This window comes from Antedon mediterranea, chromosome 8 (genome assembly GCF_964355755.1).
Source record: "Antedon mediterranea chromosome 8, ecAntMedi1.1, whole genome shotgun sequence".
Lineage (NCBI taxonomy): Eukaryota > Metazoa > Echinodermata > Crinoidea > Comatulida > Antedonidae > Antedon > Antedon mediterranea.
Window position 1 is genome coordinate 26,693,763 of NC_092677.1, and position 1,096,846 is coordinate 27,790,608.

The 1,096,846-nt window shown below is 33.4% G+C and overlaps 78 protein-coding genes, 3 non-coding genes and 2 pseudogenes across 127 annotated transcripts; 41 read left to right on the top strand and 42 right to left on the bottom strand.

Annotated features, from left to right (window-relative positions):
* Positions 1-12,710: 12,710 nt before the first annotated feature.
* Positions 12,711-46,196, top strand: LOC140056324 (NACHT and WD repeat domain-containing protein 2-like). Of its 2 annotated transcripts, XM_072101661.1 has the most exons (13): positions 12,711-12,995; positions 14,774-14,937; positions 33,504-33,799; positions 35,430-35,632; positions 37,094-37,370; positions 37,716-37,942; positions 38,149-38,311; positions 38,539-38,873; positions 39,193-39,384; positions 39,663-41,291; positions 42,241-42,425; positions 42,822-42,946; positions 43,341-46,196. In XM_072101661.1, exons 2-13 carry the CDS (start codon positions 14,879-14,881, stop codon positions 43,547-43,549), a joined length of 3,900 nt encoding a protein of 1,299 aa, XP_071957762.1. In that variant the 5' UTR covers positions 12,711-12,995; positions 14,774-14,878; the 3' UTR covers positions 43,550-46,196. The 2 variants fall into 2 exon arrangements, with proteins under 2 accessions (XP_071957762.1, XP_071957763.1); XM_072101662.1 differs by lacking the exons at positions 12,711-12,995; positions 14,774-14,937 and adding an exon at positions 25,106-25,574.
* A 343-nt stretch (positions 46,197-46,539) lies between these two features.
* On the top strand, positions 46,540-53,883 carry LOC140056191 (ribosome quality control complex subunit TCF25-like). 3 transcript variants are annotated; one of them, XM_072101486.1, is made up of 15 exons: positions 46,540-46,589; positions 46,998-47,147; positions 47,422-47,604; positions 47,844-48,046; positions 48,337-48,419; positions 48,839-48,872; positions 49,201-49,297; positions 49,640-49,739; positions 50,236-50,422; positions 50,823-50,928; positions 51,290-51,418; positions 51,685-51,773; positions 51,886-52,044; positions 52,331-52,580; positions 53,145-53,883. In XM_072101486.1, exons 2-15 carry the CDS (start codon positions 47,004-47,006, stop codon positions 53,325-53,327), a joined length of 1,947 nt encoding a protein of 648 aa, XP_071957587.1. In that variant the 5' UTR covers positions 46,540-46,589; positions 46,998-47,003; the 3' UTR covers positions 53,328-53,883. The 3 variants fall into 3 exon arrangements, with proteins under 3 accessions (XP_071957587.1, XP_071957588.1, XP_071957589.1); XM_072101487.1 differs by having other exon boundaries at positions 46,567-46,633; XM_072101488.1 differs by lacking the exon at positions 46,540-46,589 and adding an exon at positions 46,600-46,730.
* A 6,900-nt stretch (positions 53,884-60,783) lies between these two features.
* Positions 60,784-66,670, bottom strand: LOC140056351 (histone H4 transcription factor-like). The gene is made up of 10 exons (XM_072101698.1): positions 66,636-66,670; positions 65,874-66,051; positions 65,469-65,695; positions 64,211-64,322; positions 63,606-63,758; positions 63,180-63,257; positions 62,897-63,017; positions 62,406-62,544; positions 61,816-61,940; positions 60,784-61,318 (listed from the first exon to the last, which is right to left on the bottom strand). Exons 2-10 carry the CDS (start codon positions 66,046-66,048, stop codon positions 61,075-61,077), a joined length of 1,374 nt encoding a protein of 457 aa, XP_071957799.1. The 5' UTR covers positions 66,049-66,051; positions 66,636-66,670; the 3' UTR covers positions 60,784-61,074.
* Positions 66,671-66,966: 296 nt separating this feature from the next.
* On the top strand, positions 66,967-68,135 carry LOC140056026 (small ribosomal subunit protein eS25-like). Its single transcript, XM_072101244.1, has 4 exons — positions 66,967-67,012; positions 67,449-67,529; positions 67,622-67,805; positions 67,915-68,135. The coding sequence occupies exons 1-4, from the start codon at positions 66,971-66,973 to the stop codon at positions 67,989-67,991; spliced, it is 384 nt and encodes a 127-aa protein (XP_071957345.1). The 5' UTR covers positions 66,967-66,970; the 3' UTR covers positions 67,992-68,135.
* Positions 68,136-69,025: 890 nt separating this feature from the next.
* On the bottom strand, positions 69,026-129,436 carry LOC140056021 (ubiquitin conjugation factor E4 A-like). 5 transcript variants are annotated; one of them, XR_011846712.1, is made up of 19 exons: positions 129,328-129,436; positions 128,675-128,860; positions 128,235-128,356; positions 127,535-127,699; positions 127,064-127,196; positions 123,354-123,553; positions 122,768-122,959; positions 122,138-122,255; positions 121,602-121,799; positions 120,673-120,936; positions 119,835-120,252; positions 119,342-119,534; positions 117,169-117,282; positions 116,473-116,647; positions 115,728-116,056; positions 114,319-114,476; positions 113,428-113,552; positions 71,158-71,276; positions 69,221-69,269 (listed from the first exon to the last, which is right to left on the bottom strand). XR_011846712.1 is itself a non-coding variant. In XM_072101228.1 (18 exons), the coding sequence occupies exons 1-17, from the start codon at positions 129,347-129,349 to the stop codon at positions 113,429-113,431; spliced, it is 3,111 nt and encodes a 1,036-aa protein (XP_071957329.1). In that variant the 5' UTR covers positions 129,350-129,436; the 3' UTR covers positions 69,026-69,269; position 113,428. The 5 variants fall into 5 exon arrangements, 4 of the variants coding, with proteins under 4 accessions (XP_071957329.1, XP_071957330.1, XP_071957331.1 ...); XM_072101228.1 differs by lacking the exon at positions 71,158-71,276 and having other exon boundaries at positions 69,026-69,269; XM_072101229.1 differs by lacking the exon at positions 69,221-69,269 and having other exon boundaries at positions 70,993-71,276.
* LOC140057745 (uncharacterized) lies at positions 76,910-83,987 on the top strand. The gene is made up of 8 exons (XM_072103467.1): positions 76,910-77,294; positions 79,497-79,762; positions 80,170-80,834; positions 81,019-81,230; positions 81,471-81,754; positions 82,080-82,224; positions 82,462-82,604; positions 83,098-83,987. The coding sequence occupies exons 1-8, from the start codon at positions 76,910-76,912 to the stop codon at positions 83,188-83,190; spliced, it is 2,193 nt and encodes a 730-aa protein (XP_071959568.1). The 3' UTR covers positions 83,191-83,987.
* Positions 84,134-87,928, bottom strand: LOC140056576 (monocarboxylate transporter 3-like). Its single transcript, XM_072101998.1, has 5 exons — positions 87,628-87,928; positions 87,277-87,420; positions 86,089-86,225; positions 84,884-85,598; positions 84,134-84,584 (listed from the first exon to the last, which is right to left on the bottom strand). Exons 1-5 carry the CDS (start codon positions 87,848-87,850, stop codon positions 84,469-84,471), a joined length of 1,335 nt encoding a protein of 444 aa, XP_071958099.1. The 5' UTR covers positions 87,851-87,928; the 3' UTR covers positions 84,134-84,468.
* On the top strand, positions 98,443-102,895 carry LOC140056721 (uncharacterized). Of its 2 annotated transcripts, none has more exons than XM_072102191.1 (3): positions 98,443-99,162; positions 101,336-101,628; positions 102,047-102,895. In XM_072102191.1, exons 1-3 carry the CDS (start codon positions 98,835-98,837, stop codon positions 102,233-102,235), a joined length of 810 nt encoding a protein of 269 aa, XP_071958292.1. In that variant the 5' UTR covers positions 98,443-98,834; the 3' UTR covers positions 102,236-102,895. The 2 variants fall into 2 exon arrangements, with proteins under 2 accessions (XP_071958292.1, XP_071958291.1); XM_072102190.1 differs by having other exon boundaries at positions 101,333-101,628; positions 102,047-102,894.
* An 80-nt stretch (positions 129,437-129,516) lies between the features above and the next one.
* LOC140056025 (ribosomal RNA processing protein 1 homolog A-like) lies at positions 129,517-134,173 on the top strand. The gene is made up of 10 exons (XM_072101243.1): positions 129,517-129,689; positions 130,263-130,403; positions 130,630-130,715; positions 130,971-131,165; positions 131,515-131,579; positions 131,925-132,090; positions 132,250-132,347; positions 132,469-133,096; positions 133,388-133,466; positions 133,641-134,173. The coding sequence occupies exons 1-10, from the start codon at positions 129,560-129,562 to the stop codon at positions 133,856-133,858; spliced, it is 1,806 nt and encodes a 601-aa protein (XP_071957344.1). The 5' UTR covers positions 129,517-129,559; the 3' UTR covers positions 133,859-134,173.
* Positions 134,174-134,479: 306 nt separating this feature from the next.
* LOC140056023 (neural cell adhesion molecule 1-like) lies at positions 134,480-189,996 on the bottom strand. 12 transcript variants are annotated; one of them, XR_011846713.1, is made up of 21 exons: positions 189,805-189,996; positions 163,705-163,848; positions 163,039-163,182; positions 161,766-161,900; positions 161,175-161,318; positions 160,325-160,746; positions 159,450-159,606; positions 158,673-158,887; positions 157,012-157,120; positions 156,223-156,393; positions 155,669-155,812; positions 153,440-153,576; positions 153,048-153,249; positions 151,750-151,851; positions 149,410-149,605; positions 147,185-147,289; positions 142,732-142,833; positions 141,620-141,931; positions 139,661-139,698; positions 136,978-137,821; positions 134,480-136,924 (listed from the first exon to the last, which is right to left on the bottom strand). XR_011846713.1 is itself a non-coding variant. In XM_072101232.1 (20 exons), the coding sequence occupies exons 1-19, from the start codon at positions 189,860-189,862 to the stop codon at positions 139,674-139,676; spliced, it is 3,024 nt and encodes a 1,007-aa protein (XP_071957333.1). In that variant the 5' UTR covers positions 189,863-189,996; the 3' UTR covers positions 134,480-137,821; positions 139,661-139,673. The 12 variants fall into 12 exon arrangements, 11 of the variants coding, with proteins under 11 accessions (XP_071957333.1, XP_071957334.1, XP_071957338.1 ...); XM_072101232.1 differs by having other exon boundaries at positions 134,480-137,821; XM_072101233.1 differs by lacking the exon at positions 151,750-151,851 and adding an exon at positions 152,148-152,177 and having other exon boundaries at positions 134,480-137,821.
* Positions 189,997-191,583: 1,587 nt separating this feature from the next.
* On the top strand, positions 191,584-222,725 carry LOC140056724 (unhealthy ribosome biogenesis protein 2 homolog). The gene is made up of 26 exons (XM_072102193.1): positions 191,584-191,602; positions 207,137-207,287; positions 208,237-208,492; positions 209,239-209,382; positions 209,769-209,893; positions 211,141-211,273; positions 211,835-211,902; positions 212,487-212,721; positions 212,840-212,922; positions 213,114-213,368; positions 213,585-213,906; positions 214,031-214,258; positions 214,380-214,523; positions 214,709-214,977; positions 215,550-215,642; positions 216,189-216,324; positions 216,609-216,863; positions 217,417-217,539; positions 217,751-218,333; positions 218,574-218,671; positions 219,109-219,222; positions 219,459-219,572; positions 220,102-220,288; positions 220,374-220,476; positions 221,137-221,248; positions 222,053-222,725. Exons 1-26 carry the CDS (start codon positions 191,584-191,586, stop codon positions 222,206-222,208), a joined length of 4,506 nt encoding a protein of 1,501 aa, XP_071958294.1. The 3' UTR covers positions 222,209-222,725.
* Positions 222,434-228,395, bottom strand: LOC140056725 (neuroglian-like). 2 transcript variants are annotated; one of them, XM_072102195.1, is made up of 7 exons: positions 228,071-228,393; positions 227,473-227,610; positions 226,769-226,888; positions 226,112-226,417; positions 225,756-225,854; positions 222,860-222,934; positions 222,434-222,540 (listed from the first exon to the last, which is right to left on the bottom strand). In XM_072102195.1, exons 1-7 carry the CDS (start codon positions 228,138-228,140, stop codon positions 222,479-222,481), a joined length of 870 nt encoding a protein of 289 aa, XP_071958296.1. In that variant the 5' UTR covers positions 228,141-228,393; the 3' UTR covers positions 222,434-222,478. The 2 variants fall into 2 exon arrangements, with proteins under 2 accessions (XP_071958296.1, XP_071958297.1); XM_072102196.1 differs by lacking the exon at positions 225,756-225,854 and having other exon boundaries at positions 228,071-228,395.
* Positions 228,396-228,596: 201 nt separating this feature from the next.
* On the top strand, positions 228,597-262,590 carry LOC140057343 (sortilin-related receptor-like). The gene is made up of 43 exons (XM_072102964.1): positions 228,597-228,873; positions 231,897-232,130; positions 232,540-232,701; positions 233,058-233,125; positions 233,306-233,480; positions 236,533-236,631; positions 237,187-237,356; positions 237,523-237,727; positions 239,235-239,417; positions 239,673-239,761; positions 240,177-240,352; positions 240,685-240,874; positions 241,711-241,842; positions 242,625-242,707; positions 243,208-243,377; positions 243,635-243,852; positions 244,501-244,753; positions 245,145-245,283; positions 245,616-245,816; positions 246,302-246,418; positions 246,528-246,644; positions 247,128-247,256; positions 247,533-247,664; positions 248,265-248,381; positions 248,629-248,784; positions 249,054-249,197; positions 249,838-250,149; positions 250,465-250,599; positions 250,850-250,970; positions 251,691-251,863; positions 252,216-252,334; positions 252,653-252,763; positions 253,996-254,071; positions 254,543-254,640; positions 255,250-255,343; positions 255,628-255,824; positions 256,180-256,378; positions 256,732-256,832; positions 257,221-257,416; positions 257,867-257,979; positions 258,693-258,888; positions 259,107-259,322; positions 259,436-262,590. Exons 1-43 carry the CDS (start codon positions 228,610-228,612, stop codon positions 259,498-259,500), a joined length of 6,645 nt encoding a protein of 2,214 aa, XP_071959065.1. The 5' UTR covers positions 228,597-228,609; the 3' UTR covers positions 259,501-262,590.
* A 9,414-nt stretch (positions 262,591-272,004) lies between these two features.
* Positions 272,005-277,238, bottom strand: LOC140057746 (b(0,+)-type amino acid transporter 1-like). The gene is made up of 11 exons (XM_072103468.1): positions 277,004-277,238; positions 276,413-276,655; positions 275,452-275,577; positions 274,811-274,916; positions 274,534-274,578; positions 274,035-274,158; positions 273,795-273,898; positions 273,195-273,291; positions 272,765-272,914; positions 272,345-272,513; positions 272,005-272,075 (listed from the first exon to the last, which is right to left on the bottom strand). Exons 1-11 carry the CDS (start codon positions 277,236-277,238, stop codon positions 272,005-272,007), a joined length of 1,470 nt encoding a protein of 489 aa, XP_071959569.1.
* A 4,077-nt stretch (positions 277,239-281,315) lies between these two features.
* Positions 281,316-304,841, bottom strand: LOC140056045 (b(0,+)-type amino acid transporter 1-like). Of its 5 annotated transcripts, none has more exons than XM_072101267.1 (13): positions 304,725-304,841; positions 302,439-302,510; positions 294,662-294,946; positions 292,360-292,605; positions 291,602-291,727; positions 290,340-290,445; positions 289,860-289,904; positions 289,376-289,499; positions 284,927-285,030; positions 283,979-284,075; positions 283,372-283,521; positions 282,720-282,888; positions 281,316-282,401 (listed from the first exon to the last, which is right to left on the bottom strand). In XM_072101267.1, the coding sequence occupies exons 3-13, from the start codon at positions 294,918-294,920 to the stop codon at positions 282,313-282,315; spliced, it is 1,515 nt and encodes a 504-aa protein (XP_071957368.1). In that variant the 5' UTR covers positions 294,921-294,946; positions 302,439-302,510; positions 304,725-304,841; the 3' UTR covers positions 281,316-282,312. The 5 variants fall into 5 exon arrangements, with proteins under 5 accessions (XP_071957368.1, XP_071957373.1, XP_071957372.1 ...); XM_072101272.1 differs by lacking the exon at positions 284,927-285,030 and adding an exon at positions 286,718-286,821; XM_072101271.1 differs by lacking the exons at positions 302,439-302,510; positions 304,725-304,841 and adding exons at positions 296,898-296,966; positions 298,066-298,147.
* A 59-nt stretch (positions 304,842-304,900) lies between these two features.
* Positions 304,901-308,888, top strand: LOC140056046 (cytoplasmic tRNA 2-thiolation protein 2-A-like). 2 transcript variants are annotated; one of them, XM_072101274.1, is made up of 13 exons: positions 304,901-305,077; positions 305,383-305,457; positions 305,614-305,752; positions 305,895-305,955; positions 306,268-306,377; positions 306,539-306,620; positions 306,672-306,852; positions 307,132-307,317; positions 307,452-307,625; positions 307,804-307,864; positions 307,958-308,124; positions 308,402-308,524; positions 308,748-308,888. In XM_072101274.1, the coding sequence occupies exons 1-13, from the start codon at positions 305,025-305,027 to the stop codon at positions 308,794-308,796; spliced, it is 1,461 nt and encodes a 486-aa protein (XP_071957375.1). In that variant the 5' UTR covers positions 304,901-305,024; the 3' UTR covers positions 308,797-308,888. The 2 variants fall into 2 exon arrangements, with proteins under 2 accessions (XP_071957375.1, XP_071957374.1); XM_072101273.1 differs by having other exon boundaries at positions 304,902-305,077; positions 306,539-306,852.
* A 12-nt stretch (positions 308,889-308,900) lies between these two features.
* LOC140056047 (HAUS augmin-like complex subunit 4) lies at positions 308,901-313,289 on the bottom strand. Of its 2 annotated transcripts, none has more exons than XM_072101275.1 (9): positions 313,182-313,289; positions 311,504-311,640; positions 311,050-311,181; positions 310,747-310,875; positions 310,527-310,629; positions 310,111-310,253; positions 309,725-309,855; positions 309,471-309,539; positions 308,901-309,248 (listed from the first exon to the last, which is right to left on the bottom strand). In XM_072101275.1, the coding sequence occupies exons 1-9, from the start codon at positions 313,225-313,227 to the stop codon at positions 309,047-309,049; spliced, it is 1,092 nt and encodes a 363-aa protein (XP_071957376.1). In that variant the 5' UTR covers positions 313,228-313,289; the 3' UTR covers positions 308,901-309,046. The 2 variants fall into 2 exon arrangements, with proteins under 2 accessions (XP_071957376.1, XP_071957377.1); XM_072101276.1 differs by lacking the exon at positions 313,182-313,289 and adding an exon at positions 313,023-313,103.
* A 253-nt stretch (positions 313,290-313,542) lies between these two features.
* Positions 313,543-321,732, top strand: LOC140056044 (SUMO-activating enzyme subunit 2-like). Its single transcript, XM_072101266.1, has 17 exons — positions 313,543-313,686; positions 314,017-314,100; positions 314,806-314,876; positions 315,120-315,184; positions 315,288-315,388; positions 315,627-315,748; positions 315,973-316,165; positions 316,497-316,596; positions 317,277-317,419; positions 317,835-317,928; positions 318,213-318,325; positions 318,635-318,736; positions 319,109-319,162; positions 319,514-319,610; positions 320,172-320,277; positions 320,587-320,729; positions 320,881-321,732. The coding sequence occupies exons 1-17, from the start codon at positions 313,543-313,545 to the stop codon at positions 321,042-321,044; spliced, it is 1,896 nt and encodes a 631-aa protein (XP_071957367.1). The 3' UTR covers positions 321,045-321,732.
* Positions 321,733-323,598: 1,866 nt separating this feature from the next.
* Positions 323,599-332,439, top strand: LOC140056043 (short transient receptor potential channel 4-associated protein-like). Its single transcript, XM_072101265.1, has 18 exons — positions 323,599-323,987; positions 324,236-324,409; positions 324,831-324,938; positions 325,266-325,323; positions 325,577-325,641; positions 326,611-326,767; positions 327,101-327,274; positions 327,372-327,434; positions 327,609-327,862; positions 328,279-328,469; positions 328,744-328,929; positions 329,272-329,362; positions 329,554-329,691; positions 329,906-330,017; positions 330,175-330,284; positions 330,468-330,607; positions 330,931-330,997; positions 331,090-332,439. The coding sequence occupies exons 1-18, from the start codon at positions 323,808-323,810 to the stop codon at positions 331,222-331,224; spliced, it is 2,403 nt and encodes an 800-aa protein (XP_071957366.1). The 5' UTR covers positions 323,599-323,807; the 3' UTR covers positions 331,225-332,439.
* A 1,177-nt stretch (positions 332,440-333,616) lies between these two features.
* Positions 333,617-353,632, bottom strand: LOC140056041 (uncharacterized). Its single transcript, XM_072101264.1, has 3 exons — positions 353,423-353,632; positions 340,211-340,614; positions 333,617-339,994 (listed from the first exon to the last, which is right to left on the bottom strand). The coding sequence occupies exons 1-3, from the start codon at positions 353,508-353,510 to the stop codon at positions 335,381-335,383; spliced, it is 5,106 nt and encodes a 1,701-aa protein (XP_071957365.1). The 5' UTR covers positions 353,511-353,632; the 3' UTR covers positions 333,617-335,380.
* Positions 353,633-354,650: 1,018 nt separating this feature from the next.
* LOC140056973 (uncharacterized) lies at positions 354,651-356,284 on the top strand. Its single transcript, XM_072102503.1, has 3 exons — positions 354,651-354,829; positions 355,112-355,178; positions 355,579-356,284. Exons 1-3 carry the CDS (start codon positions 354,743-354,745, stop codon positions 355,665-355,667), a joined length of 243 nt encoding a protein of 80 aa, XP_071958604.1. The 5' UTR covers positions 354,651-354,742; the 3' UTR covers positions 355,668-356,284.
* Positions 356,285-356,400: 116 nt separating this feature from the next.
* Positions 356,401-364,878, bottom strand: LOC140056972 (ubiquitin carboxyl-terminal hydrolase 2-like). The gene is made up of 12 exons (XM_072102502.1): positions 364,846-364,878; positions 363,478-364,260; positions 363,128-363,190; positions 362,068-362,194; positions 361,440-361,560; positions 360,932-361,045; positions 359,669-359,837; positions 359,230-359,307; positions 358,796-358,874; positions 358,268-358,363; positions 357,898-358,021; positions 356,401-357,521 (listed from the first exon to the last, which is right to left on the bottom strand). Exons 2-12 carry the CDS (start codon positions 364,108-364,110, stop codon positions 357,434-357,436), a joined length of 1,692 nt encoding a protein of 563 aa, XP_071958603.1. The 5' UTR covers positions 364,111-364,260; positions 364,846-364,878; the 3' UTR covers positions 356,401-357,433.
* Positions 364,879-365,657: 779 nt separating this feature from the next.
* On the top strand, positions 365,658-369,070 carry LOC140056485 (uncharacterized). 2 transcript variants are annotated; one of them, XM_072101866.1, is made up of 7 exons: positions 365,658-365,769; positions 366,276-366,521; positions 367,435-367,548; positions 367,956-368,070; positions 368,154-368,257; positions 368,372-368,545; positions 368,795-369,070. In XM_072101866.1, exons 2-7 carry the CDS (start codon positions 366,279-366,281, stop codon positions 368,819-368,821), a joined length of 777 nt encoding a protein of 258 aa, XP_071957967.1. In that variant the 5' UTR covers positions 365,658-365,769; positions 366,276-366,278; the 3' UTR covers positions 368,822-369,070. The 2 variants fall into 2 exon arrangements, with proteins under 2 accessions (XP_071957967.1, XP_071957968.1); XM_072101867.1 differs by lacking the exon at positions 365,658-365,769 and adding an exon at positions 366,003-366,021.
* A 10-nt stretch (positions 369,071-369,080) lies between these two features.
* On the bottom strand, positions 369,081-379,270 carry LOC140056484 (nonsense-mediated mRNA decay factor SMG9-like). 2 transcript variants are annotated; one of them, XM_072101864.1, is made up of 12 exons: positions 379,188-379,270; positions 374,255-374,335; positions 374,012-374,122; positions 373,503-373,779; positions 373,289-373,383; positions 372,737-372,846; positions 372,298-372,505; positions 371,571-371,745; positions 371,215-371,322; positions 370,779-370,892; positions 370,528-370,669; positions 369,081-370,004 (listed from the first exon to the last, which is right to left on the bottom strand). In XM_072101864.1, exons 2-12 carry the CDS (start codon positions 374,333-374,335, stop codon positions 369,926-369,928), a joined length of 1,500 nt encoding a protein of 499 aa, XP_071957965.1. In that variant the 5' UTR covers positions 379,188-379,270; the 3' UTR covers positions 369,081-369,925. The 2 variants fall into 2 exon arrangements, with proteins under 2 accessions (XP_071957965.1, XP_071957966.1); XM_072101865.1 differs by lacking the exon at positions 379,188-379,270 and adding an exon at positions 377,119-377,289.
* Positions 379,271-379,800: 530 nt separating this feature from the next.
* LOC140056892 (dimethylaniline monooxygenase [N-oxide-forming] 2-like) lies at positions 379,801-385,656 on the bottom strand. The gene is made up of 7 exons (XM_072102410.1): positions 385,475-385,656; positions 383,073-383,522; positions 382,332-382,387; positions 381,812-382,069; positions 381,367-381,505; positions 380,898-381,139; positions 379,801-380,682 (listed from the first exon to the last, which is right to left on the bottom strand). The coding sequence occupies exons 1-7, from the start codon at positions 385,587-385,589 to the stop codon at positions 380,359-380,361; spliced, it is 1,584 nt and encodes a 527-aa protein (XP_071958511.1). The 5' UTR covers positions 385,590-385,656; the 3' UTR covers positions 379,801-380,358.
* Positions 385,657-387,059: 1,403 nt separating this feature from the next.
* Positions 387,060-391,071, bottom strand: LOC140056638 (dimethylaniline monooxygenase [N-oxide-forming] 2-like). The gene is made up of 7 exons (XM_072102076.1): positions 390,936-391,071; positions 389,821-390,270; positions 389,627-389,682; positions 389,120-389,377; positions 388,278-388,416; positions 387,797-388,035; positions 387,060-387,638 (listed from the first exon to the last, which is right to left on the bottom strand). The coding sequence occupies exons 1-7, from the start codon at positions 391,048-391,050 to the stop codon at positions 387,312-387,314; spliced, it is 1,584 nt and encodes a 527-aa protein (XP_071958177.1). The 5' UTR covers positions 391,051-391,071; the 3' UTR covers positions 387,060-387,311.
* A 1,136-nt stretch (positions 391,072-392,207) lies between these two features.
* On the bottom strand, positions 392,208-394,142 carry LOC140057497 (ubiquitin-fold modifier-conjugating enzyme 1). Its single transcript, XM_072103182.1, has 4 exons — positions 393,993-394,142; positions 393,498-393,629; positions 393,223-393,390; positions 392,208-393,025 (listed from the first exon to the last, which is right to left on the bottom strand). Exons 1-4 carry the CDS (start codon positions 394,113-394,115, stop codon positions 392,945-392,947), a joined length of 504 nt encoding a protein of 167 aa, XP_071959283.1. The 5' UTR covers positions 394,116-394,142; the 3' UTR covers positions 392,208-392,944.
* Positions 394,143-394,357: 215 nt separating this feature from the next.
* On the top strand, positions 394,358-406,515 carry LOC140057496 (ATP-dependent RNA helicase cgh-1-like). Its single transcript, XM_072103181.1, has 9 exons — positions 394,358-394,421; positions 395,027-395,531; positions 395,631-395,691; positions 395,937-396,315; positions 396,542-396,636; positions 396,986-397,108; positions 397,501-397,629; positions 400,526-400,706; positions 401,201-406,515. Exons 2-9 carry the CDS (start codon positions 395,398-395,400, stop codon positions 401,509-401,511), a joined length of 1,413 nt encoding a protein of 470 aa, XP_071959282.1. The 5' UTR covers positions 394,358-394,421; positions 395,027-395,397; the 3' UTR covers positions 401,512-406,515.
* Positions 406,516-407,047: 532 nt separating this feature from the next.
* On the top strand, positions 407,048-413,591 carry LOC140057499 (uncharacterized). The gene is made up of 12 exons (XM_072103187.1): positions 407,048-407,289; positions 407,736-408,040; positions 408,237-408,378; positions 408,639-408,752; positions 409,309-409,616; positions 409,949-410,096; positions 410,356-410,535; positions 410,777-410,890; positions 411,102-411,256; positions 411,542-411,688; positions 412,011-412,286; positions 412,716-413,591. The coding sequence occupies exons 1-12, from the start codon at positions 407,223-407,225 to the stop codon at positions 413,058-413,060; spliced, it is 2,301 nt and encodes a 766-aa protein (XP_071959288.1). The 5' UTR covers positions 407,048-407,222; the 3' UTR covers positions 413,061-413,591.
* A 205-nt stretch (positions 413,592-413,796) lies between these two features.
* On the bottom strand, positions 413,797-426,985 carry LOC140057500 (b(0,+)-type amino acid transporter 1-like). Of its 3 annotated transcripts, none has more exons than XM_072103190.1 (12): positions 426,933-426,985; positions 422,694-422,934; positions 419,442-419,687; positions 418,493-418,618; positions 418,132-418,237; positions 417,758-417,802; positions 417,401-417,524; positions 417,072-417,175; positions 416,611-416,707; positions 416,129-416,278; positions 415,609-415,777; positions 413,797-415,124 (listed from the first exon to the last, which is right to left on the bottom strand). In XM_072103190.1, exons 2-12 carry the CDS (start codon positions 422,908-422,910, stop codon positions 415,057-415,059), a joined length of 1,452 nt encoding a protein of 483 aa, XP_071959291.1. In that variant the 5' UTR covers positions 422,911-422,934; positions 426,933-426,985; the 3' UTR covers positions 413,797-415,056. The 3 variants fall into 3 exon arrangements, with proteins under 3 accessions (XP_071959291.1, XP_071959289.1, XP_071959290.1); XM_072103188.1 differs by lacking the exon at positions 426,933-426,985 and adding an exon at positions 425,286-425,472; XM_072103189.1 differs by lacking the exon at positions 426,933-426,985 and adding an exon at positions 423,062-423,121.
* Positions 426,986-428,166: 1,181 nt separating this feature from the next.
* LOC140056986 (uncharacterized) lies at positions 428,167-432,870 on the bottom strand. The gene is made up of 6 exons (XM_072102516.1): positions 432,613-432,870; positions 430,668-430,935; positions 429,551-429,741; positions 429,165-429,239; positions 428,739-428,858; positions 428,167-428,611 (listed from the first exon to the last, which is right to left on the bottom strand). Exons 1-6 carry the CDS (start codon positions 432,819-432,821, stop codon positions 428,461-428,463), a joined length of 1,014 nt encoding a protein of 337 aa, XP_071958617.1. The 5' UTR covers positions 432,822-432,870; the 3' UTR covers positions 428,167-428,460.
* A 977-nt stretch (positions 432,871-433,847) lies between these two features.
* On the bottom strand, positions 433,848-441,241 carry LOC140056413 (targeting protein for Xklp2-A-like). Its single transcript, XM_072101780.1, has 13 exons — positions 440,992-441,241; positions 440,420-440,665; positions 439,386-440,012; positions 438,843-438,963; positions 438,117-438,612; positions 437,663-437,852; positions 437,278-437,416; positions 436,241-436,457; positions 435,953-436,051; positions 435,519-435,701; positions 435,240-435,389; positions 435,018-435,126; positions 433,848-434,757 (listed from the first exon to the last, which is right to left on the bottom strand). The coding sequence occupies exons 1-13, from the start codon at positions 441,101-441,103 to the stop codon at positions 434,468-434,470; spliced, it is 2,979 nt and encodes a 992-aa protein (XP_071957881.1). The 5' UTR covers positions 441,104-441,241; the 3' UTR covers positions 433,848-434,467.
* Positions 441,242-441,536: 295 nt separating this feature from the next.
* Positions 441,537-444,993, top strand: LOC140056415 (anamorsin homolog). Its single transcript, XM_072101781.1, has 10 exons — positions 441,537-441,620; positions 442,149-442,325; positions 442,603-442,749; positions 442,874-442,944; positions 443,093-443,207; positions 443,362-443,435; positions 443,821-443,890; positions 444,026-444,074; positions 444,226-444,307; positions 444,453-444,993. Exons 2-10 carry the CDS (start codon positions 442,172-442,174, stop codon positions 444,564-444,566), a joined length of 876 nt encoding a protein of 291 aa, XP_071957882.1. The 5' UTR covers positions 441,537-441,620; positions 442,149-442,171; the 3' UTR covers positions 444,567-444,993.
* A 72-nt stretch (positions 444,994-445,065) lies between these two features.
* Positions 445,066-446,730, bottom strand: LOC140056416 (peptide deformylase, mitochondrial-like). 2 transcript variants are annotated; one of them, XM_072101783.1, is made up of 3 exons: positions 446,654-446,730; positions 445,645-446,182; positions 445,066-445,322 (listed from the first exon to the last, which is right to left on the bottom strand). In XM_072101783.1, the coding sequence occupies exons 2-3, from the start codon at positions 446,180-446,182 to the stop codon at positions 445,162-445,164; spliced, it is 699 nt and encodes a 232-aa protein (XP_071957884.1). In that variant the 5' UTR covers positions 446,654-446,730; the 3' UTR covers positions 445,066-445,161. The 2 variants fall into 2 exon arrangements, with proteins under 2 accessions (XP_071957884.1, XP_071957883.1); XM_072101782.1 differs by lacking the exon at positions 446,654-446,730 and having other exon boundaries at positions 445,645-446,412.
* Positions 446,731-449,035: 2,305 nt separating this feature from the next.
* On the top strand, positions 449,036-499,583 carry LOC140057747 (uncharacterized). Its single transcript, XM_072103469.1, has 92 exons — positions 449,036-449,144; positions 449,476-449,716; positions 450,387-450,509; positions 450,757-450,882; positions 451,810-452,031; positions 452,307-452,455; positions 453,117-453,228; positions 453,731-453,852; positions 454,133-454,339; positions 454,762-454,993; positions 455,216-455,503; positions 455,668-455,850; positions 456,038-456,328; positions 456,776-457,011; positions 457,132-457,210; positions 457,452-457,595; positions 457,965-458,141; positions 458,347-458,442; positions 458,547-458,722; positions 459,054-459,198; positions 459,499-459,639; positions 460,251-460,373; positions 460,711-460,923; positions 461,393-461,542; positions 462,267-462,328; positions 462,561-462,780; positions 462,999-463,152; positions 464,206-464,363; positions 464,493-464,675; positions 464,962-465,171; positions 465,514-465,649; positions 465,861-466,004; positions 466,114-466,265; positions 466,618-466,810; positions 467,062-467,264; positions 467,598-467,718; positions 468,054-468,239; positions 468,449-468,623; positions 468,947-469,055; positions 469,421-469,564; positions 469,720-469,849; positions 470,247-470,576; positions 470,876-471,103; positions 471,425-471,679; positions 472,143-472,345; positions 472,834-472,988; positions 473,282-473,393; positions 473,800-473,913; positions 474,251-474,553; positions 474,708-474,878; positions 475,226-475,354; positions 475,500-475,660; positions 475,809-475,935; positions 476,129-476,337; positions 476,666-476,753; positions 476,961-477,127; positions 477,314-477,485; positions 477,827-477,868; positions 478,096-478,335; positions 478,517-478,759; positions 479,434-479,639; positions 479,982-480,148; positions 480,590-480,740; positions 480,976-481,132; positions 481,411-481,515; positions 481,769-481,943; positions 482,093-482,327; positions 482,585-482,699; positions 482,878-483,003; positions 483,316-483,535; positions 483,863-484,057; positions 484,394-484,648; positions 485,217-485,367; positions 487,772-487,920; positions 488,033-488,289; positions 488,423-488,527; positions 489,018-489,245; positions 489,698-489,833; positions 490,099-490,246; positions 490,538-490,647; positions 490,851-491,093; positions 491,293-491,597; positions 491,727-491,907; positions 492,191-492,409; positions 493,186-493,445; positions 493,605-493,858; positions 494,527-494,815; positions 494,974-495,175; positions 495,447-495,637; positions 495,831-495,970; positions 496,087-496,295; positions 496,634-499,583. Exons 1-92 carry the CDS (start codon positions 449,041-449,043, stop codon positions 498,463-498,465), a joined length of 17,925 nt encoding a protein of 5,974 aa, XP_071959570.1. The 5' UTR covers positions 449,036-449,040; the 3' UTR covers positions 498,466-499,583.
* Positions 499,584-499,714: 131 nt separating this feature from the next.
* LOC140057399 (26S proteasome regulatory subunit 6B) lies at positions 499,715-505,623 on the bottom strand. Its single transcript, XM_072103047.1, has 10 exons — positions 505,582-505,623; positions 503,440-503,541; positions 503,134-503,320; positions 502,903-503,049; positions 501,559-501,762; positions 501,106-501,273; positions 500,915-500,991; positions 500,591-500,759; positions 500,226-500,281; positions 499,715-500,140 (listed from the first exon to the last, which is right to left on the bottom strand). The coding sequence occupies exons 1-10, from the start codon at positions 505,615-505,617 to the stop codon at positions 500,027-500,029; spliced, it is 1,260 nt and encodes a 419-aa protein (XP_071959148.1). The 5' UTR covers positions 505,618-505,623; the 3' UTR covers positions 499,715-500,026.
* Positions 505,624-506,176: 553 nt separating this feature from the next.
* LOC140057396 (POU domain, class 2, transcription factor 1-like) lies at positions 506,177-532,939 on the top strand. 4 transcript variants are annotated; one of them, XM_072103041.1, is made up of 9 exons: positions 506,177-506,285; positions 512,984-513,043; positions 513,450-513,490; positions 513,946-514,107; positions 514,367-514,606; positions 523,372-523,509; positions 524,324-524,416; positions 528,487-528,771; positions 529,209-532,939. In XM_072103041.1, the coding sequence occupies exons 2-9, from the start codon at positions 512,986-512,988 to the stop codon at positions 530,121-530,123; spliced, it is 1,932 nt and encodes a 643-aa protein (XP_071959142.1). In that variant the 5' UTR covers positions 506,177-506,285; positions 512,984-512,985; the 3' UTR covers positions 530,124-532,939. The 4 variants fall into 4 exon arrangements, with proteins under 4 accessions (XP_071959142.1, XP_071959140.1, XP_071959143.1 ...); XM_072103039.1 differs by lacking the exon at positions 506,177-506,285 and adding an exon at positions 506,357-506,481; XM_072103040.1 differs by lacking the exon at positions 506,177-506,285 and adding an exon at positions 512,485-512,516.
* Positions 532,940-533,053: 114 nt separating this feature from the next.
* On the bottom strand, positions 533,054-543,272 carry LOC140057394 (mitochondrial inner membrane m-AAA protease component AFG3L2-like). Its single transcript, XM_072103037.1, has 14 exons — positions 542,994-543,272; positions 542,554-542,704; positions 542,102-542,385; positions 538,173-538,241; positions 537,772-537,896; positions 537,448-537,618; positions 537,213-537,315; positions 536,711-537,002; positions 536,445-536,574; positions 536,144-536,241; positions 535,825-536,051; positions 535,408-535,608; positions 534,888-535,082; positions 533,054-533,958 (listed from the first exon to the last, which is right to left on the bottom strand). Exons 1-14 carry the CDS (start codon positions 543,144-543,146, stop codon positions 533,737-533,739), a joined length of 2,421 nt encoding a protein of 806 aa, XP_071959138.1. The 5' UTR covers positions 543,147-543,272; the 3' UTR covers positions 533,054-533,736.
* Positions 543,273-543,655: 383 nt separating this feature from the next.
* On the top strand, positions 543,656-549,052 carry LOC140057395 (uncharacterized). The gene is made up of 9 exons (XM_072103038.1): positions 543,656-543,787; positions 545,045-545,438; positions 545,578-545,666; positions 546,007-546,256; positions 546,349-546,437; positions 546,613-546,737; positions 547,133-547,329; positions 547,799-548,476; positions 548,692-549,052. The coding sequence occupies exons 1-9, from the start codon at positions 543,753-543,755 to the stop codon at positions 548,944-548,946; spliced, it is 2,112 nt and encodes a 703-aa protein (XP_071959139.1). The 5' UTR covers positions 543,656-543,752; the 3' UTR covers positions 548,947-549,052.
* Positions 549,053-549,469: 417 nt separating this feature from the next.
* On the bottom strand, positions 549,470-552,817 carry LOC140057400 (RNA-binding protein 42-like). The gene is made up of 7 exons (XM_072103048.1): positions 552,659-552,817; positions 551,936-552,255; positions 551,420-551,623; positions 550,899-551,117; positions 550,128-550,225; positions 549,915-550,011; positions 549,470-549,607 (listed from the first exon to the last, which is right to left on the bottom strand). Exons 1-7 carry the CDS (start codon positions 552,739-552,741, stop codon positions 549,495-549,497), a joined length of 1,134 nt encoding a protein of 377 aa, XP_071959149.1. The 5' UTR covers positions 552,742-552,817; the 3' UTR covers positions 549,470-549,494.
* A 172-nt stretch (positions 552,818-552,989) lies between these two features.
* LOC140057398 (neurotrypsin-like) lies at positions 552,990-557,541 on the bottom strand. 3 transcript variants are annotated; one of them, XM_072103043.1, is made up of 6 exons: positions 557,518-557,541; positions 556,835-556,974; positions 556,256-556,585; positions 555,695-556,006; positions 554,884-555,213; positions 552,990-554,435 (listed from the first exon to the last, which is right to left on the bottom strand). In XM_072103043.1, the coding sequence occupies exons 2-6, from the start codon at positions 556,890-556,892 to the stop codon at positions 554,116-554,118; spliced, it is 1,350 nt and encodes a 449-aa protein (XP_071959144.1). In that variant the 5' UTR covers positions 556,893-556,974; positions 557,518-557,541; the 3' UTR covers positions 552,990-554,115. The 3 variants fall into 3 exon arrangements, with proteins under 3 accessions (XP_071959144.1, XP_071959146.1, XP_071959145.1); XM_072103045.1 differs by having other exon boundaries at positions 556,256-556,573; positions 557,518-557,540; XM_072103044.1 differs by lacking the exon at positions 557,518-557,541 and adding an exon at positions 557,460-557,513.
* A 22-nt stretch (positions 557,542-557,563) lies between these two features.
* On the top strand, positions 557,564-563,355 carry LOC140057748 (uncharacterized). Its single transcript, XM_072103470.1, has 11 exons — positions 557,564-558,102; positions 558,495-558,713; positions 558,889-559,076; positions 559,228-559,279; positions 559,363-559,545; positions 559,749-559,889; positions 560,129-560,426; positions 560,629-560,712; positions 560,913-561,115; positions 561,461-561,558; positions 561,851-563,355. The coding sequence occupies exons 1-11, from the start codon at positions 557,659-557,661 to the stop codon at positions 562,176-562,178; spliced, it is 2,238 nt and encodes a 745-aa protein (XP_071959571.1). The 5' UTR covers positions 557,564-557,658; the 3' UTR covers positions 562,179-563,355.
* A 770-nt stretch (positions 563,356-564,125) lies between these two features.
* LOC140056387 (SID1 transmembrane family member 1-like) lies at positions 564,126-641,129 on the top strand. Of its 2 annotated transcripts, XM_072101748.1 has the most exons (24): positions 564,126-564,428; positions 566,227-566,342; positions 566,902-567,048; positions 567,314-567,359; positions 569,673-569,771; positions 572,543-572,626; positions 572,746-572,848; positions 573,892-573,948; positions 575,020-575,113; positions 577,149-577,174; positions 578,958-578,975; positions 583,534-583,596; positions 584,045-584,319; positions 593,875-593,948; positions 594,305-594,428; positions 594,727-594,844; positions 598,641-598,777; positions 630,071-630,173; positions 635,192-635,265; positions 635,481-635,527; positions 638,449-638,554; positions 639,309-639,419; positions 639,578-639,691; positions 640,056-641,129. In XM_072101748.1, the coding sequence occupies exons 1-24, from the start codon at positions 564,168-564,170 to the stop codon at positions 640,116-640,118; spliced, it is 2,460 nt and encodes an 819-aa protein (XP_071957849.1). In that variant the 5' UTR covers positions 564,126-564,167; the 3' UTR covers positions 640,119-641,129. The 2 variants fall into 2 exon arrangements, with proteins under 2 accessions (XP_071957849.1, XP_071957850.1); XM_072101749.1 differs by lacking the exon at positions 578,958-578,975.
* On the bottom strand, positions 605,936-615,132 carry LOC140056635 (uncharacterized). Its single transcript, XM_072102073.1, has 3 exons — positions 614,628-615,132; positions 611,378-611,794; positions 605,936-607,275 (listed from the first exon to the last, which is right to left on the bottom strand). Exons 1-3 carry the CDS (start codon positions 614,691-614,693, stop codon positions 606,439-606,441), a joined length of 1,320 nt encoding a protein of 439 aa, XP_071958174.1. The 5' UTR covers positions 614,694-615,132; the 3' UTR covers positions 605,936-606,438.
* A 1,795-nt stretch (positions 641,130-642,924) lies between the features above and the next one.
* On the top strand, positions 642,925-665,887 carry LOC140056798 (astrocytic phosphoprotein PEA-15-like). 2 transcript variants are annotated; one of them, XM_072102284.1, is made up of 5 exons: positions 642,925-643,089; positions 646,906-646,974; positions 656,647-656,856; positions 662,589-662,729; positions 662,949-665,887. In XM_072102284.1, the coding sequence occupies exons 3-5, from the start codon at positions 656,682-656,684 to the stop codon at positions 663,050-663,052; spliced, it is 420 nt and encodes a 139-aa protein (XP_071958385.1). In that variant the 5' UTR covers positions 642,925-643,089; positions 646,906-646,974; positions 656,647-656,681; the 3' UTR covers positions 663,053-665,887. The 2 variants fall into 2 exon arrangements, with proteins under 2 accessions (XP_071958385.1, XP_071958384.1); XM_072102283.1 differs by lacking the exon at positions 642,925-643,089 and having other exon boundaries at positions 646,796-646,974.
* Positions 645,560-645,634, top strand: Trnat-agu (transfer RNA threonine (anticodon AGU)). The gene has a single exon. It is a non-coding gene; the product is annotated as a tRNA-Thr (tRNA).
* A 26,102-nt stretch (positions 665,888-691,989) lies between the features above and the next one.
* Positions 691,990-696,347, bottom strand: LOC140056970 (neurotrypsin-like). Its single transcript, XM_072102500.1, has 7 exons — positions 696,301-696,347; positions 695,821-695,907; positions 695,271-695,597; positions 694,845-695,168; positions 693,913-694,254; positions 693,036-693,359; positions 691,990-692,744 (listed from the first exon to the last, which is right to left on the bottom strand). The coding sequence occupies exons 2-7, from the start codon at positions 695,885-695,887 to the stop codon at positions 692,089-692,091; spliced, it is 2,040 nt and encodes a 679-aa protein (XP_071958601.1). The 5' UTR covers positions 695,888-695,907; positions 696,301-696,347; the 3' UTR covers positions 691,990-692,088.
* Positions 696,348-696,683: 336 nt separating this feature from the next.
* On the bottom strand, positions 696,684-725,277 carry LOC140056581 (protein Jumonji-like). The gene is made up of 20 exons (XM_072102005.1): positions 725,160-725,277; positions 724,383-724,477; positions 714,510-715,126; positions 709,567-709,715; positions 708,827-708,966; positions 706,984-708,027; positions 705,726-705,796; positions 705,102-705,183; positions 704,764-704,886; positions 704,417-704,488; positions 704,261-704,321; positions 704,022-704,152; positions 703,656-703,738; positions 701,871-702,056; positions 701,532-701,646; positions 701,154-701,336; positions 700,919-701,049; positions 700,325-700,505; positions 700,054-700,161; positions 696,684-699,680 (listed from the first exon to the last, which is right to left on the bottom strand). Exons 2-20 carry the CDS (start codon positions 724,425-724,427, stop codon positions 699,579-699,581), a joined length of 3,624 nt encoding a protein of 1,207 aa, XP_071958106.1. The 5' UTR covers positions 724,428-724,477; positions 725,160-725,277; the 3' UTR covers positions 696,684-699,578.
* Positions 725,278-725,330: 53 nt separating this feature from the next.
* On the top strand, positions 725,331-729,984 carry LOC140057749 (GPI transamidase component PIG-T-like). Its single transcript, XM_072103471.1, has 10 exons — positions 725,331-725,517; positions 725,817-725,994; positions 726,383-726,510; positions 726,681-726,790; positions 727,071-727,343; positions 727,494-727,644; positions 727,748-727,948; positions 728,086-728,251; positions 728,571-728,651; positions 728,817-729,984. The coding sequence occupies exons 1-10, from the start codon at positions 725,331-725,333 to the stop codon at positions 729,148-729,150; spliced, it is 1,809 nt and encodes a 602-aa protein (XP_071959572.1). The 3' UTR covers positions 729,151-729,984.
* A 674-nt stretch (positions 729,985-730,658) lies between these two features.
* Positions 730,659-744,645, bottom strand: LOC140057390 (FACT complex subunit SPT16-like). The gene is made up of 24 exons (XM_072103030.1): positions 744,480-744,645; positions 743,747-743,845; positions 743,416-743,640; positions 742,956-743,048; positions 742,720-742,866; positions 742,170-742,321; positions 740,586-740,758; positions 738,432-738,522; positions 737,892-738,078; positions 736,911-736,976; positions 736,570-736,659; positions 736,290-736,405; positions 735,984-736,137; positions 735,446-735,573; positions 735,099-735,234; positions 734,834-734,960; positions 734,602-734,720; positions 734,167-734,292; positions 733,853-734,041; positions 733,286-733,455; positions 732,483-732,612; positions 732,161-732,299; positions 731,447-731,518; positions 730,659-731,086 (listed from the first exon to the last, which is right to left on the bottom strand). The coding sequence occupies exons 1-24, from the start codon at positions 744,546-744,548 to the stop codon at positions 730,986-730,988; spliced, it is 3,099 nt and encodes a 1,032-aa protein (XP_071959131.1). The 5' UTR covers positions 744,549-744,645; the 3' UTR covers positions 730,659-730,985.
* A 78-nt stretch (positions 744,646-744,723) lies between these two features.
* LOC140057392 (p53 and DNA damage-regulated protein 1-like) lies at positions 744,724-747,138 on the top strand. The gene is made up of 5 exons (XM_072103035.1): positions 744,724-744,880; positions 745,428-745,518; positions 746,239-746,316; positions 746,640-746,720; positions 746,970-747,138. The coding sequence occupies exons 1-5, from the start codon at positions 744,797-744,799 to the stop codon at positions 747,038-747,040; spliced, it is 405 nt and encodes a 134-aa protein (XP_071959136.1). The 5' UTR covers positions 744,724-744,796; the 3' UTR covers positions 747,041-747,138.
* Positions 747,139-747,288: 150 nt separating this feature from the next.
* LOC140057391 (probable tubulin polyglutamylase TTLL9) lies at positions 747,289-754,459 on the bottom strand. Of its 2 annotated transcripts, XM_072103031.1 has the most exons (13): positions 754,355-754,459; positions 754,051-754,085; positions 753,667-753,750; positions 753,222-753,336; positions 752,485-752,604; positions 749,967-750,101; positions 749,591-749,731; positions 749,178-749,265; positions 748,798-748,919; positions 748,586-748,719; positions 748,061-748,174; positions 747,613-747,737; positions 747,289-747,425 (listed from the first exon to the last, which is right to left on the bottom strand). In XM_072103031.1, the coding sequence occupies exons 1-13, from the start codon at positions 754,370-754,372 to the stop codon at positions 747,355-747,357; spliced, it is 1,302 nt and encodes a 433-aa protein (XP_071959132.1). In that variant the 5' UTR covers positions 754,373-754,459; the 3' UTR covers positions 747,289-747,354. The 2 variants fall into 2 exon arrangements, with proteins under 2 accessions (XP_071959132.1, XP_071959133.1); XM_072103032.1 differs by lacking the exon at positions 747,289-747,425 and having other exon boundaries at positions 747,659-747,737; positions 748,057-748,174.
* LOC140057013 (uncharacterized) lies at positions 750,563-752,337 on the top strand. The gene is made up of 5 exons (XM_072102545.1): positions 750,563-750,640; positions 750,935-750,994; positions 751,555-751,629; positions 751,830-751,994; positions 752,304-752,337. The coding sequence occupies exons 2-5, from the start codon at positions 750,936-750,938 to the stop codon at positions 752,335-752,337; spliced, it is 333 nt and encodes a 110-aa protein (XP_071958646.1). The 5' UTR covers positions 750,563-750,640; position 750,935.
* A 617-nt stretch (positions 754,460-755,076) lies between the features above and the next one.
* Positions 755,077-760,044, bottom strand: LOC140056363 (dual specificity protein phosphatase 22-B-like). The gene is made up of 7 exons (XM_072101710.1): positions 759,943-760,044; positions 759,428-759,461; positions 758,347-758,429; positions 757,880-757,929; positions 757,599-757,673; positions 757,167-757,338; positions 755,077-756,662 (listed from the first exon to the last, which is right to left on the bottom strand). Exons 1-7 carry the CDS (start codon positions 759,961-759,963, stop codon positions 756,507-756,509), a joined length of 591 nt encoding a protein of 196 aa, XP_071957811.1. The 5' UTR covers positions 759,964-760,044; the 3' UTR covers positions 755,077-756,506.
* Positions 760,045-760,106: 62 nt separating this feature from the next.
* Positions 760,107-763,937, top strand: LOC140056337 (uncharacterized). Its single transcript, XM_072101682.1, has 10 exons — positions 760,107-760,143; positions 760,404-760,507; positions 760,780-760,817; positions 761,059-761,186; positions 761,823-761,974; positions 762,369-762,444; positions 762,612-762,737; positions 762,843-762,927; positions 763,017-763,130; positions 763,269-763,937. The coding sequence occupies exons 2-10, from the start codon at positions 760,429-760,431 to the stop codon at positions 763,353-763,355; spliced, it is 885 nt and encodes a 294-aa protein (XP_071957783.1). The 5' UTR covers positions 760,107-760,143; positions 760,404-760,428; the 3' UTR covers positions 763,356-763,937.
* Position 763,938: 1 nt separating this feature from the next.
* LOC140057750 (uncharacterized) lies at positions 763,939-770,065 on the bottom strand. Its single transcript, XM_072103472.1, has 14 exons — positions 769,921-770,065; positions 769,388-769,578; positions 769,028-769,169; positions 768,393-768,603; positions 768,090-768,188; positions 767,644-767,789; positions 767,164-767,315; positions 766,827-766,976; positions 766,314-766,605; positions 766,065-766,224; positions 765,491-765,686; positions 765,012-765,125; positions 764,456-764,803; positions 763,939-764,180 (listed from the first exon to the last, which is right to left on the bottom strand). The coding sequence occupies exons 1-14, from the start codon at positions 770,063-770,065 to the stop codon at positions 764,052-764,054; spliced, it is 2,475 nt and encodes an 824-aa protein (XP_071959573.1). The 3' UTR covers positions 763,939-764,051.
* Positions 770,066-770,765: 700 nt separating this feature from the next.
* On the bottom strand, positions 770,766-770,838 carry Trnar-ccu (transfer RNA arginine (anticodon CCU)). The gene has a single exon. It is a non-coding gene; the product is annotated as a tRNA-Arg (tRNA).
* Positions 770,839-771,093: 255 nt separating this feature from the next.
* Positions 771,094-771,166, bottom strand: Trnar-ccu (transfer RNA arginine (anticodon CCU)). The gene has a single exon. It is a non-coding gene; the product is annotated as a tRNA-Arg (tRNA).
* A 1,003-nt stretch (positions 771,167-772,169) lies between these two features.
* On the top strand, positions 772,170-780,603 carry LOC140056695 (type II phosphatidylinositol 4,5-bisphosphate 4-phosphatase-like). Its single transcript, XM_072102154.1, has 8 exons — positions 772,170-772,299; positions 773,189-773,376; positions 774,577-774,683; positions 776,174-776,276; positions 776,792-776,838; positions 777,197-777,287; positions 777,548-777,602; positions 777,732-780,603. The coding sequence occupies exons 1-8, from the start codon at positions 772,170-772,172 to the stop codon at positions 777,806-777,808; spliced, it is 798 nt and encodes a 265-aa protein (XP_071958255.1). The 3' UTR covers positions 777,809-780,603.
* Positions 780,604-781,094: 491 nt separating this feature from the next.
* LOC140056617 (glucose-6-phosphate isomerase-like) lies at positions 781,095-785,876 on the bottom strand. The gene is made up of 13 exons (XM_072102045.1): positions 785,667-785,876; positions 784,958-785,048; positions 784,563-784,751; positions 784,286-784,369; positions 784,036-784,179; positions 783,757-783,873; positions 783,612-783,665; positions 783,233-783,457; positions 782,973-783,135; positions 782,752-782,828; positions 782,364-782,492; positions 782,059-782,201; positions 781,095-781,891 (listed from the first exon to the last, which is right to left on the bottom strand). Exons 1-13 carry the CDS (start codon positions 785,792-785,794, stop codon positions 781,768-781,770), a joined length of 1,668 nt encoding a protein of 555 aa, XP_071958146.1. The 5' UTR covers positions 785,795-785,876; the 3' UTR covers positions 781,095-781,767.
* Positions 785,877-785,990: 114 nt separating this feature from the next.
* LOC140056957 (granule associated Rac and RHOG effector protein 1-like) lies at positions 785,991-804,676 on the top strand. The gene is made up of 13 exons (XM_072102489.1): positions 785,991-786,147; positions 786,612-786,999; positions 796,697-796,870; positions 798,520-798,648; positions 799,130-799,441; positions 799,732-799,890; positions 800,320-800,546; positions 801,056-801,317; positions 801,676-801,781; positions 802,004-802,484; positions 802,838-802,978; positions 803,207-803,312; positions 803,444-804,676. The coding sequence occupies exons 2-13, from the start codon at positions 786,628-786,630 to the stop codon at positions 803,777-803,779; spliced, it is 2,805 nt and encodes a 934-aa protein (XP_071958590.1). The 5' UTR covers positions 785,991-786,147; positions 786,612-786,627; the 3' UTR covers positions 803,780-804,676.
* Positions 804,677-809,404: 4,728 nt separating this feature from the next.
* LOC140057813 (twisted gastrulation protein homolog 1-A-like) lies at positions 809,405-826,185 on the bottom strand. The gene is made up of 4 exons (XM_072103559.1): positions 826,036-826,185; positions 819,700-819,907; positions 815,263-815,436; positions 809,405-814,531 (listed from the first exon to the last, which is right to left on the bottom strand). The coding sequence occupies exons 2-4, from the start codon at positions 819,899-819,901 to the stop codon at positions 814,326-814,328; spliced, it is 582 nt and encodes a 193-aa protein (XP_071959660.1). The 5' UTR covers positions 819,902-819,907; positions 826,036-826,185; the 3' UTR covers positions 809,405-814,325.
* Positions 826,186-832,292: 6,107 nt separating this feature from the next.
* Positions 832,293-855,738, bottom strand: LOC140056202 (mitochondrial inner membrane m-AAA protease component paraplegin-like). Its single transcript, XM_072101498.1, has 15 exons — positions 855,378-855,738; positions 854,936-855,038; positions 854,291-854,380; positions 850,211-850,362; positions 849,769-849,882; positions 840,543-840,656; positions 839,738-839,876; positions 839,204-839,349; positions 837,031-837,269; positions 836,692-836,821; positions 836,324-836,486; positions 835,475-835,858; positions 835,071-835,231; positions 834,428-834,505; positions 832,293-833,979 (listed from the first exon to the last, which is right to left on the bottom strand). Exons 1-15 carry the CDS (start codon positions 855,630-855,632, stop codon positions 833,821-833,823), a joined length of 2,427 nt encoding a protein of 808 aa, XP_071957599.1. The 5' UTR covers positions 855,633-855,738; the 3' UTR covers positions 832,293-833,820.
* Positions 843,015-844,160, top strand: LOC140056203 (uncharacterized; annotated as a pseudogene).
* Positions 855,739-856,047: 309 nt separating the features above from the next.
* On the top strand, positions 856,048-927,974 carry LOC140056007 (uncharacterized). The gene is made up of 13 exons (XM_072101203.1): positions 856,048-856,124; positions 864,917-864,971; positions 879,999-880,197; positions 883,005-883,098; positions 891,149-891,310; positions 899,850-900,059; positions 909,027-909,169; positions 918,050-918,284; positions 918,872-920,790; positions 921,287-921,385; positions 923,220-923,360; positions 924,060-924,158; positions 924,636-927,974. Exons 3-13 carry the CDS (start codon positions 880,168-880,170, stop codon positions 924,813-924,815), a joined length of 3,312 nt encoding a protein of 1,103 aa, XP_071957304.1. The 5' UTR covers positions 856,048-856,124; positions 864,917-864,971; positions 879,999-880,167; the 3' UTR covers positions 924,816-927,974.
* On the bottom strand, positions 856,514-857,662 carry LOC140057241 (uncharacterized; annotated as a pseudogene).
* Positions 927,975-929,626: 1,652 nt separating the features above from the next.
* Positions 929,627-939,411, bottom strand: LOC140056221 (regulation of nuclear pre-mRNA domain-containing protein 1B-like). Its single transcript, XM_072101516.1, has 7 exons — positions 939,249-939,411; positions 938,567-938,696; positions 938,332-938,438; positions 937,727-937,890; positions 933,035-933,161; positions 932,550-932,725; positions 929,627-931,566 (listed from the first exon to the last, which is right to left on the bottom strand). The coding sequence occupies exons 1-7, from the start codon at positions 939,397-939,399 to the stop codon at positions 931,414-931,416; spliced, it is 1,008 nt and encodes a 335-aa protein (XP_071957617.1). The 5' UTR covers positions 939,400-939,411; the 3' UTR covers positions 929,627-931,413.
* Positions 939,412-939,720: 309 nt separating this feature from the next.
* On the top strand, positions 939,721-943,618 carry LOC140056343 (DNA-directed RNA polymerase II subunit RPB3-like). The gene is made up of 7 exons (XM_072101688.1): positions 939,721-939,834; positions 940,587-940,705; positions 941,025-941,077; positions 941,238-941,366; positions 941,809-941,860; positions 942,164-942,370; positions 942,841-943,618. The coding sequence occupies exons 1-7, from the start codon at positions 939,749-939,751 to the stop codon at positions 943,002-943,004; spliced, it is 810 nt and encodes a 269-aa protein (XP_071957789.1). The 5' UTR covers positions 939,721-939,748; the 3' UTR covers positions 943,005-943,618.
* An 11,314-nt stretch (positions 943,619-954,932) lies between these two features.
* On the bottom strand, positions 954,933-958,017 carry LOC140056564 (E3 ubiquitin-protein ligase TRIM71-like). The gene has a single exon (XM_072101977.1). The coding sequence runs from the start codon at positions 957,831-957,833 to the stop codon at positions 955,383-955,385; it is 2,451 nt and encodes an 816-aa protein (XP_071958078.1). The 5' UTR covers positions 957,834-958,017; the 3' UTR covers positions 954,933-955,382.
* A 1,303-nt stretch (positions 958,018-959,320) lies between these two features.
* LOC140056452 (ganglioside-induced differentiation-associated protein 1-like) lies at positions 959,321-963,622 on the bottom strand. The gene is made up of 5 exons (XM_072101820.1): positions 963,508-963,622; positions 962,982-963,174; positions 962,129-962,293; positions 961,367-961,570; positions 959,321-960,833 (listed from the first exon to the last, which is right to left on the bottom strand). The coding sequence occupies exons 1-5, from the start codon at positions 963,559-963,561 to the stop codon at positions 960,490-960,492; spliced, it is 960 nt and encodes a 319-aa protein (XP_071957921.1). The 5' UTR covers positions 963,562-963,622; the 3' UTR covers positions 959,321-960,489.
* A 2,844-nt stretch (positions 963,623-966,466) lies between these two features.
* On the bottom strand, positions 966,467-970,167 carry LOC140056672 (ganglioside-induced differentiation-associated protein 1-like). Its single transcript, XM_072102120.1, has 5 exons — positions 969,739-970,167; positions 969,251-969,443; positions 968,760-968,936; positions 968,103-968,306; positions 966,467-967,539 (listed from the first exon to the last, which is right to left on the bottom strand). The coding sequence occupies exons 1-5, from the start codon at positions 969,811-969,813 to the stop codon at positions 967,208-967,210; spliced, it is 981 nt and encodes a 326-aa protein (XP_071958221.1). The 5' UTR covers positions 969,814-970,167; the 3' UTR covers positions 966,467-967,207.
* A 662-nt stretch (positions 970,168-970,829) lies between these two features.
* LOC140056491 (acyl-coenzyme A diphosphatase FITM2-like) lies at positions 970,830-972,914 on the bottom strand. Its single transcript, XM_072101875.1, has one exon. The coding sequence runs from the start codon at positions 972,802-972,804 to the stop codon at positions 971,968-971,970; it is 837 nt and encodes a 278-aa protein (XP_071957976.1). The 5' UTR covers positions 972,805-972,914; the 3' UTR covers positions 970,830-971,967.
* A 1,246-nt stretch (positions 972,915-974,160) lies between these two features.
* On the top strand, positions 974,161-983,686 carry LOC140057321 (vacuolar protein sorting-associated protein 4-like). 5 transcript variants are annotated; one of them, XM_072102927.1, is made up of 11 exons: positions 974,161-974,264; positions 974,809-974,920; positions 975,206-975,344; positions 977,011-977,102; positions 977,784-977,941; positions 978,049-978,167; positions 978,736-978,966; positions 979,310-979,529; positions 979,881-980,021; positions 980,140-980,256; positions 980,959-983,686. In XM_072102927.1, exons 1-10 carry the CDS (start codon positions 974,238-974,240, stop codon positions 980,239-980,241), a joined length of 1,341 nt encoding a protein of 446 aa, XP_071959028.1. In that variant the 5' UTR covers positions 974,161-974,237; the 3' UTR covers positions 980,242-980,256; positions 980,959-983,686. The 5 variants fall into 5 exon arrangements, with proteins under 5 accessions (XP_071959028.1, XP_071959030.1, XP_071959027.1 ...); XM_072102929.1 differs by having other exon boundaries at positions 980,962-983,686; XM_072102926.1 differs by having other exon boundaries at positions 980,140-980,251.
* On the bottom strand, positions 983,623-985,618 carry LOC140057322 (actin, acrosomal process isoform-like). Its single transcript, XM_072102931.1, has 5 exons — positions 985,311-985,618; positions 984,891-985,049; positions 984,485-984,731; positions 984,190-984,375; positions 983,623-984,068 (listed from the first exon to the last, which is right to left on the bottom strand). The coding sequence occupies exons 1-5, from the start codon at positions 985,515-985,517 to the stop codon at positions 983,743-983,745; spliced, it is 1,125 nt and encodes a 374-aa protein (XP_071959032.1). The 5' UTR covers positions 985,518-985,618; the 3' UTR covers positions 983,623-983,742.
* A 926-nt stretch (positions 985,619-986,544) lies between these two features.
* On the top strand, positions 986,545-990,922 carry LOC140056289 (coactosin-like protein). The gene is made up of 4 exons (XM_072101613.1): positions 986,545-986,719; positions 987,168-987,250; positions 989,502-989,659; positions 989,787-990,922. Exons 1-4 carry the CDS (start codon positions 986,646-986,648, stop codon positions 989,895-989,897), a joined length of 426 nt encoding a protein of 141 aa, XP_071957714.1. The 5' UTR covers positions 986,545-986,645; the 3' UTR covers positions 989,898-990,922.
* Positions 990,923-991,336: 414 nt separating this feature from the next.
* LOC140057256 (uncharacterized) lies at positions 991,337-992,718 on the bottom strand. The gene is made up of 2 exons (XM_072102827.1): positions 992,497-992,718; positions 991,337-992,391 (listed from the first exon to the last, which is right to left on the bottom strand). The coding sequence occupies exons 1-2, from the start codon at positions 992,705-992,707 to the stop codon at positions 991,544-991,546; spliced, it is 1,059 nt and encodes a 352-aa protein (XP_071958928.1). The 5' UTR covers positions 992,708-992,718; the 3' UTR covers positions 991,337-991,543.
* A 1,827-nt stretch (positions 992,719-994,545) lies between these two features.
* LOC140056778 (uncharacterized) lies at positions 994,546-998,197 on the top strand. Its single transcript, XM_072102255.1, has 5 exons — positions 994,546-994,744; positions 995,906-996,037; positions 996,331-996,475; positions 996,640-996,817; positions 997,139-998,197. Exons 1-5 carry the CDS (start codon positions 994,740-994,742, stop codon positions 997,687-997,689), a joined length of 1,011 nt encoding a protein of 336 aa, XP_071958356.1. The 5' UTR covers positions 994,546-994,739; the 3' UTR covers positions 997,690-998,197.
* An 802-nt stretch (positions 998,198-998,999) lies between these two features.
* On the top strand, positions 999,000-1,008,999 carry LOC140056311 (uncharacterized). Of its 4 annotated transcripts, none has more exons than XM_072101641.1 (18): positions 999,000-999,076; positions 999,637-1,000,174; positions 1,000,304-1,000,504; positions 1,000,615-1,001,334; positions 1,001,453-1,001,740; positions 1,001,980-1,002,210; positions 1,002,320-1,002,853; positions 1,002,969-1,003,241; positions 1,003,388-1,003,576; positions 1,003,708-1,004,355; positions 1,004,441-1,004,725; positions 1,004,939-1,005,166; positions 1,005,312-1,005,449; positions 1,005,661-1,006,089; positions 1,006,254-1,006,303; positions 1,006,424-1,006,687; positions 1,006,905-1,007,132; positions 1,007,408-1,008,998. In XM_072101641.1, exons 2-18 carry the CDS (start codon positions 999,823-999,825, stop codon positions 1,007,582-1,007,584), a joined length of 5,235 nt encoding a protein of 1,744 aa, XP_071957742.1. In that variant the 5' UTR covers positions 999,000-999,076; positions 999,637-999,822; the 3' UTR covers positions 1,007,585-1,008,998. The 4 variants fall into 4 exon arrangements, with proteins under 4 accessions (XP_071957742.1, XP_071957743.1, XP_071957744.1 ...); XM_072101642.1 differs by having other exon boundaries at positions 999,029-999,292; positions 1,006,257-1,006,303; positions 1,007,408-1,008,999; XM_072101643.1 differs by having other exon boundaries at positions 999,029-999,292; positions 1,003,394-1,003,576; positions 1,007,408-1,008,999.
* A 282-nt stretch (positions 1,009,000-1,009,281) lies between these two features.
* On the top strand, positions 1,009,282-1,013,074 carry LOC140057752 (cystine/glutamate transporter-like). The gene is made up of 9 exons (XM_072103473.1): positions 1,009,282-1,009,762; positions 1,010,039-1,010,164; positions 1,010,302-1,010,404; positions 1,010,554-1,010,598; positions 1,011,116-1,011,239; positions 1,011,440-1,011,543; positions 1,011,627-1,011,723; positions 1,011,838-1,011,987; positions 1,012,496-1,013,074. Exons 1-9 carry the CDS (start codon positions 1,009,282-1,009,284, stop codon positions 1,012,742-1,012,744), a joined length of 1,479 nt encoding a protein of 492 aa, XP_071959574.1. The 3' UTR covers positions 1,012,745-1,013,074.
* Positions 1,013,075-1,014,098: 1,024 nt separating this feature from the next.
* On the top strand, positions 1,014,099-1,017,820 carry LOC140057753 (cystine/glutamate transporter-like). The gene is made up of 10 exons (XM_072103474.1): positions 1,014,099-1,014,555; positions 1,015,039-1,015,164; positions 1,015,409-1,015,511; positions 1,015,714-1,015,758; positions 1,016,089-1,016,212; positions 1,016,379-1,016,482; positions 1,016,665-1,016,761; positions 1,016,996-1,017,145; positions 1,017,459-1,017,636; positions 1,017,756-1,017,820. Exons 1-10 carry the CDS (start codon positions 1,014,099-1,014,101, stop codon positions 1,017,818-1,017,820), a joined length of 1,449 nt encoding a protein of 482 aa, XP_071959575.1.
* Positions 1,017,821-1,018,708: 888 nt separating this feature from the next.
* On the top strand, positions 1,018,709-1,030,679 carry LOC140056835 (uncharacterized). The gene is made up of 20 exons (XM_072102333.1): positions 1,018,709-1,018,942; positions 1,019,318-1,019,576; positions 1,020,367-1,020,522; positions 1,020,819-1,021,353; positions 1,021,736-1,022,078; positions 1,022,210-1,023,185; positions 1,023,456-1,023,585; positions 1,023,700-1,023,791; positions 1,023,927-1,024,190; positions 1,024,557-1,024,769; positions 1,024,939-1,025,160; positions 1,025,503-1,025,694; positions 1,025,824-1,025,922; positions 1,026,116-1,026,205; positions 1,026,515-1,026,629; positions 1,026,796-1,026,908; positions 1,027,122-1,027,235; positions 1,027,470-1,027,615; positions 1,028,751-1,028,916; positions 1,029,064-1,030,679. The coding sequence occupies exons 2-20, from the start codon at positions 1,019,331-1,019,333 to the stop codon at positions 1,029,094-1,029,096; spliced, it is 4,245 nt and encodes a 1,414-aa protein (XP_071958434.1). The 5' UTR covers positions 1,018,709-1,018,942; positions 1,019,318-1,019,330; the 3' UTR covers positions 1,029,097-1,030,679.
* A 772-nt stretch (positions 1,030,680-1,031,451) lies between these two features.
* On the top strand, positions 1,031,452-1,043,634 carry LOC140057754 (uncharacterized). The gene is made up of 25 exons (XM_072103475.1): positions 1,031,452-1,031,641; positions 1,032,144-1,032,394; positions 1,032,762-1,032,997; positions 1,033,317-1,033,355; positions 1,033,832-1,034,075; positions 1,034,300-1,034,495; positions 1,034,592-1,034,689; positions 1,034,887-1,035,066; positions 1,035,318-1,035,435; positions 1,035,535-1,035,624; positions 1,035,849-1,036,024; positions 1,036,221-1,036,381; positions 1,036,655-1,036,839; positions 1,037,211-1,037,267; positions 1,037,362-1,038,768; positions 1,039,216-1,039,374; positions 1,039,684-1,039,750; positions 1,040,010-1,040,074; positions 1,040,256-1,040,431; positions 1,040,781-1,040,941; positions 1,041,178-1,041,353; positions 1,041,526-1,041,579; positions 1,041,755-1,041,907; positions 1,042,269-1,042,411; positions 1,043,204-1,043,634. The coding sequence occupies exons 1-25, from the start codon at positions 1,031,452-1,031,454 to the stop codon at positions 1,043,471-1,043,473; spliced, it is 5,052 nt and encodes a 1,683-aa protein (XP_071959576.1). The 3' UTR covers positions 1,043,474-1,043,634.
* Positions 1,043,635-1,045,205: 1,571 nt separating this feature from the next.
* On the top strand, positions 1,045,206-1,052,597 carry LOC140056863 (bifunctional polynucleotide phosphatase/kinase-like). Its single transcript, XM_072102371.1, has 16 exons — positions 1,045,206-1,045,267; positions 1,045,854-1,045,990; positions 1,046,388-1,046,434; positions 1,046,615-1,047,109; positions 1,047,255-1,047,334; positions 1,047,480-1,047,537; positions 1,047,739-1,047,759; positions 1,048,012-1,048,098; positions 1,048,448-1,048,568; positions 1,048,752-1,048,912; positions 1,049,383-1,049,451; positions 1,049,597-1,049,624; positions 1,049,921-1,049,982; positions 1,050,304-1,050,413; positions 1,050,778-1,050,865; positions 1,051,561-1,052,597. The coding sequence occupies exons 2-16, from the start codon at positions 1,045,858-1,045,860 to the stop codon at positions 1,051,750-1,051,752; spliced, it is 1,752 nt and encodes a 583-aa protein (XP_071958472.1). The 5' UTR covers positions 1,045,206-1,045,267; positions 1,045,854-1,045,857; the 3' UTR covers positions 1,051,753-1,052,597.
* The last annotated feature ends 44,249 nt before the right edge of the window (positions 1,052,598-1,096,846 follow it).

Below are 1,096,846 nucleotides of genomic sequence, written 5' to 3' on the forward strand. Positions count from 1 at the left end.
AAAATAAGAAATACATTTTTATATTATATTTTTTAACCCATTTGTTACAAATTCTTTCTCTTTTATTGCTACTATCCTTTTCTAAATTCATCAGTGTTAATTTTAATCTGAAGAGCTGATGCTATTAAATGTTGTTACTTAAAGGTTTTATTTTTTGTATATAGATGATATCGACAGCCTCATAACAAAAGTGTCTAAGACATAATTTTTTTTTTCTGCCTAACTCACTGCTTATATCAATATACTATATTTTTTGTGTTTCTGCATAAGTCAGCTGTGTGACTTAGGCAATTAAGGAGAGCTGACTTATGATCTGCCTAATTCACTGCTTATATCATTATACTGCCCTCTGTACATTATCTGAGTGCTTTTATATACATTTGCACATGCTCAGATCGTTTTTTTTTTTTGTGTGTTTCTGCCTAAGTCAGCTGTGTGACTTAGGCAATTAAGAAGAGGAGACTCATGATTTTTTAAATAAAATAAGAAATACATTTTTATAGCATATTTTTTAACCCATTTGTTACAAATTCTTTCTCTTTTATTGCTACTTTCCTTTTCTAAAATCATCAGTGTTAATTTTAATCTGAAGAGCTGATGCTATTAAATTTTGTTACTTAAAGGTAGCATTTTTTGTATATAGATGATATCGACAGGCTCATAACAAAAGTGTCTAAGTCATAATTTTTGTTTTGTTTTTCTGCCTAACTCACTGCTTATATCAATATACTATTTTTTGTGTTTCTGCCTAAGTCAGCTGTATGACTTAGGCAATTAAGGAGAGCTGACTTATGATCTGCCTAACTTACTGCTTATATCATTATACTGCCCTCTGTACATTATCTGAGTGTTTTTAGTCGCGTGGAAGCGACTCTATAGTTCACTATGTCGGTCGGTCGGTCTGTTTGTCGGTCTGTCTGTCGGTCTGTCTGTCTGTTGGTCCGGTATCACTATGCGTTTTATCGCTTTCTGACCTTATCTTGATATCAGTTTAATCTAGCTAGGTCAAATTTTCACAGTATATTCCTTATGGCCAGGAATCAATGTGGTTATGTTTTCACGGTGCGCAATAAAAAATTACGCGGTCTACGCACGATTTAACGAAATCACGTTTGTAATCATATCTTCATAACCATGAATCACAATTAAATAAAATTTGGTACTCATAAATTTCAGGGCATAAATCATCATATGGCAATACAATTACGTGCGTAGCGCATGTAACACATGCGTACACGCGCTTAAAATTTTCAAAATTTATTTTCGATGAAATAAGAGTACATTTCAGGCAATTTTAAGCGTTTACAAAATTGCCATGAGTGCGCATATTTTTGCGCGCGCACTGCGTGTTAAATGTTATTACGCACTCTTTTTGCTCGATTTCTGTTTTCTTGACTTACTTTTCAACTCGAAATTACGTTATACGAGCACGTCGAAAGTGACAGGCTACGCACGTGTAAATTAAAAAAATATAAATGTTTTTAAAGACCCCTTCCCTGCAATTTTGGACGTTTTTTGGAAAATAATACATATATATCACTTTAAAAACATTAAACCATGTCATTCCTTGTCTTAAATGTACGTTTTATGGTAAATTATGATAACAAGTGAGAAACAATGCACTACCTAAGTAGCTCGCGGCGATCGACCTCTCGTGGACGGTCTCAGGCCTAGCCTAGCTAGGCTTAGTTTTGTAGGCCTAGCTGGTAAACATCGGTAACGTACGAACATCGTACGCTAGCTATATACCTAGCCTGACGTTGTATAGTTGCTGCATTAATTGTCTTTCTATTTTTGCCAGACTCCGTTGATACAAATTGGGGAAAACCCGGTATTTTCGCTGAAAAGTTAGGAGTCTTCCATTTGTTTTGGCTTCACGATCGATCGAAAAGTGGGCGAATTACAGGTGAAAAACAACAATATCAATCCGCGCGCAATGCATTTTGGGATTTATAGCGGGCCGCTATAATTATTAAAATCGATTTATTTTTCACATTTTTAACCGTTTAAAGACGAAAAAAGTTATCGCAATAGGACCATATAGTATTATTTTTACATTAAATGTAGTTTGTGATCTTAAATTAGATCTAAAAAACGTAGGGAATGGGGCTTTAAACATTTCAACATTTTTAAACATGTTCAGTAATTTCGGTCAGTATAGTTCACTATGTCGGTCGGTCTGTCTGTCTGTCGGTCTGTCGGTCTGTCTGTCGGTCTGTCTGTCGGTCTATCGGTCTGTATGTCGGTCCGGTATCACTATGCATTGTAGCACGCGACTTAATGGCTGTTGGCCTTGTTATATACATTTTCACATGCTCAGATCGTTTTTTGTGTTTCTGCCTAAGTCAGCTGTGTGACTTAGGCAATTAAGGAGAGGAGACTCATGATTTTTTAAATAAAATAAGAAATACATTTTTATATTATATTTTTTAACCCATTTGTTACAAATTCTTTCTCTTTTATTGCTACTATCCTTTTCTAAATTCATCAGTGTTAATTTTAATCTGAAGAGCTTATGCTATTAAATGTTGTTACTTAAAGGTTTTATTTTTTGTATATAGATGATATCGACAGCCTCATAACAAAAGTGTCTAAGACATAATTTTTTTTCTGCCTAACTCACTGCTTATATCAATATACTATCTTTTTTGTGTTTCTGCATAAGTCAGCTGTGTGACTTAGGCAATTAAGGAGAGCTGACTTATGATCTGCCTAACTCACTGCTTATATCATTATACTGCCCTCTGTACATTATCTGAGTGCTTTTATATACATTTGCACATGCTCAGATCGTTTTTTTTTTTGTGTTTCTGCCTAAGTCAGCTGTGTGACTTAGGCAATCAAGAAGAGGAGACTCATGATTTTTTAAATAAAATAAGAAATACATTTTTATAGTATATTTTTTAACCCATTTGTTACAAATTCTTTCTCTTTTATTGCTACTTTCCTTTTCTAAAATCATCAGTGTTAATTTTAATCTAAAGAGCTAATGCTATCAAATTTTGTTACTTAAAGGTAGCATTTTTTGTATATAGATGATATCGACAGCCTCATAACAAAAGTGTCTAAGTCATAATTTTTGTTTTGTTTTTCTGCCTAACTCACTGCTTATATCAATATACTATTTTTTGTGTTTCTGCCTAAGTCAGCTGTGTGACTTAGGCAATTAAGGAGAGCTGACTTATGATCTGCCTAACTCACTGCTTATATCATTATACTGCCCTCTGTACATTATCTGAGTGTTTTTATATACATTTTCACATGCTCAGATCGTTTTTTGTGTTTCTGCCTAAGTCAGCTGTGTGACTTAGGCAATTAAGGAGAGGAGACTCATGATTTTTTAAATAAAATAAGAAATACATTTTTATAGTATATTTTTTAACCCATTTGTTACAAATTCTTTCTCTTTTATTGCTACTATCCTTTTCTAAATTCATCAGTGTTAATTTTAATCTGAAGAGCTGATGCTATTAAATTTTGCTACTTAAAGGTAGCATGTTTTGTATATAGATGATATCGACAGCCTCATAACAAAAGTGTCTAAGACATAATTTTTTTTTCTCCCTAACTCACTGCTTATATCAATATACTATATTTTTTGTGTTTCTGCCTAAGTCAGATGTGTGACTTAGGCAATTAAGGAGAGCTGACTTATGATCTGCCTAACTCACTGCTTATATCATTATACTGCCCTCTGTACATTATCTGAGTGCTTTTATATACATTTTCACATGCTCAGATCGTTTTTTGTGTTTCTGCCTAAGTCAGCTGTGTGACTTAGGCAATTAAGGAGAGGAGACTCATGATTTTTTAAATAAAATAAGAAATACATTTTTATAGTATATTTTTTAACCCATTTGTTACAAATTCTTTTTCTTTTATTGCTACTATCCTTTTCTAAATTCATCAGTGTTAATTTTAATCTGAAGAGCTGATGCTATTAAATTTTGCTACTTAAAGGTAGCATGTTTTGTATATAGATGATATCGACAGCCTCATAACAAAAGTGTCTAAGACATAATTTTTTTTTCTCCCTAACTCACTGCTTATATCAATATACTATATTTTTTGTGTTTCTGCCTAAGTCAGATGTGTGACTTAGGCAATTAAGGAGAGCTGACTTATGATCTGCCTAACTCACTGCTTATATCATTATACTGCCCTCTGTACATTATCTGAGTGCTTTTATATACATTTTCACATGCTCAGATCGTTTTTTGTGTTTCTGCCTAAGTCAGCTGTGTGACTTAGGCAATTAAGGAGAGGAGACTCATGATTTTTTAAATAAAATAAGAAATACATTTTTATATTATATTTTTTAACCCATTTGTTACAAATTCTTTCCCTTTTATTGCTACTATCCTTTTCTAAATTCATCAGTGTTAATTTTAATCTGAAGAGCTGATGCTATTAAATGTTGTTACTTAAAGGTTTTATTTTTTGTATATAGATGATATCGACAGCCTCATAACAAAAGTGTCTAAGACATAATTTTTTTTTCTGCCTAACTCACTGCTTATATCAATATACTATATTTTTTGTGTTTCTGCATAAGTCAGCTGTGTGACTTAGGCAATTAAGGAGAGCTGACTTATGATCTGCCTAATTCACTGCTTATATCATTATACTGCCCTCTGTACATTATCTGAGTGCTTTTATATACATTTTCACATGCTCAGATCGTTTTTTTTTTGTGTGTTTCTGCCTAAGTCAGCTGTGTGACTTAGGCAATTAAGAAGAGGAGACTCATGATTTTTTAAATAAAATAAGAAATACATTTTTATAGCATATTTTTTAACCCATTTGTTACAAATTCTTTCTCTTTTATTGCTACTTTCCTTTTCTAAAATCATCAGTGTTAATTTTAATCTGAAGAGCGAATGCTATCAAATTTTGTTACTTAAAAGTAGCATTTTTTGTATATTTATGATATCGACAGGCTCATAACAAAAGTGTCTAAGTCATAATTTTTGTTTTGTTTTTCTGCCTAACTCACTGCTTTTATCAATATACTATTTTTTGTGTTTCTGCCTAAGTCAGCTGTGTGACTTAGGCAATTAAGGAGAGCTGACTTATGATCTGCCTAACTCACTGCTTATATCATTATACTGCCCTCTGTACATTATCTGAGTGTTTTTATATACATTTTCACATGCTCAGATCGTTTTTTGTTTTTCTGCCTAAGTCAGCTGTGTGACTTAGGCAATTAAGGAGAGGAGACTCATGATTTTTTAAATAAAATAAGAAATACATTTTTATAGTATATTTTTTAACCCATTTGTTACAAATTCTTTCTCTTTTATTGCTACTATCCTTTTCTAAATTCATCAGTGTTAATTTTAATCTGAAGAGCTGATGCTATTAAATTTTGCTACTTAAAGGTAGCATGTTTTGTATATAGATGATATCGACAGCCTCATAACAAAAGTGTCTAAGACATCATTTTTTTTTTCTCCCTAACTCACTGCTTATATCAATATACTATATTTTTTGTGTTTCTGCCTAAGTCAGATGTGTGACTTATGATCTGCCTAACTCACTGCTTCTATCATTATACTGCCCTCTGTACATTATCTGAGTGCTTTTATATACATTTTCACATGCTCAGATCGTTTTTTGTGTTTCTGCCTAAGTCAGCTGTGTGACTTAGGCAATTAAGGAGAGGAGACTCATGATTTTTTAAATAAAATAAGAAATACATTTTTATATTATATTTTTTAACCCATTTGTTACAAATTCTTTCTCTTTTATTGCTACTATCCTTTTCTAAATTCATCAGTGTTAATTTTAATCTGAAGAGCTGATGCTATTAAATGTTGTTACTTAAAGGTTTTATTTTTTGTATATAGATGATATCGACAGCCTCATAACAAAAGTGTCTAAGACATAATTTTTTTTTTCTGCCTAACTCACTGCTTATATCAATATACTATATTTTTTGTGTTTCTGCATAAGTCAGCTGTGTGACTTAGGCAATTAAGGAGAGCTGACTTATGATCTGCCTAATTCACTGCTTATATCATTATACTGCCCTCTGTACATTATCTGAGTGCTTTTATATACATTTTCACATGCTCAGATCGTTTTTTGTGTTTCTGCCTAAGTCAGCTGTGTGACTTAGGCAATTAAGGAGAGGAGACTCATGATTTTTTAAATAAAATAAGAAATACATTTTTATAGTATATTTTTTAACCCATTTGTTACAAATTCTTTCTCTTTTATTGCTACTTTCCTTTTCTAAAATCATCAGTGTTAATTTTAATCTGAAGAGCTAATGCTATTAAATTTTGTTACTTAAAGGTAGCATGTTTTGTATATAGATGATATCGACAGCCTCATAACAAAAGTGTCTAAGACATAAGTTTTTTTTCTGCCTAACTCACTGCTTATATATCAATATACTATATTTTTTGTGTTTCTGCCTAAGTCAGATGTGTGACTTAGGCAATTAAGGAGAGCTGACTTATGATCTGCCTAACTCACTGCTTATATCAACATACTATATTTGTTGTGTTTCTTCCCAAGTCAGCTGTGTTACTTAGGCAATTAAGCAGAGCTGACTTATGATCTGCCTAACTCACTGCTTATATCATTATACTGCCCTCTGTACATTATCTGAGTGCTTTTATATACATTTTCACATGCTCAGATCGTTTTTTGTGTTTCTGCCTAAGTCAGCTGTGTGACTTAGGCAATTAAGGAGAGGAGACTCATGATTTTTTAAATAAAATAAGAAATACATTTTTATATTATATTTTTTAACCCATTTGTTACAAATTCTTTCTCTTTTATTGCTACTATCCTTTTCTAAATTCATCAGTGTTAATTTTAATCTGAAGAGCTGATGCTATTAAATGTTGTTACTTAAAGGTTTTATTTTTTGTATATAGATGATATCGACAGCCTCATATCAAAAGTGTCTAAGACATAATTTTTTTTTTCTGCCTAACTCACTGCTTATATCAATATACTATATTTTTTGTGTTTCTGCATAAGTCAGCTGTGTGACTTAGGCAATTAAGGAGAGCTGACTTATGATCTGCCTAATTCACTGCTTATATCATTATACTGCCCTCTGTACATTATCTGAGTGCTTTTATATACATTTTCACATGCTCAGATCGTTTTTTTTTTGTGTGTTTCTGCCTAAGTCAGCTGTGTGACTTAGGCAATTAAGAAGAGGAGACTCATGATTTTTTAAATAAAATAAGAAATACATTTTTATAGCATATTTTTTAACCCATTTGTTACAAATTCTTTCTCTTTTATTGCTACTTTCCTTTTCTAAAATCATCAGTGTTAATTTTAATCTGAAGAGCGAATGCTATCAAATTTTGTTACTTAAAAGTAGCATTTTTTGTATATAGATGATATCGACAGCCTCATAACAAAAGTGTCTAAGACATAAGTTTTTTTTCTGCCTAACTCACTGCTTATATATCAATATACTATATTTTTTGTGTTTCTGCCCAAGTCAGCTGTGTGACTTAGGCAATTAAGGAGAGCTGACTTATGATCTGCCTAACTCACTGCTTATATCAACATACTATATTTGTTGTGTTTCTTCCCAAGTCAGCTGTGTTACTTAGGCAATTAAGGAGAGCTGACTTATGATCTGCCTAACTCACTGATTATATCATTATACTGCCCTCTGTACATTATCTGAGTGCTTTTATATACATTTTCACATGCTCAGATCTTTTTTTGTGTTTCTGCCTAAGTCAGCTGTGTGACTTAGGCAATTAAGGAGAGGAGACTCATGATTTTTTAAATAAAATAAGAAATACATTTTTATAGTATATTTTTTAACCCATTTGTTACAAATTCTTTCTCTTTTATTGCTACTTTCCTTTTCTAAAATCATGAGTGTTAATTTTAATCTGAAGAGCTAATGCTATTAAATTTTGTTACTTAAAGTTGTATTGTCCCCCAAAACATGAAAAATAAAGATGAAAAAAATCAAATTTTGAATAGACCATTTTGTAGTTATAATAAAGTTATTCACTTTCGCCGAAAAAAAATCCGGAAAAAATATTGATTTCGCTTATAAAAAATCAAAATAAGTTTACCCTTTTTTCGAACTCATAAGTTCAGAAATTCCAAAATAACGATGGTTAGCTAACAGCTCATAAATATGCATGATATGTTAATGAGTATCCAAACAGGGGAGATCCGATTCCGATCTGTTCACCACGTAAACAAACATGTGCGAAGAACAGAAGAAAGTGCTGGGGTTTCCCTGATCGTATGATGTAAAAAGCTCTGCCGTTAATTTGCTGGTAAGTAGAATTCTATTTTAGATGAATGACACATCCTCCTATAATAGTTTTTGGCGTATAGTTATAGGCTTAGCTATCTAGGCTAGGGCTATAATATAAGCCTACTTCTACTATCTAGTAGGGCCTAGGCCTAGTTAGTACTGTAGTTTACTACTGTGTAGTGTAGTGTAGCAGCAGCTGTAGGCAGGCAGATAATCGGGTCAGAAAAGTAGACGGGAACCCACTTTGAGGCCTAGCTAGGTCCTATATATTGTACTCACCTAGCTAAGCCATCACTCCACAACTAGCTACAGGAAATAGGCCTACTATGTTGATGTACCACTGATATACATTTGGAGCTCGAATTAATTTTAAAGTCTAAAAAAAGACTAACTGATGACAAAAAACGAACATTTGGAAAATGATCAGCATACAGTACCAAAGAAGTTGACGGTAGAATAGATTGTTGTTGATAGCAACCAAAACGAAAACACTAGTAATTAGACTAGGCCTTTTTTAGGGAGGAGATGCACTTTTCAGGGATTCCTTACTGTACATTAGTACCCCAAATTGAAAACTTCAGATTCATGTACAGAAATAATAATTATATGTATGCAATAAATTGTGAAATATTTAACTTTTCTATTTGACTTTTGTATTTATACATCATTGTTTTTCAATTTATAGACTTAAGCTAATGAAGACTGTAACAGAAGTTACACCCATACAGCATTTTAAAGGCAACTGGCAGTAGACTCGGTAGTGGAACACAAGATAAATATTGGATGACTATCATAAAGCATTAGGCAAATGTGTTGGTTGTTTTCCAGCTTTTAAAATGTTGTATAGTTTTCATAATTCGAGCAATAACATTTGTATACAGCATTAAATAAATAAAAAATACTACTACAGTACATGAGATAAAATCACCATAATTTTAATGTGTGAATATTTACAGTACAGTACAGTAAAAAATGAGTTAATTACTAGTATATTTCATTGAATTTCTGCATTATTGTTGACAATTTATTTTCAACTATTAATTGATGTGTTGATTGTGGCATTACAGCAATAGCTTGTCTTCTGTGATTGTTCATCCATTTTAAAGTGTCATAGTAAGAAACGTTCAAATAAATATTGTGAATGTTGATACCACATTTTGTGTTGATTTCTTCACCATTTTCCACTACTTGCTCATATTGTTCATTCAAGTGTGTTAATACCTATTAAAAGAAAGACATTATTTATTAAAATATGTACATAAAAAGTTTAATTGTGTGAATGTTGGTTTGAACATTATTGCTTTGGAAGAATTTTCAACATAACGGTACTAAGTACTGTAAAGTACACATTCCAAAAAATATTTAACTTAGATTATTTGGTCATTTTCTCTAAAATAATTACATTATTGGATGTACAGTATAGGCCTAGTTACAATTTTCACAAATTTATATTAGCATTAAAATCTAATTAATCACGAAGGGAAAACCAAGCACCATAATCTCTCCTGGCCTTATTTTCTATTTTTGGCAGCCATTCACAAGTTTTCGCTTTTTGAGTTTTGCTGCTCTTATGTATAATTTTTTTTAATCACAAACTCTACATAGAAAAGAAAATTAAATGTTTTAAAATGAATGAAAAGTGATATGAATAATGATAAATTAAAGACTATTATTAATATTATAGTATTATACTAAAAATAAGACGAGTTGGTGGTGTCGAAATTCACACAAGTCACAATAAAACCATGGAGGTATAAAATATTTTATTTTTATACCTCCATGCTAAAACCTTATTCCTTACTCCATGCTCACAGATGAATGTTATAGGCCTAATCCTATTTAAAGCTAGGTTGGCAATAACTATTAATAAGGCTTACAAGTTGTATCTATTATCTAGGCCTGCTACTCACTCAGGGTGAACCCTCACTCAGGCCTACAACTAGGCCTAGTACTACTACTACTACTAGACTAGCTACTACTCTAGGCCTAGCCAATAGATAGGGGATAGTACACTAGATAGCCAGTACAGCTGTAATGGGCTAGCTAGGCTTCCTATACTAACTAACAAAGCTGCACCATAGAAACTACTACAGTTCTTACTTACCAATCTGCTAGGGCCTAGCCATAGTCTTTTCTTCAAGTAGGAGTTGTTTTTTTTGTTGTTAAACTACAGAACTTTCCCACATCGTCGTCTCGCCATATCACGTCGTATTTTTTTTCTGATGACCTAGGGGTCACATACACGCACAAGAATCATACAATATGCATAATTCATAAGCTAATTCAGGTCAAGGGTTAAATTAAACCGGAAGCCAGCTGGCTGCCAGCCAACCGACTTCCGGTTGACTATTTTTTACTTTAAATTACGATTTTCTAAGGTAAATAATTTTTTTTTTGATCCAATTTTTTTTCAAAGTGAATAACTTTTATGTATCATTAAAATGGCCTTTAAAAAAAAAAAAAATTTTGTTCAGGGGGACAATACATCTTTAAAGGTAGCATTTTTTGTATATAGATGATATCGACAGCCTCATAACAAAAGTTATGAGGAATTCGGCCCGGGACGATTCGTCCCACTTTTGGTGAGACGATTCGGCCCACTTTTGAGCCGAAACCTCCCACTTTAGAGCCAAAAAAAAAAGCAAAAAAATGGAAATTCCATTTAATGTACACGCACTATACCCCTCTTGTAAAAATCACCACGTGTATTTATCGTGCGAGCCGAACTATTGTTGTGGAAATTCCATTTAATGTACACGCATATACCCCTCTTATAACGGTATTTTATCTTATAAAAGAACTGTTAGCATTGGAACGCCACAAGGGTCTGTTATCTCCCCAATGTTGTTTTCACTGTTCACCAGCAGTTTCAGAGCCAATTCAAATGAATGTTGTATAGTAAAATAATGCAGATGACACAGTCATCACTGGATACATTACTGGCAATGATGAAACAAGCTATAGACAACTAGGATGTGATTTTTATCACTGGTGCTGCAATAACAACCTGAAACTAAACATAAAGAAAACAAAAGAAATGCAAATTGATTTTAGGAAAATTAAAGAACCCTTAGAACCTCTGATTATAAATGAAAATGAGATTGAAGTAGTAAATGAGTACAAATATCTGGGTTGTATAATTGACAATAAGCTAAATTGGATAAATAATGTATATAAAGCCACATGCAAAGCCAACCAAAGGATGTTTATTTTAAGAAAAATGAAGTACCTACAAATTGACAAAACTATACTTAAATTGTTTTATAACTCTGTAATTGTCAGTGTAATACTTTTTTGTAATGTTTGTTTTTATGGTAATACAATGCAAAAAGATAAAATTAAACTTAATCGAATAGGAAATAGAGCAATTAGACTAGTAGGAGAGCACTTACCTGATGTTGAATCCTTGTATAAAGAAAATGTGTTAAAAAAAGTAAAAAGTATCATTGATGATGAAACACATCCTCTTCACAAACAATTTGCTCTCATGAATTCTGGCATAAGACTACGTGCACTTAATACCAAAACAAAACGGTTTAGGTGCTCGTTTGTACCTATACACTTATATAACTCCAGAGTACAAAGGTAAAATGTAACCGATAATTTTTATCTAATTTTAACAATTTTTAGCCTCTTAACTTTTTGTGTGTGTTTTTGTAAATTGTATTTTATATTTTTGTATTTTGCCAGTTTTCAAATCACATTTCTGTTTTTTAAATGGACAATAAAGTATATATGACTATGACTATGACTATGACTATGACTATAAAAATCACCACGTGTATTTATCGTGCGAGCCGAACTATTGTTGTTGAAATTCCATTTAATGTACACGCACTATACCCCTCTTGTAAAAATCGCCACGTGTATTTATCGTGCGAGCCGAACTATTGTTGTGGAAATTCCATTTAATGTCACGCACTATACCCCTCTTGTAAAAATCACCAAGTGTATTTATCGTGCGAGCCGAACTATTGTTGTGGAAATTCCATTTAATGTACACGCATTCTACCCCTCTTGTAAAAATCACCACGTGTATTTATCGTGCGAGCCGAACTATTGTTGTGGAAATTCCATTTAATGTCACGCACTATACCCCTTTTGTAAAAATCGCCACGTGTATTTATCGTGCGAGCCGCCGAACGGTTGTTGTGTAAATTCCATTTAATGTACACGCACTATACCCCTCTTGTAAAAATGACCACGTGTATTTATCGTGCGAGCCGAACGGTTGTTGTGGAAATTCCATTTAATGTAGGCCTATTTGTCATTTCGAATTATTAATACGTTATTTCGAATTTTTTTAATTCGAGATTTCGAATTACTGGAAGTAGGCTAAAATATATATATATTTTGGCCCTAATGGGCTTTCGTAGCAATGTATTTTTCACCACAACTTAGTATAGTACGAATCATCGCGGCCCAAAACCACAACGCGACGAAACGACGACGAGAGGAGGATCGGAGTCGACACTTTTTTACACGACGACCTCTCACAACGGCGGCGCGGCGGTGGGGTGTAAGCACCACCAGCATGCAGCATGATGGATGCTGCAGCGCATCAGTAGCGCAGCGATCCTACATCTCAACTTATGACTTGGCCTACACTCTCCTCTCTCTCCTGTGTGTGAATATCAAAGCGTTTTCTTTATTACAAAATAATAATTCAAAAAAGTATTAGGCTAGTCTGGTAATAATCTAAATTTATTAGAGCATATACTGACACCAATTTCAGGTAAATATGTCACTTTTTTAAATTTATTTCTAAGCTTTCCCATCTGTCAGTAGGCCTAGGCCAGCTAGTAGTAGCTAGGCTAGCTAGCTAGTCTAGGTAGGTCGGTGATTCGCTAGGAGCCTAGGTCTACTGGCTAGACCTAGTAAGTCGGTGCGGTATACTGCTGCTGGCTAGCCCACTAAGCTCACCCTAAGCTAGGCATACACATGTGTGATTTGGGTACGGGATGATTCGGCCCAAATAATATTGATTGTACTTTAATTATTTTTTAATGTAATTTTATTAATTTAGACTTTTTGATAACATTATTAATGTTATTAATTAGGCCTAGTTTGGTTTTATGTTTAATTTTCAGAGAGACTTCTGCCAGCTGGTGGGAGAAGGGTGGTGGGCGGATGCGAGGAAGATTGGTGGTTGGAGTGGGGGTTATTGGTTGTGGGGGGGGGGGGAGATAGGTGGTTGGGGTGGGGGATTAGTGGTAGGGGATTAGTGGTAGAGTTAGGCCTAGTTAGTACTACCTAGCTAGGGATAACGATGCAATATATTAAATATATATAGCAAAAATTATGAAAATCTGAATTGTTTTAAAATAAGGCATAATTGCCGAAAATAATCATTTTTTTAAATGGGAATGATGTTAACATATTACGACCTCTGTTGACCTCTGTTGGCAAATGCATGTTCGTAATAATAATTCCATAGGCATATTTTACGTGTTAAGCCTTTGAGAATACGTATAATTAAATATAGCAAAGTTTCTATAAAGGAATGTGACAGCCCTGGTTTAAAATGCAGCGAATAATATGGCCTGCTATAATTGTTGATTTATTTATTTAGAAATAAAATTATTCTATTATTTATTTTTCAAATCTACTGTAAGCAAGCAATTATTTATGTGATGGTAAATTTATTTAAGACTTCAAACACATTTTGAGGCGTCATATTATTCCGTATTATGTAACAAAGTATTGAATTTTCTTGCAAACCTTTTACACTGTAGTATTATAATAATAACAAATTATTTGTTAAAAATCAATACTGTTGATAGCAAGTCGTGTGACAGTTGACAACCTTAACGGATGCCTTTAATTCTGTTTCCATGCCGAGATTCATATCTCAAGGCTCTTACAGCCTGTATTCATGGAAACAATCAATAAAGAAGGGTTGATACAACTACATTCTTATTTAAAATGAAAACCTGTAAATTAGAGATATGCAGCATATTAATGTACAGGGATATGTTCATTAGTACATGATGTGTAACTGTAGCAAATGACTGCTTACTGTAGCGAGTATTACGCTAAGATTTAAACTGGGTGGAAGGAGGTGGAGGTTGAATAAGCCTTTTGAGGCTACAGTAGGTGGAAGTGCTTAAGGGCTATGGATGAAATTTTGACTTGTTGTAGAATGTTTGGAAGATGTTGAAGGATGTACAGTAAGCCTTGATTTAGAGGCCTAGACTGTAGAATTTAATAGATGGTACGTGTAGGGAACATGCCTTTGGTTCAGGATTTGTTAATTTACCTAGATTAATGGACCAATCATCGCAACTTGGGTAGGTGGTTACTGTACAGTAGGTCACCAACTTAACTGGGTAAATTACTAACTGAACACTCCCTAAGTTGAAAATTACTTCAGGATATCAACCACACAACAAACAGTATTATATTGTGTTTTTTAACTAATTTATTTAATTCTTGTCAATAAGGCAAATTAATCATATTTATTTTGCCCCGAGAATATTATGGAAATTTTGATTTAAAATATTTATATTTCAGATTATTAAAATTCAAAAAGTATTTCATTTGCACGTCATCTGATGTATTAATTGTACTGCTGGGGAGTGGCCAATATGGAACACGCAAAAGGTGCTTAGGACAAGTATGGGAGGTACATGTTCATCCAAAAATAATACAGCTGTTACGATAGAACCACAAAAAAAGTAAGTTTTCTTTTAAATATTATTGTCGCTACACAAGTCTTAATTTCTAAGTCTAAAAATTTGCAATTTTAATAGTTTATTGGCTTGATAGTTAGTACTAATGTACAACATTAAATAGTGATTTATTATTATTGATGATAATAAAACCATTAAACAGAATAATAAAAACTGATTTTCATTTCAAAACGTTTTTTATTTTGATTGATTCCAATCGTTTTTTGAATGTTTCCAATCTTATTTGATCGATTACAATTTTTTTATTGTTTCAGATTCCAATCTTTTTTATTGTTTACAATCTTTGTTTATTGATTTCAATCTTTTTTTGTTTACAATTTTTTTTTATTGTTTACAAGCTTTTTGTGATTCTTTCCAATCTTTTTGTGATTCTTTCCAATCTTTTTGTGATTCTTTCCAATCTCTTTGTGATTCTTTCCAATCTTTTTGTGATTCTTTCCAATCTTTTGTGATTGTTTCTAATCTTTTTTTATTTTTTCCAATCTTTTTTGATTGATTGTTCACTCATTTATTAATCGAGAACCGATTTCTATTTTTTACAATTTTAAGTAACTGATTTAAATGAAACCGTTGCAAGTATTTGATTATTGTATTTTAATCTAATTAAACTGGACGACCATAAATTAGAAACTGAATATAAAATCAGGCATTCTAGTAAACAATTGTAATCTTCACATTGATATTGTTAAGGTGATACTACAATGTAGAATTGACTATTATAGCAATGATAAGCCTTGGAGTTCTTGAATCTTAAGATGTTACAGTTACAATAGCTTTTTGCTAAAGTGAACATTTGCATAAAGTACTCCATTACAGAATACTGTGTACTGTACAGTACTATGTACCTAATAGGTTATTTAATGCACTAGAAAGTAAACAATGTGAAACTGAGCAAACTTGTCATTGGCTTTCTGTTTACAGTAGTTACTATGGTAACAAGAGAGGCATTTTAATTGTTTATCAGTAAATGGAAGAGGTTTTTAAAAAGCGTTCAATGGCATGATTTCTTGTGGTGTTCGATAGCCAACAATGAGCTAGTACAATTTTCCTAGAGGGTGTTACATTTGGTTTCTGGTGGTCTTTGATGACAACCAATGAGCTATTACAATTTTCCTAGAGGGTGTAACATTTGATTTCTGGTGGTCTTTGATGACAACCAATGAGCTATCATAATTTTCCTAGAGGGTGTAACATTAGATTTCTGGCAGTGCTCGATGACAATCAATGAGCTAGTATAATTTACAATTTTGCTAGAGGGTGTTACATTTGATTTCTGGTGGTCTTTGATGACAACCAATGAGCTATTATAATTTTCATATAGAGTGTGTAACATTAGATTTCTTATGGTCTTTGATGACAACTAATGAGCTATTATAATTTTCATATAGAGTGTGTAACATTAGATTTCTTATGGTCTTTGATGACAACCAATGAGCTATTATAATTTTCCTAGAGGGTGTTACATTTGATTTCTTATGGTCTTTGAATGATGACAACCAATGAGCTACTGTATAATTACAATTTTCCTAGAGGATGTTACATTTGATTTCTGGTGGTCTTTGATGACAACAAATGAGCTATTACAATTTTCCTAGAGGGTGTTACATTTGATTTCTAGTGGTCTTTGATGACAACCAATGAGCTATCATAATTTTCCTAGAGGGTATAACATTAGATTTCTGGCAGTGCTCGATGACAACCAATGAGCTATTATAATTTACAATTTTCCTAGAGGGTGTTACATTTGATTTCTAGTGGTCTTTGATGACAACCAATAAGCTATCATAATTTTCCTAGAGGGTGTAACATTAGATTTCTGGCAGTGCTCAATGACAACCAATGAGCTATTATAATTTACAATTTTCCTAGAGGGTGTTACATTTCATTTCTAGTGGTCTTTGATGACAACCAATGAGCTATCATAATTTTCCTAGAGGGTGTAACATTAGATTTCTGGCAGTGCTCAATGACAACCAATGAGCTATTATAATTTACAATTTTCCTAGAGGGTGTTACATTTGATTTCTGGTGGTCTTTGATGACAACCAATGAGCTATTACAATTTTCATATAGAGTGTGTAACATTAGATTTCTTATGGTCTTTGATGACAACCAATGAGCTATTATAATTTTCCTAGAGGGTGTAACATTAGATTTCTGGCAGTGCTCAATGACAACCAATGAGCTATTATAATTCACAATTTTCCTAGAGGGTGTTACATTTGATTTCTGGTGGTCTTTGATGACAACCAATGAGCTATTACAATTTTCATATAGAGTGTGTAACATTAGATTTCTTATGGTCTTTGATGACAACCAATGAGCTATTATAATTTTCATAGAGGGTGTAACATTTGATTTCTAGTGGTCTTTGATGACAACCAATGAGCTACTGTATAATTACAATTTTCCTACAGGGTGTTACATTTGGTTTCTGGTGGTCTTTGATGACAACCAATGAGCTACCCTGTATTATAATTTACAATTTTTAAAGAGTGTGTTATATTTGATTTCTTATGGTCTTTGACATTCTCAACCAATGAACTACTGTTACCTGTAAATGACAATTGGCATATTTGGCCCCTTTTGATCCCTGGCTATGTTCTTATGACAACCTTCATCAGATGACAATGTCACAGAGCGTGTACTCTTTTGATCTCTGTTGGTCTTTCATGCTTCATCATTTCATGTTTTTAATGTTCCTTTTTTCCATTTAGTATTTCCTCATAACTCTTTTTATGCATTAACAATTTAGAAATGTATTATTGCAATATTAATAACAACCTTTATTATATTGAACCTGGTATATTATGAGCACTATTGCTTATTAGATTGCAGAATTGTTATAATGCAATAAAGCTAAGTAATATTTCTATTGATAGATTGTTGCATCTCTTTGAACTACTTATTTACTGTAGATGCAATGTTTATAATTAATTGAAAATATACAATCAAGTTTAACAATTTATACACAATTAAATTGAAGTAAATTAAATTGATTGATTATTATAAATAAATTAGGAATATTTACGGTAACTAGTTAGCAATATTATTTTAAGTTTTGTGTAAAATTTGAATTTAACTAAAAGAAATTGTGAATTAAAAAATTGATTTTAATTAGTTTTAATAAATAAAATTAGGAATGTAACTAATTGTTTTACTACTAAATTGGTTTTAATTAATTATACTAGTTTTAGAAGAAGGCCGCTTAATTAGGCACTAGCCTTAACGGTCTTGTGACTATCTAGCTTTTCCGGGAGATGTATCTCCAAATTGTCATAAATAGAATAACTAAAAAAATAAATTAGGAATACTACTGTATATGGTTTAATATATTATATAAATATTTTATTACAATTTATTAAGTGCAGAATCTAAAATAAATTTGATGATACAGAATAAATAAAAAAATGAATTAATATACAAATTAAAAATACATACAGGTTTACTATATTATATTACTTTTTTTATTATAATTTCTCAAGTGCAGAATCTAAATTTAAAATTGTATGTCACAAGTAAATTTTATGATGGAGGATGTCGACAAGATAAAATAAATTAGAAAACTAGACATGAAACTCGTCACTTTGACGAGTTAGTTATCCGCACCACGACAAACGCCACGTGCACGTCTTACGTTGGAATATTGCACACAGGTAAAGATTATGGCATTATGACAAGAACTGAAGAATATGATATGCTGTTAGTGCTGAATTCTGTCAATTTTGTGTCATATAGTATACATGCAAACAGTATAATCTGTATACATATTACATGCAGTGTAGAATAGGTGAAATTACGGGACCCGCCATTTATTCCAATTTTTAACATGGCGACGGTATCAAAATGAAACACTTAGATAGCAATTTCAGAAGGAAATTATCTCAGGAACAACATATTAACGTGTAGAAGAAATTTGAATACGTAAAATATAGATGCGCACCCTTTTAAATGTGATGAACTATTACGCAAAATATGAAAATACGACTTTTTTTATTCAACTGGCCATATGATGACGTCACAACATCCGATTGGCAAAATGTTTACATGAATTCGTATCTACAATCCAATAGCTTCCATAAAACGTTTTAATCGTGATTATCACATTTTATTCTTACGAGCTATTACAGATTAAAATTTACTGTAAAGATGAAATTAATGACCCACGTAATTAAAATTGTTTGGCATGATGACGTCATAAAAATTAAAATATTTTTATCTCATGCTAAAGAAAGTTGATTGACCTACACAATATATAAATGTAGGAGAAAAAGGAATACAGATAAGCGTGATGCGCTCCATTGAATGTGATGAGCAATAACGAAAGAGACAAAAATCCTATATTTTACATTCGTGTGGCCATACGATGACGTCACAATGTTTTTTTAGCCTTATCGATGCATGATCCGATATCTACAACTCATCAACTTCTAGATTTTGTAATAAAAATAAACGGTTCACGGTTTACTTTAGAAACTATGACTGTTTAAAAAAAGACATAATTTTGACGATTTTTTAAGCTTTTTCATAAAAAACGCGCATGAAATGTTTAATTCAACGTGTTCGTATGGCGTTATTTAAATTGGAAAAGGTCTAAATTGTTTTCAAAATTACTAGGAAAGGCTTGAAAAATATGATTCAAGGGAAAAAAATATGTTTTTAACGCTACGTGCGCACCGCGTGCGTAAAAAATTGCGCGCCCGTGGGAATTTTTGACATGCTCAAAATGACAAGAAACGCATAAAAAGTTGATTAGAAATTAATTTTGCGCATTTTGAAATTTTAAATGCGCGTGCGCGCGTAACTTCTTGTGAAACATGCCATTTTTAATCCGTAGAAAGTTTGCCCCTGATATGACTTAAATTTTGTCAAAGTGTCAATACTAAATGACTTTTAGTTTTTAATCTATGATCAATCATTGAAATTCATAAAATTGCGCGTAAGTTACGTTGCGCAACTATGACGTCATTCAAAAATAGGAGGTGCACAACTTCACGTAAATACCCATATGTTGTCAAAGTTATGAAATGTTATGTTTACACATTTTAGAGAAACGCGATCCACAAAAAGGAAGGAGGGAAAGAAGAATAATACAGAAAAAAACTGTTGATCTCATACAATAACAAGGAGTTATCCGCTTGGTATACCAAGCGGATAACTAATAAGTAATTGATGCATTTTTTAGAATCTTTTTATGGGATTAAGTTATACTACATCGGTAGTAGTTAGTAGTAGTCGTACAACATAATCAATAGTATCTTGTCTAAGAATAGGAATGCCATCTTGAGTAGGTATGTTATAAATAGTACTTGTACTGTGTACACTAAAGGCAGGCATCATCTCATGTATAAAATAAAAAAATATTATGTTAGTAACGGTAACCCGAGCCGCCAGTTAACGTAACATTTTGCGTCGTTTCTGTCAAGCCATTTTTATAATAACCAGCATAATTGCTGTTTGATTTAATGAAATAGGATACTACAATGGAAGAAGGCGGTGTTTGAATGGAAATTGTATCTGCAAAATAAGCAGTTGTTTTCAAATGTCCATCTATTCTATTAGTGTAATACAGTAGATCTAAAAATTATCTTTTTCAGAGCACAATACTAGTGAGAGTGAGAGAAATTCTATTTTTGGACACAATTTTCCGACAAAAAATATATATCGTCCAATCATCCTTTATTTCAAATCAAAAACATAAGAATGTAACAAACATCCCAGGTCACAGCTTGCGAGAACCAACCATGCAGGAAAAAACAAGACAACAATTATGAAACACTTAAAAAAAAAAAAATGAAGATAATAATAGTAGAAAACACACCCAAAACATTATTTTTTTGTTATAAACATTTACAGTTAAAATTTGCATTATTATAGAAAACAAAAATAAAATGCAGTTAGTTTAGTAACAACTGCACTGGAATCATTTTCACATCTTTTTTGTTGTTAATTTCTCAAATCAGAGTTTAAAAATAATTTTCTTTCTGAAAATTAATTAATTTGTGTTTACATAATTGATGTTAGTGATACAGTATGATATATTGATGTACTGTAATTTGACAAGAACATTATCTTTTATTAAAACTCTAGTCTAAGGGCCTGTTTCTGCTGAGCAGAAATAATCGATTATTAACCATTTATTTTTTTTAATCGATTATTTTTGGGCAGCAGACACGGCGCAAAATAAAATAACCGATTAAAAACAACCAATTAAAAACACTCAATCCATTGCATGTTTTAATCGATTATTTCTTGTTTTAACCGATTATTGTGGAGCAGTTTTGAGCTGCAACACAAATAGCGATTATTGACCACACTTTGACCTCTAGAGTATGGCAACCCTCATTCACAAAGCATGCTGTTTATTTGCGCGATAGACGACGATCAGCGATGTGAACCGAATTACAATCAAATGTTAAACATTTGATTTTTTATTTTATGGGGAGAATTATACCGAGAAACAAGTACACCGTTAATCCGACCAGTCCAGTCTAACAATGTTTTGCATGTCCTTTTTTGGGCCTGTTGTTTCGGTAGAAATATATAACCTAGCTATGCCCTAGAGTAGAACCAACGCCGAATGGCGAAACAAACTTTTCTATAGGCAGCGATAGGATGTAAACAAACCAACTCTCATCGGCCTTCCATAACTTGAACTGCACTGTGGGTATGGATGACATGATTTTTAAAAAGCAATTACCAGATAACCGATTAACGTCGGAGAACATTTTCATTTCTGTGGTTTGAGGTACTTTGAAAAAATCGATCATTTTTATTTTTTCGGCAGAAACAGACCCTATAATACAGTGTAATGTATACAAAATCTTATATATTGTCCCCTGGGGAAAATAATTTAAAGTTTTTTGTTGAATATGCCATTTTTCATGAAACATAATAGTTATTCACTTTGACCAAAAATAAACAATACTATGTCATTTTTTCATTATTTAGTTTGTGTTTTTTCCTACGGCAAAATGACGTATGGTTTTCAAAGTCTAATTTTATTAATCTTCATTTTTTTAGGACAATACTGTACATCTTTAATACTGTACTATAAATAATATGTATTTCTTGTGTATCATATTGATGACAAGTCAGAGAAGAGTGCCAATACTACAACCTTGTAATAACATTTTCAGGTAGTTACATATAAAATCATTTATCACCGACAAACCCATTCAATGGTACTTATTGCCTGTTCCCAATGCCATCGTGATGATGTCATAGTTGCTAGGCAACCATGGATGATTGTACTTTAATTATTGGGGTATTGTAATGGTTGAAAATGAAAGAACAATCTATATTTTGTGTTTATTTTTTAAATGTATTATACACTTAAGTTTGTACAGTGACTTAGATATTCTGGTTAGGCCAGAGGAAACATTAAGGTTTGGGAAAGAGGGTTGAGGTAAGATGCTTATAAATTTCATACCAAAACTTGCAATGTGACCATGCTGCTTGTTAAATTTTACAGTTCTTATGACAGTAGTACTAATTGAACAGTAGTGCTTGTCAGAACTTTTGACATGCACTACAGTTAGCACTGACCCAGCACTGACCTAGCACTGACCTAGTATTGACCCAACACTGACCCAGTATTGACCCAACACTGACCCAGTATTGACTAAGCACTGGCAAGACTTTTATTCCTTCATACTGCCCTCAATCTGTTAATGTTGCTCTACAGTCAGTATTACACATACAATCGATCAATAATATCTATTATTCGTAAATCATTTGTCATTTTCAAGTTGTAGAATAATTGTATGTAGTAAACTTTAATGTTATTATGGGACACTATTTTCTGACGACACACTAAATCTATAATCATCTATCAATGCCATTAAGATATTATAGATTGGCTAGAGGGCGGACTCCATGTTATCACAGTTGAAAATGTTATTCCTCACCAAGAATGAATTAATTTCATTGCGATTACAATTACTGTAAAAACAGTGTATTAAATTTGAACAAGAATGATTTATTTATTATATTAAATTATTATTTTATACTTAGTAAATTTTGAACAGATTTACGGCAGCCATATTTAATTTATTGTTCTCATTGGAATCGCGCTCCTCAGTCAGGAGTCTGCCCTCTATTAAACTAATCTACTAATACCTCAATGGTTTTTGGAATTTATATTTGTATTTGATATATTTTCAACTTGTTTGACAGAATGTACAGCATTCTATTTTAAAATTATATCTCACATTTAAATTTAATAGCTTAATTTTTAATGATGTGAAAATTAATAATTAATATTTATAAAATGTGTTTTATCCACTGTCCAATAATATATTGCATGCAGGTTTAAACAAATCTTATCAGTTTTTTTAAATGCAATGAAAGAAATTACAAAAACGTTATGATCGTCAAACCATTTCTATTGTGAGCCCTCTAGAGGTCAAATTGAATCAATTTATTTCTGTATACCATAAAATAAAAGCAGGGATAAGGGAAGAGTGAGATTATCTTAATAAAAGGGACAACATACATCTGGGTTACAACATAGAATGGGTGATTTAATGGCATTGGATGTACTGTATAGGCTTAAACATTTCTATTGGGGTTGGGGGTAGGTGACCCTGCTTAATTGTGTTAGATTTGTTGTAGGGGGAAAAAATTTGTTTGAAGTTGTGAACTGATGTTTACTTAAAATGGACCTGAAATGGATTTTCGATTTTTTTCATTTTAGAATGATGTTTTGGGGGCTATTAGGTGTTGCTAGAATGTATATTGTTACAAAATATAAATTGGCCCTTTTGGGGAAAGCCCCATTTGAAAATCAAAAAAATTCGCGAGTGACGTCACTTTGCGAATATATTCCTATCCCTCCAATGGACAATTTGCAGTTTTTTGGCTATAACTCTTGAAATCTATGGAGTATTTTCTAAAAAATGCTTGTGCATTTGCAGAAACGTATTTAGAATTTTTTTAGATAAAATTATTACCGTATAAACGGTTATTCATCGAGTAAATGACGATTTAAAATCTTAAAATCAACGTTTTTTTTTCTGGCAATACCGAAGTTGGCCTGGCAACGTTGTCCGGGATACAGCTCCGTGCGCAATGATGCGTATCCATATTTTCCGTTCGTGTATTTTGTATCGTTCGTAATTTATACTGCTAAAATGTGTTAGTTTCTTTAGTTTTTAGTTTAGCAGAATTAAATTAGTAATATGAGATGATAATTTATTTGTCACGAATCAGGCAGTTCGAAAACGAATTTTATTCATATTTTACTTGACAATGAGCGCAGCAAGTTGTTGATATCGCTTTGGTCCTTGGATGCACATGAAACGGAGCCTCGCCGCATGATGTGGGTGGTGGATCGACTCCGCGCACTGGATTGGGGGCCTAGGCCTAGTAAAGGTTTGGGAGGTAGGCCTTCTAAATTCGGGTTTTAGAACAAACGAAGTACATTTTAGGGACCTATATTTCAACAACATTAGATATTGAATAAATTAGTATTAGTGTCAACGCTTCGCGTATCTTTCCAGGCCGTCGATCATTCACACTGACTATCGGGCGGCATACACGCTCTCGATATCATCGTGTGACGTCGTGAATATAGAGGCTTCCGACGGCCGTTGAAATAGAATATTGCAATGGCGTGAGTAATTTTTGCTAATTTACCATGGTATTTTAAAATTTCGTTTTTACTCAAAATACTATACATTTTGTTTTTATTTGTATGGGTTTGTGTTAATTTGATACATTTAAATAACATATGTGAATTTCTTGAAAATCGAAATTCCATTTCAGGTCCATTTTAACCATATAATAATAATAATAACTTTATTGACAAATACTTTTTGATCAGTGGCAACACAATCATTAGTGGTGCAGTCAACTTAAACTACGTACAAATAAACATTCTAAACCAAACAAATTAAAACTAAGTGTTTGTACACTCAGTGACAATACATAGACAATAGTAATACAAAAACAATGCTAGCCGAACATAATTTAAAGATATAATTTTTTCTTCAATGATTAAAATATGAATAATTTATATTAAAACAAATTTTACAGATGTTTACTAACAGCAATCATAATGCAAGTAAAAGAAGTATAGAGGGTGGATAGAGAATGTTATTAACTGTTACATACTATTTGCTCTTTATGCAATATAGCAATTAAATAACTTACAAGTAGTTCTAATACACTCTTAGTAAAGTGCCCATATACTGGTGGTTAGCCCTAACAAGGGATTGGATAGTACTGGACATGGATTAATAAATGACCTCCCTCTTTCATAATGGAACAATCCAATGTCCTACATTAGTATGAATATGCAGTGGATTGACCTCTGTGCAAAAAGCACAATATGGCTGGCTAGCTCATTTGAATATTGGTGCTTGTGCAGTGAGCTGCTACGATAGGAGGAGACAGCCTAACCCTTTTGAGTGTGCTGAAAAGCCTGTCACGGCCTAGCCCAACACACCAGCTTGGCTGGCTTTACTGACTTGTTTCTGTCTTTGTGGAGGACTTATATTGCACTGAGATCTAGGCCTAAGGTGTGAGCTATAATCAGTTGATGGAAGCAGGCTGTGGAGGTGGACATGTATCAGGTTTTTTATTGACTTGTTGGCCTAAGTAACGACTATGGGGAACTGGTAAGTGATTCATTTGAGTTGCTACACCATCTTTCATTGATTGCTGATCTATTGTAGTACTTTGTAATTTCTTACAATGACGCTACTACATTATCATGTCTTATATATAGATTAGTGGATATACAGTAATAAATAACCCAAATAGGCTTACTTAGTTACACTGTAGTCTGTACAATACATAATGAGTAGGTGTTGTACACAATCACAAACTTACCTACTTACTTAGATTCATGCAGACATGTACATATTATTTTTTAAATACATTGTATCAAAATATTAAAATGCAAATTTCCCACTCAATATTATTTAAAAAATAATATTTAATATAAAATATATGTATAAATAGGGATAACGATGTGAAATTAAAAGTTAATATTTTGCAAACAAATTATACATTGCCTGTTAGTATTTTGTATCAATATTATAATAAAGAAAGAATTATGAAAATATGACTTGTAGTTTTCGAAATATAGGGTTTAAAACATCGCCGAAAATGATCGTTTTTAGCCACGAACGATGTAAACAAATTGCGCCCCCAGTCGACAATTGTATGAACTAGTCATTTTTCGTAAAAATAATTATATAAAATCACGGTTTTAAGTAATATATTTTGTATATATATCAACATTTTAAAATTCAATCAAATATGATAGTACTTATTTATTATATAAAAAAGAGTGTTTATTTAACCTCATTCGAAGAATTTCAATGCATTATTTTCCCGTGTAATTGGACAGGCCTGACACCATGTGACTTCACGGCACTTGCGAGAAAATTATTCCGCTGTGTGTTGATTGCGTCAACCAATCAAAGGGCGAGAATCCAAAATCGTTCAACCGTGAGACATGCGGAGCGGTCGAATGCGAAGGTTTGATTGGCTTGCGATGACATCATACCATAAAATGGCGTTTTTGTAGTTGAGCCTCTCGGAATTTTCCAAAAATTATTTTTAAAATGGACAAAACAGCTATTTTTCATGGTATATGGGCTGTTACTATGAAATATTCGAATTATATAGACCTCATATCGGGATAAAACTGTTTTTTAGCACTTAAAATTAATATTTTTCTTAGTAACAAGCACATGGTATGTGGAACTATATTATCTTGGTGTAGGAATAAAATACATTTTGAGGTCATAAGAGGCTCAACTACAAAAATAAGGTTGAAAATGGTAGGTCATTGAGCCTTCCGAGGGTTTCGTAGTAAACAAAAGCTATACGCGCTAGGCGATAACGATCTTTTAACCACTATATTAACATTTTTGGTTGAATGAAATGGAAATAAAAAATACTTGATCTTATAGAATAATAGGTAAATGAATATTTACTCAAAAGGATATTTTCATAATTAATTTATTTTCAGAATAATTACCTAATAAAAAGTGTTTACCAAAGTAAAAAAATACCGCGTCAATGACATTGCGCGCATAGTAACGTGCGCGCTGTTTAATCGTGGTAATGAAAATGGAGTCAGCTCTCGGTATCCCTAGTATAAATTAATTTTTTACTGTTTATTTTATGCATTTAAGGATGTAATATGTACTAATGTTTATTTTATGGGGTTAGAAATAATATTTAAAACAAATTCAATAATGTTGTTTAGAAATAAAATATTATTGCTAATTTGAATGAATGAATTCGCCTAGTCGAAAACCGGCTTTATAAACGCAACCAATAGTACACTGTTATTAGTAAAAGTTAAAACATTTACAAATGACTTTAAATTGATGAGTTTAAATGCAGTTTGAACTTAGTCAATGAGGATTAAAGAAAAGAAATTAATGAATGAATGTATTGTGGCAGACTTAATTAGTGTTAATTAACACTTTCCTTATACAATTGACACTTCTCATTTCCAAATCGGTTTTCATACCTATTGTTTGTTTAAATTCCACATTTGTTTGTTTCTGTCCATCCATCTGTGTATTGCTATACCTTTGGCATTTGCCCATAAATAAATAAAGATACACATCATAAAAAGTGACTCTGCTAGATGTCAGGGGTAAAACTAATTGGGTGAAAATATGCAAGTCTAAAGCCTTGATCGCACTGGACTTAATTTGGTCAAATTAACCGGGACGCCGACTAAAGTGAGCAAGAAAAGTCCAATCTGAACACTGACTATAATTCCCACAGGGTTAAAAAACCAAATAGAACATTTACTGACCACTGCCTGCCGAGTAAAACTTACTGTACCGTGGTCTCCGTAAAACTAACCGCATGGCTAAAATGATTTAACATCACTTTTTCATGTTGGTAAAATTACAGTATTTAAACTAACTGTGTGAAAATATCCAAGTGCGAATGATGGTCCAATCTTCCAATGACATTGGGTAAAGCTACCTCAGTTAAATTTGTCATTTTATAAGTCCAGTGCGAACGAAGCTTTACAGTTAGTTTTTAGTATAAACTATAAGTTCGCTGGTTAAATTTACAATTTTTTCAAGTCCAGTGCGAACAAGCCTTTAAATTTCTCATTCTTTAATGTAAACAGCAAATATTAGCTCCGTCTCTTTAGCTATCGCTTTTGAGAACTTAAGTTCCACTGGCTTAAATACCACCATCCATGAATTCAAATAAAGGTTAAGTGTCATAACCCATGCAAACCTTCTGAATAAATAGTAAAACAATGCAAAAAAGTAAGATAAATATTAAAGTCCCAGAGGTGAGCCAACCAAAAAGATTTATTGCGTACTCGTATTGTCATGGCAACAACAGGTCACTTGGGTAAATATTTGACCTGGTCTATTGTCACTCGGATTATACTGACGTCAAAACGGGCATCATCAATATAAGGAAAATTATTAATAACTATTAAAGTCTTTTAATTAAAGTTGATTAGTATTAAACCATCTTTCAGCTAGTTTGTAACTGTAATCACATGGTTGACTGATCACGTGACCCCCTAATTTTTGTTAATATTTACGATAACGATAAACGATAATAATCTGAGATATTCCCACCACTTAATTGTAGCCAATTTGTGTCCATGTTTGATCAATTACGGTATATTGATTAAACTATAATAATTATCAATAATACTAATAGTAAAACTTTCAGATTACAGACATCCGTCTTATATAGAGTAAAGTAATTTGGCATACTGTAAATTATAATGAATGCAATGCAATAATTTTAATTAACAGTCTATAAGTCTCAATTGTTAGGTAAATAAGTCACACATTTATGTAATAAAAACAGATTCATCACGCATGTATTTAACGAAAACAGATCTTGTATTTTATGTAACGAAAACAGATCATGTATTTTATGTAACGAAAACAGATCATGTTTATGTAACGAAAACAGGGCACATTTATGTAACAAGAACAGGTACATCGCACATGTACGTAACAAAAGCAGGTATGTCACACATGTATGTAACAAAAACAGGTACATCGCATATGTACGTAACAAAAACAGGTACGTCACACATGTACGTAACAAAAACAGGTACGTCGCACATGTATGTAACAAAAACAGGTACGTCACACATGTATGTAAAAAAAACAGGTACGTCACATATGTATGTAACAAAAACCAGGTACGTCGCACATGTATGTAACAAACGTCACACATGTATGTAACAAAAACAGGTACGTCACACATGTATGTAATATAAACAGGTACGTCACACATGTATGTAATATAAACAGGTACGTCACACATGTATGTAACAAAAACAGGTACGTCACACATGTATGTAACAAAAACAGGTACGTCGCACATGTATGTAACAAAAACAGGTACGTCACACATGTATGTAAAAAAAACCAGGTACGTCGCACATGTATGTAACAAACGTCACACATGTATGTAACAAAAACAGGTACGTCACACATGTATGTAATATAAACAGGTACGTCACACATGTATGTAATATAAACAGGTACGTCACACATGTATGTAACAAAAACAGGTACATCGCACATGTACAGTATGTAATAAAAACAGGTACGTCACACATGTACGTAACAAAAACAGGTACGTCACACATGTATGTAAAAAAAACAGGTACGTCACACATGTAACAAAAACAGGTACGTCACACATGTATGTAACAAAAACAGGTACGTCACACATGTATGTAACAAAAACAGGTACATCGCACATGTACGTAACAAAAACAGGTACATCGCACATGTACGTAACAAAAGCAGGTACATCGCACATGTACGTAACAAAAACAGGTACGTCACATATGTACGTAACAAAAGCAGGTACATCGCACATGTACGTAACAAAAACAGGTACATCGCACATGTACGTAACAAAAGCAGGTACATCGCACATGTACGTAACAAAAACAGGTACATCGCACATGTACGTAACAAAAGCAGGTACATCACACATGTACGTAACAAAAACAGGTACGTCACATATGTATGTAACAAAAACAGGTACGTCACACATGTATGTAATATAAACAGGTACGTCACACATGTACGTAACAAAAACAGGTACATCGCATATGTACGTAACAAAAACTGACCGTACATCGCACATGTACGTAATAAAAACAGGTACGTCACACATGTAATTTTAAGTAACGAAACGGATGCTTTACAAATGTAAGTAGTCAAATTATATTCTTTTTTTGTGAATATCAGCAACCATATTTATATTACACAACAAATATTGTTTATATATTTTAGAAACAATGCATGATTATTTATAATTTAAAACATAGATAATTTATTAAGTAATTTATTTATTTTACGAAAATTTGGAAAGGAGTTTACAGTTTTCACTTATTCTATTCTATGTTTTGCGCGACGCCCTCAATGTTTTATTGCCTGCGAAACATCCTAATATGAAGAATTGACGTTTTGTACAGTTTGCTAGGCCTAGTGTGATAAAGAATTTTAAACTGCTATTTATATTAATTTTTGTCGTGAAATTGACCTTGGATTTTTAGTAAATGACTTTTGGTAAATTATCATGCAGGTCCATGTTGTTATCTTTTGCCTTTTGATCCATTTGTATGTAATCTGTTGTGTTTAATTGATTGCAAGTGTGCAAGATCTATTATTCATTGTTGATCATGTGACGTTGTCCATACTACTGCTGCTTAAAGACAACTTGGATTGAACCATTTATGTAATAGGGGTAAACATTTATTTTAAAATTGAGTACATTGTAAAATTCAATTGTACTGATTTTGATGTTTACATTAATGATGATAAATTTAATATTTTTTTATTTTAATACAGTATGGAAAGTATGATTTTTTTAATGTATTTATCTTTTTTATTGTTGTTCTATTCATGGCCTCATGAAATAAAGTTTAATAGATAAATACAATAGCAATAATTTAATTAAGATATATTGTTCTATTACAACAATATTTCTAAACCAATCTGACATCGTAATTTGAATGGTCTCCCATAATATCAAATAAAAAATCTTGGGATATCACATTAAAATAAACTTAATTTAAAACATTTGGACCTCTATAATTTAAACTTACAGGTGTGCTACAAATTGCAGTCCTTAAGCTTAGTTCGCTAATGGACCAATCATAAGCAATGGATAATCTGAAAAATTACTTGTAATTGGTCAACTCACTTGCATTGTGACCATAATGTACATTAAGTCATTGAGTTGTGTTCAAGTTCAAACCAAGCTTATGCACGCTGTACAGTAGACGCGGTGTACATAGTCTTCTTGTTGTACTGTTGGTATCTTCATGGAGTAAAGAATAACATGGTATCTTGGTATAGAAGTTTACCAAATTTGGTTTGCTTTAAATGCACACATTTCATGTGTGTGATCTTAATATCACATGCCCAAAAAGACAAGATATGAATGCTATATTATCCTAGGATAACCATCACCTTGTATTGTATTTTGAAACTCATTAAATATTCATCAGATGTTTTTCAAGGACAGTTACTAATACCTCATAATTATATTTTTATCTGAAGGTGTGTTTCTGTTGGACAATTCTCCAACAAGCTTAATTTCATCAGTCAGGGAGAATAATATTTTACATCTCCCAGGTTTCAAGTTTTCATTCTGCTACACTATGTGTGTAGTGTAGTACAGTATTAGTTGTGGTCAAATCATAAAAAGGTGGATCTCAAATAGTTGCTGTTTCTTTAAGCTATGTCTACCTGTACACCATCAAACTAGTTTGACTAAAACGTGAGATGTGCCCATACACTATATGGTAGTGATATACTGTACTGTACTTAAATAATGGTATTGATGACATCATCACGTCCATATGTCACATAAGGTTTGACAAAGATTATAAGAGAAAGATTATACAGTAAGAAAAAGTGCTGTATTTACTTAAAAATTTTATCTAAAAAAATTAGCAAAAATGGTACTTAATAGATTTAAGATAAGATCATTTTTAAACTTCTATAATCACTGTGTATGACTTGTGTTGTTGCTGTCAAAACACATTTCCTCAATAATAATAGATACAAATTGCTACAAAAGTCACAATTTTTAATACCCATACTTTTCTACAGATGTCAAAATTAATTTAATTTACAGAATATTTTACCACTTTTTCCAAACTATCTTTGCTTGTTTCCATTTGTTGAAATGTCTCAAAAGTTGACAGCGGTGCTCCCATTTGTAACTTATGTCTGTCTGATATTAATTGGTGGTAGTCATTACTAAGTGAAACTTAATGGTGACTAATCTCGTGGAAGCGGCATAGTTCCTGGTTTGTGTGGTATAAGAAGAGTCGTTTCGATATTTTCGGTCTGTTAGAACATTCAATATGTTTCCTTCCTAAAGCTTTGTCTACACTATCAAACTAGTTTGACAAAAAAGAGTCATCACATATTTTTGTCACATAAAGTTTGATAGTTTTAGACAGAGTTTAAGAGTTTTACAAAAAACATTTAGTAAGATATTTATTTGCTGTACATACTGTACACACTCTTTGTTTTTCAGATGGAGGAGTCATTTTCTCAAATAAAAAAAAAAATTAATTTAATAAAAGCCCGAGTAGGTGTGGTTAACACGTCTGCACATCAAGCAGAAGGTTACCGATTCAATTCCTTGTTGGAGTGTTTTTCTCATTCTGACAAATTTCCTCTTCTTTTTCGTTTAAAAAATTAGTTTTCAGTATTTCACTGTGCAGTTTATAATTTCCAGTATTTCACTGTGCAGTTTATAATTTCCTTTTGTCACATTTTAAATGATGCATTGTGGGTCTGGTTTCAAACATTTTTTCTAGAAAAATGATTATAAATGAAATTTTTTTATAATAATTGTAATATATTTATTTTTTTAAATATGATGTAGACTTTTTTTTGTAATGTTCTTGTTTTTTGAGTTCGTGTTGTGTCCGTTGGATATTGTGCTCCGCCAACAGAGCAAACAGAATTTCTATGTTTTTCCTAAAACAAATGATAATAAATGATACTTGACTTGACTTGACTTGATATTTTGTCACTTATTATGAATCATTGTGTTCTGATTCAGGATAACTAAAGCATGATTAATAATCTTGACGGATAAACCATGTCCGAGTATTCATCAATTCAGATTAGCACAAGATTTTACATTGACCTTCTTCATGTCTGGGTTAGAAATTACTCTCTGTGTGTTTCCGAGTTCTCGAACCTGTCACCGGAATCAGTGAAGCGTGGGCACCATAAAATTACCATTTCCTATCGTAGTGCGCCCTGTATCCTTGGTGGCTAATTTCCTATACCCAGAAATAGATTTTCCTGTCCGCCACTTAAGTTCAGAGACCAACTGTCTTTAATAGTCTGGTGTTCGATATTGTAGGGTCGTTTTTGGACTTGAACAGACATGAAGAGTACTGTACATCTTCCACATAGCTCACAACATTAATTGAAAATTTAGTTTAAGAGGTTAATTTTTATTTAATACACTTTATTTTTCCATGTAACATTATTTTCCTGGTATCATATATTACTCTAAATGTTCTTTTTTAGCATGGGTAACCGGCAGGGCAAGGCTGCGTCAAGCAGCAACGACATGCAGAAGAGGAAAGAACCAACGCCGAAACCAGATCCTCCACCACCCACCGTCATTCCGCAACAGAAAGAGCACCGAACTGCCGTAGAACCGCCATTGAAGATAGAACCAGCACCTGCACCGAAACCATCGCCAGCGAGTTTAGATTTCTACAGAGATGATGTACAAAAGTTACTCTTTGGTCAGTTGGGCTTTGTAAAGAACACTCAAAAACCTCGGATGGTTCGGATGTTTGTTAGTGCTGTGGCAGTTGGTAAGAAATCTGTACTATTCTGACTAAAATCCTTTTAAAGAATACTAGAAATGTACTTAAATGGCCTTTAGATAAACAACTGTGTATAGATTTCACATAAATCTGTTGTACCCTGAATCCAACAATACAGTCAACTCTCCCAAACTATTTAAAACTGGAAACTCTCCCAATTACTCTAGTAGCTAGATCAACTTTTGTATGCACTTTGAGGTCCAGAGAATTAAGGTGTTTGGTCTTATGACCTTTCACCCTGACCTTTTGACCTCCTGCCACATTTTCAAAATGTGTAACCAAGCCAAAAATGATTGTTTGAACACCCTAAACCTATTTCTGAAGTGAAATTCTCTGGACCTCAAAGTGCATACGAAAGTTGATCTAGCTACTAGAGTAGATACCAAACTTTCTGAAAACCGGAAACTCTCCCAATATCAAACTTTCTGAAAACCGGAAACTCTCCCAATATCAAACTTTCTAAAAAGCAGAAACTCTCCCAATACCAAACTTTCTGAAAAGTGGAAACTCGCCCAATACCAAACTTTTTGAAATACGGAAACTCTCCCAATACTAAACTTTTCCTGAGGTCACTCCAAAAGGTCCTAAATTTGTATTTAAAATTAGAAACGCTTTCTGAATACCAGACATATTAGCCCAGCCCAAGATTTTCATATTTTGGAAGTGTTGACTGTACTGTATATACCGTAGAATACCTTGTGGAGTAGTTTTCAAGCAAAACACTATATGTGCGTACCTGGTTGTAAGACCTTGCATATGAACATATTTTATTTTTGCTGGATTTATGGTTTATTGTTTTCGATATTTTTACGTCCATTGTTAAAACTGTTACTTAGCAACTAGCATTGATCAATCGTTTACCTCTGCTTCACATGTAATATTCACTGTGTTGGTTGATTGTCTGCAGTTGAATAGTGTGGTTTTAAGGCATTGTGCCGTTAAATTCTGGGTCACGGTCTAAAATTGGTTAAGTAACACTGTATTGTTACAGGACATGATAACAATAGCCTGGAAAGTGTCAAAGTACAATCCTTTTTATCCTTGGGGTCGATAAACATTCATCTGGTATAACGTCCACATTCCTTAAGGGGTTAGGTGACTACTGCAATATGCGCAAACCCCCAAAAACCCAAGAAAGACACGCCCTTTGGTGATAGTTGTCTTTGACAGCTCTTGTCTTTCATCAGTGCAGCTCCCTTTTTGTGTTTCACTGAAAGGAATAAATAAATAAAAATAGAAAACCTCCAAATCACTTGATTGATTATATCAATTGATAATAATTATGACAGAAATTTATGGAGAGAAAAAATTATGAAAATGCTACAACTTTTGGTTGTTTATTTTGTTTTTGTCCAAGTCATGAATATAATCAATATTATTACGTGATTTGAATTTTGCTCAAGTGTTTTAGAAAGAAGTTTGAAAAATTAAAATTAGAAAAAAAAAAGTAACATTTTTTTAAAATAAATTATAGATTGTCTTTGGTTATACTGTAGCCCAAGTTTTGATATAATCAATAAGTGATTTGGATGATTCTTGCACAGTATTGCAATGTCCCTTTCTTAGAGCTAAATGCATGAAAAGGTGAACACACTAAAACAAATTTTTTTTTGTGTAGATTCGGATTTAGAACGAAACATTTTCTGGAAGCATATCTACCCAAAGTTACGATCCCATTGCTCAGAGTTAGGCTATGAGTTTCTGGCCGTTGACCCCCAGGAGGGTTCTTGGACCAACCTTGTTCAAGATAAAAACACTCGAGACATCTGCTCAAACGTGATCCTAGAATGCCAAGCAAAGTCAACTGGTCCAAACTTTCTGGTGAGTTACTATTACAACTTTATATTTAATCGGTCAGATGTTTGTTTACCCTTACCTGATTTAATTGTACATTATGCTAGTATATTAAGCCTTTAAGTCTACACTATCAAACTTTATGTGACAAAAAATGTGTGATACGCCCAAATATGGTAGTGATATACCCAAACATGGTAGTGATATGACATCATGTCCATATGGGTACATCACATTTTGTCACAAAGTTTCATAGTGTAGACAGAGCTTTAAGTAGATGGTGGTTGTCTCTCATGTGGTTTATATTGGTGAGATTTAAAGCTGTTTAGAATTTCATCTGGGTACGATGAATTTAGTCATTTTATGCCAATACTGATTTTAATTCTAAAACAAGACATCATTCGCTACGTCTTGCATTAGCAAATCCTATTACAGTCGTATTAACTTGTATTTCAACCACTTTAAAATCAACAATCTTGTGCATATCAAATCATTTGGCATGCTCCATTATTTCATAGGTAGATAATTTGAATTTTTATCCAGGGACTTTAATGATTAATTGTGTAGATATAATAATAGTCATCCTTGCTTGTTATTAAATCCTTTTACTACTCTTGTTCTTTTGTGTCTTTTTTTTACTAAACAATGCACATTTTCTTTGACACTTGGATGATTTTTTAGGTTGTAAAATTCCTAATTAGTTTTAGCGTGCTTTTTATGGTGAGATGATTTCATGCATTTAAAATTATCTAGCCAATTCAGAATCAAATTATTGGTTTTGCGTTGATAAACTCTACATTTATGACTCGTAACATTTCTGAATGAATAAATGCCATTATTACTATTATACTTTTCAAATTAATAAGGAAGAAAAACATCTTTTATATGATACTAGAATAAATTTGCCGCATATTAAAGTTGCTCAGATGAAATTATAAAAGACTTATATTGATTATGTTCTGAAATTTCTATACCAAAAATCAATAGAAAGATGTAGTGAATTTGTGGGAAATGTTAAGGGTATGCGATGGAATATATATAATATTTACTTAAGCTTGGTTCCCACTAGGACACAACGCAATTGTGCAAGCAAGTAGACAATGGCAAGAAGCAGTTTGAATAATCCATCGCTTGTGATTGGTCAAATCACTTAAGTTGCACTTGCATTGCATCAGAGTGGGAACCACACTTAAGTCAAGATAGTTAAGAAGTGCTTCAGTGAAAAACTTGTTCTTTTTATCATATTAAATTTAATGAATAATTGCTATTTGTTATTTAGAAAACTGACTTAAGCAAAATCATTGACTTAAAGATGATTTTGTTAATTAATTTAACCCATGATATTATATCAGTGGTTTACTATATTGCTCAACAACTTCCAACTTAACTTACTTAAGCAATTTGAGATAAATAAAGAATAAGTACTTAGTAAATTCACTTAAAATTAAATAACTAAATTATTAACTTATCAACTTCTTTTTTTGACAGCTCTTCTTGAACCAGAAACATGACCGCTGCATTTGTCCAAAACAAATTCGGTCAACAGCGTTTGACCGTTTGCAGAAGAAGGTTGATGAAGAACAAAAAGAACTGATTAATCGTTACTACTACCATGACACCAATGCCATTCCGCAGGTTCATATTTTACAACCGCCTCATAAGTCTCATGATGATTTCGCAGATTGGCCACAGACGAAAGAACAAATTTGCTCAATTATGAGAAATTGTTGGGGGAAAGAAGAAAAAGAATTTTATATGGCCTCAGGTACGATTTATTATTAATTACTTTATGCGGCCAGCCCCACTCATTTAAATAGCTCTGTCTACACTATCAAACTAGTTTGACAAAAAATGTGATGTGCCCACATATGCTAGTGATACGACATCATCACATCCATATATGGGCACATCACATTTTGTCAGTGTAAATCGAAACCCTGTGGCCTATATTCACCAATGACACTTGGGCTAAGGAAAATACTTACTCTTAAAATAAAAAAACAAATCTCCTATCCTAAGTGCATACAATTTAAGGGAAATACTTAAATATTTATTGAGTTAAGTGAAATACTTACTTAAGTGTGAGTTTTTGAATTTGATTCAAATGTAGATATTGAAATGGATGTTAGCGATGGAATATTTAGCCCCACCAGTAGCAAAGAAGGAACTGTTTGGGTTCACCGTGTTCTCAACGACTTTGATTCAACCGACGAGGTTGCGTGGAAATATGTTGACCTTGCCGGTGACCCTAAGGAACCTGACGGACATTCTCAAGAACAACTGATTCAATTGACCCGTCGGTTAGCTGATCAGGTCATAGAATCGCATTTCATAAAGGTAAACATTGCATCCGAGTTTTGAACTTGAACTTCCCCATCTTCTAATTTTAACATTGAAGTCTAAAATTTATTTAAGCAAAACCTAGAAAATAATTTTCGCCTTTCTTTTATACACAACAAATGCCTGAACTAAAATCTACAATTGTACTAAGCCTTTAGGGAGCATCATTTTCTGAACAGTTAGTATGTTATTGTTTTTAAAAGTTCAATGTTCCTTGGAAGGAAGGTGGTCTGGATCCACAGGTTCACTCCTCTCACCAGCAGTATGTGGAGACACTGAAAAGTTCACTGTTGAAGCAATTGATGGAGGTCATAGAGAAATCTATCTCTGAAAAAGAACGTATTGATGAAGAGATACAAACTGCAAGTAAGTCATTTTATTACGCAATAATCTTCCAAAAAACAGCTGAACTGTGACAACATTTTAGTCAAGGCATATAATATATATTGTTTGTTGTTTTCCAGGTACAAAATATACAGGTTTCCTAATGATCTTTAAATATTGTTGAAATAACATATATACAAATAACTACTTACAGTCACAACCTTGGTTCAAACAAATATTCTCAGATTATTTTCAAATTTTATTGATAGAAATCAGCAACAGGTTATTTGACGAGGTGCTTCATCATACCCTTATTGCTCAGAACCACTGTAAGAGTTTTGTTGGGCAGACCCACCTCCTCGAAGACCTAAAGAACCACTTGACAAGTGACTCCAAGCAGGTCCTACTAATTCACGGTGCTACCGGTAGCGGCAAGTCAGGCGTGGCTGCAAAAATTACAAAGATGTGCCAACGAGACTCGATGGCCAACGTGATACGGTTCGTTGGGTCGTCTGGTGCGTCACGTTCCGTGAATTCCTTGGTGCAAAGCATATGCGAACAGCTTGCGCATATTTACCAAGAACATGTCTCTGTTTCATATAAAGTAAGTAGATATTTCTATAACTGATAATAGGTTTTATTCAATCTTTATTTCAGAATCTTTGGCCCATAGAAAGTAAAATTACATATAAATTAAATTAAAAAAATTATTATAAATTATTATGGATTTCATATGATCCTTGTATTAGTCAACTGTCTACAGTACCAAAATGTGACGTGCCCAAATATGGTATTGATGGACATAATCATGTCCATATATGGGTACATCACATGTTTTTGTCGCATAAAGACAGCTTTATACTACTATTGAACATAGCCATACCATTGATTGATACAACACTGATGAATATCTTGTTTACTAGGGTGCTGACAAACTAGGGTGTACGTTGTCTCAACTCCTGCTAAAGGCCTCATCTGAAAGACAAGTGTTGATAGTGTTAGACGGACTGGATACGTTGGACATGAACGTGTCATGGCTTCCCACCACACTACCAAGCCATGTCAAGTTACTTCTAACTTGCACAAGTTCTACAAAAACTCATGAAAATATTAAGGTTAGGTTTGTATGAATTGTTTAGATCTTCAAAATAAATAAATAAGTCAATATAAATTTTCACCATACAAAATTTGCATAAAAAGTTTAAATATGTAGTATGAAATCAATGATGCATTACAAATGCGGATCTCTGGCTGCTTTTAAGCTCTGTCTACACTATCCCCAATATCATGTCCATATATGGGCACATCACATTTTTTTGTCACATAAAGTTTGATAATGTAGACAGGGCTTTAGAGTCTGTAAGATACTGTAAAATTCATTTTTTTTTTCCAGTCTCATTTGGGCAGTCATCTTGTTGAGATTGAAATTCCAGCATTAGATGAAAAAACGATTACAAACTTAATTGAGCGTTGTTTGCAGTCAAAAGGAAGAACATTAAATGAGGAACAATTGACATTTTTAAACAACAAAGTTGAAAAACAACCGTTTCCCTTATTTGTGCACATGGCGTGCTATGAAGCGTGTCAATGGCACAGTTTTACGCCAAGTAACGAGCTGAGTTTGCAATCGAGTCTCATTGCTCAATCAGACGCAATATTTGAAAGTCTGGAAAAACGGTTTGGAAGAACTTTGGTTTCGTGCATTGTGGGAAATCTTTGCACCGCTCGGTACGGACTGTCAAATGTTGAAATGAACGATTTATTATCAACGAATTCTGAGCTTATGAAAAAATTAAAAACTGAGTGTGTGCCCACAATGCTTTTGGAGTCGATCCTCCTTGAACTTGAACCCTTCATTCAATCTAATATTAAGAACAGAATTTGTTTACGTCAGTTTCGCTACCGCGTTATTTTAGAGACGGCAACGAAGCGTTACTTGGACACGAATGAGAAAAAGGCTGGTTTGTATTCAAAGTTACGTAACTATTTTTTTTGTCAAAGTGCTAAGAACGGCGACATGCCTAATGTAAGAAGGTTACAGGAACTGCCGTACCATTCCTTCCAATGTGGGGATAAAAGTTATTGTAAAACTTACATATGGGATCAGGACTGGATGATGTTAAAGCTCAAAGAATGTGGAGTTTATGAACTATTAGACGATGTAGCTCTTGCTCTTCAATTGAAACCCAACGATTTAGATTTAAAACTATTACAAAATATGCTACAGGTGTCTGCCTACTCACTAATTTGTGATGGCTATCAGTTGTTGCTTCAAATTCAACAACGAATGGGTGATACGTTAAAGGGACAAGAGACAAAATACCCATGTATGGTTACTCTGTGCAATATGGCATACAAGCCACCTTATTCAAACTTTCAGCCATCTCACGCATGTTTGAAACCGTTAGATGCCTCGGAAAACCTAGAAAAAACGCAAGAATCTGACCTCACCGCTATATTTCGTATTAAAGGCGATGACAAGCATGTTATCTCTGTTTCAAGCGCTAAGGGAGTGGTATCGGTTTGGAATATCGTATCGCAAAAAGCGGTACGAACACTGACAAATATTGATCAACCGCGTAATGTATGTTGCATCGATAGTTATAAGGTCATAGTTCTTTGTAACCGTGTTCTTAGAATTTACAATCTAGACACGGGCGAGCTAGAAAGCGAACTTAAAGGGACGATGAACTTAAAAATGCCGTACTTTGCAATGCATGACGAAGAGCACGTTGTTGCATTGTCGCGGAACCGTATGACGGTCAACATTATTAAGCGTTCCACAGGCGATGTCGTCTCAACGTTTAAAGTTGGAGAAGATCGTTTTCTCAACAGTTTGTTGGTTAGTGCGAACGGTGAGAAATGCGTTTGTGGTGACGAAACGCAGAAACCAAGTCCTCTGTTAGTTTGGGATCTTAATAACCGTAAACTTGTTCATGATCTGCGAATCCCGCAACATGAGTTTATAACCAGGATGTCATCAATATCGAATGACGGTCATTATGTCGTATGCGTCATCAAGGTTAGTCAAAACATTTACACAATTTGTTTATTGTTTGTCAATTTGTTTCTCCACACTTAATTAAAACGTTGAATACAGAGTAATTATAATGATATAATAAAAATCAGTGTGGAGAGAAAAAAGCACGCTATAAGACTTGAACCCTATAAAACAACATGAGCTATGATACGAGGGAACAGCAATTGCATAAGATCACAATATAACGATTAGGGGGGAAAAAGAGAATAGATATGGTATATATATAATATAAAGAATAATAATAATAGTACCCCTTTGGTCTCCCGATATAAATGGGTTGGTTGTAGTGTAAATATATTCTCCTCATTTATTTCACAGGAAAGTGTCTCCGTGTCCCCTGAATAAAGGGCATCTACTGTATTTAAGATGTATTGTCCCCCTGAAAAAATAATTTCTTAAACAAATTTTTGTTGAATATTCCATTTTAATGTAACGTAATAGTTATCCACTTTGACCAAAAATTGGATCTAAAAAAAATGTATTTACCTGAAAAAAATGTAATTAAAAGCACAAAATGGTCAAATTGGCTGCCAGCCAATGGATTTTTGGTTGAATTTAACCATTTTATTTTTTTTCCCGTTTTTTTTTCTATGGAAGTGATTAGCTTTATATTAACTACAAAATGAGGTATTCAAAGTTTGATTTAATTAATCTTCATTTTTCATGTTTTTGGGGGACAATACATCTTTAAAAATTTATTTTAAAAATATTTTGACTGACTGCCATTTTAGTGGCACTGCCTTCTGGTCGTTTAATTGTCTTCCAAATCATTTCTGTTTCAATGCTACCTCTCACTACTACCTAAGCCTTGCAAAAATTATGTTATAAGAATGGTCATACAGGAGACTTATTAAGCGCCCTCTCTCACAATCGAGCGTACTGGTACACGATACCCTACAACAGATTGTAAATGTTTCTTTTTCTCTTTTAGGAGCTTGGTGACACAAGTGCCAACTTTGTGATTGTGTATGATCTTCTTAGTGGGCAGTTGTTTAAGAAGTGGAAACCATCCTTTAACACGACAGCTGTGTCTATATCAGTAGAAGGGGGCTGTGTTGTGAATGCATTGGAAGATGGTAGCTTGATTGTGTGGGATCTCTCATCTGGCGGCTCAAGGTACTCTTTCTTCCTTTTTTTTATAAAGATGCCTTCGCTCAAATCTTGACACCCAGAAAGACTGACTCTAATTTTGGTCTTTTCTTTGATAAACAGGCACCTTACTATTTAATTTCAATTAATTAAGTTTAATTTTCATCTGACAAATTTCTTACACATTCTTCATTCTTCTTATACATATGTATATGGCTTTTGTGTGTTGACATCATCTGATTTTTATTATGTAATATTGTGATACATGTTAACAAATTTATATTGAGGCAGTTTTATTTTGATTTGTTTATCTACCCTGCCTATGCAGCTATTTGTTTTATACATATATACACGTTCCTTTATCTTTACAATACTGTTCAAACATTACTATGTTATGTTTTTTAAATTGTTTCTTTAATTTAGGCATACTTTAAATGGTCACACTGATCCTGTAGACAGTATATACCTCTCTCATGATGGCAATCGATGTTTGTCATTTGACAGCACTCAAAAGGATCGCACATTACGTGCATGGGATCTTCAAACGGGTAAGTTAATTGTTGCCCCCACTTCCAAAATAACATGTGAAACCTCTACATATTATTATCCCGGACATTTTTTGATCAAACCATAATGCAGCTAGTAATCAGCGAAAAGTTGTGTCTTGACCTTACCAGGTACCTATTTATACACCTGTGTGGAGAGAGGCAAATGTAAAGCTCTGTCTACACTATCAAACTTTTTATGACAAATAAATGTGCCCATATATGGACATGATGATGTCATATCACTACCATATTTCAGCATATCACTACCATATTTGGGCACATCACAATTTTGTTGTCAAACTAGTTTGATAGTGTAGACAGAGCTGTAGTAAAGTGTCTTGCCCAAAGATAACAAGCAATACTATAATAATTAACAATCTTTTTATTGTATTAGGTGAAAGACTTGCAAGTTTCACACCTGACGAACCAATCACTTGCTGTCAAATATCAGCCGACGGATCCTGCGCCCTGATTGGTCTACGCAGTCAAAGCACGATTGTCACACTCTGGATAAGAAACAAAGACTCTGTCGATATTCCAAAAGAATCAACATCATACGGTGATTCTACTCACAACGGCAAAGTTTATAAGTTGGGGGAGTAGTATTAATGTGCGAACGTACTGAATGGTGCCTGAAAATCACAAATGATGACAGAATTTGAACTTATGGTTCATCGTTCTTTGCTACTTTCCACGATGCATATTAAAAACTTTCAGGAAAGGCATTTTGGACCGGCAGCCGAAAAAATGTTTTGTTAGAAATTTAGCGAATTGATTGGAAGCAGATATTTATAGGAGGTAGCTAATGTGACGTGGTTGGATGATCGTTTGTTAGATGCAGCAGACATGTGTTAGGTTACTGTGCATTTTGTGTCTTCTTCGTCTCGGCATGCTCTACTTGTGATCGTGCCATTTCTTATTTAGGTATTCACAGTTGTCTTTACATCTGGTTAGTTGTGTGTACATGTCAAGTTTAGATTAGTTGATACACAAAACAAATCATGGGGAATGCTGTTATGTAGGCCAGAGCTGTTTTAAGTCACCAGGTCTAATTTAAGCATCTGACGACTTAAAATGTTTCATAAAAACAACTTTATGTCACTAAAACAATTTCTAGTGTTAAATAATCAATTGTCTGTTACATTGTAAAAGAATTGAAACTCATTATAGTTGAACCCCTGATTTGGGACACTCCTATTTAGAGGACACACCCATATTCAGAGGTCACCCTCCTATTCAGAGGCCACCTTCCTATTCAGAGGTCACACCCTATTCAGAGGTCACACCCTATTCAGAGGACACACCCCCATTCAGAGGACAAACCCATATTCATAGGACACGTCCTATTCAATGGTCACACCTTTATTCAGAGAACACACCCATATTAAGAGGACACGCCTATATTCAGAGGTCACACCGCTATTTGGAGGACACGCCCATATTCAGTGGTCATGCCCCATATTCAGAATTCATCCTGTTCTACTGTACTTGAAGCTCTAGTATTGAAAATCAAGTTGTATTCACATTCTACCATTTGAATGTTGTAGTCTAATATTGATACCTATATGTCTTAATCTAGTAAAGAAAAAATCATATTCATTTCAATTCAATACAATTTTCTTATTTCCAGTATTTCAAATTCTATTGCTTCAAAATAATTGTATTCAGTATGTGATTAATATATTTTGTAATTAGTTACTACCTTGCTCTGACCTCCATTCTGTTGCATTTTCATCCTTTTTCAATTTCACAACTGTTTCCCATCTGACAATAAATTAGAAGGTGCTGTCATCAAAGTGCTCCTACTCTACTTATCCCAAGCTAAGATATAAGGGTGCTTAAATGTTTATTTGCTAGTTTCTGCAATTGTACTAGCGTTACACCGTTATGTAACTTTCAAATTGCGCATAACATGTACATTATGTCAAGGACGAATATTACCCTGTGGTGCTGGCAGCAAGGCACACATCAAGCCCCAGTAGTCTGACCGTATCCAACTCAGTGGCGTAACGCATTTTTAGCCTTTTTTGGCATATTTTAATGCCTGTGTTTTCTTCTGGGCACTGCTCAAGGTCCCCATAAGCCCTGGGGCCCCTGGGTTTAGACAGACAGACATGATCATAGTGTATCTGCAGGTAAACTTGACATTTAAACACATGTGCCAGCGTGTAGAGAGTTTACTATTGGCAGTATTCCAGTGTATGTATTCAGGCTATGAGCTATTACACTTAAAGTGTATATAAGCTCATATAGATGTGTATATTAGAGTAAGTATTTAAGATGTAAAGAATATTAATATCTTTATTAGTGGCGTAGAAGAAGGAGGTTATTATCTTTATTAGTGGTGTAGAAGAAGTAATAATCAGGAATCAACAGTAGGCTGAAATATACATACAATTATTAAGTCATAATTGTTAATGTAATAATAATAATAATACAGTAACATGTAGTGTTTGACTGTATACCTTCTTTATGGTTCGATATCAACCATGTTTTAGACGATTCCAAAGATGATATATAATATTGTAGTAAAGGTCAAAGGTTACAATTCGTAATAATCTAATGTAATGATTTGTTGCTTAAACTTAATAATACATTGTATGTATATATTCTGTGGTTTCATTCATTAGAGAGATTGCTTTATTCTAGGTGGATATTGGTGGTGTTTATAAACATGTTTAAAGTTATCAACGGAGCCGGCCACTAACAAATTAGGGCCAATCCATTCTGTTACCGTGATAAACTTGCTTTTGTAGAAACAATACAATTGCAAAAACTAATACCTACTGATTGTACAACCCTTTATATAATCATGGTAAATAAAAAATTGGACGAGAATAAACACATATTTTATTTTAACATTTTTTCTCGATTTAATACATCATATATACTCTTCATTGATGCTTGTCAAATTATATGTAGAGTTACATTATAAGGGTTAGAGTGTGTCCTTGTACTGTAAAGAGGATGGAGTATACGATTCACTGTAAAGTTTGTGTTGGCTCTACTTTTTGTATAACTCTATGGTGTTATATGCCTCTATGGTTACTTAGGCTTAGGAGTATTTTCAACTGTGATTTGCCATTATATTATATATTATATAACTTTATGTGTATTACACATTTTCAAAGCTTTCTACATTATGTGTATAGTGTATGGGTGTGTGTGAGTGAGTTTATTTATTTATTTTTTGTTGTAAGAAATAAATATTTGATGTGACTACTGATAGAATATTATTGATTGTCATTGTCATTTTTCAGAATAGAAGAAGAATACAATGTATATTATTTGTTGTCTTTATTTACTGATTCAGATCCATATTGTCCAGTTCACATTCTGAAAAAAGTACCTGTTTAATCTAAATTCAATCAAATCATGAACTCTTTGGTCTTTTCATGTTAAATAAAAAGAAATCATATAAGTACGAGTACAAAATTTAATCCACATTAATGTATATTAATTCTATTAAATCGTATGCAACAGGACAGACCATATTTATAAAAATAAATAGCATTGAATTGAAAATTTGTAATGAAATACAAACATTAAATTTAAAGGGCTAATCTGGACGTTGGTGGCGCACTACAAATTGCATGACGATGTGAAAGTCGACGACGTACGTCCGCGGGAAGCAACTATTTTGGTAAGGCTAGGCCTAGGCCTACGATGAAACTTTAATTACTTTATGTAAGTTGTTTATAATGAGAATAACTAAGCGCCATACTCTTTTTATCTAGCTATGGCTAGAACCGGTGTAGCTAGGCTAAAGGCCTAGATAAGCTTGGTTAGTATCCTACTCCTTCCTAGCTAGCCAGCTAGCTAGCTAGGCCCTCTAGCCCTAGGCCGAGCACAATTATTATTTACTATTATTAGCCAATTAACTGCACAGGCCTAGCCTACTCTTCTCTAGGCTAGTACTAGTCTGATAGTATTAGTAGGGCCTTCTCTGCTGCTAGGCCTAACTGGTTGAGAATAAACAAGATGATGATTGAGCTGTGTGTATTCCGGCATAAAAATTAATAAATAACCATATGTTTCTTTCATAATTTAGATCAATATGTCTTCAAGAGCTGTTAGAAAACTGCATGGTGATTCAGACTTGGCATTGCTGGCCCCTGTCGATGATGATAAAGAATCGGACATTTCAGAAGACGATGGTCCGGCACAACCCATTAAAACAAAGGCTAATTTATTTGAACTTGTAGGTATATGTACAGTAATCATCCCATCTGTCCATGTAACAATTTTAGACCAATCAAAATGTTATAAATGTTATATTTATATGTTGTATTTTGTTAGTATATTATGGTTTTACTTTGTACTGTCCGTAGTTGAATAGTGAAAATTTAATTTATTTTTTTTTACCTGACCTTCATCCTAAAAAGCAAGTATCTTAACATTGTATAGATGTTCCAACACATCTTGTACTTTTCTACATCCTTATCCAATGCACATTATTTATATCATTTTTCTAGTTAGGAGATGATGAAGGCATCGTAGACGATGATATAGAAGAAGAAGAGGAGAAAGAAGATAAAAAAGAGGACACAGAACCAAAATCAACCGGTGCTGTGAAGAAAAAAAGGAAAAAGAAAAAAAAGAAAAAAGCTAACGAGAAGAAAGAACAGAGGAATGAAGAAAATAATGTAGATGAGAATGTAAAAAACATTTTCTAAAAATATTTATGTAACTGCTACAATTTAAAATGTTATGTATTATGGGTAGTATATCTATTTATAAAACACCTAGATAAATTCCTTTATTTGTGTGTCACATGGCATGCAATAGTAAGCACTATTGAACAGTTGTTTTCATGTCTATAGTCTCACCCTCTTTTTACTTATCCCAATATTTCTCTTTAATTCAATAACTCTTCGATTATTAATTTGTTCTTTAGCCTGAAGATGAAATAGATGCCAGCATACGAGAAGTAAACAAAATACTTGGTCCCCTTCCAGTAACCAATGGGATAATGAATACAGAAGAAGTACCGGTTTCTATAGGAACTCGCTCGTTACTAAGCATCGAGCACAAACACCTTAATCCCGATAACGAAATGCGGAGGATATTTGGCTCGCAGGTTGTGAGATCAGAACACAGGTTGGTTGCTGAAAAGAATTTTAAAATATACTTTACAAGAATTTGCAACTGATCACTTGTGTACAGGGAAATTATTATTATTTTTTGTTTATTTATTTAGGCCAATTGTCAAGGATAACCAGCGAATTCATTCACTATCCTTAAAGGTCGCAAACATATATAGTAAAGTCTTATTACAAATCTTTGAGAGTGGAGTTGTAATTCCTAGATCTTAGGCCGTAGAGTCCCGACTGTTCCACAAATTTCCTTCTTGTTTAGAAAGCAGAGAATTTAAAATAATTTATTTTTAGACGGAAAGAACGAAGAAAAAATATTCAGAAGTCAGGTTGGTTAGTGTCGCCCAGACCCAACTGGCCTCCCATCTCAAAAACAGGTAAAAATCACATTTTATTGATCAATTTGTATAAATTGTGTATAGATTTATTGTTTAAACATTTGTCATTTGGTTTAATATACAGTAGGACCCCTTCTGTGGTACACTACTATAAAGCCGATTTTCAACTAGGCGAATTGAAAGCGCCAGCTTGTACGCATGTGTATTCATGTTTACATCTTCCAAATCCTTCTCTACGCATGTGTATTAGCCGACGCCTTCGATTCGCGCGAACAAATTCGCCTAGTGGAAAATCGGCTTTAGTGGATACTTTCCTCAAAGCAAGTGATAAGAAATATAATGTTTTAATACTACAGCCAACCCCTAATAAGGAGGGTACATTTTGTTTGGTCCTGGAGATGTCCCCTTTATAGAGTTCTACTGTATCAATTGACATTCAAATATTTGTTGTTTTATAGGTTTATCTATGACGCTAGGTAGCAGTAAAAATGGGTAAGTTTTCTAATCATTAAGTTTTATCAAAACTAAAAGTAAGTTCTCAACTTCTTCATCCGTGCACATTCAGTATAGTATTGAATACTGTAATCTATTATTATAAGAGAGTATGTTTGTGTTTAACACCAATTCTTTTCTTTTGTGGGTATTAAAATGACTGGAATTGTTACAATGTACTGGAATGTTTTAAACTACATTAAAAAAAACTCACAGTTTTAGATTCAATATGGCTGCCAAATCTGAAACTCGCCTCATGTAACATGTCAGTGTTAACTTTTCTATTTCACCAAATTTTAATTATTTACTTTTTCCATTTTCTTTCCAGATACCAATATTTTAATTTTGAACATTCTAAGGAATATCAGAAAGTAGAATTTCAATTCCTTGATGCAGTAGAGTCTTATAATCCTTCTAATTTAATAGTGAGTATTATTGTTTTAAATATTTATCCATTTCATCTGAAAATTGAGATCAAAGAAGTTGAAAAATGGTGCTTTTATAGTGTGTTTAATTAAAGTTACCACCCCATTGGACTTAAGTGAGGTTTTGAAAAAGGCTACGTTGGGTCAATTGGTGTGTTGTCGGTCGTCGACTGGACCCAGAAACTACCAAAACTATGTTGAGTGCTAATTTCCTCGCATGTACAAAATAAATAGTTATAGTTAATCGAAAACTCCCTATTTGAAATATAAAAACTATAAAATCCTTTGTTCTATATATTTGTGTGTGTTTTTGTATCACCTTATTCTCATCTTTTTTGTCAGTCTTTGGTGAACATGCACCCGTATCATATTAACAGTTTACTACAACTTAGTGAAGTCTGCAAAATGTCTGAAGACTTACAAATGGCAACTGAACTCATTGGTAAGCCATAATAACTATTAATTGCAGTATAATATGAAATTAACAAGTAATAATTGGCTTGATGAAGAAAAAGCTTGCCACTCTATTTCTGTTTTACTTCTCTTTTTGATTTAGCTTTTTGCTGATTTATTTGTATCTTTAATGTGAACCAGCCACTGATACCCACAGTCATTTTCAGTAATTTGCCTTTTTGATTAATAATGATAATAGTTGTTTTAAACTAGATAGTGTTATTCCATCTGTAGCAAACTATCACATTTGTTCTATAGTGAAATAAAACCAGTGAAATCCTGACTATTATATATACATCCATTCATTTAAAGTAGTTCTAAAACTCTGTCTGTCTACACTATCGAACTTTATGTGACAAAAAAATATGCCCATATGGACACAATGACATCATATCACTACCATATTTGGGCACATCACACTTTTTTTGTCAAACTAGTTTGATAGTGTAGACAGAGCTTTATCTTATTTAATATTATGTTTGCAGAGAAAGCATTGTACTGTATGGAGGGTAGCTTACACACATTATTCAACTTGGCACAAGGCACATGTCGACTTGATTACAGGCACCCTGAGAACAGGGCGCTGTTCTTAGCTTTGTTCCGTCATCTAGTATACATAGGAAATAAAGGATCTTATAGAACCGCCTTGGAGTTATGTAAACTTCTTCTTGGGTAGGTTACCATGGTCTTTCTTTAAGAGCGCCTCATAATGAGCCCCCCCCCCCCCCCCCCCCATAAAGTTATTGCTAATCTAGCTTTTAATACCATATATCCTCTGGTATAATCCCGCATCGATCAGTCTAATCCCACCCCATACTTTATGTCTGATTTTAGAAACAGGCATATCCCAGGGTATAGTCCCATTATTGACTTTTGATCTTGATGTAGGCCTCTCTCTAGTCAGTTCGAATGAGTTTTTACAAGAAATGCTTACAAATCATTTTTTTCATGAACCAGAGTTTCCCGGAGTATAGTCCCACCCTCCAAAGTTGGCCCAATTTCGTGTTTTAAGGGGTGGGATTATATTTGAGGATTCATTGGAAAATTAAATTAAAGCTTTTTTATTTAATAGGCTTGACCCGAATGGAGATCCAATTTGTATTTTATTAATGATGGACTTTTATGCAATTCGTTCAGAGCAGTATGACTATTTGATTCGGCTTTATAATGAATGGGAAGTAAGTGTTTTCAAATATGCTTTTTGTAGTTTAATGATATATAAATCATTGTAAAATTCTTTATCTTGAAAGAATTAGATTCTAAAAGCTCTGTCTACACTATCAAAGTAGTTTGACAAAAAGTGTGATATGCCCAAATATGGTAGTGATATGACATCATTATGTTCATATATCACATTTTGTTGTCACATAAATTTTGATAATGTACACAGAGGCCAATGGTCAAATTTTAATCTCAGTAATTTTGTATCAGTTATGTTTTGGTATAGCTAGTGAGTAACATTCCTCACACTTTTAAATGTTGACGTCTGTATACTGAAATTAATAATTGTAATAACACATATGATTTGTTTTTTTCCAGTCTCACAAGAATCTTTCACAGTTACCAAATTTTGCTTTTTCAACTGCCTTAGCACATTTCCATAGCAACGAGGATGGAGGAAAGAAAGCCGATTCAATGTTACAAGAAGCTTTGATAATGTTCCCATCTGTAAGGATATTTTATTTTTTCAATTTTTATTTCATACACATTCAACATCAAGAAACCCAATATCAGAATGGATAAACTTAAACTTAACATACCTATAAACTCAGTTGAGGCTTAGGGGGTGGAGTAGACTAGGTCAGGATTGAATCCTGCACCTTGGTATTAGAAGGCAAACATGTTAACCACCAAGCCAACATCATATTACTACTACCACTTGTTATTGCTACCATAATTGAATACTCTACTAATATGTTTTGGTTTTATTTTAGGTTTTAATAGGTTTGTTGGATAAGTGTTCAATACAACCTGACCCATTAGTGGCTAGCCATCCATTTTTCTCCGCTTCAAGCCATACCAGGTACAGTATGTTTTCGTTTTTATGTAGCATATACTGTAGGCACATTTAAAGTATGAAAATATGTAACTACAGTACAACTACAATACAATTTATTTTACGCATTTTACCGCAGCCAGCCTGTCGCATTGACGCAGTTGGTGTCGCTCTTCATCGCTCGTAACTTCTCGTCGTGGAAGCAGCCAGAGGTGATGGGATGGCTTGAGCGAAACGTACAAGAAGTACTCAAGCGTGTCGATAATAAAGACCCATTGGTACAAAGTTTCAGGAAAAAGTAATTTTTTTTTAGATTTTACTTTAATTTATGTACTTATATGATTTATACTGCAATTGAAATCTACCGCTTGACGTCTTATTGTTATTTTATATATTTATGTTTTGTTTGCTTTTGTCTGTTTTGTTTTGCCGTTCCTGACACAAGAATTTGCTTTGTTAATTATGATTATTATTATTATTATAATAGTTAGAAGTTCTCTGAGCTAGAAATTCATTTTTAGTTTTGTAATTTAAAGGGCAACGAAAACTAGTTCAGTGATTCTGTTATTTTAAATTTTTTGCAGGCGATTGTCTCGTTACCAAAAAGCACCAAGAAACGTCTATCGACATTTGATAATGTCCGAGATAAAGGAGGCTCTTATTGGGTTACCTGTGGAACTGTCAAACACACCAATACTGTCATATGATCCCCTTCCACCTCTAGACTCTATTGTTAGTTACACCAGGCCAGCAAGGCAGTCTCGGGTACAACATGACCAGTCCGGTGCTTTGGCTTCTTTTTTCCAATCTCTTCTGCCAAGCTACAATCCAGATGTAAGCCTTTTGAAATTTACTATTTGTATTGTAGTACTGAAATAGTTTGCAATCTTTTTTATTTCATTTATTTTGTCAGCAGAAAAGAACAAATACATAAGAAAACAAAATGATAAAAGAAAGGTACTCAAAATTTAAAAAGGGACATTCCAGCAGCTTTTTTTTCTTTAAAAAGAGATATTCTCTGCTATGTCATATTTTAAGTAATTTTAAGATATATTAAGTTCATCTTGTTTATTTTATGATATAGCAATGAATATTACAAACAAACTTGTATCTTAAATTGAAAGATTGTTAAATGCTACAATGTTTGAACCATTTGTTAGTTTCACTAGATGCTTTACTCAATTAGTCTCGTCCTTTGGACAGGATGTAAACCCGTTCCCGTGTACATATAGTGCACATCAAACACTATTCGTAGGGGATTTTCTCCCAATGTACTGCGCTGATAGGCGCTGCACTGCTGGCTGTCGTGGGTCCGTAGAGGGCCTAATCCAAATTTCCTCAGTTTCCAGTTAAGCTTGAGGATCAGAATAAATACCTTTTAACCTTTTGTCCACTCAGGCTGTTGCTGATAACAACAACGCAAGAGGTCAAGGGAGAGGTGCCGAGGGAGGATATATGCCAGAACATGCAAACATTCGGGAAGGCATTGATGCCCTCATGAACTCAATGAGAGATTTGCTAGCAAATGTTCAGAGCTTACAACCAGAAGAAGACAATGAAGAACTAGAAGAAGTAGATTAACGATTTAAATTTGATGGAACAGTCAGCAAATGAGAATTTGTGTTAACATGGTGATAATTACTTTGTAACCTGTATGAAAACCATACTATCCAGTAAGCACCACTGGAGCAGCAGTATAGTAAGGGATCCCCTACAATGCTGTATAGTAGGGGATCCCCTTAAATGCTGTATAGTAGATGATCCCCTACAATGCTGTATAGTAGATGATCCTCTACAATGCAGTACAGATTTAGACAGATTTTTGGACAGAAATAGTGAAGCAGCAATATTTTACCCCTTATAATATGTTAATAAAATAGTTTTTACTAACTTATACAAAAGAACATTATTTGAAGATGTTACATATTATAATTTCAATCAATAAATTGTGATTGTCTATCTATTCTTCAGAGGTGTATCTAATAGATTAGAAAAAATGGCCTAAATCGGGGCACTTTTTAAAATACTATTATTATGCAATAATATTGCTATATATGCGCGCATATATTGCTTTATTATCATCTTATTGCCCTATAGTGACCATTTAAGTAAAAAATTAAAGGGTTGAAATTTGGCCAATTTTCGAAATAATCCCTGTACGTACAGGGATTTTTTCGAAAAATGGCAAAGATTGGCACTTTTTAAAATTCTATTATTATGCAATAATATTGCTATTTATGCGGATGTATTGCTTTATTTTCATATTATAGACCTATAGTGACGATTTAAGTCCAAAAATAAAAGGGTCGAAATTTGGCAATTTTTCGAAAAAAATCCCTGTACTATACTGCCCTGCTCATGAAAGAACGACTCAATTGACACATTTTTCAAAAATCACTTTTTTAGCTTTTTGGGCTATTTAGGGAATGATACACCTTGTGGTATATTCAGATATTCAAAATTTTAACTAGAAATATAAAATTTAAAAATCAAAATACCACTCAATTACAAGTGTGTGTTACTATTGTCACCAACGTCTAACTCAACTACAAATGCCATGAAAGACTCACTCAATTGACATATTAAGACCTATTATGTCATAGGAAACCCATTCAAGTGCACAACAATGTTTATTATGCTATAATATAATAATTATAATTGACATGCGCAGAACCCATTATTTGCCTATGCGCATGTTTATTAGGCTATAGTAACCATTTATGTCAAAAAATAAAAGGGTCGAAAATCTGCAATTTTTCGAAAATTTCCCTGTACTATAGTACAGGGATTTTTCAAAAAATGGAAAATTTTCGACCTTTTTATTTTTAGATAAAACTGGTTACTATAGCACAATTGACATGCGCAGAACCCATTATTCGCCTCTGCGCATGTTTATTATGCTATAGTAACCATTTATGTCAAAACTGGTTACTATAGCACAATTGACATGCGCAGAACCCATTATTCGTCTCTGCGCACGTTTATTATGCTATAGTAACCATTTATGTCAAAAAATAAAAGGGTCGAAAATCGACCATTTTTCGAAAATTTCCCTGTACTATAGTACAGGGATTTTTCAAAAAATGGCAAATTTTCGACCTTTGTATTTTTCGATAAAACTGGTTACTATAGCACAATTGAAATGCGCAGAACCCATTATTTGCCTATGCGCATGTTTATTAGGCTATAGTAACCATTTATGTCAAAAAATAAAAGGGTCGAAAATCGGCAATTTTTCGAAAATTTCCCTGTACTATAGTACAGGGATTTTTCAAAAAATGGCTAATTTTCGACCTTTTTATTTTTAGATAAAACTGGTTACTATAGCACAATTGACATGCGCAGAACCAATTATTCGCCTCTGCGCATGTTTATTATGCTATAGTAACCATTTATGTCAAAACTGGTTACTATAGCACAATTGACATGCGCAGAACCCATTATTCGTCTCTGCGCACGTTTATTATGCTATAGTAACCATTTATGTCAAAAAATAAAAGGGTCGAAAATTTACCATTTTTCGAAAATTTCCCTGTACTATAGTACAGGGATTTTTCAAAAAATGGCAAATTTTCGACCTTTGTATTTTTAGATAAAACTGGTTACTATAGCACAATTGACATGCGCAGAACCCATTATTTGCCTATGCGCATGTTTATTAGGCTATAGTAACCATTTATGTCAAAAAATAAAAGGGTCGAAAATCTGCAATTTTTCGAAAATTTCCCTGTACTATAGTACAGAGATTTTTCAAAAAATGGCAAATTTTCGACCTTTTTATTTTTAGATAAAACTGGTTACTATAGCACAATTGACATGCGCAGAACCCATTATTTGCCTCTGCGCATGTTTATTAGGCTATAGTAACCATTTATGTCAAAAAATAAAAGGGTCGAAAATCTGCAATTTTTCGAAAATTTCCCTGTACTATAGTACAGAGATTTTTCAAAAAATGGCAAATTTTCGACCTTTTTATTTTTAGATAAAACTGGTTACTATAGCACAATTGACATGCGCAGAACCCATTATTCGGCGCTGCGCATGTTTATTAGGCTATAGTAACCATTTATGTCAAAACTGGTTACTATAACACAATTGACATGCGCAGAACCCATTATTTGTCTCTGTGCATGTTTATTATGCGATGGTAACCATTTATGTCAAAAAATAAAAGGGTCGAAAATCGGTCATTTTTCAAAAAATGGCAAATTTTCGACCTTTTTATTTTTAGATAAAACTGGTTACTATAGCACAATTGACATGCGCAGAACTCATTATTTGCCTCTGCGCATGTTTATTATGCTATAGTAACCATTTATGTCAAAACTGGTTACTATAGCACAATTGACATGCGCAGAACCCATTATTCGTCTCTGCGCACATTTATTATGCTATAGTAACCATTTATGTCAAAAAATAAAAGGGTCGAAAATTGTCCATTTTTCGAAAATTTCCCTGTACTATAGTACAGGGATTTTTCAAAAAATGGCAAATTTTCGACCTTTGTATTTTTCGATAAAACTGGTTACTATAGCACAATTGACATGCGCAGAACCCATTATTTGCCTATGCGTATGTTTATTAGGCTATAGTAACCATTTATGTCAAAAAATAAAAGGGTCGAAAATCGGCAATTTTTCGAAAATTTCCCTTTACTATAGTACAGGGATTTTTCAAAAAATGGCAAATTTTCGACCTTTTTATTTTTAGATAAAACTGGTTACTATAGCACAATTGACATGCGCAGAACCCATTATTCGCCTCTGCGCATGTTTATTATGCTATAGTAACCATTTATGTCAAAACTGGTTACTATAGCACAATTGACATGCGCAGAACCCATTATTCGTCTCTGCGCACGTTTATTATGCTATAGTAACCATTTATGTCAAAAAATAAAAGGGTCGAAAATTGTCCATTTTTCGAAAATTTCCCTGTACTATAGTACAGGGATTTTTCAAAAAATGGCAAATTTTCGACCTTTGTATTTTTCGATAAAACTGGTTACTATAGCACAATTGACATGCGCAGAACCCATTATTTGCCTATGCGTATGTTTATTAGGCTATAGTAACCATTTATGTCAAAAAATAAAAGGGTCGAAAATCGGCAATTTTTCGAAAATTTCCCTTTACTATAGTACAGGGATTTTTCAAAAAATGGCAAATTTTCGACCTTTTTATTTTTAGATAAAACTGGTTACTATAGCACAATTGACATGCGCAGAACCCATTATTCGCCTCTGCGCATGTTTATTATGCTATAGTAACCATTTATGTCAAAACTGGTTACTATAGCACAATTGACATGCGCAGAACCCATTATTCGTCTCTGCGCACGTTTATTATGCTATAGTAACCATTTATGTCAAAAAATAAAAGGGTCGAAAATCGACCATTTTTCGAAAATTTCCCTGTACTATAGTACAGGGATTTTTCAAAAAATGGCAAATTTTCGACCTTTGTATTTTTCGATAAAACTGGTTACTATAGCACAATTGAAATGCGCAGAACCCATTATTTGCCTATGCGCATGTTTATTAGGCTATAGTAACCATTTATGTCAAAAAATAAAAGGGTCGAAAATCGGCAATTTTTCGAAAATTTCCCTGTACTATAGTACAGGGATTTTTCAAAAAATGGCTAATTTTCGACCTTTTTATTTTTAGATAAAACTGGTTACTATAGCACAATTGACATGCGCAGAACCAATTATTCGCCTCTGCGCATGTTTATTATGCTATAGTAACCATTTATGTCAAAACTGGTTACTATAGCACAATTGACATGCGCAGAACCCATTATTCGTCTCTGCGCACGTTTTTTATGCTATAGTAACCATTTATGTCAAAAAATAAAAGGGTCGAAAATTTACCATTTTTCGAAAATTTCCCTGTACTATAGTACAGGGATTTTTCAAAAAATGGCAAATTTTCGACCTTTTTATTTTTAGATAAAACTGGTTACTATAGCACAATTGACATGCGCAGAACCCATTATTCGCCTCTGCGCATGTTTATTATGCTATAGTAACCATTTATGTCAAAACTGGTTACTATAGCACAATTGACATGCGCAGAACCCATTATTCGTCTCTGCGCACATTTATTATGCTATAGTAACCATTTATGTCAAAAAATAAAAGGGTCGAAAATTGACAATTTTTCGAAAATTTCCCTGTACTTATAGTACAGGGATTTTTCAAAAAAATGGCAAATTTTCGACTTTTTTATTTTTCGACAAAACTGGTTACTATAGCACAATTGACATGCGCAGAACCCATTATTTGCCTATGCGCATGTTTATTAGGCTATAGTAACCATTTATGTCAAAAAATAAAAGGGTCGAAAATCGGCAATTTTTCGAAAATTTCCCTGTACTATAGTACAGGGATTTTTCGAAAAATGGAAAATTTTCGACCTTTTTATTTTTAGATAAAACTGGTTACTATAGCACAATTGACATGCGCAGAACCCATTATTCGCCTCTGCGCATGTTTATTATGATATGGTAACCATTTATGTCAAAACTGGTTACTATAGCACAATTGACATGCGCAGAACCCATTATTCGTCTCGGCGCACATTTATTATGCTATAGTAACCATTTATGTCAAAAAATAAAAGGGTCGAAAATTGACCATTTTTTGAAAATTTCCCTGTACTATAGTACAGAGATTTTTCAAAAAATGGCAAATTTTTGACCTTTGTATTTTTCGATAAAACTGGTTACTATAGCACAATTGAAATGCGCAGAACCCATTATTTGCCTATGCGCATGTTTATTAGGCTATAGTAACCATTTATGTCAAAAAATAAAAGGGTCGAAAATCGGCAATTTTTCGAAGATTTCCCTGTACTATAGTACAGGGATTTTTCAAAAAATGGCAAATTTTCGACCTTTTTATTTTTAGATAAAACTGGTTACTATAGCACAATTGACATGCGCAGAACCAATTATTCGCCTCTGCCCATGTTTATTATGCTATAGTAACCATTTATGTCAAAACTGGTTACTATAGCACAATTGACATGCGCAGAACCCATTATTCGTCTCTGCGCACGTTTATTATGCTATAGTAACCATTTATGTCAAAAGTGGTTATTATATAACACCTATATAAATTCCTGTCATTTGATTGGACGAATGTGGGTCACATGGCGTGCAATAGTACGCACTATTCAACGATCGTTAAATAGTACTTTTTGAAACATTTTTGTGTACGAAAAAAAAAAACGTCTCGCGGATGAAAAAAAATCTAGTACACAAATTATCCTATGATATGGCTATGTACTGTGAAATACAACAGCGCCACCTGTCGTCTGGTTTCATTTGTAAACACCACCGCGAGATATGCAACAGCAGCAGATATTTGTGTACGATTTGGACATTATGTACTAATTTCATTCAAAAAGGCATTTAAATTAGCTTTAGATCGTTTTTAGGATTTTGATTAATTAATGGGGACATCCCTACAAGACGTGGAATTGTTGGAAAAACCATAATTAGCTTAGATAAGTTCCAATTGTCTGTCGAAGTTTTGCCTTTCAGCCAAGCTAGTACTAGGCTACTAGGTCTAGCCTAGGCCATGCTAGTATTAGGCTAGGCCTAGCCTAGGCGTTTTAGCCTTGCTAGGCCTAGGATTGTTTGGTCGTTTGTTGACATAATTAACACAAAAGTAGGTGTGTTTACGAAATCCATATAAATATAACATTAAATATAACATTATTAAAAACCAAATGTTACTGTTTTTAATCAAATGTGTGTGAATGAAATGTAGTATTAGCTTTGGCTAGGGCTACCTTTTATTTGATTCAAATAACTAGAATTTATTTAGATGTTATATAAAACAAATAATGAATGTTTTGTATTCGTGTAATGGTACAAATAATGGCACTTGGTGAATGATGAAAGGTTATATCAACTCGGCTTTGCCTCGTTGATATAACCTTTCATCATTCACCTCGTGCCATTATTTGTACCATTGCACTCATAAACATTCATTATTTGTATACTATAGCACAATTGACATGCGCAGAACCCATTATTCGCCTCTGCGCATGTTTATGGTAACCATTTATGTCAAAACTGGTTACTATAGCACAATTGACATGCGCAGAACCCATTATTCGTCTCTGTGCACGTTTATTATGCTATAGTAACCATTTATGTCAAAAAATAAAAGGGTCGAAAATCGGCCATTTTTCGAAAATTTTTATGTACTATACTACAGGGATTTTTCAAAGAATGGCAAATTTTCGACCATTGTATTTTTCGATAAAACTGGTTACTATAGCACAATTGACATGCGCAGAACCCATTATTCGTCTCTGCGCATGTTTATTATGCTATAGTAACCATTTATGTCAAAAAATAAAAGGGTCGAAAATCGGCAATTTTTCGAAAATTTCCCTGTACTATAGTACAGGGATTTTTAAAAAAATGGCAAATTTTCGACCTTTTTATTTTTAGATAAAACTGGTTACTATAGCACAATTGACATGCGCAGAACCCATTATTCGCCTCTGCGCATGTTTATTATGCTATAGTAACCATTTATGTCAAAACTGGTTACTATAGCACAATTGACATGCGCAGAACCCATTATTCGTCTCTGCGCACATTTATTATGCTATAGTAACCATTTATGTCAAAAAATAAAAGGGTCGAAAATTGACAATTTTTCGAAAATTTCCTTTACTATAGTACAGGGATTTTTCAAAAAATGGCAAATTTTCGACTTTTTTATTTTTCGATAAAACTGGTTACTATAGCACAATTGACATGCGTAGAATCCATTATTCTCCTCTGCGCATGTTTATTATGCTATAGTAACCATTTATGTCAAAAAATAAAAGGGTCGAAAATCGGCCATTTTTCGAAAATTTCCCTGTACTATAGTACAGGGATTTTTTTTTTAAATGGCCAATTTTCGACCTTTTTTTTCCATCCTCAATACATTCTATAGGATGCTAGATAGGCAATAAATATTGATACATTATTTCACAGTAATTGAATTTTCAACAGTTCGGGCTGTCTATATTTGACTGTAATACAATACAATTTAATATTCAAAATTACTATTAAAAATATTGGTCCTGCATAAACTTAAACAAAACAGAATCTACTTTTTGCATGGGCTAGCTAGCATTGGAAGTGTAAATAAACACCATCTTATTCACCTGATTTTGTGTGATGATGTGTGACCAGCATTCTAACACTATTCTGCGGCGGCCATGATGGTATTATGTGTCAAATACTATTGCGTTTTATCCACCAGCATTCTAACACTATCCTGCGACGGCCATGATGGTATTATGTGTCAAATACTATTGCGTTTCATCCACCAGCATTCTAACACTATCCTGCGCCGGCCATGATGGAACTTCATTTACAGTTTGGTCAGTGTTCTGAGATGATGAAGTGTTTGATTGGACCGTCACTATTGTTTGGCTTGCTGATTGGTGGACAGACTGTCGAATGTTCCTTTCCATTATAAGCTGTTCTGTTAGCTCTACGCTCTCATAGCGAACTGTTTGTAAGCGATATAATCCATCGTCATATAATTTGTATCTATAGAAACATAATCAGATATTACAAGACCGTTTTATTCGACAACTTTACATTCTACAAATCACTATTTGAGTAGACAAGCTTCATAACTTTGTAAAAACAAATATTTATTATTTCACAACTGATTAAAATTATGGTAAAAAAATATATATTATTATAATACAATCATATTAGTAAAATATACTTTAGTAATTATTTTCTGTTTATTTTTTTGTCTTCCAAAATGGCGTCCAAGTTATTTTTGGGCTGAGGAAGTGTTTGCACAGTGCCACCGAGCCATATCTACACTCTTTGAGGTTTATAGACACAACTTTGCACTGATTACTAGCTGCATTATTATGGGAGTATGTTTCCATACGTGTTTGATCCAAAAAATGACCATGGTAATAATGTGCAGCTAGTTGAGCGCTTGCTTATATGCGATATATAAGAATCAACTATTATTATATTATATATAATTATTATATCTGCAGCTGTTAAAATCATGACTGACCTACCTAAATCTACTATGTCCTGCTGGCCATTTCAGCTTGTGCACTCCTTTTAGATGCTTTGTTAGTCCAAACCCTCTTGTGTAAATCTTATCACATAGATGACAACTATAACATGCTTTGCCGTTTAACTGAAAATAACAAAGAAAGATTTCAGATGACATAACAACAAATTAAAAGAAAACAAATCGGATTGGAGAAATGTCATAGAAAGCTGGAAAGCAATTTACAATATATATAACTTTATTCACAATCTCAGATAATACAAAGTACATGCAAAATTAATTGAGGTTGTGGACGGGGTTAAGCTGTAAGCTAATGCTTTAGACGCAAAGCCCCTTAAAACGAGAGAGAAAAAAAAAAAAAAAAATTTAGATTTATTATAGAATTGAGTAAGGGTTTTTAGAATATTGTTAAAGAATTGTCCAGTGAATAAGTCATCTAAGGTTTGCAGTACAAGTTAGGAATGTCTAAACGTTTCGGTTTTTTATGCTACAGCGCCATCTTCTTCTAGGCAGGTAAAGAAGATAGTTGTTACAGACAATCTAAGCTTGACTTTATTTTGGAAACGCCCGGTGTAGAGCGCCGATGCGTACCTTATGGACGCTTGTAATATGACTTTGTAGCGTCGATAGCGTGGTGCTTCGGAATTTGCAAACTTCAAAGCAACACTCATAGATTGGTTGTTGGTTGTGACAGTCCAGATGATACCGTAGGGCTGACATAGTCTTAAAACTAAAACATTAAAATAAACAATTTGTAAATGGTTTCAAATTTATATCGCAATTGTAATCCAGCCCCAACAGCATTGTTATTTTTTTCAGTGCTTATTTTATTTGTATCTCCATTGAGATCCAGCCACTGATACCCACAGCATTGTCATTTTTCAGTGCTTATTTCATTTGTATCTCCATTGAGATCCAGCCACTGATACCCACAGCATTGTCATTTTTCAGTGCTTATTTTATTTGTATCTCCATTGAGATCCAGCCACCGATACCCACAGCATTGTCATTTTTCAGTCCTACAATTTGACCAATCATATTTTCATGTTATGTTCAAGTACAACCACAATTGTCAAACTTACGATAGATCGCAGTATTGGCAAGGAAAAGGTTTTTCATTCGAATGTCTCCATCGTATATGTTTGAGAACTCCAGATGGGGCAGGACACGTCATTTCACAATGAGGACATTTGTAATTGTTAACTGTAAGAAAAAAAAATTAATTAGAGAAAATGTTATTATTTTCATTTATATCACCTTGATCCTTGTCATTTGTTTGGAGGATTGAGGGTCACATATAGTCAATAATTCATTAATACTAGCTTGAACTTATGCGACATGAAGAGTGCATTTTGTTTTACTTACTATGTGATCTGATATGGTCTCTAAGAAGCCTCTCGGTGGCATACACCTTGGAACAATGTGAACATTGGTACTGTTGAACTGTAAATGAAAAATATGCAGAAACCGTTACCAAGAATCTATGTTACAATAAGTACCTACATTACATTAATTTCCTACGACATTATATTAAAAACATGCACTACATTAATTTAAATTTATAAATAAACATACATTAAATTACCAGTCTTCTCAGATAAGGACATAAAGCTGGAGGTCCAGTGTACACATCTGGCTTGTGTGCACTTTAAAGAACATAGTACCCCGGTGTATTGGTCCATTCAGTCGTTGTGGACAGACGAACGGGCACTGATTGGTGGCAGCTCTCGACAGTAGGCTGCAAGTCGCAGGTTATTGCCCCCCCCCCCCATTTACGTTTAATTGACCTACGTTCGATGGCTACTTGACGATGTAAATGATCAAAGAACTTGCTGCGATTTGAGAACAGTGATCCGCACACAACACATGCATACTGCTTGGCTTGTGTATGGCTTCGTATGTGATCTTGTAATTTAAACTTGGTCTTAGTAACAGATAGACAATCTAAAGACAGTTAAAAAAGTTATAGATTAATTCTTTGAAAATCCAAATTGTAAAAGTAAATCTTTTTAAAGATTTATTAACAACAAGTTGTATCATGTAAATCTCATAATATGGTTACCCGACAATCTAAGGGAAAGGATTGGGCAGGAGCCAGCGGATATAGGGATTGTTAAAAGGAAATGGACACACACTGAGAAAACTACCATTATCAGGAAGCACGCCCAATAAGCACATTGATGAGACAACTTGGAACAGTGTGAAACAAAACAAAAAAGTGGAATTGCAACAGCTATAGCCAGTGGAGCAGTAGCCTTCAACTATGTTTGCTCATAAATAGAAGAAGAACTTGATAAGGAAGTCAAGAATGTTAGGAAGAGGTGGAACTTCCCCAATATGGGACACCTTTGGGCTGTAACTGTAAACATAAAGGAATAGATATTTTGTTTACATACCTTGCCATTTGCAGTAATGTGTTTCTTTCTTTTTGTCATCAATCACTGGTGAACTATCAAGACAATGGTACTCAACATGCACATGAAACGATTCTGGGTTGTCGGTTACAAACTAAACAAAACACAATTTATCAATAAATTTATTAATAACGTTGTGATCACACGATCAAAACGGTACTGGGTATGATCAAAGAATATATATCACAAGAATGAGTATTCCGCGATTTTTGCATGAGAAATTTGTAACAGAGAGTTCCAGTGAGTGATGCCCGCCCTCATAAGGGCGGATGTATACATACTAAATAAGACTTGATTTAATAGACATGATACGTGCCACATTAAATAGAATTATGATGATAGTTTTTGCAATTGTAAACTATTTTATAATACATATTTATTAACAAACTAGTGTTTATTCACTTTTACAAACAATTATTTACTAACATGCTAAGTTAGTTCACAAAAAAGGCCTAACACAGCAACACCAAAAATCAACGAATATTACTCAGCACGGCCTATTCTTTACCATTGCCGTGTACTACTCTACGCCCGGTAAATTAAGTATTGTTTTTATGATATAAATTAGTATAAAACACATGAGAAAATGTTAAATGTCATTAACATTTATTTGTTTTACCAGAAACAAGTTAAATATAGGAATATTATTAAACTATCCTTCGTGAAAACGCGTAAACACCAACACGCCCGGTCACGCTATCGTAGCGCCCGGTTGATAAAGCAAACTGTTTATACGGCAGTTTTTACTAAATAAATTGCATAAAACGAACAATTAAATATCCAAATAGTATTTAACATGATGTTGGCATGTAGTTGATAACATTTTTATCATCGGAAAATACTCCGGTGGTCCAGCCTTTGATTAGTGAAACCTTCACCAAAAGTTGTATACATCCCAGATACATCCACACTTATGGCGGCGCCCTACCACATGGACAATATTACTGTTACAGGGAAAATCGCGGATTACTCATTCTTGTGATATATATTCTTTGGTATGATCAACTAGCGTTCATGTTCCCACCTCGTCATGTATTCATAGAAGTACAATCTGTAGCGACTATAGAATGAACCTGGGACTTGACTTTCTTCGACTTTTAAATAATCAATATGATATTGAAAAGAGAAACAATTAATCTTGTTTTATTGCAGTATTTTGTTTCCCAAATTGGAATACTTTGCAAAGAAGCATCAAAATAAAAAAGTATAAATTCCTATTGCAATGTTTTAAAATACTAACGTCACAATTCTGCCAACCACATTTAAAACTTTGCGGTAGATCTGGAATTAAGTTAGCGCCGTGTGAATCCAACTTGCACAATGCCTTGCCCATCTTCTCTCGCTCCTGATGGCCCCACCATTTTAATTTGGTATGGTACGCATGAAAATAAAGATGTCGAAGAAGAGGTATTGGTCCATTTGTGACAAACCCACAGCTTCTCCACAAACAGTGGTACTCAACAGTCCCTAAATAACAAGAATAAATCAGTTATTTATAATTTCCAACGTTTTCAGACTTTAAAAGTTGTTGGGACTTATAAATATATTGATTCAACCAATATATTAACAATAAATAACATTTTACAATGATACTACTGAGGAAGGGTTAGAGTTACACAATTTTTTTTAGTTTGTTTTAATATACCTTCAATAACAATGTCAAAGTTCATATAGTTGTCAGGCGTTATTCCTTTTGGAAGGAATTCTAACATATGTATCTGAATGTGTTTGATGTAAGATGCAACATTGTCAAATACTTGTTCGATGTTGCACCATTCACAGTGCAATTGCATTGGCCCTTTCTTTAGCGTCCGTGGCATGATCTGTATAAATAAAAATTATGAAAAAATGTAACAAATATTTACTGTCCCACTTTTAGAAGGCCTATAATAGATATGAATATTGGGTATAATAAATAAGTTAGTTAGTGCATATTATTAGTTTACTACCTAGGCCTACCTACCTAGGCTAACTAGAGAGTAGTAAAGCCTTAGTAAAGGACTAGGCATAGGATCAGATGCCTACTACTAGACAGCCTAGCTAGTAGCTAGGGAGGCCTACATTAGCTAGGCACAGGTCGAGTAACCACAAACAAGGCTACACTTTATTATCCTCAGTGGCACACTGGTTGAAAAGCCCTATCTCGGCTACTCTACTTTTTCTTTTGACCGTTGCTAGCTAGGCCTAGCTACTATACTAGTAGGGCCCTACTAGCTAGGCCTAGGCTAGGCTAGGCCTACTCTAGACTAGCCTAGGCTAGTTAGGCCTAACTAAAACTTAAAAGGCCTACACAGTACAGAACATAAAATAGCTAATTAAACTAATTGACTTGTTAAATTATAATGTAATTTTATTAACAAATGAAGTTCTACTAAGTACAATTCACGGAATGATTTTTCAAAATCACCTTTTTTAAATCGAAGGCCTAAACTTTACTAAACTCTCGCACTCCGCAGCTAATGTGTCGCGGGAAATGTTCTTTCCCGATTATATTTTTGTTTTTGAAAAGACGAGCGCCTCCTAATTTTGCCAGAGTGCACAATTTAAGATACAATAACTAAAACAATTACACTTTATGTTTTTGCATTATATTATTAATCATATAATAATTTAATAAACAATATATATATTTATTTGTATTTAACATGTAAAAATTAAAAAAAATAACACCGATTGTTTTATTCCTGAATTGGACAACAGACAAACCGTGGCAATTTTTTATTCACGTGTGACCTACTACGCATGTGCATAACCCTCTTAATCGTCGCGATCAAAAGCACGATGGTTAGTTTTAATTTTGCTCTAATAATTTACACAATTATCGACATTTTACAAGCTATTTAAGAATAAAAATATCAGTATATGATTTATATAAATATTAATCTTATTGTAATTCTAAGTTAAATTAGTAAAGAAGGCGTTTTATCTGGAAATATGTAGTGTTTCGCTGTGTGGCTGTGTCGGCCGTTTGTGCCTTTTTGGTCTATTCCTCACTAGCCTTTTAGGCCTACACTACACAGTGTGTCGCGGAGAGAGCGTTGGTTGTGTGGTAGCATAGCCGGCCATGATGTAGGCCTAGAGAAGACACACATAAAGTGTGATCATTCTTAATATTCCATAATGATAGTGATACCATAACATATAATACATTAACAAAAAGTAGTACTAATTTATTAAAAGTAATTGAAGTTATATATAATTACCCTGCATTTTTTTTTAGCCACCAAAACAGCAACAGAAGGGAGGAACTTCCAAGAAGTCTGACAAGCCAAAGAGCTCTGGCGGAAAGGCCAAAAAGAAGGCGAGTGATTTCCCAACGCAATATGATATTTAATTTTCCCTTTTTATCATATTCATAAATAATAATTATATTTTAATGGTTTCATTCAACAGAAGTGGTCAAAAGGAAAGGTCAGGGATAAGCTCAACAATCTTGTGCTGTTTGACAAAGCAACTTATGATAAATTCTACAAAGAGGTACCAAGCTATAAGCTCATCACCCCATCTGTCGTGTCAGAAAGATTGAAGATCAGGGGATCCCTAGCAAGGAAAGCTCTTGAGGAAATGCTCAGAAAAGGTATGCAATAATTCACCCATGTTTCACAACCTATTAAATTTTAAATGTCATATTTAATTCTCGTAAAATATGCGTTTACTATATGTCGGTTTGTTTTGTTTTTATTTAGGGCTGATCAAGGAAGTAGTGAGACATCACTCGCAAGTTATTTACACAAGAAACACAAAAGCTGCCGATGAAGCATAATGAAATCATCCTGCTATGGCGCCCTCTCCAGATTTAACACAATGCTCAACGATTATAACTGGCATGCAATGCGATCTAAACTCAATGTCATGTGAAATATGTTTGGAATTGTTGTAAATAAACAAGCACAGTGATACGTAAAAACATTGAATGTCTTTATTTTGTTGTGTACTTATTGCTAATACAATTAGTCAACTGTCTGAAATAGTCGAAATAAAACAACATGCTCTACCTTCTTTTAAACATATTGTATATAATATTGTACATCTTAAATGCATTCAAGGTGGGACAAAATATAACTTACTCTGGTAAGAGAACCTTTATTTTAACGACCCAAATACAACAGTGTTGGAAAAATGGAATAAAATGAGGTCTAGTAATAAACGTAACATGGTGACCAGGGTGTACATGTTGATGACGTCAAGTAGTACACGTATCTGGTGACCAGAGTGTACATGTCGATGACGTCAAGTAGTACACGTATCTGGTGACCAGGGTGTACATGTCGATGACGTCAAGTAGTACACGTATCTGGTGACCAGGGTGTACATTTCGATGACGTCAAGTAGTACACGTATCTGGTGACAAGGGTGTACATGTCGATGACGTCAAGTAGTACACGCATCTGGTGACCAGGGTGTACATGTCGATGACGTCAAGTAGTACACGCATCTGGTGACCAGGGTGTACATGTCGATGACGTCAAGTAGTACACGCATCTGGTGACCAGGGTGTACATGTCGATGACGTCAAGTAGTACACGCATCTGGTGACCAGAGTGTACATGTCGATGACGTCAACTAGTAAAGGTATCTGGTGACCAGAGTGTACATGTCGATGACGTCAACCAGTAAACGTATCTGGTGACCAAGGTGCACGTCGATTACGTCAAGTAGTAAACATATCGGTTCACCAGAGTCTATGTCGATGAAGTCAACCAGTACACGTATCTGGTGATCAGAGTGCATGTCGATGACGTCAAGTAGGCCTAGTGCACGTATCTGTTGACCAGAGTGTACGTCGATGACGTCAAATAATAAACGTATCTGAGGACCAGGTTGTACATGTCGATGACGTAAAGTAGTAAACGTATCTGGTGACCAGGTGTACATGTCGATGACGTCAAGTAGTACACATATCTGGTGACCAGGGTGAACGTCAATGACGTCAAATAGTAAACGTATCTGGTGACCAGGGTGCACGTGTTGGGAAGAGTGATGGTGGTGGCGGTTTGATTTCACTCTCCTCTCCAACTTGCACTACCATTGCCATTCCTCTCTGGATAAAAGAAGAAAATGGTACAACGTATATTTAATCTTCAATTGATATATTTAAATTATTATTATTTTTTTAATTATTATTTTATTTTCTGTATTTCATAAAACCGTATACATTACTCATCTTGGTTACAATACAAAGTAATACAAAATAATAATAAAGTAACCTTTTCAAGTTACAAAACAGATTTCATTAAAAAAAAAAAAAGAATGATGCGAAATAAAAGTCTAACTATTTTAAATTTTCAATTTCTTTATATTAAGTTATTAATTGCATGATTATTTTTATAATTTTCAATACCAATAAATATCCTTTCTTTATCTAAAATCATTTTTCTTTTAAACTGTTATTTTCCTCCACATGATATCAATTACTTTGCATTCCACGAACATGTGTATTAAAGTTTGTTCTTTTTCTAAACAAAATTCACAACTTGGTGATTCAACAATTGATATCTTATGTGGAAAAGAGTTAGTATAAATGATACGGTGAATAAATTTATTTCTTTTTTTCTTTCTTTCTTTTTTGTTTATACACGTCTTAACACATTGTTTAGTATATATTTTTAAGTAGTTTTTATCAGCTACTGCTTTTACGCATTTTTTCGAGAGCTTTTCCAACTTTAGTAAGTCCTTGATTGACACCGAAGTGTTTAGGTGGTGTCGTGAATAATGTTGCCGGACTTGTATATGTTTGCAAACATGTTTCTTTGTTACGCCGAACAGCTGAATATAAACTACTTTAAAAATTGCAAAACGTTCGGCGTTTTTCAAAAATGTATAACATTTATTTTAGTTAAGATCATGGGACTGCTGGCTCCTGTAATCTTTTTAACTTTAGCTGTTCCTGACCAATTCTTCTCTGTATATTTTATGGGTCTTTTTTTGTCAAATACATGCAATGAAAAGAAAGTGACTACTAATCTGATCATGAAACATCCAGTAGCCTAAATTCAAGGTTCGTATAACAGCCATATGCTGGTACATTCACAGTATCTTTTACGACAGCGAACTCAGCCGAAATGTGGCTCAGATAATCTATGATAAAAATTAAGGCTTAATTTTTAAACAAGGCGTACATCATCAACCCTTCGTTCGGAACGCCCCTATTAATTTGTTACAGACAAATACCCATAGAGAGAGAATAGTGTAAAATAGGCCTATATAATATTAAAATGTATTAAGGCAACATTTTTCAGAGGAAAAATATATGTTTTAACATTGCAGCTCAGTCAACCCCTATTCAGGGACACCCATAATAGTTAAAAATATTTAGAACTTTGGTACACTATTCGCATAGAGTAAGTGATTGTCTCCCGGTGTCCTGATCTGGTAGGCGCGGCGCCGCACTGCTGGCTGCCGTGGGTCTGTATAGGGGCTAATCCTAATTTCCTCCTAAGCTAGAGGACAAATATAAATTATACCTTTACCTTTATCAGAATTAAGGTAAAGAATACCACCGGTATAAAAACATTAGAGAGTTTTGGAAAACTCACGCATGCGCATACGTATCTGCGTACGGATGTTCTCGCAAAAATGCATATTATTATAGTCATTTACATGCCAGTCACATATTGTTTTAAAGTATGTAGAAATTGACTTTTCAACATTAAAATTATTCAGATACTGGTAGGAAATAAAACAAAAACAATCGCAGCTAAAGAAAATTCAAACATCAGTAACAGTATTTTGCTGACGGAAACATACCATTGAGTCAGATATTGTTTTACAGTAATTTGTAAATTGAATATTCAACATTATTATTATTCAGATACTGGTATAGGAAACAAGAAACAAAGACCATTAAGTTGATAGCCTGTATATTAATTTCATTCCCGCCAATACCATTAAGGTGATAGTCTGCATATTAATCTCATACCCGCCATTACCTAGCTCATCGCCGTTTTCTAGTTTGACATCCTTCACTGCAAGAACTCTTAAATGAATGACCATGTAGGTGCATCGAGTGACTCACATTATCATTATTTAGAATAATAAAATCAACCACCTGTCGCAAAGAATTTTAAAAAAACTCTTAAAGTTCGTTAGTGCACAAATTGTATGAACGTCACTGCTCTGGTAGTGATTATGCCCAAATATGGTAGTGATGTGACATCATCGTGTCCATATATGGGCACAGCAAGTTTGATTTTTTTTTGTCTTGTGTGAGTTCATCTCACGTTTATTTAAATTCTCATTGGTGAATAATATTATATACATAAGTACATTTGTGACAATTAAAAGTAAGTGTTTAAAGTAGTTAAAATACAGGTATATTTACATAATAAGATGCTTGAATTCAGTATTAACCATATTTGTTTTCATTAAAATTTTAGATACAACAAGTTTGATAGTGTAGTTTTAGTCACGCTTAAAAAAACCCGCAATCAATAACTTAATTTTATCAAAATTCGTTAGCGACGCTAAAAACTAGAGTTGACGCAATTACCTGGTCGATTTTTACTTTCATAAAACTATTACTGTTGCATGTTTGCACACGGCGGCCGGGACCATAAAACGGTGCAGTTGGACTAGTGAAACGATGTTATTTATCTGATAACTGTTGATTTTAGCATCGGGGTATATTCTTCCGTCTTTGGATACGATATCGGTTAAACGAGATGTTAATACGACGATGCATTTGTCGTCGGCTATGTGCATACGGCTATCCAGAGGATCTGTACATAAAAAGTATAAATACCAAATCATCAAACCCATCAACAACTGCTCTCTTTATTTATTGTTTTAGCATTCTACTGTGTATTTATTGTCAGTCCGAGTCCGTATCACGTATTTCTAACTCAGCTGAACGCCATAAGACGACATACGCGCCGAGTATATAGCCGAATAGGGGGAAACTGCGGACCTTAGGGCTCAGCTGTCTGAGCTTATGTACAGGATAAAGTTGCTGTCAATGGTGTTTTTGTCATCCCCAATATGTACTGCTGCCATTAAAAAAAGATTCAACCTTGTATCGCTTCACATGAATAAACCCATTTGGGCGTGGCCCTAAAATTTTGCTGTTTGGCGCCCCGTACAGGATAAAGTTGCTGTCATTGGTGATGTAATCATTAGTAGCCCACTGCGAATGATATCCAAAAAAGTTTATCCTTGTATCGCTTCACATGAAAATAAATGCATTTTTCCACCCCTATGTTATGATCCCCACAGGCCCCATGTACAGGCTGTGACCCGGCAGCAATGTCGAATATTGCATCTCGCCCTAATACGCACCTAACTACATCATCAAACCTTTTGTATCTTTTCACATGAATAAATCTTCCGGCCGCCCGGTCTATAGCTTACCCGTGTAAAACACGATACATGTACGATTAGCACTATTCTATATTTATACATTTTCAACGCTACTGGTAGAATAAATGTACAGTGTGTGTACTATCTATTTGGAAATGGCTGACTGATCGATTGCCGCCTATTTGTAAACTTTTACCTACTTTAATTTCCATAACTTTATTTACTTTAATTAGCCTATGGTTATCAAACAACACAAATTGAATATATAAGACAAATACTGGTAGGCTGCCCATGACGACTGCTGGCAGATGTAATCAACTTTGCAAATCTTCTGTAATCTTTTCCATACTTCCTCTTCTTATACAAATGATTTATTCATTTTTCTTTATTTAAGCTCGCCCACCTCAAGATGTTTGCATCCGCCTTCATTCTCTGACTTATTATCATATTATTTTCATTGTATTTGCCCTTACATTTTTGTCAGAGTTTGTACATATTGTTATGAAAAAAAAATTATACAATGTCTATCATAAACATACATATAACAGCAGTAATGTTGAAGTAGAATTTAACTTTCGGCAAATCAAAATGACAGGATACGGCACAATGCAAACGTCAATTCACGCATGCTCCCATCGTCCAAATCCCTGTATTTTTCAGGAGCAATCTTGATGTTTTGAGACGACGACGAATGTGTATATAGTTTAGCGCTCAAATAAGATATACGCATGTGCAGTCTACAAGTATGTGGGCCTTAGTTCAACTTCAAAGTTTGTATTAATAAATATCATTAAATATAAAAAACTATAGCAGCAGTAGAGTGCGAATTAGTAAGGAGAGTAATTGCCAAACTAATTCCGTTGCGGTTTTGTTATAGACATGCCAATCCACAGTAATTAATAAGAAAATTATAAATACCAGGAGGTAGCATCAAATCACATGAATGTAAGAAAACCATTGGCTTAATAGTGTCACGTGATTATAGAATAGAATGTCAAATATTTTTTCTATGATGTTAATTTTACGAATGTGTTCCATTAACACATGTTGATCTTATTCCATTAGCAAATGTATTCGTGCCAATTGAGTAAGATAATGCATGTAGTACTCTGTTTTTACAACATTTGCTAACAACCGCCATTTCAAACCGATTTTATTTACATTTCATTCGAATGTAAAAATAATTACAATGTATAAATTAAAACATTTATATAGACTGTAAGCATTTTATTTCGACAGCCTGCAAGAAGAATGTTCCAAATGGATCTGACGTCAGTAATACTCAAAGGACAGTCTGCAAGAAGAATGTTCCAAATGGATCTGACGTCAGTAATACTCAAAGGACAGTCTGCAAGAAGAATGTTCCAAATGGATCTGACGTCAGTAATACTCAAAGGACAGCCTGCAAGAAGAATGTTCCAAATGGATCTGACGTCAGTAATATTCAAAGGACAGCCTGCAAGAAGAATGTTCCAAATGGATCTGACGTCAGTAATACTCAAAGGACAGCCTGCAAGAAGAATGTTCCAAATGAATCTGACGTCAGTAATACTCAAAGGACAGCCTGCAAGAAGAATGTTCCAAATGGATCTGACGTCAGTAATACTCAAAGGACAGTCTGCAAGAAGAATGTTCCAAATGGATCTGACGTCAGTAATACTCAAAGGACAGCCTGCAAGAAGAATGTTCCAAATGGATCTGACGTCAGTAATACTCAAAGGACAGCCTGCAAGAAAAATGTTCCAAATGGATCTGACGTCAGTAATACTCAAAGGACAGCCTGCAAGAAGAATGTTCTAAATGGATCTGACGTCAGTAATACTCAAAGGACAGTCTGCAAGAAGAATGTTCCAAATGGATCTGACGTCAGTAATACTCAAAGGACAGTCTGCAAGAAGAATGTTCCAAATGGATCTGACGTCAGTAATACTCAAAGGACAGCCTGCAAGAAGAATGTTCCAAATGGATCTGACGTCAGTAATACTCAAAGGACAGCCTGCAAGAAGAATGTTCTAAATGGATATGACGTCAGTAATACTCAAAGGACAGCCTGCAAGAAGAATGTTCAAAATGGACCTGACGTCAGTAATACTCAAAGGACAGTCTGCAAGAAGAATGTTCCAAATGGATCTGACGTCAGTAATACTCAAAGGACAGTCTGCAAGAAGAATGTTCCAAATGGATCTGACGTCAGTAATACTCAAAGGACAGCCTGCAAGAAGAATGTTTCAAATGGATCTGACGTCAGTAATACTCAAAGGACAGCCTGCAAGAAGAATGTTCCAAATGGATCTGACGTCAGTAATACTCAAAGGACAGTCTGCAAGAAAAATGTTCCAAATGGATCTGACGTCAGTAATATTCAAAGGACAGCCTGCAAGAAGAATGTTCCAAATGGATCTGACGTCAGTAATACTCAAAGGACAGTCTGCAAGAAGAATGTTCCAAATGGATCTGACGTCAGTAATACTCAAAGGAGAGCCTGCAAGAAGAATGTTCCAAATGGATCTGACGTCAGTAATACTCAAAGGACAGCCTGCAAGAAGAATGTTCCAAATGGATCTGACGTCAGTAATACTCAAAGGACAGTCTGCAAGAAGAATGTTCCAAATGGATCTGACGTCAGTAATACTCAAAGGACAGTCTGCAAGAAGAATGTTCCAAATGGATCTGACGTCAGTAATACTCAAAGGACAGCCTGCAAGAAGAATGTTCCAAATGGATCTGACGTCAGTAATACTCAAAGGACAGTCTGCAAGAAGAATGTTCCAAATGGATCTGACGTCAGTAATACTCAAAGGACAGTCTGCAAGAAGAATGTTCCAAATGGATCTGACGTCAGTAATACTCAAAGGACAGCCTGCAAGAAGAATGTTCCAAATGGATCTGACGTCAGTAATACTCAAAGGACAGTCTGCAAGAAGAATGTTCCAAATGGATCTGACGTCAGTAATACTCAAAAGACAGCCTGAAAGAAGAATGTTCCAAATGGATCTGACGTCAGTAATATTCAAAGGACAGTCTGCAAGAAGAATGTTCCAAATGGATCTGACGTCAGTAATACTCAAAGGACAGTCTGCAAGAAGAATGTTCCAAATGGATCTGACGTCAGTAATACTCAAAGGACAGCCTGCAAGAAGAATGTTCCAAATGGATCTGACGTCAGTAATACTCAAAGGACAGTCTGCAAGAAGAATGTTCCAAATGGATCTGACGTCAGTAATACTCAAAAGACAGCCTGAAAGAAGAATGTTCCAAATGGATCTGACGTCAGTAATATTCAAAGGACAGTCTGCAAGAAGAATGTTCCAAATGGATCTGACGTCAGTAATACTCAAAGGACAGCCTGCAAGAAGAATGTTCCAAATGGATCTGACGTCAGTAATACTCAAAGGACAGCCTGCAAGAAGAATGTTCCAAATGGATCTGACGTCAGTAATATTCAAAGGACAGCCTGCAAGAAGAATGTTCCAAATGGATCTGAAAAAGTGGTACGATAATAATTTATAAATACTGTATAACAAGACATATTAAAGTTTAAACATTTTGAAAATATCCATTTTTTTAAATTTATTTTCATTATAGTATAACTAATATTATACGATAAAAATGTGCTTATTTAAAGATGTATTGACCCCCAAAAACATGAAAAATTCAAATTAATTTTTAAAAAAAGACTTAAATTGGCGATTTCGTAGTTTCAATAAAGGTATTAAAAAAACCATAAAAAATAATGTTTATACTTATAAAAAGACAAAATAGGCGGTTAAATTCAACCAAAAAAAACCACTGACTATTTTTTGCTTTAGTTTTTAGGTCAATAATTTGTTTTTACCCAATTTTTGGTCAAAACACTAGACAACGTTACTTCAATTTTATCGATAAACTTGGACAAAACCGCAATATAAATATTTCACTAATTGTTAAAACTCATCGATCGACGACTTTATAGGTTTAATCCAAAGCTTGGGATGCAAAGAAAAGAAAGGATTTGTCCTGGGACCATCCTGTTTCTCATTTTCATAAATGATATTTCGCAGTCTATAGTAAATGGAACTTGCAGCGTTTTTGCTGATGATGTTGTGGTTTACACCTCAGGTGATACTGCTAAGATAGTAAATGATTCATTAAAAATAATTATTGATAACATTGGTAAATGGTATGATGACAACCACCTCTCTATAAATACTGAAACAACAAAGGTTATGTTACTAAGAAACAATCATACAGCTGACAGTAATGATTTAAATATACAAATTGGAACCAGTAAATTAGAACAAGTTGATAGTATAAGGTATCTGGGAGTCGTAATCGATGTTAACTTGGAAACAAAATACTCAATGTATTAGTAAAAATATTGGATATAAAATAACAATGCTAGGTAAAATGGCTAGTAGTTTAAGTAAACCGTTACTAGAAACTCTATATATAAGTACAATTCAGCCTTGTAGTGATTATGCTATAACAGTCTGGGGAAATACGACAGAGTTAAACAAAAATATTTTAAAGCGACATCAAAAAAGAGCTGCTCGAATTGTAACTAACAACTTCGATTATATTAATGTAAGGGGTGACAACATCATCCAGAACCTATCGTGGCAAACTCTTGAAGAGAAACGAGATTTCTCCCTAGCATGTCTAATGTATAAATGTGTTTACGGCCTTGCACCAATTAGATTAGTAAATGAAATTGAATTGATTCGCGATATTCACACCCACTTAACACGTGGAGTAGAAAATTTGAATGTAACAATACCTAAATACACCCTTAGTAAAATGAATTCGTCCTTTAAAGTTGCAGCCGCAAAAATATGGAACAGTTTACCGATTAATATTAAATCGGCACCAACAATTACGTCCTTTAAGGCTAGATACAAATCTCATTTCTTTTCATAAAAACTGTATTACATTTAATTAAGTTACTCTTTTGTATATTTTGATTAAGACAGGACCACAATGTAAAACAGATACACTGTTATCTGATTGTTTTATCCTGTATAAATATATTATTTATTATTATTATTATTATTATTATCACTCTCTTATACTTTGTTCTTGTTTCTTTATAATATATCGTGTTGAATATTATAACGTATTATTGAATAAACAACTGTGATATTCAATCAACCAAACGAGTAGAGTCTTTAATACAGTAAAACCTCCACACATTATTATATTACACTGTAGTGGGCTACGTAATCTTCCATGGAAGGAAGGCGAATAATCCTGGATATTGGTTTTTTAATGATTTAACAAACAGCCATTTAGAAGTAAGTATCATTTTGCCTATTGTGTGATTCATTTCGTATTCTATAGCAGTAATCTTTATGTTTTATAAAAGACCTCGCCTGGCCTTATGGATGTGTTTTAAATGCACTGTATTCAAAGTGTAAGCAGGGTAAAGCTTGGTTCCTATTCGGACGCAACGCAAGGACGTCGAAGTCCACCGTATAATTTGACTAATCAAGTCAGAACCAAGATTTAATGAAAAGTGTTTCTGTTATTAATTTCATATTATATTGTCTTGTATTGTATGGTCTTTTAATAAGTTTCCACTTTATTTTAGCTTTATTATTCGTCGTGTTTCGTAAAGTCCCTAATAATTATGCTGTTAACAATTTACTACAATTCTTTAAAAGGAACCGATAATACAGTAGTTTGTCATTAGAAATAATTTGTTGTACCCCACCCGCAACTAGCTAGACAATATAATGAATTGCCGTAGACCTAATTATAAATGCTATTGCTCTGCTGGTATTGCAATCGCTATCAGTAGTTTGTCAATTTATGTTAATTTATTATTATTTGTTATTATTTTAGCATAAATAAATGGTAGTGATCTGCTTGTATTATAACTAAATTATATATATATAGGCCTATAATTATAAATTATTGGTTATTAACTGGTTATGTTCTCGGCAAGTGTAGGTCTACTTCAATTAGAGAACGGTTTAAAATGGATGTTATAATACTCCTCCTGAAAGTACTATACTTTTCATTAAATTACAGTAAGAAAGTTTAATTTTTTAAAATTAAAATTAAGTTAAAGAATTTAGTTTTACTAAAGATGACTTTCTCTCTATATATATAATAGAGTTTCCACAAGTTATTGTCTTGTTTATGTTATTCAAAGAGTCGGCGTTTCGATTTTTGTCTTTTTAAGTATTACATTATGAAATGTCATGGGCAAAAATATTTCAATTAATAATTATCTTTTTTATTTATTTATTTATAAACATATTTGTCCTGGATAACATTGTCATAATATTTAGACATGAAAAGTTGTACGATAATACTTTATAAATACTGTATAACAAAACATTTCAAAAATATACATTTTTTAAAATTTATTTTTATTATAGAATGACTAATATTATACGATAAAAATGTGCTTATTTAAAGATGTAATGTCCTCAAAAAACATGAAAAAATCAAAATTAATTTTAAAAAAAAGACTTGAATTGGTCATTCCGCAGTTTCAATAAGTTAATTAAAAAAAACCATAACATATAATGTTTTTACTTATAAAAAGACAAAATGGACGGTTAAATTCAACCAAAAACCCATTGACTATTTTTGGCTTTAGTTACAGTTTTGTTAGGTCAATAATTTTTTTATCCAATTTTTGGTCAACATAAACTATTATGTGACATAAAAATGGCATATTCAACAAAAACATTTAAATTAATATTATTATCATTATTTTTTTCACGGGGACAATATATCTTTAAATAATTTCAAAATAAAGAAATAGACATCACAATTACCATAAGTATTGTTATCTTGCCTTTTTTTTAAAGATATGTATTCTAGCATAAATTTATTAGGTCAAAACACAGCCTAAGCTTGCACCGATTATTATAATAAGTTCTAAATGACAACGTTACTTCGATTTTATCGATAAACTTGGACAAAACCTCAATATAAATATTTCACTAATTGTTAAAACTCATCGATCGACTACTTTATATAGGTTTAATCCAAAGTTTGGGATGTCAAGAAAAGAAAGGATTTGTGGCTACTGAAACTCACGAATGTGCTCGTACGTGTGAATATCCAACAAGGCCAAAAGTGTGTGAATATGTATTAGATGTCCGCTGGTTTTACTCTATGTCTGTTTACTGCTTTGATTGTCCTATTCTCAGTGATGACTGTTCCTTAGATAGATGTCTGACACTTGACGGTGTCTCTAGACCTTCCGTCACTACTAATTACACTATACCCGGACCAACCATTGAGGTAAAAACAGTTTTCTTTATATTTTATACGAGGTCAGTGTGTTCACATCAAACGCCGCATTGATCACAGGAGCTTTGCTTTTGGTATGAAAGGGGTATTATAGTCTTAAGCTTGGTTCCCACTAGGACGCAACGCAAGGACGTAAACGCAACGCAAGCGTGTTGACCAATGACAAGCGACAGTTCAAATAATTCATCGCTTGTGATTGGTCAACTCACTTACGCTGCGTCTACGTCCTGGCGTTGCGTCCTAGTGGGAACCAAGCTAGCGGCGCTGAAGTACGTGATAGTAGACGTTTCAGAACGCACGTGCGTCAAAGTTGTGACAATGTATGGCTTTTTGTAGAGTATCGGTCACTAACAGTATGCATTATACCTTAACATAGCGACCTATATTGATTTTTTCAGGTGTGTGAAGGTGATACTGTTCAAGTAAAGTTACTTAACAATCTACAAGATAGAGGAGCAATGACGATACATTGGTATGGAATGCACCAAGAAGGAACCAACTGGATGGATGGTGTATCCATGATTACGCAATGTCCAGTCGCATCTTCATCTTCGTTTGTTTATGAATTCACAGCAAGTCCAGCAGGAACTCACTGGTATCACGGACACTCTGGTTACATGAGAAATGATGGTATGTATGGAGCGCTGATTGTAAAACAGGCGATGCAATACGAATACAATAGTCATTTATATGACTTTGATCTTCCGGAACATGTGATGATGATAGCTGACTGGAAGGAAAGACCAACTCTGAGTACATACTTGATGGCAGATAGTCCGACGAAATACGTAGATTCTGAATCCCAGAAGTTTTCAATACTCATAAATGGGAGAGCACAAGAAGACGCCTTCTACGATGATCATGGTGACGTTTATTATACACCTCTGTCAACATTTGAAGTCAAAGAAGGAATGACGTATCGTTTCCGAATGATCAATGCTGCCTTTGCTCTGTGTAACCTTGTAGTATCAATTCAATCACATCCGTTGACGGTAGTCGCAGTAGACGGATCTGAAGTAGTACCTACAGAAGTCGATTCAATTCTTATAGCTCCAGGCGAAAGGTATAAGTTGTAATCTATAAACTCTAGTTAACGTTTATTTCAATAAATAATGAGGAAGGCAGCAAGAAATTTATCATTATTCATATCTCATTTCTTGAGTCCACAATATATAGGCTTAAACTGTTTTAACTGTGATGCATATGTATAGGTTGTTTTTTAAATTGTTTTTTTCGATTTACTTTAGATACGATTTCTTGTTGAAGGCTACTGCTAAGCCAGCATCGTACTGTATATACTACGCTGGAAGCGAAGATACTATATGTGTTGATGATGGAGTTGCCATTTTGAAGTACACTGCTGGTTCCAATGTAGAGCCTTCTTGCTATCCTGTTATCAAAACCCCAGATACTCTTACAGATACACCACGTTTCTCAGTACTTGATGCACTGCCTTTGGGTAAGCACGAATTGATTTAATCTGATACCCTGTAACTATCTAAGATCACCTCTTAACAAACATCAACCAACTTTGTTGTGATGATGTAATTCTATGATTTTTCCACTATCTGATGACGTAGGTTTACAATCTTGTTCTGAGGATGTAAATATTCATTCCATGTCCACACTTTCTGATACGTAATAATTATACTTTTCACATGGAGATGCTGATGACGACCACTCTTTCAATCAATTTCAGAACGTAATTTCGATGAAGCCTTGTACAATGTAGATGCCACACACTATATTGCATTGAATTATTATATTGAGAAAATCTACGCTCCTGATGGACGAGATAATGGTATTGGCAATGATCTCAGTAATTTTAGAATTGACAATATTGCCTTTTCGTATCCAAGTTCTCCAATTGTGTTCAGTCGAGAATCCGCTGAAACCTGCGAACCATTTCACGCCGCTATGTTTAAAGCTTGTAACGAAACGTTGTGCAGATGTACAAGTATTATAAAAATACCACTTGGAAAGGTAAGAACATTTCATCAACATTCATCAGAAGTAAAAAGTAGTTAGTGTGCCTATTAATACGATCACTGTCGAAGTATGTATAGACATATAGTAAGATTGTATTTCTGTTATACATCGAGTATCTCGCCTACATGAATCTTACATTATATACATATCTGGTTTAAGCTTGATTTCCCTTAGGACACAAGGATGTAAGCGCAACGCAAGTGACCAATCATAACCTACAGATCGGATGCCCCATCGAGTTGTGATTGGTCACTTGAGTTGCGTCAAAGTTGGAACCAATCTAGTAAGGGTTGTAGACTATTGTATTTTCAATTTTTAGGTCATTGAATTTGTTCTTATCAATCAAAATGACGCCTCATACTCGTTCCATATGCACGGTACCTCATTCAGAGTTCTAGGCTCCGAGACACTAGGAGATATTCAACACGTTGCAAAACCTAGCATCGAAAAACAAGACTCAGAAGGTAATTGTAAAGCTGGGTTCACACTAGAAGGCATAAAGACACACGCGCAGCGCAAGTCACAATCGAGAGTTTGAATGATGTGACTGATCAAGTTATTTGCGTTGCGCATACGTCATTGTCTTGTGTTCTAATAATAGGAATCAAATAATTATAACAAAGAGTGAAATAATGCAAATTAAATTGATTACAACAATCTTCTTACAAAACTAATGAGAAACATATTTTGTTTCGTTTCAGGATTATTGCCAAGACTATCGCCAGATAGGGCTCTAATTAAAGACACCATTAATGTTCCTGAACTGGGTTATGTCATTATAAGATGGAAGGCGGACAATCCAGGCTACTGGTTTTTCCACTCTTTGCCAAATAGTCATTTAGAAGTAAGTATTCTATGGCCTTTTTTTAAACAAAGAAAAACAAGGCTATATAGATGGTTGCAGTCGCGTGCTTAAGTTAGTGTTTACCGACCGACCGACCAACCGACCGACATACTGAGCTGTAAAGTTGCATTGCACGCGACTAAAAACTAAAACGAAAACTAATGCGGTTGACTTTGAACTATAATTTTTGTTTGGTACGTAGAAAGGATCAACATTTACAACTGGGGTCTTAAAAAAGACGAGATCCTGATCCATAATAAGCTGGCATTTATTTCTGTATCTCATTCCACAATCCAATCTGCATCAACGTTGGTGCAAAATCGATATTTTAGGATAGTTTAGGTTGTTTTTGTGGAAGATGCTATTGTAAATTTCCTGGTGATATTGTTTCTCTTTTTGCTTTGTATTTTTTTTATATGGATGTACTAACTGAAATAAAGGAAATGAATGAATGAATTTCAGGTTTTTACCTAATATTATAATTTGGTTTCAGACAGGCCAAGCTACGATTCTACAAGTTGGTGAAACTTACGAAATTGCTCAACCGCCTAGCAACATGCCTTCATGTGGTGCATATCAACCATAAGAAATAAATGGTTTGCAATAAAATACTCTAAAGTTTACTTTATGAGACTTGACTACACGACTATATGGGGTTAGGGTTAGGGGTTAGGGTGCATGTCAACCATAAGAAATAAATGGTTTGCAATAAAATATTAGACTCTAAAGTTTACTTTATGAGACTTGACTACACGACTATATGGGGTTCAGAGGGAGCACTGAGGAAAGACAAGAGCTGTCAAAGACAACTATCGCCAAAGGGAGCATTTATTTTAGTATGCAGTGAAAAGGGACATTTAAATTGACTACATATCCAGACTTCTATAACTCTGCCAATTGAATAAGTATGGAGTTAAGTTCAGTTAAGCTCTGTCTACTTGCCAATAAAAGTGTGATGTGTCCAAATAGGGTAGTGATACACCAAAATATAGGAATGATATGACATCATCATGTCCATATATGGGAAAATCACATAAAGTTTGATGATGTACACAGAGCTAATTAGGCTTACCTAGGCCAGCTGAAATGAGCTGGTTGTTCTCAGGATTTGACATTGGCCGCCCAAGTACGCTATTATCAAACTGATGTATTTGTAAAAAAAATTTATTATAATGACATAAATGCCTTTGTGATCATAAACATTTTGTTCATTGTCATGTCATTTCATGGTCAGGTCATCGCCAAAGGGCGTGTCTTTCCATAACTAACAATAACAAATATGTATTCGTCATGATCGACCTCATTAAAAAGTTGAGTTGTAGCATTAGATTAAACAATGAATCCCATACTATGTAAGAATTTCATTCATTGACAATATTGTAATCTTCATTCTGTTTTAATTATTTTGAATTTAAATAAAGTTGAAATGAATTACAAAATATTGAGATACTGTATGATACAAAACACAATGTGTACAGAGTATAGGTTTTTTTTTTCTCTTTTGTGGCGCAAACACCACTTTTATTCACATTCATATTATCTCATATTACATAAAATCGTATTATTTAACTTGTAAATGTCGTTACAGTTCATAAGTAACATTTTTACATTAATTTTCTTATATTTTGCTATACACTTGACAGGATCATCATTATCATTTTATAATAGTTCACACATTTTCATTTGTTTGTTTTCATTTTACAACCCGGATTATACAATATATTTATATACATGATAAAAAGAAAATTAAAAAAAAACAATAATAGCTCAGTACCACCAGTAACCCGTGTACAGAGTATAGGTATTGAAAATCGTGCATCCATTATGTTCGGTGCACATACGTCATTGCGTATGCACTATTACGTCATTGTCTTCCAAAATCACGAGGTTTAAAGATCAACAAGACTGCCGCCATTGACTGTACAACAGCTACAACAATAAACGGCTGGCGATAACTGTCGTAGTACGAATGTAGCATGCCTACAAAATAACAAAACATTTGAATAATAAAGACGCTCTCAAGAAAAATTGATTTTAAAATAGAGAAAAAAATATTTCTACTTAAAGTTACAACGCTTTCACAGACGACGCTTGTCTGTATATAATAAACTCTGTTAAAAGAAATCACTGTGCTTACATCGATGTTACATCGACCGCGACACAAAAACGCTTTTCACGTTTGTACCAAGGTAACAATTTCTTACAACATGCTACATTTTTTAGGAATCGAGTATTATTTATATATACGTTTTTATATAAATCAAAAAGAATCTTCTTACCCATTGAAGTTCCTCCTAAAAGAGCGCCCACACCTCTTGCTAGGTTCAACCATCCAAACGCAACGTGAATTTTCTCAATTCCAACAAAATCCCGAACTAAAACGGGCGCCAGTGGCATCTTGATACCAGTGGCAACACCGTATATTACAGAAAATGTAACAATGCTATACATATTCTGAAACAATGGGTCCATTATTAGAGCCAATGCGGCGAGTACGTTGGCAAACAGCCAAGTATTATATGTTGAGAGTAATTTCCAATGGAGGATACCAATTTGTGACAGTCTGCCAACAACCGAGCCAATACCAGCAAAGGTAAGAATCAAGGCCGATATCTCATCTGGAATGTCTAATTCTTCAGCTTGTGGAATTACAAAAATCAGCCATGAGTCATAAGAAAATCCATTCAAAAATATAATTACCATTATAAGATCAAACATTAAGTTATCTCGAAATAACTCCAGGCCGCAATACGAGGCAGTATCTTTTAACTTTTTCCAAATGCGGTTTTCTTGGTGGTTTCCATTTGGTTCAATATCTGTATTTGCGCAATGGTCTGTTTCCAGTAGTTCATACTCATTACTGTTATACTGGTTTACTTCAAGATCTCTTAGAAGGAAAACGGGTTTCATCAAGGTTCCCCCGACGACTAGATTGAGAACCATTCCACACCACAGCAGTATGGTTCGTCTCCATCCATACGCCTCCATCAAACTCTGAAAAAAAAACAGCGGGAGTTTATTAGTCTGTTTTACGGTTCATTGATATAACAATTCTATGTTTGATATTTGTATTTTTAACAAAAAAACAATTTTTGTAAAAGAGAATTTTTTTTAACAACTTCCTGCAAATTCTACATTTTAGTGACAGAAAGTTGCCGATTACAATTAGTGAGCTTTCGATTTCAGACGACCTTTGAACTCTAACCACGCCAATGTGCATGCGCATGCATGCGCAGACATCAGGACGCTTTTTTCCAGTAAATCTTTTAGAAGGTTTTGGCGGATTCTAGATCCAGACGCTAATAAAAATCGAAAGCTCATATATTTTGATGTTTTGTCAACCCAAAATAATTTATACAATTCTCAACCAAGGTAAAGTATTGAAAGGGAAATTTTTTAAATATATTTTTAAAACTTATTAATAAAATTATTAAGTTCTATCAAAGTAATTTAATTTTCAAATTAAACTGTATTATGTTCTTACCTCACCCATGATTGGACAGATTAGAAAACTGATGGGTCCACCAAGAAAAATCAATCCATTTGCAATGATAAACTTTTTTTCAAAATACCGACTGACAATAACGACACTTGCGGTGTAGGCAAGTCCCAGTCCTACGCCTGAAAAAAAAATAACAATAAAATAGTGGATTTACAGGATTTCCTACACACAAAGCATTGCTTACATAAGCCATGGATGAATTATTTTTTCTAAATTAAACTACTAAACGTATTAAGCTCTATACATTCGAGAGGTTTCGCAATCTTACGAATACGATAACGAAAACGGATACGTCACGCACACGTATTCGTTTTCGTAAGCCATAAAAAAATCTGTTTCGCATGGCAACGAAATATTGAGGCGCGTCCAAAATATGACTGCGGTAAATTTGAGCGAAGCGCAGGTACGTGTTGCTTGGTGCTTGGCTGCCTAGGCCTAGCGTAACATCAAAGCGAGTGAGGACTTTAAAAACTGCTATTTATCAAAATTTACTTGGCATTTTAGTAATTACTTTAGTAAATTACTTTCAATAAATCTATAATTATATTATAATCATGAATCATTCCTGATTCAAATGCAAAATGTGCAAAATAGATCAAAAACTATACTCGTTTTGTAGTTACGAATATGACTGGTGATATTCGTCAACACGAATACCCTTTACGAATATGAAATGGGGATCAGCTCAAAAGTTTCACAAATGTATGACGTATCCGTTTTCGTTATCGTATTCGTAAGGTTGCGAAACCTCCCTAATCAAACTAGTTTAACAAAAAAAAGTGTAATGTGGCCAAATATGGTAGGGATATTCCCAAATATGGTAGTTATATGACATCATCATGTCCATATATGGGCACATCATCAAGTTTGATGTAGAGAGTAGAGAGGTCACTTTAAAACCATGCTAGTAAAACGGTGGAGTTAAATAGTTTACATCTAAAAAGGCTTAACAACGTAAGAACAACCGGTACATACAGATTATAGTATTAAAAAGAAAATATTTTATTTCTAAAAAAAACTCGAATGTTTGTGTGAGTTAAAATAAATGAAAGTTTTTGCTCGACGGGTCTGTTTTTTGGTCGATTCTATAAAGAAAACACATTCAGATTCAGCATAAGAGTTTACGGTGGTCATCTGGTGTAGATGGGTGTGTCATGAATGCATACGTACCTGGCAGAAGGCCTAGACCTATACCAAGCCATAGTTCATTCGTCGTGGAAAAAGCAATTCCCAGTCCCAGGCAAGCGAGTATTCCTCCAAGCATACAGGTCAACCGACTACCAACCTTTTTACATAATATACCCGAAATTGGACCTAAAATGGAAGAAAAGATCAGAATAATTATAAATAAAAGATGATAATAATCACAATCATTAATAATCATTAATGTTACTAATGTAGGCCTACAAAATGTACGTTACTCTAAAACATAAGATTCACTGTTCGAACACAATATTACAATCTTGTACTATCCCTTCCTTGTTTAGCCTAATGAAGTTAGCAAATAAGAACAGAACTTACCTGTTGTCAGAAGTAGTGTAATAGGTAGTGATACAATGAGTCCAATTGGTCCAGTAGTGCTTTCAAAGTCGTCGACGATCGGCTCGATGAATAAGCCTAAATTCCTAGGGAACCCAAATGCTATAAACATGCAAACAAATGATCCTATAACCACGACCCATCCCCAGTCACCGTCCGGTGGGGCCGTGTACGTAGGACGTCGACGACTTGTACCTCCTGCCATTTCATCAACGAGTTACTAACTTTCCATTAGTCACAAATCCTAACTTTTCACTTATAACCAAAGTTAAATCTCCGATTATGGCGCTACGGATGATTGCGCACAAAGTATAGTATAAATCTACTCGTGCTAAAATACAGTGTTGCTTTGCCAAACAAAAGAATAACAACAAAAAAGGTATTAGCTTAGAGAGAAGAAAGTCAAATATTACAAAGTCAATTTAGCAGAGAAACTATGTAGGGTTCAATTCTAGAATCCTAATTCACTTTGGATGATAATCCTGTGTCTCGACTCAAACGTCATTCATTATTGTGTATGTATGTGATAAATCCAACTAGCATTAATCCAATAATTCAATTCAAAAACTACTCGACATGTGAAGGTTAACAGTAAAGTAGATACAAAATAAAGTTTATTACTATTATTATTATTGTTATTATTATTATTATTATTACTGGAATTTAAAGCGGAGATAACGAGGTTAATAAATAAAGTAAATTAAAATTCATCCACCGAAACGTCGTAATTTTTCAGGCAAAATCGACAGACCACCTATCGTTTGTATAATAAAACAATGCATTACCGTATATTGTTTCTCTTTTTTTTATTGACTCCCAATTTATTCATTCATTTATTCAATACTATGAGGTCACTGGCCCAAGTACAGAGATCAGATACAGATATATATCCAATATTTAGTTGTGGACCATACATAAAAGAATCAATCAATCAATCAATCAATCAATCAATAATATCCTAATCATCGATTAGAGTATAGATATATACTAGTACTACATAAGAATTATTATCGATGGTCATACATTTCACTGGACCAATAGATTATACTGCATATTCCACATCATGTTTTCTCATCTGTTATTTCAATGTTTATTATGTTATTTGTTTTATGATTTCCATATCTTGATGAATTAAAATAAAGATATAAAATAAATTAAATAGGGAAATAGGCTTTAAAAATAATTGGGTTTAAAGTCTGTCAAACAGGACCTATTAACAAACCGGATATTCTCTCCATTGCGATATCTTTATAACTCGATTCGCTAAGGTGTTTGTATAAAAGCAGTACAAAAAGAGACAATTAATCTTCTATTTTAGATTTTGCCATTGTTTTGTCTTGGTTGCATTCAGTTTTTTTTATAATGATGGTTAGCTATCGTTATTGAGGTACACGGTGGTCAATACAAAGGAATAGCTTCTATAATAGCTTCTTTTGACTATGTCCTTTAAAGCTAGATACAGATCTCATTTCTTTTCATAACATTTAACTTCCAGTTTATATTTTTTATTGTTATTATTATTTTTAATTGTATAAGTAATTTTAAATTTAAAAATTCAAAAATTTAAAAATTTGTATCCGTTTTTGTCGACAGGACCACAATGTAAAACAAGTATATTTCTACTTGATTGTGTATAATCCTGTATAAATATGTTGTTAAAATAAATAAATAAATAATCATAGTATTGAAACTTGAAATCAGCAATCTTTTTTTTATATTGAGAATTCCTAACGCCTTTAACAGATAGTTGCCATCATCCATCATTATAAAGACTAAACAAAGACTTTGTTGAAAAAAAACTTTATAAAAACAGTTAAGATAATGTATATTTAAATTCACTGAAAAATATTAAATGGAGCCGCCTATCAAGTTATGTTTAACTATTGGTGGCGCAGTCATTGGCTCTGACGTTAGAGTTGTGTTGGAGTCAAATATCTTACAGCCAATGTAAACATTTTGTTTTTAAAATTCTAAATTATATTATAGAAAAGTAAAATAACTAATGGAATTAATATTACTACTGACGGCAGCAGTCTTTATAAGAACAATTCAGAATGCCAATTGTCGTATTCGATTAGGACGTTTACCGTTGAGTAGGCCTATAGTTTTTCCCGTTAAGTAGGCCTACTAATTTAACGGAGTATTTTTAGCGTGCGTAAGTAAGTAGTAAGTTTTCTATTCGAATGATTTTCTTTTGAGCACAATCCGTTTACAATTTACAATTCGAATACAAAAGTACTCAACGAATCTTTATGTTGGCAACGAACCCAAACGAAAAGTAAGATGTGTCAAAATTAGCGCCCTCTATTTTGCGACACAGCTCGTAAGTGTACGAATGAAAATTAGTATTGGCATTTGAAAAGCGATTAGGCCCAGTAAGATGAACCCGTCACCACAGCATACATACAGAGGGCATGCTAAAGCCTGTGTGGTCGCAGCGGTTTGTGTAGGCTTACAGGACGATTGTCCTAATGTTCTAAGTAAATCTAATCAGGTCGTCCAGACTTAGCTGCATGCTCGGCCTTGCTCACTAGGCTTGTCGTGCGGCGCAATTAATTAAATATCTCAGCTAGAATAGTTGTGATTTAGGCTCCTGTTGATAGGTAGATGTTATAATTGTAAAAAGAATAAGGAGAAAAATTATCGTTTGTCTGTGAATTGTTATTACCACAGTTTAATGAAAGAATAGAGATGTTGCTTCTAAACAAATTATCATGGCGGGAAGTGAAGAGACTCAATGCGTTTGGTTCTTACTTTGAAACGCAACGCAAGGGCGTACGTGTAACGCAAATGAGTTGACCAATCACAATCGACGGTTCGGGTGATCCATTGTGTCGTGATTGGTCCGAATTACCTGCGTTGAGCTTGCGTTGGGTCCTAGAACTACCTAAAATTAAATTACAATTTTCATAAAATGTTGTTAAAATACGATAAATTTGGTTATTGATAAAATTGATAGAGAATTATATTTTGATTGTTGGTTTTACACAATAAACTAAACTATAATATGTATAAGAGTAGATTCTAAATCACTTGCTATGCATTTAGGCCTAGGTAAGGAACGTTCCTCGACTGAGATGAAATGTAAAAACCCCCTTCCCGATTTCTCGTTAACACATTATTATTTTACATTATTTTGCCGAGGAAAGCTAAAATAACTGATATCGGCCCGGTAATTAAACACATTTAAAGTACGTGTAACTGCACTTAACATGTTTTTCTACCCGTCTTATACCACCGTGATCTTAAAGACTGTATCTTTGCATACCGCCATGAAGCACTTCAGATACCTCGGCGATCTTTACAGTATTTGTGTTCAATTTCATGTAGCAATTGACGATTGTTATGACAAGGTAGTGAATGGTTTATCAGCTGTTATGTAGCAGTGGACTCGGTATCAATATTCATAGTTCTGTTGACATGAATTCTTCGCGTATGTTATATCATGAATATATGTATAATTTAAAAATGAATTTGGTCATTCTATTCTATGAAAATAGCACGTGACTGGCGGCAATATTTATTTCGTGACGTACACCGTCAATACGCGTGCGTCCGTTTATTTCGTGACGTACAGACACTTCGATACGCGCACATCCATTTAATTCGTGACGACGTCGCGTACAGACACTTCGATACGCGCGCGCCCGTTTATTTCGTGACGTACAGACACTTCAATACGCGCGCGTCCGTTTATTTTGTGACGTTTATTTTCCATTGCAAGTTTACAACATGCACTGAAAACTCGAAATAATGACAGAATATTTCTGTAACTACTTATTTATTATTGTAATATTGAAATATAGATGTTTGGAATGATGTTACAAGATCTAATTAAGTTTTAAAATATTTGAAAATGTCGAAAACATATTCTTACCATCCGCATGACGTATACACGGACTTCTAACGCATAATTAAGTAGATCTCTTTTCTATTAAAAAAATGTCCAATTAGCGACTATTTCCAATTAAAATCTACATTTTTACTGAGTTTCAAATGAATACCAGTTGTAAGTACGTACTGGCTCTAATTAAACGAATTATGATTACTGATCAAAAGTGATAAACCAATCAAAACGTTTCGTTCCAAATACAAATCACAGCCAATCACTGGAATGTACTGACTATAAGGAGAATATGAATAAAAATAAATGAAATGGATAAAACATGGGCTCTAATTGCTTCCGAGTGCGCAATTTGACTAAAAGATACAGAATATTTCCCTCGGGCTGGCCAACACAACTCAATGAATCTGGTACATTTATACTCGTGCCGAAATAAACATATTAGTGAATGCTCCCGTGGATACAGTACGTGATTTCTGCAAGTTAAACTTGACAATGACCGTTTCAAAGTAGGCCGCTTTGTTATTTTCGCTACTATTTCCTTCAGGCCAGCCTACGAAATACAGGTGCAGAATAACGTTTCCGATCAAGGAAAACAATACAGGATCTATTATGGTTTAAAGTATAAGATATTTTTATCTTATTTTCCTTATGGCAGTTCTGATTTCTGCTTAAAGAGTGTTTACAAAAGTAGTGTTAAATGCACTGTAATAATACATTACCGTACTATAATCGTCTGAATGCTCGGGTTAAATTCGTGTTAACAGTGTTAGAAATCGGAAACATATTACAGAGTAGTATCAGATATTTGATTATAATCAGAGTTAACATTCCAGTTATCTGCTATTGAAAGTAAACACGACGGTAGTCCTACAATCCAATGAAGGATTGGATAAAGAAATTGCAAATAATGGGTGTAATTGTTTTAAGCCGCTTAATTCTGCCATAATTTAAAAAAAAAACAAGTGCGGACATAAAAGAACAAAAACGTATACTGAATTCTTCGATGTGAACAAAACTACTCATTTTAATTACAATTGATGACCATACTATGCAATATTTAACCCTATTAAGTATCTCTTTAAGATCTCCGTGATAGATTACTTGGGAAACCACCTCCCCTCGGCATGGGTGAAGTTTAACAAAAGTCGCCGACCTAACAATAAAATCATTCATCTAGATTATTCTAATACACTTTGCAGTGCAAATCAATATTGTAGCTCATCGTCAAAACTCAAAATCTTCGTCGTTAACGCAACGCGTCAGCTTTATCACTTAAGCTTGGTTCCCACTAGAACATAACGCAAGGACGTAAACGCAACGCAAGCGTTTTAACCAATGACAAGCGAAGTTATAGACAGCAATCACAAGCGAATAAGCCATCGCTTGTGATTGGTCAATTCACTTGCGTTGCGTTACGTCCTTGTGTTGCGTCGCTAGTGGGAACCACGCTTTAGACGCAACGTAAGAACGTACATGCAGAAAATGTGACCAATCACAAGCGATGGATTATCAAGTAATTTGTGATTGGTCAATTCGCTTGCGTTTCGTGTACGTTCTTGAGTTAAGTTCTAGTAAGAACCAAACTTTAAGCAACAAGAGAAACAGTTTATAAACCCGAGATTTTGTGCGCGTGCGTAAAAAGTGTCGTCAACTAAAAGCATTTTAAAGGGTAAAGGAATAGTTAAAGATGTATTATCTCACAAAAAAAAACATGAAAATGAAGATTAATAAAATAAGCCTTTAAAATAAGACAAAAGAAACGTTTAATTTTAACCAAAAACCAATATTTTTGGCTTTAAATTACATTTTTTTTCCAGGTAAATACTTGTTTTTCCGATCCACTTTTTGGTCAAAGTGAATAACTATTATGTGACATTAAAATAGGATTTCAAAAAATATATATTTTTAGGGGGACAATACATCTTTAAGGAAAAAAATATGTAACACTATTTTAAAGAAATGTGTATAAAAACTGTATGTACCGATTGATTTTTATATTAAACACACAATGCGAAAGACGTTGGGTAAAAGGCTACAAAATTAACATATAAAATCTATTTTGGTACTACGTTAAGAAACTAATGTAAGTCAGAAAATTTAACAATGATAAATGTTAAATTAGAAACTATGATTATGTAGGATGAGCGAATGTTGAGAGTATAATTGAGAGATGAACAAGGAGGTCAGCAGCAAGTCAGTTCCAATTACCTTCTGATCAAGATCTCAACTGCACCAACAAACCAAACTCTACCAGAATCTAACTAATTGTTATTTTAAAATTATCTTGAAATTGGACTGAACTTCATTAGAAATTGTAATGATAGCTTGTTTCATATCACACAAAATTGTTTCATAGTTTAAGACAAAGACTTGACCCGCATGGCATCTATAATAATTTAAGTTAATGTGAATTTTATTAATGATTGGCTTTAAAAATGGTAGGATAGTGGATGCCAAAATGTTAGATGTGTAAGGTAGTTATATTAAAATTTGAATTAAGCAATAAATCATTATGAAATTTTAAATATCACTATTTTTAATAAACTTATGAAACACGCCGAATGTCAATTATGTAAAAAACGCAAAGAAGTTTTCTCTCCAAACAGGACAGTAAATCTATTGAAGCTAAAATGACGTTAATTCACAAAGAAAATAACATATTAAAAACAAAAGATTTAATAATCAAATCCTCATCAGAATAAGTTTATTTACAGAACGGAGAAAAAAGGTTAATATACTAAATACGCAAATAATTTATTTGGACTTTGTACAATTAATAGACGTGACGTTATCTATTTTGAAATTGTATAAGCCTATCATGATGAATAAGAAGAATAAAAGAGTCTTTTTCAAACTAAAACTAAACGCCTCACAATATTAACAAATAATGCGCGACGCATGGTGGGAAGGCTTTGGGAGCAAACGTCACGACGCGTACATACGTGATTTGTTGTTTGTCGTGACGTTTGCTAATAAACCCTTCCCATCATGCATTGTGCAATGACGTTCCTCGCGAAATCAAGCTATTTGCGATAAACCTTATTGAAACAAAGATTTTTTTTTTTTGCTGCTGAACCATTCTGGAAAGTTTCAAAATTCACCAGACGTGACCTCTGAACTATAATGTTATGACATGTTATGAGCAATTATTGGACGTATCTGGTTACCAATCAACGACCAAATTCCAGCAGGCGTTATCTCTCTTATTATATCTTAAATAATCTTACTAGATTGGTTATCAAGAGGTCGATTTCAGTGAATTATTTTAGATCAACTAAGTTAATAATAAGTACTGCTTTCATAACATCAAAAGCTATTATTTTCACCTTCGTTACTTCAGTTCGAAAGTAATGTTTAATCATTAGATTTATCTGTAGATAACACATGTGATTTCGTGAACGAGGTTAAAATAATTTGAAATGAAATTAGGAATATGATTATGCCTTTATTAGATACTATTTGCGCGGCCACGTAAGTTAATCGTGTTTAAGAATGTAAACCCAAGTACATTTGGCCAAGCGATCGATAGTTATTTTTTTTCTCACGCACGAAATAATGATTTAATCGATACATTCGAGAAAAATAAATGATATTTTGAAGATATAAAATTGTAAATAAATCGTTAATATTACTTTATTTTTATGTGAGCAGACCTTTCGTGGTTTTCACGACGCGCGACATACGGATAGGCGTCTATCAAGAAAAGATCACTCTACACATGCTCATAAGATTCTGAGCGTCGAGAAAAAGAAGTTCGCTAAATATGAGAAGCTTGTTGTTGGATTTTGTTTGTTTTGATCCTGTGCTCTTCCATTTGGAAAATTGGCAAAGATGTTATTATGCACATTAATATACACATTTTTTTTGTCAAGAAACCTATCTAAATTTTAGAATAATATAATGTTTCTTAAAATGTACAAGGCCAGATCAGAACATGTTTTTCTTACAAATGGTACACAAATAACTGCGTGTACTATGCCACAGATATTTGAATGTACTTTTGTTATAAGTATCATAAAGTTGTCATTCATGTAACTGAACACATGTCATGCAATTACTGGGTTATCAGGCTTACAATGTTAGGGCCATCGTTATGATTACCAATGAAAACCGATATTCTAAAATTGTTGTTTCAAATCGTCTACAGAATATTCGATACGTCGCGTATAAAATGATGGAAGACATGGATGACATCACTCAATTCCTTTGTGACGTCTGGACAAAAGGTTAAAATCATATTAGCACATCGTTTCCGTTCGCTTATAAGGTTAGGCCTTCGGGGTTCGGAACCGAAGCGATTACAACAACCCCCTCGGATTATCGTAGCGATAAGGTCCCAAAGTCCACCTGGGTAGCTCACCAATTACAACGTCTCCTACAGGGCTTGTTGTTTGCATTCTATCAGAGAGTAAGAGGACATTGTTGCACACTGTCTTTAAGTCAACACAGACCCACTCCGGGGGACAACTGATCGTTAGGAAGTACAGCTACTGATGTCAAGGCCTACCTTTACCTGTCTTTATGCATTGTCACATGATGAGAAAATTGAGTAGAAACAAAATAGTTACTAAATTAGAAGAAGAATTTATCCGAGTGGCCTAATTTTACAGATTCAAATTTCCAAGTTGAAATGCGGGTTAATTTAGATGTTTTGCTGTTTGGTGTTAAGTTCGACTTGAGAAAAAAACTTTCGTTCAGCAAGATTAATCGTATGCTCTTGAACTTCAAAAGATCCAATTCTATAATTATATTCAAGTACTATTTACGAAAATAGATATTATTTTATTTAATATAAACAAAAAGTACTTTTGAAAGAAAACTAACCAATGGTAATAAAAACAATGACTGATTTTTCCCATAATCTTACTATCTTTCTTGTTCAACACAAAATCAGTACATATGTGAAGCTATTAAAAAAGCCTTAAACTAAGAAGTTCAGAAAGGTAACGAACACAAAAACTTCGTCTTTGTTTACAAAGACAACGTTTAATTGCTGCAAACTTTAAATGTTCAAGTTTAATTTCAATATTTCTTCAATATAAAATAATTACGTTTGGACGGTGAAACTTAACATAGGGTTAAAAAAGGATGTCCAGAAAGGTAACGGACACAAAAACTTCCGTCTGTGTTTACAAAAACAATGTTTAATTGATGCAAACTGGTGTTCTTCTCACGACAAAAATGTCTGTGATGGGGCGTGCCTTGGGCGAGGTAGAAACAAACAGATTTTTAATGAGAAATAAATGGTTGATACATAGGATTCACTGATAAGATGATATTTCCAAAGGCGTTGGTGATAATCTATCATATTTTAGCTATTTAGCAACGATATTAATGACTATTGGTGTACCCATGCCACCGGCGTAGAAAGATAACTCATAAGTAACATCCACTCTAATGAGCAAAGACAGGCGACATGTTGAAAAACACCACCTCATAATTGAAAGTGTTTGGAAGAAACAAAAATAATATATGTTTTGAAATGTGCAACTAACGTTATTATGAAGGCCAGAATTCCAATTACAGAATATGTTTGTCACTTTCTGACGAAGATTGACAATGAGAGAAAACATTTTAGAAAAAATGTTTACAATAGTGTTAGAAATAACAGAATTGTCATGATCATAACCATCATACTTGTAAAGTTTTAACGATTAAAGACAACGGGGGACTTTTACATTCCAACCACAAAACCCCACGATTTCTATACAAAAGTAAATTCATGAACAATTGTTTTCTTCGATTTCTGTTCATTAATACTAGAAAACCTGTACTCTTTGATGTATAGTGACCGAGCCTTTGCAATTCCTAAACTTTGGAACATTCTTCCTAATTCTATTCGAGAGTTACCTTCAATTGAAGTTTACACATTTTGTTGACATTTCTTATTTATTTCAATCTTTTTATTTCTAAACGTTTGGCACAATCTGCTAATTGTTAAAAGCGCTATATAATATAACATCAACAATGTAAAGTCAAGTCAAGTCAAGTATCATTTATTGTCATTTGTTTTAAGAAAAAAAAAACATAGAAATTCTGTTTGCTCTGTTGGCGGACGGAGTCTGTACAATATCCAACGGACACAACATGTACTCAAAACAAAAACATTACAAAAAGTGTCTACATGATGTTTAAGGCTCTAATAGCTCATGGAAAGGAACTATTGAGCATATTGCGTGCCGGTAAACTTAAAGATTAAAATATCTCAACTTTGACATAAATAATAGTTATGAGTAAACAAATATCTACTTTGGTGTTCTTTTAGTCGTACCTAACGAACGTGATTCCTAAAATACACCTGTATTTTGCAGGAATTCTCAAGACCATATGTTCACAGTACACTTCCTAGTCTGTGAACACGTTCAGGCTTCCAGCTAAGAAAAGTGACACCCCACAACACATTGAAATTCTTAATCTATGATATAATTGCTGGTCGTATTGGAATTTTTTCAGCCTGAGGGCTTTTAGATTTCGTAACAATTATTAGATTTTACTATTTTTAATAATTATTGTATTTCATACAATTTGTAACAATGTAAATAACACTCTGCAAGTTAAAATATATCACAAAGAATAAAACAGAAAGATTTTGAAATGGAATTTAAAAATCTAAAAAACCTGAGAAACGTAGATAAGATAAGAAACGTAGCAGAGAATGAAACGCTTGTTTGAAATGAGTGAATGAAAGAAAGAAGAGAGGGAACATGTGTGATGAATAAGATAGCGGGTAATGGAACATCATCAACGTCTTATGGAAAAGACCAGAATTCAAAATAGACTTTCTTATACGCTTTAGAAAACTTCAAAATTCAGCAAGGTACCGAGATTTATACTCTAAAAAGCCCCTTTAACATCATTATAAGATCATTTTTTCACCACCAAATAGTTTTATTTTTAGCACTACTTAAATTAGTGTCTGTCCGCTTACTAAACGTACCTGGTTGGTGGCGCTGTGGATGGTAACTAACTTTTTGGTCCTGCTGTGAACACCTGCATAAACAAGTCATGGCAACCGAACGCGCTATCACGTGGTTACTGTGGTGTATTGAAAAGACTGCTACACTCTTAATCAGTCAAAACATTACTGCACTACGACAGAGTCTAACACGTGTCTATAAATATATATATTTGATAAGTATTGCTAGCCCACCAAGTTAGGGCATGGGATGTTAATTGTCATTTTTAAGTATCATTTCATCAAAGAAGGTACTGTTCTCAAGTTAAGTAAGAAGGATTCAAGTCTACTTTGAACTTTCAGAAATTTCTTCGGCTGATCTCATCTTTATCTTGGATTCGAATATACCAGAAATATACAGTAAATATTTGCAAGTTGCCAATACTTATGATAGACAGGATGTCTCTTGGTGCATTTCAGCTTTCAGGTAATCCCTTAAGACTGGGACCATCAGGACACCACCCACTATTCTTTGGAGGATGCTCGACAAACTCTAACTCGTTCATGGCAGCAGCAGCGGCTGCAGCTGCAGCTAATGCGCAGCCTAGAAAAACTAGTTTTCTTATTGATGATATCCTCCACCCAGCAAGTTCAAAAACACAGTTATCTCAAATACAAGCAGCACAAAACTTGAGTAAAGTTTGCATCGATCCATTTAAAATGGGAATGAACAATTTCTTTGGATCAAGTTTAGGACATTTCTACAGATTTAATGGTAAGTATACATTATGAACCGGTTATAATATTTACCATTTAAGCTATGATCTGAAAGTTAAGATAATGCTAAACATAAATGGAAAAAGTTTTATTCAATTATTCTGGAAGTAGAAATAACATGCTTATGTCAAATTTAGAAAAAATACATTTCTGTCAAACAAAATATACACATATTAGGACTTCGACAAAGTCAAAACTAGAGTGAGTGCTGAGTCAAAGATTCAATGACAGTAGTGACAACATCAAGAGATAACATTGTATATTTTGATTTGATTTTGATTTGATCACTTTATTTCAGAATAAATATTCCATATACACTGTACAACAAAAAATAATACAAAACCGGAAATCAAACTAAAATAGGAATTTTTTCTGGCACCAAAACCAGACTCTGCAGCAATGTTTTCGTCAGTCAGAAGTTCTGACTGTATGATTTACTTTACTTTTAATCGCTGCATACAGATACACAATGTGCTATAGTATTTATTTAATGATACAATAAATCTGACTGGAAGAAAATTTATATATACAAAATATCAACTATAACAAGAATATTCTATATTGCAACCAACCGTCAGTACATAATTAGTCTAGTGTACCAATACATACAACTCTCTAAACATTGGTGCTAACAAATATAACAAAACACAAACGTTGGATAAATTAACTTACTTGGGATTTTAAGAACACAATAAAACACCGACAAAAGCTAACAATATGACAAAAAATATATAAGAGAAAATAAACAAATAAGAATTTGAAACTGAGTCTGTCAACAAACTTTTTAGAAAATTGTATTTTACACAAACTGTAGTTCCATTGCAAACAACACATAGATATACATAATTATTATCGACTTAAGGTCTGTCTACACTATCAAACTTCATTTGACAAAATAAAATGTGATGTGCCCATAATGAACATGATGATATCATATCACTACCAAATTTTGGCACATAACCTTTGTTTTGTCAAACAAGTTTGATAATGTATACATAGGATGAAAAAACAAAATTCTACGCATACTCAGATGGTACGCAGACTTAATAAAAACTCCCGTGAAGAGAATAAAAATTGTTGAAGGAAATGTCATTGAATTTGGGTGGCACTTTCAACTAAAGTCAAATAGTTTGGCACATTGAGTGACCCCCGCGTATCACGACAATTGGTTTTGACACCAAATCGGTTGGTAGATTTAGCCTCCAAATACCTTTTAAATACATACCATCAGGATTTGTATGTGACAATTATCTTTGACCCATAGTAGGGCTAATATGCCACGCGATTTCATTGAGTTAACTAATCATTTATTTATAATAATGCCGTTCGATCGCAGGGGCACGTCGATTGGGGATACTGCGAGCAGCTTGAGGTGACGCTTTTTAGATGCTTACTTGACGGCAATCACTACAATTGCCCGTAGAAACCTCAAACGATACCTAATTAATTACTAGAATGATAATTCAAAACGTATTTTAAACACCGGTTCTGATGAACTAACTACCGCGACAAACCCACATCAAATTGGTTCTGTCTTCTCCCATAAAATAGCTATTCAAACGTTGACATCAGCGTAATATTAGAAGTTCAAAATTATTAAACAATTTTTTAATATGGATTGGGTTTCTTAATTGAAAACGGAAGCGTGTCTGCTTAGTATAATAATTTGATTCTAATAGCAAAAAGTCTTTCAGGAATGTTAAAGTTTAAGTACAATTACCGAATTATAAAAACTACTATTAAAACAATTAGGAAGAAATAAGGATCGACAAACTGTCAAACAGAAAGTCTAGATACAACTTATGTGTGGTGGAATACTGTGAATATAGAAACATAGCTGATGAAACAAAGTTGGTTATAATCTGTAAATTACACACAAATTCGAATAAAAAACCTCAGGATGGAATCAGCAAATAACAAACACAAACACAAACAACGTGATACCAAGTAAAATAAAGACTTAGTTTAACAACGTGTATAACATTCTTTTTATCAAACTTATGGTACAAATTACGAAAATAGATAAAGATTTTAAACACATTGTCAATTACAGTATAGACCAGACATTTACAATCATTAATTTAACAACTATGTGCTTGTTTAATAAGCACTAAATAAGTACTGACCACCTATAAGTTTTAATTATCAATATTTTATTTTCCTTCTAGAAGCACTTGCACACCATCACCCCAATCCATCAGCGTCACACTTATCAGTACCCATTCCAGTACCAGTGTACCTCAGAGGTAAATCACCTAGTACCCCAGACCCATCGAAAACGAAGAAATGTCGCAGAAGTAGGACGGTCTTCACTGAACTTCAACTACTAGGACTTGAGAAACGATTTGAGAAACAGAAATACCTGTCTACACCGGATAGGTTAGAATTGGCTGAAACGTTGGGCTTGAGTCAACTACAGGTGAAAACGTGGTATCAAAATAGAAGGATGAAATGGAAGAAACAGGTGAGACTATGAACAAATAACACAAGAAATATCTAAACTCGAAATATTATATTGACGACGTCCACTTGACAGACATGACATACTAAAAGTACTGTATGCTCAAGTTCATTTGACAAACAGTGAATACAACAACACATACAAAACTATTTAACTTATATATTGGCAACAACTCTAAATTGACACCGAGAACTTTTATACGACTAACTAAAAACTAGACTAGATAAAAAAGCTAGACTAGACTAGACAAGAAGCTAGACTAGACAAGACAAGAAGCTAGACTAGACAAGACAAGAGCGCGTTAAAATATGCACATCTTTTGTACGTACATAATTCTGTCAAAACCACACATTCTGTCAATAACTAAACGCACAATTTTACAGAACGAATCCTGCTAACCTCAGTGTAATATGTTTTTTAGGTGATGCAATGCGGAAACCACGAAGCACCAACAAAACCAAAAGGTCGACCACGAAAATCCGAAATGGACGATACCATGTCATCAATAGGGTCTCCATCAAACGAATCGGTGTCATCCCAACTTCCTCCAGATTCACCCTCTTCAGAGATGTCCGATAATTTGCTTTCAGTAACGACAATTGATACATGAGGAAGATGTTAACGTGGGCGAAAATATTACCAGTACTAAGCAAGAGGTCGTACGTTCAAATCCCACAAGAGGAAATTTTATCATTTTGATAAAACTTTCCGTGGAAGATGATCTATGATCAAAAGAGAATTATAGGAGTGAATTCCTAATGTTAATATATAATGAATACAAAGAAATATAATCCAATAAATATGTCAATGTTTTTAAGAATTATAAAATTCATCCAGGTACAGTTGGTCCCTAAATGGGTGTCCATCATTTAAAAAGCTTTAAAATCTTGTTATATAATGTTTTGAACCAAAGATGCATAACTAAAATGAAGTAAAAAAGAAATCTGTTTGTGGCAATTTTTCATTTGTTTTTATTCATCACAATAAATCCGCCAAAAATTATTTTAAAACTTTTTACATAAATCAAAATGCAACCCCGGGAAAATACTGTACTGTGGATATCAGAGACTGATATAACTAGAAGGTGCTAAGCTTTCTGAAAAGTATTTATTCTGAGACAATTTCGCTAATTCTTAGAGTCACCAAATTGTATTATTCTTTTATTTTTTAATAATTGTATATGAATATTTCGTTACTTAAATAATAAATGTACATATTTAGATAAGTTATGATGATATTAATATTATGCGTGTTTTGAAGTTCTTAAAAGAACATGAATGTGTTTGTGCTTTTAGATGTAAGATATTAAACAATGTTAAATATATGTAAATTTTGCTGAATAAATGACAAAACCAATAAGAAAAGTTGAAGTTTAAAAAGGGTATCATTATTTATATTCAATTTCATTAAGCGAGGCCTCTTGTTGACGATAGAAACTTGTTTCTAATTATTATAATGTAATAATAGGCCTAAAGCTCTGTCTACACTATCAAATTGATGTGCCTATATATGCTGATGATGATGTCATATCACTACCATATTTGGGCATCTACTATATTTGGGCACACATTTTTTTGTCAAACTAGTTTGATAGTGTAGACAGAGCTTAAGAAAGAGTGGAAGCAAGAGAGACTATGGATAGAAGAATTAATTTATGGTTATTCTATTAATAGACAAGTCATACAAAAATTAACAAGACAGAAGTACAAACAGAACGTGCGTTTTACGCAGACTATACTATCCGACGATCATGTTTTTACCAAAATAGAAAAGAGACACCAAGATGTTGAGAAGCAAAGAATGGCAATATAGTTTGCCAAAACAGAAGTATCTTGATTTTATCATTATATGTTGTTATCATCGAATTCCATATGGAATTACTGTTTTGTTCTTGTCTAACAGAGGTGATACAATAACAAGTAAAAACTACATGTTTTTTAACTAATGAAATAATTTACACCAGTCTATAACAACACCGAGTAATTAGACTAACTTACCCGGGAGAAAAATGCGTTTCTCCCTGGAGATGGTCGAGGCCAGATCCTACCTCCTACCAAGCCTAGCCTAACAGAGTAGCCTCTCATTAGTAAGATGTTAAATAGAGATACGAAATACTACCTCATTAATACTAATATATGATACAGAACTTTAAGATACAATCTTCCGATCAAGTCCACGTTCATTTGTGATCCAATCGAATATATTTCAATATGTACGTATAAGTCGGATATGGTTTCTATAAATATGTGAGTTGTGGTTAAAACTCCACTAGATATCGTAATAATTGGCCAAAAACTTGCAAAATGCTCAGTAGTCGTCCTTCAAGAATTATAAAATGTATAAGAAAGTAGCAGATGTTATTACCGCAGAAACCTCTCAGTTGGTTTATAAATCGTTATCTTAAAAACCTAAATATGTGTGTGAAATCACATCAATAATATTCATAGTGTTTAATATTGATTATTGTAAAATATTTCGAGGGAGTCTGCTAAATCAAACAACAAATAAGTACGGTACATGAAGAGAGCAATTGAGCGATGGACAAAATTCAGCTACAGATGATGACGACGACAGTACAATCGATGGAAGACGATGTTTTTCGTCGACGACGACGGCGGAATTGACGACAACGGAGAAAGCAACAAATAACGAAGACGAGGTTGAATATGATTGTAACAAAATAAATGGCATTTTGATAACCAAACGTTCTGTTGAAGATGATGATATGAAAATGGCACGAGTGATGTAACAAACTGAATAAATGTGTTTACAAAAACACGAAAATGATAACGATGTTAAAAACTAATCTAATTCCCTGACTAACAAAGAAACCCGATAAAGTAGCAAAATAACGATGCTGAGGTTGAATATGATTGTAACAATGGCATTGATAAATGATAATCAAACGTTCTGTTGAAGATGATATGAAAAGGGTATAAGTGATGTAACTAACTGAATAAATGTGTTTGAAAAAACACGAAAACGATGATAATTTAACCTATTGTTAAAACAAATTTAATTCACTAAGACGGAATTCGAAAACAAATGAAACCGATAAAGCAGCAAAATAAAAATAATCTAACTAAAATAATGTTTAAATAATAATAATAACCGTTGACTTTGAATCAATTAAAAAGTAATTTAAATTGGAATGTCTAACATTTGATTCATTTAATGTAAAAACACGACCAACACGTTGCACTTTGGTAAAGTTCAATTGTGTCTAATCTGGAACCAATATCATGTATGATTGACATTACTTATTAAAAAATAAATTTCACAAATTAAAACTAAATTAAATGGGTATGGGTTCAAGTTATTGACGGTAATTAAATAACAATATAAGAAATTAGGAAAAATTACAGATATGAACAGGTTTTAATATTCAATTGAATAGGCCCTACTTTATGTCTGCTGGTGAAGTACACAAGCGAACGATAATTTAACAGAATACTGTAACATTTAAAAACATCTTTATACGAAAACTAATCCTACATAATTCCTTATTTTACAAATACGACCGATAGTTGAAACTCTGATGAATACTGAATACATTTAAAAAGAATCTTTATACGAAAACTAGTCCTGCATACCTTCTTATTTTGGAGAACAAATTACGATCGAAGTACCGATAGGCCTAGTTGAAACTCTGTTTCTTAGCCTAGAATACATACATCAGTTTTTATCAAATTATTTGAGAATACGCTATGTATAGTATTTATGACCGACACGGCCACTGACCGAAACGGCCGCAAACAAATTTTGTTTAAAAAAATGTATTTCTGAATAAAGTACTGTCGTTAACGTATTTCTGTCAAAACACGTAAGTACTGGTAGGCCTATCTTCTGCTTAGGTTGTAATATTACTACAGCGTAAAGTGGATTATTATTAAAAATACCAAAGAGTATTTATAATGCGATTTAATAATATACATAAAATTTCGATTTGAGATAAGTAAAACTACTGAATTGGATTAAGTAGCCTATACTTAGCCTATACCATAGAGATATTATATATATATATATATGACTGTACACAGTAGAGTTTGAGTAAATCTAGTAAAATTGTAACACACTAGGCCTATAGGAAGTATCAACTACTATTGCAGTAATTTTAGAGTCAAATGTCGTAGTTAGAGCCAATTTAGTCACAAATTACTAACTTTACTACTTGACACTAACACATAGGTTGTCATTCGAGGTGCCTAGGCCTTAGGTTAGGCCCCTATGGTGCTTTAGATCTGTAATCAGCAAGCCGGACAGAAGCCCACCACGACGGCTAACCCTACTATCGTCACGTAGTCTCCATATGAAATGATTTACACCATCATTATGAGTTAAATTTGAGACGTTTTTGTATTATTAGCAGTGACAAAGTAAATCCAAGTCGACATCCCTTATTTGAAGGATACGCGTTAACAGTGTTCTTCACGGTGAGACAAATTAATCGCCACTAATTGCTTTCAGATTTATTAAAATAGATTTCATAAATAATTATTTCTTTGGATTTATTCATGTTTGTGTTTCGTTCTAAGACAACATGATGGAATGTTCGCACATAAATCTATAATTGGCTACCTACAGATATTATTTCCTACAAAATGTGTAACTTTGCAGGGGATAATGTTATTTAACATTTCTATAATTGTAATTGAAAACTTGGTTTCCATTAAGACGCAACGCAATGACGGAAACGTCACGCAATGACGTAAACGTAACGCAATGACGGAAACGTCACGCAATGACGGAAACGTCACGCAAAGACGGAAGCGTAAGGCACTGACTGAAGCGTAGCGCAATTGATTTGACCAACCACGACGCGATGGATCATACCAACAACGAATTCTTTGCGCACACATAGTACACACTCAATCTTCGGCGCATTCTTAATTTCCGTTGGGGTTACGTCAACACGTATTCTACAAGCTTCTTAAATCTGTATATTAACTTATATATCAACTCATTTTTACGGATTTACCATTGACGAACCAATATAAGAAACAAAAAGAGAACTTCTTCGTTCAATAAAACGGCTCAAAGATATAAACTAAAAGTCAACAAAAACATTATCAGAACGGTAGTTAAATATATACAGTAAAAATTACATAATGTCTAGGAACTTTTTACGACTTTCTTTCAACGAGATTATTATGTTTCTTCAGTGGTTTAAATGTTCAGATTAAACAAACAAATGTGTAATCTGGTCAAACGACCTATAATAGTTCAAACGTCTAATGTGTTTAGTTCTTTTGTTACATAATTGTTAAAACTTCCAAGTGGAAAGTAGATTAAAAAGTGCATAAGGCCTTAAGCCCTGTCTACACTATCAAACTAGATTGACAAAAAAAGTGTGATCCTCAACTTCTCCATAGAGATGAACTTAAAACTCCATTTAAATCAATTTACATTAATTGCATTTCTAATTTGTGTCAATTCAGCCCAGGAATTCAATACACCCTTCCAAAATGGGTTGCTTAATCTCTTTGAAATTTCAAAAACTGGACAGGATCAAAAATTGAACAGGATGTATTTACAAAGGTATTGAACATTTATGTTGTCATCCATCTCAACAGAGATATTGATATATTCCTGCTACCAAAGTACACGTAAACTCTAGGCTCTGAGTCAACATATTGCACTTGGGGAACACCTAGTTCTTACACCGCAACTCGTCCACTTTATGTGTTGTATTTATTCGTGAAAATGATACTAGAATACGAGTAGGCCTACAACTCCCTTGCTATTGCTTATGGCAATGCAATTTCTTACTAATCGGTAAAGTTCGCTTGTACTCTTTTTTTTTTTACGCATTTGAAATTAGTTATCATGTTCTTTTATGTCATATATAGTATCATTGTACTTTTTTTTATTCCAATTCAATGTAAAATGTAATTTCATTGTTTAACAAATCCCTCAAAATATAATTTTCAACATTTTGTTGTTGAATATACCATTTTAATGTCACATAATAGTTATTCACTTTGACAAAAAAATTGGATCGAAAAAATTATTTACCTAAAGCAAATTTACTTTAGTTTTTTAGGCTAAATCTAATGTTTTCTATTCTGAAACATAATAATTATATTTTTAATAAAATGGACTACTACTACTACTACTACTTTATGCGTTGAAGCCACGGAAGGTAAAGTGGTTTGTGTCATGCATTCAACAAGATTACAAAGTACGTCAAATTCATGTTTTTTAAAAACGATGAATAATTTACATGGTGGCCAGCAGAAATGGAAAGACACAGCAACAATTCCATGGCGGCGATAATTGAAGCAATCATTGTAATTAAATCAATCGATTCATTTAGCAGATAATAAGACACTATCAACAAGAATAACAAGTATCTACACAACTACCAACTACTAAATGCTTACTTCCGATTGATTCTTATTGATCACGTGGTCTATAACTATTCTGATTGGCTGTTAGGCTGTCAAGCTTATCGTCTGCTATCATTGAGTTACAAGCAATTGGAAACTTTAGCCTTTATCGCTGGGTGGTGGTTAATTAGACGAATGAATTGCTGTAGCATTTGTATTAACAACTACGTTTGGTTACTTAAGAATCTTTTCTTAAGTTAGCATCTAAGAAGGATTTTGACCGAGAGAATTCGGCGGACACCTGGCATCGCATGAACCATATAAGAGAAAACAAAACACAAACTCAGCATCTTCGCTCCTGTCCGTATGAGACTCGACACTACAACCAAATTATGTGCTTATCGAATTATCGGCTGTACTGTAATTATCTCGAAATATGTATTTGGAATAATATTTATCTTGAATGGTTGTAATTGCCGTAGGCCCACCCGCTACGATCACACAGAGGTCTCTCAAAGATCTACCGCCGTCGTACCGGCTGATATTTCAGGTAACGCCTGGGCCTACCACCTAGCTATTGTTTGGTGAGAAAACTCTACAAAATAGTGCAAATTTAAGAATAGAACCACGCGGAGGTATACGCACTATTTTCTCGTATCTTGGGTCTTAAGAAAACACCTGAGGCTGTACATGTGTTTTGATTGGTGAAAAGTGCAAAGGCATCGCCGTGAACTAGGAGGCATAACTATTTTTATAAGTTACAATCTTTAATATTTTAATATTTCAATCGACAAGACTAATTTAAGCGAGTAATTAGCGGGCATGCTACACGTTTTCAACCCGTCCCATATGGATGCCAATTGGACAGCAACACGCACGAATAAAAATAATAATTTTAATCAAGTTCATCTCGGTAGAAACTATAACTGTATTTTAAAATAAACAAAAGAAAACATTTCTGCAAAGAAATCATGTTTTTTGGAAACGAACGAAATTGTACTAATTTTGTGTTTGTTTGTTTATTTATCTACTTATGAATGTAATAGGCTTAAATCCGAAAAACATACGAAATGTGTATTGTACTTAACTTCAGTAACTTTTCAACATGTTACATTAAGATGATATATCAGATGTAATTGTAGTTATTAGATGATAACATCAGGGGCACAGAATTTACAAAAAAATTTAATGAAACGATAAATAAGAGAAATCTGTGAGAATATACAAAATAATAATTGTCCACATTTTATATTTAAAATACATAAAACATTTTATTATATGATATATTTTATTGAAAGTCTGCGTATATATATATATAATTTAAGTTTCAATATAAACGACCATTGAAGCTGTTTTTTAGTTTCATTCCAAATTTTTTTATATCTCTACCAAGCTACCATCTTTGTTTTCTACTTTTATTCAGACTCCATCCCGTGTCCTTTTGTTGTACAGTATTTCTTTTATTCCTGTCCGCCTAGGCAGCACTTGCCAGCTCTTATACTATGACGTTATCCAAATTCCTTCACTTGCACTGATGAAGGGCTAGTGTTGCCCGAAAGCTCTGCTAACTTTTCTGGATGTTTTACTTATCGTTTTGATTTAGCTTTTCGCTTTTTTTGTATCTCCATTGAGATCCAGCCACTGATACCCACACCTTTGTCATTTCAGTAATTTGCCTTTGGATTTATATATATATATATTTATAACAATTATATTATAGTAGCTTTTTTATTTCTAATTTTTTCCAAGTACTCTTTAATGTTTTCTTTGAGCTTTTGCTTATTTTATTTCTATCTCCATTTGATACCAACACCGTTGTTTTTTTTTTCAGTAACTTCTCGTTAAATAATTATCAACTATATTTATATAACATTGTTTATATAGTAGTCCATGATAATGTTAGACATCGAATTCAACTTATTTTCCAAAATTAAAACCATCTTTATCTAAAAAACCGATAGCTTTATTATAATTATTTTATTGTACGTTTTTTATATACAATTTTAAATTACGTAATAGCTGTCTCACTTGAAAACGATTTTATGATGAAATCGAAACTTTACTGATAGCGTTATTCTCTACGATGCTATAGACCTATTTTTAAACTATTATTGTACTATATTTATACTATATTTTTGTAAAAAAAAAAACATAAACAACACAATCAGTTAATAAAGTAATCATTTGATATGGCTATGCTTGCATTTTTCATATTGCATGATTAAGGTACAGTTGCTTATGTTTAAATAAATAAATATATCTTACAAAAAAAGTCAAATTGTTGTTAATATACTACTACTATATATTTTCAAAATTCATCACAATTAGTCCTTGTGTTTATAACCTCTGTCTACACTATCAAACTTTATGTGAAAAAATGTGATGTGCCCAAATATGTTAGTGATATGACATAATCATGTCCATATATGGGCACATCACATTTTCTAGTCACATAAAGTTTGATAGTGTAGACAGAGTTTTGTTGTAACAAGAGTTGCACAACTGTCGCAGTCTGTTAAATTATTCATTTGTCTAAAAACCAGAAACAAAAGCTAGCTATTATCTCTTTATTGCAACTATTTAGGTTGTCCCATTGACATTGGTGTTTAGCATAAGACAACTTTACTAACTTATTTTTTAAGTATTAGTATGTTCATTATTATATCAACACCTCATCACAACCCTCACTTGCAATTATTTCTTGGTTTCAATGGGTTGCCCATTGATAGCTATTGGCATTGGTATTTAGCATAGGACAACTTTACCAACTCTGCTTATTAATTTTTAAGTATTATTTTTTTCATTATTTATACACCTTCATATTATCATGATATTCATTATTTAAAGATGTATTGTCCCTTGAAACACAAAAAATGAAGCTCAAAATATTCTAAATTTAAATTGGCCATATCAAAGTAATATTAAAGTTATTCACTTTAAGCCAAAAATTGGAGCCAAAAACAACAAGTTTACGTAATTAACAGGTAAATTAATTTGATTACATTTCGTCTGGAAAATTGTCGCGAGCGAAAGTAAATAATGATTTCAAACCATGAGTATGCATTGTGTATGATGCTAATTAGGATTGTTTACAACTTGTCACGGTTGAGAAGGTGTTTTCACACAGATTGCGAGTAAGTTTCATGATTATGCATACAGAGTGGCCAAACAAGCGCGTTGCATTATGAGATATGTTTTGATCGAAAACTTGGACTGGAAGTCAAAGTTATTTTTTTAACAAACACCCGTCTGTATTTCAGTTAAATGATTTTTTTTCGACTAATTTTTGGTGAAAGTTAATAACTATTATGATACTTCAAAATGACCCAAATTTTTGGGAATTAGTCAAAGGGACAATACATCTTTAATATGTCAAATCATCAGATCTAGAGAGTTAGTTCTATATTGAGGTAATGCTTCCTAATATACAAATATATTATTTTCAAATTTTGGAACCGATTATAATATTTTCTATCTAAATATACTCCCCCACTTATCTTCTTCTAAACATGTATTAGACTAATATCAATGAGAAATGTAAAGACAAATTTGTTTTAATAAGAAAATATTTGTTTTGTACAAAATACCTGTATTATACAGGTATTTTTTATTCCGTGATCAGAAACTCATTAAGCTGAGGAGGCTAATAACATTGTTGTCACAATCACTTCTACGTGATCAGAAACTCATTAAGCTGAGGAGGCTAATAACATTGTTGTCACAATCACTTCTACGTGATTATAAACTCATTAAGCTGAGGAGGCTAATAACATTGTTGTCACAATCACTTCTACATGATCAGAAACTCATTAAGCTGAGGAGGCTAATAACATTGTTGTCACAATCACTTCTACATAGTATCGGGAAAACAAAATTTTCTATTTTGGTGTAAGTAACCATGATCAAGTTTTAGCTAGCATTTTCAAAAGATTTTGAAAATCTTAAAAGTACACTAAAGATTAATCAATCAATCGTTCGATTTATATAGCGCTATTCCAACAGTCATTGCTCATGGCGCTGCATACAAATATCAGAAAAGGTGAGTTTTGAGTAGTGACTTAAAGGTGCTCAATAATGATGTTTGTTTATGGTTCCACAGCCTAGGTCCTGCAATACTAAAAGTCCGATCTCCCCAACTATGTTTGCTCCTCAGAATGTACAGTATCACCTGATGACTAGATCTTATCAGTAATTTGTTGATAAAATATTGCTTACTTTTCATAAAATGTTTTCTTTAGTTTTCAAATGCGAGGGAGTGAAATTGAGATTGTCATTTTGCCCGCGTCCATAGGCAATATGATTACTGTTACTGCCTCGTCCTTCGGATGGGATGTGTAGTATCTACACATGGAATGAAGATACTCCCTGATGTATGATTTCCGACTTAAAAACACATATACCTAGACCAATCAACAATTACCACCAAGCAGCCAACACACAGTAGTGTGGTCAGGTCTGGTAAAAAGTCAGCCAACACACAGAGGTGTTGTTAGGTCTGGTAACAAGTCATTCAACACACAGTAGTGTGGTCAGGTCTGGTAACAAGTCATTAAACTTTGGGCTCGAAACAATTGCATTTATTGTTTTTTCCAAGTAAGTAATCGCAAAATAAACACCATCCTATATAAACAATTAGAATTAAAATTGGTTAAAAAAACTACTGCAAGTTGGACAGTTTGTCTGTGCATGCTTTCAGACCGATTAAAAATGGCGGACTTGATAATAGTTAATAAAAATATATAAAAAAAACGTTTTCTTGCTTTTTATTAACTGCATTTGAAACCTGCACTACACAGATTGTTTTATTTTTTTATGCGTTTTATTCAGGAGAAGAATAATTTTCTTCTTGCGTACTGTAGACCCCGATAAAATATTTAAGTGGATTTATATATTTCACTTGTTAAAAACTTTTTTTTTCAAGTTCACAATATGTATAATTATGTTTCTATGATGTAGTATGTTTAAGCGGATATTAGCCCTTGATGGCATTTGCAGCAATAAAGAAATTGAATTGAATTGAATTTGAATTGAATTGAATTTGAATTGAATCTTGTTGTAATCAATTGTTGTAATCAATCGTGTTGGAAGCAATTAATTCTTCCAAGTTTACAGTGTTTTGATAATTTCCGCTTTATGGTTAATTCTCCGGTTTACCTTAAACCTAATAAGATTTCTGTTGTCGTGAAAGTTATAACGGACACTGACTACAACCACACAAATTTGTAACGCTCTTCGGAGCTGTGTTATTCAAGCGTAAAATCTCCCGTATGAAGAAATTTATTGGCGAAAGAAAAACACCGTTATACCTGAATCATGAGAAGACAATGGTCAGCAAAGTTGACCGTTAAAACTGAATTATGAGAAGACAATGGTCAGCAAAGTTGACCGTTAAAACTGAATCATAAGAAGACAATGGTCAGCAAAGTTGACAAAGGCAGTATCAACAAATAATTAGAAAACATTTTTTTTTTACCTTAACTGTCCTTAGCATGGTTGCGTTTTTGTTCTTTCCATTCTTCAATTTGTTGTCTTAGATCGTCCTTGGGTATTACCATATCCATTGTTAGAGGTTTGCGATTAAATGGGTCGTGAGGGTCACTGTGCGGAAGTAATTAAAAAACAATATTAAAATAAATGAATAACAATTAATTATTCTAAAAATCTTTACAATTTTATTGTCTGATTGCAAAATGCACATGTTTGTTAATTTGAACTTTTAACCCTTTTAAATGATTATTATTCTGAACATTGTCAGTTAAGTTTAGTAATAATCAAACATTTATATTGCAGTAAATCCTGAAATTTACTAATTAATTTGAATCAAAAGTTGATGAATGTTTGAAAAAAAAGTGTTAGTTTAGTTTTAAAGGCATTTATTCAAGCAAAAAGGGTAACACATACAATGATATGCGGTATCAATAGTAGGTTAAAGATTTTTTTATTTATTTAAAAACTTATTAATACAGGATAAAAAACATATCAGGTATAGATATTGCACCTGTTTTACATTTATAGTCTTGTTTTTTAAAGGAATCTTTTAAAAAACATGCATAAAAAAACATTAAAAAAACATTAAAAAACTTACATTAATAAAACTTTAAAATCACAATACAAAGACAGACAATAATTACAATGCTTTTAAAAAGGAGTGACAAAAGGAGTGACAAAAGGAGTGAAAAAAGGAGTGAAAAAAAGGAGTGAAAAAAGGAGTGAAAAAGGAGTGAAAAAAGGAGTGAAAAATTTAAGGGAACATAAAATGTAATTGTTTAAAATATGTTTATAAATATAGTAGACTTAATAAAATATTCTGAAAAGGAAAAAATCCTAAAAGATAAATGAACATAAATGATTTTGATGAACCAACCTCATAACATGTCTCTGAATGGTACTTCTTTCAACTATTTGATTTGAAGTTGGAAGCAGGACTGGGTCAGTCATCAGAATGGTCAACAAGGGGTCAAGGAACTCATCTGGTGCATCTGCAAACAGTTCTTCCTCTGTCTCTTTCAACAATGACATTTTCTGTATTTAAACAATTTAATAATTTGTATTAAGATCAAATGTTAAGGCCAAAAAACACAGACGAGCAGTAAAGGTAATGAAAATATATAAAATGTTATTCCTTATGACTATTCACAAACAACCCGGAGCACACAGGTGGTTACCGCTAAGGATAGATACAGCTTCTAGCAGGGACAAGATATGGTTTCCGCTTACTGTTAACGCTTGTCTGTGTAAATTAGCCTTAAGAGTCTATTAATTATGGTAAGGCACACTGTGCTATTCATGTTTTATTGATACAGTATTTGCCGGTAAATTGCTTAGATTGCAGTTTGATACTGTTAAATGCATTATATAGCACTGCATAATTCATCAAAGGCATTTTTGCCATTTCATACTTTTCCATTATGGATACTGTCATTTATATACAGAGCAGTACACAAAAATAGAAAGGCAATTACTAAGGAAATGACAATGCTGTGGGTATCAGTGGCTGGATCGAAATGGAGATACAAATAAAAAAACATTGAAAAATGACAATGCTCCTGTGGGTATCAGTGGCTGGATCACAATGGGGATACAAATAAAAAAACATTGAAAAATGACAATGCTCCTGTTGGTATCAGTTGCTGGATCACAATGGAGATACAAATAAAAAAACATTGAAAAATGACAATGCTATGGGCATTACTAGTGGTTGGATCACAATGGGGAAAGACACCATTTTTTGTTTTAAATAATTGATAAACCCCACAAACCTTCAAGAACGTCAAAGCCGTAGCAAAAGGTTAAAAACAGACGAGGCAAAGATGCTTTAAATATAATTATTATTATAAAATATGACAATCTCTGCTGGGGAATTGGGGTGGGTAGTGAAATTTGAAAATGTTTAGGGCTACAGCCTGAACATGTAGCTAACCCAAGAAAACCCAATAAAAGTAATTGAATCATAAACTCACTTGGTAATGTGTCTTATGTTAAAAAAATTTGTGTTGTGTTAATATATTATTATAATAATATTATTAATATACCTACTAAAACACCAATTTCTGGTTTAAAATAATTAATTTATAAATGCTGCAAACCTCCAAAACCACAGAGGAAACAGTATCAAAGTAGTTTGGCAAAAATACGGTAGTGATATTCTCAAATATGGTAGTGATATATACTAAAATATGGTAGTGATATACCCAAATATAGTAGTGATATGACATCATCATGTCCATATATGGGCATAGTGTAGACAAGGCTTAAGACATCATGTGAACACACCTTAAATTTAGTTGCCACAACTTTAATTCCCTGGATTGTTGAAGACTCAGCACAAACTTTGATCAAGACTTTTTCTAACTTGATAAACAGACCCGGCGTGTATGACCTTTCGTCGCCAGCCACTGCCTCACAAAACGCATCCTGATCTCCAAGGTTTACATATATTTTAGAAATGTCTTTCACAAGCTGCTTAGGTTTGAAGTCGTATGCATCAAAATCCCTCACTTTCAAAAGACCCATTTTGTTTCCAATCAGTTTGACTAGAAAATCGTTGAACATTGCTGCAACTCTGTCAACCATGGAAGAGTGTGTGAACACATCTTTAATTTCTGTAAATAAACAATTCAGTTGTTTACTAATCAATGAAGAATGTGTAAACACACCTTTCTTTACCTTCTATAAATAAACATGTAGTTGTTTGATAAGCTCTGTCTACACAATAATGTGATGTGACATCATCCATATATGGGCACAACACATAAAGTTTGATAGTGTAGACAGAGCTTTAGGCTGGTGCATAGTGTACTTATCCACAGAGACCTGTAATTTATTGATAAAAACTGTATGGACATTATGGACATTATGGCAGGAGGAAGTAATTTGATTATACATTTCAACTCTTATTTTTACATCAATTATCTCTTTTTTTTCTGTGTAGACAGAGCTTATTAAGGCACAGAAAGATTAATTTAATGTTAAAATGAGAAAATAAAAGAAATGACAAAAGATAATGACAAAGACAAACCTGATGATACATAGCTGAGAACTTTAATGGATTCGTTAGCCATTATGTTGAAGAACTTAGCAATCTTTCCTTGCGTTCTAAGGTTAGCATCATGTTGTAGCCGGTCCACTGTAGACATGGCTTCCCATTCTGGACTTTCTTTAGTCAACTCTAACTCTCTGATCTTCTTCAAGTACTGCATGATAACAGGGTAAAAATTAAGTTAACAATTAACAATAAATTAACAATTTAACATTTTTCAAAAAAATCAGTGAAATTTTCATCATCATCTTCCTTTATTGTGCATAAATTCATTGTATAGTCACACATGGAAATGAAAGTGCTTAAAATTACAAGTGATCAAAAAAAGTCCTAGATCTAGCAGAATTATTTTAATTATTTATCTCAGTATAGATAAAAAAACATTCAAACAGCAGCACTTTTTAAAAGTCTGAAAACATTTGTTAACCAATTTATACAAGTTTAAAAGAAAGTTAATATTCATACAAAAATAAATCAAGCCCATAAGGATAAATTTATCCCTAGAATTTTCATAAAGGATTGGTGCCTGGATACAATTGGTGACACTAACAAAAGGGATTCCTCTATATAATATAATATTTGGGATAATAAAAAGTATTATATTATATTGTGGGGGGAGAGGGGGGGGGGAGCCCACTCTTCTGGTGGAATTATAGAAGATAAGCGAGTACTTACATCCATAGCTTCATCAAGAGTAAAGATTGCATCATTAATTAGCAGGTTAATGAACTGCACAAACAATGGTGGCACTGCATCTTCTATAATCAGCATTGACTCAGCAGACAGGTCCTGTAAGGCAACAATGTTGAATTAATTCAATTTAACATTCAGCATTGACTCAGCAGACAGGTCCTGTAAGGTAACAATGTTGAATTAATTCAATTTAACATTCAGCATTGACTCAGCAGACAGGTCCTGTAAGTTAACAATGTTGAATTAATTCAATTTAACATTCAGCATTGACTCAGCAGACAGGTCCTGTAAGTTAACAATGTTGAATTAATTCAATTTAACATTCAGCATTGACTCAGCAGACAGGTCCTGTAAGTTAACAATGGTGAATTAATTCAATTTAACATTCAGCATTGACTCAGCAGACAGGTCCTGTAAGGTAACAATGTTGAATTAATTCAATTTAACATTCAGCATTGACTCAGCAGACAGGTCCTGTAAGTTAACAATGTTGAATTAATTCAATTTAACATTCAGCATTGACTCAGCAGACAGGTCCTGTAAGGTAAAAATGTTGAATTAATTCAATTTAAAATTCAGCATTGACTCAGCAGACAGGTCCTGTAAGTTAACAATGTTGAATTAATTCAATTTAACATTCAGCATTGACTCAGCAGACAGGTCCTGTAAGTTAACAATGTTGAATTAATTCAATTTAACATTCAGCATCGACTCAGCAGACAGGTCCTGTAAGGTAACAATGTTGAATTAATTCAATTTAACATTCAGCATTGACTCAGCAGACAGGTCCTGTAAGGTAACAATGTTGAATTAATTCAATTTAACATTCAGCATTGACCCAGCAGACAGGTCCTGTAAGTTAACAATGTTGAATTAATTCAATTTAACATTCAGCATTGACTCAGCAGACAGGTCCTGTAAGTTAACAATGTTGAATTAATTCAATTTAACATTCAGCATTGACTCAGCAGACAGGTCCTGTAAGTTAACAATGTTGAATTAATTCAATTTAACATTCAGCATTGACTCAGCAGACAGGTCCTGTAAGTTAACAATGTTGAATTAATTCAATTTAACATTCAGCATTGACTCAGCAGACAGGTCCTGTAAGTTAACAATGTTGAATTAATTCAATTTAACATTCAGCATTGACTCAGCAGACAGGTCCTGTAAGTTAACAATGTTGAATTAATTCAATTTAACATTCAGCATTGACTCAGCAGACAGGTCCTGTAAGTTAACAATGTTGAATTAATTCAATTTAACATTCAGCATTGACTCAGCAGACAGGTCCTGTAAGTTAACAATGTTGAATTAATTCAATTTAACATTCAGCATTGACTCAGCAGACAGGTCCTGTAAGTTAACAATGTTGAATTAATTCAATTTAACATTCATGAATGACTCAGCAGACAGGTCCTGTAAGTTAACAATCTTGAATTAATTCAATTTAACATTCATGAATGACTCAGCAGACAGGTCCTGTAAGTTAACAATTAATTCAATTTAACATTCATCATTGACTCAGCAGACAGGTCCTGTAAGTTAACAATTAATTCAATTTAACATTCACGATTGACCCAGCAGACAGGTCCTGTAAGTTAACAATTAATTCAATTTAACATTCATGATTGACCCAGCAGACAGGTCCTGTAAGTTAACAATGTTGAATTAATTCAATTTAACATTCATGAATGTTTCATTGAACATTATTGAAGTTAAGTACAGTTATGAGGAAAATGGCAAATTCAACACTGCGGTCACGTTACAAGAGTTTTTAGAACAATATAGATTATCTGAAAGTAGGAAGCCTTTTTCCCTTTTCCCCTGACTGAGTATCAAAAGGAATTGTTTTAAGGTCCAGATAACAAGATTTCCACTGATAATCGATAAAAGTTTACCTGTTTCTGAACACCCTAGTTTTACCTCTGTAGTTTAAAATTTGACCTGGCCATCACAGAGTCAGGGATAATAATATGCCATAACTACATGGGTATGAGCATAGTCTAAGTATAATATGGTAGTGATGTGCCCAAATATGGTAGTGATGTGCCAAAATATGGTAGTGATATGACATCATCATGTCCATATATGGCCACATAACATAAAGCTTGATAGTGTAGACAGAGCTTAAGAATAATTAAACAGCTCTCACCTTAATCCAGTTGCGGTGTTCTTCCAGAGACCAGAGATAATGTAAGATGCCGTACATCGGCATTCTGTAGTTAAACTTCTGTTCAAATGCATGTTCATCGCCCGAGAATTCAATATCATTAAAGATCGTCAGGAGAGATCGTGATAGTAACATTCGTAAAGGATGTTCTATGAAAATACGCTGCCTGTGAAATCTAGAGTAAATATAACAATAACAATTATTATAAGTTAAATTCAGACTTAAATTTGTATTTGTGAGTCAATCAATACTTTGTTCTTCTTTAATAAACAGAAGAAAATATAGTGAAATAAATGAAACCATGAAATGATATATATATATATTTTTGTTTGCTTTTGTCTGTTTTGTTTTGGCGTCCCTAATACAAGCATTTGCTTTCTTGGTGACGCCACCATTATTTGGAAATAAATGTTATTTTGATTGATTGATGAGAGCTTAATAGTCTAGCAAATTATCCAATAAATTTAATACTCACGTAGATACCATAGTTGATCGCCCTCTACTGTTAAAGTTTGGCATAAATCCATCTAATATATCCGCAAGCTTTGCTCGTAAATGATAATTGTTTATCCTCTTTTTATTTCCCATAAACACGATTATAAAACTTAGCAGGTGATCAAGGTGTTCTCCAAACTCTTCAAATTCTTCTTCTTTAAATCTTCGTACAAACAGCAGAAAATCAACGATATTTTCAACGACAAATGCTGGGATACATGCCAACGTTGACGGTATTTCTTCCGATATAGGCAAAGATGGTTTAAATACACTTGTAAGATCATCAGTGAGAGCACACTGTACAAGTAACTGTGCGGTGGCCGTGTAAAAGTTCATACATAGGTTGGTCAGTCTGGTTTCAGACAGAGCTGCTTTCATTGATAAGAATAAACTTGTTGCTAAAAAAGAGAATTTATTTATTTATTATTTGTTCTTTATACTGGGTAGCCTCTTAAGTCTAAGACTGTTCTCCCAGAGAGCCCAGTGTATAGTACTATGATGAGTTTGTGACAGTGGCTGTGTGTGAACTAGTAAACTGAGGTAACCCCCTATTTGTTTCGAAAGATGCACTGGGTTCTTTGAAGTGCACATGAACTAGATGTGTACACTGGACCTACGGTTTATAGTGCTTGTCTGAGAAGACTCGTTCTACCACCAGAACCATGGAGCAAGTGATCCTCAAACCCTTGCCGATGTTATGGCTACGTATTGCGGTTCCACTCTCTTAACCGCTCGGCCACTCACTTGCTTTGTATTTCTTTGACACATAATCTGGCAATCAGTTTGAAGTCATGTTTACTACATGTCATCATAACTACCTTTCTCCATATTGTCCTTTAAGTCTTCTAACAGACCCTGTCTCGTCGCAGGCCGTAGCCGTTGGTGCTCTTGGTAGGCTTGTTGGTATTGATGCAACTCTCTGTACACCTTCATGAAGCGATTGTGTAAGACATTAAACCCTAGCTGCAAGCAGCGATGGGTTAAGAAGAAGCAATCTGTTGAAAAGTTAAAGGGTTCTTGTCGAGTTGCTATTGGTTCCTCGTCATCATCAAGTTTTCTAAGGAAATCTGACTTTGGCAAGTCTAAGAAAAAAATTGAAATACAATCAATTAATCAAAAAACTTTCTTTTCAACTACAAAAGCATTTTTTTAACAATAATTAAAAATTGTATACAGTAATTGATTGTACCAATTGAATACAAAATCACAATTTTTATTACAAATTTTGAGAAAGAATTTGCAATAAATGGAAAACATGCTGAGAATTTTATTTTTTCAACATGCTGTATTTGAATAAGCTTAGATTGTGTAAATGGCTGAAAATTCATGTGTATTTTTAGAGAATAGCCTATTTCAACTATTTTCAATAAGGTTTATCGCAAATATAGTGCGCAAAGCAGGATGGGAAGGGTTTGGGAGCATTTGATTTGTTGCTTGTACGTATGCGTTGTGACGTTTGCTCCCAGCATGTATTGTGCAATCATGTTCCTCCTGATATCAAGCTATTTGCGATAAACCTTATTAAATGTATCAGAGTCAACATACAAGTCTATATCCCTATACATATATCTAATAGAAAGCAAAAGATAGAACATTAAATTAAGTTAAGCAATTACTTTACTATTATTTTAAAATCCTGGTTCTGCCTGCAGCCACTGCTGAACAACAATTCACATAACAAGGTGGCAGCCATTATAATGCTTGGCATCAAATCAGAATATTTGTACAAAAATATTATAAAATTTACCTTTTAAATGAACGCCTTTATTCCTCATGTCGTCACTGGTTTGTACATCTTCTAAACAATACCTGAAATCAACAGCCAACATCCGAGCAGAGTTTGGTTTGGCAAACTTGTTACACATGTGAAGCAACACAGCACAAAGATTGACAAAGAATCCATCAGATGCATTCTGGTTACCCAGTGAAAACATTTTGCCTCGACCTACCATCCACAAATAATAATTAAAAATGAATAATGAAGCATGAGTTTGCCTCAATATACCATCCACAAATAATAATAATTACATATGAATAATGAATTTTGCTTTGTAAAGGGCAATTTACACAGACGAGCGGAAAAACGTGTAGCGTGTCCCACGCAAAATCTGTATCTAACTGCTTGTCTATTCCACGTTGTGTGTAAATGGTCATAAGGAATAACATAGATCCTATATTTTTCGCTCTGTTCTCCGCTCTTTGAACTTCTAAATGACAGCTTTTCAGACCCATACAACCTTGCCGTAAAAACCTACAATAACAATGACATTTCAATTATCTTACCAGCATTAGCTTTCATACAGTTTCCAAGCCATTCCAGTAATCTATGTTTGTTTTCTGGTGAGGATTTACAAATGTTGATAAATATCTCATATACTTTGGTGTTCAGTAAGGATGTAAGCTGTCAAAAGAAAAAACAAGCTATTGTATTATAAAAAACAATTTGAAAAGAAAAATATATTTTATTATACAATTATTATTTCTCAATTCCTTCTGAAACACACAAGACTGTTGTTATTATTGTCCTTTTTGGCTAACATACAACAATATTTAATTGGAGTGGAGATCTAGCTTGGTGGATAACAGGTTTGCCTTCCAATCTGTCGTTCAATCCTGACTGAGTGCCAGGGTTGTAACTCGCAACTCTTTCAACTCCACTTCCTAAGCCTCAAATGAGACTTAGTTTATAAGCATGATAAATTATTAAATAGTTTATCCTATAATTGGCGAGTTACTTGCTGTTGGATGAGTATGAAATAAAAAAAAGATTATGCATTTTAAGATTACATCATATAAACAGACACCAATGATACCAGATTCTCACGTCTGACTTAAGTCTGGTGTTTGGAATATATTTCTTATGGTAGAAAGGAATTTTAGTTTTTAACAAAATAAAACCAAGGAGATCCTCACCTGCCATATTTGGCTCTGGGTAGCAGAATGCTCAATTTGCGTGTTCCTTGATGGCTGATCAAAGAACTGAAAAGTACCGCCGTCGTTGTTTTTATTGTAGAGACATGTTAAACAAAGAATTTTACCGACAACAGAGTCTTCGTACGCCTTCCCAATTTTTTGATCCGCAGGAGTCATGTGATGTAACAAAACCTGTAACAGTTAAATGAAAGCGCTCAGAAAATATATATTCAGAGAGAGAGAGAGCACTCACTATTTTATAACTCAACCCATCTTAACAGAATACAGAATTTTCTTTTTTTTATTTTTGAAGTTATTAATGAACTAATTTTCTTGAAATTCGATATGCATGTTCTGTAAGTATATACTCTTTTTATTCTTGTTTCTTGTGGATTTTGTTTACATCTTATGAATGTCTAATTAATATGGCAATCTGACGCTTTTCCCTATGTGGAATTTTATTGAATTAAATTCATTATAGGAAAACCAGACATTCTTGTGCAGAGTGGAAGAGTTGACTGTATTATTCCAAATATGAAGGTAGGACTTATTTATGCAAGTTGAAAAGAAAACTATGATACAATACCTCTGCCAGACAAGAAGAATTGCTAAATAACCAAATAATGGCACAATATCCATAATTGACAGACTTTTCTAGGCCAGGTTGCTTGCTCATCTCCTGATAAAGGGTTGTGAGAACAGGGCCAAATGCGTCTGTGCAAGACATCTCATCTGCATTCACTTGTTCAGCTATGAGTTTGAAAAACTGAGCACTTGTATCAAAATCTAAAAAATATTTGTTTACTGTTAAATTATATCTTGATTGAATAGTAGACAGTAGCCATATTTACCACCAGTCAAGCTAAAACAATATTTAAAATTATGTTATCAAAGTGATTACAACTGAGTGAAATACTAAAATATTTATTAAATCAAGATTAATGCTACCCAATCTCAACTTGTTTTGTGGGCTGTTTATTATTACAATCTTTAGTTTTGTGGAGTGGAGCTATAGCTTGGTGATTAACGTGCTTGCCTTCTAATCCCAAGGTCCCGGGTTCAATCCTGACCTAGTGCAGGCCTGTAACTCATGACTCTTTCAACTCCACTCCCCAAGCCTCAAATGAGACTTAGTTTATAAGCACGATAAATTATTAAAGTTTCAATCAAGTCTATTCATTCAAAATCTAGGTTTAGTATAAAGTACATCTATTTGCCTAGGGAGTATGAGAATAATTGTAAAATTCCAAAAAATTCACAACTGAATACATCACAATTAGTCCAGTCCCTAAGGGGAAATGATGTTACCATAGTGGATACAAGTGTGCCCTTTGGCATGTTGATAGAACATGATATGGAGATACCAAAACAAAGTTACTGGAAATCTGATTTGACCTCTGTGACCTCTGACCTCAATTTTTATATTTCTATCTTAAACAGCCATATCTCCGCAACGGGTTTGACAATTGAAATGATATTGGTGTCAAATAGATCAGAGGGTACATATTTATATTCGCTCTAATAGAACTTTTTTCCAAAAAACGACCGGAAATGTAATTTCTCAATGTTTTGACCTTTGACCTCGGCTTACTATATCTCAATAACTACTGGTCAAATTTTCTTGAAATTTGTTTCAAATTGTTAAGAGCATACATATTTATATATACTCTAATTAAACATGTTCTTCCAAATCCACAGGAAATGTCATTTACTGACCTTTGACCTTTAATGTTTAAATATGTCTGTATCTCTGTAACCAAATGTCATAAAAAGTTCAACTTGGTGTCAAAATGTTCAAAATGTAAACATTTATATTAGCTCTAATAGAAGATGTTATCATATTTTTACTGGAAATGCCAGTTTGAGGTATGACCAGGATATACTGTTAAGCGTGCGTGTGTCATAGCCTACTTATAATAATATACCTAAAATATAGATTTAATGGACCAGAACTACATTCAATATCCTATCTAGCCTTTTACAATTTTTTTAAAACTTAATGTTTAATTTAATTTCAATATATAATTCCATCGCATGGTAGGCCTACACCGTAAGAGCAACATTTAATATCAACAAAAAATTAAATAAACTTAAAAGTTAAATAACATTAAAAAAAAAGAAAGAAAATCAGGATCTTAAAGAAAGAAAAGAAGAATTAACCAATGCGATTTGATACTCATAAAACATATGACCTAATTATCAATTAATTGCTTGAAGTATGCTGACAAAATAAAATGCTTGAAACAGTGAGGAAAAAGCGAAGAAAAGAAAAACATATGTTTAAAATATTATAAATCTGAAAAGGATCAAAGACAAATTAATTACAAAGCTGATTTCTTTTCAAGAACATACTGTAGTGGAATATAAAAGGAAAACAAACCAGTGAGCAGTCAAAATTACCATCTTGGCTTGATGAGGCAATAACACATCCAGCTCATAACACTCTACAACAAAATCTTTGAAACCAGAAGAAATTAAGAGAAGCAATGATAATTATACTTTAATCCACAAAAACATGACAAAACTGACATCAACCATTACCGACCAAACGAACATTATCACATGTACACAAATAATTTACAAAAGTAATCAAAAAACAAAATCAGAGACCGACTAGAAGTAAATAAACCAATATATAAGGCTTTATACAGTAGGACCATCTTATACAGTTGGTCAATCAACTAAAATAAAAAGGAAATGAATATCACCAAATCTTTGATTTAGAGATTATCAGAAAGCATTTGACTCAATAAAACAGGCATTACCATATTAGAGGGAAATATTATACCTCAACAAATATTGATTACGATTGTTCAAAGAGAAGTTAAGGAAGATTAGTAAGACAAGGTGACACTTAAGATCTTCACTGCATTGGAAGAGGTGTTTAATCAAAGAGCTAATCTAAAAAATAGAGTAAATATCACTTTAAAGACAAAATAAACAGTTAATTTAACCAAAATCACAATTGACTTCCAGCCTATTTTTTGCTTTAAATTACAGTTTTTTTGGGTATGCACTATATCATTTTTTTTTCAATCCAATTTTTGGTGAAACTATTATGTGTGACATTAAAATTGCATATTCAACAAAAATATTTGTCAAAATTACTTTTGTCAGGGGGAAAATAAGTATATCTTTAATAGCATGTGATATTATTAGCAAATATTTCAAATGTAGTTTTAAAACTTTCCCATTACAAACAATTGCCATAATTCTGATAACATTACAATACACCCATCCTCTGGGACTTATTTTCAAATGTAGCTAAAAACTTTCCAGTACAATTCCGGTCATTTTGATGTGTATAGATGCATGCAGTAGCATTGGAAAGGCGAGAGAGGGGGAGGTGGTTGGGGTGATGGAGAGACATATTTTTTACATGTTTGTCTACACTATAAACTAGTTTAACAAAAAAGGTGTGATGTGCCCAAATATGGTAGTGATATGTCATTCATCGTGTCCATATATGGGCACATCACATTTTTTTGTCGCATAAAAATGTTATAGTGTAGACAGAGTTTAATATTTGTGTAACATGTAACAAAAATATGTGTCTCTCCATCCACCCCAACCCCCTCTCCTCTCTCGATCTCTTTTTTTAGATTATTAATTGCTAAATATGTGCAAAACGATGGGTCATAGCTCAAAATGACATTTCCAATTGAATTCTGACAAAATGTTTTGTTAGAGCAAATATAAATGTGTATATTCTAAACAATTTGACACCAAACTGAACTTTTTAGGACAAATAGTTACCGAGATATTGACATATTCAAACATTAGAGGTCAAGGGTCAAAAAAGCTTAATTTATGGTAATTTTTTGAAAAAAGTTTCTATTAGACTAAATATTAGATTTATGTTCTTAACATTTTGAGCCCATTCTCAAATCTCTGAGATTGCGTGTTATTGAGATATTAGGCAATCAAGGTCAAAGGTCAAACTGAAAAATAAAGCCTTTGCGGCCATTTTTGTACAATTATTTTCATTATAGCGAATATAAATATATATCTTCCAAGCATTTTAAAAAAAAAATAAATGTAAAATGTCCCTGCGTTTCCAAGATATGGCGATTTTTAGTTATATAATAGAAAAATATAAAAATTGAGGTCAGAGGTCACAGAGGTCAAATCAGATTTCCAGTAACTTTGTTTTGGCATCTCCACACTATACTCTACCAAACTGCTATACTGAAAAATTTGTATCCAGTTTGGTAACATCCCACCCCTTTTTCTCCCCTTAGGGACTGGACTAAATATATCATCTGAACCTTGTTACAATAAGCCTTTTTTTCTTACTATTATTTGGAAATTCTCTAAGGACAATGTCAAATACTTGTTGATGAACATTCTGGTTGTTGACGACGTCAGGGGTGAGAAGACAAGTAGCAGCGATAGACACAATCACATCCTGGCATCTTTTGAATAGATCCTAACAGGAAAATAATAAACATCATAACTTTGATTTAAATCAAACAATTATTTGTAATAAAAAAAAGTTTAAGGAAACTGTTGGTGCAGATGTAAAGCTCTGTCTACACTATCAAATTTTATGTGACAAAAAATGTGATGTGGTCATATATGGACATGATGATGTCATACCAATATCACATTTGGGCACATCACACTGTTTTTGTCAAACTAGCTAGAGCTTTTAAGTTTTTTTCATAGAGTCAGGCTTATGTATGTCAAAATTTGATTTGCATAGTCAGTAATTCACTCAATTTAAGTGAGCTTTCTGCAATTGCTGACAAAGCTGTTTCTACCTACCTCTGTAGTGTTGGGTTGCTGTAATAGACGTTTGTAACATTCAAATAGATACTTCAAAGCCAGCTTCTCTCCTGCCTCAGCCTTTACGGACTCGTTATCCTGATCAGTAGAAGTGTTTATCACCATATCAGATGGGATAGGACACATTAGCCTTTCAAATACAGCCTGAATAAAAAAAAAACATTAGCCTTTCAAATACAGCAGAAATTACAAAAAAAAACATTAGCCTTCCAAATAGAGGATAATATAAAAAAAAACATTAGCCTTCCAAATAGAGGATAATATAAAAAAAAACATTAGCCTTTCAAATACAGAGCATAAATTAAATTATATAAAAAAAAAAACATATTTCAACAAAGTGATACCAGTGTAGTGTGTTCACAGCTAAAAAGTCATTTGTAATGTGTGTATTAACCATTGATAAATTACCAACCAGCAGTTATTTGTTCGCAGCCATACTGGGTGTGAGTTCTCTACTTTTTATGATGTTCTGTGAGTTTTCTAGAACAAAAATGTATGCGATTGATTTTTATAAAGCTCTGTCTACACTATCAAACTTTATGTGACAAAAAATGTGATGTACCCATATATGATATCATATCACTACCATATTTAAGTATATCACTACTAAATTTGGGCACATCACACATTCTTTGTCAAACTAGTTTGATAGTGTAGACAGAGCTTTACAAGTGATTACCTGTTGAGCTGATGCAAATTCAATTAATGTCCAATCGTCACCATAAACTTTTTTAATTTGCTCGGCAATATCAAAAAGAAACACACAATGGGTTGGAACACCATCACTTGATGAAACAGGTGCTGTTAAAAGGATTAAAAAATAGATAAATATTCAACAACAAAAATTCATAAAAGGTATTTATAATGCTGATAATTATTACATCGTTGTAGGTGTTTTGTTTTCTTATATTGTTCTTCTTCCCTCTGTTAACAAGATATCACAAAAAGATACTGTGGTATGGATATTTTAGGTCTATCTAAAATACTGATATCAATTTCCATTAACTTTCCAGAACCGTACAGCCTCAGGGAAAAATATTTTTCTTGGGTACTAATAATATTATTTGTGAGTTAATGTATGCAAAACAAACTTAAGTCAGCATATTATTTACTACTTACTGTCATTGATCGTAATTAAAAAGACTTTGTGAATAAACTTAGATTCCTTTATAATGTTAAGAATCTCTTCATCATCATCCGAATCATCACCAGCAATGAACTCCTCACCAACATCTTGCGATTCTAAATTAGTTTTCAGTGCTGCAAATGGGTTCATCATGTTCGACATTCCCTCATCTTCTAGCTCTGAAAATTAAATCAATATAGGCCTAACGTTTAAAATAATAACAATAACATTTATTTCCACAAATAATAATAGCAAAATACAGAGTAAAATAATAAATATAGGCCTAGGTAGGCCTAGCTAGGCTACAACTACAACCGATAATAATAGGCCTAAATAATGAACATAATAATAAATACAGAAGCCTAATTATATTACGACCATAGCTAGCTTAGGCCTGGCTACTAAGCACGCTAGGCAGACCCTCTCTGGCCTAGCCCTCTATCTATTCTAGCTTGTCCTAGATCTCTTCTGCTGGCTGTTCGGCATAGCGAGGCGTAGGCCTCTAGGACCTGGTCCTAGCTAGGCCTAGCCTACCACCTATTAGGCTAGGCTAGGCTAGGCCTAGTTTTAGGACCTCATATAATATGGCTAAAAAAGTCCACCAGAACTAGGCTAATCTATGCTTAACTAAGCTCCATTAATATACCTGATAAACTACTCCTATCCATAACACATCAATTTTATTAAAGCCTTGATTTATCTTCTTTATTTGGTAGAAAATAAAATGTATTTTATTGAGTATTGCAAAATATAAATATCGTCTGCATCATGTCATTCAGTGCTCTGAACTTGAGGGCGGTGTCACTTCAGAGTTTTTTTTAAAAAACAACACGTGGGGAGAGACAGGGTTGGTTGTAGCCTAACTAAGTTGTGAAAGTATGTCTTTACCCAAAGTAACTGTAGAAGTGCATTTTGCCCAGAGATTGGCTAGTAATGAAAAACCAACAAGAGACAAAACTATCAAGAAACTTCGGTTATGGATGACAGTTCGATCTAAGAGTGGAAAGCGTATGTAAACCGTATTTATCTGGAGAGTAGGCTAGGCCTTAGCTAGCTAGGCCTAGGGCCTAGGCTGCTTGACTAACTTTCCGTTGTATGGCTGGACTCTGGGAAAGCCCTGAATACGCGGAAGATTGGGTAATGATGTAGAACAGTGTAGTAGGCTAGGCCTAGTGGATAAGCTGGCACACTGCAATTCATTATTCCATTATTTATATCATTATCGAATATAAACCAATCTTTGTAAATTTGTTTAAATTGATTTTTTTTAATGCAGACTTACTAGCGACAGACACTAACAGTAGATTAATTTACGCCTGATTTTTCTATTTTTTTACGCAGGCCGTGCATGGAGGTATCTATTTTTATACCTCCATGGATGGGCCGTGTGCGTCCCATGCCCATCCATCCATACCAAAAATTACAAGTTGGTGTAAAGAAGGCTAACGGCACTACTGTTGACATGTGTCAACAAATTAATTGTTTTCTATTGGACGGCTGACCATATCGATGGCCAACTGCAAATTGATTAAATAGCCAAAGCTTAATTTGTATTATAAATAAATGGTTTTTTTTCTGCAGATGCATTCAATGAAGAAGACTTTCTAAAATTATGGAAGGGACTATTTTACTGCATGTGGATGTGTGATAAGGCTGTAGTACAAGAAGAGTTAGCAGATAACATTGCGAAGCTTGTACATAAACTACATACAACAGATTCAGGTATTTTGAATAAATGCACACCCTCCACAAAAATTAAGCTCTTTATGATGAGAGACCTAACCACGAAGAATCCAATTTTTTGTATCTATATATGGTTTAATCTGTGAAAACATTTTTAATTGATTTGTGTTGTACCAATTTTTGTTTAAAATTAGCTTACATTGGCCATTGTATACACCTGTTTTTAAGTAAACACTATAAATAAATGAAAATATTATCATTACAGCACTGATGTTTTTTAAGACATTTCTAAAAACCATGGAGAGAGAGTGGCATGGAATTGATCGACTTAGAATGGATAAATATTACATGGTAGGTTAAATATTTACTTTGGTAAACAATTATTATTTTACTTGATTTTGTTTTACTGTGATCTCAACACAAATTATAAGATGCCTGCCTCAATACAGCTGGTTAAATCGTTGAAGAATATGCTTTTACAATAAGTCTAGTTCGGTTTAATCCAAAACTGTGTTGAGGTAGATTGCGAGGAAACACGCCCCTGTAAGCGCACAATTGGCATACCTGGTTAGATCATCGTAAATTGATACCTCCCTATTTTTTCAGTTTATCAGACGTTTGTTCCGTGAGCAACTAGAGTTTGTGAAACAGAACCACTGGGACAAAGAACACATAGAAGCCTTTTTGGACGTCTTGAAACAGGGTCTTTTGAATCCAACTAGCCCTACAAAGGCACTGGGCCTACTCCATCACATATCAGACATCTATTTGGAGGAACTTACAGGTGTCGGTGCCTCTCAGGTATGTAAAGCATTGTTAATGTTGAAATATCGTGTAATGTACAAATACAAAAATATGAAATGAAAATACACCAAAAATATAAATAAGGAATCACCATCTTAAAAAGTATGGCTTGTATTGTTTAAAAAAATAATGTACTGTCAGTGTTTATGGCTATTAGTTTGTATATTTATCAAATATTAAACATTAATCTCTGTCTGCACTATCAAATTTTATGTGACAATAAAATGATGTGCCCATATATGGAAATGATGATGTCATATCACTACCATATTTGGTCAAACTAGTTTGATTGTGTAGACAGAGATTTAGATTATATTATTTTGTATCCATTTATTTACTCTAATAGTTGTCTCCACAAGAAACTCTGATGTTCATTGATCCATTCTGTATTCTGGTTGCCAAGACAAGAAAGTAATTTAAGTATTGAACTTATTTGACAAGTTTCCTAGTTAGTACTTTGTCTTTGCATCGATGTCTTATTCATCTGGTCGAATACTGTAGCATTAACTTTTAGTATAGATTTATAAGAACTGTAACGTGAAACCCCTCTTTTGGGACATCCCTATTAAGGTCACCCTATTTAAGAACAATAAAAAGTTGCAATATAGACACTATGGTCAACCCCTATACAGAGGGCACCCCAGTTAATAAGACATTTTGTTGCGTTCCTGAAGTCAACCATTTTTTGTATGTCTAGTCTAGTAGAACATAAATTAAAGATGCTTTGTGAATGTCAATGCTTTTATCTGAATTTAGTAAATCCTTGATGAAAACACTACTTCGTGAAATCTTTGAGGATATCGTAGTTCACTCAACAGTTGGAATGGAAGAGGTGCTGGAAGAAGAAAAAAGGTTGGCAAAGGAACAAAAGGAAGAAGATGGGGAGGAAGAGAGTGAAGAAGAAGAAGACCCAAGGCTGCCGGTAAGGAACAATTTATATCGAATATATATTGTCAAGTCTCATTGGAGAGTGGAGTTGAAAGAAAGAGTTACAACCCTGCACTAGGTCAGGATTGAACCCTGGACCTTGGGAGGCAAGCACGCTACAGCTCCACTATTGTCCTTAATTGTTGTTTTTTAGTTTGATTATAGTGCTATTGGAGATCGTTTATTTATGTTGGGAAGCCAGAAAGAAACACCGGGTTTGAACAGAAAGAAGATGTATCATATGGCACAACAGTAAGATTTTAATTTAATTATCAAACTTTATGTGATGTGGCCAAATATGGTATTGATATGACATCATCGTGGCCATATATGGCTATACATTTATAATTAAAAATATTTGATTTAAATGTAGGTTTCAAGATCTTGCCAAAGGTATTTACCCTATACCAGATCTAGAGGAATTGGCGCAGATATCTTCAGAGGATGAAATTGAAGACGATGTCAAATTAAAGCACAAAAGGAAACAAAAGAAACGGATGCTAGAAGCAAAGATGATAAAAGAAAAGAAAGCAGAGAATGGAGGGATGAATGGCATTAAAGAAAATAAAGAAGAAAATGCAAATGATGATTTAAATGTGAAAAAGAGAAAGAAAAAACGAGAAAAGGTGTTGGAGATTGAAGAAAACAACTCAACAGAAACAGATGTCGCAATAATGGGCAAACTATCCCAAAAAATCAAGTTAAAAAAGAAAGCAAAGGTGAAAAAAGTTGAAGATGACAGTAAAGTTGAAATTGTAGACATGCAGGAAGAAAGTACAAAAGTAAAGAAAAAGAAGAAAAAAATGAAGCAAGACGACCAGATAGTTCCAGAATCTCAAGAAAGTTTGGAAGATAAAAAGGTCATTAAAAGGTCAAAAGGAGCTAAACGGAAATGTCAACAAGTGGAAGAGCCATTTGCAGCATTCCAGGCCGTGTCTACACCCCCTGCAATTGTTTTAAAGAAGTTGGTTGCACCAGGAACAGAAATAAAAAAACAAAAGGTTTACATTTTTAGAGTATTTATTTTATTTAGCTGATAATGCCCATTGTTTTTATTTCAGAACATCCATAAACATAAACTTTTTGGCTACAGATTCTACTATTACATCAACCATAGGTATTGATGCCATTTTGCCCGAGAGAACAACTCGTGTGGTACCGAGTCCAATTTGAATTCGGTGTGTGATTAGAAGGAACCCATTAAGGAACCATCAAGTTTTTAAGATTATGGTGATCAGCAATGACAAAATGTTTAATTTTGTGTACCAATAAATATTTGTTGTTTTTGTCAGGTTTGTAGGTTGACAGGGTCGGCGCCTCCCACGTTCAAGAAGCACGTCAAAATCACACTCTCAAAGAACACAAATCATAGTAAGTAGTTAAAGCACTACAGGATATAAAACATTGATATACAGTACAATTATATAAGGTGAAAGAAGATGGATAGGTTGATATGAACACTGGGTATGGTGCGCTACCAAGGACAAATATTAGGTGGACAGCACAAACATGTATGATCTAATTTGTTAAATACTTCTTTTGCAGAACAATCCGACTATAAGAAACAAGTGAAATGCAGCCCGGGTATACCATTTGATAGTACTAAAAAACCATCACATTCTGCTCTAAAGAGCACGCCAACACCAGTCAAACGGACCAAGAGCACGCCAACACCAGTCAAACGGACCAAGACCACAATACCGGCAACCAAACTGTCAATCAAGAAGAAGAATCGTCGAAGCAGTGCTGCAGATTTCTTCTGAAAGACACAATGTTATTGATTTTTAATTGCACGTTTTATAAAGGCTTATTTCAAACAAATTGGCAACATATAAAGCCTTGTCTACACTTGTTCGATTAAAAACAATTGGGACGTGCCCAAATATGGTAGTGATATGACATGTCCATATATGGACACATCACATAATGTGTGATAGTGTAGACAAGAGTTTAATGTTGATTGTTTTTTACACAAATAACGTCATCATGATCATGATTTCATTAAATGATTCTATATCATGTCTAATTTGTTTTCTTAGAAATTTTATGTAAATTTTAATAAAAGATTTAAAACATTGTATACTTGTAAATTGTTCTGCTTCAACCATATAATACTACTTTCAACATCTGGTCACCTAGCACCTCAAATTATTTCTGGAAGATGCACCAAGTTCTTTGCACACGACGAACAACTTTCCTTATTGGACCAATAAAGAGTCTGTATTTTACAGTTTACACGGGACCAATAGAGATTCTGCATTTGTACACTGGACCAATAGAGATTCTGCATTTGTACACTGGACCTCCAGTCATGTTTCAATACTACACATTTGCAATGATTTTATTCACTTAATTTTACAAAACAAAAAAGACAAACGGCAATATTTTCACTAAAATCACAAACTACTTTATTACACACTAGTATAGACAATTTGTCAAGGAATAAAAACTGCCTCTTTACGAAGATTGCATTAGTACAAGCAAAACTTAAACCCCTTATCTAAATGGTATTCAAATATATGTGATATATATAAACATTGGGCTAATGAAGTTGATGTTTTTAACTTGTTTTTAAAAGAAGTTGTCCTACTACCAGAGGTATAACTGGGGCTAAAGGTATTTTACATAAGGGAACAACACAAATGATGAAATGAGTAGCCCTGCAATACAGGACTTGCATTATAGGTACGGCCGGCCTTGACAGCATATATGAAAATACATAACACTCTTCATCTCGTTTAACCACCATCATTCAGCTATGAAGCTTTATGTACAAGTTAGGGGCGATTGCACTACGCAACAGAGATCAATATATGCGCATGCCCACAACCTAAATTGCTTTACTGCACATGTGCGCATGCCCACAACCTAAATTGCTTTACTGCACATGTGCGCGGTGTTCCAGTCCACTTGGCTGCCTTCCGATTGAAACAAGACAATGTTGTACTTAATCACTGCATGTTATTACAGTAGAACTTCTCATTTGGAAGGGACACTCCTATTAAGGGCACACTTTTCCATGAAATAAAGAATGCCCAATATGTTTTAACACCAAGGCCTGCCCAATTAATAACTGGACACCCAAAGGTTTCCCTTGAATAGTGGTTATACTGTAAGCACATGTGCAGTAACATTTTTCATAATGTTCATTTCGTAGTCAATGCGCTGCGTAGTGCAACGTCCCTATCCAAGGATAACGTTTCCCATAATCTGGCCAAGCTGTATTTTTTTTATATCATTGCATGTTTTTTTTTCTCATCAATGTCAAATATATAAAATCCACTTCAAAAATCTCCAGTAAAAACGGTGGCACATGAATGGTGCTGAGGTCTGTACACACTATAGATAATTGTCCAATTTATTCCTAAGTTGATCAAACTAAATTTTCCCAATTTACACAGAACTGCAAAAATGAACGCGCAACACGATAAGAAAAATTGCCTCGATGACTTAATAGATATTTTGGTCAGCATTTTGAGATGAAACGACTACTGATATAACAAATGAAAATATACAAAAGAAACAATCATAAATTGTTATATCAATGCTTGGCTGTGAACAAAGTAAAGCCAACAAAATAAAATAAAGACTTATCAAACAATTATAACAATGTTATGGATTTACACAACCATTACATCATACCTATCAAGGGAATTCCCCATCACTGAGTATGATTAATGACATCATTATAGAAAATCTACTCACATGCAAAATGACCATGTAACATAATGGCCATAATACAATCAATGACCACATAAGAATAACTACAATGACCAAATAAGGTTATTGACCAAATAAGGTAATTACCCTATATGGTCAATGACCATATAAGGCAATGACCATATAAGAGTAATAACCATATAAGGCAATGACCATATAAGAGTAATAACCATATAAGGATATTATTACACCATTATATAAAAGTTGCAATGAACAAGCTATTAAGATCCAACACTGTAAAAGGGTAAAAATACTCAAAAAATTAGCTTCTAAATTTATCTAAACCTTGTCTTAAATTCAGTATGAAGCATAAGAGGGAAAAATAATCACATAAATGCATCGACAGCTTTGGTATTTAGTAATTTAAATATCTAATTAATAACTAAGCTTTAATTTCCTTTTTTTTCAATATTACTATATTTTTTTCTGGTTTGAAATAAGAATATATTTACCTTAAAACCAAACTATCCTACATACTTTTACATGGATAATAGGAGTTATATAATGTAGTGATTAAGATATCTTGATATCTGTATTCAAAGTGAAATCCCTCGTCTGCCGAGTTCCTCGAAGGCTCCCTCGTCTGCCGAGTTCCTCGAAGGCTCCCGATATCTAATAGTTTATTGGTACAATACAGAATGTAGATTTTAACTAATCACACAAATTTCAACCAATTTTGAATTGATATATTCGACACAAATTACTTTATTGTGAAAATATCTAAAAAGCCTGCTGGCTCAGAATATGTACATGTTAATACATTTGATGTAATAAACTAAATTTCAATATCTCAAATGCTTGGGTACACCACCTGGATACGGACACCTGGGTACTACCTTGGATTAGAGGTAAAATATCCAATTCAACAACTTCGCAGCACGCTTCCGTAACATTTTTCTATTATCCTGCCGAATTATCTCAACATAGAGGTACGTACCTCAAATTATCTAAACATATCACGGTATACCCCAATGAATCTCAACATATCACGGTATACCCCAATGAATCTCAACATATGGGTATACCCCAATGAATCTCAACATATGGGTATACCCCAATGAATCTCAACATAGAGGTATGCCTCAATGAATCTCAACATAGAGGTATACCTCAATTTGTCAACATAGAGGTATACCTCAATGAATCTCAACATAGAGTATACCTCGATGAGTCTCAACATAGAGGTATACCTCAATGAATCTCAACATAGAGTATACCTCGATGAATCTCAACATAGAGGTATACCTCAATTTATGTCAGCATAGAGGGATACCTTGATCTATCTTTAATCCACGGCCATGTATCTTATAGTATTATATAACATCTATGAATCAACACATCTTTTTATTTCTTGCACATCACATTAATTATGTTTATACAAAAAGAACAAAAAAAACATTATACACCTCAAATTAATCTAGATGTCATACATAATCCGCAGCAAAACATTGTACACTAATATTCAACGTTAAATTAAAAAAAGCTTTTGAAATAATTAACAACAAACTCGTGAACTTTGAACTCCTAAAAACTTGGCACTCTTATCTTAATATACAATTTCACTAATCACTTTTTATAGAGATATTTTTTTCCTCTAATTTTACAATACTTTTCTGTCGCGTAATAATTAATTTACACTCCCTAAAAAAACAAACTATACAGTTTATGACATATAGATCGTTTCATAAACATGATACGGTTGGCGAGAATAATATACGGGGAGAAATCACAGGATGACGCGTGATTGGTTGAATTATAAGTGTTACTATGGAAATTGTCCAACCAAGATGATACTGTATATAGAAAAAGACTACTAATTTATATCTTCATTGGATGTGACGAAAATATGCAATTATCTCAGTTTAAAATTGAAAATTGATTGACACAGATTAATAATCTTGAAAATGATTCTCTAATCAGAAATACTGGTTGTAGACGACACATCGCCCTTTTCGTTATGCTATCAATGAAAGTCGTGAAATTCCTTTTCTTCCTGAGCAAGCTCACTGTAAAGATACAAAATATAAACATTTATATTACTCAAAACAATTGAAGTCTAACTTTAATAATCTTGTGATAACTTTTATAATCTCGTGCTAACTTTAATAATCTCGTGCTAACTTTAATAAGCTTGTGCTAACTTTAATAAGCTCATGGATCATGTCAAAGTTATGCTACTCCAGTTACTTCAGTAGCTACGATTTCTTACTGCAATAATGCATGATAATTTGACTCAATAAACAGTGTGTATGATTAACAAAAAAAAGGCTTGATAATAATGCATGAACAGGTTAAAGGTCATGGTCCCTTTCTTGTTCTAACAAAATCAATAATTTAAAAATTAAAAAAAAATAAATTAATAAAGGGAAACTAGAAAAGGAGGTAGAATTAAAACCTCGACCTTTGGAAGTTGTAAGCTCTCAACATTTGCGAATATGGAACAAGTATTGTAACAGAAGAAAGATGAGTGACATGCTATGTTTAAATTGTTAAATTGTAGACAGGTGTAGATTTTAAAAAGTTGATTGAAACATGAAACAAACTACTTTGAGGAAAAAGTGTGATTTGCCCAAATATGGTAGTAATATGACATCATGTCCAAGGTCTGTCTACACTTTATGTGACAAAAAAATGTTACGTGCCCATATATGGACATGATGATGTCATCTCTACCATATTTGGACACATCACACTTTTTTGTCAAACTAGTGTTAAAAGAGCTTAAGAGAAATAATTACAAAGTTCTCTAATTTAATTTAATTGGTGTGCATTTTGCAAAACAAAATACCCCAAACAATCTGGGGGAGGAGGTGGAGAATGGAAAGAGCTATGTTACAAAAAGAAATATGAATATCACATGTAAACAAATTAATAGTAAACAATAAAATCAAAAACCCTGACAATCAAAGTACCCCAACCTCTTTACTTTTATTTGTTTAAAATCTACATTGAGTATAAATGAGCTAGGTTTGCTCAAACAAAAACCTGAGCGTCTAACTACAAATTTGTGAATCTTAAAACAAAAACTAAACTTTGAACGAATAAGACCAAGGTGCGTGAGACAAAAACAAAAAGTATTAACCATTGTGATAAACAAAATCATTGATAATATTAACCGTATAATCGGGATAAACAATGGGAGACGAAAACCAAAACTATATAAAATCATGATCACAATCAATTTCTATATGTACAGAAGACAAAACATCACAAACAAATATCCATCGTAACAAAACATTAAATCAACTTTCTACTAACAGTTTGTATTCAAACCAAACAAAAGGTGTTCCTCTCTATACATACATGATTATTTATAATAGAACTCAGAATTTAATAGGTACAACAAATATATGTGCAAAAACAATACAAAAACTGCTTCGACTATTTTCCTATCAGTACTTTACCCATGCCCCTAAAAAAATGAAAAACCTAAAGTATGTTAACACCACCAAGCATAGCACATGCTCTCCGAATATAAAATATTCTGATATAGCCTTTACTAAATAAAATAGAAAAGTGAAAATATAGTGAATAGAGAAAAGGATAAACAGATAGGATGGAGTAGACAGCACAACACATACAACAAGTGGAAGCAATACATGATTTCAGATTTTTTGTACAATAATGAAAATAACCCCTTTTCAACATTTTTCAAATATAATTATATTTTGAACGGGTATATGGAAATATTACTCAACTATTTATGTAGGAAAAAAATTATTTTGTCGAAAATAATTTTTTACCCAAACAAACAGCGTACAATTAAACAGTTATACAGGATTGTAACAATACCAATGACTCGCAGCGGGTCATGTTAAGAACGAAATTTTAAAAAATCAACTCACAGTGAGAAATTATTTACTCCGCTGGTTCTTGATTACTTCTGTTTACAAAAAAAAAGATAAGTATAAAAAGATAAATTAGTATCTTCTTCTGAACGTACAGCTACTATTCGGTAAAGCTCTGAGAAACAGCCAAGCAACATGCAATCTCAACATATTCATAAACGGCTAGAAATTCACCCTAACAAATTTTCTAGTAGGCATTTCATAGTTGCTAGTTTAACATTTTAAAACTAACTAATGTTTGTTAGTTGTAATTTGTTTTAGTTACTTTTACTGTAGTAAAGGTACTATATACTTGATGTGCCGGATTAATTAATTTACCAAAAATTCACTTGCTTTACTAATTTTTAACAACTAGGTAATGTTTGTTAAAAAAAGTAAATTTCTAGCCCTGAATAATGTTGAGAATATATCAAATACATTAATTTAGAAAGTAATACTTTATATTGCAATACCATAATACATAAATGTATTATCATAATATAGAATTTAAATGTGTACGTGTATAACTTTTGTTTTATTATGGTAGTACATGCACGGTGCATTTTAGAATTCAAAGGTTAGGTTCACATCATATTAGTATTAGTGTACAGATTTGAAAATATGTTTTTATTATGGTAATACATGCACGGTGCATCTTAAAATTAAAAGATTAGGTTCAAATCATATTGTTAGTAAGTGTATGCAGGTTAGTGTGCAAATGGTTACAAAACTACAGAATGTTTTTATAAATATATCAAATAATAATGTATAGGTATTTTGAGCTATGCTACTGTACTAATAAAAGTATATACAATTTAAACAGATAGGAAAGTGTAGTTTGTAAAATTTGACAACATATTTGTATTCAAATAAAATTTTGCATGCAAAAAAACATTGTTTTTAATTTATTCAAAAATTTCTCGTTTAGATTTGCTAGAGTTTGAATAAATTAAAATGTTAGTTGCAATTTATACCCAGAATGCAACATGATCTGTTTAAGCCCCTCCCATTCTCAATCTACCTCATAAATTTGACAAATTAGCTTGTGTACCAGAATAGGTATGCAAGTTTGAAATTTGTACTTTGTACAACAAAATCAAATTGCATTCTGGGTAGTTTAAAAATAAAACAATGAAGACATATAAACAATAAATTCTGTCCAAGATGAAATAAAATGTGAATGCCAATGATTGGAGATGATAATGAAATGGCTGAGATAACTTCCCACGGTAAAATGTTTTGTGAAATGTGGTTTCTTGATGGTAAATAATAAGGCTTAAAAAACAAGTTTGTTTGCTTTCAAATTGATCAGCGAAAAAAAAAACACAAACATGCCCGCCATTCAAAATTAAAATGTGCCCGAGCCGTCCGCTAAGGTCACAGTTCATTTACAGCAAACAAACCTTCTTTTTGTAGCCCTAATTTTTCCTCCGAGTGCTTTCCAAATTCTAGATATTTGCAGTTTTTCATATCAGCAAACTCTGTCATTTAAATTTTGTTTATTTTTAATAAATAATTAATTATTGATATTCTGTACTCTGAATACTGCCTCTCTTCCCTGTGATAGAAATATTCCAAAAGGCCGAATGATGCACATTGAAAAGAGAGAATTTTAGAATGGCCAGAAAGTTTTGGGAGCATGATTCACTATAAGATTAGATAAGATCAAAAACATTGCATTTAAATAGAATTCAGTTAGTATATAGCACCACAGGTGACATCATGGTATAGCGTGCCATACCTTTCTTGCTATGTAACTCAGATTGCGCATGGTATAGCGTGCCATACCTTTCTTGCTATGTAACTCAGATTGCGGATGATGCCTTCACAAGCCGTAACAAGCAAAGGAATGCGATACGCTACCATGAGGTCAAAGTGTAGTACTCAATACCAGAAGGAATGTTGTGAATTAGGATTGGTTTTGTGAAATTGGTTGGACAGTATTGATTGATCATATGCCGTTAGTTCATCACACACCCTTTAGCTTCATCCGTCGTGTTCTGCTCTGGGGTAGAATCGGGTTGGGGTTCAGCAGGGGTCTCAGCGGGTTCAGGGTCGGTTGCAGCCGGTGGCTCAACCGGTGCAGGAGGTTCGACCGGTGCAGAAGGTTCAACTGGTGCAAGAGGCTCAACTGGTGCAGGAGTTTCAACTGGTGCTTCCTCTGCAGGTTGCTCTGCCTTCAGGTCTTCACCAGCTCCTGGTGGTGAGGGTTCGGTGCCGTTGATTTCAAGGGTATCCTGATCACTTAGCATGGGTGTTTTTTCATCACAAGGGGGCGCCATATCTGATCTGTGAGGGTTTGGTGTAGAGAGGCAAAGTGAGTGGACTGCATTGAAAAGTGTGCCAAAACAACAACTCAGATTGGGGTGAATATGTCATGAAAATTAAACTGACTACACAATGCATGAATAAACATGTTAAGAGACTGAAATGATATGTATGGCATAGAGATTATATTGTGATAATATCACAGTTTTATATTGATATCACTAACATATCTATTGTTATTATACTTGTACAGACCTTCCAACTAAAGCTTGCACATTTGTTTGACAATTTTTATTCCTATTTTTTATTTTACTATAAATTGTTCATCAATAATTAGAAAAATATCAAATTTGTTTTCAAATTTGAAATTTAAAAAAAAATAATTGAGAAAAAAATATTTTGTCTTTTAGGTTAGGAGGTCTGTCTATAACCAGGTTTAATGCATTGACCAGTTCACTAGGTTTATTGACTAGGTATATAACTGGTTATCAATGGTAATTAACTGTGTAGTTAACTAAAATGCAATGTTATTACAGCAACCAGTTGTAGAACCTGATTATAAATTGGTTAAACCAGATATAAATTGGTGTTATTTAACTGGAAATTTAAAAAATTCTGAGATAACCAATAATAATATTGTTGAATATTGTAAATTAAGTTTTAACTGAGTGTGTCTCAAATTAGAGAATTTTCAGATGATCAAAAAGTAGTTTACAGGCAAAAATAAAAGATGCAGTTTCAAGAAAAGGGGTAGCCATTAATTTTCAACCAATTATGCATTAGTCAACCAACTTATGTTAATGAGTAGTAGTCTTACACACCCAATTAGTTTGTCCTTTTCTACCGGTGGATCACTGGGGGCGCTACCATCGCCGTCTTCTCGAATCTCTGAGTAGGCGACCTTGCCTTTACCGGCTTCACCCCTGTTTGTGAGGAAAAGTGTGTCAACATTCTTGTGCAACCTTATACCATGTATCAGATTGTATTAGTTGTTATTTTATACCAGGCAAAATCATCAAAGTTACTGTTTTAAGCTCTGTCTACACAAATTTTATGTGACAAAAAATGTGATGTGCCCATATATGGACATGATGATGTCATGATGCATATCATTACCATAACTAAGCACATCACACTTTTTTGTCAAACTAGTTCGATAGTGTAGACAGAGCTTAACACTACTACTTTTAGTGCTGGATGAAAGGCTGGAAACCCCCACAGGGCTGGGAAAACCCCACAGCCTCCATCCATCCATTATGACGATTACATCTGGAACAAAATAAAACCTTTACAATGTTAGTGCATTGTGGGAATATATCGTCATGCACCAATAGTCACTTCAGACATGCTGCGCTTGTTATCAGTGAAATATATGTAATTTGCATAATCAACCTTTGACCTTGGTGATAAAAATATTGCAATGATTCACCTTTATCTGTCTTCTACAAATGTATATTTAACTGCGTTTAAATTACTGTGAAGGATGAATACAAAGTATACAATAACATAAAACAGTACTGGGACACACAGATTATAAACAGGCATTTAGTATTAATGTTATTGTTAAGGAGTTAGTAGTTGATTCTAGTAACAGTTCCTATGTTGAAATATTCTATTTAGTGTTGTTAACTTGCAGTATAAAATATTTGCAATACCCTGGATAAAAACATTTGCAATACCCTGGATAAAAACATTTGCAATACCCTGGATAAAAACATTTGCAATACCCTGGATAAAAACATTTGCAATACCCTGGATAAAAACATTTGCAATACCCTGGATAAAGTTTTGTTGCTTTAAATTAGCTGATGATGGCTAAAACACATAAACTAAGCAATTGTCATTTAGGGACCATGTCAAAATTATTCTACTGCAGTTACTTTCTACTGCAGTTACTGCAGTAACTACATGTATTTACTGCAATAATTTAGTTTGTTTCAAAGTAGAAGTTTATGAATTAAAGTCAGTCACTGCAATAAAAAATGTGTTTTAATATTATTACCCCCAAAAAAACTGGTTAACACGTTCACTGCCACGGCGTATTTATACGTCAAAAATTGCGTGTCGCTACTTGCCAAGACGTAATACTACGTCAAAATCGTAGCACTTTTGTATTGTATGTAGAATCGCTGGCAGTGGTGATTGGAACAGGAATTATCGCATGGCAGTTTATGAATGATGTACGTAAACGATAATCTAAAAATAAATGTCATATGTTTGTTTGTGTTTATTCCCTCATGCATTGAATATGGTTGATACGATGGCGCCCTCACACTCAATATAATCATCTCAAACATGTCATAAATTGCGCTAATAGTAAATAAAAATAATAAAGGATGAAATGATTCAGTGTGGTTTACTGTTTTTATCTCTCGATGATAGGTTTGACCGATTTTAGCGCGGAAAATCCCCGACGTATATTTACGTTCCTGGCAAAGTCAATAAAATTGTTGGACCATTGCCAGTGACGTATTTATACGTCTCAACGGTTTTTCCCGCCATCGTATTTTGAATGACATCATGATAGTCTGTGACCAGATGTTACACTTTCAAACTGTAATTTAATATGTAAACGGGACTTGGCACTGGGACAGAAATTACGGAAAATGCCTTGGCAGTCAATGTGTTAAAGAGTAAAGAAAATGCAGTTACTGCAGTAACTGCATTATAATCATTTTGACGCGGTCCTTTTAGAATTTAAGGATGATTAAAATCTTAACCTACAAGAGATAAGTAAAGTATGAAGACATATTGATTCTCAGTACTAAAGGTAACTGAAATAAATGATTCCTAAACCCTAATGCCCTGTTTACACTATCAAATTGTATGCGACAACAAAATGTTGATGTGCCCAAATATGGACATGATGATGTCATTATCAGTACTATATTTGGGCACATCAAACTATTTTGTCAAACTAGTTTGATAGCGTAGACAGAGCTTAAGTCATTGCTTCTAAGAGGCAGAAACCAAACTCATTCTTAAAATTGAATCGACTGCAGTAACTGCTGTAACAAGAAGTAAACAGTTAGTTAACACCCAATGTATGGATTCCAATTAGTAAATGTATGTACCCTAAAATGTTGTAAGTAATCCAAAGGTTTAAGTATGTATATTGATGTATTGTCTCCCAAAACAATGAATGAAATCAATAAAATCAAACTTTAAAATAGACATTTTGTAGTTTTAATTTATCATGTTATTTACTTTTCAAAAAAAAAAAAAAAAAACCGATTTTGTTCATAAAAAGACTGACAAAATATTTCCCCCTTTAATTTATGGTTTTATCAGGTAAATAATTCTTTTTTTCAATCCAATTTTGTATCTAAGTAATTTTTTTTTACATAATTTTTTTGGAAGACAATATATCTTTAATGTTTTATATACATCATTATGGTCATACAGAAAAAGCATTATATTAACCTTATCATATTGTATTTTCATAGAACAAACAAAAACGATATTAAATGTAGCAGTACATTTAGGCATCTGAACAAAAAGCTAGATGAAAATTCCCTATCTATGCATTTCATTTAGTATTACTGCAGTAACTATGCAATACTTTACATTACTGCAGTAATTATGCAATACATTGCATCACTGTACGAACATGATAGTTAATAACAGATAGGTACATGACTCAACATACCAACAGAGAGTAAATAAAGAAAAGAAAACAGAAGAAAGGAGAGAAAAATAGTAAATGATAAAAAATCTACTGAAAGAAGAACATGTCCGTATGCAAACTTTTTTTCAAATACAACACTAAAAATTCCTGAATAATCTAGCTACATACATTCAACATATAATTAATAAACTAGATCAAATATATGTTATTAGACTAAAACCAAAGAATATATATCACAAGAATGAGTAATCCGCGATTTTCCCTGTAACAGTAATATTGTCCATGTGGTAGGGCGCCGCCATAAGTGTGGATGTATCTGGGATGTATACAACTTTTTGTGACGGTTTCACTAATCAAAGGCTGGACCACCGGTAGTATTTTCATGATAAAAAATGTTATCAACTACATGCCAACATCATGTTAAATACTATTTGGATATTTAATTGTTCGTTTTATGCTATTTATTTAGTAAAAACTGCCGTATAAACAGTTTGCTTTATCAACCGGGCGCTACAATAGCGTGACCGGGCGTGTTGGTGTTTACGCGTTTTCATGTAGGATAGTTTAATAATATTCCTATATTTAACTTGTTTCTGGTAAAACAAATAAATGTTAATGACATTTAACATTTTATCCTATTAATAACATGTATTTTATACTAATTTATATCATAAAAACAATACTTAATTTACCGGGCGTAGAGTAGTACGCGGCAATGGTAAAGAATAGGCCAGTGCTGAGTAACGATTTGTTGATTTTGGTGTTGCTGTGTTAGGCCTTTTTTGTGAACTAATTTAGCATGTTAGTAAATAATTGTCTGTAAAAGTGAATGTACACTAGTTTGTTAATAAATATGTATTATAAAATAGTTTACAATTGCAAAATATATTATCATAATTCTATTTAATGTGACATGTATAATATCTATTAAATCAAGTCTTATTTAGTATGTATACATCCGCCCTTATGAGGGCGGGCATCACTCTCTGGAGCTCTCTGTTACAAATTTCTCATGCAAAAATCGCGGAATACTCATTCTTGTGATATATATTCTTTGCTAAAACTAACAATCAAAATACTAGACAGATGTCTTATCTATAATATCAGTAGACTTCATAAGGTGTGGCTATACCATGCGTAGTATAACATAAAAGAGCTATTTAAAAATATCAAGCATTGGGCTTTCTAAAGCACGGTATCCTCTAGTGTGTGCATTGTGGGAAATGCGTCACTAACACATTTTTCATCCCTCTTTATTTAACCAAAAGGGACTATAGTTAGTATCTAGATTGTAACTTTATGCTCTATTATGATATTTAGCAAATTGCACCTTTAACTGGACACTAAAGATCACGGAAAATAGCAGGAAAGCATTGCAGGTTTTATCGGGAGATAGCATTTTCTATCAAAAATGCCATGCAAACCAAACCATGAAAAAGTCAGCGAACTACCATACGGTTAGTATAAATCATCCATGCTAGTATATTTTTGATTGGATTTTACATGCTATATTTTGCCAAAATTGATTCTTTCATAAACATGCAGGTAACCTAGAATTAGTATTACTAATTAATATAGCTTTCTCTTAACTGCAAGCATCAAACTAATTGTATAACTAGCAGGGTTTGGTTGCTCAAAAGACACACCCATTGACTGTGACATCACAACTATTAGCCTGTTGATTGGTGGATTTTCCAGGACTATTAGTCTCATCTACGAGAGTCTTTTTACCAGTACCATTTTCTTTTTCCCTGCAGAAGTATCATTATATAAATGCAAACTTTCGAAAAAAAAAACTAAATTAACCAAAAAGCATGAGCATTCAGTGGAACTACAGTAAACTTAAAAAAATCTATGTAAGCCACAATTTAATGTCTTGCACAAGAACATTCAAAATAACTACCATAGTTATTAGAGTAAACAATTAATTGCCAATAACAAGTGTACATTAAAAAGCAGGTAGTGTAAAATAAATATACAGTAATAATAATGTTCAATTTAAATAGCGCAAAATACAGGGCGTCTCCAAGCTCTGAACAAAAAATGTAAAAAGCACTAATTAAATAATACTTAATACACATAATATCTCTAAAAAAACAACATGAATGACACGATACTCTACTACTAACATCAGTATGAAACTGGAAATCTACTTGGATTTAATTTATTAAGAGAGTCAGTTATATAAATAATAATAATTAAAATTCCTTAATTAAAACCAGGCAACCACATAGAGGTTAATATAATAGTCAGTCATCTCGTCACCTATCATTACATTATAATAATACATTATAAACTAAATACACTAATAAGAAGAATGAATATATGGTTAAAAATGGTTTAAGACATTCATTAAAACGCTAGATCTCTCTTAAGTAAGTACTAAGCAACAACATAGGTGAATCATAACATTGGATAATCTTACAATCTAATGAAAGGGATGCAAACAACTTTGTGATTAGTTCTAGTAGGTCATTACAAGGAAACAAATGGATTGCAAAATGTGTTGCATAATGTACTACTAACTATAGACAATTTCAATGAACATATGAATGAGCCCTACATAGGGGCATGCTGAAAGGGCTACTAATGGCCTACATATTGTAGGGGCAACCTAAATGACCCATGAATGCCCTACATAGGGGCACGCTAAAAGGGCTACTAATGGCCTACACACTGTAGGGGCAACCTAAAAGACCCATGAATGCCCTACATAGGGGCATGCTAAAAGGGCTACTAATGGCCTACATACTGTAGGCGCAACCTAAAAGACCCATGAATGCCCTACATAGGGGAACGCTAAAAGGGCTACTAATGGCCTACATACTGTAGGGGCAACCTAAATGACCCATGAATGCCCTACATAGGGGCACGCTAAAAGGGCTACTAATGGCCTACATACTGTAGGGGCAACCTAAAAGACCCATGAATGCCCTACTTAGGGGCACCCTGAAAGACCCATGCCCTTTAGATGTATCTGTTAAAGGCAGAAAAAAAATGTCAAATTTAGACTGTAGACTATAATGCAAGTCTTTTGATTAGTTAATTCTGATGTGAAACACTTTGTCACCTAAGTTATAATATATATAAATCATTATTATTATATAAAAACAATGCTGTTTACACGCCACTGCTGGACGTCAAGAAAACTCAAATAGCACAGTGAATCCTGTAAAAGCAATGTAGACGTGGCAGACAGAATTGGTTACCAACTACCAAGATATGTCAACAGTCATACTATGCAAAAGGAACCATGCTGCTGATCACTGCTAAAGTTAAATACTACAACCACCATAGTGGCCAAGGATCCTATGTAATGGTCCTATGTAATGTGGGACCAGACATAGTGACAGAGGATCCTATGTAATGTGGGACCAGACATAGTGACAGAGGATCCTATGTAATGTGGGACCAGACATAGTGACAGAGGATCCTATGTAATGTGGGACCAGACATAGTGGCAGAGGATCCTATGTAATGTGGGACCAGACATAGTGGCAGAGGATCCTATGTAATGTGGGACCAGACATAGTGACAGAGGATCCTATGTAATGTGGGACCAGACATAGTGACAGAGGATCCTATGTAATGTGGGACCAGACATAGTGGCTGAGGATCCTATGTAATGTAGGACCAGACATAGTGGCCGAGGATCTTATGTAATGTGGGACCAGACATAGTGGCTGAGGATCCTATGTAATGTAGGACCATAGTGGCCAAGAATCCTATGTAATGTAGGACCAGACATAGTGGCTGAGGATCCTATGTAATGTAGGACCATAGTGGCCAAGGATCCTATGTAATGTGGGACCAGACATAGTGGCTGAGGATCCTATGTAATGTGCATTCAATACAAGTTCTGTCTACTTACTCGCCAAGTTCCACTTCAGTTGCTTTCGTTCCTGGTGCCTGTCGTCCACAGCAATGCACGCATAGACACATGGTCATTCCGCAGTCGTTTACAATACAACACGAGATGTCGACAACAATTAATACGATTAAGAACGCCGCAATTACGATGCCAATGATGGTTCCCTTTTCTAAACCTACAGATTCTGCCGGTTTAACTGCAAATTGAAAAACAGTTCTCAATAAATTACTAATGCTCAAAGTTCAAAATTAAAACACTACTTAAGAACCAGTAAACTTTGTATGCTGTCTCCCAACATCTTTTTATACATTATATCGTATGTATTGAAGAAAAAATAATTCTGTTTACTTGTTCTTACATACAAACAAAATTATACAGCTGTTCGCAATTTTGGACAGAGTGTGATATAATTATTTATAACAATTTAATTAATATTGATAGGGAGCTAAAAAGGAGATTAGGAAAGGAAGATGTAAATCAACATTTTCAAAAAGCACTTCTACACATGCTTGTATATATTGTGCACATAAATCAAAAGATTATATGATAAGCCAACAGTTTAATTTGTGAATTTATTAGTGGGGGGAAAAAACTCAAAAAGCATTCTAGAGCAAAACTCCCGAGGTTACACACGCCAAACAAAAACATGAGTGTTGACGCTTCGGGTATGTGTAAACTCTGGAATACAGCTAGGTGATGTGAAAAGGGTATTTTGACACGCTTGGGTTAGGTCCGGTTTTTATGAAGTCTGGAATTATAATAATATTAATAATAATAATAATAATAATAATAATAATAATTTAGGTATTTGTATAGCGCAAGAATCAACTAAACCGAAGTAAAAATCAAAGGCGCTAATATATTGGATGTTAAAAAGATGCGTTTTAAGTTCTTTTTTAAAAATAGCAATAGAAGTTGATTTAGTATTAATTATTAGTATTATTCGCCATTGTGGGACCATAAGAACTTCCAATTAAAGTTACCTCTGTGCTAAATACAAGTACGATAATCTAATATTGTACAACAATACTATGTAATAATGTATACACTACACATATAGATAACAACATACAGTAATACCGTAAAACCTCGAAAAGAAGCCCATGGGCTTCTTCTTTTTTTAGTGCTCTTGGATGGGCTTCTTTTCGAGATGGGCTTCTTTTCAAGATGGGCTTCTTTTTCGAGAGTACTTTTGGAAACTGTAGAGGGGGCTTTTTTTCGAAATGAATGCTATAAATTATGTGAATTTCTACTACAATAATGTGAGATATTTTTTCAACCATGAAATTATGTTTAATATACCAATTAAAAAACAAAAAAACAGTCCTATGATTCACCATCAAATACAATAATTTCCATACTATTACTATCTTGGGGGGCTTCATTTCGAGATGGGCTTCTTTTGTAGAGGGGGGGGGGGGGGCTTCTTTTTGAGGTTTTACAGTATAATGCTATGTACTAAGACCAGAATTAGAAAGAAACCAATCACAAAGAAAACATCTAATTATTAATACATCGTGAGGTGGTGTGTTGTGCAACACATTACTTACATAAAATGTGATTATTGGTATATTATCAGCAGGAAAAAATGAAAAAAAAAATAATAACTAAATAAGCATTGGTACAATTGCCAGATTTTGTTTATGGTTCCTCGACGATTGTATAGATTACAAATTCACCTTCATTTGATAACATTTTAAAAGAACAAAATCAGACTCCCCAACCGCTCCAACAATTCTATTCTATTTTTAGATCTAGATTTGGTTGTTGTGTTAGGTGGTACAATCACAGTTTCAAAATTATCTGCCTCCACCAGAATGGATTTTCAGCACATTTTCACTCACTTCTAAAATCTAACCTATTTTAATAATTTAGACTTTTAGCACTGCGAGACATCAATAAACAGCGCTTTAAAAATGTTATTATTATCACTTATGCTATAATTGTTATTATTATAAATTATTAATGGCAAGTGGGACGAGAGTTACATTAGAAGGAAAAAACCAACCAGAAACCAGAATAATATCTATAGTATTAATACATAGGCTGATTGATTATGTGTAACACGTTACTTACATGAAATTGGTATAACCCAGCAGCATAGGCCACGGAAAAAAAAAATGAAATTGAATGAAAAAAACAAAAAAAAGTATGGGTGCAAATTGTACAAAACACATATTTAAAAATCAACTGAAAATGAATGAATGATAATGATATGATTTAATTTATGCAGAATCTTAAAAAAAAAAAAAAATTAGTATGGTTATCAATATCATAACATTAGAATGGAGAATAATTTCATTCTGCATGTTAGGCCCAAATAATCTGAGAAAGAAAAACCTGTGGTATCACCATCATCAGATGCTGGCGTTGTCTGTCTCTGCAACGGTGATGGGGTAGAATTTTGTTTTGTTGTTGATGTTGAGGTGCTGAATTCCCCAGCTGGTTTCAAAACGGTAGGAGAAAAATTTAGTTATTGTAATAATTGTTAAAACATTACAATGGTGTATCCCTTAGGGTGTTTTGTTCACAGGTCACACACACACACACAAGTCACAAATCAGTTTATTTGATCCATAAAGAAAAAAAATACCAAGCTAAAAATACACAAAAGGACCAGGGAGACTTCCATTAAGGCCAAAAGCCACATGCATTGAAGCCACCCAAACATTTGAAATAATATAGGTCACTCATCTTAGAACCTATATTGCAAGGAGGTGAATACATGGTAATATTACCTGATGCACTCGAACCAGTCACGTATGCAACTATACATTATGCCCAGCAGGCATGTAAAAATGAATGAATGTTAATGTGGCTTTCTAAATGAAACATGGCGGGTCTCTGAAATAGTATGGATGGGCTTTTAAAATTAAGGAAAACGTAAGTTTTTAACATTAATGTTTTTGCTTTACATTCTTATATATATTTTCTGACTTGTACCATACATTCAGCATTGAAGTAATTAACCATGTTGTTTTTGTTGTTTATTTACGATGAATTGCGGTTATTCTGATATTAACGTATAGTATATATTATCTACATTACATCGTACACCAGGCAGCATGAATTGTGGTTATTCTGATATTAACGTATAGTATATATTATCTACATTACATCGTACAACAGGCAGCATAAATTGCGGTTATTCTGATATTAACGTATAGTATATATTATCTACATTACATCGTACACCAGGCAGCATGAATTGCGGTTATTCTGATATTAACGTATAGTATATATTATCTACATTACATCGTACCACCAGGCAGCATCCTCATTGAAAAATTTTGATTAGCAATTTTTAGTTGAATTTAAATACATAGATTTGCATTGTGTTTTTTGGTGTAAAAAAATAAAATTTAAAATTTGATGGCACTTGTCATTTAATACGTCAATTAAATTTCATATTTTATATTAATAATTAAAATTGTTATTTTATTAAATTCAAGCACTAAAATGGTGAAAAAATTCTAATATTTAAAATTTTAGTAATGTTATTTAATATTTAATTGGAATCAAATGGCATACATTTTCCTTATTTTCCATCATCATCATGTTTTTAATAATTCTGAAATTTTTCAAGCAATCAGTACTCAATGATAAAACAGATATCGGACACTAAAATAAAAACTTACCCGTTGGTAAATTCTTCTTTCCTGCTGTTTTAAACGCAATAATGTCCCTGTTCCCGTCTCCAAGAGTGCTACTGGCCCATATTTCCACTTTATAATCCGTAGCTTTCTCAAGTTCTGCAATTATGTGTTTCCTGTATTCTTTATCTACCTTCTGAACCGAACTTTTGTCACCGTTTTCGATAACCTCATTTGGTCGATTAGGCTGTAAAGGAATCCCAACACAATCGTTAAATATCATAATTGAACTTAGATAGAACGATAAATCGTCACTTTAAGACATGTTGCCGTGCTGAACAAATAATTTGTTGAATATGCAATTTTAAAAACACTTTAAATTGGAATTTTAAAAATCCAAAATTATTTCATCTTGCGAGGAACAAAGTTATACTTACATCATATTCCCAATATTGGATATAGTAAGCTTCAATCTCAGCACCACCATTGTCAGCTGGTTCTTCCCATTCAAGTGTATACTCGGTTTCCGATTCAGATGTTTGTGGACTGGTAATTTTAGGGGCGTATGGTGGCCCTATTTTTACACAAAAAAAAGGAGGAGAAAATGAGTTGCCATAAACTAGTATTCATGCCATGTCGAGTGGCCGAGCGGTTAAGACGGGGGCGCCGCAAACCATAACTTTACAATCGGCACAAGTTCTAGACAATCTGGTCTTCTCGGACAAAGATTTAAAACTGGAGGTTCAGTGCACACATCTGGCTTGGGTTCACTTTAAAGAACCCAGTAAATCTTTCGGGGTTAACCCGGTGTACGGGTCAATTCAGCCCCTGTCCCTGTAGACAATGGGTGCCGTTTGGTGGCAGCACTCGACACAAAGAGGAGTAGAAAGTTGTGGTATGTGTCATCCACACCCGGTGCGCAATTCAGGCCAGTAGGCTGCAAGTCAGGTTATTGTTGATATATATATATGGTGCTGTTTTAGCCTCTGTCCGCACTATCAAACTTTGTGACAAAAATTTGATGTGCCCATATACGGGTATGATGATGTCATATCACTACCATGTTTGGGCATATCACTACCATGTTTGGGCATATCACTACCATGTTTGGGCATATCACTACCATGTTTGGGCATATCACTCCCATGTTTGGGCATATCAGTACCATGTTTGGACATACAGTACAGAAAGAAAATACTGCAACTTTACCTACGAAGTAGCTTCGTAGATAGAACGTAGGCTACGTTGTTGGCTTCGTAGGTTCCATTGTTTGGCTTCGTAACCTCAATAAACAACTTTCAATGAGCTACGTTCTGAACTTCGTAGGGAGTTCGTAACCTAAATAAACAACCCTACGATGTTCTTAGTGAAGTAAGGTGTGAAATTAATGTGTTAAATTTAATTGGCGGAGGACAAAGTTGTAAATTAATAAAAAATAAATAATATTTTTTAATCGTAATATTTTCCTTCGTGCGTGTTTACCTACTCAACGGCGAATATAAATATAAATTTCCCACGATGTATAACGAGAGAGACACGATCCAACACAGGTGAACCGCAACGAACAGGCCAACTAATTATAATAAACATAATATAGCGAACGTCCCATCCAGAAACGATGCCGAGAAAAAAAGATCGTAAACAATTCATTCTAAATATAGCATCAGGACGTTCAATCGGTCGCTCAAAAAGACTGCCGACAGAAGACCGTAATTAATACAGACCTAGTTTTTTTTTGGTCACATGGCATGAAACGCGATACTCTCTGCTTACCGCAATCTCTCACATGTTTTTTTTTACTCAGTACGAGCTCGACGAGAGGGTGACTACCGTCTGACGACGATAAAACAGTAATTAAGATTGTGTACCTGGATTTTGTGTCACATGACATGAAACATAATACTCTCTCTACTGTGCTCAGCTCACATGTTTTTTCACCTCCAAATTCTGGTCGGGCCTTTTTCTTTATACATGTCGTAATCATTTTAAAAAAGGCCTATTTATGTATGTTAAATCTTAATATGGAATATATATTTATTTTGCATATATTTTGTTGGTTTCCTAGCGTAGGTGTCGTTGTTTTTATAATTCGCTAACCCAACAAGGTAGGAATAAATAATTTATAGTGTAGGCCGCCGAAACAGGCTAGGCCTAGCCTCGACTCTCTCTACGTGAGCTGAGGTCCACCGGCCCGATGTCGTTTCGTCGGCGGATTTCCGTCCAAATTAGGATAACCGATGCGTAGGGCGGCTACAAAAATTGACCTACTATCTTTAGGTAGGATTTAATTAGCAAACAATACATTGTTTGTTTGCATTGTCCATGCTTCTACGAACCACCCTACGATCGAGGCGTAGCCTAGATTTCATAAAAATACATCGTAGGCTACGAACAATACATTGTAGGTAGGAGAGAACAATACATCGTAGGCTACGAACAATACATCGTAGGAGAGAACAATACATCGTAGGCTACAAACAATACATCGTAGGCTACAAACAATACATCGTAGGAGAGAACAATGACCTACGTTCTACCTACGTTCTACCTACGAAAGCCTACGCGTAGATACGAAGCAGTAATTTCTTTCTGTACTGTATCACTACCATATTTAGGCACATTGATAGTGTAGACATGGCATGGATTGAAATATTTATGGTACTTACTACTAGATAGTGTTCTGCCAATTACTTCTTCACTTTGTTCTCCTAAGATGTATTCATTCTTAGCAGCTACTTGGATTTTGTATGGTTTTTCAGAGTCGAGTCCTTCGATTACATACCTTTCAAAATCTTCATCATCTTCATTTTCTGATAAAGTAACGATAAAAGAAAAATAAAACACACAAACGTTGGAGACCATACTATATCAATGTTATTGAATAATAAGGTTTATTGCAAATAGCTTAATTTTGTGAGGAACGTCATTGCACAATGCATGATGGGAGAGTTTGGGAGCAAACGTCACGACGCGTACGTACAAACAACAAATAACGTATGTACGCGTCATGACGTTTTCTCCCAAGCCCTTCCCACCATGTGTCGCACACGCTATTTGTGATAAACTTAATGGGAAATGAAATAACCCTTTAAGCTCGGTACGCACTTATATGAATCAACCGAACTGTCGCTTGTTGCAACTAACTGGAATTAACATGTGTTGTGCCTACGTCATTGCCCAAGTGGGAACCAAACAGCATTTATTTAAGCAATAGACTTACTGTAATCAAACACTTCATATTTAACCACCTCCTCACCCCTGCTTTCAAACTTCCAGGTGATATTGTATGAGATTATGTCAAGTCCACCCGTATATTCAGGCTCTTCTATTCGTAGTGTGATCGAAGTAGGTCTGTTCGTGTCAACTTCAACGTTAGGCGCATCTGGAGCACCTACAATTCAAACAACATTTAAAATATCAATACAATTTTTGTAGTTTGCATCAAGTCATTCACTTCTGACAAAGAAATTAAAAAATATGATTTTGCTTATTAAAACGACAAAATAAACAGTTAAATTTAACCAAAAACGTATTACGACTTCCGGAAAATATTTTTCTGGAGGTTTGTGTTTCGCCATTTCCCTCGTACCTTTCCCCCTAAATTTCAGTACTGTACAATATGTATAATCTGTATTACATGCGATGCCTTTATCATATGCCATAAGACAAAACATAGATTTACACTGTATTAGTATTAGCTTATGTGGATATCACTACCATATTTAAACATATCACTACCATATTTAAACATATCACTACCATATTTAAACATATCACTACCATATTTAAACATATCACTACCATATTTAAACATATCACTACCATATTTAAACATATCACTACCATATTTAAACATATCACTACCATATTTAAACATATCACTACCATATTTAAACATATCACTACCATATTTAAGCATATTACTACCATATTGGGGCACATCACACTTTTTTTGTCAAACTAGTTTGATAGTGTAGACAGAGCTTAACATAAAAACAAATCTTCTTACCTGCAGATCTGAAGTCTATATTGTGCTGTGCAACTTGTTCAACTACATCTATTACATTATATGCATAACATGTGTACACTGAAAAATCTTCTGATTTCCCTGGAGTGAACTGAAAGACAAAAGAGTAAGATTATATTGTTTGAAGGCTTTCGTGGAAAAATTAATATGTTGGTCATCGTCAGAAGTGAGAATGGAGATGTTAATTAATTACGTTAATAGAGAGTTTACGAAACACGACGGAGAGGGACGACGACGGATTACCAGTGCGCGCTGATGCGTGAAAAGCTGGTTGTCGTCCACTTTAAAAAGTTCGTTTACGATACGCGATGGGACGACGACGTCGCGTCACGCTCGGCTTGATATGTTTGTAAACAATCATCATGGCGTTCGTACAAAATGCATTAAATATCGCACTTTACGATGATATAATTGACCCTGAGGAGTATTTACTTTTGTATGATTTTAATAAATGCATAAATGTACAGTACAAAGATTACAATAATTTTAATCTTGCATCGTACAATGACGACGAATGCAACATGTTTTTCAGGTAAGTCACCACCAACCAATCATTAGTAGGGCCTAAGTAAAGCCTAATCTAGTAAAGCCTATATTTTATGAAAGCAAATAGCTGATAGTAGGTCTAAATTCAATTGAATTTACGTCAATAAGTTCATTACTAATAAAAGTAGTGTAATTTGATAATTAAAAACAAAAATTTAATTAAATTAATTATTTATTTGTAGGCCTAACCAAATATACATACTTTGGGCAGCTAATTGAGAAGTCATTGTTTGTGTTTTTTATTCGTGCACTGTGAACTGCAAAACAGCAATTTTGCAGTTGTCTTCTACCAGACGACAACTGGTGAAATTACTTACGCAGGCGCAGTGTTGCCAGTGGGCGTGGCTATCACTGTCAATCACTCGTTGTCTGAGCTCCCGTCGTGTTTTGTAAACTCTCTAATTAATATACGTTGTGTACCACAAACTTTATAATCAACATAATTACTCCTCATTGATAAGTAACAATAGACAGGGGACTGATGGTCTTAACTCCCCGATTAAAGCCGGCGTTATCAGATAGACAGTCTTACTAAAGCCACCCCTGTTAGACCATTGCTATAAAACAGTCTTAGATAAGACCGCATAATGTAACAAATTGAGCGCGTACAGTAACAAATCAAGGGCTTACTTTAAGCGTAGAACACTAAATAAGGTAATGTTGGTCACGCTTGTCCAATTCACAATCATAACAGTACGTACATTTATACGCGAGAAAATCTATTCTAGGCCTATGTAAGAATAAAATCACCGTTATCATTTGATTTAATACTTAAAACTCGTTAAATTGGTTGTCTTTCAATAATACGTATAAGCAAAGAAGACTCCTTCGTGTAGGCTTTAATTTTAAAGACCGTTTGCAGGTTAGACCGCAATTTAGCAATGGTCTATAATAAAGACTACTTGCTACACCTTTCGACTGGAAATTAGCCATTCGTGAAGATATTAACTCCGCGGCCGGTTTCATTACACAAATATTTGAACAGTTCGGGGTTACTGAAATACCTACTATTAGAAGATTTACGGTATACAAGATTTAGTAATACGAATGAGATAAATCAACTTTAAATTGCCGGATGAAAGTTAGAAGTAACTTACAGAGACGCTGCTGGCACCATCCGCTGTACTGAAAACGGTAAAAACGGGATCAGAGATATCCGTTAAATTGGTCACCTGGGTATTACGTTTAATTACCCAATAATATTGGGCTGGTGGGTTTGCTAGCCAATAGCATGTCAACGTCATCTCGTTTCCAATCCACCCCGTATACGCTCCCTGCTGATCTTGTCTCTTCTTGTCAATCACTGGAGGAACTGAAATGTACAAATCATTATATTTACTACAAAAATCAATATGTGGCAGAAATAAAAATAATGTTAAATTATTGTTAAATAATTCAAGATTTATATTGGTGAAATAAATACTTCTATTTTTAAAAATTGACGATAAATAAGTATACCAAATTATGGAACAAACACCAGATTTCCAGTGTTGTATCTCCACACACTATCTACTTCCTAAGTATTATAGAAATATTTAAAATGTGATGTGCCCATATATGGACACAATGAAGTCATATAACTACCATATTTAATATACAACTACCATATTTGGACACATGACATTTTTTTGTCAAACTAGTTTGATAGTGTAGACAGAGTTTAAGTTAAAGGTTACTGCTAGATACATGTGAAACACATGTGATGTTGTATTAGCAAATATTCCTAGATACTTCAGCAATAGATACAGTACCAAGAATCGGCTGCTTTCAAATGATGCATGTTCACTCAAATCGAAAAGTTTGTTGTTTGTTTATCAATTTCCACAAATAATACATATAATTTTCTTAATAAATCTAAAGTTCCTAATACTTACAGTTAACCGTGAGGTTGGAAATGGCACTTGCTTCGCCTCCAGCGTTTTTGGCAAAGCATTCATACGATCCGTTGTAACTGCGCTTTACACTAGAGAAAATAAGATCCAAGCGCGATCCGTCTTGCAGTGACTGCACTTCTATATCTGCAGCAGTTGGCTAAATACAAACAAATTTGTTTAGTAAATTAACAATTTATCATTAACAATAAGAATGAGTCTAACATTATTATACTTTTTTTATATATCCTCTGAGCGAGTTGAGTGGCCGCGCGGTTAAGACAGTGCAACTGTAATACGTAGCCATAACATCGGCAAGGGTTCGAGGCTCACTCGCTCAATGGTTCTGCTAGTGTAACAAGTCTTCTCGGATAAAGACTATAAACCGTAGGTCCAGTGTACACATCTAGCTCATGTGCACTTTAAAGAACCTAGTATATCTTTCGAGACGAGTAGGGGGTTACCCCGGTGTACTAGTTCACACACAGCCACTGTCAAACTCATACATACACTGGGTCCTCTGGGAGAACAGTCTTAGACTGAAGAGGCTACCCAGTATAAAGAATAAATAATAATAATGAATGATTATGTTCAATTAACATGTCCCAGAGGTTTTAAATACTGATAAGCTTATAATCGAAGGTTATGAATCTTTGGCTAACCATGCCTAAGGTCCATTTCTTTTCAAATGCAAGGATTTTTTCCCCTCAAACAATCAATTTCCAAACATTGTCAATATAAGGCTTTTTAAGTATAGTTTTAAGAAAGCAATCCTGGCTACTAAATACAAGACATTTTCTAATAACAATAATTTAATCTTAATGTTTTTTCTTAATTTTCTGGCATTTTTTAAAAATAAGTGAAACGGGCAAGTGTACCTGAACCCCGACTGGCATATCCTCTCCAAACCTTCTCCATGTCAGCTCTGATTTATCTCCACTAACTGTATTACAAGACAATGTTTCTCGACTATTCTCCAGAGCACTCTTTTCTATGCCCTCCTGAACGACAGGTGGAATAAACACACGTAGGGTGGCAACGCGTTGTGCAGTTATCGTCAGTTTCTCAACTGTTGCAGTGCAAATGTACGATCCTTCGTCAGCCTTTCTTAAATCATTAATAATTAGCTTCTCTCCACTGTCTTCGATAGTAAAACGATCTGTACTTTCGATTACTTGGTTGCCACTAGTGGTCCAGCGTAAGACTGGAGGAGGATTGCCAGTTGCAATGCATTTGAATTCTGCGTTTTTGCCTTCTGTACCATTGAAATCTTCTGGGCCTAGCGTAATTTTCGGAGGAACTGTTGAAGAAAATATAATAATTCAGAATTATCATAGGCTATGTAAATACGTGAACGTAATTGGTTATAATTCACCTCTAAGCAGGCAATATCTGTATAATATTACATAGCCTATAATGCGATTGGCTGAAATGGCATCATGTGACTAGCCCTCCAAGAATCCAAAACGCTACTTTTCTGTATAGGATTACATGCACATTGCACCATCAAGGGGTAGGCCTAAATTGAGCAGAAACGACAATTGTGAAGGCTAGTTGTAAGCACTTTAAAAGATGTCAAATCCTTGCTATTCAATTGGTTAATTATGTATCACATGCCATTTAGAATTAGTACTACTGAATGGGACCGTGATGCAAAAAGGCCTGGAGAGATCACTGAAACTATATAATATATAATATAAGTTTGTGGGCTTATACAGTTATACTAACCAAGAACTTCTACTCTTATATCTATACTATCACTAGCAACAAGGCCTGTTGTCTCTGTAGCTGAACATTCGTACGTTCCATCATCTTGACTACTTATATTCACTATCTCCAGGTACTCCTTATGCTCGATGTTATATTTTGCATCTAAAAGTATAAATATGTGGCACATTAGATGGTTCTATATCATCTAGGTCTTTCAAAGTATGTTAAGAGGTTTTATGCTGGATAAGCATTCACAGAATATGTGGGGTTTTAGGTGAGTTTTGGGCTAGGTTAAAGGCCTCAAAAGTTTTTAATCCGGGTAGAATATGTAAAAAGAAACATTTTGGATTGGGATTCAAATGTTTTATGCTGGATAACAAGCCTTAAAAGATATTTTAATCAGGATAGAATTGTCAAAATGGACTTGTTTTAGGCTTGTTGAAAGCCTTAAGCTCTGTCTACACTATCAAAGTAGTTTGACAAAAAAAGTGTGATGTGCACAAAATATGGAAGTGATATGACATCATCATGTCCATATACGATTTATTTGTCACAAAAAGTTTGATAGTGTAGACAGAGCTTTAAAATATTACAGACTGAAACACTTACTAGTTCCAGCAATTGCTAGTTCACCAAATTTCCATTCATAAAGAACATTAGCCTTGGAATTAACTTTACACAGTACCCTTGCATTTCTGTAGATCTCAAATGATTGTGGAGAATCAGCTTCTAACTCCAGTGGTGCTATTAATTTTAGAAAATAAAATAATATTAAAATATTGTAAATCTTTGAAAAATGTTTTCATCTGGTCTTATATTTAAAGATGTATTGAATCTGTAAAAAAAAAAATTCTTAACACAAATTTGTTGCTAGATATTTTAACGTTGCATAATAGTTATCTACTTTGACAAAAAATGTTATCGAAAAATAATGTGATTTTACTAAAACTACAAAATAACCTATTCAAAAGTCTGATTTTTAATAAATCTTTCATGGTTTTAGGTGACAATACATCTTTAAATATCTGTATACAATTTTTTATATTAAACGGTGCTTTCTGCTCTACAACTAGAAAAGCTACAGTACTACTAGCAACCACTAACATCGATTCATCGCCATGGGAAGATTTGTTTTCAATCGTCGCACACGTATGTATTGGACACTCCCTCTTTCCACCAAATTTCAAGGATTCAAGGGATGCACCCTCCCCCTTAAAGATGTATTGACCCCCTAAAAAATAATTTTTTTTTGTTGAATATGCCATTTTAATGTCACATATTAGTTTCTTTCTGTCTTTCATTTATTTGGCATCTCAATATATAACATTAAAAATACATCAATAATATATATAATCACCTTAAATATTAAAATACATCAAAAAAGCAAATAAAAATGGCAGGATTAATGAAGTCTGACAATGCACGGGAAAACACATAAAGTCGTTTAAAGTAAAACAACTTAATTCCAATGTGGTCCCTAGTGATTGAATTCGACCAAAAATTGGATTTTAAAGCAAAACATTGTCAAATTGGATGCCAGCCAATGGATTTTTGGTTGAATTTAACCATTTATCATGTTATTTTATAAGTGAAAACATTATTTTTTTCCGTTTTTTTTTTTTTCTACGTAAGTGATTCACTTTATTAAACTACAAAATAACCTATTCAAAGTCTGATTTAATTAATCTTAATTTTTCATGTTTTTGGGGGACAATACATCTTTAAATTTTGCAAATTGTACTTTTAAAAGATAGGACATCAAATTAAGCTCGGCCCTTATTTCCTCATTTTTAGGCCCTGCACCCTTCCCAGTGGATCCGCCACTGATTCAAAACAGTGCAGCTTAATTGCAATATTTGTAAACAAATGGGTGATGTCTTACGGTATAAAACCAAGTTGATAGATTTCTGTTCTCCATCAGTTGTGAAACAAGTATACTGTCCTTCGTGGCTCTCCTGTGGGTTTGTAATTTCCAACTTTGTTATAGTTGTTGTGGGGTGTGTTACGGCGACACCACCAGATACTCCTGTAATAAATGTATTCACAATTGAATTTAGAATTATAAATGTTTTCCAACAACTTAAAATTGAGATGTAACGCTAAAATCAACTTTAATTACTAGATTATTACTACACATCTTTTGTGGGTTTCCTATTTCTAGTCTTCAAAATAAAAGAAAATTGTGGCTGTATACATTTAATTTGAGAAATATTGACGAACACTGTTCCAAGTGTCTTAGAGGGTTTAGAGAGAATTGTTCTAAACTATCAAACTAGTTTGACAAAAACAGTGTGATGTGCCCAAATAAGGCAGTAATAAGCTCAAATATGGTAGTGATAACTTACATGCCCAAATATGGTAGTGTTATGTCATCATGTCCATGGACACATCACATTTTTTGTCAAATTTGACAGTGGAGACTGACCTTAAAACATTTTTTTTCAACTGTAGGCCTATAGTACAGTATAGTACTACAAATGTGTCTATTTGGATCCTAAGGATTAGAGTGTAGTTATCAAGTTTAGTTTATGATGTCAATATGCTGTACCTGTGCCAGCTAATGGAACCACGTTATTTTGTGGATCTCTCCATTGAGGCCGCAGGTCGTCACCTCCTGAGTAAGTACAAAGTATTACTATATCTTCAGTCATGCCTTTCTCAAGTGTTGGGCCTTGTGGTGCTAATGAAACAGCTGCAAATAAAACAAATAATTACATTTAATAAACAGAATACTACCACATGAAATTTTGCAGGCTATTAGCAGAGGCCTGCGAAAAACAACACATTCTTGTAGACAATACAATAGCGCTCCCATTTTTAATAAGAGTAAAGATAAGCACAGAGATCATGTACTGTAGCGGCTGTTCCAGAATATACAATACCAAGTATTGTAAAGTTTAAACACTAAATATTTAGGCGATCTTGTTAAAGGTCAAAAACCTTCACGTTTCGATATTCAATATTGAACAAATTAGTAGCAATAATTTGCCTACACAACAAAAAATTGGAGGCCTGAACACTATTTGCAAGAAACAACAGATTCATTTACAGTTGACAATACATCCCATCTAGTCTACTACTAAAAAAAATCTCTAAAAAATATGTTGATAGTCTAAAAATAAATCTTCAATAAATGTTCATACAAAATTATAATGCATTATGTTTTTCCTCAATAATTTAATGGAAAAAAAAAACAAAAACAAAATGTAGCAAGTGCAATCACACGAGGACAGTGGAGCAAATCATTAATTCAAGCTAATACAGTAAGTATAGCTTGAAATATCACTTATTTTTGGAACATGATGAAATGATGTCATAATTATGGAACTTGATCATGCGAGTGCGAGTGCCGTACTAGACCAGAGAGAAACTGAAAAACTAACAAACATCTTGCAGTTTGATATGGATCAGGACAACGAGCTAGATAATGATATGTATAGGCTCTTTATTGATCTACTAATAATTATATAGTAAGATGAGTTACTGTACAATACACACACACACACATGGTGGTGTTGTTATAAGCAGTCTCTATATTTCTCTAATCAGCCAAAGATTCTTGAAATGTAATATTAAATGAGGTGTTCGTAACAAACTGTATTCAAATTTAGAAAATACAACAATCTTTATTACTAATGGTTTCACTGGTGGCTTTAGCTTAAGTGGCATTTTGTCCTATAGAGGCATCCTTCCATGTAATTTTTTTTTTTTACCATTATTTAATGAGGGTGAGCAATTGCTGACCGTTAGGGACCCTCAGAGAGAGGTGGTTCACAAGACAAACATATACACAAGATGCTCTACATAAACAAAGTCTTATTACAAGTCTTTGGGAGTGGAATTATAATTTTGTCCTTAGAAAAAATCCTGACATGTGACGGGACTTCAACCCAGGACCCTTGGAGTGGCAGCCAAGCATCATAACCACAACTCCACTTCAGTATTAAACTATTTCACGTTTTGATCAACTTGTTTTATTTTGTATAATTTTGAAAATAAATGATGAATGTTACATGAAATGAAAAACAACTGTTTTCTTTTAAAGAAAACAAATCTGCCTGGCTCTTTAAATGTGCCTGGAACTATTAATGAACAATGCAACACATTATGATAAAATTTTTTCCAAATAAGGAACTAACTTTCTTTGTTTCGACTGTTTGTTACCATTTCACAATAAGCTTCTTTATTGATTATCAGTGTTGAATTCAATGTGCTTGTTTTGACCAAAAAACCCAAAAACAATTCCCATAATATTCTATATCAGTGAAAGATTTTCAAAATAGAAATCAAATGCAAAATCTAAATGATTCAACTTGTATTTCTATTGTGTTTTTTGCTATTTTTAAATTTTATTATAGATTTATTACTTAAATATACAATGCTTACGTAGTACAGTCAGAAAGTATGGGGTGTAATCATTTTAATTACAACAATCTTATTTTCATAAAAGTGGAATTCTATGAACACATTAGCTTTAGCTTTTCCACACTATCATGTGACAAAAAAATGTGATGTGCCCATATATGGACATGATGTCATCACTACAATATTTGGGTATATCACTACCATATTTGGGCACATAATTGTGACATAAAGTTTGATGTGTAGACAGAGCTTTAGTGTAGTGAGAATATCCCATCAGTTAGTACTCCTTCAGTTACTATTGATGATATTTGGTGTGATAAATCAACCACACACATGAAATGGTTACAGGTCTGCATTTATGGGGTCAAAATTCACCTTGGATCAGGTATATACCCAGCATATTAAAAACAACCATGTTATTCCTATCTTATTAGAGCAGTACAGTAATGACATGCAATGCATAGACAACATATAACAAAATCAGTGTTAAAAAAAACTCCATCAACATCTCATACTTCCGTCTCATGTGGAAAGGAATTGGACAGGATTAATAACAGGATCCACTAATAACCTTAATGTGGTTTCACATTAAACATCTCATCGAATCCACATACAGTAAAATTGATTTTGTATTATAGTTATACTGTATATTGTATAATACTTTTTATAGTACATCCCCAATTCCACAGCAACAATAAGAATGCCTATGTTTCTCCATATTGATTTTCATAAATTACGACACACAGAAATTGGATCCAACATAGCTTAATTCAAATGTTTAATTTATTCAAGAAAGTATCATTTAGTACTATAATTAGTATTCATATAAAATATTATAATTGATTGATTGAATTGATTGAAATATATATATATATTCAACAAATTTTACTAATAACAAAAAATTATCCTAAGCCTTTCTAATTAATTAATTAAACAGCTAAAAAAAAAATCAATATAATATAAATCTATTCAATTCAAGACTACAGGCATGGATCACCAATGGTGTATAACATACCACTTCCGAAAGACTTAAATAAAATACCTACTCTAGTCATGCATTATCAACTAGTATAAACAGATCTTATAATGAACAAGACCGTTCATGTAAAATTAGCCACATTGTCCATGATGATACAAAAAGGTTACAAACAAACTTATCAATGTCTGTCTATCAACCAGGTGGGAAAAACCTGGGGAAAACCAAGGATGAATGCTACAGTAGTACAACGATGATACTATGGTGTTAGGGTTACTAAATATCACTTCTTATTCTTCTAATTCTTAAACTAGGTGTAGCATCCAACAGCGAGCAACTTGCCAATTACAGGGTGGATAAACTATTTTACAATTTATCATGCTTATAAACTAAGTCTCATGTGAGGAGTGTGGAGTTGAAAGTTACAACCCTGGCACTACTGTTACTAGGTCAGGATTGAACCCTGGACCTTGGGATGGGATTGAAAGGCAAGCATGTTAACCACTAAGCTACAGCTCCACTGCTTGACCATGTAATATTGTAACACTCCGTCCAAGATTTACAAAAACAATACCGAGGCTATTTTGCATCATTATACTAGCAACAAGAGATTTGTCCCATAAATTGCACATTATGTAAATTATAATGAGGAAAGAAGCCATATGTATGCTCAGTCTTAACTAATTGGATAGAAAGGACTGAAATACCTAAACTTCCTTCTATTCTAAGCTAGGAATGTTATTACAATGCTATGCTCTTAAACTCTTTCTCTTGGTATGCCTAGAATATTTTAATTTACAAATCAAACATTCACATTAAAATGTATGGTATTTCACAGAGAATAGAATTACTGAATCTATACATACAGTAGTATTAGGATTATTTACTACAGGGAATAGCTTGCCTAATATTTATGAATTCAGCTGAAACTGTAAATGTAAACAGATGCTTCCCTTTTTATAGGATCTAATCACATATTATGCTGCTGCAAGAAATCGCAGAACTGAGTTGAACCATTGTAATAATAGTCAGTTTCAAGTCTCATTCTCCATTATATTTTGGAGATACACACCATGTTTTTAATACTATTAAAAATTTTTATTTATTGATTGAAGTAAAAAATATTGCAAGAATCTTTTCCTGTTGTCAAATTGCATTGTCTCGATTGTAAAGCAAATGAGGTGTTTTAATGGCGATTGGATTATTCTTATGTTGGTACACACAATAACTAACATTGAACTTTGAAGCCCTTTAAAAAAACATTGTGGACTGTCCCAATTTATAGTGGGGGTGATCTACAGTACAGAAAGAAAATACTGCAACTTTACCTACGAAGTAGCTTCGTAGATAGAACGTAGGCTACGTTGTTGGCTTCGTAGGTTCCATTGTTTGACTTCGTAACCTCAATAAACAACTTTCAATGAGCTACGTTCTGAACTTCGTAGGGAGTTCGTAACCTAAATAAACAACCCTACGATGTTCTTAGTGAAGTAAGGTGTGAAATTAATGTGTTAAATTTAATTGGCGGAGGACAAAGTTGTAAATTAATAAAAAATAAATAATATTTTTAAATCGTAATATTTTCCTTCGTGCGTGTTTACCTACTCAACGGCGAATATAAATATAAATTTCCCACGATGTATAACGTAGAGAGAGACACGATCCAACACAGGTGAACCGCAACGAACAGGCCAACTAATATAATAAACATAATATAGCGAACGTCCCATCCAGAAACGATGCCGAGAAAAAAAGATCGTAAACAATTCATTCTAAATATAGCATCAGGACGTTCAATCGGTCGCTCAAAAAGACTGCCGACAGAAGACCGTAATTAATACAGACCTAGGTTTTTTTTGGTCACATGGCATGAAACGCGATACTCTCTGCTTACCGCAATCTCTCACATGTTTTTTTTACTCAGTACGAGCTCGACGAGAGGGTGGCTACCGTCTGACGACGATAAAACAGTAATTAAGATCGTGTACCTGGATTTTGTGTCACATGACATGAAACATAATACTCTCTCTACTGTGCTCAGCTCACATGTTTTTTCCCCTCCAAATTCTGGTCGGCCTTTTTCTTTATACATGTCGTAATCATTTTAAAAAAGGCCTAGGCCTATTTATGTATGTTAAATCTTAATATGGAATATATATTTATTTTGCATATATTTTGTTGGTGTCCTAGCGTAGGTGTCGTTTTTATAATTCGCTAACCCAACAAGGTAGGATTCTAGGAATAAATAATTTATAGTGTAGGCCGCCGAAACAGGCTAGGCCTAGCCTCGACTCTCTCTACGTGAGCTGAGGTCCACCGGCCCGATGTCGTTTCGTCGGCGGATTTCCGTCCAAATTAGGATAACCGATGCGTAGGGCGGCTACAAAAATTGACCTACTATCTTTAGGTAGGATTTTAATTAGCAAACAATACATTGTTTGTTTGCATTGTCCATGCTTCTACGAACCACCCTACGATCGAGGCGTAGCCTAGATTTCATAACAATACATCGTAGGCTACGAACAATACATCGTAGGTAGGAGAGAACAATACATCGTAGGCTACGAACAATACATCGTAGGAGAGAACAATACATCGTAGGCTACAAACAATACATCGTAGGCTACAAACAATACATCGTAGGAGAGAACAATGACCTACGTTCTACCTACGATCTACCTACGAAAGCCTACGCGTAGATACGAAGCAGTAATTTCTTTCTGTACTGTACTACAAAATTCTTCTTTTCCTAATTGTCTTCCACTTCCTGAGGAAAGGGCTAATGTCTGTTTATCCAGGTAAGCAGGCACGAAATAATTTCATACAAACATATTATCTTTTCTCTAAAAGCATTGGATACAAATGCTATAGTGAGTGATACTACAGAATATTTAAAATAAAGCTTTTTATTTAGTTGTTAATGTTAATATGTAATTGCTGAATGGGATTTGCAGATGTTTGTAGTAAATGGTCTAAAACAAAGGATTACTTTGTAACAAATAAAACCAATTTATTTTAAGATTATTCCACAACCCATTTGTAATTAAGCTTTTAAGATTAAGGTCAGTTTGTAAAAAAACAACTCCTCGTCATTTGCAGAATTTTTAACTTACATAGACAATTCTCAGCTAGAAATTATTTAAGTAGCATAAAAATTGTGCAAATACAAAGTGGTAATCATTTACTTGAAACAATAAAACATATCTTAAAGCTCTGTTTACACTATCAAACTAGTCATGTCCATATATTGGCAAATAACATTTTTTTGTCACATAAAGTTTGATCTAGTGTAGACAAAGCTTTAGGCTAGTTTCTCCGCAAACAATCCTAATTGAAACTAACTGTTTATACCAATATGATTATTTATGATTGCAACATATAAAATGGATTGCGAAATATGTATGGCTTATCTCGTTATCTTTATTCAAGTACCGTATGCATTTAGGTTAGGATGGTTTCCTTCGTCTATTTCTCAAAAGTCAATTACATCCAGCCTTCATTAGTCTTATCTATTCTTCAAAATGATGAAAGCTTATACTCGAGAATGTTGTTACCATTAAGCACTGTCTACACTATGTGCGAAAACATGGTGGTGATATGACATCATCATGTCCATATAGAAAAGTCACCATGAATGATGTGAGGTAACAAAGTAATTTTTTGTAGCCAATACTTAGTACTACTATATACAGTACTGTAGGTTAGGTAGTCAGTATCAAGGCAAATTCTGTAAAACAATGTCACATATGACACCTGTATCATCATAAACCTAACTTTACCTTGCATAAATTCAAGCACCACATGTGATACATTGTGACGCTGTTTTCAGGAATTCGCCTATGATATTGATATGATACTGGACAAACAGTAATGTCAATTATGTAGAGATACAGTACAGAAGAAGATTCGGTTGTACAGTATTAGGAGGCAAGATTTTCATTTATAAATATCAAATTAACAAAATTGTTTCAGTGCAATAAAAACAGTTTTAGCAATAAACTATAGAACTACCTTATATATTATTCAGTATGTTTACTGACTAGGTCTACTTTTTACAGAAGAGTAAACATTGACTTGTTGATATCAGTATGAGAGACAGGTGCTGAGGTCAGGTCATTTGTGTTGAAATTCAATTTGGAAGCATTGCATACAGTACTGAGAAGTGTTTTTGTGAATTTACTCAAGGGCTGTGAACAGCAAGATAAATATACCTTAGGTCATAGGTCATTTTACTGTACTGTATGTAGATAAAAGCGCCATCTAGTCCGCATTGTGAAGAGGGCCCCTGAATATCAGTTAACCCTCTAGATAGTTGACATTTTAAAAAATAAATAAAAATGCAGTATACAGAATGTACTAATGAATTTATGAATTTGTAGACTAAAAAATGTTGTTTATTTAAACTTAGTTTTCAATCCAAATTATAGAAAATAAATTTAATTTAAATATAATTTACTACACTGTATTTTCTGATAAATAATAAATAACAATATTTAATTTTAAAATATAATACGGTACTGTAAATTTTACATTACATGTATTTCTAACTATTTATATATTTCATTTTATTTCAGCCTTATTGCACTTTTTCTCATTTCGTAAGGATTTTAATCAAAATTGTATTGATATTTATAACGATTTCAGCATGATGCTTTGAGAACACAACGAACGTCAAAGTATGCGATGGCATAGGAAATACATTACATATGAAATGAGCTTGGCATACAGCCAAAGATGTTCTTTGTATTTCAGTATTTTTCATCAATATGAAACTACAGCGCAGTACTACTGTGTGCTTTGCATTTAAAGAAACTAAACCGCATAGTAAACTATAAAATCGGAAATGCTCATAAACGCAGAGAATGTTACGGTGTGTGGAATTCTTTTGGGTACTGTAGTCCTTGTTAGTTTTAATACTATTAGCAGATCTGTACAAATGTCTCTCTGCCAGAAGATGTTATCTCATGTAAATAAGGTATTAACATAATCTAATTTAAAGTTACCTACTGTAAAAACGGTGTCAAATACCCATTACAAAATGTTGTCTAAACCCCACTAAGAATGCCTAATGTGGAGAGTATTCAGAACACATTTTCATATAAAAATTATTAAAGTACATTGTTTTTTTTATTTTTTTTATTTAACCTTATTTATAGAGGGTGACCCTAAACAGCACATGCTGACCATCAAGGGGTGTGTTTCTATATAAATGTACCCAGCTTTAAGGTGATTTTGGATAATTTCTCTGTATTTTCTAGATATAGACACAATAGAATTTTTATTGTAGTTAATCAGAATATATAACACAATTTAAAGAGTTGGTTCCTTAATATTTACTATACACACGCAGCATTAAATCCCAAATATCTCTGTTACATATTATTACACTACTATTGAAAGATAAAATGTTTATAATATAACACACAACAGGGCGTCAGCATTTTGTTTGGTGTGTCCTGGTTGTGTAAATGGACCAAAACATACATAACAAAATTGTGTACCGTTGGATGGTACTTTTTCCTACTGTACAATCAAATTTTAGACCCTCTTAAAGTATTGTTTTGAATTGCTAATGCTATAATGCTAGCTATAGTGTCAGTATTTAGTACCAGCAAAATAAAGAATGCTATCACATATTTTGACCATCAATAGTGAACAGTGTATAAAATATTTATAATATTATTGTACCAAATACAGTTACTAGTGTAAAGACAATGGTAATCCCAAACACATAGGTCAATTAAATGCTCTATATCCTTTATTTGTGTTAAAAATATTGCTAGAAATGTGTTCTGCCAAAAACAGCATCTGTTATATACTTGAATGTATACCAAAATTAACAATACAAGTACTTAGGATGTTAGATTTAATTGTGGAAATCCCTCTCTGGTACGGGCCCTGTGGTACTATGTAGAGCAAATCATGATATGAATTTAACTTTTTCCCTGTTCAATTCAATTCAACTTTATTCAACTACAGAGGCCCAGATCAACACATGGTTGTTCTTACCCCTGGAGCCGTGCACTAACAAACAATACCAATACAATAGGGTGCAAGTAAATGAGATATTAATTTATTGTTAGCTTCCCCAGTTAGCTTTAAAAAGTTTTCAATGTGCTAAATAAGGTAGTAATTGAATGGTATAATAGTAAAATTAGAGGTCAAATGGGTCATCTATTATTGTGACACCAATACTAAGTACTTTGGACTCTACCACCTCTTAAATAACAATACTTTGTACTAGATTGGTCACATGTACTCAAAGAAAACCATTATTTTAACAAACTTATTTAAATATCAACAGGAAGTGAAATCACACAGGTAAAACAATAAGTACAGAGGGTAAAATAATGCTTACCACAGCAATTGTACAATTTATTGTGGTTAAATACCACAACAATATGAAACAAAAGTTCAATTCTATTTTCATAGTGATTTGGACTGTACAGAGATATTAAACTCAACACAGTGGAAAGAAAATAAATAACAATATTCTTAACAATGGTTAACCTCATATAGAACAAGGACAAATAAAGAAATCCTAACCCTGCTACAGTAGTTTGCTATCAAATGGTTTAGTTTTGTTTAATAAAAAAATCCTCATAGAGGAAATTTGGACTAGGGTCCTCTACAGACACACGGCAGCAACAGTGCAGCATTTACCATGAAAGACAGGGGCTGAGAATGAGATGGACCAGTATGGGGGTAACTCCCTACTCAGTTGAAAGATTCACTGGGTTCACAATATGTATTGTCCTTATCCAAGAAGTTCATACTATATAAAGCTTTGATTTGTTAAAATTAGAATGGGTATCTTTAAGACCAAGTCCAGTAACATGGGTTACATTGGGAGTTCAATGGAAGACGAGGTTGTATGGGAGGTTAAAATTTAGTTAAAATTATAGAGTATTTGGAAAACAAAGCTAAACACAACAATAGCGAGAAATCATAAAACTTTTATCAGACAAATCTTTAAGACATGTGTTCAAATAAAGCATAATAAAATGTAAATAAAAACAACCCATAGACGGTTTTCCAATTGTAAAAATTCTTTATAAAGAACAAACAATGAGTTCAATAACCAAAGAAAATCAAACAGTAAATTTACAATAATGCGTAGTAGTAGAACAGGCTGCTGTATGGTAAATAACCCCTGGGAAGGGAGCATGGGGTCATATCTGACTCACTGTACAAATAATAGATTGATGACTTGGTTGTTGAACCGAGAAGACCAGTCTAATATTACTATTTGCTGTATTCATTTTCTGTAGGTAGGATATGTAATGACCCTTCCCTTCCTGAACTAAAAACAACTTGAACAAAATAACAAAATCTTTACGATATATTTTTATTGTATATTTGTAGCTTCTACCAGGCATTTACTAGTAATCATGACTCTCTTGTCTCGAATTTACATTTTTGGGGGAATATAATTTTAACCTTAATATAACATAGTAGTTTCAAATGGGATTGATGTATGTTTCAATGAATCTTTTTTATAAATTTTAATTTTATCTAATGTATTATGTAATTGTGAATGGTTGTTAGAGTTACCACATTTCTGTCAAGGAAAATAATTTTTCCATGTACACCTTATATATGGAACAAATAAAGATTTGATTTTGAACACCTAATAAGTTCCACATCATGTCAACTTACAAGACTATTTACAGGGAAATGAACTTACTAAACTTTCACATTTATGTCATTATAATTTCCAAGCCTTATTATTATTTTCTGATGTGGAATTAAGACAATAGCGTGAAGCAAGCACGAAAGTGAAAGTGGTTTCCTAAAAACATTAAAGTAAACAAGAAACGAAATTAAAGTTTATAAAATAAACAATACATAAGTAAATAAAGTTCAAATGTGCACGACATTCAACGTTTAATAATGATCCAACATTTAAATTATGCATTTACACTCAGGATAGATACATTTGTATCATTCTGTAAAACAAACAAAAGCATGCTACAGTAATATTATAAAAACAAAGCCCAACGTATTAGTAAAGCTATGGTTTGTTAACATTATTCATTGTTAAATGATGTGAATATGACACAAATATACTCATCATTAATTTATTGGTCATCTAAAAAATGTAATCAGATTTCTTTTGCAAACGTCTAAGAAGCTTATTATTAAAGATTGCAGAAACTATCATGCAAATTTAAATGGAAGATGGATTAAAAATATGCCCATATGGTTAAAAGACCAAATTAATAATTCTTATAAATAACGTATTTGTAACAGCTCTAGGAAAATTCAATTAATATTAAAACAATTTGAGTAATAAACTGAAGCTTATTACTGTGCATTTTGACAATTAATACAGGATTCAAACAATGCTAATTCAATCAGATAGAACAAAGTACAGTATTTAATAATTGAAACTAAGGTTTCCACAAAACATTCCATCTATATTTTTTGGATAAACATGGATATCCTTGCCATCAATTCTAAATGAAACCAAAACACCTTTATGACTTACAATCACCGGACAATTTCACAATTATCAAAGTCATGATCATGAAAATCTTGCCATTATATCATTCCCCCTAACCACAGTAAATGTGTTGTATTTTTTTCAGGAATTTGAAAATATTTCAAATCAAGGATTTTCAAAGATAAACCAATTTTTTGTGTAAAACCTTTTAGCATTTAACAATTTTTTTGCTGTTTTAATGCACTCGTTCGTATAAGTACAGTCGACTCCGCCTAAGTCGAATTCGCGCAAGTCGAAAAATCGCGAAAGTCGAATTTTTTGGAAAGTCCCAATTCTTTCCTATACATTACTGTGTAATTTTTATTTGTAAGTCGAATTTTTCTAAGTCGAAATTCGTCTAAGTCGACGTCTTTTTGCGGTCCGAATACACACATTCTTTAGTGATTTATATCGTATAAGTCGAAGTCACAAATTACGCGGCAACAACGCGCTAAAAAAGCCGATGAAACGTACGTAATTCGATAAACAAACAACAGAGGGGATAATGTGGGACCATATCGGTTCTCTCAAGCAGGTTGTATAGTATAGGCGGCGTCCTACAACTCGCGCTAGTGTATAGTGTATGAGTTGTTTAAGCGTTGAGAACTTGAGCGGCGTTTTGTGGGTACCTATTTTGAGCTAGACAGATGGCAATAAACAATGGATACCGATTTCGAATAAGAACCGAAATGTATTTATTATACGTTTTTGTATTGTTTTGGGCTTAAACCATAAAAGAAAATACAGTTTATCATTGCCGATAGCATTTATTAGGCCTAGCTAGCTAGCTAAGCAAACTCAATTCAAGAAGGCTCATCGCGTGGGCCGCGATCGCGACAGGGTCCACTAGGCCTAGCCATAGCGTGGCTAGTGAGTGAGCCTAGGCCTAGCATTTTTTTGGCAAATCTGTAAGTCAAAGTTCGCGTAACTCAAATTTTTATACCGGTCCCATTAGATTCGACTTAGGCGGAGTCGACTGTATAACATGTTACCATTATCCTATAGGGATGTTCTATTTTTCTAATTTTCATAAGTATATTCCTCTCTTAATACTAGAGGCTATTATAGGTTTATCCAGGTAAGCTTGGCACAAAATAGACTGTATAATTGTGATGCATGCATTGATGGGCTACAAAAATGCTAAATTTACTCAATATCATTATTACTTTATACATGATTTTCCAGATACAAAATTTGACCAACCATTTATTCACAACAAACAAGGCATGTTAGTATTATGAAATCATGTGAAAATTCACAAGTATTGTTATAGCTTAAGTAAACAATACCCAATATGAGTCATCTACAATACACCACTAAATCTATTGTGTTTTCAGCACAAATTACTTTTCATTATTAATTAATTATTCATTAATTTTATCGTCTCTTAAATTTCACTATCATTTTTTTTTTTTTATCATTTATTATTGATTATAAATATGGTTTAATAATACAATGGGTGTGTACCAACTGTAAAATGACATGATATGTATGTTGATTGTTTCCTCAATAAAGCTTGTTGATCTAGGAATGAATGGTGCTTGGAATTTATCAGCCGTGTCATAAAGCGTGAGGGGCTTAACCCAAAAGACAACCGGCCGAAATTTTCTGAAAAGGTATTACTTTTCAAAGTCATACTTGTGCGGATTTTCTTAAATAGACATTAGTTCAGTACCTAATTTCACAATTTTTTCAATTCACCCATTTCTTCAAAATCCTGGATCTGCTGTCACTGAACATTGTGTGTATACGAAAGGATCATAATAATAAAGGATGTTTTAAAACATACACCAGAGAATGAGGCCTTGAACTAAATACAAAAACAATATGTTGAAAAAAAAAAGTATATCTTTTTCAAAAACCATATGTGTTGAATGATGAAAAGACAAATAAAAAAAAAATAAAAAAGGTCTTTAGAACAAAAAGGTTTGAAAGGTCTTTAGAACAAAACGACATTATATTATTAGCTAGAGGGCAGGCAATTATTTATGAAGTGACGCTGCCGAGAACTAAAAATCTCATTTTGATTCTCTTTGATCAGAAACAAACTAATAGTATTTATTTGTCAGCCATAATTTATGTTGGACACTGCTGAAAAGTAAAACATTTATTTGTTTAAATCCTAGAAAATAAATGTTCATTTTTTGGTATTGAAAACATGTTATTATTTAATATTACCGACACAATTTAAATTTATTCAATATAATAAATAATTATAATGTACATTATAATGTACAAATTTTATTTTTATTGCTTTTACAAGTGGATCTGTATGTAATGTATTCATTACTTTAAAAATTAATATCTTGGCCTATTCCATTGTAATATAAGGGGTATTCTTCTTTATACAGTTATTATTAAATATTGATATTGATAACATTCATAAATCCATGTTTGTATGTGCTGTGCTATTTCTTTTTTATTATAATTTTTTTAAATAAAAATGTCTCTCTCAATACCATTGGGTTATGCCCGATTTCTGAAATTTAAAAAAGGAGGTGGGACCTTTTGGAAACCAAGAAAAGTCTGGTTTTGTGATAGTTTTTTTGTTTTAGGATAGTTTCTGGTTTTGTGACTGTTTCCGGTTTTCATGAAGTTCAATATTTAGAGAATTGACTGTATAAAGAAATTACTAGAATATGTTCAGTTAAAATACCAGTTTAGGCGGGCACAATTGACCCACGCCTGAATACAACATCAAAGCTATATTTAATTATCGTCAAGGTTAGAAAACTCCATGACTCCTACATGAACATGTTGATACTATCATTATGGGGTAGCCTACAGACAGTTAGGTATTGCCTTACGGTCTTAGACAACGAGTCACTATGGAAACTAACGTGCCTTTCAGCGAGGCCTGCTGACCAACAAGAAACAGACAAAGGATTGGTGTTTTGGCTGGCATTGACATGTATTTTTACACCGACAAAATCCATCGAAAACAAAAATTATTCAAACCTTTCCACATCTAGATAATTTTTTTCTAGAGAAAACCCCCTAAACTAGTATTCTTGAGCTAGGCTTCCAAGGCAAGCAATACAGCTTTTTTATTAGTACATTGTACAGTACAAATGATGTAGTATTGTTATTGTATAGACACTTCAAATGTGTAGTTTGGAGTGCCAATATGTCACAACACATTCGAGATTTCCACATAAATCACAGCCTACTTATTCCCTTGGGTATTACAACTGTACAAGATAGCTTGCCAATGGAGTCTAGTGTCACATTCCACGTTAGGAAATGGACTTCTTCAAGAATTGAGTTTCCTTTTATTTAGAATTTGAACAAAGTGAACATTATTATAATAAGCCCATCCATCCTTCCTAGAATGAATTAAAAAACAAGCTTTAGACTGATGGATCAAAATGTTGAGTTTGTCTTATAACATAATCATAATATTGTTAGGTGGTACACATACGTGGTGTACCACCAACATTATCTCAAGAAACTCAACGATTCTTTTTCGGAACTACATACTGTACGAAGTGTACCGCAAACTATTAAGCTCAAAGTTCTTTTGCAGAACTACATACACAAAATGTGTACGACAAATGATAGTATCAACATATTTTCATTTGTCTATAAATTATCAATAATGCAACGGTAGTCAGTAGAAGTGAACATTTCAGCAGGACAACCTTTGGCTGGTAAAGACTGTACATCCCTGGTCATTGTCACTAGACACCAATGACCTGGTCAATACTGGACACCAATGACCTGGTCAATACTGGACACCAATGACCTGGTCAATACTGGACACCAATGGGCAAGACAATACTGGACACCAATGGGTAAGACAATACTGGACATCAATGGGCAAGACAATACTGGACACCAATGGGCAAGACAATACTGGACACCAATGGGCAAGACAATACTGGACACCAATGGGCAAGACAATACTGGACATCAATGGGCAAGACAATACTGGACTTTAATGGGCAAGACAATACTGGACTTTAATGGGCAAGACAATACTGGACATCAATGGGCAAGAAAATACTGGACACCAATGGGTAAGACAATACTGGACATCAATGGGCAAGACAATACTGGACACCAATGGTCTGGTCAATACTGGACATCAATGGGCAAGACAAACCTGTGCACATTTTATTTCCAGAAATTCAACAGTTCAGTGCAAATACTGTAACTGTAGTTATCAAAATGCATTCCAAGAAAACATGTACAGTATGTTCAGTGTATTTAAGCAGCTATTGGTAAATGGCACGTTTACACATCAGCCATGACATTCCACTAATCTCGTTGGGAAATCCCTGTAAATTAGTCTAATCAACTGTTAGTATCTTGGACAGGATTAATAATAATAAATTATGAGAATCCATAGCGCTTTGTGAGTCTTTGTGGCAAGTATTCCAATCAGTACTTATATATTAATTTGTTCTCTACTTCACGGAGACTATGAACTAGGAGTTTTGTCTTCCATGGTCCCCTGTCTCAGAGTTCTGCCTCTGTACAACCTACTGCAACAAATTTGTAATGAAAACCTTCTTTGAATTTAATAATTCAGAACTAAAAAACAATTGTGTTGGTAGTCTACGAGTGCCGCATATATACCATACCATTGGTAGAGAAAACTGTTCGAGTTAGTTATATCTTGCTTTTCAAGAAGAATGGCTATTTTCGGTTTATCCAGGTGAGCTAGGCATGGAACAGACTAGTTTTGACTATAAAATACACAAACCAGAAATGGTGTTGGTAGTCTGGCCGCTAACCTGGATAAACTGACATTAGTTCTTTTCCCACCAAGTGGGGAACAATTACAAAAAAAAGAATTTTGCAGATGAGATTTTAATAAAAAAGTATTCTTAAAAAAATTGTACACACAACATAATACACACTATTATAATAATAATAATAATGTTGGAGTGATTCCAACATGTAAACTCATTCATCTGCAACATTATGGATTGCAAACACTTGCTATACTCAGACCATTAAGTTTGCTCGTCATTAGCACTCGCTAAGTATTAAGTAATGTTTCAAAATAACTTGAAAAAAACTTAATGAAAAAACTATATTTCTGAATTTAACCTTCCTCATACTGTACTATAAATAATGTTCTGTAACCTTTAAAATTATTTTTTTCTTTTCTTGCATTCAAACTTATTTTTTCCATTGCACAATCATAATATTGCAAAAATATTAATTTAATACTTGGAAGGAAGGCTTAATTCATTTACAATCAAAGATAAAAATGTACAGTTAGTAATAATCTTTAAATTAAATTTGTTCTTTTCAAACAAAATTATTTTTCTTGCACTGCACAATCAAAATACTGAAAAAATATTAATTTAATATTTTGAAGCTATCAATTGCAATCATGGATATTAATGTACAGTAGTAATTTGCATGGCCATATTTCTCATGTAACGACAATTCGTATTGTAATCATTAATATCATTCGAAGCCTCAGTGAAATGCTAAGTGTATACTACAAGACAGTAGCTAAGCTGCACATCATCAACGGTGAAGCACATTAATATGTATTTTAGTATTACATAATCAAGATTTCAAACATAGTTGCAATACACTTAGAAAGTAGGTTTAATTTCCTTCCTACAGTATTTCATATCATATAATTTGGATGCAATGTTATATGATTTATAAATAAAATATACTTTTTATTGTCCTTGTAGAAGTACAGACAGAAGCAACACATACAGTAGCCAATGGTTTCCACTATCAAGGTTATTAATATAAATAGCCTAATGCGCCATAAACAAACTGCGTGCTGTACTTTGTACGTAAGTTAGATAACATTTGTTATCATAACTGACATTGGCGCCAAAACAAGGGGACTATAATGACGATACGCGATGACTTTAACCAATATAAATAATACTACTTAGCTATTACTATAAAGTGTTTGCACAATAGCTATTGCATAATAATAACGGAAGTGGTCAAGTGAGTATGACTGCTCAGCACATAAAGACAATGAACAATGCGGACATACTGATGGGAGTGGTCAAGTGAGTATGACTGCTCAGCACATAAAGACAATGAACAATGCGGACATACTGATGGGAGTGGTCAAGTGAGTATGACTGCTCAGCACATAAAGACAATGAACAATGCGTACATACTGATGGGAGTGGTCAAGTGAGTATGACTGCTCAGCACATAAAGACAATGAACAATGCGGACATACTGATAGTATCAGTCTGTCACAGTTCAGAATTGGGCATACAATATTATGTTCCAACCATATTGCAATATCTGTACACATAGCAGGGAAATTTCATTTTCAAATGTTGTTTAGCAATATTGCTAATCAAACTGACTTTTGAGTCAAGAAACATAGTGAAATTGTATTGTATTTTTTGCAGCACAATTTTAGGAATGTGTAGCATTAAGGTTGTTTTGTATATATATCAACCTTTCAAATTGTATAAAAAAACAAAAAAAGCTATGCTCACTCTAGCGTTTTCGCCCATTTTGCAAAATCAAATTTGAACTTAGCGTGACATAAAAAAGCGCTCAGTAATGAACATAAATAATAGTTAACACCCGCATTTTTATTTCCAATAATTGTAACGTTTGAAACCGATAATATCCTGTGTTTAAATTAAAATAATTCACACCCTGATAGTTTGTGTTATGATTGACACAGGTTGTGCTAATTCAGGCGTAACACAATTGATTATTTGTACAATTAACACTACTACCACCAACCAGGTCTCAGATGACCTATGCCTGACCCATGACCTGATCATGTCGTGTCATCTGTATAGAAATATTTAGTTTATCATACAAATTAAATCAAAATAGTTAGCGTTTTAAGAAACTATCTTTTACACAATACAAACTGATATGTTAATAAATAATTTTAACCAATAAATAATGTATTAAAATGTCAGTTATTGGTATCCATTACTTGTTGTATATTCAAGTTTATTGACGAAACATTATTATGGTATTGACTACCTAGGCTCGCACTGGCCGATCGCCAAGTCGCCATGGGCGAAAACGTTTCTAGATTGGCGAAAAATAAAACGGCTACTTTAGCCATTTTGGCGATGACATATGATAAAATAGATAATTAAATAATCATTTTGGCGAAAGCATAAAGTCCAACTAAAAGGTCCATTTGTCGATCTCCAAGCATTTATTTTGTTCGTTATCACGTTGTTTACTTCAAGCTCCATTTTTCGTAAACTTGTTTCGTTGTACCAGGCGTCTCTTTGTTATTTCAAAAAGATGGATAGCAGAGGTAGACTGCACAGAGAGACAGACGTTACACGACACATGGATGATGAAGTCTACCCAAACTATCACGTGTTGTGCGCTGCACAAACGATCGACTACGTAGCTAGCCGACGGTCGGTTAATTACCGGGATTGTCTATTTTTTCGATAGGGGTGTACTTTTCAGATTAAAAAGAAACATTATAGTATCTTCGATGAATGACGTCTTAATCTTATCGAAATCAAAAATGTATGCGTTATGCATTTTAGAGTCTTCCAATTTAATGTAGTTCCATATTTTAGCCTTAATAAACTTCCCTCGTGCGTCAGTAGTGTAAACAAAACAACATGCGGGAAATGGTAGAGTCTAACAGGGATTTAGCTAATTAAACACACACGTGCATCTGAGCGGGGCCGGCCGCCGGCTTCTGTGTTATTGTGTAAATAAATAATAATCGGATAAATTTCTCGCCCTGACAGAAACGCTTCGGCGCAGCCTTGAGGGATGGAAAGACGTGTACTCTGTGCTTTGGCCTATATTATCTTACTTTTAACGATACGAGTGTTCGTTTGCTAGGAATTTTCCTCAATATTTTTAGCATACGATATACCGTTGCGTTGTTGTACATAATTTTGTAGGCCTAGGCCGGCGGTTCTGCACTTTCGCACCTCTTGAGCATACCCAATTTAAAAACATTAACCCGCTGCGCGGCGGTGATTCTAGGACACAATTTTCGCCTGGTAGAGTACGCCATGGAAGCCGTCACACGCAAACATGACCAGCCAAGCGTAAAAAACAAAAGTAACATAGGGTTCAGGGGATTTCAGAAAACTGTAAAATGTTTATTATTAAATTGATAACTGTATAAATGCTGTATGATTAAAAACAATTTGAACAATTGTTTTGATCATGTAAAAAAAATACCAAAAAAAATATTTTTTTAAATCATACAGTGATTTAGGCATGGTTCTTTATCTCAATGCCTTACAAAAATGTTCAGGGAACAGTGTATAGACCTGTTGACATAGATAAATTGACTAAAATGTTTTTACCACTATATTTCAAAAATTTTAAATTTTGGCTATAAACCGATTCATTTGGCTAAATAAAAAAATTTGACTTTATCCATTTTGGCTATAGATAAACTGATTTGACTAAAAAAAATATTTTGACTTTCGCCAAATGGCTAAACAAAATGAAATGTTAGTGCTACCCCAGACTACACAGTGGTATATAAATACTGTTTGTAGTATGTATAAAAAACTTATTACCTCTCTTATTGGGGGGGGGGGGGAGCAGTTCCCCTTGGGTGTCCCCTGAATGTTAATTCCTTCACTAAATTATGGCCTTTCTACGTCACTGTATTTCAACACTACTGAATAGATTCGCTTGTTGCACATGGTATCCTCTCATAATATTTTCAACATGTTTTTGTGAACTTGACTGTTACTCAACAAATTATTTTTCTGATCATGATGAAATCAAAGAACAATTTACCGCCCCAACATAAATTATCGTTGATAAAAGGAACAAGAATAACAGAAAATGTAAAGAATATGAACTATGGAACCAGATAGCAAACAACAAGTGTACATTGTTTGCCTATTACTCACGCTCAAATAAACCCATAGCTTATTAATAACAGTTGGTAATTTTTTTTTATTATTCAATGTATTGTTTTCTTACAATGTTAAAGGTGACAAGGCAAGCTTGGGAAACTACAGTAGTCCAAGTATAACTTTTATAACATTTATAATAAGAGAAAAAAGGAACACCCAGCTAAAATTAGCTCTGACAACAGAATTTGTCTTTCGATTTACAAACAAATTATTTATAAATTATTAAATTGGAGATTGTCCCTTATAAATCCTGGGAAAATATTTAAATTTAACGATCAAATTTAAATTCAGATAATAATCTATCATTCTATGTTAACCTACCCTACTCAGTTTCACGTACAAATTGAAAAAAGCAAGAATATTTTCAGTTTACTTGTTGAACTTTAAAAAATGATATTAATTACAATATCATATTAATAATTTATGTATTTTTTCTAAAGGTACATTAATATTATAAAATATAGCCATTATATTTTGCAATAATTAATAGAACACTGTAATTCTATACAATTCAAACCTGCAACAAAATGGCGAAATATAATTCACATCAAATGTAATGCATGGAATTTGTGACATGCATCAGTGGTTATGTAATAACAAATGCAAAACAATCAGTTTACGTACACAACAATGTTGTTATGATGTGTCTCGAATAACAAAAAATAATTCAGACAGCTAAAAAATAAAATTCAAATTCATATCATTATTTTTCTTTTCGACCGTAAAATAATGGTATAACCTGCAATGTCTAGCTCTGAACTATAGTAGGAGACTATGTGTGGATGATGTAACAACGCTTAGTTTAACCAAATTATATTATATTTGAACACATGGATACAATTAAATAATTCAAACATGAAATAATAAAATTAAATCACAAACAATATGGATGGATTGCAATCAATAGAGTAATAATTACTATCAGCTGCAAGCAACATAATTTATTGTGCAAAAAAATAAATTTACAGTTAATTAAACTTTCAAATTAATCTAAAGCTCTGTCTACACTATCAAACAAAAAGTGTGATGTGCCTAAATATGGTAGTGATATACCCAAATATAGTAGATTGATATGATGTCATCATGTACATATATGGGCACATTCACATTTTTTTGTTACATAAAGTTTGATAGTGTAGACAGAGCCACTTATATTTTATAATCACATACAGTAGGCCTACGGTAAAAATTATTTATGGAATGGAACAATAATAAGAAAGAACACTGAACAAGTTGAAATATGGAGTTGGTCCATGTTGTTAATTAATTGTTTAAAACCAATTTTCATGACACAAATTTGTCACCAACTCATAAATTGTTATTTAAGTGACATTTTGTTTATTTTTATCCCTAACATGATCCCTAAAGTATGTTAATGAACACTGTGTTTCTTGTGAATATAAAGTTTATCAAACCATGGTATAGTAACCAGGTATAGTACTAAAAGTATAATTTATTGAAGTAGTTAATGACCTCAGTAGGTAGGTAGGTAGGGAGGTAGGTACAGTACTGTAGGGTGAATCAGTTCCATAGTTTATTCTAGGGACCCTGATCCGATCTAAATTCATCAGTACTGTACTCTCCACAAGTCTATACCTTTCTTTAGAGTTGCATAAGAAAACATTTTATGAACTCAATTTAAACAGTTAATACAATTACTGTATGTGAACCGGCAGAATGTTGCTGATTGAATGTAAAAACTAAATGGATATAAAATAATCACAGGAATTCCCACTATATAAACATCTGACCTGAAATAAACTTCTATAATATAAAGTCGACATTTATCCCTTAACAAGGAGGTCTCTTTACACTATATATGTGATATGTTTATGACACATTAGGGACCATAGCCAAGACCCAGGGTACATACAGTAATTAGACCCATTCTTCCTTGTTGTTCCAATTATAACTGTTGCTAAATAGTGAGTCAGCTTAGAAAATTGTATAGAATGTCCCATTTTAACATCACACAATGCAACTATTTATAATACATTACTATTTTGCCTACAAAATTAATTTATATACAGTAAAATAGAAAAGACTTCTTTGTTAATGGATTCATATTTTAAATGCAAGTTTAAATGCCAATAGACAAGCTATCTATGTATTTTTCTTACTGTAATCACCTTGAACAGGGACAATTTTCTGAGTAGGAACATTAGTTTTAAACTGCATACTGACACAATTGAAGCTCATTGTCGCCAGGATTTTTACAGGGCGAATACAGTGCCAATATTTCTTCCCGACTAATGTACTTTATAATCTTCTACAGTAGAAAAATACCAAATTCTTTAAATCGTATGTTTTATCCAGCAGCAGTACATCAAAGTAATGATCTAGACAACAGCTGAAAATGATTCAGTAATCAATTACAGGGTCATTAAATTATAACGCATCATAAATTAAACCCACACCTAAATTTTCGTACAAGAAGACACTTGAAATTCATAACTGTAACTTTTATTATGCAATGAATTTGTATTGCGTTTTAAATATGACATTGACAACATTCCGAAAGCACAGTGGAATAGATGTTACACTTTCATCTCTCCTAATGATGTCTTGTGGAGCTGCCAACAAAACGGTGCTCATTCTTTGAGCGAGTGAGTGGCCGAGCGGTTAAGACAGTGGAACCGTAATTACGTAGCCATAACATCGGCAAGGGTTCGAGGCTCACTCGCTCCATGGTTCTGGTGGTAGATCGAGTCTTCTCGGATAAGGACTATAAACCGTAGGTCCAGTGTACACATAGCTCATGTGCACTTTAAAGAACCTAGTACATCTTTCGAGACGAGTAGTGGGTTACCCCGGTGTACTAGTCCACACAAACACAGCCACTGTTACACACAGCCACTGTGCAAATTGGTCTTTACGAAAAACTAACTCACTCGCCTCACATCCCACCAAAGTGCTACAGTCTTCAAGTCTGAAGTTTGCACTAAATTGGAAGAAGAAGGTCTTCTGTCTACCATAACACTGACAAAAGGCTCACATGGTTACAGTACTGTACATCCGGGAAACAACTACAGACCTACTAACTACTGGACTCCAGTCCTTACCTTAGCGCGTCATAATAAATAATCACCTGAATCGGTACTTTCAATGATTTGTTTTGGTTACTATTACTATTAGAAGTACTGATAACCTTTTACTCTCGAAATCTTTCATTTTTGGTTTTAAATAAAACAATGCTTTTAGGATTCCATTAGGTAATTCTATAGTTATTTACACAAATGAAAGTTTATTTAAACTGAAGTGAATTGAAATTATCATGGTACAGTTCTGTATTTCACAATATTTTATCTATTGAAAATAACTTTTCAAGCTATATACTTGCTCTTCGAGAGGCTAATTATTAGTTTATTTCGATAAGCTAGGCATGCAATAGACACAATATGCCGCCATTCAATTTACAGTATCACAGTAACAACATTACCATTTAAACAATTATTTTTCAGCATTTTTTCCCCTTCAGGGCCACTGTATGTCATAAACCAGGTTGGTGTCCTAACAAGGTAATTGGTACTACAATTTTTTTGTATTTCAAGCAATACAGGAAACAATGGAGTAGATTAAAAACAAATTACTCATAGAAAACCTGAATAGACTAATACTTTGCTCTACCATTTAAACTTTTCTATTTGAAGACTCCAGTTAATACTGTAGATTCATATGTTTCTAGATCATATTGGTTAGGGGCTGGTATTACATTTTAGGACTTCAAACTTATACTGATAAATGAAGTAGTCTATTGATACAGTATTTATGTTAAGCTTAAAAGCAAAGTATGTGTACATACACCCTTTAAAATAAATTATTGTTTACAGAAAGCAAAACTGCTAAAAACAGTCATTATAACAGACATGTACCCAACAAAGAACTTGTGAGTGAATCTGCAAGCCTTTGTCTATGGACTTGTCTGCTGCTATGGTCAATGAATGCATAGCCTGTGTGTCAATTGATTACCCTATCATGAAGGAAAAAGCCCTGAATTCATTGAACAATGCAACAATATTGACCAAGCACATAGATCAAACAAAGGCCAAAGTGAAATTCAACCATAACAACAGAACACAAAAAAATAATTTTGTAATCAATGATTTTCTAAATTGTACATGTTCTACTACCATTATTTATAATAAATCACCTTATTCTCCCAAAGTGATTGATTTCAACAGATAACTAATTATAAATATTTCATTCATATTTTTAATTTCAATATTAATCACTAATGAAATAGCTTTTAATTTCAAAACCAATCGATAAATAAGATTAAGAAATAGTTTTTCTTCTTTAGTTTAAATTCAAAGCCTCTATAAATAGAATGTAAATTGTAAGTTGAACCAGAAAAAAGGCTTTCTCCTGCTGGGGCCTACGGAATTCCAAGCTTATTGATCATAATGACTCCAGCTGTGTGACTACAGTAAAGATATAATAAATCCTGGACAGACATAAGCCAAGAAAAATACCCCAGTATAAAGTTAGCAATGATGACTCAGCATGGTATTATTAATATGAAACAGAAGATTACAATTAGAAAACTACAGAACCTAATCATTTGGTAGTGGTAAATGTGGATTGGTGATAAACATGCTTGCGCACAAATTCTAAGGTCATGTGTTCAAATCTTACATTGTCTCAGTAGCTAGATTTTGTCATGGCAGTGTTACCTACCAACAATTATAAGTTTATTACCTAGAAATCGTGTTCTTCCCACGCTCATCCTATACATTGTATCTTAAATATTTGTATTGTATTTCTGTTTTAACATGAATATTTTATTGGATTGTATGCTACCATGTGTTTAAAAACAAACAAACTCTGAGTAAAGTTCACAATTTGGTTTAGAAAACACACAAGAGTAGACATAATCAATTGGCGCAAACAGTTTGTACTTTGATCAAGCGTTTTATGTTTGCACATGTCCAACCAGTAGCAGCCTTGTATATTAGTCATATTTAATCTTCCTTAATTGCATCAACTAAATTTTATGATTTATAAATTCTCCCTGTCCAAAAAAATGTGTGTACTGCATTCTCCTATAAAACATGTACACTAATGTTGAAGCAGGGTCTCAAGGGAATGACTTTGTTGTGATTGGTCACGCCTACAATTCCATACAGACCTATTACACAATGACAACATTTTTAAATATAATAAAAGTAGACTCTCCACATCAAAAGGACGCAAACTTAGTGCAAGGTGATTGCATCAAAATTGAGGTGAAATTATTGATGCCATTGCACTAATTAATTTGTGCAATAGAGCAGTTAATTTGGAGTTAAAATACAATATTATTCTTGCCAATGGCATTTGAACTATTTGCTTCCCCATTCATAAATTACTTGTAGGCTTCCACAATCCCACAGAATGCACAATAAAGTTTATTTTCCCAATGATGATTGATGTTTCCCTGAAGTGGGGACCATATTTTTAATTTTAACTTTATTTCAAACACCAGTAGGCCTACTGCAAACCTTATCTTCTGCAAAACTAGGCCTATAATATTATATAAACAATATTGTTTTATTATCTCCATTAAATAATATAGTCAAGTGAATGCCTAGGCATCCACCCAATTATCAACAATATTCTAGAAACTAGAAACATACCTTCCAATGAATTTGTTGTTTTTACAATAAAATACCTTTTTGCTAATTGACTTCACTGCATATTTATGAATCAAATTAATAAATTAATTAGGATCATATATTTCACGTTATAAAAAATATAATTCCAGCATTAAACCTCTTCCAGGTGTAAAGATCCTTCGTATTGCCATGCCTAACATCTATTTATTAGATGACATTTATGCCATCCTCTACCACACATCACCTACTCCTCCCCACACTCCTCCCCCACACACCACCCGTGACACGCTCTCTGCCTGCTGCTACTACATGCTCCTAGATCCTCTCGATCGACGTGCGTCGACAAAACAACGAATAAAAAACACCGGGCATCCATGGTTATTCATAAACTTACCTCCATAACTTAGCCTAACATAAGCTAAAGCAAACAATAATATCCTCAACGAATCCATTCTCTTGCCAAGCGATACCTATTCCCTGCAATATACGTCTATTGCTAAAAAGTTTTCTACCAGAATATTTACTCCAAAATGTCCCGAGAAGCACCCTCAATACGAAACACCAGTGTCAGAGAGCAATATCTGAAGTTGTTGCATGAATTGTACAAAATTCCCTCGCGCTTGAGTTGGTCCAGCAGGCACACTGCTGATAGGCGTTCCCCAGGATATCAATGCGCCGGTTACAATAAATTGTGTTAACTCGAAAAATACACAATCTTAAACAATTTAAATACCAGATATTTTACTATTTTATACATATCCATTTATTAACTAAATATAAATGCTGTATTTAAAACATTAGTTTAATACAATAACAATAATACGTAACTACTTTTTATTACTTCATTAATGGAATTTTGTTTGCTTACGCCAGCCGTTGAATATGTAATTAGCTGCATCTAGGCGCGTCCAACGCGCTTTTAAACGCATCCATACTGTCGAATGTCCACAATACCAATTTTTTTGCGTGCAATATTTTGAAAAACAAAAAATGTTTAATCATACGTCGATGCAAAACAACATTAATATTTATGTATATTATGATAAATTAATCAGCAAAAAATGTATCAGTAGGCCTAATAAGTAAATTCAAATAGAGGGCGTAAACCATAATTTAATTTTGATAACCAGATAATGACTGATGATTGATAATAATATTATTTTAATTTGTTTTAAAAAGTATAATAAAGTCGTAATATTACTGACTAAGTACTTTTATAAGTTTCAAAAAATGTTTTTATTTGTATAGGCTAAGTTGTACAATTATGAATAAATCTAAATGTTCGGAAAAGATTCCTAACATTTAAAATTTAAAAAAAAAATACCCAAAAAATGACAAATCCTGTAAAAAAAAAATCTAGTTCTTTCGTTTTGTTTAATGAATTAATGATTTATGTTGAATGAAGTTATCATTGAAAAAATAAATTGAAGATGGACTCCAGTCATTCCACTTTAATTACGATTGATTTTACCGCATAACCTATAGCCCATATAGCCTACCAGGAGGTGTTTTATTATTAAATATTATTAACTTAACTTTCAATTATTTATAATAATTACCTAAGTGCAGTGCTACACTCAATATTTAATGTACTTGGATTTAACTTTCGGCCTATAGTTTTTGTTTAAATTTCAAACATATTTTTTCTTTCAATCAAAAAACAAATGACAACAAAGTACGAATGATGAGTTGTTTTTAATAAACACAAGTAAAAGATAAGTTCGATTCTTTGGTGAAACAATACACTATTAAATTTACTACTATCTACTACAGCTACTCTAATATATCCATAGGTTTTTTTTTTTTACATTTTATTTGGGTCAAGACAAAAATATTTATGATTTCGGGGTAGGGCCTACGTATTGTAGATCGAAAGCGAAAATGTAATATCTTTATCAATATCACTATCAGTAGGAGTATTTTTATTGTTTATTTTGTTCTCTTATTATTTCTATATAATTACAGTATTAAAATTATTATTATGTAGACCGTCAAATCAGGGAGGTATAAACATAATAATATTGTTAGTACATCCCTGGTCGGTCAGATCATGGACCTGTAGGAGGCCAGATCAGATTGTTGTTGTTCACCACTGTTACGTAACCCAAATAATATGGTACGTTGATCCTGATTGGTAGAATATTTCATAACACGTGCTGTTTTGACATCCAAAATGGCAGCCCACATAACAGGTAAGAGAGCCTCCACGTGTTATTGTGTTTCAATTAATATTTACTAATGCAAATCTTTATAAAGTATATGCAAATTGATTATGGTTAGTAAATCAAATATAATAGGCCTATAATAATTTTCAAAATTGACGTTTTCTAGGCCTAAATATCTATTAGGCCTAGGCTAGCAGGCCAGGGCTAGGCCTAGCCTGTAAGTATACTATCTACTCCATGCGGAGTAGAGTAGGGCCTCAAGCTAACTACTGTAGCTAGTAGGCACGGGAAAGGTAGGCCTAGCTAGGCAAAGTGTATGTGGTGGAGAGTTAAGGTTATATTAGGGGCCAAATAAGGGTCAATTATTAATAATAAAAATAATTGATAATTAATAACAATTAACATGCTTGTTTTGTTTTTAATTAATCCAAATTTCAATCAATCAGAAATATATACTTATAGTTTGTTTTTATTTCAATAAATTAAATAACCATATGCAAAAAGTATGTTTGGGGGTGGTTTGAATAAGAACAGAACAATCTAACAACAGGACGCTGAACTTGACTTGCCAAGATATGCTATCGTTCGCTATAATAGTATCGGTCCCACATTATCACCTCTGTCGTTTGTTTATCGAATTGCGTACGTTTCGTTGGCGTTTGTAGCATGTTGTTGCTGCATGATTTGTGATATCAACTTATGCGATATAAATCACTACAGAATGTGTATATTCGGACCCCAAAAAGACAAATTTCTACTTATAAATAAAAAATATTATTGTATTAGGGATACCGAGAGCTGACTCCATTTTCATTACCACGATTAAACAGCGCGCACGTTACTATGCGCGCAATGTCATTGACGCGGTATTTTTTTACTTTGGTAAACACTTTTTATTAGGTAATTATTCTGAAAATAAATTAATTATGAAAATATCCTTTTGAGTAAATATTCATTTACCTATTATTCTATAAGATCAAGTATTTTTTATTTCCATTTCATTCAACCAAAAATGTTAATATAGTGGTTAAAAGATCGTTATCGCCTAGCGCGTATAGCTTTTGTTTACTACGAAACCCTCGGAAGGCTTAATGACCTACCATTTTCAACCTTATTTTTGTAGTTGAGCCTCTTATGACCTCAAAATGTATTTTATTCCTACACCAAGATAATATAGTTCCACATACCATGTGGTTGTTACTAAGAAAAATATTAATTTTAAGTGCTTAAAAAACAGTTTTATCCCGATATGAGGTCTATATAATTCGAATATTTCATAGTAACAGCCCATATACCATGAAAAATAGCTGTTTTGTCCATTTTAAAAATAATTTTTGGAAAATTCCGAGAGGCTCAACTACAAAAACGCCATTTTATGGTATGATGTCATCGCAAGCCAATCAAACCTTCGCATTCGACCGCTCCGCATGTCTCACGGTTGAACGATTTTGGATTCTCGCCCTTTGATTGGTTGACGCGAATCAACACACAGCGGAATAATTTTCTCGCAAGTGCCGTGAAGTCACATGGTGTCAGGCCTGTCCAATTACACGGGAAAATAATGCATTGAAATTCTTCGAATGAGGTTAAATAAACACTCTTTTTTATATAATAAATAAGTACTATCATATTTGATTGAATTTTACAATGTTGATATACAAAATATATTACTTAAAACCGTGATTTTATATAATTATTTTTACGAAAAATGACTAGTTCATACAATTGTCGACTGGGGGCGCAATTTGTTTACATCGTTCGTGGCTAAAAACGATCATTTTCGGCGATGTTTTAAACCCTATATTTCGAAAACTACAAGTCATATTTTCATAATTCTTTCTTTATTATAATATTGATACAAAATACTAACAGGCAATGTATAATTTGTTTGCAAAATATTAACTTTTAATTTTACATCGTTATCCCTAATTGTATAAGAAAGAATTTCGCGATTTTTCGACTTATGCGAAGCGGAGTTGACTGTATAGCTATGAAACAGAACGCTTACAATATTTTGAAATTGTTATGTGTTGTCCCACAAATTTGGCATGATGAAGACCAATCAGAACGAATGACCAGATGACATCACTACTTTTACTCAAATAAGTCTGTTTTAAAAATATTTGTTTGTTGTAATTTTACTACCAATTATTTTCAAATTGATTAACTCGTAATTTCTAAATATGCTAAGAATTGTTGGTGTGCACATAACGTGTGCTGGAGTGAATGGAGTCGCCATTTTTTCTGGTCCATAAGTCTATTTGTCTGATTTTATTTAGCGAGGCAACAATCTCTAAACCCTCGGGCTAAATAAAGAAGAATGAGAGCATAAAGCATGAAATTGTTGACTTATTAAGACTGGTAGATATAACAAGCATTGTATAAGACTTTGCTTAGTAGGAGACCATAGACTTATTTCTTATGTGGAAGTAATTAAAGTAAAAAGAAATGAATAATTACTCAACAAGTTGTAATGCTTAATCCGGTCAATCTTTATAATAATAATAATAATTAATAATAATTTGTAATCTTTATGAAGAGAATAATAGTTTTTGTTTGATTCTTCATGATATTTGGCCATGTATAATGCCAACCTTTAATTTATTCAATATTAATCCTACTTCATAATTTAAGCTATACTTTCAAAAACAAGGGATGGTCAATGTCAAAGTTCAGCAATAAGTCTTCATCCTGAAGAAGGAATGTGAAATTTAGTATTGGGAAAAGTATCAACAAAAGTAAGGTTTAAATACCAAACATCTGGTATAGAATAGATTGTTATATTTTGACTCAATATCATCAATTTAATCTCTTATTCACAAGTTAAAACCTTAATTGAAAGGATATGAATGTCTAAACATAAATAAAGATTAAAGATGGTAAAAATACTTTGAATTTCCATGCAGAAGGACAATGTTTTAACATTCTATCTGTAGTTTATTTTTCATCAGACTTGTTAAAAAACCCATTATTTTATGCCATTTCAAGGATTTACTGAATTTTTAACTTCCTTCTTGATAATTTAGAGCACTTTTCATGCAAATTGTGTATGCAAAAAGGACAATGTTTTAACATTATATCTGTATTTTTAAATTAAAAAACCCACCATTTAAGCCATTGTAAGGATTTACACGATAATTTAGTCAACTTTTCATGCAACTTGTGTGTGAATTATGTCATCATAGGCCCACCTACCGCTTGGCACACACACAGTGTTTGAGTACAGTATAATGTATCTGAACTTTACCAATATCAGAAACATAAAAGTGGAATATTGTAAATAAATACTTAACATTCTAATTTTGTTACATGACGGAATTTATATTTAAAGAAATTGAGAAATAGAAACTGTTTTTTAAATAAATACTATAAATTTCAATCAGGTCATTTTAGTCAAGGAAATTGTAATGAACTTGTTATAAAATTCAAGAAAAACAAAAACAAAGATGTCTACACTATCAAACTTTATGTGTTATTGTGTCATTAAAAAAAATGGTATGTGCCCATATATGGACATGATGATGTCATATCTCTACCATATTTGACCATATCACTACCTACCATATTTGGACATCACATATCACATTTTTTGTCACATAAAGTTTGATAGTATAGACAAGGCTTTTAGAGGTGCAAAAGTAGTCGGAAAATTTTTAGTGTGCAATACATGATTTGTATGTTGATTTTTTTAACATTCACTGTAAACGTTGTCTTTGTTGAATTTTATATTTGAGTGAAATCACATGAATACATATACTCCTCTGTTAACTATTAACTGATGCAGCAATTTCCTTGATGCTCAATATTGATGTCTTTTTTAGCCCCTGGATGAAGTAGTCAATAGATTATTACAGCCATATGTTATCTGTACAAAGCTGTATTCTCCCAATGATTGCATTTAAAAAACAGATCAAGAATTGAAAGTAAATTGTTATGTGAAATCCATTTTGAATTTTAAATTTAAAATAATTCGCAGTATTACCATTATGACCTGAGTATAATCACATGCTCAAATATAATTCTGCTACCTAATTTAGTGTAAATTTAAGCATGAGAAAAGACCATTGGTAATGTAATCCAAGTATGTATGGTATTTGATGAAATAAATGTTTGTTGAATTTAAAATATCCACACCACTAATTTTCACAAATTTTCATATTTTGGCCTTTAGGATTATCATATTCATAATTTCAAATCAAATAATTTGTGTTTGTTAATATCTATAGCATACAATTATTAATAAAGTAATTTATGTGCATATTAATAATAATTTGTATTCATAAATATAATTTTCAAATTCATATTATTCATATATCAATATTAATGTAAACAAATTAATTATTAAATTGCTTATTATGAACACAATTTATGGGAATAATTAAATTAGGTTTATTAATAACACTTATTGCATTGTTATTCTGTTGTAGAAATATTGATTATTATCACGGACTAAATGAATCAAATTATGAAGCAAGGCCCAGGCAATTAAATATATTACTGCACTGAATATATTGTTTGTTGTGTTCTGTTATTTAATAACATTTATTTATTTATTTATTACCATATTTACTGAGGGTAGCCTATCCAGTTCCTAATAGAACTGATCATTCAGGGCCCTCAACATTGTTGGCCACAAAAAAACAACTGTGATCTACAGTATGTTAATGTGATATTTAATGAACGTTAGATGATTTCATGGCGAGCAATGTTGATGTGACCTAATAAGGCACCCAATCATGTGTAACATTAATGCTAATTTACTCTTTAAATCACAAAGCCAAGGTTGTAACATCAATAATACTTATCAACACAACACCATTAATATACTGTAGTAGTAGTATCCTCAATCCCATTACTCTAAATACTTAGTCAGTCAGCAGTAGATAACAACATGTATAAGGTCTTAAATATGGTAGTGATATGCCCAAATATGGTAGTGATATGCCCAAATATGGTAGTGATATGCCCAAATATGGTGATGATCTGCCAAAATATGGTAGTGATCTGCCCAAATGTGGTCGTGATATGCTCAAATATGATAGTGATATGCTTGGTAGTGATATGCTCAAATATGGTAGTGATATGCCCACATATAGTAGTGATATGACATCATCATGTCCATATATGGGCACATCTCATTCTTTTGTCACATAAAGTTTGATAGTGTAAACAGAGCTTTAGGCCTTTAAAGAACTGCCTAGATGTACTTTTGAAGATGTTAACCTAAATTAGTACCATGCATATGCAATGGTTGCTGATGAAACAAATTAATTTAGAATCAATATAAGTATTGCGGCTTATACTGTATACATGTATACATATTGTAGTTTTTATATATATATCTAGGGCTGTTCCGCCGTACCACGCCGAGAATGTTAAAGAGTCGCTATCCAACGAGGTTGAACAATACCATGACAGCCCCAGTGGTCTAATGGTTAGGACATCTGCATATCAAGCAGGCGGTTCGAGTTCGAGTCTCGGTTGGGGCAACTTTTTCTCATTCTCACAGATTTCCTCATCTTTATCGTTTCAAATTAATTAATTAAATTTCAGTATATCACCAGGCGGTTTCGAATTAATTTTCATTGCCTAATGTAATTAATTTGAAACGATAAAGATGAGGAAATCTTTGAGAAAGAGAAAAAGTCGCCCCAACCGAGACTCGAACTCGGACCGCCTGCTTGATATGCAGATGTCCTAACCATTAGACCACTGGGGCTTTCATGGTATTGTTCAAACTCGATTGGATATACTGTATATATAAATATTACTGTCACTGTTATTCAAATATGTTAATGTACTTCACTGTGCTTGATTTTCTACATGCATTGAAAGACATTTAAAACTATTATGTGTTAGATGAGGTATAAATATAAACACATAATTATCAATAGAATATCTCGGAATTATTAATATGACTTTTTAAAATACGTTTCAAACATTGATACATTCGTTTCTATCAACTTGAGAGACAGATGCGATTTGCTAATTAATTAATTCAGTTTGCAATCGATAAAGGAATTAGTTTCTGTTGAAAACATGAATGAAAGAAATGTGCTGCTTATAAATCAGCTTTAGACATGTAGGTATCTGTTTAAGCCGCGTGGATTTGGACGTGAAGTGTTACTGATGATAACGACTGTAACATGATGTAGGCAGAATGCACAATTATGATTCTAATCCTAGCGCTGTGAATCTTATATTATAATATTATAATGTTATTCAACTTTTAAAAATATACTAGTTTAAAATGCAATGCAGATGGGAAAATAACAATGAATTAAAAAAAGTAAGAAATAATTTAAAAATTATTATGTGGTTACTGAAATTTAACTACATTTTTTTACTTTAATAACATATAATTTTAGCTTATTTCAAGTCTGTAGGCGATCACTATTACCTGGTATGATGAACCTAAATTGCATAATGTTTTAAAGAGTATACAAGATATAGGTTGCAGTAGTATAATTTTAGGTCCTTTCATAAGAAATTATTTTCAGAAATACTGTAAGGAGTGGCGGACAAACAATTTTTTTAACCTTTTCTCGAAAAATCTAAAAATTCTGGTTATTAAACATTTAAACATCAATGTATGGCTCGTAGTTCTCATGAAATGTTTCATTTTCAATGTTATACTTTGAAAGAACATGTTATAATGTTTATATTCATTGCAACTATATTACATACATAATTTTGATATCATATTTGAGTTATTATACACAGTAATAATATTATGGGACTATAATCTTGGCCAACAGTTATATTTATGACATCAATTGCTGTGTATGTAATATTATTATGTACAAATTTTATTATTGATATGCCTCGGTGGTTTTATACCCTCCAAGACTAAGTACAACCTTTACCATACTATAATATTAAATACATTTCATATAAATTTATATTTTTATTAAATATTTATTATACTTGCCAATAAAAGGAATGTGAAGGTATTTGACAGTTGTTGATTTATTTGTTTTTCTTGTCTAATTCTGTTGAATTTTATTAAATAAAACCAAGTTTATTTTTCATTTAATTCATTCATTTTTCGTTTTACGCAAGACATACTCTGTATAATAGACAACATAAAAGGTGGGCGTACATGCTGTATATTCATTCAGCTTATAAATATTAAAAAGTAGAGGACATTCTATTAATAGAATTCAATGGGGCATTTGTCGTCAGCAATGGATAAATTACCAATTAAAGATTAATGTAACATTACAATTAATGTTATTTGAGAGCTTGTATCATTATTATTTTATTGGTTAGGGACCATGTCAACATTAGTCTATCGCATTAATGTAGCTACATTTTTTTTACAAAAAAAATATGATTTTAGTAGTAAAATGTGATCTTTCTGTATGCTTAGGTTTTACATTTTTTTTATTGTCCCCCATAAACATGAAAAATGAAAATTAGTAAAATCAGATTTTAAATAGGCCATTTTGTAGTTGTAATCAAATTAATTCCGGAGAAAAAAAATATTTCACTTATAAAAGACAAAACAAAGGAAAACGAGGGATAATACATCTTTAATTATTTATACAGCATAAGAAAAAAAAACTATTTGAAACACAATCTCTCAAAATACGTTAAAATGTTTTACATTGAACATTAATGTTCCACATCCTCTATTAAAGCAAACAGCATTATGGCAATATATTTTTGCTGCCGCTGACTGCCATAAGCGCTGCACTCTAGGCGTGTGCAGCCTGTCAGACCGTAAATCACGAGCACACATGTGCCTTTAATGACATCATTATCAGGGAATGTGCTACACACTCAGCATACATTTAAGTTTGCGCTTATTATGTAACGCAAGAACGCCATAATGATGTGATGAATTTTTGGTCTGTTCTGTGGAAGAGAAAATAAAGTATTATTGCAAAAATAAATCATTTTAACCAGAAGAAGTATTTATAACAATGTCAACAAACACTAAATTAACTAATGTTGATAACATAAACAGAAAAATAATGACGGTATAGTATGATGTGTTATACAATACAAATGTTATTTTAATATGGAATATACTCTATAAATTATGAACTTTCAAAAGGTTCTAAAAATAGTTAAGACAAAAATTCAAAAAAAGTGTTTTGGAAACCAGCAGATATTTCGTAATTGTTATTTTCCTTCTTTATTTGTTTTAAACACTATGTGTTAAAATCATTAAAGATATTTTCTGAATTCAGTATCTACTTTTTTTGTTTTGATTCAACACTCATCCAATGGCAGGCGAGCGAGTGCGATCACGCACCTAACAGTTAACGCCTAAATTTCCCCCGAAGAGTGCGATTTACAACACTTAAATTTGGTATACTTTTACACACCAAAATACAAATGGCACACCTATAGCACCCCTGAATGTGCAGTCTATTTTGTGCCTAGCTTACCTGGATAAACCGACAATAGCCCATGCTCTCCACAGAGAGGGCTTAGATACGAAAATTGAAAGTTTCTAGGATACTCCTGGGCCATAATGGACTAGTCCATAACCACGCCCTATAGCACCCCTGAATGTGCAATTTGTAGCACACCTACAATTTTCAAAGACAAGCCTTACAGATGTCTACACAGAAACAGAAATAAAAATGGTTAATAGTCTGAAGGCTCATGTGAGGTACAGGATTTGAACCCATCCATTTGGAATTTAAAGCTAGCATGTGCTCGGTGCTACTTGATATTTTTATATAGATTTTTTTTTCTACACTACATACTACACGCCAATTTATTTTTCATGCATAGTCCTGTCCATAAAGACGATTACGGGCTTGGAATCAATAATAAAACCTGACATACATATTTACGTTGGCTATGTATTTGTTTTTACTTTCTCAATTCTATTTAAACGTCGTAAAAAAAAGTATGCAAAAACCAATCAATTAGTTGTCTAAACTAAATACTAAAACTTGCCATGATGATTATTCAATATTTTATTGACTTTTATATGACAATAAACAAACATTAAAAACTCGCACCTTATTAAAAAAAAGATATGATAAAAATAAAACATAACCGTAATTGGAAATATAATGAAAACCGGACAGAGTTCAATTAATTATGAAATAATTTGTTGAAAACATAACCCTTAGAAATATAATGATAACAAGCTAGAGTTCAATTAACTATGAAATAATCTGTTGTTGATGATGAAATTTCTGTAATAAACATAATAAAATATATTTGTTGTTCTTTCCAAACAAGATAATTATACTTTATTACTATAAACAGAAAGATAACATGGCACTGGTCTCCCAATGTTCTATTTAAAAATAACAAAAACAGACCAAAGATCAATATTAATATGTCATTGTCTGTTGTTATTTTAAAAATTTAACTGTGATGTGATAAAAATAGCATGTTTTGTTCTTCTGAAGGCTTGATAGACAAAGCTATTTTTTCAAAGCTACATTACACCACATTATGCATCCTTCTTGATATTACCATAATGTTATAGATCATTATGTAATAAGTAAACATTCATATTAGGAAAGGATCATTGAGAATAATTAAAATAATTTCATAGAACATGATGTATTATTCGTTTACAGGAATTTCCTCAAGCATACTATGTGAACTTTATTCAATAACTTATATAAAGGTCATGGTACACATATTTTTGTATAAAAAAATACAGAAAATGACTTTTAACTTAATCCTGAATGTCAGTTTGAACAAAGGCTTAATTTCACAGCACTGTATGTTCATTTTCACATCTGTCAATGGGTTTTAAAAATGGCAGTATAATATTAATGTTTAAAAAAATTAGGATATTTTATAATAATTATATAATTGACTCCACTAAACTGTAGTTTTCATTATCATTATCAATCGGTAAAATAATAATTATTTCCTTCATTCATAAACAAACATAAATACAATTTCTTACAGTGTATACAAACAGTAAGGAGCCACAGATTTAAGAAATAAAGCTAGTGCTGAAAATGCCAACAGAAAATATAATGCACCAGAAAATGCAATTTAAAAACAATAAACTGATATTTCAGTAAACATTAATATTTACAATTCTAGGATGAGAGGAACGTTATTTCTCTCCTTACAGTCCAACCCCGAGCAGTGCAAAGGTAGGAGAGCCGTTATGACCCCTCTCCATCATCATATATTTGTGCATACTCATTTTAGAGCCTGTATCCCTGCCATCCAGCATAATCCCCACCAGCCCGGAGAGAAGATAGGTACCACTGTGAGATAGGCCTTATGCCTGTGCATTGTATCATGATGAGTACAACTACTGTATCTCATCTGCCACGCCCCTACGATTATCTAGGTCATGGGACAACTAGAAATAGATACCTCCCTCCACACCTTATTTTAGCACATACAGCAGGGGATATCTCCCACACCACCTTCTTTTTTCACATATGCATATGCAGATGAGAATGATTTGTTTATTTAACCTAGTGTCGATGCAAACCTTTGTGTGAGGACAAAAGCCATTTAATTAATTCTTTGTTCCTCATTCAGTGTGCTCAGATTATATGTCAGATTCTGCAATAAAAGTTACATAAATATTATTATTTAACGGTCTTATTATTGCGTGTTTCTATTCCTAGCTTCTAAGTCAGAAGAGCATTGTTCTCATGTGTATACAATTACAGTCAAGATGGTGAAACCATGCCTAGGCTGTCAACAAGTAGAATACTGTGCATTAATAGACCATAGTAGTAACACTGTTTTAGAGGAGCCATGGATGTCGTAGTGTATCATCACATGACATCAACGACGATATTAGATTAATTACATAGCTTTTACTAAATTAGCTACGTGTGCTTTAATGATAACCAGAACGTGCTTACTAAACATTGTCGGTCAGACTTCTCAACACACCTCCTTTAATGCCATGGTTTTTTTATTTGAGTGTTTGTCTTTTTAATCTACCCAGACAAAATCAATAATGGTTAAATTGTTTGTTTTCATAGTAATTATGCATTCACATGAATTCAGTATATAAACTTTATTCTGACCATTACGGAATAATATTTGATTATAACCAAGTTTTTCTAACAGCTTTTGTATCTGATATTATAGTTCAGCAAATATGATATATACATTTAGATTTAAGTAAACATCTCCAGGCCCTAAACAGTCAACAATGCCGCTCTCAGCTGAATGTGGTTTAAGTATATTTACTCAGAGGTTTAGTAATTCTATGACTTGCAATAGCTATCAAATAATAGATAACATCTATATAATAATGTAGAATTTTTTTTACCTACAGTACTGTTTTATCTGACGTGCATTTGGCCTAAAGGTCATTGATATTATTTCTTTAATAGCAAGCAGGTACCGGTAGTATAAACTATAAGCAAGCAATTTTTATAATGTGTTCAATCGATTCTCTGTATTGTAGATCTATCATTTGACCAGTATCATAGGTGAATTCTATAATACAGTACCACATATGTATCACATGTTATAGTGTATCATAGGTCATAAGCCTACCTAAACCTTTTAAGCTTAATATAATGAAGGCACCACATGTGATACATATGTGACACTGTATTTCAGAATTTGCCTATGATACTGTGTGGAGATACAGTACACTTGGGTGATACAGTATGTTTACAATGTCTTTTTAAATTTATGTTTTAAATGTCCTGGACTTCATAATTATGTGTTATAATGATCTATTTTCTAGTTAACAATAATTAGTTTGTGCCGGATATTGACTATAATATATTCAAACACATAAACGTCACATATGCTGATAGTATACAAACTATATAAAGAGAGAATAAAATGAGTTTTTTTATGAGATGGTTATGATGAAAGTGCTTTTGTAGAATACAGTTGGCTTTAGGCAGAAGATAGTTAAATTATTACACATCAATTTTGTACATGTGATTTAAATGCAAGATATATTGTTATTTCGTATAATCGGACATGAACAAGATTTAACTTAGCAAACATAGGTTTATTTCTTGGTGTTATTTAATGGAGTAAAGGCCCATTCACACGATTGACGATAAATATATAAGCGTTATCGTCCTAGTGTGAATGGGCCTTAAGACTAGGAATTACTGAACTTAGATTGAATTGAAACTTTGAAAGCAATTTAGTTAGAATTGGAACAAAAACAAAACCTTTTTTTTTTAATTGCTGCCTGTTAAGGAAACTATAATTTTTTTATTATTATAAAAAATGTAAAGTTATATAACAAAAATAAATGGTGTATTGCGTCACAAATTGATTGCATACGTGCCGCGGCATGGAATATCGCAAAGGTCATTAGTTATCCACTTATCGTTTCTTTAACACTACCTTAATGTTTCAACTGAAATGTTGTTCTATTTCCATACAGGTTTCTTGCATTGACGTTGTAATTGTCGATAATGATGAATATTTATGAATAAATAGTATAGGATTACTTATATAAATGATGCCATTTTACAGTGTTGTTTATTATAATAATAATAATAGTTCATTCTTATAAAGCGCATAAAAGCAAGCTCTCAATAAGCTGCACATTATTACCCCAGTCATTTTTTGGATCAAACACGTATGGAAACATACTCCCATAATGCAGCTAGTAATCAGCGCAAAGTTGTGTCTTGATCTAACCAGGTTCACATTTATACACGCGAGTGGAGAGTGGTTGTTTATAGTGTTACTTGCTTTTTGTTTGATTTTAAAGAGGGTGTCTAGATAGGAGAACTAGGGGTAGTAGGAAAATTATGAAAAGGATTAATCATGATTACTGTGATAATTTTATTATTTGTTTTAAATTTCACATAAAACTCATATAGCATGGGTATACTATCGTATATTGGGCTATATTATCTAGGGCTTGGAGTAGAACCATGGACCTTGGAATGTTAAGGCACGCACATTAACCACCAAGCTACAGCGCCACTACTCCCATGTGCATTTATACTCTTCAATAAACAGATATTGTTTTTAATGTGTTGTTGTAATCAATATCAGTGTATGGTTTGGAATAATGATGAGTTTATAGTAAGTTACTGTTTTTGTAAATTGATTGTAGTAAAAAGTGATGTTGATGGCTGCTCCTCTTTCAGCAAGTCAAATTTGTTTATTGTTATCTTGCTATCACAAAAAAATTGTTTTAATTGTGTTACATGATTGATCACATTTTTTAGTTAATTCTTTTTTTTTTATTAAGTTGACTTTTTTTATTTACTTAAAGATATATTGTCCCCCTAAACATTTTAATGTCACATAACAGATTTTTACTTTGACCAAAAACTGGATTAAAAAAAAAAAATATTTACCTTAATAAATGTAATTTATCTCAAAAAAAGTCTTAAAATTGTCTGTCAGACAATGGTTTTTGGTTAAAAAAAGTTTCTTTTGTCTTTTTATAAGCGAAATATATTTTTTACAGAAGTGATTAACTTTATTAAAACTGCAAAATGGCCTATTTAAAGTCTGATTTTATTAATCTTTGAACATGTTTTGGGGACAAAACATCTTTAATTTACAACAAATCTAAATTTATCATTAATTAATTAAGTACTTCGAATTACCTCATTATGTTGTTCATTAATTCTCACTCATTTATGTTACTATCTTACAAAGTATCGAATAAAATATTTTTATTATCATTAATGAAATTACTAGCCTAATGTTTAACATCGTCGCTAATTTCCAGATAAGCTAATTACTAAGTATGAACTGACATAAGCAAAGCAGGTCAGCTGTCTCTTTTCTTGTAAACAAACTTGACATAAAGAATCAGGAAAACCTAGTAATAATCACAAAGATTATTAGTCTGTCAACTATTCATTAACTTTACTAATAATACGAAACACTGTTTAATTATAATGTTGATGTAAACCTTTGAAATCCCATGGGCTTATTCTTGAGAAGTCTCAAAGACAGTTTTTTGCTCTATATCAAAATAAAGACATCTTAATCTTTACCAAATTCTCTAAATAAGCCCTTTTGCTTTGTCATAAGACAATCTCCTGCCAGTTTCTTAAGCTCTGTCTACACTATCAAACTTTATGTGACAAAAAATGTGATATCCCTATATGGACATGATGATGTCATATCACTACCTTTTTTGGACATATCACCACCATATTTAGGCACAGCACATTTTTTGTCAAACTAGTGTAGACAGAGCTTTAGCACTAACATTTTAAGCAGAGGAGCTGTAGCTTGGTGGTTAACATGCTTGCCTTCCAATCCCAAGGTCCCGGGTTCAATCCTGACCTAGATTGTAAATCACAACTATTTCAACTCCACTCCGTAAGCCTCAAATGAGACTTAGTTTATAAGCATGATTTTGTAAATAAAGTAATTTATACCTGTATATATTTATTTTTCTAATAATAATTATGACATTTTGTCACGAAACTATCATTGAATCAATTATGTCAATTCTTACAGTGCAAGGTACCAGGACAACCATCTTGTGGTCATTATTAAAATTTATGTATTCTTGTAAATAAATATCTTTACAAATATCTGGGTTTTTTTGTTGTGAAAATTGTTTTTAGATTTTCTTTCTTTCTATGTCATCATAATACCTTATTTGAAATAATCTGAGACATCTCAAAATATTATATTCTTGTGCGTGATGTGTCTCACCCATGGCATCTCATATGAAAATTCTTGTATGGACCATTGCTACTATACCATAACATGTGTAACATATTGTACCATAAACATGCCAAATTATCAAGACATAAATATATAAGCACATTTACAGATGCTGTTTGTGAACCATATCATAATTTGTCACGATTTCTGGCCTGTCTACATGTTTCGGATTCTTCACCCCAACTCTGGATGACTGAATTTCTTGTAGTAAGTTGATAGATGGAGTGTTCTGCAATTAAAATCGCTTTGCAGACTTGCGTCATCAGTTAACGCCTTGCTAAGTGGAAAAGGGGTTCGTTATAAAGGGTCGTCAGACACAATATAATTAACGCTAATTGGTGAGAATTGTTTGGGTAGATAACATACGGTAATTAAAAGTTTTGTCTGTTGAGGTTTCATCTTTTTTTTCTTGAAGAATATTTTAAAAACATTGTTATTATCAGAAATTAGATTATCATTTCTACTTTATGACTTTAGTTTACAGCCTCCTTTCCCAGTTTACCGGTTCCCATCCACTAAATCCTCAAGTTTACAGCCTCCCTCCCCAGTTAACCGGTTCCCATCCACTAAATCCTTAAGTTTACAGCCTCCTTCCCCAGTTTACAGGTCCCCAGTCTACCAGGTCGTTGTTTACAGGATCTCCCAATCTACAGTGTTACCTAGTCTCCACCCACTCTCGAATTCCACAGCCTTATGATAGCTGATCAGTATGATACATTCCTCTAATCCCCTAATACATTTTTATATTTTAATAAGTAATTCTTCTTCTTCTCAATGTTATATAAATCAATAATTAAAATAAAAGTGTATAGCATGGTATAAACGTAGATCTTGAGTACACCAGCAGCGAAGTAAAGTGATACTAAGTATCCGTCAATGACGGCCATGTGTCTTGAGAAGAAGATGACTACAAGAAGAGTAAAAACAGTAAAATGTCTTATACTTATCATTAATTATTTATTTCAGGTGTCCACAGGTTCATCAAGGACCCTGCAACACCGTGGGACCAAAAACTGAAAATGGCCCAGTTTGCTTGGCAATCTGAAAAATGTTTTATACCAAACAAACATCAAGTTTTATTAAACTGGGCTTGTACATCAATAATGCAAGCATCAAAGTAAGTCACTTGAGAAAATATTTAATTCAAAATAATTTATGTACAAAAAAAATAATTGAATTCTACACTACAGAATGTGGGAATGAATTGCGCATAAAATTATGCTCTAGCCGTATTATTTGATCTAAAATTGGATGAGCTGCACATGATGAATATTATAGTGCATTTCGTTTATGGACTCAATCAATTGACAAATAAATTGTGCGTAATTCAGATAAGCCAAGATCAAATTTGACGATACGTATCTTAGTATTGAGATTATTTACAGTAGATTCAATTGTAATGTAGAAATAGAAGCTATTTGTAGAAGTAATAAATTAAATAAACTCAAATAGTTGAAGATTAAGAAGTCTTACTAGTAAATTAAAAATAGAAAGAATTATCAATGTCTTTTTATAATAATTATTGAAAACAAAAATAAAGTTTTAATCCAGTTTTGATAGATAATGATTATGTAAAATATTGTGTAACTGGTTATGTTTGATTTTGCATATAAATACTGTATATGCTCACATAAACCACGTTTGAAATCTTTTATAATCTATAGTATTTACTTAAGCAAACTAGTTTGAATGTGCCCAAATATGCTAGTGATATGCCCAAATATGGTAGTGATAAGACATCATCGTGTCCATAAAGTTTGATAGTGTAGACAGAGCCTTAGTTGATTTTGCATATATACATACTGTACATGACCCAGTGTTATGGGAATGACAATTTCTGAAAATAAGAGAGTGGTATTGGATTTACTAGAGTCTTGTATCTGAGTTTAGCCTAATTTAAGCCCGGGTGGGATTATACTCGGTCATATACAGTATATATTGCTTTTGACTGTTATTCTAGAAATGATAGGTTGTTGGTTCGTTATATATAACTGATTATAATAATTTATACAATTATAGATTTTATTGGTTTACCCAATTACATTACAAATTTAATTTGTCCTCAGATTCGATATAAGTCAGAACAACGTTAATAAAGTATGGCAGTACTTGTCTGATATTCTTGGAAGTGTTCAGCTTCAGCAGCAAATACTGAATGGTGCCCTCTTCAGTTTGCGAGGCAATTTTAATGTAACCGTTATCGAGATGTTGGAGGGTAGTATAGATGATGGCACGCAGTTAGCCGTGGTTCTTAAATGTTGTTGGTGCATTTTAAATTATCCGACACTTGCTGTTAATCTGATTTCAAATTTTGAGAAACTGGTATGTAGCTAATGTTGTACATGAAGCTAGGTTTTTATAAGTAGGAGATGACCTACATCTATCATATTATTATTCCTTATATCTGCAATCACATTTTACATAAGACATAACAGTCTATGACCAAGTATAATCCCATGCTCGAATATAATCCCACCCCTAATTCAGATAAAATTCTGACACAAAAAATGTTAGTAAATCCCGCCTTCTCATTTCTTTAGAAATTTCATACACATGGCCCCTGGGACTATACTCGGGCAAGTGTAGTAAATTTTATGTGGGCCTATACCGCACGTCTCAGTAATTAAATTTTTAGATGTTCAAACATGATTTTGGTTTTTTTGCAGATGTCCATTGATAATTTATTTGGAATATTAAAATCCCACCTCCTAATTCCTCCCAAATTTGGTACACATGGCCCCTGGGACTATGCTCAGGACATATACAGTAATTTTGATTTCTTGATCGCCTTATACACATGTCAGTATTTTAATTTTTAGATATTCAAACATGGTTTTGATTTTGTTACAAATGTAATTATGTTGGGTTGACATCTTGTGATCATTAAGATAAAAATACTGAACATAATGAAATTCAATCTTTTATTGAATGTCACCTCTATACACAATCTTCAACTGAACTACAATTTACAGCTTTCGTTACCAATCTAGTCACATTGAACCACGTTACCTGATATTTTCTGATTCACGTGTTTCGTAATTAAAAACATTCATTGCGGTTTATTTCAGTTGCAATTAACCGTCAAAGTGATGAAAATAAGCGCTGTTTACGTTGAAAAAAACGACGGATTACGAGAAGATTTGGAGAAAGTCTTACAGTCAATCCTGAAACATTACCAATCGACATTGCCAAAACAAACTTCTGCTAGAAAGGTGATTACAATTTATATATATCATGTATGATACCACCAAATGAGGCATTTAATGAACAGACAAACTGCCTTAAAATACTGTGACATGTTTCGAGAAACTATTCTCATCACCAGAACTTTAAACATTTTACCAGCAGATGCACCGTTGTAAACTTTGGTTAACAATAGAATATTGTTGTTCACACAAATAGCATCATTTAAAAAGCTCACATAAACAACTTTTGCAATCTGTTATTATCTACAGTATTTACTTAAGCTCTGTCTACACTATCAAACTAGCTTGAATGTGCCCAAATATGGTAGTGATATGCCCAAATATGGTAGAGTTTTGCAAAAAACCTTTCTACCATTCAAACACTCAAAACAACAAATTGTTCTTCTTTTCAGTTGCTTATTTTAACTCAAGAACAATTTCTGATACCAAGTATACAGTTGCTAGCGGCAACATCACCTGACCTCATTAATATACAGCAACATATTGAGGTCATCCTATCTTTATCAGTATTTAACAGGTACCAGTTTTATGTTTTTACAAATTACGTTTTAAGATATTTACACATATACGTGCACTAAATGTTTAGGTTCGATAGTAAATAATAATTTGTGACTGCCATAAACATTGTTAAAATAAACTATTATTGTGAGTTTTCAATCTGTGTTTATAGATGTGCGGCCAAACCCTTAATTCACTTAAATTTATTGTTCTGTTTATCATGTCATAAACCTTTAATCTCATCTGCACTGCCTACATCTGCCTACCTGATAAATTCATTTATTTTATCAGGTACAAATGCTGCATTTTAGGGAGAAAAATGGTTAGTAATCTCCTACCAAAGTTTTCTAATCAACAGTAATAATTACTGTACACAGAATACATTATCAGATAATATCCATTGGCTGCCAGCATTGTATACTTGTTTAGTATCTGCAGTATTAAAATCAAAGTAAACAATGAATAAAAACATTAGATTATTTTCTAAAATTTTTATAATAAATATCTTAATTTTTAGTGACAAAATACATCTTTAACAGTTTCAATAAAAAAAAAAATTACAATGTTGCAAAAAAATCTGTTTGAGCTATTACTGTATATGAAATTTAAGTAGAGTATTTGTTCCAACGACGTGTTCACCTTTTACTTGGATTCAACGTCAGTTATCCCTTGTTTATGATATTTTGAAGAGTGCTTCATGCTGTAGGCAACACAGAAAATATGACAGGTATACAGGTGCAATGTCTCCTAAAAATGACTGAATGATCTTGAATTGGGAGTGGGGGTCAAAGAAGCAGTGGGGATACCATTGTATTCAAATAAAATAATATAATAAACATGAATTATGATAAACTATAATATTTACTTTACTTTAAACACCAACATTTACATATTTTGTGAAATATAATTTATGTTAGAAAGGAAGAAAGTAAATCACAATAGATAACAGTCACAATAGTATATTTATTTATTAAAAAAACATTGGCCAATGGCCCAACACAGACATAGGATATATTCATAATGGTACTCATTTTAATATATAATGCTATGACATCTGGTAAACAATTCTAGCTCATTAATACATTCATGCTAAATATGTCTAAACATCTTATAAGGCTCAAGTTAATAAGTAAGACTATAAAGATTGCACTTAGAAAACATCTAACTTTAAATATTCTAAACCTCTTGGGAATGGTGATAAGGTATAATGTTCAAAATCATTACGTTATTTTTGTAATTTTTCATTTTTATATTCTTCTTTGGCAGGGAATTGCAAGCAGGCTATGTGGAGTATCTCAAATCTTTAGCTGATAAGCACATGAAGCCAACAGAGTTAAAACTCATCATCTTTCAAATTCATCAATTCTTTGAGTTTTTGAAAAATACTGTTAACAAACAGGTATTGTTATTTCTCTTAAGCATGTCTACACTATCAAACTTTATGTGATGTGCCCATATATGGACATGATGATGTCATATCACTACCATATTTGAGCATATCACTACCATATTTAGGCATATCACACATTTTTGTCGAACTAATTTGATAGTGTAGACAGAGCTTTAGGGTTTCTTCATCTTAAAAAGTAACCATGAAGTTAACATTCTTGTTTTATATAAAATGATATAATACAGTATCTTACAATACAGTGGAATTCATTTGGGACACATCTATTCAGTAAAACCACCACAAAACGAACAAACAGAAATATATGAACAAGACACCTATTACCCCTATTCAGGGTACACTGTTATATATGTTAAGAGGATACTTTCTTGGGTCCTGAAGACCCTTATTAGGGCGTTCACTGTACTGATTACCCAAACAAGTTGTTTTTCATGATTTTGTTCTATCTGCTCCTTACCTGTCTAGGTCAAGATTATTCTACGTATTTTGACATGATTATTGAATGATTATAGAGGGCAGTATACTGTATAATTGTAAATCCATTTTTCTCAGGGTGCTATATCAGAGTGTGTATGCAGTGCTTTTCCCAAGCTATTACAATGGTTCATTGTTTCATTCAAGTAAGTATTTATCATTGTTACACATATAGTATTAGCAATATATTTTTTTAGTAATTGAATGAATTACTTATACCAGCTATGATTTTTGTGCAGATTGTGCTTAACTTTCCTAATGATTAAATATATTGATATAAAATTTGTGGTATATTTAGTTTTGAAAAGAACTGTTTGAGTTTTGATCAATATACTTTGATCATCCTCACGAGTGAGAATGTGTGACGACGATCAAAGTATATTGATTGAAACATCAAGAAACTCAACAGTTCCTTTCAGAACTAATATGGCCGAGCGGTCATATGGCCGAGCGGTTAAGGCAGGGGCGCCGTTTACCGTATCTAAAGAGCCAACAACAACATCGGCAAGGGTTCGAGGCCGACTCGCTCCTAGTTCTGGTGGTGGAACAAGTCTTCTCGGATAAGGACTATAAACCGTAGGTCCAGTGTACACAGTTATAACCTGTGTGTACTTTAAAGAACCCAGTTCATTATTCGAAAAAGAGTAGGGGGTTACCCCGGTGAACTGGTTCACACAATAGCCCCTGTTCTACTTCTGTCTATTTACCTTTTAGTATGTTTTATATGCAGGCCGTCCAATGATGTAGCATTTACTTTCTTCTGTAAGTTGTGCAATATTTTGAACTTGTGTGAAGATCCGATCAAATCACTGCCTACAAATGAGAATTCCATGGCAACGGAGGATACAAATAGCACCAATAAGGAAGATAAGCTGTCTGAGAAAGATAAAATGACAAATTGGAGTTTGATATTGCCGTGCATTGAACAGATGTTGGGAACGGTGTATAAACGTAATATATATCATGTAAGTGAGGCTGTACAGGTATTTATAAAATAGACTTAACCCAATGTAAAGAATTTGCAAGGAATTTAGACGCATACTATACATTCATTATAATGATGTTTTTATTACTTGTGTGTAGGTGGCCAGCGATGAGGCTAGTGGTAAACCTGTATATGATTGGCTTAATCAGCTTCTTCAAAAACTTTTGAATCAAAATTTAGAGTAAGTGTTTAGAAATTATAATTAATTTTATTATAAACTAAATATATTTTCTATCACAAAATAATATTTTTTGTATTTTAAAATTGTTCTTATACATTTTGTGAGTTCATCAATATGAGATAATTTCGATCCCTGAAACAGACTTTCAGAATAAATGTTACTTAATATTAATCTATGCTTTTTCTGCACAGATTGTCACCATTCTGGTATAGATGTCTCCACCACATGGTAGAACTCAACCACCTCCTGGTGGAACCACATCTCAAAGACATCTTAACATTAAGCTTACTAAATGCATCAGATGACCCAGCAAAGGCTAAATTCTTTGACCATGTTCTGCAAGTGTACTTCAAGCTCCGCCAGTTTGATAGATTCATCGCCGTTCTTTTGGAGAGTATCCGTGAATCTGAAGATTCCAACTGTGATTGGCAGAGCTTTCTTCAAAAGTATGTATCTTTTATAAAATATTTGTTTACATTTTTTTTTCTCTTTTTTTTTATTCAATATTTCACTCATAGGATCGTCACAAGTCACAGCCTTAGTCTCTAGCAGCCTCTGAAACATATAACAAATGTGAGCTTAGCAATTGAAGGTGAAATATATAACAACAACAAAATATAAATCTTTTAGTATCAGTTAAATATTTCTGTATTTGTTTTCAGTTTTCCGACATATGTACATAAACTCACTCCAGGGTTAAGTCTTGACGTCTGGAAACTATTACTCAATGAGATCTCGAACCAGTACGTTTCGAAATTGGTTGGGAAAGAGAAACCACAAGTAAAGAAAAGGAAATCTTGGGCACACTCAATTCCTGTGAAGAATTTCCGAGCAGTTGCATCACTCTTGAAAACGTTGCTGCTAGAGTTACCTCTTGTTAGTCTGTGTGGAACAGCTCCTAACCTTAAGAGACTAAAAGAGGTGATGAATAGCATGAAGGATGATGTACTGGTTCCACTGCTAAGAAGTGAAATTGTCGGACAGGTAAGTCTGTGAATAAGTGTTATAAAACCACTCCATCTTGGACTATATACTCGCGTCATACAGTACTGTAGATGTTTTTAATGAATAAATATAGAATGAATCATGTTTTGTGTGTTTTTTATAGAAGAAAGAAATTACACATGGTACATACATGATGTGTTATGCATGGGGTGAGGCTGTATTATTGCTCACACAGTACACGTCTTTTGTTTGTGATCAAACTCTAAGCCTACCAGCCACCTTCAATCAAGGGGATTTTAGTTACATTCATAGCTACATAACATCAAAAGAATGGACAACCAGCACCTCAAAGTGGATTGCAGAGAAAGATCAAGAGATAGAGTCTGTAATGGTGAGAAAAAATGTATTAAGACCACTCCAACTAAACACTGCTCCAAGACCACTCCAATTAAACATGGCTCTGTTTATGATCAAACATCATGGTAACAGTATTTTTTTATTTTCAATTTCAGATTCTTTTGGACTTTCAACTAATGTGTGGTTTGTTGTTGCATGAAGATATAGAAGACCATAACATTAGATCTGCTGTCGAGCAAAAAGTTACATCAATTTCGTCTTACAGTTCGACATTGATTGCAACACCTACCACCACCAATGTACGATATTGTATTCTTTCTTATTTGTTCTTCTAAAATGAATAATTCATAATCTTGATTCTTACTTTGTCTCAACAAATCCAGATTACAAATAAATTTATAAAATATGTAAATTATTTATTTTTTACCAAAAATTTGTATGATTTTCATTCACAAAAAGAGTTTTTTATGTTTTAATCCAATAGGTAGCTAAAAGGAACTCTGAATCATTTTCTGAAAATTATTTGAAAATGTTGACGTGTCAGTTTCCAATCATGCTGCGATTCCTTAGCAAGAGCCAGCTTACACTGATAGCTAGGCTTCTTATCCAGACTCTGAATACTGATAATACCACCACGAAGGCTGTTGACATTGTTAAGCTGTTTCTGAAAAGTACAGTCTTCCTGGAGTCTAGAGAATTTCAGGCTGCATTTGTTTTAGTATTATTAGAAGACATTTTGAGTGCTATCAAAAAGTGAGTGTGCATTGCAGTTGTTTTGTTCACCCACGTACAGGGTTCCCTTCTTAATTATTTGTGTTTTGCTATGTTTGACTTCTATCAATATTTTCCTCATTTGTTTTATTTTTTATTCTGGTTACATCATTAATGCCACTGTTAAAAAAAATGTGATAAATAAAACTAATTTTTAATGATGTTTAAAAGTTGTTTTTTTTTTCAAATTCTCTAAAAACAAATTATCGGATTAAGTTATATTCCTGTCTTAGCTTGACATGGGCAGATTCAAGGGTGGGCAGGGGGGGGGGCAGCTGGACAGATCTGTAGGACACTAATTTCAGTTGGGCACCTAAAATTTGCCATTTTTAGGCAACGGTCCTCCTATTTCAAAATCCTGGATCCTGCTTGACTAATGTTTTAGTGGTACTATAGCATGTAAATCCCCTATATGTTTCTTATCTTATAATGTTTGCAAATGATATACACTCTCTTACATCTAAAGACATACTTGACTACAGACAAATATATATTACTATCTCACATATTATCATACTGTTCATGGGAATGATGGATGCTTTATCTTATCTAAGGTGCCTGACGTTATCTCCAAAGGATGTAGCTAAAATGACGCAAGTTCTTCACATTCTTGAAGATGACTTTTGTGATAAAGTTCATGGGCTTAGGTATTTTTTATAATTATACTAATACATTCAAATAATTTAATCTGGTTTCTGTCTATTGGGGTCGTAGCCAGCATGAGGCAGAATTTCAAATGTTCACCATCCACCACAATTCCCCAGCATAGATTGTCATATTTTATATTAATTATTATATTTAAAACATCTTTGCCTCGTCTGTTTTTTACCTTTTGCTACAGCCTTATATATAAGTAGAAGTTTATTGTATTTAAGCCAAAACACAAGAACATTACAACATTTAATAACTATTATTACAAATCAACATTCATCGATTACAATAGCTTGCTTAATCTGTGTATCAAACTCTGTCTACACTATCAAACCAACAAAGTTTGATGTGCCACATATGGTAATGATATGTTCAAATATGGTAGTGATATGACATCATCATGTCCATATATGGGCACATCACATTGTTTTGTCACATAAAGTTTGATAGTATAGACAGAGATTTATACTCTCTGTAATGACACTAACATTTTGATTATGATTCTTAATTTCTGTTATATATTTCACAATTTTATTTTGTAGAGAACAAGATGTTGATGAAAAAATATGGCAACAATTGCAAAAAGTAACCATGGCGATTGGGTCATACGAGCATGGTTTTGGCAAATCTGTCACCTGGAAAAGAAAAACCATCAATGAGGTTAAAAGCAAACTAAATGTCAGTATAAATGGGAATTGTTTAAAGAGACTATACCTGCAATTGTTGACGTTTTATAAAAACATTAAACCAGGTCATTTCTTGTCTTAGTTGTGCGTTCTAAGGTTAATTAATTATGATAAAAAGAGAAAAGCAGTGCACTACTACGGCAGTAGTAGCTTGTGTCAGATGTTCTCGCATAGACATGTCTAGGCCTAGCTTAGTTAAGCTTAGTTTTTTAGGTGGTAAAAAAGGTAACTTATACTAATTGTGGCTATAATACTGAAAACCTCTTTGTATTTTAGGCCTTGCAATTTCTGCCTTTTGAGCATCTCATACCGGTGAACCATGTAAGATGTCTGTTGGTTCTCTGCCTGCTGAACTACACTATGTCGTCACAAACATCAACAGCAGTGGCTCAAGGAGTCCCAGACTGTCTGCTGTTGACACGATCCTTTTTAAAGACACTTTGTCAGACTGACATCCGTGGATCATTTCTTGAAATGTCAATCGAGTGCAGATTATTAACATCGCTTACCTCATCCTTAATGAGGCAAACAGTGAGTATAAAATAATAGCTATATCTTAAGCTCTGTCTACACTATCAAACTAGTTTGTAAAGTGCCCAAATATGGTAGTGATATACCCAAATATGGTAGTGATATGACCTGATCATCATCATTATCATGTATATGAGCATATCACATTTTTTTGTCACATAAAGTTTGATAGTGTAGACAGAACTTAAGAATTAATCAGTGGATCTAATAAATAGAAACCCATGACAGTTGTGGCATATCATTTTAGAATATACCACCACAATTTGACAACTAAAGCTTGGTTCCCACTAGAACGTAACGCAAGGACGTAAACGCAACGCAAGCGTTTTAATCAATGACAAGCAAAGTTATAGACAGTTAGCAATCACAAGCGAATAAGCCATCGCTTGTGATTGGTCAATTCACTTGCGTTGCGTTACGTCCTTGCGTTGCGTCGCTAGTGGGAACCACGCTTAATTACATCAAATAAATAAAGTTGTGTGATCATAGCTTCACCACAAATACGTACTCGTATTTACATATAAACCAGATGAAATTTATTATATTAATGTAGATATCAATGCCTTATGAAGAAGAACACAAAATAAGATCTGTCACTCATGATGTCATCTCAGCTCTACTTACGGCAGCTTTCAAGACTGACAATCAATCTGTCTTAACAGAAATGTCACAACTAGTATGTACATCTTTTATTTTCTTTATTTCAACCTCAACAAGATAGTAAATCACAGGGAGTATTTTCAGACACACCTGCTTTTCATAATGAATTTGAGGCTCCTTTTACCATGAAACAAATGCAGGTCCTAAAGGAGATAGACAATGTAACTAAACTACTGCATTATCTTCAACATTTTATAAATCATTTTTTTAATTAATTTCACCTGTAGTTGTTGACAGAACTGAAGAGAGTTAACACTACAGAAAGTGCGAGCATGTTGACAAGCAGCCGACATTCAATAACATCGCTTCTTGCGCTTGTCTCGGTATTCATCAAACAAGCGACATCGTTTGCTAGACGAAAGAAGGAAGATCAGCAGATGTTGTTGAACAAGCTAGGTGATTTGGCAGAAGCTTCCTTAAGGTTGATTAAATGTCTTCAAAAAGAGGATTGCCATCTGATTTGGCATCAAGAGATGATGTCAGATGGAGTTGCAGAGTCTGAAAACTCTTCAGAAAACTTACTTCTTTGCAACCTGCTTCTATTTTCTTCCGTTCTCCTCCGATATCACTCAGAGGTGTTTAATATATTGAAAGATAAAGATTTTGCAGAGTTTAAGACAAAATGGACTTGTGATTTCCTACCATTGCTGCAGAAGGTATTGCACATCAAAATGCAGAACAGCTCTAACGTTGTCAAGAGAATCTTTGAGTTATTTCGGAGTATCTGCCTTGTTGCAGATGTCAGTGATGTTGTTTCTGGAGAGGATCTTGATAAGATGTGGTCTAGAATTGTGCTGTACTTCAAATATGGTAGTAGAGAAAGAATAATTTTGTTGTTACCTTTTTCCAATTTTAATAGTTTGACAAAAAAAATGTGATGTTCCCAAATATGGTAGTGATATAATCATGTCCATATATGGGCATGTCACATTTTGTTGTCACGTAAAGTTTGATAGTGTAGACAGAGCTTTACTGCTTGCTGTAAATCATTTTATATTCCTTTTGTTCATTTCTTATAGAAAATATTTTTTGGGGGATTTTTTTTATTAGGTTATGATGAAGATGCCAAGCTGTGTGGTCAGATAATACTAAGCCATATGGATTCCTCTAGGTTTACTGACTGTTTCTGTCGCCTTAACACAACTTTAGTAAGTTCTTATCTAAAGCTCTGTGAATGTGCCTATATATGGACATGACGATGTCATATCTCTACCATATTTAAGCATTTCACTACCATATTTTGGCACATCACACTTTCTTTGTCAAACTAGTTTGATAGTGTAGACAGAGCTTAATAATCTGTATATATAAATATATAGGTAAAAGTGAGTCCCGTGTTCATTCTTAATGTAGGGGAATAAGCTGAATAAGCTTATTGCCCTAAGTAGTAGAGTGCTCAGTTCCTTTCCACACTGGTTTTTTCCTCCTAATATCTCAACCAGTTGAGAGACCTTGGAGTTGAACATCATCGTCATCTATTGCAACTCCCTCTACCGTATATAGTACGATATCAGTTACTTTGACTTTGAGTCACTTTTTATCATGTTTGTGTCATCAATCATTGTTTAATTGAATATTTGTTTAGGAATCTCAGAATGAAGAGGAAATGACAAGTATATTGACAACTTTGAAAATCATTCCATCAGCTAATCTTCTACAGCATGACAGTTGGCAGGCACTGAAGGAACATACTCCTCGGGTATGGATCAGAAACTGTCTAAAGCTCTGTCTACACTATCAAACTAGTTTGAAAAAGTGTGATGTGCTCAAATATGGTATTGACATCATCATGTTTGATAGTGTAGACAGAGCTTTAATCAACATTATTGTGCATGGAAAAGCTATGTACTATGTAAAAGTTCCTAAACTTCATGTGTAAAGTGGTAAAAGAAAACATACAGATACCATGCTGTTAAATCAATGTGTTCTTCTCAGGTTGTTGCTGCTCTGTTGCGTTACCTGTATTCTCTACAACCAGTTTCTTTATCTAATGTGAACCATGTCATTGAAGCTGGCAATGTTTTAATTTGTATACTGAAACAAGGAAAAGTAAGTCTTTACTTCATACCTGTCAAACCCTGCAAAAGAAAGGATGCTGTACCTAGTCCCCAGTAGAGGGCCTAATTGTACTCTAAAGGCCCATTTACACTAGGACGATAAGGATCTATGATAAATAGATAAGCATGCATTTTTCTTTCATAAAACAAAAGAAATTAGAAAGATTTCGTTCTGGAACTATATAATCATTTATCATAATCTTTGATAAAATTCATTTTTTTTAAAACCCAATTAAATGACATCATGATTAATAAAAACTATAAAATCGTTGTATTTGTCATGATATTATTGCTCTTATCAATTAAATCATGAAGTCATTTGATCGGATGTGTGAAAATATCATTTCCATCAAAATGAGCATAGATGGTTATCTTTAGTTATAGGATGAAAACTTGTTTAGATTTCTTTTGTTTTATGAAAAATGCATATTTATCTATCATCAATCGTCATCGTTCTAGTGTAAATGGACCTTTAATTCTAATGTTTTCTTTTGATATTTTTCAATTTTTTTTCTTTTTAGGATTTAGTTGCAGCCAAGGTAGCCATGACAACCTTACACGTGGTTCATCTTATTCCATTGGTGGATCTCCCTAATGAATGTTTTTCAGAATGTTTTACAATGCTGTTCCGTCTTTTGAACACACTCCTTTTGCAGTTTTCAAAACAACTTGTCCCATCTCTTCCAAGTTTTCTCCAGTGTGTTAAATATATCCTTTATTAGTGTTTACTTATTTAAAAATATCAGAGATTTGTATATTTCTTGATGTTGATTGAACCTTGACCTTACATCACATCTGTTGACCTCTGTTATGTTCCATGGAAGAGAAGCACTTGGAAAGAGTGATAATAAAGTGCCGGAAAAAATACTGCTTCAGTGTGCTGAAGATTTGGATAGGTTTGTCATTTTAAAGTAATACAGTACCCCCCACTTCCCAACCCCCTTCCCTCTTTTTGATATCCCTATTAAGGATACACTTTGATGTGAAACGAATGAGGACAACATATATTGCAATACTAAAAGCAACCTCTTATCATGGAACAACCATATTAAGGATACACTTTGATGTGAAACGAATGAGGACAACATATATTGCAATACTAAAAGCAACCTCTTATCATAGAACAACCATATTAAGGGTACACTTTGATGTGCTTGGTCCTCAATGTGTTCACCTATTAGAGGTTCTAATGTAATCAATATAAAATAAATACAATATTTTATGTAAAATAACATTTATTAGAATAATGACACTTTGGCCTCAACTACTATTAAAACTATATCAAATGGTTAAATTGCAGAAAAGTTAACTTGTGTCACTCATTAAACTGTTTGTTTTAACTCATTAAATCAATTGTTCATTTAGTTTTACCTTTGCCTTTCTCATAATCTTGATCTAACCAAGAAAACATTGTTATCTTCTTTTTGTATCATTAACCAAATCAAATATCATTTGTGTCATCTTTGGATACAATTTAGTTTCAACTTTGCCTTCTCATAAGCTTGATCTAGATCTTTACATTTGACCTTATTGACCTCGTTTTTCTTTTTAATCAGATTATTAACACTTTTAACTTGTCACAAAGAAGATGTACAGAAAGTGATAGTAGTTATAATTGCTGAGTACATCAATCAATTACAAAAGGGGACAATGCATTCTGCAGTTAAGGTAAAATATAATTATTTCTACTTTTGATAATACTATTATTCCAAAGCAAACTACTGTACAGTGATACTCAGTTTTAAGCCCATATTCTACTATAAGCCCATCCATTCCTGTTTAATTACCAGGGTATGAAATTTGGCAAACATTAGGTTATACTCGGATTGCCTTAAAGCTCTGTCTGCACTATCAAACTATGTTACAAAAAAATGTGATGTGCCCATATATTGACTTGATGATGTCATATCACTACCATATTTGGGCGCATCATTAACAATTGAATTGTCTTTTGTCCAAATTTAGCCAAATTAGGGGATGGGTTTATACACAAATATGGGATTATATTCCGGTCATATACAGTTATTTTCTAGTAATGCAAAAGAAAAATTGCTACATCTTAACATCCAATTTCATATTCAATGCAATATGCTGGTACTGTAAATACTATGGTATTTAGAAATCAAATATAACATATTGCTTTTTAAATACAGTATACATAGTGTTAAGCTCTGTCTGTACCATCAAAAAAGTGTGATGTGCCCAGATATAGTAGTGATATACCCAAATATGGTAGTGATATGACATCATCATGTCCATATATGGGTACATCACATTTGTTTGTCACATAAAGTTTGATAGTGTAGACAGAGGTTTACATTCTTATAACCCAGTGGTGTGATAGCTTCTCATGTCTACACCAAATCGGTGTTATCACAATGAGAAGGTAACATAACTCAAGATATACTGTAGGTGTGCACAATATTTAATAATAACATTTACTGACTGATCAAGATCATGTTTACATTTCAGAAATCTTTAGAAAATGGCGTCAACAACATAGTGTCGGTGTGCGATGATAAATCGCTGTCGCTACTCGGCGCCACTCTACCAGACAGCCTCAAAGAAATTTACAAGAACTTTTACTCCGACTACAGGAAACATTTCAAATACACAGGACGTGTATAAACATGTATTTACGCAGGCGTACATAATTTGTTACAACTAAGTAGATATTTTTTCCCTAGAAAATGAAACTAAGTATTAAATACTAATTAATCCTCTCACTAATGCAATTGAAAGAACTTTCTAGTTTTTAAACGCAATTATAGGAATGCGTGATGGTCAAAAACTCACAGACTCCTATAGCACTATTACTACATTATCATTTGCTATGTTGCATTATATTATTCATGTTCATCTGTCTACTGCTAAAGACATCTGTATGTGGTACACAACCTACAACGCCACTATCAAACCTACGATGGCGGAGAGTAGGATGACCTTAAAAGGTCGACAATCTAAATAAAAGAAAATAATATTGTTTTAATCCATATATTTTTTGTCATTGGTATAAGAAATGTAAGCATATATGCATCCTTAATTGAGGGCCGTTGTTTAATGCGCAAAATGATGTAATCTTTCATAATGAGCAAAGGTTGTTTTTTTGTTCAAATACATTATGGTCTACAACACTGAAACACATGTAAACTGTATAATAATTGCACTCTCATGCCTTTCTATGAAGACTATTAAGGGTCAATGGATGTCCAGTATGATTGACCATAACATCTTAAACTAGGTCCTAGTATTTTTGTCTTGAATTGTGTATCAATTTACCTTGGGCACCACTGTTGTCTTCAGTATATTTCATTGGTTCTGTAGGCTTCATAGTGCCGCTGGTGACTGGAACACCTGTGTGAACAAGATGTATACGGTTGTTACTGTTAAACATTGACACGTATAGGACGTACACGTATAGGACGTACACGTATAGGACGTACACGTATAGGATGTACACGTATAGGACGTACACGTATAGGACGTACACGTATAGGACGTACACGTATAGGACGTACACGTATAGGACGTACACGTATAGGACGTACACGTATAGGACGTACACGTATAGGACGTACACGTATAGGACGTACACGTATAGGCCGTACACGTATAGGACGTACACGTATAGGACGTACACGTATAGGACGTACACGTATAGGACGTACACGTATAGGACGTACACGTATAGGCCGTACACGTATAGGACGTACACGTATAGGACGTACACGTATAGGACGTACACGTATAGGACGTACACGTATAGGACGTACACGTATAGGACGTACACGTATAGGACGTACACGTATAGGCCGTACACGTATAGGACGTACACGTATAGGACGTACACGTATAGGACGTACACGTATAGGACGTACACGTATAGGACGTACACGTATAGGACGTACACGTATAGGACGTACACGTCTAGGACGTACACGTATAGGACGTACACGTATAGGACGTACACGTATAGGCCGTACACGTATAGGACGTACACGTATAGGACGTACACGTATAGGACGTACACGTATAGGACGTACACGTATAGGACGTACACGTATAGGCCGTACACGTATAGGACGTACACGTATAGGACGTACACGTATAGGACGTACACGTATAGGCCGTACACGTATAGGACGTACACGTATAGGACGTACACGTATAGGCCGTACACGTATAGGACGTACACGTATAGGACGTACACGTATAGGACGTACACGTATAGGACGTACACGTATAGGACGTACACGTATAGGACGTACACGTATAGGCCGTACACGTATAGGACGTACACGTATAGGACGTACACGTATAGGACGTACACGTATAGGCCGTACACGTATAGGACGTACACGTATAGGACGTACACGTATAGGACGTACACGTATAGGACGTACACGTATAGGACGTACACGTATAGGACGTACACGTATAGGCCGTACACGTATAGGACGTACACGTATAGGACGTACACGTATAGGACGTACACGTATAGGCCGTACACGTATAGGACGTACACGTATAGGACGTACACGTATAGGACGTACACGTATAGGACGTACACGTATAGGACGTACACGTCTAGGACGTACACGTATAGGACGTACACGTATAGGCCGTACACGTATAGGACGTACACGTATAGGACGTACACGTATAGGACGTACACGTATAGGACGTACACATATAGGACGTACACGTATAGGACGTACACGTATAGGACGTACACATATAGGGCGTACACGTATAGGACGTACACGTATAGGACTTACACGTATAGGACGTACACGTATAGGGCGTACACGTATAGGACGTACCCTTTCTGGGGTGTACAGGACAGGACGTACACTCTAGGACAGGACGTACACTCTAGGACAGGCCGTACACTCTAGGACAGGCCGTACACGTATAGGACGTACCCTTTCTGGGGTGTACAAAACAGGACGTACACTCTAGGACAGGACGTACACTCTAGGACAGGACGTACACTCTAGGACAGGGCGTACACTCTAGGACAGGGCGTACACTCTAGGACAGGGCGTACACGTATAGGACGTACCCTTTCTGGGGTGTACAGGACAGGACGTACACTCTAGGACAGGGCGTACACGTATAGGACGTACCCTTTCTGGGGTGTACAAGACAGGACGTACACTCTAGGACAGGACGTACACGTATAGGACTTACCCTTTCTGGGGTGTACAAGACAGGACGTACACTCTAGGACAGGGCATACACGTTTAGGACGTACCCAGTCTGGGATGTACACGACATGACGTACACATCTAGGACATGACGTACACGTCTAAGGCAGGACGTACATATCTAGGACAAGGCGTACACGTCGAGGACATGGCGTACACGTCGAGGACATTGCGTACACGTCTAAGGCAGGACGTACACGTTTAGGACAGGGCGTACACGTTTAGGACAGGGCGTACACGTCCAAGGCAGGACGTACACGTCCAAGGCAGGACGTACACGTCTAAGGCAGGACGTACACATCTAGGACACGGCGTACACGTTTAGGACAGGCCGTACACGTCTATGACAGGACGTACACGTCTAGGTCAGGGCGTACACGTCTAGGACAGGGCATACACGTCTAAGACAGGACGTACACGTCCAGGACAGGACGTATAACACGTCTAGGACAGGGCGTACACGTCCAGGACAGGGCGTACACGTCTAGGACAGGGCGTACGCGTCTAGGAAAATGCGTACACGTCTAGGACAGGACGTACACGTCTAGGACAAGGCGTACACGTCTAGGACAGGGCGTACACGTCTAGGACAGGGCGTACACGTCCAGGACAGGGCGTACACGTCTAGGACAGGGCGTACACGTCGAGGACAGGACGTACACGCCGAGGACAGGACGTATGTGTGTAGATCATATTTGATAGACCTCCATGGATGTTTGGTTGATTTTAAATATTGATATGAAAATGTACCACATTGTATTGAACCCCAATATTCCAATGATTTTTCATCCCTGAAGTGGTATACACACGAAGAGACACATTTTTTGACGTGCGCGTCCGAATACTGATAATGATAAGGCTTTTGTACGCGCGTAAATGCTATGTATCATGTGAAGAATAGGGCATTTGTTTCACGCAAGCCTTTTTAACAATATAACAAAACTCTTTATGTTTTGGTACCGTACCCTGATAGTGTGTCGTTTTCTGGACCACAGGTTTATCAGTACTGTGTTGTGGTCCTTCACTAGAAACAGGTTCATTGCTAGAAGTTGCACCATTAATTTCTAAAATAAAAAAACAATTCAATCGGTTACCATTTTGTTACGACTTTATCACGCGCACGTACGGCGTCAATGTTGTGTCTCTTCAGCATGGACCAGTGTGAGACACAATGTTGACGCGCGCGTTCAAATGCTCAACTTTTGTACGCATGCACGCGCGCGTCAACTGTGTCTGGTGAAAACATTTTATAAAAAACCGTTGAAGTACGATCATTCCTTATGTTGTGCAGATATAAAGACGAAACATAGATGTTACGTACCAACAACATTAACTTGGATATTTCGACGGCGAGTTTTAAAATCAACGGTGACTTGATTGCTGTTTCTTATATAAACATCAGCAACACATTCATACACGCCTCTGTCGCTTTCATCCACTTCTTTGATTTCTAGGTATTCTCCTTTTTGTATTCGGAATTTATCATTTGACTCGCTAATGACATTTTTATTTTTCCTCCACTCGTATTTAGTTTCATTTACTGAAGTAACTTGGCATGCTATTCGTTCGTTTTGGCCGCCGACAGTGAGAGTTTGATTGGTACGTAATCCATTGAATTCTGGCTCTTCTGAAATCAGAAATCGAGAACAAACTTAATCATACAGTACTAAACTAAACAATCATATTATGTTCGTATTTCGGGTAATATGGAAATGTGTAGACTATGAATAACAACACTATACTCGAAAGTCCCATATTTTTCTACTCTTATGACACACCAAGCAGCAGAGCAATGAAACATTAGGTTCTTACTGCATCTCCTACTGTATTTGAACACTCAGTAGGACGCAACGCAAGCAAGTTGACCAATGGTAAGACAGTTTGAACAATCCATCGTCTCTGATTGGTCAAATCACTTGTATTGCGTCTTTAGTGCGGAAACCAAGCATTAACCAATACAATAAAGACAGATACTTACGGTACACGTACAAATGAATGAAGTCGTTACCATCATCATTTGAACACGAGTAATTTCCCTGGTTTCCAAATTGGACACTTGTTATCTCTAATTGCACGAGTGTGAGATTGGAGTTGGCCACTTGTAACGAAAATAAAAAATCATTAATTTGTATTGTCCCCCAAAATCATGAAAAATTTATTAATTAAATCAGACTTTGAATATGTTATTTTGTAGTTTTAAAAAGTTAATCACTTTCGTAGAAAATAAAAAACAAAACAAAATAATGTTTTCACTTCTAAAGTGACAAAATAAATGCTTAAATTCAACCAAAACCCCATTGGCTGGCAGTTAATTTGACCATTTTTTTCTTTAAATTACAGTTTTTCCAGGTAAATACATTTTTTTTTCAATCCAATTTTTGGTCAAAGTGGATAACTATTAGGTGATATTAAAATGGCATATTTAACCAAAATGTTGAATTATTTTTTCTGGGGGACAATACATCTTTAAACTACCTGTAGGCCTATAACACATTATCCACGGCGATGAATTAAGCTCTGTCTCTACACATCAAATTTTATGGGACAAAACATATATGATTCATTCAAGATTAGTTATAAATGAGTTATATTTTGAGTATTTATTTGCTGTTTGAAAAGGAAGTATGAATATAAAAGATAAAAAGAGATTAACTCGAAATAACAAAAAGTAGGCCTAACTACCTCCTTCTGGTATGTCTTCTCCGTCATACTGCCACTTGGGCCGCTGTGTTCCGTCGGTAAATCCGCAAAATGCTTTGAAATCTTCTCCGACTTTCCTTGTAGCAAAGTTACCGACGGGTGTCACGTGGACTGAGCCATCTACACACAAAAGCAAGTTTATGCTATTTATAATATAAAGACTTTTGGAAAGAAAATACTCAGTCAGACTCAGACTGACATGTTAAGCTCTGTTTACACCATCACACTAGTTTGACAAAAAGGTGTGATATGCCCAAATATGGTAGTTATGATATGCTCAAATATGGTAGTGATAATATGACATCATCATGTCCATGGGCACATCATTTTTTTTGTCACATAAAGTTTGATAGTGTAGACAGAATTGTAGAATATTGTTACAATTATTTAGGCTTACATAGGTGGTCCACTAAAGTCTTTCGTTTGGTTATTATTTTACGTTGTTTTCCTCATCGTCAAAATTGAAACTCTCACTATTATTGCGACACTACAAAAAGGCGTTACCGGCAGAACATACTTAAAAGTCTTTTCAATCCAAAATCTAATTTATTAACTGATTTATGTTATAACAGCAGCTTACCTGTATCCTGTAAAACAAATACAGCAAACAATATCAAACTTAATGCCTTCATAATGGTACTATAATTCATATAATATCGACAGCAGAGGAGCAGTTGACAATCACACTGTTTAGACCTTCTCTACTTAGTTTTCTAGTTTTTATATTGAAACTAAAATAATCGTTATTTGCTGCCATACACGATCCTGAAACCGGAAACATCGGAAATATGCTCACTCAGATGTAAAAAAAAACACGTTTGTAAACCGCGCGCCGTCAGTAATAATCTAAACAAACAATGTATAATTGAATAAACTGATTTATTTTATTGCATTTTGTTTTCATTTAAATTGTGATCCCGGGCTTCGTGATTAAACTTTAATTTGGTATTCCTATTAATTAATAATTCACATTAGAAAAGTTTTGTAACTTAAGTTTTAAGTAACTTCCGCGTTTGTGACTAACTATAGAGTGCGCACTTGGCAGTCGAACTGGCAGACTATGATATCATCACGCGAAGATATTTTTATACCAATCAAAACAACACGAAAACGACGATCATGGCGCCAGGCCTACGATATGTAGGCATTTGTTCAATATTTTTAATAACATTTATCACATGTGATGGTATTCGTTATGGTTCAAAAGGAAGAACAATTCACCAAGCTCCAGTATCTTTCAGAAATTCACTAGGAACTGGCATCTTTAGATTTAAAAGAGATGACGGGAAATTCCAGGCCCAGGCGACTGACGAAACCCTATCTCGTCGACGACGATCCACGGCAGAAGCAGATGATTCCCCTGTTCTCCCAGAAGTTACAAAGGTATGTTGCATGCACCCTAGCTAGGGATAAATTATGCCTTGAATAACCGGATTCCTTTCCTCTGTTGTTTTGCTAGGAAAGTAAACATTAATTTTAAGTGGTAACAATCGCAGATCGTGATTATTAATTTACGAAATTATATTGTTTTTAAATATATTAAATTAAAAAGAAAAAATTAGGCCCTACCTGGCTAGGCTACAGTATTGTATATGCACAATAAGATAGCCTAACTTATTCCAAAACAAACTCTAAATTTAACAATCACAAAACAGTTGTAGCCTAGCCTAGGCCTAAATAGAGGTATGGATTAGGCATGACATTGGTTGTTTTTTAAATCAGTCAACTTTTAATATTTTCTGTTAAATACGGTAGGTCACGACACTAGCATACTCACTAATAATAATATAATGATGAGTAAAGACGATGCAATGGTGAGTAAAAATGTAACTAAAAAAACAAAAAAGATTATTATTATAGTTTATTCACTATATTTATACATACAGAGCTTCTGCAGCAGTGTTTTATTTTCTTTAGAAACAGGATGTGAAAAAGTACCTTTGTCCCAGAAGCAGTTGATATTTTATTTCTTTCTGAAACCGCACTCGATAAGATTTAATTAAGTATTTGCTTATTGGGAAAGCAGACTTAAGTTGACATACAATGATTACATTGTAAAATAAGAGGCATTGCATTCAACATTTGGAGAGTTGATGATACAGCAGACCCGATGAAAACAAGTTCTTTCTGACGTCACACATGATGAGTTCAAACTTGTTTAGAATGCAGTATAATGTCAGATTTATGAGTACTTTACCTATTTACATAAGCACAATAACAATTCTTATGTAAGCACCATGTCTGCCTACATTGTTATCGGATGCAAAAATCACAATCACTTTATTTTTCACTTATACTGTAGATTATACTGTATATTATATTTTAGGACTGGACCTAGTGTAATTTGGTTTGATCAATCTTTGCGAATTTATTTTGTTGGACAATTTGTTTCATATGTTTAGTATTAGTAGAAGTCAAGATAATGTTTAAGTGAAAAATTGATTTATTTATTTTTAAAACTTTATTTATTGAACCAGTTCTATTTCAAATGGAATTTTTAAAAAAACCATTCTTACGTTATTTTGAAAACTGACTTAAGAAAAACCATTGACTTAAAACAAAGTTATAATAGAGTAATAACATTGCATTATTAACATATACCCCTTTCACACCAAAAGCAAAACTCCGGAGACACTCCGGAGACACCCCGGAGTTGACGTCCCGCTGTTTGGTGTGAAAGGTAAAATCAAGCAACTCCGGAGTTTAAAACTGCGGGGTTGAACAGCTGAACATTCTCCGGAGAGCAAACTGCGGGGACACCCCGGTGTTTTGGTGTGAAAGGTACCAACATCAAACTCCGGAGTGTTTCGGGTCAAGAGGTCATCCTCACACGATCACTCATTGCTTTAGTTTTATTTCAAAATACTTTAAATATTTGTACAAAATATATAGCGGGTTTAAAAAATAATTAGTAGTATCAATAAAACATTATATTACTTCTGAGACTTTTGAAAGTAATTATTAAATTAAAAACATTGTTAATTAAAATTATTCTAATGATCGTCGAGGGTGACATTTACAATTTTATTTTATAAACCCCGGTGTTGCTAGGTTGGTGTGAAAGGGGTTTCTCGACGTTTCGAATGGTCATAAACCCCGGGGTGTCTCCGGAGACACTCCGGAGTTTTGGTGTGAAAGGGGTAATAGTGAATAAAGTAGAACTTCATTTTGGGAATCCCTATTCCTGTGTGTGTTTTAAACCTCTTGGTATGATATGGTAATAAGCTTAAAAGCTGTTTTGATTGTTCTAAAGCTCTGTCTACACTATCAAACTTTATCTGACAAATAATGTGATGTGCCTATATATGGACATGAAGATGTCACATCACTACCATATTTAAGCATATCACTACCATATTTGGGCACATCACACTTTTTTGGTCACATAAAGTTTGATAGTGTAGACAGAGCTTTAGATGTTTGCTTATATTCTTGTCGAGCCATCCTTACAATGTTATTAAAAGTTATACTGAGAATTTCTAGTGCTTTCTTTCATTGCCATGGATAAAAGGATATACTGTAGTAGATAACATTGTATTGTGCATTCCATTGTTTACATTGTGAACGTGCTATTAAGTAACCTTAATATAAAAGGATAGGTCATTTTGGATTTAAATGCATTACAATGCATAATTTTCATCATAACAAAAAGCTATTTCAGAATAACTGGTTTTTTTTAAAGCTACATTTAAAATAGGCCTACAATAGAAAGTTAATCCTAAATTCAAATAGAGTTGAACCTAAGGAGACACCTACAGACCCATGAAAGTGTCTTCTAAATCCATGGTGTCCCCTGAAAGCTCTGTCTGCACTATCAAATATGGTAGTGATATGCCTAAATATGGTCATGATATGACATCATCATGTCCATATATAAGCACATTCACATTTTTTTTGTCAGATAGTCCAGACAGAGCTTTATTGTAAAAACCTATTTTTTCGTTGTTTGTTTCAGAGGAAAGTGTCCCTTAATAGGAGTATGCTAAAGGATAATAATAATAATAATAATAAGATTTATACAGCGCACATATCACCAAAGTGCTCAAGGCGCTTGTGAAAAACCATGAAAACATATAAACCTTAAACCTAAATACAATTGATAAATTTGACAAAAACAAGACCAATGGATGGAATGGATTCAGTTGTGTATAAATGTGTAAATGTTTGTCTAGACATTTTTTGCTGGTTACCTTATAGCCCAGAGGATTGGTAAAAATTGTTCTTTTGGACTACTGATATCCAATGCAACATGAAGAGGGTGTAAATGAACCACTTAGCCACTTAATCAAACCATTATTAATAATGGTATCTTCTGACATAGTGCAATTCAGTATTCTATTTGTCAAGTAAATTTCTTCCTGTTCCCAATTATGATTAATTATATTTTGTTGACAATTTGATTTCAGGTTGATTTGAATGACTCGCACAACGAATTGATGATTCATTGGGCGGGCGAGAACAGCGACATGATCGTGATTGTTACGCGGCAACAGCAAGCAAGCTACGACTCTACGAGCAATGCATATTTCAGCTGGGATTATGGCGCAAAATTTGAAAGTGTTCAGAACAAAATGAATCTGTTTAACAATAGTGCTGCAATCCTAGATAGGTTTTATCATAGCCCAGCAGATAACCAAAGGGTACAGTATAAACTGCTGGTTGTTTGTGGTGGTGCTTGTTTGTGGTGGTGGTAGTTTGTGGTGGGTGGTAGTTGGTGGGTGGTAGTTGGTGGTGGTTGTTGTTGGTGGTGGTTGTTGGTGGTGGTGGTTGTTGGTATTGTTTATGGTTAAATGGTTATTTTTGGTAATGACTTTAATGGTTGATATAAAGTTTGCGGTACACCACATATATTTATTTCCGAAAAGAACTGTTGAGTTCCTCGACGTTTCGATCAATATACTTTGAGCATCCTCAGGAATGACTGTAATGATATGCTAGCAGTGACATTTACTGCCAGTAATTGTATTTGATGGTGGAGAATTACGTTTACCTTGTATACTTTATTATTGAAGTACTAAATAATGTTTTTCTTTTCTCTTGTGTCTCCAGTATCTTTTTGCAGATATATTGCACAAGTATATTTTTATCACTGTTGACGGTGGCAAGACATTTGCTAGGCACCACTTACAGTTTAGTCCAACTGAGTTAGCCATGCATCAAGAGGATCGCAATTTGGTTCTTGCCATGGATGACAAGGACCCACAGAAAAGGGTAAGATTACAGGAAGGAGCTTGGTTGATTGAACGCTAGTCGTCATAAATCTCTGTCTACAGTATCAAACTTTATGTGACAAAAACATGTGATCTGCCCATATAGAGACATGATGATGTCATATCACTACCATATTTGGGTATATCACTACCATATTTGTTGACATCATACTTTTTTTGTCCAACTAGTTTGATAGGGTAGGCACAGCGTGCGTCTCACAGTGTTCGCCACTCTCTGCGTTTTTAACAAGTATGTGCATAGTCCCACGTGACAAGTTTCTCTCTGAAATACCTGACTCTTTGACATAATTACAGTAGCAGTTAGTTAGAATTTAATTTTGAATTTTTTTTTTCTAGCTTTGGAAATCAGAGAATTTTGGACATTCTTGGACAGTGATGCAATCCAATGTGAAAAGCTATTGGTGGTTAGTAGCAGTCACTATTAATATACTAGTGTACACATCTCCAGGAATTAGATAAAATAATAGTGTACTGTAAATTAGTGTATTTTAATAATGGTCACTATATTAATATATTAGTGTACATTTCCATGCACTGTTTTTTTTAATCCTGTTCGTAATACATTATTTTGTTTCTATTTTAAGGGGTGTGACACCATATGACAAAGTGGACACTTTATACGTTGAACGTATTGAGATAGAGGGCGCTGTTAATGTAATAAAAACAGAAGATTATTTTGATAATGATTTTTTGATCGAGGTAGTTCTGCAAGACGTTGAAGACTTTGAGATCAGAGATAACTACATGTTTGCAACAAAGGTAACGGATTTCATTTATTTATTTTTTAACGTCTGTTTACACTAGGATGATAAAGGTCTGTTCATACTAGGTTGATAAAGCTCTTTAAGGTCTGTTCATACTAGGATGATAAAGCTCTTTAAGGTCTGTTTATACTAGTTTATCCTAGATAATAAAGCTCTTTAAGGTCTGTTTATACTGGGATGATAATGCTCTTTAAGGTCTGTTCATAGTAGGATGATAAATCTCTTTAAAGGTCTGTTCATACTAGGATGATAAATCTCTTTAAGGTCTGTTGATACTAGGATGATAAATCTCTTTAAAGGTCTGTTCATACTAGGATGATAACGCTCTTTAAGGTCTGTTCATACTAGGATGATAAAGCTCTTTAAGGTCTATTTATACTAGTATAATAAAGCTCTTTAAGGTCTGTTCATACTAGGATGATAAAGAACAATGATGAAGTAGAACAAATGTATATTCATTTACCAGGAGGATAATTTAATTATTATAACTATCTTAATACGCCAGACGAGTAATCTAGAGGTTGTGGGTTTAAGCCCCACTAGATAATTTTGTGCAAGTATTTGTACAACTACATCCGAGTAGGGCAAACATCTGACCAATTATTTATTTACCGTCATTCTTTATTGTCCTAAAATGTGCAGCTTTTCAACACAGACTGCTCCCAGTTAATGTTATTTGGTGGTTTTCATTCATTTATATTTGGGTAGAATTTTGTTATTCAAAAATATCTGTTATCATGATTTTCATTAATTTTTGTAATTTAATCAATATTCTATAGGCTATTATTTCCACTCATTCATAGAATATTCAGAAATGTCATAATTAATTTGTTTTATAATACAAATTTGTACAACCTTTGTCGCCAATATTGTTTACATAATTTATATACTTTTGTTTATATTCTTGGTAATAATCTGCACTATAATATTAATAACAATAATTACTATTACATTATGCATGATTTGTGATGCTTGTGAAACAATGAGTCACGCATCACTGAGTTTTCCAATATTCATATTTGTTGTTTACCTTGCTGTTGTGTACTTATGCATTATGGGTATTTTTTACTGTATTGATTAACAATAACCAAATTCACCCAACAAAATTACTACAGGACATTTGTCATATTCGATTGGGACTTTTACTGTTGAGTATAGTTTTTCCGTTGAGTACTTATATAACGAAGTATTTTGAGCGATGAGATTGTTCTTAACAAAACAGCTTGTATTGTTAACATGTTCTATTTAAATTGAATGAGTTTCTGTTGAGCACAATCCGTTTACAATTTACCATTCGAATACAAAAAGTATCTTTATGTTATAACGGAATTTCCCAAGCGAATATGACAACTGAGAAAAATGCATGAAAAAAAACCAGATGTTAATTATAAGTTATGACTAGCCATATTTTTAAATGAATATTATAATGTAGCACAAGACTTAGTATTTCCTTAATCTATATAACATAAGAATGTTTTGTAAACAAACTCATTTCCTGGTTCAACGAACTTTAACCATTGACATCAAGACATTTGACCTTTTTTTATTGTTAATAATCATAAAAATATGAGTGTCCTCATATCCATTATTGTACATAAACCCATTTTAAATATCAATGACACTGTAAAATCCTGAAATAAGTACTTTTAATATTTTATATCATGCAAGTAAATTACTTTACATTGTATTTTTCTGAGGAGAATACCCTCTTTTTACAAGTATATTTCAGAAGAATAATTTTGAATAGTGAAAATCAGTCTGTCTGTTAAAGTTTTCAAATGTCTATTCCTATTTTAATCCTATTTTAATCCTATTTTAATCCTATTTTAATCCTAGTTTAATCTTATTTTAATCCTATTTTAATCATATTTTAATCATATTTTAATCCTATTTTAGTCCTATTTTAATCATATTTTAATCATATTTTAATTCAATTTTTTGTTGCTTTGTATTTTTTAGTTTGAATTTTGATATTCTGAAATAAAGAATCAAGAATAGAAAATAGAATATATCCCTTTAGCTTTCCATCCAGTGTTATTGTTAAGGCAGAGACTTTATTGAAAGACTATTTTCATTCTGGTCTGCTAAAATATCTGAGTTTAAGCTTTTAAGCTTTCTTAGATCAATGGATACTGAAATCCTTTATCTTACCCAAACCTCTACCATCTATCAAAGCATGAAGCTATAGTTGACCAAAGATTTAGCTATAAAAACGTAGCTATATTCAAGAAAGATTCTGCACAGCAGGAGGATGATTAAGCATGTATTTATGGGTGGTGATTTTATACCAGGATGTTGTATAAAAAAAGCTTTTCAGTGTGATTGCTCTATTAGATATACTGCGTGACAGTACTATTGCACGCCATGTGACCTACAATTGTCCAATCAAATGACAGGCATTTATTTAGGTGTTATATAAAAATGTATATTATTGGACTAAAAAAACTATTAGCATCCTGTTACACAGAATTCATAGTTCAGAATTGGCAAAGAACATAACACAACAGTATTGTTAAACAGTGTGTTGTGTACTTACCTTTGTGTGATCACCAGACCGTGATTTGAGATAAGCCTTTGGAATCGTAAAATAACATTCAATATTTTAGTTGTTATATGAATAAAGTAATGAAAATGATTATTGTTATCTTCTCAGACCTTTTTTTTTTGTTGGTTCCTTTTCACATATTGTACTGTATGTTCTAGATATGTGAATCAAGTTGAATATTATGTATCTATTTCCTTTAATTTTTGAAATATAATAATTTTTTTCATAAATTTCCGTCTGTTAAATTCCATTATAACCAATATTAAGTGTTTTGGATGAGGTTTACCATAGGTTAAGCTTGGTTCCCATTAGAACATAATGCAAGGACGTAAGCCACTATGCAAGCGAATTGACCATTCCAGGTAATGGATTATTCGAACCGTTCCTTGTGATTGGTCAATACGTTTGCATTGCGGCTTGCGTTGCGTTCTCGTAGAAACTACTCTTTAGTGCAGTTTAGCAATTACTATTATATAATCGACGTTATTTACTTTTTTTTCAGAAAGCTGCGTCCGCTTCAGATTCTGACTTGGAGCTGTGGGTATCTCATCAACGACAACCATTCACAAAAGCAACATTCCCAACAACAAAGTCACTGAAGGTGAGAATCATTGTTAAAGCTCTGTCCACACTATCAAACTATGTGACAAAAAATGTAATGTGCCTGTATATGGACATGATGATGTCATATCACTACCATATTTCAGCATATCACCACCATATTTGAGCACTTTTTTTGTCAAACTAGTTTGATAGTGTAGACAGAGCTTAACACTAAATTCACAATGAACCTGGATTATGATCCTGTGGTGAGATAATGAATTGTGGAAAATAAGTGTAGCTTCAGTAGTTTAGTAATCCCTTATCTGTGAAGAGCATCTTGTGTACCTGTTTGTCTTGTGAACGGGATTGCCATCTTTAAGAAGGATAGTGAATGAATCCGCTTATGGTTATCCTTGGCATTTTGCCTAAATATATTTAATAATAATAATAATAAGATTTATAGAGCGCACATATCCACAAAGTGCTCAAGGCGCTTGTAAAAACCATGAGAAAAATGCAACCATGAAACTAAAAACAACAAAAAATGTTGCAAAAAGAAAAAAAAACGGAAAAAAGGAGACCGATATTTAAATACAACGTTTGATTTTTGCAGAACTTCTACATAGCTGATGCATCAGAAGACCAGGTGTTTGTGTGTGTGAACCATGACAACTATGAGACAAACTTGTATATATCTGAGTACAAAGGAACACAATTCTCATTGTCTCTTGTCAATATTGTCTTCTACAGTCCTGAAGGCCCTGGCAAAGATACTTGGTTAGAGTAAGTATTCTTGTTTTATTTTATATTGTATGTTACAGAGGTTTTGGAGACACATTGCTTTCGTCTGTTGTAACACTTAATGGCACGCTTTACATGCGTTAAAACGTTCATGTATTCTTTTTTTAACATTTATAATGTTGTCAAATATGTTTTGGTTTGTGTTTAGACGATACGCTGATGAAGAATTTGCTGAGATTCACCCAGTGGCCGATCTTCGAGGAATCTATGTTGCGAATGTGTTTATCGACCCTTCTAAGGGGTTCCATGAATCCAATATGGCGTCCGTTATTTCATTTGATAAGGGCGGTCAGTGGGGTAACTTAAGCACCCCTACAGAAGATAGTTTTGGCAACAAGTACAACTGTCCACAGGTATTTTATTTATTGTTATACAATCGAACCCAATCCGTTCTGACACCTCTATTAAGGGGACACTTCTCCATGAAATAAACGATGGGTTATATTGAGTATTGACACCACAGACAACCCCTTTGTGAGACCTATATTAAGGGGACACTTTTCCATGAAATAAACGATGGGTTATATTGAGTATTGACACCACAGACAACCCCTTTGTGAGACCTATATTAAGGGGACACTTCTCCATGAAATAAACGATGGGTTATATTGAGTATTGACACCACAGACAACCCCTTTGTGAGACCTATATTAAGGGGACACTTTTCCATGAAATAAACGATGGGTTATATTGAGTATTGACACCACAGACAACCCCTTTGTGAGACCTATATTAAGGGGACACTTTTCCATGAAATAAACGATGGGTTATATTGAGTATTGACACCACAGACAACCCCTTTGTGAGACCTATATTAAGGGGACACTTTTCCATGAAATAAACGATGGGTTATATTGAGTATTGACACTACAGACAACCCCTTTGTGAGACCTATATTAAGGGGACACTTTTCCATGAAATAAACGATGGGTTATATTGAGTATTGACACTACAGACAACCCCTTTGTGAGACCTATATTAAGGGGACACTTTTCTATGAAATAAACGATGGGTTATATTGAGTATTGATACCACAGACAACCCCTTTGTGAGACCTATATTAGGGGGACACTTTTCTGTGAAATAAACGATGGGTTATATTGAGTATTGACACTACAGACAACCCCTTTGTGAGACCTATATTAAAGGGACACTTTTCTGTGAAATGAACGAGGGGTAATATTGAGTATTGACACTACAGACAACCCCTCTTTGTGGGACAACCCTATGAAGAGGAACTTTGGAAGGTGTCCCTTTCTTAGGGGTGGGGGGTGTAGCTACTCTTTTTCATTTTCAGAAACTATCTTGATGGATCGAAACAACAGAACATGTCTACATAGCTAATTTGGTTTCTTTTTATAATGTCGAAATACTGCAATACTAAATTATTTCCTTGGTTTTGAATTAGTTACAAAAGCAAAACATGATTTGATAACTCATAATATGTGGCTATTAAAAGTTCTTGTAAAACAAAATCACCAATTGTTTTTTTATCAGGATATCAGTTTCATATGTTTGAACTTTGAGTATGTACTTATTATACCAATCCCATTATAACATTAGTTATCATCAGCTTTGTCTACACTATCAAACTAGTTTGACAAAAAAAGTGTGATGTGCCTAAATATGGTAGTGATATGCCCAAATATGGTAGTGATATGACATCATCATGTCCATATATGAGCACATCACATTTTTTTGGTCACATAAATTTTGATAGTGTAGACAAGGCTTAAGCACCTTTTCCATATATCATATTGACATAAAAAATAAAATTAAACTTTTCTTCATTAATAGTAATACACTTATTAACTTATTTTCTAAACTATATAACTTATATTCGTTGGTTTGATCTTGCAGGGACGTGGGTGTTACCTGCATTTAGCAATGAGATACACACAGACGTACCCTGGTAATCGTATTCAACCAATCCTATCAAAGACTTCAGCACCTGGTATGATAATGGCTACAGGTGGTGTTGGAGACACCTTGAATTCATCCAACATCTTTATATCGTCATCAGCAGGCGCTGATTGGCATGAGGTAAATGAATACATTTTGTGTATGCAACAAAAAAAAACAAAGATTATATTCTGATTTCCAACAAAGTAAAAAGTCTACACCATCAAACTTTATGTGAAATCAATGTGATGTGCCCATATATGGACATGATGATATGTCATATCACTATCATATTTTGGCACATCACAGTTCTTTTGTCAAACTAGTTTGATAGTGTAAACAGAGCTTTATCCAATGATTGATGAAATCATTAATTCTCTTATTTCATTCTGACAGGTATTGAAAGGTTTTCATTTTTTCTCGTTTGGTGATCATGGTGGCGTTCTTGGAGCTGTTCCTCAAGATCCTAAGACCAACCAGTTTAAGTAAGTGCTTCCTGTAAATCTTAGTCTTGGTAGCTATCCTGGTTCACACAATTTACAATAGATAATAACAAGTTGTGCCTTAAATATCTTAAGAATATCCCAATAGACCTACTTTTAACATTTTATATGTAAAATATTTGTATTCTCTGTGTGGTCAACATGTTTGCTTATCAATAACATAATTCTAAAGCTCTGTCTATACTATCAAACTAGTTAGACAAACAGTGTGATGTGATGAAATATGGTAGTGATATTCCCAAATATAGTAGTGATATGACATCATCATGTCCATATTTAGGTACAACACATTTTTTGTCACATAAAGTTTGATAGTGTAAACAAAACTAAAGTTTAAGGAACCCTTCAATTGGTCATATTGGATAAGTTAACGTAATAATATTAATACTCTGTTAAGGTACTCACTGAACGAAGGAGAGACGTGGAAAGTAGATCGATTCTCCGATAACAAGATCACCGTTTATGGAATGGTGACAGAACCCGGGGAGAAGAGGGCGGTATTCACAGTGTTTGGCTCCGAACAACAAGGTCATAGTTGGCTGATTGTGCAAGTCAATGTGACTATGAAGTTAGGTAAGAATCTTTGAAATCTGTTGTCATTAATGATATTATTATTTTCTCAACCCATACATACAAAAATGATGACTTCTGTTTTAAATACAGGTGTCGTAACATTAGACCACCTGGACTATGTTTAACCATCTGTGTAATATCATGGTGTACTTCAATTGAAAATAACCCAAACACACACAGCATTGGACACACACATATTATATATTTTTTCTGGAGAAATCCTATGTGGGGGAATTTTACAGGTATGCACTCTCAGAGTGTTGTTCTAGTTATTAATGGTTTTGTACATAATTTCTATCATCATTTATATCAATTCATATTTGATTTGCTAGGCCCAGCTTGCCAAGATGAAGACTATAAGGAATGGAGCCCAGGGGATGAGTTTGAAGATCTTCACTGTTTGCTAGGCCGAAAAACAACATACAAGAGACGTCTAGCTCACTCCACTTGTTACAATGGCAGAAATTATGATCGACCAATCACGTCACAGAATTGCTCTTGTACTCGTGATGACTATGAATGGTATGTTAGTAATAGAGGGTGCTATTGTCTAAATTGTTTAAACCTCTATCAAACTAGTTTGACAAAAAAGTATGATGTGCCCAAAATATGGTGGTGATATGCCTAAATATGGTAGTGATAAGCCTAAATATGGTAGTGATATGCCTAAATATGGTAGTGATATGCCTAAATATGGTGGTGATATGCCTAAATATGGTAGTGATATGCCTAAATATGGTAGTGATATGCCTAAATATGGTAGTGATATGCCTAAATATGGTGGTGATATGCCTAAATATGGTAGTGATATGCCTAAATATGGTAGTGATATGCCTAAATATGGTGGTGATATGCCTAAATATGGTGGTGATATGCCTAAATATGGTAGTGATATGCTTAAATATGGTAGTGATATGCCTAAATATGGTAGTGATATGCCTAAATATGATGGTGGTATGCCTAAATATGGTGGTGATATGCCTAAATATGGTGGTGATATGCCTAAATATGGTAGTGATATGCCTAAATATGGTAGTGATATGCCTAAATATGGTAGTGATATGCCTAAATATGATGGTGGTATGCCTAAATATGGTGGTGATATGCCTAAATATGGTGGTGATATGCCTAAATATGGTAGTGATATGCCTAAATATGGTAGTGATATGCCTAAATATGGTAGTGATATGCCTAAATATGGTAGTGATATGTCCATATATGGGCACATCACATTTTTTTGTCACATAAAGTTTGATAGTGTAGACAAAGCTTCAGACTAATGTTTCTTCTTTCTATACTATTATGTAATTCATAACATATTTTATCTAACATATAAACTATTACATTTTTGTTTTCAGTGATGCAGGCTATAGAGAACATGAGTATTGGGATGGACTGAGTCACTGTGACTATGACCCCTCTAGTGGAATTGACCCTGCTCAACTACCCGTACCCTGTCCAGAAGGCACAACATATTATCGAACTAGAGGGTAAGACCTAGTTTAGTATTTGTATTTTATGTAGTTGACTTCATTGGTCAAAAGTTGTAGCTTGTTGGTTAACGTGCTTGCCTTCCAATCTCAAGGTTCAGGGTTCAATCCTGTCTTAGTGCTCGTGTTGTAACTCACGACTCTTTTAACTCCACTCCCTAAGCCTCAAATGAGACTTAGTTTATAAGCATGAGAAATTATAAAATAGTTTATCCATCCTGTAATTGCCGAGTTTGTGCTTGTGTGGGGAAAAAAAACATTTTTTTAAAACAGTTTTCCTTCACCAACGTTCACCAAGTAAGCTACAATGATCATAATGAACATTAGTCTTCATTAGAGAGAAAAGTACAGATCAGTGTTGTTGGGGCTCTCTAGAATACATTACCCTGGTCATTTTTTGGATCAACATGTTCAGGATGGAGTTGTGGCTTGGTGGTTTAGATGCTTGGCTACTAATCCTAGGTTCAAATCCAGTCATATAACAAGGTTTTTTTCTCATGACTGAACAACTGCACTCCCAAAGACTTGTAATAAGACTTTGTTTAGGTAGAGCATCTTGTGTATATGTTTGTCTTGTGAACAGGATTGCCACCTTTAAGAAGATAGTGAATGAATTCGCTTATGGTTATCCTTGATAATTTGCCTAAATATATAAAAACAAAAACAGGATTTGAGGTTGGAATCATGAATTCTAACATTCAGAAAACTTGCCTGTCTGAAGTTGAAGAAATACATGTTTACTATACGGACAGACATAACATTTGCTATGTGTTTGTGTTTAGCTATCGTCGGGTAGAAGGAGATACATGCACTGGAGGTGAAGACTACCAGTATGACCCAATCCCAAGCTTGTGTCCTGTGGCAGGTAAGTGTCTAAGCCCTGTCTACACTATCAAACTTTATGTGACAAAAAAAATGTGATGTGCCCATGGAAACGATCATATTACAATTTGGGCATATCACTACCATATTTGGCCACATCACACTTTTTTTGTCAAAGTAGTTTGATAGTGTAGACAGAACTTAAATAGTATTAGCAATAACGCTAAATACCAATCTGTGATTTAGATAAGGGCTTCAGTTGACCAGGATCAAATGATGTTATTTTGATAAGTGCGTAGTAGCAATTGATCACTACAGTATTTGTTTAATCATTAGATATTTTGTCAATCAATTCTCGCACATCTTCTCAGATAGATTTGTTAAATGAATTTAAATGTTAACCACTTATGATGGTCATTTATGATGGTCACTTATGATGGTCATTTATGATGGTCACTTATGATGGTCATTTATGATGGTCACTTATGATGGTCATTTTTTTTCTTGAGACATATTTAATATATGTTATAATTTTCCTTCTAGAAAAGCAAGAGTTTATTTTATATGCGATGCGTACATCAATCAACCGGTATCTATTCAACACTCAGGAAGACAAAGTGTTAATTAGCGATCTGGAGAATGCTATTGCGATTGACTTTGATTATGATGATAACTGCGTCTTCTGGGCTGACATAGCAACAGATCAAATTATAGTAAACACCATTTTTTAACGTACAGTGGATTTTAAAGCTTTAAAAAATGTGATGTGCTCATATATGGACACGATGAGGTCATATCACTACCACATTTAAGAATATCACTACCATATTTGGGCACATCACACTTTTTTTGTCAAACTAGTTTGATAGTGTAGACAGAGCTTAAGAATTGATAAGTGCGATTTTGTTTGTTTATATAATAAATATTGTGATCAGTGACACTAATTATATTGTTTATTCTTCCTCAACAGAGACTTTGTTTTGATAGTGACGGCGAAAAACAAGTTATAGTTGAATCCAACTTGGACACAGTTGAAGGTCTTGCTTACGATTGGATCGGAGAAAACCTTTACTTTATGGATTCAGGAACAAACGCTGTCGAAGTTTGCCGTAAAGATGGTTCATTTAGACGTCAACTGTTCAATAGTACGGATCAACCTCGGGCGATTGTGCTAGACCCCAAGCGCGGGTAAGTTCAGCTTCTTTATTTGACCAGCCTTCTCCAAGCTGATCTTCGTATTACCTGTGTCTGTAAATAGGCTGGCCCGCCACAAGATTTCTATCTTCTTGGGCACTGCCTACTTCCTCTTATTGATAACTGTATACTTTTTTATTATCAATTGACTTGTTATATATTTTACTGGAATTTATTATGTTTACCTCATTTTCTTGAAGGAAGAAATAAATGTTAAGTTAAATTGAATAAGTTTGACTAGCTCTCCCATCCTCACCTCCATCTATACATTGAGTGACACTCCAGTTGGAGTTTTTCAATTACATAATCAAAAAAAAAATAATCGCTTTCCTCACTTTTGAGAGTTTTATGTAATATTGCTTTAAAAAGATTCTAAAACTGGCTGAAATCTTAAAATTATATTTTGTTGTCTTTGTTCACCATATTTGGGAAAAAATATAACTGTGATATCACAGTCTATTTTTAGCCAAAATGGTATGATGCAATAAACAATGTGTATGATTATCAAAAAAAAGGTTGCTTTACAATTTCATAAACAGATTTAGAGAGTAAACAAACTGTAGTTACTGCAGTAATTGCAGTGAAATATTTATTTTAATGATCTCTTTAGCATTTCTCATCTATTTCTCTTGTTTTCGACAGAGTGATGTACTGGACAGATTGGGGAACTGAACCTAGTATTAGTATAGGGGACATGGATGGTCGAAATCTCAAAGTTATTGTCAGTACAAATATACATTGGCCCAACGGTATTACCATAGACGATACGACTAACAGGCTGTACTGGACAGACGCTTATTACGATCGCATCGAAACATCCGATCTGAATGGTGAACACCGCACAGTTCTCATCTCTCAGAATGTCCCTCATCCATATTCAATAGCTGTTTTTAAGGTAATGCTACTTGGGTATTGTTACCATTCACTGTCTATAATTGATTTATTCTGTCTGAGTGACACTTCTCATTGAGGAAGATGTTTACCTTATTTGTGATATATTGCATTTGACCACCACTAACATAGGTACATTTACAATATACACACACTCAGTACTGTTGTCCTATCAGGCTATTAAAGTAACATAATTAGGGCCAGGGTGCACCAGCCCCTCAGGGCAAGCAGCCCTCCTCATATCAAGCAGCCCCTTCTTTGGTGCACCAGCCCCTCAGGGCAAGCAGCCCCTTCTTTGGTGCACCATCCCCTCCTCATATCAAGCAGCCCCTCCTTCAGCGCACCCACACTGCTCCATACAAATGTATAGCATAATCTTTTTGGAAACATTACAGGATAAGATTTATTGGGATGACTGGTCAGATCGTGCCATTCTGTATGCTGATAAGACTAATGGAGCAAACAAGGCCACATTCCTAGAGGACAAAACTGGAATTATGGACTTAAAAATTCTTTCTCACACATCACAACAAGGTACATGTTTTGTTCCCACATCATAACTTTGGTCATTATCTTTTATTGGAACAAATTCTCATTTTCGATTGATAAATACTTATATTTGTGCAGCAAAATTCAGGGGAAATACACCATAATTAGGAATTGGCGCAATATAAATGAGCTATGTTTAACCAGCTTGCTTTCCAATTCCAAGATCCAGAGTTCAGACCTGACCTACATTAGTGTCAGTGTTGTAACTCTTAACTCCTTCTGTTCCACACACTAAGCCTCAAATTTATAAGCACGATCATTTTTAGTTGATTCATCTGTAATCCACCTTACCATCAACCTATCATCCATATTTGCAGGTACCAATCCGTGCTCAGAAAATAATGGTGGGTGCAGTCAACTATGCCTTCCTAGGCCTGCTGGTGCTTCAGAACAGCCTGGTATCCATAGGACGTGTCTGTGTGCCGATGGCTTCAACAGAACAGTAAATGGCTTAAATGAGCAATGCGTCTGTGGACCTAACGAGCACATGACTGCCAATGGCACTTGTATAGTAAACAGTGAGTCTGATAATAATAATAACAAAAATAATCTCTTTCTTTCTTTCCTTCCTTTTCTTTCTTTTTATTTCTTTTCTTTTCTTTAATTGTTCACACTTCAAATACAAATAGTATAAATTCAAGCAGGTATAAATGAAATAATAAATTAATTAAAAATAAGATACTTGTACTTGCTAATCAGAGACATTTGAAAGGAGGTCAAATAAGTAAAAAACTTTAAGCTTTGACCCCCTGTAAAACTTGAGGATATGGTACATAACACTACAATCTCGCACCCTTACTTATGCTCATTTCGGGAACAATCACAGTATAGTCCCATGACTCCTAAATATTACCAGTGCTCCTCCTATACTGGTCATATACTATGGTTTAAAATTCTTGAAAACTGTCACTATTTCTTGAATAATGTGTATATAAAATTGTTAACACTTCACTGCCTCGTCCTATGGATGCAATTGTGTTATTTGTCTGTTTTGTGTTTTCAGAACATGGATCATGTAACCCATCACAGTTCTCCTGTGCCAATGGTCAATGTATTCCAAGTTTATGGAAATGCGATCGTGACGACGATTGTGGAGATATGTCAGATGAAAGAGATTGTCGTAAGTGTTTCAACATATTTTAATATAGTCTATTACTTGGCTATAATAGTGGTCTGGCGAAATCATCATTCATTTGTTTTTTACTTATTTGACCTCCTTAATGTTACAGCATGGAATGCATGCCACTCGGATGAGTTCACGTGCGGAGATGGTACTTGTATTCCCGCTCGCTGGATCTGTGACTACGAAGAGGATTGTGCTGATGGAAGCGACGAAATAGAATGTGGTGAGTTTAAAGACAAAACCTTCAGCTCTGTCTGGAGAAATACGTTCTCCATGGTCTACACTATCAAACTTTATGTGACAAAAAAGTGTGATGGGCCCATATATGGACATGGTGACATAATACTACCATATATGGGCACATCACACTTTTTTCTTCACATAAAGTTTGATTGGGCAGACAGTGCTTTAGACCTCCAATACAGTAGATTAATATTTTATCAAACTATGCACATTTTGTCGTTTCAAAGCAAATATATTTTACCAAATGGAAGAAATCCTGGAACTTTCATTTCTGAACTTGTTGTGGTCTACAGGTTGCTCAGTTTAATCAGACCAAGTAACTAAATGTAAATTAGGCCCATTTATTCAGTGCAAATTAGGCCCATTTATTTAGTGCGAATTAGGCCCATTTATTCAGTGCGATGGGCCTAATTCGCACATTTATGTAAACCAAATGTAACATTTTATATGTATATTTTGTTAGAATCGGTAACGTGTGAAGATAACAAGTTTCTATGCAACAACGGGAAGTGCATTCCAGAGATTTGGGTTTGTGATTTTGATAACGATTGTGGCGACTATTCAGACGAGGACGACGAGCAGTGCAGACATAGTAATATCATCCTTTATTTTTGTATAGTATATTTTTGCATATTCAATGCAGTATTATATCCAAAAACCGTTGTCTGACAGATAATTTGAATATATTTTGCTTTAAATTACATTTTTTTCAGGTAAATGATTTTTTTTTCATTTCAGTTTTTGGTCAAAGTGAATAACTATATTGTGTGAAATTAAAATGGCATATTGAAAATATATTTTTTTAGGGGACAATGTATCTTTAATTAGAAATACAAAACAATAAAATGAGAATTGATTTTGTTTTTAGCCACGACAGTGTATCCCGGTAGTTGCTCACCCACTCAATTTCAGTGTGATAACGGTCGGTGTATTCGGTTGAGCTGGGAATGTGACGGGGATAACGATTGCCTAGATTACTCTGATGAGCGATTCTGTACTGGTTAGTCACATTTTATTTTAATTGGTTTCATTCACATTTATTTGAAACAGTCCCAAGAAAAAAAAAAAACATTTTAAACAAAAAGTTAAATGGTAACAATAAATAGGAGTTGTTTTTAGGGGTTGGAAATAGAAGTAAAAGAACTTGTCTTATACCAACCGCTAAACAGAAAAAGACAAAGAAACAAAGCTCTACATGTCATATCATTTGCTAATTTTAGACAATAATTAATAATTATAAAATATTCAAAAATCAAATTTTACTACGACACATTATGATTGTATTTGGAAACAGATTGATTAAATATTTTAGTTTTTAGTTGTTTCTGTAGACAGTTCATTCCATAACGAAAACAAAAAAGAAGCTGATGCTATTATTGGTGTGATGTCAAAATAGCTACTAGCAATCTCAATGCCATGCTTATGATGAAAGTCAGGATTGAACCTCTTTCTCTATGTTGGACCCTCACAATTAGAGCTTTTCTATAAGTTATTATTATTATTATAGAAGAAAATGTCACTGTGTTTTTAGGAATAAATTAATTTTTAATTGAATGTGAAACTACAGACTAATTGAATCCAATGTCTTTATCCGATACAGTTGAGCCATCATGTTTAGGCTACCAGTTCACGTGCGACAGCGGACAGTGTATTTACGGAATCTACAAGTGTGACGGAGAGTTTGATTGCTTCGATGGTAGCGATGAAGATGATTGCCGTAAGTGTTTGCTTAAGTAGAAAACTATACTTACTTTCTTTTTAATTTAATACTCTATCAAGCAAGAAAAACTTTTCTAATTTTTGTGATCATTTAGTAAATAACATGTTGGTACAATATTTGTAATATTACAATACCAACCCTTTGGGTTCAGGGCTAATATATACAGAAATACACACTATTCAAATGTTCTTTAAATGTAGAACATATACCATGTATTATTTGTTTTCTTTACCTTTATGTATAGCAACAATGATGTGGACGACATTCGAGCCACACTGGAATATCACCAGCAGTTGTGCTAGTAATCAGTTTACCTGTTTGAGTGGTGGCTGTATTCAGTATGATTGGAAATGTGATGGAATTTATGATTGCGACGACTATTCAGATGAATATGATTGTAGTAAGTAACCTGCTGAATTAAAGCTCTGTCTACACTATCAAACTAGTGTGATGTGCCTAAATATGGTAGTGATATGCCCAAATATGGTAGTAATATGACATCACCATGTCCATATATGGACACATCACATTTCTAAAAAGTTTGATATTATAGACAGAGTTTAATATGATACATTGAGACCGCAGATATGTCTTTCCTAGTGCCAGGCCTCTCCTGGTGCCACACCTCATGGGAATATACTAGTCTAATATGATACATTGATACCACAGGTACGTCGTTCCCATGGACCTCTCCAAGTTACAGCTGCGATTCACAAGAGTTTACATGCAATGGTGGACGTTGCATACCATTAACATGGCAATGCGACGGTGACAATGACTGTGGAGACATGTCTGATGAAAGACATTGTTACAGTAAGTCAGTTTAATACAGGATACATACAAACTAGGCCATGCTTATCGGTCTGCTGTGGACAAGTGTACATGCACTCATTATATATTTATTCACAGTTTTCGATTGACAAGATCAGAGAATTATTGTTTATGAATGAACATGGTCAAAAACTATTCCATAACCTTTAAAACGAATCAAGTATTGAGACTATTGTACCCTGTGATAGGCCCACCAATAGATACTGTTTATGGAGTATTAGTAATAATAAATATAAACACATTAGGCAATGAACATTAATTCATAAATATATATATGAATATTATATTGCGTCGGTTTCCATCACAAATTAGATGCTCTTGGCGCATTGACATAATGCAATGAATGAAATCATGTAGTAAAGTCAAAGTCAAGCTGATGATAAAGGTCTTGCAGATTTAACATGTTCGAGAAGTTGGTTCCAAAGAAATGGAGCTGCAATAGTGTTAACTATTGTGCTCAGTCAATGTATAACACTAAGTATTTCACTAACAAATTAGACCATATGATAATGTTCAGCAGCCATCTCTTTTATTAGTCTCCAATCCAGTTGTTACATTGCTAATATGAATATATGACAATGATTACTGATGTTTTTACTGTTCTTTCCTTTGTTCTGTTTAGGACCCACTTCTTATCCTTCTACTACTGAACCTTACACCTGCGGTTTTTACCGGACATGGTGCGGGCCAGGAGCGCTTACTCGCTGCGTCTGGAATTGGTATTTGTGTGATGGATCCGATGATTGTGGAAATGGGTATGATGAGCAAAACTGCCAACCTACAACGCCAATGCCTACGTGGTATTGGTGGACTACTCCGTCTGGGCCCTGCAATCGTAACCAATTCAGATGTAAAAATGGACAATGCATTCCTTCCGGTTATAAATGTGATGGTTACAGTGATTGTATAGATAATAGTGATGAAAAAGATTGCCGTAAGTAGTAGAAATTGAGGGGGTCGAGTGGTAGACCACTCGACTATCATACAGAAAGACCCGGGTTCAATTCTTTAAAAGAACAACTCCCAGTCCACTCAGCTGTAAATGAGTTCCTGGTTGTTGAAACATATTACGGTTAACCTGTTTATTAAGTAAATGTTGCTCTTGTCTATTTTGTGAGATCCCTACCTGTATAGACTCTACATATGCCATTATTCCCAATATGGACACCCCTCGAAAGGAAAATGAAATATTCAAGCCGCCGTAGCCTCTATGTGTATGGTATTAATGGACATAATTCATCATTTTCAGATATACATGGAACAACCCAGGCCCCATGCTCTGAAAATCAATTTCAATGTAGGGATGGAGAGCTGTGTATTCCAGTTGACCAAGTCTGCAATGGCATAACGAATTGCGCTGATAATTCGGATGAACACGGTTGTTGTAAGTATCTACAAGTAAGATGTCATGATACAGATGTTCAATGACATTGTAAAGCTCTGTCTACACTATCAAACTTGTGATGTGCCCATATATGAACATGATGATGTCATATCACTACCATATTTTGGCATATCACTACCGTATTTGGGCACATCAAACTAGTTTAATAGTGTAGACAGAGCTTAACGTTGCCATATGGCTTAATATCCATGGTGTTATGGCAAATGTTTGTTTTTGTTCTTCTCAATAGTATTTGGTTATGTTGTGAGAAACCTGAAAGTATTACCTCAATCAAGTACATCTATTAAAATACTTTGGAATGCTCCACAACCACCGCCAAATCAATTATATACATATGAACTACAAAAGAGGTATGTGTAAAGAGTATAATTATTGAAGACAACTAAGTTTGTATAGACAAATTAGTGAAGACAACAAAGTTTATATAGACAAATGAATGAAGACAACAAAGTTTATATAGACAAATGAATAAAGACAACAAGGTTTATATAGACAAATTAGTGAAGACAAAAAAATTTATATAGACAAATGAATAAAGACAACAAGGTTTATATAGACAAATTAGTGAAGACAACAAAGTGTATATAGACAAATGAATAAAGACAACAAGGTTTATATAGACAAATTAGTGAAGACAACAAAGTGTATATAGACAAATGAATAAAGACAACAAGGTTTATATAGACAAATTAGTGAAGACAACCAAGTGTATATAGACAAATGAATAAAGACAACAAGGTTTATATAAACAACTTAGTGAAGACAACAAAGTGTATATAGACAAATGAATAAAGACAACAAGGTTTATATAGACAACTTAGTGAAGACAACAAAGTTTATATAGACAAATGAATGAAGACAACAAAGTTTATATAGACAAATTAGTGAAGACAGCAAAGTTTATATAGATAAATGAATAAAGACAACAAAGTTTATATAGACAAATTAGTGAAGACAACAAAGTATATATAGACAAATTAGTGAAGACAACAAAGTTTATATAGATAAATTAGTGAAGATAACAAAGTTTATATAGACTACAACCAAAACATTTATTTAATTTTTTATAGAGAATCATCCTCGCATCAATGGCCTACTGAATCAAAATCAGTTAGTCAGTATATTTCTGCATACATATGGGGCGACTTGAAACCTTTTACCAAGTACGAATTCAGTGTCAAGGTCAAAACTAATGTGACATATGAACGAGTAACAAGTTTGTCTGTCTCCACGGACGAAGGGGGTAAGCTTAAGTTTCAATTTCTTCTTTAAGCAATTCATAGATGTAATTTTTCTGTTCAGGCTTCATATCCTATGTAAACCTATTATTCTGTATTAACAATCAATTAGTGTTGTGTTTTGGTGCACAGCCTTCTGCAATTATTATTTAATTATATTATAATTTTTGTTTATTGATATTAAAATGGGGTTCTTTCTTTTGTAAGCATATACCTGAAGAAGTTTCACCTTTTCTTTGTTTAAATCACATTTTTTATTATTGTCGTTTTAAAATGTGTTATGTACAAAGAAAATTAAATAAATTGTCAATGTCACCATGACCTAACCAAATTAGTCATAATCTTTTATTTCTAAAGTTCCTGGTGCGCCAAGGAACTTGGAGGTTGTAAACATTGCAGATCAAAAAGCTAGAGCTACTGTAAATTTAACTTGGATAGCACCATTAAATATTAATGGAAACCTTTTGAGTTATCAGGTAAATACAGCTAAAGAATCATGACATTATTTTACTGCAGTTGTAACTACATTTTTTTAATGATTTTGTTTTCTCCATTTATCACCACAGTTTTTTTAATTCTAACAGCGGGGAAACTCGCCACTTACATAGAAATAGAGTAAATATATGTAGATTACTTGAAATCTTTCTCATCTTAATGCAAAACATTTATAACTATCAAACACTATCAGAATCAATAGTAATATGTTTTTCAACATGATTAATAAGTAATCTGATACTAATTATTTATGTATTCATTATTATAATTTAAATTATGAATATTCATTTTTCATTCAGGTTGAGTACATTTATAATCCTTTTATTGGTGTCTCTCACAAAACTGTTCCTGCTAATTCTTTATCAACTTTAATATCTGATTTGGAATTCAATAACCAATACATGTTCAAAGTGAGTATTGAAAAACATATTGAAAATAATATATTTTGTACAACCAATGTTATTATTGTGTTTATTGGTATTGGTATGTGTTGTTATTGAGGGTTGCCTCTGTAGTACTATATTGGTACCATTATAGATAAGGACATTTGTTGGAAGCCTAATAAAATATACCTTACTAAGAAAGCTAATCAGCACCTGTATTTTCTCAGAAATTTGAAAAACTTCAGGGTTAGTGAGGATATTCTTTATTTATTTTTCTCTAGTGTTATTGTAAGTGTTCTTTTTACAACTGCATTGTCTGGTTTGCCAGTCTATCAGGAATAAACAAGGATAAATTTAAGAAAGTTATGAAACGAGCTGGCAGAGTAATTGTAAAACGTGTAAATGTAAAACACGTCGATGATATACATACTGACTATTTATATAAGCATTTTGAAAAGATCATAAACAATACAAAACACCCTCTAAATCAGTATATTGTGTATCAAAGGTCAGGTAGGATTAGGCCTCTTAAGGGTCATACTAATCGACACAGAAACTCCTTCCTAGTAAATGCAATCCATGAGTTCAACTGTAGATTTTTAAGATAATGTTTCAGTTTAGTATTTATTTATGTTGTAGTGTGGTGAGTTCTTGCAGCAAGCATGTTTGGCCTTTGAAAATAAAGTTTTCTTGTATCTTGTATCTTGTATGTAGTTTCAGTGAAGGAACTGATCGTTTAGTGTGACCTCAATTTAAAATTTTACTTAAGTTAAAGTGACATTTGATATTAACTGAACAAGAAATACAGAAAAAGTGAAATATAGAAAGAGTATAATATTTTGTTTGGAAATAATAATTGAACTACAACTAGCCTCGTCTTAAGTTCTGTCTACACTATCAAACTAAATAAAGTTTGATAGTGTAGACTGAGCTTTACCTGGATCCTTAACTAAATAAAATGAGAAACAAGTAGATGGATGAATGAATAAATGAGTTGCAAAGTTTTAGAGTGAACCTGAGTTTCAATGTACTGTCTCTGTTTCATTGTACCTAACTTTGTCTTCTGATCTCTGTGTCTAAAGCTCTGTTTACACTATCAAACTTTATGTGACAGCAAAATGTGATGTGCCCATATATGGACATGATGACATCATATCACTACCATATTTGAGCACATCACACTTTTTTGTCAAACTAGTTTGATAGTGTAGACAAAGCTTTACTCTTGTTTTTATTCTGTTATTTCAATTTGTTTGCAGGTTCGGGCACAAACAAATGGTGGGTTTGGTCCATTTGTCAATGCAAGTATAACAACAACAAATGATGGTGACCGTGGTAAGTAACATTTTTCGTAGTACACCTTTGAAGATGGGTAGGGGGTTTGCTCTGGTGTAAGAGTCTACACACGACCTAAAATGGCACTGATATGCTGTCACCTGGTGGAAGCCTCTAGTTGAAAGCTCTGTCTACACTATCAAACAACAAAATATGATGTGCCCATATATGGACATGATGATGTCATATTACTACCATATTTGGGCATATCACTACCATATTTGGGAACATCACACTTTTTTGACAAAAACAAACAATAGAACAATTCATTGAAATTACAAATCAATTTATTCAATCATTCAATAAAAACTTTATTATTCCATAGTGAAACTCTGTTGGCCTTATCAACTGTACATACAGAAGATAAATAAGAAACATAAAAGTTAGAGGAACGATAATATAAAATGATTCTCAAAAGTAAATAAAGTTGGGATTGTGATTTTTGTTGATGATAATTGTCTTGTTTTCTAGTGATCAGTACTAGCCCAACATCCTTCAAGATCGACAACCCGGTTGATAATAGTCTTCATCTGTCGTGGGAAGCACCAGATACCAGTGCTGATATTGAGGTACTTACATTCTCTGCATTTTTGTGTTTTATGTTTATTCCCATTTCTAATTTATTCACTACCACTAGAGTATTGTAGATTTTACTAGCCCTGTCGGGGACATTTGTCTTTGAATTGGAATTCAAATATTTAATAATACAGCTATCTGTACCAGATGGATGTAACAAACTTGCTTACAATTACAGTTACTATTATTATTATGTGACATTAAAATGACATATTCAACAAGAAAAAATGTTTTTTTCAGGGGGAAAATACATCTTTAACTAAAAGTTTATATTTTAAACACTTATTATAATATGTCTTTATTATGCATTCAAGATTCAAGAAATTTTATTTGTCCATAAAAATGGAAATTCACTTTGCTTGGTAGATTAAAACAACAATAAAAAACAAACATAAAAATGTTGCAACAATTTAAAACATGCAGTATTATAACAGATTAAAATACAAGATAAAAAGTTGAAAATAGAAAAAACTGTTAAAAATGTAAAACTATTTAAAAATTGCATTATCGTCTTTCATTAGAATTAAAAATATGAATGCTATTTACAACGAAGGATTTTGCATATACTTATATTCAGTTGGTCTATGTATGTTTTTGTGCAGAACTACGTCTTGCTTATCTCATCAGCATTGTGGGAAGGTAAGGTTCGATATCAAGACCGCTATAATGAGGCTATTAAGACAACAGAGGTCACAGGTCAGTACACTTGTCAAAGTTCAATATTATTGATCATCAGTGTTTTACTTTTTACTTATAGAAGGTCTCCGTATTTTTTTATATTTTTTTCAAGCTTTACCATTTGCAGTTTTAGTTTGTCTCTCTAACCTGTTAAGAATGTGTTAAAATGCATGAAGATCAACTTTTTTATCAAACTAACTAAAGTGAAATCACAAGTATCTGTGTATGTAGCAGAAGGGTCAACTTTTTCCAATCGCAAAACTGTTTCACAGTTGGCACATTTTGATATATTTATCTTGTAGTGAATAAGCTTTGTTCAGGTACATATTACTCGTTTGAGGTTGCTGCCGCAAATGCTTACTCTGTTGGACCTCATTCATTTGCTGATGGTAATACAACTGGAAAGTTTCCACAGGCACCTCTCAATTTAACGGGTGAAGTCCTAAAGGACACTGAGGTGACCCTGCGATGGCATGCCCCAACAAATGCCACTAAAGATGTAAGTGTATTGTCCATTCATTCAAAAGTGTGTTCATTCTAGGCCTAACCTTAGCTATAGGATTTACATGTTGAGTCAATTTAAGCTCAACCTAGATTATATGGGTTTTGCCCATACCATTCATAAAATGTAGGTCATGCTGTAGTCATTTATTTTTTAAGCAACTACCTTGCAATTGAACTGTAGCAAATTGTCACAAGCCCTTTGGGTATGAAAAAATATTCTTTCAAAATCAATTAATCAAATTGAGCACTGCTTAAAGTAGAGTAGATTTGTTAGGTTATACTATAGTTGATTTTGATAAATATTAGCCTAGTTTTAAAGTCCCAATACAAACTTTTTTCATCATATCTAGACGACCTATAAAATATTTTGGACCGAGAGTGGCGAAGTTATGAAAAAGACGACATCGGCAAATGAAGTCACCATAAAGACGACCTATACAATAACTAACCTGAGGTCAGGGGTCGAATATTACTTTGCAGTGAGTGTACAAGATCAGAATTGTGAATACACTCAAAAGTCAAACATCATTGCGCTGAGAACAAATTTTAGTAAGTAAAGATTAACATTAACTAGTTTGACAAAATAAGTGTGATATACCCAAATATGGTAGTGATATGACATCATGTCCATATATGGGCACATCACATTTTGTTGTCACATAAAGTGAGCTTTGTGAGTTAGGTTATGTTAATTTGTCGTACACATGCTGGGAAGTTGGGGGGTGCTTCTTAACGCTATTCTTTGACACGTTTGTCATGGTTACCAGGCAACGGTCATAGGTCAATAAAAAGCCTCCTAATATCAACCATGCATACTGTTTGAAAGATTCTGACTGATGTACAGTACCCCACACTGAGTGACCACAATATATAATTATTGTTTTTCTTTTTTGTATGTTCAGATTATACTCTTCCACCACGCGAATTAAAATGTTTTGGTAACAGCTTCTTTTCCATCTCTTTAAATTGGGAATCTCCTAGAGATGAAGTACTTGAGCCACTGGTAAGGATTTTTTTTATTGTTCTTCTCAATCAGTAATATTCTGAGTATAATCAATTTTATTTTAATTATTTCATTGAGATAAAACAAATGTATAAACCAGAATTTGGATAAAAAAACTGCAGGAGACTATGAAAGTGGGACCCAAACAATAGTGGCGCAATAATTTAATAATGAGAAATGTTACAAACTGGACAATTATTACAATTTGTTAAACCTTAAAACAGACACAAATAATATAAATACCTTTAGTGGTGTTTTGTTTGACATACTGTCAGCTTTTGATTTGTCTGTACAATCTTGGAGACGCTGTGTAGCCACACCGTTTGCATTGTATTTCGGAACCAGATGAATTTATTTAATACCATGAGAAATGTTGTTTTATTTGCAGGATTACCAAATACATTACAATACTAGATATCCAAATAAAACTGATGGACCACCGCAGAATGCAACAACCAATAAGATGTACAAATCTAATGTAGACTACAACTTGACAGGCCTAGTGCCATCAGCCAACTACGTGATTGATGTTTCTCTTAATGCTCAAAAGGCAACACGAACTCAGAGGGTGCAGTGTAGCACAGGTAAACATCTCTTTATATTGTCTAAATAGCTCAGCTATACATTTTACTAGCTCAAATCACATAACAATAGTCAGGGCAAACATACGGATGTGCTTGCCCAGATAGGCGAGCAAACGGATGTGCTTGCCCAAATGGATGAGCAGACAGATTTGCTTGCCCTGAGTGGTGAGCAAACAGATTTGCTTGCCCAGAGTAGCGAGCAAACGATTTGCTTGCCCAAATGGATGAGCAAACAGATTTGCTTGCCCAGAGTAGCGAGCAAACGATTTGCTTGCCCAAATGGATGAGCAAACAGATTTGCTTGCCCAGAGTATCTCTGGCTTGTAAAAAATTCAGCATATGTTTAATTGTCCATGAATCCATGTTTTTAAATTTCACAACCTAAAATTTTTTATTTTCCAAACAATTTATTTCCTATTTGATGACATTATTCTTGTGTCCCAATGACAGAAACACAAGAACCACCAGACCTGTTTGTTCAAGTTTTAATTGAGGGCATCCTTCTTAACTGGCACGCACCAGAGAAATCATTCTACAAAGAATTGGACACACCTATCCCAGAGGTTAGTACATTATGAATGTATTTTTGTACAGTTTGTATAGCCTAACACATGCGCCTGTGCTTGTTAATCTAAGTTAAAAGCCGTAGACAAAGAGACGTTTTCAGCTTGTGACGTTTCGGACCACAGGGTAAACAAAAAATAAAAAAGAACCAATTTATTTCAAGATATAGATATTGATTTTACTACTACAGTAGTAATGACTATAATTTTTATGTTTTTAAATTTTAAATGTAAATATGTATAATTATGTTTGTATGATGATGTATGTTTAAGCGGATATTAACCCTTGATGGCATTTGCAGCAATAAAGAAATTGAATTGAATTGAATTGAATTGAATTTTAATAATCAGTTGTTGTATATAATGCATAGCACACTCTCTACTGTTGATATTTATTTTTAATGTGAAAAGCATTTAAATAACATTTAGAAAACAAACGGTAGTCAACCTCTGTAAGGACTAAAACTTGATAACTTTCACAGGGGCCAAAACAACCCAGGGGTCAAAACATCCCAGGGGTCAAAACATCCCAGGGGTCAAAACATCCCAGGGGTCTAAACATCCCAGGGGTCTAAACATCCCAGACTTAAACATTTCAGGGGCCGAAGAGTCCAATACCAACATTTAGTTACGTTTGATGTTTACATAGAACCTGCATTTAAAAATTATGTTATGATTGGTACTTGAATTAAATGAAATTTAATATTTTGTAGACATACACTCTGTATAGAGGACTAACAAAATACAACGCAACTATTATTTGGAATACCACAGACGCGTACTACCTGGATAAAAACATTGATCCAAATACCACCTACTATTATTATATTACAACTGGTTACTATCAAGGGTTTTATGGAAAAAAATCAAACATTGAGAAAGTGGACAGTTCACTGGATACTGCTGTTGGTGAGTGTCATACATTTTTTTTTTTTTATTTTGAAGGTGGAAAACATTTGAACATAAATTAAATTCAAAAGCTCTTTATTTTTGTTGTACATACCTTGTTTCACACAGATCCTCCAGCTTCAAAAGCTCTTTATTTTTTTTGTACATACCTTGTTTCACACAAATCCTCCAGCTTCAAAAGCTCTTTATTTTTGTTGTACATACCTTGTTTCACACAGATCCTCCAGCTACACACAATGGCAAGAAAAACAGCTTGTTACTTGAAACGGCTGTTCCCGTTGTCGTCATCCTTATTCTCATTCTCGTGGTCACGCTTGGCTACTTTGTTGTTCGACATCAGCGTCTGCAGAGGAGCTTCATGTCGTTTGCCAACAGTCACTACGACCCCGCTGCTGGAACTGCCACTTTCACAGGTCCAGACGGCGATGACCTTGGTAAATTTATTTGTTTTATAAAAAAGGGTTTTTTTTTCATTTTATGCGAATTTGTTTTTTACATAAATCATGACTAAATATTTTTACCGTTTTTTCTTTTTAATATTTTTTAGGAGAAGATGAAGACTCGCCAATGATCCGTGGATTTTCCGACGACGAGCCGTTAATTGTTGCCTAGCGCCCTCTGTCTCGTCCACCTTCATTGACAAACTGTGTTTAAGTAAGTTTTGTTGTTGAAGTATACAATACTAGATTTATATTATACACACAGATCATTTTATGTTATATACAAATTAGTAGTTGCAATATTCTTGTCTTTGGTGGAATTGGCTTTTGTTCATTACCGTAATTATTCAAATAAACGCCCTGCTTTGTAACTGCAGCCCTCAAATAATCTCTCTCCCCACTTGCAAATACCCCACCCTCATGGAACATTGTTTGGAATAAAAGGCCATCTAGAAATCATATACGCACAATACAATAATATAACACATTTCTATTTGTAGTAGAATTTTATATTATAATTTGTTACCATATATGACACCTCTAAATGTAAAGCCCTCCTAAAAGCTCTCCTTGGCGTTTATTGAAATAAATACGGTACTTGTTAGAAGTAAAATGCCTTCATCTGCTGGATTTGGTGTTTGAAGCTTACATTTTGTAACTCTAATCAAACACTTGAGGTGTAGATTCCAAAGATATTATGATTCCAAAATGATTTTATATACATTATTATGAATGAGTGAGCATAACAAAGAAATGAATTTAATATTTAGTCAAACTATTATAAGAAAAATAATATTAATGTTATATTTTACCCAGATTATGAATTTATATCCATACTTGTATCATTCCGATAACGCTGTACATATATTATATACAGAAAAAGTTTGTAGTTTTTTTAAGACTTTTTTTATGAATCAAGAAATCTGTTTTTCAATCTGTACTCTGCCAACTTTCGTACCCCGCAAAAGTCATGTTCAGTCAGAGGAAAATGGCTGTGGTCATGTTACAAAGTGAGATAAGAGTTGTCAAAACAATATAGACTATCTGATAGTATATGGAATATTTATTCTGAAGTAAAGTTATCAATTCAATTCAATAACTTAACCACATAAAACTCCTAGAAAGTAGGAAGCCTTTTGCCATTTTTCCTCTGTCTGTATTTTGTAACTATGCATTAGCTTGGCTTGATCACATGGATAATTTAAACATCTTAACGAGAGTACAGTTGGCGATGCAGTGATTGCAAGACAGACTACTTGACAGAGTGGAATATGGCGTATTTTGAGTACATTTTTTATACTATAAGCTTTTGAGCGTCGTCGTAGGGAATTTTGGTTTTGTTAATACACAGATTTTTCAATATTATGTACAATTTAATTTTGCTTTAAATATTTTGTTTGCAAACTATATGAAATATTTAACCTTTATAGTATGAAATACTTAATTATTTTGGATCAGTTTGAGTTTTATATGATGCCTAAGCCCCTGTACACATGGACTAAGTATGACATTTCTCACCTTTCAAGGATACTTAACCAGGGGTGATTCCAGGATTTTGTACACAGGGGAGGCCTAACAAACCCAACCCTCCACCACCCCCCAACCCCCAAATCCCCCAATCCCCAAATCCCCCAAATCCCTGGATCAAGATAAACAATAATTATCACAATTCTTTGCATAGGTGTGAAAAGTTACATTAATTGAATTAATAATATTTGAGGACATTACAAAATAATTTTTATGTAAGGACATTAAATTTATGTTAAAACCTTGACATTTAATGTTGTACCAATGTTACTTAACTTTTACTATTTCATTTTCGTTATTGTTTTTGTCAATCTTTGTTTAAATGTTGTTGTTCCAGAGTTGTTCACCATACAATGGTCCAACTCGTACACTGTGGCCTTTTTTAAATTCAGTAATGTGATTATCATGTGATCTGAATGCCATGTGATTATTGAGTGAATTTCATGTGAACTTATTGCTCTATCATGTGAATATCATGTGAAAGTCTTGCTCTATCATGTGAATATCATGTGAACCTATTGCTCTATCATGTGAATTTCATGTGAAATTCTTGCTCTGTCATGTGAATATCATGTGAACTTATTGCTCTATCATGTGAATATCATGTGAACCTATTGCTCTATCATGTGAATATCATGTGAACCTATTGCTCTATCATGTGAATATCATGTGAACCTATTGCTCTATCATGTGAATTTCATGTGAAATTCTTGCTCTGTCATGTGAATATCATGTGAACTTATTGCTCTATCATGTGAATTTCATGTGAAATTCTTGCTCTATCATGTGAATATCATGTGAACCTATTGCTCTATCATGTAAATATCATGTGAAATTCTTACTCTGTCATGTGATCACAATCCTCAACATCTGATGACCACATGTAATTAGCAATGTTTATCATCGTCATGTCACATGATAATCACATGCACGTTTAAAAATTGTACTTTGTAATATAAAATTATTTTGATACTAAATAATACTGATTCTAGTGAAGTATGAGTTAAATGTTGGGGTTTGTGAATATTTTAGACAACCATGTTGTAAGATAAGATAAGATAAGATTTTATTGATCCTCAAAAAGGAAATTCATTGCTCGTCATAATAACAAAGAAAACACTATAAAAACAAATATAGCATAAAACCATTCATATAAAAACATCTAAAAAATTACAATATAAAATTATCTTCTTGACTTCCTGTTGTACTGGATGATACCGGAGGGAATAAAGGATTTAGCAAATCGATTTGTTTTCACACTGAGGAGCCTCAATCTACCACTTGAATTAAGTTGGTCTATGATCACTTTGTGGAGAGGATGAGAGGCATCCGACTCAATGCGTTCGAAATCTTTCTGGAGGTTTTCTAGGTGCACATCGGTAAAGGAAGGCAGTTCCAGACCAATCATTTTACCAGCCCGACGGATGAAAGTTTCAAGGCGTCCTTTATTCCCTCCGGTAACATTACCAGCCCAACAGGAGAGGCAATACGTCCAAACACTACATATAACGGATCTATAGAACGAAAGTAACATCAAATCAAATCAAATACATTGCACAGGAGACTGTATGCTAATGGTATTAGTAAAAACATTTAATATTGGTATGTGACAGCTTACATTATTACTCTGATAAATTTATGTAATTCCGGTAAATGGGTTTTGATGTCTGTCTTCTCACTATATAGTGATGATAGGTTTTTGCACTCAGATGAATAAAATTGTACTCACTAGTTAGACTTGTGTTGTATAGAACATTAGTATTTGGTATTGTCGGGTGTCATATAACAAAGTTTGGATGAATGTCGGCCCTCTTTTTCATATAGATTTGATCCTATGACACAGTAATATAATATATAAACAAAATATTTACTGCATTGAGGTAACATGTGCTGAACAAATTTTTAAATAGAAAGGTCGAAATTTCGCAAGTTTTCGAAAAATGGCCAAATTTCGAAAAATTCTACTATAATTATAGATTACTATGGCTCTATGAAATGATGATAAAACAATATATGTGCATATATGGCAATATTATCGTATAATTATCAATTATTGAAATTTTCGAAAAATAGGCAATTTTCGACCCTTTTATTTTTTTACATAAAGGGTTACTATAGCATAATAAACATGCGCAGAGACGAATAATGGGCTCTGCGCATGTCAATTATGCTATAGTAACCAGTCCTTTTATTTTTGAACATAAATGGTTACTATAGCATAATAAACATGCGCAGAGTCGTCTAATGGACTCTGCGCATGTCAATTATGCTATAGTAACCAGTTTTATCGAAAAATAAAAAGGTCGAAATTTGGCAATTTTTAGAAAAAATCCCTGTACTATAGTACAGGAAAATTTTCGAAAAATAGGCAATTTTCGACCCTTTTATTTTTTGACATAAATGGTTACTATAGCATAATAAACGTGCGCAGAGTCGAATAATTGCCTCTGCGCATGTCAATTATGCTATAGTAATAAGTTTTATCGAAAAATAAAAAGGTCGAAATTTTGCTATTTTTTTAAAAAATCCCTGTACAGGGAAATTTTCGAAAAATAGCCAATTTTCGACCCTTTTATTTTTTGACATAAATGGTTACTATAGCTTAATAAACATGCGCAGAGTCGTCTAATGGGCTCTGCGCATGTCAATTATGCTATAGTAACCAGTCCTTTTATTTTTTAACATAAATGGTTACTATAGCATAATAAACATGCGCAGGGTCGTCTAATTGACTCTGCGCATGTCAATTATGCTATAGTAAAAAGTTTTATAGAAAAATAAAAAGGTCGAAAATTTGCGATTTTTTGAAAATTTCCTTGTACTATAGTACAGGGATTTTTTCAAAAAATCGCCAATTTCGACCCTTTTATTTTTTGACATAAATGGTTACTATAGCATAATAAACATGCGCAAAGTAGAATAATGGGCTCTGCGCATGTCAATTAAGCTATAGTAACCAGTTTTATCGAAAAATAAAAAAAAAAAGGTCGAAATTTGGCTATTTTGTGAAAAAATCCCTGTACTATAGTACAAGGAAATTTTCAAAAAATCGCAAATTTTCGACCTTTTTATTTGTTGACATAAATGGTTACTATAGCATAATAAACATGCGCAAAGTCGAATAATGCGTTCTGCGCATGTCAATTGTGCTATAGTAACCACTTTTGACATAAATGGTTACTATAGCATAATAAACATGCGCAGAGCCGAATAATGGGTTCTCCGCATGCCAATTGTGCTATAGTAACCAGTTTTATCGAAAAATAAAAAGGTCGAAAATTTGTCTTTTTTGAAAAAATCCCTGTACTATAAGTACAGGGAAATTTTGAAAAATCACCAATTTTCGACTTTTTTATTTGTTGACATAAATGGTTACTAAAGCATAATAAACATGCGCAGAGTCGAATAATGCGTTCTGCGCATGTCAATTATGCTATAGTAGCCACTTTTGACATAAATGGTTACTATAGCATAATAAACATGCGCAGAGTCAAATAATGGCTTCTGCGCATGCCAATCAGTTTTTATAATGATATAAGCAGTGAGTTAGGCAGATCATAAGTCAGCTCTCCTTAAGTCAGCTGTGTGACTTAGGCAGAAACACAAAAAATATAGTATATTGATATAAGCAGTGAGTTAGGCAGAAAAAAAAATATGACTTAGAAACTTTTGTTATGAGGCTGTCGATATCATCTATATACAAATACAAAAAAATGCTACCTTTAAGTAACAAAATTTAATAGCATCAGCTCTTCAGATTAAAATTAACACTGATGATTTTAGAAAAGGAAAGTAGCAATAAAAGAGAAAGAATTTGTAACAAATGGGTTAAAAAATCAATCAAAATGTATTTCTTATTTTATTTAAAAAATCATGAGTCTCCTCTCCTTAATTGCCTAAGTCACACAGATGACTTAGGCAGAAACACAAACAATATAGTATATTGATATAAGCAGTGAGTTAGGCAGATCATAAGTCAGCTCTCCTTAATTGCCTAAGTCACAAAGCTGACTTGGGCAGAAACACAACAAATATAGTATATTGATATAAGCAGTGAGTTAGGCAGAAAAAAAAAATTATGACTTAGACGCTTTTGTTATGAGGCTGTCGATATCATCTATATACAAAAAATGCTACCTTTAAGTAACAAAATTTAATAGCATTAGCTCTTCAGATTAGAATTAACACTGATGATTTTAGAAAAGGAAAGTAGCAATAAAAGAGAAAGAATTTGTAACAAATGGGTTAAAAAATATACTATAAAAATGTATTTCTTTTTGTATTTAAAAAATCATGATTCTCCTCTCCTTAATTGCCTAATTCACACAGCTGACTTAGGCAGAAACACAAAAAACGATCTGAGCATGTGCAAATGAATATAAAAGCACTCAGATAATGTACAAAGGGCAGTATAATGATATAAGCTGTGAGTTAGGCAGATCATAAGTCAGCTCTCCTTAATTGCCTAAGTCACACAGCTGACTTAGGCAGAAACACAAAAAAATATAGTATATTGATATAAGCAGTGAGTTAGGCAGAAAAACAAAAAACAAATTATGACTTAGACACTTTTGTTATGAGGCTGTCGATATCATCTATATACAAAAAATGCTACCTTTAAGTAACAAAATTTAATAGCATCAGCTCTTCAGATTAAAATTAACACTGATGATTTTAGAAAAGGAAAGTAGCAATAAAAGAGAAAGAATTTGTAACAAATGGGTTAAAAAATATACTATAAAAATGTATTTCTTATTTTATTTAAAAAAATCATGAGTCTCCTCTGCTTAATTGCCTAAGTCACACAGCTGACTTAGGCAGAAACACAAAAAAACGATCTGAGCATGTGCAAATGTATATAAAAGCACTCAAATAATATGCAGACGGCAGTATAAAGATATAAGCAGTGAGTTAGGCAGATCATAAGTCAGCTCTCCTTAATTGCCTAAGTCACACAGCTGACTTAGGCAGAAACACAAAAAATATAGTATATTGATATAAGCAGTGAGTTAGCCAGAAAAAAACAATTATGACTTAGACACTTTTGTTTATGAGGCTGTCGATATCATCTATATACAAAAAATGCTACCCTTAAGTAACAAAATTTAATAGCATCAGCTCTTCAGATTAAAATTAACACTGATGAATTTTAGAAAAGGAAAGTAGCAATAAAAGAGAAAGAATTTGTAACAAATGGGTTAAAAAATATACTATAAAAATGTATTTCTTATTTTATTTAAAAAAATCATGAGTCTCCTCTGCTTAATTGCCTAAGTCACACAGCTGACTTAGGCAGAAACACAAAAAAACGATCTGAGCATGTGCAAATGTATATAAAAGCACTCAGATAATATACAGACGGCAGTATAAAGATATAAGCAGTGAGTTAGGCAGATCATAAGTCAGCTCTCCTTAATTGCCTAAGTCACACAGCTGACTTAGGCAGAAACACAAAAAATATAGTATATTGATATAAGCAGTGAGTTAGCCAGAAAAAAACAATTATGACTTAGACACTTTTGTTTATGAGGCTGTCGATATCATCTATATACAAAAAATGCTACCTTTAAGTAACAAAATTTAATAGCATCAGCTCTTCAGATTAAAATTAACACTGATGAATTTTAGAAAAGGAAAGTAGCAATAAAAGAGAAAGAATTTGTAACAAATGGGTTAAAAATTATACTATAAAAATGTATTTCTTATTTTATTAAAAACATTATGAGTCTCCTCTCCTTAATTGCCTAAGTCACACAGCTGACTTAGGCAGAATCTAAAAAATATAGTATATTGATATAAGCAGTGAGTTAGGCAGATCATAAGTCAGCTCTCCTTAATTGCCTAAGTCACACAGCTGACTTAGGCAGAAACACAAAAAATATAGTATATTGATATAAGCAGTGAGTTAGGCAGATCATAAGTCAGCTCTCTTTAATTGCCTAAGTCACACAGCTGACTTAGGCAGAAACACAAAAAATATAGTATATTGATATAAGCAGTGAGTTAGGCAGAAAAAAAATTAATGACTTAGACACTTTTGTTATGAGGCAGTCGATATCATCTATATACAAAAAATGCTACCTTTAAGTAACAAAATTTAATAGCATCAGCTCTTCAGATTAAAATTAACACGGATGATTTTAGAAAAGGAAAGTAGCAATAAAAGAGAAAGAATTTGTAACAAATGGGTTAAAAAATATACTATAAAAATGTATTTCTTATTTTATTTAAAAAATCATGAGTCTCCTCTGCTTAATTGCCTAAGTCACACAGCTGACTTAGGCAGAAACACAAAAACACGATCTGAGCATGTGCAAATGTATATAAAAGCACTCAGATAATGTACAGAGGGCAGTATAAAGATATAAGCAGTGAGTTAGGCAGATCATAAGTCAGCTCTCCTTAATTGCCTAAGTCACACAGCTGACTTAGGCAGAAACACAAACAATATAGTATATTGATATAAGCAGTGAGTTAGGCAGATCATAAGTCAGCTCTCATTAATTGCCTAAGTCACAACTGACTTGGGCAGAAACCCAACAAATATAGTATATTGATATAAGCAGTGAGTTAGGCAGAAAAAAAAATAATGACTTAGACACTTTTGTTATGAGGCTGTCGATATCATCTATATACAAAAAATGCTACCTTTAAGTAACAAAATTTAATAGCATTAGCTCTTCAGATTAAAATTAACACTGATGATTTTAGAAAAGGAAAGTAGCAATAAAAGAGAAAGAATTTGTAACAAATGGGTTAAAAAATATACTATAAAAATGTATTTCTTTTTGTATTTAAAAATCATGATTCTCCTCTCCTTAATTGCCTAAGTCACACAGCTGACTTAGGCAGAAACACAAAAAACGATCTGAGCATGTGCAAATGAATATAAAAGCACTCAGATAATGTACAAAGGGCAGTATAATGATATAAGCTGTGAGTTAGGCAGATCATAAGTCAGCTCTCCTTAATTGCCTAAGTCACACAGCTGACTTAGGCAGAAACACAAAAAAATATAGTATATTGATATAAGCAGTGAGTTAGGCAGAAAAACAAAAAACAAATTATGACTTAGACACTTTTGTTATGAGGCTGTCGATATCATCTATATACAAAAAATGCTACCTTTAAGTAACAAAATTTAATAGCATCAGCTCTTCAGATTAAAATTAACACTGATGATTTTAGAAAAGGAAAGTAGCAATAAAAGAGAAAGAATTTGTAACAAATGGGTTAAAAAATATACTATAAAAATGTATTTCTTATTTTATTCAAAAAATCATGAGTCTCCTCTGCTTAATTGCCTAAGTCACACAGCTGACTTAGGCAGAAACACAAAAAAACGATCTGAGCATGTGCAAATGTATATAAAAGCACTCAGATAATATACAGACGGCAGTATAAAGATATAAGCAGTGAGTTAGGCAGATCATAAGTCAGCTCTCCTTAATTGCCTAAGTCACACAGCTGACTTAGGCAGAAACACAAAAAATATAGTATATTGATATAAGCAGTGAGTTAGCCAGAAAAAAACAATTATGACTTAGACACTTTTGTTTATGAGGCTGTCGATATCATCTATATACAAAAAATGCTACCTTTAAGTAACAAAATTTAATAGCATCAGCTCTTCAGATTAAAATTAACACTGATGAATTTTAGAAAAGGAAAGTAGCAATAAAAGAGAAAGAATTTGTAACAAATGGGTTAAAAAATATACTATAAAAATGTATTTCTTATTTTATTAAAAACATTATGAGTCTCCTCTCCTTAATTGCCTAAGTCACACAGCTGACTTAGGCAGAATCTAAAAAAATATAGTATATTGATATAAGCAGTGAGTTAGGCAGATCATAAGTCAGCTCTCCTTAATTGCCTAAGTCACACAGCTGACTTAGGCAGAAACACAAAAAATATAGTATATTGATATAAGCAGTGAGTTAGGCAGATCATAAGTCAGCTCTCTTTAATTGCCTAAGTCACACAGCTGACTTAGGCAGAAACACAAAAAATATAGTATATTGATATAAGCAGTGAGTTAGGCAGAAAAAAAATTAATGACTTAGACACTTTTGTTATGAGGCTGTCGATATCATCTATATACAAAAAATGCTACCTTTAAGTAACAAAATTTAATAGCATCAGCTCTTCAGATTAAAATTAACACGGATGATTTTAGAAAAGGAAAGTAGCAATAAAAGAGAAAGAATTTGTAACAAATGGGTTAAAAAATATACTATAAAAATGTATTTCTTATTTTATTTAAAAAATCATGAGTCTCCTCTGCTTAATTGCCTAAGTCACACAGCTGACTTAGGCAGAAACACAAAAACACGATCTGAGCATGTGCAAATGTATATAAAGGCACTCAGATAATGTACAGAGGGCAGTATAAAGATATAAGCAGTGAGTTAGGCAGATCATAAGTCAGCTCTCCTTAATTGCCTAAGTCACACAGCTGACTTAGGCAGAAACACAAACAATATAGTATATTGATATAAGCAGTGAGTTAGGCAGATCATAAGTCAGCTCTCATTAATTGCCTAAGTCACACAGCTGACTTGGGCAGAAACACAACAAATATAGTATATTGATATAAGCAGTGAGTTAGGCAGAAAAACAAAAACAAAATTATGACTTAGACACTTTTGTTATGAGGTTGTCGATATCATCTATATACAAAAAATGCTACCTTTAAGTAACAAAATTTAATAGCATTAGCTCTTCAGATTAAAATTAACACTGATGATTTTAGAAAAGGAAAGTAGCAATAAAAGAGAAAGAATTTGTAACAAATGGGATAAAAAATATACTATAAAAATGTATTTCTTATTTTATTTAAAAAATCATGAGTCTCCTCTCCTTAATTGCCTAAGTCACACAGCTGACTTAGGCAGAAACACAAAAAACGATCTGAGCATGTGCAAATGTATATAAAAGCACTCAGATAATGTACAGAGGGCAGTATAATGATATAAGCAGCAGAGCCATATATATAAATATATATGGCTCTGATAAGCAGTGAGTTAGGCAGATCATAAGTCAGCCCCCCTTAATTGCCTAAGTCACACAGCTGACTTGGGCAGAAACACAAAAAATATAGTATATTGATATAAGCAGTGAGTTAGGCAGAAAAAAAAATTATGTCTTAGACACTTTTGTTATGAGGCTGTCGATATCATCTATATACAAACAAGGCCATATAGATGGCTGCATTCGCGTGCTCATTAGTGTTTACCGACCGACCGACCAACCTACCAACTGACCGAAATTACTGAACATGTTTAAAAATGTTGAAATGTTTAAAAACATTTATATTTTTTTAATTTACACGTGCGTAGCCTGTCACTTTTGACGTGCTCGTATAACGTAATTTCGAGTTGAAAAGTAAGTCAAGAAAACAGAAATCGGGCAAAAAGAGTGCGCAATAACATTTAACGCGCAGTGCGCGCGCAAAAATCTGCGCACTCATGGAATTTTTGTAAACGCTTAAACTTGCCTGAAACGTACTCTTATTTCATCGAAAATAAATTTTGAAAATTTTAAGCGCGCGTACGCATGCGTTACATGCGCTACGCACGTAATTGTATTGCCATATGATGATTTATGCCCTGAAATTTATGAGTACCAAATTTTATTTAATAGTGATTCATGGTTGTGAAGATATGATTACAGACGTGATTTCGTAAAATCGTGCGTAGACCGCGTAATTTTTTATTGCGCACCGTTAAAACATAACCACATCGATTCCTGGCCATAAGGAATATACTGTGAAAAATTGACTTAGCTAGATTAAACTGATATTGAGACAAGGTCAGAAAGCGATAAAACGCATAGTGATACCGGACCGACAGACAAACCGACAGGCAGACCGACCGACCGACATAGTGAACTATAGATCCCTGTACCTATAGTACAGGGAAATTTTCGAAAAATCGCCAATTTTCGACCGTTTTATTTGTTGACATAAATGGTTACTATAGCATAATAAACATGCGCAGAGTCGAATAATGCGTTCTGCGCATGTCTATTGTGCTATAGTAACCACTTTTGACATAAATGGTTACTAGAGCATAATTAACATGCGCAAAGTCGAATAATGCGTTCTGTGCATGTCAATTGTGCTATAGTAACCACTTTTGACATAAATGGTTACTATAGCATAATAAATATGCGCAGAGTCGAATAATGGGTTCTGCGCATGCCAATTGTGCTATAGTAATCAGTTTTATCGAAAAATAAAAAGGTCGAAAATTTGTCCTTTTTGAAAAAATCCCTGTACTATAGTACAGGGAAATTTTCGAAAAATCGCCAATTTTCGACCTTTTTATTTGTTGACATAAATGGTTACTATAGCATAATAAACATGCGCAGAGTCGAATAATGCGTTCTGTGCATGTCAATTGTGCTATAGTAACCACTTTTGACATAAATGGTTACTATAGCATAATAAACATGCGCAGAGTAGAATAATGGGCTCTGGGCATGTCAATTATGCTATAGTAACCACTTTTGACATAAATGGTTACTATAGCATAATAAATATGCGCAGAGTCGAATAATGGGTTCTGCGCATGCCAATTGTGCTATAGTAATCAGTTTTATCGAAAAATAAAAAGGTCGAAAACTTGTCCTTTTTGAAAAAATCCCTGTACTATAGTACAGGGAAATTTTCGAAAAATCGCCAATTTTCGACCTTTTTATTTGTTGACATAAATGGTTACTATAGCATAATAAACATGCGCAGAGTCGAATAATGCGTTCTGTGCATGTCAATTGTGCTATAGTAACCACTTTTGACATAAATGGTTACTATAGCATAATAAACATGCGCAGAGTAGAATAATGGGCTCTGGGCATGTCAATTATGCTATAGTAAATTTCCCTGTACTATAGTACCATAAATAGTTCGTATGGCTCTATAAGATAATAATAACACAATATATGCGCATATATGGCAATATTATCGCATAATTATTGAATTTAAAAAAGTGGATTTTTATGGCAATATTTTCGGATAATTGTTGTTACTATAGCTATATTATAGTTACTATGGCTCTAAAACGCGATGAAACCTGTTATGTTTTAAAAATGATTAATAAAAATATTATATTTTATCTACATTATTTGTGATGTTGTATTATATATATCAGTCATTCTTTTCTTCTTCAGTTGTTGGTATGACTTCTAGTAGTAGCTGTACATATTTTGTGACAGTTTCTAGAATAATATAAACATAAAATGCTAGTAAGTTCGAAGGAACCAAGGAGTATTTATACAGCAACACCCTTAAAGCTAGCTTCTCAATTGAACGCAACGCAGCGACGTACGTACGCGCAACACAAGCAATTTGACCAACCACTACGCGATAAATCACCTGAACACTGAGACGATTGTGATTGGTCAACTCACTTGTGTTACGCCTACTTCGTCACCCCAAGTGGGAAGTAACATTAAGGCAATAGTGATCGTGAATTGAAAACACTTACTCATAATTTTCGGGTGATAGCCTCGGTAAACGAACGGGTAATAGAACAAAAGTCCTGAGAGTATGAATAATGCGGCATACAGGTACTCCAAGGCGGGGTTGTCGATTATCGGTGCAAACACAAAATATACTGAACAGCAAATAACGAAAATAGGAACTCCAATTGGTACCTGGAATTCACAAAAAGAAGTTTCATCACAAGTTAGACCATCTTGCCAATCAGAAGTTAAAATGGCGTTAATTCTCACTTCTTGAATGCATAACAACGAAACGGCGCGCAATTGAGTTAACCAATCTCAAGCGACAATTTCGGTATCCATCGCTTCGTGATTGGTAAAATAACTTGCGGTGCGCTTACGTCATTGCGGTGCGCTTACGTCATTGCGTTGCGTAGGATCAGGAAGCAAGCTTTATAATTTACCTTAACAGGCCTTTCTGTGTCCTTTTCTGTGACTCTGAGCACAATAAGAGCAGTCGCTGTGGCCCCGTACCAGATCCAGGCCGAGAAGCTGAAGTAGTTGACTAACGTATCGAACTCACTCGGTATCAACATTATCATAATTATTGCTGTCTAAAAAACAAATAATAATCACATTTTCAGACATTAGCGATTGGTTCTTACTAGAACACATCGCGAGGATGTAAGCGCAAGTGAGTTGACCAATCACGTCGCGATGCGGCGATACTAAATATTTTATCGCGTCGTGATTGATCAATTGCGTTATATCCTAGTTAGCTTTATTAATAACTATTAGCTTTAAAATAATTGTTACAAAACTATGTTAACATTTGGAATGGAGGAAAGCAAGCTAGGCACTATGCTACATAAACGTGAATTTACGTTTACTTACTAAAAACACTAAGGCTGGAATGGGTGTTATTTTCTTAACGTGTACCATTGACATTGCTTTCACCATGTGACCTCCTCTTGCTGTTGCAAATACAATCCTAAGAAATATTAACTCGTGAAAATAAACGGAACGTATAAAGTTCTGTCTACATTATCAAACTAGTTTGATGACCTCAAATATGGTAGTGATATACCCAAATATGGTAGGGATATGACATCATTATGTCCATATATGGGCACATCATATTTTGGTCACATAAAATTTGATAGTGTAGACAGATCTTAACACTGCAATGTCGAAATTCGGATCTCATAGGAAACTACTGGTTATAACAAGATCGGGACGAAACTAAATTGCTCTATGGACATCGTTTTCCATGAATGTATTGGAGGTTAAACAAATATGGTAGTGATATACCCAAATATGGTAGTGATATACCCAAATATGGTAGGGATATGACATCATTATTGCAGGTTAAACAAAGTATTTTTTTTAATCGTTTTCTTCTTATGTGCAAGAAAATACCAGTTTTTCAAAATTCAAAATACGGTATTAGAATAAGCACAGTGGGGTTACATTCGAGGTTTTGAAAGCTTGTACCTTGATGTTGAGAAGCAGTTCCCATTCGCAGCACCAAAGGTAGACATTATAACGGACAATGGCATAATCCATGCCCACCAACCAAGAGTTCGTTCACCGAAAGTCTGTAAAATATCAATACAAATATAATATATAGGTGTGCATATAATGGTATTGTTTCAACAAATGATAGCTTAACGCATGCCAGACGTACTATGGGCTTGTTTTTATGAGGTGAAGTATTAAAAGCGAAGTACTTACAAAAGCGACTGCACTTGAGGCTATGAGTTCGTCAGGAGATATTACAGTTAAATAAGACAGGTTTGTCATCACATACAACAACGTGACCATTGGAATACCAATTATTATAGATAATGGTAGATTCCTAATAAATAATATAATTTATACATTAATATAGATGACAAATGTGACAGAGTGGTGACGGGACAGTCAGGAAAGGGCTCAGAATGTTGCTCAGGGAAAATGATGATACAAGCCCCGCCTCTTTCTTTTGGTGCCCGGTTGTAAAATTGTTAATTTGTGTCAATAAATGTTGGAAAAAAAAAGTTAAATACAGAAGTCATGTCCGATAGCATGGAACTTAGTCATAGTGAGTATGAATAGGCGTGGCTTAACTTAATGATCCGAACTTTAAAGTTAGTTCAAAGTCCACATAAATGTCGACAACAACAACATGCTAATCATCAATGCTTGGGCTACAAACAACAGCAAAATAAACAATGAACAATGATTAGTTTACCTTTCGGGTCTTTGAAGTTCCTCTGTTACAAAATTAAGCTGGTTCCTAAAAGAAGAAATATATACGGTTATAAACACACTCTTTGGCGTGAAGGTGGTGGTCTAAATCCTGCTGGATATTTCCAGGTGGGGTGGACTAATTCCTCTTGGCTATTTTCAGCGGACTGGTTTCCTATAAGGACTGGAGAATATTTCACATAATAACTTCATTAGTTTGGCCTATCCCCTTATCCCACACTTCACACATAATGGCTTTTCTTTGTCAAATTTATTCTTACCATCCCTCGTATGCCCAGAGGCCCTGATAAAATGCTATTCCGTAGGCGAATGGACTCGTCTCAGATCCTTTAAAAGACACCGACGGATCGAGATATTCTGTGTTTCCTGAAAAATTAATAACCAACATCATTATTTTTACAAATTAATATTCATCAGCATTTATACTTTGTCGCAGACTATGTCACCATATTTTAAACGTCGCGGTATTCGAAAGTTTTTAAGCCTTTAATAATAATAGTCAATTCTTATATAGCGCTCTACAAGCAAGCTTCTCTAAGCGTTGAACATTATTACCCTAGTTATTTTTTGATCAAACACGTGTGGAAACATACTCCCATAAAGTTGTGTCTTGATCTAACCAGGTACCCATTTATACACTTGGGTGGAGAGAGAGGCAAACGTAAGTAAAGTATCTTGATTCTTGCTTAAGGATACAAGCAATGCGGCGAAAGTTGGATTCGAACCTCGGTTTCACGATCAGTCGTCCAACGTCTAACACCCTGCGCCACATGCCCTCACATCATTATGCAAATGATGAAAGAAGAAGGCCTAGTGCCCGATACAATGCGATTCTTTCCATAATGTTTACAGAATAGAGACAATTTGTTCAAAAATTGAAACGCCAAATTGGCGAACTTACCTTTTATCATGTTTATTAGACCGATTAGTATGATGAGAAAAAGAGCAAATAACTTGGCAGCCGTGAAAATAATCTGAATTGATGTCGCCAGTCTAGCGCTGTATCCGTTAATTATCATCAAAGTTACTGTAACACAAAAACAATAAAAAGTAATCAATTAGTTACCGGTGACGGCATGTACCCATTCACATCGCCTAGCAAAACCCTGGAGTTTACACACATTACGGGTGAAAGGGCGTCAATTCTGGTGTGTTGATATAGCAATGTGAAGGAGTTATGTTCGTCAACTGTGTAAGTGAGGTTCTAGACGATAATTATAAAAAACTGATGTGATGCTGATGGTATATGATGATGATAATGAAGACAATGATGATGATGATGATGATAATGAAGACAATGATGATGATGATGATGATGATACTGAAGACAATGATGATGATGATGATGATGATGATGATACTGATGATGATGACAATGATGATGATAATGAAGACAATGATGATGATAATGAAGACAATGATGATGATACTGATGATGATGATAATGAAGACAATGGTGATGATGATGATAATGAAGACAATGATGATGATGATGATGATAATGAAGACAATGATGATGATGACAATGATGATGATAATGAAGACAATGATGATGATGATACTGATGATGATGATGACAATGATGATGATAATGAAGACAATGATGATGATGATACTGATGATGATGATGACAATGATGATGATAATGAAGACAATGATGATGATGATGATACTGATGATGATGATGACAATGATGATGATAATGAAGACAATGATGATGATACTGATGATGATGATAATAAAGACAATGATGATGATGATGATGATGACAAATGATGATGATGAAGACAATGATGATGAAGATGATGACAATGATGATGATGACGATATACTTCATAGAAACAGTAGTATAATTGTCTTACAAACACAAGCTGCTGCCAGCAGTTTAGTTGCCAGGGCGGGCGCTGGGCAATTTTCGAAAAACGGTACAGCTACGTAGTCGGCAAATGCCAGGCTTATGAGAGCGATACTAGATGTACGAAGCACAAATATTGCCGTCCATGAAAACAGATAAGCCCACACGTTACCATAGGTGTGCTTTAAGTAAGCGTATTCGCCTCCAGATTTAGGTATCATTGTACCCAGTTCGGCATAACAAAGAGCACCTACGGTAAAATAATTAATTCAGCAAAATTGAATTATGAATTGTTATTATTATTACTTTTTTTGTACAAAACTTTATTCTCAAGGGTTAAGTTCTGTCTACACTATCAAACTTTATGTTTAAAAAATGTGTTATGTGCCCATATATGGACACGATGATGTCATATCACTAACATTATTTGGGTACATCAAACTTTTTTTGTCAAACTAGTTTGGTAGTGTAGACAGAGCTTTATATACAAATTATTTTTAAAGTAAACAATTTAACAATTATTTAAAAGATATGTAATAATAATATATTATAATTATTAATATTAATATTATATTATATTATAATCCAATTAACATACCACATGTAGATATTATACCACACACGGTCCAAACAATTATACTAGCTCCGACACTTCCCGAAGCCATCAATACACCTTTCGGAGATACGAAGATTCCCGAACCTATCATACTGCCGACGATCAAAGAGATACCGCCGATCAAAGGAATGCTTCTTTCAAGCGACACGGTTTCTTTTTGTTTTTCATCCTCAACTTTTTCCCCTTCGTTTTGACGTTTCCTTACTTCTGTCTCCATTTCTATATCTATGAAAGACATAAATTGAACTAGATTTGAACTCGTCACTACGGACGAGTTAGGTTATCCGCAGCGCAAAGGCCACGTGCACGTCATACATATTGCGCGCAGAAAAACGATTAAGTCATTGAAAACAATTTCAGTTTGCTCTCTATTTTTCGTCACGTCTGAGTATATACGGTATACACTATATACTGTATACGTACTACATACAGTGCAGAATAGGTGAAAATAAGTGACCAAAGTTATTGACGCTTTTGAACATGATGACGTCATCACAATTTTGAAATGGTGAATCGTGCGAAAGATAATTGATAGACCTAGACAACATAAAAAAATGGGGGGAAATGGAATACAAATAAGTGGAGATGCGCTATATTAAATGTGACGAGCTACAAGGAAAGAGACAAAAATCCTATATTTTATATTCGAGTGGCCATACGATGACGTCACAATGTCCGGTTAGCCATATTGATGCATGATTTGATATCTGCAACTCATCTATTACCAGAATATGTAATTATAAAAAAGTTCACCACGTAGTTTAGAATCTATGACTGTTTAAAAAAAGGCATAATTTTGACAAATTTTTGAACTTTTTCATCAAAAATGCGCGTAAATTGTTTAATTCTACGTGCTCGTATGACGTGATTTTAAGTCGAAATTGTTTGAAAGTTGGTAAATTTTCTAAAAAAGACAGGAAAAACAAAAATCAAGCAAAAAAATGATGTTTTTGCGCTACGTGCGCACGTGCGCGTAAAAAAATTGCGCACGCGTGGGAATTTTTGAAATGCTCAAAATGACATGAAACGCGTAGAAAGTTGATTAGATATTGATTTTTCGCATTTTGAAATTTTAAACGCGCGTGCGCGCGTAAGTTTTTGTGAAACTTGCCATTTTTAATCCATAGAAAGTTTGCGCATTATATGACTTAAATGTTCACCAAGTTTCAATACAAAACGACTTTTAGTTTTTATTCTATGATCAATAATTGAAATTCATAAAATCGTGCGTAACTTACGCTGCGCAACTCGGACGTGACCGAAAACCTTATTACGACATCTTCAGATAGAGATCAATCTTCTAATAAAGTTATACAATGTTATGTTAAGAAGATTTAGAGATACACTAGCAACAAAATTCGTGGAAAGAAAGAAGAAAATAGAAAAAAAAGAAAAAAAAAAAAAAAGATCCTGACAATAACAAGAGGTTATCCGCCAAGAGCGGATAACCAATTTAACGATTATTTCATGAAGTATAGCCTATGAATATTAATCACGTCTTGTCAGGATATCAGTTTGTTATTAAAGTTATCTGTAATTCTGATAGTATTACGGGCGGTGTTCGTCCAAAGTCCAATAGCATTATGATGAAATGTATATTATTCTTAAGTAATCAATCAAACAAAAAGAATGAATTAATTTATTTCGTTATGATTATAAATTATAAAAATAAAAAAAATTATTTCGTATTGCTAAACGATTATAAATGAATACATTTATCAGTTGTACACACTAGATTATTCAGGCGATATTCAGAAAACATTTGTTTGTTAAGGCGATGATTTTTTAAAACGCTATCGGACCATATAAATTACAATAAAACACTGTATTATATATATAAAACGGGACATAAGAACCATTTGAATAAAAGAAAAATTTAAAAATATAAAACAAAATACTATAAATGTTTAATAAATATGTAAAAACAATTAACTTACCTTGTAATTTAGACGCAGCTTACACTATGCAACACCTGGTAGACTGAGTACATAATGACAGTAGAGATACTTATCGTTTGACAGATATTGCATTGGGGTCGCTGTCTTTTGTAGGCAGTCTCAAAGTCTAATTGTTGGTATCACTGGGGCCCGTTTGCCAAAACAATTTAGAATATTTTATAATAAAAATAGGCTACAATAAATAAATTAATAAATATTATATTTGAAATAATAATTATTATTTATAAAATATGTTTATTATTTTTTAAAGTTTTTTTAATTAGTGATAATAATGTGTCCCTTAATAGAGGTGTCCCCTGAATAGGGGTTGGCTGTAGACAAACATTATTTTACACCTAATTTGTTTCAAAGAAAAATGTTAGTATGGATGTCTTCTGAATATTCTAGTCCCAAATGAGGAGGTGTTCTACTGTACAATCCTCCTCCCTCTGGTAGGCATTACATAGAAGGAAAACAAGATTAACTAGATTTGAACTCGTCACTACGGACGAGTTAGGTTATCCGCAGCGCAAAAGCCACGTGCACGTCATACGTTAGAATATTGCGTGCAGAAAAACGATTATGCCACTGAAAAAAAATGTTAGTGCGCCCTCTATTTTGTGTCACGTCTGAGTATATACGGTATACACTATATACTGTATACGTACTACATACAGTGCAGAATAGTTGAAAATAAGTGACCAAAGTTATTGACGCTTTTGCAAATGATGACGTCATAACAATTTTAAAAATGGTGAATCAATCGAAAGATAATTGATTGACCTAGACAATATATAAAAATGGGGGAAAATGGAATACGGATAATTGGAGATGCGCTCTATTAAATGTGATGAGCTATATACGAAAGAGACAAAAATCCTATATTTGATATTCGTGTGGCCATACGATGACGTCACAATGTCCGGTTAGCCAAATCGATGCATGATTCGATATCTCCAACTCATCTACATTCAGAATATGTAATTTAAAAAAAGTTCACCACGTAGTTTAGAATCTATGACGTTTTAAAAAAAGGCATAATTTTGACAAATTTTTGAACTTTTTCATCAAAAATGCGCGTAAATTGTTTAATTCTACGTGCTCGTATGACGTGATTTTAAGTTGAAATTGTTTGAAAGTTGGTTAATTTACTAAAAAAGACAGGAAAAACAAAAATCAAGCAAAAAAATGATGTTTTTGCGCTACGTGCGCACGCGCGCGTAAAAAAATTGCGCACGCGTGGGAATTTTTGAAATGCTCAAAATGACATGAAACGCGTAGAAAGTTGATTAGAAATTGATTTTTCGCATTTTGAAATTTTAAACGCGCGTGCGCGCGTAACTTTTTGTGAAACATGCAATTTTTAATCCATAGAAAGTTTGCGCATTTTATGACTTAAATTTTCACCAAGTTTCAATACAAAAAAACTTTTAGTTTTTATTCTATGATCAATCATTGAAATTCATAAAATTGCGCGTAACTTACGCTGCGCAACTCGGATGCGACTGAAAACCTTATTACGACATCTTCAGATAGAGGTCAATCTTCTGATAAAGTTATACAATGTTATGTTAAGAAGATTTAGAGATACACTAGCAACAAAATTCGTGGAAAGAAAGAAGAAAATAGAAAAAAAAGAAAAAAAAAAAAAAAGATCCTGACAATAACAAGGGGTTATCCGCCAAGTGCGGATAACCAATAAAGACATAAGCAATCCTCCTCCCTCTGGTAGGCATTACATAGAAGGAAAACAAGATTAATAAAGACATAAGAAGTCAGTTTCATTTTCAGTTGCATATTGTTCATTTATATTCAATTTGTTCTCATCATTATTTATCTATGGTTTACAACATTCAGTCAATTCATTATATTATGTAATTCACAGCAAATATACACAACTCGTGACAATAATATATGATATGGGATAGTATGACCTGGGATAATACGACCTGGGATAGTATGACCTGGGATAGTATGACCTGGGACAATATGACCTGGGATAGTATGACCTAGGATAATATGACCTGGGATAGTATAACCTGGGATAGTATAACCTGGGATAATATGACCTGGGACAATATGACCTGGGACAATATGACCTGGAATAGTATGACCTGGGACAATATGACTTGGGACAATATGACTTGGGACAATATGACCTGGGACAATATGACCTGGGATAGTATGACCTGGGATAATATGACCTGGGACAATATGACTTGGGACAATATGACCTTTGATAATATGACCTGGGACAATATGACCTGGGACGATAACGTTCAATCATTAGCTGCATGAAAACATGCGTCTGAAAGTTGTCATTATGATCAGTATTTAAACGTGTTTGTTAAAAAAAGTTTGCTTTCTTCATGATTTCATTCACAATATCTGTATTACAAAAACATGACAATTGCAAAAACAAAACCTAATGTACTGCCTCAGCCCCCATGGTGTATAATGCCAATCCGCATATCACTTGATTTTATTGTTCATTTCAGTTCATTTCTATTTCAAAGAATATTTAAAATACCTTATAACATTTTACCTTTACTTAAAATTGTATAATAGATTTAAAAATTACAGTACTTAAATATTTTAAGTACTTTAGTTTTAGCAGATTGTCTAAGTTACTTTAAGGTGATGTCTGTTAAAAAACCAAAAATAAAAATTTCTAGTTATTTCAGTCATAATTAAAATTTCATACAAAAGTTTGGGTTAAAAAAATATAAAAATTAAAACACTTGTATACCATTCTGGTATTTAATATAATTATTTTTAATTTGAGATTTCTGTATTGAAATGTTTAATATATTTAATTATCACAGTTTGCTTAACTTATAGCAAAAAAAATCATTTCATGAGAACAAACAAGCCACAACAAAACCACAAAAAAAAAATGCATAATTAAAAAAAATTTACATTAAAATATTTTGTACAATTTCAAACTTAAAAAAGACTGTGCATATTTGTGTTTATGTATTTTGAATCTATAAGTGACTTTTGACTTTAAGCTTATTGACTAACGATTCTTTAAAATACTATTTTTGAAATAGTGACATTAAAATATTTACTCATTATATAACAATTAAAACACCAAATACTTTTAACCTAAAGGCTACTCTAAAATGCGTCGCTTCCAGCCAATCAAAACAACACGTCCTCGTCATGACCTCTGACATGGTACTCTCCGTTAACATAGAAAATTGATTCATAAAATCTGTTGACAGCCTTATACACCTGTAAGCAACGCGGAAATGAGTGGCATTTAGCCAGTCCAGAGCGCAAGAGCTCAACGAATCATGCAAATTACCAAATGCTAGCGGCAGAATAAAAACGGATGTGAGGTACGTCATGTTACATTTTGCCATCTTCGCCAATTTCTGGGACTTCATATGCAGACGGTGCGACTTCAAATAAGAGTTGAAAAAAGTGAGTAACTTTTCCTGCAATTAGAAAAGCAAGTAAGAATTAAAAGAGAACTGTTTAGTAACAATGCATTCAATGTATTTATATGATCTAGCTACTAAACCATCACAAAATCTTCCTCCAAAGAAATTGCCTTAAGCTCTGTTTACACTATTAAACTAATTTGACAAAAAAAGTGTGATGTGCCCAAATATAATAGTGATATGATGTCCATATATGGGCACATCACATGTTTTTGTCACATAGTTTTAACTGTAATAATTAATAAATCAACCAGTTGATGGTACTAAACTCAGAACCATCCAAAAGTTAACATTTTCTTTTTCTATACTCACCCATAAACTTTGGATGGTAACGAAAATGCACAAAGGGAAAATAAAATATAAGTCCTGCGATGATGAACAGAAAAGCGTAAAGGTACGCCATCGCTGGCTCATCGATGATTGGAGCAATGATCAAGTATACGGAACATATCAAGATGACGATAGGGATAAACAGCGGAACCTGCAAGCAAAGCAACCCAAGTGAAGTTACATACTGCTGTACAATAATGTTATTACAATGCTTTTCTATAAATGGCACTTGTCCAAGTATAACGCTCTGTCTTCACTATAAAACTAGAGTGACTAAAAAAGTGTGATGTGCCTAAATATGGTAGTGATATACCCAAATATGGTATTGATATGACATCGTCATGTCCATGGGCACATCACTTTTTTTTTGGTCACATAAAGTTTGATAGTGTAGACAGAGCTTACAGTGTTTTAAAGGTAAAGTATTTATTCTGGTCCTCAAGCTAGAAACTGAGTAAATTCAAATTTAAGCCCTCCTGGGACTCACGGCAACCAGCAGTGCAGCACCTACCAGATCAGCACACAGGGAGACAATCCCCTTCTCTTAATACTTTCTACAATACTTAATTACACTATTTACCTGTGGCGTAGTATACAGAAAATAATGCAAGCTTTATAAGGCACTTCAACTTACTTTGATAGGACGATAAATGTCAGGTTCTCTATATCGTAGAACTAGCAGAGCAGACACGGTTCCTCCGTAGAATAACCAAGCTGAGAAACTGAAGTAGTTGACAAGCGACTCAAAGTCCCCTGGAATCAACATGATGATGGCTACCAAAGACTGTTGGCAGCAACAATTGAGAAAGCAGTTTAAAATCACATTATAAATGATCCGTATTATTAATATTATTAATATATAAAATATCAGGAACAAAATAAAAATTCTAAACCGCCCGGTGATGTACTGAATTTATTCAATTAATTTGAAATGATAAAGATGAGTAAATCCGTGAGAATGCGAAAAAGTCGCCCCAACCAAGATTCGAAACCCGGAACCTTCTGCTTGATGTGCATATGTTATAACCATGAGACCACTGGGGCTTTCATGGTATTGTTCAAACTTGATTGGATAGCGACTCTTTTAACATTCTCAGCGTGGTACAGTGGAACAGCATTAGCACGTTCATTGTACGCACGCGCACCAGAGATCAAATTGACATGCCCTTATCTTTTCAGTATTATTACTATTAATATATATTTTGTATGCCTATACTGATACAATTGCGCTCTAATCTTACCGTAAATACGAGAGCAGGGAAAGGTGTGTATCGTTTGACATGTACCATGGAGATGACCTCAACCATGTGACCTTCACGTGCTGCTACGTATGCCAATCTATAGCAACCAATTAGAAACATTGTTAATATTGAACATAAAGGGTCTCTCACCCAGGATCTCATTTTGTAAAAACATCTTAGGTGAGTTTTTGATTTTCAGGAGAAATATTTTTACAATGCCAGTAAAGAGATAAAAGAAGAACAAATGTGAATGTAAAAGGTGAAGATTGTGAACAAATTAAAAATTAGTAATAAATTTGTCAGAATAAATATGTGAAATATACTGTATATAAAGAAAACGAAATATATACATATATAGTTATCATATAATTATTACATCAAGTTAAAAAAAAACACAACATAAGAGCAAAAAAAGTGAAAATGTGTTACTTGTATTAACAAACAGCACAGTGATGTGATAATGTTAGTTTTGTTTGAATCAAGGAAAAAAAAAAGTTCTACACAAAAGAAGTATGAATGTCTCCCTCTTGTGACCAGTTAGTGCAACAAACTTTTTTAAGGTCTGTCTACACTATCAAACTATTTTGACAAAACAAATGATGTGCCCAAATATAGTAGTGTTATGCTTAAATATGGTAGTGATATAGTAGATAGTGTAGACAAGGCTTTATACATGTTTTAAATGACTTCGTTTCTACAGTAAATTTTAAACTACTATTAATATAAATTTTAAAGAATATTGTTAGCTTGCTTCTGTCAAAAGAAAGAAAGAGTAAAGATAATAATTATAATAATTAATAAATAAATGTTGAAACTAGAATATTCAGAAATCTAAAAATAGATCATGACAAAAGCTATAGAATACACAAAAAGTATGTTAAAATTTACAACTATATCTATCACAGGTCAAGGGTCAACCACAAATGACGGAATGCAGTTTTTGTTTACCTTCCTGATGTGAACAACGAACCATTTGTTGCACCAAAAGTGGAACAACAAACAAAAAATGGGATGATCCAAGCCATAGGGCCCAGCGTGCGGTCCGCAAACGTCTGTGGGTGATATGATGTATGTAAACGTATAAATGGTAGCGTTATTTTCATTCACATATAGCAGTATAACAAACTATTATGAAACATGCAAATAAGGTTCATTTGTCCTCATGCTAATGTCACACCAATTTTGGTTCTAATACTCACCAGCTAACATACATGTAATTGTGCATTTCACTGAAATTTTTTCCACAAAAAGTAAGATTTATGAAATTTAAAATAATTTAAAATTGAATGGCGCCACCAACTGTGTTGCTTGGTTTGGTAAACTTTCTGAAATTTCCCCAAAATTCTACAAATTTGAATGTTTTTTTAAAGTTGGCAGGTCAGGTATTATATATACCAATTTTGGTGAGACATTAGTGAATAAAGTTGCCTAAATTAGTTCAGCTCTCAGCGAACACAAAAATGAAAGAGCTGTTGCATTTTCCTTGTAACTAAAAATGCTAACTTAAAATTGCTAAATGTTATGGTACAGTACAAACATAAATCGCAATAAGTTTAAATGGAAAAAAAAAGCTGAAAAAAATAATAAAAATAACTGAAAACAAAATATACAAAATGTAAATGTCATTACTGCAGCTACTGAGGTACTGAAAGGATGGTTTCCACAATCCTGAAATATGCGTATGTAAACGTAAAACTGAATATCAATGATTTCAAAATAATGATAATTATATGTTCAAAGCACTAAATGTTTTATTATATTAATGTATTTCTGTTGCTATGGTAAACAGCATGGTTGCTAAGAGACACAAGTAAACTATAAACGTGATGCGATATATTCTCATTGATGTATTGGTAATATAGATCTTTTTCAGAAATGAATTGAACCCAGTTGGTATGTACTGTAGGATGGGGGACTTACTGATGTGCCACACTCCAACTGAATGTGCAAACACAAACCGTGCATTAAGCAGTGAACTATGTATGCTATGAAGATAAAATAGCATGTATGTTAGTATGAAAGGCAAGGTGAAGAAAATAATGAAAGAACAAAAGAAATGCTTTTAAGCAAAATGACAAAGCCTACACTTTCTACTGGATGGTGGTAAGTTATTTAAATTATTATAATCACTTCATAGAATGAGGTCGTTTATTCACCTCAATACAGATGGGAATTGGACCTATCCCCTATGACCTATACCTCCCTATCAAACTAGTTTGACACAAAAAATGTGATGTGCCCAAATATGGTAGTGATATGACATCATCATGTTTATATAATGGTCACATCACATTTTGTTGTCACATAAAGTTTGAGAGTGTAGACTTCATTAGGCCTGGATTCAGAAGAAGTAAACTTCAAAGCAAGGAGCAACAAAGTGATTTGATCAATCACAAGCGATAGATTATTTGAAGCATTATGGTTGACACTAAAATTATTAGGATTTTAAAACAGTCGAAGATGTCAACCAATTACAGTGGGACTTAAGGTCAATGTTCATGAGAAAAACCAATGTCCCAACCTGCGTAAACGCAATTATTTATGACTTACTTTATCTATCATGGGACAGATGATCTTTTATTTATTTATTACCATATTTAATGAGGGTGGCCTATACAGTTCCAGTGAAGGAATTAATAATTAAAGGCCCTTGATAAAACATACAAACATATAAAATATTAAAACCACCAAAGATTGTGTAGGCATTGTCTTTTGTTAATATGCAGTGAATTATTATACCTTCCAGATGTAAATAGAGAACCATTACAGGCACCAAAGGTAGAACAGCATACAAATATTGGCATTATCCAGGCCATTGGCCCTAGCGTACGTTGACTGAACGTCTACAAATAGCGCATAGATAATAATAAAGCAGTGAAGATGTATTGTCTTTATGTTGATAAGTTGTTGTTAAGTCATAATAAAGTTTGGCCAACTTGTTTATGGCTATTGAGGATTGAAAAGAGTGGCAAGTCCCAAGACAGTTGGCCATTTTGTAGAAGTGGTCAAGTCCATCCTTAAGACAGTTGACCATTCTGTAGAATGGTCAAGTACCAGCATTAAGACAGTTGGCCATTTTGTAGAAAGTGGTCAAGCCCTAAGCCATCCTGTAGTAAGCAGACACATTGGTCAAGTCCCATCCTTTGTGAATTAAAAATAACAATTGTTTATAAATTATCGGCTCTTATTAGGATCAAAGAAATCAAATGAAACAATTAAATCTTATTCTTAATTTATATTTATAATATTTTTGAATGATTAATAGATAATTTTAAAATAAAGACAATACATCTTTTAAATTAGAAAAGAACATGAAGTGTATACTACAAGCAGCATTCTAATAAAATTGTTAAAAACCTGACAATCTATCATTTAAAGAAATCTATTTATAGAAAACTTGGTAACATTGATTTCACAGCTGCTGGATAAACCGGACACTACATAATTATCCAAATTTCTATTCATAACATTTTTTTAACATCTTCAACAAACTCGTATGCATTCTTCATATGTTGGAAAATCATTTTTTTATGTACAGAATTTCAACATCTATTTTTGTAGAAACAAGGCCGACTTCACACTTTTACAGGAAATCAAGTAAGGCGGTAAGTCCACAACGACCTTCACAACTAAGTTTTTGACATTAAAAGTTTTTAATGATAAAGCATAAATCTATGTACGTGCTATTTAAAATTAAATTCAATACCATGATAATTACTTCACATACATGCAATATAACTTTATATGTATAAGGAAAACATGCAGTATTTAAGTATGTAAATAGGACATTAAGTATATCAGATTTGTCCTGTATGTGCTATATGTTCTCTATGGGTTTTTTATAGTCACAATTTGGATAAGATTTTACTAAAATGCTTATAGTCTGTCTGAGTTGTGGTGCGCTTAAATCCTTTATCTTTTATATCGAATTGAGTATCATTACAATTTTTTCTATCATGGTTGTACTCTAATTACTGTATTTGGATTGTAAAGGCTTTGCTAAACGGGCATGGAAAAAGAGACGGGAAAGCAACCATTGAAATGATGAAAACTTATACGCACGTCGCTAATCATATACTGTAATCGTAAATGTCTATCGTATACTTCGCCAAAAAAAAAAAAAAAAAAAATATGGACACCACGATTATGTATATTTAAAATGTAAAGTACAGTACAAGTGTTTATGTGTAGAAAATCAGTCATGCATATAAAAAAAACAATTGACAGGTAATTGATACAATTGAAGAAGGATGAAAGGAAATCAATTTAAATTAATACACCACAAAATAAGTCAAATTATTATTTTAAATGGTAAGATAAGCTGGTGCTTTACTAAAATGTTATTACCTCTGCCAGAATGGTGACGGTTATGTGGTTGATTGCATGTTTTTGTTTCTATATTTGAATAGCAGGATTACTCAAAAAGTAATTGCCCAATTCTCATAAGATTATTTCATAGCTGTATGGCAACACATCATTTTCATATGCATAGACAGAGGTTTGCACTCTCTGAGTGCCCTTCTAGTTTATACTTGGCTAGTGCTGGCCCATTAGACCAGTACCTCGAGAGATGGCCTAATTAACTTAATTAATTTGACAAAAAAGTGTGATGCGCCCAAATATGGTAGTGATATAACCAAATATGGTAGTGCCATGTCCATATATGGGCACATCACAATTTGTTGTCACATAAAGTTTGATAGTGTAGCTTAACAGTGACCTGAAAGACTGCTATTGGCAGACACCCAGCAGTCATCCATTCATAGAGAAAGTCTACATAAGGTCCACAAGACCAACTGATTTGGTATAGTGACTTTCAACATGTTTTTCTATTGGGTAATTTTTTATATTAACAAGCTGTCATTGGTAACCTAAAAACGGTGTATATAAATGCAGTCATGCATTTACAAAAACATGTCCTATATGTAATTATTCCAATCGGAACCAAGACTAATAGGAAATTAAAGAAAATGAATAAAGTAAAAATAACGGTCAATAAATTGCAAAAACATTAATAAATAATTCAAACCATATTTGGACTTCTACTTTGACAAATCACATATGATTGAATTTAGTGATGTGTTTAAATTTAATTTATTTTAAAAAAAAGATTTGAATTATATTATGATGATACGACGATATTGCTACTATAGGGTTAAAAGATAAGTGTTATTGGATCTTTAAAAATTCATTTGTGATAAATATTAATACTATACGTATAAAATTAATAAAATATGAAATTAATGATCAGTAAATGTAATAAAAATATTATTTAAATTAATTATTAGTCATATAACTAACAATAAAGACTTTCACAAAAATTATAAAAAAATAGAATATTAAATATATTAAACAAAATACTATAAATAATATAGTATTAATAAAAATATTACGTACCACAGCGACTGCTCCAGAGGCCAAGAGCTCATCAGGTGACATCACTGTGAAGTACGATATATTGACCAATAGGTATAGAATGGTCACTAACGGTATACCAATCATGATGGCCCGAGGAAGATTTCTAAAAAAAAAGAGGAGTTTCATAGGAAAACCAAAACATGAATCAATGTTAAACAATAACATCTCACAGGTATATATTCCTTAGAATATTGATCGTGGGTTCGAAGCCAATGCTTGTCGCATTGCTTGCATCCGTAGGCCAGTGTACAAATGGGTACCTTGTAATTTTGCGCTGATTACTAGCTGCATTATGGGAGTATGTTTTCATACTGGTTTGACAAAAAAATGAACGTGGTATTAAATGTACAGCGCTTGGAAGTTCACAGCTTAGGCGCTTTATAAATCCAGGATATTATTATTAGGGTATTGCTATGCACTAATAGCAGTGCAATGCTATCGTGCATGAAATTAGTAAACTTACGTATGAGGTTTAATAAGCTCTTCAGTGATGTAGTTCAGTTGATTCCTATACAAAATTACAACAAAATTGTTAAATTATTTATTATTACTTAATAACTTTAAAACACACAGGATTTTGAATAGGGCATAAGCACACTTGATCAATCATATTTAGAGAAGTTTAAGGAGAAAGGGATGGGGAAGAAGATAGCCATACAATATCACATTGAGTGAGGTTTAGGGGGAGTGGGGAAGATTGTAATACAATACATTATACCAAACGTCAACATTTAGGTGTTTGACCTAAATAAGTGAACAACTGAATTTGTTAAGGACCAACTTCTTCTAATACAATTAGCAATTTGAATATGGAGTAGATATGGCTTTAGCAAGGGTAAACATCTAGTTTGTTCATATCCAAGTGAACTGTTTGAATTTGTTAGATTAGGAGATACTATTTACTTAGTTTACTATTATCAGTCTTAATCAATTTATGATTTACCAGCCATCATATGCCCAAAGTCCTTGATAAAACGCCACACCGTAGGCAAACAGATCTGTTGCAGAGCCATCGAATGACACTGACAATTTTAAGTACTGTGTATTTCCTGAAATAAAAAAAAAATTAATTGTAATACTGTAATTTATTTATTTAAAAACAGGATAAAACCATATGAGATATAGATGTAGCACCTGTTTTACATATGGTCCTGTTTTTAGCAAATAAAATGTGAAAAACATGCATAAAAACTGTTTAAAACTTGCTAAAAATAGTAACAATAGACAAAAAAATATAATTTATTAAATAACAATGATAAGTATACTGAAGTGTATTGAACTTGATGATCTGCTAGTTAACTTAGTGATTTGCTAGTTAACTTAGTGATCTGCTAGTTAACTTTGTGATCTGCTAGTTAACTTAGTGATCTGCTAGTTAACTTGATGATCTGCTAGTTAACTTAGTGATTTGCTAGTTAACTTAGTGATCTGCTAGTTAACTTTGTGATCTGCTAGTTAACTTAGTGATCTGCTAGTTAACTTAGTGATCTGCTAGTTAACTTAGTGATCTGCTAGTTAACTTTGTGATCTGCTAGTTAACTTAGTGATCTGCTAGTTAACTTAGTGATCTGCTAGTTAACTTAGTGATCTGCTAGTTAACTTAGTGATCTACTAGTTAACTTAGTGATCTGCTAGTTAATAAAATAAGGTTAGTTACAAAATAAGTTACCAAAGGCTACAATCAGTATTCCTAGGTTTTGCAAAAGTTTATCAATTATTTAATCATTTTCAATTATATCCGTATTCCGTTTAAAAAACAAAATTGTTCTACCCTTTTCTTTACCCTGGACATATGCCATACATTTCAAATTAAATTCTATAATCGGTATTGTATTCACAATCTTTATAAATAGTAAAGCAAGCAGAAACCACAATATCAATAAATGGTTCAATTCCAGGGACCTTTTTAATTGTCAAACTTCTGTCATGGAAGGTAACATATTATATTTTGTCACCAAGAACCAGACATTTCCGTTGTTCAACTCCTTGGGGACAAATATTGTAATCAAATCTGGCTACTAATAAGCTAACTTTTTGGGAGTGTGATATAAAGTGGAGCACAACAATAATAATAATCCATAACAGTTTAGGCTTATATCGAACATTATATGTAAATATCTTTCCATTGGTGGACTGACAGAAGTTACTTTCTTATAAGATATAAAGTAAAATGAAATTATAAAAAATAAAAAAAAACAAATTTACCTTGACATATTTTAACAAATCCTACCAAGATGATGATAACTAATGCCAATAGCTTGGCAGCCGTAAAGAAGTTTTGAACAGATGTTGCCCATTTCACACTGGCGCAGTTCACAAACACTATCATTACTGAAAATAAAGAAGTAAAGTTTATGGTTAGAATATTATAAGTTTGAATTGTCGATTAAACATCATAGCTAACTGTTAATGTCAATGCACTGCATTAGCATTTAGCTAAGTCACATGTTCATTAGGTTCAATCTCTCTAATCATTATTAACATTTCAATCATCTTTTTTCCTTCTGTTTCTCCTAACTTTTCATGCAGTTATCTTTATCATTAGGTCATTTATGTGGCCCAAGACTGACCAACAATTTTATCAATATCTTAGTTCTGATTTTTTTTTGGTCATTTAAATCAACTAAAGTAAAATTTCCTCCAGGTAGACTTTGATTTTTTAATTGAAGTATGTGCGCAACATAACAATTTATTGTATGGCCTCATCACAATCTTCAATGTAAAAATCATCATCTTTAGCTGAATTTAACATTCTTACCATGATTGTCATCATAGTCATAATTCAATTCAATTCTGGTTTATTAAGAATCTAAGTGGCATTGCAGAAAAATATGAATTGCGCCAAAATTAACATTATAATATAAAAAGTATAACAAAATATAAAATCAAATTCAAATTCCATAATAAAATAATGTTTTTATTTTTGAAAAATGCAATGTGGTGAAAAAATGATGCATACTTACGTATACAGAGGGCGGCAAACAACTTAACCGCCAAAGTTGGGGGTTCACAATCGTCAGGAAAAAATGGGTCGGCAATGTACGCGCCGAAGCTGAGAGCGATGGCAGCGACGGATGAAGGTTTCAATACCATGATTGATGTCCATGAAAACAAGTAAGCAGGGATCGGTCCAAGTGTCTCGTATAGGTATACATACTCGCCACCCGACTTTGTTATGATAGTGCCCAGTTCGGCGTAACATAACGCACCTAATTATAAATGGATGAATGGTATGAAAATGAAATATATGAGTATAAAATGTTGCTGAAATTGTTGATTTTACTCAATCTCTACAGTGAAAAATAATGGTTAATGGTTTTAAATTTGTAAGCACACAAAAGTGATTCACAGTCAACTTTAAAAAATCTACACCACCTTCGTTCCCATCCACAATTATTGCAATTTGACAAGTCAGGTTTTTTAACCGACAATTTCTAAAAGTAGACGCTGGCTCCTTTGCCAAAAATCTAGGTTAGAGTATTTTGAAGAATTCACTGTTTAAAACCAACTGAAGACAATGAAAGAATGTGTTGGCTGACACATTGATAGTTTGATAGTGAGTATGTGGAAAATGGTATTTAACATGGGTAAGATGCAGTATAAGATGATACTACCACATAAACCCTTTAACTCACTGATACAAACAGACCCCATTAGTTTAATACAGAGAGCTGGTGGTGGACATTCATCAGAGAAGAAAGGCTGCGCCACGTAACTAGCAAAGGACAGACTGATGATGGCGACAGACGAGGGTTTAAGGATGAGCATTGACACCCATCCGAATAAGAAAGCCCACACATCGTGGAATGTGTATCTAAGGTATGTGTATTCGCCGCCTGACTTGGGGATCATTGTTCCAAGTTCTGCGTAACAGAGTGCTCCTAATGTTAGAGAAAAAGAGTAAATATCTAAAGCCTCTCTACATAGCAAGGAAAAAAATTATTTTTAATTATACAGTAATATTATATATTGGAAGTGTGTATTGTATTGTAGGTGAAAATATAAAAAAAATTAAAATTAATAATTAAACATTACACTGTTACATTACATGATGATGTGTTGTTCTCCAAAACATGAAAACTAATAAAATGATTACATTTATACAAATGTTTACATTTAACAAGTAATCCAGCATCTCCCAGCCAACCAGCTTCCGGTTGAATGATTTTTCTTTTAGATTAAAATTTTATGAGGTAAATATTTGTTTGCCGATTCATTTTTTGCTGTCAAAGTGAATCTATATGTGACAAAACCTTTTCCTGTTCCTACCTTCAGATAAATCTAATTTGTTTGCAACATATACAATACTTTAACTGAATGGACACACTTTTCTACTTTAGGCATCTCAGAAGATCATGCCGCATCAGAACTGGTATATACCAGTTTTGATTATAGCCATTTCCACCATTATTTCCCCCAGTAAATTAATGTTGTCATAAAATCAAATGATTGATTATGTTTTTTTTTCTTCTAAATATAAAATGCATAAAGTATTAAATTCTTAAGCCTGTCAGTCTTATATTATTATCGATATATTACAAATCGATTGAAAATAATTATTGCCCTAAAAAACGGAAATTCTTCGTATAAAATGATTTATACTAGACATTGTAGTGAGCCGAAATATCGAGGAAACAATAAAATTCTGTGTGAAGATGTTATAATACAGTTTTGTATAGAAACAAAACAACTGATCTAATTATGAATTTCTACCTACACACTATACACCTGGTGGTAGTGAATTAGGCCTACACCATGCTGCCATTAATGATAGCTGTCTGTGACATTCCAATCACGTAGTCTAGCTATGTTTTGCTATGCTATTTGTAACTTGTTCAATTTCATTTAATTAAAAATGTATTGTCCTCCAAAAACATAAAAAATGAAGATTAATTAAATCAGACTTTGAATTATTTTTGTAGTTTTAATAAAGTTAATCACTTCCATAGGAAAAATGTTTTCACTTATAAAATGACAAAATAAATGGTAAAATTCAACGAAAAATCCATTGGATTGCCAGCCAATTTGACTATTTTTTGCTTTAAATTACAGTTGTTTCAGGTAAATACAGTTTTTTTCGATCCAATTTTTGGTCAAAATGGATAACTATTAAGTAACATTAAAATGGCATATTTCAAGGGGAAAATACATCTTTAATTTACAGCTTCAGTCTTTAAATAAAACTAAAAAGACAGAGAACCTAAGAGGTACATGCTGAATTAAATGTCATACATGGAAATGATGTTTTTATAATGCATAGCTTACCAAACATTGATATTATACCACATAACAACCAGATGATCAAACTCATTCCAACACTCTCCGTCTGTCTTAGTACGCCCTTTGGTGAAACAAAGATCCCAGACCCGATCATGGTACCGACGATGAGAGCAATACCGCTCACAAGGCTTACTTGACGTTTAAGTCCGACCTTTTCACCGGGGTCATCTTCTAATGCCAATTTACTCTTGTCTATTCCATTTTCTTCTTTGTGCGGAACTTCTCGTTCTCGTAATTCCGCCATTCATAAACAAAACCGTCCTAACAATTCTGAGGAAAACAAACGTATAATTTACATGTGTACCGACAACTAAGCTCACTTTAGTGTTTAATTCGCCATGGAAACCTTTAAACCTAAACAGACTCATTGTAAGGATACAATAATCAACACCTATTAATCATTAATTAATAACATTATATTAGTTGTCCAGCAGTCAGCAACTCCTGTACAGTTCTTCAACTCATACTATTATACCAATAATTTACGCTGATAATTTTATAGTTATATATGGTATACTGTAGGTTATTATCAATGTTTTTCAAAGTTTTATATTTTATACACATAAAGCCTATTTTCCACTAGGCGAATTTGTTCGCGCGAATCGAAAGCGTCATGCTATGCGCATGCGTATTCAAGTTTCTGTCTGTCATACTCCCTTCTTCGACGAATTCTAGTTCCTTTGATTTTTCGCTTCAGCGAAATTTACTAGTTCGAATTGTTTCTACTTTTTGCGAAACGAAATATTGCGCAACCAATCGGAGCTCAGGAAATGAACTATGACGCTTTCATGAGCACTCATGCGAATCGAAATGCTCAGCAACCACGCGAGGAACATGAACGTCGCAGCTATTCGCTCATGTAGTGGAAAAAGAGTAGGCGATTTTTTTTATCTTCGAAACGTTGGATTCGCGCGAACAAATTTGCCTAGTGGAAAATCGGCTTAATAGAAACTTCGCACCCGGCACTACCCGTCAATAACATTGATAGCAGTAGTGAATAATCATGATCATATAAGTGATTTGATGATACACAGTAAACCAAGTGTAACCTTATCTAAAGTTAATCAACTATTAAATGAATATTAATCATTACTGGGTTTTATGAGAATAGTCAGTAAAGTGTGGATTACATATGTTAAGTATGCCAATCTGGAGCTAAACAATTAAAAGTACTAAGTGCGAGATATATTCATAGTATGAATGAATTTTATACTTATATGAATATATTAATAGATAATTAAGAAAAAAGAGGATTTAACATATGGGTCTGTAAAGAAATCTATGAGGCTTTGAATTCATAATAGCATCCCTGAATGAATTTTATACTGGGTATAGGAATACATTAATAAATAAATTAAGAAACAAGGAAACAGTGTATGATTTAACATGTTACGGACATAGTTGCGTGGGTCTAAAAACAAATGTAAAAGGCTTTGAATCTGTGCAATTCCTCGTCTCTGTTTAAAGCTCCTTCTACACTATCAATCTTTATGTGAAAAAAAAATTAATATGCCCATATGGACATGATGATGTCATATCTACCATATTTAGGCATATCAATACCGTATTTGGGCACACACTATTTTTGTCAAACTAGTTTTAGTGTAGACAGAGCTTAAACACAGACGAGGAATTTTAAATTTCATGTTTTTTATATTTTTTTCAAATAATGGAGATACTGTACAAACATGCCTTCATGATATTGAACAATAATACTTTTGTTGTAACACCAATAGGACAACATGTACCCCAAACAAGAACCACACACTGTACTAAAAACTACCTGTTATTCAACATGAAACATAAAAGTTGAAAAGTAATATACCACCACGAGAAGAACATCTCTTTGTAAGTAAGCTGAAACCAGTTTATAAATGGATATTATCATTAGCATATTGTTGTAAACGCAATAGCCTGGAGCAAACATCACATGTGAATCACAAAAAATATAACCACGAAAAAGAACAACATGTTTTGTGGCAACCAACCTGAATAGTTACAAATAACAAGTTGGTGTACTGACCTTAAAATGAAGTAGCACGAAAGTAGCAATTCCTCGCAATCTAGTGTGCGGCGGTAGGAGAATAAAAAACTGACTACTAACTTTACAAGTAAATTTAAATTATCAGAACATAGGTCTGTATAAGTCAATATTTGCACAGGTCAGTGATGTCAAACAATACAAACAGTTTTATGAAAAAGATACCAAAAGAAAGTTTACCATTACAAAGACTTGAAAAGTAACTGACCAATCAAAACGTCTGCCTCTAATCCTGAGACACTTGAGCGCCTGTAAGAGCCATTGAACACAACAATGATTGTTCCACTGTTTCCCTGCTACCATTGTAAAAAGACTTGTTATGTCTAGGTCTCTTTAAAAATTCTTTAAGCCTGGTAGCAATGTTTGCATACGGTTCTTAAGTTTATATAAGAGAGAATTGAATGTGAACCAAAAAACTACAGGGTTGGAGAAGCTTGTTATAATGCCATAAGTGTTTTAGCTTTAGTGCAGGGCCTCGATTCATCCTAAATTTTGTTAAATTGCATACTTTTTCTAAACACTTTAAAGGCAACTGTAAACACTCAACCTTTTGAATAAATACAACATGTTATGTTATTTTAAACTCTTGATATTTTTAGTGATTTTGTGGTAACATTTTTGTAAAAACTACAAATACACAATTTTGATTTTAAAATGTATTAAGGAGTCACGTCAAAATGATTCTACTGCCTTTACTGCAGTATTACATTCTCATTAAACCTGTTTACAATTATTATTATTCAATTTAATTATTAATTATTGCTTAGTCATATGTTTTTGCAGTAAAAAAATGTAATTACTGCAGTAATCACCATGTCTGAACTGGTAACTACCCAGTGGGCACAGAACATAATTTCAACGTTGAATCAACGTTGAAATATAGTTGATTGATATTATTTGTAGTTAGTGTCCATATTATCATTTTATTAGTCAATTCCAGGTCAATAAATAGATTATTTCTATTGAAACTCAAAATTAGAATGGGTTGTACCCTACTTTAAAGTGCAAAGGTTGATAGATAGCACCGGAGTAACTAAATTTTGACAACTGCAACATCCACAAAATAAAAAATATACAAGCATGGAGTAAAGAATAATTATAATAATATTTCTTTATTCCATGCTGAAAGTAACAATATTAAGTTGAGACCAATTAGAAAAAAATTATTTTTAAAAATCAACATTTGTCACAAAGATAAAACCTTTTGTAGGAATTGAACCAAAGACCGTACAATTACAAGCAAACAATTAAAAACCAGGCTACAGTGCCATTTTAATTACACAATTACCATTGAATTAAAAAATATCTATATGAAAATATGAAGTTGAACACAATCTGTCACACTTACTTTTATATTAATGCTTCCTATAATATTCCCTGGATAGTAATAATTTGGCAGATAGATAGCTACAATACAACCAAACCTGTCAATACAGCAGCACTGCTAATACACATGCAAAAAATGCTAACTATGTACAGTCTAGTACTGAATGAACGCTATCTACGGACGGACGAGGGCAGCAAACAAAACTTGACTCTAAAGTGCAAAGGTGAATAGTAGTGCTCAGTTTGAAAAGTAAATTATTTTATCAATCAATCAATCAATCAATCAAGAGTTTATTTATTTCAATCGTTAAAAACTGAATTATAACAAACAATCGTTACAATTTATAAAAATAGCAAAAATTGGATAAATAATTTAACATGAATATTAACATCACTATCAATTATATACAACAAACATAAAACATTTACTTTTACATACAGAAATTGAAATGGGAAAAAAAATTCCCAAATGTAAAGTGACACCATCTCCTCACCTACATTTGTACATTAATAATATAATGGTGAACTACCGTATTGATTATGCGATTATTAGGGACAGCAGCCTGATTTAATATTAGATCTCCTAGGCTTCTAATAATAGTCTGTGAAGACGACTCCCTAGGCAGAATAGCAATGACGTCTTCATTAGCCTCCATCCTTCTTTGATTTCTTGTCCATGCCAAATACACCCCAGGCTACAGGGACTTAATCTAAAGCCTTAAAACTCAACTAATCGAACTATACTCAATGGTTCTATCTCTTACCTATCAAGATATAACTGTTGAATTCAGGTCTAGTTGAAATAATCAACAGAAGCGAGAAAAAGGGCGATTATTGACCAGTACTAAAATGACAGCGTGATAATTACCAATAAATGACTTAATGAGCAGTGAGTGAATTAAGAGTCATTAAACACATTGTTAAATGTTATTGCTGAATGTAAGCCATTTAACATTTAAAACAACATTGATTTATGTTTAAAATGATATTGATTTGTGATTCTTTCTGAAAGTCCTTAAAGTGGCATACAGTATTTTATTTACTTTGAAAAATAAAAGCACTTAACCAAATGTTTCTTGGGTAAGCTTAAGCCAAATGTTTCTTGGGTAAGCTTAAGCCAAATGTTTCTTGGGTAAGCTTAAACCAAATGTTTCTTGGGTAAGCTTAAACCAAATGTTTCTTGGGTAAGCTTAAACCAAATGTTTCTTGGGTAAGCTTAAACCAAATGTTTCTTGGGTAAGCTTAAACCAAATGTTTCTTGGGTAAGCTTAAACCAAATGTTTCTTGGGTAAGCTTAAACAAAATGTTTCTTGGGTAAAGCTTAAACCAAATGTTTCTTGGGTAAGCTTAAACCAAATGTTTCTTGGGTAAGCTTAAACCAAATGTTTCTTGGGTAAGCTTAAGCTCTGTCTACACTATCAAACTTTATGTGACAACAAATTGTGATATGCCCATATATGGATGATGTCATATCACTACCATATTTGGGCATACCACTACAGTGCCATTATTATTATTTTTTGTCAAACTACGGTAGTTTGATTGTAGACAGAGCTTTAGTTAGATGGAGTAAAAAAACAAATAATTGCTGGCAAAAAGAGGCTTTGGGTGTACTGTACATTGAAAAACAACTTTTAAAAAGTGTTCATAAAATTTAGACCACCTATCTATCTATCTATCTAGAGAGTGTACAAAATAACTACACAGTATCAATGGCTATGAATAGGCCAGGATATATCAAATCAAGTGTCACCTGGTTAGAAGCCTTGCTGTGCATTGGTATCTATCACTGACGTATTCATTTATGAGTACAGCATCATCAAACATTCAAATGGTATTGTGTTGAAATGCCTACCACATTATTAACTGTGTTCATTATCATTTTTCTTTCAGTTTTTTTTATAGATACTTGGATACCACAGTATGTATAGACTGTAGTTGTAATGATTTTTTTTCACAAGAAAAAAGTATTATGGTGTGTTTTTAATGCTAAAATTAAGTCCTCAAGAAAAGTCTGCTTTGGGAGAATGCTGGTTTTGGTTTTCAGAGAGTTCGTCCGGTATTAGGATAGCTGACTGTACAAGATTGGTACAACATTGTTTATTGGTATGACTGTTACATATTATGGATCCTGTCGACTTAGCAGGGGATTAAATGGGGACTCAAATAGGAGTACACTTTACAGCAAGGGGTAGAATAGGGACCCTCAGGGATACATTTTTAAGGAACCTATCCACTTTGCAGGCAATATAATTGAGACCATAATAGGGTACACTGCCTCCCCTGTCTACTTTGCAGGGGGTAAAATAGGGACTATTAGGGATACACTGCCTCCCTGTTTAAAGTACTTTGCAGGGGGTAAAATAGGGACTATTAGGGATACACTGCCTCCCTGTTTAAAGTACTTTGCAGGGGGGAGAATGGGGATTCCTTTATATGTACACCCACCATGGTATTGCTTTAACTTGTTTCATAACCTTCATTTTATAGTCATCCATGACGGCAATCCGCAACTCATTGATCGATAACATCAGCAGGATATTAGAATCAGAGCATGGTATAAATTAACGACCAATTCCAAACTCGCATCAAAAGAGCAATTTAGTGAACCATGAGTAAATATCCCAATTACAATTCCCTTGCTATCCTCATTGTCTTCAAATGTGGGAATATCGACAGTTTAGTAAGATTTCACTATACCATCATAAGTTGTATTGATCAGGCAGGTTAGTTGTTTAAAGATGAATGGATCCTATATACTACGCTGTCATCACAAAATTGACGAGTCGCCATAATCAATAACATCAAAAAGGTGACAATTGGGTTTTAAGTGAAATTGTTTGTGAGATAATACTACAGTATATATATTAATAAATATTTTTTTATAATTAAAAAATGATTACTTTGGTCTCCAAGTGCAGCATGTGACTCAAGGTCAGTATCCAGCTGACCCAATAGTATTTATCATTTGATAAGAAGCCAATATCAGTAACTTTTGGCTACATGCCAAATCATGTGTCTTGTTGATGTCACACTTCCAAAGCAACGTAAATAAAATAGTAAACATTATACGCGATTAACTAATTTATTTGGGGCTGGGCCAAAATAATTGTGTAATTAAGCTTCAAATCAACATAAATAAATAGTAATTAAATTATTTGGTCCTGGGCCAAAATGTGTAATTAGTCTTCAAATCAACATAAATAAATAGTAAACATGATTTCATTTCATCACATACATAATACAAAATTAATATACAGTATAAAGGCAACGTAACTATTAAAACGATATAATACTCTCTCAAAAATAAGAGAGTAATGAAATTAAAGAAAAAAAAAAATAATGTATCGCAAAAAAACACTTAATAATAATCATTTTGCTAATAATATGGTTGCCTTGTATTTTTGGTAAATGTGAAATAAATGATTATAATTAAGTAATTGTTTTTTGATTTTGCAACTAAATATGTACCACTTTGTAATTAAAATTAAAATGTTTGCATCACTGTGTGTTTTTCCAAAACCAAAACATATACTTTCTTTGGTGATAATTAAGTTATTGTTGATATTTCGATACATATATTGTTTTACATTTTCCCAAATGTTCTTTACCAGATCACATTCAAAGAACATATGTAGCAGTGTTTCCTGCTTTTCCTTGCAAAAACTACACATTGGTGAATCGACCTTTGACATCTTAAAGAGCATTGTATTTGTATAAATTATACGATGAATAAATTTAAATTGAACATTTTTTAGCTTAGTGTCATTTGTACAGGCGTGTAAATTTGAGAAAAGGTTTTTCCAATTAAGTTTGTTGTCAAACTCCTTTTCCCATTTGGTAAACATGACATTGCCAGTGCTGAGTAAGTATAAATATTTAAATATAAAGCTAGCATATTATCTATTTTTGTAGAGAATATTGTAATTTATAATATTAATAATGAACGTTTAATATGAAAGTAGATGTTATTAAATCAATAGCACTTTCTTGCAGTAACCACACACCTTAGTGATTAAAGGTTCTAATGAAATCTCTAGGCTTTGAAAAAGCAATACCACACAGACCAGTCGATTATAGATATCATCACAATTTGATTTAAACACGATGAAAGTTTTAAAATAGGGACCATCACAAATTACTCTAATGCAGTAAAGCTCTGTGTATACAATCAAACTAGTTGTGATAAGCCCATATATGGTAGTGACATGCCCAAATATGGTAGTAATATGACATCATCATGTCCATATATGAACACATCACATCTCATTTTTACTCCAATAAATGTATGACTATCTAGTTTTAATGTAAAGTTTATGAGGCAGACACTGCTATAAATATTTGACATGGTCCAAGTTAATGTATCAGTTCAACTGGTTCTTTTTAAATACTCACCATTAATCGGCGACTGAGTTGTCTGCCGTCATCCACGTATTGCGACACACCTAGATTGCTTGTCCTTGTCGCCTGAAAACGAGAAAAAATCAGTCAAACGAAAAGCTAACAAGATTACTAATACTCATCCGAACCCATCACTTGACAACTACAGTTTGATAATCTTTTGAATCTGAGCAAGAAAGCTTTTAATTAGTACAAATGCAGAGCAATTATTTGTTGTTAAAGTTGGCGAAAACAACAATTTGCAATCCACGGTGGTACTTGGAAATTATTTAACCAAATGGGATGTGTCAATTGTAACATATCACAAGATTCACATACAGTATCTATGTAAAACAACGGTGGATGAGTTTATAGGGGAGCATGTGAGTTTATAAGGGAACATGTCATGTCATATACTGCAGTAATATTGCAAGTAAATTTGGTTTATTTTTATACATTTTTATGCATTAATATTTAGCTTTCTTTAGAAAACTATACACAAGGTTTATTGCAGTGACTTCCTCATAAACTTCTACAAACTAAAATGTTATCGCAGTAAATAATGAATTATTGCATTAGATTTAAATGTGATTGTATGTTGCTATGGTAATTTGGTTTTTTTTTGAAAATGTAAAAAAAATAATTTCCTGAATTTTTTTATTAAAAATATGAGACAAAGCGGTAACCTTCACTTGTAGTTTTGAGATTATTTACTTAATAAAGTTGCTCACTTTGGTTGTGGTCGGACATGTTACATATTGGGTTCTAAAAAGAAGTAATAACAAGGTCATTGATAATAGCATGACAAATTACACATCAATATTTCTATTTAGACAGATCAGTCTGATCATGGCTCAAGCCGATTTTTTAAGCGTATTTACATCGAATTAAACACTTAATGGTCAAGGATAAAACATTCAGCATTAAACTCTCAGGTTACAAAGTCTTACTAAAAGCTAATTGATATTAGATGGTCTTAATTTAGCATCTATTAATAAGAACTTATTTAAATAATCAATATTAATCATGACCACTGGACAATAATTTAAGCTTTAAAAGCTCTCGTCTTAATATTAGGAGGGACACGTTCTCCAGGAGAGTTATTCACTTATGGAATGCTCTGCTTGCGGATGTAGTTTCATGTGCTACGGTGAACTTGTTCAAAGCAAAACTTAACGTTGCATGGTCTAACCACCAGCTGAAGTTTTCACCCTATATAGAATATGATTTTATTGCTAAGAGGGGCTTTTTTTAAGCACTGAGTGCTTTGCCTCAATCCCGTAGACGAAAGTGTAGGGGAAACAAGTAAACAATTACTGCAGATCTAAGCGCCCTCACAAGAAGTAGACAAAACGCTACAGCACAAAAAGAAGGCAAAACCTAACCTTGCATAAACATAAAAAGAGTGTTTGTAAAGCACAGCTTATTATTACAACCTCAATGTAAGTCACATGAATGTAAACATTAGCATAGTAACCGTTGTTATGCATGAGCAATACATGGTTACAATATCATAAAAAACATTTAGTCAAGTCAAGTATACCTGCCAACTGTTTCAGTGGCCAATAAGAGAGACAAAATAAATTGAAAATGTATACCACACTGTTTTAATAACTTAATATAGCATGCCCTCTGTGTAATTATTGCAAAATAAAGTGCCCTATGTGTATAGTCTGTTTTAGAAAGAAAATATTCTTTAGATGAATGGAGATTCACACGTACACATACATTTGTATTATCTATTTTTGGAAAGATAGAACATGGATAGAAAGTGAAAATAAAACATTAGTGTGAATGTGCTACTCATACACCGTTGATATATTTTTCTCATTGCGGAGGTACAGATATTCGGGATTGTGTTTAAGCTACAGCAGTTCACCACTGGTGGCACACCGTTTCTATTCAATTATTATTAGAAAATTCTATTTATACTATAGTCTCTATTTTAAAGATTAAAAATAATTTAGTTAAAATAAAATTATCCGTTTATCCTAAATGAAAGCAAAAAAAAACATCTACTTTGACAAAGGAAAGTTGGGTGCGAGTGCTTTGCGGTGTTACTGTGCGAATAGCAAAGGTTTTTCTGGTTGGTTATTCTCTTAATATAGTATTTTATTCTTACATCTGAAATTGAAAAATTTCCCCCATCATCAACTTACCGGTACCCCTCACACTCACTGACTGAGCACACCAATCAGGCCTAGCCAAGCTAGCCAGGGAGGGGGAATCCCTAGACAGGATATTCATTTGTAATTATTGTAATAATTATTAAATTAAAATACAATAAAAATGCCGACCTACATATTTAAAACCTGTAACTCCTGCACGCTTAATACGTTTTTTGTAGAACTTAAATTAAGCGGTTTTCGATCGCATCCTGATGATATAATTTAAAGATCTTTTTAGAGAAAGTACGTCCAAATAATAGATGGCGCTATAACGTTTGGAAATACTTATCAAACCATAGAGGTCGTTGTTGTAAACATTCACACGTTTTTGTTGTGTAACCTCTCTCCGCGGCCGAGCGAGTAGAATCCATATTATGCAATTTTATGAAATAAAATATTTATTAGTGTATTGTATAGTTTCTTCTGTATCAACATGTGTGAGGCTCCAGATGAAACACAGTTTATGACCAAAAAGCCATCAATAATGTGAGTTACATGTACTCTCTGTAGGCGCAAATTTTAGCTAGGCCTAGCCTAGCACTAGGCCTACTTTAGGCTAGTTAGGCGCGCTAGGTAGGCGAAGGCAGTAAGTAAGTTGGTAGACATGGGTCGGCTCGTGCTGTATGTAGGCGAGATTTGCGTAGTCCTACCTAGGCCTACTAATGTCAAATGCGTCCAGTAGTCGTGAAGTGTAAACTGATAGGCCTGTAGTAGGCCTATCAAGTTTAATATTTATTCTTGAAAAAAAATTAATTCAGTACAAATTTTGTTTTTTCTTTTGAATCTTTTAGAACAACTGAAAGAAAATGTATGAAATGTGAAGAAAATGCTGTTTTGGTAATCAGGATTGATGATGCTTTTTGTAGGTGAGAAACAATTGATATTGAGAAATCAGACATAAGAGGACCTTATCTTGTTTTGTCATACTTGTTCCCAGTTTTTATCTTTTTTTTATGCAAAATCACTAACTCACAAAATAATGATCATAGTTGAGTATTAATTGATTTACTTTTTTTTCATAGGAATTGTTTTGTACACTACATGACCCACAAGTTCCGTTCAGCTATTGGTAAAGGAAGGTTAATCCTGTATGACGAGAAGGTGCTCTTGGCGTATTCAGGTGGACACAGCTCTTGTGCTATGCTTCACCTCGTACAACAGGTTTGATATTTTATATGAATATTTTTTCTGTAAATGTTATTGGTTTTTGTAAAAAGGTTGTGTGAAAAGCTTACTTTTATTGTAGTATGTCTTTTTACTCTTCCATCAAATGTAACAATTTTGTTTCTGCTCTTAATTCTAGGGTTTTCTAGAACATGTTCACAAGAAATTGCGTTTCTTTCCTCACCTAGTTCACATTGATGGTAATTTCAAGTATAATTTAACCAAGATTTTCTAAAATAAATTGATATAATCAGATAATTCTTAAGCTCTGTCTACCACTAACACTATCGAACTTCATGTGACAAAAAAAATGTGACGTGCCCAAATATGGACATTATGACATCATATCACTACCATATTTGGGCACATTTTTTGGTCAAACTAGTTTGATAGTGTAGACAGAGCTTTATAAGTCAAAATTATTCAAATATATTGAATTTTAATTAATCATATTGAGGTGAACTTCATCAACTGCCAATAACCTAAAGTTTTTTTGTAATTTTTGACAATAGAGGGGGCTGTTACTAATCAAGATTTGGAAGAAAGATTATGCGATTATAAGGAAATTACATCTAAACTACAAAGCACTGGTATTCCTTATGATGTAGTCTATTTGGAAAGGGTAAGTATTGCCATTCAGTGTCAATTATGTGAAGGTAAAAGAAAAAAGAATGTATCATAGCCTAGAAATAAATATATACAATGTCTCATCTATTCACTGCCTTTTGTAGGTACCTATTCTTTTCCTTTACTACTTTATGAATTACATTGGCATTTTAAAAGGTGATGTCCCTTGATAGTGAACAACTAACAAAAAAGCCTGCAAATTCAACCATTGAAAATTGCTCTGGAACCAAGAAAGAAGGTGATGCTTCTGGCTCCTATAAAGATGGTTCTGAAAACAAACTAGAAGGAGTTAGAAAAACCAGTGGTCCGGTATCTGACGACTCCAGTACAACAGAAGGATGTCCCTGTGACAGAGATATGTCAAATGGAATGGAATCATTAGATATCAATGGGTTGGCAGGGAGTCTTAAGAAGCTTCTAGAATCTGCCAAAACACTTACTACCAAAGAAGATCTACTGTGGCAATTAAGGTACATGCACATCATCTTTTCTATTTTTGTGCACAAATAGTTTTGAGGTAGAGAGGAAAGATGGTTGATTTTCCCTGTGTAGTTCCTCAGGTATACCCTTGGAAGTTTTTAATTCACCCCAGTTGTCTACATTTACATTTTAATGTGAAAAAGTAAAAATAGGCATTTTAAATATATGATATTGGTCTGGGTTTAAATCTGTCACATTTTATTTTAGTCATGATAAAATTAACTGTATTTAGCATGCTAGATATGATTTTTAATTGTCTTATTTTGTAGGCATCAGTTACTAATTGAGGTTGCCAGACAGCGAGGATGCACTAAGATCATGTTGGCAGACTCTGGTACGCTAGTGTCTATACGAATCCTCGCAAATATCGCTCAAGGTAGGGGAGCTGCGTTACCGTTAGATACAGGCTTTGTTGATGGACGTCATGGTGATATAAATTTTGTTAGGCCTTTGAAGTGAGTTACTCTATTTAATAATATATTCACTTACTAAAATAAAACTGTATTAAAAAAGAGGATTTAATCATCATGAAAAACCTATGATTAAAGACTAACTCCCTGTCCTGACGAATATACACTGATTTTTATAGGGAATTCACAAAAAAAGAAATAGTACTATACAATAAGTTTCATGATGTGAAGTCAACGTTCATTCCTTCACTTACGACAAAGGTGGGGTCTGGTGCAAGTATCAACCTTCTCACCGAAGAATTTGTCAACGCGCTACAGGAAGGCTTCCCATCAACCATCAGTACCATATGCAGGTAAGAATTTTTTCATTCATTGTATTAATAATTTATAATTACAATATACCTGCTACTTAGGTTACTGTGTGCAAAGCTGCACTACTGGAGTGACAGGTACTGCTGGTAAACCCCTGAAATGGAGTGAGTGTCAGTGGTGGTTGAAATTGTTTTAATGAAATAATGGGGTTTTTTTTAGGACTGGTGAAAAATTGGGAACAGAAGGAAATTCATCACAGAATAAATGTTTAATATGTAAGGTAAGAAGCGTTTGCCAATAAACCAGGAAAAAAATCTAATACAAGCTAATACTGTACATGCTGCTTGTAATACAAGAAATGCTCATCTTCTAGGCCCCACTTGATACATCTGTTCCACAAGCGTCAGCCTTGAACGCAACCAACTTCTCCCTGTCATTGTCAAGTACTTGTAAGAGGACGATGTCAAGTAAGCAGCCTAGCTCAGATGATCAGTGTTGTGGTGAAGGAGATGGTGGTTGTCATGGTAATACAGTTAACAAGTAAGTCTTTTCGTTACATATTCTGCTGACCGGATAGTTCCCTTTCATGAATACCAGCTAAGTGTTTAACTGGGGCAACATGTAATAGTTCCATATATTCTTCTTAAGGATAGTCCCCTGTCATGAATGTGTTTAACTGCAACACTGTGTAACATGTAGTATAGTCCCATATAACACATTCATTCTGCTTATATGCACTATATAATTAACTATTATTCATTGACATGATGCAACAGTAGGATTGCTTATATTGTTATTCTATTCTATTTTTATCAAGAATTGACATGAAAGATATAGAGGGCCTCCTTTGTTATGGTTGCCGTGTCACAATACGAGACGTTACAGATCTGAATCTACTGCCATCACAGATTAAAGCAGAGGTTGAGAAAACGATAAGAAGGTAAGGAATTGTGGGTTCAAATATTACTCTTTTATTTTCATTATTAGGGGTCATGTGAACATATACAAAGATATAGCGGGTTCTCACTCGACAGTGATTTAGTACAGTATTTCACTTTTGGGATGCCCTGTCTCAAGTTTCTGTATTTTTTATGCCCATACATTTATTATGAGATAAATAAATGAAACCTAATACCCCAGTTTGCCATTTTTATTTTTTATAGGTCTAAAATGAAAGAAGAAATTGAGGACTTTCTTCTTCCAGATGATTGAAGACTGTAATTAGGCAGTGCTAACTACAGAAAAACGAAAGTATTATAATATCTATTAATATAAACAAAACCCTATGGAGTATGATGAATAAATTGTATATTAATTAACATTAATTAAAATTTTGCATAATAAATAAAAACTAAAAGAAACATGAATTTAGTCAGTAATTGGTTCATACAAAAAACGTTTGTTGAATGTTGTATGAAAAACTCATTTGTTAGTACTGTAATAAAACAATAACTGTTTAACTTCATCTCCAGTCATCAGCTGAAGCCATACTGGTTTTAAACTCTGACAAGGCCCATCGTTTGTTGTCTATCTCGGCCTGAAGTTGGTCATACTCCTGGACCATCTTATCAAAACCCATACCAAGTGATTGGTAAGACTGTAACGCTTGACTGACTTGGTTCAACTCTTTTTCATTTTCATGATATTCGTGACTCAGATGTTTTCTAGAAAATATAAACATTGATCAGTTATTGGAATGCTCTTCCAACTACAGTGGTCAACACAACAACTCTATTATTAGATTGGATAAGCATTGGCATGAGGGGTTTAAAAGGCTCAGAAACCAGCCTTTCAACTGTAAGTGACGGGGGTTGGCATGTATGCTATACATGAATATGATTATACTATTATTATTTAGGTTAATTTAGCCTTGCCAGCCTACTTACTTGATATGTTTGTGGGTTTCAACCACTTCTTTTGTGTATGTATCACATAAAAGCTGTGCCTTAAAAAACCTAGAGTAAAAATCATCAAAATAATATCATTGACATACACAAACTCTAGGGAGCGAGGTCAAAGTTCACACTGGATGTGAAACTTGTTAACATGACCCTTCAGTAATACATATACAACACGGGTATTACTATTTAACTGGTCATCTTCCCATTTCGCACAAGAAGCACTTCTTCCATTGTTTTACCTTATCTTTAGGCACATGGCCTGGCATCTGACACTCATCCAATCACTAGTGACGCTATCGCTGTCTGCTTGAAATTTCAAACGGTGTTTCTTTATCAACTTCTCTAATGTGGTTATACAGTCCATCATGGCCTAGTATAAGTAAATCAGTTTGATATCTATGCTCAGTTTTATTTGTAAAAGCCTAATCTATTGTAACAAACTTTAGTTTGCAAATACAAGCAAACTCGCAGTTTGCCAACAAAAATTAAAAGAAAATATGCATATATAAAGATGTATACAAATTACAATGTTAAAGAAATGTATATGGAAATAAAAGTGGGACAAACCCATTTAAGACAAAATAAAAGAAACCATTGAACTTTGGAAAGGTTTTAAATAACTTACCTGAAAATACTGCCAAAATTGCTTATCTCTTTTTGCTTGGGCAAACTTTAAATTTGTTTTTTCTTCTTCTAATTGTCTGCTTTCAGATTGTAGAATATCGGGTAACTTAGTTGCTTTGGCAAAAATTAGTTTGTCGCAACTTTCTATCAATAGTAAATTTTAAAATTACAATTTGTAGCTAGTTATTTTGATAAATAATGTAGCTCTTATTCTCAATGTTATAGAAATATAAGTGTATAGCATGGTACAACCATAGATCTCAAGTACACCAGCGGATACTAAGTATCCATCAATGATGGCCATGTGTCTTGAGAAGAAGATGGCTACAAGAACAGTAAATGTCATTTTTATTCTCCAAAAGACAAGGAGTGAGACTGAGAGTGGACCAAACAAAAAGAGAAGTTCTATTCCAATACCTTGATCTATTGGAGGCTGATGGAACTCAACTAGTGATTGGCATTTGTGTTGTAAATTCTCCTCAATCTGTGGTATCAACCGCTGCTGTATAGACGCTACACGCTATAATCAACATAATATTACAATAATAATAATAATATTGCGATAAGATGCAAAGATTTAGACGGTATATAAAGTCCATCCCAACCTCCCCTCTCCAAGTTTATGAAGTGTACATACATGACGGTGTGGGTTAGCCTTCTTCAAGGTTTCTTTGTTAAGACCTAGTAGGCCTGGAGTGTCTTCATCTGTTAGCAAATAGTTCTCTAACTCTGCTGTGTATAAGCATGTTTTGACAGCTTCTTGAAACTGAAAAGGGCAAAATAGAATTTATATTACAAGATCGTAGCAAACTCTTGATTACTTTTCACTAGTCAATGTTGATATTTAAAAAAACAAAGATGACATTTTTTAATGAAGGGCCAAAGTTTGCATACTGCTCGTGTGGCTGATAATTCCCATATAGCCTATGGAGTATCTTACTTGTGCATTAGCTGATGTTGGGTTGATCTCCAGATTTTGTATATCCTTCTCCAATAGCAACTCCTGCAGTTCATCGTACAAGAGCAGCTGTTGAAGGTATTGTCTTTTCTCCCTTTGTAATCTTTCTTTCGCCTAAAAAATTCAGTAATTAAAATATCTCCATAATGATGCACTCGGTCATGTTAGAAAATTACTATTTGGAAAAATAAAACTTTATTTCAGAAAGGTCATTGTTGCAATGCCGGAGTTTGTTTGTACAGGTATTGCAAATTAAACAAATTATAAACCCAGCAGGATTTGAACCATGTAAAGCAAAAAAAATGTATCTTTCAACATGCTCCCTCTCGGCACTGCTCCCTCTGTGACAATATTTGTCCAAGTACTTCACTCTGAGTGTTTTCGTCATTATTTTTATTTATTTTACACTTTTTATTGTTTTAAGTGATACACTAACCATTTGAATGTCCTGGGTGGCTTGCTTGCTCATTCCGTTAGGACCCAAGTGTGATGACACTGCTTGTAGTAGCTTTACAAACTCTGGGTTCTTTCTCACATCACTGCCGGTCATATGTACTGGCAAACTCATATTAACTGTGTACAAAGCACAATGATTTTAAATATAACTTATACATCATCAAAATATTGTTTGTTATGCTTTGTCTACACTATCAAACTAGTTTGACAAAAAAAGTGTGATGTGCCCAAATAATATGGTAGTGATATCATCATGTCCATATATGGGCACTCACATCACATTTTTTGTCACATATTATTAATATATTATTATTATTAACATTATATAATTATATTATTAAGTTTGATAAACCTAATCAACATTTTTGCTTCGCACTCAAATAAAAGTTAAAAATATTCTTCTCCAACTAGGCTAGGCCTAAATACAAATGTTATGCGCGATTTGAACGATTTGCGCAATTTGAAATTGCGCAAAAAAAATCCTTGCGCAATTTGAATTGAAACATGTGTTTCAAATTGCGCAAGCAACGTATTAAATTGCGCAAGTAATCTGCAAACTGCGCAAGGTTTTTCGACAGATTGTGAAATCATGCACACCCATATTTATATAGTAATTTCTAAGAATGATTCAAAATTAAAGATAAATATCGCATTTCCTTATTTTAGTAGTGCAAATATTGTTATAAGTTAGCATACCGTCGAAGAACCGACGAAGGAAAACGAAGCGGTGGTGTTCCACCAGGCGGGCGCGGCGCGGGCGGCCGGCTATACTACTCTAGCCTAGCTAGGGTCTGGACTACTGATACTGACTAGGTTACATGGCCTAGCTTAAACTAATATTAAAAACTTAATTTTTACATTTATTTTGATTTATTTCAAGTTACAGTGATAATATTATTTAATTGTAATAATAAATGTTATGTATTTATTATACACATGTTATCTTCGCATTTATTATGTTTTATTTTGAGTTATTTAGTTTCCAATAAATTATTATAATACCGATTGTAGTTCGTTTTCAAATTGCGCAAAGGTGTCATATTGCGCAAGAACTATCTTGCGCAATTTACAAATTGTGCAGCGCAATTTAAAATTGCGCAAAGATTTTCTTGCGCAATTTGAAATTGCGCAAGTTGAAATTGCGCAAAAAAATCCTTGCGCAATTTTAAATTGCGCAAGAATTCTTTGCGCTATTTCAAATTGCGCAAGGATTTTTTTGCGCAATTTCAAATTGCGCAAATCGTTCAAATCGCGCATAACACAAATACTACATACAGAAGAAAACCACCTGACTGCATATTGACTTTTTCTCTTATTAACAAAGTAGCCTATAGGCCCTGACGCAAAGTTAGCCTAAACTACTACTACTAGCCTACTACTAGGCCAACTAGGAGGTAGGTAGGCTAATTCTATATTATTAAGTAGAGCTACCTACTAGCTACTACAATCAGGGCCTAGCCTAGGCCTATAGCCTTGTTTATTATTGAGAGAACCTTTACCTAACTTAACTAGGCCTAGCCTACTAGGCCTACTCTAGCTAGCTTAGCCTAGGCCTACGTACTACTAGCTAGTAGCTCTAGGCTTACTTAGCCTACTACTAGCTAGCCTAGCTTAGAGATCCGCTTTTGACTATTCATACGTAACAGAGCCTACTTTACTTTTTAATGCCAACGCTTCATCATTTAATGACCCTTGTACGGCCATAATATTATGAATAAATTAACTTAAACAATTAATTTGCATAAGAAACGGTCAAATCTCCCGCCCAGGTGGTTTCAACAGTGACATAAATAATAAACCTCGTTCATAATATCTAAAATAGATACACGATTATAGTCTAATAAAACACACATTAACATAATTAATAATAATAAAAAATATTGATTTTAACTCCTACTAATTTCATATACAAAAAAATAACTTACACAATCGAAATTACGAAAAGCGCATTTATATAACCTTTTATTTCCTCTGGTGACTAGACTGGTGGAAAGCCGAAAGTTTTTTTGTTGTTTCAAAATGGCTGCAAGTGTGAGAGGAATCCTGCCGGACGATACGGCTGAAATGGTTTCAGCCTGCAAAGTTCTTGTAGTTGGAGCTGGTGGAATAGGATGTGAATTATTAAAAAACTTAGTGCTTACTGGTTTCAATGATATTGTAGTCGTAAGTCAACAAGTTAACTTTTAAAAGCGCACGTAAATCTAGGCTCCTGTTATTGTTTACTTTGACAAAGTTTGAAACCGTGCCGCGGCAAACATCGAACTGCTGCGCCTTTCTGTCAGTGAATATGTCCTTGGCTAGGCTAGGCCTTAGGTAGGTCTGAATTGTAATAATAGGTTGTTGTAGTGAAGTGCGTCTGATAAAAGTAGAACTTAGATAGGAGGATCTATATTAAAGAGATGTGTCGTGATTGTATGTTGTATTTTAAATTAATTTATATTAATTTAATTATAATAAATATATATAGGCCTATATTCGTTTTTATTTATACAGATTGATTTGGATACGATAGATGTCAGTAATTTAAACAGACAATTTCTTTTTCAAAAGAAACATGTGGGCCAATCAAAATCTCAGGTAGAACCAGTTGATTGTGTGCATTTTATATTTACTGTACAGTATAAATAGTAAATGTATACCTCTTTCTTTCTTTTACCATAATATGCACAGTTTATACAACAATATATACATAATGAATTTTTATTTTAATCATGACATTGATATTGGTGTAATTATTCATGGTCAATTATCTATATATTATTAACTATGATTATACCAATCATTGTTGTTTAAAATGCCAATTTTCCAATGATTTTTAAGACCAGCATTTCTTACTTGCTAATTATTTCAGTCAAAAAAACAAGCACTAAATCTAGGCCTATTAAATACTTTAAAGGTTATTCCATCAATGCCAACTTACTTTTTGTTATTTTGATTTAACCTTCTCTCACTTCATTCTTTTCATCCAGTTCATGCAACAACAATAGTAATCAATAATTAAATGAATGTTAATTAAATTTGGAACTTTACCTTTAAAATTAATGGATATTCACTGTTGCAAAATAGTTGCTTGATTTTTTTAAAACAAGCGCTACATGTACTTTATGCTTCAAAGGTTATTATCCAATGCCAAATTGATTTTATTGAATTAAACTTTCTCTCGCTTAATTCTTTTCATCAACAATCTGCATGATTATTATCATTTAAATAACAATCTTGTTTTTTATTTTACTTGTCTTGAATAACTTAAATGTTTTATAAAAGTGTGTTTCATTTATGTAGGTTGCTAAAGAAAGTGCTCTCAGATTCAATCCCAACGTAAAAATTGAAGCCAAACATGACAGTATTATGAAGTAAGCATCAACATGATACCATTGTCCTTTTTAACTACTACTAGATTGTTAAAAAATCATCATTTTTCACTCTATATCTTTATTTTCAGTTAAAATTTAACATTGTAGTATGCATAGTACTGTACTGAATTATAGTGTAATGTAATTACATTAATTAACCACCACATGACGCTTTTTTAAAGTGTTATTTTTATATTATTTACAATAAATGTAATTTGTAATAATTACATTATTTTTTTTTAGCCCAGATTATTCTGTAGACTTTTTCAGACAGTTTACTTTAGTGATGAATGCCCTTGATAATAGAGGTAAAGACACATACCATTATTTTGTGAATTTTATTCTAAATCATTAATAAATTTATATTTTCCAAAAATAAAAAATTTCCACCTTGTTACTGTAATTAAACAGCTGCTCGTAACCATGTGAACAGGATGTGTCTAGCAGCTGACATCCCATTGGTTGAAAGTGGAACCGCAGGATATTTAGGTCAGGTGACCGTTATAAAAAAAGTAAGTTATTTTAGTCCACAAGTCATAATGTGGTTTGATAATTCTGTACGAAAAAAAATAGCTGGGGGAAAAAAATTGATTCCAATCATCGGGAAAATAGGACACTTATTATTTAACTTATATTTTGTCTGGAATAAAAACTGAAACTTAATATAATCATTAATTAAAGATCTTAATGACCAATTAGTTTTTATATAACAGTAAAAAGAAAGTGATAGTTGATATTTCTGTTTTTTAGTCTGTCACAGAATGTTATGAATGCCAGCCAAAACCAACGCAGAAAACCTTCCCAGGATGCACTATCAGAAACACGCCCTCCGAACCTGTCCATTGCATTGTCTGGGCTAAGCATCTATATAAGTATGTTCAGTTTAATTTCTATTTTAAACAGTAGCCCAAGTTGCCCACCAGCCAGTGTTTTTTTTAAAACCATGTACAAAATAAAAAATCCAGGACACTACAGTATCAAAACTTAAAATAGAATTGTACAGTTTCTTTGGGTCCACTAAGGCATAATCCAGCCTTAGTAAAACAGATTGTTATACAAACATTATACGTATATTCTATAAATGTCTACTTTTCAGTCAATTATTTGGAGAGGAAGATCCAGACCAAGATGTCTCTCCTGACACCGCTGACCCGGAAGCAGCAGGGGATGCTGGGATAGCTGCCCTTGAAGGAAAAGCTAATAATGTGGATGCTGGAGGAATTGCAAGAACATCTACGCGAGAGTGGGCAGCATCCACAGATTATAATTCAGAGAAATTATTTAGAAAGGTATAAAAAAATAAAAGTATTTTTCAGATAAATCATGAATAATACCACCAAACTTACGAGTTAAGATAACTATAGCGAGGCATTTAATAAAAAGGCAAACTGCCTTAAAATGTAAATGTGACATGTTTCAAGAAACTATTCTCATCATCAGAACAGTAAACAACGCCTAGAGTGCTTATATACCAATAGGACATGTGTAAAAGTATTTTTCAATATCAAGTATTTTTAATATAGTCATTACCAAATACGGTCATTACCAAATACAGTTAATAACAAATAATGCCATAAGCAAATATAGTCATTACCAATTTATAAAATTTGTACCTTTCAGTTGTTTTATGACGACGTAAAATATTTATTATCAATGGACAAATTATGGAAAAAGAGGGCAGCACCTATACCATTGAATTGGGACCTGTTGCCCCCAGAAGGTAAGAGTGACAGTCAAATGATACTAACTTGATGTACATTATATTATGAAAATCTATTCTAGGCTAATTTAGATACGATATTCTGTATGACTGGTTTCATAATGTTATTTTAATACTGATCAGTAATGTCATTTGCCTGCCATACAATTAAAAACCCAACTTCGTTAATTCAATATAATACCAAAAATATAGTTTTTAATAAAAATTTGTGAAAATAATTCATAATTTCATATTTAGTGGAGCAGACATCAATTTATTTTTGTAAAGTGGTTTCATATTTGAACTTCTATTTTTAACAATCTTGTTAATATGTTAGGAAGTTGCTAGTTCCTGTTGCAATTCTTAGCTAACTTCATTAGGAAAATAAGTTACAACAAGATCGATATCACTAATCAATAACTTGTTGGGGAAATATTGCTATAGGTTTTATCACTTTTTTGATTGAATGATTGATTATACAATAATCACTTGGACTACCACCAGAGAAACAAAAAAAAGCTAACTTTCTTCCAAACATGGACAAAAGCATACACACACATCACTAATTTATTAAGAGGATACAATGAGATTGACATCACCAATGAATGGGTCAATAACAAATTTGCAAAAAAAAATAAATTAACTAAATAAAATGTCTTGGTAAACTTATATAATGCTTTTGTGGTTTTTTTTTCTTGCAGAGCCAAGTAGTACAACAAACAGCAATGGAGATATAAAAGATCAGAGGATATGGGATGTGAGGGAGTGTGTGAAGAAATTTACTGATAGTCTTGCCAAACTTAAGAAGCAATACAGAGATCAAGGTGATCTTGTTTGGGATAAGGTAATATCTATTGTTTTTAAAATAAATTCCTTGGAATACACGCTAAACCAGATGCTATGGTTTACAGTGTATTTCATACACCCCTACTTTTACCTAGCAAAACTCCATAGCTTAAACACACTGGGGCGCACACCATACAGAACACCAATAGAATACCAATAGAATATGTACATAGTACAGTACTGTTGGTATTTGTCACAGCCAGACATAAGATCAAAGGACTGTTTCCAGTTCCTATCTTAGCAAGGTGAGCTCAGTGTCCTGTTGATTGCCTTGATTATATCATAAATCTTTTGTTGTTGTATAGGTACGTACGTACATTACAGAATTTTGCAAAAGGTATATGAGAAAAATATTTTAAAAGTGTTTGGTGAATTTAGTATTGGGAGTTTGTCTTTTTAATTGTTTTGCCTAGGATGATTCTGCATCGATGGATTTTGTAACAGCAGTAGCTAACATTCGAGCTCAGATTTTTGGAATTGCCAGAAAAAGTAGATTCAAGATTAAATGTAAGTGTATTCTTAAGCTCTGTTTACACTATCAAACTTTATGTGACAAAGAATGCGATGTGCCCATCACATGATGACATATCACTACCATATTTGGCCATATCACTACCATATTTGGGCACATCACACTTTTTTGTCAAACTAGTTTGATAGTGTAGACAGAGCTTTACAATTGTAATAGGTATAGCAAATTGATTACAATATTTTTCTTTCCATTTTATCAGAGTTCGATTAAATAACTTAACTTAAATTAATTCTGTAACATGTTCTTAATCTTGTTTCAGCAATGGCTGGTAACATTATTCCAGCAATAGCCACAACTAATGCAGTGATAGCTGGTCTTATTATAATGGAAGCACTTAAGATTCTTTCAGGACACTTGGATACATGCAAAACTGTAGGTTATCATACCCAATGAAATTGTCAATCAGGCTATATTTAGTTGCATATACAGTAAATCCGTAGTTATCAATTATAACACCTAATAAAAATGTAGGGTTTATTGGGCCACCTGGGTACATGCTAAAGAGTAGATTATCAATATAACACCTGATAAAAATGTAGATTTTGTTGGGCCACCTGGGTACATGCAAAAGAGTAGATTATCAATATAACACCTGATAAAAATGTAGATTATTTTGGGCGACCTGGGTACTTGCAAAATATGATGAATATAAAGATCTGATAATGATGTATTGTCTTTTAGGTATATTTAAACAAACGTCCAACTGCCAGAAAAAAGCTGTTGGTACCATGTTTTCTTGATAAGCCAAATCCTAAATGTTATGTGTGCTCTTCAAAACCTGAGGTGAGTAAATCATTTATATGAATGTAATTGTTGTGGCTACAATCTTTGTATAGATTTTTACACATTATCACCCTAAAGCACTAAAATAATGTTTAAAAGATGTAGTCATACATGTGAATGACAACCAATCTGCTCTTGGTCAAGTCCAAAATATTAAGCTCTGTCTACACTATCAAACTGTGTGACAAAAAAATGTGATGTGCTTAAATAATGAACACGATTTGGGTACATCACACTTTTTTGATAAACTAGTTTTATAGTGTAGACAGAGCTTTGGATTTAAAAGCATGTTTTAATATCTCATCCTGTAAATGGAAAGATGTCTTTTAGGAAATGAATAATGGTAATTTATTATTTGTATTGGATTTGTAGGTGACTGTACAAGTAAACTGTGCAACCTTTACTGTGAAAATGTTAGAAGAAAAGGTGATGGTTTTAAAGTACATTTTGACATAGTTCCACAGGTGGTGGGATATTGTTAACCTATTCTAGTAATACGCCTTTGGTAACACCTCAGTAGGCACTTTTAACAGTTAATGTTATTTAATGGGTCTATTTTATTTGGTAATAGTGTTTTAACAGGAATGTTGCACTTTGAAAATTCTATTTGTTATTATTTATAATTATCTATTGCACCATTGCACTACTAAAACACACATCAAACATGTGTTATATTTAAACATTAAAAACAGGTTGGTTGGGCTGTTGAAATGGACAATGGAAAATTAGTAAATAAATGTAGTTTTTCTGTTTAATTCCATCTTGTTACTGAACCAGGTCCTAAAGGCATACCTAGGAATGGTGGCACCTGACGTTGAAGTAGACGATGGAAAAGGAACCATTTTGATTTCAAGCGATGAAGGAGAAACAGAAGGTTACCTTTGAAATTAAATATTTTATAGTATTAATAATAATATATCAATTTTTTAAAATAATTGTTATGTATAAAAATGAAATATAAAAGTTAATTATATCTCAACCGTAATAGTAAATAACGATTATTTTATTTACCTGACGTTTCGTCAACTATCAGTTGGTTTTCTCAAAGTGTAGTAACACGTATGTCACAGTTGACCTCTAGATGACGGGGTCAACACATTGGACTTTTATATTTTATTTGTAATACCAACCGAATGAATCTTTTTAATGATGTATAAAAATGGTATAATGTGAATTGGATTCATTTTATTTATAATGAAAAAAGTTTATATAAACCAAAAGAAAAATAAATGTCATAAATAAAATATTATGTTGCCCAGTTAACAATTTGTAATACAAAGTTTACAATATAATTTTTAAACCTGGAACTACCAATGCAATCTGTACTTAAAATCTATTTCTAGACTTATTTGACCACCATCCACATTCATAAATATTTAATGATTTATTAATATGTATGGTTGTGTTCTATTTATATTATATTTTTATCTTACAGAAAACAATGATAAGTGTTTAGCTGATTTTGCCATAAGGCATTCAAGTCGACTAAAAGCTGATGATTTCTTGCAAAATTATTCACTTATTTTGAACATAGACCAGTGGTTAGTATATATTATTAATTTGTTGAATGAGGGAATAATAAATAGATGACAGTAGAAAGGTAAGCCTAATAGAAAAAAATGGTTCACAAGTTCAGAAGAAGTGTAGAAATGGCAGAAAGAATGACATAGAGTCAACATTATTCTACTGCATTTAGGTCTTATCACAGACATTGTTGATTGCAGTGACTGCTTCATTATTGCAGTAAAAAATGTAGTTACTGCAGTAATAAGAAATAATTTTGACATGATCCCTTGATGTATTTATAGAATGGAATAAATAAACATGCAACAACATTACTTTTATTACAGTAACATATTTGATGATGATGTGGATTTTAAAGTTGTAGGCGAGAAACCTAGGCCGATTAGTGAGACTGAAGCAACAAGCAGTAAGGTGACAGAGAAAGGGGAAAGCAGCTCTCAATCTACCTCACAGCCTAGCACTGTAGTTGGTAAGACATGTATTTGCTTATTATAATATATTAAAATTTGACTTACCTGTATTTTTCATATGAGATATTTAAAAATAGCATACCATCTGTATTATTTAGCAAGTACTTCAGTCAGTTTCTGAGTGTTTTTATTATGTCTTTAATCTTATAGATGATGAAGATGACATCATGGTAGTAGTTGATGAAGGTCAAGAAGCAAGTGTATCTAAGAAACGCAAACTCTCTGAGGACATGGACGATAAATCTGCCAAGAAATCAAAAGTAACATCACAAACAAGAAATGGAGATGATGACACGTTAATTATTGACCCTTGAAAACATACATAACAACGTTTATAACACTCCCTGAATAACAATCTGGAGCCAGAGTTTCCTGAAAGCCATTTTGGGCTATTTCAGCGATGTCCAGTGTCTTGTATTAAATTTAATATTTTTTTATAAAAGATAAGGTTTTGTAAGATCAGAAGTATTTTTTCTCCGATATAATTTTTTCTTTTCATCAACTATTCAAAAGTTTGATTTAACATACTAGAATTTTAGCACAGGTTAGAGGAGTGGAATAACACAGTGTCGGACCTCTAGAGGGAGTGCATCCAATTCATGCGACTGCACCTAGAATCAGACCTCTTTTTTTTCATTTTACCAAAAATCCATAATTGTATTTTGATCAACTTTGCACACTCAATTTTAATGTTAATTGGTCTTGGCTGCCTTTGAGACACTCCTTTTCAGAGTGTATCCATGATTTAACACTACAGATAACCCTGTCCTGAAGGTGTCCCCTTAATAGATACCGTCCTAATGCATATTAAAACCTTCTATATTCTGTAAGATATATTGTCATTGGTACAGTAATAGTATTATTTATACATGAGAAATCTAGCACTGATATCAGGTTGAATATTGTCTGAATGATTTAACAATTATTGGTGTTTACTACCTGAATAATGTCAAAAACTTCTTGTATGTTGTTTCTTAATAAAATTACATTCTAAATTAAACAGTCTCTTTGTAATTATCTTTCATATTGTATGTTTCTTCATTAAAAAAAAAAAATACTATCAGTATCTTTGCAATTCTCTACGATGTCTAGGTTCTGTTGTAAAAAATATCTTATTTACTTTTACACAGAATTATTTGACTTTGAATTGAGTATCTATTTGGAAAATACTGGGTGTCTAGAAAAATCCGATATATCTCAGATCTAAGTTTTCTAGAAACAATAGTATATACAAATCAAAACACAATTTTATTTATTTCGAATATCAAATGTTTAGTATTATATTAGTGATAATTTTTGTGTATGACACGCCAATTTCTCGATCATTAAAGTTGTATTTTTCATGTTTTTGGGGGACACTCTCCCCACAAAAAATGAAGAATAATAAAATCAGATTTTGATTAGGCCATTTTGTAGTTTTAATAAAGTTAATCACTTGGCAGAATGTTTTCATTTATAAAAAGACAAACGTTTGAATTTAACTAAAATTGAAGTGAATAACTATTTAAAAAAAAGAAATTCCAATTATACGTCGATCGTTGTGACATAAATTCGAAAAATACGCTGATGTCATGTTTCGTCATCAATTTAAATTCACGCAATTAAAACAAAAAGATCCGGGAAGTGGAAAAACCCACACCCGCAACAATATGATCAAACAATACTAATTGTATTCGATACCGTTGAGTATATAGTTCTTTCGTTGAGTAATTTTAACGGAGTTGAGCGCTAAAATTGTTCTTAACGAAAACTTTTCGAAAGCTTGCATTAACGATTTTAATTCGAATTTTCTGTTTAGCACAATCCGTTTAAAAGTTACCATTCGAATACAAAAAGTACTAACGATCTGTATGTTGGAACGAAATTGTATATTATTAAGCATTGATCATTTCGGAAATTCCTGTCGTAAGGGTCACGTCAGATGCTTCAACCATAGGTCTACCGGGAAGTCTACGTACAATAAAATGTCAGCAAATATTCAAAAATTAAAATGTACGCCGAGTACGTTTATTTATATATATATTCTAAGCTACGCTTACAAGATAGATCGATGGCATTCGTAATCGTAGTCCTAGTAGGCTTCATGCCTGCTTACAAAATAGACAGTCAGAATTAACAATCATGTTTAGTTTTGGCTTTGTTTTAAGTTAGGCTACATAAAAAATGTTACATTACAATAAAATTATTAAAGATAATCCATGATCATGAGGATTAGGTCTAATTAAATGAAAACACTTTGAATAGGCCATTTCGTAGTTTTAATAATGCTAATTGCTTCCGTAGAAAAACAATTTTTATAGAATAATGAATTCATTTACGCGGTATAAAAAAACGGACAAAATAAACGGTTCAATCAAAAACCATAGTCAGATAAATTTCTTTTTTCGATCCAATTTTTGGTCAAAGTGAATAACTATTATGTGACATTAAAATGGTATATTCAACAAAAACATTAAAACAAAATGTTTTTCAGGGGGACAATCTTTTATTATTATTCGTTAATTAAGATCTACCCTAAACTTAATAACAAATATGAATCTTTTAGTACCGTAATACCAGATACTCCTACTTTTTAAAACTCTTCACTTATAGTCTCTCCACACTGATTTATCCATGAGTACACCAACCAGGGAGTTGTTAACAACTCCCTGCACCAACAACAGTAAATGCAAAATCTGTCTCTAATCGTATTTAATAGGCCTACAATCGGACTAAATACCGTTTTTAAGTAGAATCTGCATACTGTGTGTGGTGTGTGTTAACTGAGAACGTTTATCACATGATGTTATATCAGCTGTCCGATTGGCTGTAGAGAAATACGTATGGCGCGGTGTATTCTATTTCACGACATCTTTGGAAAAATCAGGGAGCGAACAACATCTAAAACGACCAGAAGTAAATTGTAAAATTTACTAGCAGGGAGACCCGAAATATAAGTAACATCACTCAAGTTTGGATTTGCAGGCCGTACTTGAAACCATCATACAATTAAAATCCTTTGTAGATTGATGGTTTAAGAGAAAACATCGTATAAAAACGCCCCATCTACATCGGGCTAGGCCAACCGTAAAGCAAAAATGACGAAAGTATTCGGGCCTGCTGAGGCCATCAAAACGGTCGTTCGTGATCTAAGATCAAATAAACCCAGCTCAAGTGGGCCTAGCAAAAGGAAACGTTCAAAAACATCTAGTAATAATATTCTCAGTAAGGTGTATGGCGCCCAATACACTGGTAAAGGTGTCAAAAGCATTACTATGGTATGACATTTTGTATATAAGCCTAATTTTCAAATGAAGTGAAAAAAAAAATTGTCTTTTTTTGTTACATCATCCATGCATGTGGTGGTGCCTTTTCGGCTACATTGGACTTTGTATAGACCGTTATTAAAAGTTCATGTGACAAATACAATTATTCTGTATAGGCCTAGTATATAGATATAAAATAAATTCTTTTATCTAGTGTTATTAAATATACCAGTAATATCAAATTATGACTTGTTTTTCAGATGCCAAAAGAAATTTTAAATGATTGCGACAGACGAATTGGTATAGCGATATCGGAAGACATTGCCGCCACAGTGCATGACCTGGCTACAGTTTTAGAAAATGTATTTTATAAGAAGTGTGAATCACAGTCGCAACGCAATACAGATTTATGGAAAGGAATCCAGCTTTTAAAGGTGCAATTGGGTTTTTTTTTTTGCAGTTCTCCGATTATTAATAACCCATTTTAGGCTCTACTACTTTTATATGAACATAAATATATACAAACTAAATATGTTATTTTTGGATGTCTTTAATAATTGAAGTTAAATTATAAATTTAGTTTATTCATTTATTTAATACTGTATATTATATATTATAGATAATTGTAATTTAATTACTGTATTTGGATCTGAAATACAGCAGGCTGTGTTGAGATAAAAATATTAGAAAAAAGTTAAAATCAAAACTTGAAAGCAACCACTGCATGTACATTAACTATTGATAAGTGTGGATTTTGTTTACATAGCAGTGTCCTTGACACATTTGGAAGAATTACTACTTATTCCAGGGACAACTCCCTGCTTATTCTAACCAAAGGTGTTTTTAATTTGATAGGATATTGTTACTTTGCTCAATGTTGAAGGTGGTCAGGTTGCATTGGGATGTTTTAAAGAAAATAAAGTAGTAAATGCGGAAATGTTTGACATGTTTGGAGGTGTACAGGTAGGTTCTAAGTATGTTACTTAAACGCGCTCTGGGCACATCACATAGTGTAGACGGAGCTTTAGTGTGTAATGAACAATGCTACTGTATGTATTGTAATATTTTCCAGCCTAATAAACAAGTGGTGCTTTAATGAACCTTTCATAACATTAGCTAATTTTTATTTTTCATTTCATTTATTTCGTCTCGCATATAACAAAAAATACAAACAAATTTCCATTAGCACATTATAATTGTATAACAGATATAAATAATGACAAATAAAAAGCAAGTAAAATGTAGTTTAATGCAGATGTATTATATTTATATATTATTTTTTCCTTACAGATTGTTGTTGAAATTTTGCTGAGAATGGAGAGTAATCCTGTCAATAAGAAATCAAAGGGTAAGAATTATTCTGTGTTAATTGTTTTTAACTGTAAAGCAAATGACAACTGGAGACCTTGGCCTGACCCTAACATAAGCTTGTGTCCACCAACAATAAACATGCGGTATCGCATCTTCTGTAGGCAACCTTCGTTCCATATGACTATCCTGACACTATACAGTAGAAAGGTATGGTTTTGGTTCAGGGTGCCTATAAATTTAGGCAGAGTTCACAGTCGTTTTATAATTAAAAAAATTTTGTTATACCACAGAAGCTGATTGGAGACGAAAATTAACGCACGCATGTTTGGATACGTTGCATCATATGTGTTTAACGGTATGTCTAAATAATGGTTACTAAATTGTTTCGTTTATTTATTTTACCAGCATAAAATCAATACATGTACCTTCAGAAGAAGTCGGCTACAAAAACAGTAACATAAAAAAAACAAAAATAACAAATCGATAAAAAATGCTGGGCAGGGGCAGCTTAAGCAAAATACATTGCTGTAACTCAAATGAGTCAGTTACCCCTCGTATAAAATTTAAAGTTTGTCTGCAAATGTAAAGTGAACATAAAAAAATCTAATTATAAAACAGAATGCATCAAAAGCCGTGAACCTCTGGTATTGTGTATACTTCACAATAGAGAAGGCCTTTCTTTTGTTAATGTACTTGTGAAATGAGGTTACTTTTATTTGCCTATTTGATTTTTGTGTTTTTATTTATAATGCATGCATGGAATACATTATTACACATTATTTAACACTAAACCAATAAATGACTACTTCCTTTCTGGATTGCATCAAGGATTCCAGATTGTCGCCTTCACTTCTCTGCCAAATCATTGATACTTGTTTCTGTACTAAAACTTGTGGACGCATCGCTTTGATTTGTTGCATCTTTGGAACAAACTTCCACCTTTTGTTTTAAACTTATTTAAAATTAAATTAAAAACTCAATTTTAAACTCGCACATATTTGATTATTTTAACTGTTAATGATTCATGCTATACAAATTTAATTAAATATTTCAATCAATTAATCTTTTTAATATTGATTCAATTCAAGACATTTGCGTCCAAAAGACAAAAATAAAAAAAAAACAGTAATGACAGATTGAGATAATTTTAAAAATGGACGAAGGCAGGATCCCAAAAAGATGAAAATATTCTGGCAGGATTGCATTGACAAATTGATAATAAATAAATAATTAAATAAATAATGCAATAAAAAACAAATAAATATTATACCGTTTATGCAATGTGTATGGAAATGCATAATAGAATTTACACTTGTCTTTCTAGCTACATGTTGATGTTGCTGTACCACTGTCTAAGCAAGATGACTTGATATTTTACCTATTCTCACTAATGGCAGAAAAGTCCTGCTTTCTACGAGCAGCAACACTATTAGAAGATGTACTTGGAGTGCGAAAGACTATGTTAAAACTAGAAAGTATACGTAAGTCAATAAATATTATATTACAAAAATTACTAATACAAGTATAATCCAAGGCTCGAGTATATCGCACCTCCTAATTTAGGCTAAATTTAGACACAAGGTAAATACTGTACATTGTAATCCAAATATAATTCCACCCCATAATTTTCAGAAAATTTTGTAACCACAACACCCGTATAACGTTTTGGAACTGTAAAGAAAGATAAAATCTGTCAATGTTGCCAGTATTCATTTAGTATAATGCGTTACTACCTTCATCAACGGTCTGAATAATTAAAATGATATCTTTAGGTCAAACCATTCATATATTTATATTTTGATCACAATTTTCAGCAAATTTACACAAGTTAGTCGAGAGTTTTGATGAAGAACAAATGGCCAACTTCTGTCGTGTTCTGTCAATTGCAATGTCCGACCTCGACCCAGGTGATGATGGCAACACGCTCCAAGCACAAGATCAAGCTAGTCGTAAGAAAGTTGGTGTACCGATCTCAGAGACCAATCAAGGTGATTACGAATTTGATGTTTAAAAAATAATATAGTCTGTAAATTATTTTTTAATCTTATAATATTGGCGTTTGTGATTGCTTTTTTTTTTGTACAGGTATTCTTATAGAGCTTCCACACTTCTTAAAGAAAATAGTGCGTATAGCAGTTAAAGAAATAGGTAAGGGGTATACACACATGGTTTGTAAACAAACAGTATTGTTTTTACAAATTGCCTTGAAATATTATTTTAATAATTATTATTGTTTTAATAGTTATATTTGTTTATAATATTTAAAATATTTTATACCAATTTACATGAATTAATAACTACAAAATATTGTTATTAATTCAGATGGGTCAATGCCACCCTCATTGCCAGAAGTATTCAGTGAGATAGAAGGCTGGGTGACATGGTTGGACAGCTCACTAGCCTTTGACCCATTAATGGACATTGACAGTGAATTGGACGATTCTATGGTTGACCAACCACTGGACTTCCAATCGCTTGCCCTACCACAATCTATTAAAAGAATGCATGAATTGGTGTACAAAGTTGAGGTGTTGTATGTGCTGTGTCTTCTATTAAGTGGCAAGCAGAGAAACAAGGTAATTCATTACAACCAAAGTGATGGACACATCTTCTTTGCCATGATGACTTAGGTGGTTATGCTACAACCTGCTATACATTTCACGCCATGAATTAATGAATATTTCTCACTACAGTACTGTTGGTGTGCCTACATAGGTAGGATAGGATAGACAGATGCCTTTTCACTCGAGATCCTGTGAATTCTGTTCCAGCAAGCTTCAAAGTGCTGGGAACAGAGCAGAGATTTAAATGATTCCTGTGCTTTTCTTCCTTTCTTGGTTATTTTAGGATAATTTATAGATCATTTTTGTGTGTAAAATTCTTAGAAACATTGTATGTGCACTATATAAGACTACCATGAAATAATTATCATTACATGCCAACTCCAGGTTGTTGATCCTACCTCATTGGACCCAATCTTGTTTTTACATAGGTTCATACCGAGGTGTCGTCACACAAGCTTATGCCCGGATTAAATCGTTTGTTTGACCGTGTCATCTGGCGGTGTAACCTGCGTCCATTTCACCGCCAATCGGGACACTTGGAGAATTGCGAGTGTAGTCCTGAAGTAGCACTGAAGATTCAGTTCTTGCGTCTTATTCACAGTTATTGTGATCATCATCAGTAAGTTCACTACAGGCCTCTATTTTGTTTTCATTTTTAAATTCATTTGTGATAAGCTTAAATATAACGAGGCATTTAATAAGAAGCCAAACTGACTTTAATTTGAGCTCAGACATGTTTAGAGAACCATTTCTCAACATCATAAGTATCTGGCAGTTCTTATATACCACCTTAACTTTTTGTAAATGTGGCAATTAATTAGCATAATAAAGAATTCATTTGTACTTGAAATTTCACTCATATGTTCAGAACATTGTATTTAAAACTTTTGCAGCAACAAATATTTGATTATGACCAGATCAGAGATCCAGGAAGTGACGAGGATATCTGTGAGTCTAGGGCTACCTGTAGCAGATGAAGTTAAAAACATAAACAAATCACTACTATGCACTGGCAAGAAAGGACTGCTGACAAAGGTCATTGAAGCCATGAAAAGGTCAACAGTAGAGTCGCATTTCAGGTAACTTAAATAATTTCATAAATCTTCATTGTATAGTTCTCCCAATACTTTTTCCTGTATGGATATGTCTCCCTATTTTTATTTTCACTTCCTGTTGCACACAAAATATAAAACTGTAAGGTAGGTGCCTGGGTACAAAATTTGCCAAATATTTGGAGGTCGGATTATACTCTGATTGAATTACTAACATCTGGGTATTTAAACAGTCTTAGCATCTGGTGTCAGAATTGAGCCTAAAGTAGAGGGTGGGATTAATTATACCAGAGGATGAGATTACTATTAGTGTAGCTTTTCTTAATTCATATTGTCATCTTATTTTATTGTTGTATTGGTTCTTTTCAGGTTTTGGTTGGGTAGAGCAGTAGAAAGCTTCTTGAGAGGCAAGACATCCGTGATAGACCAGACATTTATATTAAAGAAGAGGCTACTTGAGGTTTGTGTGTAAAGCTCTGTCTACACTATCATATTTTTTGGTCGCATAAACTTTGATAGTGTAGAGAGCTTTAGATTATTAATATTAGCATCCACATTTGTACACAGGACTTCTCCAGTTTCTTACCATTGCGTCCTCTAGTATCTATGGTAATGTCATTAATGTGATGGTTTTTCTGTATGTCTTTTCAGCATCTAATAAGTCACATGATTGACAATGATGTCAAATCCAAGGAGATTTTACAGAGCAGTTTTGATCTGCTAGCAGAATTAATGAAGTTCAACATCAAAGCATTTGAACGATTTGAGAAATGCACATCACAAGAAGGGGTAAGAAAGAAAAAATCTTTGTGAGTTTAATAACAGGCTATATAGAATGATCTGATATTGACATTCAACTATCTTCTGGAAGCGGTGCATGCTAAAAACTAATGTAAGCGGAACTCTTTCAAATCTAAATATATCAATAAATGGGTCAGTATGATTTATGGAAACTGGTTGTAATTTGCAATATGTGCAAAACACATTGTTTTATTTTATGCAGCTGGATAAATTTATGTCAATGGTGAACAAAAACCTTGTGGACTCCAACATGTTTATCAGGTGCCTACTTTTGACGCTAGAGAGGATTGAGCGAGAGGATGTCCATAACTTAGGTATGTAAATAGCAAATTTGAGGTATCGTGAACATTTATTAGTCTACATGGATTAAGACAAAAAAAGCTATTAAAAGCTACCAACTGTAGGTATAAATCGCAGCATGTGAAAATAGTACAATAGGAAACTAGTTATTAAGTTCACTTGTCATTACAGAGTTTGCCCTTACAAAGTCCCGCCTCCTTATGCATATTCATGACAGGAAGACAAGAGTTGGTTTCCTGAAGAAGTTGATTAACATAATCCATGTAGAAATTCTCACGCAGGTAAATTTATTCGTAACTAAATTTGATGTTTTAATATCAACATAACATACTAAACTTATTCCAAATGAGAGAGGTCTGGATAATTAAAACATCAAACATAACGCTTTGTTTTTGCTTCTTGAAGAAATAATTAAGCTCAACATATTTATTAAAGAAAGTGTTTAATGCTTAATGTTAATACAGGAGAATGTAAGCTGCCTGAACACCACAATCATCTTGCTGATGTTTGCTCAACGATCTGGAGAGCTATCTGTGTATCTAAAATTACTTAGAGAAGAGGAACAGAATAACTGCCGTCCTGGCTTCATTCTACACAACTTTAGGTAGGTTTATATATACACCTACTGTTTCAATGCCTCTATGAACCCACAGCAGCCACATTACAGCGCTTACTATGAAATTGAACATACTGTAACCCACCTATTGTTCTAAAAGATGCACTAGCGATGCAAACAGATTTATTTTCCAATGCTCCCTGCATTAATTATCAACTTTATTGCACTTAAAAAATACTACATATTACATATTGTGTAACATTGCATGTAACATTACAAAACATTAACTGCACTGCGATCAGTGATGCAGTAAACTCAATCATAACCATGATAAAATGATACATGTTTTCTGATTTATATTTAATTTATAGGCAACTATTGTTTTTCTGGCAAGACCACTATCTTCACAAGGACAAAGATTGCACGGCCTTGGAAAAGGTAAGCAGTAAAATATTAAACTCCCTTGGTATCTTGTATGGCAAATAAAAATGCCACAAACAAACATCAACATTTTTAATTTCTGTTTTTAGAGCTCAAACATCAGTTTTTCAGTTTGGAAAGAAATGGTTTCTGGTTTAACGAGCAACGACACGACATCGCCGAACACCTTAGCGTACTATTTAAAGCAAGACAACTTGTTAGATGATGACGTTGCTATGGAATGAACAGGCTTTCTGATTGGATGATTGTTGACCAATGAATGAAGGATGATTGTACATCAAAGGAACGAGTAAATGAATATGATATGCATTCAAGTTGAAAGATTTGGAGTAAGGTGTTTTACAGCTCAATTTATAACTAGCTGAAATGTGCATCTAGTAAGAATCAAACTTTTTAATTTAATATTGACGAATCAAGTGATAGAGAATTTCCAATGGGCTATAATTAAATCTTTGGTAGGTCGTAGGTAGAGTATTTTCAATAAAATTTCAATAAATAGTAATGAGCGGGTTGTATCTGCTAAGTCTAAACATATTTTAATATTAGTAATACTGTAATTAGGAATGTATGTAATGGAATTGTATAGTTTTGCCAAAGAAATACTCGACATAACTAAATATGTATATTGCATGAATTAGCCAGTGGTGGTTAAACAATTTGTAAAAACTAAAATTATATTGCTTGTCAAAAATAATGAGTGTTGATTATTACAATATATATTTTTTTTTAAATGAAAATTTAAAATGTTGGTGTTTACCACTATGTTATAATAACTTGATTTGTAAATTGTTTTTAAACCTTTGCAGGCTAGTGTTTTATTTAAATGCTATACCTCGCTGTGACAATATTCAATTTTTTTTTACATTTTTAATGTTTTTATGCATAATTTCATTGATACATTTTGACAACTCATGGATCTACCTATACATACATTTTATCTACCATTTATATTTTAATGTGTTTTTATTTTAAAAGGTTTTGATTTTATTTATTGTTTCGTAAAATGAATTTTTAATGTTTCTTTTGTGTATGTAAATTTAATTTAGTTTTCTTTTTGTAAAATATTTTTGAGTGATTACTTATTATTTTCTTCTAAATATTGATAAGTTTGTAACGATTTCTTTTTGATTAATAATGCAATACTACATGTACATAATGCTTATTATTCTTCAAAACACTATTGCATTAATATACTATCAAGTCTTGAATTATAAAGACTTCTGTAATTTTTATATTTTAATAAGTTGAATTGCTCAGAATTTGTCTTTTACCTGCTGTTTGTGGTTAGTACAGTTAACATATTAATAAGTTTATCCTGTAATAATATTGTACGATGCTATAACATAATATTCAAAATAATAATTCTTATTTACTTCTGGTTTATTTATTTATTACCTGTTTTGTTTATTTCTATTCACAATATTGCAACAGATATTTTATTTTATTTATGTGAATAAAATCTGCATACATTATCTGTAAAAATGTGAGTTGTGTTTTATGTTAATGATGTTTTAAACACTCGGAAGCGGGTGAAAAAGTAAAATGGCTGGCTGGCCTAGCTGCACCCTAGTTATAGGATCTCGGAAGCAGTTGAAAAAGTAAAATGGCTCAGTGGCTGGCTGGCCTAGCTGCACCCTAATTATAAAGATCCTAGCCTACAATACATGTAGGATAGGTAGGCCTAGCCTATAGGCCTAGCTAATATTTTTAGAATGCATAAATATTGAAATAAAATTGTTAGTAAGATCTTACCAACCTCATGAATCATGACTATGGTCTAATTATTTTAGTACTGGCTAGGCCCTAGACTGTTAAGCCAAGAATGTCCTTGCCAGCCTAGCTTATGCTATGTGTAGCCTAGGCCCTACCTTCTAGTAGTAGGTAAAGCTAGGCCTACTGGCCTTGTCGGGCTAAAGTTCAACGGAGCTTTTTAACACCTACCTTCTAGTTCCTCAGCAATATTTTTGCTCTTTAATGTTTTAATATATATTCCTTTGAATGTCGTCTCATAAGCGTAGTTTTTTCTCTTCAAATAGGTAAATTAAAGATCATTTTAATGTTACAAATTTCAAATTTGATGAGCTCTCCGCCATCGTGACTACTTAAAGCACATTAGGTACTTTACTTGTCGTCTGCCACAAATCTGTACTCTGATTGGTCAAAAGTGTAAATTGTCTAGGCAATGTAGTGACTAGAGTTACGGTAGTCGCTTCCGGACGCGATCACATGACATAAATAAATGTTAGTACACACTTTACTGTATTAAAACAAAACTTGTTTCCCTGAAATATTAAAAAGAAATGAACCTCTTAGATAAATTCATGTTAATGTCATTAACTTTTTTTGGATGATAGTGTTTGAAATTCATGATTCAAAATGGGGAAAAATGTTTTGTTTTAATTCCATATGTAGACATACTATTTGCAAACATTATGTCCATAAGTAATTATGAATTTTTAGGCAACTTGTAAATATTATATCTGCACAATACTATTTATTTATTTTTTCTTATTTTGTTGTTGCTTCATTGCACAGCATCGATCAAAGATGTATCATGAAAAAGGCGTCACCTTACAGAACAACAAAACATGTGTACACAACTTTTATATATCCCCTATGTGCAAATTTTATTATTTTCTCATTACATTTCAAATTTCTGGTGCTTTGGTCTTTTTAACATAAGAATCTTAAAAGTTTTTAATAATATTTACATACGATACAACAGCCAAAGAAAATATAACCTAAGAAACACAATAAAATATACTTAGTAAAACCCATACAGTACAATAAAATGAAATTAGTACAAAAATAATTGCTGTATATACATAAAGAATTTAAGCGCGATTTAATGTGCAGAAACAGTACGATCACTATATTGCATAATTGGAAAGAAATTGTAGTACTGGATTAAATAAAATTAAACATAAATTAACACCATACATATTAAACACCTTTTCTATCTATCGTTATAAATCAGTGAGTTAAACACAAGTTGATTCCGTATGTATAGACCATTTTTGTAAAATTTCCTAAAAAATCGATAAGTTTTAAAGACATTTTTACCGCACAAAATGATCTAATACAGTACTGCCCATATAGTGCATTTCTTAATATTAATTTAAGTGCATATAAAATGTGTATACTAATCTATAAATGTTTGCAAAAATATCGCATAGAATTTTAATACATATATTTACATATACCTTCTGTGTTGCATAGAACTAACTGGAAGTTGTGACGGTATTTCTACATCAAAAAACGCAATAAACGTTTAACAAAATAGATTAAAAATTAGGGATTTAGAACAGATTATATAAATTCATTATATTAAAAATTTAAAAACAACAATACACACTCAAACACAAATTGCAAATATAAGTGATAAGTGTAATAATTATTAATTGAAAAAGAGTTACACATTTATTAATATATAAAGTTATCCGTTTATTTAAAAGTGTGCAAAAATTTTCAAAATACTAAATATTTATTCGATGGAAGTACATATTTCTCCAACCCACAATAAAAACTGTGTAAACACGTCTTTACGTTATAACGACCCTTTAGGGATGTAATATATTGCATATTATACTTAATAAAATAGAACTTGGAAGAACCTTGACTTGCATAATATTGTATATTGTATACAAAATATTTTCAGATATTAAAGTTTATAATATTATATATATAGTGAGTGTTTATATAAAATCTGAAACACTATTACCAAATTAACACTCGTAACATATTAGAATCATCTTTTATACCCGTCACCAGCACAATTAAATTGTGTATTTAATAATCAATTAATATTTAAAACTTAAACTCTGTCTACACTATCAAACTTTATGTGACCAAAAAAAATGTGATGCCCCCATATATGGACATGATGATGTCATATCATTACCGTACTTGGGTACATCACATCTTTTTTGTCTAACTAGTTTGATAGTGTAGACAGAGTTTTAGGCAACTCTTGTTTATGTCACCAACATTTTATTGGTAAAATTATTACAGAAACAAAAGTAATACATAAATTAATTCTATAATAAAAAGAAAATAATAATATCACAATTTCATAGAGTTTGTCACATTTTCAAATCTTTCTCATAATCCATGATTCAAAATGTAGACAATACATTTGTTGACAAATTATCTAGTGCATAAACGATTTATGTAACTTGCAAAAATAATTTAAAATCTGAGTACATTATAAGTTTATGCATTACATTGCTCACATACAAAAACACCTTTTAACACTATGTTCTTCTCTAACAGAAAAACTATTTGTCATTACACTAAATTACAAGACAATTTAAAACCCTTGTACAAAGTTAATTCATAAAGCAGTACTTTTTTATTATTGGTAGAACTTTAGTTGGCAACTTAGACGCCGAGTAACTTCGCAGCAGAATCTGCAGAGTCCAGCATTTCATCAATCATAGAAGAATCTTGGATTCCAAGCAGATTCTTAATGATGTCGGTGTCATCAATCCTGCTCATGAGACTCTCACCATCTTCCAGCAAATCACCATTATTCCCTGGAGACATCAACATGGTGCTACGCTGTAAAGTGGAGGGAAGATAGATGTCTTGAGAGTTTGACAAAGTGCCATCGATATCAAAGTTATTGGCAGCTGATTTGTTGGTGTTTTCCATTTGAGTCTCTACTTCGTTGTAATCTGCGGAAAAGGTAGTACTGGATTTCTGCAGTATCCAATTGGAATGGTTATGCGTTCGTTGATGGCGAACTAAGCTATGCTTAAATCCAAAGTTACGATTACAGTCAGTGCATACAAACGGTCTTTCCCCTGTATGCGTACGATCATGTCGCTTCAAGTCGCGGGAAGACAAAAATTTCTTCTGGCAAACATCGCATGAAAATTTTCTACGTAGATCTTCGGTTACTTGTTTCCCAGGAGGAGAATGAATTATTTTAGCGGGTAAACTGTTGAATGACTTTTCAGACGATGCATGGTCTGTGTCATTGGATGAATGCACCGACTCTACATCTTCCGAATCCTTGATATCGTCTTCATGGTTAGCAGCGCTAATCTGACTCGTAGCTTCTCTGATCAGTTCATTCTGTTCGGTTTCTGACAACTCCATTACCTTAAACACATCCTCTCTTTGTTTTCCATGAATTTTAATCATATGCCTTTGACAATTAAACTTTGTAGTGAAGGACGATGAACAAATAGAGCACTTGAACGGATGTTCCAAAGTATGCACGCGGTAATGACGACGAAGCGTTGCAGAGTTTTTAAACTTTTTCTTACACTGTTTACAAATGTGAGTACAAGTTAATTTCCTGCGCTTCCGTCCATTAACCGACATCGGGGCATCCAATGGTTTGCTATCAAGTTGGTTTTCATCCGTATCGTTTAGCTTCATCACGTCAGACTCATCGTCGTCTTTGTTCATCTCTCCTTCCTCGACGTGCATATCAATACCAATTTCTTGATCAAACTCTATAGCTTTACTTTCATCATCAAACGTAGCAGCAACACTTTCAGCCATATTAAGAACACACTCTTCATTGTCATTGGTAGGATTGACTTCCTCGTTATTGTACATAATATCATCAGACTTATCTAAGTCTGTATCAGGATGTTGTATAACGTCGTCTGCAATATTCTCTTCTGCGTTTTCTTTTTCTGTTTCTAGAGATTTATCCTTCTGTTGGTTACCGTCATCAGCCTTTGGTTTGAGTTTATTCATGAGTTCTTCGAGCGGGATTTGCATCACTTGTTTTGCTCTTGCAAAGTACGACGGCAGATCGTCATTTGGGTGATTCTCTTGATAATGAGATTCAAGCAAGTCAATTCTGTTGAAAGATATTTTTGTACAGATTTCACAGTTGAATGGATTCACGGTGGTAAGTTTAGTAGCTTCATCTTGAGTTATGTTATGCTTCCTCACCATGTGCCGTTCGCAGTTAGATTTCGTTGAGAAAGTTGCTGTGCAGGTGCAACACTGATATGGTTTCAATCCTGAATGAACCAATAGATGTCTACGTAAAGAACTTATCCATGGAAACATTCGGGGACAATAAGGGCATGACAATTTTTTTACGAATTTATATCGTACGCGTCCTTTTTTATCATCCTCACTACCGTCTTTCTTCACTTCCGTTTTCGCATTACTTTCCAGTTTATCGCTGGATGGCACAGATTCTGCTGAAGGTTGCAGTTTGATTATGGGGTTTTCTATTTTATTTTCGTTAGCAATGTGACCTAGTGGAATACCTGTCTGTGGGATATCTATCGCAGGTGGGTTCAATAGTCTTGCTTCTAGAAGAGACTGAAAATTATGGGTATTGGTTGCTGCAAGCATTTTTGAAATGCTAGTTAAATCGCCACCTGGATCAGATTCGAAACTGGCAATTGAAGGTGGATTAGAACTCTGAACAAAAGCAACGTTACGCTCTTCATTTATAGTACTGTTTAGATCTACCCATTCTCTGACCGATGGTTTCTCTCGTGGTTTAAAAGTTCTCTTTGATGGCGTTTTTGAAAGAAGTTTATGTTGCATTGGTGTGGTGACCTTTGGAATGAAAGACTGAAAGGGTGCCTCTGGTATCGCATTGTGTCTCTTCAACATGTGTTTATCAAGATTTTCTTTAACAGTAAAAGCTGCAGAACAGTAATAACATCGGAAAGGTCTTTCTGCCGTGTGTGATCGAATGTGTCTTTTAAACATAGTACTTCTACTGAAAGCTAACGAACAATGAGGGCAAACAAGAGCATCTACTGCTCTGCTGTAAAACTTGTGATAAACACGTTTAAAACGAAGCTTTCCAATTGTTGCTTGCGGGATTATTAAACCATTTTGTGGAATTTTACTTTCAGAATTCCCTAGGATTTGACTGGTTGATGCTAAAGAAATCATTGCCTTCTGTTTATCTGCTTTCATACTGAAGTCAAGCGGTTGTTCTGAAACATCTTCACTTGGTGCATCACTTTCTGGCTTGCTTGGTTCCTGAATGATCATAAGTGATTCAACATCTTCTGCACGGACTTCTGGATGTCTCTTTGTTATATGTCTCATGCAGTTGTTTTTTGATGCGAACCCACTTGGGCAACGACTACATATGTACGGTTTATCATCACACTTTTCATGAACTCGCATGTGGTTTTGAAGGTCTCTAAAAAACTTAAAACTTCTGCCACATATATTACACATGGATTCAGGCGCTGTGAAAGTATTCCTTTCTTCTGGTAATTTTGGGTTCTCGTTGGCGACAATACAGGAATCAATGTCGGCTTTGTCATCTTTATGATGTTTCTTTCGAATGTGTCTTTCGCAATTTGCTTTTGTAGTGAATGGAAATTCACATATTCCGCAGGAAAATGGTCGCTCTCCACTGTGAGTACGCATGTGACGTACCAAAGTACTTTTATCAGCACTAGCATAAGTACAAAGCATACATTGGTATGGAGTCAATCCCATATGATTTCGCATGTGAATCTTCAGCGTGCTTGCAAATGGAAAGACTTTATTACAATATTTGCATGTGTGTGTAGATTTCTTCTCTTCGTCGATTGATTCAGACAATTCCAATCGTTCACTTCCTGCTTCTTCTGGAATACCTTGCGGTTCTATAGCATTCCCTTCATCACCCGTACTTGCAGTCATATTTGGTGACAAATCCATCACCTGAACTTCCTCCTTGGATTGCTCAACCTTAACTTTGATTTTCTGAAGTGGAGGTGGTGAAGGTGCCATCTTCAGTACCGGGAAGGCTTTCACAATATTGGTACTGATAGTAGACCCTTTCACTGGCGAAATCTTTGAAACTCCTGGCTGAGCGTATTTGAAAGATCGAACCGGGTACATTTGCACAGATCCCGTTTTTGCTTTTGAAGTCATTTCCATGGTATCCTTAGAAAAGTTGTGCCATTGGAGCGGCTTCTTTCGAGGTGAAGCTTGCATAAACTTGTTAGAAGTAGTTGTACTTTTTTTTGACGATGGTGCTGGATTTCCAATAAATTGTTTAACTTTGGATATAGTTGGCTGCAGAGAAAACAAAGCTAAAAATTTATTTTGTTCCGTATCTACATCGTGTGTTTTCACAAAAACGTCTCGCTGGTCTGCAGCATCGGTGAGGTTGTGAGTGTTGGCATGTAGTTCTAAAGCAGCTCTACACGGGAAAGCTTTGTCGCATTCTTTACATACAAATTTAATGCGTGAAGATCCGCATCTTCGAGCGTTTTCTTCACACCATTTCTGGGCAACCCTAGGAAAGCTTTTGGAAGAAAAATCAACATGTAAACAAGCTAGATCTTGAAAACCTGCTGGTAAAGACGTAGAAGCTTGCTTCATTACTTTCTCGTGAACCATTTGAAGGTGCACTCGTAAACCTTTGTGATTCTTAAAAACTGCAGAGCAAATAGAACATCGTAAAGACATGTGCGGGTGCATCTCCATATGAGTTAGAACCCCATACTTGCATAGAAATGTTTTATGACAAACTGGACAATTTAAATCGCCAGCTTGTAGAGAAATCTCGACTGTTTCTCTAGGAACACTCATAATTGGTTTTTGTTTCTTGATAGGTGACAATCCTTTCTTCTTTAGCGGCATGTAATCGTCATCTTGTTCTAAGAATCGTTTCGATGGGACTCGTTTTCGTTGACGACCTTGACCTCCGGCTTGCAAAATGTTGATAGTAGCTGCCGCTGCTTCGTTCTCTTTCTCATGCGTACGCAAATGTCTGTTCATATTCCCGTTAGTCGTGAATGCCATCTTGCATATCGGACATTTAAACGGACGTTCACCCGAATGGACTAGCATGTGACGGTCTAAAGAGCTTTGAGAACTAAGGATGCGTCCGCACATGTTACAAGTGTGCATGTTGGAAGTGTTCGTTGAGTTGTGTTGGCGAATGTGAACAGTGAGCTCAGTTGCATTTGGTAAAAGTTCTCCGCAGACTTGACACGTCAGGTCAACAGGTTCACTGTATGGCACTCTCATTGGTTTTCTGCGTTTCATAGGTGGCTTAAAAAGAAAATCAAATTTATTTTTAATTTCGTTTTTCTAAAAAAATGTATATGATTAAAATCACATATCAGGACTAATGATGGATTACTCTCATGATTTCATAGATGTCCATAGGTCAGAGGTCAGAAGACAATCCGAATCATGATACGGATCACCTGGTCAATTTATTTTTAATTTAAAAAACACATTTTAATATCAATACTTTAAGATTACCTGATTAACAGCTTGGGTCAAATCTCTGTCACCATCTTTAGATGAATGGACACTGCCCTCTATTTCACAATCATCTACGTCACTCGTACCATTAACCATGTCTTCACTGATTTTCCCATCATCAGAACCATTTAAAACAACGTCCGTAACATTATTTTTTTCTGAAATGTCTGCTTTTCCTTCCTGTGTTTTGTAAGACAAATCTATGGATGTGTTATCATTTTGTTCCGATATAGTCTCTCCGTTTTCTATCTGTGCATCAGTTATCTTCTCCGTATTTACACTATCATCTTTTTTGTTCCTTTTTCTTTTCAACGCTGAATTTCTTCTGCGAACGTTCAAGTTTCTCTTCATTTTTACAGGTTTTGATTTACTTTTGCCATCATCAGTTTCTTCTATTTCATCTAAAAAAAAATTGATAATTTAGTAATTAAAATGAATGTTTTAATATTTATTGAATTAAGATTTTAAGTGTCATAGGTCAAGTGTCAGCATTATGATCTAGTTCTCAAATGAATCAATCAACAAGTTAGGGGTTTGATGTTTTAGTTGAATTAAAAACTTATAATATTGAAACTTGGCTTTTGACCAATAGCAATACAGTACTGTAATTCCTGAGAGTATAGTATTGCAGGGTAAAAAATCAAAGGGTGGGATTTGGATTGCATTAACAATGAATTTACAAAATCTTGCATCCGAATTCAGCCTAAATTAGGGGGAGCTGGGATTATAATTGATCATGTATATGGTAATAAAGTGTCTTTAATGACTACTCTATAATTACAAACATTATGAGAATCACAACATTTATGATAAACTATACAAACACTACACAATTCATGCTAACAAGAATAATGATGTTTTTTTAATGTCTACATTTTTCATATTTGGATGGATCATGCCACTTGGGTCAAAGGTTAAAGGTTGATTGATGTACTTCAGGAGTGTATGAACCAAGAGGCCTGGTGGGAGGAGTGACAGAGATAGCGAGTAATAATTAATACTGAATTATGGTACCTTGTATCGGCACGCCTAAAAACATGCTTTATGCAACAACAACAAAGAATACGTTGATATTAATTGATAACATATGAAAACATCTTACAATATTACGTATTTTATACAAATTAAATAAACTACAAATGAACTCATGCATACACACACAAGAATTGAACACAGAACTGGGACTAGGCAGTAAGCATGCCAAGTGCTAAATTGAAAATAAGTCTAAACATTAAGTAGAAACTACTAACTATTGTCAAAATTAATTATTTACAAAAAGCAATTAGGGTGAACATGCTACTACTAGATTCAAACTATGACACACAAAATGTAATAAATGTTGCAACCAAAATCATGAACTACACCGTAAACCAATAGAATATACTTACTAGCAGTTATCTGATAATATTACGGTGATAATATTAAGATAACTAGTTGCTATTATTAATAACACAACCTGGTAATCTTTGTAACCATCTGTTTGTAGTCTGTACTGGCAAAGGTACTAAGAATGAGAAGAGAATAGCTTACTACTAACAGTAGCACTAGTACCAGCAAGAAACTAAAAGGATGTTGGTTCTTGGCTACAGATAGGGTTATTATCAACATCCTATGCTAAGACAGGATGTTGCTTATACATATTCAATAGCTAGTGTCTTCTTCCATTTATAACAACACTAATTGTAGATAAATTAGAATTCCTTATGGAATAATAATATAGAAATATCATCAGATGTAACAAACACCACTATACAGTTATTAACAGTGAGGATAAAAAACTATTTAAATTAAAACAAATGTTGATTTATAACATTATTATTCTTTTCTATTGTAGATAAATTAAAATTCCTTTATGGAATAATAATAATGAACTAGTATCAGATATAAAACACATTTAACTAATTAAATTAAAACAAAATGATAATTTATAACAATATATACACCCATTACACACTTGTACTGATGAATGGCTGTGTTACCCGAAAGCTCTGCTAATTTTTCTGGCTGTTTTACTTTATCATTTTGATTTAGCTTTTTGCTTATTTCTCCATTGAGAATTGTCATTTTTTGTCAGTAATTTGCCTTTGGATTAATATATACACCCATTTTATATTTTAATTTAATTATTCAATACAAATCATCCATTTTTTTCTCATCTCACAGACTCTGGGAGAGACTTGGTAACCTAACAACAAGAAGGCTTTTGTACATTCTGATGCAAAATGTAATTATCTATCTATTTGTATAAATAACAAGATCAATGAAACCAAGACAACTTAATGTATTAATAAAAGTTAGATATCAATGATGCAGGTATCCATAGAGAATATTTCTATTACTTCCTCGTATCAGTTGGTATGAATTTTATAACGTTTGTAAAATGTTTAAATGTTACCCAACATCATCTATGTGAAATGTGCGTTATAGATGGTACGTTCCCACCCTTTGACAGCTAAAATAAAATTATGATTTTGATAGTCTTTTAGACAGTTTTAAAATTTATATTTTAGCGCTCCACCGTTAAAAAAAATCTTGGAGTTGGACCCGCCTTTGTAACTGGACATCAACTAAAAAACACATTAATTGAAAATATGTATTATAGGAATATATATACACCCATTTTATATTTTAATTTAATCTCAATTATTTATGTTTTAACCTTTAAATGTGCTTACTTTAATTGTTTTAATTTGATTTTGATAATTTTAGGTTTAATTTTATATTTTCTTTTGTCCATTTATAATACTGTATTTTGTTTACATTTATGTAGTTAAGAACTGAACCACTTTGGAAATCAGTACATTGTATTGAAAGTGTATTTCAGAATAAAGAAAGATTAAATATATATAAATACATTGCCTGGCATGTGTTTTAAATGTATTTTAATATAATCTTGCCAAGACAATTTTCGTTATGTTTTTACAATTATGATGTGTAGAGTCAATAATAATAATAATGTCTATTGTACTGTATCCCTACAGTTGTAAGTAGAAGAATGTAGTTTACAGTAGGAGATTGTCATTTCCTGTCATCTCCAAATGTTTAAATCATGACAGGCCTGAAATGGCCGATTCTAAACATTATTACAACAAGACTTCCTCTCCCAGTGAAAACGCAACCTAGAGAGGTTGGACAGATTGTGGTGTGCAGGCAGGCAGCCTATATTTGCTTAAGCTCTATCCTTCATAAGGTTGACCCTTGAACTTATACATCTTTTGTAAAGATAAAAAATGATGGTTATTGCAGTCTAGTGCCTGATTACTGTAGCAGCATACTGTATATGATTTAAACACACTCAAGGCCTCCTACATCCTTTGAACTAACATACATTTCTTTCTCTTGATATAATTAATCCAAAACTAAATATGCAACAGGTAGATTATTGCCAGAGTCAAAATGTATTTTGTTTAGTAATTTTCTTTCTTATTTTATTATAGTCATCTAATATTTGATATTATCTCAAAATTATAAAATGGAGGATTATAAAAAGAGCATTTACTGTCAACTTTATATATAAGTTGATTGAGGAAATTAAGAACAATTTTTAATTTGGAGATCTACTTTCTAAAATCTACTGTTAAGGAGGTTCACTAACAAACAAAGTCCGTCCGACATGTATAGTATAGTACTGTATTCATTAAATTTTTTTTCAATTTATTCAATTTTAAAAACCAGAGACGGATCTGGGGCATAGAGGATCTAGAGCATAGAGTTTGGAGCGCGAGTTTCTCCTTTGGATAGCTAGATTTAAAACATTATTGCTAATATTTTTCTGTAATGTTAGTGCTCCTAAACACGCCCCTGAAATCTTGTTTGAATTTCCAGAGCTCAGATTTTATCAATGGCAACATCTATAGAAAAGGTAACCTTTATACTTATAGTATTATTGTACAATGGCTAATACCAAATTAACCTCTGACCTCTTTATATTTTCAAGAGATCTGCTTCATCTAATCTGACATCCTGGAAACAAAATATTTGTTAGCAACACAAAGAGATGAGACAAAAGTACAGTCTACTTCCTGTCACTCAAATTGAATCAGTGAATTATTGTATGCATGAACAGATATGGCCGCTAATATGCTCCTAGTTCAATAAAGTGTTTATCTATTTACTACAAAACTTTGATTGGGGACGGGAGAGTAGCAAGGGGACGGGAGAGTAGCAAGGGGACGGGAGAGTAGCAAGGGGACGGGAGAGTAGCAAGGGGACGGGAGAGTAGCAAGGGGACGGGAGAGTAGCAAGGGGACGGGAGAGTAGCAAGGGGACGGGAGAGTAGCAAGGGGACGGAAGAGTAGCAAGGGGGTAGGATAGTAGGAAGAGGTGTGCAGGGCATCATTTATAAGGAGCGCCTGCGCGACCGCGCTCCTCCGCGCTCCTCAACAGGCTTCGAGGAGAGCAATTTATCGCGCTCCTTAATTTTCAAAATAGAGCCTAGCTTTTGACAGTATTGATTTTTCTGTCAAGAGGCCTAAAAACACGTGGATTTTTAAAAGTTAAAACCAATCTAGGCCTAGGCTAATAATATATAAGCTAAGTTATAAAGCTACAAGCCTAATGGCAGTCCCTCGTTTTTAAGGATCGCGAGCGCGATCGCAATCAACAACCTTCGAAAAGGAGAGCAATTAATCGCGCTCCATCTCACAGTGCGAGGGAGGTACCAACAAAGGGGATTCCCCTGCCTGCGCGCATTCAAGGGCGAGTTTACTTCATCGCCTCATAGTGCAACCAGTACGGTGTCATAGAAACACCTCCTTTACAGGAAGATCATGTCCCAACCAATAATTTTTCCCTTTATGTTTTTATGGAACGAGTTAATAAAATATATTTAATTTTAAAAGGAAACATTAATATAGGAGGCCTAAATATAATGTTTATTATTTAAAAAAGCTTAGCTGCTGGTTGCTTTAATTATGTCATTTTGAAGATGGATTATTTCTTCGAAAGTTCTAACCAATTTTGGTCACTCAAATCCTCCTCAAAACACGTGCTGATGTGTGACGTCAGCATCTTCTAGAAGCTCTCTCAGCCCTCCCCTATTGTGCGTGCGCCCATGTGTGACACATGTAAACACAATCAAATATCTTTCTTAATTATTTTAAAATGACACTTTGTAACTTATTATCAATATTTTAATGGCTGTTGCATGTTAGAATTGTATAATTTATGAATTGCAGGTAAATACTGTCTGATTTCTAGGCCAACAAGCTAGGCTAGAAAAGCTAGTCTAAAGGCATATAGTTGGCCAGGACAGGATTCTCCAGGCTCCTGAAACCCAATCTACCCAGGCAGGCCATAACAAAAAAATTGGCTTGAGTTTTTTGTACTGTAGAATAATACGATCCCCACGGAAAATATTGTGTGTAAAGGTGGGTGTGGGGGATTTTAGGGGAGAGGTACAGTATACATTTGTTGTGCCCGGGGGGGGGGGGGGGGTTATTCCCTGTCGGGCAAAAAAATGTGTACAAAAAATTAATAAGGGCCAGCCATTTTTAATAAGGGCGACCATCCTTCAACTTCAACATAAATATTTGAGGAGAGCGATTTAAAATTTTTGCAAGGAGAGCGAATTGCTCTCCTCGGTGATTTGAGGAGAGCGATTTGTTGCTCTCCTGGGTTTTGCATACGTGATGCCCTGGGTGTGGGATAGTAGGGAGGTGTAGGATAGTAGGGAGGTGTAGGATAGTAGGGAGGGGGTGGTTTGGGAGAGAGAGAGAGAGAGACACTATATTAAAAATAATTCTTCTCATTGTTCATAAGTTTAATGTACAGCCTCCAGGGGCCGATCCTCTTTGAAAAGCTAAAATTAGATTACTACTTTTCGATATCTATTTTTAACAGACCATTAATATTATACGTTTAGCCATCTAAAGCTCTGTGTACACTATCAAACTAATTTGACAAAAAAAGTGTGATGTGCCCAAATATGGTAGTGATATGACATATCCATATATGGGCACATCACATTTTTATGTCACATAAAGTTGGATAGTGTAGACAGAGCTTTACAAATAGGTCACATAAGAGCATGATTAGAGAAAGGGTATAAGTTGAAAGGAAACATTATGCTCAAAACTATTATTATCATGATTGGTAAGTCAATACAGCTTCCTATAATTAAGTAACATCTTAATATATATTAATGTATTGACTCATATTATAAAAGTATTTCCCTAATATACTAATAATGTAAAACACCATAAAACAAATTAATCATATTATGTACACTACACTACACATCAACTTCCTTGTAATATGAAATTGTTCTGATGTCATACAACCTTTGAACTCTGATTTACAACATCATTTGGGATGGAACCACAGCAGTGATTTTAAACCGCGATAGCAACGAGCGAGCAGCCATTCTGTGGCGTATACAATTCACCAGTTATGACTAGCTTCCTTTGCTGCGATGACTTAACAAAGAAGATGATACAATGCATAAGTACATCTGATAACCACACACTCCTCTCAAACAAACAAAGCATTCTTCTGATCTCCAACTTTGCTAGGATAATCCAGTTCAGGATGTAGTTGTTGTCCTCATTGGAATCAAGGGCGCTCATCCGTGTCCAAACACTTATCATCAAATTCCATTACATATATAACACAAAATCAATAAAGGTACCAAAGTTTTAAAAACTATCAATATATTATGTAACTTTTTAAAAAGAAAAAACTATTAGAAAAGTCTATAGTTTTCAATCCGTAGTAATTATAGTTTAAAAATACTAAATTTTAATTTTAAAAACATAATCATTTAAAATCATGAAATATTTATAATGTACAATTTAATAGTGACTGCCGTTATAAGATTTGTCTAACTAGTACAAAGTGACTAAAGACAGAATAAGAACAGTGTCATTGACTAGACTTAGAATGAGTCACATTTTGATTATCGTCGTCCACGCTTTAGACACTATACCCCTAAATATTTTGCAGTGACTAACGAATTATGAAATGCTTTAATTTGTCTTACAAGTTTAATTTTCACCATCTTTGGTGATGCGAAATTTAAAGTCGTATTGATGTTTATTTTTAAAACATTTCAATTAGGTAGAAGATGATGGGGAGTTGAAAGGGGAGGGGAGGTATTGCGCAAAAATCCTCAATATAAACATGTAGTACACTGTTTTTATCGAATGTATTATTTTGGAGGCCTAAAAGAAAATTCATCGTGCAAGAGGTCAGAAAAAAATAATTATAAAGTATCGACTTGACCAAGCTGGACTAGACATAAATATATTGACCGAGCTGGACTAGACAGAAATATAAGCGGTTCTTAAAATATAAGCTTTAAACGGAAAGTAAATTACCAATTTGAAAACAAAGTTTCAACATAAAAACAACACAAAAAAACAAACATCACGCTTGTTGATTTCTCTGAATTGTGGCACTGTGAAGAAAGGAAAATTGCTCGGTGAACCATCAAAGGGTATTTTTATCAGGAACTTTTACGATAAAGTACTCATGTGTCGCAATACTAAAACGCGATGCAGATCTGATAAAAGATGTACTTTATACCATGCACTTTACATGACTGTGAGCAAGCAAACATACTAAAATACCTCAAGTCAACATCAAACAAGTCAAGAATTCTATTGGTTGTATGATTGTGTACATCTAACAAGAGAATGGAAAATGGAACAAAAAAACAACCCAAATGCTTTTGCCTTTTTAGAAACCATTTTGAATATTGTCACGAACTCCTCTCACGTATGTTTCCGAGCGGTTGAAAATACTTTAGGAACTCCCTTGTGACATAAAAGTATACACACAAAATCCACAAAGTTGTAAAATAACTCAAAAACAAAGCTTTAATTTCAATCAACTTCAACTTTTAACAATCCAGTAAGCACTTTAAACAACAGCTTCACAATAACTTTACAATATAACATCCAACCTCTAATCCAACCTCTAATCCAACCTCTAATCCAACCTCTAATCCAACAACCTTACAATAGTTTACATCCCTTTATATACAAGATGCTCCTATCCTTCTAGATCATTCTTTATACTTCTCATTATTACATGATTACAGTTTCTATTAATAGCACTTCTGGAATGTTCTTGATTGTTCTTATTAATTATATATGGTTTCTTAAATCAAAACATCTTATTCTAGAATGTTCATGTAAATACTATGTTACTCTATATGTTAGGGAATGGTAATTTATTACAATATCTATAATTAATTCCTTTTTATTATTTTATCACAGTTTATTACTTTCATCTTTCTTACAACAAAACTAACTTTTAACAAATATTTCAAACAAACATGTTCAAAAGTGAAGTTTCTAAATTATTCATCAGGAGCGGATTTAGGCGGGGGATAAACAGGCGCAAAATTTAACAGCCATGTCTTTTTAAAATAAAATGTTATTTTCTGCAACCCGACAGATCGTTTTTATCATTTATGAAATATTTATCCCCCTCCCCGCTAATCTATAATTCTGGATCCGCCCCTAATCATATAAAATAAAATATTTTTAATTTTGGTAAAAACAATTTTCTTTGTACAACCACCAGTTAAGTATGCTTTTTAATTAGACTAATACTTTAATAAGTGTTCTATCATCTGGCAACAAACAACAGAAAGCACAACAAGAGGAAGACAGACAAGAGCACTTTGTCAAATTAAATTTCCTACAATAAACCAACCTTAGCCAGTACTTCCTCTCTTGGTAACTTCCTCTGATCTTTCTCCAAAATACCAATCAAACACCAACATCATTGTGTTGCATGCTTAAGCAACAACTTAATACATTTCAGTTATTCTCATTAAACTAAAGAAGTTCAAATATCGTCAAGGGGTTAAAAGTCCATGTTAAGTAATTGACATGAAAATGACTGACACTGTTTAAAAAACTATCATTACTATTATCTATTTTAAGAGTTTATTTCTATTTGTACTTTTATTGTTTTATTAATTTGCTAATTAATTAGATATCTGTAGTATAGGGTAATGCGTTTAAGAGCTTCGGCTCATTGCATACCCGTTTTGTATCAAATACGTAAAAGGAAAAAACCTGTGGTACGTATAAGTACCGCGAATGATGATGATGATGAAAAATGGCCAAGTATCAAATTTTTTTTTTGCTCAATATAAAAAACAAACCAAAGTGTTTGATATTTTTTACCAGAAATATATATTTCACAGTTTAATTAAAAGTCAGACACTGAATGACCCGAGTGTCTTTGATCAAATTTTTTTTCCCAAATGAAAAATAGATCGTTCTCCTGAGAGGAAAAAGACAAACGTTGATAATTTAATGACTTGTCAAGGAGAAGATGGACCAGGGAAAATTACTTTGTAGAAGGAGAGGGGAAAAAAGACACAAAAACACAAAGTAAACTTGTTCTACTATACTTAAAGTCACTAAACCAATTTTTTTTCAAGTAAACTGTGCAATATGTAGGACCGGAGTACAGTAAGTAACAAGCTGTTCTAAAAACTATTTATCTTCTCAAAATATTTGTTCTTTTATTACAAATAATAACAAAAAAGGTAAAGCTTTATGAGATTTTTGCAAAATAATCTGTGTCCCGATAATTATTATCATCCAACATTATTGAAAGTTAATAATTATTAAGAAAGTTATCGCCATATAATAATAGTCAAGTTAAATAAATTATTATTAATTACACACATTACTAACAAAATGGTATCGAGAATAAAATGCTGGTCTAAAAAAACAAGACACCGTTACCAGTAGCATGAGCAGATACAGAAAACTACAGATTGTATTAACAATGCATTGCAAATAACTATTAATAAGCATTTTTCATCTGGCCTTGAGAGTTTACAAAACACGTTCTTTTTCTTTTAGTTATTTTCATGAAGAGCATTTTGAATAAAATTCATAACTTTTTCTGGTTGAGTGAATCTTTTGGTATTTTTTTGTTTCCCCAAGAGGGAATATTTCACCATCTTTCTTGTACTGATAACCTTGCGCCTACCTTTTGTGTTTTTAACGATGAGATCGACAGGAAATCGTGTTTTAGCCGATTGGAGGACGTGTTTTAAATGGTTCCTGAAACTAATATGTACTTACAGTATTTTTCTTTGTCACCTACTTATTGTTTCCTTATAAAATGTAGTTTGTACAGGTATGACCAAACGCCTATCAATAGCTACATTCATTTTTATGTAGTTTAAAAATCTACTTTTATTTGGATTCTAATTTCACATTATTAATTCAATTTCATACTAAGAATGTTATATTATTACCCTTTGCGGTTTAATCGTTTTTAATTAACAATTTGTAAAAAAATGTACAAAATATCATATTTACATACTTTATCTATTATATAGATATAAAATTGTAGGAAATTGCTTTGAGGTTTTGGGTAAATGTTCTAAGAACAAATTTCATTACATTTTTGACAAAGTGATCAAAACAATTTATTTCAAATAAATTAATCAAATGAAGTAAAATAAAGACATTTGGGAAAAAATGATTCAATTTGTTTGTAAATTACGAACAACTCGCATCTTTAATTTTGACACTGTCCCAATCTTAAAAGTTTTTTTTCCATTTTTGTATGTATTTCTTTGTTAAAAATTATATAAATAAAACATGTAATATTTTAGATGTATTATACAAAAATAAAGTTGACCATTGTTGAGCAGCGTGTTCTTCTCTCATACAATCAGACAAGCTGTCTAGACACGCATGAAAAACAAGTTACTATATCTTTACAAACCGACCAATAAGAAAGATGATGGTGGATGTTGAACGTAGTTTGCCAACTTCAACCTCCACTGTTCATAATTGGTCCATCTCGCCGCCGCCATCAGCAGCAGCCGATGCATTTCCTATGATCAAACATGACCTTTTCCTTTGGGTAAGCTGTATAGATGAGTTTACCAGTGGGGATGTGAGCTTTGCATCCCTCCAAATAAGGCAAGTGAGGAAGTGGGCTGACTCATGGCGGCCTACAACTGCACTCCAACTTGCTACAGCACTCATAGCTTGGAAGATGCTTTACTTTAATAACTTTAATGTAATTTGATATCAAAATTATGTGTTAGATATTTATTATTAAGTTGCTATTAATTTTCTATAAATTGATTCTTGTTGTACTAAGATGGTTGGAAAACAAGGAGCTTCTTTTAATAAAACTAAGTTTTATTTACACCCAAAGGCAAATTACTGAAACAAATACAATATTGTGACTGTATGTTAATGAGATTCAACACAATAAGCAGAAAAAGCTTAAAAGTCAAGTTAAACAGTCAGAAAGAATTTTTAAACTAAATGTTTAATGTGCCTATAATTTTGACTTCCAAATGTATATGAATTCTGATAATATTACAGTATTTTACTATGACATTATTGGGGCGATGAATAATACTTTTTTCCAGAACCCACTGCAATTATTTCACGCAATGTTAGCAACAGGCCACCACCAGGGTTGATTTATTTGAGATGACTGTGCTAAACTGCTTCTCATCAGCACCAGCATCTGATAGGAGCATTGCTAATAAGCCAGAACTTTGAACTTGTATGGCCCTAACTCATAAGTAACTCATAAGTAAATCATTTACAGTTATCACAACATGGACTATTATTTGATGGCAACATCCAATTATCATAAATCACACATCATGCACTTTTAAAAATCATCTATTTCAAATTAATTTATCCAATACTGTGCCCATATTTTGTTGTACTAAGAAGAGCAATTTGAGTTTTGATTTTTTCTCCTCCGCCTATATTTACCTATGGAAACAATGGATTGTCCTCAAACCACCATTTTCTCTCTTTTGATAAGTAAATGCTTTTGATACCACGACTTAGATGAAGTCAAACCAGCCTAGCATATCCATCTTTAGACATTCTTCAATAGACTTGTATAAAAGAAATCAATGGTTTGATTGCGAGCTAATTTGCATAGGATCAGTGAGGCCTGTTAAGCTACACAGCACAGCTAGGGTCAAGGCATTATGTTGGTACATAGTATACAAGTATGTCTATAGAAATGGGAACAATAGGAGGTGCAATGTAAGCTTACGCCTCATCAAAAAATACCCAGCCATGGTAACACAACCCACAAACCTCACATAGCTGATGTTTAATCATAAATACCTTTACTTTGCTGTCAGAAATGTGAAGTAGTGAAAAAATGCATATGTATAAATACATCTGTATATTATAATCATTAAAGAGTAAATTGGGGACCGATCAAGGTCATCCTATTTCTTTTTTTTTAGTATTAAACTATTATGTGGATTATTAAGCACAAAATTAATTAAGCTATACAAATTATTTACTAAATTTAATATGAAACAAAATTGAAAAATAATTAATAAATATTGAGATGAGCAAAAATAATATTGTTAGGATTAATTTAAGTATGAACTTTAAAAGCTAAAAATGACACACAAAGATGATGACTCATATAAGGGTACGGACAACACAGATAGTTTCAATAAGTAACAGCTTATTTTATCACATGAATACAGAATGATGTAAATTATGTTATATACATCACCAGCAGAGAACTCCATTATCGACAAAGTAAGTAAAAGCCCTCTCTAACTTAGCTTATCTACTTCCCCAGCTACAATGCTTTAGTATACGCGATAATTTTAGGTTTTCGAGGCTACCATTTCCGGATGAGATTTAACTCTAGTTGGACAACAAAATTGATAAATTTTTGAAGACAAAATGTGAAATTAATAATAGATTTAGATAATATAATATACACTGTGGATGAAAGTGAAACTGTGTTCTTTTAAACGCTTTAATTACTATCGTCAAACTAAAGTCAAAGTACCAGCAGAGATTTTACTTCGATTGTGACCGCCATCTACAACTTACGTTTTTAGTTCTCTCATTATTGGCAAGGTTATTTAGCCTACGTAATGTGGCTTTTAAACCATCCACACTTCACTTATCACGTTAACACACAAAATAGTACATTTACAACAGGAATAACCGGGAAATACATTCGTAAGCCTAGGCGATCTGAGTACAGTATATGTAGGCCACGAGTTTCATCGAACACTTTTTGGTCTCGACTCGGAAGAAAATCATGAGATCCGCTTCAAACAGGGACATTTTTAGTCAATAGATAACTCAAAGATGAACAGTCATTTTTAGATGCTGACTGGGTCATCATTATCTTTAATTTCCAAATGAATGATGACAAACACTAATAAAGGTATTACATTACCGTACACGTGTATTAAATTGACCTTACCTGCTGCTTTATTCTGGGAACTACTGCACGATGACATGATGTTGCTCTCGTGGATGCGGCTAGCTAAAAAGGAGATTGAACGTAACATCCAACCACCGACAGCCTATACTCCGCTCATAAATATTCATGACACGGACACAATCCGGAAAATCTCAGGTGACGCATTTAGACAGAGACTAAGTACAATTGTATTTTCAAAGAAACCTCCGTCGATGAGAACAATCCCGGAATCAAAGAAGCGGTATTTAAGCACAATAAAATGATGACGATGTCAAATTCTGTACTTAGCCTCCATTAAACGAACTAAGTAGACGCTGACTGGGATAGGCCAAATGCGTACCGGGTAACTATCCAGGGTCGTGTTCCCTGGGAGACAGGGAGACATAAATCACATGAAAAATCCATCGTTACAGTACGTAATACTACAGTATAAATGTCATACTAAATGTTATACTATAGTATAATGTTACAATATACCATTTTGGGCTAAAAAAATATTTATGATTACAGTAATACTAGGTTAGGCATACATTCCTCCGCCATCGCATCTTCTCCATTGTGGGCGTGTCTAGGGTGGAGGGATTTATTAATTTAATTTTTAGCTATCCTATCCCATAGATATCCTCATCTCGGATCACCCTCATGGTGAGGGGGTTCGGGGTTGGGGTGCCATGATCACCTTGTCACTTAGATGCTATTACGTAATCATTAATGAGTAAGATCATGGAGTAACTTATTCTTTACTCCATGGTAAGATCCTGAAAATTGTGATATTTATAGTAGGCCTACGGTAACTTGCATTACCAAATGTGTAATTCGAAAGTGTATAGGTCTATTTCTATATCAGCAACAACAATGATAAAAAAAACCATGACATTTGCGATAGAATTAATTTAATTAATTATTATATTTTCACAACGATTTTTTTTTCTTTTTTATTTACAACAGAAACAAATTAATTTATCAAGATAACTTATTTTTAATATACCACATCCAATAATGATAATTAATAAAGAGGAAAATTATCCATGCTAATAATCAATTTTTTAAATAAAACCTAACATTTTTTTTTGTGTAAAGAAATGGTAAATCTACAAGTTTTGCCGTCGTATACACGGCGGTCCGTATCCCTCTGAACTCAGCCGCTTTTTAAGTACGTTCTTCTTTGCCGACGACGCGCCGTTTTGTGGTATGAGCGTGCGCAGACTGTTCTGTCTCTACAGAGATGAGAAAAGCGTCTATTGGAAAACGGAAGTGGTTACTTAAAAACAAAAACGCTTTTCAGAATTGTTCTACTTTGGCCTAATTAAATACGGTAAAATGTCGCATGTAAAGCAAGAACTAGTGGATTCCGAAGTAGTACCTGCCACAGCAGACCCAAAGAATGTACAAGATTTAACCCAATTTGTAAGTATATTATTATAAAGCAAAATTTAGCTGCTAAACCTTTCGCTAATCCTAGGCCTAGCAGAGTTAAAACGAAAATGAAGTTACAGCACTTTAGTGCGATATAGTCCCGTTATTATGAACTGCCAAGTGTCACCTACATGGGCCTAGGATTTCGATCTCATTTTCTATAGTTTAGGATCTAACTTGTATTGCAGGTTATTAAACAAGTAAATAAGATCCTATTCATATTATGTTAAATTAATAATTAACAGAACTGAACTTTGTTTTCTTCTTTTTCAGGTACAGCAACTTTTACAGCAAATGCAAGACAGATTCCAAAATATGTCCGACCAAATTATTACAAGAAATATCCTTTGAAATTGATTTACTGTATTTATATATTTTTACAATATTTTAATTGATTCTAATAAATATTATTACTGTATTAATAAACATTTATATTGTGCCAATTAAATATATAAACCACATCGCTTTCTTGTCGATGCTTTTATTGTAGAACGCAATTTATTTATTTTTCTCTGTTCTGGGTTGACCAACTAGCATAGGTGTTTAGCACCTGTTTGGTCTTTCCGTGCCTCCTTTTATAATTGTTTTGTCTTATGTTTATGGCAGAAATTGAATAAATAAAAAAAAAATCCTGAAATTTGATAAAATAAGCGAGTTTTCAATTTTTAAATGAATTAAAAACAGCTGGGTAATTATTTCTTGCTATATCTTTCTTTTGAATCCTTAATGAATAAAAATACTAGATGATATGGGATCCCGCATCGATTCCTTGGAAAAGAACATAGCAGACCTTATGACGCAAGCTGGAGTAGATGAACCAGAGAAATAACAAGCCAATCATTTTTTCTACTACTTCAAGTTCTGTGTAATTTAATTTGTCTGTTTGTACAGAGCACTGAGTGAACAATTGTTGTGTACAGTATATTAATGTGAACATGTCATGCGTAGTTAACTATTTTGAATTGCTTGGTTTAACATGTTTTAAACAAGAGATGAGCACTATAAAAATAAAGAACTTTTTTCTAAGTATTTGATATGTTTTTATAATATGTAATCATGAACATTACTTGATTGCGACTAGCTGTACAGGCACGCCTATTAGTCTAGGTTGTAGACAACAAGCAGCTTAATAAATGTGATAGTCGTTATATGGCATACCAAGCTGGAATCATCTAGTTACAAACAAAAATCAAAATGCTTATAAAGTAATTAATCATTAATTTTTTTATTTATCACCAATTATTATTGAAATTATGATGTAAAAGAAAACAATAACTTGGGGCCACACCCTTACATTTTGAAATTATATTTTTGGGTATAGGCTAACTATTACATTTGTAACAAGAAGCCATACGTATATACGGTAAATACTTTTATGTAAATGTTTTCGAAATAAACTTAAATATGTACTGAAATTATTTAATAGACGGGGGTTTATTTATCATAAGAAAGAGCTCGTTTTTACGTTTGTTTTTTTGAATAAATATTTTGTTGTTATGAATAATGTGTGTGTGCCTCTTTTTTTTTAAACAAATTTGCAATTATTGTGGAAGATTTTTCACTTTAAACATTTTGCTAAAGTAAAATGAGTATGACAGTATACACAACAATGAAAACCAAAATCTAGATACAATTATAATTTGCATAGTTTTATAACACACAAGTTCACTTATAAACAAAATACTATATATTAGTTACTATATTACTGCAAGTACAACTCACCCTAACAATCCTAGTTAAAGTACTTTTTAATTGACAAATGGCAGACCATTTGGATGGTTTGGCAGTAATCAAATATTCATACCAAAGGAACAACACTTTTATCCGATTGTTTATAAAGATCTACAACTCTGGAAACCATATTCAATAGTGGCGTCAATTACACCCAGAAAATGAAAGCTCGGTTTTGAAAATTGTAACAATTAAACATAAACTATTGCACTATTAACAAGCCTGGTGGGATGATTTTGATAACTGATTTAAATGGGATGATGAAGTCGTGGTATTGTCCTTAATAATCATATCCTTGATTTGAATCATGTTCAATGTTAAGATATTTTTAAAAACTTATCTACCTATGGACGGTATAGTGATTATAGTCACCGATTGCCAAATAGGTTTAAATAACTAAAACAATGAGTTTTAAAAGTATCAAAATAAAAAGTTCCAACTACTTAATTTGTGTATAAAAATAAAAGAATTAATTTAATAAGTTAATTTTCAAGGTATCAAACTTTATGGAAATAAATACATCCATAAACTGGTAGAATTATTATTTCAATTCAAACATGTGTAGCTATGTACAATTATTTTAAATACTAAATATGGGTTAAAAAATAAAATTTAAAATCAATATTACAAATAAAAAATATATCTGCTCATTTGTATGAGCAGTAGTTGAAAGGCACATCATACTTATTAGGTTTTATCATGTTAATATAATGATATGCTAATTGATTTCAATCATACATACACATCCAATCAGAATAAAAATAACCATCATTTCATGCTGATAATTAAAGCTGACATCACCACTCGCATCCAAACTTTCAGCAGTATCCATTTTGGCGACAGAGGGCGTTGTGTCACTTACGGTCATAACCTGGCAGAATTTGTGGATTTCTGGTAGAATAGAACGTAAGCCTGGGAAGACTTAATAGTGGTATCGGACACTTCATCAACTCTGTAAAAAATTAAGTTTAATGGGTTAAATTAATTGCAGTGATTGTATACCTGCTGTTACACAAAGACAATGTATACAGCCTAACAGTCAACTCTTTCAATACCAGACTTTTCTTGAGGTCCAAAAAGTCCCCAATTCCTTTTTTCCATTAAAAGCACATTCTCAATACCAGACTTTCTGGGAAACCAGATATATTTTGCCAGCCCAAATTTGTCCGGTTTTGGGACTGTAGTAAGTATACTATTAGATGGTAGAACAAATGTAAAACAATCCACTATAATCACAGCTTCAATAATTATTAACTATCTGAATTTTGTTGTTTATTTATTGGATAAGTTTGTTAAAAACATTAACAAATAATGAAATGTAATCAAACCTAGTGTCATCATAGCAAAACCATTTATTGTGTATGGCGTGCTTAGCATGAGCAATGTAGTGACCGCCGTATGTAAATCCTGAGTGGTTAGAGGTGGCAATAAGATGGTAACTGTCTTCTTTGTCTACAAAATAAGAGAGTGGTTAGGCTTGAGGTAATTTGGTAATTCATACACATTTATTCAGTTATAACAATAAAAAATTGGGGCTCGCACTAGAAGCAAAAGCTTGTCTCACGAGGGCCCAATAATACAAAGAGGTAGCAATAAGATGTCTAGAAAATAAGAGATGTTAGGCTTAAGGTAATTGGGTAATTCATACACATTCATTCAGTTATTTGCCAATTTTTTTATAAATAATTAAATACTTACAAGTGTCACTGCAACAAAAAGGAGCCAAACTAAGATTACTGACGGGAAAATCAACAAAGTTTGAAAGTTTAGATCGCCCAGAAAAACGCTTTAAATCTGACAGAACACGTCAAGAAAAACTAAACATCATTTATATAATAAGTAACACTGTATTTAAATTCTGACAGACAAAACAAGTAAACATGATTTAAACAAAAAATAATATTGATAAAAGTCATCTCTCTAAATAAAAATATCTGGAGTTAACTATACACCTGTACATCACCGGTCAGTCCAATGGTGTATGTACAAACAACTTGATATTGTCGGTCAGGCCAATGGTGTCTGAAAAGTTAACTGGACCTTATCAGTCAGGCCAAGGGTGTCTGGAAAGTTAACTGGACAATGTCAGCCACACCGAGAGTGTCTGAAAAGTTAACTGGACATTATCAGCCAGACCAAGAGTGACTGGAAAGTTAACTGGACAATATTGTTTAGACCAAGAGTGGCCAACGAGTTAAATGTAAATTAAATTATAAATAAGGATACGAATGACAAGTATATGTGGAATTCTTTGAATGGAGAAAGACTTGAGGCATCTTCTTTTGGCTTTACATTTGCTACACACCTGAAAAAAAAAAACAATTTATCAAGTAACCAGTTAATTATATTTTGTCAAATATCTGCTCAATAATACATTACAATACTTTGCAAAACATGCAAAGTTTAACAAAGCCAAATAAAGACTTTTATATTTATAGTTTATCACTTTATTTGGTATTGTGAATGAACTCATAGACTTTTCTATCCATACACCTCAAGCCTACTGGAAGGGACTGGAACAGATCACATGGTAAACTCATACTTTTCTTTACAAACAAATGTTCTTGGTGCAAATGCCTGGGTTTTATCACTTCAACACCACTTTAATTTAGTAGTTTAGTTAAATAGTAAAAAACAATTAGAAAGAAAATATTTCATACCGGCCTTTCATCACCATCTAGCACCTCTTGTTTTGTGAACTCTTTCAGGCAATCAATCAAGGTAACACTACTTATATTCTATCAAATAAAAAAAAACATTATTATAAACTTACTTTTTTAAATTTTATATTATCTATAAGTATAAAGTTATGTCTACACTATCAAACTTTATGTGACAAAAAAATGTGATGTGCCCATATATGGACATGATGATGTCATATCACTTACTACCATATTTGAGCATATACCATATTTGGGCACATCACACTTTTGTTGTCAAACTAGTTTGATAGTGTAGACAGAGCTTTAAACGCTGACCTAGTACATGGTCATTGAGTGCAACCCACAAACTTTACCCAATTTCATGTTCATGGTGGAGGACTAGGTAAACAGTTGTTTAAACTATGCAAGTAATACAAACATTTTGAAACTCACTCACCCGTGGGATAGGAAGCGATAAGTCCCAAAAAGGGTCAAAGGTCACAGAGCGATTGTTACACTCACTACACTCCAGTACACTCTTGAGTTGCCCAACAAATAAGTTAGAAAAGAATGAAGACTCTCTGGCGAGGTAGATTTTCCAGGCTTTACTTGCCTTATCCTCTTCACTAAAAACAAACAGAAAATGTTGTGCAAATTTTAAAATGAAATGCACAGACTTTTTTTTAAAAGAAGACTTGTTTTGTAATTTAGGGTCACCCTCTATAAATAAGGTGAAATAAAAATAAATAAAGTATTTAAAAGATAGTCATTTAAAGTAACCTAAGTCATATTCATTCTAAAAACTTTTAAAAAAAACCTTCCAATATAAGGCCAAGTAGCTTATTTCTAAAGCTCTGTCTACACTATCAAACTTTATGTGACAAAAAATATGGACATGATGATGTCATATCACTACCATATTTGGGCATATCACTACTACATTTGGTCACATCACACCCTTTTTGTCAACTAGTTGATAGTATAGACAGAGCTTTAAGATCAATAAATGGAGGATGTAGAATTGTGGAGTGAAATAGGGGTGGGGAAGGGTGTGAATTGTGGAGTGAAATAGGGGTGGGGAGGGGTGTGAATTGTGGAGTGAAATAGGGGTGGGGAGGGGTGTGAATTGTGGATTAAAATAGGGGTGGGGAGGGGTGTGAATTGTGGAGTGAAATAGGGGTGGGGAGGGGTGTGAATTGTGGAGTGAAATAGGGGTGGGGAGGGGTGTGAATTGTGGATTGAAATAGGGGTGGGGAGGGGTGTGAATTGTGGAGTGAAATAGGGGTGGGGAGGGGTGTGAATTGTGGAGTGAAATAGGGGTGGGGAGGGGTGTGAATTGTGGAGTGAAATAGGGGTGGGGAGGGGTGTGAATTGTGGATTGAAATAGGGGTGGGGAGGGGTGTGAATTGTGGAGTGAAATAGGGGTGGGGAGGGGTGTGAATTGTGGATTGAAATAGGGGTGGGGAGGGGTGTGAATTGTGGAGTGAAATAGGGGTGGGGAGGGGTGTGAATTGTGGAGTGAAATAGGGGTGAGGAGGGGTGTGAATTGTGGATTGAAATAGGGGTGGGGAGGGGTGTGAATTGTGGAGTGAAATAGGGGTGGGGAGGGGTGTGAATTGTGGAGTGAAATAGGGGTGGGGAGGGTGTGAATTGTGGAGTGAAATAGGGGTGGGGAGGGGTGTGAATCTGTCTATGTTTCTGTTTCTCTTATCTTACATACCTCAGCATATCTTCTGTTTTATTTTCAATGTATTTTGGAGGTTTCTTAACAGAGTTTGTGTCCTCATGTAACGCTTCTAATAAATAACGTAAAAACTCTTGTGAATCATGCTGACTAAAAAAAGAAGAAAAAATGTTATGCTGTAGCTACTTTTAGTGATAATATATATCAAATCTAATGAGTGGTCAAGCGGTTAAGACAGTGGAACCGTAATTACGTAGCCATCAGCAAGGGTTCGAGCCTCACTTGCTCCATGGTTCTGGTGGTAGAAAGAGTCTTCTCGGATAAAGACTATAAACCGTAGGTCCAGTGTACACATCTAGCTCATGTGCACTTTAAAGAACCTAGTACATCCTTCGAGACAAGTAGGGGGTTACCCATGTGTACTAGTACACACACAGACACTGTCACTCACACATACTGGGTACTGTGGAGAACAGGCTTCCTAGTATAAAGAATTAAAATAAATAAAATAATCTATCATATACAAATGAAATAAATATTTTACCGTGCTCCTCTAAACTGTTCAAAGTAGCAATCCAAGCAGTCTTTGAAATTCTTTGGTGAAAATGCTGTTCTAGTACTGGTTTCTGCAGGAACCCATAGATTTTTCATGACATTTGCAAATGCTGTAGTAAATAAAGTTTGAATTAAGCAAATGTCAGAATGTATGTTGTTGCTGTTGAGCTTTTAGGAGGACATTATGAGGGTATTTTTATGTCAATAAATAACAACATAATAACAAAAGCCATCTGAAAAAAACAACAACAAAATTTATAAATTTTTTCAAATTGGTCAATTTTAATAATAGTCCAAAATATCTTTAAAATTATTTCCTTAAAACTGGACACAGTGGGTCACCATAAGGTGAGTCAGAATTGGGATAGTTGCTATTGTCAAACACTGAATGTATTGCTATAAATAAAGGTTCCTGTACTTTAAACAAGTTTAGAATCAAGGTCTATATATGGCAAGTGTTTTAAGCCCTGTCTACACTATCAAACTAGTTTGACAAAAAAGTGTGATGTGCCCATATATGGCAGTGATATGACATCATCATGTCCATATATCACATTTTTTTGTCAGTTTGATAGTGTAGACAGAGCTTTAGGTCAAAACAAAATGAACAAACTTACCTTTGATGAGTTTTCCTTGAGTCCTACTGTTGGTAGCATTAATGTCAAACATATAGTTGTCTTTGACAATGTACTCCTGAAGAAGATCACAATTACCAAGACACTGCAGCACAGAATTCATAAAACACTGAAAATAAATATCAATGATCACACATAATCATTTCTTGTGTAATGATCGGTCTACACTATCAAACTTCATTATTGTCCCTTTGACTAATTCCAAAAAAATAAAAAATAAAAGATATAAAAAAAAAAGTGGATCATTTTGAAGTATCATAATATTTATTAACTTTCACCAAAAATTAGTAGAAAAAAAAATCATTTAACTGAAATACAGACGTTTTTTTGTTCAAAAAATAACTTTGACTTCCAGTCAAAGTTTTTGATCAAAACATATCTCATAATTTTTTTTATTTTATTTTATTTCATACTCATCCAACAGCGAGTAACCTGCCAATTACAGGATGGATAAACTATTTAATAATTTCACAAGACAAACATATACACAAGATGCTCTACATAAACAAAGACTTATTATTAAGTCTTTGGGAGTGGAGTTGTAAATTGTCATGAGAAAAAAACCCTGACATATGACAGGACTTGAACCCAGGACCCTTAGATTGGTAGCCAAGCATCATAACCACCAAGCCACAACTCGCTTGTTTGGCTACTCTGTATGCATAATCATAAAACTTCCTCGCGATCTGTGTGAGAACACCTTCTCAACCGTGACAAGTTGTAAATAATCCTAATTAGCATCATGCATAATGCATACTCGTGGTTTGAAATCTTTGTATACTTTCGCTCACGACGATTTTCCAGACGAAATGTAATCAAATTAATTTACCTGTTAATTACGTAAACTTTTTGTTTTTGGCTCGAATTTTTGACTTAAAGTGAATAAATTTAATATTACTTTGATATGGCCAATTTAAATTTAGAATATTTTGACCTTCATTTTTGTGTGTTTCAAGGGACAATACATGTTTAAATTGTTTAAGATACAGTACTACATGGGATACATACAAGTGACAATGTTAAAAAACTAAACTAAACTTACGGTGTTGCCGATGTTGGTAAGTCCTATTCTTCCTCGTAAATCTTTCTTTACCTGCCGATGTCCCTACAAATATATTTAGAAATGGTTATATACCTCACTGTTAAAAACACACTGGTTGATACCTACTGTATATGAAATTTGTAGAAACCATTCAAGTCAGATCAATTTAAAATACGTCAAGTATTTTGGTAATGAGACTTCTTGCTTTTTACCAAAAATATAAAACTTGACATGCAGTTTTTTTTTGTTATAAAAGGCATGGCCTCATCTTAATGTTGTTTCTATCTCTTTTTGGTGTTACACTGTATTATTAGTTTCTTATCTTTTCTGATTCTTGTCTTATAACTTACGTATGCATCAGTTGGAAGATTAGCTCCGTAGGAATATAGATTTTCTGATTGGCTTAATCTCCTTGTACGAGACTCAGGACGTGGAACATTCAATGGGTTATATGCACTGTTAAAGCTCTGTGTGCGTCTTCTCTGTGATTGGTAGTCCGCTGCTGAGTTGTAATCATAATCCCTACTTAAAGTTGACTTTGGTGGTGACAATGTATTTCTAAAATTAGAATCTTTTGACACCGGTGAATAAGTACGTGTTTTGTAGTTGCTTAGTGTTGGTGGAGAAGGACTTAACTTTCTATCTGCATAAGATGGTGGAGACAAACTCTTTCTGTAGGTTGTGTTACTTTTTAAAGAGCTGATGGTTGTACTGGAAAACTTTTTGCAGAGATTTTCAGTGCTTGACGACTTACTTGACAACTTAATGTTTGACAGTGACCCCACATGTGAAGTGTAATTATTGTTTTCAAAACCAGTATGTATAGCTTTTACTGGCCCAGATTTATTAACCTTTGGCCTTTTATATTTATAGCAGTGTAGTTTGGTGCCATCAGAGTTTAATGGACCAGGCCCTGCAGGTAAAGTGCGTTGACCCTGGTCCTTGCGGCGTGGTAACATACTTGTTGGTTGATGTCGTGACATGGCTTGACCTCATTTCCAGTATGTCGTTTTGGGTGAATTACCACCCACAACAAACTAGTAATATTTAATTTTGAATATAACAAACAAAGCTTCAAAATTTCATCATTTTAGAGAACATGTTTCAAAATGTTTTTGTTTTCTTCTTTTGCTCTGAAAAAAAAACGTGTAAAGGCTAGTTTATTACTAGTTAATTCAAAATTAATAACAAAATGTAATATTTAATGTTATTGTTAAATATTATTAAATATTTACCGTTCCATCAATATTGAGTATTTTAAATTTTATGAGCCTGCAGGGTGACAGGTTAAAAATAATATATGCTAGTACAGTAGTAGGTTACAAATAACATTTTGGTATTAATTAAATATATGGATAAAAAAAAAATAATAATTTAAATAAATAAATAAATACTCTAAAACTAGTAGGCCCTTAAGGCTTAGTTAGGCCTAAACCGCCTAGGCCTACTGCACTACCGGGCCCTAACCTAGGCCTTTTTGGCAGATCACCAGCCAGGACCCCGATATCTCCTGCAAGGCAGGCTGAATGCTCTGCTCTCTCCCCCCGCCCGGGCCCGTCTCTCTCTCTACTCATCTCTCACTCCTTGATGACGAATATGGGGTCCTGGCATTCATTTATTTGGGTATTAATAAGTGTTAGTTAGCTTTGACTGACGTAGTTTATCACAATAATCTTTAAAAATACATAATATTGTTAAATAACGAACACTTTCCCTACCTAGGCCTATTTATCTTGTAAGTAAAACATTCCATCACACACCGCGAAAACAACAAAAAATGTAGGGCGAAGAATTCCGCTCGAATTTTAGGCGGCCCTCTTTTGTTACGCTGTACAATATTGCCATGACGATTTAAAAAAATAAGCCGATCTCTCAGACAGAGATTAATTTTGGTTCAATTTTGTGTTGATCTTGAGTTTAGTTTAGTTTAAATAATTGAATTAAATACGTATAAGTTTGATTTTGATTAGTTTTGATTAAATTAAACCATCCACCACAAGAAACGAAGCATTTTGTGCCGATTTTGTGATCATTATTATTCTTTCCTCTAACAATGATTAATTAATTAATTTTTATGAAACTATCAGAACGTGAGTGATTGTTAATAATACAAAAAATGTAGTAACAAAGATGACATTGTTATTATATTGCTGCTTTATGTCTGTTTCTAAGTATATGTATTGTAATATTATCTATAAAATTATCCCTGTTATAACTATATTCCGTTTCATATTTGTATGTAATTAATACACGGGTTAATAAAGTATAACATATTCTGTCGCATTCCTTTTTGTACAAAATTAATTGATCGCAAAAGACTATTCCATTATTATCATCATTCAACATGTAGCGGTAATTAAAAAAGGATATATCTCTGCACTTTCAGATAAATAATTTGTCTCATGTGTATATAAACATACGCATTATTGGATAGTTAATCAATAATTTTCGAAATGTATAAATATGTATAACTGTGCACGTGGTTAATGTAATCAGTGAGACTGACACCCCTTCAACTAGAATAGAACATGCCACACACTGTACACAATATTTCTTCACGGATATAAATAGAACGGAAATATTGATTTTACTATTTTTCTATAAAAAAGAGGACACGTACATAAAGGAAACAAAGGTCTAAAGTAAGTAAAGGTATTTCATTCAAGTTTATTAACTTATGAGGCCTATTCATGATTTAAATACCGTACTAAGGTACTACAATACCATTAATATAGTTAGCTAGCTAGGCCTACTACTACTACTGTACTAGCTAGTCGATCAGGACGAGACTGACTGTTTGACATGCATGGAGTGAGACTGGATGAAGAGCGGAGAAGAACATGCTAGCTGACTGAGAAAGAGGAGTGGCCTAGTCCTAGTAGTAGAAACAATTGGTGTGTGTGTGTGTAGGTGGGGGGGGGGGGGGGAGGTTTTGTGTTGGAGGAGGAGGTGGGAAACCAGGATTTGTTGAAAACCACCCTGGCACTGGCTGGGCCCTGCTTGCTTGGAGGTGGTGAAAACCACTCTCTCTGGGGATGGGTATCCTATCCTATCTTTACTATTCTGTTACTAACTAAATAATTATTAATATTAGATAATAAACAGAACTGCATATTTGTGAATGAAAAATATTTTGTTTAATTTACAGAAAATGGCACAACCCCCTACAAATCCATATTACCAACAACAGAGTCAACAGCCACCTGCTGGGAATCTTAATTACCCCCAACCACCACCAGCCTATTCACCCTATCCTCAAGATCCAAGTAAGGGGTCTGGATACCAACCTCCTCCATCTCAGTATCCCCAAAACCCACCACCACAGTATGTCAACCAGGCACCTGTTCAGAGTGTCACATATGTCAAAAAAGGCCCGGCACCTGCACAAAGTCGGGTGAGTATGTTATGCGCAATTTGAACAATTTGAAATTGTTCAAATTGCGCATAACAAGTACATATAGTAGTAAACCTTTTTTATGGTTACAAAAACGCTATGGCTTTATTTTTACTACATCTTGTTACTCCAGTAACTACATCTTGTTACTCCAGTAACTACATCTTGTTACTCCAGTAACAACATCTTGTTACTCCAGTAACGATTTCATGAAATAATTGACAGGAATTTATTGTTTTGATATTTCATGAATAAAAAAGTTTTTTTATGTTGTTTTCATTTGTCATTGTTTGTATGACAGAGAAGGAGGGTGCCTCCTCCGAGAGATAGGCCTAAAACTGAGTTGGAGGTGAGACAAGTCTTTAACACCCAATCTTAAGCTCTGTATACACTATCAAAAAGGTGTGATGTGTCCAAATATGGTAGTGATATGACATCATCATGTCCATACATGAGCACATCACATTTTTTTGTCACATAGTGTCAGACAGAGCCTTATTCTTTAACCCTCTAGTTTATTTTAGAATTTATTGATTCATTTTAAAAACTGATCCCATTTTTTGGTTCATGGTTACTATTTTTTTTTTAAATAATATTTATCATTTCTTTTTTTAAGGCTTGCTTATCACAAGTTGTTTTTATGTTTTATCTGCCTTCATTCTCTGACCTTTTATCAATGCTTATCAGAGTTTGTAAATAAATGTTATGAAATGAATAATGAAATTTTCCCAATGATTTGTTGTTATTGCTGATATCTTTTTGCATTGCAATTTTGAAATCTAATGGGGGCTGAGCACCTATCTATCTTTGTAGTTTTTGCTTTGAAATTTTGAAATGTTTCTGTTATCTTTTCTCCTTTCACATGAAATGGACAGACTGACCATTAACTTTAAATTTGTTTTTTTTTTGTCAGTCAGCATTTGGTGGTTTTATGCAATCACTGGAGCGTGGAGCAACTCAAGTGTTAGGGGCCACAGAGAGGGCTATCGATCGTTCCGTTGATCATTACTCCACAAGTCCAACACTGGTATAAGAGCTTTTATATTCATTTTAGGACCATAGTTTTGTAGTTTAAATTGTGTTGCGAGACCCAGTCAGTCAGACACTCAATGAACCATCATGTCAATATATTAATAGAAGTCAGAAGAAAATGTTTTCACCCGTATTTGTATCGTTTGTGCACAATGTTTTATGCTATTCACATCACTAGTGTACAAGACACTACCTACCAATATGTTAGTAATTCAATTCAAGATTTATTTCGACCAAAATCAACATATGTATACAAACAAAAAACAACAAAGTATCACAGACGACTGTAGTAGTAGTTATCTGTGTATGCATTTATCTATTTTACCTCAGCTAGATTAATATTAAGATAAACAACTGAAAGAATATGACAAATAAAATATTTATAATTTTTATTCTCAATAGGCCAAGTTTTCATCTGGAAATGTAATTTCTTTAATCAGTAAGAACACACGCCAGTGCCTGAGAGTTCTACCAAATGGGAGCATTGATGCGTTAGGCCAGGCCAATGATCCTGCGTGTAAGTACCTACTTAGTGGTAAAAGTAACAGTTCTCCAGCTCATATAATTGGTATCAACTAATGTTATTTTTTATCACCACAGGTCATTTTACTAGCTTCAACCAAGGTATGAACGTAGTCATCTTGCGCAGTATATCCAACCCCAGCTTTCATTTGTCTGTTATACAGGGTTTAACAGTCGGTTTAGTAAGTATATTTGATCGCTTACAAAAATTCCTCTGCAGTTTGATCAGATTCAGAATAAATAAATAATCTGATCTGTTATTGCATTTTATGATTCTTTAAAATGTGTTTCTTTAGGGAACCGGAAACAACAATTCAAAATTTCGAATTCATGAGACACCAGATCACCATGTGACTTTTGAGTGGGTACCAAAAACTGGCAATTATATCCGCATTCATCCGATGGGGCAACCAGCGGCAACAGTCGGGGACAACAAGTCAGCAGATACTGAATTCTGGGTCAACTTATTGGTAAGGCTTTGTAAAAATTGACAGTTTGGAGAGTGAGCTTAAAACCGAGGATTAAAACCCAGGGAAATAGATTTCATTTATTTATTTGACCAATAGAAACAAGAACAGGTCGGTAATTCCAAACGCTAAAACAATACAATATATGATAAGGATTTGCATGAGAAGTTACCACTATCATACCGTCCATTGTAACATAATTATACTGATATTATTATCATATTTGATATTCGTCTGAATTTCTTTTTTCAGTCTGGAGTTCAGGTGATGCAGAGATAAAAGATTTGAGAATTAAATTACTTTTCAATGGTGATTTTGTATAATAAAACGGATCAACTATGTACAGTATATATACACTTTTTGCCAACTGACTGCTAGCTGAATGTTCAGATGGACTGTCCACTAAGTTTCTTTCTTGCATGAACAAAGTTTTACTGATCAATTTCTATGTTGTTTGTACTTATTTAACTACTTATATTATAGTATAGAATGTTTACTTTTGGCTGATATAAATACAGGGATTAACATTATTTTGAATAAATCTGTTTAAGTACAATGTTGTGTTTGGTATGTTAGTAATGACGTTCACAGAAGAAACAGTTGGGTTAAAAATAATTGGGTAATAGAAACTGGATACAATTAATCCATCTTATGAAAACATAATGAGAAAACATCATGCGAAAGATGGTTTCTCCATCTAAAGTAGTATTGTGTTGTGATTGGTATGTTAGTAAAGAAAAAAGGTTTGGGTTAAAAATAATTTGGAAGTCATTTATCTTATGAAAATATAATGAGAATACATCATAAGAAAGATCAGTTAAATCAGATATTTAAACCCGTCTAATAGTCCACCTGTGCTCAGTAAAATCCTTCGAAATAAGTTTAAGAACTTTGCCACAATATAAATGAGCACAGAGCAGTAGTACAACAACTACTAATAATAACAAGTCCACAAGTCATTTACTGTTCAACACAGACTCCACTACGTATTCTACAGACTTTTCTGGACAGAAACATCACTAAAGCTGTGTCCACACCAACTAGTGTTCAACTGATCCAATCTTAACTCTCTTAAACTTCTACGTTGTACCACCGGTAAGTTTCTGGGTAATACAATGCGACACCCAGGCAATCTAAACCGCAAGACTGAGTTACTGTATTTAACTTTGATAGAGTTCATTCAGTTTAACCACCATAACTGGATTCATATTCAACGGTTCAGTTTTTACTCTACGGTGCATAGAAGAAGTCAAGAAATTGCTGGTAATCTTTGTTTGGGGAACACGAGCACCACCGATTCCTCACTTTTACGGATAACGACACCCCGTTAAAAAGCGACACGCAACAATCCGCTGTTTTTCATCATTAACCAGGTCAGGACCTTCAGACAAGCAGTCTGTTGTACTCTGACATCAGAGTTGATTTTTTTATGGTCTCCCACATACGAGCTGCATAGTGAAACCTAGAAGCCATAGTATGATATACATTATAATGCTGGTATACACTTGACTTGAAAATATGCCAAGGATTGAAACAACATTTAAATATTCTAGATAATTGGAGGTAATAAATGACATCCAATTTGGTTTATTTCCTGTTTATACTGGGTGACCTCTTCACAGTACAAGAGGGTCCAAAAGAGGATCACGATACAATCCCCTACTCTTTTCAAAAGTTCTCAATCATGGACATGTACAATATATAAACACAGGAGAACATCCCCATCCAAAAGACGAGGCAATGAGAAGTATCTTGCCTAAGGATACAAGAAATATGGCACAAACATGTCTTTAATATGCTAGTCCTATATCCCTTACAATTATACTAATGCAGCTCTCTATTTTATAAATCATTATTATGGAAGTATGTTTCCATACATTTATGATCCAAAAAATGTGTGCAGTGCATTGAGATCTTGCTTATATGCGCTGTATAAGAATGAACTACTATTATTTTTGTATGATATAATAGCTTGTCCTACTTACCAATTTTTCTCGGTGTTGCAAGAGTTTGATATTGGTGTTCGGTGAGCGCCTATGACAAGCTTTCTAAAAGCCCTTATCAGAGAGTCTTGACTTGGGTGTCCTTGGTAACAGTTAGGAATAATAGAAAACAGTGGAGACTCGACTGTAAGACAAATACCAACAATAGTATATCTGGCATTTATAAAGTTGACATAAAAAAGAAACATTCACACTGTGTCAACTACTAGAAAAAATTATGTATGTTTACATACCTTTACTATTGTGATTATCGTTGAGGTGTGGCAAGAGAAACATGTTGATATCAAGTGGTAGATTAGTGGTGTTGGCTCCTGACATCAACCCAGATTGGGTCAAAGAGATTGCACCTGTAAAGGCAAAATGATCATTTTACAGTTTTTACTTCTAATTTCTAATGATGTGTTTGTAACATCTTTAAGCTCTGTCTACACTATAAAACTAGTTTGACAAAAAAAGTTTGAAGTGCTCAAATATGGTAGTGATATGCACAAATATGGTAGTGATATGCACAAATATGGTAGTGATATGCACAAATATGGTAGTGATATGACATCATCATGTCCATATATGGGCACATCAAATTTTTTTTGTCACATAGAGTTTGATAGTGTGTATCGGAGCTTCAGAAAGTACTAAAGAAATAAATCAATAAATCAATTGGGTCTTTACCTTGAATTTTCAATTTTGTGCCTGTAAATATCTTGTCGATATCTTCTTGCATATTTTTCAGATTATTTAGTTCAAAATCTTCTCGTGATGCTTTATTCTGGACAAACACTGCGAATAAATAAAATAATTAGTGATATTTCTGTATATTATGCTAAACACTAGTAAAATACTAATGCTTCTCATCATTCAAGACTAACAGTTGCATATTAAGTCCATTAATGTTTATTTGAAAAAGAAAATGCATTATATAAAGCCACATGTAGGAAGTTTTTCTATTTACTATCACTTCTGCTGCTGGTCTCTGGTTTGAAAAGGGCATATCATCAATGGAAGGAGTGCGTGTCTTTGTTACTTACCTACGCTGGGAAAATACTCAATGCCATCCTCACCATCAGAATTTGGATTAGCAGTTGAAGGTTTTAGCATCTCTGCTTTCTTGAGACACTGTAGGAGAGGAATGTCTGCAAACCAATTCTGGACGACAAGTACCACATTGCTAACAGTCATAAGGAACGTTGCCAATTGAAGAGACTTTTGAAACAAACAGAAAAATAAAAATAAAGAGGTATTTGGATACTGTACATTGGTTATTGAGGTCATGCTGGGTCACTTTTTGTGAAATAGGGAATTAAGGAATGGTACACTAAACCTAAAGCTCTGTCTACACTATCTATTCAAACTAGTTTGACAAAAGATAGGAGCATCATGTGTTAACTAGCCAACTCCACAAAGAGACATATAACTTGAACAATATAAACATTCAATTAACACCCCATACATAAATGGTACAGTCCAAAAATGTTATTGCTCAACCATGTATAATCCCAACATATGTAAATAATCATTTAGTTTTTAAAATGTAAGCATGCTAAAGTATGGAGAGCAATGTATTGACATTGTTCTTTAGCTACTTAAACATGTTAATTAATGTATGCCATCTTTGACACTGGACTGCAGATGGGTAACTGCGAGTTCAGAAACACTAATGGCAAAGTGGTAGTGATATGACATCATCATGTCCATATATGGGCACATCACATTTTCTTGTCACATAAAGTTTGATAGTGTAGCTTAAGATCTCACCTGTATCTCAATACAGTTCTCAGATGATGTCATTTCTGATGGGATAAACTTTTCATGGTTGATGAGATAGTCCAACACCGATGCGCTAAGAACTGGTTGAGTGTCTAAGATGATGGTTCGTTGTGATGTCACATAAACGTCAACGCCAGATGTCTGGTGGCCAGCTAGCTCACGTACATCGGGTGTTTGAGTTTTGAAGATATACGAACTAAAAAGTATAAAAAACAATGAAATATTCACTGACAAAGGAAATGCTTACACAGTTGTAAGCTTTAGTTTATAAATGTTTGCATCAAACTTGATATGATAAAAGGTGTGATGTGCCCATATATGGATATGATGATGTCATACCACTACCATATTTGGGCACATCAAACTTTTTTTGACTAGTTTGATAGTGCAGACAGAGCTATTCTTTTATCCCAAATAAAGTGTATACCTTTCATCATTGGCCTTGCATCCTGCCAGTAGAGAAGCAACAGTAGACTTGCCAGAGCCTTGTAAGCCAATCACTCCAACAACAAAATAAGATCCTTGGTCTAAAAGATGCTAATGAGGCAAAGGCAGTCAATTCATGACATTTTGAATACAGTCAAGCATGAATGAATGACAGGGCTATACAGGGCTATAAGGCTATACATTTGTTATCCACTACCAAACATTGAAATAAATCTAATGGGCAAATGACCAATCAATTAATGAAATACAGCATATACACAAATGATGACATACAGGGCTATACATTTCCTTTTTTATCCACTACAAAACATTCCTATAAACACAACAGGAATAATGACCAATCCAACTAGGAAGCAAAACTAAAAAAATGATCACACCTACTGGACCTTTTTTTGTTAGACTAAATTTCTAGTTTTCTAGCATGAATTCTGAGCCTCCTTCAATAATCAACATTATATAGATTTTAAAGTACATTTTTCAAGGTTGGCTGTCTTCAGTCACATAATCTTCCAATAGAAACAGGGTTTTTTACCTCCATTGCCTGATCACTCCAGTGAAATGCCGAGTCAATAAGTTGAACACTTTGTTTCATTGGTATCAATGGAGTTAATCTATGGTGGACAGGCACTGTAAGAGAATATAGAAAATATTTTACATAAGCAAGCAGTTAGCAGTTGGGGTACGGTCTTGGTCAATCATGTACGATGGCTACATCTTCATAGACAATCATCTCTTATAAGTCCTACCTTCTATGGCAATGTTCACAGGCGCATTAGATGGTCTATGACCAACAATGGTAGGAGTATGAGGTGATCCACCTAATACTCGTACCATATCCATAGAGGGCGGTGTTCCATATATTGTTGCTTTCATGCTTCCATTGTTTGTGGTCATGGTAGTGGTCGATGTACGTCTAATCGGTTCATTTTGTTGGCTCGTCTCTCTTTCCCGTGGTTTTATAATGATTGTAGGAGTGGCCTTTTGTTCGGGGACCATTGTGGTTGGTTCAAGAGGTTCTTTTACCTACACAGAATAAAAGAAGTTATTGAAAGAACAACTTCCAATTCCGGGCACAACGTAAAACCAAGTTTTAGGAGTTCTGCTGGGCGAGATACTAGAGACTTGGCTACTTACACACAGTTAAGTATGGTGTATGTGAGTGTATGTGTAAATATTTTCAATAATTTCTTTAAAAATTGTACAGCATCAAAACAAATTGTTCATCCAAATACAATTATACATATTTTATTGTTACCTTTGGGTTACCAGGTTTAGTCAGGAACTGTATAGGCTTTGTACCAACACCAGGCTGTGATGACCCGCCCTCAGCTAGGCCTACCTCAACTTCTTGTGTACCTTCTTGTCCCTATAAAGTACAAGAAAACATTTTTGAAAACATTTTTAAAATGATGTTATGTTGGATGAAACCACAATGTCAAAAAAATATTCACCACCATATAAAATAATTAAATAAGACATTCTGTCTACTACTACTAACCTTGCCCCTACCACGTCTCCTTTTTCTTCGACCACCTCCTCCAGCAGCGTTCCCAGCACCCACACCACCACGAGATGCCATCTATAAAATGATTAAATTCCAAACAATGTCACAATAAATTTATTCGAAAAATAAAAATAGTAGTGAAGCCTATAGCCTAGTTAGTAGTAGTAAGCATGTTTCTATTCTACCGCACACTACTTTTACTAGGCCTACTGTGTCTATGCCTCTAGCTACCGTATATTTCGGTGTACAAGTCGCACCTGTGTATAAGACGCACCCCCAACTGAGAGTAAAATATCGGTATTTTTTATATCGTCGATGTATAAGACGCACCTTATATTTCATCAAAACAATGTTTTTTTAAATTGTAATAATTGCAATATTATTGTAATAATATATTTTGTTATATCTACAACGGCGTCCTTTATTTAGGTTTTTTCTTACCTAGGCTCGGCCGCGCCCAGCCTCAACAAGTTCTTTCTAACTTGTTATTCATGAGTTTCGCGGCAAAATCGAGTGCATGACCGTGTGTGTAACACGCACGTGTGTGGGCTAGCCTCGCTCGATCATTTCGAGAGGGCGCACGTTTTCACGGACAATCGTATTCGATTAGTATCTATGTATCCGAGAAGTGTGTACGCTATGTCCATGCTATAATCACCTGGAGACGTATCCGGATATTCACCCCCCGGACAACTACCCCCGGACAACCACCACCTGGACCACTACCCCCTTAGGACAACTACCCCTTTAGGACAACTACCCCTTTAGGACAACTACCCCCCGGACAACTACCCCCTTAGGACAACTACCCCCTTAGGACAACTACCCCCTTAGGACAACAACCCCCTTAGGACAACTACCCCCCGGACAATTACCCCCTAGGGACAATTACCCCCTAGGAACAATTACCCCCTAGGAACAATTACCCCCCCGAACAATTACCCCCCCCCCCCCCCCCCCGAACAATTACCCCCCCGAACAATTACCCCCCGGACAATTACCACCCAGAAAACTATCCCTTTAGAACACCCTAACCACCCAGACCATTCAACAACCTGACTCTGCAACAGTGTATAATAGGAATTAATAACTATATTTTAATTCGTTACTTTGACGAATTACTATTCATTATTGTAAACAAAAGTAAAAGATTGAACATAAATATAGCCTGGTATAAACTGAAAATTGTCACACATGATCATAGGATAGTCGAACGTATTATATAGTACTCCCTGTATTTACTGTAAAGACTGGGTTCGCTAATAATAATAATAATTTTTGCGTCAGGACAATGCTTCGATAACCACTGGTCTTAAAAGAATTAATTTTTGTCTCAAATTTGTCATATATGTATTTTTGTACACTTGAAGAATAATATCACTTTTGATATTTGACCTCAATGTTCACTCACCGAATAAACGTCGATCTTTAAATAAATTCCCCTCAAATAAACGGTGACCATGTCACTCCCATGAAACATCATATGGAATAATCGGCGTCTATTTCCATTAGATTATACCCCCTCCCATTGAATAAACAACTTTCTTCCAATAAATGTCCACCTAAAAACCACCTAAACAATAAACAGCCCAGGCTGTTTTTTCAATAAATACGGTACTTTAAATCTAGCACATCTAGGGTCTAGAATAGTCGGTTAAAAACGGGTGTTTCGAAACTAGAGACCCGAGACCCAATACGAAAAGGGAGACCTAAATATACGAAAAGGGAGACCCACGTACGAAAAGGGAGACCCCACTATACGAAAAGGGAGACCCCACTATACGAAAAGGGAGACCCCACTATACGAAAAGGGAGACCCTAATATACGAAAAGGGAGACCTAAATATACGAAAAGGGAGACCCAATTATACGAAAGGGAGACCCAAATATACAAAATGGGAGACCCAAATATACGAAAAGGGAGACCCACTATAAGAAAGGGAGACCCCACTATACGAAAAGAGAGACCACACTATACGAAAAGGGAGACCCTAATATACGAAAAGGGAGACCCAAATATAGGTCTCCCTTTTCGTATTGGGTCTCGTGTCAGGTCTCTGGTCTCGGGTCTCTAGTTTCGAAACACCCGTTAAAAACAGATGATTTCATTTTTACAGAAACCGGTCCTATATATTTAGTAGTAGTTGACCGGGGGGTAGTTATCCTAAGGGGGTAGTTATCCTAAGGGGGTGGTTGTCCTAAGGGGGTGGTTGTCCGGGGGGTTGTTATCCTAAGGGGGTAGTTGTCCTAAGGGGGTAGTTGTCCTAAGGGGGTAGTTGTCCGGGTGGTAAACATCCGGGGGTAACTGTCTAGGGGGTAGGTGTCCTAGAACCCCTGGAGAATATACTTGTCGAATACCGTACACCATGTGGCCACCAAAAGAAGGGCTTGCGCTTGGGGTACGGCGATCGTGCGTATAACTACTGTATAAATAAATACTATTCCAATCGTACGACGTAAACGTTTACAAATAAAATTTTATCGGAGCGCCATAATGAACAAATCTTTTCATCATATTTAGTATAACATCATGCTAAAATGACTTGAAAACTAGGCAGAAGCAGGTTGCCGTTACGTTAGTTAGTTACTGTAGCTAGGCCTAGCCTACTCAGGCCTAGCAAACGAGGTGACGATAGCCTAGGCCTAGCTAGGCCTATATGTACAATTTGTGTGGTGAGGCATTTATGTTCGGTGTATAAGACGCACCCTTAATTTAGAGGTCAAATTTGCGTGTCAAAAGTGCGACTTATACACCGAAATATACGGTAGTAAGTATAGGCCTAGGCCTAGCTAGTAAGACGCCCAACACCACCGAGCAGTCCAGGACAGGTGGTGTTAAACTGGGCATACATAGTTACAGGGGTTGCGAACACAAATGTGTTATGGCGCTCTGTTGCTGTCGCAACCCCTGGACCGCTTGTTGTCGAATAAAGAAATGAAATGAAATGAAATAGCTAGGCCTCTCCCCGTCGTCCTAGGCCTAGGCTAGCTAGTTGTTACTACTAGGCTAGGCCTAATACTAGGCTAGCTTTATTTAATATCGCTAGAGGGCGCTGTGTATAAGGGAACCAACAATTTAAATACAAAACATGTGTCCCTCCGCGACGGGGGAATACCTATGTTTGTTTTTGTTTTTCGGCGGACTTATTGTAGTTATGCTGGAACTACTTTCGGATATGACGTCTTGAATATTTGCCAAAAAAATATAAAGTGACCTTTGACCGCGAAATATAATTTTTAGCGTATTTTACGATGGTAACAAGTTTTTAATCGGATTTTACTTAAGGAAAACATTAAAGATTAAGTTTTTTGATCGCATCTCTGTTTTCCTTGGATTTTGAAATATAAAGGTAAGTTTGTTAGATTATTATATTCCTTAGCGCAAAAAAATGAGAGAGTGCGAAAAGTGACCCTATTTAAAAATTGATTAGGCTAGGCCATTATAGAGGGCGCACTACATTTCGCCTAGGCTGATTGAGAGATTTTCCAAGGCAGGCTAAGTAAACAGATGGCGTCACCTTGTTGGCCTAGACTATTAAAGATAGTTAACTTGTCTGATTTTACTTTCTTTGTATTAAATTTACCTTTATTTTATGTTATATCCATAAAAACAACACCAAAAGTGAAATTTATATTTTTAGGCCTAGCAAACCATTAAATAATTTTAATTTTTTTTCCTCTTATTCCTAGGCCCTCCTAGTCTATAATAATTTATTTTTATTTTAACTTTATTTAAATGTTTTTTTTAATTTTCCTAGGCTTATACAGTATATATATAATGTGAACTAGACTTATGCTCAGCAAGACTATAATTAATATAGACGTGGTCAACCTTGAATATTGTTTTTATTTGTATTCCTCATTACTCAAGAAAAGTAGTTTTTCACTATATTGTTAATTTGAACACTAATAATATTAACTTGGTTTTCTTTTCTTTCTTTACATTCTAGAATAAATATTTCTGCAGTTTCTGGATGATATACAGTAAAGAAGTCCATTGAAACCAATTGACTAAAGAAGAAACAACTCTATTCAAATGTTTAATGAACTGTATTTCTTATTTATAGCCTGGAAAAGAAATTAAATCAAATTAGTTTCATATTAAACTCCACTTTGATTATTTGATTTCCAAATTAGCACATACAAATTATCTAAACATTTACTTAAACCATGAAAGGTCTTGCGGCATTGAAAAATGTTAATATTTTATTCCATATTCTAAATTTACTGTACTAAGCGTATGAACTTAACTGCTAACCAACATAAAATCTTGGATTTATGTAGATATTCAATGATATCTTATGATAATAAACATACAAATATATCATCATTATATCTATTAACCTTTTAAAGTATGTTTTCTTCAAAAAATTTGGGTTTTTAGGATGGTAAATATATATTTATTAGTGTTTATTACAAATTGACCTTTGACCTCATATGTGATGACCTTTGACCTCTTGCAAAATTTAAGTACTTACTTAATTGTTGGTGTTGCCGTACTAATGTTTCGTAAGAAGTTTATTAAAAAAATATTCATACAAATGGTACTTGAATTTTCTGTTGTGTATTTGTTTACATAGGCTAAATACACACTGATTACACACAAGGGAAACAATAATAATGCATTATATAATAGGGATATCGGGTTACAAAAGGTCGACACTAAAATTGCAATATCTTTGGTGATAATTGGCCAAATTTCATAATTTTTGTTTTAAAATGATTCTTTCACTTACCTCTATAATGTAATATTGTTTAAAAGACTGTAAATTAAATTAAAAAATTTAGGAAGTAACCTAACTAGGCCTAGGCCTATAGGCCTAGCCTAGTTAAGTAGGACTACTAGATAGGCTAGTACCCACGCTTAGCCTGATAATTTCATAGTGTAATAATGAACATTATCATATATAATATTAAATACACTTACTATCTCAAACTAGCCTATAAATGAGGAGTTATTTGTATTTTGATTGCATTTGCAAAAAGTCTGATCGTCTCGCGTGGTGTCGGATCGTCTGCTGTCTATCCTCACTTTTAAAACTATAGAGGGGGCAGTCCAAACTTTTAACAAATATCGTTCACAAAGAAAGATATACGATTTTAAATTACTTCTTCTTCTTCTTCCAATTTAGTGCAAACTTCAGACTTGAAGACTAAAGCACTTTGGTGGGATGTGGGGCGAGTGAGTTAGTTTTTGTAAAGAACCCCCTTAAATGATTTAAAAGTTGGTGCCTTTACAGTTGATTCTGCTAGGATGTTCCAATCTCTTGACGTTCTGGGAAAGAAGGACATCCGATGATAGTCGGATAAAGTATTATATCCATTCATACAAATTACAAGGAAAAAAAAGATTTAAAATTGCTCACTAATTTTTAAAGAGGGCATAATTGTGAATTTTTTTTCAATTGGTTATGTTTTATAATTAAAATTAATCTCTTTAATTGTTAATACAGTATTGTAATGTTTTTCACATTTTGTACTTGTCAGTTTTATCTTTTTTAAATGATGAATACATGCAACAAAATCAAAGTTCCAAAATGAATTGTCTTTATTCTTTATTATATAATTTCCGATACATTATTCCAATATTGTAAATGAAAATCTATGTCAATATTACGACGACATTGGTGTCCGATTCCTGTATAATTAAACCTACATACTATGACATCACTGGTTCATAATTTCTTTAAATTATTTCAGGTCTTTTTCAGGAACCATATCTGGCGCTGGGAAAATTAATTTGATAACAGGGACGACTTTGCTATATCACAAAACAAATTTGGGTCAAAAATATATTCTACCTCTTAAAATAATACTGTATAGGCCTATATATCATAGCATAGATCAGCTTTACAATGAGAGCAGCACCACTTGCACTACATCCCGATTTTTTATACATTGTAAACATTTCATCTAAACTCGATATTCATTTTAAGATTGAAAATGGCACAGAAAGTCCTAAAAAGGGATGAAAACTGTGTCCCTTACAAAGGAAAATAGGCAACATGCAAAGTTTATTAAACTGATTAAAATGCAATGTATATTCCATATATTGTTTTTGCTCCAAAATAATTACGATTTATCAATTTACGATTTATTCAAAAAAAGTATGATTTTAAGAGAACAGCAAACAGCAACACGAGTAATATCAATAGGTACTGTGCCAAAGTGTACACAAAGTTCGTATACCGAACTTTAGATAAACGAGTTTTTGTTGGCTTGATCGTTTTGCGTGTGCTGTCCTCAATTGCGCCAATTGCACCGTCCCACGAGTGTGGACCAGTGAGCCGAAATATGTACGGATTGATGGTTCCAAGCGCCAACTTAAGAGCAAGTCTTGGTTTCGTGAATAAGTAAGTCCACGGACTTGGTAGGCAACCGATTTCCTTCGCAAGATCCAGAACATACGGTATCCAGAGAACCTGAAAACAAAACACAAAAGAACATATTAATAAAAGATTTTATTGGACAATAGCACGTAATAACAAAATTGAATGAGGCAGTCTATGATATCAATCTGGTTATGACTAGTGTCCCCTGTTTCTTATGCAACGCCAGACAGACTTGCAATTTTCCTTGGCTCCTTTTTGCGGCCATTTAAGTTTAAATAATAATTATTTTTAAGTTGTATACTTACATATGAATGAACACTTCCATGGTCTCTTAAATTTTCTTCCCTTAGAGTGTTCGCCGCTGATCGCATTACGCTATCTGAGGGCAGTTTGCATTTCCCGCTGAAAACTCTAGCAACCCATCGTGACTGAAGCTCGTACGATGACGCTTGGGGTCCGAGACCTTTAGCCAAACCAACTGCTGCAAATGTTGGGTGGCCTGGCAGAAAAATGTACTTGTACAGGTCAAACTTATCTTCCAGAGACTCTATTTCAAAATGGAAAGGAATAAAATTAGTATGAAAAGTAATGCTTGCGGTAAGACTTGGTTAGAGATACAACGCAGGCAAGTTGACCAATGACAAGCCACTGATCGAATAATCCATCACTTGTAATTGGTCAAATCACTTACATTGTGTCTCTAGTGGGAAGCAAGCTCAAGAAACTGGGACAAATAATGAATTTTGTTGGGAGTGTCTTCAGGCATCAACCTACCTCTCATGCTTTTATCTTCGAGGTATGGGTAATACTTTTTATACCCCGTAGCGAGAATCACCGCTTCAACGTCTTCTACACGAGAGTCGTCGGCAAACACTACACTGTCCTTTGTCAACATCTTGATTTCTGGTTTTATCTATAAACAATAACACAAAACTATTTATTTATTTATTATCATCTTTAATGAGGGTGGCCTACCAGTACATCAAATATATACTTATAAAAGTTTATATAACTATTTCAATGTTTACCATAATTATTTATTTTGGTAGCTGAAAAATTCTGTCTCAGTAGACCTTCATCAGTGCTAGTGTTTTTCTTAATCTCTGTTTACACTATCTAGCTTTACGTAAAAAAAAATGTGATGTGCCCATATATGGACATGATATATGGACATGATGATGTCATATCACTACCATATTTGGGTGTCATCGTAATATACCTTTAGTTTTCCGCATAATATCTGGTCATTAATGGAGTCATTCAACATAATACTCGCCCCGCTATACAACCGAATGTCACTCTCTAAGCCAAGGTCTTCGTGATTCACTAGAGCTCTGAAGACAACCTCCAGGTACAGCTCCTGGAAGCATTCTGGCATGTAGTTGAACCATCGGGTTAGGATGTGCAAATCCCATGGTCCCGCGCCTCGGAAGGTTCTTCGCATGACCCAACATCCTCTACGTGTACTCATGTACGTCTGAAATTAAGAAGAAATTCAGGAATCAGTTGAGGAAACACATCCCTATCTCCATATGCACACATTGAATTAATATGAAATTAAATATGGTTAGTACATTAGTAGATTAAGATATCTCATCCCGATATAGACATTTTCAATGCCTATATGGAGATGGGGTACAATGCTAGAAAAAGATTTAATAATTTACGAGGTTTGTCGAGTTCAACAAAAACCTCCAGATATGTAAAAATTATTATTTTAACAGTTAATATTTATTTACCATGTTACTATGACGACTGCAATCAACGGCAACGTCTCCGGCAGAAAATGAAGCTCCTGAAATAGAAACATTGAACATTTAGATTTAAATATAATAAAATTACATTTTTAAGATGACATTTTTTTGGTCATATCTATGACACGTAGTCTACTCATAGATGACGATAAACTATTTATTTGATTAGATAACCAAACTAAAAGTGTTCTAAATAAGAACAGTCTGAATTTGTCTTTCCTTTTAAGTAATATTTTGTGTCATGTTACAGAGGTTTTGTATTTCCCATGCAAGTGTTTTTTTTACCAAACAAATAAGGTACTGGTACTTTAATGGGATTGGTAACACAACAACCATAACTGCAAACTTAATTAAAATGAATTATGGTAAATGACCTTATTATAAAAATAAAATTAAACCAAATCTGCTAAGAACTGAAACCTTTCCAATTTATTACAAATTGCTGGTCGAGGAAGAACATTTCAAACCTAGATCCATCGTTCAGATTTCATAGTAAAATATAATGAGCAGCGCTATCAACCTATTATTGGTTTAGAGTTGGCACTTAAACTTGGGTTTACAGGGACAATTAGCATGTGAAGTCTGTTGCTGGTTGATGGTGTCTACAAATTGAAGTATACACTATGTCTAAATTTTCATTTCTTTTGCTTTCAAATGTTAACTCGAAAGAATTCATCTAATCTAAAAAAGCTACGGAAATTATTGTTAAATTAACTAACTTCTTACCGAGGACCACAACTTTTTTCCCAATATAATCCGTCCCTCTTCTAAATTCTTGAGAATGATAAACCTTTCCAGCAAACTCTTGTTGTCCTGGAATATCTGGTGCGTTGGGAGTTCCTTGAAGTCCTGAGGATACTATCAAGGCATCAACTTCAGTTTCTGTAACGTTACCATTGTCCACATCTTCTGCAACAATCTTCCATCTACCAGATCCGATGTCGGTTATCTTGGTGACTTTTTGGCCCAGACGAATGTGTTCTTTAAGTTTGAAGTGCTCGACGTAACTACGCCAGTAGTCTTGCATTTGCCTTGGAGTAGGGAATGGTGGGTAATCCTCGGGGAATGGGAAGTCACTCATGCACATCATCTCCTTACTGGTGTTGGTCGTCAGACTATCAAACATGAAGTTGAAACCTTTTTTTGTTTTTTCATCGTCAGTGTACCAGACTCCACCTAAATATGAAAACATCAAAACATAAATTAAATTTAAGTTATTTTGGTTTAACAAAAATTATCTTGTTAAATTTAATATTTTATATTGTTATAAGTATATAGTACAGGGGTATATTCATTTGATTCCAGTCATGTCTGATGGCTCATGACTGTAATGATGAATAGCCAAGAAGGTCGACGGTCTTCAGTAAGTTGATATATTATATGTGTAGGTTGTCCAATTAAAGTTTTTATTCTATCAAATCAAATCAGGGGTATAGACGTTATTTAAGTTTATATATATTTTAAAGAGGGCCCCTAGATATCAGCTGGCCTGAGGGTACACTGGAAGGGTTGACCTCTATAAAGTTGAAATGAAATTAGATAAAATTAAATAATCAGACATAAATTTAGGCCTACCATTAGATGAATTTTTGCACCTTGCATTTTTTAACCCCCTTCTTCTACTATTGGTGTTTGGGGGGGGGGGGCAGGGGCTGTGTGGAAGGCTGTGATTTTTAATTAGCTACGACATCAACATTAAAGTTCAAACCATCTATAAATAGCCCATAAATTAAGCAAGAGTACAAAAAATGGTAAAGTTATTAAATTTGCTAGTTTATCTCAAGGACATCTAACACGTGGAGGAAATTTCCATCCACGCCTGAATGAACTATGACCCCAATTGCACTTAATAATTATGTTTGGGCCCAATTTAATTGTTTGGGTCACATCGTACGACTTCTCAGACAATTCATATTATATTTAACAAATTGTTCATGCTCCACTGGGTTTTGTCAGTCCAATAAAGCGCCTTGGGATGTGTTCTGGTTTTGCCGCTACAGGATCTGCTTCTACAGATAAAGCATTCATCAGATTGAATTATATAACTTAGAAGTAATTATATACATTTAGTAAACTCAAAATAAAGATTTTTTTATTGCAAATGTTTTTCTAGTTTGGTTTGTGTTTGACTTTTTCAAATTCAAACACATAATTTATTTATTTTATCTTTAACTTTCTTAAACCCTCCATTCACATGATACCAGTATAGTCAGGGACCCTCTTAAATTGTTTAACATAAATGTTATAAGAATTTTTTTAAGGAAACAAATTATTATTAATAATTAATCATTAATCTGCACTTCTCTTTAAAATTTAACAGAAATTATCAACAAGTTAAAATTAATTTCATTAATAATACAATTTAATAAACTAATTTAACTAAATGGTGAACATGTTATATATTTATTTAATTACGAATGACAAAAAGCCATTATTTATCCAATAAAGCTGCCAGTATGGTGGCCAGGGAGGTATAATACCTCCCTGGTATGGTTGACTCACAAGTTTTTTAGGACCCAATGGAAATAATGTGCTACAAAACTTGTTGGGCTACCCTGGGAAATCTTCTATAAAATGTATTATTCATTTGTAATGTCAGTTGTTCAAATGTTATAACTGTGTGTGTATTTTTTTGATTTTCCAAAAAATGTAAAATCAAATCATATTTGAGGAAATTTTGTAACTACAGGGAAGGTGAGATGAGGAAAAATTACATTTACAATAATATATACCTCAAAATACAGGTTCATATTCTAAAATAAAGATAAAGTTTCATTTTGTATGGATGACAATAGGCCTATATAAATTATGCTATTTTGCGACCAGACTATGCATATTTATTATGCCACCATAGGCCTACTGCTAAAAACCCACATTATTGAAATTTTCCCGACTTTTAGAGGAATTTCCTAACTAATTAAACAGTTCTACCGTCCTAAAATGTGACCTGCGTGCCCGGTATATTCCTTAGGGATTCAACAGTCGAGCTTCCCATCTACTAGATGGGGTTGGCTATCAGACGAACACGTGTTACTTAATCTTCAGCTTTTAAACCCGAGAATAAGATCCAAAAACTGAATCGCTAAAGATAACAGAGACTTAACTTAAGTAATAATACTTTGACTTACCAAACCCAGATTGTCTTTCGAAGCATATCGGCTGCAGACCTTCCTCCAAACAACTTTTAACGGACGTAATTCCACTTGAGCCAGCACCAATGATACCTACCGTCCGAATAGCCATCTTGAAAGTTTCAAAGACTTGATTGAAGCGCTGCTTTCAGCAAACAGACTAAAATGCAAATACGTCAGTTCTTGCCTGGCCACAAATTGAAAAAATAAGTTGGCGCATGCTCAAATCAGCATCGGGAAATGTATAAATCAAAACTATTTATTGTTTCCGTGCAAGCGATTATGGGTTTTTTTAACCAACTGTGAAATATATTTTATAACAGAAGATCTTCATGATATCAGATGAAATTACTTTATAATCAAAATTAATTATGTTATTTCAGTATTGTAACGTTAGTAAAATCGTGGGTGGATAGGCCTATATTATATTTCGATATCTCCATGGTAAAATTAGGCCTACAGTTATACTGTCTGCCCTGTGTGGCATGGAAGCATCAATAAGGCCCAAATATCGACCATTGAAAGAGTGCAAAAGAGAGTTTTACGTATTATTCTGGGTCCCGCTTTCCTTACGTATGATTCAGCTCTTGAGCTTACTGATATGACCACTCTCGCATCCAGACGAGAGACGTTGATTCAAAAATTTGGAGAAAGGCTCTTGAAATCGGAATTGTACAGAACTATTTTGCCCGACTACCGCATTATTAATAGAGAGCTTAGATCAACCACGGTAGATAAACCCCTAATTAATATACCTGTTTGCAGAACTAACCGTCTTAAGACTTCGCCTGCCTTACCATAAGTAGAATCCTTAATTCAAACAGTACCTGATCACGCTGAAGATGGCTATGTTATAAATATTTACATATATTGGCCTATGCATTTGTATATAAATTTTGTAATCTTTTTAACATAACATAATTTTATTTTTTTAACTGATTTTTTCAAATTTTTTAATGTTTTGTATAAATTTTTGTATTTTTTTTAATGTTTCTGTTTCCATATATTTATATATATATTTTTGTAAATCAACAATTTCAGCCTTCGTGCTGCATGTTTTTTATTGTATAAACCTGAATAAATAAATAAAAAAAATAAAAATACCGTAACCGCTTATTTTTTAGGACTCCGATTGTGGACTTTTTTTCGTGATTACTTTTGCAAACTGAAAGAGATGTCTTCTTCTCAAAATAAATGCTGTAAATGTCGTGAATTACTACTATATATGATTTTTGTGCCAATTTTACATATTTGCTATTATTAACAAGAATTAGAATATACAAGATGTAGGCCCTAATACAAGTACCATTTGACAATAACTTGTAGAATAATGTATGAGGTTTGATTGTTGTTGTAAGATCATATAATTTATATAAGGCTATTGATATGACAACACGATCAATACATTTCTATTGTTTTGACATTCAAATCTCAAAAAGATTTTCAAAGGTTTCAAAAGTGTTACGGTATACGATTTAATTGAATTCATATCATGAACTTCGACGTTGCTAGAAGCATTAAATTAAATAAAACAGCAGTATGTCGTTCAATATGAGTATTATACCTACCATGGTATATTTTACTGATTATTTTATTGAGTAATAATATATTCACATTTATTCCTAGTTTATGCCAATTATGGCACATTTCGGTCTACTTGAATTAACCAATTAAATCATCACCATAAGACAGATAATTCACACACGCGTTGCTTGCTTGTGCGCGTGCGTGCCGTGCCGTACGAGGTGCCGCACGAAACAGTACATGCGAACTAAACCATTGTGCCCTCCTGTAGGCCTATGTTTAAAGACTACTGGAAATATAAGACAGGAAATTACATAAAATACCATGAGAGTAGCAAAGCAGATACCAAAACAAGTACTGCTAACAACGCCTGTTCTGCCAATGTGCGCACGGCGTTCTTATAAGGCACTTTAGGCACGCGCGTTTTCGTAGACTTCACCGTTTTACACGGGACTTCCTTAATTGCGTTAGCTGCGCCGTCCCAAGAGTGCGGACCGTTAAGGCGAAACGTGTACGGGTGTACAGATCCTAATGCTAACTTTAGTGCGAATCTCGGACTCTTCAACAAGTAACTCCATGGATTTGGTAGGCAGCCGATTTGTTTGGCGATATCCAGAACATATGGCGTCCATTGAACCTAAAACCCACAAAAGTATTTTTATATACAGTACGGTACTTATATATATTTGCATAGACTAGCATTTGGTATCAGTAGGCCTATTGAGTTCAGAGGCTCTGCTCTCAGACTGATAGGCCTTTTTTTTAAATAACTCTTAAATATGAATGTATACTTACATATGCATGAACGCTTCCGCGAGCTGTATTTCCATCAGACACTGCCTTGACTTCTGCCTGCATCACGTGGTCTGAGGGCAGTTTGGATTTCCCGCTAAAGACGCGCGCAACCCAACGTGACTGAAGCTCGAACGCTACACCCTGGGGCCCGAGACATTTTGCAAGACCAAGTGCAGTGAACGTCGGCTGCCCTGGTAGGAATATAAACTTGTACAAGTTGAACTTTTCTTCCAGAGATTCTATTGTAACAAATGAAAAGGTAATTTAGAAACTTTCAGCAAAACTCTCAGAAGCAAAATAAATGTTATACTAACTTGGTTCCCACTACGAAATGCAACACAAGAACGTAAGCGCAACGCAAGGATTTGACCAATCACAAGCGGGATGGATTATTCAAGCATCGTTTCTGATTTGTCAACTCGTCCTTGCGTTGCTGCTAGTGGGAATAACGCCTAAGTGTTATTCTAGGCTGTAGGCCTACCTCTGATACTTGTATCTGCGATATATGGATAGCATTTCTTATATCCAGTAGCCAGAATCACCACATCAACGTCGTCCAAACGGGAACCATCGACAAATTCTACACCGTTCTTTGTCAGCTTTTTAATTTCTGGTTTTACCTATAATCAATGAATATCATTATTATAATCCAATGCTTCTTATTGATATAAAAGTAAGCATTTTGTAGGCCATAAAAAGATATATGCCTACACATTCCCTTCCTACACCACCGCACATTCTGAGGAAAGAGAGATGTGGTCGGGTAGTGGTTTAGGGGACTAGTGAATTGCCAATGGCAAACTACGGTACATTTTAACATTAAGATCGGTAGATATATGTTATATTGTTGTATATAGAATAATAGATAAAGTATCACATTCTTAATGTAGTTTTAGGATGACCTTTTTAGGTTCGTAACATTCATGTCTATTTGGCAGGTGTTTTTACCCCATGCATGGAATCATTTATGGAACGCATTGAGGGCACAGACTCACACGTTGGAAAACACTAGGCCTAATTAAATAATTAAAGATATATTGTCTCCCCAAAAAAATATTGTTTTCAATCTTTTTTTTAACATGCTATTTTAATGTCACGCAATAGTTATTCACTTCAAAAAATTAAAATTAACCGTTTCTTTTGTATTTTTATAAGTGAAATAATTATTATTTTGTGTGGTTTTTATTTAAAGAAGTGATTAACTTATTAAATCTAAAAAAGGTCCTATTTAAAGTCTGATTTTATTAATCTTAATTTTTCATGTTTTTGGGGAACAATACATCTCGTATTGACCAAGTACAAGCTAAGGATTATTCGAACTACCTTTAGTTTTCCGCAAAGTATCTGGTCGTTTATTGAGTCATTTATCATGACACTAGCGCCTGCGTACACGTGCACGTCACTCTGTAAGCCCAGGTCTGTGTGATTGACCATGGCTCTGTAAACCGTCTCTAGATACCACTGTTGTAGGTTGATCGGCATATAGTTAAACCATCGGCTTAGGATGTGTGTATCCCAAAATGCAGCACCTCTGAATGTTCTTCGCATAACCCAACATCCTCTACGAGTACTTAAGTACGTCTAAAATAAATAACATTGATCAAACAGAGTTGTTTGTTTGGTAAAATGCTAATGTCAAGTGTGACAATAAGTTCTCAAACAAGCCTTGTGTATTTCAAAACTGTAAAAACCGACTTTATTAGCGCAATTCGCATTCTTCTATTCACCCACTTTATTAACAAATACACAGGCAATTCATGATTCGCGCGAATAATATTCTACTGCTACTATTAGTGCAATACAGGTTTTATTGATAACAATATTTGTTACCATTTTACAGTGACGGCTGCAGTCAACAGAAACATCTCCGGCAGAAAACGAAGCTCCTGAAATAGAAACGTCGAAACATTTAGATTTAAATATAATAAAATTACATTTAAAGATGGCATTTTTTTGTCATAAATGACACGTAGTTTTTGGAATAATAATTTCTATAAAATACTGCTTGATGTTGATTATCTTACCGACAACGACAACATTTTTCCCAATATAATCCGTCCCTCTTCTAAATTCCTGAGAATGCAGCACTTTTCCAGAGAACTCTTGCTGTCCGGGAATATCTGGTGCGTTGGGTGTTCCTTGAAGTCCTGAGGATACTATCAAGGCATCAACTTCAGTTTCTGTAACGTGACCATTGTCCACATCTTCTGCAACAATCTTCCATCTACCAGATCCGATGTCTGTTATCTTGGTGACTTTTTGGCCCAGACGAATGTATTCTCTCAGATTGAAATGCTCGACGTAATTTTGCCAGTATTTTTGCAACTGGGAAGTAGAAGGAAATGGTGGGTAATCCTCGGGGAATGGGAAGTCACTCATGCACATCATCTCCCTACTGGTGTTGGTTGTCAGACTATCAAACGTGAGGTTCAAATCCTTCTTTGTACGCTCATCTTCTGTGTACCAGACTCCACCTATTAACAATAAAACCATTGTCAAAATATAATGATGATGATGATGATGATGATGATGATGATAAGCCTAAATGTATTGTTAGTAAAGCTAGACAAATTAAAAATTAACAGCCAGAAAATTTTTTTTTTAACTATAGCAGGCCACTTTAAAAAGTTAGTTATTGAAAATGTATTTCTAAGCGTTTGGGACCATCTGATTGTTAAATGCGTGTTACAATATACTAACATTTATAAGATAAATTTTCTTCCTAAATGTTTTTGTTGAATATGCCATTTTAATATCACAATAGTTATATCACTTTGAACAAAAATTGGATCGAAAACAAAATTATTTAAATTAAAACTAATAACTTAGGCCTAAAGCAAAAAAATTAAAAGTCAATGGGTCTTTGGTTGAATTTTTTAAATTATTTGTTGTTTTTTCAAAAGGATTTTTAATGTTTTTTTTTTCTATGGAAGTGATTATTAAAACTGCGAAATGGCCTATTCAAAGTCTTTTTTTAAATTTTAATCTTGATTTTTCATGTTTGGGGGACAATACATCTACATTATCATTACACAGCCACAGGTTCTAAAGTCCGCAGATTGTTAACAACGTTTGAACTCTTAACATTTCTCATCGTTACATCTAAATTACGTAAGTTCTTCTATCATACTTAACTTACCGAATCCAGATTGTCTTTCGAAGCATATCGGCTGCAGACCTTCCTCCAGACAACTTTTAACGGCCGTTATCCCACTGACTCCAGCACCAACGATACCTACCGTCCGTATAGCCATTTCATTAGCTGACCATCAATGAATGTGGTAGGATGGTGCGTGTTAATGGTTATATATACACAAAACAGAGACATGCAAGGTAAATATTAATTACGATATACCGTAATCTGCCAATAACCCGTGTTATCGATATGTGGTTTCGGTTTGTATAGACATCAACGATCGATAGCTGTCCATCAATGAATGTGGTAGAATGGTGCGTGTCTATGGTTGTATAACATGAACACACAAAACAGACATAATCGGTAAATAGATATTAATTATGATATACCGTAATCTCATCAATGAAGTGGTAACGGTGCGTGTGGTTGTTGAATGTTTGTCAAGTATTCTAAACTATGTTATATTCAGTCAATAACCTGTGCTATGAAATAGTTGATAAAATCAGTATCACTCATCAGTTCACTTCAGTGTTCGGTGATATGCGTTTTAAGCGTAGTGGCAATATTGGGTATTTATTTTATAATTAAAATGTTTATCTTGTGCGATAAAAAACGCATTAAATGGCGGCAATTAATAGGCCTATAGGATGTTTCGTGAATCAACAATAAAACAAATATATAATTTATCATATATGGAAACGATGACATCATATCACTACTGTACCATATTTGGGCACATCACACTTTTTTTGTAAAACTAGTTTGATAGTGTAGACAGAGCTTGGGAACACGGAAGTTGTTCAGCTTTAAACGTCTTAACCTCTTATACTACATGCAGTACGTGAACATGACTTGGCATAACATATTTGCTCTATTTATGTTTTTTTATGCAAACAGCTTTATTTATCTTTCTAGCATTTACTGCCCTCGAATTCTCGCACTTTGGTCGAACTCTCTAAAAGCAAATCACGTTTCAAATTAAGTTTGATTTCCACTTGAACGCGACAGCTGAATGATCCATCGCGTAGTGATCGAATTACTTACGGTGCACTTAAGCTCTGTCCACACTATCATTATCAAACTTTATGTGACAAAAAAAATGTGATGTGCCCATATACGGACATGATGATGTCATATCACTACCATATTGGGGCACATCACACTTTTTTTACGTCCCTGTGTTGCATGTAAGCTTTATAATTTAATTATAATGTATTTTTTTTTTACACTTCGCTATTCACTTTACATTTAATAATGTATAAAAAAACATTTTTTTATTACCATTTCATTTAATAAATTTAATATTACATATTGTAAAATTCCGATTGATTTGAAACTCCCAACCTTGGTCTGAAGAGAATACCAACTTCTACATTGTATAGCTGGACATTAATAGTGACCACCAGGAAAAAGAAGACGACGTACCTCCAAACAATGTTGAATGACTGAGCACTAAATACAGTCAACTCTCCCAATACCAGACACCTTTAGGTTGACCAAATATATCTGGTTTTTAGAAAAGTCTGGTATTCTGAATGTGTTTTTCTAATGGTAAAAAGAAATTTGGGACCTTCTGAACCACCTAAAAAACATATATGATATTGGGCTAGTGTATGGTTTTCATTGAGTCTGGTATTGGGAGAGTCAACTGTATAAATGTTTAAAGCAGTGCAAAATAATATAATTTAATATATCAATTCTTCCCTTAAATATATATATATATATATCTTTGTTTTTTTACGAAGACAAATAAAGTTTCTTGTATCTTATATATGCCATATTAATATTAAAATATTTACTTGAAAAGGGGATAAAGCATTTTACTTGAGAAGTGGTTGGACAGAGTAAGAATGGCTGCTTTAATGCCTCTAAGTTCATAGCGTGCACATTGACCTAATGACTTATATATTATACTCTGTTAAGTTCCAATATACTCCAAAGCTGATGGAGAAGAAATGATGTAATAAAATCATCCAACATCGGTTCCACATACTTCATGTTAATTCTAGTTTTTATTCGGCCGTCTTTTCCTTGTAGGATATAATGCCTTTCTCTATAAGGTCAGGAATTTCAACCGCAAGCCACGGACCAAGCTGTAATATGATTATAAAAATGTGATATAAACAAATAAAAAACTTTCCAGCAAATTATTCATAACATTCATTAACAAACTTTTAATTTAATTAGGAAATTCTTAAAAATGCTGCATGTGGCAATTTGTGTGGAAAACAGTGCAGATCTAAATGCATGCACGTGACGTCAACGAGGCATAACGATGCTGGTAACTTACCCCTAGTGCCATTGCATGGCCAATTCCAAACTTGGGTACATTTTTGGCCCAAAGCGGTTGGAAGTGATCTGTCAAACAAATCTTACCCCCACGATACATCTTGGCGGTCTTCCCATCAAGCTCTGGAAGTGCTATCTCGGGTGACGTGCTTGGATAGGTTACAGGAATCTAAAAAAGACACAAATGCTGCAGTTACAAAATACTGTTGAAAATATGAAATATTGTTTGAAAATAATTTAAACATTAAAATTAATTGATTTTTTACTTGATCTTACATCAAATTCAATATCAAACTCGTATTTCAAGAGATCTTGGATGTGCCAGCACTTTCCAAACCACCTTGTACCGTCCTTGTTAGATTCCAACCTAAACCAATCATTATCTGCCTCTTTGTTGTTTTGCACATACTAAAAAAAACATGATCATTATTCAATAAATATTTAAAAAGATGTAGTTTTTATAATTCAATTATTTTTAATAATTTTTATTATGATCAAAACTTTGAATTGTCAAGTAAATAGCTTCATTCCACAATGGATAAAGGATGATGATAGGATAACTATTCCTAGCCTAGGTAGGCCTACAACTACCACACACGTAGTTAGGCCTATACTTTTGTACAACGAAGACGGCTGGCACTCTTGAGGTGCTTGTGGGTGATGGATGGCGGCATTACTCAGTTCGGTCGCGCCTGGTTTTACTTCGACAGCTGTTGATTTAAAAACCATTTTTATGCCTAGACAGACAAATAGAAAAAGTGATCGAACAACCTTAATAAGAGATTGATATTCTTCTTTTAGACGTGTCGGCCATAGTTCTGTGTCACGAGGGCCAGCTCGTGTTTTTAAAAGGGGAATATTGCTGAGAGTTTTTCTTGTTGCTGCATCCACCATTGTCAGAGGTCGAAGTTGAAAAGATTTCTGCAAGAAGTTGTAAATCCACATACATTTCAATTTAGTCTTCTACAATTATTCATATTCTTCAAAAAGTTATTTAGTCAAACATTTGTATTTCATGTATCTAAATTTATTTTTTTTACACTAATAAATATATTTCTTTAATTTTAAATATAAGATAAAATAAAATAGTAGAATAGTAATTGGAATGCCTGATACGCCAGCCATTTTGAATCTGATATTGAACAGAGAAGTAATATTCTAAAACGAGAGATAAAGAAAACTGTATCGTTTTCAATCTGTGTAAGTTTAAATGAAAAGAAATTTGAGAAATATATGTTGGAAATTTATTTTAATAAACAGTACTTACATTTGTGTTATTTTTGTTTTAAATTGTGCTGAAATAATGGATTAAGTGTTCGTCATTTGTCTAGGCCCATGTATGGCCTTTCTTTTGTCTACGCAAATGCTTCATGTAGCCTTGCCGTGAAAGCTGTTGTGATAGGCTTATACAATTTCACTTTATTATAATGCAGTAGGCCTAGCTAAGTTAGTATTTATTCAGTTTTATTCATAAAATAGGCCTACGTCTATAAGGCATATAATTAAATATTTTATTTTTAATATAATAATAAGATACTGTGTTTTTTTTAATGAAACTGCATTTTAAATTGTTTTTTTTATTAATTCATTGAACTTGCCCGCTCACCGCAGACGGCTTGCAGACTTGACAATTATTGTTGATTTATTAAATCAATATCGTTCCCATGTAACATAACATGTGACCTTTCCATCATTTTTGGAAACTAAAAATGTCTTTTGCTTAAATTTTTTAATTATTTAATAAAATTGGTTAGTTGACAGTCTCAACTCTGAAATAATTTTAAAAATAATTTTTTTTTTTGCAGGACAAACATTTTCAAATACCTGTATCAAAGTATTGTGTATTTCCAATACCATATCAAACGTGTATCAAGACAACTGGTGCTCTTTACTAAAGATTATCTAAAAAACGTGATAGTGTAACATTTAGTGAATGTTGAACATTTAGAACATTCAGCTCTTGAACGCTGAACACTTTGTATATTTTTGGACTTCGTTACGAAGCATCTTGTTTATATATAAAACTGTACATAACTTGTTTTATAAGATATAAAAAATATATATATATATGTGTATTGTATATTTGCCAAAGAGAACATTTTGTAGCAACTGAGCTCCAAACACACATCTCAGGGAGTGTTTGTGTAGAGCCGTGTTAATTTAATATATTGAAAAAATGGCTAGCACCCAAATGGAAGACCTAGCAAAGAGAAAACCACAGACCAACCACACCAAGGTTTCCCAAGCAAAGCCTGCCCAGATTAAGGCTAATAACAGTATGCCGAATAACGACCATAAGAAGCCAAATCCGTAAGTGTTTAATTATTACCTTACTTTCTGTGAGTGCACAGATAACCGTATTTTTTAAGAGAGAAATTGTATTAAATATAAATTTGTTTTTTGTTACAGTGAAGGAGATTGGAAAAAGAAGTTGGTTATCCCACCTAAAGACACAAGATTTAAGACTTCCGTAAGTTCATTTTTACAAAAGATTTTAACTGATGTTTTTGGAATTTGTTCATCATTCCAAACCTCTTTTCATGTTCTTGATTACTTTATATGACTGAGTTATAATCCCAGGGGCTATGACCAAATTAAAGGGTTAGTTTTTACACACAGATTAACAATGCATTTACCAAAGTCTTGAATGATTGTTTCCGAAATTAAAGAAATATACTTGCTAATTTACTTGCTACATATTTCTTTTGAATACAGGATGTGACAAAAACAAAAGGAAATGAATTTGAAGATTACTGTTTAAAACGTGATTTACTGATGGGTATCTTTGAGATGGGCTGGGAAAAGCCGTCGCCAATCCAAGAAGCGAGTATTCCTGTTGGGCTATCTGGACGAGACATAATTGCCAGAGCAAAGAACGGTACCGGAAAAACAGGAGCGTATTGCATCCCAATAATTGAGATGACCGACCACACAAAGAATGAAATTCAAGCTATGGTTTTGGTCCCCACACGAGAACTTGCTCTGCAAACAAGTCAAATTTGTAAAATGCTTTCAAAGCACATTGGACACAACGTTATGGTCACTACTGGAGGAACGAACCTAAGACATGATATTATGAGGTTAGAAGAACCAGGTAAGTTTCATTCAACCGCATTATATTTGCTACATAAACACACGCATGTAAAATAAGACCCTTTCAGGTTTTGTTAATTTACCCCCTAAGTTTGCTTCATGGACCATTTATTACTAACTTGTTTGGGTACCAATCAACATACCTGGGTGAATCACTAAGCCTGAATGTGCTTGTGTTGAAATCTATGGACTCCACCTCAGTTATGTTATTGATTTGTTTTTTGCAGTCCAATTGGTGATAGCAACTCCAGGCCGCATTTTAGATTTGATGCGCAAGGACATTGCCAAAATGGGCAAGTGTGGTGTTCTCGTACTGGATGAGGTAAAATACAATCACTAACCTTATTATTGCCTACTTTAGATTCTTTGGAACGACAACACCAAATTGTGACAAGCCTCGGGGAAATAGCAACAGCTACAGTAATTACAAGCTTGACAACTTAAGCTTTTTTGTCACATAAAGTTTGATAGTGTAGACAGATCTTAATGATCAATCTATCGCCTTTGAGAGTGGAAATCCCAGGTTTTGTTTAAAGTTTTAATATACAGAGTCAGCAATGACAGAATTGCCGGATACTTGGATGACTAGTAATGGTTTATTATGTAACAGGTCTGGGCTGGTGAATGTCTATGATTTACAATAAAAAGATCCAATTTTGAATGTTTTCTAGGCTGACAAATTGCTTTCACAAGACTTCCACAATATGCTGGATGACATCATCAGCTTCCTTCCAAAGGACAGGCAGGTCATGTTGTACTCTGCCACCTTCCCACTCACAGTCAAGCATTTTATGGTAAGTTGAACATAAATATACAGAAATCAGTGGTCGTATTCATTTAAGTTTAAGGGACGTTATTCATTTAAGTTTAAGGGACGTTATTCACTTAAGTGTAAGGGACATTATTCACTTAAGTGTAAGGGACATTATTCACTTAAGTGTAAGGGACATTATTCACTTAAGTGTAATCGACATTATTCACTTGTACATGTATTTTTCTTATCCTGAATGCTTAATACGGCCACACTGAAAAGTAACATTTCTAAAGACAGGTTATGCTTAGTAGACACGAGGTATAGAAAACAATATATAGGTTGCTGTTTGTTTGGTTATGTTTTCCAAAAACATAATTCTTGCATGAAAATCTCACATTCATTGAATTTATTGACATTTTGTTAAATCAACAGGAAAATTATTTGACGAAACCTTACGAGATAAACCTTATGGAAGAGCTGACATTGAAAGGCATCACACAGTATTATGCATTTGTGGAAGAAAGACAGAAAGTGCACTGCTTAAATACACTGTTTTCAAGAGTGAGTATAACCCAGACGATTTTCCAATCATGCAGTGACTTATTGGAGGAGTAGGCTACATTCACAACAAACATCAGCGCTGTTCATTTACTAAGGCTCTGTCTACACTATAAAAAGTGTGATTTGGCCAAATATGGTAGTGATATGACATGTCCATATGGGCATGTCACATTTTGTTGTCACATAGTTTAATAGTGTAGCAGGGCATCACGTATGCAAAACCCAGGAGAGCAACAAATCGCTCTCCTCAAATCACCGAAGAGAGCAATTCGCTCTCCTTGCAAAAATTTTAAATCGCTCTCCTCAAATGTTTATGTAAATATGTAAAAAAATTACAATGTTTGAATTTGACCACAAAAGTTAAATTCTATTGGTTTTGCTACCAACAAAAAATTATTAGTGCACGCTGCCGCTATAATCTATTATATTTATATGTCATGGATTATAATTAAAAGTAACAACAACAGGTGTCTTGGCATGCCCAGGGCTGAAAATTAACCTTTAAACCATAGTGGCCAGCAGGGCCAGTTGAAGTTGAAGAATGGTCGTCCTTATTAAAAATGGCTGGCCCTTATTAATTTTTGTACACATTTCTCCTCCACCCCCCCCCCCCCCCCTGCCGGGCACAACAAATGTATACTGTACCTCTCCCCTAAAATCCCCCACACCCACCTTCACACACAATATTTTCCGTGGGGATCGTATTATTCTACAGTAAAAAAACTCAAGCCAATTTTTTTTTTATGGCCTGGGTAGATTGGGTTTCAGGAGCCTGGAGAATCCTGTCCTGGCCAACTATGCCTTTAGCCTAGCTTTTCTAGCCTAGCTTGTTGGCCTAGAAATCAGACAGAAAACCTGAAAAGTATTTACCTGCAATTCATAAATTATACAATTCTAACATGCAACAGCCATTAAAATATTGATAATAAGGTACAAAGTGTCATTTTAAAATAATTAAGAAAGATATTTGATCGTGTTTACATGTGTCACACATGGGCGCACGCACAATAGGGGAGGGCTGAGAGAGAGCTTCTAGAAGATGCTGACGTCACACGTCAGCACGTGTTTTGAGGAGGATTTGAGTGACCAAAATTGGTTAGAACTTTCGAAGAAATAATCCATCTTGATTTACCTTGATTTAAATGACATAATTAAAGCAACCAGCAGCTAAGCTTTTTTAAATAATAAACATTATATTTAGGCCTCCTATATTAATGTTTCCTTTTAAAATTAAATATATTTTATTAACTCATTCCATAAAAACATAAAGGGAAAAATTATTGGTTGGGACATGATCTTCCTGTAAAGGAGGTGTTTCTATGACACCGTACTGGTTGCACTATGAGGCGATGAAGTAAACTCGCCCTTGAATTGCGCGCAGGCAGGGGAATACCCTTTGTTGGTACCTCGCACTGTGAGATGGAGCACGATGAATTGCTCTCCTTTTCGAAGGTTGTTGATTGCGATCGCGCTCGCGATCCTTAAAAACGAGGGACTGCCATTAGGCTTGTAGCTTTATAACTTAGCTTATATATTATTAGCCTAGGCCTAGATTGGTTTTGACTTTTAAAAATCCACTGTCAAAAGCTAGGCTCTATTTTGAAAATTAAGGAGCGCGATAAATTGCTCTCCTCGAAGCCTGTTGAGGAGCGCGGTCGCGCAGGCGCTCCTTATAAATGATGCCCTGGTGTAGACAGAGCTTAATGATTCTCTATTTAATGAAGCAGCAGTCTCCCTTACAGTGTGAATGTAACTTTGAATGAACCACTACATAAAGGAGGGTATAGTTTAGGACAGTGTTTACCAAATTTTAAACGACTATCCCAAATAAGAGACTGAGTAATGTTATATATATATAAATCCAAAGGCAAATTACAGAAAAAAATTACGATGCTGTGGGTATCAGTGGCTGGATCTCAATAGAGATACAAAAAAAATGGCGAAAAGCTAAATCGAAACGATAAAGTAAACAGCCAGAAAAGTTAGCCGAGCTTTCGGGCAACACTAGCCCTTCATCATATATATGTGCCCATATATGGACATGATTATGTCATATCACCACCATATTTGGGCATATCAATACCGTATTTGGTCACTTGATCCCACTTTGCCATTAGTGTTTCTGAACTAGCAGTTACCCATCTGCAGTCCAGTGTCAAAGATGGCATACATTAATTAACATGTTGAGGTAGATGAAGAACAATGTCAATACATTGCTCTCCATACTTTAACATGCTTACATTTTAAAAACCAATTGATTATTTACATATGTTGGGATTATACATGGTTGAGCAATAACATTTTTGGACTGTACCATTTATGTATGGGGTTGTTAAATTAATGTTTATATATATAAGTTAAATATTCCTCTTTGTGGAGAATAGGTTACTGCCACTTAAACACATGATGCTCCTATCTTATATGTCTTCTGTTTTACTACATGGTAAATGACCTACATTTAAGCCACACAGTTGAACCGCAATTTACATAAGAAATTAAACCCATACTTAAAATTAAGTAGATAACATTTTACTCGGGAAGTAGCCGTGAACATATTGGTAGAATTCTGGTAGAGTGCCAACCGCTAGTGCTTCATCATGTCTGCTGTTATTTATTGCAGGTCGAAATACTAGCTAAATATCCCAATATTTGTTTTTAATGTGGTCTAATTTCCACTAAGTTCATCCTTGTATTAGTTTCTTAATAACTGTGCTTGGATCATGTAGTGTTTTTTAAAATATTGTTTGTATTTTGCCCATTTTATCATATTTTATTAATGTTTATATGACAATTAAGACAATTTTCAAGCCAGAATTATTGACGGAATAAAATGATTGAATTGAAACATGTTTTTACTATTGGAGTGATTTTAAGTTTATAAATAATTATCTTACAGTTGCTAATTAACCAGTCCATAATATTCTGCAACTCGACAAAACGTGTGGAGCTTCTTGCCAAAAAGATAACCGAGTTGGGATATTCGTGCTTCTACATCCACGCCAAAATGCGACAGGAAGACCGAAACCGAGTCTTTCACGATTTCCGCAAAGGAGCATGTCGAAACCTGGTTTGTACTGGTAAGTATGACACGAAAAGCCTCAGGACAGTCAAGTACTAGATAATTTACCTCGGCCTTTACTGTAAAATTTGTTTCATTTAACTTTACTCTGTATTTGACAATTGTTATGTATGACTGTTGAGAAGTAATAATAATAATAATGTCTTTTGTATATCGTTTCACCAAAATAAATTTTCTCTAAAACAAGGTGGAAATTACGTCATTTCATATGTGAAAGAGATGATTTTCAGAACTTTTTTCTTAACCTTTGTGTTTTATCTTATTAAATCTTTACTGGAAAAACAAGGTCCTAATTTAATCTTGTACATCAAGGGTCCTAGTATATAATTAAATGTGACATTAACATTTAATGTTCTGCTGGTAGATTTCAAAATAAATAAGTTGCATATTGGTTTGCCAACTTGCTGTGTTAATATTATTTTATAATACTAATAAACCACTTTTCACTTCAGTTAGTAAAAATAATTTTTCTAAACATTTTTTTTTCTGTAGATTTGTTTACACGTGGTATTGACATACAATCGGTAAACGTAGTTATCAACTTTGACTTCCCTAAGATGTCCGAAACATATCTGCATCGTATTGGCCGTTCCGGACGATTCGGCCACCTCGGTTTGGCCATTAACCTCATCACTTACGATGACCGATACAACTTGTACCAGATAGAAAAGGAACTAGGAACCGAAATTAAGCCGATTCCGCATGAGGTTGATAAGAGTTTGTACGTGGCCGAGTATCAAATGGAAAAGGAATGTGAAGAAGACGTCAATACTATAAACAATACACAGCAGCAGGCTAAGTAAGCAAGGTAATCTCTCCTGCTAAGAAGACGTCAATACTATAAACAATACACAGCAGCAGGCTAAGTAAGCAAGGTAATCTCTCCTGCTAAGAAGACGTCAATACTGTAAACAATACACAGCAGCAGGCTAAGTAAGCAAGGTAATCTCTCCTGCTAAGAAGACGTCAATACTATAAACAATACACAGCAGCAGGCTAAGTAAGCAAGGTAATCTCTCCTGCTAAGAAGACGTCAATACTATAAACAATACACAGCAGCAGGCTAAGTAAGCAAGGTAATCTCTCCTGCTAAGAAGACAACAATATTTAAGTCTTCGTTTTACTTGTTCACCGTGCAATGATGCCTTTTGTAAAGGTACCATAGTTTGGGCAAAGTTGCTACATCTAGCTACATTCCAAATTGGGTAGGTGGGTGGGGTGATTGTTGAAAGGGGCGGGGTGTTGTATGGGTGGAGTCAACATTGAGTATCATTCTTGTTGCATTACTAAAATGGTACAAAAAGAAATATTTTATTTTGTGTATGTTTTCTTATTTTTTGGAGAACACTACAAAATGATATAAGTACTATGTTTTTTGAGATTACTAAACGCTCACTGTAAATTTCACTTTTAAGTTGTTCATTTCTTTGATAGTGAATGTTTTTAAAGCAATTTTTTTTCCCAGAGAGCAATTGTACTTAGTGTTATTTGAAATATTTTATTTAATTTTTATTTACGTAAAATGTATGGGAACTGGATTCATTTTGTCTTATTTATGCTGATCTAATCAGAAAATGGAAATGGTTGATTGAAAGAATAGTACAGCCGCAGTTTATGATAAAAAAAAAGTGTTTATTTAACTTGCCCTGTTTGATTACCACGGTGCGTTGTTTGAATATGTCTCCGTTCCGTGATATCGTCTAATTATGCAATTCAGAGAGCGAGTTATGTACGAGATATTTGATTTTACTTTTTACGAGCGAGTGAGTCTAGTTGATGCTGCAACTCGTCCAACCACAGGATACCAGATGCGTATAAATACTATTTTTTATAAGAAAATGAACAATTGAAGGAAGAAAAAAGTTGAATAAAAAAAGAACAATTTGGTGTCTGTGGTTGGAGGTGTACATTAGTCACTGAAAAAAATGGAACTGCTCGTTACAGTGTGAAGAAATTACGCAATTATCGTCGTGTGAAGTCTTAAAAATATTAAATTATTCACGCGAAAGAAACATGCAATTATACTGAAAAATGACAGTAATGTTTAGAAAACAACCAAGAACTATTTTGCGTATGAGAGCACCTCAGATTTTAAAGTATACAATGTGCCAGTACCTCAACAAGGTGAATACCTTGAGAATTCACACATAACCGTTGATCGTGCTTAAAATTTAAAGAAACATTCTGGTATTAACTTCTGAATTACTCCGCTTGAAGGTATAAGGAGTGCCTTAGTGATGGTAGTTGATAGCAGTGACAGCAGAACCTCTTATACAAACTGTCGCTAGAATACTGCTGTGTAATCTTATCATACAATACCTGGAAGAAATGGCCTTCTAAAACAGTTGTTTGCAAAAATAAAGATTGTGATAAACACAAGTTTTGATGCAACAAAGTATCAATACAGTAATTTGTGTGCTAGAAAATGGACCATGTTTTATGCTTTCTATACAGAAATTTTATAGCAGATTATCGAAGAATTTTAATTTGAAAATGTGATAAAATGAGAAGTTGAAAACTATGGATAGTATTTTATCAACGTTATTATTACCGATAAAGCTGATTGCTAGCGATGAATACAGATTGCTGATACGCGAAAAAAGAAGTAATAATCGCAATCGAAGTAATGGTATTGTTATGTTAAAGTTCATGGACAGTTGGAGACATGTAAACAGCCTCGTGGGATACCTTTAAAGAAAGAAACAATGATAAAGGTGTTTTGCTGTAAAAGTGTTGAAAACAAGAAGTATACAGTCATTTCCAGTCAGTTCCATATTTTCATTGAGATTTTCTGTTATTTTTATACTCCAAATGTTATTCATTATCACTAGAGGGTCTGCTGGTGTGTGTGGGTGTGTGTGTGTGTGTAGATATTGTATTATACAGTATAGTGTGTGATGGGAGTACAGTATGTGTGAAAGAGAGCGAGTGATGTTTTATGTGAAGGAGTGTTATGTGTGAATGCGAGTAGTCATGCCCTGAATGCAATAACTGTAGTGATGTCAGCATAGCTTAACCTTTGACCCTCTTTCATGGTGCTTGTATGATTCTAGTTCAAATATTAATATGGGAAAAAATCAAAATATGTAAGTAAACTATTTTACTTTTTTCTGATTAGCATAATTTTTGGCAATTGTTTTATCAATGTTTTACTTTATTTTTTATTGGAATATTTTGTTTTAAATGGACTATAATTTATTTTATTCATGATTGTCCCATGCATACTTTCAAAATTTGTTTTATCCGTGTTGATGATGTCACAGTTAATAGATCTTCCACGATACATTTGAAATGTTTGCGGAACATGGATTATTAACTGGTGACTGCTGCCACCTATCATATCTAAAATGCTTTCATAATCCGTCACGTGATACGTGTTTAAAATCCTTTGGATTTTATTTTTTATTTATTTATTTGTTAGAGATGTTGTAACAGCTGAATTTTATTTTTGCATCTTTACAAAGATTTTATGTTTGTGTTTACAACGCAATAAAATGGATTTCTGTTGAAGAGGGGCAAATACATTTTACGAAAAATATTAAATTAACTGTATGATAATAAAAACTAAACATACAGAAAACCCACATATTATTTTAAAATCCATTATATTGCGTTGTAAATACCAGTTTATAATAAACAAAATAAATATCCCAATGCAGCTCGTGGGTTATTTAAAAAAAAAATCAAACTCAATGAAAACCAAACACTAAGAAATGTATTGTTTAATACTTGATACCACCGATGTTGTTTTGCGATTTTCATATGAGCTGCAAACTAGCTATGAAAATAGCATGTCCTAATACAATTATGAATTATAATACAGTAATTCTATTTGTATTGGAAGTGTAACTGTAATGTACAGCTAAGCCTAGACACTAGATACATGGTCTGTCAATAATATCTGTCATGTGATTGTAATACCATATTTGGGCAGCCAATATCAGGATGTTCTTAATATTGCCTAAGAACATCCATTTGATCATGCAATACTAAATGTTATACTTTGTGTTGTTTAAAAACCAATGACTGAAAAGATTTTTGTCATGTGATATTACTCTTTCCATGTTTGGGCATTGAGCCAATGATGATGTCACTTGGTGTCTGGGACTAGCTGTACAAGTACTAACTGGTGAATTGTCCAGTTTTTAGGTCATTAAGGAGATACTTAATTGTGTAAAGTATCTCCTTGGTGATGTGTTAAAGGGAGCTTTAGTTTTATACATTGTTATCTTCTTAAACTGCATAGTATTCAATACTGTCATGTGAATAATTTGTACTATTCAACACCATAGTGAGGATACTTTGGTACTACCCTGTATTAAACACCATAATGAGAATACTTCATACTATTCAACACTGTCATGTGAATACTTTGTACTATTCAACACTATGATACTTTGTATAAAACTAAAACGTCCATTTTAAAGATTTCCAGATAACATGGTTTTAAAACTCGCTGCATTAGGCATCCTTCCGTCGGTTAGTACGCATCTTTTCAAACAAAATCCTTATTTTCTTTGCTTGTTGGGTGTTGGCATCATTAATTTAAAACCATGTTATCTGTGATATATCTTGTTAAATGTGTATGGCATTAACATCTGGCAAACTAACATATTTAACATTGTAATGTTACCTGAATTCACTGATCGCTATAAAGCATTAAAGATAGTTATTCATGATCATTTTTATGTTTATTTTGTAGACGAAATAAACACAAACATATTAATGAAATGTTTTAATGTTGTGCATCAGTGAATTCATGTTACTATTGTACTGTAGTTTAGTACGCTGCTTAACTACTTTAAGCTCGTTTTAATACCATTCTATTCTACTGCATGTCACACTCTGGTTTAATACGACTAGATTCTATATTCTCCTCATTTTGCTTTAAAATCAAACAAAAATATTTTGACAAATTAATCAAAGGTTATACGGTTAGCCGACTCCACAAACATTAAATAAATTTGGTTTACATTCCGAGATTCTAAACATATTTTGTAACCGTATTGGCGCATCACTGCAATAACACACTGTATATCTAAATAACAACAGCTAAATTTTAAAATGTTTTTCTACTGTAAAGTAGATATCTATTCTCTGTTGAATATTTTGTCAATAGTACTCTTAATACAGCTTGGATATGATTCAGTCAATATACTTGTTGAGAATGCTCTTAAGTGCCAATATACCACATTCAAACAAGCTTTCCTAATATGTCACATGATGAGCAAAATGAGGTCAATTTCCTGGAAAAAAAACTTTAATAATACAGAAACGCCAAAAGTCTTGGGCGTAGTTTAATTCTTATTTTTTGGCCATTGATTTCAACTGTTTCGTAATAACATCATTAAATCATTTTTCAGTTTGTTTCTGTAATTAAATAGAAAAATAAATCATCATTTCTCTATTTAAGTAAGAGTTTGTTATACATGTTTTTAGTGACGGTATTTTTAATTATAGCTGATAATAGCAAGTGCTAGTAAATCAAAAACTACTGCATATACATCAGTAATATATCATCTATACCGTTTACTATTGAAAATATGTTTTTAAAATGTGTCTATAACATCATATCCTGTTCTCATACCATTTAAGTATGTCATCATCTGTTGAGACAATTAAGAATGTAATCTTAATTTGTGTAGGTGCCAACTTGGATGGTGTGATTTACTGAGAACATTTGTTTGTTACTGGTCTCAAGTGGTGACATATTTACTTTCTTTTTCTTGACCTCCAAGTTAGAGTAAACTCCTTTCTGTTAAATGATTACGAACAGTTACTGAATAAACTTTACACCTGACTTTTAATCTTGTGTTATTTTTGTTACGTTGTTGAGGTAGCAGAGTGGTTAGGATACTTGACTATCATACAGACATATCAATATCTTTCTGTTCAGGCTTAGAAATTTGGTTACCTAACCCAACAAAGTTGACGATAAGTTTTCCACAAGCCAACTTAGTGGGTAAATTTACTAAGCCTGAACAGAAAGATCCGGGTTCAATACCTGATACGACTCCCAGTCTGCTAAGCTGTAAATGAGTATGAGAGAGGAAGGATAAGGTAACATGGAAAGGAACTGGCCATCCTAGTACACAATGCTGACGCTTAGTACCATGAGCTCCATTCACAATGAATACAAGACTACCTTTATTGGTTTTGAACAGATTTTAACTTAAAAGGCTAACAAATTTGGGCATATCACTACAGTACTATATTTGGGCACATCACACTTTAAAAAAAAAATAGTTTGATAGTGTAGACAGAGCTTTAAACCAAATTTTAAATGCATCACTTTATTAAGCTATAAAAAGCCATCCCCAACGGATATACTTTCCTTCGGTTCTTCCACTTCCCCAACAGGGATGTCTGAAGTAGGGCGTCTGATCTTACGGAAATTCCTAAGTACGTTGTCCTTGGGGTTTCTATCTGGTGTACTTTAAGACTTACCCGCTTTATTTTGAGTCATTCTAGGAACAGCGACTGACTGAACATTTGATTTTAACTGCGGAACACAATGGTTTCATTACAACACCTTGCCGTAGTGCTTCTTTTTATAGCATCATTTAGTTATGCTGACCGGAGTAAGTTAATCTTTGTTTACTCATGGAGGTATCCTCCATGGTTTACTTATTTTTCCTTTAATCATGTGTATTTTAATCTTGTTTTAAAATGTAAGTTTTGTCTCAAATATGCACTGGGATATACTTGATCATTATGTAAATGTTATTTCTTATGTTCATGATAATAAATTTGACTAATTATTTTATATATTTTGCATTTTAGGTGTCTCTATCATATTATCTTTATTTCTTTTATTATGTTATCATTATCACTAAACACCTTTTTTCAACATCATTCTCATAATTTTCACCATTTGATTCTATGTTTTAATCATTATCATTGTTATCTTTCCATCATAATCACTGTCACTTTCATCTTCTATCATAATCTCACCTCCCCTCGAGCAGCTGGGCATTATCTCTTTACAGATGTTTAACTTCCGAATTATCCCCCTCACCTTCTATAGATTGTTTCACGCCCCTCGGAATGCAAGACGGTACAATACCAGACCGCCAACTCACTGCTTCGAGTCAGTTCAACCCAGAGTCTGGCCCGACAGCTGTACGCCTCAATGGGCCGGGTAGCTGGGCCACTCTCCACAAGGTTTCTGATCAGTGGGTACAAGTTGATTTGGATACCCCGCGTCAAATCACCGGTGTTGTCATCCGAGGAAACCCTGATTATAATGAGTTTGTTATGCGTTACTACGTGCACTATAGTTTTGATGGTTTACAGTGGAAGACAGTACGTGATGCAAATCAGAATACCAAGGTTAGTTGTTTCATACATAAATTTACAATTTAATGTTGATTGATTTGATCATTTGATCATCATGATTTGAGTGATTTGAGATGGAATCAACTATACTGTAATATATACTATTGTTTTCATGGTTATGATGACTGCAATTAATGCACAATTATATTTAATATTTTGAATACTATTGAATATTGCACTCTCTTTTCAGTTATTTGATGGCAACTTTGATAACATCACTCCGGTCCAGACAATTTTTGTCAAGAGCATTCGTGCACGATATATCAGAATTCAACCATATGTGTTCCACGGACATCCCAGCATGCAATTTGAACTTCTAGGATGTTTAAACAGTAAGTTTACCAACCTATAAAGTTCATAAAATGACTTTTCTTAAGCTCCATCTACACTATCTAACTTTATGTGACAAAAAAGTGTGATGTGCCCAAATATGGTAGTGATATGCTTAAATATGGTAGTGATATGACATCATCATGTTCATATATGGGCACATCACATGTTTTTTGTCACATAAAGTTTGATAGTGTAGAGAGAGCTTTATTTCTACTAGAACAACAGAAAGCAAGTGTTTTAATACTCCTTTTTGTTGCAGAAAGTGAGTCTTGTTGGTCGTTCCCTTGTCAAAATGGCGGCTCTTGTGTGGAACTTGGAGATGATTTTGAATGTAACTGTTTACCTGGATTTTCTGGCAAAACGTGCCATGCTGGTAAATATTATTATTTTTTTTTTTTTTTTTTTGTGGCACATAAATGATCAAGTATATTACCCCAGGGCTTAATTTGAGACATTTGTATTTAAAATTAATATTTTTGTGTTAGATAATTGTTATTGATTTTTACACATGATTGAAGTAGAAATAAGTTAATGTTGCACTTTATGTTGGGTTGCATAAATAAACCTGACACAGTGCTGTACCCACAAGAAATAAAGTGGTGAAGTGGTCACAATAAAAGGGAACAATCTGTGTCCTGGTCACAGGGTTGTCAAAGGCCTCTGTGTGAAACCTTACCAACTGTACTGGTGTCTACGGCCCTGTGAATAGTTATACATGGGATCACACAACATTGGTAAATTATGCTTGATACAGTGAGCACAAGTCGTTGGTAAGTGTTGCATAGTGCACAGAATGCAAGATACAGTACTGTAATGGTAAGTTATGCAAGGTAAGTATTATGAATTTGTTGGTTTGAGAAGCACTAGATGTAGTGAAACAATTTAGAGCACTGGCTTACATAAACAACATAATGTTTGATTGAATATAGAACATTGCTCCACACCCCTTGGTCTTGAAAGCAATGTAATCCCTGACAGCCATCTCTCTGCGTCGTCATACTGGTCTGGTGAAGGTACCGCGACACGTGGTAGATTGCATAGTTATGGTTGGGCCGCTTCAACCAAACGTGATCACGAGTGGTTCAGTGTGGACTTAGGCCGACCGACAAACATCAGTGGCGTGGTTACACAGGGTCATGCGTACTGGCCTGAATGGATTAACAGTTACAACGTTTTGATTAGTAACGATAGTGATACGTGGACAGCTGTTTTGAATGTTACAAGTAGGCGACCACAGGTAGAACATTTGGTTTTTAATTTCCCTTCAAACATACACCTCTGCGTAGGTCATAGGTTAAAATTCAGCCTGATACAATAACTAGTAACAAAGCTGTATATTGTTTAGTTTTGTCACAATTGGTATGCCATAGCAGTGTATGACAATGCATGTCATAAGCTATTCTCTGTTGCCTCATTTTTTTCTTGTCAATTAAACTTGACAACTAAGATTTGTATTTTCTGTTTTATTTATCGTTATATTCATGTTACAACCAATCCATTGTGTGCAGTAATAAAAATAAATCCTAAATGAAAATTTAAAATCACAAAAGTTTCACAATCAATTTCTAGATATTTAAAGCAAATGTTGATAAGACTTCTCCGGTTAAAAATTATTTACCGAATATTGTGACAGCACGGTATATACGTATACGCATTGAAGAATACCACGGCCATCCAAGTCTTCGCTTAGAAATTCTTGGTTGCGAGGAACTTGATAGTAAGTTGTGCTTGTTTAGTCAAGTTGGTTTACATTAGCCTTTTCGTCTTGCTTGCAGTGATCTACAGTTTAAGTTCTATTTATTTGTTGTTTGCCGAAATCATTCAATTCATTTCTATGTAAATTTTTTTTATATATTTTCAAATGAAAATAAATTTACTTACTTACAATAATCTTGCTTGTTTCAAATTTGATCAGCAATATTCTACAGATTTTATTTCTACTAAAAGTTGTCTAAACTTTTGGATTTTTTTTATAGCTACATTGCCCCTAACAACGCCAGTAGCAACGACCCCATTCCTAACAACAGAAACAGATGATGTGTCGCAGCCTTGCACAAAGTATCCGTGTGAAAATGGAGGAACATGTCGACCAATCGGATCTACCAGTTTCACGTGTAGTTGTCCCGAAGGATTCACAGGCTTTGTTTGTCAGGATGGTAAGATTTACAATGATGAAGTTTATGATGTGCCCAAATATGGTAGTGATATGCCTAAATATGGTAGTGATATGCCCAAATATGGGAGTGATATGCCCAAATATGGTAGTGATATGACATCATCATGTCCATTGGGTACATCGTATTTGTTTTTCACATAAAGTGTGATAGTGTAGACAGAGCTTAAGCTCCATTTCCTCTTCATATTGATTTTATAACGCATTTGAATTGACTATTTTAGCTCCTAGTGCTTGTGAATCTAACCCATGTATTAATGGAGGATGGTGTAACAAACAGGGCTCTGGCTTCAGATGCACCTGCCTGGCTGGCTTCACTGGTAAAAGATGCCAAAAAGGTAAATGGTTATTATACTGGTATTGGTTGGTGGATTGGTAGGATTGAGTAACCCAGGGCATACAATACAAATTATAAAGAGCTGAACTTAAATAGGCATTTGTGGCCGGCTTGCTTCTCCTTGAATCGGCCTATGGGGAGGTGGCATTTTTTCTAATCAAGATTTCGACAGGAACTGAAAATATATCTTTGATTATTTTTACAATTGATAGAAACATGTGTTGATGAACTTGGAATGGATAAAGGAACAATTTCCGATAGTGATATAACAGCAACAAGTTTTTTAACCTCCTCACGACCTTCTGATGCCAGACCCAAAGGGGTCGGCTGGATGCCAGCATCAAATGACTATCAACCATACATCCAGGTAATTTATTCAACTTTATTTTAAGCTTTGTCTACATTATTAAACTTTATTTGACAAACATGATGATGTCATATCACTACCATATTTGAGAATATCACTACCATATTTGGGAATATCACTACCATATTTGGGAATATCACTACCATATTTGGGCACATCACACTTTTTTTTCCAAACTAGTTTAATAGTGTAGATAGAGCTTTAGGTAATTGTAAGATACAGTTATGGAAATGCATGATAAATTGAACATATTTCAATAATTTGTTTTTTTATGAACAATTCTAGGTTGATTTAGGAAAAATGAAGAACATGTCGGCCATCATTTTGATGGATTACCCAGCCTGGTCTGTAGTTGTCACACAGTTCCAACTGTCATACAGTGCGGATGGTGTCAATTGGGAATTTGTACTGGACGAATATGGTCAACCAATGGTGAGTATACCGGTTAGGGGCATTGATTTGATTTCTTTGTTAGACCTATACTGGGTGACCTCTTCAATGCTCCGTTCTCCCAAAAGGCCTGGTGTACAGAACTCTCATCAACACGTTAGGAGATGTGTGATTATTGTACAGGGGATCAACAGCTTTACGTCTCATCTGAAGGACGATTAGAAAAAAGTATCTTGCTTAAGGTTAAGTCCATGGAGCACAGATACTCAATTGAATCAATTCTGTTAATTTAAACCAAAGTCCAAATTCAACAACTTTTGTACAATCAACGTTAGTAATGAAATGTTTTTTTTAAATGAATTAGGAACTACTCGGTCTGACCTATGGTACGTCCGCTGTACAGATTCACCTGTATGAGCCGATAACAACACGTTACATACGTGTGCACCCCACAAGGTGGATAGGCACTTACCCAGGAATGCGATTTGAGTTGCTTGGTTGTGATATCGGTGCTCCCTCTATCGTGAATGACTTTCCATTGGTTACACCTGCGACAGGTGTAGCTACTGTACCAAGTGATGCAGTAACATTGTTCTATGGCTTGAAGGAACGAATCTATAATAGTAAAGACTCACCACAGGTACAGCCATACTTGTACAGTATAGGTTTCTCTGTCTACAAATAGTCACAAATAATTGCTACAAGTAATGAACAACTACGTTTATTTTATTATTGTTCATTTTTTTACATTGTAGTTTAAGTCACAGGTCCTTGTGAGAAGCCTCCGAGTGAAGTTTTCAATTCTAAAAAAAGTTTGAGGGAAGCAAACTTTTTTAAAGCATTCTCTTCTCTCAATTTTGCCTGCTTTCTTGTCCTATTTAAATGTCAGACATCTCCATCTAGATTCAACCAAGTTTCCCTTTAATAAGGCTGTCCTCTGAGTAGGTGCTGTAGTGTTACTGTTGCCTATATGAAATTAGCCATTTTCGGTTTTAGAAGTGTTCTGAATGTATTTAAAACAGACTCTTATGTTTGAAACTTTCCTAAATACATCCTTTTAATTTTTCAGGTGATACAATTTGATTACGAGTATTTTGATTATGGTGATAGTTACAACCCAACAACTGGAATTGTCACCATTAAGGTTCCAGGAACGTACCTCATTTTCATCTCGGCCACCAGTACCAACTTGTACACCCCACCTAGTGTAACCATCATGCATAACAACAACGCACTATTAAGTCAACTTGTTCCCAAACCATCTGCTAATGGATTGCTCAGAGGTGAGATGAGTGCAGTCGTTGATGCTGAGGATGGGGATAGGCTCTGGCTGGAGATACCCAGTGGTGCTTCATTAGCAGCAGATATTATTAATTCATCTTTATTTATACAGCTTGTTTCAAAGTCAAATTGAATGAAAAACCAATCAAAGATTTGCATGGTGAAAATCAATTTAATGATATAAAGTTTGCGGTACACCATGGGTATGTTCTGAAAAGAACTGTTGAGCTTCTCTACGTTTCGATCAATATGTTTCGATTGTTTTTATCAGGAGTGAGAGTGCCAATAGTCCAGAAATTGAGAGTATAAGTTTTCAAAACTACTTACGTTGTGTACTGCAAATTTTATATCATGAATCATTACTTTAAAAACTTATTCTCGGTTGTACAGTATACAGTAGTAATAATAGTAGTAATAAAAGTTTAAACAAACCCTCAAGTTTGTACACAGTTTTGTTTCGATTCGGTCATTGATTTTAAACATGGTTCAAAGATACTCACCCGGTATTTATCTCTATATGTCCAGTATCATAGTCAAGTTGTATAGTACAGTGTCACATATGTATCACATGTGACACATATGTATCACTTACGGGCTTGCGTTGCGTCGAGGTGGGAACCAAGAATGAATACAATGATATAATCCACTGTTTTTTCTCACAATTTATTTCGATCAATAAAACTGTTATTAATACATTTTATAAGATTTGATTCGAGTAAAATAATCAGAAAATGAATTGATTCATTGATATTGTTTAAATCATACAGTAATACCAGGTTAAGTCCAAGTTAAAATAACCAATATTAACTTGCAGTATTGTAAGTAAGATCAACGTGTATAATTTATTGAACATTAAATAATTATAACAACTACCAGACTAATAATCACTGACATGTTTTTAAAAAGTTCATGTTTTAAAATAAAATGCAATTATAGTAACATTACGTAGTATTGACTGGAAAATTTTTAAAAATGTTTTAAAATATCATTTACCATATGTTCTTTATACTTAAGATACTTGTGGAAGAATACCTATAGAATTGCATTGAATTTAAATACCCTATTGTGACGGTGTATTGTATACACTCTACTTTGGCCTTTAAAGCGCAGTTTTAACAAACGATATCTTGATGACGTCATAACATAGTGCGTCGCGCGCACTTTGTGTTGATGACATTATCAAGAATGGAAAAAATAATCTTGCAACATAGCTGTTACTTACGCAATTAAAATAATTTACATTTTAAAAGTTTTTTCAATACCAATATGGTTTTAAATAATTTGGTATTTGCATTGAAAGACAATTTAAGATACACCTCTTGTGTCACACTCGCCCCTTAATGGCCCTCTCGCCTCTAATATCAGCACATTAACAACACACTACATCTTAGGTACTACAATAAAGTTTAGTATTAATCTGTGCATTCTAGATGTGCAGACAATAACACATTATTTGCCCCTTTTCAGTAATAAATATAAATTCATAACATATTAGTTAAAACCCTTAAATAACGGCTGTAAAAAAAAGGGTGAATTCGTCACCCAAAATAACCGGGAAGTACGTTTAAGTGTGTTTAAACAGTATTTATTTAGTTACTATTTTAATAATATCTTGCAAGTATGCCGTGCGATAAACTCAAATCTATTAATTCAAAACATGCTACATGCTACAAATAAAATCGGAACGAAATATTTACAGTATTATCATCATCGTAGACCATCCGTACACACTCGCTCGGCATATTGCATTAAGTGTAGCCTTACCTATAACATTCAATCTCGCTATTGGTCCTAATGCATTACATCACCGTACGAACATACTTTCGTCATTAAACAAATAAAACTGTTAAAACGAGCATTTAAATAATTTTGGAACGAGCCTAAAATTGTTCATCTTTATATATGTGGATCCGTTAGGGAAAATATTGAGCTATAACTTAAAGACATTGCTCCTAAGATGCCAATCTACTCAGCCGAGATGATGACGTCGTCAAGAGATTCATGTCGTCATTGGTCTGTACCACGTGATGTCTTAAACCGTTTAATGTTGAACCAGAGTGTATAAACTGAGAAAAACTTCGAAGGCTGATTTGTTTCCGTCCCACCAAATGGGAATTCAATCTCCGAGTTTACTCCTTGTACTTCTCTGTTGGTGGCACAACTCGCATTAATTTCTGTAGGAAATATGTGAAGGTTTCTGCAAAAAAAAAATGTATCAAAAGTTTGAATCGATCATCAACTTCCTAATGTAAATGTCTGTATGTTCCTCGATTTGCATTCAATGTTCATCTTGATAGATAGTAAGTCAAAATGTACAGGAGTGGTTGCCACGACAAGAGAATACAAAGAGTGTGCTGTACATGAAGTTTTGAACATTATTATTTGGCCATATATATATAAACATAAAAAGAGTTGAAACTATAGGACAGTACTTAAATGCATTGGCGACAGTCATAATATTATTAGGTAATGCTCTGTTTATACAAATAGCTAGTTTGATGTGTGATGTGCCCAAATATGGTATTGATATGCCCAAATATGGTATTGATATGCCCAAATATGGCAGTGATATGACATCATCAAGTCCATATATGGGCACATCACATTTTGTTGTCATATAAAGTTTGATAGTGTAGACAGAGCATAGAGTGTGTTGAATAATATAATATACAAATACTTACTGTTGAACGAAAAAGAATATTTCTTGTACACAAATGGGAAATATAGAAGAAGTCCGGCGAAGATGAAGATGAGGGCGTACAAGAACTCAAGCTCTGGTTGGTCGATGATAGGGGCAAGGACAAGGTATACTGCCGCTAGTAAAACAGCAATTGGCAGGAAAATCGGTACCTATAAGAAAACCAAGTGGTCATTGAAAGATGGATGGTCAGCAGGCTACTCTCGTGGTGGGATATGATTGGAATGATTACAATCTATCATGGCTTAAGCTATATTCAACAAACGGAACAATTTAGATTTAACCTTCATTCCTTGGACGCAACACAATTGCGTACGTACGCGCAACGTAACGCAATTGCTGACGTAAACGAGACATCGAATTCATCGCGTCGTGATTTGTCAAATTGCTTGCGTTGCGCATACTAGGCCTCCTCCTAGGTCCCCGGCGTTTTAGTGGAAACCAAGCTTGAGATAAGCCCATTGGGATTGTTGTCGAGTCATGCTATAATGTACACCTCTTACCTTAATAGCTCTCTCCTTATCGGGATATTTATAACGTAGAACAAGAAGAGCAATAAATGTGGCTCCATAAAACATCCAAGCGGCGAAACTAAAGTAGTTGACTAAAGTATCGAAGTCGTTTGGTATAATAAATATTATAGCAATAAATGACTGTAAAATAAAACAGTTTTCATATGAATACATTTTATAATGAATACATAAATGGAGGAGTCATGGTTGGTTGGTTGGTTGGTAAGTGACGTAATGAATAATGAACAACAATGTTGTTTATGATTTAGATGACAACAATGACGCGCTGTATTTTAATTTGATTTTAATAATACAGAATGATGTTGATAATGATAATAATGACGATGTTTACATAAATGATGATTCACTAATGTACTGTCGTGATAGTTTGAACTGTGGTTCTGTTGATCATGACGTGGATGGTGTTGACAATGACGTCATCGATCGTGGATGAACATGGAGATGGTACTCACTGTGAAGACGATGGATGGAAATGGAGTGAATCGCTTAATATGAATCATTGAAAGAATTTCCATCATGTGACCTTCACGAGCAGACACGAACGCTAATCTATAAAATGGTGGGAAATATGATGTTTAAAAAAGTACAGAAACCTCTTTCTACTTAGCGTTGACGACTAATGCGCTAGTCTGGGTTCCAGACGGAGTTTTGACTAGTCGTTTGGCGTTTCATACGTGTACTACTTGATCTTGTATTTCAGACAAACATCCGCGAAAAACCTCGAAATAACTACAGACTTGGGACAAGTCTAACTAATGCGCATGCGCATTAAACTTTTCATCTACTTTTTGTGACGTAAAAATGCTCAACCAATCAGAGCTCAGTAAGGTTTGATTCGCGCGAATATCTTCACTAATGGAACACAGGCGAGCAACCAATTGCAAGATTCAACTTCCATCTAGTTGCAACTTACCGTCCTGAAGCAAACAGAGCACCATTGGCAGCCCCAAACGTCGAGAAACATACAAACAGTGGTATGATCCAAGCCATAACACCAAGAGTACGATCAGCCAAGGTCTAAACAAAAGCAAATACATTCAGATGATTATTCCGTATGACGTCATAACCCAAGATGATATGGCGTCATAAAGCTTAATTGTTATCAATAATATTATGTGTACAAACAAGGAGATTTGTAGAGGCGTGACTTTATAATGAGAGGTCCATAACATACATGTTTAATAGAGAACTGTTTACTTGTACACTAAACTGAAATTATGTAAAAGAATATAAATGTCATACCACAGCTACAGCATCAGAAGCTAGAAGTTCCAAAGGTGACATGACAGTGAAGTAAGCGATGTTGACCAGGAGGTAGAGGACGATGACCAATGGCATGCCAATGAGAATGGCCAATGGCAGGTTCCTGAAATGAATACATTAAATGATTTCAGTTATGTAATAGTCGGTATAGTTGCTGTCATCTAATTATCATCTGCTACAGTATATAATTCCTTCTCATGTTTCACTTTTCAAATCATAATTTTTTAAATTCTAGAATTAAATAAATTGTCCTAGATTGGTATGTTATGCTAATATTCACTTCTTTAAAAAATACTTTATGCACTTCTGAATGCCCCTCTCATTCCGAATCCTTACCTCTTTGGGTTGACCAACTCCTCGGTAACAAAATTTAACTGATTCCTGCAAAAGAAAACAGAGAATAGATTATTATAACCTATTTAACTCTTCTTTTTCAGAGTGATGATGTCGTTGACAGATTTGCTATGGGGATTTCGATTTTTTTTTGGCCACATATTGTGTCTTTGCGTCGGTCGTCGTGTAAACCAGGACAAACTGTGTCGAGAAATCGAGTGTAAAGCGTGTTTTACACACACGCAATGTAATTACGTCACGCAACGCGTAAGCGAGTTGACCAATGACAAGCGACAGTTCGAATGATAGGCCTACTTGTGATTGGTCGTCAAATCACTTACGTCACGTCTCTAGCGGGAACCAAACATTATATTTACCATGAATCGTACGCCCATAATCCCTGATAAAATGCAATTCCATAAGCAAATACCCTTGTAGATGATCCCTCGAATGACACGGAAGTGTTTAGATGCTCAGTATGACCTATGAAAATAACAACATACAGCTGTAAAAACAATTATTTACACAAAAATCATTACAGAAACACTCATACAGAATTTCTGAGCAAATGCACAATGACAATGTTTATTTTGGAGTATGACGCTACAAGGCAAGCTAATGTTACAAATAGGTCGGATAAACTATTCAAACTAACGCTACTTGTGGTATGTCTGGAGAGTAGCCTACACAAAAAGGAAAAGGGCAGGTCCTAGACAAAGTTTATATAGTGTATCTTACCTTGACAGAGTCTTACAATTCCAACAAATACAATTATAATAAGTGCAAATATTTTTGCTGCAGTGAAAATAATTTGAACTCGTGTTGCCCATTTGACACTGTAACTATTGATGAACGCAATTAAAACTAGAAATAAAAAACGAATAAATAATTTATTAGCATCATAAACAAGAAGGAATATATGCATAGTATTGTATAATACACGGGGCGCAGTTTGCGACATGGTACTTGTCCCTAGCGGCGCCCCGTAACTATAACATTACATGACAATGCATAATTAATATGTCATAAAGGTTATGGTAGTAGAACATAATGGTATTACTACTAGTCATGTCAGTCTGTTATTTGTATTAATTTTTTCAAGGTTTTTATACCACTGAAAAGTTCACTCTTCACTATTCCCTGCGGTATTCGTAATGTTAGACCAGACCAGCAATGAATAATGCTGCTTGGTTCTCACTAGAGACGCAACACAAAGACGCAACGTAAGTGATTTGACCAATCACAAGCGATGAATTATTCGAACTGTCACTTGTCATTGGCCAACACGCTTGCGTTGCATTTATGTCCTTGCGTTACGTCATAATGCTTGGTTCTGAAGCGTGGTTCCCACTAGCGACGCAACACAAGGACGTAACGCAACGCAAGTGAATTGACCAATCACAAGCGATGGCTTATTCGCTTGTCATTGCTAACTGTCTATAACTTCGCTTGTCGTTCGTTGCGTTTTTGTCCTTGCGTTACGTCATAATGCTTGGTTCTCACTCTTGACGAACCACAAGCGATGATTTATTCGAACTGTCGCTTGCCATTGGTCAACACGTTGCGTTACGTCCTAGTGGGAACCAAGCTTAAGTATAAATGCTCTATAATGATAATATATAGATAGTATCAATCATGGAGAGAATAAGCAGCGCTGTATGTTTCAAACTAAGATGTCAGTACTTACGTATAGCTGTAATAGCAAACAATTTTATAAGATACACCGGAACCTCGCAAGATCCGGAAACAAAAAGCTGTACAAAATATGTTCCAAATGTCAATGTGATAGCTGCGAGTGAACTCGGCTTTAGAACAATCGCATAAGTCCATGAAAATAGATAAGCTGGTACAGGACCGAATGCTTCGAACAGATAAGCGTACTCGCCCCCTGACTTGCGTACTAGTGTTCCAAGCTCAGCGTAACACAGAGCAGCTGTCGAGAAAGAAAAAAAAACATATTTATTTTGCGGTAAATAAAAGACATTAAAATAACTATTATAATGTGAGAAATTAACAAAAAAACGTTTGCCGAAAACGCGGGCGTATAAGATTACGTTTGACGTATAAAGGAGGCAAGCGTCGTACAGATTACGTTTTACGTATGAACACGCGCAATCGGGTGCGTACGTTTATTTACGTTTGACGTATGGGATGAGCACGCACAACAGGAATGTATATAAATGTATAGATTATCATTTTTTTTATATATTTAAATTTTCTTTCTTTTAGTACTCAACTCTACTAACTTATTTTCTCAATAATAATAATGAATATCTTCACCTAGCTGCATACTCCCTAGTGGATATCGATTGGCGATAAACCTACTCGTAATATACAGTACTAATGTATTGGTCTTAATGCACGTTTTTCTCTTATTTGTTTATTGTATCACGCAGATACAGTCGACTTAACATATATTGCATATATTGCATCATACAGTATATTATTATTGGCGAGACCCAATGCTTTTTCTTCTCTGTGTTTTTATTGCACCACCACAGACATAATATTTACATTAAAAAAAGTAGAGAGTCATGCAGCCGCGTGACATATGATCACGACATTGTTAGGTTGCAGGCTGAGTATATATATATATATATATATATATATATATTGTATGCAATAGACGCACCGCATCAAGCCTAACGAAAAAACAGAATGTCTTATCATGTTTTGCTGTCTACACTAGCAGAAACTAGCACCGGTGAAACTAGTTTGACAAAAAAAGTGTGATGTGCCAAAATATGGTGGTGATATGACATCATCATGTCCATATGGGCACTTCACATTTTATTGTCATATAAAGTTTGATAGTGTAGACAGAGCTTTAGTTAGACATGTAGTCAGCAAACATGATAGGACAATCTGCTTAACAGATCGGTATACAGATGTACCCTTCTGTGCATTACCACGCCCGGTTGGGCTAAAATGATTCGTTAATAAAATGTAGTATAATTAAGGTGTTTCTTAACAAAGCCTTTTATTTGTTGAATATTTTCTATGAATCAAAGGGTAGGCCTATATAAAAGTTGAATTTGACCTTTTGTAATATATTCACTATTTATTTTAAAAAAATACAAATGAATTCGATTACAAACAAGGCAAGTAGTCTGTTATTGTAATAAGTTTACAAATTATTGTCAAGTACAGTTCAGACTACCTTCACAAAACTCGGAATTGGTTGTTCATAATTGTTCGTTGATAAAGTACCCGTACACGGTCTATTAAACCTACGTTTTGATTGCTATTACTGCCTGCACCATTTCCAAAATGAATTATTAATATTTCATATAGATTGAATTTTTTTAGGGCGAATATCGACAAGAAATGAAGGTGAGAAGCAATCATATGAACGCATCATCACCGATGTTTGATTCCCGTGATTGGATTTTAGGCCTGCAACTGATTTACTTTTATTTACTTACTGCTAATCGATTATTGATTTTAGTTGAGTTAACTAATTTCGCAAATCGCACTGTACTGCCTATGAAATTGTACAGTAGCAGCAGTGGTTGGTTGTGTTGGGCTGAAGAGGTCGATGAATGACACACATCATGATGATGTAGTATAATAACGATGTTGGTGATGATGATATGAAATATGATGACGGCGACGATAATGATATGATATGAAAGATGATGATATGAAAGATGGTGATGATATGAAGTATGATGATGATTACGATGATTATGTATCAGGATGATGATGTCAATAACAGTGATGATGATGATGTTGCTGCTGCTCATGATATGATACATGATGATGCCAAATACATGAGAAAGGTTATCCATAACTGGGTTTACTATATTGTATACCAGCATTTTATATTAATATCGAACTATAATCCTTGACCAGACCTGGCCGGACATCACGATTTCTAACAAACATATGGAATTTGCAACGAACCCAATGCAATCTTATAGACTTGATGATTGTTCAATTGTATGTTTATAAAAGATGTGGGTCGGCGGATCATTCGTTGCTTTGTATTTAATACCAGCGCACCAGAACAGCATTCGTTTTAACTCACACATAAGTTGAATAAGTTGTATTTTTTTATGGATTTTGATGAAAACGTGACCAAAAAAGTATTTACTGTAATAACATAACAAGCTAACAGACATTCACAAAATATCCCATCTCAACGAAAATATTTCTCCGAAATGATTATCACAAATGCTATGGTGGAAATTATATATTTCCTACATGCTAAAACACATTAGTCGTTCTGTTGAATGATATAAAAGTTAGACTATCTGGTACGTAGGCCTATTTAAGTATCTAAACTATTTCCAGCATGCATACAAACAAACTTGGACCATTTAAATTGTAGTAGGCCTCGACCAAATTAATCCCTGTTCTAGCTGCTTAATTCATATTCCAGAGCCTTGACTTAGGCAAGGATCAGCAATAATCGCCGTAAGATGGTCAAGAAAATTCTGAATTAAACAGAATGGTAGCTGAAGGCAGAACATGTGGGCGTTCCTTCTCGTTACTTAATATTTTGAATTTGTATGCCATTATTCATATATGAGTTGGCATTAAATTTCGTTTAGAATCAGAGAGGTGTGTTGTCTACTAGGAGTAAAACGTAATTTACGCAATTAACGACAGTTCGAATGATTTGTCACGTGTGATTGGTTAGAATTATATGCGTTGCGTGTATATCATTGCGTTGCGTCGTAGTGAAACCAGGCCTATTGGTGGATTGTCGCGTTAATAGTGAAGTTGGTAATGTTAATGGTGATCTATATTTAATGGTCATCCCTGGTATTTAGTGATAATGTATGGCACGCCATGGCGGACATAAATATATCGAAGTCATATACTCATGGGGTTTACACACAAAGCTATCCATCGACATGCACATTGTTACCAAGGCCCTGGCGTGCCATAATAATGATACTATGGCACACAAAAAAACAATTGGTATACATACCACACGTAGATAAAACTCCACAGGCTATCCAAATGACAAGACTCATTCCAACACTATCTGTCTGTCGCAATACCCCCTTAGGGGATATAAATATACCAGATCCTATGATTGTCCCCACTAACAGTGATACTCCAGCTAAAAGGCTAACTTGACGCTTAAGGACCACTTCGTCACCGCCTCCACCGGTACCCCCATCACCTTTTTCCTTTTCACTCATTTTTCTTCTTTATTCCTCAACAAACTGAAAAGAAATTTTAATATTAATGATTAATTTTTTTTTTTAAATCAACATTCCGCGTACAACAGATGTAACAGATATTTTTTATTAAATCTAGTTATGTTTATGATGGTAGTAATTTATTCTCTACACTTGTTTTCAAGGGCACATCGCAATGTTCACATTCCTTGTCTTGCTTTTGTTTTGTTGGGGGTGGAGCAAATGGAGCTATTGTGTATTGGAAATCGATTTTGAAACAATACACTGTTAAATTAAGGTCACTATTTATGGATTTTATTATTAACGCTGGTTCCCACTAGAATGCAACGCAAGCTAGTTGACCAATCAAGCTAGTGATTGGTCAAATTGCGTTGCGTTGCATCCTAGTGGGAACCAAGCTTCAGTAAACAACATAATTGCATACATAATTTTTTCTATCACAGTTGCTATTTTTACCGTCCGAATAATGCGCAATATATTACAATTTTAACATGGTTTTAACCCTAGAGAATGTAAAGTCCTCGAATTCCACTCGAAAAATTCGAGCGGGCATGATGCGTAACCGGCTTATTATGGTAAGGAATGTTCACAGTTTGTTTCTCCGGGCAATACCTATCAACGGGAGTCGAATTTCAATTCGCTTTCGAAAAGTAAAATGTATGCAGTTTTACTGTATGTCGTCCGTGTAGATGCATAACAGAAAAACATAATTAATTCCCCATTCTAAAATCACAGGATTTACCGAAGCCTTAACAAGCATTAACGATTTTCCTATTGCCTATTTGGCTGACCATTGACCTGTTATACAATGTCTTTTGAAACTTCAAGGTCTTGCATCAAAGACAAAAGAACAATGGCTATTTGAAGCATACTTATTCATGTGCGAATCAATACCTGTTGTTGTTTTTACAAGATTTTTTTACCATGGTTTATTTTTCACATTTTACTAAATCATGAAACAAAGATTTGACCAATGACGGATCATACGAACTGTCGCTTGTGATTGGTCAACCCACTTGCGTTGCGCGTACGCCCTTGCGCTGCGTCCAAATCGGTCCACACACCCCGATCTAAGCACCATCGTTTATGCAATTTATAAACGTACTACTGTAGCTCTCACAAATATAGATTTGATATTGATAACAGTTTAGTAGTTTTTTCTCGTTTATCGATCAGTATAACCGTACCAGCAGATTTCAGTTGGAATACTGTTTATCATTTGCCGGCTGGAACACAGCAATGAACCATCGATTGACTGTTAGAATGCAGGAGATCTTTATGATTATAATTTAAATGTCGAGGCCTAATTGCTACGCACATGTAAAGTAATATGTTGAAAATATGACGTTGGATACATGACGTCACCTACACATTAATAATTATCACATTGACACGCCCACATCCACACGTGACTTGATGTTTACAACTCGATGATTGCATCAGGCATTTTTTAACCTCAGAAAAAAAATTTTTATATCGTGTAAATGTTGGTGTACTATACATCCTGTTTATGTTAAACATTAATTAGATACGGGACATTATATCACAAACATGAAATGTGAACGTCTGTTGTTGTCATGTAAATTGTTGATGGAGTGTGTGTTAGTACTGTTACTAGTATGTACTAATTCATAATCGTTCTATGATCAAACTATTAAATCAGTGACTAATTACATTATCATTTTCTATGTATTATTTACAGTGATACTTAAGTGCCACGGCAAACAAACAATCGGTGACCGTGGCACTTACGGACCACCGTACATTGGTATTAAGCCTGACCAAGGACGACCTTGTCACTCTAAGGACCTCAGCAGACTGCAGATCGGATACATTACATGAGATAGTCTTAACCCTCTTTTATTTCCATTGTTATAGCTGGTTATAGTCATAAATAAACCTTGTAAACATAGGTCTGAGTGTGACTCATTAGATATCATATATAATAATTCATACCAATCCATAGAGATTCATATTCCCTTAATTGTTACTAAAAAGACGAAAGTGGTCTTATATTGGAGGTATGAACTATGTCCGTACCCCTTCTCAGCAGGAGCGTCTATATATACAGTATTAGATGGCGTATTAGGTTAGTTGTAAATAATAAGCCTAACATTTTTAGATACATTTCAAACAGACTGATACATCATACGACATACTACAGTACTATGTATACAGTACAGTACTCCTATGCTACTGTACTACAAACTGCACAATGAGAATCAACAGACTGAACAAATGAACGATAAAAAAAACAACGTATTCGCCACGTGTACAACTAGTACCCACAACATTAAATGCTTCACGACACAAATTCTTGACAAAATACTAAATATTTTCGAGTTAAATGTCTAAAATAAGCGTAAAATACTCACGTAAATTGTAAAAAAACGGTGTGTGATAACGTATTCCAAATGAAACAGACAAAATGAATGTTTTTTAATACAACCTAGGCCGCTACAGAAGAGTACTTGATCTTAGTAATCCTCACTCATGCTCACAATATCCCTTAACCAGTAAGTAATTAAGTCTACCCAATGGACCAATCAAAAACTTGTTACGTCATGATTGACATGTTGTCTACCAATCACATTGCAGATACTGAATACTAGTTATATACACTCACTGTTCACTGTCAATGAAAATACTACGCTTTGATATAAACAATACTGTAGGCCTACTTAATTTTCAGAAAAATAAGCTGAAAACATAAATAATTAAATACACTGTGTCTGATAAATCTACATTCTGCTGCACTTACAATGACTATCGGTGGTCTATGTTTTAACTATTAATCAATCATTTTACAACTCCTGGTATGAACAAGGAAATTCATGCTGGTTTGAAACTGCTACGTCTGTTCTATTACTATTTTATATTTAAACGTTTTTACACAAAAGCACATTCTTTTTGTAAAACAAGTATGAGGAAATATTCATGTCTTTCTAATAAAAGCTGTAACAATTGCTGATTTGTCTAAAACTGATGTTTTATATTGTTGTTGTGGGTTGGTCTACCCATGAGTTATAGTACAAGTCAATCTCTCACCAGAGGGGTGCTAACCTCCCTGGTGAGGGAAAAGTAGGCCCTACAGTCGGGCCTACAGTATAAAATAAAGGCTTTATGTAGCCTGTGTAGAAACACTCCCAGTCAAGTTATTGTTTGATACTTATTTCAGATTACACGGACTAAAGACTTGATTGAATAGGCTATTGAGATTTAGATTGAAATCAAACTCTACGTCAATACAATTAGCAACAAATAACGCGCGAAATCTTGTAAACTCTTGGCATGAATCCACTTGTTTATATGCTCTAGGCTATTGGCCAAGTATGAGAGGAAACTGATGAACAATAGGAAACTAACAACCAGTTTTAGTTCAATGTTATTTGCAATCACATCCGCCAGACAAACTTAACAATGGATGAGGCATGGATGAGTTATAAATCATATCCTTTCCTGGAATAGAGAGAAGATAATTGTAAAGGGTCCAACCAGGAGAATTGGTGGAAGGGGTAGGGGGTCAAATTCTTACATTGGTTTCTGCTGGTAACATTGTTTTAACCATTTAAATTAATTCATGTTACAGTTTATGAATGGGTGTATGTGGACCTCTTAATGAGGTATGGCACGCTCCTGTAATGAATCAGTATATGCTATTTGTACCGTAATATAATATATTTTTATTAATGTAATAAATATTATCTTTGACTGTATCACCCTTAATTTGTTTCAATTTAATAACTGAAAGTAGCATTGACAATCAATAAATAACACGACGTTTGCTCCTCGTTTGGATGTCGAGCAAGTGAATAACGGTAAACACACGTACTGCAATAACATGGGATGAGATTTGATTGTGATCGATAAAAATATATGTTACATTTCACAAGATCAAGTTTTGTCAGGAGGTCCAGATGTAAGGCTCCGGTCACAACATATCGTCTGATGAAGAACAAGAAGTTGACACACAACTATTAACTATCATATTAATTAAAGTGTGTGTACAGTACGGTACGTACCTATTATGATTAAATGGGCGTATACACTAAGACCAGGTACGATGTTAGAAGAGGACTATTTAGCTGTAGATGAATACATGACGTCTATCAGCTACTCTTGGTCCTTGGTTAGTTTATACCATACATTACGATATTTCTCAAGGCTATAAACAAAATGTACAATATGGAATCAAGTCCATATGGTAGTAGCGGGTGTGGCATTATTATTATATAAATAAACCTTACAAACCTTATAATTGGAGTCTAGCCAAATTTGTATTGATATCATGCAGTTCAGTGCCATTCATAATTGTATGTACGTGTGCAGGAATTAATTTTCGCGCCATTTGTTGTTGTATAATAATAATTATAGGCTAAGTTTTGTTTACTCACTATAGTTTCGTATGTATAGAATATAGTGTTGCATGCCTTGAAAATAATCAGCTTTCGGTAAAAAGTTCATGTTTAATGTCAAAGACGTAACACTATTCTACGTTCTTGACGAGTTCAGCCGAGAGATAAGACTGTTAAGAATAGATAAGACAGCAGAGACCGCCCATTTTATATACATAATAAATAACATTAAAGTCTAGATACGAGTATTACTCTACGGTGCTATACTGTACAACAAGGAAATTCAAACACTAACTTTTCTTATATTAAATGAATAAATATATTACTGACTGGTACGGTTTGTTACCTTTGTCATGTCTCAATGTTGTATTGTTACCTCGAGTGCCCTAGGCCTACACTGCCATTTTCAAATCAAATAGTCCATACTCAATATGGTAACAATGAAGACATAAATAAAAGTTATTTTTATTTTATTTTTATTTTTATTTTATTTACCGTTAGAGGACGGTAGACGAAAGAAACGGTAATTAAACAAAAAAATAATTTACGCATGCGTGTAACGTCAGTATGTGACGTCATTTGAAACTTTTTTCCAATCAATTTGACTGTAAGACAAAGGAATTAGTAATAATTATAATAAAAACTAATTTACGCATGCGTGTTAGCCCGGGATGAAACGTTATTTGAAAATTTGCACATGCGTAGAAGTCCAATATGTGACGTCATTTTGAAACTTTGTCCCAATCAAAATGGTCTGGAAGCATACACGGATTTTGCTGTGGTAAGTTACACGTGATTTAGTTGTTTAACCAAACATATCATATGTACTGTGAATTAAATATGAATCTTCTATTATTGAAGAAAAACATAATCGTAAGCCCTCTATTTCAGGTTTTGATTTAGGTCCATTTTTTGCTTGGACCACCTAGGCTAGCTACTTGGAGTAAGACTAAGTACTACGACTCTGTCCTGCGCGGTGCCGAGCGAGCCTGTGTCCCCTAGCTGTCGTCTGCTGCTGTGTTCCCCTGTCACGTGACCAATGTGTTTAGTTTGATCGTCCTGAAATTATATCCAAAGCTCCAAGAAAGTAACTCGTTTGAAACAATCACTGAATTTGTCACTTATTTTACGTCATCAATAATATAATTAGCAAGAATTAATTAGTTATTGATTTAATATAAATATATTTTCTTGTTTAACTACTGCGACCGTCGACTAAGTTCTTGGAGAAGGCTCTCTGGTCGACTTTGCTGAACGGGTTGAACGGGTAGGTTAGCGTCACAGTCTTCGATAACGGCCCCCTTCTACAGTGTGATAAACGATGAAGCATTTCAGATGGAAATGGTCTGTAAAATGTAAAATATGTGTTTGTTAGTCTGAGCTAGGCTTACTCTCTAAGAAGTGAAATGCGTACCCTTGCTCCCCCGGCGGCCAATCCGAATGTAGGCATGTAACATTATGAAGTAGGCCTACCTGAATGAGCTCCTCATTGTACTGCTCGGCGTATAATCAGCAGTTAGCCTGCCCCTTGCCATTGGAACTTCAAGTGGTGTACGAGGTACAAAACCAGCGTAGCCTGGTGTTTGCCGTACACTAGAAAGAAAATCATTTTATCAATTAATAAAAAACGGAATTGAATTGAAAAGCTTGGTTCCAACTCGAAACGCCGACGCAATATATGTGAGTTGACCAACTATAGGTGTTTAGCATCTCTTTGGTCTTTCCTTGCATTTTATATTTGTTTTGGTTTTTTATGTATTGTATATGGCAGAAATTTAATAAAAAAAAACCAAAAACAAGCGACAGTTGGGATGATTCACGCGTCGTGGTTGGTCAAATTACTTGCGGTGCGCTTACGTTCTTGCGCTGTGTCCAATTTGGTACAAAGTTTTAACTCACTATGTTGATGTCAGTTTGTCATCTATGGACAATCGATACGTGTTTTCTTTGATTGGCACGTTGTTGCTGCATGGTCTTTAAAAAACAAAGAAAATGTGTTAATGTTTATAAAATGAAATAAAAAGTTCAATTACATTACAAATAAAAAAATATAATGTTTTAATGATATGTTTATAATAATATGCTAATTAATATAAAATTGCTGAGTAATTCTTGGTCCCACTAGAGACGCAACACAAGGACGTAACACAACGTAAGTTAGTGAACCAATCACAAGCGATGGATTATTCGAACTCTCGCTTGTCATTGGTTAACACGCGTGCGTTGCGTTTACGTCATTGCCTTGCGTCCTAGTGGGAAACAAGATTGACAGATAAGTAACGTACAGTTTATCCATTGTGTGTGTTGCAGCAGTCAACATCTTACGTGTTGAGATACTCGGCACAGTAGATCTCTCCTGCGGTAGGTCCCAACGCGTTGCAACACGTTGCCAAAGACGTGGTGCGGATTCGTAACGCTTTGGTTTACTCATGACCAGATCAGCATTTGCTTCCAGTGTGGTTCGTAAAGGTGGTTTCTGGTTAAAATATTAAAATGATAATCTTTGTTGAATCTTTAAATTTGCAACAGTGGCACAGGATAAAACGTTCACAATGACAGAACACATGTTACAAACAATAAAATAGAACAGGTGATTAAAAACAAATGATTATATTATTAATAAGGTAGAATATGAGGTTATTTGTGTTGCTATATTAAAAAATGATGGGCGTTCAAACTCTAAAAAAGCTTGGTGCCTATTGAACGCAACGCAAGGAGGAAAGCGCGTAAGCTGACTATAATCCCAACAAACGTCGTTTTTTATTGGTCAACACTGGGCTTATTTCCTTACGTTCAAGTGGGAACCAAGCTTTATAACGTTCAACTGTTTGTTTCAAATGCTCTTGTCTCTGATTTCGTTTTTCGCATTAGTAATCAGCTTGCATTAATTAAAATGAAATATTAATTCATTGAAAATCCTGTTATGAAGCAAATTATAGGGTTCAACGAACTAATTACTATCGGTCACTAGTAATAACCCTATTAAACAGGATAAGATAACCACATACTGCCGGCTTAATAAGGTTGATCACAAATAGCTTGATTTCGCGAGGAGAAACGTCATTGCACAATGCATGATGGGTAGGGTTTGGTACGCGTACGTACAAACAACAAATCACGTACGTACGCGTTGTGACGTTTGCTCCCAAATCCTTCCCATCATGCGTCGCGCACGCTATATGATCGCAAATAGCTTGATTTCGCGAGGAAACGTCATTGCACAATGCATGATGGGAAGGATTTTGTTAGCAAACTTCAAGACGCGTACGTACAAAACAACAAATCACGTACTAATCCTTCCCACCATGCGTCGCGCACGCTATTTGCGCGCGATAAACCTTATTTATATAAAGCTGTGTGAAATGTAATAATAATGAGGTCTGAAGTTAGCAATCATGATACCTCAATGACAGGCAAACAAGCCTGTTCGGTAGCCGCTCTAGTAGTGGATTTCCACCTGAAAACGCTACACAACTCGTCAATGGTTTCTTTATCAACCTCTTCCGAATACTCATCAACGTTATTAGCTTCTGGTAAAGCTGGCAATGCCTCCGAGATATTCGCTGCTGGTTTGTGATACTTCTGTGGCTTACCACCAGTACTCAAGTTTGGTTCAACTTGGAAGTCTAAAGGCGCTGGTGCTCTTACTATAGGCTTGTCATGAAACAGTCTAATAAAATAAATAAGAAATAATTGAAATCTTTAATGTGGTGGTCTTATGATCTGATAGATAACCATGCTCAATGATCAGATTTTCTGTCCGATATTTGACAAAATTATACTTCTTTCAAAACGTGGGAATTCACTGAGTTATGCTTAGGTGATGTGAAGGGATATTAGCTTACTATCTAGACTATAGGCCTATATTAATTGATTCGAGATGACGCTGCCGTTTTTGATTAAATAATTTTATTTTGTATAGGCTAAACATTGATAAAAATAGTTTTGACCTCGATTGCCATGAAACCAACAAAAGTATTATTGTATAATTATGAAGGGAATTTGTTTTTTCCTTCATGGTATAGGCCTAACTATATTTTGTCTCAAGAGTAGATTTCGTTCTGATAAAAAAAGTGATATATATCGAAAACGCCTATTGGAAAAAAAGAATACCCCCAATGACTACGACATGGGGCAAGTCTATCTTCCAAAGTAAGTTGTTATTGGAATGAGGATGTCATCTTCTGGGTGATGCCATGGTAGCCCTCACAGTTAATTAATTTACTGAACAATAATTTGTACTAAATATGTAAAAGCCTATGCATTGATCTTCTTGTTAACCCCAACCAATTATTTATATCTATTAACCCCATCCAGCTGCTACTGGATCAAGAAAGCCTTTCTTCTTTTGTTTAAATCTTCTTCATTCATTGTCTTTCTTAATCCTGCAGGCTTTAATACAAACTAAACGTAACCTTATGGCATCCTGTTTTTATTCCTTTTAAACAAATAAATGTATTACGTAATAGCTCATTGCTGCTGGGTCTATTCTATTTCGGTGCGTATAAGTTCATTCTTTGTGTCAATCCAAAACAATGGCCCGGCACAACGAGAAATAAAGAAAAGGATGATGACAATCTATTTCCGACATGGCCATAATACAATTGTGGGGGAAAATTATTGACGTTTGTCCTGACCAGGGTCAGTTGTCGCTAGCGTGTACTGGTAGACTCGTGTTTGGGGACCAAAATGTTTTTGAGAAAATGATAGATTCTAGTCTAGTATCCCATAGAGATATTATCTATGAGTATACTGTTTCTTTTTTAAAGTGCCAACCATTACGATGTTCTTATAATACTGAATAAAAATAGGCCTATTTGTGTAAGTTGTTCATTAAAAAGTCACAACATCGTCTATGTACTTTTCCTAATTCAGTCAATGGACAATTAAATTGAATTACTGAAATGAATAATGACATTTGGTACACAATAAACATTATATTACCACCGTACTCTGTAACACTTTTTATTCAATTATAAAACAATGATAAAAATCTGTAGCAAGATGTTTAAAACTGGACTGTAGGCCTAGTATGATTCCTGCAGTTTGATTTAATAGAAATAATTGGTTATTCGTTAATGATGTGTATTTAATAATCAGATTAAACACAAAGATGCAATCAGAGGCCCAATAACGCATATATGATTCAATTAGTTCATAATTAGAAAATATCTAGGTCTATACACTTAACGCTAAACATACCAGCAGAGGCGCGCATAGCCTAACTGAAATACATGAAAAAGTTAATAATTATTAAATATTGGTTGGTCGCACTTTTTCGATGTTCAAACCGGGTATAAATTCATGGAACTATAAAATCATGTATAATATAATAACATTAACTCACTGTATATTCGGTAGATGCGGTGAGATCGCCTCTAGATGGCGTTTAGGACCAATCGGCTCGATCGGAAACTTTCGTGGCTGTAATTTCGGAGCTTTTGTGAGCTCAATCGACGCAATTTGACGAAATTTCTTTAATGGTGGAAAGATCTTTTTAAAACCGTAACTGCAATTGTACGTTGTAGCATTTTCGTTATCAAAATTAACATCCATATCAAAGAAACATTGTTGGTTTTATCCACTCTAGTTAAATAAAATATCTTCCGCCGCGGAAGGAGGAGGCAATAGCAACGTACATAAGAGGTAGGTAGGTACGCATATCTGTCATAGCAACACATAGGGAAGCGCATCTGGTGTTACGCGCTTCCGAAAGGACGTCGTGCGTCGTTTTCATATGCACGCGCGATAATACCGTAACCCATATTTCATGTTGCGCTGCGCACTGTAAATGCTGAAATTTTACTTATCATATTTTATTAATTTTCTTCAAATCTACACTATCAAAGTTTATGTGATGTGCCCATATATGGACACGATGACGACATATCACTACCAAATTTGGGCATATCACACTTTTTTTTGGTAAAACTTAAGTTTGATAGTGTAGACGGAGCTTTTAAACTACAAACGCAATAGTACATAGGCCTACAGTGTGTAAAAATTGACGGACATTTCAACATAAACTATTGAAAACGTGTATTTTTTAAAAGGAAGGAAGAGAGGGAGCCAGAAGGCAAATCAACTGGATAATTAATTGTTCCCATCATAACATCCAGCAAATTAATACAAAACAAAAAACAAACCAATAAAAAGTGCGTCAGTTGTGGTTTCATCAAGTTTTTCAAATAAACTTCTGTAGCATATTATGTGACTTGTTAATTCGGGGAAATCGAAATGGAACATGGAAATGATCATTGTAATTTGTAGGCTTGTAATAAATGGTACAAGTGTAGCCATTTTATTTGCAAAACACCAATTAATTAATTATTAACATTACTGTATATACAGTACTGTATGTTGATAATAAAGTTGTACTGTACAATTCACTTCACCGATGTTTAGCAAATTACATGGATCTTTCCAATACTTTACACACAAAGATAAATGAATAATCAATTTGGGTTAAGATCTCATTTTTTCACTTCATAAAATCAGCCCACGGTTCGTGCTTATTTCCTTATGGTTAATTAAAGTTAATTCCTTTTAGAAGTAAAAACAAAACACGTCTTTGATGGACAGATAAATTTAAATTTTAATTTATTTGAATACAAATAACCTAAAAATTAAAGTGTTACACATTAGTAAATTAAATTGACTTTTTACAAAATTGTTTACGTATATACAATAGATGTTGAATTACTCCAAATTGTCCACACCTAAAATATGAAAAAGAGCAAAGTGGTGTATGTGTTGTGAACACAGGACGTGTTGACGGTACAGTACATACAGGTACTGTTCAGACAAACCTAAGTTAAGATGATAAACAAAGATTTAAAGTTACCAAAAACAAAACATGTTGCTGTAAAATAAGAAATAATAATATTAATGCTGTAATCACATTAAAACATTAATGTTATCCATATCAAACCAAATGCTATACACAGAAAATAAAATTGACACACTACAAACAGAAAATATCTAAGCATGATTTTTGTTAATGAAATTGTAAATACGATTATGTTGGGTATCACTTTGGTCTTGGCCAACATGTCCATTAAAAAACCTTAAAATATTTAATCACATTATAAGGATAGGTATTTGTTATTGCTATCAACATTAAAAAATTACAAATTATTGTGGTTAAATCGGTGTACAAGAATAAAAATCGAAACATCTTTATTTACATGTATAGCAGATATTTACAACACCGTTCTATTTTTAAACCTATCGCTAAAGTTTGGCGTTTTCGGTTTTGTTAATTTCTTGTCGCTGTGTTCAACTTCAACAGCTTTGTAATGGCGAATAGGATTTGATTTGTGTACCATAGCGGCTCGCATCTGCTCAATCTCCTTTTGTTCTTTTATTGCGTCTTGCCGTTCGATCTCAGCCTTGTGGAGGTTCAGTTCGTGTTCTCGCATTCTCTTCTGATCTTCGTATTGCTGTCGTTGTTCAGCTCGTTTGTCGGAGTTTAATGCAAAATCGTTTATCTCTGTTGATTTAAATAATTTATTGAAATTATGTAATGAACAATTTTGAATATAAAGCTCTGTCTACACTATCAAATTAGTTTGAAAAAAAAAAAGGGTGATGTGCCTAAATATGGTAGTGATATGACATCATCATGTCCATATATGGGTACATCACATTTTTGTTGTCACATAAAGTTTGATAGTGTAGACAGAGCTTAAGTGTTTTTCTTTTCATCCTTGGTCCATTTAGGACGTTTGTAGTTTTGCCATTGGTACATACCTGTCAATGGCTTGTCTGATTTCTGAGGTACAAATGGCTTTTTGTAAAGAACGTTTGCTTCTCTGGCGTGGAAAGTCTGGTGTCTTTCTGCTTCCAACTCTTCTGCCATCTGTCAATTATAAACAAAGTATAATAAATATATGAAGTTGTTGTCAATGACTTTTAAAATGACAGGTTACACATATTTGAGTCCCTGAGTGTTTAAAGCTCTGTACTACCAACCTTTTTGCTCCATTCTTCAGCCCTCTTTGCGCCAACGTCTTCGTGTGAAAGACCAAACGGTTTTAGAGTTGTTGTCTTCTTGGCTTTCTTCTCGGGCAAACCAGAAACATTGTCAAATATTGGCATTAACTGTGCTTTGAACTCCCGCAACTAAATTGAGAAAAAAAAAAAAACATGTATTGCATTGTGTACTGCAGTAGAATAATTTTGGCATGATCCCTGACTTGTTGATACCATACTGTAATAACCCAATTGTAACAAAAACATGTCATAACATACCTTTTGTTCCTCTTTAAACAATTGTTGTTTCTTCTCTTCTTTTTTTAGAGCAATGGCTTCATCTCTCTCAGCAAATGAGAATGGTGCGATCTCAGTTGTTTTGTGTGCCAAGTTTGGTATAAAAGGAACGCCAGAATGTGGAACTGGACGTGCCTTTATTGGTTGCGGTATCTCTTCTTCCTCCTGATTTAAACAAAAGATACTTACAAAATAATATAATAATTTTACCCGATTTACTTGAGCATGGAAAAGGTAATTAAACACACTATATGTTCACTGAACTTGAATTCAGTTGGTGGATAAAAAATAATGAAAAATTGGTATAGATCTGTTACTACTCATTCTGAATTTCGTACAAAACTTTCATGCGTGATCGACAAGAAATGAACAAACTTAGGGCTGAGTGTGAAACGTTTAACTTGAAAAGTACATACTGGTTTGATGTCAAAGTCAAACGTTCTTTTCCTGTTCTTGAGTGCAAATGCCGGTGACTTAGCACACGTTAATGGTAACTTCTTAGCATCAGGTAATCCCTATAAACAAAATTAAAATAATTTAGAATAAATGTATAACAATTTATTTATTATATGGACATGATAATGTCATATCACTACCATATTTGGGCACATCACATTTTTTTTGTCACATAACGTTTGATAGTGTAGACAGAGCTTAAGAGTATCCAACAAAATTAAGTAATCAATAAAATGACATATTTTTACCGTTACACCCTGCAGTATTTTGGCAGGAACCGGTTTGGCGTGGAACTCAACCCTTTCTTCTTCCTCTTCCTTTGTATGGTCAACTTCCCGTTCTCGTCTAGTTGAGTGAAATGCAAAACCGATAGCCTTGGTTGGTTCCTTATGAACGGGCACTTTGATGCCGATGTTGAAGTTGCTCATTACTCGTGGATTCACAGGATTTGCTTTGAACTTGTAACTGGTAAAGACAAAGTGAATTTATATAATTTTTTTTTTCTATATTCATAAATATTTATTAAAAAATGAAAGTCATCAAAACAGAAAATGTTAAATAAATTGTACATTTAAACGATAAATAAGGTAAATAATACAGACTTTTTTAAAAACTTTTTAAGATCCCTCAATAAACATAAAAATCATAAGCAAAAGCAACATCAAAATCATATTGTAAACCTACTTAACAATTTGAATTTCTTTTATACAGAAATATCTGTATACTTATTGAAAATATAATAATAATGGGCAAAATGTAAAAAACTTTGTTTCAAGGTCTTCTAATTTAAACAATTTTAATTCAATTTACCAGATAATAGTTTATAATTTAATCAGAATAAATGTATACATTTCTTATCATTAGATAGAGCACCTGTTGTGTGCTACAGGTCAAGGAATAGAAAAAAGTATAGTCAGGAAATTCAAGTTAGCAAAGGGTCATTTGATATATTATTTAGAATCAACGGTATGAGTTTTCTTAAGCTCTGTCTATACTATCAAACTTTATGTGACAAAAAATGTGATGTGCCCATATATGGACATGATGATGTCATATCACTACCATATTTAAGCATCACTACCATTTTTTGGTACATCACACTTTTTTGTCATATAAAGTTTGATAGTGCAGACAGAGCTAATTTTGGAAAACCTCCAACATTGCAAACAGCTGCAAGGTGGACATATTTATCAAATCATGTATAGTATTTGACTAATACGGCGTTATAACGCCCTATTACCTTTGTAATATATTATTCCTGCTATTTGAATTGACATAGTATTACCTTTTCATATCTTCAACTTCTTTATCTTCCTTATCCTTTGCACTAACTGCTGTGTTGGGTCGTTTTCGTTTTCTCGTCTCAAGAGCTGGTGTCTTAGGGCATGTTAACTTAGTTGGTAGAATAGACTGCATCACAGGTCCTGTAATTCAAACAGTTCATTAGTATCATGGTACTTGGTAAATTCAATTTTGTTTTAGAATAGATTAAACTTCAGCGGCTTGCTTACTTTCAAAATTTTCTTTCCACTGGTACAGTACAAAAGTATAGTACACGGCTTGCTTACTTTCACAATTTTCTTTCCACTGGTACAGTACAAAAGTATAGTACAAGTACAAAATCATAAATAAAAGTTAAAGTTTAATAGTGCAGACATAGCTTTATATACCTTTATTTTGCTGCGCACGTTTCCATGTCTGGAATCTCTCTGGTGTCTTGACTTGGAAGGCTATAACCTGCTCTGCCATTGATTTGTATGCTTGATGAGAACTCCCAGCATCCTCTGCATAACCTGGCTTGTGTTGGCTTGCAGAGAAGTTGAATGGTTGCGGTATAGTTGGTCCTTTTGCTTTTTTTTGCTATAAAATAAATGTTTGCAGGATAGATTGGAAGTCATTATTGTTGCTTAAAACAAAACAAAAAATAAACTGTATATATTTTTTAATAACTGCATTTTTTAAAATTTATCTTATGTTTTACTGAATGTAATTTTATTAAAGTTTTATACTATTCTAACTCCAATATACTATATCACTTGTAATCTTGTTCTTTTTCCTAATACTGTATACAGTTATTGAAAATGATTTTGACCAAATAAATGAAGGAAAAACAAAGAAACTTACAGGTTCTGCATGCTTTCGTAGCGAAGAGAAGAAATCCTTATCGTCACATTCAGAATTCGGTACAACCGATCTTGTGACTCTAGTATTGGTCTGAAATTCAAATTCCTTTGGTTGCGTTGCAGGTTTCTGAGATCTGACCGGCACATACTTGGTGGAACATTGCAATCTCTTGTACGACTCCTCCGCCATCTTTCTTGTATTTGCCGCTTGTTTCTGCAGCTCTTCTATCCTCTGCATCTCCAGTTCTTCCGTCTTCTTCTGTTTGTCTGTAAAGAAGTGCTTCTTGCGTCTAAGGAAAGTTGGTGTCTGCGGCATTGTTAGTTTTGGAATGGAAGTGTTTTTGTGGTTTGTTGTGATCGTCAAATCGGTACGTCGTCTTTTTGATGCTCGAAGATTTGAATCGGTTTGATTGGATTGCCGTGGTTTTACTCTGAGCGAGCGTCTTGGCCTCGTCATACTACGCGTGATTCGACTTTCTGCCTGGCTTTCACTACCTCTGTAAGAAACAAAAAAAACATAATTTGTATTAATGGAAAATAAAGTAGAGTAAAATAAAAAATATACCATATTTAAGCATACACTACCTTATTTGGGTACATCACACTTTTTTTGTCAAACTAGTTTGATAGTGTGGACAGAGCTTTAAAACCATGTCAAACAGTTAAAACTAGAGTCACTTGGATTAGTTTGTCTATAATTATACATAAAGTAACACTAGTACTATACCTTCTCTTATGTAATGGTTTTTTAATTTGATTAACAGGTTTGATTTTGGATGATTCAGCATCAGAAGAGCTTGAAGTCCAGCTTGTAACTAAGTTCACTGGTATGTATGGCTTAACAGCAACTGAAATGTAAGTAATTATTAATTTTCTTGTAAACTAAATGATAAGGCAATCATGTTAATTGAAATACTAAAGCTCTGTCTGCACTATCAAACTTTATGTGACAACAAATGTAATGTGCCCATATATTGACATAATGTCATACCTCCACCATATTTGGGCACATCACACTTTTTTTTGTCAAACTAGTTTGATAGTGCGGACAGAACTTTAGACTTACACTATGTGATACTTAAACAACTTGAAATGTTTATTCTTGAATTGTATGTGGGTTAGTATTTTAATGACTTTTATACTTATTGTACTGATTTGCCCTGTCAAAGAATTCATTCAATCCTTCGGACTCAAGATATATTGGGATGTTAGTTAGTTGCCTGAGGGTTAGCTGTGCTTAATGTATTTTACTAAGGAATTGGATACAAACCTGATGGAACAATTGTTGAAGGAGGACTATATTCCTTCATCTTCTTATCGTCGTCTTCCATCACAACTGTTTGGCTAAACACTGGCAATGAGATGACAGGGGCTTCGATCAGAGCAGTGGCATCCACATTTTTCTGTTCAGCCTCCTCGTGATACGAACCTTCCAGGCTGTCCTCTGATATACTTGAGGTGACTATTCGATCACGATTTTCTGTTGTCACCACTACGGTAACGGCATCATTTGATATTGGTCCATCATTCTTGTCTGATGAATCTGATGGTTGAAGTCCGTCTTCTGCAACTGCCTTCAAAGGTAAGGTATGTTCATCTCTGGTAACTGTCATCTTTGGTGAACCATTTTCTGGCTTTGCTTTCTCCGTTTGTTCATCAACTGCCATCATTGGTGAATCATTTTCTGGCATTGCATTCTCCGTTTCTTCATCTACGACTTCAGTTGTCTTTGGCGGTGGTGGTACATCATCTTCACTGAATACTGGTGGCGGAGGAGCTGCAGAGTGCTCTGGTACTGATGTCATGTCGTTGTCACTTAATACTGGTGACATAGGAGCTGTAGAGTGTACTGGTACTGACGGCAGGTCGTCTTCGGTCTCTGTTTCTCCTTTTGAATCTAAAAATAAACTTTAATTATTGAATCATCACACGGATTACTAGCTGTAGATTTGCATGGCGATATTTTAATGTACTGAAATTACTACAGTACTTGCAGTGTAGTTGACTTTAGACAAGGTCATTTTGATTGAGGTGACCCTACCCACTTCAAGAACAATGCCAGGCTGCATTCCAAGTACTGTACCTGCCCAGTAGGATAATGGTTGGCTTTATGAGCATGGCTTTTAAAACAATGATTCACTCACAGTGTGGTACAGTATCTTATTAGAAGAACAATGGTAATATTTTAAAGATGAGGGCTACACTTGCAACTTTATTTGGTTAATTACTGATTATTTATACAAACTGAAATAGTCGTATAGATCATATTTGTTCTGTAAGAAAAATACATAATATTAACACAACCTGAAGTAAAGTGAAATGTAGGTGCAGATATTTTCATCACTTCTAGGCCTATCCCAACTGATTCTTTCAGACATTCTTCTTGGTTACATGTGGTCTCCTCCTCAGAACTACTTGGTTTAGCCTCCTCTACCTCTGCTGCTGTATCCTGGGTCTCATTCACAGACAATGATGACTGTGTTTCAACAGTTGAGGATGGCGTTTCATCTAGGCCTATGTCTACTGGGATGTTATTTTCATGATCAAAATCTGAAATAAGTTAATGTTATGCTTACATTAAGACTGAACTGAGGCTTAATTGATATTGTTTATAGACCTAACTAGCTAGGTCTTATATGAATATTTAATTATTATTATTTATTAATAAATATAATAAATATTATTATTTAATACAATAATTTAATATTCATTATTGTTGGACATTATATAAATAAAATACCTGCCTTATAGGCCTAGGCTAAACCTTGCAGCAGAAATATGCTATAATAATAATGCATAAACAAAAATAACAACAGGCGCATAATGTATACAAGGCTAGGCCCTTTTGCCCTTGCTATCAAACGAATTTAACTCACTGAAATACTCTTCTGGGTTGTCACCATCTTCAAAACTATCATCGACTGGTTTAGAAAAATCGACGAATTGTGGGGCTAAAAAATCCCAATTTTGATTTAGACTGTCATCCATTTTCACAACAACTTGATGCACTAATCACTATTTTACACCCTACCTCTGTTTTTATTCAATTTTGAATTCTTTAAAATTACGAATTTTAAGGTAAAAAACAACCAAACTGTAACACTAGAACTGGAAGGACTTTATAATTCCCGGTGATGTTCGAATTGACCAATCACAGTCTTCAAATTCATTGAATCAATAGAGGGCGTTGTTTAAAAAAATGATTTCCAGACATATGAAGCGCCGAAGAAATGTTTTTCTCAGTGACGTATGGAAGTGGTATATTACATTGACAGTCGTTTGAAAATATTACTGCTAAAAAAATAAAAACTATGATTTTTTTACGTGAAGTAAAATTAATTTATTCGTTTACGTTCACGTACCTAATAATACATAAATGTACAAAAGGCGCTAAAGACATTCCATACTTAAAATAAAGATCGTTGTAACGTTACGTCATAACACAAGTTTTCGCGACGACGATCCGAGGAGAGAGAGAGGCGAGAAGGGAGACGTAGTTAAACTGGTAATTTTCTTTATTTAATATTCAACTATTTTATAAATAATATAAAGTGTATATTATTTCACTAGATAAAGTTTAAATTCGTGTATAAGTACTGTCATTATGAATCTGGTTAACAATTCTAGGCCTAGATTGTTTTTCTAGCTAGGCCCATCCATTTGTTGTAGAAGCAGAAAACTGCTATGTCATACGGTACATTTTGAAGATTTGACAATATGTTTTAATGTAAAGGAAGTGATCCCAGCCATTGTTTATACATAATATAAACATTACACAGTGTTTTTAAGGAGTCAGTAACTAATAGTAACATTTAAATTCTACATTTTAAACTAAACACTACATTGATTGTTTTACTTTTTTTAAAAATTAATTGTTTTTAAAATTTGAAATTAAACTAGGCCTATTAGTATTAGTATTTTACTATTAGTTTAGGCCTAAAACTAACTAGCTAGCTAGGCCCAATACTAGTTGAATTAAAATGGAAACAGCCTTATTTATAGTGTAACATTATATATATTAACTTTGTTGTAGACCTGTACAATTATCAGTAATTAATGGAGAAGATTGAATTAACTGGACAACATGTTCTTGTCCTCTGGGCTACAGGACAAAATCCAGAGGATGTAAAATCATTTGTTGATAAGTTGAATCTGTCAGTGAGTAAAGGTGGATCAGTAAAAGTGGAAAACATGCAACGCCTTCTGATATGTAAGTATTTTGATGCCAAAGCGTTGATTTGATTGGTGGACTAAAGCTCTGTCTACACTATCAAACTTTATATGAAAATGTGATTTGCCCATATATATGGACATGATGTCATAGAACTACCATATTTGGGCATATCACATTTTTTTTCAAACAAATTTGATAGTGTAGACAGAGCTTTACAGTTTACACCATTGCTTAGTTCACACTATTAAATTAAATTTAAGTTCACCAATTAATTATTTAATAACAAATTTCGGCTGGTTTGTTTTTGTTACAGCTGCATACCCAAGTTCAACGTTTGATGTGGCTCTCTTGGGCACGTCCGCTCCACATGTTACACATGGTCTTGATGTTCTTGGAGAGGTTATGAGAATTTTAAAACCAAATGGTACAATATTAATAAGAGAACCAACACAATCATCAGGTAAAGATTTTTTAGATTTTTCCATAAATTTGAAGAATAAATGATTTTTTAAAGTCTATGATGAAAAAAATCATGGCAATAAAAATAAATGTCTTCATCATTATTTTGTTATCTTTTTATATAGATGATGCTACACAAATAGGAAGTACCTTGATTGGTACTCTTAAATTATCTGGATTTGTCGGTCTCTCTGAGGTTAGTGTTTTCAAAAAGGCATATTACTTTAAAATCATTTTTACACAAATCTAGCTATATAGTTATATAAACAAACTGCTATACTTTCAGTCGAAATAGATGTTTATTGATGTTAAAGAACATTAATGGTGCTATTTTTTTATTTCAGGCTTCAATGTTTGAAAATGGTTCAAAGAATGTTGTTGAAATTATATGTAAAAAACCTTCCTTTGAAATGGGATCATCTGTAAGCTTACCATTATCTTTTGCAAAAAAATCACAAGGTTAGTTTGTCACTATTTAAATTCTCTTATAATAGTTGTGTTTGCTCTTTAATTTGCATTTGACAAATATACAATCGCCTGAATATGACCAGAAGTGATTTAAATTTAAAATGAAGACTCCTCCACTGTACTTTATTTTCTATGTTAATTGTAGGTGTCAAGAAGGTAGATTCAAATGTAGCTAAGGTGTGGTCTTTTTCGTCTAATGATATGATGGATGACGACTTGGTAAGTCCGTACTAATCACTTTTATATCTAAAATATACTTTTTTATTTGTAATTAAAAATTAGTCTGTATTACTAATATAAACAAATTTATAATATATTATGTGTGATTTTGAGACAAATTGCATGAATTTTAATTATGTACAGAGAAAAAAAATATTTAAAAAATAATTAAAAACTGGAAGATAATCATGTGAAAAGATGCATTATAATTGTAAATTGTATAAAGCTCTGTCCACACTATCGAACTTTATGTGACAAAAAATGGGATGTGCCCATATATGGACATGATGTCATATCACTACCATATTTGGGCACATCACACTTTTTTTTATAATTCTGTCAAACTAGTTGGTAGTGTATTTCTAAATTGTTATTTACAATACAGGACTTGATAGACTCTGATGACCTATTACAAAAAGATGACCTTATAAGACCTACTGCTGAATCACTCAAAGGTCAGTGAACTTTTCATAAGCTAGAATAAGTAAGAATTTTAAAATAAGTGTAATGAAATACATACTAAATCTTTGATTCTAGCTAAAAAAATTATAATTTCATAATTTAAAATTGGATTATTGTTCTTACTACAGCACCAGAATGCGGACCTTCATCAGGAAGAAAAAAAGCCTGTAAAAACTGGTGAGTACAATAAAAAAAATATAATTGATTATTGTGAAACAGCAAAGATGGAAAATCTATGACTTATTCATCAGCAATTTCTGCGGAAAATGTTTTGGTGACAAAACAGTTTTTTTCAATGACGGTATTCTATGTTCCTATATTCTTTCAGTTCATGTGGTTTAGCAGAAGAACTCGATGGAAATAGTGATGGTAATTCTAAACCCAGAGCTGCAACATCTGCATGTGGTAGTGTAAGTAGCATTTATTTCCTATTAAAGCCTACTTAGCAAATTTGTCACAAAAAGTGACATTTGATAGCCAATCATACATACAAGAGTTTCTACATGGACTTAATAATAAATTCACGTTATTTATATTAAATGTTTGTTTTTACAGTGTTACCTTGGAGATGCCTTTAGATGTGCAAGCTGCCCATATTTGGGAATGCCAGCATTTAAACCTGGAGAAAAAGTCAGTTTAAGTTCAAGACAGTTGAATGCTGATGCATAAAGACTATAATCAATAGAAATCATTATAAAAATAACACACATACATGTCGCTGCACAAAGAATTGTAAAGCCATTACTCAAAGTAAATTTAATATCATAAAAATATTTTTTAACATGAAATATCTGATACACTTCTGTATATTGCTGTGGTAGGATTCAGGGCTGTAGCCAGCATGAGGCAGATGTCTCGTCTGAAATGTTCAATGTTCACCACCCACCCCAATTCCCCAGCACAGATCGTCATATTTTATATTAATAATTATATTATTTAAACCATCTTTGCCTCATCTGTTTTTAGCCTCTCGCTACGGCCTTGGGATTAATCGTAATATTTGCTGTATCAATATTAATATTAAAGGATTAACCTCTGTCAACCTTTTAAAACAATTTTTAATATTCAATATGAACGTAATAAATATATTTTGAGAGTCTGTAGTAAAGTTGTTTGTTTTGACATCGTGAGAAAACTCTCACATCAACAGTTTTATTTTGGATTCCATTTTATCCAATCATCGTACATAAATGTTGTAGAGTCCATGTGGTCAATAAATAAATGACCATTGACGTGGTCAGCCTCGTGCTCTCATACCCCAGTTTTATTTTAGATTCCATTTTATCCAATCATCATCCATAAATGTTGTTGAGTCCATGTGGTCAATAAATAAATGACCATTGACGTGGTCAATCTCATGCTGAAGAATCCTTGCTGGGTATCCAGATACCTGCCATTCAAAATCATTACCCTCTTGGTCTAAACCTAAAAAAAAGATTTAAAGAAAACTGCTGTTAACATTGTATTTTTGGATACCTTTTCCATTTTCAAACAAAATTACACTAACTATTATAACCACTCCATTCCAAACTTGGCTTAACCATACTTGGCTCTATCTACACTATCAAACTTTATGTGGTGACAAACAGTGCACTCATATGGACATGATGACATCGTATGACTACCATATTTGGGTACATCACTACCAAATCTGGACACATTACACTTTTTTTTATCAAACTAGTTTGATAGTATAGACAGAGCTAAAAAGTGGTTGTTGACAAATATTAAATCTTTTCAATCTCACCTTTTACTTTAACCTCGTAGAACCGTGGTACATTAGCACGAAAGCCCTTTAGACTTAAACATCCCTCTGGCCACTCTATTTTGCGTTGGTCAACAAATCTCAATTTTGGGTTGATAATCACAGTTAATGGGAATTCTTTAACCTCCCTCATCTTGCAAACCTCCGGTGGCCATTTTGCCGTGTGCTTAGACGTAAACTCCATTGCTACAATCTGCAATGCCGACCCAACCTGCGGAGCGGCAATTCCGACTGCTTTTTCTTTTCGCATAACATAAATCATATTTTTGATAACTTTCTTAACTTCATTTGATTTTATACTGCTTTTGGGCACAGGGTTGCTTTGCATTCGAAGCACTGGGTCCCCCACTTGGCATGCATGGTCGTATGGTGGGTTTTTGGAGATAGGAGCTTTATAAATGTTTCTTGCAGCTCGCCACAGTCTTGTGGTTAATGCTTCATTTGTAATTATTCTGCTTGCATAGCACCTTGAACAAGCCGGTTGAAGAGTTTTTATTACAGATTTCACAGTAAAAAACATCTGAAGTGAAAAAAGAACAAAATTAATTTGCTCAACCATACATCCATATGTTTATTATTTAAAGTTTTCTAGGTCGTAGGGGCGGGCCTATAATATAATTATATAGGAACAGTGCGTGTAAATCATTGGGTATCTTTATCGGTATACCGATAGTAAATATTTGGTGCAGAGACCATCAACAACAACAAATATTCATAGAAAATGAGCAGGCTGCATACAGTAGACTTCTTGTGCACATTCCGACCGTGTGTATAGAAAGTTACACCCACACACGGTTAACCGTGTAGATAGTCTTTTATTGTGATATAGAAACGTACGTACATGAAGCATGCAATTGTATATAAATAGTTTACTGTACCTTCTAACTAATAAAAACACTATCTAAAAATAGGACTAGGTAAAAGTGCGATTTATTAAGGTTAGGTTTATTTTAAGAACATAATGTAGGTCTAATTAGTAATTATTTCTCACTTTGATTCGAATGCTGTAGACTTCCGACGTGTATATAAATAATAGGCCTAGCTAAACCATGCCTTTTCCTAGAGCTAATTTTGTGCGGTGGCGCTATTTATTAATCTATAATTGAATGTTTCAAAGCTATCTTGTTTCAAAACATTGGCCGAAAGTTCGATAGCAACAAAAAAACAATATGGCGGAATGCATCGGAAAAGTTATTTTACGGAGGTAGGCTAAACATTGACGGAATTTGGATGATTTAAAGCTATATATAATTATATAGATGTGGTTTATAGTTCCTCATTATCATTAGAACGTTATGCAATTATCAACTAATAAATTAGTATTTTACTTGCTGGGTTTAGGCTAGGCCTAGGGCCTAGGCATAGCCTAGATAATAATTGCTTTGAACTTTTTAAAGTTCTACATAAGACTTAGCCTAATAATAGCCTAGGTAGTAGGCTTGGGGGACGGTTATGTGTAGTGGGAGTAGGTTGTTTTGGTTTGGGTGTTAAACTTACTGTTGTGTTAACTATAAAAAAAAACTCAAATAAAAAATGCTTCATATTGATATGATTTATGATGAACATCTACAAAATTAGAAAAAGTTATTATCTTGCATGTTATTAATTATTGTATAATTATGAATGGGCTGTCTGCTGGGGGTGCCATGGGCTGTCTGCTGGGGGTGCCATGGGCTGTCTGCTGGGGGTGCCATGGGCTGTCTGCTGGGGGTGCCATGGGCTGTCTGCTGGGGGGTGCCATGGGCTGTCTGCTGGGGGTGCCATGGGCTGTCTGCTGGGGGTGCCATGGGCTGTCTGCTGGGGGGTGCCATGGGCTGTCTGCTGGGGGTGCCATGGGCTGTCTGCTGGGGGTGCCATGGGCTGTCTGCTGGGGGTGCCATGGGCTGTCTGCTGGGGGTGCCATGGGCTGTCTGCTGGGGGTGCCATGGGCTGTCTGCTGGGGGTGCTATGGGCTGTCTGCTGGGGGTGCCATGGGCTGTCTGCTGGGGGTGCCATGGGCTGTCTGCTGGGGGTGCCATGGGCTGTCTGCTGGGGGTGCCATGGGCTGTCTGCTGGGGTGCCATGGGCTGTCTGCTGGGGGTGCCATGGGCTGTCTGCTGGGGGCGCCATGGGGGCTGTCTGCTGGGGGTGCCATGGGGGGCTGTCTGCTGGGGGTGCCATGGGGGGCTGTCTGCTGGGGGTGCCATGGGCTGTCTGCTGGGGGTGCTATGGGCTGTCTGCTGGGGGTGCCATGGGCTGTCTGCTGGGGTGCCATGGGCTGTCTGCTGGGGGTGCCATGGGCTGTCTGCTGGGGGTGCCATGGGCTGTCTGCTGGGGGTGCCATGGGCTGTCTGCTGGGGGGTGCCATGGGATGGGCTGTCTGCTGGGGTGCCATGGGCTGTCTGCTGGGGTGCCATGGGCTGTCTGCTGGGGTGCCATGGGCTGTCTGCTGGGGGTGCCATGGGCTGTCTGCTGGGGGTGCCATGGGCTGTCTGCTGGGGGGTGCCATGGGCTGTCTGCTGGGGGTGCCATGGGCTGTCTGCTGGGGGTGCCATGGGCTGTCTGCTGGGGGTGCCATGGGCTGTCTGCTGGGGGTGCCATGGGCTGTCTGCTGGGGGTGCCATGGGCTGTCTGCTGGGGGTGCCATGGGCTGTCTGCTGGGGGTGCCATGGGCTGTCTGCTGGGGGTGCCATGGGCTGTCTGCTGGGGTGCCATGGGCTGTCTGCTGGGGGTGCCATGGGCTGTCTGCTGGGGGTGCCATGGGGGCTGTCTGCTGGGGGTGCCATGGGCTGTCTGCTGGGGGTGCCATGGGCTGTCTGCTGGGGGTAATAATAATAATAATAATAAGCTTTATTTAATCACGGATACTTAACTCAACTAAAAGTTGTTTTTCAGTAAGACCGTGCTCAAAGGAAAACACCAACAAAAATAAATGTAAAAAGCAAAAATCAAATCAAGTAATAAAACAATTACAGAAGCAAAAAAAAACAAAAGCAGATGGTGCTATGCTGTCTGCTGGGGGTGCCATGGGCTGTCTGCTGGGGGTGCCATGGGCTGTCTGCTGGGGGGTGCCATGGGATGGGCTGTCTGCTGGGGTGCCATGGGCTGTCTGCTGGGGTGCCATGGGCTGTCTGCTGGGGTGCCATGGGCTGTCTGCTGGGGTGCCATGGGCTGTCTGCTGGGGTGCCATGGGCTGTCTGCTGGGGTGCCATGGGGGCCTAGTATTCATGTGGTTTCATTCTGATGTTCCATGACAGCGCTAATTATTATAAGAATAATTTTTTGGTATACTGTATAATTTTGAAAAGCATAACTTTGTCATTTTTAAATATTTAAAGAATCTTATTTTTTAGATCAAAACATTTCTATAATTGTGGAAGCCAGTAAACAAAACTGAAGATGGAAATAGATGAAAGACTTCGCTGGTTTGAAGTCCATATAACATCAAGTTTACGGCCAAGGAACGATGACCTAAAAACATTATTTAATAGTGATGAATATAGGTATAAATGCTAATTATTATTATATTATTTTTAATATTATAATTATTTACTTTTTTACAAAAACAAAATGAAAAACAAAATAACAAAAAAGAAATCAGTTGAGTTTCTAATATAATAATAATAATAAAGAACATTTATGATTTTCCTTAAAAAATGATCACTAACAACATAAATAAAACCATCATAGGTGTCTTAATGTGATTTTTGAATGACATGATCTATTTCCTTTTAGGTTATGTATAAATATAAACACTACAAAAATAATGAATATTTTAAGATTTCTTTTTACTGGTATTTGTTTATATGTAAAAAAATCTTTATTTAATTTCAGACAAGTTTTTATGGAATTTTGCAATAATGAGGACATACGACGTCTGTTTGTGTACTGCAAAGAGCCAAAGTCCACACTTGTCGTTTCACTTCACCCACCTATTAAATTGCTTGGCAAGGCCATGTTCTTCCTCAAAACAAACCAGGCTTCCAAGTTAACAAAGGACAATATCAGAGAGGATGTGGTGTATACAGACTGTAATGCTGTAGCCCTTAACCAGATTGATCTTCTTGCTAGAGAGGTAATTTAACCGTGGATCAGTAGCGTAACGCAGAGGCCTGAGGCCACGTGTTTAGAAACCCTAAGTGGCGATGGAGGCCTCGGGCGTTTTTAGCCCTTTTTAACATATTTTTATGTTGTAATTTTGTACATTGACATTATTATAAATGTGTAGTTTTGTAATGAAACTCAAAACGAAATGTGTTGGCTATAGAGTATCACGGTGCTGACGTCACGACAGTGGGTGGTGCTGCGTGGTTGAGCGCAACCAAAAATGCGTTCAACCTGCCTGAGTGACTCCAAAGCATCGAGATATCGCATATCACTGCTCCAAGGTCACCAATGGTTTGGAATAGGCTTATTGAAGTAGTCATTTTAAAACATAATAATTTTCAATAAAAACAAACTAAAATTTCAAAAGATCACTAAATATTTGTTTTTAATAATCTATTTACTCTTCAACTACAGTTTAAGTTAAAAAAAAAATCAAGCTAAGATACATAATTTGATAGAAATACAGATCTTTACAGTTTATCAACATAGTAGCGTTGAACGCATTTTTGGGTTGGCTAGCAACCATGCAGTGCTCTCTATCGTTGTGACGTCACAGCGTGATACTCTATAGTGAGAAAAGAACAAAAATAAAAATCAAGCTCTGATGATAATGATATTTCTTGATTCTCTATTCATAGGTTTACCTTCCATTACTTTGTACTGATGGGGTTCAGACCTATGGTAGTGTCAGTGCAGATAAGTTGCTTGATATTTTGCATAGGATGATGGGTATGGCTGAGGTCACTGAAGGTCATCTAGAGGTAATTGCAATATTATATCAAAATTGTTAGTCTTTAAATTTATCATAAAGTTTGATGACATGATGATATTTCAAATACAGAATTCAATATAACTTTTTGTATATAATAATAATATCATGGATTTTTAAAATGTTTTTAAATTTTGTGAAACCACTAAGTGCTGTAAATATTATTACTCCCATAATGCAGCTAGTAATCAGCGCAAAGTTATGTCTTGACTTTACGGGTATGTCTTTGTTATTTTTAGGGCACAATAACTCTTCCTTTACCATCCATTGAGGTGCTAGCTGAGGCTGCGAATCTTCCAACCAGACGTGCAGCAGTAATCCATGTCTTGGAGTCTTCCGTTATTGGATGGATTAAACAAATACGAGTAAGAGATGGAAGATTAATTATTGTGTTTTATTTTATAGCTTTAGGTTGCGTCTACCCCTGCCTTGCCCAAACAGACTTGTATCCCTTATATCCATTATATCCCTTATATCCCTTATATCCCTTATATCCCTTATATACATTATATCCCTTGTATCCCTTGTATCCCTTGTATCCCTTGTATCCATTATATCCCTTATATCCCTTGTATCCCTTGTATCCCTTGTATCCATTATATCCCTTGTATCCCTTATATCCCTTGTATCCCTTTTATCCATTATATCCCTTATATCCCTTATATCCCTTGTATCCCTTATATCCCTTATATCCCTTATATCCCTTGTATCCCTTGTATCCCTTGTATCCCTTGTATCCCTTATATCCATTATATCCCTTGTATCCCTTATATCCATTATATCCCTTATATCCCTTATATCCCTTATATCCCTTATATCCCTTATATCCCTTATATCCCTTATATCCCTTATATCCATTATATCCATTATATCCATTATATCCCTTATATCCCTTATATCCCTTATATCCATTATATCCATTATATCCCTTATATCCCTTATATCCATTATATCCCTTATATCCATTATATCCCTTATATCCCTTCCTTGTTCAACCTGCAAAATGAATGAATGTTACATTCTTATATTGTGGTTATCTACATCTGCATACCTACCATAAAGCTCTGTCCACACTATCAAACTTTATGTGAAAAATATGATGTGCCTGATACAATGATGTCATATTACTGTACTACCCTATTTTAGCACATCACACTTTTTTGACAAACTAGTTTGATAGTGTAGACAGAGTTTTATATTGTACATTGCATAACAATGATAACAATTTAATAAAATTTACATTTTCATCTATACACGACATAGTGCTTAACATGTTATGCATTTTCTTGCAGTTGGTGTTGAAACATGAGCCACTACAGGAGTTAGCAGATCAGTTTGGGACTCATCCAGGACCAATGGATGAGTTGGTGCTATGGAAACAACGTCAGGCTAAGCTGAGATCAATCGATGCTCAGCTAGACTCAGCTGTAGCCAGTGACATACTGCTTAACTTGCATGAAGCTAATAGCACTTATTCACACTCATTTCATAATGTGAGAAAAGAGATCTCACAGGTAAGATACACACTGTTATTAAGATATTGGTGGCTGGTTGATAATGTTGACCATTTATTCATCGTCTCCTTTCCATCCTCATTCCTGCCTCCAAACGATTTCTTTTTCTTTATTCTTCTCTTTTTCTTCTCCCTCCTAATTATTCTTGTTTAATTCTCTTACCTTTTTCCCTTCCATAATTTTACTATCACCTCACATTGTTCTTTTCTGGTCATCTCCTCATCCTTCCTCCTCCTTTCATCCTTTTGATTCTCTTCATTTACTTTATATTGCAGGCTATTAGTGAAACATCAGAAAACCTAAGATATCTGAAGACATTGCAACCATGGTTTGAACAGCTTCATATGGCTTACACCCCTGCAACGATGCTCAATATCTTCCCACCCCTGGTACACACGTTAATGCTAGTGTGGTCTCACTCAAGGTAAATCTAAGTGATGCTCAACATACTATTTTAATAAACTAAGATTACTACTTAATATGCTATGACAGCAAAGCTTCCACGTAAATGTATGAAGATACTTTAATATGCCGTTTTCACATCTTCTAGCAAAACGCCATAGTTAACACAGATTGGGATGTCAACTGTGGCATTTGTATGTTTTGAGTTCCTTTTCTTGCTCTTTTACTGGTATAAGGGCGTGTGGCGCAGTGTGTTGGACGTTGGACTACCGATCGTCAGACCTAGGTTTGAATCCAACTCTCGCCGCATTGCTTGTATCCGTAGGCAAGATACTTTACTTACGTTGCCTCTCTCCACCCAGGTGTATAAATGGGTACCCAGTTAGATCTAGACACAACTTTGCGCTGGTTACCGGCTGCATTATGGGAGTATGTTTCCATACGTGTTTGATCCCAAAAAATACTGGGGTAATAATGCTTGTAAAGCGCCTTTGAGCATGATTACTCATGAAAAGGGCGCTATATAAATGTGGTATTATTATATTATTATTATATTATTATATTATTATTATATTATTATATTATTATTATTATCTTTCAAAAACCAATTAATACTTTAATTGTAGTTAGGTACGTAACGTAAAGTACCCAAGGTTTTCTAATATTTAATACTACTTTTTTAGATATTATCATAATCCAAGCAACTTCCACAATTTACTAAGACTCGTCTCTAATGAGGTGGTTGCTAGAGCTGAGAACTTGGTTGGAGATCACATCTTAAAAAACACTCTTGAGGTATGTTCTATGGAATTGATATATTTTGATTTTCGTCAGTCACTAATATGCAAATTGGTTGAGGAACATGGTTAAAATAAATAAGTTCAACATAACATCGTAACATATTGATTGATTGATTGAAATATATATTTATACTGGGTAACCTCTTCAGTCAAAGACTGGTCTCCCAGAGGGCCCAGTTGGTGATTAGTGGCTATGATGTACTAATACACCGGGGTAACCCCCTACTCGTCTCGAAAGATGTACTATATTCTTTAAAGTGCACATGAGCTAGATGTGTACACTGGCCCTACGGTTTATAGTTGTTATCCGAGAAGACTCGTTCTACCACCAGAACCATGGAGTGAGTGAGCCTCGAACCCCTGCCGATGTTATGGCTACGTTATTACGGTTCCACTGTCTTACCGCTCGACCACTCACATAGACATATAATATAACAATGGTTTTAACTTGATGATAACAATGATAATAGCAATGGTGTTTGTTTTGTTGTATTTAGTCGTACGCTGGTTTGAAGGATGCTTTACGTGTGAGCGCAGCTTTCCGGGGCACCTACCTTGACATGAAAGACAGAGCAGATGAAGTCAACATGGAACGTGTATCTGAGTCTACAGAAGCAATGTAAGTAACACAAAAGTCATTATACTCTGATGTTTACTGGAATCGTGCTAATATTCAATGTTGTTTAAAGCTCTGTCTACACTATCAAACTAGTTGATGTGCCCAAATATGGTAGTGATGTGCCCAAATATGGTAGTGATTTGACATCATCATGTCCACATATGGGCACATCACATTTTTTTGTTTGTCACATAATGTTTGATAGTGAAGACAGAGCTTTACAAATGTTTATGGCTTATCTGCACCTCTAAATTGATTTAACAAATGTTTTAATTCATAGGACAATGAACCCACCAAAAGGTATGCTGTACAACACAAAGCTATATTCAACAGCAAGTCGCCGAAAGACACGCACACCGACAACGGATATGTTCCGGACTACCAGTGCGTTGAGTGTACTTGTGATACAGGAGGACGAGTGGATTGACTCACCTTGGCCACAGCGCAATGCGACCTGCTTCAATCTCATGAACAGCTTCATGGAAAGGTAAATTGCAAAGTTATTTTTATATTTATTATTTTAAATAGCATTTAAATTATTTATGCACCTAACAAATTAGTATAGATCAACTGGATTAAACATTGCTATTACCTTACTTAATGCAGTTTGTAAATTGTAATCTTTGTGTTTTCCTTAAATGTGGGAGTATAACATGTGTTTTTCAGCCTAACTAAGCTGAATTGCGCACAGGTTTGGATGACACATACAATACATTCTTGTCCCCTAAGGTCCATTCCCATCAAGTGCTGCCACCAAACATTCCCGTTTGTCTGTCAATAACATCTCTGGGCTTCATTTCATCATTGTTAATTGAAGGAACCAACCGATGCTAGTTGAAAATTAGAATGTTCTTTATTTGTATACTAATCTATAAACATCTGACCTCTACTAATCTTATTTCTATTTAGATGTAATGATCTTCTGGAATTGGTGCAGACCACAGGACATTTCAACCTATTGCAAAATGCAGCAGAAGTAGGAGGCGCTGGCACAAAAAGTCTTGATGCGTTAGTACGAGAGATCCATAAACAGTTCGCTGAAAGCATGGATTCTTTTAATAGTAACGTGGCAAACATCTTGGATTTGACAGCAACACAGGCATTTGAAAGAGCTTTCTTCCAGTTCAGAACTACAGTTAAGGTGAGTTTGAGTAAAGTAGTTTATAAATTAAGTACAGTAGTGGGTAAATTTAATTAAGCAGTCTTTAATTTAATCTTAAAAACTATATTTCACTTAAGCCTACAGTAGTCTACTGTAAACGTAACCAAAGTTTGCAAACAAAATGTTGGCAAAGTTTTCCAGTAGGTTTTAAATACAAACTGAAGTAAACAAAACGGATTAAACCATTAAAAAAATTCACAGGATCTTGAAAGGCAGTTGGCATTTGTCTTGCGACAAAGTTTTCAGCAGTGTCCAACAATTGGATCTCAGCTGCGTTTGCTGGAAGTTTTTGAAGGCATCAGTAGTCGTGAACTGGTGCAGAAGCACTTGAAAGACAAAGACAGTCAACTGGTGATGTCTTTTACCGCAGAATTGATCTCCGTAAGGAACATGTACTTCAGGTGGAGGAAGACGCCGCCTCAACATTCTAATTTCCCTCCAGTTGTCAGCAGACTTATATGGATCCGAGCACTGCGAAGAAGAATTCAGGTTAGTGGATTTTGGTTTTTATTTGATGCAGTTTGGTTACTATACATGTTAATTACAGTAAAAAATACAATCGAAGATAAGATTAAAAATTATCTTCTGTATACAGTACAGTAGGCCTCTTGGATCCAATGAAAACAATAATTTGACAAATTGCTTATTTATAGGAGCCAATGGAGAAGTTGAAACGGATAAGTCCGCATTCTCTAGAGGGCGACACAGGCTGGCATCTTAGAGATCAGTTTGCTGAAGCAATGAAAGAATTCACTGAATATGAGGAGAAAACAATTACTGATTGGCGAACAAACATACAATCTGAGCTGCATGATAGAGTCAAGCAGCCATTGCTGGTAAGTTTCAATCAATTATAATCTATTGTTTGTAATAGTTTTCTCTTTATTCTGTTGATCAAGTTGATCAATCAAAGATAAAAACACAGAAAAGTACAAAAAGCAACTTATTTTCACCTTAAATATTTTTTCTTCATTTTAATTTGGTGAAATATAATTAAAAACATGAATTTTTTTTCTCGTAAAGGTTGCTGATGAATTCAGCGATGATGTTGAAATGCGACCACAACTGGTTCATGTTAACTTAGACCCCGATCTTCTCCTACTCTTACGAGAAGTTCACTATTTATCGCAAGAACCATTCAACATAAAATTACCGGACAATGTTCGCACAGTGCTGCGGCATATCAATGGTAACCTGCTGAGAACGAAGGGTGCCAGACTTGAGACGATTGTCGCCAAGTATAATTCTGTTATGAAGTGCCTGGTAGACTTTGAGAGGCCTTTGTTTGAAAGAAAGTTGACAAAGATTGATCATGTAAGTACAACTCAGAAAAATGTTACGGTTCATGATATAAATTGGGATACACCTATTCAAAGGACACTCCTGAACTTTCCTGTGAACTGAATGAGGAGCAGTATGTTATATTCCATCGAACCACTATTCAGCGACATCCCAATGTACTGGTACTGGTTCAAGTGACCGTCTACATAGAGACATCTGGTAGCCATTGACATAAAGTTGGCATATAGATTAATACTACTTTGAAGTGTACACAATATTTTGTGTTTTCTGAGAGTGAAATGCTACAGATATTGCAATAAATTACATAAAGTGGATCTTAATAGTCTTTCTTTAGAGGAGTTCTATTTTGTTGAAAGGAATGGTAAAGGAATGGTCAAGCAATAATGTAAATGAGGTGATTTTTTTCTCTCACAGATTTACTTATTTGAATGTTTTACATGTTTCATTCTTTCACACTAGTTATTTGACCAAGGCTTGAACCACTACACATGGCAAATGACCGAGAGTGCCGATTTTATTGAACTAGCTTCATCATTGGTCAGCCTTGACCTTCATCGGACATTGGCGGTAATACAGACCAACTGTCAAGAGATGGTGGACATTACACAGTGCTGGACATCTGCTGGTCTGGATGTGTTTACATCAAGAGATCCAGAGAAAAGCTACTCCATGGATAAACTTATCAAATGGCAAATGTTAGTAGTTTATTCACATTAATTTCATAGAATACAATTTGAATTAATGACAGGAATTATTTAAGTAACTTTATCCAACAACTTTTATTCACTTAATATTTTAAATACTTTTCTTTCTAGAACACTGAACGAAGAGTTTGAACGTCAAGTGAAACCATCTGGGCAGAGAATCCATTCTCTTCTCATTAACTCATTCCAGGTAAAGCCCATCTTAAAGCTCTGTCTACACTATCAAACTAGTTTGACAAAAAAGTATGATGTGCCCAAATAAGTTAGTGATACTGTATTCCCAAATATGGTAGTGATATGACATCATCATGTCCTTATATGGGTACATCACCATTTTTTGTCACATAGCTTTAGTCTGTAGATCTATATTTTTCTTTTCAGTAGAATTAATAATAAATAGATGTTTAATGTTTAAAATGTATGTTTTATAGGCTGTACAGATAAGTGCTGCGTCTCCAGCTTGGGAAGACTATGTGGAACACATTGATGCGCTCGTTTTGGATGGACTCAAAGAAGCTACACTGAAATCATTGCGCAATATGCTTAATACGTTGGTACACTGTAACTTGGCAGAGGTAAACGCTTAGTTTATTTTATTTTGGTTATGTGTATTAATCAGTTTTAAACGATTGTATAGAATGCATATATTAAGGGGCTTTCATACCTGTTCTGGGGTGTTACTAGTCAGGCGCTGCCAAATCAAATCGAACCTCAATGTTTCGTTTTCACACGGCTATGAGTATACTGATTGGCACATAGCCACATAGAGCGTTGTGAAAATAAAACATTCAATTTTATTTGCTGGCGCCTAACCAGAACTGGGTGGATAAAAGATGTGAAAGACCCTTCAGTTTAAACCAAGACTTAAATGGCTTAATTTCAACATGAATTCCATGACATCATTTCAACTTTGGTGTTAAGTTTTATAATGCTTTATCTTTCAGGAGGAGTCCATTCCAATTCTCACCATCCGCTTGGAACTGATAGAAAACGCTGTGTCATTCACGCCACCATTGGATTTCAACACAGCTGTTACATGCGTGGAAGAAGAGGTTGAACGATGGCTTGACATGTACAAATCTCGCGGCTTATTAGTACCCATGCTTAATCCAGAAGCTGAGGTTTGTCACATCTTGATTTCTTTTTTATATTATTAGTAAACAATACTATATAGTGCAAAGTATAATAACAAGTGCTTAATGAATGATACTAGTGTAGTATCTGGTAAAATTCATGTTAGTATTAAGCTGCAAAAGTGTTTAAATTTCAGAAATATTTTATTTCTGGTACTGGTGAATTTAAGAAAGTGTATTGGTTGTTTTTCAGGGAGGTTACCAAGATTATATTTCATTAGATGAAGAAGTACTTAAACTGTCAGATGATATAACCATATTAGTGAGAGAAAACAGCTTTGATTGCAAGGTATTCAAATTTATTAGAATTTGTACAATTACATCTAGTTTAATTTATAATTATAAGCATTTTCTATTTTCCTGTTTTTAAATTTAAAATGTTTCTTGTGATAGAAACTGTTGGAGCTGTTTCAAAACTACACTTTCCTCTGGATGCAAGATATAAGCGAAACATTCGACGAATTTCTGTATGGACGTTTAAGCCCCACGCCAACAGGGTCACCAGATAAGAGTGCTCTCATGCGGTCGGTGGCTTCCGCTAGATCTGCAAAGTCTGCTCGCAGCGGAAGGTAGGTAATACTACTGTACAACTAGTGTAGCACTAGACTAGATATTAAATAGCATGCATGTTATACATTTCAGAATTTTTGTGAATAAATTGCAAGTTATTTTCATTAATATTAATTATATAAATAAATAAAATTGTAAAAATATAATACACAGTTGCCTGTCTTTCTCTCTCTCTCAAACACAAAGGCAATGCATATGTCAACTTCAGTCAATGACAGCCTTGGTCGAAAATTGCTAACCAAACAAGAACACATTATTTAACCTTTGATCGATTTCCTTTGATAGACCCAGTTCAACATTATTTAACCTTTGACCGATTTCCTTTGATAGAGCCAGTTCAGCCTCTAATAGCATCGGTAGAGCAGGATTGATGGGGACTGCAGAGAAGTCATTTCTGACACCAAAAGACTCGTCAGATGATAATATCAACGTGCCATCTCTTGACATGTTTGATGCAGAAATCGATGTTTACAGGGTATTTACTTCGTTTTCTAATTTTGTACTCTTTCGATTTATGGCTTATGAGTTACTGGTAAAATATTTAGACTCACATTAACAAAGAATCAACAAATTGCCTTAAAGCGTGGTTCTGACTAGAGACGCAGTGCAATTCTTTCGATGTTGCCTGGCGTTGTTGCATATTTATTTGATTTCCCATAGCGATATTTGCAGCACTGTTATGTCATCGGTTCCCACATTATGCAATGCATCGATATATCGTTGCGTTGCATTCTAGTGGGAACCTTGCTTTAGATAAAAAAATTAATTTTTACAGCGATCACGAGATGAGATTGGTAACATAATGGACTACACAGATGTGGGCTGGCTACGAGTTGACATGACCCCAATCAAACAAGTGTTAACAACTTACACAAACAGGTGGATGTGGACGTTCATCAAATATCTATCGGACCAAGTAAAGACTATTTATACATTTATTAATAACCATTATATGTCAATAAAGTCTGGAGAGGAAATAGGCACCACTATGAGATATGCCTTATGCCTGTGTATTGTATCATGATGAGTACTACTACTGTATCTCATCAACTACGCCCCTACAATCATCATTGGACAACTAGAACTAGATAAAGTTATTAGAGAATGGGCCCAGTATATGCATGCATTCCTGTGCATGTGTGTACTTCATGAGATAGGTTCTATCAGAAATAAGCTTTGAATAGTAATGCTTTATTACATACAGGATGTATCAGATCCATGTTTTGCGGTTACATTTATTTTTGTATTATAAGGTTTATTGCAAATAGTTTGAGTGATGCATGATGGGAAGGAATTGGGAGAAACAGCGCCACCACCAGTGCATAAAGTTGTTATATTGTAGCAATATTGCTCCCAAATCCTTGCGAAATCAAGCCATTTGTGATAAACCTTATTGTACAATACTTAGCTTTTTTTACAAATTTATTCTATTCCAAACTGTGTATTAGAGTACTGACTTAAACTACCAAATGCTGTAAACTAACTTTGTTAAACTTAACACAATTCACTTTCCATTTGCATTGGCAGGTAACAGATATGCTTCAGGATTTAGATGATTTCCTTAAAAGAACTGAGCCAGAGATTGAGAGCATCACAGGTGAAGAGAGAGACACAGCTTCTTTTATGAAAATGATGAGGTTGTTTAATAAAGTGAGTTCTCATTCATTGTTATCTTCACTCAGATAAATTCAACCATGCATTAAGCTAAGCTATCAAACTTTATGTGGCAAATAAATATATGGACATGATGATGTGATATCACTACCAGATTTGGACATATCACTACCATATTTGGGCACATCACACTTTTTTTGTCAAACGAGTTTGATAGTGTAGACAGACCTCATTTATGAATAAGCTTCCATTCTAGAACAAATAATTTATTTTTGTTCATTGAACCGCCGGACATGTGCTTTAAATGCTACTTCTCTCCCTTTGAAAAGTCTTTACATTACCTCTTCATTACAAGTGTTTTTGGTTTTTTTAGGTTTCTGCTAAACAGCAAGAGATGGATGGTAAATTTACAGCGATGAATCGGACTGTCTTGTTGATAAAAAAGTACGGCCACACTCTGCCGCATACAACTCAGAAACTGTTTGAAGCTGCTCCCAGTCGCTGGAATAATCTTAAAACTAAGGTGTCATTAGCTAAGCAGCGATTGGGTCCTAGGATTCAAGAGGAATCTGCTAGGATCACAAAGGTTTGTATAGTCAACTCTACCAATACCGGACTCTCTGAAAAACGAGAAACTCTCCCAAAATCAGATACTCTCCCAAAACCAGACTTTCTCCAAAAACAGACTTTTCTTGATGTCCAAAATGTCCCAAATTCATTTTTACCATTAAAAACATATTCCAACTTTCCAGAAAACCAGACAAATTGCTTGTGACCTTGCTGCTTAAGCTTGGTTCCCACTAGAACATAACGCAAGGACGTTAACCAATGACAAGCGAAGTTATAGACAGTTAGCAATCACAAGCGAATAAGCCATCGCTTGTGATTGGTCAATTCACTTGCGTTGCGTTACGTCCTTGCGTTGCGTCGCTAGTGGGAACCACGCTTTACTAGGTGCTGCCTCATCATTTAAAAGCTTTTTATTTAGTAATAATAGAACAAATTGATTGTATTATTTTTCTCGATATACTAGTTAACTTATTTTTACCTGTTAGGATCTGGCTGCATTTGGAGAGCGTGTAGAAGAGTTGAGCCGATCTTTGAGGACATCAGATGTCTACTCCAGAGAATGTGGAATGGAGAATGCCTTTGGAATTATCAGTAGGTTCTTTGAACACCTGGACAAGCTGGAAAATGAAGCTCAGGTAATTTGCATATTTGAATAATTGATTATCTAAATTTACTGTACATACCTTGGTTTGAGTATAGTTTTGATAAATTAATTTAGAAAAGGTTATATTTTAAGATTATGGCATAAAATTACTACAAACGTAGTAAAGTAGTTTGTTATTAACGTTTTGTTTTTTGAATTCATTCATGTTTTGCCACCTCATGTAGTTCCTAGTTTTCCTTTCTCGTGGTAAGAATAATATATAACATTTAATTATTTGTTGGTTTTTCTGCTTTCTTTTGTACAAAGTATCCTTAAAGCAATATAACAAAGCACTACATTATATCACATTATTGTGTATGTTCTATAAAAGGCAAAGCTTGCATTTTTCTTACAGTATCAGTACTAGTATGTTATACCAGTACATACTGTACTATAACACTAGTAATTTATTCAATTATATATATTATATTATTATTGTTTTGAAAAGTTTGTGTAATATTAGATACTCCATAGTAAATTATTAGTTCTATGTTCAAGCTTAAATTTGAATGTACATAAAGCTCTGTCTACACTATCAAACTTTATGTGCCCATAGACATAATGATGTCATACATATTTAGGCATAAGACTACCTACCATATTTGATCACATCACACTTTGTCAAACTAGTTTGATAGTTTAGACAGAGCTTTAGATCATGCATTTACTTCTTTGAATGTACAAGTCTGGTTTATTTACTTTCATTTTAATTTCAGGATTTAATTGAACTACAAGAGTTGCTAGAGACTGCTGTGGTGAACTTTTCAATCCTTCCAGAGTAAGTGTTACCAACTAAGCACTGGCTACTGCTATTACAATCATTAATTTAACTTAAGTGTTACCAACTAAGCACTGACTACTGCTATTACAATCATTAATTTAACTTAAGTGTTACCAACTAAGCACTGACTACTGCTATTACAATCATTAATTTAACTTAAGTATTATAAGATAATAAACTGTTTTATGTTGATGCCATTTGTAAAACCTGTCGATTTATTTCATTTCAGATGTCGTCATGAGCTGCGTAATCTCCAGCAGGTATGGGAGACGGTTCAAGAGGTCGACGACCAACAGGAGCAATGGAAGCAAGAGAGTTGGCAGAAAATGAACACAAAGTATCTAAGAGATGCGACAAATGACCAACTGAATATGGTGCGGTCACTTCCAGAGGATGTCCAGACATGGGACGTTTATTTACATATGCAGGAGTCTATTCTTGTCATTCAGGTACGTTTTGAGCAGAAAACATTTTTATGTTTTGTGGGATATCAAAAAAGCTCTGTCTACACTGTCAAACTTTATGTGCCTGTATATGAACATATACTACCATATTTGGGTATATCACTACCATATTTGGACACATCACACTTTTTTTATAAACAGAGCTTAAGTAATAAAGAAAATAATAAAATAAATTGTTGTTGATTGTGACTTGTTTCTTGTAGGCTTGTCTACCTCTTATTGATGATCTTAGTAATCAAGCCATGAGGACTCGGCACTGGAAACAACTAGTGAGGGTGACAGGTGGCATCTTGCAGATTGACAATGAGAGTCTCAAGAGAATGACACTTGGGCAACTTCTACAACTTGGATTGCAAAGTAAACACTTATTTATTTTATTAGCAAAGAAAGAGTAACTTCCAACTTTGCTACTAAATTCAATTTATTTCCTCTTATGTAAACACCACCTAGAACCAACCTTAAATCTTACCTAAGGGCTTCTTTGCTCAGGCACCAGAGATCTAGAACCAACCTTAAATCTTACCTAAGGGCTTCTTTGCTCAGGCACCAGAGATCTAGAACCAACCTTAAATCTTACCTAAGGGCTTCTTTGCTCAGGCACCAGAGATCTAGAACCAACCTTAAATCTTACCTAAGGGCTTCTTTGCTCAGGCACCAGAGATCTAGAACCAACCTTAAATCTTACCTAAGGGCTTCTTTGCTCAGGCACCAGAGATCTAGAACCAACCTTAAATCTTACCTAAGGGCTTCTTTGCTCAGGCACCAGAGATCTAGAACCAACCTTAAATCTTACCTAAGGGCTTCTTTGCTCAGGCACCAGAGATCTAGAACCAACCTTAAATCTTACCTAAGGGCTTCCTTGCTCAGGCACCAGAGATCTAGAACCAACCTTAAATCTTACCTAAGGGCTTCTTTGCTCAGGCACCAGAGATCTAGAACCAACCTTAAATCTTACCTAAGGGCTTCTTTGCTCAGGCACCAGAGATCTAGAACCAACCTTAAATCTTACCTAAGGGCTTCTTTGCTCAGGCACCAGAGATCTAGAACCAACCTTAAATCTTACCTAAGGGCTTCCTTGCTCAGGCACCAGAGATCTAGAACCAACCTTAAATCTTACCTAAGGGCTTCCTTGCTCAGGCACCAGAGATCTAGAACCAACCTTAAATCTTACCTAAGGGCTTCTTTGCTCAGGCACCAGAGATCTAGAACCAAATTCCTTGTTCCATCCATTACACTCCATCCCCTTTTCAATTCAAATCTCTCCTGAAAACTCACCTATTTTAATAGTTATTCTTTTCATGTTGTGAGACTCCAGTAAAGAGCGCTTTAAAAAGTTTGATATTATTATTACTTAAAAAAATTCAGAATACATGGAAGGAAGTAGTATGTTGTACATTTTTGTTATTTCAGATCATGTGGATGAGGTTCGAGCTATTGTGTATCGTGCTGTGAAAGACGTCTCAATAGAGAGCGCCCTCAAAACATATGAAGAGATCTGGTTGAGTAAGATCTTTGACTTAAAGACACATGTTCGTACTTCTGCTATTGCTGATCGTGTCGAAAAAGATGTGAGTCAAATTGTTGATGTTTTGTTTCTTGTGAACCAATAAATCTTGCAGTCTTTTGATGTTTTCCAAAAAAAAAAAAATATATAAAAAATGTATACTTTAATACCATTAAATTCTCTTTTCTTTTAGGATGACACCAAGAGCCAGTATTCAGAGTCTGATGCCGGTACAATGCGAGATGGAGCCCGGAGCTTGATTCTAGGCCGGCGAGCTCCCAGTCGAATGTCAAGTCAGACTATGGGTACAGGAGGAGCAAGGTTGAGGCGAGCTAGTGTGTCATCACTACCAGCCTCGCTACTCAATCTTGGCGAGGTATTTTTGATGAATCATCAGCCATTTGTGCCAATTAAATACAATCTTTTAATAGAAGTATATTTATTCATTCATTCAATTCCTTTATTTCGGATAGTACATCCATACAAAATCTACAAAACAAAACAAAAACTAGGTAACTTCAGTAGCTTAACGTAGCCTATTTTTAAAGCAAACTCTTCACTGAATTTACTCCATAGAGTCATACAATATACATAACTGACATTTCACTTTAACGCCTTTGATTAAATTTATTATTTGATGATTTTCATTATATTTTAATCAGGATTCTGGAGTGTTAAATCTACTTTCTGATGTTGACCCAATCTTTGAGGAGCTAGAGTCACATCAAGTGGCTCTGCAGGGGATGCAGAGCAGCAGTGCCGCTGGCTCATTCCTTGACGAAGTTCTTAAATGGCAGAAAAGACTGCAAACTATTGAAGCAGTTCTGACAATATGGCTAGAGGTGCAAGTAAAATGGGTGGAGCTTGAAGAGGTAGGCTATGAATATTCATGGTGGCATATATGAATATTAATGAATAGAGTTATATTCTTGTTTACCATTCCCAGGAGTTCTGTTTAACTTATTTTGACTCTAAACAGCACCATTGCAAAGTTTCATACAATACAGTTTTTATATGATTGAATGCACATAAAGCTCTGTCTACACTATCCAACTTTATGTGACAAAAAATGTGATGTGCCCATATATGGACATGATGATGTCATATCACTACCATATTTGAGAACATCACTACCATATTTGGGCACATCACACTTTGCCAAACTAGGTTGAGTGTTTTTATTTATGATTAAAACTTAACTTATTATTTTATAGGTTTTTAGTGGTTTGGATATAAAGAGTTCTTTGTGCCATGAAGCAGGATTATTTGGTTCAGCTAACAGAGAGTTCAGGCTTCTAATGAGAGCCACAGAACGTAACCCAAATGTACTACAGTGCTGTCAGAGAAAAGGTATTTAATTCTTAGATTTTTAATAAAACTAACGTAACTTTAACGCAACTATAACTACAGTGCTGTCAGAGAAAAGGTATTGTGAATAAAACTCTTTTATGAATAGTCAGAAAGTTTTGTTTTATTCGTAGTAATTGTCAACCATAACAACTGGTAGCTGGCTTATTTACAGCCAACAAGCATTTTTCATTTTTATATATTCGTTTTGCAGGCATATTATCATTACTGGAAAAGATGGATCACCATTTAGAACTCTGCCGTAAATCTCTACTAAATCATCTTGAGAAGAGGCGTCAGAAGTTTCCTCGATTTTATTTCCTGTCCATGGAAGACGTTCTTCACATTGTTTGCAATGGTAAGGTGTTTTTATTTTACAAAACTATTTATGAATGTACTCCCAAATATGAAGACCTATGGATGCAAATGAATACCTTTTGTAACTAGATGTATGTTTTGTTTTCTAGGTTATGACTTGAATATGGCAAATCTTTACTTGCCTAAGTTGTTTGAAAATATGGGCCGACTAGAGTTTGAAGAAGCACCAGAAGATCTTGAGGCTCAGTTTCAAGTTACAGGTGTGCTCAGCAACATGGGAGAGAAACTTCCTCTGAAACAGGTAAATGGGGTCTAATTTTGAGCTCTTCTATTAGCTTACCAGTTTACTACTTTACCACTTGAAAACCTAGTTCATTATTAAGCGTGGTTCCCACTAGCGACGCAACACAAGGACGTAACGCAACGCAAGTGAATTGACCAATCACAAGCGATGGCTTATTCGCTTGTGATTGCTAACTGTCTATAACTTCCCTTGTCATTGGTTAAAACGCTTGCGTTGCGTTTACGTCCTTGCGTTACGTTCTAGTGGGAACCAAGCTTTATATTACTATAACATACATAGATGTAGTAGTTTCGTGTCTTTTACAAAAATTATATTTCATCATTTTTTAAATTGTTTTCTATTTTTACAGATGGTTGTATGTGATGGACCAATTGAGAACTGGTTAGCTGTTCTTATACCAACCATCAAAGCTAGCTTACAACAGCAGTTGGTATCGGCTCTCAACCACCAAGCAGCGGAGGTCACTGGGGTCAAGAAGGTCAAAAGAGATATTCATAGTGCTGGAGCTAGAAGGGTTACAGTACTCAAAGATGATAATAAAGGTAGATACAGTATCTAATTTTGCTTAGGCGCTAATAATTTTGTTGCAAATTTTGGTCCGGGATATATTCTGATTAGCATTTTAGACTTAAATGCAAGCCCTCTTTTATCCTCCTAATTCAAATCTTAAATCTTAAAATATGCATTCTACATGTGGAAATAAATAAAGAATTAGATTGAAAATTGATTTAAGTGAGGTTGAAATACTTAAGTAATCCTTATCTAACGAATTTACTTGCCTTACTGTTGAAAGGTGCTCAAATCAGCCGTTCTGGTAGCCGCGCCGATAGTCGTAATGAAAAACCTGAAGTCCGTGAGAGTACAGAAACGTCCAGTAGATCTTGGATGTTGGACAATGCTGCAGAGGTCGTTCACCTTGCCACTCAGATTCAGATTACAGACCAGGTTGAGAAATGTCTGAAGGCAGTAGATGGTGGCGACAAAGAAGCTATTAAGGTAAAAATATTATATTTAATTTTAAACATATTACCTAAATCGCAAATAAAGCTCTGTCTACACTATCAAACTATAAAAGTATGTGATGTGCTCAAATATGGTGGTGATATGTCCAAATATGGTAGTGATATGACATCATCATGTCCATATATAAGCACATCACATTTGTTTGTCACATAAAGTTTGATAGTGTTTCAAATGTAATATTTAAATGTTTAACAGGCATTAAAATGTTGTTACTTTAAAGTCTTTAAAAACTCCTTTATTTAATAGTAGGGATACTTTTTTATTTTGTAACATTTTACATAAGATATTCAGTTTTTGATTGAATAGGAAGCAATTGCAAAAGTGGATCAGAGTATTTTAGCAGCTGTTGTGATGATGAAAGGAATTGAACATGAAGAAGAACGAAAAGCAAGGATTAGGAGAAGGAGGGAATTACTGAATAAAGAAGGTAACATTTAATCACTTTTTAAAAATGTCTGTGTCCACATTTATCTATTTATTTATCTATATTGATCTGCTTTTGTATCAAGAACTTTTGCCATCAAGTCCACCACACAGATTATTATTATTACAATGTTTAAATCCCAATTGGAATGCCTTTTTATGTACATTTTTCTCATCTTTATCAGACATACTTAGTTACATACCAGGTATATTTATTGTAAAAAAGGAGACGAATAATGCTACAAATAGCCGGAAGGCTGAAACCGTAACATTTTACAGTACAAAAAAAAAATATATGAATATATTATTTTCATTACTTTAAATTTGTATATTTTGCAGCTGAAAAGCAACTGCAACGTGCAACCAGTGCATCAGATAACGCTGGCAGCCGAATGAGTGCTCATCACAGCAGTGTGCAATCACTGAGGGCTTCTAACTGGTCTCTGAATGACCAAGGGCCTGTTATGGACTTAGCTAGTGAGAGATCAGCACAACTAGATGGGGTAGCTGAAGACGATGAAGAAGGTATGATAATAAACATGCAGAAACGATATTACTGCTAAAGCTCTGTCTACACTATCAAAAGTTTGACAAGAAAAATGTGATGTGCCCAAATATGGTAGTAATATGACATCATCATGTCCATATTTTTTTTTTGTGACATAAAGTTTGATAGTGGAAAACGAGCTATAGAGATGCAACCAGTTTGATACAATTTCTTTTGTTTTGTTCAGGTGCGTCAGTGAATACAATGAAGGTAACGTTACCACCTGAAAGACGACATCACAAAGTGGTTGTAGAAGAACGAGTCGACCAAGCTGAACTTAAACTAATGCTGTTTCCTGGACAAATTCAAAAGATTAGTAACCTTATTGCTCTTCTTGCCAACCAGCGAGAGGTATTAAAAAGGTAAACAAAAGTTATTCCTAATATTAAACTTGACACCACCACTTTCTATGTCATTTAGCTGAACACTCAATATCTGTATGTTAAACCATTCAATAATACATACAAAAATAATTATATACAGATGGTTAATATAAAAACCAGATGAAAACATTTTTCAAAGAAATGAACACACAATATACGTTGTCTAGCCCTTATATTATAATGCATTAAACTAGAGACACGCACTAATACTGTAGGGGGATGATGAAATAAAATTTTACAAAAATAAAAAAAATGAGTTGTGAATGATCTGTTTTTAATATCAATGTGTTGTCTTGATAAAGATTTGAGGAACGGCAGACATCTGGTGAGACTGGCCTCACAGAAAGTTTTGAATGGCGGGCTCAGTTAAGATACAGCTGGACATCAGAGAACGCCACACTTACTGTCAAGGTAAGCACACTCTTAGACAAATGATGGCTTTATTTAGTCAATTTAATTAATCTTTATTGGCCTAATTCATATGAAAAAAAATATCAGAATATTTGTTAATAAACTGCAGCAGCAGATAAAACAATGAAATACGTAAAAAAGTTAAAAACAAATTACTGTACAGTACAGTACAGTACTGTACTGTACAGTACAGTACAGTGCAGTATATTAAAGAAGTAAATAAAAAATTTAAAAAAAGTTATAAAATATAATTATTAGTATTATATACAATATTCAAATGTAGACTGTGCGTTTGTTGATTTGAGAATACTCATTATTTGTAATACTTTACACAAATCTTGTTATTACTTTAAATCTCATTGTAGAGTTTAGCAAATGAGTTTGAGTATGGGTTTGAATACATGGGTTCAACATGTCGACTCGTACAAACACCTGTGACAGAGACAGCTTACGTTGGCCTCATCCAAGCTATCAAGGCACAAATGGGAATAATGGGAGTTGGCACTAATGTAAGTTCATTTGTTTTTACATATTTATTTATTCCGAGTTTGAGTTTTGAGTTTGAGTTTTTATTGAAAACATAATAAACCTTGGTAAATTTATTCCAAAAAGACAAATATTATTGTATACATGATTTTAATGTTATTTTTTGTTTCTTGCTTAGTGGAATAGTCGCATTGAGGTTATACGTGATTTAGCTAAAACTCTTGGCCAGCCACTTTATCTGTTTAACTGTTCCAAATCTATGGACTCCATCCTTTTAGCTGATGTGTTCAAAGGCCTAGCCAGTACAGGTAAATATTATGTTTTAACATGAACATTTCGTAGTAGAAACATCATTTTGAGTTTAGTTGCAGGCAGACATGTCATTGTTATTTAGAGCAGCAGCCATTATTCCTGTGATGTCATTGTTATTTAGAGCAGCAGCCATTATTCCTGTGATGTCATTGTTATTTAGAGCAGCAGCCATTATTCCTGTGATGTCATTGTTATTTAGAGCAGCAGCCATTATTCCTGTGATACAGTACAATTCTTGTGCTTTAAACTATGACATGTTTTTTATTCCTGCAAGAACAGAGTTGGGTAGCAGTATAGTTCTCTGGTTTCTCTTATTTTCACACTATAAAATTTTCAGACTCTATAGATAATTTTATTTGATCGAAAATTCAACATTTTTGTTTGTTTCTGTAGGATGCTGGGTTTGTTTCAACAACCTGAATCATATTTTACCAAATGTGCTGAGCATCTTCACTCAGTTCCTAACCCAGTACCTTGATGCAAAGAGAGCAGGCAAGTCAAGCCTTGCTATATTCAGTGAAGAAGTCGGTTTGAATTCAGCTGGTGCCTGCTTCGCTACAATGGACAGCGCTCTAGATTTGACTACAAGCGCAGCAGAGAAAAGACTTATATTGAACTCGTCGGTTGCTCAGCTACCGCCCTCACTTGTGACATCGTTCCGTACAGTGTCTATTCAAAACCCTGACTTTGGAATTGCGGTTGAAGTTTTACTTCTTAGTCAAGGTACTGTATGCATGCCTTCATTCTTCACTTTGTTTGTTAAACTCAACTAAAGCTCTCTCTACACTATCAAACTAGTTTGACAATAAAAGTGTGATGTGCCCAAATATGGTAGTGATATTCCCAAAATTTGGTAGTGATATGACATCATCATGTCCATATATGGAAACATCACATTTTTTTAAATCATAAATTTTAATAGTGTAGACAGAGCTTAAGATCTTGATTCTCAACTATGATGCTAAAACATTTTTTATTAATATGGATTATATTTTTTAAAATAAATTGATCTTTTATGACAGGTTTTGTAAGGGCTACTGAATTAGCCAAGAAGCTTCTAACATTACGTGAAATGTACAACAAGATGATCCCAGGTGAGGTGCGTAATGCAGACAAGATAAAGATTGGTAGCGACCCCCACGAGACGTCTCACGGCTGGAGTATTCAAAACCTACGAAACGTCATCAATCAAGCTGGCTCCATTTTAGATGACATGCTAACGCAGAAAATACAGAATGTTACAATTCCTGGTAACTGTCCTACACGTTATATTTCAAAATTAACAACTAAATAAAACTACACAACTTATCTTATTTACAGTACAAAACAAACCTACAGTGTAATTTGTGAGAGCCCTACCTGTATACAATCTACATATGCCATTATTCCCAATATGGACATACCATATTTGGAATAATGGAATATGTACAGTGTATACATGTAATGTAGGTATCTCACTCATAGACTACAAACACCACTGTTGGTTTGTGTATATTTTTTCTTAAACCAAGAATGAGAGAAGAGAGTTGTACTTTATTTTTAATTTGTATTATTTACTTTTTCATATTAAGAACTGGACACTGTAAATGAAGATGACGAAACCAACGAGGAACCAACCATTGATTCGAACCCCGATTCCAATGTAGTAATTACTATACCAGATGAGTACATAACAGATGAACCAGAAGCATTGGTGTTGGCTCTAAGGGATATGTTTATGCCACGCCTTCATGGCAGTGATGCAGAGATGTTTATCACGCTGGTTGAGGATCTCTTCCCGTCTGTTAAGGTTGCTATGACTTTTGAAGGAGCGTCACAAGATGATGGTTTGTGCATTCTAGTTATTTTCAATTCATTTTAAGCCCCCTTCTGCTACCTCTCGTTAGTAATGGGTTCCTGTTTGTATAAACTACCATATAGTTCCCTAAATTGTTACATATGTGCTACAGCATACCAAACCAAATTTTCTGATCTTTGTAATTGTTTTCACACTATAGATATTTGTATGACAGTTGACACAAACATAGACTGAGCCTAATCTTCAAACTCAGTACTCATTATAGTGTAAAGATCTGTCTACACTATCAAACTAGTTAGACAAATGTGATATGCCCAAATATGGTAGTGATATGCCTAAATATGGTAGTGATATGACATTATCATGTCCATATATATCACATTTTGTTGTCACATAAAGTTGGATAGTGTAGACAGAGCTAAGCCTAATCTTCAAACTCTGTACAAAGTACTCATTACAGTGTTGGTTTCATTGTTTTTCTATAACTTTAGATACTTTAGAGTTTAATACAGCTGTTGTAAGTCTGCAGTCAGATGGCAAACAAGTTCCCAATGTAAGCTCACAAGAGACCCAGCCTCTTGATAATCTAGATGCTGCTATAGCTGTAGCTACACACAGTCTGGGACTACTACCAGGTACTGCATTCCAAGCTAGAGTAGCTCAGCTAGCTCAACTAATGGAAACACATCAAACAGTAAGATATATAATTCTTATTGTTGTTTCTGAATCAATATTTTGTTAACCAGTCTAAATTATACTACTGTACTTTAATACAGTAACTACAGTTGTTTTTATTGCCATCACGTGTGCTTTTAGTTTGTTGGTTATTTGAAATACAGTGTGTGATTACCCCTAAAAAATTAATAATTGCATAAACAGATTATGAGTAAACAAAATGTAATTGTTTGAAGGTTTGCATGGTGAAATCAAATGTTGATATAGAGTTTGCCGTACACCACATATACAGTATTAGTTCTAAAAAGAACTGTTGAGTTTTATTAGATTTGATTTTTAATCAATATGCTTTGATCGTCCTCATATTATTTTCATATCTTTCTATATGATATACAAATTTGTATGATTACCAGAATTTAATATGACTTTAGTATAGGTCCATTTAATGCATGACTGAACATGGTAGTTGGATTTGTAAGATATGATTGACACCTATTTGATTGACAGGTGGCTGTGGTTGGGCCTGCTGGTTGTGGCAAGAGTGAATGCATAAAGACATTGATTGGAACTCAACGTGGGCTAGGCCATGTGGTTAGTGTTCAACGACTCTACTCACAGGCTGTAGAACCTCAGGAATTTCTTGGCTTTTATGATAACAATGGGTGAGAACATTTGTTTATTTATTTAAAATTTCAATTCACAATCAACAGCGGGGAGCTCCGCCATTTACAATGGAATTCATAAAACACAAGACAAAAGAACATCGATAAGGTCCACAAGAACCAATTACAAACAATTCTTAATTTTGGATTTAAATAAAGATAAACAATTAAAGAAAATATTAATAGTGGATTAAAAAAACACAAGTTTTAACACCTTTCACTTCAAATAACCAGCTAAGAAAAAGAAAAAAAAAGATACACTTTTTAAAGTTTCTTTTTTCAATTATATTTAGTGAATGGAGTGATGGTCTATTCAGCACATTGTTCAGAAAACACTGTTTGGTGTGTGATGTGGACTTTGTCAACAACAAGCCACAAATTAAGCTTATTCATCTTGATGGACAGGTAAGACAGACCCAACAATGTGTCACTACATTAATTTAGTGTTGTTTTTAGGGTGTCTTGAAGGAGTGGTTTTACTGTAGTTATAAACATAATAATACTATACTGCTTACCACGTTGAAACACTGGTTCTCGTCAAGTCACCGAAGTTAAGCAACGTTGGGCCTGGTTAGAGACCATCTGGGTGCTGTATATGGAGCTGGGGTCCCATTAGTCATTTGAAATCAGCACTGCTGACTCTTATGGCAGCCCCTGCATCAGTACAGTTTTTGCCTCAGAAGTCCTTGATCAATGTTGGCACCAACCAATGTTCTTGGCTTAGTTTCATCCATCAGTCAATGAAGAAATGCAATACTATACTGTAAAAAAGAACTCAAAACATAAACATTTTTGTATTGTTTTTATACAGGTTGATGCCAGTCAGATGGAAGTGTTTGGTTCGATCTTTCACAACGATGGTTCTTTGGTGTTGGCCAATAATGAGAGGATACACATCCCTCACCACGTCCGTATCTTGTGGGAGGTAAGTTAGTAATCAGGGTGTTATGTTATGTTATGTGTATGTTACTTATGTAATTTTAATTTTCTTCAATTCAAGTGCATCACAAATTTGTTCTAGGGGAAAAACCAAACCTTCAAACTTGACTCAATTTTAACCCAACTTTGGTAATACTGGCCTAATATGTCTAGTTTTTCAGAAAGTCTGGTGTTTGGAATGTGTTTTATTGATAAAAAAGAATTTGTGCCTTTTTGGTCCTCAAGAAAAGTTTCGTTTTGGGAGAGTTTCAGGTTTTCAAAGAGTCTGGTATTGGAAGAGTTGACTGAAATGAAATTTTAACCAAATGTTTTTCTGTCTACAGTTGGACTCTTTGACTCATATTAGTCCAGCAGTCCTTTCTCGAATTGGTCTTCTATCCATGGACAAGTCAGACGTCAGCTGGCGACTTTACCTACATCGTTGGATCCAGAACCAGTCTGAGGGTGATCAGAAGCTGCTGTATACACTTACTGATCGATACATTGGTTCAGTCATAGACTACATGTCAGAAGCTACCAGACCTGCGCTCATTCCAGGTGGGAAGTTGAACGCACAACCAAAGTTAAAACGAATGATTGATGTTGGTGACATGAACATGGTTATGACATTCTGTAACTTACTGGAGGTGAATTAGCAATGCATATTTAACTTTTTTTTAAATTTGGAAATTTTCTTTCTGATTGAAGTTCTTTTTTTAAAATCCTCTGTTTTGTGTACTACTACTATACATTTTTTTAATCTAATTCAGTGAAATTATTTTTATTTTCAAAAAAAAATAGGTACTAGTAGCCCAAAATTCTCAGCTAAGTGAGTTACAATACGAAAACTATTTCAACTTTGCTGCAATCTGGGCGTTTGGAGGAACACTTGACGATAAGTCTCGTACAATGTTCAGTACTTGGTGGCGCTCTACATTCCAACAATACATTCAGTATCCAGAGGAGGGTGAGGTATGTACCCACTATAACAATAACATTTTGAATACTCTCAAACAATCGTAAAATCAAAAAGTATTCTTAAAAACACAAAATGTCTCATTTTCAATGTTATATAAATCAAAAATGAATAAAAAAAAAATTTAGTAAAGTAGATAATAAAAGTAGATCTCAAGTACACCAGCAGTGAAGTAAACTGATAACTAAGTATCTGTCAATGACGGCCATGTGTCTTTAGAAGAAGACGGCTTTGACATTCTGTAGTGAAATCAAACAGTACTTTAAGACACAACATTTTGCTGTAAGTAAATAACAAATTGATCATGTTTGGATATTTTTTTGTTGTTCTCTTGTCTGCCAAGGTGTGGGATTACTTTGTGGATGGAGATACACAGAGCTTTATAGAATGGAATGAGGCTATTCCACCATATAGCATGCCTCCCCATGATGGTATACCAGCAGATGCATTTGTACGAACAAAAACATATGAGGTGAGTTTATCAGTAAAAATCAACACTGTGACTTTTTTTGGAGGTTATTAAGTGAGGTCTTGTTTTTCTCATCATAAAAAGTCATATTTATTATTAATATTAACAATTTATTCCTATAATTTATTAATAATATTTTTATTTTTAGCAACTTTCTTACATCATGGGCTTATTGTCTGACAATGGCAAGCCAGTGATGTTGGCTGGTGAACCTGGTTGTGGTAAAACACTTATCTTCCAAGATCGCATGAAGACAGTGTGTTCTGGAGAAGTTGCTGAGGTCCTCGCTTTGAATGTCACCAGTAACAGGTAGGAAAGAATATTTACAAAATATTTCATAAATTACTATTTTATTTGTGCATGTGATGAAGAATACAAAATAAAAAATAAACAATGTTTTATTTATCATTTAAGTAGTTTGAAAAAGTTATTTTAAAATTGGTTTAATTCATAATAGATTCACAACAAGTCGAGTCTTATGGCAGCGTCTTGAAGAGAAACTGGAATGGAAGCACGGCCGAACATATGTACCGAAAGGAAACAAAAAGCTCATGTGTCTTGTGGATGACTTGAACCTTGCCAATGTAAGTGTGCATGCTAAACTTTAAACTATTAATTGAGTTTGCATTTTGAGCCAAATAAATTTTTATAGAAAGTTCAAAAGCTTTTTGTAGTGCTTTGTAAGTTGTTTTTGGAAATTTAATGTTTTGACCTTTTCTTTATATGTTCCTATATTATTCAATTTTTAAAACTTTGATAATAATTGGATAACTTCAGGTGAATTCAAGTGGCTCCCAGTCGGCATGTGAGATGATACGTCAACACATGGACTCTGGCGGAGTCTACGAGCCTGATCTACAAGTTTTACGAGAGGTTAAGAACGTGACCTACCTGACTACATTGAACCCCAACACACCTGCAAGCATGCCACCGTTGAGCCCTCGACTTCTGCGCCACTTTGGAATGTTTTCAATGCCATACCCAAGGTGAGCAAAAACTGTAATGAAGAAAATTGTCCAGATTTTTACATTAGTCAAAATCTGTAGAAGATTCAATCAAGTTTGAGTGAAGTTGTGGCTTGATGGTTATGATGCTTGGCTACCAATCCAAGGGTCCTGGTTCAAGCCCTGTCATATGTCAGGATTTTTTCTCCCACTCCCAAAGACGTGTAATTAGACTTATGTAGAGCATCTTGCATGTATGTTTGTCTTGTGAACAGGATTGCCACCTTTAAGAAGGATAGTGAATGCATTTGCTTATGGTTATCCTTGGCAATATATATAAAAACATTTATCTACCTTTTCTTTTTATAAGGGATGATGAACTACATACCATTTACACCACTCTACTTAACACTCACTTCTGCACTCCTTCAACTTCATCATTGACTTCAAAAGATAAGGTAAGTCTGAAGCCCAAATATGGTAGTGATATGCTCAAATATAATAGTGATATGACATCATCATGTCCATATATAGCATAGATAGGATAAGTGAATAATCCAGTATTTTTGAAAAGAAAATATTTTGAAAATGTGATTACTATCACCAACTTGATAATAAAATGTAAATATTCTGAAAATATTAGTAGCCATTATGATTTGTTTTAGCGACCTTTAAATCTTGTGGACAAAGAAGAAGAGAAGATGAAAGAACTGATGTCGATGATGGTCAATGTAACTCTAGAAGTCCAGGGTCGCATGAGGTCAATGTTCTTGACCACTGCCGAACGATGCCATTACATGTTTAATGTCCGAGAACTAACAAGAGTGTTTAAGTAAGTAATTTATATAATTTTAATATATATTATTTTTTTTGTTATGTACTGGAGGTTGAAGTTTGAATGGCCACACCATGATTCTCATGGTATCTCTAATCTTGACCCTCTTCTCATGATGATGAGAACCATGATGATGATAACAAAGATTTAGATTATGATAATGATATAATCTCTCTCTGTTAGGAACATATGTCTTTCACTAAGACCTGGCGCCGATCTTGAAACCCTTCTTCTAATCTGGCGCCATGAGTGTGAGTGGGTTTACAGCAAAAGACTAGTGAGTGCTGTAGATGTTGAACGCTACCAGCAAGTCTTTGTCACGGCAGCTAAGAAGGAATTCACAAGTGAAGAATTTGTAAGTGAAATTCCACAAATGCCTAGTTAAATTCCACTAATTCATAGTGAAATTCCACAAATACCCTTGTTTTGCTAAATAACTGGCAATAGAATTCAATTTATGCTTACTTAGTGTGTTTTGCTCTTTAGTTTTAAACTAAATCTTAATGTGTTGTAGTGGTATAACCTTTGCTTAGATTAAACTTTGACTGTACTTTAGTTTAGTGATAGAATATTTTGTTTTTTCTACTAGTTGATAATAATTGCTTTTAGCAAATTCTCTTTTAAGCTATACTTTTTGTAGTTGTCTATTTATGTGTTATGCTAACATATTGCTTTTAATACATTTTACTATGAAAGGAGCAAGAAAAGCAGTTACCAACAGATATCAGAGGCAAAATGGTATGAAATGTTTGTCATTCTAATGATAATATTACATGTTTATACTGGCAAATCTCTTATTTAGAACAAGTACAATATCAAGTTTATTTTATAAATACCATGTACATTCAATGGAGACGGTGTGAGGTTATTGAGATTCACAAGTCGAATGTATAAATGCAGTAAAAAGAAAGTATCCATTTGTATGCAGTGGTGTACATTCATTTTTCTTCCAATTATTTTCTTAGTTAAAGCTTGTTATCGACCTGAAACAGCCATTATTCAGCAACCTAGTTGAACAAGACAGTGGTATTGTAACAGCTGGTGGATACAAGGTATCATCAACAACAAGCAGTATGGTAGCAGACGACGAAAGGACCGACCAGTACAAGCCGTGTTACAATGTAGATCAAGTTCGTTTGCTTACACAAGACGCTGTAGAGGAATACAACAAGGGGCATCCACGGATTAAACTTGCTTTATATCGAGTGAGTACAAACATTTCCCTCCGTAATGTTACCCTTTACAAAGAAGTCAAAGAATGATGACATAAGCAATGTCAAAATCTCTTTTTAAATGCCATTTTAAGTTTACACCCTAAAAAGAAAATGGAACAGTCTAGATAAGAATTTTGTTGATGAAAACATAACATATACATTTTATTTGCAGGAGACAATTGAACGTGTATGCCGCTTAGCCCGGACCATTCAGTCCCCTCATGAGGTGGGCCACGCCCTCTTGGTGGTGGTGGGCAATCCAGGAATTGGTGACCTATTCCCACGCCTGGCAGCTCATCTATGTGGATTTATAATCTTTGAGGTGAATCCTTCACCAGTAGCTTCAACCAAGTCTTACAAACTAAGTCAGTTCAAGGCTGATCTAGTGACTGCTTACACTCGAGCTGGAGTTAAGGTAATGAAATTGATTTGTATTTTTGTTAAGAGTTAGGGAGACATGCCCTTTAATGATAATGATGATAGCTCCATTTTGATGTTTCACTGAAATGAATAAAAGAAAATGTAATACTAAATAGTAGTAACATTTACTTAATTATCTACTTTGCTATATGCATTCATTTAAAAGTCACTATACTATAACAATGTTAGAATTACATAGTCTTTTTGTTTTTATTTTTTAATTAGTATTACATAGTAATATTTACTTTCTTAATGTTAATCTTGGTTTTCACTCTTTTGTACGATTTGGATTTTACAAATTTTAAAATTCTAATTTGTTTTAATACTGTAATTTAATATTAATGTGTAAATTAAGATTTTCAGTTTTTGGTTAAATCCTTATTAATAATTTAATTAATATCTTTAGTATTAAGTGTCATTGTCATTGTCATTGTCAAGATAAACTCTTGTTGTTAATTGTTTAATTGCTAAATAGTGTATAATGTCTTACGGCCTTGTCGAAAAACACCATTGAGGTGAACAAGTGTTACCGTGATTAAATAAAGTTTTTTTTATTATATTATAGTCAGTAACTCACCTTAGTATATGGTTACCTCAATGCATGATAGATAGGTTGATAGCCTACATTACTTATTCCTGTACATTAAATATAAAATGGTATGCTTTAAGGGTGAGAAAGTTTTGTTACTGCTAACAGAGGAGGAACTTCTAGATGAGGATTTTCTTGTGTACATTGGTGAGTTTGTTGTAACAGGCGCCATCACACATCTATTCACCTCCGAGGAGCAAACATCAATCATCAACTCCATCAGAACAGACGTCACTGCTGCAGGGTTGACTTACACAAGAGATACTGCATGGGACTTTTTCCTGAAGTGAGAATCTTTTATTTTAAACCCATTTATGTATTCATTTATTTAATTCTTTTTTTGTATTTGTTTATCCTCTATTTATTTAATTAATTCCACTTGGATTGACAAGCAAAAGCTTTTTATTTAATCTGTTGTCACCAGCTAATCAGCTAATCAGCTAATCATTAAAATATAATAATAATGGTAGTCTAAAATAACTCCTAATAAAATGTTTCTAAGCGCTTTACACACAAAAATGATCCATTAAATATCCTAAGATAACCAACAAAGGAAGAAAAGCAGAGGAACCATTTACACTGCTCTCTTCTCCAGCACAATCTTAACAAAATATTTCTACATTTATAGGACTGTTCGCAATAATGTCCGCGTTGTTCTGGTTTCATCAACAAGTGGATCAGACTTTCAGAGACGTTGTCGGGAATATCCAGCTCTTACTGCTAACCTCAACTGCCATTGGTTCCAACACTGGGGCAGGGAGGACCTTGTTGACCATGCTACATTTCATCTTAAAGGTATCAAACTTTAGTTTAATTTGCTAGTCTTTATATGATAATATATACAAATGTATTAATTAAATTAAATCTAGTCTACATTAGCAACATTTTGTTTTGCAAACAAAAGTTTTATAAAGCTTGGCTGTGAAGCTGTATCTTGGTGGTTAACATGCTTGCTTTCCAATCCTAAGGTCCAGGGTTCAATCCTGACCTTGTACCAGAGTTGTAACTCACGACTCTTTCAACTCCACTCCCTAAGCCTCAAATGAGACTAAGTTTATAAGCATGATAAATTATTAAATAGTTCCATCCTGTAATTAGTGAGTTACTCACTGTTGGATGCTTATGAAATAAAAGAATAAACAAAACAAAGAGAGTGATTATTTAGCAACTTGTTTAGCAAACATGATTTTGTTGTGTGTTATTCTTTTTTAACAATATTGTGGTGTTATTGTACAGAGTTTAAGGTTGTTACCAGCATTCAACGTGAGAACCTTGCCCATTTGTTGGCATCAATGCATCTAGCCATTAGACAACTTGATGGTAAAGAAACAAACACTGGCCAACACAATCATTTGACCAATACAACATTTGAGAAATTCATAGAATGGTAAGAAATTTCTAATAAGGTTTTTCGCAAATAGCTTATGTGATGCATGGTGGGAATGGTTTGGAAGCAAACGTCACGACTCGTACGTACTGTGATTTGTTGTTTGTATGTATGCGTCATGACGTTTTCTTCAAAACCCTTTCCATCATGCATTGTCCAATGAGTATCCTTGCGGATTCAATCTATTTGCGATAAACCTTATATAATAGTATGTATTTTTTTGTTTTTATTTTAGCTTTGTGAGTATGATGTTTGAACGCAAGAGACATATTGAAACAGAACATGAGACAGTGACGACAGCACTGCAGTACATCAACAGAGAGAACAAGCTGGCTACCAGGCTCAAGAAACAGCTAGAACATGAACTAGTGGTACTGGAAGAACGAAAAGATGTTAGTATTTAATTTCTTACAAAATGTTAGTTTGAAATATTTTGACTATTTTGGTTTTAAGCCATTAACTTTAATCTTTAATACTGCATTGCAAGAGTTCTGCCGGCTAACACCAGCAAAACTGGTTCCAACGAGATGATTTGATTTGAAGAGTAGCCAAAGATAGAAGAAGAAGTCAACCCACTGGTCTAAATCTGAATTAAAGATAGTTGAAATTACAGAAAAAAGGACCTCAATAGCTTAACGTAATATTACAACTTGTTATATCTTATTCACAGGGTACTATTAAACTTTTGAGTCAAATTGGTCAGGACACTGCAATCACTGAACAACAAGTGAAAACAGTGATGAAACAGATGGATAAGATTGACAAACTTAAACAGGTCAGTTGTTATTTAAATATTATTGTATATTGAGACACTTACTATAAATATTGCCAGATAAATAAAATGAGAACTAATTCCCCACTTCCTATTGTTCTTGTTTGGCTAACCGTTCTTAATTTAGAACATCAGGCCGTCATTAACTGAAGTTGACATATGCATTGCCGTTGTGTGAGAAAGACCGGCAACTTATGTACTATACATATATGTACTACATTATACTATCTTATTCTTTATGTTCATTTTCTTGTAGGCCTTGCCTCAATACTCTCTAGCTCATGAGAGAGCAGTGTATAAGACAGTAGCTGTGGTAGCAGACACTAAGAAGATAGTAGAGAACATCGATATCAACAGCTTACAAGAGTTGAGAGCAATGCAGAAGCCAGATGTTGATATAGAAGATCTCATGGGTTCCATCATTATGATATGTAAGTACTGACTTAGGATAATCACTCACTTGTGCAAGCCCACTTACGTTTAAACACCTGTTCTTGCTTTTTGTGCATCAAAAGTGTTTTAAATGAATGATCAATCGTCAATATTATTTCAACATTTTACCTAATATATTTTTCCAAAGTAAAAAACCCGTCATCTGATTTAACATGGAGCAAAGGAGCCAAACGTCAGATGGCAAACTTAGAGAGATTCCTAGAGGAGCTAGCCAGCTTTGATGATACAGAGCTACCAGAGACAACCCTAACTCTTGTGGAACCATACCTGAAGAAGGCTTCCTTCCAACCTCAGAATATGCAGAGAAAGACAAGCAGTTCTGCTGCAGCTTCACTCTGTCGCTGGGTCAGAGGAGTTGTAAGGTGATTACTAAATGCTTATCATTATATTTACAACTTTTAAATAGTATATATCAGCTGCTGCTTTTTACAGATTTTTTCAAGAACTTTTCCAACTTTCGTAAGTCCTTGATTGACACCGAAGTGTTTAAGTTGATATTGTGAATAATGTTGCCGAACTTCAACTATTGCTGAGTAATCTCCTTTCTTCAGATCATGGAAAATACAACTGAAATATCAGCTGTCCTCTTCTTTCACTGAAAATCATTTTTTTGTTTTAGATATCACCGCTTAATGATATCCAGAGTGAAGCCACTTCATCAGAAAGTGGAAGAAACGACAAAAGAAGTTGAGATTGCCGAACACAAGTTGATGACATTGGAAAACAAACGCAGAGTATGTACATAGTTACTAGATTATCCCATTATTATATAGGGAATGTTTTCCAATTATAAAGATGGGAATCGAACTTACCCAAAATTAATTTTGGCCAAACATACAGTAGATGGCTCTTGACTGATGATTTAAGGCAATTAAAACAGACTAAAAAATATACATGATGATGTTTTTACAGGCGTTAGAGGAGAGACTTACTGACCTTGCAAGTTCTTTTGAAGAAGCTACTGTTGACAAAAATGACCAAGAGACCATGTCCAGGACAATGACCAGGCAACTAGAGACTGCTGACAAGTTTAGGAAAGTAAGTATTTATGTGTACTATTCTACTCAAACTGATTAGGTATTGCTTTAAGGTGTCCAGGATGAAAACTAATTCTAAACATATATTTATGATAACATTATCATGGAGGTACTATATCAAGATAGGGCTTGGTTCTCAGAGACACAATGACATAATGCAATATAATGGATTCAACTAATCACATAATATATTTGAACTTGTCATTGGTCAACTCGATTGCGTTGCGACCTAGTGGGAAGGGAACCAAGCTTTAATTGCTAAGATGCTTTTTTGTATAAAGATCTGTAAGAATCGTTTTTAAACTTTTTCTAGGCCCTTGCAACCGAGCATGAACACTGTGTTCAGATCTGCCAGTCTCTACCTCAACGAATCATGGCAAGCCCAGGCAGTGTCTCTCTAGCTGCAGCCTTCGTAACCTACTTAGGCCCGTATGACTTCAACATCCGCCACACGATGTTAACGCTTCACTGGCCAGTGTGCTTAAAAGAACGAGGCGTGCCATTGGTCATTGACTCCATTGATCCTATGAAAGGTAACTGGTTACTGCATTTGTTGTTGAGAAATATTCAAGATTATTTGTATCTGTCTTTCCTCTAAATCTCTGTCTACACTATCAAACTATTTTGACAAAAAGTGTGATGTGCCCAAATATGGTAGTGATATGCTTAAATATAGTAGTGATATGACATTATCCATATATGGAAACATCACATTTGTTTGTAACATAAAGTTTGATAGTGTAGACAGAGCTTAACAGGCTTGAATTTCAATGAAAACCTAATGGTTTATATGCCAAGAGTGTATGCATGTCAAGCAAAGGGGTTAAATTTTAAATTTAAAGTTGTTGTTATGTATGTAGGATGGGTTGTTGATTGGGCCATTGACACGAGGTCACGAGCCACCACTGAAATGAGTTCAACACCAGACAACAGAATCACTGAAAAGCATGAATTTGAATCTGCAACTGATGATGGCAGGTCAGAGGTCATCAAAGATGATGTGACTCCACGGCAACCTGATAATGGCGGTGATCATGAGTTAAAGACAGACACAGGTACTGTTAAAACTGATTGTAAAACATTCTATTTTTAGTGCAATTTGATGATATGGAAGAGAATTGAATCAAACAAATAAACAAACTATTTAATAAATGTTTATAGTAGTCTGTACAGTATCAGCTGCTCATTTTACAGATTTTTTTGACCTGTTGAAGGTGATGTCGTGAATAATGTTGCTGAATTTCCGACAGCATAATAAAATTATAATTTTGGTGTCAATCAAGGACTTAACAAAAGTTGTAAAAAGCAGCAGCAGCATAAACATAAACTCTTCAAAAAATTGCAAAACGTTTGGCATGTTTCCGAAATGTATAATGAAGGTTTATTCACAGATGATGATACTGAAAAGAAAGATGAAGAGAAGGAGAAGACAGATGATGACAAAGATAACAACAAAGAAGAAGGAGAAGAGGATGAAAAATCAACATTTATTGCTCATGAGGATAAAATGATGGAAGCTGAGAGCCAGTTTGCTTACTCTGCCGACACAGTGCCTCAGATATCACCAACAGATTACTCTTATTATATCCATTCACTTGTTAAACTGCTGGTTGGTGAGAACACCTTACAAGATTGGATAACTAAAGGTATGGTTTTGGTGGTCTTCTGTTTTTAGCATTAAGTTTTATGCAAACTTCTCCCAGCGATATAGTCTGGCTTAATAGATGACAGAGGAATTTAACATCCAAGGGAAAACTAAAGCTCTGTCTACACTATCGAACTAGTTTGACAAAAAAAGGTGTGATGTGCCTAAACATAGTAGTGATATGCCTAAATATACAGTAGTAGTGATATGCCCAAATATGGTAGTGATATGCCCAAATATGGTAGTGATATGCCCAAATATGGTAGTGATATGAAATCATTATGGCCATATATACTGTAGGCACAGCCATTGTTTCGTTACATAAAGTTTAGTGTTGAAAGAGCTTTATAGTGGGTGACAAACCAAGTGTTGTTATAGAATTCAATTTCCTATTAACAATGTGATGATAGCGATTGGCTTATGAACATTTAACACAATGCTTCCTTTTTTCTTTCTTGTTTTTGGTATAACATAGTTTGTAAAGCAAAAACTTTTAAATTTTACAGTACTCATTGTGTGTGTGTGTGTTAGCAGGGTCTCTCTATTTTAATTAATTTTTTTTTTTTCAGGACTCAGTTTACAACAAATTGAAAACGCAGCAATTGAGGAATCATCATGGCAACGACCTCCCTTCCTTGTTGACCCGAACATGACTGGTATCCAATGGGTGAGAAGCAAACTGAGAGGTCAAAGGTTATGCACAGTAGATATGCAAACTAGGTAGGTGTTCTTGTTATTACAAAGATTTAGTTAATTAAATATGTTTAATAATATTATATATAAAGAAGCATAACAAATTTCTATACATAATTATCTATATAAATAAAAGACTGTTTTTTTTATTGTTGTTCTATTTTTACATATTATTTTTTGTTTCTTTTTCTTGTATTAATTGTTACTGGATATACAGATGGTATGTATTTCATTTTCATTTCAACGCAACACAACTAAGTGTATTATTTATCTGCTTTTAATCCTATAAGGAGCATAACACTCTGTGTGAAGTTGCTTATACTGATTTAGCATTATTATAATTCGTCAAAGTGACGAATTAAATTCTAGTTATACTAGTGTTTGGTGGTTTTTGAGAAAGAGAGTGAGTGGATTGCTGAGTGGTTAAGACAGTGGAACCGTAATTTCGTAGCCATAACATCGGCATGGGTTCAAGGCTCACTCGCTCCATGGTTCTGGTTGTAGAACAAGGCTTGTCGGATAAGGAAACCATAGGTCCAATTTACACATCTAGCTCTGGACACTTTAAAGAACCTAGTACACCTTTCGAGATGAGTAGGAGGTTACCCCTGATTAAAAATAAATAATAATAATTATGGTGTAACATGCTAGTGGAAAATGTCTAAAACCTTAAATTTAAATGACAGAACTTAAACTGGGTGTAGGCTACATGCCAATGACCACCCAGCTCCATGAGACTGTTAAATGTATTTGAAAGTGAGGTTGCTAGTAATAGTATTTCATTTTTAAGCATATTTTATTGCTTACACAGGCGCCAACAACAAGTTCGTCTTTATTCCAAAGAAACATTTCAGTTGTAAGATCACATTATTACCCAGAATTCAACAGTTTACATGGCTTGCAGTGGTTTCATACACATTTTATAAAATACTTTATTTACTTTGTTTGTTTTTTGTTGATGTCTGTTTGGCTTGCAGAGGACTAAATTTATGTTTCATTGTGTTTTTAATTTCATCTACAAGAATATCCAGTATTAATAATTATTACTTAACTTAATACCTAATTTATTAAATTAGTAATTATTGTACAGTACAGTACAGTACTAATAAGTATACACTTAACTAACGGTCACATAGTTTTCAATTATCTTTATAATTATTGTTCATGCACAAAATATAACATAAACAATTGTACCATAACAAATGATAATGTACAGTAGATGATGTAAGATGTGTCCACATCACCTTATATTGTACATGCACAAAATATAACATAAACAATTAGTACCATAACAAATTATAATGTACAGTAGATGATGTAAGATGTGTCCACATCACCTTATATTGTACATGCACAAAATATAACATAAACAATTAGTACCATAACAAATGATAATGTACAGTAGATGATGTAAGATGTGTCCACATCACCTTATATTGTACATGCACAAAATATAACATAAACAATTGTACCATAACAAATGATAATGTACAGTAGATGATGTAAGATGTGTCCACGTCACCTTATATTGTACATGCACAAAATATAACATAAACAATTGTACCATAACAAATGATAATGTACAGTAGATGATGTAAGATGTGTCCATGTCACCTTATATTGTACATGCACAAAATATAACATAAACAATTAGTACCATAACAAATGATAATGTACAGTAGATGATGTAAGATGTGTCCATGTCACCTTATATTGTTCATGCACAAAATATAACAAGATAATAAACTATATATATAACAATTTGTGATCTACAGTGAAACATGTGTGATGGTGTGACTTGCACTCTGTTGTCATAATAAATTAATTAAGTGTATAATTATGTGGATCTTGAGCACACTTACATGTATTCCATAATGTATGTACTTTATGATGTATGTAACACACTGTATAAAGTACAATTGTACAAATAATTGTAACTACTAAAAAATATGCCAATAGTGACTATAAAATACATTAATCACATTAATATCGATAATTTTAAATTGATAACATTTAAATAAAACATTGAAAATGTAACAGAATTTCATGAACTTTCACCAACCTCAAATATTTTTTTTCTCAACTTGATTTGCTTTCAATCATGCAGCCGAATGGAAAATAAACTTGCGTAAGTCTATGTCATGTCTTGTACATCTGTGTACAATTTGTGGTTATTTTTGTTAAGATGAAGTAAAATTAAATTGGCTAAAATGTGTTGTATGTGCTTCTGTTTAATGTGTATTGCTTCACCATATTACAGATTTCTTCAAATAAGCCAGACAAAATCAAATCTATATTTAATATTTTGACATGTGTTTATAGGTTTTTCATCCAACATTTTAGATTTGTTTGTTTGTTTACAAAAATTCTTTTGCATTTACCATTCATAGTTAAAATGTTTTCTGTAATTATTTGTTTGTTTACTCTAAAGGTTTGATCCATCTATCATCGTTCAAATTGAGAAAACTATCTTGACGGGGATGCCACTCCTATTGATGAACTGTGAAGAGAACTTGGATAGTATGGTAACCCCTCTGATTCACCATGCTAACCATGGAAGTCAAAAAGGACAACTTGAAGGTAATTACATTTTTTAAGCAAAGGATTTTTTTTAAAAATTTTATATACTGCTACTGACTGACCTAAAATCTGCTGCAAAATACTGAAAATTGATTTCTCTTTTTAAAAACAGAAGCAAGACTAATCAAGTATTCAGGACGACGGTTGCTATGCAGTAACAAATTCAGCTTACACCTGGCAACCGCTAACAGCCGAGCAAAGTTTGGTCCAAGAGTTGCTTCCACCACTACCATCATCAACTACAACAGCACACCAGAAACTCTGCAATATGAACTGCTATCACGGACATTTGAACGTGTCATGCCTCACCTGTATACAGAGAGAAAGCGTGTTTTGAGGACAATTCAACAGCATAGAGACACATTGCAGGTGAGAAAGAACATTCAATTCACAAGAACATTAATTTTATTCCTTTAACATAATATAAAATAGTAAACAAATAAGTAAGATGTTAAGAATATATTTTAAAATCACTATAAAAATTATGTTTTTGAATGATTAGGTATTAGAATCGGAGCTGTTGAATGTTCTAGAGAATGAGGGTAGTGGACACGATGATAAGGCCCATGCCAAGAGAGTGTTTCTGATTGTCGACGCCAAAGAAGAGGTCAGTAGAAAAACATGTGCTAGCTATTCCTGCAGAGTACAGTTAAAACAATTTTACGCAAGTCTTGGGTTATAGCTTCCTCTACATACTAAAGCTGATTTTCCACTAGGCAAAATTTGTTCACGCGAATCGAAAGCGTCAGCTTATATGCATGCGTAGAGTGGGATTTGGAAGATGTAAACATGGATACGCATGCGTAAAAGCTGACACTTTCGATTTGAACCAACAAATTCACTTAGTGGAAAATCGGCTTTGTTTTAAGTTTCAAAATTTTAAAAGAACCGGTAAAAGCAACATAAGTACATTTTTATTCCAAAAAAACTCTTGAAAACAAAGATTATAATTATTTATAAACATTTTGTGCAAATCTTGAGTTAGCTTCCTGTACGTACCTTTTAGTTTCAGAAATTTGTTTTTTTTAAATTGATACAAATCATTATGGCAATGACGTAAATACAAAAAAACTATTAATCAATTGTTCTTTGTTTAGATTTACCAAAAGTTACTAGAAACCGAAGATGTTCTTCAATCGTTAAACAAAATCTGTGACGAGCTGTCACCAATAGCCAAACGTGGTGCCATGCTGTTCTCTGTCATGTCCAGTCTGGAGGGTCTCAGGAGGGAATACCAGTTCTCTCTGCCATTCTTCTACTTGATGTTTGATAGAGCTGTAGGAGATGAGCCACCACTCACTGACAATGACGATAAACATACCGAAGTAAGAGATCATTGTTGATCATTTTGTGTTTATAATTATCATGTTAAATTGAGTCCTCATAAAGCATGTGTGACTAAAAATGCCCAACAATATGTAACACCTTCTACATGCAAAACATAATCTTGTAATAAGAATTTGTTTATGTATAGAGCATCTTGTGTATATGTTTGTCTTGTGAACCTCTAAGGGTCCCTAATGATCAGCAATAGCTGGATGGATCACCCTCATTAAATATGGTTTAAAAAAAAAAAAAAAAAACAACTAAAAATCTAATTTTATGTTATTCCTACTGAATTATTGAAATTACATTGTTTATTATTTAGTAGTTTTTGATAATTTTATTATTTATGTTGCTTGTGTTTATCATCATGTTATTGTATTGTACTATGGAGAAGCCTATACACTATGTTCTTTCTACCAAATTATTGAAATTAAACTGCTTTATTATTTAGTTGATGAGTGAGTACAGCGGAAGGGCTGGTAGTAGAATGATGACAAGAGGACTTAGTGCTGGTACTAGATACTCAGAGAAGACACCAACACCCGGTGAGACTGGAACCACAGATGATATAGAACCAACTGATAATGGTAACATGATGGGTTAATCCCATTTTCAAATAAATACTGTAGCATTAATATTAATAATAATAATTTATATAGCACACATATCCACTAACCTATAGGGTATAGATATGGATATAGCAGCACCTCATACAATATTCTCTTAATAGTATGTGTGTAGAGGTGTGTATGCAGCATAATTCTCTATTTAAGAGTTGTGAAGTGAGAAAAGAGTAAAATACATACTGCCTTTCATCCAAAGTAGTTTAAAAAAGAATAAATTTACTTTCAGATATAATTGATGACGACGATAAAGACCTGACCCTTCCCAAGGTTCCGACATTCCCGACAGCAGGAGTGGAATACACCAGCTTCTCTGCTAATCAAATCAAACAGTTGGTGGACGCCCTCACACAAACATTATTCCAACATGTTAGACAGTAAGTGATTTTAAATTGTATTGCTTGACTACAGTTTTGTGTAAAAAGAATGTGATGTGCCCATATATTGACATGATGATGTCATATCACTACCATATTTAAGCATATCATTACCATACAGTATTTGAGCACATCACACTTTTTTTGTAAAACTAGTTTGATAGTGTAGACAGAGCTTACATTTTCTTTCTTTTTACAATGACATCTGTATTCTAGACATTCATCATTGAAGGGAACAACTTTCAATTATTGCTTTCTAGTGATAAATGAGTTTTCTGTTGGTTTTTACAGGTCTTTATATGAGGAACATCGACTTCTCTTTTCAACAATGATGTGCCTTAATATTCAGTTTGAGGGTGCTAATTATTTCAGTGAAGAGGAACTAGCTCTTTTATTGCAAGGTAGTGTACTGTCTGCAGACTAATTTATATAAATATTATCATCATCATCTTGCAACCTCATCAGAGCAATTGTTGGCCAAAGTGTGCATAAGACTTGTTTATTTTTCTTTCTTCTAATGGGTATATAATATGTAATAAGAAATATAAGACCTGTTAATTTTAAACATTTCTCTGAATTTACACACCAATTATACTTTGCACAGGTAACCCAGGTTTTGGTGGAATGGAGTTAACCTTAAACGATTTTGACTGTAAAGCTAAGCCTCCTTCATTCCTACCTGAGGATAAGTGGGAAGACATGCTTGCCTTATCTGTGCTGCCTGGCCCCCTTGACAGTATGTGTGTGCACGTAGCTGAACACCCAGAGGCCTGGGAGGAATGGTATAAGCTTGCTACACCAGAAGATGAACCACTACCCATGAGACCAGAAACTGATGACACGCAAGGTAATCCTGATGTGTCCATATATGGACATGATAACATCATATCACTACCATATTTGGGTATATCACAGTTGTCACTAGTTTGATAGTGTAGGCAGAGCTTTAGTTTTAGCTTAGTATTTCATTTTATTTCCTCGCCCAACATCAATAATAGGATTAAGAAAAATGAAATATTATTATTGAAATGCGTCTTGTGTTGTAGCCAAACAAGATTCAGGGAACAGTAGCAGTCCAGATCTTGGCCCTCTGACAGATTTCCACCAGCTTCTGTTAATTAGACTTCTTCGTCCAGACCGTCTACCGATCGTGATGGCTCGTTACATCAGCAAGCACTTCACCAGCGTCAAGCCGTTCAAGTGTACTATTCCTGCTATATTGTCAAGCGCTACATTGTCACTCGGTGTTCTTATTTTAATGCCGCCCTCACCTAGCATGAACAACGAACATTTTCCAAGTTCATTGAAGATGAATAAGAGTCCAGTTGAGTTGCTCTGCTCTTATGCACAGGTTGGTTACTGCATTAGTCTACTAGAGTGTACTACTAGTTTGTTTTATACGTGTTTTGTTTTAATCTTATTATGAGTATCATTTTGCAAATAAAGAAAAGTAGTAACTAAGTAAAAATGTTGTTTTCAGCGGAAAGGCATCCATTTTAACTGCGTGATTGTTGGGGAAAATGCGGACACACAAATCTCAATGGCAGTTGACAATGCAGCTGATAAAGGAAGCTGGGTCATAGTTCAAGATATGCATTTGGCGTCTGATTATCTTATGATGCAACTTCATCAGCAGTTTGTTCGAATTGGAAATACTGGAGGTAAGATTCTAAAAGCCTAGGTGTATTTACACTCAGTGGTAGATAGGGGATGCTACAAATAACCCAGATTTGTGTCACAGACTCTTACTAAAAGCTTATAGAAGATGCCATTAGCGTGTGAAAAACGATAATTTATGTTGGGTGCAAATTGAAATTATGCTTGGAAAATGATCACACAGTTGTTTTTTATTGTGACTTTTATATATCTCTTTATTTTTATGTATGTTTGATTGCAAGCGCTTCTAATTTCTTTGGATTTATTAATTTAATAATTTCTCTACAGGACCATTGGGCCTTAACAGAATTGACAAAGAACATACAGGCTTCTGTATCTGGATGACAAGTGAGCCTAATTGCCCTGGCCTAGCCGATACCTTCATCCAGTCATTGCGTGTTGTAGCCTGGGACATGATTGAGGAAAGTGTAGCGCATGCTGGTGATGGTAGCCTAGAAGTAGAACAACCATTTCAGTCTAGTAGTATCAACGATTCTCTTAAGCTAGGTATTGTTTAAATTCTAATTAAATTTTATTTTATTATTTAAACATTTGTTTAGAGATAATTCTTAATAATTCTATATTTTGTATTTGTACTTTTTATTGTAAGCTGATGTAATCAATCTCCTTCTCTTTTTGCCCCATGAGGGATGAATAAAGATATACAGTAAACTGATACTGAAAACATAAACACAATGAAAGCATTATTTTGGGTCTAAGGGCGCGTTTATACAACACGCTATTACACGCATATTTAACACGCCTACGAAAAGTGTGTTGTATAACATCGAAGAGATTCCGTGTAATGAGATTTTAATTGCAAAAAAGGCTACTTGGCTGAATCCTAAAATTTTGTGGATTCCCGGTTGCGATTGGCGTGTTGGAAGGGTATTGTTTTGACCTCTCGAATTTCAAAAGCAGATTTAAAAAATCAATAATTGAATAAACTAAATTTTAAACGAAATCATCCTTTATTAAAATCTTAATATAAACTCATATTAATTCATAATGCATGCAAGTATATATACAACTTAGGATTATGAACTACAGTATAACACGGTATTACGATTTCATGTGTAACTGCAAGGTTTTTGTGGGGTTGACCTCGGCCCGTGCAACACGCTAAAAATTAAAGACCGATTCAACTTTAGGGTGTTGTATAAACACAGCCTTACCTAGAAGTGGATAAAATAATACAGTAGTTAACATGTTGTACTCTCTGTTGCTAAGAAAAAAGAAAGCTCACTATATTAAAATGATTATTTACTTGTTGTTTTCTTTAGCTGTCATATCAGCTGTTAACAGCATTCATCCTAGCAATATAAGCAAAGTGCGAGACCTCTCTCCTGTCCTACGTAACACAGTGTACGGTGTGTGCGTCATCCATGGGATGCTTATTGCGCGTCAGATCTTTGGTAGCCGAGGCATGTCTCAATGGTATCTGCTTGATGAGGTGGTCATTAATGAAGCTGTTCAGGTCATTTTACAAGCTGTATCAGAGAGGGAGCCCTCCATATCTGTTCTCCACCATTTACTGACTGAGGTAATTATTATTTTTAGTGTTTTATTAGTTAATGTGTTAAGTGTCTATAAGTTATCAATAGCTGATACAGTATTTCAAAATTATTGTTTTCATGAGTATCAGTGATAAGTGATCTTTCAGAATTCTGTTGATTTAAATCTATTAAATAATTGTGTTTAGATTGTGTATGGTAATATCATCACAAATGAATGGGACAAGCGTTACTTAGCAACACTAATTATGCACATTTTGAAAGCCACTATGAGCCAATCAGGTTCCATCCAGCTTGGTACATTCAATCTACCTACTCCCCCTGCTAATGTTGATGTCAGTGACTTTGGAACATGGGCATCAAAGAAGTTGCCAGATGGAGGAAGTACAGTAATGACACTGTGTTTGGATGATGCTGTTAAGAAACAAGTTAACCAAATAAGGTAATTATAGTTGAAACTATTAGCTAAAACTGTTTGTTTGACTCAATTAAAATTAATTTAAAAACACATTTATATTGAAAATTTCAGGATACAATGCGCTCATCTTTTTAGAATTGGTGCTATAAAAAGTTTGATTATTATTATGATTATTATTATGTTTGTTTGTGACTGAAAGGGCCTAATATTAGTAGTAAGAAGTGACAATAAAAACAGTAACACATATGAGCACTCACTGGCTAAAACCAAGTGCTCCAGAGCATGAGCCCAATGCAATTCACCAGCGTTAAAGGGCCTCTTAGGAGTGTTAAACCAGGAGCCTTTGCCCTTTGCATTCACCAGCGTTAAAGGGCCTCTTAGGAGTGTTAAACCAGGAGCCTTTGCCCTTTGCAATTCACCAGCGTTAAAGGGCCCCTTAGGAGTGTTAAACCAGGAGCCTTTGCCCTTTGCAATTGACCAGCGTTAAAGGGCCCCTTATGAGTGTTAAACCAGGAGCCTTTGCCCTTTGCAATTCACCAGCGTTAAAGGGCCCCTTATGAGTGTTAAACCAGGAGCCTTTGCCCTTTGCAATTCACCAGCGTTAAAGGGCCTCTTAGGAGTGTTAAACCAGGAGCCTTTGCCCTTTGCATTCACCACTGGATAGAAATGTATTTATTTCTTTTGTTTTGTAGTGGCAAAGAACTGTTAAAATCCCTTGACACTCTCTATGAACTTCAACATACACCAGTCACCGGTAACATAACACAGCTTCATACAAACTTGAACATGACAAGGCTGCAGTATGCTATGACCATGGTTGTGGAGCAGCTTCCAGTGTTGCTAGAGCTAGGCGAGCTGCCATTGCATATCGTAAACCAAGCAGAGCACTACTCGTTCCCGTATCATGCGCCCTCGCTCATGAGTCTGCTGAGTATGGCTAGTGTCGAGATGCCGCAATCCGTTGGATTTGTTCTACTTCAGGTAAAGAATAACTTATAGTTTATTTGTTTTTAGTTCCAGAATTGTAATTGTTTGAAATTATTTATATTGTTTTTTCTCTCAGCCTGTTAGTGGAAAATCTTAATCTCTATTGGCTGTGAATTGAGTAAAAGAGAAATATATTTCTATATCTTTTACAGGAATGTCATTGGATGAACTCATTGGTGTGCCACATCAGACAAACCCTCCATGAGCTTTACCAGCATGTTCTGGGTGGTCAGCATGCCATTCCTGAGGAGTTAAAGTCTACAGCAGCTGCTCTTCAGCAGGAGCATGTGCCGTTGTCATGGTTACATCCAAACAGACAGCCTACTGATCACACACTTATCACATGGCTTCAAGGCAGGTTCTTTTGAATTTGTAAACCGTAGATTGAGGACACCCCAAACAGTTTGTTGTTTCCTAATAGATGTTGTTCTGCACGTTAATGTGTTTGGCAACCTGTTAAGCTAATGTACAGTATGAAAGCAGCTTTCATTCTATAACAACAAGCTATGGAGAGATTGAAGTGGTGAAGAGGGCTTGTTTTTAATCTAAACACCTCATGTGATGTTTTCTTTATGCCTGTCATTTGTATTCTTCTGAGACTCTAACAATTTGTCTTTTTCTGTAGATTTATTGAAGCGACATGGCCAACTAAAGTCTTGGGTAAAAGAAGGGAAGGTACCGACACGAAGCAGAAACATAGAGTTTCCACATGGTCACTTGATGTCAGTGTGGATGGGAGGCCTGGTCAATCCAATGGCGGTCATTACTGCTCTGTGTCATGAAAAGGCAGTTCTGCATGGTGGTCTCTTAACTGATGTAAAACTTATTGGATGTTTTGTTCGTTTTTAACTCCTTTTTTGTAGCTTTTGTGTGTAAATTGTACTTCAATCCGATCTCCCACAGATCTATGTATTATAGTTGATTTTAAAAACTGCATTAGCTTCCGCAAATTTCATTACTATCAGTTTATTTAGATTTCTTAAAATTCCTAAATCATTATCTTTAACAGGTTTGCCTTAACTGCAAAGTATCTACTTCCTTCGATGCTGACACCTTTGACATCTCACACGAGGGCGGTATGTACCTACAAGGCCTCTACATTGAGGGTGCATCATGGGATATTGAAAACAAGTGTTTAGATAACGCCAAGTAAGAAAATACTTTTAAAGACATGTTACAATCAGTTAAGAATATTTCTACTAGGCCTACAAATAGATTTCACTTTTGTTTGAGTTTCTGAACAAGTGATATTTACCTTTATTTAGGACGGCATTGTCACCAATGCCTAGTGTATACATCCATCCTATGTTGAAAGGTGAACAGACTGATAACGAGGAGGAAGGTTATGGCATCTATGACTGTCCGGTCTTTATGAACAAATCTCGACAGTTGTGTACATTTACACTCAATTTGAGATGTCCAGAACCAGTGGAGCAATGGATCTTGGCGGGAACTGGTCTTCTATTGGACCCAGGTTAGTTGAAATGTGTATTTTATTACTTTACTTAATATATCTTGTAACTGAACCAGAGATGGACCGAAAATGCAATCCTGTCAAATGAAAGAATAAACATGGTGTGTACAAGTTCCTTATATTTTTGAACCAAAGTCTTTTAACCTGTCAAAATTGTAATGAGGTATCCTGTTGTGAAATGTGTACACAAACACAGCAGGGTCCTTGGGACTGCTATACACTTTACAGTAGTACAGTTTCTAGGTGGCCTCCTCATCAGGGTATGACTGGAAATTTATCTAAGGGGCTTGTACACGTAATGATACGATAACTTATAATTTTTATTATTATTTTAATAGGAATCCCTGAGGGAGGCATAAAGAAGTCTTCTCAGTTTAAAGCTGCTAAAAGAGAAGCAATTGATGAACATGGTGAGGTACCAGAAACTGCATCGTCTACTGCCGCCAGACAAGCAGAAGAAGAAGAGGCTTCTGACCAAGTGAATGATATTGAAACAGGTGGTCAGCGAGAATCTCTTTCACGCCGCTCCGTCATGTCACGACAGTCGCTACGAAGCTACAGTGGCCAGAAGAAGCTTACCCTTGAGATAGCTGAAGAAAAGGAAGAAGAGAATGATGACTTGAAGTTGACTGCACGCTCAGAGCAGTTGGATATAGAGCGCCACCAAACAACAGAGTTTGATTATCGTATGCCGACCAAGTTAACAGAGAAGCAAGTTTCCCAACTAAATGATAACCAGAATGCTAGTAGGCATTCAAGTGCCGGGTCATCCGCTAGTTTACTTTCATCAAATGCTGATAGAAATGAAATTGAAAAAGAAATGTATAAGATAGCAGAAAGTGATAAAGTTAACCAAGAGTATGACGATGAGGATGGATTTGAAGGTGATGGATCACAGAGGTCATCGACATCATCGAGTCAACATTCTTGGAGTAGTGTTGACAGTAGGATTAGTTATACCGGGCAGTCGGAGAAGAAAGATAAAAACAAATCAGGTAACGAGAATGAGTCTCCAAATCCTCCTAAAGATGAACAAGATGGCAACGTTTTATCATCAAAGATATCTGAAAAATCTGTAGACGGTAAATTAGAGTCTGTGAAGTCTTCTAATAAAGATCCAGATGAAAGCTCAACAACGCATCCGATAGAGGAAGATAAATTGGAAAATGGTAGTGAATTGGTGTCTGTAGAAACAAAAGAAGATGGTGCAATAATGAAAACTGATGACACATCCAGATGGGAAAACGAGAAAAACTTAGAGGATAAAGCTAATGAAAGTGACAAAAATGGAGTTGTTGATGATGAAGAACATGTTGAAAGCACAGAAGAGGTGATGTCAGATGCTAAACAAAAATTACATGAAGATCCATCTCAAGTCAAAAAGAACATGGCGGTAGTTGCTAATGAAAATAAGGAAACGGCAAATGGCGGTGAGTCTTTGACAAATGGAAGCACTGATAAGGAAAACAAACATTCTCTGTCTAAAAGCTCAGTAAGAACTGATGATGAGGACAAGTCAGAGAAAATGAAGTCTTCGTCAGCTCACGGAAGCCAAAGATCACTTTCATCAAAGTCAACTAACAAAGAACAACCAAAAAATCAGATAAACGACTCAAAGATATCTGTTAATGTCGGAGTAAATGATGATAAAAAAGAAAATGCACGTCGCATCACGTCACAGCAGTCAAGAGCGTCTCTCAAGTCTGCGGAGCTGGCTTACAGCGACACTGTTCCAATAGAAAAGAAGACTACAAAAGAATTGAACTCGCGTAAAAACTTACAATCGGGAAAATCTCAGAAGAGTGTTACTTCTCACAAATCTGCACAGAGTGTTTACTCCCAGAAGTCTGTGAAATCTGCTTCTAAAAGTAGGACAGGTTCATCTCAGATGTCTTCTGCCAAATCTGGAAGATCACGTGAAGGTAGCGGCCAAACCTCCAAGCCAACAACTAAGCCTCACGTAAAGAGTGCATCAAGAAGTATTAAATCAAATATTGAAGAGTCACAGAAAAATGCGACACAGAAAGGTTCACAGCAGAGTGTCAAAGGTCAAGGGTCAATTGGTAATGTAAGGTCAAATCTAAAGAAAGATGATGTACAGTTAGAAGATGATGAGTTATCAGGTACAGAAGATTACCAAATAACTCCCAAAGAAGAACCACAATATTAGCTTTCAATTTTATGCCAAAGTAAGGTTTATGAATAACATGGACTCTTCCACTTTGATGGTTTTATTATCTGATTGTAAAATATATATCCATTTTTTGTGTGTACTGTGAATATTAACAGTTAATTAAGGTTCTTGTACAATAAAAAGAAAGTATTTATGATTTTACGGTAATATTATTTGAAAATACGTTGAAATGCATTCCAGGCCATATCCTAAAACAAATCAATATAAGTTAATCAGAATTTTGCTTCAACCTTGTGGCTTCCAAGTTGAATAAACATAACAAGGTAATAACGTAGCTGATGTCTGCTTCCAAATCAATATAAACTGTATAAAACAAAACGGCTTCCAAGATTATACTCCATCATTTTGGTTCCAATGTGTGTGACAATGAATACTATGGTGTTTTTAAATAATTTTCTTGCGTCTTTTCAATTTAGTTACTGTAACAAGAATGTTTATATAATTTATTTTTCGGTATGGAAATCTATGGGTTTGTAAAAGAAAGATTTTGATTTATCTTTCGAAGTCTCATAATATTGATCAATTAGTAATCATTTGACAGAATAGAATTGTAAATATAAAAGTTATAAATGGTATTAAAATGACAAAACAATTTGTAATATATATATATGAACTATAGAAGACTATAACAAGATCCGTCCAGCAAAGTTTAATGTACAACCTCATTTACTTTTCACCTTGTGTATAGATGTTATATATCCGTCCATTAAAGTTAGAAATGACATAAAAATGATAATTTTTTATACATAGGAACTATAACACTATAACAGAATCCGTCCCCAACACTTGTTGTATGCATTGTTTTTAATAACCAGTTATGTACAACCTTGTGTAATATAGATGTCATTATTGCCATCCATTAATGTATACATATATTCTTGTAATGACAAAATGTTAAGACATTCAGTGTAAAAAGTTGCATAATTTACTATTGTAACCTGTGTGAAAATCTGATGTGCATATTAAATTATAATAAGTGTAAAAAAAGTGTATTGTTTATTTTTAGCAAATCAAACATGATTGGAATGTTAGCCTCTGATGAGAACTCCATAATGATTCACACAGGATATATGTTTTAGTTTATTAATCATCTTAAAAGTTTTTTTTTTTAGTAAGGTCGAGTTTTACAAACATTGTAGCTAAACTGAAGCCAAGTGGACAACATGAAACCACCAATGGATTGACTTCTTATCGGGTTTTTCTAAGTAAGTACAACAAACACAAATAACATTTCAACAACCCATCTTTCTTTTTTAATAGATCAATAATTATTTCACAAAACTACTGACAAAAAACTAATTTTGAATGTTCTACTTTGATAGTGTTTTCCAAGCAAGTATAGCTACTTTACTTAACTTGCCTGAAACCATAGTCAGTGCTATATGAGTTGTTGTAGAACTTTTGTTTAACAAGCCACCTATAGTAATATCATTGGCCTTAAATCATTGGTACTGTAGTCCTATATATTTAAATTAGTTTAATAGTTAAATTTCGCAACAAAACATAGACAGAGAGAGCACTATCCTCAACAGAATGGTTACTTGTAGAATTCATGTTCAGACTCGTCCTTCTTGATGTTGTTCTTGTAGCCTTTCTCAAAATCTTTTGCTAATATAACGTAACGGTTTTCTCTCACAGCTCGCATCCCAGCCTGTAATACAAAGATGGTGTTAATAGAAGAGTGTAGGAAGAACTAGCTACAAGAAGCTTAGGTAAGGTAATTACATATACTGTACCTCTTGACAGATGGCGTTGATGTCTGCTCCGGATATCTTGTCTGGTCGTGCAACATCTAATTTTGTTCATCAAGGAAATATTATAAATCTTTTTTAAATGTCAAGTTGTCTATCCCCTTCCCAGTGACCTTGACTTTAAAGCCTTCCATTCAGCCTAATTTTAACAAAGTGGCCACACCAACAACTTCTAGATATCTGGTACTTTGATCTCATCCATCCATAACTTTTTGGCAGCCACATAGCTGCATACCTTAGGGCCTAGCAATACCTCAAACAGGGCTTAGAAGATAAAGAGGACTTCCTCTGTGAGTACCTATAGGAATACATAAAACTGCCCAAATTTATATTTGTTAATAAAAGGATACAATCTTCTAGATCCACTTCATCAGACAGGTTCATTTTACCACAGATTGTGCTGAAGATGAGACGCTTTTGACGACGATCCGGCATTGGGAATTCAATCTTTCTGTCCAATCGACCTGGTCGTAGTAGAGCAGGGTCAAGTGTGTCGGCTCTGTTAGTTGCCATTATAACCTACAAGATACAAGAATGAATTAGGTAAATATTTATACTTAGTATGACGATTCTATTATATATCTCTTTATTTTACTCTTTAATGAATTTGGGACTTCTTTTCATGTTCTTTGTTATTGGACGAAATAAATCAAACCAAATGAAAAGTAGATTACCTTGACGTTGACAGTTTGGTCAAAGCCGTCCATTTGGTTCAGTAACTCCAGTAGAATCCGCTGTACTTCTCTATCGGCTGCAAAACAAACAAAAACGTTTTTTGATATATTCAAATTTAATTTAATTAATAAACAGTTTCTTGAAATCATATTTCCACCAAAATTGTTTCAAATGATATTTTGGGTCTTACCGCCAGTCTGTGCATCAAATCGTTTTGTTGCTATGGCATCAATTTCATCAATGAATATAATAGCGGGAGCGTTTTCACGTGCAAGTCTAAAGACATCACGCACCATACGTGGACCTTCTCCAAGATACTTCTGAACAAACTCGGAACCAACAACTCTAATAAACGATGCTGAAAATAACAAATGACAATTTGGGTTACAATTTCTCTCTTCAAACTGTTCATACATTATTTCAGCAGTAACATTCACACTAAAGACAAAACAAAAATTCTCCAATCTAAAGCTTTGTCTACACTATCAAACTTTATGTGACAAAAAATGTGATGTGCCCATATATGGACATGATAATGTCATATCACTACCATACCATATTTGGGCATATCACTATCATATGATGTCATATCACTACCATATTTAGGGAAATACCTCACTTAAATATGGCCACTGGTTCTTACCTGTTGTATGATGTGCTACAGCCTTTGCTAACATGGTCTTCCCACAACCTGGTGGACCGTACATGAGCACACCTCGTGGTGGGTCAATACCTATCTGCTGATAGAGGTCAAAGTGTGTCAGAGGAAGTTCAACTGCTTCTCGTATTTCTTGTTTCTGCATGTCCATTCCACCAATATCTGCATAGGCTACATCTGGCTTTTCGTCTGTAAAATTAATGTTTTATATTATACTGTACATATAAACAATGAAGTTAAGAAAAGTCTTGTGTACATGTCTAGCCTACAATACATTAGAGAGTGGAGTTACACTCAAGCATGGGTTATACCAAAGAATATATATCACAAGAATGAGTAATCTGCGATTTTCCCTGTAACAGTAATATTGTCCATGTGGTAGGGCGCCGCCATAAGTGTGGATGTATCTGGGATGTATACAACTTTTTGTGACGGTTTCAATAATCAAAGGCTAGACCACCGGTAGTATTTTCATGATAAAAAATGTTATCAACTACATGCCAACATCATGTTAAATACTATTTGGATATTTAATTGTTCGTTTTATGCAATTTATTTAGTAAAAACTGCCGTATAAACAGTTTGCTTTATCAATCGGGCGCTACGATAGCGTGACCGGGCGTGTTAGTGTTTACGCGTTTTCACAAAGGATAGTTTAATAATATTCCTATATTTAACTTCTTTCTGGTAAAACAAATAAATGTTAATAACATTTAACATTTTGTCCTATTAATAACATGTATTTTATACTAATTTATATCATAAAAACAATACTTAATTTACCGGGCGTAGAGTAGTACACGGCAATGGTAAAGAATAGGCCGTGCTGAGTAACGATTCGTGATTTTTGGTGTTGCTGTGTTAGGCCTTTTTTGTGAACTAACTTAGCATGTTAGTAAATAATTGTCTGTAAAAGTGAATGTACACTAGTTTGTTAATAAATATGTATTATAAAATAGTTTACAATTGCAAAAACTATTATCATAATTCTATTTAATGTGACATGTATAATATCTATTAAATCAAGTCTTATTTAGTATTTATACATCCGCCCTCATGGGCATCACTCACTGGAGCTCTCTGTTACAAATTTCTCATGCAAAAATCGCGGAATACTCATTCTTGTGATATATATTCTTTGGTTATACTTAGTACAGTATAATGTTTTATTTATAATTTGATATCTATAATTGAAACTTCAAATGTAAAGGAAAGACAACATTTGTCAGGGTTCCACTTTGCTGATGGTTTGTGACATACCAAACAACAGTTTAGTGAGAGTTCAGGAATCTGTGTTCTGTTATAAAAGATAAAGGTGCTGTGACCAACCTGCTCCAAGCATTGATATACTGCTATCAGCCTCAGGAGGCAAGACATCTACCAAAGCATTACTGTGTTTATGCAGAGCCACAGAAGCACTTGGTTTCAGTAATTCTCGATCAAGTGTGCTTAGAATTCGAACATAGTAATTTGAACCTTAAACAAAAATTAAATACTTTAGTACTTCTTTTTTTGTATGTAATCTTTTTTCTGTATTGTTATAATGAATGAATGGCATACCTGTAGTGGACCCTACAATGCCAGTATGTTGGTCAACAGCTTCCAGAAATTGACCAATGACCAACGGAACGCTTTGAATTCTCTTTACTTCTTCTTGTGCATGTAGCAATTCTTTGCGCAGATTTTTCTGTTCATCTTTGATGTACTCTTCTTGCACTTCTAAAAACTCCAGTTGACGTTGTAATTTCTACAAGATAAATAATCATTAAATGTCAACAATTGTTACAAAAAATTAGGTATTAAAAGACTTCATAATCTACTAATCATAAGTCATACAGCAGTATCATGTAATATACTGGTCTGTACCTTATATCGTGTGTAAAGATCATCCGTTTCTACATCCTCTAGACCTGTTCCTTTGGTGCTTGTGTTTGGTCTGGTGTCTGTACTGACACTCAAGGTGTCTTCCTGCAAACAAAATTCACTAATTTAATTAAAAAGTCTAAAATTAGTTTACTACTACACTACAGTACTACAGTACTACAGTCGACTCCGCCTAAGTCGAATTCGCGTAAGTCGAAAAATCGCGAAAGTCGAATTTTTATGAAAGTCCCAATTCTTTCCTATACATTACTGTGTAATTTTTATTTGCAAGTCGAATTTTTCTAAGTCGAAATTCGTCTAAGTCGACGTCTTTTTGCGGTCCGAATACACACATTGTTTAGTGATTTATCGTATAAGTCGAAGTCACAAATCACGCGGCAACAACGCGCTAAAAAAGCCGATGAAACGTACGTAATTCGATAAACAAACGACAGAGGGGATAATGTGGGACCATATCGGTTCTCTCAAGCAGGTTGTATAGTATAGGTGGCGTCCTACAACTCGCGCTAGTGTATAGTGTATGAGTTGTTTCAGAGTTGAGAACTTGAGCGGCGTTTTGTGGGTACCCATTTTGTGCTAGACAGATGGCAATAAACAATGGATACCGATTCCGAATAAGAACCGAAATGTATTTATTATACGTTTTCGTATTGTTTCGGGCTTAAACCATAAAAGAAAATACAGTTTATCGTTGCCGATAAAAGAGGCTTAGCATTTATTAGGCTAGCTAAGCAAACTCAATTCAAGAAGGCTCATCGCGTGGGCCGCGATCGCGACAGGGCAGGGTCTACTACTAGCCTAGGCCTAGCCATAGCGCGGCTACGTGAGTGAACCTAGGCCTAGGCCTAGCATTTTTTTGCAAATCTGTAAGTCGAAGTTCGCGTAAGTCGAATTTTTATACCGGTCCCATTAGATTCGACTTAGGCGGAGTCGACTGTATAAATAATACATCATGTAAATAAAGCCACATGCAAAGCCAACCAAAGGATGTTTATTTTAAGAAAAATGAAGTACCTACAAATTGACAAAACTATACTTAAATTGTTTTATAACTCTGTAATTCTCAGTGTAATACTTTTTTGTAATGTTTGTTTTTATGGTAATACAATGCAAAAAGATAAAATTAAACTTAATCGAATAGGAAATAGAGCAATTAGACTAGTAGGAGAGCACTTACCTGATGTTGAATCCTTGTATAAAGAAAATGTGTTAAAAAAAGTAAAAAGTATCATTGATGATGAAACACATCCTCTTCACAAACAATTTGCTCTCATGAATTCTGGCATAAGACTACGTGCACTTTATACCAAAACAAAACGGTTTAGGTGCTCGTTTGTACCTAATGCTATACACTTATATAACTCCAGAGTACAAAGGTAAAATGTAACCGATAATTTTTATCTAATTTTAACAATTTTTAGCCTCTTAACTTTTTGTGTGTGTTCTTGTAAATAGTATTTTATATTTTTGTATTTTGCCAGTTTTCAAATCACATTTCTGTTTTTTAAATGGACAATAAAGTATATATGACTATATGACTATGACTATGATCATTGATTATATTAAATTATATTATTGTTTTATATTTATTTATATTATTTAAATAAAATTTAATATAAAGGCTTAGTATAGTACTAAGGCTAGGCCTACTAGTATCTATCCTACATAATAATGATTAATATTTAATAATTAAATTAATAGGCCTATATTATTAATATTATAATTTTTTTTTAAATAAAACTTTTGTAAAACTAAAATTAATATTTGAAAAATAAATAACACTTAGGCCTAGGCCTAGCTAGCTAGGCCCCTAGCTAGAAATTGGCCAATGCATGTGTTACTGTGTAGGCCTAGGCCTAATTAACAAGTAAGCTAGGCTAGGCCAGGAATATGTAGTAAAGGCGTGATATGGCCTACTACAGCCGAAAATCTGAGCCCGTCGCGCGGTGATGGAAACCAGATCTTCTGGCCTGACACAGCAAAAAAATAAATGCGACGAAATGTCAATCAATAGATTAAGATTTTTCAAACCTTACATTTCATATAAAGCATAATATAAATTATACATAAATATGTACCTATAATTTTTTTAATGCATGAATTTATGTATTAAAATCAAATTACCTTATCCGGCGAAACCACAATGCCAATTTCTTCCATTTTGTATTTTATTAACCTTTGACCTTCTGTGTTGAACTGAGCAGCAGTTAGGTGTGGCCGATCCAGACGCGGCGCGATGCACGTGGCCGCCTATTTGCTTTTTCTACTAGAAAAATTTATAGGATATTAAATCAATAACATTTTTATACCAACAATTTGATGAGAAAAGCAATAATACAAGAAAAATAAAGCGGTGTAAAAAAATGCACCAATGCAATTATTATTATACTATACTAAAAACTCATGTATATGCCTATAACTGCAAGCATGGAGCTATAAAATCTAATTTTATAGCTCCATGCTGCAAGTTCATAGATAAATATATATAAATTAATTGTTGTGAAGCAATTCAATTTTCTAAACAATGAGCTATTGTCTTTGAAATAAAGAAGGCGCCATCTCAAAATGTTGTATTGAAATTGTTAAAATTCTCGCGCGTAAAAGTTCTTTAAAAAAAAAAAGTGAGTATACAATTGCAAATAACGTCTGGACATCATAGCCTATTATTAATGTAATTTGATTGGTTCGCTGAGCTAAGCTTGATGTTAGGTATGCAAAATTAACTTTCGGGCAGATTCGGATTTCAAAAAGACCCTTTTTCAATCATCTTAAAAAGCTGTTTTAGCACTTATTTTACACCAAATAGACGTTAGCATCATATATAAGAGGTAAGTAAGCATATTGCACGTTATATTGATTAGTATTTTGTCTTTAAAGCCCAAGTAGAGTGTAGGCCCAATACCTGATTAATTCTCGTAAATGTTCGGACTGAAGATAAAGCCTCAACTAGGATGCGTTTACGGTCTAAATTTTAATATGCAAAAATGGCGGATGGACTGGCTCAGAACATGGAAGAAAGAACAGGTAGATTTGCTTTTACATATTCATATTTTCGATTTTAGCATAATTCATTAGAGTTTTAAAAACTTGTGAGTGATTCATCGATGACCAATTTGATGGTTTTAAAACGTTATAGAACAGTTTGTAAAACCTAAAAACGTAGTATTTTCGCTCTTGTTTTTGTTAAGAACAGCAGCATTCAACGAGAATTAAATAACAAAACCTGGAACGATTTCGCAAAAATCTAACACAAAGCAAAAAGGTTGATAGCAGCCGACCGGGCGGGTGACACTTAAATAGGCGTCGATTAGCAGAGCTTATGAGGCCTAGCCGCCTAGACATTGGGGCTAGGATTAGCATTATTTAATAATATTAATATTACGCTGGTGTGTTTACTGTTCCTATTTTATTTACTTGATTAGCTAGGCTTGAGATTATAATAATATTTTTTCTGTACAATTTTTGTAATAATTTACACAAAAAAACAACAAAATGTATATGTTTATGGCCTGCCCTGGGTCCAATATTTTAATTTGCATAAATTTGAATAAATATTTAGGTATAATTAAAATTCATTTTTTTTTTTGCAAGTCTTAATAAAGTTCTGCATTAAAATTCTAATCCTTGTTGAATTGAAAGTAATTTCTAAATTTCTATTTAAAACATTAAAAACTAACATGTATAATATTAAATAAAACAAACTAGCCTACTGTCATGTATTCTAAATTATAAGACAGTCACAAACATTGATGACTTTGTTTACGAAAAAGAAAAATTGTAGTATTTTTAAAACACTCGCGTCTTGTATAAGTAATGGATGGATTTTGGTTTATCTTTCAATTTATTTTAATATTTATAAATAATATTTTTTCAGAATATAGCCAAAATATTTGAAAGCTGTCTTGCCATCCTAATAATAAATACTTCGCCTATTAAAAAATACCATAATTAATTTTACCTGACCACTTAGGGCCTATAGAGCGGAGAATACGGTTTTGAATACCGTTCTTTTCAAGAACCGTTTTTTCTTGCCAGCAGAAATAGGTCCCCACAAAAAAGAACCGATCTTAAAAACGGTTTCAAAAACCCCAATTGATTGCGGTATCGATCGCAAAGAACCGTTCTGAAACCGGTTTCAGCGGAGCAATTTTTAGCTGCAACACAATCGCGGTCTCAATTTGACCCCAAAAACTGAACTCTGCAGTCTGCTGCACTGGGACGATTGCGGTCAACTCGCAGTCAAACCCGCGCGATACAGTAGGACCTAGGCCTAAGTCATTTTTATTTCTCTAGATAGTGAGTATTTTATTTAACTAAAAAATGTTGACCGATGCCATTACGAGGTTCGTAAAAAATATGTGAAGGGAAGAAGATGAGGGGACTTTTCGGGAGTCGGAAGAAAGACTCACGTAGGCCTACATGTTTGAAAGCTAGACGAGCTCAACTTGGCAATATCAGAGGGTGCGACGTATACTTTTTAACCAAGGACCACAATAACGTTTCAGGTTACAATTCCCCCTTCTATTATGAAATGGATGCTATTTCTGGGGGATCGCGCTATGCTAAAAAAGTAAACGTGACCTCGATCCAATCGCACTTCCGCCTAACGAACTGCATTGTGGTGTATATAATGACGTCATTCATAACGAACGCACATGGACGGAACCGGTTTTATTGGAGTAAAAATTGAGCTGCAACGCGATCTTTATTTATAAACAACAGCCGAAACCTGTTTCCAAAAAGACGTTCTTTTTTTATTTTTCAATAGAAACAGGCCCTTAAAATTGTGTTTCCTTTTTAATCAAAATATTTATTCTTTCAGAATATATTTTAAAATGCAACCAAGTTTGTTATAGTATTTGATAGATTACAACCATCCTTTAAATGCCAGAATATTTAATTTAATAAAATGTAGTAAAATATATCTATAAAAATAATCACATCCTCTTAAGAAAAATAGTAGTAAAAATATATGAATCTTAGAATGGAGAGTAAATAAAAGTAATAAATTGGTTTTATATGGAACGCCGTTTACGCAAAATTTTGATGATATGAATTTTATGACGCGATATGTGAATGAAATGCATCGATATGAATTGAATGGCGCGATATATGAATGAAATGTTTTGAATTGAATGCTTTGAATTGAATGTTTTGAATGAAATGTTTTGAATGAAATGTTTTGAATTGAATGTTTTGAATAAAATGTTTTGAATGAAATGTTTTGAACGAAATGTTTTGAATGAAATGTTTTGAATGAAATGTTTTGAATTAAATGTTTTGAATTAAATGTTTGAATTGAATTGAAAAGTCAAACTATTGGCGGCGTATGTCATTCCCGCTCGCGATTTTGTTTTAACCTCTTAGGCCTAAGCCTGGGTACCCTCATCTCCTTTCCACGCTGTCATCAATATGGATCCTTTACAGAGAATCCTAACAGACCTGAAACATTGGAATACATATTTCCGAACCCAGGTCTGTTAGGATTCTCTGTAAAGGCAGCGTGGAGATGAGGGTACCCACGCTTAGGCCTAAGAGGTTGAGAAAAAAATCGCGAGCGGGAATGACATACGCCACCAATAGTTTGACTTTTCAATTCAATTCAAACATTTTATTCAAAACATTTCATTTAAAACATTTAATTCAAAACATTTCATTCAAAACATTTCATTCAAAACATTGCATTCAAAACAATTTATTCAAAACATTTCATTCAAAACATTTCATTCAAAACATTCAATTCAAAGGATTCAATTCAAAACATTTCATTCATATATCGCGCCATTCAATTCATATCGATGCATTTCATTCACATATCGCGTCATAAAATTCATATCATTGAAATGTTGCGTAAACGGCGTTCCATACTTTTAAGTTTGTTTTGTGGATGTAATTCAGTTTCAGTTTTTTAGAATGTAAGAACATTTTTTGTTTTAAAAAGTTTTGTCTGTATTGGGCTGATTTTAGTTTAGTAATTTATAACCATCATAAAATGAATATGCCTGCAATGGCTATTACACTATTTTGTACACAAGCTTTGTTTGAATAGAGCATGCAGCGTTGTGCCTGCATATTCATATTAACTTGTTGGTTGTCGGCGGCCGGCAGTATCACAGTCAATGTACACACAGTACATCCCTTGTGAGGCCTCTCCTATCTCATTATCATTTATGCCTGTCAGGCATTCAAAACAGCTTTCTTTATTTATATTACGTAGTCAGCCAATCTGCCTCGCTCAGTCTGCTATTGTTTGCGGGAGTGTTATGTTCAAGGAAAGTTAATTATATATTCACTATCTTTATTCTTAATCAAAAGAAATATATCAAGAAAAAAAATCAAAAGATCAATTGCAGCAAAAATAATAGACTAATTAACTTAACAAATACATACATTAACATATTACAATCAATGTGTAATATATTAATTAGTGCATTTGATAATCAATGTTTGTTACCATGCCAACATATTTAAAAAATTAAAAAAAAATATATAATTTGTACTTCTATTCGTGTCATCTATTTTAAATATCATAAAATAAACCAAAAATAAATAAAATGTATGAATTAATATTTTACATTTGTTATTAAAAAAAAATGCAAACAAATAATAATGGTGTACTGTACAGTAACTAAACCATCCTATGATTTTATAATTTTTTGTTATTAAAAAACTAAAATTAAAGTCCTTAAAAATATCCATACTGCAAAAATTATTGAATATGCATGAATTTACCATATGCATAAGAGCTGTTGTTTATTCAGGCTTATGAAACTTTTGATGAAAGGAATTCATTGAAGCGCACAAAAGGTGACTGACTAAGGTCACGCTCGTTGGCAAACAAGGGCTACAGTATATAAAGGTGCTGTTTTACACAATTGTATGTTGATTGAAGAATCAGTTGTGAAAACTTGTTTCTTTGTGATTGTTATGACAATAGACTAGTTGCCACTATGCTGTGTCTGAATATATTATTTTGTCATAGTTTACTAGTTATATATTTGCTGAACTCTAAATTTAAAGACAGATTTAGAATCAGGAATTTCCATTGATCTCTAAATAAATATATTTTAATTTGTAAATTTTTTTTTGGACTTTAAACTCATTTTATCTATAAATTAGTTTTTAATTAAACTGAACATTTGAATTTCTTTCAAAATCTACACTGTCGTAAAGAGTTTCAATAAATTATTCATGTACCAAAAAAAAAATGAACAGACGTGTTGACGAATATTTTAAAGTGTAAATTTGCCATCACGAATATGCTTGGCAATGCATTGAAGTTACAAATAGAATCATGCATAATTCATGACTACTTATGAATAATGCATGACTCATGTACAATATGCAGCACAACAGCTAACTTGCATGTACTGTAAGTTGCTATATATCCATATTGGATATGAATAAGGGGATATTATAAAACAACATTTAGTAGTGAGAGAGATATATAACAATAAGTAGTAGGCCTAAACCAATGTACTGTACATTATAATACTATTAAGCTTTTAGTCCTTAATTAACACACGCATGAAGTTTAATAAAATATTTTTACTGAAATCTTCATTTCAATTTGTTAATGAATCAATGTTCTTATATATTAAATGGCTATCAATATTAGTTATTATAATAAACTCTGCTTTAATTATGACTAACTTATACAATACATATTTCCAAGTACTATATTCAAGGTAAAAACTAAATTAAACAGAATTTTAAATTAATTAATGTCAATTTGCTGTTCATTTCTAAAAGGCTGTACATTGTGGTCCTCCTATGTTAAAGAAAGTACAGTTACTGCAATATGAAACAAAAACTACTTGATATTCATTAATTATTCATACTTTGAAATTTAATTCCAAGGACAGTACCCACTCTTAGATAATTATTCAATTTTACAAATGTTCATAAATGTATAATTAAATTGAAGTTGCCATTTAACCCATTTTAGTTGTTCATTAGTTTTAGGATTTATTAACATTTTTAATTTAATTTTCTTGTAAACAATGTCATAAAAAATAAAATATATATAATTGTTTAAAGTGAAATACCCAATAAGTTGTTTAGGCTTGGTTCCCACTAGAACGTAACGCAAGGACGTAAACGCAACGCAAGCGTTTTAACCAATGACAAGCGAAGTTATAGACAGTTAGCAATCACAAGCGAATAAGCCATCGCTTGTGATTGGTCAATTCACTTGCGTTGCGTTACGTCCTTGTGTTGCGTCGCTAGTGGGAACCACGCTTAAGTGACTAAAACATACAGAACTGTATAAAAACACAAGCAGGACGCATACAGATTTTTAAAGTCTTAAAAGTTTTGCTTTTGTGTACATGAATGAATGATAATTATACCATTTTAAAATATTTCACTGTAAGTAAGTAAATAAACTACATTCAACCAAACAAATATGTTTTTACTGTGGAACTGTAATTTACTATACACAGGGATAGGTGTTAAAAAGGTTTAGATGCCGGGTTGGAATAAACTGTACTCAATGTACAGTAGCTACAGTTGTTTGGATGGATGTGTTAACATTATTCTGAGTAGAAAAAGACTTCAAGGGTAGGGTGTCGCTATCTTCCTCCGCCCACCAGACAAAAAAAATTTTTTTTTTTTTAATTTGAATTAATTTGCATCAGACTATACAGCTCTAGTGTATTGATTGGTAATAACACAAAACTGCTTTAAAGTAATATTTATTAGTTACAAGTAATTGCTTTAAAATTCATGGCCAGGCTACAGCAAATAGTACATGCATATGCACAAGTAATTTATATGTAAATGAGTGATATTCAGTAGAAATGCCAGTGTCTGATATCATCAAATAGCTGGCTATTAGTGGCTTTGAATATGCAGTAAATGGCTTTATGCAAATCAGTTTGTGAGGATTCTGCTGCTACTGCGTGGTTGCCATACTGCTGTATATATCTCCGTCGTATCTTTATTTATTGCTAACCTTAGTAAACTAGATGTCATTGTGTTCGTGACTTTGTTACAACATCTTGGAACACAAATTTATTTTTGTTTAACTTTGGAACACTTGTAGATTATGCGTCAAGGTATGTTGATATTTACAACAAAATGTATTTTAATGTGTTTTATTTAATGCTTTTATATGTTTTAAAAATTATTTTTTCTTTTGCTTTATTTAAAAATACAGTACATCTTGTTTCATTCTAAGTTCTAATTTTAAGATGGGATATTATGTGATGAAATTATAATTGTTATAACTCAAGTTTTTTTGGGTTTTTTTCACGATATTTTTAGTTTTATGTTTTACAGTTACAATACCTGTATAGCTATACATTTAATAAAATAAAATTACTGTATTTGGTAAAATATGAAAAAATTTTTAAATTACCGTACTTATTTTTAATCAATTTTATTTACTGTTTGTGTAAAGTACATACTGCCTCTTGAATTTAGTATGTAAAAAATAGTAATATAAATTGAAAAAGTTTCTTAAATTTAAGATGTGCTTGTGTGTGTTTTAATTCAAATACTGTATTTTGTTTTTGTTCTTCAGATATGAGTACAGATGCTACACAAGCAGACGGGCCAATCCCACTGAAGTTAGACTTAGCTGGTAAGAAACATTACTTAAAATTGAACTACAGTACTATACTAATCAGTATTTTACAGTTACTTTGTACTATAGGCAGAGCAGAGTTTTAAACAGAATACAGTACCATATTTCCCTATTTTGAATATACAGTATTAATCCAAAGACCATTTTTTTGTAGAAAAGTGTGTTAATTATTCATTCTGTTCATGATGTACAGTAATTGAATTATAGATGTTTTTAATTTTAAGGATTAGCACTGACAATGACAAATTTACACAACAATAATAAATTAAGAGAACATTTTAAGAATGTTGTATTAATGTCTCATAAAAAAGATGTATAAGAACAGAAAAAAGTACAGCGAGGTAGAATGTAGGAAATTACAAATTTTATCTTTAATAATAATACATTTTTTTTAATATTCCAGGAAAGCAGGCTGTGAATGATGTACAGAATAGACAAGTTAGCGTAAGTTACACTTCCTTATTGATCATTAAGCTCTGTCTATACTATCAAACTTGTTTGACAAAAAGAGGGTGATGTGCCCAAATATGTTAGTGATATACCCAAATATGGTAATGATATGACATCATCATGTCCATATATGGGTGCATCACATGGTTTTGTCGCGTAATTTTTGAAAAAGCTTTAGAAATCACTTCATTATTCTATTACAGTAACTACATTCTTTTTGCAATAACTGATTTTAAGTTGTTTCAATATAGTTTAATGAGTTGCAGTAGTCAAGTTCTGTAATAATTAATAAAGTAAAATAATAGCTAAATAATTAAACTGATTTAAACCGGTTAAAGCATTAACAAAATGTGACTACTGCAATAAGTCAATTTTTTAGTAATCTCTACTATATTTTCCAGCTAGCATCGTTTACACTTTTAAATTGAATATTATTTGTATTTTTACAGGCACAACCACACATCCAGCAGCAGGTATTAATGCAAGGTGTTACTGTACTACCCCATCCTACTGCAGCCGCTGCTGCAACTATTGTTACCAATGGAAATCAAGTGACTGGTTCGCTCCAAATGGAAGTCAATGACGAGACACAAACTGCACCAAAAAATGCTGTATGTTATTTATTTTATTCTCCTGATACACTGTGTTTTCGTTCCATCGATTTATAAAATATTTTATTTCTTGTTTCAACTGTAATCTCAAGGTTTATCCCATGTTACTGCACTGTTATGCGGCAGTCTTTGCAATATAAACTTATCAATACCCCAACAAAATAGAACATGACTGGTTCGTGGTCCTTAAGTCCACACCCCAGACTTAACCCACTATTGTATAAAGGTGTTAAGTATTCAAACCAATTGTCTTTGACAGGTTGAAACAATCACAGCAGTGTCACAGGGACAACAAGTAGTGCAAGTACAGACTCAACCCCAAGCCCTGTCACTACCTACACAGACAGTGGTACAACCAATGCTACAGTCACAGTTACATGCGCAGCCTATACTACAGGCAATTCAACAACCACTAGCCCTAACTCAAACACTAACACAGCAGCAGCTTCAGCTACTTCAGCAGCAGGCTAACGCCGCTGCTCAGGTACAAGTTGTCCGGGTAAGTAATCTCCCAATAGCTTAGCTTCTGTTCAGCTTTGTCTACACTATCAACTTGATGTGACAAAGAAATGTGATGTGCCCATATGGACATGATGATGTCATATCGCTACCATATTTAAGCATACCATATTTGGGTACATCACACTTTTTTGGTCAAACTAGTTTATTAGTGTAGGCAGAGCTTAAGGTTACCCTTTGAAAACTGTGAAGTGTACACACAGTAGGTTGCTAACATCAGCCTTTTGTGTGATGTGCACTTGGACGATGTGAGTTCTGTGAAAGGGATATAATACAGAATTAACCTGGTTTTTCCCCAAGCATGCATCTCAAATTTATAAACAAATGTTATTATACCCAATAATAATTCATTTATTATTATTTGTTTGTTATTTAAATAGTTTTGTTTTCTATTATCCCTTTGTTTGAATTGTTCATTATTTAGCTTCATTTCATAAGGCTTATCATCATTTGTTGTTTTCATAATCCCTTTTAGTCCAATTCAAATGCTGTATCATTCCAGAATATATTATTTCATTTATAGCTGGCACCAGTTGCAGATGTTGCAACCACAAGCTGCTCCATGTCAGCAGCAGCCCACTAATGCTACGCTAGCTGCTATCAATCTTTTTCCATGTGCTTTGTCTCCTAGTCTATTTATTCCAGACATTTTTATCATTTTATTTTTATACCCCATGTACTCTATTCCCTAGGCTCCAGCAGCCCAGCAGTTGCAGATTCTGCAACAGCAAGCTGCCGCTGCAGCTCAACCTCAGGTGCAGGTTGTCAGGGTGAGCTTTATTTCATCCATCCTCTTCTTGGTTTCCAAAATCATGCTTTTTGTTTCTGTAGTTTTTAAACATTGTTTATATTGCTGTATGTTGTTTGCTTGGCTAATCAACCTTTTTCTTTATGCATTTAAATGCATGTTTTTCTTCTATGATAGATTTCAACATATTTTATTTCTTTGTGCATGTTTTTTGATTTCTGCTTCTTTATTCCTGTTTTTACTTTAAATACATTTTATTATTTCAAATCTTGGTAAACAAAATAGTTCTAACTTTTAACTTGAAAGGGGATAAGCTTAAGATTTGAGAAGGACATCAAATACCTTAGATGGTGCCATAACCACTTGTATAGTGATTTAGTTCCAACATTTTACCCTGCCAGCTTGCCCTGCATGTTGTAGACTTCTGTAATAACATTTTTACTTGGTGCAATTAAAACACAATGCATTACAGTACTTGGTAAAAATGTTATCACACATAGAGTTCATGGCATATGACTTTCATATATGTCCAGAATTGAAGCTTTTGTGGTGGGGTGGTAAACAAAGGTTGGAGGATGGGGGATGACTTGACTGTAATGAGTGGAATTTTTATTCAGTGCATGTTACACAACTACTGCAGTTTAGTAAATTACCGTCCCAAAATGATATCTCGCTAACCATGGTAAGTTACCCTCTAGACTTCACATTCACAGTTTGTAATATAAATACTGAAAAATTAAAATAATTAAAAACTAGAGTTTAAACTGCTCAGCAGACCTCCATCCTCTTAAATTAAGTCCATATGAAGTTATTTAATTATTGTAAATGTTTCAAGTTTTTTATGGAAATTAATCTCTAATGGTATTTTTTTTAATACATTTGCTTTTGGCAAGGTTGTATTATGCAAATTTTCTTCATGAATTATGCATGAAAGGGTGATTTTTCAACAACCTTTTACTACAATGAAGTTCATGCATATGATGCATAATTATTGTGAATAAATTAGCATATTTCTTTTACAGTAGCTTCTGTACATCAATAATATTTAGTGCAATTTATACAAACTACTACTAGCTATGTTATACTGTAGCTATTAGAAGATAGAGGGAGAGGGGGTTTGTGCAATGTGATATGACAGGAAAGAAATGCATTTTGTCTGAATTAATAGAGTTTGTCTTGTGAGGGAACGAGCGAGAAATAAAGTGAAGGTTACACTTGTTTAAAGAATGATTTAGTATGAAGAAGTGAGCAAGGATTACAGAAGAATTATTGAAGAAGGAAAGATAATTGAGAAGGAAAGGCATAATATGAGCAATAGTTTTAAAAATAATAATTTATTAAAAATAATTACGTTTTGGCTAAATTTAATTGCTTAAATAGAACATTCCCTTTCTAACTATGGCAGAAGAATTATACTGAATATTACATTGAAGATTACATGAATACCTTGTTTCTACAAGTGTTACAATCACCTGCCTTCCTCCCCTCTGCTCTTATCTACCTTGTTCATAATTTGTTCCTTGGACACCACAATTAAAGCTTTGATTTACAGCAGGGTAGTTTTTTTCTCAAGATTTTAGTTTTTTTTGGATAAATAAATTGATTTAAAATCAAAACGTTATTGAATGTTAATTATTTAATCTACTTATAGGGTTATAAATTTGGATGTGGATTAAATTTAAAGATGTTTAAAAGATTACTGGCACACTTAATGTTTTAAGTCTGAACTTGGAATTAATAAATCTGTCTGCTACAAATCTTTGAATTTGAATTTGCAAAAAAATGAAAAATGAAATATTCATGATATTACTAAAGCACTTAATTATAAAACAAATTAATTATGGAAAATAATGAAGTTTGTCGGTTGCAAGGTAATGGATAAAAGTGAATAATTATTTCATGAAATGTTTTTAAGTAATATGTTTAATAAATTTTAAATTTTAGAGCGAAGCATGCTTAGGTTTCAGTCTTTACTCCTATATTGGGGAGAAAGGTTTTGATCTGCTTACAGAGAATGTTAAACAAATTAATTGGTCCTTAATGGTGATGATGATGTTTGTAGAGATATATATAATATACCTTTTATATGCCAATTTTGAAAAAAAATAATGATGAAATGTAATTAATAAAGTAAAAACCTGAGAAACTTTGGGCACGTGCTTAGACCATTGGGCATGTGCTTTGACCATTGGGCATGTGCTTTGACCATTGGGCATGTGCTTAGACCATTGGGTAAATCCAATTTCCATAAACAAAATCCATAATGCAACTTGGACGTAGACTACTGTACATAAGAGTTGAAACAGTTGATATTTACAACCCTGGCACTAGGTCAGGAATGATCTCTGAAACTTGGGATTGGAAGGCAGGCGTGTTAACCCCCAAGCTACATCGGGATTGGAAGGCAGGCTTGTTAACCCCCAAGCTACATCGGGATTGGAAGGCAGGCTTGTTAACCCCCAAGCTACATCGGGATTGGAAGGCAGGCTTGTTAACCCCCAAGCTACATCGGGATTGGAAGGCAGGCTTGTTAACCCCCAAGCTACATCGAGATTGGAAGGCAGGCTTGTTAACCCCCAAGCTACATCGGGATTGGAAGGCAGGCTTGTTAACCCCCAAGCTACATCGGGATTGGAAGGCAGGCTTGTTAACCCCCAAGCTACATCGGGATTGGAAGGCAGGCTTGTTAACCCCCAAGCTACATCGGGATTGGAAGGCAGGCTTGTTAACCCCCAAGCTACATCGGGATTGGAAGGCAGGCTTGTTAACCCCCAAGCTACATCGGGATTGGAAGGCAGGCTTGTTAACCCCCAAGCTACATCGGGATTGGAAGGCAGGCTTGTTAACCCCCAAGCTACATCGGGATTGGAAGGCAGGCTTGTTAACCCCCAAGCTACATCGAGATTGGAAGGCAGGCTTGTTAACCCCCAAGCTACATCGGGATTGGAAGGCAGGCTTGTTAACCCCCAAGCTACATCGGGATTGGAAGGCAGGCTTGTTAACCCCCAAGCTACATCGGGATTGGAAGGCAGGCTTGTTAACCCCCAAGCTACATCGGGATTGGAAGGCAGGCTTGTTAACCCCCAAGCTACATCGGGATTGGAAGGCAGGCTTGTTAACCCCCAAGCTACATCATGGCTAAACACAAACAAACAAATTGTTATGATCACTATTTCTATTATATCATGCATTTGTGCATATGACCATAGAGATTATTTCTCCATCATACAGTATGACACTGACAGACATTGATGGCATTACTAAAACTTGAAAAATGTAAAATCAGAATAATAATTCTGTTTATATTGTTATTGAATACAAACAGCAGCCTCTTTCAGAAATCTCCAGGATGTGGTGTAATACATATATTGATAAAGAACATCCAAGTTATGAAGCAGAAGAATCTCCAACTAAGGTGTACATTTAAATATTGCCACATCATGTTCTGTAATGTTTCTAATATTTTTTATATTGTACACTTACACAAAAACTAACATTTTAGTTTTAAGTAGACATGTTTTGTGCTGTTTCGATAGCCCAAACATGGTTTGTGCTGTTTCGGTAGCCCAAACATGGTTTGTGCTGTTTCGGTAACCCAAACATTGTTTGTGCTGTTTCGGTAGCCCAAACATGGTTTGTGCTGTTTCGGTAACCCAAACATTGTTTGTGCTGTTTCGGTAGCCCGAACATGATTTCTGCTGTTTCGGTAGCCCAAACATGGTTTGTGCTGTTTCGGTAGCCCAAACATGGTTTGTGCTGTTTCGGTAGCCCAAACATGGTTTGTGCTGTTTCGGTAGCCCAAACATGGTTTGTGCTGTTTCGGTAGCCCAAACATTGTTTGTGCTGTTTCGGTAGCCCAAACATGGTTTGTGCTGTTTCGGTAGCCCAAACATGGTTTGTGCTGTTTCGGTAGCCCAAACATGGTTTGTGCTGTTTCGGTACCCCAACCATGGTTTGTGCTGTTTCGGTAGCCCAACCATGGTTTGTGCTGTTTCGGTAGCCCAAACATGGTTTGTGCTGTTAGTTAGCCCATTAAAAATTGTTTGTCAATGTAAAGTACCATAGATTTTGCAAGTCCTCATAACAACATTCTTATTTTTTAATTGTTGGTATTGTACATTACACAATTTTTCATTGATTTTAAAATCAATTTTCCTCACACTGTTTTATTTTATATCCATTTCATTGTTTACAGTCGTCTGTTCATATTTTAAACTAACAACCCTCAAATGCTAAATATGATACAGGGAAAATTTTCATTTAAAAATTTTGTTTAGCAATATTGTATAGTATTTTTTTGCTACACAATTTTCAAAATGTGTAGCAATAAGGTTGTTTTGTATAGCTTTTTGCTATGCTACACTGGCGAAAATGTTCCCTGTGATAGTAAAAGGTATAATAGTTAATGTATCTGTACATATTTAATTGAAATTTTTTATTTATTCAACAATCGATTTAATTTACTTTTAAAATAGATGATGTTCTAATTTAAAAATCCATTAATACTAAAGTTATAAATAAATTAAATTTTATTTTTTGAAATAAATTGTTAGTTGAAATGAAATATTTTCAATTAATGAAATATTAAATATGGATGACATTTACCAAATAAATGAGAATAAAATCCACTTAAAGATATTGCTATTAATTTTATCTGATCTACTTAAGATGAAATACTAATATTAATTAACAAAGCTATAGGTAGTAATTATTAACTACTCAAGGCCAGTAGACACTTTTTCTTACAATTTTCCCCCAATAAGAGTGATTCATGCAGATAAAAGCATTTTTTTGTTATTTTTTTTAGACAAATGATCGTTTTCCATAGTATTCTCAAAATATATATTTTTTTGTCCATGTTTATGTAAGGTAATTGAACAACCATTTTAATGTTTCCCCTTCTCCTTTTAATGTTCCCCTGCCCCCTTTTAATGTGTCCTTCCCCCTTTTAATGTCCCCTTCCCCCTTTTAATGTGTCCTTCCCCCTTTTAATGTTCCCTTTCCTCCTTTTAATGTCCCCTTCCCCCATTTTAATGTTCCCCTTCCCCCTTTTACTGTTCCCCTGCCCCTTTTACTGTTCCCCTGCTCCCTTTTACTGTTCCCCTGCCCCCTTTTACTGTTCCCCTGCCCCCTTTTACTGTTCCCCTGCCCCCTTTTACTGTTCCCCTGCCCCTTTTACTGTTCCCCTGCCCCTTTTATTGTTCCCCTGCTCCCTTTTACTGTTCCCCTTCCCCCATTTTAATGTTCCCCTGCCCCTTTTAGTGTTCCCCTGCTCCCTTTTAATGTCCCATCATTCCTTGCCTCAATACAACTTATTGGTCACTCAATTCTCTGTGCTATATCTATACACATAGCATTGTTTGTTGGTAACTTTCATTTTTCTTGATCAAATCTAAAGTTTACCTTAAAGATTATTAATATTTGTCCCTGTAGTGGCAGTCTAAATAATTGCTTTTTATCGTTAGAACGCCAATGTCATTAACGATCTTTGAATAAAATATTTAGTTTTTACTTCAACCTAGCCAATTCAATTTCATGAGATTAAGACTTTAAAATAAAACCTAAAACCTTGAATATATACATGTTATATCTCCCATGCCATACATTAATAACAATATTATGGAAATAAACAAGAATTAATGCAAATTTACTTCTAAACTATTTTTAGCATGAATAGCAATAGAAGAATTTTAATCTTTGAAAGTATTTAAATACAAACAAAATCTATCATCTGGTTTTAAGTACAGTAGTTAGCAAATGTTGTCAAAGTTGAATTAAGTACCAAACTAAATTTGCTAGTGAAGGTTTTGCGATACCAGTTTCTATTCTGTTTCAATAGTTGTAAGTATACTGTACTACAGTATTTAGCAAATGCTTTAAAAATATACCAAATTAAGTTTGCCAGTAAAGATTTGTAGTAGTTTCCAAATAAAATAAAGTAATGAAGTTTAGAATATCTCTGCATTTTCATTCTTCTGCTACAACCATCTTCTAGAATACAAAGCAGGTTCAGTAAAGTTGAGGTGACTATAAAGTTCCACAACGGTGCTCCCAATTTGCCTAGGAAGTTTATTTTCCTTTTACCGCAAACCTGACTTTTCTATTGTTTATTCACCATTCAAACCTTAACAAAAAATGTTTGTTTTGTCCAATGCTGCGTGTAGAAACATAAATATGTTTCCTATTGAGCGCCGAGGAGTAGTTATTTTTATTTAAGGGGATAATACTGTAGATTTGTGTTTCATTCTATTAACATTCATCCAATTTTGTTATTCAGTTTGATCTGCATTTGTGTACAGGTGTGCATAAAATTTGCATATTCATTATCACGCTAATAAACTGTCTGTAAAAACTCATAAACATGTTTGCAAACATAATCTATTTATTCAACTGTTGAAAAGAAAAGAAAAGCAATGCATGCATAACATCTGTGGTTATGTAAGGTTGAAATCCTGAATACATGTCTATTGAGAAATATTCATTTAAAACATCCTTTGTAAATAATGCCAAACCATTAAACGTTTTGTTAAGCTCTGTCTACACTATCAAACTTTATGTGACAAAAAATGTGATCACACAGTGTAGACAGAGCATAAAACATATTTCTAGTTTAGTTTTTCAAGTGGTGGTTTTCAGAAGTCATTGTGACAGAATTTTAATATTGAAAGTAACCAAGTTTAAAAGTAGACAAGTAGATTTTGTGTTTTCATTGTTTTTATTCACTTCAACTAATCACAAAGCTTGAAACTATTTGTCTTGGCATCGCTAAACCGTAGTATTTTGATAACAACCACAAACTATAGACAACTCTAACCCCAGACGTTTTCTTTTAAATTGAAAACAATAGTCATTTGGCAAATGTACAATTCTTATTGAGCAATAATTTAAGTTATAATAAAATGTGAGGTTTATCATTTGTGGGTGTGGTTGTACCAGTTAGTGCGTTTATCGGCGTATTGGAGTTAATGTTGTTGGATGTATTTTGTGTTCACTTGGTGAGTTAGTTAGTAAATTAAATAGTTGTTAATTATTCTTATAATTTCATTTATTTGTTTTTAAAGTTTACTTCATGCATTCTTTTTTGCACTTAATTGAACAGCTTGGTGGTAAATTAAGTTATGTATGTGCAATATTTCTTTAATTGTTTTATAATAATTAATAATAATAATCAACACTATTAGATAAAGTGTTATTTTTAAGTACACTGCATCCATGTTTTCTCCACGTATTGTCCAACCTAATTATTAACTCTAATAATAAATTATATTTACTGTAGTTTTTTTATACGTACCACATGTTGCACTTTGAAAATTTAATTTCATTATAACTTTTAAAAATTTTATCAAAACATTATCTGTAATTTCAGACCACATATTAATGAACCTATTCTTTTTTAATGAATAATAATAATCTGTACTAATCAAGGTTTTACTATGTATTATTTTGCACTTTATTGAAATAAATCATTTTGTACTTGAGTTGAAAATTTAAATATTGATAAAATCTATTAAATTATCTACTAAAGGAATACTCCTATTAAAAATTAATTTTCACTTAAAGATATATTGTCCCCCAAAATCATGAAAAATAAAGATTTATACAATCAGACTTGGAATATGTCATTTTGTAGTTTTAATGAAATTTATTCACTTCCATAAGAAAAAATGAACAAAAACGATGATTTCACTTATAAAAAGATAAAATAAACAGTTAAATTTTGAACACCAACAATTTTCTTTGCTTTTAATAAGTTACAGATTTTCAGGTAAAATAGTTTTTTTTTTTGACGATCTAACTTCTTTTTTCAAAGTCAAATTATTTTTTCAAATTATTTTTTCGGGGAGGCAATATATCTTTAATGTTTAATCTGTACTATAACAATCCCTTAAACATTTATAAATGACATTCTCAATTTTTAAAAAAACAATTAATTTTGATTAATGTTCTTATCATTCATTATATTGTAGATTGATTAACTTTCAACATTCTCGTTGCAGATGCTAGGCCAGCAAGTTCCGCTAGCTGGGGCACAAGTCCAGCAGTTCTCTGCCTCAGACCTTCAGCAGCTACAGCAACAACTTCAACAACAAAACACAGGCCTACAACAATATGTGTTTCTTCAAACACCTGGACAGGTATGCATTTATTTATTTATTTTTATAACCAACACTAACAGTGAATTTAAATTTTAATGGTTACACTTATTTTCAAAATGTTTTATCTAAAATGTCCATTTTCTTGTTAAGTTTATGATTTTTTTGTTACCCCCTCTGATGAATTTGATTATTTGTTTCTGTTCATAACACCCTTTCCTTCCCCCACTTCCTCATATGTGGTATTTCTGTTTCAAGTTTTCTTACATTTTAATTTGATTAAATTAAAAAAAAACCAAAATTAACATTTTAAAGCTTGGTTCCCATTGAACGCAACAACATACTTGCACGACCAATAACAAGTTACTTGAATTGCTTGTACATTGATGAGTTGCATCTTAAGCCTCTGTCCACGCTATCAAACGTTATGTGATGTGCCAATATATGGACACGAGGACATCATATCACTGTCATATTAGGGCACCTCACACTTTTTTGATAGTGTAGACAGAGCTTTAGTGGATACCAAGCTTAAGTGAATATTTAACAATTAACATCATCTACTAAATTAAACACTAATATAGTTATGTAATTTGATTTATAATAATGATTATGCTTTAATATTAATATTTACTAAACTGCATGTTTACACTAACAACGAAATTATAAAAACGCTCATTTACTTCGGAGGAAAATTTTACCACCAAAAAAGTTATACTGAACTACTTGTGTATACTGTTAGCATCCTTGCATGTACAACCCAAGCCCCTCCATTACACTCACTACCATTGGCTGTGTATCATGTGTGATTCCATGTATTGACCAATCATATGCATGCTTTATTTGATGCCTTTAGATGCCTGCCAACATGCAACAACAACTGTTACTACAACAACAAGCCCAGCAACAAGGCTTGCTCCAACAAACACAAGCTGGTATGCTGCAACAGGTAGTAATACAGCTAATGTTTTATAATCAATCTAATACGTACCTTACTCATTTTTAAAGCCTTCATAAAAATTGTATATTTTTTCGTACCCAGTCATTGTATTGAATCGCGTATAGACCTGTATTTAATAATCTCAATGAAACAGATAATGTAGCTGAATATCAGCAAAGCTAAAGCTCTGTTTACACTATCAAACAGTATGTGACCAAAAAAATGTGATGTGGCCATATATGGACACGATGATGTCATGTCACTACCATATTAGGGAACACTTTTTTTGTCAAACTAGTTTGCTTTACTACACATAAAACTGTAAATATAAGAAAAATAGAAAGATGATAATATTGAAAAAAAATCCACGCGCATGAAGAGAGGCCACAGATTGTATTATTGTATACATATTGCTTACAGTATAGATAACACGCTCCAGACCTTGATTTAAAAGGAGCGCCATGGCGCTGACGCTCCTTGGCGCTCCTGAAAACGATCAAAGGAGCGCCTAAAATAGCGCTCCCCAACCTGTTACAGTGCGTCATAAAAATATATATAATGATAAGAATATTAACCCCGAATACAACACACAGTCTATATATAGTCGCGCAAACGATCTTTGTTATGGCTACCCCCGATAGGCTAGGCGCGCCTACGATCTTTGATGTTGCGAGAAAAATATCGTAAACAATTCATTCTAAATATAGTATCAGAATGTTCAATCGGTAGCTCAAAAAGACTGCCGTCAGAAGACCGTAATTATACAGACCTAGTTTTTTTGGTCACATGGCATGAAACGCGATACTCTCTGCTTTACCGCAACATCTCACATTTTTTTTAACTCATATGTACGAAAGCCCATTAATGCCATTTTAAGTATATGTTTTTCGAACGTAATCCGTTATAACGAATTAGTAATTCGTTTGAACGGATTAATAATCTGTTCAAACGAATTAGTAATCCGTTCAAACGAATTGCAACATATACAACAAGTGCCATTTAAAGTATATGTTGTAATTCGTTTGAACGGATTACTAATCCGTTCAAACCAATTACTAATTTGTTTAAACGGATTACTAATTTGTTCAAACGGATTACTAATCCGTTCAAACGAATTACTAATTTGTTTAAACGGATTACTAATTCGTTCAAACGAATTACTAATTTGTTTAAACGGATTAGTAATCCGTTCAAACGAATTACTAATTCGTTCAAACGAATTAGTAATCCGTTTAAACGAATTAGTAATTTGTTTAAACAAATTAATAATTTGTTTAAACGGATTATTAATCTGTTTGAACAAATTAGTAATTCGTTTGAACGAATTAGTAATCCGTTCAAACGAATTACAACATATTCTTTAAGTGGCACTTGTTGTATATGTTGCAATTGGTTTGAACGGATTACTAATTCGTTTGAACAGATTACTAATCCGTTCAAACAAATTAATAATTTGTTTAAACAGATTAATAATCTGTTCAAACGAATTAGGAATCCGTCCAAACGGATTAGTAATTTGTTTAAACGGATTACTAATCTGTTTAAACGAATTACTAATTCGTTTAAACGAATTAGTAATCCGTTTAAACAAATTATTAATTTGTTTAAACAAATTACTAATTTGTTTAAACGGATTACTAATTCGTTCAAACGAATTACTAATTCGTTCAAACAGATTAGTAATCCGTTTAAACAAATTATTAATTTGTTTAAACAAATTATTAATTTGTTTAAACAAATTACTAATTTGTTTAAACGGATTACTAATTCGTTTGAACGAATTAGTAATCCGTTTAAACAAATTATTAATTCGTTTAAACAAATTAGTAATCCGTTTAAACAAATTAGTAATTCGTTTGAACGAATTAGTAATTCGTTTGAACAAATTAGTAATCCGTTTAAACAAATTAGTAATTCGTTTGAACGGATTAGTAATCCGTTTAAACGAATTACAACATATACTTTAAATGGCACTTGTTGTATATGTTGCAATTCGTTTGAACGGATTACTAATTCGTTTGAACAGATTATTAATCCGTTCAAACGAATTACTAATTCGTTAGAACGGATTACGTTCGAAAAACATATACTTCAAATGGCATTAATGGGCTTTCGTACATATGTGAGGGTGGCTGCCGACGATAAACAGTAATCAATCGTGTACCTGGATTTTGTGTCACATGACAAGAAACATAATTATACTCTCTCTGATCTTAATAACTGCTCACATGTTTTCCCCTCCAAATTCTGGTCGGGCCTTTTCAGTCTTATACACATGTCGCCTTTATGTTAAATCTTATAGTAATTAATATGGAATATATATTTATTTTGCATATATTTTGTTGGTGTCCTAGCCTAGGTGTCGTTGTTTTTATAATTCGCTAACCCAAGGTAGGATTAAATAATTTATAGTGTAGGCCGCCGAAACTAGACTAGGCCTAGGCCTAGGTAGATAGCCTCGACTCTCTCTCTCTGCGTGAGCTGAGAGGTCCACGGACCCGATGTCGTCTCGTCGGCGGATTTCCGTCCAAATTAGGATAACCGATGCGTAGGCCTAGCTAGGGTGGCTACAAAAATTAACGTCTACTATCTTTAGATAGGATTTTAATTAGCAAACAATACATTGTTTGTTTGCATTGTCCATGCTTCTAAAGGCGATGACAATGGTGTTTACTAACCCTACGAACCACCCTACGATCAACGCCTAGATAATTATCATAACAATACATCATAGACTACGTTCAGAGAACAATGACCTACGATGAATTTTACGTGCGAGAGTACCATTTCCGGCCATCTAGAGGTGTCATTTATCAAAATTCGGCTCGTCACAGGCCCAACCATGGTGGGCCTGTGCCTCGAATACTTAATCAAAATAATGGCTCTCCTCAACATATTGAGGAGAGCCATTAGGAGCTCTCCTCTTATATTTATAAATCAAGGTCTGACGCTCCTTATCCACACTTTATGATAAATGAATGCAACCATACATTATTTTATATGCATGCTATGTCATGTTAACAACACCGTCATTGCTATTTAGCCTTTTATTTTTAATGTTTAATCAAACTAAGGGAAAATTTGAATGCATTAAAGCTCTGTCTACACTATCAAATTTTATGTGACAAAAAAATGTGATGTGCCCATATATGGACACGATGATGTCATATCACTTACATATTTGGGCATATCACTTACATATTTGGGTACATCACACTTTTTTGTCACATAAAGTTTGATAGTATAGACAGAGCTTAAGGTAATAATGGTATTTGTATATATTTTATTTTTAGAATATCATTTTTAATAACTAATGAAAACTATAATAATAATAATTAACCTACATAAATAAATGCAATAACTTTGGCATGCATACTACCTTATAAGGTGATCATTCACTATCAAGCTAGTACATAAATGAATTTAATATTATATTTAATATCTGTAGTTAAGTTCACCCTGTGCTACAAATACAAGCCTGTATAAAGTTTATCCTAGTGTAACCCATCACCATCGTTGATGCAATATGTTATAATCCTCGAATGTAAACCCACTTTCTAAATGCAAAGGGATTAATATGTTATGATCCTCGAATGTAAACCCACATTCCAAATTAAATATTACATTCTCCCCATTCAATACATAATTGGTGACATTAGTTAATAAATATGTTGTTAATCTAATTCTGCTTGTTGAGTTGTATTCTTGTTAATGTTACAATGTTTATGTTGCAAACAAATATATAATTACTTTATTATCAACATTACATTATGGTATAATCCTTGCCATGTATTTTTAAATAATTTATGTATTGGTTGATTTGTACACGCCTTGCATACAAATTTTCATTTAAACCATTATAAACTTAATGGTAGGTGTAACGATGTTTATATAAAATTTCTATCATAATATAAAACAAACTAACAACAAAAAGTGAGGCAAATTATTATGATTCAAAAATTCATTCAACATATAAAGTTTTAAAATTGAATCATATGGTTTTTTTTTTATATTATAATGTATTAGTAAACTCTCTAATGTCATGATATTAATGTTTTAAGTAACATTCTTTTTTTCAGTTTACTACAAGTCAAGCAAACCTGCTTCAAGGTCAAACTTTAATCGGAGGTCAATCACTCATACCGACTGCAACTATAGCTACCGGTACGTCGGCACCAACCGCAGCAACCATCGTGACACCAGCGGTGCAAACGGCAGCAGTAATACAGCAGCAGCAACAGCAGCAGCAGATACAAGTACAAGCCAAAGCACCTACAATAAATGAAGAACCAACAGATTTAGAAGAGTTAGAACAGTTTGCAAGAGAATTCAAACAGAGGAGGATTAAATTGGGATTCACTCAGGTAAGAAGAGTCTTATTTAAACTGTTAATGGGTATTATTTACCATAGAAAGTGTCTTAGTTTATGGTTGTCTGATATGGTTCAGTAGAATGTTCAATGTTTAGTAAATAAGGCGTGCAGAATAACTTAACAGATCATTAGATTTGATGATGTTTGAAACGTCAAAATTTATGATAAGGTCATTGTTCCGTACTCAATTATACATCTTAATAATCGTTTTATCCTTTTAACTTTGAGCAATTGTATGTCACATGAATTTCTGTATGGACAAATAAAATGAACTATGAACTATGTGGTGAACTATGAACTATGAACTATGTGGTGCGGTATCAAAAAACAAAACAGAACATATTGAGATAAAAATGTGGTGATGGTTGTTTTGTATGTTTTTTGGCAAATAAGAATAATAATGTATTATTTGTTTGTTTGCATCCATAGGGAGATGTAGGATTGGCAATGGGCAAGCTATACGGCAATGACTTCAGTCAAACAACTATCTCAAGATTTGAAGCATTAAATTTAAGTTTTAAGAACATGTGCAAGTTAAAACCACTTCTACAAAAATGGCTTGAGGATGCGGACTCGACCGTTGCAAACCCAGCTCTGCTCGGATCCCCGCATAGTACACCCGACGGCATTGGTAGGAGACGTAAAAAACGCACTAGTATTGAAACTAACGTAAGAGTAGCTCTTGAAAAAAGCTTCTTAAATAACCCAAAACCAACGTCAGAGGAGATACAGTTGTTAGGTAACTCACTTGGCATGGAGAAGGAAGTCGTACGTGTTTGGTTCTGCAACAGAAGACAAAAAGAAAAACGTATAAACCCGCCTAATTCACCATTTAGTCATGGTGGATTGCTTTCCCCTGGGCTATCCACTCAATCGTTGATAAGTCCTCAATCTACTATGTTAACGAACATTACAGGAGGAAGCCAATTGGCTACGTCCGTTCCAAATTCAAATACCATTCCAGGTCTGACCCAGATTGCGACATCGTCTGTGCCCTCGCAAGTACTACCCTCTGGCTTCATGCTCAATGTACCGCTTAACTTTGCTGTGAATCCAGTTGCAACTTCCGCTACCTCAACGAACACTAATACAGCAATGAATTTGGCTGCTGCTAATGCAGTTGCAAATGCTGCAGGACTTACGCTCGCACCGAGCCATCTACCAATCTCATTGGCTACGTCGTTAGCCAATGGTAACCCTCAAATGGTGATAGCAAATACGCAGGGTAATACAAACATGATTCAAACAGCCTCGATTCCAGTATCTCAGGTACAAAGCCACATCATCACGGCCGCGCCTATATCAACACCTGCAGTAACGCAAGTATCGTCAGCAAGTAAATAAATCTACATGTGCGAGTGTCGCCGAGTAAATGACTATTTGACGAGTGCCAAACTACCGTACTGTCGTTCTAATCGGTATTATAATAGAGATTGTGCGCACGTATTCTCTTGCTGTTTGTGAGTTGATTACAAACATATCGGGTCTTGTTTGTGTTTCAACCTCTTAGGAAAGATTGATAGTGAATATACCTTGATGTTTAGCTGGTCAAACTATGTGATTATTGACTGTATTCTACTGCGATATGTATCACAACTTTTTATTCATTATAGGAAATCAAAATTAGTAAAATGATTATGATTTTAAAATGTGCATTTTCAAATCATGCTTATCAGTGACTTTTAAGCTATTGATCATTGATGTGACCTGGTTTTAACAAAAGTCAACAAAAACGGATTATTTCAACTTTACTGCAGCTTATTAACTATCTTTAATAACACATTTTAAAGGAAAGAAAATAACTTGAAATTGTCAACTAATCTCTTCTGCATTTATTTTTTTTATATAGACAGAGCTTAAAGCTCTGTCTACCATATCAATCTACTGTAGTTTGGCAAAAAAGTGTGATGTGCTCAAATATGGTAGTGATATGCCTAAATATGGTAGTGATATGACATCATTATGTTCATATATGGGCACATCACATTTTTTTGTCACATAAAGTTTGAGATTAATTGCAAAGCTGAATACATAGCTATTTACTATTACTAAATATAAAATTCTTTACTTCCATTATTTTGTTTTTGTTGATTTATCCACCTATATTTCTGTACAGTTTATCCTTTGTTGATTTAAAATGAATGAAATATTATTTTAAATTCTTTATTTTCTATTGTATATAGAAAGGAGTGTTTTTAGTTTTTGTGTTAAAGAAAATTATTTATCAGTTCGTTATTAGTTACTCTAATATCAGTATTTATTTAATCTTTATTTTAAATATTAGATTTTAGTTACCTTTTTGTTGCTAAGCAACTTAAAATGCCTTATCTGTGAACTTTGACCTCATAATGTTGTCCCATTGAAACAATAATTACGAAAATGTACTGTAGCCTACAGAAGGAAAGTTTTATTTCAATCCAATTGATAACTTATGATCATGGATATGTAATGTTTTGGAATTCTTAAATCATAAATCATCACATTTATTTTAAGAAGTTTGTGTAAGTAACGTTTGGCTGAATGGTAGTCAAGTTAATGAATGATAAATTAAGTGAGCCTCCTCAGAAGGTGCTTAAACAGGATTAATCTAGGTAATACTGGTGTTTAATCCAGTTATAACTGGTATTTGATCCAGTTAATACTGGTATTCAATCCAGTTAAAACTGGTATTTTCATTTGGTTGTTTTCAAGAGACAATATACTCTTTTAATCTTCATAAAACTATTGTCTTGAAATGAACATTCCAGAATGTAATGTAAATGTTTTATAAGATGTAAAGAGTGTATGTCAAGTTGCCAATGTACAGTTCTGTCATGTTTTATCTATTTTAAGTGTAATATTTTTAAATGAGAAACCATTTCAATTTAAGTTTATCTTACCAAGAACAGTTATATAGATTAGTATTATGTTCATTACACAGTTAACTCTCTAAACTCCCTTCAATTGGCATGCCTCTAATAATTTAAGCGTCATGAAAACAAAACATGGACGTTTGCTTTGATTTGCAGGACCAGAACCGTGCCGAAACAGGTGTGAACACTGAAAGACACTTTACAGTTCAAAAAAGTGTTTGACTTTTATTCTTAAAAATGGTATGAATTACCATATTTAGTACATCAGTTTCTTTTATTGTATATCAACATATTAATTTTAAACATGATTATTTGTTTCACATCCTGGTTTTGCCTCACAATTTGATAATTGTAATTAGAATAAACTGCTGTATTTGATACAGTTTGATATCAATCTAATTGAGAATATGATGAATGGTTTTCACAATGTTTACAGATAAAATCTTGTGTGAATTACCAAGGGAGCCTTTGATTACGGACGACCTAACTAGGTCAGGTCAATTGATGCGTTGTTGGTCGTTGTCTGGACTTAGAAACCGTCAAAACTGTGTTGACCTGTGAAATGAAGAAACTAGTCCCTATGTATATTGCACAATGAATTAACATGACATACATTGGTCAAAGGTCGTTGAAAATCAAAAGCTCCTTATTTATAACACTTTATACAGCATCATGTTTTGTAAAGCTCTGTCTACACTATCAAACTGAAAAAAGTGTGATGTGCACAAATATGGTAGTGATATGTTTAAATATGGTATCGTGTCCATATATGGGTTTGATAGGGTAGACAGAACTTAGAAACATAGACAGTAGAAATAATATTTTGATGTCAGATTATGAATGTTATTAGCATACTAATCCTGGTATAGACCCAGCTTGAGGAAAAGAGCTGCACCGAATTGTTGAGTAATGTGTATGTCACATGTTACTGCTAAGTAGTATGGTTGGTTGCATGGTCGCATTCATTATACAGTACATTGAAACCAGGTAGTGTAATAAAGATATTTGTGACCATTGCAAATTTTATTTAAAGAAATCAATTTAATACAAGATTCATATTGTTGTTATAAATGTTCTAGAGGTAAACAGGTTTCTGGAACAATTGGAAATGCTTTATAAATAAATTCATTTATTCACAATTAATTTTAATTGCTTGAACAACCTACAGGTGAATACAAGTTCCGATATCAATTGACAATGTTTTATTTAAATTTATTTATTAACCAATAGATTTATTTATTCTCCATTAATGTTTTTGTTAATCAAAAAAGTATCTTAATTTATATTTTGTATTCAGAATGTTACCTCTTTCAAGTAATGTTTCTGTTATTTTTTATTGATTTTTTTTAAAGGGAGAGTTTTTATTTAAAATTTCCATTGTATATTTGTTTAAATAATCCAGCATTTCACTTTTTGTGTAATATTTTTTAAGTCATGTTGTTCATTTAGGCTCAATCCTTTTTAGAAAATTAAAATTGACTGAAGTTTTGTACATTTTTTGAAATCTTTTCCTAAGCTCTCAGTGAGAAAAAAATCACCCAAAATATGAACGTTTAAAAAAATTAACCAAGTGAGAGAAGATGGCTGGAAAAAAGGAAATTATTCTGCTGGCAGCTTGGACAATTCCACACACAAGATGAAAGTATGCAAACTAGACATGGTTGAATGACTCGGCCAACAATGTGTGAGTATATTTTCCCATTAACTATTTGTCACAATTTTCCCTCACAAATTTTTTTTTGTAAACAAATATGAAATTTTACAAATTCAATTATTATAATATTGCTGTGTGACTAAAAAAGGTATATTCTCCCCATTCTACTTGTAACATTACATTTTAATAAACAAGAGGGCACTATATATATATTTTTCCAAACTTTTTATTTACCCTACAGCAGATAAATACAGTATTTAATCATCTTAATTACAAATACTAGATTATTGTACTAAAAGTATAATTATTGTGTCGATTTTTCTTTTGTGTTCGTTCCATTTCCCTTCTAGCAGTGATACCCTTTGTACAGCATATGACGTCTTTAAATTACTTTATTCAAACACTATGTTTTTGTATAGCAGTCATTTTATTTAAATTCTCAGAACTATAGTTAAGTTGGCACACTTTGCGTTCCTCCTTCTTCTTCCGCTGTCTTATCCTGCGTTTTATTCCATCCTTCTAATCCCTTTGGTAACGACGTGTCTTCTTCAAATCCCCCCGTTCCTTCAACAAATTCCTCATAAGTAGATTTTTCAGTAAATGGTCTTTTTCCGAGTAGTTCTACCATGTCATCTTTATTTAGCACTTCTTGATCTAATAATCTTTTGGCAACCTGTCCACAAGAATTAAAATGAATTGTTTCAGACAATAGAGGTTAAAAATTTTAGTTATTTATTCCACCTATTAGTTTATGTTTATTCTGTTTTATTTAGAACCGAGAAGAAGTGCTTAAGTTTTAGTAGCATCATAGGAGAAGTAGTACCAACACACGTTACATTAGTACCAACACACGTTACATTAGTACCAACACACGTTACATTAGTACCAACACGCGTCACATTAGTACCAACACGCGTTACATTAGTACCAACACACGTTACATTAGTACCAACACACGTCACATTAGTACCAACACACGTCACATTAGTACCAACACACGTTACATTAGTACCAACACACGTTACATTAGTACCAACACACGTTACATTAGTACCAACACACGTTACATTAGTACCAACACACGTTACATTAGTACCAACACACGTTACATTAGTACCAACACACGTCACATTAGTACCAACACACGTTACATTAGTACCAACACACGTCACATTAGTACCAACACACGTCACATTAGTACCAACACACGTTACATTAGTACCAATACACGTTACATTAGTACCAACACACGTTACATTAGTACCAACACACGTCACATTAGTACCAACACACGTTACATTAGTACCAACACACGTTACATTAGTACCAACACACGTCACATTAGTACCAACACACGTCACATTAGTACCAACACACGTCACATTAGTACCAACACACGTTACATTAGTACCAACATAACGAATGACAGTAGTACTGTAACACCACACATTGACTTAGTATCACCAGTATTTTCTTATAAATACAACGGCAAAGTTGGAATTTGATCCACGTTAGCATTACCTGAAGGCCTAGCAATGCCTCGACGGTAACAGGGCTTTGAAGATAAAAAGGACTTCTTCTGTGAGTACAATTTTTATTTACCTTTTCAACATCTTCTTTATGTTGTGTCAATAAATCCATTGTTCTATTGTATGCATCACTGATCAGGTTACGAACTTCCTGGTCAATGAGGCGTGCTGTTTCTTCGCTGTATGGTTTTTCCATCACTAGCTCTCCTTGTTGTGGAAGATCAAACGATACGTTGCCTACCTTTTCATTCATACCAAATTGGACTACCTATAAGATTCAAGACCGTTACTATCACATATTATCATTTGTTAATTATCAAAAGTAAAACGACCACCAGGAAGACCAAAATAAAACTAGATAAACAAAATAAAAAAAGATTTGGAAGGAAGAAAGGAAAAATGTAGAATTTAGCACAATAACAAACCATCTTGCCCAAAACAGAAAATTATGGAAACAAATGTGGAAAGCGTAATGTCTGAATGATGGAAAACTTTTTAGGAGAAGAGAGAGGAAACATAACAACCAGATTCATTGATAGCTCCATGGTGATACAGTAATACCAGAAGAAATAACAAAATCATCATTGACTGACCTGGGCATATGCACCCTGCGTGACCTTCTTCAGGTCATCCTGCGCTCCCGTCGTAATCCTGTTGAAGAAGATTTGCTCAGAGACTCGTCCTCCTAATGTCATGCACATACGGTCAAGCATCTGCTCTTTGGTGAATAGAAACTGCTCTTTGGGGAGGTATTGAGCATAACCTAGACCTTTACCACGGGGTATGATGGAAACCTGTTAAGAACATACAGTATATCATTAACAGATTTAAGCATAAGTTTTATATCCTATGAGCTACTTAAAATTAAATTTTAATGGTCCATATTTATTTATTTTTATTTATTTACACCTTGTTTGTACTCATTATTGTGTCAATACAAGGATGCAGTAAGTCTATTGTTTGTACTTATGATTGTGTCAATGCAAGGATGCAGTAAGTCTATTGTTTACCTTTAATAGTGGATCAGCGTGCTCCAAGTACCAGCCTGCAACCGCATGGCCTGCTTCATGGTATGCCACGGTCTTCTTCTCCTCGGGCTGCAACACCTGTGTCTTCTTTTCCAAGCCAGCTACAACTCTTTCAATGGCCTGTTCAAAGTGTTTTCCCAGAATGCTATCGTTGCCAAACCTGGCAGCTATCAAGGCAGCTTCATTGCACACATTAGCGATATCAGCTCCTAAAATTACAATCTATGGTTAGCATCCATTTATTCTCATTTGTCTCTCTCTCTCTCTCATGTAATTGTTGTCGATAGAGGTTTGACATTACCTGTGAATCCTGGTGTTAATGCAGCCAGCTTCCTGCTGCTTGCATCTTTATCTACATTTGTCTTCAATGGCTTCAGATGAACCTTGAAAATGGAAGCTCTGAAAATATGAAGAAAATGAAGATAATAAAACTGACAATGATTACATTTCTTACTCCTAAGTTTGTTCCAGTTGTCTTGTTTTTAAAAGTATTCATTTACAACACAAGCAGGCATTTTGATTTTTGTTCATAGATTCAAAGTATACGCCATGTGTGCCAAATTGTTGGAATGGACATATGCAATGATATTCACTAATCATACCTTCCTTTGATGTCTGGTGCACCGATATATATTTGACGATCAAATCTTCCTGGACGGAGTAGAGCAGGATCCAATATATCGGGCCTGTTGGTACCGGCCAACACCACTACGTTAGTTGTTGTATTAAAGCCTAAAAGATGATTTTAAATAATTTATTTTGTGTTTATTACCCGAAACCCAAACTGAACCTTTAGAATTAATACTACATTTTGGTAATTAAAAATGGAAGCGTGTAATGCAACATGTCCAAAAGTAGAAATACAAACCGTCTAATTCCACCAGAAGTTGGTTGAGGGTGTTCTCTTGTTCACTCTGACCTCCAAAGTTACCCTTACCACGCTTCCTACCAACTGCGTCAATTTCATCAATAAATAGGATACACGGAGCATTTTTACGTGCCATGGCGAACATGTCGCGTACACGTGATGGACCGACACCAACAAACATCTCCTGGAACTCTGAACCGTTGACGGTGATGAACGGAACGTTAGCTTCACCTGCCGTTGCTTTTGCTAGCAATGTTTTACCTGTTCCTGGAGGGCCTGATAGCACTGCTCCCTGCAAACAAACAGTAGATTGACAAAAACAGTGTGATGTGCCCAAATATGGTAGTGATACGACATCATCATGTCCATATATGGGCACATCACATTTTTTTTTCACATAAAGTTTGATAGTGTAGACAGAGCTTAAGTAATCTAAATACAGATAATCTTGAGAAGCCATTGCAAAGTAGCTTAAATCTAAAAGATTTAAAATCGTTTTTACCTTTGGTATTTTAGCACCTAAGTCCAAATACTGTTGAGGATTTTTAAGGAAATTAACAAACTCCATAATTTCCAGCTTAGCTTCTTCGCAACCTGCCACATCCCTGTAAAAATAGTGCAACAACTAATAATGAAATAAATGACAAGTTTGTAATAGTATGGAGATAATCTACCTTGATTCTCTTCATGCAGGTGTTTGGTACCATCATCTGCACTCGTTTTATGCATTTTCTTACCTAAACCTGATGCCAACATCTTCTTTAATTATTCTAGCAGTAGATTCACCAAAACCAAATATTCCTCCTTTCTTGCCTCCTTTGCCGGCAACTGCTCCCGCTGAATTGCGAAATATATAGAAGAAGAATCCGATGATGAGGGCCGTGGGTATTAAACTCAATAAGAACGACCTAGAGAGTAATAGAGAAAACAAAAATGATACATGGTTTATCACACACAATACAGCTATGTCTTCAATCAGTTTATAAGCCTCTTTGATGTCTAGGACCACAAACTTACCCAACTAGGACCACCAACTTACCAATCTAGGACCACAAACTTACCCATCACTCTCTGTGCTGTAGAGTATTGACAGCTGATTGGCTGGTTCAATACCTAACGTTTCCTGAGCAGTTTCTAAATTGCGTTCAAAGGTATCAACACTACCAATATTGAAATAAACATAACGCTGAAAGCAACAAAATGAAGATAATCAGTATAGAAATATTTAAATTGAAAAAGTTAATTATACAAGGAGATATCATTTGTTACTGTAATTACTATCAGACCAGTAACAGAAGGGATTAAGAGGTGGTTGAACTTGTTCTACTCTGACCCACTCAGGAGCAGGAACTAGTTAAATACTGCCACAATACTGTATCCCATGTTTAATACTACATGGCTTCTTTCCTATGATCTGAACCCCTAGGCGTCCCCTAATAACTGTACTTGAATGTAACCTTACCCCTTTTGAATGTCCTGGTTTCAGCCAAGCTCTAACATATCTCTTGTTTACAACTTCAACCTTTTCAACCTAAAGAAACAAACACATACTTTCAATAAATTGAAAAATTGTTAAAGTAAAAAAATTTGAAATTCTGAGTTATTCATTAAACAGTCTATAAACAGTCATCATCTTTGATTTTTTATATTCTTCTTTAATTTTGTATTTGAATTTATTTATACTAGGTAACCTCTTAAATCAAAGACTGGTCTCCTAGAGAGCTCAGGTATGATCAGTTTGTTATTTATTTATACTAGGTAACCTCTTAAATCAAAGACTGGTCTCCTAGAGAGCTCAGGTATGATCAGTTTGTTATTTATTTATACTAGGTAACCTCTTAAATCAAAGACTGGTCTTCTAGAGAGCTCAGGTATGATCAGTTTGTTATTTATTTATACTAGGTAACCTCTTAAATCAAAGACTGGTCTCCTAGAGATCTCAGGTATGATCAGTTTGTTATTTATTTATACTAGGTAACCTCTTAAATCAAAGACTGGTCTCCTAGAGAGCTCAGGTATGATCAGTTTGTTATTTATTTATACTAGGTAACCTCTTAAATCAAAGACTGGTCTTCTAGAGAGCTCAGGTATGATCAGTTTGTTATTTATTTATACTAGGTAACCTCTTAAATCAAAGACTGGTCTCCTAGAGAGCTCAGGTATGATCAGTTTGTTATTTATTTATACTAGGTAACCTCTTAAATCAAAGACTGGTCTCCTAGAGAGCTCAGGTATGATCAGTTTGTTATTTATTTATACTAGGTAACCTCTTAAATCAAAGACTGGTCTCCTAGAGAGCTCAGGTATGATCAGTTTGTTATTTATTTATACTAGGTAACCTCTTAAATTAAAGACTGGTCTCCTAGAGAGCTCAGGTATGATCAGTTTGTTATTTATTTATACTAGGTAACCTCTTAAATCAAAGACTGGTCTTCTAGAGAGCTCAGGTATGATCAGTTTGTTATTTATTTATACTAGGTAACCTCTTAAATCAAAGACTGGTCTTCTAGAGAGCTCAGGTATGATCAGTTTGTTATTTATTTATACTAGGTAACCTCTTAAATCAAAGACTGGTCTCCTAGAGAGCTCAGGTATGATCAGTTTGTTATTTATTTATACTAGGTAACCTCTTAAATCAAAGACTGGTCTCCTAGAGAGCTCAGGTATGATCAGTTTGTTATTTATTTATACTAGGTAACCTCTTAAATCAAAGACTGGTCTCCTAGAGAGCTCAGGTATGATCAATTTGTTATTTATTTATACTAGGTAACCTCTTAAATCAAAGACTGGTCTTCTAGAGAGCTCAGGTATGATCAGTTTGTTATTTATTTATACTAGGTAACCTCTTAAATTAAAGACTGGTCTCCTAGAGAGCTCAGGTATGATCAGTTTGTTATTTATTTATACTAGGTAACCTCTTAAATCAAAGACTGGTCTTCTAGAGAGCTCAGGTATGATCAGTTTGTTATTTATTTATACTAGGTAACCTCTTAAATCAAAGACTGGTCTCCTAGAGAGCTCAGGTATGATCAGTTTGTTATTTATTTATACTAGGTAACCTCTTAAATCAAAGACTGGTCTCCTAGAGAGCTCAGGTATGATCAGTTTGTTATTTATTTATACTAGGTAACCTCTTAAATCAAAGACTGGTCTCCTAGAGAGCTCAGGTATGATCAGTTTGTTATTTATTTATACTAGGTAACCTCTTAAATCAAAGACTGGTCTCCTAGAGAGCTCAGGTATGATCAATTTGTTATTTATTTATACTAGGTAACCTCTTAAATTAAAGACTGGTCTCCTAGAGAGCTCAGGTATGATCAGTTTGTTATTTATTTATACTAGGTAACCTCTTAAATTAAAGACTGGTCTCCTAGAGAGCTCAGGTATGATCAGTTTGTTATTTATTTATACTAGGTAACCTCTTAAATCAAAGACTGGTCTTCTAGAGAGCTCAGGTATGATCAGTTTGTTATTTATTTATACTAGGTAACCTCTTAAATCAAAGACTGGTCTCCTAGAGAGCTCAGGTATGATCAGTTTGTTATTTATTTATACTAGGTAACCTCTTAAATCAAAGACTGGTCTTCTAGAGAGCTCAGGTATGATCAATTTGTTATTTATTTATACTAGGTAACCTCTTAAATCAAAGACTGGTCTCCTAGAGAGCTCAGGTATGATCAGTTTGTTATTTATTTATACTAGGTAACCTCTTAAATCAAAGACTGGTCTCCTAGAGAGCTCAGGTATGATCAGTTTGTTATTTATTTATACTAGGTAACCTCTTAAATCAAAGACTGGTCTCCTAGAGATCTCAGGTATGATCAGTTTGTTATTTATTTATACTAGGTAACCTCTTAAATCAAAGACTGGTCTCCTAGAGAGCTCAGGTATGATCAGTTTGTTATTTATTTATACTAGGTAACCTCTTAAATCAAAGACTGGTCTCCTAGAGAGCTCAGGTATGATCAGTTTGTTATTTATTTATACTAGGTAACCTCTTAAATCAAAGACTGGTCTCCTAGAGAGCTCAGGTATGATCAGTTTGTTATTTATTTATACTAGGTAACCTCTTAAATCAAAGACTGGTCTCCTAGAGAGCTCAGGTATGATCAATTTGTTATTTATTTATACTAGGTAACCTCTTAAATTAAAGACTGGTCTCCTAGAGAGCTCAGGTATGATCAGTTTGTTATTTATTTATACTAGGTAACCTCTTAAATCAAAGACTGGTCTCCTAGAGAGCTCAGGTATGATCAATTTGTTATTTATTTATACTAGGTAACCTCTTAAATCAAAGACTGGTCTCCTAGAGAGCTCAGGTATGATCAGTTTGTTATTTATTTATACTAGGTAACCTCTTAAATCAAAGACTGGTCTTCTAGAGAGCTCAGGTATGATCAATTTGTTATTTATTTATACTAGGTAACCTCTTAAATTAAAGACTGGTCTCCTAGAGAGCTCAGGTATGATCAGTTTGTTATTTATTTATACTAGGTAACCTCTTAAATCAAAGACTGGTCTCCTAGAGAGCTCAGGTATGATCAGTTTGTTATTTATTTATACTAGGTAACCTCTTAAATCAAAGACTGGTCTCCTAGAGAGCTCAGGTATGATCAGTTTGTTATTTATTTATACTAGGTAACCTCTTAAATCAAAGACTGGTCTCCTAGAGAGCTCAGGTATGATCAGTTTGTTATTTATTTATACTAGGTAACCTCTTAAATCAAAGACTGGTCTCCTAGAGAGCTCAGGTATGATCAGTTTGTTATTTATTTATACTAGGTAACCTCTTAAATCAAAGACTGGTCTCCTAGAGAGCTCAGGTATGATCAGTTTGTTATTTATTTATACTAGGTAACCTCTTAAATCAAAGACTGGTCTTCTAGAGAGCTCAGGTATGATCAATTTGTTATTTATTTATACTAGGTAACCTCTTAAATCAAAGACTGGTCTCCTAGAGAGCTCAGGTATGATCAGTTTGTTATTTATTTATACTAGGTAACCTCTTAAATCAAAGACTGGTCTCCTAGAGAGCTCAGGTATGATCAGTTTGTTATTTATTTATACTAGGTAACCTCTTAAATCAAAGACTGGTCTCCTAGAGAGCTCAGGTATGATCAGTTTGTTATTTATTTATACTAGGTAACCTCTTAAATCAAAGACTGGTCTCCTAGAGAGCTCAGGTATGATCAATTTGTTATTTATTTATACTAGGTAACCTCTTAAATCAAAGACTGGTCTTCTAGAGAGCTCAGGTATGATCAGTTTGTTTTATCTTTACACAGAATAGTTTTCAATGTATAATATTCCACAGACTTCTTGATTTTAAATGTACATAATAGGTAGAAGTCTGCCTAAATGGTATATATGGTATTATAAACCTGTCATTACCTGGCCAGCATTTAAATAATCATTAACAAATTCTTTCCACGTGATCTCATGAGCTGATCCTCCCATCATCATCCATCCTACTCCTACAGCGCCTGCCACTGTCACTGCCATACTTATTAATAACTGCTGTTTGTTTTTATCATCAATGGGTGTTTTTCCGCCACCACCGCCACTCCCTGCGCGGGACCCGCCTCCGCTCCATAGTGTGTTCCAAAAATCGGTTTCTTTCTTGCTTGACTTGTTTGCTGGATCACTGCTTCTACTTGGGTTTGTTTTTGGAACATCTAAAGAAAAAAGAAATTGTGTTTTTTTATAATCTTAAGTGTTAAAATTAATTTGTATTTATTATATTAATTATTCTATTTCGTAATTAGTATATAAATTATAATAATGGTAATAATGTACATGATATTGGCTATCATAACATGGGGATTCATTTTAAATTACCTTACCTTTTTTTGATGGGGCCTTCTTATTTCCACCTTGAAAAAACTTTTCAAAACCTTTGGGTGGTTTTGAGCAGAATGCTTTCCATTTTGTTAATAAACTTGATACTTGTGATGAATTGAAGACGAATCCAAATAAAGAAGATTCACTACCAAGCTTTATTAAAAAATAATGATTTATAAAATTTCATAAAATCCTGTCAAATAAAATAGATAGTACATATCATATGTTTATGCACTGTCGGAACATCATTCATAAATGGAATTGCACCATCTCATCTCAATCTAGTTTACTATATTGGAACCCCTTCCTTCCTTGCTTGAATTAAATCAGTTTAGTGTGGGCCTTCTCCAGTCCAATTATAATTTCCCAATAAATCAAGTTATTCAATAAATATAATAGCTAATTCGGTATTGTAAAGTCGTCTAGGCTAGGCCTCGCTTACCACATTAGCAGCTATCGGTAGAGATTCCCCACGTACATACGATGCCCTTGGCGGCCTTGTCTGGTGCTGGATTGCTCTTCTTGCAGATAACTGGCGAGTGGTTTCTATACATCTTTTAAAATGAAACTGAACATTTTTGCTTCGGTATGCCATTTTTACCTTTAATTTGAAATATAAGTTAACAACTTGTTCATATTGTGCCTTACATTAATTGCATAAAAAGCATGAATTTGTGATTTTTATTTGCAGTTATTGCTAGGCCTCCGTTTTCATGGATCACCAGGCATCGAGATGACTGGGCAAATATGAAAATTAATAATTTATTATTTACAAAATTCGTGGCGGTTCGGAAGATTTTATGTTTTCCCCGGAAAATTTTATGTTTTCCCCGGAAAATTCAATGTTGTGAAAAAAATAATTGAGCGTCATACTATGGTACGCCAAATACGCCTGATTTATTAATTACGTTTTTACAACAATTTAAACATTTTCTAAATAATATTTAATGATTTTTATAGTATTTTCTGTATTATACGTTTATACCTTTATGACAAAGGCAGAATAGGCTTCTAGATAATACACTGTCAATTATAAACACTATGATGTAACATTACATCACACACCTTTGCCATATTTGTTGAATATGTTTTTATTTCACTACAGTTAGTTGTGCCAAACAACAATCGGACAACAGCGGGAGAATTGAATAACAAATAACAGGAGCTGGCATAAATAAGTCTAGCCTAGATTTCCCAAATAATGAATACGTTGTTTTATACACAAAATACAAAAAGGTGTGTGTTAGGTAGTTATATTATTAGTAGAGTAGGCCTACCCTAGGGCCTAACTAGCTAGGCTACCCAGCTAGCTAGCTAGAGGGCCAGGCCGATAGCGATCATTTATTTATTACGGTAGTAATAAATGATGAGTAGGATATCTATGTTATGCGCGATTTGAACGATTTGCGCAATTTGAAATTGCGCAAAAAAAATCCTTGCGCAATTTGAATTGAAACATGTGTTTCAAATTGCGCAAGCAACGTATTAAATTGCGCAAGTAATCTGCAAATTGCGCAAGTAATCTGCAAATTGCGCAAGGTTTTTCGACAGATTGTGAAATCATGCACACCCATATTTTTATAGTAATTTCTAAGAATGATTCAAAATTAAAGATAAATATCGCATTTCCTTATTTTAGTAGTGCAAATATTGTTATAAGTTAGCATACCGTCGAAGAACCGACGAAGGAAAACGAAGCGGTGGTGTTCCACCAGGCGGGCGCGGCGCGGGAGGCCGGCTATACTACTCTAGCCTAGCTAGGGTCTGGACTACTGATACTGACTAGGTTACATGGCCTAGCTTAAACTAATATTAAAAACTTAATTTTTACATTTATTTTGATTTATTTCAAGTTACAGTGATAATATTATTTAATTGTAATAATAAATGTTATGTATTTATTATACACATGTTATCTTCGCAGCGCATTTATTATGTTTTATTTTGAGTTATTTAGTTTCCAATAAATTATTATAATACCGATTGTCTGGTAGAATTTTGTTGCGCAATTTGAAAATTTGCAGTTCGTTTTCAAATTGCGCAAAGGTGTCATATTGCGCAAGAACTATCTTGCGCAATTTACAAATTGTGCAGCGCAATTTAAAATTGCGCAAAGATTTTCTTGCGCAATTTGAAATTGCGCAAGTTGATTGCGCAATTTGAAATTGCGCAAAAAAATCCTTGCGCAATTTTAAATTGCGCAAGAATTCTTTGCGCAATTTGAAATTGCGCAAGGATTTTTTTGCGCAATTTCAAATTGCGCAAATCGTTCAAATCGCGCATAACATCTATACTAAGCTAGCTTGTGGTCTTTCTAGGCCTAGGTTAGGTCATGCCAGAGGATGCTGGTTATGCCATTTAGTAGGCCTACTATAACCGCAACATATTTATCTATCATAATAAAAGTATTGTCATTGTGTCAAAAGAGTGCAAACTCGGGCGTATACATAACATATTACATACATTTTATATTATATATTTTATTCTTTATAGGAACGACCCATTTGCTGAAACAGTATTGCCTTCGTCGCACTATCATCCAACTACTCAAAATGTCCTAACAACAAAGGAGAAAGAAACAAAAATTAAATCACATCTAGCGGAACAGTCCAAGCAGAAGAAAACGACAAAAGAATCCAAGAAAGTCAGTCCAAAAGAAAAAACATTCCTTGACAAAGGTCATGCATATATCACTCGAGAACTGCCGACTCATGACACGCCCTCACCTGGTAATAATTCATCTAAGTTTGAAGAATCGTGGCCAAGCAGCGAACTTCCATCAACTTTAGACAGCCCAGAAGTAACTACAGGTTTAGCAAAATATCAACCACTTTCCAACCAAGAATTACCATTGGACTTTTCTGCCAGACCATTTATCTCGGAACAAGTAAGGCACTATATATGTTTGTAGACCAGAAAAATGAACTAACTTTAGTTTCAATCTCAAATTCTTAAATTTAACTAGTGTAATATTTGACATCTCTGATATATCTGATATTTTTTTTTTCTGTATTTTTGTGAAACAGAGCAGTATGAATGGTCAGCCATCGTGGAAGCAATCCAAGTCCAGCAACTTGTTTGACGGTTCAGATAAGAAGAAACCAACTATCGCAAGGTATCATTTGTTTTTTTTTTCTTAAAATTCATTCTTTGTACTTAACTTACTACCAAACTAAATAACTATGAAAATGTTTTTATTTATTTGTCCTTGATGCCACCCCAATGGACGTACCACCTTCTTTGTATTTAAAATTCAATGTTTGTACTTACTGTAAAACTGTAAACAATTATTTATTTTCTTTGATAGCATTTCTGTTATTCATTTTACCTCATCCTTTATTAAATAAGCCTTTGATAATTATAGTAATTTGGAAACAAGTAATTGAAGTCATTTGAAAGTATTTTTAAAATCGTTGGATTTAAATCAGTATATTACAAACATTTCTATGTGTTAGGTATATAGATCGGTTTAGATATGCTGAACCACGCAGCCGTCAAGAGAGGCAAAGAGAGAAGACAAGTCAAGACTTCTGGTGGCTTCACCACGATGATTCAACATCATTCCAGACATCCACCCCAACTGATGAGGACTCAAGTAGAGGTAGGAGAATTCCTGCAAAAGCTAGGCCTTCAGATTCCTCAATGAAAGGGAGCAGGACATCTGGTTCTATGGATGCATACATGACACCCGGGGGTCCGTATGAGGTAGGTAGTTTTTATTTTTATGAGGCTTAGAATGAGGTAGCCACATTTTTAAGACACTGTTATTTTTACTCTTTTCACACTTTAATTTCCAGAGTGATTCAAGTTCATTTCTTGCGCCACATTCTACTGATAGACATACTGCAGATATACAACATAGAGCAAATGCCCTCATTGAAAGAAGGTTGGTATCTCTGATTTTAAGTTCTCTGGTATTCACCATTCACATTTAGGCTTAAAATTTAAAAAAATCTTGTATCTAAGTGAATACAATTCAAGGGAACTACTTAAATATTTATTGAGTTAAGTGTGTCTGCTTTGTAAAGTTTTCATTACCTCTGGTTTTTTTTCTTCTGTAGTGAAACAACTTTTTCTGATGAAAGCATCGTAAAATGTGATCCCAGAAATCTGTTTGCTCCTTCTTCTACTCAGTCACAGCATCCATTTTCATCCCTTCACATTGTACCACCCGAGTACAACAACAGTAAGTCATAGATTCTACCATTTTACTGTCAGGTATATACTCTGCTCTGGAATTAAGATCTTATACTTAGTTATTTCCAAAGTAAAAGACATAAACAACAAAACAATGCAAGAGAACCCGTTCTATGACCACCACCAGGTAGGCTTACTTCATTAAGGCTTCTATGAATGGACGACTGGTTGGGAGCAGGAACGCTAGTAGACCAATCCCAGTACCGTTTTTGATTACGATTAATCGGGAAATTACTTTACGATGTAAATTGGCAGGTAACATAAAGTTATCATTTTCAGGTTTTCCTCAACTTATCACTAGTTGTAAATAAGAATTGTATAAATTTTATTACATATTCATCGTTAAAAATCTTTTAAGAAATAATAGTGTTTGTTTATCTATAGTGAATCGTCTCCCAGTTGAACCACACATTCAGAATAATTTTAAAGCGTCAATGAGGAAGTCCACACCAGAAGATGATATTCTGTATCAATGGCGATTAAGACGTAAGCTGGAGCAGGCCAGAGAGAGGCCAGCAATGTGGAAAGAACCAATATCTGTACCTTCTTCAAGGGTGAATATTCCAGGCCGTACTGTTACTGTAAGAGCTGACTTATCTTTGCTTACAAACTTTATGATACTGTATTTGTTTTGTTTGAATGTGTGTTATGTAGAATATCACTTCTAATGCTTCCCTTCCCTCTTGGCATAGCTTTGCTGTCTTTTAAGCTACACTATCTAACTTTATGTGACAACAAAATGTGATGTGCTATGATATGATGATGTGATATATGGACATGATGATGATATCACTACCATATTTGGGCATATCACTACCATATTTGGGCACATCACACTAGTTAGAGTGTAGACAGAGGTTAAGTCATGCTTAATATCAGTAAAATCTTGCTACTTCAAAAGTGTAGAGAGAGCCTGCTTTTACCCCAGAGTTGCTTTCTGTTATTCTATCCGCAACAACATAGAAGATCCATAAAGTTGAAAGATATAATAGATTCCATTGTGGCCACAATTAATAGTAATCTAGTTTATCTGTTTTTATTTCATATCAGGAAACAAGGAAAGATGGAGTAGATTCCAAGTTATCTGAATTTAGAGAAAGATTAAGACATCAGGAGCAAGTATCCGGGTTGAGATTATCTTATCCATCAAGAGACCAAACTAGACATACTGGTAATGATCCCATACCACAAACTATTGCCACCCAGACAAATGGAATGTCTCAAGCCAGGTCAGAATTAAATCAATCACCTGACAGGAATTCAGCACAGTTTTCTGAAAATAATGTTCAAATTGCTGACAAACATGATGTTTTACCTGTCCAGATATCGAGCCCAAAACATAAAGATTATTTACATGGTAAACCAGGTGTTGTACCACATTTGCATATGTCATGTGATATTATACCATGTCATGATGTCACACATCATGAACATACCAAAGAAACCCATTTAAAACCGCAACCACAAAACCATAAATTAGATGATGCAGAAACTGACATTAAAGACGGGAGCATTGATACACAGAAAGAAACATACAGTGCAATAGAAAAAGAACAATATAAGACGAGCCATGGAATAGAACGGAATAAATCTGTACCATTGCATCAGGACGAAACGGGAATGGAAGATTCCGTTGACCTCTTTGATGACACTATTGTAAGTCAGGCTGAGACACCAGATCACCACATTGGTGTACCATCTTCTCCAATTACATCTATGATTGGAAAAGTAAGTATGAATTTCTTGGCAGCAGAGCATCTAATAAATGCATAGTGAAAAATAATAATAACAAAGAATGCATGTAATGTCCATTAAACAGTGTTTAATATACAATATTATATAACCCCTATATAAATTCCTGTCATTTGATTGGACAATTGTTGGTCACATGGTATGCACTATTGAACAAAGATGATTACACTCATAAACATTCATTATTACAGGTAGTAGGTGATCGACTGTTTTCAACACCCAAGCAAAGCGTATCACCCTGTTCGAGTGTGCACAGTCTACCCAGCATGCATTCTTCCACACAAGACTCTAGGAATGAGGTAGTCAATGGTTCGGTATCCGATGGCAACAGCAGTGGTGAATTTTCAGACGATGAATTGCTACAAGTACTACGCCAAAAACGAGAAATATTTGATGAAGAATTGAGGGAAATAGATAAAAGGTTAGCAGAGTTTGAAAATACATGACAATTGATTTTGATGCACTTGATTTCAAACTGAAATGAAACACAGGTGTTAATGTGTATGTATTCTCCATTTCAAGTTCAGATTTGTAAAAGATGAGGACGTATCAATTTTCCTGGTTGTATATTATAATATTCGGGAACTGTAGCACTGCTTCTCTGCACCACATCAGACTTTAACATACTTTTTAAGTGGAGTTTCACAGAGAGCACATAAAGTAGAAACACTACACGTTTGTACAATTGTTTATTATATACACTTCTCTTAGCATGTACAGTAAAAAGGAAAACTCTTTCACCTACAACCAAAGTTATCCAACAACAGGCTTAAAAAGTTAATAAGTTATAGCATTGTTTTTCTAAGATAAACTTACAGATAGCCAGGGATGCAGAGTCCAACAAAGATATTTATTACTTTTACTAGGAAAACGTTGTTTTCAAATGATGGCAAATTAAAACAGCTATTCTGCTAGTTGTAACATTAGATGCTGTCTGGCTTTATTTAACTGTCACTTCTGTCCCAATCTCAACTGATAACTTCCAATAGGCTTGTCACCTTAGTCCCAATTTCTGCTTTTCTCTCATTTTCTTTTTTGAGTTTTCTAAGTTACGTTCCTTCCACATACTTTTCCTCAATTTGATTGGTCGATTACCGACATACTTTCCTGCAAATAAAAAATATCACATTTATGTAAGTTGTTCTAGAATCTTTGGTATTAACAACATTACTTTGAAAACTAAAGTGATCTAATATGGTGCCTGCATATCAAGCAAAATATTTAAAATCTAACTGAAGCAACTTTTGTTTCCTTGCCTATGGAGGGCCAAAAGCTCTGTATACGCTATCAATTTAGTTTGACTAAAAAATGTGATGTACACAACAAATATGGTAGTGACATGCCCAAATGTGGTAGTGATATGACGTCATGTCCAAATATGGGCACATCACAAGATGATTTATTGGTTACTTACCGTTCATTTCTCTCATGGCTTGAACAAAATCATTTGGATCCTTGAAACTTACAAAGCCATAGCCTTTAGTCTTTCCGTTCCTTTTATCTCGTACAACCTAAAATAAGTTAACAAAATAGGTAGCATGTACTCGTTCAGTACTGGTCCAAGTATGTATATTATTAATAGGTGTTACTATTCTTACACATTTGAGTGAAAGCAAAATGAACCAACCTTTGCCTTTAAAAAGGATGGATATCTATTAAACGCCTTCGCCAATGTGTCGTCGTTTACCTCATTTCCAAGATCACCACAAAAAATTCTAAAATCACCTAATAAAAAAAAAATAATGGAGTAAAATTATTCAAAAATTTAAATATCAATTTTATATGATTATTGGTTTACTGGAAGTTGGGATAGGCCCCTAGCTTGGCCATCACATTCAGGGGCGGACGCAGGGGGGTTGCCCCAGTTGCCCGGGCAACACCCTTAATTTCATACTAAATGTTTTTTCTGTCACTCTGTGCGATAGTACCATTTCCGGCCATCTAGGGGTGTAATTTAACAAAATTCGCAAAAACTCGTTATCTACGGTCCTGGACTCGTGGGCAACCCCCTTAAAATAGTTTTGCGACCGCCCCTGACATTGCACACCATTCTGAATAGTGTAATGTTCTGTGCTGTGAGGAGCGGATCCAAGATTTCATCATGAGGAAATTTCCTGAATGATCTAAATCAAAACGATACTGGGTTTGGTCTACTAGTGTTCCTGCTCACAAAAGTCACCCATTCATAGAAGAACTGATGAAGTTCAGCAATCAGATTTTTCAAAAAAGTACATTTCATTTTAGTTGTCAAAATGGGGAGCACACGCTCAAAGTGCAACCCCATTGGTGGTAGTTGTACACATATTTATATATGTACATAAGACCAATGTCTTGTTGTCATGGCATTATTATTTTGATACTTCAAGTAATGATGATGTTTCTAAAAAGCAATACTAACTTGAATCCCACTCTTGTAGACTTTCGTCCTCCCAGTTCTGGCCTGCTGCTGTACGGACAAACTTCTTTTTCTTTGCCTTCCTTGATGGTGCGGCTGCTTCTTGTGTTGATGGTTGTTGCATGTGGTGTTGGTGCATTTGTTGTTGCATCATGGCTTGCTGAAACATGATGGAAGTATTCACTGGTGGTTGTGGTTGGGGTTGTGTAGGTTGTGGTGGCCCTGCAGAAAAAAAATATCATGTCATGGTATGTTCATGCAAGGACGATCAATCGATTTAATGAAGAAGGTATCCAACAGATGAAAGAGGGGGAGGGGGTGAAACAGCTTCTATTCTGGTTACCATTTATCTTATTGTAAATGTATGCTTGTTTTTTTTTCTTGAATGCTTGTTTCAAATAAATGTGGAGCTAGGCGATCTAGAGTTTTTACATTTTATTACATTATAGATTTTATGAAACCCATTCATGTAAAAAAATTTAGAACAACATGTTTAATGCATTTATAGCAAATTTTCACCATACCTGTTGTCTTCTCGGCTACAGAGGGCGTCTCTTTATTTTTCTCCTCCTTCTTATCGGCTGTGTTAAACTTGACTGGTTTTGCAGAGTACACCGTCGGTGCGGCAGATATGGTCTTAGGCTTCATGTGCATTGGCATCCGTCCAACTCCTGGCGGCATCAAATGTGGCGCTGGGCCACGATGCAGTTGATGAGGAATGAAATTCACTGAAATTTAAACATTATTATTTCAAATGAATTGAATATATTTATTGAAATATTATAAAACTCAGTCATGAATGAATTTCTCCCATCTTCCGTGTGTTTAAAGCCCTGTCTACACTAGTTTGACAAAAAAATGTGTGATGTGCCCAAATATGGTAGTGACATTACATCATCATGTCCATATATGGGCACATCACATTTTTTGTCATAAGATTGGATAGTGTAAACAGAGCTTTATTGTGTTATTTTGTTTCATGAGGAATATCTGCAATTACCACTGTACATTGTGAACAATATTAACAAAATGAATCTTACTTTGTCTTGGACCTGAGGCAACACCAGGTGGTCCTCCCATCCTCATTCCAGGTGGTCCTCCCATTCTCATTCCAGGTGGTCCACCCATTCTCATACCAGGTGGCCCACCCATTCTTACACCAGGTGGGCCAGACATGCGGGGAATTTGTCGTGGTTGGAATCCGGTAGGAACCGGAAAGCTGTCCGGTTGACCTGTGTTATGATTACTAGCTGGAGTCGGTGAAAATCCAGGGAAAGGAGGTTGTAGGCAACCATCCTGATGCTGGTTGTTAGCTACTACGCCATCATCAACAGACTCTTGATCTAGCTCTTCTTCAAACCTAAAAGATACAAGCGTTTTATTTAGTACAAATTTGTTGCAAAGCCAAAATGACCCAAAAAAATGGAAACCATGATGATGGGCCAAAGGACCGACACTAGTAAATTATTATTAAAAAAACAATACATTTAACTAATTTAATCATCGGATATCCCAATTGTACTCAATTTAAAATCTCTCAATTCTCCGGCCACTCTACCTACTGTATGTAGATACTAGGCCTGGTAGGCGCCGACATCATTGGCATAGCACAGGCTATGAACGCTGGGCGAGTACCTATTTATGAGGGGACAAAAGGGTTCATAAGAAGGCCTACTAGTACTAGGCCTAGCATTCAGCTTATTAATTATTTATCATATAGGCCTAGGCCATACCTAGATGCCAAACTTTAAAAAAATGGGTACCTGTTCATCTCCTCCTCCATTTCTTTCATCTTGTCCATCGCAAACATTTGATTTTGGCCCGTGTCACAGTAGTTATTGTCCATGTTGATATAGTTTTACAAACGCAGGCCTAACGTCGATGTGTGTGGTGTCGTGTGTGATCTGAGTGAGAGATCCTATGGAAAAATATCGCGTCTCGCCGGCTGATCAATGATGCATCGCAAAGGCGTCTTGTAGAACTATAGAGGGAGACAAACCAAATTCTCTTTCTCTCCTCTCACAAGGCCCTTTCCCCCCTCCCCCTCCTTTGTTGTGTACATAATTAAAAACTAAAAACACAAAGAAACAAAACTGCCTCATAAGTCTACTTTAATGTTTATATAAATAGAAAAGTACAGTACATAAAAAAGTAGTTGCACATTACCCATAATATTGATACTTAACCTACTGTCGTGCGTCTATGGAATGATTTCAGAATTTAAAGGCATTTGCACATTCATTTGTAACCTCTTTCACATTCAACATTCAAGTTAATGTATAACTATTTTTAGTATTGTATCAAATACAGACATTTTTGTTTAGATAGTCCAGATAAATAAAATGAGAAGTAAATAAAAAAAGAGGTATTTTTGGTAAACATTTTTATAAAATATCTATATAGTTTATCAAAAACATTGCATTAAAATATATTGATATATCTAACAGAAAATACTTGTATTCACCTATATATGAACAATTTCATAATTGTTTACTAAATTAAATATAAACACAATAATATCTAGTATTACTTTATACAAATTGTAAAACCATAACCTTATTAGTTCATGGAGTTTTAAATATTTCTAAAATATTATATCTCCATTTTGGATACACACAATACACTGTAAACCTACCCTATTATGATTAGTCTTGCTAATCACTAATACCTTTTAAATTTGGTTTCTTTATAAATGTTATAGTTTGCCAAATATTATATACCATGTATTATCTTTACCATCTTTTAAAATATAAATTATAATTTCAAGGTGTTAACTATTGAATATGCAAATATCATTTCAAATTATCCTAAAATTAAAAGGTTTTATAACAAATTAATATATTATTATTATATTACATATTAATATAATAAATCATATTGATTTTAATATTATTTAAAAATAGGAAAATAATTAAATTACTAGTAAAAACCTCCAAAATGTTAGATGCATATGTTTAGAGGAGGTGATGTTGTTGATTAGAGCATGGAGAAATAAGTTGGGTAACTAACTTATTTCTTCATGTTCAGAGCGACATAGATTTTGCATTTTGTAAATTGCATAGGAGGTTCATAACCTAGCCCTTTGAGGTGGCCTAACCTAGCCTAACCTAGCCCTTTGAGGTGGCCACTCTGTTCTAGTTACTTGTTTACTCAAGTCATGAAAGATTCTATGAGGAGGCTACTCGGTTCCAGTTTCATGTTACTCAATTCATGAAAGATTTTACAGATTGCTTGTTGTATGTTGTTCATTGAAGTCAAACTGTAGGTTTGTGTACGCTGGGGGCGGTGTTAGGTTATCGTCCGGGCGCTTATAAGCATTTGGGTCATTTATAACATTGGTGTAGGACGGTGGTAAATCCGCTACCATTGGTTGGTCTGCTGTACCATTCAAATCAGGTGCAGATGGTGTTGTGGGTTGTGGTTGTGAAGGTGTAGCTGCAGGAGCTCCGCGTTGAGAAGCACGCCGCTTACTGCAACACGCATTAAAAAATATTATACCAATCACTATTGGAATAATAATGAACCCACTGAATCCTGAACCTAGAAATGAAGGAAAAGTAAGTCTTTTGTTTTTTTTTTGTTTTTTTTTTTTTTTTTTTCTTTATTCGAATTCATAAAATAACACAACATAAAAAAAAAAATACAAAGAATGAATTCAGGGTAACACAAAAAAGTAACCAAAGGTCAAACTTATTTCCATTGTGGCCAACTTCTGTTTTTGAGATGATAAACAAATGAAGCAGTTATTATTATGGCATTGTATGAAGCTGTAATCTTTGAGGAATATGAAAAATAGATTAAAATGAAATTATTTGTATACATCCATCTTCAATCGGTTTTTTAACAAAAATGTATAAAATCCGACCAGCAATGCAATAGCATCTGTACCACAATTGGCATTTATTTTCGAAAAGCGGCACAAACTGTGCTCAGCACCAACTTCTGTTTTTCTAAAATAAAAGTAGTATGTATATTTATCATAAATTACCTCCATGGTCGTCTGTTTGACATACGATTGCAACCACATCAGTCCTTGAACATTCATGTGGCAAGATAGTTGTGTTAATGTAACAGTCATTCAAATGCTGTTCAGAACCAGTACATTGAAATGCAAACTTGTGAAATGGTGAATAGTCCCCTGCTTCCACCAGTCCTTCCTCAGCTCCTTTAAAGCCAAGTTGTCTGCAAACAACCTCCGAGTCTTCTTGCGACCAGTGCCGAGAACACATTGTTCCCAAAACACCAAAAAGGTCCACCAGAATACGACCCCTATTACCATTTCCAACTATACGTACTGATTCATATCCTTGATCTTCATCTACAAAGATATATATTAAGATTATAATCATTATTCATTATTAGGAGTGGAGTTGTGGCTTAGTGGTTATGATGCTTGGCTACCACTCCAAGGGTCCTGGGTTCAAGTGCCGTCACATGTCAGGATCTTTTCCAAGGACAAAATTACAACTCCACTCCCAAAGACTTGTAATAAGACTTTGTTTATGTAGAGCATCTTGTGTATGTTTGTCTTGTGGGTCCTTAATTATCAGCAATTGCTGGATGGATCACCCTCAATAAATATGGCTAAAAAAAACAAACAAACTTCTTGACTTGACTCGTCGTTGCTGTCTAAATTAAATCATAAGACAAGTCGTTTTGAGATAGTGTCGGGCGTGGTTTTTAGGTCGTTGATAAAACATTAAACATGTATAATTTTCTTCCGACAAGACGATGCTGTCTGAGTCGGCCTTTAGTATTTCATACGCCATTTTTATCAAAACTTGTTGGTTTACACTCACCCTCATTTGAACATTGCAATTTTACAGGATTACAGGTGATGTTGTCATTCACAAGTGTAGGACCACAGTCCCATAGATGATCCTCAAACCCACCACAGTCAAACTTGTACTTATAATCAGCATTACCATCTGATATTGTGTTGTTCAACGTATCAACCTTATTGTAACCTAACTCTCTGCAAGTAACCTGTGAATTTTCAACTGTCCAAACTGTATCGTTGCATATTCGTCCCACTTCTCCATTGGGGTAAGTCATTTCAAGTCGACCGGAATTTGAATAGACTCCATCTCGAAGACGAGGCATTGTTCTCCCTAAAATGTGAAACAATTATTTGTAACAATTTTGTGTCAATTTGTGCAACAGCTTTTGGAGACAACAAGGGCTGCCCAAACTAAATGAGGAGGTGGGATTATACAATTCTGTTTAATCTACATTAGGGGATGAGATTTAGCATGAAAATATATTCAGGATTTTTTGTTGTTGTTCTGGAAGCTGGAGGGTTATACCATTCTTGGTGATAGGTGTGTCTCATTATCACGATTAAATGATTGACCGAATACCTTCTGAGCAGGTAATTGCTAAGTCCTCATAGTGACGACAGTTGTGCTCTCCTATTGGTTGATATGTACAGGATGAAAGTGTAGCCTCTATGCCATTACAATCCACCTCATCTAAGTATATAGGTTGACTAGAATTGCCTTCGAGCGTGAAAGTTGATACAGGATCACCATAACCTAGTTGGCGGCATACCACCATAGAATTTTCTGGTTTCCACAAATCGTCGCAAACTGTTCCCCATCTCCCTTGGTAGTATACCTCAACACGTCCGGAGAAATTTGTATCTCCAGCGGCAAGTCGAAGATCGAGTACCGGTAAGTCTAAATAACATTCTTTGATTTTATTTCAATTGAAAAACACATATATAACACATGAACAGACCAAAATTGACCACTTTGATGAAACTATCCTAAAATTATCTTTTTATTTTAAAATTGAATAGTATTGTATTTAAATACTTTAGGAATTTATAAGGGCCTACCGTAATGATTTTTTATTTATTTACACATGGTAAAGAAAATATTCATATTAATGAGCAGAATTGAGTTTTAAAATTCTGATAAAAATGAAAACGTATGTACCTGAATTAACACAGTTGAAGACAGCCAATAAGAACACAATCTTTCTACAAACCACCATTATGCCTCTCTATCCCTCTGCTGCTGCTGACTACACCATGTGTACAGTATTAGAGTTTGCAGAAATCTTGAATAAACTAAAACTGTAAAATAAGAAATTATTAGTAAATTAAAAAAACTTTGATTTTCCACAAAAACAATAAATACAAACCGCCATGTCATAGTAAGTATACTATTACTACCTATACTTACTAAGCTAAATATGAGTGGCAGGCTGGGGATCCGATAGGCTTAGTAGACACACCGAGAGTCACCACCAGCTTAGTTAGCCTCACAAGCTAGGCCTACCAAGCCTATATATAATATTCTCTCTAAAGAAGGCTAGGCTAGCTAGTTAGTCTGGTCCTATACTACTACTAAGGCCATACCTACCTAGCTACTAAAAAGGTAGGCCTAGGCTTGGCCTGCTGGCTGGCCCTAGCCTCTAGCTAGCCTACTCTACTACTACTACTACCTAGGCCTAGGCTAGGCTAGTTTGGCATAACTTTAAATCAAATTTAAAAAGTAGGCCCTAACCTAGCCTAACTAAGCTTATTGATATTATTAAATTTATATTAGTATGACACACATTGTGTATAGAAAGTAGTTTCAAGTAAAATGGGTAGTAGGCTAGTCTCTAGGCCTACCTGTTGAGGAAGTGCATTCTCCTAGTCAGAGTGAAATATGCCTAGCTAGGTGGTCTTCTTCCACACAAGTAGTTGGTTGCGGCGAGGGAACCACTACGGTAATCTTGACGATCCTCAAAAAGTTTGTCGACGTCGTTTAGTATGGGGGCGACAAACATTTTCCTCGGGGAAGAAAAAAAAATGGAGGAAAACGTTCCGAACGTAAGCAACCAACAGCCAATTGTTCAAATGCCAATTTCATCCCCTAGTAGTGGTTTAAACGTTACAGCAAGACTACCAGCAATACACACAATTCCTTCTCAGGCTGCTCATTTACTTGGTCATGATTATGTGGCCGCAAATGCTACATTTTCGCCCGAAGGAGTTAGGCCCAGACACGATGTCGTCGCGGCTGGAGCATCGTCAGCCACCGATGTTGCATCTGCGGTGATTAGGGCAGCTGTCGAAGCTACAACACATGTAATTAACCGGCCTAGCCACCCATCCCCGATTCAGCAAACAAGTCATATTCAAAATGGAACTGTATTAAGCACATCAAATCACCATAATTTGCAACAAATACCAGCATCTCCACAACAAATTCAGGTTAGACATTTTTGTCAAAAATTAAATATTAATAAATAAATAAATTAAATAAATATTAAGTCTAATTTTAGTATAAATTCAATTTCAAGGCATACAGTAGGCCTACAACTACATGTAGATATAAAATTTTAAGTATTATTCTAGCCTAGGCCCACAGAATAGTTTTTAAATTTTTAAATGGCGAAATCATGACCTCTCTTTTTTTTTATTTGACGAAGTTAGTTTCTTTAAATTAAAAATTAGTTGTTGGTAATAGATAGTTTAAAATATTAATGATTAAATAAACAAAAACTAGGATATGATTAATGCATGATTACATTGTAATAATTAATTGTATTATAAATGAATTAACAGTTTAATTAGCATTAACATTTTAATGCTGCCTTGTGTAGACTCTCCAACAACAAATGCACCATCAAATACAACAACAAATGGTGTACCAACAGCAGCAGCAGCAACAGCAGCAACAACATATTGATTTGGCCATACAGTTCCAAGCTGCACAACGTCAGATGGCAATACAGCAGCTTCAGGCTCAGCAGCAGCTGTACCATCAGCAGCAGCAGCAGCAACAACAACAACAACAACAACAACAACAACAACAACAACAGGTAAGAAATTCATTCCAAACTTTAAATTTCAGAGCAAGCAAACATGAAAATCAGTTGCCAACATTCAAGTTTATTTAGTTCCATACAAGAATTTGATGACAAGTGGAAACAAACAAACATCATTTCTAATTCTTAAAATTATTAAAATAAATTGTTACATGTTTAATTTGTACAGGTTCAACAGGGCCTAGGTTTATCCAGGTTAACTCAGATAGCTCCTGGATTCCCTACAGCAGTAGCACCATTTGTACCACCCTCAATTGACCAGCACGGCCCACCTCAGCTCACGCAAGATGTTCTTCATGGACTGCAAGCAGCCACGGAGCACAGTATTATGCCTGAAGTGGCTAAGCCTCAAATTAGGTAATAAAGCTTTATTTTAATGTAATGTATTTTAATAAATTATAAATTTATGTTCAATATTTTACAACCTGGCTATTAATATTATTTAATGTATAATAGGATTATTTAAAAAAAAAATTTAAATTTGTTTGCACTCAACTTCATTTTACAGCGTTACTGATCAAGTAGAGAAAACTGGGATGACATGGTTGAAAGCAGCTGAGGTAAGTGAATAAAGATTTTTTCAGGGATACTTTACCTTTCCGATCAACATGTTGTTTAATTTTCGTATCCTTTTTGGTTTCAGCAAATTCTTAAAAGTACAAACCGTCCAATGCACATCAAAGAGATCAAACTGCAGATACTATCGCAAGGTTTGATCCAATCAAAAGCAAGATCCAACCTAGAGTCAATACTGTACCGTGATGCGCAAAAACACAACGGACGCTTTGCCAAGGTCGAAGGTCATCAGGGGACATTCAGACTCTTGGTTAGTGAAATTATTTATCTTTGAAACTTTTTATTTTTGTCAGAAACGTACAACATGAAAATAGAACAAAAATGTAAACCATGCTGCATGATAAGATATAGCAGTCAAGAGTCTTTCCACAAAATAGATTTAGATCTTAATGTGAAGTATGCATGTGAGTCAGACTGTCCCTATATAATGATTCAATAATTTATCTTTTTTAGACTCCAGAAGAGATTGTTTGGAAAGTACAGAATTACAAACTAGCTAAAGAGTCACAGAAAAAACAACCTAAGGAGAGTGACAACGAACGTTATCAGAAACGATTTAAAAAACTTAGAAAAGTTGCAAAAGCCATGATCTTTGTAAGTTATTTTATAATTTTTTTTATATAATTTTTATTTAATACTTAGAGTATTTATATGTAGATAGAAATAAAACCATAAACAAAATGTTGTGGTGTTGAAACACATTCTTTCATTTATTTATTTATTTATTTATTCATTTATTGTGCCAAAGAAGGGGTTCTATTGTATATTAATTGTTAAATGTTTTGTTTTTCATTTTCTTTTTCATTCTGTTTTTCATTCTGTTCATATTGTAGGAAAATGCAGCTTTGTGTGATGAAATTTCAAGAACTGAAGAGAAGATTATTCGAGTGATTGAGGAACGAAAACTGCTATTGAAACGAGTTCTCCAACAACAAGCGCTGAGGCAAGCTACTTCGATACAAACGGTGCAGAATTCTAGCGTGGCTAGCAAATCGGCGTCTCCTGCGGCTTCGTTAGATATCAGCTTAAATCGCTCACAAGATAACAAGAAAGATGGAAAGTTAAAGAACAAGAACAAAAACAAGCATAAAAAAGTGAAAGAAAAATCCAAGGATCGGAAACATTTGAAAGGTAGGTGGTTCATTTACCATCAAATTATTTTCTGCATATTAAATGTTGTACTACTGACATTTAGTCTTCTTCTTCGTCAAGTAACTAATACCGTTTCACATTGCCTAGCAAATCTCTGGACATGAAAATAGAGGCTAACACCATACAAAAACTGGCATTCTAAAATCTTCAACACTTTTTATTGTTGAATTTTTTTCTCTAGATAAAAAAACTGAGTCTCGTTCCAAAACCAAAAAAACTAATCTTTCTAGAAAAATCGTACAACCTATCACCTTGGATGCATCTGGTAAGAATTTTAGTTTATTTTCTACTTTTAATCAAATTATTAATTCCAAAATATAATTATTATACCTAAATTTATCTATTTAGTCTCATTATATCATATATTTAGATCTCTTATTATTTATAATCATTACATTTATTTATTTTTGTTATTACTGTAGTCTAATATAAACTTTCTTTAAACACATTTTTTCACCAATCTAGGGAGACCAGTGTATCCCATAGTTCTTGGCGACCTGACGGTCCATAGTCTTGGAGATGTGATAGTTGATCGTCCAGGATTTCACTCTGAGAAGTACATCTACCCTGTTGGCTTCTGTAGCTCACGAACGTTTGTGAGCGTGAAGGATCCAGACTCGCTGTGTTTATACACTTGTAAGATATTGGATGGTGCAACGGGGCCAAAGGTCAGTCTTAAATAAATTAAATAAATGTATTGAATTATTTCTGTGGTCAGACAACTGATATTCTAAATATAAAATGCCTCATTTTTAGCTCTATCTCACTGTGTACTATAGATATACCAAACCTGTAGGTCCTGTTTTAAGTGGCCTTTTTACAGACATATCACTAGTATATTTTATTTAATTCATATATAAAATATATTAAAAATCACACATTTGTAAAATTCGGCAGCAGGAAAAAACGTTTTTCAGCTGAATTTGCACTTTATGATTATTTTATTATATATACTTTCCGTTAATTTAGTAGTTTAGTTTAACTTCAAATCAATTGGCTTATTTGTATCGTAGTTTGCAATCGTGTCGGAAGATAAACCTGGTGTCACATTTGAGGGCGCTTCAGCTTCTCTAGCTCATGCTTCATTATTACGAGCTGTTAATAATGCATGGTTAGTATATTTACTTTTTTTATATATTCATGCAATTAAAATGTTTGTTTGAAGTCAGTCTTCTAACAACATAAAGAGGGACCCATTATGGACCCCTGTTGGATGCCTGAAATAACTGGAAGCCATGTGAGGTCAAAAGGTTCCTGCACAATCGCATTCATGTTTTGATGTCATGATTCTTGTACCACCCTTCAATGACATCATTCAGCACCCTCTTACTCCTCTAGTTTATTTGAATTTAGTTTTTAATAATGTACTTTGCAGTAATTTGTTAAACTTTCTTTTGTTTTAGTGGTAGAGAGGTTGTGTCGCACTCTAAAGGTAGTGGACCAGCTTTCTTTGGATTCTCCAAACCCACCATCCAAAACCTGATTCAGAGTTCACCCGGCCCTCGTAAATGCGCCAACTACAAATGGATGAAATTTGACATATGCAAACAAGACGAAAGGACCGCAGTGTTTGACCAAAGCATGCGGGATCCAGCAATCAACTTCCAAGCATTTCAGAACGCAAGGCTAAAAAGTTCTCCAAATGAAATCAATCTACGTAATCTATTGACAGATTTTAATCCCACAATTCTGTTGGGTTCTAAACTTAGTATACCAATGAAGTCAACATAAGGTTAGGGTCTAAACTTAGTATACCAATGAAGTCAACATAAGGTTAGGGTCTAAACTTAGTATACCAATGAAGTCAACATAAGGTTAGGGTCTAAACTTAGTATACCAATGAAGTCAACATAAGGTTAGGGTCTAAACTTAGTATACCAATGAAGTCAACATAAGGTTAGGGTCTAAACTTAGTATACCAATGAAGTCAACATAAGGTTAGGGTCTAAACTTGGTATATCAATGATGTCAACATAAGCTTAGGGTCTAAACTTGGTATATCAATGATGTCAACATAAGCTTAGGGTCTAAACTTGGTATAGCAATGAAGTCAACATAAGGTTAGGGTCTAAACTTAGTATACCAAAGTCAACATAAGGTTAGCTTCTAAGGCTCTGACTAAATTAACCATCCTTTTCAATAATTCTTATTGGTCTTTTAGCCATCAGTAAACAACGCTTTATTGTTCTTAACTGTTTTCTTCTTGCAATATAATTGTTTAGTAACATCACATTTCTTAATACTTTATTTTAATTACTCTGGACTTTCAAGAAGCATGTTACTATTCCAAAAGTGTAGTAGTTTCCAAATGAATAGAACCTTAAAATACACCTCTTGAAGCAACCTGTAGTAAATTAAAATGTTCAAGTTAGCGCTAGCGTCATTGACTGTTTCTATTCTGATATGCACTGCATCAAGCCCACGTGGCCTAGTTCAATCCACTATGTATGTAGCCCACGTGGCCTAGTTCAATCCACTATGTATGTAGCCCACGTGGCCTAGTTCAATCCACTATGTATGTAGCCCACGTGGCCTAGTTCAATCCACTATGTATGTAGCCCACGTGGCCTAGTTCAATCCACTATGTATGTAGCCCACGTGGCCTAGTTCAATCCACTATGTATGTAGCCCACGTGGCCTAGTTCAATCCACTATGTATGTAGCCCACGTGGCCTAGTTCAATCCACTATGTATGTAGCCCACGTGGCCTAGTTCAATCCACTATGTATGTAGCCCACGTGGCCTAGTTCAATCCACTATGTATGTAGCCCACGTGGCCTAGTTCAATCTACTATGTATGTATGTTGTATGTACGGTATATGTATTGTTCTCTAGCAGTAACATTACAGATGTCATTCAAGATTGTTCTAATTTCTAGACTATTATTATAAAGATATGTTTGAATTCAGGGAAGACAAATTGTGTATACATAAAAAGTTAATAAAATATTTTTTAAACAAGTTGTTTTTGAAATTTTCATTTTATTTATTTCTTCTTTTGTTATTTGTTCTCTGCGTGTTGGCTGCGCATCGTCATAATTATTGCATGTGCTTGTTCCTTGGCATTTTGCAGAAGATCTTATGATTTGGACCAAGATGTTCATGGTTATTTATTAGTATTAATAATAAGAATGATGGTGATTTAGAATTGTAAGTAACTATTAATTACTGTTAATGTTGATCCAGTCCTAAAGATTAAGATATAAAGATCATAGTTAATACTTCACTTTCAAAATTGCTGACTTCTACAATGTTTTAGGCCTTGGTATAGCCTCTCGTTTGAAGTAGTTTGGTTTAAACCAAATAATAAATGTTTTATATTCGTGCAATGGAATAATCACATCACGAAATTATTCCATGGATCTACCCTAGACCTATATTGGCATAACTTTCTGCCAATGAAATCAAGCGATTAATATGATTAGTCGAATACATTTAACCCTTTAAGCTTCTGAAAATTATTTAGTCTTGCTTGGTTCAGGCAAATTCTAAAGTCCACTTTGGTACGATAAATGTATCTCTCTCAGTATACCGTTTCGGTAGATTGACAGATGCTCAGGTGGCAGCAGATGGGAAGTGATGCGAGTGATGAAAAAGGATTTGTTTTTCTGAGTTTTCTGTCAGTTTTGATATCAGTAATTATACCAGGGAGTTGTTCAACTCCCTGATTATACGTTTTAAACCATAATCCTTGACTGGAATATCCTCCTTCGAATAAACTATGTGGAAATATAATGTTTGCATCCTGTCCACGTTTCTTTTCCTAGGCCATCTTATGGTTAGGCCTACGGATGCCGTCAGCAGCAGACGATTGTCGGTAGGAAGCACATCCTCTGCCGCCGGGCTTGTAGGCCTAGGCCTAAATCAACAGGAGAACTTCATTGGCTCGAATTCGAGTAACTGTGATTTTATTGAAATAGGGACTGTAGATTCAAATGACCCTAAAGTGTATGCTTGCACCATCCAGAATAGTGATTCACAGGTTGGTTTTTAAATTTTGTGTTCTTTTTTTTTATCAACTTCAACAGTATAAATTATATTAAATCTGTTTATTAATTAAGTATATGTTATGCGCGATTTGAACGATTTGCGCAATTTGAAATTGCACAACCAACTTGCGCAATTTCAAATTGCGCAAGAAAATCTTTGCGCAATTTTAAATTGCGCTGCACAATTTGTAAATTGCGCAAGATAGTTCTTGCGCAATATGACACCTTTGCGCAATTTGAAAACGAACTGTAACTTTTCAAATTGCGCAACAAAATTCTACCAGACAATCGGTATTATAATAATTTATTGGAAACTAAATAACTCAAAATAAAACATAATAAATGCGAAGATAACATGTGTATAATAAATACATAACATTTATTATTACAATTAGATAATATTATTATCACTGTAACTTGAAATAAATCAAAATAAATGTAAAAATTAAGTTTTTAATATTAGTTTAAGCTAGGCCATGTAACCTAGTCAGTATCAGTAGTCCAGACCCTAGCTAGGCTAGAGTAGTATAGCCGGCCGCCCGCGCCGCGCCCGCCTGGTGGAACACCACCGCTTCGTTTTCCTTCGTCGGTTCTTCGACGGTATGCTAACTTATAACAATATTTGCACTACTAAAATAAGGAAATGCGATATTTATCTTTAATTTTGAATCATTCTTAGAAATTACTATAAAAATATGGGTGTGCATGATTTCACAATCTGTCGAAAAACCTTGCGCAATTTGCAGATTACTTGCGCAATTTAATACGTTGCTTGCGCAATTTGAAACACATGTTTCAATTCAAATTGCGCAAGGATTTTTTTTGCGCAATTTCAAATTGCGCAAATCGTTCAAATCGCGCATAACATATATATTTATAAGGTTATTGGAAATAGTTTGATTTCACGAAGAACGTTATTGCACAATGCATGATGGAAAGAGTTTAGAATCAAACGTCACGACATGTACGTACAAACAGCAAATCATGTGCGTATTCGATGTGAAGTATGTTTGCTCCTAAACCCTTTTCCATCATGCGTTCCTACGCCATTTGCTGACCAATTCTTTCTCAGTTTCTGTGCTGTGTTTAATTATTGTAAATAATGTACCCATGATGCACCTCTCCCGGGGGTCATATAATGCGTCGTACAATTTTCAAACTTTGCATTAGACCTGCGACGACTATGGTGGTATGAAAGCCAATGATTGATTGTGAATATCACAAATGCCTTTTCTATCGGTGCTTTTTAGAATTAAACTTTTCTCAAGAGAAGGGTAACAGTAACAAATGTTATAATGGAAATCTAATGCTTGATTCTCACTCGCGACGCGACGTACTGTAAGAAAATGCCCTTCCAATAATTGTGTTTGTCCCCCACCTCCGTGAAATCAAACCTGAGATGTTTGCAGCACTGTTGCGTCGTCGGTTTCCACTTGTGATTACGCAATACAACACTTTCAAAGTGTTTGCATCAATATTATGTAATGTTACGTCGCTAGTGGAAGTACGCTTTTCATTTGAAAATTTTGTTTAGCAAAATTGCTATCAAACTGATTTTTTAGTCAAGAAACATAGTTTTGTATTGTATTTTTTGCTACACAATTGTAGAAATGTGTAGCAAAAAGGTTGTTTTGTATAGCTTTTTGCTATTGCTACACTGGCGAAATTATTCCCTGAGGCTATATGTAGGTCAAGTCCATAAATAAAGGAACTTCATACTGTGTTCTGCATTGTACAACAGCTGATATGAGACAGTAGAATACTGACTGTACATACATTTTTTTTTCACAGGCTATAAGAATTTCTGTGAAGAGCAAATCGGCCCTAGTTAACTTACCCATTCTATTTGTTGTCAAACAGCAGAAAAGTGTGCTGTCATGGGCAGTACCACATATAATTCAAAATAAGTAAGTAAAAGTAGTCCGTACTAACATTAGTAGTCCCATAGCCTATGACAACACAATGTTGAATGTTATTGTTATAAGATATTTCGTTGTTTGGTATATAGTCAACCTTCTCATTTACACACTTTTTTTCTATAAACCTTTTTTTTATGAACGATCTTCAAATTTGTTTTGTAACTTATAATATTAATATCCTGGATTTATATAGCACCTAATGTTGTGAAACCTTTAATCTCTGAACATTATTACCCCGGTCATGTTTTGGGATCAAACACGTGTGGAAATAATGCAGCTAGTAATCAGCGCAAAGCTGTGTCTTTTATACACCTGGGTGGAGAGAGGCAAACGTAAGGATACAAGCAATGCGACGAGAGTTGGATTTGAACCTCGATCTTACTGCGCCACACGCCCCTAAGTAACTTAGATAAAACAATGACAAAAAATCCTCTGTTTCATTTCCAAAGCTCGACCCGGGTCAATTTAAACGTGATTTCATCAATGACAATTTAATTTAAACTCACTATACAAATCTCATCATGACTGGTAATTATTTTGGTTTCAGGTATGAATATCCTGTAGTTGGTCATACACTCTGCCCAGAGCAATCAAATGGCACACACAGGAATATTAGCATAGCCTTAACTACATCGTCACTAAAAACGGTTCCTTTTACATTGAATGTCACACAAGTTCCAAATTTTAAACTTACGTGAGTACCTATGTAAATTATCACTTCATCTAAGAAACCTTTTTTTTACCGTATTAGAATATTCATAACAATTTTTGATTATTTATTTTTTATCACAACTTTGAAAATTAGATATTATATAATTTTTAGACTAACACTACACAATGATAAATTATAAATATTTGTAGTTAGTATTTATAAATATTTGTAGTAGTATTTGTAAATATTTTTTTTAACGATATTATAAGATTAACAAATAAATATATACATTTTTTTTTTATTTAAGAATGGACCAGAAAATTTCTGTTGTAGCAACACCATCACAATCGCAGGTAAGAAAATCATGTGATTATGACATCATTATCAACATACTGTATCACATGTGATTATGACATCATTATTAACATACTGTATCACATGTGATTATAACATTATCAACATACTGTATCACATGTGATTATGACATCATTATCAACATACTGTATCACATGTGATTATGACATCATTATCAACATACTGTATCACATGTGATTATGACATCATTATCAACATACTGTATCACATGTGATTATTGTATGACATAATTATCAACATATTGTATCACATTGATAGTACTGTATCACACAAAGTAAATAACAAAATTTTTTCATTGTCATCTTATTTATTAATATGTTTTGCAACATTAAAATTAACAATTTATATCAGGAATTTGTCATCATAAACAAAGTAATTTGTTTTCCTATTATTAGGAAATTTATTTCAGAGTGAAACACTGATGGAAAATAAATGACCAAATAAATGTTGTTAATTTTGTAAATATTGAGCAGCAGTCTAAACGTATTGGTAGATAAGTGTTTTTTAATGGCTTTCAGAAATACGACAATTGTCCATTGTAAAAACTAATTTGTGCTTGAAGCAAATTGTGCTTCATATATTGCATTAAAAAATTGTGTGAAGATTATGTTTATTTTTTTTGTAAAAACATACTTGTATCTCTGAATCTGTCCTTGGGAAAAGTAAAGCTCTGTGTACTGTGCACTATCAAACTAGTGTGATGGGGCCAAATATGGTAGTGATATGCACAAATATGGTAGTGATATGACATCATCATGCCCATATATGGGCACATCACATTTTGTGGTCACATAGTTTGATAGTTTATACAGAGTTAAATTACTGTATGAAGATCATTCGTTAATTTGAACCATTCATCTTCTAATTGCAAACCAAATGTTGCCTAGAATTGCCTCAAACAAATAAACAACTAGAGGGTACTCCGAGAGTACAAACCTCCGCCTACTGTAAAATTCCCCTACATAAAATGCCCCCTGAATATTTTTTTTTTTACATTTTTTTTTATTAGTTCTAAGTGTAAATATGTTAACTGCACACTACAAAGTTGTGGATGACAGTGTGGTGTAATGGTTATGTATCCAGCCTCTCACAGTTGAGATCGCTGGTTCAAGTCCCACTGAGGGTTTTTTTTTATTGTTATTTTTTTATTTATTTTTTTTTTTTTTTGTGGACCTTGATCTTTGACCCTGACCCTTCAAAATTTAACCACAATTATATGATGTGTCATTGATCATTGTGGCTAAGTTTGGTGAGAATCGGATCAAAACTGTGGTCTCTAGGCAGTAAAATAGTTTTTTGTTAGTTGTGACCTTGACCTATGACCTTTCCCCCTCAAATTCGAACTCATCCAAGCTTTTTGGGCATAGATCATTGTGTCCAAATTTGGTTAGAATCGGATAAAAACTGTGGCCTCCAGGCTGTTCACAGACACACACACAAACACACACAAACACACACACAAACACACACAAACACACACACAAACATACAGGGGTGAAAACATAACCTCCTTGGCGGAGGTAATAACATTGTCAAATAGCTACTGGTTGTCAATTTGATTTCATACTTGATATATTGCCACGTAATAAAAAAAATGAATTAAAAGAACAATTTTCCCAGAGAAAGATATCATATAAAATGAATTTGTAAAGTTAATTACTTAACTACTTTTTAAACAACCGGTGTTGCATGTCTGTTGCAGTCACACTCTTATTTGAAATAACTAAATCATGCACACAGCTACAGTAGTTCTAGTAGTAATCAATATTATAATCATATTGATGAATGTTTGTCTATAATAGACTATGAATATCAGTGTGTTGAGAAAATTGATTTTTGCTTTATAATATTGCCTCTCTTAGAATGTAATTTAATAATTTAATGAATGATAGTTAAATAAGTAAAGGACACAACATTCAACTGTCAACATTTTAATGTACACTACAGACTTTTTCTTTAAAGAGAAAAAACAATCTTTTAATCATCAGGTGCTAAATTCCTTTTACAAATACCAAATATCACCTGCCAAAAATAAGATAAGATTTTTTATTAAAAGGGCCCATACAGTACATATCAGTTAACCCACTGGGCTAAACACATAGGGTTACCCTCTTTAAAGATAATTAGAATAAAAATAAAATTGAGGTTACGCATTTCAGAATGTATTAGTTTTACGACGCCTACAATATAGCCTACATTTTGTCTGCACTCCATAAAAGCCATCGGTATCATAAAAGTAGAAAGCACAGTATAAATACTAAAGTTTAATATTTTATTTACTCTGTTTTCAGTATTACAAGTTTCAGTTTCCAGATGGAGTGCAGTCGGTGATAGTGAGGGCGACGTCAGAATCCAAGTTGTGCGCTGTTGTATCATTACAAAGCATAAATGTGAGTATATCACGTTATGTTATAATAATTAATAATAATAATTTAATAATTTATATAGCGCCAATTAAAAACTTTAACAAAGGCGCTGTGTTACATATGTTCGCAGTACTATTTCGAAATGTAAAAAAAAAGTAAAAAAATTGATGCACATATTTAGAATTAAAAATGAAAAATTGTGCAAAATAGTACGTAATACATGATTTGAATGTCAATCTTCATTATTATTTCCGTCATAAGGTAGAACGCCATTAAAGAGACACCATCGGGAACCATGTTCGCTTAAATATAGACACGTGCCCTGAATGGCCTCATCAATATTCATCATTGTCATTATCCATCATCATAACCATACCATTCTGTCAGCATATATGCCAATTTTCACATCTAATAACATGATGCTATCCTTACAATTGCCATCTACCATTAAAATACTCATTTATCATTTGTCTGCTGACTTGAACCTCTAAATGTCTTCGGTCGACTTGTTTCATTTATATTCAAATTATCTTGTCATTTTGCATGCTCTTTTTAAGCTCTGTCTACACTATCAAACAGGTTTGACAAAAAAAAGTGTGATGTGCCCAAATATGGTAGTGATATGACCAAATATGGTAGTGATATGACATCATCATAACCATATATGGAGACATCACAATTTTTTGTCACATAAAGTTTAATAGTGTAGAGTTTTAACAACAATATTATTAAAAATATTTATTTAAAAATATTTTCTAAATAATATTGTTGTTAAAACTAGTATTAATAAGATTCTTTATTCACCTTGAGACCCCTCCCCACCTAGGTGACCGTAGTGGGTACCGTTATGTACAAAGTACTAGGAGGGTAAATGGAGACTTGTTTGTGAGGGAGGTGTACTACTACTACCCACAAACATTCACACTACAGTTTGGTCTGTCCAAATCGTTAAAGAAAAAAGAGATAGGCGTCACAGCTGTAAAATAATAGTTTTTAAGTCGCAGGTCATTCTCCCTGTCCTTCCCAACATTTACATTGCCAAATGTAGTTCTTCAGCTATAATCATAAGATTCGCTAAGTATGAACAAATATTTTCCAATTTTCTTAATTCAAGTAAAGAGGTTGAATATATTGAATATACACAGGTGGTGTTGGCAAGCAATTATCATTTCAATTTTAGACACACATTTCATTAAATACAGACCTATTATGCAAGGTTAATTAAGTAAGATTTAATAAGCCACTTAGGCAGAAAAGGTTTGTGATTTCTCGGTTGTTTAACAGTTTCTTGGGACATTTAACAGAAACCAAAAAACAATTTTAGAATTTATTCTGTGTTAGTTTATGTAAAGTAGAAATTGAAAGTTAAATTAATTGAAGGTTGAAACAATACATCTATATTGTATGAGATTAATTTATGTCTGTATAGTGTAACCTTTATATTGATTATGTTTGTACGGCTAATGATATTCTAAATTAATTTATAATATGACATGAATAGCAATGACTCTGTAGTTAACAAATGAAATTGTTGGTTTTTGTATTGTATTTACACAATCAAGCCCTTAGGCCTCGGTGTAGAGTTTGTCAGTCGGGTGTGTTTACTGAAAATGTGTGTTTTTTGCTTGCTTACACTGCAGTATATCAATCAGTAGGGTAAAAAAGTAATCCTATGAGGTTTTATATATTAGTCAATGATGGATTTAAATTGTAATTGATATCATGTTATGAAATCAACAAATTTTAAATATAGACAGGATTGAAAAAAAAAATCATTGCATAAAGGCCGACTTACAGTAACAAGCGTTAAGCGGAAAACCACATAGCTTGTCCCATGTAGAATCTGTATAAAGCTACTCCGCGTTGTGTGTAAATGGTCATTAGGAATAACATAGGGCTGTTCTATATTTGTATTACCGTTACCGCTCGTCTGTGTGAATTGGCCTTAACATTCAGCTATTGACTAATTACAGTTGTATTACCGTTACCGCTCGTCTGTGTGAATTGGCCTTAACATTCAGCTATTGACTAATTACAGGTTGAAAAATTACTAATTTTTTTTTATTATTTCATATTATTAATATTATTTTTGGAACTAGATGGATTTATTTACAGTAATTGTAAGTTGTTGAGACTCCCCATTTTGGCAAGTTTCTATCTTTCATTCAAACAGTTCATTCAGTGTTTTAATTTTAAAAACTATAGTATTTGTTATTGTTATTACTGCCATTAATATTAAGAATTTGAGTACTATACTACAGTAGTAATAATAACAATATGTAAACATACACTGTTATTATTATTAGCTATTCATTGCTGTTTTCGTTTCTGTTCCATTGTGATATCAAGGATAATCAATTCTTATATATAATGAAGAAAGTCATTTTACGTCTGCTGCACGTCGCAATGAATGAATGCGGTACATTTGATGTAACTAGCCATTAGTGAATACATTAATACAGATTAAAAATGACTTGAATGAAGAACTACAAGAATATTGGCATACTAAATTCTACTATAATGCTAATTCTACTATAATGCTTTATGCTTTAAAGGCTTAGGTTTGATTAATAAATACTATACAGTATATCTCCTTCCGTTAATTGGGGTGACCCAAAGGAGGTGTATTCATTTTTTCAGTTTTTCTGTTACCATCTTTGCTGTATCAGTTCTATCCCAGTCCGGGAAAACCTGGATTATGACTGTTGAATTTCGCACACAAGTATGGAACAGTATTAACATAATAATCCGATGTGGGCTAAATTTGTATACATTTTTTTATTCCTTGCTTACAGTGTCCAATTTATGACCAATTTCGGAATGTTGAGTTCACCGGTGTCTACCAAACAATGACCACACAAGCCGCTATAACTGTTGAGGTAAACAACACACAATTTAACAGCAATTTGTGTCTTTGTATTAACCTCTAGTAATTTTTTAATATCGTAAAATGTGGTTCCAATTATATATTATATTTCAACACTGTTTAATTTAATAGAGGGACTACTTTAAAGGAGGCGGAGGGCACTTCTTTGTTGTATTAGTTGTTCAGCCAGACGATAAACAATGTGGTTATACAGAGGCAGAAACGTCAACTACAGGTAGAAACTGATTGATTTATACAGCACATATTCTGTTAGGCACATCGTAATAGTGTATTTCCACTATTGGGGTTCTCTGGTGGTTAATTTGCCACCGGGGGTACAATTATCAATTTTAGTTTTAAACTATGAGAACATATTCAAAAGATAATGCTCTTTTTTGTGCGTTCTACTAATAGACGTGGAAACAGAGCGAGAGCAGGTTGAATGCAGTGAGAGCGAGAGCAGGGATGTGATTTGAATGCAGCGAGAGCAGGGATGTGATTTGAATGCAGTGGTTATCAGTTTATCCAATTAACACATACTGCTCAATGCAAACTGATTGCTTTTTAGTCTGTAAAGTAATAAAAGGGTGGTGTGAATAAACCATTATTTGTCCATGAGAACAAAATTAATATCCTTGTTGTACAGTATTATGTCCAGGCATGATCGCTAAATAAAGTTTGCTGTGCATTTGCCAATATTTGATTATGAAACGCATATAATTCAATTACTAGTTCTGGATTTCAATTACAAGTCGTGACATTTTGAAATTCAATTTCATCATTAAATATTATAAATAAGCCAATACATATTATAAATAAGCCAATACATATTTGATAGATAATTGATTTGATGATTTCAGGTTTTGAAACGTGAAGTCTGTGTTTCAAATTGCTGTCTAAATATAAAAATATATTCACATTGGTAATACAGTATATACTGTACTTCATTCTGTTTTATTCAATTTTCAACATATAATACATGACAACGGTGCAGCAACCTGAGGATTGCCATAAGTGCTAAGCACTATCTAATTGGCTTTCCATATACTGCACTTAAACATATAAAAATAAAAAAACATAAGAAATAAAAAATCGAAACATTTTGCAGCGTCAAAATTGAACAATCATTAAAATATATATATATATTATTTACAGATAAAATGTTGATGATGAGTGAAACCAAATTAATTCAATCCTTCTTTTCATGTCGTCTTTTGACGTAGTTCAGAAGAATTTAAATTGTGGAGCTATTATAAAGTTATTTATTTATTTATTCAGGTTCATCAAATATTCGTAATAAGACCATTGGTATAGTAGTGGAAGAGACATACTCATGTAAGTATTTAAATATTTTCAAAAAAATAATTGCAATTAATTTAAAACAAAAACATAGTCGTCAATCATTAAAATATGTTTTAAATGACAGCTCTGTTATTATTAGTTAATGCTATCTTTAGTAGTATATTAAATGTTTTAGGTGTATATATGAGGTTTAGCACAAAACAATAACATCAACAAAAATGCAAATAGTTTCTGTGTTAGTATGTTTTTGTTTGAAATTTTATTTTGTTTTTTGATATGAAACAATTAAGTTTATTTGTAATAGTTGTGTTGGAACATTTTCATTTCATAAACGTATGTATTTAGTTAATAATGAAATATATTAAAATATACAAATAAAAAAGAGAGCCATATTTTTTGGGGTTTTTTTTGCTGATGAATCATGTTTAATTTTGTATAAAATTACTCATATTCTATGACTAGGTCATGTACAGACCTTACATTAGCTATCCACTCATTGTCGTCATCAACGTTCACTCTAAATCCTTTTCATTATAATGTCCTTGTCATCCGTATGTTCATTTTTTTAGCATCTCATGGGAATCAGCGAAGCATTTTAATAATGATAGGCAGTCTGATACTTATTGAGTTCACATTATCAAATGATCCGAAAAGCCAAACCGTTTTTTTTTTCTGTTTTGAAAACTACTACTTATATTTATTATTCAAAAACATTTTCAACATCTTTTCATTCATCTTTTCATCTTAATCATTAATTTCATCAATAACAGTAACATTCATGTTAATAACTTCCGCTGCGTTTCTTCTTTTTTTTTAATTCATTAATACAATATTACTTGGTTACTTACTTAATTAGTTACTTACTTACTTGGTTACTTACTTGATTACTTATTGTTTACTTACTTGGTTTCCATCTGCAAAGGCCCCCAATTTATCTTTTAAGCAATCAACATTTGGTGCAGTTATCACATTTTATGTAAGATTATTCCATCTTTCAACAATTCTATTACCAACAAATTTATTTAAAATTTATCACTATATAAAATGAAGATGATAAAATTAAGTAATTAATGAAGCTTAATGTGTATGTTTTGTTTACTATAGCAACAGAATATTGGCGCCCAGTTTTGGCGACTATAGGACTTATGCTTCTATTTTATCTTGTCACCGGTATCCTAGTGTTTGTGGCATCTGCCAGGTAAGATTTTTTATCCTATCAAAATCAGAATGGGGGGGGGGAGGGGGGGGGGGCAACTCACAAACCCCCAAAATCCATATAAAAACAACAACATAATACAGCAACTTCTATGACTTGCGTGATGTTGTTTATTTATTTTCCACAACTAATACATATATTTCTTTATAAATCATTAAGTACTATATAAATGTAGATGGTGGTCAAAAGAAATAGACTTTAAGCAGAGACCACCATTAAGACAATAGAAAAAAAACAATACAATGAGATTACTGTACAATAAATATATAAATAAAAATATATAAAGGTAGCATGGTTTATAACATGTCTTCTGTACTTGTCTTGTTCATTCGTTACCTAGTTGGAGGATTTTATTTTTTGTCTTCTTGTGAATGATATTGTATCTCTCGGTTATAATAAACAGAGTTTCTGTCATCTGAAATTTGACATTTCAGATGTTGGTAACTATGCCACTCTTTAAAACTTTGTTTCAATACCATATGTATTTTATATGAATGTGTCTCCTTTGCCAATAAAAAAACGACATTAACATGAGAATGAGGCGAGTGGGAATCAAGAATGAATAGCTATAAAGTATAATAGTTAAATTCATATATTGTGAAATTGAAATTCCACAAACTAGGTCTGTACATAGTTTGTATCAAAAAGGAAATCAGAAGGCATGTACTGCAATTTAGAAGTAATAATGATATTAATAGGGATATTAAACAATAGTTGCAAAATAAATGAAGTGAAGCTTAGCTAACTTCTGCACATGCTCACAAACCTTACTAAATAAATGTTATTTTACATGGCCTATGGCATTTTTGCAATCTGCATTTTTAATAGTTTTTAACAATATTTTAACATAGGCATATAAATAGTATTTTAACATTGCCTTTTGATATATTGTTCTTTGTTGTTTTATTGTCTATAATGCAAAACAAAATTCAATTTTAAAGTGAACCAGTAAAATTTCTTGAATCTTATGATGTACCTTAAATATGGCAATTGTTGTCAGTTCAGTTTAGATCTGCACGTTGTTTGAGGCCCAGTGTTTATCTCTATTGGGTCTCTGATATTAATACAATAACAGGTGCGAAAGTAATATATCTTTATGATCTATTCAAATTATCATATCCAGTATTGAGCCATAAAGATATTTAAATTTACATATTTTATGACAGAAATAAAAATGTGGTGAAGTCAAACATAAACGTTATACAGTATATGTATATTATGACGTTTAGCAATTTTTTTGTTATTATGCTTTTAAATGGCAAATTATAAATGATAATCAATGTTTATAAATAAATATATTTGGTATCAATATAAATGATATCAATATAAATGATATCAATATAAATGATATCAATATAAATGATATCAATATAAATGATATCAATATAAATGATATCAATATAAATGATATCAATATAAATGATATCAATATAAATGATATCAATATAAATGATATCAATATAAATGATAACAATATAAATGATATCAATATAAATGATATCAATATAAATGATATCAATATAAATGATAACAATATAAATGATATCAATATAAATGATATCAATATAAATGATAACAATATAAATGATAACAATATAAATGATATCAATATGATATCAATATAAATCATATTAATATAAATTTATGTATTAATATCAATTTTATAAATGAATCAATTGTATATGAACAGAAATTAGAAATGTGTTGCAAGTTTCATTTCAACATCCAGTTATTATTTAAAAATTAAATTAAATGACTGCTGTCAGATTTGAACCAGTAACATGTCAGTTCACAGGGCAAGCTCCTTAACCACATAGGTATGATGGTATCCAAAGGTCAGGTCACTCCCAGCTTCTTATGCAATTGTCAAAGACATTCAGAATATTATTATTGATTTATGAATGAATATTAATAACACAAGAATGCAAACAGCGCAAAATTTGATTTAATTATCCAACTAAAACATTAAAACATGCTTTTTATTATAATATAATATTCCTACTATATTTTTTAACAGACAAGATAGTAACAGCAGTGGTGAAGGTAAGTAGTAATGTTTAATTTACAATTTCCCATGTGAGTGCTTCCTATTTCATAGATACATTTCATTTTATTCTCTTTTTCAATTTAACTTTAGAGCGCTAATATTTCATATTCTGTCACTAAGACAGATAGTTTTACGAATCAAATTGCCCCAAGGGGGAGTCCCTAACGGCTTAGTCCGTGATGCTTCAAATTGTTCTCAACTTGATGTACATTTTAAACATCTGAGTCGTCGAGCAGATTAATAGAACCATTACAGCTAATGTTTATCACCTGTATTATAACTCTTATATGTTGTCTCTGCGTAATTTACTTATTTAAATTTAATTCATGGAAATTATAAAAAATCAATTGATTTATGTGTGCAAGATTTTAGATGGAAGTAAAGTATTAAAGTATTAAGTTTTGGATTAAATTATTGAATTAAAATATTATACAAATAATTTCCTACTTTTGAAAATAAATAGCAAAATAAACACCAATGGCATCAGTATTTCTGTTTCTATAATTTGCTTTTATAATAATTTGTAGATCATCCTTAATTTATAACAAACATTTGAATAATTTGAAATTGTAACGATTCATTATGCTCTGTCTACACTATCAAACTAGTTTGACAAAAAAGGTGTGATGTGCCCAAATATGGTGGTGATGCCCAAATACGCTAGTGATATGACATTATGTCCATATATGGGCAAATCATATTTTTTTGTCGCATAAAGTTTCATAGTGTGGACAGAGCTTTAGGAAGATCTGTTTCAAAATACTAAATTTTAAAATTGATGTCGAATCATTTGTAAGGCTTTTTATGCACTAAATACATTCATTCGCAATAATCACCTGACCATCTTCAAACCCTGAAATGCAATACTTATTAATTTATTCCGACATAAAAAGTTATTTTGTATAGCTATATAGATATCAATAATCAGAATATTGTAAACAATTGGAATTTACATATGCAATTATTAATTAGGTCTTGTGATTGTGATCTAATTTACATATGATGGTATATAATGGTCATGTTGGTCTTGATATATTATCTTGTATAAACAAATTAAAGATTTTAATTATCTGTGTAGAGACGTCACTTGTTTTAAACTGTGTACAATATTAGTAGCAGCCTAAAAATTTCAAAATTAAGTTATTAAAAACCTATTTAAATCTTTTGAATTTATTTTATATAAATTGTATTGAGATCTCTATTTTTTATCTTAAAATTGTAATTAAAATATTTTAAGCGTTTGATCAAATTGGAAAAGAGCTATATAAGCAATTATTATTTATTATTTTATTTTAAACAATTTCACAAGTTTCCCCAGGACGAGTGAGGTCTGACCTTCTTTTCCTTTACTTCCATCCATCTTTGAATAATTTACTAAAAAAAACCATCCATAGTTCATTTACCGTCCATTCTTCCTAAAAGTAGATATAGGTCATAGGTCACACCTAACTGGACAACAGATAATGCATTGATAACATGTTGAGACAGCAAACATTCAGTTTGTTTAGTTTTATACAATTGAATTGCTTTTGTATAATTACAGAAACAATTATTGTTATTATATTATTTTAAAGCTTGTCTTTGCATCAATTATGTTAATTATAAACATGTTTTTACAGTCTGGTGAAAGTGCGTTCAATTACGTTCTTAAACGCCTTAAGGGAAGGCATTAATTATCTTAATAAACATACAATGATGTTGTTTATCATTGTAAAATTTGTAATTCAAATTTATCTGCTGGTAATATTAAGTGTACTGTATATTCAATTTTCATGTCAGAGCCTACCGACCAGACAGGTAAGCGTATACCAATTGGTTAAAAGCAATTTGTTGAATAATACATGCATTTGTTTAATGACGTTTGCAATTTGTTTGGTTCTAGTTTTTATTGGTTATTATGAATATATATTGAATAGCCCCCTCTTTTGGTTATTATGAATATATATTGAATAGCCCCCTCTTTTGGTTATTATGAATATATATTGAATAGCCCCCTCTTTTGGATTTTTTTTTGTAATGTTTCTTTGAGTTTGTTATTAAATATGTTAATTTTTTTTTGTGGTTTTTTTTTGGTTTTTGTTTTTTGTTTTTTGGTTTTGCATGCACTTTCAGTCTTATGCACTGATTAAAAAACGTAATGCAGTTTAAATATTATTTATTTTAAGTTTAAAATAAGGGTGAAGAAAAGTGAACGTATTGCAAATTAGCCTATGATTTGGATCAATTTAGTTTCGTTTGCTGCCCTCTCTAATTTATGTAAGTTCGTTGAATTACCTCAATTGAATTACAGTAGGTCTCTTTCCTTTTTTGACTTTTAACTTTATCTTAATTTTATTTTATCCGTTTTAAAACAACTTGTTTTCTCTTTTTTTAAATCATAATTTACTTATCTTTGCAGTAGAATCACCCAGATTTATTTTATTTTTATTTTAATTTATTCTTCACTTCAATGCGCCTTAAAAGTGTTTTATGTTCGCAATATATTTGTCAGCTTTCAAATCACATCCAATCATAAACATATTTCTAGAGCATCAATTGCAAATGGTGTTAATTACGACAGTACTAAATAATCAGCATCGTGAAGATGAATGATAAATCTGCGTCATCGTCGTATGTGATCCGTTAAACGCAGATAAAATGTGTAATCTTTATGTACTCTGTGTTGCCACTCTTACTCACAATTTGTACGAATAATTAAAATATGGAACTGAATTCTTGTTTTTCTTGGCATAATTCAAAAGTTTAAAATTTACCCTGAGGAGGACGATAATAATAATATTAACAAAAGAAATAGATTAAACTAACACTACTTCAATTAAGAATTAATGTTTGGCACCTGTGGTGTTTATATTATATACTGTTAATGTAAAAACAAAATAAGAGAAACAAGAAATGATTTATTACAAAGAAATGTATTTATTCAAAATAAGTATGTAACACAAATATATGAAATAAAGCTGAATGATTCTCACAAAAGAGAGAAAAAAAGTTGAATATAATATTACATATTTAGAATGGTTTAATTAATCTAAAAAAATGTTGAAATCACTGACAATGAAGCTAGCGTATGTTATTTCTATCAATGAAAATGTTTAATGTTCATACACTTAAAAATGTATCACATTTCAAAATTAGCAGTTGCAGTCAATACATTATTGCTCACATTCCTGAAACATACATACATTATTGCACATGTCTTATAAAACATACATTTACTTCTCACAACATGCATATATTACTGCTCACAGCAGACTAAACAAAACCAGCCTTAAAATGGACCTGAAATGGAATTTCGATTTTCAAGAAATTCACACATGTTATTTAAATGTATCAAATTAACACAAACCCATACAAATAAAAACAAAATGTATAGTATTTTGAGTAAAAACGAAATTTTAAGATACCATGGTAAATTAGCGAAAATTACTCACGCCATTGCAATATTCTATTTCAACGGCCGTCGGAAGCCTCTATATTCACGACGTCACATATACACACGATGATATCGAGAGCGTGTATGCCGCCCGATAGTCAGTGAATGATCGACGGCCTGGAAAGATACGCGAAGCGTTGACACTAATACTAATTTATTCAATATCTAATGTTGTTGAAATATAGGTCCCTAAAATGTACTTCGTTTGTTCTAAAACCCGAATTTAGAAGGCCTACCTCCCAAACCTTTACTAGGCCTAGGCCCCCAATCCAGCGCGCGGAGTCGATCCACCACCCACATCATGCGGCGAGGCTCCGTTTCATGTGCATCCAAGGACCAAAGCGATATCAACAACTTGCTGCGCTCATTGTCAAGCCAAAGTAAAATATGAATAAAATTCGTTTTCGAACTGCCTGATTCGTGACAAATAAATTATCATCTCATATTACTAATTTAATTCTGCTAAACTAAAAACTAAAGAAACTAACACATTTTAGCAGTATAAATTACGAACGATATACAAAATACACGAACGGAAAATATGGATACGCATCATTGCGCACGGAGCTGTATCCCGGACAACGTTGCCAGGCCAACTTCGGTATTGCCAGAAAAAAACCGTTGATTTTAAGATTTTAAATCGTCATTTACTCGATGAATAACCGTTTATACGGTAATAATTTTATCTAAAAAAATTCTAAATACGTTTCTGCAAATGCACAAGCATTTTTTAGAAAATACTCCACAGATTTCAAGAGTTATAGCCAAAAAACTGCAAATTGTCCATTGGAGGGATAGGAATATATTCGCAAAGTGACGTCACCCGCGAATTTTTTTGATTTTCAAATGGGGCTTTCCCCAAAAGGGCCAATTTATATTTTGTAACAATATACATTATAGCAACACCTAATAGCCCCCAAAACATCATTCTAAAATGAAAAAAATCGAAAATCCATTTCAGGTCCATTTTAACCAACAAATTTCCTAATTTACTCTGTGATGTGTTTAAATGACGGATGTCTAGCTGAAGGTGAAACTATCAATTTGCATTAATATTCAAAATATACTTTATGTATGATTACGTTTGCCATTGCAATTTTAGAATGAAAATTATTTTAAAAAGGGGAATTTGAAAGTTAAATTAATTCCAGTGGATGAATGTATGTATTTAATGATAAGAAAGGAGTAATCGTGTAATGAGGAATGTTTTAATTCTTGTATCAAAGCCCAACCAAGCTTAAGCTCTGTCTACACTATCAAACTAGTTTGTGCCCAAGTATGGTAGTGATATACCCAAATATGGTAGTGATATGACATCATCATGTCCATATATGGGCACATCACTTTTTTTTTCACATAGTTTGATAGTGTAGACAGAGCTTTAGAGGTTTGACTATTTTATCTGACAGCCATAATTTAGAAACAATAGTTAATATGGCTTCACAATAGAACCTCTACATTGAGTCTCCACTATTCATGGTGACCCCCTCCCCCTCTCCCCTCCCAAATTAAGAGGACGCTTTGTTGTGTCCAAAAGTGCCCTTTAATGGGGTTCTACTTTATGCAATAATGATTAATTAAAATGAGAGGTGATATTACAAGATATAATTAAAACTTAATTAATTTTTTGTTTGTTTTTACTATTATTATTATTTGCATGAAGTATACTGACCTAAATTATTATATTTTTATAATTGTTGTATTTGGTGTATATTATTATATATATTAGATTGTATAGAATAGAATAGTAGCATTTCACAAGTGACATGTATTGTATATGCCTCTTTATAATGTAATAATGACATTGTGTGTTTTTCTTTTCTTTTATATTGCATAATGGTTTCCTTTGTGTTCACATGCCATATTCAGCCAGTCTATTAGGTAGAGTGCACTTGAGTATTTGTAGTTTAAGCTTGGTTCCCACTAGAACGCAACGCAGCGATGTATAGACACGAAGTACTGTATTACAGTACGTAGTCACAAGTGGGAACCGACGACGACGCAACATCACAAATTTGATTTCACGCAGGCGGAAGAAAGCACAATTACTTGCGTAGGTTGCGTTGCTAGTGGGAACCAAGCTTTAGTATTACAGTCAATATGTTGTGTAATTTATTCTGCTGTAGTTATTACTGCAGTAATCGCAACATCACAAACATAAAAGTATCAACATTACTATCATTAAAATTGACAACATTATAAAATTATTTTTAATTTGCTGTATGTTTGTTAATTTCAATGATGTCAGCAAAATAAAATTGATCAAAAACATCACTGTCATCATCAAAATGTTCAACATTATCAAATTATCAATTGATCAAAAACATCACTATCATCAGCAAAATGTTCAACATTAGCAAATGATTTTTAATGTACGTATGTTGATAATATTCAAGCACATGAATGTTCATATCATGGTTGTATTATATATCGTTCATGGTGATGCAAGTAATGTAGTGATGCACCCATCAATATAGCCAATGTGAATGTCAAATGTGAGTGTCGTATAATATGATTCATTTGTTTTTCTCAACCATATGTTTTTATATTTTTTTTTAAATGATGATTTTATTTGTACAACTGTTGATAAGTTATCAACTATGTAATATAACCCTGGTAGCATCTGTTATTATATATTTCAATTCAGAAAAAAATAAAAATTTAAAAAAATTACAAACATGAGAATGTTTGTTTTCCATCAATATTGAAAAATAAAGTTGAAATTAAATAAAATAAATAAACATTTTAAAAAATTGATTGTACTCCAAAATAATAATTCTTATAATCTGATTATGAATTAATAAATTAGTTTATTTTGTTGATATAAAGTTCTGAAAAGAACAGTTCGTTTCAGAACTAATATACGTGGTTTGATTTCGCCATGCAAATCTTAAAACAATATATTTGTTTATTTTGTTTTAGTTTCGGACGTCAGCAGTAATCGGCCATTTGTGTCTGATCAGCAAGATACATATGGATCTACAGGTTAGAATTCAATCATACAACAATCCTCATTAACAGTAATAAATGGTGGGCTAACAATACAATAATAGGCTATTAGGGAGAACAAATATATAGTAGAGGCGAGTGAATGGCCAAGCAGTTAAGACAGTGGAACCATAAGCCATAACATCGGCAAGGGTTCCAGGCTCACACACTCCATGGTGGTGGAACAAGTCTTCTCGGATATGAACTATAAAGCATAGGTCCGGTGTACAACTCTTTGCTCATGTATAAGAACCTATAGTACATCTTTTGAGATGAGTAGGGGGTTACCCCGGTGTACTAGTACACGCACAGTCACTGATCATAACTGGGCCCTCTGGGATAACAGTCTTTGACAGGAGAGACTACCCAGTGTAAAGATAACATTGGTGGGAGAATACAAGATCACTAGCCTGAAACTAAATAATATCACAATTGTCTATAATAGGGCGTCCATCACCAAATCACGTTGGGCATGGCGGTGCGAGCGAGAGACGTGGTTCTACCAGTTCCGCATCAGACGAAGATGATATCGATTATCTTGAAGATATCGAACAAGAGAAGGAGGTTTACCGGACAAAGACTGTCCTGTTTGTTTCCGATCTCTCCAGAAAGGATCCCAAGCTGATGAGAATGAAGTACAGACTGTACCACTGGAATCTGATCACTATTGCCGTCTTCTACGCCCTACCGGTCATCCAACTTGTCGTCACTTATCAAACGGTATTTTACTTTTTTCTTCTTTTTTTTTAAATGTTCAAAATCATCAAAGTTTATGCCATAGTGACTATCTTTGACCGTTCTTGTCTCTTGTCAGTGCTCCCTTTTTATGTTTATGTTTTACTGAAAAGAATAAATAAAATAAAATTGATGGAGTAGCCAATATCTGACACTAGGTCATCCTCTTACATTCATCTCCCAAAACACAGGACTACTATATTTCACCAAAGTATTAGATACTCTGGTGAATGTTTTGCCTCATTCGTTACAAAATATACAAAATGTAAATAATTTCAAAAAAACTGCAAAATATTATTTATTATCAAACAATACTTAGCTGCCATGTTTCTTGTTAATATATTTACCTTTTAATAGAAATATTGAAAATGTATTAATATGATTTATACTACAATTGAAATGTACCGCTTTAGGTTTTATTGTTATTTTCATTTCTGTGTCTTATTTATATGTTTTGTTTACTTTTGATTGTTTTGTTTGGGCGTCCCTGACACAAGCTTTGCTTTTTTGGTGACGCCACCATTTTGGAAATAAATGTTGATTTTGATTGATTGATTGATCAAAATTAGTTTTTGGATCTATATTCCATTTTTTTCTGCATGACAAATTTTGAGGTTGCTTATTTGTTAAAGGTATTGAGTATTGCTGAATTGAATAGAACATGTTGTGTCAATTGTTTTTACTCACTCGGTAATAAAACGTAGTCCACAATACTTTACATGTTATTCTTTGTAATTAAAATGTTATTGTAACGTTTACTGATCAATTTGTACTTTGTCGGTTCATCTCAATACATATTTAAATAATTACTCTATTTTCCTTCGTTGTCTCTGGAGATGTCGGTAAATGGATCAAACAATACTGCCGATTTAAGATAAACAGGTTGGTTGTCGTTAGTGTGAACGCAAATTAGGGTTTAACCGATTTGGGTCGGTGACTTATTTCCAGAATGTTTATGCTTATAACCCCCAAGAGAGTTTTCTGTACTGTACTCTCTTATTTACAATCAAACAGTCGTGAAAAATACAAAGGTAACGGTGAATTTTCAATGGTGTAAAAATAGATATCGACCTACACGGTAAATTTTATCATATTTTATTTTTCAAGAGGGGAATTGTTTTCATTATATATTTAGGCTTGGTGCCAAAAAATTGCCATTCAATTTTAATGACTTTCTAATTGTGCATATTCGCTGGATAAACCTGTGTACACTATTCTCTAGAGTAATTAAACAAGACTTAAATTGGGAGTTCAAGACCGTGGTACCAGGCAGGCTTTGATCCAAGCATCAGAAATACCAAGTTCCACACTCAACTAACTATTCCATACTCAACTAACTATTCCACACTCAACTAACTATTCCATACTCAACTAACTATTCCACACTCAACTAACTATTCCACACTCAACTAACTATTCCACACTCAACTAACTATTCCACACTCAACTAACTATTCCACACTCAACTAACTATTCTACACTCAACTAACTATTCCACACTCAACTAACTATTCCATACTCAACTAACTATTCCATACTCAACTAACTATTCCACACTCAACTAACTATTCCATACTCAACTAACTATTCCACACTCAACTAACTATTCCATACTCAACTAACTATTCCATACTCAACTAACTATTCCATACTCAACTAACTATTCCACACTCAACTAACTATTCCATACTCATATTTTCTGTTCACCAATCATAATTACAGTGGTTTTTATTACCGTATAATTTTAAAACAACCTATCCACATCTTAATAACGCAGTGGGGACACGTTTAACAGGGTTCAATTTTGTTAGTGTAAACACATGTTAGGATGTAAGCAGTGAAGTCATAGGGGCTGATATTCATGAGGGGTTTGTGGTGAATTTGTCAGAGTACCCTGGAGACAAAATAGCCTAACGTAGGCCTACCATGTACGTAATAAACCATTATTAGAAGCGGTCCGTGACAACCCGTCCAGAAACGACATTCACTGCATAACTTTGTACAGTACAAAAATCAGATTGAACCTAAGAAAGTGTAAAAGTAAGAAACTTTAAGAGTTTAATATATTCTAATGAAAACAAAATTGATATTTTGAGCAATTTGGAAAATTAAAATTTTAAACAAATATAAACATACGTCTCCACTCAAATGTTAACTGTAAATTTTTTTATTAAAATTAAAGATGAATTTTTTCTGACCCATACCCCTAAAGCAGAATATTTACAACTGTCGAAATGAAATAGAAAAATAAAAAATTGACCCCTCAGCTTTGGAAATGAACCAAACATGACTAGTTTCAATTAAAACGTGGCCATCCAGGAAAAAATGTGATGGCCATGTGTATCTGTATTACATTCATAATATAACGTGGTTGTGTGTCAGTTTACAAAGGTCAAATTTATGGGAAACGTGTCGGTGCCGAGTAGTCTGATTTGAAGAAATCGTAGGAAACTAGATTCGTCTTTTATCAGTGGTATTACATTCAATCACCACGTTCTGTAATCACACACACAAATTATAATCTGATGAAAGAAACTATCTTTGCCCTAGAAAAGTTACCATCTATACTTGGACATTTTACAATTAATTAGGGAATAATTTTATAGATGTTGATGAAAAAGTTTAGTATAGGATTATTATTTTATTTTTTTATATTTTTTAATTTTATTATATAAGATAAAATCTTTTTGTGTTTTAGTAGAGAAACAGCGAGACTCCGTTTTCGGACTTTTTTCTGTTGTCTTGGTCAATTTGTTTGGTTTATTAAACTTTTTCCTGGTTTATTTAACAATAACACTTTCTTACTTTTCACACTCGTGTTAAACAGCGCATAGAGACTATTTCTATTTTGCGCTATACCAATTTAAAACCCTTAACCATTTTAAGACCTTTGACTTGGAGGTTGAACAATTTGCCTGGATAGTGATGATATAAAATTATAACTCGGTTTTAATGTAACTTTCAGTTTAAAATTGTCATCAGGCAAACAGTAGCCCTATTTTTTCAACATTTAACTTCTGCGCTTTTTATTTTAACTAATGTAATTTTGTTTTTTCATTTATATTCAATTCAATTCAAAATTCTTTAATCACACACGGTCTGGATTAAAATGATCTTACAAAATATCACAATACACAGTACAATATAAGAAGAATCAAAGTTCAAGAATTTAAGAGTTGGATGGCCACTGGCAAAAACGAATTTATTTTCCTATTTGTTCTACATGCCGGGCATCGAAAGCGACGCCCATGAGACATAAGCTTCAAATCACTGAACAAGGCATTGTAATATATGTTATATGTGTGCAGAGAAACAATTAAAACAAATGAACAAGGTTGAAATTAACAGTAGGCCAACAGTTGCCATGTTTTATTCAATATTTAAATTTCGGGTTGAAATTGTCAGTAGTCAAGTTCGTTGAAAATGAGAAATGTAAACCGTTGTTCTACTACCTTGTGATTGCTTCTGGTATTTATTAATTTAAATTTCAAGTGACAAAATGACATGTGGTGTCTGCTTCAGATTCATAAACAAATTTGCTCTTAATCCTTGGTGAGGTTTAAGTTGATAGATTACAAGTGAAGAGTGATCCTTCATGTCTATTTGTGGTTGTATCAATTAATATTCTGTATGATTAGTATTGTATCATTGAGATTTAAGTGTAGATTGATGTTTTGTCTATGTTTGTGATTTAAAAAACTAATTTTTGCTTTTGTTCGGTTTCCTTACCGTTACTTTGATCTGGTTGATGAGTGATGGCTTATATCTTGTCAACTGCCTAATCCAACCATATCAGCTGGAGGTACATCGTACATCTTAGCAATGAGATTAAACATGAGACAGACATTTAAGATGGGTTTAGTAAACATAGTCTATTGACTCAACTGAAATTATAATTTATTTAATCATTTATTTTACTATAATTCTTTAAGATATTTTAATTATTGCCTATCAATCAGTACTGTACCACGCATTAACAATCCTTGGCTGTAAAGGTCATGCCTAATTTAGAATAAATGTTTATGCATAATGATCTAAACTATATAATATATTTTAATTTTGTCTGTCTCTCAGTACTGTACCATGCAGCACTCCTTGAAGCTCATCCCTGCATAATGCACTTATAACATATAAATAGATAATTCCTGTCAATTGATTGGACGATTGTGGGTCAAATGACATTCAATAGTACATACTATTTTGGTGAAATATGAAATTATATTTTCACTCAAGCTTCGCCTCATGAAAATAGAATTTCATCTTTTACAATGAAATTATTTGTACCATTGCACTCATAGAAATGTATTATCTATTCACAATATCCCTTGTTATGATATTTTAAGAATTTTTAATAACTTAATTTGTTATTATCTATCTGTTTTTATCACTGTCAATTTTTATTTTTTTATTTTTATTTACCGTTTTAAGAATTACTGTATAAGATGTGTAAGTATAACGGAAAATGGACTTGATATACTTTTCCCATGAGTAACAACAAGCACTTATTTTTACCCCATGACTAGGAAAACCTGTGTGATTTGAACCCTAAAATATAACCACCAGGGAATAACATTGTCAAAAGATCAAGGCCCAAAAGCTGTCATGTTACACATTTTTATCTGGAAGTTACTGTGAGGTGAATTTTAATCCTACAACCTTGACGAATGTGTAATTTTATGGCTTTGTAAATGCATCTGGAGTATGTAGTCACTTATTAAATGAGGCCTCTCTGAAAAAAAATAATTATACTGCTCAAACTTGAGCTTGTGGTCAGCCCTCTAACACTTCTCTAATATCGACTAAAGTATTTAGGCTATAAAAGGGAATTAACGTCTTTATCAGTTAAGAACTAAAGACCCGTTAAAAATATTCTATTACAAAATGAAGAGGAGAAAACGGAACACAAAGTTGAAATTCATCAATATATTATTCAAGCGGATGAGTAGGTGACCTATATATGGTATGACTTGATGACTATCAGAACCTGGCCCGTGTCATCCTACGGTTTGTGGGTCATTCTACACAAAAACTTTCATTTTCAAGGGTCATTAATTTTATTATCTTGCATCTCGTTAGCGTAGTTGTTGATTTCTGGTGATTATCAATGAATTGTGAAAGTTTCACTTAACGTAATGATCTTTAGATATAGCGTGTCTCCTGAGTACATTTAATGATAAGTAGGGAGGCTTCTGTGCTACACAACTGATAGTAGGAAATGGAATATACTTGGCGGCGATAACCTCTTTAATTCTTAATTACATAATATTAACCATCACGGAACACCTTCCTTTAAAAAGTAAAATAAAAAATCTATCTACAGCAACGTTTATCAATAAAACAGCAACATTTATCAATAAAACAGCAACGTTTGTCAATAAAACACCACAGTCTATCAATAAAACACCACAGTGTATCAAGAAAACACCACAGTCTATCAAGAAAACAACACAGTCTATCAAGAAAACAACACAGTCTAGCAAGAAAACAACACAGTCTATCAATAAAACACCACAGTCTATCAATAAAACACCACAGTCTATCAATAAAACACCACAGTCTATCAATAAAACACCACAGTCTATCAATAAGAAAACACCACAGTCTATCAATAATAAAACACCACAGTCTATCAATAATAAAACAACACAGTCTATTAATAAAACAACACAGTCTATCAAGAAAACACCACAGTCTATCAATAATAAAACACCACAGTCTATCAATATTAAAACAACACAGTCTATCAATATTAAAACAACACAGTCTATCAATAAAACAACACAGTCTATCAAGAAAACACCACAGTCTATCAATAATAAAACACCACAGTCTATCAATAAAACACCACAGTCTATCAATATTAAAACACCACAGTCTATCAATAAAACACCACAGTCTATCAAGAAAACACCACAGTCTATCAATAAAACAACACAGTCTATCAATAAAACACCACAGTCTATCAATATTAAAACAACACAGTCTATCAATAAAACACCACAGTCTATCAATAAAACACCGCAGTCTATCAATATTAAAACAACACAGTCTATCAATAAAACACCACAGTCTATCAATAATAAAACAACACAGTCTATCAAGAAAACAACACAATCTATCAATATTAAAACAACACAGTCTATCAATAAAACACCACAGTCTATCAATAAAACACCACAGTCTATCATTAAAACACCACGATGCCCAAGAATAATAGTACCCTTATCTAGCAACTTTGGTTGGCTTAGCTCCAAATACTATATAACCACCACTTCATAAAATAGTAGATTTGATCCTAAAATATTATTTTTCCATTAACAATTGTGCTTCCAAAATTGAATTAGTTACCAAAAGGTTGCATTTTAGTCACTTTTAAGACAACAGTAGTTATTACTGACAGACATTGTTACAATAGGACACGTCGGCTTATCTCCTTGTCTTATTTATCGTTGACATATTTAACAGGTTTTCCCCGAATCATACCATTTATTGAAAACAATAATTGCTATCCTATTATGATTCAACAGTTTTCTAAAACAGTATTTGTTTATTACAGTTTTTACTGTATGTCATCTTTTTTTATACAAGATTTTTATCATTTTTAAATGTTAGTATACTTGTCTTAGTATACCTTACAGCCACAGATAAATATAGAAGGGTTTTAGTTTGAGTGCACATACAGTACTGTAAAAGAACTGTCTTCCATTTTTAGTTTTACAATCACGTAAATATAAAAATGAAATATTTCTACATACTCGTCTTCCTTCCCTGCAGGACATAATCTTATGATCCCTTTTTTCCTTAATTCTTCAGATAATTTAGATAAAATTAATTGATATGTTATATCCTGTCTTTAAATAAAAAATAAATGAAATCAGTTTACAAACAGGTTACTGGCATGTTTAGAACTAGTAATAAACTTAACCAGTTTACAAACAGGTTACTGGCATGTATAGAACTATTAATTAATTTAAACCAGTTTACAAACAGGTTACTGGCATGTATAGAACTAGTAATTAATTTAAACCAGTTTACAAACATTTTACTGGCATGTATAGAACTAGTAATTAATTTAAACCAGTTTACAAACAGGTTACTGGCATGTTTAGAACTAGTAATTAATTTAAACCAGTTTACAAACAGGTTACTGGCATGTATAGAACTAGTAATTAATTTAAACCAGTTTACAAACAGGTTACTGGCATGTTTAGAACTAGTAATTAATTTAAACCAGTTTACAAACATTTTACTGGCATGTATAGAACTAGTAATTAATTTAAACCAGTTTACAAACAGGTTACTGGCATGTATAGAACTAGTAATTAATTTAAACCAGTTTACAAACAGGTTACTGGCATGTATAAAACTAGTAATTAATTTAAACCAGTTTACAAACAGGTTACTGGCATGTATAGAACTAGTAATTAATTTAAACCAGTTTACAAACAGGTTACTGGCATGTTTAGAACTAGTAATTAATTTAAACCAGTTTACAAACATTTTACTGGCATGTATAGAACTAGTAATTAATTTAAACCAGTTTACAAACAGGTTACTGGCATGTATAGAACTAGTAATTAATTTAAACCAGTTTACAAACAGGTTACTGGCATGTATAAAACTAGTAATTAATTTAAACCAGTTTACAAACAGGTTACTGGCATGTATAGAACTAGTAATTAATTTAAACCAGTTTACAAACAGGTTACTGGCATGTATAGAACTAGTAATTAATTTAAACCAGTTTACAAACAGGTTACTGGCATGTATAGAACTAGTAATTAATTTAAACCAGTTTACAAACAGGTTACTGGCATGTATAAAACTAGTAATTAATTTAAATTAGATGTACTATAATCCTTTCACTATTCATTATTTGTTACATTGTAGTTGAAATTAATTTTAAACATATAAAACAAACAAGTTTCTACAGTAGCATGTTAATAGTTTGTGATTAATTTATAGACATCCGTTTAGTTTACGCTTATTTTATCTTTTTGGCAAAACTTGTTTTTACTTTTTAAATTTGACAACAACAAAACAAAATATGATCATAATTTGTGATTCATTAAATTGGGAGTATTGAATAATTTATGTTGAAAGTTCAAAAGGAGGACGGTGGAGATCCATTTTAATTTAGTTAAATCATATCCATGGATCTGAACCGGAAAAAAAGGAACACAAGCTATGTGTCATATCAATAATACAGGGTGTCCTTAAAGGTATTACGAATCCCATATGGAAATATATAGAGCTATATTATTTAAATTATGGCAAGTGAGTCGAGTTAATTATTAAAGACTAGCTTGTTATCTATATAAGATCATAGATGTATAAACGTTATTAGAGAGCTATGTAAAGGTGGATAAATATTATTATTTAAATTGGAGAGTTGAGTTAATTATAGAGGTAATTATAAAAGCCTCTAGAATTACCTGTAATATATACAGGTAGTTAGTATAATGTGAGTGTAAGTTCATAGAGGTTGATATAAAACATTGAAAATATAAAATGTAGAGTGGATTAATTAAACTGTTTTGAAGCTCACCTTTTTAAACACGAGACCAGCAGCAAAAATGTAAAACATGTTTTTCTTTTACCTGATTGTGTAAATCCTGGATAAATGATGAGGCTTAATTAGTCTAGCTTATAATTGGTTTTTCTCTTTTTGTGGAAAACATAAGGAAACACGAATATAAACAATTCTGCAAAACTATAGCATCATGCTGTTAGATGAATCAAAATAACTTTTTTAATGTGTCTTCATTCGTTAGAATTCTGCGACAGATTAATTCTCAAAATAATTCCTAAAGTACATGATCCTAATAAGATTGAATCATTATGATCCGAGTTTCATGATTTATAATTGATTTATTTCTTTTTATAATCATTTTCCTGTCTCGTGGGGTCGTGCGTAGCATCATCTTTATCCTTTCAAACGTTGACCCATCATTTTAATATGGTATCTTGTCATATTTGATTATTTTTGAGTGTGTAGATTCTTCTTGGTTGGTTGGTTTGAGTCTGTTTCAGTCACCATGTCTCGGAGTTCTCTCCAAGTTTTGTATACCATTTATGTTTTTTGAACTTGTTAATTATAGTATAAATTGTTGTTGTCTATTTATATTAAGTAATTTGCTAATAATAATATGATATTTAAAACAAATATTTTTGAGATATGGAATCAATGAATAATAACGGTCTCTGTTTATGTTAAAACATTATAGGTTAGTAATAAACCAGAATTATTTTTATGCCCAATTAAGTGATAATGTCTTATAACATAAGGTTCAATTTATTTAAACTGTTCATTATCTTGTTTGATTTGATGATTTCTGTTAAGCTCTGTCTACACTATCAAACTTTATGTGACAAACAAAAATGTGATGTGCTCATATCTGGACATGATGATGTCATATCACTACCATATTTTGGCACATCACACTAGTTTGATAGTGTAGAAAGAGATTAAAGATGTGTAGATCACATTATATCTGCCTTTTTAATTATATCTATATTTATTTCTCATATTTTTTGCAGGTGCTAAACATTACTGGTAATGAGGACATCTGCTATTACAACTTTCTATGTGCTAATCCAGCTGGAGTTATCAGGTAAGAAGTGGATACCATATTGGCACCTTCCTAGAGGCTACATTAAATAAGTAATATGAACCAATATATAACCCTTAACTTGCCAAAAGATTCGAAAGTCGACATAAGCCAGATGTGTACACTGGATCTCCAGTCCTTTGTCTTCTATCAGAACCATACAGTAGTCAAGCATAGCCTGAACCTATGCTGATTTGGTGGCAAACAAAACATTCACGTTCAATTTGATTTTCTGGCACCAAACCGGAACCGCACCGGAAGGGGTGTGAAAGACCGTTTAACCCACTCAATTGATTCGAATGATACCAACTTGATAAATGATTTATTTTATTCTGACTTGTTTCTTTTGTTTATTGCAGTGCTTTCAACAACGTGTTTAGCAATATAGGATATATGATGTTGGGCGGCTTGTTTCTGCTTCTTGTCTACAGAAAGGAATATCTTTACAAAAAAGAACTAGCATTGGGAAATAGGAGATCAGAGGTTTGAAGTGAAACAAATCTATAATCATATCTTTTTTTTTATCAAGAAATAAGATATAAATGTCTTTTTAATAGGGCTTAACACTTTTCAATACAACATTTAATGATAAAAGGGAGATCAACGTATCAACACATACAAAATTGTAAATCCAAAGAGATTAAGTGGGATTTAGTTAATCTGCATGACTTGAGCCATGTATGCAAAATGTATGTATGAGTTCAACTCACAGTTGATTCTCCAACATTCAATGTCTATCATCAATGTACAACCAACATGTAAAATTCGTTCTTTATTTCAGAAATGTGGAATTCCTAAACACTTTGGTCTTTTTTATGCTCTTGGAATCTCATTATTCATGGAAGGTGTTTTAAGTGCTTGCTACCATGTTTGTCCTAATTATTCCAATTTTCAATTTGGTAAGTTATTTTTTGTCATGATGTGATAAATAAATGTTTTTCCTCTTAAAAACAAATTAAATAGCCTGAAAAATACATTAAAAGAAGCTGTTTTTGATTCAATTTTTCCCCATCAAACCAAATGGAATAACCTGTAACACATTAAAATAAATTATTACATAATGAATAGCTTGATAAAAAGCATGAAATAGCCATAAATGCATTTCTGAGTACATCAACAAATCTTTACCTGAATATACCCAAACTAACTAGGCCTACACTGTACAGTGACCTATGTAGATAAACTTTAAAAATCACAATTTAGTCACTGTAAACTCTATCTAGTGTATAGTACATTAATCTTTATACAAATATATGTACACTATTTAACCTTTAGTTGACTTGAAGCCAACTTTGTAACAGAAACTAGCAGCAACACTTAATAGTGATATTTTATTATCTGACTGTCCAGATAATACATACAACAAGTGGTTTATTTATACATTTTATTTGATATTTGTAGTATGAAATGTTTTGAGTTTCGAGTAGTATTCTTGAAAAAAAAATCAATTGTGCAGTGGTTTCTTAATAATTTTTTCAGTTGACGTGATAACCTTGGGTGGAAATTTATCCAGAAAGCCAAAAGGTTCATCTTTGTAACACATTACTTTCATTTCCTCTCGATATAATTCCCTATCTCAAAATCTTTTTTAAGATGACAGAATTTTTTGTATGAAGAAAACCAGATAATTGGTAGATGTTCCTTTTGATTTTAAATCTTTAACCCTGAAAATCTTAACAGAAAATTGGCTTTCAAAAAGCTTTTATCAATTTAAGGTACGCTTTTTATCACAATATATTTGAGAGATTTAAAGTAAACCCTGCTTAAAATCCAAAATTGAATACTGAAAATTTGGTGTACAAGTTTTGGCAAAAAATGGTTGGAAATATCACTAATGATAATTTCTGCAAATAACAAATATCTTTATTCTGCTAAGGGGGAGGGAGGGGGTGGTGAGTGAAGAAAGCGGCCAAAAGTTTCACTGACTAGGTGTGTCACTCCAACACTAAAGGCAAAACTTTGGATTAAAATTAAATACAAATATAACATATAATAATAATATCAAATAAAATATCAGAATTAGATCATAATGATGATGAAAAACAAACCTACTGAAAAAGTGATTTACATTGAAGGTTGTATTGTATCTAAAAATAGCTTGCTTGAAAAAAGTCTGAGATATACATCGAAGTTTAAGAAAATCAATATTAAATGTTATATTGCCAAGGAAAGCTGTTAACAGGACAGATAATGTTAACTTTAGATATCTGCTTTATTTGTTATTGAAAAGATATTCCTAATTGCATACAATTTTTTTATTGCGTACGTGCAACCACGCCGTCAAACACACACGTACAAATTATGACAGACGACATCAGCAGGGAGCATGCCTTGCCTTGATTTGATATCAGACATTAAGAACATTCGTACACCACTTTAAATAGGAAATGGACAGGCATCTGTATCAGATAGATACGTACGTTAACGCCACTTGTGCCACATCTTTAAGGAATTTATTTATTTTACCAAGACGTTTAGCCAGATGTTTTTAATTACAAACTGGAAATTGTTAATGTAATGAATGCATCTCGTATCGTCTTTATGTCTAATGATTTAGATCTAAAGTCATACAATTATTATTATACAACTTTGCAATGAATAAAGTATGTGAGATTGTTAGTCTGCAGTCTCAGAAGTTAACCAACTATGCATGTATAATAAAGATAGTATTTATGTTAATCAATATACCTAATCAAATTGAACAATTATTAGTAATGAATTAATACTTAAAATCAAAATAGCATTGGTACAGTACTAATAAGGGCTGAGGGAATTATGTATACCACTGTGTATTATGACTAAGCATGTTCTTAAAGCATGTGTGCTATCAGTAGAAGCTTGGTTTTAGTTTGGAGGATAAGTGTTTGGTTCCTAAAACTACATGGCTATGTCACACATACACACTTATCAATATACAGTAGAACCATCCTATTCAGTGAACATTCCTAATCGGGGGACACACAAAGGAGAATTCTCATGGAAAAAAAACAGGAACAATATAGGTTTTAGCACTACTGCCAACTCCTGTTAAGGGGGACACTTTGTAGCGTCTCCGAATATCTCCCTTCTATTCTGAATTTGTTTTCAATTTAGAGGGAAACTGTGTTCCTTAGTTTATGCTATTTTTTTATATCTCAAGAAGTTGAATCTGGTCAGTTCATTTAAATAAATGTGTAGGTTTTGCTACAAAATAGATAAAAAAAGGACAGTCTCTATTTGATGACATCCAAAATGAACCAATGTTCAGATTTCACGGATTTCAAACAAATTCATGTGAGATATTTATGCAAGGTTGACTCGATAAATAATTAAAATGACCCAGGCAGATCAATGATTATCCAATGTAATTAAAGTGACAGAAACACGCAACTAAGAGGAGCCATAATAAGTTGAACGACAATTGATAAATTACAACAGCACAGGGTATTGATTTAGACTTAATTGAAGAAATGTCAATAACATGAACTTAATTGTATCAAAAAGAAACTTGAAAAAAATCTTCAATAAGTGTACCTCTGTCGTATATTATTAGATTAACTTGATTAGTTTTGATTGGGCGAGAGTAGTTGGATTTTGTTTACATTGTAAGGCATAACATTGCAACAATGTACTTTTTATAAAAAAAAAGGGCTTTACCTACTGCACACCTCTTCAGCAGAATGACCCATTTCAATTGAATTAACTGGCTGTAGATAGTAGAGCGGTGTAAATGGTTACTCTACTTTTCTTCCCTTTTTACTTATCTTAGGATATTGTATGGATCATTTTTGTGTGTAAAGAAGAAACATTGTATTAGTGGAGACTACAATTATTATTATTAATATTAGAACATTGAAAAAGTATATAATGAAAAAATTAACTTTTATCAGAAAAAAAAAATATGCCTTCAAACCAAGGATGTAATTGTGGTAGACATGATTACCCTGCCTGTTCTGTACCGAGTCTAACACTTAATTTATAATAGCCTCCCACCTAGCCTAAAGTTACAAGAGCACACACCCAACAGAATTATTGGCACCCATTCCTGAACTGCTTCTTCAGACTGCAATAAAAACAGTATAAAACCTGATTTATTGAGAATCAAGGAGAACGTCTTAAAATGATAATTTATGCAGCCAACGTGACTCTGGTGGAAATTACCAAAAATATAAATGACAGTTGAGGTAATTGATAATTTAACTGGTGATCTTTTGCCTAATTAATGGCTTTATTTAGGTCAAGTGTCCACTTCTGTGAGTCCTGTTGAAATAATTATATAAATTGTGATGAGGCTGATAAGATAGTGGCCTATATTGAAATCAAGTGATGAGGCTAATAAGATAGTGGCCTATATTGAAATCAAGTGACTTTAAATTGGAGATATATACATATATTATACATTTTGGAAACATGCCGAATGTTTTGCAATTTTTGAAGTAGTTTTATCAGCTGCTGCTTTTATGAGTTTTTTAAGAAGTATTTCCAACTTTTGTAAATCTTTGATTGACACCGAAGTGTTTAAGGTGATGTTGTGAATAGTGTTGCAGAACTTTCGACAGCATAGTAAAAAAATTATTAATATTATCATTATTTTATTTTTTTTTTACTATTTATCATTTAAACTTATTTATTGCTGAACTAATCACTAGGTTATTTCAATAGCGATGTCAATTAAAACATTGGTTGATTGTTTATTTCTTTTTGTCTTGTATATAGATACTTCTTTTATGTATATAATAGCTGGTCTGGGCATGCTCAAACTGTACCAGCAGCGTCATCCTGACATTAATGCTAATGCATACGCTTCCTACGCCTGTTTCGCTGGTGTCATTTTCATTGCGGTTCTAGGAGTCGTAAGTATTGTCATTTTTTTTTAAATAGATATTTTGACTTGTCCTCCGTCAAATTATGGCTCATGTTTCTGTGATATTAATAATTTGTAAAGCTCTGTCTACACTATCAAACTAGTTTGACAAAGTGTGATTTGCCCAAATACGGTGGTGATATGTCATTGTGTCTATATATGGGCACATCACTTCACATAAAGTTTGATAGTGTGGACAGAGCTTAAGACAGACTTCTTCACCAAATGTACTCAAGGTGCAAGTTCCCATAAATATTACCATCATTCTTTAGAAATTATGCAAAAAAAAGTAATTTGTGGAAACTTTGATGATTTAATCAACATAATAAGCATTGACCCTAACATCCATTAGCCATTAACATAAATATAAACTACATTTGATTTGATCATAATGAGATTAGTTTGTAATTCCTGCATGATTGTATAGCCTTGTGGTTGTTTCTCCAGTGTATACTATCCAGTATGTTAGGTACAGCTGTTTGATTTGATACGCAGATTATAAAGATAAAAGGAAAGCAATGGACATTCCCCACTATCGCAGCATCTCACGATGTCCCATGACCTTGATGTGAATTAAAACAATTTCAGTCATGAAAATTGATGTTTGCTTTTTCGTTTAAAAAAAGCCAGGTGACGTGAAAAATGGCTTGTGTTATAGTAAAGCTTGGTTGCCACTAGCAAGGACTTAAGCCACAACGCAAGCGAATTGACCAATCACAAAGCGACGGTTGGACTAAACCATCGCTTTTGATTGGTCATTCACTTGCATTGCTGCATCCTATTGAGAACCAAGCTTATATTATATGGGATGTAACAAGAGGTTAAAAACAGACTAGGAAAAGATGTGTTACTTTTTAATACAGAGGCAAGTAACAATATGACTCTTGTTATATTGTACTGTGTTTGTGATATTTTGTATATTTTTGTAAGATCATGGGATGTAACAAGAGGTTAAAAACAGACTAGGAAAAGATGTGTTACTTTTTAATACAGAGGCAAGTAACAATATGACTCTTGTTATATTGTACTGTGTTTGTGATATTTTGTATATTTTTGTAAGATCATTTTAATCCAGACCTTTTTATTTGAATGCCCCGTGTGGGATGATTAAATTTAGAATTGAATATATTATAAAAGTTTGTAAGCCAGCCGATTAGTATATCAATTATTAACACTTTGTAAAATTAACCCTGTTACTTGAAAACATTGACTTGTCTGGACAATCTTTCTTTCTTCGTTCCTCTTGACGATTCCCTTCTTTCTTTCCGTCTTCCTGTGGGATTGTTCAAACAATGGCATCCAATTTGTTGGACGTTATGCCTGAATGACGCAGGTTGTTTTAATTGGTTAAACTAAGTTCAACATGTGATTATAATTGAACCAGTATGTTTGTCTAGGGTCAGTAGTAATGTACAGTTATAGAGGAATGAATAAGCACAATAATTATATTATAATAATATGCATTATTTAATTTCAAGTAACAGTTCAGTTCTGTTCATTTAGCCTTCTCATTTTTATGTAAGCTGAGGTATAGCACAATGATGATGTCTGTACCAACATATAAGACTCTCTTTGGTCCCAAATATCAATCATCGTAGAAACATTTAACATTAGCAACTACTGTATCTGTACACTCTATTCAAGGATCTTATATATGTTCAAATTTATTATAAATTCTGGATAGTTTTTCTTCATTTAATTTATTATATTTAGTTCAAATCTTGACAAGTTAGAACTAAATTTGAGAACCTACCTTTTATTAACCACTACATGGAAAGTTGTATCTTCAGATTGAAAGAATAATCTTTAAAGAAGAAGAAACAACCCATTCAGACCGTAAGCAATTCTGGTTATCAGTGCATTAAATGCTGTATTGAACGCTCTATTGAACTTGTGACCTCACCTCACAGTACCATCTAGTTTCACTTGTGCGTTATTCATCATCAACCCATTACAATCCATCATCATGTTAGTTGTTAGGGTCTTTCCGTATGTATGCCAAATTATGCCTTTAACAATTTAAATCATGAAATATAAAAGTTTGAACTTTATTTGAACAATGAAATTCTTTCTGTCCTTGATTGCACTTGTGCATCAATTATCAAAGTTTTATTTATATTAAGGACTGAGTGTTCTTGTTATGAATTGATTTTGAACTGACTAGGTTGCTTTATGTAATTGTCTTTTTTAATATCAAAATTTATACCTCATTGGGTCAAGGAATCATACAATAAATATTTCCTTATGATGAATTTTTTTTAATTTTATTCATACGCATCCAACAGCGAACTCACCAATTACAGAATAGATAAACTATTTTATAATTTATTGTGTCTATTTTATAAGTCTCATTTGAGGCTTAGGGAGTGGAGTTGAAAGAGTTACAACTCTGGCACTAGGTCAGGATTGAACCCTGTACCTTGGCACGTTAACCACCACTACTATCTTTATTTAAATGTGTTCGTTCAATTGGGAAGAAAAACTTTTACTATTATCTCTTCCTTTTTTTAAAATAAAATATAGTTTTAATTATGGTAGTATATTTTCTAATATTGGAATGTTTTTATTAGAATTAAACTTTTTAAACACTTGCTACACAACATCTTATAAAGAATATTAAACTATGTAAATCCCCTTTTTTTTAGTTGGGGAAAAAAATTGCCAAATTGCTACATTATAATTATGAATTAGTCAGCAGTAATTTGTGTAATTTCTTCACGTAAATCATGTGCCTGTGCGGTGGAAGTAATACCTTATATATTGGATGAGTTGTCTAACTGAAAACATTCATATCCATACACTTCTACATTGTATGTCTCAAGGGGGTTAGTATCTGACAAACTAACATAAACCATGCTGGGGTGACCGCCGGTAGTGAGTGGTTTTGCAAAATAAACACTCGTCATGGCGATAGAAAGGGAATGTCAACAAATGTTATTACTGCAGTAAAAACATTAATGTAGGCACATTCTCTAAATCAATCAGAGCTACACACTCTTTCCTATGCGACTAAATAAAATGTTCAAATCTGGATACTAAAGATCATATGTTGGTAGATGTAGACATATGATCACAATGTTTTTATTTTTATTACAGTTTAGAGACAAGTCTCCCGGAAACGGCCATATAGTTTTATAGGCTAGTTGCTAATAAAGTGGCCTCCCCCTTAAGTAATCACAAAGAACACATACACACGTACATGCATGGTAATAAAAAAAAAGTACTTAATATTCCAGTATCAACATTATGCTCTATGTGCACTATAAAACTAGTTTGACAAAAAAAAGTATGATGTGTCAATATATGGTAGTGATATGACATCGTCATGTCCATATATGGGCACATCACATTTTTTTGTCACACAAAGTTTGATAGTGTAGACAGAGCTTTAGACACACCTCATAGACAGTCAGCTTACAGAATAACCCCAGGGCTGAGTGTTGCCTAGGGTTTATATGCCTGGCAACTCTGTACTTCCTACCATGGTAATTAATACATTTAATGGAGCATGTTGATAAGAAGGCTGATACCTATTTATTTAATTAAGTATTGGTCGGTATAACTTTTACCAACAAATTTTATATTAAAAATTAATTGCGGTTTCCTTAGATTATTTAGGCAGAAATGACAATCATAATTATATAATTTATTTAATATAATTTGATATTTCATTATTATTATATTTGGCATGGAGAGTTAATCTCTAATATTTTGGATGTTTTGCCCAAAATATATTACTGTTATCTTCATCAGTGGCGTGGTTCCTAGAGACGTAATACAAGGATGTACACGCAACGCAAGCGTGTTGACTAATGACAAGGCACTGTTCGAATAATTGATTACTTTTGATTGGTCAAATCACTTACGTTGCGTTACGTCCTTGCGTTGCGTCGCTAGTGGGAATCAAGCTGAAGAGCATTTTCTGATGTTCTGAATGTCTTGGTTTTAAAAGAAACCCAACATTAGTGTTGTATAGTCAGGTTTGAGATTTCCTGTGTAAGCAGCAGGTATTCTGCCGGTTCCAAGATACAGTTGAGAGCTTACTGATCTAATTTCCTATGTTTAGCTAACACTTAAAATGCAAGTTGACTGCATTTGCTTTGGGTTGGTACGTGTTCATCAAAAAATATCAGTTAAGACAGAAATAACGACAAAAATAAATGAAAACCATTGAACCATTTAATATGCATTGTCATTATCAAAACTAACCTCAATAAAAAGTCTTTTATTGGCCTATGTACTTTATCAGTAGTTTTGTCTCTCATCACCCAGGATTACAAATGGGTACTGGTAAGAGCTAAAAGATTTTTAATAATTTCTTTAAAGTGATAATGTACTCAGTTATCACCCAAGTGTCAAACAGAATCTGAGTCATTTTAAATGATGTTATTCATCATTAATTTAAAGTTACTTAATTTCTAAGAACGCTCACTCTGACTTGATGTGACCAACTGTACAAAATGTATTAATTAATTTAATTTTTCTTTACTTTTTCTTATTTTTACTGCAGTATTTACATTTTAATTTGTCTTTATACTTAGCTCGCAGAATAAATTGTCTCCTCATCCCGGGGGAAACCAAATCTCAGACAGTGGTTGCCTTCAGGGCAACAACAAAAATCTTGTTTGTAAAAGGTGTGCTGGGCAAATGTCACAACTGTACAACTTTGGAGGTTGTTAGTCCCTAGAATTACTTTCAAGTAAATTACTCTCAATATACTTTAGTATCAAGTATTTAGTTTTGTCAGAGAAGGTAAAAAAAAATCTGACCAATTACTTAGCTCCTTTATGCAAACACCACAACCCCACCACACCTAACTATTTCTTTATTTATTAAAGAATAGTTCAATTTTGGATTTAAGTAAAATGCTATTTCAGTTTGCCATCTCCTAGTTATAACCCTTCACATTGACCTTAATGTTAAAGGTTGTGAACCTTTCATCTAGAGGTGCCAAAGACTCGTACAATATCACATGACACCCAACACAATCCGATTTCTTTGCCTTCTTTATATCATCCCGCTGAACACGGAGGAACTTCTTAATTACAGTGTAATCTTATCGACATGCTTAATGTAAGAACTTATACCTGTTGATTGAAACACTTCTACTGTTTTTTTTTATGCTGTAAGAATCTCACAAAGACCCTTGTAGTGATGGACATTTTGTGAAATAAAATTGCTTCAATTAATCTGTGTGTGTTTTTAATGTCAACAGATACTTCTGTTTTTTGTTGGTAGTTTATCTTTTGAAATCGCTTTGTTGCTCTTAATTTTCTGATCTAATTTGGTCTAAGTGTTTTTATTCTGTTTTATTTCTTCTTTTTTTTTAAATTAACATCTTTAAAAGGAATCTCTTTTCTGATACACACACAAGATCCTGTTTATGTTATCTTTCAAATCGCTTTGTTGCTCTTTAAGTTTCTGCAGGGAGTTGTTAACAACTCCCTGGTTTCTGTAAGTGTTTTTTCTGTTTTATTTCTTTTTATTTGAAAATAAACATCTCTTTTCTGTGATGCACACAATATCCTAAATGATGAATTGTTTTTTATACTTTGCTATTATGGATATACTGTAGTAAGAGATAAACTTTATTTTAATGTAGATCATGGGTGTGACTTTTTTGTTATAGATTTATAAGAGCCATCATCTTTTTCTAATTCACAATACAATAAGATACCTGTATTGTACAATACTACGGTCTTAAACTACAAAATCAAATGCATTTTGAAAAGGTTAATAATATAGTATACTTTTTAATGGATATATTCTAGTAGGTAACAGGCAGACTTTGTTCTTATAGATAGGGACTTTTCTCTTATGGATTTATAAGAGCCATCATCTTTTTCTAATACATAATATATTCATAAAAAGGATATGGTACAATACTACAAGGCCTTAAACTAATTTACAAAATCAAATTAGAAAGTTAAAAAAACAACTGTATTTGTAGTACTTACCGTACCTTCAAAACAAGATCCACCCAATTCTTGTCGGTAGTTAGGCCATCTGCTATCAGCACTGATTAGATTACTCACAAGTACATCCTGCAGGAAGACAGTGGCACGCTTTGACGCTGCTTCACCAAATCCTTACCTCGTGGCTTTCATTTATTTTCATTTGCCTGTTTAATTTAATTTTTATTCTTCGTTCATGACTTTTTTTAACCAAATGAAATATGTCCGGCAAACTTGTTTAAAGGTTAAACATTATCTTGTGGATAATTAAATTTGAAAATTTGTAAAAATTTAAATAGTTTTATATTAAATAGTTACAAGTTATTATAGAAGTGGCTGTGAGCAATGTTTTTGGATATATTTGATGGCACATTATAAATAATTTTATTATAGTACAAAATAAGAATAGAGTAGACATTCATTTGTACTGATTTTTTATTAACAAATATACAATTGTTTACAAATTGATAATTCTTTCAAATCAAATAAATAGAAAACACATTTATTTTCCTTTAAATCTTTCTAATAAAAAAAAGTTTTAAAACAAATTATTTGAAAGCAAATAGAAGCAGGAGAAACTATATAAATGCAAAAGTAATGGTGACATGACAAATCCCAAATCATCTAAAACTCCAATACTCTAAAAACAACGTGTACAATTTCAGGGGCGGATCCATTGGTCGCTCACTCCCTTTCTTTTGACAGCCAAAACAAATTATGAACTACTTTTTGATATCTATATTTGACAGACTATTTTGTATATGTTAGCACTCTGCTGGATCCGACCTGATTTACACAAGAACTTAAGTACTACCATCTTGGTAGTTAGTGTCGCCACTAACTGACCCCACAGGAAATATGTGAACTTCAGGGTGGGTTGATGCGTCAGCCTCATTAAAACAAAAGTAAAGTTCAACAACAATTATCTGATACTCACTAATAATTATTGAATCATTTGAAATAATTACTCTCTTAGGATTTGTAATTGACCATACAAATGAAAGCACTAGAAGGTTTGGCTCTGTGCCAGGTTAGACCATTCATGTCAACCTATCCTATATTTGACTTTAAATTATTAAATTAATACAAAACACATTAAAGCTTCCTAATTGTGTAAACATTAGTGGTATATTATATAACAAACCCTTCTCCACACCTCTTCCCCCCCCCCCCCCCCCAATAAAAATATACTGTTCATGCAACATCTTTTACCTTAGTAGTTTATGCCCTTTGGTCCACATACCACACAGTGATTCTACATACCTGTACAGTCACACATAAAACACATCAAAGAAACTAAAATGCAGCTGCGTATTACGTACATACACACGTAATACACATCTTATACATTAATATATTATATTTATAAGATCTATACAAAAAAATATACATTGTTCTGTTTGGTGTTTGCTATTTATAATTTTTTACAAGTAAATTACTAGTTTTACAAATAAACTATTAAATCAAAGATTAAAAACAAAGTGTCTGTATTTATCTTTTGTTTTATAACTTAATTTGGTCCCGTATTCTTTACTTTTAAATAATTTCCCTCCCTATAAAGCTCTGTCTACACTATCAAACTTTATGTGACAAAAAAGTGTGATGTGCCCATATATGGACATGATGATGTCATATCAATACCATATTTCACATATTTGTTGCCCAACTAGTTTGTTTACTGATGCTAAGTACATATTTATTCCAGCATTCCATGAAAACTGTTTGTTTGATATGATGTATTGAATCGTGGTAAAAAGTATGGTACAGTCCCTTCATTATCACTATCCTCATTTTCCCTATTCGATAGGAATCGTGCAGTTGTTGCAAATGTCGCTGTATGTTGTGCTTTTATTGATCTGCACAGTTTTCTTTGTGTTGTGTCGTCGTTAGTGGCAACGGTGAACGCCATCTTTCTCTCCTCCATGTTAATGTTTATATGATCAGGTATCACCGGCGGTCTACTCGGACATGGTGTATAATTATTTCCGTAGCGCATTGAAGAAGATGAACTAGATGAATTTGACGAATACCCACTGCACGAACTTAAATTTTTCCCACGACTTGGTTTATTATGTCGTTCTACAATTGGGGGCGTCTGCGTATGTTGATGAACGAGATCAACTCGATCCAAATTGCATGTTTGCGTTTGTGCCCTGCGAAACACCGGCAAGTCATTATTGCAAACAGTCTTCGTGTGCATTGGTAGAGTATTGGAAACAACGCTTGGCTGTGTTACTTTAGTTATTTCAATCTTCTTCATAAGCTCTACCGGTGCGGGAGTAATTTTCACGGTTCGTAGATAATATTTCAGTAATCTTCGGCGTTGGATCATCAAAGCGATGATAAGTATCGAAGCGAAAATAAAAACTAAGATGGCGACTAAAACTGTGACAGTCTTCCAGTCAAGGTTAGCAATATATTCGTTTGTTGTCATCACTTCAACGCATTGGTCTCGTAAAATTGCCTCCCGCATTGTGATGTTTTTAAGAACAATGTTTACACAAACAGTGTACTGGGTTCGAGGTAGCAGACCCTGTGAATGAAACAGAATATAAACAAATTATTAAATCTCTCTCTTTCATTAAACGTTGTCAACAATATAGGAGGTTTTGTATATTTCTATGGCCCACTGTAAAATATATTAAAATACTATTTTTACTTAAGAAAAAACACTTGAAAATTAATTTTCTTTTTAACTTATCAGCTACATTTAACAGACATATGTCAACAAAATTAGTATGTAGACACGAGCCTTTCCAATCTAAGCATGGTATATCATGTCTATACTTTAAAACAGAATCCAATTATGATAAAGTAAATTTTTGACAGAAAAAATAACTTGTCAAGCTAAAAAGAAAACATAAGTGAATTTGTCCATAAAACACTTAAAATAATTTGTAAATAAATTATCTTTTAGTGAGAAAAGTTTCTGGTTAATAACTAGTAAATTCATTGTTAGGAGCTGTTTACTGTTGATGGAAAAAGATGCTTTTAGAAGTAGTGAACATGTAATTTTAAAGTAAGACAAGTGCTCAGTATGTAAGCGTATGCTTAAAACGATTGAGCAATCTATCTGTGTTATTTACAGTAACCTGTTTCATATCAAGATGTTCATCATTTAATTGTATTATCTCTATCATCCAAATTAGATTTAAATCGTTTGTGGAATACTTTCATTTCTATATTTGTTTTCCCTTCTTTTTCAAAATGTATCTTAATATTAACATTTACAATTTGATTTTGTTCTGACCCAATTTACTGTTGATAATGTCACTATGATCAGAAAAGAAATGACGTCAAATTTCCCAATCAGGAAGCCATAGATATAAGTAAAGAATACTATTGGAAAAATATCTTAACCATCAAGTAATATGCAAAGGATAGTATTGAACAAGTGACAATAGGAATGCCTTGAAAATAACATTTCTCTGTTAATTTAAAACCAAAACCAAGAATCTGATCAGGGAAGAGATGACGTCACATTTCTCAATTATAATATTTCTTTTGCAGTAATTAATACATTGCAAAAGCTAAATTTAAAAAGTAAAGAAAAGAATTTTTTGAAAGAATGTTTATGTTTTTCGATTAATATGTGTGTCCGTCAACCCAAAAAAAGTTAATTGTTGTTTAGATGATATATTGGAAACAGTCCTCTATACAGATCTAGTTGGTCTTTGAATATTTAATTAATTGAATTTATACCCAATATCTATACGATAAGAAAGATGATAAGCCTTATTACAAATTATCAATTGTCAGATTCACGCTGACATATCCTTAGGCTAAGAAAGATGACGAAGGGAAGTGAATCGGTTTTGGAAATACTGGCGTCTGCAATGTTACGATGACCATCTGTACACGCTTACGCGTTTATCGTCCAAGATACTCGTCCCGTGTTCATATCATTCCCCCTGACTATTCAATCCTTATTTTCAAATTAATTCAAGAAGGATTCATTACTGATACTTGGGTATCTAAATTAGCAGGGATTTGTAGAGATGCTCAATGCCTTTTGGGAATCTGATCTCTTAATTGATAACTATGTTTGTTTACAACTTTGTTTTATTTTAGGATTTTGTTTGACAGAGATTTTGTAATTATTTCCAGGCTGTTAATTTGAAGTTGTAAATTCTGTCGTTTTTCGTTAGCAGACGATACGTATGTATCTGATAAAAACTAACTTTTTGTATCAAATTTTAACAGTTATATAATTCCCTTGTTGATTAAATTGTGAGTTGTAGTTTGTTAAAATGATTGTAGGCTTTGGTTTGTGGATAAGGCTCTACATTAGGAAGGTGTGTTTTTAAATTCTAAATATCTTTCCATTGGTAAAAATTAACATGTTGTTGCAAATACTGTTACCTATTATTATCTAATTTACATATTCAGTAGTTAATTTACATATTTAACAGATAATTTACATATTTAACAGATAATTTACATATTTTACAGATAATTTACATATGTAATAGTCAATTTACATATTTGAAAATTAATTTGCATATTTAATAGTTAATTTACATATTTAAGAAGAGATAATATACATATTTAATAGTTAATTTATAGATTTAAGAAGAGATAATTTACATATTTAATAGTTAATTTACATATTTAAGAAGAGATAATTTACATATTTAATAGTCAATTTCCATATTTAATGGTTAATTTACGCCTTATCTTTACGTTATGTCTTATCTACTTCACTTTCAATTTACCATCTTCTGTAATTGTCACCTAGTTATTTTCCTACATTTTTTTTTTAGAGAGCTCATTTTAATATTCTCAGTACTCTGCTGATTTTTTACAGTGATATTTTTTATTTATTCTTTACGTGTCATAACTTTTTCTCTCTTGTCAATTATATTGATTTTTCAATCATCGTTTTTCGTTCTTTTTGATTGTTTTTTATCGAGGGTACTTCCCGCAATCATCAGTTTGAATTAAACCCCCTGACAGGGATATTTAACTCTAGATTTGTGGCGCTTAAGTCACGCCATTTTTGATTGATTTATTGACAGGCATTAAAAGGTACACAAAGTGTGCAAGTACGCTGACATTTTAATCTAATTCGTGATTAATGTGATATAAGTTGTAAAAAAATGTGCAAAAACTATTTATACTTTTGAAAAAGTGTTTCTTAGAGTATGTACTCTTAAATATTTTGTTTGCTTTGTTTTAGTTTTAAAAGTTTACTGAATTATTGCAATGTGTACGTGATTTACTTCCGTACACGTTACCGGAATCCTTCATCCCATTCAATAAAAGTTTGACTGTTTTATTTCAAAATTGAATTCAATAAATCTGAAACAAGTCATTGTACTGCAACTGACAGCACATTGTCATACAGTTGGCTGCGTTCCCGTACATAGCTTTCAAGTTTGACATTTTTACCTTGTGACATTGCAGCCTGCGGGGCTCCCAATGGGTGCAAACATACATGTCAAGTAACATAAATAGCATGACATTATAAGACATTTTGATATTAACATATCACCATTTTTTTTGCACATGTTTTCAACAGCCGCCTTGGGTTTTAAAACATTTACCAGTTCCGCTTAAAACTTAGTGTTCTTATACTTTGTGTAGGCTTCTGTGCGGACAAAATGAAAGTTTAAATTGATTGAAGTTTGACTAAAAATTCTAATATAATTTCATATTCAATTTTCTATGCTCTATTTTAAGAACCAAGTTAAAATTATTCGACTGCAGTTACTGCAGTATCTACATTTGTTAGTGAGCTGCCTCTAATAGAAACACTACAGTATCACAAGGCATTTCTTTAATAGTACATTGGAAACTCTTTGAACATTGCACTAATACAATTGTTTTTAGGTTGTGTCTCTTTGTTCATATATTTTAATTATTTTATTAAGAAACAACTTATATAATTAGTTTGCACTCACGTTTATGTCAATGTTCAATATGGTAAATGTCGAAAATGTCATAAAACAAAGTTTAGTTAATTTAAATACCATGTGAAACAAGGCACCAAACAGGGCCAATCAAAGTGTTTGTGATATGTATACAGGTGGTGATGTGACACCTGTTAAGCCTCAGTTTAGGAGGTCAATGTTATATTAATTACATATCTTCCTGGTATTTTTATAATATAAATGCCTCGTGATGTTTCGTCTCCATACTTTTTTTAAACTTTCGTTTTTACTTCTTTTTTTATGATTTTTTTCTGGGTCAAGTATAGGTCAGGTTTAATGTATTGATACATTTTATTGTGTTCAGCTGTTGAATATTATTTGACTACTTTAGCAAAATTGGTTTGATCTTAACGCATACTATCTATTACTTGATCAAGGATTACTCTCAGGGGCTGATCCAATATTTTTTTAACCAGGGGGGAGTGTTTAAATATTGATATTCTGTCAAGAATACAATGTCAAAATGTAGTCATTCATTATTGCAATGTGGATGTTATCAAAATAAGTAAGATTTACAAATACTTATACCCCAGACACTTTCATAACCCAACAAATTACAACAAAAGGGGTTGGTGTCCTTGAATAGGCTGTAGTCTTGAAAATTGTACCTGTTTGTTTTCTGAAATGCTTTAATAACCCGAGTGGAGGTGTTCCAAAATAAAGGTTCTTATTATTATTAAACATAACTTGGTAGTGGCTTACCATGATAGAATAGTTGAACACGTTAGGGTGTATTAATTGACTATGCTTGGTGTATCCCTCGCCAAACATGTTATACTGTATCCGAAATCCAGATATGTCAATTGGTACTTTAGGCCCTGTCCACGATATTGTCACCGAATCAGGTGACGCCCTTGTCATTGTCACATTCGATGGTGGTGGAAGTCGATGTTCGCAATTGTCACCAACGTAGAAGTGAGTGCACAAGCAACGGACGCCATGTTGCGTGTTATACGTACATCTTCCACCGTTGAGACACGGGTTTTGTAAGCAAGGCCTCAACAAAACCATCTCCATTGGAAGTTTTGGTTCGATCGTCTTAAAGTTTTGCAATAAACGTTCATGTAATTTTGGTATTTGAGTCACTTGTCGATGAAAGTTTGGCCATGGGTATGTGCTCTGAAAGAAATAAAAGTAACAATAAAAATACTAATATAATTTATCAAATCAGATGGCTCTTCTATATGGTTATTTTTTCAGATTCTTTGTTTTTCTTTTCTCTTTTAAACACAAAATTGGTTGATGTTATCAAAGGAAATACTTTAATAGACAATACATTTGCTAATTGATAATTTCTTTATTGTCTTCCTGTTAATTAACAAGATAATTGCAACATTATTGATTACATATTTATTGGGTTTTCCTTCTGTTTTATTAATTTCCAATTAGTGATATTAATTAGATTTAATTATTAATTGAACAATTGTCAACTAACCACATCCAAGGAAAATATGCATTATATTTTAATCTTTAATTAAGAAAAGGAAATAAATAAATAATATGAAATTAATAAATTCTTTAACAATATACACTACTCAATAGCCATTTAAAGTTTAAAACCCAATTCTTCCTTAGGAACATTTTTCAATTATCAACTTTTTATTATAATTATGCATTTAATATTTGCCTTTCAAAATTGCTTTCAAGGAGCTTTGTCTACACTATAAAACTTTACATGTGTTGTGCCCAAATATGGACATGATGATGTCATATTACTACCATATTTAAGCATATCACTACCATATTTGGGCACATCACACTTTTTGTTATCAAACTAATTTGATAGTGTAGACAGAGCTTAAGTAATTCCAATGACTGTGAGTTTGAACGTCCCTGGCGTCTTATTCAACAACATTTGTTTGATCTCATTTCTATGATTGCTTTAAATCTTCCAATTCAGAACCTATACCTGTTGTATGTATCTTTGATTAATTTCTATTATTGCATTAAATCTATATGTAACTTGTAAATACTTATACACTACAGTACCTGTTGTATGTATGTCTCACTTTTATACATACACCGTGACAGGTTTAACTTGTTGTTACGATTCTTGCATTTTCATTTATTATATGACCTGATAACCTATCGTCACGGGCATGGGAAACTTACATAACACTATCAAACTACCTTATGTTATGCTTCTTCTTGACAGCAATAATATCCTTATCCTAACAAGATTATCTTCAAAGTATTTTTAACTGATGAGTTTTTATAATATAGAATGTATATATGTATGCTTCTTCTTTCAATACTAAATTGTTGTGTTTAATAAACCGCTAACAGAAAATTAATTATTTTTTAAATTCATTTTAATTATAATTATTAATAACGATGACATACATATAGTAAGCAAAGTATTGCTGAGATTTAGTACTATGTCAAATGTATTGTATTAATAAGCATAAACTATTTTGGATTTTTGAAGGATTTTACTATATATTTCTCTAGATATAATAGTGTGTTTTATGTTTATCACATTTAGAAGTGACTATTTTTTATTATTGGAAACTGTTCATGTACAGGTTTTTTTTGTTGGTGCTAGAATCTAAATGAATTATACAACAGATATTTGCTATCAGACAGAAATTAAGAAGCATTAATTTGTTCCCTTCTTTGATGAAATACTTCAGTCATTTTATCTGATTTAAATCCTATCGTCATCATCATCCTTATCATCGTCATCATCATCCTTATCACCTCTTTCCATCATCATCATCCTTATCACCTCTTTCCTCCTTGTAAAACCTCCGCCATCTGCTATTCTGATTACCCATCCTTATATCGGTTACTTATCTCATAGTTGTACCTCCCCAATTAATTCCTGGCAATTCCCATTCCGGGGTCTGTCCCAGGATCTATTTATATCCTCCTTGGTAAATTGTCTCAAGGTTCCCCTGTAATTACTTGTTACAAACCCCTTGATAGACTCATCCTCCTACATCCACATTAGCTGGACTATTTTATTACATCTGGTGAAATTGTCATAATTTGGAAACTAAATTGAATTATCTGGTTTCTATCTTATTTTCTGTTTAAAAAGTTATCATGTGCATTTGGGAAGTTAGCTTGTAATTGTTTAATTTGCGCCACCTTTCTAGAAATGTAATCTTGTGAGGTAACAACAGGTGTTGTAGATACCATCTTAAAATTTTGTGAGATGATGAAATAGTTGCATGTATTTAAAACAAAAAGCTTTTGAAAAACACTGCATTTTTCAAATTAATTTGGGAATTTAATATCTAGAGACAAAAAATTTACCAAAATTAAAGGTAAGAATAGTGGTGAACTCTGAACCTTCTTTATTCAAACTTGCTTGCTTAAACAAAGTTCACAAAATTTAAGTACAGACTTTGAGTAAAGGTAGAAAGTATCTTGTTTCTTTTTTTCTTTTTTTACTAAAATATATTCCTTTTGTAATGACGTTTCATAATATTCATAACTTAACATATTCATTCTTAAAATGTTAATTTCTTAATACATTCTTCTTTTTCTTTGAAACATGTTTGAAGGCTCCACTTAAAGTTAAAGGTCTGTTTAGTCACCTTTGCCAAGTGTTGGACTTTGTGATAGGAAACAATAGATTTGCTTTAATTTTGTAAGCCTTAGTAGCTAAGTTTTCTTACTTTTGCTTAAGTTTCCTTTACTCTATACTTAACTGTTGATGTGACCGTTGACAAAGCCCATGTGGTTTCTACCTTTATTTCAAGTTTAATCCTCTGGTGTCAGACTAAAGTGTTTGTTTTTGTTATCTTAAGTAGGCTTTAGGAAACCATAGATTAGTTGGCGTTTTATTTTGTTCATGTGTTATTTTTAAACTAGTTTACATTTTTTAAGTTACATTATTCAAATCTAAAGTATAATGATCACAGTGACGATTGTATAATTATGAAAATGTATTGCATGCTTGCCGTAGGTCTAATGTTGTAATTTCAAAGTTTTGGAATCTTACCTTTGATGTTGCCAGTACAGTAGTTATCCAGACAAGGAGGACAAATAAAATAGATAATGGTGACATCTTTCCTTCAGAATGTCACAAATTGTTCCAATAAATAAAGTCACAAATTCTTCCAATAAATATATTTAAACAGCATCTAGTTGGCAGCTTCTAATTGTCTTATAGTTTTTCTTCCTTTGTTGTTTTAATCCAGTTGTGTTCTTTACTGTTTTAACAACGTTGCTTTGTTAAGTAAATAAACTCTTTTTTTTTTATGTTCTTTAATATACTATCACTTTATGTATCAAATTCTTGATCGCTCTATCATCAATGTAGTCCAAAAATGAATAAATTTAAACTTCTTTTGTTGCTTAAGTATCTCGTTTACTTATTCCTCTTTGCTCATCTGTCTTTTTATAAAACTAATAACAATATACATATATTCTGTATCTCTTTTCCTTATATGGTACACGAGTTTACAATTAATACCGTCCTTAGCAACTTTCAATCGTCTTTTGGAAATCGTGAAACTTTTCTAGCAACTCTGTGTGAGGAAATTGAATATAAACCAATCGGGAGGAAATGGGCTGTTCTATTTTATTACAGGGATTTCACTAAATCTACCACTATTACAGATTCAATTGTTTTAATATTTAATGTTACACATACGTTTTGAATATTATTTACATATATATGAAGGATTATATGTTGAAAATATTATAACTTGAATAATAATAGATTTAAAAAAAAAAATCTTTTTATTGTTGGTCCTTTTAGTGTGAAAGTTATTTTATACACAAGTGAAAATTAAATTATGGGAAATATTTCAAAACATAATTTTACAGAAATCTAATTATTTTTCTATAAATAAATTCATGTTAAAACCCAATTTTATATCTTTCATTTTCTGTATTATTTTCTTAAATATTTCAAAGAATACCTTTTTTACATGTTGAAATGTGAGCTCCTGGTTAGCACGTGCATTGTAAACTTGTACTATGTTATTGCAGCCATCTCAGTCAACAATGACAAGTATTAATGTGAGCTCCTGGTTAGTACGTGCATTGTAAACTTGTACTATGTTATTGCAGCCATCTCAGTCAACAATGACAAGTATTAATGTCATTATTGAGTGTATTAACCTTATAATATGTATCATTAATCAATCAATCAATCAATCAATTTATTTCTCAAATAAAAACAAAATACAGTTACATTTTCTAGAAATAATAAATAATAAATGAGAAAAAGGGTACCCCACTGGAAGCTTAAGCTTTAAAATGTGGGGTCCAGGCCCACCCCCAAACCCCAAACGGTTGTACCATAAATTAAATGTGGCAAAAAAAGTGATTTATAAATTAATAGTAATACGGAAGAAGGCAAGGCATGTTTAAGTTTATTGAGGACACCGACCACTCTTGATAGTTTTAATGAAATTGTATTAATATGAGAACTAATATTAATATATCCATTAAACTTAAAACTTTATACGTTCTTATAATGAATAGTAAGAAGTTCTATTCAGGTTCAGCTTCAATACTAATAAACATATAAAACTAATTTAGAAATCAACATATTTGTTGATGAAGAATTACAAGAAGAAAATCATACACCAACCAATAAATCTGTATAATTATACGTAGTAGCTATTATGTATATTAGATCAGAGTTAATGTACACCTGTTTCCTAATACGGTAAACCAGGTTTTCTTCTGCCTGAGTGCGACACGTTCTCATTAAGTCGTTATCTGATGCATATCAATTAAGCATCTTGATTATTATTGATATTACCTGAAATAGATATGATATAAAAGTCAAGGCGTCCACTTGTTGTTTTTCACTTTTTTTGTTTAATTAAAACATCCTTACTTATGTATGGTATCTGTCTAAAAGTGGTGTAGACATTAAGTAGGTGTGGCTTAAAGTAAACCACACCTACTTTATGATGTCATCCGTATGATTGAAATTGTATCTTTTTAGTAGTAAAAATTCTAAAATAGATGTGTGTAAATAAGATAGTAAATAGATAATCAAAAAAGGTCTGCAACTTTGTATATCTTAGATTCATGGGAAACCTATTGTCAACATCTGCCTACCTTCCCTAATATCTTCCTACTTACCCAATGTCTTCTCCCTAATTTCAACCCACTCAATCCTTTCCCTTTCTCCTCTCTCTTTATAATATTCTCCTTCAACCTCCACACTGTCTAGTCTTCTCACTAAATTGGCATCATCTCAATGTTCTCTTCATCTCAATATCCACCTCCATAATGTCAACCCAGCCCCAATGTCCTCCATCCCCAATGTCCTCTCTCTTTCCAATGCTCTTCTCCCTAAATGTCTCCTTCCTTAGTGGCAATCCTCCCCAATGTTCTCTGTCCCAATGTCCACCTCCATAATTTCGAACCACCCCGCTGTCAACTAGAGTAAATAGTTTTAAAAGTGTGATGTGCATGTTTTGAAATTGGTTTACCAAATTAAAAACTCAGCACGCTTTTGATTGATTGACATCTCGTTTTGATGGTTTTCATCCAATCACCTGTCAGAAACCAGAAATATCCGACATGATCTAGGTGTGAAACCTACTTCTAGTTTCTGCTTACACAAGATAAACTATTACTTAATTGGTTAAGAATTCCCCGGAGACTTAATAATCAGATTAGATTAGAGTTGTAGATCTTGCATCTGGTTTGGAGATGTTGGGTATATCATTGTTATTTTTTTCTACTTCAAATTTCTGAGGTGCTCATAAGCTAAATTATTGCTACAGTTCTTTGTTTTTCTCATTTTAAATGTTTATTGTTTTTTTAAATGAAAATAGTCAACTTTTTCAGAACTGGATTTCTCTGAATGTATTTAGGAAAAGATTTTGGAGAGTTACCAATTTCCTTTTCAGGAGAGTCTTTTCTTCAGTAAAGTCTTTTCTTCAGAAAAGTTTTTTCTTCAGTAAAGTCTGTTCTTCAGAAAACTTTTTTAGTTTTTTCTTCAGAAAACTTTTTTCATCAGAAAACTTTTTCTTCAGAGAATTTTCAAAGGAGCAAGCATATGTCCCAAGTGATTAGGAAAGTGTGGTTGAAGTGCTGCCAATCTTGTGATGTCAAATCATGTGTAAAGGATTAATTCTTATTAACATTCGAACTACTTAACCGATTCAACATGAACAATTTGTCAAAAACTGTAGAAGATAACAAGGTTATGACATTTCCAAAAATAATCTTAACATTTTTTATTTTGTAAGTAGTTTATATCAGCTGCTGTTTTTACGGATTTTATCAAAAACTTTTCCGACTTTCGTTAAGTCCTTGATTGACACCGAAGTGTTTAAGGTGATGTCATGAATAAGGTTGCAGAACATTTTATTTTCATTTGCATCCACTTGTCAATTATAGGATGGAGAAGCCCAGTCTCATTTGAGTGGAGTGTAGTTGTTTTACAGTTGTATCTTGCCATCAGGATTGAACTCCGACTTTGGGATTGGAAAGCAAGCATGTTAGCCCCACAACTTATTGTTTAAAATCTGTTTGAATATTTAAATTCAAAATTGAAACTGAAATATATTACCTAGGTGTACTGTACAAAGCTGACAAAACTTTCTAATTTCAGAAGCACTTTAAATATTCTTAAATGTAAAGAAATTGAAACAAGATTGTAATTAATGATCCATCTTTAAAATCAGCTTTCATTTTACCTTTTAAACAAAAGAAATTATTAATATTTTTGAATCATGAAGTTTTTAATACTGGTATTATAGTTTTAAATTATCTCACCATAATGCAGAATTAAATATTCCATTTACCGTAGACATGTAGAAAACCTCCATGATAAAACTAAGAATGAAGTCTTAAATCTTTTACCAATGATGTCAGAGTTAATTAATTTGTAGAGTCACTGCCCATTCCAAGACCTTGTCACAGTGTCTTCTATGGGAAGTCAGTCCCTTTTTTTTTCTAATTTATCGGCTTAATTGTACATGTGGTTGTCATGTGCGAGTAATCAGCGGCAAAACTAAATAAAGCAATTTCTAGTTTCCATTTCACGTAGGATGTAATTTTGAGCGAAAAAAAATAAAATCATTTGGCGCTTGATGTTATCTTCCATTTACATATTAATATATTTGACAGGAAATGTTGCCCTCTTTGAAAAGTTGACCAAATCTGGGTTATTCAGTTTTGTAAACTTTTGTGGGCTTGATTTTTGTTATAAAAATTTTCTTTTTCCTTACGTGTAATAATGTTTTAAAGAATAATTATAATAATGCAGATTACAGTATGTGACTACTACATTACAGTATGTGACTACTACATTACAGTATGTGACTACTACATTACAGTATGTGACTACTACATTACAGTATGTGACTAGTACATTACAGTATGTGACTACTACATTTGTGAGGATAAATTAAAAATCCTTGAAGCTTAAAAAAAAGCCTAACCAAGGTCTCATAATTGTCAATATAGATCTAGGATACGTATTAAATGGTTTAATACACTTTTAATCATTTTGAAATTATTATTATGTTTGAATAATATGATGGCCATGAAGATTATAAGCTGTATATTGTTTGGTTAAAATAATAATTAACTATTTAGCTGTTGGCGTTGATGAGCATTGGTATAATGATAGCTATGCTGTTTGGCCATGAGGGTACAAGTCAGTGAGCTTAGTCTTATTGGATTATTTCATTTACACTCTTAAGAATATGACTAGACATTTCCAAAGTTAGGAGTCAAATGGGCACCCATCGTCCCCAGGTCTGTCATCATCGGCGCTATGCACCTCATTTATCCTTGTGATCAAATGCTCGAATCAAACAAACAATAAAAATGACTTGACAATTATATTTTTAACAATGAAGATAATTGAGTTGAGAGTACAGGGTGTAGAAAGATGGACTAGCAAGGTTGGTAACTTTTTGCTTTAAATGTCTGTTTTTACTAGGACTGATTTATCATCATTCCGTAGTATGAACAGGTCTTAAATAATGTAAGGCTGTATTCACACTATTTTACTGTGCATTAAAGCAGCTGCTGTATTGTGACATTTGTTCACATGAATTCAAATCAACATTTACATCTTTGCATCTGTTCATGTTCCTTGTACAACATTTCGTAGTGTGAACAGGCCTTGAATAATGTAAGGCTGTATTCACACTACTTTAGTGCATCCAAACAGCTGCTGTATTGTAACATTTGTTTACATGAATTCAAATCAACATTCACATCTTTGCATCTGTTTATGTACCTTGTACAACATTCTTCACAATCAAATTAATTTGTTTTTTCCATCGTTTTTATTAATGATTGATAACCATGTTGATTTGAGTACCTATAAGTCATAATTTTCTAAGACGTTTCTCTCGGTCTCTCTGGGGACTTAATGTTAGATAACAACCAAGGTAAAACTTGTTCATTCATCTTGTAGGAAACAGGTTTAAGAATTGGCGTACTAAGATGTCAAGTTGTGACTGTCGGTGGTTTTATTTCTATTTTCATTTTAGAACACGATACTTTAATTATTAGCGCCAGGTGGTTGTACGGTGGAAGTGAAAATGTATTAATCATTTTCCTACTATTTTTAAAATCTTTATGTATTATTTCCTTTTTGGGGTTCAATACTTCTTTAATCTCTATATTTTCTACTAACTTTATTGAGCGGAAAGAAGCTATCATATTTACTTTTTGGTTGGAGTGTAACTAACTATATTAAAAGAACTTGCACTGAGGAAGGGTAGAAAGCTCTGCAATTTCTTACCGACTGTTTTACTTTATCGTTTTGATTTAGTTTTTTTCGCTTTTTATTTGTACCTCCAGCCACTAATACTTACAGCATTTTCATTTTTTCAGTAATTTTCTTTTGGATTTATATTAAAATAACTATAGGTGTGTACTTTAATAATATAGGTTTACAGTAGTTGTATTTGAATTGGTGCAGTTGGGTGAGAATCATTACGATACAGGCTCATTAATCTTATTCAAATCACTACTTCCTTGATTATTATTATTTCAAGGAGGGGCTAACATCTGTAAGGACATTGAGTCTAGTAGGGGTTGTGAATCATGTTTGCCCTCCTGAGAGGAATCAGATGAAAAGGGGGACGTGTGAAGGGGTGTCATGATGGGATTCTTGGTATATTAATTGGGTGTGCAGTATGTGTGGATGTTAGCATTAGTCATTCTTAAGTGTATGAACATTTCAGAAATATGTATTTCATTCATTTATTTATTAAGCCATAAAAATATACAAGATAAGTAAATGAATTTCGTCGTCCGCTATGGATGCCAAAAATAAACTCAATTACTATAGCCCATGGGCCTGGATGTATAGGAACAAGGTCTCGTGGGGTAGGACAGGGCCTCGTGGGAATAGGAACAGGGTCTTATGGACATGGGGACAAGGTCTCGTGGACATAGGAACAATGGGGGTATAAACATGTTTTTTGTTTATCAAATCATTTTTAGCAGAGAAGAATTCCTGATTTTAGCTTGTATTTTTACAGTTTGTTGATATCCATTTGAGTCATTTTATGATCAGGGGTCACTAAGTCTCATGGGAGGGGATGTAAAGTCTGGGGAGGGGGACTGGGGGTTCAAGGAGAGATAGTGTAAGATTAAGTTAGGTAGGTCAACATTTTGTGAGGGGTGGAACATATCTAAAGATTGAGTCATATTTTAAATGTATACAGATTAGGGTGATAAAAATTAATTCTGTTGTGGCTGTCCACTAAGCTTTTTATAACTACATCCATGCCATTTATGATGAATGAGATAATGATAAATACTTGATAATTACATTCATACAGGGGAGATGGTAAACCTACTCACAAATGGTGGTTAGCAGAGCCCCTCTAAGCTTCTTGTAGCATCTATGTCATTTGATAATACATAATCATACATAGGAGACTGTTAAGCTACACAAATGGTGTTATGGGTGGTTAGCAGAGCCCCTCTAAGCTTCTTGTAGCATCTATGTCATTTGATAATACATAATCATACATAGGAGACTGTTAACCTACACAAATGGTGTTATGGGTGGTTAGCAGAGCCCCTCTAAGCTTCTTGTAGCATCTATGTCATTTGATAATACATAATCATACATAGGAGACTGTTAACCTACACAAATGGTGTTATGGGTGGTTAGCAGAGCCCCTCTAAGCTTCTTGTAGCATCTATGTCATTTGATAATACATAATCATACATAGGAGACTGTTAACCTACACAAATGGTGTTATGGGTGGTTAGCAGAGCTCCTCTAAGCTTCTTGTAGAATCTATGTCATTTGATAATACCTAATCATACATAGGAGACTGTTAAGCTACACAAATGGTGTTATGGGTGGTTAGCAGAGCTCCTCTAAGCTTCTTGTAGCATCTATGTCATTTGATAATACCTAATCATACATAGGAGACTGTTAAGCTACACAAATGGTGTTATGGGTGGTTAGCAGAGCCCCTCTAAGCTTCTTGTAGCATCTATGTCATTTGATAATACCTAATCATACATAGGAGACTGTTAACCTACACAAATGGTGTTATGGGTGGTTAGCAGAGCCCCTCTAAGCTTCTTGTAGCATCTATGTCATTTGATAATACCTAATCATACATAGGAGACTGTTAAGCTACACAAATGGTGTTATGGGTGGTTAGCAGAGCCCCTCTAAGCTTCTTGTAGCATCTATGTCATTTGATAATACCTAATCATACATAGGAGACTGTTAAGCTACACAAATGGTGTTATGGGTGGTTAGCAGAGCCCCTCTAAGCTTCTTGTAGCATCTATGTCATTTGATAATACATAATCATACATAGGAGACTGTTAACCTACACAAATGGTGTTATGGGTGGTTAGCAGAGGCCCTCTAAGCTTCTTGTAGCATCTATGTCATTTGATAATACATAATCATACATAGGAGACTGTTAACCTACACAAATGGTGTTATGGGTGGTTAGCAGAGCCCCTCTAAGCTTCTTGTAGCATCTATGTCATTTGATAATACATAATCATACATAGGAGACTGTTAACCTACACAAATGGTGTTATGGGTGGTTAGCAGAGCCCCTCTAAGCTTCTTGTAGCATCTATATCATTTGATAATACATAATCATACATAGGAGACTGTTAACCTACACAAATGGTGTTATGGGTGGTTAGCAGAGGCCCTCTAAGCTTCTTGTAGCATCTATGTCATTTGATAATACATAATCATACATAGGAGACTGTTAACCTACACAAATGGTGTTATGGGTGGTTAGCAGAGGCCCTCTAAGCTTCTTGTAGCATCTATGTCATTTGATAATACATAATCATACATAGGAGACTGTTAAGCTACACAAATGGTGTTATGGGTGGTTAGCAGAGGCCCTCTAAGCTTCTTGTAGCATCTATGTCATTTGATAATACATAATCATACATAGGAGACTGTTAAGCTACACAAATGGTGTTATGGGTGGTTAGCAGAGGTTCTCTAAGCTTCTTGTAGCATCTATGTCATTTGATAATACCTAATCATACATAGGAGACTGTTAAGCTACACAAATGGTGTTATGGGTGGTTAGCAGAGCTCCTCTAAGCTTCTTGTAGCATCTATGTCATTTGATAATACCTAATCATACATAGGAGACTGTTAAGCTACACAAATGGTGTTATGGGTGGTTAGCAGAGCTCCTCTAAGCTTCTTGTAGCATCTATGTCATTTGATAATACCTAATCATACATAGGAGACTGTTAAGCTACACAAATGGTGTTATGGGTGGTTAGCAGAGCCCCTCTAAGCTTCTTGTAGCATCTATGTCATTTGATAATACCTAATCATACATAGGAGACTGTTAACCTACACAAATGGTGTTATGGGTGGTTAGCAGAGCCCCTCTAAGCTTCTTGTAGCATCTATGTCATTTGATAATACCTAATCATACATAGGAGACTGTTAAGCTACACAAATGGTGTTATGGGTGGTTAGCAGAGCCCCTCTAAGCTTCTTGTAGCATCTATGTCATTTGATAATACCTAATCATACATAGGAGACTGTTAAGCTACACAAATGGTGTTATGGGTGGTTAGCAGAGCCCCTCTAAGCTTCTTGTAGCATCTATGTCATTTGATAATACATAATCATACATAGGAGACTGTTAACCTACACAAATGGTGTTATGGGTGGTTAGCAGAGGCCCTCTAAGCTTCTTGTAGCATCTATGTCATTTGATAATACATAATCATACATAGGAGACTGTTAACCTACACAAATGGTGTTATGGGTGGTTAGCAGAGGCCCTCTAAGCTTCTTGTAGCATCTATGTCATTTGATAATACATAATCATACATAGGAGACTGTTAAGCTACACAAATGGTGTTATGGGTGGTTAGCAGAGGCCCTCTAAGCTTCTTGTAGCATCTATGTCATTTGATAATACATAATCATACATAGGAGACTGTTAAGCTACACAAATGGTGTTATGGGTGGTTAGCAGAGGTTCTCTAAGCTTCTTGTAGCATCTATGTCATTTGATAATACCTAATCATACATAGGAGACTGTTAAGCTACACAAATGGTGTTATGGGTGGTTAGCAGAGCTCCTCTAAGCTTCTTGTAGCATCTATGTCATTTGATAATACCTAATCATACATAGGAGACTGTTAAGCTACACAAATGGTGTTATGGGTGGTTAGCAGAGCCCCTCTAAGCTTCTTGTAGCATCTATGTCATTTGATAATACCTAATCATACATAGGAGACTGTTAACCTACACAAATGGTGTTATGGGTGGTTAGCAGAGCCCCTCTAAGCTTCTTGTAGCATCTATGTCATTTGATAATACCTAATCATACATAGGAGACTGTTAAGCTACACAAATGGTGTTATGGGTGGTTAGCAGAGCCCCTCTAAGCTTCTTGTAGCATCTATGTCATTTGATAATACCTAATCATACATAGGAGACTGTTAAGCTACACAAATGGTGTTATGGGTGGTTAGCAGAGCCCCTCTAAGCTTCTTGTAGCATCTATGTCATTTGATAATACATAATCATACATAGGAGACTGTTAACCTACACAAATGGTGTTATGGGTGGTTAGCAGAGGCCCTCTAAGCTTCTTGTAGCATCTATGTCATTTGATAATACATAATCATACATAGGAGACTGTTAACCTACACAAATGGTGTTATGGGTGGTTAGCAGAGCCCCTCTAAGCTTCTTGTAGCATCTATGTCATTTGATAATACATAATCATACATAGGAGACTGTTAACCTACACAAATGGTGTTATGGGTGGTTAGCAGAGCCCCTCTAAGCTTCTTGTAGCATCTATATCATTTGATAATACATAATCATACATAGGAGACTGTTAACCTACACAAATGGTGTTATGGGTGGTTAGCAGAGGCCCTCTAAGCTTCTTGTAGCATCTATGTCATTTGATAATACATAATCATACATAGGAGACTGTTAACCTACACAAATGGTGTTATGGGTGGTTAGCAGAGGCCCTCTAAGCTTCTTGTAGCATCTATGTCATTTGATAATACATAATCATACATAGGAGACTGTTAAGCTACACAAATGGTGTTATGGGTGGTTAGCAGAGGCCCTCTAAGCTTCTTGTAGCATCTATGTCATTTGATAATACATAATCATACATAGGAGACTGTTAAGCTACACAAATGGTGTTATGGGTGGTTAGCAGAGGTTCTCTAAGCTTCTTGTAGCATCTATGTCATTTGATAATACCTAATCATACATAGGAGACTGTTAAGCTACACAAATGGTGTTATGGGTGGTTAGCAGAGCTCCTCTAAGCTTCTTGTAGCATCTATGTCATTTGATAATACCTAATCATACATAGGAGACTGTTAAGCTACACAAATGGTGTTATGGGTGGTTAGCAGAGCTCCTCTAAGCTTCTTGTAGCATCTATGTCATTTGATAATACCTAATCATACATAGGAGACTGTTAAGCTACACAAATGGTGTTATGGGTGGTTAGCAGAGCCCCTCTAAGCTTCTTGTAGCATCTATGTCATTTGATAATACCTAATCATACATAGGAGACTGTTAACCTACACAAATGGTGTTATGGGTGGTTAGCAGAGCCCCTCTAAGCTTCTTGTAGCATCTATGTCATTTGATAATACCTAATCATACATAGGAGACTGTTAAGCTACACAAATGGTGTTATGGGTGGTTAGCAGAGCCCCTCTAAGCTTCTTGTAGCATCTATGTCATTTGATAATACCTAATCATACATAGGAGACTGTTAAGCTACACAAATGGTGTTATGGGTGGTTAGCAGAGCCCCTCTAAGCTTCTTGTAGCATCTATGTCATTTGATAATACATAATCATACATAGGAGACTGTTAACCTACACAAATGGTGTTATGGGTGGTTAGCAGAGGCCCTCTAAGCTTCTTGTAGCATCTATGTCATTTGATAATACATAATCATACATAGGAGACTGTTAACCTACACAAATGGTGTTATGGGTGGTTAGCAGAGGCCCTCTAAGCTTCTTGTAGCATCTATGTCATTTGATAATACATAATCATACATAGGAGACTGTTAAGCTACACAAATGGTGTTATGGGTGGTTAGCAGAGGCCCTCTAAGCTTCTTGTAGCATCTATGTCATTTGATAATACATAATCATACATAGGAGACTGTTAAGCTACACAAATGGTGTTATGGGTGGTTAGCAGAGGTTCTCTAAGCTTCTTGTAGCATCTATGTCATTTGATAATACCTAATCATACATAGGAGACTGTTAAGCTACACAAATGGTGTTATGGGTGGTTAGCAGAGCTCCTCTAAGCTTCTTGTAGAATCTATGTCATTTGATAATACCTAATCATACATAGGAGACTGTTAAGCTACACAAATGGTGTTATGGGTGGTTAGCAGAGCTCCTCTAAGCTTCTTGTAGCATCTATGTCATTTGATAATACCTAATCATACATAGGAGACTGTTAAGCTACACAAATGGTGTTATGGGTGGTTAGCAGAGCCCCTCTAAGCTTCTTGTAGCATCTATGTCATTTGATAATACCTAATCATACATAGGAGACTGTTAACCTACACAAATGGTGTTATGGGTGGTTAGCAGAGCCCCTCTAAGCTTCTTGTAGCATCTATGTCATTTGATAATACCTAATCATACATAGGAGACTGTTAAGCTACACAAATGGTGTTATGGGTGGTTAGCAGAGCCCCTCTAAGCTTCTTGTAGCATCTATGTCATTTGATAATACCTAATCATACATAGGAGACTGTTAAGCTACACAAATGGTGTTATGGGTGGTTAGCAGAGCCCCTCTAAGCTTCTTGTAGCATCTATGTCATTTGATAATACATAATCATACATAGGAGACTGTTAACCTACACAAATGGTGTTATGGGTGGTTAGCAGAGGCCCTCTAAGCTTCTTGTAGCATCTATGTCGTTTGATAATACATAATCATACATAGGAGACTGTTAACCTACACAAATGGTGTTATGGGTGGTTAGCAGAGCCCCTCTAAGCTTCTTGTAGCATCTATGTCATTTGATAATACATAATCATACATAGGAGACTGTTAACCTACACAAATGGTGTTATGGGTGGTTAGCAGAGCCCCTCTAAGCTTCTTGTAGCATCTATGTCATTTGATAATACATAATCATACATAGGAGACTGTTAACCTACACAAATGGTGTTATGGGTGGTTAGCAGAGGTGATTCATCATATTGTATGTATACATTGCAGGATGTGTGCATCGATTGGTAGATAATCACTTTCCTGCCAATTTTTATTTCTTTTAAATAATAATAATATGTCATTTTTATTAATAATTTAAAGCACTTTGCTGCATTATTGTGCTATTACTATAGCACCTGTTGAAGGCTTCACTGTGTTGATGTATTCAGTTTATTTACACGTATTTGCCTATTTGCATTGCAATCTACAAAATAGAATTCTATTGAAGGTTTATTAAAACTTAACTATACACTGAGTGACACCAATGTTAATACTTCATTCTGCCACTTTTATGTGGAATTTATTCATATACGTCGTGAGGCGGTTTCCCGATTAATCGTACGATCAAAACGGTACTGGGTATGATCAACTAGCGTTCGTGTTCCCACCTAATCATCCATTCATAGAAGTACTGATGAAGATATCAATCTGTGGCGACAATAGAATGGACCCGAGACCTGGCTATCTTCAACTTTTAAATAATAGAAAGTTTAGAATGGCCCTGAATATGTACATAAAAGTTAATACATTATTGGTGCATTGATAAATAGGGATGTGTTCTTTCAAAAGCAAAATGTAAGCATTTATATAATACATTTGATAGATTAATAGTTGACATAATTTATGAAAATGAAATAGGTCTTCAACTGAATTATTATTGAAACTTTTACATGTCCTTTGAAATGAGTGAGATACAATATATTTACATATTACCCCTATTCAGTGTGCACACACATTACTTAAATGTGTCCCCCTAATATTTCTTTTTTATATATTATAATTTATTGATCACAAAAAAACCAAATTGTAAATAATTGGTAATGAAAGCCAGGCCAGGAGGAAGCAATTTGGCTAATTATACTTTCCGTGTTTTTTCAACATGTTACATATGGTGGATGTCATTTGAAGCCCACACCCCACCAAGACCCTATCTTGAACATCCAGATATATATAACACTGACTCATGCTATATAAACTTATGCTTAAGTTGCTTATTGAGTTCAATGGGTTTTTTTCCTTTGCTATCGGAACATTTGAGTCACTGTGTTGTCTCCTCGTTGAATTTTATGAGCGTTCCCTTGTCAAAATCGTTTAAAATTCTTCAGTGATTCTCAGTTTGGAGCAGGTGTGAGCATCGTTCAGTACGGTAGCAATCCTAAAATGCATCAATCGATTAACCTCTTGAGTCCGTAATGTTCAGCAAAATAAAATGTTCGTTTCCTGTAGTTGATTATGTTTCCACTCCTGCTGGACATTTGCTGACTGATTTGTAATACTATCTGCTTTTAGAAATCTACAACATAATTAATATCTTTATTTAATAATCATGCTCGTAGCCAGAATTTGTAGACAGGGTTAGTTGCTCCTCAAAAGGGGTAATCGTTGTCACAAGCTAGGCAATATGGGTCAAAATATTAAATAGTAATAATAATATAATCTCCTAACGTACTGTAGGCCTATAAAGACTATTTTGACATTGCCTTTTGATTTTTTATTTATTCCAAGCAAAACGAATTTCCAGTTTAAAGTAGAGCAATAAAATTTCTTGAATCTTTCTAAAAAATGGTGAGCATTTTCCATTTCTACAAATATCTTCTTTCGCACATTGCCAAATATTTCCATCAGTTTTTGAGCGCTTGATGGGTTTCTTTAATTTTCCTTTGAATTTTATATAATGATTATATATTACAGGAAGCAAGGGCCATCCAGATTCTCCCAAAAGGATGGGTGTGAGAGCAATACTTCTTCACATATCTTGTCTGAATCATTTTAATTAGATCTTACACAACCTTGAGTTATTAAAAAAATGTTCTTGAACTTTGCTCTCATTTTAATCGAGTTTGCATTTAAAAATTTAATTTTCATTGAGTTATCAAGACATTATTACACGATAGTTGTTTCAAAGTTGTCAATTAAAGTTTAATTTTTTATAAACATTGACATATTTTGAAAAGTTTAAGACCACGCCCATGGCAACCACACCCATGGCAACACTTCATACATTCATTATTTATTTTTAGATCAAAGACAGGGACATATCATACAAACAAAAAGTAAACAGAATTGTGTTGTTATTTGATTTTGTTACTTATGAAAGCTGTTTACACGCACTCGGGTTTAAGAGTGGCAATGTGATTCAAGTCAATGTTTATATATGACATTTTTTTTAAACCAAACCTGACAAAACAACTACAGCAGATATCATCTGATCAAAATTGAAACTCAATAAATAACTTGTTTAAATTTTTCAAAATCCCTTGTATGATAACCACAACCTTATAGTCAGGCCTCTGAATTGAAACATACAACACACACATTGTCAACCAAGTCCCTGAGGAGTGAACTCCCAAACTACCGCATAATAGACGCCAAACATACAGTATATAAAACACTTGGTGAACGTATGACTCTGCACTTACGCAAACGGAATAACGTATTTGACAGCGTACTGATATCAGAAATAGGAGATAAGATGTTTCCTTTTTGCGAGACACGCTTGACATGAACGTCGTACACGCACAGGAAGTAGAGTTGAGAGTGATGTTTTTCGTGGCTTGTTCCCAACAGCTGAATAATCTAACATGAATGTCACATTTATTATTCTTAGGTTCAACTTTTTTTTTAATGTTTGCGAATATGTTTTTAAACATTGTTGGCAATGCAGTTCTGCTGTTATATTTTTAGATATCATTTTTTATGAAATTAATTTTTCTCATTATTATTTTGTCTTTCAGGTGTTAAATTCGCTGTGGTTTTACCTTGTGTATGCATTTGTACACTTCTCATTGTGCTTAGTGCTAAGTGCTCAGATCTATTATATGGGCCAGTGGAAACTAGGTATGTATCTATTTCTGGTATATTATCTATAAATTTTTGCTGTCTTTGAGCTTGGTTTAGTACATTCTCAGCTTACAATGAGGAGCCATTTGTGACAATGACCTATGACCTATCCGTAATGTGTTGGTCTTCGTCTGGACATAGACTATAGCAAAGATTGTGTCCAGGAATCAAGTGATGAGCAGGTCCCCCATTTTTTAACATAACAAGTTCCTAGTTCGTAGGTCATTGTAAATCAAAAGCTCTGTACTATCTAAAGGCTGAATGTGTTACTGCATTATTTCTCAACACATTCTTTACATTCAACACATGACAGTACTCCCATTCTAGAATTTGAGTTTCCAGCAATTTTCTAGTTCTGTATTGATTGTTATTTGTCAAATATTGACAATTTATCAAGTTTAATTATGCACAAATTAAATGATTTAAAATATAATATATTGGTATTCAGAAAGTATTGTTCCTTACCCGTTGCTTACTAAACACTCTACCAGAAAAGTTCTAAAGTAAAAAAAATGATTATATCTGTCGACTTTAATAAAGTATTTTATCCTTGTTATGTCTTTATGAACTGAAACATGCCATCCATCCGCTGTGCACTAAGCACGCATCTTAGGCAGACAGACACTTTTACTGGATGAGGAATCATATCTTTTAGCACTACTCTAGTATAACCCTATACAGGGGATATCCCTATTAAGGGCATGTCCATAATAAAAGGACACTTTTCTTTATTGTGATCGTAAGGTTACATTCGAAAGCTTGGTCTACACTGCCAAATTTATATGACAAAAAATGTGATGTGCACATATATGGACACGATGATGTCATATCACTACCATATTTGGGCATATCACACATTTTTGTCAAACTCGTTTGATAGTGTAAACAGAGCTTATAGATAGTACATGCACAATTATGCTAAACTGTGATTTCTAGTATTAGAAGATTACCAGTTTTAACAAAATATATTTACCCTGAAATTGTTTTTTGCTTTTAAAAGAGATGCTTTAAAATATTACCGGAATATCATCGAGTATGACTGGAGAGAAGTTATAGGAGAAAAATTATTAAATACATATTAAAACAATGTGTTTCAGCTTCATGGGATATCCTGGTACCAAATAAACAAGGAAAATGTTGTTATAATTTCCATCCACTCCACACATCAATATGTTGTGGTTGTTGGATGCATTTTTTATAATATTTTTAATTACCAAAGATTATAAACAGTCACTCGCATTATTTTCAATTTCAACATTATTTATAAAATGCCACCGCATTGTTGGCAAAAAATCTGCCCAGCTTGTTTTAATATTGTTATCATTGTGTCATCACTGTCGTTATTTAATTATCATTGTCATAATTACTGACATGAAGTATATATAGGTCGTTGTCTCCTGTCAATACCCAATGACCCTTTTCTTTATCCATATCTATTGGTACGTTGTCTGTGAGTAACCTTTTTAAAGCCGTCACCTAAATCGCCGATGTCAATGACTGTTTTATATCGAAACAAGGAAATAATTAATAATTTTTTCTGGTTTTTCACATTTGTATTGTTTGTGATTTTTAAAACATTATTTTTAAACTCTGAGTAGCAGCGCTATTTACATGTGTCTCCTTTGGTTAATGTTGTTTGAATGAATTCAGATTGCAGAATAAATATGAAAAAAATATTGGATATAACTTTCAATTTTAAAAAAAAGTTATTGAACATAAGGGATATTTTCATTTGCAAACATTCTAGACAATCTTGGATGATTTTTATTTATTCTTTCTTTTGATTGGATTGTATTTTCAGGAATGTAGTACTGCTTTTCAAAATGATCCAGTTACAAGGTTTAAAAGTAAAGAAAAATTATAACATATATACAGAAAATAAAAGCATACATAGGCTTAATTTGAAAGAATATACAGAACAGTATACAGTATAGACATAGATACATGATAATTGATTTTAATTTCTTTTCAGTCGTTTATTCTAAGTTAAATTAGTCCTTGTTAAGACTAAATTCTAATTAATTAACAACAATTTACCGTATCAAGTGATATCCATGATGTTGCACATTTTTAATCTAAAGTAATTTAAAAACTTGAACATCTTGAGGCGGAAGATTTCCTATTTTAATCAGCCATCCTTGTTTGTTGTTGATAGGTGTTCATAGCACGACAACACCTTGATGCGTTTACCGCACGGTAGCGCCCTAAGTTATCAAAGACTTCACACGTATCGCCGTGGAGATCTGTTATCAACTTTATCTCGGGTTATCCTTCGTAATTAACCAATCACTGGACAGTAATTTAATAATTGGGGATTTTGTTTTTTATCATTTTCACCACCTTGGTAATATCGTCCTAGACTATCGCTAATATCGTCCTTGATGATACATTAATTTTTAATTTTATTAAATTTATAAGAAGTTAATTACAAAAAAAGAAATGATAATGAAGTAATCTAAATGATAAAATTATGATGTAACTTATTAATCATTAATTTGACAATAATCTTTATGATTATCTTGTTTTACGTGAACAACTTAAAAGTTAAGCGCCTATGAGGTGTTAACAAAGATAGGATAACACAATTAAAGCCATTTATCTTTTAATCAACTTTTATTACAATTATGTCGAATCCTGTTATAATAAATGTGTGCAATTGTACACGTACATTCATTAATAGGATTTACGTGTTAAATAGGTTTTGGAAAAAAATGTATTATTATTAATCCTTCTTTAATATTTAATGCATACTTTATTTCAAATTCAACTAAAACATGCTTGTTAATATACATTTTTATTCCAAGGTGAATTAAATTAACAAATATTTTTTAATCTTGTTCCTGGATTTTCAGATTATCTTCTTGCTTCAGGTAGAAATAAATACATAATGTTGTCATTTATAACATTATAATGTTGTCATTTATAACATTTAGTTATAATGTTGTCATTTATAACATTAATTATGATGTTGTCATTTATAACATTAATCATTAATTATAATGTTGTCATTAATAATGTTCATTCATCATACATTAACCTGAATTGTAGTGGTACAGTATCATGGTACAGTATTTTGGTATGTATATTCTCATTGCAAATCGTAAAGAGTTGGGTTCAAATCATGTAGGAGTTGTTAAGGAAAGAAATATGTAAAATGTTTATGCCTTGATTTGGTCCAGTGGCCAGAGAAGAGTCTGGGCTATGATACACTTTCTGAAAGCTGTATGGAGTAATGCTTATTTTTTACTCCATGGTTTAAAGTGTGAACAATTCTATCTCGTTTATGTTTGTTTGGCCACTGGACTGGAATCTGGACTTGGTGTGAATGCAGCTTTAAGTAGAAATCAAATTATATAAGCAAAGGGGCAGACAATCATGCAAAATGCATGCTGGGAAGGATAGCGATGTTGTGTATATATAAACATGTTTTGTTGTACACTACTGTACTATAGTATAAACTCATGACCAAACTGAACTGGCAAATAACTGGAAAATGTCCCAAAACCAGATCCAAAATTCTGTCCTAATTATATTAAAATGCAGGCTAAAAAACCACACTACAATTGTAAAGCTCTGTCTACATTATCAAACTAGTTTGACAAAAAAGTGTGATGTGTAAATATGGTAGTGCTATATCCAAATATGGTAGTGATATGACATCATCATGTCCATATATGGGCACATCATATTTTTTTGTCATATAAAGTTTGATAGTGTAGACAGAGATTTAGCCAGTCTGATGATGTGAATTGAGATAAAAATTAATAATCATGTTAATTAAATAAATTTAAAAATGTCTGTCTACTGGCACTATAAATCACAAGATCCGGAAGAAAATCTATTTTGCATAATTAAGCAATTATTGTAATTGCATTTTCAACTTTCAAATATTATTTTTGGAATATTTGATGGATCTGGAGGGTGCTTTTAGCAACTGTAGTCATTACCCTTGACATGAACCAGATACTCTTGGTTACAAGTGTTTTATCCTGCCACGCTATCTAACTTTGTGATGCAAGAGTTATTTATATATGTCACTGTATAAGTATGTGGACATTTAGGTAACGGAACGTTTATACAGTACACTCTTTGAAAAAGAGTACAGATTGTCTACCACTGTACTCTCCAAATCACCTCTAGAAGGACTCCACCAGAAACAAGTTTACGAACTTAGTGGACTATTCTTGGTGTATAACATATAAACATTCCATACATTTGTATGCATATTTTGGCTGTTTGATATAAAAAGTGTAATCTTGTGGGTGTAAGTCTTACTTAGCCATGGCCACTCATCAACTTCAATGAAAGCCTATGTAATATCTGCTATTATTAATTTTTTGTTTTTTTATCTAACTTTACAATATATTACTAACATTGGTGTGTATATTTTAAGATGTATTATTTTTAAATAATTCAATTTTTTTTTTTATTTAAACATATGTCATGTTTAGTATTTTGTTTTGGTATAGTACATAAAAGATATAAATGGTAGTTTTAATAAGCCTTCCTCTAAGGGCAAAGTTCTAAGTTCTAATCCGATAAGCACTTCCGCGCCACAATACAAGTTGAGGATGTGTGTATGGAAGCACCTATCATTCTAATGCTCTGTCTACACTATCAAACTTTTTGTGACAACAAAATGTGATGTGCCCATATATGGCCATGATGATGTCATATCACTACCATATTTGGGCACATCACTACCATATTTGGGCACATCACACTAGTTTGATAGTGTAGACCAATCCTAACCACCTTCATATTATATCCTCTCACTAATCTCACTATCCTTGATGTTGCACTCAATTTATAATAAGTTACTTACAACAAAAGGATGAATTAATAATCATTAATTGAACAATAACAATAACCTATATGATTATCTTGTTTTACATGAAGATTAACAAATTATCAACAATTATAAACATCATAGGATATTGAAAATCCAAATTTACTCGCTTTACTTTGATGTCTGCTTTCCATGAAATAAAAAACTCTTTTATCTTTTGCTTCAGATTTTGGAATATTTAAACGAATTTGGTATTTAATCCGGACTGACTTTCTCCGATGCTCTAAACCAGTTTATACCGTAAGAACTTTTCTTATTCTTATTTCCAAAAATCTTCTTGAGAAACTGTTTTCTTGTGATATGTTAGTTGATGTTGGTACAAATTCAACTTTACAGAATTATTTTTTACCTCCATGATTACAGTATATGATTTATGTCCTGCAAACTTCTCTTATTGCTTTTTTGTTTTAATTTTATTTAATATTAATTTTTCTTTTTTTCTTCTACATTTACAGGATAGGATGGTAGTACTCCTAATAGGAAATGCCGTCAATTGGTCACTGTAAGTGATTAAAATATATCTATTACCTTGGCTCTATGATGCCCTGTCAGATGTAGCCCTCCTCAAACCTCTGACATTCCTTTCTGTGCTGCGCTGTCCTATTACCTTGGCTCCATGTTGCCCTGTCAGATGTAGCCCTCCTCAAACCTCTGACATTCCTTTCTGTGCTGCGCTGTCCTATTACCTTGGCTCCATGTTGCCCTGTCAGATGTAGCCCTCCTCAAACCTCTGACATTCCTTTCTGTGCTGCGCTGTCCTATTACCTTGGCTCCATGTTGCCCTGTCAGTAGCCCTCCTCAAACCTCTGACATTCCTTTCTGTGCTGCGCTGTCCTATTACCTTGGCTCTATGTTGCCCTGTCAGATGTAGCCCTCCTCAAACCTCTGACATTCCTTTCTGTGCTGCGCTGTCCTATTACCTTGGCTCCATGTTGCCCTGTCAGTAGCCCTCCTCAAACCTCTGACATTCCTTTCTGTGCTGCGCTGTCCTATTACCTTGGCTCCATGTTGCCCTGTCAGTAGCCCTCCTCAAACCTCTGACATTCTTTTCTGTGCTGCGCTGTCCTATTACCTTGGCTCCATGTTGCCCTGTCAGTAGCCCTCCTCAAACCTCTGACATTCCTTTCTGTGCTGCGCTGTCCTATTACCTTGGCTCTATGTTGCCCTGTCAGATGTAGCCCTCCTCAAACCTCTGACATTCCTTTCTGTGCTGCGCTGTCCTATTACCTTGGCTCCATGTTGCCCTGTCAGATGTAGCCCTCCTCAAACCTCTGACATTCCTTTCTGTGCTGCGCTGTCCTATTACCTTGGCTCCATGTTGCCCTGTCAGTAGCCCTCCTCAAACCTCTGACATTCTTTTCTGTGCTGCGCTGTCCTATTACCTTGGCTCCATGTTGCCCTGTCAGTAGCCCTCCTCAAACCTCTGACATTCCTTTCTGTGCTGCGCTGTCCTATTACCTTGGCTCTATGTTGCCCTGTCAGATGTAGCCCTCCTCAAATCTCTGACATTCCTTTCTGTGCTGCGCTGTCCTATTACCTTGGCTCCATGTTGCCCTGTCAGTAGCCCTCCTCAAACCTCTGACATTCCTTTCTGTGCTGCGCTGTCCTATTACCTTGGCTCTATGTTGCCCTGTCAGATGTAGCCCTCCTCAAACCTCTGACATTCCTTTCTGTGCTGCGCTGTCCTATTACCTTGGCTCCATGTTGCCCTGTCAGTAGCCCTCCTCAAACCTCTGACATTCCTTTCTGTGCTGCGCTGTCCTATTACCTTGGCTCTATGTTGCCCTGTCAGATGTAGCCCTCCTCAAACCTCTGACATTCCTTTCTGTGCTGCGCTGTCCTATTACCTTGGCTCCATGTTGCCCTGTCAGATGTAGCCCTCCTCAAACCTCTGACATTCCTTTCTGTGCTGCGCTGTCCTATTACCTTGGCTCTATGTTGCCCTGTCAGATGTAGCCCTCCTCAAACCTCTGACATTCCTTTCTGTGCTGCGCTGTCCTATTACCTTGGCTCCATGTTGCCCTGTCAGATGTAGCCCTCCTCAAACCTCTGACATTCCTTTCTGTGCTGCGCTGTCCTATTACCTTGGCTCTATGATGCCCTGTCAGATGTAGCCCTCCTCAAACCTCTGACATTCCTTTCTGTGCTGCGCTGTCCTATTACCTTGGCTCTATGATGCCCTGTCAGATGTAGCCCTCCTCAAACCTCTGACATTCCTTTCTGTGCTGCGCTGTCCTATTACCTTGGCTCCATGTTGCCCTGTCAGATGTAGCCCTCCTCAAACCTCTGACATTCCTTTCTGTGCTGCGCTGTCCTATTACCTTGGCTCCATGTTGCCCTGTCAGATGTAGCCCTCCTCAAACCTCTGACATTCCTTTCTGTGCTGCGCTGTCCTATTACCTTGGCTCTATGTTGCCCTGTCAGATGTAGCCCTCCTCAAACCTCTGACATTCCTTTCTGTGCTGCGCTGTCCTATTACCTTGGCTCCATGTTGCCCTGTCAGATGTAGCCCTCCTCAAACCTCTGACATTCCTTTCTGTGCTGCGCTGTCCTATTACCTTGGCTCCATGTTGCCCTGTCAGATGTAGCCCTCCTCAAACCTCTGACATTCCTTTCTGTGCTGCGCTGTCCTATTACCTTGGCTCCATGTTGCCCTGTCAGATGTAGCCCTCCTCAAACCTCTGACATTCCTTTCTGTGCTGCGCTGTCCTATTACCTTGGCTCCATGTTGCCCTGTCAGTAGCCCTCCTCAAACCTCTGACATTCCTTTCTGTGCTGCGCTGTCCTATTACCTTGGCTCCATGTTGCCCTGTCAGATGTAGCCCTCCTCAAACCTCTGACATTCCTTTCTGTGCTGCGCTGTCCTATTACCTTGGCTCCATGTTGCCCTGTCAGATGTAGCCCTCCTCAAACCTCTGACATTCCTTTCTGTGCTGCGCTGTCCTATTACCTTGGCTCCATGTTGCCCTGTCAGATGTAGCCCTCCTCAAACCTCTGACATTCCTTTCTGTGCTGCGCTGTCCTATTACCTTGGCTCCATGTTGCCCTGTCAGATGTAGCCCTCCTCAAACCTCTGACATTCCTTTCTGTGCTGCGCTGTCCTATTACCTTGGCTCCATGTTGCCCTGTCAGATGTAGCCCTCCTCAAACCTCTGACATTCCTTTCTGTGCTGCGCTGTCCTATTACCTTGGCTCCATGTTGCCCTGTCAGATGTAGCCCTTCTCAAACCTCTGACATTCCTTTCTGTGCTGCGCTGTCCTAGCCCAAGTTGTTCCTGTATCAGATATAATATCGTCCTTTCATAATAATCATATCATAACTCAGGAACATCTTGATACAATAATACTAACACTTTTGAATACATAAATGATTTATATTCACTGCAGCTTTGTAATTTAAACTTATATATTTCTCTTTATCAGTATAATAGTTGGTCTTGTTAAACAACCGAAGGACTTTGCTTCGTTCCTGCTAGCAATATTCATTGTGAATCTACTCCTGTATCTCATGTTCTACATTATAATGAAGGTAACCTCCTTGTTTATTGACAATATTCATTGTGAATCTACTCCTGTACCTAATGTTCTACATTATAATGAAGGTAACCTACATGTTTCGTTATTGACAATATTCATTGTGAATCTACTCCTGTACCTAATGTTCTACATTATAATGAAGGTAACCTCCTTGTTTATTGACAATATTCATTGTGAATCTACTCCTGTATCTCATGTTCTACATTATAATGAAGGTAACCTCCTTGTTTATTGACAATATTCATTGTGAATCTACTCCTGTACCTAATGTTCTACATTATAATGAAGGTAACCTCCTTGTTTATTGACAATATTCATTGTGAATCTACTCCTGTACCTAATGTTCTACATTATAATGAAGGTAACCTCCTTGTTTATTGACAATATTCATTGTGAATCTACTCCTGTACCTAATGTTCTACATTATAATGAAGGTAACCTCCTTGTTTATTGACAATATTCATTGTGAATCTACTCCTGTATCTCATGTTCTACATTATAATGAAGGTAACCTCCTTGTTTATTGACAATATTCATTGTGAATCTACTCCTGTACCTAATGTTCTACATTATAATGAAGGTAACCTCCTTGTTTATTGACAATATTCATTGTGAATCTACTCCTGTACCTAATGTTCTACATTATAATGAAGGTAACCTCCTTGTTTATTGACAATATTCATTGTGAATATACTCCTGTAAATCAAAATCTTTAAAACCAGATTTTGTTATTTTTCTGTTTTCAGATTCGTTGTAAAGAACGCATCATCCCCGTAGCTATCATATTCCTCGTATGTACTGGTATCATCTGGATTTTCGCTCTGTATTTCTTCTCACTTGGTCTAACTCAATGGCAGGTAAGTACTATAAAGGGTCAGAGGTCAAGGGTTAAGTCCAAGCTGCTAGAAACATGTTTACTTACCCTTGGAAGTGAGAGGGTTTTTTATTTCCTAGTTCGTCATTTTCTGTTCTTGTTCACCTGGTACGATGAATACTTTTTCTTTCTGTTTTTCAGAAAACTCCCGCACAATCTAGAGAAGGTAATGAAGAGTGCATCCTGATGGGCTTCTATGATGGCCATGACATCTGGCACTTCCTCTCCGCAGCTGCCATGTTCTTTTCTTTTATGGTGAGTTTATTTTAATTTTGTTCCCCTAGTACATGGCAACAATTTTCTGAAGATACACCATCACTAAATTACCATAATGTTTAATAATCATTTTTTTACTGACAGCATCATTGCATTTGATAGACTGCAACAAATCAGTACACTCATTTTTCTGAAAGTGTACAATGAATGAATATAGCATATTCAATTGCATAGAACAAGAGTCATGAATTTTTAATTTGTTTGGTACTGCAATAACATGGGATCTTGTTGATAGTTTTATATGCCATAAGAAAATGTATTAAATTACCATGTCAATAAAATAATAACTTAATATTAATGGGTGTTAGCGAGAGTTCAATAACTTTATTCTTTTTATTTTCAGCTTGTTCTCGTATTAGACGATGATCTTGATAACAAACCAAGAACAGAGATTCAGGTCTTCTAATGAATATGTATTTATGCAAATAAACCTGCTGAATATGTATTTTATGCAAATCAACCTGCTGAATATTGCTTTGTATTAAAGAGTAAAATGAAATCACATTGTATCTGCTGCCCTCAACATGAGTGTTGCTAACTCTTGTTGTTGGTTGTAGACAAGTTTTATACTGTGTAACCATGGTAAATGTGTGTATCCATTTTAATTTGTAGATGTTAAGATAATGGTTTTAAAAATGTATTTTTGAGCAATAACCTTCAGTGTAGGGGTAAGAGGACAACAGTAACAGTATAACAAATGACTAGTATAAAAATGTATGCCCCTATTGTTGATGCATCGGTATAAATGATATGCACCTTCTGCCTTCCATCTTAAAATCCTTGGTCCGAATCACGCCAGACTCCAGGGTTTAAACATAGTATTAGAATATTGATGTTTTATAAATGTGTTTTTTTTTTCTTGGTAAATGCAATTATTGAGCCTGGCAGTTATAAATGCAATCACACTATTAGAAATTTAAACTAGATCACGCATTCTAATGCGTATCGTTGATGGCGCTAATTTGAGTTAGGATTAAGATTGAATGTGCATGCACTCTCAATGGAACCCCTTAAAATGTTATAACCCTTGGACAGCAAAGTCTTGTCTAAATCAACTTGAATATAAACGTACTTAAAGAATGTGCAAAGTAAGTTAAGACAAATGTCTTGGTTAAGTAGCGTTAGTTAGTCTTTGTGGGCGTACAAGGACAACAACATTCAACAACATAATTGCACGTAGACATTTAAATGCTAGTTTAGGCTAGACAATTTCGCAACAAACTAAGCCCAGGAAAGAAAAATAATTTAATATTCGAACAATGATTTAGGTCAGTTATTAGTTCATTTATTGTTTTACTCAAACTTAGTGGAACCAGGCAAGAGTGAAATTATCTCTCTTCCCTGGTGGGACTGCTATGCTGTTAATGTACACACATGCTACGAGTCTGGATCTTCCATTCGTTTTCAAGCATTTATTGGGGGTTTTTTTTTTGGGGGTGGGGGGGGGGGTGTAACATGATCATGATCAAAATGTATAATGTTCAAAGTAGATTAATGATTAGATAATTAGATGAATCATAGCATTATTATAACATTCCACCAGATTATGGTAACATGGTGTTGGTGTTCTTAGTTTTAAGAAACCCAACGACTTTCAGAATGATTCGCCAATCCACGGCATTAAAGTATTACGAGTTCCAATGTAGATAATATAAAAGTTTCAATGCAAATATTGAAGATTGTGCAATTTTATGTAAAAATATATAGAATAGTCTATAATTAATGATAATGATTGTTGTAAATAATAAGTTTATATGTTTTAATGATTTAATTTCTTTACTGTACTCACATGGTACTGGTATAAGACAACCTCCTAATCAAATGTACCCAATCAGTATACAGTACAGTCAACTCTCCCCATACCAGACTCTCTGAAAACCGGAAACTCTCCCAAAACCAGACTTTTCTTAATGTCCAAAAGGTCCCAAATTCATTATTACCATTAAAAACACATTCTGAAGACCAGACTTTCCAGAAAACCATACATATTTGGCCAGTTCAAAGGTGTCTGATATTGAGAGAGTTGACTGTATACAGTTCATATTATTCTTTAGTAATTAGACAAAAAGAATATAATTAGTTTAATTAATTAAAACAATTGTAAACAAACCAATTGGATTACTAACTTATGAGTCCTACGAACCGGATGAACATTTACGACGTAATTAGTGGTTTTTTGTTTTTGTTTACCTTACTGTATCCTTAATGCAATTTTTCTTAGGTAAGCATAGAATTGATTAGAATCAATTATTATTAACTTGTTGTTATGGAAACAACAACAAACAATATTTTAAAGAGCATTTTTATCAAATTTGTGCCAGTATCGTATCATTTTGGTTTGCTATAATTACCAATTAATTATAATTAATCATTTTTTATAATTATAATTAATTATATCATTTTTATATTAAAATTTGATTGATTTTATTTATCTTGCTTTATTGTCCCACCCGGTTTACTAGTTCATTTATTAATGGCTCTAAAAATGTTTTTTAAAACATACATTTTGTATTACAATTAATGTAATTTGTATATTAATCTGAATAATGCAGTAGACCTCTATAAAAAAGAAACCTTCAGCATCTAACAGTCGTAGTGTAGTAGTAAGTTTACCCTTTATAAAACTATTCCCTGAATAGCAGTGTCCTAAAGGAGATGTACTACTGTAATCACTATGTCTCTCTGACAGACAATAATAATACTACTTACTTAATTACTTACTTAGTCTCAAACTTATATAACTAGATTCTTTCATAACTTCCTATCTGCCAATAATAATACTGTACTTTAAAAGAACAATTATTCATTTTCCACTTCTGCCAACAAATTAGAAATGATTACTTAAAAAAATCTTGATTTTTTACAATATATTATTAAATATTATATCTATCGTATTAAATGTATACACTGTTAAAAATATAATTTATAGTTTTGACTTTTAATTAAGTTTTAATTATTAAGTCTACCTCTCATAATATTACATGTTTTCTTTAAATTGATAATTAATATCTCATTATAATTGTTGATATAGTTTTATGACCTCAGAACATGATTTTATTGGAAGTACAATAAATATAGTGCACAATATAACTTCAAGACTCTTTTATATGCCCCTCAATTTAATTAATATTTATATTCTCTAATTATAGGTTTATTATAGACCCTACTGATGACAGTTAGAGTGTGAGAAAAATTACTAAATCAAAATTTTGATTTTTAATATTAAAATGTACCTGATACTGAATTTATGAATATTAAATCCACCTTATAAATATTCATAAGGAAGATCCTAGGATTTTTTGTTACAGCGCCCTCTACAGCTGTAAAAGTTTTTGATGGGATAATCAGGCCCTACAGGCAGGTTTTTCCTGAAAAAAGTAAGTTTTGGACTAATTTTCAAACGTTCTATTCATAATTACTGCTATATACATGTTTATTTGGTTATAAAATAAACAAAAATGAATATTAAATGTAATTTTATTTGAGTTTTCTGGTTGGCTAGGCCTAGCCTATTCCCAATCCAGGCTGTGTAGGCCTAGCCCTAGCCTAGTGGCAGCGAATACCCGTGGCAGCAGGTGTGCATCATGAGGAGAGGATGGATAAGATACACCATGCTTGAATAATATATAAGGAGCAGGAAAACTACAGAAGGCGCTCGTCATGAAAACTAATAGGTTTTTTCTTTACATATTCCGTATATAGTCTTAATTAGGAAAATGGTTCATCAATCATATACTGGAAAAATGGAAATAAAGCCAAGCCATGTGGAATATACCAGATTGTTTTCATAGTAAACATAGAGTGGCAGAGCAAAGCATAATTCCATTGGCTGGGACTCATCTCCCTGCCTAACATCGTGCTCCCAGTTTTGATATAGGGTTTTTTTTTTTAATATAAAATTGCTCAAAACACAAACAAATTTAGAAATTTGACATGCTGTTCAACCATCTGTGGTCATAATTCATTGATTTTTTTTCAAAAAAACTCACATGCAGTAGCTAGCCACCACGGCATCTCTCCTGGTCTCAATGATAAGTAGAGGGCAGTCTTCACGTAAAAAATAATAACTCCTTTTTTTTACCTAAGATGTTGGCATGCAGTTAGACATACTGTATGGGCAGAGGAAGGTTGAAAACCAGACATGTGGGTGGGTGGGGTGTATATATGTTTAGCAATTCAATTCACAATTTATCCCAATCCCCCATCATCTGTATGACCATTTCCAGACTATTTCACAGTAGATTGCATATCTAATGAAATTTTACATTTACACTGAAAACCCATTAAAACTATCCTATTATAAATTCTCAAATACCGTTGTTCAAATATAACGGCCTTATAATATTGATTGCTTTGAAGCTGGCGTTGCATTTTCCAGGTTAATTAAAAAAATGATATTACATAACACGCAATTGTCTAGGTAATCCACCAATCAGACGCTTTGTTTTCAGTCCTTGAGTAGATGCATCTCTTATGTTCAGCTCTATTATTGTAGATTGAATTGTGAGATTAAAGCATCTCTAATAATGACATAGTGTAACACAATTTCAACTCTAATACGCATTTGTTATTTTCTCCAGTTATATATTTTGTTTTCTTGCGAGAAACTACAGAATGGATTATAATTTATCATGCTTAAACTAAACCTCATTGGATTTTATGGTATAAAGTAGAAAGATACAACCCCAAATTAGGATGGCTATCTGTGACAGTGGCTGTTTGTGTACTAATACACCGGGTACCCCCCCCCCCCTCCCCCTACTCATCTCGAAAGATGTACTAGGTTCTTTAAAATGCACATGAGCTACTGTAGATGTGTAAACTGGACCTACAGTTTATTATAGTCCTTATACCAGAAGATTTGTTCTACCACCAGAACTACGGAGTGAGTGAGCCTTGAACCCTTGCCGATATTATGGCTATGTATTTAGGTTCCACTGTCTTAACTGCTCGGTAACTAACTTGCCACAGAATATCTGCATATTGCATTACGCATCTTTTCCGATTGTGACAGCATTGTCAATAATCTCAAATATTATGTTTACTTTTCTTACATCGTTAGACTAACACAGAATAAAGTGCAAACATTTTGTGCTAACAAAACACATCAAGCAGTATTAGCCTGATGGTTACCAGTTGGTGACGAGATGCTATGCGTTTACTCTGATGATATTTATACAGGCACAACGCCTGGAAGCAAACTAGCTGGGTCCTTGCACCACAAAATATGAATAATTTATTTATTTCTAGCATGTGATATTATCATTTCGTCTGTTGGTGTCATTTGCACATTTTAATTATGTTTTTTATAGAATTAATTAATTAAATTAATTGAGATGAAAATATGGAAGATTAATATTAGCATGGTTGAGATGAAGTGAAGAAGATTTAGTTAAATTGAATTGTAATATTTTATAATCTTGTTTATTCCATGACCTACCTTCTCTGTGATCCATAATATGCAATATTCTTGAATTTGTTTATGAATAAAATTATGAATAACGAAGGAGGGGTTTGATAGATATTAATTGAGTTCTTCACTAAAGACACTTGTGGTTTAGTTAATAATAAAATAATAACTATATACTTTGATATAAAACAAAACTAGAAAAATACCATTAATATAAAAATTTGATAAACAAAACAAAAAGATTGTTATATAAAAAGAAACAAATATAGTGCCTAGTGGATGTCGAGGTGTGAGGTAATGATTGTTAGTTATCATATTTAAGTAAAAATGACAATAATATTATCTCAACTCCCTGACGCAAAACTACAATTACAATCCTGTTGGTGCAGTACCCGCTGCTTACTTGGGCTCGAATCTAACCACTAGCCATCGGCGCAAGCTCGGTGGTCTAGAGGTATGAACGCCAGGCTAGTGATCTGGAGGTCGTGGGTTCGAGTCCCACCCGAGAACTACTTGCGAATTTTTTTGCAAGTATTCTCAAATGTACTTAGTATAAAGTACAAATTGCGTCAGAGTAGGGCAAAACATCTAATTACTCAACTCCCTGACGCAAAACTACAATTACAATAATATTATCGTATCCTATAACACATTATGTACTGTAAGTAGTATGGTAAACTGAAAATAGCCAAAAAAAGATGTTTGTCATAAATTCTGAATAATGTTGTAAACAATCAAGGACTTAATTAGATTTTAACGTGAATTATTTGCCAGAAGCCAGGATTGGATGCCAAGTAATCCTTTTATCCAGATTATGTCTGGTAATAAGGCCAATACCGATTAGAAATCTCTTGATTTAATTTATCATTCTAGATATGCCAAATAATTGTAATAAAGAGGCTTTATAATCACTATCATGACATCATAATGTTGTTTAAATGGTTTAGAGTGTAATTATTTATCGTTTTATTTGAAAATGTATTTATTTTATTTCCAAATAAAAACTTAATCAAATAAAGTATAACAAAAACCTGCAAGTTTGAAAAACATAACAAAACCTTAGACAGAGCTTAAACTTGGGTTCTTCTGATGCCCCATTATTACGATAATAAAATAATTTGCGCCGTATCCAATATATTTATGCGTACAGTAGTAGTAAAATTATTAAAACGATAATATTGTAGCGAGAATGATGTTCTCTAAAAAATTAAAACTATTTTTTTTACATTTTCAAATAAAGTTAAAGATTATGTTTAAAACTAAATGAAATCACTGCTGTATTTATTATATATTTATATTATTATTATATATATTTATATTATTATTATATATATTTATATTATTATATATCGGAAATAAAATGTCCTTAGTAACAAGATGCTGTGTTTGTATACCACATAAATTTTAATTTTAATTTTCATTTTGAGATATCCTGTGTTTAGAATATGAAATTAGTATGCTAAAAAATGTAAACAAAAAATATTGATGTCACCTGATCCAATTCCATATTTAAATGACAATGGGTATTGTTCCCACATCCTGTTAATCTATTTAAGGATATAAAATATAACCTTGAACTACCCCTTGACCTGAATGGAATAATCCAACTATCATACCATCAATCACTAAAACGGAAGCAACCTATTAACTTACCTGTACTGAAATGGTATAGACCGCCTCAATAATTTTACCATCCTTGCATGTGTGTTATATGTAACGTGTACAGTGTTTAGACACAGTGAGTTCATACAAGTTTGATATATTTTAATATTTGTACATTCAGATTGTAATTCCTTGGACACTATATCTGCACGTCGTCACCGCCGCCGCCACTTCTCTTACTGTTAAACATGTGAGTAGAATTTTTGATTTGATATTTAAATTTGCAATTAGCCATGTGCTGTGGAATATGCCCCACCTACCTACACTACTACCTACAATTTATTTTAAATAGCATTATGAATATGATTTTATTTAATTATATGAGTTATTATTCATTATCTTGCTTTGCTTATTTATCGTCTGTTGCGTCAGTTATTGCTATCATAATTATTTTCCTTGGGAAATCAAATAATTAACATCTAATAATATTATTTTAATATTTATTTTTCTACTATAAAACTAAAGAGTTGTTATAACAGCCATAAAAATCTTCTTTGCTATAATTTTTTTCTAAATTATGTAATAAAGTATCTGTTACAGTACTAATTCTATTATTTTAATTTATGCGCAATGGATCATTTCCTTTCCTCGTTATCAATAGTACCTGGAGCTTCTTCAGTTTGTTAATTTATGTTTATTGTTTATATTCTTCATCTGTTCACTCATTTGTTCTCTACATCCTTTAGCTTCATTTCAACTGCTCGTTAAGCGCTAACGATATCGAGGCCATTAGGGTGATTTCACTCAGTTCAGTGCTCAACTGTTCTCTGCTTATATCTTCCATTAAGAGTTGTTTATAAAAGAAAAAAGCAATAGTTAATTGTTGATAATATAAAAACTGAGTGGAGCTAAGCTAATAGTTTATCCATTGCTTCTGGTGGTAAACAAACAAAATGAGATTTGACATTTGTTCTATGTTAGATACCTTGGATACTGTACAGTAGGCATTAGTACACTTTATCATTTTCCTAGTATCTAGATTAATAATTGCAGCTTTCTACTAATATCTTAATTAATATAAAATAATAATTTTTAAATAGTGAAATACATAATTTAGTGATTTTAACAAATACTGTCCTGAACCTTAATGTTATAGCAATTATTACATGGTGTAAATTCAAGATTTTGTTTAAATAATTAAATTCTTAATATTCATATTGTTTTTTACGCAATTTGTTTTAATAGAATATTTGGCATGACGCGATAGGTCGCTATTATAAATGTCGTGAATTGTACTTGGTTTTATGCGCAGGGCTTTAGAGCCACTATAAAAGCTTTTAGAGACGTCGTCAAGATACATAATCTAATAGACAATCTAAGTATTAAAGATTGTGCAATGGACAGGTTGAAGTGGACGCGTTGTTACATCATGACAAATTACGAGTAGAATCATTGTTCTTCTCATAAATGACAGAATCATCAATGGTATAAGTATTTTTAAAGATGTATTGTTTCCCAAAAACATGAAAGATTACTGAAATCCGACTTTTGATATGCCATTTTGCAGTTTTGATAAAGTTATTCATTCATTATTCTGTAGAAAAAAAGAAAAACAATAATTTCACTTCTAAAAAGACAAAATAAATGGTTAAATATTATTATTAAATTTCAATAAAAATTCAGACAGACAATTTGACTGGCTTTAAAGGGTTTTTCAGGTAAATCATTTTTTTGTTTGATCTGTGCACACCATGCTTAACTCCTGTGTTGGCGTTCCAGTAAACCTAAGAATGTTGCTAGTTGATGTAATGTCGGGTGTATTAGAATCCTCCCGTACTGTAGGTGGACATCGTTCTTGTAAACCTTAGAGTCCTCCCGTACTGTAGGTGGACATCGTTCTTGTAAACTCAAAATCTTTCATCTTCTGCTTTTAATCTTTTTTTAAATGATACCAATTAACATTCTGGTTTTCATTAAAGCAGGTGTTCAACATCTTTAAAATATTATGTATGATATAAATCATATAATCATCTCTCTACAAAGTAAGCCTGCATTTCATTCTATGCTTATTTATGATATCTGGTAGTAATATGATAATATGATAAACTTGCCAATGCTGGTGTGATGTTTATAAATTAGCAGTCACTTCATCCTCTCAACTCATTTCATGTAGATTATGTTTAATGTTGTATCATATACAGAGTGTGAAACATGCCAGTAACTAGGCGAGAAGGGAGCACATGATAGATAACCAATGTTGTACCTTTATTGTCACACATTGCCATGGTGAAATAGCTTCTTGTGTCACATTATTTCTCAAAATGGTGTTATTTATTGACAGGTTTTGTTAGATTTATATATATTTTTTTCAGAAATGTATTGAAGTTTACAGAAGTAATAAACTTATGACCACAATCTATACCTGTATTATCATCATTATCAATATCATCATTATCATTATCAATATATCATCATTATCATTACCAATATCATTATTATCAATATTATCAATATCATCATTACCAATATCATCAACAATATCAATATCATCATTATCATTACCAATATCATCATTATCATTACCAATATCATTATTATCAATATCATCATTATCAATATCATCATTATCAATATTATCATTATCAATATCATCATTACCAATATCATCATCATTATCAATATCATCATTATCAATATCATCATTACCAATATCATCATCATTATCAATATCATCATTATCAATATCATCATTACCAATATCATCATCATTATCAATATCATCATTATCAATATCATCATTATCATTATCAATATATCATCATTATCAATATCATTATTATCAATATCATCATTATCAATATTATCAATATCATCATTACCAATATCATCATCAATATCATCATTATCATTACCAATATCATCATTATCAATATCATTATTATCAATATCATTATTATCAATATCATCATTATCAATATCATCATTATCAATATCATCATTACCAATATCATCATTACCAATATCATCATCATTATCAATATCATCATTATCAATATCATCATTACCAATATCATCATCATTATCAATATCATCATTATCAATATATCATCATCATTATCAATATCATCATTATCAATATCATCATTATCACTATCATCATTACCAATATCATCATCATTATCAATATCATCATTATCAATATCATCATTATCAATATCATCATTACCAATATCATCATCAATATCATCATTATCAATATCATCATTATCAATATCCTCATTATCAATATCATCATCATTATCAATATCATCATTATCAATATCATCATTATCACTATCATCATTACCAATATCATCATCATTATCAATATCATCATTATCAATATCATCATTATCACTATCATCATTACCAATATCATCATCATTATCAATATCATCATTATCAATATCATCATTATCAATATCATCATTATCAATATCATCATTACCAATATCATCATCAATATCATCATTATCAATATCATCATTATCAATATCATCATTATCAATATCCTCATTATCAATATCATCATCATTATCAATATCATCATTATCAATATCATCATTACTAATATCATCATCATTATCAATATCATCATCATCAATATCATCATTATCAATATCATCATCATCAATATCATCATCATCAATATCATCACCACTGTCCTCATTCTTTATCATTTTTATCTTTAATTTCTTATTAATAGAAGTATCAACATTGATATTACTTTTCTTTTACTTTTACTCTGGATGGATCTTCGCTCAAGAAGCGTGCCATTGTTTCAAAACTGTAGCTTCCAAATAAATTTAATACAATTATTATTATTCTTTTTTTTTTATCATTATTTTGAAATTATTATCATAAATATTAAATCAATCATTATGATATTTAAAAAAAATTTTTTATCTAAAAATAATGACAAATTTCCCTGAAAATCTAAACTGCTTTAGAAAGAAATAGAGAACAAAAATATTAATTTTCTATCTATTCTGCCAAAAGCATTATACAAAAAAAAACTTGAATGGTAGGCTATACTGTGCATTTTCTCGTTACCATGATGATGATGCATTTTTTAAGAATGTTTAACGTTGCTAAGAACGCATCCGGTTTGTTTTATTACACCGTATAACATTTGTAATTTAAAACTTGCAAAGAGAAATCCATATTTAATAATCATAATAATTTATATGCCATGCAGTAATAACAACGATGTTGAAATGGATTAGTCTCTTTCCCATGAAACATTTTTCTTTCAAACACATACAACATATGTTATTTATAGTTTAGTTGGAGCAAGATGTTTTGGTGGTGAGTGGTAGTATTTTATTTAGGTTTTTTTATGCTGCCATATAGCTACATAGGATAATTCTGTAAATAATGGCGCATCTCTGTTTCTCCGCTTTTATGCTCAAACATGTGTGCCTTAAATTTCTACAGTATTTTTGGCCTATTGTATGCCTATTTGCTGGAGGGAGGCTTATACTTCATTCAATGTATCATGTCTGTTGTACACCTTTGGATCCTTGCCCAGGGAATATCACAAATCTAGCAGTAAACTGATATTACTAATCTTGTAAATAGCCCATCTAAATCCACTTGAGGATTTCCACATGGAACAATCCATTTCTGCTAATGGGGGTGTAAATCCTAACTTATACATTTCTTACTAATTTATGTGGTTATACACAATAAAAAAAAACTATTTAAACTAAAAATATGATCTTAGTTAATATCCAAAAAGATAATCAAAATGTCAAAGGTCAAGCAATCATCTAATTTCCAGCATACCTTATGTTAAAATATGCAATAAGAATTTCTTAAGTGCTCAATTGGAAACTAATTGATTGTATCAATATGTTGTTTTTAATGCAGTGCTCATCATTATTATCAACTATTTTTAGCTTTCATCAGCCAGCATTCCTTCATAATCAGGTACTGGTAGTAGTATAACGATAATATTTCATACATATTCAGCAGCATTAGGCACCAACAAGAATGTATTACAGAGACAAACCAAAAATCATTGCGAACAATTATTTATCCCATCTCCTGTTGGACGGATTCCAATCAAGCAAAGAGCGTAATACATTTGAAACACACACAAATGTACCAAATATTTTATTCATTTCATTTCATTTATTTTTTTATTCATTTCATTTATTTCAATATCATTATCGCAGCCTTAGCTGAATTACAAAGATATTTACATTTGTTCAATATTAAAATTTGTAAAAAAGTATAAAACCAATGATAAAAAAATATAAAAAAGGAGGAAATTTACACTAGAAATACAATACAGGAACATTCAAAAAGTTTAGCTTAAAATATTAAAATAGAAAAAAAAACACCTAAAAGCATGCATGTAGCATAATCCCATGCTCGAGTACCACCCTAGGATTTTATGCTAAATTTGAGCACAACTCCTCCACTCCTGAGGACAATCAAAGCATATTGTGAAACTCAACAGTTCTTTTCAGAACATGTGGTGTACCGCAAACTTTATATCAACATTTGATTTCGCCATGCAAACCTTCAAACAATTATTATTGTATTATATATAGAATGCAATCCAATTATAATCCCACCCCCAAATATCCCAGCCATTTGAGCTCGGTTATAACATGGAGCAACAAAAATTTGCTTCATGGTTACAATAATAGAAAATACAAACTTATCTTGATAATAGCCTGAATCAATTTAAGTTGACTTAAATTTAAAATGACAACTTAAACAACTTAAACAAAAGATGTGACAGTCTTTATAAATGTACAATTAGAAAAGACTTAAGCCAAGTATCCTACACATCAGTAATTTCAACCACAGATTTACAATAGATCGTGCTTATACTAATAAAAGCTACATGAATAATTGATGGTCACTCAATGGTCAAATGAAACAGATGGTTAGTGGACAGTAAAGCTGAGGATTTTAAGTCTAGACTTAAATTCAGACAAAAAACTTCAAAGAGAACATGCCTATCAATGATTTTTTTTTCTTCATATCGATACATTTCTAAAATAATCAAAGACAACTATAATTTAGACTTCACTTTACTACTTCAAAGCTTGATATATTAGAATGCTCATTTCAATTCTACTGTAAACATGTTTATTTTGTTAGTAGACGGAGAATAATGAAATAAACCTCTTAAGCTTTGTGGTAATTAAAAACATTAAAATATTGTGTCATCTTTTTTTTTAACCTAACGAGAAATACAGTAACATATAAAACTGACTCCAAATAACGAGAGGCAAGCCATGATTCAACGTTTGATCTTTTTGATCATCGGTATCAAGAAAACAAACCCAAAAATATTAATCAAAGTAATTTCTCAAAATGTACTTTGTAGTGCTATATGATTTACTGTAGCTCTTATTAGAGATTGTATTTTATGTAGAGAGCCATATTGTACTCATAGCCATGTTGACATTGCTTGGCTGTCATCTAGTTGACTCTCTTCAATAGTATTTCGGATTCTATCCGATGATAAAAGCACAAAATGCAAATATTGACAGCAGTTTCTACTTCATCTTCTTCAAATTTGAAGTTTTTCGTTCAACTATTGATCTAGTGTATTATTCCTACTGTAACAAATGTGTTTGCGCAGCTGAGCAATTTTTAAAATTATTTTTTATGGAAGTGATAGCTGCAGGCATGAAATATAGGTACAATCGGTCTTCATTAACATAGTATAGGTATATCGGTTATCGTTAACATAGTATAGGTATATCGGTTATCATTAACATAGTATAGGTATATCGGTTATCGTTAACATAGTATAGGTATATCGGTTATCGTTAACATAGTATAGGTATATCGGTTATCATTAACATAGTATAGGTATATTGGTTATCGTTAACATAGTATAGGTATATCGGTTATCGTTAACATAGTATAGGTATATCAGTTATCGTTAACATAATTAGTGTATATTTATCATTGTTAAAACATTCTTAATTTAATTACTTTCATCAGGATCGTGCGTTTGCTTTTTAAATTCGTAATAAATTCCACAAAGTACTATGTGTGGAGAAGACATCATGTTCCAACGAGTTCTAAGATTTGAACGTCAACAATTTGTAATAAACATACATCATACATCATACAGTTCTATCCAAACAAACAATTCTAAACTATCTATTATTATTTAAAAATCGAAAAAAGTCAGGTCCATTCTATAGTCGCCACAAATTGACTTCTTTATCAGTACTTCTGTGAATAGATGATTAGGTGGGAACATGAACGCTGGTTTATCATTCCCAGTACTGTTTTGATCGTATGATTATTCGGGAAAACACCTTACAATGTTAAATTATATTATATACTGGTACTTGTTTTCGTGTATAAAATTTGTTTTGAAAGCTGCTATTGTTTATTTGTATTATTTACTAAAGCTGTGAAAAATATAATTTATATTGATCAAAAGTGTGACTCATCATAAAAGAGAATTCTGTAAATTAATCACGATATATGCTCTTAGAATTCATGAAAGTGTTGGTAGGAAGAAATATAAATATTTGTTGTGCTTTAAATTTATGATGGTAAACTAAATTAATTAAAATTATCAAAGTGTTTCGAAGGTAAATTGTTTTCCGAGATTAATCAGCATATAATACTGGAATATTTCCAAAGCAATTTAAACTCATAACCCCAAGGCTGTATTTCCAATTCAAAGTCAATTTCATACTGAAAAGAGAATTTAAATTAGACCGATCATCCAACAACGACAAGATTTCGGTCAGATTATAACGTGTTTGGGTCGATACTAGTACCACCTGGGTTCAAAACCGTGAAATCTCACAACATTATGGAAGCGAAAGTGTGGAATAGTATTCCACGGATAAGTGCTCACTCATGCGGAACCTTTACATCCCATTCATAAATAGCGTTGCATGAATTGTTAACCTTTCACCTCTATCTGTTATGTGCTTTTATCTGTTTTATACCATCTGCGTTGTTTGTATTAGTGTCCAGTTGGTGTGAAAATCGTTCACCTGTGATTCAAAACTGTTGAATTATTGCTAGCTAATGTATTGTAAATGATATACATTTGGTCCCATATTAAATTGAACGAATATATTCTAATTCTGGTTGAAGATGGATCGTGATACATTGATATAACAACCCCACCCTATAAATAACATAGTACCCTCCAAAAGAAACTCAGTAATTTTTACTGGAAAAAAAACCTTTTTCACTGTTGATTTTCTGTTTCTTTTTATTATCCAGGAACAGGTTTTAATTGACATTTATTATAAAAAATTTGTTATGGTACGTTATTAAACGTTTATTATACCAGTATAAGAACACATATTGAGAAAAAGCAGGTTGTGATCACTATAATTAAGGAAAACATCCAATAACACGAAAGGTTACACGGAGTCATTACAAAAAAGTGGAAGGAAAATAACAATAAAATGCCAGTCTTGTATTAAACTAAAGAAAAAACATTAATCCTGAAAAACAGTGACGATTAGAGAGAAGACGAGAAAATATGAGAGAGTTAAAAAAAATTACTGTAGATCCAATCTCATTCTTTATCATTAAACCAATAACATCATCAATATTGAAATGTAAAATTATAATAAGAACGTATAAAAAAAGGTGAAGTGTTCAACAAGGTTATTTACTATTATGTTGTGTATACAATGCTTCTATTGATTCATTCTAGCCATCTAGCACTGCAGGTCTTTAATGCACAAAATGTACATGTTTAAACTGTCATCACAACAATGTGCTCAAGGAACATATCATGATTTAAGCCATCCCTTGTAGGCCTACAGAATACGTGATTACAATGTTAGTAATGTTTAAATAAAAATCATGGATAAAGCCTCTCTATCAGTATAATGATAACAGGATGCTGGCTGCTAGCTTCAAGTTTGTTCATATGGCTTTATTTAATACACAGTTCTATGATGGCATTGTGCAAACAACTTATAAAGTCATTTAAATAATAGTACACCATAACCTATGACCTACTCATACTCCATCTTTACTTCCACTTCATCGTTTTTCTTTTTTTTTTTCTGTCATCTCCTATTTAAATTAAATTTAAATTCTCCTTTCCTTTTATAATCAGTATATTTATTCAAAATTCACATACAAATTACATACATGGCAGCACATGGCTGAATTGCATATGTATTACATTATAAAAACTATTTAAACTAAAATCACTATCAACAATACATACATATATAAAAACGAATAAATTAGACTGCAGTTACCTCAAATAATACAAGCAAAAAAAAATAAAAAAGTTACAGTTTGTTCAAAAGTTCAACCATAAAAGGGACAGGACTAGTTTGGAAACGTTTTATTTTATTTTCTATGTTTCTTTTCTTCTTTCAGCTTTATTTTCTGAGAAATATTGTAAACTGTCCCTTAAATATTCTCATTAATGCACTATCTGTGTAATGTAATTTATTGTCGCTATTAGCTTGCTGTCTCTTGGACGACCGAACGGAAACATCTCCTCTTTCATATGTTAATGAAACTGATATTCCCGTTCAACTTGCTGCATAAGATAGCATACATACATTCATTTCAATGTCCTATAGTGTCTCTTGTTTGCTTAGCAATAGTATGCTGTAATTATTAATGTAAATGGTAGATATTAGTTGCTTGATAATGTACAGTATACTTTACTTTATACCACTTTGGTTTCATTGAAATATACAGATATTCATTTACTGGTCATTGTTTTCACTTTTTTCCTTTTGAATAGCAAAGCATTACATAAAATAGTCTACACAATAGAAGAGGCTTGCTGAGGAGGGTCAAGAGTATAGATATCCCACTATCATTGACGTAAATAGTGCACCCTCCGTTTTTTTATTATGTTCTAAAATATTTACATGAATTACTTTTCTTTTCATAGAACAAGGCAACAGATTGGTGCTGTTAGAAAAGAAAATGGCGGAAGGATTTCAGAAGTTTTTAAAGAATCTAGCAGAGAGCATTTCAGAAGAAGAATTGAAGTCTTTAGCTGGCGCTTGTCAAGACAGCATTCCAAACGACGAAAGACAGAAGTTTGACAAACATCAAGATCTCTTTAAATACTTGGAAAATGATGGAAAACTTGGTCCAGGTAAGGAAGTATGATCCCCATATAAGGGAGTATGATCCCCATATAAGGAAGTATAATCCCCATATAAGGGAGTATAATCCCCATAAAGGGGAGTTTAATCCAATCCACAAATCTTAATTACCATGCAAGCCAAATCTATATATAAATTTACGTAAGGGCAAAATTCGGTAAATCGCGCCTTACTTCTAGAATGTTTACTCGATGGTATATAAAGTTGGTTCGTACTTTCGATACTGATTTTACCCACCTGATGTAACCCTGTTTACTAATTAAATGGAGTTTGATAATTACTTATTGACAATTAAAACGAATTTAGGTTCAACGATTTGCCCCAAATAGGGGTGTTTTCCGATCGTGGTATACACTGTCCAATGCATGTCTATCTTGAAAAATACCCGCATACAATAATACGAGGATGCTTCGCATTTTCCTATCTCCTCCTACGATAATTGTTTTTAATGGCTGAAAACCGGTTGAACAGCTCGAGTACAGCATCATAATGTTGAAGACAGACCTATTTTCTTAAAAACATACTATTTTGATAGATTTAATATACATTTAAACAAATGTCTTGATTTCCGATGAATGGAACATTTCAATAATAACTCTTTGCTTTAACACAATTACCACCAGCTGTAGGTAAATTTATTGGCCCTTGGGGAATTAACCTAAAACCTATATATAGATATAGTATTGCAATACTTGGACATTACTGTAAATACGTATTAACATTTGTGGTCGCCATTGAATTTACTGTGAGTGTGGGTACTGTTAGATGTATAACACAATCATGTACAAATAAACGTATTACTGTGAGTGTGAGTAGGCCCTACTGTATAGAACGTACAATATACAAATAAACTGTAGTACTGACAGTTGCTTCTCAACGTTTGTATTAATTTACAAAGAATATAAACGTTGTAGTGGTACGTGTATCGTTACATGTACTATGCTATTTCAATCGACTATGACAGTGACAGTTTTAACAAAGTATTAAATCGCAAATGTGTTACTGTATCAAGTGGTATATTATTTATAGGCCTGTGAGTAGGCCCTACTGTTATATAAAACGTACAATATACAAATAAACTGTACTACTGACAGTTGCTTCTCAACGTTTGTATTAATTAATAATTACAAAGAATATAAACGTTGTAGTGGTACGTGTATCGTTACATGTACATGCTATTTCAATCGACTATGACAGTGACAGTTTTAACAAAGTATTAAATCGCAAATGTGTTACTGTATCAAGTGGTATATTATTTATAGGCATGTGAGTAGGCCCTACTGTTATATAAAACGTACAATATACAAATAAACTGTACTACTGACAGTTGCTTCTCAACGTTTGTATTAATTAATAATTACAAAGAATATAAACGTTGTAGTGGTACGTGTATCGTTACATGTACTATGCTATTTCAATGGACTATAACAGTGAACAGTTTTAACAAAGTATTAAATCGCAAATGTGTTACTGTATCAAGTGGTATATTATTTGCAGGCCTATCAAACATGAAAAACATATTTCGTTACTGAGTAGATAAAGAATATATTAAAACATTGTTCTTCTTTGTACCCATATCCTCTTCCCCATCCCTCAACCCTAATGTTACACACAAAACACAAATTGGGTTTGTTTAAATGAGTCCAAATAACAAATTTGGACTCATTTTGTGACAAGTTTCTCTTTCGGAAGTAATTCCCACTGTGCTAATTTCAATTTAATACATAAATCATCGTGTCTATTTATTCGTTTCTGTAAACGATAATAACTATTATCGTCCTGCAGTACGTACATTAAAAAAAAGCATTTTTTACGCTGATTATTACTGTGTATTCGAGAACCATCTGTGGGCACGACCTAGATGGTACGCGAGCGAAGCGAGCGTACCATCTAGTGTTTAAAAACTAATGTAAATGTGTCAACAATGTGATCTCCAAAAAGAATATTTAAATTAATAATAATTATTTGTTTTATTACATAAATTAAATATGAATGCTAATGAAACATATTCACAAAATTTTAAAATAAACATACTGTCTGTAGTAGTGATATTAGATCATGTTTAACTTTAAGAAACCATGTTTCCATCCTGTCATGTGATTGATGTTGCATAAAGTGTTGAAATGTTAAAAATGTTATTTTTAATTTAAAAAAAAGTAAAGCAATGATAAAAAAAACAAGATACTAAAATATTATTACGGTAGGTCAAATTTAAAGAGCAAAGCTGTGAATGGAATTAGGGCAAATTTTACTGCATAATAAAAACAGTTTTACTGCAGTAATCATGTAAAGTTAACTACGCCCCATCATGTAATACTACTATCAGTATCATTGCTAGCTAAACTATGATAATGACTGAGAATCTTTTTTTTATTTATCACAGAGTGGGGTTCCTAACAGACAACAGTTTTCTGTCACCATTAATGAATTGTTGTCGACAAACCTTCTGAGCTCAATCAAACCTTTTTTTTTATTTTGTGGTGCTATTTTATCTTACCCCTTTTCTGTACCCCTTTCACATATTGCCATTTATTTATCTTCCTGTGTTTTATATGTGTCGTAATTCTCTAATGCCCCATTTACTAATCAGCTACAAGTGATTAATTTAGTCAAGTTGTTGCATATTCATAAGCGGTTATGAATATTTAATGAGCATTGAATCCAAATGTGTCAATCTAACAAAAAACAATTTTGTAACTATATCCAGTCAATCAACTTTATATAGACAAAAAAAAACACAAATTGGAAAACAGTATAATATTGTTTTGGTAGCATCTGTCCTATATCATTTTAAGCTAGATGGAATAAACCATGGCATTTGTTTCATAGAGTATATACAGTATTCTACTCACTTGTTGTACTTAAAGCCCCATTCCCTACGTTTTTTAGATCTAATTTAAGATCACAAAGTATATTTAATGTAAAAATAATACTATATGGTCCTATTGCGATAACTTTTTTCGTCTTTAAACGGTTAAAAATGTGAAAAATAAGTCGATTCTAATAATTATAGCGGCCCGCTATAAATCCCAAAATGCATTGCGCGCGGATTGATATTTTTGTTTTTCACCTGTAATTCGCCCACTTTTCGATCGATCGTGAGGCCAAAACAAATGGAAAACTTCTAACTTTTCAGCAAAAATACCGGGTTTTCCCCAATTTGTATCAACGGAGTCTGGAAAAAATAGAAAGACAATTAATGCAGCAACTATACAACGTCAGGCTAGGTTTATAGCTAGCGTACGATGTTCGTACGTTACCGATGTTTACCAGCTAGGCCTACAAAACTAAGCCTAGCTAGGCTAGGCCTAAGACCGTCCACGAGAGGTCGATCGCCGCGAGTTACTTAGGTAGTGCATTGTTTCTCACTTTTTATCATAATTTACCATAAAACGTACATTTAAGACAAGGAATTACATGGTTTAATGTTTTTAAAGTGATATATATGTATTATTTTCCAAAAAACGTCCAAAATTGCAGGGAAGGGGTCTTTAAGGTATTTAAATTTTTATCAAAAACGACATTAAGCCGTTTTAACAACTAGTTCAATTATCATACATCAAATTTAGAAATATTAAAGATTTTTATTCGCGAATTGCTCATTCGGAGTTTAATATTTATTAAGATTCAAAAACCAATCTGGGATTTGATCATTTTTATCTTGTCTCCGAGAAACTCATCCATCAAATAAATTTACACTCAACTCTCTTTAGCAATACTGGACACTTTTTGTCTGGCCTGATATGTCTTGTTTTCTGGAAAGTCTTATTCTGATGGTGTTTTGAAAGGTAAAAAAGAACTTGAAACCTCTTTAGGACATTAGGGAGATTGAGGTGATTCAACATGTGATAAAAAATGTATTTCAAATATAAAATTGACAAAAGAATGCTCAATATTTTATCAAATATAATTCAAAGCATTTATTATGATACAAGAAAATTAATAAATTAAAATAAAATACAGTGTAAATACTGGCACATAATGCTTGCCACCCTTCTATTTTTTTTATATTCAATTTTTTTTTATAATTTCTAATTATATGTTTCAGTGAAATTCTCCAATGAAACACCTGCTATCTCTTGGCAATACACCTTATTTCAAATCCTCTATTTTATTCATTTCATATTGATTTTTTTTCGTCGCTTTGGCATAACAAGAAAATTATTTATACATAATAGAATACATGAATGGGAATTTTGAATTTTGGAATCATCTACACATAATATTGATATATATTATAATCAACCATGAGAAAAAAGTACCATGCATCAACTATCTCAATACCAAACACCTGGGCATATTGTGTCTGGTTTTCTGAAGAGTCTGGTATTCTGAATGTGTTTTTAATGTGGGTAAACAAATTACTAGTGTATGGACCTTAAAAAAGATCATAGTTTCTGGTTTTGGGAGAGTTGAGTGTATTAAAAAATAGCATGATTGTGTGTTATGTGTCACTATGGTTTTGTATCTTATTTGCAACAAATTAAGTTGGTGACGGCAACAACAAACCAACATTAATGACAAATAATTGTTAAAATATTGATGGTGACAACATAATGTTGATAGCTAGTTCATAATGCTTGGATTTCAAAAAATAAACATACAATACTTTACATGGTTCAAGGCACTTATCTATCCTATCAAACAGGGAATAAAACAATATGAGGTACAGTACATATTATTTCACAACAAGGTTCCTATAGCAGGCAATGCTGGTCATATCACTCTAATGACGAAACGTGCCTGTAGTGAAATACAACAAGAAGAATCTTAGTTCAACTTGTGTTGTTTTTATTACTCTGCCTTTGTGTTTCAAGAACACAAACTAGACGATCTGAAAAAAATGTATGTAGGCTACAATTAATATAAGTATTTTTAACTGCCCCACATTCCAAAACGAAAACAAAATTAAGTTAATATTATTGATAAAAATGTGATTCGTGCATGAGCTAATCTCCTAACTGCATTCGGAACTACTTTTAAATCTGTAATGAGTCTATCGCTAGCATGAAATAAGCGCCACAGATTCAGCGGTTGAATTATGAGAAGACATGATGAAAGAATGAACCGCTCAAAGAAATTCTCTTTTTGATTTTTTTTAGTCATTTAATCCTAAGTTTAGTTGTATGATGTGGCCACATTATGAGGAGAATAAAGCATTAATGGACATAATAATGTCTCTGCTACATACCACTAATCTGTGTATGGTCATGTGTGCATGGCTTGTCCTCATTTTCAATGTAGTATAAAGTGTTATTTTATAGTCTACTATAATGCCCAGTCTTCTAAAACTTTGTGCCCAAAATAAGTAAATGTAAGCTTCTTCTTCCAGGCTGTTGTGCAGCAGGAATAGAATGGCATATTTTCTATGATACTAAACAGACACTTAATTACGGGAAAAAATAATATGTCCACTACATTTAAACATGAAAAACTACATCGAGGCAATTTGTAATTGGTTCTTGTGGACCTTGTCGATGTTTGTTTTGTCTTGTATTTATGTATTCCAGTCTGTTAATTGCGGGCTCCCTACTGTTAATTGCAAATTGAAATTGAAAAAAACAAAAATTTACTTAACTAAAAAATATATACATAAGATATACAAAACAAAATATACAATACCCATCAATGGATAGTAGAAATAGACATTCATTGTATTGGTCTTTAGAAGGTTTTACTAGGCCTACAGCAGTTCTTACTGCATTATTTTATTCTTTTATAGATAATTTATCATATCTGGAACATGCATTAGAAAAGATTTGTCGTCCAGATTTGGTAACTCAGGTGTTGGATTACAAAAAGACGACCACCTCAAACGAAGACAGCAACAAAACTATACGTGGACCCGCAAGAAAATATAAATGTAAGTATTTCATTTATTATTTAAGTCAAACACACTTTACATTGTAGGAGAAACAGTAATATAATTCCAAGAAAAACCAACGTCCAGGGTGGTTAGTTACAGTGCGAATGTTTCCATTCCCCATTAAAGTGACTCATCAAAGCAGATGAAATCGTACTCATTTGAGGTGAAAATAAATAATCAAGGCTGTTAACCTAAACTAAATAATTATTTTTTTAGCCCTTGATATAGAAACAGGAGACGTGGCTGAGGACATCATATCGGGGATCTCCAAGATAAAACTTGCACCGCCGCCGTTGGAGAGAAGAAAAACCAAAGAATAAAGTTTATTGTCGCATGTTTTCAGAGAGCAAAATGCAAATGAAGAAGGCCACAAGATATGGAAGAAGTGGATATTTGCCGAAAGACTTTTTTTATCGAGTCTTTTTTATATGATAAATTGGTGAATACATAAAGAAAAATCTTGATGGAGATGAAGACTTAACAAGCTTTAGATAAATTTATTGAAAAATTTATCAATATGTATATTTTGTTTGTTTGTCAACTGTCTGTGAAGCTGGGACATTGTAGTCGTTGTATCCTCGTTTTAAATGGATTATCATGAGAAGCATCTCATAGCGGCACATTGTTATTGTGGTGATTTTGTACAACAAAGCTGTTTGATATCCAACACATATCTCTTAAGCTGTTTCACTGAATTGTTAATCTGAAACTAGTTGAAATGTTATTCCAAAAACATGTGTAATTTTGTTTGCAGATTATTTAGGATTCCAATCTTTTATAAAGGATAAAATCTCAAAAATGATTTTATTAAAAAAAGGTGTATTTAAAAGAAAAATGTTAGACTTCATCTTGTTCATTGTAGACATTCCTAAATTTATAGCTTTCCATTAGAATATGGCATCTCATTAAAATATTTAATTGTTAGAAAATATAGTGTTTTCCAAAGTATATTATTTAGTACTAATGTTCCAATATTGAAATATAAAATACACATATTGGTTTGTCAGATTGTGCTTAGCACAGGTACAATGTAATGAGGTTTTTTAATTAATTATCAAATTATTCCCTGGTCCTTGGTCCAAATCCAATTTCTTGACTTTTTCTGACAGTCAATGCAGTCAACATTTTCTGTTAGGGTGCAATCCTGCTAAACACTAGGTAAAACATATCTACTTATTTGCTCATCAAAATACAGATAATATTCATAATTCATGTAATATGTGCATTTAATTACTGTAATTGTAAAGTATGTTTTTATCCAAAGATTTTTTTTTGCAATAATGTTTAATACACATATGCTGTGTGAGGCTGAATGTTGTACTTGCACTGAGGAATTATATGAGGTGGAATGTTGCTCTTGTCTATTGTGTTTATTAGTATATTTTAAAATGTATTAGTCAACCTAAACATGATTTATTTGTACCCAATGTGTAGTTGTAAATCATTGTGAGAACATTGGTTGTTTTATTCTAGATAATCTACATTGTATATTTTTTACATCTAAAATGTGATGCTGTTCCTATAGTCTTTCCTATTGCATCCCAGCAACGATTTTCTACATTTGGCCATGAAGTAATTGGGGAGCTTTCGAAACAGACGACGCAGCAGTGTGCAACGCGCTAAATAGCCCTGCGTTACCTCCCTCCAGGCAACGCCAAATTGCCTGTTCAGCGGTCTGTGGAAGTTTCTTCTACACTGTCGCGTCACATGCAGCGAAAGCTCACTATTGTCAGTTTTGGGACATCTTTTATTTCATTAAGGGATCATGAACTACTGCAGAGGCACTGCAGAAGAATCTATTGACATGAGGTTAAATTAGATTTGCTTATAATGTTGCTATTTGGTCATTTAGATCCTAAATGTTTTCAAAAGATTATATTATTCTAACAGAGGGGTTGCTTATCAATTTTTCTATCAAGTATTTCATGTTGTTAAATTTGATTTAGTTTGTAGAAAGACTTGTTTGTCTTCTGATGGCTTGTTGTCTTCTGATGACTTGTCGTCTTCTGATGACTTGTTGTCTTCTAATGACTTGTTTTCTTTTGATGACTTGTTGTCTTCTGATGACTTGTTGTCTTCTGATGACTTGTTGTCTTCTGATGACTTGTCTTCTGATGACTTGTTGTCTTCTGATGACTAGTTGTCTTCTGATGACTTGTTGTCTTCTGATGACTTGTTGTCTTCTAATGAATTGTTGTCTTCTGATGACTTGTTGTTTTCTGATGATATCTGCTGCTTCAAAAGGATCTGCACATAACAAATATTTTTAATTTGCATAATAATTAAGATTTTAGTCTTTATTATAAATATATTTGAAAGTTATGTAATAACTTGTAATTTTAAAAATTATATTCTTTGTTAAACAAATTTTAGATATATTTAAGAGTTTTATATATACTTCTCAATAGAATTAATTATGCTAATGTTTGCTATTATTTTATATTACTTTATACATTTTTTTTCAGTGTATTCAATATTTATTTAATGTACCTTAAGAAAATTCTACTTTACTTTAATATTTAACTTTTATTTAAACTAAGTTTTACAAATGTTAGGACCCAATGCAAGTAATTTGACCAATCACAAGAGACAGTTTGGATGATCTATCGCATGGTGATTGGTGAGTTGTTTAATTGTTAAACAGTATGTAACTGATGCATACAATATCTCCTGATTCCTAGTCTGTCATGTATGTATATAATGTCCAGTATTATACACAAATTCTAAATACAGTGTCACATAGTTTAAGTATATGGTGCCTGTATTTACTATTACTATTATTTACTTATGGCATATGATACAATTATCACATGTGATACATGTGACGCTGTATTTAATAGTGTATGATACAGGACAAATTATAGATACAGTACCGCGAATTGGTTCATTTTATGTGGATGTTCTTCTCACACTGATTTCATCATTATGTCAAAGGTCATTAGGCAATTCTATTGCTGCACTACAATTTTTTTTATCATGTTATCAAAGGTGCTTGGTTGATTTCTTGTCTTTCTGTTTAGTAGCATATAATTATTTTTACATATGTAATAAATTTGGCTACATAATAAAAGATAATATAGCTTCAACATAATTAATACTTTAAAACCTACCGTTGTCATGACAAAACATCTTATATAGTTATAGTGTCGAATACCATGCCATTTAAAAAAATAAAAATAAATAAATGGTTACAGCATAATCAACATGCGCAGAGTCGAATAATGGGTTCTGCGCATGCCAATTGTGCTATAGTAACCAGTTTTATCGAAAAATAAAAAGGTCGAAAATTGGCCATTTTTAAAAAAAATCCCTGTACAGTACAGGAAAATTTTCGAAAAATCGCCAATTTTCGACTTTTTTATTTGTTGACATAAATGGTTACTATAGCATAATAAACATGCGCAGAGTCGAATCCTTAATTGCCTAAGTCACACAGCTGACTTAGGCAGAAACACAACAAATATAGTACTGTATATTGATATAAGCAGTGAGTTAGGCAGAAAAACAAAACAAAAATTATGACTTAGCTGTGAGTTAGGCAGATCGTAAGTCAGCTCTCCTTAATTGCCTAAGTCACACAGCTGACTTAGGCAGAAACACAAAAAAATATAGTATATTGATATAAGCAGTGAGTTAGGCAGATCATAAGTCCGCTCTCCTTAATTGCCTAAGTCACACAGGTGACTTAGGCAGAAACACAAAAAATATAGTATATTGATATAAGCAGTGAGTTAGGCAGATCATAAGTCAGCTCTCCTTAGGCAGAAACACAAAAAAAAATAGTATATTGATATAAGCAGTGAGTTAGGCAGATCATAAGTCAGCTCTCCTTAATTGCCTAAGTCACACAGCTGACTTAGGCAGAAACACAAAAAATATAGTATATTGATATAAGCAGTGAGTAAGGCAGATCATAAGTCACCTCTCCTTAATTGCCTAAGTCACACAGCTGACTTAGGCAGAAACACAACAAATATAGTATATTGATATAAGCAGTGAGTTAGGCAGATCATGAGTCTCCTCTCCTTAATTGCCTAAGTCACACAGCTGACTTAGGCAGAAACACAATAAATATAGTATATTGATATAAGCAGTGAGTTAGGCAGATCATAATTAAGTCAGCTCTCCTTAATTACCTAAGTCACACAGCTGACTTAGGCAGAAACACAAAAAAAATAGTATATTGATATAAGCAGTGAGTTAGGCAGAAAAAAAATTATGACTTAGACACTTTTGTTTGAGGCTGTCGATATCATCTATACAAAAAATGCTACCTTTAAGTAACAAAATTTAATAGCATCAGCTCTTCAGATTAAACTTAACACTGATGATTTTAGAAAAGGAAAGTAGCAATAAGAGAAAGAATTTGTAACAAATGGGTTAAAAAATATACTATAAAAATGTATTTCTTATTTTATTTAAAAAATCATGAGTGTCCTCTCCTTAATTGCCTAAGTCACACAGCTGATTTAGGCAGAAACACAAAAAATATAGTATATTGATATAAGCAGTGAGTTAGGCAGATCATAAGTCAGCTCTCCTTAATTGCCTAAGTCACACAGCTGACTTAGGCAGAAACACAACAAAATATAGTATATTGATATAAGCAGTGAGTTAGGCAGATCAAAAGTCAGCTCTCCTTAATTGCCTAAGTCACACAGCTGACTTAGGCAAAAACACAACAAATATAGTATATTGATATAAGCAGTGAGTTAGGCAGATCATAAGTCAGCTCTCCTTAATTGCCTAAGTCACACAGCTGACTTGGGCAGAAACACAAAAAATATAGTATATTGATATAAGCAGTGAGTTAGGCAGATCATAAGTCAGCTCTCCTTAATTACCTAAGTCACACAGCTGACTTAGGCAGAAACACAAAAAAAATAGTATATTGATATAAGCAGTGAGTTAGGCAGAAAAAAAATTATCACTTAGACACTTTTGTTTGAGGCTGTCGATATCATCTATATACAAAAAATGCTACCTTTAAGTAACAAAATTTAATAGCATCAGCTCTTCAGATTAAAATTAACACTGATGATTTTAGAAAAGGAAAGTAGCAATAAGAGAAAGAATTTGTAACAAATGGGTTAAAAAATATACTATAAAAAAGTATTTCTTATTTTATTTAAAAAATCATGAGTCTCCTCTCCTTAATTGCCTAAGTCACACAGCTGACTTAGGCAGAAACACAGAAAATGATCTGAGCATGTGCAAATATATATAAAAGCACTCAGATAATGTACAGAGGGCAGTATAATGATATAAGCAGTGAGTTAGGCAGATCATAAGTCAGCTCTCCTTAAGTCTCCTCTCCTTAATTGCCTAAGTCACACAGCTGACTTAGGCAGAATCTAAAAAAATATAGTATATTGATATAAGCAGTGAGTTAGGCATATCATAAGTCAGCTCTCCTTAATTGCCTAAGTCACACAGCTGACTTAGGCAGAAACACAAAAAATATAGTATATTGATATAAGCAGTGAGTTAGGCAGATCATAAGTCAGCTCTCCTTAATTGCCTAAGTCACACAGCTGACTTAGGCAGAAACACAAAAAATATAGTATATTGATATAAGCAGTGAGTTAGGCAGATCATAAGTCAGCTCTCCTTAATTGCCTAAGTCACACAGCTGACTTAGGCAGAAACACAAAAAATATAGTATATTGATATAATCAGTGAGTTAGGCAGATCATAAGTCAGCTCGCCTTAATTGCCTAAGTCACACAGCTGACTTAGGCAGAAACACAAAAAAATATAGTATATTGATAAAAGCAGTGAGTTAAGGAGATCAAAAGTCAGCTCTCCTTAATTGCCTAAGTCACACAGCTGACTTAGGCAGAAACACAAAAAATATAGTATATTGATATAAGCAGTGAGTTAGCCAGAAAAAAACAATTATGACTTAGATACTTTTGTTATGAGGCTGTCGATATCATCTATATACAAAAAATGCTACCTTTAAGTAACAAAATTTAATAGCATCAGCTCTTCAGATTAAAATTAACACTGATGATTTTAGAAAAGGAAAGTAGCAATAAAAGAGAAAGAATTTGTAACAAATGGGTTAAAAAATATACTATAAAAAAGTATTTCTTATTTCATTTAAAAAATCATGAGTCTCCTCTCCTTAATTGCCTAAGTCACACAACTGACTTAGGCAGAATCTAAAAAAATATAGTATATTGATATAAGCAGTGAGTTAGGCAGATCATAAGTCAGCTCTCCTTAATTGCCTAAGTCACACAGCTGACTTAGGCAGAAACACAAAAAATATAGTATATTGATATAAGCAGTGAGTTAGGCAGATCATAAGTCAGCTCTCTTTAATTGCCTAAGTCACACAGCTGACTTAGGCAGAAACACAAAAAATATAGTATATTGATATAAGCAGTGAGTTAGCCAGAAAAAAACAATTATGACTTAGACACTTTTGTTATGAGGCTGTCGATATCATCTATATACAAAAAATGCTACCTTTAAGTAACAAAATTTAATAGCATCAGCTCTTCAGATTAAAATTAACACTGATGATTTTAGAAAAGGAAAGTAGCAATAAAAGAGAAAGAATTTGTAACAAATGGGTTAAAAAATATACTATAAAAAAGTATTTCTTATTTTATTTAAAAAATCATGAGTCTCCTCTCCTTAATTGCCTAAGTCACACAGCTGACTTAGGCAGAAACACAGAAAACGATCTGAGCATGTGCAAATATATATAAAAGCACTCAGATAATGTACAGAGGGCAGTATAATGATATAAGCAGTGAGTTAGGCAGATCAAAAGTCAGCTCTCCTTAATTGCCTAAGTCACACAGCTGACTTAGGCAGAAACACAAAAAATATAGTATATTGATATAAGCAGTGAGTTAGCCAGAAAAAAACAATTATGACTTAGACACTTTTGTTATGAGGCTGTCGATATCATCTATATACAAAAAATGCTACCTTTAAGTAACAAAATTTAATAGCATCAGCTCTTCAGATTAAAATTAACACTGATGATTTTAGAAAAGGAAAGTAGCAATAAAAGAGAAAGAATTTGTAACAAATGGGTTAAAAAATATACTATAAAAATGTATTTCTTATTTTATTAAAAAAATTATGAGTCTCCTCTCCTTAATTGCCTAAGTCACACAGCTGACTTAGGCAGAATCTAAAAAAATATAGTATATTGATATAAGCAGTGAGTTAGGCAGATCATAAGTCAGCTCTCCTTAATTGCCTAAGTCACACAGCTGACTTAGGCAGAAACACAAAAAATATAGTATATTGATATAAGCAGTGAGTTAGCCAGAAAAAAACAATTATGACTTAGACACTTTTGTTATGAGGCTGTCGATATCATCTATATACAAAAAATGCTACCTTTAAGTAACAAAATTTAATAGCATCAGCTCTTCAGATTAAAATTAACACTGATGATTTTAGAAAAGGAAAGTAGCAATAAAAGAGAAAGAATTTGTAACAAATGGGTTAAAAAATATACTATAAAAATGTATTTCTTATTTTATTAAAAAAATTATGAGTCTCCTCTCCTTAATTGCCTAAGTCAAACAGCTGACTTAGGCAGAATCTAAAAAAATATGGTATATTGATATAAGCAGTGAGTTAGGCAGATCATAAGTCAGCTCTCCTTAATTGCCTAAGTCACACAGCTGACTTAGGCAGAATCTAAAAAAATATAGTATATTGATATAAGCAGTGAGTTAGGCAGATCATAAGTCAGCTCTCCTTAATTGCCTAAGTCACACAGCTGACTTAGGCAGAAACACAAAAAATATAGTATATTGATATAAGCAGTGAGTTAGCCAGAAAAAAACAATTATGACTTAGACACTTTTGTTATGAGGCTGTCGATATCATCTATATACAAAAAATGCTACCTTTAAGTAACAAAATTTAATAGCATCAGCTCTTCAGATTAAAATTAACACTGATGATTTTAGAAAAGGAAAGTAGCAATAAAAGAGAAAGAATTTGTAACAAATGGGTTAAAAAATATACTATAAAAATGTATTTCTTATTTTATTTAAAAAAATTATGAGTCTCCTCTCCTTAATTGCCTAAGTCAGCTGTGTGACTTAGGCAGATCATAAGTCAGCTCTCTTTAATTGCCTAAGTCACACAGCTGACTTAGGCAGAAACATAAAAAATATAGTATATTGATATAAGCAGTGAGTTAGGCAGAAAAAAAATTATGACTTAGACACTTTTGTTATGAGGCTGTCGATATCATCTATATACAAAAAATGCTACCAAATTGCTACAAAATTTAATAGCATCAGCTCTTCAGATTAAAATTAACACTGATGATTTTAGAAAAGGAAAGTAGCAATAAAAGAGAAAGAATGTGTAACAAATGGGTTAAAAAATATACTATAAAAAAGTATTTCTTATTTTATTTAAAAAATCATGAGTCTCCTCTCCTTAATTGCCTAAGTCACACAGCTGACTTAGGCAGAAACACAGAAAACGATCTGAGCATGTGCAAATATATATAAAAGCACTCAGATAATGTACAGAGGGCAGTATAATGATATAAGCAGTGAGTTAGGCAGATCATGAGTCAGCTCTCCTTAAGTCTCCTCTCCTTAATTGCCTAAGTCACACAGCTGACTTAGGCAGAATCTAAAAAAATATAGTATATTGATATAAGCAGTGAGTTAGGCATATCATAAGTCAGCTCTCCTTAATTGCCTAAGTCACACAGCTGACTTAGGCAGAAACACAAAAAATATAGTATATTGATATAAGCAGTGAGTTAGGCAGATCATAAGTCAGCTCTCCTTAATTGCCTAAGTCACACAGCTGACTTAGGCAGAAACACAAAAAATATAGTATATTGATATAAGCAGTGAGTTAGGCAGATCATAAGTCAGCTCTCCTTAATTGCCTAAGTCACACAGCTGACTTAGGCAGAAACACAAAAAATATAGTATATTGATATAATCAGTGAGTTAGGCAGATCATAAGTCAGCTCGCCTTAATTGCCTAAGTCACACAGCTGACTTAGGCAGAAACACAAAAAAATATAGTATATTGATAAAAGCAGTGAGTTAAGGAGATCAAAAGTCAGCTCTCCTTAATTGCCTAAGTCACACAGCTGACTTAGGCAGAAACACAAAAAATATAGTATATTGATATAAGCAGTGAGTTAGCCAGAAAAAAACAATTATGACTTAGATACTTTTGTTATGAGGCTGTCGATATCATCTATATAGAAAAAAATGCTACCTTTAAGTAACAAAATTTAATAGCATCAGCTCTTCAGATTAAAATTAACACTGATGATTTTAGAAAAGGAAAGTAGCAATAAAAGAGAAAGAATTTGTAACAAATGGGTTAAAAAATATACTATAAAAAAGTATTTCTTATTTCATTTAAAAAATCATGAGTCTCCTCTCCTTAATTGCCTAAGTCACACAGCTGACTTAGGCAGAATCTAAAAAAATATAGTATATTGATATAAGCAGTGAGTTAGGCAGATCATAAGTCAGCTCTCCTTAATTGCCTAAGTCACACAGCTGACTTAGGCAGAAACACAAAAAATATAGTATATTGATATAAGCAGTGAGTTAGGCAGATCATAAGTCAGCTCTCTTTAATTGCCTAAGTCACACAGCTGACTTAGGCAGAAACACAAAAAATATAGTATATTGATATAAGCAGTGAGTTAGGCAGAAAAAAAATTATGACTTAGACACTTTTGTTATGAGGCTGTCGATATCATCTATATACAAAAAATGCTACCTTTAAGTAACAAAATTTAATAGCATCAGCTCTTCAGATTAAAATTAACACTGATGATTTTAGAAAAGGAAAGTAGCAATAAAAGAGAAAGAATTTGTAACAAATGGGTTAAAAAATATACTATAAAAATGTATTTCTTATTTTATTAAAAAAATTATGAGTCTCCTTTCCTTAATTGCCTAAGTCACACAGCTGACTTAGGCAGAATCTAAAAAAATATAGTATATTGATATAAGCAGTGAGTTAGGCAGATCATAAGTCAGCTCTCCTTAATTGCCTAAGTCACACAGCTGACTTAGGCAGAAACACAAAAAAATATAGTATATTGATATAAGCAGTGAGTTAGGCAGATCATAAGTCAGCTCTCTTTAATTGCCTAAGTCACACAGCTGACTTAGGCAGAAACACAAAAAATATAGTATATTGATATAAGCAGTGAGTTAGGCAGAAAAAAAATTATGACTTAAACACTTTTGTTATGAGGCTGTCGATATCATCTATATACAAAAAATGCTACCTTTAAGTAACAAAATTTAATAGCATCAGCTCTTCAGATTAAAATTAACACTGATGATTTTAGAAAAGGAAAGTAGAAATAAAAGAGAAAGAATTTGTAACAAATGGGTTAAAAAATATACTATAAAAAAGTATTTCTTATTTCATTTAAAAAATTATGAGTCTCCTCTCCTTAATTGCCTAAGTCACACAGCTGACTTAGGCAGAATCTAAAAAAATATAGTATATTGATATAAGCAGTGAGTTAGGCAGAAAAAAAATTATCACTTAGACACTTTTGTTTGAGGCTGTCGATATCATCTATATACAAAAAATGCTACCTTTAAGTAACAAAATTTAATAGCATCAGCTCTTCAGATTAAAATTAACACTGATGATTTTAGAAAAGGAAAGTAGCAATAAAAGAGAAAGAATTTGTAACAAATGGGTTAAAAAATATACTATAAAAAAGTATTTCTTATTTTATTTAAAAAATCATGAGTCTCCTCTCCTTAATTGCCTAAGTCACACAGCTGACTTAGGCAGAAACACAGAAAACGATCTGAGCATGTGCAAATATATATAAAAGCACTCAGATAATGTACAGAGGGCAGTATAATGATATAAGCAGTGAGTTAGGCAGATCAAAAGTCAGCTCTCCTTAATTGCCTAAGTCACACAGCTGACTTAGGCAGAAACACAAAAAATATAGTATATTGATATAAGCAGTGAGTTAGCCAGAAAAAAACAATTATGACTTAGACACTTTTGTTATGAGGCTGTCGATATCATCTATATACAAAAAATGCTACCTTTAAGTAACAAAATTTAATAGCATCAGCTCTTCAGATTAAAATTAACACTGATGATTTTAGAAAAGGAAAGTAGCAATAAAAGAGAAAGAATTTGTAACAAATGGGTTAAAAAATATACTATAAAAATGTATTTCTTATTTTATTAAAAAAATTATGAGTCTCCTCTCCTTAATTGCCTAAGTCACACAGCTGACTTAGGCAGAATCTAAAAAATTATAGTATATTGATATAAGCAGTGAGTTAGGCAGATCATAAGTCAGCTCTCCTTAATTGCCTAAGTCACACAGCTGACTTAGGCAGAAACACAAAAAATATAGTATATTGATATAAGCAGTGAGTTAGCCAGAAAAAAACAATTATGACTTAGACACTTTTGTTATGAGGCTGTCGATATCATCTATATACAAAAAATGCTACCTTTAAGTAACAAAATTTAATAGCATCAGCTCTTCAGATTAAAATTAACACTGATGATTTTAGAAAAGGAAAGTAGCAATAAAAGAGAAAGAATTTGTAACAAATGGGTTAAAAAATATACTATAAAAATGTATTTCTTATTTTATTAAAAAAATTATGAGTCTCCTCTCCTTAATTGCCTAAGTCACACAGCTGACTTAGGCAGAATCTAAAAAAATATAGTATATTGATATAAGCAGTGAGTTAGGCAGATCATAAGTCAGCTCTCCTTAATTGCCTAAGTCACACAGCTGACTTAGGCAGAATCTAAAAAAATATAGTATATTGATATAAGCAGTGAGTTAGGCAGATCATAAGTCAGCTCTCCTTAATTGCCTAAGTCACACAGCTGACTTAGGCAGAAACACAAAAAATATAGTATATTGATATAAGCAGTGAGTTAGCCAGAAAAAAACAATTATGACTTAGACACTTTTGTTATGAGGCTGTCGATATCATCTATATACAAAAAATGCTACCTTTAAGTAACAAAATTTAATAGCATCAGCTCTTCAGAATAAAATTAACACTGATGATTTTAGAAAAGGAAAGTAGCAATAAAAGAGAAAGAATTTGTAACAAATGGGTTAAAAAATATACTATAAAGATGTATTTCTTATTTTATTAAAAAAAATTATGAGTCTCCTCTCCTTAATTGCCTAAGTCAGCTGTGTGACTTAGGCAGATCATAAGTCAGCTCTCTTTAATTGCCTAAGTCACACAGCTGACTTAGGCAGAAACATAAAAAATATAGTATATTGATATAAGCAGTGAGTTAGGCAGAAAAAAAATTATGACTTAGACACTTTTGTTATGAGGCTGTCGATATCATCTATATACAAAAAATGCTACCAAATTGCTACAAAATTTAATAGCATCAGCTCTTCAGATTAAAATTAACACTGATGATTTTAGAAAAGGAAAGTAGCAATAAAAGAGAAAGAATGTGTAACAAATGGGTTAAAAAATATACTATAAAAAAGTATTTCTTATTTTATTTAAAAAATCATGAGTCTCCTCTCCTTAATTGCCTAAGTCACACAGCTGACTTAGGCAGAAACACAGAAAACGATCTGAGCATGTGCAAATATATATAAAAGCACTCAGATAATGTACAGAGGGCAGTATAATGATATAAGCAGTGAGTTAGGCAGATCATGAGTCAGCTCTCCTTAAGTCTCCTCTCCTTAATTGCCTAAGTCACACAGCTGACTTAGGCAGAATCTAAAAAAATATAGTATATTGATATAAGCAGTGAGTTAGGCATATCATAAGTCAGCTCTCCTTAATTGCCTAAGTCACACAGCTGACTTAGGCAGAAACACAAAAAATATAGTATATTGATATAAGCAGTGAGTTAGGCAGATCATAAGTCAGCTCTCCTTAATTGCCTAAGTCACACAGCTGACTTAGGCAGAAACACAAAAAATATAGTATATTGATATAAGCAGTGAGTTAGGCAGATCATAAGTCAGCTCTCCTTAATTGCCTAAGTCACACAGCTGACTTAGGCAGAAACACAAAAAATATAGTATATTGATATAATCAGTGAGTTAGGCAGATCATAAGTCAGCTCGCCTTAATTGCCTAAGTCACACAGCTGACTTAGGCAGAAACACAAAAAAATATAGTATATTGATAAAAGCAGTGAGTTAAGGAGATCAAAAGTCAGCTCTCCTTAATTGCCTAAGTCACACAGCTGACTTAGGCAGAAACACAAAAAATATAGTATATTGATATAAGCAGTGAGTTAGCCAGAAAAAAACAATTATGACTTAGATACTTTTGTTATGAGGCTGTCGATATCATCTATATACAAAAAATGCTACCTTTAAGTAACAAAATTTAATAGCATCAGCTCTTCAGATTAAAATTAACACTGATGATTTTAGAAAAGGAAAGTAGCAATAAAAGAGAAAGAATTTGTAACAAATGGGTTAAAAAATATACTATAAAAAAGTATTTCTTATTTCATTTAAAAAATCATGAGTCTCCTCTCCTTAATTGCCTAAGTCACACAGCTGACTTAGGCAGAATCTAAAAAAATATAGTATATTGATATAAGCAGTGAGTTAGGCAGATCATAAGTCAGCTCTCCTTAATTGCCTAAGTCAGCTGTGTGACTTAGGCAGAAACACAAAAAATATAGTATATTGATATAAGCAGTGAGTTAGGCAGATCATAAGTCAGCTCTCTTTAATTGCCTAAGTCACACAGCTGACTTAGGCAGAAACACAAAAAATATAGTATATTGATATAAGCAGTGAGTTAGGCAGAAAAAAAATTATGACTTAGACACTTTTGTTATGAGGCTGTCGATATCATCTATATACAAAAAATGCTACCTTTAAGTAACAAAATTTAATAGCATCAGCTCTTCAGATTAAAATTAACACTGATGATTTTAGAAAAGGAAAGTAGCAATAAAGAGAAAGAATTTGTAACAAATGGGTTAAAAAATATACTATAAAAAAGTATTTCTTATTTTATTTAAAAAATCATGAGTCTCCTCTCCTTAATTGCCTAAGTCACACAGCTGACTTAGGCAGAAACACAAAAAAATATAGTATATTGATATAAGCAGTGAGTTAGGCAGATCATAAGTCAGCTCTCCTTAATTGCCTAAGTCACACAGCTGACTTAGGCAGAAACACAAAAAATATAGTATATTGATATAAGCAGTGAGTTAGCCAGAAAAAAACAATTATGACTTAGACACTTTTGTTATGAGGCTGTCGATATCATCTATATACAAAAAATGCTACCTTTAAGTAACAAAATTTAATAGCATCAGCTCTTCAGATTAAAATTAACACTGATGATTTTAGAAAAGGAAAGTAGCAATAAAAGAGAAAGAATTTGTAACAAATGGGTTAAAAAATATACTATAAAAAAGTATTTCTTATTTTATTTAAAAAATCATGAGTCTCCTCTCCTTAATTGCCTAAGTCACACAGCTGACTTAGGCAGAAACACAGAAAACGATCTGAGCATGTGCAAATATATATAAAAGCACTCAGATAATGTACAGAGGGCAGTATAATGATATAAGCAGTGAGTTAGGCAGATCAAAAGTCAGCTCTCCTTAATTGCCTAAGTCACACAGCTGACTTAGGCAGAAACACAAAAAATATAGTATATTGATATAAGCAGTGAGTTAGCCAGAAAAAAACAATTATGACTTAGACACTTTTGTTATGAGGCTGTCGATATCATCTATATACAAAAAATGCTACCTTTAAGTAACAAAATTTAATAGCATCAGCTCTTCAGATTAAAATTAACACTGATGATTTTAGAAAAGGAAAGTAGCAATAAAAGAGAAAGAATTTGTAACAAATGGGTTAAAAAATATACTATAAAAATGTATTTCTTATTTTATTAAAAAAATTATGAGTCTCCTTTCCTTAATTGCCTAAGTCACACAGCTGACTTAGGCAGAATCTAAAAAAATATAGTATATTGATATAAGCAGTGAGTTAGGCAGATCATAAGTCAGCTCTCCTTAATTGCCTAAGTCACACAGCTGACTTAGGCAGAAACACAAAAAAATATAGTATATTGATATAAGCAGTGAGTTAGGCAGATCATAAGTCAGCTCTCTTTAATTGCTAAGTCACACAGCTGACTTAGGCAGAAACACAAAAAAATATAGTATATTGATATAAGCAGTGAGTTAGGCAGAAAAAAAATTATGACTTAAACACTTTTGTTATGAGGCTGTCGATATCATCTATATACAAAAAATGCTACCTTTAAGTAACAAAATTTAATAGCATCAGCTCTTCAGATTAAAATTAACACTGATGATTTTAGAAAAGGAAAGTAGAAATAAAAGAGAAAGAATTTGTAACAAATGGGTTAAAAAATATACTATAAAAAAGTATTTCTTATTTCATTAAAAAAATTATGAGTCTCCTCTCCTTAATTGCCTAAGTCACACAGCTGACTTAGGCAGAATCTAAAAAAATATAGTATATTGATATAAGCAGTGAGTTAGGCATATCATAAGTCAGCTCTCCTTAATTGCCTAAGTCACACAGCTGACTTAGGCAGAAACACAAAAAATATAGTATATTGATATAAGCAGTGAGTTAGGCTGATCATAAGTCAGCTCTCCTTAATTGCCTAAGTCACACAGCTGACTTAGGCAGAAACACACAAAAATATAGTATATTGATATAAGCAGTGAGTTAGGCAGATCATAAGTCAGCTCTCCTTAATTGCCTAAGTCACACAGCTGACTTAGGCAGAAACACAAAAAATATAGTATATTGACATAAGCAGTGAGTTAGGCAGATCATAAGTCAGCTCGCCTTAATTGCCTAAGTCACACAGCTGACTTAGGCAGAAACACAAAAAAATATAGTATATTGATAAAAGCAGTGAGTTAAGCAGATCAAAAGTCAGCTCTCCTTAATTGCCTAAGTCAGCTGTGTGACTTAGGCAGAAACACAAAAAAATATAGTATATTGATATAAGCAGTGAGTTAGGCAGATCAAAAGTCAGCTCTCCTTAATTGCCTAAGTCACACAGCTGACTTAGGCAGAAACACAAAAAATATAGTATATTGATATAAGCAGTGAGTTAGCCAGAAAAAAACAATTATGACTTAGATACTTTTGTTATGAGGCTGTCGATATCATCTATATACAAAAAATGCTACCTTTAAGTAACAAAATTTAATAGCATCAGCTCTTCAGATTAAAATTAACACTGATGATTTTAGAAAAGGAAAGTAGCAATAAAAGAGAAAGAATTTGTAACAAATGGGTTAAAAAATATACTATAAAAAAGTATTTCTTATTTCATTTAAAAAATCATGAGTCTCCTCTCCTTAATTGCCTAAGTCACACAGCTGACTTAGGCAGAAACACAGAAAACGATCTGAGCATGTGCAAATATATATAAAAGCACTCAGATAATGTACAGAGGGCAGTATAATGGTATAAGCAGTGAGTTAGGCAGATCATAAGTCAGCTCTCCTTAAGTCTCCTCTCCTGTCCTCCTTTGTCTGTCTCTCTTCCTTCGCTTGTCTCTCGTCGTTCTATGTTCGATCTTCAGTTTTTGTATAAATGTATGAATTTCCGTTTCAATTGTAATTTTATCTCCTTGTTTTCCTTTCATGTTAAAGCTGTTGGTTGTCGTACTCGTAATTCCAAATGTAATCTTCTTTATGTGCCGTATTGTCGTGTTAATGTTACCAAGAATGGATTTATTTCACGTATTTGTCTTCTTTTTAATAATTGTGTTGTTAAAGATAATTCTATTGATCTCTTTTTTGACCGTTATAATTGTTTTTGTAATAAAATTAGTAAAATTGTATAAATTTGTATTTTAGATTTTAAGATTTTTTTATATTTTTATATGGTATAGTTTATTCCATTCTGTAAGGGGCGGGTTTCCCGCTGTTGAATGAGTTTGAATAAAATAAAATAAAATAAAATAAATAAAATTAATTGCCTAAGTCACACAGCTGACTTAGGCAGAATCTAAAAAAATATAGTATATTGATATAAGCAGTGAGTTAGGCATATCATAAGTCAGCTCTCCTTAATTGCCTAAGTCACACAGCTGACTTAGGCAGAAACACAAAAAATATAGTATATTGATATAAGCAGTGAGTTAGGCAGATCATAAGTCAGCTCTCCTTAGTTGCCTAAGTCACACAGCTGACTTAGGCAGAAACACACAAAAATATAGTATATTGATATAAGCAGTGAGTTAGGCAGATCATAAGTCAGCTCTCTTTAATTGCCTAAGTCACACAGCTGACTTAGGCAGAAACACAAAAAATATAGTATATTGATATAAGCAGTAGGTTAGCCAGAAAAAAACAATTATGACTTAGACACTTTTGTTATGAGGCTGTCGATATCATCTATATACAAAAAATGCTACCTTTAAGTAACAAAATTTAATAGCATCAGCTCTTCAGATTAAAATTAACACTGATGATTTTAGAAAAGGAAAGTAGCAATAAAAGAGGAAGAATTTCTAACAAATGGGTTAAAAAATATACTATAAAAATGTATTTCTTATTTTATTTTAAAAATTATGAGTCTCCTCTCCTTAATTGCCTAAGTCACACAGCTGACTTAGGCAGAAACACAGAAAACGATCTGAGCATGTGCAAATATATATAAAAGCACTCAGATAATGTACAGAGGGCAGTATAATGATATAAGCAGTGAGTTAGGCAGATCATAAGTCAGCTCTCCTTAAGTCTCCTCTCCTTAATTGCCTAAGTCACACAGCTGACTTAGGCAGAATCTAAAAAAATATAGTATATTGATATAAGCAGTGAGTTAGGCATATCATAAGTCAGCTCTCCTTAATTGCCTAATTCACACAGCTGACTTAGGCAGAAACACAAAAAATATAGTATATTGATATAATCAGTGAGTTAGGCAGATCATAAGTCAGCTAGCCTTAATTGCCTAAGTCACACAGCTGACTTAGGCAAAAACACAACAAAATATAGTATATTGATATAAGCAGTGAGTTAAGCAGATAAAAAGTCAGCTCTCCTTAATTGCCTAAGTCACACAGCTGACTTAGGCAGAAACACAAAAAATATAGTATATTGATATAAGCAGTGAGTTAGCCAGAAAAAAACAATTATGACTTAGACACTTTTGTTATGAGGCTGTCGATATCATCTATATACAAAAAATGCTACCTTTAAGTAACAAAATTTAATAGCATCATAAGTCAGCTCTCCTTAAGTCTCCTCTCCTTAATTGCCTAAGTCACACAGCTGACTTAGGCAGAATCTAAAAAAATATAGTATATTGATATAAGCAGTGAGTTAGGCATATCATAAGTCAGCTCTCCTTAATTGCCTAAGTCACACAGCTGACTTAGGCAGAAACACAACAAATATAGTATATTGATATAAGCAGTGAGTTAGGCAGATCATAAGTCAGCTCTCCCTAATTGCCTAAGTCACACAGCTGACTTAGGCAGAAACACACAAAAATATAGTATATTGATATAAGCAGTGAGTTAGGCAGATCATAAGTCAGCTCTCCTTAATTGCCTAAGTCACACAGCTGACTTAGGCAGAAACACAAAAAATATAGTATATTGATATAAGCAGTGAGTTAGGCAGATCATAAGTCAGCTCGCCTTAATTGCCTAAGTCACACAGCTGACTTAGGCAGAAACACAAAAAAAATATAGTATATTGTTATAAGCAATGAGTTAGGCAGATCATAAGTCAGCTCTCCTTAATTGCCTAAGTCACACTGCTAACTTAGGCAGAAACACAAAAAATATAGTATATTGATATAAGCAGTGAGTTAGGCAGAAATTAAAAAAATGACTTAGACACTTTTGTTATGAGGCGCAGAGTCGAATAATGGGTTCTGCGCATGTCAATTATGCTATAGTAACCACTTTTGACATAAATGGTTACTATAGCATAATAAACATGCGCAGAGTCGAATAATGGGTTCTGCGCATGTCAATTGTGCTATAGTAACCACTTTTGACGTAAATGGTTACTATAGCATAATAAACATGCGCAGAGTCGAATAATGGGTTCTGCGCATGCCAATTGTGCTATAGTAACCAGTTTTATCGAAAAATAAAAAGGTCGAAAATTGGCGATTTTTGGAAAAAATCCCTGTACTATAGTACAGGGAAATTTTCGAAAAATCGTCAATTTTCGACTTTTTTATTTGTTGACATAAATGGTTACTATAGCATAATAAACATGCGCAGAGTCGAATAATGGGTTGTGCGCATGTCAATTATGCTATAGTAACCATTTTTGACATAAATGGTTACTATAGCATAATAAACATGCGCAGAGTTGAATAATGTGTTCTGCTCATGCCAATTGTGCTATAGTAACCAGTTTTATCGAAAAATAAAAAGGTCGAAAATTGGTCCTTTTTTGAAAAAATCCCTGTACTATAGTACAGAGAAATTTTCGAAATATCGCCAATTTTCGACTTTTTTATTTGTTGACATAAATGGTTACTATAGCATAATAAACATGGGCAGAGTCGAATAATGGGTTCTGCGCATGTCAATTATGCTATAGTAACCATTTTTTACATAAATGGTTACTATAGCATAATAAAACATGCGCAGAGTCGAATAATGGGTTCTGCGCATGCCAATTGTGCTATAGTAACCAGTTTTATCGAAAAATAAAAAGGTCGAAAATTGGCGATTTTTGGAAAAAATCCCTGTACTATAGTACAGGGAAATTTTCGAAAAATCGCCAATTTTCGACTTTTTTATTTGTTGACATAAATGGTTACTATAGCATAATAAACATGCGCAGAGTCGAATAATGGGTTGTGCGCATGTCAATTATGCTATAGTAACCATTTCTTACATAAATGGTTACTATAGAATAATAAAACATGCGCAGAGTTGAATAATGGGTTCTGCGCATGCCAATTGTGCTATAGTAACCAGTTTTATCGAAAAATAAAAAGGTCGAAAATTGGCGATTTTTGGAAAAAATCCCTTTACTATAGTACAGGGAAATTTTCGAAAAATCGCCAATTTTCGACTTTTTTATTTGTTGACATAAATGGTTACTATAGCATAATAAACATGCGCAGAGTCAAATAATGGGTTCTGCGCATGTCAATTATGCTATAGTAATCATTTTTGACATAAATGGTTACTATAACATCAAGCAAGTATAGCATAATAAACATGCGCAGTGTCGAATAATGGGTTCTGCGCATGCCAATTGTGCTATTGTAACCAGTTTTATCGAAAAATAAAAAGGTCGAAAATTGGTCCTTTTTTGAAAAAATCCCTGTACTATAGTACAGGGAAATTTTCGAAAAATCGTAAATTTTCGACTTTTTTATTTGTTGACATAAATGGTTACTATAGCATAATAAACATGCGCAGAGTTGAATAATGGGTTCTGCGCATGCCAATTGTGCTATAGTAACCAGTTTTATCGAAAAATAAAAAGGTCGAAAATTGGTCCTTTTTTGAAAAAATCCCTGTTCTATAGTACAGAGAAATTTTCGAAAAATCGTAAATTTTCGACTTTTTTATTTGTTGACATAAATGGTTACTATAGCATAATAAACATGCGCAGAGTGGAATAATGGGTTGTGCGCATGTCAATTATGCTATAGTAACCATTTTTGACATAAATGGTTACTATAGCATAATAAACATGCGGAGAGTTGAATAATGGGTTCTGCGCATGCCAATTGTGCTATAGTAACCAGTTTTATCGAAAAATAAAAAGGTCGAAAATTGGTCCTTTTTTGAAAAAATCCCTGTACTATAGTACAGGGAAATTTTCGAAAAATCGTAAATTTTCGACTTTTTTATTTGTTGACATAAATGGTTACTATAGCATAATAAACATGCGCAGAGTTGAATAATGGGTTCTGCGCATGCCAATTGTGCTATAGTAACCAGTTTTATCGAAAAATAAAAAGGTCGAAAATTGGTCTTTTTTGAAAAAATCCCTGTACTATAGTACAGAGAAATTTTCGAAATATCGCCAATTTTCGACTTTTTTATTTTTCGATAAAACTGGTTACTATAGCATAATAAACATGCGCAGAGTTGAATAATGGGTTCTGCGCATGACAATTGTGCTATAGTAACCAGTTTTATCGAAAAATAAAAAGGTCGAAAATTGGCGATTTTTGGAAAAAATCCCTTTACTATAGTACAGGGAAATTTTCGTGTACTATAGTACAGGGAAATTTTCAAAAAATCGCCAATTTTCGACTTTTTTATTTGTTGACATAAATGGTTACTATAGCATAATAAACATGCGCAGAGTCGAATAATGGGTTGTGCGCATGTCAATTATGCTATAGTAACCATTTTTTACATAAATGGTTACTATAGAATAATAAAACATGCGCAGAGTTGAATAATGGGTTCTGCGCATGCCAATTGTGCTATAGTAACCAGTTTTATCGAAAAATAAAAAGGTCGAAAATTGGCGATTTTTGGAAAAAATCCCTTTACTATAGTACAGGGAAATTTTCGAAAAATCGCCAATTTTCGACTTTTTTATTTGTTGACATAAATGGTTACTATAGCATAATAAACATGCGCAGAGTCGAATAATGGGTTCTGCGCATGTCAATTACGCTATAGTAATCATTTTTGACATAAATGGTTACTATAACATCAAGCAAGTATAGCATAATAAACATGCGCAGAGTTGAATAATGGGTTCTGCGCATGCCGATTGTGCTATAGTAACCAGTTTTATCGAAAAATAAAAAGGTCGAAAATTGGTCCTTTTTTGAAAAAATCCCTGTACTATAGTACAGAGAAATTTTCGAAATATCGCCAATTTTCGACTTTTTTATTTTTCGATAAAACTGGTTACTATAGCATAATAAACATGCGCAGAGTTGAATAATGGGTTCTGCGCATGCCAATTGTGCTATAGTAACCAGTTTTATCGAAAAATAAAAAGGTCGAAAATTGGCGATTTTTGGAAAAAATCCCTGTACTATAGTACAGGGAAATTTTCGAAAAATCGCCAATTTTCGACTTTTTTATTTGTTGACATAAATGGTTACTATAGCATAATAAACATGCGCAGAGTCGAATAATGGGTTGTGCGCATGTCAATTATGCTATAGTAACCATTTCTTACATAAATGGTTACTATAGAATAATAAAACATGCGCAGAGTTGAATAATGGGTTCTGCGCATGCCAATTGTGCTATAGTAACCAGTTTTATCGAAAAATAAAAAGGTCGAAAATTGGCGATTTTTGGAAAAAATCCCTTTACTATAGTACAGGGAAATTTTCGAAAAATCGCCAATTTTCGACTTTTTTATTTGTTGACATAAATGGTTACTATAGCATAATAAACATGCGCAGAGTCGAATAATGGGTTCTGCGCATGTCAATTATGCTATAGTAATCATTTTTGACATAAATGGTTACTATAACATCAAGCAAGTATAGCATAATAAACATGCGCAGTGTCGAATAATGGGTTCTGCGCATGCCAATTGTGCTATAGTAACCAGTTTTATCGAAAAATAAAAAGGTCGAAAATTGGTCCTTTTTTGAAAAAATCCCTGTACTATAGTACAGGGAAATTTTCGAAAAATCGTAAATTTTCGACTTTTTTATTTGTTGACATAAATGGTTACTATAGCATAATAAACATGCGCAGAGTTGAATAATGGGTTCTGCGCATGCCAATTGTGCTATAGTAACCAGTTTTATCGAGAAATAAAAAGGTCGAAATTTGGTCCTTTTTTGAAAAAATCCCTGTACTATAGTACAGGCAAATTTTCGAAAAATCGTAAATTTCCGACTTTTTTATTTGTTGACATAAATGGTTACTATAGCATAATAAACATGCGCAGAGTCGAATAATGGGTTGTGCGCATGTCAATTATGCTATAGTAACCATTTTTGACATAAATGGTTACTATAGCATAATAAACATGCGCAGAGTTGAATAATGGGTTCTGCGCATGCCAATTGTGCTATAGTAACCAGTTTTATCGAAAAATAAAAAGGTCGAAAATTGGTCCTTTTTTGACATAAATGGTTACTATAGGAAAAGAACAATATACATATTATTAAATCATTTACAAAATTCCATTTTGAGAACGTAAAAAGTAATTCAATATATATATATATATATATATATATATATATATATATATATATATATTCAGGTTGAGATTTTCAGACCGTTTGGATAGAGTGCTCAATACCAAGGTAGAGCATAAATAAATAAAATAACAGCAGAAAACTTGGTTCACTTACGGTTCAGTGAGCATAGCTCTGGTTGACATATAATAACATACTTTTCATATATACATAAATTACATCTTTTGTTAATATTTGAGTAAGGTTTGCATTTCTTTATAATTTTCCATTTAATTGAGTAATTTGTTTTAGAGTCTTTAAGTGTCCATATATATTTACTGAGTTCCGTTGCATTTCTTAGTTTTTCGTTCCGGAATGAAGACGTATGGTTTCTGTATCTAGTTTTAAACTGGTTTTCAGTTAGTCCGACATATGTTTCTTCTTTTGATGAATCTTCTCTCTTTACTGTAGCTTGGTAAACTACACCTTTTGTTAGGCAGTTACTTGGGAGCGGGCATTCATTGGGATTGCGGCAGTTACATCCGCTTGTTTTCGCGTTGGTTTCTTCTATTAAGCAATATGAGACAACTGTGTCACTTATGTTTTATATTTCACCTGAAGAGTGCGGCCAGCTACATGCTGGTCGTACGAAACAAATTTGTAGTGATTAAAACAATGAAGTAACCAAGTTTTCTGCTGTTATTTTATTTATATATATATATATATATATATATATATATATATATCATTAAAAATTATACAACTATTCTGCATATGAAAACGTTTTCTTAAAAGTTCCAGTGAAAATGAATAGAATAGCGGCATGTTTCTAAGTATAATTTATGTACAATAAACATACTGAGATAATAGATTATATTGAAAGTAAAATTAAACCAGTGTGGTGCTAATCCAGTGTAGATTTCATACCTTAATGATTGTGATTGATTGTAAAATTGTTTTTATGTTTACATACGTTATGTAACTATGTGTCGAGGGGCGACAGTGACGGACTTATTTAAATTTCTATGTCATTGTCCCTTGACCAAATGATACTATCTTGTTTCTTGCTTGTATACATATGTCGACCACATGTTCACTGTACATTTAATTAACATGTGATTGGTTACGTGATAAAATGTGTAGTAAAATACGTAGTAGAGCCCTACACAACAGATTCATATGGTGGAGGGTGAACCTGAGGAAGATCTCATATGGTGGAGGGTGAACCTGAGGAAGATCTCATATGGTGGAGGGTGAACCTGAGGAAGATCTCATATGGTGGAGGGTGAACCTGAGGAAGATCTCATATGGTGGAGGGTCAACCTGAGGAAGATCTCATATGGTGGAGGGTCAACCTGAGGAAGATCTCATATGGTGGAGGGTCAACCTGAGGAAGATCTCATATGGTGGAGGGTCAACCTGAGGAAGATCTCATTTGGTGGAGGGTCAACCTGAGGAAGATCTCATATGGTGGAGGGTCAACCTGAGGAAGATCTCATATGGTGGAGGGTCAACCTGAGGAAGATCTCATATGGTGGAGGGTCAACCTGAGGAAGATCTCATATGGTGGAGGGTCAACCTGAGGAAGATCTCATATGGTGGAGGGTCAACCTGAGGAAGATCTCATATGGTGGAGGGTGAACCTGAGGAAGATCTCATATGGTGGAGGGTCAACTTGAGGAAGATCTCACATGGTGGAGGGTGAACCTGAGGAAGATCTCATATGGTAGAGGGTGAACCTGAGGAAGATCTCATATGGTGGAGGGTGAACCTGAGGAAGATCTGATGGTTGAACTGGGTTGGCATAGATTATGGAGAGTGAACCTGAGGAAGATCTGATGGTTGAACTGGGTTGGCACCTTGTTCAGCTAGATTAGGTGGGTCACCTTGGTCATGTTGAGGGCGAAATGTTGATTGGAAAGGAGGATATTCTGATTGAGGAGGAACATCAGGTGGGTACCCTTGTACAATCCAAGCTGGCTGTGGTGGGTATTCTGGTGGGGTTATTCCTGGCTGAGGCAGGTATTCCGGTGAGGTTATTCCTGGCTGAGGTAGGTATTCCAGTGGGGTTATTCCTGGCTGAGGTAGGTATTCCAGTGGGGTTATTCCTCGCTGAGGTAGGTATTCAGGCTTCTGCTCTCCAGCTTGTGGTTCTTGAAATGATTGATGTTCCTGGAGAGATTGATTTGCTAATGAGATTGCAGTTGTAGCATTTTTGTCATCTCCTCTCTTTATTTTGACACAGCTGTAGAAGCAGCTACATACAACACAAAGTCCAAATACCGCTATTGATTTACCTACATATGGCGATACTGTGGGAATAAAAACCGCTCAGTAAAGCATGTTTTGATTTTAGAATAAACTAGGCCTAGTCACATATCTATCTGTATTTTCATTTTGGTAGAGATCTTGCAATACTTAACAAATGAATACTACAATCAACTACATATACCTTACCATAACCAACAATACAACCAACATCAAGAACAGTACAAAAGCTCTTAACTAAACTATAGCACTACAAAAACAAACAATTATTACAGCACTGCCTAACCACAAAAAAAGTATTATTACTTACAAGATTTTGATTTTGAACATTGATCATCAGATGGACAATCATCAGGCTCCGAGAAGCAACTAACTTTAGTTTTATACCAACAAGTATTTCGTTTCCAATTTTGATTCGGACACTGAGAAAGTGCTTGCTCATCTCCCACGCAATTAACATCACTAAAAATAACTCCACTGAGTATAGTATTATTAAACTGGTAAGTTCCTGAGGCTGATTGTCCACGTATAAAACCCAGTTGTTTGCACGCAATATCTGTGTTGTTTGACGTCCAACCATCGTAGCAGACCGTACCCCACAATCCATCACTATTCTGTATTTCTATGTAGCCAGTATTTTTCCACATAAGATTATAACTTGCAAAACGAATTGGATAGATTTCTGAAAGGCAATAAACACAGAATTAGTGAGATGTATTCTATATGAAACTAGACCCTCGCAGAGACCGAGTTTCATATTTGTGTGGAATTTACCAGTTTAATTAACACGTTTCTGCACAACAACGTGCGAATCTCCATTAATTTTTTTTTTAACATGAACTCTAAACGATAGATAGCAACCAACATGTTTCATGGTTCTAGTGGTAAAACAATTCTTCCAAGAAAGGGCTTCTACTCTCTCCATTTGAAGAAAAGACATTATAAAATATTTTAACACCATACCTCCTGTGCATTCTACCCCAACATCATCACTATGAGTACAATTTTGTGAAACCTGCGAGCTAGCCAGACAATCAGAAAGTTGTCGTTCATCACCATCACATTCAACGCCATCAAGCACTATACGTCTAGACTTTGATGCCTGTTGAATATCAGTAGAAGATAACACCTTTACAGCATATCCTAAGTTGAGTTCACGACACACCACAGTGGCATCAATCATATCAAAGTTATTAGCGCAAACTGTTCCCCATCGACCATTGTTAGAGACCTCGAGACGTCCACTGAAAGGCAAACCAACTAACCGTACACTCTTGGAAGCTAAAGAAAAAAAAAAGCATTTTTCATTCATTAATATGGGACCGGTAAACGAGATTTGCTCTTTAATCTTAATACGTTCTTCCACACCAGAATTTGTTGTTTATCATTTATGTACAGTATTTGAAATGGTAAATAAATTGAAACTGAAAATATACCTACTTTTTTAATGAAAAATAGAGAATGTTGCATTGAACAATTCACTAGTATTATTAGGACGCAATTAATGCTTTTAATCATTTTAAGACATTATTTTCATGACAAATGTGCATGATTAAGTATGCATTTGACTAAATTTATAAACTATTCAATTCATGTAAAATATGAATTCTTTTAAAATTGTTTTCGAAAGTTTCTGATCATAGCATTTATCTAGTATTAGCCAGAAAAAGAAACAAATTCTAAGAAAAATGGTCATATATTACTACTTACCAACAAATGAAATTGATAAGCAAAACCAAAGTTTGATGACCGTTGACACATTCAGGAGATACATCTTTGCATATAGTGGTTACAACTAAAATCAAAATAAAGAAAAGGTGTTTGTTTAGCTAAACTCACAGTACAACAACTAGTATTTTATTTCCATATACAGGTACCCCACTAGCATTCAGGTAGCACTACATTTTCTAGTAATAAATTGTATAGAAAATATAGCATGCTAAATACATGGTCAAACAAATCTTAAATGATGAAATGAAAAATGTTTCTTACAATAACAGAAAGTTACATACCTATTATAAAACTGAACAGGTTAGGAATCCAACAACTCACTAGTGTTTAGTTGTCAGCTCACACAAACTTTTACTTTCACAAAACAAACGTAGGCTTTTAATTTATAGGGATGCTGTGTGTATTGAGACAGAAAATTGTGTACTGTATCAAGTCAAGTGCACAATAACAGGAAGTAATGTATATAGTTATTTGCACAAATTTTATGAGTATAGACAGGAGAATTTCCGTTTCTATGCACTTTTGTTCATCAACTAACATTTTAAATAAACTCAATCATTACGTATGGGTTTTTATGGTAAGAAAAAATTAATAAAATTTAGGTCCTTTTTATAAATGTATATTTTATTAGTGGGGGGTTCAGGTCAAGTGAATGTACCAGGAGTTATACTATAATATGAATGATTCGTTGAAGACCTTCGCATTGAATCGTAAAAATGACATTTATTTTTATCCATACTAAAATTCAAACTACTATAAATGGTGTACAACATTATTGTATATAAGAAACACAAGCAATAATACATATAACAAATTAATATAAAAATAAAAGCATGTTAAAATTTTATCATAACAAAATAATTATCACTCTTATAATAATATACCTCACCTCATAAATTTATTTGTACCATTCCACTTATAAACATTAATTATTTGTATACTATTGAATGTCTATGAGTGGAATATGACCACAAAGACATTATTTGTTTTATATTTTTATTCAATTAATTTAATTGCGCTTATTAAATTTTCAAAAACTTGAATATGTACTCTCAATCATGAGAATGGATCCAAATATTAATGCATGGCATGTGAAACATAATCAACCAATCAAATGGCAAGAATACACTTGCGTATAATAATAAAACAATACTTTGTTCCAAAGTTAATCTTACTGTCTTATCATGAAATCACAACTAGTGCTACTGCTTAAAACTACTGCTTACTAGTGCTACTGCTTAAAAAAACTACTGCTTAAAATAAAACAAGTTAGGACGAAATCACACAGTATGCTACATTATTTACAGCAAATAAAAATTACTATATATCTACATTTGATAAAAGCACATAAACATATATAATACATAATTATTATTGAATGTACGCTGCCTTTTAGCAATTTTATATTATAAAATGATTAAATATTAAAAAACTTCCATCCATCCAACTAAATGTTATTTACTTAAAATTACCACACTTTGAATGATACCATTCAAAGGTGCAATATTAGTAGAGGAATATAAACTATTATTACTATTATTTATCCATAATCAAATGAGACCTTTAAAAATCTACAAGAATTGAATACAAAATGTCTGTGTACAGGTATATTTATGTAATTTAAAATTGCAGTTTAATTAATGATTTGTCCATGATTAAAAACAAGCCACAATAGATACAGTGTGAGTGGTATTATTGTGTGCAAGAAGCACAATACAATATTTTAAAATTACCACTAAACTGAAGTTTGAATACATTCTTGGTTTATAAGGCAAGAATATGCAGTGTTTTTTATTTATCAATGTCTGTACACAAGTTGTTAAAAATTAAATATGAAATTCTGTTACACAATCATAAAAAGAATGTCAAAAACCAGTACATTGCACAATATTCGAATACTATTAATTTTATGGAAACGGGTGTAAAAAAAACAATATACAAGCAAGATGTTTTGGCCAACTCTGAGGATGTCATTGTACTCCTTAGTCCAGAGAAAGTTACATGTTGTCAATGTACCCAGTATGTCTAGTACAATTGTTGTCAGAGTTGGCCCAAACATTTGACCATTAAACTTATGGAATACTTATGATACTTTCAAACACAAAGCCAAGCAACAAGATTATCTAAACACCTGGAGTGTCAAACTTAAATATCTTGTTTGTTTTTTTTAAATCCAGTCTACATGGATATGATATCTATATCGTGTCTCACTGTTCACTATATTGAACTTTGATGGATAAAACCAATTTTCAGCTTCTAAGTTTGGGGGTATGTAGCAGAAACATCATATTGCGGAGGGTCAGCCTGAGGAGGTGCCGATGGCTGCACAGGATAGGCTGGGTCATTAGGGTAGGGAGAACTTTGTTTCTCAGCAGCTACATTAGGTGGGTAACCTTGGTCAGGCTGAGGTGCATACCCAGGCTGTGGTGGGTAGCCCTGAGCATGCTGTGGTGGGTAGCCCTGTGCAGGCTGTGGTGGGTAGCCCTGTGAAGGCTGTGATGGGTAGCCCTGAGCAGGCTGTGGTGGATAGCCCTGACCAGGCTGTGGTGGGTACTCCATAGTAGGCTGTGGTGGGTATGCCATAGCAGGCTGTGGTGGGTAGCTTTGGGCTGGCTGTGTTGGATATGCCGGTGGGGGTGCATAACCAGGCTGAGGTGCATAACCAGGCTGAGGTGCGTATCCAGGCTGAGGTGCGTACCCTGGTTGAGGTTGGTAGCCAGGCTGTCCAGGTTGTAGAAGTGGTTGTTGAACTGGCGGATGCACCTGAACTGGTTGGTTTGTTAATGGCACTGACGTAGTAGTTGTAGTAGCAGAAGCGGCATTTCTTCTCCTTCTTCTGGCATAGCAGATAGAGGATATTGCAATAATAATTACTATTAATACCAATATTCCAATCAATATACCAATTGATGCTATGGATATAAAACAAGAGTTAGTTAATAAAATGTTTTATCAAATAGATAATACTAAACAACCACATTCAAAAACATGATAAAAATAATGAGCACTACCACAACCACTTTAAAGTGTTCTTAAAGATGTATTTTCTTCCAAAAACATGAAAAATGAGGATTAATTAAATGAGACTTTGCATAGGTTATTTTGTAGATTTAATAAAGTAAATCACTTTCATAGAAAAAAAAACCAAAAAAATAAGATTAAATATGTATTAATAAAAAATGAAATATTGACAAATTACTCACCAGCATGTGTACAGTTAACTGCAACATTTCCAGTGTAACAAGAGCCAGGATCATAGTCAGAAGTATCGCAAGAGAGAAGTGAGGTTTCTGAACCGTAACATGTAAAGCTAAGATGGTGCTGTTTCTCTACTAAACTTTTCTCAAATTCAAAATCGCTAGCATCGTATTGATGACTATAACCAAGCTGTTTACACACTGCTAATGAGTTGTCACTGTACCACGGACTGTCACAAATGGTTCCCCATGCACCGTTGTAAAACAATTCTAGAATGCCTTCACTATCATCACTGCCGCCAACAAGACGTACATCACCAGACTGAGCACCTAAAAAAATAAGAACAAGTAACAACTGTGCATTAATCTATTAATAGGATGATAGTTGTACTTAACTACTTGGGAGTAACTTTTTAATACTAGACGTACCATTTAAGGCAAATTTCTAAAAAAATGACAATGCTGTGGGTATCGGTGGCTGGATCTCAATGTAGATACAAAAAAAAACGCGAAACGCTAAATCAAAACGATAAAGTAAAACAGCCAGAAAAGTTAGTAGAGCTTTCGGGCAACACTAAATGTATATATATTTCTTTTACAGCAATATTTCTATAAAGTTTAATTTAAATAATCATAATGAACGGAAAACAAGGCATTTGATACAAAATGGGTTATGAGTTGAGTAATTGGTCATCAGATGGTGACCGTACTCGGATGTAATTGGTCATCAGATGGTGGCCGTACTACTTCATACTAACTTCATAAGACGTAATTTTGTATTGTAAATACCAAGTACTGTACGTTGAAAATGTGTAAAGTTTATAATTAATCTATTAATGTTATTGTATTGTTGGTTGGGGACTGAATGCTACATCATGCTTACCATCTATTGCACAACTAAGTGCTACATCATCGTCATGGTTACATGTTGATACCGTGGCCGACATCTTAGTCAAATCACAAGATTCAAATTCATCATCCAACCAATCACAATAGGCGCTATAAATATTTACTGGATGTGACTCAATGTTTCTAATTTGGTACAAGTAACGATTTTGGGAGTAATTGTCAACGCTGGAAAACCCAAGCTGTTGGCAAATAACTTTTGCTTCGTTGATGCTCCACGACTTTCCACAAACCGTTCCCCATTGATAATCCACGAACACCTCCAAAATTCCTTCATTGCTAGTTTTACCGCCAACAAGACGAATTCTATAATCAGTGGCTTGTATTTAAAATAAATAGTTAAAAAAGGTTGTTATGATTATTAATAGAGTCTACAAATGCAATTGATTTGCAGTTGTTGTTGAATCATGTGAAACTATTTCTAAATACATTTATAAATAATTATTGTGTCAAATGCAAGTTCAATGTCATTTTGGTAAAAAAAAATGTTACTTAGAATTGTGAAGCAACAACCACAGTAAACAATTGCCACGGTAACTTGATATCCTATCTGAAGAACAAGGCAATAAAAATACAAACCTCTCAAGTCTCAGGATAATCATGGATAATCTGGATATTTTGGGAACACTTTGCAGAAAAACAAACAAGGCAATACACAGTATGTACTAACCAACCCTGATTTACATGACACAAGGGGATAGTGTGTTGGGTACCAAATGTGTCCCCTAACAGGGTTCAACACTGCTACCTGTATTTTCACCATTTATACTAAACAATGCCATGCTTTTGTAGGTAATCATTGATATGACTGCCTCTTAAATGTCTACATTGAAACCAAGTACAATCATATGTTACTGCAGTAAAAGAATGTAGTTACTGCAGTAACAACTGTATGATTTACATTCTTACCAAAGAAATCCTGTTTGCAAGTAACTTCAGTTTTAGTAGAACACACATTATTTTCAAAATAAAAATTTCCACACTGATCAAGGGTTAGCTCATCTCCTATGCAATCAATACTACTGAGAATACCATCACTAAGTTCATTATAATAACTAGATGCTTGGTATGAAGTTCCATCTTCATAGCCCATTTGTTTACATACAACATCTGTGTTTTCCGTATTCCAAGCATCGTAACAGACTGTACCCCATACTCCATTATTTTGTATTTCAATATAGCCAGTATAATCTAAATAATACCCATAACTAGCAAAACGAACAGGATGTGTCTCTGAAATAAAACAATAATTATGTTATGAAAGATGCAACACAGTTTCTTTACAAATATTGACATTTCTCCTATTGGAACCCCTTGACGACATAACACATTTACCTCCTGTACATTCTACTCCAACATCGTCACTATGAGTACAATTTTGTGAAACCTGCGAGCTAGCCAGACAATCAGAAAGTCGTCGTTCATCACCATCACATTTAACGCCATCAAGCACTATACTTGTAGAATATGATGCTTGTCGAATATCGGTATTAGATAACACCTTTACAGCATATCCTAAGTTAAGCTCACGGCACACCACAGTGGCATCAATCATATCAAAGTTATTAGCGCACACTGTCCCCCATTGACGGTGACCGTTGTACGATACCTCAAGACGACCACTGAGAGTGAGACCATCAACTAAACGTACACTCTCTGAAACTGAGAAAAAAAACCCACCAGTTATATGTGACTATTATTAATACTTTTGTTTAGATTCTAAGTATTCTTTTATTGTACTTATTTATTTATATTTCTATAGTTGTCTTTCATGCATTTATCTTCCCTTTCGAGATATTGAGTCTTTGCTACCTCCTCCCAATATTTGTTGATCACTACACATTTTTATATTCTGAGAAAGGCTGCAAAGGAACATACTACTTACTAGCAAATGCACCTGATGAACAGAAACATAACATGAATATGACCTTTGACAAATTCAGGAGATACATCTTTGCATATCCAGGTACCACTTAAAAATAAAACAATAACAAATTATTCTATTAAGTATTAAAATCACATATTTTCGGAAGTTTTCTGAATGTTCTGCATTTTCAGTTTTGAGTTTCAGTTTCTAGCTAGGCCTTGCCTACCTAGGCTAGTGCCAATGCACCGCGCCCTGCATGCTACCTATTCCGCTTGAGCCGGGGTTTAATTAGTAGGCTAGGCCTAGGCTAGGCTTAAACTAGCTCCTACTCTAGCTAGGCCTGGCGAGAGAGTAGGGTCTGACTCTGTCCTTCTTTCTAACTAATAATAATACTGACTGGGCTTATTTCGTCCGTCTCCTACTCATGTTAATACCTATAACATCAAACTAGGCTAGTTACTTATCATTAAAAGCGTATTTTTAGCGTATTTTTAATACCTTATCGTTTATTATTGTAAAGACGCCCTTTTTAGTGTGTGGGATCGATCCAATTAAAATGTACCAAATTGGTAGGTCGTGTATAGTCAACTTTTCTAACACAGTGCGTCTGTAAGAAAGGCTACCAGTACTCGTATTTTTTGCTAATTCACAGGATTACTGCATTCTGATTGGTTTGTAGTTAGAGAGCGATCCGCGGATGATAGGAGGCGCGCCAATTAATTGAATAGGCCTCTACATTCTGTATGTCTATTTTACTTAAATTAGCTATAATGTGAATACTATAGATATAAAAGGTGAACAAGATTGTATAAGAAAAAGGGACATTTTATAAAAATGACAAGATATTAAATGCCAATTTGACATTTTATTCAAATTCCTCAGATTTGCATAACTTTGTACAAAAACAATTCATCTAAACCACAATTTTTACTCTTAAGCTCTGTCTACACTATCAAACGTTATGTGACAAAAAAAATGTGATGTGCTCATATATGGGCATGATGACATCATACCAATACCATATTTGGGCACATCATTATTTTTATTGTGTAGATAGAGCTTTACAAATAATGATAATGAAACATAAATTATATTGAAATACATTACAAAAAAAATGTAAAACTATTCCTAGAATTCCTCTAGTTACCTGTATAAAACAATTAAAAACATTGCTTTTTTTTAACCGTGCAGCATTTGTATCAAGTAGGTCAGAATGCTGAGGTGGTATCAACTATTGGAATAAAAAGGTTGAAGCTTTTTTTGGAAAAATGTCCAAGAAACTTGTTTTAATTTTATTGGCCAATTCATTAAGTAATCGCTATAACAAGTACAACCCTGTACTGTGTTATATAAACCATTGGTCAATTCATCAAACAAAATCAACACCAGTACAACTAAATCTAAAAGTGATTGTACTTGTCTAATCGTCACCACAGGAATCAATTCTGACGCAGCCTGAAATTAATGGAATTCATTTAAGAACACATGACGCTAATTTACTAAAGTGTGATTGGTTCCCACTAGGACGCAATGCAAGCGAGTTGGCCAATGATAAGCCATTGCTTATAATTGGTCATGGTTTTCTCATAGGGTGGGTTTACACACAGAAACATTTTCACACACTCGTACTAACATTTGTTACATTGTGTAAGATTTTTGTGTTTGTAAGAAGCTAATATAAACAAACTATCATCTTCTGCTTCTTGTGATATAAAAAGTAATTGCAACAAGTAATAACTTGTTCTAATAGAGACGTGCTAATAGATTTATTTATTTACTTTTGTTTCTGTATTTAGCAGCATTTTAAGTATCATTGTAGTACTGAGTTTGTAACCTCTTTCTAATTGATGCTCTTACAATTCTAAACTTTCTTTGTAGAGGTTTTCGTTCATTAATCAAAATTCTTACAGCACTTTTAAAGAAGTTTCTTCAGATAACTATTTAGTTCATTAGAAAAATAACCTGTTTATTTTATTTTTTTAATTTTATTTGATATAGATTGTCCAAATCAATAATGTAATTTGTCTACAAATTATAATTTCCTTTGCAAGTTTATATATTGATGGTGTTATATAAAAATAACCATTGGAAATGAATTAATGTTATTGCAAAAAATTAAGCATATCCTAAAGATACTGTACACACATAATCTCAAAGATTCCTAACAAATTTGCCCTAGTATGTTTTGTGATTTGCAGCACATGTAGTAGAATAAGTAAATAGTGCCTGGAAGGAGGAGTCTATGAACACAAACTAAAATGTCAACATTTTATATAATTTCTGCAGCGCACTAGTGTCTGGAAGAAAAAGACTAGGAACACAATTAAAATGACTAGTTTTCTATTAAAATGTAACACTTATGCAGCTCTGGGTGTCAACATTTCAGCAATTCAATTTAAACCCCTGATTATGTTCCTGATATTACATTTATTTTTTTCACAAAATTCAGATATAAATTGTCTTTTTTCTTTCAAGTTTAGAATATCTAAATAACATGAATTACAAAAAAAACCCACAAAAATAAATATTAAAAAACAATAAGATACAATGCAATATCTGTACAATCCTTTTAAAATTAATTTTAGTTGATAAAAATTTAAAACAATCTTTCTATTGGTCGAAAACATTTTTCTTTCTAAATCTATTAAAACATCATCCACTGTACAAGTACTAGACACAGAAACACTATCTATACATACATCTATACACATTAAGTGCATTGTGACATCATTATATTCAAACAAATAAACTTTTCAGATAATGTTACGCAACCGACCACAAAGACATGTGTTTACTTTTCATGTTTTAGTTTCCTTTTATCAACCTGACCTGACCTGACCTGACTCAACCACAAGCCAGCCGTGTTTCTCATTTAATTCAGTGTTTCTCATTTAATTCAGCGTTCCTTTCACTACAAAATTCATTTCTCAAAATTGTGACTTGTACATTGAAATGAGGCACAACAGGCTACTCCTTCTTCCACACATTATCACAAATAAAAAACTCCACATAGTTGGTGTTCAATAACTTAAAACTACTGTGTATAAAAAAAGAAGATAAATATGAACACACTTTCACAAAAATATAGTAGACAAATTGGTAAAGTTAGGTTTGCGGTACATCATCAGTTTCCGAAATAAAGTATGGTTAAGTCTATTCCTTTTGGAAACAAATGGTGTATGGCTAACCTAACTTGACTAGTGTTTATACGCCATATAAACCTTTTAACAATAAGTAGAACAATAAAAAGTACACAAAATATCTACTAAACATACAAACACAGAAAAGAGAAATTTTGGATTGTCAATTAAGCTATTTCATTTTGAGGTTATTTTAAGGCTTTGGCTTCTAAAGCCACACTGGAATGTTAGCCTTTAAAATTAACTGTAGTTTAAACTTTAAACGCCTTCAAAATTAACTGTAGTTTAAACTTTGAACGCCTTTAAAATTAACTGTACGTTGATATCCTGAGTGATGTAGTGAGGTGGTTAAAATACACATTTACGAAACGTGCATACTGTCGTAAAAGCACACACACACAGTTGCGAAAAGTCTGTCGCGAACCAAAGAATCTTGTACATAGACACAACTCACAACATACTCATACACAAATTTTAAAAGAGATACTGGGTGTATTCGACTTGTCACTTATGAACTCCTCACACAACATCACATTGCACTGCTCAGATAGAGACAGTGAGGAGTACAAGGATTTGATCTCCTCAAAACAGACCACTAATAATTAAAATATAAATAAATTCCAATGAAAGAATTCACTAGGGTTTATCATCCTTCTTTTTTCTTCTTTTAAGTGAGTTTTTCCCGTAAGCTTGCTTCATTGACGTTTGTAGATCAACGATCATTGTGTTCAGTTCATCCTAAAAAATATTTACAAAAATAAAAGGAAAAAAAATGGATTTTACAATAAAGCCTACAATCTAGCCCAATGTAAAAAATAATAATTGCAAATTATAACTAGAAAGAGAATGATTACAAAGCTCTGTCTACACTATCAAAATAGTTTGACAAAAAAGTGTGATATGCCCAAATATGGTAGTAATATGACATCAAATTTTGTTGTCACATAAAGTTTGATAGTGTAGACAGAGCTTAAGATTAAGATAACATCAATATAAGATTGCCATACATTCTTTATAATAAATTATGTTTCAATAGCTGTTTTAAGCTTGCCAGAATCTGGAATTTTGTATAAAACAAATCATTTTTCTATTTTAAACCATATTTACATACCTCAGCATACCTATACATTAGTTTCAATGTACGGCATATTTTAGGTTTTTTAGCAGCTTCTAAGCCATGGCTGAGACAAAATATACGGCTCTCTTTCTCCTGTACAACCTGAAAAAAAAAGCAGACAAAGAGATAAGCACAATTGTAATTTCAGTAAACTGTACAAATTCTCACAAACCTCTCATCCAATTTCTCTCCACCAAGTTGCAAAGCTCAGTAGACGTTCTCTCAGTTTTCACTCTATATTCTCACAATCATTTCATTTACTCACCATTGATAAATAGCAGGGACATTTGCAAACACAGCAGATGTTTTCGTCTCCCGTCTCTACTGCTGAAACTTGTTTGCTACGCTTATCTCGTATCCGCGCCGGACTTTCTTGGTCCACAAATCGTATAGCGGTTTTCATTCCACGATCTGCCAAGTCCCTTCGCAAAATAACTTCTCGATCCCTAACACAACAAAGCTTGGTTTAACACTCTACTGTATTGGATCATATTCAGGGTTTTTAAAAAGTTAATGAAGGCGATAATTTAAGGTTTTACAGTTTACAAAATGTCTACCTGTAAGCAGATTTTACTACTGTGAATTAATTCTAGGCTTATATTAGGATGTACGGTTTACGAGTTCCGAGGAATCGGACGTTATCTGAGGTCAAAGGTCAAATTTTAAATGACCTCAAATCTTAGGTTGTGAATACAAATTTTCATACAAAGTGTTATTTTCTAACCAAATTCAAAGTATTTAAGGAGCCCCACTAACAATTAAAGATTGGCTTGAAAGGAAACATTATTTTATTCATTTATTCTATATATTTAGTTCTACTAATTTATTAGCAGTTTTTTTTGTTTTTTTATTTGTTTACCTGATGTCCATTAGAAAAGCTAAAACCTGATCCATCAAGTATGTGTTACCATGGAGATTAGATTGTGCAGTGACCAGCGTGAGTAAATGCTCAAATGAAAACTGACAAGACTCTTTTAAGTCCTGAAAAATCTGGGAAAAAAAAGATGAAATTAATTAGTTACTGTGATTTTATAAATAATTTACAAATAATTGGCTGACATTGAATGCTGTAGATATGTAACACCAAAACTTACAGAAAATGCAGACTGGCCACGGCCTAGCCAGCTAGCCGTGGCGAAGCCTACCACTTCGGCTACATTGTAACCACAAGAGACGGTAGCAATGGCCATTCCAGGCCAAGTGACCACAAACTGACCAGCCTCCTGGACCAACCGATACACTGGAATGCCAGCTTTCAGGAATGAACTTATTGGTACCTGCAAAGATAAAAAAGTTAGAATAAAAAGTCAAGGTATCTTTAAAATTTATTTTTATTAAACTTTGCCAATCAATAGATTAACTCAAACCAGCATAGGTTGACATCCACGAGGCTCTTCACAAACTATCGGTGCTTCTTCCAATTTTTTATGTGGCATTAAAAAATGATTTGATTTTAAAATGTGATTACTTACCATACATTTAAAGTTTGCATTGTTTAGTGGATGAAGTATACTTGTAATTTGTTGTGGAAATTCGTTCTTAATGACTTGCTTAGCTTGCTCATGATGGCTGGCTGGTACACAGTACCTATCACAAATGCATAAGAACTAATCAATGAGAGAATTCAGCTCTGTCTACACTATCAAACTAGTTTGACAAAAAAGGTGTGATGTGCCCAAATATGGTAGTGATATGACATCATCATGACCATAAATGGGCATATACATTTTTTTGTCATATCAAGTTTCATGCTGCATTAGGCTACAATGCAGGGAACATTTATGACAGAAATGTACTTTTAAAGTGCTTACCAAATTTTAGGTGCTCCAGTATGGAGGTAGTCTATTGTAGCTAATGCATGTTGGTTGCACTGCCAAGTGTCTGTACTATATAACATACTAATCTTAGTAAGTGGAATGTTGATAGAGTGCTTGTTACCAAGGCAGTGAAGTAGATTTAATTCATTTGTACAAATGTTTGTTACATGCCAGCTGTGCCTGAAAAAACAATAATATACAATAGCTTCAATTGTTCAGTATAAACAACATAAGAAGAGGTCAAATTAAGTATCAAACACAATTTTCAGTGCAAAACTGGACACAACACATGAAGTCATGCTGGAGAGTTTTTAAGGCCCATATTCATTCTAGTTTTTTTAATTAAAACCTGCGCGATATGCATAATTGTGGCCATTTCACTGGGGTTTGGCGTGCATAATGGGCTAAATTTCACTTATAATGCAAAATACAATATTCATTAGGAGTTAAATTAACAAATCAAAATTTGCTTTAAAATAATGTAAATACTTAAACATAATATAACAAAGGTAGGCAGAATTAGGCTGAAAAAGCTGTGTTTCATTAGTCTTGTTTATAGATTAAAAAATCAATTTGATTTGATACTTAAAAAGTGCAGACTAGTTTTGTGCAAATATTTTGTCTAAATTATGAAAAATAATACAGACATAATATTAAAGAAGATACTATTAAAAAGTTATCATGATAAAGAAATTGGTAATGTTACTAGAAATCTCTAAAATGCTATTTTACTCCTTAGACATTGGTTCCATAAAATGAGCATTTCTTCAAGGAGTAACGGAGCATTTTAAGAAATCAACCATTATGTTAAATAACAAAACAAAACATTCATAGGATGACATGCCATTAAAAAAAACAGATAATTTTCAACTTAAAAACATTAGAATTCGATAAAATATTTAATATTTGGGTATTGTTTATTTACAAGCACTACATGCTGTTTGTTGCGGCGCCACCAACTTATCAACTTACTTTGAAAATGAAATTTTGCTTCTGGGAAAAGCACTAAAATGTGTAAATAATGTAAACACACTAAGAATTCAATTGAGTGCAGAAAATGTTTTTCAATAAACAATATATTTTATCATTATTATTTCATTAAATTATTATATTACCTATAGACTGGAGACTATTAAAAAGAATATACATTATAAAGATCTGTCTACACTATCAAACAAGTTTGACAAAAAAAGTGGATGTGCCCAAATATGGTATGACAGTGTCCATATATGGGCACATCCCATTTTTGTCACATAAAGTTTGATAGTGTAGACAGGGCTTAAGAGAGGTTATACGTTTATCGAAATGCACACATCCTTACGCATGAGGTATCAAAATGAACGGGAAGTTGGGAGAGGTTTTTGAATTACATTTCAAATGATCCCCTTATAAATGCAGACATTTAAAACTTGTTTGAACTAAAAGTTTAATGGTTATTTATTAGTGATTATACACATATTCAATTAGGATTTTACCAAAACATTATCAGTATTTTATTGTGTAATATAGCTACAGTACAAAACTAAACAAATTAAAAATGAGAACACAATAGAACACAAAAAACACAGAAAGATGATTAAATTACATGAATAGACCAGGGAAGAGTTAAATTACAATTTAAAGTAATTTAAATCTTCCCTGAATACACTAAACACCAACCATACACGGAGAAACAGACTAACAGACAACAGACAAAACACGGACGCAGAAACTTATAAACAGAGATAAACTAAAACAAAAAACCGATTAAAATAAAATGACAAATAGCAAGTCACAAACCTTCCAGATAAAGTGGTTGATAAGATTGCTTTCTTGACTGATATATGCTGGCTGCCTTCAGTTACTGCTTGCCAATACTCTTTCTAAATAAACAAAAGGAATATCGTGTATTACCAATTGCCTAAGTAGGCTATATCACAATTTCCACCAGTGGCATAAAAGCTATGAGCGCTCACTGGCCAAACCGAGGCATTCAATAAAATATGTCGAAAAGGGCAAAAACCGGACCACTCAGGGTTCCTTAAACAGGTGCCTCAGGCCTCTGCGTTACACCACTGCTGTCCACATGGCATTTCTACTTGTCAACACGCAACATTTCTCTCTCTATATCCTATTAATACATGAATACCAAACACGACAACTAACCTCAACTTCAGTAGGTGTTGGTTCGTGCTTAAAGTGCATCTGTTGAGTGTTATAGGCAGATTTGCAGAACTGGTGTAAGCTTACACATCGCCCTTTTATACAATTCTCTTCGTCAACTGAGTTAAAAATTCCTACAAATATGAAACAAAAAAGCAAATTAATAATGCATCACATCAGCAGATAATGCTCTTCTTTTCACTATAAAGGAATATGACAAAACAAAATTTGACTGTGCTTACCTAATTTATGGGCTTTGGTTCGCTCTTTTTCTAAAGCAGTATTAAGCTTTAGTTTTTCTTCCTGCAATAACAACAAAAATATTCACCAATTTCATTTTAAAGAACGTTTAGTATAGACTGCAAAAAACAAACAAAAACCAATGAAGTTGAACTTACCGACGTCAATGTGTGAAATGATACCAAGTACTGGCAGTAGATTTTATACAATTTATTCACTCTTCCTTGAACCTGTTCAAAAAAAAAAATTAATTATTTGAGGGTTTGAATGACAAAAAGGATTGTACACAATGAAATTGATTATTCTATTAAGTTGGGAAACATGACAATACAAATACATTTATTGTGCAGTACTAGGTGACTTGTATCATAAAAAGAACAGAGGACCTCAAGAATCCCACAACTCAATTCCAAATCATTGTATTAATACAGTACTAGGTGACTTGTATCATAAAAAGAACAGAGGACCTCAAGAATCCCACAACTCAATTCCAAAGTATACTTACTGTTTTTGGTATCCTTAAAATATCTGCTATTTTATTCCATTTACTGATGTTTTCCGATTTCATACCCTCATGTTCTGATAAGATCTGAGATAGTCTAACCAAATCCACCTCACATCCTCCAACCTAAAAGCATTGTTAATGATTATTAAAATTGTTGTTTGTATTAAATGCAGCCTATTCAAGGTTACTAGTACAGTAGATTCCTGAAAGGGCACAGTCAGGTCGAAAAAAAGTTTCCCTTTTAATAAAGGCATCTTCTGAATTGTGTTGGTCAGTGTACAGCAGACCCTCAAACGTAAGGTGCTCAACTTAATGTACAGGAATGTAGCGTGCCATACCTGCGGAGGTTGTCCCATACCGTTGCCCTGTTCTTTCAAATGCCGCTTGATACATGCTAATTGACGACTCTCTAAATTCCACCTAGAAAAAAAAAAAATAAAACAATAAAAAGTAATTTATATGTGCAAACATTTATTGAACATCATTTATAGATAACAACATTTTAGGTAAATTTAGACATAAGAAATTCATTGTTAATGCAAGCTCAGTATAAACGCAATAAGTATCTTAGCTGTATTTTTAACTCAATTTGTATTTTTTGTGCCCTCTTTTAACTTTTTATATGACATCTTGTTTTCAGTTTTATGTGATTTTATTCTTTTTTACGGTTTGTGCGACAATGTTTTTAGACAATTTTAATGCGTGTACTTTCAGCCAAAGTTTCAAGCCATTCATGAGTTTGACAATAAAGTTTATTGAATTGAATTGAATTGAAAACCCAACCCTATTTTTGGCCAAATATCGCCAAATAGCCAGGCCCACCGAGACTACACCATGTCTAATACGGTAAAAAAATTAAGTATTTCTGGATTGTTGGATACAAATGTCACGTAATGTCCTTCTTTAGGTTGTTGACTACACAATAATCTACAATTATTAATATTTCTATTCAACTGTCATACCTATGATACAATCTATTAACATACTGCACTTCCGTATTAAATCTCATGTCTTCTTTTAATTTACAATCCGTCTGAAAAAAAAACCCACATTTTTTAAAACTGGGATCAAACAAACAAAATTATATATTTAAACAATTTTATACTATAAAACAATTTATTTAAATTTTTTTTTAATAATCGAGATTTAAATGAATATAAGACAAGCTCTATAAGATTACAAATATTCCTCTAAAGAACATATTATTAAACTACTGACCTTTAAAAAATATTATAATCTGCCCAAAAAAAAAATTAATAAATTCATGCAAATAAAGCGTTAGGCTGCTTTGTAAATTCGCAATCAATTTGGGTAAAAAAAATTAATTTAGATTTAAAAGATTTTAAAATAAAACATATGGTTGCAAAAATTTATGGCTGCAAAAATACATGGTTTAAAAAAATACAGAGTAGTGAAAATATATAGTCGTAAAAATGTAGGACATACAACACCCATTAAACTCATTAATACCAGGATTAGAAGAAATATGTCAACTAAGACAGGATGTAGGTCAACGTTAAAGTTTCTATTAACCTTTATATTTAAACAAGTAAACCAATGAAAATGGCTACTGATTTGAATATACAACGTTCATAACAAGACACTGTCTAGCTATGTGTTGCAATTAACTAAGATTAAGTGCATGTCTCAATACATTTAGGATATCATCAATGTGATCCTCTACTAACTTGCAACCTTTGACCTTTAAAATAATCTTACTTTCTTGTATCGTGTGTAATTGCATTAGTGTATCTGAAAAGCAGCTAGAGTTACAAAGCAACAATTTCTCATGGATGTGAAACTGAAATCATGTTATGTTATTGAACTGAAATAGACTAACAGAAAGTAGTAGCGTTGTACTTTACAGTGGAGGATTTGGGAGGGGGATGTCAAAAATGAACCTCTCTATGGTCCGACCATCAAACTTTCAAATCCTGGATCCGTCCAAGAGTTCTAGTGTAGTTGCAATGCAGTGATTCTCTCAAAACTTTCAAACTATAAAAGATCCTGAATTCTTGTCTACTGCACAGTCAACTCTCCCAAAACCAGATTTTTCTCGAGGTTCAGAAAGAAAGTCCCAATTTCATTCTTATCATTAAAAAAACATTCTGAAAATACTTCACCAGCCAAAAGGTATCCGGTATTGGGAGAATGGACTGTAGTACAATAAAATATTCTAAAAACAAAATTTTCTGAAAAACAAACTGTAAAATTCATTACCTTCCAGCCTTTTGGAGGAACAACTTTACAAATACCACATTTGTCAAGATCTTCAGACATAGCCGTTACATATGCGATGGGGTCACTCCATGACCCCTGATTTGGGTAAAGTACAGGGGCATCTGTTGTTACAACTTTGGCATGGATGGGTGTAGAATTGCGAGTTCTTTTTGGTGATCTATTGCAGGGTGACGTAACAATTGTTTTATTATTAGTGACATTTGTTGTTCTAAGTCTAGTTGAAGTAGTTCGTCGTTTTTTAGCAAGTGGTACAACGTGTCCAGTGGAAATCTCTGTTCCGTGAGGTAGTTTGTTTCCCATTATTTCACTTTCTGCTTCATCGGTTTCTGAGGCATCTTTTGTTTGCAGCAGTTGTAAATCGAGATTCCGCTTTGGTCGACCACGTTTTCGCTTAATCTTCACCTCTGATTGGTCCATTGGTATCACATGGTTTACAGATGTATTTTTGGAGATCTTTTCAGTTTTTGAGTTAACTTTTGTCTTTGATTTAAGGCGGTCTTTTAAGTGGGTGAGACCATTTTTAGGCAAGGTAAGATTAGCCACCTCAATTAACTTATCATTTACATTATATACAGAATTGTTATTCCTCTGTTTGCTTTGGCATTTTAATAAATGTCTCCGTTTAGAAATGCGTCCATTTTTTGTTTGTTTAAACACCGCTAAGACGTCGTCAAACATGCATTTTGATTTCTTGTGTTTGAGCACTCCGTTAAGAAACCTGTTGCTGTCTAAATAAGCACATTTATTTTTATCTAAAACCTTATGATTGTTGTTATTAAAATGTTTGCTATGTTTTGGTATCACATTGTTTTTTATTGCCTTCGTCTTTAGCACGTGATTATTCCTCGTAATCTTTTTCAATTGCCGTTCCTTCTTGACCTTTCGCAACCCGTTGGAATTTCCTTTTTCAATGAACGGTATCATTGGTAAAAGCCGTGGGGGCGCTCTCTTCCTCGGTATGGCTGATATCGGAGGAGGTACAGGATCTAAACATGGTGGATTACTGGAATTATTTACAATTTCCTGGAAAAATATAAAACATTAATATTTACAATATTATTATATTTATATTTTTTTTATAAACAATTATTGAGGTTGCCTCGTGCACCTCTACTTTAAGCCGCATAACAAGGAAGCTTGGGATGTTAGTCATCGTGTTAAATGGCTTAGGAATGAAAACAAAATTAATGGTCTTTAGGGAACAGTCCCTTTACATGACATGTACATGTTTGTAGTCGACTCTCCCAATGACTCTTTGTCCGGGAAAATCTCCCAAAGCCAGACTCTTCAGGTCCAAAATGTCCTAAAGAGTTGAGTGTATAAAAATAATTAGGGATTTAAAATAATAATTTATTATTATAATTCAAAGGATTTGAACACAGCAACGTGTGGTTTTTGTTACCATTCACACTAAGAAAAACACCAATGTTTATAGAATTCTCCCATCTAAATGAAAAACACTTAAGTGAAATTGTTAAATATTTATTGAAACCTGGAAATGTTAATCATTTTATGCTATACCCTTACATGCACCAATCTTACTTGTATTTTGTATTTCAAACCATGTATTTTATGTGTATTTTACAAAAACAATTTCAAACCACGTACATATTTTAATGTGTTCGACCATGAATAAATAAATTAAATAAATGAAATTGACTTAAGTAAAAATCATGAGATGGATACTAGGTAAAACTACAATAAGTACTCTTGAAAATATTCTTTTTTCCAAACCTATTGGTTTGAAAAAAAGAACATTTTCAAGATACTTATACCTACAAACCAGATGAACATTTTCAATCATACAATAAGTACTAAATACCTTTGAGTTGTCTCTGTTGTCCTCCTCAGCGGGCATAGCTTGTATACCAGGTATGTTGAACTGACCATCATCTGGTTCTTCCGCTGTCTTGCTATCACTACTCCCAAAGAAGGACAGATCATGAGGCAGTACTGGCGAGCCTTAGAACATCAAACAAAAACATTAAAATATAGGTAGGAAGTAGAGATTTTGGTTGTGTGCACACTGCCCTCTAGAGAGTAGAAATCCGTTTTTTTAATTTTCTGATTGACAAGTGTAAAGTGCAACAGATGAATTTGATAAGATGCTTATCTGAGTGAACTTTACTACAACCATGTAGAAAATATGTGTGGTAAAAAATAACTAAAGAGAGGTGGTCTTACCAATCAAAACATAAAATGCTATAATTTAAATTTTATCTTCATATTGATTATAATATACATTTTGTATATCCATCCATTAATTCATTCATTGGAAATTTAAAAATGGCAAAACTAAACAACAAAACAGAATCTAAAGCTCCGTCTACACTATCAAACTTTGTGACAACAAAAATGTGATGTGCTCATGGACATGATGATGGACATATCACTACCATATTTGGGCAGATCACACTTTTTTTGTCAAACTATAGTTTGATAGTGTGTAGACAGAGCTTTACACAATGTTGATATTGATGTCATTAGGAAAATCATGACAAAAATCATTAATCAAATGTCTGGATTAAAATGATAATGAATAACTAAATGGACAACATTTACCTTTTAGGCAGAGGAATGTAAGAAAGTCCTCGGTCTTTGGGCAAGCTCGGGCAAATTCTGGTTGTCCGCAGGTAAAAAGCTTCACAGGTGTCGTACTTGGTGTTGTTGGTAGTGACTGAGCAAACTTTCTTTGTGCACGAACTTTTAATCTAAAAATATCAAAAACTTTAAAATTTTACAAATTTGTATGCAATATTTTTTTTAATGTTTTTATTTGGAATATAATGAAATGTTAATTTGGACTCTTGTTTTGTATTTATGGATAAAGAGAATATATAAAAGTCAATAAAACCTTGGCTGAAATTTAGCTTTGCCCTACAGATGGTTTGCCCTACATAGATGTACTATACTGTACTTGTGCTGAATGTTCAGTAAAATTTAGCATTCAGAGTGGGCTAGGCAAACCAATTTATAGAATAGGACCAGAAATACAGATTACTCAACCAGATTTAGCATCATTATTGTGATGTGAAATTTAAGTTAAATATTAACCAATTTTCTGCCCTCTCAACGACATAACTTCAATCAATACATTTCATGTTTATATTACATTGTATTGTACTGTGTTTATATACTGTAGGTGTTTGATATCAACAGTAGATAACAAATTGACTTCAGTAAACTCCAAAGCAACTTGAGTAAACTTCACAGATGAACCTTTTGTTTAGATATTGTTATATTGTGTTTTTGCAAACAAGTGTACAACCAGTGATGTGTACAGTACTGTAGAAGTCTTTAAAGCCATTTATACCAGAGCTTATTTTACTATGATTAAGTTTAAACCCAATAATCCAATTTGAGTAAACTACAATACTGTTTCTACAATACTGTTTAACTACAAGAGGAAGTTGATGATCCGCCACCGTCGTCGTATTTGGATCTCATATCCTGCTGCAGACAGGTTCTTTGTCCTAGTCTTTGTTAATAGTATTTTGTTTCATTGATAAAAAAAAATGTTGTTTGGCTTTTATGTACGGATGCAGTTTAATGATTGAATGTTTTTTGTTCATTGTAATAATGGAAAGTAGTAAAGGCTTTTGTATCAATTCCATTTTATGTTCATGAATATAGTAAGTGGGTAGCTTAGTATGCAATGAGGAAATGAATACATAGTGTGGTAGGAGGCGGGTAGAATAATGAGTAGAAATCAGTCCATTTCTGTGAAAGATTTAGGGTTCGCCCACTAACCCCTCCACACTCTGCCCCAACACAGTCAGTGGGTGAACACACTACAGTACACTGAACTGATAAACTCAAGATTCTGATCTGGTTTGGTTTCTAGCATTATAATGTTTAAATTTATAATTTTCTATCTGTACGTTCAAGAGTAAATAAAATAACATTGTAATGTAATATTGAAACTACATGCAATTCACATGCCATGTATATGCTTTATGTGCAATTTTTCAAATAAACTTTCTGATAAATAAACAAATTTTGTACATTAAGTTGTTGCTAATACAACTAGTATTCCAGCTTTCTAGGCCTCTTCACTCTTCACTCTTTAATATTTCTGTAATACACAGTAGTTATATGCCATCAAGAGTATTCAATTCTAAAACTTAAAGCCGGACAGATTCAATGCCACACCATAAGGTCTGAATCATATTATAAGCCGAAAGCAATAGGTACATGATCACAAACAGATGGTACATTTCAACCATAATCTTAATTTCAGTGGGTACACAATCTTAGAAACTGCCACTTTCTTCAGAAAGAAATCTCAAATTAACAAGCACGGAAATTTAATCAGAACGATAGGAAATTGATAGAATTTTAGCAGGATTCTTTCACAAATTTAAAACCAAAATCTGTTTATTACTATTTTAATCAAATCAACTACATGATATAGATATAGAAGGTATTAACACATTTGGTTGAGTGATCACACCAGTTACATGTGGTTTCATGGGTTGTGTTATGTGGTCTATAATCTAATAATAAATAACACTATTTGATATCTGATTATAGTAGAAAAGCAATGGCCTTCATATTCCTTTGAACCATTGAACGTTCAACACTTGTAATTTTGAGAAGGATTTTCTTAGGGTTAGGCGACAATTGCTATAAATACATTTTAACTACACAATCCTCAGACTTATCTAATTGTTTATGTCTCTTGTTGAAAGGTTTTCAAATTTATGAGATCTTAAAAAGTACAGGTAGGCCTACTGTGTATTAACCATAGACCTATTATAGGTTCATGCTGCATCTGTAGAACCCCTATTAACTAGACACCTTTAGGACCCAAAAAAGGGTCTTCTTTCTTTCTTTTTTGTTGTTATTAAGTACTACTGTATATTACTTCTCATTTGACAGGAAAGTATTCCCTTAATAGGGTGTTCCCTAAACTGGTGTGTTCTATATCTAGAGGCTACTTTATACTTGGTGTGTTATGCTATAATAGTTGTCCAAACATTGTATGTATACAGAACTGTGTGACCGATCGAGTACAGTACATTTGAGTTTTTACAAGACCTGAACCGTTTAACTATTCTATTTTAATGTACTTATCTTGCCAAGGAAATAGTGTATTTTCACTTTAAAATAATCCATTACAATCTCCTACTGTAAAAATAGCACCAAGTGTATCATTTTTTTCATTTGAGTGTTTAATAGCTCTAATGAAAAAAAAAAGAATTTGAACAAGCAATTAACTATTTTAAATGCATCTAAAAGAAAAAAAAAATCGAACAAGAGTTTTCTACAGAGAGGTTTTAAGAGTATCATGTCCACAAATTAATGAAGGCCAAAGTAGACATAATCCTACGGTTAAGCAAATTCAAAACTGTAATTGGGAGACAACATGGCAACAGATGTAACGAGAATGAGACATTTTACAAATGTACAGTAGTTCTGAATGATACAATCTGTACAACTACACAACTTGTATTTAGTTCCAAGTTAAGACATCTGAATTAAACTATTACATGTACCTTGTCCTTAGGAAATTTTCCATTTACTCAATTTCTACCTCATTTTAGAGCAAATAATGTATTTTTATTCCTACTGTATAGTCAAAGGGCGTGTCTTTCTAACTAAGGGCGTGTCTAATATCAAAAAAGGGGGATAGGATGTGGAGCACTGGTGACAAACAATAGCTGTCATTGACTACTGTACTGTATAATCAAAGGGCGTGTCTTTCTAACTAAGAACGGTCTCTAATGTTAAAGGCGAGATTGTTTTTTCTTTTTGTATATAAATTACTTTCTACTATATAACAATTTTTTTTAGTAGTATAGCTATATATTTTTTTTATAAGTCTGTTGATGTGACTTCATGAGTGTATGCTTGAGTATTAATGTTGTCAATTAGCCTAAGGCATGTTACATTTCCTTGTTTTCAAAGCTAAACCACTAGAGATTTGATAATAGCAGTCTGAATGCTAGCTCTTCACTCAACCATTGTAGGCATAAAGTGAGCATAATAGTGGAGCTGTAGCTCTGTGGTTAACATGCTTGCCTTCCAATCCCAAGGTCCAGGGTTCAATTCTGACCTAGTGCCAAGGTTGTACAGTAACTCACAAATCCACTCTCTATAAGCCTCAAATGAAACTTAGTTTATAAGCAGGATAAATTATAAAATAGTTTATCCATTTCTCTTTTTCTTTATGGCATTGTTATAAGACAGCAACACAATTTCCCAAGTTGGGATGAATTGGCGAGTTTGTGCTTGCTGTTGGATGCGTATGAAATTTTCTTGTTGTCCTTACAGTATAGGATTGTCCTGATATCTTTGGGATTGCCCTGATGTTGCTCAAGGGTAATGGATTTCTCTTTGTATCTCCCTGGTTTCTATGCATGTCTTTTGAATTTCAATATAATAAATCTTGTACTGTATGTTGATGAATTGTTAGTTTTAAGGGGGGATATGCAAGTGTACTGTACTGTATATGACCATGTTACTCATACTCATTTAATATGCTCATAATAAATTAATGTTAAATTTATCAACATGGATACAATTTAATATAGATTAAATTACTTAACAAGAAAATGAACGCATCTAATCATCACTCATTTAATTAATTTAAACAGGACCTTATGTACGAATTGGGTCAGTAAGTAACAGTACATCCTGACCTCAATGTCGTCTGCTAACGAAAGATCTCAGTCGTCTGCTGCTAATGTAATTTGAACTTGGAATAGATGATGCTTATGTGTTTTAATAGTAAATTGAGAATGTACTCAAAAGTAATTGACCTAGAAGTGATTGAAGCCACGAAGAACTAATAAAACTGTATGATGACAGAATGTTATTGATCACAGTAACATTAGCGATCCTTTGATGTGCAACATAGGAAACACATTAATAACATTATGTCATATTTAGTCAATGTGTACAACACGTACAATTAATGTATGTAAGTGATAGCGTCTTTTCTTATTTATTATTTATTCTTTCTGGGTAGACTCATAAGACTATTCTCCAAGAGGGCCCAGTGTACTGTATATGATGAGGGCCCAGTGTACTGTATATGATGAGGGCCCAGTGTACTGTATATGATGAGGGCCCAGTGTACTGTATATGATGAGGGCCCAGTGTACTGTATATGATGAGGGCCCAGTGTACTGTATATGATGAGGGCCCAGTGTACTGTATATGATGAGGGCCCAGTGTACTGTATATGATGAGGGCCCAGTGTACTGTATATGATGAGGGCCCAGTGTACTGTATATGATGAGGGCCCAGTGTACTGTATATGATGAGGGCCCAGTGTACTGTATATGATGAGGGCCCAGTGTACTGTATATGATGAGGGCCCAGTGTACTGTATATGATGAGGGCCCAGTGTACTGTATATGATGAGTTTGTGACAGTGGCTATGTGTGAACTAGTACACCGGGGTAACGCCTACTCGTTTCGAAAGATATACTAGGTTCTTTATGATTTAATGTTTGAAAATTCAGTAATTAGTAATTTTATATACAGCTTTAACTTACTCTGTTTTATCTTTATCTCCATTTATTGGCGATGGCTCTACTAATGCAGGTTTTCTTCCCGGCCAACCAATTCTCGCACCTGGAATATTAATTTTAGGTTTCGTTTTGCCAGTACGACGTGGATACCGAGGCTCGGGTACCTTCGGTTCCCTCTTTGCAGGTATCTTTGCCTGGCTCTTAAAAGGTTGCTTAGTCTGGTCTGTAAACTCCGGTATCTTTGACTTTACCGGCTGAGGTACCTTAATATCTCGGTTCTTTGTAGACTTGGTTAACTTAGACTGGCTTTTTGTAGGCTCTGATACCTTAGTCAGGTTGTTTGCATACGTATGCAAAGCAGCAGCTGTGAATTTCTTGGTCTTTATTAGGCTAGATGTATGCCTAGTCCTAGTTGATGTGATTAAGTTAGTAGTAGTACTGTTTGTAGACACTGGACTATGATTGCAGCTTGTTGTTAGTTTTTCTATTTTACTGTTGATATATGTTTTCTTTCTCTTCGGTTTAACCTTCTCCGTTTCTTCTTCCTCATTGGCGCTTGTCGGTGGTTGATATCCTCGTATCGACGCATACATAGCTTTGAGTATGTCTTGTTCCTCCCTCCAATGCATTCCATCATCATCCTGGAAACGAATCAAAAATTAAATATTATCAATCATACATTGACACTTGACAAACGAGACTTGGAAGCAAATTAATTCCATCCAACATTAAGTGTAAGTGTACATTATTTAAAAATAACATAGAATTCTGTAAATTTACAGTGAGAGGGAAGCCATGATTCAACGTTTCATCAAAGGAAAGTTTTTTTTAATATTTTTTTTTTCAGTTTTAAAAACAACCTAAGTCTGTGTATACTGTACAGTAGTGTATGATAGAATGTTTTTTACGGCATTGAGGTACTGTACAGTACTGTTGACGCAGTGTGCATCACAATGTAACTCACAGGGCCGTAGCCAGCATGAGGACACTGTACAGTACTGTTGACGCAGTGTGCATCACAATGTAACTCACAGGGCCGTAGCCAGCATGAGGACACTGTACAGTACTGTTGACGCAGTGTGCATCACAATGTAACTCACAGGGCCGTAGCCAGCATGAGGACACTGTACAGTACTGTTGACGCAGTGTGCATCACAATGTAACTCACAGGGCCGTAGCCAGCATGAGGACACTGTACAGTACTGTTGACGCATTGCAAACTCACAAAGTAATATCATATTATATTTCACTTATACTCAGTGGGATGAGCCTCAAGTCTCCACGGTAACCAAGAAATAGGCCATGCATATAGTGTTCAAATCAAACTTATATCTACAGTACTATTGTATGTTTAACTCCTGATAAGAGCTGGGATAAAATGATGCAGGTTTGGAATTAGGTGATGATTACAAATCTAGATTTTAATTTGATCTTTTCAGAAAGTTTAAATGGTATCTGGCAACATGGGACACAAAGAATATTGTGAAATGCTTAAAGAATTTAAAACGGCATTGTTTTGCTGATAAGAAGTACTTTAAAGGCTTCAGTCACAAACATAAGTCCTTTTAGATTTAATCTCTATCTATTGTCATCTAAAAACAAACATACATTACTATATTAATAAATCAAATAGAAGATTCCCAAATAAATGTACACTAAACAAGTTCACTACTACTGTTTTTACTACAGTCATGGTGTATAGTATTTTATACAATATTTCTTATGATATTCTTAGGGCATGTTTGTTATGATACTTGTTGATGATGATGATCGATGTCACCTGGCCTATTTTCTTATCACTTTTAAAGTAGGTATCATACTATCTCCTCAATTATTACTAGGTTTTGTGTCATAATAAAGAGAAGTTGCCAATTTAAGTTCAAGTTTAAATACTGCACTAGATACAGTAAAGCTAAAGAGAAACAGGGCAAACATAACACATAGCAATAAAAACAAACTCTCCTCTGCACCTATTGTGGTCATGTTTGCATTTCTCGTTTTGGATTTGTAAAGCTCTATCTACTGTACAGTACACTATCAAACTTTATGTGACGACAAAAAATGTGATGTGCCTATACTGTATGGACATACTGTAATGATGTCACACCAATACCATATTTGGGCACATCACACTTTATTTGTCAAACTAGTTTGATAGTGTAAACAGAGCCTTTAGTTAAAAAGTCACATGTGAACATTTAAAAAATATATGTTTGCAAAGCAACAAGAAACAGAAAAAGAAATGTTGTGATACTGTAAATGTAATGATGAAACATTTCCAAAACAACATTAATGTTATGTCCCCAATCACAACAGGTGTCACCAGTATTATATTTAGTTGGCATACCATTACACATGGGATAATATCCTATATGATGTAATTCAAAGATAACAAAATGAAACTATTATGTATGTTTATCATTGCACAAATAAAATTCCTGTGGTTTGTATTGTAAGGAGGCATGTTGCAAAAATGCCAATGGCGACTGATCTAGGGCCTATTTCTGAGCCAAATAAATACCGTACATATACACAAGATAGTACATACTTCTAGGCAGACACTCCTCAGTGTTTCCAATACCCCTTTTCACACACAAAGAACAACACATGCAGGTGCTTCAGGGAAAAATTTCATTTGAAAATTTTGTTTAGCAAAATTGCTAATCAAACTGATTTTTTAGTCAAGAAACATAGTTTTGTATTGTATTTTTTGCTACACAATTGTAGAAATGTGTAGCAAAAAGGTTGTTTTGTATAGCTTTTTGCTATGCTACACTGGCGAAATTATTCCCTGTGCTTACAGGTCTGTATGTCCCAGTGTGTGTAAACTCCAAAGTTTTGCTAGTCGATGTGAAAGAGGTATAAAATAATCATGATGTAGTAGTCGAATAAGTTACAATAAAGGTCAATTTACACAGGTGAGCAGTAACGGTAATAAAAATATAGAATCATATCTACTGTATGTTATTCCTTATGAACATTTAAACACAACGCAGAGCGGACGGACGGGCGGTTTTCCGCTGAGGATAGATACAGATTCTATGTGGGACAAGCTACGCATTTTTCTGCTTACCGTTACTGCTCCTTGGTGTAAATTGGCATTGATTGGTTGAACATAAGATTTGTTCATAACATTACATACAGGTCAAGTTGAAGTGAATGTGCCCTGTATAATTGGTAAAACATGATAATCCAGAACATACTGATGACAGTCAAATCAAGTAACAACTGTATAATAATTCTACAACATTGAACATTAATAAAAATGTTCAACTAGCAATTATGAAAAATGTATTAGCAAATTTTAAGCCCTTTATACACGATAACTTTACAAGTCAATTTAGGGCTTCATTAACACATCATATGATGGCAGTGAGTGAGTAAGGCTATCAATCACAAGGTGAAGGAAACCCTCACGAGAGACCCAACTAATTTACTTACTAAATTTTGAAATGCCCTTTGACTTTTAAGTCTAGCCTCGTGTAATATTATAATCAATTGTTATTAATTGCAAATGTAACAGATTTTTATAGTTACTGTAGTAGAAGAAAAAATGGACCATGTACAGTACAGTATTGTACTGTCCCTTCATTTTGTGTCCGAGGCAGACCCAACTCAAGATCCTGTATCTTTCTGGGATCCTGACTTCTTCTTTCATAACCCCTCCCCCTCCGACCCTCAGATTTATTGTTATTTGTATGTTATGTTATTTCTTAATTATTCCATTATTGTTTACATCTAAAAAATAAATAAATGTTATGAACACTGAAATGAAATGTTATGAACACTTCATTCAGCAAATCTGATGAATAAAAACCGAAATCTATAGTCTTGCTTGGTGTAACTGTGTATGCAGCCTGTCAACAACATTTACAGTACCATGGAAAATCAAATTCAAAATGGCAGTCCTTTGTCGTCTTTACCAGATCATTTTAAATTGGTTGGACAGCATGACTTGTCATCAAGTCAACCAATGTGTGGTTTTGCTGAGTTCATAGACTGGTCAAAATGTGTGTAGTAGTCTTCTCTGAATTTGGTCAAAACCATGTAATTTGATGCAAAAAAAGCCTTCTTTCGTGGTTTTTGTGTTCAAATGTACTATTCAATAGTATATGAATACAATGTACTTTTGACTTCTGTACTAACAGAACTAACCCAGACTCCTCCTACAGTAAACAGTACAAAGAAAACTTGTGCCGTTTGCTATTGTACAATTCCAATTTAGATATTCGGCTATGTTAAGACAGCAATTTTTGGCAAAAACGGTATTTTTTTACTCCCAATTTCACAATGAGGTCATAGAGAGGTCACCATGAATTTACTAATTAGACGTAACCTGCTAAAGTGGTAGTGTAAATTAGAATTGAAATGAGGTTGTGATTTTGAGGTGTTTTGAATTTGAAATTTCTAATTGGGTTACTGTAAAGGTTAAATGATAATTTATGTGAAGTATATGCACTAATCATTTACGCTTTCTATTTAAATATTATTATCTATGTTTTGCATAGATTTTAGATCTATTTTGGATTTATGGCACATTCAGACAATTACAGTTTATATTACACGGTTAATCTATAGTATGTTTAAATAGCTTATCACACAATTACATAATCTATTTTCTTGCACATTATAATAAGATGATTTGAAGATGTTTCTAGTTGACACAATTACTGTACTGTAATAATTACTACAATAATCAACAAAATAAGTTAAAACTTAAAGTCTAGAAAAAATTTAGAGTACTTAGTTTAAAAGGTCAAGAATGGGAAGCAAGTAATTAAGATTGACCAATCACAAGCAAGCATTGAATGTTCACCTTTCATTGGTTGTTTTCAACAATTGGTGCAAAATAACATAATTTCCGCAGAATTTGATTATTGATTTAATGTGTCAATTAGAACAACAGAAATAACAATAACAGCAACAATAACTAACGACTGGTACCATACTGAATTATAATATGGCAGAAGTTCTATAAAATAACACATGTTAATAAATTATAAATCACTGTCCTACAGAATAAACCTTGGTTGAACTTGAACTTCTAATCACCTCACAGAAGGTCACATTCTGTAGTGATTTTATTGGAAAAGGTCAGAAAAATAATGAACAAATTAAACCTTGTGAAATGACCCTTTCAAATATGAATTATTTTCTCATCAAAAGCTAGACTTTAATCTTTTGATATTTGAACCATTCAGATGTTTATTATTAAGTATTATATTGTGTACAATGCCTTCATTAAAACAAGTCATACTTTTTTTTGCTGAGGAGGGAATAAATACTACTGTAAAGTGTTTAATAGCAGCAATACCAATTTCCTTTCTTTGTTGCCGTCAGCTAATTTCACACACTGTTAAATACAGTATGTTCATTTGTAGGCCTTTACATTGCCATTTTCTAAACTATTTTTCCCTCAAAATTTAGCTACATTTTCATCTTAAATTTACTATCAGTTTTAACAAATTATAAGAGTTACCATCCAAACACAATATTTACAAATTCCTTTATTTAGCCCCAAATAAAATGTCTGTAGTCATAATCATATCATCGTATTAAATGTAAATTTATAGAAGTATGGTCAAAATCTGTATGGAATCTATTTGATGGAATACAACAGCCATTTTGCATTATCATATCCTAAAGTTCAAGTTTTAACATAATGGCAACACTTTGAAATGTTGTACTGTAAATATCTACATAATATTTCATCTTAACATAAAGCTTCATACGAAGGTTACTACTGTACAATAAAAGGGACTTTATGAATAAAATCAGTGTAAAACAATACAATTATTACTGTAGATAGATAGTACCAACATTAGCAGCAGTAACTAACTGCTAATTATAATTCTGGATTTTGAGTAAAGAAACCATACTGTACAGTGTAGGTTTGAATTGCATTTTTTGTCTTCAGTGTAGTATTTTATGACATTACACTGCAGTACAGAAGAAACGCCATATTTTTATTACAATAGCAGTAACTGACTGATATTATCATTCTAGATTTTGAGCAAAGAAACCATATTTTTTGCTATAGTAAGTATATTTTATATAAATGTACTGTACAGAAACGCTATTTTGATGTATTTTTACCAATCTGATCAATCATTATTATTGACTTAAAATGTCTACCAACACCTACTGTAAGTAAGAAATGAAAGATACAGTGCACTACCTGCCCAAGATGCACTAATACAATACTGTTCCTTTTAAACAGGAAAAATTAAATAAAAAATTGTAGGAAATCTAGGAACAAATAATCTACATGTTTAGATAAGATAAGAAAACTACAGTACGTAGAATTGTTTCAAGGAATCCTGGTTTCTTTTTAACTTTTTATTATCCTATTTAATTTTTGTTTATATAGTACTTTAAAGTCTAGCTACAAAGAGTTATGTTTTCTTTCCTAATAATAATATTCGTAGATTGTGTGGATTAATGGTGTAACTGTTACAATTAGTTACAGACTGACAGAAATCCACACAGACATTTACAGTACTGTACAGTACATTGCTGGACTACAGTATTACTGTAACTATTTACAGTTAAACAATTTTCACTAAATAACATTAACAATTTTTGATTAGCTATAAATAAACTGTTAATCAATTTGAATTTTGAGTAGAAAATATACAGTTACAGTAGGTTTTGGCTACTACTGTACTGTACACTATGTATGTGTTGATAAATGCATACATGTACAATAACGTGTTACTGACTACTGTAGCTACAGTACACAATGTTCCGTAATAGAATATTAAAAATACTGACTGCTTCTTTCTAAACACATTGAATCTACAGATAATTCAGTTAGGTTTTGGCTACTACACTATGTGCTGATATTGCATACAATAATGTGTTACTGACTGGCTACACAATGTTCCCTAATAGAATATTAAAATACTGAATGTTTCTTTCTAACATAATATTAATAAATCTACAGTTACATAATTCAGTTAGGTTTTGGCTAAGTCTACACAGTATGTGCTGATAAATACGTACAATAATGTGTTACTGACTACTGTAGCAACACATTGTTTCCAAATGGAATATTAAAATACTGACTGTGTCTTTGTAACACATTAAATCTACTGTAAATAAACATAGCAAAAATGAATGATAATTTAATGCATTACTACCATAAATAATTGATGAGTACATTGAGGAAACGAACTTTAGCACTTGCAATGAAGCAGATAATTGTTATAAAATTTGAATAATACGACAAAGAATGGTTTATTAATTTGAGCAGACAGAAACAGTATCAAAAGCTGTTGAGAGAGTGCCTGATTGGCCTTGTACTTTTACAGGTTATTGTTTACTGCTGTTGTAAAGGTGCTTATAAATTAAGTATATATTAATACACTTTACTACCTTTAAGAAACCCTGTATAAAATCACAAGAGAGAACATCAAGTACAATATGTTTGTTCATTAATCAAATGTTTGCTACTGCACACACCCATACACAATAATGGGATATCTAAATTACTGTAATGGTACTAAGAAGGTTTTAAATTACATTTAACAGGAAATATTGCTGACATTACAAAAAACGCCACTCATCTCACAATAACTATCGTCTACATGCATTTCAATATTTATTTGTAAATGTTTTCATAGACTCTTTTAAATTCCCCAGGCATGCTTTGGGGTACAGAGTGCATGCCCAGTCCCAATTTCCAAAAATACCCATCTAAATTACTGGAAAGGTACTGGGATGGTTTATTTCCTACAGTAATTTTGATACTTGCATTGAAAATTCAGAAAAAAATGTGCAACACAAATTTTATAAATATTCAAAATTTAAAATAACACATTAACATACTGTACAGTATAAAACTGACTCCAAATAATGAGGATCAAGCCTTGATTCAAACGTTTCGATCTTTATTTGATCATCATCAGGAATGCGACATTAAAAATAAACAAAAAAAACAGCAGTAATTGACAGTAAACGTGTTAATTAAATACAGTATAAATAATATATATCAAAGATATCTAACACTGTTAGAAGACAGTGCAAGAATCCATCAAAAGATGCTGATGGAACTTAGAAGGAGTTAAGGATATGATCAAACTAACACAAATTATCAGGCAAAATGCCAGAGAAATTACAACCAATTTTAAAGATTAATTCTGACAGTTGTAGCTTCAAAAGCAGCCTGGAAATGCATGTTAATTACCAGTACCATTCGGTACCTATTAACCAGATAGATTAAACTTAACATCTGTAGGGATATGGCAGTTATGGCTTATCAGATAGAGTAGCCTTGTACTGCTATAAAACACAGTACTGTATGCTGGTTTCTTTTGGATGTACTGTAACATTCACAGTACTCTATGCATATTATTTGTACAGAATACAGACACTAACTATAGTATTGTATAAACCAACATCTGTAAGGATATCGCATATCGCTTATTTTTCAGATATACAGTACAGTACAGTAGATAGAATCCATTGCTATGAAATACAGTACGCAGATTTCTTTTGGATGTCTGTATATTATTTGTATAGATACAGACATTATTTGTACCTGTACACTATGTACTGTATTGTAACCAACATCTAGTATAAGGATATTGCTTATTTATCAATACAGTAGAATGCATTGCTATGAAATAATGTATGCAGGTTTCATTTGGATTACACTATTAGTAGAGATACAGACATACTGTACTGTTTACTGACCTTACTGAACATAGCCAACCCCCAAACCATCATACTGTACTGTAGTGCTGTTTCTGGCATTCATGGTTTGATTTTTAAAGGCAGTATGGGTGTATACAATGCACTTGGTTTGGTAGAGATATTGTTAAGTACAATGTGAATTACTTGTGGTATACAAGAGTCAACAGCTCATAACATGAATGAATGCCTGGCCTGGGAATCGTTCTTTATACTCAACATTTAGTTCATTATTAACAACTGAATTCTTTGCAAATAATGCAGATATTCTATGACAACCCATTATAAAAGCTGTAATACCCAGTTCTACAGAGTACTATACTGTATGTTGTAGACTGTATTTGGTGACACTGTACAGGCTATGGCTCTGGAGGCTGTCCAGACACCATGCAAATACTGTATGTACTGTAAGTGTAACCAGAACTAGGAAAACCATCAATGTACTGTAAACATATGAAACAATTTTAAACACAAATACTGTAAATGTAGAGTTATAGTTTTGTTACCAATAACGTACTTGAACTTGTTAACAGGTCAATGATTTGTGAATGAGCTTATCAGCATATATTGTTATGAACTTATTTTAGTGCTTAAAGTTGCTTTGTTGTCCATATTGGATAGAAGCCAATAGAAACACTAGCCACAACAAAGCCCCCTAAATGTTTGAAAATTGTAATGTAAAAGATAGGACATCAAATTAAGTTCAGCCATTCCTTTCACTACTTTTAGGCCCTGGGACCACTATTTCAAAATCATGTATCTGCTACTGAAACAAACCATAGAAATATTGTAAGTTCTAAAACTGTATACCTGTAACAGTAGTGGTATTAGTAAATATAAATCTTTAGCATGTTTCACATTTTGTGATTTTTTTTACCACATGATGAAATCCATAAAATCTCATGAACCTACATTATGTGATTATCATAAACAAACAACAATACATAATGACATACTGTATTTAACAGTGCTATGAGAGATCGGTATGTTTAACATTTAAATACTTATCGATAAGCAATCATATTGATTTAAATCAGTAAATAGTGATATTACTTATCAGTACTTTGTTAAGATTAGTAATCAGATAAATGAGCTCCAGATGTGTTTAATCGTATACTGTATAGTATAACAATAGCATAACATACAGAAATTCCATGGTTAAAACAAAGTTTGTCATGGATGAAAAAAGAAAATTTCACGTACCAATTTCTTAGGAATTATTCGTCGTTTTGGTCTCTGGCTTGCCATTCTTCTTTATATTCCAATCATTACAAGGTAAAATTCCAAGGTAAAACGTCCTAAAAAATTACGAAAAATATGTATTTTCATAACAAATTTAGGAAATTATGGTTTTATGGTTAAATTTGTTGATTCTGCTCAATGCAAAACAACATTACAAAATATTTCTACCTAAAAATAGATGTCTAGATGTTTCTGTGCAAAAACAAGAAAACAGAGAGAGATGTTGATCGATATCTATTTTTGTGTCCAATTTCCCCATGGACACAATGAGACAGAATAATTAATAAAAAATAAAAGAACAGTACAAAAACAGTGTGAGGGGGTGAATCCCGGCAGACGATCTTTGAACTTGTGAACTTATCTGTTGGTAAACAAAATTAAATGATTAAAATCGGATCAAAATAACAAAATACGTACAAACAATCAAAAACGGAAATAGTTTGGTGTAATATGCATGTAAAAATATCTTTCATTCATAGGGATTCCGTTGGTTTATTCCCCATTTACCACTAACTTGAACGTTAGCCAATAACTTGGCCATCACCGCCAAACACACACGAGACACTCACCGCAAAACACACAACAAATCCCTCTCAGCTGCTTCCACAAGCCTGGTAATTGGTTCGTCCCTTTAAAAAAAATTGGCAAGCTCAGGGAAGACCGGTTAGTTTATTGTGTCAAAACTACTTAGCATCGATGATAATTTACAAACACCTGTGTGAAAGTTATATGACTTACATCCAAAAACCAAGTGTTACTGCATGTCAATAAAACTTCCTTCAAATAAAACGAAAAACTTGGAGAGAAAATTAGTCTTCTGAACAAAGAAAATCAAATATTCTCGCCATTTAGTCCATGTGCTCCGAAGCTACTGCGCAGTTTATGTATAGCGCCACCATAATAAACAGTATGGCGGGGGAAAGTTTGTGGATCAAAATAAATGTTTTCTATTTATTTTTGTTGATTAGCTTGTGTTCATCAATTTCGGATGTCTTTAATGAAGAGTTACTTATAAAACCATTACCGTCTGGTCATGTATATTCACATTTTCAATTCACAACTAAATGGGACGTTGATATACTGAGAGGAGAGAAGCGTAAGTTTGCTAGGCTAGTCTATCAGCTGATAGAGCATGATGATTCGGAATGTGTAGGGAGAAAGAATAATATCACCCTGGTTTGAGAGAATATTGTACAACAGGAAGTGATCACTAGGATTTTTGTTAGTAGTATTTAAAAATGTTAAATAAATAAAACTGAAAATAAAGGTAGTAAAACTAGATAAATAATAAAAATATCCTACTTAGCCTAAATTGTTTACTTTTGTTTTTTAATTAAACAATTTTTTAAAATTTTAATGAATTTATTATTTTAAAAAATTGGTTTTTTTTTACAGTGGAACACTACAACCTTTTCCCGAAAACACTTGGACAAATAATAAACAAATACTCGGTACAGGAACTACACCTGTCGCTGACACAAAGTCTCTGGCGTACTAATGCATGGGGTTACCCAGCAACAGCCGCCCCTCCTGGGGCTGAAATATGGGTGTGGTTTAAAAAGTCCACAAGGAAGTATGATAATGATTTCAATATAATACATTTATTTTTTGAATAACATTCAAGCAATTTGAAACATTCAAGCAAGTAAAAATATAAAAAGTTTTTGTTTGATTGCACCACATTGTTTTGGAAGTGCCTCCGTTCTGGTGAACTATTCAAAATAAATAAACTACAGTTTATGCCTATCAGTGTATTTATTCAAAATTTGCTCTTAAAGAGTACACAAGGAAAGTACACAATATAAACATTTTATTTTACATGCACAGACAACAAACAAATAATAAAAAAAAGCAAATATTTCAGAGAAGAGTACATTCAACCACTATAATATTATAAACAGTGTTTATCCATACCATTCAACAGTGTATCATATGAACCAAAACCCTTTTTTTGTTACCAGCATTGATGAGGTTTGGTCTGGATTAGTGAATGCCTTATCAGGACAATTCTGTGCCTCCCTCAATGTGATCGATGCAAGAAATAGTGTTCAGCCACAGTTGTCATTTAAACCAGAAGGAATTGTTCCTGGTAAGTACTTACTTACTTGATGCCTGGTATTTCATTGGAGAGACCTCTCAATCAATCGGCAATGAGGAGAATATCACCGGAGAAAACTTTAAATTGGTGTTACTATTGAAAACTATGATTCAAAATATGAGTTTCTTAAATGTTTATTTTTCTCTGGTTTTTATTCATAGAGGGATATCCCAGTGATTCAAGATTACTACGTTATGCTTCATTGCCTCGAGAAAATGTATGCACTGAAAACTTGACACCGTGGAAGAAGTTACTCCCCTGCAACTCAATGGTATGATCCAGGAGAATAGTCTAGTTCATTTGAGAGTTGCGATTAGATGATGGAAATTATGTTTAATTGTTGTATATATTACTGTATTTTCTTGAACAATAGATAAATGAAAGGCTCTAAATATTGTGAATAGTGCGTAACTTTAATAAATAAAATGATAAACAATATTGAGACTCCTTTTCCATGGTCGAAGTTAAACCTAGCAGTTCTTTATCTGTAGATTATATGCTTCCATTTACTATTACTGATTGTTACTAACAACATATATTCAATCTTTTAGGCTGGTTTAGGGGCTCTTTTCCACGCTACCCAGCTGTACAACGCCAACTACCATTCACTGGCTATACACATCCGTCCTGTGTGTCGTAACAAAACATGCTCACAGTCATCAGTTGAGCTAAGCCAGTCATTAGCTGTTGTAATAGATCCAACTCTCAGTAAACAGCAGAAGTCCCCAGGCTGGTCATTCAAGACGTTGTTTGGGAAAACCATTCAAGGAGGCTGCCCTCTAGCGGCCACAAGTGTAGCATTCGTCGATGTTAGCATGAATTCTGTAAGAAATCAACTTAATTTATAAAAGTACACAAATATACTTTGTGTAGTTCGCAGTATGTTTTGATGAGTTTATAAAACAAGAACATTTTTTTTTAGATTTTGAGCTTTTAAATTTTAAATGAAAAATATGTTGTAAATACTTTTTCAGAGCTCAAATCTTCTAAAAATTTCTCCTGATCCAACTGAAGTCATATTTACGACTCGAGGCGGCGATTCACGGAAATACGCCATGTACGATCTCCACAAACAAAACGCAAAATTCAATATAGAATTAAAAATTCTAAACAATAACAAAAAAGGTATGAAAACTATATTAAGTGAATTTTAAATTAAAATTATTCTGATTGGCGACAGAATTAACTTGAAATCTACACTTATTTCACATCTAAATTTTTGTTTTAGTACAACCTGTTCCACCCACGGTGTATGGACAGAAATACCTAACAGGCTATGGTCAAGAGAAAGGGGGATTTTCCAGTGTACTGCACAACAATCACCCTACCAAGTCGGTCAGGGTCATCTATCTTGACATCATCCCCTGGTATATGCGCCTCTATCTACACACTCTGAAGATCACAAACTCTGTGAAGACTATTAAAACAGGTACGAATGCTATTGGTTGCTAGGAAGTTTGTTTATCATAGTGAAGGGGCATTATTTTTATTATTATTATTTTTATTTATTATAAATGAAGTATGAATAATAAATAATAATAATAACATTGTATATTAAATTTTCAGAAAAGCTTTTGTATACTTCTGGAAAGGATCGAACCAAACCGTACGAACTTGAAATTCAGCTGACGTTACCACCCCGCTCTACCACTACTATCAGTATGCAATTTGATAAAGCGTTTCTGAAATGGACAGAACATCCTCCCGATGCCAACATAGGCTTCTACACCAGGTACTGTATGTACTCTCTGGCTGACATTGAAATATATTATACCATAATTAAGTCAACAATAGATTTCTGAAATTATTAAATTACAAATCCTATATGATTTTTATGTACAATCCTGTGTTGTTTAATAATATACTCTTTATGTTGCACTTAAATTATTTGAATGATTTCTATAAAATGTGTTCTATTGCTAAGGCTATTGTGCTATTCCCTAAACATTAATACAGTATTTTAAATCTACTTACTATTTTAATGTTAATAGTATATTCCCAGCCTTCCCTACGATCCATTTAATACTACTGTGTCTTGTTTATATTACTAGTTCTGCTATCATAAGTACTATGTTGATGTCAGCGGACAACATCACCTCTCCTGAACATCATACAGCACTGCTAACACCAAGGTAAATGATGCATGAATTTCAAAAGCAGTCTACTTTGCCTTTCATATACAATATGATCAGGTTTCTAAATCATTTTTGTGTTGCTGTGGATTAATGATGGATGTATTTGTTTTTGTCAATTTATGCAACCAAATAAAAAAAAAAAATTGTTTGTTTACATTTCAGTATAAGAAATCCACGAGAATCGGAATTCTTTCTGCGCATTTACACCGAAGGCTTATTGGTCCAATTGCCATTACCAGACTTCAGTATGCCTTACAACGTTATCTGTCTCACGTGTACCGTGGTCGCAATAGCTTTTGGTTCAATGCACAATCTAACAACGCGGCAAATCGTCCGCGATGATTCAACCAATGTTGGTTTAAAAGAAAAAATGAAAAACTTCTTCTCTTCTAAAATCAAGAAATATTTATCTAAAAATAGGAAATCAAATGAAAAAGAGGCTAAAATAAGTAATGAAGATAGTGATATAGTTGATGATAAAAAGATAGTTAAATGACACAAGCAACATGAACACCAGTTGTAAAAACATTATTTGAAAGGTATACAAGAGAGGGCCTAGACACAGGTGTGTCCAGCGAAATAATTGATTTACTGACCATGAAAGAAGTGAAATGAAGTAGTGGAATATGTGTACCTGAACATTTCAGGGACAAGGCTTCTCACATTTTTCAACATCTGCAGGATTCAGAACGGTGTAAGGTCCTCGCTAAGGCGGAATGCTTCTGGATTCTGCAGATTCCGCTTTCAAACTTAAGGTCAAGGAAGCCTTGAACAAACAAATCTATAACTTAGGCGTCACACTTGCCATATGATTGGCTGTTGCCTACATTCCTTCTTGTTTTATTATGCTAATTACTTATTCACTTACATACATATGTCCTATTGGTATATAAGCACTCTAGGCGTTGTTTACTGTTCTGATGATGAGAATAGTTTCTCGAAACATGTCACATTTACATTTTAAGGCAGTTTGCCTCGCTATAGTTACCTTAACGTGTATACATTTGTAATAAAAGACCACCATGGAGACCCTTGCTCACAAAAGTTTGTGTTTGAGTACTTGGTCATCCTCAATTTCTATAACTATGCAATAATCAGCAAGTTTGCGGCAGTATTTGTGCCAAAAATATTATACTTTTCAAGCTGCTTAGTGGTCAGTAAAATTCCAATACAATGTTGTTAGTGAATTTGGTGGGAAAATAAACATTTTGAGATTAAAAGTGTATTTTGTGATACTTTAGTATTGTTTAATGAGTACAAAGATATAAATACAGCAACATCTTCTAATTATCAGATTCCACTTGGAATTTGTGGAACTAATATTAAAAGCAATTTTTCGCAACTTACACAATGCTTACATCCTACTGGGATAAGAGCTTGCGATCAAGCTACTACGTCATGTTAGTTCATTGTGTGCATGTCCAGATATTGCTCCTCACATCGACATCACATTGATTGTTGCCGCAAATCAAAAACTCTATTACCATCAACAAGAGGACCAATGACAGACACGCTTACCTTATTTACAAATTTTAAGTTTTATTACAAAGCGAGAGATAAGACCACTCACATTTCAAAAGTATTTTTTTCAAAGCAAAAAAAATATCTGAATATAGTTCACAAATTTGTTACAACTGAATGTCATAGTATCAATACTGTCCACTCATTATAATACAGTTTCCCTTATAAGGCAATATACAACACATAAACTGCAATATTAAATTTATTTTTTTTAACCAAAAAATTAATCCAGACTTTTTATTCATTCAGTATTGTCCCACATTTACTAGCAAAAATCATACAAAACCCCAAACATTTCAGAGAAAAACAAATTTTGCTTTCCAAAGAATATATAATTTGAAAATTTAGGTGTTACAGCAAATATAAAAATAATAACATTTTACATGTTTAGAAATTATGTGTTTGAACTATACTTCAATGAACTGTTGCTGCAAAATATTTTCAGAGATTTTTTAATTTATCATACAAAATGTTACACAGATCCACAATCTAACTGTTTAATAGAAAAACAGAGTTGAATATTCAAATATATTGGACATTGACTAAATATTTACAAGTCTCTTTCCAATTAAAACCATTCCAAAGACCAACACTGACCAATAAGACGATTAAATCAAATTAATCTATGAATTCATAATTTGTGTTTCATATTTTCATAAGAGTGTGCCCGGTCCGGTTTAGAGTTTCCCCGATCCGGTTTAGTTTTTAACCTATAAACCCAACTGTCCCAGGAACATAATTAAGTCTGTATTGACAATGAGTGTATGTTTACTGAATCCCTGAAAGCAGTTGCTCTTATTCATGTTCTTACTATCGTTTCCTCTTTTTTGACGATCCTCCTTGACTTTTCTGTTTCCTTTTACGACTTAGTGTCTGTTCCTCCTCATCTTGTTCTCGTTTTTGTTTATCATCTACAGTAATAATACACAAATTAACTTAATCGATATCGCAAAGAATAACGTTAAATTTACAAAATACAATCCAGATAAAAAAAAAGGTGTATACTAGATTTATACACACTGCAGCCTCTATCCATCTACTGCCCCGACATGAAAGCTCACTATATAAAACGAATAGTAGACTTCACACAGCATTCAAGAACGGAGTTACGTAGCCGAATAGTGTATCTATATGCATGCACAGTTTAATTCTTTGTGTACATTACAGTCTTCTTTCATTAAAACATTTTAATTTTTTTTAAATCTATAGTACACACACTAAAGGTAGTGGTTTTTTAATAGTATTATAATTTTGTATTGTACTCTTCTCACCATGTGCGGCTATTTTCTCCAATTCATCCCAATCCTTCCCGCTCTCTTCACCACTGGACAATTCTTCTTCACCTTAAAAAAACCAAATATAAATTATCAATGACAATTTGCATAGTGCTTAGTATACAGGTGGCATATTATAAATGATATTGGGGACGTATGAGCTCTACCAAAACGGAGCCATAAACCTTCTCTAGCTACATCCCTATATTGTGCAAATATTTGTTTAAAATAAGCAATTGTTACTGCAGTATGAAGTTTCTAATCAGGTTAGGCTGAAGAGAAACCAGACGACTGGAGTGTTGATGTCGGCCATGTTGATGTACTCATCTTTAATCACAATAAAGACCAGTCAAATGAAACAACATGGCCTTGTAACAAAATCAATGACAAATTAAGTACTTTAGCAGTGCTATAAGAAACTTTTTAACATTACACTTGGCATATTCGATTCTTTTGATCCTTTTGTGATCATTGAATCTGTTACTTTTTTATTCAAATGGTATGTTAAATCAAAAAGCTGTTTCCAACCAAATTGATATACTAGTGTGCAATAAGATATAGGTGACATGAATGAGCAGTCAATCTTAAGCTTCTGCCCAAATATGGTAGTGATATGGTCAAATATGGTAGTGATATGACATCATGTTCATATATGGGCACATCACATTTTTTTGTCACATAAAGTTTGATAGTGTAGACAGAGCTTTATACCTGATTCATCGCTCTCTTCAAATTCACTCTCAGCAGATTCTTCATCAAACTCGCTATCAGTTGTTTCTTCACTGTTGTCTTCTACATCTGTCGGCATATAACTATCTTCTCCTTCTTCATCTGAATCATCTTCATCTCCCTAATTTAAAAACAATATCAAAAACTCAAAGATGTATTGTCTCCAAAATGGATGAATAACCAAACATGGAATAAAGAAATAAGTTATTCATTTTCACCAAAAAACCCAACAAAAAACAATGATATCACTTATATAAAGACAGTTACATAAAAGCAGAAAAAGCGAGGACATCTGGACACTTACAGAACTCTCAGGGTCAAGGAAAGTCCAGCCACCATTCTCAAAAAATCCCTCAGGGTCATCGATGATAGTCCGCATAATCTTGGTCCAATTGAGAGATTGCACGCCCTCTGTATACTTGATATCACATGAGCTGAAAGAAGAAAGCAAAATGCGAGTTTAAAAACAGTAACATTTTACAGTATAACAGTGTGTTTACCTTGTAACAAGGTTTGATCTCCCAATTTATTACACTTTTACTTACACGTTTTCATACGCGAACACGAGAAATCTCGGAAGGAAAGCATGGTTGCGCGATATTTGATTTCTATGATTGGTCAGTAAAATACCAGTGCAATACACAAATGCGCAGTAAAAACTCAGAAAATCCCGGAACAAACACAGTCTCTTATCAAAATTGTGTTCACACTATTCAAACCTGGTTACAACTTGTTACATTTTGCAGATGTGAAAAGGGGTATTACTCACGCAAAACTAGTTGAAAGTAACATATCATTTATATAGCGCCTTTACAATGATCAAAGCACTTTATAACAACTGTTCAGTAGTTTGCAGTACACCACATGTTTCCAAAAAGAAATAAATTAAAGTCAAGAATGTCTCAACTTTTCGGTTGTTATGCTACAACCATCTTCTCTAGTAACCAAAAGCAAAACTAGTTTTTAAATAAAACTAGTTAAACTTACTTTAACCAATCTTTAACCTGGTCAACTTACTTTAATCAATCTTTAACCTGCTCAACTTACTTTAACCAATCATTAACCTGCTCAACTTACTTTAACCAATCTTTAACCTGCTCAACTTACTTTAACCAATCTTTAACCTGGTCAAGGAGATTCATAGGAACAGAGTTGACTGTGGCAACTTTTCTTGAATAATCTTTGAAGATGAACACCATGTCAAAGTTCTTAATGTGGAATGAGACACGTTCAAAATGAACCAACTCTACGTCTTCCAACGTAATCACAAATGTCGGCTGTGAAAAAAATAGTAGAAGGCCTCAAAATTGTAGCGCCAGCTTCATGTTTACAAATGTAGAACTCTTTTTTTTAATGACATTTTATAAACAAAATGGTCCGATGTGTAGCCTTAATGCAAGTGCGAAGATATATTAGTTTCGGTATTGGTAGACAATGTCAAAGATGCTCTCCGGATGGAATAGCATCTTAAGATGAGAGTTCGTCATATTCTCATATATTTTTGTTAATTTATAAGTGTATTAATTATTATGTTATTTTGTATGGACCAGAGATTGTAAAAAAAAAAGGTGAAAGAAAGAATGAATATTCAGATAGAACAAAACAGTATCTTAGCAAAATTAAACTTGTATGAATCTTATATGAAAATTATAAAGCAGTATATAAAATACATACCCACTCAATAACACAAAGTAAACAGCTACTAGTAGGCTGCAAGAGGACGGTACTCCGGTGGGGCACACCAAAGAACCCTAAATCCCGGAATGGGGATTCAAATTCCATTTCACCCTTTGAAAGGTTTTCTACCTTCTCTATAAAGTTCTTAAAAGCTGACTTGAGTTTATGTCGCAACTCCCGTTCATGCTGAAAATAAGTGTTTAAAGATTTTTTTTAAAGTTAGGAAACAAGAATCTAATTATACACATTCAAGAATTGAACCTAGATACACGGATAAGTAGGTCGGGCACTTTACCAAAGAACCAACTCACCTGTTCTGACCTGATGTCATCCCTGTCATGAATATTGTGATGTTTTAACAAATCAGTCGTAATTTCTCCCACTTCTGTGTAAAACTGAATGTCAACATGTCGTTTGTTGGCAAACAATATGGCATTCTGTCAGAAGTAAATATTTAGTTTAGAAAATTACACTAAAAAGATGCAAATACAATAAAGATTAAAGATTTATATTGACTAGTAAAGGGGAATAAATTATGACTAAAAACAATAGAATATAAACAAACTATGAATAAAGCTCTGTCTATAATATCAAACTAGTGTGATGTGCCCAAATATGGTGGTGATATACCCAAATATAGTAGTGATATGACATCATCATGTAAATATATGGACACATCACATTTTTTGTCACATAAAGTTTGATAGTGTAGACAGAGCTTAATGAAACTTGTAGAGAATATTCACCTTAAGATGGAAATGCAATAAGATAACCATTTCATTGTCACATGGTTGAAAGATGGCATGCTGAATGTTGTTATACAAAATGTCTACTTTATCGCCACGTACAGACGTGTACCGGAAACCTGAAAAATAGAGTTTTAGATTCATTTACCAAGATACAAAACAAATTACGTTTTTTTAAAAGTTGTTAAGTTTGTAATGCATAAATGTTTAGAATAATAACTAAATAACTCACCATTTGTGTGGGCCTCCAAGGTTCCTTGGATTCTTTTGTGGGTGATGTTTGGTCTAATATAGAGGTCTTTGAGCTTGGGATTTCCGCGGTTCGGATTGATCATTAAAGTGTCTTGTTTTACAATTCCCTAAATTAGACAATGCACAATACAAGTCAAATTTTATTATTTATATATTCATACTTAATCAATCATTTCAGATGTTATACTAAAAAATCTAAATTATAAACCAGAGTAAAACGAAAAGAAGGTTTCATTTTTGGTTACCTCTTTTTCCCTCATTTCTGCTTCCCTTGTTTTGAATTTCTTCTGGACATCTTTGATGAGTCTAAATGCTGTGTTGAGGTTCGCTGCAGGGGCAGACGACTCGCCAGGTGCCTTTGTGTTTGAACTACGATAAGTTCTGAAAACAAAAAAACGAGAATGACAAATTACTACAAGTAAATAAATAATTGCTATAGCATATCAAGAAATGCAATATAACTGATAGCATACCAAGAAATGCTATATAATTGCTATAGCTTACCATGAAATGCTATACAATTCTTATTGCATACCAAGTATATATAATATTTACCTACATGAGTGGCAAGAAAACAATTCAATATACTTACACTTCTTTAACAAAAATTGCGTCTGGATTTGGAAACGTGACTGTATCTAGGCGACCAACTGAGCTGCCAGGATGATGGAAATTGATTCTCAAATATGTGTAGTCTCCCTCAACACTCTGACTAATGTTCTGTTATAAAAGGACAAGTAAAACAGTCACCAGTAACACAAGGTCACCAGTAACACAACGGTCACCAGTAACACAACGGTCACCAGTAACACAACGGTCACCAGTAACACAACAGTGGTCACCAGTAAAACAAAAACGGCCACCAGTAACAAAACGACGGTCACCAGTAACAAAACGACGGTCACCAGTAACAAAACGACGGTCACCAGTAACAAAACGACGGTCACCAGTAACAAAACGACGGTCACCAGTAACAAAACGACGGTCACCAGCAACACGACAATGTTCACCAGCAACACAATGCGGGTCACCAGTAACACGACGGTCACTAATGACACAACAATGGTAACCAGTAACACAACGACGGTCACTAATAACACATACCTCATACTCAAAAATAGTGTACATACCTTTATAGTTGATATATGATACGGTGTAGGGATGGTAAACACTGGTAATATAACCGTCTCATACTTCTTATCAATTGCAATTCGCAAGGCGTGGATGTCTGGATCTTTCGGCATTTGAGCAACATTTTTATAAGATATGTTAGATTTTTTAGCTCTAAAAAACAAAACAAAAAAAGCATTTTTTTTTAGCTAAGAACAAAACTTAAATTGTAACTGTTTAAACTGGTCACCGTGACAATAGTTTTAATGTTGTACGTTGTATTTTACCAAAAGCAATATTCTTATTTTAAATGAGTGATGGCTTACTTGACTTTAGTTTTGTCAGACTTGGCCTGGGCTAATCTTTCTTTGGCTTCGTTGTTCATCTGAGTAGCTAATTCTTTCTGATGTGACTTGCGTTTATCCTCAGTGGATATGTCCGTCTATAAACAAACAAATTAGATTCTAATACAAAATCATTAAATAATATCTAAATATTATAAACTATGGGAATGATTACCTGAAAACAATCTCTGTACTTACTCTAAGTTTACTTTCTAAGACTGCTTTTCTCATGCCCCTACCAAGAAGCAATCTCTATACTTACTCTAAGTTTACTTTCTAAGACTGCTTTTCTCATGCCCCTACCAAGAAGCTGGTCAGGCTGTTCAATCTCTTCTTCTTCATCATCATCTTCCTATAAACAACATTTTAATTATTGTTAATAACAGCATAAAGTAAGTAAACTACATATACATTTAGGCAATACACTGATTATTGGAGTGACCTTAATTAGGGCTAACTCTTTCTGGTACCACCAACAATCTAGGTTTCTTTAGATTAAAAGGTAATTAACTTAATTATATGTATCAAATGACCGACACTGTAACCTCTCCATAAACCTACAACAAATGCAGATATGATGTTAAATCTTTTTAAAAACCTCACCTTCAAGAATATACCAACATGCTTTATCTTCTTTTTCATTTGTGTCAAAACTGTTGCTGGTTGATTCTGAATTAAAAAAAAAACATAAATGTTACAATTCTAATGAAAATGGTTTTATTTTTAACACTTTCACCGCCAGGCATTCAATAAAGGAAGTACCCCTCACCGCCAGCCATTTTAGATAAATTTACCTGTTTTTCAAAGCTCATAGTAAAGGTGTTTGTAATCAGAATAACATGCAATATACACTCAAATAATGAGATAGAAATAAACTTTCCAATGGTACCAAACACTTTATTGAAATAAAACTGTAATACCACATAATTGTACAAAGAACTTGGCTCACTTTTAGCACTTTAGGCTCAATCGGAGAACAAAGCAGAGATAATGAGGTTTTTATAGCCTGGCTGCACCGTCTGTCAGTGTCACGATTCTCAACCTATTCTACAAACTAGCCTAGGCCAGGCTAGCTAAATTATCTCCAATTATTTATTACATTTTATAAACCAGATTTAGGTACAAATATACCTTCATCATCTGGGGATAATAAATACTCATTTTCAGAGTCAGAGTTGGCAAATATTTCTGCAATTGCTTCGTCCGCAGTAAGCACTTTATGTTGTTTACGGATAGGACGCGATGTAGACCAGCTGGGTCAATGGCACTAGGGGTTAATAAAATATCAAAATATTTGCGGTCCAGATCGATTTGGATGTTGAAATTTCTACATGCGGTCCATATATACCTGATCTAACAAATTGTGCAACAAAAAGCCAAAGACGGAAATTTCCGTCTTTGGCGGTCTGGCGCTGGGCATCGAAAGACGGAGATTTCCGTCTTTGGCGGTGAAAGTGTTAATAGTTTTTCATTTATTTGTAAAAAATAAATAAAAATAATAATGGTACTTCTTTAAGTTAAAGTACAAAAACTGTATCAACTACTGAATTTCTTTTGACAATTATTTTAGAAGAAAGTATGTACCTCATTAACCAAAACAGTGTCTCCAATGAACAAAGCATACTTCTTTTCCTGGTCACCCTTTCCTTCTTTTCTTGTCAAATTAGAGAAACCAATGTTAATGTTGAATACCATTCCTTTGCTTGCTTTCAGGTCGGTCTTGGTGTTCAGTACGAGTGAACCTTCACGGAATTCAATACCCATTACAAACCTAACCAGAATAGTAAAAATGTTTTTATGAATAATTATCAACCATTTCAATACAATAATTGGTAATGAATAGTGGGGTCAGTAGCCTGTAACTCATGGTCGGAAATGTAGAGTACCAAACACTGAATAAAATAAAGGAACAATAAATTAACAACAGCAAGTAACTCGCGAATTACAGGATGGAAAAACTATAATGTGTGCTCTGCTCTAATTGGAGGCTTAGGATGCAATGTAGTTAAGTTATATGTGACAACCCTGGTCAGCATTAGATATTGGTGATTGGAAGACAAGCATGTTAATTACAGAGTTAAAGTTCTACTACTAAAATGAATAAAACATGTTTGAATTTATTACCCAATGTTCTTTGTTAAGTTTTTTAATAATTCTGGTTTATTCTTTTTAACATAATCCACAGCAGTGGCATACACAGAGGATAACTTGGTTCCTGAAAAAAAAAAAACATATCACACAAGTGAGTGACATACTAAAATAGCTTCAGGATATACCAGTTGAGTCCAACGGTATGAAAAGTAAAAGAACGCTGCTCTACTACCGGTCTCTCAATTGGGTAGATTTACTTTTTCTTGGTCTGTTTAGCTTGTCGTTACCGATTTGGCAATTTCACCCATACATTATCTACGCTCGCGCTAAGGTCAAATTTTCGTTCGCCAAAATGGCGAAAGGTTTTGAAAAACATTAGCCAAATTGAAAATCCTTTAGCCAAATTTAAAAAACCATAAAAATTCGCAAAAATGTTTATTAAATAAATAATGCATGTATTTGTTTGTTATTTTACTTCTTTTACATTTATATTATTATTATTTATCCCAATGAAGCTGATTTTCGTTACCGCGATTTTAACACGTTCGTGAAATTTCAAAAAGTGACGTGTCTTTGAAGTTAAAAATATACTATTTCTTATGTACCCATGAGAATAAAAATTATATGCCTGGAAAGATCTTGTTTAAGGGATTATTTTTATATATTTTTAATCTATGTTTATTAAATATTTTAATAGAAAACACGAATTAAAAATGAGGTACAAAAGCCGGCGAGCCGAAATCTGCGCGCTAAAAATAACTTTGGAAAACACCTACCCATTTTCGCACCCGATCGCACGAGGTCCATAATAGGTGGTGGAGTAATTTTTGTTGCATGTTATCAGGCTTTAAATACTCTTTATTTTGATATGTAAATCGGTTATTATTATTATGTACATCCGCCTCATATGTCAATTTTAACGATAACAATTTTTTAGCCTTTCTCATTATCAAAATCTGGCTAATTTAGTAATGAATTAAAGCTAATTTATATTTCTGTTTGATAAACCACATCGTTTTATTTGACTTTGCGTGGACCTGGTGCGAAGAAGCCAACAAGACCAACCACTGAAAAAAATAATCCCTACCATAAATATCAGTGTTTACCATTTTCCTTACGGGGGATTCAGTTCTCCGCTTATTACTAAATTACCGTCGCCTAGGTATTAGCGCGTTAATTAATGATTGGATAACCCCCGCACAGTGGACTGTTCCATTTTCTGAACTAGTATTCGCCGCACACGAGGCATGTCGAAAAATGTCGCCTCTCATCATGGAATACTTGCTTCGAAACGTCAATTTTACCGATTTATTAAATTATTTAATAAGTGGAATATTTATCAATCTATTATATAAAACAAGTACGTTAGGAAGAAATGTACCACAGAAATTTAAGAAGCTTTGAATTTGCTATGCAGCGGCCGTAACCCATTCTATGTAGGCGGCCGAAACGCGCTTTGGCCAGGGTTGCCGTTGTAGTATACGTTGTTTCTTAGCTATTCAATTTAAAGCGCAACTTTCGGTTAGAATAATCGAAAGGGAAATAAATTAAACATGTTAACATTATACTATTGAGGTAATTACTTTGTTAAATTTAAAATTCCCCTTTTTAAATAACAGAACAGCCTCGTTTACGGAAGTATTCGTCCACATGTTTCTGTTTACATTTTCTTCTCGAAGTTCATTTTCTACGTCGAAGAATAGGGACTTCCCCTTTTATTCGCTCATCATCACGTCGACGACGACCGGCCACGAACCAATCACATTAACTGTGTGTCATTAAAACGTCATCGAGGCACGTTCTGCGCATGTTTAAACAGAACTAAAAAAATGAACACGGCGATCGTGACGTCGTCACATAAAATGCTGTTGTGGTAAAAAGTGTACCCGAGTCAGAAAGTACCGAAGTGTGGCGAATTCTCGCTCCCATAAGAAGTCACGCCGACCAGGCTAGGCCTAGGCTTGGAAATGTATTTTCGCCAATTTGGCGAACGAGGCAATAATTATTTTCGCCAAATGGAGACTCCAGTCGCCATTGGCGAATTGGCGAGCGGTTAGCGCGAGCCTAGATTATAAATCACTAAATTTTGACATGAACAAATTCCACTTACAAATAAAAATGATATAGTATCATTTTTTTTAAACAATGTGAATTTTCAACAGAGTTGACTTGATCAGTTTTACTCACCATCAACTAAAGTTTTTAAAATCTCTTCTTCCAAGGTCAACAGGAAGTTATAGTTGGATTGTTGTTCATCTGAGGGGTCAACAAACATTGTCCTTACAACATTTGAACAATAAGACTTGTACCGCACTCCCAGGGCACAGATAATTGTACCAAAATGCAATTTGTTTTGATCACTAGAAAAAGAATCAAAATATACAAAAGTGGAAAAGGTATGTAGATGACATTATAACAATAATTCCCAAGGATGCGACACAACCATTATTACAACACTTAAACAAAATCGATGATGACATTAATTTCACTTGCGAAGAAATGTCCTTAACAGACAACTCTATCCCATTCTTGGATATGCTAATTTTAGTTGATGGGGAAGGCAACATCAACACTAAAGTTTTTAGGAAAGCCACCCACACAAATCAATACTTGGACTTTAACTCACATCATCCTCTACAACACAAGTTATCCGTTATCCGCACACTTCTACACAGATGTAACACGATAATCACAAATAATCCAGACAAACAGAACGAAACTGAGATGATACATACTTCACTTAAACAATGCAACTACCCTACATGGACGATTAGAAAGGTACAACGTAACCTAGATAAACAAAAAACGGACAAACAACCCGAAACAGAAGATATAAGAGGGTTGATATCCATCCCATATATTCAAGGCCTGTCAGAGAAAATCAAGAGAACATTTAAAAAATATAACATACGAACATACTTTAAACCATCTAACAAAATTAAAAACTTAATCGTCCGACCGAAAGATAAAGCATGCAAAGAGGATTCCTGTGGTGTCGTCTACAAAGTGGGGTGCACCAACTGTGAGATGGTGTACATTGGGGAAACGGGTAGGGCACTCAAAACCAGAATTAAAGAGCACAAGAAAGATGTTGAGGAAAACACACAGAACATGCAGACGCGTGCATCACGGAAAGTTTCGTCCTCCATTTTACATAAATCAGCAATCACGGACCATATGACCACACACAACCACATACCTAACTGGGATAAGATAGAGATACTACACAAAGAACAAGTTTGGCTTAAACGTAAAATTAAAGAAAGCATCAGCATAAGAAAGCAAAATAAAAATACAAAGATGAATAGAGACGAAGGCGCGCACCAACTATCTCACATTTACGATCAGCTTCTGACGACGACTGGTCCCCTAGGCTACACAACAAAATCATCTAGTGGCTGGAAAGGAGACCAATCGGCGCCATAACGCATCATAGCAACTGAAGAAGTCAAGCTGACAGCTAGACGAAACTGTCTTGCCAACGTAAGTTTTATTGGTTTACTATCAAAGAACTACTTATATTATTATTATACAAAAACAATTTTATTTTTTACTTTCACCCATTCACTACATTATTGTTACTGTATTTAATTTTCCTAAAACCTTGTTAGCACAGATTATCAAACCTTGTTAGCACAGATTATCAAACCTTGTTAGCACAGATTATCAAACATTTTTTAAGCAACAAAGAGTGTGATTGTTCTCACAATTATATGTTAACAAAGTTTACTACAGTTTTTTTTTATAAATTATTTTAATAAATTGTACTACCTGACAACACTAAACTTGAGGTTATAAATTCCTCCACTCTGGATTATTGGGGGGTAGCACATGTCCAAGAAATTGGAGTCAACATTACCCACAATCTTCTTGTTCTCCAACGATGCTTCAATGTTTTCTGCCATTTTGTTGTGTCTTATTTTCTAAAAAGATTTTTAACATGGATTTCACTGGAAGTTGACATGTAAATTTAAAGCTGTGCATATTTAAAGGGACATTTTTGTACAAAATTAAGCTCCTTGAAAATTTGAGGAGAGCTGTGCGCACTCTCTTTAAAAGAAGGTCCGTCTATATGATTCTGTATATATTGTACATTTTCTTGTTAAGGTTATGCGATGGTTGGGTGATTTAAGCTGTCTACACTATCACACTTTATGTGACAAAGAAATGTGATGTGCCCATATATGGACATGATGTCATATCACAACTATATTTGGGCACATCCAACTTTTTTTTGTCAAACTAGCTTGATAGTGTAGACAGAGCTTAAAGCTGACATACTAAAGGTGTAGTACAAATCCCTGCCACATTAAGTACTCACTTTATCAGCATCAACAACCTCCATTAACTCTTCCTTAAATTGTTTGTTAAACACATCACACGTTGTCTGACAAGCTTTCTTTATCAAGTCTATTTCTTTCTCTTCTTTAACAGCCATTACCTTGGCAACGGCAGAACTGATGTCAACCTAAACAAATATAATAGGGTAAACATAATACAACAAACTGTGTGTAGCAGTTGTCTTCTTTATTACAAATTAACAATAATTTTTCTTACCTTCTCAAATTCAGAATCTGCCAGAGCTTTCCGCCAACCATCCATGAAATCACCGGGAAAGTTGTCCTTCCTAAACACACCAATTGTTTTGCCCTTATTAGGAGAAAGAAACAATGTCAATGGCATAATGCTTAAGAGATGGGTGAATTATATTTCTTAATTAGTAGTAAAATTGGTCATGCTTTTTCTGTGAAGAGTAATAGGTTTAATATTGGCAATACACCAGCTGTTATTTTAAAGTTATTAATACAGTATTATTCAAACAGGACTGAACGAGAACCCAATTTAAAATTAAGTATACTTGGAGAAAATTATTATTTCTATCCAAGTATACTTCATTCAAAATTGCAAATTGTGTGACAGGAAATATTTTACAGACATTTGAGGGTCAAAGGTCTTGAAAATATCTGGTGTAACATTTGAAACTGAAGGGAGCGCATTTCCTCAAACTATAACTTACCTCTTTGCTATCTTTAATGGCTTCAATCAGCTTAGCAAAATTAGCTTTGTTACCGTCACTCTTATCTCGTGTGAACAGTGTGATAGCCGGTACGCCCTCCTGGTTCTCCTTCTCCGACGCAACCTGCTTCAGAAACTCAACTTTCTTTTTACTTGCTAAGAAGTAGATGTTGTTCTCGCATAACACCATTACAGTGTCCGTCAACTCATAACCAAAAAGCCACGTCTAAAGAAAAAGAATAGAATTACATAAGTCTGCATTAAAATGGTCCTGTTTAATTAATCAACAAATTGATTGAAATTGACTAAATGATTGTACTGGTGTGAATTACCTGTAAAGCTGTTGATTTGGCATACACAGTTTCCTCGTCGACGCCGACAGCCGTGACAAGTGCATCAGCTTTACCCAGACCATTTCCACCATCACCATTCTAAAGATCATAAAAGATTAAGAATATTAAAAGTTCTATACCATCAATAAGAATTTGGCAGAGCTGATTTTATCAGATGGGCCAGTTTTGGCAGTCAAATTTGGTTCCTCCGCACCAGTTTTTCCAGTCAAATAGGTCAACCAATATTCATAATTGAGTATTTTTTATGTTGTATAATTTTATATAATACAAATCATGCATTATAAAAATATAAATTAAAAAATATAGTTTTTTTGTACTTAACTTAATTTGAATATGTAAATTTAAACATGAATAAATGACCTCGAGCCAGGTCATTCACTTTTATATAACTAATATAACCTTTGACATGAATGATGTATAATTTGATAATTTTGCAAGAAACATCATTTTATATAGCTTACCCAATATATTTTTATTTTCAATTAAAAAAAAACAAATTATATGAAATTTCGAGTTTAGTGAAAAGGGGTTATGGAACTTTGTTTAAATCCAGCACACACAGAACGACCTAGCTAGCACGCATGTCACACAAGTCCAGGTAGCTCGCGCGCTCGAGTCCAAGCACCCACAAAAAGTCAAAGAAATCAAAATACATCATATTAATAAGCCTACATGTTTAGGCTTAAACTTTCGAACCAAATTTACGACTTACTTTCCAGGCCTGATACAACGAAGTCATGCGTCGACAAAACGCATCCTTATCTACAGAGATCCCTGCCATTTTGCGACTAAATCACAGCGCAAAATTGTGAGGAAAAATGAATTTCTTTGACGATAAAGGAATCTGATCCTTGTAGTAAAATGGCGCGAGACTCCACCACACTCTCACGTTTAAATAGCTATGCCGCCCTCTGTTGGCAAACGCAAAGTTTGTGGTTTTTTAATAGATCACACGCCATGATGAGAGGTGGTCATTGTTTTATTTTGAGGGGTAACATATTAAATTAAGGGGTATTTTTATAACAAAAAATGGCATTCGATACACAGACAGTAATTAGACATTTTAGTGAGTTGGAGGAATTGGCTGAAGATATACTGAGCGATAAGCACCAGGTACTTGTGTACACTGACTGAGTAGTCTTACTTGGAGTTAGATCTTATTCCTAAAGATTGATGTTGCATGATGTACTGTACAGTATTACAAATATGGAAAAATTATTGTAGTACAGCATTATAATAATATTACTCTGGTATTCATCAGTTCATACAGCCAAGCTAATGATGGACAGGGGTATTAAGTAATCAGGCAATCAACGGCATAAATCCTCCAGTGGGGAATACATTATTGAGGGTATTTAATTCAGGTCGACCACCTTAACATCCTAACTGAAGGACGAAGCAATACAAGTATTAAAATTGAGCATCTTGCATAAGAAATGATCCCCCGAAACTGCTACTGGATCATTGCTGGTTCTATTCCCAATGGGCAATGATGTATTGAGGGTAAACATTCTCCTGGTTTAGTGCACCTAAGGGGCTCTTCTTCAATGCTGGGTTTTTTTCTTGGGTCTTGTTGCGGGGGGATCTTGGTTTAACAAGTGAGCGCTCATAGCTGTTACGCCACTGAATATGATGTAGTGTTGACTTCTTTGAAATATAGGTTGTTGAGCTGGACAAGAAACGGAACAAGAACAGGGAAGCCATTAGAGCATTAAGTAATATAAAAATTGAAAACAGCAAAACCAAGAAAGGTAATAGAGATGAGTGAAATGAGATGAGTGAAATGAGATGAGTGAAATGAGACGAGTGAAATGAGACGAGTGAAATGAGACGAGTGAAATGAGACGAGTGAAATGAGACGAGTGAAATGAGACGAGTGAAATGAGACGAGTGAAATGAGACGAGTGAAATGAGACGAGTGAAATGAGACGAGTGAAATGAGACGAGTGAAATGAGACGAGTGAAATGAGACGAGTGAAATGAGACGAGTGAAATGAGACGAGTGAAATGAGACGAGTGAAATGAGACGAGTGAAATGAGACGAGTGAAATGAGACGAGTGAAATGAGACGAGTGAAATGAGACGAGTGAAATGAGACGAGTGAAATGTAGCAAATTATTATTATGACTTCACTTTAAGCTCAAGCTGTCTACACTATCAAAATTATGTGGCAAAAGAAAGTGATGTACCCATATATGGACACGATGATGTCATATCACTACCATATTTGGGCACACCACACTTTTTTTACCACTAGTTTGATAGTGTAAACAGAGCTTTAGACAAGTCAAATTTGAAGTTATGTATTTTATAAATACATTTATTCTAAATTTTCCTAAATGTTCTCCAACTTGTGTTAGTAGGTCTAGAAGGAGTGCAACAACATATCTAGAAGAGGTCCTGGAATGCAAAACTTGTCAGTAAATGCTAAAGAAATATATTTACACTCTTTTTTATCTTGTTTTGTTTAGAGAAGAATGTATGGGTTTGCTTTGGTAATATGTTTCTTAAAATGCCTGTAGCAGCGACACAGCAAGTACTTATTGAGGGTAAGCATTACGTTTATTATCTCCACAATATCCCTTTGAGACCATAGGCGGATCTAAGGGATACTTTGCCCCAGACAGCCTGAGTTTTGGACATTGCAATTTCAAACCATTAAGTTTATTATCTCCACAGTATGATTATTGTATTATAAGCAAGTGTAGAAGAAGAATCATCACCCCTCAATTTTGGGCATCGCAATGTAAAAGATATGTTCATCTGCCATCCACAATCAAAAGCTTGCCAGACTATCTTGAAGCCAAATTCAACATTTCTTTGATATTCTCCCCCATTGACACATTTTTTATCACCATTTTCTTTTATTCAGATCAAAAACAACTTGATGCAGGGATAGATGAACTTCGAAATGGGATGAAACCAAAGGTTGCCAGGCTGAGAGATATGGAAGGTAGTATTAAAACAGCTTTGTTACAACCTTTTGATTTTATAAATTTTATTTATAGTCTTTGTGATGTGAGGCCCCTGGTTTAGGGACCCCAAGTGGCCCTCCAACGCTGGAGGCTTCGTAGTTTTTAGCTTTTTTCGACATATTTTAATGCCTGTTTTTTCCTCTGGTCCATCCATAAGCTCCGAGACCCCTGGCCAATTATGCCATTGTGTTACTGATTTTATACTATCTCTTTTGCTTTATTTTTAGGAGAAAACGAAGCAAAAGGATTTGATTTACAGTCACTTAGTAAAGAAGATCTGAAAACGGTTTACAGTTGATAGGTATGAATGGCGGCATGTTGGAGAGTAGTCAAGACAGATACTGGGTTTTAAACAAACAAAATGCAATCGATGTCTTTTTATTAAAATATCTATCAACAGAAGAATTTATATTAAATGTTTACAAAATATTTACATTCTATTCAAAGTAGTCTTGTGTGACTAAACAAAATGGAAATGTTGGTGCGGGTCCAGTATTTGTGTCCGTATATGTGTACAAGACCATTATAGGAGCAACGTTGTTATTGATGTGATTCGGCTGTCAATAAATCAATATCAATCATGGAGAGAATAATGATTTTTGGTGAAGCTCTTCAATTCTTCTTTGTGACTGCTAACTGTTTCTTCAACTCTTTAAGTTGGGTTTTTCTGTCATTGTGACAACCTACAAGAAATTGTATAACATTTGATTAAAAAAAAAAAGACTATCTTGGGATTTCCCCATAAAGTAATGTTTGGCTTGATCTGTACCTGCATGGATTCCTTTGCATTGAAAACTTTAGTGCATAAAAAGTACTCAAAATTTATCCGAAAATAATTTTCATGACAAACAATTAAAAAAAGAGCATTACCTAAGAATGTGTTTGTAGAGTACGTGGGTGGGTCAATACAATCTGCTCCTCCATCATCTGCAAACACTGGACCATCATTCCACATCAGATCAAAACCACCAATACGCTTTTCCTTGCCTGTTAATCTAATATAATTGGAAGAGACTTGTGGTCAACAATGATGGTCGGGTAAACATAGGGTCAGTAAAAACGAAGGTCAGGCAACCATAGGGTAACAGCATTGCAAAGCCTAATTTCGTGAGAATCGAAAGGGATTTGGATGGTCGAAACATGAGTACGTACTGTAAGTGTATAAGCTGAGGCATTCAATTCACACAAATAAATTCGGCTAATAGAAAATCAGCTTTAAATGTTCAAATTATATTTCTAAGTCTATAATTTGTATTTAAATGTGTGTACTGTGAAAAATCGATATTGAATAAAAGTAAAATAAATTGAAAGTACCTACTTATTTTCCTGATCCACAATGCATATTACGTCTTCTAACAGGCCATACTTAAGTTCATAATCTTGTTGGTTACTTGCCGTTAGCGATGGTGATGCATTAATTTCAATCAGCCATCTAAAAAAATGTTAGAGGCATTTAGTTATTTTTCAAGAACTAAATTCTTGTTGCCTTATCCTTTGAATGGACAGTTTAGCCGTCAGATGTATTAAAATTGTTTTTTGTTTTTTTCTTTCTTTATTTCCATTCACATAAACATACATAAATAATCATTACAAAACAAAAGAATGGAAAATGAATGAAAATTAACTTTGTATGTGAAATATTTGAAAGGAGTACAGCCAACTGGAAAGTCTAGAATTTGCTTTTATAATGCATTTACTAAAAGTATAATATAATATACTGTTAGGGGCGAATACAGAGTTTTTTAGACAGGGGAGCGTTAGTAGTTTATAATTTCATTTTAGCCATATTTCAACCTAGCCTGTGTGAGCTAATTGTATGGTCCCTTGTTTTAATTTGACTTACGGTTTAAGATCGACATCTAATAATACATCATACCCGTACATCTCAAAGCAGTGTTTGTCGTTTATCATAACTTTCTTTACACTTTGCAATGAAAGTATAAATATATCGTTCATCAGCAGAAACATTTTCTCAACCTAAAAAAAAGTAATTTCATATAAGTTGAATAATCGTATAATGAGAACAAGTTTACAGAAAAAGGTTGCAGTTCTCACCGCCTCTATTCCATATCTAGCTGTTAAATATTGTCTAAGTTGCTGCATTGACCACTTGCAACCCTTCTCAGGGTCATAATCGGGCGCTGTCTTCTGAACTGCAACATTTGTCAAATGAACATCTACAAACATTATAGATAAGGATAAATTACTGTACTGTATATGTGTTGTCTACAATTCAATTTATTACGTATTTTACAATACAAACAACAACACATACACATCACATGCTAGACCTGGGGGACTCCTACAGCGAACTCAACGCTTTCAATGGGACGTCCCAGCCTGCAGTGGTCTACAAATATGACACTTTACCAGACTACATGCCTACCTAGTAACACATTAATTCTGCATTCTAGGAAGAACCTTTTAAAGGATACATGTGTCATCAATGGATTCTAATGAGAATCTTGTATTAGAAAACCTGGCAAACCCACTTCTGTAGAGCCATGCCTTCAAAGGTACATACTGTAAATAAAGTACATAACACACTGGGTTAACATCAATAAACTAAGGCTCTGTCTACACTATCAAATTTTATTTGACAAAAACAGTGATGTGTCCATATATGGATATGATGACATCATTTTAATAATAATAACTTTATTAAAAAAACAAAAAAAAGAACAAACAATTTAAAGTAAATGTTACTACCATATTTGGGCACATTACACTAGTTTGATAGTGTAGACAGAGCTTTAGCATGACAAGCTGTACAACATCTGAGGTGTATGTTGGAATATCAGATTTAAAGATTCAGTTTACACAGGTCATTTAAACAGAATACGCTTACCGACGTCACTAAAACATAGATCCGTATGTCAAACTTCCTTCCACCAATCAGATATGGCCGTTCAATATAGCGAGAGACGATGTACGTCTCCGGTGGTTCCTTGTCGTCGACTTTATCATCTCTTGTACGATAAACATCACTCTAAGAAGCATTAATGATGTTTAATATTGTACCTTTAAGAAATATTAATTACTGTACACAATTTTATGGTTTAATCTTCTCCAAAGTATACGTATGGATGACAGATTTGAGGCTTATATCAACATGCCGCACAAAAACATGCCATACATGGCATCATAGGAAATTGGTCGCTGGTTTTAGATAAATTTCAATGACGCACAAGTTGCAAAAAACAGGACATATGACGTTTTCTTACCTTCTTCCAGTCTGTTATATCTTTGAGTTTTCTGAATAAAAATATACCTTTTCCCTGTGATTTTGCGATTGGTTTCATTATCCATATTGAACCTGGTAATTTCTTAAACTCATCGACAAACATGTGATATTCCGACTGAAATAAACATAAATGCTTAGAAACATTTGGCCGAATGAGATTAAATAAAACAAGTTATACACACAACAAAAGGGCATCAGAGGGCATATCAAGTCACTTGTTTAAATTGTATAGTATTGATTATTAATACTATTGTTGCATAACAATAACAAGTTTGATAAAGAATAAAAAACTTATCAGGCAGAACACACATTTTTGTGAACTATTCATAAACAAATTATCATTTACATGAGTTTCAATAATAATAACAATGATATTACAACTTATGACCTATGACCTACCACGTACAATAGAAGAATTTCAAAATTACAATTTTGGCCCTGCATGGTTCACCTTGTCACCGGAAGACTATTCTAATTTAAAATAGAATAGTCTTCCGTTGGCTAACAGCAGCACGTCCAAATCAGGCGACGAGTGTCGGAGTCTACTTATTCACCAATAGAGGACGCGTGCTATACATGACATTGCAAACTTATTGCTTCATTCTTTCCGTGTGTTTGTTGGTATAAAGAATTGATTCTGAACACACATTAAAGGTGAGAATCATTATTTAACAATAAAAAAAAGTTATGTCGTTGTTGTATTATACCATGAACCTATTATAGGTCCATGATTATATTATTATTATAGATTATATTTATGAAGTCTAGCAGCAGGCCTAAACAAAACCATGAAGCAAATGCAGCCTAGCGAAGTAGATTAAGTAGATCTATATACAAATACAATACAGTAATAATAGGCAATCAATCTGGAGTCACAAACATTAGGATTAGTAATATAATATTATATATACTGTATTAATTTTGCATATTTTTGCTTTTTGCGAGTAGAATGTCATTGGTGCGGAAGATTTTGGGAGTTCCAACGACTCAACTGGCTAGAGCTACAAGGTATAGCATCCACAAAATTAATTCATTATTTTTTATTAATTAAAACAATTAAAAAACAAATTCAGATAATGACAATTATTATACCAAGGACCTATTATAGGTCCATGATTATTATACTATAGTTAGGATTATATTTAGGAAGTCTAGCAGCAGGCCTAAACAAGACCATGAAGCAAATGCAGCCTAGCGTAGTAGATTAAGTAGATCTATATACAAATACAGTAATAATAGACAATCAATCTGGAGTCACAAACATTAGGATTAGTAATATAATATTACATATACTCTATTCATTTTCCTGCTAACAATTATGTATTGCATGTTTTTGCTTCACAAATAGAATACCATTTTCAAAGATTCTGAGAACTGATTACTTAATTAGTCAAACCCTAACCCTAACCCTAACCCTAACCCTAACTGGTTAGAAGTTATAGGATCCACACATTATTATTTTTATTAAATTGAAACAATTAATAAACAAAATTCAGATAATGACAGTATAAGTTCATTTGGAGGAAATCAGATTAATCTATAAATGATTTTATATTTTTTTATACTAGACAAACACAGAAACCAGCAATCAAATTTAAGGGTGAACAAGTTGCAGAAAAGTCAGCGACGCACCGGGATAGAAGGTATAGCATCCACACATTATTATTTTTATTAATTGAAACAATTAAAACAAAATTCAGATAATGACGGTATAAGTCCATTTGGAGGAAATCAGATTAATCTTTAATGATTTATTATTTTTATATTTTAATGTATCTTTTTTGTACCATTTGGAGGAAATCAGATATTTAATCTAAAACTTATTTTCATATTTACATTCAAGGTGCTTCCCAAAAACTTGGAAAGGTTTTCCCAATGTATACATTTTCAACAATGGATGGAATTGGAAGAAGTACTTTGACCCGAAGTTTTATGAAGAAATCTTAGCAGCCAACAAACACTGGCCGAAGCCTTATGAAAATAAGGATGATATTGAAGCTTATGATTTGTTCAACATTTTTGAAACAGAAAATTTTAAAATTAATTTAGATGAATTATATGAAAAATTAAAATTAGATCAAGGAAATTCTATTGATATTGAATTTTATGAAATAAAAAAAAAAAATGTATATTGCAATCAATATAAACCCCAGTTTTATCTTATTAATAATATACAAAAACATTTAAATCTAAATTAATTTGAATATATTTTTTTCTAAAATTATACTTTTAAAACAAAATGTTGTTATTATTTTGTTTGTCAATAAAAGGTAATTTATATTTTTATATATATTTGATTTTTTTAAATTACAAAAAGAGGGGAATATTCAACATCATGGTTAGGGCTGTAGCCAGCATGAGGCAGACAAAGCTTACTTTGTGAACAAACAATTGGTTATTGGAAATTGATTAAATTGGTACAGTTGGCAGGAATTACTTAAGTTAGAAGCTATCACAACGCTAATGAATTATAAAAACAACAAATCAAGCAGACTTACTGGAAGTTCAAAGGTCGTAGGAAAGAAGTCACATTTTGCAGCCTCTAACTTCCCTACTTCTCTGTCAAGCTGTTTTCTGTAACGTTTCAGATTTTTCACCATCAGGTTCTTCCTAGTAAGCTGAAATGATAAATTGTGACAACCACACAAACAATAGTGAGAGTTTCTTGTTTCTAAAGTGGTTTTCATGTCGGTTTAGACACTGAACACTGTCCTGAACGTTCTATGGAAATATTTAGGTTCACAACAAAAGTGGAGCTGTAGCTTGGTGGTTAATGTGCCTGCCTTCCAATCCCAATGTTTGGGGTTCAATCCTGACCTAGTTCCAGGGTTGTAACTCACGACTATTTCAACTCCACTCCCTAAGCCTCAAATGAGACTTATGTGTTTATAAACACAATAAATTATAAAATAGTTAATCCATCCTGTAATTGACGAATTTTAAAAAAATGTTTTGATGATTAAATGCGTTATTGCTCTGTTGCTTTGAGGGTCACATCATGCAGTCAAAAGATCACACAAGGACAAATCCTCTCTGTGGGGCAAATCATGATTCAAACTACATCATAATCAAGAATAATATAGGTTTGCATCAACTAGTATAGGTCAGTGATGTTACGATTTAATGTCGGCAAGCGTAGAGGTAAAATGTTAGGACTGAACTTATTCGTTCTCAGAATAATGCGACCCTTCTTCTCACAAGTAAAATTTAAACTGATAAATCAATAAAGTCTGACCTCATAATGGTTCCTAAAGTGATTGATACGAACATGTTCATCCATGTAACACTGATCAAAATACTCTTTCATCCAGTTGCGATCAGCCCAGAAAAAATCAAAGTCGGTTTCGTCTCTGTAAAATAAATAAAATAATTAATAATCTTTAAAATAATGTTTAAAAAATCACAATATTCACAAATTTTGAAGGAAATGAATATCTGGGTGCTTACAATATTTGTTGGGCTCTTGGGAGGCACAGTATTGCAAAGATTACTACTACAGGCACACAGTAGAAATAATCTGTCTACAATATCAAACTAGATGGACAAAAAAAGTGTGATGTGCCCAAATATGGTAGTGATGTGACATCATCATGTCCATATATGGATAAGTTTGATAGTGTAGACAGAGCTTTAGAGGAGCTCTTCATATCACTGTTGTACTGCATAAATAATGTATTTACTCTTTTGCCTCGATCCAACCTTTCGCACGTAAAACATCCAGGATAACATTCTGCATAGAACACTTGAATTTTATTGTACGATCTCTGCAAAAAAACAAAAATCTGAATTAGTGCGCCCTTGCCATTTACATAGGCCTATAGACATAACTAGGCCTAGACATGAACTACGTTTAGAGAGGGATATTTTTGTCATGTATGGTAGCTGCAATGAATGGTGGCTTTTGTATTTCCAGTTGTAGGTAAAATATTCAAAATACAAACAAATACACAATTTTGAATATTATTATTAATATTATAATTATTGATTGAATGATGAACAACAACAAACAATGAATGAAGAGTATTAATTATTACTATATTAATTAAATTTAAAGTTAGACTCACCCAATTCCTCGTTTCCAGTTTTGTTTATTATTGTACTGTTAAGAAAACAAACAAGATAATCGTTAGTTTTAGCAGATCTGATAATCTCTAGGCCCCATATTAGTACTGTATGGGCTGTGTCACACAAAAACACTACACAGGCGTCCCGTTGCCAGGCAATATATGTATTGATGGCGGCCCTCTAGGCCGCCTAGGCCTAGCCTAGGATAGGATAGTAAGGGATTCCCAGTAATAAGTAGGCTAGCTAAGCTGGGCCTACCCTCTTTCGGATTTATTGAATAAATAATGAGAGGATTATAATAACCTTGCTAACTTTATTCATTATTTAAAATTAACGTATTCTAGGCCTATCTGTTACATATTCTACAAATGTTGATTGATTTTGCACCCGCGGGCTGACTATTATCACCTAACAAGTATGGCACGCCTAATGAGCCACAAAGTTGGGTCAGGCATGGAGGTATTTTAGGCTCCCTCACAACCCCCTCTGGAGAACCATTAAAAAAAAATTATCAAAAAAGATCCGCCATAGACTTAGGTTGCAGAACATTGTCCCAGAATTAAAGAAGGAAGTATAGAAAAAATGATAAAAATGATGCCTCACACAAATTCGGCATGTCTCACATACCTGATCGTACTTTGTCAATGATAATAAAGAGCCACAACAAAAACATTGCTTATTGAACAGGTCTTACATACATACTACTGTATGCGCATGCCCAGTTTACAAATTTACATTTTTTCTTTTCTCTTAGTAAACTATAAGCTTCCGCATGATACAGTTTCCTAATACTTCCGTCCACTTGAACATAACTGCCTAAAGATGCGGTGCAAAAATCCTTATCCACTATTAGTTAGCAGTCTAATTATTCTAGCGTCCTCTGGGCTGTAATTGAAGGCATAATAGGCACTTATATTATAATGACTAAAAAAATAACATTCAATCAATAAATGCATATTGATTTTAACTTTATTACCAATATCATAGAGATATTATAATATCTCTATGCCAATATTAAACTGCCCAAAAATACAAGAAAGATTTACTGAGATTGCTTCAAGTATTCCTTGCAAAAGGCTTGATAATGCAGCACAATAGAAATATTAAAAAATAAATTTACATTTTCCTCCTGGCCATTTGTTGGCGGCCGTCATTCGTGATAAAAACACTAATAAGGCACAAACAACTAATCTTCATGTAAGGCAATATGAAATAACGCACATTTGGCAACGATTAATTTATAATCACAATTATCTTCCATAATTCATCAATTGTGGTTGTGATGATTTGGTCACACCTCCGGTCACACCTTCAGGTGCTGGGCATTTAATTTAAATTATCCATAATCCATATTTTATAATAACCATTTTTGTTATAATTTAAAATTTCTTTTTATTTATTATAATAAAATGAACAATTACAAAATAAATATATACCTTAATACATACTACTACCAATACTTGAATGTTAAAGAATATTTATAAACTGTAAATTTATAAAATACAATCAATGATTTCCAAACAAACTTTAAACTAACTTAATAAACAAATTGAATATAATACAGATATTGCCTGCTTATATATAGAATATACATATAATAAAATATGTAACTGATTTGCTATATTGTTACGATAATCTAATTACTGATTTATTTTGTTGTGCTTTTTTATATTCCTCCATGATTTTATGATTATATAAAGCGCCTTGGCCCTATGAACATGTTCAGTAATGAAGTGTGTTATTTATTTATGTATTTATTATTAAAATATAACAAAATCATATTTTAAAATATTGTATGGTAAATAAAACTGTCATTATTATATTTATTTAGCAACAATCATTGCGATCATAAACTTGTTATGGCCAGCCATCACTCAGGAACATTCATGAAAATAGGAATAACAAAATAAAGATGCTAAACACATTTTTCCATCTTTTTACTCCAGTTTTGCGGAAATATTGTACTAGTATACTGAACTGCATAGTAAATATACTGCTGTAGTTGCAAATGACAATCCCACCAATTCCTACTTTTTTATTATAAAAAAACAATTTTTTCCTCGAAAAAAGCTTAATACAAAGTAGGCTACAATACAAAGAAGGGTTGTAAACTCTACTGATGTTTAATTATAAATGGTAACCATAGTTACAACGTACATGACTTTCATATAATGCCATTTCTGCATCATGTATGTCTTGAGAGCGATGTAGGTTTATACAACTTGTTGCAAACTACAGTACTGGCCGAAAAACTAATTTCCTGGAAAGGATGATATTGAAGATGCAATAGTAACAAAAGATCCAGAAAAATAATAATGTGTAACTCCAAAAGATTCCTAAAAAACTCTCTGGAGCTAGTCATATTATTATATAGTAGGAAAGAAGTTGTTGGGAAATTGTCCGGTTTTCAGAAAGCTTTGTGCTCAGCAGCAGGTATGTTGAAGAATGTTCCTTTCTAATTATTAGTTGCATAGGCATTTGGTGGCAGCTGATACATTGTTGACTCCATATCTTTGACAACTTTTTCATTCTCTTTGCTTAGGTGTTCTTTAATGGTCTCGTCATCTTTAAATGGCGATGCTTTAAACTGTTTACTAATTTTCTCGCGTTGCTATATAAAACAAAACAAAGTAAAAGATGATAATATAGTTGGATCCAATCAATCTACGCCCCCCCCCCCCTCGACAAAGTAAAAGATGATAATATAGTTGGATCCAATCAATCTACGCCCACCCCCCTCGACAAAGTAAAAGATGATAATATAGTTAGATCCAAACATTCTACGCCCCCCACCCCCTCCACAAAGTAAAAGATGATAATATAGTTGAAATAAATGAAATGTCACCTATGTTGTTGAAACGTAAATTTAGATCTTGGGCCCAACAAAAAAAGGGGTGTTGGGGAGTGGTAGAATTTAGTGTTAGAAGATGAAAAGATTTTCTCATAATACAGTATAGTATTTTTATGATACAGTATTCCACACATTCAATCAAATGAGTTAATGATTAGTAAAAGCAATAATGTTATGATACAAACGATTTTATTTGTCTTATTTATCATGACATTTGATTTTAAAAATATTATCCTACAGTAGTGTAAATGTGTCTTTACTTACACTTGCTAATGTTGAATGTTGATAATCTTGCAACTGCTTCTGAAAGCCAAAATTAGGGTTTGCAACTTCTCTAGCAACACGAGCAGCTCGTAGACATTCCTGCCAAGTACAGTTTGTGACAGTCATCATGTACGCAACGGTTACCGTGACACTTCGTGAAACACCTGCTATGCTACAAATGACAACAGAGATGACGAAAGATAAATAATATTAAGATATTTGAAAGATAGCATTGCAATATGATGAGCCAGTACCTAGTCACATAGGTGATTCACCCAATCTAACAACAGGATGCTAAGCTCCAAAGATCAAAGGGTTTGTTCTACGCCCCTTAACAGATACCACGCGCCGCAGAGAATATGTACAACAATTAACTTTATATCTATTTCAGAAAATAAAATTGATCAGTAATTAAAAAATCCTGCCACATACCAATGAACTAAACAAGTCCCTCCATTCAGTCTGCATTCATGTATAAAGTTATTACATTCCTCAAAATGTTGTGATCTGGGAAACAAATTAAAAAAACCACAAAGTAATTATTAAAAGTATTGAAATTCACAATAAATCTGAAGCAACATATTGCATGGTGAATAAAAACTTAAATATTTAAAAATGTCATGTATTTCATACATGTCATCTGTTTTTATTATTTTTCAAAAGATTTTCTTGTTAAGTTATAATTTAAGCTTTTTACTTAAAAAAACACATACAGATTTTGATCAGGATGATCCGCTGCTGCTACACACAAATACGTCATGTTCTGAAAAAGAAGAATTATAAATTTATATTGTTGCATGATGGTTCTTTTTAGCCAAGATTCCATGACATGAATACTAGTAATATAATTGTATAAAGGTGTCCAATAAAAAAAGCATATTATCACTGTATTAAACGTTTAGTGACAATGAGTGTTAAGAATTAAAGTGAATTTGGAACAAAATTAGACTTGTTGTCCCAAATATTATTATTGTATCAAGAAGTACGTTATTCTGTGTTCACAGACTCACTGATAATAATGGCTTAGCGTTGTCGTGTATTGACAGTATGTGGCTAATAATGGCTTAGCGTTGTCGTGTATTGACAGTACGTGGCTAATAATGGCTTAGCGTTGTCATGTATTGACAGTATGTGGCTAATACTGTAATGGCTTAGCGTTGTCGTGTATTCACAGACTCACTGTTAATAATGGCTTAGCGTTGTCGTGTATTGACAGTATGTGGCTAATCTTGTTGGCTTCTAGTTGTTCCACATCTTTTGCATCTGAAAGAAAAGAATACAAAATAATAATTTTCTCAGTACTCCAAAAAATTGTAAATAACTGATTGGCACTACTGAATACCTTTGCTTTGCTTTGGCAATGATTTGGTTTGGCAATGATTTGGTTTGGCAATGATTTGGTTTGGCAATGATTTGGTTTGGCAATGATTTTGTTTGGTACTGATTTGGTTTGGTACTGATTTGGATTGGTACTCATTTGGTTTGGTAATGATTTGGTTTGGTACTGCTTTGGTTTGGTACTGCTTTGGTTTGGTAATGATTTGGTTTGGTAATGATTTGGATTGGTAATGATTTGGATTGGTACTCATTTGGTTTGGTACTGATTTGGTTTGGTACTGCTTTGGTTTGGTACTGCTTTGGTTTGGTACTGCTTTGGTTTGGTAATGATTTGGTTTGGTAATGATTTGGATTGGTAATGATTTGGATTGGTACTCATTTGGTTTGGTACTGATTTGGTTTGGTAACGATTTGGATTGGTAATGATTTGGATTGGTAATGATTTGGATTGGTACTCATTTGGTTTGGTACTGATTTGGTTTGGTAACGATTTGGATTGGTAATGATTTGGATTGGTAATGATTTGGATTGGTACTCATTTGGATTGGTACTCATTTGGTTTGGTAACGATTTGGATTGGTAATGATTTGGATTGGTAATGATTTGGATTGGTACTCATTTGGATTGGTACTCATTTGGTTTGGTAATGATTTGGTTTGGTAATGATTTGGTTTGGTGCTGATTTGGTTTGGTGCTGATTTGGTTTGGTGCTGATTTGGTTTGGTGCTGATTTGGTTCGGTAATGATTTGGTTCGGTAATGATTTGGTTCGGTACCGATTTGGTTTGGTTCTATTCCTTCTATTTGGTAGGCCTACTGCTTTGTTACAGCGCATTGTGTACTAATCTATACATGTCATCAAAGTCACTGGTTATGTTAATTATTATGAAATTAAATTACTAACTACCCTCATTTATTTCTTACCTCGCATATTTCCAACATAAAGCCCAGGAAGTATCTAGACAAAATTGAAATAAATATTAATAATTATTATTGAGCTCCCTCAATAAAATCATCTCCATCATTATATTATTATTATCAACATTCTTTCAGTGAATCTTTAGAAATGATTCCAAACAAAATATTAGAAATGATTTCAATCCTCTTTTCTTTATTTAGCTTTAATTATTTCTACTGGTTGTTCAGGGGTGGGCAGTAATTATTTGACTACACAGATAAGGCATGGACTGGCTATGCCCCGTAGTTAACTCCCCCGGTAGCTATACTTTACTAGGCCTAGGTCAACAGGCAGTCTGGTGGACGTGGGCTAGTATGGTACTACTACTACTACTAGGCCTAGTAGATAGCCGGCTAGCTATATAGGAAGACAGACAGGTTTACACTTGTTTTTTAGTACAATACTATATGTCATATGTACTACTCTACTGTACTACTGGGCCCTATACTACTAGAGACAGGAAAATGACATTCGTACTCACCTGACTCATTCCTGAACCCATCTTTTTGAACTATATTATTCGTCTGTTTACATCTTCCTAAATAAAAGGCCTACCTTCCACTTTCCAGAAGGAAATCCATACCTGCCCTGTAAAAAGTAAACAGAATCAATGAACCATGACGAAAGGTCAAAAGTGACAGTACGGTAGTGACAAATGACAGATCATCATTTTTCATTTTTAGTAAGTACTTAACATTGTTTTAAAAACAATTAGTTATTATTAATTGTGAGGTAAGCAACATTTTGATTAACAGAATTGTTTTTTTTATTGGACTTATGGAAGCCGAGGGGAGAATGAAGGATGAGAGGCGTGTAACATAACTCTTTATATCTGCATTATCAATTTATCTGATATCTGATAAGACCATCGGACCCGTCCATTTTGTCTAGCAGGGGGTTTTATACAAAATGTTTACCAATACACTATCTATTTTGTTTCAGATTAATTTTATGTTAAACATCAAATATGTTCTCAGCAGTTCATGGACATAATGAGGCACAGAATATTTTGTACAAATTGGTCATCAAACCATTTCAAGAAAAAGGTATCGATTCCATGTGACATAAAAGTCTGGTTGATTTGGACCATCCTATTGGCCCGTGTCAGCTATTCTTAAACTTTGTTCCCACACTAATAAGGACGCATGGACGTAAGCATAGCATAAATTCACCTGTGGGAACCAATATATAACACTTCTGACAATGTTTTAATCGGCCACCAGATCGGAATCATAGCTTTAAGCCTAACTTTTTTTAAATAAAATTACGAGTCATAAAAAAATTCTCGAATAAATTATGAATTTGATTCTTTTTTTAGAAGTGGTATCAGATGTTGTTAGTATTCTATTAATTGGTGTAAGTATGTTCAGAACTACCTATAAATTCTGCATTAGTATAATAAATACAATTTACATACTGTATGAAGCTACTGCATAATTTACTATTCAAAATTTCTTTATATTACAAGCAATTAGCAATTTAAATTATTATAAACACCGTAAACGATGAACTGTTTCAGGAATTGAAATTTAAGAGGCCTAAAACAAATTATTTAAACAATTTTAATAGTAACTTTCCTTTTTCTTTGATCATCTAGCCTGCTGGGTGTGGCAAATCGTATCTTGTGAAAGCTTTAGCTGACGAACTTAAGGGTGTGGCTAGTTACCACCATCTTCATTCTTCAAGCATCATTGGTCACTCACACGAACAGGATGGACAGACTAAGTATCAAACAGAATCATTCATTTGGATGTCATTAAAAAATTAAAATTTGTATGCATGAAATATATATTCAAACTATTATTACATCCGACCAAGATGCATCATTTATTTAATAACAATATACTGAATTAGCCAAAAGTATTCATAAAATCTTCTGTTGGTAATGCGCTGGTATCTTTTATATATCGATAGAACTCTTTGTACATCACTCAATGAGATATTTCGTTTTTTTATGTTTTATGTTATTCATAAATAGTCATCTGGCTCTTCATAAGCCAGCTCGGTCTCTCAGATTCAACCGCTTTCTAGAAGTACCTCATTGTAAAACCAGCAGACTTAGGTCGTCTCCAGTTCCTACCATGGTGGATATAATTAATAGGCACCACTAGCTCTTTTTTAGATATGTAATAAGTGAATGTTTTAAGGTTTTTTATTCATGTATGTTTTTAATTTTATGGTACGATATCTAATTTTATTAAGATGTTTCTATTTTTATAGCAATTTTAACTAATTTTTAGTCATTTGTAATACATTTCATTTCAGTCCTTGACTGTCGTTTTGTAATATATTTTTATATACCGAATAAATAAATAAATTAAAAAAATACTGAAAAGCTGACAGATTCTTTTATACTACTAGATATCTTCGGAATGAAATCAGCAGTGTTGTGGCAAGTCGTCCGTCAATTTTCTTTGTAGATGACCTAGCATCAGAAGATGCAATGTTCCCATGTGCATTCACTTCACAATATGGCCATCAACTTGCTCAAGAACTTACTAAATTAAAACAAAGTACAAACAATTATTTACTTTTAATAATTGTCATATATCCCAATTTACGCCCTGAATAAAATCCAAAACTAAATGATGTTCTTAGCCTGCTCTTTAGAAATCTAAATATAAAGCTCTGTCTACACTATGAAACTTGATGTGAAAAAGAAATGTGATGTGCCCATATATGGACACGTCATATCATTACCATATTTGGGGATAGTGTAGACAGATCCTAACAACAGGAGATAACAGCTGAAACTAAGTTTTACAAGCCAACTGTTTTGTACTGCTGTTCTATGGATTCGAACTAAAGACCCCAGACTAGGTAAATAAGTACACAGCATATTAAAAATAGTAAATGATGGCGGTTATCGTGTATTCACCTGCTTCAACTGGTTTTTTTTTTCCACAGGTGAAGATAGTAGTGGAGTTGTGTTTATTGCAGCAACGCAATCGCCATGGAACATGAATCAACATTTATGGCAATTGTAAGACCAATGTTTGAGTTTTTATTATTATTATTAAGAGCTCAATATACAAATTAGAATAGAATGAGGAGAATATACACAATGGAATGGGAACAATATATAGATTGGAATAGTAAAAGCACAATCATATTCCGCACATAATTACACACATTTCATTTTTTTTACAGATTTGATGTTCAGATTTACTTGCAGAATCTCAGCTTTGATGAAAGATTTGCTTTCTTGCAAAATTCTCTACAGGACATAACTTTGGAGGCTGGCGTGGTACAAGATTTGGCCACACGCACTGAACAGTAAATAATATACAGTGTTTATTTCTTGGGTCCACAAGATATGTTCATCTATGACAGAAAAAGGGACAACATTTTTCATTAACTTTCACCATTACTTATTTCCAGATATACGGGTGCAGATTTATCAATTTTATGCCAAGAAATCGGATTTATACCGATCAGAATCCTTATGGCCACTTCTCATTTTAAGGTATGTTCAGACTAACCAATCGTCGGGATCGTAAATTATGTTCTATTATATTCTATTTCATATTTTTTCACATCAATTTTGTATTGTAGGAGACGTTTAAAAATGGAAAATTCACTGCCTGTTCGCCATCAGATGAGGGTGCCATTGAAATGAAGTTGGAGGACATTGCCGAAGATGATCTGGAGTTTGAACCAATTTCAACAGTACGTACAGATTTCTCACAAATATAAATTAAATTATATAGAAGATCCAATTAGTAAAAAGTATAGAAGTATTTAATATAGCATAGGGTTTCTTTTCAAGCCATCCCTAGTATTAACATTTTGAAATATTGTTTATAGGATGCCGCTATAGAAAGGCTGCATCCACCAACCGTTGATTGGCAGAAATACAAACTATTCCAAGACACAAGACCAACCTTAGTGTAGCATACTTTTGATAATTGGAGATTTTAACCTTAAAGAAATTAATTGGAAGGATATGCTGGTTAATGCTAGCGTTACACATCCATCAAACACTTTTTTTTGAAATAATCAACGATTTATACTTGGTGCAACATGTCAAGAGTAATACGCGACACAGAGATGGACAAAGATCATCCCAATTGGACCTTATTATTACTGATGATGATTTTAAGGTATCTAACCTACTACATTTACCCCCTTTAGGGAAAAGTGACCACGATTGTTTGTTTTGGCAGTACGTCTATAAACTTGATATTCCCAGTAAGGAAACCAAGTCATTTCACAACTACAACAAAGGCGATTATATAAGCATAAAGCGTGAACTGAGTAATATCAATTGGTCCGATGAATTTGATAATAAAACTACCGATGAAATGTACAACAGAACAGTTTACCAGCCGACGTTGTCAATTCCGAGACCGCTAATACCTTCAAGAATCGCATCGACACAATGTAGTTGATATGGGGTTTAAAAAGGCACATCGCCTAAACTTTCCCATTATAACTAAACTAAACTCTGAATAAAGAAATTTAAGTATACCAGTATAGGCGGTACATGTATAAACTTTATTTACGTTTTACAAAAAAAACTATACAAAGTGTTTATATATATATTATATATATTATTTATTGCTTTATCATATATTGCATTATGGGTATTTAATTGATAATAATGGATATGATGTAAGCGATGGTAACTAGCAACGTCACCATGCCAATTGCATGGCAACCAGAATCTTGGTCGTCAATTTCAATATCCACTGGCAGCTCTGGAATGTCGTTGGTTTTCTATAAAAAAAGTAAAGTGAAATTATTGAAGGCGATCAACCAACCATTAACTGAAAAATACCTCGTTCTGCTTTACCACCGATTGAATTTGGTTATTACCAATTTTTTACCTTTGTTTCGAAATTTGTTTTATAATACATTTTGTATAAATTACCCGGAACTACCCTTTACTTCCATAATTGCTATAGTTAAATTTTACAAATTTGGTATAGCATCAGATTTGCAAGTGTAAATATTAAAGTAGGGTACATTGTCTCATTTGACATGGAACGTACCTCTTCCACAATTCTCTCGCATCGAAAAGTCACATCCGAGTAACTTTCGTCAGCATGGTTACATATACAATCCAATGTTTCTGCACTGTGTGTCGAACCTTCAGGACAACCTCTAAACAACAGCCTGTAATTCATATTGGCTTGGACAGACGCGCTGGCCAAGACGTCACGGCGCACCACATCCAGCTCCACATCATCACTGGTGTCCCTCCTTCTTCTGCCAGTCCTTTCAACCAGTTGGAAAACGTTTGTAATGGTGTAGTTCCTAGCTTGACCAGAAAGGGCTCTGTTGATAAATGTACTGACGTGTTCTTCGTTGGCATGATCGTAGCTATGCGATTCCAGTTCCTGTTTATAGAAGTTTTGATTTGCATAAATGATTAAATAAAAATTTACAAAAATTTATACAACAAAATATGACAAAAGGAGCCCAACAAAATTGGCAAAAGCTAATTCTGGTAACTGCTGAGATGTGCGTTTGTCTATTATAAACATAGAGTTTGTATAGTAAGACATGGTGCATCAAAATGACATTTTTCTATAGAACTGTACTGACCTGAAGTGTATCTTCTATGACAGACGGGTTGTAAATTGTGTTGTCATTCTTAAAGTAGAAGTCCTCCGCTATGTACGCAAAGTAGCGGTCACCGGTGTCTGCAGCTAAACATCCCTGCAATTGAAAATAACAAAATGTTCAAGAAAATTAACAGATCCTCCAGATAAATAGGCCTATATATATATATTATTATTTCATTTAAGTAGGAGAAAACATTTGGTTATCTGATACTAGGATGTACTAACACAAATCTTTGAGTTAGTACCCTGTGGTATTCATTAAGCTCTGTCTACACCAAAAAAAAAAAGTATGTGCCCAAATATGGTAGTGATATGGCCAAATATGGTAGTGATATGCTCAAATGGAAATGGTAGTGATGTCAATGAGCACATCATAAAGTTTAGACAGAGCTTTCGAAATGTAATTCGATTAAATAGTGATTTGAATATTGATATCTGCAGCAGCAGGGGTGTACTTACAATATCGTTGAATTCATATTCCTTTCCAATGCAGACCATGAACATTGTAAGTTCCAGTTGCAATCGCTGTCTAAGTACTTCTGGGAAGAAATGAGTCTCCACACTCACCATCTCCAGATGCGATACACCCGGAGCGAATCCGTCGCGAAGATCAGAGTTCGGATTTAATGATCCATAAACACTTTTAAGCAACACTCTGAAAAAAAAAATCGACTGTTGTAAGCATTTATTTGCGACAACCTAGTTAGTGTTAATGTATGAAAAGTATCTCTAAATAAAAGTAATTAATTTGTGTACATGCAAAAAGTTGGGATGCGCTTGCTTCCTCGCTTTAAATGCCTGTCTTTCAAATCAAACCGAACGGCAAAGGGTTAGTGAAAAGGAAACGTTCGATTCGCCGGACCGGAATCGGAACAGGTGTGAGAGACACTTTATTCCTGTTTCTAATGTTAATGTTGTCCAATTCATTTAGCATATTGTTCCAAAGGGCTTAATAACAATTGAGTGAATTGAGAAAACAGATTTAACCCAATTTAAATGTTATAAATGGTTTCGTTATAGATTGTTAGCGTACCTAGGTTCGTCAATTTCACCATCGGTTATATCCACAACAGACTGGAGAGAAATAAGGTTTGACACCACAGCATCCGGGACATCTAGTCGTTCACAGGTGGACTTATCGCCAGATTTAATGTCGGGACAGGTGTATGTTTTAAAGCTTAACTCGAATTCACCTAAAAGGAATAATGATGTTAAATTATTACAAGCAGTATATAGTTAATAAGCTCTCCTCCCAGGCGCTGCCAAGGTTTTTTTAACCGACCTGTAGCATCAAGTGGGTCGGTGACGGAAGCCGTTGCTGGCTCGTCAACGTCTAGAACGACACCAAATATCCACCGCTGTGTACACATTCCCGGGTATTCCTCGTAGTCGCATTCTGGCGCCGTCAAAGCATCATTGTTGTCTTCTAAAATTCCTTCGCATCCAAGAATTTCGAACCGCAGGTAAGGCAGGTTAAAGTTGGTGATCGGTGCGATTCTAATGCCTATCATCTCTATGGGTCGGTCAAAGAAGTTTGGAACTGGAGTTTCCGCATCAAAATTGCCGTTGAAAATCTACAATAATAAAGGATATTGCTGTTAAGATCATACGCACCAAGGGTTCCCCAAGTTTATTGTTTACTCTCATACTAGAGACGGATACTAATTGTATGCAGAGATGAACTGGCTGTCACAATGGCAGATAGGAAGTTATGGAGGAATCTAGTCATAAGTTTGGATATGTCCCGGACTAAGTAAGTTTATTGAGGCTGGTAGTCGCATGCAAATATACTTACTATTGTGTTTCCTTCGGAATCTTCTAAGTCGGCAAAGATAGATACCTGATTGATTTGGATCTTATAAGTGGTGATGTAAGCATACTGTGACTCTAGGGTATATCCTTGAGTGATTACCCCAGTTACGGTCATCATGGTACCAAATGTAACCTACAAATAAAAATATAATTTTGTTTTCTTCGTTAAATACATAAAAGATAAATTCATCGTCGATAATGGCTATACTTTGTCTCGTGTTATTTTAGCAGGATGGGAAGCATCGCGCCACTAGCACTCCTCCTCCGTCCTTGTCAGATTGAACGTGCACGCGTATATACTGGGATACGCTTTCACTCACTTGTACGTGTTGAGCTGTGGCCTGGACTGGACACCATGCCCCTACACCGTGCAGACGGGCATTATGTCCTGGAAATCCTGGCTGGAATGAAGTGGCAATAATATCACCGTTTACGATGTCGCCAGATTCCATACCAAGTGCATCATTACAACCTGTAATTATGTAAATATAAAGCTTCCTACTAAGAGACAACGCAATGACGTAAGCGCAATGACGTAAGCGCAACGCAAGTAATTCCACCAATCGCAAGCGAGACAATTTGAATAATCTTCCATCGCTTGTGGTCAAATTATGTTTTAGTCCTAGTGGGGCCCATTCTTTAGCAGCTATGGGTCCAGTATTGCGCATTTGGAAACCGGGGTCCTATTGTAGGCCTACACCAGTACAAGAGTAACAAAGATAAAGAGATATTTTCTTTCAATACAAATTATACTATTTTATGTTTTACCCAAAAACAGTTTTTAGAAGAAGAAAAAATACCGTTGTCTGGAATAGCAGCGATATAACTAAGGCCGTTGTTGGTATTAATTGGGTTGTATTGCAAAGACGACGGTTGATAGACCGAGATCAGGTAGCCGTCGGAATCCGTTACTGTACGAAACACAAGTTCAACCTCAGCACGTGACCTAAATATGACAATTTATAGAAATATTAAATTTCATAAAAGCAAATACTGGAAACTGTAAGCCTAACAATATCAGGGGGAATGCATAAAGAACCGTGAATGCATAAAGAACCATTAATGTATAAGTCGCCTTCAACAGTGAGCTTGACAAGCTGCAACGCAAGGAGACGCAACGCAAGGACGATTGGTCAACGTTGCGCAACGTCCTTGTGTTGCGGCTCTGGTGGGTACCAAACATAATGCCCGCGTTTAATCCGTGGCGTCGCTAGTGGAAACCAAGCTTTACGTAAATATTACGTACCTATCCAATCCCTCCGCTTCATCAGCGTTAATGTATACCGGTTTAACGATAGCATATTCAAAGATAGGTCGTAATCGCTCGGTTGAGCTTATCAGAAACCTAGAATGAAAATACAAATATGATACAAGAATGGTCGGCGGTCGGTCGGACCGAAATTTTGTTTTACAGATATAAAATAGTAATGTTTTTTGTACAGTATTTGTCGGTTGGTTATTAATGTGGGTGTCTTATTTGTTATGGAATTATATGCTTGCGTCTATTTTGATTGGCCAAATTATTTTATTAATGGAAAGACAATCTTACCTTGAAAGGGCAAAGCGCATAAGCGTCCAATAAAGAACCGCGTAATTTTCCGTATATGACGGCAGCAGACTTCCGTCAGCGTCCGCGTACTTTGGTCGCACGTTCGTCATATAAATAGTGGCATTTAGTACAATGGATTCGGGGTATACATTCTGTTTCCACACATAGTCGCCGTTGCTGTCTAAACAGTCAAACAATGTGTTTACCGTACCTGGAAGAAGAGTGAAACTCATTTTATTTAATGCTTTTAATGATTGCTTAAGCTTGGTTCCCACTAGAGACGAAACGCGCAACGTAAGCGAGTTGACCAATGACAAGCGACAGTTCGAATAATCCATCGCTTGCGATTGGTCAAATCACGAACGTTGCGTTTTGTCCATGAGTTGCGCATCTAGGCCTATAGTGGAAACCAAACATTACAGATCGTAAAATTCTTGCCATATACAATACAAGAAATACAGTATAATATAAAAGGCAAGGAAAGACCAAACCAGATGCTTAGTTGGTCAACCCAGAACGGTGCACAAAATAAACAAAATAATGTCAAAATGGTTAAATATAAAGACAAGGCAATGAAATGTTTCCAAAAGATTGCATTATGAACTACAGATTAATTTGTTAAATGTCCGCCGTACCTTGGTAAGTGTACGTATCTTCTCTAAACCTTTCGGTAGAACCAGGGGTTTTTACTGCGTAAGAGGCTCCTGCTGTGAAACTTGTAAACAGGTTCTTGCCAGTTGTGGATCCTGGTCTGTATGCATCGTCATAAAAATCATCCTATCGAGATACATGTGAAGATAAGGATGTTGGCTGAATGGCAAATATCCTTCCTTTCCCATCCCCAGGTAAACAAACCTCAGGAGAATACGTTTTTAAGAAAAATATTTTATCCTGGGGGGATATATGAAACAAACAAAACTGAACTGCGCGTGCGTTAAATTAAAGTTTAGGCCTACTTTGTTCAAACCGATAATGACGGAATGGATTTAACTTACGCTAAATTGCTCATTAGCAAAAACACTGGAACACGGGCCGGTGTTATTGGCCAATAGGTATCCACCTTGGCGGTTTACGATCGGATAGTTGTCCTTGTCGTGCGCTAGTGCATTGTATGGCTGCCAGTCTAAAATCCAAATTTCATCTTCGTTTTCTACATCTTCCACAACAACATCTAATGTCACCACACCTAGAATAATATAGTAGTATTTATTTGACAGACATAAGCATTGAACAGAGTATGTAGCTTTTGGTTATCTCTTGCGCGTAAACGCGTACGCGCAACGCAATGTAAAACTAAAGCTTGGTTTCCACAAGAGACGCAACGTAATGCAACGCAAGTGATTTGACAAATCGATAGATTATTCGGACAATCGCTTGTGATTGGTCAACTTGCCTGTGTTGCGTCTACGCGTTGCCCATCTAGTGGGAACCAAGCTTTATGTGATGAGTGACACGCCCCAAAAACGTTGAAATGAGGTGGTTTGTATGCCATTGCTTGGAGTACAAAAAATAAAACTACGATACTTGCCATCTTCAATTAACCATGTGCCGATAGATGCCTGACCCATCTTTTCAAAATTCTTATCAACCCCATGCTTAATAGGCACTCCGAATTGTGCATTACATTGGTGAAGCACAAGGAGACAGACTAATATTGCGGCGGACAACGGCATTCTCACTGCACTAATCTTTACGGAGTAAAAGCGGTATGTGCTAAATAGCACATTTTATATCCCTCTAGATGGACTGTTCCATTTCTATCCCTTATAACTCGCAATAATTAAGTAATTTACTAATAATTCACTTTAGAAATGTATGTTTGCAAGCACTATTAGCAAACAATATTCAGTTTTTAGATTATGCTTTGTCATACATTTTTATTACGTTGTATTTAATTTTGATTACCTGTTACAGAATAGAATAATCTCATACTCATTTACATACTTTACCCAGGTGTGTGACAAAATGCCAGTCGTGGCAAACTTTAAAGAAATTTTTAAAAGCCGAAGCAGCTGAACATGTTTTAGCTGAATATTTTGGTGGTGGAAATGATGTTCACGAAATCATGTCTTACAAAAGAAAATATTATCGAGGGATCTGGAGTAGCATGATGCCCATGCTAACCCAAAATGTGTTACTTTATCGCCTTGTACCGATCCGAGTAATTCAAGTTGAGTCGGCACCTTTTAATGTCGTTTTGTGTCACTCGGCTATGTTAGAATTTGTTTGGCCAAACAATGCGCTTTAGAGGTATTTCTTTGCGATAGCTATTTGCTGCTTTCGGATAATTTATATTACCTCAAAATCGAGTGTATAAATTCCCTTGATGTCCTATAAAACTAATATTCTTTAATAATTGTGAAGAGAAAAAAACACCTCCGACGGGACTCGAACCCGCAATCCCCGGCTTAGGAGGCCGATGCCTTATCCATTAGGCCACGGAGGCAGTTGATGTGTACAGATAATACTGCTGTATATCAAATTATTATTTTTTATAAATCTTTATACTATTATTTTAATTTCATTTATTTCGTCAGAAGCGGAACAAATTAATACAAAACAAAAGAGTTCAAAATCCAAATGGTTAACCAAAAAGCGAAATGAATCACTGTCAAGTGGCTCACCAAAATAGAAATTGAAAAGAGTTACACAATTAAAATATATTAACATTTTATTTTAATTGTGAAGAGAGAAAAAAAAACACCTCCGACGGGACTCGAACCCGCAATCCCCGGCTTAGGAGGCCGATGCCTTATCCATTAGGCCACGGAGGCAGTTGATGTGTAGAGATAATACTGCTGTATAATTATTATGTTTATAAATCTTTTACTTATTAGGAACTCGGCAGTCATGACAATAAATAAGTAATTAATAAGTGCGCTACCTGTGAATTAAAGGGAGAAAAATAAATACACCTCCGACGGGACTAGAACCCGCAATCCCCGGCTTAGGAGACCGATGCCTTATCCATTAGGCACGGAGGCAATTTGTACATAGACCTAATTATTAAATCGCTTCTCACTGAAGAAATATTTCTTTGAAAACTTGTAGACAAGCTCTGTTTTTGGTCTACGGGTTTCGTTCACACGTGTAGGCATGAGGCCTAATCAACCTCTTAATTTGACAGAATAAATTATAAAAAAAACTGTTATTGCCAAAAATCACACAATGACTCTGTTAAAAAATAAGAGATCAACAACAGAGAAAATTACCGTGTATAATAGGCCTACCTACATGTTAATTTGGTAAATATTTAATATACGTAACATATTAATAATTGAATTTGCCGGTGTTTGAGTCTCTCACCAGAAATCCGTATTCTTGTTCTGAAGTAGGCCTAATATTACTATTAGGCAATCACACGTAACCCAGCCCCTGCCTATATATAGACCATGGAGTTATATAACTCTATGTACATAGATAGATATATGTAAAGACTAAGTTGACTATGTTTGCACTGAGTATGATGTAGGCATAGATTACTATTATAAGTCTATGGTGGTCCATATTAGGCCACTACTAGAATAAAATGAGTAGGTTGGAGTGTAGAGGTAGTAGCTTAGAACATGGATCAGGCGTCTAGTGAAATATTATTTTTAAGAAATAATTATTTTGGGGTATAATAATAATAATTATCTCGAAAATTATTTTTCTTTCAACTTTATGTCCCTTTACGGCTTCCGTAAAAACAGGATTCTGTGGTCATGTGAGCAATAGTATTGTCACGTGATTATCATCATCGTCACTCGAATTTGTTTGATTTATTTTCATTCCATGATGGCGGACGATCGTGTATCAGAGAACGAACCCCTATTGGGAAGTACAAATAACGAAATATATGATGATGGCCCTCATCCACCAATTTCTGAACCAACTGCACCAATTTTACCAAATGAGGCTCCACCAGGTATAATGAAACTTGGCATAACTTGTTGATTTAGGCCAACAATATGTGTTTGAACTCCGATGTGTGTCCAGCCAGTTGGCACGGACGGTACGGATAGGCTAGCTAGCTAGGATGAGTTGATTTATTTGAGGATTGTTATTGTTCTTTAGTAGCAGCCTACCTAGGCTAGGCCTGTCTACCGAATACCTGTCTACCTAGGTATTCGACGGTCAAACTAAATATGATGACTGTTGTACCTTCTATATCTACGTTTTTAATGTCATTATTTTAAACATAATCATGATTTGATTGATATGAAAGGGATGGTTAATTAATTATTAATTTGGTGGCTAAAAACTCTTTATACTCTTTATAAATACTACTACAGTACTAGTAAATACTTAGTCTAAAAGTAGTATAAGAAAGGTGGTGGTGGTGGTAACCAGTTTCAGTGATTGACGTACGTTAGACAAGTAGATAGAGAGAGGAGCCTGTCTGAATACTACTAGCTAATACTACTACTAAAACCATTACATTATTATATTCTAATTATTAATACATAATTTGTAAGGCACACTCTATGAATAGTTGCAGTAGTAAACAAAGACATTGTATTCATATACCAGAAGATGACCTCATGTTATGAATACTAAAAATAAAAATGTATTTCTTTCAATTTAGAACTGTTTTTCCCCTAATTTAGTAAATTTCCTTCATATGGATATTTTTCCATAGTTTTCTAATATTTTGTTTTAGAAAACACAACAAAAAACAATATACGATATAAAATTAAACATAAATAAATATTAAATACAAAACTGTTCTTGTATTATTTATACAGTATATTGAAAATGTTGCCTACAGAACTGTAAAACACAATTAATAACCAAATTTTGTTTTGTTTTTTCAGAATACATAGCTTCACCCCATGGACCACCACCACCAGTGTTACCTGGGGAATCCCCTCCCCCCTACTCACCCCCCACGATGGTTGGCGTCACCCCCATGATAAACTGTCGGGTATGTCAGGCTATGATCAACCTGGAGGGTAAACTACATCAACATGTAGTTAAATGCAGTGCCTGCAATGAGGCTACTGTAAGTACTAAAAACATAGTTTTCATTAATTTTTTGCCTCCCAAACTAGATTGACAAAAAAAGTGTGATGTGATTTTGACTAAATATAATGATAGTGATTTGCCCAAATATGGTAGTGATATGACATCATGTCCATATATGAGCACTCGCATCACATTGACTTATAAAGTTTGATAGTGTAGACAGAGCTTAAGGTAATGAAGCTGTATCTAAATAAATAGTACACACCTTTTAACTAGCAAAACTCCAGAGTGTTTACACTCCAAGACGTCAACAAACCAGCGCTTTGTTTGGAATGCACCCCCAGTGTGTAAACTCCTGATACCACGCCACATTGCAATGCGCCCCCAGTGTGTAAACTCCTGATACCACGCCACATTGCAATGCGCCCCCAGTGTGTAAACTCCTGATACCACGCCACATTGCAATGCGCCCCCAGTGTGTAAACTCCTGATACCACGCCACATTGCAATGCGCCCCCAGTGTGTAAACTCCTGATACCACGCCACATTGCAATGCACCCCCAGTGTGTAAACTCCTGATGCCACATTGCAATGCGCCCTCAGTGTGTAAACTCCTGATACCACGCCACATTGCAATGCGCCCCCAGTGTGTAAACTCCTGATACCACGCCACATTGCAATGCGCCCCCAGTGTGTAAACTCCCGATACCACGCCACATTGCAATGCGCCCCCAGTGTGTAAACTCCTGATACCACGCCACATTGCAATGCGCCCCCAGTGTGTAAACTCCTGATACCACGCCACAATTGCAAATGGTATACTGTATACACCACAATATAATTGAAAAGTAAAAACAAAATTAAAAGTGGATGAAAAATAGCAAAAATATATATATATTTCTACAATACAACAACATTACAGATTAAAGTAAACATACAGTATTAGATGATAGTTAGTAGTAATAAATTACTATTCATTCATACAGTAGTAAACCCTTAAGTTATAAAATCACTAATATTTTTATTTTCATGTCATTCTGTTTGAATAGAACTTTCTACTTGAATGAAAGTCATTCTTTAGAACTAATTGTATAAATCGTCTTGTCATAATCGTCACAAAAGGTTTAAAAAGAAATGTCAACCCACCCATACTGCATGGCAGCACATGCCAAACAGTCTTTTTCATGCAGTGTTTGGGAATATCCTCTATTAAAAAATTATATAATTTTTTTTGTAGCCTATAAAAGAAGCGCCGGCTGGTAAGAAATATGTAAGATGCCCATGTAACTGCCTATTGATATGCAAGGCTTCATCTAAGCGCATTGCATGCCCAAGGGCCAACTGGTAAGTTCCAACTATAACATGTTTTTTTTTTTAAATCGGATTCAGATTTATTTGGTCCTTGCGGAAATTCATGACATGAATGAACATAACATTACAATAACATACAACATATATATAAGTAAAATAAATATAAACAAGTAAAGAGTTGTAAGATACACTATACAAAATAAACTACAAGGTGATTTAACAGTATATGTCATTGAAAGCACGGATGGAAAAAAGGACGAATGAATTTAGATATCTGTTAGTTCTACATTATATATATATATATATATATACAGCTGACTTTATATATATATATATATATATATATATAAAGTCAGCTGTACTGCTGTAGTACAGCTGTTAGAGCTACCCTCATTACACAAAGTTAAATAAATGAATGAGTATTTTGATATGTTGTTTCTGCCAAAAATGTAGTGATATATGCCAAAATGGATGTCTAAAATACACATTACTTTTTTATTGACCATTGAAAATTCCCTTCAGACCCCTCATTTTTATAGTGTACTTTGGTGGAGACATACTGTACCTTTTATGCTAGATCAAAATTGGACCTTGCTCTCTACAATGAAATGGAGTCATAGTTTTGTTTTCATAGTAATTGAAAATTATCTAGTAAATCAAATAAATGTACAGTAGTCATCCGACTACTGCATAAAAGTGAATCTTTTATTTGTCAATGTAAAAACGCTATATAAAACATATGAAATTAGTTTTCCCAGAGATAAATATTACACAAATAAAATTTGTGTTAATAAATTAAAATACAGATTACATTCTAAACCTTTGATTTGGTAGTTGTATTGCACTTGTCACTTTTTAGTAATATACAACTGGAATACATGTCATATCTCTGCCACACTAGTTAATTAACATATGACCCTTTGCAACTTAAAAGATGAATTTACATGATATAGGAAGGTTATATCTAATTAGCTACTATAAAGATATATTTTAGAGATAAGATATTATTTATTATAACTTAATTTCTGTAACAATTCGTAGTACTTCTTAAAGCTGTAGGAGGGATGTAACCACCAAATACCCTAGTTGTATTTTTTTTTTTATTTCATACTCTACTACTTAATTAACATATGACCCTTTGCAACTTAAAAGATGAATTTACATGATATAGGTTATATCTAATTAGCTACTATAATTCATAGTACTTCTTAAAGCTGTAGGAGGGATGTAACCACCAAATACCCTAGTTGTATAATAATGATAGCGCATATAAGCAAGCTCTCAATGCCCTGTACATAAATTAACATAGATGAGAAGTGGCAATAATTAATAGTTGTATAATGTGATATTCAATCTTTATTTTTCTTGCATAACATTCTGGTTTTCCCGAGAACAAGGAAGGAAAGAGAAATCAAACCAGCCAAAGGAAGGGGAAAAAAAACAAAAAACCACAAAGTAGTTGGTGGTGATAATATCCTATGTACAACAGCTTCCTTTGTAATGTATTGTTTTTACTTTCACAGTAAAAGAATAATAAACCTTTCACCCATGAGCGTGCCGACATCTATCACACACTATACGACTGCAAACAGAGTGGTTTGTGGACATTGCAATGAAACTTTCAGGGTAGGTGCTGCTATATTGAACTGCTATTCATTAGTCCTATCTGACTGGTCTGTTTTTAGGAGATCCAACTCTTCGACCATTGCAAGTAGATCGTTTTTTAGGAGTTTGGGGAGCTCATAAGCAACCAGTAGAATACACCTATTCATTTACATTTTTATTTTAAATCCATATTTTAGTTTAAAATGGGTTATATAAATCCATACTTATTATTATTTATTATTAATTTTGTACTAAATGAAATAGCAATACTCTCTCTCTCAAAAACTAAATTATTACTGTTTGAGAAAAGATAATCTATTCTAAAACAAAACCAATGCGATCCTAATCATTTCCAGGAAGAACTGGTAAGTGCGTTATGGCTATCTTATCAGGTGTTTTTCAGTTGCTATTAAATGAATTCTCTTCTATCTCATTTTCATCAAACTTATTTTTGCCCATTTAAAAAAAAAAATCCTGTACTATTTCTAGTGTGTGATAGTTTTAACGTACAAATAATTGTTTTTTTGTTATTTCAGTTTCCACATACTTCAGCACTGGCAAGATGTCCACACTGTAGACGAGTGTAAGTCTTGTTTGCATAAAATCATAGTTACACAATACAGTTACATCACTCAAGCATAACAAATTGTATCAACTGTTACATTTGGAATAATCCGCATTGAGCTAATAAGATCTCAACAAATCTGTCATACAAGTCAAGTCTGAAAAGAGCTACTAATTCTAAAAAATAAGAAGCTTACCTGGGATTTTCCAAATAGAACCACCCCGTAGACCCCCTGCCCCATCCCCCTATGAAGCTATGTGAAGACACTTTATCTCGCAAATTTAAATGTCTTCGGAAAACAATAGGAAACTGGTATAAGCCACTCTTAAGTGAGAGTAATGTCATCATGCCTGAATTCTGTATATTTTGTTTTTAGATCTTCTGTTGGTTTCCAGTATGCTAAGAATCGATGCATTATCTACACTGTTCTTGGCCTTATTTTTCTTGGAGTTGGTATCGGAGTCACAGTAAGTACATTCATGTAAATTCAGTGTTTACAAAATGTTTACACTTAACCAATTAATTTCCAATATGAGGTGCAATATATGATTTAACTATGGCCAACCCCTATCCAATGGACATCCCTTATAAAAGGGCATTTTGTTATGTCCAGGTGTTCCCTTACTATGTGTTCTAATGTATCCCATGTTCAATGTTCTTTCATTAATTAATTAACTTAACTAATTAAATAATATATTAATTTAAATGTTATAATGTTTGTTTATAGGTTGGAACTTACACAATGGCTGAGGAGTCGGGTGGTATATACTTTTTGTGGATTGGTGAGTTTTCTCAAATCACTATTTTGTTTTCAACCAATTCTCCAGGGACTTTCCCTCTAAATGTAGGCATGGACTTGTTTATCTTTGTATTCTTACCAACATTAACCAAATCATTTAAACTCTTTTTAGGAGCCTTTGTGATAGGAATTTTGAATTTGATCAGAGCGCTGTATTATGGAACAATGAAGGTCAGCTATATAGAATAAGTGCAGGTTTGAGTATAACTCTGCTATTGAGTATAACTCTACAACAATTGAGTCAACATCGTTAAATGTGTGACAAATTTAATGAATATATTGGTTTGGAGTCAATTTTGCAAGTTTTCAAAAAACGTGATAAATTGACTGAAATCAAAATATTTTTATCTTATTATTTATAATAGATTAATAAGATATTAAATTGGAATTTAAACTCAATCAGAGAGTTAAGATTAAGTATAAGGGACTCAATGATTCCAGGTGGTGATTCCAGGTGGTATTGAGTCTCTTGTACCATAAGTATTAATCTTTATCTTTATTCAAAAAGCTTAATAAAATAATGTTAAATGATTGAGCCTGAACATTGAGTTGAGCATAAATAAGTTAAGTTTAACTCAGTGAATATTATACTGAAATCAAGATTAAATGTTTTAAACATCCTATATGAAATACAGAATATTAGCAACCTTTATATAAACCCATGTAATTCCAAGGATACACATTTTTGTTATATAATATAAACTAATGTATTTTTATTGTTGTTTTTGGCTAAAAATTATGTAGAACAATCTTTATGATTGCAAAGACGATAATGTATGTACTATAATTTTATTATTACATAGTTGTAATTTTCTTTTGTTTGATTAAATTGTCAGAAATATATAATAATATTATATGTGGTATTAATACTTCTGACACTTATACCCTAAAAGAAGAATAATCTTAAGCTCTGTGTACACTCTCAAACTTTATGTGACAAAAAAATGTGATGATGTCATCACTACCATATTTGGGCGCATCACATTTTTTTTTTCAAACTAGTTTGATAGTGTAGACAGAGCTTTAGATGTTCAGCCTTATTACAGGTCTAATGTTTTTTTTTAACCAATCCGTGTCGCTTATTTCTCCATATATTTTTATATATATATATACACTGATATCAACATTGATCAAGATGTAAATAGTATTTGTATACTTAAGTCAATTATTGGTCTATCTATATATGAACTATCTATTGAGCTTATTGTAACTAAACATGATAAAATAACATAAAAATATAACCTCCTTGGCGGAGGTAACTAAAGATTCTCTTATTGCTGTAACGCTCTCAATATATTGATATTTACCTTTATTATACTAGATTAAAAATGAGTATAAAACCCAATTGCAAAAATCACACACAAAATTAATTCAACTGAAGATAACACCTCCCAACTCCTCCCCTTTTTACCCGGTTTCACTGTGGGTTTGTGATTCTTAAATGTAATCATTCGATCTATCTTCTGTATGAATGTTCACAATACAATTACTTTGTACATATATTTTCTAAAATAAATGTAGTATTTTTAATAATTTATATTGGTTGGCCAAATATATTCAAAAAGCTTAATAAAATAATAGCATGTTTTATCAAGGAAAGTTCAAAATGTATACCATGGTTTATCATTAATCTATGGGATTACAGTCAACTCTCCCAATATTGGACACCTTTGGGCTAGCCAAGTATGGTTGTCCGGAAAATCTGGTATTTGGAATGTGTTTTTAATAGAAAAAAAAGATGAAAAGTCAGGTATTGGGAGAGTTTCTGGTTTTCAGAGAGTCCGGTATTGGGAGAGTTGACTGTACTATGATTATTTGTTGCCCTCTATGTATAATAACTTGAGGACGACTTAAAATGAAAAGAATCATTAGGAATAGGAGAAAGTATATACTATCCTTTAACTATTAAAACAATATTGTATTAAGCATCATGTAAATAAAACTGACAATCAAGTTACGGATATTTGCAAACAAATAAAACTTATGTAAATATGAATAATATAGTCTGTTATGTGGTGAATGTAATATGTTGCTAAATAATAAATAAGCTTTATTTCACATTGTACTGATTTCTGAGAAACGGATACAGATGATATAACATTAAATCCTTTCAACTTTATGTAGAATATGGGATATCAATTCAACCTAAAGCTCTGTCTACACTATCAAACTAGTTTGACAAAAAAATGAGATGTGCCCAAATATGGTAGTGATATGACATCATCATGTCCATATATGGGCACATTACATTTTTTCTGTCACATTAGACAGCTTTTTAGATCCTTTATTTTACCAATGTATCAAATGTGCTGTTTTTCAACTGTAGTTAATAATTTTGCTAACATACAAAGCCTCTACTACCTCTTTTTTCTGAATGTAACCTGGTAACCACTTTAAATACACAATGAAAAGAAAGGCTGATAGAACCATGGAAGTATGATGTAACTAATGATTTGTGTACAGCATAGGTTTTTGTAAATTACCATCAACAAACTGAAACTGGCCATACAGAAATTAGATTTTGTTAACTGGCCATACAGAAATTAGATTTTGTTAACTGGCCACACAGAAATTAGATTTTGTTAACTGGCCACACAGAAATTAGATTTTGTTAACTGGCCATACAGAAATTTAAAAAAGCTTTGTACATTGCATACATTTGATATTAATGCATTTGAGTATTGAACTATTGTGTACTTTGGGGTTCATATTTCATTTATAATTTAATCTTATTGTTTATTCATTTAATCTTGAGAGATATTGATGTGCCATACAACATGTTGTTTATTCTTGCAAGCTGTGAGCTCATTTTATTCTCTTCCCTCTAATATATATACTATTTTCAGTTGTAATCAATGGGTGTGTATTATTCAAACATTATTCAGAACTTTGTGTTTTTTTTTCTTTTTATTGGTAAATATATTTACTTATTTTTTGTTTTTAACCTTGATGTAAAATAATGATAAATAAAATAAACATTTATGATAAAAACATTTTGTGTCCATTTGTATCACTTGTATTGTTCAAGGTCTGGTCAAACCACTATCCACCCATTGTTGTTAGCCCAATTACAAGGGCTAAAAATGAACCAAAACCTCTACTCTTATCTGAAAAATGCACATAAGCTTGATGGGTACACTGGACCTCCACAATTTTAAGACTTTATCCGAGAAGACTTGTTTTACCACCAGAACTATGGTTAAGGAGAGATTTAAACCAATAGTATGGCTACAGCAGCCAGTGGCGTAACAGCTATGACCGCTTACTGACTAAACCCAGGGCTTAAAGGGCCCAGAGCATGAGCAGTCGCAAAGCAGCTACCCAGCGTTGGAAGGCCTCTTAGGAGTGCTAAACCAGAGGCCTTTTCCCTCTGCGTTATGCCACTAGGCTTCAGTGGCTGGTGAACTCCAATTCAAATTAAGGGGACAAAAGAAAAGGGAATGCATTAAAAAACACACTAATCAATCAGTTCAGTTGCTATATTTATTATGTGATAAAGTAACATACATTGTTCTTTCCATTACATTGGTTTTTAAATAACCTAAATAAAAATCATTTTTAGATAAAAATATTGCTACTTCATAGTCATTCATTTATTATTCTGTCCGCTATGCTCCTAACCCAATACCAATTTATAATTTTAAACCAAACACCCAAATATTCTATTATATATGAAAGTGATTTAAACAAAAATTAACAACGTTGGTAATAAAGTTAAATGCCTATTTTAACTTTAAATTTATCTAACTAGAAAAAATATATACTATTCATTAAACTCTATTTAAATGAAAAGACAGAGGAATACAAAACTACTCACATACAAAATAATTCAGAGGTTTTTTTTCTCTTTCATATATACCGTTATATTCTGATCATAAGTTATTGCAAATATTTAATGTTACACATGAAACATATTGTAATGTATCAGACATCTCACTGTGTCAATCTGATCAGGAGTGAAAACCAACCATTTCTTTAAAGGTATTTTTAGGATATGGAATGTTACAAAACATTTGAAATCATTTTTGTGTCATTTCATCAATTGTCTAAACTATTTCTAACAAATGTATTACATCACATCAACCATGTTATCACTGTGTATCAAATAATGCTGTTTATTGTGCTGGTTGCTATAGCGATGATTTAAGTCATTTTGAGTGAGATTTGATAAAGTTGATCAAACCATTGGTTGAAGCATCATGGGAGGTCACAGGGTCAGTGCCTTTCAATTCTGGTTGGATGATCTTTGCGAGTTGCTTCCCAAGTTCAACTCTGAAAAAAGAGAAACAAAAGTATAAAACTTAAAGCTACATTCGCATCTAAATGCTGGTTGACGTAAAGCTCTGTCTACACTATCAAACTAGTTTGACAAAAACAGTCCATATATTAGCACATCACACATAACGTTTGATAGTGTAGAATAATTGTACAATACTTACCCCCATTGATCATATGAATTGATGTTCCATACAACACCCTGTGTGAATATCTTATGCTCATACATGACGATGAGAAGTCCAAGTGTGAAAGGAGTTAGTTTCTGGAACATGATTGAGTTGGTTGGGCGATTGCCCTCAAATACCTTTATTAAAAGCAAAACTAATTTATTCATGAGGTAAAATAAATGTTGTGCAATATAAACAACAAATGAATGCAGAAAGGTGCAGAAAACTAAGCTTGGTTTCCACAAGGGATGCAGCACAAGCAACTATTTTGATAGTGTGGACAGAGATTTAGTAGTCACCTTGTGTGGAAGAATCTGCTGGATTTTGTCTTCTGGCATCTTAGCAGCTTTCAGTTCTTCCAATGCTTCTTCTTTAGACTTGCCTTTCATCAGGGCTTCCGTCTGAGCTAAGAAATTGGCAAGTAGAATCTGCAGAAGAAATTAAGTGTAAATCATCTTTATGCATACAGTTTGAACTCTATTCTAATGCAGGAGATCCCCTATTAAGGTGACAGCCAATAATGTGTACACTATTAATAGGGTGTTCCATGAGGAGGGGGTGTCTGTATGTTGTAATAGGGGTGTCCCATTAGGGGGGGGGGGGGGTGTATATATGTTGTAATAGGGGTTGTCTGTAGTGATAAAACATATATTGCCTCTTCGTTTCACGAGAAAGTGTAATTTATACCTGGTGATGTAGGCCTCCACTGATTGGGTTTTGAGTCTCTACAGGTGCCAAGAAATCAGCTGGAATTAATCTTGTTCCTAAATGAAGAAAAACATAATCTTATATTTTTGTTTATAATCATTTTGTGAAATGTCTCTGTATGAAATTGAATGTTTTGTTTTAATTAGTGTGATTTATTTATTGTAAATTTTAATTGATTGACCCACTGACTGGTAACATACCTTGGTGAATGAGTTGGTAGAAAGCATGTTGACCATTGGTGCCGGGTTCACCCCATACAATTGGGCCGGTGGTATAGTCGGCACGGTTCCCATTCCTGGTGACATATTTACCATTGGATTCCATGTCACCTTGTTGAAAGTAAGCAGCAAACCGATGCATGTACTGTAAAATAGAATCAAATAGCAAACGTTCACTATGATCAAGTGTGGGGCTAGGAGGGCTAAATATGGGTGTGACCATGAAAGTGACCACTACATACCTGATCATACGGCAGGAGAGCATGAGTCTCAGCTCCAAAGAAGTTGTGATACCAAACACCAAGCATCGCCAAAATCACAGGAATATTCTCCTCAAGGGGCGTCTTCCGGAAATGATTGTCCATGAAATGAGCTCCTTCTAACAATTGCTCAAAGTTGTCCATTCCAATATAGAGGGCGATGGACATACCGATGGCTGACCACAAAGAGTAACGGCCACCAACCCACTATAGAATACAATTTTTAAAACTATGCATGGTATCAATAGCTCACAAGGAATAATCCTCATTGTCTCATAATTTATCTCTTTGTATTATCATTTCCAAAATATTTATGAAAACTTAGCCGTTTTATAAAGTGATTACAAGTCGTCGTACTTACATCCCAAAAGCCAAACATGCTGTTTTCATCGATTCCAAATTCTGTAACTTTAACCTGATAGAAAAATAAGTAAAACACAAGTTTGTTATGTCTGACTGGAAGTTTACATTTTAACATTTATTAACTAAGTTTACGTCACACTTACTGCGTTGGTGGAAAGTGCAATGAAATGTTTCGCAACAGCTGATCTGTCCGTTGCAAATGTGAGCAACCAATCACGAGCTGAGCTTGCATTCGTGATGGTTTCCAAAGTTGTAAATGTCTGTGGAGAGTGAAAATAACTTCAAAAGTTTGGATTGACTGACTGATTAAATTCCTCTTAAAAGATGACACCAACAAAAATTTAAAACATACTTCCATTTTCCTGCTTACAAATACCCACATAAATTTGTTATAACTAAAATTGTGCCTTCAAAAAATCTACCTTGGAAGCAACAATGAAGAGAGTGGTTTCTGCATTCAGTTTTTTCAGTGTAGTAGCAAGGTGAGTTCCATCAATATTAGATACAAAATGTACATTTAAATTTCCTCCATATGGCTTCAATGCCTCTGTAACCATCAGTGGACCCTGCAAACACAAATATATTCTTAAATTTTTCATCAACTACAATATATTTGTATCATTATCGTATTGTTTCATTATCAATGCTTAAAACAATATACCAGGTACTTACCAAATCGGAGCCACCAATACCAATATTCACAATATCTGTAATAGACTTTCCTGTGAATCCTTTCCAATTTCCAGAGCGTACCGACTAAAATAATACAAAAAGAAAAAATGCAAAAGACACATAATACACAAGAGATATGGGAGAACAACCCAACCTATAACTTTTTTCTAGTAAGTGGCTGTGAATAAATAATATAATAACAAAGAAATGTTGGTTTCCATCGATTGATTGATTTAAAAAGATATAACATACGTAAACTGACATAAACTACAGTTACCTCTGTGAAACCTCTCATCTTAGCTAGCACCGCATTCACATCTGGCATGACATCTTTATTCTCTACCATCACCGGTTTATTTGATCGATTACGCAGAGCTGTGTGAAGAACAGCACGGTTCTCAGTGAAGTTGATCTTTTCACCACTGAACATCTTCTCTCTCGCTTCTTCCACGCCTCTTGAACGGGCCTATAACAAAATTATGTTAACAGCTGGTAAAGTAGCCTAATGTTAATCATAACTAGTAGATTTTAAAGAAAAATGATGAGGAAAATGGTAATATTATAGCCTACTTAAAATGATGATTTATCATGATAACATATGATTTTTGAATATCAGAATATGTATGTAGATTATATAAAGCTTTATACTAATACTAATTTGAGAAGTCTTACTAAAGCAATAAGCTTTTGAAAGATGTCATCATCAATAATGTTCTTGGAGAAATCCAACATAAAATCACCATCTTTTGTCGGGATAATTTTACTTTATAAAAGATAAAAAAAAATAAGACATTAAATTAATTTCCCTGCTGTATCAACTCTCCTAATACTGGACCAACTGATTGGGCTGGTTTCATATGTTTGTTTTTTTAAGTCTGGTATTCTGAAAGTGTTTGTGAAGTAAAAGTGAAATGAATTTGAGATCTTAGACCTCAATCAAAAAGTCCGGTTTGGGAGAGTTTCTGGTTTTGAGAGACTTGACTGGTTGTAATTTGTGATATTAAATGCAGCAATAACTGTAAAGAAAAACAAAATATGTGAGTATTCAACAGTAGCAATTATGCAAAATACAGAATAAGGAAGTTTAAAAACACAATGACAAAGCATAACAAAGTAAACTGCTTGGTCATCCGTGCCGTGGTGCATCTAGGCCTACATACAAGTTAAATTTATTAAAATTTGGATGCTTATGTTAATTATTATTCACAGACTACTACTATCAGAGGTGGTCGATACCTAGCATGTAATTTAGCGTGGCTATGAGATTTATAAAACTGTCTCATTCATGATTAAAATAATAATTTAATATAATCCACCTCACACACACCCTATCTCTTGTATACACATATACTATTAGTACAGTATGTATAAATGGACTGACCTGAATTTCTGAAACCGGCTCGAGTCCTTTTGGAATAATTCGGACAGTTTTAGTTTAGAGCCATGATTTGAATAATGTTCCTGTAATGCTTTCCAATCTGCATTTAACTTTAAGCTTGATTCTGCCATGGTGGTGAAAGCAAATTTCTTCAAAACTGTGCAACAAATTAGGAAGTTCTGCACCAAAACAAACTGTACTTCCCCCTCTGTGAAAAAGGTGACCTTAGATGAACTTTCAGCTGTTGATCTTTCCATATTTGGAAGTGTGCGTACGTAAACACTTCCGGGTCACACAGTATTATTTTTCATATCGCGAAGACCACCGCGCCGTGTGTGTGTGTTCCCCGCGAACTGAAAGTTTTAGGAGAAAGTGCCGTCGAGCTGGTCTTTTTGCAAGTAATTTGATGATAATTATCCAAAATCTTCCTGCAATTTCTCCAGACATGTAGCAAGCATAGTCTATTAAACAGCTCTGCTGCAAGGTAAGTAAATCAAGGCCTCTTTGGTTAGCAATTTCATAGCGCGACAATGATGAAAAATATCGTGGTAGGCCTAGAGCTGCTAGATAGGCCACAGTGTAGTAGTAGTAGTGGCCTATCCTAGCATCGAAAGGAGGCCTTCATCGTGGTTTCTGTAACATTGATGGACGAGAAGCCTTGGCCTAGGCTAACTAACTAAACTAACCACACTTGATGATGAAAACATGAAATGTTGACATAATAAAAACAGTTAACATTTTGAAGATATATTACATATTATTGGATTGCGTAAAAACCTATCTAAAAATTATAGATCATTTTAATAAATAATAATAAACTATTTTTATTTTAATAGGGTCTAATTGATATTGATTACTTGATTGATTATGCCGCAATAAAAAACATCATCAGTGTTTTACCTTGTTTAATTTTGTGTTACAACGATGAATGTTATTTTATTTTTGCAGAGTGCGTGATTGAACGATGTCTAACTTCAAGAAGCACTTTGGTCAGACTAACAGTAGAAATGAAATTAATGCAGAAAGCAAATCACATTTTCATTGCAGCCTGCCGAACAGTTACAAAGCTAACCTAGAGGAAGTGCAACATCACAGCACGGCATGCCTGCAAGCGATGAGAAACCTCTGTCAGTCTGCCAACAATATGGCCGAAGGATTCACCACTCTGTTTCAGGATACGCCATTCTGCGAGGTTGCTACCAATTTGCAGCACATCTCGCAAGAGTTGGCCACCACAACTGGAGAGGTGTGCCAACATGTCAATGATAATGTGACCTTACAGACGTCACGGGTGATCAATCGGGGATTGAAGGAAAAAAACGATGAAAGTATTCAGGTACATTTTAAATATTAATTCCATTATTTACCAATACCATGTACAGTAAAACCTCTAATAAAGCTTGGTTCCCACTAGAGACGCAAGGACATAACGCAAAGTAAGTGATTTGACCAATCGCTAGTGATGGATTATTCAACAATGGCTTGTCATTGGTCAATTTACTTGCATTGTGCGTACGTTCTTGCGTTCGTCTCTACCGGGAACCACGCTTAAGGAGACACCTTTGGGACTATATGCTAATGACAATTTAAATTAAATAAATGATGTAAACCATTTACCATGCAAAGTTTCAGAAATAATATTTTATAATCCATAAAAAGATTGATTTATGATGACGCAGCATTTTGTGCTAACTATAAAGTTTAATGTATACAAATCTTGATAACGAAGAACAAATTTAAATGTTGTTATAAGCCAATGTTTATGAGAAAGTTTGTTACTGTTACTGAAGTTTATAATTGTAGTTGTCGACATTGTTGATTAATTATTATCCTAATAATTTATTTATTTATATATTTAATTGCCTTACCTATCTGAACATTTATATTAGTTCTTAACGGCATAATGAGTCTCTTTTTTCTCCAAATGTATATCTGGTTTTATTGTTTGTGTTTTTTTTGAAGATTTCAAAGATATTTATGACAATTTTTCTGTAATTATTTTATGATAATTTAATATATTTATGTAATTATATTTCTTTTATTTATTACTTGTATTATTTGTTGGTAAAATGTGAATTTCAAATTTAATTTGTTCACATTTTATGTTAATCATTGTAAATCCTCCTTTGACAGAAAAAGCATTTATTAGTATTGTTGGATTTGGTGTTTTGCCCTAGAGGATTTTGGGTAATATGTCTAATTCAGCTACATGATGGTTAATTATTCGCTACTATATTGTTTACTAAAAAAAAAACCCTATGAAAGACTCGTGGGATGCCCACGTTAATAAATAACTGTCAGTATACAGGATAAAATGAATACCGCGCTGATAAAATAATAAATTAGAAAGTTATTTTGTCGTAAAAGCCAGATTTTGAAAGGCTTTCCAATCAATGATTGTCCATGTTCTGCTTTTTGTCTTTGACAGTAAGTAAAATTATAATGAATGCTGGGAAGGAGATTGCATTTAAAATTCAACCATTTGATGTATACTTTTAGTAATTTTAATGTCAGGAATATTGCATTTTTCAAATTGATTGAATGTTGAATCCTCAGTACATTACTGTAGTATCATATCATCAACCTATTTATTAGAAGATATTTTGGTTTTACTGTAGGATATTTAAAAATGAAAAAATATATATTTTTACAAAGGAATACAAGGACAAGTTATAAAACTTATTTCCTTTTAAAACTGATAAATGCATATTATAATATTGAATATTATTTCAAAAATCTATACTAGCATTTAGCATAAACAAACTAATTTTAAAAGTTTCATATACAGTAGCTGTCAACATGACTACACCTACTCATCACCACCCACTCCTCGGGGGTGTATATCCAGCACCTTAAGGCTATCCATAACAATAATAAGGTTAATTGTATAAAAAGTGTAACTGCATTAATATTAATATTGAATATGTTTGGTTAATTTTTACTACAGTAAATTCAGATGGCAGCCATTTTTATTAATATTTTAATATTTGTTAATAATAACATGTTCTGATTAACATGGTTGATACATGTTTAGTTGTTATTTTTACTAAAAAACAGTAAATTATATTTCAGATGGCAGCCATTATTTCGAGTCCCTACTGTAATCGTTTCACAGTTTCCTAGAAAATTAAGTAGTTCTGATACAGTGTAGTAATAGCATGGTTTATCACTGATTTTCTTAGATTTCTTGCATTACACAGGTTATTGATTAACTTGTGAGTTAGGATTATTAACAGTTTAATAACATTGAAACGTACAATAGAGGCTGCTTCAAAGAATCTACTTAAGTGCTAATTAAATTTAGATTTTCCTTAATTAAAATCTTAGAAGAACATTAAGGATTTTATGTACTTAGAATGAAAATTATTCATGATTAGTGTAGCGGACTTTAAAATATAAAGCTGTCACTGCTAATGTTATATGACCAACATCTTTTTATCATTGTCTTCTTATTAACTCAACATTGTTGCCAATCCTATCTTCCATGTCCATCATCATCAGTACCATTATCATCATCATCATCTCAATGTCATCCTCAACATCATCATCATCTTTTCAGCTTCATAATTGATGCTTTTTTTATGGAAACTAAGATAAATTTACACAGACGAGCGGTAACGATAATAAAGATATAGAATCTACTGTTATTCCTTATTACCATTTACACACAAAGCGTGGAGCGGACAGGCGGACTCCGCTGTGGATAAAAGATTCTACGTGGGACAAGCTATGCATGTTTCGTCTGTAAATTGGCCTTAACAATTATCATGTAATAGAAACCCCTATTAACAGGACACTTTGACAGTAGAACCTCTATTAATGGGACACCATCAGGTTCCAACAAATTGTCACTTTTTATATCATATCATATATCATATATCATTTATTTCGGCAATATACAGAACAGTACAAAAAAACAATACAAAAGTAAGTCAATGAGGCCGGATAACCTAAAAGTTACAAATAAAAATAACCGTCGAGAGGCTCTCCACATCGAAATACTTACATAAAATGAATAATACATGGATTCTATTAAAATTTAGATAAAACTATAAAATTCAGCAATGTGTTTTTATAAAAAATTGTTAATTTAAAAAGATAGAATTAAGAAAATATCTTTAAAATATACATATGTTCAGATTAAAACAGATTGTTAAAATATTTCTTAAGGCTATGCTTAAAACAGTTTATATTAATGTAACCTTAACTCTGACAAGCTCTTTCTACCGCCGGAGGTATATCGGATGTTTTGTATGTTTTGCGTTAACGCAAAGCAAACTAACCCCCAGCTCAATTTTATAGAGCTTGTGAACCAAGCTCTAAATACTTGCATATATTTTCTATGAATTTACACCAGGAAACTGTAGTGTAAATCGTCTCTTAAAGGTAGATACAATTGAAAAAACAAGGAAGTAAAACATTCTGTCATTTCTTTTCCTAAAAAGGAATGTGATTTACTTTCCTTTTTATGTTTGTTTATTGTTAGAGTTTTATGTTCAAATAAGGAACATTAACTAAATTTAGGAGTTCAAACTTTTCTTTCTTTTCATAACTTTTGACTCTACATATTAATTATACTATTAAAATCATTGATATGATGAATAAATGTATTTGTAATTTATTAATGTTTATTCAATCAACATGTTCGTAATATATACGATATGTACCTTATTCTTAGATCATTTATTAGCCCATCCAAAATTTCCAGAGTTATTATGAAAAATAAAGAATTTGATTGAATGGTAGTAGAAGTAGAATAAGTTTATTAAGTGAAAGACTGTCTGTATATAAAGGTATAATAAACATGTGAATCTCTAGAATGTTTAGAAGATTATAAACATGTAAATCTCTAGAATCTAGAATGTTTAGAAGGCTACAGTATTGGTTAGCTTTAATTTCAAATAAACAATAATTAATGTAATTTTGCGTCCTACATGTTCTGCACTATCTGGGCTGCAAAGCCTTAATACATCTCACAGTTTATATCAATCTACGAAAGATCTGATGTCATCATGCCAACCTTGCAGACTTTTCTTTTAATTTTATTAATTGCTACCAACTTAAACATACTGGTTGAATACCATACCGTTATAATTACGCTTTAAAAATATGGCTGAATACCATTAATATAAATAAAAGAATTACACTTAGAAAATATGGCCATTTATGAGAAAAACTGTATAATTTAATAGTAACTGTAGACTAAGAATTAGCTTCGCATCAGGGAAAAGTAAGTCAGATGTTTTTGATACTAAAATGTTATTGAGACTACACTGCAAGTAGTCTCTGACTATTTTCCACCACTATTTTTACTCGGGGTACCCGAGCCTAGGACTCTCTCACTTTCTCCTCCTCCATCTGGACACTATTGAGTAAAAAGTGCGATTTATAAAGTACTACTCCTCCCTTATTCGTTGTAGTATTGAGCTGGGGTTTGGCATGAATATGCTACAGGGACATGTCCTCAAAGCTATTTTAAAATTTCAAACCGGATGCAGCCATATCATGTCTCAAAGATGGTACCGTATAGCCGTATTTGGTAGCGAGGTTATTGACGTGTCGTGTATGTGACGTTACATCCTGTCTTATGATGTCATTACAGCTTCTTTTGCTGCTGTACCCCGAGGCACATTCGTGCTTGTTTGATTTGTACTACTGTAGCATGGAAATGGCACAGTATGTGATTGCTACACACATACAAAAAAAAAAACAGCCAACAATTTTATTTGCTATAGAATCCCATTTAACCATTTTGTTTAGTATTAAACCAGTATATATTGGATCTAGCCCTATTTCTAAGTTTTTATTGATCTAGCCTTATTTCTAAGTTTTCATTGATCTAGACCTATTTTTAAGTTTTCACCGATCTAGACCAGACCTATTTCTAAGTTTTCATTGATCTAGCCCTATTTCTAAGTTTTCACTGATCTAGCCTTATTTCTAAGTTTTCATTGATCTAGCCCTATTTCTAAGTTTTCACTGATCTAGCCATATATCTAAGTTTTCATTGATCTAGCCCTATTTTCTAAGTTTTCATTGATCTAGCCCTATCTAAGTTTTCATTGATCTAGCCCTATATCTAAGTTTTCATTGATCTAGCCCTATTTCTAAGTTTTCATTGATCTAGCCCTATTTCTAAGTTTTCATTGATCTAGCCCTATTTCTAAGTTTTCACTGATCTAGCCCTATATCTAAGTTTTCACTGATCTAGACCTATTTTCTAAGTTTTCACTGATCTAGCCCTATTTCTAAGTTTTCATTGATCTAGCCCTATTTCTTGTATTAAACCAGTTTGTGTACATTATATCAACCAGGTCGTTGATCTCAGTGTTAAGTTTTTCTTAGAATCATGTTTATTCGCTGTGTTTGTATTAACTTAGACTTTGTATATAATGTCTCTCTTATCTTAAGTCTCAGTAATTTATAATAATATATACAAATGATGTTTGATATTACAGTACTACTGTAGGTGGCGAGCCACTCGATGGTTATTCTTATTTATACCTTTTTGTGATCCTGCCTCATTGATTTACTTCTGTACTGGATGTCTTTGTATTTGAAATAAATGATGTGATGATTATGATATGTATTGCAGCAGTTGTACAGTAAGCAGGGAATTGTAGGATCCTGTCTATTTGGCTGAAATCAATGCAGTCCCAGTGTGTAGGGTGGAATAATAACTACTGGGTCTCTCTATCATTACCATATCTGTGTGGGAAATTTAAATTACTAACTTATTAATTATGGTTGAATTGAATACTTGTAAATTTAATAGGAAATGAATATGAATACAAGTTTTATGCCCACTCTCTATTCTGTAGTGCCATCAATGCTAGTGACATAGTTTTTAATTTTTTTGGTCACAAAAATGGTCCCAATTATAAGAAATAACAATTGAATACTGATTAAAAAGGTGTAATGTGAGATTACAAGATCAATGTTGACATTTAGTTAGCACATGCAATGCAATCAAGTCCCACGCAAAATCCTATAATGTATTAACACTAACTATGTCATTTGAGTATGATAGAAAATGGCCATGTGTATGTGATTTGTTTTGAGTTTTTGGACAGTATCAGCAGCAAGATGCACCAGTATGTCCACATGACATTATTTATTCAGTATCAAACTCAAAGGCAAGTTCGATAAAACCGTGTATCACATGAGGTGCCTGTATTTATGTTAAGTTAGTAGGGTTGGCTTACAGCCTATATGATACAGGCAGAGAGTTGTAATTAAAACTCCCTGATACAGGCACCACATGAGATCCATGTGATACTGCAGAATTTGTATGATACTGGACACATAGACCTTTACCAAGAATCAGCTATAGTACAGTAGAGGAAAGTGAATGGGGTCACTATATTATCAATAGTAGGCTGGTTATTTTTATAAATTAGCTGGGTATCTAGGCCTAGGTGCTGTATACATTATCTACTGATGTATACTAGGAATAGAAGTGCTGGGTGGCTGTTGACAATTTAAACTCAATCCTCTTGGTAATTGAAAGCAATACAACTATTGGAAAATCTGTAGTCCCACACAAAATCCTATAAATGCATATTTAAAGAATCGTAGGATATGTATAGCAACTCTTTATTGAATTGTTGCTTTTTATGTATTTTTAATACAGCTCAGATTTCTAAATCAATGTTGAATTGTGCAGTGAGAGCAGGGAATAATTTCGCCAGTGTAGCATAGCAAAAAGCTATACAAAACAACCTTAATTTTAGAAATGTGTAGCAAGAAATACAATACAAAACTATGTTTCTCGACTAAAAAATCAGTTTGATTAGCAATATTGCTATTAAACAAAATTTTAAAATGGAATTTACCCCTGGAGAGAACAGTTTTAAATTGTAACAATCAGAACTAGTTATAAAAAGCTACTGTACCATCTGCAGTAAATTAATTTAGGTGACTTTAAAATAGAAAGGTGTATAGAGATTAAGGTTAGGTGAATAAAATTAAATGAAAGGTTACCTTTGAATAGACTATTGAATGAAGCTACTACTATTCATTCAGTATATCGCATGATTTCCAACATTTATAGCCTTGGGTAAAAGTACTTTTGTGAGCATTGTTTCTGTTTCACTCTTAGGAATACACCATCACCTTTCAGGATATCAAGGATTAGAGGACTATTATTTGGAAATAGACTATAATACCACTAGGGGGTTTGAGAGATTCTGGTAGAAATGTTAGGACACTTCTGCTTGCTTAAATTACCATTATTGCTATAAGAACATTGCATTTTTAACATTTTCTGTCGCATATTCAACAATGATTTGACTTCTGAAAAAGTCGAACCCATGTCCCAAGCAAACAAGTTAATCACAAAGTTACAGTCAGGGAATAGTTTTCCAGTGTAACATAGCAAAACGCTATATAAAACAACTTATTGCTACACATTTCAGAATTGTGTAGCAAAAAATACAATACAAAACTATGTTTCTCTACTCAAAAATCAGTTTGATTTTATGCAATATTGCTGAACAAAATTTTAAAATAAAATTTTTCACTGACAGTGCTACAGTAGTAAAGTGTACTGTGTATTAAGACTTAATTCAACTTTTAAAAATGATGTTTGCTACATTATTATTTTTTCATTAATATTAATATCATTTGATTCTTCTTGTTGTTATTCTTGTTTCATTGAAATAACAAACGATTAATGAGGTTAGCATCTGAAATCATTAAATATGAATCTGCTACACCTTTACCGCTTGCATTTGATTAGTATGTGTTTTCCACATGGTTTGTTTGTGTTAATAAACTGGTTCAACCACCGTACAACATGTGAGTGTGCCATCGGGCATGTCCGCCGTCGTAGCTTGCATATAGTGATATCAGGTTCGTTCACTGTACGTTTCCTGCGTGTGTTCCACTGTACGTAGCCTGCGTGTGTTCAACTGCACGTAGCCTGCGTGTGTTCCACTGCACGTAGCCTGCGTGTGTTCCACCATACGTAGCCTGCATGTGTTCCAATGCACGTAGCCTGCGTGTGTTCCACTGCATGTAGCCTGCGTGTGTTCCACTGCACGTAGCCTGCGTGTGTTCCACTGCACGTAGCCTGCGTGTGTTCCACTGCACGTAGCCTGCGTGTGTTCCACCATACGTAGCCTGCATGTGTTCCAATGCACGTAGCCTGCGTGTGTTCCACTGCATGTAGCCTGCGTGTGTTCCACTGCACGTAGCCTGCGTGTGTTCCACTGCACGTAGCCTGCGTGTGTTCCAATGCACGTAGCCTGCGTGTGTTCCACTGCATGTAGCCTGCGTGTGTTCCACTGCACGTAGCCTGCGTGTGTTCCAATGCACGTAGCCTGCATGTGTTCCAATGCACGTAGCCTGCGTGTGTTCCACTGTACGTAGCCTGCATGTGTTCCAATGCACGTAGCCTGCGTGTGTTCCACTGCACGTAGCCTGCGTGTGTTCCAGTGCACGTAGCCTGCGTGTGTTCCAATGCACGTAGCCTGCGTGTGTTCCACTGCACGTAGCCTGCGTGTGTTCCAATGCACGTAGCCTGCGTGAGTTCCAATGCACGTAGCCTGCGTGTGTTCCAATGCACGTAGCCTGCGTGTGTTCCAATGCACGTAGCCTGCGTGTGTTCCAATGCACGTAGCCTGCGTGTGTTCCAATGCACGTAGCCTGCATGTGTTCCAATGCACGTAGCCTGCATGTGTTCCAATGCACGTAGCCTGCGTGTGTTCCAATGCACGTAGCCTGCATGTGTTCCAATGCACGTAGCCTGCGTGTGTTCCACCATACGTAGCCTGTGTGTGTTCCACTGCACTTAGCCTGTGTGTGTTCCACCATACGTAGCCTGTGTGTGTTCCAATGTACGTAGCCTGCATGTGTTCCAATGCACGTAGCCTGCGTGTGTTCCACCATACTGTACGTAGCCTGTGTGTGTTCCACTGCACTTAGCCTGCGTGTGTTCCAATGCACGTAGCCTGCATGTGTTCCAATGCACGTAGCCTGTGTGTGTTCCACCATACGTAGCCTGTGTGTGTTCCACTGCACTTAGCCTGTGTGTGTTCCACCATACGTAGCCTGTGTGTGTTCTACCATACATAGCCTGGTTACATACTATCAAGCCATTGAGAAATTATTTTGAATGATTCCTTCATGATTAAACATTGAATGAATGAATGAATGAACATTGGTTGAAGTTGAGGTTAAATTGAGGTCAAAATACGCTTGATGGATTAGAAATCTGATTTTTATATTTTTAGTTTTCATCTGTATATTTATTACATTTTTGTATCAAAAGAACAAATCTTATTTGCATTTAGTTAAAATCATATTCCTATTTTCATCAAATTCTAACGATTTCTTAACAAATGTTTTTTAAAAACCGATTAATGATTGTTCCTAGTTCTATTGTGAGTTTCAACAAACGACCAACTGCTAATGAGTTCTGTCACATTGACCTTTGAAGAAATATTTCTAACACTAATCAGCACAAATAAACCCACTTATAGTAGCAATGTTTATATGTAGTACAGTACTACTAATGTTGATCATAGAACTATAAAATAGTTTTCTTTGTGCTCTGTCTAAATAAAAATACTGTACGTCATCATCAGAAAAAATGAATTTGGTTTGGTTCATTCCTGCAGGTGAATAAGAGGTTCCAGATACTGAGAAGGCTCAGGCTAAAGGCTCGGGCAGCGTCATACAATGGGGCCCGACAAGTCGTCTTGTCGGGAGAAAATTAAACATGTTCAATGTTCTCCCGATGACCTAACAACTTGAAACCTAGACATAAGTCAAGACGTTTCGTCGGGCCTTCTCGTACGATGCTGTCTGAGTTGGCCTAAGTTGCTAACCTCAGTTAATTTGTTTGGACAGCTGGATTGATCGAAGAAGTATAGTAGGGCCACATTTCGGTTTGGGTGTTGGATTATTTTCGCTTTTCCAATTTCCTTTTCATTCATGTTTTTTTCAATGCCTTTGTTGTTTTTTTTATCTAAATACTTCTTAAACCATGACTAAAATAATGTAATTATTATGCTTTTGTTTGTTTCCAGGTGATGGCCCATTGCTTCCTACTTATGCTGCAAACCCAATGTCAATTCTTCAACTCTGCCTCTCAAGTATTTGAGCCGCTGGTTCGGTTTCAGAGTTTAGAGGATTTCTTTGTTGGAGATAACAGGGATGAAATTCTTAAAGAAGCATGTGCCTCATGGCTTAGAATGTCACAGGTATTGTATGCTTATTTTGTTGTAGTTAAGGAAGCTATCACAACGCTTACAAGCATGTGCCTCGTGGCTTAGAATGTCACAGGTACAGTATTGGATGCTTATTTTGTGGTAGTTAAGGAAGCTATCACAACACTTACAAGCATGTGGCTTAGAATGTCACAGGTATTGTATGCTTATTTTGTTGTAGTTAAGGAAGCTATCACAACGCTTACAAGCATGTGGCTTAGAATGTCACAGGTATTGTATGCTTATTTTGGGATAGTTAAGGAAGCTATCACAACGCTTACATGCATGTGCCTCGTGGCTTAGAATGTCACAGGTATTGTATGCTTATTTTGTGGTAGTTAAGGAAGCTATCACAACGCTTACAAGCATGTGCCTCATGGCTTAGAATGTCACAGGTATTGTATGCTTATTTTGTTGTAGTTAAGGAAGCTATCACAACGCTTACAAGCATGTGCCTCGTGGCTTAGAATGTCACAGGTATTGTATGCTAATTTTGGGGTAGTTAAGGAAGCTATCAACAACGCTTACAAGCATGTGGCTTAGAATGTCACAGGTATTGTATGCTTATTTTGTGGTAGTTAAGGAAGCTATCACAACGCTTACAAGCATGTGGCTTAGAATGTCACAGGTATTGGATGCTTTTTGTTGTAGTTAAGGAAGCTATCACAACGCTTACAAGCATGTGCCTCGTGGCTTAGAATGTTATTGGATGCTTTTTGTTATGTATGATGTATTGTTTTTTGTTCTAAAATTCTTTAAAATAACACACTATATTTACTACACTGTAGAAACCAGAAGATATAAGTTAGAAATTGAGGGTTTGAATTGAAACTAAAATTTGAACTGAAATAAAATTTATTCTGAAGCATTTGTATTTATTCGCTATCATCAATTTTGTTTCTAAATCAATGAACTTATAACACTCAAAGTGATGAAATAAATCAAGACGTGAATACAGCGTACTACAATAACCAGAAGCATTATTGACGATGTGTACAGCAGCAGTATGGATTGTTGTACATATTCATGATTGACGATGTGTACAGCAGCAGTATGGATTGTTGTACATATTCATGATGTGTACAGCAGCAGTATGGATTGTTGTACATATTCACGATGTGTACAGCAGCAATATGGATTGTTGAACATATTCACGATTAACTCCAAAAATGTTAATGAGGTTATAGGATTATGTAGTACAAGAAAGACGTGAGGCTAAAGTCATTATTTACATTATGAAAGAATGTATGAGAAGATAAAGGTTTAAGTTCAGTACTAAAGTTTGTTTCTAATTAAATACCATCCACTATTTGAAATATTTTTTTTTATTTGTGATAATTTAAACTGAACCTCTCCAGTTTGACGCTCCATTTTCCCTAATTAAATTCTAGCAATTAAATTAAGTAATTAAGATGATTTTTAATTAAAGATTTCTTAAAATAGATTTTAGATGATATAAACACTCAAACTACTTGTTTATGTTTTTTAAAATGCATGATGTGTTTATGTTTTTTCAAAGCATGGTGTGTTTATGTTGTTCAAATGCATGATGTGTTCTTCCAAATACATGATGTGTTTTTGTTTTTTCAATACATGATGTTTTTTCAAATACATGATGTTTTTTTGTTTTTTTTCAAATGCAGACGACAAAAACATTGAGAAGAGGCGATTCAACTGCAATTGGAGAATTTGTAAACGTTTGCAAAAATGAAGGTCAAAATGAAAATCCAAAAATGGTTGAATATAAACAAAGACTGGATGCTCTAATATTGGTTAGTACATTCTATTGTTTTGTAACAGATTTGAATGTTACCAAATGTTAAGCTCTGTTTACACTATCAAACTTTATGTGAAAAAAAATGATGTGCCCATATATGGACATGAGGATGTCATAGCACTACCATATTTAGGCATATCACTTCCATATTTGAGCACATCACATTCTGTGTAGACAGAGCTTTGATATAATGATACCAAGTGGTGGCGCTGTAGCTTGGTGGTAACAAGCTTGCCTTCCAATCCCAATGTTCAATCCTAACCTAGTTCTAACTCATGACACTTTCTACTCTTTTTCTTAAAACTTAAAAGAGATTTAGTTTATATATCAATTATTATATTTAGTTTATTTATTAAATTATTATAGTTTTAATATATCCTGTAAATGCTGAATTTACATGCTGTTATGTGTATGAAATAAAAATTAAAAATAGATATATGCAATCTTTACACTGTGCCAAATATGTTGTTTTTCAGACCTACAAATATGAATTTGTTTTGTTACCAAAGACTGAATTCACAATAATTGGTGGCTTTCACCAACACCCACAATGCTCGGCACTGGTGCTAAATGGCTATTGTCCAGACCAAATACAGAGTCTCTTGAGCCAATCACAATCTGTATTAGAAGAAATGCTAAGGTATAAGCCAAAGAGCCAATCAGAGATGCCGAACCAAGAGGAGTTGGTAAAGAGATTGCAGACAAGCCTTGAAGATGTGACGATCCAAGTGGACGGGGAAATCTGCAAACAGAAGTCATCGGATAAAAATAACTTCTACAAAATAATGGTGAGTTAAAGATAAGTAATGTACCATGTGGGTAGGGGTTTTCTGTAAAGTACATACATTGCCGCTTGTTCATTTTACAGAAGAGTGTCCCCTGAATAATGGTGTCCCAAAAGAAGAGGGTCTGCCTCCCTTTGCTATTATTGGATTTTAATTTACTTGCTTAGTTTTTATTGTCTTTGTACTATGATTATAATTATGTATGTATTTATGTAGTGTATGATGAATGGAAAGAAAGAGAAAATAAAAAAAAGAAGAAAAGTTCCAGTACTTGTTATATTTCATATTTTCAGGATTTGTTAACAAATTTAGCGAAGAAAACAATAAAACAGAATGGACTGAAACAAGATGCGAGGTTGATGGCATTAAGACTTTTATCTGAGATGAGTCCTCATTCAACTCATACTCAAAGTCATATTGCTGCTAACATTCTATTTGGCTTGTCCAATTTGGTGAGTAGTTTATATGCATTATTATATTATAACAAAAATTGGTGAATTAAATATCACCACTACCTAGACCTTTCACCCTTGTGAAGTGGAGTTAATTTTGTTCTATAAATGTAACATTAATATTAATAATAATACATTTCTTTATATAAATTGGTTAAGTTTTCAGACCAGTAAGTTGTAATATTGGTGTCGTTGAGGGTAGTGTGTTTCATTGCATCTTTGAAGATGACCCCTTCCCTTTTTTATTTTTCTGGCTCTTGAAGATGTCATTATAAATGTGTTAAATTCCCCCCCCCCCCTTTACTTTATTTAATATAATAATTCAATTGTTGTTATTAGTTTTGAGAGCTCTTTAAATTTATTAATCTCACACATGTATTATAACAATAATATTCCACCATTTTCATACTTGGCACTTATTTTTGTTAGATTTCAATTGAGCAAGTGCCGATTGAAAACGATTTTCACAACTATCTGCAAGTGTCTTCCAACGGTGCGTTGCTGATAATTGAGGTACCTAGCGTCTGGTGTCTGAAGATAGTGATACCGGACTCACCACCTGAGATGCAGCTGTGTATCCCATGTCAATCACTTTTAGGCAAAGTGGAAGTTGTTTATACTGTCAAGTTTGATGTTGTAAAATGGAGTGATGGAAAGTAAGTGTACCTTTTTTTCTTTTTAAACATAAGTGACCATTTTTAATGTTTAATTTGTATTGATATCCACTTTATTTAGAGAGGGTAACGCTTCCAGATGAACCTGCAAGCTAGCTAATATCCTCTTTAAAATGACACCATATAAACATATATCATACTTAACTAATCTAAACTCTTTACAATATAAAATACTGCTGTTCCTAATTCAAAATCTAGACATTTTATAAATTATGTATATTACTTCCTCCCGCTGAATTATGTACTTTTTGAATTTTCTGAATATATATTATTATATATTGTGTTCTAAAACCACATGAATAAAAATGATAGAGAATGATACGAAAGAAAAATATGTATATGTCTATGCACACTTCGACCAATAACCTCTCTGATTACTGTTAGTGTGCTATGTCGCAAGACGTTCAGAGTTCATGATATTGATATTCATCATGATGATATTATTAGAGTAGCAAAATTATTAACAGTAATAATCATTTTTTGAACGACAGAAAACAAAATCTACCAATCATACAAGTGAAGCTTTGTAAAGAATTGGAAGATAATGTCCATCACGTGGTCAAACGACAGAACCAACATGCCAGCAGCCCACAATCGGTTCTGGACTCACCCATCAGTAACCTTAGAAAGAAGTTTGCTAAGCTGAACACAAAGTTTAACAAAAAAATATCATCCAGCTCAAATAAAAACATGAAAGAAAATAACAAACGGCAAGAAAATATTGAGAAGACTAAACTTGTGCCAAGTACAAATGTAAGTGTTTATTTATCAATATTTAATTTGAATTAACTTGGTGAGAGACTTATTAATAAAGCTCTGTCTACACTATCAAACTTTATGTGACAATAAATTGATGTGCCTATATATGTCATATCACTACCATATTTGGGCATATCACTACCATATTTGAGCACATCACACTGTAGAATCTTCAATCAATTAGACCAGAGAAGCATCTTGTTCAAATAACAAATAAAGTGTGTACCACATTTGCAAGTACACAGTTTTTAATGCCTATTTCATTATATTTAGTGGAGGTTTTTATCTCTGTCAGTTGATTTAAAATAAAGAACATTTTTGGTTTTTTAAATTTATTTATTTTTTCCTGTAGGAACAACAGCAGCAAGATGGCCAAGTTAAAGTGTTAGTGAGCCCTCTAGTGACCATTACCTCGTCCGATAATAATGATACTAACAGCACACCTTGGTCAGATGAAAGTAAGGTTATACCAAAGAGATTGAATAATTAACTAGAGTCTGCAATATACAGCAGCGATGTGATACCAATAGGGCAGGTGCTAAAATGGCTGCCACATATCTATACTCTTTGTGTGTGTTTTAAGACACCACAATTTAACATTTGGACATACAGTGAACTTTAAAACAAATTAAATGTAATATGTCATCTATTAAAATTTCAGTAATATTAACATTTTTCAGGTGCAGAAAAAACCAAAGGGTTTGCCACTGATGTGGAAGTACAGAGCATAGTTGATTTGTTATCAGGAGGACTAAAACCACCAGTTCACTCTACTCAACTCCCAAAAACACACCCTGAAACTTTAATGGTTATAGCAAATACCAACCACCAACAGGAAGGTCACAGCCCTGGATGGAATACGCAAACAAAAACTACCCCCACCTATGGTAATTTCAACCCTCACTACCAAGAGGATGAATACTCTGATAAAAGGTGGGCTAATTCTGGCGTTTACCCAACCCAGCAACCTGGCAAGACTAAGGGTATCGAGCACACTGGGGAACAAATTGAGTTTGCACAATATTTAGCTAAGAACTTTTTTAAGAAGCAAGGGGGATTGGCTGATGAAGGTCACGCATTAAGCCTAGCCTCTCAGTGGAGTATGAGTGAAGGCAAGATGAATAGGACATGGCCCTCTATTGACCCACATGCTGCTGATGGGTAGGTTTACTTTCTTTTGTTATGGACCTTTTGATTTAAGACGGGCCCTCTGGGACACCATACTTTGACTGAAGTAAATATTTAAATCAGTTAGACTTAGGATCCACGAATTTTGTGTAGCTGGACCTAGAATTAGCCCAAATTGCAGAGGAACCAATGAGGGAGGCATCCCAATGTCATGTGAACGGCATCCCAATGTCATGTGAACATAATGTAGACCTAATTAATAGTTTCCAGGTCATAGGTCATCGAAATTCAAAATCTCCCTAGTTTTAATTTGGCTAAATATCTTTCTCTCTCATACTTAACGTAGATTCTGATTGTTAAAAATGTTGAATATGTTTTTTTATTAGGTCTGACATCATCAACCATAGCTGGCCTATGGGGCATGACTCTGGTAGCTCCAGTGATGGGGAAGAATCGGCCAGTGGAGATACCTACTCTATGGGGCTAGGTTTATCAGGGCCTGGCCTTATGGCTTCTGTCAACAGAAGGTGAGTACAACAACTAAGTTTTTAGAATAAGTGTGTTTAGGAGCAGAGCAATGTTGATACCACTATGGTCGCTTAATTCTGCCTCCAACTGAATTACTTTTTATATGCCAGTCAGATGTATACAGTTGGTAGTTATTTATGATTTAAGTGGACGTTCTCAACTCCTACTAGACTCATCTACCTGGTTGACCACTGTAAGTTAGATGTTAATTAATTTATTTTTTGTAGACGGCATAGTAGTGGTGGAGAGGAGAGTTTACATATTCCAGGTGTCTTTAATGCTATTACTGAACCACCTGTGAAGTACCCATCTGCTCTGCTTGATGTTCAGTTGGTGAGTATTTATCATTTTCTTATTGGCTGAACTGTTCTTATTGTCTGTCAACTGTAACATTACAAATAGATAGTGAGATAAATGTTTAATGTATGAAGTAATTGAAGATAAGTAAATTATTTTTGTTTTAGGATCCTAAGTCTGTTCGAACCTGGCCTCCTAAGAATGCATGGCAGAGGCCTTCTTCACCCCAGCCACCAAACAACAATCAATATATAGTCAACCACCAGGAACAGCTAGACGTACATCGACCCCTGCAGGCACAATGGAGTGATCCATTATCAGTTCGTCATTCAAACGTTTGGGGACCTGCAACAGGATCGACCCCTGTCTCTCCTGCTTCATCATTTACGTCTTTGACCACACCTCAACCTCACGGTCAGCGTCCAAAATCAACTAGCCCTCGGCCTCATCCACGATTAGATAGGAAATACGCATATAACGTCCATCAATTCCAGTCGCGATAGCATGCAATACACTAATCATTCACGAGCACAAAACATGTATATAAAGTTCATATATTCCACATAAATTATTAAATGCATGCATAAATTATATAAAAATATGTATACGTACTATATTTACTCAAGTGTAATCCCACCCTCTTCAGAATAGCAAGTGCGCTTTTGTTTGAAGACTTATACCCAAATCATTTTGCTTTTTTTTTTTGTTGGTTTTACTATTTGTTTTTGTTTCTGTTTTGTCATTAGTTTCAGGCTCTATGAGCATGTGTCGTTATGGATGTGTATGTGTACTTGGCGTTAGATATACACTACATTTGCTATTAATTAATTAGCATGTGATGTTTTAATATGTCTTTATTTGACACCCAATATTAATTTAGTTCTATTGTTAATCCCAAAAATACACAAATGCAAAATGTTATACAGTTTATTGGAACTTGTGATGAATATAAATGCAATAATAATATTAGTATAAAATGTAGTTAAATTCTGAATATTGGAACAAAGTTTTCACTTTCTACATTGTTGCAAAAAGTCTAAAGAACAACAATAATGTTTTATAACTTTGGGTAAAGTGTGTTTTTCTTTCATTCTGTAGTGTTTCCCTCCTTGTAGTCGATGCTAAACAATTACGCTCATTTTGATTTTGTTATATATAATATATTGTGAATGTAATACATGTGTAGGGCTTTACTGAATTCTATTTGCAACACTATTCAAATTGCTGCAGATTTGATTTTATATTTATGCATGGAATACTGACTCTTGAAATAAGTAACAAAATCTTTGCATTTTTAATATCTAAAAGGTAGATATAGACCTGTATTTCTTTAAATCTTTAATATCTAAAAGTTAGATCAATCGTAAAATAAAATTATTTTAATTTTTTTCTGTACATACTTCGGGATTTTACACAATGTAGTTTTGAATATCATTAGTTTAGATATGAATATTCATTGCAGTTTAAAAATGATGTGAATATTCATTAGGAAGTTTAAAAATTTAAATGAATATTCATTAGGAAGTTTAAAAATGATGTGAATATTCATTAGGAAGTTTAAAATTGATATGAATATTCATTAGGAAGTTTAAAATTGATATGAATAATTATTAGGAAGTTTAAAATTGATATGAATATTCATTAAGAAGTTTAAAATTGATATGAATATTCATTAGGAAGTTGAAAGTTAACATGAATATTCATAAAGAAAGTTGAATATTCAAATTAATAATATAGTTGTTTGCAATTGTGATATACAGATTAATGTATTTTTTATTTTGCAAAATTTATAATGTTTTGGATAATTTAGAATATTTAAATGTGGGATGATGTCATCCAATTGTGTGGTGATGTCATTCAATTGTGTGGTGATGTCATTCAATTGTGTGGTGATGCCATCCAATTGTGTGGTGATGCCATCCAATTATATGGTGATGTCATCCAATTGTGTGGTGATGTCATCCAATTGTGTGGTGATGTCTTTCAATTGTGTGGCGATGCCATCCAATTGTGTGGCGATGCCATCCAATTGTGTGGTGATGTCATCCAATTGTGTGGTGATGTCATCCAATTATGTGGTGATGTCAACCAATTGTGTGGTGACGTCATCCAATTATGTGGTGATGTCAACCAATTGTGTGGTGACGTCATCCAATTGTGTGGCGATGCCATCCAATTGTGTGGTGACGTCATCCAATTGTGTGGTGATGTCATCCAATTGTGTGGTGATGTCATCCAATTATGTGATGATGTCATCCAATTATGTGGTGATGCCATCCAATTGTGTGGTGATGTCATCCAATTGTGTGGTGATGTCATCCAATTATGTGATGATGTCATCCAATTATGTGGTGATGCCATCCAATTATGTGGTGATGCCATCCAATTATGTGGTGATGTCATCCAATTGTGTGGTGATGTCAACCATTTTCTTTGGTTTTGTTTGTTTTTCATTTATACACATGTATTGTATATAAACATTTAAAATATTTTACTTTTTAGTAATGCATATCAAGGGTCATATCAAATTATTCTGCTGCAGTAAACACTTAAAAAGGTTGCTAAACAATTGCATTAAACGGTAGAAAAGTTTAGTTACTGCAGTAACTGCAGTAGAATCATTTATTTAGTGTGCATATCAAGGGTTTAGGAGTATTATTAAACAGGATTTGTTCTTGTATTTTTTATATTGTAAATTTTTCCTCAAAAACCAATGTTTGCTGGCAAACTTGGTTTCCTCAATTTTTGTGTATTTTTCAAATAAAATTAATTTCTGTAGAAAACACATCTTTTTTTTAGATAAAAGAAATGTTTTTATTAATTTTCTTTTTATCTTTTAATTTTTCTAGTTTATTACACTGTATAAAACACTGTATATAAATGTTTTGAAATTTAGCATGTATGGGCTATGTTTACATGTTCTTGGCTTTCCACTAGAAACTTAGAAGCTTTGACCAATTACAAGCGATGGTTTAAATATTCGCTTGTGATTGATCAAATTAGTTGCGCTTACATCGTTCCATTGCATCCTAGTGGGAACCAAGCATTAAAAATTGCGGTCTATTTGAGTTACATCAGAATTAACAATACAGAGTTCACACAAGCACTTATATCAGATATAACTCAGATATGATTCGGATCACCTTAAGCATAGACAGAAGAAGGGTAACTCTATTGCGTGTGTGAACAGAGCTTTTTGGTTGTTGTTTATGTTTCTGGTATCATGTTTCAAAAATCTTTTTATGTATAGCAATTTTTTTTTCTCTACTTTGTCACTTTGTGTTACTGTATTTATAAAACAGTTTTAAACAGAGTAATATAATAATTTACATTTATTTTGACCTTTTAAGAAGGTTAATTCAGTTTAATTTAAATTTCTACTTGAAATTATTCAAATTAATTTAAATAACCTTTGACCTGTCTTATTTAAAATTATTTTTCCCTGGAAACTAATCACCAGTACTGCTGCATTGATTTCAAACCTTACTGTTTGATTGGTTCCCACTTGGACGCAGCATAAGCGCACCGCAAGTAATTTGACCAATTAAAACTGTTGCTTTTAATAGGGCAAATCATTTGCGTTCAGTGTCTACAAATTTGCGTTGGCCAAATGGGAAACAAACCTTAATGATAAACTGCGTAACGTGGAAAATTTGTCTTTTTATATTTCACAACATATTGGTTGTAAACTTCAAGTTGTCCTATTCTTGTGGATATTGGTGCTACAAATGTTTCTTTTATTAATGTTTCCTTTGCAATAATGCAGGCTTTTTTAAGATAGTAAACAGCGTTCTTTTCGTCTGCTTTTTCTAGAGACAAAATGTTCGTATATTAGTGCCACTTTTATTTATTTTGTTTACAAAATGCTTTTTTTTTATTTTGCAAGTTGATTTGTCTTGTGTTTATTTTCTTGGCATTCATAACTCCACCCCCTCCCCAAATATTGGTAGTTTAAGAATATTAGTAAAATTCCAGAAAATGCATGTGTTATTCCAAAAAGATTCTGTAAAAGTAACATTCCTGTTGATATTTAATTTATTTCTTTAAGAGCATTGGGATTCGGGCTAGTCTTGGCAGCCTTGTATAGCCAGTCCCCAACTGTAAACATTACCATATTTTCGAAAAATGTTTTCATCTGGTTTCTATATTAAATAACTGTATACAATTCTTTACGTTAAACCAGTATAGATACATACGTGTGCAACGTTTGTTGACAACAAGTCGAAACGTTGCACATGTACGTATATATTACTGGTATAATGTAAAAAATTGTATACAGGCATTACCAAATTGTTAGCTCCCCACAATCCTATTTTTGTTATTTTTATTTTATTTTATTCAATCGAAACCAACAGTGATAATTACCGCCACTAACAGGTTAATTATTTTATGTAAGACTAGTTTTTTATTTTTTTATTTATGTCACTAAATTATGTATGGTTGTTACTGGTATACGATCTTGCAAATGAACTTTTAAATATTTGACTGATTTTTAAAAATTTTGATTACTAAAATAAATTTGTTTTCATTTAATTTGGTTGGTACAAACTTGTACACTTTATTGCATCAGTGTGAGAGACGCACATGATAGTTTTGGTTTTGTTTTTAAGAAATAAAAATACTGTTAAGATCACAAGATTTTATATTTGTGTATTTGATTGTTTTCGTTTTGTTGTTCATTTATTTTGTTTCACATTTATATAATATAATACAGTGATAAAATAAAAATATACAAAGCAATGAATGAATGAATGAAAAAATAAATGAATGAAAACGGTCCAGGACAACTGCCATTAAATTTAAATAATAGATTAAATATTAAAATAGCATTTTGGTAAGGTAATGAGAATTTACTTTTGATAATCAGAAGATTCAGTATTTCGGAATATAATTCTCAGGGGAGAATTTACATTTGATAATCTGAATATTCAGTATTTCGGCATATAATCAATATGATGTCATTACAATTTCTCCTAAACTAATTATGTATTGCTGCCCTCTTTAGTTTAGAAATAATTTAAACTTTAGGCAGACTATCTAACTTTCAGAAAAATGTTCCTGAATGAAATTCTGGAAGACCTGCTAAATTGTATTCTTTTCTCCGATAAATACAGGCTTATGGTAACTATTAAAACATTTAATGTATATGTTTGTGATCATAACTACCTAAAGCATCACTTAGAGTTCTTTATTTACGAATTTAGATAAAATAATTCATTATATTAGTGGTTGAATTTTCATAACCAAGATTCAGGCCTAGATTATGAAGTTAGCCTGTCTGGCTCCAGCTCCACACGTGCGCGTACTCTACTAAGTAAGTACTTGGGCTGTGTTGCGGAAGAAATTTTGTCTGCTACTATTGTATCAAATGTTATAACTTCCTGGGTTTTGCCTCTTTAATATTTATATTTAAATTGTTATTTTGTTAACTTTGAAAGAGAAAGAAATAAAGAACATTTTAGTGCCTTCAAATAAATGTCTTATTTTTATTGATAGTTGTGTTGATTGAAATCAACTGATTAATAATTTCCGCTGCAGTTAAACTAGGGCCTAAACTTAGCCTATAAACACAGAACTCAAATTATTTTTAGCTTTGGGAGGTAGAAGTACTGTAATACAAACGTACGTCTCAGTTTGAGATTTCTGAGAACTGCAAAATTCAATTAGTTTAAAATTCAATTTACTCTGTTTTACACCCCTAGGCATTTGCACAATTTGTGGCCCAATTTTAAAGAGTTCAAGCAACAAGGTCATACAATGTCAGCCTAACTAACTAACTTAGAAAGAAAGAAAGAAAGAAACTCAATTGACAATTTATGTAGTAGCATTAGCATATTGTAATAATGTGATTTAGTTTCATAAGGCCTGGTACGGGTAAGAGTTCCTAACATGTGTGACAGACTCCACCTTTTGGCTGAGGGAGAGTCGATCTTCCAAGTGTCGCACTAGAATCAAGGGTTGTATCATCATTATCCTCTTATCAGCACAAACTCATCAACACACGAAAAATGATACTCAGGCAGGATTTGAACTCATGACTTTAGGATTAGTAAGCAAATGTTAATGTATATAACTAAAGTCTGAAAACATTTAAAAAGTCAATTAACAAGTATCCACTGAGCAACAATGTCATTTATTTAATTTTATTTTTTTAGGAATTACTTTCAAGAACAATTTAAAAATACCCTTTGAAATAATGGAACATTCTAGTACTGTAGGTAAGTAATATTGGACCAATCAGGAAAGGTCATTTTATTGACTTTATTTAACAAAACAAACTTCAACACTGAGCTCATGTTTTATATTTTTATTATTTCTTTAAATTAGCAAATAAAACTGAAAATAGAACAAATAAATGAATGCTTTGTAACAAATCTACTACTACTATTATAAATTGCCATGCTAGTTTCTTTGATTTCACCATGAGACAAAAATAAGATTAGTAAACGCTGGTTTTATTCTTAAACAGAGTAAAGACTAAAATATAAAAGGGCCACAATTGTAGGCCTTAGTAACAAACAATGATGAACTATAAGGTACAAAATACTGTAAAGCCACAATTCTTACGGCCTTAAAATTTCTACAGTATTAACTATTTTGCGACCTTCATTTCATGTTTCACGATTTTCATGCGTTCTTGTTTTTCACGTTCGTTGTTCAATTGCAAAAATTAAGGGCGCACACACATTTGGGGCTTTACAGTAGCTGGCGATACTTAACTTTTTACACATACAAACATCTGTAAACTCATTGTATTTAATTTATCATAATTGAAATTGTTAGTCATTCATTTACACCTGGGTTAATAAGATTACAGCAAAAATGAATTGTTATTCAGGAGTTTCTGTTTCAGGAAATTACGCATTATTACAAAAGCTAGTTTCATTTCATACTACCTGAAACCCTGAAACTAAAAAAAAACTCTTTTGTTGTTTAAATTCGTAAGCAGTTCATAACTTAATGTTGCGATTTGATGAATCCATGTGGCCATGTTGATTGGCTAAACATATCAGCCACCCATTGGTCAATTCCAATCAAACTCAACTTTGTATAGTATTCTTTCATGCTATTTATTTAACTTTTTTAAAAAGAAGGGATTCTTTAAGCTTTCGTTAGTTATTTGTAAAAAATTATGCAGTTAAACATTTAAACTTAGTCATTAATAAAAGGAAAAAATTGTTTTGTTACTACATTATATTCACTATAAGTATTTCTGATTAGTATGTTGTAATACTCAATGACAAATAAAATGTTAAAATATCAAAAACTGTGTAATTCATTTTCTCCACTAATTTAGTTTATAAAATAAAATGTATATTTACAGTTATGATAATATATTTGTTTAAAAGCTTTCTATTAATGCAATATACTATTTAAGTAATTTAATATTATTAAATTATTAATTCATCTTTTGTTATTTTTATTTGGTTTGTATTATTATACAGACATGCTCATGCTAAGTACACGCATAAGCTGGACGGAAAACATTTCACACCGTTTTAACTCCTAGCACACAAACATCATCTATTCCTGAAACTTACAGAAAAATAACAGCCAACATTGTTAAAATCCATTCTAAAAAGACTCATTTTTGTTCCCTTATCTTTAGTCTTATCACAATTATTTGTCCCTGAAACATCTTAAAAAAATAATAACCCTCAAAAGATCCTTCAATTTGATATTTTAATTTTATTTTTATTCAATAAAATGTTAATATGTTTTTCTGTTTTAAATAATTAGGAACTGATGTCATATTGAATGTCAGCACTTTTTGTCCTCATTACTTATAAACTGTTTTTTATTTTCATTTCGAAATAATTGAAGTAAAAGCAGGAACAAACATTAACTTACATCGAAGTGGTCAATAATTCTAGATATTTAACATTCTTTGGATGAATTTTTAACCCTGATACATTTTGGAATAGATAGAAAGTAAAGAAAAGATTTCGAAAATTGAATTAGCCGAGATTTCCGGATTAAATTGTACCAAAACAAAAAGTATTTGTTAATCTAAATATAACTAGGTATGACCGATAAGAAAGAACTTAGAGTTCCCAAAAGAGTATGACTAATCATAACAAAGACAAATTGTAATTTATTAAGACTTGACATACCACAAAATATTCATTAGTCAACTTTTAAGTACTTGCTTAATAAAGTACCGTTTTGGGAATATCACTACCATATTTGGGAATATCACTACCATATTTGGGAATATCACTACCATATTTGGGAATATCACTACCATATTTGGGAATATCACTACCATATTTGGGAATATCACTACCATATTTGGGAATATCACTACCATATTTGGGAATATCACTACCATATTTGGGCACATCACACTTGTTTGATGGTGTAGACAGTGCTTTATTTAGAAGCTTGTGATCGAAAGGTCACTTTTTATTTCATCAACCGGCTTTTTAAATGTCAAAACAATATAGTGACGTCCCATGGTATTAGTAGAAAATAGTTAGGATCACAATATTTCTTGGTATTCAGACGCACTTAATCTATTGGCTTAAAACGCAGGTAAGTTCATAATTCTATTGAAATATCTTAGATGGATATATTTAGATATTGGCGAGCATTCTCAGTATGAAATAATTACTTTGTCATTAGTTTTATTTTGAAATTTGATTTTGCCGAACAAACAACTTTTGGCTTTTTGCTAAATACACACAAACGTACTAAATCCGACTTAAACAGTGATGTAGCCACAAGAAATAAAGTAGTGCAGTTGTCGCAATAATAGGGAGCAATCTTTCTTCAAGCCACTGAGTTGTCAAAGTTGTGAAAAAGTGGTCAGGTTGACCGTACCGGTGGCTATGGCCCAGTGTAAAGTACTTGTGCATTTGCAAATATTTTACCTGTGCTGATATTTTGATGATATAAAAAAATAAATAAAATATTGAATTTATGATGTGTTATACTGCATTGCTTTCAATATATAATATACTTGAGTTATGAAAGGCTAGAACAGCTTATTTCTCTAAATAATGTTGTTTACGATTTCTTTTAAAGTCTGCAAAACTGCAAAAACAAAATGTTTTTATGTTTCTTATATTATTATATGCAATAGTTTGTTCAAAAGTAAATCATCCCTAGGCCAATGTATCCCGGTAATTTGATATGTAGAACAAGTATAACCGTGCAACCTTCTCCCTGACCCCAGGGAAGTTTTCCTAATTGAAACTAATATAACACCAGACAAATGTCATTCCAAAGTTGTTCATATCGTACCAATTACACATTTATACTCATGGGTGAGAGTAAGTTTACTTATCCAAGTCCACAATATGACCAATGCTACCATTTAAATAGTTGTTTGGAAAAAACATCGTTCGTTGATCCAACATTTCCAATCATTGTTGAAATTATGACTATACCATTTTTACATTTATGAAATTGGACCATACCATTTTGACACTTATCATATTTGATTCAGGACTTGCACATTTAGTATTGTGTTTTCTTGAATACTTAATATGTTATTTAAAAAGTTACTACACAACAAATGTTAAACATATTGAATAAAAAAAACCAGATTTTTAGATGTTTCCAAATCGAATACTCCATTTGGCAAAATAAAGCAACTCTCTAATGAGTGAGGCAATGGTAAGTAGAAGAACAGTTGAGCTCAGATGAAAGGAAAAAAGAGCTCTTCTCCTACCATCTTCATCAACAATAATTTAATGAATATAAAAAAATATTAAATTACCAAGAACCTTACAAATCGTTGAATTTTATTATAGTAAGATTATGATATATTTTGTTATTTTTAGAAGTCTTAAAGTTGAGACATACTAGAGACAGTATTCCTAGACAGTTTATAACACAAAACTCCAAACAAAATTACTACAAAATCGTCAACGGACTATTTATAACTTATTGTAAATGAGTATCACAAAGTTGTGTCGCTCTCTGTGATCGTTACGATTCAATAATTGAATCATATTAACTAGAGGTTTTTATTTGATGAAATCTACATAATTTGACAAAAAGTGATTAAATTGTAATGCAATTTAAAGTCTTCAAGATTATTCAATTTGGTACAAGTCATGTTGAGATGTAAAGGTCAAATGTCATCACATATTATCCCATTTTACACAAAGGAATTTTCCACTATGCTTTTGATGATGAATGCAAAGATTTGCTAAAAATCATCTTCTGTTTTACTCCAATAATATCAAGCTTTTGTTTTGGGAGAAATGAGACATTTTATACAAAATATTAATCAGTGTATGCATATAATCCCAGAATACACCATTGTGTTGCTATAGTGATAGATAGGGCAAAGAAGAAACATATTGAACGATTCAATTCAAGCAAAAGTTGTTCTTGTTCGTGATTACTAACAGCTTGATAAGTTGCCTCATCTTGTATTGTGGATAGCAAAGGCTAAAAACTATACATGAAAAGTTGCATGTCTACCAACCTGCATAGGATGTGGTTTAATTTATTCTAATAATGTCGTTATGGCCATTTTTTGGAAAGAGAAAAAATTGTGCAGCCGATAAAAAGCCAGGATATGACACCATACTGAACACTGATGCAAATCGTTTGCCTTATTAGTCAAAAATATGAAGAGTGGCATTTTAAATCTAATCTAAAAGTATATCTGGATAGTCAAGATTTTTTTTTGCTGATAAATTTTATTTCAATTTCATAAATGTAGAAAGAATCACTTTCTAAAACCCTGACAGAACTTTTGTGAGATGATTAAGGACAATTTTTGGTATTCATTTTCCTAACTATTATAATAAATACATGCGGTTTCAGATCATATAAAAGACCAGATCACTTTACAAAAGTTTTGGTTTCATTAAAATTTACAACATTAGAAGCATGGTAGAATATTTAAAATATAATCTAACAACTCATACAACGACAGGAATATAAATTATACAAAAGTTATCATAAACACCACTAATAAAGTATCTTAACTTTAAGTAATCTTAAATCTTAATTAAATACTTTACTTAACAGCTGCCACCATATTATTCAATTTCTTTTGCAAAATTTCCAAGTAAGCGTAAATCTTCTTCAAACTCCACATTCCCTGCAATGAGGATAGTTTTTCCCGTAGCTTTCACACGTATGACCCATACACTCGCAGCACGCATTATGGAACCACCTGGCCCGACTAGCGCCCATCGTTGAGCAAGCTCGTTCGCACTTTTCTTGTGATAAACAATCGTCAAAGAACGTGACTACACAGGTTCTGTTTGACAACTCTGCAAACTCCACACCTAAAAAAACACAACAATATACATAAGCACTACTATGGATATAATATGTGTAAAGCTGTCTACACTATCAAACATTTTGTGATATATTACTGTACCATATTTGGGCACATCACACCTTTTTTGTCAAACTAGTTTGATAGTGTGGACAGAGATTAACTTATTATTTGTCAGTATGTTGGTGCATTAAGAATGTTGGTATTTAATGTACAAGCTCTGGTTTACATGGTGTACAAATTGTTGTACTCAGTTTCTCATATTTGATGAAAAACCATTTCCAGTTCTTTACTTATTTCATATTTTCCTTTCAATTTTACCAAATGTTTTCTTCATCATGTTTCAATCAATGTGACATTTTATGAATGAATATATTGTTGGCAGTCTACTCATGTTTATAATGTAGTCCCACTGTGCAGTAACCTGCCATTCAGTTTATCAAACAGTATCTATAAAATGCAGTTGCTTGTAAGTAATGTAGTCCCACTGTGCAGTAACCTGCCATTCAGTTTATCAAACAGTATCTATAAAATGCAGTTGCTTGTAAGTAATATAGTCCCACTGTGCAGTAACCTGCCATTCAGTTTATCAAACAGTATCTATAAAATGCAGTTGCTTGTAAGTTTTATTGGTCTATTATATTCTTTTATATACACCTAAATACATTCCTGTCATTTGATTGGACGATTGTGGGTCACATGGCGTGCAATAGTACTATTACATTTTTAAAAACTAACCTTTTGGTCTATAGAACTCCTCTTCTACTGGCATTTGTTGGACAGAGATACGCAGCTTTGGATTGTTGGCAAAACCTGTCAAGGCATCAAACAGTGATGGTATGCTGGAGTCAATATCCATCACGGTGCTTTTTGTATGGTATGGCCTGTGTGTGTTGTTATGTTTACATAAACCTGAAAAACATAAGTATAAAATATAGAATATAGAAAGTATTGGAAAAAGAGTTATCAGTTATTATCACCTTAAATACTTCGGTGTCAATCAAGGACTTAAGAAGATTGGGAAAGCTCTCAAAAAAATATGTAAAAGCAGCAGCTATGAATGATAGAATATAGAAAGTGTTGGAAAACAGTTATTTTAAAAATCTGTATTTTAGTTAAATGTCAATTTAGCAATACCCGTAAAATAGGCCACATGCAACTAAATACGGTCACTGAATGTGGCTAAAAAAAACAGTAAAAGTTGTAAAAACATCCATAATAAGAACAGAACAGTTACAAAATATTTCACAATCTACTGTACTGTAATAATAGGTTATGACTTTTTACCAAATAAATTCTATTTTTATCACAAGATCAGTAGCAACATTTATTAAAGATGAATCAATTTCTCATACGTAACAAAACTATTCTAATAAAGAAAGTATATTGAATAGTCTAAAAATGCCATAAACAATATGCATCAGAAGGACGTAGTAAAATAGCTTAATGAGTTTTTCAATACAACATCTTTATTTGATTAAGGACACGATATCAATATAAAATTTGAACCATAGGGATTACAATACAGGAAAGACTCAATCTTATAAGGGGAAGTTGTTCAACGACCTTGCTTGTGAATTTTTTACCCAGCTTGTTGAAACTGTCGACTGGTGGCTTGCTTAAACGTGACCCAGGTAAAGTGGTACAATGATTTCCTCATTAGGTTCTACCTTTCCCCTGTATCACCCACTAACGTACAACAACCAACCACTCATTAATTATGTTAGTGGGTGATACTTCCCCTCCCCCTTCTTTATGAATACTGTTTTAATATTTGTTCCTGTTGAAAATGCACATGGTATTATATTATGGTAAATAAGGTATTTAAAGTTTGGAGTGTGCAGTATCATGTGACCCAGCTATATTATTTTTTTTCACTATTTCCTTACTACGCCTCATCTTACTCTTACTTCTATATAAACACTATTTTATAAAATCACTTTTGTGAGAATTAACTCGGCTATGATTACGTGCTATTAGTCTTTTAAACTTTTTCATGGTTTTGTTAATTATAAATCAAGAACTTTTGTAAAATCCAGCACTTTTGAAAATTGCCAGTTCCTCAGCAGAAAGTCTGTGATAACAGATCACTGTGCTCATCTTCTAAACCTGATTAACAAGCACCTGTTGCAGCCAGGCCATTGATAATAAAAAATAGGAAACTTCTTCGGAAGCTTGCTTTCAACGGACCTCTATGACAACTAGTTGCTAGGATACCAACTGTCCCCTGATAATGGTCAATTTAAATTTCATTGTGTTTGCTTGGGCTCAGAATGACCTGATGCTTCTATTGTGTTTTTTTAGAAAGAAAATGAAACTACTGTTTTACAACTTAAAGTTAAAAGTGGTAAATTTGAACATTTGTTCCAAATGATTTCAAGTATTTTACTCATTAGCAGTTGGACTCTAATACTGATTTTCTAATTAAAACATTCTACTAGCATAGATTTGTTTATAAGCTATGTATTGATTTTCTTAAAAAATACAAAAAATCATACAGGACTGAACTGTTGTTCTATGACAGGCTGGACACACTAAATCTCTGCCTACACTATCAAACTAGTGTGATGTGTCCAAATATGGTAGTGATATGCTTAAAATGGTAGTGATATGACATAATGTTTGATAGTGTAAGAATTAAACAACAAACATTGTACTATTAATTTTGCAATATATTGACATACAAGTGACCAGTGACACTTCAATTTAGTGACCCACTTCAACATTTTCAAATCATAGTTTGTCACACAAACTGATAAGTTTCTTCTTAATGTTATGTGACTATATTCATTATGATGTGGTCAGCAAGTCTGTCATGATCATGGTGTGGAAATGGATAAAGTAAATTATTTTAGTTTTTTTCAACTTCGGGCTATCATTTGACTTGTTCTACCATGATAGTCCTACTTTTGTATACTTACAGTATTTCACTAAAAAATAAATCTATGTCCATTGTTAAAGCTTATAGTATAGGACACTTCTTGCTATTAGTATTGTACTCATTTATTTCAAAACAAAATTGAATGATAAGCCAGGGTAGTTTTTCTCACAACATGTACTTAATTCATTTCATGCCTAATCAATCAATTTCAAATGATGCCACATCAACAGGAAACAAATTTGTCAAACTTTCCATAAAAGTTAACATCCATTCTAATTGAATATCTAGGTCAGAGAGTGGGAATTATTTATATAAACGCCACCACCTGCCTTCCCACAATTACTGTACATTTCCATCTGTACCCCAACCACTAACGCACATTCGTGGTTGATTGTTAGGTTAGTGGGTAAAACACCATCTGTATTAAAGTCTCCATGCTTTAACAAAACTTTATCTACAGAATAGAAGGAAAGAATTTATCTAGATTACTGTAGTAATTCATTGTGTTTACTCTGTTCCTGCAGTTATTTGGCTTCTTTGGTACTGATACTGTACATGGTTTATTGAATTTCTACATTGAATCATTTCTAAAATTATACGTTACTGTATAGTTTGCAGTAAACAAATGTAGTTTACTGCAGTAACTGCAGTAGAATAATTTTGACATGACCCCTGTTAATTTCAACTCCTTACCATACTTTACTTTATATACTGAATTTAGTCTGTGCTCAAAACTTGATTTCCGTTGGATTTAAAATAATATAATTATAAAATATAAATGTAATAACTTTCACTTTTGAGGTTTTTAAAGGAATACTGTACTCTTAAAAGGCATTAATACTGTTAGATCGTAACATATAGCTTGCCTATGCGTCCTCAGGGTATATGTACTAGGAGGTGTTTGCACCTTTTATAATTCAATCTTGAAACGTGTGAAATTAAATTAATATCTTTGGACATTGGGACATTTATCGACATGTGTTTTTTATACCCATTGAAAAATCTTAGGACTAGGACTATATATTCATTTAAATATAAGATTTCTGAGCTTTTTGTCACTTGTTTTTACATTAACTTCTTCTTCCCGGCAGCAGGTTATATTGTAAATATAAATGCACCCTGACACCTACCCTAATTTTAATTGTAGGCCTAATTCAGATAAAAATTACATTTTCTGAATGACATGTGTTAAATAATTTACTTGCTCTGGTTGGTTAATTTTTTGCCAACATGATTTAATCTTTATCACTTCAGACCCACTTTATTCAGACTCTACGTGCATAATTCCAATCTTTTGAAAGTACTGTAGCTGGGAAGCAGCTAATTGTGAATTGATTAAGACTTAAAGAATCCGCTGTTACTAATGAATGCCACAAGCATTCAGCTAGTGTGGTGAAAGATACTTCCGTTCTTAAATTCATTCAATTCCCAAAATCCAAATGAGAACAAGTGATGATTTGATGAATAGTTCAAAAGTAATACCATTACAAATTAATTTAATCAAGGGAAATACCTAATTCCTAAATGATTATCATCAACTTTGATATACAAAGAGTTCTTTCATTGGATGGTAGATTTCTAAACAAGAATTTTGATTCAATAGTATTAGAATTTATTAGTACTTGGACAAAAATTCATTAGTAGTTAGACAAAAATTCTTTTGTACTTAGACCAAAATTAATTTTTTACTTGGACCAAAATTCATTTATAAATTGACTAAAATTCACTTGTACTTAGACTAAACTTCTTTTCTACTTATACAAAAATTCATTTGTACTTAAACCAAAATTATATGAAAGATTTAGGACTTGAACCCAGGACTGAGATCGATAAGCAAGCATGTTAACACCAGTGTTATTTTTTTGTCAAGAGGTATGTGATTCAGGATATACTTAATTTGTTAAGTTCCTGTTATTTAAGTCAGTTTAATGAAGCATTGACTTGAACTTACAGATGATAAGCTTTATGATGTTCAATAAGAAATTGACAATCAATCAATTACCAGAGTCCTTATTTCTACTAATTTTAGGTTTTTATTGTGTAGTATTTCATATCTTTAATTTTTTTGAGATAGAAATAATTAATTATTAAATCTTTGTTTGTATACCCTTAATTTTGACAATCAATTTTATTTTAAGAATTAACAGAACAAAATTCATCCTCAAAATCAATGCATTTCACTAAAATGTTCTTTTGTTGGTTGACTTGCCTGTACATAATCATTTAATATCCTTCATTACATCTCGTCGGGCTAGCAAAGAATATGATTTATAATAATAAAAAAATATACTTACCCACACAGTCACAGCAGTCAAAATATTCTTCCCCCAAACATTTAGTACAATTTTCACAGCAACTACAATTACCCATAATGCATTTGCCACACGCACCCATCAATTGGCATTTTGTTACTGTTGGTGCACAATTCTCATTACATGACAACACAACGTAAATCAACGCTGTTACTATTATGCCTACTAACATATACGGCTTCATTGTTACCTGCAAAAGAAAACAAATGTTATAATGTAAAAATACAGAAAAACAGAAGGTTTACAGATGTTATGCATAAGTTTGCTGTTTTTATTGGGTTAGGAGATGTATATTACAATGAAATTGTGGGACAATAAAAACAACATAGACTTTGTATCTATATCACTGTTTTTGTCAATAATTAGCCTTTTTCTATTTTACTTTTATATGTTCTTTGATACCGGTAAGCTCTTATTAATCATGGCAATGCTCCACAGTACATTGTCTTTAATTTAGTGCAACCAGTAAAATTCCTACTGAATATTCATTAGTAGTTTTTTAACATGCAAAGTATATTAATTGGATTATTTAATTTTAAAAAGTAACACAAAATTATAAAAATAATAACATTTAACAAAAAATATGTTACAGAGTAGATAGATTCTGAATTAAAAAACAAAGTTTTTTTTATCAAATATCCCATTTATTTTGTGCCATTTTGTTGTGGCTTGATATAGTATTTGTCTACAATTGTTAAGTAGCTAATTTAATGTCTTTTGAATTTTACCAGAAGGGTAGGATACCGATAGGTGTTCTCCCATTAAAACAATATAAAGATAGAACAAACAAATTGCATACAGTATTTTTTTCATATTTTTTGTGTAGACATTATTGTGCTCACCTTTGACCTGCCTGAATTTTCCTCAGGGGAAATGGGTGGTAGTGTATGGGTAAAAGTATACCCTGATGGAAGGTGGGGAAATCAGAGGATAAAGTGGGATACAAAAACAAATCTTGTGTCACTCCATTTTTACTGTTTGAAAGTTTGGTAGAAACCTCAATCCTTTTATAAAAACAGCTTATGAATATTCATCAGCTGATTAGTTTTGAAAGACATTAAATTTATAGTTAATAATGTTAATGGTTCGAGTTGTTAATATTATGACTGACAGACAGGTAAAATATGTTTACATGTAAGAATTTGTTTTCACGACGATACATGTAGAAAGCTAATCATACCTTTAAGAACAAATATGACACTTATTTTATGCAATTATGTTCTTGCTTTATAAAGGATCTATGTACTATTGTAAATTTGCTTATTAAATTTCTTAGGAATTTTACCAGAAGGGTAGAACACCGTCAGGTGCTACCCAACTATACTATAAAAATAGAAGTTAAACATGTTTTGTAAACATAATGTTAGTGTTTATATGAATATTACTGTATTACTTTGTGGTGGACAAAACATTTTTCTTAAATTGTTGTTGTTTTGGAATTATTGTGATAATTTAAAACAAGGTTTTTTGTGTGCTAATAAGTAGGATATTACTATTTCCAATATTAACTAAACTAAAAAAGCAATTGCAGTGTGTTTTTCATAGGACAATTCATTGTGAAAAGGATACCACTTTAATTTAATGACTTTCATGTGGTTAGTAATTTTCCAAATAGTTGTAAAAAGGAAATTGAAGTAGATCATGCATGGATAATTGGCAAATCTCAATTCAACAGATTTCAATCCTTTCTTCCATCTAAGTTGTTGTCTTAAGAAGTAGAAAGTTTAATTTCTGTTCATTGTTCATCATAATGTGTGAAAGCGCATTAAATAGGTGTTCCTCAAAAAAGGTAACTTACACAAAAATTCTCTGTATATTAATAACATTATGCCGGTTGAGAGAGGCAAGAATTTGACTTCAATTTTTTACTCAAACTGTTTTCTTCTGGTATTTAAATGCTCTTATTTTCTATTTGTTTATATTTTTAGTTTTTGTCTCAAACTAAATATTCATGTGGATTTAATTGCTATTCATAAACATGGTACCTGTTGTTACCAAAATAAATCCTTCATTAAACTAGATTCCATAATTAGTATTTTTTGGACATGTAAATCTTATATAATAATTTCAATGGACTTATTTTTAATTACGATAGACATACTTTTAATCACAAATATGATGACATTTATTTTATGCAATTATGTTCTTGCTTTATAAAGGATCTATGTACAATTGTAAAGTTGCTTAATAAATTTCTTAGGAATTTTACCAGAAGGGTAGAACACCATCAGGTGCTATCCAAAAATTGAATAAAAATAGAATAAATATTTTTAGTAATATCATATTCTCATTGTGAGTTAAACACTAGTGTTCCAGACCACAGTTATACTGTACCGTAGCATGAAAAACTGTATTCTCAACTATGTTTTCTTTTGGAAACGCATGGTGTACTACAAACTTATTTAATTTACCCTTTAGTCATCGTAGCTACTTTCGATAACAGTATCATGTTCCTGGTGACAAGTTTTGAACACACAACCTTTGTGTATTTCAACATTTTAAAATGTTGCAATTTTATATCCAGAGTTCCATCCCATTCTGATTGCTTTTCATCAAAGCCTTCGTATCACATTTCACTTTTCACTAACAACATGTGGAGCGTTCCCCAATTAGTTACAGAAACTGTCAGAACCACTTAGGCGGACACATTGTTAAACTTTTTGATTGGTTGATGGATAATATACAAGAAATAAGCCAAATCATTGCTTTATGGTGCTTGCTAGTAATTTGAGTTTGATCTTAAGTCTGCTCCTGTTGGGTTATAGTCCCAAGGGGCTTGTTATTTGAGCAGAATCTATAGCAATTAGCCAACCTTGTAAACTTAAAACTTGATGAAAGGAGTGCTTATTGTTGAAATGTACCAGCCATCTTGTAGCAATTAGTTATTAATGGTGTTTTAGGGTTATAAGATCACAAGTTAGCACATGCTCAGACACCATTAAGATCTTACAATCATTTATTGTTCCTGTAATTCCATGGTCATTAACAAAAAGCAATGTACCCATGTCAATAGAGAAATCAAAATGTCATCACCAACTAACAAACTGCTGTTAATAAAACTGATTTACTGCAAGTTCACCTTTAAGTATGTGCTTGAATTGACTGGCTGATGATTGGTAAAATTCAACAAGCGAAGGTTTTGTTTTTGTTCTTGTTCGTATACCGTTTGAGAGTGATGTAACACTTTGTAATTTCATTTATCTGTTTTTGTATATCTCAGAGCAAGTAATTTCTATGTATGTAATGTAAAGTAATTTCTATGTATGTAATGTAAAGTAATTTTCCACTGATGAATGAGTGAATAAAGTATTGCTATAAATATTCTTTAAAAAATCATTACAAAGTAACAAAAAAGGTAGGGATACAGCATAATAAACCAGGTTGTTAATTAACACATGGTATTACTACCTGTACAGTACGTTAAAATACAACTAAACTTAATCCTATGCTTTGGAGTAATAAGGAAACCATCAAGTACGTACTTGCGTTCTTGAGCTTCCATTTCATACAACGCATTAGAATCAAACATAACACCTGTAAGTAATGCTGGCAATGAGAATACTCAAGAGGACGATGTTGAAATCAGATACTAGAACTTGTCTACTTTATTCAGGTTGTTCACCTTTCATTCTTTTTTTACCACTGCCCTTAGCGTTTAAATAAAAAGGTTTAATGCGAAAACGAAACTATTAGGTTAACATGATTCCTCCAGTGACAATGTGAAAGAAAACATAATGGATACAACCAATGTTGAAAGTTGAATTTATGAGTTATCTAATGACACTGTTATGTTGGATTACTATGTACTACAACATGAAAAACATTTGAAAGTTAACATCATTTTTCAATAGATACAGTAACATTAATGTTTTTACCCACCATAATCTTATTTATATTGTTAAACAAAATGGTTGATGAAACATCGAAGAAAGAACAATAATTAAAACTGTTACATCAAAAAGTTGATCGACGACGTTTTTTCTAAGATTGTTTATTTTACTTTTGCTGTCTTTAATAAACTTGTTTAATTCATGCAAGAAAGTAATTTGTAAAAGTAAGTAATTTGTAAGTACAATAGCAATCAATTAACAGTTGTTTATATGTTGTTGGATGACACATAGTGAACTTGTTGCATTTATCACTAATAACAAGCCCACACACAGATCAATGAAAAGCATAATTAATGTTAAAGCCCCATTCCCTACGTTTTTTAGATCTAATTTAAGATCACAAACTATATTTAATGTAAAAATAATACTATAAGGTCCTATTGCGATAACTTTTTTCGTCTTTAAACGGTTAAAAATGTGAAAAATAAGTCGATTTTAATAATTATAGCGGCCCGCTATAAATCCCAAAATGCATTGCGCGCGGATTGATATTGTTGTTTTTCACCTGTAATTCGCCCACTTTTCGATCGATCGTGAGGCCAAAACAAATGGAAGACTCCCAACTTTTCAGCGAAAATATCGGGTTTTCCCCAATTTGTATCAACGGAGTCTGGCAAAAATAGAAAGACAATTAATGCAGCAACTATACAACGTCAGGCTAGGTATATAGCTAGCGTACGATGTTCGTACGTTACCGATGTTTACCAGCTAGGCCTAAAAAACTAAGCTTAGCCAGGCTAGGCCTAAGACCGTCCACGAGAGGTCGATCGCCGCGAGCTACTTAGGTAGTGCATTGTTTCTCACTTTTTATCATAATTTACCATAAAACGTACATTTAAGACAAGGAATGACATGGTTTAATGTTTTTAAAGTGATATATATGTATTATTTTCCAAAAAACGTCCAAAATTGCAGGGAAGGGGTCTTTAAACAATAGGCAAAGATAAAGTCAAACCAAACCAACATGGCCCATGTTGATAAGGCTGTTTTTGTACTTTCAAACACAGGTGCAAACAATTATATGAAATGTCCAAATATGGCAGGTCACTAAAAATCGGTCACTTTCAAAGCATGACCTGAGTCCCACGAGCTACAAAAACCAAAGGGTGGTCAAGAAGCGGGTGTCTGACCAAATTAAAATGTTTCCTTAAATTATCTATTCAAACTCGTTTATATTTAACAGAAAAACCACTTCAAAGAGCATGTGTTCTGGTGCACTTTTGTTTCAGGTTAATATTTGGTTTTTGTCAATCTATTCAAGTACTGTAAACATGGGACTATTTCATGTTCAACTTCTACAGTATAAAAGAAATTCAAAATTACATTTATTTTCTTCAAAAAAATTCATAACATTACACATCATATTCATATAACTTTTCACATTGTCAAAAAAAGTAAATTAAATAAATCATAGGTGAATCTAAGAAGAGGCTAACTTCCCCTCCTCCCCACACTATGTTTTGAACGCTGCAATGCATAAGGTCAGCACTTCATTTTACAATTGTTAGGCCCTCTAACCCTTCCCCTATTTCAAAATCCTCTGGTAATACATTAATAATAACAGATAAGCCTGCCTTTGTGAAATCATCACATTAAACAATCTTACATCTGTTTCCGATAAAAAGGCCCAAGGTTCTGTTGCTTCAACTGGGAATATTATCAACCAACATGTTAACTGAAGCCACGAGGTTTGAAAGTTTTATGCTATTACGTCACACAATTCTATTGGTTTCTCCTGATTTAATCTGTTCATTGATTTCACACATGGGTCTCGTGGGAGCAGACTAGGAGGTATATCCTGAATTATTCAATTCATTTTTCCTGCAGATCAAAACATGATCATAGGCAAATCATAATGTGTTCAACATTGCCTTATTGACCTCGTTTAGTTTGTTTTTATGATTTAATTTTAGGACCATGTTACAATTTATCTGAATTTATATATGGTACGTTTTTTTCTTGTAGACTTTTTCCTTTTTTTTTAACCGGATGATTTAAAGAAAGAATAAACAGTTAAACTTAATCAATCATCCAGAGGATCTTGATCACCATAATTAAATTGCAAGTAAATAAAATTGTGTATAAAAAATATAAAAACAAAGATTTAATATTGCGGGAGGGGTTAGGTGGAGGGGTAAAAATAGGTTTATAAAACAAGAAATACCACTTTCAACAATGAAAATGTTGAAAATAGGTGCTATACTATCAGAAACTTAAAATACCTGAAATAGGCTGATTCCCTACAATAATAGTTCCTGTATTATTTTATTTTAATATTTATCAAATCAAATATCCAACAGTAACAATTTAATTAAATTAAAAAAAATATTCCAAAACAATAACATGAGCAACACATGTTTACAATCACATTATCAATGTTTTTACAGTATACATATATGTCATATTAAAACTGTTAAAACATACTTACGATCAAGATACTATATTCCAAGAGAGTTGTCAAATATTTTTTTTTTAATGTATAATAATCCAATTTATAAAAATCCCAACAGAAGAAGCGATAGAAATCAGTGGTCAAGTGTTTCAGGTACTTTTCATTGTGATGATATCATCACTAAGTTTTTTGGCTTACTAACAACGAAAGTGAAATGACACTGTCTTACCTCAACTAGACTCTTCCATTAGTTATGTAGGGGAGTTAAAATATTGTACACTACAATACCAAGTCATTCAGACTCTTGCATTAGTTAATATTAAATTATATTAATTAGAACTTTTTTATTAGTTGTTAGATTGATTTAATAGCAAAAAAGCACTTGATTAGGAACTGAATTTATCTCAAGCTATTCAGACTATTCCATTAGTTGTTCAGGGGGAGTTTCTATAGAAGCAGTAACGTAGTAATAAGAGATCGGTAACAGCCACAGGATCAATCCAAAATAATTAAATTAGTAAAGTGTGAATTATACGTTATTCACTTCATCCTATTTCTCAACATTCTGATTACAACCTTTGACAAGACCTTTACAATTGAAATTAATTGCTGTAGAAATTAATCTATATAACAACTCCTTTTGCTGAACCCATTAATGACGCTTTTTGTGGTTAAAAACTGATTCTCAAGGGGAAATAGTTTTAAAAGGAACTTTATAATTAATAGAAATAAAAGTTATTGTTAATATTTGACCTTACTCAATAATATTTTCAAGATTGATGTATTTTTAACACACTTCAAAAATGTCAATCGCAGGAAACTGATTTGTTTATCTTTCTATTTTAGCAATTTAAAGAGCAATTTGCAATATCATCAGAGTAATGAAATAATAAACACAATACAAACAAGCAAACATAATAGATTGTAATACATGAATTAGCAAATGTAGAGTGACATTTCATGATTATATACATGAATAATCTAAATGTCCATAAGTAAATACATTTTGTGTAGTTAGCAATAATACTTTATTATTTATTCAAAGATTCAGTGAAATTATGATAGTGACGGCACTTTAGCGGTGAGTTGTGGTGAACACTACTGTAGGATTGCGCTCTCTCACTTTGAAGCTAAATGAACTACATTTTGAATATTGTTAACAGACTATATTGTTATCAATCTACGTGACTTCAAATGTCAACTGGTATGTTGTATACAATCAAGTCTTGTCTAGTAAATTAAGGCATCGAGCCCGGCATCGAGACTTGTAGTATTATTAGATTTCCAAACATAGCTATAGCAGCTGGTTACCAATGCAGCTGGTTTGAGAACAGATAATCTACTGATTGTTTGTATTTACCATAATGCTACAAAAATGTGTTTTAATAGATTACACATGTTATTAAAGTGTCTACTAATTAGAAATGAGCCCACCTCCATTGAGTTGGTCAAGAGGGCAAAAAAACATAAACATTATTCAAAATAGGTAGGCAAGAGTATGTAATTTTATCCAACTTTGTCAATCCTAAATTGGTCAATGCCAATGAATTATGATATAAGAAAACTAAAACATTTTATAAAGCAAGTTTTGATGTACTGTACATAGTAACGAGTTGCATTAAATGTATTGGATACATAGGTCTCCAATATTCTTATGCAGTATAGTTGAAATATGTCTGGACATTCAGAAAAAGTATATACATAAAGCATGTAATCAATGACATACAGACAACATGATGGAAGCTTTCAAGTAAATTAATCCTGTCAGCTACTTTCATCACAACAACATTAATATGTTTATCTTTTAATAAATAAGCTTGAAATGAAAACTAAACACATCACTTAAATAAGTTGATATATTTTAAAATATCTGTACTTTTTAAAAATTAAATCATTACATAATGGTAGTAATCTTTCTATTTTAATATTTTTCAATAGACCAACCTTTTTTTTAATGATTATACAGTAATGGTAGTAATCTTTCTACTTTATATTTTGCAATTGTTTACTTTAGTCTCAAAACATCCCACACAGTGGTACAAAAAAGACTCTTAAATTAAATAATACCTAACAAACATATAAGGATCTGTCATTAACACATAATGTTTCAGACAACATTCACAGTTCTATGGTGTAGGCAGCATTACAGCAACTTCTTATGGTGTAGGCTGCAATTTCAACCTAATTGTAGTGTATGATATAAGCAACATAAAATCAAACGTTTATAACCTTTGAATCAAATCCAAGATTTTATGGTCTTATGGCGCCTCAACATGTAAATTGATATTATGTTGACAGCCTCTGAGTACATACTGTTCTACTTCATACGCTGATGCTATGTTTAGTAATGTTCCCCTAAGGATATCATACAACATGATGTCGGTTAGGACACATGCCAACATTAATGTTACTGTCTTTCTAGGATGTTATAGGTACAGATCATAAGTGATTGTATTTCCTATAGGCTCCTGGTGTTCATTACAGCAGCATTTTATCGGTTGTCTTTGTTTGAGAATGTTTTAAAATGATGTCTTAAACATGTTATTAATCCTGTTAGTCATGAGCTATCCTAGGTATTTCATACTTCTGTTATAATACAATATAAGTGATTACCCTATATAGATTACAATCATATTAAGAGCATTAATGTTCTGTATAAAAAGATATACTGATAGTTTGTGCATGGAGGTTTAATAAGTATACCTCCATGGTTTGTGTGTTGAGGATCCTGCATTTAATGGCAAACCCATTCATTTAGACAAAAATACAATGTCGAGGCTTAAATGCAACAAAACATATCTGAAATAATGCCAGAATAATATATAAGGATAAGATGAAGCTTGGAAAAGATAAATTTACTTACTTATGGTATTATTCCAAATGTAATATTCTGTATATGAAATATACTTGAAATACAGTTATATGTTCAATGTAGCCCTTGTTGATTTCATTCACAACATATAATGTCCTACTGTAGGCCCACTGTACTGTCTATAGAGAATATCCTTGAAAGAAGTAATTGTCAAGTTTCAACCAATCACAGGCTTCAAAACAGACAGTTTAAGTGCTGGGTGGGTAATCCCTTTGAAAAGGATATTCACACTTTATTGATAAAGCTTCTTTTCTAATAAGGGAATGACAATGGCAGGTGTAGATGGGAGGAGGGTTGTAAAAGGAGTGAGAGTCATCTGAAATTCAAGGGTGTATCTATGAAATGAGTAGGAAATGTGTGGGTGACTGTCTGGGGTGGGGGGGGGGGGGGGGGGGGGGTGGGGGGAGGGCGTTTAACACATTTATGATGATGTTGTAACTTTAAAAGAATGTACCATTTGTAAAAAGTGTATGTAATATTTATTATGCAAAACACAAACAATTGACAAAATGAAATATTAGTAGTATAAGATAAAGATATTATTTGTGAAAGTTATGCTATAATATACAGATAAAACATTTATAATTCATTTTGAATTTATTACTACTTGTTTGTAACAAAAATTGTTGTAAAATTAAAACTAATTCAAACTTCTTATTTTAAAATCTGAAAAGGCAAATACATTTTCAACAGATTTCCGATTATTTAAGTTGTTGAAAGACAGTTTTAAGTAGGCGACTGTATTATCCACAAGCCTCACCTTTGCTAAAATACAACATGTAGAATAATCTATTTGTCCATATCCAAGACTGACTTGGAGGTTTTGTCTGTGCTTAACTATCATACTCATATGACTGAGTATTTAAGTTTCTGACTCATTTTAAGAAAGTTATTATAAACTTAAACTTTCTGTCATAAATAAATCATCATATGTTTGTACATCTTTTAACACTAATATTTATGACAGAACCTTGTTGAGTTTTAGCAATATAAATATAAAGAGTTGATTGATTATTTTATGATTTATTAATAATGATTGATAGAGGAGTGATTGATTGATTGACAGCTGCAATTGAATGACATTGTATTCCAGTGTGTTTGTATATTGAAAACATAAAGCGAGAAATATTTGCAATTATTACTTTCAACGAACTCTACTTTCCATGCTGTTGAATCGAGCAGGGGTCATGAAACACACGGCCAGTCTGTGGTTCTTTTTTGGCCAGCCTGTGGTCCTAATTTTATAGGATAAATTTAAACACAAGATTTATGGTATTGCTAACGCAATCCAAGTATCCTACCCCTACAGTAATTTTCCCTAACTTTCCTAGTACCTAATCCCAATGTAACATACTCTGTCATTATTCACTAATGTTTGATAATGTTTGATATCAATACTTTAAACCTTTTAAGGAAATTTCCTAGTACCCAATCCCTGTGGAACGTACTCTGTCATTACAGTAATGTTTGATAATGTTTGATATTGATACTTTAAAACTTTTAGGAAATTGGTTATAAGTGTGTTAAACTGCTGTCACTTAAAATGCATCACTCATTCATCAAATTTGAAATAATGATGGAAAAGTTTCACTTTCTGATTTTCAACGAAACCATTTTAAATCCCTCGTTTCCCAAATAATAACTTGTATACTTACTTTTTCTCTTGGTGCAAGTTATTCCCTTGACTACGACGACGGAATAGCACCTCACTCCCTTGACTACGACGACGGAATAGCACCTCACTCCCTTGACTACGACGACGGAATAGCACCTCACTCCCTTGACTACGACGACGGAATAGCACCTCACTCCCTTGACTACGACGACGGAATAGCACCTCACTCCCTTGACTACGACGACGGAATAGCACCTCACTCCCTTGACTACGACGACGGAATAGCACCTCACGTCCAGCTGTGTAAATCAATCTTATATATTGTCAAATTTAATGTGAACATTTGTTGATGTCTTAAAAGAATTGGCCCAGTTAGTTTGAAGTTCAGCTGGAGTCGATATGGTTACATTCTAGATGTACTATAAGTAAGTTGTCAACTCCAATGTAGTATCGCAGTTTAAAATGTGATTATGGAAAGGATTCATTACACAATATTTAACTTAAATCATGTCTGGTTGAATTAGATTTCAGTATATTGTTTGGCTCATTGAGTAAAACAGATTAAATAGTAGAAAGATGTTGGACTGTATTTTATTTTTCACATCAAAAGGTGAAGGTGATCAGAGTTCTCATTTTTGTTTTGTTTGTTGGACATCTGGTTTAAGAAAATCATCACAATTTTTATTTCAACACCAACTCCTTTTTCTTTCGCTATAATCTTCTCTTTCTGATGAAATCTCCACTTGCTTCCGCTTCCGGACTTTATTTTCTGTTCATATCTACTTGTGCTATCTTTTGCCAGGAGTAGTCATTTGGGACGAACACGCTAACTTGACCAAATGTGACCTGGCCTGGAAAATATTGGCAATAACACAAGCAGCTTTGCTACACACACATTTTATGTATTCATTCAAAAAATGTAATAACTACGTATAAAGTGGAACCCTTTTTAGAGTACATCTTCGAGACTCAACAAGTTTCCCTTTAATAGGGTGTCCACTGAATTGACCATAGTTTTGTCCTCCATTAGTTTCAAGTGTTTTATTAATAGGGTTGTCCCCTGAACTGGCCATAGTATTAAAACATATTGCCCTCCATTCATTTCACAGGAAAGTGTCCCATAAATAGTGGTGTCCTCTGAATAGGGGTGTCCCAAAGGCATGATTCTACTGGATTTTACGATACCTTGACATTTGGATGCTTATACTGGACGATCAGGCCCTCATGACAAGCAGAGTTGTTTGTGTGCACGAGGCTAAGCACATGAACATAATTGGCAGGTATTGGGCTTAGGCCATCTCACACACTTATGAAAGAAAACCACGAAGTGATCGGAAAGTACTGTCACAGAATAGTCATACGTGAGCTATAAAATAATATAACGTTAGAAAAAAACCCAAATGTCTAAATTGTGCAGTTGTTGATTTATCAGAATTAGTCAGCGATAAGGAAGTAGGTAGGAAATGATAGTTGGCAGTGAATGAGGCTCTAGTCATCTGTTCCTTACTCGCTCTGTTCTACAAATTTTTCAACGGTTTTGGATCATAATCAAGAATTCTTTTGACAAGTACCGGCACATTGCTGTTTCTTTATTGCTCCAAATCATTATCTTTCAACAACTACCGGTGTTCTGTTGTTTATGACTCGTACACCGGTTCATTCAGAGAGACAGACCTGTGAACAGCATATACTCTGTAGTATCTCTCTATAGTTTTTTTTTGTATCTGTCGTCACTGTGGCAGGTAACAACAGATAAGAATTTTCTTCTCTTTTTATCTAAAAAATGATAATGACAAGAACCAAAGCTGTTTTTACTAAAAGTTTTAAAGTGTTTTAATAAAATATTATACAAATTGTTAGTTAGGGGTTAAGGCAGGGTGGTGCCAACCCTACCCGTAATATCCACACAGGTTCAAGTTTCTTCTCAGTCTAACTGAAGTTCTGGTGGTAGAATAAAGTTTTCTAGGATAAGAAAAAACTTTAAACTGTACACATTAATTATAAGAATAATAAACACATTTCACTAAGTAGTAAAAAAAAAGAAATTGGTACTGATACAAGTAACCATCTTCATAGATACATCTGGTAGCCATTGACATAAACTCGGCATTTGGATTAATGCTACATTTAAGTGTACACAATATTTTCTTTCAAATGATTTTTTAGCATTTTCAAAATGTTTAAAAATCAAGCTTGATTTAAACCTGTTCGGAAATTCTAATCTAAGCTTCAGGGGAACTTTATAATACCTCTAACGGGGAAATATGAACTAGCACAACGTTCTGTTAGGGTAACGTACTTTGGTATAGTTCACCAAGTATCAACATGAAATCTTTGTTTCCGTTTTAAACATATTAATAAAATCTGAATCAAGGTTCTTTGATGACATTTAGTACAAGGTTAAATTTAATAAATGTTTGACAATACATCTGCTTCTACTGCTCCGAATATGATTTTCACCTAATCCTCCCTCGTTACATAAAAACAACAAATAAATCACGTTATGGTTCGGTTTATTTTAAATTGAAAATGTGCTTCACATCACATCATTACATTCAGTAAACAGCAGATTATTTGATTCGATTTGTTTGCTTTGAACTTGTTTAATTTAATCCAAATCTGTTGAGGTTATTCTGTCAAATTTAATTTCTCATTGTGTTCTTGTTCTAGAAATGTTCCTTTTTGCACGTTTTTAAACCATCATTTTATATCAAAAGTGTAAGCTGTTGTTTTGTCAAATTCAATTTTCCACTGACTTGTAAAATCACTTCAAATTTGTTTGATGTTCAGCTCTCTTGCATTTGCACTATTTTATGGCTTCCACACTTATTATGTTACAGTTAATATTTTATTGACCTATTAAAACTATTTTATGTTACTGTACTTTTTATTGCAACATTGTTGACTGGAATATTTTTACAAGCTTTTGTAGAATAACTAATGTTCTGTTTACACTATCAACCTAAAAAAAAAAGGTGTGATGTGTCCAAATATTGTAGTGATATAACGTCATCTCACAGTAGTAGTAGTGTAGACAGTGCTTAAGAGCATTTGTGTATGTAGGAGTTAAAATCATGCTTCTTTTTCACACCAAACTCCAAATATCACTATTGTATGTCCTCCTTCCCTCTCCCCTAAATGTTAGCAGTTACAATGTAATTAGTAACACAGCACTTATTTTCAAAATATTTTGGCCAACCCCCATTTCAAAATCCTTGATCTTCAACTGGCTTTTAAGTGATTATGTAGATGTACTGAATAATTTAATTGCCTTTCTGAGGTTAGTGTCTTTTTTTTCTCCACATATTTTTACAAAATAGAAAGTCATTTTTATTTATGTATCTTCTACATTTTTGGAATTATCATCGCCAGTATCGATGAGAGAAAATTCGTCAAATTCAATCTTCTTCTTCTCTCCGTAAGCTGGCTGACCGATCAGTGCGACAATGTCATCATAATTTAGAACCTCTTTTTCAAACAGAGTTGACGCAAGCTAAAAACAAAATTAAAGACTTCAATTATAGCGTAAAAACATATAAAAATGGTTGTAGTGAAAGACAACACAGGAGAAAAATATTAGTCTGAATAAGCTTTTAGGCTGGGAGGAAGACTCCCTGCCCATCTCCAAACAACACAATTATAATCATGTAAGTTGAAAATGAAAATAAACTGTCTGCCTCATTATAATCACATAAAGCCTTGTCTACACTATCAAACTTTATATGACAACAAAAATGTGATGTGCCCATATATGGAAACGATGATGTCATATCACTACCATATTTGGGCACATAACACATTTTTTTTGTCAAACTAGTTTTATAGTGTAGACAGACCTGTGTATTCATAAAATATATCACATTGGATTTTTGTTGATAAAAAAACAGATTAGATTTAAGGTTGGCTTTGAAAACTGAAATTAGTTAATGTATTATACAAACCTTTTTGAGTGTATCTGTATTGTCAAGTAAAATCTTTTCTGTTCGTTTATAAGCTTGAGCAATTAGTTTATTCGCTTCCTATAAGAAAAAGAAAATTTATTTCAACATGAACCCAGATAAAAGGATTAGGATGGGAAGTGCACAGCAGTCATATGATGTTTCGCAAAAAAACGCCAACATACATCAACAGCTTTTGAGTGGGCGGACATTTAAATAAATTTTAGTCGCATTTATAATAGTTTTACATTATTTTAAAAATATATTTATATAGATTAGCCAAACCAATTTTAAAAAGGTTATGTATACGCGAGTTTTAATTCCACAAAAGGGACTAAATGTATGCTTTGTAAAGTCTTTGGTAATGTGGCCATGAGAACTATGTTAGTATTGCATCAAGGATTTCAACTTTAGGCTAAAACTCTGTCTACACTATCAAATTTGTTTGACAAAGTGTGATGTGCCCAATTATGGTAATGATATGACATCACATAAGGTTTGACAGTGTAGACAGAGCTTAAGGTAAACACTAAAATATTTATTTGGTATTTAAGGTAAATATCTTACTTTAATGTGTAATTGGTGAATATGGCCTACAAACAGTTAGGACCCAGCAAGCAGTAAAGTAGGCCAATTACACACTAACCTGGTCAATCATTTGCTGTAGGTACTGACTGTATGGTTTCTTGCCTACTTCATTTGATTCCACCTCTGGGAATGACATATTTCCTATGACATCACTCAGGCCATAAGTACGTACTTGAGCATACACCATCTTGGTTACTCTTTTAAGATCATCCTGTGCTCCTACACAAAGTTATAAAAGTTAGGATAATTTGAATAATCAAGATAATAAGATGGTTCAAATATAAGGATGTCCATTTTGGACTACAAAAGGACTATTAATCTATTAGTTTGTGATTTTATATTTATTGTTTTATATCAAATTGTAGAGAATACATCAATTCAGCACTTGTCTTGCCTTTGTATTTTAATAATTGTTTTTTATTGAATAAAAATTTTATTTATGAAGTTCATGAGTTGAATTACCTGTCGTTACTTTATTAAAGATAATAGACTCAGCTACTCTGCCACCAAGGGCCATACACACTTTATCAAACAACTGCTCCTTTGAGTACAGCTTCTGATCAGATGGAAGATATTGCGTAAACCCAAGAGATGCGTTGGCACGCGGTACTATTGACACCCTCATCAACGCATCTGTGTGTTCCAGCAACCAACCAGTTAACGCATGTCCGGATTCATGATAAGCTACTATAAGCCTTTCGTCCTTTGACAACGAGGTGCTTTTTTTGGCTGCTCCTGCTACGATTCGTTCAACCGCGAACTCAAAGTCATCTCCTTTTATGACCTTGTTGTTTTCACGTGCGGCATGTAAGGCTGCTTCGTTACAAATGTTTGCTATATCTGCCCCTGTATACAAAATAATTTATACAAAAAATACTTACATTTTATATCAGAAATGGTTTTTGGTTAAAATTAACCAAAACTGTTTATACGTGAATAACTTTATTAAAAATGCAAAATGGCCTATTTAAAGTTTGATTTATTAATCTTCCTTTTTCATTTTTTTGGAGGATAATACATCTTTAAATACATTTACGAGGAGTATCTAAGTCAGCTGATTATTTGTACTGTATCTCAACTTGTTCATTATCATCTATGCAAATTCAGTAACTCATTCGTATCATAGACGCCTATGTAACCTTCCATGATACAGACATCATATGTGAAATAAATGCTGTTAATACAGAATTTGCCCGATACTGTGCATGTGTACTTGAATATCTTTGTGGTTACAATGCTTGCCTTGCCTACAAGTATTTCAGTAGTAGGTTTGAATCAGCCTGACACCAGGAATGTAAAAGATCCACCTACCACTCATTCCTGGAGAGAGTTGAGCAAGTCGTTTAGAATATGCAGGTGGTTCTTTTTCAAGTGTTAGGACTTTCAGATGCTGTTCAAAGATCTCCTTTCGCTCAGCCAATGTTGGAATGTCAATCAAAATGTGTCTATCGAATCGACCTGGACGAAGCAACGCCTATAAAATCACATCACAATAAAAATGTTAATGTTTTAGAAATTTTCGGAAGGTCAAAATCGTGTTGTTTTATTACATTTTTTTTTTTTGGTAAGATAAGTAGAATCTGGGCCAAGACCTAAATCATCAGATTTTCAAGGAAAAATAATGCAGGATATAACCTAGAAATTGTGCAAAGCCGAAAAAAAACAAAACAAAACTCTACTTTATCAAGGACATCAGCTCTATTAGTAGAAGCTAACATGATAACGCCCTCCTGTGTTCCCATTCCATCCATTTCAACCAAAAGCTGGTTCAATGTCTGTTCCTCCTCCCCTGAACCTCCACTTGAAGTGCTTCAAAAATGAAAAGTAACAATGTATTTTTTTTGTGAATTCTAAAGATGTTTTTATGTATTTTCAACATTTTTATGAAGGTGAAAAAATAACTCTTCAATTCAATCATCAGGTGCTAGGCCCTGAATAAAATCACTCTTCAATTTAATCATCAGGTGCTAGGCCCTGAATGTCTTAAAATATATAATATCGAATAATAACAATCTTACTTTTCTGTCCTTTTCCTTCCTATAGCATCAACTTCATCAATATAAACAATACAAGGTGCTCTTTTTCTTGCCTCCTTAAACAGATTTCGTACCCTAGCTGCACCAAGCCCACCAATCATCTCCACAAACTCAGAGCCTGCCATGGCTAGAAATGGAACATCAGCCTCAGTGGCTACAGCCTTAGCAAGTAAGGTCTTACCACAGCCTGGAGGGCCTAGCAATAAAGCACCTTTTGGAACCTAAAGGAATAGAATTGAATGAGGAAAAGGATAAGGAATGGCGGATAGATAGAGGAAGATGAAAATGAGGGGCCTTGTTTGTGGCTGAAGGATGGTTTGAAAATTTCAAGAGAGGGTTTAGGAATGTGAAGAATTCCTTTGGAGATTTGACGAGTAGTCATCTTCCCATTAGCAATAATTTTAGTTAGGAGATGGCATAAGCCTTGAGAAGCAAGAAGATTGAGGGTTTTAAAAGTAAGACAACCTAGTTGGTAGTGTAGTCTTTTCTGAAGAGGAATGGTATGGGCTTGTCTAAAGTGATCATCAGAGAGGTGTGACATAGGATGAAGTTTGAGAATAAATATTAATGTGTAAAGCTCCGTTTTTGATTTTTTGTAGTTTACTAGAGAAGTTAGTATTGGAGTTAGAATCCCAGACTGAGCAGCAGTAATCAAATTGGGAAAGAGATAAAGCATTATAAAGGAGAGACTGGTTGAGAAATTTAGAGGTGCGTGCAAGAAAGAAGTTTGTTGAGTTAAGTTTTTTACATAAAGCAGAAGTGTGCGATTTCCATGTAAGAGTGTTATCAATTATAACTCCAAGGTGTTTGAGCTGATTATTTTTAATGTTGAGATTAATGCTATTAGTAGTTGTTTTTAGTTTGTGTGAGGAACCAATTAACATAGATTTATTTTTTTGAACATTAAGTGAAAGTTTGTTAGCATTGAGCCACAAAGAAAGGTGAGAAAGAGTCATATTTAGTTTTTGATTAGGAGTAAAGATGTTATACTGTAATATATAATAGTGTCATCGGCATACAGTGTGTATGTTACTATCTAGATTAGTAAATGCAGAGGGAAGATCATTAATATATAAAAAAAATAAGAGAGGTCCAATAATGGAGCCTTGCGGGACTCCCGCATAAAAAGAACTAGTGTCAGATAGAGTGTTGCCATATAGCACTACGTGATGTTAAGTAAGATTTAAACCAGGTAGAAGCGAAGCCATATAGGGAAGTTTGGAGAGAAGAATGTTATGGTTAACTGTGTCGAAGGCTTTTCTAAGATCTATCTAAGATGGAGCCATTGAGTTTTCTTTGGTTAGTTGCATTAAGCCAGTTATCATAGGTATTAGTAAGTGCAGTAAGAGAAATTAAAGGGGCATTGGGTAAGGTAGGATAAGGGATCATTGCAGTTAGCTTGAGAAGGGATCTGGGTAGTAATATTTACAAAGAATGAGTTGAAGGAATTCGCAATAGTTTTAGAATCAGTAATTTCAAGGTCATAGAGAGAAGGAAGGAGGTTCTATGTGTGTCATACTAAATCATATTGGAGTGCTCTGCTGAACATTTTGTTTTGGAACAACAGCAACTGTATACTAAACATGTGTGATATAGTTTGGACAAATTCTGCATCAAACCATTATGTTCGATCACAAGTAAAAAATCAAAATACCAGGATTGAACCAGAGGAAGAGGATACATATAGATGCATCCGGTATATCACCTAAGTAAGTATTTTACATTATTTTATATTTCGCCAAATTTCAAATACAGTACAAAGATATAAAAACAGTTCAAAAGTAAATCAATGAGGCAGGATCACCTACAAGTTATAAATAAAAAATAACCGTCGAGTGGCTCTCCAGTAACCGTCGAGTGGCTCTCCAGTAACCGTCGAGAGGCTCTCCAGTAACCGTCGAGAGGCTCTCCAGTAACCGTCGAGTGGCTCTCCAGTAACCGTCGAGTGGCTCTCCAGTAACCGTCGAGTCGAGAGGCTCTCCAGTAACCGTCGAGTAGAGAGGCTCTCTAGTAACCGTCGAGGGGCTCTCTAGTAACCGTCGAGTCGAGAGGCTCTCCAGTAACCGTCGAGAGGCTCTCCAGTAACCGTCGAGGGGCTCTCCAGTAACCGTCAAGAGGCTCTCCAATAGTAAGTATTGCATTGTTGAATATTTACCTTAGCCCCAAGTTCTTGAAATTTTTGAGGTGTTTTGAGATAGTCTACAAACTCCATAACCTCTTGCTTTGCCTCTTTTAACCCAGCTACATCAGAGAATGTCACACCCTTGCCTTTGGAATCAACTATTGTGAACTTTGGTTTGGCTGAAATAAAAAAAAATATTAATATTTATTTAGCATCTCAAGAAAAAAAAAGAATGAAAGTTTTTCTTAATGTGGAACAAAACTATCAAAATGACATTGATTGATTTAAAAATACAAAATGCACTTTCTATTTATATATTAAGCGTCTCATTGCAAACAAACAAGAACAAAAAAGTGCCCATAATAATGTACATGATGTCATATCACTAGCATATTTGGGCACATCACTTTTGTCAAACTAGTTTGATAGTGTAAACAGAGCTTAAAAGAGCTCCTCTCAGATTACAAAGTAATTATGAAGAATAAATTGAAACTCTTATCTTATTAAAAGCTATTTTTGCAAATATTTAATTTTTCAACAAGATGGAATACAGAATAAAAAACTTACTTATCTGCATAATTGAATTAATTCCTCCGCCACTTTTCATAGCTGCACGGAACAAATAGAACAACGCACCAAGAAATGCAACAGTCAGGAATATGTTGCTAATACCATCAGGACTTGAATGGCTGTAGTTTATAGGAATCTTAAAAGAGAAACAAATATCATAAACAAGGCCATATACTGCAGTCGCGTGCGCAAATTGAAGTTAGTGTTTACCGACCGACCAACATAGTGAGCTGCTTTTGCACGCGACTAAAAGCAAAGTATTCTGAAAAATTTGTATTGTTAAATAACAGGCAACGACCGCTGACATATCAATTGACCTGATCTAGGTTAGTAGTCGGTCTTTGGTTATCACAAATTGAAGGCTCCCTATTAATCAATATCAATCAATCAATCCCTATAAACAATAAGTGCTCGATACAAAAGCTGAGAAGAATTGATAAATAAATGATTTTAGTAAATGTTTTTGAAAGTGTTAATACAGTACTTAAAATCACATTGTGATGAGCACAAAAATGTAAAGAGTGCCCTCTAGAGCTACACTCGGGTTAAATATGAAGTAGTTAAATATTTGAACAGCACCCTCTACTATTTTTCAAAACAGTTACACTAGAAAACGTACACTTCACATTATATTTCTGGTGGGTCCCAAAGCTAAATATCTCATCTAAAGGATGGAACATTTAATTCATCTCACCAGACCCAGTGTACAACAGTATAATCATTCAAATTAGAACCCAAAGGGTGTTTGTGGGGAGTCTAGTGTCTGTGACCAAGCCAGTATCAAATATATCTGTCGTCTTACTCGGTCATTTGACGGAATTCCAAGTTCTTCTTCTGCCTTTCTAAGTTTCTCTTCAAACGTTGCAATGTTGCCCACTCTCATACGATAGTAGTTTGGTTGATTTCCTCGTCCAATCTATACAAATCATCAAAGAATTTTCAGTTAACAAAATATATTATTATAACATCATCATCAGCATATATACAGCAAGACCCATTTGTTACAGATTGTGATATTTTGTTAATGACTACGCTATATTTTATTCCATACCTTACAACATTAATGTACGACATACCCTTGTTGCGACTGGAAACAATAATCATAATTTTGAGTGTTACATTTTTGTTAACAGTGCCCTCCATGTTGAGATTTTAAAAATAAATGAGGGCGCTATATTAAATGTATAAATACTCATGAATGTAAAATGAATGGCAGGGTATCTGAATACAAGCAGAATATACTTTTTCTTCAATTTATTTATGCAATAATAATTTAAGCAATGACTTAGTGCGGTCCCAACTAGGGAAATCTGAGCGTTGTCAACTGTTCACTTCTTTAACATTAATTACTCAAATTATTCAATTTCTCTATCAGTAAATTTCTGTCAGGTTTTCTCAGAATAGCCTCAACGTAATTAAATTGACTTGAATGTTGTTGATAGAAGATAATAGATTTAATTAGCATCACTTATTGTCCTCAAAGGTCTAATGAAAGCCAAATGACATTTACTAAAATGTCATGCAGAGTTGACCCTGACAAGGTAACATGTTACAACATCTCCATGGTGACATCCCCATGGTCACTGAGCTTTACCATAACAAGGGTATGTGGTACATTACTGTTGTAATGTATGGAATAAAATATATACTGGTATGTGTATTTCTGCCATGATGACATAGTGACTAACTTTATCATGACAAGGGTATGTGGTACCTTAATGTTGTAATGTATGGAATAAAATTTAATGTTGCTGGTATGCGTATTTCTTCCACGTAACATTATGTACTACATTAAATGTTGCAATTGAAGGAATTAATCAAATTAACACACATGATAAACTGTACTTCTTGAAAACAGTAAAAACTTTTAGCAGAAATACGCCCCAGACATTTGGAAATTCCGAACATCAGAAAAAAAACCCTTTATCTTAGAAAAATCAAAGGATTATCATTTCTACCTCATTTTTTTAAGCTGATCGCATGAACCAAATTTCCGAAGAATGTCATTTGAAATATGTCTAACACAGAGGTGTACACAGACATGGATTAATACGACAAGTGTAGAAATCATTATCGTTAATCCAACTGAACTACTGGTCATGTAAACATCCTGTATCTAGCATCCTATGATTGGCCTTGGAAGATGCACCACCAATAACAAATAAGAACTTGCACTAACCAGGGAGTTGTAAAGCTCTGTCTACACTATCAAACTTTATAAGACAAACAAATGTGATATGCCCATATATAGATATGATGATGGCATAGTACCACCATATTTAAGCATATCACTACCATATTTGGGCACATACTGTACACACTGTCAAAGTTTTTACCACTCCCTAAACAAAGTAGAATGCACTATTTCATTTCAACACCAATATTTGGGGGCCAACATTATATCACTTGGCGACAGTTGACAGAAATTTCGACTATTCCATTTTCCTTTTGAGGGGTGTTTATTCTGGGAATATGGCATGTTAGTTTATTTAAGTAGGATCTTACATAACAGATATCAAATCTTGTTTTTTTCACTTAATATTTAAAAACCGAATATTGTACATGACATTTTTGATTCAAGCTAAAGGAAGATAACAACTTAAACAACTTGCACCTTGACAGAAAATCTGAAATCAAAACGTAAGGCCATATAAAAAAAAACAACAGTTGATCGTCCCCGCCCGCATGCTTTTTTCAGGCCGCATCAATTTTTATTTTATTTTTTATTTCGATATTTTGTATATAAAACATTGATTTATGTTGTACCTTTGTCGAAAGCTAGGCCTAGCTCTTTCTTTTTTCGTGATCCACAGCCGTCGGGAGCCATCGATACACATCGTCGACTGCGATAAATTTGAGGTCATATTCTTTGATTATAGGTCAGCGCTGATAGAGGTATCACTGCCGTTGAATGTATGAATATTTTGAATTACACTCATCATGGGTATAATATTTTACATAAACGTCTGGATCTAATTAGAATTTTCACAGCCGCTATATGCTCGCTACTCCTTAAAAATGTTGCCGTGAAGCAAAAAACGACTGGATTTGGAGAACGTTTACGATTGCTCCATCGATGCACCACATGTTTTCGGTTCTACCTTGTTTCTATCGCTATATTCTATACATTTGAGTTACAGTATACACTATTAATATTTATAATTATTGGTTCCTTGGTAGGCCTACTTTTTAGTCCTTTTATCAATTGTTACATAATAATTTGATCTAGGATAGTAGGATACTGCTAGACTAAATAGTCTAGTAGATAAACAACATGGTTTTTATTTGTGTTTCGATTCGGACTGCAACAAAAATCGTGAAGCCGGCCCTTGGTATGCGAGAACGGTGTAGTGGACGGCCGACGTACTCTCGCAGACATTTTCTCTGATTTTGCAGGCGGCGAATTCGATCAAGGTGGACCGATAGGAGACCAATACCAAACTACGGAGGTGAGTAATTGTTCGGTAAAAATGTTCATATAGAAGTAACAAAACTGTAGGCTAGCATATTGTCGCAAGAGAGTGTAGAGTTTGCCTATCCATAGAGGGGCGAATCGACCCGGCTGGGTTGAAACTGTCCCATATGGCTAGATGTTTACGGACGTGTTCGGGTACATGACCCACGTCCTGTTTTAAAAATATGTGTGTATGCATTGATATTCCCTCCCTCTTTGGATGTCATATTATCATATTATTGTCATGTTCAGAATTCTTTCAACACAACTGAATTTACCATATATTTACCCCTACTATTTTTCATTCTTTATTCTAGTGTGAAGAATGCTTCAAGTGGCGAGTATGTTATGCAGCACATGTTCTGAAGCGTGACCAAAGGCAGCTCTTGGAACGAGAACTGGACACACTGTCGTATTCATGTGGAACTTGTTTTCAAGACATCCTGGGAGAGGACGATTCTATTGTTTTTGTCAATGACAAAATGACATGTGCCCTGCCTATCGAAGCAGCTTATTACATAACATTCACAGACCCCCTGTGCTTTTATTGTGGAACTGAGCACAATTTATCAATTGAGAACATGAATTATCCACTTTGTAAGGTATCAGGCAAAACACCCAAAAGGAAAATCACTAGAGCATTTGTGCCACAGTAGGCTAATAATATCCAGAAGTTTGATATAAAGTCAAAGTGTACAAAAAGGACTTTTATTGTGACCCCCTGATAAAATAAAAAAAAAGGTGTATTTTAATATTTGCTGTTCTGTATACTTATGTTTGTTTAGACATCTTACAGTACTTACCATATTTATTTGAATTGCGAGGGGTGGGAGTGATTTTTATTCATAGCGGCATGTTTATTCAAGAAAATATGGTAGTGAGTCGCCATCTTGGAAAAATAAAAAATAAAAAATAAAAAGAGCCTCTTCCTTCCTTTTTTTAGAAAACCAGGACGATCAACTGTTGTTTTTTTTTACATGGCCTAATCATAGATCTTAAGCACCTGCTTAGCTTCCTGATGTTCACAAACAAGAACTAAAAAAAAAAATAGTCGCACCTTTTTTTTTTGGTTAAGCTTCAATTATTTTTTGTTAGCTTCCGGATTAATGACGGCGTACTTAAACACAATTGTTTATAATAATTCCATTCTTGAAATATGAATTGACACAGGGTCGGATTGAACCTTTATGAAAAGAAGGAAAGCAACATTACGAGGTACACTATAATGTATGTATAATCTATAGTTAGGTACTGGAATATATATTCTAACCTCCTTTTTTTCATTTCATACAAGAGCCGAATTGGTCCATGCATCATCCCGCGTCACTATTAAACCTTGGATTTTGATTGGAAGACAACCACCAAGCTACAGCCCCACTACTACCAAAATAATTTTATATACATTAATAAAATTAAATTATCAAATAAAACATTAATAGCATTCTGTGAACGTGCTTCTGTATCACTAAAGTATTCAAGTAAACTTCCTTGACTTTTATGAAACCTAATTATACTATAAAGAAATATTATCTAATCCCACTTGCCCATGTCCCGAGAAAATCCCCTTCATCAAATTATCCTTGCGGCTAAAAACTTAATCCATTGAAAAGCCTAGTCTCTTAGAATAACTTCAAAAAGCCATTACAATCGTTTAAAATTAGTTATTAAAAGGCAGATGGATAAAAGCTATAGGAACAAATGGCAATGAGAATTCTATCTTGTATCTTTTATACAAAATCAATGTTTAGTGAAGCATATTCTATAGTTTATCAGATTTTGAACAAGATATTTATAGATGATTATTATTGTGTGGGAAGGGAACTACCATGCTCTGCTTTCAGTAAACAACTTTGTTTCAATATGGAAAACAGAAAATCATAATATTTTATTACTATTTTTAGTAAAATACAGTATGCAATATATTATCTGTGTACATATAGTACATGTTAAGAACATGGTACATTATTTGAAAAGAGTAGGGAACTGTCTTCTGGTTAACTCATCTGGGCAGGGGAAAATTACTTGGATAAAGAGGTTGGCATTTGTACATTTCTTCCTCATAAACATTTTAGCTACTTTAGCTATACTATACATGGGATATCATAATGCTGTCACAGCTAAAGGGTGTCTCTACAACATTAAACATAACAATTCATTTTTGACTGAAGGATCATGATTGATCAAACATATAAAAATATATGTTTTCTTTAATTTTAAGTTAATATTTGGACGCACCTTTATCATCAAAGTGTGTCACTGTTGTAAAAGTGAAGTTTCCAATAAATTATTATTATTATACTATAATTAATAAATACTATAATAAATTAACAATGGGATGAAAGAAAAAATAAATGAATGCAAATGAAGAACAGTATTAAACGTGATGCGGATTAAAAACAGAAGTTCATTAATGGTATTAATAATTTATAACCAGGTCTGCATGATGTTAATGGTAGAAAATGTATATAAATAGATGACCTTGGCGTCGCATTAGAGTTGTTGTTGTCAGAGGATGCATGTCTCTGTTCATGTTATTATTTCATTAATAATTTTAAAACATTTCATAATAATTTCTGTATTTAAATTGTAACAAAATATATATTTTTCAACCGCATTGAGTAAAGAAAACAAGATTTGATGTAGTCTGTTATGCAAGACCCTACTAGAATAAACTGTCATGCCATATTCCCAGAATAAACACCGCTCAAAAGAAAAATGGAATAGTCGCAATTTCTGTCAATTGTCACTAAGTAATAATGTTGGGCCACCAAAAAATGGTTTTGGTTTTTTTTTATTGAAAGAAACAAGCAAAATAGTAGTAGTTAAATGGAAATTTTGGTATTCTTAAAAACTGATAAATAATGTAATGATTAGGTAAAGATTAAAAATATAGTTAATCCATGAGTAGTTTAAAGTATTTTGCCGTTCAGTTTAATTGAAATATTTTGACCGTGACCACCCACTGGTACATGTTAAGGTCTGGGAACATCCTGTAATATAATGGTCCAGCAAATTTACAAAAAGGGAAACAACCCTGGAAGATATGGTAAATTGATTTTGGTTTTGACTAACTTTAGAATTAATTATATTCATCCTGCAAAATAATATCTATTGTTGAACCCGATCAGAACTTTATTTAACAAATTGAATTAACAATTATACATGTTGATATAGAAATATAAAAGCTATCATTATAAAACGGACACACACAATCAGTGAAAACACCAAACATACAAAATTTAAATAGGCCTAAAAAAACAGCAAGGAAATATAAAAGACAAAAATAAGAACTATCGGTAACACGATATAAAACAACTGTACAAAAAATAAGAAACTGTTTTTTTACCAATTGCTACCATACCAGCATTTGTCATTAATAATGTTGATGACGTATATCCTATATTTTAATTATTAATCATTTTATTGAATCTATATATTAATATGTTGGATTGGAGCTATAGGTGAATGTCAGCCACAGTGCCTGCAACCAAAACCAGCACACTAGGTGGAAGATGCTCTAGTGGCATAATTAGCACTCCTAAGGGGCCCTCCAACACTGGGCTGCTCATGCTCTGGGGGCCACTGGGTTTAGCCCATGAGCGCTCATAGGTCACAGCGCTCATAGGTCACAGCGCTCATACATCACTGAAATGATCTACTGTCTATTTTGTGCTCATAAACAGCCTGATCTCATTCGAAGTATTTTACCTATTCATATATAACAATTAACCATTTTGCCTGTCCGATTCCTTACGATAACACTACATCACAATTGTAAGCAAAAACATGTAACTTTTTAGAGCTTCAATTTTTAAAAGGTCAATTTTTATGAACAAATGACCGAGACAAAAAATGAAACGAGAAGTAAGACCATATGGGATACTTGATACAGGCATTAACCTTTGTCTCTGCACACAAATTGGATGAGATGTAAAAAGGCTTTTAGTTATGTGTAGTAGCAGCAGTGGCTATATTATTAGCAGTGAGTAACAACAACAGGCAAATTGTATTACTAATGGAAAAGTTCACCCATTCTATGGAAGAAGAGTTTTGTATTAAACTCATGAGAAAAAGTTGTTACAAATTTTTAAAGTAATCAGCGTGTGTACAGGGCAGATACAGTGATAATGGTGGAGCAATAAGACAGGGTCACTGTAAATCTCATAATATCGGCATAGTTTCTTAACATTTAACAAAATATCAATAAAAAAGCTTAAAAACACATTTGAAAGGTGAGAATTCTAACTCGACAAAAACAACTGCAATCACAAAACCGTTGTAAACTTTGGCCTAGCTAACGTTCAGTTCAATTACTAGCTTATCATGGTTCTTATGCACGTATGAAAGAACATACTAAATCCATCATTTTATATTGATTGCCAGGATATTCTATAAGTTGCCTAAAAGCTACTAATAGAAATATATAGCCAGTGTCTTTATTTTGAATGACGTAAATTTCCTGGCAACCTTAGATGGCAGATGTTGGTGACGCATTCAATTGGCTAGCGTACAGGTGGTTTTAAGACGTGTACATACTTTGATGAGATGTTGATTGTGATTTAACGATGCATGTAATCACTTGGCATATTAGTCTTCTTGCAAGTATTTCACTAAATTCTGCTGAATCCATTTTTATTATTTATTTACTAAAATGAAATGATTCATTTGTCTATCGTCATTAATACTAAAGCTCTGTCTACACTATCAAAAAATTTGCTGTGACCATATATGGACATGATGATGTCATATTGCTAACATATTTGGCCATAATTACATATGGTATTAAAAAAATTACAGACATATAATGAGGTTCTCTCACTTTTTAAAAATACATTGTTACTAAGCGACTTTGCTTTGTAAATCTTCTTGATATGATCTCATCGCATACCACATCAACATATCACAACAATAATAACAATTTATTTTGAGATAATTAAGACGACATAATAAAAACAAGATATTAAAAATAAGTAAGAAAATACTTTGAATACAATGTTGATTGTAAACATCTCAACAAATCAAAACATTCTACACTTTCTAAGTAACTTGGCAAAACAAGTCTATAGAACAATTCATACTAAATATACTCTAATCAGATCTCGTTAGGATATCGCATTTGCTGTAATTCACTCACCTTAAAATTAATAAAAATGCCCACGTCTCTCAAACAGAATGCCATAGGTTAGCAAAACACAAAGTAGTAACAACCAAACCTAATTTCAAGACGGTTATTAATGTAGCGCTTAGATGTAGATTAAAAAAAATATGGTTTGTGATGTGTTTCTATAATTTACATAACATAAAACTAGGTTTCTGTCTACACTATCAAATATTAAGAGACAAAAAAAATGATGTGTCCATATATGGACATGATGATATCATATCACTACCATATTTGGGTACATCACACTTTTTTTGTCGAACTAGTTTGATAGTGTAGACAGAGCTTTAGACAATGAACGGTGGAATTTATCAATGACCACATATCAAAATCGTATAAAAGGGTTTATAAATCTGCTAAACTCATAGATACAGTTGGTACTATAACAAATGACTATTTACACTTATGGATTAGCTATGACTATTTACACTTATGGATAAGCTATTAACGAATGCACTTAGTTTATTATAGATGAAGGAGCGTTTCGTCTCCATCATCATTACTATACACAACCTTTGTGATTTAAAAGGGTAAAAATAACACATTACACTTTGATTGAACTTTTGACTGTTTGTAGTAATATAGCTAAAACCTAATTCATTTGCAAATACGCAGAAAAAATCTACATAATTCTACTTTCGCTTTCCTTTCAGTGCAAATCTATGGATTTGTTTTCTTTTGATAAATATAGAAAATATTATTATTATTATTATTCAAGGTGTGTATTTATTCATCCAAAGAAATCATACAGGCATCCAAAGGCTAAAATTAGTATAATTTTACAGATATAAAAGCTTCAAAATTAATGTACATGATATAGTTATTAGTAATCAAACATTAAAAAACACATAACATCTAGAAAAAACATTAAAATCATAAAAAAGACAAATAGAAAAGTTATGTACAGTATGTTATTCTAAAAAATACATTGTGTATAGTGTATTTCATACTCGCTTGAAAATATAAAACAGTGTTACTCGTTATAAGAAAATATGAATTTTATTTTTATTTTTCAAATTTATAGTATATATTAATTATATGTTGTACTGCTGTTGATATGTTTTACAGTATTTATAATGAAATGGGCCATTCACATTTTTTTTCCTTACAAATGAAAAAAATATCTTATTCAATCCAACAATATAATTTTAGATAAAAAAATCCCACCATAGTCCCAATTTATATTAGATTTGGTACTTCTACTAATCTTGTATTGCATGTATGTATGTTTTGTTATAAACATATAAATTAATGACTCTTGATAAAAGTAAAATTAGAGACCTTCCAGTACTTCCAGGGCATTTCATATTTGTATATAATATACCCTACATTTACTTTGAAAAGAAATTTTATTTTGAATCTTGAAATGTTTTGATACGATTTGAGTGGAATAAAAAAATGTATGAATATTACCTGTCGATCAAATATTCTTGCTCCATCTTGAAGGTACACTCGAACAACATCAGATGCTGGGTTAGAAGAGGTGCCATCCTTGCCGTCGTAATAAGTCACTGATACAGACTTAACCTAAGTAGTGTTGGGGGAGAATAAATAGACTTGTTCTGTAACTGTTATTAATGGACACTCAACAAATTAAATTAAATTCAACATTTATTTCGATCAAAATAAAAAATTAACATACATATATTTGGTCGAGGGACGACATAGATAAATAAGGGCGTAGTATTAATTAAAGAATTTATTCCCCTTTTTCATTTCATCACCCATTTTATAAGCTAGAGACTTAGTACTTAAGTATGAGTACAATGTTATACGCTACAGACTTGGTGCTCTAGGTCAAGACTAGACAAAGATTGACTTAAGTATGAATACATCTGACAAACAAAATACAAACCTCTCCTTTTGCTAGCATTTCATTTAGAAATGTTTGCCAAGAGATATTTTGAGCCTCTTCACCTTTTGACAATAAGTTTAGTAGAGTAAGGATCACGAGTAAGGCAATGACGGTGCGCACGTTGTCACCCTCGGAACCATGTGGAGGTGACTCTAAACAAAAATATTAAAATAATTTCTTTATTAATAATCAGAACAGTAATTTCAACTAATCTGACAAATGTGCAAAATTCTAGATTCTTTATACAATCTAAGTGTCGATTACACCAGTGATATTGGTTTAATATCATACTTTAAGTTTGTACTTAGAGGCAGGCGGTGGGGCTTATTTGTTGGATAAGTCAGTCAAGAAAAAAGAAACTGATAATATGAGTCATACGTAAAAATCCATATTTAATCAATAATTATAGATTAAGAAAAAGAAATTGTTTTTGTACAAACACCTGCACATTTCAATGCATGAATGTTTTAGTTATTAATAATTAATTTTAAATAAGTTATAAACACATATACTGTAATTGATTTAACCATAATTTTAAATCAAAAATTATTCATGAAATCTGTTGATAAAACAATCTGTGTGAAATGTTATTTTTTTATTTTTTAAGATTAACGATTTGTATCATAAATATTTGTATTATTGCAAAAAGAAAAGTAAGATTAATTCACTTAGAACTAAGTAAATACTTTCTAAAGAAATAAAGAAAGTAATAAAAGCTGACAAGGACAAGAATAATGGTGATATATTGACATTGTATAGAAAATACAACAATAAAGATGAGCCCATCTTTCTTTATGATTTCATTAAATGTCATTATATCTGATTCTTTACAGCATTTCAACCATCTGTTCCTACAAAGTTGTAGGTTGTATTTATCTTGAATGTTTTCTGTCTAAATGTTATCGAAAGAAATTAAGTTTATATAAGTGAATATACTTCCTCCATTAAGAGGACTATAATGATTATAAGAGCCAACTAATTTGACATGGGTTGTACAAATTGATTGTTATCAAATCCATTTAGATCAATTTAAAATAAAGGGTGTGCACAAGAGGAAACCAAATTTCAGTCCATGATTCCTGAAGCAAAAAACTAGAAATTAGAACAAAAAGATGACATGTATGGAATTAGTAGCTTAGTTCAAGAAATGTCAGTTGAACAATCAAAGCATTACTACTATTACTAAAGTAGAATTCCTTTTTAAGGGGACAGATTCAGGAACCAATAAAGTGGCCACTTAAAATAGGATTGTCACTTGAATGTAGATTGGCCGTAGTGTTAAAACGGATACAGTATATTGCTTTTCATTCCTATCCCAAGTGGTGTCCAAATTACCATGGGTTGACAATTAAAACACATATTATTTTACCATGAAAAGCCTTTTAATACATAGTGTGTTAACTTAATATGAATGTCTGGAAGGATGGGTTCTATTCTAGTGTGTTCCTACATATTCTCTTCAGTTGTACTAACTTTGAATTCAACATTATACTTTGTCAAAAAGTGTTTCACACAACAAGGCAGATTGTAAATGCAATGAGATTTGTTGACCCAGATAGGTTTTAAAAAATTCATTGCACTCTTTCTTAATAAAAACTGAATCAGTTTCATTTACGTACTGTAACGTGATTGCTCTAAATAGTGAACTTGCAGTCTTAATAAAACTAGGTCTTCTATTGGTTAAATTTAAACACACTTTATTTTCTAGGTCTACCACAGTCATCTTCACAACTTATTTAGGTCAATTTAGTTTACAAGTTCAGGAAAATGTTACACAATAACACAAATGTAATAATTAGACTACATAGTTAGGCTTCAAACTTTATTCAAATTCTTGTAATTGTGTCGGGCAAATCCATAAAGTTTGTAAAGAGAGAAAATATACATTTTAAATCCAAAAGAAAAATGGTTAAAATCCAAAGAGTGGGTTAGTTGTGAGGGGAATAAATAAACATTAAATACAGTAAAGCAAGTCATTATGCTGCCTGTTGTTTTTTCCCTCTGGAGAACATGGTTGTATTTATCAGGTAAATAGGGGGTAAATAGACATGGAAATTACTGGTACATGTTTAATAAGCAAAAAAGGCTAAAATCTATTACATAAATTAATAGTACATATTAATAATAGGACAAACTTACTGCAAGCATTATGTGATTTACCTTTTAACACTTTCACCGCCAGGCATTCAACAAAGGAAGTACCCCTCACCGCCAGCCATTTTAGATAAATTTACCTGTTTTTCAAAGCTCATAGCAAAGGTGTTTGTAATCAGAATAACAAGCAATATACACTCAAATAATGAGATAGAAATAAACTTTCCAATGGTACCAAACACTTTATTGAAATAAAACTGTAATATCACATAATTGTACAAAGAACTTGGCTCACTTTTAGCACTTTAGGCTCAATCGGAGAACAAAGCAGAGATAATGAGGTTTTTAGCCTGGCTGCACCGTCTGTCAGTGTCACGTTTCTCAACCTATTCTACAAACTAGTCTAAGGCCCTGTTCAGACCCATGGCGTTAGACCGTTTTAGCGTACGACGCTAAAAGAATGTGTGTCTGAACAGTTGGGGATTAGCGTACAACGCGTCGTACAACGGTTGTAGCGTTGTAGTGGAAAACGGTTGATAGTACCGTTTTAGCGTACGACGCTACTGTAAGTCAACGTTGTATCCAATCAGAACGTTTCCTGTTATGACGCGAAACAAGGTTTGACCTAGGCTGACATCTTGTATCGTCAATGTGTGAGATGGATTTCAATAACAAAAAGGCCAGAATAAATAAGGCCTAACTACACTACAAATACAACTGTTACAAAGGCTACAAACTATTATCAACTGATTACCATTATATTTTCTAACAAATGACATAAATACATGCACCTTGTATTTAAACATAGGGACTACGATCCCATCCGCTTTTAGGCCTAGCTAGGCCTAGAGCCATTCACGCATTTCATTCAAGCTAAAAACTAGCGTGGGACATCAAGTCACTCATTCATACAAGGCAGACTAGACTGGACAAGTTTAATGCTGAAAACCCCCTAACTCCTAAAAAAAATCAGTAAACAAAAACAAGGGGAGCTGTGTCCCTTTTATTAGCAAGTTAAGGGTTATTTTCTACCGACTGGACCAAATAATATATATCTTTGACTGGATTGGATAGACTAATCACAATCATTTTTTTCTTCATTATTACGAGGCCTGCTTTATTTTCGTAACACAAGAGCCTGGGGAAAATGTTTTTTACTACAAAATAAAAACAATAGAAACAGAAATTTGGCTTTACTATATTTTTCTTAAATAAATGCTGAGGTATGTTTTATTTACGGCAAATTTTGTCATAATTGTAGGGCTGAGATCTAGGCCTATATACAGTGGAAATAATGATGAAAACACGTGGGTAAGAGCACATGAATATGCAACTAGAAACAACCTGGATGACGTACTTCCGTTGTAACGATAATCGTACGCTATGGGTCTGAACACCTCGTTTTTTTCTCTGCGGTTTGTAACGTGACCTTGATAGTAACGTTGTACGCTAAAACGGTCTAACGCCATGGGTCTGAACAGGGCCTAAGCCAGGCTAGCTAAATTATCTCCAATTATTTATTACATTTTATAAACCAGATTTAGGTACAAATATACCTTCATCATCTGGGGATAATAAATACTCATTTTCAGAGTCAGAGTCGGCAAATATTTCTGCAATTGCTTCGTCTGCAGTAAGCACATTATGTTGTTTACGGATAGGACGCGATGTAGGCCAGCTGGGTCATTGGCACTAGGGGTTAATAAAGTATCAAAATATTTGCGGTCCAGGTCGATTTGGATGTTGAAATTTTTATATGCGGTCCATATATACATGATCTAACAAATTGTGCAATAAAAAGCCAAAGACGGAAATTTCCGTCTTTGGCGGTCTGGCGCTGGGCATCGAAAGACGGAGATTTCCGTCTTTGGCGGTGAAAGTGTTAATCAAGTTGTGAAATGAGAAAGTGGAGATAAAATTAGTTTACCAAAAGTAACAGAGTAAAAAATTGATTGACACCGAAGTATAATTAATATGTTCACATACCATTGTCCTCATCTGGTCTTCTGTCGTCTTTTGAGTTGTTAGGGTCGTTCAACCTACTACTACTCGTAGTATGCAAAAGATGCACATTTCCTACAAAAGGCATTACAAAGGTTAACGACCACAGATAGTAAGTTGAACATTTTATCTCATAATTCATGGAAAATTTCTGATATCAATAATAAATGTGTAGTATGATTTACTACATTTATTATGCCACAGAAACAGAAAACAAGGAATAAAATGTTTATCATTGAATTTTCAATTATAAGTTGTTGATAGAGTTTCTATATCAAGGTTTATAAGATAAAAATACTTTTTATCTAAATTCATCATTTTATATTTAAAAATTACAAAAACATCAAGAATATTATTATTATTACAGAATTTACTAAAATTGTATTATTATTTTAATACAGGATTGTATAGTGATATTTTAATTTTGATTCTCACAATCTAAAAATGGGGTAATGGATGGAAAGTATTAATGAACCTAAATAATAATTCTTTTTTACAGTTGGTCTTTTTATTGTATATTAACATGTGTAAACACTGTATAAGATTGACATAAAAGTAGTGTTTTGCTCCATTATAACACTGCCCTTGGCAATGTTCTTATTAGTTAAATGTTAAAAACACTGAACTAACCTTGACCTATGAGTGTATGTAATTTAGGTGATTGCAACAGGTTAGAGTTTCGTATAACATGTGACAATGCTTTAACTTCTTTCCTCAATTGTTTAGAATGTTTCTGTAAAATTATTATAAAGTACTGTAACATTTAAAATATTGGAGACAAATCTATAAATATATATGGTTGTACATGGTTATTACTTCCATGTATTGTTTTTTTCTTTTTAAAAATTTTACAATTATTAATTAATCAGAAATATCCCTAAGTAGACTAGAGGCCTACTAATTAATAAATACTAGCCTTAGCCTACACTATAAGCTAGCCAGTACCTAGCTACCGGCATCCCTAGCTACCTAGTAGGCCTAGCCCTAAATTTAAAAAATATATTTAATACTGTAGTAATTTAATATTAATTAATAATATTAATAATCCACCACAATTATTATTTAAACATACGTTTGTAGAAAACGAGGAGTTAGTAACAGTTTGTTTACACTTATAATGCTTATTTTCAGAGTTCTCTCGGTGGAACAATCTGTCCCTGTTGTCACACAAACATTGAGGCCAATAATTTAGGCCTAGGCCCCCTACATGACCTTTCTGTTGATGATACACGTACGGCCTAGAAAGTTTACGGAGACTAATTCGACGATAAATCTCTAATTCACACTTGTTGGTAATACTTTTCCATATATGCAAGAAATTGGACATTATGTCAACCACAACCACACTTTTATATTAATAAACACATCGTCTTAACTTGATTAAATTAGTAAAATTAGCAGCGAAAGTAAAAATCATAATAACATTTCCATGTAAGCTGCCATGTTGAATTTTGCATTTTGGGATTCCTATCTGATTTAATATCGCCGGTGTTGTATCGGAAATATAAAATACCTTAATTCCTTTATTATCGAAATAAAATTAGTATTAGATAGATAATATTTTACAATATTTGTATTGTGTATTATACAATTTAATTTTGAAATTTAAAAGTATATTTCTCTGCTGCGTTGGTAACCAACCAATAGGATTATCAGTTTTAAAACAATTTGGGATTAAGGTCAATACGTTTGTAACCAACCAATAGAATTCTATGTTCTTTTTCTGACGACTGGGGCGCCATGTCCAATCTAAATTGATTGGTATGTTTTTATTTCGAGGCTACATACTAGGCCTAGGTTATGCTTTCTTTCTTTCATGGTAAGTAATGATTTTCAACTATTTATGAATGTTCTTTTATCTTTGAATAAACTAGGCCAAATATAGTAATAATTTGTATTTGTTTAAACAGTTATCGCGATGTTTTCTGACGACACAGCCAGCTGTGTGTTGTGACTTTGATTTGACTTGAGTGTTGTTGTTGGCAGCCAGCAAAAGTGTGGTGTGACTGGGTTGCGTTTGTGACTGTCGCCTGCTAGGTATCCCCTGTCACTGTCAGTCGGTTTAAAAAAAACCCATCATTTCATCTACGCGAATTAGAAGGCCAAAACAATTAAATGTTTTCCACTAACTAAGATAAGTGTTGGAAATTCCCAAAATGTTTCGTGTTCATTTCGACATGAAATGCTAACATTAGGCCATGTAAAAAAAAACAACAGTTGATCGTCCTGGTTTTCTAAAAAAAGGAAGGAAGAGGCTCTTTTTATTTTTTATTTTTTATTTTTCCAAGATGGCGACTCACTACCATATTTTCTTGAATAAACATGCCGCTATGAATAAAAATCACTCCCACCCCTCGCAATTCAAATAAATATGGTAAGTACTGTAAGATGTCTAAACAAACATAAGTATACAGAACAGCAAATATTAAAATACACCTTTTTTTTTATTTTATCAGGGGGTCACAATAAAAGTCCTTTTTGTACACTTTGACTTTATATCAAACTTCTGGATATTATTAGCCTACTGTGGCACAAATGCTCTAGTGATTTTCCTTTTGGGTGTTTTGCCTGATACCTTACAAAGTGGATAATTCATGTTCTCAATTGATAAATTGTGCTCAGTTCCACAATAAAAGCACAGGGGGTCTGTGAATGTTATGTAATAAGCTGCTTCGATAGGCAGGGCACATGTCATTTTGTCATTGACAAAAACAATAGAATCGTCCTCTCCCAGGATGTCTTGAAAACAAGTTCCACATGAATACGACAGTGTGTCCAGTTCTCGTTCCAAGAGCTGCCTTTGGTCACGCTTCAGAACATGTGCTGCATAACATACTCGCCACTTGAAGCATTCTTCACACTAGAATAAAGAATGAAAAATAGTAGGGGTAAATATATGGTAAATTCAGTTGTGTTGAAAGAATTCTGAACATGACAATAATATGATAATATGACATCCAAAGAGGGAGGGAATATCAATGCATACACACATATTTTTAAAACAGGACGTGGGTCATGTACCCGAACACGTCCGTAAACATCTAGCCATATGGGACAGTTTCAACCCAGCCGGGTCGATTCGCCCCTCTATGGATAGGCAAACTCTACACTCTCTTGCGACAATATGCTAGCCTACAGTTTTGTTACTTCTATATGAACATTTTTACCGAACAATTACTCACCTCCGTAGTTTGGTATTGGTCTCCTATCGGTCCACCTTGATCGAATTCGCCGCCTGCAAAATCAGAGAAAATGTCTGCGAGAGTACGTCGGCCGTCCACTACACCGTTCTCGCATACCAAGGGCCGGCTTCACGATTTTTGTTGCAGTCCGAATCGAAACACAAATAAAAACCATGTTGTTTATCTACTAGACTATTTAGTCTAGCAGTATCCTACTATCCTAGATCAAATTATTATGTAACAATTGATAAAAGGACTAAAAAGTAGGCCTACCAAGGAACCAATAATTATAAATATTAATAGTGTATACTGTAACTCAAATGTATAGAATATAGCGATAGAAACAAGGTAGAACCGAAAACATGTGGTGCATCGATGGAGCAATCGTAAACGTTCTCCAAATCCAGTCGTTTTTTGCTTCACGGCAACATTTTTAAGGAGTAGCGAGCATATAGCGGCTGTGAAAATTCTAATTAGATCCAGACGTTTATGTAAAATATTATACCCATGATGAGTGTAATTCAAAATATTCATACATTCAACGGCAGTGATACCTCTATCAGCGCTGACCTATAATCAAAGAATATGACCTCAAATTTATCGCAGTCGACGATGTGTATCGATGGCTCCCGACGGCTGTGGATCACGAAAAAAGAAAGAGCTAGGCCTAGCTTTCGACAAAGGTACAACATAAATCAATGTTTTATATACAAAATATCGAAATAAAAAATAAAATAAAAATTGATGCGGCCTGAAAAAAGCATGCGGGCGGGGACGATCAACTGTTGTTTTTTTTTATATGGCCTTAACAATAAGTTTTTTTAAGAAGGTACCCGCTATGGTTACGCTAATGCGTTGAGTTGAGCCACCAGTAAAAAAATGTACTTTCTCAACAAAAATAAATTACCTCTTTCTAGGCCAGGCAGTGGCAAGTAAGATAAATTGGTAACGTTTGAAATTGGTTGATGATAAAATCAATTTTCAGTATTTTTTATATAGAGAGATAGATACACTTTTGATCATAACGTTTTTGCATACACGTTCACAGCTGTCGTTGAACAGAATTTCAAATGTGGTGGTGGAAATGAGCTAGGTTAATTTGCAATGCCACTTCCAGCAGCCAAAATTATTGGTGACTGAAATAATCCTGGAGACATTTTTCAGGTCTAGGTATGGTACTTGGAAAGTACCTGTTAAGATATATTTCGCTAAACTAAAAATTTGCAATCCAAATGTTTTTTTTAATGATATAGGTCAGGAGGAAAACCATTATTCATTCAGTGAAACCTCAAAACAACTCGTCAATCAAAGAAGATATTTACTTTATTAGACACACCTACCTATGAAATTAAATTAGTTTTTCCGTTCCATAACTTTATACAGTATAACCTAAACTTTTAAAAGAAATTTTGTATTTAATTTTATTTTATCATACTGTAGTCAACTTTGTTGTATCCAAAAAATGTTCCTTTAAATATTATATCAATATTATTATTATACAAATTTTAAATTCAAAGTTTAGTGTCTGCTAAATTTGTATTGCATTTACTCATTTTATAATCATTTAATATAATACAGGAAGAATGTCTATATGTAAGACCTGGAATGTGTATCTTCAATGTAAATAAAAACTACCAATACTGTACCACTTCCTAAGCCACAAGATGGGATTTTGTGTATTACTTCCATCCTGTTGGTAGTTGGTTGTTCACATAGTGAAAGACACCAGGTTTTTTTTATTAATAGATAAATTATTTTGGCATAATGGCAAAATCTTATTATAAAGTTAAAAAGGACAGAAGCATAGAATATTATTTATTTTAATTAATTGTTTACGAACAAAAGTTTAGATTTATTTCAATTATTTTATAACATTACTTGTCCTTGTCAATTCTATTGCACCCCTACTATGGAAATTATTTTCTAAAATCTACATACTCTAGCAATTTTTTATTGAGATTATCATTCTGTATAATTAGTAAACCATTTATTTTTCTAAATTTTTACAAGAAATTCATGGTAAATAAAATCAATTTCTTGTAAATTCTATGCAAAAAAAACAAGCACATTCTTTGAAAAACAAATTAAAGACATTTTCAATTTCATATCATTAATCCTGTACATTGAAATGTGTTACTATTCTAGCAAACTAAACAGCTATAGCAAAGCACTGGACTATAATAAATGTGAGCATAAATGCATCCAAGTGTGTGATACGATTGGATCGTGTTTTTGTTTTCCAATAACATTTAGAATGGCAGTCTCTTGATGACCGTTCATTGACACTGGGTTTCATTTATTTCACTAAGGACATTTGTTTGTGATTATTCTAGTGAAAAAATTACTCGGTAAACTTAATAACTAACTAATGATTTCTACTTCTGTATATATATCAAACAATAACATGATGATTTTTATGAAGAATGTTTGTTTAGATTTTGTTTATACAGGTATAAACTATAGTATAATAATCTAGATAAATTGGTTTTTGATTATTCCATTAATTCCATAAAAATGAAATGTACAATTAGCTTTTGAAACTGTCAAACCAACATTCTATTTCTTGCCTAGCTTTCCTGGATAAACCGACAACAATAGCCCATGCTCTCCAGAGGGAGGGCTTTAGATGCGAAAACATTCTCTTAAATATACAGCACCTACTGAAATATGGGCATCATTGGAAACTACATTCGCTGTAATAAAGGACATTCTGTTTTACCTAAGTTGATGTTGGCAGATCATGTCACTAATGATGCTGTTCCTACATATTATATAATGTATAATAAATGTGATTCCCAAAAAAAGAAAAGTTTAATGTGTCAAATTAATTAGAAACAAATTTGGTAAATTACTGATGCAGTGATACAGTAGTTGGTTTTTAAGAAAATTAAGTTCTTTGGAATTCCCAAATGTGTTTAAAAAAAATTGCCTACTGTACTGTATTATAAGAAATAATGGAAAATACACAGCATTTCAATTCTTTAATATACTGTAGGTAGTAGTAGGTTGGATAGCCGAGTGGTTAGGACACTTGACTGTCGTACAGATAGACCCGGGTTCAATTCCCGACAACTCCCAGTCCACTCAGCAGAGCTGTATGAGTACCTGGTTGAAAATACTAGGGAGAAAAAATGCGGCGTGGAAAGGAACTGGCCACCCTACCACATAATGCAGAGGCTTAGTACAATGAGCTCCTAACAGCTTATTCCCCTACATTCAGAGAATACGGGACTCTCACCTTTACCTTTAGTAGTAGGTATTTACTTATTGACCATTTACTCTGTAATGGGAACTTAACAGCTACCGTAAGCTAAAATGAAGAACACTTTGAAAGTCATTGATAGCCATGTACAGTACTGATGATGACCAAATATGAAACATGATTATTTAATTAAGGAAGTACGTTGATAAAACATTGTCATTTTTAATGTTTCTAACAGGTGGTTTTGCTCTACATTAATGTTAGGATGTGGTTTATTTAAGCTCCATATACTTCATTCAGTGTGAAACAATAATGTACAGTATACCATACAATGGAATGTTTTGTTTCTTGGGAAATTTAAAATTCTCAGTAAATTTATCATTTTCTAAGTTCCATTTAAATGTTGTTTACCAATAGAAAAAGTAAGGCCTGATAAAAGTGTCATAAACATACAGTTACTGTATATTGATAATCAAATAAATAACTGTGTTCTATTTTTTTAAATTTTTTTGCATACAAACAGTATTCATTTTAATTTCCTTTTTTATAGTCTTTGAGTTAATCATAGAAAGTTTTGGGAATTTGATTCAGATTAAAAAGCGATGTTTTTTTAGATCTGAACAAAAATATGAACTAGAACTAGAACAACGATGAATATCTTGAACGCTGAGTGAGAGTGAGACAAGTATAAAACGATTAGCTGAAACTAGATCGACTGATTATAATTGTACTATCCAAAAATGTAAATTACGTCAAGAAACCAAATTAGATCATATTTTTTTATGTTCTAAAAGCATCAAGAATGATTAGCAATGCATCAATTTATTTGGTCTAATAATTGTAGTTGATGAATGAGAGTGTTCTGACGTTGTCGTCATAGTTGCTTTAAGCTACCATCATTTTTGAAAGATCTCTCTCCCTCTCTTCAGAGTCTAATATCAATATTTGCATTGTCATCACGGCCATGCTTCAGTTGAAAGCTCGCAGGGCTTATTGTACACAAGGCCTTGCATTGTTAGTTATATTGAATTTACACTAACAACCATATGCTGTATAGATTCAGTGCTTTAATATAATCAACTCTGGTTATGATTTAAGTGCATTTATCAAACTAGAATACCTTAGTGTAGATTGCTGAACTATGACCTCTTGCTAAACTATGACCTCTTGTTTGTATGGTACTGTACTTTACTTTATCTTGAGATTATGTTTAGAATACAATCTACTTTTAAAGTTTCAACTAAAAAATCCATTGCATTTGAAAAATTTTCAACAATAAAATCTTGATACATTGACTTACTTATAGAATTGATTTGATTTCGCAGATAATACAGTGTGGAGATATGCATGGGAAGATATCCTGATTATTTTGGGACCTTCACTCTGCCATAGAATATCTTACGCTTAACCTACAGTAGCCTTAATTCATGCAGAATGTACCTCTCCAACTGTAATTTACATAGTTAAACATGTGTTTTTTTAAAGGCCTTACCTTTTTGCACATGTTGGATGTTAATGTTGATCAGTATCCCAAGACCCACCATTTGATTACTTAGAACTCTTCTTTAATCCACTTTTTATTTCAATTCATTAATCTTCAATTTTATCTCAAATCATATGGGATATTTTAAATATCATGTTTCATGCATGCAAAAAAATCATTTAATCTTCAAATGTAATGATATCATTAATCATGTCTGTAATTGCAAATGTCATTTGAGAATTTTGGTTATTAATATTTATAGGAGCATGATTATCAATTCTTTAATAACAAATATGAAATAAAAAAAAAAACACAGAACTTTTCCTAGAATTTTAGACATTTATGTATAGTATCTTGTTTAAATTATACAAATTTGTGTGTATTTTAGTTGTGAATACACAAAATACTGTATAGAAATAGTAATACCAGCAGAATTGTTTGAGTCTAAATTGGTACCAATCTGTGTGTTCTTTGACTGAAAGAAAGAATTAATAATTTAAAGCTAATAAATTGTAATGTTTTCCAAACTCTCACTCTCCAAAAAACTAGTAAAAACGAGCATTGGGAGTGGCCTGTCCAAAAGGTTGTATGGAAGCATTGGGAGTGACTATTCTTCGTCTCTACCCAATTGCAGTGATATGCTATACCTGTAGTAGCCAAAATGAATGAATTTGCAACATATTTAAATAAAATCAAAATTTCTTTCTTCTTAAAATCAGGGTGAAGTTGAATGTTTGTAATTTAAGTGTATGTTGGGTACGGTATACGATTGCCATGTCAAAAGAAGTATTTGATATGAGATGATCCCTGTATTGCAGTTGATGCATAGCAAAGTAGGGCAGTTAATATGTATCAGTTGTATCGGCAAAATATTGTATTAATTTCTTGTAGAAAGTTGGTTGGATTAACAAAAAGATATGCAGCAAAAAAAAACGGGCTTAATATAACATTGTTACATTAATCAGCATTTCAGTAAGGCTTTTTGATTGTCATCTTTACCAAGCATACTGTACCTTAGCCACATTTTGAATTACTGACGGTTTATTTTAAAATATGGAAAAATACAGAATGCCTGGTGTTATTAATTTAGCATTTTTCTATCATTATTTGCGTTCAAAATTATGATTTTTGTCATTTAAAGGAGAGCAATTTAATCTAGATTTGGCGTCAGAAGCCGGATGCAAATATATACATTAAATTGTAATAAATATTCCATCAATATAGCCTTCCTTCCAAATTGGATTTCGATTGCCTTGTCCAAACAACAGTTTCCTTCCAAATATGATTACACTACATTGTTTTATTAAAATTAACAATAAATATATTTTTCATACTCTTTGTTTGATAAGTACAGTACTTGTTGTACTGTGATATGTGACCTAAAGTACTGTTATAAGTTTTGTTTGTGTTTATATTTGTTTCTGTTTATGAGAATTTTTTAAATTAAATTTTTCTGTAAAAATAAAAACTTCTTAGTAATGTGTACTGTATACAAAATCATATAAGTTACAGAAGGCAATTATTATTGTCATAATATAAAGTTCTGTAAATACCTGTTGTAAGAATAAATATACTTTTATATTTAACTTAAAACTTGTGGATGCGTTGCTGTGTACTCTACCACGATCAGTGTACGCGAAAATGTATGTTACATATTTTATAGATTTCTAAAATTTAATCTTAATTGTTTTTAGTGTTTCAGCGAGTCTGATTATTTTTAAGTGATTATTTTTTCCTTTTTGCGATGCGTTCCATTTTTTGTTAGCTGTTGATAAGTGAAAGCAATATTGAGAGTTAATGCATTTTTGCCAGAAGCTAATTTTCTATTTTGATTAACCTGTTGAAATGTAAAGTTATATAAACAACATGTACATGTTGAGTAGTAGCTAACTGTATAATATGTTTGGTATCTGCCGACTATCACAGTATTACTATTTCCATTACACTTTTCCGCTTAGGGAGAAATGATAGGATGGCGGAACCGGTAACTCTCTTGGTTTGTGTGTGATTTTCATCATTTTATTTTCACTACACTTGGTTGGTCTGTTTGTCTGTAATTATTGTATTCATCATTTTGTCATCATAATCAACATCCATTTCTACTTTAATATTTTGGTTTAAAAACCTGCCATACTTTATTCAACTTTCTAAGATCACAAAGTTAACATCAATGTCTCTTGTATCTTTTTATGATAATATTTAGTAATTGTCTGTTTTTAATTATTATCAATTATGAAAAAAATCTGTTATATCGCAAACAAATATTATGTTTATGTTCTGTTGCGTACATTATGCAAATACCTTTGTTTCAAAAGTCATAAAATACTTTCTTAACTTTTAATTATTATTATTGTAAGTATTCCAAATAGTTTATGAATTTAATTGTGAGTGGGTGTATTGTATACCATATCTCATTTGTCTTGTAGTCTAGTTAATTGTACTGTTTCCATATGTCTTACTAATGACCACATTTATGATTTTGCTCTCACTCAGTATCTTTGAATTCTTGAAATATCCTGGCAACCATTTTGATGCTACAATTATACAATGTACAGTACAGTATGTGTGTACCTCTTAGCCCCTATTTATCTGCCAAACCCATGGTTGGTCCTTTCTGTACTATATGACTGTTTGTTATTATCCGTTATAATTTCATTTTTATTTATTTTGGTCTGAATCCAACGTTAGTGCATTACGGTACTACTAGTTTTTTACTAATTTTTTATACCATTTTTGTTTTACAGGACTGTAAATTTATGTGGATCTTTTAATAAAGAGTTGGTAAATACCTTTTAGGAGGTAAGTATTTTATATTTTTTCCCCTTGTTTATAAGGCCAGGCAGTCACTTCAATGAAATGGTGACACTGTATGTGTGATGATTACCCAAATAAGGCTAAATAATTTGCATAAACAGCTTTACAAATGGACTATAGTTACTGCAGTAATTGCTGCATGTTTACATGATTCCTAAAAATGTGTCTTTGTAAAAAATAAACATGCTTGCTTAAACTTGGAGCTAAATACCCTTGGCTTCGCCATTTCTGCCAGTCTATTCTACTGAATATTTTTATGTTTTATCTTTAAAAATGATATTTAAAAATTCTTTTGTGTCGTTTGTATCTAGCAATGATATTTTTAAAACAAGTATGATTATGTTTATATAGAATTGATTGACTACTTTGTTATCACTAGTTCCTAGTTCCATCAGTGATTACAACATATATGATTAATTTAATCTCTGCTGATTATTCTATTTGTATGGTGTATGGTAGATTATCAATGCCATTATTGTCATTGTCATGGCTACTTGTTTATTTTAGCATATGCTTAAATACGATGACGCCAATTTGATAATCTTGTCGCATCCAGGGGGAAAATTTGATCAATTTTCAAGATATAAAACCAATCTATAAAACAACATTGTTCTCATTAAAATTTGGTTCTAATATCTAAAAGCTGTCTACACTATAAAACTAGTTTGACAAAGAAAGTGTGATTCAAAAGGTAGTGATATGTATGCCCAAATATGGTAGTGATTTAACATTATTGTGTCTATATATGGTCACATAACATTTTTTTGTCAAATATTATTTGATAATGTAGACAGAGCTTAACACATGATTCTGTTTTCAAGCGGATAAAAATAAAAGAAATCAGTATGTATTGTGAATAGTGCAAAGTAATCGTATGAATAATGTTGTATTAATAACCAAAGGAATATGTTTAAAAAAACGTCCTACTACAAAACGAGTACCAGCTGCCATCTAAGTTTGTCATATTGAGTTTGTTCTTTACATTGTTTTAGTTATAGAACTGGAATAATTTATCTATTTCTGCCACCACTGAGAATAATCAATGTTGTCAATACTGTACTTGAGTATCACATGATGTCAACAGGAACTTTAGAATAATAATAATACAGCGTGAAGCAATATCAGAGAATACCTTGTTTTCATTCGTGGATTGTAATGATATCGTGAGCACCTGGTTCTCGTTTTAATTGGCAACATACAGTTGTTTAACAGAGGCTACCTTTCTTTATTACCATACGGATATGAATACATAGTATATAATAATCATTGATTGACTTGCAGTATAAAGAAATCCACACAAATACCTAAGTCTGAACTTGCAATACACTTTACGATCTATGAAATAATTTGTGAAGGAACTTCCTGGTTTTGGTCATTTAATTAATTGTTACAGATTTGGAATCTTGTTTGTAATTATTGTGAAAGAACAAACAATTGTATGCACTGACTGAATGTTGTCTGAAATTTGTGTCATTCTTTCAATTTACTGTATTTTAATTTGTAGCCAAGCATCTTAACATCTACTTAATATTTAATGTCTAGTATTAATAAAAATTACAATTAATAATTTTCAGTAATTTCTCTAAGACCAGACATACACACATTGAATAAAGACCCCCTTTTTATTTACTATTGTTGTTGTTATTTACAAGTATTGTCAAGGTTGCTCATTTCTTTAATCAGTTAAAATTATAAACAATATTTTTGAGTAGATTTTGTGCAAGGATTTCATTCTGTTGTTGCAATCATCGTTGTCGAACCATTAGAAGTTAATGAGGTTCGATTTTCACATTTCATTTGTCCTTCAAAAACTGTCGCTCTTTGTTGTGTTCAATACACAACATCTTTCAAGATAAAAAAAAGGTTTTATTTTCAAAATAACAGAAAATAAAATTGTGACTCATTGGAAGGAGAGAAAACATTTTAATATAAATTCAGTTTTGTTTTCTTATTTACCTGTTAAATGCAATTATTTAGGTTTTTGTAGTCAGACACACTGCTTACTGCAGTAAAACAATGCAGTTACTGCAGCAGTAGAATAGTTTTGACATGATTTTTTAGTCCTTTTCCATGGAGGATAAAGAATAGCCATAGAAAATCAAGCTGTTATGTATGTATACTGTAGTGTTAACATTCCTTTTTTTTTGTTATCGGAGGAATATATTAATGAGGATAGAATATTCAAAATAGTTTTTAAGAAGACGGTGAAATATGCGACACAAATGAACATAGACAAAGGCAAATAAATGGCTATTAGCTGCTCAAAGTTATCGCCATTGAGAACAAAGATATTCCCTTGATACAGACAAAGCCAGCATCATTAGATGAAGACTCAGAACAAGTTTGAATATCATTTATTTCATTGCAATTAGTAAAAGGTTGTGTGTACTTTAGAATAAAGTAACTAGTATCACATGGTATTCTCATGTCAGTTGTAGATTAAGCGTCATCAAATCACTGTCTCTGGTTTAAGCTTTTGTATTATGCATTTGGGTGGGAAGAAACGGTTGTAGGCTTGTACCAAAAAGTACTGGTTTGCTTGAAAGTTTTAGCCAATGCAGGAAAAGAAGAATATTGACTGTATAATACACCATAATAAGTCATTACAACAATTGCTACATTTTTTTTATTAAAAAAAAGATGAATGAAGAAGAATGATTAAAGTTGCTTAGATTACGAACGTTGAGTATCCTGAAGTAATTACTTAAACTTCAACTTGATGAATTGCTCTTTATAACCCATTTTATTAAACCCATTGACAGCTTTCATTTTGGAGAAAATAGTTTAATTTCTTATTACTTTATTTATCATTTTTAGATTAATTAATTCTAGGAAAAGTTGAATTTACAGCTTTGCAGATAAGGCCTACCTGTACCTTTACTACACTAAAAAAGTTAAAAAAAAACTATACAGTGTAATTTACAACCAGCAAACATACATACATTGACTGTTTGACATCTTCATGTAGTTACTGAAAACCCATCTCTTTTGAATAGCATATAAAATGACGTAATTTCTACCTAGTTCAAGCCTTGTGGTCAGTTCAAGCCTTGTGGTCGTAGCGCTTTAGAGAAAATTTATTTTGGTTAGGCGCTATACAAAAGAATATTATTAGCTAGTTTTGACATTTGTAAGAAGCAATATAAAGGTTACACTCAATACTATTATCTTGTAGTAATTTGCTAGGCTGATTTTGTAGCCATGTTGCCATATTGTTATTTTCTACTGAATAATCAACGTTTAAGGATGTTTTGATAATTTTTTATTAGTTGCTTAGAAACCATGTTTTTGTATTGACTCATAATGGAGTTGAAATTTGGTTTATTTGCTTTGATGGTCTTGTGGTTGTGTACAGTGTAAACTAAACCTTTGATCATTTGCTTTGTTTTTTTACTTTTAGTATCTAAAGCTTTATCTTTATAATTGTTATCATTTGTCATATTTACCATCAGTAAAGCTTCCATACTTTATTTACATTCAGATAAAGGAATATAAGGGATCATGTTGAAATTATTCTACTGCAGTTACTGCAGCAACTACGTTTTCTTTATCTCATAATGTAATATTTTGTTTCAAATTTAGAAGTTTATTAGGCAGTCACTGCAATGAATAGTGTATTATCTTGTAATTGCAAGTTTAACAAAATGTCGTAACTGCAGTAGAATAACTTTAAAACATAATCCCAAACTATGAGTGAAATATGAATAATTAAATGACATAGTTTGTCTCATCTCATTCTACACATCTGCTATGTGTAGTATTTTCTGGATGATTGGTTGCTATTCCATTTTCATTTTTTTCCCAAGATACAAAAACAACAAATATTTTGCTAATGATTAGTTTTTGTAGTTAGATGATGTGTCATAAATTAAAGTACAATTACTTTGTGAAACAATATATTGCCTGTGATGACAGCTTTTAATTTCATCATGATTTTATGTGGATTATTGATCAAATATGACCATGTGACATTCACACAGGGATCTCATGTTTATTTTTATAATTTCTGTGTTTGGTAGTAGTGATTTGGGTTTATCCAATTATATTTTTGATATTATTTTAGATTTTTAAATTAAACAGTACTCGTACTTAGAAGACTATGTTGTGCAATTTGTGTATTCTTTAGGTTGTATTTTTATCATATTTCATTAAATTGTTTTGTATCTTCATTTGTGAGTCTTCCAAATGTGTAGATTGGGAAATAATGTTTTGCTGATTATTATTAATTTCCAAATATTATTTGTGCATGAATCAAATTTTCTGATGGTATGGTTTTGTTGAGATGGTCCCTGAAAGCTGAGTATACTGCTGCTGTATTGACTAACCAATGGTGACTCATGTATTCTTTGCAGCAGTACAAAAGCTTGAAAGCAGCAAAAAGCTTCTTTAGCGGCTGCAGCTGTTTTTTCCTCTTATAAAATTCTGCCCTATGTATTAAGATTTATGATCAGATCATTAGTGTTCTTGTGTCAAAGTCCATGTAATATTTACCATGATAAGATTTAGTGTGGATACAGTTGACAGGTTAAGGGGCCCTCTCCCAAGTAGATTCAATGTTGGATTGAAAAACAAGTATAGGTACATTGTTCATTTAAAAGAAAATGAAGAACTTTCTCTAACCACACAGACACCCTTCCACACCACCCTCTCCCTCCGGCTTAACCCTCTTCCCCTCGACCCCGCCCTGTCTCCCAACTGAAATTGTTGAAAAATGAAATCAAAGAGCCTGGAATAATAGTTTTAGTGATTAGAATTTGAGGAGTCAGAATGAGAGGTTATCTTCTGGTCTTTAGTGACTGAACAATGTACAGTGAATTATGTGTACAATTCTGAATTATGAAATTTGTGGTGGAAAAAGACCAAACTATAGAGCAATCAATGTTGCTGAAAACACTGTTTTCTTTGAAGTAGTACAGTAACACCCAATACAATAAATCATATACTGTACCTTTAATGCACTAAAACAGCTTTATAAACATAAACCATGCGATTGACATGTTTTGTAAAACATGCGATTGACATGTTTTTTAAAACATACTTTAGATATTGTATAGATTTTTTATGTGACAATATAGTGAACGACGGTGCCATTATTGTTAAGGCATTGTTTTCGTTGCATTTATAAACAGGATTGGAAAGGCTTGGTTTCCCATGGGCATTTTCTTTTCACAATCCTAATCGTAATATTTTATGCATAAAAGTATTTGGTAATATATTCCAACAGGTCATATTTGGAACGCTGCCAATAAATCTGCTGCTAGATATTTTGTAATCTCTTTTAAAGGAACAGTTGTTGTTAGTTACTAGATTCAGGTTGTTTAAAGGGACAGTCGATACATATCCAGATTTAAAGGTAACATTGATTTTAGGCTTTTTAAACTTTATTTGTAATATTTTTGTTTTATTTTTCTTGTACGGCAACCACTTAGTAGTTCAGTTCACATTTCCTCTCTTATTTTTTGTCTTAAGTAATTTTTTATTTTAGCTAATTGTAGACAGAAAATGTGATAATGGAACATGTATAATAATACAATAAACTTTGTGTAAAAAAATATAGATTGAAGAGAACTAGACAAAGCAATCCAGAGAAAAATAAATTCACTCCTAAATTTAGGGTGAATTGTTTGCGGAAACTAAAGGTTATTTAACTGACAATAGAGAGGTTTCGCAATCTTACGAATACGATAACGAAAACGGATACGTCACGCACACGTATTTGTTTTCGTAAGCCAGTAAAAATCTGTTTCGCATGGCAACGAAATATTGAGGCGCGTCCAAAATATGACTGCGGTAAATTTGAGCGAAGCGCAGGTGCGTGTTGCTTGGTGCTTGGCTGCCTAGGCCTAGCGTAACATCAAGGCGAGTGAGGACTTTAAAAACTGCTATTTATCAAAATTGACTTGGCATTTTAGTAAATTACTTTAGTAAATTACTTTCAATAAATCTATAATTATATTATAATCATGTATCATTCCTGATTCAAATGCAAAATGTGCAAAATAGATCAAAAACTATACTCGTTTTGTAGTTACGAATATGACTGGTGATATTCGTCAACACGAATACGCTTTATGAATATGAGATGGGGATCAGCTCAAAAGTTTCACAAATGTATGACGTATCCGTTTTCGTTATCGTATTCGTAAGATTGCGAAACCTCCCTATTGACATATTTAACAAGTTTACCCTAAAATCCATACATTACAAAACTAGGCACTAATCATTGTCAAACGTGTATATAGGCACAAAAGTTTATTTCATATTTCTATGACATGTGTTTATTTCAGATTTCTATGCTTGTGTTTTATAGACTTTAAAATGTACATTTAATGTATGGCACATTAATGTTGTAGGTTAGTAATATTAATGATGGTGACACCATGTCAGTACCAATGTTGGGTTACATTAATGTAGTCACCGCAGCAGCCTTGGTTAGTGCTGGCTTATGTAACCCTTCTCTGACTGAGTAAATATTGTTTAGCAAGGCTTTATGAAATCTGTTGAGCAGAGTCTATTTTGTCCCGAGGTTGTACGGTGCTCGTTTGTAGACTTGTTCATTCCAGCAACAGCATAGCTGCCATATTGTATACACTCTGCTGGTCCCTTGCTGTAGGATAAAGCTAATGTTAGGGATCATCTGCAAAGTGTTTGAATGTGAGTAATTATGGGATTCTTTTGTTTTTAAAACATAATTAGTTTATAATGTTCGGTTTATTTATGATTTGTGATAATTATAACTTATAAGATTTTTAGATTTTGTAGTTACTAATTCAGAGTTGTTCGGCCATAAAAATGTTTTTTATGGTTTTATATTCTGTAGAAATTGTGTTTCAATTCTTATATGATTATAATATTAGGTTGTTTGATAAATTAAAGATAAATTAAAAATGATTATATTACGCTGTTTACAGTAATTGAATATTGAATTGTACAGTTACTGATATTTTGTTAGTAACTGGTATTGATAATTTCAACTTGGTAAAATTAAATCTATATAAATCAATTATGTATGACTCTATGAGTGATAGGCTAACTATATAGTACATATGCCACACCCTGTATACAGTAATATTCAAGTTGACTATATAGTACTGCTAACTACATATGCCACACCCTGTATACAGTAATATTAGTATGATAGGACTAATTTATTGTTACTCATGCTTTTAAAAATGAATTGATATATTCATTTGAAAATCTATTTTTCTTCGCTTTTATTAAATAGATTTTCATAATTAATTTTGATATTATTATTTAAATGTAATAATGCTGTAAATTATTAAATTTAATTAATTTCTATATATTCCACAACCACCTTTGTAAATTTAATGGAACAAATGTAAAGATAATCTTTTTGATAAAGTTTTGCGAAGTATCCATAAATTTATAATTTTAATTCACCGTTTTGTTCATTTATTAAAAAAAACAAGTTCTCTTGACATTATATTTATGATCCCTGATTTGAAAATTATGTTGCCATAGCGCTTGCATTAGGGATCATCTTCAATGTGCTTGAATATCAGGAAGTGATGATGTGGCAGTGTTTAATTTAAATTTTTGTTGTTGGCTTGGTAGGGTGTTACCTTTATTCCGTTAACTTGGTTGGAAAAAAAGGAAAAGAAAAACTCGCAATATTCATCACGTGCAACCAAATTGCACCTTTATCTTCTATCTTATCTAAATAGATAATTCAATTAGTTCAAGAAAGATAAACACCAAATACTAAGAGGAAGTCATGATTCAAAATAGTATTATCCACTGTATTTATTTGAAAAAAGTTAAATAACTTCTATTTTATTTTCCAATCTATTTTTAATCATTATCCATTTACACAGAATGTATGCATATTGTAAGTATTACGTTCAGAGATTCTACTAGAGCTCTGTCCACACATCAAACTGTATGTGACGTGCCCATTGGACATGATGATGTCATTTTACTATACATATTTGGGCATATGACTACCATATTTGAGCACATCAAACTTTTTTGTCAAACTTGTTGTATAGTGTAGATAGAGCTTAAGGTTGGAGTTTTCTTGCATTTTTCTGTCAAATAAAACAAAAAATAATTCAGTGAATCGTTTGGTATTCAACATGACATTTTTCTTAGTTTCCAAACTACTACAACACTAATGAATAAAATAGGAATTAATATTATGCAAATGAAATGAAACGTGACCGGCCTTTTAAAATTCCGGAATACTGGCCGTTTTAAGGGATTCTGTTTGAAGATGCTTCTTATGAATATTTTAGATAATGTTATGAGACCTTTTCTGATAGTTTGAAGAGACATAAATAGTTGATTTAATGAGTTAGCATAATGATTATGATAATACTACAAGATGACATCATCTTCTTTTCAAATTGTTAATTCTGTATAGTTTTTTTCAAAGTTGGGAATCATCATTTTAGAGCAGAGAAGATATTAAATCACTTGAATGAAATTACAAAGTCTCCCAAAACTGAGCAACCTACTATTGTAAGGTCGGTCCAAGATTCATTTTCTGTCCAGAATTTAGTTTCTGTGGCAACAAAAATCTTTGTTTTGAAACTGGTTTTGTGAGAGTTTCTGTTTCTTCTGTCGAATTTTTGAAAAGTTAACCTTTGACATTTGTTTCTTTCAATAGCTGTTGCATTTCAACATACATTAAATATACAGTGTTTGCATTATTTTTGCTTGAGCAGTTTCCTTTTAAAATGTATTATTGTTCCATGTTTGTTCCCTAAGTAAGCAAAAAAAGAATTCAATACAAAAATAATTCCTTTTCATTATTAATTGTCAAAAGATGATTTATTACAATGTAAATTACATTTCAGAATTTATAGTTGTCGTTTTTGTTCATATTCGTACTCTGTTGATTTAGATTAGCACAAATGAATGGAATCTTGTTTATAATATAATTTCATAAAAGCTTTGAATTTGAAATAAGGCTTTTGTTCTTTATAACTGAAGCAGTACTGAAAAGCTTAGTTGTCGGAAATCCTCATCTTCAGGGATTTGCTTCAATTAGTTGGACTTAAATTACAGGGATGTTCTAAAAATATTTTTCAATTCTTAATTCTAATTCATTTGTAAACATATGATCAGTATGTATATTGTTTCTTCGGGTAATACCAATTGTAAAATCCAACGTTGAAGCTGTGAAAGGCGTAATATTTAGTCAGTAATATCATGGTTTGATTGCCCTACCATGCAAACCTAAGTCTGAACTTTATTGAATCTTCTAAGAATTAGGATTAACCAGCAGTTTCACATTAAGACTGTACTAGGTTAGAATTTAATTTGAGAATCAACAATTATGATTTGATTATCACTTCATGAACAAATTTCCCACAATGCAACTATAGCATATGAAGTTTGTGAGCTGAGTTGTGTGAAAAATTATTTTGTTTGTTATAAAAATAATATCTGCCAAAGCCAAAAGGGAAATTGAAATTCGCACTCATATATTTTGTGATTAATTCAAAATACTCATTTCCGTCATTTTTTTTCTGAAAACATTGGCTTGCAATCAAACAAAGGTCAAATAATTACACACTTATCATCTTCAGTTTGATGGATTTAATAGCAAAAATGCTTCTTACATAATGTTTATGAAAGTTAGTTTGTTAGTGTGAAAATGGGAATTAGTAAGTTATAGCATACTATAGTACTTTGCTGCTATGCCTTGTCCCGTTAGTTCTATAATGAAAATCAACCTAGTTGCAATCAATATTTGGTCGACACACTCATGTAAGAAACAACAATTGTAGACAAGCCCCTAGCCACGATATACAGAGTAAAATTTGTCATAAGCTATGTTATTTATCTGGTCTATAGTATTGCCACTTCCACTGCTGGACTAGTTTTTTAAAAGGCACCCCAATCCCTGCTTACAGTCTTGTACCTATGTATTGATTAGTAAACCCAACCAGCTGCGTTGCTTAAACTATAGATTCTGTGATTAATGAAATAAACCTTGAAATTTGTACATTGATTTTTAGACTTAATAATCATTCCATCTCTGTCGATTTTGTGTTTTTAGATTACATATGAAAATGGAACAGTAATCCCAGTAGTGTAAATAAAATAGATCAACTATTCCATGGGGAATGCATAGTGCCTCACATGTTCAGAGCTCACTCAGTACAAGCACAAATAGAACAAACAATGATGCCTGGCAACGTCTTGACAGACTTTCTGTATTTTGATCATTAAACAAACTAGTTTGACAAAAAAAGTGTGACGTGCCCAAATATGGGAGTAATATTCCCTAATATGGTAGTGATATGACATCATGATGTCCATATATGGGCATATCACATTTTTTTGTCACATAAAGTTTGAAGAAAAAAATGACAGCAGCATCAGTTGTTATCCCTGTGAAATTATTATCAATGAATAAGAACAATCATTTTCGATCAGACAGCTCATTTTTATTTCATTTACAATTTTAAATTGGGAAGAGACATGTCTACATTTTAAAATTGGTTTTTCCTTTCTAGTCTGCTTCAGTCTAAACTCTGTTACCTGTATTGTATAGAATGTTGGTAATAGTTATTGAGTATCATATTTTACTAAGCCTTGATGATCAGTTTCTACTGAACTTGTAGTAGCAAAATGAAAACAGAATCTGTGTTAAACTGTGGATATTACTGTAGTAGTAGGACAGGTCACATTGAGGCCTAGAATTTGTGATGACTCAACTACTCATGAAAGCATCTGTTTGTTGTTGTTGCGTAACTGTACTAATAATCAATGGATTAATTGATCGCTATTATAAGTAATACAAAGAGAAGTCTCAAAGATAATCATGATGTCATCAACTATAGAAAGGCACATTCAGTTAGACAATTTCTTTTATTTGTTTTACAATGAGTGAATTGCTTTATTTGTTTTGCTTGGTCTTGTTAAATCTTAAGACAATAGATCAGTGCAATACAAGATTGCTAACATAACATCATAGTGGTACAAACAGAGAAATTGTACTGTAGACTATACATTTCAGTGATCTGTACTTTACCCATACATGCAAAGAAATTTAATACTCTCTTACTAAACCCAGTTAACATTATTAGTAACATTTTCTGATGGCAAGAAAAAAGATAATGGTTTATGGAGGTTGATGAGGTAAGTCGATTGCTAACTGCTTCGTTCTATAAGTCAAATGCTAACTGGTTCATTCTAAGTTGACTGCTAACTGCTTCGTTCTAAGGGCGCGTTTATACAACACGCTATTACACGCATTATTCAACACGCCTACGAGAAGTGTGTTGTATAACACCGAAGAGATTCCGTGTAATGAGATTTTAATTGCAAAAAAGGCTACTTGGCTGAATCCTAAAATGTTGTGGATTCCCGGTTGCTGTTGGCGTGTTGGAAGTGTCCTCAGGGTATTGTTTTGACCTCTCGTTAAATATAAGTATGTGCTGTGAAAATGTTGACCAAATCTAGTAGATAATTGTGCTTTTTTTGCATATTTTAATTGATTTAGCACTTAACAATAACATTAACGCTAATTAATGTTGGCATAATTTGGCAAAATGTAGCATAGTTTTATCCTAATTCTAAAACATTTTTTTTTAAATTTCAAAAGCAGATTTAAAAAATCAATAACTGAATAAACTAAATTTTAAACGAAATCATCCGTTTTATTAAAATCCTTAATAAACTAATTTAATTCATAATGCATGCGAGTACAACTTAGAATTATGAACTATGGTATAACACGGTATTACGATTTAATGTATAACTGCAAGGTTTTTGTGGGGTTAACCTCGGCCCGTGCAACACGCTAAAAATTAAAAATGTGTTCAAATTTAGGGTGTTGTATAAACACAGCCTAAAGTCGAATGCTAACTGCCTGGTTCTAAGTTGTTGGCAGGCTCACCAATCGTTGCAGCATCGTGGTTCCAAGTTGTTGGCAGGCTCACCAATCGTTGCAGCATCGTGGTTCTAAGTTGTTGGCTGGCTCACTAGTCGTTGCAGCATCGTGTTGCTGTGTCATTATTTACCTTTGCTGCTATGCCTTGACCCGGATTAGTTCTATAATAAAAATCAACCTATGCAATCAATATTTGGTTAGTGATATATTGTGACACACCCACATAAAGAACAACACAATCTTTATGGACCATGTTACAAGCTCTTATATCTGTAGTATGTTGTTTCTATTGACAAACATTGTGGCTATGTGCCTTTGCCATTTAAAGACAAAGTAAACACATTCCTATTTTACAAAACTATACAAATTGATAATAAAAGTAACTTAAATGAAACTACTACTAGACTCATGTTTGCTTTCATTTTGGGATTCAATCAATACCAGTGTACTGTTGAAAAAAAATTTAAACGTAACATGTTCTGTGTTAACTATCTATTTCAAAATACTGTTCTGAGTTTATTATATACTGTATATATTAAAAAGATACTTCAGAGTGTTTGTAAAATTGCATGACAAATGACATTAAAAACACCTTTTTTCTGTTAACTATCTTTTTTACTATGCTTGTGAATTAATGAAAGATACAAAAACATTAAGTTGATAACTAACATTTCAAGTGTATTATATAGTAACTTCTATAAAACATAGGTATAGAATTGTGAGTGGCACCTCAACCTTGAAGCTACTTCATTTTCTCAACAAATTCAAAGGAATCTTTATCAACAAATGTTACTTAAAGGTACATAAAAGGGTTGTCAAAGTCTTTGTACAAGTTGTTTTGAGTGCAATATTTAAATTTATTACTGAAAGGTCTACTGATAATTGACAAGAGTGTAGAGCTATAAAAGCCCCATGTGTCTACATACTTCATCATGACATGCACTCCTGAGGTAAACAAGATAATACATCAATAAGCTATAGAAAATTTCCAAATCTGGTAATTTTTCATCCAATAAGAAAGCAGCTTCCCAGCATGTTAGTTAATTGCGTTTTCTTCAATTTGTTTCTTGCATCCCCTGCCTGTTGATTCAATATCACATGCAAGACGACTGAAGGAGAGGTCAAGCAACTATTGTGGATATGATTTAATGTGATTGGAGGACATCAAATTATGAATACAACAACAAGTAATATCTTTTGTGGTCAATCAAGATATACTACATCTTGGTTCTGACACTAGTGACAAAAAATATTACAAAAATCTATAATAAGGCTTATATTCAACATTGATTGATTTCAAGTGTCTACATCTGCTAATTGCCATTGTCTTTCATTAAGAACATGCTTAGGTCATTGTTCCTTTTATAACTACAGTTTAGAATTTTCTTGTTAGAACCTCACAAAAGGTTATCTTCAACTTGGAACCTAGCTGTTCAGTAGCAAATACAGCCTAGGCCTATAATATTATATTGTTTCATGGGAATTTCAATTTTTGTCTGGATTCATATTGATACAATACCACATTTTATTTATTTTAAGGTAAGCAGAATAGAAAATATACCAGCATTACTTTTATTTGTATACATTACATTGTTATTGTACTTAATTATGGTACCAGTATAATTTGTCAGCTAAAGTACAGCACGTATTATGATCTCAAGTGACTACCATCACCAACCTATCTTTACTCTTCACCATGTTGTTATTCATTTCTATGCATGTCACAATTTGGCTTTACTTCCCATCTTCAGGATGAGACAATAAGGCGGGTAAAAGCAAAGTGGCTTTTAAGTAAAACGTGACAAAGACTGATTTGATGTTGTCTTTAATAAACATGCATCTTTCTGATTCCTTATTATTGTACCATTTACAGTAATATTAATTCCTTTGTATGTTATTTGTACCATTTCTCTATACAGTAATTGTAGGCCTACATAGTCTGTTGCTGTGCCATTTATCTATACGGCAGTAGCAGGCCTAGTGTATTACTGTAGTCTGTATGTTATTGCTGTGCCTTTTTCTATAGTAGTAGTAGGGCTATTAAAATGTTTCTTTGCTATTGCAATAGGCCTAGCCAGCATACAGCCTGGCTGTATGTTATTCCTGAGCCATTTTACTGTGATAAGTTATGCTATGTATGTTTATATTTGTTGTGGTTTTTGTCAATGAAAATTGGTCATACATGTGTAGTAAACAATTGTGGTTAAAAACGATATCAAGGATGTGGTTCTGATAAGTTTAATTAATGACAAATCTAAGTGCTATGATGATACTAATAAGAACTGCCTCCAGAGTGCAATTACACTGTATATCTACCAATATCACTGAAAACTACCACTTATGTGTATCTAAGCATTCACTTGGCTTTGAGTCCAAGACGGAGGCTAAAATCTTATACAGTAATTTCAAATCAAATTACTTTGTGTAATTAAGATTTTGATTATAATAAGTAAACAGGGATAATTTGATTGAATGCTCACTCTTCATTTATTAATTTATCCAAATTCTACCATTGGTAAACTTTATATTGCTTATTCTAATTACACAATGTTTCGGTATCTGGTGGAGAGTACCACTACCTACCAGTACCAGTATTCTATTAATTGAATTATATCCAGTATTTATCAGAATTTAAAATTATGCAGAAGTATGGATCTGACGAACTGTATTGTGATTGTAATGATTCTGTTAGCAATTCATGCAGGTTGTTTTATCAAGTCTTTTGTTTCTAATAAGTACTGTAATAAGTGGTTGCTTAGTTGTAAAGGGATTCTATCCACACTATGTATGTAAACTGGAGTTCCTGCACTACTAGTAGTATAGGGTGTAGTATTTAAGGTTATTTAATTTTTTAGGTGATATCTGTGTGTGATTATAAAGTTGAAGGGATTGACCACTATAACATTACTCTGGAGTTTTAAGTTCAGGTACTTAACATTAGTAGTACAGTATTTAAGGGGATAGTGTTTGTCCTTAAGTTTTTTTTTTGTGATTTCTGTGTACTTTGTTTTCTGAAACTTTTTCAGAATCTTGTCAGAGTATTTTTATAAATCCACTTAGTCTACACTTGTCTGTCAACATTTCTTGTAAGATCATACCTTTCCATTAAATACATAAGATTTATTAATTTCTTCTTTTTTTCTCAGGTGCATTACTTAATGGACTAATGCTGTAGGAAGCAGAAGAAGTGACTTTATCTATATTTACTTATCATTATATGTACCATCGGCACTACCAAGGATTTTAAATGTTGCCAACAGGACACTTACAAATGGTCCTTACGGGAGATTTTAATCGTTACAAAGTTTTTCCACAATGACGGATAAACATTCTCCACATAAGAAGGTAAGTTTCTTTCTTTAAATAATAATAATTGGTGTTGTTAAAGCTCTCTTTCTGTCTATTATTTTCCCAAAAATAAGTTATAAACATTGTAAACATAAATAAAACTTAATAATAATGGGGAAGGATTATTTAAAAAATAATAACTAATCAAGTTCAGCCCCTAAACATTAAAGAATAAATAGTTAATAAATAAGGGCGACCTTTCTAAAATTGTTTTCCACTTGGACGCAACTCAAGCACGTAGGCGCAACACAGATTGTTTGACCAATCACACAAGTGACAATCCATCGCATTATTGGTCAAATTATTTACAGTGATCCCTGCGTTGCGTCTAAGTGGAAACCAAGCCTTAGTTGGTAGAAATTGTAACATTCTCAATAAATATGATTTCTCACTTTTTATATGTATGTGTACTGTAATTTTTTTATGAACTTAAAATGTAAGCAGGTTTCTAAAACTTCCATTTTTATTATTTAATTAAAGCTGGAAACTTAAATTCGAAAGTTTACTGTGTCTGAAGTTGCTTTAGTTTGCTCAGCACAACTTGTCACTATAAATTAAATGTTGAGAATGTAGACCTGGCTGTTGATGAAAGACTTGAAGAAATTCAATTTAACAATTAACAATTTTAAAATGGAAAACACAATAATTTGAATAAATTTCTTTGGAAATTTAATTTTTATAATACATAATTTGAATTTGACTAGGCTGCTTTGAGTTACATGTCTAGCTCCTTATTTTTGACATATGAACACTGGGAGTAGAACACTGCAAGGTATTGTGCATACACCTATGGCTATATACAAGACTTTTAGAACAATAAAGTCTAGTATGAATATATAACATATACATATACCCATTGGGTAATAAACTGTTTATTATTAATCAGAAACTATTTGATAAATCCTACAAACAATGCATAATTATAAATAGTTAATGGGTTTCAAAATATATAATCCAATGATATTCACTATATCTAAATCTGATGAACTATGATTTTGCAAATTGTTATTGGTTCAAGTGGCTGAATTGCGAAATGTATACAGTAGGTGGTACTGTGTATTTGTATAGTACTGTAGTATCATCTAGGCTAATAGGGAGTTTTACTGTTAACTGTTTAGTTGTGTGTGTTGATCAAGATCTTGAATTCAACTCATTTTAAAGAACGTCGTAATGTGTACAGTAAGTCAAGTATTTTGGCTGTTTTTTTATTATGTGCCTAAAAGTACAATAAAATGTCTGTTTGATAAAATGTTTTTTTTTAAATAATGAATAACTGTTAAGTTGAATTGGGAGAATATTATCAAAGTTAAAAGATTGACTATCAGTATTGCAATATTCAAGTCTACTGCGTTTGAACAGAGAATATTGTCCCTGGTTTGAACAACCATTTTTTTTTTCAAAAAGCAGGGCATGCAATAGTATCTTTCAATCATTAAAATGGGAGAGAATAATGCATGACATGCACTATGAAATCAACCAATCAAATGGCATTTTATAATAGATATAAACATTTAATAATTAACATCGTTATGCCACCAGATGGGCTGGCTAATTGGTTAAAAACCAGTCCATTTATCAAAATCATTTGGTTTAATATAGCCAGCAAGCATGTCCATTGTAAAGCAAGATTTAATAAAGCCAGTATGCAGTCATCAAGTACTTTATGTTTCAAATTTCCATATTTGACCAACGTAAACACAATATTCTTTTGAAACAATTATGTGTTCTAATAATGATACCATAAGGTATATGGTCGTACCATTTATTTACTGCAATATGTTTATTGTTTTGCACAGTGTACTGTGCAGCATTATAGTAGTTATTTATTTCAGATTTTGTCACACGGTTCACCTGCAATTAGACTAGACTGTTTCAATCAAAGCCAATGGTATTTGTTTAAACCCCAAATAGTTTCTAGTAACGGTGTGAAATTTTTGCTTGGTTTTTCCTTTTCCATAAGCTTTGTCGACAGTAGAGTAGGACTGCCTGTAGCCAGGGGAAGAGGTGATTTATACTTTGAATGGGTTAACTTCTACTGTAGAGACAAGAAGAAGTGGATTTAATAATAGAAACAGGCCTAAACTGTAACTAGATCATATTGACGATTTTTTTCCGTTTTGTGAAGAAGAAAAAAAAGAAAGTCTTGATAAAACGCTACCGGGCTTAAACAACAATCGTCTGATACAAATCAAGCATTATATAAAAGCATGAACTATAATACTACTACTTTGACCTTCATTCATGCAACAATCTGCTGTTTATATTAACCATCGTACTAGGAAGCTTTTGAAATCCTTGTTAAATTGTATAGCTTCCGCAAAATCTAATTTAAAAAAAAGAAAAACAAAATTGTAGAGAAATTGCATGAACTATGTCCTTGACGTAATTCCTCTTGTGGCCGGGGTATTGTTCCAACTGACCATACTGACCATTCAGAGTCCATATTATGGATTATGGCAAATTGGTCAGTATGCCTGGAATTCTAACGATAAATGCTTTGTTATATTAAAGCTTTAATTAGAATGAAACATGTATTAAAAATAAATAAATTTTCTAAATGAAATCTGTGTAATTTGGTTAGTTTTAATTTAGAATTGTTGAATGTATTTGCCACAAGTGACTTCATTCACTTTATTTGGTTGATAATGATTATAATGATATTTATTAAAATGATTAGATTTCAATTACATTTTGACCAGTATATAATGTATAAAAGCTATTTCTTGTGCAAACTGTACCTGTATTTAGAATAATTTAATTTTTTCTTTTAATAACTATGAAATGTAATTTATTAATTTACGCAGGAAAGAAATTCTTCTATCAAAACGTCTCCTGCCAACAAAACTAACGACAGGGCTCTCAAGAGGAAGCTATTTCCAGTAACAAATTCCGAAACAGGTAAACTAATTTGTTTCATTACTAAGTAAAAATGATTGTACTGCAGTAACTACTTCTTATTCCTGTGACATATTACTATACAGTAGTATACTTCAGTATGAGGCAAACACAGAATTTATAATTATCCGGAAAAAAGAAAACAAGCTTGCTAAATATTTTAAGATGTAAACAAAATGTACAGTAGTTATTGCAGTAAGAATAATGTTGACATGATCATTAAATAGATATTATGATGTGATGTGGAATAATATTGTATTTTATGACTAATACTATTAGTAATGGTTTAAGTAACCTAACGCTAAATATCATTGTACCACAAATAAACCATACAACCTACAGAGTGGAGTAATTATTAGTATCAATACTATATTTACTACGGTTAATCCACTATTTCATGGTACCATTTTCTTAGCAAATTTAAACCACCTTCCTACAGTACATTTAATAATTATTCATACTACAGTACAGTAGAACCTCCATTTTACGTACGGTACGGGACCGAAAGGCGTACGTAAAACAAGGGATTCGTAAAATCCAGGTTGACCTTAAATTGACCCCAAATACGTAGAGATCGTAGCTGGCCGTGTTTGCCTTCTGTACATTATGCAGGTGGTCACTAGCTAGGCCTTGCCTAGACTATTCAGGCCAGGCTAGCAGGCCTAGCAAGATGTGAGGCCTAACTAGAAAAGTACAGTATATACAGGCTGTGCGATGTTTAAATAAAGTGTAAAATATAATTGTTTTCTATAAAAAAAAAAACAGTCGCTGCTTTATGGGGAATGCACGTGTGTAGCTTGTCCCACACACAGCAGAATTCCTCACACAGCCATGCTTGTGGCTTTGTGTGCTTTGTTGTTGTTAAATTGCGCCCTCAATGTAAGAAAATGATGACGTCATCGGTTATTTTTAGCGTACGTAAAATCGAGGGAACGTAAAATCAGGGTACGTAAAACACAGGTTCTACTGTATACTAAAACCCAATAGTATCTCCATACATTAGACTGTTGTATCCATACATTAGACTGTTGTATCCATACATTAGACTGTTGTATCCATACATTAGACTGTTGTATCCATACATTAGACTGTTGTATCCATACATTAGACTGTTGTATCCATACATTAGACTGTTGTATCCATACATTAGACTGTTGTATCCATACATTAGACTGTTGTATCCATACATTAGACTGTTGTATCCATACATTAGACTGTTGTATCCATACATTAGACTGTTGTATCCATACATTAGACTGTTGTATCCATACATTAGACTGTTGTATCCATACATTAGACTGTTGTATCCATACTATATTTACTGCGAGTGATCCGCTATTTCATGCTACTACTACTAGTCTACCATTTTTTTTTTTTAACCATGTTCCTAAATTTAATATTTATTATCTATCATACTACAGTATAACCCAATAGTGTATGTCCCAACATTGAAGTAATTTTAATATCATGCAGCAAAGTGTTGTAATAACGAAGGCCTTCTGTTGCCTGCTGTTATTCAAATCATAACACTTGTTTATTAACCTACACTCTTATCTAATGAAATCATTCATAAAGTTGGCCTTCCACAATTCTTAGTAATAGACTATATTACGACAGGTCAAGACACTAATAAGATCTTAGAGGAAATCAGCCTGGTACTGGTAGTAGAAATACCAAAATATTCAATCCACTTGATTAGTTATCGTCGGTAATAATTAAGTAATATGTTTCAAGATAGACCAACTAGATGGAATGCACAGATGTAATTAAATTTTAAATTAAAGTTTTGTACTGTGGTTTAGAAATTGTTTGATACAAGGCTTTTGAAACGTATCATCGTCAATTTTATATAATCCATCTTCCTCAACTGCTGTACACTTCATTCAGTGGAGTTTTGTCCGTTCTGTATTACTTGTCTCATTACCGGTATACTTTTTATACAATTTGGAAAAACATTTTCACATACATTTAAATGTTGGATAACATTTTACAATGGTGGCAACACTTGAAATAATACCCATAATATATTTGTTATTTCTTATATTTATACAAATCTAGTCCATAAATTAAAGCCGTTAATTATACAGTATGAATTATTTATAATTACCACACTTTAAACCAATGACGACGTATGGGAGGCCACAGGAGTTTGAAATGCCTAGTGTAGAATGAAGCCTGCACATAATTGGGATAGTTCAACATCACTTTTTTAGGGACAGAGACAGAGCTGTAGTTCTGACTCGTAAAATAAAAACGTACAGTAAATTTAATTAATGACAAAAACAAACAAAATCAAGTCCTGTGAATATTTATGATTTATGTATTTTGGTCTTTAAAAACAAGACCATTAACAGTAATCATAAAGACACGATGTTACTTCTTATAACTGTTATTAATCAACGTCAATATTCCTCACACATTTTAATTTTGTAAGAAGCTTTAAAATTTGATGTCCTGATATTAATCAATGTAAGGAATCATGATGATTAAAATGACACCTACTACAAGGTCAACGTGTGTAATACAATACATTACATTCCTCTTAAAACATAGCGCCTCCAGGCACTGAATCTAGTACGAAGGCCGACAACACTGCCAAGTATTGCTTCAGCCCGGTGTTAATATCCTCCGCCGGTGAATGACCAATCATGTTGTATCAACTTGCGCCCAATTCTAATTTGAAATTGGTTATGTGGAATCGATAAATTGCAGTCGGTACATTGGTAACTTAAAGGTTGTTATTCTATTCTACGTTTGAATTTAATATAATTTTGATCTCAATTTTCTGTATAAATGTCATATGTTTAGCTAAGTTACAGTGCCATCTCTCAAAGTCTGCATTAGTTAAGAATATATTTTCTACCATTTTCTATTCCGGATATTTAAAAGTTTGTTCACATACTTTATTAATTCAAGATATTTGTGTGAGTTTGATTACAATAATGCATTATGAGAACAGCAATATTTTGAATTATTAACGCACTGCAGTCTAAAATTAGCAATGATAGTTATTCATGCTGTCGAGTGGAATATTACTGATTAATAAATTCATTCTCATCTAAAATACTGCAAACATTTTAAAATCCCAAAAAACATATTAAATTAATGGACTTTCTTATACTCAAATGACTACAGTATGTATACTGTTGAGCGAAAAAAGATCCCCTCAGCTTTAATACATTCATACCTACACGGTCATTTTACATTGAATGTGATTACCAGAAACATAAATATAAAATAAATGATTCATTTAGTCTCTCTCTTTTGTATTTTTGTTGTTATTTGAGCTGATATTTTTTTTAACAGAACACAAAAGAATTAAATTTATTGCTAAATTCTTGTAACTTATGTCCTAACAGAGTAATTTTATATCAGAATTATTAGCAAACATAATAGGGCACAGCTGGGAGTCAGAAAGCTAAATTATTGCAAGTCAAAAGTTTACATTCTATGAAAACTGTTGTTAGGTGACAATTCATAGGTGGTTAGCACAAAACAATGCTTAAGTTGAATTCCCTGGTTTACAGTTTATGTGAAGAAATACCCAGAGGCTGTTGAAATGTATTTTACAGTACATCAGCATAGTATGAATGATTTAGACAAAGACTTAAGACTCACCATCAGTTTATGATGCTCCTCGCTAGTAATGTTATTTAGTTTAAAGTAGCACATTCATTAGTTTTTCTCTAGTTAATAGCATTGTCATGAAATCGCTAGATGTTTTGCATAATATTCAGCAACGAATATGAGATTGTTTAGGTCTAAATAATACTGTATGATTTAAAGCGCATAGTGGTTGCACAATTTATGTAAGCAAATGTGACAAGATTTTTTAATATTATGAAGTTAAGGTTGGTTTACACTACAGCAATGGACTTATAGCAAACTGTATTTATGACGAGCAAGGTCAAAATATAGGTCCTTTTGTGTAAACCGGGCCATAGGGTGAGTCGTCTGGAAGATGGATGGACGACAGTGTGAACAGGGCCTTAGGATGGGTCCTGAGAAGTGGAAGGGCCAACATTTACATATTGGCGCTTACTACCATAATTACATTCATGTGTGTATAATTTGTTCTATTCACATTCTTTGCCTAAGTTACTAAAACTTTCTTTTTAGCATTATCTTTAATGGGTCGTCTTATCCTGTCTTGTGATTCAGGAAATAATAATAATCTTCCTTTCACCTAAGTGTCATTTTAAACATAATATGAGTCATGTTTATTGTTTCGTCTTTTAACACTAACCGAAATCCATAATTATTTTGTCTATAAACTCCTACTGTTTGAGCAATTTGTTCATTTTTATTCACACACAGTATACTTTCATTTTGTTGTTAGAGTAGAACTCCTCCTATTCAGGAGACACCACTGATACAGTAAGGAGGTATTACAACGAACAAAGGCAAAGATGTTTTGTTGTTAAAGTGCACTTATTGTGGATATCCCTATTCAGGAGCAAGGAACATGGGACTTGTTTTTTAACACTAAGGCCAATTATTATTACTAGTAAGGGATACTTTAGTTGGGTCAAGAAGGTGTCGCCTTATATTTAAAATTTTAAGGAGTTTGTAAAATCTGTCTTCAATTGGTACTATTTGTCCATAGTCATCAGTTGTTCATGTTAGGTGAATCATTAATTAGAGGGCTAGTTCTATATGCTTTATGATATTTGATATAATTCTGAAGTTCAACCTCTACAATGAAAAAGAATCCTAAACACACAGATCAATACATACAGATGTTACAAATGTAGGTTGGTAACTTTAAACTTGATTGCGACCACTGAACAATTCTATACAGAGGAAATCATTAACAGCTATGAGAAATTGTACTACTAGTCACAAAAAAAAAATATAAAAGTACCCTGTTAGACAACAAACAGAGCATGGAAAATTGGAAATTCATTATTGATTGGTAAAACTTACACTTAATTGGTAATACTATTGATATTCAAGGACGAAAAAACCTTTTCATATTTTTAAATACTTTTTTGTCCAAAGTTAAACAATGGTGTTAATATGACCTTACATGATCTGTGAATTAATTAGAGTCTACTGTACCTATTACAATTACATGTAGCTCATCTGAGTTTACCAAGCGAAAAATTTCTTACACCTGTCACAGTTTATCAATCCCATAATGCAATGCAATTAACATCCCAAGGAAAAACAAAGGAATTTAACTTAAATGTCTCCATAAAGCTTGGTTCCCACTTGGATGCAACGCAAGCCCACCGTATTAAGTATTTTGACCAATCACGATGCAATGGGTAATCCGATCTGTCACTTGCTAAATCAATGTTTATTCACCTTTATAATATTCCGTTGCATCCAAGTGGAAACCAAGCTTTAGAGCCCAGGTTGCTATGGGATGGAGGTTGCTATGGGATGGAGAAAGTACAAACAATAATAAATGTACAGTATTATTAATAATAACAACCAGAAAAGGTTCATCAACCTGTAATGATTAGTAGAGGAACTCATGTTGATGTTGAGTATTTAAGGTTCTTTGTCTACTGTTAACAATTCTTGGAAACTTCTTGTGGTTTATCAAGTCTGTTGACATAATACCACTGAGCTACTGTGTAGTTCCATTGTATACAGTACACTTCATTAATTTTATAAAGCTCTGTCTACACTATTAAACTTTATGTGACAAAAAAATATGATGTGCCCATGTATGGACATGATGATGTCATATCACTACTATATTTTGGTATATCAATACCATTTGGGCACATCATACTTTTTTGTCAAACTATTTGATAGTGTAGACAGAGCTTAAGGCTTAAATCTAGTTTATAATCAACACACAGAAAATCTTGTTATTTAATTACTGATTCAATCAATTCTACTGGAACATTTAATATTCTCCTTTAAGTTAACGTTAATTAATTTTGTTATGTTCATTTTGTTCACTACCCGTCTACATAGTGCCCTCTACAGGTTATTGAGAATTTAATTGTTTTTATTGGTCATTAAACATTAATGGTAATGTTAAATAAAATTAAATAAACAAATTAATTCAATTTCACAAATTACATTAGGTAGCAGACCTTGATTTATAAATATAAGAGGAGAGCTCCTAATGGCTCTCCTCAATATGTTGAGGAGAGCCATTATTTAGATTAAGTATTCGAGGCACAGGCCCACCATGGTTGGGCCTGTGGCGAGCCGAATTTTGATAAATGACACCTCTAGATGGCCGGAAATGGTACTCTCGCACGTAAAATTCATCGTAGGTCATTGTTCTCTGAACGTAGTCTACGATGTATTGTTATGATAATTATCTACGCGTCGATCGTAGGGTGGTTCGTAGGGTTAGTAAACACCATTGTCATCGCCTTTACTTTAGAAGCATGGACAATGCAAACAAACAATGTATTGTTTGCTAATTAAAATCCTATCTAAAGATAGTAGACGTAAATTTTTGTAGCCACCCTAGCTAGGCCTACGCATCGGTTATCCTAATTTGGACGGAAATCCGCCGACGAGACGACATCGGGTCCGTGGACCTCTCAGCTCACGCAGAGAGAGTCGAGGCTATCTATCTAGGCCTAGTCTAGTTTCGGCGGCCTACACTATAAATTATTTAATCCTACCTTGGGTTAGCGAATTATAAAAACAACGACACCTAGGCTAGGACACCAACAAAATATATGCAAAATAAATATATATTCCATATTAATTACTATAAGATTTAATATAAAGGCGACATGTGTATAAGAAAAGGCCCGACCAGAATTTGGAGGGGAAAACATGTGAGCAGTTATTAAGATCAAAAGAGTGTTTCATGTCATGTGACACAAAATCCAGGTACACGATCTATAATCACGATCGTCGGCAGCCACCCTCACATACTGAGTTAAAAAAAAAACATGTGAGATGTTGCGGTAAAGCAGAGAGTATCGCGTTTCATGCCATGTGACCAAAAAAACTAGGTCTGTATAATTACGGTCTTCTGACGGCAGTCTTTTTGAGCTACCGATTGAACGTTCTGATACTATATTTAGAATGAATTGTTTACGATATTTTTCTCGCAACATCAAAGATCGTAGGCGCGCCTAGCCTATCGGGGGTAGCCATAACAAAGATCGTTTGCGCGACTATATATAGACTGTGTGTTGTATTCGGGGTTAATATTCTAATCTTATCATTATATATATTTTTATGACGCACTGTAATAACAGGTTGGGGAGCGCTATTTTAGGCGCTCCTTTGATCGTTTTCAGGAGCGCCAAGGAGCGTCAGCGCCATGGCGCTCCTTTTAAATCAAGGTCTGCAGGTAGTATATTCTTCCTGCTTAAATACAGACTTTATACTAGTAGTAGACCAAACCCAGTACCGTTTTAATTTCAATCATTTTGGATTTTTTCTCTTGACATTATTACAATACAATATTCTAACGTTTATGCTTTGTTTTGTTAAATTCTAATCCAACCACTGCTGAATGAATGTTTTTATACCTGAATAAATAAATAAATTAATTAAAAAAAATAATATCTGATGTTTACAAGAAACACCTAAATCATCAATTTTATATTAATTTCTATATTTACTTTATAATCTTTAAAAACATGTAAACTTGAATAAATTATGATTTTATTAAATCTTCCTTCCAACTTTAATACTCACTCTAAATAGTTTAAACTTAATTTCTCTTGTAAATGCTCAGTTTGATGTTCAGTGTGATTGACAGCGTTGGATTTAGATATAAAAATAGATTATTTATTAAATGAATAATAATTAGTGTGTAACTGTTTCAAGTTTGTCTAGGTATTTTAATAATTAAGACACTGCTGTGTTTATATCCTGAAGTTTGTTTCAGGCTGGTGTAAAGGGGCCCACACGACCGGGATCTCCCGGAATTTCAAAAATTATATGTGCAAATATAGATGGTTAAAGTTGAACACTTTATTGTACAATTTTAAGTGATTTTTAAATCCTCTGATAATTAACTAGTACATTAGTATTATAATATTACTTATAAAAAGTCATAATGTAGTTAAAGGTGTAATAGTTTTAACAACTTGTTCAATTGTTTGAATTACAGAAAAGACCAATAGTAAGCCTACACCACAAAAACGAAAGAGACCGGTGTCCCAGCCCGGCAGTCCAACTGTCCTGGGAACACCGGGTAGGCCTGTGCCCCTGTCTGAGAGACAACAACTTGCCCTGGTACTGGCAATGACAAAGGAGGATAGCAATGCAGTCGGTAAGTTTACCCCTTTGCTTTTTAAAAATTAATAATACATTTTTGAAATATATTCATTATCAATTAAGCTCTGTCTACACTATCAATCAAACTCTATGCAACAAAAAAATGTGATGTGTCCATTTATGGATATGATGATGTCACTACCATATTTGGACATGTCACTATCATATTTAATATAGTAATAGTTTGATAGTGTAAACAGAGCTTTACAACAAGGAAATTTTTCCAAACCCCTTTAACGTTGCTCATTTACATACTAATTTTATTCTTCACTGTTTGTCTAAGATACATCACTCAAGGGAAATATTCTTCAATAAATTTGAAGGTCGCGAGTCAAGTTTCACATTAGTTATTAGTTTTTTTTTGGTTAGTTCACACTTAAGTCACTTTCTTAATTATCGTCTTACTCGTTTTATTGGTCATTATTTCAAATATTGCCTTCTTAAAAGGTCAATATACTTTTTGGTCTTTAAGCTTAAGTATGTTGAACTTAGTAATTTACTTAATTTCAGATTATACATTCTATGTTAATGAAGCGTTCACACTAGGCTAGGTTGGACTTGTTAAGTCTGAGCTTAAAAGCAGTTTTTAAGCTTAGTGCCGTAGGTTGCTGAAGCACCCTTTTATGAAATGTTCAAACCCTTTTGAAATTAAACAAAATAGGATTTTATTGTTGATTATAATCTTGTATTGATTGAACACAATGGATACGCTAGTTAGCTAGGGTGTATACAAAGGGTCAAAAGGTTATAGTATAGGGTACTTTAAAGGCGTCTCACTGGGGATTGAATATAGCAGATGCTGTAGCCTACTATAGCCTAGCTCTACATACATGTATTGAGATCCATATCATGTCCCTTGTGAATGAGGATTATACATTATGGCCTGAATGTCATGTTTCAATACACCTAGGATTACAACAAGTACAGTTTGAAGAGGACACGTCTTTAATTCCAATCATAATTAATTTGTATGACCTTATGACCTTATTTAATACCTTGGCACTTTCGATGAACCCTCCATTTATTGGTTTATAAATAGTTTTAAATATGTCACTGAAATGTAAAAAACATTATGTCATGTTAAGGTCAGAACTTATTCCCTCTATAATAATTATGGTGTCTAAGTAAAACTCAGATCTAAATTTTCTAGACATAGAGTAGACTTGATGAAAACTTAGTTATTGTACTCGCATTTGCAGACCAAGATAAGTGAGCAATTTAAATTTGAATCATGTGATATAATAAAAACATTCACCCACATTCTCAAAACTTATTTCTACCTCCTGGTATTAACATCAAGCCGCCCACTCTTTTTTAATTTGATAAATTTAGAATTTTATAAATGATGATGAATTACCACAAGGCTTTACCATGTTAAAGTACATACTACATTAATATTGCATACCTATTTATTGTAATTATGCATTTTTACCAAATGTTTTAAAGAGGTTTTGTGTCTTTCCAATTATTAATGGAAGAATATTCAAACCAAGTTTGGATTAAAGTCTTTTTAATATTCTCTAGTTTTATGAAAATATATCGCCTTACGAATCTCTAAATTAAATATATAAAACATATAAAACAAAGGAAATCACAGAAACAGTGAGGATGAAAGAAAATTAAATTGTTCACAATTTAGTTGAACCAGAATGAATATTGATTATGATTGTACTGTGGCTGATGCAATACAACAACTAATACACTAAATATCAAATAATCTAAATAATTCTGAATTTACACATTTCTTTCAAATTGTACGGTATTGTGTACGAATTGTTTTATGAATCAATCTAAAAAAAAGTAACATTGTCCATTTTTACCACAGTTTTATTACTTGAAACATTGTATTTTTTACTTGCATATTTTATTTTTAATGCCCTTTATGAGTCATGCATTTTAATTCCTAGCGCCAGATGTAAAGCCTGCTTGCATATACTAAGTAACAGATATTTTGATGCTTAAAAATTATCCACAAAAAAATAAATAATTCAGGGAGCATCTCAACATGTGTGTTGTAGCATAAATTCTTGTTTAGCGATTTCGTCAAGATAATAATAATTGGATATTATTTCCTACTAGATCAGGTCAACTTGTTCATTTCTAATTTCATATGATGACTATGATATCAAATATAATTTAAACCAGCAGAATTGATTAATATCAAAATATTGGAGAACAAAAACAACAATTTTAATTCTGATTTTGAAACCCAAACCAACCATTTCGATGTAGAATTTTCAAGAACATTATAACAACAATCAATTTTGCTGACTAATGAGTTGCGTTTCCATACTGTGAAGAGTAATTAATTAAAATTCTTATTTATTATTTTGTGGAGAGTAATTAATCCCTGAAACTGGTAGTGTCTGTATGACGACCAGCATCATATACCTTTTAACAAAAGAATAAATCAAGCAATTTGAGAAGTTTGATTACTTGACGTCATGTGTCATTATTTATTGCTATATTTAGAAATGATTGACATGCCTTCTGAATGCCAAAGGCCTCTTCAAAATTTCTTCTAAAAAACGCAGATTATATGGACTGCATTATCAATTATATTCTCAATGTAATCTACGATAAACTTGCCATATTGTTATAAAAAACATATTGTTCCATATTTGTAGTTTTTATCAATAATATGCTCACGATTCACGATGTGTTCAGTAGTATAGTCCTGGTATGAATTTGTTGAAAATTTAGAGGTGGGGTTGTGCTTGAATTGAATTTATCAATTTATTGATCATTTACGTCCAAATTTACTTGTAGTTACTTCCACAATTAAAAAATTGATTATTTTGGAACTAGGAGGCCTACTAGAAAGCCTAATTTAAGTAGTGGCTGTGTGTTACTTACAGTAGCTATGTTAATTAGTACAGTGAGGTAACCTCCCTCCTCGTCTTTTAAGTAGTGGCTGTGTGTTACAGTAGCTATGTAAATTAGTACACTGGGGTAACCTCCCTCCTCGTCTTTTAAGTAGTGGCTGTGTGTTACAGTAGCTATGTAAATTAGTACACTGGGGTAACCTCCCTCCTCGTCTTTTAAGTAGTGGCTGTGTGTTACAGTAGCTATGTGAATTAGTACACTGGGGTAACCTCCCTCCTCGTCTTTTAAGTAGTGGCTGTGTGTTACAGTAGCTATGTGTATTAGTACACTGGGGTAACCTCCCTCCTCGTCTTTTAAGTAGTGGCTGTGTGTTACAGTAGCTATGTGAATTAGTACACTGGGGTAACCTCCCTCCTCGTCTTTTAAGTAGTGGCTGTGTGTTACAGTAGCTATGTGAATTAGTACACGGGGTAACCTCCCTCCTCGTCTTTTAAGTAGTGGCTGTGTGTTACAGTAGCTATGTGAATTAGTACACTGGGGTAACCTCCCTCCTCGTCTTTTAAGTAGTGGCTGTGTGTTACAGTAGCTATGTGTATTAGTACACTGGGGTAACCTCCCTCCTCGTCTTTTAAGTAGTGGCTGTGTGTTACAGTAGCTATGTGAATTAGTACACTGGGGTAACCTCCCTCCTCGTCTTTTAAGTAGTGGCTGTGTGTTACAGTAGCTATGTGAATTAGTACACTGGGGTAACCTCCCTCCTCGTCTTTTAAGTAGTGGCTGTGTGTTACAGTAGCTATGTGAATTAGTACACTGGGGTAACCTCCCTCCTCGTCTTTTAAGTAGTGGCTGTGTGTTACAGTAGCTATGTGAATTAGTACACTGGGGTAACCTCCCTCCTCGTCTTTTAAGTAGTGGCTGTGTGTTACAGTAGCTATGTGAATTAGTACACGGGGTAACCTCCCTCCTCGTCTTTTAAGTAGTGGCTGTGTGTTACAGTAGCTATGTAAATTAGTACACTGGGGTAACCTCCCTCCTCGTCTTTTAAGTAGTGGCTGTGTGTTACAGTAGCTATGTGAATTAGTACACTGGGGTAACCTCCCTCCTCGTCTTTTAAGTAGTGGCTGTGTGTTACAGTAGCTATGTGAATTAGTACACTGGGGTAACCTCCCTCCTCGTCTTTTAAGTAGTGGCTGTGTGTTACAGTAGCTATGTGAATTAGTACACTGGGGTAACCTCCCTCCTCGTCTTTTAAGTAGTGGCTGTGTGTTACAGTAGCTATGTGAATTAGTACACTGGGGTAACCTCCCTCCTCGTCTTTTAAGTAGTGGCTGTGTGTTACTGTAGCTATGTGAATTAGTACACTGGGGTAACCTCCCTCCTCGTCTTTTAAGTAGTGGCTGTGTGTTACAGTAGCTATGTGAATTAGTACACTGGGGTAACCTCCCTCCTCGTCTTTTAAGTAGTGGCTGTGTGTTACAGTAGCTATGTGAATTAGTACACTGGGGTAACCTCCCTCCTCGTCTTTTAAGTAGTGGCTGTGTGTTACAGTAGCTATGTGAATTAGTACACGGGGTAACCTCCCTCCTCGTCTTTTAAGTAGTGGCTGTGTGTTACAGTAGCTATGTAAATTAGTACACTGGGGTAACCTCCCTCCTCGTCTTTTAAGTAGTGGCTGTGTGTTACAGTAGCTATGTAAATTAGTACACTGGGGTAACCTCCCTCCTCGTCTTTTAAGTAGTGGCTGTGTGTTACAGTAGCTATGTGAATTAGTACACTGGGGTAACCTCCCTCCTCGTCTTTTAAGTAGTGGCTGTGTGTTACAGTAGCTATGTGTATTAGTACACTGGGGTAACCTCCCTCCTCGTCTTTTAAGTAGTGGCTGTGTGTTACAGTAGCTATGTGAATTAGTACACTGGGGTAACCTCCCTCCTCATCTTTTAAGTAGTGGCTGTGTGTTACAGTAGCTATGTGAATTAGTACACTGGGGTAACCTCCCTCCTCGTCTTTTAAGTAGTGGCTGTGTGACTGTTACAGTAGCTATGTGAATTAGTACACTGGGGTAACCTCCCTCCTCATCTTTTAAGTAGTGGCTGTGTGTTACAGTAGCTATGTGAATTAGTACACTGGGGTAACCTCCCTCCTCATCTTTTAAGTAGTGGCTGTGTGTTACAGTAGCTATGTGAATTAGTACACTGGGGTAACCTCCCTCCTCGTCTTTTAAGTAGTGGCTGTGTGTTACAGTAGCTATGTGAATTAGTACACTGGGGTAACCTCCCTCCTCGTCTCGAAAGATGTACTATTGTAGGTTCACATTCATCAGCATTTTGTGTACACTGGACATACAGTTTATAGTCTTTACCTGAGAAGACTATAATCTCCATGATGTTTTTACAATTTAAGTATACCCGTGCTTTGTAAAGTCTTTGTCACAGTTTATACTTAAAGATTGACAAATATATTGGACATAAATATTAAGCAGATGCTTGAATAGAAAGCTGTGCTGTAAATATTTATAAGCATGGGTCAAATAATTTGGACTGGCCTGTATTTATAATTGGATAATAAATTTGCACATGTTGCAAAACTGATAAACATATTACTCACCATGATAAATGGTGATCATTTCTAAAAACGGAACAACTTATTTTGTAAATTTCTGTATAATTCATAAATAAAGATTCATTCCTCCAAATCCAGATTCCATATTTTGAAATAGCAAATATATAAATAGCGCCCTCAGTTGTTCACATCCACACCATAATTTTTCCATTATGCTTTGGATTAAGAATTCTTCCTCAACAAACATCTACGGATAGAAAAAATTATTATTTGTTTTATATGATTTAGCAAAAGTTGTGATAGATCATGTATAAAATCTAATAAGCCAAATCAGCAAGCAATTTGCTAGCTTTGAAATGTTCAACTACCAATTAATAATATTAATAATGGATACTGTAGTAGTAGCTATGGATGGTGAATTTTGAGCTGTGATTTTAATTCTGTTAATATAGTTTTATCATTATAAGCTAACAATGAACCATACATTCATTAAACGTTCTCTAAATTAGCATTATTTCCAATTTCATCGATTAATACAGTAAATACTGTACGTTCTCCCAAATGAATGCCTCTTTTACATCTGGGAGCTAACAGATAATTTACTAATAACTCGCTTTCTCTAGATATATTTTCCTTATATGGGTATGAATTATATTTTGTGTTGCATATATTCATTTTTTTGTTTTATACATGGGATTTTTTTTGGGATTTTAGCAAATATTTATTTCCAGTTCAAGTGAATAAACACAACAATTAAAATTATACGTAAAGATCTATGTTTTGCAGACATAAAAAAAACATGGCTTTGATGAAAATTTTTTTCAATACAGTAAATATGCATCTGTTTTCAGTGTTTTAAAGTTTTTTTTTGTATTAAAAAAGAATTTTTTCCAACATGATCCCTAATTTAGTTGTTTTGTAAAGGCAGGATATAAGGGACCATCTGAGAAATTCTTGCAAGATCTAAATGATAACAAATTAAACATGAATAATATTTTCAGAGATGTAGAATTAGAGAAAGTCAATATTGACTGTATTATTGAAGATTAATGAGGGAGTATAAATGGATAATAAAAACAAGATTATGTTTATTCATTGGATTGCAAAAGAAACTGCGTCAATTTTCATGAACAAATGAAACTGCGAAATGAAATAACAGATCATTAGACGCAGATAAATGCACCAAAAAAATAAATTAAACCACGTCTTCTTCAATTCTTTGAGTGTCTGTTTCTTCTTTGATTCACACAAAGAAATAATCTTCACATTTCAGTAACAATCTATTAATGAATTCTACAAATAATTAACATGCGTCAACTATTTTTGCAATAAGAAATCATTTTATGTTGCCTTTGTTATTTTATTGGAAGACATGATGACATGAAGAAATGTCTAGAGGCTTGTCGTACTAGCATTCGTAGATGTAAAGACCTCATTGAGATTATCATATTCCTTCACTGTGACTAATTAATGCTCATTTCCCTCTGGTAAAGTTTATTCAGATCTCTGCTTCATGTTTCAATAGAACTAACGCACGACTTTGTCATACGCATGACAAACGTCGTATGTTGAAAATGCGCACTGAAACAGATTATGCCATTAAAACATGATGAAAAATAGCTGCTAACATAAGTAATGAATGTTTTATTATTAACATGGACATCTTTTTAGCAATTTTGAAGTAGAGACTTAGACACAGTATTTCACAAGTATCCTTGTGTCATTCATAAACCATACACTACGTTATCTCATGATATTGCGATCATCATCCGCCATATTTTGTAATGTTAGTGTAGCTCTATTTCCTTTTATTTTTGTCCATATAATAATCTTACTTTTTTGTATTATAAAATGTTATCATAAGAAAAATTAACGCTATACTTTTTTTTGTATTTTAAGCTGTATCTGCTCCATCATCATTGTATAGTATACTGTATCTACTAGTAAAAAACATAGATGTATGGAACGCCGTTTACGCAACATTTCGATGATATGAATTTTATTACCCTCGTCTCCTTTCCACGCTGGCTTTACAGAGAATCCTAACAGACCTGGGTTCGGAAATATGTATTCCAATGTTCCAGGTCTGTTAGGATTCTCTGTAAAGGATCCATATTGATGACAGGGTGGAAAGGAGATGAGGGTACCCAGGCTTAGGCCTAAGAGGTTGGAAAAAAATTGCGAGCGGGAATGACATACGCCGCCAATAGTTTGACTTTTCAATTCAATTCAAACATTTCATTCAGAACATTTCGTTCAAAACATTTCATTCAAAACATTTCATTCAATTCATTCAATTCAAAACATTTTATTCAAAACATTTCATTCAAAACATTTCATTCAAAACATTCAATTCAAAGCATTCAATTCAAAACATTTCATTCATATATCGCGCCATTCAATTCATATCGATGCATTTCATTCACATAACGCGTCATAAAATTCATATCATCGAAATGTTGCGTAAACGGCGTTCCATATAGATGCTTATTTTAAGTAAATTCAGTTTGTCAAGGTGTTGTTAATGATAATAAATCCCACAAGACTAGGAATATAACAACTGTACTAGTGATTTATGGTTTATCTGTCATACTTTGAAACATTGCCAATTGTGGTTTTCCCTGACTTTCTTAGAATTTAAAGGGGTTTCACCGAAGTAAAAATGATGAAATTAATTTTTTTTTTTGTAGTCTTATTTTATTGTCTGTGTGGGCGATGTGGGGATTTTTTGTCTTCTTTTTAAAACTTAAGTATAATGTACTATAAATGTTTTCACTTTTCTTGTATAAACTGTATCACATGTTTAAAATTATAGTTTAAAACAGAATTTTGCAAGTTCAGAATAATTATAGCTTGGTGATTCGCAGTACTGCATAATGTGTTTACTGATAATCATCATCATAAGAAAATTCTGTAATTATACATTGTCATATATAAATCACATGTGATACGTGTATCTAAGGCCATAAGCCAACCCCTATAACATAAATGCAGGTACCACATGCTATACATGTGACACTGTTACAAGACTTGACTATGATACTGAACAATAATACTATTCGTAGAATACAGTTCTGAGAATTATGTGATAACGTTGTGTTTATATTATGATATTAAAGCGTTACATAATTTGTTTTCGTTTTCATCAGATTCAACGTCCAAACACTTTGCAGCAGTAAGTGTACAAACTCAATCTAAGAACCAAGTATCGTCCAACACCAGTGTAAGTTCAAAGAAAGCCAACAAGAGAAACGAGAGGGGGGAAACCCCGCTACATTTAGCAGCCATCAAGGGCGATGTTGAAATGACCAAAACCTTAATCAAACAAGGTGCTGAAGTTAATGTACAAGATTTTGCAAGTAAGAACATGTATTTAACACTCAATCTATTGGTTAATCATACACACAGTGACTGCTTCATCAACTTTTAAACAAAATATCATATGTTATTGCAGTAAGAAATCATAGTTACTGCAGTAATTTAATTTGTCAATAATTAATAAATAGTGCTTTGTGTTTCTTTTACGTTTAAAGCATCCTCTATGCACTGAATGAATAGCCCAATGCAATTTACATGCATAGTTTTCATAAATATTCTCCGCTGTGTTTTTTCGTCTTTCCCATTCCTAAAACTGTTTTGAAAGGAGATGGGATTATTCAAGGACTAGGGAGCTTATTCATGGACTAGGGGGCTTATTCCTAAGTATATCATAATATTATTCCATGTTCAGAAAATTTGCAGATGCTCATCTTGAAATTTTGTTTCGAATTTAAATTTTTAAACCCTTCAATTTCCAAAGCCTTAGATCGCACAAATTGAGTAATACACACAGGACCGACATCACATAGTCTTTTCTTAAGGATGAGTTACATTAATCAGAATAAAGATTTTTACAAGTTTGTTCACTGTAAAACTAATAAATCTTTTTAGATGGAACAAATCCTAAATAACTCTTATACCGACATTGTAACATCCATTTTGAAGAACGAGATTACATGAATCAAATTGTAGTATCACAACAAAATAATGTTGAACCAGTTTAGGACATTTTCAGTGAAAATGCAATCAATTATAATTGCATTATCTGCATCAGAGCAGGATTTAGCTCTCAGACATGTTATTGTCTAAGTGAGTTCATTGACCCCCCTTTATATAATATGCCATATTACTATGTTATCATTAGAAACACATGAGTATACATGATGAGGTATTTGGCATCATCTCTTTGTTTTTCTACTCTTAATTTATTCAATATGGTCAACGATGATCTTTATAACTTGTGTTTTTCAATGATTTTGTGCTTTTAAATAATCTAAATATAGGATTCATAACCAACCAATAGGAATACATTAATGTACACATATTTTGTAAAATATAATGGCGTATTCGTTTCGTAATTTGCTTTTTCAATTGAATAGTAAACTAATTAACATTAATTTAAATGCAAACTTGTTCGTTTTATACTAACTCAACAGAAAAACTATACCCAATGTTAGACTAGAGTCCCACTGGAATATGGCAAATAATACACTATTTGCAATTACAATCAGAAAACGAAACAAAACCACTTCTATTTGAAAAATAATTCTATTTGAACAATGTTTCATAAAACTGTTTTTTGTTGTCATATTTTGCAATGGGCTGGCTATCAATACCACAATCAGATTTACTTCACAGCTTGATGTGACCCCTGCTAATGACCTCTAGTAATGCTGCCACCAACCTTGAACTATGTATCTTGATTGATCCACAAATATGTGCATGATTGTCATAACCATGGCAACTAGGCTTAGTTTAATGTCTGAATGTGTTGATTGAAGTGTGTATGGTATACCGGTAATCAGATCTTGTGTTGCTTAGTTCAATATGGCTTCAACTGTCTTCTAATCAGATCTATGCAACTACATTTACCCTTCCCAAAACATGGATAACAAAGTTCATTCATTTCAAGTCATTGAATCGGCATAGGTTTAGAAAAGTCTCAGTAGTTCTAATTTTGTAATCTAAGACTTTTGATTAATATCATAGCCCAAATTATTACCTTTAAAATGTTGATCTCCTTTATCACATTACTGTAGTATAATAGTTTAATTCTACATTGATTATAATATTGGATGTGATATTTGTATGTCTCAACTAAGACGGCAAATGTATTTTACCTAGCCATGTGTACTAGATTTTTTTTTAGTTCATGGCCTTATTTAGCAAAAAAAAAAATGTTTAAATGTTATATGCTCTTTCCTATATTTTAACAGGAAGAATTTACAGTCTTGTTTTTTTGTTGCAAGCTTAAGCTTGTCTGCTAAAACTAATAGAATAGTAAAATATGGAAAATAACATTTAATAAGTGGTTGAAAACTTTAGGGAAAAACTGCAATGTGTTAGCATAGCTGCTCCATACTGCACAAACCAACAAGGAACTCATCAACCATGAATCTTGAGAACGTATAATCAGCAATTTTTCATAGTCTGAACAAAAAAATATTCTTTTTTACTAAAGTTACACTAACTGCTGTAGTTTTTTAAAGACTCATTTTTTTCCCTGCTCTTTTTAAAGAAAGATGTGTTTTATATCTGGTTCTTTTATTTCAATCTCCATTGAGATCCAACCACTGGTACTCACAGTACTATCACTGTTTTACCCTATAATTTGCCTTTGCATTTTGTTTTGATATTATTAATTATTATGCGCAAGCTCACAAAAGACATCATTTGGTGATAAATATAAAATTTAGAAATTTAATACACAGCTTCAAGCTGAGAGTGTAATTAAATGCAAATGAAAATCTCTCTACAAAGAACTACAGTACTTGAATTAAAATGCTACAAACTGAATGAAATCCAGTTTAATAAAGTATGGAAAGCCAAATCTGCCAAAATACAGAATTAAAAATGCTTTCTTTTTTGTAATAAATGTGATCTTGTCATCAGTATCAACATTTTTAAGGACACATTTTACCTACCTACAATTTGGGGAATATTATGGGATGAGATTTGCATTAAAAATTGTATTTACTTTATAAGAAGTCTGATCTGAATTTGTTATAAATTAGGATTTACGTAGGACTTGGTCATCTCATACAGATAGAAAAACAAGTATGACTTTTGTTTTTTAGCTGAAAAACACTCTAAACCACCCAGAAATAATGATGTAAAGTAATTTTCTCTTCCTATTACTTGTTAATAAAGGATAGAAACATTTATTAAAGCCTTTCTCTGTTCCTATTGGCTTACTTGTAATGTGAATAGATTATGTCAGCAGTAACACTACAGCAACAGACTACCGTAATAACATACAACTATCCTTGGAGAGTTTATCTCTCATGTATTCAACCATACAGAGTATATTGTTGTAGATAAACAACATTGGATATGCAGAACACATCAATAATTTATTACTATACAGTTAGTAGTAATTTATCATAAATGTTATTGAAATGAAATGAGCTTTGTTGCTTTTAGTTTATACTCTGTGTTGATTTATGAAATGTAAATATTAGTTTCGCAATTATGGTTTCCTACAGTACAGAAATTCAATTTTGCTGAGCTGTTAATTAATTCCAAATGAAACTAAAGATCTCATGGTAGAATAAATATTTATGGTTATGTAAATTATAGATAAAGCTCTGTCTACTATATCAAACTATTTTGGAAAAAAAAATGTGATAAGTATGTTCAAATATGGTAATGATATGACCAAATATGGTAGTGATATGACATCATCATGTCCAGTTGCTTGAAATTACCAACATCACAATACATTCCAGTCTATCTATTATTATTTTATAATTGCTGAAAAGATTAGAGTTAGTAAAATGATTGACACATGTTGTCAAAATATTACTGATAATTACTATGTTTGGTAAATGCGCAGATTAAATATTATATAACTGATGTTAGAGTGCCCCATTGCATCATCATAAACAGTACTGTATCTGAATCTTTAACAAAATATTTTTACAAAATTATAGATACGGTACCCCACAAAAATGAGTGCAGTTGGCATATGACCATTATTAGTATTTTGCACCACCTCCAATTTTAGTGGTATTTATTAACAATACATTATGACTAATGTTCTTTGTATTTGAGTTTCTTTATTAAGCAGCAATGATGGCATTGTATTATATAGAGACACACCTAAAGTTGACCACTTTCTGTCTTTAACCAAGAATCCAGTGGCATGGGGTGTTGTGGTTAAGATATCAAATAGTTTTAAATTTCCTATGACCTATTGCAGCATATTGCTACCATGCTATTATGAAGCTGTGGTAACCTCAGAGGTCACTGGTTTTGAATAAACAGGAAAAGTATTGTCATATGAAAGTGACAAATGAAATGACGCCATTGTCACTTGGGTTTATCCAGGTGCTATGAAAATGACAAATAGATAATATATAGATAGAGATAATTAATAGATCTACTTATTAAGCACTATGTAAGGAGTGACGGTAGGTCATGGAATTATGAGATTAAAGTTATGTTTTTCTCTATTTGAGTTAACTTGCTATTTATCGGAGTTAACTTGCTGTCTTTCAGAGTTAACTTGTTTTCTATTGGAGTTAACTTGCTGTCTATCAGAGTTAACTTGTTTTCTATTGGAGTTAACTTGCTGTCTATCAGAGTTAACTTGTTTTCTATTGGAGTTAACTTGCTGTCTATCGGAGTTAACTTTTTTTCTATTGAAGTTAACTTGCTGTCTATCAAGAGTTACATTGTAGTTTAGCTTTGTTTTGCGGCTGTACCGAAATCTATCATAGGTCATATCACTGTTACATCAAAGTTGACTGATAACTTGAATTACATTTGTGATTCAGAAAGTTACTCTAGTTTGTGTGAACGCAGTTAAATTTTGTATTGAGTGTTTTGAATATGGGCCCCTCACATTCTGTAAACAAACACATACAGAAAATGCACCATAATAATGCTAAACACTGTATCTACTTGCTTTGGTGAATGACTGATATCAATAATGTTAAAATGTTTAGCTGACCCTTATACAACATTTGTAGTATGGTGAATGATCATGATGCCAGTTTCCTTTAGTGATTAATTATCATGACATACCAGATTCAACCATGTTGATAATGATATAAGTAGCAGATGTGAAATGTTCACTTACAAAAAGTCTGTAAACTGCAAAAGCAATATATTACAAAGAGAAACATATTGAGCCTATTAACATTTAGTTTAACTTTACGTTTAATGAATTTGTTAAATTGTAGTAGTTTCCAAGCCTGTTATGTAGCCAGGAGGGTTCGTAGAGTTCGAAAAGAAAAACCCTTTTAAGTGTCCTTTTAAAAATAAAAACCAGCAGCAAAAGTCAACTCATAAGCATTTTCACTAAAAACGTGTTGTTGACAGACAGACAAATGAGTGTCGTTTGGTGGCAGCACTTGGCATGAAGGGACCATAGGAGAATTGTTTATTGTCCACTGCGTAGATACTAGTTTATCATTTTCCGTTCCATACTTTCAACATTGTCATTTTCCATTTCATACTTTCAACATTGTCAATTTCATGTAATAATGTCTAAATAATGTAATTGGACATCAGTTATGAAACGTTATTAACATTTAGTGTACATTTCTATTGCAATATATTTAATGTTGCACATTACCTTGTCATAAACCTTCATCACATTCAGACATTCTTAATCAAAAAACGCTGACTTATAACAAATGACCTGTCTGGCTTTGGTTAAAGTTTGAGCTCCAAGCATCCAAGCTCTAGTCTAGAAAGCTAGCCTATCCTTGTGTGCATGCAGACTAGGATAGCAATTAATTACATAACATATTTATTATAAAGTAGATATAATGTTACGTTTATAAATTAATAGTAATTTAATCAATTAAAAACGGGACAAATGTCTGTGTGACGGTATATTATGATGTCACTTCTTCCAAAGAACATAATATCTGTTTATTTTTAAAAGTTCCACTAGCACTAGCAGGATTGAAAAGAACTTATTTAGTGTGTATCCTAGGGTACATTGGGTATTTAATAACCATTGTCTGTCTGTAGTAGAGTAGGTAAGTATATTATTCATTACAGTTAGTTAGTGTTCACTTCTTCTAAGACCTTTTTAGTTGTTTTATGTGATTTTGATGACAAATAAATGAATGAATGCTTAAACAAGACCAAGAAAGTATTAACACATATTCAACGCCCTATTCAACTAGCTTAGTTTCACTAGTGGAAACTTGGAACAAAGCATTGGCAGGAATTAGATCCAAAGAAACAGGAAGATTGTCCATGTGGAAACGAGTTTAACCACGGAGGAAATATCTAGCTAAGCTGTGTGCTTATTGTCAATGCTGTTGACCCTAAATCGTACTTATCATGACTATCAGAAAGCCTTTACATCAAGTATCTCAGATAGATTATAATCCTGACTTGAAAGCGTGACATTACTAAGACCTAGAATTGCACGAACCCTATGAAAACATCAAACATTTTTACTAAGTATATTTATTAAGAAAATATACTTAAATGCGAAATTTCTAGAATTGCTTTTATATAAGGAGGATTAGGTTTGATAACATTGCCTGACATCATTGCCTTCAAATTGGTCAAAGTTCAAAATGATGGATAGAAGCACTAAATATACAATACAATGATAAAAACAAACTCCCTCACAATAAACTTAGTTTATCCATAGTTTAGCGTACAGCTGTTAAGTTTAGACATAAGAAAATTGGCATATCTGATTAAACATATTTTATTCAGTTTTCAGAATAATTTTGCGTAGCACTTAAAATCTTGTATTGCTTCCATTATCAGCTTTTATTGCATTGTTCATATTGTATTACATTAGAAATAGCTGTTTGAAAATTGTGTAGAGCAAATTCAGAACAAAGCATCTATCATAGCTTATAATAGCCTTTTTATGGCAAGTTGTAATATTTTATATATGACCAGTTTTGTACGGTGCAATTTTAAACAATTTGTTTATGAAAATGTATATAAATATATACAAAAAAAGTATTGAAACAATTCACACTAGATTTTGATGTACAGGATAAGCGTGGTCTGTGAGACTATCAGATCAAACAATATTTTATATAAAGATGATAATTTATTCTTCTTAAAGTGCTGTCTAAACTCTTAATTTTGTTTTAAAAATCCTATGTTTATTTGTTCATTATTTGTATATCCTTTCTTTAATGATATATGAGAGTTAATATTTAATTATTAATGATAAAGATTTATCCAAACGATATAATTATTCATTTATTCATGACATAAAACTCTCATTTATTCAATAAATCATTCTTTTATTAATTTATAAATATATCCATTTGAAATAAGTACTTAGTTTGAAATTATTTGTACTTGTGAATTAGCCGACACCCAATACATAATTTGTTAGTCTTTGGTAGCCTCAAACTTAACCCCAATTTTGGTCCTGTTTTTGGGGGTTTTTTTTCTTCATATTATAACTGACCAAATAAATATTCTTTGTTGTATACTGTAGATTGTATTTTCATTCATGAAAATCTATAGTAGGAGAAAACTTTTAAAGAACTTCCAATTTTTTGTATTGTATTGAGATTTTATGTAAATATTTCACACAAAAGATGCACAAGATAACTGTAATTCACAACATTGTTACAATTTGAGCAATTTAATTTGATGCATTACTAATGCAACTTGTACTCTTCAACAGTAAAACATGATTGTTTTATCATCTTTATTCAATACTGTATTAAATAATAACATATTATTATACATCTTGCTGTGCAATGTTCACACTAAATCATACTGAAAAACAACACATAATTTGTGGATGATCACACTACAAGAACATTACATTAATTTATATATAATAAAATATTATTAAATCATTATAATTATAAATACACATTGAATGTGCATAATTTGTCTGAATATTTATGGACGATCACACTACAAATACAAGAACATGGTAGAATACATTTATTTGATTATATATAATAAACATTGAATATTTATGGATGATCACTCTACAAGAACATTAAATTAATATAATAAAGCATTAGTAAATCATTAGATTATAAATACACATTGACCTTTAGGCTTTAGTGGATGCTTAATGTAATTTATAAGGCAATCAACAACGCCTAGCCAATTACCTATGGATAGGTAGTATACACACATGGATAAAGGTAAATTGTACAATTCTCTTTAATGTTAATCTAGAGAAAGAAATATTTATTAGACTTAAATTATATTAATTTATAGTAAAGTAGGTTAAGTAAATACTTTAGAATACATTAATCTGTCAGAATAAATTGTCTGGCGTTTTCTTTAGTCATTAATTAATACATACAAACAATAACCATGTTGTATGCTTTAACAGAAACTACTTTATCACTACAATATTTATATAACATTTACATCTATATTATTTATAAACATTAACTGGAAGATTTACAAATGCCAAATGTGATATTAAATCGTTTTTAAATTTCACAAAGAACTTTTCCTATGTAAAAAATACTCTTGTTGTTACAACTCTATTTTGAGATTATTTTCTGTAGAATTTTCTTGTTTATAAAATGACATCCATTTACGTCAAGCAATGGAAGATGATATAAACATTTTTGTGTTGGCGGATTTTTTTATCCGGTTTTGTTTTTATGATTATTATTCAGAAATGAAACTAAATTCCCTGGCTATTATTTTCTCAAGTTTTGTTTAAATTGTTTTAAAATAAAAAAAATTACTTTTGCTTACTTTCTTGATAAATATAAAGTGTCTTTTAGTTTTTAAATATTTTTTTTCCATTTTAATTTTCTACAAAATGGTTTTTAGCAATCTGTAATGTATTGTTTTTATTCTGGAGGAATAAACCAATCACAGCCCATGTCAGTTGTTGTTTCCTTATATGGTATAGCACCTTATTGGATATGCAATGAACTGTGACCAGCTTTGAACCCTTAGGCATAGTCAGTCAAATTACATTGATTTCTGTTTCAAAAAGAAATTTGTGAAAGACAAAACTTGTGATAGAGTATTATAATGTAATGCCTTTTGTTTTTAGATAATAAAGCTTTTACATGTTTTTGTTAATAGTCTAAGCAAGTTACTTTATAGTTCTGGTCTTACAAGATATTTTGATACCATAGAGAAATAAGTAACTTACTTAACTTATTTCTTGATGGTGATACAAAAAAAAACTTATTTAAATTCTACAATGAAGTTTAATCCATTATTGTTGATGTCATGATAGGTTGTTTATGTTTTGAACGATTTTCATTGGTCGATTAATCTTTGTTTATAAGTTGTAAACATTTCTATTTCTCCCAGTGATTTTATAAACAAATATTTATGTTTATTTTTAGAATGGACACCTTTACATGAAGCTTGTAATCATGGATCTTATGAAGTAGCAAAAGTGTTGTTGAAAGCAGGAGCTTATGTGAACACACAAGGGCTGGAAGACGACACTCCATTACATGATGCCGCCATTAATGGACATGTAAAGGTGAGGATCTTGCTAATGCATTCATTAATGTGTTTATTTATTTATTTTATCATCTTTCATTTTCACATGGTTTTTTTGTCTCGCTGTTCAAGTTTAAGCGCATAGAGATGTGTTGCTTTACTTTATGTGCAGTAAAGTATATCACTGTATCATTTGATACTATATATTTGTGTTATAATGATAAGTTTTTATTATTCATATCTGAATCATTCTGTTAAATTAGCTACTGTATGTATACTTTGTTTCATCTTAATAGGTAGGCCTAACATTTATTGGTATGCCTTTTGTACTTGATAAATTTGTTCGCCATCTATATGGAAATTGTACTGTTTAAATAGCAATTGTTATTGTTACCTAAAAACAATGCAATTTCTATCTGTTTTACTTTGTCGTTTTTAGCCAACTGATACTCACAGCATTGTCACTTTTTCAGTAATTTGCCTTTGGATTTTTAAATCCTGGATTAGGATATCTACTGTATTATTGCCTTACTTGTTTTGTTTTTTCCGCCTCACAAGCATTTTTAAAAATACATGGTTTTCCAAAGATATAGCCTTGATGAGTTAATTCAATTATACTGGCAATTTGTTTGCTCATTCTTCATATGAACCATGGTTTCCACTTGAAATGTGCATCATAAATTGCCCAAAACCAGATAAACATGTGGTCCATTTGTGGTCAGGCTACTAAGTACCTTGCCCTTTGTTCTTGTTGAATGATCAAATTGCCTACAGAAAAAGAAAAAAAATAAATGAAAAAGTCTTTAAACACAGTGGGAAAAATTATGGAAAGCAATGCTCCATTTGATTGATATAACTTGATGATAGTCCAATTCTGAAAATGTTAATCATAGAAACACATTTTCTCCATTGAATTTTCATAGTTCATAGTTCATTTTATTTGTCCATATTGAAATGAATTTAATCACATTACAGTACATTAATCTGTTCTAAATGATAATTCCCTGTAATTTATGAATTATTGTATTGTGGTTTTGTTTTACCAGGGAGTGCTCCCTGGTTTTACCATGAACAACATTTCCCTAAAGAAACCATTGAACCAGCAATCGGTTTAAAACTCATCACACAACCTATGGAGATTAGTCAGTGATATTATTGCCGAGCTAGCCTAGTCAGGAGTCTAGCTTTTAACCCTAGTGACAATGTGTATTGAAATTCAAAGACTTCACAGATAGAGTTGAAAAGGTTAGAAATACTTAGGGGTGCTTAGCATATTCATACATGCTTTTTTTCAATTGCATATTCAATATTTTTACATGGAATGCTTTCTAATAAAAATGTAATCAAGTATACCTTAATAATATTAAACATCTAAATAAAAGATACAGAAATACTACATGAAGACGACACATAAACCAGACAAATAGATGCACTGATTATGTTTAAATAAAACAGTATAAAACTGATTACTGGCTCTAAATAACGTTTTGATCTTTATTTGATCATGATCAGAAATGAACAATAATTCCAAACAAACAGGTGACATGTTTCTAATTATCAGTGTGTGTCTTGTGTGTTTATTTGAAGCTAATATTTGAAATTATTCAGTTGATTTTCTGGTGTGCTGCAGGATAGTTGTTTTAATATTTTATTGAAAAATGTCAGTGAGAGGTTGTCATCTGACAGGTGACTAGGACTAGGTGACCATTGACCTGTCATACATGAACACTTGGCACTGCGCCAATCATTTCTTCCTTTGAAGTTGTCAATTACATCCTCTTCAAAAACTCTCAAAAGCCTCTCTGCTTTGAGGCTGACAAAATCAGACAGTGTCCAAAAATGTTTCTCTGCATTTCAAAGCCCGACAAGATATGTCATTTTCCCTTGACATTTCCCTTTGGTTAACTACAGTTAAAATCATGATAACATGCTTAATATAAACACACTTTCCTATTTCTTTGATGTTTTGTGTTTGGAAGTGGGTGTGTCACAAGTGGTCTCAATGAAATAATGAAAAAAGTTGGTTTTTAACAACAAACGGAGATCTAATAATGTTTTAAGAATTCTGTTACTATCACAAACTTGTGTAAAAACAATCAATGTTGAATCAACGAGTTGTGCTGTACATCAGTCACATGAATAAATAAAGTTTTTATATTTATCTGAATTGTTTAAGAAAATTAATTTGACTGCTTGATGGCACCTGCTCTGTCAACCATCATCATCTGCAATTTTTTTTCAGATGTTTCTCAAATCGACAATCATTATTATAAATAAAGAGATATAATTTTCCTGTTTTGTATTTCAATTTCCAATTGAATAATAACCTGAATGTATTACAGTTCAAAATATGGAATTAAAGATCTGTGGCTAATAATATGTTTATATCGTCTTACCATAAATTGTTGAACGTTCTCGCTAAAAGCAAAACAGTATCTACTTCTTTTTGCGACTTAAACTTCGCTGCTTATTTTCAATTTCCCTTTTTATGACGCAGTAAAGGAGAACCGTTAGTTAGATAAGTATGGATCAGTAGTCATAAAATGAATTTTGCAAATATAGAAATTTCTAATACTAACTAACTAGGTCTTGGCTTAGTTAATATGATCACAACAGATACTTCTTCTGGTCAAAATAGACACAAGTAATCGTAAATGGGTCAATAAAATCGGGCGGATTAATATGCATGCGAAGGAAAAAGGTCAGATGTATTGGAACGCGTGTTCAAACAATGTTTATTTATTTGGAATTCTAGAGCGATATTGTCCCAAGTAATTAAATTTGTGTATTGTTGAATGTTTTTCGCATTGTTTTTTTGTAAAGGCAGAATTAATGAATAAAGTTTTTTATGGTTCAGTTAATAAATAACTTTGCACTAATATTATTGTATATTATATTTAATTAATGGTGTTAATTTCCTGCTAGTTTGTGTTTGATTCTTCTGTTCTGTAGATAACATTTAATTGCGTCATTGATAGAATGATCAATGTCATCTCATGCTAAGATATAATAGTTGAAATACATGTTTACAATCTGCTTCGGTAGGAACTTAGCTCCCTGTCGGTAATTTCAATTTAGCTAGGCCAGGAAAATACTGATTAGTTATATCCTGACAAATCTTGCATGTTAACAAAGTTCTTCTGAATCTAGCAAAGACTTAATAGTTTCTAGAATTCATCTTAATACAGTCGTATAGTTATACTAGTTGTATATGAGTGGAAACAAAGAATCTTATTATTTGTTTTAAATACTGTCTGTCTGTCGAAAAAGCTATATATTATTAACCTTTTTGTATGCCTTACTATTATACTGTAATATACATAGGCAAATATCAAGGCGGAGTAATGTTAGACAACAAATTAGGCGTGCTCATTCACTTTATAATTAGGATTGATTGTTAACATTCTACTAATCGAATATAGGCGTGGTTGCAACTGGTTGAAGTGTGTTTTTAGATACTGTAGCATTACTGATTACGTAAAATTGAACGTTACCAGTCTACTCTGAACTGAATTTAGGCGTGGCTACAATTGGTTAAAGTGTGTTTTTAGATATTACCATAGCATTAATGGTGGTAATAAGCATGGTTTTAAATTTTAGAGCATTGGTTGATATAGCCAATTATATCATTTTCTTTGCTTAGTCTGTGAGATCTTACCCATAAGATTGTGTGGTAATCCTGACTTCCTTGTCAACAAAGAATATCCTCATGCCAAGGCTCTTGTTATGACCTAATGTCAAGCAATCTTTTTAAAATTAAGAGATATTATTGTGTGTATAACCTTTTACTTGATATTATTAAAATGTGCAATTATTTCTCATGATCCAATCAAGATAGAAACATTATGACCTCCCTATTTGGATAGAATACTTACAAGATTCCCTTGTATTCATGTATTAATATTTAGAACAATATATCTGATTAGGCCTGCACATATAATAAACTTTTATCTTTCATCCCAATTTTATTGCATGATCAAATTAGTTGTACAATATGTTATGTTTATATTGTTTTTGTATACAAAAAATGAAATTCATGCAGCATAATAAAAACATGAGAGTTCATATAGAGGTCAAGCTTCTATCCTTTATCCAGCTTACATTGTATTTGTGGTAAAACAGCTAAAATACCACCAAGCCTAGCTGTGGTTTAGTTGACATTCTGTTCATTATTGTTATTGAAATAAGTTATTGTTCACAAAATGTACAAATTATTTGTATGAGACAATTTATATTTTTGTTATAAGAATACAATTATTTGTCAGTTCTTCTTGTTTGTTGTTGTTAAGGCTATCAATCATTGTCATACCTAGAGGATATCCAATATAGTAACCCCTTCCCTAATTATGGTATTATAATACAGGTAGGACTTGGGTAGGAATATCACTTTTTTTAGACCATGCCATCCCATAATTCCAAATCCTGGATTCGCCACTGATTCTACATTTATTTCCATTCATTCGTTCGCAAATGATAATATTTTGCTTTACCAAACATGGAATATTATAATTTAAAAACATTTTTGTTTGCATTTTTTTGTAACTGACAATTTTAAATGAGAATTTACAATTTACTTTGTGTGACAAAATTTACAAATTAACAGCTGCCATAGTCACATGTCATTGCAACCACAATGAAGCTGTTGAAATCTTGAAAGCGAGAAGCTTGCTTCAAATATAATACCGAATCTTGATATAAAGACACAAAGACAATGAGAAAAGGATATGTTAGAAAATTTATTATTTTCAAACTATGCTATTGATCATTTTCCCTGATAATAATAAAATAGTAATTTAACAAATAATGTTTGCAATTTTGTAAAAATTATATTTTAAAATAGTAACTGGGGTTTTTGTTAATCTTCTATACATTTTTTATTGTAAACATTTGATTAGAATTGTGGTATTACTCCTTAAAGATTTAAATTGTTAAATTTTTGTGAAAGGCTGATAGATTTCAGAATGTTCCGGTCCTCTGGTTCCAGCAGCAAATATTGTAATCGCAGCATACATAATACATTCTATGTGCTTTGCTTTGGAAATGTTAAAATACTTTTAAGGGAATAGCATTCTAAAAATAGAAATAATATTAGGTTTTTAAAGTATTTTACTAAACGTACTGAATTTGAGTTTGTTGACTGAATTGCTAGTAAGAATTTTTGCGAGTTTAAACTACCATATTTTATGACCCAAACTGAATTATGAATATAGTGGCTTCTTACACTTATTTAGGGAAGAATTTGATATTTTGTGTCATATAAAAGTTTAATATCTTGTATTATCATAATTGATGGTTATCAACAGATTTTTTTAAAGTGAAATTCTTGTGTTTATTCAACATTAAAGCCACATGATGGTGTAATCTGCCTAGGTTCACCATCATAAGTCAGTAGAAAGCTTTTTTCCATGTTCTCATCATGGCAAGGTTGTTAAGGGAACAGCTTGATTTGTATGTTAGGGATCATCTTAGTAAATGTAGTAGGGTGACAACACACAGCAGCAGAATGGTGGTTATTAGAAAGCCTCAGAATCAGTGAGATGTGGCTCAACAATCTTCACTCATATGATAAGGCAGTTTACAGTTTCAAAACTGTTTTCTTGTGTCAAATTCAACTTGCATCATTCTACACAAGTGTATCATTTCTTCGCTACTAAACAACAAGGTTTGGTTTTTCTCTTTTTATAGTAAAATTGGAATTTTTCAATGTTAAATTTGTTTGTTTTTCTAAAATTTGTAAAAAATGCTATTGTTAATGTGTTTCTTAAATCATTTTAATCCATTATTCTTTTTCAGATTTCGAGTATGCTTTGAATTTCCTTATGAATATGTACAAAATACAAATGTTATTGTAATGTAAAAGGTTTTTTATACTTGACTTAAATCAACAAAAATTAGAATGTATTTCTTCAGACTACACTTACAAATTTAGTGTAGTCTGAAGGAAATATGTTTTTTGATTATCAATTTTAATGTTCTTGTTTCACTAGGCATGGCTATGTTTTTCTTCTTTCATTTTTCTAAAAACATAGTAACATGGACAAAGACATTACAATGACATGATTACCATATAGCGAGATTACGTTCATACTTTTTAACATAGTTTGTTTATAAAGTATATTAAGTTTTTTAAATGATATATGCTGCTTATTAACGGATTTCAATTTGTTTACAGGTTTTCGGATTTAGGTCTTTTTTCTTAGTGACAAATGGTACGGTTTAAATTTACCTTTGAAAATAGAATGTTGTTTTTTTATTTTTTTGCTGTACTACTAGTTCAAATTGATCGCCTTATTTCATAGCATGTAAAAGTCAAAATATCAAACTTGTAAAGAAATCATAGTCGTCATACTTAAAAATAAAAATTTTTTGAGAGGTTTTGTATCATGTTTTTTTAACTTAAAAATATTAAAAATTAAACCAGCAAAAATCAAATAATAGGATTTAATTGTCCCTCCCCACATTCTTGACCAAGCATTCTTAGCATTCAATGCTAGAACAATGCAAGTATTTTACTGAACACAAAACAAAAGACTAACCATTCATTTATTATGAATTATTTCTTGTTTCAACTGAGTAATAACTTAGCTTTTAGTTTGGAATTGGCTTGAGAATTGGAATAGATGAAAGACTAGAGGAAAAGTACTTGACAAAATAATGCTCTGGGCATTAAACAAAGGCAGGGAAAAACACCACAGTAAATATGTAGATAGAAATAGTGCCAAGTTTTCTGAAAATCCTATTCATTCATCAGGTTTAAAATAAGTATACTGTACTACTAATGTTATAGTATAAATTAATAATATAATTATGTATTTTGAATATTGTTACTAGACTTTATTAATCATTTTAATGATATGGTGTTGAAATTATAGAGTTTTTTTTTTCTCTTAACTCTGTCTAGAAATGAAATATTGGATTTGATTATTTCATAGTGTTTATTATTCCGTTTTATTTCCATATTATTTCCATATTAAAATAAAACTCTCTGACTAAGTATCAATTAGGTTTGGCACAAACTTGCAACTCAAATCAAATTTGAACAGAATATTATTTTGAATTATTTAAACGTTTTTTTTAGAAACTCATTTAATAGTTTTGGTTGTGTTAGTATGTTAGGTACAGTTAGTAAAAGAGTAAATAATCTAGTTTGATTTTCTGTGAAGACATGGCTAATTACTGTATGAGCTCTTTGTCTTCTACTCTCTATATTTGTAACACTTTTACTTATGTTAACAAAGCCACTATTCACTGTATACAGTACTACTGTATTATTTACAAAGCCTCAATTCACTGTGCTATAATTTTACTTAACAATTAATCTATTGTTTTTATTAGTGATTTTTTTAAAAGTATGGATATGGTCAGATTTTGATAGGTAGAGCCAGACAAAATGGGATTTAATATCAACAGCATTTTTGTCAAAGTTTTGAGCAGTTTGTTTTGTCTGTGGGTAAATAGGATAGGAAAAGGAATACACAATTGGTCTGTATTATAATGCATCTTTATTGTACTGTTGGTTTTGAATCAACATTAATCCATTTTTCCCCATCAATCTTTTTACAGGACTATCAATAGAGGGCTCAGCTCTTATTAAATCAACTTTGACCTTTTAAGACGTGTCTATTAAATCCATTGGCAAATTACTTAAATAACAACATGGCTAGATCTAAAAATGTAGTTTAATCATCTTTATTATCCATTTTCTCCAAGAGAAAATGAAATTGATTGTCTTGAAATTGAAGTTCTTAAAAATGAAGATAGATATAATCTATATAATAGTATTAAGTCAAACCATTTAAGTGTGTTGTTTCTGTTTTATACCATAATTTCACAGTCATAAGGAAACTCTAGGCCTACCATGGAAATGTTGATAATATGAGTGATTCACAATTCTGTGTGCGATTCTGTGAGTGATATCAGTATAATGAGCCTGTATTATGTATACAGAATATGTGTAAACCTCCATGATTTATTTAAAGATATTCCTGTTAATTAACACGTTGAATTTTGTATGCAAGTAGTGAATTAAGCATTGTTTTGCAGCACTGCTGACAGTTTTCATTAATTTGAGTAAAAACCAGGTAAAAAGAGACTTGTCTATGACCATAACAAGTATGCCCCCAGGGGGGACACTAGGTACACAGGCTTTCATGAGGAAAAACCAGGTAAATGGAGACTTGTCTATCGCCATAACAAGTATGCCCCAGGGGAACACTAGGTACACAGGCTTTTATGAGAATGTTAGCATCGGGAGTGAAAAATGGAACAGATGCATTTAGCATAAATTTGGATGAATTCTGATGCAAATCATTCTGTAAACATGTGTGAATTTTGCTAATAATACAGTGACTGTAAAATAGATCAAACATAGCAGAACAATGCATGATTATGCCTGCATTTGGATTTCACAAAAATTAAATTAAAATATTTCTCTATGCAAAGATGATTTCCCAATGCTAATAAGATGCCTAACAGAAAGAAACAAAAATCTTTTTTTTTGTAAGGAATAGTTATTGACTTGTATATCAGTATGTAGATGTTCAGAATTGTAATATTGATTGATTGTTAAACTTTATTTCAGAATAACTATCCATATCCAAAAAATAACAAATAAAATAGGATTTTCTCCCATTTATTGTAGAGATTTGAAAGCCTTAAAATATACTGCGCACACTACCATTTTCACTATTATTAGGTTATTGTAATATCTTTGTCTTTCTGATGACCTATGTGACCTGTTATAATTTATAATAATAAAATTGTGTTTATCTATCATTTGCTCCATGAAATGTATACTATGTAACAATTCTGACAACCTTTTAATTTGATATACCAAAGATTGTATTGCATAATATGTTACATTTAATAGTTACCACATCCTGAGATAATAATTTATTTATTTTTCATTTGTTTTATCCAGCTTGTAGAATTATTACTAAGGCATGGGGCAGACCCATTACAGCGTAATCAGCGAGGATCTTCACCTCTAGATATTGCCAACATCCCCGAGATTATCGCACTTTTAAAAAACGAAATAATCGAGTCTGCAGGTAGTGATTTATCTACGCCAGAGGTACGCTCTCCAACCTCACCAGAAAGTTTGGCATCAATTGACGAAACCAATCAGATTAAGGATAAACATGACATCATTACTGGTAAATATAACAACATTTTTAGTTTATTTGTGTGCTTTTGTTGATCTCTATTACTTACTTTAGTCCAGGAAAAACTCAAACTTATATGGCTAGATTGACTTTCTATCTGCCATTGTGACAGCCAGTTCCCCTCTCGGCATACCAGTCTCCATACCAGTAACTCTTACCATTTCCTATTTAATTCAAATGAAGCTTTTGTTTCAGTCTTTTGTTTCTGTGTTTGTTCAGAAAAATATTCAGATTTGATGCAAAGGGAACAAATAAGGTTGTTAAGACATGATAGTTTCTGTAACAAGTTTATTTTAAATATATTTCAAATTCTGTTTCTTACAAATTCTAGAATTACCTTTTTAAACAACATATTCTCTGTTGTTAAAAACAAAAGGTTAATCGGCAAGTGAGTGAATTTTCTAATTTTGGAATATTGTTGTTTTGTTAGATGATGGTGTTATCATATCATGTGTCCTGTCGTACCATGAATCGTGACATTTAGAAATAATATAATAAAAAAAGTTCATGTTTGTATGTTGTAGGTAAACCAATATGTAACGAACCACAAATAAATATACATTTTGTTTTTCTTTCAGAGAGAGCCGTTAAGCTGCCTGTGCATGCAAAAACAACAGAGAATAAGTTGACATTACAGTGGAGTGCAGCACGTAAATCGGACACAAATATTACGACCATAGTGGATATACCTCGCGAACTGACCAAGGTAAACGATCGTGATACTCCCAATTCGCTGACTTCTTCCTCTGACAGCGACCTCTTTGACCCAGGGTTGAATTCTTGTGTCACTCTAAAACAAAATATAGAAACAAATAACTTGAACAATTTGAAAGATAGGAAGTCAGAAACAGATTTAGATGATCGCAAATGTGTGAACGAAACAGAGCGTCTCAAATCGGATTTATTGATATCAGAAGCAAATTTACTGATATCGGACGATAAAAAATCAGAAAGTGAAAAGAAATTGGAAGAGAATGTAACAGCAGACAGTACAACATCAAACGATAGAAAAGAATCTCAAAGTGATTTAGGATCTTGTAATAGGACTAATAATAATTGCGATGATCAACATCCACAGTTAATTGCACCCGCGTCTGCGAGTAGTTCAACGGCAGTGGCTAGTTCTGAGTTGTGCGTATCGAGCCCACTTATTGTGTCACCATCCCCAGACATGGAAATAAAGAGTGACCTACGTGGAGAAAACAAAGAAAATATCACACTAGGAATGTCTCATGATCAGTCAGTCGAACACAGAACGTACACGGACCACGCTGATTCAGAGCGAATGCTTGAAATTACGAATAGTCATCCAATTGAATATGAATTTGCATTGAACAGTACACTTACTGAAAAACATGTATCTAGCATAGATGATAAAAAGACATTACAGGAACCAGTTGATGTATGTGCAATCTCTGAGACTTTCACATCAACTGATAGTATAACTGGAGAATTTGCGGCGCAAAGCTCTCCGGTCGAGGAACAAGATCGACGAGACTCTTCTACAAGTCCAACGTCGGTAGCGAGTAGCGGAAGTAAAGACCTGTCGGTAAAACATCATCATAAAAAGCATAGAGACCGACACAAAAAGAAACGCCATAAAGACCATTCGCATTCTAATCACAAAAGCGGTGGTATGGTGAAAACGGAAAAAGAGGAAACAATTAGAATACGTGAAGAAACGTCGTTGGTAGGAAACATTCCACAGGCCACAATGGAAGTGGATGAACGATCATTGACAGCTGGCAAACAACCAAAGCAGGCCAATGACACGCCAAGGGAATACTACATTGTTACCTCTCCAACGTCAAGTAGTAACGATGCTGGAGAAATAAAATCATTATTACTTAAAATCCGAGGGCCTGGCTCGGTTAAGCATAAAGAAGCAACAAACTCTAGTGGAGAATCGGGTAGAAATACAGATTCGGAAGATGCGCCTTTTGACCAATCGGAATTAAAAAACATTGAATCCAATTTTAATGACAATGATCGGAAAATAGAAAATATCGGTGAAACGTCCACGTCTCACGGTAAAAGTTCACCGAAGCCAGACGTAGTAGAAGAGAAAACACACAAACCTACAAGATCGTTACGATCAAATACCTCACAGTTAAACAATGATACTGAAAATGTTGACAAAGAACCGGTTTTAAATCAACCAATGACTAGAAGTCGTAAGAGTCAACAACAGGATACAGTAGAAACAAATCAAATTGAATCGCATCCACGTAAGCGAAAGATTGCACGACCGAGAATTGTACAGGAAGAACCGATTATACCGTCACCCCCTTTACACCCCACCCAACATGAACGATTTTTAAATTCGATGAAATTGTTTGTAAACATCAGGGAAAGAATAGCTGCACGTCAATCGCAGCTGTTCTCGGTACAACCTAAGTTGAGGGCGCCAAATGCTTATCATGAATACTTGATGCATAGGAAGTCATATTTGCTGCAAACAAGTCCAAAGTCAAAGGTCAATACAGTTGTACCACAGGTATGTATAATACATTGCTGGCTTTTTAGTCATTCACATTTCTTTTCGTGTATGGTAGAGTATTGCCATTGTGTGGTGTACTGGTTAATATGGATTTCCAGGGTAAAATTAAGTGCCAAACACTGCTTAAGTATTGTACTGGACTCAAGGAAATTTGAACTATAAACATGCTTTTCATTATTACCTTCAAATTTAGCACTTTTTTTATTTGGAGGGCATTGTGAAAGAAATTTGTAGTAGGTTTTAGTGTACTAGTTAATGGACTACAGCATTCAGAGTTAAATTAAGTATACCAAACAAACCAGGAATTTATTTTTTCTGTATCATGATAATACCAGACTAAAGAAGACTAAGAACAAACCAAATCATTTGAGCTATGCTGAAATGCACATAATAAACAGATATTAATTATTAAAAGATTTCAAAGCATGTGCTTGAGTATAAAAACTTAGCTTTGTTTGTAACCACTTTATCTCACTTTTTTTGGTGAATTTAGTTAAGTGCGCCAGAAGATTTGTACGACATCTTGAAAGTCACCTTCATGGAACAAGAGAAAGAACGTCACAGATTGAGAACTAGGCATTGTATAGAAAGGGTAGGTGCAACTATTAACCATTGCAAACATTTGCTTTGGTTGCAATCGTTTTAAAATATTAATTTAAACGATTACAATGTCATTAGTATAACTCATCCACAAAGGATCCGGCCTGCAAGTAAAACACGCATTAATCATGTTAACAAATAACATAAATAGAAATATTTTAACTATAATTTGAATACATAAAATATTTTTTGTATGTGATAAATCATGACGGTTTTATACATTGATTCTACCGTTCTATCACCAATTCTTTGCTAATTCCATTCAATCTACGAGTGAAGTGATGCAGTCGTCATGGTGATTCCATTTAGTCAATACAATGACCATAATTAGATGTAGTCTTCAACATTCAATCAGCTCTTCCAATCAGCCAGTTCAACTTTGTTCACGATCAAGAAAATAAATATTACTTAAAGCGGGCCAACGCTTGATGAACTTTTTTGATCCTACTTTGATTCATATTATTTGTGTAGAGCAGTTTTCTAGACCACCAAGCTTATGTCAAATTCTCAAGTAATTCTTTGGTGGGTCTGGGGCTATGAACACCTGACTAATTTACATCTGGAGGTTGTCAGTTTAAGTTGCATCCAAGAAATACTTCCCTAAATTTATTTATTTGATATGCTTCACTCACGAAAAAAGCTATGGTGTGGTCAAGTATAAACATTAAACAAAAACAGAAAGATATAATGTATATAAAAGTTAATAAGTTAATGTATTGAGTATTTGGTAACAGCACCTTCATCAACATGTTTATGATATTCATATCAATGTCATTCATGTAACAACATTACCCATGATGCATACAATGTTATATTTTCTGTAAATAATGCTCTGTTACCTAATGATTCATTTATAATGTCGCAGACTTTTCATTAACTGCCCAGAAACTGTATAAAAAATAATCTTTAATAAATAAATAAATCACATTAATTATTGTCTAGGCCATATTAAAAAAAAAAACACTTTATCATCTATATGCATATATATTTGCATATATATTTTTATCTATAAAAAACCATGCAAATTCACTCCTTTTATTGTAATATTATGTATTTGCTATGTAACTTAAAGACACCTTCCCTACAATTTGTGACGTTTTGTAAAAATAGTACATATATATTACTTTAAAAACATTAAATCAGGTCATTCCTTGTCTTAAATGTACGTTTTATGGTAAATTATGATAAAAAGTGAGAAACAATGCACTACCTAAGTAGCTCACGGCGACTGACCTCTCGTGGACGGTCTTTAGGCCTAGCCTAGCTAGGTTTAGTTTTGTAGGCCTAGCTGGTAAACATCGGTAACGTACGAACATCGTACGCTAGCTATATACCTAGCCTGACGTTGTATAGTTGCTGCATTTATTGTCTTTCTATTTTTGCCAGACTCCGTTGATACAAATTGGGGAAAACCCGGTATTTTCGCTGAAAAGTTAGGAGTCTTCCATTTGTTTTGGCCTCGCGATCGATCGAAAAGTGGGTTAATTACAGAAGAAAAGCATAAATATCAATCCGTGCGCAATGCATTTTGGGATTTATAGCGGGCCGCTATAATTATTAGAATCGACTTATTTTTCACATTTTTAACCATTTAAAGACGAAAAAAGTTATCGCAATAGGACCATATAGTATTATTTTTACATTAAATATAGTTTGTGATCTTAAAATAAATCTAAAAAACGTAGGGAAGGTGTCTTTAAATTACATCTATTTTTCCAATCAGAAATATTTATGTATGGTTTAATACATACTGCAGTATTACAATTTTTTATCTATTGTTTCATGAAAATCCATATAAATTTCTATTTTCTGCTTGTTGTTTACAGGAAAAATTGATGTTAGCTGTTGAACAGGACATTGTCCGAGTGCATGGCCGGGCAGCGAGAGCAGGAGCCAATCAGACGATTCCATACAGTGCATGTTCATTCCTCAAGGATTTGGAGATTTACAACATGCCAGACCCTGTGGTAAGTTAACATTTACAAGCAACGTGGTCTCGCCGCCGTTGCCGCCAAAAACGTCAACATATGTCTCAATTCAAAGTTATTTATGTCCCGTGATTTATTATGAATTTATATGTGATAAGATGGTGAGCTAATGACCAGAAACTTTTACATTAGGTGAATTTTTACACTACGTTGCAGACAATCAATCATTTTGCAAATTAATATAAGAAAAATTGATTAAAAAAAAACATTGACATTTTCACCAACTAAAATAAATAATGATCTAAGCTATTAAGAACACCTAAATCTTACAGAAAGTGAGAAACAAAAAAAAAAGCAGAAAGATTAAACAATCTAAAATCTGACAGTGTCATCTATCAACTCACTTTATATTGCATTATTTCTCTATAAGCATTTTGTCCATTACAGTAATATACAATTGATTATCATTCAATGATGATCAAATTGAAACGTTGAATCTTCACTTTCTTTCATTTTTTAAATATAATTGGGATTTCAAACAGCCTAATATCAACTAGCTTCTGACACACCTTTTTTGAGGTCCCAAATGATCAGCAATTGCTGGATGGATCACCCTCATTAAATATGGTTCAAATAAAATTTAAAAAAATACTTTTTCCCGCTAGAAGGGTTACCCTTTCAAATTAAGCAAAATAAATATTACAAACATTGATTTATAAATATTATTAAATTACGTAGGTGCAAGAAGACAACAAGAGTAGCATTAGAGCACGTTTCAATGGCCGTCAATTCATATCCTGGTTGCAGGATGTAGATGCCAAATATGAAAGGATTAAGGTATGTTAACCTCTGTCTACACAAACTTTGTCACACAAAAATGTGATGTCATATCACTACCATATTTGGGCATATCAACATTTTTTTGTCAAACTAGTGTAAGATGAAACATCACTTTATTTTGCAATGAAAAACGGAATTAAGAGATGTTAACTACAGTATATAACTTTAAAATAAAATTTAATGACAACAAAAATCGACAGTTCGGCACCATCATGGAACCATTCTTAAAAACAAATGAGAAACTGAAAAGATTAATTAATTACACAACTCACTCAAATTTGAAACCAATCAATGATCTATTGCCATTTAGATGTTAGCATTCCATTATATTGTAGTTCAGGTATATTAATTATTATTTTAATATTTGTAAGAGTAGTTGAGGCTTGGAATCTTCTGATGGTACAGTCCCAACTTCAGGTACTCTCATATTATAATATATATATTTTTATTGTATCGTTATTCTTGTTTTCTTAGGAGGACCTTTTAAGACGTCATGAACATGAGGCTTCGTCCTTGTACGCAATTCAAAAGTTAGAGTGGGAGACGAGGCTACAGGAGCTACATCAATGGGATGTCAAGAGCCCACCAACAATCAACCGAACACACGTCCCTGTGGTCCTAGTTGATAGAGACTTTGATCTGCTACCAGCCTAGAGTTCAATATGGGATTGTAGATGATGATGTAGATTGATGAGCCATAAACTGAACATGACTCCCTCTCATCATACTGAGAGGTTTGATCTGCTACTAGCCTAGAGTTCAATATGTGTTTGTACAACCATACACTGAACATGTCTCCCTCTCATTATAGCGAGAGGTTTGATCTGCTACTAGCCTAGAGTTCAATATGTGTGTACGAGTCGGTGTGAAATAACTGGCACCAAAACACCCTGGTTGTCCTCGTTGACTTTACTACTAGCCTAGAGTTGAGTCGGTGTAGTATGTGGTTCAATCAAGGAATTTAGCTTGGCAAAAGATTAAATTAACAGCAACAGAATAGGTGTACCTTCCTTCGCAAACATCGAAACTTAATAATCAAAGAATGTAATATCAGATGTATGTATGTGGTATTATAAAAAAAAAGGTATATTGTAGCAAAGAGCAGATTTGTCCAATATTACAATATTCTATCTTTGGCAAAACATACATGTGGTTAAACATTTTAAATATCTGACATTTTAACATATACAGTATAGTTAATTGAATTACAAATAGTTGTTTTAAAATAAAGATCTGATATTTCTCTAATATTATATATAAATATGACATCCAAAGAACTAATATGTTAGAGGTAACGCTTATAAGTTACTGTGATTCACTTACGACTGTCCACTAGTGTTGTATGGGATAGATACGCTACGTATTATAACACGTTCTTAGAGGCAGGTGCATGGTTAGTATATCAGATACATTTGATAATGCATGATTGAATTGGATATAATTAATTAGAGAATGAGTTACCATGAAGAGGTAAACATCTGCAAAGTGTGTTATTAATGTGTGTATGTTACGTGTTAAATCTACTTTCAGATACAGAAAATGTGCATATTTTCCATATATGGTATGGAAAGTATCTTTTATACCTAGCCTCAGATATACAGAGAATTAACGACGTCAGATAACAATGTGTTGTTAGCACGTACTAAGTATTTCACAAATCCTTAGTCAGATTTTAAAATCAAGTGTGTGATATTGTTACATTGTATTGGTACCTCTAGTGACGTGTCTAAATGGATATTATTAATGTATTTGGTTTTTGTTCAGGTTAACAATGTCCTTATAAGGAGAATAATTTCTTTATAAGGATAATAGTTTCCTTATTAGGATAATAATTTCCTTAGGATAATATTTTCTTTATATGGGATAATGTTATCCTTAAGTTATATGGGCTTAGGTAACCCATCACAATCATGGTTACATTTCTGTAATAGATGATTCATCCATAAAGTTTAAATTTATTGAAACCAAGAGTCATGACATATTTTTGCTATTTAATTTATTTATTGTTAATTTTTGATTGATTTATTGTGTAACCAGAGTTACTTAATGTGCACACACTCATATAAATGATAATTATAATCATTTTTAAGGATTTTAATTCTTATATAAAGTTACATTGCACATGTTTTTGTTAATGAAAATAATTTGTTGAGAGCAACCGAGGATAGCTGTAATTGAGCCGTTCACTGTACAATTGTTGTATATATTCTGTGTACATATTAGAGAGATGTATTTTTGCAGATAAGTCCTGTGTTGTGTTAAAATGCTACAAACATGACAAATTGCCTTAAATTCTTGTTCAATATTTTCTTTTTTTTTTGGTAAAATCTTTTGAAAGTTACTAATTATTTTACTGCATGATTGAGATTAATTCTTACAATCTGCAATTGCAGAATTTTTTTCGATTATTTTTGAAAAACTATACAAGGGGGTTTTAATTAGTTTGAATGATTGATTTATGATCAACATGAATAAATAAATAAATATTTGTAAGAGGCCATGTTCTATTATCCTCAGTGATTATATACAAGAATTTGGAAACTTTTGAGAGAGTTTTCAGATTTTCATAGTCTGTTATTATCAACTGTATATTCTACCCATTTGAAACCTGTCTGATCATTTGTATATTAGTTTAATTGTGTGTTATGTTTTAGTATCATCTTCTCTCCCCACTTGGTTATTATATGTTAAATGTTATTGCTCTACTGATACTGCCATCGATCGGTACCGATTTACAATTAATATTGATGTGGTTTTTTCCCCTGATTTTATAACCTTGTTTGTTTAAAAACTTTGCTAATTTTTGTTTCATCATCAATAATTTTGATTGTTTTATATAATATGTCTGTGTCATTAATTGTATTTGTTAACAGTAATTAAGGTTTTTAACCTACCCTTAAACCTTCGTTCCCACTAGGATGTAACAAAGGACGTAAGCTGCAACGCAGTCAAATTGACCAATGACAAGCGCCAGTTCGAATAAAACATCGCTTTTGATTGGTCAATTTGCTTGCATTGCATCTTACATCCTTGTATTGCGTCCTAGTGGGAACCTATCCTTTAGCAAACATTACTTTATTTGACCAAATAACATTTTAGATTTTTTAAACCTACAACTTAATTGCTCAAGAACTAGAATCATATTTCTGCTATGGTCAAGAACTAGAATCATATTTCTGCTATGGTCATATAAACAAATGGTAATGCATGTGCAACACAGTGTTCGTATATATCTTCAGGAACTTTCATTAGTTGAGCTTAAGGAATATAAGTTGAGGGTAAAGAAAATCAGAAAGGTATACTGTTACCATACAGTGTGACAACCCAAACCATCTTGTTTTTAGAGAGTGGATGTACACAACGTTGGTGTGCAGGCAATTTGGCCCAGCCTTCCAATAAAGCTTTTGTTAACTTTTTATTTGTATTGTCTAAAAGTTTTAGCACTTTACAATTGCGAGGTTTTATGACTGTATATATTCATTAGTCGTTGGTTCTATTAATTGTACATAAATTAATAATAATCGATCACTTGATTATTGATTGATTGATTGATTGACAGCCGCTTTTGTTCAAATCAATAATTTCCATGTCTGATATTTATGGAATCTGCTTCATAATCAACATTTCTGTTATAGGAAATATGATAAATAAAAAGAAAACTCATGTCGTCACAATATGTCTCGTTGTGTTTTATTCATGAATGTAACAGTTTAAACATTGGGTGGCGTACATTCGTCAGAAAAATTTTTTGCTACCTCTCCCTTTTGATTGGACTATTAGTTTTAGAGGGACCTCAATCCTCAGTTTATATACACTGTATATGAATAATCCCATCCTCATCAAGTTTAATCCCAGCCTCTACTTTAGGCTAAATATTGTCACATGATTTTCGAAAAATTTCCATTGTTAAAATTAAGTGTAATTTCACCCCATAAAGACCCTACCCAGACCCCAGAGTTAGATGATACTAATTAGTTGGTATTTGTTTTTTAAAATTTCAATTTAAGTTATGGCATGAAGTAAAATTGTATGTATAGGTCACTGGTAGTATTTCTACAATTTTATAAATTCAAATAAAAAAGATTACTTTAAAAACAATTTTAATTAATGTGCGTAAAACCATTTCGACAGGGAGTTACAACTCCCTGATTTTGACAAGAAAAAGTGAAACATTTTAAATGTAAAACCAAAGAAGATACCATACTCATCCCACCCCTGTGAATCTCTCCCGCCCCTGTGAATCTCTCCCGCCGTGAAACCGAACTTATAGGTGGGGAACTGGATTGAACTGGATCGAGTCGGTGGTTGCAGCTTGCAGACGACAGGGCGATGACTTTTGACCAATCAAATCACTTTATTGTTTGAGGAAACTACCGCTGTCGATTTTTGAATTACCTACAGAAAGCAAGCCAAAAGGTGAGTTAAACAACTGTTTTAAGACGATCTATATGTGTACACATAATAACTATCTATTACTTAAATATCTAGTTACAGAATAATGGATGTATTGGTAGATTTAGTTGATTAAAAATAAAAATATGCCTAGGCTAATCGCTAGTAGGCCTCCACTTTCTTTGTCGCTAAGATGCTCACGTCTCGGCTCATCTCGGATTGGGTGTGGTGGACTTAAATTCTTTCTGGTATTAGCCTGGCCTAGACTAACCCTTGTGCTTGGTATTTTAATTATTTAATTAGTTGATTTATTAGTCTCTTTTCCAAAGACAACAAAGAACAAAGATAACATGAAACAAACAAAATAAAAGACGGGTTTAGTGGTCGATAAGCTTTGAAAAAGTTAAGTGTGGAATTCGTCACGTGTCCGCGATCGCGAATTTTGCTCGTACCGGTAAACAGCGGCAAGCGATTTTTTCGGCGAGAGAACACGATAGATTCGGCCCAAATGTTCGAATTTGGGTAGGCCTAGAAAGAGCTTGAAGAACAAGTCATCATTCATTATGCATCTAGCAGATGACGGACTTTTGACAAATCAGATTTTTTCATGAACCAGAGAGTGAGTACTGTAATTTTAATAATAAGTTATGAATTAAATACTTGGTTATAAACAAATACAAGGTATGTTACTATAGTTAATTATAAATAGGTCTAGGAAAATCACTAGTGTAGGCCTTTTTGCTGACGCCGCCCATTCTTATGATCTCTGATTATTAAATTGGGTATGGACTAGTTCATCATGGCCTAGAACAAGCCTAATTAACAACTCCCTGCCTAGAACAAGCATTCTTCTGTCTGTTAGTTAGTTCTGTTGTTTATTACATGAATTTGGTTCTTGGTTGTACTTCTTGATGACTGAAAATATGAATGGATTGAGAGACACTGACACTGTGTTTTTTGTTCACTCAAACTTTAGGAATTATTCAAGGTGGAGGACATTTTTTATTCTTATCTATATGACAAATGTCAACACACAAATTTATTGTCAACAAATATTATTTAATTTAATTTATTATTCCTTAACAATAATTATTTATGACTTTGAGTTTGAATAAATACATATTTACTATAGTATTTTACACTCATTCAGGCTAAGTTCAGTACATAAAAACTTTAGTTTATTATAGAGGGCGCTCTTTTACAATTACACAAAACCTGTTTGGACAAATTAACTATGGTATGGTCAGACAAATGTCTATATAAATATTACCTAATATCCACCCAATTATAGTATTAGAAAAGAAGTACACATCATCATGATTTTGATATATTTCATAATACTGTACATGTATTTCATAATCTGACTTAACATGTTAATAACATTCCACAATAAATCATATATTTACCGTCAAATGTATAAAAAAAAAATTATACCAATAATTGTTTGTTGGGGTAAGTATGGCTTAGATTTAGTTTTTGGTTAAGTCAATGCTTATCATGCAGCATACAATGTAATTTATATCTGACCAATCTGATCAAGGAATACATGTGTGTATAAAATGACCAAGATATTAACTAAAAAAAGCAATTTACTTTTACACAGGTAGTGTTAAACAGTACATAATGTATTGGAATAAATTGGAGAGGTTTTGATTTCATGATTTAAATTCAAATGAATATTTTTATTGTGTCAACAACAGTAAATCTATCATGATCAGACTCATCATTAAAATACTAAAATAATTTGTAATTTAAAAACAATTGTAACAATTATGACATCTTATTTATGTTACATGTTAAAACATTCTACCAATTAACACCAGAATGTTAACTAGACCTTTGTTAAGCTCTTTCTACACTATCAAACTAGTTTGACAAAAAAAAGTGTGATGTGCCCAAATATGGTGGTGATATGCTCAAATATGGTGGTGATATGCTCAAATATGGTGGTGATATGCTCAAATATGGTGGTGATATGCTCAAATATGGTAGTGATATGCCCAAATATGGTGGTGATATGCTCAAATATGGTAGTGATATGCCCAAATATGGTAGTGATATGCTCAAATATGGTAGTGATATTCCCAAATATGGTAGTGATCATCATGTCCATGTATGGGCACATCACATTTTTTGTCACATAAAGTTTGATAGTGTAGACCTTTATTAGGATGCATAAGTATTGATAAATTCCGACAATAAATGTTTTCCCCCACCCACTTCTTGACCTTTCCTTTGACCTTTCCTCTGACCCGGACAAGTGCAGTATAATTATCAGCATTACATGATACTCAATGTTTTTAATGTAAATTTTAATGTCATTTAAACAATACATACTAGATGTATGTGGCTTAACTACATCAACTAAATCATTAATTTTGAATTATTTGTGGTAATTATCATAATTTACAATGCCATTTACAAACCGATGATTTTAATTCATGGATCAGGCTTTTAAAGTATTTCTAACATGAATGTTTGTCACATTTATAGTCCCAAAAAAAAAATTAATAAAAAAAAAACAACAAATCCAGAAAATTACAACCTGATAAATACTAATACTTTTGTAATGCAGTCTTTAAACGAATCTGTTACTCCTGATTTTAAGACATTTTTCAACTCAACATGAAGATGTGCCCAAATATGGTTGGTAGCGATATGGCCAAATATGGTAGTGATATGACATTATGTCCATATATGGACACATCACATTTTTTTTGTCACATAAAGTTTGATAGTGTAGACAGAGTTTAAGACATCCCAACTCAGCATGATGAGGTTCATATGAGAACTTGCAGTTGCTGTTAGGACGGCAAATTTAAATAGTATACACTAAAAATGTTCTTATTTGCATTCTTGTTCAGGTGTCAATTGAAAAGAGATCACCAGCAGATGGTAGCGGTGGCAGGCCACCCGTCACATCTGGTAGAAGGGTTAGGTCCGGTAACTTCTGAATATGACTTTTTAATTCTTTACGCACTGTCGTTACCTTGTTTAATTTTTGTTTGTATTCCTAAGAAAAATTAAAAAAAACTGTTTAAAATTAAATATTCAAAAGGAGATAAACAATGAAAATGTATGCAGTATGAGTTTTATGATGAGCTATAAAACAACAATATATAGTTACTGTATTTTATTATTTAATTTACTGAATGATAATAATAATACAAACACAATAATAAAAGAAACAATGGTATAAAACGGATATACTATCAAGGGGACACCTTCCTGACCCAACAGTGTCCCTTAAATAGGGATGTCTCTTGCATAGGGGTTGGCCATAAAACGTATTTCGTTTGCTTCTCGGGAAAATATCATCAAAGGAGGGCTTCCATAAAAATTTAAAAATCATTTAAAATTAAATATTCAAAAGGAGAAAAACAATGAAAATGTATGCAGTATGAGTTTTATGATGAGCTATAAAACAACAATATATAGTTACTGTATTTTATTATTTAATTTACTGAATGGTGTTATAATACAGGTAATAATAATAATAAAAACACAATAAATGCAACAATGGTATACTATCAAGGGGATACCTTCCTGACCCAACAGTGTCCCTTAAATAGGGATGTCTCTTGCATAGGGGTTGGCCATAAAACGTATTTCGTTTGCTTCTCGGGAAAATGTCATCAAAGGAGGGCTTCCATAAAAATTTAAAAATCATTTAAAATTAAATATTCAAAAGGAGAAAAACAATGAAAATGTATGCAGTATGAGTTTTATGATGAGCTATAAAACAACAATATATAGTTACTGTATTTTATTATTTAATTTACTGAATGGTGTTATAATACAGGTAATAATAATAATAAAAACACAATAAATGCAACAATGGTATACTATCAAGGGGATACCTTCGTGACCCAACAGTGTCCCTTAATAGGTATGTCTCTTGCATAGGAGTTGGATATAAAACATATTTTGTTTGCTTCTCGGGAAAGTGTCGTCTTAATAGAGGTGACACAAAGGAGGGGTTACACAGCTTCTTACCTCTAATTTTTTCTCAGCCGCTGCAAGTTGGTCTTTTTGTCCCAATCTGTAATCTCTCAGCATTTTAAGAACCCTTTTTCTTTCATCCATCTCTAAGTCTAATCTTCCGTTATAGTCTGTTAACATTGAAACAGCGTCATTCACAAGTGCTGATAACTTGTCTGCTGCATCTTTGTCTAAAAACAAAAATCAAATCAGAAAATTAAAAAACATTATTTTTTTTTTAAATTACAAGCAGTTACATAACAGTCATTTTATACTCTGTATTATTTGTATGGCATTTTATGAAATAAATTTTTGTTGAATTTAAATTGCTAGGGTGAATTTTGAACCTTGTTTGAGGAGGGCAGGAAATTTAACTTGAGTATTTGATAATAGCACTTTCTTTCTCTAAGCACACGCCAGCTTAAACAGTTGTTGACCATTATAAAGACACATTTCTTACTATAAATATTTAAATATGCACATTTAGATGTGACGGTTACCTTTAATTCTTTCTAACAGGCTGACATCCTGTACTTCTGGGGGTAGCTTGGCTATTTTTTCTCGGACAGCTGCATCACTAGAAGCAGAGTGTTCCAAATCTCTTAAGCATTGCACCAAAACCTCAGTCTAAGAAGTCAATCAAAACGATTATAAATGTATTTTGGGAATAAATTAAAATGCAGGTATCTCAATATTTCTAGATATAAACATAACAAATTGGTTACAAAAAGTAAACAAAAATATTATTATAATTTTAAGTAAAACTATCACTGTTTAGTCTGCTTATGATTCAAAATTTTCTCTGAATAAATTTATCACTATGCAAAGAGAAAAGACCATATGGCATAGGTTGTATTGTGTTAAATATTTAATTTATTCTGTCTTTATACCGAATGACACTACAGCATTGATTTCCAAAGTGGTTCAGTAGTAGTAATTTCCAGGCATAGAAGAAATTATATTTCAGTGATCAAATTTACATTTATATACAATTCCTTATATCACAATACAAACTATGGCAATATATTTAGTAAAGCTCAGTCTACACTATCAAATATGGTATTGATATGACATATCAATCATGTTCATATATTTAGTAAAGCTCTGTCTACACTATCAAATATTGTATTGATATGACATATTATGTTCATATATGGGCACATCACATTTTTGTTGCATAAGGTTTGATAGTGTATTAGTAAGGGGCCGTTAAAACATATTCGCCATCGGGTGTCCCAAATGACGGGCTCTACTGTATTTGATAATGGATTATTATTGATACCAACCTCTGGCATCTCCCCTGGTATATGTGGCTCTTCTTCATTTAATGGATTATTATTGATACCAACCTCTGGCATCTCCCCTGGTATATGTGGCTCTTCTTCATTTAATGGATTATTATTGATACCAACCTCTGGCATCTCCCCTGGTATATGTGGCTCTTCTTCATTTAATGGATTATTATTGATACCAACCTCTGGCATCTCCCCTGGTATATGTGGCTCTTCTTCATTTAATGGATTATTATTGATACCAACCTCTGGCATCTCCCCTGGTATATGTGGCTCTTCTTCATTTAATGGATTATTATTGATACCAACCTCTGGCATCTCCCCTGGTATATGTGGCTCTTCTTCATTTAATGGATTATTATTGATACCAACCTCTGGCATCTCCCCTGGTATATGTGGCTCTTCTTCATTTAATGGATTATTATTGATACCAACCTCTGGCATCTCCCCTGGTATATGTGGCTCTTCTTCATTTAATGGATTATTATTGATACCAACCTCTGGCATCTCCCCTGGTATATGTGGCTCTTCTTCATTTAATGGATTATTATTGATACCAACCTCTGGCATCTCCCCTGGTATATGTGGCTCTTCTTCATTTAATGGATTATTATTGATACCAACCTCTGGCATCTCCCCTGGTATATGTGGCTCTTCTTCATTTAATGGATTATTATTGATACCAACCTCTGGCATCTCCCCTGGTATATGTGGCTCTTCTTCATTTAATGGATTATTATTGATACCAACCTCTGGCATCTCCCCTGGTATATGTGGCTCTTCTTCATTTAATGGATTATTATTGATACCAACCTCTGGCATCTCCCCTGGTATATGTGGCTCTTCTTCATTTAATGGATTATTATTGATACCAACCTCTGGCATCTCCCCTGGTATATGTGGCTCTTCTTCATTTAATGGATTATTATTGATACCAACCTCTGGCATCTCCCCTGGTATATGTGGCTCTTCTTCATTTAATGGATTATTATTGATACCAACCTCTGGCATCTCCCCTGGTATATGTGGCTCTTCTTCATTTAATGGATTATTATTGATACCAACCTCTGGCATCTCCCCTGGTATATGTGGCTCTTCTTCATTTAATGGATTATTATTGATACCAACCTCTGGCATCTCCCCTGGTATATGTGGCTCTTCTTCATTTAATGGATTATTATTGATACCAACCTCTGGCATCTCCCCTGGTATATGTGGCTCTTCTTCATTTAATGGATTATTATTGATACCAACCTCTGGCATCTCCCCTGGTATATGTGGCTCTTCTTCATTTAATGGATTATTATTGATACCAACCTCTGGCATCTCCCCTGGTATATGTGGCTCTTCTTCATTTAATGGATTATTATTGATACCAACCTCTGGCATCTCCCCTGGTATATGTGGCTCTTCTTCATTTAATGGATTATTATTGATACCAACCTCTGGCATCTCCCCTGGTATATGTGGCTCTTCTTCATTTAATGGATTATTATTGATACCAACCTCTGGCATCTCCCCTGGTATATGTGGCTCTTCTTCATTTAATGGATTATTATTGATACCAACCTCTGGCATCTCCCCTGGTATATGTGGCTCTTCTTCATTTAATGGATTATTATTGATACCAACCTCTGGCATCTCCCCTGGTATATGTGGCTCTTCTTCATTTAATGGATTATTATTGATACCAACCTCTGGCATCTCCCCTGGTATATGTGGCTCTTCTTCATTTAATGGATTATTATTGATACAAACCTCTGGCATCTCCCCTGGTATATGTGGCTCTTCTTCATTTAATGGATTATTATTGATACCAACCTCTGGCATCTCCCCTGGTATATGTGGCTCTTCTTCATTTAATGGATTATTATTGATACCAACCTCTGGCATCTCCCCTGGTATATGTGGCTCTTCTTCATTTAATGGATTATTATTGATACCAACCTCTGGCATCTCCCCTGGTATATGTGGCTCTTCTTCATTTAATGGATTATTATTGATACAAACCTCTGGCATCTCCCCTGGTATATGTGGCTCTTCTTCATTTAATGGATTATTATTGATACCAACCTCTGGCATCTCCCCTGGTATATGTGGCTCTTCTTCATTTAATGGATTATTATTGATACAAACCTCTGGCATCTCCCCTGGTATATGTGGCTCTTCTTCATTTAATGGATTATTATTGATACCAACCTCTGGCATCTCCCCTGGTATATGTGGCTCTTCTTCATTTAATGGATTATTATTGATACCAACCTCTGGCATCTCCCCTGGTATATGTGGCTCTTCTTCATTTAATGGATTATTATTGATACCAACCTCTGGCATCTCCCCTGGTATATGTGGCTCTTCTTCATTTAATGGATTATTATTGATACCAACCTCTGGCATCTCCCCTGGTATATGTGGCTCTTCTTCATTTAATGGATTATTATTGATACCAACCTCTGGCATCTCCCCTGGTATATGTGGCTCTTCTTCATTTAATGGATTATTATTGATACCAACCTCTGGCATCTCCCCTGGTATATGTGGCTCTTCTTCATTTAATGGATTATTATTGATACCAACCTCTGGCATCTCCCCTGGTATATGTGGCTCTTCTTCATTTAATGGATTATTATTGATACCAACCTCTGGCATCTCCCCTGGTATATGTGGCTCTTCTTCATTTAATGGATTATTATTGATACCAACCTCTGGCATCTCCCCTGGTATATGTGGCTCTTCTTCATTTAATGGATTATTATTGATACCAACCTCTGGCATCTCCCCTGGTATATGTGGCTCTTCTTCATTTAATGGATTATTATTGATACCAACCTCTGGCATCTCCCCTGGTATATGTGGCTCTTCTTCATTTAATGGATTATTAATGATACCAACCTCTGGCATCTCCCCTGGTATATGTGGCTCTTCTTCATTTAATGGATTATTATTGATACCAACCTCTGGCATCTCCCCTGGTATATGTGGCTCTTCTTCATTTAATGGATTATTATTGATACCAACCTCTGGCATCTCCCCTGGTATATGTGGCTCTTCTTCATTTAATGGATTATTAATGATACCAACCTCTGGCATCTCCCCTGGTATATGTGGCTCTTCTTCATTTAATGGATTATTATTGATACCAACCTCTGGCATCTCCCCTGGTATATGTGGCTCTTCTTCATTTAATGGATTATTATTGATACCAACCTCTGGCATCTCCCCTGGTATATGTGGCTCTTCTTCATTTAATGGATTATTATTGATACCAACCTCTGGCATCTCCCCTGGTATATGTGGCTCTTCTTCATTTAATGGATTATTATTGATACCAACCTCTGGCATCTCCCCTGGTATATGTGGCTCTTCTTCATTTAATGGATTATTATTGATACCAACCTCTGGCATCTCCCCTGGTATATGTGGCTCTTCTTCATTTAATGGATTATTAATGATACCAACCTCTGGCATCTCCCCTGGTATATGTGGCTCTTCTTCATTTAATGGATTATTATTGATACCAACCTCTGGCATCTCCCCTGGTATATGTGGCTCTTCTTCATTTAATGGATTATTATTGATACCAACCTCTGGCATCTCCCCTGGTATATGTGGCTCTTCTTCATTTAATGGATTATTATTGATACCAACCTCTGGCATCTCCCCTGGTATATGTGGCTCTTCTTCATTTAATGGATTATTATTGATACCAACCTCTGGCATCTCCCCTGGTATATGTGGCTCTTCTTCATTTAATGGATTATTATTGATACCAACCTCTGGCATCTCCCCTGGTATATGTGGCTCTTCTTCATTTAATGGATTATTATTGATACCAACCTCTGGCATCTCCCCTGGTATATGTGGCTCTTCTTCATTTAATGGATTATTATTGATACCAACCTCTGGCATCTCCCCTGGTATATGTGGCTCTTCTTCATTTAATTCTTTTAGCAGTTCTTGCATTGTTTTCTGCATTTGTTCTGCCGGATCAGTCTTGGATTTCTTTGGTGATGAGGGTTCAAATTCATTTGGTGGAGAGTCTAAAGGAGTGTTGCCTGGTGTAACTAAACATCAATAAAACAAAGCAAGAGATTTACGAACACAACATATTAATGAAGCTGATAAGGCACTAGAGAGGAGTGTTTGTTTGGGATGTGTGTCAGGCATGAGAGGAGTGTAAATAATGATGTCAAATTACTGCTGTAATAAAAATAATGTTGTACAAATTATGATAATGAGGTTAAATAAAGTTAAGTTTGTGATCAATTGTTAAGTATTTTCATCAAACCAAGGCAATTTAACAACAGGACACTGAGCTCGCCTGTCAAGATAGGAACTCATAACAGTCCTTTGATTTTATGTCTGGCTGCGACAAATACCAACAGTACTGTACTTTGGACATATTCCCTGTGGCGCGGTGTCTGTTGATCGTGTCACAGCCTCTGATAAACCCTTCTCCGGAGCTTAGCGTCCTGTTGCCTTGATCAAACTCCTTAGGTTCTTACCAAATGTTGCCTGCAATTGCTTAATGAGAGTAGCCTCAAACACACCTCTCTCAGCCCAAATTGTACATACTCGTTCCATTGACTTTTTGGTTTTCTCGTCTGTAACACTACAAAAGTATCAAACCCATTTATTGAGTAAGCAACATACAGTACTTGGGGAAGTGAAACAATAATATAAATAGTGAATATTGTATTAATGATTCAAAAATGTACCGAATTGGCTTCTTTTACTTACCTCACTACATGCATAAATGCACTTTCCATAACATTTTGAAACTCCTTGGTGAATTCCTGGCCTTTCTTCTTACTGTTCTGAACAATATCATTAGCCAAGTAAACAAACAGAAGCTTTCTGCTTATTTTTGCTATAAAAAAAACCAATATCAATGTATTTTATTGATGAAGAAACTGGGTACTTTAAAGTGCACACGGGCCAACTGTGTACACTGGACCTACAGTTTATAGTCCTTATTCGAGAAGACTTGTTGCACCTCCAGAACTAGGAACGAACCCGGACGCCAATATTGTTTTGTTTGTTGGCTCTTTTAGATACGGTAAACAGAGCCCCCTTGTATGTATGATGCAACATGGATGCAGTATGCACATTTTTTCTCCCTTTTTGAGTTAAACACCACCTGTTTTATTTTTTGTATAGTTTATTATTTTTTTTTAAAGATGGATCTAGCTAGGCCTAAAACAACTTTTGCTTTCTAGACATATAGCCTAACTAACATAATACATCATTAAAATCTTCGTATACAAAAGGCTTAGGCTAGCTAGCCTAGTTGTTGAGATTAAGGGTTCGCTTCTTTTTGTTTATCCTCTCTCTGAACTGAAACCAAGCGAAGAAGGAGGTCAACAACATGTTTGATATGACTTTTTAGGCTGGCTGCTAAAACTAAAACGATAGTACTCACTTTTCTGAAGCTCTGCATGCCAAACATTGACAATAGATTTAGCATGTTTTCTGTGATGAATAAGCCACAAAGAAAGTGTTTGGATGCTTTGTTGTGAATTGCTTAGGCTACCTAATTTCTCTTTTAATACACTTTCTGAAAACGTAGACATCTTGAATGCACTTCAGCTGCAGCCAGATGCTTGCAAAACTCGTTTTTAATGTTCGAGGGACCCTGGCCTAAGAATAAATCCAGACGTCTTGGTAAATGTAAACAATGTAATAAGATTATAAATCCATTTATCTATGACTAATTACTTTAAATAACATATGTATGTTTAAAATATAGACTTTATTAACAATGTAATGTGATTAAGCGTTTAAAATTAAATCTTTAAATTCAGAAATAAATTACCAACAGTTGCAAAAAGACTAGAGTAACATTGTCATAATATTGACGGCGCTGTTTGTAAATGAAAAAATAAAGGGAAAAAAAGACAGTACACGAAATATTTGAACAAAATGCCATACGCTAATCAACCTACAATTCGAATAACCGATTTAACAGAAGATAATGTTAAATTTGAAATAGAAAATACGGATCTTAGGTAAAACTTTCAAATGTTTTTGTGTAAAATTCGGAAAACCAATGCATGAAATAAATGCAAGTAACCTAGGCCTGTGCCTGTCACCTTATTCGTTGTACATGTGTGGTGTGGAGGAGTGAAAACAAGACTGTTTATCCCGGGAGAAAATGATGTGTAGCTTAGGGTATTGTTAGACATAGGCCTAGCCTACAAAACTTTGAAAAAAAAGATAGATTGTTTTTAATTGTTATGTGCAGATATGATTATATAATTTGTGACATACAGCAACTTTAAAAAAAATATCAGTCAGCCTGTCTGTGTTTTTGTGTATAAATTATTATATAATGAATGATAGTACTATTATTGAGGGGAAGGGGCACCCAAATTAAAGCTTGCTTGCTGTGGCGTCCCTTTTCCACTTACCAACTTCTTTTCTTGCATTAAATTATTTATGTTCATTATCAGTTGTATATTTACAGTATTATGCTACTCTGTATTTTGCTTTATTATTTGTGGAAATAAATATTAATATATTATTATTACTAGGCCTAGCTAGTTAGTTGTAGTATACTTTAGTTATTGTATTTTGTTATAGTTAGTGTAGTAAGCCTAGGCTAGAAAATAAAACACGATAATATATAGGTCTACCTAGAGGACAGGTTTATGGCAAAGGCAGTTGTCCTAAATAAACAAAACTACGTTTTGTGTGTTCAGTTTTAATTTTATTGTTTTTTTTAAATGTTTGTTAATTGGTTTTTAATTTCTATTTTTAGCGTTGCAAATTCAATAAGAAGAGTCTTCATAGCTGAAACACCTACATTAGCCATTGACTGGATTCAGGTAGAGGCTAATTCTACAGTCCTCCATGATGAATTCATTGCACATAGAGTTGGTAAATAATCATAATTCATTCACAACATTGACTTGATTCAGATAGAGGCTAATTCTACAGTTCTCCATGATGAATTCATTGCACCTAGAGTTCTTGGTAAATAATTCATTCACAACATTGGATGTTAACATCTCATAATTGTGAGATAAATTAGTTTTGACATGGGTATACAGTACATCATGGGCCTGGATTGTTGGTACCTACTTTCTACCTCAACTCAATTTATAGTTCAACAAAATTAGTTTGATTAAACAATCATTACACCAAGATGTAACAATGTTCTAAAAAAACTTCTTTGTTTTTTGTGTCTAATTTGCAGGGCTTATTCCACTGACAAGTGATGACATAGTTGATCGAATGGCCTATCACAGAGTAAGTATTCACACAACAGCTTAATCTACTTGAGATTTAGCAGGATATACCTGTTATATTTACTCTTCTTGCTCAATTCTAACAATGATAACCATTTTAAAAATCATTCTATAATCATTCTAACTGTTGTCATTTTTCTAATTTGTATTTTAAATTGTAGGACTGTACATGTGAAGAGTTCTGTCAGGATTGCTCAGTTGAGTTTAATCTTCATGTAAAAAATGACGAGGAGGGACCGCGTCATGTGACCTCCAGAGATCTTAAGTCATCTGACCCACGAGTAGTTCCGGTAAGTGTGTTTTTAATACAAAAGTGTAAAGCCAAGTTTTACTGTACCCAGTACTAGTTTAGTTTATATTCAAAAGTGTAGCTTATATAACTAATTTTACCGTAATTGTTTTAATTGATTTCCCTTTTGATTCTAAGTATTTTTTTTTTCATTATTTAATTTTTAAAATATTAATATTTATAAATTATATTTAATTTAATTTTTAGTTTGTATCTTCTCTTATATATTATGTTATTGTCTTATCATATTTCATTCTTGTGACGGACGTAAATTATCAGCTTCAGGTTGATGGACCACCCTCTTTAAATGTTGTTGAAATAAAATAAGTAATTTCGCTTCTTTCACTTTCAAATGAGTAAAAAAGCATAATGAAAACAGGAATATCAGACAACCTGAAGACTATTTTAAAATTTACAATGTTATTTTTTTTATAATATCTTAGACTCCATCAAGTACAAGAGAAGATGAATCCAGTGAATATGGAGAGACAGATGGTAAGGTGATAGAGGGCAGCAGACAGCTTTGTGTAAATTCTGTCTACAATCTGCTTTGAATAGATCAGATCATTGAATTCAATTTGATCATTGAATTCAATGAATGAATCAAATCGAAACATTTTTAATATAAAGACTATTTAAATTATTTATGTATTAGGATTTTATTGGAATTTGATTTTATTGGAATTAAATTTTATGGAAATTTACCAAGAAAAATTCTAGGTTTAGAAAGATAAAGACAACCGTAGTTTGAATATTTTGTTGTTTTAATTTCAACAAACTTCCTACTTTTGCTTTCAGATATAATGATTGTGAAATTAAGGAAAGGGCAAGACTTAAAATTGAAAGCTATCGCCAGAAAAGGTTTTGGAAAAGAACATGCTAAGTGGATCCCAACTGCAGCGGTGGCGTTTGAGTATGATCCTGACAACGCCTTCAGACATACTGTATACCCTAAGCCGGAGGAATGGCCAAAGAGTGAATTCTCAGAGCTTGAAGATGACGAATGTAAGTTTAAGTGTTCCTCAACTTCCCCATTTTTTGTTCCAATATTCAGTCTTTTAACTATAAGGTTGTTATTCCAGATTCTGTACACTTTATAAGATATATATATGTTTCTAAATAAATCCTTTAAGCTTAGCCAAACTGGTAGACTGATCACTCTGAATCTAAACACTAAATGTTGTCAACAATCTTCGTTTATAATTCAATTCACATATTTAATAGCAAGTTCCTAAGATCTTTTTAATTTATTGGTTAAACCCTTTTTTTTATTCATTGTATATTGTATGTAAATCAAAAACAAACCAAATTTCATTTATACCTCGTTAAAAATGACAATAAATAATATCGTATCGTGTTTGTGATGAACTTTAGTTTACAGATGGTTGTAAAATAAAAATATTACAATTGCATAATAATAATAATAAAAGTAAATAAGATACAATGTATTAATATCTCTATTTGATCAATTTCAGTACAAGCACCGTTTGATCCATCAGATAAGCCCAACAAGTTTTACCTTAATGTTGAATCGTGCGGCTCACTCAGACCAGAGAACATTGTACTTTCAGGCTTATCTGTGTTAAAGAAGAAACTAAGTGATTTACAAACACAACATAGTCATGAAGCTCTAGAATAGGTTAGTCAGGTGTTAAAGGGGTGTTTGGTTTGGGATCTGTGTCAGACATGAGGGGGATAAACATACACTTTTGTGTCAAATTGCATTTTCTTTAAGTAAAATCTGTTAATTTAATCCATTAAATGACTATTTTCATATTTTATTGAATAATTTACTGACTTATCGCTAGAGGAGTGTTTGTTTAGGATGTGTCGGGCATGAGAGGGGAGAAACGCATGCTTTTGTGTTAAATTGCATTGTCTTTAAATAAAATGTTCAGTTTATCTATTAAATGACCATTTTGGTATTTTGATAATCAATCTACTGACTTTTTATCTTGGTTTGCCTACATTACTGATACATTCATATATAATACACTGGCAAAGATACCCCACCTTAGAGAGGGTACCCTAAGCCTCTCTGTTGCGGTCCGATACATTCATTTATAATACACTGGCAAAGATACCCACCTTAGAGAGGGTACCCTAAGCCTCTCTGTTGCGGTCTGATACATTCATTTATAATACACTGGCAAAGATACCCACCTTAGAGAGGGTACCCTAAGCCTCTCTGTTGCGGTCTGATACATTCATATATAATACACTGGCAAAGATACCCACCTTAGAGAGGGTACCCTAAGCCTCTCTGTTGCGGTCTGATACATTCATATATAATACACTGGCAAAGATACCCACCTTAGAGAGGGTACCCTAAGCCTCTCTGTTGCGGTCTGATACATTCATATATAATACACTGGCAAAGATACCCACCTTAGAGAGGGTACCCTAAGCTTCTCTGTTGCGGTCTGATACATTCATATATAATAAATACACTGGCAAAGATATCCACCTTAGAGAGGGTACCCTAAGCCTCTCTCTGTTGCGGTTTTCAAATGTATTTGAAAACCTTTCCAGTACACGTGGGGAAAAGTTCATAATTAAAACAGCATTTTGGCTGCCGTATTTGATCCAAAATGGCGGTTAAATTTTAAATGTAATGCTGTACAAATACACTTCCTAAATATAACAAAACAGTAATTTCTATTGTAATTTAATATCCAGAAGTTATTTTGATGTACAAAGAATCTGTGTTAAAAGCTTTATAAGTAATAAAAATAGTGTAGGTGTATTAAAGCACATGTGAATTCATCTTTGTACAGTTGACTAAGTTGTTGTGTTGTTTAAAGTTTATTCTTCCGTCTCTGTGTTTCTGTCCGTAGTCGTCCTTTGTGTAGTTTTTTTTCAATTTAAATTTAGAAGGAGTTTCAATTTTTTACCATTAAATTTTGTATGATAGAAGTTTTATGTGTATGCTTTTTCTATTAATCCTGCCTTTACCTTTTTTATTGTGAACTCTAGCAAAGGTTAACACCATAAAAAAATATCAACATTGTTAATGATAATATAGAGCTATAATTTGAATATGACATTTTGAATTAAACTTTGGGAAAAGTGGAAGGAAGTAGCTAGTGACCTTTGAACTTTGGGAAAGGAGGAAAGGAAGTAGCTAGTGACCTTTGAACTTCCGGTTTCTTGTCCTTCCACCACTTGTTTTTGTGTTCTATGGCTAATACACCCTTTCTGCTTTTAACAAGTGTGTGAAAAGCTATACATACCAATTCAACACTCTTCCTCCTCATCAAATGCTTATTTTCTCTGTATAAAAAAACCTTTAGTTGTAAAACAAACAAAACAGAAAAAAATCGACTAATAACACATGTGTGATGTTATTGCTATTTCGTAATTTGATTTTGAAATTATAATTTATTTATTTTACATATTTTGGAAATTGGTCAAACAAAATGTTAAAGTTACTGATAAACAAGTTTATAAATAAACTATTCCAGCTAATACTATTATCATATGGACCACAAAATTGGCATATATACTCATTTAAACATTTTTTTGGACATTTTATACTGTAAATAATCATATTCAAAGTTAAAATTGCGTTGTATTTTCTATGTGCACAGCCCCCCATGAGTTTATCTGGACTTCTGTGGTTAATAAAGTTAAACTGAACACAACTTAAAGCTATTTTATTTTTCACATCATGGGTGTGGACAGAATTGTTATAAAGAGGAGTTGAAATTGGTCTGGTCGTCCAGTTTAACTTTAAATTAAGTTGGGTGAGATTTGTTTTACAATAATGTATCTACATTGTGTTTTTTTTTTTATTGAAAACACAATCTACAATTTTTACATCACAAGAAATCTACATCACAAGCAGTGGTGGCTCTATTCCTATCATTTTATCTATACACATTCAATAAAATGAAAACCATACATTTATCAAATTGTTAGAAACAGCTGCACACTGTTCTCTCAATTTAAAAATCAATTCTAGAAAATTATGCGAGGTACCAAATACTAAATAATTATTTTTATAAATTTATCTAAAAATACAAAATACAAATATCAAGTCAAATATATTGTACTTAAATAATACGTCAATTATATAAATAAAATATAGCCTCTAATTTCTCTTGTGTAATAAATAAGCATAGCCAGCTACTTCTGTTACTGTATTTTCTTCCACCATTCTTAATAAGAAATCTATTATGAAATTGTTGCTGGTAAACCGGCTTAGGGTGAGCATTGAGTAGCATAGAACAGTAGTAGCGATATCAAGGCCATCGTTCACAACAATGATAAGCTTTAGTATACCAATGTGTTTCTGGCCATTTTATAGAGATTTTTTTTTCAATATGAAATCATTGTTGGAAGAAGGACTTGTTTTTTATAATAGATTTTCCTAAGCAGCTTAGCGGAACATATGTATGGCGTAAACACTTCGTAATATGTAATATTAAATGTTCGATTTATTTTGAATGTTATCATGTTGTAATAATGTTAACCCAATATTTACCTCAGCATTCCAGGAAGAGGCCTGTTACAAAAAACTAAGTCTAGACAAAAGGTTATGTGAGTTCATGCTATGTGTATGTAATAATATCGCCTCTATTGTCTCTCGTTTATGCAATAAGCACTCCATGCGTGCGAACGAATTGGCATAGCGCCATCTACCACCCACGTTCGCTAGAATGTTTTTTTCCCAGGCGCCAAATTTAAACGGAGTAAGTACGGTCTGTGATTTAGAAAAGTACCAAATTTGAGGTTTATTCATGCTTTTTTGGTATATTAGTATTTTTTACATACATCATTTGACATTTTGCTTCATAATAGACAATCTAAACCACAATTTTTTTTTAATAAAAAAAAAAATTATCTAACTTATAATTTATATACATGTATTTTTTGTGTTTTTTTAAAGGAAATGTGTTTTTGATTCATAAAGTCCCTGGATAATCACTCACATGATTCATGTATCACTCACATGATTCATGTATCATTAAATCTGCTGACATAAAGCAAATCACCAAGGTCAAAGGTTATGACCATATGTTGGTTTTGAAATGATTGTTGTGCTTCTCAGTTATCTATTGTTATCAAATTGATATATTATAATTCCAATAAATTCTTAGAACTTGTCAACTAATGTAGCAAGAATGTGATTACACCTGAGGGAGGCACAGAAGACAAAGAACCTCAGTAAATCACCTGATAAATCACTCACTTCATACCAATAAATAATAATGCCATTACCCACAGTAACATTTTTATTAATTTCAACAGATTTTATGATTTTTTATAATTTTAATAATAAAAATGTAAATTTTCCAATGTATCCACAAAAAATGTAAATTGTGTAAACGTAAATCATGTAAAGCTTGAAAATTAAGTTTGCGACAGGAAAGAGCTGGTTATGTGGCGAGGCCCGTAAAGGGTGATACTGAAGGCTGCCCAGGGATTAGTTGGGATGCTGATGGGTGGAAAACCAATGCAATAAATTGCTGATGTCAACAACAACAAAATATGAAAATTGACAACAAACAATGTCATTAGTTTTGGATTTGTTTTAAACATATTCCAGGTTGTAGTTTAAAATATTATTTTTTCATGAATATGATTAGAAAAATGAAGATTTACTCATTTACAGAATGTTTCTTAATGTTATTAAATAATGATTGAGTAGATATAGTAAATTATATTTCAATGTCTTTGTGTAAATGATTTAAATATTATAATATATTTAAGCTCTGTCTACACTATCAAACAATGTGATGTGCCCAGCCCATATACTGTATGAACATGATGTCATATTACTACCATATAGGGGTTCATCACTACCATATTTGAGCACATCACAGTTTTTTGTCAAACTAGTTTGATAGTGTAGACACAGATGTAGGTCCCAATCCAATACTGATGGTATACATCCTAATATCCAAGCTCAACAACTGCAATAGTTCTGCCGAATGCGATAACAATTCCTGGATGTCCCTCATCCACCACCTTATTTAAAACTATTACAATAATATTAGTTCTGGTGCAGTTTTGTTTACCAAGCAACACACAAAATATTGATTGTAAGACTTGTAATATTGGGTTTGGTTTTTCAGAAATTATATACCAATTACTCTGTATTATTAACTCAACTAAAATTGGCAAAACAAAACAAACCCGCTGTAGAAGATATGTTCAAGCAAAAACAAAGACCTGTGTGTGTGATTAATATAAAATTCTTATTTATTTTTCTATTGATATTCATATATACAACGTACACATTACATGTTATACAAATAATGAATGTTTATGAGTGCAATGGTACAAATAATGGCACGAGGTGAATGATGAAAGGTTATATCAACGAGGCAAAGCCGAGTTGATATAACCTTTCATCATTCACCAAGTGCCATTATTTGTACCATTGCACGAATACAAAACATTCATTATTTGTTTTATATAACATCTAAATAACAAACAAAAATGTTTCAAAAAGTACTATTTAACGATCGTTGAATAGTGCGTACTATTGCACGCCATGTGACCCACATTCGTCCAATCAAATGACAGGAATTTATATAGGTGTTATATAAAATTGTTTGTTTTATCCCCATTACAGTTCGAGTCATTGATTATGCATGGTACAATGTAAATTAAAATGCCTTTATATAATATATGAAATCACATGATCCATGTGGCAGAGATAAGTACAGTTTCTTTCAGTAATTTTAATAACATTTGCACTGCAAGAGGGATGTCAGAGGTCGGAACACTATTTTTATGCATAAAACCTAATTATATGCATATTTTTGTCGAATCCAAGAACACACAATCAGTAGAATACCAGTATAATATCATTACTTTTAATAGATTATTATTATTCTACGATTCCTTGCAGCTCAGGCAATTATATGTTGTAGTTTATTCAACCTCCAAATATTTATTCAGTATATTACTTTACATTTCAGCCTTATACATTATTTTAATGATCATGTGAATGTATCTCTAGTATTTGTATTATAGTATTTCTCGTACTCATTATTATCTTATTACTATATATTATTTATTAAAATTCATTGTTTATTTTTATTATATTTATTTTTATGTTCCTGGGTTAAAAAATAATTAGATATTTTTTGTTTGTATGGTTTTGATGAATGCAATGTTTACGAGCATTTTCTGCTGATGTAAATGTGTAGTTTCAATAAATTATAATAGCATCATAAAGATATACTTTTAACCCGTGTATTGGAGGTTTAGTCTCATCTATAGATTTCTATGGTACAGTAGTGTTATATTCTTGATATGGCAATTGGTGTATTCAATTGTTGAACGGTTGTTAACAGTATTAACTTAAATATGTATTGTCCCCCAAAAACATGAAAAACACTTTGAATAAGCCATTTTGCAGTTTTAATAAAGTTAATAACTTCTGTAGAAAAAAGAACCAACAAAAATAATTATTTCACTTATAAAAAGTCAAAAGAAATGGTTAAGTTTTTCAGGAAAATCATTTTTTTTTCCATCCAGTTTTTGGTCAAAGTGAATAACTGTTATGTGACATTAAAATGGCATATTAAAAAAAAATGTTTAAAAACAATATATCTTTAACGTTTGTTAAATGTATGAAATACAAAATACTGAATGGAAAGAATCAAATACGGTAAATGCTATTTCACCATCAAAGGCAATAAAATTGCATTTCTTGGTGTAAAAAACACAGATCAATATATTTTTCATTCTATTTTTTTTAGAAATATTTCATTAATTAATATTTGAAGCATAATCACACGCTACTACTTGCACAGATCTTGGAAAACACAGCGCTTTGAAACCTTTGTCTCTTGCGCTTTATAAATGTTATTTATTATTATTATTATTATTATTAAACATCATTACAAATTTTTGAATGAATGATAAAACATAAATTAAAGATAGTGTGGGCATTTCAGTTTTTTTTCATAATTTTAAACAATTATAATATTTCATTTCTTATTTTAAAGGACCTTATTACGCCAGAAGAAGTTCAAGTCAAATTTAATTTACAAGTGAATCTAGGTTTTTCAACATCAAATTGTGTAAGTTTTTTTTTTCACTTTTGTTTGTATCTGGTATTAAGAGAGTACAAACTGGAAACAATAGGTGAAGAGGTCAGAAAGTGAAAATTCTCAACAAGGTCACTTTTTATCCATTGAAAAATAACCCTTTGTAATATTCACTCCATCCAGATAAACCAGCTCAAAGCCAAATATGTACTGGGTCATAAAGATATCAATATTAGGGTGCGTTACAGGCAGTTTGTGATAATTTACAGCGATATGTTTGCTGATTAGTTTAAGGAAGGTGTGGCTTAATTGTTGAGGTTTGAGATGATGGTGGGAACTTGCTTTAATTCAACAAGTTTGTAGAACTACAACATAAAAACACTTGTTATTAAAGTAGTGGGCTTGTAAATTGATTTAAAAGAACAAAACCAAAGAGAAATCAAGTAAAATAAACATACAGACAAAGCTTTATTACATGATTTTCATCGTCAATATTATACAACAAACATTAATTTTTAATTCCATTTACAAATACAAGTTGCTAACAGAAAACTGCACTACACTACAACATTTTATAACCTATAGCAGAATATGACATAATTATCTTGATACCATAGATACTATACTATTGATAAAACATAAATCACCACTAAACCTTCACTACAACAATCTACTACATTCCATTTTCAACAGAGAAAATAAAATATATGTTTCAAAAACATTATCTTTTACCAACATATATCAATATTTTTATATTAAAATTTATACTTATTAACTTTCAATTTTATTATACAAGTAAATTGTCAATTATTATTATCATAATCTTCCTGCTTCAGTTTATTTAATCATAGTTTTAATAAAATACAATAGATTCTAAAATATTATATAAACTACAAAATAAAGAGGAGCTAAGGCCATACAATTTGGACCAAATCTACCTTACACCATTATGCTATGGCTAATATATGTACCCCAAACTTAAGCAATAAGCATACAATCTTTAGTAGTAAGCGTACAAACTTGATACGTTATACAGCAAAGAATCTATAAATGGTGCACTTTTGCATGGAATAATTTGCAACACAGTAATTGTTTACATAGGGTTCTGGCTTGTTGCATTGTTAGTAGACACGGCTGGTATAATACAAAATGGATGCTGATCATTGTGTGCAATAAATTATTCTTCAATGAATGTATCACCATCAGTTTGCAGTGATACATGATTTACTGACAAAAATGGAAGATTATACACTCTGTTACATTATATGCTGTTCTACAACACAACAATAATACTATTGTAAAATAGCAGTTTTCCCTGAATTTGACAAATGCATAATATAACAGACAACATCCATTGATAAATTATCTTTGATAAGTTTATAAGAAACAACAAGATGTTTTAGTTAAGATATATAAGTGGTCCAGGACCATTTAAAAGCAACAATGATGATTGAACAAAGCGTTAACACACCTTAAAGGTAGTGACATGCAGACAGCAACAACATTTTATCCATAAAACCATTTTTATAAAAATGATAACACCAATGTTTTACAGTTTTAATCTGTGTGGGAGAGCATGAGGTATAGATGGTTCTTTTACTGATTTTATCACATGTTTATGATCATGTGTATTGCTACAAAACATTGCATAAAGCTATTACATGGCATGAATAATCACAAAAATTACATCTAAGTATGGACCTAAAATTTAAGTCCTATACACTAAGTAAAAATAGCTTAACATTAATTTGTGAATAATTAGCAGTGTTCTTAATTCAAGACAAGCAAATCTAGAAGCTTGGAGTATATAATAAATATTATTTAAATTAAAACATTTTATATGCAGCTGGTGCAATGATGGTGCAAACTTATCTGTTCTAAGTACCTGTACTTAAGCACCACATGATTTTGTACAAATGACTGATTTTAGAAAACATTGTTAGCGTTTTCCATTTTTACCTTTCAACAATTTTGTTTCTTATGAAAAATACAAATGTAGCCCAGATTTTACCTTTAAGATCATATTCTACATATAATGTCAACAATATATATAACTATTATAGAAGATATTTACAGTAAAGTTGAATTCAATCTTTAGGTCAAGATTGTGAGTGGCTTCACAAATGCAGTTGGTAGCCTACTGGCAGCCAAATGTAGGTCAGATTCTTTTTTTGTCACTATTCAACAACAAAAAATCTAGAAGAATGTGCTGTTGATCAAATTACTAGAATTATGACCAAGGGCACGTATTTATTAAGACAAATATCAAGAAAGAATATAATCCTAGGCCAAAGATCTGAGTCATAAAGCAAGACTGCTTTGAATTCTAGCCCAAGAAAGGAAATTCACTAGCCTGATAAAAGGAAATTGTAAAACAGAAAACAGGCCTACAACAAACCATCTCATGGCATTCAAAGAAACAAATCTACTACCTACTGTAAATGAATACACAAAACATATTTTACAACAGCTTTTAAGCCTGATTTTGATTCCTATATATAGCATATTATAAACATTTTTTTTTAAATAAAAAAGGCAATTTCTTAGTTTCCATAGTCATTGAATAACCGTTCTCAAACTGAAAGATCTACCATCTTTTGTACATTACTGGCCTTTTGCATTTGTGCCTATAACTCTAATTCTAATATTAATTTGTCCTGTACTATCATTCTAATCAGTAAAACAATTACTGGCCAACACAAACCATAAATTCTACATTAGCACTTAATTACAAAAATCTCATTCTTTTGGAAATCAATTATCATTTGAAACGATAAAAATTTGGAAATCATTGGGAAGAAAATGGGAGTAATGTTAATATGGTTCACAGTTTAAAATGTATTCATTTTCAATGTCCTAAATCAATTTACTAATGCACTACACCTATAAAAAGAAGATGATGCAATGTTTAACCTAATATTTGAAATGATTTTAACTTTCAAATCTAGCCTATATTTTAGTTAAATTGTACATAAAATAAACACCAAATAGCAATATAAAGTATATTAATATAATATTTTACTGATAATATTAATAGTTTTGAATGATTATAGCTTGTAACCTGTTTGCCTACAATGTCTTGCTAGAGAAGCTGCCAAAATTGTAGCTAAATTGTACATAAAATAAACAGCAAAAAGCAGTAGATATGATATTATTTGTACAGTACTAACATTAAGATAGTACACTTGTCAAGCGAAGCCTTTTGCCAGCAATGACCTAACAATGTTTGCAATCTTATTCAGCCTCCACCGACCTTGATGCAATGAAATTGTTGCAACATAGGCATGGTCAGTGTGTACAATTGACCTTGCCTGATCTCCTGGGTCAATGTCCATTCTGTTTACAATCGTAAAGCTGGTCATTGTAAGCTTTTTGCAAATAATTATGAAAGGAGTTGTTGGTTGAACTATTCACTAAACAGAACTACAGTCGTTTTGTTTACAAATATATCCATAGCCTCGCTTTTGTAATTATCTTTGAAACCTCTGAAGTACATTTTACTTACTACTTGCATTATCATAAATTTTATAAAATATACATAAACATTTATAAGCTGTGTACAAGTACATTCATAACAAAATTGTGCGCTTGTCTTGTGTCAAACACAAACATTATTGAGAGTACAGTATATATATGAATGATTTACACATGTGACTGTTATATAAGAAATGAATTATTGGGCATAAAAATTAAGTTCATCCAAGGAGAAACTAATTCCGCATTGGTTTAAACGAGATAAAAACAGAATATAATGAATACATTAACTGGTGAAAAGCATCATTCTTAAATCTTAGTGGTGGAGGACTACTTTGGTTCAATTATAGATTTCTCATTTCTTTGTAGAAATCAAGGTAAGAATAGCTAATGTTACAGTAATCTTTTTCTAGAAAAATAGGCCATTTACATACAGTATATAGTATATTCATTTAAATTCATTATTAAGATTAAAAGTTCAGCTAACAAAAAGGCAACTTACTAATATAAAAAGGCACTTTACTGTAAACAAAAAAAAGAAGAAACTATGCATGTATTTACCAAGTTATTACTAATATAAAGATCCATAGTAGTACACTAAGTATGTATACAAACTACACTAAGAAATTAACAATTTCATTAAAAAAAGAAATACTGTAGTTTGTTCAACCATATATTAAGAAATTGTGACATTTACCATGGTAAGGTTACCAAGAAATGAATCTAGACATTTATATAATATATTAATTGTATTTTTCTTTAAAATTCTCTAGGCTTGGATTTACTTTTGTCAACTTTGTTAGTTAAAATACAAAATATTTATGGACAAATTTTCCCTGAGTACACAAGTTAGAGACGTGTTTGGTTCGAGTTACAACAAAAACGGTTTAGTACAACTTCAGAAGCGAATTTTAAGCAAAATAACAACAGATTTAACAATTGAATGAGAATAAAAATAAACTTCTGTGAAAAAGTTAACAGAAAGGTTGGGTAAAAAGCAGTTTATACAAGGAATCCTAAAAATAACTTGGAATTATTTTGTGTCACCTCCATTTATCTTGCTGAAATACGGTAATGAAAAAAAACCAAAACAGTGCTGTAAATTGAGGTGGACATTTTTGGATAAGTTTTCTTTAAGCTGATTTTATCTGTGAATACTTGGCACAGTAATAAATAATATTTAAAATATTGTCATTACTTTTGACAAGGATAACTGGAAAATAGCATGGAATGACTTGGCGAGATTTGAACTATACTTGAACTCTGGCCAATTACCAGTCACTTATCATATGAATATTATTTTCCTGAAAATCAGAATCACACATACAGTAGTATGTGAATCATAAATTGACCTTTGACCTGAATATTATTGTTGGGATTACATTTACACATAAGTTTATTCATAGATATATTTAAAATGGTTTCAGAAAAAACAAAAAAATGATATGAATTTGATAAAAAAGACCTGAGAATGCTAGACTTATTAAGCACATTTGTTTAAGTGTTTGAGGTAAAATGAACACTAACATTTATAGATGAGGTACAATAATTGATTAAAACCTGAATTAGTATTACTATATTTTATGGAAGAATAATATAATCTGTAAAAAAAAGGCCTATTATGCATAATTTCCACTATTTTGAATGAGGCATTGTGGGATATACATTTTTCTATACTACTGTATTTAATTAAATAATAAATTTAGTTGCATAAAACAGAACACAATTACTATATCATCTTATTTGATTACTGTACGAATTTGGATAAATCATTTGTCGGAGTAAAGTCTTCCACTTTATTACAGAATTTTACTGGTCTTCTGATATTAAAGATATTAAAAAATGAAGGTGTGTCACTTAGCACCTAAATATAGGAAATGGTTATTTTTTATAGAGGTAATGTAGTTAATATCAAAACACTAAAAACAAAAACATGGGACACTTAAATACCTCTGTAAAACAGAGGCTCTTAGTCTAATTTACTACTTTTAAAATAAAAAATATTAATATTAAGCTATTATTTTATTTTACAAGATTTATTATATTCTTGATTAAATCACTAATTTACAAGAAAACAGCCAAAATTCACATCACATAAAATCTGCAGCAATTAGAAAAAAAAAATTGTTTGATATAATAATCATTCGAGTGACGTTTGTACACAACAACAGACCCTGAGATACGACATGCGATCAGCCTATGCATTTCACTACAAATCACGAAATACCTGAGGTAGATTTTTTTTTAGAATAAAATACGCAATAATCAATTTTAGTAACTCTGTTGCATTTTTTTTTAACATTTTAACTTGGCAACATTTTATTTGTATTTGGCATTAACATGAATTCTACACACCATCAACAGAAGCTGACAACGCCAATTTAAATGCTTGTAGCATCGACATATACAACAACAACATTAATAATTAACATACACAAATTTTAGCGTGTTGTAGAGAAATGCATATTAAGTTAGACGCATGTTTTCATTATTTACACATACTGCCTAAATCTACTAAGATTTTTTTACCCGTATTAAAAAATTTGCACACGATTATTTCCAAAGTCCACAACAATAATATAGCCATCTGGAGAGACACATATCCCTGAGGGTCGATCGAGTTCACCGAGACCGGAACCTGGAGATCCAAATCTGCACAAGAACGTACCGTTGGGTTGAAACACTTGAATACGATGATTACGAGAATCTGCCACGATGATGTTGCCCTCTTGATCCACACAAACACCTTGAGGACGGAGGAACTGGCCGATGTTGCTTCCTTCCGAGCCGAGAAAACGAGCAGACTGAAAATCTGGAAAATCAGGATTTATCACGAGCAAACGATGATTATTGAAGTCGGTTACAATAATTTGACCTTCAGGGTTAAACGCCACACCACGAGGAGAATCAAAATGTTTCCATAGAGCACCATCGAATCCGTACTTATTAATAAATGTCCCGTCGTTATTGAAAATTTGAATACGGTGGTTGCGGGTGTCGGACACCAGGATTTTTCCGTCACGGTTACAAGCAGTGTCCCATGGGTAGTTAAACTGTCCATTTTTGCTTCCTTTCTCTCCAAATTTAAACAAAAACTGTCCTTCGAAAGTGAATACTTGAATTCGATGGTTATCTTTATCGGCAACAATAATCTTCTCTTCAGGATCAATGGCTACTCCAGCTGGTCTATCAAATTGACCGTTTCTTGATCCAGCCGTACCGAATTTTCGCAAAAACGTACCATCTGGATTGAAAATCTGAATACGGTTGTTGCTACGATCAGCAATAATCAGATATCCATCTTTGTTTGTTGTGATTCCCCACGGCCGGCAGAGTTCACCATCCCCTTCACCTTCACAGCCAAATTCTTTTTGGACCACGCCAATATTTTGATAACTGCGACCCATTCTCACATTAACGGTGAAAGGACTCTCACGAATATGTCTCCCTCTTATTGTAACAGACACACTATGTGGCCCTTCTGTTTGCAGCCGGTAACTTATTAGATAAGTTCCATTTTCACGATCTAGAACATCTGTGGGGTATATTCCTCCGTCGGGGCCTTGTAGAACCACAACAACCGGTTCACCGCCTGTGAACGAGGCTTCGCTGTTATGATCTCTGGCGTGAACGAGAAATGTGCTGAGTTTACCAAGTAACGCTCGTTTTAAGCCATCACCGGTAGCAATGCAATTTGGAGCGTAAGCACTGCTGCTGACAAACCCTAGGGAGGATATAGCAGTCTGCAAGGCTCCATCTGGTGGTGTAAACAAGATTGTATCATCCTCGTGAGGCTCAAGTAGATTTCGTAGACCTCTCATCGTTTGCATTTGCTTCACCATTCGATCTTTAGCTTTCAGGATTGCAATGTCATTTCCACTTTGCATAGCGCCCTCAACTGATTTGATAGAATCCAATATTTTATCCAACCCTTGGCGTAATTCTTCACCTTGAAAATTCAATGCTTTTTCTTTAACTTTTCGAATTTTATCAACTTTTAGTAACAAATCTCGTTGCCGTTCTTCCAATGCTGTCATGTGTCTCTTAATAGTGGTTTTTACTTCGTTAACGATCATTTGCGAATGCATCTCAACTCTGTCCGCCATACTTTGTGCCGAGTTAATACTGTCCTCCAAAGTCCTGATGCTGTTGTTTGCTTCCATTAGTAACCGTTGCGTTATCACTTTGCTGTTTTGCACCGCGTCTTGAAGATACACACAATTGTGACCTCTGTGTTCTTGCATAGTGCATTCCCGGCATATTGCCATCGAGCAGGTATCACAATAAAGACGGACAACTTCATTTGTGTGGACGTCGCAATAACTAACAGTTTTGTCAAAATTCGGCTGATGGATGATGGAATTATAATTTGGCGAGTGTACGGGGCTTTGGTTTTGTTGGCCGTGATCGTTAAAATAATCATCTAAACGACAAATATTGTGATCTTTTGTCATTCGTACCCGTCGGTGAGCGTGCACGCATCGATCGCAAAGCTGTTCTTGGCATTGCCGACAAATGCAAGTTGCGAGCTGTTTATCCTCGCAGGATTTACAAAGATGGAAATCATTTATATCCTTATCATCTTCTTGTCCAACAACACCTAGAATATTATTGAGTATGAGATTTGATGTTAAAGAATTAAGTCCCAGTTCACCCAAAGGTGTTTCATGAGAACACAGTGGACATTGGATTCTATCTGGTTCCCCTAGCCTTTGTGTTAAACAATGTTTGCAAAACGTATGCATACACGGCAAAACCCTCACATCATACACGTTGTGGAACTGTTCTAGGCAAATACAACACATCTGCTCTCCTCCCAGCATACGATCCTTCGACGACCCACCAAAAGCGGCCATTATTTGGCGATTGGGATTTAAACATGAGTGTGTCTTTCCTACATCAAAAGTATCTTTCTGTATAAATGCTGGTATCCACTCACTTTCGACTTGCTTGCTTGTTTCAGAGCCTGTTGAGGTGCAAAACATGTCTTAAACCAGGCCACCGTACTCACCCCTTTTCTTGCATTGAAAGCACTTCTGCCAGTAAAAAATTCGTACAAATGAAAGTGAAGATTGGCGCAGTCGTAGTTTGCGTTTTGGTAGACTCTTATCCAGTTAGTCCCATAGAAACAACTAAATCAAAAACAGCATTCAGTCACTCGAAAATAAAGCGATGTGCCAATTTACATTTAATTTACATGTGCAATGTTCATTTCATTGAAATTATATAGATTCGTTATTGCAAATTGATAAGACGCTGATGTTTTAATAATGTAATCACCTAAAACGGCTGACACGCGTCCAAAGCCTTACGTAACCAGGTCACAGCCGTCTCTGGTTTTAGGCGGTCAATGACCTTTGAAAAGTCCTATTAGAATATTTTAACTATAACAAAGATTGGTAGGATTCTTTAAAACAGAAAAAAAATAAGGTAAAATGGTGAATTAGCAATACGTTGGTTGCTATATAATTTAATACACGCCTTTCCGGTACAGCACCTACCGACACGCGCGCGAGGGATACGGTTACGCATACGCGGTACGCGCTTCCGATTACAGAAAAAGGTAAAGTTTCATCAAATCATGATGGCGCCCTACACAATTTTATTTATAAATACATCCATCAATTTTACTTTGTTTTGCTTTTTTTCGCGTGCATGTTTGTTTTCTGGGTCATTGACTTTTAAATGTCACTTAATGAACTTGGCTACGCAACATAAACTGTTAGGGGCGCGCCCAGAGAGTCAACTTTAAACGTGCGAGTACGCAGGAGACACCATTTATTGTTGTTTGTCACACTGCCAAATTAAGCAAGTGTGTGGCGACGAAAATGTGTTACATTTTTTTTTTGTAGCTGACATTATCGCTGCTGTTGAACCGTTGAAAAGTTTAGAAGGGTGAGATATCTTTCCCAAAGATAACGTTTTTCTTTTAGAGGGAACGTCGTCCTAAGTAACGCCTACGCACTTACAGATAATTGATACGGCATTTTTTATATGCGTTGTTCAAGGGGATTAGAACAAAGTCCGTTAGGCACATAATCAATTTATTTACAGGAGAAAAAAACCCCTCAAATCCTTATTTTGTTTACATCAATGTTTCAAAGGCGAACGTAAAAAAAACTTTATTTATTTGATATTTATTATTTGGGTTTCATGATATTTTGGATTTGTTTGCTTAATTTTTACTACACATTATTATTCTGTCCGATCGTATTGAGACAATATACAATTGTTTCAGGTATTGAAGGTGTGATAAATACTTTTTTAATTAAAAGTTTGCACAAAAATAGAGGGCGGCAAACAGAAAATTTGAGCGCCCAGTTTTTAGCACGTTATAAATCTGTCTGAAAAAACTGTGTATTATTATTGGGATTCTAGGCCTTTGTAGAATATTCAACTGATATATAACATTTTATGTAAACATGAAAATAAAAAAACACATACTACACAAAACCGATTATTAATATGTTCTATTTAATTATCAAACCCAATATTTAACAAAATATAATCATGTTTTAAAACTATATATCAATCACAACAATGAATTCTTTGATTAGTCAACAATTAAAAAATAAATCGGATTAAAAACAGTTGTTTTCAATGTGAACACAATTTGGTAAAATTGAATGCAAAACTGAAGATTAATAACTTAACTACCTCTTCATAGTCCTGATATCTCTTACTGAGGCATGATGGGAAACTGAAAGCCATACTAATTTATTATCTTACCCTATTGTATATAATATATTTGAATATAAAATCATATAATATTTCTGTACAATTATATAAAATGTTCTTGAGTATTGAAAGACTGTAATGAAAGGTCGATGTGATGTGACTGTAATACACTACACTGTCATTTGGTACATTTCATTTTCCTAAAAAGAAATTTATTATCTAGCGCATTTATATTTGTAATGCAAGTTTAGCTACCAAGTTTGTTACAAAATTAAAGTTGGTCTTTAAAATAAATCAAAGTTTACGTCTTACTGTTGCTTAAAATATGTAAAAAATGTCTTTCAAAAAGATATAGTTATCTTGATTTTTAAAATTATTATATTTGCAATATTGAGGTAGCTTAAAGATCTTAAACCATTGCTGTGAAATTAGCATATTGGCACATCACTGAATTATAGTCACAATTACAATGTTATTACAAAAATTAGACATTGAAGGTTTAAAATTAGACAAACTACACACTAATGAATAAGCAGCTTATATAGATAGGTAGCTGGACTTAGCTTAACACAGAATCAAGGTGTCTCCATTATATGCTGCACACTGTAAGACAGTACTGTTATTCCATAATTGGCATTGAACATCCACAGTAAATGGGATTTGTATACAGGCCAATGTTAATGACAGAGCACAATAAAATTAGTAATTTTTTCAAAGAAAAATGTAACGGTACCAGCTAAAAAATGTAAATTAACAAATCAACATACAGAATTGATACCTAAGAAATTATATAAAATAAGAGATACTAAAAAAACATTCATAAAATTGTTATAATTTAGACATTTGGTGGGTTTTTGGAATCTGCTTTGAGACATGTTTGAACATTTATTCCAAATTAGTACTGAATGCATAAAATAGCTTTCCTTAAAATTTCATTTCAACAATTGGTTGGTAAATTTAAGATTAAAATTTTATCATTTTTAATTTGTCGCTGTATTTAAATGCAGCGAATATGGCTAGTCCTACCACACCCATACCCACAATACTTGGGAAAGACCGTTTCAATCTGTATACCATATTAGGATATACCCACATCCAGAATAGAGAGCCAGAGTAACTGCACGCCCTGTGGAATGAACGCCTTTTCTGAACCCTCTCGTAGTATGCCTCTAAATTTGGTCGTTTGCCCCCGGTGAAGAATCTTTGACCTAAACCAAGGAAAGCAATACGGTGAAGAAGAGTAGCCAAGTATATATCAGCGATAGTAAAATTCTCAGAACACAACCAAGGACCTTCTTCTGGTGACCCTGTATGGAAAGAAATTTTCAAATAAAGTTTTATTAATATATTTATTGGCATAAAGAAACTATGAACCACCAAGTGATATACTGAAAATTAAATAAGTTATAAATCTAATGAGAGTGTGAAGACAAGGAATAAGCCACCCAAGAATATATCCGAGATGACACATTTGCTAGTGTGGACACACTTCAGGACAACCAGTGCAAGTTTGACTATACTATGTCTTTACTGTAGTCAGCATTTAAGTTATATAAACTACTGTTTACATTGAAATGTTAATTGCCATTGCATAAATAGGTACTCTGAAAGAGTATACAAATAATTGTACCCTTAAATAAATAGCTACTTGTACTGGTAGGGTATAGGGTCATCATAAAGTATCAGGAAAAGTCTATTTCTTTCTATTATGTAACATTAGATATTATAAATATATAAAACAGTTTAAAATAATTAATAAATTCTTTTCTTTGAGGTTTAAGTTACCTTCCTTATTATAATTAAGTATAATACTTCAATTCAGTATTATTCCAATACATACCTTGGCCTTTGACCTTACTAAGTTCCTCTTCAATTTCTGTTAAGACCTCATCACAGCGTTGTAGACAATTCATACAATATTTAAGGTCAAGTATTTTGTTTACCAAGGCTTGAGTTCTGGCAATCTTTCCCTCGTACATCCCACGTAGATCAGGTAATTTAGCAGCATAATTCTGCATTACTTTTTGTGGTTTATCAAACTTGGCTGTAAATAGCAAAAACATATTTTCAATAATTACATTATTATAGTGTTGTCAAATAAACTAACAATGGTTCAAATGCTTACTATTACAGGGATTTTGGTTCAAATCTTAGTCATACACTGTACAACAGGATTTCTTCTTGTCCAATACAGTGGCCTCACCTAAGATTTAGTTTATTTTAATTTTTACAATTTTATTTCACCTTTATCCTAGAGAAAAACCACATTAAGCCACCAGTAAGTAACATGCTTGAATACATACAAATACATAATTTAAACAAGCATAACATCTACAAAAAAAATCAGTAATTTTGTCACAATTTGACCTTTGACATTTAAACCTTCTGACGGAAACATACTTGAGTGAATCTTTAGGAAGGATGCTTTGGTTTCCATCCTGTAACCCAAGTCATGTGATTACTGTTGTATATGTTGAAATACTAATAACATTAATTAACTTAAAGAATGGAAATCACTCACAAGTAATCCAGAGTATATATATATTCAATAATTAATTTAAAACCATCTAAAAACTTAATAATAATAATTTATTTTATTTACCACGAACTTGAGCTGGATTAAAAAACCTTTTCTTGGTAGATTCAATTTCTGGATGTAACATTGTTCCAAATGTAATATATTCAATTTCCACAGACTTCAATAAAGATTTAAAATGTTTCACTTTGGCACCATCATCGGTTGATGGGTCAGGGGTCAAACTAGGTGCTAAATGAATGAGAAAGAAAGAAAATGTTATAAATGTCATTGTGCTGATGATATATCAATCATCATTACTGCAGGGGAACATGTTCAGCCAAAAACAATTATTCTACACAAAACTAACATATTGCTACGCATTCATAAAATGTGTCAAATTCACAAAAAACAAAACTGCAAAAAAACAAAATGACCTCAGTTTTTGCTAATCAAACTTTTTAAATGAAAATATTGATTGCATAATATCTTTATTTTGAAATTACAAATAAATAAAAATAGTGAATTAAAAATATCAAGTATGAACTACTAATGAATGATAACAGAACAATACTATGGCCGTTTTCCAAAAACAAGAAAATAGGTGTTGTGTTTTAAACAGTTATTTACAGGTGTTGTGTTTAAAACAGGTTTAAGTGTGCTTGTTGTGTATTTAAAATATGAAATGAAAATAAAATATCTTTATGTATTGTGAGTTTGATAAGTTAGAAAGGATCTTATTGTTTAAATTTAATATGGATTTTTTTCCAGCAACAAACTAAGGTGTTGTGTTTAAAACAGTTTTAAGTGTTCTGCTTTTGTATTTATAATATGAAACACCAATCAAATTTCTTCATTCATGTACAGTATTGTGTAAGTTTGATAATAGAGTTGGATAAGATCATATATTGTTTAAATTTACATTGCGAAGTACAAATACCTTGTGGGGTTATTTGATCCAAGTAATTTAATATGGCTTCAGAGTCTATGATGAGACGCTTATTGTGCTGGACGATTGGGACCTCTCCATGTGGGTTTAGCCTGATGAACCATGGTTCAACTTGCTCTCCTAGTTGAATATTCACCAGTTTTTTTCGATATGGTACTCTCTTCTCCTCAAATCCAAGTCTGGCCTATACAAAAAGTATAGAAAAAATGGTTTATTTTTTAAACAAATAATTGATTCTGTTTGTGAAATGTTACATAAGTCCAGGCCTACTACACCGGGTCCAAGGAAGATAAATAGTATGAAGAAAGAACTGTAATTAATAGGGTCAAGCTAGGGAGTTGTTTTTTAAACTCCCTCTGGACCACTTCCCAACCACTGCATAATGCCATAATACGGCTCACGGACGTGGTGGAGTCGACGGAAATCAACTTGTTGTGTTGGCCTTATTAGGCCTAGATAAATTGAACTTAGTTAGTCTTCGAAATTTGTAGTTTAAAATAATAAATTATGCACTTACTCGTTGTGAATAAAATGAGGATTCTGCATGGTATAATAAAGGTGAAGAATACATATTAATTAAAAGGGAAAGAACTTTTATTAGCAGAAAAATTTGGTAAAATTCGCCGCTCTCTCGCCCTGCTAGTAGAAATTCAACATCGAAAAGACACGCCTACTTTTCTAACATCGTCACGCTGTAATTTTTGCTAATGAATATTCAACAATATTTCACTAAGCCAAAGTTTACTGTTTTAGCGCGCTTTTGTTTCTTTTTTTTTATTTCCACCTCCCAAAATATATACCTCTCCACCATTATTATAAATAATATAAACATAATGTCCAAATAACATAATCGCTCTGACTGCACGAGATGACTAGGTATAGGACCTACAGGTTGATTTGACATCAACAATAATTGCACGCGTGCGTGTCAATATTGTGCGTGTGTGTAAACAGCAATTCAACCTTTACAAAGATGACAGATGTGCGTCAGAGCGTCCCTAATGCAATTCTAACATAACGTCAAGTATTAGGCTTAATATATCCCGCAAAATTTGACCAAATCATGTTATTAAAAAAATTGGACAGTCATAGCCCAAGGTGATTTTAATAAAAACTGTATGACCGTGCCAAATGCTAGATAGGTCACTAGCCAAAAAGGCCTAATAAGCGTTTCAGATTAAAAAAGACAATGTGTTCGTGCCTTCGTTTTTATTACTATATATATTAGACACCATGCATTGTGCGTTTGTCTGGATTGGATCGGATACGCGCAAAAACGAAACAGTGGGAATTGTCGTTAGTCCGATTTTAAAGCTACGTTCACACTAAGCCAGGATTCGAATCAAATCAAAATTAATTTCTTTTCAAATCCAAGAAAGTCGAAGCTTGTGTGTGAAGCTCAAATATTATAATGCACGACTTACGTTTTGACTATCGTTTTGTGGGATAGTAAAAATAATGATAATTTTGCTTCAAATGCTTGGTTCCCACAGAGACGTAACACAAACGACGTAAGGCAACGTAAGGGATTTGGCCAATCACAAGCGATGGATTTATTCGACTGTCCCTTGTCATTGGTCAACTCGTTTGCGTTGCGTCTCTTACGTCCTTGCGTTAGTGGGAACTAAGCTCCAGTAGAATATTATAATTATATTTTTAAAAATCGCATAAATATAGGTCTGTGAAATTGGTTCAAATGCAACACTAGCTGTCTGTTGTCAATCAACACTACACAATAATGATATATCGTTGAATGATTTCATTTACATTTTGACGTTTAGCTCAAGGCTATTATTTTGGAAGATATTGCAAATTTAGGTTTTTTTATTGTGTTTTATGGGATTTTAAAAACCAGAATGAGTAAACGATTTCAATCAACGTCACCCACAAACTAATACGGGTTATTCGAATCTTCAACAACATGGTAGGACCATTGGACGTTACAGGACGCGCCGGCAATATTTTGGAATTAATAACTTCTACTTATTTTTTTCTCCACAAGATTTCTAAAGACAAAAAACACAAAACACTTAAATAATAATTGTTATAAGCAAGCAAAAAAACGATGCAAATAATACAAAAAACCCCAAATGGACACGCATCATTAGATTGCAATGGAATTAATAACTAACAATTTGGTGTCAATCAAGGAATTACGAAAATCGGAAAAACTTTCGAAAAAATCCGTCAAAGCAGTAGCAGCTGATAGATATAAACTACGTAAAAAGTTTATTAAATGTTGTCATTACTTTAAATTTGCACTTATTATTTGGAACTATAATTGAAGAAAATGAAGAAATTGGCTAAAATAAAATACACGAGATTGTAAGAAAAATGGAAATGATTTTGACAAGATAAAATGACATAATTCTAAAGGGAAATAACTCATTATAAAGAACACGAAAATAGGTTGCCTTCGCTAGGGAAAATATTAAAAAACATGTCGTCTGTCAAATTCAACTAATGTTTACAACATTTGAGGGCACATTTTAAAATATCCTGGACGTCCTATTTGTATATATTCGGCATCATTAATGAATTAACATAGATATCTGAAAATTAATCTTTTTTTTACCAGTTAGTTTGGTTTCCAATCTAGAATGACGTACGCGCAACGCATGTATTAACGTGACCAATAACAAGCGACCGTTCAGCAGGACGATGATCGGCGTCGCTTGTTAAGCCCGGCGCACACTAGAGCTTCCGCCGGCTGAGCCAACTGGCACGAGTAACACTTTGCTCACAGTGTGCGCCGGGCCGGGGAATTCGTGAGGAATCGGCTACGCATGCCGCTGAGGAAAATATCTATCATGTTTAATATTTTTTGGCACGCGTGCCATTTTCCGCAAGTCTGCGCCGAACGTAAGCAGATAGCTCACTAAAAAATTCCACTGCGAATGACATGTTCTAATTTATTATATGTCAGGTCAGCGCGTGCCGTATAGCGTATTAAGTAACTATCCAATCAGCAAATCGCGTACTGAAGGCGTTTAGTGTGCGTCCGATAGAACGCGATCACAATTTGCGGCAAATTTTTTAGTGAGCCAAGTGTTACTCGTGCCAGTTGGTGGCTCAGCCGAAAGCTCTAGTGTGCGCCGGGCTTTACGTGTAGTAGTAGTTACGTCCTTAAGCGTGGTTCCCACTAGCAACGCAACAAGTAGACGCAACGCAAGCGAGTTGACCAATCACAAGCGACTGTTCGAATAATCCATCGCTTGTTGGTAAACTCGCTTACGTTGCGTCGCTAGTGGGAACCAAGCTTTACCTACAGAGGTTCCCCTAGCGACGTAGACGCAACGCAAGCGAGTTGACCAATCACAAGCGACTGTTCGAATAATCCATCGCTTGTTGATTGGTGGTAAACTCGCTTACGTTGCGTCGCTAGTGGGAACCAAGCTTTACCTACAGAGGTTCCCCTAGCGGCGTAGACGCAACGCAAGCGAGTTGACCAATAAGAAATCACTAACGTTGCGTCTCTGGTGGGAACCTAGCATTATATTTTATAGAATGGCACCTTCATATTGTATTATATAAAGTTCTTTTAACAGTCATTGGTATTACTTTATTACGATTACTTTGGGTCAAAATCCCAAATTTTCCAGCCGAATTTAGGAGGCCTACAGTCTTGTTATTTATCATAAACAAAATCTTTCGTAATATTACTTGGACGAAACGAGTAATTTGACCAATCACAAGCAACAGTTTGGATGACCCATCATGATTGGTGAGATTACTTGCATGCGGCGCGCTTACATTGCGTCGTGTCTAATGGGAAGCTTAGTAATTAATAATGGATACATCAGAATCCATATTAATTTCAGTTTTAATTAAAATAAATATATTAATGTTATCTTTATTTAATATAATAATACCTAATATAATAATGACTAAAAATTACCATTACAAAGTAACAGTTCCTTAAAGAAAAAAAAATTAACAAACTCAAATAAATAATAGGTTTATCTAATAGTCTTTAGCTGGATTTCATGATTAACTACAATTATTGTACAAGCCCTGCTATTGCTATTATACAATACCATACCCATGCTTAAAATATATACTTTAAAATATTATGAATCAATAATATATATGCTAATAATCATATTTTATTTAATTAATTTTATTTTATTTTTGCACACATCTATTTTGGTTAAAGTTTGTCTTCCGATCCAGAATTTATTCAGGGAAATAAGCAAAGAAATTGCATTAGTTTATGATTACCTACGATGTTTATAATACATAAAGAAGGCGGCCCCTAAAACACCTATAATTGAAACATATGGAGCTGTTCTCTTGATTTTATACTTAAGAATCGGGATAGCCAACGCCCACAGTGCTCTGTTGGAATACAAACAAGTTTTACGAAAAGAAGGTCGTTGTAAAACTCGCTGATAATACGCTTCTATATGCGGCCGCGTTCCCCTTCTGAAGAATTTCTCGTCAAGTCCAATTGAAACTAAACGATGAAGAATTGTCGATAAAAATATATCAGCAATTGTGAATGTTTGTGAGCATAGCCATGGTAACTCCTCTGATGACGGTGCTGATTCTATAAAAAGTTGAAATGAGAAAATATCAATCATTATTGTGACACATTTGAACTTTATGTGAAAGTTAGTGAGCTTCAATCAGCCACACTTCTAAAAGGAACTTTAAAACCAAAGTGTTTACCAATTTCATTTCACACAATATTCTGTAGTTCTATTACATTACTCTAGTTGTTAACAATTATTTTCTGTTTACAGTTAGTAATTATGGGAACAAGGGTTAAACAGTTCCTTTCCCAAGTATACTAAGCAGCCTAATATCTTCTTGTAATAGAGGCTAACTTAAACCACACATTTGTACATCCTTCCTAAAGACCTTACTTACTCTCCTGGGTAAGTAAGCCAAATGTAGGACATTAAATATCTGAGCTAGCTTAATAGAAACGACATGACGCTAATTAATTACACTTTTTTGTAATAGAAAACCGGAAAAAATTAAAAAGTGTTGAATTAAATGTCCTAGCTTTTGCATTAAAATATTTAGAACTTAGGGTTTGGTGGGGGAGGGAGGGTGGTTGTGTTTAGAGGAGGGGGAGGGGTGGATTATAATCTGACTATGACTTACCGTTAAACTCTTGAATAACCTGAACAAGTTGCGCTTCAATTTCATCAAAAACTTCTTGGCAATGTTTAATTTCAGCTAGCAGAACATCAAGTTGAATACCACCTTTCTTGTCATATGTCAGAATCTTAGCATCGTATGCAAACTTTAAGTCTGGATATATTCTGGAGTACCACTTCATAATACGGATACCTTTCGACAGTTTTACTATAATTTATAAACAAAAGAAAATGAATGAAACCTGAAAATGAATGAAAGGTTGGTACATATTATTAACATTTTGTGAGTACATAATTACAGCCTTGATAAAAAAAATGGTAAAATAAATGGTAAAAAAAAAATTAAAATTTTTTTTTTCAAAAATGGTGAATGGTCAAGTTTTGTGTACATTTTTAAATTAATAACAAATAAATTTAAATTAATAAAAAATAAATTCAAATTAATAAAAAATAAATGTCATTGGTAGACTGTCCAGTTGGGTGACTAGGCTTCACATCCTGGGATTAAACAAAAATTAGAAGAGATCTTTAGATATGCAACAATCTAGGATTGACTTAATATAATGAGTCACCCAGTAGAATAGGACTCTTTGGATTTAACAGGATTTGAACCAAATGCCTTGGGATTGGTAAGCAATCACTCAACTACAACGTCACTTACATTTTACAAAATGTCCTAACCATGCATTAAAATCATTCACTTTCACTGCTCCTATTTCTTGCGCATGATGTTTACTTCCAAGCATCAAGATACCAATATTGACAGACTTAAGTAGGTTCTTAAATCGGTGAACTTTGGCACCTTCTTTGCTTGACATGTCAGGGGTTAATCTTGCTCCTAATATAAGCAAAAAAACGAATTTCTATAAATTAAAATAAATATCTAAAATAATTTTTCTTCTAAATTGCTTTTAAAAATTAATTAGAGCTTTTTTTTTTTTCCAAATATAAAAATATTTTTTTATGACAAGTTTTTAAAATGTGTAATACATTGCTAAAGTAGGATGATGTCAATTTAAATTTATACTGCAAAGGGGACAGAGGAATTACATTACTTTACTTTTTTTAACATAAAAAAGGGGTTGTAATGCAACGCGGACAATTAGGAAATAAACAATCTTGTGACGGTGTTGATACTGAGAGTCAACTAACCCTCTGGTGCAATCTGGTCCAGATAATCTAAGATAGCCTCCGAATCTATTATAATTCGTTTGTCGTGCTCGACAACCGGTACCTCTCCTTTTGGGTTGATGCGCATGAACCATGGCAACAGGTTTTCACCAGCTTTGTGAGTCACATGATATCGACGGTGTTTTACACCTTTTTCTGCAAAACCAAGCCTTGCCTGAAAAGAGAAAGAGATTCAACTATGTAATTAATGTAATCAGTTATTAAATGCACCATGTGACCTTGTGATTGAACTTCAGCTGAATAAATGAAAAATGGAGCAGTTCTATGGTAAAGTTCTATAGGCCACAGAGTTGATAAGATTTAGATTAATCAATTTTGAATCCTTACATCACTCTCATAAATAACTAATGTCTATAGCTTGCGAGTAGCTGGCAGGCTGTATAATGATTTTAGATCTAACTATCTACTGTAAAGACATAGGCTGGCTACTACAACACAGTACTACTTACCCTCTGTGAATAAAATGAGCTTTCGGCATGGTATAACAAAGGTAGCGACATTTTACTTGAAAATTCTTCCAACATCAAAGTAACATAATTTTATAATGTCCAACTCAATATACAACAAAACAAACTCTGGTTTTGTGGACCACCGTGTATCACAGTGGACAGTGTTGTGTGTATCACACTGGACACTGTTGTGTGTATGCAGCAGCAGCAGTAATGACCGGTTTGTTGTTGAGAACTGGTGTAGGTCAAAGTTCATGAGCCCTGGGGATTTAGCTTGCACAGCGTGTTGAGAGATAGAAATTTACAAAAACACGACAAACTGAATGGAATGTCATGTTTTATAGACGCCATGTTCAGTATGCATTGACCAGTGCACGAATGATATTACTTGATAAGTTACTTTCTTTTAAGCCACGTATTCGGGCACGTATTACTCATACAGCAGCCCCACCAGACTAAGCCTATTTTCCTTTTACAAATTACATAGTCAGTTTCCGAACCATGTTCGTGTGACCACTGCATAACATTTATCTGGAACGCGACAGGAGCTATAAATAAAAGTTATGGAATATTAAATGATGGTGACCCTGGGTGCACTTTTAAATTGGTTTGACCATGCACGTTTTCAGGAAATTGAAATAGATAAAAAGTTCACTGTGTGCTCAATAAAAATTTGCTAAATTATATAACTGATCAGCTTCGCCAGGTGGAAGAGAATTTTTTTTAAATATAGACCATGGGAGACCATGTTAACAAAAACCAACAAATATTGTGCTCACTCTTTGAAATTCACCACAGCGTGTGGATATCATCATTATCATCACTATATCATCATCACTATTATTATCATCAACGTTATCATCATCAAACTGGAAGAAAAGTGAAAACATTTTCCTCTTGGTTTCGATTGGTATTATTGAGACATAGTTCATGAAATGTAAAACCTTCGTGTTTCAAGAAAGTTCTGTCAGGCGTCAAGCTGTTTTTTATTTTACTGGTTTACATTTTGGATTAGAAAAGGATGTTACTTTGATAAAAAAAATATACACAAATCAAAATTCTATTTGATTTATTACTACAACTACATTTTGTCATTAAAATGTACAATTACAACATCTACATTTATTATTAGTTAAAGTATTACAAAACATTTCTAAAATATAACAATATATCAATTGTTATTAACAATATTTGTTTTGTCCTTTCAAAATCATACCATCAAGTAAATATTTGTTTATTAGTAAAGCTTGGTTCCCACTAGAACGTAACGCAAGGACGTAAACGCAACACAAGCGTTTTAACCAATGACAAGCGAAGTTATAGACAGTTAGCAATCACAAGCGAATAAGCCATCGCTTGTGACTGGTCAATTCACTTGCGTTGCGTTACGTCCTTGTGTTGCGTCGCTAGTGGAAACCACGCTTTATGCTAAAAATGTAAAATTACAAAGAAAAAAGTATTTTAAATAAATAACATTTCCACACTTTGTATAATCTTTCATAGTTTGAGTAATCTCCAGGGACGGGACAGGCGACACATTTTTCTAGCACCAACATTGTTTTCTCGTCCTAATAGTACTGTACTAGGTTCAATGTGTTCCATTCTTAAGCTTGGTTCCCACTAGCGACGCAACGTAACGCAACGTAAGCAAATACCCTTACAATAATTGTGTTTGCCCCCGCCGGCGTGAAATCAAACCTGCGATTTTTGCATCATTGTTGCGTCGTCGGTTCCTATTTGTGATTACGCAATACAGCATTTTGCGTCAATACGTTGCTGCGTTGCGTTCTAGTGGGAACCACGCTTTATTAAAAATATTTAAAAGTATTTAAAAGTACTATTATAACATTTTGGTGAACGTAATTTAGGTATGTGTTCAATTTTAATTAATGTTTTATATTTTAAGTTCAATATCTATCTAAAATATTCAATTTAACATTTTTCAAGACACCTAATTTTATATGGAATGTACATTAGCAGGAACCAGTATTAATCTGTATTAAGGGTCTTTACACCTGGACGTTACGGCACGGCTTCGGTCCGGCGCCGGAAAATCAAATCAAACGTAAAATGTTTCGTTTTCATGCGGTTACTACGTGCATATATCGATTTCCGCATAGCCGCGCCGCGTAAAGCGTCGTGAAAACGAAACATTTTACGTTCGATTTGATTTGCCGGTACCGGACCGGAACAGGTGTGTTCATCCTTGATCTGGGAATAGTTTAATCCTCATTCAACTGTTCTAACTGGTGATCCAGGCGAGAACGTTTTTTTATACCAGAACTGGTATGTTAATAACCATATGACAATAGCAATCACGGCAGCTATGATCTTTTCCAAAAAGGTATGAAAATAAACAGCAGTACACAACAACATCCAAACCCACAAACAACACAATAGTAACAACAGAATAGCAAATATATAAATTAGTGGTGGTAGTATTTTTGACAACCATTTCTTGTTGCGATCTGTAGAATATTTATATTTACAAATTGCATTCATTGATCGCAGTTCTTCTAATATTGTCAGCATACTGTGCATTAGTATAAAAGTATGCCCTGAGATGTCGAAGCCTTTCCAGTTGGATTCAGCGTGTACACAGGATTTCTTTGTAGCAAAACCTTCTGCATCACAAGCTCCGGTCGCCTGTTCAATAGCTAAAAATAGATTCACAGTAATATACCAAAAGAATGTTGCAATCGCTAAGCGCAAACCATCTTTAAGTACTAAATACCATTGTTTATCACATGTAAGAAGACCAGATAAAACCATGTAGGGGGTCAAAAAGCATAAAGTCCAACCCCATCCCCACTTGACAAATACTTGATTGAAGAGGTTTTGAGGGTTCGAGAAGATAGAGTCTGGTGCTACATTTAGTTCGTAAACTATAGAACCTATAAACACAATGAAGAAAAGAAAGAATACAGTCTTTTCTGGGCGAAGCATTCCCAATGTCATGTCATCAAATGAGCAAGTTGTTTCGTCGTTGTTTGGCGGTGAAACTTCATCATTCGCTCGTCGTGTCTTCATTTTTGGTTTCCGATGTCTTGTCATCCTAGAAGGCATTATAATATATCCTGTCAATTTTAGTAAATATAAGTCACAATTTAACGGTAGAAAACAAGAAATATCACGTTGTATTCTTGATACGTGTTGTTGTGTTGATTCCTATGGAAAGGTCATGTGAGGGATATTATTCATACCATTTTGGTAGGTTGAAATATGCCCGGCTAATGCCCACAACTTTCTAATATACAAGCATTTTTTATTGAATTAAATAATTATTATTTTATGTTTATCACATGGAACCAAATTAAACTCAAATAAGATAATTTTAAGTCTATATAAACAATTCAATAATGTTTAAAATTAATTTATACAGAGCTATATTGTTATAATTTTCTTATGTTTGGAATGAACTAATATTTAGGTTTATGACGTGCAACAAATGTTAAATTATTTGATTTGATTTGATTTGATTTATTTCGGCATCAGTACATAAAATATCACAGACATACAATTAAAATTGGCAAATATAAAAATACCAATATAAAACAAGGATGCCAAGGATAACTCATAAAAGTCCTCTACGGACTTGTTTCCAATGAGGTCCTTTGAAAGAACAGCAAAAAAGACAAACAAAGCAACATAAAAAAATTACAAAAAACAGCAAAAAGGACAATCGAAAAAAGAAGAAGCGCTAATTAAATAGTTTCTAGAGCTAGTGAACGTTCCTGTTAGATTTGATGATGATTAAATTAGATTTAGATGATGCAAAGAATATCCATGTGCATTTTAAAAACACTTTTTTATGCGGGTATGCTGGTAGCCTTATCTTTAAAAAACAATTTAATTAAGTTGGTAGGACTGACCCAATTACGGTATTTTTACAACAGACTAACTATTTGTTTATCATAATTAATTTTTTATGGTAATTGAATAAAACTTTAAATCACACCACAAAAAACGTAATTTATCAAAGTATAAATGTGAAAGAATAGTATACACTTGTTTGTAATAATACCGCAAGTTCAGACTTAACTGGTACTTTACGGAAAAGTATAGAGGGCGGCAATCAGGAAAAAGTAATACTCTTTCGTGAAAGGCTGAACACACCGGAACTACCAATTTGGTACATTTTATAAATCCGAAATCATGATTCACGGTCACGACGAATTATGAGCAGACGACGTATGAAAACTGTTTGTAAAACGCATCATATTTTAAATATAAATAAAATTGTAATGCTAATATGTTTAACTTAAAAATTAATATTAAAATAATTAACATTTATTAAATTTCAAAAACTTTTTAAAAATATAATAATTAAGGAAATATAATATCATCTATCACGATTCATTGTGTGGTGGTGGGAAACTAAAGGTCATGTGTTTACATTTCTCATGACGTCATCATCCGAAGTAATTTTCGGAAGTTAAAACAATCCAGTATATTTTGCATTAGTAAGGCGTAAAATCTATGCCTAGCTATAAAACAAGATGTCTAGCGGTAGTAATAGCATGCAGGTATATTGTTTGTTTCACAGATATTTTATTTTTTCAGAACAGTAAATAAATCACTTTAGATTTAACTATTTACTGGCCCTCCTAGGCTAGGCCCCTACTCATTTTTTATATATTCGCGCACCGCATCACATCACCCTTCGTTTGTGGTGGAGCGTTTAGTAGTTGCTTCATAAAACTAAATAAATAGGTCGGCCTAGGCTATGTCCAGGTTTTTACATGGCGGAGGAAAAAAAGTTTAATTAATTTCTCCTCTCCCTAAGTAATACAAGTAGAGGGCCTGATTGCTATATGTCTACTGTACTGTACATTTGTGATTAAGTCCAGTGTAGTACTGTTAGTATAGGCCTAGTATGTGTTTATTTAAATGAAACATTCAATAATTTTCTGGGGTTAAAATAGGCCTAGTAAAGTATGTTTTCTATGGATATAAAATGAATTAAATATTATGAGAAAGAGATAACAGTGGTGATAAATTAAAATGTTCTTTGTTTGTAAGAAATGAATTTCAGTGACTAATTTTCATATATTATTTTTTCTTATATAGAAAGCAATTGACCTGATTACAAAAGCAACACAGGAAGACAAAGACAAGAATTACGAAGAAGCACTTAGACTTTATGAACATGGTGTTGAGTATTTTATACATTGCATCAAATGTAAGTGTGATTAAATTAAAAATTATTATAAAAAGAAAATGTAATTTCTAAATGAGTAGTTAATCTTCTTCAAACATATTGTAGTGAAACACCCTCATATAATAATGGGTCAACCCAAAGTGTGACCCGAGGTCATGTGCGTTGGTGCAACAACATGCAATTCATAAATTTTGCCCAATTATTCAGACACAACATTAAATTTTATGCTCAAATGTACTAATACCAATTCCATTACAAAAAAATGAGCATTAATGATGTAGCTATTTTCTTTACAATTATTTTCAGATGAAACGCATTCAGACAGAGCCAAAGAAAGCATCCGGGCGAAATGTAACTCATATTTAGAACGAGCAGAACAATTAAAAAAATATGTTGCCAAGAAACAAGGCAAGAAAAAGGTGAAAGACTCAGAAAGCAAAGGAAGGTATGTCAAACTATATCCATCATTTGGTCATCATTACAATTTTTATTTATTATTATCTTCTTTAAAATGGACCTGAAATGGAATTTCGATTTTCAAGAAATTCACACATGTTATTTAAATGTATCAAATTAACACAAACACACACAAATAAAAACAAAATGTATAGTATTTTGAGTAAAAACGAAATTTTAAGATACCATGGTAAATTAGCGAAAATTACTCACGCCATTGCAATATTCTATTTCAACGGCCGTCGGAAGCCTCTATATTCACGACGTCACATATACATACGATGATATCGAGAGCGTGTATGCCGCCCGATAGTCAGTGTGAATGATCGACGGCCTGGAAAGATACGCGAAGCGTTGACACTAATACTAATTTATTCAATATCTAATGTTGTTGAAATATAGGTCCCTAAAATGTACTTCGTTTGTTCTAAAACCCGAATTTAGAAGGCCTACCTCCCAAACCTTTACTAGGCCTCTAGGCCCCCAATCCAGAGCGCGGAGTCGATCCACCACCCACATCATGCGGCAAGGCTCCGTTTCATGTGTATCCAAGGACCAAAGCGATATCAACAACTTGCTGCGCTCATTGTCAAGCCAAAGTAAAATATGAATAAAATTCGTTTTCGAACTGCCTGATTCGTGACAAATAAATTATCATCTCATATTACTAATTTAATTCTGCTAAACTAAAAACTAAAGAAACTAACAAATTTTAACAGTATAAATTACGAAAGATATACAAAATACACGAACGGAAAATATGGATACGCATCATTGCGCACGGAGCTGTATCCCGGACAACGTTGCCAGGCCAACTTCGGTATTGCCAGAAAAAAACCGTTGATTTTAAGATTTTAAATCGTCATTTACTCGATGAATAACCGTTTATACGGTAATAATTTTATCTAAAAAAATTCTAAATACGTTTCTGCAAATGCACAAGCATTTTTTAGAAAATACCGTACTCCATAGATTTCAAGAGTTATAGCCAAAAAACTGCAAATTTTCCATTGGAGGGATAGGAATATATTCGCAAAGTGACGTCACCCGCGAATTTTTTTGATTTTCAAATGGGGCTTTCCCGAAAAGGGCCAATTTATATTTTGTAACAATATACATTCTAGCAACACCTAATAGCCCCCAAAACATCATTCTAAAATGAAAAAAATCGAAAATCCATTTCAGGTCCATTTTAAGATAAGATAAGATAACTTTATTTTGTCCACAAAACAACACTAAAAACTGAATTGCTTAAAGATGTATTGTCCCCCAAAAGCATAAAAAATGAAGAGTAATTAAATCGGACTTTGAATATGTTATTTGGTAGTTTTAATAAAGTTAATCACTTCCATAGGAAAAAAAAAATGTTTTCACTTACAAAATGACAAAATAAATGGTTAAATTCAACCAAAAATCCATTGGCTGCCAGCCAATTTGAACATCTTTTGTGTTAAATTACATTTTTTAGGTAAATACATTTTTTTCGATCCAATTTTTGGTCAAAGTGGATAACTATTATGTTGCATTAAAATGGAATATTAAAAAAAAAATGTTCAGATTTATTTTTTCAGGGGGACAATACATCTTTAAGTGATTTACAAAAAAAACCCACATTACTCAGACTGAAATAATTTATTATTTTGGTTATTTTTCAGTAGTAGTAAAAATAACAAAAGCAAGAAAAATGACAGTGGTAGTGACAGCGATGAAGATCAAGAGACCAAGAAATTAAATACTCAACTTGAAGGTACCATTATTTGATATCAAGTATTAAGCTCTATCTACACTATCAAACAAGTTTGACTAAACAAGTGTGATATGCCTAAAAGTTGGTAGTGATATGCCTAAAAGTTGGTAGTGATATGCCTAAAAGTTGGTAGTGATATGACGTCATCATGTCCATATATGGGACAGCACATTTTTTTGTCACATAAAGTTTCATAGTGTATTTAGGGTTCTATTGGCTCAAGCATAGCAGTTGCTACCAGCAGTCTGTATTGTTACCTGAGCCAGGTAATTGGTGCCGAAGTACAGGAGGATATTGCTACCAGCAGTCTGTATTGTTACCTGAGCCAGGTAATTGGTGCCAAAGTACAGGAGGATATTGCTACCAGCAGTCTGTATTGTTACCTGAGCCAGGTAATTGGTGCCAAAGTACAGGAGGATATTGCAACTACAACTGATGCATACATTTTAAATAAGATGTTGGGATAAATGTGAACTTGGGAATCTAAATATATATTTTATATTTTGTTTTAATTTATTAATAAAAAAAAACACAAATACAAACTTACAACAAACAACAGCAAATAACTTAATTGTGCCAAAGAGTGGCAATAGAGGCTAACAGGTTATTTCACTGATTTGGGTGATTTGAGGGACTTTCAATTGAAAAATGATAATCTACTACTACTACTTTACTAACTAGGTGCAATTGTTCAAGAGAAACCAGATGTGAAATGGTCAGATGTAGCAGGCTTAGATGCTGCAAAGGAAGCCCTGAAAGAAGCCGTCATACTGCCTATTAAGTTCCCCCATCTTTTCACTGGCAAGCGGCAACCATGGAGAGGTATTTTATTATTTGGGGTAAGGAACCACTGGAGTAATTTATTAAATAGATGTAAAGCATTTTCAACTTAGCTCTTCCTTTTTAACTTTTGTACACAGTGTTTAACATTTTGTTTATTGTTTAGCCTCCAGGCACAGGCAAATCCTACCTGGCAAAAGCTGTTGCAACGGAGGCTGATAATTCCACGTTCTTTTCTGTGTCATCGTCTGACCTTGTATCCAAGTGGTTAGGAGAAAGTGAAAAGTAAGTTTATTCAATGGTTTTTATAGTAGGATGTATTGTTGGTTTCCTCTTAAAATCATCTTAAAAACAGTTTTAATTACTTAAAGCATGCTCAAATTCTAAAAGAGTACTCTGTGAAAAATTACTGTTTTAGTTACTAGCATCTAGTGAAGTATGATATTAATTAACAATATTTGAACTACTTTGAGTAAAGCTCTGTCCACACTATCAAACTAGTTTTGACAAAAAAAGTGTGATGTGCCAAAATATGGTAGTGATTTTTTTTTTTTATTCAACTTTGTTTAATGAGGGTGACTCAAAACAGCCAGGGCTGACATGCATGAGGCCCTCAACACTTTAGAAACGAGAATGATAACAAATACAAAAAGAGGAGAAAAAGGAAACAAAAGGAGTGACCAACAAAAATAATATATATAAGATATGACGACATGTCCATATATGGGCACATCACATTTTTTGTCACACAAAGTTTGATAGTGTAGACAGAGCTTTAGAGAAAAGGACTACTAATAGTATTTTTCAATTTTTATTGTTAATGTACAATCATTCAAACTTTATATTTGTTTAGATTAGTAAGGCAGTTATTTGATCTGGCTCGTGAGCACAAACCATCAATTATTTTTATCGATGAGGTTGACTCAATGTGCGGTGAACGCGGCAGTAACGAGAGTGAGTCAGCCAGGCGTATCAAGACGGAGTTCTTGGTTCAAATGCAAGGTGTTGGAAATAATAATGACGGGATATTAGTACTCGGCGCCACCAACATTCCGTGGGTTTTAGATTCTGCTATCAGAAGAAGGTAACAATTTTTAAATTTTGAGTCACTGTTAATAATATTCAGATTCAAATCATAAAATTAAAAAAATCTACAATCCATATTTCCAAATTTTTAAAAACATTTTATTCTTTATTTTATTTTTTATTTCAACTTTATTTATAGAGGGTAACCAGTTAATATTCAGGGGCCCTCTTAAATTATGATAAAATACATTATTTACAAATATAGGCTGTACAAAATATAATATACAATTTAGTTTAGTATTAGGCTTAGTATTCAAAATATATAATTTCTGATATATTTCCACTTATTTTAAACATTTCATACGCAATTGTTAAATCTTCTATTACTTTTTGACTTTCAGATTTGAAAAGAGGATTTACATCCCATTGCCAGAAGCCCCAGCAAGAACTCACATGTTTAAACTTCATATGGGCCCAACAAAAACTACTTTAATAGAAAATGACTACAAACAATTAGGAATTGACAGCGACGGATACTCTGGAGCTGATATTAGTATTGTTGTAAGAGATGCGCTAATGCAGCCGGTCCGAAAGATACAAACTGCAACTCACTTTAGGCGGGTTAGTTTCAAATATTCAGTTTATTTTGTAACAAATACAAAATCAACTCTCTCTTGGACTGGCATAATATACTGTTTGGTTTTCTGCAAAATTCTACTATTCACAATGTATTTTTAATGGTACAAACAGATTTTTTGTGATCTTACGACTTCAAGAGAAGTCTGGTTGTGGCAGAGTTTGTTGTTTTCAGATAATCTTGTTGTGGGATAGTCGACTAGTACTTAAGTTTACACAACTTATGGTTGCAAATGCAAATTTACAGTACTTTATATTACTGTAGCCACAGTCTTTTAATTTTAGAATAAGAGAAGATGACAACAAAGACGGCATATCTCACTTTTTATTTGGTAGGTTCGTGGTCCGAGTCATGATGATCCAAACGTGATGGTAGATGATCTACTAGAGCCTTGTTCTCCTGGATCCCAAGGAGCATTTGAAATGAAATGGACAGATGTTCCAGGAGACAAGCTTTTTGAGCCTCCAGTATCCATGGTATGTTTTCTTTTTCAAATACAGTATTCAAAAAATGTCTATAATCATGCAAAAAGAATATTGAATCACTCATCAATCTACCTCTAGTTAATATTTTGACTATTTTTATTTTTCTTAGAATGATGTTAGGAAATCATTAGCTAACACCAGGCCTACAGTAAAGAAAGAAGACCTTAAAACTACCCAGGAATTCCTCAGCAGCTTTGGAATTGAAGGCTAATGAAGAACTGGTAAGGTATAATCACCATCCTAAATTAGAATGTTGTTTTACAATCCATGTTTGTCCAGTTGTTTTAGTTAAGCTCTGTCTACACTATCAAACTTTATGTGACAAAAAAATGTGATGTGCCCATACAAATAAACATGATGATGTCATATCACTACCGTATTTGGGCATGTCACACCTTTTTTTCTAACAAGTTTGGACAGTTTTTTGTTTGTGAAGAAATGGACAGTATCACTGCATATTGATCCTATTGCAAGGGTAGATCCAGTGCATTGCATTGTGATCATCTTATGTTCCTTGAGAAAACAATGATCTCTGAAAAAATGTTCCCAACCTCAATGCGGAGTGTTTCTCTTTTTGTGTTTGTCTATGAATGTGAAAAAGGTACGGATCATGACATACTTAGATAAAAGAAGTATATTTGATGTTTATAGTAAAAAAATATGAAAGTAATTAATAAATCTGGTAAGTTGCCCTTCATACATGCATGTTATATGGAGGTCTTAATCTGCGTCTGCCATTTTCTAGTAGTGTTACTTATTTTGTGCATGTGTGTATTTACAATAATGTCCAATCAGAATGAATCTGAAACAAGATGCCACTGGCATGTCTCAGTTTCCCCGAAACCTGACGCTTTCGCTGCAACCATATCTCATCTTTTTCTGCTTGCCAACTGGAATAATCAACACTGTGGCTTTGATTTAATTTCAGTAGTTTGTAAACGTTGTAAGAGTCAAAAGTGAAGACTGATGATTGGTCAGAAGGTCGGTACTAAATACCAACACTCCTGTGAATTTATTAGAGAGTCTATATGTCTCAAACATGTTATAGATATGTACAGTATATTATGTATCTATTTGTACTTGTGTTTTAACACATAGTTTATACGCAGGAGGGAGGGAGTTTACATATTATAAATTCAATTGAATTTATAATGAATTCATAAGTTCAATAATAGGCTTATATCCAAAGCCTATTATTTTTTAAAGAAAAAAAAGTTCCACTATCGCATTGCAATGATGTTTAAGTGGTTTATAGATAATTAGATTAAGTAATTGAAACGATCTATTTAAGATTAAGAATCGTAAAGACATATGCATGACCAGTGATGTTGACAATCATCTCTTGCAGATTACAGACTACATCTTCATACCCTACTGGTAAAATGCGTAGTTGCTCACACACTGTTGTTACCAAATACTTTACTTGAAAATATAGCTTAGTCTACACTTAGCAAGCTTTACCTAATTTTTGTTTGCAAACTCCTAGTTTTGCTCGAGTTTTCAAACAAAAATTGTTTAGTGTAGATTTCTACAAACTCATTTTCTGATTTTTGTCAACTGTTCTACACTATAGCAGAGGTTATAGAAAAACTTGACAAACTCCGTTTTTGCTGAAATTTGTGGGTTTATTACATGACCCTTATGTGTTTTGATGTTCTTAAGCTCTGTTTACACTATCAAATATAACGTGACAAAAAAAATGTGCCCATATATGGACATTGATGATGTCATATCGCCACCATTTTTGGCCGCTTTTTTGTAAAACTAGTGTGGACAGAGCTTTAATTCATGTCATTCAACATGTTGAATATATATTTTTAGAACATTGCAAATATGCCAAGCGTACCTTATTATTATATTTAATAAACAATTTTATGAATCAAACATGCATTTGTGCCCGATATTGGAAGTTTAAAAAAAACGTAAAAATTAGAAAAGAAAAACTTTTTTACTCAAGTGTAAATGAGATTGTAAATATTATATGTCAAAATGTTCCTCTCTTGGCTGCGGCATGTTGTATACTGCACAATTTCATTAAATTGGATAAAAAAAAAAAATTTAGAATAGATTTCCACAAAACAAATTATGCTCGGTATACCAGAGCTGAGTTCAGGGAGTTTGTGGGAGCGGGGTTAGTAGTTTTAAAGTATTCAAGTTCTGAAACTTTTTTTTGTGTAGAAAATGGCGCGCTTAATTGACCTCAACCCTTTTGCAATATGTCAAAAAATAATGCTTATTATCAGGAAATTGAACTATTAAAATGTGCATATTTGACCTATGACCGAACGTATGGACTGATATATAACTCTATTGGCAGTGTGTACTTTTCCTACCATCCTTAAAATTGTATAGTGTAAAACTTGCCCTCGTGGATTGGCATCGTTATAATAATAATTGCGCGTGGTGACTAGAACGCGTAAAGCAAATGGCGCACGCAATTTGACCAATCAACGTTGCGTGTACAGCTGTGCGTCCTCCCAGTGGGAACTACCTTTTAAAAGAAATAAACTTCTTGAAACATTATGTTTATTTATATGTAGATAATACAGTTATTTAGTTTTCATAATTATGTTGCGTTCCGACGTTCTGGTACGCCCAATTCTTGTAAACCGTTATTGTTCGCAAGATAGTTGAAATAAAGTTGTCTGTACCGCCGGTGCAATTGAAGGCAACATTAGTTAAATAAACATTATTGATTGAGTTAAAAAAAAAAATATATATATTGTGTGAAGATTATGTAATAACCTAATGGTGACGAACGTACTGTACTAAGCCTATAGGTTTAATAACGTTTATTGTTATCGTCAGCCACGTGACACTGACGCATAATGTGACGTCATCACGTACGGAATCCTGACATGCTCTATGATGAGCGCTTAAAAATAATCGGATTCCGGCATAGACGACGGGAGTAGCATGGAGTAAATATTTTCTCCATGGTTCAGAAGGACATATTGTACCATTTATTAAATAAGAGGCATGCCACATTTTCTAAAGCACCTCTGTAATTTATTGAAATAAAGGGTATACAATGTAATATTTACAGTGATGTTATTGCATGTTGTATGTAAGTCGTGATGACCTATTACACAGTGGCTCCAGAAAGTAACTTTCTACCTTTTTACAAAGCGGAAACGTGGCTCTACGAATAGGAAATATCGGAGACTAATGTTGGTCACATTTTCCAATTAGTATGGTGGTACGTGAACGTGGGTTTCTGTGGTTAACTCAACTGTTACCGTCAGATGAAAGTAAACCGTGGCAAGCCTGTAAAAATCGGAGTACAAGCCTATAAGCAACTGAAGACAAGATATGTTTAGGCCTACTTAGTAGATGAAAATAATTTGCTATAAGTTAGGCCAATTTACTATCACGTTTGCTGTTGGGCTCCAGTAGAAAAAAGGGGTTCTATCGAACCCTACGAACCCCCTGGCTACGGGCTTGCGTGGTGATCATATCAAATGTAGCCGGTTATTCCTTGTTTGTGTATGCAACATTGTGAAGATGATAAAGAGAACATTCAAGCGCGCATAGAGAGTTCTTTGCTGCTTCAAGTAAATACATTTCAGTATCATTTACATACGTTACATATATACACTTTTATTCTTTTAATTACAAAATGTTGTTATGACATAATAAATAAAGTTAAAATATAATGTTAAGATTTTACAATTCGCAGCAAGATTGTTAGTGTTTAGTACATTTTTACATTTTAGAAGCATTTTCTATGAACGACTTCCGGACCCGTTTCGTCGTATTCCGCTTTTGTGATCCACATCGAATCGAATGACGACAGCGACGACAAGATCGATCCGCCGATCCAGACCGAGAACTTTCGCTCGGGTGGCGCAACGACTTTAACTTTCATTGTACTGGGCGCCAACTTTTGTAATTCTTTCTCCATACGTTCTGGCATTCCTTCAAACATAGAGCTTCCTCCTGATTGGCAGACGTTCGCGTAAAGATCTTTTCGGATATCGATGTCACACTTCATAATTGAGTTGTAAGATGTCTGGTGTAAGCCGACCGCTTCCAGACCTAAAGAGTAATGTCAAATCACAAGTAACTTATTTTTATTTTAAAAATAATGTGCTTAACTTGAAAAAAAATTGTATTTAAACGGTCAAGGCCTACTTACAAAGTCATGAGGTGTACTTACCGAGCATCGGCGGATCAAAAAATACTTCTGGACATCTGAATCGTTCGTTACCAACCGTTATCACCTGTCCATCAGGTAGTTCGTACGTTTTCTCAATTTTGCTGACTTTACCGTTCATTTCCGTGTCGAAATTTTTTGCGACGTAACACAATTTTTCTTTTATATCCTTTACGATTTCTCTTTCGGCTAAAAGTAAGAAAATAACAAATTCACGGATAAAGAAGTGATAGCGCCCCTTACGCCCATAGGAATAGACAACTTGTTTATTTGTAAAAGTTGGTGAAAATCCTGTTACCTGTTGTTGTAAATGAATATCCTCTTTCTGTCAAGATTTTCATCATATACTCCGTGAGATCTCTGCCTGCAAGATCTAGCCTCAAGATAGCATGAGGAAGAGCGTATCCCTCATAAATGGGTACGGTGTGGGAGACACCGTCACCGGAGTCGAGAACGATTCCGGTCGTTCTTCCTGACGCATATAAAGCTAACACGGCCTGGATACCTACGTACATGTTTGGTGTGTTAAATGTCTCAAACATTATCTATGTTACGTGAAATCAAGAAAAGTATATATGATGTTTAATTCATTACATGTAATATGATGAAAAGAAAAATGGTTTAGCTTTTAAATGTAAGCTATTTATGTATATTTTATTTCAATACCGGTACCGTCACAAATATTATTACAAACTTTTCAATACCTGCGTCATTTTTTCACGGTTTGCTTTCGGATTGAGTGGTGCCTCAGTTAATAAGACGTTATGCTCTTCAGGCGCAACTCTGAGTTCGTTGTTGAACACGTGCTTCCATACACGCTCCATATCATCCCAGTTTGTAACGATTCCATGTTCAATTGGATACTGTTGAGCAAATAAAAACCAAAATATGCAAACATGTGAAAACAGTTATGGGATTAAGAACAAGGCCAATAGCCATAAGTCGCGTGCTAAAACGCATAGTGATACCGGACCGACAGACAGACCGACCGACCGACATAGTGAACTATAGAGTCGCGTCCATGCGACTAAAAAGCATGGCAATCTTTTAAAGATTCTAAATTCTATCTAGGCCTAGCCTAGGCCTGGCTTAATTAATATTTATTACTACAAGATGTGTTGTACCTTCATTGTAAGCATGCCTCTTTTGCTTTGCGCTTCATCACCTACGTATGCATCCTTGGTACCAACACCGACCATAACACTGCGATGTCGTGGTCGACCTACGATTGCTGGGAAGATTGCTCTTGGACTGTCATCTCCAGCAAACCCTGCCTTGATCATTCCACTTCCATTATCAATAACGATCGCTGCTGAATCACTATCACACATTTTTGATTTTGAATTTTATCCCAATTTTTTTTATTGAATACTTAAGCCCATTTTAAGCCTACCTAAATGTGAAAGACGTTGTGCCCAAGAAGATTGAGTTTAGAACTTTTCACAACAAACTTTGGAATACACGCGCGATTGTTGCTAGGACGTTTGCGTGCAGAGCGGGCGCGCAAAAATTACGCGTACCTCAGTATTCTAATCATCTAACAAATTATTTCACGTGATTTTCAAATTGTTTATTGCCATAACAACAGAACTATTCCTCTCATTAATTTATTTTACTTGCAAAACTACCGTCGTATTGTTCATCAATGATACCTAATATCGAGAAGTTATATATAGCGCGCGTGTGCATATTTGTCACAATTAAATGATTTATTCTTTCTCTTTTGTGGAGAAAGCCAAATTTATTTCGAATTTCAATGTCTTTAGGCTTACCAATCAAAATGTATTGTTGTCTTATCAATAATATGATTTTGTACTGTAATATCTATTACATTCTTTAAAATAAAAAGATAGGCCTAGATACATTGTTATTTTATAGTTTATTTGGAAAATGGGGTAATTTTGTGAAATGTCTTTGATACTAACAGTAATTCTTAATATTGTAACCACACCCTCTTTCGGAAACATACGACTCCTATAAAACAACATTACTAGCCAGTCTGGCAATTTTGTAATGTCTATACATGGATATCATTATCTTGAAGATAAATTTACGTTTCTAAAAACGCACCGTGCTAATAAATACATGTATTGTCGGTCCTGTTTAAAATTGAATGTAAGAGAAGACATCATCTTTAAAACAGGTTTGTTCTCTGTTTCCTTGGTCGGCTCACTCCTCTTCCGCAACCGGAAACTGTCTTTGGGTCATTTACTTCTAAATATGGTTATCGCTTATAGACGTGTTGAATATTCATACCTTGATAACGCGGAACATGAGTGACGTAACAGTTTTACAAGGTTTCGGTAGATGTTACAACGTTGTCAGGGCAAAGGTCATGGTTCGCTTCAATCGTTTCCATTCGACCGAACGAACAATCGTTATTGGTTTTACAAAAGCAACAGTTCAGTTCTGTGGACGTAGTAGAAATTCGCCGGTATTCGCTGAAATTACATTCAAACATGAGTACTTTAAATAAAGAAGAGGTTTGTACCGCATACGAAGATGTTAGAGCGGATGATACAGAAACAACATGGTGAGTAACGCTCTTTTAACGTTTTAAATTCCGGGTTTTAATTCACTATCTGTAGATAGAATTAGATACTAGATACCGTTGGATTGGTGTGTACTTAAGTTGACATATTGCACCTGCTTTCGTTATTTTAGTACCTGTACCGGTAGTAAGCAACCCCACCTCAAATACAATAAATAAAACTGTACTGTCATTTAATGTAATGTATTCGACTTAAACTGACAAAATTATTCAATTTAATGATGATAATTTTGAAGATTGTGTTGTTTTATAATGTACCGCCGGTTGTTACGCCCTGTAATTAAACTGACGGATGTACTATTGAACCCGGTACAACTGGCTTGTAAATACTATCTTATCACTATATAATTAAACTATTTATATAATATATACATTGTTTACATTAAAAAACGTACGAACATACAGTACTTATAGTTTCTTTTTATTCCAGGCTTATATGTAGATATAATGAAAAGGAAATTGGTGTGTCCGGAACTGGTACTGACATTGAAGAGTGTTTCAACCAATTAACAGGTATGTTGCATGTTTCCAACCATTTACCATTACAGTATTATGTTATAATAATATTGAAATAATATAGTTTTCAAATTGACTAGATTTCATCCTTACTGATTCGAAATTACACCCTCTGTATAAATATGATCTTATTAATTAAATTGATAACATATCACCATGGAGTAATTTACTCCATCCATGCTATCACAAGTTCCTAGAATTCAACACATTTACAGACATAAAGTAATCATTCGGCCTATTGTCCAGTGCTCTTTTTTATCTTTTACAATTGAAATGTGTGAATGTTGTTTACTTATTTCTTTAAGTATATAAATTCAAAGTCCTTCAATCAGCCTCTTGCAATTGCTAACCCCCTCGCAACCAGGGTTACGTACCCTCTGAATAGGTAGCAATTATCTCCTCGTTGTCATGTCGACGATCAATCTCTCTTTCTACCCTTTTCGTCTTGTTACACCTGTAGTGAAGATTTCATATTATAATTGTTAATAAAATACATTATTATTATCGTATTACAAATTGTAAAAGTCAATATTAAGTCAAATTCGATGATATAATGTACTATATATATAGGCCTATAAAGCATCAATTTAAATAGTAGGCCTATAGTGTGATTGTGAAATGAATGAATGATATAATGAAAGAGACCATCAACGCAGCAAACCTTGAATCATTGTTCACACCCGTTTGTTAGGCGCAGCAGCATTGTTTAAAGGCACGGTTCATTCAATAGTTTCTAATTGTGAAACAGCCGTTTTTTGTTAGGTAATGTAGATCCCATTTTAATGGTATTTATTGTGATTGTATTGTATGAATAAGCCTCTATGCATTGATGACGTGAGTTTCCTTTTGTGAATGACGTCACCAGACGCCCGACAAACAACAAGTTCACGCGCGCGTATTAAATCTGATGAATCTTGATTATGGGCTTCATTTTAATTGTCAAACAACAGAAAGAAAATAATTCAAATTTAACTCATGAACAACAATAGTTTGTGGTCTAAATATTACATAAAATTTAACAACCTGACTGTATAAAATCTTTTATGTGTTTTACGAGTGAGTAGTGATAAACTGTGTAGAGGATTATACAGCCTAGGCCTATACTTTGTCATCGCCTGATCGCTGTTACATGATAAAAGCGAAAGATATTGATTACCAAATTGCCAAAATAGCTTTTACTTTTAATATAATGAGCTTTTTAATGATACATTTTAGCATAATAAATTGTGAAAGTATTTAATTAATTGACCATACTGTCGTGGCACAAAAATGGTCTACAGATTTTGGCTTTTGTTCAGATTGATCATGTTTCAGACATTTTTCCTTGAGCTGTTGAAAGAATAAAATCATAAAATATTAAGTGGTAATAGATGTTGATTGGTTAGCAACACGCCTTGTCATATTCCATATTAGGGTATGGTATGCAAGTCGTTATACGAGCTACGGTTTACTTTAGTTCCGGTATCTTTACTTCCGGGGTTTGTAGCAATAGAGGTGGTTACGGCTGACAGAAACCAACAATGTCTTGATTAATTAATGTGGTTTTTATTATTTTATTATGTGGTGATTTGTTCTTGTTGGAAAACAACTGTACATTTCGATAATTATTGTTCAAATATGCTGTTCTAAATTCCATATTTGGTACTCAACGTGATTTATTACATTCATAGGCCTACTGGATTAGAATCTGCTCTACTACTACTACATATAGGCCTACAGACAATAAGTTTCAGGAATATTTTCAGTGGCGCTTTAAATGTAATTCAAAGTATATCTGTGTACTCGATTAAACCAAATGTCACGTATACATGCTGTGTGTGCTGGGTATTTTTACATGGTAATCATGTTAGCCACTACTAAAATACAAGGAACTGTTCTTTCCATTATATATCCACCCAAGTCCTAATTCCTAAATTCTTATTTGAAATTCTTATTTGAAATTGAACCCAAAACCCCTATTGGGAGAGTAATCGTAGGTCATGGCTTGTCAGGACCATACAAATAATAAAGATAATAATTATATTGCAACGCGTTCCATGTTACCAAGCAGTTGTGCGTAATTTGACGCGCGCGTTAAAAGCAAATGCGCGTGAATAACATGATAAAACGCTACGCGCGCGTGTTTTCTATGAGACGCTAGTTGTTTTTGCATTTTAATACTAATTTCTAATGCTAATACTATACCGTAATAGAGAGAGAGACTGTGTCTACTCTAGTTTTAAACAATTTAATAATTTTGTTTTTTCAGATGACGAGAGGGCATTTATATATATTAGACTAGAAACTGGAGACGAGATGAGCAAGCGAGCAAAGTTTGCATTTATCACGTGGATAGGACCCGATGTTGGGGCATTGAAGAAGGCTAAGACCAGTACAGATAAAGCCACTGTAAAGAAAGTAGTATCGGTAAGTTGCCCCGGCAGATTCAGGCCTACCTATGATATTTGAATTGTTTAGTGCGTTATAATCTTTTAATCCAATTATAAATTAGAAGGGTATTTGTTAATAATTTGTTTTAAATTATTTGTTTTAGATTTTTGCTAAAGAGTTCCTAGTTGATACTAAACATGATTTGAACTTAGGAAGAATTGAGGAAGAAGTAAGAAAGGCAGGAGGTGCTAATTATGGCACTGGCAGTCGATAAAATAAACAACGTTACGTCATCATTACGTATTTTAATCATTTTTCTTCAGTTTCTCAAACATTATTATTGATTTTTCGATTGCGTGACGCCGGGTAATACTAGTGATTACAATGGCGTCACGGACATTTTGCGCATGCGCCCCATGATTGGAATTTCAGAATTGTTATAGATGCACAAGCTATCATGACATCGATATGTTTGTGGGCATGCACCAGTGTTCGCTACGTCATAAGTGTTTTCGGCAATCGGCGGAAAGTACACCAAGTCGAATTGATTATGGCTTAGTCGTTCTATTTTCCATGAATGTGTCTCGTGTATTAACTGTGCGCGTTATGCGTTTGGTGTTTCAATGCGTATATATCTTGTACGCGTTGAATCCAGAACACAGATACGATACATGGACGCAGAAACATTCAACAACACATCATTTACAATTACATTCGAAATGTTTTTCTTTACATCTTTTTCTCGTAGTAGATAGATGATGATGATGAACACAGACAGAATTCGGACCTTTGCGAAGCCTTATGATGAGTGAAAATTAATAGTCTTTGTGTAGCTTTAAAGACGACCATTGTATTTTATTTTTTAACAGAATAGTGTCATGTAGAGATAATGAGGCCTAAAATGTAAATTCATGTTATTGTTTGAGACCAAACAAATGACCAATACTCAATGTAATCAATGTGTTTTCAATAAAAGGTATACTTATTTTATAAATTGAACACAAGTGATCATTTTGTATTAGGTGACAAATAGTGATAATGTTTAGTTTTGTTTTGTGTCCATTGATTTTATATAATTTTAAGCAAATTGTAGGCGCGCGTAAAATGCATGTTTTGCACGCGCACATCGCTGCAACAAACATTTTTGTTTACAGATCAATTTCAAACATCATTCAAAACTAATGGCCAAAATGTGCTCAAATTAACAATTAATTATATTAATATAAAAACTATCCGTATTTATTGTAATTATAAACGGTGCGATTTAAAATTAGCAATAAACTTTATATACATTTATCATTTGTGTGTTGTATGTGTTTTGTGGATATATACATTGTAAGGAGACACGGTGTGAGTTTTATTTCAGATTTAGCGTTCATGCTGTTTTGGATAATTTGAACTTTTGCACCGCGAGTCTCTTTTCCATACGGTTATTTCAAGATGATTTTTGCATATTTCAATAGCGAGCTATTCGCAGCCTCGGTAAAAGAACTGTGAATCGACCAAATGCAATCCCGGAATTAACAGAAGGGTGTATATTGTATTTGTTTTAATTCACATTTATTCAGCAATATAACAAATTACATTACAGGGATTTTACAGAGACAAGTAATTGTCTGTAGTCGTAAGACCCTTTAGAAAAAAAAATATTATCACAAAGGAAAAAAAACATGAAAACAGTTTTTAGTCGCGTGGACGCGACTCTATAGTTCACTATGTCGGTCTGTCGGTCTGTCTGTCGGTCCGGTATCACTATGCGTTTTTGCACGTGACTTATGGCTGTTGGCCTTGTTAAATGTATTGTTGATATGATAATACTGACACATCTTACAAAAATAAACAGAAAAATCTACGCAAACTGTGTATTAAGCGAGACGTTTATTGTTACGTTTTGTATAGGCCTTAAAATGATGTAACCCATTAAAATAGAAATAACTGAAAACCATCGATCCTCGACATTGCTTTTAGGCTGGTCAGCAATATCAACATATCAAAACGTTCGGTTTGCTCGAGTTGGAGATCATCTAATAACGCATTAAAGCACGCCTCCTCTAGGTAAGGCTCTGTCGTCTCCGCAGTTCTGTTCATAATATTGAGTCGTCCAAATTTGTTAACAATTGCAACTAAGCGAGAAGGATGATATTCGATGTCGAAACCTAGCGGACTTAAAAATGTAACCACTTTTCGAAGTTTGTCTATGAAATGTTGACGCATTGATAAATCACCAGCACTTTCAACATCTATCATCGTTGTCATAGTAAGTAATGTGTAACCGTAGAAACGTCTTTTACTGTTTTTTTGGTCAGTCATTCTGAAAATGTAGGAGACTATTCGACGATCGAGTTGGAAAGCTATCTCACCAATTATTCTCAACTTTAATTCTCTTTCTTCTTGAGTACCTTGACTTAAAGACGCCGCGGAAGCGCCTAAACTAAAATCAGTTCTCGTCAGAGGGCGCTTGTCTATATACTCCATTTCAGTTAATGCAGATGCATCTGATAGTCTACTTCTTGAGGAGGTCTCATTCATTATATTTTTCTTAGGAGTAGAATGTATTTTGGGCTGAAATGTCTCTGTGTAAGATCTGTCAGTTTGATCACGTGATTTGTGATTTGTTTCTCTGATTGGTTGAGTGTTTTTAAATATAGGTATACTACAATCACATGTTATTCCTTCAACTGCATGCGCGCATTGTTTAGATTTATTTTCATAAACAATTGTAGAAAGTTCCTTTTGTGGAATACTGCAACATGTTTCTCCATTATTTTCTATAAAAAGATATTTATAACATTTTATTTCTTAGTTATTATTAATCGGCGCTTTGATATATACTGCAATATAGTGATACACAGATTTTCGATATTATCACTTACCTCTAGAAATGTTCAATCGTTTTCCAGACATCCAACTTGCAAGAACACTAATCAAAGTTGCTGATTTCAAATCAGAATTTTCTTTCAGCAATTCCAGTTGAGATTTTAAAGAACGATTTTCCTCTTGTAGTAATGCGTTTGTTTCGTTGACTAATTTGTTTGATAAAACAAAGCCACTACTTTTTTCACCTTTATTGTTAAATGTGGACATTTTACAGAATATTTACGTCACGCCAAATGAATACTATTAAAACCATTATTTTGTTTTACTTACTATGAACGTACGTCCGCCGTACAGTACAAATAAAAACTGCGTTGTATCTTAGTAACAAGAGTAACACGTTTCATTGTATCTTAGTAACAAGAGTAACGCGTTTCGCTGTATCTTAGTAACAGGAGTAACGCGCACAACTATTCCTGTTTATATTTGAAATAGCGCCACCATGTCATAGTCTTTATCATCAATTGCGCGGCGTACGCCCTTTTGATAAGATGTTGTCAAAGGTCAATGCTATTTATCAAATCTTTATGTATTTAACCGTCAATGTTTGCATATGATTTAACATTGTGTTTTTTAATTTGAAAAAAAATGAAACTATTACACAACCACCAGGAACATAAACAGCTATAGGGCGTGAACCGAAAGATTAATGACTAGACCTAATAGTGATAATGAATTTATGAAACACATAATTATACACTTGAATCTTGATAAAAAGAAAGAAATATCAGCTAACAACTGAATGTAACGAAGATTATGAGAAGGTGGTTTGGCGTTTGGTTAGCACACAATCCAATCTCACGAGGACACGCAACGCAAGGACGTCGTAAGCACAATAAGTAATTTTACCAATCACGAGCTAGATTTGTCTGCGTTTAACTGTTGTCACATTGGTAACTCGCGTGCGTTGCGCTACGTATTTGCGCGTCATAGTGGGAATCAAGATTAACACACTGATTGGTAGAATAGGATCGACTCAATAACTATTGAGGCTTATGGTTATCCTGTGGGATTAAAAGTTCTATCTTCACGTCCGTAGGAGCATTGGAGGCCGAATTAACATTTCGAAATGTCACAAATATGGAAGACTGAAAGATGAGGATTGATGAATTAGACTTTGATCTGTATTAGAGGTGCATTGAATTAAAGAACGTTATGATAATAATTAATGATTAACTAAAATTGATATTTTGTATTTGCATTATCATCACTATCACCAGTAGTGGTCACTATTTCATTCCTAGACTACACAGACTACACGACATTTATTCTCAACCAAAACCAGGTAAGACTTATTTTTTCCACTTTTGTAGAAAACCTATTATTTCTAATTATTATGCCGTTATTTTTTGTTGTAAATGCGATTATAATGATATTGCTTTCCTTAAGCTGTCGTGCACTCGCACATGTGAACGCAAAATGGTTATGCCTAGCCTACTCGATGGCTGATTGATCACAAACTACTTTGAAACTGCTTGACAGGATGACTACCCTACGACGATGGGCATCACTGATGGGACTTAATACACCATGCATGTTATAATGCACTCGGCCTAAACGCATTTTATTTGAAGACGGTATGTGCACTTGATGTAAACGCATTTGCTGACGAAAAACGCGTTTACTTTGCTGACGGTATGCGATGTAAACGCATTTAATTTGGTAAATACGGATGGGATACCATGTATAATGCACTCGACGCATTTTATTTGCTGACGGTAAGCACTCGATGTAAACGCATTTAATTTGGTAAATACGAACGGGATACCATGTATATTGCACTCGACGCATTTTACTTGCTGACGGATAAGCATTCGAATGCGTTTATAAGCACAATACTGTAAAACACTATTTTAATTGATTATTTTACGAAGAGGCCAATGAGGACACGCCCTTCCATTTTGAAAGAAACAGAACCACGAACTTAAAATACACCGTCGATTTCCTCCTGTAACACTCAATATAATAATTGTAGGCTACTAATTAAATATTTATTCACTGTCGTTGAGTGTGCTTGTCTAATAACAGCACGTTATTGGATCAATCGATGTCATACCTTCTATTCATCGTTGCTTATAGAATAAGACAAACAAAGATATTCAATGAAGCTGTATTATTCAGCGATTTTTGTAGTAACTGGCGGCATGATGAGGCTCAGAAAATACTGAGTGAAGAAAGTCACAATGACAGATATGCTCACGTCGCCATGTTAACATGTTGCTGTTTTAATACATAGCCATTCATGTTGTAAGTATTATCTCGATACGGTAGCATTAACATAATATGTATAATTAATTGATATTACTAAGCGTGGTATACGTGTTAAGAGATCAGCACGATCGACGCAACGCGCGGTCAAGATGACATTCCGTGTGCTGATAAGCTCCCTGTTTATTTCATTTGACAATACAACAGCGCTTTTAACAAATAGATATATTTTTTTAGTTTTTAATTTTCATATAAAGGTAGTAAATGTCCATGAAATTAACTTTGCTTTTGAGTGCTATTAGCCAATTATAGCTGTGGTTATAATACGTAATACTGTACGAGTATTCTAGCCGTTCGGGACCGTACAAAATGCCCAAGATACACTGACGTGAGAAACAAGCTAATTGTAAACGAGTAACCCTGCCCCACCAAAACGACACCTTGACAGCAGTCGCCATACATACCCCACTTAAAACTCCTGGCATGATTACCCATGGCTACACTAAAACGACGCCTAGACAACAGTATCCAACAAGTTGGTGCACAATGCTCGGATTGTGTTGTTGATTGTTGTATTTAATTTTTTTTAACGTTCATCTTTTTCACAAAGATAAGTAGGTTAAGCGTAGACTTACCTCCTTGTGATCTTTTTGAAAATGGCAATAATTCTAGTACACAATGATACTTTTGTGTCGACCGAGTCCAAATACTTGACAAATAAACCACAATGCTAAAAATGTCCCGGATCCAGCCACGTGCCTTTACACTTTCAATCTTCAGTCAAGTTATTCTTTACATGTAAAGAATAACTTGACTGAAGATTGAAAGTGTAAAGGCACGTGGCTGGATCCGGGAAATGTTTAGCATTGTGGTTTATTTGTCAAGTATTTTTTACTACACTACATAAAATTATTACGAGTACAAATAACGGGAAATAACGATGGTAAAGTTAAATTGATCGTAATTACAACAAAGATGACCTGTTAAGTGCATACACCGATCCATCGATAGACCTGCTCAGCAATGAACGATGGCATCGTTCATGGGAACACGTCGACAACGTATTTCATACGGTATGCTGTATACATATATAATATTGTGTGATATGAGCCGATATATCCAAATTCAACGTCACAGAACATATGAGAAATAATCTTTTCTATTATTTAATATAAATAGGCCTATATATTGTATTTTCAGTAAAGTAAAAGACACGAAATCCAAAATGCCGGCTGAGCCAAGCGATAAAGAGAAAGAAGAGAAGATGAAAGAACTCCTGTACCGGATGCAAGACGTTGAAGATGACGAAGGATTTGCAAAAATGGAAAATACGTAAGAAATCATTTTGTTACAACTTAACAGACGCGTGGCAACGCACAAGGAAGTGCGTGAGCGCAACGCAAGTAATTTGACCATTCACAAGCGGTAGATCATTATCCGAATTATCGCTTGTCATTAACCAACTTGTTTGCGTTGCCCTTACGCCCTTTCATGCGTTGCGTCTCATAAGGGCAGGAGTTGACGTTGAAGTTTGTAACAAAACCACTTTTTAGATATCGTTTTATTTATTATCCGGTAGCTGGAATATATTTTGAAGCTGTTAAATTTATATTTTTCTTTTACAGCCGGATGCGGTACTTAGTAGGATATGAGTGGGACTTAGAAGAAGCCGAAATCCGCTTACGAGATACCGTTCAATGGAGAAAAGAACGGCGTCCTCTTGAGGCAGACTGTAAATATTGTGAGGATCAGCCTGGATTTCATGCTTGGGTAGGTTTTATATATCTTTATAATTTATGTGTTGCATAAAATTACATAATGTATTGTAATATTGTATAAATAAAAAGTAATCATAATAATAACATATTGAATTTTTAATTATGTATACATATTATGTATACATATTATGTATACGTATTTTACCTTACGTATAGCGTCAAGTTGGTCACGACAAGACTGGTAGACCTGTCATTTACTCATGCTTTGCACAAGCCTCAACTCAGCACTATACAGCCGAGGATAATGTACAGCATTTATTACATTTGGCCGAGAACGCCAAGAGAAGTATGTTACAAGACGCTTGCAGATGGGTGTGGGTCCTTGATGTAACAGGTAGGCCAATGTTAAAACAATTATCAGCAGCACATGAAAAAAGAAACCCATAAATTTACGCGCGCGTTCACAAAGTTCTCTTTTCATCAGCGGGTGCACGCGCAAGTCAACGTGTGTTTATTTTTCATGGTACGTACATGTCAATCCTGTTAATTGCGTGCAATACGGTAAGATTTTAAATGTTCAATAGGCACAACTCAAGTCAGTTGACCAATTAAAGGCGACATTTCAATCCGTCTCGTCGTGATTGTCAAATTACCTACTTGTATTGTGGTAGTTTGTTTATGGTAGTATTAATGTTGACACTGTGATTGTTTTTAGGAATGACCCTATCTGCTTGTAATCCACGTCTGGGTAGCGCCGTCAACTCTGTGATAGCTACCCACTACACTGAACGTCTTGGAAACGTAATCATTGTGAACCATGGGTGGTTGTTTGAAGGTGCTTGGAAGGCCATTAAGATATTCGTACACAAAAATACGCTAGCTAAAGCTAGGCTAGCCAGAGGTGACAACAAAATCGAAAAATGTTTCGAGGAATTCTTTGACCCAAGTCTGACACGGTGGTTTTTGCAAGAACTACGATTAAACAAGCACAAACCGATGTTGCCTTCACAAAAGTCATTCTGGAAACCACCAGATGATCCAGACTCACATGATCCACGCGGCTGTCCAGACTATGTCAGGAATTACTTGGATCCATATTACAGACAAGTTGTTTGTAAACAGACGGGAATGTCCAGGGACGAACTACCAAAGACGCCACCTATGCACGAACCTCATCCTAACTATGTCCAAGATATGCGTGAGCGCGCCAAAAGACAACAGTCACGAAATCAAGACGATGAAGAAGATATTAACCAAGATTGGTGATTGAACTTATAAATACACACCTCTCTTTAATCAACCAAGAAGAGTGATTGGATGAATATACACATTTTCGCGTACTGTATATACGCGCGCGTATCCGTTCTAGCTTAATGCGCGCCTAGTCTAGAGAGTAACTGCAACTGCACTCAATGCAAACGTGCCGTCTAATCTTAATCAGGTTGGTTCACCGGCCAACTGTACTCAACTACGCGTCTACGCTAACGCCAGTGATTCTTCGATTGTGATTGGTTGTTTGCAGCCGCGAATTTAAGTGGAAAATTAATAATTATTTTAGCAAAGAAATTTACAAATCACCACAATGGTGCTTGAGTTTTTGTGTGATACTGCTGCTGCGGCTGATGAAGTGAGAATTATGTTTAATTAGCTCAAGACTTTTCCTTGATTTGTGCAATAATCAAATATACAATTTATATACGTGTTTAACGAAATTTATAAATTAGATATTTATAAGTGATTTTGTAAAATTATAATAAAAGATAATTTTAAACAATCATTTGACACGTCAATTCATTTTAGTAAATGTCTCTCAAAATGCGATTTTTTATCGTTAGGAACAGTGTACGGTAAAATTAGGTAATGAAAACCGTGGTGCGGAAAAAGTATATACCGGTATTGAACAATTTGAACAACTATAAAAAAGAGAAATGGCAACCTTTGGACTGTTTACCCAGTCTCAATAGGTCGCCCCTCTAAACCTATCAAGCCTCTGATGAAGTTTTATATCATTATAATAACTAACCAGTGTTAGTACAGCCTCAATTGATTTATGTTGAATGCGTCCGTAAAATATTCGTATTTTGTTGTTGGCTCTATGAAAGAGATTTAATTGTGCACGGAGGAGGAAACCTGTCACAAAATAATTCGAGTTCACACACAAACCTTCATTATTATAATATACGCTCTGAACTTGTCCATTGTTTGAACAACAGAATGGAAATACCCCAGTATACGTTGTGCTTTTGTGCCGGTAATGCGAAAGAAAATTCTAGAATCGCAGTTATTATATAATAATTGTTAAGCGTAAATATAGTAACAAAACGTAGGTGTTCTTTATCAAGACGAATGTCTAGGCATGCGCACTAGTAGTATGAACAACTGAATGTTTTTGTAGAAATAAACAAGGAAATTAAATAGAAGAAATACAATAATGTTATAAATTCAATGTAGACTGGAATAACTAATTCCTCCTCTGTGTTATCATGACGTCATACACCAAGACAGTTCCGGGGATTTCCACACTGCTATTTTTGCTGTGGTTTCCAATTAACAATACAACGTAGGCTAAAAGAAATCATTGATTCGTATTGTCTTCATGTCTCGGAAGTATAACCGAGCAAAGAATTGCTGTACTGGGTGTGTAAGATACATGGTAGGTTCTGTAGTCCCTGTTAAACAAACTAGGTTTATTGGTATTAATATAGGCAGGTAATTTGAAGAAGACTGTATAGCAGCCGGTAGATCATATCCTAAGCATGGCTTTATAAGCGGCTAAATTTGACTGTAGCTCGTTCTTTGTCAATGACGAAATTATAGTTGTTGCGAAACCGATAGTCAGAAATATGCTGAATGTCCTAAAAGAGAAATTGTAAGTATATGGTATTCTAAGCAACAATAGCTAAGCTTGGTCCACAACCGGGAATACATGGACATACACTATTCTTGAGTTTTTGCTGTTGCCAACACTCATGTTGGAAATTCCATGTTTTTCGTTTATTGTGTGCAGACATAACACTATAGTGGCGAATGTACCATGAGAAAAATCGATTTTCTCTGAATTCAAACACCTACCAAAATGCCTCCACCATTAAATATAATGGACTGTCGAACCGGCATGACATTTATTTATATTTTATTTAAGCTTACGTCATTATTTTCAATTATTAATACATTCTGAATTTAAATGTTTCATATGCACATTTTCAAATGTAGAGTCCGAGAAATTGGCGGGTGATATAGGATATCGTTCCGGTAGGTAACATGCCATTTTATTCCTATTTTGATTGACCTACTGTACTCAATAATTAAGAGCCTGAAAGAACGAAGTCAACAATATTCGAGTTACAAATTGACATTACGGACAACACGAACTTAGACCGAGGCGTCGAAAAGGAAACAATGGGCCAAAACCACACGGGCCTTAGCGAACCAAGCTCAGATGAAGAAAAAAGGAAAACTACAAAGAACAAAAACGGAGGGAAAACAAGTGAGAAACAGAAGAAAAAATTGTCAATAAAATCTATGAAAAGATCTATGAAACGTAGCAAAGATCAACCTGAATCTTTACAAGAAGCAACAAAACCAGCAAACACATTTGAAAATAAATGTTCGGAAGATAGGAGAGAGGAGTCGGATGTTGCATCTTCTACGTCAGAGCAATATTTGTCGTCTGCTAAATGCCGAGAATCAGAGAGCGGAGTGACGTCATCACCTAAAGATTCGTCAACGACAAATAAACCAGATGTCAAAGGTGAATACGAACTACACATAATATTCAGTGCTTACAATTAAGGGCAGTATATATTAAGACTTATTTTCGTAAAAAATAGGGTTTGTGATACATTTCAGATATTACCTAACTGAGGCCTTATCATTTCAGAAAAAGATTTGTCTTCAAATGATTGTCAGGCGAAGATGGAGTCACACGTTGATACACAAATGCATACTATTGACATGAATATAGGACATCTTCCAATCATCAGAATTGACCCAACTCAGAAGAAGCAGAAGAAACAAGCTGGAGAAGACATAACACGTGCTTTAACAGATGAGGTCACTAATGACTCAAACGTTGATACAGGTAGGTTGGAATTTAGTGTACTACTGTTAAGCCTAAAATAAACTAAAAATGTTCAGTTGACGTCACTACAAAGATTATTTCAAACTAACCAATCTCTGTTTTCAAAACAGACATGTGTGAGACATGTGGAATCAAGAATGGCACAATGTCCTGTGATGTATGTGAACATTCCAGATGTGATAGTTGTGATAAAAAGTGGCACAACAATCCGAAAAGAAGAAGTCATCAACGAAGATCTAAAAAAGAATCCTTGAATAAATCTATTGAAATAAAAGATAATTCTGATACAGGAGAAACTGAAAATGAAACAGAAGTGAATGGAATTAAGGACAATACTGACACATTATGTGAGACATGTGGGGTTAAGGTTGGTACCATGACTTGTGATGTATGTGGGAATTCTAGATGTGATAGTTGTGATAAAAAGTGGCACAACAATCCCAAACGAAGAACTCATCAACGAACAGAAACTTTAAATAAATCTATTGAAATGAAGGAGCATTCTGATACAGGAAAAGCTGCAAAAGAACCAGAGTTAAATGGAACGAGGAAAGAGAGCCTAAAAGAAAATGAAAGTTTAGAAAAGTCATTGAAATCGGAAGAAGTTCAACAAAGAGGACAAAGTGTACCATTAAACAGCATTGAAATGCGATTAGAGCAAAAGAATTTAGAAAATATTGGACGTAATTATCCTGAATTAAAAAATTACGCAAATGTTCCTGAAGTATCTCACGAAAATGGTAGAGATAAATCGGATGTCTTTCAACCAAATCAGATGAGTACATGTTACAGGTCAGATAACGAAGAACTGTTAGGTGACAATAGCCAAGGTAAAAACGAAATACATAAGCCTAACATTTAGATATAACATGTTTAATTCAGTTCAAATAGACAGAAACAACAACTGGATATGTTTAACAAATACTAAATGTTTATTTTATATAAAAGATGAGCTGTGTGTGCTCTGTGGTGTTGAAAAAGCTAGTATTCCGTGTCAACAGTGTGGTGACGCAAGATGCGTTCAATGTGACGCAAAATGGCATCGGCACAAAAACAGGAACAAACATATCAGGAACAAGACGCAAGTTTTGCAAGAGATTGCTGATGGAAATCCTAAGAAAGATACAGCCTCGACGGCGGAAGAGTGTGAACCAGGAATCAAGAAAAATGATGAAAGAACCAACAAAACTGAATACCAAGAAAATGAAAATGATTTTGACAAACCGACTGAGTTTGGTAATTTAACTTTTTACATTTACATATTTGGTAGATTTTATAGTCAAGTCTGTAACGAAAAGAAGACGTGCTTAGATACGATAGAGCTTTTGTACGGCGCATGCGTTATATTTGTATCTTGGATGCAGATCAATGGATTTAACTTCGTTGTTGTACTGGTGATAGAAGTAATAATTTTGTACTTTAAGCTGTTTTAATGTGATTAAAATGATTTCATTATTTTGTTTTTATCAAAACAGACATTTTTACTGAAGGCCTTACTACTCCAGAAAAAGCTTTATCTTTAAATGACCGTCAAACGAAAGCGGATTCACATATTGATACACAAAAACATACTATAGACATGAATATAGGACCTCTTCCAATCATCAGAATTGACCCAACTCAGAAGCAGAAGAAACAAACTGCAGAAGGTATGACACGTCAAGGTTTAACAGATGAGGTCACTAATGACTCAAACGTTGATACAGGTAGGTTAGAAAATATTTTCTGCAGTTAACGTCATTTCAAAGATTGTTTTACAAGTTAACCAATCTCTCTTAATTAAAGTAACTAAATATAACGTTTTATTCCAAACAGACATATTATGTGAGACATGTGGAGTAAAGAATGGCACGATTTCCTGTGATATATGTGAAAATTTCAGATGTGATAGTTGTGATAAAAAGTGGCATAACCACTCCAATAGAAGAACTCATCAACCAAGACCTCGAAGGGAAACATTGAATAAAACTACTATTGAAACGGAAGAGAATTCTAAAAGAGAAGAAACTGCAGAAGAACTAGAGTTGAATGAAATGACAGAAGAGAGCATAAAAGAAAATGTTGCAAACGTTGGACATTTCGAAAGTTTCGAAAAATCATTAAAATCGGAAAATAAAAAAGTTCAACAAAGAGGACAAAGTGTACCATTGAGCAGTAACATTGAAGTAAACTTAGAGCAAAAGAATTTAGAAAATATTGGACGTAATTATCCTGAATTTGAAAATTACGCAACAGTTTCTGAATTATCTCACGAAAATTGTAGAGATAAATCAAATATCTTGCAACCAAATCAGATAAGTACAAGTTACACACCAGATAACGAAAAACTTTTAGGCGACAACATTCAAGGTAAAAATGAATTACATAACATTTAGATTGTATATGACAGAGTATAGTTTAGTAATTAAAGATATACATCAACAATTGGATATGTTTCTCACACTTTTTTTTCTTATTTTAAAAGATGAGCCGTGTGTTCTCTGTGGTGTTGAAAAAGCTATTATTCCGTGTCAACAGTGTGGTGACGCAAGATGCGTTCAGTGTGACGCAAAATGGCATCGGCACAAAAACAGGAACAAACATATCAGGAACAAGACGCAAGTTTTGAAAGAGATTGCTGATGGAAATTCTAAGAAAGATACAGCCTCAGCGGTGGAGTGTGAACCAGAAATCAAGCAAGAAACAACAAACGAAACTGAAAACCAAGAAAATGATTTCGACAAAACAAACAAAACAGGTATTTCAATAATTGACATTTATATTTGGCAGGTTTAATAGTCGAGTACTTAGTAACGCCTTTTTAATATGATAACTATATTATTTCATTCATTAACATTTAACAAAAATCAAAACAACAACTTAATTGAGGCCTTTCCATTTCAGAAAAAGCTTTGAATGACTGTCAGGCGATGATGGAGTCACACGTTGATACACATATGCATACTATTGACATGAATATAGGACATCTTACAAACATCAGAATTGACCCAACTCAGAAGCAAGCTGAAGAAGACATGACACGTCAAGCTTTAATAGATGAGGTCACCAGTAAAGAAGCAAAATTTGATGAAGGTTGGTTTGGAGTTTATACCTATATTAGAATATTAAAGCTTATGTACCTCTGTATACGTCTCTCCAAATAAAATTTATGAAGATAATTATAAGAATTTTAATAACGTGTTTTTTTTTAAAATAAAAAACAGACACAATTTGTGATACATGTGGAGTTAAGGTTGGTACAATGACTTGTGATGAATGTGAAAATTCCAGATGTGATAGTTGTGATCAAAAGTGGCACAACCATTCAAAAAGAAGAACTCATCAACGAAGACATCGAAAGGAAACATTGAATAAAACTACTATTGGAGGAATGGAAGAGAATTTGGATAGAGGAGAACCAGAGTTGAAAGGAATGAAAAAGGACAGCGTCAAAGAAGCCTTTGTGAACTTTGGAAATTCGGAAAATTTAGAAAAGTCATTGAAATCGAAGGAAAATAAAGAAATTCAACAACGTGTGACATTGCACAACATTGAAATGAGCTTAAACCAAATGCATTCAGAAAATATTGTGATCAAATCGTTTAAAAATGATCCAATTGTATGTGAAGACATTGCCGACAGTAGAGGTAATGTCGATGTCAAACTGGACACGACACCCAGAGGTTATAGGTCAAACAGTATTGAAATGCAATTGGACCAAATGAATTCAGAAAATGTTGGAGGTAATCCTGAATTTAAAAACTACCAAAAGGGTCCTGAATTATTTCCCAGAAATGGTGGAGATACATCGGATGTCTTGCAACCAAATCAGACAAGTACAGGTTATAGGTCAGATAATGAAGATATTCAAGGTAAAAATGAAATACATTATTATACCAGTATACAATTGATATGTTTCCCACAAATGATAATGGTTTGTTTTATTGTTTTTAAAAGATGAGCCGTGTGTTCTCTGTGGTATTGAAAAAGCTAGTATTCCGTGTCAACAGTGTGGTGACGCAAGATGCGTTCAATGCGACGCAAAATGGCATCGACACAAAAACAGGAACAAACATATCAGGAACAAGGCGCAAGTTTTGCAAGAGGTTGCTGATGGAAATCCTAAGAAAGATACAGCCTCAACGACGGAGTGTAAACCAGAAATAAAAAAAAATGATAAAGAAACAAAAGGAGGAACTGAATGCAAAGATAATGAAAATGATTTTGACAAACCGACAAAAGGTAAAGGGTCATTTTTTCTGAATTGTGAAAACTGTTTTGTTTATAAAAAAAACAAAAAAACAAGAGGAAAATGTTTGTTATCATGCTAAGAAAATGTAATAAAGAAAGTATGTTTATTTTGAATTGTTCCTTATGATTGAAGCATAGGTTACCGTACCATTTAGGAATATACTATTCTAGATCTCAATTATTTATTGTATTATTATGTTAAAGAACCATGTGTTCTTTGTGGTGTCGATGACGCAATTATCCACTGTGACGAGTGTGGTGACGCAAGATGTATAAAATGTGACACGAAATGGCATCGACACAAGAAGAGAAATTCACATAAACGAAACCAGCCTCCTTCTAATATCGAAGGTATAATAGGTTACAGCAGCACTATTACACTACCTAACATAATGCCAGAAAAGGAGTTCAGTGATCCTGGAATCGGAGACGGTGAGTTGTTCCTTATACCAAGATATATTAGGCCTACTTATGAACTGATGATTGAAATGCGCATATAATCGCGCTTTCGTTTCAAGAGAATAAATTCTTCAGTTGCCAAAAACAGACTTCAATGCATGTTATTTGTTCATTGCAGAGATTGAACCATGTGGCATTTGTGGCAAGGAAGATGGAGCTATTATTTGCAATGAATGTGTATATATTTTCTGTAAAATTTGCGATGAAAAATATCATCATCATAAAGATAGAAAGACACACGAAAGAAGACACAAAGGTAACAACAATTTGTTAACAAAATATAATTTTAATTGTATCCGTAATCTATAAGACAAAACGAGTATATATATGAATATACGCATGCGTATAATCCAAGCGGCTTTGGGTTCGCGTGCTAATGAATTCACCTCGTGTGGAGAACAGCTTAAACTTTGTGTTGACCGCAAAATAGTCCGTTTTTCAGTTAATATTATATTGACATCTTACAGAAAGTAACCAGAAAATATCGGACAGAGTTGAAAATAATCTGAATCAGCCGGAAACGATGCCAGTTGGCATAAACGAGGTTTCCCAAAAACTAAAATCCGATTATGAAGTTGTAACGGAGAAAATCAACGCATTGGAATTAAGATTACAACATATGGACTACAAAGGGGATGAAGAACGCAAAGATATAGAAGGCGAACATAAGGAATTATTACGAAAAAGGCAATTACTTATGGTACGAATAGAAGCTGTTGATGCTATTGAGAACACATCACATTCAAGCCATGCTGGTAGCACTTCTCTAAACACCTGGACGACCAAAAGTGAAGTTGCTAAATCTGATAAACCTCGAGTCGTTTCTGGAAGGTCATCACTACGATATGTCATAGATCACGACGTTGAAACAGATGGTCCCGTTGAATACGAAAACGGTAAGAACAAAATAAATAATGAATTTGAACTCATTATTCAGTAGTACCGAAAATACGAAAATAGCACAATATTGTGCGTTGTTGTTGATAATTAAGGAGATTCTGTATACTTTAGTCGACTCACGCTGAAAACAAGTACAGCATTTCTTATTATTTAATTTCAGTAGCAAATCAACAACATGACTCTTCGATGCAAGATGACGTAATGATGCAGGTTAGTTCAACTTGACATGAACATATGGAATATACAGAATAATATAGAACATTAAAATACCAAATCTTTAATGGCGTCAATTATTTAAAATCAAATAATATAAATATTTTTCATTTTAAGGAGGCGAGAAATCAGGGTTTTGATTCAGATGATATACGAATTGCCAAAGAGCAATGTAAACAATCTGGTTGTAATTTTGTTCAATGGTTAAAATTCAATTATAAGGCGTTTATTGCCGAAGTATGTAAATCCGTAACAAATGAACTTCATCAGTTAATACCAGGAGTCCGAATTGCAGAAGCCTCGGTGATACGGTCACTAGTAAAGTACCCCGGTGACGTGAACAGAGCAAAAGCAACGTGTGTTCGTAAATTCGAGGCTCAGGTAGGGACTCACTTATTTTTGCAATAGCATAGTTCTTGGTGAAACTAAAGACAGTTTGACCATAGAAAGTAACTTGATTTGATAGACGCGCTATATAAATAGTCGCGCGCGTACGTAAGATGTTAGTACGGTACTTTAAAAATAAGGTGTCATCATAATAATTAAATGTTACGCAGTCGCAGGTAAACTAAAAATAAATAAAATTTAATTATTGTAGATTTGCGAGATCCTTCAATTCGAGTTTAGAAAAGACAGTCATAAACTTACTATGCACGAGGTTTCACAGTATCTGTACAAATGCAACGGTGATGTGGATAAGGTAATGGCGATGATTAAAACAGACGGCTACAAGCTTGACATTGCGGAGAGAATTTGGAAGTATGAAGACGAGATTGAGTCTGTATCTGTTCTATTGAAGAAACCAGAAGATTTTCAACAAGAAGAGGTGCGGATAACTTATTAAAACTTGGTTCTTAATTGACGCACGGAATGGCGTACGCGCAACGCAAGTGAATCGACCAATCACAAGGGACAGATTGATCCATTGCGTCGTGATTGGTTAGTTTACTTGCATTGCGCTTACGTCCTTACGTACGACCTAGTTGAAACCAAGCTTAAAAGATCGAGATCCAACATAACAAGTTATTGTTTGCTCAACAAATACTAATGTATGTTTTAAGTGCTAGATTTCCATTTATTTACTTTATATTGTTTTGACAGAGACACAAACGCTTGATAATGGCGGAGTTTGACCTGACCTGGGATGTAGCATCTAGATTGTTTGATAAGATTCAGGCGCATCGGCGGAATACAAAGACTGACGACAGTGAATTCAGTAGATGGGTACTGAATACACTGCGCTACGCATCGAAACACAGAACAAATCCGACAAAATAATAATAACAATCTTTCTCCAGAAGACAACCGAAGTCAAACGTGAAGACAGTCCAGTCCCTAGGCCTACTTTTTATTTCCTTTGAACTCACCCGGTGTACCGCAAACGTGACTTTACTAATACAACTTATGAATGCTTCTATGATAAGTAACTTTAAAATTCAATGGAAATTCATTAATTCAATTCTTTGCTTCGGAATCTCTGGTCCATAGAAAGTAAAATTACATATAAATGAATTAACAATAATCACTCAAGACTGTAATAATTACTACTAATTGAGAGATACACTTTAGGCTTAAGAAAGTAGAAAAGTGGCAATATACTGAACGCAAATGGAAAAAAACGCAGCATGTAGTAAAATACGATACGATAGAGTAAACATGCCAAAAAAACCTTTAAAAAACTTATATATCGATATAATTATATTTAGGCCTATGTCTGAGCCATCTTATAATTGATATGCTGTAGTTAACAATAGTTATTTTATTAGTTGCCTATCTACAAAATGATCTATTTCGAAAACAATGTTATTTATTTCGATAATGGTTTCTTAAATACAAAAATAATATTAATATAGGTCTATTCAATTAAAAAATATGAGCATAATTTCATTACGTAATCGTAAAATAAATAAGAAAATAATAAATATATGTGTACCTGGATGATGTCAATAATTATCTCATACAAAAAAAAAACAAAACAAAAAGAGCAGCAGCGTGCAAAACATGGTAGACATTTTTGTATTGTAGAAGATTGAGGTAGGTTTCAGCTACTATTTTCAGCTTGATTAGGTTGATAAATAATATTTCTTACTGAATGTTTTAAAAGTGTATGAGACCGTTCGGACTTTACAGTTTACACATGTAATGGTCGCATGAGGTGTAAATTTTGAGATATAGGCCTAAGGAACAATTTGAACGCGTAAAAAGGTGTAAATGTAAATTTTTGTCCCTAGAGTAATTTAGGTTATACATGTGTATTTGATTTTAAAATCTGAACACAGCTCAATTGAGTTTAAAGTCCGAGCACAGCCCCCGAGTAATTTATGTTAAACGTGTAATCGAGTTTAAAGTCCGAACACAACCTTCAAGAGATAAAATGCTATATTTTTAAGCCACAGTCCTAGTAAAAATATGACCTTTTTAAGTTTTCTAATGAAATTCATTATACCATCGTACAAAAATAAAACATTGTTGTCAATGAAATATTATGACATGAAATCACCAACAAGCGAACCGTGTGTAAAACAGACCAATCAAAAGTATAAGTGAGTGAAATACAGCCGCGTCAACAAGCGAACCGTGTGCAAAATAGACTGTTCGACTATCATACAACCATTTTAACTGATAACAGGCGAACGTTGCTGGTTGAAAAAGTTGATGAACGAACTCACGAAGAAGCGAACCGTGTGCAAAACAGACTGTTTTAACTGAGGAACAGACGAACGGTGTGTTAAAGATGTAATGTGAGATTTTTAAGTGCAAATTAAAATTAAAAGGTAATTGATGATAATACATGTCCGTTTAAACAACTGGTGTGGACAAAACGTACCTATGGTGATATGTAGCCTTTGTACTCATGACCATGAACTTGGTCCATGGTACCATCATTAATTCATGAATATTCATTAATCTGTGATGGCATATACGGGCTAGTATATAAAACAAAAGAAGACACATTTAAACTATTCTTCTCAATCATGGAGACATTGTACAAGCAGAAAATGTCCGGTTGTAATTCGACAACGTCAAGCAAAAGTGATAGAGAAGGCGTTGCTCTTGTTCGCCAACTCTCAATCATTCCATTTTCATCGTTAATTATCGGAACGGTGATTGGATCTGGTATTTTCATTTCTCCAAAAGGAATTTTAGAATATACACATACGGTTGGATTATCCATGATAATATGGGTGGTATGTGGTTTAATTTCAACGTTAGGTGCTCTCAGTTATGGAGAACTGGGCACAACATTCTCCAAAACTGGCGGGGATTTCATTTTTCTTTTGGAATCGTTTGGGCCTATGGCTGCGTTTTTAAGAATGTGGACCGCCATTATTGTTGTTAGGCCTGCCTCGTGGGCGGTTCTTGCTATAACATCGGCTACTTATTTAATAACGCCTTTCTATCCTAATTGTAATGTTTCATTATTAGCTGTTCGTCTTCTGGCTGCCACAATTCTTTGTAAGTATGATGATAAAATATTTTAATTAAAAATCCTTGCTATATGATTGTTGCCATTACCATTAATATTGACAAAACGTAATGTTGAAATGTATTTAAGGGAGCTTTGATTTGCGACGACCGGGACCTAACAACTGGGCATATTATTGTGTCATTGGTCGTCTCCCTAGAATTCGCCAAAACTGTTTTTTTTTTAGGATCGAGTGCACAATAAATTATTAGTTAATTAATTATAAGTTATTTAGTAAACATTTATCAATAGTCTTGCTTTTTTAGGTGTAATTTTCTTAGTGAACTGCGTCAGTGTTCCAACAGCGTCTCGTTTGAATGTGTTTTTTACAATCGTTAAACTGTCTGGTTTGATTGTGATTGTCCTAGCCGGTATCGTGCTACTTATCCAAGGTAAACATTATTATTATTATTATTAATAATGTTATGGTAAATATAGAGTTGCATAGAGCTTGGAAAAAAAGACAACAAATGTGAGGAGGCGAAATTGCTTCCATTATCAAGTAATCAAGTACTATTTCTTTTTGCAGGTAATACAGAACATTTTAAAGACCCATTTAAAGGAAACGAAGAGTTTAAATGGATTGAGCTGTCGCTTGCATTTTATTCTGGATTTTTTGCATTCTCTGGTTGGTAAGTGGGTGTCATCCCTAGCTTAGACATAAAGAAAAGTAAAGCTAGAAAAAAGCAAGTCGTTTTAATTTAAGTTGTGACTGTGAAATGTAATGTATGTAATTATTGTTTTTATAATCATACTAATTATTTGTACGTTTTTGTTTTAGGCACATTGCAGCTTCTATAACAGAAGAAGTAATAAACCCTTCAAGGTATAATATTTGTTGTGTTTTAAAATGTTTTGTTACAAAATTCCATGCTTTACTAAGAAATTCCAAACATTATAACTGAACATAAACAACCGAAAAATTGAGGCAGGCCATTATTATTCAATATTTTGAACTCTATTAGTTCATTTTAAGAAATGAATCAAGCTTTCCTAGATTAAAAAGTAACATTCTTTTTCAAAGAAAGTTTCTATGAGTTGTAGAATTTAGAAATTCCTGACGACAGAATATGTATACGTGTGTGCAATCCCATTTCGGTTGTAAATTGCAACTCTGTAATATCAGCATTATATATTAGGCAAAGAATTGACTTGTATACCTACTACTCTAGATTACATGGTTTTTAGTCGCGTGGACGTGACTCTATAGTTCACTATGTCGGTCGGTCGGTCTGTCGGTCTGTCTGTCGGTCCGGTATCACTATGCGTTTTAGCACGCGACTTATGGCTGTTGGCCTTGTTAAATTGTATCTGGATGATCAATAACATATATTAATTTGCAGGACAATTCCTGTATCAATAATAATCGCCATGACGGTGATTACCAGTGTATACATCATGGCAAATATTGCATATTTCACTGTCCTATCACCAGCCGAGATTCTTGCTTCTGACGCTGTTGCATTGGTAAGTCATTCCTGATATATTTCAGTCACAAATTTACATTTCATGTCCATCTTCTTCTTCCTATTACACTCCTACTTTAACTTCTCTATATTTTCCATATTATTTTCCATTCTCTATGTATAGCTTATATACGTTTTATTTTATCTCAACATTTTATTAACTCTCAATTTTACATATACATAATTGAATTAACATTGTAGAGTTTTGGTCAGAAGGTGTTTGGAGACTGGGCCTGGGTCTTATCAATTGTGGTAGCAGGTTCGTGTATAGGTGCAATTAATGGTGGAGTTTTGACTTCATCAAGGTAATGTACTATTGGGTACTAAATTGTTAGAAAACTCAGATATTTTTTATTTTGTTTTATTCACGTATTGTGTCTCATTTTAGAATAAACTTTGCAGCGTCACGTGAGGGTCAATTACCTAAACTGTTATCGATGATTCACATCAACTTCAAAACACCAATGCCGTCTGCAGTCATTATGGTAACAGTACTCCATCCTCATTTCTCGCTATCTACACACAAATAATGAATGAAAAGGTAAATTAGCGATTAACTTTTCTACTTACACTTACAAGTTATTTCTTTCTAATTTCAGCTTCCACTAACTTTACTTCTACTTGTTAGTGACAATGTTTATAGTCTTATAAATTACATGAGCTTTACATTTTGGCTGTTTATCGGCCTCACTACTGCAAGTATTCCGTACTTCAGAATGAAATATCCAGACTGGGAGCGTCCATTTAAGGTTGGCTATTATTTTTTTATTTAATTAAAAAAATGTTAGTGTTATGTTAGTGACAGTGGCGGATCCAAACATTGTGAAATGAAGTACTGAACTTCATCTCAACAACATCACCATCTATTCTTATTTTGCACCTCCACCTTTTGAATCCACCTATTAATGAACTTGAAAGAGCATACAAGGGTATTTTGAAACGTTTTTGTCTACTTTTTTTCTCCGTATTTAATGTTATATCTTGGGGTGGTTCAAACTTAAGGTCTTTCTGACTTATAAGACTCCCCCCACCCTACTTCATTGTATTCATTGTGTATATCCAGTATGTTATAATATTGTGGCAATTACATTGAAATTGTCTATCATTTTGCCTTATTCCAGTTTTTTTGTAAATTATTTTTTGCTGTTTTTAGTTTCCAAGTTATTATTTTTCATGGTTTCACAAGCGCCTTGAGCACTTTGTGGATATGTGCGCTTTATAAATTGTATTATGTTATCTTATCTTATCTTATTACAGGTGAACTTAGCAGTACCAATCATATTCACGTGCTTTGCGTTGTTTGTCGTTGCTATATCTCTTTACTCTGCACCAAAGGATTGTGGGGTTGGACTAGCTATTACTGTTGCGGGTATTCCACTTTATTTCATAGGTGTGCGGTGGACGAAAAAACCAGCCTGGTTTGAAGATGGGATGGGTAAGGATTTAAAAATAAATGACGGTAATATCATGGTTAAAAAAAAAAACATTTTAAATTATACCAAATAATTTGAAATCAGGGCAATTGTTTAATAATTTGTATGTTTTTTTGTCTTTAACAGATAATGTCACTTTATTTTGTCAAAAGTTAATGTTGGTGGTTGAGGCCGAGAAGAAAGAAGACTAAAGGAAGTTATATTTATATATACGTATATATTATTATAATGATGATTTACAATCACATTAGCTATTATTGACACTATTCCAGCCTATTGATTAAGAAAAAAAATGTTCGTAGTCCCTTTACCTATTATTCAAGTAAATTCACGGTGTAGGAATTTGATCAAATAATGTAATACAAGTTTTTAACACTAGTTAGCTTACTAGTCTGGGTTCCAGGCGGAGTTTTGACTTAATACTAGTAAAAAGATAAATATGTTTGCCCATTATCATATGCATATTATGCACATTATGGTCTATCATTATTTTACTAGCTCTTTCATGTCTAGTACTAGCATACGGTATGACCAAGGCAATCAAACAATTCTAACTGATGCTGAGCTCCGGAGATGAAAGGGTTTATCTGTGGCTGTGACAAGATCAGTTCCACGCACCTAATAGACGTAGTCAGTACTGTTGGTATTTGTTGTTACGAACGTGTTCCTATCTTAGCAAAGTGAGCTCAGCGTCCTGTTGTTAGATTGACTTGGTATGACGGACTTAATAGTCAGCATTCACCGCAAGTACGTTAATAAACGCATGCCATAGTACTAAAGCACTTCGCTGTGGCCAAAGCATTAAAAACAAAATTATGGCCAAACGCATGAAACGGAGGCTTTGGAAGCTCGCTAGGTGGCGCCATATTTGCCATTACAATCACACATAAACTTAAACAAGCAGAAAAAACTTTATTCAAAATATTTTATTAAAAAAAGCTAGAAAGATGCCAGGTTTTTCTAAAAGATGCTGTTTTTGATGCATAAATATTTAAAACCAGTTCGGCAATGGTATATTTTATCACATGCGTAGGTTGTTTCCTGTTCAAAAAACGACATGCAAATTCACTCTTGGGATGCCAGATTTAGTGTAGGAGGATGCCAAATTTGATCAAATTATGCCAGATGCTAAAAAAATCCTTGGTCTTAAACACTTTATTCTGACAGCAGCCTGCGAATTAGAGTTCTTCTCGAACATATCCTAGTCCAGAGTGATTCAATGCGATACTGATACGATAAGAATTAACAAAAAGGTAATTGATGATAATACATGTCCGTTCAAACAATGGTGGACAATGCAGAATGGTATGTAGCCTTTGAACTCATACCATAAAAACGGTACAAGCCTAGTATATAAAACAAAAACAAACAAGAAACCTTTAAGCTCAATCAGAAAGACATTGTACAAGGAAAAGATTGGATCCAAAATGTCAGGTGGTAATTCGACAACGTCAAGCACAAGTGATAGAGAAGGCGTGGCTCTTGTCCGTCAAATCAGAATAATTCCATTTTCATCGTTAATTATCGGAACGGTGATTGGATCTGGTATTTTCATATCTCCAAAAGGAATTTTAGAATATACACATACGGTTGGATTATCCATGGTAATATGGGTGGTGTGTGGTTTAATTTCAACGTTAGGTGCTCTCAGTTATGGAGAATTAGGCACAACATTCTCCAAAACTGGTGGTGATTTTATTTTTCTTTTGGAATCGTTTGGGCCTATGGCAGCTTTTTTAAGAGTGTGGACCACCATTATTGTGGTTAGGCCTGCCTCGTGGGCGGTTCTTGCTATAACATCGGCTACGTATATCATAACGCCTTTCTATCCTAATTGTAATGTTTCATTATCCGCTGTTCGTCTTCTTGCTGCTACGATTCTTTGTAAGTATGATAAAATATTTTATAAATTCTTTATTTAATTAATTAAATTTTATTAATTGATTAATTCGTAATGTTTATTAAATTAAATCAAGCAGGACCCTAATAACAGAGAGCTTTCGATTTCTGACAATCTAGGACTTACTAGACGTATTATCGTTGGTCGTCCCATAGAATTCGCCTAATCTAGTGGGATAGCGCGTCACAATGTTCCCGCATGCGCACAATGAATTACTTAACGTAACTAGATCCTAGGATGTCACAAATCGAGGAGCTGTTTGATCAATAGTCTTGCTTGTTTTAATCTTTTAGCTACTTTTTTTAATCAGAAAATTGTGTTGTATTGTAGTGCTGTGTTGGTGCAATTTTTATGTGTATTTTTACTGTTTTATGTATATATAATTATTATGATATGCCAGTTTTCAAAACAAATTTCTGTTAATTCTTTTTAATGGACAAATAAAGATACTATGACTATTGTTACAGGTGTGGTTTTCTTAGTCAACTGTGTCAGCGTTCCATTAACTTCTCGTTTGAATGTATTTTTCACAATCGTTAAACTGTCTGGTTTGATCGTGATTGTCGTAGCCGGTATCGTGCTACTTATCCAAGGTAAGAAGTACCAGTTATCTTATGCTGCATAAATGAGACAAGGTGAGGAGCTTGTAAAAGAAAAACTTGTAAGGAGGCGAAATTGTTTCCATAAAGCTTGGTTCCCACTAGGACGCAACGCAAGGACATAAACACAACGCAAGCGTGTTGACCAATGACAAGCGACACTGCGAATAATCAATCGCTTGTGATTGGTCAAATGAGAACCAACCATTATCAAGTAGCTGATATTTTTTGTTTGCAGGTAATACAGATAATTTTAAAGACGCCTTCAAAGGAAACGAAGAGTTTAAATGGATTGAGCTGTCGCTTGCATTTTATTCTGGACTTTTTGCATTCTCTGGTTGGTAAGTGGTAAATTAATAATATGGCGGATTCAGGAATTTGAAATAGGGTTGAAGAAGGAGGTGACTTAACCTACAGTAATGTTCCATTGTAATTTTCAAAATTCAGAATAACGATAGGATGCCCCAACTTAGAAACAAGGTTGGAAAAATAATATGTAATTTATTGTATTTACACAATAATCATTTGTACGTTTTGTTTTAGGCACATTGCAGCTTCTATAACAGAAGAAGTAATCAACCCATCAAGGTATTATTTTGTTTTATTTTACATTATAACATAAAACAACCGAAAAGTGAAGAAGCCATTATGATTTAATATTTCGAACTGTATTTCTTTATTTTCAGAAAACACCAGCTCATCTTAAATATTAATAAAACATAACCAATTGTTACGAATTCAGACAATCCATGACAGAATATTTATGTGCGATCCCATTTGGGTTACTAAGACACAGTTATGTATTCGAGCAATATTTTAATAGAACTATATATTATGCAAAGAATGGACATTTTACATACAAGAAGGTATTTAGATGTACTAATTCTGATCAATAATATATGGTATATTAATTTTCAGAACTATTCCTGTTTCAACAGTCATCGCTATGACAGTGATTACCAGTGTATACATCATGGTAAACATTGCATATTTCACTGTTCTATCACCAGCTGAGATTCTCGCTTCTGACGCCGTTGCATTGGTAAATACCGTATTGCCTTGTTCTTTGCATCAAATTCGTCCATCAATTCTTTTCTTTATGTTCCTTCTTGACGCAATAACCTCTGCCATCTTTCTCATCAGACCGCCATTAATAATAATTTTACAGATTTAACATTTGCATTATCGTTTAGTATATTTCTTTATAGAGTTTTGGTCAGAAGGTGTTTGGAGACTGGGCCTGGATATTATCAATTGTCGTAGCAGGTTCGTGTATAGGTGCAATCAATGGCGGAGTTTTGAGTTCTTCCAGGTAATTTAATTCAACATTTATTTTAGACAAATTGTTAGAAAATTCAGATATAGAAATTATCTCTGTCCGAGACACATCTTTCTGTTTTCTATGTTGACATTCCAAAGTTAAAACATTGATTCTGTACCTTTATATACAATCCATTAGTACTACTACTCACGTATTTTTGTTTCTCCTCTTAGAATGAACTTTGCAGCGTCACTTGAGGGTCAATTACCTAAACTTTTATCGATGATTCACATCAACTTCAAAACACCAATGCCGTCTGCAGTCATTATGGTAATTAGTTTAAAATCATGCGCAGTAATTATCGACACATTGGAATGCAACTTGAAAAAGTTTAAATGTTTTTAATTCTAAAAATGTACACCATTTCATCCTTTCTCGCTAATTAAATAGAAACAATGAATGAATGATAAAAAGACATAATAAATGAAAAGGGTAAATTAAAAATAAAAATAGATTACACTTCCATATGCCAAGTTATTTCGGATTTGTTTTTTTTTCTTTCAGCTTCCACTAACTTTACTTCTACTTGTTAGTGACAATGTTTATAGTCTTATAAATTACATGAGCTTTACATTTTGGCTGTTTATCGGCCTCACTACTGCAAGTATTCCATACTTTAGAATGAAATATCCAGACTGGGAGCGTCCATTTAAGGTTGGCTATTCTTTAAATAATTGATTTAGAATCATACCAACTTGTTGTGTATCTATGTTAGTGTCAGTGGTAGATAATGAGTCGTACCCAATATTGACAGTGACTGATCTGAGGGTCTAAACATTGTGAAATCAAGTACTTAACTGGGCCAATGTTCTTGTTCTTCTTTCAAATATTGCCCCTCCCCTCTTGAATCCGCCTATGAGTGAACTTAAAAGAGCAGTTTGAAAGGACAATGGACAATTTTATTTTCAATCTTTTGGCTTTTTTTAATTTCCAACATATTTCCCAACCAATGTCTCTCTGTTAACAGGTAAACTTAGCAGTGCCAATCATATTCACCTGCTTTGCGTTGTTTGTCGTTGCTGTATCTCTTTACTCTGCACCAAAGGATTGTGGGATTGGACTAGCTATTACTGTTGCGGGTATTCCACTTTATTTCATAGGTGTGCGGTGGACGGAAAAACCAATCTGGTTTGAAGATGGGATGGGTAAGGATTTTAAAATGTAGGCCTACGATTGTTACAAAAATGCTTTAAAGTATACAATATTTTAAAAGCCGAGGGAATAATATGTTTAATTAATAAACTTATTTTTTTGTCTTTATCAGATAATTTCACTTTATTTTGTCAAAAGTTAATGTTGGTGGTTGAGGGCGAGAAGAAAGAAGACTAAAGGAAGTTATAAAGGAAGGATATTATGATTTACATTATTATAATAGGCCTATTGCCAAGGTCTTTGACAAAAAAAATCTTTTGATCAATATATTTTGTAAACTTATTAACTTGTTCTAAAGATTTTTAAATACATGACTAATTTGTGATTGATTAAAAAATGTAATAAAAATTTTATTTTTTTTAAAAGTTGTTTTCAAATATATGTAAATAAAAGGAATGTAGGAAAATTGATTACTGTATTGAATCGTTAAAATAAATGTTTTTTTATTTATAACTTTTAACTTTTATGATACAGTACATGAAAAAAAGGTAACAACAGACATAAACCATAAAAGAACAAAAAGTTAGCTAACATGGACAAATATATAAATATTTTATAAATAAATGTTCACATTGTAGTATCTGTCAAGCAATTAAACAATTAAAATTTTTCTTTTGTTTTTAAATGTTTCCAGAGTAGCATTTTTTTCTGAATACATTTTTCTATATCATATTTCGATTTAATAAAATTAATTAATTTAAGTCCTTCCTATATTATCATTTTGTTTACCGAGAAGATCTTCTGTCCCTCAAAATTCTGTTTTTCTGAAACCTTTTCACAAAAAAAATAAAAAAAAAATAAAAAAACTGAAAAATAGGTAAACAAATCAATCAAAACGAACAGTTATTACAAAAAAGTCTTTTAAATAATAATAAAATTGTTAAAGAAGACTTCATTAAAAAAAGTACAGTCATTTTCTATTTTGAGTGTTATGAAATAGTCAAACCACCTGACCACAGGCTTCCAATCAATAATTGACGTTCCTTGTTTAATTTGAGGGCGCTGTGGTGTGACGCAATTCTCAATATCTGGGGGAAATTCCCGTCAGAAAAGCCAGGTCTAATTTTAGTGTTTTAGGAGTCCTCGTAGCTAATACTTATAGTATCCAGTATGATTATTACTAATGATGATGTTACGAAAACATTAGTTCCTTCTCTAAAAACCTTTAAATTTAACTAAACTAAAGGTAGGCCTACCTAGATTGGTCCCAGCTAACAGCAGAGTAGAAGAGAACCGGAAAAGAACGAATTTTTGCGGCGGGCAGTAGTCGAGTCGTAGTGGGTGGTGAAAAACAGGAAGGTACGTAGGAATATTTTTCTTATTCTATATATATTCTGGTCGGCTTGTTAGCCTCCTTGTTCTATTTACAATAAGCACAAATAAGGTAGTCTACTGGAATGAATAAATTATAAAATATATATATTTATATAATATAAGCCAAAACAAATGTATTAAAATGTAGCCTTATTATTATCAATCAGTACAAGTAGGCCAAGTAGATATATAATATGGACGTAATATTGTTTTAACCCGTCAGCTATTTCATAATAAGGTCGACTCTACATGTATGTGTGTACATTATGGTGATTAGGATTACAGAAATTGTCAATAGAATAGAAGACATGCAACAAAAGATTTACATTAATCGCAAATTGGATTCTACTTATTATATAGGTGAATAAAAAATATGGCTGACCTCCGCAGATTGCCTTCTGGTTATATTACATCAATAACATCGGACATTTATGGCCCTCCGAGTATGGGGGATGACACGAAAAATGCACGTATGAAAATTATCAACAGTCTTCGAGGACATCAGACTGTTGATCAGATGGAAATTGTTGATGACATTTTAGTAAGCGACAGTTCGTTACGAGGACATTATGATGTTGTTGATGTTGTGTCGCTACTGAGGAATAACATTAGTGGAAAGGTATGGATATATTTTAAAAATCAATATATTTATAAAAAAAAATTATGTTAACTTGAATAATTTCTGGCCCAAAATACTAATGGTTAACTGTACTTACACTGTACTTGGTTTAAAAAAAATCCTGTTTTCTGACAACCAATGGTTATTTTTAAACTTTCAATTATAATTTTTACAGTTAAATTATTTTTGTGAAGTAAACAATATGTTACATTAAAATGGCATATTCAACAACAAATTATTTTTCAGGGGGACAATATACATTGAATACGTTTAGTTCTCAAATTAAGTGGCCATTGTAAACCGGTATATTGCAGTCATTTGAACTTTGTACTCTATGATAAGACTGTGACACAGCATAGGAAATAATGTTCTACAATACGTACTATAAACCCTTTTGTAATAAAACTAAATAAATATTTTTGATAAAGATATAACAGATAACAGATCGTATCTGTACATGAAATATCGTATTTGGTGATTAGGATCAATACGTTTAAAATGCATGGAGTTGAGGGTGTGTGGAAGCCTTAAAGAGGGTGGGGGTTCCTCTTACCTTTTCAAACTAGAGATATGCAGAGGAAATGATAAAATAAGCATATCTACAGTACCCTTTACCATGATCATTTTTTTCACTTTTTGTGGAAGTGGAAAAAAACAACCTGTATAAAAATCCTAGGGCTTGGTGGGGATATTGATTAATAATAATTATTGTTGCCTAAAACATTCTTTTTAGTCTGTGTCTCACATTCTTTAAACCTGAAAATACTTTGTACATTTTCTGTACATTTAGAGAGAAAGTGAAGCTCTTCAGTTGATTAAAACTGCTGTTGGAATTTTGGAAAAATATGGACGCAATCTACTGAAGCCTACAGCAAGCCGTCCTCCAAAATGGAAGATTATTTTCTTCTCAAATGGTGTTTACAAAACAAAAGTTGGAGTAGTTGAGGTGAACTAAACTCTATTGTCAATCATTATTATATTTCAATATTCTACAAGCTGTATAGTTGTTACCATAATATACAAGTAAAAAACAACATTTAGTAATACTAATACACAGCTTGTATGCTTCATTATTGTTTTTCCCAAATTCTATGTATGTTTATCTTACTATTTATATATATTTTCTATCGATGTTTTTTGGGCACAGTTCAGTTTTGTACTGCTATGTCTTTTTTTTTTAATAAATCAGAATAGATAAAAAAAAATTACTAATTGTTATAATTATTGTTTTTGTTTGTTTAGGGATCAAAAACAATACTTAATCTGCTTGGATATACCTTATCCATTGCTGATGGGTTATCGTTCCCCAATGAAGTTAACCACCCTGATGAAGATCGTGTTCTAAAGATAGTTACAGACCTTATGATAGCTAAAGTAGAGATTGAGAAATACTTGAACAAAGTTCATCCTCATCCTGATGAAATTTACTATGTTCTTCACGGTGACAATCGAATGACATCAGTAAACACCGACATATATGGACCGGCAATGTCTGTTGATGAAAGAAAATTTCAGGATAGTAGCTATAGCTTTGGCTCTTCAATCTATGGTTCTGCTCCGAACACATTGCCTGGTAACATTCAAGCACAAAGTCAGCATGGAACAAATTTACAGAAGGAACACATGGCAGCCCAACTGAAAGGACCTACTCACTCTCAAATTGATGGTCTTGCACAGGTTACAGAATCCGTACACAAACCAGAACCATCAAATGCTTCTAGCTCTACACTTGTTGGTCAAGTAGGTAAAGCTGAAAGTATTCCCAGTGATGGAAGTGGTAAGTAACTTGCTCGAATGTTATACAGTCGACTCTTTCTATATCGAAATCCCTAAAAACTGGAAACTAAAACAAAGGGTTCCAAATTTGTTTTTTTACCATTCAAAATACCAACATTTTGGGAACAAAAACAGATTTATATTTTTAGTGTGTGATGTAGAGAGTTGACTGTACAGTATATCATTTTTTTTATACAAAATAGTGTTATTTCCTATTTGTGCTTGTTATCCTTCTAATAGTAATTTCTGATCGTAATTGAATAGAATAAATAACTATAAAACATTACTTAAAAGGATGGAAGATATTTGATGACATATGCTATCTTAAAATTGCTAGAACTTTCAAGAGCTTAATACAGAAGATTTATTGTACCTAATTTCAGAAAACAGTGAGATCGATTGTAACTTATGTGGTGAGAAAAAAGCAGCCATATACTGCAAAGATTGTAAAAATGCAAATTGTGTAGAATGCGATGGTATCTGGCATTCGCATCCAAAACGAAAGTCTCACAAAACCGAGCCTTTAAATAAAGAGAAGGATAAGATGGCGACAGCTGCGGTACCTTTGAAGGTAGAGCCACAATCAAAATCATTTGTATCTGCTGATGACTACAGCCAGACAAAGATTGCAGCAAAAGTCAAGAGACCACCATCTGAAGTTTTTGAACATACATTTGAGAATCTACAATATACACCCAAAGATCGACCTGAAACTTTAACATTTGTGTAAGTAGAAATTTTAGTATTACGCCTTGTTTTGCCGTATATATTACTTATGTATTATAATTGTAATGTGTTGAACTGATTTAAAATGCAACTTAATTAACAATTAAATAAAATATGTTGTATTTCAATAGTGAACCACATGAAAGTGATCGAAAGAGACCAGTTGCAACACCAAGAAAAGACAGAACACCTTCAAGTGAAGAACCAGTTACTCCTTTAAATCCTTTTACAGGAAGCAACTTGCAGATGAGATCTAAGGAAGACAAGGATTTATATACTTTGCAGCGACAAGTACCTACATCAAAGACACCAGAGGATACTGAAGAACTCAAGGGTCAGTTATTGAGAAAAAGTATTGGAATTTTGGAAAAAATAAAATTAATTCAGGAAAAACAAGATATGATATTAGATGAGACGAGTGATGAATTCATAGTGCTGGAAAAAGAAAGAGATGTTCATATGTCAAGAAATGAAAGCTTACAGAAGCGTATCAAGGCTTTGGATACATGTACTCCTGGAAAGAGAGAATTAAAGATCATGACCAAAGAAAGTAGTATTTCTGATCTGCTGCATCCAGTCATAAAAAAACCTCCTGTTGAAGATATTCTAAGTATGACACCAAAAAAGACACCAGAATCTGAAAATGCTGAACCAAGAAAATTAGTCGATGAGTTGGCAAAACTTGAAATACAAAGCGAGGGTAGCCCTGATGCCAAACATTTGATAAATCCTCCAGAAATTTACACTCCACCTCAGGTTGCAAATCGAGAACCAATATTATCTGCCGTACCAGTTCCAGCTGTACGAAAGAATTTACCAAATCCAGCAAGAGAGGGAAATATCACTGTGGAACCTCCAAAACAAACATCAGTTGTAGATCAACCTCAACAGGCAACACCAGTTATTCCTTCTGACAATGCTCACAGAATTGGATGGGGATGTCAGTATTGTACCTTCTGGAATACTGACACAAGTTCTATCATATGTGGTATGTGTTCAAAAACCACATATAGAGATGTTGGAGTGCCTTCTCAAGGTGGTGATGGTGCTCCATCAGGAGTTGCTCAACAATCGACATCTGAATCAGAATTGATAACAAGAGATGATGTAAGTTTAATAATCACATTCTATATGTCAATGCAAAGCTCTGGTCTACACTAGCAAACTAGATTGACAGAAAAAGTGTGTCCAAATATGGTAGTGATATGATGTCATCGTGTCCATATATGAGGGACATCACATTTTTTTGTCACATCAAGTTTGTTAGAGTGTAGACAGAGCTTTTATATTGTGCTATTAATTTGTAAGTTACAGTTTATAGTATAGATTTTCTCAATGATTTAATTAAATTGATATTTATTGAAAATTTGCTTTCAGATGGTACAAGAATTAAAAGTTGAAAGTGTTGTTAAAGCAAAATCTGGTACTGATAAGAAGACTAGCTTTGCATCTCACACTATGCCTCGAACCAAAACAAAATCTGAGGTGCCTGTATCTTTAATATCAGGTATGTTGTTGTTTAAATGCTATTTTCATATATATTGCTGGGGAGAGGGCCTCAAAATGGTTTAATTAAGTGCTGAACTTAACCTGATTTGTTTTGTATTATATTTATTTACAGGATTAAATACTATGACATTGACTGACATGAGAATAAAAACAAAACAAGAAGAGCTTCGCAAAATGGGCCAACAGTTGGTGACAGCTATCAGAGTAAGTACACATTTTAAATTTTAATCTTGATCTAGAAATACCGAAGTGCTGCCAGCTCATGTCTCATTTAATAGCATTTGGCTTTAAAATTTATCTTCAGGATTAATTTATCTTTGTATAATTTATTCTATTTAGAAAGCACAGAATAAAAACTTTGATTTTGACACAATTGAAATGAGTGTGGCATTAGCTGAGCAAGAAGACAAGTCAGTGGATGTCTGGCTTGAAGAAAACCATGCTGATTTTATGGAGACAGTTACAGTCATTATAACGAATGAAATTAATGCAATTATACCAGGATCCAAAGTGTCTGAGGAACTGCTTTTGGAGCTTTTGCACAAACATGTTGGAGACATTGAAAAGGTGAAACAAGAATATGTTGGACACTTCTATCGTGAGGTAAGGATTAAGTCTTTCTGTTTACTTTATTTACTTCTTTATACTGGGAAGCATGTTCAGTATTAAACTTTTGTTCTCCTAAAGTGCCCAATATAAAATACTTCAAAATCTCTTTATGTTTGCATTCTTCATTTGGTTAAAATTAAGGGTTAATAATCATCATTAAATTTAAGGTTGCAAAAGTAATTATTAACAGTTAAGTGAAAGTCGAAAGGGGATAGATAAAGCGTTGCCCCAATGAACTCCATTTACCATCTCCCTTCCTCCCTGATTTTGAAGTGAATTATACTGAAATGATTCATTAAAACTTAAAATGTGTAGAAAATAGATAAATATAAATAGATTTTACATAATTTCGTCACACAGATGAAAGAGATAGAAGAATTAAAACTTGAAAGAAATGGGCAAACTCTAAAAACAGATGAGATTCAAGCAGAACTGATTAGATGCAAAGGAGATGTTGACAAAATGATTATGGAAGTACAAAGGGAAGAAATGCAAACATTTGTTAGTAGACTTGGGAAAGAGAATCCTGACATGAAAAAAACATTCTTTAGTGATCCAAATGAAGATCAAGAGGTAAATTGAAAATGTATTTTCATGCTTGCTACTAAGTCTAGTGCTACAGTATGTTTATCATATAGCTACAGTATATTTAAGTACTTTTATTTAAAAAATATTAGATCAGTAATCCAGACATTTTGTTTACGGAAAGTGAATTGAAACATATTTGGATTTTTTTTGACAGAGAAAACTTAGAAGTTTGTTTGCAGAATATGATCTAAAGGGCTGGATCAGAGCTGAGCATGCTTTGATATTATTAAATGAAAATGAAGAAAAGATTAAAGAGGATCCAGAGTATTTTGATGATGTTATTCAAGCTGTAAAAGATCAACTTCTTCTAGAAGAAGCTAAGAGCTTCCTTGAAAAAAAATGCTCTATGTGTTGGGATTTGTTGCCAATGACACGGGTATGCAGTTTACTTCACTTCTTTCATGAATTCTTGGACACCAATCTTTGTATTTATGTTGATTTTGGTTTACTTATTAATAAGAAAAAATAAATTATCAATACAGTACTTATAAACTTTTTTTATGATCATACTTTACAACCACACCTAAAAACTTACAATGTACTAATACTTACAAACTAACTACAAATACTATACAACTGTATTTACTGTACAACCATACTTACACATTTACTATGCCATCTTAAAAATTCACTACAAGCTCTCTTTTACAGCAGTAATACAATCCACACTTACTGTATAAGCAATCTTTCACCCACACTTAACATTTGCATTTTTCAGATGTGGCAACCAATATTTTGTTCCCAACACAAGCAGTGTTTGGTTTGTAAAGAATGTCTTGGTACACACTTTACAATTTGCATCAAAGAAAAGAATATCATTGATGCTTCATGTCCGTCTTGTGATCTCCCAAAACTTAAAGAAATGGGGAAAGCTGATCTGGCAAATTATTTTGCAACAATTGACCCTATGGTAAGTTACCATCAATTGTGTTTTATTCTATAATATTAAATTATGTAATTTTTTTCTGACATGCTTACATTTGAATTTCAACAGTAGTATTTTGGTAAATTATGAATTTAAAATTCATTCCTTTTTTAGTTACGAAGTTTACTCAAGCCGGATGTTTTTGATCTTCTTCATCAAAAATTAAGAGACAGAATATTAATGGAAGATGAAAGATTCAGATGGTGTTCCGATGTAAGTAAATTAAATTAATAGTGTTGTGGCTCTGGTGCAGTTCCAGGATGCCCACACAGTACACAAACGTAGGCCTTTTTTTTTATGGTGTGTAGAATATTTTAATGTACTGAAAAAAATGTACTGTTTGTGTGTTTGTATATTTAGTGTGTCATTCCAAAACCTCACTAAATTATTTTTTGTTTTCTTCTAGTGTCGTAATGGTTTTATTAATGAAAGAAATGGACTTAAAATGCAGTGTCCGGAATGTAGAAAGTACTCATGTTTTAAATGTAAAAAAAAGGTAAATTTAACTAAAACTGTTAGCACTAATTTATTGGTATCTTGAAAACCCAGTGAAAAATTACCTTACATCACTGGTATTCATGGTTGCCTAGTGATAGAAAGTATGACATGTTTTATTTTGCAGTGAACATTTTAGAATATATTTTAGAATTAGATCATGGACCTATGGTGCTATAAAATTATAAACTATGTGAAAATATACTTTGCTTTCAAAGACGTATAATAATAATAATAATAATAATAATAATAAACCAGGTTAGTTGTACTATATAAGCTAATATTTGTTTTCTCTTTTCTAATTTAAAAGTGGGAAGGACAACACGACGGACTAACATGTGAAGAATTTAAGCAATGGAAGATAGACAATGACCCTGACATGCAGGCTGCAGGACTTGCCAGACATCTAGAGGAACATGGCATAGGTATCTTACTCTTCATTATTCAATCAATCAATCATGAATATCATGATAAACTGTTAAATAATACATTTTTAATGAGTGGCAGGCCTAATTGGTGTAGACAATTTATTTAGTCTCTTTTCACCCCTTGCCACAGGGAATTAATAATTTGAAATAATTCAACCTTCAGATTGTCCTAAATGTAAGATGAGATATGCTCTTGCTAGAGGAGGCTGTATGCACTTTACATGCACACAATGTAAACACGAATTCTGCAGTGGTTGCAACCAGGAAATGTCTTCGGTAAGGAATATATATTAATTATATTTTTTATTTTGAGATAGGCAGACATAATTCTTAACCTATCAAAAAGCAAAGATGAATTGATTAAGGAAACATATCAATAGATGAGTTACAGTTAAAGGAGACGACAGAAAAGATTATATGTAGTAACCCTTCCCAGCAAACATTTAAAAAAAAAACATCTTTATGCATGTTTATGAATTTTGTTTTCAGACTTGTAGTCGATATGAATCTTGTGTCCGGAAAGGAATTCATGCCCATCATCCTAGAGATTGCTTGTTTTATCTGAGAGATCAAGATATTCCTAAACTACAGAAATTACTAAAGGTACTGTATGATCATTATTATTCTGGGTAGCTTAACAACCTAATGTAGCATTGATTTGGTTTTCGTGGGCTGATTTATTTGTATTTGTGTTTGTAGCAGAAATTTTAATAAATAAATACGCTAATAAAATAATGTGAATGTTTGACATTAGTGCGCAATCAAAGCTCATTAGCAGAAGAATGATTTACTTCAGGTCTAGTGTGCATATTTATTATTATTATTCTTATCCTTCAGAACCACAAGGTAAAGTTTGACACAGAGAAAAGCGGTGTTGAACGAAATGTTAAATGCACTGTGCTGGAACAGAAAGATGGCCCAGAAGGTCTTGTAGATGAAGCATGTGGAAAGGAGGTGAAAGCCCAAAATGCAGGATTATGCCAGTATGTGTGAATGTTATATTGTATTTTATTGATAGTGCAAGCACACTTGTGCATAGAAAAATGTAATTCAAGACATCCTGCATGAATTTCATTCCATCACCATCTCAATACAAGTCAATATAAATACAAATCAATTTTCAGTTGTATTTTTTTCTGAATTTGAAACGATAAAAATGAGGAAATCTGTGAGAATGAGAAAAAGTCGCCCCAACCGAGACTCGAACCCGGACCGCCTGCTTGATATGCAGATGTCCTAACCATTAGACCACTGGGGCTTTCATGGTATTGTTCGAACTCGATTGGATAACGACTCTTTAACATTCTCGGCGTGGTACGGCGGAACAGCACTAGTCCTCAGTTGTACGCACGCGCAACAGAGATCAAATTGATACGGCCTCATTTATATATATATAAATAAAATAACAGCAGAAAACTTGGTTACTTCATTGTTTTAATCACTACAAATTTGTTTCGTACGACCAGCATGTAGCTGGCCGCATTCTTCAGGTGAAATATAAAACATAAGTGACACAGTTGTCTCATAGTGCTTAATAGAAGTGAGTCATCAGGAAGTCGTATACAATAGCCTATTGTTTTAGATAAACTATTTGGATCTGCAATTTAGTAAGAATTTTTTCCTATGTCTACAAGTAGAGACTAACTCGTTCTTACGGTTCAGTGAGCATAGCTCTGGTTGACATATAATAATATACTTTTCATATATACATAAATTACATCTTTTGTTAATATTTGAGTAAGGTTTGCATTTCTTTATAATTTTCCATTTAATTGAGTAGTTTGTTTTAGAGTCTTTAAGTGTCCATATATATTTACTGAGTTCCGTTGCGTTTCTTAGTTTTTCGTTCCGGAATGAAGACGTATGGTTTCTGTATCTGGTTTTAAACTGGTTTTCAGTTAGTCCGACATATGTATTGAGCACTCGGTCTGATAATTTCAACCTGAGTATATATATATATATCCATGAGGCTCCGTGTAATAAAAATTGTAAATAAAATCTTGATACATACTGTGGTATACCAGTTTTTTAATCTGAAATAAGCAAGAATGTTAATCAACAAGCCCCAGTGCACTTTGATATTTACCTGTTGTTGATTTGTTTTCCCTTTTCTTTTAGAGTGCATTATAAGGAGTATCTCGTTAGTTTGATTAATGAAAAGCACATTGACCCTGTTGAATTATTTACAATTATTGAATTGGAAATATGTATCGGACGCCATGACATGAAAATACCTGAAAGAGGCAACGAACCTGAGGAGGTTTACCAAAAACGTCTCGTGCAAGTGAGTACAATAACAAAATCATTATTTATACTAATTAAAGCCCATTTTATTAACTTATTTTTTTTTAAAATTTGTCTCATCCTTGCATAATATAGTTCAATTATTTATTTAATTATTGATTAATAACTAATTATTTTTGTTTTTCAGATTGTGCAGACAAAGTTCCCTATTGGAAAATAAAAAATACATATGTAATGTGTAAAATACATATATAATGTGTTTCAGTCAGTTATTTGTTGTTTGTAAAATTTATGTTTAAAAATGTATAATTTACTTTGATCAACTGAGGCAGATAAGATACAACACACCATGGCCCTGTTTCTGCTGCCAAGAAAATACCGTATTTTATACGGTATTTTTATACCGTATTTTGAGCAGTTGCAGCAGAAACAGGCCCCGTGATATTCAATGTTATATTGATCAATAATCTCAATTATTAGGTCATGTAAGGGAAACAAAATATAAAATAATAATATTGATAATTCATTATATTGTAATAATTTTTATGACAAATGTTTAATACGGTATTCAGTCTTGAAAAGAAATGGCAAAAGGGTTCCTACTTTCTAGGAACTTTATCAGATAATTATTTTGACAACTCTTGTAACTCCTAACTGTAGTTAAAAAGTGAATGCTTGATTTAATTCTGGCTTAAAGGTACATCTTGTGTTTTGGGTAAATTCGCTAAACTTAAAAAATGTGGATAAAAAAAAAACACAACAAAAGGGTCAAACATTTGTGACAAATTGTAAAATACATAAAAAAATAATAATAATAAGCAAAATAGTGAGGTCAAAGGTTGATGTTGGAATACAGTAGTCTTAAAAGATAGACCATATTAAGTACTATAAAAGGTCCCAAGACATTAGTAGCTGGACGATGGTTTTTTAATTTGAGTTAACTTTTTTTTGTTATGAAAAATCTTTCTGTTTTTTTTGCTTTATTTTTATCAAAAATCAAATCAAAAACTTCAGTAGAGTTTGGTAGTGGTTTACATTAATATCATTGTATTTTTATCATTTCATTTATTTGATTATACATTTGACACGGACCCTTAAATTCGCGTTAATAAATAAGCTTATATAATCTCGTTGGTTAAGATTCAACATTTCAAAATAGTGATTGTTTAATCATACTTCTGCTCACCAAATAATTCTGTATTGCAACTTGTAATGGTGTGGTTACATTTGAAAACAATTGGTATCTCAAATATGCTGCCATTTTATAGTACAATAACTGCACTCGCATTTTTACTATCTGTTTAGTCATTACTCAGAAATGTTAAATACACATTGAAATAACTACTTTAGTTGAAGGGTACTTATTGGTTCCTTAATCTTCGTCAATGTTTGTAGAAATATAATTTGTCAATGCAAAATGGTGTGTTGTAAATTTTAGGCGCCATATTGAAATACAATTATTTGTATTGGATATTGTATTGAATATTGTATTGAAATGTATATTATTAGGCCAATCTTTGTTTCATGGTGGGTTATAAATTGGTACCTAAAAGGTGCGGATCTAGACGGAGACGATGCATAAACGAAAAGTTCCTAATACATAATATATAAAATCAAGACTACTTATCACATAAAATAAATTGTGGGTAGAGTTAGAAATTTTATAGTGTACAAACTGTACTGTACTGTAAAAATTCAATCCTGATTGATATTGTAGTATGGGGTGTGGTGTTGAGAGGGCGTGCGCGTGATGCGCGGGAAAGATACGCGCGCACCCACCGTCTGGATCCGCGCCTGCCTAATCTTGTAGTATTAAGGGTCTTTCACACCTGTTCCGGCACGGTTCCGGTCCGGCGAATCGAACATCAATCGATATGCGCGTAGCCGCGTAAAATCGAAACATTGACGTTCGATTGGATTTTCCGGCGCCGGACTGGAACCGTGCCGGAACAGGTGTGAAAGACCCTTTAGGTTGCAAACCGTTACTTACCAATAATAATTATTTACTACTTTGTGATTTTTATCAATTAAAATAAAGTAAAATATATTTTATTTAATGTTTAAGACGATTCTTAATTGGTGTACGCATGCGCTGACGATATCATTGCATTTACTTTGTATAGAATACAATACGTGCACCAAATTGGTTGAATTGGTGATCTAATATATAGCTTAGCAAGTTTAAAAACACATTTTAAACTTGCCGCCTCATGTTTCATTTGATGATACTTCATTATTATCCTCTAGAAACAAATTGATAAAATTTATCGACAAAAAAAAGTTCTAAAAGTATCTTTGTTTTTTTTTCCATTTTATTCTCACACGACACCCTCCTCATCCATCCATCCATCCAACGACATTAGAAAATGTAATATGTAAAGTGTCCATCACTGAGCCACAGTACAAATTCTATAAGTTGAAGTTGGTGTTAGGTCTATGTTTGTTGATATTTAACCAGCGTACGGTTCCTAATTTGCATAATTAAACACTTGGAATTGGAATGTCAGAGCCTTGCGCGTCCAATCGGAACAAATCTCTTTGTGTGTACGTTTGCATCACCACTACCGTAATAAACATGTCCAGTATGGTAATGTTTTTGTTAATTATTTCATATTTGATTGATGGTGGATTAGCAAGATTTGGTAGTCAACTAGATGATAAGATAATAGACTCAAAGTTTGAGATTATGGGAGAAGTGAGAATTGAAGAGTTCTCGGTGGTTAACGATGTTACAACACTGGAAGTGGTGGTTGAGGATACTATAGGTAAGGCCTTAGACGGACTAAGTGGGCCTAGGTTAGCATTTGTTATATTCTAGTATCTCTTCTAAGTGTTACTTCTTCGTATTATGTTAATGATCCCATTTCCAACATTAGAAACATTATAGAACATAAGATGTTACGGTTTACAAACGTTTACCAGAGGCAAGGTTGAAATTCTGGTTATAGGTTGTCGACAATGAGGAGTATATGTTAGTCACCGTAATCGCCATGAATCTATATCAATATTAGATTGTAACCTGGCATTGTTTATACCATGGACCTATAAATCAGATATAGGTTCATGTTTATACCAATAAGTTTACACCAAAAAAAGAGTAATGTTGACCAGTTTGTTATTGAAAATTTACGCATGGTTATTTTTAGTATGTGTTTAGGCATTAAGGGTCATCTGGACAAGAATATTGAATAATCTTGTATACTGAGATTTTACGTATTGGAACTAAAGTAACATTAAGATATTTAACAACTATTAACATTAATTTAGATATTGATGAATTATGGATTGTCGATTTTCAACCTCTGGACTATAACGACCAATTTCCCATTGTCCTAAAAAATGGTAGTCTCAGTTCCAGACGTACTGGTACATGTTCAAGCATTTACAGAGATGCCGACTGGGAAGATGACTATTTTGACGACAAATATTTTATGACGTCAGATGGACAAGGAGAAAAAGATTTCTACAATACATTTGTACGCGGTAACGTTACTGAATTAAACCAGCGACACAATGAAGTAAGTTGTTGTTTATTGATTTATTTTCTACAAATGATACATATATAATATATATTACTAATAAATCATAAATTATTTATTAATATAGATGGTGGTGAAAATAATTCTAGAACTAGACTTTAAGCAGAGACCACCATTAACAAAATAGAAAAAAAAACCCATTACATTACAATGAGATTGCTGTACAATAAACATATAAATGAATAAATAAATAGAACAAAATATTGTTACATTACCAAAATTAATTGTGTTTATATTGATTTATATAAATTGAAATCTGATAACTTTTCCACAAATACAACAATACTACCATAAACAATTTTGATTTTATTTTTAATAATCTTGCATTAAAATGTTATTATTTTAGATTGCATTTAATGGTGATTTAATTACTCTCCTTGATTGTCAACAAAAAGATGGAACAAAAGCTTGGAAATTTGAAATATTTTATGAAGAAATCCAATACCAATCATTGCTGTATGCCAGTAATGTGCGACCTATCACAGACAACTGGACACCAGGGCTAGGAACTAATCTTCAAGTGGCTTATGTGCAAACGCATTTTAAACTTATTTGGCGAATGTCTAGATTTGCTATTTTAAAGTATGTATAATTCATTTCAACATATTTTTACCATAAATAATTTTTTCTTTAACTTTAACTACATTTGTTTTACTGCAAAACGTATGAATTTTAATGTAAACGTTCATGATGTAGACACTACAAAAATATTGTGTATGATTACCACCCACACTCCCCCAGCCCCGACCCACCATTTCCCCAAAAAGTGTGATACATAATTGACAGGTTATTGAGAGTTGAAACTAACGCAAATAATATATTTAATATAAACTTTTTAAAACTAATACTGCAAAGGTATTATTGTAATTTAATAAGGTATTTGTGTTAAATGATTTCACAGTACAAGCTTGAGAACTAAGGATCCCAGTGATGATAGGCGGTAAGTGAATTTTCCTCAGCCTTTCAAGGTTAGTGTAAACAAGGAGGACTTCTTCCTCAAGCAATAAAAAAAAAAAAAAAATCTGATTATTTGAAGATTGTCACTAACCTCTTTTAAAACTTGTTAAAATCACAAATAATGTAATTATGTAGGATTAAATACCTAAATCAATTTTACTAAATTAACTGCAATTTGACCATGTATTATCATTTTCAGATTGTTCTAAATGTCTTTTTACTTTTTCAAATAGTGTATTAAATTATTCTTTGTATATATTTTTAATGTTATACAAGACCACCCGAGTGTGTTTATACATACTTGGGTGTCTATAGGCCTACAGTCTACTTGTCTGTAAAGTAAATCATATCCGGTAGATGTATTCTTTTTATTATTTTTATTGTCAATTTTTTCCCAAATAATTGTTTCTCATTATTAAATTCAATAGTATAAAATTATGATTTTTTTTCTACATACAGTTTTTTAATAATTGGACAACCAGAGATCATTGACGAAGTTGGTTTGATAACCGTTTTCTTTGATTTTGCTGTTGTTGATGTTGTGTATGAGAACGGTTCTCCGAATCCATCAAAAACCTACCTTACCATGGGAATCTCGACCACAATCACCGACGGTCAGTCCACCATGCTCTCCTTTAAAGATGACTCTCTGCAATACATACCAAGAAATAAAGGAAACGCGATTGATTTTATACATCAACAAGTAAGTCATTTTGAGGAGGCATTATTGGTGACATTTTGTACGAGAAATTCATTATGCGCACGCTTAGTAAAATATGAGCATAATGCAGATTAGAATGACTGTTAGACTCAATAGTTACGTAGTCGCATAAAAAACTAACTGAACTAGGTAACTTTTCCGTTGGCTTTTTTTCCTCGGTGTTTGTTGCTTCTTTGTGACACTATTGACCAATTGTTTATTTTTAGCCATCGTCTGATTTTGATGAAACACCAGCCTGTAAACCGTGGAAACTCGACGACGTTTGTGAGCAGTCCTGGTATTTTGAGTTTGAAATATCACTCAACTTAACTGGCATGACGCAAGACATTCCAGTCGATGCTACTGGAGATTTTGTATTTGCATTCTATACTTACCAATGTGATTACTTGCACAATAAAGCTGGTAAGTAATGTACTTAGAATTTGGATCCAAAATATTAAATTAATATCAGCATAAGTTTCTAATGTTGTGAAGATAGTAACAATGGTGTTTAAATAGACTGTGCTCTGCTTGATATCAACCCATGGTACCTGTCAGCTGACGTCACACTGCAAACAGTAGTTACAGTCATTGATGAAGAACAAGAAACGATTAGAGTGAGTTAAAGATTTCTCTTAGCTAGATCAAGGAAGATCTAGCGTAATCTAAATTTCTTCTGGTTTGATTGAAGTTAAACATGTTTACCCCTTTACACCATTATAGGCATATGTGTTGTATTATGTTTGTTTGTGGAAGATATTCTCAAAAGAATGAAATGCAAATCTAAATACAAATGTATTTTAACAATTTTCAGGTAAATGTGATTGAAGTATCAAACGACCAGGGTGATTTAAGAGGAGGAACAGATGTCGGGCACAATGACAATGTCACAATGACTGTAAACCTTTCACCGGCGTACCTTCGCAAGAGCTTCGTTCTTGAGTTGTCCTTGTTTATGGTGTGTTTCGGAGCCGAGTTTGTAGAGTCAACTCGGGTAAGTGTTTGTTTCAGTCATTGTCTGAGTTAAGGGTCTTTCACACCTGATCCGGAACGGTTTCGGTCCGGCGTCGTCAAATCAAATGTTTCCATTTCTCGCGGCTACGCGCATATCTAAATTTGTAAATTTAAAATGTTTTTCAACTTTTCTATTCCATTTCCATCAATTCATTGATTTTTTATTAAAATGGTATAATAACGTATCGATTAAATGAAAACTTTTAACCAAAGCCTCTTTCTTTTTTTAAGGGGTGCTTGGCTGCCGATGAGGATGATCGTTACACAGGATTTGTTTCCGATGATTTTGTTCTCGATTATGATCCAGCCACAGACCCAGTAGAGATGGCTGCTATGGCAGATTTTATAGGTAAGCGACTGTTGAGTATCCAAATCAACGTATGTTGCTTTTGGTAAATGGTATGTATTATATTAATTTATTGCATAGCAAAATAAATATTATTTTCAGAAAGTCAGCAATCGGAGGATGAAGAAGAGGCGACCGGAGTTGTTAATGACAAAGGTCAAATCTTAGATAATCCAGATGAAGATGGCTACCGTAAGTATACCACCTCAATAATAAATTAATTATGCACAATAAGGAACGTGTATCCTCATGCTCTGCCGTGTACCACATAGCTTTTAGTTGTTTCCAACGCATAGATTGAAGTGTCAATTTCAGTTTACACATTTTCCTGATTGACACCAATAAGACACGTACGATAGTATTATCTTGTATATATACAGACAATAATGACTGATGTGTTGTCTTCTTGTTTATAGAATGGACTTTGGTAATGAAGGCCACGGCTGGAATTGGTGAGGGACTCTATGACATCTGGACGAATCCGGGTGGATTGAATGAACTAGAACCAGATTCGCAGATTCTTAACGACGAATTTGTTGGACATTACAAAAACTCTATTGTAGATGAGTGGGATTTACTTCAAGTTAGGAAAGTCAGTGAAGAATTAATTAGATGAACTGTTTATTTTTCTAGAATAAGGGAAGTGAAACAATGATTGCTAAATATTGCTAAAAATCAAGTACACACACTATATGGAATCATGAAAATATAAGGAAACCTTTAATTCTGTAATTTTGTTGTTGTTGCTATAACCTGTATTATACTTTTGTGACTGCGCTTTATTGTAGGTAAAACTGGCATTATATACTGACGAAGAGGAAGTTGTGTATTTTATATTTGATGGTATTGGATCTACTGCCGATTCCTGGTTTTCTCAAAACTGTCTGATTGATACCACATTTACAGATTTAAATGCAGATATCTATGTCAACTACTTCTCAATTGCAGGGTATATTATAGTTTTCGTTACTTTCAAAACTGTGTTTAATATGAATTTATCTTTGTTGTAATTGAGCAGAATGTGTATAAATGCTTAATCGATCATTTAATATTAATAAATAAATATTATTAAATGAAGAATCACAATAATATACCCGGTTCTTCATTCAAATTCAATAAGACGTACCGAACACCAACAGATCTAAAAAAAGCGAGCTATTGTTGAATTTACCAATGAGTATATTTTATTTTAACTACGATAATGAAATTATTTTTATTTCAGTCATTCAAGAGCAAATCTTCATCGTCGTTGGTTCATTAATAAATCGTATGCAGATTGTGGCAACGATCGTGGTTGGTTCGCCGTTATCGATGGCGTTGGTGTCTGCCCTTGGGAGAACAATATAGGTGGTTCACCACCGCAGTTTTTATATTCTCCAGGAACCACTTACAACCGATGGAGACCAGGTTTGTTTGTTATTATTTATTTATACTGAGCAACCTCTTCAAAAAAATCTCAGAGGGCCCATTCAAGATCAGTGGTGTACTAGTACACCGGGGTAACCCCCTACTCGTCTAAAAAAAAAATGAACTAGTGCACTGGACCTACGGTTTATAATCCTTATCCGAGAAGACTCGTTCTAGCACCAGAACCATGGTTACCATTTTATTTGTTACAAATGTAGTATTATCCAATTGACTAGGCAAATAATGTTTGTGACGTCAACAAAAATGTGATTTCACTGATAATTATTGAAAATTAAATACATATCCATTTGTTTTTCATGTTTTCATATTTATCCATTTAAAAATAATAGTCTTTTAAAAATTTTTTGTAGATACTTCGCAATTTGCCGATGTCTTTGCCATTTTTGTTGAACATCAAAAGTTTCCTGGTAATGTATCTGTTTTTTTTCTTTCAGTTAATGTACTTTTTTTCAAACGATGTCTGTTGGCTTTTACTGACAAATGTATGTCTGTTATTTTCAGTTCCTTCCTTGGTATCGACAAGTTTTATCTATACGCAGGAGACGACCAACTTATATACATTGAACCGGGGCTTTTCGAAAGGTTCAAGGGGTGATACACCGCAATCAACAAACTTTAATTTATTAACAACAGATAATGAATATTCATCAACTCGTCATTTCATAATGGTTGCCAACGCAACTTCACAGTTTCCCGCCATCGTAACCGACGATGAAACAACCGAAAACAGTTTTACTGTAAATTCGATATTTTATGAAGTGAATCAAGAAATCATCAGTAATAACTTGTTAGAAAGATTTTATTCAGCAGTTTCTTTTCTTCCTTCTAATTTAATTTCATATATCGGTAATAGAAATCCTCAGAGACTGACGTGTCTTATGTTTGATGATGTGGAAGATCCAGCACAGTTTTTTTTAAAATACAAACCAGTATGGGTGAATATTGATCGAGGTCTCTTGGACTATTTCTTACGTTTGCGTGAGTTGTATAGATACCTTCTAAGCGTTTGTAACCACTTATTAGTCAATAATATTGATGCTCTAAGTTTACGAAGATCATCAATAAGTCAACTTGAAGATATTTTGCAAAATCCTGTAGTCGTGTATGAACTTTTATCTAGTAAGATTTACTTCCGGGAGATGGGCCTGCTGGACGATAATCTCTTCGCGGTTTTAAATGTTGCGACGTTATCGACAGAAATTGACGAAGCCGGTGAAGAGAAATGTAAACCTGTAATAGTGTACAACATTATTTATGTTATTGTTATTACACAGGACATGGAGTTAATCGATTTTATTGATCCTTTACTAAATTTAAACTTTGCGATTAATTTTATCTATGATCTAATTGAAACTACAGAAGTTCTGCTACCGACTGCCGTCTTTCAAACTTTAACAAATGGTGTTCTGAACGGGACATATAGTGACACTGAGGTCACTGTTAAAAACTTTATTTCCGACCTCTACGACTTTCTTGCGCCTGGACGCACTCTATCCATTCCATTCATAGATAATTACGAAGAAGAGTTCTACCGCTCATTTGTTAATATTGTTATTGGTCGAAAGGCTACTCTTAATGGAAAGAAACTTGTGCCCTCTCCATTCGAGACAACTGAACCCGAGTATATTGATGGTAAATTTAGGCAGGGGTATGTTGAAACTTGTCATATTAATTGGGATACAATTGTTCAGTTCTGGACATTTAATTCTCCGTATTATAAGGACGTTCCGGCTTTCAAAGGAGGGTGGGATAGTTGGGCAGATTGGGAAAGTTGTTCAGTAAAATGTGGAGGAGGATTACAAATACGAACACGCGAGTGCCTTGATGATATTAATGGTTGCTTTGGTGAATCTCTTCAGACAAGAGCGTGTAATCCACTACGATGTGAGATTTACATCAACAAGCAGAGTAAGTTGGATCCACTGGAGCACAGTGTATTAACATACGAACATTTCTTTTGTAAAAAAAAAATACTCCTTGATTTCAATATATATTTCTTGGTATATTTTGAATTTAAGTTGCTCAATTTATAGGGAAAAAATCGAATTCCTAACCGTTTTTTTTTTGTCAAAATCATTATTAGAGTTTAACATAATATGTGTCAGAATTGTATGTTTTTTCATAAGTATTATCTTAAGCGAACGCAAGTTATTAAAATCACTGATGTGGCTTGAAAAAAAAAAAGAAAAAAAAAGTTTAAATATTATTTTTCACAGTGTTTGTATTATTTCGCTTAATTAACTTGAAAACTATTACTTACTATTATTAAACTTGATAATTAGGGATTTCTCTCTATTCTGTATTCTGACATTTTCTATGTTGCAACTAAATGGAAAATGTTTTTCTTTTATAAAGATTTTGGAACTCAATTGGTTTTCATCAATTCGACTATGACGTCAGCAGAAGCTGTACAATATTGTGATGACGTAGGTAGTCATCTTCCAGATATTGATGATCTTGATTTAATGAAGGCTCTTTTAGATTACATGACTAATATGGAAGATACTTACATTGGTAAATTTGTAAACTTAACTAAAAACTGGCAATTGTACAATTTAAACAATTGCTTAATGTTCAATTTCAATATTAGCCGATTTCTGTTTGTTGTACTGTATTCCTTGCCCGATTCCATGTATATGTATAATAGCAACACCAATGTAAATAGGAAAACATGACATGATATAAACCATCAATATCTTTAACACTACAATATCATTGTCCACTGGTTAAATGATTTATGAACTTGACCTAAGTAAGAATTAATAACATAGTCCGAAATTTATAAGTACGGTGTAACATTATAGTGCGTTTCATATTCTTTAGAGGCTGTTTATGTACTTGCATCTTCCGAGGACGACTTAATTGAATCGAGTGAATGTAAATTGTTATTGTAAGTTGTTAATGTAATTTCTTTATACGAATATTTTATCATTAAATAAAATTATTATTAATTTGTTTAATAAAGTTAGTGTGATCAAAATGGCTCGCAAAGTCCTGTCTAAACTATCAAACTAGTTTGAAGTGTGGTGTGCCCAAATATAGTAGTAATATGACACCATCGTGTTCATATATATTTGTTTTTGTCACATAAGTTTTGATATTGTAGACAGAGCTTTAATAATATCAATAATCTTTTTTTTTTTTTATAGTTTTGACGGAAAAATAACGTCGGGAGAAGATTGTTCAGAACCTTTCAATCTATTTTGCCAGAGTGGTAATACATTTTGTTTTAGAGATTAAATTACTTTTTTTAATGAAAATTGTGAAACTAAACCGCTGATGAAAATCCTAAAATAGAATTGAGAATTGTAGTATGACTCATAATATTGAATTTCCAATCAGTAAAACAAAGAACCATGCAAGATACTACACAATTGTATTTATTCTCTTCTTAGATTATGTAAATGTTTTAAAAGTTGAAGCTGGCTCTGGAGTAAACGTGTATGACATTTGGACCGGATCTGATACCATTAGTGACGAAATAGGTACGACTGCTTCTAGCATATTCTCAACAGAAACTTTTAAAAGTCAGTTTGTTGAAGAATGGAACACAGATATATCAATCGAAGAGGTAAGACACACATCAATAATATAAGAGGGCATGGGCAATGGTCCAAATTAATTAATTTGGGAATTACAAAATCCTTTATTAAGTTAAAGGATTTTGGGAATTACAAGCTCCTTCCTTATGTTATTCTTTCCTTGAAGGAACTCCCACTTTCTATCAAATATTCACCAACTTTCGATTCTTTTAAAGTTAATGTTAAGGACACAGTGCTTATTTTTTCCTTCAGCTCTCCACTTCATCTTGTTTTTGCATCATGTTTGTTTTTATGTTCAGCTTATTTGTCTGCTAGAAGAAGGAATAAAATAAACAAATAAAATAAAATTAAAAAACATGCAAATACTACCTTTCGTAGGTTAGAATAATGCTACTTGATGATGACTTAAAATCTGTTTGGAAGATGACGTTTAATGGAAGTCTAACCGATAAGATTGACTGGTTCTCAGAAGAAAATGTTCTCACATCGCAGTACAACGATTTAGAAGACTCTGGAAAAACATTTTTCAGTATCCAAGGGTGAGTTGATGATTTGGAAGTTTGATGGTTACATAAAACAGGAAATAAAAAATATAATGGTTATATTACATCTTTCTGTGGATGAAGAGGTCTAATTGACGGTGTTTTCCAATCTTCAGGAATTTTGCATCTGTCCCAATTCCCCAAATTCCTGTTTATAGAGAAGAATGGCATTCTGCGTGATACGCATGCGTTAAGAAATATTCTTATTATTCATAAATGTGACTATTTTACAGCAATAAAAGAGCTGAAAGACGCTTCTATATAAATGACAATTGCCAAGGATGTCACTTAGACTCTGGATGGTTTATGGTTCTCGATAATCCAGGTCACTGCGCATGGGAAGAAAATTTCGCGAAGTCATCGCCACAATTTATGTATAGTGGCGGGAAAACACAAGAGGTTTGGGCAGGTAAATCCTATCCTATTTATATATCAGATTCAACATTTTATTGATGATTGAGTGACTCTATGATTCATTAACACTTTTAACGTTTAAAACATAATTTTGGAAAATAGAAAGATGAAAGTAAACTTGTATTTTTTTAAATGGCATGTTCTATTTTTACATTTTTTTATTATAGAAAATGACAATTTTGCACGAATGTTTGTTATCTCGCTTAAATTCAGAAATGAAGGTAAGGTATTTACAGTATTGTTTTTTTTAAGTGCGAGTTTAGGTGACGCCATATAGGGGCATCGGGAAATGTGCATCGTCTTTAAAACACGCGCTTGAAATACCGTGACACTACCACTATACTAATGCATCACATACTTTTTTTTCTACATCAATATTTGTATTCTTTTTGGAAGCTGGTCGTCAGAGAGGCTATGTTGGTGCAGTAGCGGAGAGGTACAGAGCTGATTCGGTAACACCACCAACAGAGGGACAACAATTAAACTTTGCCGAATACGACCGAGAACAAGCTTTACATGAAACTCAGTTCACCAATAAAGCAATGTCGGGTGAGATTCTACTACCGGATTTAACTGGGGGCTAAAAAAGCTTTTTCCCCCACCCTAAAATTAAACAGATAATGTATAAATTAATAATAAAATAATGACTATTTTTATTTTTCTTCAACCCGACCGATCGTTTTATCATTTATGAAATATTTAGCCCCCCTAATCAATAATTCTAGATCCCCCCAGATTACAGTTTTTGCAGTTCCAAACTGTAACTGTATGTTTATACGCAAAATTACAATTACAATCCACAATGGAATAGCCATCGCTTTTTATTGGGTCAATTCGCTTATGTTGCGCCTTACTTCCCTGTATTGCGTCCTAGTGAGAACAGTGAAATTTACTTTATTCGATTCAATAGGAGTAACTGCAGAGTACACGTTGACGGCAGTTTATAGTTTAACACCCCAAAACAGTCGACGAAAACGACAGGCACAAGAAGATGATGACGATTATTATCGCCGTCATCGACGAAGTTTGGACGAGGCTGTTAAGAAACCTCAGGTATATTACCAACATAAAATTCCTCTACAAATTACTAAATTTTTATTTAATAAAACTTTCAAATCTTTCCTTATTTCTAAATATTAATGCTTCCCCCTGGTGATGTGTGTTCGTGTATGTATGTGTGTGTTTGTGCATGTTCTGTATGTAGTGTCTGTTTGTGTTGTGATTCGTGTCCTGTAAGTTTGTTTGTTGTGTTATTTATTACTTCATTGTGTGGGCTTCCACATCACAGGCTGTTGCACATGTTGCTGTTCTTTTTATATAAGGTTTATTTGATGTTATCAATATATAAAACCAATTTAAAAAAAAAAAGGAAAAAGGAAGTGAATATTAGTCTATAATTTATTGGCTATATATATATATGTATATTTATGAAATATATTATTTGAAACTCGTATTCTTTTTTAATACCTTATTTATTTGTTTTATTGTTATTGAGTGAAAGAAAGAAAATAAATGTTGACGTTGAATTGAATTCCACTTAACTGTTAATTGCAGATATTTCATATTTTGAATTATTTTATTTTGTTTTGCAACGCAAATGAAGTATCCGCAATGCAAGGTTGACTCAATCGACGGATAACAAAACTCTTCTCTGACTGCTGAAAACGCTGCTATAGCCCACTTTTGTTTAAAAAAAGTAGAATTATTCCTACACCGAAATACAGTAGAACTCATAAGGGGACCCAACAATTTGTCACAATAACGCTGTTCTCCGAACAACGGTGTAGGCCTACCGAACCTAGAAAATTGAAAGTTACCAATTAATGATTTAACTACTTTTTTCAGCTTCGGAACATCAGATTCTCATTTCTTGGATGTCCTGAAGACTCAACATTCAACCCGATAGACAGGACCTGCTACTGCAATACAATAGGTCACGTGGTGCAACGAATCCCTTACAAATGTGCACCACCAACAAGGAAAATAAAAATTGATAAAGATAAAATAGAAATTATAATCGAAGGGGATCGTAGTAAACCAAATTCGTCAACTAAAAAACAATTATTTTTTTACCAAACATTTATCTTTGTCTGTCTTGGTATAATTATACCGTAATACTACCTAAAATAAAGTCAGGTATCAATGATCTAGAATTATTTGTTAGTATGGTAGGCCTATCATCATGTTGGTTTATGGATTAAGAATACATTTCTATTTATTATAAAATTTAAATCTTTGCAATGTTAATTATTACCCCACTAATTTTCCGTCAAAAGCAGAACAAGCGCCGTGTGAAATAAGTCTTTCTTAAAAGTGTTACTAAAGGAATTTTCTCGTAATGTTATAAGATAGGAAATTACCAGACTTTATACCCGGAGCTACCCTTTAAACAGAGCCATATAATTATAATATAATAATATATATGCAGATCAAATTGTGTCAAACTTGTCTCCATTAATGCATGTAACTGATAAACTGATAAACTGATAAAATACTTTTATTGCAACTTTTGGGTTGAATTATACAAAAATATATACTTATACTTAAATGAAAAAATATATCAAATCCATCAACGATATAAATCAAATAACACAAAAACATCGAAGAACAGACAAACTGAAGTCAAGTCAGGGAACGAAGCGACTGTGCAGGGATATATATGTATGCTTACCACTTGTGAAAGAGACCAAAGTTTACAATAACATTTTTTGATCGTTCCGTTTTTATTTTTGGAATGCAAAATTCTTTAACTTGTCTTAAATTGTATCTAAATTTTGGCGCTTTTGGAAGAAGGTGAAGGTAGTCTATGGGAAGGGTTTTAAAGTTTCTGATAGTAATCCTTGCACAGTCTAGTTCGACGTTCACATAGCACAGGCACATTACATTGAGCCATTGCTTTGTTGTAACTGAGCTCTGGGAACGTGATTCTAAGCGCCCTTCGTTGGATACTTTCCAGTTGGTCAGACTGCAATTTAGTTAATAAACGGGGACGGCGTATTCTAGTACAGGTAAAGTATAGGAGCAACAAAATACTTTCAACTTTTTCTTATATTAAATTTTACGGTGAAATATCGACGTGCACAGCGTACACAGAAGTACTTGTGTATATAGCAACACTATAACACTATAACACTATAACACTTTATTATTTTATTTAGTCATCAAAGCATGCATTATGAATTGAAAATATTACATAATTGTTATTAATAGGACGTAGTTATGGGATGTTTTGTTCCAAAATCAATCAATCGAACGTTATAATGTACTAGCGCACGCGCGCGCAATATTCTTTGCCGCAAGTACTTCTGTACGCTGTGCACATCGATATTTCATCGTAAAATGTGCAATTACATTTTTTTTAATACAAGAAAAAATTGAAAGTATTTTGTTGCTCCTATACTTTACATGCATTAATGCAGACAAGTTTGACACATTTTGATCTGCATATCACGTGACTATAATCCAATGTCGTAACTCTTTATATATATGGCTCTGCCTTTAATTAAAAAACAGCGCCCTCTATCATTAGCACCCTCAATCATTAGCGCCCTCTGTTAATTATTCATTATTATAACGGTCATGTGAAGTAGGGTATGCAACCTAATCATTTTATAACAAATGCAACTAAAAGCAATAATTGAATGTTCATATTTGTTTGGTCCAATGTTTGGCACCGAAATAAAAATGCTACTTAAAAATTTAATTTCAGAACGGTACAAAACTATCTTTACAAAACATTAATTCCATTGATTGTATATAGCAACACTATAACACTATAACACTATAACACTAATAGCGCCCTCTATCATATATTATTAACTTTTGCTGCTGCTGCTACTCTGCAAAACAACAAGTGTGAGTACGACGTGTGTGCCTGTCTACTACTGTACTGCTAGTTAGTAAATGAAGGTAGGCCTATGTTATGTAATCATTATTATTGTAATAAGCAGATAAAGTACTTAAGTTGATCTACTACTAGACCTAGAGAAGCATAGGAGTAGTCAAACAAATGAGTAGAGCCTTCTAAATCTAGGGTCCACACTAGTACTAAAACTAGACTAGCTGGGCCTAGGCCTAGCCCTAGTAGTAGTAGCTAGAAGAGAGACCTTGGCTAGGCCTAGTAGGCCTACTCTACTATTATAGTAGTACTCTAGCTAGCCAGCGTAGGCCTACCTGTCACTCTTTAGCTAGAGGCCTTGGGCAAGCTAGATACTAGCCCTTGCTTGGTTCCCACTAGAATGTAACGCAAGGACGTAAACGCAACGCAAGCGTTTTAACCAATGACAAGCGAAGTTATAGACAGTTAGCAATAACAAGCGTATAAACCATCATCGCTTGTGTTTGGTCAATTCACTTGCTCGCTCGCTAGTGGGAACCACGCTTTATTTGGGGCCCGAGTTGTCCGACCTACGGTATCACAACAATTACAGAATAAAAAAAATGCCAAGAAGGATTGTAAAATAATGTATTTCAATATAAATTAATTTTTTTACAGAACAATGAGCCACATAGCTTTCTTTGAATGTGTCAATGGAAGTCATGAACGAATTCGGCTACCTCATCTCAAAGCTGTTATGATTGGTCGAGGTCCACATACAAAAATTAAGGACAAACGTTTATCAAGACAACAATGTAAGTAAGTATTGACCCAAGTTTTGATAAAAACAATACCATCATTCTCTGCATAAAAACAATACCATCATTCTCTTCATAAAAAATGCATATATGTAATTCTTATATAATAATAATAATTTATTTGGAAGCAACACTTTTGAAATAGTGGCACACTTCTTGAATGAAGGTGCGTCCAGAGTAAGTAAAATAAAAGTTAGAAGAAAAAAATAGGTCTATTTATGAAAAGGAAATTATGTACAAGATATAAAAAATTAACAAAACATTAACAAAAGTATAATACTTGACAAGGAAACTTAAACCTAATTATGTGCAAGATATAAAAATAACAAAAGTAATACAGGATTTAAAAAGCAAAGAACTAATCATTCTAACTGAATAATGTTGTCTTTTATAGTTGAACTTACAGCCAATTGCAGCAACCAAACAGTTGAACTGAGACAGGTAACTCTTTCAATGTACTTAAATTCAATGAAAAAAAAAATATTAAAAACTGCCCTTTAATAAATGTACTTTTTAATGTGTGAAATGAAATACAGTACCAACAATTGTGATTATTCGTACAGTAACTCTGTACCATCCTACAAAATGCATTTATTCACGAGTAACTCTGTACCATTTCAGATAGGTGGAAATGCTTCGTGTGTGGAAGATAAAGAAGTTAAAGCAGGGAACACTGTCATTTTAAATGATAGTACTGAGATTCAATTACTACCTGACTTGTACTCATATCGTATTGTGTTTGAGATATCCAGTAAAAAGACATCTACAGATGTTGAAACAGACTCATCTGCACACTCAACAAACAAGAGAAAGATCCAAGAAACGGAGGGAGAACCAAACTTGAAACGAGTTTGCAAAAACAAACCAACAAAAAATGAGGATTCAGTTGAAAGTAATCCAGAATCTGTTAGTGACAAATTAAAATGGTTGCAGGACCAAGCAGCAAAAAGTAAAACTAATATAAATAAAGACTTGCCATCCTCAAATGATGGAAACAAATATGAAAATGAATCCATTACAACTGATGCCAACATTAAACCATGCCAAAAAGCCAAGTGGGAGGAGTTGAAGAAATTGATTGTCCACACAAGTAAAGGCGTATGTGCTAGTAGCAAGGTATGTCACCTGCTCTCTCATCTTAAATAACTCATTTTGATTTTGGTATGTTTTTCTAATATGCTATTCCATGACACTATTAGACAATATATGAAAATAACAATTACTTAATTGAATTCTTTTTTTTCTCCAAAAAAATGTATAGATTGCTGGTTTTGATATTGATGGCACAATCATTACCACTAAGTCTGGCAAAGTCTTTCCACAAAACATTGATGATTGGCGGTAAGTCTTTTGGAGCTGTGTTCACCAATCCCACCAAGTATTTCAAGCGGATCCATCAACAACAAAAAACAAACAAAGATAATCATTGTATCACATAACTTGTCATATAAATCAAATTAAATATTGTTTTTTTTTTTAAACTTAGAATCAACTTTCAAAATATTCAAAAAAAGATACAGTCACTTCATAAAGATGGTTTTAAGGTGAGATGCCTGCTAATCAAGTTATGAACCCTTTAATCCAGTAGCTTTACATACATTGTATGCTATCTACTGAATAATGTTAGTTTTAATCTCTTATGCCAATATACTTACACGATTCACAAGTTAGTTGGCAAATTGATGTTATACTATGTAATGTAATATAAAATGTTACTCTTTTAAGATCATTTTCTGTCTTTTTAGATTGTGTTTTTCACCAATCAGGTAAGTGATATAATTACCCAGTTACAAAGTCAGACATTTAATTTATATAGAGACTGGAAACAAACACTTAATGACATCCATCAACTCTGAAAAAGGTTTTCAAAATTCTCATTCTGGTTGACATTCTTTTGAACTTTTTTGTTTTTCTTATGTGGGTTCATCCCACTTTTATTTCATCATTTTTTTAAATATTTAAATACATTGTATCTAATAAATAAAATCAATAAATATATGTATTTTGAACTTTACTAGCTTGGAATTGGCAGAGGAAAACTTAAAGTAGAGGATGCTAAGAAGAAATTTGAAAAAGTTTTAGAAACTATTGGTATTCCCATTCAGGTGAGAGTTAAGGGCGACACTCACTTGTTTAAGAAGGGCACTCACTTGTTTAAGAGGGACACTCACTTGTTTAAGAGGGGCACTCACTTGTTTAAGAGGGGCACTCACTTGTTTAAGAGGGGCACTCACTTGTTTTAAAAGGGGCACTCACTTGTTTAAGAGGGGCACTCACTTGTTTAAGAGGACACTCACTTGTTTAAGAGGGGCACTCACATGTTTAAGAGGGGCACTCATTTGTTTAAAAGGGGCACTCACTTGTTTAAGAGGGGCACTCACATGTTTAAGAGGACACTCACTTGTTTAACTCACTTCTTTAATATTTGATAGGGACACTCGTTTCTTTTTTCAGATTTTTATAGCAACAGGATATGGTATGTATCGTAAGCCTGCTATTGGTATGTGGGAGCATCTCGTACAGAAGGCCAATGATGGTGTTCCCATCAATATTCAGGACAGTTTTTATGTTGGAGGTAATGGAAAAACTTTATTGATTATTATTAATTGGTCAGATGTTTTGCCATATTGTTATTTTTTTCTTCTTAATGTACTGGGTACAGGTAGTACATGTCAGAATAGGGGAAAGGATCTGACCAATTAATTTAACTTAATTATTCAATATAATTTTAACATCTTTTAATTGTTTTACTAATTAGATGCAGCTGGTCGTCCAGTTTCATGGTGTCCTGGTAAGAAAAAGGACTTTTCCAAGAGTGATCGCTTATTTGCTTTGAACATTGGTCTTTCATTTCACACACCCGAGGAGTACTTCTTGGGCTACCCAAAAGCTAGATTTGACATGCCAGACTTTGACCCTGTAAGTGTGTATAACTGTTGGTGGAGTGCAGTTATTTTATACATCAATGCTTAGCGTTAGTTATACAATGTTTTGCTAATCTCTTATTTCTTGTAAATCCCTGATTGTCATTGCAAGCAAGGACGAGCCAGTAAATTAACCAATCATGCAGGGAATAATTTCGCCAGTGTAGCATAGCAAAAAGCTATACAAAACAACCTTCTTGCTACACATTTCTAACATTGTGTAGCAAAAAATACAAAACAAACTATGTTTCTCGACTAAAAAATCAGTTTGATTAGCAATAATTGCTAAACAAAATTTTAAAATGAAATTTTTCCCTGTCATGACAAGATGGATCATCTGAACTGTTGCTTGCGATTGGTCAACTAACTTGCGTTGTACTTATGTCATTGTGTTGCGTCCAAGTGGCAACAAAGCTTTAGGAGCTGTATTTCTGTTTAAAATTGTAACTTTTATATATTTTCTAGAAATCTTTTGACACTACAATGCCTCTGTTTAAACAGCCAGATGGAAAGTTAGTATCAAAGGATATGGAGGTATGGTTCTTAGTTTCTGTTCACACATTTTTAGTTACCAATTTGCATTCATTGTCCCTGTATGTCCACACACAAACCAAATTTAACCAATAATAAACACTGTGTGTTTCATGATTATGTTTTTTCTTGTATTTCTTTACAAAAGGTGATTGTTCTTGTGGGATCTCCTGCTTGTAAGTGATAATATTGATTTTACCTTAATGAAAATACAAGAATATCATCACACATAAAATCATAAGTATAATAGAACTTTCAATTGCAACAACCTATGACCTAGGTCAATTAGTTCAGGTCAACAGAAGTGTCATTGGTTGTCTCCTTAAAATGACACATCTGTGTCAAGGTGGGGAGCAAGGACGCCTGTCCCAACATGTTCAATGAATTAACGTGATATAGATAGGTCGTTGGTCAAAAGTTTTCTATTGAAAATGATTAAAAATCAACTTATGGTATCTTATTCTGTCTACAGCTGGTAAAAGTACATTTGTTGCTACTCATCTTAGCAAACATAACTATGTTCATGTCAATCGAGTAAGTTCTTATTATTAACTTTATTGCATATTAAAAATACCACATATTAGAAAAATAAATAAATTAATATAAAATCACAGTACAAAATACAAATAATTGTGCAGCTCAAAAGAAAGCTAAACTGGTATTGGTATTGGTACGGGTATTGGTATTGGTATTGGTACGGGTATTGGTATTGGTATTGGTACGGGTATTGGTATTGGTATTGGTACGGGTATTGGTATTGGTATTGGTACGGGTATTGGTATTGGTACTGGTATTGGGTACAAAAACGTATATACAATTTTAAAGAAATTTAATCTTTACTTTATTTATTTAAAGGATATGTTAGGAAGCTGGCAGAAATGTGTGGCTGAATGTAGCAAAGCCTTGAAGAGTGGCAAGAGTGTGGTGATTGACAACACAAACCCAGATGTTGAGTCTCGCAAACGGTAACAAGTGTCTTCTTAACTTCTGTTTACACTATCAAACTTAATGTGATGTACCCATATATATGACACAATGACATCATATCACTACCATATTTGGGCACATCACACATATTTTGTCAAATAAGTTTGATAGTGTAGACAGAGCTTTGCATAATAATTAGCGTAATAAATAGTTGCATGTTCTACTCATAAACATTTATTATTTGTATAATATGAAAAAATATAATTTAAAATTGTTAATAGAACTAATAGTATAAAATAGACAATAGTACATTTAAATTTAAAAAGAATTAAAATCTAGAAATTGCTTATAACAAAATAATGGTGATCTTATTGTTAATTTATTATACTCTTGTTTCTTTAGTTATATTTCGTGTGCTAATTCAGCCTCGGTTGCTTGTAGATGTTTTGTGTTTGCAACAACAATTACACATTGCTTTCATAATGAAAGAGTAAGTAAATTTATTAATTTATGAGTTGATGGCTTTATAATCTCATAGACTTTGGTTCAAATCGGGTTCATCGTCAATCTGTACCAGGATTTTCTACCATAAGGCACATATTTTAGTAATAAGGTACATATACTGTAGTGGATCCTTCCATTCCTTCCAATCTCAAGGTCCAGGGTTCAATCATGACCTAGTGTCAGGTTTTACAACTCATGACTCTTTCAACTCCACTCCCTAAAGCTTGGTTCCCACTAGAACGTAATGCAAGGATGTAAACGCAACGCAAGCGTTTTAACCAATGACAAGCGAAGTTATAGACAGTTAGCAATCACAAGCGAATAAGCCATCGCTTGTGATTAGTCAATTCACTTGCGTTGCGTTACGTCCTTGTGTTGCGTCGCTAGTGGGAACCACGCTTCAATGAGAATTTATATAAGCATGATAAATTACAATATAGTATCCAAGTTGCTCGCTGTTGGATGTGTATGAAATGAAAATAAATTTAAAAAACCCCAACCAATATTTACATTATTTGTTGTATTTTTTTGTAAATAATAATGTAGTATGATTTATTGACTTCTCTTCCTAAGTTAATGTAACTGCGCTCTAATATTACATATCTCCTTCAGCCCTTATATGCCGTTTCCTTATTGTTTTTATTAAGAATTTGTTATTAACAAGTTACTTTGTTGTTATAGTTTCGGCAACTAACACAGACGTCATCCCAGCATGCACCATTGACGGATATGATATTTCACTCCTACAAGAATAAGTTTGTTTATCCAACGGTCTGCGAAGGGTTTCAGGAAGTATTGGATGTGAACTTTGTGGCAAATTACAGCGATAACAAACAAAAATACCTATATCAACAATACCTTCTTGAAAAATAGACTACTATATCTAATGCTGAATGCAGTATGGCCCCTCAGTCTCTCAAGGCTTAATATGCTAAGACCAGTATTCACTTTGACACTTATACTATATCTAATGCTGAATGCAGTATGGCCCCTCAGTCTCTCAAGGCTTAATATGCTAAGACCAGTATTCACTTTGACACTTATACTATATCTAATGCTGAATGCAGTATGGCCCCTCAGTCTCTCAAGGCTTAATATGCTAAGACCAGTATTCACTTTGACACTTATTTAAAACATAACTAGCTTCTATGTTTGCATAAAATATATGCACATATATAGCAATTGAATTGAATTTGAAGTCCATTTTTATCAATGGCGACTCTTTTACTACTCTTTCACTCCAGTATCACTATAATAAATGAAATGAGTTATCACGTAATGTGGTCTGTTAAAAAATTCCTGTTCAGGGATTTTGTTTGAAAAATGGCCAAATTACGCACTTTTTAAAATACTATTTTTATGCGATATTATTGCTATATGTGCACATATATTGCTTTATAGACCTATAGTGATGATTTAAGTCAAAAGATAAAATGGTCGAATATCGGCCATTTGAAAAAAAAAAAACCCCATACTATTATTAGGGATTTTTTCGAAAAATGGCCAAAATACGCACTTTTTAAAATGCTATTATTATGCAATAATATTGCTATATATGCGCATATATTATCATGTTATAGACCTATAATAACCATTTATGTCAAAAAATAAAAAAGTCGAAATTGAATATAAACATGCATAATAAAAATGTGCTATAGTAACAATTTTTATCGAAAAATAAAATGGTCGAAAACTGGCCATCTTTAGTTGAGTGCAACGCGACTCTACAGCTCACTATGTCGGTTGGTCGGTCGGTCGGTCGGTCGGTAAACACTAACTTGTATATGGTCTTGTCTTGATATCAGTTTCATCTAGCAAAGTCAATTTTTCACAGTATATTCCTTATGGCCAGGAATCGATGTGATTATGTTTTCACGGTGCGCAACGAAATCATATCTTCACAAGCATGAATCGCAATTAAATAAAATTTGGTACTCATAATTTTCAGGGCATAAATCACCATATGGCATTACAATTACGTGCGTAATGTAATATAGTGTTATGAGGTTTCTGAATTGTAATGAAGACTCTACTCGCTTGACTTTAGTAACACATATATTGTTTATTCAATAATACGTTATATACTCAATACAATATAGAAACAGGAACAGAGGATACAGTGATGCTGTCGGTGAGGTGTGAGTGTAGATGTTCTTCTGAAGAAGTGGCTGTGAGGTGTGTCTGGGCTCTTCTGAAACTTGGGGTATATCGGTTTTGGTTCATTAGCATATGTCATTACGTCATCTCAGAAGCTAATGATTGGTCATAAGTTGATCCAGGGGTGTTTAAGTGGAAATGATTGATCTTATCTGGGGAGGTTACAATGATGAATTGGCCCTGTCGAATCTCTGCTTAAAACTGTCAATATCTAATTGTTTTACGATGGGAATGGTTAGGGAGGCCAAATAAACTGTTTACTTTTGGGATTTAATTATGAACTAAATGGACATTAAAACATCTAGATAATTTTTCCACTGGTCTTTCTAGGCCAAGTTCGTGAACTTAGTTGAATTCTAATTAAATACAAAGGTTGATTTCTTAATTATAAATGTATATCATTATATTACATCCCTCTGTTTCCCCACTTTTTTTTCTCTAATCTATTTAAAATATAAAAATGGTTATAATAGTGGCATGCAAAATTAAAGTTACTAGATGGCACGCTCGCTTCGCTCGCGTACCATCTAGGTCGTGCCCACAGATGGTTCTCGAATACACAGTATTTCCAGCGAGAAAAAAATGGAGATTTCAAATGTACGTACCGAAGGACTATAATACATTGTCGTTTACAGAAACGAATAAATATACACAATGATTTATGTAGTCAACCAAAATTAGCACCCTGGGAATTACTTCCGAGAGAGAAACAAAATGAGTCAAATTTTTTTATTTGGACTCATTTAAACAAACCCAATTTGTGTTTTGTATGTAACATTAAGGGTTGAGGGATGAGGGAAGAAGATAGGTACAAAGAGGAAACATTTTAAAATATATTCTTATCCACTCAGTAACGAAATATTGTTTTTAATGTTTTATAGGCCTATAAATAATATACCACTAAATACAGTAAAACATTTACGATTTAATACGGTACTTTGTTAAAACTCTCACTGTCATAGTCGATTGAAATAGTAAAGTACATGTAACGATACACCACTACGACGTTTATATATTTTTAAATTATTAATTAATACAAACGTTGAGAAGCAACTGTCAGTAATAACGTTTATTTATTTGTATATTATATGTTTATAATCTAACAGTAGGGCCTACCCACACTCACAGTAATAAAGTTTATTTGTATATATTTTTATATTACATCTAACAGTACCAACACTCACAGTAAGAAATTTGCGATTCAAATTGCGATCAAAAGTGGTTAATACCTTAACAGTATTGTACAGCATTGCAATACTATTTATGTTTATTCTCCAAGGGGCCCATAAATCTAAATCTATACCTCTATGGTTAAACCAAATAATTTGGAATGTTTATTTGTATATTATATGTTTATAATCTAACAGTAGGGCCTACCCACACTCACAGTAATAAAGTTTATTTGTATATATTTTTATATTACATCTAACAGTACCAACACTCACAGTAAGAAATTTGCGATTCAAATTGCGATCAAAAGTGGTTAATACCTTAACAGTCTTGTACAGCATTGCAATACTATTTATGTTTATTCTCCAAGGGGCCCATAAATCTAAATCTATACCTCTATGGTTAAACCAAATAATTTGGAATGTTTATTTGTATATTATATGTTTATAATCTAACAGTAGGGCCTACCCACACTCACAGTAATAAAGTTTATTTGTATATATTTTTATATTACATCTAACAGTACCAACACTCACAGTAAGAAATTTGCGATTCAAATTGCGATCAAAAGTGGTTAATACCTTAACAGTCTTGTACAGCATTGCAATACTATTTATGTTTATTCTCCAAGGGGGCCCATAAATCTAAATCTATACCTGTATGGTTAAACCAAATAATTTGGAATGTTCCATTCATCACAAATCAATACATTTGTAAAAACGTATATTAAATGTATCAAAATAGTATTTTTTAAAGAAAATCGGCCTGTCTTCAACATTATGATGCTGTACTCGAACTGTTCAACCAGTTTTCAGCTATTAAAAACAATTATCGCAGGAGGAGATAGGAAAATGCGAAGCCTCCTCGCATTTTTGTGGCGGGTATTTTTCAAGATGGACATCCATTAGACAGTGTATACCACGATCGGAAAACACCCCTATTTGGGGCAAATCGTTGAACCTAAATTCGTTTTAATCGTCAATAACTAATTATCTAACTTAATTTAATTAGTAAACAGGGTTACATCAGGTGGTTAAAATCAGTACCGAAAGTACGAACCAACTTTATATACCATCGAGTAAAAATTCTAGAAGTAAGGCGCGATTTACCGAATTTTGCCCTTACGTAAATTTATATATAGATATAAAAGAAAAAAAACCATTATTATACATATAAGCAAACTTGAGTTAGCCAAAACCATTGACTCTGAAGTGTAACCTTATCACTTTCACTCTCTCTTTTCTCTCTCTTAAACAAAATTTTTTAAATAAAAAAATCGAAAAATAAACAGGTCGAAAATTGGTCCTTTTTTGAAAAAATCCCTGTACAATAGTACAGGGAAATTTTCGAAAAATCGCCAATTTTCGACTTTTCTATTTGTTGACATAAATGGTTACTATAGCATAATAAACATGCGCAGAGTCGAATAATGTGTTCTGCGCATGCCAATTGTGCTATAGTAACCAGTTTCATCGAAAAATAAAAGGGTCGAAAATTGGTCCTTTTCTGGAAAAATCCCTGTACTATAGTACAGGGAATTTTTCGAAAAATCGCCAATTTTCGACTTTTTTATTTGTTGACATAAATGGTTACTATAGCATAATAAACATGCGCAGAGTCAAATAATGGGTTCTGCGCATGCCGATTGTGCTATAGTAACCAGTTTTATCGAAAAATAAAAGGGTCGAAAATTGGTCCTTTTCTGGAAAAATCCCTGTAAGTAAAGGGAATTTTTCGAAAAATCGCCAATTTTCGACTTTTTTATTTGTTGACATAAATGGTTACTATAGCATAATAAACATGCGCTGAGTCGAATAATGGGTTCTGCGCATGCCGATTGTGCTATAGTAACCAGTTTTATCGAAAAATAAAAGGGTCGAAAATTGGTCCTTTTCTGGAAAAATCCCTGTACTATAGTACAGGGAATTTTTCGAAAAATCGCCAATTTTCGACTTTTTTATTTGTTGACATAAATGGTTACTATAGCATAATAAACATGCGCAGAGTCAAATAATGGGTTCTGCGCATGCCGATTGTGCTATAGTAACCAGTTTTATCGAAAATAAAAGGGTCGAAAATTTGTCCTTTTCTGGAAAAATCCCTGTACTATAGTACAGGGAATTTTTCGAAAAATCACCAATTTTCGACTTTTTTATTTGTTGACATAAATGGTTACTATAGCATAATAAACATGCGCTGAGTCGAATAATGGGTTCTGCGCATGCCGATTGTGCTATAGTAACCTGTTTTATCGAAAAATAAAAGGGTCGAAAATTGGTCCTTTTCTGGAAAAATCCCTGTACTATAATACAGGGAATTTTTCGAAAAATCGCCAATTTTCGACTTTTTTATTTGTTGACATAAATGGTTACTACAGCATAATAAACATACGCAGAGTCGAATAATGGGTTCTGGGCATGTCAATTATGCTATAGTAACCATTTTTGACATAAATGGTTACTATAGCATAATAAACATGCGCAGAACCGAATAATGGGTTCTGCGCATGCCAATTGTGCTATAGTAACCAGTTTTATCGAAAAATAAAAAGGTCGAAAATAGGCCATTATTGGAAAAAATCCCTGTACTATAGTACACGGAAATTTTCGAAAAATCGCCAATTTTTGACTTTTATATTTGTTGACATAAATGGTTACTATAGCATAATAAACATGCGCAGAGTCGAATAATGGGTTCTGCGCATGCCAATTGTGCTATAGTAACCAGTTTTATCGATTAAAATTATCACTGATGGTTTTAGAAAAAGAAAGTAGCAATAAAAGAGAAAGAATTTGTAAAAAATGGGTTAAAAAATATACTATCAAACTGTATTTCTCATTTTATTTAAAAAATCATGAGTCTCCTCTCCTTAATTGCCTAAGTCACACAGCTGACTTAGGCAGAAACACAAAAAAACGATCTGAGCATGTGCAAATGTATATAAAAGCACTCAGATAATGCAGAGAGGGCAGTATAATGATATAAGCAGTGAGTTATGCAGATCATAAGTCAGCTCTCCTTAGCCTAATTGCCTAAGTCACACAGCTGACTTAGGCAGAAACACAAAAATATAGTATATTGATATAAGCAGTGAGTTAGGCAGATCATAAGTCAGCTCTCCTTAATTGCCTAAGTCACACAGCTGACTTAGGCAGAAACACAAAAAATATAGTATATTGATATAAGCAGTGAGTTAGGCAGATCATAAATCAGCTCTCCATAATTGCCTAAGTCACACAGCTGACTTAGGCCGAAACACAAAAAATATAGTATATTGATATAAGCAGTGGGTTAGGGAGAAAAAAAAATTATGACTTAGACACTTTTGTTATGAGGCTGTCGATATCATCTATATACAAAAAATGCTACCTTTAAGTAACAAAATTTGATAGCATCAGCTCTTCAGATTAAAATTAACACTGATGATTTTAGAAAAGGAAAGTAGCAATAAAAGAGAGAGAATTTGTAACAAATGGGTTAAAAAATATACTATAAAAATGTATTTCATATTTTATTTAAAAAATCATGAGTCTCCTCTGCTTAATTGCCTAAGTCACACAGCTGACTTAGGCAGAATCTAAAAAAATATAGTATATTGATATAAGCAGTGAGTTATGAAGATCATAAGTCAGCTCTCCTTAATTGCCTAAGTCACACAGCTGACTTAGGCACAGAAACACAAAAAATATAGTCTATTGATATAAGCAGTGAGTTAGGCAGATCATAAGTCAGCTCTCCTTAATTGCCTAAGTCACACAGCTGACTTAGGCAGAAACACAAAAAATATAGCATATTGATATAAGCAGTGAGTTAGGCAGATCATAAGTCAGCTCTCCATAATTGCCTAAGTCACACAGCTGACTTAGGCAGAAACACAAAAAATATAGTATATTGATATAAGCAGTGAGTTAGGCAATAGAGATCTCTATGGTTAGGCAGAAAAACAAAACAAAAATTATGACTTAGAAAATGTTGTTATGAGGCTGTCGATATCATCTATATACAAAAAATGCTACCTTTAAGTAACAAAATTTAATAGCATCAGCTCTTCAGATTAAAATTAACACTGATGGTTTTAGAAAAGGAAAGTAGCAATAAAAGAGAAAGAATTTGTAACAAATGGGTTAAAAAATATACTATAAAACTGTATTTCTCATTTTATTAAAAAAATCATGAGTCTCCTCTCCTTAATTGCCTAAGTCACACAGCTGACTTAGGCAGAAAACACAGAAAACGATCTGAGCATGTGAAAATGTATATAAAAGCACTCATATAATGTACAGAGGGCAGTATAATGATATAAGCAGTGAGTTAGGCAAATCATAAGTCAGCTCTCCTTAATTGCCAAATTGGTTAAAAAATATACTATAAAAATGTATTTCTCATTTTATTAAAAAGATCATGAGTCTCCTCTCCTTAATTGCCAAAGTCACACAGCTGACTTAGGCAGAAACACACAAAAAAAAAAAACGATCTGAGCATGTGCAAATGTATATAAAAGCACTCAGATAATGTACAGAGGGCAGTATAATGATATAAGCAGTGAGTTAGGCAGATCATAAGTCAGCTCTCCTTAATTGCCTAAGTCACACAGCTGACTTAGGCAGAAACACAAAAAAACGATCTGAGCATGTGCAAATGTATATAAAAGCACTCAGATAATGCACAGAGGGCAGTAGAATGATATAAGCAGTGAGTTAGGCAGATCATAAGTCAGCTCTCCTTAATTGCCTAAGTCACACAGCCGACTTAGGCAGAAACACAAAAAATATAGTATAATGATATAAGCAGTGAGTTAGGCAGATCAAAAGTCAACTCTTCTTAATTGCCTAAGTCACACAGCTGACTTAGGCAGAAACACAAAAAAATATAGTATATTGATATAAGCAGTGAGTTAGGCAGATCATAAATCAGCTCTTCTTAATTGCCTAAGTCACACAGCTGACTTAGGCAGAAACGCAAAAAATATAGTATATTGATATAAGCAGTGAGTTAGGCCATAGAGATCTCTATGGTTAGGCAGAAAAACAAAACAAAAATTATGACTTAGACAATTTTCTTATGAGGCTGTCGATATCATCTATATACAAAAAATGCTACCTTTATGTAACAAAATGTAATATCATCAGCTCTTCAGATTAAAATTAACACTGATGATTTTAGAAAAGGAAAGTAGCAATAAAAGAGAAAGAATTTGTAACAAATGGGTTAAAAAATATAATATAAAAATGTATTTCTCATTTTATTAAAAAGATCATGAGTCTCCTCTCCTTAATTGCCAAAGTCACACAGCTGACTTAGGCAGAAACACACAAAAAAGACCCCATCTGAGCATGTGCAAATGTATATAAAAGCACTCAGATAATGTACAGAGGGCAGTATAATGATATAAGCAGTGAGTTAGGCAGATCATAAGTCAGCTCTCCTTAATTGCCTAAGTCACACAGCTGACTTAGGCAGAAACACAAAAAAATATAGTATATTGATATAAGCAGTGAGTTAGGCAGATAATAAGTCAGCTCTCCTTAATTGCCTAAGTCACACAGCTGACTTAGGCAGAAACACAAAAAATATAGTATATTGATATAAGCAGTGAGTTAGGCAGATCATAAGTCAGCTCTCCATAATTGCCTAAGTCACACAGCTGACTTAGGCAGAAACACAAAAAATATAGTATATTGATATAAGCAGTGAGTTAGGCAGATCATAAGTCAGCTCTCCATAATTGCCTAAGTCACACAGCTGACTTAGGCCGAAACACAAAAAATATAGTATAATGATATAAGCAGTGAGTTATGCAGATCATAAGTCAGCTCTCCTTAGCCTAATTGCCTAAGTCACACAGCTGACTTAGGCAGAAACACAAAAATATAGTATATTGATATAAGCAGTGAGTTAGGCAGATCATAAGTCAGCTCTCCTTAATTGCCTAAGTCACACAGCTGACTTAGGCAGAAACACAAAAAATATAGTATATTGATATAAGCAGTGAGTTAGGCAGATCATAAGTCAGCTCTCCATAATTGCCTAAGTCACACAGCTGACTTAGGCCGAAACACAAAAAATATAGTATATTGATATAAGCAGTGAGTTAGGGAGAAAAAAAAATTATGACTTAGACACTTTTGTTATGAGGCTGTCGATATCATCTATATACAAAAAATGCTACCTTTAAGTAACAAAATTTGATAGCATCAGCTCTTCAGATTAAAATTAACACTGATGATTGTAGAAAAGGAAAGTAGCAATAAAAGAGAGAGAATTTGTAACAAATGGGTTAAAAAATATACTATAAAAATGTATTTCTTATTTTATTTAAAAAATCATGAGTCTCCTCTGCTTAATTGCCTAAGTCACACAGCTGACTTAGGCAGAATCTAAAAAAATATAGTATATTGATATAAGCAGTGAGTTATGCAGATCATAAGTCAGCTCTCCTTAATTGCCTAAGTCACACAGCTGACTTAGGCAGAAACACAAAAAATATAGTCTATTGATATAAGCAGTGAGTTAGGCAGATCATAAGTCAGCTCTCCTTAATTGCCTAAGTCACACAGCTGACTTAGGCAGAAACACAAAAAATATAGCATATTGATATAAGCAGTGAGTTAGGCAGATCATAAGTCAGCTCTCCATAATTGCCTAAGTCACACAGCTGACTTAGGCAGAAACACAAAAAATATAGTATATTGATATAAGCAGTGAGTTAGGCAATAGAGATCTCTATGGTTAGGCAGAAAAACAAAACAAAAATTATGACTTAGAAAATGTTGTTATGAGGCTGTCGATATCATCTATATACAAAAAATGCTACCTTTAAGTAACAATATTTAATAGCATCAGCTCTTCAGATTAAAATTAACACTGATGGTTTTAGAAAAGGAAAGTAGCAATGAAAGAGAAAGAATTTGTAACAAATGGGTTAAAAAATATACTATAAAACTGTATTTCTCATTTTATTAAATTAAGCTGACTTAGGCAGAAAACACAGAAAACGATCTGAGCATGTGCAAATGTATATAAAAGCACTCATATAATGTACAGAGGGCAGTATAATGATATAAGCAGTGAGTTAGGCAGAAATTCAAAAAATATAGTATATTGATATAAGCAGTGAGTTAGGCAGATCATAAGTCAGCTCTCCTTAATTGCCTAAGTCACACAGCTGACTTAGGCAGAAATTCAAAAAATATAGTATATTGATATAAGCAGTGAGTTAGGCAGATCATAAGTCAGCTCTCCTTAATTGCCTAAGTCACACAGCTGACTTAGGCAGAAACACAAAAAATATAATATAATGATATAAGCAGTGAGTTAGGCAGATCATAAGTCAGCTCTCCTTAATTGCCTAAGTCACACAGCTGACTTAGGCAGAAACACAAAAAATATAGTATATTGATATAAGCAGTGAGTTAGGCAGATCATAAATCAGCTCTTTTTAATTGCCTAAGTCACACAGCTGACTTAGGCAGAAACGCAAAAAATATAGTATATTGATATAAGCAGTGAGTTAGGCCATAGAGATCTCTATGGTTAGGCAGAAAAACAAAACAAAAATTATGACTTAGACAATTTTCTTATGAGGCTGTCGATATCATCTATATACAAAAAATGCTACCTTTATGTAACAAAATGTAATAGCATCAGCTCTTCAGATTAAAATTAACACTGATGATTTTAGAAAAGGAAAGTAGCAATAAAAGAGAAAGAATTTGTAACAAATTGGTTAAAAAATATACTATAAAAATGTATTTCTCATTTTATTAAAAAGATCATGAGTCTCCTCTCCTTAATTGCCAAAGTCACACAGCTGACTTAGGCAGAAACACAAAAAAAAAACGATCTGAGCATGTGCAAATGTATATAAAAGCACTCAGATAATGTACAGAGGGCAGTATAATGATATAAGCAGTGAGTTAGGCAGATCATAAGTCAGCTCTCCTTAATTGCCTAAGTCACACAGCTGACTTAGGCAGAAACACAATAAAACGATCTGAGCATGTGCAAATGTATATAAAAGCACTCAGATAATGCACAGAGGGCAGTATAATGATATAAGCAGTGAGTTATGCAGATCATAAGTCAGCTCTCCTTAATTGCCTAAGTCACACAGCTGACTTAGGCAGAAACACAAAAAAATATAGTATATTGATATAAGCAGTGAGTTAGGCAGATCATAAGTCAACTCTCCTTAATTGCCTAAGTCACACAGCTGACTTAGGCAGAAACACAAACAAATATAGTATATTGATATAAGCAGTGAGTTAGGCAGATCATAAGTCAGCTCTCCATAATTGCCTAAGTCACACAGCTGACTTAGGCCGAAACACAAAAAATATAGTATATTGATATAAACAGTGAGTTAGGCCATAGAGATCTCTATTGTTAGGCAGAAAAACAAAACAAAAATTATGACTTAGACAATTTTGTTATGAGGCTGTCGATATCATCTATATACAAAAAATGCTACCTTTAAGTAACAAAATGTAATAGCATCAGCTCTTCAGATTAAAATTAACACTGATGGTTTTAGAAAAAGAAAGTAGCAATAAAAGAGAAAGAATTTGTAACAAATGGGTTAAAAAATATACTATAAAACTGTATTTCTCATTTTATTCAAAAAATCATGAGTCTCCTCTCCTTAATTGCCTAAGTCACACAGCTGACTTAGGCAGAAACACAAAAAAACGATCTGAGCATGTGCAAATGTATATAAAAGCACTCAGATAATGCACAGAGGGCAGTATAATGATATAAGCAGTGAGTTATGCAGATCATAAGTCAGCTCTCCTTAGCCTAATTGCCTAAGTCACATAGCTGACTTAGGCAGAAACACAAAAATATAGTATATTGATATAAGCAGTGAGTTAGGCAGATCATAAGTCAGCTCTCCTTAATTGCCTAAGTCACACAGCTGACTTAGGCAGAAACACAAAAAATATAGTATATTGATATAAGCAGTGAGTTAGGGAGAAAAACAAATTATGACTTAGACACTTTTGTTATGAGGCTGTCGATATCATCTATATACAAAAAATGCTACCTTTAAGTAACAAAATTTGATAGCATCAGCTCTTCAGATTAAATATTAACACTGATGATTTTAGAAAAGGAAAGTAGCAATAAAAGAGAGAGAATTTGTAACAAATGGGTTAAAAAATATACTATAAAAATGTATTTCTTATTTTATTTAAAAAATCATGAGTCTCCTCTGCTTATTGCCTAAGTCCCACAGCTGACTTAGGCAGAATCTAAAAAAATATAGTATATTGATATAAGCAGTGAGTTATGCAGATCATAAGTCAGCTCTCCTTAATTGCCTAAGTCACACAGCTGACTTAGGCAGAAACACAAAAAATATAGTATATTGATATAAGCAGTGAGTTAGGCAGATCATAAGTCAGCTCTCCTTAATTGCCTAAGTCACACAGCTGACTTAGGCAGAAACACAAAAAATATAGTATATTGATATAAGCAGTGAGTTAGGCAGATCATAAATCAGCTCTTCTTAATTGCCTAAGTCACATAGCTGACTTAGGCAGAAACGCAAAAAATATAGTATATTGATATAAGCAGTGAGTTAGGCCATAGAGATCTCTATGGTTAGGCAGAAAAACAAAACAAAAATTATGACTTAGACAAATTTCTTATGAGGCTGTCGATATCATCTATATACAAAAAATGCTACCTTTATGTAACAAAATGTAATATCATCAGCTCTTCAGATTAAAATTGACACTGATGATTTTAGAAAAGGAAAGTAGCAATAAAAGAGAAAGAATTTGTAACAAATGGGTTAAAAAATATACTATAAAAATGTATTTCTCATTTTATTAAAAAGATCATGAGTCTCCTCTCCTTAATTGCCAAAGTCACACAGCTGACTTAGGCAGAAACACAAAAAAAAAACCGATCTGAGCATGTGCAAATGTATATAAAAGCACTCAGATAATGTACAGAGGGCAGTATAATGATATAAGCAGTGAGTTAGGCAGATCATAAGTCAGCTCTCCTTAATTGCCTAAGTCACACAGCTGACTTAGGCAGAAACACAAAAAATATAGTATAATGATATAAGCAGTGAGTTAGGCAGATCAAAGTCAACTCTTCTTAATTGCCTAAGTCACACAGCTGACTTAGGCAGAAACACAACAAATATAGTATATTGATATAAGCAGTGAGTTAGGCAGATCATAAGTCAGCTCTCCTTAATATATTAAAAAGATCATGAGTCTCCTCTCCTTAATTGCCAAAGTCACACAGCTGACTTAGGCAGAAACACAAAAAAAAAACCGATCTGAGCATGTGCAAATGTATATAAAAGCACTCAGATAATGTACAGAGGGCAGTATAATGATATAAGCAGTGAGTTAGGCAGATCATAAGTCAGCTCTCCTTAATTGCCTAAGTCACACAGCTGACTTAGGCAGAAACACAAAAAAATATAGTATAATGATATAAGCAGTGAGTTAGGCAGATCAAAGTCAACTCTTCTTAATTGCCTAAGTCACACAGCTGACTTAGGCAGAAACACAACAAATATAGTATATTGATATAAGCAGTGAGTTAGGCAGATCATAAGTCAGCTCTCCTTAATTGCCTAAGTCACACAGCTGACTTAGGCAGAAACACAAAAAATATAGTATATTGATATAAGCAGTGAGTTAGGCAGATCATAAATCAGCTCTTCTTAATTGCCTAAGTCACACAGCTGACTTAGGCAGAAACGCAAAAAATATAGTATATTGATATAAGCAGTGAGTTAGGCCATAGAGATCTCTATGGTTAGGCAGAAAAACAAAACAAAAATTATGACTTAGACAATTTTCTTATGAGGCTGTCGATATCATCTATATACAAAAAATGCTACCTTTATGTAACAAAATGTAATATCATCAGCTGTTCAGATTAAAATTAACACTGATGATTTTAGAAAAGGAAAGTAGCAATAAAAGAGAAAGAATTTGTAACAAATGGGTTAAAAAATATAATATAAAAATGTATTTCTCATTTTATTAAAAAGATCATGAGTCTCCTCTCCTTAATTGCCAAAGTCACACAGCTGACTTAGGCAGAAACACACAAAAAAACCCCATCTGAGCATGTGCAAATGTATATAAAAGCACTCAGATAATGTACAGAGGGCAGTATAATGATATAAGCAAAGAGTTAGGCAGATCATAAGTCAGCTCTCCTTAATTGCCTAAGTCACACAGCTGACTTAGGCAGAAACACAAAAAATATAATATAATGATATAAGCAGTGAGTTAGGCAGATCAAAAGTCAACTCTTCTTAATTGCCTAAGTCACACAGCTGACTTAGGCAGAAACACAACAAATATAGTATATTGATATAAGCAGTGAGTTAGGCAGATCATAAGTCAGCTCTCCTTAATTGCCTAAGTCACACAGCTGACTTAGGCAGAAACACAAAAAATATAGTATATTGATATAAGCAGTGAGTTAGGCAGATCATAAATCAGCTCTTTTTAATTGCCTAAGTCACACAGCTGACTTAGGCAGAAACGCAAAAAATATAGTATATTGATATAAGCAGTGAGTTAGGCCATAGAGATCTCTATGGTTAGGCAGAAAAACAAAACAAAAATTATGACTTAGACAATTTTCTTATGAGGCTGTCGATATCATCTATATACAAAAAATGCTACCTTTATGTAACAAAATGTAATAGCATCAGCTCTTCAGATTAAAATTAACACTGATGATTTTAGAAAAGGAAAGTAGCAATAAAAGAGAAAGAATTTGTAACAAATTGGTTAAAAAATATACTATAAAAATGTATTTCTCATTTTATTAAAAAGATCATGAGTCTCCTCTCCTTAATTGCCAAAGTCACACAGCTGACTTAGGCAGAAACACAAAAAAAAAACGATCTGAGCATGTGCAAATGTATATAAAAGCACTCAGATAATGTACAGAGGGCAGTATAATGATATAAGCAGTGAGTTAGGCAGATCATAAGTCAGCTCTCCTTAATTGCCTAAGTCACACAGCTGACTTAGGCAGAAACACAATAAAACGATCTGAGCATGTGCAAATGTATATAAAAGCACTCAGATAATGCACAGAGGGCAGTATAATGATATAAGCAGTGAGTTATGCAGATCATAAGTCAGCTCTCCTTAATTGCCTAAGTCACACAGCTGACTTAGGCAGAAACACAAAAAAATATAGTATATTGATATAAGCAGTGAGTTAGGCAGATCATAAGTCAACTCTCCTTAATTGCCTAAGTCACACAGCTGACTTAGGCAGAAACACAAACAAATATAGTATATTGATATAAGCAGTGAGTTAGGCAGATCATAAGTCAGCTCTCCATAATTGCCTAAGTCACACAGCTGACTTAGGCCGAAACACAAAAAATATAGTATATTGATATAAACAGTGAGTTAGGCCATAGAGATCTCTATTGTTAGGCAGAAAAACAAAACAAAAATTATGACTTAGACAATTTTGTTATGAGGCTGTCGATATCATCTATATACAAAAAATGCTACCTTTAAGTAACAAAATGTAATAGCATCAGCTCTTCAGATTAAAATTAACACTGATGGTTTTAGAAAAAGAAAGTAGCAATAAAAGAGAAAGAATTTGTAACAAATGGGTTAAAAAATATACTATAAAACTGTATTTCTCATTTTATTCAAAAAATCATGAGTCTCCTCTCCTTAATTGCCTAAGTCACACAGCTGACTTAGGCAGAAACACAAAAAAACGATCTGAGCATGTGCAAATGTATATAAAAGCACTCAGATAATGCACAGAGGGCAGTATAATGATATAAGCAGTGAGTTATGCAGATCATAAGTCAGCTCTCCTTAGCCTAATTGCCTAAGTCACACAGCTGACTTAGGCAGAAACACAAAAATATAGTATATTGATATAAGCAGTGAGTTAGGCAGATCATAAGTCAGCTCTCCTTAATTGCCTAAGTCACACAGCTGACTTAGGCAGAAACACAAAAAATATAGTATATTGATATAAGCAGTGAGTTAGGGAGAAAAACAAATTATGACTTAGACACTTTTGTTATGAGGCTGTCGATATCATCTATATACAAAAAATGCTACCTTTAAGTAACAAAATTTGATAGCATCAGCTCTTCAGATTAAATATTAACACTGATGATTTTAGAAAAGGAAAGTAGCAATAAAAGAGAGAGAATTTGTAACAAATGGGTTAAAAAATATACTATAAAAATGTATTTCTTATTTTATTTAAAAAATCATGAGTCTCCTCTGCTTATTGCCTAAGTCCCACAGCTGACTTAGGCAGAATCTAAAAAAATATAGTATATTGATATAAGCAGTGAGTTATGCAGATCATAAGTCAGCTCTCCTTAATTGCCTAAGTCACACAGCTGACTTAGGCAGAAACACAAAAAATATAGTATATTGATATAAGCAGTGAGTTAGGCAGATCATAAGTCAGCTCTCCTTAATTGCCTAAGTCACACAGCTGACTTAGGCAGAAACACAAAAAATATAGTATATTGATATAAGCAGTGAGTTAGGCAGATCATAAATCAGCTCTTCTTAATTGCCTAAGTCACATAGCTGACTTAGGCAGAAACGCAAAAAATATAGTATATTGATATAAGCAGTGAGTTAGGCCATAGAGATCTCTATGGTTAGGCAGAAAAACAAAACAAAAATTATGACTTAGACAAATTTCTTATGAGGCTGTCGATATCATCTATATACAAAAAATGCTACCTTTATGTAACAAAATGTAATATCATCAGCTCTTCAGATTAAAATTGACACTGATGATTTTAGAAAAGGAAAGTAGCAATAAAAGAGAAAGAATTTGTAACAAATGGGTTAAAAAATATACTATAAAAATGTATTTCTCATTTTATTAAAAAGATCATGAGTCTCCTCTCCTTAATTGCCAAAGTCACACAGCTGACTTAGGCAGAAACACAAAAAAAAAACCGATCTGAGCATGTGCAAATGTATATAAAAGCACTCAGATAATGTACAGAGGGCAGTATAATGATATAAGCAGTGAGTTAGGCAGATCATAAGTCAGCTCTCCTTAATTGCCTAAGTCACACAGCTGACTTAGGCAGAAACACAAAAAATATAGTATAATGATATAAGCAGTGAGTTAGGCAGATCAAAGTCAACTCTTCTTAATTGCCTAAGTCACACAGCTGACTTAGGCAGAAACACAACAAATATAGTATATTGATATAAGCAGTGAGTTAGGCAGATCATAAGTCAGCTCTCCTTAATTGCCTAAGTCACACAGCTGACTTAGGCAGAAACACAAAAAATATAGTATATTGATATAAGCAGTGAGTTAGGCAGATCATAAATCAGCTCTTCTTAATTGCCTAAGTCACACAGCTGACTTAGGCAGAAACGCAAAAAATATAGTATATTGATATAAGCAGTGAGTTAGGCCATAGAGATCTCTATGGTTAGGCAGAAAAACAAAACAAAAATTATGACTTAGACAATTTTCTTATGAGGCTGTCGATATCATCTATAAACAAAAAATGCTACCTTTATGTAACAAAATGTAATAGCATCAGCTCTTCAGATTAAAATTAACACTGATGATTTTAGAAAAGGAAAGTAGCAATAAAAGAGAAAGAATTTGTAACAAATTGGTTAAAAAATATACTATAAAAATGTATTTCTCATTTTATTAAAAAGATCATGAGTCTCCTCTCCTTAATTGCCAAAGTCACACAGGTGACTTAGGCAGAAACACAAAAAAAAAAACGATCTGAGCATGTGCAAATGTATATAAAAGCACTCAGATAATGTACAGAGGGCAGTATAATGATATAAGCAGTGAGTTAGGCAGATCATAAGTCAGCTCTCCTTAATTGCCTAAGTCACACAGCTGACTTAGGCAGAAACACAATAAAACAATCTGAGCATGTGCAAATGTATATAAAAGCACTCAGATAATGCACAGAGGGCAGTATAATGATATAAGCAGTGAGTTATGCAGATCATAAGTCAGCTCTCCTTAATTGCCTAAGTCACACAGCTGACTTAGGCAGAAACACAAAAATATAGTATATTGATATAAGCAGTGAGTTAGGCAGATCATAAGTCAACTCTCCTTAATTGCCTAAGTCACACAGCTGATTTAGGCAGAAACACAAAAAAATATAGTATATTGATATAAGCAGTGAGTTAGGCAGATCATAAGTCAGCTCTCCATAATTGCCTAAGTCACACAGCTGACTTAGGCCGAAACACAAAAAATATAGTATATTGATATAAACAGTGAGTTAGGCCATAGAGATCTCTATTGTTAGGCAGAAAAACAAAACAAAAATTATGACTTAGACAATTTTGTTATGAGGCTGTCGATATCATCTATATACAAAAAATGCTACCTTTAAGTAACAAAATGTAATAGCATCAGCTCTTCAGATTAAAATTAACACTGATGGTTTTAGAAAAAGAAAGTAGCAATAAAAGAGAAAGAATTTGTAACAAATGGGTAAAAAAATATAATATAAAACTGTATTTCTCATTTTATTAAAAAAATCATGAGTCTCCTCTCCTTAATTGCCTAAGTCACACAGCTGACTTAGGCAGAAACACAAAAAAACGATCTGAGCATGTGCAAATGTATATAAAAGCACTCAGATAATGCACAGAGGGCAGTATAATGATATAAGCAGTGAGTTATGCAGATCATAAGTCAGCTCTCCTTAGCCTAATTGCCTAAGTCACACAGCTGACTTAGGCAGAAACACAAAAATATAGTATATTGATATAAGCAGTGAGTTAGGCAGATCATAAGTCAGCTCTCCTTAATTGCCTAAGTCACACAGCTGACTTAGGCAGAAACACAAAAAATATAGTATATTGATATAAGCAGTGAGTTAGGCAGATCATAAGTCAGCTCTCCATAATTGCCTAAGTCACACAGCTGACTTAGGCCGAAACACAAAAAATATAGTATATTGATATAAGCAGTGAGTTAGGGAGAAAAACAAATTATGACTTAGACACTTTTGTTATGAGGCTGTCGATATCATCTATATACAAAAAATGCTACCTTTAAGTAACAAAATTTGATAGCATCAGCTCTTCAGATTAAAATTAACACTGATGATTTTAGAAAAGGAAAGTAGCAATAAAAAAAAGAGAATTTGTAACAAATGGGTTAAAAAATATACTATAAAAATGTATTTCTTATTTTATTTAAAAAATCATGAGTCTCCTCTGCTTAATTGCCTAAGTCCCACAGCTGACTTAGGCAGAATCTAAAAAAATATAGTATATTGATATAAGCAGTGAGTTATGCAGATCATAAGTCAGCTCTCCTTAATTGCCTAAGTCACACAGCTGACTTAGGCAGAAACACAAAAAATATAGTATATTGATATAAGCAGTGAGTTAGGCAGATCATAAGTCAGCTCTCCTTAATTGCCTAAGTCACACAGCTGACTTAGGCAGAAACACAAAAAATATAGTATATTGATATAAGCAGTGAGTTAGGCAGATCATAAATCAGCTCTTCTTAATTGCCTAAGTCACATAGCTGACTTAGGCAGAAACGCAAAAAATATAGTATATTGATATAAGCAGTGAGTTAGGCCATAGAGATCTCTATGGTTAGGCAGAAAAACAAAACAAAAATTATGACTTAGACAATTTTCTTATGAGGCTGTCGATATCATCTATATACAAAAAATGCTACCTTTATGTAACAAAATGTAATAGCATCAGCTCTTCAGATTAAAATTAACACTGATGATTTTAGAAAAGGAAAGTAGCAATAGAAGAGAAAGAATTTGTAACAAATGGGTTAAAAAATATACTATAAAACTGTATATCTCATTTTATTAAAAAAATCATGAGTCTCCTCTCCTTAATTGCCTAAGTCACACAGCTGACTTAGGCAGAAACACAGAAAACGATCTGAGCATGTGCAAATGTATATAAAAGCACTCATATAATGTACAGAGGGCAGTATAATGATATAAGCAGTGAGTTAGGCAGATCAAAAGTCAGCTCTCCTTAATTGCCTAAGTCACACAGCTGACTTAGGCAGAAATTCAAAAAATATAGTATATTGATATAAGCAGTGAGTTAGGCAGATCATAAGTCAGCTCTCCTTAATTGCCTAAGTCACACAGCTGACTTAGGCAGAAATTCAAAAAATATAGTATATTGATATAAGCAGTGAGTTAGGCAGATCATAAGTCAGCTCTCCTTAATTGCCTAAGTCACACAGAGGACTTAGGCAGAAACGCAAAAAATATTGTATATTGATATAAGCAGTGAGTTAGGCCATAGAGATCTCTATGGTTAGGCAGAAAAACAAAACAAAAATTATGACTTAGACAATTTTCTTATGAGGCTGTCGATATCATCTATATACAAAAAATGCTACCTTTATGTAACAAAATGTAATATCATCAGCTCTTCAGATTAAAATTGACACTGATGATTTTAGAAAAGGAAAGTAGCAATAAAAGAGAAAGAATTTGTAACAAATGGGTTAAAAAATATACTATAAAAATGTATTTCTCATTTTATTAAAAAGATCATGAGTCTCCTCTCCTTAATTGCCAAAGTCACACAGCTGACTTAGGCAGAAACACAAAAAAAAAACCGATCTGAGCATGTGCAAATGTATATAAAAGCACTCAGATAATGTACAGAGGGCAGTATAATGATATAAGCAGGGAGTTAGGCAGATCATAAGTCAGCTCTCCTTAATTGCCTAAGTCACACAGCTGACTTAGGCAGAAATTCAAAAAATATAGTATATTGATATAAGCAGTGAGTTAGGCAGATCATAAGTCAGCTCTCCTTAATTGCCTAAGTCACACAGCTGACTTAGGCAGAAACACAAAAAATATAGTATAATGATATAAGCAGTGAGTTAGGCAGATCAAAAGTCAGCTCTTCTTAATTGCCTAAGTCACACAGCTGACTTAGGCAGAAACACAAAAAATATAGTATATTGATATAAGCAGTGAGTTAGGCAGATCATAAGTCAGCTCTCCTTAATTGCCTAAGTCACACAGCTGACTTAGGCAGAAACACAAAAAATATAGTATATTGATATAAGCAGTGAGTTAGGCAGATCATAAATCAGCTCTTCTTAATTGCCTAAGTCACACAGCTGACTTAGGCAGAAACGCAAAAAATATAGTAAATTGATATAAGCAGTGAGTTAGGCCATAGAGATCTCTATGGTTAGGCAGAAAAACAAAACAAAAATTATGACTTAGACAATTTTCTTATGAGGCTGTCGATATCATCTATATACAAAAAATGCTACCTTTATGTAACAAAATGTAATAGCATCAGCTCTTCAGATTAAAATTAACACTGATGATTTTAGAAAAGGAAAGTAGCAATAATAGAGAAAGAATTTGTAACAAATTGGTTAAAAAATATACTATAAAAATGTATTTCTCATTTTATTAAAAAGATCATGAGTCTCCTCTCCTTAATTGCAAAAGTCACACAGCTGACTTAGGCAGAAACACAAAAAAAAAACGATCTGAGCATGTGCAAATGTATATAAAAGCACTCAGATAATGTACAGAGGGCAGTATAATGATATAAGCAGTGAGTTAGGCAGATCATAAGTCAGCTCTCCTTAATTGCCTAAGTCACACAGCTGACTTAGGCAGAAACACAAAAAAACGATCTGAGCATGTGCAAATGTATATAAAAGCACTCAGATAATGCACAGAGGGCAGTATAATGATATAAGCAGTGAGTTATGCAGATCATAAGTCAGCTCTCCTTAATTGCCTAAGTCACACAGCTGACTTAGGCAGAAACACAAAAATATAGTATATTGATATAAGCAGAGTTAGGCAGATCATAAGTCAGCTCTCCTTAATTTCCTAAGTCACACAGCTGACTTAGGCAGAAACACAAAAAAATATAGTATATTGATATAAGCAGTGAGTTAGGCAGATCATAAGTCAGCTCTCCATAATTGCCTAAGTCACACAGCTGACTTAGGCCGAAACACAAAAAATATAGTATATTGATATAAGCAGTGAGTTAGGCCATAGAGATCTCTATTGTTAGGCAGAAAAACAAAACAAAAATTATGACTTAGACAATTTTGTTATGAGGCTGTCGATATCATCTATATACAAAAAATGCTACCTTTAAGTAACAAAATGTAATAGCATCAGCTCTTCAGATTAAAATTAACACTGATGGTTTTAGAAAAAGAAAGTAGCAATAAAAGAGAAAGAATTTGTAACAAATGGGTTAAAAAATATACTATAAAACTGTATTTCTCATTTTATTTAAAAAATCATGAGTCTCCTCTCCTTAATTGCCTAAGTCACACAGCTGACTTAGGCAGAAACACAAAAAAACGATCTGAGCATGTGCAAATGTATATAAAAGCACTCAGATAATGCACAGAGGGCAGTATAATGATATAAGCAGTGAGTTATGCAGATCATAAGTCAGCTCTCCTTAATTGCTTAAGTCACACAGCTGACTTAGGCAGAAACACAAAAATATAGTATATTGATATAAGCAGAGTTAGGCAGATCATAAGTCAGCTCTCCTTAATTTCCTAAGTCACACAGCTGACTTAGGCAGAAACACAAACAAATATAGTATATTGATATAAGCAGTGAGTTAGGCAGATCATAAGTCAGCTCTCCATAATTGCCTAAGTCACACAGCTGACTTAGGCCGAAACACAAAAAATATAGTATATTGATATAAGCAGTGAGTTAGGCCATAGAGATCTCTATTGTTAGGCAGAAAAACAAAACAAAAATTATGACTTAGACAATTTTGTTATGAGGCTGTCGATATCATCTATATACAAAAAATACTACCTTTAAGTAACAAAATGTAATAGCATCAGCTCTTCAGATTAAAATTAACACTGATGGTTTTAGAAAAAGAAAGTAGCAATAAAAGAGAAAGAATTTGTAACAAATGGGTTAAAAAATATACTATAAAACTGTATTTCTCATTTTATTTAAAAAATCATGAGTCTCCTCTCCTTAATTGCCTAAGTCACACAGCTGACTTAGGCAGAAACACAAAAAAACGATCTGAGCATGTGCAAATGTATATAAAAGCACTCAGATAATGCACAGAGGGCAGTATAATGATATAAGCAGTGAGTTATGCAGATCATAAGTCAGCTCTCCTTAGCCTAATTGCCTAAGTCACACAGCTGACTTAGGCAGAAACACAAAAATATAGTATATTGACATAAGCAGTGAGTTAGGCAGATCATAAGTCAGCTCTCCATAATTGCCTAAGTCACACAGCTGACTTAGGCCGAAACACAAAAAATATAGTATATTGATATAAGCAGTGAGTTAGGCCATAGAGATCTCTATTGTTAGGCAGAAAAACAAAACAAAAATTATGACTTAGACAATTTCGTTATGAGGCTGTCGATATCATCTATATACAAAAAATGCTACCTTTAAGTAACAAAATGTAATAGCATCAGCTCTTCAGATTAAAATTAACACTGATGGTTTTAGAAAAAGAAAGTAGCAATAAAAGAGAAAGAATTTGTAACAAATGGGTTAAAAAATATACTATAAAACTGTATTTCTCATTTTATTTAAAAAATGATGAGTCTCCTCTCTTTAATTGCCTAAGTCACACAGCTGACTTAGGCAGAAACACAAAAAACGATCTGAGCATGTGCAAATGTATATAAAAGCACTCAGATAATGCACAGAGGGCAGTATAATGATATAAGCAGTGAGTTATGCAGATCATAAGTCAGCTCTCCTTAGCCTAATTGCCTAAGTCACACAGCTGACTTAGGCAGAAACACAAAAATATAGTATATTGATATAAGCAGTGAGTTAGGCAGATCATAAGTCAGCTCTCCTTAATTGCCTAAGTCACACAGCTGACTTAGGCAGAAACACAAAAAATATAGTATATTGATATAAGCAGGGAGTTAGGCAGATCATAAGTCAGCTCTCCATAATTGCCTAAGTCACACAGCTGACTTAGGCAGAAACACAAAAAATATAGTATATTGATATAAGCAGTGAGTTAGGGAGAAAAACAAATTATGACTTAGACACTTTTGTTATAAGGCTGTCGATATCATCTATATACAAAAAATGCTACCTTTAAGTAACAAAATTTGATAGCATCAGCTCTTCAGATTAAAATTAACACTGATGATTTTAGAAAAGGAAAGTAGCAATAAAAGAGAGAGAATTTGTAACAAATGGGTTAAAAAATATACTATAAAACTGTATTTCTCATTTTATTTAAAAAATCATGAGTCTCCTCTGCTTAATTGCCAAAGTCACACAGCTGACTTAGGCAGAAACACAAAAAAAAAACGATCTGAGCATGTGCAAATGTATATAAAAGCACTCAGATAATGTACAGAGGGCAGTATAATGATATAAGCAGTGAGTTAGGCAGATCATAAGTCAGCTCTCCTTTATTGCCTAAGTCACACAGCTGACTTAGGCAGAAACACAAAAAAACGATCTGAGCATGTGAAAATGTATATAAAAGCACTCAGATAATGCACAGAGGGCAGTATAATGATATAAGCAGTGAGTTATGCAGATCATAAGTCAGCTCTCCTTAGCCTAATTGCCTATGTCACACAGCTGACTTAGGCAGAAACACAAAAAATATAGTATATTGATATAAGCAGTGAGTTAGGCAGATCATAAGTCAGCTCTCCATAATTGCCTAAGTCACACAGCTGACTTAGGCCGAAACACAAAAAATATAGAGAGAAAAACAAATTATGACTTAGACACTTTTGTTATGAGGCTGTCGATATCATCTATATACAAAAAATGCTACCTTTAAGTAACAACATTTGATAGCATCAGCTCTTCAGATTAAAATTAACACTGATGATTTTAGAAAAGGAAAGTAGCAATAAAAGAGAGAGAATTCTTAACAAATGGGTTAAAAAATATACTATAAAAATGTATTTCTTATTTTATTTAAAAAATCATGAGTCTCCTCTGCTTAATTGCCTAAGTCACACAGCTGACTTAGGCAGAATCTAAAAAAATATAGTATATTGATATAAGCAGTGAGTTATGCCGATCATATGTCAGCTCTCCTTAATTGCCTAAGTCACACAGCTGACTTAGGCAGAAACACAAAAAATATAGTCTATTGATATAAGCAGTGAGTTAGGCAGATCATAAGTCAGCTCTCCTTAATTGCCTAAGTCACACAGCTGACTTAGGCAGAAACACAAAAAATATAGTATATTGATATAAGCAGTGAGTTAGGCAGATCATAAGTCAGCTCTCCATAATTGCCTAAGTCACACAGCTGACTTAGGCAGAAACACAAAAAATATAGTACATTGATATAAGCAGTGAGTTAGGCAATAGAGATCTCTATGGTTAGGCAGAAAAACAAAACAAAAATTATGACTTAGAAAATGTTGTTATGAGGCTGTCGATATCATCTATATACAAACAAGGCCAACAGCCATTAAGTCGCGTGCTACAATGCATAGTGATACCGGACCGACAGACAGACCGACAGACCGACAGACAGACCGACAGACAGACAGACAGACAGAGAGACAGACCGACCGACCGACATAGTGAACTATACTGACCGAAATTACTGAACATGTTTAAAAATGTTGAAATGTTTAAAAACATTTATTTTTTTTTAATTTACACGTGCGTAGCCTGTCACTTTCGACGTGCTCGTATAACGTAATTTCGAGTTGAAAAGTAAGTCAAGAAAACAGAAATCGGGCAAAAAGAGTGCGCAATAACATTTAACGCGCAGTGCGCGCGCAAAAATATGCGCACTCATGGCAATTTTGTAAACGCTTAAAATTGCCTGAAATGTACTCTTATTTCATCGAAAATAAATTTTGAAAATGTTAAGCGCGCGTACGCATGCGTTACATGCGCTACGCACGTAATTGTATTGCCATATGATGATTTATGCCCTGAAATTTATGAGTACCAAATTTTATTTAATTGTGAATCATGGTTGTGAAGATATGATTACAAACGTGATTTCGTTAAATCGTGCGTACACCGCGTAATTTTTTATTGCGCACCCACCGTGAAAACATAACCACATTGATTCCTGGCCATAAGGAATATACTGTGAAAAATTGACCTAGCTAGATTAAACTGATATCAAGGTAAGGTCAGAAAGCGATAAAACGCATAGTGATACCGGACCGACAGACAGACAGACAGACCGACAGACAGACCGACAGACAGACAGACAGACCGACCGACCGACATAGTGAACTATAGATTCGCTTCCACGCGACTAAAAATGCTACCTTTAAGTAACAAAATTTAATAGCATCAGCTCTTCAGATTAAAATTAACACTGATGGTTTTAGAAAAGGAAAGTAGCAATAAAAGAGAAAGAATTTGTAACAAATGGGTTAAAAAATATACTATAAAACTGTATTTCTCATTTTATTAAAAAAATCATGAGTCTCCTCTCCTTAATTGCCTAAGTCACACAGCTGACTTAGGCAGAAACACAGAAAACAATCTGAGCATGTGCAAATGTATATAAAAGCACTCATATAATGTACAGAGGGCAGTATAATGATATAAGCAGTGAGTTAGGCAGATCAAAAGTCAGCTCTCCTTAATTGCCTAAGTCACACAGCTGACTTAGGCAGAAATTCAAAAAATATAGTATATTGATATAAGCAGTGAGTTAGGCAGATCATAAGTCAGCTCTCCTTAATTGCCTAAGTCACACAGCTGACTTAGGCAGAAATTCAAAAAATATAGTATATTGATATAAGCAGTGAGTTAGGCAGATCATAAGTCAGCTCTCCTTAATTGCCTAAGTCACACAGCTGACTTAGGCAGAAACACAAAAAATATAGTATAATGATATAAGCAGTGAGTTAGGCAGATCAAAAGTCAACTCTTCTCAATTGCCTAAGTCACACAGCTGACTTAGGCAGAAACACAAAAAATATAGTATATTGATATAAGCAGTGAGTTAGGCAGATCATAAGTCAGCTCTCTTTAATTGCCTAAGTCACACAGCTGACTTAGGCAGAAACACAAAAAATATAGTATATTGATATAAGCAGTGAGTTAGGCAGATCATAAATCAGCTCTTCTTAATTGCCTAAGTCACACAGCTGACTTAGGCAGAAACGCAAAAAATATATTATATTGATATAAGCAGTGAGTTAGGCCATAGAGATCTCTATGGTTAGGCAGAAAAACAAAACAAAAATTATGACTTAGACAATTTTCTTATGAGGCTGTCGATATCATCTATATACAAAAAATGCTACCTTTATGTAAAAAAATGTAATATCATCAGCTCTTCAGATTAAAATTAACACTGATGATTTTAGAAAAGGAAAGTAGCAATAAAAGAGAAAGAATTTGTAACAAATGGGTTAAAAAATATACTATAAAAATGTATTTCTCATTTTATTAAAAAGATCATGAGTCTCCTCTCCTTAATTGCCAAAGTCACACAGCTGACTTAGGCAGAAACACAAAAATAACCGATCTGAGCATGTGCAAATGTATATAAAAGCACTCAGATAATGTACAGAGGGCAGTATAATGATATAAGCAGTGAGTTAGGCAGATCATAAGTCAGCTCTCCTTAATTGCCTAAGTCACACAGCTGACTTAGGCAGAAACACAAAAAAATATAGTATATTGATATAAGCAGTGAGTTAGGCAGATAATAAGTCAGCTCTCCTTAATTGCCTAGGTCACACAGCTGACTTAGGCCAAAACACAAAAAATATAGTATATTGATATAAGCAGTGAGTTAGGCAGATCATAAGTCAGCTCTCCTTAATTGCCTAAGTCACTCAGCTGACTTAGGCAGAAACACAACAAATATAGTATATTGATGTAAGCAGTGAGTTAGGCAGATCATAAGTCAGCTTTCCTTAATTGCCTAAGTCACACAGCTGACTTAGGCAGAAACTCAAAAAAAATAGTATATTGATATAAGCAGTGAGTTAGGCAGATCATAAGTCAGCTCTCCATAATTGCCTAAGTCACACAGCTGACTTAGGCAGAAACACAAAAAATATAGTATATTGATATAAGCAGTGAGTTAGGCAATAGAGATTTCTATGGTTAGGCAGAAAAACAAAACAAAAATTATGACTTAGACAATTTTGTTATGAGGCTGTCAATATCATCTATATACAAAAAATGCTACCTTTAAGTAACAAAATGTAATAGCATCAGCTCTTCAGATTAAAATTAACACTGATGATTTTAGAAAAGGAAAGTAGCAATAAAAGAGAAAGAATTTGTAACAAATGGGTTAAAAATATAATATAAAAATGTATTTCTCATTTTATTTAAAAAATCATGAGTCTCCTCTCCTTAATTGCCTAAGTCACACAGCAGACTTAGGCAGAAACACAAAAAAAAAACCGATCTGAGCATGTGCAAATGTATATAAAAGCCCTCAGATAATGTACAGAGGGCAGTATAATGATATAAGCAGTGAGTTAGGCAGATCATAAGTCAGCTCTCCTTAATTGCCTAAGTCACACAGCTGATTTAGGTAGAAACACAAAAAATATAGTATATTGATATAAGCAGTGAGTTAGGCAGGTCATAAGTCAGCTCCCCTTAATTACCTAAGTCACACAGCTGACTTAGGCAGAAACACAAAAAAATATAGTATATTGATATAAGCAGTGAGTTAGGCAGATCATAAGTCAGCTCTCCTTAATTGCCTAAGTCACACAGCAGACTTAGGCAGAAACACAAAAAAAAAACGATCTGAGCATGTGCAAATGTACATAAAAGCACTCAGATAATGTACAGAGGGCAGTATAATGATATAAGCAGTGAGTTAGGCACATCATACGTCAGCTCTCCTTAATTGCCTATGTCACACAGCTGACTTAGGCAGAAACACAAAAAATATAGTATATTGATATAAGCAGTGAGTTAGGCAGATCATAAGTCAGCTCTCCTTAATTGCCTGAGTCACACAGCTGACTTAGGCAGAAACACAAAAAATATAGTATATTGATATAAGCAGAGAGTTAGGCACAGCATAAGTCAGCTCTCCATAATTGCTTAAGTCACACAGCTGACTTAGGCAGAAACGCAAAAAATATAGTAGGCCTATATTGATATAAGCAGTGAGTTAGGCCATAGAGATCTCTATGGTTAGGCAGAAAAACAAAACAAAAATTATGACTTAGACAATTTTGTTATGAGGCTGTCGATATCATCTATATACAAACAATGCCACCTTTATGTAACAAAATTTAATAGCATCAGCTCTTCAGATTAAAATTAACACTGATGATTTTAGAAAAGGAAAGTAGCAATAAAAGAGAAAGAATTTGTAACAAATGGGTTAAAAAATATACTATAAAAATGTATTTCTCATTTTATTATAAAAATCATGAGTCTCCTCTCCTTAATTGCCAAAGTCACACAGCTGACTTAGGCAGAAACACAAAAAAATATAGTATATTGATATAAGCAGTGAGTTAGGCAGATAATAAGTCAGCTCTCCTTAATTGCCTAAGTCACACAGCTGACTTAGGCAGAAACACAAAAAATATAGTATATTGATATAAGCAGAGAGTTAGGCAAAGCATAAGTCAGCTCTTCATAATTGCTTAAGTCACACAGCTGACTTAGGCAGAAACGCAAAAAATATAGTATATTGATATAAGCAGTGAGTTAGGCCATAGAGATCTCTATGGTTAGGCAGAAAAACAAAACAAAAATTATGACTTAGACAATTTTTGTTATGAGGCTGTCGATATCATCTATATACAAAAAATGCTACCTTTATGTAACAAAATGTAATAGCATCAGCTCTTTAGATTAAAATTAACACTGATGATTTTAGAAAAGGAAAGTAGCAATAAAAGAGAAAGAATTTGTAACAAATGGGTTAAAAAATAAACTATAAAAATGTATTTCTCATTTTATTAAAAAAATCATGAGTCTCCTCTCCTTAATTGCCAAAGTCACACAGCTGACTTAGGCAGAAACACAAAAAAAAAAAACGATCTGAGCATGGGCAAATGTATATAAAAGCACTCAGATAATGTACAGAGGGCAGTATAATGATATAAGCAGTGAGTTAGGCAGATCATAAGTCAGCTCTCCTTAATTGCCTAAGTCACACAGCTGACTTAGGCAGAAACACAAAAAATATAGTATATTGATATAAGCAGTGAGTTAGGCAGATCATAAGTCAGCTCTCCTTAATTACCTAAGTCACACAGCTGACTTAGGCAGAAACACAAACAAATATAGTATATTTATATAAGCAGTGAGTTAGGCAGATCATAAGTCAGCTCTCCTTAATTGCCTAAGTCACACAGCAGAATTAGGCAGAAACACAAAAAAAAAAAAAACGATCTGAGCATGTGCAAATGTATATAAAAGCACTCAGATAATGTACAGAGGGCAGTATAATGATATAAGCAGTGAGTTAGGCAGATCATACGTCAGCTCTCCTTAATTGCCTATGTCACACAGCTGACTTAGGCAGAAACACAAAAAATATAGTATATTGATATAAGCAGTGAGTTAGGCAGATCATAAGTCAGCTCTCCTTAATTGCCTAAGTCACACAGCTGATATAGGCAGAAACACAAAAAATATAGTATATTGATATAAGCAGAGAGTTAGGCACAGCATAAGTCAGCTCTCCATAATTGCTTAAGTCACACAGCTGACTAAGGCAGAAACGCAAAAAAATATAGTATATTGATATAAGCAGTGAGTTAGGCCATAGAGATCTCTATGGTTAGGCAGAAAAACAAAACAAAAATTATGACTTAGACAATTTTGTTATGAGGCTGTCGATATCATCTATATACAAAAAATGCTACCTTTATGTAACAAAATGTAATAGCATCAGTTCTTCAGATTAAAATTATCACTGATGATTTTAGAAAAGGAAAGTAGCAATAAAAGAGAAAGAATTTGTAACAAATGGGTTAAAAAATATACTATAAAAATGTATTTCTCATTTTATTAAAAAAATCATGAGTCTCCTCTCCTTAATTGCCAAAGTCACACAGCTGACTTAGGCAGAAACACAAAAAAAAAAAAAACGATCTGAGCATGTGCAAATGTATATAAAAGCACTCAGATAATGTACAGAGGGCAGTATAATTATATAAGCAGTGAGTTAGGCAGATAATAAGTCAGCTCTCCTTAATTGCCTAAGTCACACAGCTGACTTAGGAAGAAACACAAAAAATATAGTATATTGATATAAGCAGAGTTAGGCAGAGCATAAGTCAGCTCTCCATAATTGCTTAAGTCACACAGCTGACTTAGGCAGAAACGCAAAAAATATAGTATATTGATATAAGCAGTGAGTTAGGCCATAGAGATCTCTATGGTTAGGCAGAAAAGCAAAACAAAAATTATGACTTAGACAATTTTGTTATGAGGCTGTCGATATCATCTATATACAAAAAATGCTACCTCTATGTAACAAAATGTAATAGCATCAGCTCTTCAGATTAAAATTAACACTGATGATTTTGAAAAAGGAAAGTAGCAATAAAAGAGAAAGAATTTGTAACAAATGGGTTAAAAAATATACTATAAAAATGTATTTCTCATTTTATTAAAAAAATAATGAGTCTCCTCTCCTTAATTGCCAAAGTCACACAGCTGACTTAGGCAGAAACACAAAAAAAAAACGATCTGAGCATGGGCAAATGTATATAAAAGCACTCAGATAATGTACAGAGGGCAGTATAATGATATAAGCAGTGAGTTAGGCAGATCATAAATCAGCTCTCCTTAATTGCCTAAGTCACACAGATGACTTACGGAGAAACACAAAACATATAGTATATTGATATAAGCAGTGAGTTAGGCAGATCATAAGTCGGCTCTCCTTAATTGCCTAAGTCACACAGCTGACTTAGGCAGAAACACAAAAAATATAGTATATTGATATAAGCAGTGAGTTAGGCAGATCATAGGTCAGCTCTCCTTAATTGCCTAAGTCACACAGCTGACTTAGGCAAAAACACAAAAAATATAGTATATTGATATAAGCAGTGACTTAGGCAGATCATAAGTCAGCTCTCCTTAATTGCCTAAGTCACTCAGCTGACTTAGGCAGAAACACAACAAATATAGTATATTGATGTAAGCAGTGAGTTAGGCAGATCAAAAGTCAGCTCTCCTTAATTGCCTAAGTCACACAGGTGACTTAGGCAGAAACACAAAAAATATAGTATATTGATATAAGCAGTGAGTTAGGCAGATCATAAGTCAGCTCTCCATAATTGCCTAAGTCACACAGCTGACTTAGGCAGAAACACAAACAATATAGTATATTGATATAAGCAGTGAGTTAGGCAATAGAGATCTCTATGGTTAGGCAGAAAAGCAAAACAAAAATTATGACTTAGACAATTTTGTTATGAGGCTGTCGATATCATCTATATACAAAAAATGCTACCTTTAAGTAACAAAATGTAATAGCATCAGCTCTTCAGATTAAAATTAACACTGATGATTTTAGAAATGGAAAGTAGCAATAAAAGAGAAAGAATTTGGGTTAAAAAATATAATATAAAAATGTATTTCTCATTTTATTTAAAAAATCATGAGTCTCCTCTCCTTAATTGCCTAAGTCACACAGCTGACTTAGGCAGAAACACAACAAAAAAAACGATCTGAGCATGTGCAAATGTATATAAAAGCACTCAGATAATGTACAGAGGGCAGTATAATGATATAAGCAGTGAGTTAGGCAGATCATAAGTCAGCTCTCCTTAATTGCCTAAGTCACACAGCTGACTAGGGCAGAAACACAAAAAATATAGTATATTGATATAAGCAGTGAGTTAGGCAGATCATAAGTCAGCTCTCTTTAATTACCTAAGTCACACAGCTGACTTAGGCAGAAACACAAAAAAATATAGTATATTGATATAAGCAGTGAGTTAGGCAGATCATAAATCAGCTCTCCTTAATTGCCCAAGTCACACAGCTGACTGACGGAGAAACACAAAACATATAGTATATTGATATAAGCAGTGAGTTAGGCAGATCATAAGTCGGCTCTCCTTAATTGCCTAAGTCACACAGCTGACTTAGGCAGAAACACAAAAAATATAGTATATTGATATAAGCAGTGAGTTAGGCAGATCATAAGTCAGCTCTCCTTAATTGCCTAAGTCACACAGCTGACTTAGGCAGAAACACAAAAAATATAGTATATTGATATAAGCAGTGAGTTAGGCAGATCATAAGTCAGCTCTCCTTAATTGCCTAAGTCACACAGCTGACTTAGGCAGAAACACAAAAAATATAGTATAATGATATAAGCAGTGAGTTAGGCAGATCAAAGTCAACTCTTCTTAATTGCCTAAGTCACACAGCTGACTTAGGCAGAAACACAACAAATATAGTATATTGATATAAGCAGTGAGTTAGGCAGATCATAAGTCAGCTCTCCTTAATTGCCTAAGTCACACAGCTGACTTAGGCAGAAACACAAAAAATATAGTATATTGATATAAGCAGTGAGTTAGGCAGATCATAAATCAGCTCTTCTTAATTGCCTAAGTCACACAGCTGACTTAGGCAGAAACGCAAAAAATATAGTATATTGATATAAGCAGTGAGTTAGGCCATAGAGATCTCTATGGTTAGGCAGAAAAACAAAACAAAAATTATGACTTAGACAATTTTCTTATGAGGCTGTCGATATCATCTATAAACAAAAAATGCTACCTTTATGTAACAAAATGTAATAGCATCAGCTCTTCAGATTAAAATTAACACTGATGATTTTAGAAAAGGAAAGTAGCAATAAAAGAGAAAGAATTTGTAACAAATTGGTTAAAAAATATACTATAAAAATGTATTTCTCATTTTATTAAAAAGATCATGAGTCTCCTCTCCTTAATTGCCAAAGTCACACAGGTGACTTAGGCAGAAACACAAAAAAAAAAAACGATCTGAGCATGTGCAAATGTATATAAAAGCACTCAGATAATGTACAGAGGGCAGTATAATGATATAAGCAGTGAGTTAGGCAGATCATAAGTCAGCTCTCCTTAATTGCCTAAGTCACACAGCTGACTTAGGCAGAAACACAATAAAACAATCTGAGCATGTGCAAATGTATATAAAAGCACTCAGATAATGCACAGAGGGCAGTATAATGATATAAGCAGTGAGTTATGCAGATCATAAGTCAGCTCTCCTTAATTGCCTAAGTCACACAGCTGACTTAGGCAGAAACACAAAAATATAGTATATTGATATAAGCAGTGAGTTAGGCAGATCATAAGTCAGCTCTCCTTAATTGCCTAAGTCACACAGCTGACTTAGGCAGAAACACAAAAAATATAGTATATTGATATAAGCAGTGAGTTAGGCAGATCATAAGTCAGCTCTCCATAATTGCCTAAGTCACACAGCTGACTTAGGCAGAAACACAAAAAATATAGTATATTGATATAAGCAGTGAGTTAGGGAGAAAAACAAATTATGACTTAGACACTTTTGTTATAAGGCTGTCGATATCATCTATATACAAAAAATGCTACCTTTAAGTAACAAAATTTGATAGCATCAGCTCTTCAGATTAAAATTAACACTGATGATTTTAGAAAAGGAAAGTAGCAATAAAAGAGAGAGAATTTGTAACAAATGGGTTAAAAAATATACTATAAAACTGTATTTCTCATTTTATTTAAAAAATCATGAGTCTCCTCTGCTTAATTGCCAAAGTCACACAGCTGACTTAGGCAGAAACACAAAAAAAAAAACGATCTGAGCATGTGCAAATGTATATAAAAGCACTCAGATAATGTACAGAGGGCAGTATAATGATATAAGCAGTGAGTTAGGCAGATCATAAGTCAGCTCTCCTTAATTGCCTAAGTCACACAGCTGACTTAGGCAGAAACACAAAAAAACGATCTGAGCATGTGCAAATGTACATAAAAGCACTCAGATAATGCACAGAGGGCAGTATAATGATATAAGCAGTGAGTTATGCAGATCATAAGTCAGCTCTCCTTAGCCTAATTGCCTATGTCACACAGCTGACTTAGGCAGAAACACAAAAAATATAGTATATTGATATAAGCAGTGAGTTAGGCAGATCATAAGTCAGCTCTCCATAATTGCCTAAGTCACACAGCTGACTTAGGCCGAAACACAAAAAATATAGAGAGAAAAACAAATTATGACTTAGACACTTTTGTTATGAGGCTGTCGATATCATCTATATACAAAAAATGCTACCTTTAAGTAACAACATTTGATAGCATCAGCTCTTCAGATTAAAATTAACACTGATGATTTTAGAAAAGGAAAGTAGCAATAAAAGAGAGAGAATTCTTAACAAATGGGTTAAAAAATATACTATAAAAATGTATTTCTTATTTTATTTAAAAAATCATGAGTCTCCTCTGCTTAATTGCCTAAGTCACACAGCTGACTTAGGCAGAATCTAAAAAAATATAGTATATTGATATAAGCAGTGAGTTATGCCGATCATATGTCAGCTCTCCTTAATTGCCTAAGTCACACAGCTGACTTAGGCAGAAACACAAAAAATATAGTCTATTGATATAAGCAGTGAGTTAGGCAGATCATAAGTCAGCTCTCCTTAATTGCCTAAGTCACACAGCTGACTTAGGCAGAAACACAAAAAATATAGTATATTGATATAAGCAGTGAGTTAGGCAGATCATAAGTCAGCTCTCCATAATTGCCTAAGTCACACAGCTGACTTAGGCAGAAACACAAAAAATATAGTACATTGATATAAGCAGTGAGTTAGGCAATAGAGATCTCTATGGTTAGGCAGAAAAACAAAACAAAAATTATGACTTAGAAAATGTTGTTATGAGGCTGTCGATATCATCTATATACAAACAAGGCCAACAGCCATTAAGTCGCGTGCTACAATGCATAGTGATACCGGACCGACAGACAGACCGACAGACCGACAGACAGACCGACAGACAGACAGACAGACAGAGAGACAGACCGACCGACCGACATAGTGAACTATACTGACCGAAATTACTGAACATGTTTAAAAATGTTGAAATGTTTAAAAACATTTATTTTTTTTTAATTTACACGTGCGTAGCCTGTCACTTTCGACGTGCTCGTATAACGTAATTTCGAGTTGAAAAGTAAGTCAAGAAAACAGAAATCGGGCAAAAAGAGTGCGCAATAACATTTAACGCGCAGTGCGCGCGCAAAAATATGCGCACTCATGGCAATTTTGTAAACGCTTAAAATTGCCTGAAATGTACTCTTATTTCATCGAAAATAAATTTTGAAAATGTTAAGCGCGCGTACGCATGCGTTACATGCGCTACGCACGTAATTGTATTGCCATATGATGATTTATGCCCTGAAATTTATGAGTACCAAATTTTATTTAATTGTGAATCATGGTTGTGAAGATATGATTACAAACGTGATTTCGTTAAATCGTGCGTAGACCGCGTAATTTTTTATTGCGCACCCACCGTGAAAACATAACCACATTGATTCCTGGCCATAAGGAATATACTGTGAAAAATTGACCTAGCTAGATTAAACTGATATCAAGATAAGGTCAGAAAGCGATAAAACGCATAGTGATACCGGACCGACAGACAGACAGACAGACCGACAGACAGACCGACAGACAGACAGACAGACCGACCGACCGACATAGTGAACTATAGATTCGCTTCCACGCGACTAAAAATGCTACCTTTAAGTAACAAAATTTAATAGCATCAGCTCTTCAGATTAAAATTAACACTGATGGTTTTAGAAAAGGAAAGTAGCAATAAAAGAGAAAGAATTTGTAACAAATGGGTTAAAAAATATACTATAAAACTGTATTTCTCATTTTATTAAAAAAATCATGAGTCTCCTCTCCTTAATTGCCTAAGTCACACAGCTGACTTAGGCAGAAACACAGAAAACAATCTGAGCATGTGCAAATGTATATAAAAGCACTCATATAATGTACAGAGGGCAGTATAATGATATAAGCAGTGAGTTAGGCAGATCAAAAGTCAGCTCTCCTTAATTGCCTAAGTCACACAGCTGACTTAGGCAGAAATTCAAAAAATATAGTATATTGATATAAGCAGTGAGTTAGGCAGATCATAAGTCAGCTCTCCTTAATTGCCTAAGTCACACAGCTGACTTAGGCAGAAATTCAAAAAATATAGTATATTGATATAAGCAGTGAGTTAGGCAGATCATAAGTCAGCTCTCCTTAATTGCCTAAGTCACACAGCTGACTTAGGCAGAAACACAAAAAATATAGTATAATGATATAAGCAGTGAGTTAGGCAGATCAAAAGTCAACTCTTCTTAATTGCCTAAGTCACACAGCTGACTTAGGCAGAAACACAAAAAATATAGTATATTGATATAAGCAGTGAGTTAGGCAGATCATAAGTCAGCTCTCTTTAATTGCCTAAGTCACACAGCTGACTTAGGCAGAAACACAAAAAATATAGTATATTGATATAAGCAGTGAGTTAGGCAGATCATAAATCAGCTCTTCTTAATTGCCTAAGTCACACAGCTGACTTAGGCAGAAACGCAAAAAATATAGTATATTGATATAAGCAGTGAGTTAGGCCATAGAGATCTCTATGGTTAGGCAGAAAAACAAAACAAAAATTATGACTTAGACAATTTTCTTATGAGGCTGTCGATATCATCTATATACAAAAAATGCTACCTTTATGTAAAAAAATGTAATATCATCAGCTCTTCAGATTAAAATTAACACTGATGATTTTAGAAAAGGAAAGTAGCAATAAAAGAGAAAGAATTTGTAACAAATGGGTTAAAAAATATACTATAAAAATGTATTTCTCATTTTATTAAAAAGATCATGAGTCTCCTCTCCTTAATTGCCAAAGTCACACAGCTGACTTAGGCAGAAACACAAAAATAACCGATCTGAGCATGTGCAAATGTATATAAAAGCACTCAGATAATGTACAGAGGGCAGTATAATGATATAAGCAGTGAGTTAGGCAGATCATAAGTCAGCTCTCCTTAATTGCCTAAGTCACACAGCTGACTTAGGCAGAAACACAAAAAAATATAGTATATTGATATAAGCAGTGAGTTAGGCAGATAATAAGTCAGCTCTCCTTAATTGCCTAGGTCACACAGCTGACTTAGGCCAAAACACAAAAAATATAGTATATTGATATAAGCAGTGAGTTAGGCAGATCATAAGTCAGCTCTCCTTAATTGCCTAAGTCACTCAGCTGACTTAGGCAGAAACACAACAAATATAGTATATTGATGTAAGCAGTGAGTTAGGCAGATCATAAGTCAGCTTTCCTTAATTGCCTAAGTCACACAGCTGACTTAGGCAGAAACACAAAAAATATAGTATATTGATATAAGCAGTGAGTTAGGCAGATCATAAGTCAGCTCTCCATAATTGCCTAAGTCACACAGCTGACTTAGGCAGAAACACAAAAAATATAGTATATTGATATAAGCAGTGAGTTAGGCAATAGAGATTTCTATGGTTAGGCAGAAAAACAAAACAAAAATTATGACTTAGACAATTTTGTTATGAGGCTGTCGATATCATCTATATACAAAAAATGCTACCTTTATGTAACAAAATGTAATAGCATCAGCTCTTTAGATTAAAATTAACACTGATGATTTTAGAAAAGGAAAGTAGCAATAAAAGAGAAAGAATTTGTAACAAATGGGTTAAAAAATAAACTATAAAAATGTATTTCTCATTTTATTAAAAAAATCATGAGTCTCCTCTCCTTAATTGCCAAAGTCACACAGCTGACTTAGGCAGAAACACAAAAAAAAAAAACGATCTGAGCATGGGCAAATGTATATAAAAGCACTCAGATAATGTACAGAGGGCAGTATAATGATATAAGCAGTGAGTTAGGCAGATCATAAGTCAGCTCTCCTTAATTGCCTAAGTCACACAGCTGACTTAGGCAGAAACACAAAAAATATAGTATATTGATATAAGCAGTGAGTTAGGCAGATCATAAGTCAGCTCTCCTTAATTACCTAAGTCACACAGCTGACTTAGGCAGAAACACAAACAAATATAGTATATTTATATAAGCAGTGAGTTAGGCAGATCATAAGTCAGCTCTCCTTAATTGCCTAAGTCACACAGCAGAATTAGGCAGAAACACAAAAAAAAAAAAACGATCTGAGCATGTGCAAATGTATATAAAAGCACTCAGATAATGTACAGAGGGCAGTATAATGATATAAGCAGTGAGTTAGGCAGATCATACGTCAGCTCTCCTTAATTGCCTATGTCACACAGCTGACTTAGGCAGAAACACAAAAAATATAGTATATTGATATAAGCAGTGAGTTAGGCAGATCATAAGTCAGCTCTCCTTAATTGCCTAAGTCACACAGCTGACATAGGCAGAAACACAAAAAATATAGTATATTGATATAAGCAGAGAGTTAGGCACAGCATAAGTCAGCTCTCCATAATTGCTTAAGTCACACAGCTGACTAAGGCAGAAACGCAAAAAAATATAGTATATTGATATAAGCAGTGAGTTAGGCCATAGAGATCTCTATGGTTAGGCAGAAAAACAAAACAAAAATTATGACTTAGACAATTTTGTTATGAGGCTGTCGATATCATCTATATACAAAAAATGCTACCTTTATGTAACAAAATGTAATAGCATCAGTTCTTCAGATTAAAATTAACACTGATGATTTTAGAAAAGGAAAGTAGCAATAAAAGAGAAAGAATTTGTAACAAATGGGTTAAAAAATATACTATAAAAATGTATTTCTCATTTTATTAAAAAAATCATGAGTCTCCTCTCCTTAATTGCCAAAGTCACACAGCTGACTTAGGCAGAAACACAAAAAAAAAACAAACGATCTGAGCATGTGCAAATGTATATAAAAGCACTCAGATAATGTACAGAGGGCAGTATAATTATATAAGCAGTGAGTTAGGCAGATAATAAGTCAGCTCTCCTTAATTGCCTAAGTCACACAGCTGACTTAGGAAGAAACACAAAAAATATAGTATATTGATATAAGCAGAGTTAGGCAGAGCATAAGTCAGCTCTCCATAATTGCTTAAGTCACACAGCTGACTTAGGCAGAAACGCAAAAAATATAGTATATTGATATAAGCAGTGAGTTAGGCCATAGAGATCTCTATGGTTAGGCAGAAAAGCAAAACAAAAATTATGACTTAGACAATTTTGTTATGAGGCTGTCGATATCATCTATATACAAAAAATGCTACCTCTATGTAACAAAATGTAATAGCATCAGCTCTTCAGATTAAAATTAACACTGATGATTTTGAAAAAGGAAAGTAGCAATAAAAGAGAAAGAATTTGTAACAAATGGGTTAAAAAATATACTATAAAAATGTATTTCTCATTTTATTAAAAAAATAATGAGTCTCCTCTCCTTAATTGCCAAAGTCACACAGCTGACTTAGGCAGAAACACAAAAAAAAAACGATCTGAGCATGGGCAAATGTATATAAAAGCACTCAGATAATGTACAGAGGGCAGTATAATGATATAAGCAGTGAGTTAGGCAGATCATAAATCAGCTCTCCTTAATTGCCTAAGTCACACAGATGACTTACGGAGAAACACAAAACATATAGTATATTGATATAAGCAGTGAGTTAGGCAGATCATAAGTCGGCTCTCCTTAATTGCCTAAGTCACACAGCTGACTTAGGCAGAAACACAAAAAATATAGTATATTGATATAAGCAGTGAGTTAGGCAGATCATAGGTCAGCTCTCCTTAATTGCCTAAGTCACACAGCTGACTTAGGCAAAAACACAAAAAATATAGTATATTGATATAAGCAGTGACTTAGGCAGATCATAAGTCAGCTCTCCTTAATTGCCTAAGTCACTCAGCTGACTTAGGCAGAAACACAACAAATATAGTATATTGATGTAAGCAGTGAGTTAGGCAGATCAAAAGTCAGCTCTCCTTAATTGCCTAAGTCACACAGGTGACTTAGGCAGAAACACAAAAAATATAGTATATTGATATAAGCAGTGAGTTAGGCAGATCATAAGTCAGCTCTCCATAATTGCCTAAGTCACACAGCTGACTTAGGCAGAAACACAAACAATATAGTATATTGATATAAGCAGTGAGTTAGGCAATAGAGATCTCTATGGTTAGGCAGAAAAGCAAAACAAAAATTATGACTTAGACAATTTTGTTATGAGGCTGTCGATATCATCTATATACAAAAAATGCTACCTTTAAGTAACAAAATGTAATAGCATCAGCTCTTCAGATTAAAATTAACACTGATGATTTTAGAAATGGAAAGTAGCAATAAAAGAGAAAGAATTTGGGTTAAAAAATATAATATAAAAATGTATTTCTCATTTTATTTAAAAAATCATGAGTCTCCTCTCCTTAATTGCCTAAGTCACACAGCTGACTTAGGCAGAAACACAAAAAAAAAAACGATCTGAGCATGTGCAAATGTATATAAAAGCACTCAGATAATGTACAGAGGGCAGTATAATGATATAAGCAGTGAGTTAGGCAGATCATAAGTCAGCTCTCCTTAATTGCCTAAGTCACACAGCTGACTAAGGCAGAAACACAAAAAATATAGTATATTGATATAAGCAGTGAGTTAGGCAGATCATAAGTCAGCTCTCTTTAATTACCTAAGTCACACAGCTGACTTAGGCAGAAACACAAAAAAATATAGTATATTGATATAAGCAGTGAGTTAGGCAGATCATAAATCAGCTCTCCTTAATTGCCCAAGTCACACAGCTGACTGACGGAGAAACACAAAACATATAGTATATTGATATAAGCAGTGAGTTAGGCAGATCATAAGTCGGCTCTCCTTAATTGCCTAAGTCACACAGCTGACTTAGGCAGAAACACAAAAAATATAGTATATTGATATAAGCAGTGAGTTAGGCAGATCATAAGTCAGCTCTCCTTAATTGCCTAAGTCACACAGCTGACTTAGGCAGAAACACAAAAAATATAGTATATTGATATAAGCAGTGAGTTAGGCAGATCATAAGTCAGCTCTCCTTAATTGCCTAAGTCACACAGCTGACTTAGGCAGAAAGACAAAAAAAATATAGTATATTGATATAAGCAGTGAGTTAGGCAGAGCATAAGTCAGCTCTCCTTAATTGCCTAAGTCACACAGCAGAATTAGGCAGAAACACAAAAAAAAAAAACGATCTGAGCATGTGCAAATGTATATAAAAGCACTCAGATAATGTACAGAGGGCAGTATAATGATATAAGCAGTGAGTTAGGCAGATCATACGTCAGCTCTCCTTAATTGCCTATGTCACACAGCTGACTTAGGCAGAAACACAAAAAATATAGTATATTGATATAAGCAGTGAGTTAGGCAGATCATAAGTCAGCTCTCCTTAATTGCCTAAGTCACACAGCTGACTTAGGCAGAAACGCAAAAAATATAGTATATTGATATAAGCAGTGAGTTAGGCAGATCATAAGTCAGCTCTCCAGAATTGCCTAAGTCACACAGCTGAACCATTTTTTGAAAAACACTTGTAGTATAGTTTAGGGATTTTTTAGAAAAATTGTCGAATTTCGACCTTTTTATTTTTTGACAAATGGTTACTATAGGTCTATAAGATGATAATAAAGCAATATATGCGCATATATAGCAATATTATTGCATAATAATAGTATTTTGAAAAGTCTCTATTTCGACCTTTTTACTTTTGACATTTTTTATATATATTATATATTGGCATCCGAAGACGCACAACATAATGTGTTCTGCGCTTGTTACCTCATTATTTATTGACAGGGAAATTGCGTCTTTTTTGTCATACCTCCTATAATTAGATTTTCTTTAAAAAAAAGTGAATTTCTAAAAGTCGAACTAGGTAAAAGAAAATAATATTTTTTTTTCGCGTGTTATTTGTTTTCGCGTTATATTTTTGTTTTGTTTTTTTTTTTTGTTTTTTTTGTGCGTGTTATTTGTTTTCGCTATTTCGAGAAGACGGTTTCGCGTTTTTACTTTTGCTGAAAGAAGAACTTAATTACACGGTTAGTGAAAGACTTGAACCACATACCTTTAAGTTGACACTCCGCTGCCTAACGTTTAACTCGTTGAGCCGTTGAACCCGGGTGAGTTGAAAGCTCTTTGTAATTGTGACGTATTTTGTTATTTAAATTCTGCTTGAAATGGACCGTAGTTGAGGGTTCTTTAAATTAAAAAGCGCACTCTAGCGGACGTTTGGCATTCAATGTAATATCTCTGCTTTCTATAATAAAGAGGGAGATATTTATATTACAGTAGTATTGCATTATACTAATTTACAGGCATAGTATAAATTATTCACCCTTACCCCTCAGCGCCCCCTCCCCGAAACTGATTTACTGAAAATAAATTAAATTAATTTTATATTAATATTTCAACAGTTTGATAATTATTATATGCGCGTAATTTGTGCTAATATTGTTGTAAAGAGATTTCTAAAAACCCATTTTGACACTTTTTATACATCCTGTGAAATTGGTCGTAGGATCCAATTGTTATACCTTTGGGGAAAGTTATCCGAAGTCTAGAAAGAGTTTATAATACAGTACAAATGATGTACACTATTTTGTGACGTCATTCATTGTTTTTATTGCAAAATAATATAAATATTGAACAGCCTAAAGCTAGTAAAATAAACGGTGAAATATTATTTTATTTAATACAGTAATCTTAATCTTTAATAGACAAAACTATAGATTTTTAACACAAAATATTATTATATTTTACTACTCCTTGTGAATTGAAAGATGCTAGAAACTAATAGATAACACTACTAGTAGTAGCTAGGTTGAAGTACATGATTGATGATAACTATCGGTGATCATTTCCTACAGCTTCTGTAATATTCTTAAATCCATCTTCCCTAAAACAAATGGAAAAATTTAAATAAATTTACTTGTCTGATTATCTGACAAAGGGGAATTTATTTGGAAGAGGTAAAAGAAAATAATTTTTTTTTGTGCGTGTTATTTGTTTTCGCGTTATATTTGTTTTTTTTTTGTGCGTGTTATTTGTTTTCGCTATTTCGAGAAGACGGTTTCGCGTTTTTACTTTTGCTGAAAGAAGAACTTAATTACACGGTTAGTGAAAGACTTGAACCACATACCTTTAAATTGACACTCCGCTGCCTGACGTTTAACTCGTTGAGCCGTTGAACCCGGGTGAGTTGAAAGCTCTTTGTAATTGTGACGTATTTTGTTATTTAAATTCTGCTTCAAATGGACCGTAGTTGATGGTTCTTTGTAATTAAAAAGCGCACTCTAGCGGGACATTAGACAGTCAATGTAATATCCCTGCTTTCTATAATAAAGAGGGAGATATTTATATTACAGTAGTATTGCATTATACTAATTTACAGGCATAGTAGAAATTATTCACCCTTACCCCTCCGCGCCCCCTCCCCGAAACTGATTTACTGAAAATAATTTTTTTATATTAATATTTCAACAGTTTGATAATTATTATATGCGCGTAATTTGTGCTAATATTGTTGTGAAGAGATTTCTAAAAACCCATTTTGACACTTTTTATACATGCTGTGAAATTGGTCGTAAGATCCAATTGTTATACCTTTGGGGAAAGTTATCCGAAATCTAGAAAGAGTTTATAATACAGTACAAATGATGTACACCATTTTGTGACGTCATTCATTGTTTTTATTGCAAAATAATATAAATATTGAACAGCCTAAAGCTAGTAAAATAAACGGTGAAATATTATTTTATTTAATACAGTAATCTTAATCTTTAATAGACAAAACTATAGATTTTTAACACAAAATATTATAATATTTTACTACTCCTTGTGAATTGAAAGATGCTAGAAACTAATAGATAACACTACTAGTAGTAGCTAGGTTGAAGTACATGATTGATGATAACTATCGGTGATCATTTCCTACAGCTTCTGTAATATTCTTAAATCCATCTTCCCTAAAACAAATGGAAAAATTTAAATAAATTTACTTGTCTGATTATCTGACAAAGGGGAATTTATTTGGAAGAGGTAAAAGAAAAATAATTTTTTTTTGTGCGTGTTATTTGTTTTCGCGTTATATTTGTTTTTTTTTCGTGCGTGTTATTTGTTTTCGCGTTATATTTGATTTTTTTCGTGCGTGTTATTTGTTTTCGCTATTTCGAGAAGACGGTTTCGCGTTTTTACTTTTGCTGAAAGAAGAACTTAATTACACGGTTAGTGAAAGACTTGAACCACATACCTTTAAGTTGACACTCCGCTGCCTGACGTTTAACTCGTTGAGCCGTTGAACCCGGGTGAGTTGAAAGCTCTTTGTAATTGTGACGTATTTTGTTATTTAAATTCTGCTTCAAATGGACCGTAGTTGAGGGTTCTTTGTAATTAAAAAGCGCGCTCTAGCGGACGTTAGGCATTCAATGTAATATCTCTGCTTTCTATAATAAGAGGGAGATATTTATATTACAGTAGTATTGCATTATACTAATTTACAGGCATAGTATAAATTATTCACCCTTACCCCTCAGCGCCCCCTCCCCGAAACTGATTTACTGAAAATAAATTAAATTAATTTTATATTAATATTTCAACAGTTTGATAATTATTATATGC

Coding starts and splice junctions, on each gene's coding strand:
- LOC140056324 (XM_072101661.1), top strand. CDS start 14,879: ATGGGAGGTACATGTTCATCCAAAAATAATACAGCTGTTACGATAGAA. Junction 14,938..33,503: donor ACGATAGAACCACAAAAAAA/GTAAGTTTTCTT, acceptor GTTCTTTTTTAG/CATGGGTAACCGGCAGGGCA. Junction 38,312..38,538: donor TGAAGAGATACAAACTGCAA/GTAAGTCATTTT, acceptor TTTTATTGATAG/AAATCAGCAACAGGTTATTT.
- LOC140056191 (XM_072101486.1), top strand. CDS start 47,004: ATGTCTTCAAGAGCTGTTAGAAAACTGCATGGTGATTCAGACTTGGCA. Junction 51,419..51,684: donor CTTTGATAATGTTCCCATCT/GTAAGGATATTT, acceptor GTTTTATTTTAG/GTTTTAATAGGTTTGTTGGA. Junction 52,045..52,330: donor GTACAAAGTTTCAGGAAAAA/GTAATTTTTTTT, acceptor AATTTTTTGCAG/GCGATTGTCTCGTTACCAAA.
- LOC140056351 (XM_072101698.1), bottom strand. CDS start 66,048: ATGCCACGGACGCTAAAGAAAGGGCCAATGCAATTGCACTGTGAATGG. Junction 64,323..65,468: donor GTGGTTGGCAGAATTGTGAC/GTTAGTATTTTA, acceptor TGTTTTGTTTAG/TTTGTAACCGACAACCCAGA. Junction 61,319..61,815: donor GCAGGACATAGTAGATTTAG/GTAGGTCAGTCA, acceptor ATGTTTCTATAG/ATACAAATTATATGACGATG.
- LOC140056026 (XM_072101244.1), top strand. CDS start 66,971: ATGTGCATAACCCTCTTAATCGTCGCGATCAAAAGCACGATG. Junction 67,013..67,448: donor TCGCGATCAAAAGCACGATG/GTTAGTTTTAAT, acceptor ATTTTTTTTTAG/CCACCAAAACAGCAACAGAA. Junction 67,806..67,914: donor TGAGGAAATGCTCAGAAAAG/GTATGCAATAAT, acceptor GTTTTTATTTAG/GGCTGATCAAGGAAGTAGTG.
- LOC140057745 (XM_072103467.1), top strand. CDS start 76,910: ATGGCTAGTAGTTTAAGTAAACCGTTACTAGAAACTCTATATATAAGT. Junction 77,295..79,496: donor AATACCTAAATACACCCTTA/GTAAAATGAATT, acceptor TACTTTATATAG/GTTTAATCCAAAGTTTGGGA. Junction 81,231..81,470: donor ACTTGATGCACTGCCTTTGG/GTAAGCACGAAT, acceptor AATCAATTTCAG/AACGTAATTTCGATGAAGCC.
- LOC140056576 (XM_072101998.1), bottom strand. CDS start 87,850: ATGGCAGGAGGTACAAGTCGTCGACGTCCTACGTACACGGCCCCACCG. Junction 85,599..86,088: donor TCTGTCCAATCATGGGTGAG/GTAAGAACATAA, acceptor TTTTTTTTTCAG/AGTTTGATGGAGGCGTATGG. Junction 84,585..84,883: donor TTTAGGAGGAACTTCAATGG/GTAAGAAGATTC, acceptor GTTATTTTGTAG/GCATGCTACATTCGTACTAC.
- LOC140056721 (XM_072102190.1), top strand. CDS start 98,835: ATGATAGACAGGATGTCTCTTGGTGCATTTCAGCTTTCAGGTAATCCC. Junction 99,163..101,332: donor ACATTTCTACAGATTTAATG/GTAAGTATACAT, acceptor TTTTCCTTCTAG/AAGCACTTGCACACCATCAC. Junction 101,629..102,046: donor GGATGAAATGGAAGAAACAG/GTGAGACTATGA, acceptor TATGTTTTTTAG/GTGATGCAATGCGGAAACCA.
- LOC140056021 (XM_072101228.1), bottom strand. CDS start 129,349: ATGGATAGGAGTAGTTTATCAG. Junction 128,861..129,327: donor GGATAGGAGTAGTTTATCAG/GTATATTAATGG, acceptor TTTAATTTTCAG/AGCTAGAAGATGAGGGAATG. Junction 114,477..115,727: donor TTGTGGCAACTAAATTTAAG/GTGTGTTCACAT, acceptor GTTTAAATACAG/AAAATGTCATTGTTGAAAGA.
- LOC140056025 (XM_072101243.1), top strand. CDS start 129,560: ATGTCTTTACCCAAAGTAACTGTAGAAGTGCATTTTGCCCAGAGATTG. Junction 132,348..132,468: donor ATGTATCATATGGCACAACA/GTAAGATTTTAA, acceptor ATTTAAATGTAG/GTTTCAAGATCTTGCCAAAG. Junction 133,097..133,387: donor CAGAAATAAAAAAACAAAAG/GTTTACATTTTT, acceptor TGTTTTTGTCAG/GTTTGTAGGTTGACAGGGTC.
- LOC140056023 (XM_072101232.1), bottom strand. CDS start 189,862: ATGGATTCGTTGAGGATATTATTGTTTGCTTTAGCTTATGTTAGGCTA. Junction 157,121..158,672: donor ATGGTGCCAGCAGCGTCTCT/GTAAGTTACTTC, acceptor TTTGTCTTTCAG/TTCACTCCAGGGAAATCAGA. Junction 153,250..153,439: donor TCCAATATTGGGAATATGAT/GTAAGTATAACT, acceptor ATTCCTTTACAG/CCTAATCGACCAAATGAGGT.
- LOC140056724 (XM_072102193.1), top strand. Junction 217,540..217,750: donor TAACAGAAATGTCACAACTA/GTATGTACATCT, acceptor TTTCACCTGTAG/TTGTTGACAGAACTGAAGAG. Junction 218,334..218,573: donor TGTGCTGTACTTCAAATATG/GTAGTAGAGAAA, acceptor TTTTTTTATTAG/GTTATGATGAAGATGCCAAG.
- LOC140056725 (XM_072102195.1), bottom strand. CDS start 228,140: ATGAATTATAGTACCATTATGAAGGCATTAAGTTTGATATTGTTTGCT. Junction 226,889..227,472: donor AGAAGACATACCAGAAGGAG/GTAGTTAGGCCT, acceptor TTTCGTTACAAG/TGGCCAACTCCAATCTCACA. Junction 222,935..225,755: donor GAAAACGACACACTATCAGG/GTACGGTACCAA, acceptor TTGTTCACACAG/GTGTTCCAGTCACCAGCGGC.
- LOC140057343 (XM_072102964.1), top strand. CDS start 228,610: ATGGCGCCAGGCCTACGATATGTAGGCATTTGTTCAATATTTTTAATA. Junction 246,419..246,527: donor GTCAGATGAAAGAGATTGTC/GTAAGTGTTTCA, acceptor TTAATGTTACAG/CATGGAATGCATGCCACTCG. Junction 257,417..257,866: donor GAGGGTGCAGTGTAGCACAG/GTAAACATCTCT, acceptor TCCCAATGACAG/AAACACAAGAACCACCAGAC.
- LOC140057746 (XM_072103468.1), bottom strand. CDS start 277,238: ATGGAGACAGAAGTAAGGAAACGTCAAAACGAAGGGGAAAAAGTTGAG. Junction 276,656..277,003: donor TGGTATAATATCTACATGTG/GTATGTTAATTG, acceptor ATTTTACCGTAG/GTGCTCTTTGTTATGCCGAA. Junction 272,915..273,194: donor TTCCAGCCTTAGTGTTTTTA/GTAAGTAAACGT, acceptor TTTGTTTTTTAG/ACAGCAATAATTATGATAAT.
- LOC140056045 (XM_072101267.1), bottom strand. CDS start 294,920: ATGGCGGAATTACGAGAACGAGAAGTTCCGCACAAAGAAGAAAATGGA. Junction 284,076..284,926: donor TCGTTGTTCACATCAGGAAG/GTAAACAAAAAC, acceptor TGGTTGCTATAG/ATTGGCATACGTAGCAGCAC. Junction 283,522..283,978: donor TCCCTGCTCTCGTATTTACG/GTAAGATTAGAG, acceptor TGCTGCCAACAG/TCTTTGGTAGCCATCATCAT.
- LOC140056046 (XM_072101273.1), top strand. CDS start 305,025: ATGTGTGAGGCTCCAGATGAAACACAGTTTATGACCAAAAAGCCATCA. Junction 305,078..305,382: donor ACCAAAAAGCCATCAATAAT/GTGAGTTACATG, acceptor TGAATCTTTTAG/AACAACTGAAAGAAAATGTA. Junction 308,525..308,747: donor GTTGAGAAAACGATAAGAAG/GTAAGGAATTGT, acceptor TATTTTTTATAG/GTCTAAAATGAAAGAAGAAA.
- LOC140056047 (XM_072101275.1), bottom strand. CDS start 313,227: ATGGCCGTACAAGGGTCATTAAATGATGAAGCGTTGGCATTAAAAA. Junction 310,254..310,526: donor TCAGCCTCCAATAGATCAAG/GTATTGGAATAG, acceptor TACTATTGATAG/AAAGTTGCGACAAACTAATT. Junction 309,540..309,724: donor GCCATGTGCCTAAAGATAAG/GTAAAACAATGG, acceptor TTTTTACTCTAG/GTTTTTTAAGGCACAGCTTT.
- LOC140056044 (XM_072101266.1), top strand. CDS start 313,543: ATGGCTGCAAGTGTGAGAGGAATCCTGCCGGACGATACGGCTGAAATG. Junction 314,877..315,119: donor AAACATGACAGTATTATGAA/GTAAGCATCAAC, acceptor ATTTTTTTTTAG/CCCAGATTATTCTGTAGACT. Junction 320,730..320,880: donor ACAGCCTAGCACTGTAGTTG/GTAAGACATGTA, acceptor TTAATCTTATAG/ATGATGAAGATGACATCATG.
- LOC140056043 (XM_072101265.1), top strand. CDS start 323,808: ATGACGAAAGTATTCGGGCCTGCTGAGGCCATCAAAACGGTCGTTCGT. Junction 326,768..327,100: donor GTTAAAACTAGAAAGTATAC/GTAAGTCAATAA, acceptor CACAATTTTCAG/CAAATTTACACAAGTTAGTC. Junction 330,018..330,174: donor AGAGGATGTCCATAACTTAG/GTATGTAAATAG, acceptor TTGTCATTACAG/AGTTTGCCCTTACAAAGTCC.
- LOC140056041 (XM_072101264.1), bottom strand. CDS start 353,510: ATGTTACGTTCAATCTCCTTTTTAGCTAGCCGCATCCACGAGAGCAAC. Junction 340,615..353,422: donor TTCCCAGAATAAAGCAGCAG/GTAAGGTCAATT, acceptor ATTTTTTTTTAG/ATGAAATAGAAGAAACTGAT. Junction 339,995..340,210: donor TGACCCAAGCTGTTAATCAG/GTAATCTTAAAG, acceptor TTTCTTTTTAAG/CCACCTATGAAACGCAGAAA.
- LOC140056973 (XM_072102503.1), top strand. CDS start 354,743: ATGTCGCATGTAAAGCAAGAACTAGTGGATTCCGAAGTAGTACCTGCC. Junction 354,830..355,111: donor TACAAGATTTAACCCAATTT/GTAAGTATATTA, acceptor CTTCTTTTTCAG/GTACAGCAACTTTTACAGCA. Junction 355,179..355,578: donor CGACCAAATTATTACAAGAA/ATATCCTTTGAA, acceptor GAATAAAAATAC/TAGATGATATGGGATCCCGC.
- LOC140056972 (XM_072102502.1), bottom strand. CDS start 364,110: ATGTCACGACATCAACCAACAAGTATGTTACCACGCCGCAAGGACCAG. Junction 359,838..360,931: donor AAAACAGAAGATATGCTGAG/GTATGTAAGATA, acceptor GTTTGTTTTTAG/TGAAGAGGATAAGGCAAGTA. Junction 358,364..358,795: donor TCCACATATACTTGTCATTC/GTATCCTTATTT, acceptor GTGTTCTGTCAG/ATTTAAAGCGTTTTTCTGGG.
- LOC140056485 (XM_072101866.1), top strand. CDS start 366,279: ATGGCACAACCCCCTACAAATCCATATTACCAACAACAGAGTCAACAG. Junction 367,549..367,955: donor ACTCCACAAGTCCAACACTG/GTATAAGAGCTT, acceptor TATTCTCAATAG/GCCAAGTTTTCATCTGGAAA. Junction 368,258..368,371: donor AGGGTTTAACAGTCGGTTTA/GTAAGTATATTT, acceptor GTGTTTCTTTAG/GGAACCGGAAACAACAATTC.
- LOC140056484 (XM_072101864.1), bottom strand. CDS start 374,335: ATGGCATCTCGTGGTGGTGTGGGTGCTGGGAACGCTGCTGGAGGAGGT. Junction 370,893..371,214: donor CACAAAATTGAAAATTCAAG/GTAAAGACCCAA, acceptor TTGCCTTTACAG/GTGCAATCTCTTTGACCCAA. Junction 370,670..370,778: donor CGATAATCACAATAGTAAAG/GTATGTAAACAT, acceptor TTTGTCTTACAG/TCGAGTCTCCACTGTTTTCT.
- LOC140056892 (XM_072102410.1), bottom strand. CDS start 385,589: ATGGCTATTCGGACGGTAGGTATCATTGGTGCTGGCTCAAGTGGAATT. Junction 382,070..382,331: donor GCAGTCGTCATAGTAACATG/GTAAATAAATAT, acceptor TCTTAATTTCAG/ACGTACATGAGTACACGTAG. Junction 381,140..381,366: donor CGAAGATAAAAGCATGAGAG/GTAGGTTGATGC, acceptor ATTTTGAAATAG/AGTCTCTGGAAGATAAGTTT.
- LOC140056638 (XM_072102076.1), bottom strand. CDS start 391,050: ATGGCTATACGGACGGTAGGTATCGTTGGTGCTGGAGTCAGTGGGATA. Junction 388,417..389,119: donor TACTTTGCGGAAAACTAAAG/GTAGTTCGAATA, acceptor CATTGATTATAG/GTAAAACCAGAAATTAAAAA. Junction 388,036..388,277: donor CGCAGATACAAGTATCAGAG/GTAGGCCTACAG, acceptor TTGTTACAATAG/AATCTCTGGAAGAAAAGTTC.
- LOC140057497 (XM_072103182.1), bottom strand. CDS start 394,115: ATGGTGGATGCAGCAACAAGAAAAACTCTCAGCAATATTCCCCTTTTA. Junction 393,630..393,992: donor AATATCAATCTCTTATTAAG/GTTGTTCGATCA, acceptor TGTTTTTTTTAG/TATGTGCAAAACAACAAAGA. Junction 393,026..393,222: donor GCCATGCAATGGCACTAGGG/GTAAGTTACCAG, acceptor ATCATATTACAG/CTTGGTCCGTGGCTTGCGGT.
- LOC140057496 (XM_072103181.1), top strand. CDS start 395,398: ATGGCTAGCACCCAAATGGAAGACCTAGCAAAGAGAAAACCACAGACC. Junction 396,316..396,541: donor TATGAGGTTAGAAGAACCAG/GTAAGTTTCATT, acceptor TGTTTTTTGCAG/TCCAATTGGTGATAGCAACT. Junction 396,637..396,985: donor GTGTTCTCGTACTGGATGAG/GTAAAATACAAT, acceptor AATGTTTTCTAG/GCTGACAAATTGCTTTCACA.
- LOC140057499 (XM_072103187.1), top strand. CDS start 407,223: ATGGTTTCATTACAACACCTTGCCGTAGTGCTTCTTTTTATAGCATCA. Junction 408,753..409,308: donor TGGCAAAACGTGCCATGCTG/GTAAATATTATT, acceptor GATTGAATATAG/AACATTGCTCCACACCCCTT. Junction 412,287..412,715: donor ATAGTAAAGACTCACCACAG/GTACAGCCATAC, acceptor TTAATTTTTCAG/GTGATACAATTTGATTACGA.
- LOC140057500 (XM_072103190.1), bottom strand. CDS start 422,910: ATGAGTGAAAAGGAAAAAGGTGATGGGGGTACCGGTGGAGGCGGTGAC. Junction 418,238..418,492: donor AATTGTAAGACTCTGTCAAG/GTAAGATACACT, acceptor TTATTTTCATAG/GTCATACTGAGCATCTAAAC. Junction 415,125..415,608: donor ATATTCTTTTTCGTTCAACA/GTAAGTATTTGT, acceptor TTTTTTTTGCAG/AAACCTTCACATATTTCCTA.
- LOC140056986 (XM_072102516.1), bottom strand. CDS start 432,821: ATGGATGTTAATTTTGATAACGAAAATGCTACAACGTACAATTGCAGT. Junction 430,936..432,612: donor CCGCATCTACCGAATATACA/GTGAGTTAATGT, acceptor TTATTTTATTAG/ACTGTTTCATGACAAGCCTA. Junction 429,240..429,550: donor ACACACACAATGGATAAACT/GTACGTTACTTA, acceptor TGTTTTTTAAAG/ACCATGCAGCAACAACGTGC.
- LOC140056413 (XM_072101780.1), bottom strand. CDS start 441,103: ATGGATGACAGTCTAAATCAAAATTGGGATTTTTTAGCCCCACAATTC. Junction 438,964..439,385: donor TTCAACAATTGTTCCATCAG/GTTTGTATCCAA, acceptor CTTACATTTCAG/TTGCTGTTAAGCCATACATA. Junction 435,127..435,239: donor CTGAAGAATGGAGCAAAAAG/GTTGGTAGTACA, acceptor TATAATTGACAG/ATGGCAGAAGAGTTGGAAGC.
- LOC140056415 (XM_072101781.1), top strand. CDS start 442,172: ATGGAGAAGATTGAATTAACTGGACAACATGTTCTTGTCCTCTGGGCT. Junction 443,436..443,820: donor ATATGATGGATGACGACTTG/GTAAGTCCGTAC, acceptor TTTACAATACAG/GACTTGATAGACTCTGATGA. Junction 443,891..444,025: donor TACTGCTGAATCACTCAAAG/GTCAGTGAACTT, acceptor TTCTTACTACAG/CACCAGAATGCGGACCTTCA.
- LOC140056416 (XM_072101782.1), bottom strand. CDS start 446,221: ATGGTTGAGCAAATTAATTTTGTTCTTTTTTCACTTCAGATGTTTTTT. Junction 445,323..445,644: donor CTACGAGGTTAAAGTAAAAG/GTGAGATTGAAA, acceptor TCTTTTTTTTAG/GTTTAGACCAAGAGGGTAAT.
- LOC140057747 (XM_072103469.1), top strand. CDS start 449,041: ATGGAAATAGATGAAAGACTTCGCTGGTTTGAAGTCCATATAACATCA. Junction 458,723..459,053: donor AAGTCTGCTCGCAGCGGAAG/GTAGGTAATACT, acceptor TTCCTTTGATAG/AGCCAGTTCAGCCTCTAATA. Junction 478,760..479,433: donor ACACTCGAGCTGGAGTTAAG/GTAATGAAATTG, acceptor GTATGCTTTAAG/GGTGAGAAAGTTTTGTTACT.
- LOC140057399 (XM_072103047.1), bottom strand. CDS start 505,617: ATGGAAGAAATTGGCATTGTGGTTTCGCCGGATAAG. Junction 503,542..505,581: donor TTGTGGTTTCGCCGGATAAG/GTAATTTGATTT, acceptor TTTTGTTTGCAG/GAAGACACCTTGAGTGTCAG. Junction 503,321..503,439: donor ATCTTTACACACGATATAAG/GTACAGACCAGT, acceptor TTTATCTTGTAG/AAATTACAACGTCAACTGGA.
- LOC140057396 (XM_072103039.1), top strand. CDS start 506,442: ATGGCGGATGGACTGGCTCAGAACATGGAAGAAAGAACAG. Junction 513,044..513,449: donor ACTGAAGTTAGACTTAGCTG/GTAAGAAACATT, acceptor TTAATATTCCAG/GAAAGCAGGCTGTGAATGAT. Junction 523,510..524,323: donor TTCTTCAAACACCTGGACAG/GTATGCATTTAT, acceptor TGATGCCTTTAG/ATGCCTGCCAACATGCAACA.
- LOC140057394 (XM_072103037.1), bottom strand. CDS start 543,146: ATGGCATACCGAAGCAAAAATGTTCAGTTTCATTTTAAAAGATGTATA. Junction 537,619..537,771: donor TACAGCACAGAGAGTGATGG/GTAAGTTTGTGG, acceptor ATTACTCTCTAG/GTCGTTCTTATTGAGTTTAA. Junction 536,242..536,444: donor GCACCAGACATCAAAGGAAG/GTATGATTAGTG, acceptor TCATATTTTCAG/AGCTTCCATTTTCAAGGTTC.
- LOC140057395 (XM_072103038.1), top strand. CDS start 543,753: ATGAATACGTTGTTTTATACACAAAATACAAAAAG. Junction 543,788..545,044: donor TATACACAAAATACAAAAAG/GTGTGTGTTAGG, acceptor TATTCTTTATAG/GAACGACCCATTTGCTGAAA. Junction 545,439..545,577: donor GACCATTTATCTCGGAACAA/GTAAGGCACTAT, acceptor TTTGTGAAACAG/AGCAGTATGAATGGTCAGCC.
- LOC140057400 (XM_072103048.1), bottom strand. CDS start 552,741: ATGGACAATAACTACTGTGACACGGGCCAAAATCAAATGTTTGCGATG. Junction 552,256..552,658: donor ATGGAGGAGGAGATGAACAG/GTACCCATTTTT, acceptor TGTATCTTTTAG/GTTTGAAGAAGAGCTAGATC. Junction 549,608..549,914: donor AGCCATGAGAGAAATGAACG/GTAAGTAACCAA, acceptor TTTTATTTGCAG/GAAAGTATGTCGGTAATCGA.
- LOC140057398 (XM_072103043.1), bottom strand. CDS start 556,892: ATGGTGGTTTGTAGAAAGATTGTGTTCTTATTGGCTGTCTTCAACTGT. Junction 556,007..556,255: donor AGCAATTACCTGCTCAGAAG/GTATTCGGTCAA, acceptor TTCACATTTTAG/GGAGAACAATGCCTCGTCTT. Junction 554,436..554,883: donor TCAAACAGACGACCATGGAG/GTAATTTATGAT, acceptor CTTCATTTCTAG/GTTCAGGATTCAGTGGGTTC.
- LOC140057748 (XM_072103470.1), top strand. CDS start 557,659: ATGGGGGCGACAAACATTTTCCTCGGGGAAGAAAAAAAAATGGAGGAA. Junction 559,077..559,227: donor GTGGCTAAGCCTCAAATTAG/GTAATAAAGCTT, acceptor TTCATTTTACAG/CGTTACTGATCAAGTAGAGA. Junction 561,116..561,460: donor ATGGTGCAACGGGGCCAAAG/GTCAGTCTTAAA, acceptor TTTGTATCGTAG/TTTGCAATCGTGTCGGAAGA.
- LOC140056387 (XM_072101748.1), top strand. CDS start 564,168: ATGTGGAAATATAATGTTTGCATCCTGTCCACGTTTCTTTTCCTAGGC. Junction 564,429..566,226: donor TCCAGAATAGTGATTCACAG/GTTGGTTTTTAA, acceptor TTTTTTTCACAG/GCTATAAGAATTTCTGTGAA. Junction 569,772..572,542: donor TATCATTACAAAGCATAAAT/GTGAGTATATCA, acceptor CCTTGCTTACAG/TGTCCAATTTATGACCAATT.
- LOC140056635 (XM_072102073.1), bottom strand. CDS start 614,693: ATGTCACCATTATCTATTTTATTTGTCCTCCTTGTCTGGATAACTACT. Junction 611,795..614,627: donor CTGTACTGGCAACATCAAAG/GTAAGATTCCAA, acceptor TATTTCTTTCAG/AGCACATACCCATGGCCAAA. Junction 607,276..611,377: donor TGTTCAACTATTCTATCATG/GTAAGCCACTAC, acceptor TTTCATTCACAG/GGTCTGCTACCTCGAACCCA.
- LOC140056798 (XM_072102284.1), top strand. CDS start 656,682: ATGGCGGAAGGATTTCAGAAGTTTTTAAAGAATCTAGCAGAGAGCATT. Junction 656,857..662,588: donor TGATGGAAAACTTGGTCCAG/GTAAGGAAGTAT, acceptor ATTCTTTTATAG/ATAATTTATCATATCTGGAA. Junction 662,730..662,948: donor ACCCGCAAGAAAATATAAAT/GTAAGTATTTCA, acceptor TTATTTTTTTAG/CCCTTGATATAGAAACAGGA.
- LOC140056970 (XM_072102500.1), bottom strand. CDS start 695,887: ATGTATCTCCTGAATTTGTCAAAGGTCATATTCATGTTATGTTTCTGT. Junction 695,169..695,270: donor TGGAGTAGAATGTACAGGAG/GTAAATGTGTTA, acceptor GTTTTATTTCAG/AGACACATCCTGTTCGTTTT. Junction 694,255..694,844: donor TTGCAAACAGGATTTCTTTG/GTAAGAATGTAA, acceptor TTTAAATACAAG/CCACTGATTATAGAATTCGT.
- LOC140056581 (XM_072102005.1), bottom strand. CDS start 724,427: ATGGCAAGCCAGAGACCAAAACGACGAATAATTCCTAAGAAATTG. Junction 702,057..703,655: donor TCAACCACTTTATCTGGAAG/GTTTGTGACTTG, acceptor TTGTTTTTTCAG/GCACAGCTGGCATGTAACAA. Junction 699,681..700,053: donor TAATGTATAGGTATGCTGAG/GTATGTAAATAT, acceptor AATATTTTTTAG/GATGAACTGAACACAATGAT.
- LOC140057749 (XM_072103471.1), top strand. CDS start 725,331: ATGGCGGGGGAAAGTTTGTGGATCAAAATAAATGTTTTCTATTTATTT. Junction 727,344..727,493: donor TCGATGTTAGCATGAATTCT/GTAAGAAATCAA, acceptor ATACTTTTTCAG/AGCTCAAATCTTCTAAAAAT. Junction 728,652..728,816: donor ACAGCACTGCTAACACCAAG/GTAAATGATGCA, acceptor TTTACATTTCAG/TATAAGAAATCCACGAGAAT.
- LOC140057390 (XM_072103030.1), bottom strand. CDS start 744,548: ATGGCAGGGATCTCTGTAGATAAGGATGCGTTTTGTCGACGCATGACT. Junction 736,977..737,891: donor ACACTGTTTTGGTTAATGAG/GTACATACTTTC, acceptor TTTTTAATTCAG/AATCAACCAGCAACAGTTTT. Junction 734,042..734,166: donor ATGACATCAGGTCAGAACAG/GTGAGTTGGTTC, acceptor ACTTATTTTCAG/CATGAACGGGAGTTGCGACA.
- LOC140057392 (XM_072103035.1), top strand. CDS start 744,797: ATGGCATTCGATACACAGACAGTAATTAGACATTTTAGTGAGTTGGAG. Junction 745,519..746,238: donor AAACAGCAAAACCAAGAAAG/GTAATAGAGATG, acceptor TGTTTTGTTTAG/AGAAGAATGTATGGGTTTGC. Junction 746,721..746,969: donor CAGGCTGAGAGATATGGAAG/GTAGTATTAAAA, acceptor CTTTATTTTTAG/GAGAAAACGAAGCAAAAGGA.
- LOC140057013 (XM_072102545.1), top strand. CDS start 750,936: ATGTCATTGGTGCGGAAGATTTTGGGAGTTCCAACGACTCAACTGGCT. Junction 750,995..751,554: donor CAACTGGCTAGAGCTACAAG/GTATAGCATCCA, acceptor TTTTTATACTAG/ACAAACACAGAAACCAGCAA. Junction 751,995..752,303: donor GATATTGAAGCTTATGATTT/GTTCAACATTTT, acceptor AATTACAAAAAG/AGGGGAATATTCAACATCAT.
- LOC140057391 (XM_072103031.1), bottom strand. Junction 753,751..754,050: donor AACTGGAAACGAGGAATTGG/GTGAGTCTAACT, acceptor GTTTTTTTGCAG/AGATCGTACAATAAAATTCA. Junction 750,102..752,484: donor CTACGACCTTTGAACTTCCA/GTAAGTCTGCTT, acceptor TGTTTATTTCAG/TCGGAATATCACATGTTTGT.
- LOC140056363 (XM_072101710.1), bottom strand. CDS start 759,963: ATGGGTTCAGGAATGAGTCAG. Junction 759,462..759,942: donor TGGGTTCAGGAATGAGTCAG/GTGAGTACGAAT, acceptor AATTTTGTCTAG/ATACTTCCTGGGCTTTATGT. Junction 757,930..758,346: donor ACGCTAAGCCATTATTAACA/GTGAGTCTGTGA, acceptor CTTCTTTTTCAG/AACATGACGTATTTGTGTGT.
- LOC140056337 (XM_072101682.1), top strand. CDS start 760,429: ATGTTCTCAGCAGTTCATGGACATAATGAGGCACAGAATATTTTGTAC. Junction 762,445..762,611: donor AATCAACATTTATGGCAATT/GTAAGACCAATG, acceptor TTTTTTTTACAG/ATTTGATGTTCAGATTTACT. Junction 762,738..762,842: donor TTGGCCACACGCACTGAACA/GTAAATAATATA, acceptor ACTTATTTCCAG/ATATACGGGTGCAGATTTAT.
- LOC140057750 (XM_072103472.1), bottom strand. CDS start 770,065: ATGCCGTTGTCCGCCGCAATATTAGTCTGTCTCCTTGTGCTTCACCAA. Junction 768,604..769,027: donor AGATACGTACACTTACCAAG/GTACGGCGGACA, acceptor CTCTTCTTCCAG/GTACGGTAAACACATTGTTT. Junction 766,977..767,163: donor CCACAGCTCAACACGTACAA/GTGAGTGAAAGC, acceptor TTTTATTTGTAG/GTTACATTTGGTACCATGAT.
- LOC140056695 (XM_072102154.1), top strand. CDS start 772,170: ATGGCGGACGATCGTGTATCAGAGAACGAACCCCTATTGGGAAGTACA. Junction 776,277..776,791: donor ATTGCAATGAAACTTTCAGG/GTAGGTGCTGCT, acceptor TTGTTATTTCAG/TTTCCACATACTTCAGCACT. Junction 776,839..777,196: donor TGTCCACACTGTAGACGAGT/GTAAGTCTTGTT, acceptor TTTTGTTTTTAG/ATCTTCTGTTGGTTTCCAGT.
- LOC140056617 (XM_072102045.1), bottom strand. CDS start 785,794: ATGGCAGAATCAAGCTTAAAGTTAAATGCAGATTGGAAAGCATTACAG. Junction 783,666..783,756: donor TTGCACTTTCCACCAACGCA/GTAAGTGTGACG, acceptor TTTTTCTATCAG/GTTAAAGTTACAGAATTTGG. Junction 781,892..782,058: donor AATTCATATGATCAATGGGG/GTAAGTATTGTA, acceptor CTCTTTTTTCAG/AGTTGAACTTGGGAAGCAAC.
- LOC140056957 (XM_072102489.1), top strand. CDS start 786,628: ATGTCTAACTTCAAGAAGCACTTTGGTCAGACTAACAGTAGAAATGAA. Junction 796,871..798,519: donor CATGGCTTAGAATGTCACAG/GTATTGTATGCT, acceptor TTTCAAATGCAG/ACGACAAAAACATTGAGAAG. Junction 799,891..800,319: donor TATTTGGCTTGTCCAATTTG/GTGAGTAGTTTA, acceptor TATTTTTGTTAG/ATTTCAATTGAGCAAGTGCC.
- LOC140057813 (XM_072103559.1), bottom strand. CDS start 819,901: ATGAAGCCGTATATGTTAGTAGGCATAATAGTAACAGCGTTGATTTAC. Junction 815,437..819,699: donor TGACTGCTGTGACTGTGTGG/GTAAGTATATTT, acceptor TATGTTTTTCAG/GTTTATGTAAACATAACAAC. Junction 814,532..815,262: donor GGAGTTCTATAGACCAAAAG/GTTAGTTTTTAA, acceptor GTGTTTTTTTAG/GTGTGGAGTTTGCAGAGTTG.
- LOC140056202 (XM_072101498.1), bottom strand. CDS start 855,632: ATGTCCAATTTCTTGCATATATGGAAAAGTATTACCAACAAGTGTGAA. Junction 839,350..839,737: donor TAATTCAATTATGCAGATAA/GTAAGTTTTTTA, acceptor TTTTTATTTCAG/CCAAACCAAAGTTCACAATA. Junction 835,859..836,323: donor ACTCTCTCCAGGAATGAGTG/GTAGGTGGATCT, acceptor TTTTGTATACAG/GGGCAGATATAGCAAACATT.
- LOC140056007 (XM_072101203.1), top strand. CDS start 880,168: ATGACGGATAAACATTCTCCACATAAGAAG. Junction 909,170..918,049: donor CCATTAATGGACATGTAAAG/GTGAGGATCTTG, acceptor TGTTTTATCCAG/CTTGTAGAATTATTACTAAG. Junction 921,386..923,219: donor CTAGGCATTGTATAGAAAGG/GTAGGTGCAACT, acceptor TGTTGTTTACAG/GAAAAATTGATGTTAGCTGT.
- LOC140056221 (XM_072101516.1), bottom strand. CDS start 939,399: ATGTCTACGTTTTCAGAAAGTGTATTAAAAGAGAAATTAGGTAGCCTA. Junction 933,162..937,726: donor TACCAGGGGAGATGCCAGAG/GTTGGTATCAAT, acceptor TTGACTTCTTAG/ACTGAGGTTTTGGTGCAATG. Junction 932,726..933,034: donor CCTGTTAGAAAGAATTAAAG/GTAACCGTCACA, acceptor TTTTGTTTTTAG/ACAAAGATGCAGCAGACAAG.
- LOC140056343 (XM_072101688.1), top strand. CDS start 939,749: ATGCCATACGCTAATCAACCTACAATTCGAATAACCGATTTAACAGAA. Junction 940,706..941,024: donor ATTCATTGCACATAGAGTTG/GTAAATAATCAT, acceptor TCTAATTTGCAG/GGCTTATTCCACTGACAAGT. Junction 941,078..941,237: donor ATCGAATGGCCTATCACAGA/GTAAGTATTCAC, acceptor TTTAAATTGTAG/GACTGTACATGTGAAGAGTT.
- LOC140056564 (XM_072101977.1), bottom strand. CDS start 957,833: ATGTTTTGCACCTCAACAGGCTCTGAAACAAGCAAGCAAGTCGAAAGT.
- LOC140056452 (XM_072101820.1), bottom strand. CDS start 963,561: ATGTATTCTTCACCTTTATTATACCATGCAGAATCCTCATTTTATTCA. Junction 962,294..962,981: donor GGATCAAATAACCCCACAAG/GTATTTGTACTT, acceptor TCATTCATTTAG/CACCTAGTTTGACCCCTGAC. Junction 960,834..961,366: donor TAGTAAGGTCAAAGGCCAAG/GTATGTATTGGA, acceptor CTTTCCATACAG/GGTCACCAGAAGAAGGTCCT.
- LOC140056672 (XM_072102120.1), bottom strand. CDS start 969,813: ATGTTGGAAGAATTTTCAAGTAAAATGTCGCTACCTTTGTTATACCAT. Junction 969,444..969,738: donor GCTCATTTTATTCACAGAGG/GTAAGTAGTACT, acceptor TTCTCTTTTCAG/GCAAGGCTTGGTTTTGCAGA. Junction 968,937..969,250: donor GGACCAGATTGCACCAGAGG/GTTAGTTGACTC, acceptor TGCTTATATTAG/GAGCAAGATTAACCCCTGAC.
- LOC140056491 (XM_072101875.1), bottom strand. CDS start 972,804: ATGCCTTCTAGGATGACAAGACATCGGAAACCAAAAATGAAGACACGA.
- LOC140057321 (XM_072102927.1), top strand. CDS start 974,238: ATGTCTAGCGGTAGTAATAGCATGCAG. Junction 974,265..974,808: donor GCGGTAGTAATAGCATGCAG/GTATATTGTTTG, acceptor TTTCTTATATAG/AAAGCAATTGACCTGATTAC. Junction 980,022..980,139: donor TTGAGCCTCCAGTATCCATG/GTATGTTTTCTT, acceptor TATTTTTCTTAG/AATGATGTTAGGAAATCATT.
- LOC140057322 (XM_072102931.1), bottom strand. CDS start 985,517: ATGTGTGATAGTGATTCAGCAGCGATCGTTATTGATAATGGAAGTGGA. Junction 985,050..985,310: donor GAGGCATGCTTACAATGAAG/GTACAACACATC, acceptor TTTGCTCAACAG/TATCCAATTGAACATGGAAT. Junction 984,732..984,890: donor ACCGTGAAAAAATGACGCAG/GTATTGAAAAGT, acceptor CACGTAACATAG/ATAATGTTTGAGACATTTAA.
- LOC140056289 (XM_072101613.1), top strand. CDS start 986,646: ATGAGTACTTTAAATAAAGAAGAGGTTTGTACCGCATACGAAGATGTT. Junction 986,720..987,167: donor GATGATACAGAAACAACATG/GTGAGTAACGCT, acceptor TTTTTATTCCAG/GCTTATATGTAGATATAATG. Junction 989,660..989,786: donor CTGTAAAGAAAGTAGTATCG/GTAAGTTGCCCC, acceptor TATTTGTTTTAG/ATTTTTGCTAAAGAGTTCCT.
- LOC140057256 (XM_072102827.1), bottom strand. CDS start 992,707: ATGTCCACATTTAACAATAAAGGTGAAAAAAGTAGTGGCTTTGTTTTA. Junction 992,392..992,496: donor ACGATTGAACATTTCTAGAG/GTAAGTGATAAT, acceptor ATCTTTTTATAG/AAAATAATGGAGAAACATGT.
- LOC140056778 (XM_072102255.1), top strand. Junction 996,038..996,330: donor TTTGCAAAAATGGAAAATAC/GTAAGAAATCAT, acceptor TTTCTTTTACAG/CCGGATGCGGTACTTAGTAG. Junction 996,476..996,639: donor AGCCTGGATTTCATGCTTGG/GTAGGTTTTATA, acceptor CCTTACGTATAG/CGTCAAGTTGGTCACGACAA.
- LOC140056311 (XM_072101641.1), top strand. CDS start 999,823: ATGGGCCAAAACCACACGGGCCTTAGCGAACCAAGCTCAGATGAAGAA. Junction 1,004,726..1,004,938: donor TTTTGACAAACCGACAAAAG/GTAAAGGGTCAT, acceptor ATTATGTTAAAG/AACCATGTGTTCTTTGTGGT. Junction 1,005,450..1,005,660: donor ACACGAAAGAAGACACAAAG/GTAACAACAATT, acceptor GACATCTTACAG/AAAGTAACCAGAAAATATCG.
- LOC140057752 (XM_072103473.1), top strand. CDS start 1,009,282: ATGGAGACATTGTACAAGCAGAAAATGTCCGGTTGTAATTCGACAACG. Junction 1,010,165..1,010,301: donor TATCGTGCTACTTATCCAAG/GTAAACATTATT, acceptor TTCTTTTTGCAG/GTAATACAGAACATTTTAAA. Junction 1,010,599..1,011,115: donor GAAGTAATAAACCCTTCAAG/GTATAATATTTG, acceptor ATTAATTTGCAG/GACAATTCCTGTATCAATAA.
- LOC140057753 (XM_072103474.1), top strand. CDS start 1,014,099: ATGTCAGGTGGTAATTCGACAACGTCAAGCACAAGTGATAGAGAAGGC. Junction 1,015,165..1,015,408: donor TATCGTGCTACTTATCCAAG/GTAAGAAGTACC, acceptor TTTTGTTTGCAG/GTAATACAGATAATTTTAAA. Junction 1,016,483..1,016,664: donor GGAGTTTTGAGTTCTTCCAG/GTAATTTAATTC, acceptor TTCTCCTCTTAG/AATGAACTTTGCAGCGTCAC.
- LOC140056835 (XM_072102333.1), top strand. CDS start 1,019,331: ATGGCTGACCTCCGCAGATTGCCTTCTGGTTATATTACATCAATAACA. Junction 1,021,354..1,021,735: donor TATTCCCAGTGATGGAAGTG/GTAAGTAACTTG, acceptor ACCTAATTTCAG/AAAACAGTGAGATCGATTGT. Junction 1,024,191..1,024,556: donor TTGGACACTTCTATCGTGAG/GTAAGGATTAAG, acceptor TTCGTCACACAG/ATGAAAGAGATAGAAGAATT.
- LOC140057754 (XM_072103475.1), top strand. CDS start 1,031,452: ATGTCCAGTATGGTAATGTTTTTGTTAATTATTTCATATTTGATTGAT. Junction 1,038,769..1,039,215: donor GATTTACATCAACAAGCAGA/GTAAGTTGGATC, acceptor TCTTTTATAAAG/ATTTTGGAACTCAATTGGTT. Junction 1,039,375..1,039,683: donor TATGGAAGATACTTACATTG/GTAAATTTGTAA, acceptor CATATTCTTTAG/AGGCTGTTTATGTACTTGCA.
- LOC140056863 (XM_072102371.1), top strand. CDS start 1,045,858: ATGAGCCACATAGCTTTCTTTGAATGTGTCAATGGAAGTCATGAACGA. Junction 1,046,435..1,046,614: donor AAACAGTTGAACTGAGACAG/GTAACTCTTTCA, acceptor GTACCATTTCAG/ATAGGTGGAAATGCTTCGTG. Junction 1,050,866..1,051,560: donor ATTGCTTTCATAATGAAAGA/GTAAGTAAATTT, acceptor TTGTTGTTATAG/TTTCGGCAACTAACACAGAC.